The following is a 1153433-nucleotide window of genomic DNA, read 5'->3' as shown; positions in this document are numbered from 1 at the left end:
TATGTTAAGTAAAATAAGCCAGAGAAAAAAGACAAATTCTGCATGATCTCATTGATATTTGTAATCTAAAAAAAATGAAATAAAAAAATTGAACTCATAGAAACAGAGAGTAGAACCGGGTTTGTGAATATGGGGAGACGTTTGTCACAGGATATGACTTTTTGTTTTGCTGTTGTATAAGATGAATAAGTATAGAGTTCTACTCAGCAGACATGATGGCTGTATTTAATAATACTATGTTGAACATTTGAAATGTGCTGATGGAATATACTTCAGGTACACTTCTCATGCAAACAAAGTGGTAACTATGTGAAGACCTGTTAATTAATTTTACCAATCATCTGTATATGCATATGAAATCATTGTGTTATACACCTAAAGATATATACAATTTTTATTAAAATTTTAAAATTAAAATAAAATGGAGTAAACTTTTGGGTAAAAAGGCCTCCCTCAATGTAGGGTGAAAAATTGCTACTAAATATCAAGGTACACTGTATTGCCAGCATGCATATGCTGTAAAAGGTACACATGGTCCTCCCAGCAAAATGTATTTAAATTCTTCATTCATGGCAGTTATTGTCACTTTAACCTTTCAAAATTCAATATTCTTACTCTAATTGATATACAGTTTAATTGGTTCTACTAGAGTCCCCATTATTTTTCTCAGTTTTTCATCAAATCATTAATAAAATGCACTTTGGCTTCTGCCTTCACTACTCCAATGAAGATGTGTCTCTTATTGCAATGAAATGTCAATGGAAGCCCTGGTTGGTGTAGCTCAGTGGTTTGAGTGTGGGCTGCGAACCAAAGTGTCGCAGGTTCGATTCCCAGTCAGGCCACATTCCTGGGTTGCAGGCCACGGCCCCCAGCAACCACACATTAATGTTTCTCTCTTTCTCTCTTTCTCCCTCCCTTCCCTCTCTAAAAATAAATAAATAAAATCTTTCAAAAAAAAGTGTTAAAAAATGTCATTGGATACACGTGAATAGTTCCCTTGTTTGACTTATCTGAAGCACATGACACACTACCACTCACTCTTACAAAAGGCAATCTTTCTGGGGCATTTTTGAAAAGACATTCTCATTGTTTTCCTTCTACTTGGCTCATAGATTCTTTTAGGTTCTCTTTGCTGGCTCATCTGCCTCCAGAAATGACTTAAACTTTCACATTCCCAGATTTGTATGATCTGCTCTCATTTCTATGATCTATTTTACAAAATACCAAAGCCCAGAATATTTTAATCTGTGACTCCTGGTACAGAGTGACACCATCTGTGGGCCATGACATTTCCTTTATGGCTGCCATTACTTTCTACATATTGCTGGCTCACATTTTTAAAATTCCAATTCAAATTATCTCTTTAGATTTAGAACTCAATGACTTATACTCTGCTGTTTATTTTAATATGGAGACTCTTAATATAAGCCAAACACAATGTCAAATATGGGACTCATTGTAGCCATATGCTCCAACTTTTCCTTTTCATGCATCCCTCCTCCTTACCTACATCCCCACCAATTAAATGTATAAATTGCTTCATCATCCTCTGCATTCTGTCTTTCCTAACATGGGTATTCATCGTAAAGAGAGATTAAGGTAGAAAGCTGGATGCCATTTGTTATCTCTTACAAACACATTTCAACTGCAGCTATTTGTCTAATATCTTCCTCTTACTTGGATTACTTAAGGCATTTATTCTGCTTGTAGTCTTGTCATTTTGCTAGCCAGAGTGAGCCCACTCCTCTCACTAAGCCTCTTCTGTAGTTCCCAAACTGCCACTAAGATCAAGTGCAAACACCATTGCATAGCACACAGTTCAAGTTCTCACTGTACATACCTTCTAAAACTCCTTGGGCTGCTGACCTGTCCTCCAGTCCTGATCAACTCTGTCCACAGATTCCTGGTTCTATGACTTCAGCCCTTTTCACTTGCAACATTCTCAACCTGAAACACTGCTCTACCCTTCACCTACTTCCTTGCTCTGTTAATTTTCCTTCAGGATCCCTACTATATGGCATTCTCTTCGCAGAGTATGCCTTCACCTTTAGGGATGGTGAGGTATGTTGTCCATTTAGATCTCCCATAAATGTCTTCATTACATTGTGACAAATGTGTGAAATGTAATAGGATTTACTAATCTAATTGCTATTCATCCACCTTTTTTTAAAGACAAGATTTCTTCAGGTCTCTACTATTCATAAAAGGTGATACTTTTTTAAAATAAAAAGGTCTAATTAATAATAAACTAGTAAATAAATATCATGAAATAAAAATGGTTAATAATCACTTAAATAATCTCACCTCACTATCATTAAAAGAAACAAATTTAAAATAATTGAGATATCATTTTTGAGTTTTATTTGCAATTAGGAAATATTATAAATAAGAACATTTAAGGTATTGATGCCTATAGTAAAATGGTCATTTTCACGTGTCACTGATACATTCAGGTTATATTTTAATTTTTCAGATGCAATTTAACACTATAGATCTGTAATTTAACACTACTAATTTAACACGAGAATATACTTCATCAAAACCTGTCACTCAGTGATTCTACTTTTAGAGATTTATTGTAAGAATTTTAAGTTTTAGACAAATCGTTATGTGCCAAGATGCCATTAGTTTTATCAAAAATGAAAAGAACATATCAGTTATCAAACACTACTGAATGATTAAATGTAGCTGAAAATTCTATACTGTGGAGTAATGCACAGACAACATAATGATATTTAGGATGAGAATTTCAAGTTAAGTACCTCAATGTTCTGCTAATTTCCAAGTATAAAACTTCTTTTATTCATTCATTCATTCAGTCAGTCACCAACTATTGATTGACCAGCATTAAATAAGACAGATAAGGTCCATCATTTCTCCATTCTGGAATAAGATAGAATATGAGTAGGCAAGAAAGAAAACACATACATTAATAAAGAAAAAAGATATAAATACTAATTGTAATATGTGCTATGCTGGAAATAAAGAGACAGGAGAAGGGCATGATAACCCATGATGAAGTATCATAGGTGATAATTGATAACTTAAAGAGATCAACCATGTGAAGTGTTGGGAAAGTGCTTTCCAAGCAGAGAAAAATCATCAAGTTCAAAGTTCAGGTGAATAAAAGCATAATAAGCTCCAGAATTAGAAAGAAAATCCAGATGACTTAAATGTAGTCAAGGAAGTGTGGAAAGGTAGAAAGAAGATCATCAGGGCCATGCTAAGGGGTGTAGATTCTAAATGAAATGGGAAGGCCTTTAAGGGCTACCTGGCCTAATTATTTATTTGATAATAATTAAGTCTTTTATACTACTACTGCTCAATAAAGGTAACTGCATTTATTACTGACATTGTTTTTTTCTAAAATACATTGATTGAAATAATTCTACCAATTATGCCCTGTATTTGTATTAAATAAGCTCAAAGATCAGTGTCTGAAATTATTTATGTATTTATTGCCCATTTTTTAACTGAAACATTAGTTCTAAAAACTAAGTTTTTGTTTTGTATCAACGTATTCCCAATTATATCACTGTGTATTTCACATAATAAACATGTAGTAAATATTTGTGTTATCCATGAATATAGCCATCATTTTTAAAAGATTGTAGAAACTATAATAATACTGACAGCATTTGAACACATTTGAGTCCCTGTTCTAAACCTCCATTAACCTTCTTTATATGTCCCCTTCCTTTTATTCCAAGGCCCTGTATTATTCAGGTTATGTTTTAATCTGGCCATTCCTTTTACTCTTCTTTATTCTGCATTGCCATCATGTCCCTCTCTAGGCTCTCTCACTTGCAAATCTCATGTCCTTCCAAGGTACCCATCCTTCTCCTTCCTGGGATGTAGATGCATGAATTCCAAGTTATATTTCAAGCATAGAAAAATCAACAGAAACATAGCCAGTGCATATCTTTGCCACAGACAAATCTACATGGATGCTGTATCAACTGCTCTTGAACTATATATTGGAAACCTGTTTATTTTGTCCTTGAACTGCCATTTCTGCTAATAGAGCCAATTTGATCTATTAATCAAATCACTGAAATTCAAAACCACAAATGCACTTTTAGAATGTTCTTTTATTTCTTCCTCTATGATCTTGTTTCCTTCACTGTGCCATCTCACCTACTCATTGCTCATTCATGAACCCTACCTAACACACACAGGCATTCATTCTTTCACCAAGAGCACCATATTTTTAGGCCTGAAATATGTCTTTTACATATCTCTTCTGTTTACACCTTTATTTTTCTCATGAGGCTGAAGGTTATCCCCCCCTTTTTTTCTTCTCTTTTTTTTCTTTTTTAAGATTGTATTTATTTATTTATTTTAAGAGGGAAGGGAGAGGCAGAGAGAGAGAGAAACATCAATGTGCAGTTGCTGGGGGTCATGGCCTGCAACCCAGGCATGTACCCTGACTGGGAATTGAACCTGTGACACTTTGGTTCGCAGCCTGCACTCAATCCACTGAGCTACGCCAGCCAGGGCTCAGGCTGAAGGTTATTAATGATTAAATAATTTAGGTGTAGAGAGAGGAAATGGCAATATATAATATAGTTGTAGTCATCATAAGCTCCACAAGCATAAGGAAGAAAGAAGGCATTAAAGGAAATTGGGTTGTTATGGACTATAGATATCTGTATTTCGTCCCCTTATTAATGGTTGTTGACAGGCACCAAAATTATGTAACATATAAAATATAGCATTAATTCCTGTTTTGAGTAAATTAGACTTCATTATGGAAACATAACAATTTATATTATTCAGGAAACATGTTAAGATATTGAAAAACATTTAAAAAATTGTTTATGTGTTAAAGAAGCAATAGATCTAGTGATGAAGAATGCCACTGACTTACACTCATGATAATGTTAAGAATAAGCATGATTATGTAATATAATCTTTATACAAAAGCTTCCTGTTGCCATAAATTGACTTGGCATGCCACTTTATTTATTAAGATATGTGGAAATGATCATTAGCAAGTCTATGCATATATTATGTATTTAAACTTCATACATACTGAATTCTAGAAGATGCAGTAATAATTAAACATCTTAGTTGTGAATTTTATTTTAAATTTAGGCAATTAAAAGTAGGCTTGTTTTAAACAAACCATCTTCTAAATTAGGGACAATCTATATATCTTTAGAAATAGAAAAAGTCTTCACATCTATTATAACTGTTCTAAACTGTCAAGTATGCATAAGCCAACATACAGAACGATTTTTCTCTCAATTTCTCTCTTACTTTCATTACAACATTGTATGAGGTATTTTCTTCATCACTTAGGCAAGAATTATGTAGGGAATATTTTAATTAAGCCAGAGTAAAACAACATGAAGAGCCAAGAAAAATATTCTAAAAGGTTATTTTTCATTCAGTTGATTTGAATATTTCTGCATAATCTATTTTTAATTATCTAAATACATAAGTATTTTTTGTTGTAAGGAAATACATTACACCATGGTTTAGTTACCACCCATCACTTCTAGAAATAGTTTCACCTAAGACACTCTCACCTGACATTTAAAAATTTTAAGAACTCCAAGGTCTGCCAGGGTTAGAACACTAATTTAATCTGTGTTCTCTCTTATTTTTTCCAGAAAGTTAATGATTATACATAAATTTGGGAGAGATGGAGACTATAAGAGCATATGGAAATAATGTTTTCCCTTTTCCACATTTATTTAACATTGAGCTTCTCAAGTTATGGACATTCCCTTGGCATGGAAAGACAAATGAGCCCTGCCTGGTGTTGCTCAGTGGATTGAGTGGTAGCCTGTGAACCAAAGGGTCACTGGTTCAATTCCCAGTCAGGACACATGCCTGGGTTGTGGGCCAGGTTCCCAGTTTGGGTCCCACAAGAGGCAACCGCACATTGATGTTTCTTTCCTTCTCTCTCTCCTTTCTTTCCTCTCTCTCTAGAAATAAATACATACTTTTAAAAACTCAAAATTTCCTTTAAAAAAGGAAAGAGAAATGATAATAGCCTGTGTACTGGTTTTCTATCTGTGATATAAAGCCAGACTTTGTTAGAGTTAAAATTATTTCATACTTGCGCTAGTAAAATTTTGAATGGCCTTCTTTTAAATTGTAACTCATTCATGTAGGATGGTTTAATTTTATATTATATATCATATAAGTAAAACCTTTCCCTTTTTATTATCTCAATATACCTTATAGATATATTTTAATCAATACATAGGCACATACATACCATAATTCAACATGTTAGCTTTTAGGTGTTTGTATATATTATTAGCAATTTCTTTCTTTAACAATGCTAGTTTATTTTCCCTTTTCTCATCATGCTCTATTACAGGTATAAATATCTCTAAGCCCATGAGGAAGATGAATTAAATGTTAAGCAGAGGTAAAACACTAAAAATTCCTATTTAGTGTCTTTGATGTATAATCACTTGGCAGTTATGTTAAATGAGAATGAATGATTTTTTAAAATGCTAAATATAAAACCAGATACATTTAAAAAATTTTTCCTCAATTTCTTATAGTTTTTAAAGCAAAGTGATCTTATTCTCTATTTTCAAATTATGTTGAGAAGCACTATAGGATGTTTCTGACATTTAAAGCAATGGTTGCTTCAACTATTGACTTTATCTACAATTAATTGATTATGTATTGAGATAAAACTTCTGTGCAATGAGATTCACAACCTTGTTTAAAGAACTGTTTCTCTTTTGTTACCTCTTAATTTTGATTAAAATAATTAATTCTCCAAACCCATAAATAGCATAAGAAAGCCAGAACTAAAACATAAAACAAAACATCCATTTTTGCTGAATAGCTATAGATTTGATTACCTTGAACATATTGAAATAGAAAATCAGTACTCACAAAACATATATGAAGCGAACCTTCAGTCTGATGTTTTACCTCTGCAAGATTCTATTTTCTGATCTTGACAACAATACATGTGGTAGTGGAGAAGGAGGCAAGTAAAATTGCAGCTACTTTGCTAAGGAATAGGTGTGGCTTGTTACAGGACTAAAGGGGTCTGTTTGTATTTTTCAAAGCCCAGTAACACATTAGTAGGAGCTTGCTGCAAAGAAAGTAAAGGTTTATTAGGTGAAAAAGTTGTGGGAGGCTTGGAGTCACAGGTGCCCTAATCTCCCAATGACTTCTGGAGGATGAGTGATATAGGGGACTAAGAGTTAGGGTTGTGGTAAGATTGTGTGGTAAGGTAGTCTCTAAATTTAGTATAGGAAGATGGTTTAGAATGTGGAATGCTCTCATTCCATATAGAAAACTAATAGAAAACTAATAGAAAAGAAAATAACACTTTTTGTATGTATATTTTACTAAAATATAATCAATCATATCTTATTAGAGACTCAGGAAGCTAATTTCATACAAATTAAGGAAGGTTTAAAAAGCATTTATTGGCTTAAAAGGCATCATGTTGAGACTCCTTCAATTATATAGTACTTTATTTTTCCAATTATAATCTATGTTTAATGTTTTATATCTTTGATTTTTAATTTATCTTATTGAATATTCATTTATTTAAAGATAAGTAGTTTAAAGAAATTGATGTTTGAAGTAAAACAATAATAATTTCTATTTGTTGATCAGGCCAGGTGGCTAAGTTGGTTAGATCATCATCCTATACACCAAAAGCTTAAGGGCTCAATCCTCTCTCTCTCTCTCTCTCTCTCTCTCCCCCCCTTTCTTTGCCCCTGCCCCTTCATCTCTCTCAAGACAAAAAAATCAATACATATATCCTCAGGTGAGGATTTAAAAATTCCTCTTTGGCAATTTTAATGTATTAGCACATGGAAATTATGTTGCATGGGAATGAGTGATTCATTATCCCTAGGTTTTTATTTGGTTCAACTTACTGCTTACTTACAAGGGCAATATTGAAGGTAGAAAAAGTTAGGGAAAAAGTCCAAGAGCATCTTTTTAAATGTGCATCTTTGGAATGTTTAATGTTTATTAGATATAGAAGTGATGATGTCTAGCAGTTAGATATATGTATATAGAGTTTAAATAAAATCAGGCCCTGAGGTAGAGATTTGGGGATCATCAGCATGCAGAGTAACTATGCAATTAGAGAAGAAAGTGAGTTCCAGAATAGATTTTAAAAGATGCCAAAATTTAAAGGCTAAGTACGATTGATGGGAGAGAGAGAAGAGAGAAAGATAGGAGACAGGAAAGAGGGAGAGGGAAGAAGGAGGGAGGGAAGAAAGAAGGAAAAGAAACAGAGAGAGAGAGAGAGAGAGAGACAGAATATTAGTAGTCTGCATCATGATAGTGAGAAATCTATGGAAATATCTAGCTTAGAAGATTGATATCTTGGAAGACATAGAAAATTGTTTAATAAATACATTTTTTGTCATTGAAAATAGAATGGTATTGTGTATAAGCCAATAGTTTGCAGAATGCTTATCCTTAATGCATCTAAATATTATTAGATTGTATTTTGCTGAATGCAATGTTATGAGGTTAAAGATTATAAAAAATATGAAAGTAATTTAATACTTTTGTTTTTAAGCACAAACTTGCTATTTGACTCAAAGAAAAACTTGTGATAGTGGTGATAACATCTTAGCTAATTCTCTCTGTTAACTTTAGATTAAAGATTAAAGAAAATGAAATATGAATTTCATAGAATCATAGATCAATTAAACAATTTTGTAAAATGTGAGATATTTTACATGGTTATTATATTTGACTAAGAATAAGGTTGAAGTGTAGTGGTTGATTTTTTCCCCATGTTTTTTAAGAACAGACTTGACTTGCAAATAATGGTAACTGACTTATCTGCCACTATTTTAATTTTGTCAGTAGCAACCAATATATTATCATTTAGAATCTGGGTTACAAAAGAAAAAAAAGAAAAAAAAACATTGAGGAAGCAGGAGTGTGGGGAAAAGTCATTTGATTGATATCTGTATATATCTGTCTAGCTTTTACAGAATAAACCTCCCAGTTTTTTACCCTGCAATAGATACTCCTAATGCACCTGTCACTTCGATTACATGCATACTGATTTCTAAAACAATACACAGCAAACAGGAAGAATCTGCCAAAATGTTCTTATTTGCAAAAATAAAAAATTAAACTAACTAAAGAGTAAACAGTAAGAAAGGGCATTTGACAATGAGGTAATATGTAGGCATAGCAACACAAACTGCATCCGATGACACAGCTACAAGATAAGTGATGTTTGTTTTGCAAGTTCTCCATTGTTTATTTCTGGATGGAAATTCATTTTATTACCATACATTGTCCACAACATAGTAGAAAATTGGTAAGAACAATTTAAATAATCATTTCAAAAATTGTATTTGTAATACCTGAGATATTAATATTACATTACTAGAATGGTATTCTGGCTAATTTTACCTTCTTGTGCTGGGAAATCCATAAAATCAGGTGAAAAGTTAATGAAAAAAGACACATTTTTAATTGGGAGTGTCAGCTATTGTTACTTCACAGGGAGGATACTTTGATAACACATTATATCTCAATAAAAATTGTTAAGAATGTTGTAAACTATATTGTGAGCTTTATAACATGTCACTGATATCAATGGAGAATATTATTATTTATATTAGTTAATGAAAAATGTTTTACAAAAGGATTCTAAGACTAGAATATCTAATTTAACTGATTTTTTCCATTACTCATTTCATGAAATAAATTAAAACATTTATTGGATTTGTTCATTTTTATGTGTGAAAGCAAATTCTTTTTCTCACAATTTAAATGTAACTTTATAAAAAATGAAATTAAATGTCAAAATCTTCTCATCAATTTTCTTGTTATTCTGAAATATTTGTAAGTATTTAGACTATTTTCTTTTACTCTACTTATCTTCCAAAATTAGGTCTTGAACTCCTTTTTGTCACATAAAAGACATAATAGTTCAAGCAACAACCATGATGGCCACTCCAAAAATAATGATGATGATGATGATCATCGTGATCATGAAAGATGAGGCCTTTATAGACCACAGAGCAAGTGTTTGCTCCTCAAATAATATGTGACCTTGAACAAGTTACTTAAATTCTCTGTTTTGGTTTCTTCAACCCAGAAGGAGAGCAATATTGATTGCCTAGAATAAGGGGTATTATAAAGATCAAAGTATTGTAAAAATGGAATGATATACATGAACACTTTCTAAAACAAGTACAACACTCTGATTCATTTTAGTATAATAGATTTAAGCAACAATCTCTTCTTTTATTCTTGCACTTAGTATCTTGCACTAAGTTTACCTACACAGAGTCATTTTATTTTATATGTAAACTTAATGGATATATGTGCATATAAATATCTGAACACATTAGTACCCTGAATTAATCAATCAAGCTAATTAACCCTAGTGGTTAATATCAAAGTGATACTTTGATTTGTATTAGTTCAAAAATACTTACAGTATATTTAACTAGGATTTCCCACTTGAAAAGAAGATTAGAAAACTATCTTAAGGGACTCAAGAAAAGCTAAAGTGAGTTATATTAAAATTATGTGAAGTAAGGATATACCATAATATAATGTTATCCACTTGTAGAATGCTAGGAAGATAAATGAAGATACATTGTGTCTTGTAAATATATGGCCTTTATTCATATTTTAATTTAAATTACACTAAATACAAAGATTATACATGATCTCAAAAAGTTGTATCTGCAAATTAAAGATACCATACATTAAGCAAAGTGCCATATTGTTGGCAGCAAAATGGCAGGAGTGTTAGACCGATGTAGTTAGACCTAATCTTGGTCCAGCAATCTTGGTTTTTTAGTTTTGGCTGAGAAAAAAATTCAGAGCCAAGACTCAAACTATAAGAGAAAGATTGTTTAGGAAATCACAGAGGTAGAACAAGTGAGCCAAGAATAATTGACTCCAGGAGACAAGTTACAGAGGAAAGAAGGGCCCTTAGAGATTAGGAGAGAGAGAGAGGAAAAAGAAAAAGCACCTGAGCATAGGGGGCAGAAGGTGCTAGTGTGCTAATTGTGACCTCTTAATCTTATTATAGTAGTTATAATTGCAGGAGTATTCTTAAGATTTTAAATCCCAAACTGGTCATATCTGTAGTTAAATCTTCTCTAAACGGCCACACATTTTTAGAACTGGCCACAAAATGTATACTTTTTAAAAATAAATAAATTTTGATCAAAGTATATTCATAAAAGAGAGGTTTCATTTTCCATACTGAATAATAAATTGCCACCAGTGACACGATCACCTGCCAGCAGTGACCGTGGAACGCTGTGGATGGCTCGTTGAAACGCAAGAAAAACATCCACAGAGACAACCAGGTCCTGTGGGGAAGTAGGAACAGAATGGCCACTCTCTCTGGTGGGGAGAGCGCCCTGTTCCCCCTCTGGAGAGACTTTTTATTGGTTTCGTTTGCATAAGAATTCAGGTAAAGCTCATTACCCATTGCTAGGAAGTAAGGATCAAACAGTAGATAACAAAGTCTGAGGGCCTATTTTGAGTCAGGGTCAAAGAGCTGTAAAACTTTGAGGAACAAACTTATTTCTTCCTTGGACCCTTCTCATTCAACTGAGAGCATTCTAAACAAAGCAGGTTTCACAGGAGTTTACATATTCTTTCTTAGGCCTGATCACTTGGGGAACCTGCTCTTTTCAACACAGAGCTGCACCACCCTGTCATTGTTTCAGGCTTAGGTGGAGCAGGGAACTAAGGCAACCAAGAGATAAGAAGATTTTCTCCCGGATGATGAGGACTCAGGCTATGTCAAAGCCGAGGAGCGAGGGTCTATCACCCCCTTTTGCTGTAGCCTCCAAAGTCCTTTCTTGGGGGCCTCCCACATGATCGTGCCTGACTTAGGTTGTTTCCCCTTTGGGGAATCTTACCTGTCATTGGCTAACCAACCAAGCATTGGGCTTCAGTTATGAATGAAGCAGCAGAAGCAGTGCTCCTGCTAGGGAGATAAGCTTTTGTCTCCTTGCTAGCTTATGGTCCAAGGCCACTCCCTCAGCCTTAGCCTTGGCGGGGTTACAGCTTCTGATACCAGGCAGGGAGGTTCCCAACACACCAGTACCAAATAGAATAAATTAAGATAATGATTCATAGATACAAGTAATGATTATGAACAGCTATGTTTAAATGTAACCTTAATATAAAATAGTTTATTTAAAAATAGTCACCTTTCTTTGGTGATATTTTGGAGGTAGTCTCTAGGAAGATACAATGGAGCTGTATATAAAGTATTATTTTAAAGTATAAATGACTTTAATTTCTATGTTCTTTGTTTGTAATTGTTGAGTTAGGTTTATGGCTCATTTGAAATTATACATTTACCTTATTTTGTATATCAGTCTTATAGTGGGTCAGCTCAGACTTCTCAATATTTGTTGAAAATTTGCACAGAAATAAAACACACCACAAATGCTGACAACTGTATTTTCTTTCCTCCAATAGAGAAAGAATAGTAATTCAAGATTTATCAATATATTTATTTATTAATATAAATTAATTGTGACTTACTCTGCTTTTGCCTTAAAAGGGTCTGTCTGAAGAAAATAAATGGATTGGATTCCTGGAATTTTTTTTTATCATATCCTTATTATGAAAAACTAGTCACACTATATAGTGAAGGAAATGTCAGGAAGTAGTAATAAAATCTCATGGGTGATTAACTTTAAAAATATTGTTGTAAAATAAAATAATAGTTATATTAAATTCTGGTTAATGATTAGAAAATGTATTTTTGCTCACTTTTAAAATATTATATCCCAGTTTTCTTGTGGTCAGGAATTGTTCTTTGTCCTGTATTCCTAGGCCAATCCAGGGCACACAGAAGAAACTTTATATTCAGCCTATCTCATATACACATGGACAGATTATCAAAAACTATATTTTGAAAGGTACTTAGTAAGGCACTAAAGTTTCTTTGAATCAAATTATTTTTGGTGAGAGATGAATAGTAGAAATAATTAAAGTGTGTTTGAAATGTGTTAAAAGGATATTTTTCCTTATAAACACACATGAGTTCAAAGGCACTGAGGAGCAAACCGCATTGCTTTTTAAATTTTATTATATAAATTGACTTTATCAATAATGGCAATTCCAGAATGTGTCTCTGGATTGATGTTTTAGCAAAAAAAGAAAAAAAAAGAAGGAAATCCAACCCTTTTTAAAGAATTGTCATTTCAAGGTCTCCTCTTTTCAATGCTCAAGGAAGATAGGTTTTGCATGCCATTTGTGTGCATATGTGTATGTATGTGTGTGAGAGGAGATAGAGGGAATTGAAAAATACTTTTATAAGACTAATTTATATTCTTATAGGTATGTTTGTGGAAATTAGGTAATTTAATCCATATCAGCATTCCTTTAATCTTCAATTTGTCTTAATAATAAAAGTCCTTTTATATTTTGAGTGATCAAAATTAATAATGTGCCATTTTTAGTAATAAATATATTTTGGTATTTTAAAGAGTAAATTGTGTCTTTCTGTGCAGAAGTGATTATTCATAAGAGGAAGAAAATATATTATAAGGGTGAAATGATGAGAACATTATTTTGAATTCTAATATAGATTATTTGATGATCATCACCATAATAACTGAGACCAGATTGTATAATTTTACAAATGAATTATATTTCAGTTTCAATGCAATATTTATAAGATAAAACCTGAGATTAAGTTTCTTTGATCTAAAGAAATAATAATGATAAAAATAGTGAGAATATTAATATCAGAGAAACAAAGAGCTGAGTTTTAACATTCAGTTGATTCCAGCTTTGCTTTTGTAGATATTTTCTTTTTCATTTAACTGCAGATAAATATAATAATAGCAAACCTGCACCCACATCAACTTTTCTTTTTAATTTCTCTATATTTCATATTTTAACAGGAATTCTTATTCAGATTCATAGTCTATGTCATAGAAACTGAAGAAAAGAAGACATTTATTATTGCAGCCATTTACTTTTTTATAAATTGTCTTTTAAATGTTACTTCAAATGTGAAAATCATGTCAATTTTTGTGCTTTGAATCTATTATTTTTTGAATAATGGTATCTTTCTTTTAATTAGGTTTTCCATCTAAAAATATATCTAATATATTTTTCATGTTTAGCTCCTGTAGTTATAATTTTAACTTTTTCATTTGTAATTTACTACATGTAGTGTGAGATAAAAATATATCCTAGTTTTTTCCTTATATTTAAAAATTTACTAACTAATGCATTCTATAAATTAGGAACCTTGTGTTATTTACATATGCATTTGAACACCTTGAATGATGGCTGACACATAACATATGTTCAAACATATTTGCTAATTGCCTTGGCTGGCATGACTTAGCTGGTTGGACTACAGTCCAGTGGACTGAATGGTTGTGGACTCAATTCCCAGGCAGGGCACATACTTGGTTTGCAGGTTTAACCACCAGGTGGGGAGTCTACAGGAAAGAACAGATTGATGTTTCTCACATCCATGTTTCTCTCTCTCTCTAAGAAGCAGTGAAAAAATCTCCTTGAGTGAGGATAAATTTTATATACAGAGGGAGTCTGTTCAGAAAATGTCCAGCCATTGTTGGTATAAGGAGAATGATTTGTGCAGCATTGATATAACTTGACAGCCAAGGGGGTGGACAATGATGACTTCCCTGTACTAGTCAGTGGGGGTGGTAGTCACTGTTGAGCGAGCATGTGTATTGTGTGCATTGTGTTCAAAATGACTGAGCAAGTAGAGCAATGAATCTGCATCAAATTTTACATTAAGCTTGAATATTCCTCCATGAAAACTATTCAGATCATTCAGAAAGGTGCAGCTATGGGCAACTGGTGATTGGCAGTTTCATTACAACATGCCCACTCATGCCTTGTGCAGAGGTTTTTGGTGAAACATCAAATCACACAGGTGACTCAGCCCCACTGCAGCCCAGATTTGGCGCCCTGTGACTTCTGGCTTTTCCCAAAACTAAAATCACCTTTGAAAGGGAAGAGATTTTAGATGGTTCATGAAATTCAGGAAAATATGATGGGGCAGCTTATGGTGATTGGGAGAACTGTGTGAGGTCCCAAGGTGCCTACTTTAAAGGGGGCTGAGGTGTTATTGTCCTCTGTACAATGTTTCTTTTATCTTGTGTCTTCTTCAATAAATGTCTCTGTTTTCATATTACTGGCCGGACTCTTTCTGGACAGACCTTAGTTGTGTGCTAAAACAGAAGTTTCTACAAGGCATAGTGGGTACATGAGGGCATGGTAATCAACTATATAGACAGAATTTAGGGAAAGCTTTCTATATATTTAATTTGATACATAACTCATATCCTAATTAATGATTCCACTCTTTTTGACCAAATAGAGATAATGTATTTAGATAGTGATTAGACAAATAATTGAACTATAAAGACAAAAAATGTGGACATAAAATTCAGTATCATATATCTACCTGCCTCCCTGAGCTCTCCATTTAGATACCTTCTTTAGCATCTTAAATTTAACATGGTCAAAATTTCTTTATATTTCACTGCCAAAGCTAGTCATCTATGGTGTTCTAAACTTGGTGAATGAATTTGTGTAGGTCAGCCCAAGGGCCTCAAGATCTTTGAATGGGTGCTTCATCTTCCTCAAATGTTCTTTTTTTTTTTTGTTCAAGTATAGTTTTCTGCCTTTTCCCCCCACACTCCCCACCACCTCAGCCCTCCCCACCTCCTTCCCCTGTTTCCACCCAACTTTGTTATTGTCCATGTGTCCTTTATAGTTCACCCTTGGTACCCACAGCTTTTCCTCTCAGGGTCTTCACCTGAGGACTTCCCAGCCTCCTTTCTCATACAGTTATATTTGTTTTGCTTACCTCTGTTTTCTACTTTTAAATTGTCATGTATTTTCCTTCTTATTATTCTACCTTGGAAAATAGCCCTATTTTCCAGCTTTAATTAATTTTCATAAATTTAGTTTTTCCATTAAATATTTGGTTACTAACCAACCAAAAACTAAATTTATGAAAATTAATTAAACCAAATATTTGGTTACTAATCCTTTAAATATTTTCCCTTAAAAATTAGTTTTTCCCTTAAATATTTGGTTGATTAGTTTATATATGTAAAAGGTAACCACAGTATTAGAAACACTATTAAAATTCCAAAATAAATTAATTTTAGATACCATAGAAATAATTTTTCTGTACTTATGCAATTATGATCTTATACATGCATTGGGAAATAGGAGAAAAATCTAGACTAATTTTAAGATAAAATTATTTGCTAAGAATATAATTATATAACATAAAAACAAATTAAGTTTTAAAAGCTGAACAAATAATATAACTGTCTTATAGAACTGTTGAAAATGTTGGTAAATAAATCTCTTGCAACAATATATCATGCACAATTTTGTTTTTCATGAAAAACTATGTCAAAGAATCAGTGTATTTGGACAATCATCTTATATTAACAGAACTACTTTGGGGTTATTTAAACTCTCAGTGAATTATAGACATGTTGATTATTGAAATTGTAAAAACTAAGTTATCACTACAAAATTTGGTCTCATAACTCCAATTTCACTTGGGTCAATGAAGAAGTACCATTAGTGGAATTTATAAACTCTGCCTTGCAAGGTTTCTGCCCATCTGCTCACTGAAATGGAAAAAATGGAAATGTTATGTCACTTTTCAGGCCTCAGTTATCCCATATAGAGTGTAAAGGTAGTAACATTTTTTCAAGATTACATTGGATAATGCTTGTGAGAATCTATTTTACTTGAGTGCTAAATTGAGTTTTAATGAATGCATATTTACTGAAGGGCTAAGATTCAAGTTAGACATATTTCCTGATATATATGGATATAAGGATATGCTATATATATCACTATAGTATTCTATATATACATATCAAAAATATATGTGTGTGTATATATCTACACAAAAATATATATGTATATTTACTTTTTTGCTAGTTTCACATTATGTTTATTATACATTCCATCAGGCTCACAAAGGACAGACAACACATATGTCTAAAGATCTAATACAGTATTTACAGTATAATGATCTAAGACAACTCAAGGGAATCAAAATCTGTAAGGCAATTTTTAAAGCGAAGATTTCATTGAATTTCTAAATTCTATGGCATTAGGCATAAATTATTTTAACTGGTAAATATATCATATTAATAAGTAAAGGGAAACATAAAGTGCCAATTTTACCTCAGTAAATACTTTCATTGCCATGCTAGTGATTTGAAATTTTGTGATAGTTTAATGATGTTTGATCTTGAATCAAGAAAGAAATTGCATCAATTGTTAGAAAGTTTCTTTTTAAAAATTTATATTTAAAATTGATATTTGGTAATCCTTATTAACTTCTCATTGCCTGCCAGGTTCTGTCTTAGACACAGGGAGCACAGGCGAACAAAGCAAGATCAGTTCTGCCTGCATGATACATCTTTATGAACACATGTGAGAAAGCATTTAAGCACATAAAGTGCTTTGTGTTGCTTTTTGACACATATGAAATGACCATAAGTATTGTGGAACTATAATAATACCTCAGTCCCATCACCCAGATGAGTCTGTGGATTGTGTTTTACCCCAGCCATGTCTGTACCAGTTTCCAATTTTTGCACTATACTTACCCAGGACATCACTAGCAGTCTAATGTGACATATATTTCTCTTTTTGCTATATTGAACTGCTAATCATCATCTATAGCAATTAATTTCCTAAGACCCAAAGGGGAATAAATTCAATTAGTCTCACACATGAAAGGTACAGAGTTGCCATCTAGTGATGGCAGAAGGTAACTGTGGATTTCAAAATTAAACTATCTACAAATATTTATGAAGCACTCACTCCAACAAACTGGCAAAGGTACAAAGATTAGTTAAGATATTGAATTTGAGCCAAGGGGCTCAAAATATAGTGTGGGAAACAAGACACAAACACAAATATTCTTAAAACAAATTTTTCAGTGAAGAAAGGGTTACATGTTACATGGTGAGAGAGCACAGAAGGATGAAGAACGAATCCTGATAGATCATGGAAAGATTGATTGTAAGAGGTAGAATTTAAACTGGTACTACAAGAGTACTACAAGAGTAGTAAGGATACTGGGGAACAGACGTATTTGTTTACCAGATTTATACATTGGAATAAAACAGTTGTAAATTCAAGGACAATTTGATGGCTGATACACTGGATATAGGGAAGAGGACCTTTAGTGGAGAAAGTCTGCCATATCCCTTTTTCATTAGGTTTAGAATAGTCTGCTAATTGGCATCTATCAGTAATTCAGTTAATATTTGCTTAAATGTTTATTAATTACTGAAAGATAATTAGGTAATGTGCTTACAGAAACAGTCTTGGAAACTATGCATTGGAATATTGAAAAGCTTCTTTGAAATCTATAAGCATAGGTCATATTATTGAACATTTTGGAGATTCTATGGCATTCACTATGACTTGCATACCCAGTGCTCCATTACTATTTCCTCCTTAATAACAGAATCTCAGCTTTTTAGAGCAGCACATTTAAGGAATGGTATTTCTCTTCCTGCTTTCCATCAGAGGATAGTCAAATAATACAGTTCTGCCAATGAGGTAAATGCAGAAAGCACTGGGTGGTGCTTACAAGAGGCCATTTAAAGAAATCTTGTACAGGAACACTTGTCCCTTGGCCATCTGGATTATATGGTTGTAGCTCCTGAACCCCAACTGTATATGTGGCGAGTTACATTACTCTTTGCAAATGATAGAGCAGAACACTGAAATGAAACCAGCATCCTGATGGGGTACTATCATAGCAGCTCTGGGCTTATACACTCCAAAACTCATTTATGTAAGAAAAATAAAAACATAATTGCATTAAGCAATTTGTTTCAGATTCCTATTATTTGTAGCCAAACAATTCTAAAATTATACAGAAACTGAATAAAATTACCTACCTCATCAGTACCATTGTAGGTGACAAAGAATGGCTCAACTTCTGGGGATGATTAGAACTAGAAACTAGCCAATATTATATTGTCACTAAAGTTTAATTACAGTTTGCCACTGTTAAAACTATTTCCCCATCACTCTCCAACAAGTAAAACACTACTCATAACCCACGTAAAATGGCACTATGATGCCTTCGCCTAACCTCCCTTCAGAATCAATCCCTTTTTCTTATGCTTATTTTGCTACTATTACTATTGTTTTCCCAACCCCAAGCTCCCTTCCTTGGTAAACAGAACTTCTTATATTTTTCTGTTTTGTTTTGTTTTGTTTTGTTTTTGTCTATAAAGAAAATGTATTTTGTGTTGGGGGTGTGCCCAAACAGATCTAAACCAGTAATAGTTATCCTGTTCTTTTTTTGAGTGATATTTGTTCTCCCTGGTTTCTGTGTAGCTAGGGATGTTTGCATCATCTAGCTTTTGACCAAAAAAAGAGATCAGGAGATAGATGCAAGGCTTTGTAGAAAACAAACTTTGCCCTTTCATCTTCTTGCTTCTGCCTTTAAATGAACTCCTGATGCTTGAAGCTACAATACTGATCTTAAGACTATGAGGCAATAAACCTAAGCATGAAATGTCAGAATGTGCTGATGGGAAAATTCTGGGTCATTTTTGGTGACCATCAATTTCTGCATTTCATGTCTTGTGTTAAATTAGGACTCCTATTTTTCTAAAATTGCTGACCAACACAGAGAGCAAATATTTACTTATTTATTTATTTACTTTGTGCTAGTTGTTTCTATAATACATTATCTAATGTTCGCAAACACTATACTACTACATACAAAGAAATAGAGGCTAAGAATATCAAAGTAACATGTCTGAAGTTGCACAGCTCAGATGTTACTTGAATTTGGTGGCATCAGTTTCTTTCCCTTAATTAAATATGTCTATGCATAATATCTAACTCCACTCATAAAAATAATAGTTGACTTTTTTTTTGACTGTTTGACTTGAGAAATAAATTATCAGTGAATCTCATCATGGATTTCATTTAATAATAATTCTAAAAGAAAGATTGAAGATGATCATTTGTCAATTTAAACAGCTAATTTTATCCTTTGTTGTTAGAACCAGAGTGAAATTCATCAGGTGGTAGACTGCATTAAGCAATTGAAATTTGATATATGGAACTCTGCTTTTGCCTTCTCTATTCACACCTAACATTATTTTTTCTGAAGAATGTGTATAAATGGGAGAGTGAAAATAAATTTGTTGCTTTCAACACATCATTTTATTGATCTCACAGGTTATTCAACAGCTTTTATCACAATACCTCTTAGGTAATTTGCAAAAGATACAAATTCATAAAAAACTAACAATATTCTTATTGAAGTATTTCTGATTATTGATCAGCTTCCATTGTTATTATTTTACTGGAATATGACTTTGCAGAAACAAAATAGATTTAGTTTGTTTTTTATAATACACTTCATTTGATTTATTTAAAACAAAATAAAACACGAAGATCTCTGTGGTCTTAACAAAGAGATCTTTGCTATTTTTTAATGAATTCAGTTTTCATAAGGAGACAGCCTTTGCCATTTACTGGGATAATACTCTTTAAGCATATGTGATTATTTTATCCAATTACTTCAATAATTTATTTTTAAAAATTTTCAATTATAATTTCTCCATTTAATAGATTTTTTTAAGCAATATCAGGGTTTATTATATACTTTCAACTATATTTTTATATAAAGATTCTTTTTGTATTTCTCATTTGATTACTAACTTAAAATTTATTTTCTCAGTAATATTTAATATTATAATATTTAGAAAATAACAGAAGTTTCAGATTTTAATAATTTGTGTAAGAATTACATACATGACATACACTAAAAAATGTGTTGAGTTTATTTATTTCCTATTTGAATAGAACATTTACCTACAACTATATTTGTTTCCTACAGAGATTTTAAGTATACCATTTCTTTTTCTGTAAACAAGTAGTAATTCATTGGTAGCACATTTCCTGGTTGGAGGTGAAACAACCCAAATATGTGAAACTAGTTAAAAATTGGACCTTAGCTTGTTGCAAGTTTATTGTATTTTCATGTAATACATTAACTTGATTCAATTTATATCTCAAATTAATATGTAAAATTAGATTTGAAAAATATAGTTGCAACTGAATAATAAGCTTAGAAATATTTGTAAACTTATTTAAAGAGAAAAACTTTATACATATGTATATATAGTAGCTATGACAAATTAGTACAACAATACATGAAGAATAAACTATAATATTTAGGTGAACATTTAGTTAATTAGAGCTTCATTATTAGATCACAATTTATCATATAATTATGTAACATAATTCTGGTCTGCAGAGCAACATATTTATTTGTAATATACTTAAATTAATTGAAAAATTGAGAAACAAAATCTCTAATATAATTATTAAAATTTACAAAATACCTATAAACAGCAAGTAAATACTTCCCTGATGATTTACACATTAAAATGTCAGATAATAAATATCGATAATCATACTTCAGACATTAACTCTTTGATTATGCAGTACAGATTGGATATGACTTACATTGTATTTGTGTGTGGGTCTGTATACATAGGTATACATAAAAATAAATATATTATTTGTTTGGCACACATGCTGTATATGCAAATTTATATGTATATAAATTTACATAAGTATATTTGTGTACATATCTAGAGAGAGTGTAAACAGTATCTGTTTCTTTAAAAAAGTCATACAGGCAACAAAACCTTGCCTAGCTAAATTTTTTCAAATAATTTTTATACATTGGAGCATATAAAAGTAGTTCTTAAAATGATTTTGTCCATACCAGTGACTTAATGAATATGTTTTTAATACCAGAATGAAATTTACTGTAGCACACAATTTAGCATTTATCTACCAATCAGGAGTTAATGGGGTTGTAAATCCAGTAGATGCTGTGATGGTTTCACATCTTGTTACACCATTAATAGGGATTCATAAAATGCAGTTGAAAGTTAAGCTGTTTTTTGTTTGCGGAGGCTGCCATTCTGAAAACAATAAAGGATTCATTCATTAAATTCACTAAATAAGCAATATTTCAGAGACAAATTAGATTATAATTATTAAGTGTAACCAAGTAATATTATAATTCAAAAAGATCAAATTTTAGCATTTCATGCATTTTAGAATGTTAATTGTCATAGTTACAATTGGCTATTAATTAGTTGATTTTACTTTAGAAGTCTACAAGTATACCACTGTGTTTCCCAGAGGGGAGAGGAAAGAGAAGACATTAACATTCAAGTGAACATTTATTTTGGCCCCCCCAAGTAGGATATTTTTGGGTATAAATTGAAAAGTTAAACTGCAAGTAGAGATTAATTCTATCTCATAACAAGAGGTAGAGAGAGAGAGAGAGAGAGAGGGAGGGAGGGAGACAGAGAGAGAGAGAGAAAAGACTTCACAGTTGTTTGATTCCATGGCTCAAAGATGTTACAGAATCCAGGGACTTTGCATTTTTCCTCTTTGATTCAGTGTTTCCTATCTTCATTGTTGGCTTGGGTCACAAGTCAATACAAGAGATCACATCTAGAAATGATACCTCTTTTCTTAGTGAGGCAGCATTCCTCAGGATATAATATACCAACTTTCCTATCTCATTGGCTGGATTTGGATGTATGTCCGTACTTGAAGATACCATTAAAACTGGAAATTGAATTTCTAAGATTGTCTTAGACCATTATCTGAGTGAGATGGCGGATAAGAAGTAAACATTAATATTCAGCATAATCCATTCTAACCTTCTATGATATAAGTAATATATGTTGAAAATTTATTCTATGGACACTCAGTCCATTTATTTTGATATTTTAAATATTTATTCCTTAAATTGATCTGGTAAATGAAAACAGTGATTGAAGAACCATATATTCTGGTCCCCTAATGTAAGCATAGCTTTCAAATAGGAGTATTTTTTCTTTGTTTTCTTTTTCTCAAGACTCCAAACCTAAAAATGGACTTCAGGTACTGAGCCAAAGTGACAATCAATGGACACTAGGAGGAGTTATAGATGACCTGAGTGTCATGGTAGCACATATGAGACATTTCTAGACTTTCTTTGGTTTTATATCAGACACTAGTTTTAAAAAAGATCATAAATTTATCCTGTCATGGCACAGTGAAAAGATCTCCAGGCTTAGAAAGCTGACAAAATTTTTATATGCCTATCACATTTACAGTGGTCACAATTTAATTTTTCCCTTTGGATTTTTGCCCATTATATTGTAGTACGGGTAACCACCAAGCCCTGTGTGTACTTGAAGAATATATTCCATTGAGTTATATCTTTGTTTAGTTCCATTATTTTTATTGAAATAGTCTAAAAGAAGTAGTGCTAGAGAACTTGTTTTTAAATGTTGCATAGTGTTATTGAAAACAACATCCACCATATTTTTTTAAAACCCAAGTGAAATCTTTCTTTTAAATTTAATGGCTTGAAAAGCTTTTCCAGCCTCGAAGGAGGAATATATGTTGTTTTTATTTGTGGGGTTTTTTTTTGTATTAACCTAAAAACATGTGATGGATATATGGATTCTTCAGTTGTCAAAATATCCACTCCCAAAGTTAAACAGGAATCAAAATCAATGGGAAATTATTAAAGTTTTTGAAATATATTTGATGCTATTTTTATCTCACTGTTAACATTTTATTGATCTATGGTTCATTCTCTGTAGTTCATTTATTTCTAAAAGTGTTTTGTTACATTTGATAAAATTTCTACAAATTGACTCAGTTTAATATTAAAAGGCATGAGATTCTTCAACATACATATATAAAACACATACGTTGCACGATGTCAATGATGTAGATAAGGATTATTTCCAGGGTGGAATACAAAGAGAGCAGGAGTGACACAAATATTTGATATTCTTATTGGTGGCTAGTTAGTCCAGTCTTTATAGTAATCTAGCCTGTGTCTTTTTCTTTTTGAACTATAACACAGCTACAGAGCTTATCACTTTATTAAAATTACATTTTAGTTGGTATGATAACTGAGAGTCAACTATATCTATAATCATGAACTTAAAACCCCATATGAGAGAAAACTGAGATAAGAATTTTTATTGCTCTCTGCATAGTGATTCATTCTCTGATAAGCAATCATGTATGAGATTTTTTTTATTGACTCTAGGGTGTGTGAAAATTTGTGAGATTATTCACTTTATAATTAACACAATATAAATACCTCCATATAATATCTAGATCCAATATAGTTTCACTATGATTTTTTAATAAGTTTCATAATCTCTCATAATCTATCTTTATGTCTCATAATCTCTCATGATCTATTTTGATATAATGAGATGAGGATTGAATATTAACAATCATATATAATATCCACACATGAATATTAAAAATGTATCTGATCAAAAGGCTTATTTTTATAAATTTATTCTTATCAAGAATATATTTTTATATAACTAAATCTATAAGCCATGGCCAATTTTGATAATAAAATTAAAGAGAAATGATGTATGGCTTTTAATGAAATACCACAGACTACAAAGATAGCATAGTATGAGTAATCAAAAAAAAATGTAAAGGCAGATTTGAATGAGATACATTAAAATATTTCAACTATTGTTACTTAAGGAATAGCAAGCAATCAGTGGAAAATAAGGAAATAGATGTAACCTTTGGCAGAGTATCTGAAAATTTTTGGATAGCTTGTGGAATATTAGTGGTGCTACATTCTTGTGTACACAGCACTGGATTCTAAATAAGTTGACCTGGCTTCAATTTGAGTGTTTGCACATCTGAGCTTTGGACCTTTGTCGACAGAGCTGAAGCTCCTTGAACCTCATACCCTCACCTGAAACATTTTATTAGTTTCTGTACTTTCCTGGCACAGCATATGTAAAGATCAAATATTAAATAATTTTGTGAACCAAAAATGTATACTTTTGATTTTTGTTTTTTAGAAGCTAATAATTTAAAAATAGGATAAAGACTAAGTTTCACAAACAACTCAAAGTATGACTGTTGATAGCAGAATACAGAATACTGGTTCATTTTCCTTGTTTTAGAAAACTCTTTATCTTTTGAAAACATAATGTATGATAATACTAATGGTTGGCCTCCAGAATGATCTCTGAATATGAATATGCCACTAGTTATAAAAAAACAAGAGATTGTAAAATTTCTGCACCTTTTAATATTCATGGTTCAGAGAAGCAGACAGAAGCTATAAATAAGTAGGTAGATGTACAATCATAATGTGTATGATTTTACACATATTTTTAAAATATGAGGTCGCTCCAGAAAAAGTCCAGCCATTGTTAATATGAGAACAATTTGTGCGACATTTATGTAATCTGGCAACCAAGGAAAGTGGGCTGGATTTCATGTGTGGACAATGATTTCACTGTACTAGTCAGTGGGAGTGGTAGACACTGTTGAGTGACCAGCTGTTGCATTTGAAATGACTGAGTGAGTAGAGCAACAGATATGCATCAAATTATGTGTTAAGCTTGAACATTCCTTGGAGGAATCTATTTGGATGATTCAAGAGGCCACAGATATGGGCAACTGGTGATTGGCAGCTTCATCATGATGATCTACCTGCTAATGTATCAAGTCTCATGCAGAGTTTTTAGGTGAAACATCTAATTGCCCAGGTGACTCAGCCCCTCTGCGCCCCTAGTGTGATGCCCTGTGACTTCTGGCTTTTCCAAAAACTGAAAGCACCATCAATGAGATTTCAGATCATCAATGAGATTGAGGAAAATACAGCAGGGCAGCTGATGATGACTGGGAGAACTGTGTGAGGTCCTAAGGTGCCTACTTTGAAGGGGACTAAGGTGTTATTTTCCTATGTGCAATGTTTCTTGTATCTTGTATCTTCCTAAGTAAATGTCTCTATTTTTCATATTATATGGCTAGTTTCTGGACAGACTTTGTATATATCTTTCTACACTTACATGTATAGTTTTTTGAGATAGCTCATTAAGAATTATAAGGAAAGAACCAGAAAGAAACAAGAACAAGGAATATGTTGATAAAATTTATTTTCATGTGTAATGTGCAACTTTTTTGCTCAAATTTATGAGGGAAAAATAAAGAAGCACATTATACATGGGTAGTAACACACCTTGTATGTGTTTTTGCGTTTTATAATTATTTGTTACATAAAATTTCTTGCACCATAATATATTCAAAAATAAATACTAAAATTATTTTACAATGCAAGCATCAAGTATCTAAATATAAATAAATGAAAAATTGAATTAAAAAATTAAAATGAAAGATTTTTTTTCTGAAAGTTTGGGTCAGAAACATGGGTGCACATTATACAAGGCACAATATGATACCATTAATAAGAAAAATAAAGACATTTTCAAATACTTGATTTCTTGAAGGGAAGGAAAGAAGAGTTTGGATACCACTGTCTCTGGCACTGGCCCTTAATTGCACTGATGGTCTGTGGTAAGATGTTGATAAAGAGTAGAGAGAAAAAGACAAGGAGGGAGTGGGGAAGGAAGGGAGAGAGAGAGAGAGAGGGAAAGAGAGAAATAGAGGGGAGAAAGGAGTGATTTTGCATACAAATGAGTATATTCATAGTTGTATATAAAGAAACATTTTGACACTTTAGCAGTATAAAAGTGTCTGAATTACATTATATACAATCTTCACCATAAAGATAATATAATGTAAAAAAATATATATAATGCAAAAACAAGAATCTAATTTGTCCAGGTACACAAGTAATTGAAAAAACATCATGTAAACATTTAGGTTAAGAAATTGCATACATTTTCAAGAAATATAAGTTTCATAACAGATAATAAAATTATGAGAAAGGGAATTTTTATATTTAGAGTAAAGGATAAATTATTTTTGATTTTCCAAATAATAATTGCTAACATTTTATAACATTTATTATATGCCAAACATTGTCCTAAGTGTTTTAGAATGTTAAGTCAATTCTTACAATAATCATACTAAGTAGATACTAATATTCTTATTTTACAGATAAAAAATAAGGACCTTAACTGTATTTTCAAGGTCACACAGATAGTATGTACAGAAGGCAAGGTTAGATTTACACCCAGGCAGGTTGTTTCTGGAGTTTTGTTATTAAATACTATGAAGATACACAGCTTTCCTTAGGTAGAAAATATTAATAAAGTGACAAGTACAGGGGCTGATGGGCTGAAGGATGGGACTGTTATTATGGTAGGAGAGAGCATATTCCTGTTTTGTTTTATATCCTGGAAAAATGTTACAAAAGTGGATTTTTAAAAATTGATTTATTAAGGTGACATTTGTTCATAAAACCATACAGGTTTCAAGTGTACAACTCAATAAAACATCATCTGCACACTGCATCGAGTGTCCATCACCCCAAGCAAAGTCTCTTTCTGTCTCCATTCTCTTCTTGTGTCCACCTCAACATACCCCACAACCTAAAGTGGATTTGAATAATGGATTTGAAAAGGCAGGCCGATCAACTACTGTAATGTGAAATTGTGAAGGGTAAGGAGAATGTTTTATTCTTCTTGGTATCTCTGTGGCTTTGCATTAAGCACAGCATACAGCAGTAGCTCAGTATATGGTTACTGAATGAGTACAGTTTCAGAGGGACTGAATAAAACAGTTTTGGAAACAGCAACAAACTTGATATACAACTTTTAAGCTAAAAATGTATGTTGACACTATTTTGCACATAAGACTTCCATATTGGGAGGAATTATAAAATCAATAATTAAAGAAAATCACTTGGGGATTAACACACAAATTTGAAGAACTATTAAAAATGAAAAATCAAATGAAAGAGTTGAAAGATGATCAATATATGTGCAATGTCTATTACCTAAAGACAGGTGGGTGACATTTAGAACAAAATCCTAAGGAAAAATTAAACCCAAACATAAAATATAAACCATGGAATATGGGGAAAAACAAAATATGCTAAATAATGGGCAGCAATAAGTCACAAACTAATTAAGCTTGGCTACAGTAATTCTTATTTTAAATTTTTTCATTCACTGTGTATTTCTCTTAACATGACACTTATCCTGAGGTCATGTCTGAACTTGGCCAATTTTGTCAAAACCAGCAGAACTCTATGACAGGTCTGTCTCCTGGTTTTCTAATCCACAGAGTGTGACTTTGGAGAACACACTTTATTTCCCAGGGCTTGGTTTCTTGACGTCTGAATACATTAGGTGTATTAGATCATCTGTAAGGTTGATTCCAGTTCTAAGTTTTATTACTATGTCTTGGCATGCTTTAGAAGATCATTATAGTTTTAAAGAACTGTGAACTAAAAAGAATATAATGAATATATTGAGAGGAGGGGAGACAGAAAGGGAAGATAATGTTTAAAAAGTATATAGTTCTAGGTTGCAAAAGAGAAAAGAAACATTTTTGTTTTATAGTACAAGTGATTTATAAGCCATTAAGTAAGGCTGAGGAGATGCACTCTCAATTTTACGTTATTTCTTAATCCAAAGGATGCGTGCAGCAGGCTCCCAGCAGCTGCTGCATTATTAGCATTTTGCAGGCACACATAAACCGTCATCTAAAATTCTGTTTTCTTAGTGCTAAATAGTCAGTGATCATGAAGTCGTCGTGGCACCACCAAGCAAGAGAAATGTCAGGTCAATTTATAACCTGTAGAAATGCATTTCTAAATTAAATGGAAAATATGCTAATTCCATATTAAAGCTATGACTTTAAAAATAGAATAGTCAAGACCTATAGAAGTTATGCTTTTCATTATCATTATTAACCTGAATATACCATACATGCTGTATTAATAGTTTTTAAAAGTCTAACTTGTAATCCCATGGATAGCATGTACCCACTTAATTTAGCTTCATTAGGGAATTTTAGAATGAATGCCTTTCATGAGTGTTGTCCTTTATGTTTGCATTCTTAACTTTATTGAGAAATTATTTCATAGATACATATGCCATCAATGGCTAATATACTAAAAATAAATAAATGAATAATATACTAGATCATATGTAACCCTCACATAAAGTGTTGTCAGAATTAGTATGTTCACAAAGATAAGCTTTTCTCTACTGAAACAGTTTTAGTTGTCTAATTTACCTTTCTAGATTGCCTGTGTTCCTTTCTTAAACTGTTCCAACTTTAGTACTCACTGTCTCATCAGATCACTTAGTTTTTCCTCCTTCACTCGTTACCTGATTAATTCTCAGTGCCATATGGCCCATACTCAAGTTTTGTCTTGAGCACCTACCCCCATCAAAACTAATCTGCTGTATGTCCCTATTCTTTTTTATGTATAAGGTAATGAATTCCTCAGTCTGTTGAGGAAGAAATGGGACATGTCACTTGATATTCTTAAAAAGAATTAGCTTATCTATACTCAATCTAGTTGAATCAGAATTTTTGGAGATGTTTTCCTTGAATGCATGTTTTTTTTAAGTTATTTGTGTGATTCCAACCTACTCTTCGATAAAATGCAACTATTCCAGAAAGTGCAAGTGCAGTATTAGCACAGGTTTTATAAGGCTCTTCCTCAACAATTCCAAATTTTCAGGAAAAGAGGGTGGCACCTTGTGTAACGGAGCTGCTTAAACTCTTCAGTGGCTTCTAATCTTTCTTAGAGTGAAAGCTCTCATAATACTTTACAGAGCTTGACTTGATCTTGGTTTTGTGTCCACTATGACCGTGTCTTCTACTTTTCTCCCACTAAGTAGCTCTTTCTGATCAATAATGAACTTCCTATTATAAATCAAACCTACAACAAGTCAAGGAGCAAGCCCAGTTCCAGTCTCATGGCATTCGCAGCTTCCAGTCCCACCACTGTCTGGAAAGTCTCACTTGAACACTGCATGGTGGCCACTCCTTCAGTTGTTTCCAAGCACTTTCCTGTACCACCTTATCAGTGAGAACTGAAGGTGTAATTTAATGCAGAATCTTCACCACGCAATGCCTCCTGTCCCATCATCTGACTCTTTTAGCATGCATGCTACTGTTTGTCTATTTCCTGTCTCTTTCCACTATATAAGGGCTGTGGAGTGTCAGGAGACAAAACAGAGCCTGCAAATGGTAAACAGCAGTAAATATTTGTTGAATGAGTGAATAAATGAAGGAACCAACAGGTGTATTTCAAAAACTAGTATTATAAACACATCTAAAGTTGAGAAACTATAAAGCCAAAGAGCAGATTTTGTTTTGTTTTCACAGAAATCACCTTTATATGCTTCTCTTTAATTAGGGGCTATTTTTTCTCACACAGAAACCCAGTGTTAAGCCTGTATATGGTTTGTCAAAAGATGTAAGACAGAATGTCTGGTACCAGTCTGGTGATCAGACTGACTGAAGGGGTGAGCAGGCAAGTGCGTGGTTACATGTCCCCAGCATGTTATGTAACCAGAGAGAAGGAGGAAATACATATATGGGGTGGGGCAAAAGTAAGTTTACAGTTGTGAGTACCAAAGCAGAGTTTATTCTTGCATTATTGTTTATTAATTATTGTATTATTTTTCATACAAACAACCACAAACTTTTTCCCTACTCTGTTTATGAAAAGTGACCTCAGTGGCTAGGTTATTAGGCAAGAGCCCAGGGGCCTATGGCCTGTTCTTCATGAAGAGACCAAAACAAGTACAGCATGCTACACAAGTAAAGGAGCTGAATTCAGCATAGCTATGCAACACATACAATGTACATAGGGCAGAAAGATAAAGACATAAAAAATTAAAATTCTATTAATTGTTCAAGGACCATTAGTGTAGATTGGGACCAAAAGCAACATCAGAGGGTAGTAGTCAACCCTTTAGAAACTGTATGGAAGCAGAACAAGCTCTTACTCTATGAAATGACTAATGGCGGGGGTGGGGAGGCGATCAAAGAAAATCTTTAAGCCTCTGACTATTTATCATGTGACCACATACGAAGTAAATGAGAGAGAAGGAAAGTAGCAGATGAGAGAGACAAACTCCGTAAGATATTGAACAGACTCATCCAGCAACAGGAAGAAGTGAGTGGCATTAACCCAAATTATACATATATGTAAAATTCATTGGAAGAATTCATTTTCTGAAAAAGTATATGTATATTAATTTTAGAGTATGTTTTGGTTTCTTTCAATAGTATCTTCGTAACTGTTAGATAAATTTAAATATGTTAAAAATAGTAAGTACTGTGTAACATTGAGCAAATTTTATCTTCTTGTGGCTTTTCATTTGTACAATGAATAGGCTTTAATATTTAATCCTTTAGTTGTAATATTACATGTTTTAATATAAATATAAATTTTAAACATCTGAAATATGTACTTTGGAGTAGAAAAATAATCCATTCAGTAAATATGCATTTAATGCCAAAAATGTGTTAGACATTGAAGGCATAACATAAAGTAAGATATAAAATCAGCTATATGGATATAGTTGACCCTTGAACAACATACGTTTGAACTACATGCCTCAACTTATGTACATCATTTTTCAATAAATATTGTAAATGTATTTTCCTTATGATTTTCTTAATAACATTTTCTGTAAAGTATAATGTACAAAATATGTGTTAATCAATGATGTATATTATTGGTAAGGCTTAGTCAATAGTAGGCCAAGTTTTCGGGGAGTCAAAAGTTACATATATGCAATAAATATATATCATTATGCCTATTAAATTATTTACCTTCTTATAAAACATATACAACTAATAATTCCCACATTTCCTCAAGTGGTGTGCTGCTTACATTGGATTTTATTCTCATGTTGCTGCATTCCCTTTGAGACACAAGTACAGGAGAAATCTTCTATAGAACCATAGCCAAATAAGATTTGGTGGTGGTGGTAGTTTGTGTGCATGTGTCCATATGTATGTGTGTTCTTTAGTGTGGTGGTGTGATTCAGTTTAGACAATACTCAAGTCCTTAAAAAATTGGAAAGGTAACCACTACCTTTATTCAATCATGGTTATTATATTATGTTTGGTTACTATATTCAAAAGTATATAATCTCTCTGTAATAGCTCCTTGAACCCTTTCTCTCTCTAAAGTTGCCTTTATCTTTCAGTAGTAAACATTTCTGATTAGTGAATATAGGCATATCTTCATGTTGGAATATTTTTACATTAATTTTTTCAAAATTTTAGTACTCATTTTGAAAATGAGTGTTTCGTATGGAGAAGAATATACAGAGTGTCAAAGTGAAGTAAATGGCACTTGTATTATTGTGTCACAAAGCTACTTGATAATGAAGAGGACTGGAGCACTATTGAATTCCGTTCCTCACAGTTATGCACCTCCACAGGTACCCTTTGTCCATTAAAATAATAGTTCCCAGAAGAGATTTCCTTTGGAAATTAGCTGGCAAAATGGCTTCACTCACAGGTGTTTCCTTTTCAATAAAAGTTCACTAATAAATTATGGATAAAAAAATATAGCTACTCAAACCAAATAACATCTTAACAGGAATGTAGCAATGCTGTGACATGTTGAGTCATGTATTTAGGGCATTCTCCCTCTGTTGTCAAATTTCAGAGTGCCAAGATCCCTCCATGACTGGTCATCCAAGAGTTTTGGGCCGTGGAACAGGGGAAATTAAAAATCAAAGACATATGTTTGCCCTCTTACTAATTTCAATTTTTTAAATAGATAAACTCTTTTATTAAGTCATTGATCCAAGTATTTGCCAATAGAGGAGGCATAGTTTGTCTCAGGAAGAGTAACCTATTACAACGGAGTGGTTCCATGTTCTAAAATGTAATCTTTACATTTCAGCCTTTGTGTGCAGTTAAAAATTAACATTAGGATTTAAACTATACTATGTATGCAATTAGAAAACATATATAAGATGGTAGAAGGAAGTATTATATTAAACGAACCTATGGTAGTTTGCTATATATAAGATATATATGAAAGTGTCTATCACAGAGACTGCCACATAGAAAACACTCAAGTGTTTTGTTAAATTAAGGACTGTTTAGTCCTAATTAATCATTGTCCTTATGCAGTTGGGGTTATTGTATAGTTTAGTTACTATATCCAAAACATTATAATCTCTTTATAATATCTGCCTCTCTAATATTTTCTGTTGAAGAGAAATTTGAAAAGAATACATGAAACTTAATTCAGAGTGGGAGAGACTTCAGATAATTCTATGAAAACTATTTCGGAAACCAGATAGAACTTATTTCTCTAAGTGGTAATCCACTGAAGTGATTGTTCGTAAAATCATAGTAACTATCCTCAGTGCTCAGTATAATGATTTTTTTTTATCTTATTTGATCCCCTGGTATATTTGTCACTGTTAATTGTCTGTCGGGTCTCCTTACAATGATCTTCTGTCTTAGTTTTCATGATATTAGTTTCCTTGGTCTTCCTCTTATGTCTAAGTATTTCTTTTTGTCTTTTTTTGCTAAATGTTCTTTTCATAATTGATCTAAAGTGTAGTCTTCTCCAGAGTTGTTCTCCTCGCTTCTCTTTTTTTCCCATGATATACCATTTGGCATGTGTAAACCCATTTATTATTTTGGTCTCAGCTACCACCATTACGTGAAAAGCTCTGAACCCAATTACATAAATTGTAAACCCATATAGCTGATTATTTACTGGATTTTGTGGTTTTACATGACATTTTTTATCTACAATTAAACCCAATTATTTTCACTTTAAAATTCATTTTTCTTTTTTTAATAGCTTAACCACTCTATTATGTAGTCAGTCAAAAATGTCTTCTTTGTCGTTCACGTGTCTAAAAGATAACAAAAATATATTTTTTTTACTTCTTTAATATCTCCTGAATCTGTCCACTCATCTTTATACTCATTCTCATTGCCTCCATTCAGATCTTCATTATGGCTGTCTTTGCTTATTAAAGTACCTCCTAATTGTTTTCCTAATATCTATTATTTCAAATTTCCTATTTCCTCCCTTTTATTGCTGCAGTAAAGTTTCTAAAAGGTAAAATTGTTATTTGTAACTTCCTGACTGGAATCCAAGGTAAGTTTTAAATTATTCTTCTAGATCCTGGGTGTGTCCTGATTTAGTTTTCTATTTTCTTCTTGGTATCTTCTCCACATACACTTTGCACATTATATTATGGCTATACTTAACCACTGGCAGTGCTTAAATGGGCAGATATTTTTACAACTTCATAAATCTGTGCCTACTACACCTTTGCTCAGAGAAACTCCTGTTTATACCATTTAACTTGACAAACTTCTAATACTCTTTGACAATAAAACCAGATATAACCTCCAATGGAAACCTTCTCCAACTCTGCTGGCGCTCATGATCCAGACAGCCATTCTTCATACTCATACAGAATTTTATCTCCTATTAAACCACTCTATATAATAATTTTTTGAACTATATTTGTCTCCTAGCTCATTATGTGGCACTATTCAATACCTGTTATGGAATATTAATGAGTTATTTATGCTATATAATCCCATCATTCTACAGAAGTACAAAGAAAATTAATATTTAAAAGGGTACACTGCTGAAGAGCTTTAACTGTATTGCTTTACTTGGAAATAGTAACACCAGATATTTTGTTTTTGCAGAGTAATGGAAAAAAAGATAGTTTTGGGAGAAAACAAATTTTATCTCTACTAAAGTTTTAAAAGAAGTATCTGAAATAGAAATGGCTAGAAGAAATAACATTTAGCACTCTAAATCAAAGTTGAAGCTTTAGGTAACAGATAAAAAGATTAGTCATTGGTTTTCAATTTCTATTTAATGGTGTGTAGTGTTTTTTAAAAAAATACGTTTAGTTTATATAACTCTGAATGACAAAGAAATCTTCTGAGAGTAAGGAAGAAACTAGATGACTGAGTATATATCTAAAGAGATACACAATAAAAAGAGAAAAATGTAAACAGAGAAACCAAATTGCTCCAGTTTTCTTTTTGGGAGAACACACATACAGACACAAAAAAAACAGTTAAGAAAGAAAAAGCATCAAGAAAGAAAATATCAATGCAAGCAGAAAAGAGAGTCTATGTTTTTTCAGATGGTATGGTTAGTGAGACTTACATGAATAATCTTATTCGAATAACTTAGTAACTTAAGATCCTTTGATTTATTAAAATACTTTTTGAGCACCTGTCATGAAAATGTTTGATAAAAGACCCCTAAAATAAAACATGAGAATGTGAGTTAAAAAGTAATCTCGATAGGGTATATGAGTGATAGTTAAGAAAATGATGACAAAAATAGACTAATTTCTTTTAAAAAATGAAGTAACTTGGTCTCCTGAACTCAGAGGCAATGGACAATTCTATCTCAGAAGGTGGTTTCCCTCAGCCACAAAACAATATGTAGTGAAATTAGGAAAAGGATCTTTTCCTATGATCATAATTAGGATCATTGTCAAAGAGAGTGAACTGTTTTATCACACTTTGTCTATTAGAATACATTTTTAAAGATATAAAGGTATTAGGTCTAAACTTAAATTTTTAGCAACTAAACAATAAGAGCTAATGATACAAAAATTATTTTCTAGTTGAGGCTAAAAGTATATATTTTTCTCTTTGGTGAAGAAGTAGTGGCAATAAAATAGCAATGTTATAATGATTTTAAAATAATCCATCAAAATACAGGTTTATCAGTACATCAGAGGAAAGGAAAGGTTATTCTGCAATTGCAGAACAATATTACCTATTATTTAAAGGCAAAAATAGGAGAACATTTAGAAATCTTTTTTAGATATAATTATACAACAATAACATCTAATTTGCAACTGAAATTCTTATGAACATTTCCTATGAAGTAAATGTTATTGCCTTTGATTTTATTCTGTCACAACCAGCACAAAGAGAAAGTATTTTATCTCTTATAGTTCCTAAAAACAACACAATAAATTGAAAGTTTTTCTACTTTAAATCCTCTTTTGCATCATAGCTTTAAAATTTTACCAAATACTTAAAGTTTTATTTTAGTGGTGATTTTATTGGGCTGAAATATTTTTTTACTAAAAATTTGTAGCTGCACATTTTTCAATTTTTATGTATTTATTTATTTTAGAGAGAGAGATAGCACAGAAGAGAGAGAAACATGGATTTGTTTCCACTTATGTATATACATTTATTAGTTGCTTCTTGCATGTACCCTGACTTGGATGGAACACACAACCTTGGCATATCCAGCTGATGTTCTGACCAAGGGAGCTATGTCATCAAGGCTATTGCTGCATTGTCTGAAATTTTTATGATAGTCAGTTTTCAAAGCTTCCTAATATAAAATTGAACTTTTTTTGTGTGTATCTTGTCTCCTATAGTTGTTCTTCTCACAGGTACATTTAATTCAAATTCAGTGTTTACTATCCTCACAGTCATTCTAAAAGGATGTTGAGTGTAACATTTCCTGCTACCCTGATACTGTCTTCATGAACACGCAATTAAAGACAGTATTTTTCAGTACCGACATTTTCTAAAGAGATACAACAACAATGTGAACAGACACTTTCCTCAGAAAAGTAACCCCTTTCTCAATTTGTAAAATAGGACTGGAGGGAAGAACAAGAGATTAAGCAGCAGCGGCGCTTGTAAAACCTGATCCTGGCTGAAAGAAGACAAGCCTGAGGATGAGAAAAGAGAAAAGAAGAGAGATGGCGCCACAGATATCAGGGTTGGGTAGCCAATTCTCAATGATTTCTTATGCGTCAAATGGACAATGAAGACCCGTCTTACTGGTCTCTGATTAAACAGAGTAGTGTAATTGAATTCCCAGAAAAAGAAACCAAGGCATGTGCCTGTAGCTGCTGTGTTTGAGAAGTAATTCACCCAGCCTTTTTCTTCTAAATGTTATTTGTATCCAATGAGAATTTTAGTATTTTGATATCCTTTATACAGAAGCATTGGCAGTCAGCACAAAGTGAAGTGGCAGGCAACCCGAAGTGAAGATTATAATCAAAGACAGTGAAGTAAAAATGTGTCATTCTCCCTTATTAGCCCCAGACAGCACCTAACGCCAGAGTTGTTCACTACCTAAGGGAAAGTGGCCATATCTTAGATGTCACAACTGCGCATCTACTTCAGGCATTGGAGAGAGGGAAACAATCACACAGCCAATCCTCCTCTTCAGTTTTTTCAGGTCTCTGGAATCCCAAACTCGATTGTCAGAGTTGGGAGTGAGTGGAGAGGGGGGAGTTAAAGTGCTGAAGTTACAAGATACGAGTTTTAAATTGATCTATGGTAGATTTTTAATAACTAAAAGTGAGCCAAAATTATGGGAATACATATACATGTAAGATTTTTTTACTTCTAACACAAACTTAAGATTAGAATGTTTTTTGACAAACTTCTTCAATTTTGTGTATTCTTATGCTGAATACCTTGAGTTTTTTTTTATTTTCTTGATCTTATATTCTACTAATAACAGCTTCAAGTATACAGTACCAGTATTTCCACACACACTAAATTTACTAAGAGGTTGTTCAAATTTCTTTGCAATTCTCTTTATTCTTAAAATATCATGCCTTAAAGTCACTTAAGGCAATAATACTTTTGTCATTATGATAATACCTAAATTGTTGATTTTTCATAGTTTTATATTTTATTACTTTTTAACTTAACTTTATTTCTAATTATATAAAATTAGAAATTTTGAATGTATAACATACAAGAATCAAAAACCACATAGTGATGTACAGTTGAGGAAAGACTTATTTTATGCCTGGACACTTCTCCCTTGAGCCATTTCTATTAACTTTTGACTGTCTGTTTCATTTTATCACTGCAAATGTAACCAAATATAAATGAGTATATCCCTTTCTTTTACAAGACTTAGCGTATGTAAACATTATTTGTACTACACTTTAACACACACAGACACACACACATAAGGGGTATTATTTTATTTTTGGATAGAGATCTTTCTCATTTTTTTCCATAGGTGGATAGTAACTTATTGTGCAGAATAACCATAGATTATTCAACCACTATTGTGGGGTGATGAATATTTGGTCTGATTTGTCTTTTACTATTGAAAATAATGCTAGAATGCATAATCATGTACTTATGTCACTTCACATTTTGACAGTGTAGCTTTTGTATGGATTCCCAAAAATTATTGCTGAATCATAGGTTACTGCATATGTAATTTTTCTAGAGACAACCCAGTTTACTCCGTTTTTCAATCTCAGCATTTATGTATGTGTGCCTCTTTGATCACATTCTTGCCAACAGAGTAGGTTGTCAGATCTTTTGTGTTTTATCATTCTGATAGATGAGAAATAGTATCTCAATATACATAAATAGTTTTTCTAAGACGTTAAGGAACTTTTATATTTATAGACAATTTGTAATTATTTAAAACAGCAGTCACCAACCTTTTAGGCCCCAGGGACTAATTTTGTGGAAGACAACTCCTCTGCGGACCCTGAGGGGTTGGGGCGCGGCAGGGGGACTGGAGGCAGAGTTCAGGTGCTAATGCCAGTGAAGCTTCACTCCCTTGCCTGCCCTGGGCTCACTGCCTGTTGTGCAGCCCAGTTCCCAACAGGCCACAGACCAGTACCAGTCTGAGGCCCTGGGGTTATAAGACCCCTGATATAAAACATGATTTTTCATGTTTTTGTTAAACATCATTATATGAAAATATCACAATTTATTTAGTATTTAGATTGTTTAACTCTTAGGTAAATAACTAAATATTTAAGCTATGTTTGCTTTAAAATTTTCTATTTTTTGAGGTTTTCTTTTTAATTCAAATTATTTAAAAGAAAAATCAATTTTAAAATTAGAAAAAAGTCCTGGTAGGTGTGGCTCAGTGGACTAAGTGCTGGCCTGCAAACGTAAGGGTTGCTGGTTCAATTCCTAGTCAGGTCACATGCCTGGGTTGTGGGCCAGGTCTCCGAAGGCAGGGGGTATATGAGAGGCAACCACACATTGATGTCTCTCTTCCTCTCTTTCTTTCTCCCTTCCCCGCTCTCTAAAAATAAATAAATAAAACTTTAAAAAGTAAAATTAGAAAAACAGCATGTAAATATTATAGCTAGATATGCTGGCACATTTAATTGTTAATAAAATATGGAAGAGGGTAGGATTATTGGGGGATAAATGATTATGGAAAAAATATAATGAAAATGTAAAAAAATAAATAAGTGGCATTAAATACTACAGTTACAAATTTAATTACCTTATATTACTTCATGAAAATTACCCAAAAGATGGAATATCATGCATTCCTTATACCACGCAAGCTACAAATAAAATCAAATTTATGAAGCTTAGCTAAGACATGTTTATTTAAATCTACCATATGGATATATTTTAAAAGAACATTCACTAGTTGGTATAAATACTGGGGACAAGATAGCAGATTTTTACTTACTGTTATATTTCTTTTCTCGGGAATTTAGTTAAAAGTAATATTAAGTTGCATCTGCTGTAAACAGATGCACATAATACAGCACCAAAATGCTAACTCCAACATGAATGACCATATCCATATGTCCCTGGCAGTTATTTCTTTTGGCCCTATATATTGTACATAATTATAAGCTATGCATTAACACTTGAGGAAAACATTTATAATCTGGTCATGAAGACCCCAAGACCAGTTTAATTTTAAGTAAACTTACTGTTTTTGTTTTCTTTTTGTTTTATGTATCTTTTAAGTATACAGCAGTACTCCCTTATCTGGCTTTTTGGTTTCCACAGTTTCAGGTATCTGAGGTCAACTGGAATCCAAATATATTAAATGAAAAATTCCAGAATAAACAATTAATGTGTTTTAAATTGTGTGCCATTCTGGGTAGCATGATGAAATCTGGTGCCAGCCAGCTCTCTCTCATGAGAAGCGTGCATTATCCCTTCTTCACATATACTTCTGACCCCTTTGTCCCTCAGTACCTGCCTTCCTGGTTATTAGATTGACTCTTGTGGTCTCACAGTACTTAGGACAAATAAGCTGTATTTTACTTAATAATGGTCCCAAAGTTCAACAATAGTGATGCTGGCAATTCGGATAACCCTTATAGATCACAGCACCTGTGTCATTCACTTCACTTCATACTATCACATAGTCATATTGTCTCACATCATCACAAGAATGGGGGGTAAATATAGTACAATAATGTTTTGAGAGAGAGAGACCACATTCACATAACTTTTATTACGGTATATTGTCATAAGTGTTCTATTTTATTATTAGTTTTTGATCTCTTACTATGCTTAACTTATAAATTAAACTTCATCACAAGTATATATAAAAAGGAAAAAATATTCACAGTTGCAGTCATCCACTGGAGGTTGGGACGTATCTCCCATGGATAAGTGGGGGAGTGTGTCTACTATGTAATCATGAGCATAGTAGTATTATGAAATTATTATTTTACAAATAATAGGTTTCCTGTATATGGAGCTTTTTCATCCAGTTTTTCTTCAATATCTTAAGGACTAATATTCAAAACCCTATCTCACTATAAACATGAAAATTAGAGTGAAATGTGATTTTGAATATATAGCAAAGTTGACAATAAGAAAGAGAAAACCCTGCCTGGCTGGTGTAGCTCAGTGGATTGAGCATAGGCTGCAAACCAAAGGGTCGCCGGTTTGATTTCCAATCAGGGCATGCGCCTGGGTTGTGGGCCAGGTCCCCAGTAGGGGGTGCATGAGAGTCAACCACACATTGATGTTTCTCTCTCTTTCTCTTTCTCTCCTTTCCCCTCTCTCTAGCTAAATAAAAACAAAATCTTTAACAATAAAAAAGAAAGAGAAAACCCTAAGAACCAAAAGTGGAAGTGAACACAAAGTGAGAACAGAAAGCAGAAGTTGAAACTGAATGGCTTAGATAAGCATGAGAAAAGCACATAACCTATTTTCTAGGGATCCTGATCTAAAATTGTGCAGGGATGGTAATATCAGTGATGCCAGTGTTGTGTGCAGAAGGAAGCTGCAACAGCTCTCCTTAACATTCAAAGAATTAGGAAGTGTTGACCCAACTCTGAATATAGGACTAGGAAACTTCTGCTTTCTACTTCAGAATACCACATGAAACAAGCCCTTCACTTCAGCTGTAAGTGATAATAACCATTACTGAAAAGTGGAAAAACAGGCTTATGCTGTACATAAGTATTAGGACGGTTCACCCTCCACAAGTGGTGCTGAAATTCTGAGATGAAATAAATAACATATGATGTTGATATGATGTAGTCTATGAGTCCATACATAGGCAAGGTGAGTGAAAGTCCAAATGTTAAAAAACAAAATAAAAAAAAATATTTCAAGGGAATCACATTAGAATGTATAGCATCAAACTGTTAATTGCAAACAATTTCTACAATAGGTGATTTTACAATTAAAATGTTATATCCTTAAGAGATGAAGAAAATAATCTCTAAAAAACACTTTACAATGTATATATTTTAGAATTAATAGGGAAAATCATTGGGATAAAAAACAATAAAGATTAAAACATTTTGGTAAAGAAACAATAATATTGGAAAATAGGAATTTTAGAACTAAAATATTTTCCTAAAATAAACATTTATTAGACAAACTAATACTAGTTTATTTTGAGCTGAATGGATATTTGTGAACTAGAAATAGTTTTGAGGAAATAACCCAAAGCATAGATAAAAATTTTAAGAATATGAAATTAAAGTTAAGAAACAAAGACAGTAAAGTGACGGTCTCCAACCAATGTTTAATAGGACTACTAGAAGCTGTGAATTTAACAAGACAATGGTAGGTAAACTTTAGAAGCACAGAGGGATATTAAGTGGCATAGATTGAATTAAAACATTAAAATTGTGAAAGAAAAAATGCAGATTACCTGCAAAAAATGCTTTAAGAAATACAGCATTCTCCATTAACAATAGAAACTATAACAGAATATAACAACATTCTATTTTCATAGGATAGATTCCAAAAACTGTGATTTCTAGGTGAAAAGCTATATATATTTCTATTATATTGTCATATTTGTGTTTTCAAAATCTTAAGTATTCACAATTCTAAAAAGCAATATACAAAAGTAATTATTATACTAAATTACTAACAAAAGTATTTGCTCCTCTTTATTTTTAACAAATTGTCTTGTAGAAATTACATTTTAGTATAATATTAGTATTTCCCTAATATTTAGGAATGTCTGAAATATTCTCTTGCATGTTTGTCACTGGAATTTCATCTTCTCTGAATTTCTGAATGACATTTGCTTAAGTTTCTTTTGGATTTTGCTCATATATTTATTCATCCGTAAGATTTAGTTTGCAAATGGACTAAAATTTGGTGAGCTTATAACGCACCAGTTTTTTTTAAGACTTATGTATGTATGTATATATATATATGTGTGTGTGTGTGTGTGTGTGTGTGTATTTATTTTTAGAGAGGGGAAGGGAGGAAGAAAGAGAGGGAGAGAAACATCAATGTGAGGTTGTCTCTTGTGTGCCCCCATCCAGGGACCTGGCCTGCAACCTAGACATGTGCCCTGACTGGGAATCGAACTGGTGACCCTTTGGTTCACAGGCCAGCACTCAATCCATTGAGCCACACTAACCAGGGCATGTGCACCAGTTTAAAAATGGACTAGAATTCATGAGTGTTTATAATGTGTTGTACCTGGATTTAGATTTTAATTTAATAAGCATATTATTAAAAGTAATTTGTTCTATACTTCATGTATATTTTACTCTAATTTTTTAAATTTCACAAAAATAGTTGGTTCTATAAAATTCCAAAGACTATTTAAATGCCAGCACTATAGGTTTTGACTTCCTTTATAAGTTGTCTTAAGAAATTCTTAGCCATTAATGCTTGTGCTTTCACACAGGGTGATATAGTACAGAAAACTATGGGTACCATAAATTCAATTCAAAAAATCAGCCACATGAGACAAATTTTGAATGTAAAGAAGTCCTAAGAATGCCTATATACATTTATGTGGTTATGTTTTCTAGTTTAAAAGGCACATGGGATTTACAATAAAAATCTATGTAGATTTGAGGTAAAGACAAATTCTAAATAATTGTTCAATATGAGTTCTGAATGAAGAAATATATATATTAACATTTTGTCACATGCATTGCACATATATTTCATAATTTATTGTTTGAATTTATTTGTTGGATAGTTTGTCTTACAAAAATGTAAACTCTTATGTAATCAAATGTGCCCATCTTTTTCATTAGAGCTTTGAGTTTTATTTCTCCATGGGTGTGTAAGTGCACTTGTTTTCATGTGTGCATATTTTCCCATTATTTTTGTTTTTATTTATATTTAAGTATATAATCTACTTAAAATTTTTTGAAACTAATTTTTGTATACCCTATGATCTACGTGATACTTCATGATCTTTCTGTTGTGAAGGGAAATGTGCTATCATTTTCCCACTATGTTTTTAATAGAATTTTTTAATATATTAAATTCCCACTAGACTGATTTTATTTTCTAGGCTTTCTATTTTGACTCACATAACTGTGTTTCTATGTCTGTGTCATTTTTCTATTCTTGGGACAGTGAAAGTGTTGTTTATTTTAATATATGGTGGGCCAAGCTTTCTCTCTCTATGTTCTTTTTTGAAAATTAACTTTAAAAATTGTTTAACTAGATGTGCACATTAAAATATATATAAATAGGCAATAAAAATAGAGGGAGTATGTATACGTGCAATATAGAATGGGAAAGGAATAAAGAAAATATTACTTTAATTAAAATCAAGGAAAGAAAAATAGGAAGCACAGAAAAATATCACAGAGCACAATAAATACACCAACCAGATAGTTCAAACTCTGGAAATCCTAAGAGAAATTGATTTAGAGGATAGAAGAAATTGAATGTGCAAGGAATAAATTTAACAGAGGAAGAGAGACAATACCACCTATATTTTTCTATTATAAATTGATCTGTCTTCCTGCCATCTATCTCTCTAGCACCCTTTTCTTATTCAAGAACTCATAATTCTTAAATTTTTAAGCACATGTGAAATATTTACAAAATTGAACACATACTAAGTCACAGAAGAATTTTCAACAAATTGCAAAGAATGTATGTTATATACAACATGGTTTTTGACAATACTATAAAATTACAACTTTTTAAATTATTGCTCAGAACTTATAGTATACAACAAGTTACTAAAGTGAATGTTGAAACCATATACACATACTTAAAGACTACATACATGTTTTTATAAATTATTAATTATTTATCAAACTCTTAGAACTATTTTCTATTGACAAAATATTTGTTCCTCTAAACTTGAATTCTCCAAAATCAGTTAATTGAGAAATAAGACCCAGAATATAGAAATACAACTCACAAATATTTTCAAATATCTACTCACTGATACATGAAATTCAGAAAATCAAAATTTGACATACTTTCTCTAGGCAATATCATATTTCCAACATAAGAGCATTTAAAAGAATACTATACAATATCTTCAATAACGGTTACATTTTTACACCTCATTGCAAGCATATCACCTTGAATTACTGCCCTTCTTTATCAAGACTTTTGCTTTTCTTCTGCTTGCCCTTGAGCCTGTCATCCCCAATTCTTAGAATGCAAAGAACATTGAATTGAAGTCAAATGGGTCTAAGTTCAATTTCCAATTCTACCAGTTAATTATTGAGTAACATTAGGCATAAGGATTCACCCATTTGATTCATTGCTTTCTCATTTTAAAAAGTAGATAATAGAAAACTGAAAAATGAAAGAGAAATAAAATACCATATTTTTTGGACTGTAAGATGCACCCTCTGCCCAAATTTGGGAGGAATAAGGGTTGTTAATGCTGCTGTTGAGTTCTATTTACATTTACATTGGTGAAATATTATGTTATTTATGTTATTAACTATTTTACCACATTTTTTGCTTCAAATTTTTTTTCCCTATTTTTCTCCCTTAAAACCTAGGTGTGTGTGTCCTATGGTCTGAAAAATGTGGTAATTTGTTTGATAAACATTAGGTGCTTACAGCATGCCTGTTGTATACAAGTGGACTTCTTCTGTTCTCAATTGGTAAAATAATCAATGAAAATGTTGAATTTAGAGTCATAAGAAACAGAAGCTTTTTACAGTACAAGGAGGGTAAGTGATCTTATTGGTTCAAGTATAAGGGGGGACCCAAGAATAGAGGAATTATCCTCTGGAGGGTGGGGCCTTGTTGTACAGGCCTCTCCACTAGGTGGGTGTTCTAGGAACTCATCTGTATCAGTGTACTAGCTGGCATTCTTGTGAGAGGCTGTTTTCAGGTTCAGTGATTTTTTTTTATAACTCAACACATTTGCCCATTTCATGGTGGGTAATTTACACGTACACTTGACTGCACCACACTGAATGTTCAGCAGTTTTTGACCAAAAATGGCATGGACCCCATGCACCACTGTCCCTATTCACCCAATCTTGCCCAAGCAACTTTTTGTTTTGTTATATTTTCTTGTATGAAAAAAGTCCTCGAAGAGAAACATTTTGCTGATGTGGAAGAGGGAAAACAAAAAATGGTAGAAGCACTAAAAGGCACCAAAACTGATGAGTTCAAAAACTGTTTTGAACAGTCGAAAAAACATCTTGATAGGTGTGTTGCATCGAATGGAGAGTACATTGAAGGTGACTGAAGTTTAAACATGTAATAATAAATACACAATTTTTGTAAGTAAATTCCATTTTGGGGGTCTCCCCTTCATTTTTAGAGAATTCTGAGTACTATGATAAAGTTTGTTTCTGAATATGATAAAAATAGGAGTTATAAAATGTTTGTTTTTCTGTGATCCTTAGGAATACAATAAAATGAGGACAGTGTGCAAGCAAGCTGGATGGGCCGAAAGTTCCAAATAAGATCGAATGTATATATGGTGTGCTCCTAGTTATCATGATTATGGTGATCCAATTATGTTTATGTATATTTAAAGAGGAAATAGGTCAAAACATTTAAAAAAGGCACATCTGTTTGGCAAAAAGATATATATAGTAAACACATATATATATATACACACACACATATATACATCTATACTTTTGATCATAAGGTTTATAATGAACTAACCATTTATGTTGAATATTTTGTGTATTATAAAATAATGCAGTTGTTCCTATAAGGTGAAAAGGGAAGGGAGTACTTGCTCTTTTGTAACTAATTTTGCTCTAAGAAATATTTATAGTGTCTTATTGAGGAGGGAGGTAGATGTTTGTTTATTGTTTCTTTTAACCGTTGTTAGTTTTACTTTACTGGAAATGTCTCTGACTATTGAATCTCAGCATGCTGCAGAGCTTTCAAAAAGAGAACTGTTACATTAAAAATAGCCTCAGTTATATTGTAGCTTGTATCCCCATTGCCATCTGTGATGTTACTGCATAGTGAGTGTTTAATAAACACTACCAAAACATATGACTTAATGTATGAATGGAAGAGAGAAAGGGGAATGACAGAAAGAAGAAATGTAATTAGTAATGATGCCATTGATGTTGGTGATAATCATAAGAAGGGTAAGCTGCAGAAAACAGGGCCCAATGGCCAAGTTCACTAATACAATAATCTGACCATGAAAACCAAGATCTAGAATCTTGGCTTTGGAGATTGAGCAGGAACAAGTAATCAAAAAGTATTTTCAAAGAAATTTCAGTGACTTCTACTGATAAGTACCCATATTTTTTGAACCATAAGACACACCTAGATTTTAGAGGAGGAAAATAGGAAAAAAATTTTAAAGCAAAAAATGTGGTGAAATATTTAATAACATAAGTCACATAATATTTCACTAATGTAAATGTAAACCGAACTCAACAGCAGCATTAACAACTGTTATTCCTCCCAAATTTGGGGTGGGGAGAAAGATGCATCTTATAGTCTGAAAATATAGTAAATGAGGAAGTCAAATGCGGGGGCTAGGAATATGGTTATGCCACTGATAACTATGGGTAAAACATGAAGTGACCCTTGCAGGGTAAATGATCACTTAATTTAAAACTAGTTTCACTCAAAGCTGAAATGATAAAAAAAATCCTGAGAAATAGATTATGTGTCAGTTATTGTCAAGGAACATGTAAAGGACACATGGGCAAAGCCAAAGGGGGCTAGGATTGAGGGTGGGAGGTGGGGATGGCTGGGGTCAGGGGAAGTGGTGGTGGGAAAATTAAGACAACTGTACCTGAACAACAATAAAAAAGAAAGAAATCTACATGCTTTAGGAACAAAACAAAACAGCCAGTTCCTCTCCTGCTTACTTGTTTGTGAATCAGATGCACCTAAGCTGATGAAAGCCAGTCTCACCTGCATTTGGCTCCATTCCTAGGACTGTGGTCAGGCCTGCCGTACCAGGAGGCCACCTGGGCACATTTTTCTTATGGCTATGACAAAAATACAAAATGGCAAGTGGAAACACACAATATCTTTTAAGGCCTATGTTCATAACTCACACAGTATCACTTCTCCTCGTTTTCCACTGGCCAAAGCAGGTTGCTTAGATGAGCTCAACATGATGGAAATACACTCTAGTTAGAGGAACTGCAAGTCATTTGACAAAGGATGTGGATATAGGGAGAAGTAAAGAATGACATTATTTTCAGCATTAAATGTATGATGGTATTTATTTTTAAAAAGTTCCTAATACCCAACTTTGAAATACATACAGAAAGAAGGAAAAAAAAAGTCAAGCATTCTCATTTCATCATCGGCATCACCTGATGTATGTCTTTTCCATCCTCCCATCACGTTTGCTTCAGCATTGACTCCCAATACCGTATAAACACCTGGATTTGTTCAGTCTACTTTGGTTACACTTCCAGATTCTCTCTTAGGGGTGAATGCAAGTCCCTATAACTCCAACTAGTACTGGGTTTTGCCAAGGTTCTGCTGAATTGAGACCTTACCAAAACAATATTACCATTAACTGTCTGATTTTGAGTATTATATCTGCCAAGCTATACTGCCTAGAATGGATTTGATTTTCTGTGAGCAATAGCACTGCTACAAATTACCTATCAATTAACAAACACTTCTTGGCTATTTCTATTGTACACATCCCTATCCATATATAGCAGACCCTCAAATAATGTCCTTTTTTTCCAACATTGCTTCATTATCACATTGTCAATTTAAACAAAAATATTGATTCCCTATCAGTGCAAAATTTGCAGACTCCACTCCACCAGTGTCTGCGTGGAGTTTGCAAATTTTTCCCATGCCTGCCTGAGTTTTCTCCAGATCCTCCAGTTTTCTCTCACATCCTTACCATGTGCCAGTTCAGTGAATTTACATGTCTAAATCATCCCAGTTTGAGAGTTTACAGTATGAGTGTGCCTTGTGATGGAAGGGCCTCCTACCTGGGGTTAGTCCCACCTTGAGCCCTGAACTTTCAGGATAGGCTCTAGCCATCCATGACCCTGAACTGGACTAAGCAGGTTGGAAAACAATTACCTACTTGTTTTTATTAGTCCTTCTTAAGTGTATATGTAGCTTCCATTTATTTTAATGTCCAACATAAAAAGTGTTTTGGGTGTTCATTTAGAAGTTTGGTGATTTTTTTTTTTTGTGACCAGAAATGCACTGTAGGAACTCATTACCTGTTTACATCAATTAGCCTAGGGTAAAATTGTTTTTCTTATACACTGTTTTGCATAGTCACAGTTTCTGAGAATTTATCAATTCCGTTAAGTGAGGACTTACTGACGCACACACCTGCCCGCAGTGTCTGTGGTGTTATGGATGAGACATGAGACAAATTCATACAGACTACCCACTCCTGTCGAGGAAAAGGGATGGCATGGCTACTCTCTCAAAGGGAGAGCACCCTGACCCTTGCCTTGACAGGTTTTTATTGGGTTCATTTTGCACAAGAATACAGGTAAAGCTCCTTAATCATTATCAAACAGTAAGAATCAAACATACAAAGAACTCCAAGGGCCTATTTTGAGTCAGGATCAGATAGCTAAAGAGCCATACAACTTTGAGAAACAAACTTACTTCTTGCTTGGACCCTTATCATTTAATTGAGAGCATTCTAAACAAAGCAGGTTTTACAGGATTTTACATATTCTTTCTTAGGTCTGATCGCCCTAGGGAATCCACCCTTTCCAGCACAGGGTGACACCCACCATCGGCATTGTTTCAGGCTTAAGCCCGGCAGGGGAAGTAAGGCAGCCAAGAGACTAAGAAACTTCTTGAAGACAGAATGAGGACTCAGGCTATGTCAAAGCCAAGAGGTGGCGATTCATCACCCCCTTTTGCTGTAGCCCCCCAAGCCCTTCCCTGGGGCCTTCACATGATCATACCTGTCTTAGGTCGTTCCTCCCTTGGGGAATCTTACCTGTCATTGGCTAACTGATCAAGCATTGGGGGCCAGGCAGGGTGAAGTAAAAGGAGCAGAAGTGGTGCTCCTGCCAGGGAGATAAACTTTGTTTCCTTAGTGGCTTATGGTCTGAAGGTCCAGACCATAAGTTAGCCTTAGTCATGCCGGGGGCGGCCGTGGGGGGGGGCGGCTACAGCTTCTGAAACCAGGCAGGGTGGTTCCCAACACTTACTTTATTCTTTTGCTATTCAAACTAAGGTATAGACATCAGTACCCAAAGTGCAATTCAGGCATCTACAGCCCTTTTTCACTTTTACCAACATTATTTTATTTCATAGGCCATTTCATTTGTGTACCTAACCCCCACTAACAATTACAGAGGAAAGTAGATGAACTTTATTGATTGCTGTGGCCACATGCCTATGTAAGCTGACCCCAAATGCAGCTTTCTGCCTCAGTCTGTTTATGGCCTTGGAATAGGGTGTTTCAGGAAACTAGCCATTTTGATGCAGATACAAGCCTGGAGATACAAAGTGTTTAGCACTCTGGTAAAGAAGCTGGAGCATAAATGGTGCCCTTTTTCATCTGCTGGACAGACACTTCTCATATGCATTCCACATGGTGCTACCAAGGGTCCCAAGAAGAACTGAGCCCTAGTTGTCCCCAGTGGTGATCAGTGAGGCAACATATCCTTGGACTGGCTTGCTTTCCTCAACAGCCTCATGCTTCCTTCTTCCTTCTCCCTCCTCCTCCTCCTTCTTCCTCTTCTTCATCCTCTCTCCCTTCTTCTTCTTCTTCTTCTTCTTCTTCTTTTTCTTGTTCTCCTGCTCCCCCTCCTACTCCTCCTTCCATTTTAGCTATGCTAACATGGTAGAACAGCTAACAAGAACAATGGGCCTTACATCCTAATCCCCAGAACTTGTGAATGTTGGGTTACTTGGATAAAGGAATTGAAGTTTGCAGATGAAATTAAGATCGCTGGTCAGCTGCTTTTAAGCTAAGAAAATTCATGCTGGAGTTTTCAGGGGAACCAAATAAATCAGTCAGTTTCCTACAAGTGAGAGGCAGAAATGTGGTCAGTCAAATGAAGATGTGACTATGGAAAAAAAGACATAGGAAATGAAAGTTTTTTTAGCTTAAAGTTGGAAGGAGGTCGTGGAATATGGAGTGTAAGCCTGTAGAATCTGGAAAAGACAAAGAAATAGACCTTACCTTAGAATCTCCAGAAAGGAACACAGCTTTCTCAACATTATGATTTTATCCTGGAGAAAACTCTTGTTAAACTTCTAAACTACTGATCTATAAGACATTGAATTGTCTTGTTTAAACTGCTAAATTTGTGATCTTTTTTTACAGCAGCAACAAAAAGGTAATATGTAAATCACCTATTTGGTTCAAATCATTGAACATTTTGTTCATGTCATTTTATATTTAGAAATAATACATTAAGTTGAAATCAGTTTATTAATTTGTATTGCATTGTAAATGATCATCTTAGAAAATTTTTAAGATAGGTACATTTTTATTATTTTGAATCCATAGATGTCTTTTCTGTTTGACAAAATGGTTTGGGCTTGAAAATTTTGTTTAGCCAATTATTCATCAAAACATTGTGCTTTACCCCATGGTTTATTCAAGTCATTCAATTAGCAATTTAATTCAATTGACATGTATTCAGTGCCTGCCAGGCTAATAGCATTATAGAAAATAAAGTTGAAGTGACTCTGAAATTAATATATTTTAATAAAGGAGATGTAAAGTTTCTTTAAAATATGAGTGTTAGAAAATTAAACAACAGCTAAGACTTTAAAGATAATAGTAAACAAATACAAAAGTCCAAATGTAAAATATTTAGATTTTGTTTTGGATTCTTTGCCTTTAAAGCTGAAGCAAAAATAATAATAAACCTGTAAGTAAAATCAAGAAGAACCTTAAAATTTCTTTAATTATCATTCTTAATAATATATCAAAATTATGCCTATAGGAAATAATCTCAATTCTATTTTTTTATCATTTAAACTCTGGATTTAAATATTTTACTATTTTAGTTTACTTATACTACACAGTATGTATATTACAGTGCAAAAAATGCAGTTCATAAATGATGTATCTTAGTCATTTCAAACATCATGGTAAATCTTTAAAAATTTTTATGTAATGGAGTAGATGACATTGAATCTTGTTAGGTGTTAATATCTGACTTTTCTTTCTAATTCCCTATACATCTGAAAATATTTTAAGAGTTTTAGATCTGTAAGTTTAGATTCAGGATGTATCCAGGAAAAAAAAAAACAGAGAAAGAGAGAGGTGGAGGGATAAAGGGAGAGTGAGAGGGAGAGAGAGAAAGAAAAGGGAAGAGATGTGGGGAGGGAAAGGAAATAAGGAGAGAAGAAGGAAAAGATTTATCTGATATCTACTTAGTACTTATCTTGTGCCAGGAAAACATTGCTAGGTGGCAGTTTACCCCATATCAGTACTCATAATGGAAATAACCCTCACCTTAAACATTATTTTTGCAATTTTGGTAGTAAGAACACTGGGGCCTACAGGGACATATTGGTGAAAGCTTATCTCCCAATGAAATTAGCTAGAAGTTATTTGGGGTCCTTCAGTGGTATTGTTCACAGTATCCTTTGGGCTTCCTGAGATTCTGATTGCTTTATGACCCATCTGACAGCAGAATGTTGACTAACAGGTTTGTCTCTGGGGAAGAGAATGTAGGTGTATTCCACTTTATGAACAAGGGGTATTTCTGAATATATTACATGTATTCATACTTGCATTTTAAATTTATATTATAAAGTAAAGTAGAGGAGAGTTTATCAGCTGAAAAACACTTATGATAAATTTTATGTAAACTTAAAAAACCATTAAAAGACAATATTAACTATAGTTGCAAATTTTCATCTGTTTCTTATGGCAAGTGCCATCTATAGTGTAACCCTAGGGCTGGTTCTGTAATCAAAATTTCACATTTGAAAACATGACTTGTAAAGATGCTATATTAATAAAAGATAAATGAGTGTTTTTAGTTTAAGAGTCTTATTATAATGCTCTTGGTTAATAAAAATATTTCATAACAGTTTATTAAATCAGTAATAAGTATAAATTAAAATAATATAACATAAAAATTATATGCTTCTGGAAAATTGCATGTGTAGTTGCATGCAAAGGTAATTGTGAATTCTCAGGTTCTTGAAAAGAATCTTATAAATTAGTGTTTATAATAATTTTCTAAGACAATATTTAAATTTCTGATAGTATGGAGATATAAAATTATGTCCAGACCAAAGAAATACTCTAAATTGATATAATATATCATTTTCTGCCTGGGACATTTTGCATGAATGTAACTAATGAAAATGTTAGAATTTGAGATTACTTATTTTTCTTTATTCTTGTAACAGTTGAGGGTTCATGTTATTAAACCTAATGTTGGTGTACCTTCTTCCTGTGAGCAGAGACATTACAGGGAAACGTGTAATTTTCTTTTTTCTTTTGCCATTTTGTCAGAAAATCATGACTAGCTTCTGGCCATGACAAAAGTTGTCATCATCTTTATATAACACCTGTGATCGGTGCAGAATGGAAGAGGTTTAAGAGCCAGAACTGAGTATATTACTGAAAAGTTTCTCTCTACAATGTTAAATATACTGCTCAATCCCCTAAAGTAAAGTAAATGGCCTGCAGTGAGGTCTGAAGAAAGCTCTGCAATAGCATGAATATAGCTGCATGAAAGTCAGCACAGAGGATTCAGTTCTGAACCTGCTTTGCTTCAAAATATTAAGCTTACAGTTGCTTGCAGCTCTTGTTTCCAAGGCATTTTTAGCTCATTGTACTGAACAGTTGTACTTTCCAAGCTTGACTGACATTTTGGAAAATATTGATCTGACAGTTCAGAGAATTTACAGTCTATTAAATGTGTTTAGCACATAACATTAGGCTCACTCAGTCCAAATTTCAAAGAATTGTTTATTTTTTCTAAATCTCACATTTATCTTAAAACATATAATAATTTAAATTCTAAATTCCAAGTATAGTCTGAAAATTTTGTTTAGAATTAATATGGAATAAGTATCTGACAAACTCAAATAGCAAAAAAATTAAAAAGCACAAAAATCACAGTGGAATACAGATTATCCTAAGTATTGAACATTACCAAAATTCCCTGAAAAAGATAGTTTCTTCTGATGCATCATATTTTCTTCTATGGGAAAGACATCACATAAAGCATTGTGGCCCATGAACATCGTTCCCAGGTCCATCTCTACTGCTCTAGAAGAGGCTGTTCGCTATCAAGGCACAAAGCTTTCCTGCTGCCTTTCCTTAACTCCTAGGGCGGGATCTGCTGCTGCAGTAATCTGTTATGTGACTTCCTCTTCATTTTCTCTTCTGTTTTGCTGGTTCATACTGTTATATTGCCTTCAATGAAAGTTTTGTGTTTTTTGACAATTAAAGGATTTCTGAATCCTTACCTGTCTAAAAGTATTTTTATTCTACCATTTTATTGACTAATTGTTTCTCTAGTTGTAGAATTATGGCTTGAAATCATCTCTGAGTCTCATCTCTGAGATAGTCAGTGCTCTGTGTGAGCAAAGTAAGTTCTTTATTGTCTATTCCCTCCTCTGTGAGTTCCCAAAGCTGCTGTATTGGTTATGTATCAATCAGAAGAATTTACAGACTCTTTTGGTTTTCAGAGTTGTTTTTTTTTTTAATAGAAATGTCATATGCCCCTCTCCACTCTGAGTATTCCATCATTTATAAGAGACAGTTGTATGTGTTCAATATATTTCTTTAGTCTGAATTTTATATTGTGACTTTCTAAAAGTGGTTTTTAGAAAAATCATTCTTAAAGTTTAAAAATCAGTTTTTAAAGGTTTTATTTATTTATCTTTAGAGAGAGGGTGGGGGAAGGAGAAAGAGAGGGAGAGAAACAGCAATGTGTGGTTGCCTCTCACATGCACCGTGCTGGGGATCTGGCCTACAACCCAATTAATAAACCAGTGCCTTATCTATCTGTATATTGTAGGATGTTTTATTTACATTTACCACATATCAAATAAATGTAGAAAATTCTTACAAAAAACAGAATTTGAATTCTGGAATACTTCCAACAAGTAGGATGATGCATCATCCCACATGTGTCTACCAGTTTTAGAAATTTGGACCCAAAACAGTGAAAAATTTTTGCAAAAAAAAAAAGAAACTTTGGTTGCAGTTGTATCATCATGAGTGCTTATCTCCATTAGTCTTGCTCAGAATATTGCAATTTCTTTCTTTCATTTTTGGAGTCTTTAAATAGTAATTACTTACTCCTAGCTGAACAATCTTTAAGTTCTCCTTTTCCCTGAACCAAATTTTTCTGTTCTGCATATAATTTCTGTAATCTCTGGAGTAGAATATAGGTATGTAATCAACTTTCACCCGAGCAGATGTCAGAGCTTATGCTCACACATTGCTTTGTAGAAGATGATATTTCCCTTGTCAGGTTCTTGATGGTATTTTCTTTATATACCATCACCCCACCACAGACATGGGAGCTTTGTATTTGCCAGTCAGAGATGTGATTCATGTGCAGGAGATTTAAGGTTGGAGCCAAGATCTCAGCCATCTTAAGAATGGACTGATTCCTAAGGGTAAGCTATGCTCACAAAATCCAACTATTTATAAAGAGTAGTCACCTACATCTTATTAATATACAGTCCTATTATAATAATTGAACTCTTAAAAAGGATAGCTCACTGGATGGAAACACTTTGGTGACAGAAATACCTGGATTCAGATACTAGGTTTTCACCATTCAGTGCTTCTGTTATTTATTGCTATAAAACAAATAACCTTAAAACTTTGTGATTCAAAACAAAATTTTATTATTATTATTTGTTAAGTATCTATGGACTCATTTATTAGGCTCATTCAGGCACTTCTTTCTTGGGCTCTCTCAGTGCAGCTATGGTAACAAAGTAGCTGAGATTAGAGGCATCTGAAAACTCAAATGAGGTGAACTCCAAGGTTCACTGGCTAGGTCTTCATGCTGGCTCTTTGCTCCAAGATTAAATGAGGCAGTTGAATGGGGAACCTATCTGACCTATTGATCTTATTCATGTGGTTTCCCAGAGCACTGTGACTGGGCTCCTAGGAGGAACATTTGAAGAGGGAGCATAGCAAGAAACCCAAGAAGCTGCAAATCTCATGACCTAGTCTCAGAAGTCACACAGTGTTGCCTGAGTCATGGGACAACCCAATATTCAAAGGAAGGTATGAATACAAAGAGTTCTGGTGCACTGAGGGAAGGAAGATGCTGTATAGACTAGTTCCCAAAAAAGATTTAAAGTGAACTATTAAAGATTGTTGAGGAATTTTCCCCTGGTATGGACTGAATGTTTGTGTTTCAATAAAATTCATATTTATTCATTCCTATGTTGAAGTCTTAACAGCCAATGTTATGGTTTTGGAGTTGAGGCCTATGGGAGGTAATTACGGTTTATTAGATCACAAGTATGAGGCCCTTGTCATGAGATTAATGCCCTTATAAAAAATGGAAGAGACAGGAGAGCTCTCTTTCCCCATCATGTGATGACACAGCAAGAAGGGAGACATCTTGAAAGCTTGGAAGAGAGCTCTCACTGGGAACCAAATCCACTGCAACCTTGATGTTGGACTTCCAGCCTCCAGAATTGTGAATAATAAATTCTCTTGATTAAGCCACCCACTCTGTGGTATTTTGTTATGGTAGACCAAGCTGACTAAGACATTCCATCTGGGCATAATTAGTGTAACTCATGGTACCACTCTTTGAAATATCTTTCAGTAAATACTAGAAAGTGTGTATTGGATTTATTTTAAACTTTTAAAATTATTTAGCCAAATCCATATTTATAAGTAGTCACAATTTAAATAATACAGGGAAGCAAAAGTTACCCATAAAATCCCTTCCTAGATATAGTCCTAATACTCAGAGACAGCATTGTTGGGTAATTTCTGTTTTTAGCTTAAATTTATTTAATTATTGTTATATAATTTCAAATTCTACATTGAAAATATTAAAATCTTGAAATGATACACTTAATTTTTTTTTCATCAGTTTCTGTCTATGACAAGAAAGCAGTGGAAAATTGTTTTGCTTTCTTAACAGAGCTTAGTGTTGGCTTTTTCTAACAAATTTTAAGTTGATAGTCTATAATTTTATGGGGTTAAACATAGAATCTTTGTATTTTTATTAGTTTTACTTACTATAAAGAGTGCTTTGCCTCTGGCAAAGTTACTTTTACTTTTCTTAATTATTTACCTAATTTCTTTTTCTTTTGTTAAGTCTTTATAGTTTATTAAATTCCCTTTCTTTTTCTAAATTATATATTCTGTTTTTTATATTGAGGCATTTTATGAATTAATCTTTTTATTTTGGCAATAATTTTCATAATAGCTCTTATTTTATTGCTATTTTAGAGCATTTTTTAATGAGTGCAATACTTCTTTGTATCTGTACATAAAATTTGGGATGTTTTTTGTTTTTAGTACTTTTATCTGTTGCCTGAATTGTTTGTTTCCTCTGGTGTCTCAGTATATTTCTGTGGTGTTTCTGCTTTCCTCTTATGTCTGTTGACCATTTGTTGTTAGTTCATTAATACTTCTTTGCCTAGATTGGGTTTTTCCTGGTATTGTGTTGTTAGACTCACCTACAGAAGGTGCTTTTTAAGTGGAAAGTCTTTCTGAATAGGAGCTTTGTATAAATGGGTGGTATCTGAACTATCAGGCTTCACTCTGTGATGTGTAATAATGGACCCTAAAGAAGACAGGCTGTGATGCATTCTCAGACTTTAGAATTAGGAAGGTTTTTCCTGCACGGAAGTTTTCACTCTCCCCAGATGGTTTGCCCTTTGTTTTCCCTTTAAATCAGATGCTTTGATATTTGTTTCTGTCTTGTTTTTCAGTCAGGGGGTAAATACTAGGTGGTGTGTGCTCTGCAAGCTGGGGTGGGAGACCCAATCAATCAATAAATGTCCTTGTTTTCTGACCTATTTTTACTTCTACTCACAGTTGTGTTTGTGTATATGTGTGTATGTAATTTTTAAAGAATTTTTAAAGAGTGTGTACTCTTTAATACTTTAGCTTGAGCTAGATATGGTTTCAATAAAGAGTCTGCTGCAATTTTCAGAGCTTTGACCTTCCATCCTGCCTGCTTCATGTGTTTTCCATGGCTTGTTGACTTTGTTTCATGACTCTACCTCTAACACAGTCCAGCACAGAATGTATATAACAATTTAAAATACAATAGTAATATTTAATATTTTTTCACCGAAAATTACTTTCACTTGTGACAAATAAAGTATCAAAAACTAAACAAACATGCAAACTAAAACACTGGTCTAGCCTGTCTAGCTTGGTTTATCCCTTCCTGGATGGTGTTAAATTACTGTCTTCTGTGAAATGAGGTCAAATTATAATGTTCAATACATAACAAAGACCTTATAAAATGGTTAAAAATTTTTTTTAGGGCTGATAGTCTTGTTCACAAGCAGTATCATATGAGCCCTTACCAATTTATTTATTTTAATTGCCTTTATTTGAAAATTAAGTTGTTGAAACATCATGATAACAAAATCTGAAATGAGACTACATAAAATCTTTTTTTAACATTTTTATTGTTGTTCAAATACAGTTTTCTGCCTTTTACTCCCACCCCTTCAAACCATCCCAACTCTCTCCACCTCCTTCCCTGCTTTAACCCCCCCTCATTATTGTCCATGTATCCTTTATAATTGTTCCTGTAAACCCTTCACCCTTTCCCCCCCAAACCCCCTCCCCTCTCCCCTCTGCTAACTGGCAGCCTGTTTTCAATTTCAATGCCTTTCGTTATATTCACTTGCTTGTTCGTTTTCTTGGTTAGGTTCCTATTAAAGGCCAGACTATATGGTATTTGTCTTTCACCACCTGGCTTATTTCACTTAGCATAATGCTCTCCAGTTCTATCCATGCTGTTGCAAAGGGTAGAAGCTCCTTCTTTCTTTCTGCTGCATAGAACTCCATTGCTTAAATATATCATAGTCTTTTGATCCATTCAGTTACTGATGGGCACATACATTGCTTCCAGCACTTGGCTATTGTAAATTGTGCTACTATGAACATTGGGGTGCATAGGTCCTTTCAGATTAGTGTTTCAGGGCTCTTAGGATATTCTCCTAGCAGTGGAATTGCCTGGTCAAAAAACAATTCCATTTTTAGTTTTTTTGAGGAAATTCCATATTGTTTTCCATAGTGGTTGCACCAGTCTACAATTCCACCAAGAGTGCACCAGGGTTCTTTTTTCTCCACAACCTCTCTCCAACACTTGTTATTTGTTGCTTGTTTATGATGGCCATTCTGACCAGTGTAAACTAGTACCTCACTGTGGTTTTAATTTGCATCTCTCTGATAGCTAGCAATACTGAGCATCTTTTCATATGTCTCTGGACCCTTTGTATGTCCTCCTTGGAGAAGTGTCTGTTCAAGTACTTTGCCCATTTTTTAATTGGGTTGCTTGTCTTCTTAGAGTAGAGTTGTGTGAGTTCTTTACATATTTTGAAGATCACACCCTTGTCTTAGGTTATCAATGGCAAATATGTTTTCCCATATAGTTGGTTCTCTTTGCATTTTAATGCTGTTTTTTTAGCCATGCAGAAGCTTTTTATTTTGATGAGATCTCCTTTATGTCCCTTGCTCTAGGGGACATATTGGTGAAAATATTGCTGCATGAAATATCAGAGATGTTACTGTCTATGTTCTCCTCCAGCACTTTAATGGTGTTATGACTTATATTTAAGTCTTTTATTCACCTTGAATATATTTTTATGTATGGTGTAAGTTGGTGTTCAAGTTTCACTTTTTTTGCATGTATCTGTCCAGATCTCCCAACACCATTTGTTGAAGAGGCTATTTTTACTCCATTTTACGCTGCTGCCCCCTTTTTCAAATATTAACTGACCATAGATACTTGGATTTATTCCAGGGCTCTCTATTCTATTCCATTGGTCTATGTTTCTGTTCTTATGCCAGTACCAGGCTGTTTGATTACAGTGGCCTTGTAATACAGTTTGATATCAGGTATTGTGATTCCTCCTACTTTGCTTTTCTTTCTAAAATTACAGCAGCTATTCAGAGTCATTTATGGTTCCATATACATTTTTGAAGTGTGTGTTCCATATCTGTGAATTATGTCATTGGTACTTTAATAGGTATTGCATTGAATCTATAAATTGCTTTGGATAATATGGATATTTTGATGATGTTAATTCTTCCAATCCATGAATGCGGTATATGTTTCCATTTGTTTATGTCTTCCATAATTTCTTTCTTCAGTGTGAATTTTTCTGAGTGCAAGTCTTTTACCTCCTTGTTTAGATTTATTCCTAGGTATTTTATTTTTCTTTTTGCTATTTCAAATGGGATTTTTTTCCCTGATATCTGTTTCTGATGTTTCATTTTTGGTGTACGAAAATGCCTTTGATTTATAAATATTGACTTTGTATCCTGCTGTTTTTCCAAATTCATTTATTAGGTCAAGCAGTATTTTGGTGGAGTCTATAGAATTTTCTATATACACAATCATGTCATCTTCAAACAATGACAGTTTTGTTTTGTCCTTTACAATTTAGATGCCTTTTACTTCTTTTTCTTGTACGATTTCTGTGGTTAGGACTTCCAATACTATATTTAATAGAAGTGGTGAAAGTGGACAACCTTGTCTTGTTCCTGATCTTAGTGGGAAAGTTTTTAGTTTTTGCCCATTGAGTATGATATTAGCTATAAGTCTCTCATACATGGCCTTTATTATATTGAGGAATGCTCCCTCTGTTCCCACTTTTCTGAGTGTTTTTATCATAAATGGGTGCTGTACCTTATCAAATGCTTTTCCCACATCTAGTGATACTATCATGTAATTTTTGTCTTTGCTTTTGTTTATGTGATGTATTACGCATATTGATTTGTGAATATTGTACAATCCTTGCATCCATGGGATGAATACCACTTGATCATGGTGTATGATATTTTTAATGTATTACTGGACATGGTTTGTCAATATTTTGTTGAGGATTTTGGCATCGTGTTCATCAGTGATAGTGACCTGAAGTTTTTTTCTTTCTTATGTCTTTATCTGGTTTTGGGATTAGGATGATGCTGGCTTCATAAAAAGAGTTTGGGAGTCTTCCATCTTCTTGGGTTTTTTTGAATAGTCTGTGAAAGATAGGGATTAACTCTTCCTTAAATGCTTTGTAGAATTCTCCTGTGAAACCATCAGGTCCAGGGCTGTTGTTTGTCAGGAGTTTTTTGATTAGTGCTTCAATTTCATCAGCTGTTATTCGTCTGCTCAGGCTTTCTGCTTCTCTATCATTGAGTTTTGGAAGATTATACTTTTCTAGAAATGTGTCCATTTCACCTAGGTTTTCAAATTTCTTGGCATATAGTTCTTTGTAGTAATTTCTTACAATCCTTTATATTTTTGTGGTATCAGTTGTAATTGCTCCTCTTTCATTTCTGATTGTGTTTATTTGGGTCTTCTCTCTTTTTTTCTTGATGAGTCTGCTTAAAGGCTTGTTGATTTTATTTATGTTTTTGAAGAACCAGTTCCTGGATTTATTGATCCTTAGAATTGTGCTTTCAGTCTCTATGTTGTTTAATTCTACTCTAATCTTGGTTATTTCCTTCCTTCTACTTGCTCTGGCTGTCTTTGTTATTGTTCTTGGAGTTCTTATAGGTGTAGGGTTAGGTTGTTTATTTGAAATGTTTGATTTTTTTTTAGGTAGGCCTGTATTGCTATGACTTCCTTCTCAGTGTTACAGAACAGACCTGGTGGGGTGGGTTGAAGGTGAATGATATACTGTTACTGAATGTACCCACCCTTGTGCTCCAAGGGTCCCTCGCTGTACTAGGCTTACCTTGCCTGCCACCAGGGAAAGATGTTTCTTAATGCCAGAGATTGGTGAAAAGGAAAGGGATCATTTATTTTAAAAGTTATACAGACTTAGAGTAATGAATTAATGTCTTCATTAAAAATACTGAAGTCCTTTAGAATACCCGCAAACTCACAGTCCTTCCTTCTCCCCTTTGCCCAGTGTAGGGTACTGTATCTCAGGAAAAGAAGTTGAAGTCCGTGGTTCAGGTAGCCTCTCAGCTGTTACAGCACCATCAGCTGTGTCACCACCGTGATCCCCAGTTAATCCAAAACCATGTGGTACCTTCTCATGACCCACCAGGTAGAATCCTTTCACTCCTTTCCTTCCCACAGCATCTCTCCTGCATTCTTCCAAACTGCTAAGAGAGAGCTCTGCATTGCTGCTACATCTTGCTTTCTGGCTTCCTAAGCTGTGTGGCAAAGGGAGACCCAAAGCCACTTGGTCCAAAAAAAGCCTGCATGGATGCTGTGCCTTGGTTTAAATCCCAGCGCCAATCTTCCTCTGCAGCCCCATTTCCAACTCCTCCCACACCTGCCAGCATTCCCGTATTCCTCCAGCTTTACTGGGCTGCCATAGTAAGTCCAGGCAAGTGTGGCCCCATCGCATGGTACCAATCATTTGCAAGCTTTTACACAGGTGCTGTACCCAGAGGGAGTTGCCTCCCAGTTATCATGGGCTGAAGTCACTCCCATCCCCTTGGCTCAAAGCATGGCCACAATTATTTAACATATCTATGAAACTAGTTAAAAGTTATAGATATGTTAAATGACCATTCTAGAGGTTATCTGCAAAACTTTCACTATTCAAAACAACTCTCAATGGCACTGCTCCATGGGTTCCATCTCTCAGCTCTGACTCATATGGGTGAGGACATCATATATATTTTTTTTCTAATATTTCCTGGACACTCTGAGTTCTGGACACCATTACAAATCCTTATTTGGGCCCCACATTGGCTGATCCCTGTTACATCAGGACTTCCTTTGCTGTGTTCCATACATTTCAAGTTGTTGTAGTTCATTTTCATTTGTTTCCAGAAACTTTTTTATTTTTTCCTTGATTTTTTCTTGACCCATTCATTGTTTAATAGCATGCTATTCAATCTCCACGAGTTGAGTGATTTTTAGTTTTTTTCCTTGTGGTTGGTTTCTAGTTTCAGTCCCTTGTGGTCAGAGAAAATGCTTGATATGTGTTCAATTTTCTTGAATTTATTGAGGCTTGTTTTGTGTCCTGTCATGTGGTCTATCTTTGAAAATGTTCTATGTGCATTTGAAAAGAATGTGTATTTAGCTTCTTTGGGATAAAAGGCTCTATATACATATCAGTTAAGTTCATTTGATCTAGGACATTGTTCAATGCCACAATATCTTTGTTGATATTTTGTTTGGAAGATCTATCCATTTTTTACACTGGGGTGTTAAAATCCTCCGCTATAATTGTGTTGCTGTCAATATCTTTCTTGAAGTCCTCTAAGATTTTCTTTATGTATTTGGGTGCTCCTATGCTGGGTGCGTATATATTTACAATGTTTATGTTTTCTTGATGGATTCTTCCCTTGAGTATTATGAAGTGACCTTCTGAGTCTCTCTTTATGGCCTGTTTTGTCTGATATGACTATTTCTACCCCGTTTTTTTTTCCTGTCCATTTGCTTGGAAAATTTGTTTCCAGCCCTTCACTTTCAGCCTGTGTAGGTGTTGCATCCTGAGGTGGGTCTCTTATAGGCAGCATATGTGTGGGCCATGTTTCTTATCTATTCAGCTATTCTCTGTCTTTTGATTAGAGAATTTCATCCATTTACAGCTAAGGTTGTTATTGATAGGTACTTATTCATTGCCATTTTTTTGTACCTGTGTTCCTCTCTCTCTCACTCTTTTCATTACTTTTCTTAACGTAGTCCCTTTAGCATCTCTTTCAGAACTGATTTGGTGGAGGTGTATTCTTTTAGACTTCTTTTGTCTGGGAAGCTCCTTATTTGGCCTCCCACCTTAATTGAGAGCTTTGCTGGGTAAAGTACCCTTGGTTGCAGGCCTCTGGTTCTCATTACTTGGAATTTTTCTTGCCATTCTCTTCTGGCTTGGAGTGTTTCCATTAAGAAGTCAGCTGCTAGTCTTATTGGGGTTCCCTGGTATGTTACTTCCTGTTTCTCCCTTGCTGCCTTTAAGATTCTCTCTTTGTCTTGAAATTTTGCCATTTTAATTATGATGCGTCTTGATGTGGGCCTCTTTGGGTTCCTCTTGATTGGGACTCTCTGTGTTTCCTGTATTTGTGTGACCTTTTCTCTCATCAAATTAGGAAATTTTTCCATCATTACTTTTTCAAACAGGTTTTCTTTCCCTTGCTCTTCTTCTCCTCCTGGTATCCCTATTATATGGATATTATTACATTTCATATTGTCTTGTATTTTCCTTAATCCCTCTTCATTCTTTCTAAGCCTCCTTTCCTTTTCTTGCTCTTTCTGGGTATTTCTTTCTACTTTGTCTTCCAGCTCGCTGATCCAATCCTCTGCTTTATCCAGCCTGCTTGTAATTCTTTCCAATGTGTTTTTTATTTCTGAGATTTTATTGTTCATTTCTTCCTGGTTTTTATTTATAGTTTCTATTTCTTTTTTTTATCCTGATGTAGTTCTCACTCAGTTCCTTGTAGTTGTCTGTCAGCTCCTTGAGAACCATTATTTTGAATTCTATACCTGATAGTTTGGCTACTTCCATTTTGTTTAGCTCTTTTAGTGGGGAGTCATCCATTCCTTTTGATTTCATGTTCTTTTTTTCTCCCCTTTTAGGTGATTCTTTTTGTTTGTTTTTGTGCTTCCTGATGTTTTGCTTTGCTAGCTGTCTTTGTAGAGTGAACTTCTATGTTAGGAATTCTATGAGGTTCAGTGATGTGGTCTCTTTGATTTCCTTGTCTGGACACTTTAAGTTTGCCCTTTCTTCTGTTTGTATAAGCTCTCATGTGGTATTTGGGTTTTTACCTTTTAGTGGTTCCTTTGTTGGTGGTTTTTCTCCCCCAGCAGGTATACTGATATTTGCATCTCCCACCTATTCTTGTATGTGATCAGTGGCAGTGGGTAGGCAAATGGATTAAGACAGCAGGAAGTATTTTGTGGGATTTAAAGTTCCAGCAAGTAGAGAAGAGATAGGTGATTCTTTGGATAAGTATAGAATTAACTGTGATATTTCACCCAGTTAGCCACTTTTATAAAAGGTGAAAGAGAGATAAGACTCTTGTTAGAGGGGAGGAGGATTGTGAGCTGAATCCAGAAAACGGAGTGCTTATGCAAGGTAAGATGATGAGATCTAGTGAGAGTAAGGTATAGAAAGTAGGCATAGTGTGAGAGAGAATAGAGTTAACCTCAACAATAATAAAGCTCAGGAATAAAGTGAGGTGGAATAAGATCAGGGAGAGCTGTTGTGTAGTATGTACAATTGTATGGAACAATAATTATTTACAATAGTACTGGAACAACAACAACAGGACAAAGAATATATGATTTGGATAACCAGAATAGAAAGTACATGATCAAAGTTGCATGTTATTGGAACATGAGTGAAGTGAAAGAAGGAAAATTAAAATACAGTAACAAGAGAATAAGAAAAACCAGTTAAACAATGCAATTAAACAGAGAAATAAAATGAAAACTAAACATAAGGAAGAGAAATAAAAAATACTAATAAAATACAAGTGGTAAAAATAATGAAAAGATAATAATAATACACATAAACAATAAAATGGCAGCTCTATGGGATAGCAAAGTGACATTTGTCTTAGTTTCTCAGTTTTCGGGGTTAGCCTTGGGCTCCCCCTTTCTATCTGTCTCTGGACACTTTGTAACTCCACTTCTTATTGTCTCACTTGAGGGAAGAAAAAAAGAGAGAGAGGGTACAAAAAAAAATAATAGTAGGCCTCCTGCTAACATGAAACCTATTCACCAAGTTCTGATGGTCTTCCTAGATGCCGCAAGAAGAGGGGGGCTGAGTTTCACTTTTCTCCAATCCTATGGTTTTCAGAGGATGGGGACCAGGTCTGGGTCTCACTTTCCCAGTCTCTGCCCACCTTGGCCCTCTGTGAGCTGCCAGGCTCAAATCAAGCACTCAGTCTCGGGGTGCATAGTATGAGTCAATCTCCAGTGCCAAGCCAGAGACAAGCCGGGCACAGGTGGTTCTGCTCAGTCATTCGGTCTCTGGGTGCACAGCACAAATAAGCAGGGCGCGTGGTTCCCCTCAGCTATTTATCCTCTGAGTCTCTGGGCACACTCAGCTGAAATCACCCTTGCTTCCAGGATGGAAGCCAGCTGCTGCTCAAGAGTTCCTTACAAAGCAGCTGCCCACGATTCTTAACAAGTACGCAGCTTTTTACACAGCCCACCTTTCCAACCAGTCTGGAGACTATCCAAATCAGGGTCTGACACAGCCCAACTCCTCCCTTCTCCAGGTGTTGCTGGCACCGCAATTTCTCTGGTGCCAGCATTAGCAGTCCCATTGGATGTATACTTCCTCTGTGTGTCTCCCACTTCATCTCTACTTCCCCCAGCAACTTCCAGCACCCAGGTCCCTCCTGGTACCAGGCTGTCCTCCCTGCTCTGATAAGGGAGGGAGCTGGTGCTCTAACTCTCCTCCCCGTATACTGAAGCAGGCACCAGGCCTGGGGTCACAGCAGCCTTGGTCCCAGCGCAGATCCCAGGGGCCTTATTGTCCCAGTGCACTCTCCTCACCATCTGTTTTTCAATGTCCTCTGCAATTTTTGGCCTCCAAACTTCATATAAGCTGGGATTCCATTGGCTGCTCAGTCTGTTCCTCAGAAGATCAGCTAGGTGTTCTACCTGGGCACAGGGAGAACTGAGCTCTGCTCCCACCTACCTCGCCACCATCTTCCCCATAAAATCTTTTTGATAATAAAGTTGATATGAATTGGATAATTTTGACACAAATAAAACTGTTTGCAAGAGTGCATAGGAAGAATCTGTAGGATACACTATGTGCAATTATAGTAGCAGCTCTCAAAGGAATAAGCACTAGAAACTGTACTGCACCAATCTGCAACCAGGTAAATTAATCCTCAGAGGAGTCAAGTACCGTAGGCTCAAATAATCAGTAATAATTGTGTCATATTGCTGAAGCACACTCCAAGAAGTATAGTTTTCCCATCCTGCTGAATTGCCTTCAGCAACTGAAATTTATTAAGCTCTGAGAGAAATTCAAGCCCATGATCAATGGAGATCCAAGAGACCCCAGTATTTAGGTAACATTGCTATTATAAGCTTTTTGTTTCTTCATTGTTTTAGCTTTATCTATTTTTATTTGATGAATTTTTCTACTAATATATTTTATTCATCATGATAAAAATAATTTGGTGCTTAAATAATTAAAAACATACAAAATATTTATAATAAAATATAAACATTTTGATAAAGGGATATATTTATAATATTTACACTATTCCTCTAACTTTAAAAAGGTGTGTACATTTTTAAGCAATCTACCATATGACCACATAACTCTTATATTTTGCAGAAAAGCATACATAAACCATGTACAAAAATAAAAGTTGTACTACAATAAGTAATACTTAAAGAGTTAATGAATTTAACTCTGGTTTGAATTATTTCAAATATGTCTTTATTAATAATAGTATCCTTTAGAAAGCTATTGAATGATGTTAATTAAATTTCTGTTTAGTTTCACAGTTGTGTTTAATTAGCTCAATCACTTTTTGAAATGTAGCAGGCTATAAAAAGAATGATCTATTGACAGAATGTTTAATGGCAAACTGTTAGCTACCAGATTTGATCCCTGAATGATTATTGGGTATGTGGAAAAGTAAAATGCATCAAATCATAGAATTTATAAACAGGCTTTGTAGCTAAATAGGTTAGTGCATGCAATTCAAATGGTTTTCTTTCTATATTGGAAGGGTGTAATACAAGATGAGTTTAATGGCAGACGTATTATGTACTGAAGCTTTTCAATAAAGGCAGAAATTACATTTACAATACTCTTACTACTGTTATTTGAAATATGATTTTACCTAGACAGACCTAATCTTTGGCAATATAAAAAGTGCCATGAGGTGAATTGGACTTTAATCCTGCTTATAGGAAAGTTAAATTAATACCCTAAGGATACATCTTCTGCAGAGAGTCATAATTTTCACTGAACTATTATAACAATATACACTTTCTTGAACAAATCCACAATAGTTTTTTTAAAATTTTCAATTAAAGTTGACTTCCCAGAACATGAGAAAGTAAGCTGACTTTATTGAAGTTTTATAAAAATACACAATTCCAAACTTATCTTTTTTTTAATAGATAGTAGGTAGTCTGCCAACATTTTGTTTAATCCAGGAAAACTTCAATTTTCAAAGTATCGGTTAGGAGTTAGAAGTTAGTAGGAGGAATGAGATTCAAACAAGAATATTATAATAATGCCAATCAAAAACAATTATACTATCTAAATTACTGACTTTTAAAATTGTTTGACTTACAAAATTATGAGAAATTGTCATTTCTTTCTTCAAGGAACTTATTTGAAAGAAATGTTGGGTAAATATTTTACTTATTATGAATTAAAAGAAACAGCTATATTTGTAGTACATAAATCAAATGATTACTATTAAGCACTTTCTCTATGCATCTCAATTTGCAAGTCACAATGTAAAATAGAGACAATCAAATTATTTTAATAATATTGGAAATATTATAACACCAAGACCCAGTATTTAAACATATTTTACAGAGATATATATTAAATTTTAAAAAAATTATATAAAAACAACTAAATGCATATAATGCTCTGCTAATATAATACCCATCAGAGTGCCATCTATGATTAGTCTATAATAAGGGTATAGCTCCATAGTTGAAACTCCAGTGATAAATAGAAGCCTTAAATGTGCTTCAGATGAAATAATAAAGTCCTTCTGAAAAGTTTTAGATTTGCTATTTGCAACTAACTGGATTATTAATCTGGGAATAACCACTTATTTTAAAGATTTCAAACAAGTAAATATTCTTATAACTTTTATTTAAAGGTAAACCTTCATACTATATTATAGACCAAGAGAATCCTCTTCCCAGTATTCCATCATTCTCACTTGTACCACAACTACCCCCTTCTTAATTTTTGCAGTATTTTGTTTCATCTGACATTATATTATAATATTTAAAATATTTCCATAATGTATGATCTAGAAGCTGTTTTTATAAATCATTTAGTTAGAGAATTTCAAATACATATTATTTCATGTGCTAACATCAGTAGCAGATGCCTATGGGTCTGAGTGGAGAGGGATTCAGAGTTAGAGCTAGTTCAAGTTGTGCATGCAACAGTGTTGAAATAATGGGTTGTATATGCTAAAGATGGGCACGAATGCTTATGTAGCTTTTATAGATCTTTTTTAAAGTTGATTTTACATCCCCAGGTCTCAACATTATTCTCTAAGTCAATTGATCAATTAATCAACATAAAAGACTTTTAGCATATTTTTGTTTAAATCAAATTTAGTGTAAAAAATTATTATGACTATTTGAGTATGTAAAAATGTTATCAGCTGTTCTATATTGGAATATGATTGCATATCCTTTCTTGGACAGTTTTTCATTTCCTAATTAATTTGTTCCTTGATCACATGCTCTCATATGGCAGATACCATTGTGTTGTTCACTGCTGTATCCTAGAACATCACCTGAAAGCATATTACAAGCTCATCATTTTTTTCAAATTAAAAAATACTCATTTTAAAACTCTAATAGAACTATAAAATTCCTCTCTCTATGATCATTCACATTGACTGATTTTTTTGGTTCCATTTTAATTCTTAGAGACACATCCCTAAAGCTCTGTATATATTGCTGCTCCTATCTGGAATTTTTTTGGAGCGTGTGTTCAGTTCCTAACTGTGAATAGCTGTGATCCTAGGATTTTCCTTTTATTGTCTTCCTGGAAATTTTTGTGTTATTTTCTCATACAAGATCTCACATCTTGGATTAGATGGTATTCTTTTACTTTGCTCACTTCTTTAGTGCAAACAGATTATTTAGTAAGTTCCTGTAAAGGATATATAAGTAGAAGAATTCTGTAGAGTGATTAGGTGTTAAATTCTAGGTGAGAAAATGTTTTCCTCATTTTTCTGACAGTTCAGGTATCCAGTAATGCTTTTATAAAACCTGATGTCAGCCCTGGCTGGCGTAGCTCAGTGGATTGAGCACGGGCTGGGAACCAAAGTGTCCCAGGTTCGATTCCCAGCCACGGTACATTCCTGGGTTGCAGGCCATGACCCCCAGCAAACGCACATTGATGTTTCTCTCTCTCTCTCTCTCTCTCTCTCTCCCTTCCCTTCCTAAAAATAAATAAATAAAATCTTTAAAAAAAAAACAAAAACCTGATGTCATTGTGATATATATATATGACATATTTTGTGATATGGCCTTCTGAAGTAGGGGCCTTGTTATTTGGAAATCTGTATTCTACAATTTAGAGACATTAGAAATTTTTATTTATGGATTAAGTTTCTCCTATTTATTTTCTGGAATTGTTTTCCTTATTTGGACATATCATCTCCCAATTTAAACATGTAATTTTCTTTTATCTTTAAAATCTAATTATTAAAAATAAATAAATTTTCTTTTATCTTTATTTATTTTTAATAATTAGATTTTGTGTGAAATTTGCTCAATATTTTTTCCCTACAGTATGGTTTCATTTTTTATGTTATCTTATTTTCAATTTTGAAGTTCAGATTCTCTGAATGTCACTTTTTAAATATTTTCATAGCATCTAGTATACTTTATTGTGGATACTTTTCTGCTCATAGTTTTCTTCACTGATGTGAAGATATTTATAGTTTTTATTTTCTTAAAGTTATCTTCTGGTTGGTTAAATGTTCTCTTGATTTTTTAAAACTTAGTTTTGTTTAGATTTCTTTATTTTTAAGTTAGAAACTTTTAATGATGATTGCGTTTACATTCTAAAATGAGGTACTACAAATTATTCATTGGAAGCAAGGTATATGTGGGACAACTGTTCAACAAAATGTTTACGCAAAAGAAAGAGCATAATAGAGGCACAGAGTCTTGAGAGAGCATTACATTATTGGAAACGATGTATTTGAGCATGGTTAGAAATGGGATCAAAGGGAAAAAATCTACTCTTCGCAAAGCATGCTCATGAAATTAAGTCATCAGGGTAAAAAAATATATATATATACATATTTTTTAAATATATAAACATATATATGTACTATATATAGCATCTCATTGTACAGTAGTATAGTATAATCCAATTACTACCTGGACTACTTCTCAGAAAGTATAGTTCCTATTGTCTGTGTGAACTCTGACAAATTCCTTCATTTTTTAATAACCATTTGATTGTTTTTGGGCCACTTCTATTTCCCTCCCAATCCTGATTTCATTGATGAGAAGTAGCAACCACAGGCCTATTTGGGAGATCCTTTTGAAATTTCAAACACTTCTGCATCTCCCTATTAAAACTCTATTTTGTTTGCCTATGCCATAGAATGTTTTACACATTGCTCCAAATGTAGACTCACTCAGTTTCATTCTGGCAAAGTATCACTTTAGACTACTCTGACTGTAAGCTACTTCTTATATCATTTCTGTGGACATAGTTCTAATTTTCATGGCCTTGGAAGTTGTAATTAAGTGGAAACTATTATGAAGTGTTATTTTAAGAAATGGAGAAAATGGATTTCCACTGTCTAGTCCAAATGCATGGTTCTTTGGCACTCAGAAATTGTTAGTGATTATTTGCCCTTCAAATACTTGAAGGGAGAAATCAATTATCTTTCTCCCAAATTCAGGCTTGTCTTCTCGGTGGGAACCAAGCCAAATTCTTGTAATTATGCATCAGCTGAGAGTGTTTTTAAGTCCAGTAAAATTTTAGGTTGCTATAACTAGTTTTTTGCAAGTCATTCTTAAAATGTGAAGTCACTATCACACTTCAAAAGTATAAACAAAGATAGCAATGAGACAGCTGTTAAAAACATCCAGGGAGAGATAATAGAGGTTAGTCTAGGATAGCAGAGAGATCAAAGGAACAGATTTCAAGTAGGTTTTGGTCAAGTTCATAAAACTTCCTAATGTATTTGATATAGTTTGGGAGAAGCTGAAAGGAATCAAGTTTACTTTGCTGATATTTGGCTTGAACAGCAGAGGAGAATGTAATGTCATATACTGAGATGGGAAAGATTTGTGGGGAACAGATTTTGTTCTGGGCTTAAAGTTTGAAAAGACTAAAATATCTCTGAGAGGAGATCTTAATCAAGAGGTTGGCTGAAGATGGCTAATGGAAAACACTTTAAAATCATGACCACCATCCTCAAAAGAGCAACTAGTCATTTGGCTAATCCTACTACACCCTCTTATCAATTTGCACTCCCGTTCTCTTAGACTGGTGCTTCTCAAAGTTGATGTGCATACAGAACCTGTTAACATGCAGATTCTGAACGTTTTGTGAGTTACTTAAGATTCTGCATTTCCAACCAGTTCTAGGTGAAACCACTGTTACTGATTCTGATTCACATTGAATAGCAACATCTGACTTAGACAAATCTTTTTCAGTTCTATTTAATCTTACATTTCTTGATGCTCTCTAAGCTATGATATTGTGCTTTATTTAAGGATAAAAATAGAAGAAATCAGAAGATAATCTTCATATGCTATCACCATTAAATACATCAACCCCTTCATTTAAAAGGTTAACCCTCTTTCAAAAGAGTGGGTTTCTGTATAAGGCCAGTCCCTCTACTTACTAGAATGAATGTAATTTTATCAAATGAATCAATCCCATAATTGCTATCTCCTTTCCAAGCTTCCTTACATTATTTATTTTTTACTGAACCATTCTCTTCAAATGCTTACCAACTGAGGTATGTCCTAGCTTTAAAGTTAAAAAGAAGAAAAGTGTCTTGACCCTATTTTGTGGTAAAGTCAAACATTTCAAAAAAAGCATATACTTCTTCTCTCCAATTCCCTTTTTCCATATTGTGGTGATAATTATAGTAAATATATAATGTTATGACCAATAATTTTCTTTACATTATTAAATATAAAGATAATTTTTCAGTTCTCATTTTATCTCATCTATAAAGATCATTTACATAGTTCTTTTTGAAGCACTATCTTCCCTTGGCCTTTGTGACATGAACTTCCTTTTGATTTTCCTCTGATTTAACTAGTTTGCCTTCCCTGCCTTTTTGCTGGCTTCTGATTCTTTTTCTGACCTCTGAATTTTTTGAGTACTTGGAGCTCAGTGATAGGACCGTTTCCCTCCTACATCTACGTAGTAACTCTCTAAGTCAACTCATAGTGTGCCATGTATCTTATGTGCTATTGATTCCAAGAAATACACTTTTATCCCCAATATTCCCACTGAGTTGCAGTACTCATTTCTAAGATGACAGTGTAATTTGTTGTTCAGATTAGGACACTTTTGTATATGAAAATAATTTATTTTGTGACAACATGTGTAAACTTGCTATTGGCTATAAACTTTCTTATATGATCTGCATGTCTATACCCAATGCTTACTCACCATACTCATTTGGATTTTGTGACAAAGATGGTTGTCAAAAATATTCATTTTTTACTTCTCATTTATTGATAGAAAGCTGAATCTTCAGCTGAGCACAAAACTTCCTAGAATAACTCAATATCCCAAACGCTTTTGCATTTGGGTATGACAAGGTGACTAAAATATGAAGTAAATTGCTATGTGCAACTTCTAGGAAGCAGCTTAAATGCAGGGGATGTGCCCACCTGTTACGTTTCTTGATCATCTGCCTAGATTTTGAATGCAAGTGCTATTTAGCAGTTGTAAGTAAAAGCCACATACTGAGGTCAGCAGTAGAAAAGGTGGAAAGAACTTTGATATTGACACTTCATGAGCCATCAAACTAGCCTCCTGGACTGCTTTTATGTGAAAGAAAAATAAAATGTATATTGTTACAGCTTTTTAAAATTTAGTATATCACCCTGGCTACTGTAGCTCAGTGGACTGAACGTGGGCTGCAAACCAAAGGGTCACCAAAGAGATTCCCAGTCAGGGCACATTGCTGGTTGTGGGCCAGGTCCCCAGTAAGGGGTGTGTGAGAGGCAACCACACATTGATGTTTCTCTCTCTCTCTTTCTCCTTCTACTCTCTCTAAAAATAAATAAATAAAATCTTTAAAATAAAATTTAGTATATATTTTAATTGAATTTAATACTAATTGAGGTATCTAGAAGTTATTAATTATTTGACAAATATTTATTAAATGACTGGTGCTTTCTAGGTAGCTGAAAGAATGGTGAATGGATTTAGGAAGTTTGGTTATAGGGTGAAGGTTACAGTCTAAATGAGGTCATCTTTTAAATGTGACAAACTTCCTTTGTTGGCAGAGGAGCAGAGTATGGAAGAATATGTCTGGAGGAAAGTCCTTTTAAAAAGGTGAAGGGCATAACTCTACAGAGACTAGATTAGAAATATGCTTTTTTAAGGAAAGGTAAGGAAGCCAGTGAATCAAGAATTGACTGTTTAAGAGGAGAATATCAGAGATGAAGGCTGAGAGGTAGTGGAGAGCCAGATTATAAAAGCCCATAGACCATGGTAAAGATGGACTTTTACTCTATTTAAGATAATGACTATTGCAAAATTTTGAGCAGGAAAGTAAGATGACCTGAATTTAGTTTTAATAGATCTCACCATCTGCCCTGTCTGGTGTGGCTCAGTGGATTGAGTGCCAGCCTGCGAACCAAAGGGTCACAGGTCCAATCCCTGGTCAGGGCATGTGCCTGGTGAGGCAGGACATTGCAGGCCAGGTACCCTGTAGGGGGCATGTGAGAGGCAACCACACATTGATGATTCTCTTCCTCTCTTTCTCCCTCCCTTCCTCTCTGTCTAAAAATAAATAAATAAAATCTTTTCAAAAATTTTTAAAAATGATCTCACCATCTGTAATGTGAAAATATACTGTGAGGATAAAGGATGTGAGGAAAGGGTAGAATCAAGGAGACTGGTTTGTAGGCCTTTGAATGAATCAAAGTGAGGAATGTTGATTGTGAGTTCAATATGTCCTAAATATAATGCTTGATTTCTCACCACTGCCTCTCATCTGAAGAGTTTTTTCTGTAGGCTTCTTTATTAGTAAATAGAAACTTGGGTTTCATTTCATATCATTTTGAGGTGAAAGCTCAGAAAAACTTGTTGATATATAAATTTTTATGCATTTGTTCCTGAGACTCAGCTGTACCCTGTTCTTCTCAGTTTTGTTTATTTAACCAGTGTTCAAATTATGTATGATAGTAAAATATTCTCTCAATAAGTTCTTCTCTATACACAAACTATCTCACATTGGGTATCTGTCACTAGAAGGCATTTTGTTACTGAAGATTTTACAATTATATACAATTACAGGTCACTATTGCTTGTTAATTTGAAATAAAAAATATTTTTTATTTTTTCACATTTTCTAAGTAACTATTGAGTGTATACTATATGCCACTTTTTGTTTTTGTTTTTTTTTTGTTGTTGTCTTACAGTTGTCCCAATTATCTGCTGTTGCTCTCCCTGCCCTATCCACCCACCCCCAGAGTCAGTCCCCACCCTGTTGTCCATGGCCATGGACCATTTATACTTGTTCTTTAACAAAACTCTTCTCCTTGTTTCCCCCCTTATCTCTCCTCCCCTCTGGTCCCTGTCAGTTTGTTCCTTGTTTCCATGCCTCTGGTTCTATTTTGCTCATTTGTTTGGTTTGTTCACTGGGTTCCTGTTATAGGCGAGATCCTATGGTATTTGACCTTCACTGCCTGGATTATTTCACTTAGCATAATACTCTCCAGTTCCATTCAAGCTGTCACAAAAGGAGCAATACTACTACAGCTGTGTAATATTCCATTGTGTAGATGTACCATAGTTTTCTAATCCACTTATTTACTGATAGGCACTTAGGCTTTTTCTAGCACTTGCCTATTTAAATAATGCTGCTGTGAACATTGGGGTGCATAGGTTCTTTTCAATTGACATTTCAGGATTCTTAGGGTATAATCCCAGCAGTGGAATCACTGAGTCAAAAGGCAGTTCCATTTTTAGTTTTTTGAGGAAATTCCATACTGTTTTCCACAGCAGCTGTACCAATTTACATTCCCACCAACAGTGCACCAGAGTTCCCTTTTCACCTTGTCTTTGCCAGCACTTGTTGTTTGTAGATTTACTAATGATGACCATTCTGACAGGTGTGAGGTGGTGTCTCTTGGTATTTTAATTTGTGTCCCCAATGGCTAGTGCCATTTTTATTCAAATGTATTAAACAAGAGCACTGGCTTGCCTTGCCTCTCTTTAGAAGTAAAGAGAAATGTCCACCAATAATTTGGAGATTTCATTACATAAATATTATTTCATGAAAGACGTATAAAGCAAGGAATATGAGCAAAATTTTACATTATGAATAATCACTGTCTCAACTGTATTGTACTCTTTGCCTGGAGTATGCTATATAAAATGGGTTGAAATCACAATTAAATAATTATAAGTTAACAAAATGGCATCTTGATTGTTCAGCAAGTAAATGGCAGTCATTCTAAAGTTATATATTAAAGAGTTCATTACTTTTATTTGCATTTTTCCAGTTTATACCATAATAGAAAGCTTGACTAACAGGTCCAGATTAATACTGGGAAATACTGTTTACAAAAAACATTGCTGTTTCCTTAACTCCATTTAGTAAAAAAATAAGAAATATATAAATAAATATAAGAGACTAAAAAATTCTCACTTTCACCTGATGAATAGAATGATTTTTTTAAAGTATCAATTTTTTAGTCTATCAAGTGGATAACCCATTGCATAACAATGAAAAGATATCCAGTTCTAGGATTACCTCACTTGTCTTGAAATCTGTATAATTTGAAGAAAACTGAACTTTCAGTAGTCAGAGGAATGATTCTATTATTTTGAAATTCAGGTAAATATGTATAGGGGATAAAAAAGACAAACATTAACTAGAAAACATTTATTATTATTAAATTTACATCTAGTGTAATTCTATAATTCAAACAAATAAAGCTTTATTGATAATTTTTACTCTATCATTCATCACTTTAAATTTTTAAATAGTTTTGCCCTGGCTGGTGTGGCTCAGTGGATTGAGTGAAGCCTGGGAATCAAAGGGTCACCAGTTCCATTCCCAGTCTAGGTACATGCCTGGGTTGCAGGCCAGATTCCCAGTAGGGGGCGTGCTAGAGGCAACCACATATTGATGTTTCTCTCCCTATCTTTCTCCCTCCCTTCCTCTCTCAAATAAACAAAGTCTTAAAAAATAAAATAAAATAAGCCCTGGCTGGCATAGCTCAGTGGATTGAGCGTGGGCTGGGAACCAAAGTGTCCCAGGTTCGATTCCCAGCCAGGGTACATGCCTGGGTTGTAGGCCATAACCCCCAGCAACCGCACATTGATGTTTCTCTCTCTCTCTCCCTATCTCCCTCCCTTCCCTCTCTAAAAAATAAATAAATAAATAAATAAATAAATAAATAAAATCTTTAAAAAAAATAAAAAGGTAGTCTTTAAAAAAATAAATAAATAAAATAAAATAAATTTTCAAGTAATTTTATTTTAGCTTTACAAGAATATTTGTCTAATTTAATTTACAATGGCAAAATAATCTGAGAAAATGATTAAATATTTATATACTAGTAAAAGAAACACAGATAATAGAAAACTTAATTTCTAAATTTCTATTTCTTAGCTTACTAAGGATAAGTCTGATCATTAAGATTTGTTTTCTGTTTAAAAATTGGAAAGTAGAAAGGTTTATGCATAATAATGCAGGTATCTGAATTTCTTTTTGTGTCTCAAGAGTGACATAAATGTCACATACATACATGCAAAACACATCTTTTTAGCTTATGTTCCCCTGGTGGAAAACACACATTGTTAATTATGCCTTTTCTTTTTTAGTGCTTTATTAAGATTAACGATCATAACCTTTTTATTCTTCCATATCCCAGTAGTGTAACTTAGGCTGGCATGCATTTTATAAATTTTAAAATGAAATAAAATAAATATCCACGGTATCTAGATCTTTATGTCTTTTATATTAATTTTACTTAGAGGCATAATTTTGAAGTAACACATGTAAATAGCTCATAAACAACTTTAGGGTAACTTAGTATAAGTAAGTTCTCATTCCATATTTTGCCATACAACACACACAAATACACACAATATACACATCACATTTATGATATTATTTTTATTTTTCACTTGTAATGGAAAATTTTACTTTTATTTAATGTAATATATGAATAACTATCAGGTAAATTGATTTAAAACCACTACATAAACCCATTTATTTCATAAAGTTCAACATACTTTTTTTGTCTTCTGTAACCTTTTAGAAACTAATCCCTATGTATTTAATCATTGATGACACATATATTTATTTTTACAAAAATCCAGTTAAAACAAGAAAAGTAACTTGTTTTATTTGCTTATGTAAAGTGTTTGCTAAGACAAAGTATCCCATTTTACAAATATGAAACTAGTTGTTTTAACAAATGTAAATTAACCTTAAACTTTATACAATAGAATGCAGGTTATATTCATGTATAAAAATATGCTGTTTATGCAACAAAAAGTGAGAAAATGTATACACATATATAAATAAGAAGGAAAGAAAAAAGGAAAGAAGGAAGGAGAGAAGGAAGAAAAAAAGAAAGGAGTGTGGGAAGGAAGGAAGTCAGAAGAAAGAAAAGACAGAAAAGACTAAAGTACTTAGTTATGAATTACCCAAAGGGAAAATATAATGTTTAACACAGACTCAACTTTGCTAAACATTCTCTAACCTGAAAGTTTAATTGTTCACATGAGTAGGCATTAAAATAAAAATTTCAAACCTAGTTTATAAAGTTTTAAAAATAAAATGCATGTAAATGAGACATTCACTTTATATTCGCAATCCAAAACAGCATAGCATCCATTGTTCATTTATAAACCATTGCTGATACTGACTCAAACTGAAGTTCTAATGATTACGAGACTCAGACATACTGTGTTAAACTTATGCTGTTTCTTAATTGTCATTTAAAATTACAAATAATTCCAGTTCTAATATACAATTTAAAGTTTCTATACAGAATTATTTTTGCATTTCCAGTCAATAACTTAGTTTATTTGTATTTTTCTTTGTCTGCTCTTCATTGTAAATTAACTGTTTAGATTGATTTAAACATTCTTTAATACTGTATTTTTAGGACTATAAGACTCACAAGACCATAAGAACGCACCTAGGTTTTAGAGGAGGAAAACAGGGAAAAAGTTTTGAAGCAAAAAATGTGTTAAAATATTTAATAACCTGTGACTCTGCTCCACTGCTGCCCCCCAGCAAGGCAGGTAAGCTACATTCGGACTATAAGATGCACCCCACTTTTCCTCACAAATTTGAGGGGAAAAGTGTATCTTATAGTCTGAAAAATACGGTACATACCAGACACCTAAAAGAAAGAGCTATTTATTAAGTATGTAATATGAAGAAACAGAAATGATCCTGCTCACTCTATTCTTCATTGCTGTCAATGTATACTTTCTCTTAAAAGTGTTGATAATAATCATGGCTCCACTGGAATTCAGCTTCAGCTTGATGGTCTTTATATTTTCTTTGTCTAATAGAGAAAGAGAAGTGGCCTGGAAACTACAAGCAAATTAGATAAAGTGCCTAACATAGTAGCTCTCATGTCTTATCAGGGATTGTACTTTGTTAGCAGTGAAACCCTCTCTACTCACTCTAACATGCTATGCTATGCTATGCTATGCTATGCTATGCTATACTATGTTCCACTTTCCTCCCTATTCATGTTCATCAGATGGGAAAAATAAGCGTACTGATTCTTCTCCTCTGTAGCTATTATATTAGAAACAGAGAAAAGTGGGAAGTAGCTCTTAATCATCTTATCCACAGTACATTCAGAGAAAGTTCAATAAATCACAATGTATTTCTGGCGTCATACTAATATTAACCTAATGTAATCATTGATTCAATTTGAACTAAAATATATTTATTTCTTACACTGTAAAAGTAGTATGGATTTAATCCATTGCTTTGTCTCTCTGTCTCTGAGTTCTGCCTGTCTCTAGCTTTTCTCTCTTCCCTTAAATGAACAGTATGAAAAATTTGCTTCAAATTCACTTGGCTGAAAAGAATGTACAAAGTTATGTAGAATTATAGAATCTTAAGTATGGAAAGATCTTAGCTGTCATCTAGGCAGTATAAACAACACTTGACCACCAGTTGGTGAATGATTTATTTCATTACAACAACATCGTCTGTCTTATACTTGAAAAACTCCAGTAACAAGGAATTTCCCACTTTTTCAGAAACTCATTACATTATTTGATAGCACTGACCTTCACACAGTTTTTTCTCATATTAAGTGGAAATTTGCTTTCTGAAGCTTCCTCTCATTAATAGTTCTATCATTTGAAACCAATTACATCAATTCCAAATTCTGCTGCCACATGAAAACTCCTCAAATATTTGAAGGGTCTTTTTATATCTTCTCTGATTATTCAACTCTCCAGCTAAATCTTTTCAATTCCCTCTACTACTCATGACAGAATATAGTCTTAAGTATATTCATTTATTATGGTCTGTATAACTATTTATTCCGCCCATACATCATGAATCCTCCCATTCTCCCCTCAAAAAAAAAAAAGAATGTAGCTTCAGCATTTCTAACAAAAAGCCAAACTCCAGAGAATACAGTGCAGTGTACCCATTACAGCTGGGACATTATTTTTTAAAAATCTAATAATGTAAAATAAATGAACTACAGACAAGGTAATGAAAACATTAAATATTTTACTCAGAAGGCCACAATTTAGCTGACAGATCTGAAATCAGAGCCAGGTTTTTATTTTTTTCATTGCTGTTCATATATTTCATTGACATCCCAACACTGCACTAGTGCTCAATTTATGCAATGTAAGTAATTATTAACTTAGTGTGGTTTGACCCTTCCACTATTGAATGCACCTGCATTTATTATATAGCAGCAGAGATAAATTTCAGTGTAGTTACCTATGATTAAATATTAGCTCAAACTTTGGCAACTCCTCACTAAATATGACATAAGTATCATGTGGAAATAATAAAATTAACTTTTTTAATGACAAATTTTTCAATTGTTCTGCATGGTATTTGTAGTGGATGCAGTGATGTATATCATAACCCCAGCATTTCTTAGATGCACACACTCATTGTGCCAGCTGGTGACAATGAAGGTGACTGACAGGTCACAGCTGGGTCTATTCCACACTGGAGAACAGCAGCACCTTAGGTCATATCCTCTTTACAGGGCAACCCGTGTCCAATGAGTAGAGAATGCAGAAAGGCTTAGCCCTCGGGTCAAGGACTCCAATGCAGTTCTTTTTAAAAGCTGGAAGGGGAAATCACACATTTCAGAAATGGGGATAACATTTTGAAGAATAAGTTTGGAGATTTGGGAGTGTTTGCTTTAGAAGGCTATCAGGAGCTCATTTAGAAGCATGTTAAGTTTCAGATACATCTAAGACTTCCAAGTGGAGATGTTCAGAAGTTAGAGGAAAATGGTGTTTGAAATTCAGACAAGAGATCAAGTTTAGCAATATATATTCGTTAGTTTTCATAAAAGACAAATGACATTAAAAGCCAAGAGACTAGATGAAAACTCAAAGGAAGTAAGTGTGAAACAAAAATCTAAGATGTACTCTAACATTCAACAGTGCAGGAGTGGAAGAGAAATCAATAGAGAAAATGAATAGGAGACAATTGAGGCAAAATGGGTATGTGGGCCCCAGCTGGTAAAAATCAGTAGATTGAGGGCAAGCCTGTGAATAAAAGGGTGACCAGTTTGATTCCCAGTCAGGGCACATGCCTGGGTTCCAGTCCAGATCCCTAGTAGCAGGTGCATGAGAGGCTACAACACATTGCTATTCCTTTATTTCTCTTTCCCCTCTCTCTATAAACAAACAAACAAACAAATAAATGGCTCTCCATGTAGCAAAAGGGCACCAGAGACCTGAGAGAAGACAGTGGAAGTATGGTTACTACTGGAAAGAGAACGGAAGCAAACTATTTTGTGTTTCTTTTTATATTTCATAAAGTAATTATCCATGAGCAAAAAAAGTTATTTACTCAGCAGAACTCTCTTAGGAGTGAGTTCTGTTATGACTGCCTGAGAAGTTTAGACTTCCACTTCAGAAGCATTCAAAAGATAGGCTTTATTTAGCCCTCCTTAGATAATCTTTATCAATTATCATTAATAATCTTAACTCTGTTGGATAGGCCCCAAAATTCCACCCTATGTTTCTTTTGGCCTACCAAGTTTAAAATCTTTTGGGCACTCTTTAAATTCTCACTACTGAATCTGTGTAGCAACAATCAAATAACCCTCACGTAGAGCTGTGATGAAAACTTAGATTTTTTTTGTTAATTAGTGTTTTTAATACAATTTATTAATTATTATTTTCCATATGTGCTAGAAAACGTTGATAAAAAGAATAAGTACTATTGGCATAGGTATTTTAGCATATTGTTTTAAAATGTCTTTTAGCATATGAAGATGTTTTGTTTATTCCATAACATGTACTTAAAATATCCAAAGTAGGTTGAGGTGAGATGGTAGTATCCCTCCAAATAAGCATGAAAATCATAAATTTATAAGAAAGGTATATTTAAGGAACTATCCTAAAGACCACTTAGTACTTGAATTAATAATCATTTTACTAAAGTACCTAAAATTATTTTAAGTCATTAAGAAAGTTATTATCTTTCTGAATGTAGTGAGTTGGTTAGTAAGTTCATTTTTTTCTATAAAATAAAAGGCACACCTTTCATTTTCACTAGTAACTTTATTGATTTGGATATTTTGAGTATGTCAGCTATCTCCCATATAGTATAATGTTGATCGTTCTCAGTTAATGTCTCAATTTGATCACTGTCAACTTCAACTGGTCTGCCTGACTGTGGAGGACCATCCAGAGAGAAATTTCTAGCAAGAAACTTCACAAACCAGTTTTGACATGTTTGCTCAATCACAGCACCTTCTCCATACACTGCGCAGATCTTTTTTATTTTGCATTTCAGTTGCGTTTTATCTTCTTTAAAATAATATAGCATAATACGCCAACAATGTTATGTATTTTCTTCCATCTTCAATATTAAAATGGCTACACAAAAATTCACCAATTTTGAATATTTTAAATGTGTGCTGATAAGACAGGTGTCACAATACAATCTAACAAAATTGTTTCAAGTAAAGTTAAAGAAAACTAAGCACTGTTAGATTGGCCATGTCGCGGAAAAATCCGATTGAATTGTTAAGCCATTCCAATATATAAAATGTTCAACAAATTTAAGAGGTATTTGAAAAAACATGAAAACAATTTTTAATTATTATTATTTTTAATTCTTACCTGAGTATATGTTTATTGATTTCAGAGATGGGGACAGGGAGCAAGAGAAACACTGATGTAAGAAGTAACATCAATTGATTGCCTCCCACAAGCACTGAACAAGGATCAAACCCACAAACTTAGGCATGTGTCCTGACCAGAAACCTGCAAAATTTTGGTGAATGTGTTAATACTCCAGCTAGTCAACCAAAACAGCTGGCCAGGGCCATGGGTACAATTTTTTAGTGCTTTTATATAGGTCTATAATGTATTAAAATTTTTTTAGGTTCTAACAAAAAGAAAAAAAGAACTAGAAGTAAATCCTATCCTATGTATTAAAGAATTTCAGTCAAACATGAAATTTAGAAGTGTGCCATCAAAGAAAAGGAATACCACTGTGTGAATCTCTAGAATGCCATTTTGCATACTTCCGGTATGTAGATATACATATTATAGGTGTGGCACAAAATATTTATTAATTTAACATAATTCAAAAATATAAGTCACATCTTCTACTTCTGTGCCCAAAGAGATGACTGAATATTTGTACACATTCTCTCCAAACAACTACCCAGTCATCTTGCACCTCTATCTCTGTAGTTGACCTCATTTGTATCTTTCTCGTATCTCCCTACCAAAAGTCACTCTGTCAAATATATCTAGCTAAAAGGCCATCTCCACCATAATATCTTATTTTGAAATTAAAGTAAAATTCCACTATATTTCAACAGCACATATGTGCTATCTTTGTTAGGGATAATCTACCTTGCAACCAACGTATTATCTTTCCCTATAAATAGTAAATTCCTAGTGGGCAAAGGTAACCCATACATGTTGTGTCCACATCTGTTCACCCTTCTGCGACTTACATCATTTAATACTTGCTAATGCTGTTCAATACATTTTTGTTGAATTCAGTTACATTGGTGAGAAACAGAGCTCAGTTCCATTACACCTTTACAAGCTATTTAGCATGAAGAAAATGTTACCTTTCTGAGCATTAATTTTCTCATCTATTGAATAAGTTAGTAATGGCCTTATATTACAGTTTGATGTTAGGCAGTGTGATTCTCCCAACTGTGTTCTTCTTTCTCAGGATCACTGTGCTATGTGGGACCTTTTGTGGTTCCATATACATTTTTGAATATTTTTTCTAGTTCTGTGAAATACATCATTGAGACCTTGATAGGAATTGCATTGAGTTTATAGGTTGCTATGGATAATATGCACATTTTAAAAATATTTTATTTATTTATTTTTAGAGAGAGGGGTAGAGAGGAAGAAAGAGAGGGAAAGAAACATCAATGTGTGGTTGCCTCTTGCACAACCCCTACTGGGAACCTGGCCCACAACCCAGGTATGTGTGCCCTGACTGGGAATCCAACCAGCAATCCTTTGGTTTGCAGGCCAACACTCAATCCACTGAACCACACTAGCCAGGGTGATAAAATGGACATTTTAATGATGTTAATTCTTCCTATCCTGAACACAGTATGTGCTTCCACTTATTTGTACCTTCTTCAATTTCTGTTTTTAGTGTCTTATAATTTTCCAAATACAGGTCTTTTATATCTTTGGTTAGGTTTAGTCCTAGGTATTTTATTTTTTTTGTAGCAATTGTGAATGGGATTGTTTTCTTAACTTCTATTTCTGTTAGTTTGTTACTGGAATATAAATACACAACTGATTTATGGATATTAATTTTCTATCTTACTACTTTGTTGAATTTATTTACCAGTTCTAGTAGTTTCTTGGTATAATCTTTAAGGTTCTCTATGCACAATATCCTGTCATCTGCAAATAATGACCATTTTACTTCTTCCTATCCAATTCAAATGCCTACCATTTCCTCTTCTTATCTGATTGCTGTGACTAGGACTTCCAGTACTCTGTTGAATGAGAAGGAAGAAAGAGGACATCCTTGTCTTATTCCTGATCTTAATGGGAACCCTGTAGTCTTTGCCCATTGAGTACAATGCTGGGAGTAGATTTGTCCTATATGGTCTTTGTTATGGTTAGGTATGTTCCCTCTAGTCCCACTTCACTAAGAGCTTTTACCACAAATAGGTACTGGATTTTATCAAATGCTTTTTCTGCACTATTGATATGATCATGTGGTTTTTATCCTTTGTTTTGATTATGTGGTGAATCACATTTATTGATTTGTGAATGTTGTGCCAACACTGCATTCCTGGAATGAATCCCTATGGTGTATGATCTTTTTCATGTATCATTGTATATGGTTTCTTAATATTTTGTTGAGGATTTTAACATTTATGTTCATCAGGGATATTGGCCTATAATTTTCTTTCATTGTGGTGTTTTATCTGTGGTGTTTTGGAAATAGGATAATGCTGGTCTCGTGAAATGAGTTTAGGAGTCTTCCCTTTCCCAAATTTTATGAAATGGTTTGAGAAGGAGAGGCATTAGTTCTTTGAATGTTTGGTAAAGTTCACCTGTAAAACTGTCCAGTCCAGGGCTTTGGTGTATTGAGTGTTTTTTTTTTATTATTATTGTGTCATTTTCACTAGGTGTAATCTGTGTATTCATATTCTCTGATTCTACCTGACTTAGTTTTGTAAGGGCATAGTAATCAAAACAGTATGGTACTGACAAACAAACAGACAGATAGATCAATGCAACAGAATAGAGAACCCAGAAATAAATTCACACCTTTATAGTCAGTTAATATTTGACAGAAGAAGCAAGCACATACAATGGGCAAAAGGTAGTTTATTCAGTAAATGGTGTTGGGAAAAATGGACAGGCACGTGAGTAAAAATGAGACTAGACCACCTTCCTACACCGCACAAGAATAAATTCAAAATGGATTAAACACTTAGTTGTTAGACTCAAAACCATAAAAATCCTAGAAGAAAACATAGGAAGCAAAATCCTAGACATTGCTCATAGCAATATTTTATTGAATAGATCTATCTCCTTGGGCAAAGGAAACAAAAGAAAAATAAACAAATGGGACTACATCACACTGAAAGTATTTTGCACAACAAAGGAAATAGTCAACAAAATAAAAAGACAACCTACAGAATGAGAGAACATATTCGCCAATATGTCTGATAGGGGTTAATATTGAAATTTTATAAAGAATTGACAACACTCAACATTAAAAAACCTCTAACAACTCAATTAAAAAATGGGCAAAGGACCTGAATAGACACTTCTCCAAAGAGGATATAAAGATGGCCAGTAGACATATATAAAGATGTTCAACCTCACAAATCATCAGAGAAATGCAAATTAAAACCACAATGAGATATCATTTCACACCTGCCAGAATGACCATCATCAATAAATCAGCAACTACTGATGGGAATATGGAGAAAGGGAAACCCTTTTGCACTGTTGGTGGAAATGCAGATTGGTACAGCCACTGTGGAAAGCAGTATGGAAATGCCTCAAAAAGTTAAAAATGGATCTGCCTTTCAACCCAGTTATCCCATTTTGGGGAATATATTCAAAGGAACCCCAAAAACTAATTTGAAAGAACATAAGCAACCCTGTGTTCATTGCAGCATTATTTATAGTCACCAAGATAAGGAAGCAGCCCAAGTGTCTATTGGTAGCAGAGTGGATGAAACAACTATAGGACAATTACACAATGGAATACTACTGGGCTATAAAAAAGAAGAAAATGTTACCCTTTTTGACAGTGTGAATGGATCTGAAGAATATTATGCTAAGTGAAATGAGACAGTCAGAGAAAGACAGATACCATATGATTTGCCTCATATGTGGAATCTAATGAACAAACTGAACTAACAAGGAAAGTGGAGACAGACTCATAGCAGAGAGCAGGATGAGAGCTACAGGGATTAAATTAGGGGGTGGAGGGACCAAGCAAAAAGTAAAAAGGACTCATGGACATGGACAACAGTGTGGCAATTCCTGGGTGGATGGGGTATAAGGGTACTAAATGATAATGGAAAATATACAATAAAGATTAAACTTTTAAAAAGATAAAGTTAGTAATGAATGGCTACTTATGAATTCTACAGGAATTTTATAGTATAAGTATAGAAAGTATTATCACAGTGCCTTACATGTATTATGGTAGTGAAGAGTTACCCAAGAATGTCACTTCCCTTACTTCAAAAAGCTATTAAAAATTATGATATGCCTACAAGTAATGACAACATTCTGTTTGCATTCAATATCATCATTTCATTAATCACCTGGAGTCAATTATATGTTTATGTTAGTAACAAAGCCTTAAAACACTTGAACTAAAAACATTATTAGTAGTCATAAAAGAAACCCACATACCTTTGGTTAAGGTAATAATTTCAACATGCTGGCAACAGAAATAAAATTATTTCTGAACAATTTTATATACTATTTTGAAAATTCCTTAACATGTTAAAACTTATGAAAGATTAATAGTGAAGGAGAGGGGCTTAAGATAAAATTTATCCTTCAAAAACATAAATATTATAATTTAAAGAAGCAATTTTCTTAGAATTATAAAAATTATAGAATATGTGAAAAATACAGAAACATGTGCAGGAGGAAAAATAATTTTTTTCAATGACATACAATGCTAATATTTTATTGTACTTTTCACCTAGTTTATTTATGACATAGTTATACTTAAATATATAGGCATGTATCTATATTTATATGCATTATATACTTTTTATTTCAATATGAAATGTGGATATTTTCACATACTATTAAACATTTTGATAATGCAACATTGATTCTTATGTAACATGTTATGAATCTTATATCTATTAAACTATTATTACTCAATTGTAAGATTTTTTCTTTTTTGTTTTTGTTTTTGCATTTTTAAAGAGAATTGTATTATACATCTTCACATATAATTTTTGGCTACATTTCTGATTAGTGTCCTTGAATTCCAAGAAATCCAATAACCTATATGGATATGTGAACTTTTGAGGCACTGCTTTCAACATATAATTTACCAATGTGAATATGGCATTCACTTAAATAGCTCTTAACCACTTAGAAATAATTTTCATGATACCACTTAGAAATCATTTTTCAATTTTTTGTATATACATTTCTATGAAGCATAAGTATTTTTAATATAATTAGGTCTATGCACTGCATTTTTTGTATTTTTTCATGTATATATCAAACAATTTATCATGCCATTAAATATCCAAGTTAGTAGTATGCATATTTGTATTATATTGAGCATATGAATTCACAAAATTATCTTGTAATTTAATATTGTATATTTTCTTCCAAACATTTACTTAGTTAGGATTCTAGATAAAACACATGACATATTACTAATGTGTTTTAAATATAAGAAATATTTCTTTCTTGAATATATCCTAAATTAATGAAAAAAGGTGTTGAAAAAAGGATGACTTTTGGAGGTCATACTAATATCTAATAATATGAATAGTTGTTATTAATTACTGTATAGATTGTTTCTGTGTTACTTAAATGCCTTTACCTCAGTCATAAAGCTTAATAACTACAATATTTAAAATTGTTTTTTTTATTCCTTAAATGACAGAACTAAACTACAATTTTAGGAACAAAGCAGGACACATTATAAAGCCAATAAGGGGGAATAAAAGAGTCAAACCATTTTATTTCCCAGAAAGAAGCTAATGATTGTTAATCAGAATGTAGAAGGAGAGCATGATTTTAAACATGTAGAAAAAATACTGAAAGCTTGAAGGTTTTTTTTTTTCTCCAGGGGCAACTTGGAGGAATTCATGTTTCTAAAATAGGAAATATTTATCAAGACTTTGAGAACAGAAGCATCTTCATGTGACAGTGTCAGCATAAATAGGGCAAATGAACTTTCTGGTCTCAATGGTCACTTTGCTACCTGTGTCAACATGGTTTGCTTTTCTTTAAAATGTTGAATATACAAAGTCTGTCTGGAAAAAAACTGGAATGGTTCACACTACATCCATGTAACCTGACAGACAAGGAGAATACACTGGAATGCACATGTGTGAACAATGACAACTTCATTGTTCTAGTCAGTGGGGGTAGTAGATGCCATTGAGTGAGCATGTGCACTGTATGGATGTCACATTCAAAAGGACTGAGCCAGTAAAGCAACAAATCTGCATCAAATTTTGCATTAAGCTTGAGCATCTCTCTGTGGAAACAGTTCAGATTATTCAGAAGGCCATAGCTATGGGAAGCTGGTGATTGGCAGCTTCATCACAACAACACACCCACTTATCCATCACATCTCTTGCAATTTTTTGGTGAAACATCAAATCTCCTAGGTGACTTAGCCCCCTACAGCCCAGATTTGGTGTCCTGTTTTCTCTGGCTTTTTCCAAAACTAAAATCATCTTTAAAAGGCAAGAGATTTTAGACCATCAATTAGATTGAAGAAAATATGACAGGGCAGCTGATGGCAATTAGGAGAACTGTATAAAGTCCCACAGTGCCTACTTTGAAGGGGACTGAGGTATCAGTGTCCTATGTGTGTTGTTTCTTGTATCTATGTTATCTTCCTAAGTAAATATCTGCAGTTTTCATAGTACATGGCTGGATACCTTCTGGATAGACTATGCATATGTATATATTTGTGTGTACATATATATATATATATACACACATACACACACATACGCACACACACATATATATATAAATCTTACACAATAATGGAGAAAGAAAATATTCTTTTTGTTACAAAACTACTGCTGTTTACAATAACAGGGAAATTTTAAACTATAAAAATAACAATGCTTTCTTTAAAATTTCCCAACACTATTTTTTGTGATTATTTTATAAAGAATCAAATTTATACTTATTCGTTTTTTGTTGTTAAATTTTCATAATAAAAGAACCTAGAAAGAACTTTTTTATTCTCCAATGGCAATGGTCCTTGTAAAGTTAATATATTTGCTTTACAGAATTGAAAAGGTTATATATGTTTTTTTCTCCCAGGATCACCATTATGCTGGCCCTGAAGATGAAAGAATGCAATAGCAAAAATGATGACAGCTATTTTGGGAAAAACAAAAACAAAAAACAAAAAACAAATCACAATAAAGAAAAATCCATTAAGCAGTTAAAAGTGGAATCTGACCTTTCAGTTTGGGGGTGAATTTGCTTAATTTTAGGAACAAAGTCAAATTACTACAAAATACATTATTTGATTTTAGACAGGAAAAAGTCATGTTGTATGTGATTTGCTTGTTTTTATGTTGACTTGTTTACTGTGTGTTTATTATTTTAACATTTGATGAAGAGGCTTTAGGAATTACAGCAAAAACTCAATGACAATACATAAAAGATTTTGTCATATCAATTTAAAGCAGATAATTGCTTATTAAGGTTTTGGCATTATGATATTGTATCAATCTGTAACTGTATTTTTTAAAATCCTAGACTTGTTTTAACTTACCGTGGGATATAAATATTATATTATTGCAGTTTCGTAATTAGCAATTGCTAAAATGCCCTAGTACAAAATCTGGGATTAGCTTGTCAATAACTTTGATTTGCCTCTTAAATTCCTGGAACCCCCTGCTTGTTTCCCAGTATGGTTCATCAAAACATGAGCTCCTTCTTTGTGCCAATTTGTGGGTCTAGGATATGAGAATATAGACACTAGTAAACAATAAAATTATAACAATGTGATTTTTTAATAGAAAAGAATAACTTAAAAGGTTTTTTTTGCACAATGCAATATGCAGATGATGCATCATAGAATTGTACACTTTGAGTCCATATAATTTTATTTATTGATGTCACCCCAATAAATTTCACTAAAAATGAAGCATTTTAAACGTCTTTATTGGAACAAAAGTATAGGATGCTTTGTCCAGCCAGGGAGGCAGGATTGAGAAAAGACTTCCTGCAGAAAGTCATTTTCAACTAATTTTATTTTGTTAAAGTGGGAAATCAAGACTTTTCTCCCTCACATGTCCACATGGATACATTTAATTTCATATAACATGAACAGAAATTCTTTGTAGTGTTTTGTCACCGCTGAATTTAGCTAACATAGATAAATTTTTTTTAAACCTGGAGAACTATGACATTCACTAAAAGCAAGGGAAGAATTATTTATAGTTTCTCTTAGGCTGCTTCTCTAATGACTCTTATAATCAATAAAATCCCCAAATAGGAACTCCCTTAACATCCTATTTGAAACACACACAAAACTAAACAAAATAAAGAAATAAAAACATTTCCAAAAGCTTATTTTCTCTGGAAATCTGAATTTTGAGTGTGTGCTGATTTGCACATAGGTACAAATATCATACTGTTACAAATTTTAGAATGATGTTTCAAGTCTCCTCAAATACTAATATTCTTTGTTTATGAGTGGTAACATTCCATGACCCTTTATATTCTTTATAGTGTTAGCAAAAAAAACCCAAAACATGGAGTTAATTTATAATGAGGGGGTAAAATAGTATAGAGATGGAACAGTACAGAGATGGAATGTTTAAATTTAATCATATGTGGATCCCATATATTGTTTATATAGGTAGATATAGATTATAGATATAGATATATGTAGATATGAATTAAAATAATGAGAAGGAATAACCTAAGAAAAGGAAGGGGAAAAGCCCAAACAAGTAAAAGCTGAAGGGGAAGCTCAAATGGAGGATTAGGTGTTCTGTGCTTCGTTCCTAGAATTTAGCATTATATCCACTTACACAAGATGCTCACTACACAATTTCTGACTATTTATAGATATTGAAAAGTTTTTTTAACTTTTGTTAAGTTTTATTATTAATTTCACCAGTAACTCCTTGTGTATATCTTTATAACTGTGCCTATTGCATAATTGAAATAATTTGTCTTACGTGTATGTCTTTTCCATTACTCTTAACATATCTTAGACTTCATCACCCAGGTCATAATTCTGTTTTATCTCCATTGTCTATAGTCCTGTGTCTGATAGACAGTCATATGTTAAACAGACTGAGCTGACAAAGATACCATTATTTCCATAAGCACCATCATTGTCAACAAAAGCAGTTCTGAAAAAATACTCAGCTTGCCCTCCTATAAGGGAGAAAAAGAACTGAATTTGACAGAGTCTAATCTAGAGGCACTTAGTAAAAATGGCTAACAGTTCTCTGAGGCATACATTTTTATAAAACAAAAACCACCCAATGGTTTTTGGAAATTGAGTAAACCAAAATCATATTGTTAATTACACTTAAATCAATTTCCATGTATATTTATAATATTTATAATATTTAATATCTGTAAACAGATATTAACACACCTTTAATGGTTTAGGAAAGTTAATCATTCATTCATTCATTCATTCATTTTTGTTCCTCCAGGAAAAAAAAAAATCCTCACGTAGCTCAGAGGAGCACAAAACAAAAGAAACTTCAGTATATATTAAAAGGGCACCAAAATGAGAAAAAAATAAACAAAAGAAAGAAAAAAATTTCATATAAAATTAATCAAACGTAAAACTAAAGGTGTATGTTTTAATGTCACAAATACACATTTGTGAACTATTCATGAGCCACCAATTTGAACCAGTTATCTAATTGCAGAGAAGAAATAAAAATACTATCAATTACATGTTTTGTATCCTCAAGATTAAAACCATAAAAAGTACTGTGTTCCCAGAAGAAATTACATCTATTTAACAATTCTTGAAAATGTTACAAATGGCTCTATGAAAATAGAGGAAAATATTCTTGATGATATCCTTACAATAGGCAAAGCTATTTTAAACAGCTATTTTTATAGCAGTCATCAATACAATAGAGTCCGAGTATCACTTTATCCAGATTTTGTTAGATCTGAGAATATTTTAAAGTAATTGAAATGTTTGTTAGTTATTTTCCTTAGATTATATTCACTTTATGGGTTTTATTTCTACAGAATTTTTAATATATCATATGTAGATGATTAGCTGAAGAAGACAAATATCTGAAAAACCAGTAGACTTTTCTTGGATAAGTTTAGATTCCTATGCTTTAAAAGAAAATTGAACTGGGATTAGGTTTTATTAATCCTAGTGACAGAAAGTGACTGGAATCTGGCCACTGGGGTGAGCAACAGGGGACTTGACAGTCTCTTAGAAAAAGAAATTGATTTGAAATTATTCCAGTGCAGAATTAAATGAGCAGTAGAGAATCCACAGTTGTGTGAAGGTCAATTTGTTTTTAATCTGGAAAAAAAAAAGGAATCCAGATAGTAAGAGATGTTCACAATGCCCAAATATATATTCTCTGTAACAAAGCACCCAGATTTGTGCAGTAGTATTTCTTAATATAATACAATAATTCTGAAAATTCCCAAAATACCTGAGTTAACTTGGTTTATAAATTTAAATATTGGAGAACACTGGTACTTTTCATTCTGCTTGTCCTTCCTGTGCTTGCTTGCTTTCTTTGTGATTCCCTTCTTTTCCTCTAGTGCATTCCCTTCTTTTCCCCTTCTTTTCCTCTCCAGCATTTTCCTTTCTTATTCTTTCTTTTCTTTTGGAAATATCATTCAGATGTTTTTCAGATTCTTACCACTAGATGCCAAACCACACAATTAAACCTGGCTAGTTGTCTGTTTAGGACATTGTGTTTGAGATAGTAAAATTTTATCATTTACAAATATCAAAAAGTATATTTTTGGCTCTCTATCTCAAGAGAATATGTATCAATATATACAAAAGTTTTATCAGATAATTAATAAAACCAAAACAATGAAGACTAGAGAACTCCTTGCTTTGTGTTTTTTAAATAGCATTTTAGCTTTATTTTCAACATTTTCAAATCTTAGACTCACCCCCCAACACACACACACACACACACACACACACACACACACACACACAAATACCAAAAAAGAATCTGTGAGATAAGACCCAATTTCTGTTTCCACTCCTCATTGGTAAAATGGAGATAAAATATCATTTTTCTTATAGAATATGTATAAGGATTTTTAAGTTACATGATCCATATAAAATGCTTAGTTTAATGCCTTGCATATAGCATGTCCTTTAGAAATGTCAGTTATTAATAATGTTACTACTACTAAAATTAAACCTGTGCATAATTGCACTGCTGTTTAAATGTAGTTTATGTCCTTGTAGTCTTTACCATCAATACCAAACACATTAACAATGCCTGCTAAATATTCTCTTTTTACACAGCCATTATTGTGAATATTTCTGTTTGGCAATTATTGTGCATATTGACCCAGATCATTAATATGCTATGCTAATGTGACATTTAATGGTATAATAGCTTTCCATTATGATGATCCTTAATGGCATTCTCATTATTTCTAAGTTATCTGTCCTATGCATAATGCTGCTATGGACATCCTTATACATACATCTTTTTATTAACATCTTCATTTTTTTCCCTTGAAATATCTTATTAAAACTCAAACTGCTCAATAAAATGTTAAGTGAATTTTTAAAACTAAATGTATAGAATCCTTGTATTTCAGAAAGATGTTTAAAAACATATACTATTATTAACATTGTGTTGGAATGTCTATTCCAAAATCTTGCTAACACAAGGGAGTCTTATTATTAGACTCTGCTAACATGATAGTTTAAACATAGTTCATTATTGTTTGACATGCATTTCCTTCAAATTCTGATTTAATATTTCAATAAGTATTGGTAATTTGTAATATTTTATTAATTTCATGATTAGAACAGTCATAAGGCAAAATATTTAGCATATAAGAATGGAAGGAATTATCGCAACCATCTGCAAACAACCTGCCATAGAATCTAAGAAACCTCTCCATAGGATTTTGCTTATATTTGAAACCTAAAAAACAATATAAATGAACAAACAAAATATAAAACTCATAGATACAGAGAAGAGACTGATGGTTGCCAGAGGGGAAGAGAGGAGTTGGGAAGCTGGGTTAAAGAGGTGAAGGGACTGAGTACAGATTGATAGTTACAAAATTGTCATGGAAATGTAATGTACAGTATGACAAATATGGTCCATGATATTGTAGTAATGATTTATGGTACCAGGTGGGTGCTGGAAATGTCAAGGGGAACACTTTGTAAAGTATGTGATTGTCTGGCCACTGTGCTGTATACCTGGAAGTAATACAAAATGGTATTGAATGTAAAAAGTAACTGAAAACTTAAAAACATTTTTAAAAGATACTGCTCATTATTTATCAAAAGTATTTTCAGGTCACTTTTATCTGTTTATTTTTCCAGATGAAATTTAGATTCAATATCACATTTTTCTTTCCTCATTCAAATTAAACTGGTCCTTCATCCTGCTCAATCCATTTGGAATTCTCAGGAGAGCACCCTTATATGTGCAGAAATTGCCATCCTCAGAGTACTGATTCTTTTTACATGTAAATATATTGCCCCTTCTTGTTTTAATATTCTTTTATATCCCTAAGACAAATTTAATTTTCTATATAGTTTTAATGTTTTTTTAGCTCTTTCCTATAATTTATAATTTTCTTATGGTGTCTTTTTATCACAATATTTAAAAAAATTTTTTTATTGATATTTAAGAATATTTTCCAGCTGCCAAATCCTCATGTAGAAAAGTGTGTTTCTTTTTATAGAGTGGTTCCATGAAATTAATTGTAATTTTAAACATTTTTGACATGTTTTTTTCTTTCATAAATAGGATATTTTTTTATTATTAACACTATTAAAGACATCCACCTTTTTCCTGCTTTGCCTTCCTCCACCCAGCCCTCTCCCCTCTAGCCTTCCTCCACCACTTTTATCTGTGTCCATGTGGCATGCATATATGTTCTTTGGCTCATTTCTTCTAGTCCTCCCAAATTCCTCTTCTCTGAGATCTGTCAGTCTGTTAAGTCATGCCTATTTCTTTTCATTAAGCCATAATACCACCACACAATATTGAAAAATAACATGTATCTACTCCTTTTTCATATTTTTCTTTATGTTCCTTTTTTCATGTCCTATGGATATGAGTTCAATTACTTTGTTTTGTGGAATAGTTTTTAATATTTTATATTTATAAAATTGATGCCATTTTTGCAAGATGCAACTTATTCAAAATTGAGACTTTTATTCCTGATTTATTAGAAGATATAATTTATTCAATTAATCACTTAATAAATATTGTAGAGTGCTTAGTACATGCCTTATACTTTTATCAGAACTTAAAAATCAATGTACAAATGTACAGACTAACTAATGTTTTAAATTAAGTTATTGAAATTATGTAAAAATCATGAGGATGATCTTTGTAAGCAAAAATAAATATTGATCTTATTTTACCTCCTTCAACGTATATATCTCATTGTTGGTTTTAATCCACAGAACAAAGACCAAGAAAAAGTCAATAGAAGCTGTAAATTGTCATATTTTTCTTGACTCATTTTTCTCTAAAGTGGTACAGTATATTAATAACAGAGCTCTTTGGTAGAATAATCATGTCAAAGGCTACATTTTTGTTACATAATTTATAAAATAGTAGCTATTCTATAAGTTGAAAGTAATGTCCTCCAAAGTAATTTTATGGGAAATTCCATACTCATATGTAACAGGGGAAATGGAACACTGCATTTTTGGAAAATGGGATAAATCATAGTACCCATCTATCAAGGTGTGATCATGCATGTGGAGTTATCAAAGAGGAGTAAGTAAAAAACTTCCCTTGGTTGCATGTAGAAGCAAAAGGCAGTCTCACTGGGAGGACTTATTTGGTTTAATGTCCTGTAACGAAATCAGTCACATCAGTCATATGCTTTAGAAAGTCACTGGCTTCTATAAAAATATGGAGTATTAAACTTTGTTTTCCAATAAGGAGAATTAATTGATTTGCCTGATGAAGCCTGGAATATGAGTTGCTATTACCAGATTCATTATTTTTCTCTTTTAGTTTTTTTAAATCTTTATTGTTATTATTGTTAAAGTACAGTTGTCTCCATTTTCCCCCATTGCTCTCCTCACCCCAGCCATTCCCACCTTCCACCCTCTATCCTACCACCCTATTTCCCAGAAATATCCATCATTCATTTCTGGGTTTCACATGTTTAGGAGCTCTGGTATGGTTGTTATTTAAAAAAACTTATTTGAATCAACTTACTTTGCAAAAATCATTAAGGCTCTGTTAAGTGAACATTTTATAATAACATCATTTAATTTGGCAGCATTATGATTTTGGAACATTGCCTAACTTGGCAAGAGAAACAGTTTGTAAATAAGAATTCTAACTATTCTGTTATTATGCTAAAATATTTTTTGTAATTTTTCACCATTTTCTCATAAAGAATAGTGTTTCTTGGAAATATTATAATTAATTATAAGATATTCTATCTAGGTTCAAGAGTATGACCTGCTCCTCAAATGAATTTATGCAATTGTCAATTGAATGACCTTTATAAATAACTAAACTACCAATTAATCTAATAATATAACAAATAAAGAATTGTAAATGTAAAAATATGTTGATAAGAAAATACGTTATCATTTTATAATTTTTGTTTAAGTGTAGAACACATAGCAAAAGCAGAAAAATAATGAAAATGAAACTATCTATAACTCTTACTAAATTATAGCTTTTGTTGACTCTATGATATTTCATTATATATTCTACATTATTTTTCTGTACCTCTTCTAGTTATAACTTTTGTTGATTCTAATATACCATTATAGGTTTACACAGTAATTTATTTTTTCCATTATTATATTTCTCTTTATTATGCTTATTTCCAATTTTTCATTAATTATACATAACAGTATAGGTATTATTATACATAAATATTTGATCATACAACTGAAAAATAATGATATAAATTTTAAACTAAAATTATTTTTCATTGAAATATAAAACTTCATGAGTATTCAAACTAATGAAACAGAAATAATGTAAAGATTAGTTTCTGATGATATTCTAAGAGGTTAAATTAAATTGAGATTTAGTCAGGTCTAATTATCAGCTGAAAAAGCTTTAGATTATTTTTTTAGTTTTATTTTCTGAATTTTGAGTGATAATATGTTTACACAAGTATGATTTCATTATGGATCAATAGTTTAAGAAGATTTAGTTCCTAATCCAGGTTAATGGAACATTTACTGATGTAACCACAATATCTCCTATGTATTAGGTCACCTTCATTTTTCCATTATGAATTGCTTTTAAAATTGTCGAGGGATAGAAAATTACTATGGGAAGATGATCTGGAACCCAACTGTGACTTTTCATTATAGTAGAATACTTGATCACATCTAATAATCGCTCATCACTTTTCATGGACTCACATTCAGATATATCAAATTTTGACACCTAGGATGGGACTAGAAGCCATGAAGAGTCACATTAGTTACTAGAAAAAGATGGTAAAGATTGAATACTCCTATTTTAATATTTTTATTTATGTACTATTGAGGCATTTTAATCCTTCTCTGAAAAATTTCTAAATAACCCTGTTCCAGATATACAGTTTGGTGAGATAAATATGAATCTTAGGTCAAAATTAAAGTTGACAAGTAGTATAATTTTATTTATCAGTTTTTTATTATTATTTTCAAATATTCATTTTTTACATGATGAAAACTTCATATCAAACAATTGGGTTTACAGAAACAAGTATAAAGGACACATGGACAAACACTAGGGGTGTGGAAATAGGAGGGAGGTGGGGAGGGAAGGGTGCATGGGCTGGAATGGGAGTAAAAGACAGGAAACTGTACTTGAACAATGATTAAAATAAAATAAAATAAAATAATTGGGGCAGGTTTTCCACTCAGATTTTGCCTAACTGTGCCTTTAAATTTCAAAGGATTTTGAAACCAGGGTGTTTGGGACAAAATTGAGAAGAATGAAAAAAATCCATTAAGTATTTGCACAGGAGAATGGACAATGGGAAGTAGGCATTTTCAGATCCTTCAGGTTTCTGCTGTCTGTATTCTCCTGGTTCTATCCAAATAATATAATAAGGTTCACCAGCTTGTTGTGGTTATCTGGGCTACACTAAAATACATAAGAAAACATTTACCTGCTTTTCACAACATAAGGGAAACTTTCAGGGCCGTCTTAGACCTGACTGCCTAGCAGGGATGTCCAACCTGTGGCCCATGGCCTGCATGTGCTCCAGGATTGCTGTGAGTGCGGCCCAACACAAAATCATAAACTTACTTAAAACACTATGGGTTTTTTTGTAATTACATGTTGCAATGTATTTAATGTGTGGCCCAAGACAACTCCTCTTTCAGTGTGGCCCAGAGATGCCAAAAGGGTGGACACCCCAGACATATTGAGCCACAAGTAATTGACTGAGGTTTAATGCATGCTCACTCTGTCACATGCTTAAGCAGAACACAGTTCCACTGAGATGGTGTTCTGAAAAGTATAATTTTAACCTTTCTTTGTCAAATCTGAACATTGGTGTCTTAATTGCAAGAACTCAATACCAAATGCAAGACGTGTGGTGATCCATAGACAGACAGACAGCAGGAGCATGATAAACATTTAATGCCTGTTAAATGAATAAATGGAGGAATTAAACATTATGAAAACAAAAATCTTGGTAAACTGCTAGAACTAAATCCATCACATAAGAAGTAACTTTAGTTTATTGTATTTAGGCACAATCTACATATAATTAAGAGTAATAATCATTAGATTATGACATTGATGCTCAGTACTGCCTCACTAAGCGAGAAAAAAAAAAACACAAAATTTTTTTCTAGTGTGCCTAAGAGGATTGTTTCCATTTGAGTCTAGAATTATTTCCTGATAGAATCTGATCCCTAAAACCAAACATGAAGTATGGTACTAGTATAAGAGTTTTATTATTTGTTACTACTAAAAATAAACTGTGCAGCATAGAAGGTGAAATTAAAGTGGTCTTAAATTAGTAATTACTATAAATCTTTCCTACACCAAGCCAGTATATAAATACACACAATTCTTGATTTAATGGATATATTACATTAATTATATTTTAAAAATTATATCTGTAATTAATATAATTACTTTTCATTTAAACTATTTTTGCATATGATTACTCTCCATCTTTATTAATGTTTATGTTCAAGAGTATCTTTGTGCATTTTCCCTTAGCAATTTATTTCCTTGGATGTTCCTCACTCCATATGTTCTACAAAACTCAAGCCAATAATTACAGATTTGGCAACAAAGGACTTGGGATTCTTTACTCCTTTGTCTTCCTTCTTTTGATACAATTCTTTCTATTGCCTTGATAGGATAAAGAAGTCACTTAATGATTAATAATTAATATAAGAATAACTTCACCAGATTGAAATGAAAACACTGAAAAATCACTAAATTTTAACTGGACATTGAAAGAAAGTTGTTCTGATTAACAGTTTACATCCAATGAAATGCAGGACATGTAATTATATAATCGTGTGCTTGTGCATGTTTGCAACAATTATATGCATGTTTGTGCATGTGTGTGTGTGTGGAGAGATAGAAAAAAGAGATTTTTTAAAATGTGGCTTGGCTTACCTGGTTTTTATATTTTCTCCCTTTTTTCAATCTTTTAGAGCACATGGTCCTTTTATAAACTATGAAAAGGAATCCATGATTGTACAAGTTCAGGTAACACTGCACATTTTATCAGGTTTTGAAGGACCATGATTCACAGTCACATAATAGAAGCTCCAAGACAGTCTGCCATTAACAAATAGATTTAATTGCATTCTAGAGTTTTTCAAGCACATTTTATTATTTTTATTTTATTGACTGGAAAACATTTTAAATCCTCCAAATTTAGTTAATGTCCTATGTAGTTGAGAAACCAATAAAAACACAAGTGCACACAATTTGTATCATTTAATCATAGAACTTTAAAAATTGTATTGTTATGCTGCCCAAAAATATATAGTTATGACAATGTATGCAATTTTAACATTGAGACATAAAGTCAACCAAAATAAAATGTATGTGATAGTACTAAATATATGTGATAGTACTTTACAAATTGAAAACAAAATATGGCAGGAAGATTTGTCAAGATTATTGATTCCAATTACTGTGTTACAGGTGACAACCACATCTTTTGGAATGTGAGATATAATGTTTCTTTGAAGTAAAACATTGGTCTATTAATTTGGTGTCTATTAACACTTCAAACATTTGACTGATAGAATTATGGGTCTATGGAGAGGGGTGTGGAGAAAGAATATATTTCAAAGGAAAGAAATTCTTAAATTATTATTTCCTTCCAAGCTTACTAATAAATCACCCTAGAGAATGCATCTGAAGACAACTATTCATCGTTTCTGCCTTATGTTAGTACTTGACTGTTTCCCCCCATTGGAACATAAGCTGCATCAGAAGAGATTATTTTTCTGTTTTATTCCTTCCAGATAACTGGTTTGCAATAAATGTGTTAAATCAATGAATTATTATTGTGAGTTAAGAATAATTTATTATTTACAGTCTTTAAACTTTTTGGACCCTTCTATTTATCCCTTCCTGTTCTTCCTTTCCAAGACTGAAACCTTTGTTGACTGAGAATTGTACCCAGTAAACTACAGATTTAAGGCAGTATTTCCAAAACTATCATCTGAAAATCACTGGCAGAAATTATTAGAAGAGTTTATTTAAAAATGCTTACTCTGGATTCATCTCCGTACCTACTAAATCAGACTCTTGGGTGCTCAGGCCCAGGAATAAGATAAAAGTACCATCTAGTGATTCTGATGGGCTAAAAACTTGAAAACTATAGCTTCTGGAAAACAAATAGGACTTTGAGGAATTCCCCTCCTCAAGTGCCTCTGCTATCCACTCAAGTGAAAGAGATTTCCTTGGATTTAACACAGGCTTTTAGAGTAATGAGATGACAGTGTTGGGCACTTAGGTCACACTCAGAAAATATGTGTTGAGTAATTAGTTAACTGTGGATCTGACATCTGACCCCTAGAACACTTTTGTTAAAGTCTTCCAGCCAAAATATATTTATAAAATTAATTATAAAAATAGTAGTATCTTTGTGATAATTCAAAAGCAGAAGGGCATATGCTAAAATTATTGACATCACTGTCAAATTACATATACTCAAGTTATTATTGTTTCATATATATACTTACATTAAAAGTATTTAGGTATGGTTTTACTGTTGGTGCACCTTTGAATGTATCTAACTAATTAACTCCAGTAGAAAAGTGGCTAAGATCCATTTCCTAAGATATATACTTTTATTTTATACTTATGACCTTTTTTGCATTTCTGTTATTTTAGTTTTAATTGCATAAACATTTATATGTGATAAGGACAACAGAGACCGGAAAACAGCTTATGTGACCTGGACTATATCCCCCTGAAGGGAATCAGTTGAAATTCAAGTTTTTGTCATCTAAATCTAAGATTATTACCTTCAGCACTGTTTACATTTGGGCCAGATGATTCTGAGTTGGAAGGGATGTGGGCACTGCAAGATGTTTTGCAGAATTCCTAGTCTCTCCTTGCTAGATGCCAATACCACCTCCCAAGCTGTGAAAGCCAAAAATGTCTTCAGACATCGCTCAACATCCTCTAGAGAGCAAAATCTCACCTTTGTAGAAATCTGTCTAGCAGGGGTATCCAAACTTTTGGTGTCTCTGGGCCACAATGGAAGAAGAGTTATCTTGGGCCACACATTAAGTGCACAAACACTAACAAAAACTGGTGAGCAACAAGGGTTTTAAGTAAATTTATGATTTTGTGTTGGGCCTCATTCATAGCCATCCTGGTTCACATGCAGCCCACAGACCATGGGTTGGACACCCTGGAAGGGATCTGAATGGAACTACACATTCCCAGGATATTATCTTGAATTACTTAAACTAAGCTATGGAGGCTTATATCACCTTATCACTCATAAAGCTGTTTAGCTCAGCCCAAATTATTTGCATGAAGTTTCAGTAGTTGGATTAAGTATTAACCTTGATTCCAACTGTTAAGAAAGATCATTTCTAAGATCATATCTTCATATCACAAATTTAACTGCAGAGGTGGTTGTTATCCAATGAAGTCATCATATACTGTTAGCCAATGCCAGTAATGCTATAAGAACTAAAGTTGTTCATTATCATTATATATATGAAAATGATCTGAATTATACTACACTCACATTATTTCATCTAATTATGTAATAACTGGCAATAGTAGTGAAGTAGTGTATGTCAGCCAGCAGACCCTTGAAGAATTGGCATACTGACTGTGTGATTCAGTTGGCCTCATTGCTAGAGGTGTACAGATTATTGGTTGATGGACACTTTTTACATTGCCATTGGGTAGGAACAATCATTAAGCAGAAATTCAGTATAAGTAATGCTTGTCTCAAGTTGCTGGGATGCATCTATGATATCAAAATTGTAACTTTGATTATCCCTATAAATATTTCTGAAGGCTATGTGCAGGATTATTATGGTAGTATATTCCAAGAGCTGCCAAATGTAAACTCAAGTGTGAAAAACACTATATTTTAAAAATATCTTTATGAAATTAGGCTTAGCATAAAAATGTTAGGAAAGACAATTCACCCCAATATGATATTTTATAAAATGACTGGTTCTTCTCTGAGTATAAGCAATATTCAGACTATAAAGTTAAGTACCACAACAACAAGAAGTAGTATTTAATAAAAGCAAAGATAGTTACTAATCATAGGTTAGTATCTTTATGGACAGGATAGAAAAACCTATAAATTGACAGTTTAGAATTTGAATCAAATTATGAACAACACCCTGTTAATACATATGCTATTTATTTGTCACTTAATTTTTGAAATAAAACAAAAGAACTTCACTAAGGATTAATCCTAATGAAAATTGATATATTTACTAAAAAAGTGAAAAGTCAGGAGGTCAAAATGAAATACTTCATTAGTATAATCAAATGTATAGAATTATCTATGTACCTGCCCCTCTTCTATAATATAAAAAATGTAAAGCTTCTTTGGAAAAATCTGTGGAGGTATTAATGTTTAATATCACAATGGGTTTTAAAAGTAGGAGAAATAGGTTTTGAGATATTTGCAGAGTAGATAGAAGCTACACCCACTTCCTGCTGGCACCAAACCATATTTACAGCTATATTACAGAGCAATCAACGTGAATAACCAATTGAAGGATAGCTGAACCAAGTATTATAACCAAGGATTTACAGAAGCCACATTGAGATTGGTAAGAAGGTCAGAGACATGGAGAGGGCTATCCCTTCCACTCACACATGGAGGCTGAGAAGGGATATCTTGGCTATAAAAGTCCCCGTGAGTAGTGAGGGTCTCAACCCCACCAACCAAAAGTGCCAGGAAGTAGAGCCTGCATAACATCTCACAGTGAAATCATTAGGACTCTGTTCACCTGGAAGAAGGAGTCTGCTGGAAACCTACAGACACTCTTAACTGCCAATGCATGGAATCTTGCTCTTGGGCATTCAATGTGTTTCTGGTAGAGGAAAGGCAACTCAGGACATATGGAAGTCATAAGGAGAAGACCTGGGAGACATGGCTCTGAAGGGAGACTGGAGGGTGAGCCCAAGAGGTCCCAGTCCTGAATCAATATCCCATACAACCCTCAAGTGACATCTTCCTGGTTGAGCCTTTCTATTCTTACAGCACCAGCCTGACTACTGCACCAAACTGGACCTCTAACTATTGGTGATACCATCCTGCCAAGCTCAAGTTTGCAGAAAGGTCTGTTGACTGTACCCAACAGTCAACTTTTGGTGCTCACTTACTCTGGAGAAGTTCTAGGCAGACTGTTAGTCATTGAGCTGTGTGACTTTGGAATGGGGGTGAGTCTTGCTCCCCCAACTTTTGGGTTCAGCTTGGACCACCCATAATGGGAAATTGTTTTGACCTGTCCTCCCAAGTCTGGGTGGCTCTGCCATGCTGAGCTCTGTTCCAAGGATGGAAGGGGGTACTGCTTAGACCTGGGATCTTTGGAGGGTATCTCCCTCAGAAGCTCCTGTTCAGGTCTTAGATGGGCACAGTTGCAGAGCTGGGCATAGGCTTAGAGCTTTCCCCACTCCTGCAGGCTCCAAAAGCACAATTCTCAATGGGACACTCGTTTGATCTACCCTACCACGTCTCAGTGGTCCCACCATGCTGAGCTTGCTTGTGCAGTGAAGATGGCTGGCTATAACGAACCTAAACCTGTACTGCACTCCTCCTAGGGGAGCTAGAGTTGGAGACTCTGGAAAAGAGTGAGTGGTATGACTCTGGAGTAGAGGATACTTTCTCCTCATCAAGGGCCTGACCATGCTGTTTCCAAGTAGGGAACCCACTGGCCTTCTTCCCCCCACCCCTGTTGCGCGTGGGTCACCGGCCAGCAGTGACCACGGCACACTGTGGATGGCTCGACAATACGCGAGAAAAAACACACATGCACAGAGACAAACCAGTTTCTGTGGGGAAGTAGGGACAGAATGGCCACCCCCCCTAGTGGGGAGCGCGCCGATTTACAGTCCATACCTGCTTTTATTAGGCTCATTTTGCATAATAACTCAGGTAACGTACAATACTCATTAGGGGAAGTAAGGAACATATAAAACAAAGAACTCTGCCGGTCTATTGAGTTGGGGGGTCAAAGAGCTGTAAGGCTGAGGAACAAACTAGCTTCCTCCTAAGACCCTCCTCATTCAACTAAGAGCATTCTTGGACAAAGAAGGTTTCACAGTAATTTACATGTTCTTTCTTAGGCCCGATCACCCCGGGAAATCCGCACTTCCCAGTACCGAGCTGCACTTCCCCGTCATTGTTTCAGGCTTAGGTGGAGCGCGGGAACTAAAGCCACCGAGAGATAAGGAGATTTTCTTCCGGACGCTGAGAACTCAGACTTTGTCAAAGCCGAGGAGTGAGGGTCCATCACCCCTTTTGCTGCAGCCCCCCAAGTCCCTCTTTTGGGGGGCCTCCCAAAAGTGATCGTGCCTGGCTTGGGTTGTTCCCTCCCGTGGGGAATCTTACCCGTCTTTGGCTAACCGACCAAGCTTTTTTGGGGGTTCGGCAGCAGAAACAGCATTACTGCCAGGAGATAAGCTTTTGTCTCCTTGCTGGCTCACGGTTCCAAGGGCGTTCCCTTAGCCTAGCCTAGGCGGGGGTCTCAGCTTCTAATACCAGTCAGGGCGGTTCCCAACACAACCCCAGTTGCCCTGCCCTATGAAGCTTGCACCTTGTGGAAAGGTCTATAGGTTGTTGATAGACTGAGCACATTCTGTAATCTTTCTTCAGAAGGCTTTAGAGGAAGTCCAGGCAACCTCAAGAGGTGACAGATAGCTTACAGGTTGAGGTGAACCTCAGGGAGCTTTGAACCTTTTATTGATCTGCCCCCATTGGAGAGCTACAGGAAGTTGACCCTTGTACACAGCATGGCCCAACCTGCGCACACCCAGGCTCAGTAGAAGCAGCTACAAACATTGAATAGTGCAGTAGGTAGAGTAAGGAAGATGGCCCAAGGCCTCTTACAGAAAATGTTTGACATCAACATGCACCAGAAACCTGCCCAGGTAGACACAGAAACAATACAACCAGTGATGGGTTTCACCATACCAGAGCTTGATTCAAATAGCCACACAAGTAGCATATCCAAAAGGAGGATTCTTACAATTTCCTGATGGAAACAACTCTGATTTGAAAGGCAGACACTGCACAGAGACTTACAAAAGGTGACCGAGGTCTTTTCTCATAGTCAGCCAGCCTGAAGGTTAATTCCACTCACAAATGGGCAAACAAGTTTCAAGAGTCAACTACAACAGAAGAGCATACATAACCCACACAAGAAACAATCCTGGAGCACCTAGTTCAGAATGTCTGGAAGATTGCATGACTGAGCACTAGAAAATACCTATATCATAAAGCCATCATAACAAGTGTCATACCAGATCTACCTAATACATAGACAAAAACACATAAAACCAGACAAAATGGGGAGAAAAAGAAATATACCTCAAATTAAAGAAAAAGAGAAATCCCCAGAAAAATAATTAAATAAAATGGAAGCAACCCAGACACCATATGGGCAGTTTGAAATCAGTGGTTATAAGAATGTTCAAAGACCTCGGGGGGTGAATGAATTATCTCAGTGAGAACTTAAAGAGATGATAAGTATAAAAAGTGACATAGAAACCATAAAAAATAACCATTCAGAAGGGAAGAATACAATATCTGAAGAATAGAACAGAAGAAATCACCAACAGGTTAGATGAAACAGAAAATCAAATCAGCAATTTACAGGAAACACCTAAGCAGAGCAACAAAATGAAAAGAGAATTTTTTAAAAAGTGAAAAATATTTAAGGAACTTCTGGGACAACATCAAGTGTACAACATCCATAGTATAGGAATGCCAGAGGGAAAAGAGAATGAGCAAAGGACTGGAAACCTGTTTAAGGAAATAATGGCTGGAAATTTCTCTAACCTGGTGAGGGCAAAAGACACAAGTCCAGGAAAGACAGTGAGTCCCTATCAAGGTGAACCCAAAGAGGTCCAAACTAACATACATCATAATTAAAATGATAAATGTTAAAGATTAGATAATCTTAAAGGCAGCAAGAGGGAGAAAATAATTACCTACAAGGGAGTTCCCATAAGGCTGTCAGATGGTTTCTCAACAGATAACTTCAGTCTAGAAGGGATCAGCATGAAATATTCAAAGTGATGAAAAACAAGGACCTACAACCAAGACTACTCTACCCAACAAGGTTATAATTGAAAATCAAAGGCAAAATAAAAAGCTTCCCAGACAAGAAAGATCTAAAGGATTTTTTTACCACCAAATCAGTATTGCAATAAATATTAAAGGAATTTCTTTTAGAATAAGGAGGAGGAGGAGAAGAAGATGACAAGAATTACAGAGTGGGACAGAGATTTAGATAATAAAATGGTAGTGAATAAGTACCTATAATAATAATTTTAAATGTAAATGTATTAAATGCTTCAACAAAAAGACATAAGGTGGTTGAATGGATAAGAAAATAGGACCCATTTATAAGATCTCTACAAGAGACCCACCTCAGAGCAGAAGATACATACAGACTGAAATTGAAGGGATAGAAAAAATATTCCACACAAATAGGAATGAAAATAAAAAAGCTGGTGCATGGAAATATTTATATGAGACAAAATAGACTTCAAAACAAAGGCAGCAAAGGTTGCCTTAAATGACATGCTGTACTAAATGTGTTTAGTTGATATCTATAGAACATTTAATTCCAAAGGAGCAAAATATACACCCTTTTAAAGAACACAAAGAACATTCTTAGATAGACTACATATAAAAATCCAAAACCAGTCTTAATAAGTTCAATAAGATTGGAGTCATATCAAGAGTCTTTTTTTAACAACAATGGCATGAAATCAGAAAACAATTACAATTAAAATACTGGAAAATACTCAAACACATGGAGGCTAAATAACATGTTACTAAACAATGAACTGAATAATAATGAGATCAAAGAAGAAATAAAAATTATCTACAATATTCTAAAACTGAATCAGGAATAGTAAGAAAATCTGAGTCGACCAATTACAACTAATGAAATCAAAGCAATAATCAAAAAGTTCCCAGAAAACAAAAGGCCCGGACTTTTGAAGCCATACGGCTTCACTGGCAAATTTTAGCAAACATTTAAAGAAGAACTAGCACATATTCTTCTTAAACTATTTCAGAAACTTCCAAAGGAGGGAAGATACAGCTTGTTTTATGATGCAAACATTATCCTAAATCCAAAACCAGATAACAGTGCAAAGAAAGAAAATTGCAGACCAATATCCCTTATTGAATATAGATGCTAAAATTCTTAACAAAATATTAGCAAAATAGATAGAGCAATACATAAAAAGATCACCACCATGATCAAGTGGGATTTTATCCAGGGTGTAAAGTTGATTCAATATTTGCAAAGCAGTAAATGTGATACATCACATAAACCATTTGAAGGATAAAAATCACATGATCATATCAATAGAGACAGAGAAATCTTTTGATAAAATTCAGCATCCACTTATGATAAAAACTTTTGGCAAAATGGGATTAGAGAAAACATACCTCAAGATAATAAAAGCCAAACCACAGCCATCATCATACTCAGTGGGGAAAAAGGAAACATTTTCCTTAAGATCAGGACAAGACAAGGATGTCTGCTTTCACCAATCTTATTTAAGGTACCATTACTGGAAGTTCTAGCTACAGCAATCAGAAAAGAAGAAATAAAATGCATGTAAATTAGAAAAAAGGAAGTAAAATAGTCATTATTTGCAGATGACAAGATAATATATATACAAAACACTAAAGACTCCACTAAAAAACTATTAGAACTGATAAAAGAATTCAGTAAACTAGAAGAATACAAAATTAATGTTTAGAAATACATGGCATTTTATAAGCTAATAATGAAATGACAGAAAGAGAAAACAAGAAAGCCATCCTATTTACAACTGCAACAACAACAAAAAAATAAGGTACCTGGCAATAAATAAACCAGGAGGTAAAAGACCTGTATGCAGAAAATTAAAGGATATTAAAAAAAATTGAAGAAGATACAAATAAGTGGAAATATGCACCATGCTTATAGAGAGCAAGAATTAACATCATTAAAATATCCTTACTACTCAAAGCAGTCTATAGATTCAACACAATTCCTATTAAAATACCAATGGTGCATCTCAAAGAACTAGAAAAAATATTCCAAAAATTTATATGAAACTACCTAAAACTCCAAATAGCCTGACAACCCTGAGTAAGATAAGCATGGTTGGAGGAATTATGCTATATGATATTAAACTATACTACAAGGCCACAAGTAAACAAAAAAGCATGGTACTGCCCAAAAAAGTCATATAGATCAATGGAATAGAACAGAGAGACCAGAAATAAACCTACAACTTTATGGTGAATTAGTATTTGATAAAGGAAGCAAGAACATACAATGGAGTAAAGACAGTCTATTCAATAAATGGTGTTGGAAAAATTAGAAAAAAATCATGCAAAAAATGAAACTAGACCACCTTCTTATACTATATACAAGAATAAACTCAAAACAAATTAAATACTTAAATGTAAGACTCAAAACCATAAAAATTCTTGAAGAAATCATAGGCAGTAAAATCTCAGACATTTCTCATAGCAATATTTTTTTTTGATATATCTCTTGGGCAATGGAAACAAAAGAAAAATAAATGTTATTGACTACATCAAACTAAACAGTTCTTGTACAGCAAAGAAAACCATCAACAAAATGAAAAGACACACTTTATGAGAGAAAATATTCACTAATGATACATAAAATAAAAAGGGTTAATATCCAAAATTTATAGACAACTTATAATACTCAACACCACAAAAACAAACAATTCAATTTTAAAAAATTGGAAAAGGACCTGAACAGATACTTCTCCAAAGGTGACCAATAGACATATGAGAAGATATCAACATCACTAATCATCACTGAAATCTAAATTACAGCCACAATGAAATATCACCTTACACATGTCAGAATGGCTGTCATCAATAAATTAACAATAAGTGTTGGCAAGGATGTCGAGAAAAGGGAACCCATATACACTGTTGGTACGAATGAAGAATGGTGCAACCATTGTGAGAAATAGTGTAGAGTTTCCTTAAAAAATTAAAAATGGAACTGCCTTGTGACAGAGTAATTCTACTTCTGGAAATATATCTGAAGAAATCTGAAACACTAATTTGAAAGATTATATACACCCCTATGTTCATTGCAGCATTATTTACAATAGCCAAGTTCTGAAAGCCACCTAAGTGTGCATTAATAGTAGATAATGAGTGTATTATTATTATTTCATATTTCTTCAATTTAGAGAATGTGATTGTGGTTTAAAGTTTAAATCTCTGGTTTCTATCTATTTGGTTGAACTTTCTTAGAATTTTGACTATTCACATTTTTCCTTCAATGAAGTATCAGTTAAACTTTTTAGCACATTTTATGATGGTCTGACATCTTTTTTATAGTTTAAATACTAATCCTTTAGAGATATTTGTGCTATGAATTATTTCTCTCAATTATCATATAATTAGATGTATCAATATTTTCTACATTTTGCCTCTTGTTCATTAATACTTTTCTATCCAGAGGGAGTAAAACCATTCTTTTAAATTTGCTTCTTTTGACTTTTCATTTTGCTAGGGTTCCCTTATATACCCCACAGGTTTGTCTTTGCCTATGTCGATATCATAAGTGATTATTTCTATTGTTTTTTTCTTTATACTTCCTTGTTTAGTTCTGGTTTTTAATGTGTTTTTAAAATTTAATTTTATTAAATCTATAGGTTCAATTGAAATTGTCATTTTCAGATTATTATATTTTTTCTAGCCTGAGCATGACATTTTCTCCATTTATTTTGATGTATATTTTCTGATAGATTCCTTATTTTTAATAAATTTTCTTATACATAAAATTGGTATTATATATTATTTTAATACTCATTATACCTGACATTTATAAATGTAATTAATTATATGTACTGACTTTGCATCCACAATTTTGCTGAAACTCATTAATATAATAATTCATGTGTAGATCCTACAGTGTTGTCTATACAAAAATTCATTAACAAAAACATACATGTATGTACATGTGTGTAATAATATACATAGGTGTGCATTTGTGTACATACACATAACATTATTAAATTATTTTTAAAGTAACAAATTTAAAATAATATCTACGATTTTTAACTTTAACTTCTTAACATATTACAATAAATAAAGTTGGTATAGTCTTAGCTTCAATTAGTTGTGAAAAATATTGATATTCAAATAATGCCATATTATATTTTATGAAGAAAGGATTTGGCTGGGATAGGTTAGTTGAAGATGATTTCTTGGAGGAATTTGTGCTGCAGAGTTGAGGTGAAGAGACATGGTTATAGTATTTGAGAAAAGGAAGAACACGTACACTTATTTTTGGAAATATATAATTATACCCCACACACATACACACATACCTACACACATTAATAACATAAATACTCAGTGACCTATCACTGTGGTAGGATGGGGTAAATTCTGTGAACCTGTGTAAAGTCCTACCCAAATACAGTTTTGGGCAACAGTAGGTTTACAGTTGCTCATATGGAAAATAATACAATAATTAACAGATGATATGAGTACAAGAATAAACTCTAGTTTGCACACTCACAACTGTGAACCTACTTTTTCCCCAACATGATATAATGTGAACTCAATTGACAATTATTTATTATGAGAAGTATAGTCTCTTCCTTTCATTTTTATTCAATTTGGAAAACAGTGAGAAAGTAGTTTTTCAATGGTAAAATCTGTCTTTACATACAATGAAGCTTCCTTTGGTAGACTACTGATTTCATTTTCTGGTATTTCTAAAGGTAGTAGTAGAAGTAATAATGTGGAATCTGTTTTTCTAAATTTCTTATTGCTGGGTTAAATTGTTAAGTTGATATTCTGAATTAAAAAATTTTCAGTTCCTATTTTAGTACTCTTAGTTTCACAAAACATGTCTCAGATTATCTTATTTTGATGTGTATATGGCAGTTTAAAGCAATAGATTCTTATAACAGTATATGCTTTAGTTTAACTATAAGTTTGCCCAGCAAATGTTGGCATAATATAGTTTTCTCATGTTAAACCAGTATGAACAAATAGTAAAGTGTGATAGAAAAAGAAGATCCTAGAAAATAATTGTATAAGGATGACAAATAAGCACTAATATTTATCTTAAAGTAAATTGAACATTGGTCAGGAATTCTATGTTCTTTAAATAATGTACTATTTTAAATAAGCCAATATTTTCTTAATGAGGTTTTGCGGTCTTAAATTATGTGAAAAAAGATACTGGCCCAACAAGAAAAAAAAATGAAAGAAAGGAATATGAACAATAATAGCCAAGAAATTATGTTTATTATATATGTATGTGTATATATGTATATATATATAATCTGTAGCAAAGTTCATAGACTTATTCATTTATCACTTGAATAGAATTGAACAGTAAACACTTGTTAAGTGAATAGTGCAGTGAATATTACCACGAGAAGAAAGTCTAATAATTTGTTGTAATTTTTTAAAAAAATAAAGTAAAAAAATAAAGCAGTTGATGGAAGCAATTTAGCATATATGATAGTATTTTAAGTGAACAAATAAAGTAAAATAAAAGTAAAGTCACCATGAGTATTTAAAATTAATGTTTACAGTACACAAATTGAAGAATGTTTTTACTCAATATAAATTTTGTTTAAAGATTTTAGAGTGACTAATAGTATTTGAATTGATTTGCTGAACATATAAATTACATAAATACACTAGACCAGCAATTTTTAACTGGTGTGCCACGAAAATTTTTAAAACATGCAATACCTGACGACTTAGAGGCACTGACCTCTTTTCCATTAGATTGTCAAATTAAAAAATGACACCAGCCAACACAACAATAGCAGCCTGGTGTGAATGAATCAAAACCATGCCTATTTTTGCCAGATCATCAAAAAGTATATATTTTTGGTGTGCTTCGGAATTTTACCAATTAGTTTTTGTGTGCCATGAGAGGAAAAAGGTTGAAAATCACTGCACTAGAGGCACATATATGAAATAAATGTCTATGGAAATTTAAAATAACTAGCTCTTTTATATGAAGTTTTTAATTTACAATTAAAAACTGTAAAAGGATATCAGGAAATTAAGAGGCCTCACTAAAAATGCACATCCCTTTAGTAGTCCATCAAAATGATGAACTAGTAACCAAATTGGTGTGTTTAATAAATATATATACAAAAGTTGTATAATTTTCAAAATAGAAGTATGGTCACAGTAATATTTACTTTTATGTGAAATCTTTCATTTTGTGTTGTCCCTTCATTCTTCCAGTTGTGATTAAATAAATCACTGGTATACTTCAGAACAGAAATCTTATGGTTCACATCCAGAAATGTTTATTGTACAGATCTATATAGATTTTTGATATGAAAAAATAATTGTCAGTAAGCTAGAAATACTTGTAATCATGAATGATAGGCATAATTTTCTTCTTCAATTTTTTAGAAGATCATATACAATTAAACAAAGTCAATATTTCCTTAGTTTTGCTGAACATCAAAACTCAGAAAACAAATATATGTAATGAAGAGCAGTTTTAACTAATTTGGCTGTTAAGGGACAAATTATTTACGGCTTAGTTATGCTTGCTATACATCTAGACACCTAAATTCCTTGTAGTGGGCACAAATGTCAAACATTTAGATTTTTATAAATAAAGGCTTTCTCTGGCCCCACAGTACAATTTCTTAGAGAAATGAGTGTTCTTTTGCAATTGAAAGGTCCCTGCAGCTATGTTTGATAGAACTGCCAAAAGCCATCTATGAAACTATTAAGAGTGAAGAACTATTATATTTGACTTCAGCATTGTTTTGGAGACCAAATTTTATATACTATATGGCTATATTTTATTTGATAACAAATGGCAATTGGAATTGGACTGAAAATTGCTGAGTTATTTTAATTTAAATTATTTCATATGTTGTAACAGATAGTAAAAGAAAATGTTATCATAATGAAATGCTACCAAAAATTATATTTTTAAAAAGTATAATATGTGAATAAGCAATGGAAAATAATTATATAATAAATCAAATATATACTTATTCCAACTATTTCTATAAACAAGTAATTACAATCTTAGGTTTGTATAAATAAGGCATATATAGAACATAAATTAATGAGACTGATTTTTAAATGTATATGAAAACTCATTATTTTAGATTTGCCTTCTGTGTGTTTCTATGATTTTATAACATTTAACCTGCAATCATATATGAATCCTCCTTCAAAATGTTTTAGGAAATAATGTTAGTGAAAATCCCATGCTTGCACAGAAAAAAAAATAGTACTTATTCCATGTGTTATTGAAGTCATATAGGAAGTAGATGTTTAAGTATCTTAAAGGAAAAGGATAATGACATGGTAGTGATGAGGAAGATACTGATAAAAATAAATATTAAATACTTATTGAATATTTGTTGTCCGCTAGGCATTTTGATGCTTTGTGAATATTACCTAATTTGGTGTCTACAACAACCCTATGAGGTAGAATATTATTATTCTTGTTATATTTGTGAAGAAATTTAAACTAAAAAAAAATCAAATCACTTCCCCCACATCCCTCAGATATGAAATAGCAGAGCCAGATTCAAATCCTGGTCTGTGTTATCCTCTGGGACTGATACACATGTTAAAGAATGTGCAGGTTAGAATAAAGGCAATAGGAACAAGATCCTGGAGAACCGGACAAATTTACTTCTATTCTTTTTTTTATCAGAATTTGAAACAATAATTATTGTTTTCAGAGTATATTTATGTATAATCACTCAAAAAAGTGTATCACATATGTAAAGGGAGGCAGAAAGAACTTGTATAATTCCATTTTATACATGAAAAAGAGACCTATCATAGGTTAAGAACATTGTTCCAAGTTTTACAACCTAATTGTAGACAAGTATATGATAATGTCCACAAACTACATTTAAAACAATGCTGTCTTGAGATCCAGCCCAGATGGAAATGTAGGTAGATACACTTTGCCTCCTCTCATAGCTGAAAGAAGGAAAACAACAAATGTAAAAACAAAACAAACAAAAAATTGCCAGAAAATAGAGCTGTATGGAAGTCCAACAACCAAGGAGTTAAATAAGAAACATTCACCCAGACTATTAGGAGGAGCAGAGACAGGCAGCCAGGGCTGAGAAGATGCAACTAGGTGGTGCCTGGAAGAGCAGGTGGGCAAGGATACAAAGGGCAATCCCACATTTGCGTGCAGATAAACTGAGAGGAACAACTAGGGAGTGAAACAGACCACATAATACATGGTTCCAGTGTGGACAAAGGAAACCTCAAAACCTCTGCCTGTAAAAACCTGTGGGGGGTTGTGGCACTTGGAGAAACTGCCAGCCTCACAGGAGTAGATACTTGCAGAGACCCACAGGGTCCTAAAACATTCACAAACCCACCCACCTGGGAATAAGCACCAGAAGGGCCCAATTTGCTTCTGGGTAGCAGGGGAAGGGACTGAAAGCCAGCTAAGAGAGAGCAAGAGGCATTGTTCCCTTTTGGAACCCTCCACCACATACAGCACCACAATGCAGCCACCTAGATTGCCCAGCCCTGGTAAATACCTAAGGATCCTCCCCTTACAACATAATGGGCATGCTAAAACAAACAAACAAAAAAATATGACCCAAATGAAAGAACAGATCAAAGCTCCAAAAATAGAATTAAGTGACAAACAGATAGCCAACCTATCAGATGCAGAGTTCAAAACACTGGCAATCAGGATGCTTGTAGAAATGCTTGAGTATGGTTGCAAAGTGGAGGAAAAAGTGAAGGCTATGCAAAGTGAAACAAAGAAAAATATATAGGGAACCAACAGTGAAGGGAAGGAAACCAGGACTCAAATCCACAATTTGAGGTAGAAGGAAGAAATAAACATTCAACTAGAACTGAATAAAGAAACAAGAATTCAAAACAATGAGGAGAGGCTTCGGAACCTCCAGGACACCTTTAAACATTCCAACATCCAAATCATAGGGGTGCCAGAAGGAGAAGAAGATGAAGAAATTGAAAACTTATTTGAAAAAATAATGAAGGAGAATTTCCCTAATCTGGCAAAGGAAATAGACTTTTAGGAAGTCCAGGAAGCTCAGAGAATCCCAAAGAAGTTGCACCAAAGGAAGCACACAACAAGGCATATCGTAATTACCTTACCCAAGATTAAAGATAAGGAGAGAATTTAAAAAATAGCAAGCGAAAAAGCAGAGTGTTACCTACAAAAGAGTTCCCAGACTATCAGCTGATTTCTCAAAAGAAATCCTATAGGCAAGAAGGAGCTGGAAAGCAATATTCAAAGTCATGAAAGGCAAGGAACTATATCTATCCAGGAAAGCAATCATTTAGAATGAAAGAGCAGATAAAGTGCTCCCCAGATAAGATATAGTCAAAGGAGTTCATCATCACCAGGACTTATTATATGAAACATTAAAGGGACTTATCTAAGAAAAAGAGGAAGATTAAAACTATGAATAGTAAAATGACAACAAACTCACAACTACCAACAACTGAACCTAAAAACAAAACAAAAACAAAAATAAACTAAGCAAACAACTAGAAGAGGAACAGAATCACAGAAATGGAGGTCACCTGGAGGGTTATCAGTGGGGAGGGGGAGAGAAATGGGGGGAAAGGTACAGAGAATAGGAAGCATAAATGGTATGTATAAAATAGATAGGGGGAGATTAAGGATAGTATAGGAAATGGAGAAGTCAAAGAACATATATGTACAACTCATGGACGTGAATTAAAGGAGGGTGGAGCTCTTGTGAGATGTGGTGCAAGGCTCCCTTGGGAGAAAAAGTGAGACAACAGTAATTACATAATCAATAACATATACTTAAAAATATTTTAAAAGCTGTCTTTAGTATTTTGTCAAACTAAAAAATCCAAAATATATGTTATAAAGGAGATGTGATTTTTGGGTGAGAGACTTCACTTTTCAGGAATAGATGTAGGCAATTTAATAGACATTGTAGATTTTTATTGATTTTTAATTGGGCCAGAATTCTATTTTTACACTTTTTTCTTACATTAAAATGGTTATATTTTCCAGAGTCTATCATAACAATTTTAGATTTCAGGTAATTGATAAATGTAACATGAAGACAGTCTTATGATGATCATGTTAACAATGAATGTCTTCATAGGAATAATTACATAAGTGACCTAAGAAACTGAGCTTTAAGAAGAGTGTAAAAGAATGAAGAATTCAACTGTTTGGAAAAACATAAACAAAAGTATGTGAAAAAATCATAATTCTCTAGTGCATAGTATCTACAAGGGTCATTGCTTCATTTTTTAAATCAAGACTTGAAAGAGATGTTATTCCTGTTTTATACCTGTGAGTGGTGAAAGGCTAACTCACTATAGTTAACACAGGGATAGAATGGAAGCTTACCAAGATTAAATCCCATATTCTTTTTACTATCCCATAATATCTTTCTCCTTCTGAACATCTAAAACTGAAATTCTCAGTAAATGTGGAAACTAAACTCGTGAGTGCAATCTGAAACTTCTTATCTTTATTTATATAAGATGACAATATAGTATATCCATAACAGTTTGTGATTGAACCTAATATTACCTTTTTTACCTATGATATCATTTTCTAAATCACTTATTTATTTTTATGCACATTTTTTGTACACTTTAATTAAACTAGTAAGAAATTTTTGAGTTAGTGAAAAATTATTTCATCTACAACCATTCAGGGATGTAAAAGAATACAGAAAATATTTAATTCATCTTAAGAGAGCGTAACTAAAACCCTGGCTGGCGTAGCTCAGTGGATTGAGCGTGGGCTGCAAACCAAAGTGTCGCAGGTTCGATTCCCAGTCAGAGTACATGCCTGGGTTGCAGGCCATGACCCCTAGCAACCGCACATTGATGTTTCTTTCTCTCACTCTCTATTTCCCTCCCTTCCCTCTCTAAAGATGAATAAATAAAATCTTTAAATATATATATACAAAAAGAGAGTGTAACTAGATATAATAAACTCATTTATTATGATGATAATGCAATGTCAAATATGGTTTCAAAATATGTATCTAGATTTTTGTTTTGTTTTTTTTTGCTAGTTTGAATTATGAAGAAAAGAGAGGAAATCATTGAGAAGTGAATATAAATTTCACTGTTTAAATAGTAAATAAAGTAATAATTTAGAAATATACACTGAAATATGAATTTTTTTAAAATCATCAATAGCATGCTCTTAGGTAGATTTTGTATTTTAAAATGAACCATATGTAAAAAGATATTCTTTTTTTTCCAAAAAATTAAGGTGTGTCTATTCAGAAATTAAATATTGATGACTAAAGAGTAATATGTTAATAAGAAAAGAAAAATGTAAGGAAAAGCATAGTATTATTTTCAATTTATTATATAAGAGCTTTTTAAATAAATAATATGAATAATTATAAATATGTTATCACATATAGCCCATGAACATATGAGGTCTGTCTGAAAAAAATACAGCCATTGTTAATATAACAAGAAAGATTTGCTCAATATCCATGTAATCTGGAAACAAAGGAGAGAATACTCATGCATGAACAATGATGACTTCACTGTACCTAGTCAATAGGGGCAGTAGATGATGTTGAGTGAGCATGCATACTGTGTGGCTGTCATATTCAAAATGACTGAGAGTACAGCAACGAGTCTGCGTCAAATTTTGCATTGAGCTTGAACATCCTCTGCAGAAACTTATTTAGATAATTTAGAAGGTCTTTGGCAATGATGCAATGAGTAAAGCACAAATAAAAGTGTGGCACAAGCATTTCAAAGATGATTGAGAATCTCTTGAAAGTGCCCCATGTTCTGGAAGGCCTGTAACAAGCAGAACACCTGAGAATGTTGAAAGTGTATGGTCTGCAATCAACAAAGATTGGCAACTGACAGTGTGAGAAACAGAGGCTGATCTGGGGATTCCAAAAACTACTGTGTCTGAGATATTGATGCAGAATCTTGGCATAATGTGTCATGGCAGGATTTGTTTTGCGGCTTCTGCTACTATAGCAGAATGAACATTGTTCTGTGGTTGTTAATGACTTGATTCAAACTGTTACCAATGATGCTAGGAGAACTGTGTGAGGTCCTAAGGTGCCTACTTTGAAAGGGACTGAGGCGTCATTTTCCTATTTGTAATGTTTCTTATATTTGTACCTTCTTTAATAAATGCCTATATTTCATATTACATGGCTAGATACTTTCAGGACAGGCCTCATATTATGGAATGTATATGTATACATTAATTATAATGTTCATGTAATTGCATTTGCCATAAAACCCAAATTATATAGCCATACACATACAGTGGTACATTGGTACTCATTGTTAGTTCTTTCTAGAATTCGTGATGAATGCCAACACCAATGAGTATCAAACAATGAAGCATTTTCTCTTGTGAGGCCATATTGTGACTCATACAAGTAGCAAGTGCTATAGGTTCCAGGAAGCGCCGAGTGCTGAAACATTTTTTTTTGTCAAAATGCGACAAATATAAGGTTTCACAAGTTCTGAAGTCAATGAACCAAGGTATGACTGTATTTTCATATATACAATAAATTTAATCACATAGCCAGGCTTTTTTGTATGCATGACATCTATTTTCCATGTTAGCAATTTAGTGTTTGTCCTGTGTGCTTGTACTCCTAACTCCTATACACACACATGGTTGTACATTTATACATAGACACTAATATTAGGATACATATGCTAGTTTGGGGAGCTTCAGTATTTTCTTTAAAAATTAGATAATATATTTTCTTTGTGTCTTGATTACTTTATACTTATTTGCAGTGCTGGTGAGCTGAAATAGCTCTAATTAACTACATACTAAGCATATGACATAGGCAAGTAACATGTTTATTGATGGGCATTCTTTATTTCTACATGTTTTCTCTCTGAACTATTGTACTTTTATTTCCATGAAATGGATTCCAAGGATAAAAAATCTTGGTTGAGAGGAATGTATGTGTCTCTGTATGTTCTGTGTACTATGTACATTCTAAATCTTAGTAGATGTTTCTAAAATTGTTTTTGAAGTTACTATAGCATCTCACAATTCTAGTAACATTGAATGACGGTATCCTTCACTTTCCATTTCTGAAAACAACACAAGTTATGGATTTGTTTACTTCTTACAGACTGCTGGTGCATAATATATCTCATTACTGTCACAATTTCTGTTTGCTAGGTTACTAGTAAACTTGAGCATCTTTTCATAATTTTTGGCACTTTGGATTTGTTGCTGTATAAACTATTTATGTCATTTGATCAAGTTTTCCTTATGTTTTTTCTTTTTCTTGTCATCTTATAATTCTTTTTTTTGTATAATATAAATATGAATCCTTTGTCTGATACTAGAAATGAAAATATTTTCTAGATTTACTGCTATTTTATTGAATTTGCTGTTGGCATTTTTCATCATGCAAATGTTTTAAATTTTCCATAAAATCAAACATGGCTCTTTTTATAGCATCTGGGGTTCCCATTGTTGTAAATATAGTGTCTAGATTTTCTTGACACTTGTATTAATATTTCATGTGTGAGCATTTAATTCTTTTGTGTATGCACAGAGTGTAATATGTGTATTAATTGCCCTCCATGTGTACATTAATCTTAGAAATATAAATATTTTTAAGTTTCAGGTATTTTTAAAAAGTATATGAAAGTATAGAATAGATTTCCATTTACTCATAACTTGTTTTTTGATCCTCAAATAAATTTATACAGTAACCTTCACATATGTCCAATATCTTTCTTGTTAAAGCTTTGTGACGATGGAGAATATATTTCTATTCCTAGATGTTTAATGCTAACATATAAAAGAAAAAAATCAACACTATAATAATATTTGAATGTAAAATGTTTCTCAGATTTCTAAATTGATTATCACCTAATTAAAAGTAAATGTTTTTATCTCCTTGTAGATATTACTAAATATAACTGTTTTGTCTCAACAGTTTATACAAGTTATATGATTAAAAACCTTACTCCATATGTAGAGCTTTTTAGGGAATCAGTGTGTAGGTAGGAACATGTTACTAGTGGATCATCATGAGGGTTCTATTTACATATTAACAATTACTAACTATATGTTCTTGAGTGATCTAAACCAGTTTAACTGTCTATAAAATAAGAATAAAGTCTATCATATGATTTTTTTCTTTAGTATCAATGGGACCTATGTTGGCACTTTGGAAACTACAAATGTTATGTAAATATAAAATCACTGACTAGAAATTTCAAACTCATCAAAAGCAGTAAGTAGTTTTTGCTTTTACTTAGTTGAGTTATAATATGCAAGAATTTGTAGTTACTCAACTGAATTCATCTCTAAAAGCAAGATTTAGAGATTAAGATTGTAGAAATAACACATTATTTTAATTATTGAAGCTTCTATTTATCTTCCAACCTACTGTACCACTGTATTTTTAACCAGAGAAAATACAATCAGCTAAAAAGTGCATATTAAAAGTTCTGAAATATTTAGAAGTAAACTAATAATACAAAGAAAGGAACTTACAGAACATTATATATAGCATGTTCCATGAATCTTGGATAAAATAATAAGCAATAATAAAGCTGAACTGAGTATTAGAATTGATTTATGATATGCAATTCTGGATATGTCTATAATTTTATTAAAGTGTATAATGCAGACAATACATTTATAATGGCAACAAAATAGAAATATTAATTTAATAGGCAATGTCTATTAGGTTTTATGTGTTGAAATATATATTAATTCTTTAATTTTATCATTGAAGCTATAATACATGATAGACACATGTTAACAGTTATAAATTTAATGCTTTAATATTTAAATAAATCTATATTTAACCTAAATTCTACTGAAAACTGTCAGTAACCTCCAAAACATCACATGAGGAAATATAATAAGAAACCATTAAAATCTTTATGCTAAAGATAAATGCTGTTGTCATACTACTTGTTAAAACATTTTAGTAAGCCATTTTATATAAAATAAAGAAACTGCTATTTCAGGAGACTGCCTTGGAGTTGAGAAATCAGGTTCTGGATCATACAAGTGTGTCAGTTCCGAAGTGTAATTTTCAGAATTATCAGCCTAATAACTATCTTCTCTGAAGACAGGTATGAGGAAGAATAATTTTTTCTTTACCCTTCCAGATTCTTGGCTGAGAATCTCTTACTCGTAATTTTTTAAAAAATGGAAAAGGAAAACTAACAAAAGTTTAATACCATGTATACTTTCCATATACATGGGAAATATCCAGGAAAAATGACCCAAGCCACCATCTCCTGCTAAAGACAAAAGAAAATACTGAAGGAAGGGAAGGAAGCCAATTATGGAAGTTTATCAGGCAAAGCAAACAACAGGATAGAAGTGGTGCTGAAGGGAGAAGTTAGTCTTCTCTCTTGATAAAAAATTTCTAGAGATTTAGTCATCCCCCTCACCTTACAAATGGAGATTTTCCTTATAAGTAAAATGTCTCTTTTGGAGGGAAAGCTTCTACTTGGCTTTTAGAGATTCTCCTGTATATTTCTTAAAAATATAGTTCAAGATAATCCTTATGCCAAAGAGACATGTTTTAGGGTGAAATAATCTGTTTCCCTTCATAGGTAAGGTGGCAGGTATATTTGCATTTGGCATCATTCTGTGCTAGCTTCATCTAGATTGGCCACTCAGAAGTATATAATTTTATCATGACACATTATTTGTGGTAGAAATTTCTTAGTACAATCTGTCTGAGGTAAGACTAAAACTCTAGTTTTTCAAGCAATAATTGTCCTTTTTGTTTCTTTTTTCCTTTTCTCTTGTGTAGCTCACCATGTACATGCATATGAATGACAGCACTATAAATGAATGCCAGATAAATTTTATAGCACTTATTTGAAATTGTGTTACGAGATAGCATGTTTTACCCTGCTCTGTTTTCGGAGCCACCTTCAATTAAAAAGATTAAAATGAATTTTATTACTTAAAATTCTTTATGTATTTCTTTAGATTTGAGGTAGTTAAGTATAACCAATATTAACCTAAAAATAAAAGACTAGAGTAAGAAGCAACAAGCGTTGTTTTGTAAATAAAAACAATAGCAATTCTGGAAAGTACTAATTCAGGCAGAAACCCAAACCATCTTTTGATTAAGACGTGAAGGCAAGGGGTATTTATAAGAAAGGGAAGGGAAATAATTACATGACTAAAAGGAAGGGGATTCTATTGGTAAACCAAAGAAGATATTTCTATAGATGCCAAACTAAATTGTTCTTCAGCAATATAAGGTCATGGTAATTCTAAAGAATGTCTTTAGTTTCCAGTAGTATAGTGAAGATGTGTGCATTCCTATTAGTTTAGCAAACAGTTTTTTAAAAAAAACATGTGTGCTTTAGACCAATCTAAGGCTTACTTTTCCCAGTCCAAACATTTCAAAGATTGAAGGAGTAAGACAGGCAAGGCAATTCTTCTGAAATTTCATCTCCAACTCAATTTTGAAGGGGATCCGTTTATATTATTTTTCAAACAAACTTAACAATTATTTTCTTACTCCTGCAACACCAAGCATGGTGCTACCTTAGTGTTGGTTCTTCATAAACACTTCTTCAGGTGAAATTTGTTAAAGAAGGAAGTATAGATGGATAACTTATTATAACTCTTATTTTTCTCTCTAGCCCCGAATGGATTTTATTGGATGCTATGGATTTGATTACATAAAATGCCCCAGCCATTGATCCTTAACTAACATTAAGTTAGTAAAAAGTCTGTCATCTTAAGAAGTACCTTGAAAACATATTAGTAATTCTGATTTCTGAATGTTGTGAAGTAATTTTGGGGACTGGGATATATATGAGGTGACTTTTATGCATTTTCTATTTATTCTCTTTTACATATAAGATTTTTATATGTAATGCCATCACTAGGAAGCATAATACCTTTCTTCTCTGTTCCTTACCTTTATCATGTGGAGCTGTGTTGTGTCTCCCTAAAAACATATATGATGATTTTGCATGCCAGTTGAACTTACCGTCAGCAAGTCTTATTTATAATCTAAAAACAGGATTTAGAAATATCACACTAATATACCTCAAGTTTTATATAAATATATTGTATATAGTGAACCTGAGTATGTTCTGAAGAAATTGATTGTATCTAATTAATTAATCCATGAAATCAATTCTTTAATAACACATTTATGCTATGAACATCTAGGAAAATTGTACAAATATAAGCATAAAGATCTTGCTTTAAGGAAAAAGAAGACAAAAATAATTATTTTTCCCTTATAAAATGTAGCCAAATGCTACTTTAGTTGTTATCCAAAGCAATAATCTTATACATACTTGAGATTAAACAAACAAAGTCACCTAATTGACATATATTTATTTATACCTTATTTGAATTTCTGTTTATAGCTCTGATTGTATTTTCCTAATAGAATTATATTGAGCCTTCTCCTTGAGAATGCAGGAATTATAAAGCAAAATTATCTGCTAGGTATTTAAATAAAAATACACCCTAATTCTAATCTCTAATTTTAAAATAGTGTAACTCTTGCTTAGTTGATATATATTTCTCTAATTATGGATTATAAAGGACAATGTTTATTTTAAATTTTATACGAGACATTAATTATTCTGCTTATCTTCCTAAGTAGGTTAAGTTAGAATTTATAGGTTCAATAATTTATAAGTAAAATTTGTTTAGACATTATTCGCCCTTTTAAATGTTTTGTTTTATATTTAAACATCTTTTCATCTTATTGAAATTAATTAAATATACTTTTAAGAAACAAATTCTGTAATAAATTAATCTATAGTTTAGGCATTATGAGAAACATAGGGTTAGAAAATTTGACCACAATTGATAAATGAGTTTGTGAGGTGCTGTAGTTTTAATTAATTCATTGGGTGACACTGTTTCATAGGGTTATATAGGTTTCAAGTGAATATTTGTATGATACATGATCTTTGTATTGCACTGTGTGCCCAACACCAAATGTCAAATCTTTGTCTGTAACCACATATTTGACCCCCTTGACCCTTTACTACCACCCTCCACTTTATTTTGGGGTGATGAGAATTCACTGGGCACTGGAACAGAGTAAATTCTAAGAGCAAGACAGAGATAAAGGAGGACACATTGGCCTATTTCACAGTGATACAACTTGAAGATGATGGATTTTATTTACTCTGTATAATGTGCACCCATGTTTTGGCCCAAACTTTCAGGAAAAAAATCTTTCATTTTAATTTTTTTAATTTAATTTTTATCTATTCATATTTAGATAACTTGTTTTTATTATAAAACAATTTTAACATTTATTTTTCAACATATTATGGTATGAGAAATTTTATGTAACAAATAATTACAGAACATAAGAACAGATACAAGGTTTTTCAGGTCATGCCCATGCATAATGTGCATCCTTATTTTCCCTCAAAAATTTGGGCAAAAATGTGCATATTATACACAGCACAAAATAGTAATGATACCACTGTCTCAATGTTTGGAGAAATGTACCTTTCTAAAGTACTGAAGAGTTTCAAAGTTTTATAGGAAAAATTTATATCAAAACTAAAGCATTAAAAACCCTCTCTTACCATTATTTTTTTAATTTTATTAATGCATTATAAAATAAGGAATCATTTTCCTGTGGATAAAATATATTGTCCAATGACAATTTCTACATAAAACAAAATATGCCATTTTTGTTTCTTTCTCTAGAAAATGGATATTAAATTTTCTTTATTTGTGGAATGTTAAATCTTAACATGACAGGGTAAGTAGTGATGTTAGTTGAAAAATTATTATCAGTTAATTTTATGCTATTATAAAGCCTTAAGTGGGGTGAAAATTTATTGCAAAAATTATTAATGTTAACTACTAAAATAAACAACGGAAGCAAAATCCCTAAATAAATGTATTTAATGAGTTTAAATGAATTAAGGTAAATACTTAAAACTTTCATGTCTCTCATAGAAATGTAAAAAAAGGGGAATGTTTCATATTGAAGAACTGACTGTAAATATGATTTTTACTGAATTATTTATTTTAATAGGTGTTTAGCAAGGGGGTATAAATTCATCATTGCTTTTGCCACAAGAAACAGGATGATAATATTGAAAGTTAATTTTGGACCATGGTCCTATTGTTGGCACTCTAATTACTCGGCTTAATGCATAATATATCCTAAAAACAATAATACTTGGGAAGACAACACATAGGAAAAATTGAAATGATTAAAGCTCCAGGCAAAATGATTAGAGGTATTGCAATTTGTATGTTTTTTAAAGGGCTTTCCCTCTCTAATGTTGAAAATAAATTGCTGCTCAAATTTGTTTCCATTTTAGCAAGTTAGGAGGAACTTGCTAAACTCCCATCCCACTCACATTTGACTTAAAATGTTTGTATCTTGCCGAAAAAATTATCTGTTAATAGGACAATAGTATTTCCTGATTTTTTCCTTTGTAAAACAGTTTAGTACCGATTGATGAAGGCTTTAAAATAACAGTAAAAGAACATTTGTTCAGTAAGCAGCTATTGCAAGTCTGTTACATATTAAGTTTTAAGTTTGACAAAATGATGGAAAGATGAATACAAGGTTAACAAGGCTATTCTTGAGTAATGTCCATTATTGAATTTGAATATCAATGATGGAAAATGCATGAAAATATGAAATTATGTACTATATGGTATAAATATGCAATATATAAAGAAAATAGAGAATTAGTGACTAAATTTGGACAAAGGTGGAAGTTAAGAAAAGAGATGGTGTTTGAGCTGTTTCTTGATGAATAAATAATACTTTGACAAATGTGTTGGAAATAGACATTTCAGCAGGGAAAAAAAAAGGAAAATGAGCCACTGCAAAAAAAAAAAAGAAAGAAAGGAAACAAGCTGTATGGTATTTTCACAGAATTGCAGTTGGTTCAGTGTGTACCATCTAGGACTAGGGACAAAAAGATGATTTAAAAATGTCTAGTATTCAATACTAAGAAAAATCTGAGCCATTTTCTATGAGTAGTGGAGAAAAATAAAAGACTTTATTAGGGGATGGGAGTATGGATAAGACTTGTGTCCTAGAACCTTATCTGGTAGCATCATGAAGATTTGAGAGGATATAACACTGATAACAAGAAGCCAACTAATGAGACCTAAAATAACATGTTGGTGATCAAGAACAGAAATTCTAGGTCAAATCAATTATAAATAAACCAAATTTCCAACTACTTCTAACAATACAACACATACCCACATGTTCACTCGTATTTTTTATATAAAAAAGTAAATGATGGAAATATTCTAAGAATTATATAGAATAGGAAGTAGAAAATACAATGTTCATTTTGTGCCTTTAATGAAAAATTCAGTTTTTTTAAAGACTTACATTTTGGTTTCTAAGTTACAATCCATTTGCCCTTCAAAAATATAACTCTGATCCTTCTTCCTCATTATGTAGACTAGAGAATGAAATTTAATTAAACCCATTCATTCCTTCATTCAATAGTAGAGCCTTGATGGTTTAATTGATACTCAGTAAAAGCAATATTGATCTGATAAAAGCAAATCTATTTCTAAACCTAACAATTAAAACATTTAAATAGCTTCCATCTTTTTTATGATAAAAGGCCATAAAACCACCATCAGCTGCCCATAAATCAGTGGAAAACATTAATAAATGAATTAGCATTCATTTCTAGAGATTCCTTTTATAAACATTCTAGTGTAATAAAACACTAAATTATATGAACTCACCTGTGAGTTACAGATATCATTCATTCTCTCTCTCTCTCTCACACACACACACACCCACACACACATGCGCCACCCAAACTACTGTTTTATATTAATGAAGCTTCAAGCCTTATGTTATGAAATTTACATTTATATTCACATCAAGAACTCCTTAAGTGTAATTCTATACCACTAAAATGTATATGCTATAACTGTGCTCCTAATCAGAGAAAGGATTCATATGTAGGTTATTTTTTCTATTCTAAATTCTACCATTTTTATACCTAAAACATGTCTTCCAACGAAAAAGTAGGTATGGTTGCTCTAGTTGAAGGAAGCCTCTCTGGTCTAAAACATGGAGGCAGATGCAAAAGGCCCAGATTTTTATGGGTACAAATTGATCCAAGGGCATGGATATACACATAGCAGCAATATTTCTCACTTCACTAAACTGTCTGGTAATCCCAGGATTAAATCTTTACTCTGCTGTTTTCTGGGTATTGGGTTTTATGCAAATTCTTTAATCCCTCTGACCTTCAATTTCATCAACTAAATTATCATGGGATTAAAAGACAGAATGCATGTAATGTGTTGAGAACAGTGCAGTAAACCCAGAATAAAGACGAACTGTCAGACTTAAAGAAAGGTGGCTAGACACCAGTACCTGGGGCTGGAGAGCAGAATTGAGGAGGTGGAGAATCTAAAAAAACAAAACTGGGAACAAGCAAGTCGACTGTTTTCAAGAATTATAATCAATATTCTTGAGTATTTTTAAGGTAATTGAAAATTATTGCAAGTCATTGAAAAATACTAAAAAAGGACCATCATTGTTCTGCAATTTTTCCTTGAAAAGGCCTTTTGCAATATATTTATTTGTTTTATGTAAAGAAGAGAGTTATAGCATATTTAATATGGAAATCAAAATATTTTATAGTATATAGAATTAATGAAAGATGATTAAGTCAACATACATCAAATGAATTTCAAAAATATGTTTAAAAAAACTGCTATATGGTTAGATCCACCCAATATTTTTTAATGTATGTGGTTAAAAAATAGGTTTTTAGTGTAAGTGGCTAATTTTTCTTTTGCAATATTGATCTAATGTTTATTTACTTATTTTTAAAGCATATGTTTTGACAGGCCTTGGCATTTATTTGCACCTATATCTGACCTGGATAAAATTTAAGAGAAAGTTCTGTTGTGAAAAGGATGCTAATCTCCAATGACCCTAAAATCAGAATAGAGTCTTGCTCTGCAAAATCAGTCTCTTGATGTAAGCATCTGACCGGTTTTATGCTGAAGAGCTAGATCACAGCAATTACAAGCTTGTATTTCCTGGCAGAGAGTCAAGCAAGGATAGATTTCCTCTGTTTTGTGTTTGTGTTAATTTAACCTGTCAAAGTTAATCATCTTGTCAAAGTGCCAAAGCACCTTTTTCCATCTATGCTAGAGATGTGCTACAAGTCCTTTGTTAAACCTACTTGTCTCTCATTTTTTAATAGAATAATTAATCATGATCTCTTATATTTAAGCTATATGACATCATTTTAATGATATAAACCTGAAATTCTATTTATGTTCCCTGATTTTTTAACTGTGAGAAAGAAGGAAAGCAAACTATTAATACAAATGTTGAAAAATCATGTACTTAAGAGAGTTGATCAGTTTTTTGCTTGCCATTTAACACTGAACTACTTATACAATGCAGTTTTTCTTCTATACAGACATATTTCAAATTAGAGATCTTTTAGTTTAAAGAGGGAAGGTATTTCTTAAACCTATTTTAGTTTTCTCATAGCAAGTGTAGGGATCTAGCTTTATGTCCAGATATATCCTCATATTAACAAAGATTGACTGAATTTTCATTGGTAAAAATTCCCTTTGATACTAAAACCTTTTGGCATATCAAAAAGAGCATACTATTTGAAATATAAAATATTTATTATATAATTATAGATATATCAAGAAAGTAATATAAACTCACTTTTATGGGAGGATTCTTTTTATGAATATTATGTTTTTAGATCAAAAAATCATACAAGAATTAGAATTTAAAATAAGCAAATTTATTGGGCAGTTTCTCTGCATTTCTTCTGAAATAATCTGGCAAGAAATGCAAAAGAAAAAAATAGACTTTATAAATAAATTATTGGATGTTTTAGACTAGCATTACATATAATTCTTTAAGGTTTTTGTATGTCTTTCTCAATCTGTATACTTGCTAATCATTTGCTTTAGCTTTTTGCACTGATTCACTCCTTTGCTTCCAGGCCTCTAAATGACCTATTGTGTTTTTAAATATATGTTATATTTTGTAATGTGCTTATTTAGTGATACATATATGTTGGTAGTTTTAATAATGTATTAGATTAGGAATTCAAAATATTTTTATCAATAAGAGTATGTGTTCAGAACAATTCTTCCAAATTAATTTACACAGTCTTTCAATGTAAGCTCAGCTCTCCTCTCTATTATGATTCTGAAAAATTGTGAATTAAATACTTTTTTTCAGTACCTTCTTACTAGAGGTAACCTAACCCTGGGCACTTCAGTAAGACAGTATCCTTAATCCATCCTCTCCCTTCCTTTTCAGAGTTAGCACTCCTAATGTATCAAGGTTAGTGTTTTCTCTGGGGTATAAATATAAGTCCACATAAGAACTCTCCCCATGATTATCAAGATTCATGTTAAATTTTGGAACAAACAACTTTTCTATTAATAGGATTTCATGCACTAAGGTGAAAATACATAAGAATTTAAAAGCATAGAGTCTCTCCCAGCATTTCTACTATTATGCTTATAAACTTTCATATACTTAAAAAAATAATATTAAATCTGAATCCAATTAGAAAGATGGTACCAATGAAACCATTGTGGCTCTGTCCATCTACTGCATTAATTATTTTTTCTAAAATTTCTTAATTTTTGAAATTTTTAAATTGTTGTTCAAATATAAGTCATGACACCATTAAAGTCCTAGAGGAGAATATAGGCAGGAAAATCTCAGATATTCCATGCAGCAATATTTTCACCGATATGTCCCCTAGAGTAAGGGACATAAAGGGAAAAATAAACAAAGGGGATCTCATCAAAATAAAAAGCTTCTGCTCAGCTAAAGAAAACAGTATTAAAAAGGAAAGAGAATCAACTGTATGGGAAAACATATTTGTCCATGATACCTCAGACAAAGTTTAATCTCCAAAACATATAAAGAATTCACACAGCTGCACTCTAAGACAAGCAACCCAATTAAAAACTGGGCAAAGGACTTGAACAGACACTTCCCCAAGGAGGATGGATATACAGAGACATATGAAAAGATGCTCAGTATCACTAGTTATCGGAGAAATGCAAATAAAAAGCATAATGAGATACCACCTCACACCATTGAGAATGGCCATCATAAACAAAGCAACAAACAACAACTGTTGGAGAGGTTGTAGAGAAAAGAAAACCCTAGTGCACTGTTGGTGGGATTGCAGACTGGTGCAGTCACTGTGGAAAACAATATGGAATTTCCTCAGAGAACTAAATATGGTACTGCCTTTTGACCCAGCAATTCCACTGCTAGGATTATATCCTAAGAACCCTGTATTAATTATCTTTATGGGACTCTGCACATAGTGCATTTTCCTAGTCACATAGTGGCTGTGATATCATAAAAGTTAGTGTATTGTTACAATGACAGTCAAAGTTGTGACTGACATACTCCTCTAGATTATACACTACATGAGGCAAGGGATCAATTTTGTCATCACCATTACATCTTCAGTATGTAGATCTGTGTTTGGAACATAGTATTTTCTAGATGAATGATTGAATGAGTGTATAAACTGGCTAAATGTACCAACTTTTCTATTATCTGTTTCTAAAATGACTCATGTTGTCATATACAAAAATTATTTTGTGTTATAGTAAAGTTGACTTGTATCTTATGGTAATAAAAACAATTTATTCAGACTTAGTTCTTAACTGAGAGCAATTAAGTTCTTGACTAAAATGATATAAAATATAATAGAAATATATTTAAATTTGCTTTAATATTTATTTTGATAAAATAGATTTGATAAATAAAATAGTATATTTTAATCAGTATTATGTTAATGTTTTCATCCCAACAAATGTCAATTTTACTTTTCATTGTTACAAAACACCAGAAACAGGTACACTTATGGGATATGAAAGCAGACATTAACAAAATTTATTCATTTTAGAATAATGTTTAAAGTGCAGTTTAGACTCTCTAAGAATAATGACTAAGACTTGTATTAGTTACCTAATTTGGGGTAACAAGTTACTCCAAAATTTAGCAGACTAAAACAGCATATATTTATTATTTCACATTTTCTGAGGGTATTTAGTTGGGAGAGACTTATGTATTTTTGACAAAGGGTTTCTCATGAAGTTTTAGTTCATTTGTTCACTGGGGCAGAAGTGAACCCAGAGACTTAATTGGAACTGAAGCTCCACTTCCAAGAGGGCTCACTCCTGTGACTGTCACCACGTGACCTTCCGTTCTTACAGACTGTCCTCAGGAGGCCTCAAGGGCTTTTCCTTGAGCTCAAGTGTGTTCTAAGAGTATAGCAGCAGCTTCCCCCAGAATGATTAACACAAGAAAGAAAAATGGTAACTCAATGGGTTTTATGACCTACTCTTGGAAGTCACTCTTATTTGTTTCCACCACATTCTGTTGTTAGAAGCAAGTCACTAAGTAACAGATCACACTCAAGTAAAAGAGTGTGAAGGGCCATTGAACAAAATGCATCGAAGGCGCTCTGTTCATATTTCAAAATTAAAACAAACCATATATTACTTTTCAGATTTCAGTCCATCATTCAAGGTTTATACATGAAATCTTATTTAATTCTCACTCCAACTTAATGATGCAGGTTTTATTGTTACTCCATTTACCCATAATATCTGAATCACAGAGAATCTAAGTGTATTTCCCAAGGGCACAAAACAAAGTGGTTATATAACATTCCAAGCCCAGGTAAGGTTGTTATAGAATGCTGTCTTTTAAATGCTGCCCTATGTTGCTTCTATAGCCGTGTTTGGCATAATCAGTGGAAACCTTTTTACACAAACAATAAATTTAGTATTTAAACTGCAAATCACAATTACTGATTTGTCACCTTAAAAAATTTGCCATTAAGAGCCTATACCTCATACAAACCTCCCTTCTAATATCAGAGAAATACTATTTTAACTTAACTATATCTCACCTTAATTTAAATATGATTCTAATCATTTCTCTCATTCACACATATTCTTTTACATAATATGGAAACTAGGGTGAAATGCACACAGTCTTTGAAGTTAACCTGTACCATGTGACTTACATTAAAATAACAGTTGATCTTGTTCAAATATAAAGAACACAGGGCATGTTAGTAACTGCAGAAGCAAATAGTTTCTTTAATCCTAAGTGGTGATATTTGATATTTACATAGATGTGTATATACAGATATTCCATAATACAAATATTTATTTTCTAACATAAATCAATTAAAATTCAAATTAGTATCAACAACTTATATCTTAGTGTACCCTTATAAGTGATTATGTTTTTTATTGGCCTAAGAGGAAATAATTTAAAACAATATTTGAAGATGATATTCCTTATAAAATTTCCTGTTGAAATCAGATGAAGATATTTACACTGGGAAAGTAGAGTGTATATTAGATTTCTAAAATGACATTGAAAGGACATCTAAATAATTTTATATTTCACACAATGTAAATATACACAATATAAATTATTAAAGTAATTATGCTAAGAAAAATTTCTTACCTTTATAGCTAAGGGTACTGTAGTGTAGAAAGAAAAATGATTTCAGAAGTAAGGGGAACCAGGACTCAGATCTGTGAGTCTTGAAGGTTTGAAAAGGGTCTCCCTAATTATAGCAAGGGGAAAGTCTAAAAACATAAGGACCTTCTTCTGAACTGACTCTTGCTTGGAGCTTACAAAGTCTACTACCTTTGTAAGTTTATTCCCCAAATTCACTCAAGTGTACTTAACCTCACTAGAAAAGACAAAACAAAATTAAATTTATTTTCCACCTTGTAGACCATTCTCACCACAGAATGCAAGTTCACTTAAAACAAAATGTTAAATGTCAGAAGAATATTAGACATCTTCTTCTCTAGTATATCCCCAAATGGAAGTGTCAACTTTATCTGTACAGAACCACTTTTCATGGGAAGTGAAAAGTATTGATATATACTTCCCGATGTTTCTTGGTGAAGTGAAAGTAGATCTGAATGAGAACAGAAATCCGACCCTTGATAGCTATCATGTCACACGTGAGTACTATAGAAATGAATTATTTCCAAACTCCTCTATTTTTTTCTAGTTTGAAATTCTATGTTGATACTTTTTGAGAGAATTTAAGATAATTGATAGTTTTCTAATTCATTTGGTATATTTTTACTTATTGAAATTTAAAAGCATGATTGAATTTGAAAAAGTAGCCATACTTTATAAAATCTAATTCTAATTATGCTTGATGATTTTCCGAATAGTCAAATCACTTTTAAAGCTTATAAAGCATATAATTATTTATCATTTTAATTGATTTTAATGTTGACTGGCATAAAAAATACTGTTTCCTACTAATTTTGGAGGAAAAAAATACACTACCTTTCAAATTTATTCTTTATAATTGTGTTAACCATTAGCCACATATAGGTACTTATACTTACATTTAAACTAATTGAAATAAACAAATGCAACTTCTTAGTAACACTACCCACACTTCAACAGCTTGATAGCTCATGTGACTAGTGGCTGAAACATTGGACATTACGGATATCAAACATTTCATCATCACAGAAAGTTCTATTAGACAATGCTATAGATAAAGTAATTTATCTATTTACTTTTGGATTCTTTGTAATTTAGAAACAGTAATTCTAGATTTTTAACATTATTTTATTTATTTATAGAATTTGAGATCTTATGGTGATGTAAGTTAATCTCAAAAAGTCATGTAAGATTTTCCGACTTGCCTAAACCTTTGTTAATTTTTCTATTCTCACCTGAGGACATGCTTATTAATTTTATTTTATTTTATTTTAAGATTTTATTTATTTATTTTTAGAGAGGGAAGGGAGGGAGATAGAGAGAGAGAAACATCAATGTGCAGTTGCTGGGGGTCGTGGCCTGCAACCCAGGCATGTGCCCTGACTGGGAATCGAACCTGTGACGCTTTGGTTTGCAGCCCACACTTAATCCACTGAGCTATGCCAGCCAGGGCTAATTTTATTTTTTAATATTTTATTTTATTGATTCTAGAGAGAGGGGAAGAGAGAGAGGAAAAGAGAGAGGGAAACACCAATGTAAGAGAAAAGAGAAACATTGATAGGTTGCCTCTTGTATGTGACCCAGTGAGGGACCAAACTGACAGGGAACTGAACCCACAATCAACCAACTGCATTGTCCAGGCTCATGCTTGTTGACTTTAGACAGAAGGAAAGGAAAGGAGAGAGAGAGGGAGAGAAATATTGATGTGAGAGCAAAATGATTGGTAGTCTGGTTGCCTCTCCTGTGTGTCCATTCCAGGTACTGATCCCACAACCCAGGCACGTGACTGACAGGAAATCACACCTGTGACTTTTCAGTTACAAACTGATACTCCAACCAACTGAGCCACACCAGCCAGTGCTAAATTTTTTTAATATTGAATTATATATTTTTAACAGAGAAGAAACTTTTGAATTTGGTGGGTGTTGAATTTATAAGGTATAATTTATCATATTCTTAATTCAGTATCTTAATTCTTGTAGGATCTGCATAAAGCAATTCAGGTGGGCAGAAAGGCTATAAATCTGCCTTGTTTTTATAAATTTTTTCCTTTAAGTTCAACAATCATCAAGCTTCTACAGTTAAATACATAATAAACATTAATTAATTTATAATTAATATCTGTTGAGTAAATTAAAGCAAATATAAAGATAAAAACAAATTATTCACATTTTGTGATTTTTATAATAGTGAGTTATCAGTTTTGCTCTATATATTATTGGATAAGTAAAGAACTAATACATACAATATATTTAAATATGTATATTGTATGCATGTGTGCATGTGTGTTTTCTAATACCATTTCACCAGTTTATTCTGTGAAACCTGGAAAAGTTTATCTCTCTAAACCTCATTTTTCATACCAGTAAATGAAAAACTGTCATCTCTCCAGAGTTATGAAATAATGCCTTTAAAATACTTAGCACAGTATAAGCAATGTTTAGTAAATGCTATATTATTATTATTATTATTATTATTATTATTATTATTATTATTCATTTCTTTAAAAAGATTTTGTTTTTACTTTTAGAGAGAAGGGAAGGGAGGGAGAAAGACAGGGAGAGAAACACCAATGTGTGGTTGCCTCTTGTGTGCCAACCACTGGGGACCTGGCCTGCAACCCAGGCATGTGCCCTGACTTGAATCAAACCAGTGACCCTTTGGTTTACAGGCCCGCACTCAATCCACTGAGCCACACCAGCCAGGGCTTATTATTCATTTCAATAGTAATTGTATTAATTATCACAAATGCTCACAAATAAATCATAGTACACTATAATATTATGAACATTTTATAATATGGAAGTACAAATTATGCAAATATCCTGGATTTTAACTTTTTTCATGTACATAAACTAGACATAAATGTACATCTATGGATTGATGTATATGTCATAGTTATAAAATATTTACTAATACATCATCAATATTAATATTATTAGAGCTTCTACACTGATGAAATGCTATTCACTCTCACATACTCTATAGAAAAGCCAAGTTAGTTGATAACCAAAACTCAGTCAACAAACATGTTTCATTTACCCGATTTACCTTTTTTGCCCTTGTCTTCTTTCTTTAAATACATCTCTGCTCCCTAAATTATTCTTTCCCCTCCCATATGGTTAAAACAGTGTGCATTTTACTTACATTTTGCACTACAAATAAGTTATATATATATTCATATTTAGTCATTCAAATTATATGGCATTTAGTACAGTGTGTGCTTTCATATATGGTTAATAAGTATTTTTGAATGGGTAAACATGTTAATGAGGGCAATGTATTAAGTATTGCTCTATAACAAACCAGCACAAAATTAAGTAGCTTAAAACAACTATTTATTATTGGTCATGAGTTTATGGATCATCAGGTTCTTCATGAATCTGTGAGCAGTTGTGAGTTGGGTGGGTAGACTTGTTACTTTTGGCTGGATTGACATATCTTGGTCTTTGACTAGGCTATGTAACTTACTCTACTTTGGATACATGGTGTCTCATGATGCAGGAGGTAAGCATTGGTTTGCACACACTGTGGTTAAATAGGGTGCTAAAAGAACAAGTGCTAAAATTGCCTTGGGGCTCAGGCTCAGAACTGACCCAATATCACTTCTAAAGTCTTTGGAACCAAAATGTTTTTTAAAGTTGCATCTTCAGGATAGGATGTGAAGCAAAGTCATGATAATAGTCCATTAATAGACCTTAATGATGTGGCTCAGGGGGTTGAGTGTCATACCCACAAATGGAAAGGTCACCAGTTTGATTCCTGGTCAGGGCACATGCCTGGGTTTCAGCCCAGGTCCCTGGCTGGGGCATGCAAGAGGAAATTGATCAAAATCTATCACACGCTGATCCACTCTTCTCTGCCCTGTACTTGCCTTAGGAAGATGACTTTATAGATATGTATATTACATTATAACCACAAACAAATAACTTACAACAGATACAAAAAAATTGGGAGAAAAGAGGTTTATCCTCTAGGTCTATCCATGCTGTCACAAAAGGTAAAATTTTCTTCTTTTTTTACAGCCGAGTAGTATTCCATTGTGTAAATGTCCCATAACTGCTTTATCCACTCATCTACTGATGGACACAGGAGCTGCTTTCTTATCTTGGTGATTTTAAATAATGCTGCAATGAACATAGGATTGCTTATGTTCTTTTGAATTAGTGTTTTGTGTTTCTTTAGATAAATTTCCAGACATGAAAACACTGGGTTGTAAGGAAGTTCCATTTTTATTTTTTTTAGTTGTCTCCATACTGCTTTCCACAGTGGCTGCACTAATCTTCACTCTCACCAACAGTACAAAAGGGTTTCCCTTTCTCCACATCCTTGGCAGAACTTGTTTATTGATTTATGGATGATAGACATTCTGACAGGTGTGAGATGATATTTCATTGTGTTTCTAATTAGCATTTCTCTGATGATTAGTGATGTTGAGTATCTTTTTATAGATCTATTGGACATGTGTATATACTCTTTGAAGAAGTATCTGTTTAGGTTTTTTGTCCATTTCTTTAAATTGGGTTGGGTTTTTTTGGTGTTGAGTTTTATAAGATTTTTTAAATAAATTTTAGATATCAACCCTTTATTTGATGAATCAGAAAATATGTTCTCCCATTCAGTGGGTTGTCTTTTTATTTGGTTGATGGTTTCCTTTGCAGTGCAAAAACTTTTTAGTTTGATGAAATCCACTTGTTTATTTTTCCTTTTTTCTCCCTTACCTGAGGAGATATATCAGGAAAAAAAATTGATACAAGCAATGTCCAACAATTTACTGCCTATTCTTTCTTCTAGGATTTTTGTGGTTTCAGGTCTCACACTTAAGTTTTTAGTCCATTTTGAATTTATTCTTATGAGTGCCATAAGAAAGTGGTCTAGTTTCAGTTTTATGCATGTATCTGTCCAATTATCTCAACATCATTCATTGAATAAACTATCTTTAGACCTCCATACAATATGTGCCTTCTTCCTCTGTCAAATATTAATTGACTATAAAAGTGTGTGCTTATTTCTGGGTCCTCTATCTATTCCATTGACCTATGTGTCTGTTTTTATGCCAGGACCATGCTGTTTTGATTATTGTGGCCTTGTTGTATAGTTTGATATTAGATAGTGTGATTCCTTCAACTTTGTTCTTCTTTCTCAAGATCATTGTTGCATTTGGAGTCATTTGTGGTTCAGTATAAATTTTTGAAATATTTGGTCTAGTTCTGTGAAATATGTTATTATTATCTTAATAGGAATTGAATCTATAGATTGCTTTGGGTAGCATGGACATTTTAATGAGATTAATTCTTCCTTTCTGTGAACATGGTATGTGCTTCCACTTCTTTGTATCTTATTCACTATCCTTCTTCAGTGTCATAATTTTCCTTAAACAGGTCTTTTACATAGTTGGTTATTGTTATTCCTAAGTATAGAAAAATTCTATAGAACAAAATAATAAAATATTCTTTTTGAAGCAGTTGTGAATGGGATTGTTTTCTTAATTCCTCATTCTGATAGTTCATTATTGGAGTATATATATACACACACACACACACACACACACACACACACACACACACACATATATGATTTCTGGATATTAGTTTTGTATCCTGCTATTTTATTGAATTAATTTATCAGTTCTAATAGTTCCTTGGTGGAATCTTTGGTATTCTCTATGTACAGTATCATGTCAAATAAAGATAGTTTTACTTCTTTTTTGTATAGATTTAAAAAAAAAAACAACATGATATTGGCAGCCTGAGATTAACTTCAAATCTAAAGATATAAACAGACTAAAAGTGAAATGATAGAAAAGACACTCCTGAAAATGGAAATCAAAAGAAAGTTGGGGTAGCAGTACTCATATCAGATAAATAGACTTTAAGACAAAGACTGTAACAAAAGATAAAGGTATTATGTAATGATGAAGGACTCAATCCAAGATGATCTACCAGTGCCATATTTATTCATTCAGCATAAGAGCATTTAAATATTTAAAGCAAATATTAACAGACATAAAGGGTAACACTGACTATATTGAAAATATAGCAGGGGACTTCAATTACACACTAACATCAATGAATATATCATCTAGTAGGAAATCAATAAGGAAGCACTAATCATAAAAGTTATATTAAACCAGAATAAATTAATAGATATATACAGAACATCATTTAAAACAACAAAATGAACATTCTTTTCAAGTACACATGGAACACTAACCATTGCAGATTATAAATTACACCACAAAACCAGTCTCAGTAAATTCAAGAAGTCATAACAAGTATCTGATCTAACAACAAAGGTATGAAACTAGAAATAATTACAAGAAGAAAACTGAAGAAACACAAGTATATGGTGAATAAACAATCTTGTGCTAAATAATAAATGAGTCAATGAAAATATTGAACAGGAAACAAAAAATACCTTTAGATAAATGAAAATAGACACAAAATTTCCATAAGCAGTTCTAAATTTGAAATTCATAGTGATACAGGCCTACCTCAAGAAGCAAAAACAAAAAAAAATTCAAATAAATAATCTAAGTTGACACCTACAAAACTAAAAAAGAACAAAGTCTAAAGTTAGTAGAAGGAAGAAAATTATAAAAATCAAGGCATAAATAAATGAAGGAGAAACAAAAAAATAGAAAAAGACAATAAAACTAAAAACTGTTTTTGAAAAGATAAATTGATAAAGCTCTAGTCAGACTCATCAAGAAAAAAAGAAATATTGCTTCAATAAAATCAGAAATGAAAGAGAGGTTATAAACAGCATCACAGAAATACAAAGTATCATAAAGGAATACTATGGACAATTAGACAATAACAAATTGAAAAACTTAGAAATGTATAAATAAATTCTTATAAACAACAATCTTCCAGAGCTGAATCATGAAGAAATAAAAATAAAAATTCATCTGGAATAGACTAATTACAAGCAATTATTTCCAATTAGTAATTAAAAGCAAAAAACAAAAGAACTCCCCAAATAATAAATGTCCAAGACCAGATGACTTCACAAGTAAATTTTAACAAATGTTTAAATATTTATATCATTTCTCTTACATTGGTACCCAAAAAACTGAGGTGAAGGAATTCTTCCAAACTCATTTGACAAGGCCAATATTACCTTGACACTAAAGGATATTTAAAAATTTAGTAGACAATAACCTTGATGAACATAGATGCAAAAATCCTAAAAAATATTAGCATACTGAAATCAGCAGTACATTAAAAGAATTATACATTATGATCATGTGGAATTTATATCAGGGATGCGAGGAATGTTCAACATCAGAAAACTAACACGATATACCACATTAAAAAATGAAAGATGAAAGTCATATGATCATCTTAATAAATGCAGAGAAAGCATTTGAGAAAATTCAACAACTGTTGACCAGAATGTGGAGTAAAGGGAACCCTCATATTGTTGGATAAAATGTAAACTGTCGCACTTTAGAAAACAGTATGGATATTCTGCAAATCCACTTTTGGCTATTTATCCAAAAAGAAGGAAAACACTAATTCAAAGATATACATGCACCTCTGTGTTCATTGCACCATTACTTACAATATCCAAGATATGGAAGCAATATAAGTGTCCATCTATAGATTAATGGATAATGAAGATGTGGAAATTTTATGCTAAATGAATTAAGTCAGACAGAGAAAAATATTGCATGATTTTGTTTATATATGGAATCTAAAAACAAAACAATGAACAATACAAAAGTAGAAACAGACCCTTAGAAAGAAGGAACAAACTACTGGTTAGCAAAGAGGGGAGATGTTAGGTGGTGGGAGATATAGGTGAAGGGGATTAAGAGGTACAAACTTCCAGGTGTGAAGTAGTAATGGGAATGTAAGGTACAGCGTAGGAAATATAGTCAATACTACTTTAGGAACTTTGTATAGTGACAAATGGTAACTAGCCTTATTATGGGGGTCATTTCACAATGTTTGTAAATATTGAATTGCTATGATATACTCCTGAAAATAACAGGTTATTTTATGTCAATTGCAAGTCAATTTACAAAGATATTTGCATACAGTTGTTTTATAATTAAGATTATTCCAAACAAAGGGAACCAAAGAACTAAAATTGTTAGAAGAAAATATATATTTAAAAAAAATTCTAATATAAGTATTTCCACTGCTTTCCAGTATTATTTACCTATTTAAACTTTTATAAGTAAAATATAAAGGACATCATTTATTACAGTATCATATATATAATTATTTTGTTAATCTTATAGAATAGCAACACATTGCATATATTTACTAGATGCTATAGGAAGATGATTTGAATTAAATGCAGTTCCTTTACCATAGGAGAAATTTCTTCTTTTTTAATGTTAAGCACAATGTTTTTCCATGTAATTTTTACCCAGTTATATTTTCTCTATTCTGAATTAATTACTGGCATCTTTTGCCTTTATATGTATTGTATCCTTAGCATATGAATACTAATATCTAACTTTGTATTATTTTTACTTTGATATATATATTGTATGTTATTTTTGGCATTGACACTAGGTCTGTCCTCTGAAATACATGCACTCATATTATAGAGGCCAGCTAAGTGTGCTTAGTTTTAGAAGCCTTGTTCACTGCATTGTTATCACACTGCTATGTAAAGACCAGTGACAGCCAGTTTTATTTCTTGAACTGTGCTGACGTTGTTTCCTTTCTGAGACATTGTGTTTGTAGTTCATGACAAAACAAAACATGTTTCTTTTTCACCCTTTCATATTAAATATAGAGAGTTTTGATATTTAAAATATAAAACTGTATTTATAACTCCTCTAGTCAGAAGAAGGACTGATACACAACAACAACAAAAAAACACTTTGGCTTCTTTGATTATCATTTTAAATTTAAGTCCTTGAAAACCAACATGTATTATATCACAGTGACTTAGTATGTCACTTATCACATAGTATGTGACTTAGTATGTTAAAAAAATAATCAACTGTAGGAACCATGATGGATACAAAGCCAAGCACTGACTAACTTCCATTACAGAAGTATTTATAAAACCAAGAAAGGGTTTACAAAAAGCCTCTGGTTTACTATGCCAGTATATAGAGTAATGTAAGTCAAGATAAGTATTAGAAATGAAGTAAATTAAGATTATTGAAGCCAGTTTTTATTTTTTATATTTATTTATTTTTAGAGAGGGAAGGGGGAGAGAGAGACAGAGACAGAGAGAGAGAAACATCAATGTGCAGTTGCTGGGGGCTATGGCCTGCAACCTAGGCATATGCCCTGACTGGGAATTGAACCTGTGATGCCTGCTTCACAGCCCGAGCTCAATCCACTGAGCTACACCAGCCAGAGCCAGTTTTTATTTTTTTTATTTTTCATTTTAATCTTTATTATATTCTTTCCATTACCAATCAGTCCCCTTATAACACCCTCAGTCTCAGTAATCACCACACTATTGTCCATGTCTATGAATCTTTTTTCCTTTTGCTCAATCCCTCCACCCCCTAACTTATCGCCCTACTAGCTGTCACCTGTTCTCCATCTCAATGGACAGGTAGGATAATGATGAGGTACAACTTTTATGTCATAGGTATTTTAATACATGTTTTATATACATTACCCTCATTAATTTTTCAGTCATATCACAAAGCATCATTATGTCTACTTTTCAAGGTGTAGAGACAAGAGCTTACATACCCTATCCGTAGTCACCTTAGCAAGAAAATATCTGAACCAAAGTTAAGAAGTATGACTTATTCTCTGAAGACCATTAATTAATACAATTATATGTGGTAATATGCCTTAAATATGTTTCTTAAGTGTCTCCCCAAAACATAAAAATGCCAAATGCATGTCACACATGTCACTTTCACTAATTTAATTATATTCTTGGAGTTAGTGAATTCCTGTCAATATAATGGAATATTCCCTTACAACTTGAACTCCACCTCAAGCTTGTCTCAGCTTTTTAAAGCAAGATCAAGACCATAGGTGCAATGACAAGAGAAAATATTAATATAGTGAACAATCCAGGGGACTAAATATCACTCTAAATATACCTACATCCAAAAATACTATATTCTTGCCACTCTCACATTCAGCAGTTTGGTGTTTTGTTATTTCAATATTTCTTCATAATGCTTTTGTAGCTTATTTATGTTTAATCTTTCCATTGAACCTATTACTCTACCTCCTTTTTATTCTTCAACAAAATATTTTTATTACCACTAATATCCGGACTAGAAGCCATATCAAAATACATGTATGTCTCAGGAAGTAAACCGTAGTCTTTAGAAACCTAGGTGGCTGAAAATATTTCACCCTTATTCACCAGCAGAGAAACAGTTGGAGCTTGCCATGCTGCACTGATCTCTAAGACAGACTAATCAATCTAATTCTATCTATACCTATTTACCCTGTCCAAGAGATCTGCTAATGAGGAACATCAGCAACTCCTAGTTCTTGACACTGATCCCCAAAAGTGAGTTAATGAACCAATTTAAAGGGACATGCTTGACATTTGCAAATTAGTTTTACTTGCTTGTTGGGGCAGCTTTGTATTGCATTGAACTGATTGGTTGTCATTAAACCATTCCTTCAAGTGAGATTTCTATACTTCAGTAAACTTTAATAGACAGCTTATCTTAACTGAGTAGGTGCATGCTATTATTTTATAAGTATTTTTAAGGTTCTTGATTATTTATGAAACTGAGTTTAGAATTTTAACAATTTTATTTTTTACCCTCCACAATAATATTGTGCAATTTTGTTATAATGCCCATTCCCAATTGAAAGTAGTACATATTTTGCACAAAAGTGTGTACTGTCAGTAAATACAGATTGTTCAATGCTTTCACCAGGATGTACAGATGGGTGTTATGACTTAAACATTTGCCTCATAGGGGGGAAAAAAGAAGCCATATTCTAATGTTTTAATTTAACAAACATAATATGTTTGTTCATTAATATCTACTCAGAAAAGAGAAAAAAACACCAAATCAGTTATTTTTGAAAGGCAAAATAGTTTTGTTTAATTAATAGTTTTGTTATTAATTTAAAAACTATACAACATTTACCAAAGTATTCATTAACTTACATACAAAACATATTTGTGTGACCACTATTTTAAGCCCTAAGATAAACACTGAGAATCTAAATACAGAAGATAAAAGTATATGTTCTCTCATAGGATTTAAATTAGGGTGGAGAAGATAGACTCATCAAAATAAACAAATAGAATTTTATAAATTTTTACATTGACCAAATAAACCATGATGATGAAGAAAATTAATTAAAGGAGAGCTTATTCTATCTAAATTAAAGTACTCTTTAAAATTATCAAAAATACTGAAGCAAGGGATTATAGGACACAGTTCTGGGTTTGCCTAAGATGGAGAGTTGAAACTAAACCCCACATAAAGACAAGAAAAAAAAAGACCGGCCAAGATGGAGGCATAGGTAGATATGCTCCACTTCCTTGCACAACCAAAAGGATAACAACCAACTTAAAAACAAAAAGCAACAAGAACTGCCAGAAAGTTGAATTGTATGGAAGTTTGACAACCAAGGAGTTAAAAAAACATTCATCCAGATAGGTAGGAGGGGAGAGACTGGAAGACAGGGATGGGAGGGAAGACACATGACAAGTCAGTGGATGGCAGACTGGAGTATCCCATGTTTGTGTGTAGATAAGCTGGAGAACAACTGGGAAGCCAGACAAATCACACAACCCAGGGTTCCAATGCAGGGAAATAAAGCCTCAAAACTTCTGGCTACAAAAATCTATGGGGGTTGCAGAAGCAGGTGAAACTCCCAGCCTCACAGGAGAGCACATTGGAAGGGCCCATGGGGTCCTAAAACATACACAAAACCACCCACCTGTGAATTAGCACTGAAAGGGCACAATCTGCTTGTAGGAAGTGAGGAAAGTGACTGAAAGCTGGGCAAGAGCCCAGCAAACAGCATTGTTCCTCTGACTCCTCCCCCACACATAGCATTGCAACACAGTGATGTGAATTGCCCCATCCTGGCAAGCACCTAAGGCTCAGTCCCTTACAATGTAATGGGTGTGTCAAGTCAAAGAAATATGGCACAAATAAATGATCAAAACTCCAGGAAAAAGAACTAAGTGACAAGGAGATAGACAACCTATCAGATGCAGAGTTCAAAACACTGGTAAGCAGGATGCTCAAAAAAAATGAAATAAAGAAAAAATATACAGGGAACTGACAGTGAAGGGGTGGAAACTGGGATTAAAATCAATGATTTGGAACAAAAGGAAGAAATAAACACCTAACTGGAACAGATTAAAGAAATAAGAATTCAAAAAAGTGAAGAGAGGCTGGGGAACCTCTGGGACAACTTTAAGTGTTTCAAATCCAAATCAGAGGGGTGCAAGGAGAAGAGGAAGAGCAAGAAATTGAAATCTTAGTTGAGGAATATATATAATAAAGGAAAACTTCCCCAATCTGGTAAGAGAAATAGACATACAAGTCTAGGAAGCTCAGAGACTCCCAAAGAACTTGAATTCAAGGAGAAACACACCAAGGCACACCATAATTAATTTACCCAAATTAAAGATAAGGATACTACCTTAAAAGCAGCAAGAGGGAAGGAGATAGTTACCTGCAAAGGAGTTCCCATAAGACTGTCAGCTGATTTCTCAAAAGGAACCTTACAGGCAAGAAGGTACTGGAAAGAAGTATTCACAGCCATGAAAGGCAAGGAACCTACATCCAAGATTATTCTATCCATAAAAGCTATTGTTTAGAATGGAAGGGCAGATAAAGCGCTTCCCAGGTAAGGTCAAGTTAAAGGAGTTCATCATCACCAAGCCCTTATTATGAGAAATGATAAAGGGACTTATCTAAGAAAAAGAAGAAAATCAAAACTATGAACAATAGAATGACAACAAACTCACAATTATCAACAACTGAACCTAAAAAAAGCAAAAACAAAACCAAACTAAGCAAACAACTAAAACAGAAACATAATCACATAAATGGAGATCACATGGAGGGTTATCAGTGGTGGGGGGAGGGTGTGGAGAGGCTGGGGGAAAAGGTACAGGGAAGAAGAAGCATAATTGGTAGGCACAAAATAGGCATGTGGAGGTTAAGAATAGTATAGGCAATGTAGAAACCAAAGAACTTACATGTACAACCCATGGACATGAAATAAGGAAGGGGGATGCTGGAGGGAGTGGAGTGCAGATTAGAGAAGATAAACAGGAGAAAAAATAGGATAACTGTAATAGCATAACCAATAAAATATACTGTAAAAAAGATACACATTCAGTGAAAAAATTAACTAGAGAATTAATGCCAATAAGGAAGACAATGTGGAAATAGATCTCTTAACCTGAGTTCTAGGTAGAAAAAAACGAATGAACAAACACTTTTACCTTGAAATTTTGTAAGTGTAATTCTAATCTCTTATAGGTTTGAATTTCTCTGATTTTTACACTGTCTCTACAGTCTCGGAAGTTCCAAATCATTAATTTAAAGTGATTTAAAGTTAATTTAAAGTAATTTAAAGATGCTCTTTGGTAGAATGTACCCTCAACACAGACAGGCGCCATAAATTTTTCACAGATATGAACCAGTAATAAGCCAGCAATGAGTCTATAATCTAAAATTAATGATAAAAAACACCATGAATCACCTGACTACTTATGAAGTCAGCATAAATAACATATGAACAAATTAGGTCATATGAGCAATTACTAATTAATAATTAATGACAAATATATAAATATGCATAAAATAGAATATTTGCTCAGGCAATAAACAAAGGAAAAGGGACAGATCAAAGAGAAAAACAGGTAAAATTTCTAGTTTATCAATAAAATTTAAAAATCAATTTATGGATCTAACAACATATTAACAACCCAGCAATACAATTAATAATATTAAAATAATTTTAAATATATTCATCAAAATAATCATCGGTAAAGAAAAATCTCAAAGATAGATTAGGAGGTAGTGAACAGAAGTAAAAGACTTAATTAGGGTTAAAAAGAGAGACAGACAGAAAGAGAGAGAATGATCAAAGTAATTATTTAAAATGATGGTAGCTAGAAAGAATCAATGGGATTTTTAGATTTGGGAAGCACAAATCCCAAGCAAGAAGAATAAAAAATCCTCAGAGAGATAGATGACAGATTACTTGAAGATTTGTAGGCCATGAGAAAATGTTTTCTAAATTGTGTGTAATCCCAGGCATTTACAGGTATAATGATCTGATAGATGAGCACACACTTGTACATATACACATATAAATTATTACAGCTGCATGGTAGATAAAAGATTGCAGGATTACAATTGTACAAAAAGAGGAGATCAGATAAGATGCTACTATTCTTACAGAACAAACAAGGGGGGCCTGAAACGATATACTATTACTGAAAGAAGCCCCCGGGTCTGTTATGTCCGCCGCCAGAGGTAAGACGTCTCTCAATGCCAGAGATTTGTGAAAAGGAAAGGAAACGTTTATTTAATGCTATACAAACTTAAAGTAGAGACCTAATGTCTTCACCAAAAATCCTAAAGTCCCTTAAAGCACCCACAAACAGACACAGTCCTTCCTTCCTCCCCCCTTTGCCCAGTCCAGAGTACCATATCTCCTAAAGCTGCGGGGGTCCCTACTCTGGCAAAGGCACGTGGTCCTCTCTCCCTGGACCAGGGGAGTCATCACTCTGTCAGAGCCACGTGGTTCTCCCTCTCAGGGCTACGGGCATCTCCACTCCGTCAAGGCAGCGTGGTTCTCTCCCTCAGGGCCGCGAGAGTCTTCACTCCACTAAAGCTGTGTGGTTCTCTCTTGCAGGGCTGCACAGGGTCCTCCCCCTCCAATGGCTGCTGCGTCTCAGTTTAAATCCCAGCTCCAATCTTCCTCTGAAGCCTTATTTCCAGCTCCTCTCACAATTGGCTACAGCTGCCAGATTCTGGGCAGGTATGGCCCTGTGGTGTGGAGCCAATAAACTCCAGGTTCTTTTGGATCTTATTACAGATCCCTATTTGAGGCTCCCCTCTTGGCTGCACCCTGTTACACTATGTCATGTAAGGTAAAGTTAATTGTAATCCTCTCTAGGGTAGTCAGACAGGATTCCTGGAGACTAAGCTAAGTTATTACATGTTTATTTTTAAATATATTTATTTTTGCTAATATGAGAATCTTGTAGGAAATGAATTTTAAAATGTCATTGGGCATCACAGGGAAGGTTAAATGAGAAATATTTAAAAACACAAATTAAATAATATGAGAAAAAATACAGTGCAGCCATGAAAATCATATTTTTTAAAAATGGATAAATGCTGCCCACGTGCTTCTCCTGGGATTTCTTTCAAACTCAAATACGTTCTTAATATCTGTGTTTGCCATGGATCTTGACATGTTCTTTACCTGTCTAAGAGACATGCTGATCTTTTTTGCCTCAGGCTTTCTTCCTTGATGTGAAAAATAAATAATGAATGTAATTATTTTTCTGTCCATCCTTAGTTCAGGATCATTTCACTTAGACCTTCATTTCTAATAAGATTAAAAAGAGATTGTCAAGTGAATCATAGCTCAAATAGAATTCTTAAATATACAATAAAATACTATTGAAAATTTTGCAAGAATATAAGTAATGTTTAATGTCAACTTTGCCCTTTCATGTGATAAATATGCTTTTCTATAAAATCCTAAATTGTCAATATTCTTTGTAAATATCATCTGCATTTGTGTTTGAAGACCTTCCTTAAATTTTCTAGACATCAATCATTTTAAATAAGTAATGCACACAGAATTCATGTTTAAAAGCTATGCAAAATTCTGATGAGTATATTTTTGTTTGTTTAGTATATATATCTACAATCCAATGTCATATAATTATTTTTATTTTGTTGTTAGAAGGATTAGACTCAATGAAATTAACTATGTCTATATTGAGTATTAACAGGTTATACCACTATGTGTTACACAATTTCAACAATATAATAGTATGCAAATTAACTTCATTGATAATATCCATTTAGTACATCAATGTTCTAAGCACTAGCAGAAATCTACCAGTTGTGGGAAATATTCATGTTCTGCAGCATTTGGCATATAATTAAATCACTCTAAGTCACTCTAAGTCCTATAACCTCATCTCTCAGTTGATTTTATTCTTTTACTACTCCCCACCATTTTAGACAACTCATTCTTTGGAAATGATTTTTAAAATATATATATATATATTCATCCTTTTATTTATAAAATATATTGTATGTTTTATATAAATATAAAATATATTTATATAAAATATAATATATTTTATATATATTTTAAATATATTTTATATATTTAAAATATAATATATTTTTATATTATATATCAGGCTGTTTTTATGCCCTCATTTATCCTTTTATAAGTATTATTCCTTCAGAAGATACTTCTGAAGAATACTTGCTTACCTTTATCAAGATAGTCCAAACCTTGCCTTTGAATGTACATTCCTGGATGCTTCTTCCCTATCTCATCTCCAGATCTGACATGATCACTTGTGAGTTTTGCTCTTTCACAAGGCATCACAATTTTTTGTGCTTTTAATTCTCTGTGATATAGTGGCTTCATTAAGTGTAGCAATTTTTCTCAGACTTGAGTTAACTCTTGGACACATAATATGAATATAATATTTATTTACATAAATTATTTTTCATAAAATACTATATTAGTGATGATAGTTACATGTGTTTAAAATCATATCACACATCTTTGTTCACAGTAAAATTTTCCTAAGGAAGTATAGTTTTCAATAGGCTACTAAAATAAGTGAAATGTGGTTTAGCATATGGGAATATTTTTATTGCCAAAAAAGTTATAAACTAATTTTGTGAAAAGTTATTCACTAATATTTTGTAGATTTTGCAATTTTGTGATGTTTCATTTTATTAGAAGAAATTTTTGAAAAATATGTTTCAATTAATTTTGATAGAAGTTTCCTATTATTTATTTTGTTTAAATGGCAATTTTTTAAAAGTTGAGATAAAATTGGTATAAAACATTATACAACTTTCAGGAGTACAACATTGTATGATTTTCAGGTGTACATTATAATTCAATCTGTGTATTCACTATAGCATCCTTGCCACCAAAGTCTAGTTTCTCAGAAAAATAACAAAGCTGGAATTATCATATTCCTTGATTTCAAGATATTTTACAAAGCTATATAATCAAAACATCATGGTACTGGCAGAAAAACAGACATACAAACTACAGGAACAGATTTGAGGTCACAGATACAAACCCGAAAATCATGGATAATTTATTTACAACAAAGGAGTCAAAAACATACCATAGAGAAAGAAGTCTTTTAATAAATGGTGTTGGGAAGACTACTTGTTTTATAACTTCAACCGTAGAAATTCAGTCATATTCTACAATCACAAGAGTAGATTAAAAATAAGAATGGGCCCTGGCTGGCATAGTTTAGTGGATTGAGCACGGGCTGTGAACCAAAGTGTTGCAGGTTTGATTCCCAGTCAGGGTACATTCATGGGTTGCAGGTCATGACCTCCAGCAACTGCACATTGATGTTTCTCTCTCTCTCTCTTTCTCCCTCCATTCCCTCTCTGGAAATGAATAAATAAAAGCTTTATTAAAAAAAATAAGAGTGGCACCCTTATCCCTACGGTCAGGGATTGGATCTTGGTGCAAATCTGGATTGATTGTATGGGAAGCAAACACATAGGAAGTTACCAGTCTGCCAAGGATATCAGTTACAAATGATTTTAGCTGCAAATAATGTGTAATCCAACTAACAGCAACTTAAATGGGAAGGTGTCATTTTCTCTGTATGAAGGAAACCCATATAGATGATTGCTGATGCTCTCCCAGCTCTCAGTCACACCAGTGCTTTGGGAAAACATATGTCAAATCTGTGGCGGCTTTTCTTAATGGCTGCAAGGTGGCTTCAGTCTTTGGCATCACCTCTCCAATCGAACAGGAGGAAGGCATACTTTTTCCATTTTAGTTAAAAAAATAAGCCTCTGACTCTTACAATAGACATATCTTATTAGATATTATATTCATAATATCATATGAAATTAGCCAGGAATATATCACTTCGCTAATGCCAGTTCAAGGTGCCCTGGGGAAGAGAGGCAAGAAAAGTATGTTGACAGTAGTCACTTGGGTAGTCAACCTACAGTGTCTGCCATAACAACCTCCTCTAAGATCTCATGAACTGACAGCTGCTATTTGAAAGATTGATTATACTCTCTCACTTCTTTATTTAAAGTATTTACATCAGAATTTCAACAATTGTCCTATTAATATGTTACCTTTAATAAAAAAATAAAGTTAACTCATAAAAATTGTTGTCTATGTCTTGAAAGGTACTAAAAGCCTTGTTCACTTTTTTCTCTCTCACTCTTCCATGCATGTGCTTTTTTCCCTATTTACTTATTTACTCCATTGCACAATATATAAGAAAATGATATGGACTGCTTTAGTGATAAAGAGAAAAAGGAAACAATTAAGTCCCTTTTTATCATTTTACTTTTTTCAGCTTTAATGGTGAATAATTGACAAATAAAACTATACATATTTAAAATGTACAGCTTAGCCCAGGCTGGTTTGGCTCAATGGATTGAGTGCCAGACTGTGAACCAAAAGGTCGCTGGGTCGATTTCCAATCAGGGTACATGCCTGGTTTGTGGGCCAAGTACCCAGCTGAGGGGGCGCATGAGAGGCAACCCCACATTGATGTTTCTCTCCCTCTCTTTCTTCTTTTCTTCTCCTTTCTTTAAAAATAAATAAAGTATATTTAAAAAAGTTTCCAAAAATATATACAACTTAATGATTTAGGTATATTTTGTAAAATGATGACCACAATCAGGTTAAATAACACAGCAATCACCTCACATAGTTACTTTGATTGTTGTTTTGTAGTGAGAATGTTTTGTAGTGAGAAAGTTCTACTCTCTTAGCAAATTACAAGGTCATGAGACAGTATTATTAATTGTGGTCAATGTGATGTATGTTAAATTCTTGGAGCTTATTCATCTTATATCTGAAGGCTTGTACATCTTGATAGTACCTCCCTGGTAACCACAATTTAACTCTCTCTTTGTAGGTCTTTGACATTTTCTTTTTAACATTCCACATATAAGTGAGATCATGTAATCTAATTTCACTTAGCAGAATGTCCTCTAGGACATTCATTTTGTTGCAAATGACAGGGTTTCCTTATTTCTCCTGTTTAAATAGTTCATTGTGTGTGTGCACACATATATGTAAATACATATCTACATATATATCTATATATACACACCTATATACACACATATATGCACATATCTACATGTATATACACATATACATCTTAATCTCTTTAGCCATTCATTTGTTGACTGACAATTTGGCTGTTTCCATATTTTGGTTATTGTGAAAAATTCTGGAATGAAGTGCAATGAAGTTGGGAGTGTACATTTCTCTTCAAGGTTCTGATCTTCTTTACTTCATATATATATATCCAGCCTGGGACTGCTGGATGACTTGGTAATTCTAGTTTTACTTTTTTTTGAACCTCCACATCCAGTAATGGCTGTACCAATTTAAATTTCCACTAACATATTTCTTTATCTGAACATCCTTACCAGTAGTTGTTGTCTCTTCCCTTTTTGAATAAAGCCCTCCTAACATGTGTAAGATAATATCTCATTGTGGTTTTGACTTGCATTTTCTGATGATTAGTGGTGTAGAGCACCTCTTCATGTAACTTTTGGCCATCTCATCTCTTCTTTTCAAAAATGTATACTCAAAACCTTTGCTCATTTTTAAATTGAATTATTTGATATTTTACTATAAATTATAAGTTCCTTATTTATTTTTTTATAATAATTTCTTATTCAATATATGGTTTACAAATATTTTCTCCCATTCTATAGTTGACTTTTATTTTATTTTTGATGGTTTTCTTGCTGTGCTGAGGCTTTTTAATGTCCTGCTTGATTATTTTTCTTTTGTTATTCATGCTTTTGATATTATATTTTAATTATTTTTGTCAAGATCAATGTCAAGGATCTTTTTATTTATTTTCTAAGTGTTTTGAGGTCACAGCATTATATTTAAGTCTGTAATACATTTTGATTTAATTTTTGTGAGTGGTCAAATTTTATTCTTTAGCATGTGGGTATCTAGTTTTAATGAAGAGACTATACTTTCCCTACTGAGTGTTCTTGGAACCCTTGTCAGAGATTAGTTGAAAGTATATGTGTGGTTATATGTTTTGGCTATCTATTTTCCTTTGCTCTATTTGCCTGTTTTTATGTCAATACCATGCTGTTTTGATTACTATTGCTTTGTAATATAGTTTGAAATCAGAATGTGTGAGACTTCCAGCTTTATTCTTCTTCAGACTGTTTTGGTTATGGGCTTTTCTGTGATTTCACACAAATTTTAAGTTTTTTTTATTTCTAAAAAACTACTTTTGTACAATAATTTTGTAGGGATTGCATGTAACTTGTATGTTGCTTTGGGCACCATGGACATCTTAACAATTAATTTATGGGATTGAAACCTGATAATTGAGTAATTTTATTTCCTTCAGGTTTTAAAATCTTTTTAAAAATAATTATTATTGGGTAAATCGTGATTCTCTTAGAATTTTACTCCTCATTCCACTCTCCTTTAGCCAAGTGGTGCCTGTGGAGAAAGAAACAGCACCTCATATTTGCATGTGTGCTCCTGTTTTGATGTTTCCCAGGGTAGGAAACCATTAATTTTAAGTAGGAGATTCAGGAAAGAAAAGCACAGTTACTAGATCTGGAACACTTAAATGAACATAGAATGGTGAAGATGCACATTCGAGGTAAAGAAGAAAACAGAGCAATAGTTGAGGATGACTCTGTATTGTGGTCTAGCAGAGAATCCGAATTTAGGAATGACAGTGTTCAGCCTGAATTATATATTGTAGTATGAAGCTATGGACAGACAGTGAGGGTTCATGGTGATCTAAGATACATATAAAAATAGAACCAGAGACATAGAATAATGGAATAGACTGACAGCTGTAAAAGGAGAGGGGTGAGGTGGGGACTGGTTGAAAGAAGGTGAAGGAATTGGTCAAAGACCATATATTTGAAGAATTATCAACATGAACAATGGTGAGGATACTGATTATGAAAGTAGGGGGAGGTTTAGCTGGAGGGGGACAAAGGAGGAAAACATGAGACAACTGTAATAGCATAAACAATAAAACATTAAAAAATTTAAAAGGAGAGAAAATAAAGTATTATAACATTCATATTTTTCCATTTACCTTTAAATTACCACCATTCCTTTCCACTATTATTACTAAGTGAAGCAGATTTTGTAGTATCTTCTATTATTATAAAAAGTGGGGGGAGCTAAGCTTTTTCTGTTTGTTTGTTTTAGTTCTGATCCCCTAAATTTGTGTAGCATGTACAACCTTTTCCTACTCCCAATCTACTATCTGGCCCTAATACTCAAAACCCTTGCTTTCTTATTTCTAATGCACCTAGGAAGCTGTGTTCCTAAGGGAATAAACCTACAGAAATAGAAATTCTAGGAGTGAGGTAAGACTTGCTTCCACACTAATTTGAACTTGACCAAATTAGCTGTTCTTGACAGCTCTCAGCTGTTCACCTGAGAGTTGCCTTATATTTCCAAGGATGATAACAAGATTTCAAATGACATGTTAGACTACCCATGGGGGCTGTTAAAAACCTAACGTTAAAAATGTTATTTAAATGGATCCAGTCCTCTGGGAAATACCTTGAACTTGATAGGCTATCAATGTCCCTCAAAATCCCTGAAATTTTAGGTTAATAGATATTATAATACACAATAACAAAGTAACTCTAACTCCAGATCTTTGCTACAAGAGCACTTTAGTGGTTCCTGAAAATACTAAACAATGTATAAAAACAAGTCATTTCTCAGTACTTCTTGATTCATTTGTTCAAGCAAATGAAAGGTCATTTTAAGATAATATAACAATTACCTTACATTATAATACCAAATGATTTAAGCTAAATTCTCTAAAATAAAAAAATGACACTTCTCTTCAACTATGTAAAAATAAACCATGTTCTAAAAACTTGCAAATCTTAAAAAGCTATAATATTTTCATAATCTTCTAGCCTAGCATCACTATTAAAGCTGGTTATACTGTTTCCTGAAATCGGAATATGAAATCAAAGACATCTCTTTAGAAGATGAAGTGGTTGTGGTGAAGATGGAGGCATAGGTAGATATTCTTCACTTCCTCGCACAATCAAAAGAAAGATAACAACCACTTTAAAAACAGAAAACAACTAGAACTGCCAGAAAATCAAGCTGCATGGAAGTCTAACAACCAAGGAATTAAAGAAACAACATTCATCCAGAATGGTAGGAGGGGTGGAGACAGGCTGCTAGTTTGGAGACAGCAAGCCAGCAGCTGATAGACCGTGATATCCCACATTCATGTGAGGATAAGCTGGGAAGGACAACTGGGAATTCAGACAAACCATGCAACCCAGAGTTCCAGCATGAGGAAAAAAAGTCTCAAAATCTCTGGCTGTAAAAACCTGTGGGGATTGCAGCAGTGGGAGAAACTCCCAGTCTCACAGCAGAGTTCACTGGAGAGACCCCATGGGGTCCTAGAATGTACACAAGCCTACCCACCTGAGAATAAGCACCTGAAAGGGCATGGTCTGCTTGTGGGAAGTGAGAGAAGTGACTGAAAGCTGGATGAGAGCCAAGCAGGTTAGCAAGCAGCATTGATCCCTCTTGGACCCCTCCCCTACATACAGCACCACAACAAAGTGAAGTGGATTGCCTGCCTTGGTAAATACCTAAGGCTCTGCCCCTCACAATATAACAGGTGTGCTAAGACAAAGAAATGTGATCCAAATTAAAGAGAAGATCAAAACTCCAGAAAAAGAACTAAATGGCAAGGAGATAGACAACCTGTCAGATGCAGGGTTCAAAACACTGGTAATCAGGATGCTCATAGAAGTGTTTGAGTATGCTTACAAAATGAAGGAACAAATGAAGGCTATACATAGTGAAATAAAGGAAAATATACAGGGAACTGACAGTGAAAGGAAAGAAACTTGTACTTAAATCAACAATTTGGAACAAAAGGAAGAAATAAATATTCTACTGGAATACAATGAAGAATCAAGAATTCAAAAAAATGTGGAGTGGCCTCAGAAATTCTGGGACAACCTTAAACATTCCAAAATCTGAATCATAGGGGTTCTAGAAGGAGAAGAAGAACAGCAAAAAACTGAAAACTTATTTGAACAAATAATGAAGGAGAGCTTCCCCAATCTGGCAAAAGAACTAGACATGCAAGTCCAGGAAGCTCAGAGAATCCCAAAGAAGTTAGATCCAAGGAGAAACACACCAAGGCACACCATAATTACCTTACCCAAATTAAAGATAAGGAGAGAATCTGAAAAGCAGCAAGAGAAAAGGAGACAGTTGCCTGCAAAGGAGTTCCCATAAAACTATCAACTGGTTTCTCAAAAGGAACCTTGCAGAAAGAAGAGGCTGGAAAGAAGTATTCAAAGTCATGAAAGCCAAGGACCTACACCCAAGATTACTCTATCCATAAAAGCTATTGTTTAGAATGGAAAGACAGATAAGGTGCTTCTCGGATAAGGTAAAGTTAAAGGAGTTCACCATCACCAAGCCCTTATTATGAGAAATGTTAAAGGGACTTATCTAAGAAAAAGAAGAAAATCAAAACTATGAACAGAAGAATGACAACATACTCACAACTATCAACAACTGACTCTAAAAAAACAAAAACAAACTAAGGAAACAACTAGAACAGGAAGAAAATCACAGAAATGGAGATCACATAGAGGGTTATCAGTGGTGGGGGAGAGAGGGAGAATGGGTGAAAGGTACAGAGAATTAGAAGCATAGATGGTAGGCATAAAATAGGCAGGCGGAGGTTAAGAATAGTATAGGCAATGGAGAAGCCAATGAATTTATATGTACCACCAGTGAATATGGTCTAAGTTGGTGGGTGGGGCAGTGATGCTGGAGGGAGAGAGGGTGCAGGATGGAGGAGGGGAGAGGGGAGAGAAAAATGGGACAACTGTAATAGCATAATCAATAAAATATACCTTAAAAAAGACATGTCTTTTAGTAATAATTCTTAAATATTGAAGGATGTATGTGTTTCCTGTAAGGAGAAGCATTAGAAAGAAACAATACTGTTTTAAATATTTAAAAGGCCCTTGTTTGAGACAGTGGGGTGATCATCTCTCTTTCATTGAAATCATTTGAAGTAGAAGCTATGTGAAAACTCAGGGTAGTATAAGCAGCACACTTCACACTTAGATAATTAAATTTATTGACATTTATATTTCACCCCATTTTATGCTCTCAATTAGAGAATATATTGCAGTTTTTAACAATAAAAGGCTATACATATATCTGTTTCTGGACTTTGAGCAGAAGAGGCAGAGGTGTGGTTTTTAAGGAATATTTTGGGAAGTGTGAAAAAATTGTTGTAGCTTTATCCAGGAAATATAGTGCTTCTAGGTTAAATTCTATTTGTAAGTCTGACTCCTGTTACCCAGATACCCTTTCCTCTCATTATTCATAAAGATCAATTTTACAGTTAAGCTGAGAAATAGCTGCCCTTAAAGCTATTGCTTTATTCACATTTCCCTGTTCAATTAATTCCTTGCCACTACAAGAGGATTATACGTGACTATGGAGGACCAGCACATTAAAATAGAGCTACACTCATATTGTTCAATATCTAGAATGATTTCAGAAAAATTTAATAGTTTTTTATGAAAGAATATCATCATGTGTTTCTCCATACTTTGAAAATATATACTCACTACAAACTAATAGAAATAAATCTTTGTAATATTATATGAGAAGATTGTTATTCTTTTAATAAATATTTTAATACCAACAACTCAAATCTTTTTAACATCTGAAGTTACCATGAGCTGATAATAACATTAATTATAAATGTGAAGAAGGAGGAGAAGGAGGAAAGAGAAGCAGAGGAAAGGAAAATAGAAGGAAAAGAGGAGAAGTAGAAGGAAAAAAGGAGGAGGAGAAAAAATGTTTTTCCAATACTCTTCTCATTTAATTCTACATTCTCTAAGGTCTTTATCATCTTTACTTTAGTATGTTTAGTGAGTTTTGTCAGCACTATGCTGCAGATGTCCATGCTTACATGATAAAATGAACAGGAAAAATATGTTTTCTTTGTATTTTTCCTTTCTGACACACAAGCATAAGCAAAAGCGTATGTAAGCAAATGAGCCAAATGATTGTGGGTAATTAGCTGGTGGAATGTATAAAAGCAAATTTTTTCCTATATATAAGAAAAGTTTTTTTTTTCTTTTTCCCAAATGATCTGGAGTCAGACAATTATGACATTTCCTGAAATTTAGCCAATTCTAAGTCAACTCTGAGCATTTCTGCAAGAAGTTTTCTAGAATGTTCAAATGATTTTGTTGTTTTGAAAATTATGTAATTGTATCATAATATTCATCTACTGATATTAAAAGAATGTAGTAATGTAATCTCTTTTAAATGATAACCTTTATATTAGGCCTTTATCAGTTTTTGGTATCATTTTGAACTCTTCAATGAGGTAATTGATCTCACTGTTATTGTGTGTCAATTTCAAGATACATAATTTGCTTGACTATCATTTATCACACTTTATAATCACCACGGGTGATGACTACAGCTTTAATGTAGTTCTGTTTTGATTAGTGGAATGTCATTTCCAAGTTTCATTATCTACAGAGGATAGAAGACTTGTGTCTCTATGCTTGTTAAATCTTATACTTTACATGAACACTAAATTCACTTCAAAGAGTCTATTAAAACAACTTTCACTAAATCACTCTTGCTTAAATAAAATGAGCTGTTATTTTGAAAAATTACACATGTGATAATATGAATACTTCACTTGGGTGTTTAAAGTATTAATACATCTAGATCCCAATTTCACTAGTTGTCAAATACAAAGTCAGAAAAAACAAAGTGTTTACCACTTGACCTCACCTGTAATCTCTAAAGCACAGAAACGTCTGTCTTCATTAGTATTTGGAGTTCTGTATTTGGTTCCCAGATCTTTATGGAGGCATCATAAAAGAGGAACATTTATAAAGTTAGATCTAGATGTATTCTTAGTTCTACCACTTACTACCATTTTTTCTTAGCAAACTTACTCATTTTCTCATCTATATACTGAAGATAATGACATGAAGTCCTTACAGTTGCTTTGAGGTGATAATATATGTGAAAACACCTAACATAATATTTCCTAATAGATTCAGTTTAAGTCTCTTCCTTCATCTACAATTGTATCGAGCTATTTTTGCCACTTTTTATGATCCATTAGTGACTTTTGTCTTTATTTTGTATTGAAACTTCTTAAGTTTTCACAAAATTTCTATTAATCAGGATGAACTCAGAGTGGATTATTTGGTTAGGAAAGAAGTAGTCTCCCTTTGCCTCTTTACTGTTAATATGTATGGGATACATACACATATTGCATATTGTAACATTCTCAGAGCTTTGCAGAAGGAAGATTACATTACTGGGAGATCAGGTGATAGACATACCTAGTTACTTACTGAACCTCCCATAGCTAGTTACCTAGTTTCCCTCTTCTTCCTCACTGACAAACATTAATTCATTTGGATAAGCACTCTTATGCTCAATTAAAACTATTTGGTTTTCCTAAACTTTTTATTTGGAACTTTTTAAATTTTATTGACTCATCCTATTTAGTCTTATCCAAATTATGGTCATTCTGTTTCAATTATCTATTATCTTATTTTAAATGCTTCTTGTACCTAATCAACCTTTTTTTGATACACAAGAACACTTCTCCCTCCTTTTAATCTTTCAGAACCAATTTTATCTCTTGATATATATTATATGTATTTCCCAAATGTTCAAGGATATTTCTCAACAAGTTTCAATCATTGAAATAGATCTAATTTAAAACTGTACATGCTTATGAATGAATTGATGTCTAATTATAATTCAATATTTTTTTATAGTTAGCTTTCACAAACTGCGATTTATGGTTATAAATGGTATAACTTTTTTGTTATAATTTTCTTGGCTTGGCTTGGCTTCTAATGGTTTCTCCTTTGCAATTTTTTCTTTCCTTGTGGAGCTACACTGCTAAATGTATTTAAAGTATAGATGAATTTCTAATTACTGTTTTGATGACACTCTTTTCTTTATAATTCTATAGGAATAGTCTGCTACAGTTAGTAAAAATAAACTGGATATGTTTCTATACTCTGTCACTAATTGATCTTCATGTTTAAAACTAAAAACCCCATTTACTGGTTATCTACTGAGGGCTTGGCACCTTATTTAGTTTATTTAATCCTCACAAAATTATAGGGAAACAGCTGTTACTATCCTTGTTTTAAAGTTGAAGATAGAGACTTGTATAGTTTTGAAACATGTCTTATAAATATCAGAGAGTTAATACAAGTGCTTGTCTTTGTAAGTGGAAAGTAGGTGATTATCTCTACTTTTTCTTAAAGTTTATGTGTATATATGCCCAGAAAGTTGAAGCCCCAAGTGATTGGGTAAACAACAGTATCTCCAAAACAATTCAAGGTTACCATAAATATTCCATGAGTAGCCTCACGAAAGAGCTCTGGAGGTAACACAATAAAAATATGGAGGTGACATTTATTCTTAATTCCATTTTTATTACAGAAAGAGGCACAACATCACTTATATGGTGGGGGTGGAGATCAGGTAGGGAAAAAGTATATTCCTTTCTAGCTGCTGGATATCTATTTTGTGTAAAAGATAATGAAACTCCATTTCCAAAAATTTCACAAAATACTATCTCAACCAATGGAACTAAAAAATACAGCTCCAACAAGTTCTCCAAAACTCTCTCCTAGTATATAAAACCTTCTTTTTAGTATTTAACTACTTAAATTATCACTAATAAAATGCTAACTTGGTAAAAGTTCTGTAACTTGAGTTTCATCAGTGTTCATTATACATTCAGTGACTGATGATTTGAAATATTTTTATATGGTATTATTATCATAGCATAACTATTATTTACTTGGCATTCTACCAAATATTTTCTGTGGTATTAAGTGTGCCTTATAATACATATCTGCTGACTTGTATATACAGCCACACACAGCTTTCTGTGCAAATATGTAACTAATTCTTCACTATTGAATATTATAAAAATATGTCTGAAAACATATTTCTATAATTTAATAAGAAGCACACTCATATAAAAATGTGATTATTTTATTAAAATTATAATATTTTCCAGTAAAAATATTTGGATAAATACATTTCTAGTTAAAATTTTCTTCATTTATACAGTGAAGAGTTTAGAGTAGAGGTTTTCAGATATTACTTTTTGCTAAATATTCATCTAATATTATATTTTCTGCAATAATGGCATATATTCAATATATATTTCTGTCAGAATAATAACATATTGTCTTAGTTTGTTTTTGCTTTCATCACAAAATATCCTCTCACATTATGGAGGCTGGGAAGTCTGAAATCAAGGTGGCGGTGACTTAGTTCCTGGTGAGAGCTCTCTCCCTGGCTTGCAGGTCCTCATCTTCTTGCTGTGTCCTCACAGGACCTTTCTTTGCTATGGACATCTCCTTCTTTCCTCTTTTTATAATGCCATTAATACTACTATGAGAGGTCCACCTCATGACATAATCTAGTTGTAATTAACTCTGAAAGGCCCCATCTTTAGCGACCGTCATATTGGGGGTTAGGGCTTTAAGAACGTTGGGGCTGTGTGGGAACAAACACTCAGTTTCTAACATATACAGTTAAATAATTGCATTTAAAATATATCTTATACTAACTGATCTCTTCTAACTACCTTTGACCCAGTCTTGTTATAGATTAGTTAAAAATTATTTTCTGATTTTACTTCTCAAAAACTTACTCTCTGAAAATATGAATTTTCAACAACTTAAAATATATAACTAAAATGATTCATTAAAAATAAGTGTCAAATTAAAAGTGTGCAATTATGTAAATTATAGCTACATGTTATATAATGTATAGCTACATACAGTATTCCAAAAGCTATTAGAAAAGTGAATATCTTCTCCAGTTCTTAATCCATAAAAAAGAGAAATTAGCTGTTCTATTTGAAAGTGCCTAAAACAGGAAACAGTTGTTTTGAATGTGATAAATGAGCAGGTGGCTAAGCAATGCGTTTTGACTGAGCATAGTGGATTCACACTGTGGCTAACAACGCCTTTTATTGATAATCTTCTACCATCTGTTCTGAAGATTTAATCATACAAAGAAAAAGGCAGGTGAGAAGAAAAATGCAAATAAGTGGCAATACTTAAATTCTGAATCATGCTGTGATTTTGCAAAGTATATCAGTGCTACTGTTTATTTTAAAACCAGTACAATATTTGAACCAGGGAAGCTGATGGTTAACTTCCATTGCTGGTATATTTGCTGATATGAACAGAAAGGTGCTTCCAGAAAAGTCAAACTCGTAAAGTTAAAAGGTTGGTGGAAACCATCCTCACATAACTTAGCAGTTGTATGGAGCAGGCACTTTCAGTCTGGCAGAAAGAACAGAATAATTTACATGGTCACGAGCATTTTGATTAATATAAGTAAACGGGAAAAGCAGTAACATAAATAGAAAATTTATGAAAGTTTGCAATGTTAGAAATAGAGTTTCCACATTAAAAGGTGCTTGTTGGGCAGAACTCTTGAAATGTAATAATCAGTAAGTCAAGGTAAGACTAAATCTGGAAAACAAAAAGATGAGGGACTTCCCAGGCAAACAAACAAGCAAAAAAAAAAAAAAAATAGAGCACTTATGTTTAAGGAATTAAAGAAGAGGATTGAAGAAATGGCCTAGGGGAATGGAATAAAATGGAATTTGTGATGAGTAAAGAGATAAAGTACTTATCTAGAGCTAGGAGCAGGAATGGCAAAGTGTTTCAAGAGGTGCCAAATAGGTTGAAGTCCAAACAGAAAAACAAAACTATCATGATTATTATTAGGATAAGAAATATTGGTGCAGAGTCACAATTCAAAAGAGAGATGTTAATATTGAATTCTGGAATGCTGAACTGTAGACCTCAGCAAACATTTTATCCGCCCCCCAAAACAGTAAAGCTATGGAGCAAAACTCAACCATTTCAGAATTCTGCAATTTGTGCAAGTCACAGAACTAAGTGAAAACTCTCTCCAAGAGAAACCATGGAATCCAGTAAGACAGTAGGCTCTGTGATGTTTCAGACTGGGGCTATTCTCACCCCTTCTCCCTCTCCCACTTTCTGGCCCAGTAACCAAAACCTAGCAACCTCGTAGATGATGGAGAGATCTAACCACATTTATGTCTGCAAAAAGCCCTCTCCGCAGAGCATAGTCAATATTTTTCCAAAGTTATGTCTCCCTGGGAAATCTCTCATCCCAAAACAAGTAGTTATTTGTTTTGAGTTCAGTAGTGGTAAAAGAAATGTGCACCAAGGTCATTATTTAAAAATAACAAACTGCTGACAGTATCTTCACTGCCCATGGCTGCTTCAAGCTTGCTGGAAGGAGTGGTAGCCCAGATTTTGGATGCCACCTGCCCTCAGAAACCAGCTCATCAGGGATGCCAAACTAAGAGCAATAGCCAGTGATGGTTCCTCCCTCTGAACCCCCATTTATGCCATGGCAGAACCCTGAGGAGCCACTATTGTAGCTCCAGACCCTAGAGAATGCCCACTCCATCAGGTAGGACTTATTTTTATAGGCATGGCCAGTCACCTTGGGAGTCTGCCTATTATTAGCAGCTTGTTTCACATTAGCTATGGGGGTATTCTGGCTGCTGCTTCAAGCTTCATGGAGTTTTCCACCATTTGTATCCACCAGGCAGAGGAGAGCTTTTCTTCATTGCAGGAGCAACCCCTCTGATTGGTGTGGCAAATTGTGCAGCTCCTGGGATTAAGGTCAGCACAGGGTTGAAGTCAGTCAGTTCCCTATGTGCTGGCCACAGGGTATGTGCATTTGTGGTCTAGGATATGTGCCTTTGCAGTTGAACTGGCTGTCGGCAGAGGCATGCCAAGGTGAACTAGTAGAGTCTCATGGTGCTGCTGCTGTTCTTCTCTGTCATGAAGCTGGTCATCCCTTCCTCACCCTCCTTTCTGGGCTCCCATGTCACATTCTGGTTTACTAGATGTACCTAAACCCAGTGAGGACATACATGTCGATGACTATAGCAAGTCTTCTTGAAAGTCCTCAGCCTGAACCCAAAGCACCTGCTGTTCCTGGAAGCTGAGATCAAGGTAGCCTCCAAGGACACTTTTTTAACATCCACCCTCTCCAAGTGTTTGTTAATTCCCCTTATTCTATCTCCAGAGGATTGATCCACTCTTCAACAAACCAGCTCCATAGATTACTATCCCATCCCTTACACACACACACACACACACACACACACACACACACACACACACACGCAGTCTGGCATGGAGACAGGAGCCTGCTCTTAGTGTCTGGGAAACATTCATCAGTGTTGCTGCTTTGCTATAAATGAAAGATTTATTTGGCTCACCCCCAATTGTCTGATTTCAGTTTGTATGAACCATAGTTTATCTGGGAATTTAGAATGAATCACAGGGAAATAGACCACCATAGGAAATTTGAAAACCTCCAACATATTTCTGCATTTGCCAAAGGATCATACATGCTCAGAGCTGTGTGTTTGCCCAGGAAATACCTGGGAAAGAAGGCACCAATCACTAACATGTGGCTGACTTTAGAGTTCCTGAGCAAGCAAGAGGTTTAAACAAAGGCTGTCTTGTAAAATCATGTCTCTTGCAGAGTGGAAAACATAAAAACACAAGGCATTTAAGGAAATCTTCTGACCATCATTGGTTAACAATCCAATTATGCTGACTGAAGTATGGATCCTTTACAGTTATTTTTTAAAATAAAACAAGATCTTAAAAAAGTATGGCAGCAGAGAACTCAAGGGCTATACACAACAAGAAACAGGATCCACAGAATTATTTGAAGAAAGAGCTAAACAAATAAACAGTACAAATAGAAACAATGACAATATTTTTTAAAAAGCCAAACACCCCTTCAACAAACCTTGGGAGGAGGAAGTGGAGGCATATGATACAGAGTTGTCACACTGTATCATCTAAAATGCCTAGTTTTCAACAACAATGACAACAAAAATACAAGACATACAAAAAAGGAGAACAATTTGTCACATGCACAAAAAAAAATGTGCAACCAGTTAAAAATGTCCCTGAGGAGGCACGGATTTGGGGTTTACTAGACAAAAAACTTGAAATTGGGTGCCCTGACATGTAGCCCTCCTTGATTGCTCCCTCTCATGGGCCCTTCAAAAGGATTGTTGAACTGAACTTCATGATAAACAACATTTTATTTTATTTTATATTACAACTGTTTTTGAGGTACAATTGGTATGTGGAAAACCGCACATATTTAAGATGTATAATTTGATCCTTTGGACATGCATGTACACTCATGGTGCCATCACCACAGTTATCACAGCATTCATCACCTTCAAGAGTTTCCTGATAAACAACATTTTAAAAAAGATTTTGTTTATTTATTATTTTTAGACAGAGAGGAAGGGAGGGAGAGAAACATCAATGCCTCTTGGGTATTCCCTACTGGGGACCTGGCCTGCAACCCAGGCATGTGCCTTGACTGGGAATCAAACCTTTTGGTTCACAGTCTGGCACTCAATCCACTGAGCCACACCAGCCAGGGCAGAATTTTTAAATAATACTCTCCAGTCTCAGAACACCCAAAGAATGCTGAAATATATAAAACATATATAAAAATGGTGGTGATAGTTTGGATGTGAAGGAAGTTAAAATTGCATAGATGGATAGTTCTTTTTTCTAGCAATGACATTTTAAAAGATATATATACGCATATTTGATGCAAAATAAATTGAGAATCATGGAATAGAAGAACAAAACACCATAATATATAGAAAACACATAGCAAATGGCAGAATAAATAATATAGTATGAGTAATTATGTTAAATATAAATGGGTCAAATATTCCAATCAAAAAGCAGAGATTGACAAAATGGATTTAAAAAGTCCAGCTATATGCTATTTACAAGAGATATATTTAGATCCAAAGTCAGAAGTAGATTGAAAAAATGATGGAAAAAAGATATACCAGAAATGTAATCAAAAGAGAGTTGGAGTGGCTATACTTATATCAGACTAAATAGGATAAAAGACAAAACATTTGATGGAGACAAAAGAGTACATTAAAAATAAAAATACTGTCCATCTGTTAGGGAGATAAGATGATTACAAATATTTTGCTTCTAACAACAGAATCCCAAAATACATGAAGCAAAACTGTAACTGAAGGAAGAAATAAACAATTTAACAGCAATAATTAGAAACATTAGACTCCACTTTCAATAATACATACAACATCTAGGCAGAAGACTTCCAAGAAAGTAAAGACTTGTACATACTATAAACCACCTAAACTAGGCAGACACCTGTAGAATATCCTCCAACAACTGAAAAATGCATTTTTTCCATCTGTTTTTCTCATATGCACATGGAATAATCTCCTGCAGGGACTATAAATTAAGCCACAAAATAGTCCTCAATAAACTGAAAAGGACTAGCGGTATATAAAGTATGATATCAAACAAAATGCTATTAAATAGAAACCAATATGAGAAAAATTAAGAAGTTGAAAAATATGTGGAAAATTGACAATATACTCCTAAAAAACACTTTGGCACAGGGGAAATATCATAATGGTAATTAGAATACTTTAAAATAAATTAATAGAAATATGTATCAAAATTTATGAGAAGAAAATCATGTTTTCAGAAGGATATTTATAACTATATTTGTCTATGTTAAAAAAGATAAATAATATTAATATTCAAATTTAAAGTATTAATTATTACAATTAAATAATAACCCTGCCTTCTACCTTAAGAAACTAGGAAAAAAGAACAGAATAAATTTGAAGCAAGCAGAAGGAAACAAATAACAAATATTAGACATGAAAAAATAATGAAATAAGGAAAATAAAACAATAAAGTCAATGAAACCAAGTCAGGTCTTTAAAAGAGCATCAGAGTAGCCAAACCTTTACCTAGAATGAACATGATGAGAATAAAGAAAACTCAATAAAAGCATGGCTTTACAGAAATAAATAAAATCAAGAAAATGATCAATTATAAGGGAATTTAACAATTGTATACCATTAAATTAGATACCTTAGAGGAAGAAATGGGGAATGACTGCTAAAACTGTTACAGAACAGAGTATGGGGGTGGGGGGGTTGGCCCTGAATGACATAAAAGACCCCTCCTTTTTGTCAAGGGGTTCCTCCTCACCTGAAGAATGTCTCTTAATATGCGAGATCAGTGAAAAGAAAATGAATTTATTATTTATTTGAAATAACACAAACTAAAGTTCCCCACAAATGCACACAGTCCTCCTGGCACCCTCCACGTGGCAAAAGTGAGCATTTCCAAAGCCTCATGGTCCTGACTCTCATGGTCCTGACTCTCATCCAAGCCGCATGGTCCCAACTAAGACACCAAAGCCACGTGGTCCTAAACAGACACATGGTCCCAAAAAGAGAGACGCCCCATGGCTGCCATGCCTCCGTTTAAATCCCAGAGCCAGTCTTCCTCTGCAGCCCCATTTCCGGCTCCTCTCACAACTGGCGACAGTTGCCAGATTCTGGGTAGGTGTGGCCCTGTGGTGTGGAGCCAATCATCTACAAGCTCTTCAGGATCCTATTACAAATCCCTATTTGGGGCTCCCCTCTTGGCTGAACCCTGTCACAAAAGGTTAAGGGTCTCTTTTGGGAGCAGTGGAAATTCTCTAAAATTAGTTTTTGTTGGAAAACTCTGTGATAAAAATGGCTAAACTATACACTTTAAATGGGTGATTATTATATTATGTGAAATATATGTCAATAATGATCAACAAACAAGTAATGATCCTTTACTTGAGAAATGTATAAAACAATAAAGGAAAGATTTTCTTCAGTGTTTAAAAGTTTCTGAAAATGAGATGGAGCATCCGAGTGCATTATGATTTTCTAACAAAACTATTTATAGCCATGAAGCTGGGAAAGAATTTTCTTGTGAATGTGATAATTTATATAAATGTAAATTTTGTATTTAATATGTACTATAACATAGACTACACAATATCTAATTTACACTTGAAAATATAGCACAGCAGTTATCCCTATATGTACATACATATACATATATGTTTATATGAGGATATATACAATATACCGTATATATGTGTGTGAATATATATAAACAATTATGTAAGATATATAAGCAGAGGTGTCAGGATGTTTCATAACCCTTAAGAAATAGAACACAAAATTATATAAATAACAATAGTGTTTGAATGTTTTTCAATTATGCTAATTTTGCAATAACAACTACTAATATTTTCATCCAGTATAATCTATGTTATTTACTGGCACTGTATGGATGTCATATTACACTGCGTGTCTCTTCAATGCTTACTAATTTTATAAGAGAGTTAATGTTAAATGTTAAATTTTAAAATGTGTTACACTGGATATTCATATTGAAATAGCCTGTATGTTCATAATTTTCATAAGAACTGAACTCATCTTTATTTATAAGATATTCTAAATAGGTAGAGTTACAGTATAAAATACTAAAGTTAGAAAGAGAACACATGATTTTAAATAGTGGATCACTGTAAAAATATTAATTAATATTACAAATTTGAAACATTTATCTTCAAAGCAATTTAATGCAAATTAGAATAAATGATTTAATAGCAGCATAATTATACAAACCTTGTGACCATACAAAGATACGAAATGACACATGAGACTAAACTGGAGGAAAGAAATAGAAAGTCCTGACCCAAACTACCGTCTCCCTTTCAGTTACATGCTACTCAATGTCAGCGTTGCTCTCCACTCTCATAGCTAGAAAAGCTTTAGTCCTGTACTCCCTCCACTAATCTGTGTTTAATGTTCTTTAGTAGTACTCATCAGTCCTAGTGATTACCATTTTAGGGTAAGGCACATCTCTTCACTGATTGTTTAAGAATTTCTACAAGTGATTTAACGTTTAAGAATAACAGCAAGGTGGATATATGTTAAGAACATTAATTAATGATTGTAATATTTTCTTTTGTTGAAATTATTCTCAGTCTTTAGTAACACCATGCTTTCTAATAAGCAGCAGGTGTGCATATCTGTAAGTGGCTTAAAATCTCCCCTCCTCCAAAACATCCTTTATCTATTTGTTGTCCCTTAGAAGTATTTTTCAGGTTAATACCTGTATCAACACAAGGGACCTGAAGTCTCTTTCTTCATGTGCTTTGTACTATGGAGATCACAACATATACAATTATTTTAAAGCTAAATGATAGTTGTTCTTGATCTGGGGGAAGAGATGAGGAAAGAAAGGGTGAGCCTAGGAAATTTGTGATATAAATTAATATGGTCATGGAAATGCCTGAACTTCCTTCTCATAGGGCCTGTCTCACTGTCTGCCATAGCCCCAGGAATTCAGTGCTTCTATCAAGCATTATACATGCACTGGTCTTTCCTGACCGAGTCTACCTTGAACAGCCCCATATTGCAGAGTTACCTCTCATGACTTCTAAACACTCCCAAAAACATCATCTTGGTACACTTTGTTTAAGGAAAATAATCCGATTAAAATAATTCATATATAAATTAATTCACCTCACTTCAGGAGTTGAGAATACAGAGAAATTTACAGATTATAGCTTTAAATAAACAATTTAGTACTATATTCTGAAAATAATTAAAGAATTCTTCTGTGAATAATTCATATTCCAGGTTATTTTTTCATCGATGTGATATATTAAAAATGTCCAACCTTTATACCAATTATATATCGTCTTTTAACTAACTGAGAAAAACATTGTCTTTTCTGTAAAATGAAGTGGTTATTTTAAAATTCACATTACTGACCTGGCTGGCGTAGCTCAGTGGATTGAGCGCGGGCTGCGAACCAAAGTGTCGCAGGTTCAATTCCCAGTCAGGGTACATGCCTGGGTTGCAGGCCATGACCCCCAGCAACTGCACATTGATGTTTCTGTCTCTCTCTCTTTCTCCCTCTCTTCCCTCTCTAAAAATAAATAAATAAAATCTTAAAAAAAAACACAAAAAATAATAATAAAATTCACATTACTATTAGTTGTTGGCAATGTCATTTTAGCTTTTCTAAATAGGAGATCGAAAATTATGCAGTTTTTGTTTTTTGTTTCAGTTTTACATTTGACTGTTTATAAAAGAACTATGAAAAACAGTTATTGAAAAACTAAAATTTCATATAATTTCTACAATTTCTTAAATGTTAAAGTTCTATCCATAGCCACCACATTTTTATAAGAAATTATGTAACATAAATAATAGGGAAAAATATACTTTTGGTCTTTAAATGTATTAAACAGCATAGTATTAAGCTTTGTGTTAATTGAAAAATATACTTTTGGTGTTTAAATGTATTAAACAGCATAGTATTAAGCTTTGTGTTAATTGAATTTAAGTGTCAAAAATTGAATTTAACTGTCAGTCAATTTATTTAAAATATGTTATGACATTTGTTATCTCTGGACATTGAGAAATTTATCTATCAAATACATTTTATATTTCTCATAAGTAGAATAATGCTTACCCTTATTTTAAAGCCTTTGGCCAAGGATATGTTTATTGATTTTAAAAAGAGAGGAAGGGAAAGAAGTAGAGAGAGAGAAACATCAATGTGAGAGAGAGACATGAATCAGTTGCCTCCTGTATATGCCTTGACCAGGGATGAAACCTGAAACCTAGGTATGTGCCCTGACCAGAAATCAAGCCCACAGTTTTTTGATGTATATGATGACACTAACCGACTGAGCTGCCTGGACAGGGCATAATGCTTACTTTTTATGGTTGTCGTGCACCCACACAACAAATGAGGTAAAAGCTATGTAAGCAAGTCAAATATATGAAGTATATGAATATAGGAAAATGAAAAGGTATATATGAGATATGGAAATTAAATGAAGAAAATAAAATACCTACCACAGTGTCCATTAATTGTGACATTCAATGAGTTATCATTGTTAGTGTAGACATTAGCTAGGAGTATAAAGATGTTTCCAAGTTACTATTCTACAGCATAAATTATTGGTGTGTACTTCTCTAACTTTTAGACGTACACTGAACTAAAACATTTAAACTATTTTTCTATAAAGTTATAATCATAAAATATACAAAGTATAAAGTTAACCATTTTAACCATTTTAAGTACAGGTTAGTAGTGTTAAGAACAAAACCCATAAACTTTTGAAAGTATTAAGAAATCACAAAATCTTTTTTCTGATTTTTTTTAAAAAACATATTGTTTTCAGTACAAGGAAACATCTTCATGGGTATGGCTACAGTTTCCCATTTCCCATTAGTGTGACTACCTTCAAACCTTCTGTCAGCATTCAAATTAGGGGTGAAAATAAAACAACATTACAGATTTATTATAATTACTAATAAAATACAAGGATAGCTAACATCAACTGTTATATATTTGTTTTTTTTTCAGTTTTAAAATAATATTCAGATAATATTTTCTTAGTACTTCATAAGACAAAGAAATCAAGACCTACATAAATTAAGTGACTTGGGTAAGAATATAATTACCTTGCACTTAAATCATTGCTCTAGAATTGAAGAGCAATGATTTATTCTTCCTAGAAATTTACCATATTTTTTATTCAAATATAGAAGTGTTCAGGAGAAAATAGTGAGTTACTTTTCTTATCCTGGTAGTTTTTCTCCTTTTCTTTTCATGGTGATTTCTCTTTTATTCTTTGGTAGTAATAACTTTTAGTGGGTTGTTTTTTTTTTTGCTATTGTTTCTTATGTTTCTAATAAGACTTTTGTTATTTTTTTCATTTACTGAGGAATCTAAAAAAAGAAAAGGTTTTCTAAATATATATACTTTCTGAAAACATCTTTATCTAACTATAGTACTGGGATAATTACATTATGCTTGTGGCATTTATCATAGATTCATCTGCCTATACTGAAATCAATGTAAGAGGCTTCTATTTGTTGGATCAGAGCTCCAATATCATTATTCAATCTGTGAGCTGCTCCCCGTGAATCAATAAAAGGCTGAGAGGTCTTGACAAGCTGTATTTTTTTCTAATATTGATCTTGATGACCAAGCTGGTGCCCTAGAGTCTAACCATTGATTTTAAAAGGGAGGTCTGTCAAATTGGGGGCCAATTTTGTGCTATTAAACAGATCAAGTCTTGTAATTAAAGAAAATGTCAGGCTGTCATATTTTGCAAGAGGATCATGGGAATATTTTCACACAGTGTTCAAGCAAATTAGAAAGTATGCAGACCTGCTGGAGCCAAACACACCACACACAGCATAAGCTTATGCAAACACTAAATCAATGTTCAAATGGTATGTGATTCATTGGCTTTCTATTTTCCCAAGACTCAATGATTTAAGGAATAATTTATGATGCTTGGCTTTAATAACATGCACCACTGCATCAACTTAAAATGCATCAAACTGTTCTGAAATAAAGTAACATCCAAATGAAAAGCTAATTTACTGTCAGAATAATGGAGAATATCCAAAATGTACTATAGAGCCTTTGCTTCCTTTCTGTTTCCTTTTAGTAGGAACTGTAAATCATAACTTTTTTCTCTTTTTATAACATATTTTCTTTCTTCTGTCCATTCAAGAAAGATTTATAGAGAACCTACAAGTAAAGAGCTGTTACAGAGCTCATATTTGAGTAGAAGAAATGAACCAATAAACAAAATAACATATTTGTTTTTTAATAGGTATACTACAAGTGTTTTTAAAAGGTAAAATGAGTGCCTAACTTATTTAGAAATATTTAGGAAAGTTTTCATAAGCTACTATTGAGATATAATTTGATATTCTAGAATTTTATGAATATATGATAAGGTCTTATTTATGTTTCAAAATTGATTTCTGAGGCTAGGAATACTCTAAAATTGACTATAATAATAAGTATAGAGTTTTTTCCCCAAGATCAGTAGAGAGCAGGCACTTCAACATGGTGTAGCTATAAATGAGATTTTTTTAATGAAAAAAACATATAATACATAATAACATTTAAGATTTGGTGGTTTACAAACCCTTGGGTATACATTGCTTCATAAATTAGACATTGATATTATCTCATTTTATAGTTAAGTAACCATGGAGGAGAAAGGGGCAAAAAAGGAAGTCAAACTCAGGTTTCCTTTTGAGAACAGGTGGTTGAGAGTGTGGTTAATTACACCAAGAACTACAATTTGTGATACCAACAATACTTCAAATGTGGGACAGTGTTGACAAAGGAGGCAAAGACATACAATGAGGTAAACATAGTCTGTTCAAAAACGAAATTAGACCACCTTCTTACACCACACACAAGAATAAACTCAATATGGAATAAAAGCTTAAATAAAAATCCTAGATGAAAATGTAAGTAGTAAAATATTGGACCCTTCTCATACCAACACTTTTTCTGATATATCTCCTTGTGCAAGGGAAACAAGGGAGAAAACAAACAAATGGGACTACATCAAACTAAAATGTATTTGTACAGTACAGGAAACCACCAACAAAATCAAAAGAAAACCCACTGAATGAGAGCACATGTTTGCCAATACATTTATTAAAGGGTTAATACCCAAAATTTACAAAGAAATTATAAAATTCAACAACAAAAACCACAAACAACCCAATTTAAAAATGGGTAAAGGACCTGAATAAACACTTATCCAAAGAGGACATACAGATGGCCAATACACATATGAAAAGATGTTCAAAGTCACTTATTATCATTGAAATACAAATTAAAACCACAATGAGATATCACCTCACAGCAGTCAGAATGGCCATCATCAATAAATCAGCAAGTGCTGGAGAGGACGTGGGGAAAAGGGAACCCTCATGCACTATTCATGGGACTGCAGATTGGTGCAGCCACTGTGGAAAGCAGTATGGGGTTACCTCAAAAATTTAAAAATGAAACTGCTTTATGACCCAGCAATTCCACTTCTGAGAATTTATCTGAAAAAACCCAAAACACCAGTTCAAAAAAATATATGCACCCCTATGTTCATTGTAGCCTTACTTATACTAGTCACAATTTGGAAGCAGCTGAAGTGGATAAAAAAGCTATGGTATGCTTATACAACAGAATACTACTTGGCCATAAAAAAGAAGGACATCTTGCCCTTTGCAACATCATGGGTGGACATTATGCTAAATGATATAAGTCAGAGAAAGATAAGTACCACATGATTTCACTTATCCATGTAATCTAATGAACAAAATGAACTAACAAGAAAACAGTGACAGACTCAAAGAGCAGGCTGACAGCTATTGGGGTGGGGAAGAGTTTGTTCTGGGGGTGAGGGTAAAGGGATTGAGCAAAAAAAAGAAGGAAAAAGAAAAAACTCATGGACACAGACAATATTGTGGTGATTTCTAGGGGGAGTGGGGTTTGGAGGAGGTGGAGGAGGGTATACGTTGGATAAATTTTAATTGGTGTTGGATAGAGACTTGACCTGGTGTGGTGAACGTGATATAGTATACAGATGTGATATAGGATTGTGCCCCTGAAACATGTATAATTTTAGTAACCAGTGTCACTCCAATAAATTCAATAAAAAGCAAAATAAATAAGGTTAAAACAGGAAAAATTTTTTAACTGAATTCTTGAACAGAATATCTTTCTGAGTTTTGTAATCAGCACTCTAAAGTAGCCTTGAGGGACTCATTTTCTTTCTCTTGGCTCATGACACTTCATTTTTAAAATGAAGGAGATCAACCTGAAAAAAATATTTTATTTTAGCTTCTCTTTATATGAAAATTATTTCTTTGTCCTATTTACTAAATAGAAATACAGTTTTCAAATTTCTCTTCAGACTTGTATACTTCCTAAACAACTATGTGTGAAGACATCACAACAGATGGCTGTTTTGTTGCCCGTGGCTGCCTTTTAGCCAGGGGAGAAATATGAAGAGGCCACCGATTCATTCTTTGACTGTGATCAGGCCTTAGCATTTGAAGTGAAATACTGGAAACACAGTAGAGACAATATATTTTGGTGGAATCTGAGTACATACCTCATTTTACATTAATCAACAAACAAAACAAATTAAATCATACACAGCAGTATTATTTAGTTATAACAAATATATTATTTACTGCTTTAAAAACTGCAGTGAAATGATGATGCTTGAGAGTAAAAAAGATATTATATGATATTCCTGGGTTAAAGCCAACATACGTTGTTTTGAAAGATGATACTATCACATCTTTGTTTTCTGAGGTAAATTATAGACCCTCTATAAGACTTAGTTTCCTTATATATATATTAAAGATTATGATGATGAAAAATATAGTGTTTTACACAGTGAATAAGCTTCAGGAAGAACTTTTTTCATACTATGCTTCACGTTTTCTATTATGATATCTTTCCTTCTCATTCAGCAGAAAGCAGCAGCATATAACAAGGGCAGTTGAGAAAATGGTCTCTACTCAATCCACCTACATTAAAATTGTATGGTTTAAAAAAAAATGGGTCCTTTCTGCATAGGATTATTGTGAGGCATAGTTCAAATAGTTTATGTGAATTTCTGAGAAGACTCTACAGCATTTAGAAAATATTCAATAACTATTAGCCACCATTATTATATTCTCAAAGAAAGCCTATATGGTAAACAGGAAAAAAAAAGAATTCAGAAAAAAATAAGATAATTATTTCAAGTCTGTCAACTGTTAAATGGCAAAAAGCAACCTGAAGCATAGAGATGTGATTGCAAATCTTCCATAAAAATGAGAATGAGACAGGATTTTACTGAATAAAGTCATTCACTTTTAAGCTGAAATAAAGAGAGAGAGTGGTTTTATTCAATAAAGAGCAGAAGGAAGACATAAAAGAGGAACACCCAGAACTATCTGTAATTATACCACACCCAACTTATACAGACCTCTGCCTTTCTCTAAGGTATCATCCCATTATCCATGATTTTTTTCCTCTAGGATACCAAGTTCAATGAATAGAAATAAAATGTAAACCAAGTAAGGCTTAACTGTTAGCATATAAGTTCACACTAGCAAAACAATTTCATAAATATAGTCACGATTCAGGAATAAAAGTAAACTATCTTGAAATATACAGATCATTGTGACCTATTTTTAGCCTGAATTATTTGAGCTTTGACCCAGATCTTCACTTCTTCGCTTGTAAAAGAAGTCTTATATTCATTAATTTTTTATTTGAATCACTAATGTTTGTGACACACATATCACCCAATAATTTATTGTAGACTCAAGACTTCTATAGAAGCTAAGAATGTATTAAGAATGCATTAACATCGAAAGAGCAGAAAAATTGTTATCTATTAAATGAAAGGACAACATGATTTATTTCGAATTTGATGGGTATCCTTTCTGGTTAGGTGAATTTAATTTACTACAGAACACAGACCTTGTGTGTGAAACAAAGCATCTTACAGTGTGTACATTTTCAAGGAAGGATTGACTTACATGAAATTGACACTCAATAATTGTGTATTTCTTAATTATAAAGGCCATTTAACAAAGCGCATTTAAACTGTTTCCATGATAATCAAAACAACTGAAAGGCAAGGATTTAATCTAATCATTTACAGCTGCAGTAGTAAATACTGTGTTTGCAAAAAAGTTCCCTAATTTTATATCACTTGAACCTTAGTCATAGACCAGACTTTATTGGCTCAACAATGGATTTGCACATAGGAAGATGTTGAAGGCTGAGCATATGCTGTGCTGCAAATCAGGAAGATTGGTACAGACTATCTTGCCCTTAGATATCCGAGGACTCGAGTTAGAAAGTAGATCTGAAGCCAAATCAGCCCAAAAGGGTCAGAAATATGTAATATGTAAAAGTCATTTGACCCTGTCTAAGCAAATTTCAAGATTCATATAATCAAATATTTAACAAATTGAATACCAGTTTTGTAGATATCTGGAACTTCTCAGTGGGATAACATGTGAAAAATATAGTATAAATTTTCTGAACAATATTCATCTAATATTTAATCACCAAAAAACTTATTTGTACCCTGGCTGGCGTAGCTCAGTGGATTGAGCGCGGGCTGGGAACCAAAGTGTCCCAGGTTCGATTCCCAGCCAGGGTACATTCCTGGGTTGCAGGCCATAACCCCCAGCAACTGCACATTGATGTTTCTCCCTCTCTCTCTCTCTCTCTCTCTCTCTCTCTCTCTCTCTCACTCCCTTCCCTCCCTAAAAATAAATAAATAAAATCTTAAAAAAAAAAAACAACTTATTTGTTACTAGTCCAAGTGGAGTATATGTACTTGTATATGTTATAAAATATTTTTATTAACTGAAATACTTCAGCAATTCACAAGTGCTCCTCTAAAAATTTTTACAACTGCTCAGATATAGTTTGATAGAGTGTACTATATGACAAACTTTGAATTGCTATTTCATCCATTTCATGAATATGGATATGTCATACCATATATAGCTGGATTTACATCATTTCACTCCAAATAACTACTTTCACTGGTTCAGTGGTAACAGTTTGTGAAGTCTAGTTTTACTTTTATAATCACATAGCAAGAAAGAATATTTAACTCTGGGCAAAGAAAAGACAGAATTTATACTGGAGCAAGATTAGAAGGAAATTCATGCTGGAAGGAGAAATCTGAGTAATTGGCACATAGCCAGAGGTGTATATTGCTATAAAAAAAAAATCTGGTACTGCTGCTGCTTTTAATTAATGTAGGGTGTAGAGGAGAGTAGAAGAAGGGGAAAGAGGGAGGAAAGGAGAGATGAGAGGACAAAGAAGGGCAGGAGGAGGAAGTGTCCAAGTATAATTAAAATATCCATAATGCTTTCAAATGTGAATATATTAGGGAGTGAAAAGCATATAGTGGGAAGATGAAAGGAGAATGGCTTCACAGGAGAGATATTATTTTTGTGTATACCAAATAGTGAGGTTTTTTAAAAATTAGGGATTCCATGTCAGTAGCGCTGGGGTGAACCTGAGAGTCTGCAAACCTGCATTTGTAGTGGTCTCCCAGGTAATGCTGATGTTGCTGTTCTGCAGACAACACTTTGAGTAGTGAGGTAATAAAGGGTGGGGAAGGTGTTGAGGTCTATTCCAGGCAGAGTGAAAAGTACACTTTACATCATGGAAGAATGAAAGCATTTGGTCTGGCAAGTAGCTCAGTTAATGAAGTTGGAAAAATGTAGATTGTAAATAGCATCAGGCTAAAAGGTCCTGAACATTAGTTTTTGGCAAAGGGAAGCCTCTGTGCATAAGTGTGGCACTGTAGTTATGTCTGTAAAGAAGCAAACAGATTATAGTTTAAAGGACTAAAAAATCCAGATAGAGAGAGGAAGAGGCACAAGAAGAACTGTTAGGAGTCTGCTGCCATTGTTCAGGTGATGAAAGCACCAGGCTGAATGTTGCACTGAGGATGGCAAAGAAGGTCCAAATTTGGTGACCATGCCTGAGTTATAATCACAGAATAAGTAAATTATTCAATGGGAACAGTTGGGATAAACACGTGTCAAGGAAAATGATGTTTTATAATTTGTTTTACTTTGTTTTTTGCCAAAGAACTGCACAAATGAAAATCTATAGGAAATATATGTAATATTTCTAAAAAGCAAAACATATAGGGGGTGTGAAAATAATGAGGTTGAGGGGCCTGTATGGAATTCATATGTGTGTATTGATTAGACATAGGTTTGAAAGATAAAGCCTAGAAATAGGTTACTGATGTCGATAATTAGAGATGAAGGAGACTGTACTGATTGACTGTACATATATAGTAAGCCAGTCATGTTTCATAGTTATTTCTTCTAGTTAAAAGTCTGCTATAAACTTTGCAAAGCAGTTTTGATAGGGTGATACAAATAATAGAGAAGGAAATGAGTTTGTATACCTTGTGGGAATGTGTGTACATGTATATATAAATATGAAATGTGGTGTTGGGAAAGTAATACCTGTGATATTTGTCCTTTTAAATGGATGATAAAAAGAGCATATGCCATTTTTCTCTAGAGAAGTCATTCCTGTTTTTTAAGTATGTGCTCTGGTTGCAGATGTCCCCAGAAAAAGTATCCACAAGCTATCCACAAAGCCAAAGACATATTTCTGTAGATGATGCTGACAAATAGGTTAGTAAATTATTATATCCAAGTTTAAAGCTGATAATAACTGCAAATTGCAAAGTAATTGATGATGCCAAGCAGTTTGTCTGTATATACATCCCTGGAGTCCGATCCCTAGAGAAAGGCATCTTTGCATAGCCCCTTAGTTGTACTGGCATTGTACCAAAATCAAATTAGAGGGGTCTAGGAAAGATAATATAATAAATTCTTTATACCTTTCAGTAGTAAATGTCTAGATATTCTTTAAGAAATCACTTCAGAGATTAATAATTTCTACCTACATGTGTTTAATTTTATTTAATCAGAATACATAGAGTTATCAAAGGAAACATGCAAATGTTGTACAGCTCTCATTTATTTGATGTTTTCAAATGTACTCTCTTCTCCATGGAAGGCACATAGGGTGGGGACTTGGGGAACATATTTTAATGGAAGCCATTTCTTCCCATGACACACATGTTTATGAGTCACAGAAAGCTGAACCATAACATTCTAAGCACCTTAGTTAATCTTCAGTTTTGAAATTAAACCTTTAAACAGAGAAAAGAAAAAACAACTTTCATTCCATTGATGTGAAGCAAATCAATTAAGAGCAATTGGAGGGAACAGTGATAACAGATGTCCAGCTCCAAGCAGCATATAACAAGATGATTACGTGTTCTGGCGGCCAGCCAGACTGCCAGGCTGTTTTTTGTGGGTGTTACTTTACTGACAGTACCTTCGTGACATTTGTACCTTGACACCAGAAGTGCTAACAGCTGCAGTGCCCGTGGTAGAAAGGCAGGAAAGACCTTTTTAGCTTTAGCTGCTCTCACAGATTCTCAGCACCCTAAGAGATTGAAGCCTATAAAAAGTAACTTTGGCCTGCTATCTCTCTTGTGAAGATTTTTGCTGTGGTGTCTAAAAAGCAGCTTTTTTTCCATGACATTGTACTTAGACGAGATAAGGGTTTCTCAAGATAGAAGACGTGTGGTAAATGTGTGACTAATGGCAGTAACAAGGTTGGTCTGGGAGTTCGTGGCTTTGTGAAATGAAATATTTCGACTACTATTTCTGTGCTTGGTTATTTGCTACAGGAAGCCCTTTTGACCCCTCAGTGAGGAAGCTGGAAAAAGACTAAAGAAGAAAAATTCTAGGTATCTTTAAGCTAGATGATATTCTTAACTAATAATGATGGATGTAACAGTATGGCTTCTAATGGCTGCTAATAGTAGAGCTTCAGGCTGCGGGGAAATGAGAAAGGTCAGAAGGCAAGTGCACGTATGTGAGAAAAGAGTTCAGATCATAAAAGGTGAGATGTGGTTTTAGGAAAGTTTATTTTTGAAACTCTGCCCAGTCTTTCTTGGTGTTTTCAGGGTTATTCTTGGCACACAGGGTTATTCTTGGACAAACTCTAGAGAACCAACTTCCTAAAAAGCATACTGTGCTATTTACTGTCAGGGAGCCACTGTGCACTCAGAGCTGGTTTTTGTATATTGAGCCTTTACTGTTGCTACCATTTTGGTCATAGAAATGGGAAAAATTCTTCAGCTAAACATAAATAACTTTCCAATGTTGGAAGAGCATTTAGGAAACACTCACAACCATTAACTTTTTATAAGGAAATCTCCTTTACATGTTTCAATTGCTAATACTTTATAACATAGGAGAAGTTATTGTAAAAAGTTGTCCTTTTAAATATAATTTTCCTATCTCTGCACTTTTCTAAGAACTCCATATTTAAAAATTTGGGTATAAACTTTTATTGATATTTCAAATATTCCATATGCACACTGAAAAGATCAGTAAACAATATGAAATCCAGAAATATGAGATATTTGAGAGATATAAGTAATCTACTAATAATTCTAAGTAAATAAAGCTAAAGGAAACAGGAAAGTGATTTTAAAAGTCTATAATTAAGCATAATTCAATCACAGTGCCCATAAATTTTTGTTCTCTTCATGATATGTCCAGAGTAAAGAGAACTATGTAATTTTGTGTAGCTACTGAGTGACTGGAGTTCAGGATGCCAACTTGAAATTTCAGGATTCTTTCTAATACTTTATATCTAGGCATGCTCAGAAAGCCAGAAATCAGAGTATTTTTCTTCTTGGCACTTGTGCTGTGATTCAGGTCAAAGCGCAAACCTCAACTAGTGTTGAGGAAACCTAAATAAATTCATTAAATATGATGGCATGACTTTATAGAAATTACAAAAACTTTTGAATATGAAGTGCATTTTGTAATTAACTCTCATTGGGTAATCAGAGTGAGAAAAGCCTTGGGGGGTGGGGGGAGAAAGAAAGAAAAAGAAGTATGCATGATCCAAAATGTCCACAGGGAAGTCTGCACATTTTTTCCATTTCATTGCTAATGAGTCATTTTCACCTGACTTCTGCTCCCACCACTCCCCTCTGAAGAACCAGCTGTCAGTTTCCACAGCTGAGTGGGTTTGGTACCAGACAGGTGGCAGCAGGGTGGGGAAGAAATCGTGTCAGTGGGATATAGTTAATATGGAATTAGGATGATCCACCTGGTATCATTAAAACTTGACTGCACATCATAAATGATTCACTACAATATAATTAACACTTAAAAGTTAAGCCCTTAACATTTCTGAAAACACAAATAAGAATATTTGGCATTAATCGAATATTTGAACAGTTTTCTATACAACCTACATCAGTAATGCTTGTTTAAAAATTATATAATATTATATTCTGTTTATGGAAAAAGTGGATTGGACTGCACCATTCCAGATTCTGATATAAAGTTACTTACTCTGTAACCTTCTGTGTGCTCTAGGCTCTTTGAAAAATATCTGTCTTGACATCAGTAAAAGCAGATTGAAGCTTAAATGACCTAACATTTTTAGAAGTGTTCTGTAAACTGTGGTACTTAATATGTGTATAAGAATTCACCTGACTGTTACCACTGGTATTTATACAATTGACTCTTTAATTCTCACAACAACCTGGAAAACAAGTGTAAGTTCTTAAATGCTGCAAACAAGATTCCCAACCACATGACTCACTCATCTTCTAACCACAACTATAGCCATTCATGCTTGATTAAGTTCTTCAGTTTTCTTCAAGTGGAAGTCATCTCCACCTGAAAGCTTTCCCTGGATGCTCAGTAATGGTCTGGGTTCTCTCGCTGTGATTCCATAATTCCAGGATGACCTTTCTATTTAGCACTTATTACGTAACACTGAAATTGGCTGTTCACCAATCTTGCACTTTTATTGGATCTGCTTAAGGACAGATCTTTATCTTCACATTTGAATTTTTAATAACTAGCACAGGGAATAGCACATAATGAGACAATAATAATTATAGTCATGCACTGCATAATGCCATTTCAGTCAATGATGGACCACATATACCACAGTGGTCCCATTAGAGTATAATGGAGATGAAAAATTCCTATTGCCTAGTGACATCATAGCTATTGTAATATTGTAGCACAAGGTATTTATGCAACATGCTTGTGGTGATGCTGGTGTAAACAAACCTACTGTGCAGTCAGCCATGTAATAGTATAGCATGTACCATTACATACATTACATACAATACTTGATAATAATAAATTTTATGGATTTGTATGTCTCCCTATACTATAATTTTTATTTTTAGAGTGTACTCTTTCTACTTATTAAAAAAGTTTTGCTGCACAACAATATGCTGTGTTACTCTAGAGCAGTTTCATACATCTCATATTAACTGAGTCTCTTTGATTGCATCATTTTATCTTGTACTTGATTTAATCTTGTATCACTTTGCACAGTAACATGCTGCATAGGCTTGTAGCCTAGAAGCAATAAGCATATAGCCTATGTGTACAGTAGGCTATACGATCTAGGTTTATGTAAGTATGCTCTATCATTTTTTTCTTTTTCTGGTATTATTCTTTTTTTCTGAAACATATATTTATTTTTATGTAGAGAGAGGAGAAGGGAGGGAGAAAGGAGAAGGAGAGAAACATCAGTGTGTGGTTGCCTCTTGTACGCCCCCTACTGTGGACCTGGCCCACAACCCAGGCATGTGCCCTGCCTGTGAATTGAACTGGAGACCCTTTGGTTTGCAGGCCAGCACTCAATCCACTGAACCACACCAGCCAGAGCTTGCTCTATGATTTTTGAACAATGATAAAATCATCTAATGATGCATTTCTCAGATCTTATGACCATTGTTAAATGACACATAAGAGTGTGTGTGTGTGTGTTATTGAGGTCAATTAGTTTTATGATTATATATACATAAAGACCAAGAACATGTAAATAAGGAAAAGCACTCATATCCAGCCATTTATCTGGCATGCATTTTGAGCTATCATTCTGGCTACAGCATGAAGATCATTTTAAAGTGGGCTAATAGTGAAATGCAGGGAGACCAATTCAATAGCAAATGCAAAAAATATGCTCATTTAAAAGTGGCAATGGATATGGAGAAGATAAAGATATAAAACATATAAAGAAATCAAGTAAACATAATTTGATAAATAACTGAATTCATGGAGGAGGAGGAATGAGATAAAAGAGAATTGTGGTGATTGTAACTGGGAAAATGGTGAAGTCATTCACTGAGATTGAGAACACCAGACTATCACATGGTTATTTTTACTGTTGTTGGAAGGGTTGATAAGGGAAACAGAGTTCTTGATTTCAGTTTTACACATGTTAATTTTGTCATGACTTTGAAAAACCCAAGGGATCAAAGGGTTATAATTTGGAAATTGTTTATGTATAGGTAGTATATTGAAGTCATGTATTGTTTAGGAAGAGATTATAAAGTATTTAAGAACGTCAGTACTAAGCTTTGATGAATCCCAAATTTAAAGGCATGGTAGAGGAATGTTGAGAATGAAGGAAGTTATCAGTGAGAAAGAGAAAAGGAAAAAATGTGAGATGTGAGAATGAACACAGTAAGTGTAGATAACTCCTTTGAGAAAATGTGGTTGTGTTGTATGAGAGTGAAACAGGACCAAAGTTAAAGGATGATGTGGAGTTAAGAAAGTATGATGCATAGTTGACTGGATAACAGGGTGCCCAGACATTGGTCACACTTTATTGTGAGTGTGTAAGGATGTTTCCAAATGTGATTGACATTTGAATACAAGGCTGAGTAAAGCAGATTGCTCTCCCTAATGTGAGTGGCTCTGTTCAAGCAACTGAAGGCCTTGATAGAACAAAGGGAAAAGGGAGAAGGGTTGTCAAGGAACATGTGTGAAGGACACATGGACAAAGCCAAGGGAGTAGGATCAAACATGGGAGGTGGAGATGGCTGGAGTTTGGGGGAGTGGTGAGGGAAAAATGGAGACAATTGTATTTAAACAACAATAAAGAGAGAGAGAGAGAGAGAGAGAGAGAACAAGACTAACTTTCCTGTAAGAGGAAATTCCTCTTTTCAACTGCCTTCAAGTTGGGACATCAGCATGTTACTTCTTTCAGACCTGGCTGAAACATTGGCTTTTCCTGGGTCTTGAACTAGCCAGCCTTCAGCCTGGTACTTCATTAGCTCTCCTAGTTCTCTTCTTAGTCCTTCAGAAACAGACTGGACACGTGTGTGTGTGTGTGTGTGTGTGTGTGTGTGTGTGTGGAGAGAGAAGGAGAGAAATGTTTTTAAATATTGTTAAGAATAATTCCATTGAGATTTTGGGTAGTGAGGTATGTGATCAAACCAGAAAATCCCATGCCTATGTGTCCACTGATGTACCTCTTGTTTTTAAATGGCAATTGGTCCTATACAATTGATATTCAAGGTCTTGAAAATGGACCAAGCACTTGGTAACTTCCTCAAGAGTGGTGCTAGTGAAAGACAAGTGGGCAAGAAAATAAAATCTGTAACTTAAATATGTGTTGATTCCAGTCAGGAGGATTCTCCTTTCTTTCCAGGTTGTAAGGATACCAACGTATTTAACTTCTCACCAACTGGCAGGTTAAAGTCCTCATGGAATAGGATCGTACTGATGGAGAATAGTGGGCGGGCTCAGTGTAGATCTCTGTTGTTAGCTGATTGGACATTCTACAGTGGTAATAGTTTTATCAGTTTTGTTGAATATATCCCATGTTTTGGGGCCTCTGCTTTAACCACTATTTCTGCCAAGATGGCCATTGTGTTCATTGTTCCACATGCTTATACTGGAATAGCTGGTAACAGGGACTGGTTTTACTTAGTTGGCCAAGCTACTCTATGTATTGGTTTGCTTAGTGTTTCTTAATGGATGGTACAGTGCCCATCCCCATGTATAAGTCAATATGTGTACTATTCACATAGCCATGTCCTCAATTGTAATATTTTGAAGTGACAAAACAAAATACTATAGACAAGTTGGCTTATAAAATAGAAATTTATATCCTCATAATTCTGGATGCTAGAAGTTGAGGATCAAGGTGTTGTCAGGTTTGATTTCTTGAGGTTCTGTCTCCTTGGTCACCTCCTTTCTATATCTTCACATGGTTGTCACTCTGTCTGCATAGTTTTTGTGTTCCCCTGTGTATCCAAATTTCTACTTCTTATAAAGACACTAGTTATTTTGAATTCGGGTCTCTAAGGACCCCATTTTAACTTAATTACTTCTTTAACACCTTATCTCCAAATATTGTTACATTCTGTGGTACTGGATGGGTGTTTGTGCGTCAGCCTATGCATTGTGCAGGAACACAATTCAGCCCATAACACCAGCCTTCCAACCTTTTTTCTTCCAGCCTGTGACCAATATTTCTCTTTCAACAAAAATTGGATGACCAAGTTCAGTGTTCCTTAAAAGAAGTTCCTTTGCCCACTGCAGATATCCTTCAAAGTCAGCCTTTGTAATAGAATGCTCATTTTCAGGTTACACACACATGGAGGAGACTAATCCCTTAGCCAAACTTGGCCTTTTCCTGTCTTGGTCAGCTGGCCACTGAAACCCCTACAAAGACATAAGGAAGATTCAGTTAGGGAGATGTTGAAGTCAGGACTACCTCCACTGAGACACACTTTGCATTGCATTGCATAGAATCAACAGACATACTTTACAGAAAAGATGTTACAAAAGTAGACTCCTGACTCACTATCACTCCCTGGTTCTCATTATGTCTGACCTTGGATGCATTGTCTCTATCTTTGCCTAGGAGGAGTGAGTCATGTCAGAAAGTTCAGAGAGAATCAAATGTTTTGGAGTGTTTTAGAAGATGTTTTTATTATTTCTCAGCATCCCACTTCTTTCTAACCAAGACCTTGATCTTGGAGTGACAGATTTGTTAGGTTTGAGAATATTCAGTCTTTCTGGTGCTCAGCTACTTTTGTAATTAACTCCTGAGACTGCACTCCAATGTCTGTGTCCTCTCCTCTGACAAATGATAATCTCTGTATGTTGTTAAGAATTGTTCTGGAGCTCACACTTCAAGTTGGTAATTAACAGTAGTGTTCTGGTAAGCCAGATAAGTATATTTAAAAATCTAATTTATAGTGATTTCTGATTCTGAGTTTAGATTTTTCCAACTTGGCTTCATTAAAATAATAATGGTCTCTTGAAAACTTTCTGAATGTTTATTAATTGGCTATTGCAAATGAGCTGATTCCAACACACTGCTGGAATTTCTCTGAGCCTCTCTTTATTCTCATTTTCTTTTTCTTTTTTGTATCTTTTTTCCATTACCATTTAGTACCCTTATAACTTCTGTCCCCCCAGCAATCACCACACTGTGGACTATGCCCATGAGTCTTTTTCCTTTACAAATATTTCTGAAAATATTCATGATTTTTATTCTTTTTTTCAGTAACTACAGTGAAATATTTGAAGAAATGAAATCAGTAATTTATTTTATAAATAAACAATTAGAAATTAAGTGGATTTTAATCAATGAGAACAAACATGATAAATGTACATGTTTTTCTCCTCTTTCAAAAGTATATATGAATGGCATTAAAACTGACAATTATTTGTGACCCATTTCAATGAAATAGGAGTAAGAATCTAACCTCAAAATTTAGCATTTTTAAAAAAAGATTTTATTTATTTATTTTTAGAGAAGGAAGGGAGGGAGATAGAGAGAGACAGAAACATCAATGTGCAGTTGCTGGGGGTCATGGCCTGCAACCCAGGCATGTACCCTGGCTGGGAATCGAACCTGCAACACTTTGGTTCACAGCCTGCCCTCAATCCACTGAGCTATGCCAGCCAGGGCTCAAAAATTTCGCATTTTAAAAATTATTTTATTATTGTTCAAATACAGTTGTCTGAATTTACCCCTCACCTCTCACCCCCACCCCAACTATCCCTCACTCCCTCCCTGGTTCTACCCCTCCTTGGTTTTGTCCATGTGTCCTTTATAGTTGATCCTCAAAACCCTTTCTCCCTTTTCCCCCATTACCCCTCCCACCTTCCCTCTAGTTACTGTCAGTTTGTTCTTAATTTCAGAGTCTCTGGTTATATTTTGCTTGTTTGTTTTATTAGTTAGGTTCCACTTATAAGTGAGATCATATGATATTTGTCTTTCACCACCTGGCTTATAATGCTCTCCAGTTCCATCCAGGCTTATAATGCTCTCCAGTTCCATCCATGCTGTCATAAAGGGTAGGAGCTCCTTCTTTCTTTCAGCTGCATAGTAGTCCATCGTGTAAATGCACCATAGTTTTCTGATCCATTCATTTACTGATGGGCACTTAGGTTGCTCCCAGCATTTTGTTTGGTACCTTCACTGGTAATCTCAGTAGAAAGACTGACAATATGGGACAGAAAAAAGTATTGGCTGAGTTTCTGATGTCTGAAGGAGGTCATTTCAAAAAAAGTTGAAATACTCTCACTGGGATGACAAAAATAGGAATGCACTACTTTGTCTTTACCCATATCAGACCTATCAGACCTTTACCTTTGTTAATCTTTATATTTCTGAAAATTCTATAGTTAACATATTTCTTTAATGTAAATTTACTTCATTTTTGGATTGAGTGTACATTATGTAAATAAGCATTAACTAAGTTGCCACCTAGTTAAATTTAGTCCTCTGCATATAGGGTCTGGCACAAATAATGGCCGTTTTTATTACAAAAGCTTCCACTACAAAATCATAAGCATGCAATTATATAATGTAACAATATCACACTGAATCACACCACAAGACATTTTAGATGAAATGTTCAAATTGTCCATCTCATGCAAGACATATGCATACCCTACCAACCACATTCAAGCAAGTCTTACCAGATTTTGCCAGACTCTGTATTTTGAAGTAGGTCAAAAATTGCTTTGAGAAAGTTCTTACTTTGGGTTAGATGATTTCATTCATGCATAAAGGACTTTAGAAGGTGATATTAATGGATATTATCTAGGATATTATATTAATACATCACTTAATGCATGACAATCTTCTAATAAGAGAAGTTGTGATAAGTTTCAGAATAGTAAGAACACAAAATAATTAAATCTTTCTGGAATTATCAGAAAAACTAGAATGCCTTATGACTAAACAGAAGTTTTATTATGAATAGTACTTTAAGAGGACAAGGGTTCATTTGAAGCATAGAACTTTGCTGGATACTGACTTAGAGTTAATGTTGTTCATAAAGTTTAAATATCAATTTATAGGTTAGCTATAAGTTTTCTATGGTAAATTTAATTAAATATTTTTCTAATTATTGACACTTCAGAAATGAAAAATTAAAATGTATTTTGCAAAGTGCAAATTTTTTTATTCCTAGCTTCATAAAAGTAAGGAAAGAGATAAAATATTAAAAAATACATATCAGAATATAGGAATGTAGAGGAGATAAGGAAAGTATCAAATGACTACATGGTTTTGTTAATATTAGGCTGATTGTAAGAACTTATTCTTTTTCCTTGTGCAAAGTGAAAATTCCATGTTGCATAAAAAAATCACAGCAGAACTACATAAGATAAATTTGTGTTGATCAAAACTGCATTAATCAGGATTATGAATAATTAAACAACTCTCCTTTTTTGGGAAGTCACTTAGGATTTCTGGGTGTAATTTGATATACTTTTTTTCTTTTTAAAAATTTATTTATTTTAATTATTTTATTGTTGTTCAATTACAGTTGTCTGCATTTCCCCCCCACCACTTCCCCCACCCCAACCAAACCCCTCTCCCTCCCCTAATCCCATCACCCCTTGGTTTGGTCCATGTGTCCTTTATAATAGTTCGTGAAAACCCTTCTCCCCATTCTCCCATTCCACCTCCCCTCTAGTTACTATCAGATAAAGAGTAAAAGATAGGTTGGAACATTTTAAAACCTGTCATGAGGTGGGACTTGAGATATAGCAACTAAGATATGTAAAACTGAGTTAAAAAAGAACTTTCTCATGTATTATTTCTTGAAACTTTTATTGCAATCCTTTGCATAGACAGATGATCTGACATTATTAGCCCCATTTTAAGGCACTGGTTCAGAATAGCTAAATGACTTGTTCAAGATCTAAGAGTAAGATCCCAGTGGTAGAAGCCTGAGGAAATTTGACTTTTGCTCCAGATGCAGTAGTTTCTTTTCCCCGACCTACTGCCTTAAAAACAGGAATGAGCTTATTAAGATCACCAAACTTAAAGGTTTTGCTTCTGAGATGCAAACTTGAGGAGGGTATTTGAAAGCCATAAGAACCACATCAACACTACCATTTTATTATAATTTATTCTTTTGCTACATTAATTGATAAAGTAGGAAAATAATAGTCATATTTATTAAATGTTCAGAATATATAAAGTATATTGGTAAGTTTTTATGTGTATTAACTTGTTTAACTTTCTCAATATTTTCATGAAGTAAAGAAATGACGTATCATGTCAGTGCCAGGAGGTCATGAAAATAATGGGAACATGAAATTCTGATTTCCAAATAATTCTTCCTAATAAAAGTTTGAACTGAAAGAAATATAACTCTTTAAGTTCTTAAATAGCTTTTGCTCTTTACTTAGGCAACCAAATCCCTGACAAAGTTTACAAACCTCAGGAAAAAGTCATGCCTGCCTTTTGACATTTTACACCCTGAGGGATAGATTAGAAATTTATAACTGTGATGTGATAAGAAGAGAAAGAAGAGAGGAGGAAGGAATAAATGGAAGGAAGAAGGAAAGGAAGAAGAAAAGGAAAGAGGGAAGGAGAGATAAAGGACAGAAAAAGAAAAGAAGGGGCTAGTCCCTTCTGCTCATAATTGTCTCAACAAAATATACAATAGCTTGGTTTGATGGGAGCACAATAATTAAGTTTCTTTTGAAGTGACCTTAAAATATATTATCTGCTTTCTTGCCTAGTTTTGTACTTGTGGTGTGAGCTTGAAAAAAATATATATTAGCTCTCTGTATTACTAAAAACAGAGGCTTTGTATGATATTTAGCATCTGGACTTGAAATCAGAAATGCAAACTAGGATTAGAGAAAATATGTGGTTGACTCATGAAATTACTACTATTATACCATTTTTGTCTGACAAAAAGAGCTCAATTTCCTATGGTTTCAACTAATATAAATAAGAGTAATAAACATCAATAATCTTTGGTAGTGAAGACTACAAGCAGCTGGGATATGTTTTCTCAACTTGATCATGAACTATACCTTTACCTTCCTTTGCCTTTTGGTAGTATTGGTAGTATCTGAACATGGAATGAAGTCATCAATCTAATTTTCCAAAGTTTTTGTTTTCCAATTTAGTTCTTTGAGGTAAGTTATGTTACATGCATGGGTAATATGATCTGATTTTGATGCTAGTATATTCACAAATCTAGAGCAGGATAAATCTGAGGAAAATCTATGACAATAAATTTTAGGAAAATACTTGTATGATTTCTTTGAATGGAAGGTTTCATTGGAACAGTAAACTTCATTAGAAGTAAAAAAGAATAGAGATGACCCCACATGTGTAAATTTTATATAGGACACCAAGCAAGATGTACTCACATAAATTGCAAACATATTTAAAAATATAAATCACTTATAAGCTTTTAAGAAGAAATATATATTGTGAATACTTAAATCAAATGAATAATAAACATAATTTAATACTGCAAGTGCTAGGTATAGTATAGAATCATTATAAAAACTTAACAATCTAAAACATAAGTATTAATTTGTGTGTTAAATGTTTTATTTTAGGTTTATTGAAATATAATTAACATAAAAGTATAAGATATTTAAAGCATATATCATGATTATTTGATATACATGTATATATTGGGAAAGGATCCCCCATATGTTGGTGTATGGTGTAATTAACACATACACCAACTTCCATATTTATCTCTCCCTCTCTTTCTTTTCTTTTTCTGTTTTCTTCCTGTTTTTTTGTGAGAATATTTAAGTTTTATTCTCTTAGGAAATTTCAATTATACAACACAGTGTTATCAACTATAGTCACCAGGTTTTGACTTTTTTTACCTTATAAGCTCAAAGTATGTACCCTTTCACTAACCTCTCCCTATTTTCTCCATCCTCAAGCCTCTGACAATCACTTTTTGACTTTGTCTATGAGTCTGACTCTTTGTTTTAGATCTTAGATATAAATAATGCCATGTATTATTTGTCTTTCTTTGGCTTATTTCACTTAGCATAATACTGTCAAGGGTTCATCTATGTTGTCAATAATGGCAGGGTTTCCTTTTCTCTAATAGCTGAACACTATTTTCATTGTGTATGTGTGTGTGTGTGTATATACACACACATAAATACATATATGCATATACACATATACATGTGTGTATACATGTACATATGTATATGCATATATATATATCATGTCTCCTCTATCTAATCACACATTGGTAGAAACTTAGCTTGTTTCTACAACCAGGCTATTGTGAATAATGTTGCAGTGAACATGGAAGTGCAGATATATCTTTAATATTGTTTTCATTTTCTTTTAATATATACCCAATCTGACCCAATATATAATTGTCCTAGTTTTAATATTTTGAGGAATCTCCACATTGTTTTCCACGTAGCTATAACAATTTACTTGCCCACCATGCATGCACAAGGATTCCATTCTCCACATCCTTGCCAACACTATCTCTTGTGTTCAGGATAGCTATTCTGACAGGTATAAGGTGATAATTTATTACGGTATTGATTTTCATTTTCCTGATGATTAGTGATGTTCAACACCTTCTCGTGTACCTGTTGGGAATTTGTATGTCTACTTTGGAAAACTGTCTATTCAGTTCTCGGAAAATCTTTTTTTTTTTAATAAGGGATATTTTGGAAATTCGAGGAAAGTTGGTCCTTTTTTTGAGATTTTATTTATTTATTTTTAGAGAGGGAAAGGAGGGAGAAAGAGAGAGAGAGAGAGAGAGAGAGAGAGAGAGACATCAATGTGTGGTTGCTGCGGGCCGTGGCCTGCAACCCATGCATGTGTCCTGACTGAGAACTGAACCTGCGATGCTTTGGTTTGCAGCTCGTGCTCAATCCACTGAGCTATGCCAGCCAGGGCTGGAAAATCTTTAATTAAATTGTTTAATATTTTCTTGGTTTGGGGGAGTTTTTCTTAATGTTTTTGTCATTGTTTTGTTGTTTTGCTGTTGAGTTGTATGTTTCTTGTATATTTTGGATATTAACCCTTCATTAGATATATGGTTTGCAAATATTTTCCCCATCTGGTAGGTTGCCTTTTCATTTTCTTTATGAGCTTCTTGCTATGCAGAAGATTTTTACTTTGATATAGTTCCATTTTCTTAGATATTGTTAACTTTGCTTTTAGTATCAAATCCAAAAAATTATTGCCAATGTTAAAGAGCTTACCACCTATGTTTTCTTCTAGGCATTTTGAAGTTTCATATTATACATTCAAGTCTTTAATCCATTTTGAGTTTATTTTTGTGTATAGTGTTAGATAATGGTCAGATTTTATTGTTCTGCATGTAGCTCTCCATTTCTTCCAATGCCATTTGTTGAAGATACTCTCCTTTCCCAATTATATATTTTTGTCTCCTTTTTCATTAATTAGTTGACATGTATGCATAGATTTATTTGGGGGTACTCTATTTTTTTCAATGTGTCTGTATGTCTGTGTTTATGGCAATAGCATACTTTTTTGACTACTGCAGTTTTGTAATATAGTTTTAAATCAGGTATTGTGATGCCTCCATTTTTATTCTTCTTTCTCAAGATTGTTTTGGCTCTTCAGAGATTTTGTGGTTCCATATGAATTTTAGGATTATTCATTCTATTCCTGTAAAAAAAAATGCCATTGAAATTTTGATAAGGATTTCATTGAATCTGTAGGCTGATATTAATTGCATTGATATTTTAAAAATATTAATTCTTTCAATTCATGAGTACAAAATATCTTTTCACTTATTTGTATTTTTTCAAATTTCATTCATCAGTATATTATAGTTTCCAGTGTATAGATCATTTACCTCCTTAGTTAAATTTATACTTCGGTGCTTTATTTCTTTAATCCAATTATAAATGGGATTGTTTTCTTAAGTTCTCTTTCTAATAATTTATTAGTAGTATATAGAAACACAACTGATTTTTGCCTATTGATTTTGTATCCTACAACATTACTGAATTTTGTATTAGTTCTAACAGCTTTTTGGGTGGAGTCTTTAGGGTTTTTTACATATAAAATCATGTCATCTGAAAATTAAAAAAACCAGTTTCTTTCTTTCCAATTTGTATGCCTTTTTTTAAATTGCTTAATTCCTATGGCTAAGACTTCTATACTATGCTGAATATACTCGGCAATAGAAGGCATCATTGTCTTATTCCTTATTTTAGAGGAAGAACTCTGGGCTTTTTATTGTTTAAAAGATGTCAGCTGTAGTTTTGTCATATATAGTCTTCACTATTTTGAGGTTCATTCCCTCTATGTTGAGAATACAAGAAGGGATCCAAAAAACCCCAGAATTTATTTATAAAAATTGTGTATTTATCCCTACATGTTTATTTTTTCAAGTATATTTTATTGATTATAGTATTATAATTGTCTTATTCTTCTTCTCCCTTTTATCCCCCTGTGCTCTGCACCTCTCCTCCCTCCAGGATCCCTACCTTAGCCCATGTCCATAGGTTGTACATATAAGTTCTTTTGCTTCTCCATTTCTTACACTATTCTTAACCTCCTCTTATCTATTTTGTGCCTACCAATTATGCTTCTTATTCCTTATATCTTTTTCCCCGCCTATTTTCCCCTACCACTCACCCTCCCGCTGATAACCCTCCCTGTGATCTCCATTTCTGTGATTCTGTTTCTGTTCTAGTTGTTTGCTTAGTTTATTTCTTTTTTTCTCTTTTCAGATTTGGTTGCTAATAGTTGTGAGTTTGTTGTCACTCTATTGTTCATGGTTCTCATCTTATTTTTCTTAGATAAGTTCCTTTAACATTTTATACGATAAGGGCTTGGTGATGGTGAACTCTTTTAACTTGACCTTATCTGGGAAGCACTTTATCTGCCCTTCCATTCTAGACAATAGCTTTGCTAGATAGAGTAATCTTGGATGTAGGTCCTTTCCTTTCTTGACTTTCAATACTTCTTTCCAGCCCCTTATTGTCTGTAAGGTATCCTTTGAGAAATCAGCTGATAGTCTTATGGGAACTCCTTTGGAAGAAGCTCTCTTTTCTTTTGCTGCTTCTAAGATTCTCCCCTTATCTTTAATCTTGGGTAACTTAACTATGTGTCTTGGTGTGTTTCTCCTTGGGTCCAACTTCTTTGGGACTCTCTGAGCCTCCTGGGCTTGCATGTTTATTTCCTTTGCTAGATTGGGGACGTTTTCCTTCATTATCTATTCAAATAAGCTTTCAATTTCTTACTCTTCCTCTTCTCCTTCTGGCACCCCCTTCATTCAGATGTTGGAATGATTGAAGTTGTTCCAGAGGTTCCTCAGCTTCTCTTCATTTTTTTAAATGATTTTTCTTCATTCTGTCCTGGTGAAATGCTTATTTCTTCCTTTTGTTCCAAATTGTTGATTTGAGTACCAATTTCCTTCCCTTCACTATTGGTTCCCTGTATATTTTCCCTTATTTCACATTGTATAAGCTTCATTTCTTCTTTTATTTTGCAACCATACTCAACCATTTCTGTGAGCATCCTGATTACCAGCATTTTGAACTGTGCATGTGACAGGTTGGCTATCTCCTCATCCGTTAGTTCTTTTTCTGGAGTTTGATCTGTTCTTTCATCTGGGCCATATTTCTTTGTCTCAGCACAACTGTTACATTGTAAGGGGCAAGGCTTAGGTATTCATCAAGGCAGGGTAACCCTTAGGTATTCGTCAAGGCAGGGCAACCCACTTCACCGTGTTGTGGCACTGTACATGGAGGAGTAGTCAGAGAAGGAACAATGCTGCTTGTTTATATTTTTATTCATGATTTATTCATGTTTCTAGGGCTATATCTATTTCTTTTAGGTTTTCATTTTTTTTCTTACATAATCATTCATAGTAATCACTTATGAACCTTAGTTTTTATGTGATATCAGTTGTTATATCTCATCTTTCATTCCTAATTTTAATTATTTGAGTCTTGTCTTATTTTCACTTGGTAAGGATCACTAAAGATTTGTGGGTTTTGTTTATCTTTTCAAACAACCAGGTCTTAGTTTCATCATTCTATTTTCTCTTTAGTCTGTATTTATTTCCACTCTCATCTTTATTTTTTCCTTTTTTTGCTATTAATTGTGATATTCATTTTTTCTAGTTTCTTAAGATATAAAGTGAGTTTGTTTATTGGAAATCTTTCTTTTTTATTAATGCAGGGATATTTTTCCTCCATGTTCTTTCCTCTGAGATCTATTTTTGCTGCATCCCACAAATTTTGGTATACTACATTTCTATTTTAATTTGTTTAAGATACTTTCTTTGATTTCCCCTTTGATTGCTTTTTTGCCCCTTGGTTATTCAGTAACATGTTGTTCAATTTTCACCTATTTATAAATTTCCTATTTTTCTTCTTTTAATTGATTTCTAGTTTTACACTATTGTGGTAAAAAATATAGTTCATGTGACTTCAACTTTTAAAAAATTAATTAAGTATTTTTGCATAACATATTTATATCCTGATCCGTGAGACTAATGTGTATTCTGCTGCTGTTGGATGGAATGTCCTGTAAATATCCATTAAGTTCATTTGATCTAATGTCTAGTTAGTGTTCTAGTGTACCTTGAGTTTCTGTTTGGTTGATGTGTTAATTGTTTTATGTAATTCATGAAAATTTGGTTAGGGTAATATTTTTCTGTATTTATCATTAAATATAAATTACAACAGAAAAAATTAATCTTAAAAAGCAACAGCCAAATGAATATATTTAATTAGAATTGTTGTGTCTGCTGATATAGGTAAACAGCATAGTAATTTTTGTTTAAATAGTAATTTGATATCAAATAATAAGAAAAGTAAGTTGTTTAAATATGAAAAATAAAAAAGAAGGATCATTTGTAATCACAATAATATATATATTTTTCCTTACAGATAACCTGAAAGGATTGCTACTTATTGTCCTTCAGAATCTACTAAGCAACATTTTTGCATTACTATTATCAAAGGATATCTGTACAGAAACCAGTTCCTTTTTGAAGTTCATAATTTGGACCCTGTTTCAGGAAGCAGGTACAGTTCATCTTTATTAATCTGCCTTTAAAATTGAAGAGAATGTTGAAGAAAAAAAGCAACCACAATACTATGTGTATCTTTTATGGAAATCCCTAATAAAACCTCAATATATTAAAGTTTAAATTTTATATACTCAAAATAAGTGAATGTTTCACCTTCAAATTGAAAAAAAAAAACTTGATTAAGTCACTAAACACAAACACTAGAAATATTCTGGAAATAATATTAATGTGAAAAATAGCAAAATATTTTGTCTTTATTAAAGTTTTAGTTATGAGAATGGAAAGTACATATAGGTATGTTAATTTGCTGAAAACAATAAGGGGAACAGTACACACTATTCTGTTGTAATCTCCTATTTCATACTATCTTCCTCAATCAATATATAACATGCTAGTGAATGTGTTTTATGATTTTTGATAGCATGAAATCCAAGACAATGCCTGTGTTTGGTAAGCAGGAAGTCATGGTCAATGAAAAATTGAGTTAGTCTCACCTTATTAGGGAATCTTCCAAATGAAAATGACTTCCATGCTCTTTGCTCAGCAGCTTCACATTCTTAGAAGCTTATACAATAATGAAAATCATTAAATAGTAATTGCATTTATATTGATTAAAAGTGACCATTGCATAACCATAAGAATCTATTAACATATTTTAGAATATATCGTTAGACATATTCAATATTCATGACTAAGTAGGCATTAATGGATTATCTTAATTCCATGGTGTGTACTTACATAATATTTCTGTTGTATTTTAAATAATCAACCAAGGATGTCAATTAACTTTGGACGTATAATTATATTTTTTCTGTTACTTATAAAATATTGACACTATCACACCCAAATACAAAGCTGCTATATATCTGACCTTTAATTTTTCAGGATAACTCAAGTTAATTGATTCAAAATATTGGGAAGTAGTTTCCTCAGCCTGTTCTATGCTTTCAGTTTTATGTGGCTTCAAAATTAGAGGTAAAAAATAAATGTGACTAAATCTGAATTTGAGAGCAGTTTTGTAGGAGAGTGTAAGAGTCTCGAGTTTGACCAGTGTGATTTTACTTTGTATTACTCATGCCCAGATCCTGGAAGGCCACCACAGTAAATTTTACATTGTAAGTATCTTTCATTCATTGCATTAAATCATATCAGTTTGTCGCTTTTATTGAAAGCCCTAACTGAACCAGGTGTTTAAAATTAATTTTGTACAGAAAATCAACCATACATTTTACATTTTCCCAGAGACTAGAAAACAAGTGGAGAGGGAAGATAAGAATGTGGGTAGAAAGTCTCTGATCCTGAATCCTCAAACCATGGAAAAGAGTGAGTTCCCCATAAATTAGTCTTTAGCTATATTCTAATATTACACAGATTTTTACCCAAATTTTATGAGCATAGTTATGTTTGTTATAAGAATGATCTCAGAATAAGTTATATATACAAAATAAAATTAAAATAAGAATTATGTTCTGTCTAAAAATTATGTACGCACATCTAGGAAGATATTTATCTCTATATACATTTTTTCTGTCTATAAACATTTATTCATAACTTTTAATCACTGGAGCATCTCAAATAAATCAGACTCTATGTTAACTTGCCTACTTCTTCAATATCTGAATACCAAAGGTACATTATATATAAACACCTTAATTGAATTTTGTAATGTAGAAAACATTTATTTATGGTTCTTGTGACATTTTCAAAGAAAGACAACTGAATATAGCATTCCAGCTGTAGGTAAGAGAATTTTGGATCTAATGCTTACTTCCAGATGGATGATGGATATGCAATTTAAATTTATGGTTAGACGTATCAGCAGACGGAAATAGAATGGAGTGAATGTCTTTGCCACCTGTGAACTGGTGCATTCTATCAATTACCAGCCGAATTATATTAAATTCAAGTAGTTCAACAGGACTCTAATTAACTTTTGAGAAGAGACTTTTTTCAACCTATTAATAAATCTAGGCTTCAAGTTGAGGATGTAGAGCTTATTTAACAGTGCAGGGAACCTATGGAAGCAGTTTTGGCAGAGCATCGTTAAGTCTTGTCATGTCACTCTTGTTATTTCTCTGCCCAACTAATTGAAAAGCATATTGGTAAAGTAGGAAGCAACTGAAACAAGGGAGACAGACTGAGCACTCCAAAAGAAACGTAAATGAATTAGAATTGATGAATCTGATTAGAGTTGGTCGATTCACAGTGTCACATTAAATGAAACCCCGTTTCATTCATGTACTTGCACCTAATCTGTTACACAACTAATAAAAACATTCAGGGATAGTGTCAAAAAACATTCATGATTATGTCAAGATGAAACTGACACTGGCAGTTTCATCTTGACACAATCAACTAAATTCATGCTATAATAAAAGGCAACATGTATTAAAAGGGGTCTGTAGTTCAGCCTTTGAGACCGAAATGTTTCACTCAATAACTTACACCACTCTATCCAGTAGGTGTGGGCTTAGTTCCAAGAGAAAAATCTTTGTTCCATTAGAGAAGAGCCTACCTAAGTGGCTGTAGGTTTACAGATGTTCAGAATTGGCAGCATTTTCATCATTCATGAAAACAACCAAACAAAAAAAAACAAAACACATTCTAGTTCTCAGTATCAATGTATGCAACTACAGAGTACTACAGCTGAAAATGTAGAGTGGATGTTTTCCCAATTTCAACAATGGAAAATGTAATTTTGATCCTTAATGGTTTGAAAATTGAACAGATATTGGAAAGAAAGAAAATAATCTTTTTCACATATGTAAGTTTTTACATCATGTGAGTTAACAGCACTTCTATTTGGCATATTATGTATATAATAGTATCCTGAATTGACAAAATAATGGGGAGGTTCCATTGGGATAGTTTTGGCTGAATATCAGAAAGAATTTTGTAACAATTAGAGTGTTCACAATAGTCCTTCAGGGATAGTGTGTCCAAATAAGCAGGAATGTACAATTTCTAATTGTTAGAAAGGGAAATGGAACAGTTCCTCCCAAAATTATTATTCAATAATAAATTCTTAATTCATTATAAGATGTCTATTACAAACATCTGTATTTTGCCATGTGTAAAAATAGTATAGTTATTTAATTTTAAATATATTTGTAGTTTTGGGGAAGATAATATTTTAAAATATTTTATATGAAAATTTGTTACATAAAATGTATCAAAATACCTGTTAATCAAAATAAAATGCCTTAAGTAATTTATAAGTTGGTATGAAATAATGCATAATTAGAAGTTGTATGAATTTCTTAGTTAGCATTTACCTCTATCTTCCAGTTATAGAGGTGAGAGGGGGTTGATTGTGTTGGTTAACAAGAGATATCTTTAATATAAGCTTATTTATAAAAGATATGTTGGTGAATTAATATTTCTCAAGTTTGTTGCTAAGGATTTTTGAGGAAACTAGGCTTTCCCAGAGCAAGTAGAAGAAAAAAGTGATAAATTTCAGTGTGATATGACAGAGTGCTTATATATTAGAGTGCATAGACCTTTAGTAGAATAATGTAAGACATTTACCATTCACAGATTGTAAACATTCAAACAATTCAAGTAATTTGAATGTATGCAGAGTACCTCATATATAAACCTAGTAAATAAATCTTATTGCAGATGTCTGATGGGTCACTGGCCAGCAGTGATCACGGAACGCTGCGGATGGCTCGTCGAAAACACACGAGAAAAAAACATGCACAGAGACAGACTAGTTTCTGTGGAGAAGTAGGGACGGAATAGCCACCCCCTCTAGTGGGGAGCACACCGATTTACCATCCAAACCTGCTTTTATTGGGCTCATTTTGCATAATAATTCTGGTAAAGTACAGTACTCATTAGGGGGAAGTAAGGAACAATAGATAACAAGGAACTCTGCCGGTCTATTTTGAGTCAGGGTCAAAGAGCTGTAAGACTTTGAGGAACAAATTAACTTCCTCCTTGGACCCTTCTCATTCAACTGAGAGCATTCTAAACAAAGAAGGTTTCACAGGATTTTACATATTCTTTCTTAGACCTGATCACCTGGGGAACCTGCCCTTTTCAGCACAGAGCTGCACCACCCTGTCATTGTTTCAGGCTGAGGTGGAGCACGGGAACTAAGGCAACCAAGAGATAAGGAGATTTTCTCCCAGAGGATGAGAACTCAGGCTATGTCAAAGCCGAGGAGTGAGGATCCATCACCCCCTTTTGCTGCAGCCCCCCAAGTCCTTCTTTTGGGGGGCCTCCCACGTGATCGTGCCTGTCTGAGGTCGTTCCCCCCTTGGGGAATCTTACCCATCTTTGGCTAACCGACCAAGCTTTGGGGTTCAGTTATGATGAAGCAGCAGAAGCAGCGCTCCTACCAGGGAGATAAGCTTTTGTCTCCTTGCTGGCTGGTTCCAAGGGCGTTCCCTTAGCCTTAGTCTAGGCAGGGGTTTCAGCTTCTGACACCAGTCAGAGCGGTTCCCAACAGATTTCTATTGTGGGAAGAATTTATGGAAACAGAAAATATTGGCATTTAAGCCATGTCATTTTTACCTACATCTTTAAATGCCAAAGAAGATTAAGCATGGAAAACAAAAGCCAAAATGATTTTTCTGGAGAATTTTTTAATATAAGGTTTCTGTCCAATCATACTTACATCCCAGCAATGGAAACCTTAGTCTGAATGCTCAGCCCCCTGAATACCTCAAAGCTATCCTGACAAAATATTTGAGGGGCTCTACTCTACCAGTAGATGTTGGGAATTCATTTAGTATCTCTGTACTAAGACAAATGATTAATATACAGACATTTCCCTAAACATTTTCATATTTACTGAGAAAACTGAGGTGATTTTGACAAATGGAAAAAATATAGGCTTTGGAATAAGGCAGATCCAGGATTGAATCTCTGCTGTAAATTTGATAGCAGAGAATTAGAAACATGGGCTTAATTGTAAGGAACCTCAGGTTTTATTCAGCTTTAAATAGTGAATAATGTTTCATTTCCCAAGGGTAGGAGAAGTTGAAATTAATCATGTCTATCTATGAATCTATATTCATACACATATTTGGAGTTTGGGAGTTTGGTTTCTGGAAGACGCTTAACGTAATTGTTATTGTGATAGAATGAATATCATATATTTTGCCACTGAGTAGAACAAACTTTATTGAGTGTGTCATAAAATTTTTTAAAAGGGGAAGGAAAGAGGGAGGTAAAGGACATAGGAAAGAAAGAAAAAGAAAATGAATAAAGGAAAGAAGGGGGGAAGAAAGAAGGAAGAGAAAAAAACTAAAGAAATAAAGACATGGAGGGAAGGAAGAAAAGGAGGGGCAGAAAGGAAAAAATAGAGATGGCCCTTTTTCTTGTCATATGGTATTTGCTTGCATTCTAGGGCTGCTGTGGGATCTAAGATTAACATAGAAAACTGATCTATCTGTCATGAAACATTAGAAAATGGAATATGAAAAAACCTCCCAATCATGTCAAAAAATATTAGAAAATGGAATACAAAAAAATCCCTCCCAATCATAATCTACAACATTGATTATGTAACACTCTGATGGAGTTTGTGTTAGCACATAGCACTATTTCTCCATCTTGAACTCTCTGGTATACTTGAGAGCCTGGGGACCTAGTAACTACAGTTCTCAGACCTGTCCCTAAGATTTAGCATTAGGTGCCAGTCAGTAAGTATCTTGGGGAAAAAAAGAACAATAAATGTGAAAAAGGTATCATGGGATATTGATGGTAAAGACACAGAAGTCTTATCATTGTCCTTCCAGCTACAGTAGCCCCAGATGGTTTTCTTAGCATCACCTATCTCAGTACTGGAAGCTGTCATCATTTCTGGCAGCCATTTAGTTTTTGAAGTTTCTAACTCTTTGAAAATTTAGCAGTTGTCTTTTCTAATATTTACTCCAATGAGACTTCTAACAGTTTATAAGCACCTAATATTTGAATTAATTTCTGTTTCCAGTATGCATGAGTTTTTTTTTTAATTTTCTTGACCTAACCTTGACAGGTGAAAAATAGGTCTAAACAAGCAACCCAAAAATATCACACTCACACAGCCCAAATACACACAAAAGCCTAACAAAATGAATAAAAGCATAGAGATATATTATGCTCTTTGATGAGTAAACTCAACTGCAAAAAAGGCTCAGTTTTATTTTTGTGTAATTTCATAAATAATTAAGATAGTATGTTAACTGGCCAGAGTGGACTACTGCAATAGACATCTGGAATAAAATAGCACAGAAAATGTCCTGTGTCTCTGTGAAAATTTGGTAAACAAGTGTGACGAGACTGCAGATCAGTAGAGAAAAAATGCACTATTCCCTACATGATTCTAGTAAAATACTATATCCATAATAGAAATATTTAAATAAAATCAGATCTCTCAGCATGCCAAGCTTAACAAACAAGCAAACTCCAGTTAGATTTAAAACCTAAATTTAAAAGGCAGAATTTTAAAAATCAGAAAGAAAATATTAGTAATAATTTTATTACCTCAACAAAAAGAAAAATATTTTTAAATATGAAAAATCTGTCAATGAACAAAATGACAGATGTAAATACTATTTAAAAAATAAGATTATGGTAATACATCTTGGTACACAAACTTTTAAGCTCTCCTTTCCTTGTAAAAAAAACACAGAGTCTGATCAGTTAGCAATCAGTACTTTTACAGATGTGCTATAGTATTACTTCCCAAGTTTGCATTTTACCAGTGTGGTAGATTGCAGTATTGTCTTTAATTCTTCACCCCCCCCTCCCTGTGTCTGTGTTATTTGCCATGTGACTTCTCAGTTCTTCTAAATAATGAATAAAATATAATAATATTTGCTCTTTGACTTTGGGCTTAGCCACATGACTTGCTTTTGCTCAATAGAATGAGGCAAATGTAATGGTACATCAGCCCTGCAGCTAGGCCTTAAGGTACATTTGTTATTTCTGCAAACCCTGTGGCTCTTTTCACATTCACCAAGAAAATAAGAAGGAAAAGCCATATGTGGAGTTAATCCACCCCAGAGTGAACCATTCCAGCTAACCCCAGTCTTAACCTCCTGACTTTCAGCCACCCTGTATGTGATAATAAATGGTCACTATTTTAAAATGTTGAATTTTGGGATGGTTTGTTATGAAGCTATGGCTAACTGATATCACAATAATCCACAAAGAAATTTATGTTCACTTATTTTTTTTTACTTTATTTTTATTGTTGACACTATTACAGGTATCCCTATTTCTCCCCTTTGCCCACTTCCACCCAGCCCTAGGCCCCACCTTCCCTCTGATCATCATCACACTGTTGTTAGGGTTTATGGGTTAAGCATATGTATATATTTGGCTAATCCACAAAGAAATATATGTTTCACTTATTTTTGATAGTCATTATCCCTAAATATGCATTTCATGGCACTTCTCAAACTCCTCTCTTATTATTAACCCTATTTGGCATGCATTACTCCTCCAGTTTTCCCCCTCTCCATGTTCAAGATCAAGGTAAAATACTCTTTATACAATGTCTCAGAGTCTTTTTGTATGAAATGAACGAAATATGCTACATACTGACTGATTTCATCAATATGCATTAACCTTTTATTTCCTGTGCAATACCTTTTAAAGTCAGGTACTTTTATACTAATCTATACCTTCCATACAGCTTTCCTCATAGTGTATTTTTAATATCTGAACCAAGAAGTGTAAATAATGATTTATATAGATGATATTCATTGTTATAAAGACAGGTTTTTTTATTATTTAAAGATATTAATGTTTTTCACAAATTAGTCCTCCAGATTTAAGTTTTCCCCTACTTTTGTATGGGGACTGTGATGATGGTAGAATCGAGCATCATTCTTCTAAGATGGAAGTAATCTTTAAATGATGCCCTGCCATCTTCAGGGCTAATATATCAAAATTGGAAAGTAGAAAATCCTTATGGCTAATATATGGTGAATCAGCAAACTAGACTACTGCAGTAAAGATTACACTGTAAATGGTTTGCTAGTGACACTATCATGCCTTAGTAAACTTTCAAAAATAATAATGTTATTTAGTGAATGATATAATTCACTTAACCTGATTTCTTTTCTTTTTTCCTTTGAAAATATTTATATTTTATTGGCTTTTAACTTAGAAATCAGTATTTTTATATGCCTTTTAGTAATTAGTTTATATATGGAAGGCATGATAAATTGTCCTCAAATTTCTCTGGAAGCATTTAGATTACACACAGTGGCACCAGATCTTGTGCGTGCTTAGTCAATTTTATTCTATTACCATGGGTGCAAACTTTATTTTTTTAATTATGCTTTTAATTTAACACCATATTAAGCAAGTATATTTATATATTTACTTCAAACCATTTTTCTTACCTAAATTGCTTCTGACATGTTGAAAGTGGAAAGAAAAAGTACTTTTAGTAAAAAGTTTTTCCTCACACGTGACTTAGGTGAGTTGGGGGTGGGTGGTGCTATGCTTGCACATATGAGGGAATAGATAGATTTCCAGAAGATAAAGAAGCCTAAGATCTGCCAGTGCTTATGATACTTATATATGTCCATTCTCTTTTTCTGCTTTATGGGGGTAGTGTAAATCAGCTTGACCACCGTCTCATAGATTTAACTACAGACAGTATCTATATTATGGTAAATACTTCACACTACCTATGTGTTTCTCAAATAGATAAATTCTTAAAATAATTGAACATTTCATCAGCATATCCTGAATATAACTTTTATCATTAAAAATATTATATACTAAGCTAGCATGTGGAATGGAAAGTATTAAAGAGTTTCTGAGGTTTATTTGGAATAAAGAAGAAGGTGAAAAATGTTTGTGATTATATGTCACTATAGCAAATCATATTGTTTTAAGATTTCAGTGATGCATAGCAGTGGAAATACCAGAGATGAGTACAATAGGCTTTTCCATAGACTGAGTTTTCCAGGTCATTTAATCCTCTCTAGTGTCTTCAGAACACTCCAACAGAGTTAATGATAACAGATTGTCATATCATTGTCCTCATGATGACCTGTTTGGGTTAAAGATAAAAAAAATGTTATGCTCCTACAGTTATGGGTAAAAATATAATGATCATCAACTCATCAACTTTCTCTCTCCCTCTCCCTCCCTCCCTTCCTCCCTCCCTCCCTCACATGTACATGCACTCATGTGAATTGTTGTATTGTGTTGTTTTGTTAGTATAAACTACCAAAAATAAAATCAAGAGAATCAAGAGCTGAGAAATAAAAAACAAAAAGGCCAATATATGTAAGGCTTGAGTGATAAAAGGTATGTCCTATCCCCTTAGAACTTTTCAGACTTTTACTCACAACCACATAAGCAATTCTCACAGATATGGTATTCTGGCTTCACAATTCATGACAGATGAAAAAAAGAATGTTGGAAGAGAGCCCCATTTTGCAACAACTTCCCTCTGAGGTTTTACATAAAACATGTGTCAGGATTCTTGCACCAAAGAGATAGGAAACTGGGTTAAATATGTCCCTCATTGGTCTCATTGGTTGTGGGTTAACTTTTGGAGAATTAAATCCTACAGCCATTTTGGACTGCCCTGTGTTGGCTGAAAAAGCCTCCATGGTGCGAGAGAAAATCTAGAGACAGAGAAGGATAGATGCAGTGTGGACCCTGAAGGAGAGAAAATGTAAAAGAATATAGGAACTGCCCTCTGCCTATAGTGGGACTGAGGGATTAGGGATGGAAACATTAACATGTCCTATTGAGGTGTAATTACAAAATGGGCAGATCTCTGAAAACACACTGAATCTTATAACAAAGTTCTTCAGTGAATGTGGGAGTCTTCTTCATCCTAATCTTAGTCTTGGGATAAAAATAACTTTTGCTTTTAGACTGATTCTACAATTCAATTTATTGGAGAGCTATGTCTGCTCACACTAATAAAGTCAACAAATATGAAGTAGCTTGTTAGATCTAGTACACAAAACACTAAGTTCAGTCAAAAACACCAATCAAATTAACTATTAGAAAAGAGTCAAAATAAATTGTTTAACACAGCTGTTAGCCTTTTTGTAATCTTCTATCTTAATATCTTATCTCATATTTTCAATGGGGAACATGAGTATAATTAGAGCACTCAGGGTTGCTTGGATGACCTGGCCTCATCCAGGTGCTCCAGGCAGGGTAAATACTGTAGTGGGATTCTTTACCTGATACTTGTTTTATCACTTGTCTTATATTTCCATTGCTGTTGCTTGGATTGTGAAAGAAAGAATACTTTCCCTAATTATTTCACAATTTTATTTATGTTTGAACTAAAAAATTAAGAATAAGAACTAAACATTCAGATAGATAATAGGTATAGAAAAAAGGAACAATATGACAATGATGTGGTAAGAAGGAGACTGTCTTAGGGATACAATTTCTGTAAGAATTACAAAGTCTTAAATTGTAACTAAATATTCAAGTTACTATGTTTTGTATGTTTTCTTTTTATACTTTAAAATTTAAGTGGACTTAGTTCCTTTAACTTAGTCCTTAAGAAGAATCATTTTAAAATCTTATGGGGATACTTATAGAGCATTTGTTCATACATTTTAGAGTTAGAGTGAAAATCATAGTGTAAGTTGTTGGTAATTTGTCTCTGTAACTTGTTATGAGAAGGGGCAGTGCATTCAGCCTTTCCCAATATTTAGCTGTATGAGATATGAGGATAAGCATACTCTATGAAAAGACTTTTGAAATGCACTTTATACACAACTTAAATTAGTGTATAAACATTACAGTACAAGGCCACGCTTTTTAAAAAAAATATCTATTTTTTTTCCTGCTTGAGGCTTTTCAAAGGATAAAGATGATGATGTTTGAGAAATGTTTTTAAGAATAGCTAATGTGTAATGTAAAGGATTATTTCTGTGTTCTATAAAAAGTTAACAAATAAAAGAATAAAACTACACTAAATTTGTTTTTCTTAATGTTTAAATGCCAATATCATAAAAATTGACATAATTATTTAGCCATAGTATTCACATTTCAGAGTTTTATATGTTGTGTTATATGCTTTCATTTAAATTAAGTCCATGAACTTATTTGTCTGCAAAAATTAAATTTATATAATGTAGGAAATTGTTCTGTTTTTTTTCAAAAGTAGCATTCTCAACTTGCATTAATATAAGTATTAATTTTATACTGTTATTAAAAAGTCTTAAAAATGTATAACATATATATACTATTTAAAAAAACAACTTTGAAGATATACAACAAAATATATCATATAAGTTATCTTTAGTAATTTGAAAATGTTAGACCCAAATATTCTACAATTTATCTTTGCATTGAGCCTGAACACTCATCTGTATACTTGAATGTCATTATTTTTTTGATTTTACAAAATTGCTTCTACTGAATTGCCTTTTAGTATTTCCTATTCATTTGTATTGAGAGGCATAATAAGAATCAGTTATACTCAAATTTCAGGAATGAGCTGGGCATGTCATTGACCACATTTGCAGTGTTCTGTGAAGGGGTCAGGCTTGAGTAGAGGGTGGGAAATATCTCTTCTTATTACTAAGAAAAACTGTTAACCTCCTGAAATAACGTCATTTTTCTCAGTTGTATTTTGTTACTATTGTTATTGTTGTACTGTACTAGGTGAGAATGTACTGCACTAGGTGAGTCTTTATTTTGTTTTCCTATTATTTTCTCTTCATTTATATATTTATTTATTTTATTTGCCTATTATTTGCTTAAATTGTCATAAGTTGCATCCACTTTTGCTATGAAATGTTTTATATAAATAATATATGAAAATCATTATAACATCCTATATTTCCCAATTTTCTAAAATATATGTTTTTATCCATTTTAATGTTTTATTTATTCATGGATATGTGTATGTGATTTGCCTGTTTGAATGATCTAGGAATGCAGTCATGAATAAAATTTAACAAAAAAAATTCCTGCTCTGCCCAGCTGGCGTAGCTCAGTGGATTGAGCTCGGGCTGCGAACCAAAGTGTCGCAGGTTCGATTCCCAGTCAGGGTACATGCCTGGGTTGCAGGACATGACCCCCAGCAACCACACATTGATGTTTCTCTCTCTCTCTCTCTATCTCCCTTCCTTCACTCTCTAAAAATAAATAAATAAAATCTTTAAAAAAAAATTCCTGCTCTTTTGAGATTGACTTTCTTGTATGGAAAGTCATTGAATAAATAGACAAATAAAAATGTACAATATTTTGAGATGATTAATATTTTGGAAGAAATAAGTCAGCTGAAAAAATAGAAAATTTGAGGGTTAGGTATTTTGTTGTCCTTATTGTTTTTATTTTGCTTTATTTGTTTTGTTCTGTTTCTGGGAGATCTTGTGAGGATGGTCTGTTCAGGAGCCATCTACTCTGACATGAAGGAAGCATGATGGCGAGCCACATGGCTTTTCCAGTGATAGAAGGAATAGCAGAAACAAACACTTTGAGGTAGGAGTGTGTTTGATATGCCTAGGAGGTTAGTATGCTGAAGAATGAGGGAGAGAGTAGAAAACATGAAATCAGAGAGTTGGTGGGACAACAAAGGCAAGTCAGTCAATGTCAGGTATTGTGAAAGATTTACCTTTCACTCTATGAGATGGGAAGCTGTTGGAAGGTTTTGAACTGAAGAATGGCAAAATGTAACCTTCATTTTAAGCATGTGTTAATGGAATAACATATGACAGGGATGAAAATAAAAGTATAAAGGATGCTACAGGTGTTTTGTTCTTGAGTAACTGGAAGGTGGGAGTTGCCTTGGTAACTAGAAGTTAAATTTCTACTTACTGAGAATGAGATGATGGCAGGATTCTGGTGGGGAGATAGAAGAGTTCATTTTCAGACAAGTGTGGAATGCGTACTTGACATATAAGTGAAGATGTAAAATAGTTGGGCATATAACTTTGGAGTTTAAGAAAGCTGAGTTGACTAGATATATAAAGTTGGGAGTTCTGCACTAGTGTTTCATGTTATTTATTATAAAAGACAGGGAAAGGGAGATTTATATAGAAAAACATAAATTAGAGGAATGAAGACAATATGCAAAAGAGCCTGAGGAGGTGCAGCTACAGAAATTAGGGAAAAAACTGAAAAATGGTGCTTCAGATGTCTTGTAAAAATTCATGACAATAGCTGCTGTAGATCTACTAAGATGAGGACTTAGTATGGACTTGCTACTTATTTTGACTTCCTTCTTTCTTTGTCAAAAACTTTTGCAGTGGAGTGGTAGTTATGATGGGAAAGAATACCTGGTTTGAGTGCATTTGAAAGGAAATGGAAAAACAAAACAAAACAAGGCAAATACAGGAAGATGTTTCTCTAAAGCAATGATAATTAATATTAACAATCTTAGTAATAATTATACAAAAATAAATAATTGTTAAAGGTCAGGTACAATGATTGCATAAATCTACATTGAACACATATACAACTACAACATATAATTCCATTTTTTTCCTTAAAAATTTTTATTCTCAGGCTCTAAATTTTCTGTATTTTGAGTAAACTTTTTTTGTTTACTTCTGCTTTTTCTTGATCTGCCTGAGTAGACAATAATTTATTAAAGATGTCTGTTTGCGTGATTGAAATACTTGATATCTTATAAAATATTTAAAAAGAGCTTTTGTTATTCTATTTGCATGTAACACCTTTTATAAATTAATAAAAATCTAACAATAGGCGAAGTCAGAATTCAATGCCATGTGACTGGAAAGCAAGCCCTCTCTGTTACAGGGTGCAGCCAAGAGGGGGGACCCCAAATGGGCATTTGAAATGGGGTCCAGAACTCAAGGTGTCCAGGAGATTTTAAGATGTCTCCACTCCCCCCACCCAGGGTGTGGGTTGGGGGAAGGGACAAATGGAGCAAGGCCATTGAGAGCTGTTTTGCATAGCAACAGCCTTGCAGCTACCCTCTGGCATGGTCATTTAACATATCTATAGCCTTTGGCTAGTCGCTTAGATATGTTAAATAGCTGTGATCTTCTCTGAGCCAGGGGAATGGAAGAAACTTCCCCACCAAGATGTGACTGGGGGCAGATACCCCAAGCTACAGCGCCTGCATGGGAGCTCGGAGAAGATTGGCTCCAGGACATGGGCCACGCCTGCCCAGACTCAAGATGGCAGCCCAGTAAAGCTGGAAGGATATGAATTCTGGCGAGTGAAGCCGAGTGTGGGAGGAGTCGGAAATGAGGCTGCAGAGGAAGATTGGCCTCGGGGATTTAAAACCCAGACTTGGCGGCCATTAGAGAGAGAACCGTGCTGCTGAGGAGGGAGAACTATGCGTCTTTAGCAGAGTGGAGACTCCCACAGCCCTGACAGAGAGAGAACCATGCGGCTTTAGCAGAATAGGGAGGACTTCAGCCATTGAGAGAGAACCATGCTGCTTTAGGAAGGAGAGCCATGAGAAGCCCTGAGAGAAGAGAGAACCATGCGGCTTTAGCAGAATGGGGAGGACCTCGGCCATTGAGAGGAGGAGAACGATGCTGCTTTAGGAAGGAGAGCCATGCACAGCTTTAGAAAGGGGAACCACCACCTGGTTTTAGCAGAGATCCCGGCGACTCAGCCAAGGGTGCCGGGAACCCAGGGAGGTCTCCCAGTCGAGATGGAGGACTAACTAAGAACCAGAGGACTGTCTGAGCCATGGACTTCGTTTTCCTTTCCTGAGATACGGTACTCTGGACTGGGCAAAGAGGGAAGGAAAGAAGGACTGTGTTTGTTTGTGGGTGCTTTAAGGGACTTTAGGATTTTTGATAAAGACATTAGGTCATTACTTGAAGTTTGTATAGCATTAAATAAACATTTCCTTTCCTTTTCACAAATCTCTGGCATTGAGAGACGTCTTTCCTCTGGCAGCGGACAAAACGGACCCGGGGCCTTCTTTCAATAATAGTATATCGTTCCAGGCCCTGCCTGTTTGTTCTGTAACATCTCCATGAAACAGTTCTTACAGTAAAGAATACCCATAGCTAACTGAAATAATTTAATTCTGATTTTTTTAAATTTAAATACACTGATAATAAATAAAACATTGAATATTGATTTATAATGCATATAAATATGTATTAAAAACAAAATATAACACAATTGTCTCAAAACAGCTGAATTTAATTTCATGCAAATGAATGCAATTCTAATAATTTAAACTATAATCTTTTAATAGTTTATATACTATAGTTTTATAGCTAGACTTTGATCCATTAAAACTTAGAAGTGTTGAATAATAGGATATTTGTCATTCAAAAGCACGAATGTGAGTCCAAACTCTGCTACTTCAAAATGATATAATGTGAAGCAAACCCACAGTCTCACTTTCCTCACTTGTAAAATTATAATAACTAGAATATTTACCATACTGAATCACTGTAAGACTTAGCAAGATGCACATACTTTGTATTCTTTGTGAAAGTAGAAGTAATTTATCTACAGTGAAAAATGAGAGGAGAAGGAAAGACTAAGAGCTTAGTTAGATTTAGCTTCACAAGAACATCTTTGTCCATTAATCAGTCTCTGTTGAATTATTGAGGAGACAAGATTCCAGAAATAGAGATCTTTATAAACTACATCTTGAATCCAGTCTCCTATGATTGAAATTCAATTATATCAAAAACCAGGAAAATAATACAATAAAAATAATTATTTATAAAAAATACAATTACTCAGATATTTCACACAGCAATATTTTCACTGATATGTTCCCTAAAACAAGGGACATAAAGGAAAGAAAAAAATGGGACATCAAAATAAAAAGCTTCTGCTCAGCTAAAGAAAAGAGCAGTAAAATGAAAAGGGAATCAACCATATGGGAAGAGATATTTGTCAATGATACCTCAAACAATAGAGCCTTAGAGTTTGATCTCCAAAATATATAAAGAACTCACACAACTCCACTCCAGGAGGACATACAACCAAATTAAAAAAATGGGCAAAGGACTTGAACAGACATTTCTCCAAGGAGAGCCTACAGATGGCCCAGAGACATATGAGAAGATGCTCAGCATCACTAGCTATCAGGGAGATGTAAATTAAAACCACAATGAGATACCACTTCACACTGGTCAGATTTGCCACCATAAACAAAGCAACAAGTGGTGGAGAGGTTGTAGAGAAAAGGAAACCCTAGTGCACTATTGGTGGGAATGCAGACTAGTGGAGCCGCTGTGGAAAACAGTATGGAATTTCCTCAGAAAACTAAAAATGGAACTACCTTTTGACCCAGCAATACCACTGCTTGGCTTATATCCTAAGAATTCTGAAACACCTGTTCAGAAGAACCCATACAGCCCAATGTTCATAGCAGCACAATTTACAATAGCCAAGCACTGGAAGCAACCTAGGTGCCCATTTACTCAGTAAATGAGTGGATCAAAGAACTGTGGTACATTTACACAATGGAATTCTATGCAGCAGAAAGAAAGAAGGAACTCCTACCTTTTGCCACAGCATGGATGGAACTAGAGGGCATTATGCTAAGTGAAATGAGCCAGACAGTGAAAGACAAATAACCTATGATCTCACCTATAAGTGGAACCTAAACAACAAAACAAACAAACAAGCAAAATATAACCAAAGACACTGAAATTGAGAACAGGCTGAAAGTGACCAGAGGGGAGAGGGAAGAGGGATAATGGGAGAAAATAGGGGAAGGGCCATCAAAGAGCATGTATAGAGGACACATGGACAAAGCCAAAGGGGTAGGTTTGAGGGTGGTAGGTGGGGATGTGTGAGGTGGGGGGCTGAGGTGGAACAAAAATAGAGACAACTGTACTTAAACAACAGTAAAAAATTAAAAAATAAGTAAATTAAAATTAAATAAATAAAATATTATTTTATTTATAAATAAATAAAATAAAAAAGTAATAAGAAAATTTTTGGTGTAAGTATTCAAATAGTAATTACTGCAATTATGCTAATTGCAATTATAAATTATAAAAATAATCAATTAAGTTAGATGCAATAACACCTTGCCCTGCTTTAACAAGTAGGCTAACACATTGAAATAAACAAGTGATGATAATTTTTCATTATGCTGATCTATTTCTTATTTTTAAAGTGTTTATTAGTATTAAGAGAGGCATTGTAAAATAATGTTATGTATCAGAAGAGGATTTTCTACATATTAAATTTACAGAATTAAAAAATATTTTTAAGTCTGCCTAATGAGTATAATTTGACTTGTAGGTTTCCACAAACTATTTCTTAGAACTATGTTTAGAAACTCCTGTGTGGCAGAAGGTGTAGAGGATAGTAGTGTTATAAGGCTCTAATAATAATAGTTAATAGATCCTTAAAGTAATTAATTAAGTAATTAACTATTAACTAAGTAATAGTTAAACACTGATTTTTTTACTTGCAATCTAAAACAAATTAAGGTGATGATTTTTAGAAAATATTAATTTTATTAAATTTTAAATACTATCCTTTGCATGTCATTTAAGAAGTAGGTAGATTTTATTTTTATTTTTTTAAACTTTTTTTAAAGTTTTTATTTATTTATTTTTAGAGAGAGAAGGGAGAGAGATAGAGAGAAAGAGAGAGAAACATCAATGTGTGGTTGCTGGGGGTTATGGCCTGCAACCCAGGAATGTACCCTGGCTGGGAATTAAACCTGCGTGCGACACTTCGGTTCGCAGCCCGCACTCAATCCACTGAGCTATGCCAGCCAGGGCCCAGAAGTAGGTAGGTTTTAGCATCCAAATTCAATTAATTATTATGGTACTTATTTCTCCTTTTAAGGATTTAAATATTTGGCTAAAAAAAATTAGAACCAAATAAACATAAACTATTGTTCCAGCTCTGGCCAATAATTTTACAGAGATTACATAGAAAATGACTCCACTGAGGGCCATTTGTTAGCAAAGAGAAAAACTTAAGAGATATATAAAACAAAAAAAATAACAAAATAAAAAATAAATTGAAAAGTATTAGATTACATTAGTTCAGTAATAGTGAAACATAGTTATTAAAAGTGAAACATAGTTATAGTAGGACATAATACCTAGAATAAAGGCTTCTTTGGTGTCACTCTGCTCTGTCAACTAACAAGCAAAATAGAGACAGACTCATGGATAGAGAGTAGGCTGGCAGCTCTCGGTGGAGGGGTGGAGCAAAAAAGAAAAAAAATCTCATGGACACAGACAACAATGTGATTGCAATGTGATTGCAATGTGATTGGGTCCGAAGGGTGGGGGTGGAAAACAGTATAAAAGGGATTAATGGTAATGGAAAAAATACAAAAAAAACTATTAATTTTTTTTTTTACATGTTAGTAGGAAGCCTATTCAGAATGAATGTTTCTTTGGTATCATTCTATTCTGTTCTAGTAGGACCTTATCTGGATGATTAGTAACTTAGGGGTGGCTGGGAATAAAGTGAGCAGGTGATGACAATTAACAGATATCTAGTACATCCACAGAGACATTTGGTCCATGCTGGCCCATCTACCTAACCCCATGTGTTATTAACACGTTGTCAACTGAGGCAAAAAAATGTTTATTATTGACAATGCAGCCACACAAATTTATTAGACAAATAAAACATGATAGTATTTTTATGTATTAATCTTAAACACCAAAAGTATAAATAAACACTATGGGCTATGTGAACCCTGGGACATTTTGAGGCATGGACATTTTGGCATGGGCCAGATATCCTACAAGGAGAGGAAGATGCATTTTTTTTTTTATCATCTGTAAAATGAAGAAAGAAATTGGTGATGTGTAGTCTGGAGAAAAGGAGACTTAGATGGAGACAATATGTACATTCCCAGCTGTTAAAAGGACTGTCGTGTGGAAAAGGGATTAGGACAGATATGTCTTGCTCCAAAGAATAAGACTCTGAACCATGGCTAGAAATCAGAAAGAAAGGAATTTCAGCTCAGTATGATAAAATGATTCTGTCACTTTTAATTACGTGATGCCAGTGAATGCTTTATTATAAGAAATATCTTGCCCTTGGAAAATGTTATAATATCCAAGATTACTTCCAACACCAAGAACCTCTGATTTTGAGGTTTAAAGTAGACTAACTTGAAATGCCTGTTCTAAAATTTATAAAAAACCTTGACCCTGGCTTTAGGGTAATCTGACAAAAATATATTATGACCTATCTTATGTCTATATCAATACTGTCTATATACCTATCTCATGATTTCACGTTCAGCATAATTTAATCTATATAAAGACAGAAATACTTTCATATAGCATGTTCTAATAATCTTACATTCTTAAAATGGAAAAAAATTATGGTCATTTATCTAAAAAGATGGTTGCATTTAGAGCTAAATCAAATATTGTAAGACACATGCTGTATTGGAGATGGCAATGGAACAGATCATGTAAATGTGCAATTATAGTTGAGTGTGCTAAGTGTTACAAGAGAAATATTTATAGATACTAGGTTAAGCCACATTTATGTTTACAAAAGTATTGCTTCAAGAAAGTCAAACATACAAACACTAAACTTAAAAAATGAAAGTGTGACTATTTATAAAATCAACTTTCTCATTTAGAAATAACCCCAGAAAATTTATTTGGCAAACTTCTCTCAGGTAATTCTTTTGTGACTTAGTGTACTCAAGATACTCACCTTCTCACCTCAAAGTGCCAAAGTAAGCTTGCAGTGGGGCCTGAGTGGCATGGAGAAGCTTTCCTATCTCTTGATTTCTGAGAAATTTTTAAGCTATAACTTTGTCCAATAAAAATTCTGTGCCTTTCTGTGAAATAATGTAAGGAAAATGTGTAAAAAACCTTTTAAAATTATACTTCCGTAAACATTTTCTTTCACTTTGTATATTTCTATCCTTAGTTAACTAAAAACAGAAAAAATATATATATTTAAGTCCCCAAATTATTTCAGGTATTGATTAAAGATGTCAAAAGTGGTTCACACGGAAAGCACTCCTTAATTAAATTATGTTTCATGTTGTTTAAATTTTTAAAAAACCTCGAGTCAGAGAGAGTCTTTACATTAATGTTTCTCTCCATTACATTAAAAAATAAGTGTTTTAGCCCTGGCTGGCATAGCTCAGTGGATTGAGCATGAGCTGCGAACCAAAGCATCACAGGTTCGATTCCCAGTCAGGACACATGCCTGGGTTGCAGGCCACAGCCCCCAGCAACCGCACATTGAAGTTTCTCTACCTCTCTCTTTCTCCCTCCCCTCCGTCTCTAAAAATAAATAAATAAAATCTTTACAAAAAAATAATAAGTGTTTTGAAAAATAAATTGAAGTTTTTCAGCTCATCTTCCATTCTTAAAAATAAAAGTGAAGATAAGTAATACATAATGGAAAGATGCAAATGATAAGAGCAAAAAATATAAAATATAAAACAATTAAAGAGTAATAAGAAAAATTAAATAAAACACCTCTAATAGAGCTTATAATCTGTATTGCGGAAAACAATGACATGAGCCATCCACTGCTTGGACAAGTGGTGAAACACAACTTAAAATGTATTATGTCACTGCAGTGTGACTATGTATAATTTTTTTATCTTTATTTTGTTCCTTCAATAGTATGCTGTATGCATTACTATATGTAACATTCTCTAATGTAGCAAATGGACACCAATTTATTGGGGCATTCAAAAAAAAATTTAAAAAGCATGTTTAAAGGAGAAATAATGAAATGGCTCAACATTTCTTTTAAATTTTACTAATTGTTTATTCCTTAAGATCCTAGTATAATTAAGTCACTGCCCTTACAAAATAAGAAATTTCTGGACTTCTGGACCTCTTATTGGATAGACAAAAGAGAAGTTAAAAATGCAGGGTTTTCCTTATTAGCAGTGGATAGATATAACCAGGACGTCCAGATGTGGATTCTTTCTCTCAGACCCGTAGCTGAACTAATATCTATAGTATGTATTGATTTCAAGTATTGGCTTCCTCAGTAAGAAAATTTAAGACTCAAGCAAGCAGAGGAAAAATCACTTGCATACATACATACATACATACATACATATTCATTTGATATTTCAGGTAAAACATTAGCCAGAAATCATGTAGAAAGTCAGAAAATGTAGGATATTATTGTTCATATGTAAGCACTTAATATTTTGTTACTAATTAATTATGTATTGCTCTGAAAGGTACATTACTTTTTACCTTGGCATAAACTGAATCTAAATGCTCATGAGCATGGCATCTTTTCATTAGTCCCTTCCTCTGTACTACACCACTGCTAACTTTGCTTCTGTACGAGTATCTCTTTTTTTTTAAACTAATATTTATTTGTTTTTGTTTTTTTAAATATTGTATTTATTTATTTTTAGAGAGGGAAGGGAGGGAGAAAGAGACAGAGAGAAACATCAATGTGTGGTTGCTGGGGGTCATGGCCTGCAACCCAGGCATGTGTCCTGACTGGGAATCGAACCTGCAATGCTTTGGTTCGCAGCTCATGCTCAATCCACTGAGCTACGCCAGCCAGGGCGAGTATCTCAAAGGCAACTTAAATATGTCCCAACCAAAATTCATGATTACATATACTCTCATTGTTGTGGTAGACTGAACAATCATTATCACTTCTTAAAACTTGAAGCAACCTAGTGACAAAGGTGTAATTACTCCCATTATATTGGGTTGGCCAAAAAGTTTGTTCATTTTTGTCCATCATCTATCTCTAGTAGTGCTTAGTTGTCTTTAACGTCATTTGAAACTATTTTGTTAGATTATATTGTGACAACTCATATTAGCATGCATTTAAAAACATCAAAATTGGTGAATTTTTGTGCAGCCATTTTAATATTGAAGATGGAAGAAAATGCAGCACATTTTTGGCATATTATGCTTTATTATTTCAAAAAAGGTAAAAATGCAACTGAAATGCAAAAAAAAAAAAAGATTTGGACAGTGTGTGGAGAAGATGCTGTGACTGACTGAACACATCAAAATTAGTTTGAGAAGTTTTGTGCTGGAAACTTCTCCATGGACAATGCTCCACATTCGGGTAGACCAGTTGAAGTTGACAGTGATCAAATCCAGACATTAATTGAGAATAATCAATGTTATACCATATGGGAGATAGCCAACATACTGAAAATATCCAGATCAATAAACTTATTGGTGAAAATGAAAAACATGTCTTTTATTTAATGGAATAAATAAACATAGTGTTTGGCCAACTCAATACAAATAAAGAATTTGAGGCTAAGCGAAGAATGTGTACAAAGTCACACAACCAATGTTGACTTTATGTCTAGAGGGTGGGGAAGCCTGTGCCTTTCTATCACGTAAGGTATATTGCAAGAACAATATACTCGGAAAAGACTTTCAAAGCTTAGTTCTGTTCAAATGTTAATTTTATACATTTGCTGCTATGCATATGAAAACTATTATTTAATTTTCCACAGAGTAACTATAAAATATATTTTTATTTTATACACTTCTTAGTCCTTTTAATATAACAATATTAAAATTTCATTGTATTGTTCTCAAAGATATAAAATCTCAAGTATTTGAACATAACATTCAAAACAAAAGATACATTAAAGTGATTACATATATTAATGAATATAACATGATACTGAAGGAACAAAATAAAGATGAAAAACTGTTTATACACATCCATACCACAATAACATGATATATTTTAAGTTGTGTTTTCTTTTGATTCTTGCCCATAAGCAGAATAATTTCACAGAGCTATAATGGTAGCATAGAAATAATTCTATATTTGACTTTTTCCTTTATATTATGTCTTACTCATGTAAGATTGCCTTTAAATATTGACTTTCTATATTAAATATAGCTTATTAGCTTGTCACAGAGGTACTGAGAGGCAGGGCAATAATTCTGCTTAATTGATCAAACAAAAAGGAAATTAAATTAATTTTGAAGATGTAATGCAAATATTCTGAGCAATTTATCTTTAAAAATGTCTATGTGCCACTGCAAACACCTGCTTCCCTTTTCTTTTTTGCAAATGCTCAGGCTGTGCTGTGCCAAGAAGGCCTTGAGCTCTTTGGGCCTTTTGTTACTTACACTCACATGGGTTTTGACTATTGTAGAGACTGAGAGGAAACTCCTGAGCTCCCCACTGACATGGTCAAGGATATGTGAGCTATCTCAGTTTTTCCTGCTACCAGTAGCCAAAACTCTACTAAGGAGCTGAACCCCATCCAGACAAAGCACATTTGTGACTGAGGAATTAGATGGAGATAGAGAATTGCAACAGGAAAGGAAAAAACAGCCACTGCTGTCACTGTCATTTTCTAGCAGAAACAAGCTTTACTGAAAAAATAGTGAAGCTCTGAAGTGAGTCCGCTGTTGATCTAGCTTTTTTGCTGTAGCCCCTGACTGCGTACACTACTATTTTTTTGAGACAATTTAGAGCTTTACAACAAACCCATTCCTACCCCATAGAGAAGTATTTATTTACTTATTTTTTTAAAAGGTGTGAAGTATATCTCAGTAGAATCCCTAAATGAGGGTACTCATAGTTTCAGAGGATCTTTTACTTTAGGCTGATAAGAGAAAACAGATTTGGTACTAATTTTATTATAAATTTTTCTTTTTTCCTTCCTTCCCTTTCTCCTTCCCTCCACCCTCTTCTTCTTTCCTTCACTTTCCTATTCCTTTTTCTTGTTCTAACTGATGAATAATTGTACCTTCCAAGGTCGTGGTTCACAATTGATCAGCTCAGTCACTGCACAAGTTTCATGGTCAGGGAGGAAATTCAAGCCTGAAATACTGTTTATGCTCCACTTGCTAAATAAATTAGGACTATATCGTCCCACATGGTTTTCTTTTTCTAATTCTCAGAAAAGCTTACTAAGGCTTGTGGCAACCCTGCCCTCTTCATCCTGCCATAGGGATATTCAGATCATGCTTGGTAGAGGTCAAGCAGCTGCTTCTCACAGGTCAGTGAACCCACAAAGTTAATACAGCCAGGTATTGTGCAATAATTATTACTCTGTCTTCCTTTATAGAGCCTTATCAGAAAGTCTGAGCAAATTTTTGGCAGACATGTCTTAACTGTGAAGGATCACAAAATATTTTTTAAATTGATAAAGGTAATATTTATGGATCAGTTGAGATATTGGTATCCTTTAAATATCAATTCAAATGGCATTTTCTTGATTCTTTAAAGTAAAATCCTTCCCAGTTTTTAAATTACATAGCATTTTATTTTGTGTTTTCGTCCTATTGCTGTTATTACATACTCCCTGCTTTCCATTTTAGTCATCTGTTTGAATGTCTGTGATTTTTTCTAGATTTTATATTTATTCATGAAAAGACCATATCTTATTTATCTTTGATCCCTTGACTGGATGCAACAATAAGAACACTCTCCAGGAATAAGTTTATTGGACAAACTGAAGCATACTAATGTAATGATATGTCTTGGAGAAATTAAGAAAATCTATGAAGCTATAATAACCCTAAATAATATAAATTTAAAGCAGACTGACCCACTTCAGTCTGTTGGTAGTCTTTGTATTTATAGGAAAACAATCTTTACGTGAACTGACTTTGTCTCAATCATCATGAAAATTGTGTTCTATTTTACAATTACCTCAAAATGGATGCTGTCCTGAGAATATTTAACATTGTATAGATATTTTTTTAAAAATCCAGAAATACACATTTCATGGGCACATATTAATATTATACCCAGAGCTATTTTTATTAACCAGTTTCACTACAAAATAGAAAAAAACTTTGGACTATGTTTCCACATCAGAAAATATTCTGGGCAAATCATCTGTAATTTAAATAAAAATTAAAGTAACTGTGGAAATAACTGAAAACAGATAAAAATATTCAAAACATTGCCAAATTAATTTACCAGGAGTTATGGGTCTTACGTCTTACCTTCTTTTTTGGCTTGAAACCACACAAATTTTTTTTATCTGTCTTCTCCTTCACACTTTTATTCAGAATTATATATGCTTTTTCTACTCATCAAAGCTCTGAAAGTGTAGATGAACTTTAAAAGAAGACTAAATATTGTTTTAAAAAGTTTTATTGCTTTTACTGCATCCAGATATTTAGGGAACAAGATTATTCAGTAATTGTACGACTCTTATCTAAGGGGTCATCGTAGTTCAGAAGACAAATTTTTATAAAGGAAATTTCTCCCTTTGCTTTTAATGAAGACGGTGATGAAATTAGTATATTGTTAATGACACCACAATTATCATTCATTTTGGGTAAATGGTTTTATACTTACCATCAGTTATATGCCAAGCTCTATAAGCCATAGATCAACAAAACAAATAACAAAACAAGCAACAAAACTTCCTGCCATTACAAAGTTTATACTCTAATGGGTGAGTTCAGTAAACAGAGAAATGAATAAATAAATTAAGCAGGTATTAAAAGGTGTTAAATGTTATAGAAAAAAAACTGAACTTTGGGGATAAAGAATCCTGAATTTGGGTAATGATAGTAAAGACCTCCTGAGAAGACAGCTTTTAAAAAAATGTATTATTGTTTATGCTATTACAGTTGTGCCATTTTTCCCCTATTTGTCCCCTCCACCCAGTCCTCATCTCACTTCCATAGTCAATCCCCACACCAGTGTCCATGTCCATGAGTCCTTCACATATGTCCTTTGACTAATCCCTTCATCTTCTTTCAATCAGTTCCCACCTCTCCCTATCCCTCTTACAGCTGTCAGTCTGTTCCATGAATCTATGCCTCTGGTTCTATTTGGCTTATTAGTTTATTTTGTTCATTGGATTCCTCTTATAAGTGAGGTCATATGGTATTTGTCTTTGACCAGCTGGCTTACTTCACTTAGCATATTTCCAGTTCCACCCATGCTATCAATAAAGGTAGGAATTCCTTCTTTCTTTCAGCTGTGTAGTATTCCCATTTATTATACAAACACTCAGCAAAGTGGGAGCAGAGGGAGCATACTTCAAAATAATAAAGGCCATACATGAATATCATACTGCCAACATCATATGCTAGGCAAAATCAGGAAAAAGACAAGGGTGTCCACTTTCCCCTAGGATCAGGAATAAGATGGGGTGTCCACTTTTACCACTCGTACTCAACATAGTACTGGAAGTCCTATCCACAGAGATCCAACAAGAAGAAAAAATAAAAAGCATCCAAACTGGAAAGGAAGAAATGAAATTGTCATTATTCACAGATGAGAAAACAAATTTAAAGCCAAGACTTGAAAAAAGGGAGGCCCCAACCTGATGGAATTTAACATGTATGCCCACGAGAAAACTAAATCTTTCAATACCATAGTCCAACAATAGCTGTCTTATTTTTCTGGCAGACAGGGAAAATATCTGGCAAACATGTTGGTAGATTTGTTACTCTTCTCCCAACAACCCTTAAGGGAAGTGCTATTTGGCTCCCTAGCACATAGTGACAATTTTTCTGGTAGTTTTGATTCAGTTTCTTGGTGAGCTGGATATAATCTGACTCAGTCCTTACATTTCTTTTGCCAAGGTGCACAGACCATGTTTGGGCATATGTTTTTGTTTTTAATGATCCTTTAACCTTTATTTATTATCGATGTGCCATAGTGTAATGAATCACTTGGGTGTTTTAAACAGTTGGATGGTAGCAGTTCTGCTTGAGGCCATCTGGAAATGCTGAGGAGGGGGAATTTTGCTTCCTTGTCGATGAGCTTTAAAAGGGAATTAATTAGGTAAAGAATCCCTGTCAAGATGGCAGCTTAGGTAAATGAGGTTCTCGGAACCTCCCACAACCACATCAGAATTACAATTAAACTACAGAACAACTGTCATTCAGAACTGCCTGAAATCTAGCTGAACAGAAGTCCTACAACTTTGGATACAAAGAAGGAGCCATATCAAGATTAGTTAGAGCTGTAGAGATGAGGAACAGGCTGGTCCTACACCCATGTGGGGTGGCTAAAAATTGGGAGAGATCTCTTGACTCTGGAAGTGGCCCCTGAGGAGGGAAAGTTCCCACCCAGCCTTATACCTAGCCCCCCAGCTCAGGATTCCAGTGCCAGAATGAGAAGTACCCATAACTTCTGGCTGTAAAACCCAGCAGATAGTGGCTGAGTGAGATGGAGGGCTTCTGGAGTCCCAGGTGATCCTCTTAAAGGGCCAGTGCATGGACTGGGCCAGTACATGGACTTGCTCAGACACACTCTGAGCTCCAGCACTGGGACTGCAACTAGAAAGGCACCAGGAGAAAGAACTGCATCATAGCAGGAGGAACTGACTTATCTGGCTTAGAGTCAAGGGCTGGAGAGGCACCTGTCTCCCAGATAGAGTATTGGAAGAGGTCATTGTGCCTGTGTGATTTAGCCTGTGTGAGCTCATTTTTGTAGCATCTGCTTTTCATGTTTCAAAAATTGCTATGCAGAACAAAAATATATATTTAAAAACACACTCCCACCTGAATGTCTAAAATTAAAAGACACACTCATCTGACAATACCAACGGTTGGCAAAGATTTAGAGATGCCAGAGCTGTCAGTCTTGGTGAGATTGTAAAATGGTCCAACCACTTTGAACATGTTCCTGAAATTTCTTATAAAAATAAATATAGATCCTATGACCTATCAATTCAACTTCTAGATATTTACACAAGATGAATGAAGCATATATTCACAAAATACACAGACATATCTCATTTTGTTGTGCTTCACTTTATTGTGCTTCTCAGATATTGTGTTTTTCACAAATGAAGTTACAACTTTCCACCAGCAATAATATTGTGACTTGTTGAAGCCACAGATGATGGTTCAAATATTTTAGTAATAAAGTATTTTAATTATAGTATGTACATTAGGTTTTTTAAACATAATATTAGTGCATACTTCATAGACTATAGAATAGTGTAAACATGACTTACTTGTACTAGGAAACCAAAAACTTGTGTCTTGCTTTATTGCAGTGGTTTGGGATAATATTCACGATATCTCTGAGTTATGACTGTACAACAAAAACCATAGCAGGTTTATTCACAATAACCTAAAACTTGAAAGAGTCCTGGTGTCTATCACAGGTGAGTGAACACTCATCGAGATATATGTATACAAAGGAATAAATTACTGGCCGTGTAATAGCATGAATAAGTCTCAAAATCATGTTGTGTGAAACAAAACTTCCTCAAAGGAGTAAGTGGTGTATGATCCTGTGTTTATTAAGTTCTCAAACAAGCAAATGTTATCTATAGTGGTAAAAATCAGAATAGTAACTGTCTCTGAGGATTGGGGTAGGGAATGACTGAAAAGATATTTTTGAGAACTTTATGGATAATGTCCAAACACTTTTTAAAGGATCAGAGAATGTAAAAACAATCTTCTTTAAGCAACTAAAATACTTAGTATTGTATAAGAGCTAAAATTCTTTTCTTCTCCAGGAAAAGTTTATTCCAATAAATAGAGCAAAAAGATGATTTTATATCTTTTCTATAATTCTCCACTTTGTGCATTTACCTCCTCCACCTGCTAAGCAGGCTCATTCTCCTCCAACTTTGAAGTAGGGAAGAGGTAGAAAGGTAAAGTCTAAAGAAGGTATTATTTGACTGGTAATGTAAGCTGGTACTGATTCCAGTGCCTGACATATATTTAATGCTAAATCTTTATCTGTAGAAATTTTGAGTGTTCTTCAGACAGAAGCCCCAAATTCCAAATTTCCTGAGAACTCTTACCTATAGTTCTCTTGACAAAGATAAATGGTGATCAATTACAATTCTCCAGCTCCTAAATTTGTACCATTATACTGCCAGTCTCTATGAGCTGAGGTGTACTGAAAAAAATCTCTTTAGAGGCTTATAAGAAACCCCAGGTACCATTGCTTTTATAAATAGTCTATAAAAACAGTTGATGTGACCTGTGGAAAATATGTGCTGAGGTCCATTTTTGTGAGAATAAAGTTATTTCTCACTCTTAGCACTGTATTCTTCTGTCACAGACTCTTTCATCTAGCCACCCACAACTTCATTTTTCTCAGATGTGAGCCAGAAACAATTTATTCTGAAATACAGATTCCAATAGTAAACTCTCCTAGAAGTTTTATTAAAGCCTCACTTGAAGCTCTTCATGAGAAGAGTAAACAACAATTGCATTCTTTGAAGAACAGATGGAAGGTACTCAAAGCACCTTTGTATCTGTTTCTGATAAAATCCTCAGAAAGGTCTCCAACATTTTTCTTGGCCTCACCAACACCTTGTGAAGGCTGCTTATATGTACTCAGCTCGTGGAAACTAAAGTGGTTTGAACATCCAGCACAGGTGATCTAGCACTTCACTTTGGAATATGCACTGTCTGCCACATATTTATTGTATTGGGTTTTCTTCTGAAACAAAGAGATAAATAGTCCTATATTAATGCCATATTACACTACTAATTACTGAACTTTATTTTGCACTAACACTAGACTACATCAATTACTATCCCCAGTGTTTTGTATATATCACCTCACTTACTAGTCATAAAAGTAAAGAAGTAATTGTTGGTTCCATTTTGTACATATAGACACTAATGCTTAGAGAGTAGGGACAACTTTTCATTCTAAGTTTGTACAGTCTCTGAGGGATGGATTGGATATTCAAATTCAGGCTCCTCTACCTTAAAAGCAATATAGTTTTTGTGGTGCACAATTCCTCCTTTGCTTATATCTTATTTTTCTTTCATTTTAAAATGCTTATCCCTGCATGGAACCTATTGTGTTATATTTTAAAATATATAAAATACCTAAATACCAGTATTTTAAAACATGGTATAAACAAGGAAACATGCAAGCATAATCATTTTTATTTTGACCCCAATTTACCTACATTTTTCTCCATGCCTAACTCTCCAAATTGAAGGCAATATTCCAAGTTCTCCAATGAAGCACTATATAAATCAAGCTTGAAAATATGGAGTTCAGTGTTACTGAGAATATCATCTGAGTAGAAATGCCAAAAGATTACAACCATCTATTTTGTTCTCCTGCCAAATAGACTAGACATCTGCCAAGGAAGCTCGGCTCTCCAGTGGAGCATAAATTGAGTTTGAAAATACAGAGTTAAATACCCACTGTAGCTACAACCTGATTAGAACATATTGACGGGTTATAACATTTCTTTTTACTCCCCTGCCAAACAGACTTGCTCCTGTCTAGGAAATTGAAATCTAAAGCAGATGACATTGACAGGACAAATGCCATTAATAGAGAAAGATGTATGCCATGTACAGCACAGATTGAGACATTTAACGCCCAACATAAATGAAACTAGAAATTTCAGAATTATCCAGTGTTTCAGATATGTACACAAGAGCTGTGTGAATATCCAAGAGTAGGAATAGACCCGAGTCTTCTTGGAAGAGTCTGTTTTGTTGCCACAGAGCCTGCCTATCTGAAAAGCTGTGGAGTGACCTTGGAGTATTGAAAACACAATCTGGGAAGAAATGTTATATATTTATAATGCACATTATAGCTGAAGTATTTCATTCTTCAAATTGACTGTCTTGTGCATAGACAAATATTTTGAGAACATTAATGCATTTGAAATGACTTTTACTGCTTCTTTTGCATAATATATTTATTTTTCTGACTTGGTTCTTATAATTACATAAAAGCAATGATAACTTATGTAGAAAAATACAAACTGAATTATGATAAGTCAGATATAGCAAAATTTTAGTTTGTTTTCTAAAACAGTTCTTATGCTGCTTTGGAGACCCTGTCCCTAAAGTCAAAACAAACAAAAAAATAAGCTTACTAAATAAAAGTGGCTTCTCTACTTGCCACAATTTCTGTATAATTATTCAGTGCGTTCACAGAACTCCCTGACTCGCCCAGGCAGGAGGTATAATTTTTCAGCACTTTTTTCCAGGAAGTTTCTAGGAGCAGATAAGAGCTTAAATATTTTCACGGTGGTGAGAAGCAGAGAGCAAGGCTCTGGTCTTTGTGCTCTCTGTGTGGTTGAGGTGTCTTGTCCCACCTGTCAGCATCATCTCTATTCTTGGTTGCTGGTGTTTTGTGACTCTGTCAATGCCTAAAAATGACGGTCTTCCCTCCCTGACTGGAAGAGCCACTTTAACCTCTCTTTGATACCACAGATCCCTTGAGACCTGGGTTGTGAATCTTCTGCAGATTCTTCCTTCTGTGCCATCACCAGCAAACCCCACCCATCCCCATGCCTTCAGAAAACTTGAAGTTTTCCTGTAAACCCTGCAGACCATGGCAATATGGAAGCACTATTTAAGGCCCATTGTAGATATTTATCTCAACTACTAATTTTGTTCCTTTCTAGCTTGTTAATTCCTGCTTTAACCCCATATGAATTGCTCTCATTTTATAAATACTTGGTTTCTCATTGAAACTGATGAAAAGTGAGTTCATTTACATTTATGTTCTGCAAATTATTAGTAGAATATGTACTCCTTGTAGAATAGAATGACTCAGAGAATTCTGGGGCCTGACCCTTGTTTTAGTTCTACAAAGTGAAATTCAGGAATGTGCTTATCTCAAAGGTTGAGTGGTGAGTGGTGATTCTGTTCAAGTCTATGCATATGTTTTACCTTTGCAGTAATAGTACTCGTATTAGGTGCTATAACTCTGAGACTGTTGAAGTGTAGAAAATTCTATTGCTATGGTGTCCAACATATACAGTAGTCTCCTCTTATCTGTGGTTTCACTTTCTGCAGTTTTAGGTACCCATGGTCAACTGCGGTTTGAAACTATTAAAAGGAAAATCCCAGAAATAAAAAAAAAATTTGTAAGCCTTAAACTGCACTGTTCATGTTAAATTGTGCACCATTCTGAGTAGCATGATGAAATTTTATACTATGCCAATCCATTCAACCTGGGATGTGGTCTTAACTTTGTGTAGTGTGTCCACAGTGTATATGCTACCCAGCCCTTAGTCACTTAGGAGCTACCTAGGTTATCAGATTAACCATCATGCTATTTCTAGTGCTTGAGTTCAACTAATCCTTATTTGGCCACAACACTGAAGGGTAGTGACCATGACAATTCTTATATGCCAAAGAGAAATCATAAAGTATTTTCTTTAAGAAATAGAAAACAACTTCCAATTACAATATTCTTCCAAAAAAGTTTCAGCAATTAAAAACAAAAACAAAACAAAAGAAAACCTTCAACTCTCAAGGGTTCCCAAACACTGACATCATCTGCTCCTGACAACCCAGCCATCAACGTCACCACGGCTTGATGACCTAGGATCACCCAAAGCAGATAATCCTTTTGGTTTTCTTTTTTTTTTTAATTTAAATTATTTTTTATTGAATTATATAGGTTTCAGGTGTCCAGTTCTATAATACATCATTTGTGTATAGTATTGTGTGTCCACCACCTCAAGCCAAGTCTCCTTCCATCACCATTTATTCCCCTTTTATCCTCTTCTATGTCTCCCCATCCCCTTTCCCTCTGGGAATCATACTGTTGTCTGTGTCTGTGAGTTTGTGTTGTGTTTTGTTTTTTTTTTGCTTCACATTTTGTACCCAGCCTCTCAACTACTTTCCCCTCTGACAGCTGTCAGTCTGTTCTCTATGAGTCTGAACAAAAGGTCAACAGGAACCTAATGCTATGTCACAATGCTTAAGTCATTTACCTTATTTTCTCTCATCATCACTTAGGCATTTCATCATCTTATTATCATCATAAGGAGAAGGGTGAATACAGTGCAATAAGGTATTTTTGAGAAAGAAAGAGAGAACGCATTCATATAATTTTATTATAGCTTACTATTATAATTGTTCTATTTTATTATTGTTGTTAATCGCTTACTATTTATAAGTTTAACTTTATCATAGGCAGGTATGTCTCTTTGGTATTAGACCATGATTCATGAAAACATTGTATCATAGTCAGACTTAGCCTTGTGAATTTAAGACTAAGTCAAAAAAGGGGCTCCTCATTCACTCAGTCTTATCTTGTGCAACTCTGTTTCAGTAGCGAGTGTAATTGGGAATTACCAGGACATTTGCAACTGGAAAATGCAATTGACTTTCTGCTGTGTTCTAATTTTGCTAATCCCTCTCTCTAGACTTCACATAAACCCATATCATATCTGTGTTTGTATCATATCTGTGTATGTCTGTGTTCAGACATACCATCAGTCTGAATCTATTATTGACATCTGTCAATACAGTGGTAGAGGTGTTCTTGTTAATAAATAACTTATTGAAAGATAAATGCTTACACATGTGAAGGTTGTTTCTCAGTTTGGTTGCTTGATGGATATGTGTATTTGTCTTATTATACCAATTTGTCCATCTAGAAAATCATTCAAGCTTATATGCAATATACATTGATACTGTATTTAGAAATAATAACACATTCTAAGGTGTCAATCAAAATGAGATTGGCATTGTATTACCTCCCTTAGCTTTCATTTCTTAAGGACAATTAATTAATTAGGCTTTTCCTGAGTCCACTATTATATTTTTTCAGCAGAATAAATGCCCAATTAGTATAGTTTTGCTGGTACATGAATACACAAAAGCATGAGTAGTTAATTAAAATACTATTTAAAATAAATTAGTGAAGCTCTGAGATATGATAAACTCTGCCACTCAGCATTCTATACTTTACTATAGACTTTGAAATGTTTTTCAATGTAATTGATCATCAATTAAAGTTCTAGGCATTCTGGTTTAGATTTAGACAAGTACAAAGGTTTTGAAGAAATTCTTTAAGATCGGATGAAAGTGACAATTGCTATAAGGATTTTAGTACATTTTAAGAATTTTTGAAAGGTACCTTGGAACTGCTTAAATGCAAACAAACTTTACCATGACCCTCTTATTGAGAAGAATAAAAAAAGCAGAGAGGACATCAATGATTCCCTTTTTTCTCACACCCTATAATTGAAGCATAAGAAAATATTTACAGTAATACCTTTAATGTGTTCTACAATATGGCGTTGTTTTTACATCCTTTACTATGGTCCAGACAAAATCATCTCTCTCCTGAACTATGGCAAACATCTCCAAACTGCTCTCTCTGCATCCACTTCCTTAGTTTAACTCAGAGCAACAAAAGTGATTCTTAAAACATAAACCTGACCATAATATCTGCCTGCTCAAAACCTTGCCATGGTTGTAAATAACAAAAAATAACATAAAGCATCATTGTCATAGACCACAGGCCCCTCATCGTCTGCAGTACCTGGCTATCTTTACACCCTTCCTCCCTTTTCCTCTGTTCAATGTAATGTAGGCACACAGGATTCCTTGCTGTCCCTTGAGTACTTATCTCAAGACCTTTAAAATCGCTATTAGCTCTGCTGTCTAGAATGGCTCCTCTTAACCCCTGGCATTCTCCTGGCTTGCCTTCTCATTTCATTTAAATCTCCAATGAAAATTTAGCTCTTCAGATAAGGCTTTCCTCACCGTGTTATCTTAACTAGCACAATTTCCACTTTTCATCAATCTTAACATGATTTATTTTTCTTCACTTGCACTTATCAATACATATTAGATTGTTTGTTTACGGTGTGCTTTGCCTAATACAACAAATACCTCATGTGGTCAACAGCTTACCTTACCTTATGTTTCAATAACACCATCCAGTGATTTAAAAAAGAGAGACAAAAATTCTAGGTGGAAAATACATTTCATACCTCAGGTGAGTAAAAAATGTTAACATTTCTTTTTCAACTTTTTTCACTTGTTATTTCATCAAATTCTCTTTTAATGCAATTCTATTACCTCTGAAATGTAGTTGTAAAATATAAAATTAAATTTTCTCTCTAAATTTCAAAATTTTGTTTTAGAGCCAATTCAGTCGAAATAATTTCTAATGAAATTAACAAATACTGACTATACAATATCTTCCATGCAAAGGCTAAATAGTTTTTGTAACCATAAATGGTAGTATAAACTAACATTTTAATATTCAAGTACATTCTAGTGGAGACACAAATATGTAACAAATACGTATACAATATAATGCCCTTAATATATGCAATCTAGTATGTGAAATCACTGGTATTTGGTAGTCACTAATTGTACTCTCAACCAAAAGTTATTATTTAACCCAATAAAAATATCTGCAGTCTGGTCTTGAGGAACAAGGATAAAGGCAATAGCTAATGTTACTTTGTGCTTATTCTGTGCCAGATGTGGATTTCAACACTTTACTAAGTTAATTTCATTTATCTTCACATAAATCATAGGGAGAAGGTTTTTCTGTCATCTCTATTTTGAAGATGAGTGGACTGATACACAAATAGGTTAAATAACTTGCTCATGTACCTAGGAAATTAGTCTGTGGAGCTGAGACTAAACCAACAGTCTCACTTTAAAGCCAGCGGTTATAATTACTTCATCAAAAACAGTCTCTTCCTAACTTTCTGTTTTATCATTATAGAGAGTAACAGGTAGTAAATTTCACTTTTTATATCTGTGAATTAAAAAATAAAAAAGGGTTTACAAACTTGTGAGGATTAAATGAGCCAGCATGTGTCATGTCCTTAAACAATAAAAGACAAGAAAAACGAGTTTGTACCCTTTAAAACATTTGGTATTCAGGGAGTAAGGGTGGGGATTAAAAGGTTTATTTGGGAGACACTATGTGAAGCCAAAGAATATCAAGTGCTGTGTTCAGGTGCCCAAGGATTAGACTCTGGGCTCTGTCACATCACAGCTGTGTAACTGCAGTCAGTTCTTTAGCACCCCTTACTCTCAGGTTCCTCGTCAGTCACAGCAGGAAAAATATCCTCTCATAGAGGTTTTGTGACCACCAAATAAAATAATATCAGTATGTGCTGAGCCCAGCACCTGGAATATAATATTACACTCAATAAATATTTTGACCTATATTTTGGACGTATGTACAAACTATGGTAAAACATACATAACAAAATTACCATTTTAACCATTTCTAACTGTACAATTCAGTGGCATTAGGACCATTCATCATCACTATTTTCAGAACTTTTACATCATCCCAGAATGCCAATATATTTATAGCTGCTAATAATAAAGTTATCATAATCATATAATTATACTATAACTATAATAATATAGTTACAGTTATTAATAATATAGGTAGGTATTAAACAATAACCCCATTCCCTCTTTCCCCAGCCATTAGTAATATATGTTCCACTCTCTGTGTCTATGAATGTCTAAGTGACTCATATGAATGGAGTCACATAGTTCTCTTGTCCTCTTGTCACTTGCTCACTTCCTGATGTCAGCAAAGATCATCCAAGTTGTAGCATGCATCAGAATTTCACTGCTCTTCAGGGCTGAATAATATCCTCTCATATGTAAATACCATATTTTGAGTATACAGTTATCCATTATTTGTATTGTTTTCACCTTTTAAGTGCTGTAAATAATGATGGGTATGTACCTATGAGTGCAATTCCTGGATCATATAGAAATTCAATGTTTAACTTTTTGAAAAACCTCAATACTCCATTCTGCAGTAGCTAGACCATTTTATATTTCCACCAGAAATGCCCATAGGTTCTGATCTCTCTACATCCTTGTTTACATGTTATTTTTCATTTTTTAAATAATAGCCATCCTAATAGATGTGCAAGGGTATCACACCTAAAAGTGTGGTTTTGTCTAATGATTAGGGATGTTAAACATCTTTTCATGTGCTTATTGGCCATCTGCATATCCTCTTTGGAGAAAAGATTATTCAAATAGTTTGCCTATTTTTTAAAAAATTGTTGATTCATTTTAGAGAGAGAGAGGAGAGAGAAAAACAACATCAATTTGTTGTTCTACTTATTTATGCATTCATTGGTTGATTCTTATATGTGTCTAATTGGGGATTGAACCCACAACCTTGATGTATCAGAATGATGCTCTAGCCAACTGAGTTAGCCAGCCAGGGTCATTTGTCCATTTGTAATTCAATTATTTTGTTGTCATTGAATTGTAGGCTTTTTATAAACTTTAAATAAAAATCTTTTATCAGTTATGTGATTTGCAAAATTTTTTCCCATTCTATGGGTTGCCTTTTTCACTCTCTTGACGATAACTTTTGATGCACAAAGTTTTTAATTTTGGTAATAATTCAATCTATATTTTCTTTTGTTGCTTGTGCTTTTGGATACATATCCAAGAAGTTGTTGAAAGTTTTGAGTTTATAAAGATTTTCCACTATGATTTCCTCTAAGAGTTTTATAATTTCAACTCTTATGTTAAGGTCTTTGATTTATTCTGAGTTAATTTTTACATGTGGTATAGAGTAAGGGTCCAACTTTATTTTTTTGCATGCATATATCTAGTTTTTCTAGTATTATTTATTGAAAAGATGGGCATTTTCCCATTGATACCCTTGTCAAAATCAATTGACTAAAAATATAAAGATTAATTCCCAGAATCTCTAGTTTATTCTGTAGGCCTGTATGTCAGTTTTTATGGCAATATTACACTTCTTTTTGTTACTGTAGCTGCATGTTTTAAAATCAAAAAGTAGTTGTCCTCCAACTTTATTCTTCTTCAAAATTGTCTTAACTATTCAGAGTCCCTTGAGATTTCATATGAATTTTAGCATGGGTTTTCCTCTTTTCGAAAACCAAGCATACAAAAAAGGCCTGACACCAATAGGATATTGATAGGGATTGCATTAAATCTGTAGCTTGCTTTGGGTAGCACTGTCATTGTAACAATATGAAGCCTTCCACTTATGAGCACAGAATATCTTTTTATTTATTTATACCATCTTTAATTTTTTAGCAAAGCTTTATAATTTCCAGTGTTCAAGTCATTTTTCTCATTGTTTAAATATACTCCCAAATTTATTTTTTATTACATTTATTTATTTTTAAACGTATTCCTTCATAATTTGAATAACCAAACTCTTTTTTTACTAAGAGTATTTGTTGTACTATAATATGTCATGTAAAATGTAGAAACTGATGTCAATTTGTAAATAGAAGTAGAAAGGAAATACTACTAGTCATCTTTTACAAGGTTATGTAGCAAAATAACAAACTCAATGTTACAATATGCAATTATTTGTTGTTCATATTATGCCAGCCCTAGGTTAGGGCTAGAGCCCCAGGTTCTGTAATGGTATGAAACTCCTCCATGTTTTTCTGCATCTGGGACCCATGCTGAGGGACAGCCCTGCTGGCACCAGAGTGTCAGAGGACAACACCAGGAGGGCAGACAAAATTGCTCACTATTCCCCCGAACCTTTTCCTACACATTAGCCCACTGTCAGTTTCATCTATATTTCTTTGCTCAAAGAAAATCCCTTGGTCACATCCAAGGTTAATGGGGCAAGAAAATGTCTAGGGCAAAGAGGGAACAAATAATTTTGAACAAATAATGATTTCCATCACAGGTACAAATAAGGATTGATCTTTAACAGTGTGACTGTTCGTTTCTTTTACAAGTAGAATAGACATGTTTGTCTCTTACCTAAATGCTGTCATCAGACCTCTGTTTTATTGCTTGTGAATCAGAAGAAAGTTCCTTTTTCCTTCACATGAAAAAAAGAAAATTAAATGAGAACATAATTATAAAATGCCTTGAGCAAAAGAAAACAGAGGTTTATCACTTTCCAGTTTGTTATGCTTACTAAAAAGGCTCAAAAATCTTTATATTTTAAAATAGTGAATATTCATGGAAAAATGCCACAAGGCTTAGGGGGCTATAAAATAAAATATATTTTTGATAAAAGTTATGAATGATGCAATATTAATAATGATAAAAGGGATTTTATATAAATCAAAAATTTTTAATTAGATGGTTTTAACAAAATTGAATTGCTTTTTTGTAATGCTCAGAAATATCAATATGCTATATTAACTTCCTTAAGTATCCAGTTCACAACAGTAATAAATTCTTATGATCACTCAAATACTCAGGTAGTGATTGATTAGCATAATATGCTAATTTTCATAATTTATTCAATACATATTTAGCATATTTTGCTCACTTAAGTGCACATGGTGTTTTCTAAATATTTTCATATACTCCTACCTCCTTGCGTACAGGTAATTCAGGATTATCATCTGAAATTCTGTCAGAAGAAATGGATTGTGTTAAAATACAAAATTCAACTGAGTAAATTTAAACATCTATGACTTTATTCATGATTCATAAATTAGGCAGCATTCTATCCAGCAGATAGAAAAGAGCTCCAAAAAGCTGTACAAAATGAAAGATTTTTATATTCAGGAAGGGGTGGGAAAACAAAGTTTCCAGCAAAGAGTTCATTGCCTCAGGCAAGATCACCTTCCTATAAGGGACAAAAGATGTCTATTGGGCTGTTACCTTACTAGCGCTGACCACATAATTCTAGGTTGACTGGTTAAAGATCTTATCACTGGAGTAGGATGAAACTGCAATTAGGTAGGGTACGAGACAGGACCCAAAAACCCAGAATTTATTTATTAAAAATTCTGTGTTCTTCCATGTTTAAACTTCAGTCACCTTCAAAGTACTCTCCATTTGATGCAATACACCTAGTGAGACTTTTTTTTCACTGCTCAAATCAGTTTTTGAACTCGTCAATTTTGATGCTTTTTAGGGCTTCTGCTGTTTCTTGTCTCACCTTTTCCACATCAGCAAAACATTTCATTTTCAGGAACTTTTCATCCAGGGAAACAATAAAAAAAAATGCTGGGGGTGGCAAAATCAGGTGAATAGGGAGAGTGGGGCATGCGGGTCATGCCATTTTTGGTCAAAAACTGTGGAGCACTCCAGGTGCCCTTGTAAATCACCCATCATGAAATGGGCAAAAGTGTTGCAAGAGTCTTCCAAAAAATTCACTGAAGCCAACTGCAGCCTTTCACAATAATGCCAGCTGGTACACTGATACAGAAGGATTTCTAGAACACTCATCTAGTACTGTACTACAGGGGACCCACCCTCTAAAAGATAATTCCAGGTTGTGTGTGTGTGTGTGTGTGTGTGTGCGTGTGTGTGTCCCCTCATATTAAATCTTGGTTTGGTGACATGAGTTTAACCCAGGTGACTCCATTTTGGGCCCGTTGTTTCTTTTTTTAATAACATGTTAATTGAGTAAAGAGATAAGGGTAAGATTTAGCCTTCTGTGATTCCATTTTAATTCCTAGGACAAACAAAGGTTAAAGCCTAGTTGATATTTTAAGCATTAATAGTGCCTATGATGTCAGAATATAAAGATTTTGTGAAAAATTGGATTCAAATTTGAACAGAGCTCTCCAATCATTGCAAAAACAAGATACCTTTATTTCATAGCTTGATTAAATTATAAGGCATGTGTAAAAAGATAGTGAGGTTGCTGGAAAAAAAAAAGGATAAGGAAGATTTGCTGAGATTAATGACCCTGTGCAGGGGTTAAGTGAGCCATGGTAAAGGTGGGCATTTATACTTTAGAGACTTTCTCCTCTTGACATGTCCACAATGTGCTATCGAGAGATTTTAGACCTCAAGGGTTTATGGTCAGAGCTACATTTTAAGTAGATCACTCTGGCAACTGAGTAAGAATGACTTTCCAGGGAGAAAAGACTGAAGGTAAAGACACTACTTGTGAGACTGTAGCTAAAATGAAAAGAAGACCTAAATGAGGGTCTAAATTAGACCAGCAGAATGAGGTCACGTGACTCAAAACATAGGAGTGTGGGTTTTGCTGTCGAATTGACTTGGCTTTACCCTGTTTCCCAGCTCTGCTACTTATCACTATGACACTGTAGAATATCCTTAATCACTATAACCCTCAATTTTCCATCTCATTTGTAGGCGAGTATGGTACCAGTACATTTCAGATAAAGTAGTTACAGGAATTAAAGAGTAAAACATATACACACTTAGCATCATGTCTAATATATAATCAATATTCAACAAATGAGAACTAATATTGTCATAATAGGTAAAAATAGTTGAGTTTTCTAAGTTTGCACTTTTATCACAAACCTGCCTCTAAGCCTTCTGCCTCAAATTTTATGAACTTTCTGTTTTATCATATGATCTCGAAGAACGTATTAAAAAAGAGAAAACAATTGTAGACAGGTTTAGAGCTAATCCAGTGTATTACTGGGTATATACAGAATGGCTTTGTTAATCCATTTTATTTCATTTGAAATATTCTATTAAGTGCCCACTTTGTATCAGAAGCTGGGTATAAGCTGAGCTGGACCTTTATATGTTTCTAAATAAATGAAGTATGGAATAGCTTTCATCAGAAACACAATTTATCTCAGTATTACTCATGCATAGTATGGTATGGAATCTGACACATAACAGCCCCTCAGTAAAGGGTTGCTGTATGAATACATTACCTTCTTTGTGAGAAACAGCTAATCAAATGTTGCATAACTGATATGAATGAAAAACAGCTTAATGCAAATGACAGTAAAGCAATTCTTCCCCTATACTCCTTTGCTAATATAATATGGATGATTTTCCTTAGAAATCCTGTTTTTTCAGGGTTGACCTAGGGGAAAGGGTATCACAAAAAGTTTGGTAATGACATAATAAACTTAAAGGTGCCAGAGAAAAACCCTGAGGTTCCAGAATCCCATCCACCCTCATTGCTAACAGATCCTCCCTATATATCTGTCTTCAATACAAGGTGGAATTACCAAAAGCCTTAATATTATTGCTGTTTTACTTGCTAATGATTATTTTTCTTCCTTTGTTTTATAATGCCTCTCCTGGAAAATCTGTTGTAAACAAGTGCCCAGAATTATAATTCTTCTAAGGAACTAATTTTCAAATGTAGTTAATAATTTTGCATCTCAGCTCAACGTTCACACCACTCCATTCCTGACTAACTCATTTGGCTATGGATATTAATTACAATCACAGGACAGGAAATGCTTTATTTTAATAAGTTTAAAAATCTTCCAAATTATTCTCAAAATGTGAATATTGGTAATCAGTACACTTTAATGCCATAGTCTTATCTGAAAATGCTGGGGAAGGAAGGAGTCCCTTGATAACAAAGATGAAATAGCAATAATTTATGCAAAAAGACAAAATGCCCTGTCTTCAATTTTAAAGAAGATTAATAGTTATAATTACAGATCACCCATGTAAGTGTGCTTTGACTCAGACCTAGCTGAGCCCTGTGAACCCTGCTCACAGGCCACATCCAACTCTGCATGTTGGTAACTGCCTCTGTGACGTCGCCACAGGGAGTTGGCTCCTCTGTACATTGAGAGAAATGAGGCAGTAATTAGAAGTGAGTGACAAGGTGCTTTTCATCTTTGACAAGAAAAGATTTTTGTGTCAAAATATCTCACCAGAGGAGTAATTTTCTCTGTGTGCATTTCTTGTCCTGAACGCATTTTGCATGATAATAGAAAAGGGGAAATTGTTTCTGAATGTTGCTTGGTGACAAATAGCAGACACGCTGCCTTTGCAGATAACAAGTCTGAATGCTGTCACATTGTGATATGGACAGACAGGACCCAGAGTAAGCAGGGATATTTACACTAAAAAAAAATTTGTTTTTGAAAGAATAAAATCAAAGATATTAAAATGCTTTTTTGTGGTATTATGCCACTAAAGGTTTAAAATTACCTGATAAGATTTAATCATGCAATTCTAAAACACATTTTAAGGATTTAATAAGCTGGCATTTTCAGCACAATGAGGAGACAAATAACCAGTATAATACATTTGCCGTGCTATAAAACCTGCCTTGTCAGTCAAAATATGGGCTGTTGTCATTTCAGATGATTTTCAAACAACTCATAATTATCCTGGCCTAGAATGATCTACACTGCAAAATTTAAAAACAACTATTCATGAAGTTTAAAAGATTTGAAAAATTTTAAAAGAACATAAAATCCTGTAATTTTAGTTTTGTCTGATATTAGATTCTTTTAATATGAAAGAAAGAATTTGATCTTAAACTTGGAACTGATAATGTTAAAACAACATAGTGCTTTCTTCCATTATTTCTTTTCATTGCAGGCTAGAGAAAGAACATTTTTTAATATGTAAATTGGCATATAGTGATCAAATATAAAAGGAGGTAAAAAGAAAGATAGTAAGTATCCAGAAATATGAATTTGATACACATTACTATTTGTGTAACACAGGTGTACAGTTATGGAAAATGTAATAACATGAGCAATTTCTAAAGAAGCAATACATTAAGATTATCCAACTAAGAATATTTCAGAGTATATCTGTCAAAAAAAGAGAGATACGGGGGAGGGAGAAAGGACACTTAATATTGGAATGTAAAGAAATTGATTAAGATCATTAACACTCAACTATGAATATCATAGACTGTAACCATTATAGGCAATTAGAGGGAAGATTAAGATATCAATGAACCTGTTGGCATAAATTGAGATAAAAAGGAATAGACTTGGCAATAAACTATTATCCTAATTTCTGATGTTCAATTTTCTAAATACCTTTATTAACTTAAGGCTGATGATATTATCTAATAGTAGTTTGCAGTAGACATTATGGACCTTATCTTTCAGAATCCTATTTGTCTATGGGTTTTGATATGACTACAATCCTTGAAAAAACTGGGATCATAATGCTAATGTTTGCCCAAATCATATGGCCAGAAAACTAATTAATTTTGTTTTTTTTTCCCATGTTATTATTCTCACATTCCCTTTTATCAATTAATTCAGAATAATTGTGAGAACTTTCTATTTATTGTCATTCAAGACTATCCCTGATCATACTACTCAGAACTCTCAGCTTAAAAAACACATATAGCTCCATATTTGTTTTAAATGCCCATAATTATTTTCATTTTTAGAACATTATATTTTGTCTTCAGATCCTAAAACAGCTGATTCAATAAGAAGAGATTATATACTGACAATTATATGATATGCTTTGTTTAATTAGTTAATCATTAACCAGAGTTTATAATATATCACACAAGGTTTGTGTTAAGCCCTTTACACATATAATTCTCATACTACTGCTAGGTTCATTACATGTATAATTCAGATATTATCAACCAGAAGATGAGGGCTTAGAGTGCAAAGTAACTTTTTCTAGTGCTCATGGTTACCAAATTTCTTGCACTGGACAAAGTTAAACAGGCAAGGAAAGCTCTCCTCAAGGCTATTGCAATAAGGGAGAAAGAGTGAACTCAACTCTACTGTAACAAAATATAGGAAGGTTTTGAAGCACTGGGTGAGCTAATGCTAAAGTATGGAGGACATTAGGAAAGAGTTGATCAATAGGATGTGTTGAGTGAATTGTTTCCCTTAGTTTGCAAAGTTTTTTGTTGTTGTTTTTTTTTTTCCTTCAGGAATTAGGCTATCTGTTTTCAATAAATGGCACCCATCAAAGTTAGGCTCCTGCCCTTCCACATCAACTGGAAAATAGGACTGCTCTCTTCCCTTATAATTACATTCCAAAGAGATGATTCCCAGTCCTTGACAAAGACATTCTGTGGGTCATAAAACTGACAAGAGTCTAGAAGATTTATATACATTTCAAATGGGCAGAGAAATAATTTATGAGTGCAAGTTTTCTAAAGTAAATGTTCTTCAAAAAGGGAAGTCAAGGACCTATATTGAGGAAGAAACCTGTATAACATTTAGTCAGGCTGAGGGAAATGTTAAGGCAGTCTCAGTCAAAGTTCATGTCTTTCGGACACCAAAACAGGAGCTCCTGATTCTGGCTTTACACTGAATTCTATTTGTACTGGTTTCCAATAACAATTCAGAATATTAACTGTTTATCTATAAAATGGTAGATACTTTCTAATGATATCTCCCCCCAAATTATGGAACAATAATTAGCTACTTTCAGTTAATATTTATTTACCAGATACATTCTGAACATAAAATGACTTTAAAATATTTTAGTAAACATTTGGATAAATTATGCCAAAATAAAGCTCAGAAATTTGAAATTTTCCTATAAGAACATACTTAGGTAATGGTACAAAAGAGATTTTAAAAATAAGATTGTCCAGAATCCCCTACGTTATGCTTCTTATTTAAAACCACAGTGACATATTACCTCACACCTGCCAAAATGGCAATTATTAATAAATCAACACTTCCAGTGGTAGAGGCAGACATAGCTAGCCTCTTCACAAAACCACATCAAAATTACAAGTAAAATATAGAACAACTGTCACTCAGAACCACTAGAAATTGAGTCCAATGGAAGTCTAACAACTACAAAATAAAGTTGAAGAGAAATCTGATAACTACAGAATTAAAGAAACCATATCCATCCAGACAGATAGAAGGAGCTCAGACATGGAACAGGCTACTCCCACACCCACATGTTGTGGATAAAATTTCAAAAGGGATATCCTGGGAGTGAGGAGTCCCAGCTCCACACAAGGGTTCCAGTGCCAGGAAGATAAGACCCCACAACTTCTGGCTGCAAAAACCAGTGGGGACTGAGTCGGTTGAAGAAACTGCTAGAGCCCCAAGCAATTTCTCTCACAGAACCACACACAGATTTACTCAGACTCACTTTCTCTGAGCTCCAGCACCAGGGTAACAGCTTCAAAAGCACCAGTGGTATACAAGGAAAAACTAAAGTAATTGGCATCAAGGTGAGCAGAGGCCATTGTCACTTTTCTAAACACCCCCCACCTCCACAGCCTGGCAAGCTGGTGTCTTACCTGAGACTCCATCAACCTGGCTAACACTGTTTGACCCACCTTAGAGATCCCCCGAGATTCTGCCCCACCCAATGTATGGGCCCATACAAACTGGTTTTCTATATGAATGGCTGGTCTTGGTTTATGCTGCACAACTTCCAAAATTCTATCAAATAAGCAATAGCTAGCTCAGTGAGGTGCAGGTCTGGCAATAGCAGCAGCCAGCTTAGATTCACAGTTTGGCTTTGCCTGGGAATCTCCAAGCCCAGCACAAGTATCAGCCATCTCACATTGCTTTAGAGCTCAGCCAGGGTGCCCCAGGCAAAACATATGTGAGGTCTGACCTTGGCTTGCACCACCCTGAAAACCCCAAGGCTAGCGCACCCAGTGAACAGCTGTAGACCATGTCAGAGAACCACCACCCTGCCCCTGCACAGGTGATCCTCCATGGAGGTGGAGGTTGGTGGGCAGTGGTCACCACCAGTCCTTGTATCTGACTGGCTTGGGTAAATCCCCCCCCATTGATCTGCCAACAGCAACCAAGGCTCAACCAGAAGAGAAGGGTATACTCAGCCCATATGAAGGGTGTACCTTGAGTATGCAGCTTAGGTGATAGGGGAAGCTGTGCCACTGGGCCCTACAGGACACCTACTACATTAGGTCACACCACCAAGACATGGAGTCAAAGCAGCTCTACTTAATACACAGAAACAAACACAGGGGGCTGACAAAATGAGGAGATAAAGAAACATAGCCTACATAAAAGAACAGATGAAAGCTCCAGAAAAAGAACTAAACAAAATGGAGATAAGCAATCTATCAGATGCAAAGTTCAAAACACTGGTTATAAGGATGTTCAAGGAGTTTACTGAGGACCTCAGCAGCATGTAAAAGATCCATCCAGAAATGAAGGATACACTAATTGAAATAAAGAACAATTTACAGGAAACAACAGTAGAGTGGATGAAGTGTGGCTCATTTGATTCTTGAATCAAATCAATGATTTGTAACATAAGGAAACAAAAAAAAAAAATAACCAATCAGAACTACAAGAGAAAAAAGAATCCAAAAATATGAGGAAAGTAAAGCAGCACCTGGAACAACTTCAAGACGCCCAACATTTACATCTTAGAGGTACCAGAAGGAGAAGAGAAAGAGCAAGGCATTGGAAGTCTATTTGAAAAAAATATGGAAGAAAACTTCTTTAATTTGGGAAAGGAAATACACATGCAAGTCCAGGAAGCACAGAGTCCCAAGCAAGGTGGGTGCAAAGCGGCCCACTCCAAAACACATCATAATTAAAATGCCAAAGGTTAAAGATAGAGAAAATCTTAAAAGTAGGAACAGAAGAGAGTTACCTACTGGGGAGTTCCCATAAGATGGTCAGTTGATTTTTCTAAAGAAATTTTGTAGGCTGGAAAGGAGTGGCAAGAAATATTCAAAGACATGAAAAGCAGGGACCTACAGCCAAGATTGCTCTACCCAGCAAAGATATCATTTAGAATTGAAGGGCATATGAAGAGCATCCCAGACAAGAAAAGCTAAAGGAGTTCATCACCACTAAACTATTATTATATAAAATGTTCCCCTGGCTGGTGTAGCTCATTGGATTGAGCGCGGGCTGCGAACCAAAGTGTTGCAGGTTCGATTCCCAGTCAGGGTACATGCCTGGGTTGCAGGCCATGACCCCCAGCAACCGCACATTGATGTTTCTTTCTCTCTCTCTTTCTCCTTCCCTTCCCTCTCTAAAAATAAACAAATAAAATCTTTAAAAAAATAAATAAAATAAAATGTTAAAGGGACTTACTTAAGAAAAATATGTCAAAACTATGAACAATAAAATGGAAAAAAATGCATGCCTTTCAACAATTGAATCTAAAAAACAAACTAAGCAAACAAGAAGAACAGAGACAAAATCATGGATACAGAGAACTTTTTGATGGTTGCCAGATGAGAGTGGGATGGGGGAGAATGGGTGAAGAGGTGAAGGGATGAAGAAATAAAAATAGGTAGTTACAGAATAGCATTGGGGAGGTAAAGAACAGTATAGGAAGTAGAATAGCCAAAGAACTTATATGCATGACTCATGGACATGAACAATGGTGGGGCGATTACCTGAGGGAGTGGGGGGTAGTGCTGGGTGGAGGGGGCAAAGGGAGAAAAGTCAGGACAATTGTAATAGCATAATCAATAAAATATAATTAAAATAAATAAATCAACAAAGAACAAGTGCTGGTGAGGATGTGGAGAAAAGGAAACCCCAATGCTCTGTAGGTGGGAATGAAGACTGGTGTAGCCACTGTGGAAAACAGTATGGGATTTCCTCAAAAAATGGGACAACTATAATAGCATAAACAATACAAAATTACACTGTGCAAAAATAAATAAAACTATATGGAAATTTATTATTTTATTAAATGAATAATTGCTGAGTACCTATATTTGCAGACACTATGCTAAAGGTAGGTGATATATCCATGGGCAAGAGAACTTAGATTCTTTCTTTTTGGAACTTACAATCCAGAAAGAAACAGATATTTTATAGATAAATGTATAATTAGCTACCATTGTGATATGTGCTTTAAAAGAAAAAATAAAAAGTGCTGTGACTACATATAACACTCATGCTAAACTTAGATGTAGATTTCCCCAAGGATGCACCCAGGACCTGAATCTGCCAGAAGAGAGAATCTGAGAGAGCAGTTGTGAAGTTTGCCCTACTCCTCTGTGTCAGTTACCTGACACAGAGAAAGACTTCCACTCCAGCAGAAAGATGTTTTCCTGCTCTACTACTTCAACAAGAAGAAAATGTGTGATCTTTTCACTCGGCAATCGTACAGCCAATGTGTCTGTTAAAACTCAGCTCGTGAAAAGCCACTACACTTTAAACTTACAGTTTTCTCCATTGGAATCTGTTAATAATATTCCCTCTGAACTTCCTCTTTTTTGTATAAAAGAATGATCCTTTCCTTTGTCCTTCGGTCTTGTACACAGTTTTCCATTAGACTGCATGTTCTGAATTGCAATTCTCTGTTTTTCCTGAATAAACCCACTTTGCTTGAGAAATATCTAGCTGTCTATTTAAGATCAGAGAGCCAGCATAAAGTATAGAAATGGGATAGGTGGACTCTAGAGGCAGAAATGAGTGAGTGTCACTGCTTTGCATTGAAACTTAGAACATATAAGCGGTTAAATTTTGTCAGGGCTACTTTGTACTTTTTTTCTAAACAAGCTTTTTTTTAAAACAATTTTTATTTATTTTTTAATCACTGTTCAAGTGCAGTTTTCTCCCTTTTACTCCCAATCCAGCCCACCCATCCAACCCTCCACACTTCCCTCCCATTACCACCTTCCCCCTGGTTTTTGTGCATGTGTCCTTTAAATTTGTTCCTGTAAACCCTTCCCATTCTCCCCTGAAATTCCCTCTTCTCTCCCCTCTGGTCACTGTCAGCCTGTCCTCTATTTCAGTGTCTTTGGTTATATTTTGCTTGTTTCTTCATTTTGTTGTTTAGGTTCCTGTTAAAGGTGAGATCATATGGTATTTGTCTTTCACTGACTGGCTTATTTCGCTTAGCATAATGCTTTCCAGCTCCATCCATGCTGTTGCAAAGGGTAGGAGCTCCTTCTTTCTTTCTGCTGCATAGAATTCCATTGTGTAAATGTACCATAGTTTTTTGATCCATTCATTTATTGATGGGCATCTAGGTTGCTTCCAGCACCTAGCTATTGTAAATTGTGCTGCTATGAACATTGGGGTGCATAGGTTCTTTTGTATTGGTGTTTTAGTGTTATTAGGATAGAGTCCCAGCAGTGGAATTGCAGGGTCAAAAGGCAGATCCATTTTTAGTTTTCTGAGGAGGTTCCATACCGCTTTCCATAGTTGTTGTACCAGTCTGCAGTCCCACCAACAGTGCACTAGAGTCCCCATTTCTCCACAACCTCTCCAACACTTGTTGTTTGTTGTTTTGTTTATGATGGCCATTCTGACTGGTGTGAAGTGGTATCTCATTGTGGTTTTAATTTGCATCTCTCTGATAGCTAGCGATATTGAACATCGATTCATGTGTTTGTATTTTCTGTATGTCCTCCTTGGAGAAGTGTCTGTTCAAGTCCTTTGCCCATTTTTTAATTGGGTTGCTTGTCTTCTTAGAGTGTAGTCATGTAAGTTCTTTATATATTTTGGAGATTAAACCCTTGTCTGAGGTATCATTGGCAAATATGTTTTCCCATACAGTTGGTTGTCTTTTAATTTTGATACTGTTTTCTTTAGCTGTGCAAATGCTTTTTATTTTGATGAGGTCCCATTTGTTTATTCTTTCCTTTATGTCCCTTGCTCTAGGGGACATGTCAGTAAAAATGTTTCTGCGTGAAATATCTGAGATTTTCCTACCTACATTCTCCTCTAGGACTTTAATAGTGTCACATTTTATATTTAAGTCTTTTATCCACCTTGAATTTATTTTTGTATAAGGTGTAAGTTGGTGCTCGAGTTTTATTTTTTTTGCATGTAGCTGTCCAGTTCTCCCAACACCATTTGTTGAAGAGGCTATTTTTACTCCATTTTATGTTGCTGCTTCCTTTGTCAAATATTAATTGACTGTAGAGACTTGTATTTATTTCTGGGCTCTCTGTTCTGTTCCATTGGTCCATGTGCCCGTTTTCATGCCAGTACCAGGCTGTTTTGATTACAGTGGTCTTGTAGAATAGTTTAGTGTCAGGTATTGTGGTCCCTCCTACTTTATTCTTCTTTCTCAAAATTGCAGAGCTATTCGGTGTCATTTATGATTCCATATAAGTTTTTGAGGTGTTTGTTCTATGTCTTTGAAATATGCCATTGGCACTTTAATAGGTATTGCATTGAATGTGTAAATTGCTTTGGGTAGTATGGACACTTTGATGATATTAATTCTTCCAATCCATGAGCATGGTATATGTTTCCATTTGTTTGTGTCTTGCTTGATTTCTTTCCTCAGTGTTATGTAGTTTTCTAAATACAGGTCTTTTACCTCTTTGGTTAGGTTTATTCCTAGATATTTTATTTTTCTTTTTGCTATTTCAAATGGGATTTTTTCCTTGATCTCTGCTTCTGCTCTTTCATTGTTGGTGTACAGAAATGCCTTTGATTTCTGGATATTGACTTTGTATCTCACTGTTTTGCCAAATTCATTTATTAGGTCAAGCAGTTTTTTGGTGGCGTCTATAGGATTTTCTATGTACACTGTCATGTCATCTGCAAACAGTGACAGTTTTGTTTCCTCCTTTCCGATTTGGATGCCTTTTATTTCTTTTTCTTGTCTGATTGCTGTGGCTAAAACTTCCAGTCCTATATTGAATAGAAGTGGTGAAAGTGGACAGCCTTGTCTTGTTCCTGATCTTAGTGGAAAAGATTTTAATTTTTGCCCATTGAGTATGATGTTGGCTATAGGTCTCTCATTATGGCCTTTATTATGTTGAGGAATGTTCCCTCTATTCCCACTTTGCTGAGTGTTTTTATCATAAATGGGTGCTGTACCTTATCAAATGCTTTTTCTGCATCTATTGATATGATCATGTGGTTTTTTGTCTTTGCTTTTGTTTATGTGATGTATTACATTTACTGATTTGCGAATATTGTACCATCCTTGCATCCCTGGAGTGAATCCCACTTGGTCATGGTGTATGATCTTTTTAATGTATTGTTGGATGCGGTTTGCCAGTATTTTGTTGAGGATTTTAGCGTCAATGTTCATCAGCAATATTGGCCTGAAGTTTTCTTTCTTTGTTGTGTCTTTATCTGGTTTTGGAATTAGGATGATGTTGTTTTCATAAAAAGTTTGGAGTCTCCCATCTTTTTGGATTTTTTGGAATAGTCTGTGAAGGATAGGGGTTAGCTCTTCCTTAAATGCTTTGTAGAATTCTCCTGTGAAACCATCTGGTCCCGGGCTTTTGTGTGTTGGGAGTTTTTTGATTACTGCTTCAATTTCTTTTGCTGTTATTGGTCTGTTCAGGCTTTCTGCTTCTTTTTCATTGTGTTTTGGGAGATTATATTTTTCTAGACATTTGTCCATTTCACCTAGGTTTTCAAATTTCTTGGCATACAGTTCTTCATAGTAATTTCTTACAATCCTTTGTATTTCTGTGGTATCCATTGTAATCTCTCCTCTTTCATTTCTGATTGTGTTTATTTGGGTCTTCTGTCTTTTTTTCTTGATGAGTCTGCTTAAAGGCTTGTCAATTTTGTTTATCTTTTCAAAGAACCAGCTCTTGGATTCATTGATCCTTAGAATTGTGCTTTTAGTCTCTATGCCATTGAATTCTGCTCTGATCTTGGTTATTTCCTTCCTTCTGCTTGCTCTGGGCTGTCTTTGTTGTTGTTCCCCGAGTTCTTGCAGACATAGGGTTAGGTTGCTTGTTTGAAGTGTTTCTAACTTTTTTAGGTGGGCCTGTATCGCTATGAACTTCCCTCTCAGGACTGCCTTGGCTGTGTCCCATAAGTTTTGGGTTGTTGTGAGTTCATTTTCATTTGTTTCCAGAAACCTTTTGATTTCTTCCCTAATATCATTCTTGACCCATTCATTGTTTAATAGCATGCTATTTAATCTCCAAGATATTGAGTGTTTTAGGTTTTTTTCCTGGGGTTGGTTTCCAGCTTCAGTCACTTGTGACCTGAGAAAATGCTTGGTATGATTTCAATTGTTTTTGAAATTCTTGAAGCTTGTTTTGTGTCCTATCATGTGGTCTATCTTTGAAAATGTTCCATGTACATTTCAAAAGAATGTGTATTTAGCTTCTTTGGGATGGAGGGCTCGGTATATATCAGTAAAGTCCATTTCATCAAGGGTATTGTTCAATTCCACAATATCTTTGTTGATATATTGTTTGGAAGATCTGTCCATTTTTGATAGTGAGGTGTTAAAATCCCCCACTACAATTGTGTTGCTGTCCATATCTTTATTCAAGTCCTCTAAGATTTTCCTAATGTATTTGGGTGCTCCTATGTTGGGTGCATATATATTTACAATATTTATGTCTTCTTGGTGGATTCTTCCCTTGAGTACTATGAAGTGACCTTCTAGGTATCTCTTTATGGACCTTTTTTGGCGGTCTATTTTGTATGATATGAGTATTGCTACCCTGGCTTCTTTTTGCTGTCCATTTGCTTGGAAGATTTGTTTCCAGCCCCTCACTTTCAGCCTGTGCAGGTCTTTTATCCTGAGGTGGGTCTTTTGTAGGCAGCATATGTGTGGGTCATTTTTTCTTATCCATTCAGCTATTCTATGTCTTTTGATTGGAGCATTTAATCCATTTACCTTTAAGGTTATTATTGATAGGTACTTATTCATTGTCTTTTATGTATATGTGTTTTTCTCTCTCTCTCTTTTCCTTCCTCTCCTTAAAGCAGTCCTTTTGGCATCTCTTGCAGAGCTGTTTTGGTACAGGTGTATTCTTTTAGACTTCTTTTGTCTGGGAAGCTTCTTATTTGGCCTTCTATCTTGATTGAAAGCCTTGCTGGGTAAAGTAGCCTTGGTTGCAGACCTCTGGTTCTCATCACTTGGAATATTTCTTGCCATTCTCTTCTGGCTTGGAGTGTTTCCATTGAGAAGTCAGCTGTTAGCCTTATTGGGGCTCCCTTGTATGTTACTTCCTGTTTCTCCCTTGCTGCCTTTAAGATTCTCTCTTTGTCTTGAAATTTTGCCATTTTAATTAAGATGTGTCTTGAGGTGGGCCTCTTTGGGTTCCTCTTGATTGGAACTCTCTGTGTTTCCTGGATTTGTGTGACTTTTTCTCTCACTAAATTAGGGAAATTTTCCATCATTACTTTTTCAAATATTTTTTCTATCCCTTGCTCTTCTTCTTCTGCTTCTGCTTCTGCTTCTGTACCTATTATACAGATATTATTACATTTCATATTGTCTTGCATTTCTCTTAATCCCTCTTCATTGTTTCTGAGCCTCTTTTCCTTTTCTAGCTCTTTCTGGATGTTCTTTTCTACTTTGTCCTCTAACTCTCTAATCCTATCTTCTGCCTCATCAATCCTGCTTTTCATTCCTTCTACTGTGTTCTTTAGTTCAGAAATGGTATTCTTCATTTCCTCTTGGCCCTTGTTGAGAGTTTCTATTTCCTTTTTCATGTTTATATAGTTTGCAGTGAGGTTGTTGTAGCTTCCCTCTAGTTTCTGGTAGCTCATTGTGAGTTCATTGAGCTTCCTGATAATCATTGTTTTGAACCCAATTGCTGATAGTTTAGTTGCCTCTATTTCATTTATCATTTTTTCTGAGGCTTTCTCTTTTCCTTTCATTTGGAGATTGTTTGTTTGTTTTCTCATTGTTCGTGGGATTCTTCTTGTTAGCTTCTGTTTCTTAAATTGATCTGTTCTGGTTCCCTGTGATTATGGTGTGAACTTCTGTGGTAGAATACCTGTGAGATTCAGTGGTGCAGTCTCCTTTGTGTATCCTGGTATTCACAACTTCCCCCTACTCTTTTTTGTGATCAGTTGGAGGAGTAAGGCAAAATGATTTAAGACAGCAAGACAGTATTGTATGATATTTACATTAGCAGCCAGTAGAGAAGAGATGGGATATCCTTTGGCTACTTATAGTGTTAACTGTGATCTTCCACCCCACTATCCACATTTTAGAAAGGATGGAAAGAAGGTAAGATTCTTATTGGGGATGAAAGGATTGTTAGTTGGATCTAGAAAGCTGTGAGGCTGTGGGAGGTCAGATTCTGATGTAGGGTTGGAATACAGATTAGTTATAGGAGTAGTGTGTAAAACAATAGAAAAAACCCCCACAATAATATAGTTCAGGAAATTGCAAAGTGGGCTGAGATCAGGTAGGGGTGTTGAGTAGTATTTACAATTGTATGAATTAGGTCTTATTTACAGTAATATATTAAAGCAACAATCATGTGGCAGAATCTATGAGATCTAGATAACAAGAATAAGGAGTATAGACCATTGAGAGGTGTACTAATGGAACACAAATGAAGGATAGTAAATTATCAACACACTGTGACTGAGCTAACAGGGGGAACCTATCAAATGACAGTATAACCAGCCAAGCAAAGAAGATTATACAGAAAGAAAAAGAATACCAAAATACTGTTAAAATAAAAATGTCAGAAAAATGAGAAAAAGATAATACAAATTTGTAGTATCTTGCAAGCTCAAAAAAGAAAGGGAAAAAAGCAGAAGATGGAGTGCAGGAGAGATAAATTTGGAATGGAAGGAATAATACTAGGATGAATGGAAGAGAAACATAAGGAATTGAGAGATACAAAAATAATAATTGAAAAAGAAAAAGTCACTTAAAACACAAGATTAAATCAATCAACCAACAACAGCCAAAAAAAACCCTCTTGTTGGTTTCTAACTGGCCAGACCAGTTTTTCTGGTCATGCTGGCTTCAGCAGGCTGAGGGACTTTGAAATGCTTAACATTCTTCCCAGTCAAAACTCAGTAAGTCTCTCAGGTACTGTCCCCAGGGCCAGCAGGGCGCTCTCCCCAGGTCCAATCAGACTTTCCCTTACCGGTCCCTGGGCGCTCCCGAGCATGCTCTCCAGAGCTCACTGCAGCCATCTCCCAGGCTCTGGGGCCTCGCAGGGCTCCTGTGTCTTTTCTGGGTTCAGGATGCAAACTCCGGAGATTGAAAGGAGACGCGCCCTTCCCACAAATTTTACTGCAGCGAGCTCTATGTTCTCAGGAAGCACCCGCATCTTTTCTGGATTCATGGTGCAAGCTCTGGGGATCGTAAAGGGGTGCACACTTCTAGCAATTTTTCAGTTTCAGGCTCTAGGAATCCCCTAAGTGCCGTGTCCCTTCCCGATTCACAGTGCAAAAGTCAGGATAGCCGAGGGGGCGCAAGCTTCCTCAGTTCACCACGGCAGGCTCCAGAAACCTGAGAACAGCCGTGTCCTTTCCTTGTTCCGGGCTGCAAGGTCTAGGTTTTCCACAGATCCACACCCCCACCAGGCTGGGGACGAGGGCACACGTCCAGGCCATCCCAAGTCCTGCTGACTGGAGTCACTCACTTCTCCCAGAGCTATGGGTGTGTGCTCGCAGCTCCTGCTTGATTGTCTCCCAGTCCAACTCCCCTTTCAGTGCCTTCAAGCCGCAAGGTCTCCCCTGGTGTTGCCCAACCCCCCTTGTCCGGGGAGGGAGCAGCAACTCTGCTCTCCCCGGTACCCTGAGGCAGACCCTGGAGCACGGGGCCCAGGGGCTGCAACCCCCCTGGTCCCTGCCCTGATCCCTGGGTCCCTGTTGTCCTGAAGCAGTTTGCTTACCATCTGGTTTTTCAATGTCCGCTATAATTTTTGATGTCTTGTTTTCAAAAATGTTTTGGTAACCTAGACCACTTGCTCTGTTCCTCCACCGATCCACGAGTTTCTCTCCCCTGCAAAGAAGCAGAGAATCATGCTCCTTCAAGCAAAGCCTCCATCTTTGAACCTTTCTACTTTGTACTTCTGGTAAAGGTGAAGTGAGTTGCTGAAGTTTTGGAAAGACTGGATTGTTATGAAATTTAAATAATGGCTAATAAAAAAAAAAACACTAATGCCTATGGGTGTTAGTTTCCCTTCCCCTTCTGCAGGGTTTGGTAGAGCATGCCTCTAGCATTTGGTCTCCAGTGGCTGTCACAGAGGCAGGGGTCCTCCACTTCAGGATGAGCTTGCTCTGCTCAAACTGGCTCCACATCTCTGTGTTCAGGAGAGGCAGCTTGACTCACCCCGTTTCTATTTTTGCTCATTTGTTTCTTGAGAAGGAAAATACATGTTTTCCACATTACATATAAATCCTTACTTATTGAAGAAATCTTGACAGAGATAAAAAAATTAACAAGATTAGTTGCAGGAGACATTTTAAAATATAGTATGCATCACTCTATATTCAAATTATATCCTTTTAAAAATGTACAGACTTTAAAAACTATATGTAATACAATTATATAAATATTTTTCAAACTATAATGGGCTTACTTGATATATACATAGTAGTTCATCATAATAATTATATATGTGCATATACGAGGTCTGTCCAGAAAGCATCCAGCCACTTCATATGAAAAAATACACACGTTTATTGACGAAGATACAAGATACAAGAAACATTGTAAATAAGACAATGATGCCTCAATTCTTTTCAAAGTAGTCAACTTGGGACCTCACACAGTTTTCACATCTGCCCCATCATATTTTCCTGAATCTCATCAAAAATCTGAAATCTCGCCCTGGCTGGCATAGCTCAATGGATTGAGCGCGGGCTGCGAATCAGGCATCGCAGGCTCAATTCCCAGTCAGGGCACATGCCTGCGTTGCAGGCCATGGCCTCCAGCAACCGCGCAACTGCACATTGATCTCTCTCTCTCTCTCTCTCTCTCCCTCCTCTCTAAAAAATAAATAAATAAATAAATAAAATGCTTCTCTTTAAAAAAAAAAATCTGAAATCTCTTCCCTATCAAAGGTGATTTTAGTTTTAGAAAAAGTCAGAAGATTCAGGGCACCAAATCTATGCTGTAGGGTGACTGAGTCACCTGGGTGATTTGATATTTTGCCAAAAACTCTGCACGATGCGTAATGCATGAGCAGGTGCATTGTCATGGTGAAGCTGCAGTTGCTCATAGCTGCAGCCTTAGTGCAGTCATCATTGTTCATGTGTGTGCATTCCAATCCATTCTCCTTGGCTGCCAGGGTACATCACTGTCAGGCAAACCATCCTCATTATATTAACAGTGGTTGGACTTTTTCTGGACAGACTTCGAATATTCATTGCAACAAATGTATAATTGAGTAATTACTCAATAAGTCAGAACTGAGGGCCTGAGAAATATAGAAATAAGACATTGATAATGTTCAATGTTTTTTACATGATTCCAGTGATACTGAGGTGAGGATTTGATAGACTGACTTCTTAGTGAAAAATTAAAATGATGTTAAATTTAACTGATGGAATTTTATCTTTACTTTGATATCCAATATTAGTGGAGAAAAAGAGAACCAAGATTTTTTTTAGGTACGTGGATCAAACTTTAGGCATCACTGTTATTGGACAGAGGCCTGGCCCCAAGCGGGTCTGCCTAGGGCCAGCTAGAGCATGTGGGTTCTTGACTTTGTGCAGGGAAGATTTCACAACACGAGTCTAAGTGACTATGAGGATGTGTTTATTAAAGCTGGAGATAGTGAAATAAGGAAGGGTTTAGCATAGAAGAAACAACAGAAGAGCCTGGGCTAAGCTGCCTTAGATCACTGGGAAGTCAGAAAAAAAAGAGCTTTGGCATCAGGTTCTGGGGACCAGGCTGGGAGAAGGCTACCAGCTGCCCATTGCCTTAGAGTTTAGGAGATTTGTGCCTGTGAAGAAAGAAGTGGGGAAAGGAGAAGGGAAAGGGAATGGCACTTCTCTTCCCTGGTGGAGGAGTACACAGTAGGTTCTTTGTCTTGAGGCTTTTATCTCTCTCTTATAAGCACGAATCTCAGGGGAGGTCTCAGGGGAGGGTTTCAGTAGAATAGTCATCAGTTCTCCAGGTGTGACTTTTAGGGTTGTGGTCTCCAGTGATTGGTCAGTGGCAGGGAGTGGCAGTTTTAGTCATAGTAGTGGTCCTAGAATTGCCCACCCACCTGGTTTTGCTGCTTTTCTGTACCTGGAGTTGAAACACACCTAGGCCTAGATGTTATTTCCAGGGAGGAAAGGCCAGGGAAGAAGAGGTGACCCTGAGGGTGAAGTCCTTGTTTCCCCAGTTTTGCCCCTGCCAGGCACTAGGGGCCTTCCTCCATGCTGACAAGCTGCACCTGGCTGTTAATGGCTGGGCCATTGTGTTTAGCTATGTTTCTGTTTCCCAATTCCACTTAACAAGGAATTTTTCTAGCTTCTCACTAATCTGTCTCATTATCTTTTCCTATGCTTTTTTTTTCAGCTTGAGTGTTTTTTATGTTGTAGCTCAGGCTATTTTTAGCTTTCCTGAAAAATGTTTTTACTTTTTGTACATTTAATATAAAAGAAACATCCCTTACCCAAATAAAAATGTATAACAACATGAAGCATGATTTCTGTGGCCTCAGGTACAATCAACTTTCTTTTAAGTACCTAAGTATAAAAACACCTAAGTATACTTTTCAAGTATAAAAAGCCTCTGAACTATATTCTGTGGTGCATGCTTGGTGTGTGTAGATGTTTAGGTTTACATGTTTAATTGTGAAGTACCAAACCTGATGAGAAAGCATTAAACCTCACATAAAGAGTTATTGGCACTATACAGGGAAAGAGAATCTACATAAAGTAGACTATAAAAAAAATTCATGCAACTATTAATATGAAAAGTAGCTGAAATAAGCTGTGCCTTACATGCTTATGATAAACTCATTTTACAGTGGACCAGTTCACATCATTGCTCACAAACTCATATTTGCTCTTGGAAAAAATTTAATCTAAAAGGTTATATTTCAGTTTATCTTACATGTATATATTTTCTCTTTACTATGTATTAGCCATTTAAAAATATTCTAGCTGTCCTATTTGATAGCTCTTATATCATCATTGCAATATTCAAAAGCATGCATTTAAACAAACAAATGACTGTTGTATCATATAAACTAGAGGGGAAAAATGAAACAAATATTTATAGTATGCTACATATGTCACTAAATAACAAAGTATAAAAATGATAAACATAAACATGTAAGCCATTAAAAATGTAAATGAAGGCAGTAAACATCCCATGCACCTGGCACTGTGGAGGAGCCCTCGGAAAGGGAGAGAGTTGGGACAGTTCCATGTCCGGATGGAAACTCACCAGTGATTGCTAGCAAGCTTGCAATTTTAAGATCCATTTAAAAAGAGGGGGAAACTTTAGCTGGAAATTGAGGCATTTTGGGGGAAAGATGTTTTATTATTATTAATTTTTTTTTAGAGAGAAGGGAATGAGGGAAAAAGAGATGGAGAGAAACATCAATGTGTCCCTCTCTCACGCCTCTTCCTGGGGACCTGGACCACAACTCAGGCCTGTGCCCTGACTGGGAATCAAACCAGTGACCCTTCAGTTTGCAGGCTGGCACTCAGTCTACTGAACCACACCAGCCAGGCTGGAAATCAAGGCTTAATAAAGCTATAGAATAAGACATTTATCAGGCAATTTGTTTTTATAAAATGTCTAGGTCATATTATATACTTGTTATACCTAGATTTACCTACAAAATCCTCTGTTGAACACTTTGATGTCTAAAATTATAAATCCCAAGGTCTGTTAATGCATAAAGTAATTTTTTTACCAATCACTAGAAACATGACATTTAAACATGGGCCATAGTTTACATGAGTTAAGTTGTTTAAAAAATATTAAATAAATGCCCTGGCTGGTGTGGCTTAGTGGATTGAGCCCGGACCTGTGAACCAAAGAGTAGCTGGTTAAATTCCCAGTCAGGACACATGCCTGGGTTGCGGGCCAGGTCCCAGTGGGAGGTTCACGGGAGGCAACCACACATTGATGTTTTTCTCCCTCTCTCCTTCCCTTCCCCTCTTTCTAAAAATAAATAAAATCTTAAAAAAATATATTAAACAACAATTTAAATAAAATAAATATATATATATTAAACAACTAACTTGTCAATAGCCATGTTTGAATAAATTTATTTTATCATAGGATGTATTTTATCAGAAGCATGTAAAAAGAAAAACAAAAAGTGTAAAATAAATAGAAACATATTCAGTACCCAAAATAATAACATATAATTTGCATAATTCTGTTTCTTCTAAATATCCATCAGTAATTTATTCATATTTATATTATAACACTAACACTATGAGATTATGTCATGTTTATCTACTTACATTTTTTCTTGCCCACTAGACTATAAGTTTAAAAAAGTTAGAAATTTATAATGTATTCTTTCTTCTCTTACTAACTTCTAACATATCGGTAGAGAGTAATTTTATATTGTTATATAAAATATTATTTTATATAAACTAATATATAATAGCATTACACATAGAACAATATATAATATAGCATTTTATATATTTTTAATTTTGCTGGGGAATACTTGACAAAAATTTGTGTGTATTTAAGGTGTAAGGTGTGGTGTTTTGATATGTGTATACATTGTGAAATGTCCACCACAACCAAACCAATCAACATATCCATCCCCACACATATTATCTTTTTGTATATTTGTTTTTATGGTGAGAATACTTAAGACCTACCTACTTAGCAAATTTTAAATACACAATGCAGTATCATTAACAATAGTTACCATGCTATACTTAGGATTTCCTAAATGGAATTATCTTGCATAATAGAAACATGAATGATTTTTCACCCAATAGAGGAAAGTTTTCATCCAATAGAGGAAAATTTAAAAGATGCATCTGCATATGAAATCTTCATATTTAAAGACTTAATTAGAAGAATAAACCTTATCCTCTATGGTTCCAGGATACACCTATGTGCCTGGTGTAATGTAGATGTCAGAAATATTTCTTGAATGGAAAGAGTAGCTAATGGGAGACAGGGCCTCTCTTCCTGGATCCAAGGTTTCTAAGAATAGACCTTTGCCACCTCACCATGGAGTAGGAAAGCAGATGACAGTTTGACACACAGAAAAATAGAGATTAAATGTGCATGGCAAACTCAAGTAAAAATTGTCTAGAAAGCTCAATTTCTTAATTGGCAGCTAGTATTCATAGAATGGTTTCCCTTGATAAATTGAAATACTGGCTATTATTTTAATTCTTCTGTAGTCTACATATCACATTCTTTTATCAGTAAAGGATTATTATCACTGTCAGCTTTATAGAGTCTCAGAGATAAGCTATTTGAGATAAAAATTTGCAGTGATGAGTCACACAATGTGAAGTAAAGCAAGGATAAAAAACTAAAATGTTCATATTTCAGTTAGAGGTTCTAGATCCAGAAAATCCTTATCATTAATGTATAAAACTGGATGGAGTTCTGAAAAGAAAAAATGTAAAGAGAAGAAAAGATGAAGGATTCTCAGAGAATAAGAGGAAATGGTCCTTAAGAGACATCTTGGATGCTGGCTACCATATATTTTATGCTCAATCTCTCATATTTTCCCATTTTTATTTACTTGAAATTAACTGATATTTTTATTATTTTTAATTACAAAAATTAACATGTAAATGGAAATCAAGCATATATACAAACAAATTTTCTCATGTCATTAACACTTCCATATATTTTAACATGATAAAATAAAAATTTATACTTTCATTAATATTATATTACTTAAAAAGTCACAAGTATATTTTTCTCTATATACCTCAAGAAGATTATCATATAGTTCATCTAAAACTTGACAAATATTAAATATCAAATCAAATGACATGTGTATTACTTCTTAAATTTAATTTTAACTAATATTCATATAACCCAGAAGTATAAGCAAGAAATAATCAAAGATGTTATAAAAACATTTTATTATTTTTCAAAATAAGTCTCTAGAAATACATAAGGAAGTCATTTACAATTTACTAATTGGTAAATGATATAACAGAACTAACACGCTCTCAACTCTGAGTCTCTTTAACTAATGACCAAGAGTCAAATGTCCAATTTCAGAATGGAAAGAATGGAAGAATTTCTGCTCTTTTCAACACATTTACTTATAATTTCACATTCATCTTCTTTCACAGATAATATGAAAATGTAAAAAAAGGTTTGATGAAGTAGAAATTACAAAGCCTTTGGCTCTAAATCTTGGCTCTAACATTTGTTGTCTGTGAAGCTCTGCACTAGTCATTAATCTCTCCTGGTCTAATAATCCAAGTATGTAAAACAAAGTAATTTTTTTTTAAATGCATGTGTGAGTGGATACTGCTGGGTGGATGGATAGACAGATGATAGATAGGTAGATAAAATAGAGAAATAATAGAATACTTCCCATTGCCAAATGATTGTGTTAATAATATTTGTTGAATGTGTTGGTGGAAAAGTGGCCATGGAACATTCAGAATATTAACAGAGAGTGTTTCAGATTCCCCAACTTGGTTCCTGGGCTGGACAGGAAAGAAGTGGGTCTAAAGGAATCTAAACCTGGAGAAAATAGATAGATCAAGTGATGGAAGGGTGATAGAAAAAAGAAAAACAGTAAGCTACAGTAGGAGTAGTAAAATCTTTGACTTGAAGGAGTCCTTTACACAAACCAGATATCAAGAAGTAATTTCCAGCACAATACGTTCTGTTGGCATTATGGTTCCTCCAAGTTATTCCAACCATTTAATTTACCCAAGGACCCCAATGTGAGTACAAAGGAGAAAGGAATGTAGACACTGAGGTGATAATGACACCCCTTTCTCTAAACAACAATCCAAAAATAACACTTCAATTCTTGTAATTAATTCTTACATTTCCATATCATATCGGAGACTGCCAACACTTAAAAATCCTTATTTTCGTGATATACACACAGCTTATTCTGCAAAGCTTAGCTAGTATTAAATAAAGTGAGATTTACTGATGTATTGCAATAAGGGAGACACCACATTTAACCATGAGGTGTCTTAGTAAGGAGTTAGGATGGGCTTGATATAGGGTGTGTGGGTTTTTGCTGAATGACTTAGAAAGGACTTGAGAAAGTGAGGGATCTCTTTTGGATTAGGTTCTGTCATGAAGCAGGGCAATTTGATGATGGGTATCTAAAATGTGTTTGTTTGGTTTTTGTCTAGGACAGGTAAAGAACAAAGTAGGGCTAGAGTTGTCACTGTAAAAACAAAAAAGCAGCCTTCACTCATATTTAGTGTGAGCGAGGATTCATTTGTGCAGTAGTATAGTGCCCTTGTCTTTTCCTTACATTCTAACATGCTTAAGATTGGTCTTGTTTTTTCTTAATTTTACCATGTCACAAAATGCCTTTTCTTGTTACTGATGATATTCTGTAGAAATGTTTATATCCTGACTGCTTTCTGTTAATTATTGTTTATCTTTGTCAAAGCTTCAGAATTTTTAAAATTTTGTTCATATCACTTTATATTCCTTTCTTAGCAACTCCTAATTTTCTTCCTTTGTTCTCAACTTATTCTAAAATCTTAAGGCCCCACTTTGAATAACAGACTTATTAATTTTCATCAGTTAGGCTTTCCATAAGCCAGTCCCTGACATTGACATGTCATAACCTCAGTTACTCCACAGCCTCCATTTGCAAATATGAAAGTGCACAGTAGTGACAACCAAAGTGTTATAAAATTTTCCCACCCCAGGAAGTCCCAAGAAGCTCTGCCTTTACTGCTTACAGAAGACAATATGGGAACCCAAAGTGTAGAATAGTTCTGTGCCTAGTGGACTCTGCAATTTTTCTTTTTTCAGGGCAGATAGTGGAAACTAGTTTCTTCAAAGAAATAATTTTTACTCTTTGCAACACAACTTGAATGCTTTATCCCTATAAGTTACATTTCCATTTGTTCTTGAAAACACTTATGATGAAAAGAACCCCACTTCTTTCACAGGTTGTGCATAATGCAAGACAGCACATTCCTGATGTAGTATAAAAAGGGTTCTAGACTATGTCACCTGCAACATCATAATGTAATATTTTCCGAATACAAATCCAAGAAGAACAATAATTACTTCTAACTTCTCTTTGGCTTTAGAGATTACATAATTTTCTGTTACTTCACCCTTTAACTTTGTGGGAGCCCTACTCTTACAATAATGGGACCAATGGACTTCACATACTTTTATTTTCACTCTGGGTTATGTTTCCAATTGAACTTCCTAATTAACACATTTCTATTTTTTTAAAGCTATTTCATGGTAGCATCTGTACTTAGACACTCCTTTGCTAGTCATCCTTTCCATTTTCACTTTTCACTAGAGTTATTCTTCTAATAATAATAAAAAAACTTTTTAGTAGTCATAATTGCCCAACTTTGCCTTGGGCTATCTCCCAGTCAATATTATTAAAGTGTTCAAGTGTTCTATTCACATGCATTATACTAGATAATATTATAATTTAATTCTTGTCTTGTGAATCTATGATTCAAATAACAATAATAGAAAAAACATATTTTTGCATGCACTTTAAATGTATAATGTATCACCTTTTCTGAAGACTTTTGGCTGACTGTGTCATAGTGAGTACCACCCCTAGAATGGATGAGTGAATGTGGTAAATTTACTCTCTCATATGAGGTGCCAAAGTTATAACAAATTGACTAGATGTACTTGTGGAAAAGCATAGCATTGAGTAAAAAAAGTGAAAAATACAATGAGATCTATAGTTTCACTACAATTAATTCATCTTATCAAAAATAGTTAATAAGAATACATACAAATGGTATGATATACACTCAGTACATTGGAATAGTAGTTTTCAGGTAAAAGAACAAAATGGCAATAGGAAAAATGTATAAAAGTGAATAAACAAATTAATTAATAAAAGAAGATAAGAGCAGGCACTATGAATGACAACTGTTTGACATTAATGGCTTTATAAATCTATAGTTTTATATTTTTATAGCACATGATATCCAATAAGATACATAAATAAAATAGCACTCAGCCCTCTTCTCATTGCCTATTTAATTTTCTTTTAGTACTGTGGTCTCCTGACAACATTTTGCTAATTTATTATTTACTATCTGCTTCTTTCTACCTTCCCTGAATAGGAAGATACCTTCATAATCACAAGATATTTTATTTATTTGTTTTTAATTGTGTCCCCAGTACCAAAAATGATGTGTGGCATCTGTTAGATACCTAAATAATTATTACATAAATTAATGAATCATATAGGTAAGTATAATGAATTTAAGATTGTGCCACAAGTCCTCTAATGTCTGAAATATTATCTCTAATTGAAAATTTAAAAATGAAAAGAATCTGTGGTGAAGGTAGGCAGTAATGGTAGATGGCAGAGGAGTAGAAGACATTTACGTAGTTAGCAGTGGATAATTGATTTCTGGTTCAATAACTGTCTCAATAGAGATGTCAAATCAAATTAGTATTTTAGTTCAAGTGCCAGGGGAGACTGAGTAGGATATAATCAATATGACATGAAAACAGATATTAATGACTGTTATATCTGACTCAGAGGAAACACTACCAGCTATGTTCATATTAGTAGCTCTGAGTAAAATTTACTTTGAAATTCTTCAAAAAGTGATAACAATTACCTTGCCTCAAAAACATATGGAAATATTAAAAAAGTATAGTATGTACATATGTAAATAGTATATAAAACACACATAATGTGTGTATATAGTTAAAATGATACAGGGCTGATCTAGAAAAAAAATTGATGGCCAAGATGATAATTAGAAAGAATGTTTGACTTTTATCTGTTACAAAGAAGTTAATAAACTTTTTTAGTTTTTTTATAGGGAATATCAATACATCCCAACATGATAGCAGTATCTTGCTATTTGTCCACAGCTTTATTTAAAGTACCTGCTCTATCCAAAATATTCACAAGGAAATGCACCTATAGGAATTAGTTTTGTAATCTACAGATCCCTTTAAAAATATACAGTGACCATGATACTATTTCTATTATTATTCAAATGAGAATAGTCTTCAAGTCTGTTCATTCAAATACTATTGCAAAGTATAATACCACTTGAATCAAACATGTTTTAGACACAGATTACAATGAGGACTATGATTATTTTTAATTTACTATCAGGTACAGTGGTTTTCAAATCTAGTTAAATATTAGAAACATCTAAAGTGTTTGAAATATGCTAAAACTGGAATCCCACCCCAGACCAAATTGACTGAAACCTCTATAGAGGTGTTTCATCCACAGCCCATAGGCTGCCTGTGTCCCCGGATGGCTATGAATGAAACCCAACACAAAATAATAAATTTATTTTAAACCACAATTTTTGCTCCTCAGTTTTCATTAGTCTTTGTGTATTTAATATGTGGCCCAAATCAACTCTGCTTCCAGTGTGTGGCCCAGAGATGCCAAAATGTTGGATACTCACCCGTGCTAGGAGTAGGATTCATGTATTTGAATAGTTTTTAAAGACCTTCAGTTGATACCAATATTGTGCTCGTACTGACAACTGCTAATTTGAAGAGTCCTATATGTATATAGGTAGGTTAAAGAAAAATTCAATCAGCATAGCAAGTACTATCATAACATAAGATTTTATGGAAACAGGATTAACAAGATTACCAGGTGCTGGGAGGGATGAGATTGTTTTCAACGTCTTCCCAAAGAAATTACCACTTAACCTAAAATTTGAACAATAAAACAGTTTGCTAACTTTTCTGAAAGTTAATGGGGGTGATTTAGACAGAAAAACAAAACAAAACATTACATTGCCTAGACAGAAATCTGCTCATTTCTAGCTCATGGGAAGGCACAGATAGATGAAGATGCAAAGGAAAGAGAAAACATAATTATGAAGACTTTTGTTGTTAGAAAAATAAAAGAAGAATAAAGAAAGTTAAAAACCACCACTCTATGATAAGTTTGACAGGCCCTAATTTATGATACGCAGTTATAATAACTCCTATTTCCTGTCTTTTATTTTGTGACAAAAGATAACAGATATCTGTATTTGCTTTTAGATTAATTACTCTTTTCCTCCACATTCACTTGCCTTCTCTTAGATAATGTTATGAATAACTAGAGACTTGACATTAGCTAATTAATTCATGATGCTCATGAGACAATCAGAGACAGGTGAATAGAACTAATACTGTTTTACTGTTGATATTTTTATTGTTCTTAAATGTTTCCAGCTGTAACAGGATTCAGTAATCCACATTCCATTCTTAAATCAGAGGAACCAGGTGAAGTATATCTCACTTGAGTCTGTAAATAACTTTTATTTCATTCCAAATATTTTTATGAAAATGAAGTCATCATTTTTATCATTAGTCTTTTTATATGTGAATATTTAAATCCTTCAAAGCAATAGGAATCAAATGACCTGAAAAAATGGATGAGTAACTAGTTTTTCTGCTTTTCTGAGAGACTGGTCCCATATGTCTGCGCTTATATGCTGAAAAGAAAAACAATAAAGTACAAAATATTTTAGAAATTGTTTTTTTATTTACTAATTGGAAAATTTTGAGACACAGACTGTCATTTATCCCTAGTTAAGTTGTTGTGAGGTTGTTGGGTTTTTTTTTTTTTTTGGCCAGATGTTTCTGACTAAAGTTACCATATGTATGAACAATAATACCATAGATAGCAAAAAAGACTATTCAATGGAATTACTATCTGCCATCAGTATTCTTCAAATCCGCATATGTCTAGTTTGAAAAGCTTTGTTGTGGTGGTGGTTGTTTGACATAAGTCTATATAATACATTTCTATTTTACTAGGCAGGAGTACCTATAATTTACTTCAAATAGTTTTGTTATTTTTCATTGTTGCTGTTATTTGTAATATACAGTACAGTAGTTGGAAATGCTTGTCTTAACAAGGCAGAAGCTGCTTTACCCAGAGCTTTTCCACATGGGGGATCATCTGATGATTATGACATATTTCCAACAGTGGGATGGAATCCATCAGAGATACAGAAGGCCCCTGCAGATGTCAAGACTACTGGTTGTGGCACTGTCGTGGCTGATGCATCTGAACTCTTCACATAAAAGAGGAATTTGAAGTTCAATCTCCAAGAAAGAGTATTAAAAAGACAGGAGGGTTTCATCCAAATTCCAAGCGTGATATAAAACATCACTCTGAAACATTCCTAGTACATTGCTGATTCCCTAGTCTTTCTTCCATTTGCTGTAGCTGCACAAAGATAGTGCTGTCCCATCAAGGGAAAATCATCCCAGCTCCCCTCAGAAAGCTTTTTACAAGGCAAAGCTATAAAGTGCTAGATTTATTAAAATTTTCCATTTCAAGAGAGGCACTGTCTGTGTGGCAGTAAAGCTGTCCTTTAATGCAAATGCAGCACTTCCAGCCTGTTTTCTGCTTTCACAAGTCCTGTAAATAACGCATCCTGGGTGGCATCTTTCATTTTTAAACAATCTGTGCAAACCAGTTCAAGATGTAAAAATACAAATGAATTCCCTTTAACATAATAATAATTTTGCAAACATTCTGGAGTTTTCCAACATGCTTTATTAAATCTGATTGATATTTGATTGCCAAAATGGGAATGAATCTGTGAATTTCAACCTACAACCAAAGGTTCAAGACAACAGAAAAGTGAGGATGTATTCCAGACAGATTTGAGCATTGATCAAAACTGGTCCATGGTATTGTGAAAATTTGTATCCAAATTTCATAAACTAAAAGCATCATGGAAAGTGTTTTTATTCCATTTTCCCATGATAGATCTCTGAGTCTAGTAAGTGTTTATTGGAATATTTTAATTGTCTTAAACAAAGAAACCTGATTCAAACATAGTGTGTAGCCCTTCCCTTTACTGTATATTTGTGTTTTAAAAATATATAATAAAATGTCAGTTTATTAGTTAAAAGAATAAAATGCTGTCTCAGTTAAAATGTTTATTATTTGGCAAATAAGAAAATTTTCTTGTTGAGCATCTGAGGATTGTTTTTAAGGTAAACTCTATGGAAAGAAGAATAACACATTTTGAATTATAAAGTCTCCCCAAAGTAGTGTGTGTAATCTATATTGGGTCAGGCCACACCTAAAACTTGTGACTTGGACTGAGAGGAAATACCAGGTGTTACATTTTATCCATAAACCAATAATTTTATAGTAAATGTATTAGCAAAGGAGAAAAACATACTAAATGGCTTGGCGAGGAATTGAGTTTTGACAAGATTGCGCGGAAAAGTGGTCTATCTATAGGGCATGACATAGTAGAGAGATTATTTGGAAGAAAAGGGGTGCTGATAATGAACTCTATTTTGTCTTTGATTTCTTGGATATCAATTTAGGCTCTTTTTTGTTGAAAGTAGCAGGCAAACTAAGTAAAATCCCTTAGGCAATGAAGAGGACCTATCAGCTCATGTAATTGGAAGGGCGGCAGTTAAAAAGAGCTTTATTTCTGGGATGTCATGAGAGATCTCTGTTTTACATCCTACAAGGTCAGTTTCATCTTTACACAGGCTTCCTCATGTTTTCAAAGTGGCCACAGCAATTTTAAGCTCTGCAAACATAGAGGCAGCAAGAATATCTCCAGTGTAGTTGTTTTAAATGACTTTTGAGAAACTTCATGACTTGGAATCTTCAGCACAATTCCCTTGAAAGTCACGTGGCTGCTCCTGAACATATCTCTGATGACAAGGATTAATGGAATATATTAATGACTCAGGACCTTTTTTTCTAAACCAAACTTTGTGGCAAAGTGGATAACATCGCATTTATTGGCCTTCAGTAAAGCAGTGCCCAACTCTGGAACTTGGGTAATATCACTTTCCCCTGAGGCAGTTGGGAATGTGGGAAAATGAGAGAAATTGAAGAAAATTCTTAGTACTTAGTACAAGCCAGACACTGGGAAACAGATGCTGGGTAAGCAATTCTAAGCCATTTCTCTCCAAGTTTAAAAATCTTCTTACTGCCACTAAAAAAATAACATTTATTGAAATTCTTTTGATTTGGTGATTTATTTGTCTGTGTTTGTTTCCCCCCCATCTTTCTGGTGCTATTTCTAGGGAAGATTTCATTTATTTAACCTGTGTTGTTCATTTTGTTGAAATTTTAATTAACAATAAATATTGTGTCCATATATGTGGCTATAAGCTAGCCATATATTCTCCTCCAGTCTGCATCTGTTCTTCCTAGCCACATATTTTCTCCTCATCTAAGCTGTGAACAGCAGGGAGAATAAATAATAGATGCTTATTTTCTATAGAATGTTTACTTTGTGAAAATTATAAATCATAAGACAATGTCAAAACTAATCAACATTGTAGTTGTTCCTTAAAAATTCTATTCTCAGAGTTTTTACTATTCTCCAGTTAGGAACACATTTCACTGTACTTTATATTATCAATACATGCCTTTATTTTTGCAAGAAATACTTTGTGACTACACTGGAGAGACAATAATTTAGTTCCTAATAACCTGGGGTTAAATAAATAAAAAAGTGTAAATCTCTTATTATTGTATACCATTTCCAGTAGCTATACTTGAACTTTTAAATGGACTTCAAGCTATTTGTTATCAGCAATAGTGTAGAATCAACAGAAAGGTACTACTAACTGGCTAGAATCTGTTCAGCTATCAACCTGACATGTTCTTCATAAGGTGGTCAGTCATCCCATCTGTAAAACACCCCTTCCCCACCTAACCTAAGGTTCTGTCTTGTTTTTATTCTGGGCCTCCTATGATCCAGCTACGTAGCTGCCCCTACTGCCAAAGACCCTCCAGCTCCATCTTCTGCACTTCCACCAATCTTCCCCATGTCCTCATGCTGAAATAGTTTGAGATACACAGGTTGGCTATTTTCAGTTCTAGTCCTTTCCGTGCTGTTGTCACTTCCTGTGACTGTGATTGGTTCTTAAACTTAGTTGCACTTTGGAATCACTGAAGGAACTTAAAATCTCAATCCAAAGATAGTACATTCCTAAAATACAGGGAAATAATTTATGAATTAAAAACATTAACTAGAAAATTGAAAAAAGGAATCTTCATCAAGGAGCACCTAAGATAGATTAAACAATGTCTGGGGGTGAGGCCCATGTATTAGGATTAAAAACAAACAAAACAAAACAAAACAAAACAAAAACGTCCCAGGTGATTCTAATGCGCTGGTATGATTGAGAGCACTTGCTTCACCCTCCTTCGATTTCCTGACTATCTTTCACATCCCTACCTAAAGAGCCTTAGAGAAACCTTCCTTCACTCCTCAGTCCTCTGAAAGATGACTTCACAGCTTCTGTTTTCTCCTACACACTTGTAGCTCCTTCTGTTTTCTACTTACACTTGTAAGCTACTCATAAGCTATATGAGAGTAGGTATGATGTCAATTTAGTTCACGTGTGTACATTCATTTCCCAGAATGTTAATAGACAAACAATAAATGTGAATTGATTAGTCCTTATCAGTAAGATAAGCCCATTGAAATCAGATTTCTGCTTATAATGAGACCAACATGGAAGCTACTGCCACTTTATTTTTTTATTATTTTTTTATGAGTAAAGCCTGGCTTTAATACTTTGTTAAACATGAAATTAGCTTTGGTGTTTTTTTGTGTGTCTGGTTTTTAATTTTATTTTAATCATTGTTCAAGTACACTTTTCTCCCTTTTACTCCCATTCCAGCCCACTCACCCAACCCTCCCTATTCCCTCCCATTACCCCCACCCCTAGTTTTTGTCCATGTGTCCTTTAAATTTGTTCCTGTAAACCTACCCATTCCCCCTGAAATTCCCTCTTCTCTCCCTTTAAATGGAAAGCTCTGAATGGGTGAAAAAACAACATAAAACTTCTACCATCATTAGTATTAGAAGCAACTTTGTTCATAGTGCCTAGGTCTAAATTTGCAGTTAGAATCACTTGTAAACAAAAACTTGCCTAGTTATCAACAATTTTCTATGATAGAAACAGGTTTACCTCTCATTCTACCTTCATCTCTCACACGCACACACCACCACCACTACCACCACGACCACCACCACCACCACCACCACCACCAAATGAAGTGCTCTGGGTATAATTTGCAGCTGAATGTAGTCCAAATCTCTTGAAACTCACAGAGCAATGAAACATTTATCCTTAATCCAGTTTAAGACCTACCTCTCCAGTTCTTATCTTCTGCACCAGGTTAATTCTCCTCTCAATGGGATAGAGTAGAAATAGCCACTACCTTCAAGAAAAATCTTACCTGAAAATTGTATACAATAATGTATACAATACAATACAATAAAGTTCACATAATAATTCAATAGTAACCCATTCTGAATTATTGAGTTCTATAACTTCAACCTTGGAGATAAAGCACAGAACTGATTAAAGAAAAATTATAAATTTTTTGTTATTGTTGTTATAGATTGGAAACAGTCTAGTATAGACATTCCCTTAATGTAATTCTGCATCTCTCTGTCTCTTATATATATATATACACACACACACAATTAAACATACAAATGAAATTATGATATATTTATTTTAGATTTTGCATAATAACTTTTGGAGAGAAAGTAGCAGAATAGCTAATGAGATATGAAATGTCAAAAAAACAGGCAGATGTAAATCAGAACGTGGAATTTGCCTGAAGCGGTAGAAACTGGACATTTTTAGAGATTTAAGTCAATTTGGAATGTTATGGTACAGGATTTCATTTAGTTATTCCTTAATGATTTCTTAATTAATAAAAATCACATTAACCAGAATGAGCCTTTCCTTTAATCGAATCTGAAAGTTTGATTACTTTTGGATTCAAGTTAAAATTTAATTTTAAGGTGGTTATCAAAATTCTTAACTCTGAGACTGTCCCATACATAATATCAGGTGCTAAAGCATGCTTTAATTATGTAAGTGGTAGGAACACATAGCACAGTGCCTGACATAGTAAATGTCTATTAAATATTATTGAATAATGTAACAGTTAAATAACATAAAGTCCTTGCCAACAAATAGAAAAAGGAAGTAGAATCTTTTCTTTTAAAAGAAAAACATACATGTTATATATAAGAAAAGAGTAATTTATTTTAAAACAATTATATCAGTTACTTATGAACAGTTCATGACATGTATAATATATATTTAAATATTGTTCTTACTCATTAGATTAAAATAAATGTCTTATTTCAGTTTCTTACCATATTGTGTCAGGTTTAGAATTTTTAATCTATTTGCCTACACATTTTTCAGCTTTATTGATGTAAAATTGACAAAGTTGTATGATATTTAAAGTATACAACATGATGATTTTATATATATATATATGTGTATATATATATATATACACACACAGTGAAGTATATGATATACATATACAGTGTAAAAGGATTCCCCTGAATTAATTAACATCTGCCACCTCACATATTTACCATTTTTTGAGAATACTTAAGTTTTACTCTGAGCACATTTCAATTATACAAATAGTGTTATCAACTATAATTTTTATGTTGTACATTAAATACTTATACATAATTTATCTTATAACAGAAATATGTTATCTTTTTACCTCTCTCTATTTCCCACCCCCTCTCCCAACCTCAGCCCATCCCCTGACCCCATCAACTGCCTTTCTACTTCCTGTTTCTTTAGCTTTGACCTCTATGTTGTTGTTTGATTATATGCCACATATATATGAAGCCATGCAGTATTTGTCTTTCTTTCATGGCTATTTTACTTAGCCCTCAGGTTCAGTTGTGCTGTTGTAAATGACAAGATTAACTTCCTATCTGAGACTGACTAATATTCCACCAAATATATTTCACACATTTGTGACCCATTCACCCCATGACAGACACTTAGATTGTTTCTGTATCTTGGCTACTGTAAATAACATTATGATGAATGTGAGAGTGCAGGTATCTCTTCCAGACAATGATTTCATTTCCTTCAGATGTATACCCAGAAATGTGAGCACTAGATCATATGATAGTTCTTGAGAAAACTGTACACTATTTTCCATAATAGGTGTACCAATTTCCCAAGGGTACACAAGGGCTCTCTTTTCTCCACATCTTTGTCAACACTTACTATTCCTTATTTTTTTTATTAATAGCTATTCTTATTGTGGTTTTGATTGGAATTTCTCAGATGATTACTGTTATTGAATATCTTTTCATATTTCTATTGGCCATCGGTACATCTTTGGAAAACTGTATGTTTAGACCATTTGTCTATTTTTCTTTAAAAAAAAAAAGATTTTATTTATTTATTTTTAGAGAGGGAAGGGAGAGAGAAAGAGAAGAGAGAAACATCAATGTGTGGTTGCTGGGGGTCATGGCCTCCAACCCAGGCATGTACCCTGACTGGGAATCAAACCTGCGACACTTTGGTTCTCAGCCCATGCTCAATCCACTGAGCTACACCAGCCCGGGCTATTTGCCTATTTTTCAATTGCATTTTTACTTGCTATTGAGTTGTATGAGTTATTTATTTATTTTATATATCCATATATTAACTGTTTATCAGCTATGCATGGTGGGCAAAAATAGGTTTACAGTTGTCTGTATGGAATATAATACAGTAACTTATAAAAATAATACAAATGTAACTCTGTGTTTCACATACTCACAACTATAAACCTACTTATGTCCCACCCTGTTTTCAAATACTTTCTCCCATTTGGTAAGTTTCCTTTTCATTCTGTCAATGGTTTCTTTTATAGTGCAGAAGATTCTTAAGTCGATGTAGTCCGTTTGCTTTTATTATCTTTGCCTATGGTGTCAAATCCAAACAAATCACTGCTAGACCCATGTCAAGGAGCTTACTACTTATGGTCTTACACTCAAGTTTTTAATCCGCTTTGAAATAGTTTTTGCGTATGGTGTAAGATAGTGGTTCAGGTTCTTTTTTTTTTTTTTTAGATTTTATTTATTAATTTTTGGAGAGATGGGAAGACAGGAAAAGAAACATCTATGTGTGAGTGATACATTGACCTGTTGCTTCTCCCACACCCCCAACAGGTGACCTAGTCAGCAACCTAGGCATCTGCCCTGACCAGGAGTCAAACCAATGACTTTTTGATTTGTAGGGTGGGGTTCTATCCACTGAGCCACACCAGCCAGGGCCATGTTCATTTTTTGTATTTGGGTTTTCAATTTTTCCTACACCATTTATTGATGAGTACTTCATTTGCCCATTATATATCATTGGCTAGTTTTTGTCAAAAAATTAATTGAGCATATATGTGAGGATTTTTTGCTGTGCTTTCTATTCTGTTCCATTGACCTATGTGTTTTGTTCTTATACCAATAACATACTGTTTTAATTACTATAGCTTTGTAATATAGTTTGAAATTAAGAACCATTTGTTCTTTCTCAAGATCACTTTGGCTATTTTGGGTCTTTTAAGTTTTATACAAATTTTAGGATTGTTTATTCTATGTCTGTGAAAAATATTATTGAAATGATGATACAGCTTACATGGAATATAGAGTGCTTTGGGAAGTATGAACATTTTAACAATATTATTTTTTCCAATTCATTAGCACAGAATACTTTTCCACTTATTTGTGTTTTTGCAAGTTTTTCCATCAATGTCTTATAGTTTTTAATGTATAGATCCTTTCACTACATGGTTTAAATTATTCCTATGCATTTTATTCTTGGTACAATTATAAGTGGGATTATTTTCTTAATTACTCTTTGTGATACTTCATTGTCAGTGTATAAAATGCAACTGATTTTCTTATGTTGCTTTCTGCGACTTTGTATTCTGCAAAGTTGTATTCTGCAAATTTACTAACTGTGTTTATTAGCTCTAAAAGATTTTTTGTGGTCTTAAATTTTTCTGTGTGTAATCTCATGTCCTTTGCAAATAGTTAGTTTTACTGCTTTCTTTGCAACTTGGATGCCTTTTATTCCTTTTTGCTTCCTAATTGCTTTGGCTAAGACTTTCTGTACTATCTTGAATAAAATGGACAAAGTGTGGGCACCCTTGACTTGCTCGTGATTTTAGAGGAAAAGCTTTCAGCACTCACCACTGAGTAAAATGTTAGCTGTGGGCTTGTCATATGTTTTATTTACTTGCCATTCATTCATTCATTCATTCATTCTCCTTGTTTGAGGACATGCTTATTGATTTTTAGAGAGAGGGGAAGAGAGGGAGAGAGAGAGAGTGAGAAATATTGATGTGAGAGAGCAACATCAATCAGTTCTTTCTTGTACATGCCCTGACTGGGGACCAAACCCACAATCCAGTCATGTGCCCTGACTGGGAATTGAACCCACGACCTTTCAATTCACAAGACAATACTCCATCCAACTGAGCCATACCAGCCCGGACCATAAGCGGTTTTTATTATGTTTAGGTATATTTCCTCTATAACCCACTTTGTTAAGGTTTTTTGTTTTTTTTTACATAAAAGGATGTTGAAATTTGTCATCCTTGCTTTTCTGCACCTATTTAAATTATATAGTTTTATTCTCATTTTGTTAACATGGTATATTACATTTATTGATTTTCACATGTTGAGCCATCTTTGTAAAACTGAAATAAATCCCACTTGATCATTGTGTATGATCTTTTTAAAGTGTTGTTCATTTTAGTTTGTTAATATTTTGTTGAGGATTCTTGCATCTATGCTGATCTGAGATATTGACCTATATATTCTTCTTACTGTGTCTTTGTCTGACTTTAGTTTTAAAGTAACTTTTTCCTCATAAAAGGACTTCAGAATTGTTTCTACCTTATATATATATAGTTTTACAATAGTTTTAGAAGCATTAACATTAATTACTGTTTAAAGGTTCAGTAATATTAACTGGTGACTTTCTGTTGGGAACCGCCCTGACTGGTATCAGAAAACTGAAACCCCCGCCTGGGCTAGGCTGAGGGAACGCCCTTGGAACCGTGAGCCGGCAAGGAGACAAAAGCTTATCTCCCTGGCAGTAATGCTGTTTCTGCTGCCGAACCCCAAAAAGCTTGGTCGGTTAGCCAAAGACGGGTAAGATTCCCCACGGAGGGAACAACCCAAGCCAGGCACGATCACTTTTGGGAGGCCCCCCAAAAGAAGGACTTGGGGGGCTGCAGCAAAAGGGGGGTGATGGACCCTCACTCCTCGGCTTTGACAAAGTCTGAGTTCTCAGCGTCCGGAAGAAAATCTCCTTATCTCTCGGTGGCTTTAGTTCCCGCGCTCCACCTAAGCCTGAAACAATGACGGGGAAGTACAGCCCGGTACTGGGAAGTGCGGATTTCCCGGGGGTGATCAGGCCTAAGAAAGAATATGTAAATTACTGTGAAACCTTCTTTGTTCAAGAATGCTCTCAGTTGAATGAGGAGGGTCTTAGGAGGAAGCTAGTTTGTTCCTCAGCCTTACAGCTCTTTGACCCCCCAACTCAATAGACCGGCAGAGTTCTTTGTTTCCTATATTCCTTACTTCCCCTAATGAGTATTGTACGTTACCTGAGTTATTATGCAAAATGAGCCTAATAAAAGCAGGTATGGACGGTAAATCAGCGCGCTCCCCACTAGGGGGGTGGCCATTCTGTCCCTACTTCCCCACAGAAACTGGTTTGTCTCTGTGCATGTGTGTTTTTTCTCGCGTATTGTCGAGCCATCCACAGTGTGCCGTGGTCACTGCTGGCCGGTGACCCACGCGCAACAACTTTCCTTTGAAAATTTCTGATTACTGATCAATCTCTTCACTAGTAGATGGTCTGTTCAGAGATTTTATTTCTTCATGATTTTTTCTTGGTAGGTCGTATATTTCTAAGAATTTAATCCATTTTTTCTAAGTTTTTCTATTTAGTTACATATAACTATTTATAGTATCTCATGATTTTTAAAAATTTGTGTGGTATCATTTTTAATGTCTCATCTTTTATTTCTAATTATATTTATTAGAACCCTCTTTTTATCTTGGTAAGTCTATTTACAGGTTTGTCTATTTTATGCTTTTAAAAAACAGCCATTAGATTTATTGCTCTTTTTATTTTCTTTTTAGTCTCTATTTTATTTAATCTGCTCTCATCTTCAATATTTCTTTCTTTCTTCAAATTTTGGTCTTAGTTTGTTCCTTTTCTAGTTTGTTGAGGTGTAAAGTTAGGTTATTCTAGATTTTTTTAATGTAAATGTTTATGCTATAAAATTCCCTTTTAGGACTGGTTTTTTGCAGCCCATACATGTTAATATGTTGTATTTCTATTTTTATTTGTTTTAAGATACTATTTTAAAATTTCTCTTTAGATTCCTTCTTTGGCTCATTGGTTGTTCAGGACCATGTTGAGTATTCTCGCGTACTTGTGAATTTTCTATATTTCTTCTTGAAACTGATTTCTAGTTTCATTCTACTGTGGTAGAAAAGATGCTTAATATGATTGCAATAGTAAAATTTATGATGACTTGCTTGTGGTCTAACATATGATCTCTCCTGGAGAACTTTTCATGTGATCTTGACAAGAGTGTGTATTCTGCTGCTGTTGAATGTCAAGGTTTGTATCTTCCATCATGTTAATTTCCATATAGATCTGACACGTATTTTAAGTCCAATGTTTCCTTACTGTTTTTCTGACTAGATTATCTATCCATTTTTGAAAATGGGACATTGAAATTTTCTACTGTTTTGTATTTTTGTCTATTTTTCCCTTTGATTTGTTAATATTTGCTTTATATATTTAGTTTATCTGGTATGAGTAATTTAAATATAGGTCTTTTGTGGTATTAATTCAGTGTTTCCAAGGTTCTTTTTCCTGAGTTATTAATTTGTGTGTTTTAAATAAAGTGAAATGATTGCCACTAAGCTTTAAGACTAACTCATTTCCCTGAACAGGTGGCTCTGGTGGCTGGAGTGTCACTCCATATACCAAAGTGTTGTGGATTCCATCCCTGGTCAGGGCACATACCTGGGTTGAAGGTTCTAGCTCCAGCTTGGGCACAAATGGGAGGCAAACAATGTTTCTATCCCACATTAATATCTCTCTCTCTCTCTCTCTCCATTCCTTTCTAAAATCAATAAACATATCCTAGGGTGAGGATTTAAGAAAAGATATTTAAAAAATACTCACTGGCTATATTTTCAGATATCTAAATTATTTTTACATCAGTTTTCCTGAAAAAAATGATGCAGTATTGAAGTATGTACAAGTAAGTATAATTTTAATGATAAAACATAGACTTTAATAAAAAACAATAATTCTTAAACTCACATTAAAAGTTTCATGAAATTGTTTATGGTTAGTTTTTAAATGATAAATTTAAAAATCTTTTTATATTATTGTTTTTATTTTAGCTCATTTATTTATTTTGGAAAATGAAAGAATAATTTTAATTCAATTATCTCATCTAAAAAAAATCATTTAATAGCTAACTCCAACCAAAATAAATGATGTTTTTCTTTGCTTTTTAAAAAAATTATTCATGTTCAGTTACAGCTGCCCTGCCTTTCTCCCCATTGCTCTCTCCTACCCCAATGCCCTACTCCCCCTCATTGTCCATGCCCATAAATCCTCTATTTGTGCTCCTTTGCTTGCTCTTTCTCCTTGTTCCCATTATCTTCTCTCCCCTGCACTCATTGTCAGTTTGTTCTTTATTTCCAAGCTTCTAGTTCTATTTTTGCTCATTTGTTTTGTTCATTAGGTTCCACTTATAGGTGAGATCATATGGTATTTGTCTTTATTTCACTTAACATAATTTCTCTCCAGTTCCATCCATGCTGTCATGAAGGGTAGGAGTTCCTTCTTTCTTTCTGCTCATATAGTATTCCATTTATTATAAAGTCATTGTAGTTTAAGACTTAAAATAATTTCTAAATCTCCAGGTTTATTTAGTTTCTTCTATAATATGGAAGATAAAGTAATTTTCATGTGTATAACCTATTGAGAACACATAGAATACCAATTTAAAAATAAAATCTGACATTCAAGTCTGACTCTTCTGCTAATCAAAAAACAGCATGGATATTTGGAAATACTAAAATAAATGACTCTGTTATTTTAACTCTAAAATGTAACACAAATCCATCTATTTGCTTCCATCTTTTTGTCACTTTTGTAAATCAAATTTCCAGAACTTAGTATGTCATAGAAACACTTTTGGGTACTCAAAAACTACTTGCAAAATTAGCAAAACAATGAGTGGGAATGAAAAGTCTTGGAGTTATATTTTGGTGCTGCCACAAAAGAGCTGAGATATCTGATTGCATCACACATGCTCCTTCTAAGACATTTATAACATTATGTAGTTTATAATATACTTTTACCTGCAGTATTGAAATTAATTCTTAGAGCAATCATGTGAAATCAGAAGGACAGTAAAATTATCTTCATTTTATAATACAAAAAATAAAGCTGTGATGTTGTGTCTCAGTTTATTTTAATGTTAAATTTGGAAGATATTATATATAGTAAACTTTGGAAAGCAGTTAGTTATAAAGGCATCTAGTCCTAAATTGTTTATTTCTGATATCACAGAAGCATTGTTTTAGAATTTTTTTTTTTAAGTATGGCCCTGGCTGGCATAGCTCAGTGGATTGAGCATGGGCCTGTGAATCAAAGGGTTGCTGGTTTGATTCCCAGTCAGGGAACATGCCTGGGTTATGGGCCAGGTACCCAGTAGTGGGCGCTTGAGAGGCAACTACACATTGATGTTTCTGTCCCTCTCTTTCTCCTTTCCTTCCTCTCTCTCTAAAAATAAATAAAATCTTTTAAAAAACTATGTATTGATTCTAGAAAGAGAAAGAAAAGGGGGGGGGAGAGAGATAATCTGTAATCCCACTTATTTATGCATTCTTGGTTGATTCTTGTGGTGCCCCAAAGGGGAAATAAACTGGCAACCTTGGATTATCTAGATGACATTGTAACCAATTGAGCTACCTGGCCAAGCCCTCAGAGAAGCATTCCTGATTAAATAAATTCCCATGTACCTATAGAATTCCATTTTCTATTATTAGCCATATGGGCACCATAAATAGAATATTTGTGAAAATCACATTCTGCTTATCAGCATGACTTTCCCATCTGTGCACTTCCCTACAAACAAAAATCTTGAGAAATATAACACCATCCTTATGAGAGTAAAATGAAACAATGCATAGAAAATTTGTATACACTAAAATGTGTATAAGGTTCATATTATGTGCTTTTTAACAGAGAGACTGTGGTTCAGATATCCATTTAATTAATTACCTATTAGTTTTGTGGAACATGGATATTACTAAAAGTCAGATTTTCTCTTATGGCAAATAAAACTTAACTGATATTTTCAAGGATATTATGAGGAATAAATGAAATACTTTGTCATGTTTTAGCATAATGGCAACTATTGTAGTTATTGTACTCATGTAAAGGTAAATGTCTCAAGGAATTGTTGTTGTTAAATTATTAATGGAAGAAGAATACCAAGAAAAGGAAGGAGGAAGGTGGACTCTCCTTTCTTTTATCTAGACTGATATAATGCTAACCCTCCTTTATATGATTTAGAGGAAGTTAAAATTCCAAAAACCTTACATGGTAAGAATTCTTATTTTTTATTGTAATATCTCAGTGTTGACAAAGCTAGTTCTTTCATGCAGCCCATCAAATGGTATTGACTTTCATACCACCTGCATTTCCGATGATTGTGTGCTGACCTAAATGAATGAGTTTAAATACTACTATCAGGCCCCCAAGGCACCTAATAAAACCCCCTCTAATGTATTTCAAATGATGACAGTCTGTTTCCTCATAAAAATATACAAATTCAGAGGTCATCCAAAAATTATCTTCTCTTTGAGTTTATGGTGAAAGGCAAATTGTTTACCATAAACAAGACAAGCAGTATACAAAGTTCGCCACCCATCTAGCACATTCAAAACTTTTAAAGGATAAACAGTGAAGAAAGTATAAAGACAGATTTTAAATTGAGTTAATCATTCTGCCCTAGCTGGCGTGACTTACTGGATTAAGTGCTGACCTGCGAACCAAAGGGTCGCTGGTTTGATTCCCACTCAGGGCACATGCCAGGGTTATGGGCCAGGTCTGAAGTTGGGGGCATATGAGAGGCAGCCACACATCAACATTTCTCTCCTATATTTCTCCCTCCCTCCCCCTCTCTAAAAAAATAAATAAAATTTTTTAAAAAATAAAATGAATTGAATTAATCATTCCATGTCTCATTTTATAGGCAAAACAAGAGAGCATGCTTAAATATGCAAAGTAGAAGTGGGATAGCTATATTAAATTCACTATAAAATAGTAAACTTTATTGAGAATTGGCTTTGAATACCACATAGAAACAAGGATACAAAAATGAGTAAGATATCTGTCTGGGAGACACATGTGCAAACAGAAAATTACATTAAATTTCAGTGGTTTAAATAAATGTCTATACAAACCCAGAAATGAAACAATAAATTACTTTAGGCTATTTCAAGAAAATCCACATCAAGCAGAAATATTCAGGACAAGTGTCGAAGAAAAGCAGAAATTGTCCAAAATAACAATTCCCAATTGGAAGGAAAATCCAGCTAATGGTATTACAAGCAGTAAAGACATGAACTCATGAACATGGAAATCCAAGTTTGATATTGCAGCAGTACACTGCAAGACATAGGAAGGAAGCAGTATGTAGGGTGATCAGACAAGCACGGGTTTTGGAGAAAAGCATGGTTGACTAAAGAGCAGTCCAAAAGTAGTTGACAGCTCCAACAATGTGCCAGGCTCTGTGATAAATGCATTTTGTTTGACATTATTATTCCTCCTCACTATTTAAGTTAAATAGTATCATAACCTCTTAATAGGTGAAGGAACCAAGGTTCAGAGAACTGAATAAATCAGTCAAGGTCATACAGCTTGTAGGTGGTAAGAGAGTCTATAGAAACCTAAGTGTGAGACTTCGGGCCATGTTTTATTAACTGTGCCATGTTGCCTTTCCCTTCTAATGTTCTTTTTTGTCATTTACTATTTTTTGTAACCCCTTTTACTAGCTTCTCTTCTTCCATCTTACCTGTTCCTTGAATATTGCAGTTCCTCAGATTTCCCTTTTTGTGAAAGTGAAAGAAATTATATAAAATTATATAGTAAACATATATGAATTGTGCAAACATTTTACTAGAAACAAAACAATATAGGAAAAAACAGAATATCTTCAGAATCTAATATGATTTGATTAGTGAGCACATATTAAAATGTAAGATAAAATACAGGAAACTAGGTAAATAGCCTATGGATACCCATCAAACTGTTTAATTAGTGAGAGAATAAAATGATTAAAAATTAAAATTACTTAAGCAAGTTCTCAGGCATATTCTCATTTCTATTTCTTTCTTAATGAGTCTTTAATTAGCTGAAATTACATTAGGGAAGTTTCATGCTTTCCATATCTTTGCCAAAATACAAAATCCTCTTTATTCAGAAACGATGGGTGTAAATGGATAATGAAACATATTCCTCAAGAGAAGGGAAAATTGTAGTCAATTTAGCATTATTGAATATCAACTTGTGTATATTTTTGGCTAAACAAAATTAAAGTTAACAACAAACAAGGGAAAATTTGGTTAGAAATATTTTATGTTGTTTGTTTTTTTTATATTCCTCTGCAAATCTTTTGTAGGAAGAATCATAAAAACTATATTATTATAAATATTCACTATATCTTTGTAACATTGCAATAAACAAAGGAATTATCTATGATTCACATCAATAGTATCTTCCAAAATATAAAAAAACACTAGGCTAAAATTATAAAATAACTTTATTTAAATGTTATTCCAGGACAAAGTAAATGGTAGATATTTTATGGTTTATGAGAATGTGATATGAGATCATTTTCAAACTAGTGATTATTTTGTATTTATTCTTAAAGGGAAGTGAAATTGAACAGGTCAAACTTATCTAAAATAAACATAGGTAGAAATAAATATTATGTGAAATCCCTAAAGGACTTGTAATCCTTAACTAATTTTTGTTTTTACATAAAATATAGGTAATATTCTGATTATTTACAGTCCAGGTGATTATGACTTTTGCCATTTTTAAAACCTTGTAAAATCCAACTGTTTCATTTATACTTGTGATTGTAAAACCACAACTTGTATTTATAAACCTCAATCAATCAGTATCCTTAAAATTTTGTAAAAATCAAATTCTAAAAAGATAACAGATCTTTCATGTTTTATTTTAATGAGGGAAAATAAGAGTAAAATAATAATAACTAACTATCAGGGAGGGATGTGATGTCACCCATTAGCATTTTAGAATGGATTAAGCCCCTTGAAGTGTATGAAAGAAGAGAATCTGTATCTATTTAGTGCCTCCAATGTTCCTGGTATTTGCTAGGTCTTCTACCTACCTTATTTCACTGAACATGAACACTTTGGTTTAGGCCTTGTCATTCCAACTTTATAGAAGAATACTGAGTACCTCAGGAGGTTTGACTATTTGCTTAAGATCTAATAGCCAGGAAGATGCAAGTCAATATTTAGCCCTAGAACTCTGATGCAAAAGGTCAGCCTCCTGTTAGTTACGACAATTTCTTCACCTTTCCAAGTTGTTGATGACCTTGACAGTTTGAGTATCAGTGAGGTGTTTTGTAGAATATCCATAAACTGATATGGGTCTTTGTTTTTCTCGTAATGAAAACAGGGTTATAGAATTTAGGGAGGAAGATCAGAAAGGTTAAGAACAATTCTCAATAACATCTTATCAAGAATGCATATTATCGCCCTGGCTGGGTTACTCAGTTGGTTGGAGTGCATTATACCCTATACCAAAAAAAGGATGAGGGTGTGATCCCTTGTCAAAAAATCACATTGGTTTCTCTCTCTCACTCTCTCCCACCTTGCTCTCTCTCTCTTCTCTCTTCCTCTCTCTCTAAAATCAATAAACAACTTATTCCTGGGTGACTATTTAAAAAAACAGAATACATATTATCAACATGACTTATCATAGTTGATGTTGACCTTCATCATCAGAGGTTTTTCCATATATAAACATAATTTATTTTCTCTCTTATTCTGTACTGTTAAAAGTCATCATGCACCAACCACACTTAAGTATGATCTACCTCCTTAAGAGCAGCATATCTACATATATTTTTGAAGTTCTGCACAAATTAGTAACTATTTTGAACATAACAATATGGTAGTGTGTTATTTGAATCATTTAAAATTACATACGCACATACATACATGAGGTCTGTTCAGCCATTCTTATGACAAGAACAGTTTGCATGACATTGCTGTCTCCTGGCAGGAGAGTGGACTGGAATGTATATACGTAAACAATAATGACTTCACTGTACTGATCAGTGGGGGCACTAGATCCCATTGAGTGAGCATGTGTACTGTGTGGCTGTCACATTCAAAATGACTGAGTGCAAAGAGCAATAAATCTGCATTGAATTTTGTGTTAAGCTTGAACATTCCTCTGTGAAAACTATTTGGATGATTCAGAAGGCTGTAGCTATATGCAACTGGTGATTGGCAGCTTCATTATGACAACACACTCACTCATGCTTCATGTCTTGTACAGAGGTTTTTGGCAAAACATCAAATCACCCAGATGGCTCAGGCCCCTATAGCCCTAATTTGGCACCCTGTTACTTCTCGCTTTTCCCAAAACTAAAATCACCTTTGAAAGGGAAGAGATTTCAGGCTGTCGATGCGATTCAGGAAAATACTAAGGGGCAACTGATAGCAATTAGGAAGACTGTGTGAGGTCCCAACGTGCCCTTGAAGGGGACCTAGGTGTCATTGTCCTGTGTACATGTTTCTTGTATCTTGCATCTTCTTCAATAAATGCCTCTATTTTTCATATTACATGACTGGATACCTTATGGACAGACATCAGAGATTAAAAGAGAGAGAGGGAGAGAGAGAGAATTTCTGTAGTAATCTGTGAAATAGATCCCTGGTCAAGTTTCTTTTTGGTAAAGCAGTTCTGAATAATATGCCAAGTCTGTGATTCTCTTTAATGTACTTTCTGAGTGATACAGAATTACCTTATCATTAATTGTCTGATTATTTGCAATGCTTATCTGCCCAAGTAATATGCTTGACATTTCCAGGTAATACTCATCACTTTTATTCATAAACAGTATTTAGTCATTATTTTCAAATGATAATAAAATAAGTGTTATTATTCTGATCAGAAGATTTTTAAAGTTGGAGTTAAGACTATCTGTAAACAGAAAAAATAATTAATTAATACATAATGGTGATTTTATTTTACATAGAAATGTGGACATGGTGAAGAAAAGAAGAGCTTTATGAAATATACAAGATTGGGTAGAACAAGGACAGAAAGCAATATAGTAATGACAAAAGTGGGTGAACTCAATCAATTACTCAGAGAGGCAATTGCAGCAATAAAGCGTGGATGATATTTTAATAATGTACTAAAATGACCTAACAAGTGAGGACTTCTGGCCAAGAGGGAGGTATAGGTAGACTCACTTCACGTCCTTGCAGAACCATGAAAAAGATAACAACTTATCTAAAAATAAAAAACAACCAGTGCTGCCAGAAAATTAGACTGTATGGAAGTCTGAAAAACTAAGAGTTTAAAGAAGAAACATCCATCCAGATGGGTAGGAGAGGTGGAGAGGATGCAGTATGGCATGGCATGGTGGCTATGACTAAGCAGTGGTGGCGAGGGAGCAGCAGCAGCATCTAGCAGAATGGGTGGTTCCACATTCACGTGCAGTGGATAAAAATTGGGAGGGACAACTGGGGAGCAAACAATCCCAGACCCAAACCAGACCACTCAGTCCAGGATTACTGTATCAGAAAATAAAGCCTTATAATATCTAAATGTAAAAACTAGTGGAGCTTGGGATAGCTTAAGAAACTGCCAGTCTTTAAGAGAGTCCATTTAAAGAGCCCAGAGGGTCCTAGAATGTATGCAAACCCACTCACTCTGGGAATCAGAACCACTGTAGCAGCTAGAAGGGCCCCAGTCACTTATGGGAAGTAGGGGAATTGACTGGAAACAGAACAAAAGCTGAAAGTGGCATTGTTCCTTCTCTGACCCCCTACGTACAGTGCCACAAAGCAATGAAGCAGGTTGCACCACCCTGGCAAATACCTAATGCTCCAACCCTTACAACATAATAGGTGCACTGACACAAGGAGTGAAAGCAGCTCTACTTAATACACAGAATCACAAGGACACTGCCACATTGACAGAAGAAAGCAATATGGCCCAAAGGAAACAACAAATCAAAACTCCAGAGAAAGAAATAAGCAATATGGAGATAGCCAACTTATCAGATGCAGAGTTCAAAACACTGGTAATCAGAATGCTCAGAGAAATGATTGAGTGTGACCACAAAATAAAGGAAGAAGTGAAGGCTATACAAAATGAAATAAAGAAAATTGTACAGGAACCAACACTGAAGGGAAGGAAGCTAGGATTCAAATCAATGATTTGGACCAAATTGAAGAAATAAACATTCAACCAGAGCAGAAAGAAGAAACAAGACTTCAGAAAAAAATGAGGAGAGGCTTAGGAACCTCTGGTACAACTTCAAATGTACCAACATCTGAATCATAAGAGTGCCTAAAGAAGAAGAGGAAGAGCAAGAAATTGAAAACTTACTGAAAAAATAATGAAAAACAGCTTCCCCAATTTGGCAGAGGGAATAGACATACATGTCCAGAAAGCACAGGAGTCCCAAACAATTTGGACCCAAAGAGGAGCACACCAAGACACATCATAATTAAATTGCCAAAGTTTAAACATAAAGAGAGAATCTTAAAAGCAACAAGAGCAGGGAAGAGAATTACCTGCAAAAGAGCTCCCATAAGATTATCAGCTGATTTCTCAAAAGAAACCTTGCAGGCAAGAAGGGACTGGAAAGAAATACTCAAAGTCATGAAAGGCAAGCACCTACATCCAAGATTACTCTATCCAGTAAAGCTATCATTTAGAATGGAAGGGCAGATAAAGTGTTTCCCAGATAAGGGAAAGCTAAAGGAATTCATCATTCCCAAGCTCTTATTATATGAAATGTTAAAGGGATTTATCTCAGGAAGAGAAGATCAAAACTATGAACAGTAAAATGACAACAAACTCAACAATTTTCAGCAACTCAACCTAAAAAAACAAAAATGAAAACAAAAACAAATTAAGCAAACAATCAGAACAGGAACAGAATCACAAAAATGGAGATCACATGGAGGGTTATCAGTGGGGAATGGGAAAGGGGGAGTGGGGGGAAAAGTACAGGGAATAAGCATAATTGGTAGGTACAAAATAGACAGGGGAGGTTAAGAAGAATATAGGAAATGGAAAAGCCAAAATAACTCATATGTATGACCCATGGACATGAATTATGGAAGGAGTGAATTGTAGGAGAAAATGGGGGTAATGGGTGGAGAGGGACAAAGGGGAAAAAAGTGGGACATCTGTAATAGCATGATCAATAAAATATTCTTTTAAAAAAGAAAATCACAGACACTGGTAAGATAGGTATCTATCACTTGTTTAATGAAATCAGTGAAAGAAAGACAAGTTTAAAGTGACATTTGCTGTGAAGTACAGAATGAAGCACAAGTTACTAAATAAATAAAATAACTTGGCAAGTGAACCTAAAATGGAAGTTAATTTATGAGAATAATATGGCCAATTAATAAGAAAAAAGATGATATTGGGAAAGACTAATAAATTTCTTTAAAAAGTAAATTATCATTTATTGAGCACTTAATGTATTTGAAGCCAGGTGCTTGGTGTTATCACACGTGGTCCCATGTAACACTCAGAAAACAGTTTTATAACAGTATTTGTGCGCATGTGACAATGGGGCCTATTCATTCATCAAGTATTTATTAAAATACTGGGTATGACAAGGTGTTTGCTAGTGATATCATCATTAATAAAGGTGGGTCCTTGCTCAATGCCCAACCTGCAAAACACATTTATAACCAGATACTAATGAAAGGGTAATAAGTGTCTTGATAAAATTATATATAGAGTGGGGGATTACAGCAAGAAACGGTAAACTCTGCTTTGGTTGTATATTAGAATTTACTAGCTAGAAAGCAAGAGATATGAAATTTAAATTCAATTCACAAACTGTAGCCTTGTTTTATTTGTCCGTATTAAAAAAAACATAACAAGTTCCTTTAGAGTTCATAGAAGAGCTGGCACAGTTAAAGCAGTGGATGAAAACAATGCTAAGAATCAACAAGTAGTAATAAAATTAATATGTCCTTCCTTTTCTTCTTGAAAGGCTAGCAAGTTAGATCAATATTTCTGGAGCCATGAAAGAATGCTCATATATCAGATGCCTGATTTGAATACTAACTATGGAGTAATCAGCTTCTAAATGCAATTTCTTTACAAATATTTTTCTTAACTATTAAAGAGACTGGAGAGGGAGGGAGGGAGGGAGGAAGGGAGGGAGGGAGGGAGAGAGAGAGAGAGAGAGAGAAGGAGAGAGAGAGCAGCTGTAAATTTTTCTAGAATGTACTGCTCAGATGTTTCTTAATTTTCCCTGGGCAACAATCAGCAAACTTCTTATTAGAAGGAACTTAAAAGTGTTTGCTGATTTGCAAAACATGGCATGAGTGATGTGTACATTACTTGTATAATTGGTTTTGTGAGTACATATGGCACATGCTATTTTGGAAATGTACCCCTTCTGTGTTTATTATCACTATTGCTCTCTCTATTCCATGATAATTATCTATACTTACTTGGCATAGTTTATTATTAGAAAAGTAATGAATCAGCAGTTTTATGCATTTTCCTTTAACAATCTAATCTTAGAAGTATCTGAACCACAGTATAGGATAATAGAAAGCAAGCAGATTGCCCAAATTTGTTTCTGAATATTGACCTATACATTGTACAAAGATTATCTAAACTTTAATAAGTGAGTATTCCCTGTCATTATCCTTAATAAATTCTGCTATTACACTCAAAGCAAATAGTTTTCTTTATATAATAATACTTTAAACTCTTAATAAATTTGTATTGATAACATAAATTTATTTCTGTATTTTATATTGAGATATACACAATATGGGTTATAATTTTCAGTAGGAGAAGCCAAAAATCACATAAGTAGAAAATAAGATGTATCTGCTCTTTAAGCCAAGTTCCAGGCTTTTGTGTGCTTGGAGATGAGCTAGAGGAGAATCACCACTGAGAAGATCCTTTTTATTTGAACATTTCTATTTCTTTTTTTTTTTAAGATTTTATTTATTTATTTGTAAAGAGGGAAGGGAGGGAGGTAGAGAGAGAGAGAGAGAGAGAGAGAGAGAGAGAGAGAGAGAGAGAGAGAGAGAAACATCAATGTGCGGTTGCTGGGGGTTATAGCCTGCAACCCAGGAATGTACCCTGGCTGGGAATCGAACCTGGGACACTTTGGTTCCAAGCCCGCACTCAATCCACTGAGCTACGCCAGCCAGGGCTGAACATTTCTATTTCAAATCACCCCTCTTCCTGTAGTTCACAGCCCAAGGAAGTAGAATGTTTGCCTTTGCCAGATTCTAGATCCTCAGGCAACAATTTTAAGCAGTGAACTGTTTACAGATCACTATGCTAAGTACCACACTGAAATGGTACTATGCTAAATCACACTGAAAACTGTGGAACACCAGTTTCATATCTTAAGTATGAATCATTTGTAAAACAGTCTTTAGACTCCACATATAATGGAAGTTAAGAACACACACAATCCTATTTTGAATGTTGAAGAAGATAGTTATCCACCAAGTATAGACCTTGACTCTGACCTCTGGGCCATACTAAAGGTGTTAACTTTGTACTACTTCTATACTTGAAGTAGCATACCACAGTAAAAACAAATTATTAAGCCCTGGCTGGCATAGCTCAGTGGATTGAGTGAGGGCTGCGAACCAAAGCATCGCAGGTTCGATTCCCAGTCAGGGCACATGCCTGGGTTGTAGGCCACGGCCCCCAGCAACTGCACATTGATGTTTCTCTCTCTCTCTTTCTCCCTCCCTTCCCTCTCTAAAAATAAATAAATAAAATCTTTAAAAAAAACACTGAGTTTAAAAAAATAATAGTTAATAAAAAACAAATTATTAGAGAAATAAAACTATTAAATATTATAATTTGAAATTTTTCAAGTTTTATTATATTAAAATGTCTCATTTTCCTGTGTGATTTATATATAAATCTGGACCTTCTGAAGAAGGTAAAATACCAAAAAGTTTTCATACTCCTTTTTGAACATTGTAATAGAATTCTGATTAAAGTATTGTACATTGGTGAGAAGCATGGAAGAAACAAAGGTGAATGGGCAGTTTCTGACTTATAAATGCCAGAAACACATGTTGAATATGTTCTGTATACCAGCCACAACTACTGTAACAATTCATAGTATATATAGAATAATCCTATCTTCAGGTTCCTTAGAACTGTAGTTTGCAACTAGCCTTCACTCTAGCAGGTAATTGTAAAGCCTGCTTTTATAGAATAAATAATATTTAGCACTTCAATCAATTTCACTATTTCATCATTACTCTCACCTCCATCAATCACACCATCTAACTTGTTTTATACAGTACTGTGTGCCAGCTGTTGTGCTAATAATCATTTATATTTGATATTACATAATACATTGAATCTGTGAAATAGATTCTGTTTTAATCCCACTTTACAAAGGAAGAAATTGAGCCTTGAAGAAGTGATAAAATTCCCAATGTCAACATGTTAGGGTCAGTATAAACACAATCCAGTTTTTCAGCAGAGCATCATACTGCTTTCTCTGTTACTTTCTTCCTCTGTAGAATAATCAATATCGTGTCATTGTTTTAACCCATAAATTAGGTTGTATTATTGTTGTCCCTTTCTATAGATAAGTCAGTATGTTTAAATTTGAATTAGATTATCAATAAGTAATCAGAGAAGGATGGGTATAACTAATTTTTTTTTATTTCCTAATGTAACTCAGCAAGTAGATATCAACAACAAATTGCACATTTGACTTTATGACTTACTTTACAATAAACTGTAGTAGTAGATGGAGTCCATGGTTAATGATGTAGCTTATCTGTTTGCACCTTGTTATCCTTTTGTTTCACTCTTCTTAAAAGTGAGAACTTAGTAGTCAGAGAAGCATCTGCCTCTGCTGTTTCCCTATAGGGAAATGAATACACAACCAAGCATCCTGGAGAAAATATTTAGGGTCAAATATTAATAAGGAAGTGATAACTCTAAAGGGAGCAAAGAGAAGGAATATTAATGCACACCAGAAAACCAACCCCGAAACAAGAGACTTAGTCACAAATATTCTAGTATGATAAAGTGCAACTGATAATATGATAAGGTATTACTATGACATTCAGCAAGAATAAAATATCAGTAATCCTATCTTGAAGTCTAATTTTTTTCTTATGGGAAAAAGAATTAAGTCTATATACAAGGTGAGGCAAAAGTAAGTTTACAGTTGTGAGTATATGAAACAGAGTTTAGTCTTGTATTATTATTCATTAATTATTGTACTATTTCCCATACAAATAACTGTAAACCTACTTTGCCCTACCTTATGTAATTTATGGCTCTCTTATAAAATGTTTATCAAGTTGGTATAACTAATACAGTAAGAGACCTCTCCATCTGCAAGGAAAAATACTTGTATTTATAATCTTAACTACTCTGCCAAAACCAATTTTTCTGTATAGAATAAATTTATTTTTGGCTGTGCATAAATTAAATGTCAAAACCTCTCTCACAAAACCACTTATGAGAAGCTAAAAACCAGGCTGCTGAGCTAGAAAACAATTCAATACAAATAACTGGATCTTCTCTTTACTCAACAAATAACACAAAAGAAAAGGAGTTTACTGATCCCAAGTGTGTTGGTATTAATTAGTTAATTTTGGGAGACAAATTCTGCCTTTTCTCCTTTCCTCCACGGATCATGAAAGCTGTTATGTATTATCTTTCTGTCTAATTATGTCTTATAAAACATTAGCTCCAGCTGAACAAACACTAAAAGAATAATAAGGAATACTCATATTTAAATGTAATATTGGTGCCACTCTCTAAATGTATTCAATTTAAATTGACTAACCATACCCTCTAAAAGTTTCAACTGGGTGCATGCAGGTGACACTCTTCCTCTGCCCCCAGTGAAAGGGTGTGTGTGTGTGCATGTGTGTTCATGCTTACTGAGTGCCTGCTTGTGTCAGAAACTCTTTGAAGCACTGTGACTTGGAAATGGAGCCCAAAGGAAAACAAAATCCTTAATTTTTCAGAGAAATCCAGCAATGAACAAATACATATAGAGTAGGCTGTAGAGTAGATAGGTGCTAAAAAAGAAAAAAATAGAGCAGGATAAAGAGGATGGATATTGGTAGAGTTGTATTTTGAGAGAATCTTTTTATTAAGATGATATTTAAGCACAGATTTGAGGTTTGGAAGGGAGTAAGTGTGAATATTTGGTAGAAAGTGTTCCAAGCACACAGAAGATTGTCCAAAACCCTGAGATTAGAGTAAACTTGATGTTCCCAAGGTCTCTGTGTTTGGGGTAGAATGACAGAGAAAAGGATGGTAGACAATCAAAGAGATAACCCGGTTAAGGATATTTAATTTCATTATAACAGAGAAAGGTAGCTATTAGAAAATGGTGTTGTCAGTAGTTTTTGATTGTCTTTGGCTCAATGTTACAAATGCATGAACTATAATATTTTTTAAAAAATCAAATAAAATTAACATCTCAATCTTGTAATTGTCAAAAGGTTTGCTCGCATGGATTGTCAACAAAGGGAAACAGATAATTAAAATAAAGTGGGATAAGTATTACAGTCAAGGTAAATACAAGATGCTAGGAAAACTTGTCTAGTACTCAAAGATTGTTAGAGGCAATTTAATTCAACTCTAATTATGAATGCAAAACCACAATTCAATAGACTCTCACCTTGGTTTGGCTCAAAAGCTCTCTACAGTGAATGCTGAATAACCATTCACCTAGGCCTCTGACAGAAAGAAAATTACTTCAGTGAAAAAGTATTTGAAAAAAAGTAAGTTTACAAATATGGGGAGCAAGTTGTTTCCAAAAGGATATATCAACTGTGTGTCACAGTTTTTAGATAAATACAATTTTTTCAGGGTGCCTGACCTTTTAGAAATTTTAATTTGAAGTACAAAACAAAACATTTCACTGTAATGACAATAAATTATAACAGTTCCCATGCATGATGCCATATCTACCATAAAGACTGTGTTGCAAATGAAAAGCAAGTTTCTAGAGCTCAAATCCTGGCACTTTCGGAACTTGAACAACATATGGAACTGTCCTAAGCCTCAGAATACTTGTGTGAAAAAAAAATAATGTTTACATAATTGGGTTGTGGAGAAGATTAAATAAGATAATCATGAAAAAGTACCTTGTTGAATATTTGATATATTGAAGGCAGTTAAAGTTAGCTTGAAAGAAATTTCTACTTCACTGGCAACTATCAGGTTTTGTGGTTACATAAGAAAATATAGGCAAAATAGAGGATTTCCTCCCCCACCCCAATTTGAAGTAAAATTTTCATTGTATTCTGCATTTCCAACTTGAAGTTCCTTCATGAGGACAAAGGGTGGGGCAGGTCTTGGTGTTCCTGCCATGTGCTGCCCATGCAATGGCAGCACTGCCTCCCAGCTGCACTGCTCAAGAAACTCAGTTTCTGGAAAGCATAGGCAGACAACAGGACTCTTCTTTCAGATACCTCCGTCTCATTCTTTTCCCTTTCCTGCCTTATACACTGAAAATTATAATCAATTATTTCATTGGAAAGATTTTTTCCATCAGAAAGAGAACTCAAAAGCTGGGTAGGAAAAGCTTTTTTCTTCATTCAGGGCATTATTCAAACTGTCTATTATTCATTGGAATTTTCCTACTAATAAATATTTATGGAGTGCATACTATGTGCTGGTCACTGTTTTAAGTTCTGGGGATACTGAGGTGATAAAAATAATTCAAACCCCTTAATAGAAATTATGTGGTATTGAAAAAGAGTTATGAAATAAATAATTAGAGCATGATCTCTAGTAGTAAAAAAAATTGGCAATAATTCAATTACCAAAGCTCTGAATTCATCTTAAAGGACCAAAGAGCCCTGGCTGGGAGGCTCATTTGGTTGGAGCATCATCTGTACACCAAAGGGTTCAATCCCTAGTCAGGGCACATAGCTAGGTTACAGATTCAATTACCTGGTAGTGGAGCAGAGGGGAGGCAGCCGATCAATGTTTCTCTCTCACATTGATGTTTCTCTCTCTCTCTTTTCCTTTCTCTCCCTCTAAAATTAGTTAAAAACAACACACACAAACATTAAAAAGAAGTTACCAAGGAAACTGGGAAGAAGAAGAGTGTACTCTATATAGCCTCATTGTTGATAGAAGCTGTAAAAATGGAAAGAATTCATGAGCATATGCATCTTTTCTCCTTTTCTGTTGAAGGTAGCTACATTAGAAACCCCCCAAATGAAAGTGTTTCTATATAAAAAAAATAATTCTAGTATGTTCAATTTTCTAAATACTATTGATCCTTGAATGACATAGGTTTGAACTGCACAGATCCATTTATTTACATGTGTATTTTTTTTCAACAAATACCTCTAATGATTTTCATCTACAGTTGGGAGTCTGAGGATGCAAAGGAATGACTGTATGCATCGACTTATGCCATTTTATATAGGGTACTTGAGCATCTGTGAATTTTGTTATCTTTGGGAGTTTCTGTAACAAATTCCCTAGGAACTGAGAGACAACTAATTTTGGGAGACATAAAATTTATATGCAGATTATTGACTAAGTAGGAGTCGGCACCCTTACCTTCTGCATTGTTCAAAGACTGACTTTAATGTACTTTTTACCGAAAGACACTAGTATGACAATGCTGACCTATGAAAATATTTTGCCATTTTTATGACTAATTTCATTTTTCATTCCTGGGTGATAGTTCATTGCATGTTTCAAAATTTTAGATTTATAAATATATATTTGATGAAATTTCTGTAAGATTTTATTAGTCTAGTAAAATTAGCTTAGAATTCACTTTGATTTGTAAATGTATGTATAAATTTGAGTAAATCTCATTTCATCAAATCCAATTCTCTCCCTTATTTACTTTGCCTTTTAGAAATATGGCTTTTAGGGGCAATAAATAACTGTCCTAAATATCTTGCAAATACATCAGCAACTTGTCATAGATTTTTACATGCATCACAAATTTCCAGAGTCAAATTCTGTGATAATAATGCCATCCTGAAAGGAACTGCAGCTGTCTATTCAGGTGTGTTGAATTGCTACTTGATAGGAATAATTACCTTACACCCTCACTAGGTAATTGCCTTTTGATTGAGGTCATCAGAGCAATCAAGACAGTGAGAGGTGGAATCTTGAACAGAAAAGGAGACAAAGGGAAGGCTCATGAACAGAATTTTCAAAGGAGAACAAGAAAGAAGTGGTTTGAATTCTTTATAATATTTTAATTTACAATAATTTTAAAAATTGTAGCAGTTATTAAAATCACCATAATGTATACCTTAGGTTAATTGGTATTATAGTTTTATATTTTTGAAGTAAAAAACTAAACATTTTTAAGCATTGATTGGGATCATTAACACATTCATATGAATGACAGCTAACTTCCTAATTTAATCTAGGAATATTCATTTCACAGATATCTCATAAAAGATAATGTAGTAGGAACTGGGAGAGATAAAGGTAGGGACAATATAAAGATTATTTCTGTCCTAAGAGTTTACATTTTTATAATTGAAAAACAAAGGAGATTTATATTATTTTGGATATTAGGAGCAAAAAGAATTTAGAAGCAAAGGGGACAAACATGGTTTTATAACTAGAACAGTGAAGAAGAAATCTTTGGTAAGTTGACAATTTTTTAAAAGATTTTGTATATTTATTTTTAGAGAGAGGGGAAGGGAAGGAGAAAGTGAGAGAGAGAAACATCAGTGTGTGATTGCCTCTCACATGCTCCCTAATGGGAAACTGGTTCCCAACCCAGGCATGTACCCTGACTGGGAATTGAACCGGTGACCACTTGGTTCACAGGCTGGCCCTCAAACCACTGAGACACACCAGCCAGGGCAACAATTTTCTTAAGTAATATTGATGGCAGGGTGGAGTTATACCTCAGTTCTTGAATTTGCTAAGAAAGAATTCAGACCCCAAAACTCATATACATATGAAAGTTTATTTAGAAAATCACAGAGGTAGAAGAAATGAGTCAGCTGGGCTGCATGGATTCCGGAAACAAGTTACAGAAGCAAAAGAAGAACCTTTGGAGCTTTGGAGAAGGAATGCAAAGGTATGTGTCTGAGGGGAAAAGAGCAGGAAAGGTGCAAGCATGCTCCGGAGAGAGCTCACCTGAGGAAAGAAGGGGGAGGGTAATGGTGTGGGCCTGCTCAAGATAGAGCTTTTATCTATGTTCCAAAGGGGGGAATTTTAGGGGAGGGCTCAGGGGAGAAGGCAGCAGAATATTGGTCAGCTTTCCAGGTGTGTCATTTCAGGATCATGATCTCCACTGACTGGTTCCTAGGTAAGGGCTCATTAGTCATTGTAATTGGTCCTGATGTCAACCATGAAGTCACTTCATCTGGTTTTGCTGCTTTTCTGGGCCTGGAACTAAAACATAACTGAGGCCTAAATGTCATCTCTAATTTAACCAAAATTTTATCTCTGTGACTAACAGATTCAAGCTTTGTTTTTATGATTATTGGATGTGGATCAGAACCTCATTGTCCTGAGGGCTTAATGCTTAATTGTGTGGTTGGGAAAGTGCTTGTATGGGAGTCATATGAGGCTATTCTCTGACCCCTTGTTCCTCTTCTAAGGCAGTCTAAACCACATGACTACTGATATGAAAGCCAAGGGCCTCTAATCCACAGGACTAGCAGTATGTTAGGGAGAGGAATGTCACCCTGAAGGTAAAGCTCTAGCCCATAATACTTGCTTGCCCAGTTTTTCCTATTTAGAGGTACCTGCAGCTTTCTGCCCTGGTAACATTCTGTACCTGGACTGTCCTTCCTGTTCTGCTCATGCCTGTCTAACTGCCTACTGTGTCAGTAAGACGCACATGAGAGATGAGTTTCCTTACAGAGAAAACAGCAGTTTAAACTGTTTAAAATGTTTAAGGAATTTAAAGGATGCCAGTGTGACTAAGAGTAGTGTGAGCAAAGGATGCTTTAGATTTTTGCAGATGAATGAATGCGTTCCACTTAACTTCTAAATTCAGACTTGCAAATGTTGGCAAAAAAAATAATTAATAAAAAAATCATCTCCAAACTCAGAGATTCCCTCTACAAAGGTGCGGGGGTGGGGGGGGGCCTCTGCCCACAGGTCCCACCCTGCTCCCATAGATGAGAATAAGTCTACCAAGACATGGTCTGCTTGGGGAGGAAAGGTGACCGACCTCTCAAAGGAAAAGGTCCAGAAGCCTTTTCCTCAATGGGCTTTTATTGGGTTCATTTGCACAAGAATACAGATAAAGCTCATTAATCATTGACAGGCAGTAAGGATCAAACAATAGATAACAAAGAACTCTGAGGGCCTATTTTGAGTCAGGGTCAGATAGCTAAAGAACTATAAAACTTTGAGGAACAAACTGACTTCTTGCTTGGACCCTCATCATTTAATTGAGAGCATTCTAAACAAAGCAGGTTTCACAGGATTTTACATATTCTTTCCTAGGCCTGATCACCTGGGGAAACTGCCCTTTTCAGCACAGGGCTGCACCACCCTCTGTCATTGTTTCAGGCTTAGGTGGAGCAAGGGAAGTAAGGCAGCCAAGAGATTAGGAGATTTTCCCACAGACAATGAGGACTCAGGTTTTGTCAAAGCCGAGGGGCAGGGGTCTATCACCCCCTTTTGCTGTAGCCCCGAAAGTCCTTCCTTGGGGGCCTCCCACGTGATCATACCTGTCTTAGATCATTCCCCCTTGGGGAATCTTACCCATCATTGGCTAACCAACCAAGCATTGGGGGACAGTTATGGATGAAGTAAAAGGAGCAGAAGCTGCACACCTGCCAGGGAGATAAGCTCTTGTCTCCTTCTTGGCTTATGGTCCAAGGTTGCCCCCTCAGCCTTAGCCATGGAGGGGTAACACCTTCTGAAACCAGGCAGGGCAGTTCCCAACACCAAGGTAGTAGAGAAACAAAACATGTTTATTATTGAATGAGCATGAAACAAGAATATGATGTTGCATCACAGGTAACCAGTTAACAGATTGAAAAGACCAGTAGGAATCTCGCCTTTTATATAGCAAAGTGAATGCAATTCATAACATTATATGTTTTCAAGGTAAACAATAGTCCTCAAGTGAATGGATTTGATAGCTCCTTTTGTCATACATAGTTCATCCTAGCTTTACCTTTTGCTGCCCCAAAGTAATGACAGTGGCCCTTTGTGTTCATTTACTGGCTTTATCCAGAGAGAAAATAAACTTCTATCTTTTCGACAGTAGGTAGTTTTGCAACTCGGAACAAGATGCCCACTGAAGTTAGGCTTCTACCCTCCCACAGAAACTGGGAGATAAGGGTCCTAGCTTACTTGATATTTACATTTTAAAGAGATTGCTCCCAGGCTTTTAAGAAAGACTTTCACAGGTCAGAATGCTAACAAAAACCTTCTTTAGTTCCTAAAAAGATTCACATACATTTCAAAGAGACACAGAAAGTACTTATATTTTCAAGTTTTATAAGGTAAATGTTCTAAGGAAAAGTGAGGAGAAAGAAATCTCCTGTTATTTTCAACTAAAGGAACTAAACCCCTTATTTTATCTGTACTTGTCCTTACACAAAGAATACCTACATCCTTGCTCTGTGAACTTTAATGTATATAGGAATTGCCTGGTAATATTTTCAAAATACAGATTCTTGTTTAGTAGATGCACTGTGGGAACTAGATGTCAGTATGTATAACAAGCTCTCTGATGATAACAGTACTACTAGTCAGTGAACATTAAGTGGCAGAGTTACAAGTGGAGTTTAGAGAGCTAACAACAGAGTAGTGACTCAGACCAGGGTAGAGGGTGGATCAATAAGATTAAATCATGGACGATCTTGTAGACATTTTTAGGACTTCTGGTTCAAGTGAGATTAAAGCCTTGGAGTATGTAAATAGAAGAATGATGCTCTTGTATAGATATTGAAAGGTTCAATCTGACTGCTGCATGAAAAACACACTATGTGGGAAAAAGATATGAAAGAAGACTACTGCAGTAATCCAAATGAGAGTGGATTGTGGCTGGACAAATTGACGGTGAAGATGTTGCTGGAAGAAATCACGTTCATTCATGGGATTGCAAGGAAAGCATTCCAGGTCCCCATGTGGGAGGTGTAGTCTTGTGGTAAGGTTTATTCAGGTAGAAATCTGTCCCTGGGCCTCCAATGCCCCAACCCTGTCCATCCTGCCATGACCAAAGCAAAGCCAGTGTCCTTTAGAGCCCACATGATCATGTGCCCACATGGCTACTAGACCCACAGGGTTGCATGTGTTCCTGGGAGAATGAGAGATTGCACAAACAAATGGAGTGAGTGAAGGTCACTGAGGAAGAGAGAGAGAGCTTCTTTTCTCCCCTGGGTTTATAACCAGGAGCTTTTTAAAATTAATCAACTTCCCAGGCTTTCATGGGTTTATGATTGGTCCACTCACGAGTAAGATTGGCAGGCCTCTATGGTCAAGCACTGCCCCCTGCATCCCCTCCCTGCCCCCACTCCCGCCCAATACTATAGGTACTTGGAGGGTAAGCAGTGCTCCTGGGAAGATTTCCTGTGCTCTGAGGATTAAGGATTAAGTCTTCTCAGTGTCAGTCCTCCAGAGTGGGTGAATAAGTCTGTGAATGCTATAGCTTCCTGGCTAAGCAAACAAGCTTATGCTCGCCAGTTTATTAAACTCAATGTCTAATCCCTTTTCTTTCTTTCTATTTAATAACTAGTTAACTACTATGGTAATAAAGGTGGTGAGATGTATGAATCAGTATATGACATGGTATATGTTAAACAGATTTTGAGGATGCTCACAAGGTTTTAGATCTAAGAACCTAAAAATATGTATGTGCCATTCATTTTCCACTTGGGAAAACTTTGTGTGGGTGTTACAAAATTTGTAGGAGAAATCAAGAAATAAAAATTAAGGTTTATATGGGATTTGAGATCTCTTTATTTGGTGCCTAGATACTATCTGCTGTTCAAATACAGAAAAGAGTAACTAGGTAGAGGATTTAACCAGAGTTGTTGCTCTGGTAGAGAAGAAAAAGAAGAAATATGTCAGGAATATATGCAAAGGAGTATTATACACAGAGCCATAATATCTGAGTTTGGTAAGGAAAGAATGAGGTCAAGAGTAGGTAAAGAGAAGGTAAAGGGAGATTTGAAAGCTGCTAGAATCGGTGGATTAGATGTCTTCACTGGAGTCTGCATACTAAAATGAATGAGATGGAAAATAGAAGGTGAAGGTTGAAGAGTGAGGTGTGCAAAATTGCTATGAGGAAAGGAATGAGGCTGTGGGTAATGACATGATGCAACGTGGCATGGAATGGTTGGATTAAGTATAATACGGTAAATAGGAAGATTATCAGAGTAAACAAGGTTATCAAACTTAAGAAGCAAAAATATTGGAATAATCACTGCCTTGATGCTGATATCACCAAAGATCTTCAGATTCCTTTGGAAGGAAGGGGTCAATAGCTAGATGTTAAATCTTCAAAGAATGAGGGCAGTGAATCTAGAGTATAAATAACTGCCAGTAGGAAACTTGATGGACAGTATAGGTTGATGGCCTAACTTTCAAAGCAGGGGCTTTTTAAAGAGGATGGACGACTAAAGTTCTGGAAGCAGCAATAAAGAGCAAAGAGCACATTTACCTCCCTTCCCAGTCCGGGGCTCCGAAGACTGTTGAAGAGAAAACAGGACTACTTGTGCAGCATAGAAAGCAATGTCCTCTAGGAAAAACTAGGTTATTTTTTTTTGTTTTTGTTTTTTAAGAACAAAAAGGTGAAGGGGAGGATAATAAAAAGATGTTGAAAATATAAATAATCTTGCTAAAGACAGACTGATTTCAAAATCACAGAGGAAAGTCAATAATTATAATTGTTCTTATAATTTATTTGGTAAAATATAAAATATGTATGTTTGTGTCATACTTTGACTTTCAGATTCCATTTGCATTATGTAATTTATTATAAATCATATTGTTCATATTTATAATAATATGCTTAGTATTAGAAATATTTTTTTCTTTTTATTTAACACATTATGGCTAGCTTCATGTTAATCTCTAATATTGTTTGATAGGTATTCAATTAAATTATTATTGAAGTTATGTCTAATATTTTATTTCAGTGATTACTAATATTAAATGTAATGATATGATAATATACAAGACTTTGAGACCTTTCTAACTGGCATGATTCTTAAGATTAGAAAATAGTATGAATGACCTTAGTCAATATAGGAGAGTTGACAGATACACACAGATGCAATTTGTAAGAGAGGTGGTTTCTTGAAGTAATTTTTAAAAGAAGGGAATTGGAATTTGATATTGATTATAAATTCTCCAATGTTTGATAACACTAAAAGGCTGTTGTGTGACTTATCTAAAAGAGGTTGTGTTTTACAAAATTGTGTTTTGTAAGGCTACAATATTTTATAATACCAACAGAAGTCACAGAGCTGAAAAATACAATAACTAAACTGAAAAATACACCAGAAATGTTCAACAACAGACTAGAGGCAGCAGGGAACAGGATCAGTGAATTCAAAGTACAGTGAAACTAACCCAATAACAATAATAAAAAAGAAGAAGAAAACAAAAGTGAAGATAGCTTAGGGGATTTATCAGACAACATCCAGCAGACTAAAATTCACATTATAGAGGTCCCCAGAAGGAGAAGAGAGCAAGAAAATGGCAGAAAAATTACTTGAACATGTAGTAGCTGAAAATTGCCCTAACCTGAGGAAAGATACAGACATCTATGTCCAGAAATCTCAGAGAGTTCCAAATAAGAACCCAAAGAGACCCACCCACATCAAGATATATTAAAACTAAAATGTGAAAAGCTAAAGAAAAGGAGATAGTCCTAAATCCTCATAGCAAGAAAAAAATAACATGTTAAGTAAAAGGGAAAACCTATAGGATAGCTTGTAGGTTTTTTATCAGAAAGTTTGCAGGTGGGAAGGGTGTGTCACAACACATTCAAAGGGTTGAAGGCATAAAACAAAATGTGCAGCCAAGAAGACATCATCTGGCAAAGTTGTCATCAGAATCAAAGAGAAGAATAGAAAACAACCAGAAAATAACAAAATGGCAATAAATACATACCTATAAATAATTGCTTTAAATGTAAATTATCCAATCAAAAGAGATAGAATGGCTGAGGAAATTAAAAATATATATATATATATATTGCTTAAACAGACTCACTTCACCCCTGGCTGGTGTGGCTCAGTGGATTGAGTGCCAATCTGCAAATCAAAGTGTCCCCAGTTTGATTCCCCAGCAGGGCACATGCCTGGGTGGCAGGTCAGGTCCCCAGTTGGGGGCACGTGAGAGGCAACCACACATTTATGTTTCTCTCCTTCTGTCCTTCCCTTCCCTCTCTCTAAAAATAAATAAATAAAATCTGTTTAAAAATTAAAACTAAAAATAAATAAATAAAATCTTTAAAAAGGAGATTTTAGGGATAAGGACACACAGACTAAAAGTAAAGGTATGAAAAAATATATAGAAATCATGAAAATGGAACCCAAAATGATGCAGGTATAGCTATACTTACATCAGAAAACATAAGCTGTGAAACAAAAACTAGAATAGGAGAAAATACAAGGCATTGCATAGTAACAAAGGGATCAACTCAACAAGAGGATATAGAACTTGCAAATATTTATGTACTTAATATAGAAGCTCCTAAATATATAAACAAATATTCACAGACCTGAAGGGTATCATAGATAGTATTATAATAATAGAAGGGAACTTAAATCCCCACTTACATCAATGCACAACACAGACAGAAAATCAGTTAAGAAACTTTGGCCCTAAATGACACATTAGAAGGATTTCATAGGTATATACAAGACATTTCATCCAAAATCAAAAAAATCCCCAAATGCACATAGTACATTCTTTAGGATCATATTTGTTAAGCCACAGTACAAGTCTTAATAAATTTAACAAGATTGAAATCATGTTAAGTCTTCTTTTTCTGACCATAATTATGTAAAATTACTAATTTAATTATATAAGGAAAACTGTTCAATGTACAAATATGTAAAGAATAAACAACATGCTACTAAACAACCAATGGGTCAAAGAAGAAATCCAAAGAGAAATCAAAACATATCTTGTGAGAAATAAAAATGAAAATGCACATACCAAAACATACTGGATGCAGTGGAAGCTGTTCTAAGGGGGAAATTCATAGTGATAAATGCATCTATGAAAACACAAGAAACATCTCAAATAAACAACCTAATATCATACCTCAAAAAATTTGAAAATAAAAAACAAATTAATTTTTCATTAGAAGGAAGATAATACCAAAGATCAGAGTGGAACTACATTGAATAGATGCTAAAATGATGATAGAAAAGATCAATGAAACTATGAACTGGATTTTTTAAAGATAAACAAAATGGATAAACTTTAGCTAGACTCAACAAGGAATAGAGAAGACTCAAATAAATAAAATCAGAAATGAAAGAGGAGATGTTACATTGGTGTCATTTATAGCACAGAGGTACAAAGAATCATAAGAGACATCTATGAACAATTATATGCCACCAAATTGGGCAAACTGGAAGAAATGGAAAAATTCCTAGAAATATACAACATACCAAAACTAAATTATGATGAAATAGGAAATCTGAACAGACTGATTACCCGTCCAAAAAAAAATGAATCAGTTTTGATTGACTGTATCAAATTGATTGATACAGTCAATCAAAACCTGCTAACAAACAGAGATCAGGACCAGATAGTTTTACTTTTGAATTCTACTAAACATTTAGAGAAGAATTAATACCAATCCTTCTCAATATATTCCAAAAAATAGAAGAGGGGCAACTCTTCCAAACTCATTTTACAAGACCTTCATTACCTTGGTACCCAAACCAGACAAAGATGCAAAAATAAATAAATAAATAAATACATACATACATGCATACATACATACAGCCAACATCCCTAATGAACAAAGATGTAAAAATACTCAACAAAATATTAGCAAATGTATTCAGCAGTACATTAAAAGGGTCACACACCGTAATGAAGTGGGATTTGTTCCGAGCTTGTAGAACAGTTGAACATCTGCAAATCAATCATTGTGATAAACCACATTAACAAAATAAAAGATAAAAATCAGGTGATCATATCAATAGATATAGAAAAGCAGGTGACAACATTCAACACGCATTTATGATAACAACTGTCAATAAAATGTTTATACAGGAAATGTACCTCACTTTAATAAAGGCCATATATGTCAAGCCCACACATTAAAAGTAAAACCAAGGAACCAACCAACCAAAATCTGGTCAAAGCAGATCAAAAAGGACTTGTTAGCAGATACTGTTATCATTATTACTGATGTTTGTTATGTTTTCAGTGCCACAGTGTCTTCAATCCTATTCCTTTCTTAAAAATTACAGCTCCAAACCCAGACATACAATCTTAGGGGGAGAGGTAACATGGTTTAATTGGACTTATCTTTTAGTGAAGTAATGAATGAAGCAGGATTAAGAAGGAGTACATGGTGTTTTGTGTCTACAGCCTTGATTTTCTCTCCAGTGTTAGGAGAAAATTTGAAAAATACATTTTGGTGCAATGTCAGTGTTCTATTTGTCATTTAGTACATTTCTGAAAAAGCAATAGATAACATTCCTTCTTTTGGAAATATATTGACACTACTAAAATTGTGTATGGAAACCAGTGCTATTCCATGCTTAAGTTAGCACTGTAAATCTAGTTTAGTCTAGTGTGTTGAGGTTAGGGAGTTTTTTGTTTTATGAGACAATGTACTATATTATATTGTATATTGCAGGTAAAGCTAAAACATTTAAATCATTTCCACTGTGTCTATGAAACTGAAAGTAAGATGTATAGCTTTAAATTTTCTTTGCTATGCTCAGAAGGCTTTACTATAATTCATCTTTTTTTTCACACCTTTTGGAGTCTGTGTAAAGAAATAACATAAGGGAAGTGTATTCCAATATAGGACAAAACATCTCTAATCAGAATCATTTTAATACCTTTTTTTTTCACTAAGAGGAAAAATTAAAATCTACTGATAGTACCTGGAGAGATAGAGTGACTTGTCTTCAGCAGCTGTGTTTGTTTTTATTATTCACTTTCAGAAGCATGTTCCTATAAACAGGTGCCCAAAAAATTGCTATGCAAAGGGTGTATTTAAAAAGCTCCTATTTGTATTGGGCATGTTGTTTTGACAATTTAAGGAACATTTCTTAATTAACATAAACACTGTATTCCTTGATTTTTCAGCAAAGTCAGTAATTGAGATTATTTGGTATATATTCTTTAAAACTTAATCTCATACTCAATTTCAGGAGTATTGTATTTCCTAACAAAGAATATAATCTCACTCATTTAGTCAAACTACTTGAAAGCGATATAGTTTAATACTAAATAAATACATTGATACAATTAATTTCAGATAACTTTTTAGTATCTGTCATCTTTTAATGTTTGAAATGATGTTTATATAAAAAATATTGCAATGTGATATTGGAAGGACAAATGTATTTTTTCTTTTATTATATGAAAGACAGTTTGACAGTTCTATAATCTGACTCAAAATGATTTACTTCTTTCTTGATAATAACATTCATTATTACCATTTGTTAGCACATACTCATGTTGCTGGGCTACTCATGAACACTGTCTGCTTATTTACAACAATGCCACAAAACTGTCATCTTTGAGGATGATAAATATATTTGTCAAGGTAGCATGGATATGGCATGTTAATAAATAATCTCCAAATATCAGTGATTTAGAATAATAAAATTTTATTTCTCAAGAAAATTCTGTTGCTAGGTGGTTCATCAGCTATTGTTTAGAAAGTAATTCAGGAATTAAGTGTTCTGGGCATTTTGTGGATTTATTTGCTATCTCAGCAAGGGGTGTCTTCACTAGTAGTGACATGGGAGAGAACACCCAGATGGTTTACACCAAAACTCAAACCCACACTCTCTGTGTTTTAGCCTAGAAATGATACATCTCTTAATTTCATATCATTTTCCTCACATGGTCACATTGATATGCTTAACTGGAAATGGAGCTACAAATCTAAGAGAAAATACAAAGATTTTGGTGAACATTTTCTGCTTTGACAAATGAGGAGAACATTAAGTCTTAGACTGGTCAAATAACTTGTCTATAGTGTACAACCACTAAAATGCTATACTTGATGTTGGGGCTACTTCTGTCTGTTACCAAACCTGCACTTTTTGTATATAGTGTACCATCCTTTATTGAACAATAATATACATGGAGAGGAATTAATGGCCATTTATTTTCATGCATGGCATGTACATATGGGCAATGGAATTATTTATTAGGACATGTATGGAAAAAGCACCAATCAAAATTCTGTGACTGTAGCAGAAACATTCAGAATTATAATGCAAGATTTTAGATTTATTGGGAAAAGATGGGATTCAACTTTAAAATGACCCATCATTTTCCCTGGCTAGTGTAGCTCAGTGAATTGAGCCCAGGCTGTGAACCAAAGGGTCGCTGGTTGAATTCCCAGTCATAGCATATGTCTGGGTTTCAGGCCAGATCACCAGCAGGGGGCATGCAAGAGGCAACCACAGATTAATATTTCTCTCTCTTTCTTTCTCCTTCCCTTCCCCTCTCTCTAAAATTAAATAAATAAATTTTTTTAAAAATAAAATAAAATGGGCCATCATTTTATCAACTCTTCAAAGACATTTCAGATTTGAACGTGTTAACTAAGATATCACAACCCAACTAATACATGAACTCCTTCTATGACAATGTGACCAAAAGTCTTATTATTCTTACAGAGTACAAACAGATTACTCAGAGTCGGGGGTATCTGATTTGAATTCCGATTGACTACAGTGATGACAGTGATGCCAATTACTAAATATTGAGTCCTGTGCTAGGGATTGTGGTAAGCAATTGTGAATGTTACTTTACTCCTACAGAGAATACAATAAGACAGGTACTAAATTTCTCTCCCGTTCACATACAAATAAATGAAGACCTAGAGAGACTATGTTACTTGTGTTAAGATTCACAAGATTGGTCAGACATCACAGTCTTGACAATTGCTATGCTTGATGGTTCAGAACACAACCTAAGTTACTGACATTTTGCACAGCTTACTTTACTTTTAATCTTGGTCACTTCACAATAATTGCTCAGGAGGTACAGCTTTTCTATCTTGTATCTGTTCTCTTATAGTGATTGATATTCTTCACATGATTATGTTTAGTATTGACAAATATTGACTTGTTAGATTTAGTTTATATGATGTTAATAGAGAAATTTTATCACTCCACATCACTTCTGGCAATGTCTCTACCTTATTCAGATTTTTTATTGTGTACATAATGTTGTATTTAGAAAGTACCCTCAAATTCAGTATTGTAACAGCTCCTTACAAAAATCCCCATAAAAAATTCCCATGATTCCCACAGTCCTTGCCCTCCCATTTCATTTAGTCATCCTCTTGTTTTCTTTGCAAGCTCCCCTTCATGTACTCAACTTCTAGGTATTTAAGTGCCTAATGACTACATCCTGGGCCTCCTTTAATCTCTTTGTGACACCTCTTCAAAGAGATTTTCTCTGCCTCTAGGTGTTAATTCTGTTCATATGCTGTTCACTGAGTTTTATCTTCCTGTATTCAGGTTCTTACTCAACTTTTTCTTTTAGATGCCTATTAGATCGCTTACATTTGCAACATCTAAAAGTGAAGCCTGAATTCTCCTTCTAAAAGATTCACCACTTCTTTAAGTAAATAATTGAAAATACAAATTTTAAAAGGTTATGTAGACCCAAGGATCTGGTATTTTACATGGCAAGAGTACTCACTCAGATTGTGTGAAATAAATGTTGATGATCTTCAGTGATACAAATGTGTCATTTCCTGAAAACCACAAAGCTTCCCACAAGGGCTTGTGTGGGAATTACAAGTGGGTGTATTGCTATTTATTTTTAGGATGATTCTTACTGTACATAATCACCTAAAACTGAATTACATACATTATGTTTAAAATAAATATGTATTTTATGAGAAAGTTAATTGTGGACATTAATCCAATATAATATAATTAAATTAAAATACAATCAATTGTAACATCAATAATATAAAACACATAAACATTATGTAGCTTTTTCACTTTATAGCTGTTCATATAATATATTGAAAGTAATGAATTCAAAAGATTAATAGCTCCACAAAAAATTATAAAACTTTCCAAATTTCTACTACTATGAGGCAATCACTATTACAATGCTAGTGTATTCCCCATTTAATTTTTTCTTTTTTTATAGATGAGATCATGTTTAATATACAGCAGGCCATCATGCTTTTATTGCTTACCATAAGAATGTTTATATATCTGATGCTTATAAGTCATCATTTTAGTGCCACATTTAATCACAAGTAAAGATTTTAGTCATGACAGAAGATTAATAATCAAACAAAAGTGATTTATTCTGGGTCCATTTAAGATGCACTTCATTTCCCTACCACCACTCTAGAGACAACTGTGCTTTAATAATACCAGTGGGGAGAAGGGTTTTCAGGAACTACTATAAAGGACACATGGACAAAACCAAGGGGGAGAGTGGAAGCAATGGAGGGAGGTGGGTTTGGTTGGGGTGGGGGACAGGGCTGGAGAGAAAATGCAGACAACTGTAATTGAACAATAATAAAGTAATAAAAAAAGATGCACTTCAATTTTACCAATTCTAGTTGATTTTAGCAAACATAATGAAACATAATTAAAATACTAAGTAATGATTGACTATGTTTGGGGGGTTCTTTTGTAAAATGAAGATTTTTCAATAATAAATAAACATTCATTGATGTTTAGTATAGGTCAAATCTACTACGGTGGTATTAATATCTTCATTTTACCAATGGAGATACTAAAAAACAAACAAATGTGTCCCATGCTAATAATTGTTGAACAGGAATTGCGACAGTCTACATGTAGAACTTGGGTTCCTAATTACACTTATTTTTGTACCCTAAAGAATCCTCAGACATCTTCTCACCACTTTTATTTTTCTTGATTTTTTCTATTTTCTTTTTCTCTCCCTCTCCCTTTCCTCCCTCTTTCACAAACACAAACATATAACTTTTAAAAAATATTTATTTATTTATTTTTAGAGAGGGAAGGGAGGGAGAAAGAGAGAGAGAAACATGAATGTGCAGTTGCTGGGGGCCATGGCCTGCAACCCTGGCATGTGTCCTGGCTGGGAATCAAACCTGCAATACTTTGGTTCGCTGCCCGCATTCAATCCACTGAACTACACCAGCCAGGTACAAACATATAACTTTTAAAACATAATTTATTTAATCACTTAATCAGAATTTCTTGCCATGGCAGGGAGGCTCAGTTAGCTGGAGTGTCATCACATACACCAAAAGGTTGTGGGTTTGATTCCTGGTCAGGGCACGAATACCTAGATTGAAGGTTTGGTTCCCTGTCAGGGGGCTTATGGAAGGCAAAAAATTGATGTCTCTCTCTCTCTCCTTCCTTCCATCCCTCCCTTCCTGTCTTTAAAAATCAATGAACATATCCTCAAAAGAGGATAAAGTAAATAATAAATAAATAAATAAAATAAAAATAAAAACATAAAAATTTCTAAAATGATATACTCATAATTTTCCTTTAAAGTGCTGATTATATTATGTACTGTGTCTACTTAATTTCACCAATAACTATTCTTTAATTTTTATTAAACTTTTTTATGTATAAATAAAAATATGTCTATGATTTTGGCATTTGTTTTATAACAAATCAACAATACATATTAACTGTCATGCTTTAGATATATATTAACTCTTATGCACAATGTCAAAATATAGTCTGTGAGAGCTTTGATTGTACTGGGAGTCCACAGGCCTCATGATAGGTAACAAAAAATGTAAATAATAAACAAATACATATCATAAGTTAATTTACAAAGGTAAATAAGCACTATGAAATAAAATATAAGCATAAAATGGGGTAGACAGTGATATTTTGTGAATACTCTGTATTTTAGAGTGATCTAAATGATTAGACATGTCATAATTTTCATAAAGAACATCCAAGAGAAGGAAATAAGCTTTTATTAAAAGTTCAAAGGCCAAAACAAGTTTTATGTACTCAAGGAACTAAAAGACCAGTGTGTGTACAGCATGGACTGATGTAGAGGAGGAACACGAGATCAGGAGGTAGGTTAGAGTTAGTCCATGCAGACATGTAGGCCACCATATATAATGAGAATTTTGGGAATGAATCTGTACCTTAATTTAAAGAATGTTGAGATAAAATTTAGAGTCTCTGTTTTTATTTAATTTTTAAATATATTTTATTGATTATGCTATTACAGTTGTCTCAATTTCCCCCTTTGCCCCTCTCTACTCAGTACTCCCATTCCCTCCAGCAATTCTCCCCACCTTAGTTTGTGATCATGGGTCATGCATATAAGTTCTTTGGCTATTCTATTTCCTGTTCTTAACTTCCCCCTATTTTATACCTACCATTTACTTCTTGATTTCTACACCTTTTCCCCATTCTCCCCCTTCACCCAACAGCTAATAACCCTCCAAATGATCTCCACATCTATGATTCTATTTCTATTCTGCTTGTTTGCTTAGTTTGTTTCTTAGATTCATTTGTTAATCATTATGAATTTATTGTTTTTTAATGTTCATAGTTTTGATCTTCTTCTTTTTCTGAGATAAGTTCCTTTAACATTTCATATAGTAATGTCTTGGTGATGATGATGAACTCCTTTAGTTTTACCTTCTCTAGGAAACACTTTATTTGCCCTTCAATTCTAAGTGACAGCTTTGCTGGATAGACTTATCTAAGTTATAGGTCCCTGCTTTTCATCACTTTAAATACAACATTCTTGCCAGTCCTTTCTAGGCTGCAAAGTTTCTTTTGAGAAATCAGCTGACAATCTTATGGGAACTTCTGTGTCGGTAACTATTTGCTTTTCTCTTGCTGCTTTTAAGATTCTCTCTCTATCTTAACCTTTGGCATCCTAATTATGATGTGTTTTGTTGTATTCCTCTTCAGATCTATATACTTTGGGGTTCTCTGTGCTTCCTGGACTTGCATGTTTATTTCTTTCATCAAATTGGGGAAGTTTCATTTCACTAATTTTCAAATAAGTTTTCAAATTCTTGCATTTCCTCTCCTCCTGGCACCCCTGTGATTCAGATGTTGGTACATTTCGCAGCCCTATGATTCAGATGTTGTTACATTTGAAAATGTCCCAGAGGCTCCTTAGTCTATCCTCATTTTTTAAATTCTTTTTTTATTCTTCCTCTTCTGATTGTTTTTTCTTTTTTGTGTTACAAATCATTGATTTGGTTCTCATCTTTATCCTTTCCACTATTGTTTTATTGTTTCCCTATAGATTTTTCTTTATTTCATTTAATGTAAGCTTCATATCTGCTTTTTTTTTTTTTTTGCTGTTGAAGTGCCCAATGAGTTCCTTGAACATCCTGATAACCAGTGTTTTGAACTCTACATCTGATAGATTGCTTATCTCCATTTCATTTAATTCTTTTTCTAAAATTTTGTTCTATTCTTTCATTTGGGCCGTATTTCATTTTCTCCTCATTTTGACAGCCTCCCTGGTTTGTTTCTGCACATTAAATAGATTTTCTTTGCCTTCCAGTCTTAGTAGTGTGGCCTATTGTAGAAAAGTGCACCCATCTGGATGAATGTGACTTTTTTAAATCCTTGGTTGTTGGACTTCCATACAACTCAATTTCCTGATGTTTCTGAGCAATATTTATTTTGTAGTATAGTTGTAATTTTTGTTGTATTTCTGCAAGGAGGCAAAGCATGTTTACCTATACCTCCATGTTGACTGGAATTCTAATCTTCGTCTGGCAGCGACTTTCCTCTGTGTAGGTCCCAAAAGGCTAGAGTTTCAATTTTTAAAATGCCTATTCAAATTGGCCAAATATGTAACATTTAGTAATATTCTACATTTGTACCTAAACGTGTATGTGTGTGTGTGCATGCATATATATATGTAATGAAATGCATGTAATATGTATATGCATATATATATATATATATATATATATATATATATATATATGGAAGTAAATGCATTAGCATTTGTAATATAATTTAAATTATACCCAAACATCTAGATCAATGTAGATGTGAATGAAAAATAAAATGTATAAAACAATCTAGATAGTTAAAATAAGTTAAAAACAACAAATGTTAAAACACTAAAATGATTGAATACAGAAATGAATCTATTAGAGTTTTTGTTATTATGCTGAAGATTTAATTCACTCTAACATATTTCCTTCAGTTAAAGAAATGTTTTCTTCAAAATTTTTGTAACTTTAATAAGTGAAGATAATTACAACTAGAAGTGTTTCATCTTTATGAGTGCTCTTATAAATTAAAGCAGCTAATCTTTAATAAATTAGGGTTATTGGGATACTGCTGAGTTAAAAGGGGTATTTGTTTTCTCTTGAAGTTTCCTTATTAATTTAATGACTTCTTTTGCAACTAAATGACAACTAAAATATTACTAAAATTTAAAATCTATACTGTTTTGTTTGAATATGAAACATAATTTAATGTTTTCTTGGTTTGGAAACCTATAATTGAGACATTTCTTTATTTAAAAATGTTATTAAAAGAATGTCTATATACTATTGTACCTAACATGAATAAACAACTTAGTTTTTCTAATCCACTATGCTTCCTGCATAGATATTCAGAATTGCTTGTTGGATGGTCATTTAGACAGATAACTCACTAGTTATCTGTCTAAACTGTCTAAATTGTTAAAAACTACCAGTAGAAGGCTCATTCTTTTTCTTCATGCTTCATATTTGGTAAGGTGAAGTGAGAATCTTGGAAAGATCATCAAAAGGGAGAAGAGCATGGAGGAGCAAGTTTGGGGCTAGAAGGGGTCAACATATGTCCAGACCTGGAAGTCACATTTGCTTAGCTGACATTGCATCACATCATCAATATACCCAATTGCAAAGCAAACTGGGAAATAGAGTTAGCTGTGTACTCAGTAAGAAGAGAAAGACAGATTTTTGTGACTCACTTTCAGTCTCTTCTATCTGAATAACATCATGGCCAGTAGGACAACAGTTTATATTTGACAATTTATTCTAAAATTGAAGTTGTATGACCCCAGTGCTTTCTGTTTCACATTCAATTTGTAAATGTTCTTATTGTTATCTCTCCCTAAAAGGCATCAGAATATTAAGAATAATTTCTGGATAGGACAACTCAGTCTAGTTATATCTTCTTAATCTCTTTTTAAAAATTATATATGGAGTTTATTTCTGCTTTTTAATCAGAATTGTATATAAAATCAAAATGACTTCCATTATCAAGCAATGTTTTACCCTTTTGTGCAGATTTTTAAATGTATATATATATATATAAACCTATATATATACATGGGTCACAATGGTTAATAAGATTATGTTGGTGTCAAATGTACAATTCTACAACATAACTGTATATTGCATTGTGTGCCCACCATCCAAAGTCAAATTTTCTTCTGTCAGCATATATTTGATCTCCTTTACCCTTTTCCACCCCCAACCTCCTTCCCTGTGGTAACAATGATCCTATTATCTGTGTCTATGAGTTATTGTTTGCTTTTCTTGTTTGTTCATTTGTTGCTTTCAGTTTTAAATCCCACATGAGTGAAATCACATGGTTCTTAACTTTTTCCACCATTTGTGGCAACATGGATACCATGCTAAGCCAAGTAAGTCAGACAGAAATAGTTAAAAACTTTCTTACTTATGTCAACCATGAAACTCTCCCACATTAATGTGTAGCATTTAGCATTGTGTCTTGCCTCTTGCACTGAATATATGAATATTGCTTGGGTATAGGCCATTATCCCTTCAATGTGGAACTGATAAATTGTCAAGTCCTACTTAAGGGGCAGCTATAAACTAGCATTTGCATCTTTCCATTTTCACACACTCCTGGTTGGATTCAGGTGAGCCAAAGTAACTAATTAGAACTTGACATAAACTATGAGTTGAACTATTCTGATTGCCTTCTCAGAAAATTAAGCTAACATTTGCCGTGAATCAAACACTTGAGTATCAGCAGAAGAAGTTAAAACACTTTGATAATTTTTACCTTGGCTCAGAAACTTTTTAGAAAATATACATTGCCAGAAAAAGTCTAAACTTTTTAAAGTCATATTTCTTTTGTGATTCAACACCACATGTTTCCATCAATCACCAGCTCAATCCGACTATCAAGGAGCTTTGGACTGGCCTGCCTCTCTACTTTTCCTCCTGGTGGGAGTGGGGAGTTGCTTTCAGGAAAACTCTCTGTGCTATCTCTCCATCCAATGCAGAGTCAGCTACTGTCTCCACTAAGGCCATTCCCTAATCACCCTAAATGGAATTCTTTCCTACTTCTTTGATGGCATTTTTGCATTTGTTTCTTATATTGTATTTATTTGTGTACATGCCTTGCTAGCCCATTTCATGGCAAGCACTGGACTCATTTAAGTTGCCCATAGCTAGGTGGGGTTATAGTTTAAGTACACCCATGCAAATCAAGAGTTGGAAATTTTGTGTGTATTATGAGGACAGAGTTTGATGAGACTTTCTGTCATTCTCTTTTATTTTAATTTCTGTTATTTCATGTGACTCTGCCAATGCATGAATGCATGTATGTGTGTATATGTCTGTGATACCTAAAATAGAGGTTAGATCAAAGACATAAAAATTATTTTTTAATTTGTAGAATCTAAACTTTAGTCTCTTTTTGCTTATCTGTCACAATCCCTAGGAAAAAGAAAGAAAAAAAAAAACAGGAAAGAAAACCCCTGCATTTTGAGCCTCTACAGTATAGGGATAAGGAAGAGAGGGGAGACACTCTAACCAGTCCTAATAAGAAATTGGTGGCCTGGACCCCAGTCTGTGAGCCAAGTACTATAAATCATGATCCCTTGATAATGCTCAGAGGTTGAGGTGGCAAGAAGGGTGGATTTCCTAAGAAGGGGTTATTGTTCCATGGGAGGGCATTGTGACTGACCAGACTTTAACACAGGTCTGGTCACCTATATAAGATGTTAACTAAATTAGTATTCTTTAATGGTGTCTAGGACTATGCCAATACTAATATATAAAGTATTCAAAAATAATCAAATAAACTGATAATTCACCAAATAATAAAAGTGTGAGTGTGAAAATGCTTTGAAAATTAAAACAAAATTGAAACAAGTCATAGATGGAGAGAACAAAGCTAAGTATTGAAGTTCCCAGCAGTTTATTGGATAAAAGAGCATCTTCATCTACTCCTGAAAGTCCTCACACAATAAAAACATGGAAATACTTTCTTTGACCATAATACAGGTGTATCTCAATTATAACTTATTCAAGAATGATTAGCTGCTTCCCTTTTTCACTTTTATCTCAGTATGTAATTGTGGTGAATTTTTTAGAAAGACACTACATATTTTCAAACAACTTCTTGTAATTGATGCTTTATTATGTAACTATGTAAAGATGATTTTTTACTAGTGGAAATCCTGTATACATTTTTGATGGCATTTTGACAAAACCTTTGCAATAAGTGTCACAGTCAATTTTTTCCAATAGTCAAAACCATAACTCCAAGAAAAATGCAAATAGATGTCACTTGTCATTTGTAAGAAGCTTGAGAATTATAAATTTATAAATATTTAGTATCAGTGGGTCAAACAGAACTTTGTTCTTCCCATTACAATTTATGTCTCTTTATGCATGCAGTAAATATAGAAAAGATCTCCTGAGTTAGTGCTACATGGATTGAAAAATTAGACACAGGACAATATTAGGTGGTTTTCTAAGAAGTGGTTCATTGCCTGGTAACCTAAATATTATACTTTCAGTACTGTTTATGGATCATTAACTTTTCTCAGTCTGAAACAGATAGGATTGCCACTTACCTTAAAGTCTACCCAACTTGAAATAGAAATAACTTTTTTTATTTAGGAAATAAATAACCTTAAAAAAACTTCCTTTATTCACTACAGAGGATTTTATGTAATGTTAGATCAAGTTAGAAGTTATCTATTTGTCAGAAAACAGTACTAAAATTGAAGAGAAGAATAAAAAAACAAAATATATAACCTCAAGTGATATTGTAATTTAACTTTTCATAGTTTTAAAGGATGGTACTTGTATGAATGACATAGGAGTTAGTCATAATATTAATGGCGACAAGTGTATAAAATGTATAACAAAAACTACTTTATATTTCTGTAGCAGTTTCTCAGTGTTTATGTTGCCTAGAAGATAGAACTTGCTTGATAAAGATTAGTTTCCTTCTGCTCAAAGAGTGATTCAATTTTTTTTCATTTTATATTATATTCTTAATAGCACACATTTATTAAGCACTTAGTATTGGGCATGTATGTACATCTTTACTTATTTTATATTTATCAAATGTAAAAGATAGTTTTTCTTTGATACTTTATATTACATCTGTTGTCATCATCTTCTGCCTTCAAAGAATCAGTATGTTGCCCTGGCTGGTGTGTCTCAGTGGATTGCATGCAGGTCTGTAAACCAAAGGGTCGCTGGTTCACTTCTCAGTCTAGGGCACATTCCTAGGTTACAGTTGGGTCCCCAGTAGGGGGTGCACAAGATGCAACCACACGTTGTTTCTCTCCCTCTTTCTCCTTCCCTTCCCTCTCTCAAAAATAAATGAACCAAATCTTTAAAAACAAAAAGAATCAGGATGTTGGTGAAAGATGAGAGATTTTAACTAATGAAATGGACAATGTCCTCCATTCTCCACTCATTCAATCCTTCTCCCCCTCCCCCATTTTCAGAGGAAGTAATATTATCCAGTAAATATGCACTTTCAGGAATATTTCTTTCTTTTAAAATACTTCCTTGGATTTATAGAAGCCTTGTGTTCCTTATTCCTGTGACCCTACCCTATCTGATTTTCTCCCTGTCTCTCAGATTGCTCTTATTCACTTTCCTTTGAAGACTTCTAAATTTTACCTCTGGGCACTCCTGAAGTGTTTGTGTGTACTTTGTTGTTGTTGTGAGATATTTTCTTAGGACCTCAATTTTGGAGAATGTGCTGTTGGTTAAATTATTAGGTTCTGCCTGTTCTCCCACATCTGGTCCAATGTTCCTATATTTTTAAAGGTTTTATTTATTTATTTTTAGACAGAGGGGTAGGGAGAGAGAGAGGAAGAGAAACATCAATGTGTGGCTCCCTCTTGTGTGGCCCCCCATTAGGGACCTGGCCTGCAACCCAGGCTTGTGCCTTGCCAGGAATCGAACCAGCGACTCTTTGGTTTGCATGCTGGAGCTCAATCCACTGAGCCACACTAGCCAGGGTTCCCTATTGTTTTTTAGGCTTTTTCTTGGCTATCTCAATTTCCCCTTGATTTTGGGAAGTTTACCACTGATTTCATTATTTTACTCACAAATTATTTTCTCCTTGCAGTTTCTCTGTTTCAGTCAGTGAAACTACCAGGTTGTGTGTAATAAGGATTTAAAACTAGCCTTTAAATAATTTTTTAAAAAATTATTCACTTTCACTTTTATATTCAGTCATCCAATCTGGTCTATACACTACATGAATGTGCATCTGAAAAGTCTTTTACTGAAGTAAATTTTTATCAGTATGAATATAATTTATTAAGTCTGTATCTTTCTTTATATTTCTATTTCTGTCACCAGAGATCTCTTGCCTATTAATTCACTAGGCTACAGTCTCTGAGCTCAATTCCCTGCTCAAATATAGTGAATGTAATCTAGGCTAGTCTGCCTTTAAAAAATGTAACTAACCCTCATGGCCCTGTTCCCAAGTGACCAATACCCATCTCTTCAGCTTGGCTTTCAAAGACCATTTTATTCAAGGAGTGTCCACCTGTTTTTCTTGTGAGCACTTCTTTGTCTTTTGAATCTATTACAAACTTACCCATGTTTTAAGGACAAGAAAAATCCCCAGCTCCTCTTTCCCCAGGCCCTTTGTTACTAATGTTCTTTCCTTCTGTGGGCTGTAAGAAGGGAGTCTCTGATACACACAGACCCAAGCCTAAACATTAGCATCTTCGCTTACTGACTGTTTAGACCTGGGTAAACTGCTTAAACTTTGAACTTTGATTTTTTCACTTATTAAAAGGTGATAATTATATCTCCTCATAAGATTCTTGAAGTATTAACATTTATATATAGAAAAGAATTGTTGCTTAGTTATAATAAGAATAATTGGTTATGATTATTCTCTACCACACACCTTAGCATTCAAAGTAATACTTTCTTTTATGTATGCTATTTTCCAGATTTATTAAGCCCTTCTCAGCTATTTGTCTCCCTGACTCATTAAAGTTAAAAATGGTATCTTGCAATTTTTTAAAGAAAATCTCTCTGAACATTAAGCACAATGCCAAAGACAGAAGACAATACAGTCAACTTGTTGGGGTTCAATTTCTGACTCTGTTGCTTAGCAGATAGGTAAACTTGAGGAGGTTATATAAATTCCTAGACACTTTCTTTATGTGTAAAAGAGAATACAATAATTTTTCTGATTTGGTGGTTTTTGTGAAAATAAAGTTAATATGAATCAAACACTAATAAAACATTGGTTATGGAGAAATTTCAATATGTCAGCTCAATTAGTATGAGCTGCCTGAATAAATTACTTCATAATAATTTTTAATACTTATATTATTATTTATTCATAATAATAAATAAGCATTATGTATATAAAGAGAGAGATTTATTAAATTTCTGGTTAAATGTGTCAGAGAAGCAGTAAATACGCAAAAGATGAGGAGCTTTCAAAAGTCATCTTTTGTTGAAAAAGTACAACTGGAGAGCATTGTGCAGAACTCCACCATGTATTACTAGGGGACACTCATGAAGTGATAAAAAAATTCTATGAATACTGTTACAGAACAACCTGACGGGGGACAAACCAAATGGACCCCCTGTTCTCCCAGGGTCCCCCTGTACTAGGTTCACCTTGCCTACCGCCTGGGAATTACATCTCTCAATGCCAGAGGCTGATGAAAAGGAAAGAAATTATTTATTCAAAGGTTATATAGACTTAGAGTAATGACTTAATGTCTTCATTAAGATCCCAAAGCCCCTTAAAACACCCACAAACACATACAGTCCTTCTTTCCCAGCTTTGCACAGTCAGGGGTACCATATCTCAGGAAAAGAAATAGAAGTCCATGGGTCATGTAACCACCAGTTCTTCCCAGTAATCCAAGCCCGGCTGGCAGGCCTCCCTCGGAGCTGCAAAGCCAAGTGGTCCCTTCTTACTCCAAATTCTCATGCTGGTGCTATAATGAGCTGGAGCTGCTTCCCAGTTACATCCTGGGTGGATGTCACTCCCATCTCCTTGGCTCAAAGTACAGCCACAGCTATTTAACACATGAAACCAGTTAAAAGTTATAGATATATCCTGGCTGGCGTAGCTCAGTGGATTGAGCGTGGGCTGCGAACCAAAGCATCACAGGTTCGATTCCCAGTCAGGGCACATGCCTGGGTTTCAGGCCACCGCCCCCAGCAACCACACATTGATGTTTCTCTCTCTCTCTTTCTCCCTCCCTTCCCTCTCTAAAATTAAATAAATAAAATCTTTAAAAAAAGTATAGATATGTTAAATGACCATGCCTGAGGTTAGCTGCAAAACTGTTGCTACGCAAAATCACCCTTAATGGCCCTGCTCCATGTGTCCCATCCCCCAGCTCAGACTTGTAGGGTTAGGACATCCTGTATATTTTTTTTAATATTTCCTGGACGCCCTGAGTTTTGGACCCCATTATAAATCCTTATTTGCCCCACCTGGCAGCTGCACCCTGTTACAATACTACCTATAAAAAAAGCAGGAATCTAGCCCTGACTGGTGTAGCTCAGTGGATTGAGCGCAGGCTGCAAACCAAAGTGTTGCAGGTTCGATTCCCAGTCAAGCCACATACCAGGGTTGCAGGCCATGGCCCCCAGCAACCGCACATTGATGTTTCTCTCTCTCTCTTTCTCCCTCCCTTCCCTCTCTAAAAATAAATAAATAAAATCTTTAAAAAATATTTTAAAAAGCAGGAATCTGTTTGGCTGCATTAATTAACAAGAAGTTAGTGTACATAAACTGTGGGGAGCTAAAATCTGTAATTGTGTTCTATGATATCTAATGAGTACATCATGGATAGGCACAATTAATCACATTTTTAAAAGAGCTTGTGGATAAATAATAAAAAAGTAGAAACTGGTAAAAGCCTAGAATCTTTTTGATTTTATGTACTTTATATTAAATATCTCATTAAAAAATAATCACATTAAAATCAGGTGTAACTAACATTTTTTTGTGACTATTGAGTGTGAGCCTCCACCTTAGGCAATTGCATTCTTTGATTTTATGAAATTCTGTATGTGAATGTTCTTAGGGTAGAAACTTACTCTTGTTATTTTATGTATCAATTTCTAACTACTAACATGAATTTGTCAATATGTTGTCTTACTAGCGGACCCAAAAAGAAACAAAAACTTGCCTGTTTCTTCAAGGAGCTTCCGATTTCTCAGGAGATTTTTTTAATGAGTTTTTAGTTTTCAGAACTATGTTGAGCATTTGTGAATTTTCTTAACTACACTCAAAGTTCCTGGGTAGTGATCTTGAACATTAATTTTAAAGCTGATTTAAATAGAAGCCATTAGCTAAGTAGAAATTATTGAATTTCAATCTTCCTCTGCAATCTGTTCCCCTGGAAAAAATAAAAATGTTAAAGAATGTTAATTGCTTCTTCAAATTTATAATATTTTTATGGTTTGAAAATTAATGACAACATTTAAAATGCTGTTTCTAATATGATCAAATAATACTTGAAGGATTTGCTAAATTTTTGTGAAGATAATTATTTCATTTAGCCTTTCCTATATAAATGGTGGCAGCAACATTCCAGAAAAAAATGTCCTAAAACTTACCATGGCTGTACTGGTATCACTTTGTACTTGGGCTCATGTCCATTGTCCAAATCAAGTCACTTTAGTCAGATCCAGATGTGGGAGAGACCTACACAAGGCTGTGGATGTATTTTTTTTCTTTCTTAAGACAGTGCAATTGACCAAATTTAAAGGTTTTGAAATAAGAAATCTGGAAGGGACAGTGAAAATTATTAGTATTTCATTGATCACAAAATTGATGCAATTAAAAAGTAATTGACCGAGTTTAAAGTTCCAGTTGCATGCAGAGACAAATTTAATATTAGGTCAATTATATTATAAGGGCTACTAATTCAGTGCATTTTTACTGTATATATTTTAAGTTAGCCTCAAGACTCAGTATTATAACATACTTCAAATGAATATACAGCCTCTTAATACATTTAAATCAACATGTAAAGTTTGTCAAGACTGTTCTAAAACATTTTTGGAGCTATTTACTGCCTAGGTAAAAACAGTTACTGAAAAGAGTTAACCATGATAATTTAGTTAACAAAATGTAGATTTGATTTAGAAATGTTCAAAATCCAAAATTTTATATATATAAAATGTGATTTTACCATAAGTTTAAAAGTTTCAAGAGCTGTAACTTCCAGAGTTTGTAAATATTATTATTAATTGACACTGTAATATCATCTTACCAAATATAGTCAGTGAAGTTAAAACACATCAGTGCTTAATAATCACCAATATTTATTTTATTTTTTTAAAAGATTTTTTATTTATTTATTTTTTTAGAGAGGGAAGGGAGGGAGATTGAGAGAGACAGAGAAACTTCAATGTGCGGTTGCTGGGGGTTATGGCCTGCAACCCAGGCATGTACCCTGGCTGGGAATAGAACCTGGGACACTTTGGTTCCCAGCCTACGCTCAATCCACTGAGCTATGCCAGCCAGGGCCAATATTTATTTTTAAAAACTGGTCATCCTTATCTTTTTACAGTCAGAAATTGTCATTTATTTTTCTACTTGAACTGAAATTTTCACTTAGATTAATGTAACATTTTATTCTTGAAATTTTTCTATCTTATCATAGTTCTCAATAACCATTTAAATTTTCTGTGACCATTAGACTCTAAACATTTAAGAATTGTGTAAACAGTACAATATTAGTTTATAACTGATCTGAAACATAAATATATTAAAATTATAATAAGCTATAATTAATACAAATTTAGTTGTTAAAGATTTTATTTATTTATTTTTTAGACAGAGGGAAGAGTGGGAGAAAGACAGCGAGAAAAGCAGTGAGGCATGAGAGAAAAATTGATAGTTTGTTGCCTCTCACACATGCCCAATCACGGACCTGGCCTGCCACCCAGGCGTGTGCCATCACTAGGAACTGAACCAGTGACCTTTTGGTTTGCAGGCCAGCTCTCAGTCCAGTGAGACACACCATCCAGGACTAAAAATTTAGTTTTGATAAATCTATAAAGAGATGAATGAGGCTTTGTTTAGCTAGTTTCAATATCCATGTGTGAATATTAATTATTCTAAGAAAAAACAAGTTTTATTATTAATTCTATTCTTATTTTTATAGATTTATGTGTTAAAAATATTTATATAAATACATAGAAAAGAGTTTAAATTACCAATACAACTTAATTATTTAGAATCCTTCAGTATAATAGGTTAAAAATCAGAAATTTATAATCAACAATCATTTGTAGTCAACAATGAGCTCGCATCAGAACTCACATGAATTATATGCTCTAGAGAGTCTCAAGATAATGGAGGTAATGAACTTCTTTTATAAAGAAGAAAGGTGAATATAAGAGAAAGTTAATTGTTAACTGGGACTTGATCAAAGAAAATCTATATCTCTATTATAGATGTGTTTTCATGTGGACTAAATTTAGTGGAAAGTGTACTTGTAAACTGAGATTGTAGAAACTGATTTTTTGAAACTGTATGTACTAATAATACATACTCCTTGAAACATTTTTTGCAAATACAGAGGGGTGTCCATACTTGAGCTTGAAAAAAAGAATAAGAAGGCTATATGAGGACCTAAAGCATGGGGGTATCAAATAATTAGTCTTACATCATCTGAGGAAGTAGTATATATTACACAGAAGCTGTTGAAAAATGTAGCTACAGAAGTGTGCGGAGACCAGATGATAATAGGCATTACCAATCCTGTTGTAAATTACAGACTTATGCTGAGGAAGTTGGTGAGCTGCTAAAGGGTTAAATTTTAGCAGGGAAAATAGCTCTGTGTTTGTTCATAAGACTATCCGGGGCAATAAGAAAAATACATTGCAGTGAATATGAGGTAACAGGGGAGATCACTTTAGCAGGTGCTTGGAGTAATAAAGGAAGAATTGGTATTTGCCTGGAATGAGCTAATTGTAAAGAAAATCAGGGGAAATAATTGAGTTTGAGCGATATTAAGAATATAAAATTGACCTGAGTTAATTGTGGAGAGAGGGGAAAGTGTATTTTTGTCACTAGGTGTTACTGGGAAGTTAGGAGGAAACAAGATTATGGAGTTTGGGGATGCAATTGAATGGATGGTGGCTCTATTCCTAGGCATTTGGAAAGTTTTGGAACTTTTTAAGCAGTAAGAATAGCAGGATAAAAATCACATTTAGGAGCATTAATGTTATTAGAATATGCAGTTAAAATTAAGCTAGAAGAGTATCTGAGAAAGTAAACATATTTTAAAGTGATACTAGCCTGAACTTTGGTAGATGAAGGGGGGAGAAAAGAATAGGTTTAATTTAAGAGGCATACAAAATAAAACATGAAATGATATGATGAATTCAACCCTTCAGTATTTTTTCTATCGCAATTATGCACTAATCACTGTGTTCTGAAAAAATAATGGACAAGATACAGTCTATACCCTAACTGAGCTTAAGATCTAGTGGAGAAGAAAGTAATTAAATATACATACTTACAGTGGTGATGTATCTTAGAAAAAAGAGTACTAATAAAAGTTGTCAGTAGAACTAGAAACAAAGCGACTTTAATATTTTAGACATGTGAGAAGGACGATTAAGGAAGTTACTTAATGAGATATATAGACTCAAGGTTGTCTTAAATCATATATTAAAAAATATAGTAATACTAGAAGTGGAAATTAAGAAGGGGTTATTTTAAAAGAAAATAATATGGATTTGTTTTTGTTCTGTGTGATGTTAGAGCATCAATGTAGAAAGATCCATTAGATAGTTGGATATGTAGGAATACAGCTTGAAAATTTAGAGTGTAGTTGTATTCCAAATAAAAGGTGTAGTACAGAACCAGATTATGCAAAATATCAGAAAAACATGTGAAACTTACACTGTAAAGCAATGGGAATCACAAAATAAATTTAGTATAATGAATGTTGTAGTAGACAGCATATTTTCCATGAATTTTTGAGAAGTAGTATTTCTTTGTATGATGTCTTCAGGCATCCTATGCCCCCTCACACTCTTTTCAGGAAAGATATATTTACTCTGTTAAAACATTAGGGGTATTTAAATAAACAAACACCTAAGGAACACGAAAAGGAAATAGTTTTTTATAAAGCTTATAGTCTAAATCAGGAGATTAGACAATATTTGTGAAGTTTAAAATATTTAGAAGAAAGAGTGAGAAGGTAAAGAAAAAAGTATATACTTTTGGCCAAGATGTAATAACTGACCACCACACTTACCCTCCTACTTGAAACAATTAAAGCACTATAAAATATATAACCCAATGGTTTTCAGATATTATCTACTAGACAGCCTAGAATAGTGAATCATAAAAAAGGAGAACCTGGAAATCTCATACTCTGTTAGTGAAACTGTAAAGCGATAGAAGTTTGTATTACGTTCAGTGAAAAAATGAAGAGAAAAACAGTACAGATTTTTATTTCTGTTTTTTCACATTTGCAAACTATTCCACAATTTAGCCAAGATTTGAAGAAAAACACCTTCAGTTCTTTAACTGACATGAATAAGCTTTATACTGACATGCCCTGGAACAAACTGCAGCTCACCGGGTTTTCACTACTGTAGGTTGATTCGTACTGGATTCAAGTAGTATTATGATCAGTGGGGCAGACATATTTGAAGTGCATGCTTCTTTATCAACTTTTTGAAACTCAATAGTGCTGAGTTTTTCCCACCCTTTTGCTGCTACCTGAAACTTATACTTGTCACTTATCACCTGTTACTTTAGTAATAAAATAATGATTTAGACATTGGCTCTGCAGGAGTATGGGCAGAAATCACAACCAGAAAATACAATAAAGGAATGATTGAGAAATCTGGCTTTCACTGAAGAATTAGACTCATTATACTTTAAAGAAAAGTCTGATATTCCAATCGAGTTCACTATTTAATGAGCATAGAGTACCAAAGACAGAATCCATCATTTGTACCTGTACATTTTTAAAAATAACATTTAATATAGTACAGATTGCTTTGCATGAATTATAATTTTGTTTAAGTAAAAGTAGTCAATATTGATGATACCTGAAATTAAAAATGTAAACTTATTTGTGATCTTACAAATTAATTATTCTGCATATAAATAGGAATAAAGACAGAGTAATCAAAAAAGTAATATTATACTCTCTCTGTTCAGAATCTGGTCTTATTATGTAGCCACATATTTTAGATAGCAGTTTTTGAAATGAAAGTAGATGTATTGGTTTTTCTGAACATAAAAATGATTCTGCCCATTGAAATGCAATTAAATAAAGAGTAAAACTATACTGTATCAAATATATAATGTTGTGATGAACAGTGCAGTTTTAGTGTTCTCCACTAAGTTTCTTAAACTGGATTTGTAATTTTCCACTATATTATAGCAGACAGATGCATCCATTGAAAGAAGACTTGAAGAAAACTTTTTTGCTTAACAGGCAGAAAAGTGCATTAAGCATTCCTTGGACTATCTATTAGTGATTTCTGTATTCAGGATGTACATTTGGGGAGTATAATATGCTGCCTTTGAGCATAAGCACAAATTTTATAAAGCATGCTCACTTTATAAAACTAAACAGCTGTTCCAGAAGGGTAACTTGAGGATAAATGAGCACATTTCAGCACTGGAGTAGTTGATACAGTCCTAGATATTCATCTTTTCTGAAGAGATGCCAGTTTTTCATTTTAAATCACAAATCTCTCCATCAAACATTTTCATTGATGCTCTATTTTCAAGGTATTAAATATGAACATACTGAATTGTGTTAAAATTGACAAATAGATTTCAGTATACTTGTAGGTAAGGTGAGCGTTTAAAAAAAAAGAACATGTTTAAGTTCTCCAGGTATGATGACTATGACTTCTTGGTCTCTTCAGAAATAAGCGAAAATGGCTATTATTTCAGGTCGTCTGCATTTAAATTCAGCCATATATTTTGAGTGTTTTAAAACCTTGACCTAAGTCAGTTTGTATAGTTTTACTATTACTATCCTATGGATTTGATGTGGAAATTTAAACTGTATAAACTGGGATTCATGTAAGAAAGCTGGATTGGAATATGAGTCTTTCTTCCATTAAAAAAAACAAGTATTAAACAATGGGAAATATGACATACTACAATGCCCAACATGAACTGCGTGTTTGAGCATGTCCTGTCTCCACCTGAACCACAGACACTGTTTGTTAGTACGTTACTTAAATTCAGAAAATCTAATGAATTGCTCCTAAATTCCTTTCATCCATTTGCAACAAACCTATCTCACACCATAAACACTAGCTGCCTCAAACACCCATAGTTACTGGTCTCTCTGATAGATAGCTACCAAATGTAACCTCTATAGTCATTGCAATGATTCTCTCCAGTCACATTGCAAAGTGAAAGTGTGAATTTTCACCTTTTCATGCCTTATCATTGAAAATGTTAGTGGAGATTTTGAAGGGGCCAGAAATCATTTCATACAAATATTTTGTTGTTATTTTTAAGAATAACAAATCAATGTAATTGTCATCTGTTTGTGAAAACTAGGGACAAATGGGTGAAAGAGGCATGTGACATTTAATACTCCTTTTGATCATCTTTCCTATTTATCCTTTGGCTTTCTCAGTACTACTGACATGAGGTTTATAAAGTATAAAATTAATTACTAATCAGCAATTATTTTATTTATCCTTTTTAAATTTACTTTGTATTTTCCACACAAGATTTTTCAAATTATTCATCCAAATTCCCAACAACCCTGCCCACCTCTGGGTCTCACCCTGAGGAAATAAGAATAATGGTGACCTCAATGAGGTTTCAACATTCAAATATGAATCTGTATTTTCAAATTCATGCTCCCCCTTTTCTCTACCTGAATCAAAATAATATCCCTTGTCTTTCTAATGTGATTTTTCATTTGTATTCTTAAGTCTACCAATTGGAATCCTTTTAATATTCACTTTGAGAGAATGAAAAGGCAGTAAGTCTTCAATTTATTTTATTTGTTTACTCTTGCTTTTCAATGGTTTATTTTCTAAGTAGAAAAAAATTTTAAATATTTCAATTTATCACTTTGTATAATACTTCAGGGTATAATATTTGAGGGTATGTATCTTATCTGTATCCACCACAAATAACACTTATTTCAGCTCTTTGTCCATAGGAAGTACCCAGATTGACTTATGAAAAAGAAGGAATTCAAGTTATGGGTAAAAATTTGAACAGGAGCCACAATATAAACACAGTCTTAGAAACATGCTTAAATTCTTAATTTAAAGTTGAAGTATATAAAGAAAATCAAGGCTTTAAAAGATTTTAATTGTTAAAGTTATATATATATATACCAATAAGTTTGCTGTTGAATATTTTAAAATACTTTCACAAGTATAGAACATGGCAGAAATTAAAATAAGTAAAAGTTGGGTAGATCTAATTTGTTGCTCTAAGTTTTCATCAGTCAAGATCTGTTGACATATCAGAAAGAGCTGTCACTGACATATTCAGATCTGGATTCAAAATAACAGCTATACATACTCTCAAGATGAGACATACTGAAATCACAGAGATTCCCAGTCTCATTTTACAAATTTTTTAGATACATTTTTTGGAACCACAACACAAAGTGCATTTTTTTTTTAAGATTTTATTCATCCATTTTTAGGGAGGTAAGGGAGGGGAGAAAGAGAGAGAGAGAAAGAGAGAGAGAGAGAGAGAGAGAGAGAGAGAAACATCAATATGCGGTTGCTGGGGGTTATGGCCTGCAACCCAGTAATGTACCCTGGCTGGGAATCGAACCTGGGACACTTTAGTTCTCAGCCCGTGCTCAATCCACTGAGCTACGCCAGCCAGGGCACAAAGTGCATTTTATATTTATAGTAATGTTGCTTAAACCTGTTTAAAGAATATAATAAATAACATCCTAAAACTGCAATAAAAATAATACAAATAACTTACAATGATATTTTATAACCTATAAAATACCCATCTACTTCTAAAATATAAAATGTCTTCTAAACCCAATCAAATAACATAAGCAATCTGCAGATCCTAAATTTGTAATCACAGATATATTTTAATTTTTAAAAAATAATGTCAGTTTTTACTTTCATGTATTTTCTCTGAGTCATAGTATCATCTCCATCTTTTTTGCTTGATTACATACTACTTATGTTTCAGGTTATGTTTCAGGAACTTCTCTAGGAAGTTCCTTTCCTTGTATAACTTATCAAAGAAAAACAGATCAGTTCAGAGATTAAGAGTACAGACTTTTCTTAACTCCAACTCTGCAATTTAAAAGCTGGGCAACCTTGGGCAAGTTGTTTAACATCTGTATGTCATTCTCCACTACATAAACAGGGATGGCTACCTATTTCATTGGGTTTTATAAGGATTATACTATTTAAGGCACAAAATATGCTTAAAGCAATGTCTGGAAAGACATACTGTATATTAGTAATAAGTAGTGTGTTCTTCTATAGTGCCCTGCACTTCCCCAGTTATGACATTAACCACTCTGTAATCACTGCTTGTTGAATTGTCCCATTTTCCAGGAAAATTGTAAATTTCTGCAATTCTGTCTCTCTTTGTTTCCCACAGTGTCCTCAGTGCCTGTCATAGTACAGACAACACAATAGATTCTTTTTATTTTATTTTTTTTATTGTTCAAGTACAATTTTCTGCCTTTTCCCCCTACCCCAGTCATCCCCTCCTCCCTCCCCTGATTCCACCCCCGCTTGGTTTTCTCCATGTGTCCTTTATAGTTGTTCCTGAAAATCCTTCACCCTTTTCCCCCTATTATCTCCTCCTATCTCCCCTCTGGTTACTGTCCATTTATTCTTAATTTATAAAGAATATAAATTAAGATGTGTCTGGTTATATTGTGCTTGCTTGTTTGTTTTGTTCATTAGGTTCCACTTAAAGGTGAGATAATTTGGTATTTGTCTTTCACCACCTGGCTTATTTCATTTAGCATAATGCTCTCCAGTTCCATCCATGCTGTGGCAAAGGGTAGGAGCTCCTTCTTCCTTTCTGCTGCATAATATTCCATTGTGTAAATGTACCATAGTTTTTTGATCCATTCATTTACTGATGGGCACTTAGGTTGCTTCCAGCACTTAGCTATTGTAAACTGTGTTGCTGTGAACATTGGGGTGCATAGGTTCTTTTGGATTGGTGTTTCAGGGTTCTTAGGATATAATCTTAGCAGTGGAATTGCCAGGTCAAAAGGCAGTTCCATTTTCAGTTTTCTGAGGAAATTCCATACTGTTTTCCATGGTGGTTATTATACCAGTCTGCAATCCCACCAATAGTGCACTAGGGTTCCCTTTTCTCCACAGTCTCTCCAACACGTGTTATTCGTTGCTTTGTTTATGATGGCCATTCTGACTGGTGTGAGGTGGTATTTCATTGTGATTTTAATTTGCATCTGTCTGATGGTTAGCAATGATGAGTATCTTTTTATATGTCTCTGGGCCCTCTGTATGTCCTCCTTGAAGAAATGTCTGTTCAAGTCCTTTACCCACTTTTTAATTGTGTTGTCTTCTTAGAGTGACGCTGTGTGGGTTGTATATATATTTTGTAAATCAAACCCTTGCCTGAGGTTTTTGCATAGAATATCTGAGATTTTCCTGCCTATGTTCCCCTCTCGGACTTTAATGGGGTCATGATTTATATTTAAGTCTTTTATCCACCTTGAATTTATTTTTGTGTATGGTGTAAGTTGGTGACAAAGTTTCATTTTTTTGCATGTAGCTGTCCAGGTCTCCCAACATCATTTGTTAAAGAGTCTATTTTTACTCCATTTTATGCTTCTTCCCCCTTTGTCAAATATTAATTGACCATAAAGACTTGGGTTTATTTCTGGGCTCTCGATGCTGTTCCATTGGTCTGTGTGTCTGTTCTTATGCTAGTATCAGGCTGTTTTGATTACAGTGGGCTTGTAATAACAGTTTGATATCAGGTATCATGATCCCTCCTACTTTGTTCTTCTTTTTCAGAATTGCTGCAGCTATTTGGGGTTGTATATGGTTCCATATACATTTTTGAAATGTTCGTTCTATATCTGTGAAATATGTCATTGGTACTTTAATAGGTATTGCATTGAATATGTAAATTGCTTTGGGTAGTATGGACATTTTGATGATGTAAATTCTTCCAATCCATGAGCATGGCACATGTTTCTATTTGTTTGTGTCTTCCTTCATTTCTTTCTTAAGTGTTGTGTAGTTTTCTGAGTACAGGTCTTTTACCTCCTTGGTTAGGTTTATTCATAGGTATTTTATTTTTCTTGTTGCTGTATCAAATGGGATTTTTTCCTGATTTCTATTTCTGATATTTCATTGTTGGTTTACAAAAATGCCTTTGATTTCTGAATATTGACTTTGTATCTGACACAGTAGATTCTTAACATATGTTTGTTGAATGAATTAAGTCCCTGCTATGTCAAAGGGACTATGATATGAATTTTACATGCATTACCTTTTCAAAATTTTATAATAACCAAGTAACAAAATAGTATTACATTCTGCAGGTAAGAAAACTGATCCTCAGTCTACACGGTCAAACCACAAGTGAATGGCTATGACCCCAAGTACTTTGTTTAATATTGAGCTTTTATCATTTTTGTTCTTTTCCTCTTGACAAATGAGATATAATTATGCCAACATACAGTTTTGCCTTCCTTTAATTACTTTTCCTAGATTTCTTTTTCTTATGCTATCACTTCAGTCAGACTTATCTTTGAAATCTTTTTATGTCCTTTTTCTATAACATCCTTTTCATATACTTAACCACTTTGAATGCACTATGTAATAAATGCATGTAATTTTGAAAAACACATTTTGTAAATATTCTAAGATTAAAATATCATTAAGATATAAATTGTGCAAGATACATTTTTTAATATTTTATAGTTTAAACTTTAAAAAGTTTATTAATATTACAAAATTGAGACCCTCATTTTGGGGGTAATTTGGTGGCCCTGCAAAGGACCAAGTTCTTTGCATCTGCCATAAAATTACCTTGTTTAAACATTTTTATAGATGTTCTCTTCTTGAGGACAATAAATCAATAAAATTTTTGAAACATGAGCACTTCAAAAGTATAACTCCATAATTTAAATTTTGTTAAGTTTATATCATTTGTTCCTCATTTTTTAGTGAACTTTTTATTTATTTAATACTTTTAAATGAATCTCATTATAAAATAACTTTTGGATTGACATGTAAGAAAGGCAGTGGACTTTAACTGTGGAATTTTTATGTGTTAGAAATTACTCATTAGGTCTAAGAATTTGTGTCTTTATTATTGAATGTTTTATATAGATTTTTTTAGTTATAATGAAAAAATTTATTCATAATGAAGTTTTGTTTTAATGTGAGTTCAAGTGTTGTTTTCAATGTATAATTAATTTATTATTAATTTATCTTATTTTATTACATGAGTACTTTTATCTTAATATTTTATTTCTAGCCTTTAATACACTTTAATAAGTATAAGACTAAAATAGTACTGAATTGTTAAAATTGTACATATGGAGTCAGAAATTATGTAGTTGTTTATGCGTGTATCGATGTATGTGCACACATATGTGTGTATGTGTATATATATATTCACATATATACATACATAGAGAGAGAGAGAAATTTAGAAAAGTGTAGTCAGAAGTTTACCAAAGGAAAATGTAATGAAAGTAAGAATATTTCACAAAAGTTTTAATATTATTTTATATGAAGAACAATTTTAACAATAATTGCTAGGTATTTAAGCTACAATATATTGATTAATACCTAAAAGTAAATTCTGCTGTTGTAGAATCAAAAATATAAGTAAATGTTATAGAACTATATTCCATAGGTTTGACTGGAGATGATTATTTGCCTCAGGAAAGATTGTAAAATTAAGTTTATGGTACCTAATGTATATTCAAATCTCCTTTATCATCTATTGCTGCATAACAAGTTACCAAAAATATAGTAACTTACACAACAGGTTTTTATTATCTCACAGATTCTGTGGGTCAAGAGTCTGGGTGTGCTGAGCTCTGGGTGGGAGGAGAGGTTTCTTTCTCTCCTCTTTTCTCAAAAATACCCATTTTCAACAGTATGAATATATGAATCATCTTTTCTGAAATTGTTGTTCATCCAAAGACATTTATTTAAAAATATACAGTGAAGGTAATAAAATTATTTTAAAAATTCTAAACATCTTCATTAATTTGTTTGAAGATAAACTATATTTTAGAAAAGTTGTATGACTTGTTTCAGCCATAGAGTGGTGTTTCCTAGTTTTAAAAAATAGATATATATATTCTAATATGACTATTTAATAGAAACTTTTCTACTTCACAGAACCAGAAATTTAATCTATACATTAGTGTACATCTAAACTGAAAATATTTTTCCATCTAATTTTTAGATTTGTTTTTATTGGTTTCAATTGTATTTGGGATTTCATTTAGCCCCTAAACACTAAATTGTTTGAATGCATGTAAAAAGAACATACATAGTACCTATTCATTATCATGAACACTACTGCTAATAGCATCCATTAAAAAATAAAACAGTGGATGAAATTTCATATGGCTTTTTGATTTCTGAGAAAAGTAGAATAGAAATAGATCAACTAGTCATACTTGTCCAGTTTTATTAATTCTTCTTTTAAAAAACTGTTTAAGAATATGAATATTCACAAGAGTGGAAACAAATTACATTTAGTCTATGAGTTTCAGAAGGTCCTTATATTATTTTATAATAAATATTATGTATTATAACATATACTAGGAAATAATTTCATAATTTAATATTTGAAGTTATTTTGCTCATTTACAAATTGTATTCTCAGTAAGTATAAAGGTCATGTGCTAGACTTATAAAAGGCTTATAAAAGACTTATAGAAAAACTCTTTGATTTTATTTGATTTGATATCACTTTGGGTAACATAGCAGGGTTTAAAAATGTTATAAACATCTTGAAAATAAGAGTACAGGTGATATTTATTTTGGAATCAATTTAGAAAGGAGAAATTTCAATTTAGAAATTTCAACAATTTAATTAGGAAAAATATATGTATTTTTCTTATCTTTAAATTTTAAATCAAGAAATGTGTGCTCAACATGCTTCTTAACATAAAGATATACAAATTTCATTTTTTAAATTTCATTTTTAATAAAATGATTTATATTTCTGTCTCAAAAATCTAATGATGAAATAGTTTCTTCTTCACATTCTCAAAATATGTATAAGACTTTACCTAGTTAAATTTGTAAACTGAAATATTATTAATTATGGCCTCCATTAACAAATATATATAATTTGAGATATAGGAAAAAATCCATGAATATTCTAAGAACATTTTAGTAGTCTGTTACTTCAGATTTTCCATGCCATTCAGTTCTTTTTTGTCCAGTTCAGCTTACCTTATTTATCAGATCTGAACAATTAGACTGAGTTTGTTCTCAGAAGCAAAAAGCAAGATGAATCCTCTATTACAGACACTAAACTTTAATTTGGCTAAAAGGAAATACAGCCTAAGGCAATGATTTTCAAACTTTTTCATCTCATAGCACAAGTAAACTAAAATATAGTTTTGGTGTGCACAGAATTCTGACAAATCTGCCAAATCTGACAAAAATAGGTATAATTTTGATATATTCACACTGGATGGCTATTGTTGTGTGGGCTCTTGTCATTTTTCTTTTTTAAAATTTGATGATCTAAAAGAAAAGAGGTCAGCCTTGGCTGGTGTGGTTCAGTGGATTGAGCACCAGCCCGCGAATCAAAGGGTCACCATTTCAATTCCCAGTCAGGGCATATGCCTGGGCTTCAGGCCAGGTCCCTGGTAGGGGACGCACGAGAGGCAACCACACATTAATGTTTCTCTCCTTCCCTTTCTCCCTCCCTTTCCCTCTTTGTAAAAATAAGTAAATAAAAAATCTTAAAAAAACAAAACAAAAGAGGTAATGCCCTTGCATGTTTTAAAAATTCTTGCAGAATATCAGTTGAAAACCACTTGCCTAAGGTTTAGAATATAGATAAGAGATGTCATTTAAAGAGTTTCTTACTCAACCCTAATTAGGTTTGAAATATCTTTGACCCTGGCTACAGGTTGAAGCCAAGGTTGTTTTTTTTTTTAGCACACATTAGTTATATGATGTAATATGAGCTGTCTAAGGAACTATGCCTGTTGATATAAAATATGCTCTACACAAGAGCATATTTGTTGTTTCCCATTTTTATATTCTCCATGCCTTTTACCATTTGCTCTACTTGAAATATTGAACCTTCTCTTATATAGAACTGCCAATCGGTGTCATTTGGCCTGGTCAACAGCATAGACTCTACAGTCAGACAGATAGCTGCTTCACTTGCTTTCACTGTCATGTATGGCAGGTAATCTGGCCTTTTCTGGTTTCCTCAGTTTCATAAGTTTCCTCATCTGTAAATAGAGCTATCAAAAGTATCAAGCTTATAGGGTTGTTGTAAGCCTTAAATGATATAATATTTGTAAAACATATACAACAATGCCAGGTATAATTAGAACTATTATTTAAGAATTTGATATTAATTTTACTCAATTATTGAACTTTTGCATGTTCCTTAGACCCATTATATTTTTAAGTCCTTTCTTTACCACCTATTTTCCCTAATAATTTGAAGTGTTTTAACCTCTATTACCATCTAAATCCATAACTTCTAATATATGAAGTACTTCTTATTTTTTTCTACTTGTGAAGTGACCCCTTGTGACTCTGCCAATCTTTGATTCATGATCTGACATGTCACAAATAATGAAGTTATTTGTATCACTTACTTAAATAATAAAAAAATATTAGTATTATACTAATAAAGGAAAGAAACCAATCTTATAAGGCTACATACTATATGCTTACAATTAATGACATTCTGGAAAAGGCAAAACTATGAAGATAACACAAATATTAATGCTTGCCAGATGTTGAAGGGGGTGGGAGGGATGAATAAGAAGAGCACAGAAGATTTTAGGGCAGTAAAGGAACTCTGTATGGTATTAGAACAGTGAATTCATATCTTTACACAATTGTCAGAGCACTGTACTGAACAACGCCCAAAGTGAACCATATTAATAAACTACTATGGATGTCAGGTGATAATGATGTATTAGTGTAGGTCCATCACCTGTAGCAAATCTACCTCTGTGGTGCGGGATACCAGTAGTGGGGCAGGGGGGTTGCATGTATAGGGATGGTGCATAGAGGAACTACTGTACTTTCTACTTAACTTTTCCATGAATCTAAAACTATTCTAAAAATAAATTTCATTCATTTAAAAAATTGGCTAAAAAACATTCATTAGCAATAAATGCTAATTTTCCTATGTAATCAGAATGTTTGAAGTAAATTTAAAAATGCAATTTTTTGTTTTAATATTATTATGTCAAAATTATACTGTGGACCATGGTTTATACAACCACGAAATTACTCCTTATATTCTTTTCTGCACTCTAAAATTATGGAAAGTTAATGAGCAGGAGAACTTTATTGACCAATAACAGGCAATAAAATTGCCATTTTTTACTTACTAGTTTATAAAAGCTATAAACATATTTCTTTGTAATTATAAACTAATAATTGCACAAATTGTTTTGCCTCTGAATCTACATCTTAGCTTTATAATTAATATGAATCTTTTGGTTCAGTCCCTCTACTGCTAATAACAACTGTTGTATACTACCTGTTTCCTCAACAGCTTATTTTTACTCTGCAATATTTTAAGGGTGTGTTTTAGTTAATTTCTGTAGAATATTTGGCCTTCTCTGCATACATGAGCCAAATTCAGTTAATAGTTATTTTCATAAATACCTGTTGTCATCTATTTTAGATATATCTAGACAAAATTGGACATATCATTAATACATTGAACATTACATCAACTTTTTTGTTCTTTGTTATTTTATGTGAATTAAAATGATGATGGTTTTCCTTTGTTAATTATGTGAATAACATGGGACATAGGAACACAAAAACTCACTAAAAATAAAAAGTAAAAAATTGCTTTGATTCTCAGAAAAGTATTAGAAACTATTACTTTCAAAGGCACAACACTGTATAGTTGATATTTGTTGTTTTAATTTCAAAGATATTGCTTTGTTTACTTGGTGTCAAATTTTATAAGTTCTTTATAAATTTTAGATATTAACCCCTTATTTGATTTATCAGCAAATGTTCTTCCATTTTGTGGGTTGTCTTTTTATTTTGTTGATGGTTTCCTTTGCTGTGTAAAACTTTTCAGTTTGATGTAGTCCAATTTATTTTTTCTTTTATTTTCCTTGCCCGAGGAGATATATCAGATACAATATTGCTATGAACAGTGTCCAAGATTTTGCTGCCTATAGTTTCTTCTATGATTTCTATGATTTTGGGTCTAACATTTAAGTGCTTCATCCATTTTAAATTTATTCTTGTGTGTGTTCTAAGAAGTAAGTCTAGTTACATTTTTCTGCATGTATCTGTTCCTTTTTCCCAACACCATTTATTGAATAAACTATCTTTAACCCATTGTATGTGCTTGCTACTTCTATTGAATATTAATTAACTATAAAGGTGTGATTTCTGGGCTCTCTATTCCATTCTATTGATCTATATGTTTGTTTTTCCACAAGTACCATGCTGTTTTGATTACCATGGATTTATAATATAGTTTAATATTAGGTAGCATGATTCCTCCAACTTTGTTCTTCCTTTTCACAATCACTGTTTCTATTCAGGGCCTTTTGTGGTTCCATATAAATTTTTGAAACTTTTGTTCTAGTTCTGTGAAATAAATCATTGGAATCTTGATAGGAATTATGTTGAATCTATAGATTACTTTGGGTAACATGGCTATTTTAATTATGTTAATTCTTCCTATCCATAAACATTGTATGTGCTTCCACTTATTTGTGTCTTCTTCAGTTTCTTTCTTCAGTGCCTTATAATTTTCTGAGTACACATCTTTTACATCCTTGGTTAGATTTATTACTAGGTATTTTATTCTTTTTGAAGCAATTGTGAATGGGATTATTTTCTTAATGTACCTTTCTGATGGTTCATTATTGACATATAAAAATACAACTGATCTCTAGATATTAATTTCATATCCTGCTACTTTGCTGAATTCACTTATCAGTTTTATGACAATCCAATTAAAAATGGGTAAAGGACCTGAATAGACACTTCTCCAAAGAAGGCATACCAATTGCCAATAGACATATGAAAAGATGTTCAACATCATTAATAATCAGACAAATGCAAATTAAAACCACAATGAGATATCACATCACACACATCATAATGATTACCATCAATAGATCAGCAAACAATAAATGCTGGTGAGGATGTGGAGAAAGGGGGGCCCTTTTGCAACATTGGTGGTAATGGCAATTACTGTGTTGGTGGTGGTGCAGTCACTGTGGAAAGCAGTATGTAGATACGTCAAAAAATTTCAAATGGAACTGTTTTTTGACACAGTGATCCCACTTCTGGAAATATATATGAAGAAATCCAAAACACCAATATAAAATAATATAGGCATCTCTTTGTTCATTGCAGCATTATTTATAATCACCAAGCAGCCCAAGTGTCCATCAGTAGATGAGTGGATAAAACAACTATGGGGCATTTACACAATGGAATATTTACTACTCATCTATTTTTAAAAGAGGAAAAGAAAGGAAGGGAAGAAGGAAGGAAGGAAATAGAAAAGAAAGGAGGGAGGGAGGGAGGCAGGGAGGAGAAAATGAAAGAAAGAAAAAAGAAAAAGAAAGAAAATTTTACCATTTACAATAGCATGAAAGGACCTGGAAAACATTAAGTGAAATAAGCCAGTCAGAGAAAGGCAAATACCATATGATTTCACTCATATGTGGAATCTAATGAACAAACTGAACTAACAAGGAAAATGAGGACAGGCTCATCAATAGAGAGCTGGGTAATAGTTGGGGTGGAGTGGTTAGGGATTGAGAAAAAAGGAAAAAGGACTCATGGACATGGACAACAGTGTGGTGATTGCAGCAGGGATGGTGTATGAGAAGATTATATAGTAATGGAAAATACAGTAAAAATTAAAATAAATATTATTTTGATCACAGAGAGAGTTTTGAAACCCAGAGTGCAGGGGTTAACCAAAATTATAGAATGGGGAAGGAATAGCACATATAGGACTATTTTCTTACTAAACAGAATATTTTTCTAAATTTTCTTTGAGTATAAAATGATGGAAAAGAAGGTTTATAGGCAGGGAATCCTTAGAATCCTTAGGAAATTTTTAGAGAAACCAAGACACAGAGGGCTTATGTCTACCTTTCTATCTAGAATTCTGGAAAGAGTCAGCCTTAACAAATATACTGCATGTAGGTAAGAACCTGAAGACCACCAGACAGAGAGGGATCCACTATGGGGAAGGAACTATTCAACAAAGGAAAATTATATAATTCCTAGGAGCTATCTCTGTTTGTAGTTTCCCCACTGTGACAATTATTTACTGTAGCAGATGCCTGCAGAGAAATGACCACAGACAAGAGACTTGTTATTTGATGCTAAGTGCTGTTTCAGTCAATAAATGTTGGGTGCTTGTGGGGATGAGGCAAATATTTGCTTATAACTAGGGTAGCCAGGTGTCTCAATGGAAGGGCTTATGAAATAATACATTCTTTTGAAAAAGGAATGCAGTTCTTTGCCTCAAACATCACTATAAACATTTCTTTTATTCCCTAGTATACTGTTTCCTTTGGTGTCTCTTATATACTGCCTTGATTGTAGACAATACTTGGATCATCTCCAACCTTCAGGAAAACAAAATCTAATTACATGAAACATCAAAAATGTCTTAATCTCTTTCCAACTAGGAGACTCCTTGACTCCCATGAAAGTTTGTCTTAACGCCTCTCTAAAAACCAGCTCATCATCACAAAATATATAAATGCAATTTTCAATGAGTTGAAAACAATTTCTGCTCTCCCATTCACCTATTAACCAAGAGGGCTCACCCAAATGTCACCAGACTAGGAGAAAATCTACCCCACACTGATTGCCTATCCACCTATGTTTCCATGCTCACTCAGAAGTAGTTGGTGGTTTTAAATAGGCCTCATTTTATCTCTTCATGCAGCCTGCTCAACACTTTTTTGTAAGAAGGGCTTTCTTTTAATTCCTTTCTTTTCTCTGTCTTCTGGCTCTTCCTATGTGTCATTGATAAAAGAAGATTAAAATATGTTCCAAATTCAAAAATAAAAAATAAAAGTTTATTGTCAAAACTCCCCTTAATTGTAACTCCTTAATTGTAACCCCTTACTTTTCCAGAAGTCAGCAGAGTTACCTCTTTATTTTCCCCTTTTGGTTACCTCCATAACATTAAGTATCATACTTATGTCACTATTTCTTGCATTAATTCTAGACATTATCTATTGATTCTTAGCTTTGAGGGTTGAAGCTGTAAACCTCTTACATTATGTTCAATATTTTTTGCTAATATTCCACTATAACTATTACCTCTTAATTTTACACAGTATCACTGATTTTTTTCTATATAAAGATATTAGCATTGCTGCTCTTATCTCTACCTCTACTCTCTTTACTTCCCAACTTTTATGACTATATTTTTATATAATGCATATTAAAAACACTTATACTGTAATAATATTCTTGTTTTCTGTGTATCATATGATGTTAATTCTAAAAGGTAAAAAAACAATTTATATAAATTTTATTACTTATTCTTTTTAACTTTACTGCTGAATGAGTGGTATGCTAGGATGTTATTTTATTTTTTCACTATAGGTCCAATATCCCTAACCCTAACATTCTGTGTATAATATTTATAGTTTCTTGGTCAAATGGTTTCTCGCTAAACTTCATTAAGTATTCTTGACACATTTTAATTATAATGACACATTTTAGCTTGCTTAAAATGTATTCTATATATATGCTATCTACATACACAATCCCTACTTCCAGAATGCATAATTACTTTATTAAAAAATATAATGTTCTCAGCATATTACTAATATTTTCAGTGTAACCTTATGATGTTTGTTAAAAATAGATCTTTCCACAATAATCGCCATCACTCTTTTTACAAGTAGCTGAAAATTGAAGCTCTAGAGTGACAACTGCTCAGAGTGGCTGCATAAGACAAAGGCAACACATTGCCTCCTGGGAGATGAAATAAGTGCATAGCTATGCTCAGAACTAGAGGATAAGAAACCTGGTTTCAGATCACAGTAAGGATTTTGACTTTTTGCAGTTCACATGTTCAGACTGCTAGAGAACTGATCAAAGTTGAATGACTCATCTTTGTTCAATGATGGATATAAGATGATCAAAATTAGTTGAGGACTTACACCTATTTGCCTTCTTTGTATAGTTCTGATCACTATACAAGGGGTGGCTCCCCCAAAACTAAAATTTATTTATAAAAATGTGTATTTATTCTTATATATTTAAACTTCAGTCACCTTCAAAATACTCTCCATTTGGTACAACTATTGAGATTTGTTTTTCCAATGCTCAAAACAGTTTTTGAATTCACTAATTTTAAAACCTTTTAGTGCTTTTGCCATTTTTTTTTGTTTTAACAAAGGAAAAATGTAGCTAGGGGAGAAATCAGGTGAATAGGGAGGATGGGGCATGGAGGTCATGCCATTTTTGGTCAAAAACTATTGAACACTCTGCACAGTGTGTGCAGGTGTGCTTGTAAATCACCCATTATGAAATGGGCAAATAGGTGAAAGCATCTTCAAAAAAATTCACTGAAGCCAAATACAGCCTCTCAGAACAACACCAGCTGGTATACTGGTACAGATGGATCATTAGAACACTCATGTAGCAGGGGAAGCATGTACTATGAGGGCCCCTCCCTCCAGAATAATATTCCATATTATCTTTGGATCTTTGGGGGAGTTCCCCTCCTATTTGACTTTCAGAATCACTGTATTTAATCCTATAATAATGAGGCTTTTTGCCATTTGTGTGCTACAATGAACATTTTCCAGATTACAGTAGATTAAACCAAAAATATGTGATTTACTTGCTTTTTCTTACTTAAGTGTCTGATGCTGGTGAGAGATCTCTCCTGGGAACCTTTTGCCTAATGGTGATTCTGGACTTCAGAATCCTTCTACTGTGTGGCTTTGACATCTCAAAATTTTTTATTTACAGTCATAAGGATAGAGGTTTGGTCCTTAACCAAGGATCTGGGAGGAAATTTTAGAGACCAGGACAAAGTAGAGTACATCACTACCTTCCATATTCTGTTGCCTAGGAAGAGCCACAGGGTACTGGTTTAATTACATAGTGATTGTGGAAAATGCAGTCTCCCTGTGTATGCTGTGAGAAGAAACGAAGTTGTTGAGAATCTATCTAGTCATGTCATCAAAACTCCATACATTCTGACTGTTGCTAAATGTCATGTCAGGGTTGGTTGCTCCTCCTTGGAGGATCAGTATAATGTAATTAACACAAAGAGTTATGCAGGAATTGGTAAACAAAATGTTAGAAAACCAGGGCAAATAAGCATTATTCTGAAGACTAGAAGTTTAAAAAATACATTATTACAGAAAACAATATTACAAAAACATTGGAATACCATTTATAAATCTCAGTAGAATACCATATGATATAGCCTTCATGAAACAAGGACAGAAAGTCATACAGAGCAAAAGATAAAAATATTTACTCTTTTGTTTAAAAAAATAAATGTCTTTCTTACTGTTTTTTTCTCCCTTAATGCAATGGTACAATTGACTATTTTTTAGTAGTTTGAGTTTGTCTGAATGTGGAGACATACCTCTTAGAGCAAATAGATGCCAATCAAATAGGTATTCTTTGTACGCTACTTGCTCAACTACAGTTTACTCAGCCAAGAGGTAGGTTAAATGACATTTAAGTGAGTTTTTATTACTCCAGAAAGTCTCATACTAAATAAAAATCAGTCCTCAAATGCAATAGATCATTATTTATTCTGGTATGTAAGCCTGTAAGCATGACAAAGTGAAGCTGTTAAAACAATGAAATATTAGCCCTGTAAAAATGTGGAACAAATTTAATATTTTACAACATTAGACTTACTCTTTTGAGTATGTGATTTTGTGTCATATATATATTTAATTTCTTATACTCTCTAATGGTTCCTGCTTTTAGGGAACCTCAGTTTTGCTTTATTTACTAATACTGACACACCTATGATTAATGAAGGCTTATCACGGGAGACAGTTTGTGCTACTGAAATTCCCTACAATCTTATAGAGTATATACAGTTTATGACATGTATTATTTTAATACAATGATCTAAGATAATACTTACATGAATTGTGGAGCAAGACACCTATTTTGTAACATAGATTCTGCCAAGAAATGATACAGTCACAGGAGGACTTCAGGAATATTCTAAGGTTGTCATATTTCTACAGCAGACCCTTCACCAGAGAGACTGTGGGAGTACAAGAGAAGAAAGAGCAAGAACAAGCATAAGAATAGCAAGATAATGAGGCAGAAATTGAATTAGAAGTAGAAAAAATTTTAAATAGGAAGATGGATGATTTTGTATGGTATGAGGAGATTGAAACAAGTGTCTTGCTCTTAAATGTCAAGGTTTAACTGGTATTTAAATCTTTAATTATATCTGGACATAATTCACTCCCAGAATTCAGACATACTATTTCACTTCTTAGATTTCTTACATGGTAGTGTGATAGATTACAAAGAAGGATAATTACTAATTTTTTCTAAATAATGATTGGTAAATTATATTTAGTATGTTTATGACTTAAATAGTAATATCATTTTGTGATTTTAATTAATCTTAAAAATAGGTCCTAATTTGGCCATCATTCACAGATTTTGATAAAAAGAAGAAACAAAGTGCCCACTATTTTGACCTGAAGTTATTGCATAAACTAATAAATGAGAAAAATACAAATAATCTATTGATAAGCAGAAAGTTGTACTGAACAGAAAGATCATACATAATTATTTAATAGAGAATACCAGTGTCATTTCTTTTTTTTAAAAAAGATTGTATTTATTTATTTCTAGAGACAGGGAAGGGAAAGAGAAAGAGAGGGAGAAAAACATCAGTGTGTGCTTGTCTCTTGAACACCCCACACTGGGGACCTGGCCCACAACCCAGGCATGTGCCCTGACTGGGAATCAAACCAGCAACCCTTTGGTTCACAGCCCACACTCAATCCACTGAGCTACACCAGCCAGGGCTATCAATGTCATTTCTATTCACAGTTTCTACATCTTCAAAGTTCACTCTCAGTGCATTCATATTTTAAGACTGAGGTCAAACTCTCTAAGGGCTAACATTTAAGAAAGGTGTACCAGACTATGACCTCTGAAAACAATTTTTAAAAAGTGGTCAGAAAAGTGGAATCAATGGTGAGATTTGACCTCCAATATATGGAAGAAGGAGAATATCTTTTCTCATCTTCTTATTCCTAATATATAGCATTTTGCTTGATACATTAAAAACTTTTCCATATTGTCTTGAAAGAAAAAATCCAACTTCAACAATCAGAATTTAGCCAATAGAGGTTCACTCTCAGGTATGAATTAGTATTTGTAAGGTAGAGGTAATTCTGCAGAACAGATCAATAGCTCACAGGCAAGGTGCTGAGGCAGTAAAATGCAAGCATTAAACAAATTATGCCTCTGCATATGCAATCATACAGAATACTCCAGATGAGATATTTGAACAATGGTTGGGAAACAGACTCTGAAGTTATTTAGAAAACATCATAAGTAACTGAGACTAGATGTAGTAAAATACTCCTGTGTATAACTCATTACAGGTTTTGATATATTTTCACCTTGTCTAAATTCAAAATAAGGAATCTAAATGTAGATCCTGCTAATCATAATTTTAAAAAACATAGAAGAAGCAAAATATAATGATAAAATACAGGGTCCAGCACAAATAACACCCCCTTTTTATTACAAAATCTTTTATTACAAAATCATAAGTATGTAATTCTATAAGTAACAATATCACACTCAAGCACACCATATGACATTTTAGGTGAAATATTCAAATTAAAACAATAAATTATTACACCCATATTTGTGATGGATACCAGGCCAGCAGTATCCATCACGGCTTCAGATGCTCATTGAAACACAAGAAAAACATACACACAGACAACCGAGTCCTGTGGGGAAATAGGTACGAAACAGCCACTCTCTCTAGTGAAGAGCACCCCGTTCTCCCGCCCGAGCAGGCTTTTATTGGGTTTGTTTACACAAGAATTCAGATAAAGCTCATTAATCATTGCCAGGAAGTAAGGATCAAATAATAGATAACAAAGATCTGAGGGCCTATGTTGAGTCAGGGTCAGGTAGCTAAAGAGCTATAAAACTTTGAGGAACAAACTTACTTCTTGCTTGGACCCTTATCATTTCATTGAGAGCATTCTAAACAAAGCAGGTTTCACAGGATTTTACATATTCTTTCTTAGGCCTGATCACCTGGGGAACCCACCCTTTTCAGCACAGAGCTGAACCACCTGTCATTGTTTCAGGCTTAGGTGGAACAAGGGAAGTAAGGCAGCCAAGAGATTAGGAGATTTTCTCGCAGACAATGAGGACTCAGGTTTTGTCAAAGCTGAGGGGCAGGGGGTCCATCACCCCCTTTTGCTCTAGCCCCCAAAGTCCTTCCTTGGGGGCATCCCACGTGATCGTGCCTGGCTTAGGTCATTCCCCCTCAGGGAATCTTACCCGTCGTTGGCTAACCGACCAAGCATTTGGGGCCAGACAGGGTGAAGTAAAAGGAGCAGAAGCGGTGTTCCTGCCAGGGAGAGAGATAAGCTCTTGTCTCCTTGGTGGCTTATGGTCCAAGATCATTCCCTCAGCCTTAGCCTTGGCAGGGGTTACAGCTTCTGATACCAGGCAGGGCAGTTCCCAACACATATTGTTATCCTACCAACCACGCTCAAGCAGGTGTTACTTCTGCCAGACCCTGTATATCAGGTTTGGAGACTGATGAACCAGAATTCAAGTATAGACTGCAACTTTTCCTAATTGTTTAATTTTGGGTATTTTACCATCATGAAGCTCCACTTACTCATCTGCCAAACATGAATGTTAGTGCTATCTACATCACAGGCTTGAGGAATGAGAGAGAAAATGTTTGTAAAATGCTTACACAGAGCATGGCACATGTAAGTATTCAAAAAAGGGGAGATCATTATTAACTCACTAGAGAAGAGTATAACAATAACATATAAGAAGATATCAATTTAACATTAGCCAATTAATTTTATGGAAACAGATTACCTTTTAATAAACATTTTTTCTAAAAATAGAGTAAATGAGAGAGAAATTAAAATTGTTTGATAAAAATAGAGTTAGAAAAGCTGAATTAGATATCCAGAAAAGGTAGATCAGAAGCCATTTGTTGAAAGATACCAGAGAACAGTGCCTTTGACAGAAATCCTGGCAATTAAGAAGAAAAATGATTGCAAGCCAAGGAAAAAGCTAATGAACACAGGAAAAAAAATAGTGAGTTATTTCTCTTCATGGACTGAGTAGTAGTAAAACTAGAAAGAGCTTAATACTAGCTCTCCAAAAATAGTTGATAATGACATAAGTCAGGGAGAGAAAACAAAACGAGCTAGCATAGAGGGATCACACAAATAAACAAACAACCCACAGAATATCTAGAAAAGTTGAAATAACATGCATGTAGCCTAACTCAATATATAATATTGAGATAGTGAGCTTGGAAATAAACTCAACTAAATATCTATTATTGAAACTGGAGTTTTCTTCATACATCTGTAAAAAGTGGAACATACCTGACAGGTGATAGCTATAGTGAAAAGGTGATGAAAGTGTATTACTAAGTGAAAACTGAAGACATAATAGGAATATTCAGGCTTTTGTCATGGAGGAGTTCAGAAGAGGCCTCCCCAAGGTGTGTCACTTTGGCATGCGTATTATTTTGTGCTGAAGGCAGTAGAGACCCTGAAGGCTTAAGAGAAACTTTTACTTTTCCCTTAGAGAATTTAAATTGGGGGCCTTTCCCATAATGAGATTTATTACCATAAATAATTGTGTATGTCCTATCTATATGGCAAGCAAACATGTAATTACTGACCATCTGCTCATTTTGTCATCCTATGAATCATTCTCCTCCCCTTGGAAGCCACACATCCCTTATCCTCGTCCTTGGCTCAGGACATCATATATACCTCATTTACCTTTCTGTCTGTGTCTGTCAATTATGTGGAGTCTCTGACTCTCTTATATCTGGGGTTCCCATAAATACATAATTAAATTTGGTGATTTTCCCCTATTAATCTGTCTCACGTTAATAAAGTTTTTAGACCAGCCAGAAGAACTTAAAAGGGTAAAGGAGAATTTCTTCCTCCCTGACAATAGAAAAAAAATCTCCCTTTTTCATTCTTGAGTGATAACTTCAGAAACTCACCTAGGAAAATTAGGAAGAAAAATGTCACTGGACAGACTTCTATTTGGGGTATATTATAAAGGCCACCAAACTCTATCCATCTGACAAATTTCAGAGTTGACTTTGACAAGGGAGCCTATTTTGTACATTGCTAGTGACTGTGCATTCAGGTTCATGGTCATGGCAGTTTTATACTTGGTGCCCTTGTAATGTGGTTGTGGTTACTTAATGGATCCCCATGCAGCCATAATGGATTTAGACTGAGACAATACATCACATTTCCATGTCTTTTTGTCATTTTTGTTGCTTTTCTCTAGTCTCTCTTAAAATTGAGCTCTCTAAACAGGATCAGTTTTTATAATAAAATATAATATATAAAATTATATTTTCTTTTTATAGCTCTTAATAGCATTATTGCAGATCAGGGAAAAGTCACTGTGGTATTTATTGTTCTTATAGTTTTAGGTCTCCCACATATATTTATTTCTTAATTACCACAGTTAACTTCTTGGTCAAACCTTTTATGATCTTGAGGCTGAGCTATTGCAACTGTATTTTACCATTTTTTTCTTATTTTAATTTATCCTATTCCTGGCTAATCTTTCTTAAGCAAGTCTCAATGATGTTAATATCTTCTACTATTCTATTAACTACCACCATATTTCCTTTTTCACAAACCTTCCTTTGAGAAACCTCCCCTTCTCAGTATTCAGACATGGTATAGGATAACCTCAACTTTCTGCTAAAGAAACAAAATAGGCTCTGATTTTCTGAAATCACCCATTGTAATTCACACCTGTGTCTCCAGTGATGGTCTCAGGAATGAATATATAACACAGTGGAAAACAATGAGATATCAGTAGTTTGTTTCTAGGGCGTCTGGGGAAAAATATCTCTTCTCCCTTGGAAAGAAGTAAAACATAATTTTATTTCCTTCCAGTGGACACTGAGCACTGCAGCTATTTTTGTTGGTGGTGGAACTAATTTTCAGATGAAACTTGTTAGAGTGAGTAGAGCTAAGAGATGACTGGTATAACAAACTTTTTTTCAGAGTAGACATTTTATTTGTTTGTTTGTTTGTTTTCCCCTTCTCTCTTTTTTATTGTTGTTCAAGTACAATTATTTCCATTTCCTCCCACTATTTCCCCCCCACCCCACCTCCCACCCTCAATCCTACCCTGCTTTGGCTTTGTGCATGGGTCCTTTATACATGTTCCTTAATGACTACTCCCTTTATTTCCCCTATTATCTCCCTCCCCGCTTCCCTCTGGTTACTGTCCTTTATTTCAATGTCTCTGGTTATATTTTGCTTGCTTGTTTCTTTTGTTGATTAGATTCCACTTATAGCTGAGATCATATGGTATTTGTCTTTCACCTCCTGGCTTATTTCACTTAGCATAATGCTCTCCAGATCCATCCATGCTGTCATGAAGGGTAGAAGCTCCTTCTTTCTTTCTGCTGCATAGTATTCCATCATGTAAATGGTATAACAAACCTTTAATGTTTCCATTGTTAAAGCCTATCCTATCTATGGTCTTTACAATAACAAAAGCCAACAAATTCCCTTGTTCCCATAAACTAGTATTGAATTTCTGTCTTCCTTCCCTATCAAAGTATTTTATCACCCCTGACTGGTAGTTCAGTTGATTAGAACATCCTTCCCATACATCAAGGTTGTAGGTTTGCTCCCTGGAGTCAAACAAGGCAAGAATTAACCAATAAATGCATGAATAACTGGAACAACAAAATTCTCTCTCTTTCTGTGAAATCATTAAAATTTTTTAAAAAGCATTTTATTAGAAGAAATTTTTGATCAATAGTATCACATCTAAAATTTTACAACGCTGCTTTGAGTGCTATTTTTACTAAAATAGTAGCAACCAATGTATGAAAATTGGAACATGGACTACTACCTAGTAATTATGTTTCAATTAAATTGTGTTATATCAAATCCTTACATGAATCATTGGTAGAATTTTGTTTTTGTTTTTGTTTTTGTTTTTTCTAACAGCTAGTTGATTCCTGTTAAATAAGTTGTCAACTCAATCTAGATTTTTTTTATATACTTCTCATATTTCTTTTTGGTTACTATAAGATTTTTCTCAGTTTTATTGGGATATAATTGACATATAACATTCTATAAGCTTAGAGTGTACATGATGATATGATATATGTATATGTTGTGAAACTATTACCACAATAAGTTTGGTTAATCCATTACCTCACATGGTTACAATTTTTTCATGTGATGAGAACTCTTACCATCTATTCCCTTAGAAAGTTTCAAATATACATTACAGTATTGTTAACTATGTTCACTATGCTATATAATATATCCTTGATGTTATATATTTAATAACTAGAAATTTGTACATTTCAACCACTTTTATCTCTTTTTATCCACCTCTACCTGTCACCTCAACAACCAATCTGTTCTTTGTTTCTCTGAATTCATTTTTTTTTTAGATTCCATTATAAGTGAGATCATACAGTATTTGTCTTTCTGTGTCTGACTTTGAAGCATACTTTCCTCAAGGTTCATGTATGTTGTCATAAATGGAAGGATTTACTTTTTTATAGAGGAATAATATTCCAGTGTGTGTGTGTGTGTGTGTGTGTGTGTGTACACAGATATACATATATAAATATCTGTCTATCTATATTACATTTTCTTGTTTCATTTATGCATCAATAGATATGTTATTTCGAGGTCTTAGCTATTGTAAATAATGCTGCAATAAACACAGGAGGGTGCAGATATAGCTTTCATATAGTGATTTCATTCCTTTCAGATATAAACCCAGCAGTAGAATTGCTTGAATGTATGATAGATCTATTTTTAATTTTTAGAGCAATCTTCATTCTATTTTCCATAGTGGCTGCACCAAAATACATTCTCAGAAACCATGTAAAGAGCTTCCTTTTCTCCACATTCTCACTAGCACTTATTATATCTTTTGTTTTTAATAACAGCCATTTTAACTGGTTTGAGGCAATATCTCATTATGGTCTGATATGTATTTTCCTGATGATTAATGGTGTTGAGCACCTTTTTATGTACCTTTTTGGTCAATTATAGGACTTCTTTGGGAAAAAGTCTATTCAGGTCCATCACTTTTTTTTTCTATTGAGTTGTATAAGTTTATTACATATTTTGAATATCAATCAGACCCATGGTTTATAAATATCTTCCCCATTTCCGTAAGTTGTCTTCTAGCTGTGTTAATCATTTATTTCACTGTTTTAAAAACAAAAACAATTTAATAATTTTTCAGAAAATAAAGCAAGCGTTTTTAGTTTAATGTAATCTACTTGTTTATATTCATTCTTGTTTTTTGTCCTTTAGGTGTTATATCCAAAAAGTTATTACCAAGATTAATGTCAAGAAGCTTTTACACTGTATTTTCTTGTAAAAACCAGTAGTATTTCTATACATTAAAAATAAATTATCTGTAAATAATTTTTTTTAAAAAATTGACAATTACAAAACAAAACAAAAAAAACCAATGAAACACTTAGGAATTAATTTAATCCAGAACATAAAAGACCTATACACTAAAAACTATTAACTTGATGAAAGAAAATGAAGAAGGTAAAAGTAAATGGAAAATTATCTCATGATCATGGATTGGGGGGAAGTCATCTCTAAATCTAATACAGTCTCTATGAAAATTCCAATATCACTTTTCACAGAAATAGAAAAAGAATCCTTAAATCCATTTGAAACCACACAAGACCCCAATAACCCACAAAATCATGAGAAGAAAAACTGTGGCATCAAACTTTCTGAGTTCAAACTTTAATACAAAGTTACATTATTCAAAAAATTATGATATATAGATATGTATATATGCATATATGTGTGTATATATTTTATAAATATATATAAATTTATATGTAATATATACATAACAGATACCTACACCAATGGCATAGACTCTACAGTCCAGAAATAAGTTCATGAATATACAGTCAACTAATAGTTGACAAGAGGGTCAAGAATACTCAATGTATAAATGGTAGTCTTTTCAATAAATGGTGGTGGAAAAAAATGGTCTAATGGAAATTAGACCTCTATCTTATGCCACTCACAAAAAAATTAACTCAAATTGAATTAAAGACTTAAATGTAAGACCAGAAACCATAAAACTCCTAGCAGACTATGTGAGTTTTATAATCACTTTTATTAATCCTTGAAGCAGTTATATATTTTCAGATCACATACTTTTCTGTTGTGATGGCTTTTCTATAAAATTCATATTACAACATAGCAAAAATTTCATCTTTATGGGTAGCTGTAATACAAAAACAATCTGATAAAACAATCTGGGGGTATATTTAACCACTATTCTCTTTCATATGTTTATTTTATTTTAAATGTGAATAAGAATGGTAACATAACTGATGCCATCCTATATTACCATGTCAAGTTCTGGATTTCAGCTTTCAGTGAAATGGGAAACAGGGAGTTGGAGAAAAGTGAAAGCAGAGCAATGAAGAATAATAGTTGTTGTGTTTTTTTTGATAATGAAAGGAACAAAGTACATTCAAATGTAATCAATTTTCCTGAATAAAATTACTTTATACCTTTACTTGGAATATTATTAATATTTCCTTAAGAATCAGATTATCAGATTTAGCAAAAGAAATACAGAATTCCCACATTTATGGTCAATTACTGTTTGACAAAGGATGCAAGAGCACACAATGGAGTAAAGACAGTCTCTTCAATAAAATAGTGTTGGGAAAACTGGACAGGTATGTGAAAAAAATGAAACTAGACCACCAGCTTACACCATACAACAAAATAAAGTCAAAATGGATAAAAGGCCCAAATGTATGTCATGATTCCATAAAAATCCTAGAGAAAATCTTAGGCAGTAAAATTTTAGCTATCTTGCATAGCAATATTTTTGCTGATACATCTCCTAGGACAAGGGAAATGAAGGACAAATAAACAAATGGGTCTGCATCAAACTACAAGGGTCCTGCATAGCTAAAGAAACCATCATCAAAATGAAACAGGAACCCACTGTATGGGTGAACACATTTGCCAATGATACATGGGACAAGGGTTTGATCTCCAAAATATATAAAGAACTCATATGGCTTAACACCAGGAAGACAAACAATCCAATGGAAAAAAAAATGATCAAAGGACCTGAATAGACACTTCTCTAAGTAGGACACACAGAGGGCCCATAGACCTGAAAAAATGTTCAACATCACTAGCCATCAGAAAGATGTAAATTAAGACCACAATGAGATATTACCTCACACTTGTCAGAATGGCTATGATCAAAAACCAATAAATAAGTGCTGGCCAGGATGTGGAGAAAAGGGAACCCTAGTACACTGTTGGTGGGAATGCAGACTGGTACAGCCACTGTGGAAAACAGTATAGAATGTCCTGAAATAATTAAAAATGGAACTTCCTTTTGAACTTCCTTTTGAGATTCTTATATCATAAGAATATATGCACCTCTATATTCATGGCAGATTAATTTATAATAGCCAAGATTTGGAAACAGCCTAAGTGCTCCTCAGCAGATGAGTAGATTTAAAAAAATTATGGGATATCTACACAGCTGTAAAAAAGAAGGAACTCTTACCTTTAGCAACAGTGTGAATGAACCTAGAGACAATGATGCTAAGTGAAATAAGCCAGTCAATGAAAGACAAAGATCATATAATCTCACATGTGAAATCTAATGAACAAAAACTGATTAACAAAATAGAAACTGAGGCTTGGTTACATGGAACAGACTAATAGCTGTACAAGGGGAGAAGGGGACTGTTTGAAAGAAGGTGAAGGGATTAGCCAAACACATATATGCATGACTCATGGACATGGAAAATGCTGTGGAGATTGCCTGAGGGAGTGGGGAAGAATTGGTAGGAGGGAGGCAAAGGGAGCGGGTAGAATTGGGACAACTATAATAGCATAAACAATAAAAGAAAAATATAGAACTCCCAGTTAAACATGAATTTTAGATAAACAGCAAATAATTTTTTTGTATTAGTATGCACCATACAATACACAGTATATTGTATTCTATTTTATAACCATAATTGAACACTGATATCCTATTTTCATAAATCTTTATTTTACTGGATTTTAAAAAAACACTCATTCATGTTTCTTTTTGTAACAAGAGGAACAAACATAACAGTTATCCTAATATGATAAAGTAAACAGAATACAACATGTAAAATTATTCATTCAAACAAGTCCTTTTATAATCTCTACATTAATTGGAAGCCATTTAAATCAATATCATTATAAGAGAACATACACTTATGGCACGGCTGGCTAGCTGAACACCAAAACCTGTTCTCATTTTCTATAGTATTTAATTTAACCTAGAAGGTGCTGATTGAGCCAGTGGCCACATTTGTTTATGTCCCCTGCACAGGTGTGACCATTTGATTAGTTTCATCATGGAAGTATGAGTGTAGGGGTGTGTGCCACTTCTTGGACAACGCTCAAAAAAGCCAAAAGCCAAAAGTCCTCCACCATTCTCTTTTTTTGCTCTACTAAGTGGATGCAGAATACAAGGGGAGAAGAGAGAAGGGGACTGGTACAGTCTGCATCTTATCTCAGGAAATCCCACCCTTTCTGCAAAAGAACTGACTGCTATCAGTTCTCACATTTATGTATCTATGTGTGATTATAACAGCTTTATTTGAAGCCAATTAAAATGAAAACTTCTGAATAATCTATGAGCATATTAATAACCAATAAGATTTCATGGCAATATTAATGTAGATCAATGATAGTAACTGAGAAATTTTGTTGTAAAAATGACTACAATTTGGAACACATCAACCTTTTTGCAAACTGTACTGTATTGAAAGGAGATGAAAGACCTCTCAGATTTGGAAACACTGTGCCCTCTACAATGGGAACAAAGATTTTTCTTATAGGGCAATAAAAATCAAAGGCATAATTTGTTGAAGTTACTAGTTTGAGGGACTCAACTAGATAGATTGCTAAGAAACTTAAAGATCTTGGGGGCTTGGGCACTGGAGAAGGAAAGTTAAAAGTAGAGATAAACAAAACTGACTAAGCCTTGTGTGGTTTATTGTTTTTTAGCTTCAAAAGAATTATTTATTAAGCTACAGATTTTATTTGTTTTAAGGAGAAGCTCACTAAAACCATAACTTCTAGTGACTATTTTAGAAAATCTTTTTGAGCTACTATCCTCACTAAGTTGAAGAACACTTTTTTTTTGGCATGAACCATTATGGCAAATTCAAAGAGGTAAAAAATAACCGTATTGGTTAAGTTTATTTAGTGTTTCTGCAGGCCAAACTGTCACATAAAAACAAGGAGACCCTTGTTTGATCTCATATCAAAACTCCGAGTAAGTTTGTGCTTATGTGGTGATAACAACCTAAGATATATAAACATATTTTTAACTTACCTTTTAAGTCACTGTAGTTAATACTGATGGTATTAACTAGAGAGAAAGAGGGAGAGAGAGACTAACACATGTTCATTGTAATTAAGGATAAATGAGATCTGAAAATTTCAAAATGGAAAAAGGAAAAATCCTTCTTTTATAAATCTAAGTATTATTTTTCAGATCCTTTTGAAATTTTTCAGGATATATATCAAAAATGCATATTTTTTGTTTTTATTCAGTTTTTCTTTCATTCAATCTTCCTTTTTTTCTTTTTCCATTCTTTTTTGTTCATATACATTATGTGTGAATCTTGCTTTCTATTTCACCGAAGGATGTAGTTGGAATATTATGCTCTATCAGTGCATATCACTCTATTTATGGGCTACATAGTCTTCCATAGTATGCAACTACCACCATTTATTTATTATTTATTTCAGCATATTTGCATTACTTCTAGAACTGAGTTCATACAAGCATAACAGAAATGAATATATTCACATTTACAAGTTTATTTGCCCTAAAGCTACTCTATTATCATGTAGGTTACTAAACTGAAATTCATTACGAGAAGTATATTCATTTAAATGTTTTACATGTTAAAAAATTCCCACCAAAATGTTACATAAATTTATCATTCAATCAAACTCTATTATTGTGTCTTTTCTCTAATCTGGTTACCTTTTGGAAGACATAGACATCAGAAAATTGTGTGCTCTATTTAAATGCTATACCTATATCCATATCTATCATCTGTCTAATGTGTGTGTGTGTAACATTAATTGGCTTCAAAACACACCAGTGTGTGTTTAATAGAACTGAAAGTGGAGGTTCCCTTTCTTTTTTTCTTAAAAAATTCCTTTTAGTTTTTTCTTTTTTATTTAATTGTTTAAGTATAGTTTTCTGTCTTTTATTCCCATCCCAGCCAACCCCTCAGCCCTCTCTATGTCCCTCCCATTTCCACCTCCCCTAGTTTTTGTCCATGTGTCCTTTATACTTGTTTCTGTAAACCCTTCCCGAGGTTCCCTTTCAAATCTATTATTCTCTGGTCTGCAACTGGAGCACTCAGTGCTAAGCTTCTCCTCAGCAATTTGCTTTCGAGTAATGATTGTTCTCCTGCTTCTTCATGAAATGAATGAGGTCCAGGTCAACTCAATTATGAAGGGAGGAAACTCTGACATTAATGCAAATCACTCAGATGGGTTTAAATAACCCCACACTTGTTTAACTAACATTTAATTTAAAAAGCCCTTGAAGTCGTACTTTCTCAATAAGTCCTTTTCCACTAGGTAAACCTGAAATGTGGATGCATCCTTCAAGAAACCACTGACACAGCAATACTCTCCTGGCTCCAAGCAAAATGCCACAGTTGCAAAATATCTGATTTGCATCTTTATCAGCAAGAGTGCCCATTCCTAGGTCAACAAAAAATTCTGAATTTTATAGTCAGGTAAAAAAAAATATTCTGATTAGCAAGGGAATCAGTGGTTCAGTCATTCATTCAGTCACCAACTCAGCAAATATTTTTAGTGTGTTATTTCTTATATGTCATCATTGTCCCTTAGAAATAAGGCACACCTGGTTTGTGAAGTGATTTTATCTTGACTCTTTGACTTTGGGTGTGTTATTCAAGTTCTCTCAGATAATATCCTAATATATGAAGACATTAGCCAGTTTGGAGCACAGTACTGTCACTATTCCCTGAAAAAAGGTGAAGGGATTAGGCAAAGTTCATACATGCATAACCCACAGGCAGAGAGGACAGTGTGTCATGGCCAGAGGGAAAGGGAGGTGGGAGGAGGGAAGTAAGCAAAGGGCAGGGAGGGGTGGATTGGGATATCTGTGTAAACAATACAAATACATTTTTAAAAAGCATGTAAAAGATTTGGTGAATAAAACGAATCAAAACTTAGTAATTATTCTGTTCTTTTCCATTATTTGCCATCAGAAGTAATTGTTCTGGTAATTTTGTCATCAGCCAGAGATTTCTGGTTTACAAAAATAATATCCTTAGGTACAATACTAATGGTTATTCTAAACTTACTCATGCACAGTTTAATCTGCAAACATCACATATAGCTTACTCTCCCCACCTTGTAACACTATGATCCTTCAACACTAATTAATCTTGCCTCTATACCTTTTATATATGCATTGCTAATAAGCAAGTTTGATGTGTTTCATCAGTAGACTATGCTGTAAAGAAATAGTCTGCTTTGTAGAGTTCTTAGTTTTACCTCATTTTATTTCTTTAAAAGCTTGCTTTTTCAAATATTGCAATTGTTGTATCTTTAATGCTTCATCAGTTACTTATTTAAACAAAATCACAGTTCTGCTCTAAGCCCCTGCATTTCTTAATTCATACAGCCTCCTAGAGGTAAACAAAAGACATAAGGGGTGAGCAAAAGTAGGCTAATAATAATTAATAATAAAATAATAAACAAATTAATAATAATATAAGAATAAATGGTGTTTGTGTGCACACAACTGTAAATCTAAGTTTGCCCATCCCTGTGTATGTACATCCTACTTTGCATCTCCACTGCTGTTTCCCAAAGGAACTTCAAATCCATCTATCCATTATTCAGTGCATCATCTTCTTCCCAAAACCATTTCTTTGACCTTTAGTACAATTCAGTGTGTGGCACCAGGGTGAACTCTAATGGCAAGCTTGGAAAACTGGGAGTCACCTTGGGTTCCCTTTCCCTAACCTTTAATATTGAAAAATTACTTAAATCTCTCAATTTCTCATCCTAAATAACTGTTATACATCTTGGCATTTTATCATTACTTTAAGCATTTTTATTCAAGTCATTTTTAATTTTTACTTGGAATTATACAGGTATAGTTTTTCTAGGAGTATGATTTACATATTCCTTCAAAATCTTTCCCTAGTGTAACTCTCTAAACTTTTTTCCCCTCATATCCTTCATTTCCTCAATATATTTTGCCGTCTCATGCCTACAATGCATTTATATGCTGAGTACTAAAAGGTGAGGACAATCTGAATTCTGTCACCCAAAACTAAATGATTAATTCTTATTCATTGCTACACAACCATAAATAAGTTTGTTCCCAGGAAAGGCAATGGATTACCCAGGTAAAGAAGATTGTCTTACTATAAAGGTTATGACAATATCCCCAGACGAAAATGCTTGTCTCTTTCTCAGCCACCTAACTGCAATTTATCCCCCAAAACTGAGTTCAGATATTATCTAATCACCTCCAGGAAGCCTTTCATGATTATTGGAGTTTGAAATAAGAACCTTTCTTAATGTGATCTAGAGAAAAATTAGCTATAGCACAGTTGTTGATTTGCGTTTTACCTTTCTAGACTGCAAACTAGAAAAGGACAGAAACTGGATCTTTTATTTTGTATCTCCAGCTTCTACTAATACTATGCCTGGCATATAATGGGTAATACATAGAAAGATAAGTAGATCCAGATATATCTATCACCATATATAATATATATTTGCAATATATTATTTCTAAAATATATATATTATTTTCTATTTTAAAATAATACATATTTTATATACTATTTTAAATATACAAAATATATTTAATACATACATTATATACTAAATGCATATATAAAACATGTATAAAATATGTATACTCTACATACATATGTATATATACACATTTATACATATCTATAATATGTATAAATATGTATACTCTATTCCATGATGGCATTGTAACTGAACACAGATCTGGCTGACTCTGTCTACAAAAGCCAGTACTCTAAAAGCAGGTGCTGATGTAAAGGACAGTGGTTTATTCAGATATCAGCCATCTGGAAATGAAAGCTCATGTCTCAAAGCCCATCTCCACCTCTCAGTGGAGGCAGAAGTTTTACAAGGAGGGACAGGGGAACAGTACAAAGAGATCAAGTGAGGGGGTTGAAAAGTTCTCTATGTGCAAACTAGCACAGCCTATTCTGCTAAGGCAAGTGATGGTCCAGTGTGCATCACCCTGATTTAGTTATCCTAGATTCACATCATCCTGGCTTCAGGTTATCTTGAATCCATGAAGGTCAGCAAATCTTTAGCTGGGATTCCTGAAGGTCAGAGTCTGCATTTTTTGAAGTTAGTTCCTAGGATTTTTTTTTTTTTATAAACATGCGGTTCATCTACAAGCTACATATTAGTCAGAGTTAGCACTTACAGAAACAATGTCAAAAGAATGGTGGGATGGGTTACAATTTTCCACTATTATGAATCCTCATGTCAATTTTTATTCTATTTTCATGGAAGTTAGAAGGTTGTAGCCAAAACATTTAAGAAAACTAGAAAAATTGAAGATCCAGTTCTGTTCATAGATCAAAAAATAAAATTTTACAGGAAATTAACTAAACTAGAGTCTAATTTCCACAATTGTGTGTTATAGATTTTATAAGCACAATTTCCACCCTAAAAGCACTCTCATTTTTATCAGAGCCAAATTAAAACCAACTCATTTACTGTATTAAATCGTTTCAATTTTGCCTGATTATTTGCATAAAATGACAGGAATAGCAATTAACTATAGAGGCCTTCTTAAATCTGCTTTGCTGAAATGTTATAAGGAATGTCTAGATTCAATTGCATTTAGCCACTCAAGGAAAAGAAGCCAATTTACTCAGTTGCCATTAGACTTTGCCTACAATACCTGCAGATTTGGCAGAGCCCCAAGTTCTTAAACTCCCCCCAAATATCTTGACATTCTCTTCTTGCCATTTCCCAGGAAGGAAATCTTCACTCCTTAACTGGAATGTCTGCCATGAACAATAAGCAAGATACCAAGCTATTTCCCCAAGGTGCTGTTATCGACTTCGAAGTCAATCTTTATTCCTTAAAGCTTTTTGCTGACATCCAGAGTCCAGGCATGTCTCCTTTAGACATGGCATTCCTGTTAAACTCTTGGTTAATAAAACCACAATTGGAAATGGAAAGAAATTGGATTCCTATTGGATTCATGCAGATAAACATATTGCCATGAAAATAATATTTACTCATTAAGATGTCTTAAATTCTGGAGATATCAAGTGGGGAGAATAATATAAATGCTTCAATGTGCTACAATTTACCAAATTGCTATAAGAAAGAAAACAAGTTTTAAAATCAGTAAATTTTTAGTCATAAAATAATAATTATCTTCAATTCATTCAGTCCCACAATCAATTCTTGTTTATCCTAATTATCTGCCAACCTCTCTATGAACCCAGTCATTCCCCAGAATCTTAAAAATCTCCATCTACTTCAAAAGTATGATTTTAAAATTTATTCTCAGAAATTGTATTTTAGAATGTCACAGTCCTTTCCACAGATTTTTTTTGAGATTGTAACACTTTTGCAAATGCATCAGAGTAAAACAAGACTATCTCTAAATAACCAAAAAAAAAACCCTTAAAATGCTATGGTTATACATCAGATTACAATGCAGTTGACAAGGAATTTGCTTTTTTGTAACATTTTAAGTTAACATTCAAAATTACAAATGAAAGTACATCCGACTAAGAAATCAATTAATTTGTTCCCCATCGTCAGTTGTACCTGGGGTTTCTGCTGGGAAATAACAATTGATTTTGGAAAATCACAGGGGGGTTTTGGCTTTTGCATTTGTCATTAAAATTATGACTTTGCTTTTCCATCCATCCATGTGCTTTGCTTTTTTCTTTCTTATTTCTTTTTCCTATTTCCAATTCTCTGTTGTTTTCTTATGCAATGTTCTTCCTTCCTATAATATGTATATGTTTTCCTTTATCCTTTCTCACCTTTTTTAACTTCCTCAATTCCTTCTTTTTTGCTTTCTCTCTCTACTCAATCCTTCTTCAATGTACACAGAACATATTTGACTTAAATAGACCCTCTGCAACTTTCCTAGTCCATTTTAGTTTGTTCTTTTAACTCATACAGAAATAACCAACTATAAAACAACCTACTTTCAATTCTATTTTCTTCTTAATGTATTGTCATAATTTATACCTTTTATTACCAAAGTCATATATTGTTTCTCAACTATAATAGAATTTTCAATTTTAGTGACTACTAAAAGTAATTAGCACTTTAGATTGACAAATTTATTAATACATTTTATAACTTTCAGAAACCAGTTTTTTCCAAGTATATTTTATTGATTATGCTATTATAGTTGTGCCATTTTTCCTCCTCTTTGTTTGCCTTTACCCTTCACCACCATCCCACCAGCATTCTAGCCCCTCTTAGTTCATGTCTATGAGTCAAACATATAAGTTCTTTGACTTCTACATTTCCTGTACTATTCTTAACTTCCCCCTGTCTATTTTGTACTTACCAATTATGGTTCTAATACTTTTGGTTCCCTGTACCTTTTCCCTCCTCCCCCTCAGCACTGATAACTGTCTGTGTGATCTCCATTTTTATGATAATGTTCCTGTTCTAGTTGTTTGCTTAGTTTGTTTTCATTTTTGTTTTTTAGGTTAATTTGTTGATAGTTGGAGTTTGTTGTCATTTTACTGTTCATACTTTTTGATCTTCTTTTTCTTATTTTTGCTTTAGATGTTAAACTAATCAGTCATTAATCATTTTTAATAAATTGTTATTCAAGTACAGTTGTCTTCATTTTTCCCCCACCACTCTCCCCACCACACCAACCTTCTTCTTTTTCTTAGATAAATCCCTTAAAACTTTCATATAATAAGGGCTTGGTGATAATGAACTCCTTTAACTTTGCCTTATCTGGGGGGCAATTTATCTGTTTTTCCACTCTAAATGATAGCTTTGCTGGATAGAGCCATCTTGTATGTAGGTTCTTGCCTTTCATGACTTTGAATATTTCTTTCCAGCCCCTTCCAGCCTGTAGGGTCTCTTTTGAGAAATCAGCTGATTGTCTTATGGAAACTCCTTTGTAAGTAACTCCTTTTCTCTTACTGCTTTTAAGATTCCCTCTTTATCTTTAATCTCGAGTAATTTAATAATGATGTGCCTTGGTGTGTGCTTCCTTGGGTCCAACTTTTATGGGACTCTCTGAGCTTTCTGGATTTGCATGTTTATTTTCTTTGCCTGATTGTGGAAGTTTTACCTTCATTATTTTTTTGATTTCTTGCTCTTCCTCTTCTACTTCTGGTACCCCTATGATTCAGATGTTGGAACATTTAAAGTTGTCCCAGAGGTTCTTAAGCCTCTCCTCATTGTTTTTTGACTTCTTCTTTCTTCATTCTGTTCCAGTAGAATGTTTATTTCTTCCTTCTGCACCAAATCATTGATTTCAGTCCTGGTTTCCTTCCCTTCATGGTTCATTCCCTGTATATTTTTCTTTATTTCACTTTGTATAGCCTTCACTTCCTTTTTTTTATTCTGTATCTATACTCAGTCATTTCTTTGAGCATCCTGATTATCAGCGTTTTGAACTCTACATTTGATAGGTTGGCTATCTCCTCATTGCTTAGTTCTTTTCCTGAAGTTTTGATCCATTCTTTCATTTGTCTTAGTGCACCTGTTATTTTGTAAGGGGTGGAACCTTAGGTATTTGCCAGGGTGGGGCAACCCACTTCGCTGCATTGTGGCCCTGTATGTAGGGGAGGGATCAGAGAGGGAACACTGCCACTTGCTTGGCTTTTACCCTAATTTCAGGCATTTCCCTTGCTACCCACAAGCAAATTGGTCCTTTTTGATGCTAATTCCCAGGTATGTGGGCTTGTGTACATTCTAGGACCCTATGAGTCTTTCTAATGAACTCTCCTGTGAGTCTGAGAGTTTCTCCTGCTGCATCAACCCCCACAGATATTTATATCCAGAGGTTTTGAGGCTTTAGTTTTCCATGCTGGAAACCTGGGTTGCATGGTCTGTCTCACTCTCCAGATGTTCCTCTCACTTATCTATACATGCGAATGTGGGACCTCCTGGTCTGCCAACCTCAGCTTTGCCTGCTTCTTCCCACACCTTGCTGCGTATTCTCTCTGCCCTGGATGCCTGTCTCTGCCCCTCCTATGAGTCTGGATGAATATTTCTACTTTACTCCTTGGCTGTCAGATTTCCATACAGTTTGATTTTCTGGCAGTTCTGGTTGTTTTATAGTTTTAAATTGATTGTTGTCCTTCTTTTGGTTGTGTGAGGAGGCAAAGAGTATCTACCTACACCTTGATCTTCAGTTATTGTTTTTTACTTGGAAAAACACTCACATTTTTATTCTTGGTGATTACTCATTCATTCTTTTTGTGTGCTCAAAAGTGAGCTGTTTCATTACTTAGTGATTTTGCTATCTTTGAGGAGGCTGGAGAAGAGACAGGGAGATACCAGGTTTGGTATGGCTTTAGCTGCTTAAGTTTAAAAATGCCTGATTTTTTTTGAGTTTTATTATCTGAGCATGGAATGAGATCTTCTCCCCTCTTTAAACTATCAACTTAAATTCTTTCTGAGTAGAATCCTTATGATCTAACAACATAAAGTCTTGCACATTAGAGATCTTGTCCCATTTATCAGACCTTTACCAAAATTATTCTAATTAGACTATAAAGTGACCCAGTAGATTGTCTGATAGTATTGAAACCAAGGCTCTGCTCCTTTTAAAACAGAAACAAACAAAAAAAGTGAAAAACAAAGACAAAGGTCATACCCAAGAGTATGCCCAAACTAAATCCTCTAAAAGGAGGGACCGGCACTAGCCTTAGTGTCTCATCTCACACCAACCTTGGGGCAAACAACCCTGAGGAGATTCAAATGGCAGGAAACCCAAACAGTGCAGACAGAATTCCTGGAAGCCGAGTATTCCTGGGTATACAAAACAGCAAAGACGAAACCATGTCCCCAAAAGATAAGAAAGCATGCAAAAAAGGAAGAAAAAGTAACCGAAATTTCATTTCACACAGACAAGAGAGACAGATGACAGCTCTCAAACAGAAAAAGACTTCCTCTTGTGGAGGAATGGAGAAACAAAACTGACCATTAAAAAGCAGTATGCAACAAGAAAAGCAAAAAACACCCAAACCAAAACCAAAAGAGCGTCCCCGCCAAATCCCACACAGGGGACCTGGAGATTTTTTTTTTTTCACTGAGCTATGCCTACAGCAAAGCAGCACCTATTGATTCCTACAGAATCCCAAATGGTTCAAAGAACACTAGTGGCTGGGTGATGGCTCCTGGCTAGGCACACCAGCGACCCGGTGTGGAGTCCATTGACTCCCTTGTTGGAGTCTGTGGACTCCCCAGATACCCATTTTCTTTCATCAGCAAAGCATTTAAAGGTAGCTGATTCTTTGAGAGGAAGATCAGGGAGAACCCCTGAGATAAAGAACCCTCAGCAGCTGCTGTGAAATTCCTGCAATACCTACTATAGGGGCAGCCTCCACAGGCAGCTGGGATTCCCAGCCTTGGCCAGACAGGCCTCGCTGGGGTCCATATTGCCACATCTGTAGTTGCCAAAAACTGTAACTGAATGCTGGTCTGACTGCCTGCTTCTAGGAAAGCTGATACTCGGGAAGCAGGTGCTGATGTAAAGAAAAGTGGTTTATTCAGATGCCAGTCATCTGTAAGATGGGGTACTCATATCTTAACCTTCTCCACCTGTCAGTGGAGACAGAGGTTTTTATAAGGAGGTAGAGGGGAACAGTACAATGAGATAAAGGGAGGGTGTTGCAAAGTCTCTATGTGCAGATGAGTACAGGCCATTCCGATAAGGCAAGTGTCCATTATCCTGTCTTTCCATCATCTTAGATTCACATCATCCTGGTTGAAGGTCAGCAAATCTCCTGGAGCTGGGCTGCTTAAAGGTCTGAGTCTGTATCTTTTGAAGTTAATTACTAAGATTCTTATACAAACATGCTATTTATGTATAAACTACACATTAGAGTCAGCACTTAAGAAACAATGTCAAAAGAATGATGGGGTCGGTTACAGTTTTCCACTGTTACAGCATGCAATTGTGTTTCATTTATTTTTTCTTTTTGAAAGTTGTTCTATGTTATCTGATATAACCCATTATCATTTCAGTTCATAAGTATTCAATAAATATGAAATGAGTTAAACTAATTTAAAAATGATTTGAATTATAATGAGTTTGTAACAAAAACAGCTTAATAGGGTGAATTATATTTTTTCTATATTCATTCTTTGCTTTATATTTATTTGTTAGTTGCTATCTTGGCTATTTGGCTTACAAATTTTTCTTTATTTACAATCAGGCTATTGGGTTTGAATTATAAATCTGTAGTGAACAGGGGCTGAACTGGTTTAAAGTAATTTTAAAATGACCAATCAACTAACACTTTTTTTTGAAAAAAAATAAAAGTTTTGTCACAACATAATATTTTGAATCACAGCTCTCATGCATTTAGATACCAATGTAAGAAACATTCAAACCTGTCAAGAATTTTTGGTGAGTTTATTTGAGCCAAACTGATGACAATTTCCAGGAAGCAATATCTCAAAGGATTGAAAAATGCTCCAGGGAATGGCTGCTTAGCATCTTATATTAGACATGAGAATCAAAGAAGGAGCCATAAGGTGGTCACATGAAGTCCACTAGTGATAGAGAAGAAAGGCAGGAGAAAGCAAAGCAGGGAAACCTCTGAGATTAGATAAAAGGTAAAATGACAGACACATACTTCTTTTACATAGGTGGATAAAGGATAGTTAACAGTCAATAATAAACGGGTAACAGTAACAATTAGGGGATTTCAGGTCTCAGCTTGTGCCCAAGGGGTTTGAAAAAAAAGGAAGTGACCTTGACATTTCAAAGGTCTGTTATTATAGATACCAAAAGACAATAGACAGGCTCAGTTAAGGTGGGGATGGAACTTTGTTAGGGAAAAATACTGGCCACCCATAATGAATGGCTTTTAGTTAGAAAGTTTTCATTTTAGACCATCCTTTGCAGTTACTTTCCATCTCTGAGTTTGTAAGGCTGCCTCACAGGCCTCCCTGAGCTTGTCAGGTTCATATGTGACCCCTTTTCTTCCACACAGACAAGTGCTTTTCCTCTCATGTGGTCTAAAAGAAAGTAAAATATTTATTAAAATGTTATAAAATTTGGGACCCATTAACAATTTAGTAGTCTGCTTCAATGCTTCTACTTTTTCTGATTCATGTGATAGTCTATATTTTGAATAAAACTTTGAATTTTAATCAGGAAGTTACTCTGAGATCAAACAAATTGTTAGGAAGACATTCTTCAATCGCCAAGTGAAAGATTTTCTGCATTGTAAAACACCTTTCCTCGCTCACTTCATAAACTTAACCGCTTGTGTCTGGGGGTTTCCTGGACACTGATATTATATAATTCCTGGTGGCCTTCGATGCTATTTTCTTTAATCAGCCATGAACATCCTGAGTGAAGGAAGCTTAGTTTATTGCTCCCAAAATTCTAATGAAAAAGAAGGGTGTATGTAGGAAGCAAAGAAAAATATGAGAATGAATAAAATTGTCCCTAAGTATTTTGAAACCACTTAATAAAATCTTATTTCATATCTATCTCTACCTTTATAGAGTTCGCATTGGCTTTGTGTCTACCAGGATAGCATCCTGTTCAGACTCATTTGTGTTTTAGTATTTTTTTCTTTCTTCTCTCCTAGTGTGTCTTCCTTTTTTCTCAAGTAGTCTGGTGAACTAGCTTTGTAAAGAAGCATAGCCTTTGATTTAATTTATTCATGTTAAGAATTGGATAACTATTAGCTTTTTAATTTAGTATCCCATTCAAGTTTTAACATTTAAAAGTAAGACACAGGAACACCAAGCAATGAACCTCTATCTTGGTCCATTCAGGCAGCTGTAACACAATACCATTGACTGAGAGGCTTATAAGTAACAGAATTTTATTGCTCACAGTTATGAAGGCTGGAAGTCCAAGATCAGGGAGCCAGCATGGCCCAGCTCTGGTAGAACTGTCTTCTAGGTTGCAATTTTCCAACTTCTTATATCCCCACATGGTGGGGTGGAGGACTAGAAGCTCTGTATAAAGACATTAATCCCAGTAAGGAAGGCTCTGCCTCAATGACTAAACAACTCCCAAAGTCCACAGCTCCTAACACCAGCACCTCAGGGGTTAAGATTTCAACGTATAAATGGAGGAGGTGAACACAAACATTCAGACCATACTGATCTCTAATTGCAGAAACTGAGTGTGTGATTTTGGAATATAAGGGCATCAATTATCAGAACCTCTGGTTCTGTTCTAATTAATATATTCAGAAGGAACAAAGAGTCAACTGACTAATTTCAGCAGCTAGTATTATTTAGAGAACATTAAAGTTTTTAGGACCCTAAGGGATTTTTTTTCAACATTTGAATAATTCACTGATCATTTTAGCAGAGGGTTCAAACAGTAATAACAACAATGTTGGGAAGCTGGCAGACAGTTCGCTACACAGGATAAACTCAGCCTTTAGGAGATTTTTGTGGTTGTTTTCTAGCTGTGTGTGTGTGTGTGTGTGTGTGTGTGTGTGTGTGGGTGTGTGTGTGTATTGCATGCAAAGCTTGGAGGCTAGAAGATAACATGATTATATGGTCCCCTCCTAACTAATACAGACTTCCCAATTTTGGATTTTTTTGAAAATAATAATATAAAACTACATTTCTCCAAGTCAGTAGAGTACAGGCCTCATTGTACTGCTGAAGGATCTTCCTCTTCTCCCTGCTTAGAATTTTCTGAACCTCATCAGCAAGGAGCCCTTTACAGGGCTTATGGTCATTGATCCATAAATGAATGACACTGTCCAGGCTCTGGGCTAGCTAATCACCAAGTCCACATTTTGCATTCATTTACTCCTGTGTGTTCTTTTTACTTCTCAAAGTCACAATGGATCAGGTACAGTGGCTCCTGCTTCCATGTTTGAGCTGCTTCACTAACTGGAAGGTAATCCCTCACCTTCGGCTACTGCATAATGCATTCCGCTTGTTGCTCTGAGTATTTTTGACAGCTTTAACATTTCTTACCGGTGCTTGATCTTGGACTTTTTGATCCATGAATCTGAGAGTTGTGGCTTGTCCCCATGCTCATTATTCCTAGATCAGTAAAGCAGTCTGGGAGCCTTGTTCAGAGCTGGATTGAAATGAAATCCCCTCAAAATAAGCTATTTTAATATTTCTGAATAATTGTGTTTCAAAAGGAAAAAGGCTCTCTCTGGTTATATAGCACAAGGTGGTTATTCTTCATTGTTGTAACCATCTTGTCCTTCCTTTGCAATAGATATGTTATGCAAATTTTACACATACAACCTTTATTTTCTGAAATGAAGACTGGTTTACATACATCCATCTCTCACACCCACCTTTTTAGATACCACTGCCTCCTACTTATTTTCACTATTCCATGTTGCTATTTGATTTAAATAAATCATTTGTATTTTGTATTATAGTCATTGAGTTTAATATATGAAAAATGCAACTAGTACGAATGTTTCTGTAGGAAGATTAAAAGATCTACATGTTCTCTAATACATAATACATAATTTATAAAAATATGAATTTTAATGTAGTGTATAAATATGATAAAATAAATAAGAGTTATAAATGCCATTTTAAAGTTACTATCTGTTCACTTCATAATAATTCTAGGAATCTATTTGAAGAAAATAGTGTAAAATCCAGCAAAATCCTGGAATTATTCATTATAGTGAAAATGGCAACAACCAAAATGCTCAAGAATGGACTGACTGATAACATTATGGTAGAGCAACCTGAGGAAGTATATCCAGGGTCATGGAAAATTGTTTTTTACTGTTACATAAACATATACACATATCTAAGCAGGTAAAAACAATATTTATATGGAAAAGCAATATATATACATTTTAAGTTTTTCAAAGCAATAGTCATCCTACTATATATATGTCATTGAGCATACTGACATTTTTTTCTTGTTTTAAGTTATGATGAATTTTTAAAATAATTTAAGTTATGATTAATTAAAATGATTTCTTGGCCAACATGTTATTAATCAATATAAATCTAACAGTGATCTGAATTAAGTAAATAATACATTTTTGAGACTATTCTAAGAGAAAATACAACACAACATTAATATTTTTATGTCTGAGTAAGTTTGAATTTGTGGTATTTTGTTTTTCCCTGATTATGTTATTAATTTTTAATAACAATAAAATATTTTAATATTATAATTGACTCATTTTTCACTTTTCACACTTTTCATCAAGTGTTTTCTGTTACCTTTCAACTTTCTTACATTTTTCAGTAGATTAAGGGCTAGTTCTTAATTTTCATACTGTGTTTTGTTGGACATAGTAAATTCAAAGTAAATGACTATTACATAAGTGAAATTCTGAATAAGAGTGTGAATGGCTACTAATCTTATTCAAATGTACTTTTATGAAATAAATCTTAGTTTTTCTTCATCATTTATTCACATTAGAGAGCAAAAATACAGTCTACTAAAATGAGAGTTAAGTAGTCAAATAAAATTACATTCTCATATTCAAAAAAACTCTGCCTAAAATATACATTGCATTAAGTAAGACAGAGTTATGTTTTGGAGTTAGTGTATAGAATGGAATAATGTTGCAGAAGGAATATAGGCATTGAAGCCAAAGCAGACCGTAGTGTGAATTCTGTTATAAGGCTGCCTAATTATGTCTTCAGAGAGTTTATTGATCACATCGAGACTTTGTTTCCTCTGTATTAAATTTAAAATAACATCTGACTGAATATTATTCAAAAATAATAATTTTGAATCATTAATGAAATTACCACATGCAAAATATATAGTAACCATGTATGTTAAGTGTCTTCTTTTTCTCTTTCCCAGGCTGAATAATATTTTAAATAGTTTTAATTTTAAAGAAAATAGCTGATATTTAATTTAAAAATACTTAAAACCATAATTTTTAAAATGTGGGCTTTTATGTGAATTCATGTCCTAAGTTCAGCAATACACAAGGTGAATTTTAAATATAAGTACATGAAGTATGAAAATAAAGTGGCAAAAAAAGAAAATATACAGCTGACTGAAAAGAATGTAGAAAATATTTACAATTATTTGATGTGGGGTAAAAGTATTCTTAAACAAAAAGAAGTCAGTTGAATGTAAATCATCATGCAGTATTACACTTACAAGAAGTGAATGTTTATGCATATTTCAGAAGTTTTGGCTAACAAAAATAGAAAGTGTTTTTTGAGCTCAGCCCTACATTTTCTAACATTCTCATTTAAGAAGTAGAGTTGCTGTTATTATTGTTTTTTGTTTATTTGTTTTTTGAGTTGGCTAAAAAACTAAAGTCAGTTCACCATAGCACACAAAAAAATGTTCAAAATAAATGTTATGAATAAATAATAAGCAGGTAGATTTGATAAAAGAAAACATTAAGATCAATTTAATACAGATATCTGTGCACATACAAAGTAGAAATGGCATATTGTTCTCTGTGTTCACTAAGAGGTGACAAGGGTATTGGTTAAATCAGCAAAATGAAAAGGAAAAAAACTGCTATTGAATTCATTTTTAAGCAGAATTGATCAAAACAGTTTTTAGATTCTGATACAACAATTATTTGATTGAAATTTTAGAAATCTAGTAAATTAATAAAATAGCATAGGTTTCTAGAAGTTTTGATTTACATTCATGTAGAACACATTTATACAAACAACTAATTATAAAATAAAAGTAAAAAAAATGAAACAAAAATCTTATGGAATATTTAGTATAAGATTAATTCCTTTAATATACTTATATTCTATATTAATTTCATGAATTAATTTTCTTAATATGAATAGAAAAAGCATTCTTAAGATAATTTTAAAGATTAAAGTAATTTAATGCAGCAGAAACACTGGGCTTACTGGTTCTGTGGTTCTGTATGCAATTTGTTTAACCTCTTTTTGCCTCAATATTGTTTTTAAATGAAGATTCAAATGCCTGTTTTTGTTGTGAGACTTAAGTGAGTTGATACCTACATACTACACAGAACAGTACTTGACATATAATAAACATTCAATACATTTTAGCTTTTTAAATTATTGCAAGGAAATAGAAAACATGAGCTGAGAGCTGAGAGAGTACTCACAAAAAGTAGTATGTATAGGAACAAGTATATGAACTCCAGCTATCCATGCTTGTAAATATATAAATGTAATGCGATACCCTTTGACATATTAAATGAAAAGATTTCTCTGGTAGTATAAGAATGTGGGGAAAACAGACTCTTGTGCCCTTGTGGTGAAGATGTGACTTAGTAACCCTTTTAGAGGTTAATTTAGAAACAACCATCAAACTTAAACTGCACATATCTTTTGACCTAGACATTTTACTTCTAAGATCACTATTTAAAATGTCTCAATATTATTAATAGAATACAGATAGGTTCAATGTAGTAGTCACAGTAAAAGTTGTTCATTTCAAAAAAGTGCATATACACACTCATGCATAATATGTGTACATGTGTATAGTTATATATGCAGCTAAAGATAAATTTAAAATTTTTGGTAATGATTCCTTGGAATAAGTAAGGCCATGGAGGGTGGAACCAGCTGTAGTGACAGAAAGGAAGACACTGCATTTTCATTTTGTACCATTTTTAAAAACATGTATGTATAATATTTATAGTAAGAATATTTACATTTTAAAAATATAATATTTCAACTATAATTTGTTATCATACAGACTAAGCAGAATAGAAACAAAGGAACTGAACAACAAAAAAAGACATTGAGAAACTTCTACTTATCTTTAAAAGCTCCTTTGATTCAATTGTTATACTCATACTTATGTGTGGGGCAAATTATTTTAAGTCTTTTTTCATAAAAGAAGCAAAAAGGAGAAGCTAATGGCTAAATGAGAGCCCAGGCAATGCAAACAATAAATACATAAATGAATAATAGCAATCAAAATTCTGTGTTTTAAATAATTTTTGTTATATATCTATTAATTTATTCATTTATTTATTTATTTTAGAGAGATGAGGGGAGAAAGAAAAGAAGAGAAACATCACGTGTGAGAGATACACATGATGTAACAATTGGTTGCCTCTCCCATGCCCCCAGCTGGGGACCTGGCCCACAACCCAGGCATGTGCCCTGACCAGAAACAGAACTGGCAGCCTTTCAGTTTGCAGTCTCAGCGCTCAATCCACTGAGCCACACCAGTCAGGACTAGATAATTTTTGTAAAATATATGCAAAATTAGAATTATTATTCACTGCCTAAATGGATTTAGTTGAATTTCTACTTGAGAAAAACAACTTTGTTTTTACTGAAATCTGTTAAGCCCTGGGATTCAGAAGAAAATGAATTTTTATAATATTAGGTAAATGCTGGCTCTGACCAGGGTGTTTTTATGTTTTCACCATTGTGTTATTTGACTATATTGACATTAATATTTTATTTAAGGAAAATAACTAACAGGCCATAAAATTTGCTTAGAGAAAAATGATGCATTTTATAAAGTTCAAAGTAAAAACACTTTTAAAATTATAAAAGCCTAACCTGAAATTATAAAAGCCTAACCTTAATCTTTGCCTCTAGTAATCAGCCTATTATTGTGATTTGCATATTGAGGATCAGTATTAAGTCATAAGTGCATGTGCTTTCTATATATATAATTCTATTTTATTTTTTATCTATAAAATATGGAACCTTAAAATTAGCTGGTTATATAGTAAATGTTCTTTATACTAATCACCATTATTCTTACATAGTATAGGTAATTGCTAGCTACACTTTAAATAATATATATTATTTAACTACATTTTAGAGTGCCATACTCTATCTTAAGTCAGCACAATGTATTTCTATATAATGTGTTTATAAAATTAAAACAAGGTCATGTCTACATTCCTTGCCAATTTAAATGTTTTCATATCAGCTATGTTTTTCTTACCATTTTCTCTATAACAGAAAGTAGCTCTTATATTACTGATCTTGTATGAACTGAGAAATTTCTCTGCAATATGCACTACTGTAAATGACAAAAGAAAAAAAAAGTAGTATTGTTGAGAAAGATGGTTGATTTAGCAATACATAAATCATTAAGTCCAACTTGTATTCTTAAGTTAAAATGAGATATGTAAACAGCAGGACATCCTTATGAAAAGTCATTTTTACCATTCTAGTGATCTACTAAACTTTCTCAAATTAACAGAACCTATTTCATATTGGTGAAAATTTTCCTTATCACCTTGAGCAATTAAAGTTAATAGTTAGGAATAAAAATAACAATATTACTTAAAGCACTTTTCCCACCTACAATTACTGACAAATAAACCCCAACACAGCATAACAAATGCTTTCGTAAAAAAAAATGGTGTGTTTCCTAAATGTCTCTACCGGAACCGACAAGAACACTGGCCAGTGAAGGGCTGGTATAGGCCAAAGAGATTTTTACTACCTGGAAAGCAGCTCACCTTGACCTGATTTCTATCATCCTAGTGACCCCCAAAATATCCTTTACATCAGAGTCTCCATAGAAGACAAGCAAAAAAAATGAATAGTTGGCTCAAATCATATGGTAAGACAAGGCCAACCTTGTACAGATACTCTAGTCTCTATGGTTCTGTTCTTTGTAGTTTTGTCTCCTTTTTAAGTGAAGTTATCAAGAAAATAAGGAAAAAGAATAAGAACAGCACACACATACATACATACCTCTCTGTCACTCTGATTGATAACATCAGATCAATGACACCAATGAAATAGTGACTCAGAATGGAAGTTTCTTTCTTTGCTGTTCATATAGATCATAGGAGAATTTTAAAAATATACTTTTTTAAAAGCAGAATGATAAAAAGGTTTCCATTTTAAGTCTGTTTTCAAAAAATTCTGGCAGTTTTTTTTTTTTACTTTTTAATAAAATTTATTCCCATGTGCAAAATTGTTGAAATTAAAAGATGTAGGAACCTGTTTTTTTCTTGCATTTCATTTGGAATGCACATAAAAATTAGTCTGAGATACTTATGTTAAATGACATTTTGTAAGAAATTTATTTCAATCACAACAAGAGATATAGTTAGCAGTTTATACACTGAAAAATGAATTAGCACTAATTGTGACCAACATTAAGAGTATTTCTCTGATACTTTCAGTTACCTGATACATGTAAGAAAATGGTGAAGGAGGCTAAATATATTTTAATTTCTCCTATATGCAACACATAGTGAGACTTTCTTTGCAAATGCAATCTAAATTTATTCCTTCTAAAGCCTTATAGATAGTTTTTAATCTCCATTTTAGAGATAAAGTGATCAAATGCAAGAGGTTAATATAAAGTCAGAAATGTGAGCTGTAGCCCACATTCTTTTCTTTACCCACACATATAAATGGTTAGCAAACTATCAATTTTTCCTTCTAGTGTCTTTTATATCAAACCTTTTTTTCCTAAAATTTCTCTATTACTGTCTTTGACTTTCGTCACCTACTGTCTGCATCCCTGGAATAGTCATCAGAAAACGCAGTAGATTCCCCCACCCCCCACTGCTAATGTGAATCCTGTGAATGATTACTTAATACCCTTCAGTGTGTCTGAATTTCTCATAGGATGTAGTCTGGAACTCTTGGCAAAGTCTACAACACTCTCTGTAATCCTGACCCTTGCTAATCACTCAAGGTTTTGTTTTCAAGGCACTCTGATCCTATTTCTCTTTCAGATTTCTCAGCCATCCCAAGATAATTGCAGTTCTATATCTACTTTCTTCTGCTTCACTTCTGAGTATTTTTCTTACCTGTCTCCTTCTGACTTGAGCTCTCTACCTCCTGAATCCAAATCACACCAAATTGTGTTCTATAAACCAGGGATAATGCCACTACCTACATGAAACATTCTCACCTACTCTCCCTAATCTCTGACGTCTCCCACATGTAATTCACAACTCCTGTCACTCACATATTTCTTCTGAGGCCATCTAACTTTCATATAATAACTTATATGATTTTCTCTGACTATTAAACTGTGACTTCCTCCAGTATAGGACCACTGTTTTATTTTGTGTGCAGTTCTGGTAACCAGTACAGTTTTTATGACATAGCAGACAATATTGTTTTGGTTGTAAATGAATACTGTTGGAAGATAATAATAGTAATACATTAGATCAAGAGAAGGGTTAAATAATAACCAACAAACTACATGGTATGAATTAGGAGTCAATTTAGGATACCTGAAAAGTTATAAAGTATGGACCTTCTTTCAGAGTTTTGTAAATGATGTGACTCAGCTGTAATTGTTCTATACCTGTGTGTGCATGTGTGTTTGTGTGTGTGTGTCACAGATTTCAAAGTTCCAGTAAACTGAGCTGATTTGAATAAGTTGAGTCAGGAGTGTACAACTGAATCAATAACAACTTAGGTTCACATCATTAAATGTCATAATAGATGCCATTCATAGGGAAGGATTGTTGGTAGACAGGCCATCACAGTATGAGGTGTCTATGAGAACATTCAGTAAATTTCAGCTGAGTGCGTAGTGGTTAACAGGAAAAACAGAGCAGGCACAAGAACAAAAAGTTTGTCAGCAGAAACACAGTAAACCTTGAAGAATAAACCACAGAAGCTTGAGACTTTAAGAGCCTAGAGAAATCAGTAAGACATTCAAAATCTTTTCAAAACTCTATGATCCTAAATGATGCATATAAATGCAATGACTACAATTATGGAAAAAAGTTTAATTCCTTATGAAAATAATAACATAAGGTTAATATTATCATTGCAAAAATAATCTTTCTCCAGAGAAATATGGCAACAATGGATATGGTAAGTATTCAGTCAAACATATTATAGGTTTATGGCCTTCCTCCATTGTTTTTTTAAGAGCTTTTCTTTTTTATTTATTTATTCATTTTTAGAGAGGGAAAGGAAGGAGAAAGAGAGAGAAACATCAATGTGCGGTTGCTGGGGGCTGTGGCCTGCAACCCAGGAATGTGCCCGGACTGGGAATCGAACCTGCAACACTTTGGTTCACAGCCTGTGCTCAATCCACTGAGCTATGCCAGCCAGGGCTTCTCCATTGTTTTTTACTGAAGTAAATAGCATTGTCTTTCATCATTTTTAATCCAGAAAATTTGAAATTGTACTTGATATCCTCTTCTCTCTCCCTGTATTTTATAGTTAATATCTCACCTAATGCTAATAATCATGCCAATATATTATTTTTAAAATGTCTGTTTTTCCCACTTCAAATTACCATTACTTTTCATCTATACAATGGTGAACTAGCTTCTTAACTTAAAAGCTAACTGGTTTAAATGAATTCACTCTGCCAATCTGCCCTTTCAGTTTGTTTTTCACATTATATCTAGAAGGTACTATTAAAAACACAAATCTAAGCATGTCCACAGCCTGTCTGTAACCTTTTAGTCAGGTTCCACAGCCTCTACAATAAAAACAGACTCCCATAATTTGGTCTACCAGTTCCCTATTTTGAACTTTATCTAACACCTGGCTCTGCCTAATAAAACTGGTCTGGTTGCTTGCTCTTTGTTGTCTGGACACCTGTCACTATAGTAGGTGTTGTTTTCTGCATCTGGAATTTTCCTCTCATTATTGTTTTGCTTAATTAATTTCTAAGCATCCTCATATTCTCAGCTGAAGCTAACTTCCTTAGCAAAGACTTCCTTGATCTTAACAGGTCAAATTCTGATAATATACATATTCTTATTCAATACTCTTATTCATAGCATTTTGGTGCTCCCAAGAGTTTGTTACAGAACCAGTTTTACTCTTGGCAACGCCATTACCAGATGAATATCTCTGTACCACACTGTACTTTGTGGTCTGTGAAGGCAGGGATGAACACCTGTGTTTCTGTTCTTTAGGTGTCTACCACATGACAAGAGTAAGTATTTGGTGAATGCGTGTGTAAATTACAGACTCTTTACTAAAATGTTACAGATCACTAGATAGCAGCATTTCACTTTATTTTTTGTTGTTTGTATATATTTTAATCTAATATTTTAATTCTTTGTATTTTAAAATAAAAACAAAGCTAAAGTAGTTCATTTAGAATGATTTGAATATGTCACTTCTTTGTAATTATGTCCTGTTTGTAATATACGTTCATAGTAATACTTCAACTTTTTGAATCTACTAAAAACAATCATAGATTGATAAAGCTAAATTTTAATCTGAGCTTTGTTCATGAGCAGATAAACTTTGGCTGATTTAACTGAAGAAAAGTATAAATTTCTCATTCAGTGGTTATTCAAACTAGTCTAGGAACACAATCCTATAGTTTACACGAAAAAAAATAGCACTTTGTTCTGTCAATAAAGTTGGTGTGTCCTAATTTACCCCAACGAAGACTATAAGTTTCTCTGTCAGAGACCATGCATTAAATGTTTTGCCCACAGAACTGAGAATTCCAGATTTTAAATCAGTAGTCAATAAATAATTTACTCTATTTTTTTTCCCCATCACATCCCCTTAGCTGCTTTAAATTACTTACCTGGCATTTCTGCAGCAACCCTTTGTGCCAGTTCACTGAACCAGAATATTTAAATGTTTCTCTATAGCATTTATTTTATGCTAGCCTTGACTTTTACAGTGTATGAGAATTCAATACAACCAGAAAAGTAATTGGTGAATTGAAAATTAAAGCATTTATGTTAGATTCTCTTGCTGAATAATTTACATATAGATTTATATACAAACATGAAAGTACCATAAATGTTAAGTGGCAGTTCTTTTAACTTAGAAGTAACAGAAAATATCTAAACAGCAGCAGAAGAAATTATTAACACTGAATGTATTTGATCTCTTCTAAATAACTACTTTTACTAAACTATTTTACTCACCTTCATTTCATCTTTACCCCTCTCAATTTCTGCTAGTGATGCTAAGGTGAACTCACATACTTTATGCACAATCAAAATGCTTACACAAAAGAGATAGGAAGCTCCTTATTAGTGACTGAAGAAAACAATGTGAAAATGTTGCTTTCTTTTCTCCTGGCATTTTGCTTTTCTTTCCTGGAACCAAACAATAGCTATCAAACAAAATTTATTCAAATATATTTTCTTACAAATTAGCTTGGGATGAATTTTTGTTACTAGAAAGAAGAATAGGCACATGTTCAATATGTAGAAATTTTTGCTCTGTACCTTTGCAGTCCTTCCTTCCTCTCTTCCTTCCTTCCTCCCTTCCTTCCTTCCCTTTTCTTTGTTTCTTTCTTTGTTTCTTTCTTTGTTTGTTTGTTTGTTTGTTTGTTTCTTTCTTTCTTTCTTTCTTTCATGAATGGTCTCGTAATACTCAACATGTGGGGATTTAGAGCTTGGATGATGAAGAGAAAGAATAGAACAGCCTTTGATGAGCCCGTCAAGCATGAGGCTCTAAAAGCCTACGTCACATCATGAGAAATTGCTCTTAAGGGAACTGACACATAGACATAATGGGGGACTTTGTTTCTTGTTTTATCTTAGGAATTGAAGGTAGCAGAAAGAAAGGTTATGGACACCAGATAGGGGAAACTTCCCTATTTACGATAAAATAGTTAAATATGCAGTAGACATGTATGGAAAACATCATTGTTGGTGCTCATTGTTTTATTTTAAGTGGAGCAACTCTGTTATATGACTATAGGGTGCTCAACCTAACTCATATTAGCTTTCATGAAATTATATAAAAATATTTTAATTATATATAGTAGAAACATTTTGAACAGAGCAAGTCTACACTCAAAACATCATATTTTGTTAAATTATAGCTGTTATCATCATGGAGTTAGCAGATATTAACAGTGGATTATTTTTACCAAGTTATTGAATTTTCATCATTAACTGAGGCAACTCACTCTGATTTGAAATATCAGAAACTGAGTGGTTATTTTAATAACAAAAGTAGATAATAAAATGTGAAACAATGTTTTTAAATATGCTAAAGACTTGACAACTACTGGGGAAAGTAATAGTGTTCTAGGAAAATTTCATTTCCATTTACATGAAGGGGCTTTGAAGAAGAAAGAAAATGACTCTTTATGTAAAAAAGGAAATTCCCTAGAGAAATTCACTAAAAAGCTACAAGTTTTGAAAAATGTAAGTGAATTATTTAACAATCTATAATGCTGCCACACATATTTTCAAATTGTTGAGATTTCTGTCTTTATTATAACCAAAGGATTATATGATTACTATACTAATAATGAAAAGAAAAAATATTGTCATAGTTTCTAGCTGCTAATTTTTCAGGGACATTCGTATTTAAAAAACTGGCATATGATTTTTTAATCCTCATCCAAAGATAGGGTTTATTTATTTTAGAGAGAGAGGAAGAGACAGAGAGAGAGAGAGAAATATCGATCAGTGCCAGTGTTTAGTTTGGAAGTTAGAGAAGAACAGGCAGTTATTAGTTTACAAAAGGGCCCATGTTTTCTGAATACTTGAAACTTTTCATGCCATAACCCTCTTTTTTAAAGTCCTTATGAACCAAAGATAATGTATTTGTTTTATTAGAACTGAAAGAAATGATATGAAATTCCAAAAAATTAAACAAGGCAATCAGTATCCCTATTCAATAATTTCTGTGTTAAAAATATTGGATAAAATAATTCTCCAGAATCTCGTTTGGTAACATACAATTTATGATCCTACCTGCCATAGCAACAAGTATAAAATGGTGAGTCATATCTTTTGATATTGTTCACTCTGGACTGTTCTTTAAACCTGGTTTGTCAGGTGGCTATTTATGTGTTTCCCTTACTAGACTCTTAAGTCTTCTAATTATACAAGTTTGGAGAGGATTCAAGGTGGCAGTGGAGTGAGTAAAAGTTATACTTATCTTCTCCTGGGACAAACTTAGAATTACAACTAAAATATAGAACAATCAACCTGAAAAACCAGTTGAAGACTAGAAAAATAGAAATCTTAAAACCAAGGATTTGTAGAGTACACATCAAGCTTGGTAGTAAGAGTAGAGACAGGATTAGAGTTGGCTCTGTACCCATATGCAGAGGCTAAGAATCCAGAGGGACATTTCAGCTGAGAAAGTTCTCCCGGAGAGACACCAGAGCACCAGAGCTGGGAAGAGGCATCCACATAACATCTGGCTGTTAAAATCAGTGGGGATTCTGAAAGCGGGGGGGAAATGGGTGTCTGCTAGAAAGCCAGGAACACTCCTAAAGGGCTAATGCACAAAATCTCACTTGCAGAAACTCACCCTGGGCTCCAGCAAAGGGAGGACTGAGCTAACTAGAGTCATGTAAAGAGAGACTGGGATTTGTGGCTACCAGGGTTCCTGTGCTGAGTCTTTCTCCTACACCAAACATAGATGCCATCTTTTGTGGGTGGTGCACTTCCCTCCTTAGGGCATCAGCCTGGAAGATGCACTAGCCCCACCCTCCAGACTCTCTGTTGCCCCACTCCGTGAAGTTGACACCCTGTGGAGGAGTCAGCTGCCGGGGCCCAGGGTGTTGAAGTTCTGGAGGATGCAGGGGGGTGTCAGAGACTGAGTTGTGTGGCTCTGGAATGGGGGCCATTCCCTCAGTTCCCACAAACCTGACCAGCATCACGTCCTCACAGGAGATTGACTAGCCCCACCCTACCAACTCCCAGCAACTCCTCCCTGCCTAACTTGGGTTCTATGGGAGATCTGAGAAAAAACTGGTAGAGATTGAGTTGAGTGGCTCTAGCATGAAGCTATTTTTCTCTTGAACACTCAACTACTGTGGAGCCTTCCCTTCAAATGGCCAAATCTTGGTCTGTTTGAGCATGATAAACTCTTCTGGCCTCTGTCTAACAACTCCTTCAGTCCCCACCCCCCATCACAAATATCTGTGAGCACCTGGCAGATGGCAGCTTGCCTTGAGGTACTCAGAAACTTTTGCTGAGTGGCCTCAGACCAAGCAATGACACTGAGTTTGAATCTGTATCAATCTGGTGAATACTACTCAATCCTACTTAGTGACTCACTGAGAACCTACCTCATATAATTAGAGTACAACCAGAAGCTATTTAAGTGACTGAGCCTAACAGGCAATGGGCAGGAGGAGGCAGGTGAAGGTGGATCTTGTAGTGCCTTGGACCCTTTGCTGACCTTCCCTTGAGTTTGTTGCTGGTGGATGACAGCCTTGGTGCACAGCATGACCCTTCCCATTCACACCAAGGCTCTAAACAGGATGCCGAGGGCCACTCTGTAACTCCAACAAGGTTGCCCAGAGCTAGTCACAGGCACCATTTGACACTGATTTGCACCAGGGTCTCTCCCATGAAGCCCCAGAACCAACACACCCAGTGGCAGGCTTCAGACAACATCAGAGGATGATCCAATTAAGTTCACACATGGCACATCCAAAGGGAGATCTCCACAGGAACCAGATCCAGCTGAGGCAAATTCTGATTTGTGTGGTGAGCACCTTCAGAGCATCTCATAGTTGGGGTTGATCTTCATAGTCAACCAGCCTGAGGGTTGGCCCCATCCATGGGTGGACCAACAGCAATCAAGGCTCAACTACAATAGGAGGGCTCACAGAACACATGCAAGGGACATCCCTGGAGCATCCATCTCAGGTGATTGAGGAGACTCTATCACTGGGTTTCATAGGACACCTACTACATAAGGCCACCCTACCAAGACTGCTAGACATAGCAGGACTATCTGATACACAGAAACAAACACAAAGAGACAGCCAACATGGGGAAACGAGGAAACATGCCCCAAATGAAAGAACAGGATAAATCTCCAGAAAAAGAACTAAATTAAATGGCGAGAAGCAATTTACCAGATAAAGAGTTTAAAACAATGATTATAAGGATGCTCAAGGATAGTGAATAATAAAAAGGACATAGAAACTATTAAAAAAGAACAAATCAGAAATCAAGAATACAATATCTAAAATGATTAATACACTAGAAGAAAAAGTAATAGATTAGATAAAGCAGAGTATTAAATCAGTGATTTGAAAGACAAGGTAGAAGAAAACACCAAATCAGAGCAGCAAAAAGAAAAAGAATTTAAAAAAATGAAGATAGTTTAAGAGACCCTTAGAACAACATAAAATGTGACAACATTCACATCATAGGCGTACCCAAATAAGAAGAGAGAAAACATGGGGTTGAGAATCTATTTGAAGACATAATAACTGAAAACTTTCCTAACCTGGTAAAAGAAAAATACCACACAAGTCCAGGAAGCACAGAGTACCAACTAGATCAATTCAAAAAGGCCTACATCAAGACATAACATAGTTAAAATGCCTAAGTTCAAAGACAAAGAGAGAATCTTAAAAGCAGAAAGAGAAAAACAGTTAGCTAAAGGGGAACTCTCATGAGACTGTCAGCTGATTTCTCAATAGAAACATTTCAAGTCAAAAGGTATTGCCTGGAAATATTCAAAGTGATGAAAAGCAAGGATCTACAACCAAGACTACTTTATCCAGCAATATTATTATTTTAAATTGAAAGAAGAAAAGACCTTCCCAGACAATAAAAAGTCAAAGAAGTTCAATTGCACCAAACCAGAATTACAAGAAATGTTAAAGAGTCTTCTTTAAGAAGAAGAAGAAAGGGAAAAAGAAAAACAGAGAAAACATAGTAATTAAGAATAAAATGGTAATAAATATGTACCTATCCATACATAATCATTTTAAATGTGGATGACTTATATGCTCCAATTAAAAGACATAGGGTACCTGAATGAATAAGAAAACCAGAACCACATATATATACTATCTATAGGACACCCACCTCAAAAAGTAAGAAACACATAGACTAAAATAAAGGTTGGAATTATGCAAATGAAGACGAAAAAAATCTGAGGTAGCAATACTTATTATCAGACTAAATAGACTTGAGAACAAAGACTGTAATAAGAGACAAAAAAGGACACTACCTAATAATAAAGGGATCAATTCAACAAGAAGACATAACCTTTGTAAACATTTGTGCCCCCAAGATAGGAACACCTAATTATATAAAGCAAATCTTGTTGCACCTGAAAGGAGATTTCAACAGTAATACAGTCATAGTCAGGGATTTCGATACCCCATTGACATCAATAGATAGATCTTACAAACAGAAAATCAATAAGGAGGAGATGACCTTAAATGACACATTATATCAGAATGATTTAATTAATACCTTCAGAGTGTTTCACCCCACAGCAGCAAGTTTGTTTTCTAGTTCCATAAGATTATCATTTTAATGAAAGTTATAATGATATTCTTATTTATTTAGAATTTGAGTTCATATTTTTGTGTAGATATATTTTTCATTTAGTTTGTTGAGTTAAAATTACTGCACTTTGTCATGTATAATGTGCACCCACGTTTTTGGCTTAAACTTTCAGGGGAAAAATATTTTGTTTTAGCTTTTAATTTGATTTTTTACTTATTTATATTTAGAAACAAAACCAATGATCATATTCCAGGGTATTATTTTGCATATGAGTTTTGTTATTGCTTTCTAGAGTTATACTTTTAATGCATAAATATAAATAAAACAAAACAAATTAAAAACAGTTATACTGATACAGAATTATTACTACCCATATATAATGTGCATCCTTATTTTCCTCTCAAAAATTTTGGGGAAAAAGTCTGCATTATATATGGCAAAATCTCAAAAACTACTGATTAGTGAGAGCCCATTAAAGACTTCTATGGTATTTGTGCAGATAAATCATAAAACCTGCACCAGTTAGCTATAGTTATACCTGTAGATACTTCACATAAAAATAATAGTAAATCATTGAACTAAAAAAAATGCTACTGTTTTCTTACACTAATTTTAGCCATTAAATTTCTATGATCAAATAGCTTTCAGAAAATACTGATCAGGCCTCCATAAAACAAGTGAAACTTCTAAAGTACATTTACAAGTATAGGACAAACATGACAGGAGTATTAGTTGATATGGGTCAGACCTCATAGAAATTATTATCATAGAGACCATACAATATATCATATTTTCTTGTCATTGTCATTATGTATTATAAAAATTTGATTTATGAAGGGGTTTTATGCTTTCTTTCCTGTTTGCATCAGAAAGTCCTTATCTATCTATTAGCAAAATGTCACAAAAAGAATAGCAGGTTGAAAAAAATTGACAACAGTATTTGGTGAATCAGGAAATGAAGGTCAAATGTGACTTTATGGGTCAACTTATAATTTATAAAAAAAAAGTCCAAAGTTTGTTTAGGGAAACTTCTAAATGCTGCTGTATCATTAGAAGTTTTGATAATCTTTTAAGTACCTTTGGAGTACAATGATCACTATTACTAGGAGCTCTTAATGCACACATGAAACAACAACTAAATATACAAGGCTGGCATTTTTGTGACAAGTACATGGTTGAGGTAAGAAGGATGGAGTTTTGGGGAAGCAGAATTCACTTTAAATTAGGATGAACTGGAGACATTTCAAGGACGAATAAACTTGCATGAGGTGACACAAACAATGTGACAGAAGGTATTCCTGCGTTGGCGTCAGGAGAATTAAGGGTGGAGCTACAAGATTCAATTGTTTGAGAGAATGTCAAACCCTGTTAGAGCTGAGTAGCGAGTCCAATTTAAGAGAACAAAAGGAAAAATGGGCTTTGAGGAGCCAGTAAAAGATCAAATGAAGTCAATAGATACTTGAGCATGAATTTCTGATCAGCAGCATGATGATTGACTTGGTATTTTTTTCTGTTTCTTTTTTTCTCCCAAGATGTATCTCCTAACTAGAACAAAAAAGCAGGTGATTGCTAATTTGATTACTCTTAAAGGCACCAAACAAACACAGAAAATAGAAAAAGAATGAATTTACTTTAATATACATTATACTTTTATGTGTTAAAGTTTTTCAATACAAATAACACTTTTCCTTTGAGATAAAGACTTATTTCAGCTCATTAGATTTGAAAGTAAAACAAAGAAGCCTTCAGATTTTTTTTAAGCGATGAACAGTGAGGCAAGGTTAGAGCTTGTCAGTTTGCTAATAGTACAATCTCTGGTCTTGATATGCCAATAACTTGATTGAATAATAAGGAACAAAAGTATATAGAAATAAATAAATGTGGTACAGAATAAAAGACATGATCGTGTGGTTTCCTTTCAAATGCTTCAAAATAGATCTCTTCCCACTGACTTATATATAAGACTGTGGGGACCGAGACCTGCCTGCCACTGTGTGGTCTCCTTTGATACTTAGAACTGCCTAAAATACCTCATTCAGTTCATTAGATGACTTCATTTCAGAAATCACACATTTTACTGAAATCTGAAAGCAGAGAAGTCCGGAACTGGCTTTACAATGAGACAAAATGGTTTATGCAAGAAAAGCTCATAAGGAATGTGGAGGTTTCTGAATTGCTTTTGGCTTCAGCACCAGTGTTGCATGGATAGTTTGGGGTATGGCTCCCTAGATTAGAGCTCATCCAGTGAGAAACTTAAAGCAAATTTCTCTCACCATGACCATTGATTTTTAGGGTACTCTTAGGGTATAATGCTGTATTTAGACAAATCAATGAACACTTATTCACTACCTACTATATACAAGGCATGTCATCGTATGTATGAAATGCACAACAATGTTTGCTATTGTTTCTTCACAACAGACACCTACATATACATCATGGTTGCATCATTGCTGTTCCAAAATGAACTTGACATTGCATGAAACCACAGCCTATAAATTTCATCCAATACTGAGGAACACACTGCAGCTGCAACTTTTATTTCCAATATTATGAGCCTACACTGGTGTTTTAGTCACAGAGAGAAAACTTTACTCCATTTCCACAGTTGGTTTTGATTTAACAAACAGGCAGTGCATTCATAATTAAGCTGTGTATGGAAAACACAAGGTATCCACTTATCTATGCGCTCATTGTAAGCCTGTTAACATCTCAAATGTCTCCTGAGCTCCTTTGCCCTTTTAACCAAGAGTCAAATCACCTGTCTCCCTTGGGAAGGATGGTATGCCTGAAATAGCTGATAGTTTGCTTTTGGGCTAAATGCATCTCCTGCTGGCTGGTTTACCTATTGATTATACTTATGGCTGCTTTGCTTCAAGAATTATAATCTATCTAACGTTCTGCAGAGCTGATGCCCCTAACCATTGGGGTTTCATGGGATGGCTTCTGACTGACCTTGCATTCCTTTCAAGAAACTGTCAAAGTACCTGTATATACACAGGGGATATGGCTTCTTTCCCTAGTGTAAGTATCCTTTTAATCCCTTTATGCAACAGCTGTTTTGAAATCCATTGCATCATGCCTTTAAAACATAAAAAATAGATAGGTTTTGATCAGTTGCAACAAATTTAACAATACAAAATAATGTAGTGTAAAGCTGAATTCCAGGACTTTCAGTCTAAACATAGCAGAGAGACATAATAATTTCCCTTTTTTTTCTACATATCATATAAACACAACAAGGTTAAAAATGAAAACAAATCAACCCCACCTACAACAAAAAACCCTTCCATTTTCACTGAATTTGAAAGGTGTTTATCATTCCCAGACTGGCCGGCAAAGAGCAGGTACAACTCACAAAAACCCTGTGGGGGAAAGTGCAGCGGAAACCTAGAGATGGGAAGTGAACAGAATGGCAGTATAATTACCCAGAAAATGCCAGTAAAAATACACTTTTCATGAAAGCATAATGCAAAGTTAGAATTGGGGAACCCCACAATTTGCATCAAACAAGATCTGAGGATTTAGGGAGAGGTGGTAGATCAAGCAGAAGCTGCATAGGAAGAAGGTACAGAAAAGATTCACAGAGAATGGCCCAGCAAGCGGGGGACAGACTGCAGAAAGGGCAACAGAGCATGTGCTCCTTGGAGCAGCTCCTCCAAATAGCTGGGCCAGGAAATCCATCTCATTCTCTGATGAGCTTTATATACAGAGAGGTGTAAAAGAATCAATACAAAAATACTAAAGAAACCATTTGCTAGAATAATGATTCTATTAAACAGAAAATGTATACCAAACATTCTACCACAATCTAGAAAAAGTTAACAAAACAATTGCTCCAGTGAAAGAATACAAAAAATTGAAATGCAAGAACTCAGGAAAAAGATCATGAAGCAGTGTTTTTTATTAAAATAAACTTGTTGATCTCAGTGTAGGAGAAAAATTTTTAAATGACAAAAGACAAGGACAATGTGGAAAATACCATTTAACTATGGAATATAGAATTAGAAAGGAAATGAAGATGAAAACAAAAAAAATAGGTTTGGAAAATGTTAATCACATCAACAATAAGCAAAGAGATTCAATACTTACAGTTTCTATAAAGACAAAAACAAAATAACTGTATTTATCAATATTAATAAGCTATCAGATATTTAATAAGAGCATTATGTTATTTTTCTGGATTTTGTATTTTTGGCATTTGTCTCACTTTACATGTTTGCAATGTGTTGTATCATTTTTTTCTGAGTATATAAGTATTTGTTTGGTACCTAATTATATAATCATAAATGTGACATCTTTTTCTAAAGGACACAAAAGTGCATAAGATTCAGGCCCACCAACTCCTTGAACTTACCCTTATAGTTATATTCCCCCACCTATTAGAAGAATATAAATACTAAGTGTACATTTTTCATTATTTCTAATAATCCTTTTGAAATCAATTTACAAGGAAAAAGTGGAGGTTAATAACTGTCTGATTTTACAAGATAGATTATTTTGTCACTTTAGAATGAAATCATAAAGAAAATGCCAGATTTTCTGGGAATTTTTATTTTTCTCTCACTGATACATATAATAACAAATATTTATTGAATGGCTGCTATGTGATAATAGCTTTAAACAAGGCAATGTGAAAGAAAAGAGAAACCAAACCAGCCATACCCCTGAACCTCATGCAACTAATATTCAGGTAGGAGGGTGGAATCAAAAGAAAGATTACACAGTAGATATTTAACCAGGATACACTCCAGTAAGGATAAACTAGTTTATATGTATATGCAAATTGGTAAAGTATAACTAGCTTCTGTCCCAAGGGTACTGCCTTTTCCTTCTCTGTCTCTCCACTATCCAGAAGCTAGCTGCTCCATTAACATCGTGTGGAACTGGGGTCTCCAGTACTCAGCCCCAGTTCTGCCCACTTCTAATTGCAAAGTCAGTGCAAATACCACCCAGTCCTCTCAAAATTCTAACTCCTAGGCTTTGTCATAGATCCAAGGGTGGCAAACAAAGATCGATATTCCATTTCTGGTTTCCTACCTTGCTCCAAGGAATGATGGAGGAGGTTATTGCAACAGCAGGCTGGTGTCTGTCAGCCTAAAAACTAGCGCTCCTCCACTCATTTACTTACACCCAGGCCAGTGTAGTAGGGGCACAGCAAAAAAAGATACCTCTGTCACTGGTGAGGGCACTGGAACCCCAATGGCCAAAAGTCAGAGTTCATGTAGCCTAAATATCTGTGGGCAGTCATTGATAGCCAACACTCTCACCACTCCCTTTACTGCAGGAAAACTACTAGTGACCCAGAGAGCAGGGGTCTTGTGCTAATGGAAGCAACTAAGGATCTAGTAAGCACTTCAGGATCTGTGTGCATTGAGAGAGTTCCCTAGGGTTTGAGTTAGAGGAGATTAGAACTGGGGATGCTGAGAAGTCCCTCTCTTCTCCATCTCTATTAATTTCTACCTTTTAATGCAACAAATTTGTTAAAACCTACCAAATGCCTGCCTTCATTGCAACTAATAAATAAATTTGTAAATGTAAATGAGAGCTAACTGCCACACTGCTCTACCTCACATATCTGGCCTGAAGGGTTAGGCTGATGTTCCCAGAAATGATTCTTTTTTCACTTAATCAATAATATAGATATTAAATATTTATTTTTAAAAATGTATATAATATTATATGGACTAAAAACAAATTAAATATATTTGCTGTTAACTTGGCAGTAGCTCAGATAATTTGGTACCATGCATACTATTGTTGATATAAAGAGAAATTCTCTGTTGATGATGTTTTCACCTAATAACTATCATTTTAGTGAAATTGTCATTCAAACAGCTCTACATGATTCCTTCTGTCAACTAATGACTTAGAAAGGAACTTTCCTTAGTGCATTACAGCTGGTTTAAACAAAAGATCACACATATGCTTTGTAGAAATAATTCAAGCATGGTTAGAATAATCCAATGAACAATTTGTGCTGCAAATGATCAGTTAATAAATGGCAGTTTAGAAACACACATATATACACATATATATCTATTAGTTTATTTAGAGAATGAGAGATATAGTTGAATATTTTATTCACATGTTATATATTACTGCTTTGTATTACTGTCAACATTGTTACATAATTAGAGTATCACCCCAGTAATCAAACTGATAAGTATATATTACAAGGTTGGGATTCTATTCTAGAGGGGAGGAGTATAGTTTTATGATCATGTAATAGAGTAGTCTTTCTCTTATTGAGGTGGTCTGTGAGGGTTTTTGAGCAGTGGTAAGCCAAGTACAAGGTAAAGATGAGTAAACATAAGAGCATTCCAGATTTAAGAAAGGCATGCAAAAGGTAGTCTGAAGGGAGTCAATTATGTTCAGAGCCCCTGAAAGAAGTCTAGGGTGCTGGAGTGAAGAGAAGAAAGGAGTGGTATGTGTTGAATCTTGCAAGTAGTTTGGAGGCCATACCACATAGACTGACACAGGCCACAGTGGTGAATATTTTCTATATTAATGTAGAAGCCATTAAAGGGGTTTTATGAGTTTGGCGATTTGAATATTTTGAATTTTGTAGATTTTTCTCTGGCTGTGGTGTGGACAACAAACTGGAGGAAGACAAGTGGCAATATAAGAATACCAGATACCAGGAACTTTTAGTGGTCCAGACAAAAGAGGATGATAGCTAAGAGTGGACCACTATTGTCACAATAATGAGAAGAAAACTTTATAGGATTTGTAAATTTGTTGGATATGGAGGGAGAGAGAGAAAGAAATGGGCAGTAAAATTCAAATTCAGCTTTATCTTTGTTAAATTGAGCTACTAATACTAGTCACATAATAATTCCATTTTCTCCTCCTCTGATGGTATAGAAGAAAAAATGCATCCCTTGAAACAGGGGTCCCCAGCCTCTAGGCCACAGACATCTGTTCCTATAAGGAGCCAGGCCCCATAGGAGGTGAGTTTGAATGTAATGCTCTTGAATCATCCCAAAACCATCACTCCCCTACCCCAACCATGGTCTTTGTTCAGAAAAATTGTCTTCCACAAAACTGGTCCCTGGTGCCAAAATGGTTGGGGACTGCAACCTTAAAATATTGTTGCCAAAATCTACTCTGGATCATATTATAATCAGATGGTAAAGAGGGACTTCTCAGCATCTCCAAATCTAATCTCCTCTAAATCATACCCTAGGGAACTCTGTCAATGTGCACAGATCCTGAAGCGCTTACTAGATCTTTCGCTGTTTCCATTAGCACAAAACCTCTGCTCTGCTGGTCACTCTCAGGTCATGTGAAAGCTGGTATTCTATAGAAACTATAGCAGTTATCCTGCAGTTAAACTCACTGAGTGTGGCATGCATTTTAGAAACTTCTTTAATTCACTGAAATAATGTATCATTCTTATATATTTTCTTATTTAATAACTTTTTCTTTCTTTTTTTTCTTTACAATACAAAAGAAAAATCAGTTAGGTGGATGCTAATTAGGACAGTTTTAATATACTTGTGTGTTAGTAGTTTCTCAGCTAGTTAACTTTTCAAAAATAGTAGTATTAGCCACATTCTAAACTGTTATAGATGAGATGGTTTGTGAGAAACAGGAGGGGAGGAGGGAGAGAGAGAAGGAAAGAAAGAAAATGAGAGATTGAGAGAATCTAAATGAATTATTTTATTGGTAAGAATTTAATGAGGGTGATTCTCTATAATGTCTCAGCCTCAGAAGCTAGGTATGACACATATTAATGTATTCTTTGTATGTTGGGGACATTATTTGAATAGGTATAACAGACTATCAGTGTTCAGGTCAAAAGCAATCTTTTTACTGAAATTGGTAACCAGTTAGTCTTATATACCAATGTTCCTTTTAGCAAATATTTAGGAATTTAAAAATCTGTAATAATTAATGTGTAAATATTACTTATCCTATAACAGCTAAAAATACAACACCCTGTGTGGTAGATGTTAAGATTCATGAGTTACATTCTCTACTCTGAGGAATCTTAAAAATAAAGAAAGACCAATTGGTAAATAACTAAAACTCAATCAAATATTAAATATACAGAACGGCATGTAACTTGAAAAATATAGTACCAATTCAATCTTTTGCTTCCAGGAGAATGAAGCAAGCAGGACCTCAAAATTTAGGGACACTTTCTTTCCCTCTTATATGGAAGGAGAAAAAAAGAAGAACTAAAGGATATGACACTAATAGCTACTGTGTTCTAAGCTTTGGAATAATTGCTTTTTTTAAGCATTGTTATTATTTACTTTTTAAGATTTTATTTATTTTAGAGAGGGAAGGGAGGGAGATAAAGAGAGAGAGAGAGAGAAACATCAGTGTGTGGTTGCTGGGGATCATGGCCTGCAACCCAGGCATGTACCCTGGCTGGGAATCCAACCTGGGACACTTTGATTCCCAGCCCGCGCTCAATCCACAGAGCTATGCCAGCCAGGGCTAGAACAATTGCTTTTTATCTGATATCATTAATACCCATAGAAACTCTTTCGAGAAGATATTATTATAAATGATGTTCTACAGATGAGAAAAGTAAGAGTGAGAGAAGAACTATTCAATAGAAATATAAAATAAACCATGAAAGCAAGACATGTATGTAATTTTAAATTTTCTAGTAGTCACATTTTATAAAAGTAAAAAGAAGCAATGTAAATTATAAAACATATAATAAAATTAAATATGTGCAATCCAAACTACAATCATTTCAACATATAATTAGTTCAATATTTTATGTTGTTTATATAATCCTTAAAATCCAGCATTTGTTTTACACTTATAGAATCAAAATACAAGCCACATTTCAAGTGCTCAGTAGCCATATATGGCTAATGGCTACTCCAGCTCAGACTTAGAGACTTTAAATAAGTTGTCCAAAGTTTGGTTACTAAAAGAGAGTAAAACTGAAATCCAAATCCTGGTGGTCTAACCCCAGACCCTATTCTGTGCTTCTTCGGAATATATGATCTTAGATTCACCCATCTAACTTGAAATGGTCTTATTAATAAAGGATTTTCAAAAAACATTCAAATAATTATATGCATCCTTATTCACACAAGAAAAAATATGGTCTTAAAGAGGTTGAATAAAATCACGAAGGATTCACAATTAATGCATAATTCAGTAGCTATTGAACCCACAAATGTCCAGTTTCAAATCTTATATTTCCACCACATCACAACCAGACAACCAGGTTGCCTAAAGTAGGAATTCAAAGCTAATCAGGCTCCTACTGGATGTAAAAGATGATAACATAAAAAAAGCAGGATGTTCTTATGATCCAGAACTCCTCTATTATTTGTTAAAATTGTTTATGCCTTTTCAATCTCTTTAAACATAAAACATAATCACTACTACCACTACAAACACCACTACAACAAAAACATTCAATTAATAGCTTTTTGCCTGTAGGGCTCATGCTTTCCTCGGTTTTCTATTGACAAGCAGTTATAAGAGGTGTGTAACTAAGCACCTAAGAACACGTGCAGTATTTAGATTAACATGTGTGTTAGCAATACATTCCCCCGGGCGCAAGGCTGCTGTGATGGCACGGCCTTCTGGGAAATACCAGAGGTAGTCTCAGGCGGCAAGGCAGTGGGAGGCTACCTTAATGTTTTATCATTAATGGCCTAGAAAATTTTCTGTTATGGTGTCTTGGGTTTTAAATTAAATGTCAAATATAATTTGCCACTGGAAATGTGAAGTGTGGAACTGCCTTTAGAAATTCTGAGAACTCAGTTCTCTAATTGGTGGCTGCCTAATACTCAGTAAAAACAGTTAGAGATCATTATTTGGGGAATTGTCACACCAGTTTGCCCTAGTCATGTGTGGATTTTTACCTTTTACACTTGGAATCTGTAATAAATTCTTGAAACAGTATTAAAATGTACAGAGTTCAATGTCATATTAAGTAACGGACGTGATGAGCTTTTCCCTTTGGAATCATGTCACCATCTATATCCTTATCTCTCTGACATTTAGTCTATAACATCAGGAAATCTGTGAAAGAAGCTGAGCATCACATATTCCATATGTAGTAGTTTATTTATGTTTATTTCCTGCTGACAAGGGTCTGTGTTAATAGGAAGAATAATAATAAAATTTCCAATCCACTTTAACTTGTTAGCATTATATCTTTCTAAAATAGCTGTATATTAGTACTAATTATGAGGTAGGTTTAAGTCTAAAAATGCATGCTTAAATATGAAGGCATCATTTTTACATCCCGTTTTAATTAGAAACTTAAAAAAAAACACAAGCAATTAAATGTGCCCATAGAATAATAAATATAGTCCTATAATACTAGTCAATTTGTAGCACTATTGATATTCTTTAGTGTGGCAGTTTTAAAAACATATTGGAGCTATTCTAGTGGAAAACAGCTAAGAACAAACTGAACAGCATTGAAACCACCTCACTGTTTTGGAACAGTGAGCACCACCCTCCGAACCTGCAGCTGCAGCTCTTTAGCGTAGCAGTCACGTTGTAGAGTTAACTGCTTGCCGATCTTGTATCCCTTGTTTCCAAGAACAATTAATCTTGCTCTGAAAGTATACAGCTTCAGAATAAAACTAATTTAACTTCAGAAACTTACAGTTGCAAAAATAATTTGTAAAGGAAATATTAATGTGGCTATTTTTTTCCTAATGCCAAGGGAGTGATTTATTTTACTTTCAGAAATACTGTTTGGCAAGTCTCCTCCATGGAGCAGGTAAACCCAGGTTAACTCCAAAGAATACTTTTAGGATGTCCTGTGGGCCAAGGTAAAGGCCACATGTACTAGGGCACAGTTGCCAGGCAGCAAACTTAACTGATAGGATGTCAGGATGTGGTATATAGCCAGGAATCACTATCCTTTTTCCTTCGAACCCCAGCTAGGAATCATTCCCTTCTTTTACCTTTAACCCCAATTTTCTGAATATAATAAAGACAGACTCTCAAGCATGCTTTACTTTCAAAACGTGTCACATAAATAGTTTTGTTTAATTCTGTCAGCAGCCTTACAAGGTAGCTATTACAATGCCACCTTGGATGTGAAAAGTGTTTTAAAATATGTCTAGTACCAGAGTAAAACAGCATTATGATATATTTTAGATTTATTCATCGATAACTTGAACTTCAGTATCTGGTCTAGTCTAAATGATCGTATATTCTAAACTGATGAGTTTGAAATTAAGTTTTATCACAATGTTATAGTTCATTGCAAAGTGAAACAATTTTATGTTGCTAATTAATATGTAAATTCTTTCCAGACTGCTTATGACATATCTTTCATTTATATGAGGAAGCTAAGTGTCAAAGTGGTTAAAAGTTTTAAACAATATCACACAACTACTGAGATTTACAACTCATGTCTGTCCTTTCAAATCCATAATATCACAAACACCTCCCTTGCTATAGTCACTTTAGCAAAAGTTTAAAAAATTTCTAAACTCTCATGGAAAGTATATATAACACTAAAGAATCTGCACCATACATTTCTATCATTCGACTCACTTACAGCCTTACTTTCTAATCTTTAATTAAACTTATTAATTCAGAAGTTTGATTCAATGATCTCACCTTTATAATATATTTTCAATTTTCAATTTTTAAAAATTTTGTACAAGTGTCTAAGCAATTTACACAGTTCTTTTTTTAACAAGCAGGAGAATTTGTCTCAGTTGCAGACATTTCACATTTTTTTTCAATTCATCTGAGAAAAAGTGAACCAGTTGCAGAAATATTCTCCTTCTCATCATGTTTTGCCCTTGGACAAAGTATCTTGCTTTGGTGGTTGTTGAGGAAAACAAATGTACTATATGATAAATGCTCAAGTGCTCAAGGAGGAATAAATGAAAATTTAGGGGTGTATGAGAGGTATATAAATCTGAACAAGAACACATACTGATCTTGTATATAGTTGCAACAACAAACAAAAGCCTTAAAGAATGTGAAAAAACATTAATGAAAACAAAAGGAGAAATATAATAATTCACATTTGTATTTGAGAATCTGAACATTTGACTGTCATCAAAGATATCAACAACATGCTCAATTAACCAAATTGACACTTTCAAAAACTTCAAACACCAGCAGCAGATTATATACTCTTTTCAACTGCTCATGAAACATTCATCAAGATGGACAATATCATGGGTCATAAAAACAAACCTTCTCAAATTTAAATAATTTAAATGATACAAAGAATCTTGTCTGATGACAGTGGAGACAAACTAGAAATCAATACAGTCAACAGAAAAATATTCAAACACTTGGATATCAATCAACACACTTCTAAACAATCATGCGTCAAAGAAGTCTAAAGAAAATTAAAAAATACATAAATGCAACACCATTTTTTGAAGAGGCTATTTTAATTCCATTTTATGTTGCTGCTCCCTTTGTGAAATATTAATTGACTGTAGAGACTTGGGTTTATTTCTGGGCTCTCTGTTCTGTTCCATTGGTCCATGTGCCTGTTTTTATGCCAGTACAAGGCTGTTTTGATTACAGTGGTCTTGTAGTATAGTTTAGTGTCAGGTATTGTGATCCCTCCTACTTACTCTTCTTTCTCAAAATTGCAGCAGCTATTCAGGGTCGTTTATGGTTCCATATAAATTGTTGAAGTGTTTGTTCTATGTCTGTGAAATAAGCCATTGGTACTTTAATAGGTATTGCATTGAATGTGTAAATTGCTTTGGGTAGTATGGACATTTAGATGATATTAATTCTTCCAATCCATGAACACGGTATATGTTTCCATTAGTTTGTGTCTTCCTTGATTTCTTTCCTCAGTGTTATGTAGTTTTCTGAATATAAGTCTTTTACCTCTTTGGTTAGGTTTATTCCTAGGTATTTTATTTTTCTTTTTGCTATTTCAAATGGGATTTTTTTTCTTGATTTCTGCTTCTGCTGTTTCATTGTCGGTGTACAGAAATGCCTTTGATTTCTGGATATTGATTTTGTATCCCGCTGTTTTGCCAAATTCATTTATTAGGTCCAGCAGTTTTTTGGTGGAGTCCATAGGATTTTCTATGTACACTATCATGTCATCTGCAAACAGTGACAGTTTTGTTTCCTCCTTTCTGCTTTGGATGCCTTTTATTTCTTTTTCTTGTCTGATTGCTGTGGCTAAAACTTCCAGTACTATATTGAATAGAAGTGGTGAAAGTGGACAGCCTTGTCTTGTTCCTGATCTTAGTGGAAAAGATTTTAATTTTTGCCCATTGAGTGTGATGTTGGCTGCAGGTCGTACAAAAAAATAAAACTTGAGCACCAACTTATACCTTATACAAAAATAAATTCAAGGTGGATAAAAGACTTAAATATAAAATGTGACACCATTAAAGTCCTAGAGGAGAACGTAGGTAGGAAAATCTCAGATATTTCACTCAGAAACTTTTTTACTGACATGTCTCCTAGAGCAAGGGACGTACAGGAAAGAATAAACAAATGGGACCTCATCAAAATTAAGAGCTTTTGCACAACTAAAGAAAACAGTATCGAAATTAAAAGACAACCAACTGTATGGGAAAACATATTTGCCAATGATACCTCAGACAAGGGTTTAATCTCCAAAATATATAAAGAACTTACACGACTCCACTCTAAGAAAACAAGCAACCCAATTAAAAAATGGGCAAAGGATATGAGCAGACACTTCTCCAAGGAGGACATACAGAAGATCCAAAGACACATGAAACGATGTTCAATATCGCTAGCTATCAGAGAGATGCAAATTAAAATCACAATGAGATACTACTTCACACCAATCAGAATGGCCATCATAAACAAAGCAACAAAGAACAAGTGTTGGAGAGGTTGTGGAGAAAAGGGGACCCTAGTGCACTGTTGGTGGGACTGCAGACTGGTACAACCACTATGGAAAGCAGTATGGAACCTCCTCAGAAAACTAAAAATGGATCTGCCTTTTGACCCTGCAATTCCACTGCTGAGACTATTCCCCAAGAATGCTAAAACACCAATACAAAAGAACCTTTGCACCCCGATGTTCATAGCAGCACAATTTAGAATAGCTAGGTGCTGGAAGCAACCTAGATGCCCATCAGTAAATGAATGGATCAAAAAACTATGGTACATTTACACAACAGAATTCTATGCAGCAAAAAGAAAGAAAGAGCTCCTACCCTTTGCAACAGCATGAATGGAGCTGGAAAACATTATGCTAAGCGAAATAAGCCAGGCAGTGAAAGACTAATACCATATGATCTCACCTTTAACAGGAACCTAAACAACAAAACAGAGAAACAAGCAAAATATAACCAAAGACACTGAAATAGGGGAGAGACTGACATTGACCAGAGAGGAGAGAAAAGGAAATTTCAGGGGAGAATAGGAAGGGTTTACAGGAACAAATTTAAAGCACACATGGACAAAAACTAGGGGGAGAGTGGTAATGGGAAGGAAGTGGGGTGGGTTGGGTGGGTGGGCTGGAATGGGAGTAAAAGGGAGAAAACTGTACTTGAACAATGATTAAAATAAAATTAAAAAAATACATGAATGCAGTGCTGAAAGAGAAATATATGGCCATGAATACCTATATGAAAAAAGAGAAAATGCCTAAATTTTTATGTCAAGAATCTATAACATTAAGAGAGAATTGTGCCTAAAACAAATAGAATGTAATAATAAAAATAAGATAATAAATTAATAAAATTAAAATAGGATTACAGTAGAAATGCATCAAATAAACAAAAGGATTTCTAAATAAATGAATACACACATATACAAAATTAAAAGATCTCCAGCAAGACTGACAAAGAAAAAAAAGAGGACAACAAAAATCTCTAATATCAGGAACAAAATAGTGGATATCATATCAAATCTGGCATCAATTACAAAATTAATAAAAGAATTTTATGAACAACTTTATACTTATGAATTAGACATGAAAAATTTTCTCAAAAACTACCAAAATACAACAACAAAAATGAAACAGACAGCTGTAATAATCATACAAATATTAAAGATACTGAATTTTTAATTAAAAGTTCCCCCAAACTAAATCTTCAGGTCAAGAATGTTATATTGTAAAATTTTACCAAACATTTACAGAATCATTGCTCACTTTACACAATCTTTTCCAGAAAATAGAAAATGAAGGAAAACTTCTCAACTTTTAGGTGAGATCAGTATTGACTTGACCCCAGATCAGACAAAAAATAATTAAGATCCAGACCAATGTCTTTCATAAAAATGCAAAAATTTGCCCTGGCTGGTGTAGCTCAGTGGATTGAGCACGGGCTGCAAACCAAAGTGTTGCAGGTTAAATTCCCAGCGAGGGCACATGCCTGGGTTGCAGGCCATAGCCCCCAGCAACCACACATTGATGTCTCTCTCTCTCTCTCTCTCTCTCTCAATAAATAAATAAATAAATAATCTTTAAAAAAATGCAAAAATTTCTCAATAAAATGTTATCAAGTTGAATTGAACAATGTTAAAAAACACAACATAATTTCTATCACAGCCCTCTCAAGGTTGTGTATTTAGACATAGACAAGCTTGCTCCAAATTTGTGTAGAAAGACACAAAAGCTAGAATAGCTAAAACAACTTTGAAAATGAATATAGTGAAAACAATCAATAGTCAATAATCAAATAATCAATTAAGCCTCAATAGTAAGGCTTAATATACAACTACAATATTGAATGCATTTTGATATTGGCAGAGTGATAGGCACAAAGATCAATAGAATGTAAACAGAATATAGAAATAGACCCAAAAATATGCCCTACTGATTTTTGACAAAGATTCAAAACCAATTCAATAAGGAAAGATAATCATTCCAACAAATGGTGCTGGAGAAGTTGAAACTCTTCTGGGACTTATGTGTCGGTGAAAAGTCCTTAGCTTTGACACCTAAAGCACTATCAAAAAAAGAAAAGAATATATATAAATTATATCTATCAATATGGCTCTGTTTTATACAATAGTCTGTTAAAAGGATGAAATGGCAACTAACATATTGGGAAAAATATTTCCAGAAAATATATCTGATAAAAAAAATGTATCCGGCCATATAAAGAAATATAAAGTCTAACAGTAAAAAATATAAATAAACCAATTAGAAAATTATAAAACACAAACAAAGATATTTTACAGAAGAGGATATATAGCTGGAAAATAAGCACATAAAAAGATGTTTGAGGAGAGTCCTGGCTAAGATGGAGGTGTAGGTAGATGCATTTCACCTCCTGGCACAACCAAGAGAAGGACAACAACAAATTTAAAAACAAAAACTAATCTGAATTATCAGGAAATTGAACTGTAGGGAAGTCTGACAACCAAGGAGTTAAAGAAGGAACATTCATCCAGACTGGTAGGAGGAGGAGAGGTGTGCATCTGGGGTGGAGAGGACATGCAGCAAGGTGGCAGCTGGTGGACCAGGTTGTCCCACATTTGTGTGTGGATAAACTGAGAGGAACAATTGGGGAGTGAGACAGACTGCAACCCAGGGTTCCAGTGTGGGGAAAATAAAACCTCAAAATTTCTGGCTGTAAAACCTGTGGGGGTTGTGGCAGCAGAGAAACTATCAGTTTATTGAAAGTGGGATAAGAGCTGAACAAGTGACATTGTTCCCTCTTGAACCCCTACCCCACATTCAGTGCCATGACACAGCAAACTGTGTTGCCCTGCCCTGGTGAATACCTAAGGGTCTGCCCCTTACAATGTAACAGGTGCACTGAGACAAAGAAATGTGGCCCAAATGAAAGAACAGATCAAAACTCCAGAAAAAGAACTAAGTGGTGAGGAGATAGATAACCTATCAGATTCAGAGTTCAAAACACTGGTAATAAGGAAACTCACAGAAATTCTTTTGTGGCTGAGTACAGAGTACAGTCACAAAATAAAGGAAAATGTGAAGGCTATACAAAGTGAAATAAAGCAAAATATACAGAGAACAGTGAAGGGAAGGAAACCAAGTCTCAAATCAATGATTTCAGACAAAAGGAAAAAATAAACATCTAACCAGAACAAAATGAAGAAATGAGAATTCAAAAAAATTAGGAGAGGCTTAGCAATCTTTGGAACAACTTTAAATGTTCCAACATCTAAACCATAGGGGTGTCAGAGAGAGAAGAGGAAGAGCAAGAAATTGAAAACTTATTTGAATAGATAATGAAGGAAAATCCCCAATCTGCTGAAGGAAATAGACATAAAAGTCCAGGAAGTCAAGAGAGTCCCAAGCAAGTTGGACCCAAAGAGGACCATGCCAAGACATATCATAATGACATCTCCCAAGATTAAAGATGAGAGAATCTTAAAAGCAGCAAGAGAAAAGGAGACAGTTACCTACAAAGGAGATCCCACAAGACTATTAGCTGATTTCTCAAAAGAAATCTTGCAGTCAAGAAGGGGCTGGAAAGAAGCATTCAACGTCATGAAAAGCAAGGAACTACATCCAAGTATACTCTGTCCAGCAAAGCTATCATTTAGAATGGAAGCACAGATAAAGTGCTTTCCAGATAAGGTCAAGTTAAAGGAGTTCATCATCACCAAGCCCTTATTATATGAAATGTTAAAGGGACTTATTTAGGAAAAAGAAGCAGGTCAATTAAAATTATGAACAGTAAAATGATAACAAATTCACAACTATCAACAACTGAACCTAAACAAAATCAAAAACAAAATAAGCAAACAGCTAGAATGGGAACAGAAATGGAAATCACATTGAGGGTTATCAGCAGGGAGAGGGAAAGGGGAGAATGGGGGGAATAAAAAGCATAACTGGTAGGTACAAAATAGATGGGGGAGGTTAAGAATAGTATAGGAAATCGAGAAGCCAAAGAACTTGTATGTACAAACATAGACATGAACCAAAGTGGGGGAATGCTAGGGGGAAGGGGGTTACTTGGTGGAGGAGGATAAAGGGAAGAAAAAATAATGGGATAACTATAATAGCATAATCATTAAAATATACTTTAAAAAAGATGTTTGACATCATTATCAATTAAAGAAATGAAAATCAAAACCACAATGAGATATAACTACACAACAATCTGAACAGTCAAAAAAAAATAAAAAGAAAACAAAAGAAAAAGAAAAAGAAAGCACCAGAAGTTGGTAAGGATGCAGAAAAATGAATCATTTGGAGAAAGTATAAAATGGTATGACTGTTCTAGAAAGTTGGTTTTTTAAATTAAAAATTGATTTACCAGATCACTCAGCAATTGTACTCTTACACATTTGTCCCAGAGAAATTGAAAAGCTGTGCTCTCTGAAAACCCTGTGCAAAAATGTTTATAGTATTTTTGTTTTCAATATCCAAAAAGCTGGAAAACCCCACATGTTCTTCAATAAATAAATAGTTAAACAAATTATGATAAATTCATACCATTACACCTTTGATGAAAACAAAATACAGTCACTCCTTGCTTAATGCTTAAAGAAACCTATGTGGTATAGTTTGTAACATAGCTCATCTGCATTGTGTAGTCTAATGCTAGTAAGCTACCAGCCTGCAGGATGTTACTGTAAAAAAACAACACAAAATTAAATCAAGCACAAGATAAAATTATGCATTTAAGATACGAGGTAACCCAAGATATATATGGCTATTGCCAGAATTACACAGCACACTGTTTTACAGCAAACTTTTATTTATAACTAGAAAGAGTATATTCTAAAATAATGATAAAATTATAATATAGTAAACCCATAAACCAGTAACATAGTTGTTTTATTGTCATTTCAAGTATTATATAGTGTAGTGATTTTCAACCACTGTGCTGCAAGAATTTTTAAAACATGCAATAAATACCTGACTATTTAGTCAGGGGCCCTGACTTCTTTTCCTTTAGACTGTCAAGTAAAAAATATGACAACAACCAACACAATGATAGCTTTCTGATATGTATGAATTTTTTGTCAGATCAACAAAAAATATAAAATATTTCTATTTTAAAAATATTTTTAAATATTTTAAAATATATTTAAAATTTTATTATTAATATTTATTATTAAATATAATTATTATTTATATTTAATATTATTAAATCTATTATTAATAAATTTAAATAATATTAAAATATATTTAAACATATTTAAACTATTTTTGGTTTATATTTAAAAAATATAAAATATTTTTGAGGGTCACCAAATTTTAATAATTAGTTTATGTGTGCCATGAGATGAAAATGTTTGAAAATTACTGCTGTGTTATAAATAACTGTGTGTGTTATACTTTTTTATAGTGTGTTATACTTTTATACAACTGGCAACACAGTAGGTTCTTTATAGCAGCATCACTACAAACATGTGAGTAATGCATTGACTTACAACATTAGGGAAGCTACAAGGTCAGTAGGAGATAAATTTTCAGCTCCATTATAATCAACCTTATGGAACCACCATTGTATATATAGTCCATTGTCGACCCAAACATTATAATGTGGTGCATGTCTCTATTGGTTTCTGGGGATTAGGCTTCAGACAGAGAGAGATGGTAGAGAAGGCTATAAAAGGGAACATCAGGAAGCTTTGTAGTGATGCAACAGCTCTGCCTCCTGATTAGGGTAGTAGTTGCATGAAGACTACACATGGAATAAAATTGCATGGCACTAAACACATGCACGTATACAGATTCACACACATGAGTGCATGCAAAGTAATGAAATCTGAATAAATTGTATGTATATCAATACGAGGTTCATGGTTTTTATAATGTTTTTCAGTTATATAAGATGTTAACATTGGGGGAAGAAAGGTGGAAGCTGCCTTGGACCTTCTTTTACTTTTATTTCCTACTATCTCCCTGTGAATCTATAGTTATTATATTTCACTGTGTATAATGCGCACACGTTTTTGGACCAAACTTTCAGGAAAAAAATCTTTAGTTTTAATTTTTTAATTCAATGTTTTATTTATTTATATTTAGATACTTGTTTTCTGTATTATTGTATTTTGCATATGGATATCATTATTGCTTTGTAGAGTTGCACTTTTAACACATAAGCATAAATGAAAGAATTAAAAATACATAGATAAATAATTAGTACTACCCATGTATAATGTGCATCCTTAAATTCCCCTCAAAAATTTGGGCAAAAGAGTATGTTCTATACATGGCAAAATATGGCATTTTAAAATAGTGTAGAAAAATGATTTATAATATATAATATGCTGCTTACTTTAGGTTATGAAATAGAACAATCTACTTTATTTTTCCCTTCACTAATTTCTTGATTTCACTTATTTGAAAAATTAATTTATGGATGTCATCATCAACAATAAAGTGATATTTTGCTGGCTAGTTGAAATATATAAAAATATGTAAATTATTATTAAACATGAATATGAAAAGTTCTTGATTAATGCACTGCAAGGATGTGGAATAGCCTAGAGTAATTATACACGTCATATAGGAACTAAGTTTAGCAACTTAATGCTTTGAAAAGGAAACTATTATGTGACATATGTTACACTTTCCAGTTCTCTCAGTTATCAGATTATGATAAGTCAATTGTATTCATTATACTGAAACTAAAGTTGCGCTGTGCTCTTGAGATTCCTGGCCAAGTGCTGTCCTAGATGATCTCTGAGACTCTTAGTCCTGGTGGGTTCTAAGCACTTTAAAAATTCTCACTTGAATTATTTGGTGTTGAGGAATATGATTCATTGAAGTATATCTTGCCTTTCATAATTTGTCTATATTTGCAATTCTGTGTACTAGAAATTAAGAAAGTTTTAAGCTATTTAATTGAATTAAGAAAAACAATGCAGGGAAATAAAATGCTCATTTTGGGTTTTTAGACTTTTTATCCATGAGGCTTCCAGGACTTAATGAAATCAGGTAAAATTGCTGAAAATCAGGAAGGGCTGGAGCTGCATGATACACACTGAAGAAGTAGAGGCAGAGAAGCAGTTTATCAGGAACTTGGCTTTGCCCAGAATGGAGTGGGGTTTTTTTAAGATTTTATTTATTTATTTTTTAGAGAGGGAAGGGAGGGAGAAAGAGGGAGAGAAAGAAACATCAATGTGCAGTTGCTGGGGGCCAGTTGCTGGGGGCCGTGGCCTGCAACCCAGGCATGTGCCCTGACTGGGAATCAAACCTGTGATGCTTTGGTTCGCAGCTCGCACTAAATCCACTGAGCTACGCCAGCCAGGGCATTTTTTTTTTTTTTAATTTTCCTTACTAGTCCCCATTGAGTTGATCACATTGCTTCTCTGCAGTTACTGTGTGAAAAAATATCAATAGTTATCATTTGTATTAAAGTTTGAAGTATATAAAGATACAGTGCACATTCCTGTAGTCTCTCTTTTTCATTCATTGATATTTCTTTATAAATCCTTTGTAAACAACATAGCAGACCACAGTCACCGATTCTTATCATATTGCTAGTAAAATTCCACCAGGGGGGCTGCCTAATATTTTATAACAATACTATATATTTATATGGGGCCTATTTACAAGTTTTGTTTGTTTTGTCAGAAGCTTTATTTTTCTTGTCTTTAGAGAATATAAAATTTTTAAGCAAAACACTTTCACATGGAAACAAAGAACAAAGATATATATGATTCCTGAGGGGATTGTTATTAGCTGTTTCAAACACTGCCTTGGATGTATCTACAATTCCCAGGCTAACCATGTGCCTAAACCAAAATATTGTTTAAATACAGTTTAGCTCTCTGATATCTACTGCCAGATGAAAATAATCTGTTTTCTGAGATAGGTTAAAATTTAAGTAAATCATTAAAACCAATTTAACCAAGATTAAGTGAGCTCAATTATTGTTATTTTAACTGTCTTCAAAAGAGTATTTTCCCATATATAAATAAAATAAAAGACAATTAAGTACCAGTATAAATATGGGTCCATCTCTCTTGCTGCAGACCATGACTCTAAAATCTTATATCACATTATACAAAGGAAATCGTTAGAACTCAAGACTCTGGGTTTCCTCAGTATCTGCTTACATTGTTCTTTCTGTCAAGCCATTGAACTTCTCTTAGAGACTAATTTTAATACATCAGAAAACAAATTTATATGCATCTTAAATCTTTACCAACCTTTTGCTGTTTGGTAATGAGCAGAATATACATATGAAATTATGCACCTTAAACTCTTCACCCAGTGCTCAATTAGCTTACTTGCTCATGTGAAATCCTGAACACATGCTCTCACTGGTTAGTTTTCTAGAATGCAATAACCCAGGCCTCTTTTTCATTAACCACACACTCTCCTTTCTCTTACTGGGAGAAATCAGGCTTTGAATCATAAGTCTTTCATTTTCAAGAGAACCTCTGTTTAAACATTTAGAAATGTGTTATTTTAAATTCTCTAACAACTCTGAATTTACATTTTCTCATCAGTAGAAAATGGAAATAGCAACTTGCACATATTACAATATTTAGCTCTCCAGACCAGGAATCAAAAAACAGAAGTGTAAATCCAGATGCTGCTGTTGAATTATGTGAGGTATTAGGCAAGTCCCCTCACTTTTTCACATCTGCTCTTCCAGTCTGGAAAAATAGGCATTTGTTCCTGTATACTTTATATGGCAAAATTAGATAGTATTGGAAAGTATCTGAGAAATTTAGAAACTGACCTGGGTTATAAAAATAGGGTTTTTTTTTATTATGCCAATATTTATGATAAAATGTAAGCTTCTTTTTCAGGCTTATTAATTATTTGTTACTTGCAGACTTGATTTCCTACTTTCTCCTGGTATCTCAGTAGTATCCATCCCTGTTGGCCCTGTCTCTGCAGCCTGCACACCAAAAACCCATTCCGATATCAAGACTATACTTGCCCTTAATTAAGCAACTTAATAATTTATTTTATCCCTTCCATGACTAGATATTTTGAAATAAAGAGTTTGATGGTTGGGGTGTGAGCGTGAGCACTTCCTGGAAGATATACAATCCTAATTAGGTTTGCAAATGAAAAATTATTTTAATTAGCTGAGCTCTAAAATGTTGAAATAGACTAATAGGAGATGTGACAAGATGTGTAGTTTGTATCAGACTTTGGAGACTTTCTAATGTTATACTAAGCAATTTAGGTTTCTGTTTTACAGGAAATATGCAAAGTTTATATGTGCTAACTTCTATATATAAGAGTTTTAAATATAGAATTTCTCCTCATTATCTTCATTAAATAGCTGTGCAATCTTAAAAAATTTATTTGAATTTTTTATACCTCAGACTTAACATATTTAACCTGAGAATAACAGATTTGCATTATAGAGTTCTATGTGTTAAATGAGTTCCCAGAAGCAAAACATGTGGAATACTTCAAGAATATAGTAAACATAACAAACATAGGAGTTAATTTCTCATGTGCCTTCTATTCATTTCGGAGCGTCCCAGTGCAATTATCTTTTTCCTTCTATCTGATGACTCTCATATAGTATTTTTTAAAGATTTACTATTGACAAACTCAATTGTTCCCCCAGCTTTATTATGATATAACTGATCTGTCAGTATTTGAGTAGAAAGAGCTTTATTTAACTCCTGTCCTCTAATTTTTGCTATTTATTTATTTATTTTTATTTAATCTTTATTGTATTTTTTACCATTACCACTCATTCCCTGTACACGACACTATCCCCAGCATTCAAAACACTGTTGCCCATGTCCATGAGTCTTTTTTGCTTTTTATTCAATCCCTCCCCACCTAACCTGCTCCTCCTCTCCCTGCCAGCTGTCATCTGCTCTCCATTTATGAGTCTGTCTCCATTTTTGTCATTAGTTTAGTTTTTTCATTAGATTCTGCATATGACTGAAATCATATGGTATTTGTCTTTCTCTAACTGGCTTATTTCACTTAGTATAATGTTCTCCAGGTCCATTCATACCGTCACAAAGGGTAAAACTCTCTTCATTTTTAAGGCTGAGTAGTATTCCATTGGGTAAATGTCCCACAGTTGTTTTATCTACTCACTTACTGATGGACACTGGGCTGCTTCCATATCTTGGTGATTGTAAATAATGCTGCAATGAACATAGAGGTGCTTACGTTCTTTCTAATTAGTGTTTTGAATTCCTTAGGATATATTCCTAGAAGTGAAGTGAGATTGCTCAGTTGGAAGGCAGATTTGTTTTAAATTTTTTGAGCTAACTCCATGCTGCTTTGCACAATAGCTGAACCAATGTGCATTCTCCTGAAATTCTCAAAAAACATTGCAAAAGGGTTCCCCTTTCTCTACATCCCTGCCAGCATTTGTTGTTTGGTGATTTATTGATGATGGCCATTCTGACAGATGTGAGATGATATCTCATTGTGGTTTTAATTTGCATTTCTCTGATGATTAGTGACATTGAGCATCTTTTCACATGTCTATTAGCCATATGTTTGTCCTCTTTGGATAAGTGTCTATTCAAGTACTTTGTCCATTTTTTAATTGGAATTTTTGTGTTTTTGGTGTTGAGTGTTGTAAATTCTTTATAAATTTTGAGTATCGGATGTATCGGCTAATATATCTCCCATTCTGTGCTTGGTCTTTTTTTATTTTGTTGATGATTTCCTTTGCTGTGCAAAAACTTTTTAGTTTGATGTAGTTGCATTTGTTTACTTTTCCTTTTCTTTCCCTTGCCTGGGGAGATATATACGATAAAATATTGCTACAAGCAATGTCTGAGACTTTACTGCTTATGTTTCTTTTACAGTTTTTATGGTTTGGGGTCTAATATTTATGTCTTTGATCCATTTTGACTTCATTATTGTGTGTGGTATAAGAAGGTGGTCTAGTTTCATTTTTCTGCACTTATATGTCTAATTTTCCCAAAACCATTTATTGAATAAACTATTTTTAGATCATTATGTTTGCTTGCTTCCTCTGTAGAAGATTAATTTACTATAAAGGTGTGGGTTTATTTCTAAGCTCTCTATTCTATTCCATTAATCTATTTGTCATGTCTGTTTTTATGGCAGTACCATGCTGTTTTTACTACTATGACCTTATGGTATAGTTTGATATTAAGTAGTGTGATTCCTCCAATTTTGTTCTTTGTTCTGATAATCACTGTGGTATGTGGGGCCATTTGTGGTTCCATATAATTTTTAAAAATATTTATTCTAGTTTTGTGAAATACATCATTGGAATCTTGATAAGAATTGCATTGAATCTATAGATTGCTTTGGGTAGTATGGGCATTTTGATTATGTTAATTCTTCCTATCCAGGAACATGGTATGTGCTTCCACTTATTCATAACTTCTTCAATTTATTTCTTCAGTGTCATATAATTTTTCAAGTATAGGTCTTTTACATCCTTCATTAGGTTTATTCTCAGGTATGTTATTCTTTTTGTAGTAATTGTGAGTGGGGTTATTTTCTTAACTTCCCTTTGTTTGTTATTGACATATAAAAATGCAACTGATTTCTGAATGTTAATTTTGTGTCCTGCTACTTTGCTAAATTCACTTATCAGTTCTAGTAGTTTCTTGGTGGAATTTTTAGGATTCTCCATACATCATGTCATCTGCAAATAATGACAGTATTACTTTTTCATTTTCAATTTGGATGCCTTTTATTTCTTCTTGTCTGATCACTGTGGCTAGTCCATCCAGTACTATGCTGAGTAAGAGAGGTGAAAGCGGACATCCCTATGGTGTTCCTGATCTTAAGGGGAATGCTGATACTTTTTTGTCCATTGAATATGAGGTGGTAGTGAATTTGTCTTATATGGCCTTTGTTACGTTTAGGTATATTCCTTCTAATTCCATTTTGCTGAGCGTTTTTATTATAAATGTGTCCTGGATTTTATCAGATGCTTTTTCTGCATCTCTTGATATGATCATAAGATTTTTAACTTTCATTTTGTTTATGTGGTGAATCATATTTATTGACTTGTGAATGTTGTACCAACCTTGCATTTCTGGGATAAATCCACTTGATCATGGTGTATGATCTTCTTGATGCATTGTTCTATTCAGTTTATAAATATTTTGTTGGGGATTTTAGTGTCTACATTCATCAGTGATATTGGCCTATAATTTCCTTTCTTTGTAGTGTCTTTATCTGGTTTTGGAATTAGTATAATGCTGGCCTCAAAAAAATGAACTTGAGAGCCTTCCCTCCTCTTGAATTTTACGGAATAGTTTAAGAAGAAGAGATGTTAGTTCTCAGAATGTTTGATAAAATTACCTGTGAAGCTATCTGGTCCAAGGCTTATTTTTGTTGGAAGTTTTTGATCAACTTCTTCAATTTCATTAGGTGTAATCAGTTTATTCAGATTCTCTGATTCTTCCTGATTTAGTTTTGGAATATGTATGTTTCTAGGAGTTTATCCATTTCATACAGGTTGTCCAGTTTGTTGTCATATAGTTGTTCATAATATTTTCTTACAATCCTTTGTATTTCCCTGGTGTCAGTTGTTATTTCTCCTCTTTCATTTCTGATTTTATTTATTTGGGTCCCCTGTCTTTTTTCTTGATGAGTCTGGTTAAAGTTTTATCAATAATGTTTATGTTTTCAAAGAACCAGCTCTTAGATTCATTGATCTTTTGTATCATGTTTTTAGACTCTGTTTTGTTTATTTTTGCTCTGACCTTTTATTTCCTTCCTTCTACTCTCTTGGGATATTTGTGTTGCTCCTTTTCAAGTTCTTTTAAGTGTAATGTTAGATTATTTATTTGAACTTTTTCACTTTTTTGTTGAGATAAACTTGTAATGATATAAATTTCCCTCTTAAGATTGTTTTCCCAGTGTCCCACAGATGCTTATTGTGTCCTCATTTTAAACTGTTTCATGGTATATTTTGATTTCTTCCTTGATCTTGTTGTTGACCAATTCATTGTTTAATAATATGTTATTTAGCTTCCATATCTTTGCATGTTTTTCAGTGTTCTTGTAATTGATTCCTAGTTTCTTAGCACGGTGGTCAGAGAAGATGTTTGATATGATTTCAATATTCTTAAAAAGACTGAGACTTGTTTTGTGTCCTAACATGTGGTTTATCTTATTCTACTCAAGCATCTCTAGTCCACTCTGCCTTCCAGTCTGCCAGAGCCCAGTATAAATGGCTACAAATGAAATTTTGGGCATTGGCCCTTTAAAAGGCTCTCTGAATCTCTAGCAGTCTCTCTCTGGCAGACAGAAACCTTGCTGCTTTTCATAGCTGGATGTTATCTGGGTTCCTTTTCAAATTTGGTGCTGTAAGCTGTGGAGCCATCATAGGGTTTAGACCCCGCAATTCTCAGAGGAAAACCCCCAAAAGTTGACATATCCCTCTGGAACTTTAGCTGCTGCCTATGGGAACCTCATCATCCATCTTGCACTGCTCCTTTCTCCTTACCAGTCATGTTGCGGTGAAGTGGTTTCCTCTGTCTGTCTGGTTATATAGCTTCCCTCCAGCTAGTGTTCAGTTGGTTATTCAGGATGATTTCTCTACAATTTAGTTGTAATTTCCAGATTGGTCTTGGGAGGAGGTTCATTTAGCTTCTATTTACTCCTCCACCATCTTGAATCTCTCGCTGTGTTTAGAATTATAGATTTATAGTCATCTATTACCAGCACATTATTCCATTATTTTTGGATCCCATTACATATATTATTAAGTCAAATAAGATCCTGATTTTCCTACTTTTATATTTAATACCTGTTTTCGCTCTGACTTTTTAAGAAATCTTTGATATTTGTCATTTTCAATATGATTTGCCTAGGTGTTCAATCTTCTTTTTCTTTTTTTCAAGTCTTCCTGAATCTCAAAATTTTTCAATTTCTTCAGTTCTAGGAAACTTTAGCAATTATATCCTCACATATAGCTTCATCCGTGTTCTCTTTCACTATCTGGAAATCTGATTAGATATATAAAATTCTTACTATATCTATCTATATCTTTTCTTTTGTTTATCTTTTATATTGTCTACTCATTTATCTTTCTGGGCTTCACTCTAGATAATTTCTTCATCTCTGTTTCTACCAATCCCATACTTTTGTTTTATAATCTGTGTCTGAAAAGTCAAGTATTTGATATCTGCAACATCTGATTCTGACTTCTACTGTTTCTGTTGATTCTCACCCATAATAACTTGTTTTCTGTATATTTTGTGAATATTGCCTATAACTTTTTGACTATGAACTTTTTTTTTCTTTTCATCCATTCTCATGGTTTAAGGCTGAAATTTTTCTTTTATTATTCTCTGAGTAGTAATCTCTCTGGAGAGACATTTCTAGCTTATCCAAACAATACTTTTGTTCCCTTTGGCATCCTAGCTATATAGAGGTAAGCAAAAGTAGACTTATAGTTGTAATAATCTAAATAATACAATGAATAATAAGTAATAATGTAAGAGTAAACTGTACTTTGCAGACATACAACTGTACACCTACTTTAGGCCACCCCTGTATGGAATTTTTATTAGAAAACGTATCTTATGTGAGCTCTAGGCTTTGTGTTTTGTCCCACATGTTCAGACAAGCCATGAACACCAACTTAAAGTTGACTGGGATTTGGTAAGTGGCCTAACAGTGAATAGTTAGCTTCATTTATCATCTTGCTGCTTTTTATCTAGTTTTGATCTTTAACAAGTTTTTATTTCCTTAAAATTAGTTCATTAAAGCATTTGAAAATCTTTTATAATATAATCTATATTATTTTAAGAACTGCACTTTATTGTGATATCTACATTTGATATTACCAGAAAGGGAAATCTTCCATCACCTAGCCATGGATGGTACTCAGTATCCCAACACAAGTCCTGTCAGAATACTCATGGAGGTTGGCCGTAGGCTCAGTGAGCCACTGTTCTGTTTTCACCTTTTTTTTATATCAGTCACCAGGTGATGGGAATCATGAAATATCTCTGACACTAGATTCCTAGAGTCGTTGTTTTGTTTTTGTTTTTTTCTGGTTCCTGTCTTTATTAAGTACACTGTGCAGTATTAAATAATCTTGAGCCATTTGTGTTTTAACTAAAATTACAAAGTTGAGGTGATGGATATAAGAGAAGAAAGAAGGGGAAGGCCTAGTTAAAGAACAAATATAAATGACCCATGGACATGGACGACAAGGTGAGGATTGACTGGGGGATGAGGGGTGGGCAGGGCAGGAAAGAGCAATGGGGAAAAATTGGGACAACTGTAATAGAACAGCAATAAAATATTGAATGAAATTAAAAATAAAATAAAATTATAAAGTTGACTTGGAGACTCAGAAAGCTAGTGCTGCTTTTTCTTAAATCTCTGCTGTGTACTTTTCTTCATGGCAGGTTCTGTTAAGGTCAAAAGAGGTTCTTAGTTTTAAAAATATGAGAAAGATAGACCAGATTGATGCTTAATTACCCTTCAAAAATCACATTAAAAAATACCTCCAAAATATGTAAACATGGTGAACTCAGTTTTCCATCTACAACTCATAGTACTTTGTTGAGGACACAAATGCAATTTATTTTCTTGTGATTCACAATATCATAACTCAATCCGGTTATGTTAGCAAGCGAGAATGCTGTTTATCTGCCTCCTGACACTGCAGCATGACCCTCACAGGATGTGTGACAGCAAGCATGACAAGACCAATATACATTTTTTTGTTTTTCTGCTACATCTTCTGTTGCATTTTATTATTTGTTTTTTTCCAGGTGCACTGGGGTAGAAAACTTCAAGGACATGTAGGATACAGTTCCTCAAGAGGTTTTTTTTTCAGTGTTCCTTTTCTGTGAGCCTCACCCTGGCCTTGCTCAGACTATAAAGGGTCCTTACTCCAAGCAGAAGTGCCACTAACCCCAGTCTTAGCAAAGAATCATGATTGAGATAGTAAGGTACACAGAAAAAGAAATATTTTATCATTTTATTCTTTTCAACAAAACTAATATCCAAGTCCCTCATATTGTAACCCTGTTACATACTAATCACAGTAGAAACACTTTCACTCAACCTCCACTGTACTTATTTGACAAGTCACTGCATCCTTTATTACCTCCTTTGCCTGTTTATGGAGGTTGTACATGTTGATGTAACTAGGTAATTCAAATAAACATTATGCAGATAAATGACATCTGAGTACAACAACAATGAGAACATTGGCTGTTTGAAATAAAAAAAAGATAAAAGACCCCAAAAGCTAATAATCTTGGATAAAATAAAAAAATGAGTAAATTATGAAATGCTATAACAATAGTTAGATGTGTGTGAGAACTAAAAACAATCAAAACCTTCAATCAAAACAATCAAGGATGCTGTCATCAGATGACTTCATATGTTCCTATACCACTTTAAAGAAAATAAAAATTTGCATATAGTATATTACAGGCAGGATATGTATAGGAAAAGATTTATGATGTTAAAATTAAAGAAAGAATTTTTCCACCAGAATATTGATTGTCAGACAATAAAAATGTTATTCTTATATAATAAGATTAGCCAAAGAATGTATAGTTAAATTATATTACTTAAGTCATAACATTTAAGTTATGAGTATGTGATTTTTAAAAGATTTTTATTAACTCAATACCACCCCTAACTGTGACAGATAAGAGAGTTTCTAGAGAATTTTGTAGACATTGCTGAGTTCTTCTGTAAGAAATGATGTAGCTTATAGGCCTATCATATTCTGACCCCAGTTCTGGCTTTTGCGAACTATGTGTTCTGGGCAAGTTTTCTTCATAAATGAGAGATGCTAAGTTAATTAATAGAGATTGTGTTGTGAAGTGCATAACACAATGCCTGGCACATAGAATCACATAAATGGTAGCTGTTGCTCATATGGAAAATTTAAGAGATAGTGATCTGTTTTTCTTATATTATGACAAATAAATTACAAGAGGCTCCAGTTTATATAATTATTATTATTATCCAAAAATATCAATTGAATAATTACTAAAAACAAGCAGATTGTGTGCTGGATGCTGAGTCTACAAAGGTAAAGAAGATAAACACTCTTGTTTTCAAGGTTACTACATCCCAGTAGTAGAAAAAGATAAATAAAAGGTAAAAAAATAAATTGCATAACCTCAAACACTGATAATTGTTAAGAAGAGAAATAAATTGAGGACAATGTAATAAAAACCTGCCATAGGGCTGACAGGAATGGTCAGGGAGGCTTGCTTTTTCAAGGAGAATGATCAAGAAGGATTCAGGAGCAGTCTTCAATGATTTAAAGCTATGCATAGGGTAGGAGTTGATGGTCAGAGGGTCCAGGCAAGGAAAACAATGGGACAATGAGTGCTTGGCATATTTGATGAGCAACAAGACAATCACTATGGTGGGACTGGCATATATAATGCTAAAAGATGAAATCAGAAAGTTAGGAGAAGACTAGGTTATATATACACTTGTAGACTATTTAAGAAACTTGGATTTTATCTTAAAAATAAACCACTGAAACAGGGCAGTAAAGTGGCCTGATTTATATTTTAAAGTATAACTCCAACTGCTGTGTGATAGCCTACAAGGGGCCAAACTATAAGAAATCATTTCTATAGAACTTGAGAGGGATCAGCAGACAATAATAGAAATTTCTTCCCTCTTTATTTCGTTCACTTTTTACTTTGAGAAAGACAGAGAGAGAGGGAGAGAGTATAAGGAGGGAGAATGTATTTTAAGATATCTTAAAATAATGGTTTTGTAAAAACTAGTATGTTTTCTTTTTTCTTTTTTTTTTTTTTTTGGCCCTGGCTGGTTTAGTGGCTTAGTGGATTGAGTGCCAGTCCGCAAACCAAAGGGTCACTAGTTCAATTCCCAGTCAGGGTACATGCTTGGGTTGCCAGCCAGGTCCCCAGTTGAGGGTGCACAAGACGCAACCACACATTGATGTTTCTTTCTTTCTTTCTTTCTTTCTTTCTTTCTTTCTTTCTTTCTTTCTTTCTTTCTTTCTTTCTTTCTTTCTTTCTTTCTTTCTTTCTCCCTTTCTCCCTTTCTTTCTCCCTTTCTTTCCTTCTTTCTAAAAATAAATACAATCTTAAAAATATTTAGAAAAATAAAAATTAGTATGTTTTTGTGTTTAGGTCTCAAGGACTAATCACTGATGCTGTAACAAGGTGCAGCCATTGAGGGGGGATCCAAATAGGGATTTGGGATGGGGTCCAGAACTCAAGGTGTCCAAGAAATATTAGAAAGATATATAGAATGTTGTCAACCCCCCCCACCACAGGTGTGAGTTGGGGGAAGGGACACATGGAGCAGGAACATGCAGAGCTATTTTGTACAGCAATAGCTTTGCAGCTAACCTTTGGAATGGTCATTTAACATATCTATAACTTTTAACTGGTTTCATAGATATGATAAACAGCTGTGGCCATGCTTTGAGGCAAGGGGATGGAAGTGACTTCCACCCAAGATGCAACTGGGGGACAGCGCCCCCTGATTACAGCACCTATGTGAGAGCTTGGAGAAGATTCGCTCCATGGCATGGGGCCACACCTGCCCAGATTTATGATGGCAGCCCAATAAACTTGGAATAATACAGGAATGCTGGCAGGTGTTACTGATTGTAGGAGAAATCGGAAATGGAGGTGCAGAGGAAGGTTTAAATCCACGGGGATTTAAACTCAAACTCGGCAGGCATGCGAAGGGAGAGAACCATGTGACTTTGGCAGAGTGGAGACCTGCGCAGCTTTGGGGAGAGTGAGGACCACATGGCTTTAGGGTGGTCCCTTTTGTCACATGGCTTAGGAAGCATGAGAGACTTTTCCTGGAAGAAAAGGTGTGAAAGAACTCTTACTGGTGAGCCATGAGAAGGTGCCACATGGTGTTGGGAAATGCCCTGCCTGGTATCAGAAGCTGTAACCCCTGCTAAGGCTAAGGCTGAGGGAGCAACCTTGGACCGTAAGCCAGCAAGGAAACAAAAGTTTATCTCCCTGGCAGGAGCACCGCTTCTGCTCCTTTTACTTCACCATGCCTGGTCCCCAGTGCTTGGTCGGTTAGCCAATGATGGGTGAGATTCCCCAAGGGGGGAATGACCTAAGACAGGCATGATCACATGGGAGGCCCCCAAGAAAGGACTTTGGGGGCTACAGCAAAAGGGGGTGATGGATCCTCGCCCCTCGGCTTTGACAAACCTGAGTCCTTATTGTCTGTGAGAAAATCTCCTTATCTCTTGGCTGCCTTACTTCCCTTGTTCCACCTAAGCCTGAAACAATGACAGGTGGTGCAGCTCTGTGCTGAAAAGGGCGGGTTCCCCAGGTGATCAGGCCTAAGAAAGAATATGTAAAATCCTGTGAAACCTGCTTTGTTTAGAATGCTCTCAGTTGAATGAGAAGGGTCCAAGGAGGAAGTTAGTTTGTTCCTCAAAGTCTTACAGCTCTTGGACCCTGACTCAAAATAGGCCCTCAGACTTCCTTGTTACCTATTGTTTGATCCTTACTTCCTGGCAATAAGTAATGAGCTTTACCTGAATTCTTATGCAAATGAACCCAATAAAAAGCCTGCTCAGGTGAGGGGAATGAGGCGCTCTCCCTTAGGGGTGCTCTCCCCTGGGGGGGTGGCCATGGCATTCCCCACTAGAAAGAGTGGCCGTTCCATCCCTATTTCCCTACAGGACCTGGTTGTCTCTGCGTATGTTTTTCTAGTGTTTCGATGAGCCATCCTCAGCATTCCACGGTCACTGCTGGTCGGTGGACGTGTCAACATGGCTCTGGATTAGCTGGAGATCCTGGTGGCCACACAGCTGATGGTGCCGGGAGCCTGAATCACAGACTTCTATTCCTGAGATACGGTACCCCAGATTAGGACAGAGGGAGAAGGAAGGACTGTGGGTATCCTAAAAGACTAATATTTTAATGAAGACATTGGGTCACTACTTTAAGTCTGTATAGTTTTAAATAAACATTTCCTTTCCTTTTCACAAATCTCTGGCATTGAGAGGTGTCTTTCCTCTGGCGGTAAGCATAGAGAACCTAGTTGGGGGTCCTTTTGGTAATAGTATATCATATGCCCCTTGGCCCTGTCCTGTAACAATGCTTGAAAATGAACACATGCACCCATACCAGTCACAGACACATGCAGGCTTCTTTCTATTTGAAGAGATTTTAACATAAAATGGATTGTTTTAGTAATAAATTTAAGTGTACTATTTTTACTTGAACATTGAAAAAGTGTGCTAGAATATATTCATAAGGATTATTCTATAGTGCCATGTTTATAACATGAATACTGAACCTAAATATCATCTTATCAGAAATACCTTCCATGAACCTCTAGTAAAGGAGACCCCTCTATCCTAGCCACCCACTGTCTTTTCACTCTGCATTATTTTTTATAGTATAAATTACTCCTTAATATTCACTCTTTTATTCGTGTGCTCATTGTTTGTCTCTCTAGTGTCCCATTGAAAAGTAAGATATTTGTCTAAGCTTAATATCTTCTTGATATCTCACTTACAATCCTTCTGTACCATTCCTAATTCCTGCCATCCATGCATATAGATTCCCCTTTAGATAGCTAGCTCTACGTCTATATTACACTTACAGTGTCCTGCTTATTTTGCTCATATCCTGTGGTTAGCTTCTGTGCACATGTGCACATGAGTATTTTCACTTTGATATTTTCAAGGTACAATACACAAAGGCTCTGAAAATATTTGTATTTGTTGATGAGGAATGTTTAAGACAGCACAGGTCATTGTAAATAAAGATGGAAGTACCAGTTTGAGGAACATGGGCTGAGCAGAAGCTTATCAAAACAAGTTAAGCAAACCTATTTCAACTTCTCAGAACCCACAATCTGAGAAATGCCAGTTTCCTTGTGTGTTGAAAATTCTCCAGTTCAAATATCCAGTTCTCATGCAGTGTGGTTTCAGCGACTTTAAGGCCCTCTAATTGTTGTGTGAAGCACTGCTTGTCTTCTTTTCCTTTCTCATAAAAAGCAGCGTAAAAAAATAAAAATGTTTTATACTAAAAAATAGTGATTGAGTCATTTTTGTTCTTCAAATGATATTTATTTCTGCTTCACTTGAAAAAAAATAATAAAAATATCTTTGTTGAAGCAGTAGCTATGAATCAACCATTATTAACTCATTAACTTTCTTCTCCATTACTGATCCTTAGCCATGTAATTAGAGAGCTTACCAAAGCTTAGACTTAAAAATATAAGTAAAATAGAATTAACATTATTCAGTAAGAAGATTCACTAATAAGAGATTTTCTTCTTTGGGTATAGCTATATTAAATTATGACTCAGCTTTGGGGTGGGGAATGGTCAACTGTATTTTGAGGATGTTTTCTAAAAAATGAAGACAACCCTTAAGTCTATAAGGGGGAACCGATTGCTGAGAAGCAACTGTTATATTCATGAATACACTGTACAATTCTCAACTTAATCACTTTTGGCCAAGAAAGTCACCACTGACACCTGAAAACTCACAAGTTACTTGTTTATTATAGGAATTTCTAACAGACGTTTGTCAAGTTCTTGCAGGAAGTTTTATGTTAGAATTTTATATTTTTTATCATTATTGTATCTTTCAGGCAAATGATAGAACTAAACTATATTAATGTGCTATACTAGTTATTGTATAACAATGGTATTAGACAAAAAATTAATATTCATGAAAATCCTATTTCCCTGGCTAGCAAAATATGCTGAGAGAAGTAGCTCACCAAAGGAAGGAACTATAACACACAGATAGTCACAGGAGTTATAAACAAAGGCAGTTGACATTAATAATTAAATGAGAAAAATTCCCTGTGGAGGTTTAAATGAGCTACAAGCACATGTGTAAAGTCACTTGGCTAATTGATCATTAGTTATTTTCTAGGCCAGAAGAGTATATATTAATGTAATTGGTTTCTCTACACTATTTTTCTAGTTCAATAATTTGTCTAATTTAATAAATATAGCTCTTATACATTACCTGTGAGAAAAAAATTCATCCCCATTAAAACCTGATGTTTTTACTATGTGTAAGGGAGTATTCAACATAAAAAAAAATGTGATAGGGAAAGTTTTATCATTTCTCTGAAGTTTGGTACTACACCTTAAATTAATCCTAATGGGAATTGTATTATTGGTTTCAATATTTCAGTATATATTAATCTAACCTTTGCAATGAAATTTATTTATCATTTTATTATGATATTTTTAAATTGGTTAAGCATTTGTTCTTTTGTTTGCTCATTTTCTCTGTTTTTGAAAACTGCTGTCTCAACAGGGCATTCTTTAATGAAGACACGTTAGAGCTGCCTCACACACGCGGGCCCAGAAATCTCAGTGAAGAAGCATGACTTCTTCCTGGAGACTCATTCTGTTTCTGGCAGTCACTGCGTGTCTTTCAGGTAAATATCTTGCCTTATGTATCAAGTGACAAAAAATGGATAAAAGTCTTCAATACAAAATTGTGTTCAGATGTTCTTTTAAATATATCAGTATTTATACATTCAAGAAAAGGAAAAGAAAACAACCCTTAAATGTTAGCATTGGAAAAAGTTAGCTGCAATTCAATATAATTGAGTACTTAGAAAATACTATAAAAATGTTAATAGACTAAGTAGACATCTGATATCATTGACTTTTACTTATATATAAATGTTTGTTAGCCTTCAGAATATTTGGTAATATATATTTATAATTTGTAGAAGGTAATTATAACAATATCTCATTACAATGCTGAATTTCACCACATAAAAGCAGGATCATAGTGTCTTTATCACACACACACAAGCATTTAGAAGCATCTCTAACACAATGCATTTTTGTTATTGTCTTGATTTCTCTAACTTTGTTTTGATTGACTTTGTTATTCTATGTCTTGAATCTAAGATGAGACATTTTATTCTGCAAAAGTAGTCTATGTTTTTTGGAGTAATACTATCATAATACAAAAATTAATATGCCAGAAGCTTTTTGTTTTAAGAATATCCAGAATTGTATTGTAATGATGGTTTTAATGCTTATACACATAACATTTCAGCTTGATTAGATTTAACTCAGTGGCTATAATCTGTTATTAAGTATTATCAGTGTAATTGCAACTATCTATGATTCAAGGGTTCTCTTAAAAACCAAAAAGTTAATCTTTAATTTAGATTGTGCTCAAAAACTTCATTTGATAGTCAAAGGAATGTCTTCATATACAGACATGAATTTAGTGTTTCAGCTGTATAAATGCATGTTATATGTTTAAATGTACATATTTACATATATCTAAAGGCTTTTAAAATATGCGTAAAACATTTTCTTGTAAAAGTACTAGTAATTAACTGCAAACACAAAACAGTTATTATTACTATTATTATTATTGTTATTATTATTGTTATTATTATTATATGTGAGCACCATTGCTTCCAGGAATAAAACAGGTTTAAGAGGAAATATGAAAGATTCGATAAGATCTCTATAAAATATTCTTAGAGCTCCCTGTGAAAAAGGGAAAAATAAGTAAATAATTTTAGAAACATTAAAAGTGCAATGAAAAACCTGGTATATTACTGTAATAGTTACCTAAAAATGTGAAATAAGGTATCTTCAAATAATTTACCTTATTGAGGTCAATTCAGTGCAGTTTCACCATCTTCCCTGATGACCTAGTCTGTTTCTGTTTTATCTTCTGAATGTAATCCTCCTCTCAATTCATGAACTGATTGAAGGGATTGGATATAAGCTCATGAGATAAATTAAAAGATGTCCAATTAAATTTAAATTTCAAAGAAACAATTTTTTTTAGTTCAAGTATGGTCCATGCAATATTATATTTCATTTTATCTAATATTTAAATTTAATTAGTGTCTAGTGTTTTTATTTATTAATCTGAGCATGCTAAGTGGAGGGAAAGTGGTAGTGTGTCATATTGCGCCAAAGTTTTATTTTCTTGTGCTTGTCCAACATCATTCTCCCAAATAAAGTTTACTTTAAAGGAGATGCTATACTCTGGTCATGGGAAGATGAAAACATTCAGCCTGAGGTGAGATTCATGATTGCTAGCTTTCTGCCACATATGGAATCCAAGTGCTTTTCTTTTCATAGAGTAAAATGAAACAATGAAATATGGGAAAATGAGGCTGGGCTTGGAGGTAAGTTGCTACTCAAATATTATAGACAAAGTGAAAAACAAGTTAAAAACAAAGGACATTTCTAATTTTTGATCATCTGCACTTAATATTAAGTATATGTAACAGTTATTTTTAAAAACAGATAAATTTCTTCTGTGCTGTAGATATCTGTTTATAATTAATTAGATACTTGAAGGGAACAGTTATCAAGGATAATTATATTCAAAACTTTCCCCTTTGCCTTTCTATTTTAACAAATTATTCTGGAGGCACAGCCCTTACTATGTTCTTGTTACTTGGCAATACTGATTTACACTCAATACTTACTTCATTATTTTATTATTCATCATTTTATGTTATAGGTTTCTCTGATTGCTGCCTTTATTTGTCTATGAGTATCAATTTAGAGGACCCCCTTTGGTGCATTGACTTGATTGCTATTACAGATGATTAGGGTAATTAAACTATAGGTTATGAGCACATTTCATGTTGCTGCTGCTATTTGAACCAGTAAAACCAATTAAAGAAATAAGAGAAGATCCAGGCTGTATTCCCTGTTCATTGTATTTACTTATTTTTTAAAGATGGATTATCTTGGGTGTGTTTAATTACGAAACACAATCCTATGTGTAAAAACTGTCTGCTGTGAGTAATGAAATGCTGACAGCTTTCACAGAGATATACAACGTCTTATCAAAATGGACTCATAATTTAAACAACAATGAGATACCACTACACATATCAGGATGGCTAAAATTCAGAAAAACACAAAGGTGAAAACAGTGCAAATTGCTGATGTGTATGCAGAAAGCAAGAATGTTCATTCAGTGCTAGTAGGAAAAAAATTGTACACTGGCTTTGGAAGGCAGTTGGGCAATGTTTACAAAGCTAAATGGTCGTAACATATAATTAAGCAATTGGACTCCATATATTTTATTTTAAAATAAATTTTATTTATTTATATGCATTTTTATTGCAATAAAATATACATAATAGAAAGTTCACAATTTTAACCATTTTAAGTGTACATTTCAGTGGTGTTAAGTACATTCACAGTGTTGTTCAACCATCACCACTGTCCACCTCCAGAAATTTTTCATCATCCAAATAGAGATTGTGCACCCATTGAATAATAACTCCCCATTCCTTACTCCCCTGATTTCTGGTAACTTCTATTCTAGTACTTTGTACCTCTCTCCCACTATTTATTTATTCTAGGTACTTTATATCAATGAAATTGTATAATACCAGTCCTATAAAACTTAACCATATACAAAATACATGCACAAAAATGTTTATAGAAGTTTTAATAATAATCACCAAAACCCCTAAATAAGCAAGATGCCCTTTAATAAGTGAATGGGTAAATAAACTTTGGAAATTCCATATTATGTAGTACTTTTCAGTGATAAATACTAATGAACTATTACATAATACAAAAAATTGGATGAATCCTAATATACTTACTGTTAAGTGAAGAATAAAGCCAATCTAAATAGATCACATATTGTATGATCCTGTTTATATGATCTTTTGGAATGAGAAAAACAATAGAGACTGTATAGATCAGGGTTTGCCAGAGGTTGAGGTAAGCTAATGATTAAAAGTATGAATCACAAAAAAACATTTTTTAGGGTGATGAAATTATTCTGCATGATACTGTAATGGTGGATGTGACATTACAAATTTATCAAAACCAATGGAACTTTATAGCACAGAGCAAACCTTAATGTATACAACTTAAAAATAATCAGTACAAAGTATGATAAGACCTAAAATAAAATGGTAGGAAAGGACATTAACAAGACATGAAAGTTTCAAGTATATTTTGACAAGAAAATATATCAGACTTGGTAAATTGTTAAATATTTTAAATTAGAGGAAATAGTTTCTTTTTAATTTTAGTTTTATGGGTAGATAGTATTGCCATTTACTTAGATATTAAATAAAGTAGGCGGTTAAATATCTAGCCATGTAATATGAAAAATAAAGACATTTATTGAAGAAGACACAAGCAAGATACAAGAAACATTGTACACAGGACAATGACACCTCAGTCTCCAAAGTAGGCACCTTGGGACCTCACACAGGTCTCCCAGTATCTCTTCCATTGTTCAAAACACTCTACAGAATACTTTGTTGGAATCGCCTTCAGCTGCCCTTTCGTATTTTCCTGAATCACATTAAGGGTCTGAAATCTCCTCCCTTTCAAAGGTGATTTTAGTTTGGGAAAAGTCAGAAGTAACAAGGCACCAAATCTGGGCTATAGGAGGCCTGAGTCACCTGGGTGATTTGATGTTACACCAAAAAATTCTGCATGAGATGTGATGCATGAGTGGGTACATTGTCATGATGAAGCTGTTAATCATCAGTTACCTATAGCTATGGCTGTTTTCATCATATAGCATCTCTTAAACAATGAAGAACACTGAGGTAGTACTCCTTATTAATTTTTGGCCTGGAGGGGCATACTTGTGATGGACAACACCTTCCTAATAAAAAAACACAGTTAGCCCAGTCTTAATCATTCCATGACTTTCCCACACCTTCTTTGGGCATGGAGAACCAGACAACTTCCATTGAGATAACTGGGCCTTAGTTTCCAGATCATAGCTGTCGACCCACGACTCATCTCCAGTTATGACCTTCTTGAAGAAAAATGGTTCACTAGTAGCGGTTTGAATCAAGTCATTAGCAACTACAGTATGATGCTCCTTCTGCTCTGGTAGGAGAAGCCACAGAACAAATTTTGCCATGAGATGTTTCATTCCAAGATCTTGCATCAAAATCTTGGACACAGTAGTTTTTGGAATCCCTTGATCAGCTAATTCTCATACTGCCAGTCGCTGACCTTTGTTGATTGCAGCCCATACACATTCATCATTCTCAGGTGTTCTGCTTGTTGCAGGCCTTCCAGAACATGGATCACTTTTTACAGATTCTCAACCATCTTTGAAGTATTTGTGCCACACTTTTATTTGTACTATACTCATTACATTGTCCCTGAAAGGCTTCTGAATCATCTGAATAGATTCTATGGAGGAATGTTCAAGCTTAACAAAAAATTTGATGCAGATTCATTGCTCTACTCATTTAGTCATTTTGAATGTGATGGCCACACAGTACACATGTTCACTCAATGGTATCTACCACCCCTACTGGCAAATACAGTGAAGTTGTCATTGTTCATGCATGCACATTCCAGTCCACTCTCCTTGGCTTCCAGGTTACATTAATGTCACCCAGACTGTTCTCATCATATTGACAATGGCTGGATGGTTTCTGGACAGACCTCGTAGATGTAGAATGGAAAAAAACTGAACTCAATAATGCTTATTAACTTTTGCATAACTGTAACAGGCTCAGGTGAAAATGTCTAAAGTTTAGGAAAGATAACTGATCTAAAAATAAATTTGGGGTTTAATATTACATGGATGAATTTGAAGCTCTGGAAAAAATAACTACCCAAGGATTTTGTATACAATGATGATTCATAAGGCAAGGATGAAATTCTAAGAAGCAAACGCTTTTAAAAGGCAAGAGAAAGTAGAGGTGAGTTATGAGTTTTGGGAGACTCGAGGAAAAAGTCTTAACAGAACATCTTTAGAAAGGGAGGGGCAGCAGTGGCATTTTGAGTTCTACTCAAAGTTTATTTCTTTATATGAAAGTTTTACATGAAAATAAGAACAATCTTATTTATTTAACAAAAAGAAGATGAAATAGTTCTCTAGCTTTGTTTCAGAAACAATGATCGTAAGAGCACTGTAATGCAACTGCATCAGCTGGGCTTAAAAAACACATAAAATCAGTAAAGTTATTTTTAAAATTATTTTTAACAATATGAAATAATTAATAATTAAATAAAACATTTTTGTGATAGAATGTGTGAAACCATTTGGGGGAGGAATCATAGTTAGTATAGCCTAGTTCTGAATTTACTCGTATATGTGACAAGAAGCATCAACATTTCAACCTATGTGCCCAAATTCACATTAGTGTTTTCTTTAAAAATTACTCTTCAACCCTGGCTGGCATTGCTCAGTGGATTGAGCACAGGCTGCTAACCAAAGGGTCACAGGTTCGATTCCCAGTCAGGGCACATGCCTGGGTTGCAGGCCAGGTCCACAATGGGGGCCTTGCAAGAGCAACCACACATTTATGTTTCTCTTCCCCTCTTTTTCCCTTTCTTCCCCTCTCTAAAAATTAATAAATAAAATCTTTAAAAAATTATTCTTTAGAGATATATTATCCTCCAAATATGTATAGAAATAGTGATTTGGATTCGGATATATCTCAGTATGGTTTGGATTTATCTCTAGACTTATAAGCAATTTTACTCACATTTCTTGGTTCCTTGTAAATTGATTTTTATTCAGTCCATGTTAAAACAAACAACAACAAAAACTATAAAGGGTTTAAATCACCCTTCTCTGTCATACAGAGTATCCTATCCAATGGGTTTTTAAATTTTCATATTTCTTTTGGAATATGGCTAGCATTTGTTCTAGTTTTTAAAAAATATTTAAAAATTAGAGAAAAGTATGACTAATATTTATTGCAAATATTTTTCCTGCAAATTATAATAAAACAGCTTGATATAACACTGAAATTAGGAAAGATAGTACATGTGAAATAAACCCTACACAAATATGTAAATATTAATTATTAATTTATTATTAGAATAAGCTAGAAAGCAGCTATTCTTAGACTCATTAACATATAATTATTTGGTTGAAGATTTTGAAAATACTTTTATGTGCACTCTCTTGTACCAACATATATTTTTTTCAGTATCCCAAAATATTTCTACCAAAGTTATAGACTTAAGGATATTTAATTACTATAACTAGAAATATGTACATCTCTTTTAAACTGAACATTTTTCTAATAGAGTTAATATATCTTAGAATTAAAAATAATTTGGAAATTGGGTGGCCCAATTTTTTGTATTTAAGCAAATAAAATATTATTTCTTCTCAGAGATGAGGTTTGGGGAGGTTCTATTTCATGTCACATGTCACATAGATGGTAAATAGTGGAAGAATAATAATTTCTGTATTATATGTAGAAATGGCACCAACATATCAGACAACATGAGGATGGGACAAGAGAGGAAAGCCAGGTGCCCAGAGCTACACTGACCTCCCTCCTACACTAGTAGGAAGGTATACTAGATTACTATATAGTATAGTATTACTATGCTGTACTAAATTAGCATATCTAGTTACTTTTTCCTGAATTACTTTCAGATGTTTCCAATGTGAGCTGCATTCCTTTAAAAACAATAAGAACCCAAAGCATTTTTTTGTTATTCTTTGACCCTATTTGCCACCATTGGGCTGAATTTATTTCATTGGGAAGGTGACAGTTTGTTCCTTCTGCCAAGAGCATGACATGCTGTTGAACAGAGAATGTCTGTCATTGATAAGCTAGTACAAATATTCTCCTTCTTCTGGGAGGCTGCACAGTGAACAGCGCAGAACTTTGTCACTGTCAGCTAGTGCTAAGAACTTTAAAAGGGAAATGAAAACAGAAGTGTAGAGAAAACAGGTACCTGATAATATTGTTTGACTGGCCCACTGCAGTAGAGAACGAGAAATGGATTATGGCTCCTCTGTGATCGTTTTCAAATTATGTATGTGCACATTGTATTGGTCCCTAGGAAGTTGTGATGATAATGGAGCTACCTCAGTGAAGGAAACCAAGCTGACTCTTATCAGCTGTGCACTGGCAGTATTAGACATGTAATTAATCAGAAGACAATTTAATATTTCCTTGTCAGCAGGGGAATATTACTTGAATTTAGTAAGTTTTATTTTTGTTGTGTTTATCTTAAAGGTAAATAAAATGTTAAAAGGTATCTATAATTGTCAGTAATTTCTGGAGTGATAAAAACTATAAAAAGGCAGATTCAGCATCCTAAAGAAATGAAAGCAAATATGTGTTCTCAGTGTTTTTGAGATAAAAAAGAGAATTAACTAATTTATTAGGTTAAATGTTATTTCTCTCACATAAAATTAATTAAAATATTTTTCTACTAAAATATTGGAATAAGCAATACATATCAAAGTGCTTTGTGATTTAGAAAGTGCCATAAAAATAATGTCTGTTAAAAGAGACAGATTCTTACTGTCATTATTATTTTCAACAATGGTAAATCTTTACTGATAGAAAATTAATCATGTACATTGGTTTCTTTTGTTATAAAATAATGCTCAAATAATTCATTTTGTTTCCAGTGTCAATGAGAACTTGTGAATGAAAGTTTACTATATTTTTTGAGCAGAGATAAATTGTATGCTATGAAGTATGTCAATTCATAGTGAAGATTGTTTTATAGCTTAGTGTGAACTTTTGGGAAGCCTCTGGTAGTAATTTGAGTACTTTGTCAGCAAGAAATCAACTACTTCTCTATGTCCCCTTTCTTTAAATACAGGCTTATTCTGCATATAAAATGGAAAGACTAATAACATTCATTGAACACCCAAGCAAGCTGAACCCAGTTAAGACACAGAAGAAATGTAGGAAAACATTTCTGCTCTCCTTGACTTTAAATACATATTATACATTTGTCAGGACTCAAATACCAAAAATGTGTCATGTACAAAATAAGTCATACAAAACTAGTTGTGGGAATGAAAATTTATTAAGCATTGAATATAGTCTTCTGATTATTTTAGCTCTTTGGTAAAATCTTACCTGCTTAACTATCAATCAAGTTAACTACATATTTCTTGAAACATTTTTAACTTTTAGATTTGGTAATATTTATTTGATATAGGTGTTAACTATAGTATTTAACTTTGTAGCATTTGAAAAATATACTTTCCATTCTAATTCTCACTATGGTGTTAACACTGAAATTTGTCAGAGAACTTACTTATTCCTAATGATGCCTTTATGCTGGTGGCTGTGCTTGCAGCATCATCCTAATCTCAATATGGATTTAGAGTGGAATGGTCCCTATCTGAAACTCATTGTGTATAGTTGAATGTTCTCTCCTTATTGACATATAAACCTCCTGGTAACCTTTCATTTGTATCATTTTTTCTATAAAATATGTATTAATACTACTCTGAGTCATGTAGTGTTCCGCATACTGTGAAAAAAAATAACAGAAAGAGGCCACCCTATATAGTCTTCATTCACAGAATTTACAGACATTTTGACTTATAAACAAATCTGAAACTACACTGAGGGGGAAAAATTCTCAGGAGTTTTGATAGAAAATACCTTATATGAATCATAGTTTCATTAGAGATTTTTCTTCAATGTTTTCTGAGCTAATTTATTAAGTAATTCATGCCAAAAGACTTCATGAAAAACCAGGGTTTAAGTGCATGGTAAGGTATTGAGTGAATTTGAAAAAGTGTAAGGAAAAGTGCATTAAAGCAGAGAGAAATACACTGTATTTTGCTCAGAGATGCCCAGCTCTACCTGCTTATATCCTTGGGCACATAAGAGAGATTTTTGCTCAATTCCTCTCCCTTTCCACCAGTTCCCCTCCCTTTCCACCACCTTACATGACCATGGGCTCTAAATGGACTTTTTGTTTAGGAAAATAAATTGAGGACATATGACTGGCAGATTTACAAGTGATTAATCTTAGTGTTTGAAGAAAGCATGGAATATAGAACAAATAGATATTTTACTAGATTAATGTGCAGATATGACATTTATGTTCCTACTAAGCATTTCACTGTAACTTATGCTAATATTATTATACAATGTTGTGATTCCCATTTAATTAAAAAACATGGGTGACAGATAAGTTTTTTCCTCTTTTGAGAGAGAACGTAGAAAAATGTATTCTTAGAGTGATAAATAATATAGAACAAAATGGAATGTTTAACATAGCCTATGGTATTATCACATGATAGTTACCCTAGGCATATATTCAAAACAAACAACATTTGGACAATTTTTTAATTGTCATATCTAAAGTATTTAAAAATGACTCCATATTTTTGATATTTTGTATAGTGAGGAGTCAAACCCCAAAGGTTTCCACTGTGTTTATTGTTGGGTGTGATTAATAGCCATGGTCATCACATTGATCTTTTGAAATAGGTCTTGGAATTATTTGTCAGTGTTGAAGGCATTAATAAAAAAGATGTGATTTCTCCATTGTGTTCTATAGTGAGTCCCTCAAACTATTTCTCAATTAACAACTATAGTAGGTCCTCTTTGAACATCATTAATAGGTTCTTGGAACTATAGCAAAAGTTGTACAGCAAAACTAATTTACCATAGGCTAATGGTTGTAAACAAAAGTTACATTTCTACAACATATCATCAAGGTTATAATGAAACAACATTGAATGAAACTATATTATTCAAGGACCTGCTGTATTAACTTTACTGAATATTTAAACTACTCAGCTTTGTTCTCTTTTAGGGGGGAAATTCAATATATAGTATGTTACTGTGTCAGGTACTTTAGGACTAATCCTAATATTGTCTTAATCCTCTGCTACCTGACAGAGAGTTGTACCACTTTCCTCCTAGATGGCCATGTTTTGGTCACATTGGCCTTGATTACCATGACCTTCCCATACCGGGCTTCTCATAGACTGCAGGGTCTTGGAGGACCTATAGACACCCAGAAGTTGTCTTATGGTATAATGGAAGACTTCTGTTTATCTTCCAAAATTAGGAAAACCCTGGGTGGTAAAAACCACAACAATATGACACAATGAACCAGGTCTCAACACAGACTATAATGGTAGCAGCAATCCTCTCTGTGTTGGGAGCTGTGTCACTGAAACAAGTTTCAGTAATGTCATGAGACTTCTCTTTTTTTTAAGATTTATTCATTTATTTTTTTTTCCTAGAGAGGGAAAGGCAAGAAGAAAGAGAGGGAGAGAAACATCAATGTATGGTTGCCTCTCGCATGCCCCCTACTGGGGACCTGTACTGGGAATTAAACCAACTGGGAATTGAAATGGTAACCCTTTGGTTCATGGGCTAGCACGCAATCCACTGAGCCACACCAGCCAAGGCTAGACTTTCTTAAAATTAGTAATTGTCACAGTTGCTTTTGTGGAAAAGTAATTAATTATATAAAGTAATTACAGTTTTTCTTCAAGCATATGTAGGTTTCACTTCTTTTTTCTAGAAAGTAAAAAAGCAATATTGTTTGTATCTTGATAGTAGTATGCTGTTAGAGGCCAGTTTTTCAGGGTAGAAATGCCATTGATAGACTGTGGAAAATGCTGGTGAATCTAAAACAGTGATAGAGGAAAATGTAAACATAAACAGCGTCTTAATCTAAAGGAATTATTTGGAAGGAGGCACTTTAAAATGAATATCCTTTTTGGTAGAGAAAATGCTTTATAAACACTGTCTGCCTAAAGACTAGGATCAGAGCAAACCAGACAAACACAGTCATACCACCTGCGATTTTGTAATTTCAGAGGAAATTACCATAAATAAGATGTACAACTGCAATGATTTGGAAATGTGATAAATGAGCATATTTAAATCTTTTGATTAATTTCAACTTAGAATTCAATAAGTTCTCACCTAATCATTCCATATTCATGTATTCAACATTCTAAACTACCAAAACCAGAAAAATTCTTCATAAGAAGAAGAATCTGAAATAAAGAACATGCATATTTAGAATATTACAACAGTCCTATTGCCTTGAATACCTGTTGTAATAGGAACTGAATCAGAGATAGTTGTAGCAATATGTTGTTGGGAGTGAATTTCTCACATATTAATTAACATGTATTAGGAAATCGTATTTTAAAAATATTTGAAGAAATATATTTGAATAAAATTAATAATTTAAACATCAAACTTTCATGTTAATATCACCTTAAAGGTTAGTTATTATTACTTTCCAGTCAAGTATACATGAAAAGAATACCATGTCTCCAGCCTTGGAATAGGATCAATGAGACACAATATTTATAGAAATGAAAAACAGACTTCCTTATAATATTTTAAAATATTCTTTAAAGTGTGGTAAAGTTAATCAGTAGAAAAATAAGCAAGAATAGCAGAAGATAATCTAAAATTTAGAGCATGTACATAGTATATAAGTGATCAATGAAGGCAGTTTTATAGAAAAGCAACTAATTAAAGACTCACTGGAGTGGTGGGTCTGGAGATGGTCCTTGGAAGATAAATTTGAGGCATTGAGGAGGGAAGATCATCTGTGTGAAGGGAATTATCATGAGCAGAGACATACATGTCTATATCTCAATAGAAAGTATATAGTGAACTAAGAGGAGAGTGGCTTGAGATGATTATAGAAGGAGGCAAATGCCAATCACCTTACGGATCATTTAAAATATCACCTGTAATATGGATCACCTGTAAAATATCATATTATTTATTTTGTAAAATATAACACTAGGAATACTAGTGTCATGATTTATATAATATATGTATACATTTAGAAAAGTTGCTCAAAACTTATTTTTCAAAATGCCTATAAGAAGTTCTAAGGTATGCCTATGAAATTATGTTGCAGATTTAGTATGGAAGAATAGACAATACCTATTTTCTGGACATTTTCCTGCCTGCAGCTATTTCTGGTAGGCCTTTGATCTTATCTCTGACTCTTCTGTGACTTCTCTAGTATTCTTTAGCTTCAACTAGAATAGTCTTTTGACTGTCTACCAAATATGTCATATACATTCCCACATCTACCACTTGGAACATTTCATTCCACCCTTCTCCTTCATGTGAACTTCTATTTTATTCTACCCATTTAATTCTTATTTATTCTTCAAGAATTTTGACTATAATTCAGGTGAAGCTTCTCCTAATCCATCCACTCAGAGTGGCATTGCCCTCTTCCAGGCACATTATGTATGAAGCATGCACAATTCATTTGGTACAAATAATATGCTCTGTTTTAAAATATTCTGTGTTACCTTGATACTTATGATGCTTATTCAGGGTAAACTAACTGCTAGAAAATTACAAAATATCCCAATGACTTAACCATATCAAGGTTATTTTTTAACTCAGATTACCATCCCATCAAGCTTGTTGGTGGTGATTTATGAGGGGAGAGGAGAGCATTAATGGGATTCTGCTCCTTTACCTAGTGGCTAGTGGCTTTGTAGTGTATCTTATGGTCAGGCATCCTCTAATAATGGGGACAACATAGACCAGAAAATATGGGCCATCTGGCTTGGCCAGCTCAAACAAAAGATGAAAAAGCGAGGAGGATTGTGTCCAAACATGACTGTGTAAGGAATTTAACTTACTGTAAAGACTTCAGTTTATACTCTTATTGGTACATGGCACCATTATAAAACTTTGTCAAAGAGAGAACACAAACTGTTTCAAAAGGAACTCTAGGAGGTAAGTGGGGGATAGTGAGGAGTCTAGTGCAGAAGTCCAGGAAAGAGATGATGGTGGTTTTGACTGGCTTGGGAAGAGAGGAGGTGGTGATAGTTTGTTTCTGGATATTTTTAAAAATCACAGCCAACAATGTGTCGCAATGGTTTGCATTGCAATGTGAGTGATAAAAGAGGAATCAAGGTGACAGGGATGACACACCTAGAATATAACAACATAGGCATTCTCTAAATAAGTTTAAAGAAAGAATGAGTAAAAGAAAATTCCTACCAAGACTGGATTTTTATAACTGACTTAATTACCTCTCTGGTTGCTGGCCCTAGATTTCCTTGTATCAATGGGGAATGCATTTTCTTCCATTATAACCCTGAAACCCAAGTGCATATTTTAGGTATTCATGGATTAAGAGCATAAAGATTTTTGATCTCTTGTCATAGCCCCTTGGCTGCTGGAATACCCGAAGGATACATAATCAAAAAACAGCTTTATGTTACAGGCCAACTGGGCACATAAGACATAAAAATTGAATGTAAACCCTTTTCAGTAGTATGAAAGGGACTGTCAGGTTTTAGTGACTTTTTAAGTGATTCTGCCACACACTGGGGACACCTGTCAGGACAATTTCAACCTTTAACTGCCTTTATTAAAAGTATATAGCATCCTGTAGCCACAAAAGCATTATATAACATAATACTATTTCCTTCTTTCTCTTGTCTCCATTATGTTCACCATAGAAAAAAATGCTTTATGAAATGTGGTTGCAGGAGCTAATTAATGCTATATGAAACAGATTTTAAAATAGAGAAGATTTTTATAGATATGCACAAAACAAAGTTAAACAACAGTTTAACATATTTTGGGGGTTGCTTTGTTCTAATAACAAAATCCCACCATCTAAAAGCTGTTCATGTATTATCATGTTTAACCTCATGTGTTCTTCTCCCTGATCTAAGTTTACAAACAATCTGGGCCAGAATTTGCAACTTCTGACAGACCCCCATGATTTGGATTATGTCTGCCCCTACTTTTTGGTGTTTTCCAGAATCTCCTGTTCCCAGCACAATAATAGATGAGGTCAAGAGCAAGAGTGTACACACAGTGAAGAGCATCCTCTCTTTTATACAAAGATTGTGGAATGACTCTGAATATTTCTTTCTCCAGGGTTAGTTGACTTTAACTAGAATTTCTTATAGAAGTAACTGATGATTGTAATTACTATCCAGGTCTGATTGTCGATCTACCTAGAATAGTCTCTGTTTTTTAATGCACACTATATTCAGTATAATAGCATATTTCTCATTAGATTCAGTGGACAATTTTGCTTTATTGTGAAGAAATGTTTTAGTTTCAGACTTACATGACCTAGCCTTGTTCAATCTTGTAGTACTGTCAATGGTAGTGTTTATTTTATTTACTGTGAGTCTTTGGCTAGGAGCAGCTTTCCAGAGTGGAGTGCTTTGTATGGGAACTTTTATCATGAAGTGCAGCAGTATGAAAAGCTGCAGCTATGCAGACAAGCAAAGCTTTGACACTCTGCTTGTCTAAGGGATATTGCTGATGTCTGGATAAAGCTTGTATTCAGAAGGTAGCCTTGGTCTATTTCTGTGTGTTCAGGTCCTTATAAAAGTTCATGTCATTCAGTTTGTCTTCACCTGTGCACTGTTAAGATGGGCACTGCACTTTAGGACCAAGTAAAGGTTAACCCTTGCGCTCCCTCTACCATATAGTGAGAGATATAGTGGGGTATTAAATTTGCCTTGGCCTATTCTAACAATATGAGCACTTAACTTGAAAAGCAACTGTGAAAAGAAGTGCTTTAGTCACCACACAATAGGTAGCATCAATTTTGCCCAGGGAAAGCTGTAGGTGGTTAACAATGGCTTGCCACACTGCTGTTAATGGTAGCACTTTAGATTTGTACAACCCTGTAAGTGGTAGCATTTAAACTCAGCACAACAATGCAAAAGGTGGTACTTTCATTTCATTCAAAACAACTCTGGCATGGTTATCCTCACCTTCCAGTTGATTTTTTGATAAGTTACATAGATGATAATGTAGGCTATTTTCCTTACCACTCTCATCAAGTCACAGGACATTAAATTAAGTGAAAAAAAAATTGAAGTTTCTTTAGTGTCAATAACTTCTACACATATAAAATAAGTAAATTCAATATGAAAATAATTTAAATCTCTCAAACATGTCTATTTCTAAAAGTATTAAGTTAAAACATTAGTGAAAATAATAGGTAGAATGCAATTTTGAAAAGCACTCTAGAAAATAGCAAAACTGAGTATATAGCAAGACTCAGGACCATGTGATAAGCCATAAAGTAAATGATAAATGCATGAATTACCAATCTTTTAAATAAAGAATAACTAATAACACAGAGGTTGTGCCTGTGATGCTATGAATGTCAATTTCTAAAGATTCAATGAATTTTTTTAAATATGTGCTATACCGTATATATACTGTTAATTGCAGATGACATTGTGAGTTTCACCAGTAAATATGGAACTTTAGTGCGGTGCGCTGCATTCCTGAGAAGGGTCTGAAGCCTTGTAAACCCCTGATGCTCTCAGTATGGGTCCTGGCCCAGACCTATCAGCCCCACCTGGGAGCTTGTTATAAATGCAGAATCTTACCCTCCATCTAATAACTCAGAATCCTCATTTCAACAAGATCCCCCCGACTGAAACACATTTGAAAGTCTGAGATCTCATCTAAAGCACTGATCTAAATGACCTAGATTATCTTTGGGGCCCAGACTTAATGAAAATTTTATGCAGGGCCCAGGCATCACAAGCAACATTAGAGCCTTTTCAGGATAGGTCAAGGAAGCTGTTAAAGAATTATGCCAGTCTTTTAACATTTTGCAGCCGCTTTAGGGTTTTTCTAAACTTTCAAGTGGTTACCTACTTCCTGGATGCCAGATGCTGCCTTGTACCCAAAAGAAAATTAGGGTATCATTAGTACAAGTAATCTGGAGTGTTACTCAAAGGACTGAATTCAAGCACAAGGCACGGACTATCCCACAGTTAGAACAGCAAGATCTGGGAGGCCTTCCTGGAAACTCACACAGACGTGGAGCTTCTTTTCTCATAGATGCAGTGTAAACAAAAGATCACAACACACCACCAAGATCCATCTCTTGTGTGAATCTCTCATTTAATGCACATTCAAACAAGATTTTAAAACATCCCACAAACACTCAACAAAAATCGTGGATTTGGGGAAAATTCATGAACTTGAAGGCATGATTCTAAAGAAGTCTGAAGCAATTTATCTTAAAGCAAAGAAGGTTTTCTTGTATGTCTTTGTTTCAGAATTTAAATTAATATGACATGCTTATTAGCATGTTTAGGAACCATGGAAATAGGCATTAAATAAACAAGCAGGGGGAGGAAAAGACTCATTTCCATTGGACTTTTTTGTGTTAGCAGATAGCCAATTCTCTATTTATAGTTTCCCAGATGGAGTGCTAGAAGTTGGGTTTTTCTCATTGATTTACAAAACCCTGTAATTCTCTAATGTACTAATGATTCCATTATACATTAGAAGTTTTCTTCAACCAGTAATTAGCAGGGAGATAAATAGCACTTAGTTTTTGAAAGAGGTTTTCTTTAATTATATCAAATTTCAGATAATCTTGGTAAAAGATTCTCTTTCAGGCCTCAACTACATAATGAATTAGTTAAGGAATGGTTCCTGATCTAGAAGACTTTTCTATTGTTATAAAAGGGTATATTTTTAAAAATATATTTACTTAAGTATGATTCACTTAAGTAACAATTTAATGAACTCTACTGTGAGATATAAACAAATATAAAACTTGAGTTCCATGAACTGTTCTTTGTTCTGAAGCCTCCGTCTTCCATGTAGCAAGTAATTGATTCTAATTGAATCAGTTAAATTCAGTCCACCCTAATAATATTTTAAGTCATTTCAAGGCAGAATAGAGATTTGCAAAATTAATGATTTCTTATCTTTCCCCTTCCTGTTGCTAATGCTAAACTTCCAAAAGACTTCAAGCTCACCCATAATGAAGGCACTGAGAGCAGTTTATAAGGAGTAGTGTCCCTGTTTATGTTTCGGACCTTCTGAGGAATACTAGAGGTTGTTTGGGTAATTTGTAACTCAGTTACCCACTGGCAATCAATTACAAACTGCCAGCATCCTCACCCAGTGATTTCTGGCACTGGTTGTATCCAACTGCTTATATTCAGATACTTGGCTTTCTAACCTCAGGCACCATCTTATTCTGGCTCTTCTGTGCAGCACATTTAGTGTTTCTCAAGAGTCCAGCTAGCCACCCCTCTATAGCCTCCTAGACCATAAATTCTATGGAGACATGACCACATTTTCCCAGGATCTTCAGTGAGGGATCTGCTCTGCAGCTTCATTGGGAATTCACTTATGAATGCCTTACTGTGGGGTGGCCAGAGAGAGGTAACCCAGCAGTCTAGAATCTTTTCTTACTTCTCTGGGTCTCTAGCCCAGTGACTCCTTCTCACTGTATCTCAGTTCTTCTAGAACGGGAAGCTCTCCTTGATGTCTTTCTGCTGGCTTTGACCCATGCCATCACTTTCTGGTGTTCATTTGCAATTCTGAGTCATTAAGGTGCCTCTGGACATTCTGTTGGTTGCATACAGCGAACATGATGCCAGTCTTTCTTACTTCCAGACATCCCTGCATATTCTGGGAGGTATGTGAAGAATTAACAATTTCAGACTTTCCAGTTTTTGCTCTCTAAAACTATATTCATACAACTCCTATTCTGCAGGTCCTTTTTATACCGTGTGTATGTGGGTGAGTTTCAGAAACCTGTTTGATTCTTTAATAACCTAGTGAAAGATAAAGAAAGTGTGCCTTTGGAAAGGTGTTTCTTTTTCATTTAGAATACAAATAGCTCATTCTTTCCACTCAGGTATGTGCTGAAAGTCCAGTACTTGCTATTTAGTACGCAGACGGGAAGGGACAGTAGATAACCCTGGGGAGAAGGAAAGGATATGTGTAGGTGACACTTCCCATTATCATGTTATATGTGATCATAAACTATTGCCAGTATGACTGCAGAACTTGATGGCTTTCACAGTAGGGAACAATTCACATTTTAATATACATGAAAAATATCATTTTTACTGACAATTAATGATGTATTGCATTTTCATCCATGATAAATATTAGTTAAAGTCAATTTTTAAAATGCTATAAAACTCAAAACTATTCTTGTGATATATATGCCTTTAATAGTGCTCTTCATTGATCAAAAAACATTTGGGATATTTAATATGATTAAGTTACATTTAAGAAAGTTAAAATTATGAGTCACTTGCTCATCCTTGAATCTATTTTGGAAATACTGCACGTAGATGGTCAAAGGTTTTCAAAACAGCAGAACATTGTATTCTCATAATATAGACTGTGTCTAAAATAAGTATCTTGAAATCTCAATTAGTCACCCTGGCTGGTGTGGCTCAGTGGATTGAATGCTGGCCTGGGATCCAAAGGGTCACTGGTTCAATTCCCAGTTAGGGCACATGCTTGGGTTGTGGGCCAGATCCCCAATAGGGGGTGTTCCAGAGGCAACCACGCATTTATGTTTCTCTCCCTCTTTTTCTCTCTCCCTTCCTCTCTTTAACAACAAATAAATAAAATATTTTAAAAATTCTCATTTAGTCATTTTAAGATTTTTTAAATATAAATAAGATATCTACAGTCTGCAGGCATTGAGAGAATTTTTTTCAGAGAATCATAGTAACTCTCTTTCATTATTTTATTGATGTGAGGTTTTTAAATGCCTCCAGTTTTTAAAGGCCAGATATTGACATGTAACTTTAGAAGAGACAGTTTTCTGATAGGTTTTTAACAATTGATGCACCCATGTAAGAAATTGATTTTAACTTGTTATTGACTTGTTAGTTATTTTATATATTATATCTATCAGATCTTACACAAAACCTAACATGCTTTAAAGATGTCAGCTGTCTGTTAAATAAAGTTTCATGTTGTGATTATTTTGGTGTTATTTCCAAATACAATAATTTGTCCTAAAGGGCACAGATGTTATTGTATTATGTATTTTGAAATACAGAAAGATGGGTTACACTAATCATAAATAAAGCATTTTTAATCTAATTTTGATCCACCTTCCTCTACACTGAATACCAATGTTAATATGTGTACATGCAGATCAAGTTCTATGTGCAAATGATTCTGACAATTCCTGGGTGGCCATCTTTGATGCCTTGGTTACACAAAAAGTATTTATTGAAGTTTACAACATATTTCACAGTTGGCAAACACAAGGTCTGCAGGCTGAATCCAGCCCTCTACTTTGTTCTATCCAGCCCAGCACCTTGTTTCTACCCAGCGGCAGTGTGGAGCTCTTTGCCCCTAGTTAAGGAGTAGTTACACGTACACAGTCCTAAAATTATATTCAGCCCTTTGAAGGCAAACACAAGGCTGATGTGCCCCCTGGTGAAAATGAGTTTGATCCCCCTGACATATTTAATTGTGTGGCATTTATAATCTTACACAGACATTTTGTTAAAAGTTAAAATTTCTATGGAAAAAATGACAAATTTAGAAAACATGTAGAACTCAATAAAATAGATAATGAGGGAACTCATTAAAGTCACACTACTTTAAAATAAGGGCAAAAATAAACCTTTGTGATAATGGCAAGACTTAAGAATGACCTTTAAGTATTGATAAGAAAAAGATTATTTCTCTAATTTATTAAAAATGCATTATTTTAATTTATTAAATTATTTAATGTATTAAACCTATAGTTTATTGAATTATTTGATTTATTATAGTATCAACAAATTATTTTGTGGGTAAAATGAGACTAGAGTAGATGGTTTATATTCTTTCTTGCAACAGAATATTGTGAGCTAATACAACTTACCACAAAATTAACATAGCACATTTGATTAATTGTATTATCATTATTATATTCTATGTTGATTCAGTATAAATTGTAATGGAAAAAGGAAAGGCCAGTAGCTAACATTGCCCCTTCAAATGTTACCTGAGCACAGGTGGGCTAAGGATCCAGTCACTCTGAATCTTCCCCAGCTTCCAGGGAAAACTGCCCCTCCTTACCCCCAGAATGAACGGTCAACCCAGAAGGACTGGGATACTTTACCGGGAAATCTTCATCCAGCCTTCTGCCATTGTAAGTCCAGCTTGAGAGCGACTTAAGCAGAAGCCAAGTTTTTCAAACATACTCATAGACAGAATTCTCCACCAGTATCAAAACATCAAGCTGATTTGAAGTAAGGTTCTCCATTTTATTGAAAAAAAATGGATGAAAATGGTACATCATTTAAGTTGTAGAAAATCAAAACAGATACATTATGCCCTATCTCATTCCACATTGTTGCCTCATTAAATGTGGGAGAAAAGAGATACCATTAAAATGAACTCAAAGAGAAAGACTGCCAAATTTGGGAATAAGTTATGTTCTATAATGAGGAATTTTAACTACTTTCTTTTCCCAGCTCTGTTTGCTAAAGAAAAATTGTACTGTGAGCATAGACATAAAAAACAAAACAAGAAAACTCAGGATGACATGCTTTCAGGAAGCTTAAAATTGTTAGTTTTCTTTGTGTTTTTGTTTTCGGGGTTTTGTTTTTTGTTTTTTGGGTGGTTTTTTTTTTTGGATCTAGTTGATTACCAAGAAACTCTTCACTTAAGTTTTCTTAAACACTGAACTTCTACATTGGCAGCATTTGCATTTACTACCAGGGTAATTGTCCTAGTGCCCTTCTCACTGTATATTCTCTCAAATATTTATTTATTTACTTTTTTGAGCATCTCTGCCCCATACTGAACTAAGCAGTGAAGATCATGTCTATGTTATTTCATCTCCAATGCATTTGATAAGTATTATGTAAATATTTATTAAATGAATTTCTGACGTTACCTGCCAACTGCTTATGATTGAGTACCAAATGTATATCCTAGTTTTCATCTTTATTCAATATGCTAAAAGTAGAACTTAGTTGATTTTTGTATATTCTATATTAAAACTTCAGAAATATAGTCATTTCTTACTTTTTTCTCTTCCCTAAATTGACTAAGTTCATTTAGTCAACTATCAAATATGATTTTTTCTTTCCTTCTGCCTCTCTTGTGTATACCTCCTTTACTTTTTATCTGGCTGTTACACCTCCTTCCAATAGTTGTCCCTTAAGTACCTCCTACAGGTTAACTATAGGAAAGGTCCTCAAAATGGCTTCTAACATTCTCTCAGAAATGTTCCTTGCTAGTAAGAAAAAAGTCTAAATTTGCCTCATATTCAAAGTACTCCACAGGAATTTCCACCACAACCTTCCCAAATCAATAGACTCTTTGCCAAAGCAAACTTTGTTAAACACCTAATCTAAAATTTTCTTTTCCTTAACTATGAAACTGAAATGTTTACATACAAATGTAAATATTACATGCAGCTTTGCCAAATGGGTGGCTCAGAGAGAAAGTAGCACAGTAGTTCAGAGAAGCCAGAGACAAATTTAAGCACAGTAGGTTTAAAAGTAAAACTGGTATTATATGTAAGAAGTGGGACCATTACTCTTGGAAGTGGAACTCCGTGAGAAAAGATAGTGACACTTATTTTATTATTAAATGAAAGTAAAGTATACTTTCAGCTAAAGTATAGTTTCAGTGAGGAGATGAAAAGTGCAAAGAAACATATGATAATACCTTATGCTAAACAAAGCAGGGATTCCTGTGGCTACATGTTAGAAAATAATGAAAGAAGATGCAAAATTATAATGAAGGGGAGTGAGCTTAGTTTAGATGGCTTTCATTAAATGTTCCAGGTTATGAGAGCAGTTCTAAGAGTATATTCCTGCTATATACTTACCTTTGGTACTATACATACAAATGGGGAAAACAATGATTTTGAAAAACAAAGTAGGAAGAATCCTTATGGAGAGCAATAAGGAAGAAGAGCCCTGTACCTAGAGAAAAGCAGTGGGTGGGCACACTATTATAAGTGCAAAAGTATGCATGAACACATAAGCTGACTGAAATTGCTTATTACTGAGATGGGCAGGCTAGGTAGTCCTGCTGGTAAAAGCATCAGACCTGGTAATGTAGTAGCATGGTTCTTTGATTAGTAATAAAATAAATAAATAAATAAATAAATAAATAAATAAATAAGGCTCTTCACTGCTTCTTTTAAGGTGATAAAAACTTTCACATCTTTGTGAGACTTTTGGTCAAGATGGAGGCATGGACACACTGTGCTTCCTTGCACAATCAAAAGAAGGACAACAACAAATTTAAAAACAAAAACCAACCAGAACTGCCAGAAATTCAAACTGTATGGAAGTCTGACAACTAAGGAGTTAAAGAAGAAATTCCGGTAGGAGGGGCAGAGACGGGCAGCCAGGCAGAGAGGACTTGCAGCAAGATGGGCCAGGGCAGGCAAGGTGGCAGATTGTGGACTGGGTGGTCCCACATTTCTGTGCAGATAAACTGGGAGGAATAACTGGGGAGCAAGATTGCAAAACCCAGGGCCCCAATGTGGGGAAATAAAACATCAAACCTCTGATTGAAAACACCTGTGGGGGTTGAGGCAGCAGTGGGAGAAACTCCCAGCCTCACAGGAGAATTTTCTGGGTACACAGGGTCCTAGAAGGTACACAAACCCACCCACCTAGGAATCATCCCCAGAAGGGCCCAGTTTGCTTGTGGGAAGTGGGGGAAGTGACTGAAAACTGGTAGAGAGCAAGCAGCACTGTTCTAGTTTGGACCCCTCCCCCACAAGCATCACAATGCAGCTACATGGATTGCCCCGCCCTGGTGAACACCTAAGTCTCTACCCCTTACTATGTAACAGGCACACTGAGACAAATAAAAAGGGTCCAAATGAAAAAAAAACAGATCAAAGCTCCAGTAAAAATACAACTAAGTGTCAAAGAGATAGCCAACCTATTAGTGCACAGTTCAAAACACTGGTAATCAGGATGCTCACAAAATTGCTGGAATATGGTCTCAAATTAGATGAAAAAATGAAGGCTAAGCTAAGTAAAACAAAGGAAAAATATGCAGGGAATCAACAGTGACAGGAATAAAACTGAGACTCAAATCAATGATGTGAACCAGAAAGAAGAAAGAAACATTCAACCAGATCAGAATGAAGAAACAAGAATTCAAAAAATGAGGAGAGGCTTAGGAACCTCCAGGACATCTTTAAACATTCCAACATCCGAATCATAGGGGTACCAGAAGGAGAAGAGGAAGAGCAAGAATTTGAAAACTTACTTGAATAAATAATGAAGGAGAGCTTCCCCAATCTGGCAAATGAAATACACTTCCAGGAAGTCCAGGAAGCTCAGAGAGTCCCAAAGAAGTTGGACCCAAGGAAGCCCACACCAAGGTACATCATAATTACATTACCCAAGGTTAAAGAGAAGGAGAGAATCTTCAAAGCAGCAAGAGAAAAGGAGACAGTTACCTACAAAAGAGTTCCCATAAGACTATCAGCTGATTTCTCAAAAGAAACCTTACAGGCAAGAAGGGGCTGGAAAGAAGTATTCCACATCATGAAAGGCAAGGACATACATCCAAGATTATTCTATCCAGCAAAGCTATCATTTAGAATGGAAGGGCAGATAAAGTGCTTCTCAGATAAGGTCAAGTTAAAGGAGTTCATCATCACCAAGCCCTTATTATATGAAATGTTAAAGGGATTTATCTAAAAAAAAAGAAGATAAAAAATATGGACAGTAAAATGACAAAAAAACTCACTGTTATTAACAACTGAACCTAAAACAAAAACAAAAACAAACTAAGCAAACAAGTAGAACAGGAACAGAATCACAGAAATGGATATCACATGGAGGGTTATCAACAGGGGAGTGGGTGGGGAGAGAGGGGGAAAAGGTACAGAGAATAAGTAGCATAAATGGTAGGTAGAAGATAGACAGGGGGAGGTTAAGAAAAGTATAGGAAATGTAGAAGCCAAAGAACTTAAATATATGCCCCATACACATGAACTAAAAAGGGCGAGTGGAAACGGGTGCGCAGGGCAGAGGGTAATAAAGAGGGGGAAATGGGAAAAATGTAACAGCATAATCAATAAAATATGTTTTAAAAACTTTGACATCTATGTTTTTCAAACTTCTAGACACACAATGCAGATGGTCATTTTTCTATAAATGTTGTTTTACCTTTATGCATCAGAAATTCTATTTGAATATTTACCTCTCATGATCATTATGAAATGAACATCCACTTCTCTATATCCCCAGCCTTTCTCATTACAGGAGTTCTCTAGCCCATAGCAACTATAGCAAAAGAACCCTGAGCTTTACTGTACTGCATTTCAATAGTGTAGCCAGTTCAGAAACCTGCATTCCAAAAGCTGTTGAAACTTACCAGTATATAGAGATCACCAAACAGATGTAATTCATCTAAGTAAAATATATACAGCTCTAATTAATCAGATTGACTCAAGGGTGATATACCTTCCTAAAGACATAGAATTAATCACAGTACTTCTTAAATTTACCTGAGAATTTAGAAAAGTTAAATATAAAATAAAAGTTGGTTCAGATTCTCTATCATGCAATTAATAGGTCTGTGGTTGAAAGTATGTAAACAGTGGAAAATGGACTTGTGTTCAATTTCTTTAAAAGTAAAACTATATTTAAATCTGTAACTCTATTCAGTAGCTATGAACCTGCCCATTTCAATTCATTCCTAATTCATGTATAATATAACCAACCCAAGCAGTTGAATAAGGTGGAAAAAGATCAACATATCACCACCTTAATCTTGTGTATTAGCAACTGGAGGAATAAAGTGACTTAGCACATGAATGCAAATAAAGGAAACGTGAATAAATAAATTTGTAAAATGAAGCCACTGGGACCAGTCAGTCTGGAAAAATACGTATTGACAGAAAAGATAAGTCAAACATTCCTTAGTGTCTTATGTATAATTTTATTACAGATTGTATAACCTGCTTTGTTCATTATTGGCTTAGTTTTCTGCATTCTGTACTAGAGAACAAATTACTCAACAATAGGATTTAAATCATATTTATTTGTAATTACAACATCTAATATAGTATCTCACACAATAACCTAAACTTGGCAGAGGTCAATTTAGAATAACAAGTTTTGATAATTGAATAGCCTCTATGAATTTGTTATAGTGTAAACTGATTGAATGAAGGGGCATGATGGGTAGAAGTGGTTTCATTTCTTTGAAATTCTGAGCAATGATTAAATGTGTCAAATCAGTTTACAAATATATTGGCCTTTTTTTTTCTTCACTCACTTTCTGTGTATAATCTTTATTTGCTCTGTAATCTCTCTGGAAGCATATTATTTAACAGTCTTTTGGCACCTGGTAAAAGAGGAAACTGATAATATGTTAAAAAAACTGTGTCTTAAGCACAAAGTTTCACTCAATATATGTTCTTATTATTTTTCAATCAAAGTGATTTACTAAGGAAAACTAAAGAGACTATACCTGTCTTCAGTTCTTCTAAAATATGGGCCATAATAGGGCCATATCTTCTGCTTTATCTGAGACTACTCCTGTTTGTGTCCATTATATGAGGGTAATTATTAATAGCTCCTTCTTTCACATTCAAAATATGTGGATTTGAATGGTAAATTATTTGGTTAACGTTCTCATAGTGCATGATGTTGGAATCTGAAGCAATCAACAAGTCTGATTTACCTTTCATTCCAGGTGGATATTTATGGTACATGGATTATCCAAGGAAAAAGTTAATAGACATTTCAGATAAGGTTAATGAAATAATTTAATAGTCTATATTAGTATCATCAAATAGAAAAATAAAAAAGAACAGAGTTATAGATAGAATACTTTAAGCAATATTATCCTCTTTGTCCTTTTCAATATGATAAAAAATAACTATTAGTTGTTAAAAGCAGTATCTTTTCCTTAATCAAAGTAAAAAAACCCACAGGCCTATTAAGACTAACAATTATTTTATAAACTCTTAAAATTGTGCTAGTATATCAGTATAGGCTATATTAAATTCTAAATTTGTCAAAGATATATAAAAAGTTAATTCTGATTTAGAGAAAATGCTTTCATGTAAGTATAAGCAACAAATTAAACATTATAAAATAATGCACCATTTTGTTTAGTATTCTCCTAATTTTTTATTGTGGTTAAATATGCATAACATGAAATTCACCACTTTATCCTTTTTAAATATAAAATTTAGTAATATTCAGCACAGTTACAATGAAATGCAACTCTTGAACCATTTTTATATTTTCAAACTGAAACTGCTTGTTTGTTATATTTTTTTTAAAGAGAGGGAGGGAAACATAGATATGCAAAAGACAAACTGATCAGTTGCCTCTTGCATTCCCACAACCAGGGACCTGGCCAGCAACCCAGGCATATACCCTAACTAGTAATCAAACCAATGACCTTTTGGTTTGCAAGCCAGTGCTCAGTCCACTGAGCCACATCAGGCAGGGTTTGTTTGTACTTTTAACAACAGAAGAATATTTCTCTCATTATTATTATGCTTATTTGTATCAAAATAAAATTTAAATACATTACCCCCAAAATAAAGTATTTTAATTTCTAAATTCTGTGAAGTTCAAATATGCACAATAAATGATTTAGTTTTTTATTAGAATGAATTTAGTAGATTCAAAAATTTATTCAGGTTTTAAAAGCCTGCAATAAGTAAAATACTGAGAAATAAAGCTTAATCAGATTAGTTAAGGGCCCTGAGTTTTCATTCATAATTATTTTGTATTACACATAAATGTTCATATTCTTTTTACAAAAGTTGAAAGCAAATCTCCAGGATAAAGCTGATTAACAACTGAGAAGAGTTCTTTAACTTTACAGCCACAGTGCTTTTAATCAATAGGTCTCTTTTCAAGGCCAAGTATAAGAATTGTAATTCTTTGTGCTCATTGTGTATCTTATTCATGAGTAGCTCTATAATCTCTTTTATAGTATTCTGTAATCTTGTCTTTACCATTATTTCAAAATGTGCATTTTAAAATATCTTAATAGTTTACAATTAAATGAAAAGTAAACAGTATACAATATTTTTGCCAGTGTACAGTATCTTATTATATCACAAAAATCTTATGACTTTCTTTTGATATTTCAAAAGTATTTTGTCTTCTGAGTAAATAAAGAGTTAATGACTTAGCAGGATTTTACAACATTTTATTTTCTTTGAACGTTTGCCACGAAAAACATAAAGTAAATAAATAAGCCTATGTTTAAAATACTTAACTGCATGCCTGATTTTAAAGACTGATGGTCCAGCAGTAGTACTGGCAGAAATCCCAAGAAAGCTATATGTACCTTATCAAATGGTAGGCATGGAAGAAAAGCCAAGCAAAGGAAAGCTTGTCTTTCAATATCTTACAGTCTCACGGTGTTGTTCATTCTTCTGACACATATAGGAAATGCTAAAGAGGCACATTCCTGAGCCTGTGTTATCAAAACTGTGAATTTGTGAAGGAAAATAATAAGTGTATGCCAATAGATACAGAAAAATAGTAAAACCTTATCAAGATTAGAAAAATTTAAGCATCTAACTATATTTAAAATTATTTATTTTTTTCTAGTTAATTCATTTATTAAATATTTGAATGCCTAATTTCTATGAGGCATGATCCTATCCAAAAGAGACACAAAAGTCAGACAACATACAGACAGTGTCTACCTTCAAGGAACAGAGTCTGGAGGTAGAGAACAGAAATTAAAAATATTCTCATTGCAGTATATAAATACATAAACCAATATATAATAAGCTTTACACTTACACAATATTATATGTCCATTTTTTCTCAATTTTTGAAAAGACACATCATAGTGTAAGGGCTATGAAAAGTGTAGGTACAGGTCACGAAGAGACAATGAAATACCAATATTAAAAGACCACCCAAGAGAATCACATTTAAGTTGAGATCTTAAAGTTCCATCAGCCCGACAGAGCAGAAAAAGTCTGGCTAGTCAGAAAGAACACAATGTACAATAAGACTGGAATCAAGAGATGAAGTAAATGGTAAAGTCAAATAAACAAATAAATAAGAATGTTTTTAAATAAGAGAATTTGATTATAGATTTTAAGCTATCTATCAAAAAAATGGGTATCATAAAATGGTGACTATGTATGTGTTAAAAAAGATGACAAAAGTAAAGTCCAAGTAAAGAGGATATTTTGTGTAATTTAAAGAACAATGGATACCAGATATAGTATTAACCAAGGTATTGGATGCTTAGTAAAAATTTATTGATTACAATTTGCTTATAATTTTGGAAATATGCTTTTATGCTACTTTATATTCTATTTAGAGGACTTGGTTCAGGCAAGTAAATGCTAATCCTTTTTTATTTATTGCCTTGCCTACATAAAATAACAAAACCATATATATGGTTACAAATGTATTCTTTATTAGTTGTCCTTAAAATAAACAAGTTATCCTGCAAATTATAATAGTCAGACAAATAGTTGGTTAGTCAAACAGGCAAAATCATCTTCCCAATGTGCTTACTGTTGCCCAATGTGCTTACTGTAGAAAATGTATCAGTGGCTATAGAATCGTATGGCATGGTTCTATGGCATGATTTTCTTTAAGTAAATGGAAATAGTGTTGACAACATTTTCTGATGACTGCCATCTACTCAGCATTTGGAGGTTACATTTTCTGATATTTTCTAAGTAGGTGATTAATTTTTCTAACATAATGATAAAACCTGATTCATTTGATCTGGAATGCTTGAGAAGTACACACAGTTGGGTGATTTATACCTTATTCAGTATGGGCACTTATGCAATGAATCTTTTTAAGAGTGTTGCATTGTACTTTTCTCCCCTACCAAGGCACTCATTGAACACATCTTATTTCTGTTGCTTAGTTCCTGCACATGTGGAAATCCTGCTTCATTTGCATAACTTTTCATTGGCATGTGGGATTCAGCAAGTTAATAACTGTATATTTGCAACAGCAGGAGACTTTTTGCTCCTGATTTTTTGGATCACATATTCCAACCAGTTAAAATAAAATTTACAACACCCTGCTGTCTCAAATGTAAACGAGCTTGCACTCTATTTGGTTTAATGAAATTTAAGGCATACAGTATTGCTAGAGAGAAGAAGCCTTTGGTTCTCTGCTGAATTCATAATGGAAACAACTGTTCTGGTCTAAATAGATCATGAGAAACATGGTTGTTCCAAAACACTAAAAAAAGATTTACTTTGTATTAATCAACAAAGTAGAAAATTCTAATTATATTATCTGGGGAAGATTTAGAGATTGAATTTTCAACTGATGTGTTTTTTTAGGTACTTTATAATTCTTCCTATACATTTAATTGAGGTGTTGAATAATATCTATCACTTTCTCAGTGAAAGGATGATTGAAGAATACATGTTGAGCCATCCTCTCTAAGCTTTGTTTTTAGTAGAATGCTAATTAACAGAGAGATAGTAATCTAAATTTCATTGTGTTCTCAGATTTGGGAACAGGTGTTATGGCATTGATTATTCAATGAAAAGGCCAGTTTCCTGGAAAGGTTATACACATGACTTTTGCTCACTTTTTAATTGATTTTCCCCCATGGTGTTCTGTTTCACCTTTTTATTGAGAGACTAAGAAAACCAAATGCCAAACGAACCCATGTGTATGCAACTTAATGCTCCTTTTCTAAAATCTTAGCAGCTCTCCAAATATAAACCTCCATTGTGATTGAAATCCAACTCAATGTCTAGCTTTATATTTAATAAAACAAAAAATGAATGAATGATGGTGTTGACCTCAAACTCATAAATTAAGGGTGAGAAGTTGATATTCTGTTTATAGTTTTTAAATGCATTAATCAAAAGATAAAAGTATGTCTTAATATTTGTTCAATTAAGAACTAAAGAAAAGTCAAAGGCAACATTTTATGTCTGCTTTCAGAAAAGCAAAAATTTCTGAACCTTCATTTTATAATAAACGAAAGACATTCATCAACAATGTCTTTCCATTGTCTTTTTGATGCAGACACTGGCCCTCAGTGTCCATGTCATTATAGATGAAATGAGACATTCACACAGACTAATGAGTCTGGTGGAGGAAAAGGGACATCACAGCTTTTCTCCCAAGGGGAGCAAAAGCCTTGGCCTTTGCCATGGCAGGCCTTTATTGGGTTTCTCGGCACATTACATGATGGTCCTCATTTGCTATGCACAGGTTTGCTTTAGGTGGTTACATTTTACAGAAAACAAAGGGGCCAATGCTGCTAATCACATCACAGACGAGGGATATTTGCAAATGAAAAGGCAAAAGTGGTTGAACCAGTTACACTCATCCTTGGAAGGGTTAGCATGGATTTTAGGAAGTTACTTTGCAGTAAATGTCCTCAATTCAGGGCGAGGGAGTGTTTTAGCAAGAGCAAGACTCAAAGCGGCCTAGGCACATTGCAGGCCTGATTCCCTATGGGAGAACCTATCCGTGGGCATGGGTCCTGTGCATCTCCAAGTGGGAGCTGGGCTCACGCCACGCACAACAGTCTCCTACAGCTTATTCTCCCAATGGCATAATGAGCACATTGTATCCCCCATACTTGAAAGACTGGATGCTTATTAACAGCAGAAGCTGTTCCCTGTGTCTCTCTGTGTTTTCACTGTCTAGTCCAGCAGGTATAGTAGTTACTTTAAGTAATAATTTTGATATTTTAAAAGGTAAACCTCTTTTAAAATAAAAGCGCTATCTTTAAAAAGATTATTCTACTTACGTCAGCCTTAAATAGTCTTGTTACTAATATTTGAATAGTACTTTCTTCACAAACATTCCTCCTGATTGACTAAATAGTCATTTTCTGTCTACCTATAATTTGCAGGTTGCATTTACCTTGTGAGTTTAGTTCAAAAAATCTATGAGTTTCTATGTGGACATTACTTCCTCTGTCAGATGATAGATTATTGTTCTTACTTGATTATGTTCAGTAAGAATTAATTATTGCTTCATATCTACTTACATATTTTTGACCTTCATGTACCCTTTCTGTAAGGTAATTTTTAAAAATAGATTGTACCGTTACTTACAAAATTCTCGCAAGCAAAATTGGCAGATGAGGTGCATAGGTTCTTATGGACTGGTGTTTCAGGGTGCTTAGGATATAATCCCAGCAGTGAAATTGCCGGGTCAAAAGGCAATTTTTGGTTTTCTGAGGAAATTCCATACTGTTTTCCATAGGGGTTCCACCAGTCTACAATCCCCCCAACAGTGCATTAGGGTTCCCTTTTCTCCACAGCCTCTCCAACACTTGTTGTTTATTGATTTGTTTATGATGGCCATTCTGACCAGTGTGAAGTGGTATCTCATTGTGGTTTTAATTTCTGCCTCTCTGATGGCTCATGATGCTGAGCATCTCTGGGCTCTCTATATGTCCTCCTTGGAGAAGTGTCTATTCAGCTCATTTACCCAGGTTTAAATTAGGTTATTTTTCTTCCTGGAGTGGAGTTGTGTGAGTTCTTTTTATATATTTTTTTTGGGGGGGTTAGAGGGGTAAATGCAGACAACTGTACTTGAACAACAATAAAACAATTTTAAAAAATGGCAGATGAAGTAGTGAGTTTGAAGGTAAGAACAAATGTATATGAGGGAAAAAAAAAACAAAAAAACAAATAGATTTGACCAAACATTGCAAGAATAGGTTTTTGTTTTAGTAAATACAGTCTAAAAGACATTAAGTAATTACATGGAGTAATAAATCAATAATAATTAGTTATCCTTTCAAGCATAAGATGATGAATTTATTTTTTAGAAGCATTCTGCAATACAGTTATTAGTCTACGGAGCCAATGCAGTACTTGATAGTAATACTTTGTTCTATGTACAAAAACTTCATTCTTATGCAAATATAGTCCATCATTTTTGCAAATACAGTTCATCAGTTACAGAGAGAGAACAAGGAGATGGTTTAAAAACCTATCAGCACATGAAAAACAGTTCAAATCCATGCCTGCTGGTGCTGAGATTATAGTGTGATTTTTATTTCACAAGTTTGTCATACTATATCAGTTACTCAAGAGTTCTTTTTTGTCTGTCATGTAATAATTGCCAGTTGATTTTTCCTGATGTTTTGTACAGTGTCTGCCACATGTAAAAGAATTAAATAATTGTTCCAGAGTTAATGAATGGACACCTGTTTATTACAATCATCAAGAGGGAGAGAAATGGACTTCTGGGGCCTTTTTCCTTTGTACTCATCTTCTATTGAATTTCCCAGTGATCTGATTTTTATTCAAAATCTATTTATTTTTTGACTTCTTTAATGTTTGGGATTAAGTTAATGGAAAAGAGCATGTGAATGCTATAAATGAATTAAGTGGAACATTATTTTTATTCCTCTTATAGTAACTAAAACTCAAAGCAATTGAGTTTCAGGGAAAGAACATTCTTTGAAAAATTATGAGGCCAAATAGAACAGAAACATCACTAGTAGCATAATTCTTCCACCCCCAGTAGAGCCTCCAGCAATACTGGCTCTTTCTTACCGTACTTGAATTGCCCTTTAATTTAGATTTTTTTCTGTAAGATTCAATATAGAGAAAAGAAATGTTAATTTGCACTAATGTAAAGACTGCACTAAACTCTTTCTTAATTCATGGCCCAGGTGTATTAAAAGTATGTCAATATTTTTATCTATTCATTGAAAATCATTTTCCTATGCTCCAGAGAATTAACAGCTTTTAATAATAAATGACTACAGAGATACATCATTAAATCATATAAAGACCTCCCAGTCTACATATATCCTGTTACTTTCATTCAGGCAAGGTAATAATCTATTGACTCCCTTGATGATAACATACATGCAGTTCAAAGCCTATTTACTGAAAAGCTCTTTCATATGAGGCATTTACTTAGATGTTGTATGGCCAGGTAATGCATGAAAATATGGGTAACATTCAGTTTTCATCAAATATCACATGAGTGCATGGTAGGGTAAGATAGTTACAAATAAACTTAATCAAATTTAGAACTGACACCCTCAAAGTACCAAAGGGGAGTTTGAAACAGAAATGCAACAGTGAAGACAGAGAGAGGCAAACCTCATAAAATTTGGAGTGTGAGGGAAGGGAGCACAGGAGTTTGTTATATAGATCAGGATGGCTTCTTGTGTGGACAACATGGGTTTGTTGTGTGGAATGTGGTATGAGAAGAAGAGATGGACAAGTTGCAGGTAGCGAGCCCCATAGGCATAGACTAGGGCCCAGAGCAAGACTTTTTGCTTTCTATGCAGTGATTAATTTTGCCTGACAGAAACATAACTTTTGTGTAGGAGATTAATGAGAACTGACAAAGGAAAGGTTGATTGGGTCTGTGCTGTGCAGTTTCTCAGCCCTGGTATAGAGTTTATAAGGAATGTATTGGGACGCGAGAAACTTTTGAATGTTTTTAACATCACAGAATCATATGATTAGAATGACACTTTAGGAAGACTATTTTAGCAGCAGGGTTAAGAATATTTATAGACTTTTGCCTTCTTCATTCAGTTTGATGCAGCTGAAATTCCTCTTTTTTCTGTCTCTGTCTCCACAAATCCTATCTTTCAAGTCCAATGCAAATGTCACCTCCTTTAATAAGTCTTTCCTTGCCCTTTCAGAACAAAGTAATCATTCCAAGTAATTGCAATGCTGGTTTTCTGTTTAATTTAATTTAAATTTTTTTTAGTTTGTAATGCTATTTTCTAGTATAGAATTTCATATTTGTGTCAGGGTAAAACATATATAAACTAAAACCTGAAACATTTACACCCTAGGACATATGTAGAAAATATTGTGCTGTATTGAAAGTTCAAATTGATATAATGTATTTAGTTAAAAATACTTAGTTAGAAATTCAGTAATTCTACAGTGCTCAGGAGGATGAAGAAAATGATGACTAATAAAGCACCATTCTGTCCTAAGTTATTTGTGGTTAGCTCATTGTTATTACAAAGCATTTTACAGCCTCCTTAGCATGGCAAAGAATAATACTCAAAAATATTTACAAGAATACCCTTTTCTTATTTAATTCCAGTACAGAATTTACTAAGGAAAACCACTTGTGTAAGATTTGGAAGGCAAAAAAGAAGGAGAGTTCAATCACAAGCATACCTACATACTCATGGCTGTAAATCATCTCCTTTAAGCCTCTTCTGCACTGCAGGCAACAAAAAATTGTTGGCATTCACTCTCCTTGAGATTTGCTGAGATTCAGCCCAGGTCCCTTGAATCACCACAGTCTACCAGCTGTGGTCCTGACCTTACTTTCCCAAACCTTCCAACATTTAAAGAATGTTCTTACTTCCCTATACTGAATAGTTCCATTTATACTACCTAGAGCAGCTTTGGTTTTCTTGACAAGAACTTGACTGATGCAGCTTTTATTGCAAGAATAATTTCTACTCTACTTAAAGATGTACTTAACAAGTAGAATACAACAATATGATACCAATCTTGGTTAAGTTTACAAAATGAATAAAATATATATTCTTTTTGTAAAGTGAGGGGGGAAAACCAACAATATTGAATTTTAAAAAATGAAATTGCTTAAAAGGAGCACATCAAAATTATCAACCAAGGATGGATTTAATTAAAAATAAAATCATAGAAAAATTTAGTTTGAAAGAGGATTTAAACCGCCTGATGATTTTTTTTTGTACAAAAATACTCTTTGAATTGGAAGATGATGCTATGGACAGATTTTATACTTTTGAAAGTGCAGTTTTATTATTTTTAAAGATTAACCACTATTTGGTTTTTAATTTTCATTACTAATTTTTTTTTAATTTTACATTTTAGTTTATTCATATGTTTAAAGATTTTATTTATTTAGTATTTTTTAGAGAGAGAGGAAGGAAAGGAGAGAGAGAAACATCAATGTGTGAGAAAAGCATCAATAAGCTGGCTGCCTCTTGCATGTATCCAAGTGGGGGCCTGAGCCGCAACCCAGGCATGTGCCTCAACTGGGAATTGAACCAGCAACCTTTCTATTTGCAGGCTGGTGCTCAGTCTACTAAGCCACACCAGCCAGGATCAATTATTATTTATTAATGTTCATTAACTTATTAGAATGATTACATATGTTTAAAATTTATGATTCTATAAACATTTATTACCATTTTAATGTATTTACACATTTTTGTGTTTTAAATATGTTAAATGATTGATTTCATTGATTTTTTGGGGGGTGCACATATTTCTGCTCTTATATGATAGCTCTCGAATAACAATCTTACACTGTGTTCTTCTAAAAAACTTTTAGGAAAAAATTTTCGTTCAAGTGGATTAAAAGTTTCTTTGGGAGATGATTCCATGTTCCCAATAGGAGAAAGTAGATGCAGGACAGTAAGGGAAGGTAGTTAATAAATATTGTGGAAGTGTTATTAAGCAATTTGCCACTGAGTGTACATGAACATAATCCCACTGGGAAATTTTGGAAAGAACATGTTCCTTAAAGTTAATTGGAGGGTGAGAATGAGATGGTTATACACCAGCTCCTGTCAATCATTAAAGTAAGCTCAGATGACCATTGCCAAGCAGCCTCCCAGGATCACTATTGGAGGCTAGCAAAAGCCCTCCTGCACTTAGTGATCTTTGACAACTGCACTAACCAGGAACTGAAGTTGTAAGGCCTAAGAGGATATAAATAGAACACTGACAAATTTGGTGCAACTAGGTTGAATGTTTTATTTATCTCAGAATTCCTTACATTACACAGATTTTTCCACTCTTCCCAGGTTTGGTGACTATACACCAAAATACAGTTCTATATCAGAGGGGTCACTTTGGCCACTCTATCAGAGAAGCACATTCAGCTATGAATTGAAGACATTTTGATCTTATTTGCATTGGAATGGCTTGAGTGAAACTGAACATATTTGATAGAATAAACCTTGAATTGGATCAGGAAAATCAGTCATAGTCCTTTTATTGCTTATACTTCTATAGAATTGAAATTAGCAATTAGAGTATGCCTTTTATCATTGACTTGGTTCAAACTGCAGGCAAATTAAAGCCTGATTTATTCTTTTTTTTTTAAGATTTTATTTTTTTATTTATTTTTAGAGAGGGGGAAGGAGGGAGAAAGAGAGAGAGAAACATCAATGTGTGGTTGCATCTCACGTGGCCCCCACTGGGGACCTGGCCTGCAATCCAGGCATGTGGCCTGACTGGGAATCGAACCTGTGACCCTTTGGTTCACAGCCTGCGCTCAATCCACTGAGCTACACCAGCCAGGGCGATTTATTCTTTATAATCTATCAACATCATTATCATTTATATATAACTAGGAAACTTAGTATTAATACTTCTAGAGTAAACATTTAATTCATCTAGAAGTCTCATTACCTCTGCATTATATTTTACTTTTTTATTTTAAAAATACAACACTGTTTGGAATGAAAAGCAACTCTAGATTGAAACAGTACATTGTAAATGAAAACATAGCCTCATTCTTTCTGACACTTGGAAAATTATGCCACTATTTTAAAATTAAAAAATAAATTAATTAAATTAAACACCTATTATTTTTAAGATATTGATGTATGTATGATTCAATCAACATTAATGGTTTGTAATAATATTAAAATATTGTTCTCCAGTTTGGTTACAATGCACCATGTACAAAATATAAATTCAGCATTTTTTTAACCAAAATTAAAAAAGGATATGTGCATAAAAATTTAAATTATATCTATTTACACACATTTCCATGGGCTTCTAAACAGCAAAGCTAAGTACTTTACATACACAGAGCGATGGGGCACATTTAAAACATTTGCATATAATTCTTCAGAAAATTTTATAAGTAAGAAGAAATTTAGAGAACTAACTAAGGGTATAAGGAAAGATTAAAATATGCTGGATCAATTATTTTTGTTTCTTTTTTTCTGCTTTGTCAACAAAATGGAATTGCATCTGAATAATGGCTTACCTTATACTTTAGAAGCAGAGCTGTTTATAAAAGCTCAAACAAGTAAAAGCTGAGACCAGTTAATTTTTAGACAATTTACTGTTAAGATAATTGAGACAGTGGCAACTGCTTATGACAGCATTATTGGAAAAAACCGACTGACTCAGCACATATTCACAAGTACAAATTGAATATTAAAACAAACAAAAAGTCAACTTCTTAAAACTATTAACTTCTCAAATTCACCTTACTAAATACAGATTGAATAATAATATGTTAAGACTATGCCAGAAATCTATAGACCTGTAATGAACACAGAATATTACTATGGGGAGTGTTAGTGTCCCAGACAGTGACCACTTTTTAACTTTTTTCTTTTTTAACTGCAGATTCAAAGAAAATAGTCATTAAAGAACATAGTACTAAGGAATAAATCTATGAAGACATTTGGATTCTTGCTTTGCTGGGAAACTTAAGAAATAAATAATTTAAAAATGGTATTTTACTAACATGTTGAGTAAAAGAGATTTTTCCTATTGTCTCTACTTGGGCTAAAGTCCAAAGGTTAAGAAGTTTAATAACAATGTTTCTCTAAATTCTAAAAAAACAAAAACAAAATAGCATATATTATTTAAGCAATTTATTTTTTGAGGGCAGATATTTTTCCTAGGATCTTGTGGCATCTATTATTTTGCAACTAATTATTTATCATGTCTATAAATTTAAGTAGTATTTTGGAGAGATGGGAGAGTGACTGAGCAGAGAGAAGTGTCCGTAGCGAGGCAGCCTATGCTTCCACCATTAGGCACGGCAGGTGAATGTCAGGGAGGGAATCACACTTGAGTGTCTCTGCAGGCGACAATCCAGTAAGACTACTTGGGTGAGCGATCCAGCAGCAAGAATCTGTGTAGTAAATTTCCAAAGGTTCAAGGTGAAAGAAGAAAAATGACAAGTGATCGGGGCAAAGCTGATCTCCCACATCAGGGAAACACACACTGAGGAAGTCCCCATAAAATCCTCTGAAGAAAGTGTATGTGATCCCGTAAGATACCCAGGAATTTTGTGCCTACCTCCTGGAGTTCATCAATAGTTAGAAAGGGTCAATTAGCACAAGTCAGTTAAAAGATAGTTATCATTTTCTTTTCCATCTCTTCCCTGCCTCCTCCTAGAAAATCTGAACCTTGAAGGGATGGGCAGAGGCCACCCAGGCCTTAGGGTCTCAGGCAAAGGATTGCCTAGCCCTGATGATTAGAAGAAAATAACCATTACATTAGAAATAAGATTAAAATTCACACTTGACCTGGCTTTTAATACTTGAAAACATTCTGGAATCCCAAGATGTCAAAAACACGTGTGAGAGAGAGCTTAGGAAGTGGAGACAACAATTGGAATAAATGAATTAATTAATTTCAAAAATTCTATTGTACTCTAATAAATTTAGAATATCTAATGAGCTGATTGTAGTAGATAATCAAACTTCAGTATATTAGTCAGCTATTTAAAAACATCTCACCTATTACAATTTTCAGAACAAAAAGTAAAGATTCACCTAACTCAAAGAGCCCAAATCTCTCCAGATACCAGGAGAGCCACACTGAGGTGTTTGCAATGTCTTTGTCTGCCCTTGCTTTGCAAACATAGTGTGTGCCTCTGAAATCATCAGATGTTTTTGGTGTCTCTGATATGGCTTCTTTCTATTCTGACACCACAAATTACTGTCCTGAACTGGTTTAGAAAATAAAAAAGTTTCCCCTTTCTGTGTTTCGTTCATGTTATAGACCCCACAGCGCAGCTCTGCCAATGATCCAATAGATACTCATGATGCCTCTAATGATAAAGCATTTCATTTGATTCATTTAAAAATATCTTTCCTTTTATTTGTTAATAGGTTTTTACTACTGCTGTGTCTTGAGTGTATTATCTTCATTAGCTTCACCTGTGAAATACACACATTTGGTTATCTCATTTTCACAATAAACAATACTGATAGGTATTTGTTATCCCCATTATTTTTTTTTAGAAAAAAATAAGACACAGAGAAAATAACCAGCTTTCAGTAGATTACACAGCTGCTAAAGAGCAGATGTGTAATTTAAATCCAGGTGGACCTCCAGTAAAGATCCTGCTACTGATTTCTTGGGAATAAGCCAGAAAATATGTTAATTTTATCATGCCGCATTTAAATTTGCTCTTTGCTCTAACAACTAATTGCTCTGCAGACCTACATAGGTAATACATATCACTCCTTTTTGACATAACCTTTTCTTGTAATTGAAGATAATTTGTGACATTTGTGGAGTCTATTTACAACTATTAGCTATATGTAAAATTATTTGACAATTTAAGCAAATAGCTTCCTGGCCAATTGAGTTTTTGTGTGGTGGGGACTAGAAAGTCTCCTGGGTTAAGTTTTGCAAAAGATTTCTAAAGCATTAGAGCAGGAAGAAAAAGTTTGTTGGGGGGCTGCCGTAGGCTCTGTGGCAGTCAGGGTGATGGGAGCAAGATGAAGAAAACATTTTTTTAGAAACCATAGACTGGGCATGGTGCAAATGCTCACCCTTAGATAATTTCCTGAAACACTTCATCAAATAATCAAACAAATACTAATTCTTTTTGCTCCGTGCACAACATTTCATTGAGTATTTTGTTATGATGAGATTAGACTATATAGAGCTGATTTTATACAAATTACACTCAAAGTTAATATCTGCTTTTTAGTTTACATTCTAAAATTTTATCCCATTGACATTGGTTGACTAGACTATAATGTCTTCTGCATAGCAGTGTTACTCTATCATAGTGTAGCATGTGGGGCAGGTTAGTTGAGGAAATCAGATGAAGCTAAATTGAAACAGATTGAGACAAATAGAGGTTTGCAATATAGAACCAGGAAAGGAAACAAGGAAAGAAAAACATGTTATTTGGAACACATAAGGCTACTGGCAGATTTCTGAATAGAGAGTTTTTAAACTGAGAGGAAATGGAATGACATTTATAACAGTGAGAGAAAATAATCGTGAACCACAAATTTTATACCCATTGAAGCTGAACTTCAGAAACAAAGGAGGGATAAGGAGTTTCTCAAACAAACAAAAGCTAAGGGGACATCATTACCACCAGGGAAGTTCTTTGAGTGGAAATAAAAGAACACTAATAACACCATAAGAACATAAAAAGTCTAAATCTTACTGGTAATGGTAAATATATAATCATAGTTAGATTCTGGAATATTGTAATACTAGTGGTATGTAGCTCACAACTCTACCATAAAAATTAAAAGTGTGGAAGAACTATATTACAATAAAAGACTGTGTGGCGGGGAGGGGCTCTGCCCACAGCTTCCCCCTACCCAGCTGCCACGGATGAGAATAAGTCTATGAAGACATGATCTGCTTGGGGAGAAAAGGTGGCCGATCTCTCAAAGGAGAAAGGCCAAGAGCTTTTTCCTCAATGGGCTTTTATTAGGTTCATTTTGCACAGGAATACAGATAAAGCTCATTAATCATCATCAGGCAGTAAGGATCAAACAATAGATAACATACAAAGAACTCTGAGGGCCTATACTGAGTCAGGGTCTGTTAGCTAAAGAGCCATAAAACTATGAGGAACAAACTCACTTCTTGCTTGGAACCTTATCATTTAATTGAGAGAATTCTAAAAAAAGCAGGTTTCACAGGATTTTACATGTTCTTTCTTAGGCCTGATTGCCCTAGGTAACTCATCCTTTCCAGCACAAGGCTGCACCCATTACCGGCATTGTTTCAGGCTTAAATCAGGCAGGGCAAGTGAGGCAGCCAAGAGATTAGGAGACTTCTTAAAGATAGAATGAGGACTCAGGCTATGATCATGCCTGTCTTAGGTCACTACCCCTTGGGGAATCTTACCCATCATTTGCTAACCAATCAAGCACTGGGGACCAGGCAGGGTGAAGAAAAAGGAGCAGAGGCGGCCCTCCTGCCAGGGAGATAAGTTTTGACTTCTTAGTGGCTTATGGTCCTAAGGTCATTCACTCAGCCTCACCCATGGTGGGAGGCGGCGGAGGGTGGGTTACAGCTTCTGAAACGAGGCAGGGCAGTTCCCAATAAAAAAACAGGTAAATTGTATCAGCAATAACCTAAAGTGTAAAAGAAAGAGATGTAAAAATATAAAGTTTACAAATTATACTTATTATTAAGTAGGAAAAAAGTGTTCAAGTTTATTATATTTTATGTAAGCCTCATGAGAACCATAGGAAAAATTCTGTAGTAATTACATAAAATAACATAATAAAGAAACCAAGGCATAATAATATCAAAATATATCAAAACATATGCCAAAAAAAGACAGAGGATAACGAACAAGGAATAATGAATCTATAAAACAATCAGAAAAGAATGAACAAAATGAAAACATTGAGTCATTACCCATAAGTAATTACTTTAAATGTAAACAGATTAAATTCTTCAATCAAAAGAGAATGGTGAAACAGATTTAAAAAAAAGATCCAACAATATGCCACCAAAAGAGGCTTTCTTTAGCCTTACTTAGATTTATTGTAGCCTCATGGACTGACAGTGACGGTATAGAAAAAGACATTTCAAGCAAATGATAATTTAAAAAAGCAGGGGTATCTATGAGTATGCTTATTTCACACACAATACACATAAAACTAAAAATGGTGGAAAAAGACAAAGAAGATCACGATATAATGAGAAAGGCATCAATGCATTAAAAAGACACAGCGATATGGTGATTAATAGAAGAAAAGGGGGTTGGTGAGGAGATAGAAGGTAAAGGGGTTAAAATATATGGTCATGAAAGGAGATGATATGTTATTGAATTATACACCTGAAACCTGTATTATTAACCATTGTCACCTCAGTGAATTCAATTAAAAAATTTTAAAGTCTAAGAGAAATAAAATGCACCCCAGGAGTCTGAACTCAGTGAGTTGATCACCAGTTTCACGTCAGGGGAGAGCCCATTTCACATGCGTAGGTTCGGTTACACCTGCAGCATCTGGTCCCTTCCGGTTTCAGTTTAATTGCTGTGTAAAATCAATAACAATACAAAGGTTTGTGATTTCTCTGGGCAATCTTTTTGACCACACATTCTGTTCAGAAATAGGCATTTCCTATTTTTAAAACATAAAATTACACAAGGTAAAATTCATAAATTTTAAATTATTTAAGAGATACATAAAAATAATTGAAGCTTCTTTTAATATAGTCAATGTGTGAACTAATTTTGTCTTAAGAGAGCTTTCTGTACTCTGCCAGTATCAGTTTTGGTTCAGAGTTTTCTCTTTAATCACTGTCTACACATAAAATTATTTAAAAGTAACTAAAATTATACCAGATATGGCATTTTAAAATACAGATTTAATAGCATATAGTTATTTTTAAAAAATTAGTACTAAGGACTTGTAGTGATTGTGATAATATTTAAAAAATAGGTTAGAGAGATGTGAAGAATTTATAATCCATTAATTTTCAAGATGACAGATAAAAGTTTAAACATGCCCAGATTACAGTGGAAACAAATAAATCTTCCAGTCATTGTAAGCAAACATGGAGTTTGATGAGTCAAACAATAATTTGTTTGGATTGTTGAGACAATCTTTGAAATTATGCATGCCTATTTTATTATACATGCACATATGTGTATATAAATATAATGGAGATATGCATGTATCTATATCGTGTATTCATATATATCTCATTAAATATTCAAAGTTAAACCTGAAGCCAGATACATGTCACAAAGTAACAAAATGAAATGGCAAATACATTCTCAGAAGGAAAATTGGAAAATATAAGTTGACCACTAGACTATTCTGAACCTCATTTCCACAAAATAAACACAAGTAGAACTCCAAGATTCCTTTTAGCTCTGAAACTATGATGACAATTTAAAAATTTTAAATGTCTACTTCTTAAAAAGTTGATATGAACATTATATAAAATCTATCTTACATAACATTTTTAAAATTTATAATTTTATGACATGAGTTATTATTGAGGGATTAATCTATAACTAATAAGAATGAGATAGGTCATTATTCTTATTAGACAGCTGTGTTTTCAATTACCATATTTTTGCTATCAATATGACTTTTGCAGAACAACTGAATGAACAGAATCACTACCTGGTAGTTAAGAAATCTGATTCCTAACACTAAATCTTCCATTATCTATGTTAAATATGTTACACACCTTCACATATAAAATGAAGAATTTTTATACTGTGACATTAAAAAAACAAAAAATATTTCATTATTAACATAACTCTAAGATTATAAAAAATCCATTAGCAACCTTTGATCTATATGCAATTTATAAAACATAGTCATTATAATAGCATAAAGTTTATGTAAACATTTTGTTGACACAATTATTCATCTAAATTTTATGAAAATATAGAATGAATTTCCAAATCCATTTCTTGGTGCTTTGTGTATGAGATCTGTCCAGAAAGTATCCAGCCATATGCTATGAAAAATAGAAACATTTATTGAAGAGGATACAAGATACAAGAAACATTGTACATAGGACAATGATGCCTCAATCCCCTTCAAAGTAAGCACACTGGGACCTCATACAGTTCTCTCAATCACCATCGGCTGCCCCATTGTATTTTCTTGAATCTCATTGATGGTCTGAAATCTCTTCCCTTTCAAAGGTGCTTTTAGTTTTGGGAAAAGCCAGAAGTCGCAGGGCACCAAATCTGGGCTCTAGTTTGACAGACTTACCTGGGTGATTTGATGTTTCACCAAAAGCCTCTGCACAAGATGTGATGCATGAGCAGGTGCTTTGCCATGATGAAGCTGCCAATCAGCGGTTCCCATAGCTGCGGCCTTCTAAATCACCCAGTTTCTGCGGAGGAATGTTCAAGCATAACACAAAATTTGATACAGGTTCATTGCACTACTTGCTCAGTCATTTTGAATATGACAGTGAAACAGTATGCATGCTCACTCAACAGCATCTACCACCCCACTGACTAGCAAGCACAGTGAAGCCATCCTTGTTCACACATGCACATTCCAGGCCACTCTCCTTGACTGCCAGGTTACATTGATGTCACACAAACCATTCTCTTTATATTAACAATGGCTGGGACTTTTCCCAGACAGACCTTGTATATCATGTCAGACACATGAGTGATGAAAGGATGATTTATTTAAGTTTCAGTATGGTAATATTTGATATAAAAACATCTAACTCTGATATTCATGTTACTAGTAAAAAAATGTTCCAATGGACATTTTCAAATGACTTTAATGGAAATAAATTGACATTGTACAAACATCCATACTGTGGGAGATTGGAAAAGGATAATTATAATCCATGTTTCCCTATCATTTAAGAATAAAAATAAAAGCAACTTAAGTGTCCATAATAGGCAAGTCATTAAATAAATTATATTACATTAAAATAATCTATTAAAAATAAATATATACACTAGTAAAAATAATTACCAAAATGTTTGCCTATATTAAACACGTTTCAAAACATTGTTTGGCTTTGTGGATGAACATATACTGTATATGTCTAAAATATTTCTGGAGAAGGCCTTGAAAAAATAAAATGCTGCTAACAGTGATTACTGCTGAGGAAGGAGCTACACAAACAACATCAGGACAGCAAGCTTATGAGAAAGGCTATCCATGGTATACCTTCCCTTTTTCTATTGTTTGATTGTTTTAACTATGTGAACATAGATGGTTTCCATTCTGTTTCTTGCAGTAATTTTAGATCACTTGAATAGTTACATTAGCCATCTTTACGCCTCACGTGCACCCCGCCATGACCACCAGTGCCACACTTCCCTGCCCATTGCATACAATTAAGGTTTAAGGACAAAAATTATAGAGAACATGAATTATCTCAAGCCAAATCTTCCTATTTCTTAGTCACAATTCAGATTAGCTGTTAATAATTTAACTATTAATTCTATGTGTTGCAGTTGCCACTTTATTTCAGCAACATAGTGTAGAGTAACTAATTCCCATATCCAGAGGTATCCTCCTGGGTCTCAGTAATTTGTAGATTAGACAGTAGAAACTTTATAGCAAGTCCTTGACCAATCTCTTAATTATTTACCATGTCAAAGATTCTTTAACATTGTTCTTTTTATTGCATCCTTGTGGACCATTTACTAAAAAGCAATTTGCTATTTTGGAAATAAATTAGCTTTATTACTTCCTATTCATGTACATTGAAAAATACTGTGGACTGTTATTTTCTCTATCCCATCTCCTAACCTCGGCATCAATGCACCTATTAAATCTAAAAGCCTTAACTTTTCACATCATAAAAAGGCCAAGTTTGGGTTATTTCTCATGATTAAAAGCACAAAATATTTTCACTAATTTACCCTGCAGAATCACTGATTTTTGTTCCCATAAAATCAACTGTACAAAGCCAGCAGGGAAGAAAACACATGGAGTGCTTTTTGGAATACTGAAATTAATATTTGGCTTAATTTTTATATATGTAGAAGATAAGTATTGGAGATTTAATACAAACTAAATATCTAGAGAGAAAGTGACACGTGAAATCACTGAAACACTTGATTTCACAAGAAAAGAAGATAGAAATGGATGAAAGAATATTCCTCTTACCTTAAATAACATATTTCAGAACCACATATAGGCACTTACTTGTTTGTTGGGTGATATCAGCATGTGTAGCAATAGCAGCAGTACAGAATAGATTTTGTAGAAGTGCTTAAGAAACTCCTTGAGTTAGTAAAGAAAGATTAAGACTTTTAATAAAGTAATTTTTAATAATTATATAATTATAATGCTGTAAAGGAAGTGAAACCTGTTTTCATTACAGATTAGAAAAGCTATGATGTTCTGTCCATTTCATTTTCCTTAATTCCATTATACTTACTTTTCTATAACTAATGATATGACATTATTAGACAGTATTAAGTAACTGACCTATCTGAAATACAAACTAATATTTGTCTGATTGCACATATAATTTTGTGATTTTCATATGAATGACAATTCTATGATTTAACACTGTAAATAGAAAATGAAATATAAATAAGTATATGTAATCTAATGTAGCTAAATGTATACTTATATTAAGTAATTAGGATAAATTACACACTGTAAAAGCATTCACAGTTATTATAATGGTAACATTTGTAATAATACAAGTACCATATTTTTTGGACTCTAAGACACACTTTTCCATGCCCCCCACGCCAAATTTGGGAGGAGTAATGGTTGTTAATGATGTTGTTGAGTTCTGTTTACATTTACATTGGTGAAATATTATATTATTTATGTTATTAAATATTTTACCACATTTTTTGCTTCAAATTTTTTTTCCTATTTTCCTCCTCTAAAACCTAGGTGTATTTTTTGGTCTGAAAAATATGGTAGCTTTTTTTAGCTTTACTCCAGCTGAAATGAAACTATAGCTCTGTGATTATTTTTAGGGAATTGGGACACTGCCAAGGTGGAGAGAGAATTTAGAGTAACTCTGGAGGCTCTGGTTTACACAGAAACCTATGGGCTGGACCTGCTTGAGGTTCCTCTGCTCTTGACATCCTTCTCATTCTCCACTAGCTTTCAGCAGTAATTTCTATTACCCAAGGTATCTGGACTTACCACTTTCTGCTTCCCAAAACTGAAAGTAGAGAACTTCTAAAAAATAGTTTTATAGAGATATTTAACAATATTAGTATAAGAGCTGAATTAGGATGCATAGGTTTAAAGGACTCAGGATTCAATAATTCTTTAATGATCCCACTAAATGCAGGGGGAGGTCTCAGGATGATGCTCTGCCTTGTTCGGCACTAGATTTTCAGATTCAAAAGTTATTGGATTTTTAATTTATTAAACGTTTCTGTATTCAGGGGATTTTATTTAAACCATTACTTACGTGCATACTCATTTCGGGTATCTTCTAGGGATTACAAACATGACCATTTATTTTAGTTCTAAGACAGAGTATATTGCAAAAATAATTGTTATATTCTTTGCCTGAATATGAATAGAAATGTAACAGACTACATGAGAAGAATGTACTTCTCCCCAGGTAGTTCAAAATTTGAATGTACTTAGAACTATAAAGAAATATGGGTCAAATTTTGGTAGCATGGGAAACAAGCTCCAATTTGAAACTTCCAGTAATTACTATGCCCAAGTAAATGTCTATTGATTCTTTGAAAAGTAGCAGAGGAAAAACATGCAATTTCTCAGTGACCATTTTTTAGTGTATAAACAAACTTAAGAAGAATAAACTCTTATTTCTAGAATTGTCCATTTGTCACAGTTCATCAACACTGTGTTCTGTTTTAAACTGGCATGCATAGGTTTTGTTCCTGCCTATGCCTGCATTTTATAGTAGTAGCATACTTAGAAATATTATAAAGTAGAAATATTTTGACTAATTTCTAGGCCTAAAAAAAGAAGCATTCTTGATAGAAAATGAAGAGCAAGATTGTACTACATATTCAGCCAGAAATTGAAATGCACCTGGTGTAGTTTAGTCTTATAATACATATTTATCAAACAACTTCTACAGCAAGAGCCCTCTTCTAGGTACTTGCTACTAAAAGGTGAAAAAGACAGACTATTTCTCCATAGGAGGTAAAGTCTGATACAGACAATTAACAATGATAATAGCAAAACCAATTACCATGCAGTAAAGTAAACCCTTTGAGAGAGATGGCCTCAGTGCTATAAATCACAGAGGAAATGACCACACATTCTCTTAGATGGAAAGAAAGCAGAGATAGAAAAGTACTTCAGAAACATATTTCATTTAAAATAAAAAGTTTAGAACTTTTAAAATATTATGAGGAAGTTTGTACAAAGTAAGATAGTCAAGAAACATTTAAAATTCACACAGGCATGGGAGAGCATGACTCATTTGGGAAACAAGCAAGTCTTTACGAGAAAAGGACAGAGCACTACTCTGGGGAGGCTACAAGCAAGGCACGACAGAACAAGGAGAGGCCCAGGTCAAGGACAAGTTTTTGACATTGCTCAAGAGGTCCGCATACATATCCTCTCAATCAAGCAAAGAGCTTTAAGCAAAGGTAGAATCAGCAGATTTGTATTTTAGAAAGTTAATCAGGTAATGATAAGCAGGATATATTGGAGGTGGAAGACTGAACTATGGGAAATTTTAAAAAGGCAAGGAAATGATCTTAGAAGGTAGATTACAGTGTTCCAATAAAGAATTTTAAAGGTTAAGGTCAAAACCTAATTAACATATATATTTAAAGGATAATTAAATGATGAATGTCTACCACTGTGAGGGAAAAAAATAGCTAGGGAAGAAGAAAGGAAGGTGACCAAAGTCAAGGAATGAAGAAATTTAAGAGGCTATATTTTTCACCAGGGAAAATAACACTAAGGGAACAAATAGATAAAAGCAGGAAGGCACAATCAGATTTGGAAATTCTGAGAACATTGATTATTACCAGAGGAATCTCAATGGAAATGTAGAGAAGGAAGATTTAATGTAGTGAGTACCATGGTGTTCGAAGTTTCATTAATTTGTAAACATGACAAAGACACTCTAAAATACTTTATTTACATTTTAATCTTTGCCCTGATGTTTAAAAGTTGATTCTGTCTTCTAATTGAAAGTGTGGATAGATTAGAATCCCCTAATAGCCTCTTAAATAAGAGATATTGTTAATTTTTGGTATTGTGAAAACTGCTGAATTCACCCAAAGAGAAGTGAATAGGTAAATATTTTCTAAGTAAATGTTACAGAGGTATTTTAGTATGCTTGAGAGTATAGGGTCAGGGGCCAGATTTCCTGGATTTATATTTAGGTTCTGACACCAGTGATGTTACTTTGGACAAATAATTCAATTCTTCCTTTCCTCCTGTTCCAAAAGTGAATACTATGTAACTCAGGAGTTGATGTCAGATTTGAAAACATAAACTGGTGGTAGTATACAACTTGAAATTTTTATCGCCTGCTTACCAGTGTAATGAAGGTAAGACTTGGTCATCACAATGACATTAAGAAATAGATGAATAGAAGACAGAATATACAAGGTTGGGCCAAAGTAGGTTAATAATAATAATAATGCAATAATTAACAAATAGAACAAGAAAAACTCTGCATACTCACAACCGTAAATCTACTTTTACCCAGCTCTCTATATTTTGGAGGTAGCAGTTGGACCATGGGGAGTTTAAAAAGGCAAGAAAATATTCTCACAAGGTCATTTGCTGTGGTACAATAAAATGTTCTTAATATATACATATATGCATATATTTGGGGGAAGAAGGTGTGTTTGCCATATATTAATAATGGTTCCAGAATGGAAGTAGAGAGGGGGCATGATTTTGGCTGCAAAGACAAGACTTTTATTTCTTACTTGTTATAATTTCTTTTAATCATGACATCAATGAATTTTTTTTCCTTTTTTCTTTTCTAATGAATAAATACTTCAAATGTGGTTGATGTATATCAATGTATAATGTGAAAACCATAGTTTTAGAGAAACAAAGGCAATGAACTAAACAATCACAGAGATCAACACTTCTTCATTCCATACTAGATTTATTATTAAATACTAGCTTCATCCTTTGCCAAGTCACTTAAACTCTTTAAGACCCAGTTTTTTTTAAGATGAGGATAATACTATAAAAATTTCACAGTTCTATTAACATTAGATATTATACATTTTTTCACATCCTGGATGGCATAGAGTAGGAGCTTAGTAAATGATAAATGACCAAACTAGAAATCCTGGTGATACACGTACATAACATGAAAATTTAATCTAGTGCTTATTATTACTATACTCCCTACATGTCCACCTGCCATCTTTTGAGTGGGAAGATTTTTGTTTTCTGGGATATAACCTCTTGAGGGGAATGCGAATCCTAAGGATATGGCAACATTCTTATTTTCACAAATATATTTTTCAGTTTTGTGTATAGCTGCAAAAATCAAGTAAAGGGGAGTGGAAAAAAATGTCTTTTAAATGACAGCATCCCTAGGGAAAGTGAAAAGCTTGTGGTTGGTAAATAAATTATGTTTATTTATTGGTATGTTCATGTCAGTTTTGTTACTATATTCAGGCTGGCACTCAGGGGTTAACAGCTTTCATTTTATTACAGCCACTTTATATATAAAAGTATAAAACCCAGGAAAAGAGAATGTCCCAAGTGGTGTGCTAACACAGTATTCTGAAACCAGGAAAATTTTTTGTCTGCTTCTTTGACTGCTTTTCAATGAGAAAAAAAAAGCCCCCCAAATAGAAACCTTTTAAAATGGATAAAATTCAATTAAAATTTATTTTTACTTTCTTGAATACATTTCATCCATGGATAAGAACCAAAGGAGAAAGCTATGTAGATAGGAAAGAATTTTTTATGTTCTATAAATTCTTGAGTTAGAAAAACACAGAACCTACGCATATGCCAGTGAAACACTTCATAATTCACCTAAGAACAAAAACCAGTGGGAATTCTATGTTTAGCCTTAACTATTTTTTTTTTTTTTTACTATTTACAGTACTGTAGCCATTTGGAAGAGATAGGTGGCCTAACTAAATAACAACCGACTAAAACTGGAAAAAATCACTTTCCCTACCATCTGCCAGGACATGTAGGCATATTTTGCCACAGCACTCAAGGGGATTGATAATTAGAGCAGGGTTTTTTTTTTTCATATTTGCTCTTTTGGATCCCTTTCCACCCTCCTCTATCCCTTCCTGTGTCTGTGTTCTTGGTTTACACCAATGGCCTTGCTTTTCCTCCAAAATCTATTTGGGTTGGGGCTATCTGAGACACAGGTGAGAGACAGGAGAGCAAAGGGAGATTGAAGTATTAGTTCCCTGGTTTCCTCCCAGCCAGGCACTGGCAGTTGCCTGGATTCTTCTACTAAAGGCCACGACTCAATCCGGCAACTCTCGTCATGTAGTGTGTAGCAACATCTTCTAGCATAGTAACCCAGTAGGTTACTAGGTAAACAAATCACCACTGTTGCCATCTGCAGAATATTGCACTATTACTTGGATGATTTTTGAAAACTCTGTTTACTCTTTGGCATACTGTTCCATCATTTAAAAATAATAATAAGCCTACCAAGGTTAATTGTTAAGTGTTCTCATCAATCCTGTCTAAACTCTGTTATAGTTCATAATAACAAATTGTAAACACAACTTAAACTACTATCAATTGAATAAAATAGATAAAATGTGGTGATATCATATAAATAACATATAACCATATAGAATATGCTATAGCATTAAAATCAATAAAGTATAGCTATCATGTATAGATCACACAGATGACTCTCATATTCTTCACATTGAAGAAAAATAGTAAATCACACTGTATGGTATAAACTTTTATAATATTTATACAAATTGAATAAACACAAACTGACACCACATGGCGTTTATGTACATGTGTATATCAAAGGAGAATTAGAAAGATACACATCGGCTCATGATAATGATTATCTTGGAAGGAAAATTGCAGGTGGCTGAAAAAGGAGAATATGTGTCAATTTTACTTGTGAAATTATAAAAAGGAGAAAAAGTTATGTACAGGAAAATGAACTATAATCAGAAACAATAACAATTATTTTCTGATGATGGCAAAAGGTGTGTTTCTTATATTATTCTTTGTCCTTTTATATTTTTAAATTTCTCAAAAATAATCTGCATAGAATATGCTCACATCAAAGTATCAAGAACATAAAAGCTGCTCGATAATTTGTAACTATTACTTGTATTGTTACTTTAAACTTTACTATTGCATCAATCTTCCCTGTACATTTCCTAACTTCATGGCTATACTTACTATTACTGATATACTTACACTGCTTAAACACTTAAATTATTCCTCATATATTTTAGTCTTCAAAGAACATCATTTAACATTCATAGATCTGGCTGTGATCCTCCTATATCCCTAGGCCAGCCTATCTGACCCTCCTCTCCTTGGCCTACCCTTTATGTTAAGAGGGCTCATATAGATGGCTTTTAATTTTAATGCACCTCTAAGATTAATTGTTGACCATATATGCAGGGAGAAAACTCTTACTCTCAAAAATTTGGTCTCTTTTACTTGCCTACCTTGATGTTCTTGTAATTGTGTTTGTCTAATAAGACCAGGATCCCACTGGTTTTCACAAGTGATGGAGTAAGGGGCACTTACATGTACATTCAAGACTTTCTTTTGACTTCCTTTTGTTCCTGTCTTATTTCTCCCATCACATGAACTCTGACAGGAAGTTAATTGACTTGCCCTTGATCTTGTTCATTTTATTTATTGATTTTGAGGGAGAAATAGAGAAAGAGAGAGAGAAAGAGAAACATCGATTTGTTGTTCTACTTATGCATGCATTCAGTTGTTGATTCTTCTATGTGCCTTGATTGGGGATCGAACTGGTGTGTTGAGACTTGCCCTTGATTTTTAAGCAAGAGGTCTATATGAGTCACATTTTTATGGCTCACAATATCATTTGAATAGAATATGATCTAAATATAGGTTTTTTTAAAACAATAAGAAACACTGCATCGTGTCCCAAGCATCTAGTGTTATGTCTAATGCATGATGAGGACTAAATAAATTTTGACAAATGAATACATGTTTAAATGAATAAATTACACAAAATATTAATGACTTTAAGGAGTTAAAATGTAAAAAGATTTCTGACATAAAGGTCATCTTTGTCCAACCCATTGGATTGAATCCATAAGATGAAAATTTGAATGTTGGAGGTTTTGTGTTTATTTTGTGATATGCTCTTAAAAATAACACCTATGAAGAAGAGAGGAAGGCAGGTTTGGGCAGAGAAGGAATGCTGAAATGCTGCAACAGTTCCAACAGAGGTCTCAGCTAACCCCAAAGAAAGCTCTGATGCAGAGATTGGTCTTTCAGTTTGAGGAAAGGGGCTGAATCTTTAACTCTTACATGTAGCAGTCACTGGAGGTGAGCTATTCTGTAGCCACCTATGAACAAGAAGAATTCCCAGACAAGGACTCAGGGACCTGGGTAATGAGTACCCCAGTCCTGAAAGCTGGAGGGAAAGTTAATGAGAAACAGATGTGTGTGAAGAACTAGATTTCAGAAACTTAAAGTTTTTCCCAGCAAATGGAGTATGCAAACTATCAGGATATAATTTGAACATTTAATAATCCAGCTATCAGGACTTCCTTTTTAAATTTTTTTTTAAATTATTGATTTGAGAGAGAGAGAGAAAGAGACATTGATTCATTATTCCACCTACTTATGCATTCATCACTTCTGCACTCCTGTATATGTCCAGACTAAGGATCAAACCTGCAATGTTTGCATATGGGAACAAAGCTTCTAACCAACTGAGCTACCCAGCTATGGCTCAGGATTTCCTAAGATATGCAAAGAAAACACTACATACTGAGTTATTACACCAAAGTGCTAGGTAGAACATGAGGGCTGAGAACTACTTGAATTAACAAGAGTCAAATCCATTTATAATAATATAGCTGCAAGAAAAGCAACCAGTAAACTGCCTGTAACAAATGAAATCTAATGACCAAATTCTGAATTGGTTCCAGTCCTTCTGGACCTCGTTCTCAGAAGGGAGAGGCCAAAGTTTTTTACCTCTGTAGGGACAGTGGGAAGAGGGAGAGTTTAAAGGGGAAGACATGGGCTAGAATTTGTGGGTGATGAAAGGGCTAGTAACCCATCTGAGAAAGCAGAAATGCAATGAACCTGCAACTGCTCAACCATTACTTGGAGTCTGGACTCTGAAAGGGATGCCTGATAAGAGAGAGATTTCAGGTGTCAGTGTGACTATCTGCAAAGTCCCAGCTAGTCACAGGACCCATGATATTTTCATCAACATTTAGGCTGTGGAGGTAACTACTGTGAAGAGGCACAAAACCTCAAAATAAACCTGGGTACATTTGATCTCAAGGTTGGCCAAGTGGACAGGCCCACCTCACCCCCACCTCATTAAAAATCTATCCCCCTCATTAAAGCCTTTATTAACTTCACAATAACAACAAATAACATTTATTATTTTGCTTGTCACTACTTCCCATCTCTGAAGGAATTTTTTCTGTCTCATCCGAAATTGTTGGTTTATTAAGGGTTCCCAGTCACTGTATCTAGCTTCCCTGATTGCAGGGATGGGCATGTGACCTCATCCCTTTGGACATAATAGTTGAGTCAATAAACTATTGGTCAAGAAACTTCTTGGGCAAGAAACCCAAGTTAGATTTTTCGGAATCTAACTCTTAGATATTTTCAGTGAAACTGATGTGAAGGTTTTTTTCTGCTCAAAATAATGAAAGAGTGCCAGTCTTGAATAGCCTCTGGTCATGTTCCCTGCTGCAGTGGGAATGTCCCATTTGATGTACTTTATGTAATTGTAAAAGATGGTGCTGACATAGAGAGAGAAGACTCAGAGAGAGAACAAGAGTACAGAGAGTATCCAAATTCTGTTTTCCCTGAATGGTGGATTTTATAACAGTATTCTGTAATTTTGTTACAGAAGTCAATAAATCACCCTGCTTTTACTCTTTTGTATTCTTAAACCACTTCAACTTGTTGGATTGCTGTCATTTGCAAAAGAAATTGTCTTATTATACACACTTTATATGTACCACATACTGGGTTAAGATTTTTTAAAATATATTTTATTGATTATGCTATTGCAGTTGTCTCATCCCCCCCTTTTATTCCCCTCCACCCTGCACCCCACCTCCCACCTGCATTCACCTCCCTTAGTTCATATCCATGGGTTGTACTTATAAATTCTTGGCTTCTTCATTTCATGTACTATTTTTAACCTCCCCCTGTCTATTTTCTACCTACTATTTATGCTACTTATTCTCTGTACCTTTTCCCACACTCCTCCCTCCCCTCCCTGCTGGTAACCCTCCATATGATCTCCATTTCTGTGATTCTGTTCCTGTTCTAGTTGTTTACTTAGTGCACTTTTGGTTTTGGTTTTGTTTTTAGGTTTGGTTATTGATAGTTTGAGTTTGTTTTCATTTTACTGTTTATAGTTTTGATTTTCTTCTTTTTCTTAGATAAGTGCCTTTAACATTTCATATAATAAGGGCTTGGTGATGATGAACTCCTTTAACTTGACCTTATCTGAGAAGCACTTTATCTGCCCTTCCATTATAAATGATAGCTTTGCTGGATAGAGTAATCTTGGATGTAGGTCCTTGGCTTTCATGACTTCAGATACTTCTTTCCAGCTCCTTCTTGTCTGTAAGGTTTCTTTTCAGAAATCAGCTGATAGTCTTATGGGCACTCTCTTGTAGGTAACTGTCTCCCTTTCTCTTGCTGCTTTTAAGATTCTCTCCTTCTCTTTAACCTTGGATAATGTAATTATGATGTGTCCCGGTGTATGCTCCCTTGGGTCCAACTTCTTTGGGACTCTCTGAGCTTTCTGGACTGCAAGAAAATCTATTTTCTCTAAGATACTGGGTAAGTTCTCCTTTATTTTTTTTTCAAATAATTTTTCAATTTCTTGCTCTTCCTTTTCTCCTTCTGGCACCCCTATGATTCAGATGTTGGAATATTTAAAGTTGGCCTGGAGGTTCCTAAGCCTCTCCTCACTTTTTCAAATTCTTGTTTCTATACTTTGTTCTGGTTGACTGTTTATTTCTTCCTTCTGGTCAAAACAACTGATTTGAGTTCCATTTTCCTTCCCCTTACTGTTGGTTCTCTGTATATTTTCTTTATTTCACTTTTCATACCCTTAACTTTTTCCTCTATTTTGTTACCATACTCAACCAATTTTGTGAGCATCTTGATTATCAGTGTTTTGAGCTGTGTACCTGATAAGTTGTCTATCTCTTCATTGCTTAGTTGTATTTTTTCTGTAGTTTTGATCTGTTCTTTCATTTCGGCCTTTTTTTTTTTGTCTTGGCAATCCTGTTATCTATCAAGGGATGAAACCTTAGGTATTCACCACGGTGTGGCAACTCATCACTGCATTGAGGCACTGTACGTGGAGGAGGGGTCCAAGAGGGAACAATACTGCTTGCTCAGTTCTCTGTTGGCTTTCAGCCACTTCTGCCACTACTCACAAACAAATTGGGCCCTTCTGGTGCTGATTCCCAGATGGGTGGGTTTGTGTACATTCAAGGACCCTGTGGGTCACTCCAACAAACTCTCCTGTGAGGCTGATAGTTTCTCCTATTGCTGCCTCAACACCCATAGGTTGTTTTTTTTTTTCAGGAAGAGGTTTTGAGGCTTTATTTCCCTGCCAGACAGAATGCTGGGTTGCACAGTCTGTCTGGTTCATCAGTTCTTCCTCCTGGTTTATCTGCACATGAATGTGGTGCTGCCTGCTCTGCCAGCCTCTCCTCAAGTCCTCTCCATCCTGGCTACCTGTTTCTGCCCCTCCTACCAGATGAATGTTTCTTTAACTCCTTGGTTGTCAGACTTCCATACAGTTCGATTTTCTGTCAGTTCTGGTTGTTTTTTTGTTTTTAAATTGGTTGTTATCCTTCTTCTGGTTGTGTGAGAAGACACAGTGTATCTACCTATGCCTCTGTCTTGGCCAGAAGTTTGGTTAAGCTTTTTAAATGCATTATCTCAATGTAAAACTCAAATTATCCTATGGGAGCAAAAAACTAATTTTGTTTTTTTTTCAGCCATTCATTTTAGAAAACTTAAGCAAGAATGTGATAAATAATATGGAACTGGAATGAATATATATGTATGTATATATACATATGTGTGTATTTACATGTCTGCGTACAATTATCTATTGAATATACACAGATATTTTAGATAGATACATGATAGAAAAGAATGTAGATATATAAAGAGGCAATACTTTATGTTAAGAGAATGCATCTATAACTCTATTACCTGGAATAGAGTTCTGTTTCTAGCACTCTAATGTCAGCAGTGTGGACTACTTTGGGTTCAGTTTTTACATCCATAAATAAGGATGATAACTGTATTTAGTTCATAGAGTTAATGAGTATAAAATGAGTTAATATATATGTCACATAGAATAATTAGTGATATATATAGAAATATTTAATATATAAACATTATTTTATGTAGTATTTAAAATGTACATGTAGGGAAAATTTCAATGCATATGACAAAAGGAATTTATATAGCTCATCCAGACCTTTTAATGTTAATAAAAAATATAATCATACTGATAACTACCACTGCCTTAACCCTTGCCATGTGTCAGGTGTATGCTAAGTATAACTGGTATACTCATAATTTGTGAGTGTGATGCACACAAACCATCATAGGTGTCAGCTCTATGGCCCTTGAATGGACTTGAGTTTCTCCAGTGACATAACATTATTTTTTAAAATAACATCTCATGTATTTAAATTTAAATATTTATAATTTAAAATAATTTTAAATAAAATAACAAAACAATAATTTTCAAAACTATACATATAGTCTTAATACATTTCACTAATTTTAAAATATAATTTTTTTCAATATTTCAGAGATCTGTGTCTCATAATTAGCCCATATTCTGTATGTATACGTATCAATTTTTCTCTTAAAACTGTTTTTCAATGAGAAATAATATTTCCACATATAAAAACATATGGCTTCACATATAAACCTATATATAAATTCATGTGTTTACTTCCTAACACACGTCTATGCCCCTCTGAATCTCTGACTGAACCTCTGAACACCATTTCCAGAAAAGACTCTCCAGCTACAAAGAAACAGTAAACTTTGGTATTGTATGTTATTCTTTCCCATGACTCCCAGATGAAACATGAGCTGCTGTACATTTAGCCATGAGCTTCATTTGAAAATTTCTGAATATATTTGAGAGGAAAGAAACTAAACTTATTTGTATTTTCTCCTTCCTTTCTTCTGTCCTTCTTTCCTTCTTCTTCTCTTTCTTTCTTTCTTTCTTTTATTCTCACTCTTTTTTAACCTGCCTCACGATTGACAAGGTATTAATTTATTCTTGTATTACATTTAGACAGCACCATCACTGAGATTTGGGAAGAGTTAAAGAAGGAAAGGTAGGAAAAGTTGAGAGAGGAAAAGATAGTGCCAGATTTCACTCTATATCACTGCACACCTCATAATTTAGAAAAGAATCTCAAGTCTAGTAATGTGCTATAAATAATTGATTCTTTCTATCTACAGTATTTCAAATGGACAAAACATTAACATAAGAATATAAACTTCTAAAATTTTTCAATCACAGATTCTTATGCATATTGTAAAAAGCTTCAAAAATATGTTATAAATATTAGGACAAGAAAGCAGTTAAATTTGCCATTTAAACCAGTTTTGCTTATTGGCAAATTCAACTAAATTCATTTAAGCAAATCTTCATTAAACAGTCACTAATAACACTTGAGCAAAATACCCTAAGATGTAGATATATTAGATTTGTTCCCTAGTTGAGTAAGACTATCATTCTCATTTTTTTGTAATATTAGATAGAGGCTAAAAATTACACAACAGGATTTCTTTTAAAACACTTTTCTTTAACAATAAATGGACAATCACACATCCTCAGATTCTTAAATGTAATATTGTGCTTTATAGTTCAAATACATTCTGGAAACTTTGTCCCAGAAACATTGACATTGTAAGAAACAAAATGACAGCAAAAAAAGATTCTGAGATGAAAGCATATGGATTCCTGAGACTTACGCTCCATGTGGTTAAACACACTTTAAAGTTTGCTAATGAAAGAGCTGGCTAAATATGTAATCTATTCTTTGATTGAATTGCTATCACAATAAGGGTTAAATAAAAGCAAAACAAGTTTTCAGAGTAAATCCAAGTCACTAGTGTAGTTAATTTGTTTTTTTTAGAGTCCATTTCTCAGTATTGATTTTTGATCTGGGCAATACTTTGCCAGGAGCTACAGTTATTTGCAGTTGAAAGCATTTACTCTGTTTTGTTTATTTCATTGGGAAGCTCATGTCTATGTATAATCACTGCTGAAAAAAAAAAAAGGAAAACCATGTCAGAAGTGAAGGAACCTGATAGCAATGTGGATGAGTATCTGTTGTATACAGGGAGGAATTACATCTACCTTAATATGTATATAGAATAAACTTAGTATTCCATTTTTACTATCAGTTGGGTGTGGCAAACTCATTCTATGTATATTGACAATTTCCATGTGTCTTCAGCATGAGAGACAAATGTCTTTAAATTAATGGTCTTGCTATCTTTACCAGAATATGGAGTAAAAGGACCAACCAAAGTTAACATATTAAGTATTAGGCAGTATTTTCCAGACCTGTGCCACAATATACATTGGATCTGGTCACATACATGCATAGTTGACTGTTCAATACAAATGCTATCTAGGACACAATGTTGTCATGTACATGTTTGCTTCTGTGTCTGACACCTCTAATATTCTGAGAAGTCTTGAGAGAAGAAGCAGTGTCTCATTTATCCCTGTAATCTTTTATCTGGAATATTTTCTATCACCTAATAGATATTCAATAATTATTTTTTGAATACATAAATTAAACAATGAAAATTAATTTTTAATTAATCAATTAAAATTTTTATTGAATTACAATAAATTTTAATTAGGAATATTTGACAAGGAATGAAGATAAGATGCATTTTTAAAAAGACAAACCTGGCCCTGGCTGGCGTAGCTTAATGGATTGAGTGCAGGCTGCAAACCAAAGTGTTGCAGGTTCGATTCCAGGGCACATGCCTGGGTTGCAGGCCACGGCCCCCAGCAACCGCACATTGATGTCTCTCTCTCTCTCTTTCTCCCTCCCTTCCCTCTCTAAAAATAAATAAATAAAATCTTAAAGAAAAAGACAAACCTGAAGACTTTATCAATGTCAGCTGTCTTACAAATTAAAAAAAAACTTTCTCTACAAATGTTTTCTTATCTTTTCATAAAAATAATTTCTCCTTTTATTAATTTAAAATTATTTTAAAGTTCTGGGTTTATTTATTCAATCATTTAGTTTGCTCTTGGTCAAAGTTAATGAGCATCCCTCTGGAATTCTGAAAGAAGGAAAGCATAAATAAAGTAGAATTGTTATTGATAGAAAATTCAGAATACATGAAAACATTGATCATGTAGTATAAATATAAAATATCAATTTTGCAACTTTATTTTCCCTAAAATAAATTGTAAGCTTCCCACACATAGAGATGGACATAGAGGAATGTATGAATAATGAACAGATACTGAATGGAGAATATTTCTTTGTGAACTATGGGACTACCAAAACTGCAGTGTGTGCTGTAAATTTACTTTGCTTTCATATGAAAAGCTAGATTATTATAAGATATTTATTGCTTAACAGAGGAAAAATGAAAAAAACAAAGCCATAGATCAAATATTTTACTTGTATCAGAAAAAAAATTTAGTATATGAAGTAGGCTCACTAAAAAAGGCAGTTCTTAATGAAAAATTAAGAGTTGTTTGCTTATTTATATAAGGCAGGTAAAGAGATTTTGCAGGGAATAGTCTGGAAATTTGATTCATTTCATTGTTCAGTCAAAATTATTTGACCTATTGCCAGTACTTTTGTTGGTTATCACTACTTGATTACAACATTCTTCTTTCAACCATTTTACAAATGAGTATTCCTTATTCCAACCTTTACTATTTTTAATCCCCATAAGAGTGATTTCTAGAGTACATATGTGTATATCAAGATCTTCTGTTTCAGGAAGAGTTGTCATCTACACAAAATGCATTTTTCTTTGCCTTTGGAACATACCAAGAATATGGTTTTTTTTTATTAACTGGTGAGTTATATGCCAATCTGAAAAATGAAACCTACTTTTATAAGAAAGTTTTATAAGAAAGGACCATTTTTACTCAAGTTAGAGTGGCATAAAAGAAGTGCAAATGCCATAGCATCAAGAAATTATAATTTACAGTGAGAAACAGAATATCATATAGGCTATTCATACATAGGGTCAGTATTTTCTTTCCTTATTAGCAAATCTAGTGGGGAATAAAATATTATTCAGAAGGGTATTTTGGTAAATATGAACTCTGAGCTAGTGGATCTTATCAATGTATCTAAACAGTTGATTATATCAAGCTGAGGTATGCATTCATCTCTATATACTTACAGCAAAACTGCATGAGTAAGACCCAGACTTCAGAGGGCCAGGCTCTTTGTACACAGAGAGCACTGTGAGAACACTACCAATGTCTTTGTCCTAATTATAAATTTCAGGTAGACTCATTTTCATTTATTTTTATTTCCTTATATTTTTTAAAAGGTGAATTTCTCAGATAATTTTTCCCCTTTGTGAGAAAAAGCATTTAAGTATTCTTCTCTGGTTAATATCATTTCTCCTTACCTGGAATTTGGGTGGCAATCTCTTCTCACCCTCCCACTACAAATGAGATAATACCTGGTAATATTTAAAAATGCTAGGCCTGAAATCAAATTATCTGGGTTTAGAGCTATGGAATCTTAAATAAAATAGAGATCATAACAATCTATTTAAGGAGAATATGTTTCGAACATAAAAAGTACTCAAATTGTTATGTATTTTTTTCATAGCTGTGAACAGAGAATGTGGGTTTTGGAATCAAATATATATTTGAAAACCTCCATGTGCTATTTGAGGACTAGATGAGGAAAAACAATAAGATTTGAAACATATTTCAGAGTGTTTTCTAAATTCTCTTATTGGCAGATGGTTTAGTCTAAGATTGTAATAGAAAAAGAAGCAGATTTACCTTTACTTTTCTTTCATTCCCACATCTGTAAGCCAGAGTTGGGAAAATAATAATGTAGGAGGGAGACAGCTCTGTACTCTTAGCTGTTATGTGGACAGCAGGGATAATCTTCACATTACCTCTTCATGGAGCATCAGCCACCCGAAGGTAGTGGCTCGAAATGTTAATCTGGTCAGTTGGGAGTGCCCATGGCATATGGGCTCAACCCATGGGTCCCAGGACCCTTCAGCACAAACTGAAAATCCAGTTCTTCAAATTCAGGTTTTTTTTTTCTTTTCTAGAAATTCTGCCTAAGTACGTTCAGCCAATTCTTCTCAGGCTGCCTTCAACTGTTTAGAACTACTTAAAATGTGATCCATTTTTATAAACAATGTTTCACAATATTGTCATTACAAAGGTCAGTTCTCAAAAAGTATTCTTAATGGGTTATATAGAAATATTTTTCTTAAAATATATTTGGAGCAAGGAGATAATATGGTCATCAATATGCTTACCTTATAGGTTCCTAGCTGTAACCTCATCTCATTCATTCACTGGCACTCTTTAGAGAAATATTACTATAATCTGTTTAGAGGTCTGGTTCTGACTTTGTCTCCATGGAAATCATCATGTCCTATGACAGCTGATGCTGGGTCCCTAGAAAACAGCAAATCAAAAGACCCTGTGTGTTCAGGAGAGTTATCAGTCCTGCTTAGGATGAAGGTCCTTGCCTCTAGAAAGGCCCAAAGCACAGTTCAGGCAGTATTCTTATTTACACTTTCCTTTAAAGAAACCAAGTTTCTACTTTCAGAAAAGACATTGAAAGGGGACAATAAGAGGAACTTTCTTACATCACGCACCATGTTTCAACTCAAGAAGCAAACTTTAAAGTTGTTACTTGTTGTTTGGCATGTATAATCAAGAGGGAATCTTCCCTCCTTAAGAAGAAAAATGGCTTAACATAAAATATGAAGATTGTGTAGGTGACCAAATTGAGAACATATTATCTCAGCTAATGAGGTCTGAAATTTGAAAGTGAAACAGAGATGTCATAAACAGTTTTATCACAAATTAGTTAATTTTTATAACTTATTAAATTATTTTATTAAATATTGGTTGATCAGAGTAATTAAATAGTTGAGAAAAAGGAAAAAAGTTAAAGAGTTAAAATATGGAGAGTGGAGATAGTGAAGAAACTTTAAAAAAGAACAATATCTCCCTGAAAACCAGTTCACCCTGGAAACTGATAGAAATTCTAAGCTGTGGGTAGTCAGTTTGATCCAAAGCCATTTAAATTTTATATCATAGAACAAGCTCTTTTCATGTCCCTGAGTAAGAATTGAAGTGACAGGAATAAAGTATTTTAGCTATCAGACTTTCATGAATGATACTTCAAATTTTAAGGCATTTGTGTTTAATTTTTATCAAATTTGTGTTTCATCTTTGAAAACAGACTTGTTGCCCCCCCAAAAAACCCCCAAAACTTCAAGTGAAAATAAAATGAAGTATTATATAAGTTAAAACCCAGTCTCTTCTCTAGTACTCTCTCTTTTTACTAAATTTATTGGGGTAACATTGCTTAATAAGATCATATAAGGTTTCAAGTATACATTTCTATGATATACAATCTGTATATTGAATTGTGTGCCCACCACCCAAAATCAAATAATCTTCCATCACCATATATGTGCCCCCCTTTACCGTTCATTAATTACTCCCACCCATTTCCTCTGGCAACCACAATACTGTTGCCTGTGTCTGAGTTTCAGTTTCATATCCCACGTGAGTAAGTCATTTGGTTCTTAGCGTTTTTTGAATAATATATTTCACTTAGCTCAATATTGTCGGGGTCTATCCATGTTGTTCCAAATGGCAGTATTTCCTCTTTTCTTATGGCTGAGTAGTATTCCCTAATGTATATATACATAATGCACACACACACACATACACACACACACACACACACACACACTGCATCTTCTTCATCCAATCCTCTATTGAAGGACACTGGTTATCTCCATGTCTTGGCCACCATGAATAAAGCTGCAATAAACAGGGGTGCATGTTTCTTTGTCAATAAATGTTTTCCAGGTTTTGGGGTAGATACCCAGAAGAGAGATTTCTGGGTCATATGGTAACTCTATTCTTAATTTTTTGAGGAATCTCCATCCTGTTTTCCATAGTAACTGTACCAGTTTACACTCCTACTAGTAGTGAATGAGGGTTCCTTTTCCTCCATAACTTCTCCAACATTTGTTCTTATTTGTCTTGTTTATAATAGCTGTTCTAACAAGTGTGAGGTAATATCTCATTATAGTTTTATTTGCATTTCTTAATAGCTAGTGAAATTGAACATCTTTTCATACATCTGTTGACCATTTATATGTCTTCTTGAGAGAAATGTCTGTTTAGGTCCTCTGCCCATTTTTTAATTGCATGGTATGTTTGGCATAGAGTTGTAAGAGTTCTTTATATATTTTGAATATTAACTCTTTGTTGGAGCTGTTATTTGCAAATATCATCTCCCACTCAGTTGGCTGCCTTTTAGTTTTATTGTCAGTTTTTGTTTTGCTTTGTTTTGTTTTATTTTTTGGCTATACAGAAACATTTTAGTTTGATATGGTCCCATTCATTTATCTTTGCCTTTACTCCCCTTGCCTTTGGGATCAAATTTACAAAATGTTCTTTATGATCAAGGTCCATAAGTTTAGGAACTATGTTTTATTCTATGTAATTTATTATTTCAGAACTTAAATGTAGGTCTTTAATCCATTTTAAATTAATTTTTGTTCATGGGGGCAAACTAGTTTCATTCTTTTGCATATGCTCTTCCAATTTTTCAAGCACCATTTATTAAAGAGGCATTCTGTTCTCCATTGTGTGTTTCTGGCTCTTTATCAAAAATAATTTCCCCATGTGCTGTGGTTTTATTTACGGCTTCACAATTCTGTTCCCTTGGTCTGTGTGTCTTTTTTTCTGCCAGTGTCATACTGTTTTGATTATCATAACTTTGTAGTATAATTTGAAGTTGGGTAATGTGATATCTCCAGCTTCATCTTTTTGTTTCCCCCTCAGGTTTTCTTTTGCTATTTGGGGTCTTTTGTTGTTCCATAAAATCTTATGAGTTTTTTTTTGTTCTATTTCTTTAAAAAGTTACATTGGAATTTTGATGAGTATTGCATTAAATATATATATTGCTTTTAGTACTATGGCCACTTAAACTATGGTGGTTCTTCTAGTCCATGAACACAGAATATTTTTTCAATTCCTTTTGTTTTTTTCAATCTCTTTAATAATATTTTTAGTTTTCAGTATATATGCCCTTCACATTCTTTGTTAAGCTTATTTCTAGGTAGTTCATTCTTTTGTTTGGAGTTGCAAGAGGGATTGTTTGTTCATTTCTTTTCTGGAACTTCATTGTTAGTATGCAGGAACACAGTGCATATTTAATCAGGAACACTGATTTTGTACCCTGCAACTTTACTGTATTTGTTCATTGTTTCTAGCAGCTATGTGTGTATGTAATCTTTAGGGTTTTCTATGTACAGACTCATTGGCAAAAAGTGGCACTCTTACTTCTTCCTTACCAATTTAGATGTCTTTTATTTATTTTCTTAACTAATTGCTCTGGTTAGGACTTCTAGAACTATGTTGAATAGGAGTGATGAGAATGGGCATCCTTGTCTTATTCCTAATTTTAGAGGAAAAGTTTTCAGTTTTTTACCATTGCCTATATTGGCTGACAGTTTGTCATATATGGCCTTTATTATGTTGAGGCACTTTCCTTCTATGCATATTTTATTGTGTTTTACTCATAAATGGATGTTGTATCTTATCAAATACTTTTTCTTCATCTATTGATAACTTTGTATAATTTTTATCCTTTCTTTTCTTAATGTGGTATATAACATTGGTCATTTGCTTATGTTGAAACATCTTGGTGACCTTGGAATGAACCTCCTTTGATTGTAATGTATTATTTATTTAATGTTTTATTGTACTGGATTTGCTAGTACTATTTTGTTTAGGATTTTTGCATGTGTATTATCAAAGATAGTGGTCTGTAGTTTTCTTGTGTTATCCTTGCCAGGTGTTCGTATCATGGATGTGTTAGCCTCACAAAATTTGTTAGGAAGCATTGTCTCTTCTTTAATTTTTTTGTTAGAGTTTGATAACAGTAGTATTGATTTTTTTTATCATTTGGTAGAATTCACTAGTAAAGCCATCTTGTCCTAGACATTTATTTTTGGGGATATTTTTGATGGTTGTTTCAATTTCCTCACTCTTTATCAGCCTATTTAGATTTTCCAATTTTTCATGATTCTGTCTAGGAGGGTTATATTTCTAGGACATTAGCATTTGTTCTAGGTTATTGAAATTGGTGGCATGTAGTCTTTCATAATATTCTTATATGATTCTTTTTATATTTTTGATGTCTTTTAGTAACTTCTCTTTTGTTTCTGATTTTGTTTATATGAATTTTTCCCTGTGTCCTTGTAAGTCTAAGTTGGTGGTTTGTCCATTTTATTAATCTTTTCAAAGAACCTTTTTTTTGTATTATTTTTGTATAGTTTTTTGTTCTCTATTCAGTTCTGCTCTAATCTTTATTATTTCTTTTTTTTCTGCTGACTTTGAGTTGCTTTTGTTCTTTTTCCTACTTCTTGAAGATGTAATGTTAAGTTATTTATTTGGGATTTCTTTTGTTTCTTGAGCTAGTCCTATAATGATACAGACTTCCTCTTATTACTATTTTTCAGTCATCCCCAACGTTTCAATATGCCATAGTCATTTTAATTTGTCTCTATATATCTTTTTTAAATTATATTTTGTTGATCATGCTATTACAGTTGTCTCAATTTTCCCCCTTCCTCCCCTCCACCCAACACCCCCAACTGCCTCAGGCGACCCCCACACAATGCTGTCCCATGTCCATGGATCAGGCCATGCTTATAAGTTTATAGGCTTCTCCATTTCCTATACTGTACTTTACATTAGCCTGGTTATTCTATAACTACTATTTATATGTTTTAATTTCCTTAACTATTCATCCTTTCCCCTACACCCCCCTCTAACCTGGCAAACATCAAAACCCTCTTTTTATCCATGATTCTGTCTCTGTTCTTCTTTGTTATTTAGATTCAATTGTTAATAGATATGTATTTATTGCCATTTTTTGTTCATAGTTTTGATTTTCATCTTTTTCTTAAATAAGTTCCTTTAACATTTCATATAATAATGGTTTGGTGATAATGAACTCCTTTAGTTTTTTCTTATCTGGGAAGCCCTTTTTCTGTCCTGAAATTCTAAATGATGTCTTTACTGGGTAAAGCAATCTTGACTATAGGTCCTTGCTTTTCATAACTTTGAATATTTATTGCCAATCTCTTCTAGTCTGCAAAGTTTCTTTTTGTAAATTTTTAAAGTTATTTTTAGTGATTATGCTATTACAGTTGTCCCAATTTTTCCCTCTTTGCAACCCTCCACCTACCACCTCCCATGTCCTCAGACCATCCCCACACTATTGTTCATGTGCATGTGTCTTGTCTATAAGTTCTTTGACTACTCCACCTACTACAGTACCCTTTACACCCCTGTGACTAATCACCTGACAGTCCCATAAGAATGCCTTTGTAGGTAACTGCTTTTGAGATTCTCTCTTTATCTTTAATCTTTGGCATTTTAATTACGATGTGTTGGAATGGACCTCTTTGCATCCACCTTGTTTAGGACTCTGTGTTTCCTGGACTTGCATGTCTATTTCCTTCACCAAATTAAGGAATTTTTCTTTCACTATTGTTTTCAAATAGATTTCCAATCTCCTGCTCTTTCTTTTCTCCTTCTGGCAGTCCTATGATGTGAATGTTGGACCTCTTAAAGTTGTCCCAGAGACTGTTTATATCTTTCTAATTTTTTTGGTTTCGTTTTTATTCTTATAGTTCTAATTGGTTGTTTTTTGCTTCTTTATGTTCCAAATCATTGATTGGATTCTTGGCTTCATCCACTCTACTGTCATTTCCCTGTAAATTGTTATTTATTCAATTAGTGAATCCTTCATTTCTGACTGGATCTTTTTTATGCTGTTGAAGTCCTCACTAAGTTCCTTCAGCATTCTTGTAACCAGTGTTTTGAACTCTGCATCTTATAGATTGCTTATCTCCATTTTGTCCAGCTCATCTTCTGGAGTTTTTATCTGTTCTTTCATTTGGGCCATGTTTATTTATCTCCATCTTGGCAGCCTCCTTGTGTTTGTTTCTATGTATTAGATAGAGCTGCTTTGACTCCGTGTCTTGATAGAATGGCCTAATATAGTAACTGTCTTATAGGGTCCAGTAGCACAACCTCCCCTATCACCCATACTGGGTACTTGAGGTTCACCCCTCATGTGGGCTGAGTACACCCTCCTCTTGTAGTTGAGCTTTGGTTGCTGTTGGGAGATCAATGTGAGGGATTTACTCAGGCCAGTTAGCTACAAGGATTGACTGTGACCACTTACCACCACCCTCTGCCCTCTGTGGAGGAACAGCTGTGCAAGGGGCAGGGTGGTAGTACTCCAGTGTGGTCTTTAGCTGTTCACTGGGTTTCTTGGCCCTGGGATTTCCTGAGTGGTGCATGCCAAATTCAGCCCCCACCTATGTTTTACCTGGGACCACGCTGTCTGGGCTAAAAAGCCATCTGAGATGGTTGCTAGTTGTGTTTGGCTTGTACATTCCCAGGCAAAGCCAAATTGTGAATCTAGGCTGGCTGCTGCCAGCGTCATGCCTGGAGCCACTTAGCAAGAGGTACAGGGGCTGGGGGCTCACTGAAGTTGTCAATTGCTTGTTTGACAGGATTTAGGAAGTTGTGAAACATGAGCCAAGATCAGCCATTCATATGAAAAAGACTGATAGCAGCTTGGATGGGTCCATAAGTTGGGTGGGATGAAGTCTCAGGGAGTCTCCAGGGCAGGGTAAACAGTGTTAGCCAGGTTGATGGAGTCTCAGATATGGTATCCACCTGCCAGCTCTGTGGCTCTGCAGAGGGAGGGTTCAGAAAAGGGACAATGGCCTTTCTGTTGGGGAGAAAGCTTGTTCCTCTACAATAGCTGTGATGCCAAACCGTTCACTTCCTTCCTGTACACAACTGGTGCCTTCCAAGGTGCTACCCCAGCAGTTCTAGAGCTCAGAGGAAGTGTGAGCAGGTGAGTCTGTGTGTGGGTTCTTTAAGAGGAATTGCTTGAGACTCAGGAATTTTCTTCCACTGATTGAATACCCACTTGTTTTTGCAGCCAGAAGCTATAGGGACTTATCTTCCTGTCACCAGAACCTTGGGTCAAGTGGGGGTGCCTAGTGTGGGGCTGGGATCCTCACTCTTGAGATACCCCTCCCAAATTTTTATCTACCACACCAGGATGTAGTACCACCCCATTCCATGTCTCCACCCTACCTGCCAGTCTGGATGGATGAGGTTTCTTTAATTCTATAGTTGTCAGACTTCCATTCAACTTGACTTTGGACAGTTCTGACTAATGGTTGTTCTATAATTTAGTTGTAATTTTGTTGTAGTTTTGTGAGGAGGTGAGCCATGTTTACTTATGCTGCCATTGCATTTCTATATACATTTTGATCTTACCTTTTACTTCGTCTTTGACCCATTTTTTTTAGTAGTATGTTGTTTAATCTCCACACATGTGTGTGTTTCTTTATTTCCTTTTTGCAGTTTATTTCTAAGCTCAAGACATTGTGGTCAGAAAATATGCTTGGTGTGATTTTAATCTTCTTAAATTTGTTGAGGCTAGTTTTGTGGTGCAACATATGGTTTATCCTTGAAAATATTCCATGTGCACTGTAGAAAAATGCATAATCTGGTGATGTTCTGGGAAGAAAGCTATGTAAATGTCAATGATATCCATTTGGTTTAATGTGTTATTTAAGGCTGATATTACTCTATTGATTTTTCTGTTTGTATGATCTGCCCAGAGCTGTCAATGGAGTATTTAGGTCCTCAAATATGATTTTGGTTTTTTTTTTTTCAGTTTCTATCTATAGTTTGGTTAGTAGTGCTTTTTTTAATATTTCAGTACCCCCGATTGTGTTTGGATATTAAGAAGTGTTAGGTCTTCTTGGTGTAGTGTTGGGAACCGCCCTGACTGGTATCAGAAGCTGAAACCCCCACCTAGGCTAAGGCTAAGGGAACGCCCTTGGAACTGTAAGCCAGCAAGGAGACAAAAGCTTATATCCCTGGCAGGAATGCTGCTTCTGCTGCTTTATTCATAACTGAATCCCAAAAAGCTTGGTCGGTTAGCCAAAGATGGGTAAGATTCCCCATGGGGGAACGACCTAAGACAGGCACGATCACTTTGGGAGGCCCCCCAAAAAGAAGGACTTGGGGGGGCTGCAGCAAAAGGGGGTGATGGACCCTCACTCCTCAGCTTTGACATAGCCTGAGTTCTCAGCATCTGGGAAAAAACCTCCTTGTCTCCCAGTTGCCTTAGTTCCCTTGCTCCACCTAAGCCTGAAACAATGACAGGGTGGTGCAGCTCTGTGCTGAAAAGGGCGGATTCCCCGGGTGATCAGGCCTAAGAAAGAACATGTAAATGACTGTGAAACCTTCTTTGTTTAGAATGCTCTCAGTTGAATGAGAAGGGTCTTAGGAGGAGGTTAGTTTGTTCCTCAAAGTCTTACAGCCTAATGAGTACTGTACTTTACCTGAATTATTATGCAGAATGAGCCCAATAAAAGCAGGTATGGACTGTAAATCGGCGTGCTCCCCACTGGGGGGGTGGCCATTTCGTCCCTACTTCCCCACAGAAACTAATTTGTCTCTGTGCATGTGTGTTTTCTCTCGCGCGTTTATCGTCGAGCCATCCACAGCGTTCTGTGGTCACTGCTGGCTGGTGACCCACATGCAACAGTGTAGTATCCTTTTTATCATTTAAAATGTCTATCTCTGTGTCTTGTTATCTTTGTTATCTTGAGATCTATTTTGTCAGATATGAGTATACCTGTGGATGCTATTTGCTTATAGAATCATTTTCCATCCTTTCACTTTGAATCTAGTTTTGTCCTTGCAGTAAGATATGTCTCCTAAAGGCAGCATATGATTGGATTTTGATTTGGAATCCAGTCTGATATTTTGTGCCTTTTATTGGTAAATTCAGTTTACTTACATTTAGGATAAATTCATGTGTGAGGATTTCCTATAGCCATTTTTATATTTTGTTTTCTAGTAGCTTTGTGCCTCCATTAGTTCTTTCCTTTTGTGTTTCTGTCTGTTTATTTTGTTTGGTGGTATTCCATACCTGTTTTTTTCTGTTTCTCCCCTTTTTAAGCTATATGTATCAGTTTTGGGTTATTTGTGTGTGGTTACCACTAGATTAATGAAAAAGGAATTTCATATCTACAATAGTCCTTTTTTTCTTTTGAATATGTCTGATCTCCATCCCCCTTTACTAATTCTGTCCTTTACCTTTCTCTTTTTATGTTTTTGTTTTCATAAATTATCCCTGTTTGTGCCATAATTTTGTCGACAATCTTATTTGTAGCTTTGCGACAGTTTGTTCTTTGTTTCTGGTTCAGTAACCTCCTTGAGTATTTCCTATATTGGAGACTTTCCGGTAATAAATTCCCATAGTTTCTTTATGTCTGGAAAAAAAATCTTTATTTCTTCTTCATATCTAAAAGATAAGAAAACGTTGCTAATATATTATTCTTGGCTGGTAATTTCTCTCTTTTAGTAATTTGAACATTTGATTTCACTCTCTTCTAGCTTGTAGAGTTTCTGCTGAGAAGTCCAGTGATAACCTTTATAGGTTATCACTTTCCTTTATAGGTTTCCTTTATAGGTTACTTTCTTCTTTGCCCTGGCTTCCTTGAGAATTCTTTGTCATTAATTTTTGACAGTTTTACACAATATTCCTCAGAGAAGGCTGGTTTGGATTGAGGTAATTAGGTGTTCTGTGTGCTTCTCATATTTAAAAATTTAGCTCTTTCCATAGGTTTGGGAAGTTCTTGTCAACTGTTTGAACAGGTTCTCTGTTCTCTACTCCCTCTCCTCTTCTTCTGGTATGCCTATTATTATACTCTTCTTTCTGATGGAGTCACATAGTTCTTGTAGAGTACTTCTATTTGTTTTTATGCTCAAGTCTCTTTTTTCCTCTGTGTCACTACTAGATTTCCATCTTCAATATCACTAATCATTTCCTCCATCTGCTCTGCTGTAATTCCTATGCTCACTAGTTTGTTCTCCAGCTCTTGTATTGATGTGTTTATCTCCAGAATATCTGTTTGTTTATTTTTAATATTTCAATATCTTTGCTAAAGTACTCATTTCATTTATTGATTTTTCTTGAGCTCATTAAACTGCCTTTCTGTATTTTCTTGCATCTCACTGACATTTTTCATAACTACATTCTTGAATTCTTTGTCATTTAAATCACATATTTTCATATTTTTATTTTCTGGAGATTTTTCATTTTCTTTCTGATTTGTCTCATAACCTTGGTTATTCACTCTATTTGATGGATTCCTTTTCTGCTTAGGCATCTGTGTATGAGTGGAAATTCTACAGTAGATTGATACAAACAAGTCGTTTTATTATCTTCCAGCAGGTGGCACTGAATGACAAGGTTGTTGGTTTTTGTTTTGTTTTGTTTTATTCTTTTTAGCTCTCTTGCACTTTTCTGGATTTTCAGGGCTCTATGGGGATGTGGAAAATGAACATGAGTGCCTTCCCTGTGGTTTGGCCACCCCAGTTCCAGGGGATAAACCCCACAGGGAAACATGGTGGGTGATGGGGCTCCAAATCTGTGAAATTGTAGTGCTGTTCCCTACAGCCAGGCACTGCAGTCAGTGTAGCCACAATATGTGGGGGTCAGGTGTGCTGGAATAACTAGACTACCTTCTAAGTCGCTTTGTCCAAATGATAATGGTGACTTTGGATCTTCACGATGTTCTCCCTATATTCCCATTCACAAGATCAGTTACTGAGCATACCCCTTGTTCAAGAAAAAAGTGTGTCTGTAGTACTGTTCTTGGGTTTGTAGATAATGTGCCCTGCAACCCAAACCAAGGATGAAAGGAGGTGACTCTAAGAGGTTAAGGGCAAGCAGGCAAGCTTCATGGCTTTGTTTCTCTGTCTGGACTGCTGACTGTGAAACAACCATGGCTGCACCTCTGTCCTCCATCCTTGCCCAGGTCACTGGGCTCAGGCACAGCTTGTATTGCTCACTCCTGCAGAAGTGTGCACCCAATCTCTTTGCTCCTCCAGGCTAAAGGGCATGTCAGCCACAACCTGATTCCTCCCCTTTCTGGGTAAGCCCCACCATGAACTCTGGGCTCTGGGGCTGTGTCTTGGTTTGTCTCAGCATTTCTTCCTTCTTGCCTCCCTGGTTTGCTCCTACTTGCCTACCTTAGGTGTTTACATGTGGAGATCTCTCAAGTGTGTTTGTGCATGGAGCGGGGAAACTTTTGTTCCATGATAGCTGTTCAAATTGTTGAATCTTCAAGGGGAGAGAACAAGGGAATCTCTCATGCCACCATTCTTCTGACATCACTAATATCCTCTAATCAGAGCTTTTTTAAAAAATTCCCTTTTACTCTCTCTGTATTATATATACTTTCTTTAATATAAAAAGCAATTATACAATTAACTTAAAAACTTCATTTCAAATTATCTTTTCTTCTGATTCTTCATAGGACTGAGACAATGACTTAATAAGTATTAAAGAAGTTAGGTTGTGGATAAGGATCTGAAAGAAGATTTGAGTTGGAAATGAACAAAATTCATTGATTGTGTTATTTTTCTGTTGCTATGACACCAATTACTACTAACTTTGCAGCTTAAAACAACTGTGGACCCTAAGAAAGATTTTTTTTATTTGAACCCAGAGAAGCAATTTACCTATTGAGATGGCCATGGCCACCCCATCACCAACTAAGGCACCAAATCTTATGGAAAATGATGAGTCTAGTGGCCATCTGCTGACACGACTTCTTATATACTCTTTATACAAGGAAGAACCTCAGAATGAGCTCTTGACTTCCTACCCTATGTCTGCTTTATCTGATGCCTGAGCCTTTCTATCAATGGACTGAGACCTGCCCTTTCCAATCAAAACTGCACAATTTGAATACCTCATTTACATAAAATAGATCTCATTGAGAATGTGAGCAGGAACATTTGCTATAACAGGTGGCCTCTCCTTTGTCTCAGTGAAACACTATTAAATTGTTATCTGAAACTGTCTCCTGGGTATCCAGCTCCTTTTGCTCAAATAAAGGCTTACTTACTATTTTTATCTAAATTTACAATCTAAATTTAATTTTAGTTTACACAAAACAAATACAGTCTCTCACATATTCTGTCAGTCTAAATTTCAGACACAATTTAGCTGATTCCTTTGCTCAGAGCCTCACCAGGCTGAAATTAACACATTGGCAGAGGCTGCAATTTCATTTTTCATCTGAAGCTTGGGATCATCTTCCAGGGTTATTTAGGGTGTTGGCAGAACTCATTTCACCATGTCTATGAAACTCAGGTCTCCATTTTTTCTGGCTATCAGACAATGTGGCTGTTACCTCCCAGTGATCATCCTCAGGTCTTAACCATGTGGCCTTCTCACAACATTACAGCTTACTTCTTCAAAGTCAGCAAGACAGTCACTTTCTAACAGGCTGTGATAATGCCTGATACAATGTAAATTTGTCATTTAACATAATCTAATCATAACTGACATCTAATCACATTAACAGGTTCTACCCACATTCAAGAGAGCGCATGTACTTTAAAGAGTGGCATTGCTTGAGTCCACCTGAGAATTCTGCCTACCATAGTGACTTGTTAGGAGTCCATAGTCACTTTTCCCAATTAGAATGTTCCAAAGCTCTAAAAAATTAAAATTATTCTCATTTGGTAACAAAATATTAACAAAAGTGACAAGTAATTTATAAAATTTATTTAACCCATTTAATACAAAAAAATGCACATGTGCTGCTAAAATAGTAACATGCCTGAATATAAAGTGTATTATGTGTACAGTGATGTGTTCATTAATATACTAACTATGGTAAGTAGTACCTTTTAAAATCTAAAAAGAAAATCCTGAATCCAGAAATACACCTGCCTCAAGGGTTTCAATAAGAAACCTTTACATTTGGAAAAATTGTATTAAATTTCTCTGAAAAGGAGCTAACTGGGAAATAAATTATTTGAAGACTATAATCTTTGAGGTAAGGTTAGTGTTTGCTGAATTAAATGCCCTCATCAGGATAAGGATAAGAACAAGCAAAGAAAAATCAATAGTATTTGTGTGTATACTTCAAGTGTGAATTCACTGATTCCAATTTCATTGATGACTCCTGCGATAAAAAGGACAATATCAACAGATAGAAATGCATATTATATAATAAGCTGAGGAAAAAAATTCTCTTACAAATTTGTTCAAGTTATTCATTGAATGACCTCATATAGAGACAGATTAGATTTGTACTACCAAACATTAGACCAAAGGAGAATTGTGTTTATTTTCTGAAAATATATAGTAGGCTTTTAAAATAAGCTATTTTATTTCATTTCTCCCTCCTATGTGAAATATCTGGCTTTCCAGGGCAAAAATTGTTTCACTTCAGTCCAATTTATCCATCTAGATTTTGAGTCAACTAAAACATTTTATATACTTATGGCTTTTTTCCTACTTCTTAGCTTTCAACCTTAAATCAGTAAGCAGTTATATTTACTTAAGAAATTACCATATTTTAAAGGAATAAATGTGGATCTTGGAACAATAACTAGGAAAACAAGTCCTTAATCTTTATCTATCAATGTTAAATGTAAAATGTGAGAAGAAGAAAAAAACGCTTATAGCCAAGAAAGAAATGTAAATTGGGCTGTCCCCAAACTCACTCTCCTCTGAAATGTCTTATAATTTACATGTAATATATGTGAATTTACAAACAACACTATAATGTGTACTTGAAAGCAATGCTTGAGTTAATTAAATGAGCTCCTAGGAGATAACAGATCTCTTTAGATCTTTGCTGTAGTCAGGTTGGACTTTGAGAATTTAATTCAGGATATTCCATTCCTCATAATGAGCAGAGTGATCTTGCACAACCTTTTTTTCTTCAAAATGCTTTTCTACAATGGATTGTTATAAAGCTTCTAAACTGCTAGTTAAAATGACATATTCTTCTCTGCCTAAAAAATACCAAAGCAGTCAGTCAATAAGTCAGTTAAATCAAACTATTGTTATTTCCATTAAAAATAATAATAAATCTATCAAGTTAAGTGCAAAACAAAACAAAAGGCTGTTAATGGATTTTTTCCCACTCTTCACTAGTCATAGAAATACTTCATTGTCATTTAAACAAATCAGGTGAAAGCTCAAAAGGCTAGTTACTGGAGCCGGGACTTCACTTTTCAAAAAACCATCCCAACTCATCTAAAGAGAGAATTCTGAGTCACTGTCGGGTGGAAAAAATATATTTCTATTATTTTCACAATAAGGTAGCATGCATTCACAGATTCTAATGTATTAACACTGTTGAGTTCATGGAGCTAAAATATATGGTAGAACAAATCTGATTAGTAGAGGAACTTTTGGATTGGCAGCCTCTTCTTTCTAAGAAAGTAGCTTGGCAAGGAGTTCATCAGATTCTTACATAAATTATTGAAATTCCACATGGGACAAACAAATTGGGTGAAATGTGGTAAAGTTCCATATATGGGGTCTCATAATGTAAGAAACAAGGTGGAGACAATTAGGAGGACCAAATGGCACATGCTGTGGTGTTACAGAGATGACACTAAAATGTTGCAGGTTCCACTTGGATCAGACTTTCTGGTAGGGATTTACTGGTGAACTTACTGGGTTGGGTGAGTAAAAATGAAGACCTTAGTTTTATACATGGTGGGGCTAAAATAGGTTTACAGTTGTTTGTATGGAAAATAATATAACAATCAATAAATAATAATACAAGAATAAGCTCTGTTTTGTGTACTCACCACTGTGGACCTACTTTTCCCCACCTTGTGTATTAAACTACATGTCCTGTAAGCAAACTTTCTGCCTAAAATAATGCCCATTAAGTATTTAAAAAGTTTGAACATTAGCAACATTTTCTGCAATGCTTGTTTAGACCAGAAGGAAATTAATTGTATCAAATAAATCTTGGAAGATGAATTGCATTAAAAAAACACAAGAATTAGCCCTGGCTGGCATAGCTCAGTGGATTGAGCTTGGGCTGTGAACTAAAAGCATCGCAGGTTCAATTCCCAGTCAGGGCACATGCCTGGGTTGCAGGCCATGGGCCCCAGCAACCACACATTGATGTTTCTCTCTCTCTTTCTCCCTCCTTTCCCCTACTAAAAATAAATAAATAAAAAATCTTTAAAAAACAAACAAGAATTTATTTATAAACCTTCAGCAGAGATTCTATAGCTTAAATATGAAATATGTAGACTCCTGAGAGTATCCTTCCTGTTTGGGAAGAAGCTCTTGCATGCTTTTTCCATGCCAGGAGTCCATCCTCTCAACGACCCAGGTTTACATTCTTCATACAAAAATCTGGAAATCTGTAGAAGCAAGCAGGTGCAATGTCAGTCAATCACTTAAACTGGTCTTGCATACTAAAAGATTAACTTGACCTAAGAGTCTACTGAATTATCAGTCCTGTTTCATTCACTAATTAAAAATATATTATGTATATTATTAATAATTTGCATATAAATATAGTCTATATGATAAATAATATATTATAAGTATATTATATATAATATATAAAATATATATTACTTATATATAAACCTTGGCAGGGTAGCTCAGTCTGTTAGAGTGTCAATCTCAATACACAAAGGTTGTGGGTTTGATTTCCAGTCAGGGCACATACAAAAATAGGAAGTCAGAAATAATCATGAGTTAAATAAAGACCAAAAGCCTTTCCTTAGGTTTTTGGGCATCTTGTAAGCCTTTCTGATTCTGTAGAGAGCCTCCAAAATACCCAAACAACAGTTTTCTGCCATCTCAGAAGAATAGGAGTTTAACATCTGATTTAATTTGATTTGATTCAAAGAGTTTTTTCAAAGTAAATATTTCTTGAACAATTCATTTTGTGGATTGAAAGACATACTATTTGCAAAAGAGTCAAAAATAAAAAAGAAACATGCAAATAAATAAACAATAAGTACAGCTAGCTTGATAAAAGACCATGAATCCCCAACAGAAATAATCCACAGAGAAATCTATGTCTAAACTTTATTACCAGTTACAAAAAAATATATCCCTAATGCCAACTAAGAGAGTACTGGGGGTAGGAGGCTTGTAAAGGCATAATCTTCAGAAATCATGAATATCATTAAAAGCATATAATGGATACAGTGAATAGTATCACACACCTGCAAAAAAGAATACCTTCACTTGTGTGGGGGATGTGGAGGTTCGAGATATTTCCTATCTAATTCATGGAGGACCTAGGGACTAGAAGTAGGCACTGGGCAGGGGCTGCATGATAATTCCTTTGAAATACTCTCCATGGTATCTGTGGTTGCTCTAAAATGTGTGACAAAAATTATTTCTGTACCATTGTAACATGACAAGAAGTTTGCCCCACTGCTTAATACTACCCAGTAATGACGCTATTTTTAGAAAAATATTTTTAACTCTCTGGTGTGTTTCATAACATTTTTTAACCACAAAGAGTCCTAGAATACTTTCTATACAGTTGACACATTGCATGGTTGTGCTGTCAATTATGACAAGTTACAGTAAATGGTGACATAAATGCAACATCTGTTTGATCACTCACTGACTACATCTATCCTGTCACACTTGACGCATTGAGCAGCAGTACATGAAAAATTCAAGAAAAATTTGTAAATGTGAGTGCTAGATCACTGGTTTTGAAGGATGAGCTGAGTTAAGATGACTAGACCTATGCTGAATGTATTATAAAAGCGCCAGTCCCTTCGATTTGCTCTTGTTTTAGCACTCAGACTCCTTCAATAACAGATCCTGTCTTTGTAAATTCATTTATATGCTTTTAAAACAATGTGGAAATATAAATAACCATAATTTATATCTGATCATTAAAATCTTTTAAATGCTTATTTTTACTAAATACTTTTTAAAAATGCTGGAATATAGCTGTTAACAAAACAGCAAAGTCCATATAAAACACAAAAAATAACAAACAGATACTGCAAGTTGTGACAAGTAATGTGAAGAAGTAGAAAGCAAGATCAGGAAGGAAGAGTGTGCCGATTTACGTAAGGCAGTCAGGGAATGTGAGCTCTACATTAGGTTCTGTAAATCTTTGGATGAATTGATAGCACAAAATGAAGTCAGGTCCACTCTGATAGAGAACAACAGAATGGAGTCAAGTCAAAAACCTGATTTGGATGGAGGGATGTATTCTATGGACTCTCGGAGGATCAGACTTAAATTTTATATTGTGATTTTATCTTAATGATTCAGGGAGACAAAGTTGATTATTTTCAGCAAGGTGTCAAAACTAGAAAGTTTGTAACACATTATTTACTCTTGTATCACCTCAGAAATTTAGGTTATTTACTTTATAAAAATATAGACAATATCATTTGCCTGTCCAGAACTCCCCTCCCTTAGGATCCATCTCATCCTGCACATCATTTATATGGTTCCAGCAAAATCCATTTTATAATTTGTCTCTATTCCTATTGATTAACCCAGGAATGTGCACCTTACCCAAGGTCATCAATGAGACTCATTTGTGGGATTTCAGGATTGGGAATGGAAGAAATTTGATCAGCCACTCTTTGGAATAAAACATGTAAATCTCAGGGACTATCAGCAGGACTTTCTTTTCAACAAATTGTACTGAAATAGATTTTGATATGCTAAACTCTGAACTTAATGCAGAACTCATTCCATATTCAAAACTTTACTCAAGACACATCATAGGCCTATATATAACACCTGAAACTAAAAAAAAAATTCTGTAATAAAAAATAAGAAAAAGCATTTTTGTGACATTAGTCAAAGGGTTCTTACAACGTGACAGACATGATTCAAAAAGAAAAAAATAATAAATTGGAATTTTAAAAATAAAGTCTTCTTCTCTCAAATATGCTATGAAAGGAGTGAGTATTCAACCAGGAGACTGAGAGAAAACATTTACAAGGCATATATCTGATAAAATACTTGTAAACAGAATATATAAAGAACTCTCAACAACTAAATGAGAAGAAAACAAACACCCAATATTAAAAAAGAGGGAGATACAAAAGATTTCAATACATGATTCATCAAAGAAATGATACAGATGACAAATAAACACATTAAGAGATGCTTGACATCAGTTGCCACCAGGGAAATTCAAAATTAAAGCCACAGTGAGGTTGCATTAAAAACATGTTAGAATAAAATGTAAAAGACTGACCATAGCAAGTTGCTGAGTAAAGGGAGGGATTTTAACTCTAATGATCTGCTGGTAGGAAAGTAAAATAGTGAAGTACAACCACTTTGGAAACAGTTGAGTAGTTTCTTAAAATGTTAAACATACACTTACCACAGGATCTAGTATGGTTCTACACCAAGCATTTAACTGAAGAAGAAGAAGACATATGTTCATATAAAGACTTGTACATGAATGTTCATAGCAATTTTATTTGTAATACCCCCAACCTGGAATCTGCTTAAATGTACATCATCAGGAGAATGGATAAACAAGCCGTGGTGTCTTTATACAATGGAGCACTTCTTTGCAATAAAAAGGAATGAGCTATTGATAAATACTATATTAAAGAATCTCAAAATAATCTTATTAGTGAAAGAGTCTAATCTAAAGGAGTAAATACTGTTTGATTCTATTTATGTCAACCTGACAAAGTTTAAGCTTTGTGACAGTAATCCATAGTGACAGTATGTAGAACAATGATTGCTTGGAAGAGATGTTGGAAGGTGGAGCAAAGGGGAATTACAAATAGGATAAGAAATCTTTGGGGATGATGGATATGTTCATTCTCCTTGTTGTGATAGTGGTTTCACAGATGTTTACACATATTAAATCTTATCAAATTACACATTTTAAGAATGTGCAGTTTTATTAGATGTCTGTTGCACATCAATAAATGCGTTATAAAACAGAAAAAGACCATGCTGACAGACTGACTGATAGATAAATTACCCAAGTTAAGGTGGTGACTGGTGTCATGGAAATAAAATAATGAATTAAAGATTTTTTTTATGGTAGAGCCAACATGACTTGTTGGAGGTGAAAGAAATAGTGGAATAAAAGAGAACTGCAAGGTTTAAGGCTTGAGAAGCTAGGAAAATAGTTGTTCTATGTCTATACTATTCATTATATTTTTGGAATTCCAAATTCTATAGAAATGCCTCAATCTTATTCATAGTGGAAATGCAAACAGAGCCACACTCAATAGTTGCTCTCTTCCTCTTCACCTGCCGGTGGTTCTATCTGTCATGTTTGGTCATGTTTTCTGTATTAGTATTCCGTGTAAGGGTTTATTTGAAAAACTAAATTCCCTTCTGAACAAGAAACCTGAAAATCACTCACATCTAAGAAAATATACTGATTTTCCTACTTTTCTTTCTTGGAAAAAAATAATAGAACCATTATAATACTGGTATTCAAGTATATTTCATTTCATTCTTATAATCCTGTTATGTTGGTATTATTAAGTCCAACTTTCACATAAAGCAATAGGGTCAGAAACATTAAATAACTTGCCCAAGGTCCAAAGCACAGAAATACTTGGGATGATAGTTAAATCATGTCTAATAATAGTTGTTTTCCTAATACAGCACAGAAATTGCCTCAACACTTAATCATAGAAAAGTATAAACTATATTTCTAATATATACCTTTGCTATAAATCAGTAATGGAATTAAAAGAAGAATATCATAGTGGAAATAAAATAAGAAAGGAAAGTGACTTACAGTGGGATCATGGTTAATTTTAAACTTCCTTGAAGCCATTAGTAATTAGTGGAATACACAGATGTGCAGTTCATTAGTAACTAATTGTCAAGGGGCAAATGAAAATTTAAACACCAGGATTGTTTTAATTTTTCAAACATTATTATGAATTATAGTATGTTGTTTCATTAATTATTATATATTTGATATGTATAGATTTGCTTGGGATGGGACATGTAGGTTTCAAAGCTACTTAAATGTTTTTTAGAAAACTAGTTTTATATATTCTAGAATCCAAAACTTTTTTTTAAATAATTTTTTCTTGTAGAACTCTTAGGATTTGCTCTCTTAACTATTTTTTAAAAGATTTTTATTTATTTATTTTTTAGAGAGGGAAGGGAGGGAGAAAGAGAGAGAGAGAGAGAAACATCAATGTGTGATTGCTGGGGGCTGTGGCCTGCAACCCAGGCATGTACCCTGACTGGGAATTGAACCTGTGACACTTTGGTTCGCAGCCTGAGCTCAATCCACTGAGCTACACCAGCCAGGGCAGAGCTCAAAACTTTAAACATGAGAGGCCTACTATTAGAACATATCTATTTTTCATTCATAAAGAAGCAATATATGAAAATCAGTAATTCAATATCATAGATAGAGACAATCATGAAAACAATAGACCAAGTTGATTATTTTTTGTTAGTTTCAGAACAAATAATACTTTCAAGTTCACAGCATTATGTAAGTAGCTCAAATTTCAATGGAGGGAATTGGTTTTATATAAATAAATATTATCTTTCATAATTTTGTATTAATATAGTCTGTACTTCTTTACTATATACTTATAGGCACTAAAATGTGTACTTAATTAAACACTACAAATATTTCTAAGAAATATCAGAGTTGTTCATCACCACATTGTTGATAATGGCATAAAATCAGAAATAATGCAAGTGACTAATAAGTGGGGAGTAACTAAGAATATTTTGTATATCTGTATGACACAATAAACATCCATTAAACATTGCACAGAAAATGATATTGAGAAATGGGGAAATATAACATAAGAAGATAAAATAAGCTGTTGTACAACAGTATTTATAATGTTATCAAAATTTTATTAAAACAAGTCAGATAAAAAAAGTACTAGACACAAATTCATAAAAATGCAATGAGAATTATCACTCAGTGTAGTGATGATAGGTGATGCTCATTTTCTTGTTTATATTTTTTCTTATTCTCTACATTGTTATAGCAAACATGCTTACATTCAGAGAATATTTTTGAAATAATTTAAATATCTGAAACAAGTGTAGTACTATTAATGGTAATTAAGTATTAACTTACAAGCTCAAATACTTCTGTGTATGTATTTAGCACCACTATTTCCTAATTTCCTGAACTCAAGTACATTGGAACACCTCTGTTATCTAGAAATTTGCAGCTCAAAGTGTATTTCCCAAGCCATCCCAGTACTAGCATCACATGAACACCTTTCATACATGAAGAATTTCAGGGTCCATCCAGAGCTACTGATTTGGAATAAGCATTTTAAAAAGCTACTCAGATGTGTATAGATTATAGTTTGAGAAGCCTACTCTATAAGACAAAACCTCCCTTATCTAGAAATATTATGGTTACTGATTTTGAATAAATGACTACAGAGGATATATTTTAGCACTTACAAAATACCATATAAAACAAAAGACTGTATAATACCATACAGTATTATATAAAGTATGTTGGTTCCCATGTCAGCTTGTATATGGGGAGTTGCATATTGAGTCACCTTTTAACAATGCAAAATACACTATTCATATCAGTTAGAGTTGTTCAATAGAAAGCCATAATGTGAATTATGTAGTCACTTTTACATTTTCTAGAAGTTACATTAAAAAAATATAAATTTTCAGGTGAAATTAATTTCATGATATATGTGATTTAGTCCAACATACTCAAAATATTAGTGTCATTTTAGATGTAATCCATACAAATATTATTAATGGTGTACCTTACACTAATTTTTTCTGAGTATTCAAATGTAGCATACACATACTAAATTCAGATGAGCAACATTTCAAATGCTCAGAAGTCATGTGTGGCTGGTTACCACTGTGCTGCATAGCATAATAAAGCCCCTTGGCTTAATTTGTAAGCAGTGAAAGTACTAGGTCATTCAGTTTGTAATCTGTGATTAAGTTAGTCATGTTATTTGGATTTGAGGAAATGTATTTTGTACACATCCCAAGTAGTTTTCAAAGGATATGTAGACATTTCAATTACAGTTAACATCTACAATATTGTTTATATGTTTTGTTCTTCCCAAGTTCCCACACAATGATGAGTAACAAGCATCATCACCAAACTCCATCTTCACTATGACAGGTGTCCAGATCAAATTAATACACACTGTAAGTTGTAATTTTTTCTCCACCAGTAGAGTACAGATATTTCCAGGATTCAGAGAGGGCTGTGCTTCAGGGACAAGTGTGTGACGAGACCATGCAACAGCATTTTCAGTAGAAGCATTTTCAGTAATTCCTTATACTAGGAATATGGAATCATTGGCATTTTGGCTACAACCACTATTTTAGAACAATATTTTATTATATTAGGATTATAATGTCCTCTGTTATTAGATCAATTTGGGGAAAATATGTATACTTAAGGAACAAACACTTTGTTCAACCACTGTAACTATTATACATACTGATTGTAAATTGAGAACTTTATCTTTAATTGATACCCTAATGGATTATAACTTAAAACAACTCAGAGAGTCCACTTTTTTTGTTTATATAATTTCGAGGAGTAGTTGTCTTTATTTAAGTTTATGGAATTTACAAGGCAATTTATTAATTTTTAAGTTATGCTTCAATATACACCTTGTGTACATTTTAAAGTTTGGTTATACAGTATACTGTCAAATGTCATATTTACCACAAAATATCTTTCCTAGTAGCTCTAGAGTCATTTTTTCCAGGGGAAATTTATATTCTACTCTCAAAGACGAAAGATAACTTAAAACCAACTTTATAGAAAAAATAGTTATGTCATTAAATATATAGTTCAGTTATAAAAGGTATGCCAATTCAGAAGTATAGAAATGTGAATAACAGGGGAGAAAATGTTATTTTCTAGTCAAGTGAATATGGTGTATGTGGGAGGAGTTGAACAGCAGAGGATGCTAATTTATATAATTTGCCTTGCTCTATATAATAAAAGAAATGCATGAATTATAAACTGAAAATTTTTGACCTGACCTAGAGTTAAGAAAGCAAGACAGCATGTGCATACTCTAGGCAAATAAGCTAAACATATTTGAAGAGAAGTAAGCATGTTGGGAGAGAGGACATAGGTAACAGGATTGTAAGACAGGACATTTAGTGCTGGGGTGGGGATAAATATAATAAATGTATGGGAGAAACAGAATCTTCGAAGACAAATTCTAGCTTGATTAAGAAAGTGAACACTGAGAGTACAAAGCATCTTGTAACACAACACTACATACAACAGTAACTAGATAGAGGATTATTTTTATTGCTGTTTACACAGTCCTTTTGCTTTCTAATCATTCTGTTTGTTCAATGGGAGTAAAGACTCTGTCTTTTTTTTAAGATTTTATTTATTTTTTTTTTAGAGAGGGGAGAGAGAGGGAGAAAGAGAGAGAGAGAGAAACATCAATGTGCGGTTGCTGGGGGCCATAGCCTGCAACCTAAGCATGTGCCCTGACTGGGAATCAAACCTGCGACACTTTGGTTCACAGCCTGCGTTCAGTCCACTGAACTACACCAGCCAGGGCAAGACTCTGTCTTATAAGAAGGAAAATCATCACATTCTTGACTTTTAATTTAAAAAGTTCAAAATAAGGTATTTATTGGACATGCAAGGGACACAGCCAGTACATTTGCTGCATTTTTGTTGACATTTTAGCTAGAGAGTAAGGTACAGATGGTGAGAAATGAACAGGATGGATTTCCTAACAGGTAGGTTTGGCTTCTGAGCTGGGCCTTGGTTCCTCTGCTTCCCTGTTGCTTCTGGCTTCTTTTACTGAGCAGAAGCTTTTGAGTTCAGTGTAGTCCTACTTTGTTCATTTTTTATTTTGCTGTCTGTGCTTTTGGTGTCATGTCCAAAAAGTCATCATGGAGAACCTTGTCAGAGAGCTTTATTCTTATATTTAGTTCTAGGAGTTTCATGGTTTCCAGTTTTACATTTAAGTCTTTCATCTATTTTGAGTTAATTTGTGTAAATGGTGTAAGAAATGGGTCTATTTTCATTATTTTGGCCACAAATGTCTAATTATCCGAGCACCATTTTTAGAGAAAACTGTCTTCTCTTCCATTGATTATTCTTGGCTCCCTTGTCAAATATCATTTAACTATATATACTTGGGTTTATTTCTGAGCTCTTGATTCTGTCCCATTATTCTATTTATCTTATTTTATTGAAAACATAAAAAATGCTGTCAGAAATATATCTTGCTGAAAATAATATTTATGTATTATTTAAGATTTGTCTTATCTCTGAGGTATTTCATAGAAGTTTTCAAGATTATTATATTTTTGGAGTAAAATAAAAATATGGTTATTTTCAAATATGTATTGATAACAGTAATACTTTAGGGTGAAAAGAAACTAAGTTTACAGACATAATATTGCTTCTGTAAATTAAAGAACTATCATGTGTGTACAATAACTTACACACTTACATAGATACATACCTGGTTTACTGAGAACTCTGTTTTTGAAGGTGTGCATATGAAAAATATGAATTTCTTTTTACCCATTTCCCAAATATGGCATCACAATTCTTTTTCTTGCTGTTCAGCCATACTCAAAATGAGAGTGTAATCACATTCCATAACTGCTTGTCACTTGTTCTCACCCTTGTAGTCCCTTTCTTATTCTAATGATCCAGTGTTGTTTATTTTACCAGTGTAATCATAACTCTATTTGAAAATTCCACTGTGCCCCCTCTCAAGCACTAGTTACACTTCTCTGTGGTCTGTACCTCAGATACATACCTTTCTCTCTGCCCTTTTTACATGTGCTACCTTTTCCAGTGTTAGGGCAAGGAAGGGGGAAGAAAAAGAAGTATTTCTTCCATCCTTCACTATCATTCTTTCCTTGTGAGGCTTGCCTTGCTGATCTAGCAAATTATCTTGTCTGTGGTCTCATCCCAGATGAGTGCTGGCTGCAGTGTGCTCTCCCAGACTTCTCTGATGAATTTTTTCATTCCAGGTTTGTTCCCATGTGGGGGGTGCTGCAAGCTTTATTTCTCTCACATACAACCAATGCATGATCAGTCCAAACAATCCTCACTCACAACTTTACCCACTCTGCACAAGCAACAGGATATACTTGAGGTCTGTCTTACATTAGGAATAGATAATTTCAGCAGAATATTCCTGGACCCTTGGAAAACTACTGACTCTCCTTGCCATCGCTCCCCAACTCTTTCTTTCCTTTTCCAGTAGTATCACAAAGAAGAGTCAAGTCCACTGATAAACAACCATACTTAGCAAATGAAGTCACAGCTTCTTGAAGGCTAGTGCATTCCTTATTGTACTTTTTTTTTGGCCCCTGTTTCTATGCTGTGGGGAAAAGAAACAATCACAAAAATAAAAATGTAGGAATAACTTCTTTTCACCAAGGCTGCATTCTAAAAATCTGAATTTTACTCTTCTAGTCTTTCTTTTCTATTCTCTGAGGAAGTCTTCTGACATGGTGGCTGATCCGGCTGGGTGTGGCTCCCTGAGCATAAAAGATGAGACACTGTCCTTTTTTCTGGGATCATAGTTATAGTCGCAGTTTTAGAATAACAGCAAAGATCTCACTTACTAGCTTTCTATGATTCCAGTTGTAACTATGGCTATATATCTCAGAGATGATAAACATTTTAAATGTTCTAGGGACAACCCCATTAAAAATGGAAAAACATTAAAGTCTTATTTCATGGAGAGTGTAACAGTGTTTGGAAGCAAAGACTCTAGAGCCAGATGGCCCAGGCATGTACCACTAATTCTAAACTCCTTTGCGAATGGGAGGGAACAGTAATGATGACTGCATTGAGCGGTGGTAACAATTTCTACAAAGCACTAAGAATAGTGTTTGTTACTATATGGTATTTCTTCTGCCTCTTATTCTTTTTCCTGTCACTCCCATGTTTTGGCCTGCTCCCAAGATAAAAAACTTCTTTAAGCCAACCTCTGAAGGCTGTGGGTGCCTCTTCACCTTTTGCTCTATTTAGGTGGTTAGCTCCATTGTCCCTTCTAACTAACGAATCACTGTAGTCAACATTGCTTCAAACCCTAAAATACTCTGAAAGGTTACTTACTACAAATGCTTAATGGGTGAAATATTTTAAAATATTCCTTTTCATAGTCAGCAAACCCTTCAACACAAATTAGAATTTTTCACCCAACAGAACTAGATTAGTGGGGTTACTTTTTTTGAAGATTTCTGAGAATTTTTAAACCCTAACCCTAGAGAAGCCATTTGTAACAAGAGCATAAATTAGTCATTCTAAGATACTAATGGATTTTGGCAGAAAAGTTAAGCAACCTGGTAAAAGCAACTACCAATGATAATAGAAAGAGATTAATCCAAGTGGAAATTCTTTAAAATTAAAGTTGCATAAAACAATGGAAGGAAAATTAAAGAAAATATATCAGCCCGGAGTACTAAATTGAGACTGTGCTACATTCTAGTTATGGAACCTTAAATATATCATCTCAGCTACTTGCAAAATAGAAATAATTATATCTGATTTCTTACTACACAGGATTGTATAAGATTAAATGACATATGAAAAAATATACTGAAAAATGTAAAGTTCTCCATAAATATAATTATTAATAATAATTTTTAGTACATTATCTTATAGCTTTGATAGAGTTTAAAGATACTCCTCTTGTTTTAGCCATTCAGGGATGTTGTGATTTTTGAATAAAATAATAAATATATAATAATCCTGTCAAATTATCCATCATATAACAAACTCTAAATGATTGCTTATCATTGGTATTAGTATATTTATAATGGCCATTAAGTTACCTAATTCCCCTGCTAGACCATGAGTTCTTACACAACAGCTACTCTCTTTTAATCAGCTCTGCACACTAGTGCCCAGAATAAGGGAAAGATTTAATAGAAGACTGCAGAACGAATTATCAATAATAACATTACTATGAAAATCATAACATAACAACAAAAACATCAAGTGTGACAATAGAACAATAAAGAAGGTAAAATTTCAGAAACCTCCTGGAGCTGAAATGCTAAAACCAATGCAGAAATAAATATATTATATACCTTTTCATTACAGATTTTTCCAAGAAATATATTTCTGTCTCACAGGCCCTTCCCGAGACAGCTGCAGTCAGTATATGCTCTGCTGGCATGTATGAAGAGCCTGATGCAATAAAATTACAAGGGCTCCTGACTATAAAATTTTATGTACTGCAGACTTTGAATCTTCATTCCCTTCCGAAGCCATGGATTTTTTTCATAATTTTATGGTTGTTAAGAAAAAAAAAGAACAAGGAAAAATTACTAAGTTCTCTAACTTGCTGCTGTGACAAATGAAATCTACAGACCAAAGTCTTTAACACGAACTATACAAAGGAAACATCTATTACTTAAATAGAAGTGCTATAAATTAAGGAATTCTGCAGTATATAACCTTATGGCATGGGATTTGGTTGTATGCTAATCACACTGCTTGAAGCTTTGCACTATTGCAAGAATGGTGCTAGGTCTTTAAGATATGTATATGACATGGTTGACTACACTTTTAGCAACTTAAGCTCATCATCCAGCTGCAAATGTAAATTCCTATTACCTGGCCAGTGTTTTTTTTTAATTTTTTAAATAAATTAACATATAAAAACTCTAGCAGAACAAGTTTTTGTAAAATAAAAGTATGTTTTATAATGTTGTACAATAAATTGATACTAATCCACTTAGAGTATCACGCAAAAGCTTGCTTACTGAGTTTCAAAATCATTTGTGTTTTGTCAACCATCACTCAGAGAGAGAGAGAAAGAAAGAGAGAAAAGTGCCTGCATTCTTTAATTTTTCTCCTCTGTTCAATCTTAGCTCAGAGATCTAAAGCAACAGTGGTGAGTGTAGTGAAGTTTTGTTTTACATGCTCACGCAAGTTGCTTTACATGTTCATGGGAACAGTTTTCCCAACAGGCATCTGAGGCCATGTTTGCTGCAGCAAGCATCAGCTGATGAAGGTTCTTTTGATCCAAAGGGCAAGTACACACCTGACAGTGGGACACCATGCACCCGGGGAGCAGCCCTGAGGACATGACTTCTGATACAACTAGTCAGGTGCACAGCATTCATTTTTATTTAATAAATGACTGTGAGATACTGGGGCACCTGTCAACATGTAATGTCATACTGCTCTAGTTACTTTTGCAATGAAAATATCTTAATTCTGTTTCTTGTCCTGAATCTATTATTCATAAATTCTCCTAAATGAAAAGACACCTCAAAAACTGCATTGAAATCTAGATTACATTTCTTTTTTCTCTTTTTTTAAAAGATTTTATTTATTTATTTTCAGAGAGGGAAGGGAGGGAGATAGAGAGAGAGAGAGAGAAACATCAATGTGTGGTTACTGGGGGTTATGGCCTGCAACCCAGGCATGTACCCTGACTGGGAACTGAACCTGCGACACTTTGGTTCGCAGCCCACGCTCAATCCACTGAGCTACACCAGCCAGGGCTTAGATTACATTTCTTAAGAAACTAATACAAAGTTATATTGAATGTCAACTGTAATTAAAAAATAAAATTAAAAAAATTAAAATGTTAGATTGCTTACTTCAAAACAGTTAATTTATTCTACCCTCTATGACACAGACCCTGACTTCTGGGGTCTGCCATATTGTGGATGAGACTCGAGACATTCACACGGACTACTGAGTCCTGTGGAGGAAAAGGGCAAGCATGGCTTCTCTCTCAAGGGTAGTAAAAGCCTCAGCCCTCACCGTGACAGACCTTTATTTCTTTTCTGGGCACATTACATGATGGTCCTCATTTACCATGCACAGGTTCGCTATAGGTGGTTACCTTTTACAGAAAACAAAGGAGCCAATACTTCTAATCACATTACAGAAGAGGGATATTTGCAAATGAAAAGGCAAAAGTGGTTGAACCAGTTACACTCATCTTTGGAAGGGTTAGCATGGATTTTAGGAAGTTACTATGCAGTAAACATTTGCTGCCTCAATTCAGGTTTTAGCAAAAGCAAGTCTCAAAATGGCCTAGGTACATTGCAGGCCTGATTCCCCGCAGGAGACCCTATCTGTGACCATGCATCCGGTGCATTTCCAAATGGGAGCTGGGCCCACACCACGCAGAATGGTCCCCTACACCTGTATCCCCTTATTTCTCAGAAATGGGTTGGATTTGATGATTTCTGTATGTCTTTTGCATATGTGTGTATAAGTATATTTGTACTAATTTTTGTTTGTTGACTTTGTTTTTTTTTAGAAAAAGCATTATCATCAACCAGATGATGAACTTGTGATATCATTAAGTTCACATTTGGGTAATATTAGTTCCAAACAAATCAAACACTTTCACATTTAGGTTTTTGCCTCATTATTACTGAAACATGGGTTCTCCTTATCACTCTCCACAACCACATATCCAGTTGTCATCCTGCTGCTAAAGTGCTTTCTTTCTCCTTAATGCTTTCGTAGTTTTTTGTCTTTAAATATTTTTGGTGCTTTTATTTTGTTATTTTTATTATTGTTGTTTGGGTACATTTGCACATCTCTCATGGAATAGGCATGCAACATATAAATAATTGTTGGATAAATTATATCACTGCACAAATTTCTTATAAATATATGTATAAGTAGAAATTATAGTGAAACAGAACTAATTATATTTAAATTATGATTTAATGACTTTCCATAAAAAATACATTAGATCTGTGTATTGAAATGCCACTTTTTATACCTGAGCTAAAAGAATAAGCTCCAGGACATATATTAGTAACTATTAATTAATCTTTAAAGATGACAGAAAATATCCTTAAGACCTCTAGGAAAAAAGATCGAATTATTTATAACTATTTATAATAGTAACAAATTTTAGACTTACTATAGGCCTCTGAAGAAATATAGGATACAAAGCAGAAACAATGGAGTGCCATTTAAAAATAAAAAAACAAAGAAAAGAAAGTATGAGTCAAGGATTTTATGTGAGGCAAACGTTGTTTCCTCAAGGGTCCAGAAAATAGAAAATAAACATGCAAGAACCTAGGGCACATAGGTCCAAGCTGTTCTCAGTATTCTATTATGTGATGAGCTTCATCTAATGAAAAAAACTATGTAACTGGAAAATGTTTAGCAAGAGAGATGCTGACAAGCATTAAATCTATATATTTAATTCTAGAAATAGCTGTAAAACCAGGGTGAAAATATGACTGGATGAACAGAATGCGAATTTTGTATGTTTGGCAAAGCAGAAAGTCTTCAAATACAAAATAAAAAGGGAAGAGACAGACAGAAAATTTAAAATAGAGTGAGATCATTAAATGTTGTGTAACTAATAGATGTGATTTAAAGGATACCATCTGAAAATGAATACCAGGTGTTGAGTTGAGATGAAAAGCAGAGGCTAAGTTTTAAGGATTATAAAGTATAAATACAAAGATAAGTCAATAGAAGCCTGCTAACTTTCATTAAACAACAGAAGAAATTTTTTGAAAGAAGACACAATAAATTGAGAGACACAGTAAGTAAAATATAATATGCACAGTAATTACACCAAAAAACGAATGTGTTATATCCAAACATTTTAGTCATATTAATAAATTGACTAGGTTTAATTTGTCTTTTAAAATAAAAGGATTTTAAAATGGACTTATAAAACAAAATCCAAATGTATACTGTTTACAGGAAATACATTTAAAGTACAGTCACTCCAAAAAGCTCAAAATAAATAAATGGCAAAAATGTATCAAGCAAATGGAAACAATAAGAGAGTGATCCTAACATCAGACAAAGGAGAATTCAGGCTGAAAAGCATTAAAGGAGAAAAAAAGTCATTTAATATTGATAATAGTCACAATTCATAAGTTATGTAAAAATATGAGTATCTATGCACCAAATAATACAACCACCACACATATAGAATAGAACCTTCAGATGATGCAAGGAGACATAAATAAAAAATAATAATAATTTGTCTATTTTTCTGTTGAATTGTCTGCCTTTTACTTATTGACTTGGAAGTATTTATTATATATGTAAGATATAATTTCTATTTTTACTTCATGCTTTACAAATATCATTCATATGACTAGTCCTATATCTATTTGACTACATGACTTGTGTTTTCTCTATCATAATAGTCTTTTGATAGTAAATAAAAGTTTCTAATTTTATTTTAGTCCTATTTATTTTTCCTTTTTGTTAGTGCATTTGTATCATGTTTTAGAAATCTTTCTTTACCACATGTTACAAAATTTTCTTGTGTTATGTTTTAAATACTTTGTTGTATTAAAACCTTTCACTTTTTTAATATACTTTCCACCTTACATTATTTGTGGCATGAAGTGGGAGTCTAGTTTTATGTTTTTCAGAATTGGTATAAATTGATTCAGTATGACTTCTTGAAAAGTCTGTTCTACACTAATTTGCATAGCCTCTTGTCATATATCACATGTTCATATATGTAAAAATCAATTTATGGATTGTTTTATTGGTTTATGTGTATATCCTTGTGTCAATATCATATTTCCCCAGTGACTGTAACTTTATAGTAGGTGTTGGTACCAGGCAGCCCTCTCTCCTGCTATGTTTTTGGCTAGTCTCGGCAATATGTACTTCCATATACATTTCAGGAGTTTGCCAGGTGACGTTTTGATTGGTAGTGCATTGAGTCCACACATCAATTTGAGTGAGAATTGGCATTTTCAAAGGTGTCTTTGAGTTCATAAATGTGGTATATTTCTCTATCACTTCTCTATGTTTTGTCTTCCTTAATTTCAGCTAATAAGGCATTTTATTTTTCTATGGGTAGGTTTAACATATCTTCTTTTAATTCTTAGTTAGCTGATGATTTTAATGGTATTATATATGATTTTATAAATTATTCTGTTTTGCTTATTGCTGATCTATATAGATCTCATCTTGTTTATTGTATGTGTTCAGTGGTTTTCCTATAACTTATTTATCAGCTTTAATCATGTTATTTGTGACAATAAAACATTTATTTATACAGATTCCTATTCAATTCATTCATTCATTCATGCCTTATTGCATTGGCTAGAATCCATAGTACAATATTGTATTAAAATTCTGACAACCCACATATAATTGTTTTCTTCTTGAGCTTAGCTAATCTTAGTTCTTGTTTTTTTTCCAGATATCCATTATATAATGATAAAATTATTTTATAATGATAAATTATTTTAGTTTCTGTGTATATGAAATATCTTTATTTTGATTCATATTATAGATAGATGATGATAGGTAGGTAGATAGATAGATGATAGATGATAGATAGATAGATAGATAGATAGATAATAGATAGATAGATAAAGGGAGAGAATTCCTCTGAGTTTCTAATTGTTTCCTTTTGTTTTCTAACTTGGCACTTTGATATACATCTTGAACTTGCTCTTCTAAACCAATAATAAACTAATATCTCTTTTTTTAAAACAGCTATGGAAATTTTAATTAGAAAATTATCTTTTTCTGGCCTAAAAGTCCTCTAGAAATACTTTTAAAAATATTTTTCAAACTATTTTTTTTTTTGCTTTCATACGTACTATTTCATTGTAACATATAATGTACTTAATTTCCTTCTTTCCAGCTCAGAGACATTGTTACTCTTTGTTGGTTCTTTTCTGCTCTGGTGTGTGTTCTTGGGAACTCTAGGTATCTGCATACCCAAAAGCAAAGGGAATGAGTGGGCTCTCTCTTCCTGTGGCCAGTAAAGAAAAATGGGCTGCTGCTTTCTTAATTAGAAATCTTGTACTATCCACAGCTCAGAAAACTGAAGACCTCAGCTCATTGGTTTAGATACTTTTTGGTACCCTGGGATAAATGTTAACTTCATCTCAGTCACCCACACTCTTCTCAGGATCCTGCTCCCACAAAGCAGACATGGGTGTGCCTTTACCCAGCAAAAGGGGTGCAGTACTTGCACCAGTTTTTCTGTCTAGGCTCCCAGGAAGCCAAGGCCTCAGAAAGCATTTTACTCAAGAGAAGTAAAGAGGCAGCACCATTAGTCTCTGTGAAGAGCTGTGTTCAGTTCATCTTCCTACACACCTCCACATGTATTTTACATAAGAAGAGTTGAAGGTTAATGTACTTGTATCTACAATTCAAATTCTGCAGTTTTAAATATTTTCATAGTTAAGTACTTTAACTGCCCTTTCCAGGTAGAGAACTGCACCCAAGAACCCCTCAATTCATACAGATATTAAATATTATATTAATAAGGTAAATATAATAACACTTAATGTATTGAAATTAAAATTTACTAAGTAATTAGATGCCTGACAATACACTATTATTTGTAAACATAAAATAGTTTAATAATCCCATATAATTTACCTCATTGTATGCAAAGTTTTCTTAAAAACAATAAAAAGTTTTGAAGTTATTTTCTTGGTGGTGAAGTTATTTTCTTGGTGGTTAAGTTATTGCTCATTCAAGTTGAAGTATCATAGGTCTTTTGGTGCATCTTAAAGGTCAAGCCCATAGGCACACATTGAATTTTCAAAATGCTCACTTAGCAATCTTTTATGGGCTGTACCTCATTTTAATCACTCAAGTTACATAGAGGATATTTCATGGTATTCTTTCTTGGGCTTTGTGAATATGAATATTACATTTAGGTAGCTCAGGGGTAATTGATACCACTGCAGACACAGATTATAGGGAATGTAAGATCCTGCTGCCTTTATGTACATGGACAGTTCTCATAAAATTGATTCGGTTACTTGCAAAAGTCTTAATAATATGTCCAGATGTAGCATATTGTCTTTCAACAAATGTAAAAATAGAATCAAGTGCTGGTCCTGTCCTGTGACACAAGAGCAGCCCTAGAGTATTTCAATCTTATTTGCATCAATTCTTTTGCCTGTCTTTAATATTCAGAAGCATAAATTTGTCCAGCAGCATTCTGAAATATAGTTTTAAATAATTCTGTGGCTATTTGGGTTCTTTTCAGAATTTCCTGCAGGTATTAGTTGCATATAAGTGATATTTTGATTGGCTATTAATTCACTTATTTGTTTTATAATTCAAGTTGTAAAATATTGAACATGGTTATTCCTTTTTAGCTTGACGAATCCATAATTTATATGGACATAAGTAAACAGAATAGTTATAATATAAAGTAAATCAAAATAACAGAAAAATTTGGTAGAAATTTATTTGAAAAAATTCTGGATTATTCAATTAAATAAAGAGGGCAAAATTTATTTCAACATGAATCCTTTACACAGCCTTGTAGCAGGTGAGAAAGGGAGAAATAACACAATGTAATAATACTTTCAAAGAGTTCAGTGCTAAGTAAGAGGTCAATGAGGCATAAAATAAAAGTTCTAAATAGGTTTATGGTCAATAAAATGGTTCCAGAATTGAATAGGTTTAGGCAACATGATTTATTTTTGGCAATTTAAAACATTGGTATACTACAACCTCTTGTAGTAAGGAAAAAAGTTACCATTTTTAACATCGAACTCCATTAGCCATGGAATGCCCCCATGCCTTATTTTTATTCCAAAACACCTATTAATATCCCCTGGAAAACTATACGTTTGTGGAACACTTAGTTGGGTAATTATTATACCTAAAAGTAGTGATTGAATATTAAAAATATGATTGTGGAAACCATGGCAATATATCAGAGCTGATGGTTTGCGGCACTGAAGAATGAGAAAAAATTTCAATACGTGAATTTATAAACTAAAAATGCGCATATAAAGATGAAGGAAATAAATGTTTCAAACTCTAATAATCACATAGGCAAACATTCAAAGAAACATTTCTGAAATAAGGAATAAATATATATATACTTCTAGCTATTTTTGAAAAGCAATGACTACGAAGACCTGAAAAGACATATATAATATTTTATATCAAAGAAGAAATACTCTTTAAATAATATTGTTACATGAAAGATAGCTAAATTGTTACATTTTAATATACTATGAAAATATTACAATGCTAAATTGCATTATTCATTTATGTATTCAATACATTCATTGAGTATCACACGCCTGGTAAATTTTGAGAGTTGGAGAAATCTGAGTCAAAATAAAACATTAATAAATAAATAAACTCCCTTATGCATGGGACTGAGGATTCAGTTCCTCTTTTAATCAAAAAATTATAGGAAAAAATCTAAAATTACAATACATGGTACAAAGGTACAACCTATGATAATTGTGTTTAAAAGACAGACATGCTTGAGTTAAAGTTGCAAGATGAGCACAGTTGACAAGGTGAAGGTGATGATCTGAAGTGTGCACAGTGGAAGGGGAGCTGGTGCCTTCAAGGATGGAGCAAAAGCCAGTTGGGCTGAGACAACAGGAATAATGGGGAACATGGGACTCTTCTCATGTAGTGCCCAAATGTAATAGTTGACAAGAAAAGAATTTTATTGTATAAATGTAAAATGAATATATTAGTAGGATTTTAACAAACTAGACTGTTGTTTTGATTTAGAAATTGTGACCCAATTGCTCTTTGGAATAAATACATTTGATACCATGAAAGTTCAGTTTAGTGCCACAAATGTTTACTGTGTCAAAAGCAGGAAAATGAGTCTGATGTAATAATCCCTGTTGTGAAAGGAGACAGACCCAAAAATCTGCATGTACCCAAGATTTCTAAACGGCCTTCTGAGTGAGATGAATCCCAAACTAACACATGATGAATAAACATGCACAGCTTCCATCTGGGATAAAAAGGGTGATCAAGATAGAAAGAACTGTGTGTGAGGGTGTGAGAAAATGACGTGGCAGAGAACAATAAGTACTTCAGTGCTACTATAACATAAAAAAGGGGAAAGAGAGAGAAAGACAGAGTTAAAAAATATAAAAAGCATATGTTATATCACAGTGGGCTTTGTAAAAGTCATTCTAAGGGACTTGGATTTTATCAATCAAACTCTGGGCCAGCAGGATAAATTTGGCTTATTGCCAGTGTAAAACACTGTAAATACAGTGTTTTAGGCTCACAGCCAAGTTCATTCACGTAGTGTTGTCTATGGTTGTTTACACATTTTTGCAACAGGGCTGAGTAGTTTGTGACAGAAATCATATAGTCCACAAAAGCAAACATTATTATCCAACATTTTACAGGAAAAGGTTGCTGATCCTTTTATGCATAAGGGGTCATATACCATTTTCAAACAAGAAAATGTTACTTTTAGATTTTACTTGATCTAAAATATAGGTACCATTTTTAAAAGTTTTCAATGATAGTTGATATTAGTTTTAGGTATACAACATAGTGATTACATATTTATATAACTTATAGGTATCACTTTTTGATTATCTAATATATGTTAGGCCCCAGACTAGATAATTTATAGATATTAATCAGATCTCAAAACTACCCTCTTAAGTATACATTAAAATCTGCCTTTTAACTGATGTAAATTTGACATTTAGGATGGTTAAGTAACTTCTGAGTCCCAATAATTTTGACATTTTGGAATCATATACAAATTCTGTTCTGTCTGACACAAAGACCTATACTTTTCCATGGTCTGGCAGAGGACTGGAAAAATGAAGACCAGAATTAGATGCAGTTTAGTTATGAGGAAAATGTTGTAGGAATCCCACCAAGCCATGATCTGGATCTAAATTAGGTAAAAGAACAGTAGAGATAAATTCAGGAGCTTAGTATGAAAAATAAGCTCTTGAAGAAAAAACAATCATTAATAGTTTAGACAGAGTGAGTAAGAAAGAAAGTTGAAAATAATTTTTGGTTTTCTGGTTTGGGTGCTCAGAAGGATGATGGATAAAGAGAATTCAGTATAGAAATCAGATCCATAGAGGGAATAAGAATGACAAGTGATGTTTTGTACAGTATGTGTATTTTCAAGTGCCTCAAATGGATCTAAAAGAAAGACACCGGGCTTTTGACTATGAAGGCTTAAAACTCAGAATGGACACATGATACGTTCTTGACAGACATTCGTTGTCTTTAGCAATGATGATTATGTTCCCTGAGAAGGTCTGCCTAGGGCCAGCTGTAGTGTGTGGGTTTTTGACTTCATATAGGAAAAATTTCACAACAGGTCCAGTTGACTATGAGGATACATTTATTAAAGCTGGGGACAGTGAAACAAGGAAGGGTGTAGCATAGAAGAAACAACAGGAGAACCTAGGCTGGGCTGCCTTAGCTCACTGGGAAGTCAGAGAAGTAGAGGCCTTGGGACAGGTTCAGGGGATTAGCCTGGGACCACCTGCCAGCTGCCCATTGCCTTAGAGTTTAGGAGACATATGCCTGTAAAGAAAGAGGCGGGAGAAAAAGAAAGGAAAGGAAAAGGGGCAGGCTGCTCCCCAGAGAGAGAGGATGCCTGCCAGGTCCTTTGTCTTGAGGCTTTTATCTCTGTCTTGCAGGCTGGAATCTGCCCCCAGGAGAGAATTTCAGTAGAATATTCAACAGTTTTCCAGGTGTAACTTTCAGGGTCATGATCTCCTCTAATTGGTCAGTGACAGGGCAGGGGGTCTTTAGTCATTGCAGTTAATCTTGACATTGCCCACTTGCTTTTGTTGCTTTTCTGGGTCTGGAGCTGAGGCCTGTATGTTACCTCCAGGGAGAAAAGGCCAGGGGAGGAGACGTTACCCTGGGGGTGAGGTTCTTGCTTTCCTGGTTTTGCCCCTGCCAGGCCTTCTACCCTGGTGACCTCCTGCACCTGGCTGTCAATTGCTCAGCCTCCGGTTTTAGCTATTTAAGTTTCCTTATTCTACTTGCCAAGGGACTTTCTAGCTTCTCACTATCCTTTCTCATTCCTCTCTCAGAGACTTCCATCCCTAAATTCTTTTAGGGGTGATCTTTCTTTTAGAGGAAAGAGGGTTTCTTTTTCTTTAGTAAATGATTCCTGCTAACAAGGATCATTGTTCCTGCCTGCATAGGGTATGGGAGTCTTCCCTGCCTGATCTAAGTGACACAGGAGTTGGAATAGGAGATTGGAACAGAGACACTGTTAGCTGCATTATACACTTGAAATATTTATAAGTCTAATAACTAATGACGCACCAATCATTTTACTAAAAATGTTTAAAAATCACCTTTGAGGTAAGTGTTTTTAATCATGTTCTAACAAATGAGAACACATTCAACAAGTTCTCCACTTTAAGATTTCATCCCTTATTTATGGCAAGTTCAAGTTTGAAAGTAAAATTCTCTGCCCCACCAATGCTTCATACCTCCCAATCGTGTAGCACTGAGCTCAGAGAGAGTAAAAACATGCCCTGACAATAGGGAATGGGGTGTTCTCATCAGGGTGCTCTCATCAGACTTTGCACAACCAACTCTGTGGAGCTCACTTAATAAATTCTGGCTATGAGTTCTCTGTATGGTCAGTGATGGTCAATTTGAGGGTGAAGGGCAGCAGGGCTAGGCCATCTGCTTCAGTGGGAAAGAATAAAAGAGGTCACACCTTCAGAATGTCTCAGACCAAGTATAGGGCTATGCCAGGCCCTTCTCATACACACTTATATGCTCTTTCCAAAGCCATCTTCTACAGACATATGAAGAGTTTATTATGGATACAAAATCAATTAATTTTGTACATGGTCTTGTGACCCATCTTTCAGGTCAGCATTTGGAAATGCATCCAGATGCATAAAAGGCTATGAGGATAGCATCTGTGACATATAAAGAAGAGACTTCAAATGATGTCTAAAGTGACTAGCACTTTTATGGTTCTTCTATGGAATCCCAAAGCATCATCTCAGTATGGAATTGTATCTGACTCAACCATTTAGTCCTGAAAATGTGTTAATCCAGTCAAACCATTGAGTCTCATTTTAAGAGGTGAGAATGCATATTAATGTTCAAAGTGAGGTTTATGCTGTGCTAACAGGCAATCAGGTAAGTGAGGCAAAGACATACACACTATGAAAACAGAAAGAAAACAAAGGTTACTGAACATGGCAAATCTTAAACCAGTTGAGTCTGTAAGGCTCAATTTGTGAGTCTGTAAGACTCTTAGTTGGGATAGTCTTTCTTTACATTTTATAAAAACCCTGTAGGTTTTGAAAGGGGGACTGTGTTGCAGTGTTTGAGAGAATGCTAGGAGTCGATTGCCAGATTTCAAATTTTGACTCTACCTATTGTTGTAGTCTTAGGCAAATTATTTGACTTTTCTATGCTTTGGTTTCATCTTCCATAAAATGACTATGAGTAACAATGCTTATCATATAGGAATTCAGCAATGATTAAATGACTTAATAAATGTAAAGATTTTAAAATAATACTTGCATATGTTAAGCACCACAATACAGTTGTTAGTGTCTATTATATTTACTTGTTTATCTTAAAAGATTTTTCTTAACATTTAGTATATTCAGATAGAATCTTTCTACATAATTTACTCACTAACCCCATACCTTGATGTTTATTCTAAAGTGGAAAAATCATGAATATGAGCTACAAAAAAAGACTAATCTGAATCCAACATTTTCTGTATATGTGTATCTCATCTATTTCACTCACTTTTTAAAAAAGCAATCCATCCTCAAGAGAAAAAATATCAACTATGACCTTGGAGCATTTTGTAACATTAGCATGTCTTTATCAGCATTATTATTGAACCAGGCTCTGGACTACTGGGTCAATAACAGGTGAGATGTGTCTTCCTTCGCTTCTAGCCTCCTATAGTAAGTTCTCTGTTAGATTGTAATGGTGAGGGCCCTGCCTTTATTTCCCCTCTGGCTGTTCATTCCTAGCTGCTACCTAAGTATGAAAAGGTATTGCCTGGCAACCAGGACACTAGCTGCTGGCCAGCAACAGCCGAACAGTCTCATTGTTCTTCTATGCTATCCCCTGCATCAAAGGGATACAGAAACCAACTGAAAAGAGCTCCCAGTGGACAAAGCTGAAACTACTTGAGCAATAAAATAACTGCTGTATATTGGATTAATAGCCAAAGTATAAAATGTATATTCTTGAGTCTATATCGATATATATATATATATATGTCTGTATTTATTTGATAAAATACTTAATTTTATTAAATAAAAAATGGGGAAGAAAAAACAAATTTTCTATACAGAAGAATTTCAAATAGTTAATGTAGATATTCTGCACTTAAGGAAGTGCAGCAAAACTCTCCACATCTTGAAAGTGCATAGTAATTCCAGAGTATGAAAAGAGAGGGGAAAAAAAGCAACTTACAGTGGAGAACCTGAAAACATGAACTCAGTCCAATAATTAAGGTCAGCATCAACGATGAGTCATGTTGTACCGTGTACATTAGATGTGGTTTGAGGAGAATAACATTTTATCTCTATAGCCTTCCTCCAAAACCATAACCCAGGCAAATCACGAGAAAAATATCAGGCCAATTGAAGTCATTGTGCAAAAGGCACCCCTGAAAACTGTTATAATCACTAAAAATAAGTAATAGCTGAGAAACTATCACAGTCAAGAGGAGCATAAGAAGATGTGATGAATAATGTAATATGGTATTCTATAGGGGATTCTGGAACTTGGGAAGAATACTAAACAACCCTGTGGGAACCTGAATATAATATGGACTTTAAGCAATAATAATGTATTGATATTGGTTTATTAATTGTGACAGATGCACCTTACTAAACGTAAGATATCAATAATAGAAAAAACTGAGTGTAACTCAGTGGAACTCCCTGTATTATTTTGTAATTTTTGTAAAAATCTATAAAAGTTCTAAAATAAACAGTTATAAAATAGTCACATCATATAAAATAGGAATCATGAAGCTGTTCCTTCTTTTAGACTCACCAAAAGCTCTTATGATAATCTTTTCATCTATGCAGCTGATTAATTTCTCTAAAAACACAAAATGACAATTCCATATTAACCTTTATCACATTGTTACATTAAATGTATTTTTTAATTTTATTTTTTAATCACAGTTACATCCAATTCTATTTTGTACAGCATTGAGGCTAAACAAATACTTTACATAGTGGTTCCCTCTATATTTCAAGCAACCACCTGCCCTCGTTCATAGTTATTAAAATTTTATGGACCATACCCACCATGCTGCATTTTACATGCTCATGGCCATTTTGTAACCACCCCTTAGTACTTCTCAATCCCTTCTCCTTTTTCACCCAGTTCCCCAAGCCCCCTCCTCTATGGCCATCATCAGCCTCTTCTCTGTATCTATGAGTTTGTTTTGATTTTGTTTGTACACTTATTTCATTCTTTAGATTCCATTATTTAGGTTCTTTATATTTCACCAAGTATAAGTGAAATTATATGGTATTTGTCTTTCTCTGTCTGATTTATTTCACTTAGCATAATACCCTCTATGTCCATCTCACTCAATGTTTTTTGACTCTATGAAGAAGGGTAGTTTATGTTTTCATCATTTTTTAAATTACTGAAATGAAATTATTGGGTTTTCACTACCTGATTCTTTTGTTCTTAATTTGATCACTGTTGTAGTAGCCACTGAAATCTTGAAGCTCTCTATGGTGTGTTACTTTTCCAATAATTAAGTGGGGAAAAAGGGATAAGATAATTTAATTAAGATTAATTTTTGTAATTTGATTCTTTATAATAATTTGTTGAGGAGAAATCTATAAAAAGCAAATGCTTATTAAATACAGTTTTCTAAAAATATTCCCAAAGATTTCAATACCTAGAACCATTTTTTAATAAATTATACTTATTTTGAGCAATAAGTATATTTTCATGAATATTCATAGTTTTGCCAGCTTAATCTTCTTCATCTTTTGCTAAATGAATTTACTGACTGGAGCTTTACATACATGTGGTGACAAAGGCAATTCTTGATTTTACAACAACCCACATATTCTCACATTATATGTTCACACCTCTAAAAGGCCTTCCGTGTACCAGTTACTTCCTTTGAGTACATTGTTTTAGGAATAGCATGATGATATTTTCGGACACATCAGCAGGTTCATTTTGTTTTATTTATACAGAAATGTCTTCAAAATTAATTAAATATCTTATTTTTCCCATGCTATAAAATTAGTAAAAATTAAAAAACTAAAATTGCTGATTCTTGTGATACCACAATCAAGATAATGATGAAATCATTCTGTGTGGCAAAGCAGTGAATCTTTTCATCTTAGTTGGATGTCTATTAAAATTAAATTGTATAAACAGCTCACAAAGGACAAGATACCCCAAAAATACATACAAAATATCTAAGAGTCTTGAAGAAAATTTCTGAAGAAAGAACTAGTGTTGTAAGCACAAAAATAAAATTAAAACAACACTTTTTGTTTTCCTGAGTCTGACACAAAGTTAATAAGCACAATAAAACTATTGAGAAAGTTAGATAACTCTTTTATAAGAGGAGAAAGTTGATGTCCAATTTGCTCCTCACCAACTTTTGGAAATACATAATAAAATATTTCTTGTTTGGTTCCTTATGATTCTCCTACAAAATCTCTTTTAAAAAAATCATTCTAAGCATGCCCTTTTATATAATTAAGATCAGTTTTCAAAACACAGTGCAGAGAAATGGGAACCCATGCAGAACCTAGTGGGTTCCCTGAGTCGATTGAAGAAATGAACTTGGGAGTTTGAGAAGGCCAACCCAGCTCGAGTTTGCAGGCAGATTATCACAGAGAGAGATGAACATTGATAGAAGTCTAGAGACATGTAGTATAAAACATTGTTGAAATAAATTAAAGATATATTAAATGGAAAGATATGAACAAAAAATAAAATAAATTTAGTATTTTCTAAGAAATGCCATTTTTAAACTTGACAGAGAAAGTTAAAATGAGGTAAGATCTATTATGTAAAATTACCATTAAGTAACATACTTAGTGTCAGATCAGTATTTCTAATGTTTTAAAAATCATATTAGAAATCTGTGGGTAATGTGTGATCTATTCTTCTTAAAATATGCAATAAATATGCAGATCCTGAATATTTTTGAAATATAATATGATTATCTCCAATGGAAAGAAATAGAAAATGTTTAATTTTCACTTTTGCTTCTATATTTTTCCAATAAGTACATATTACTTTGAACTAAGAAAAAATAATTTTTAAAATTCTACTTCATTGTCTAGAAATTTTCTCTGAATAACAAACAGATTTTGCTGAACAGAGTAGCTATAAAGATGAGTAGTATCTGTTGCTTTTGACTCTTTCTTGGTCTTAGCTTTTGAAATTGCTTTCTTCTTGTTTCACTATTTTACTCAAAATTTCTTCATACAGCTACATCTGATTCTGTGTTAAGAGGTATTTCAGAGTTACTAGGTACCAATAAATTTATGATATGAACAAAGTCACTTTTCCCATTTATTTACTGTATTTTTGTAAGTTTTGTTTTTTTCAGTAATGAGGATACAGCTATTAATAACAAAGAAAATAGCAGGCTCCTACTAATTTTTATTTTATAAAAGTTCATGAAATTTTGATCTTTTCAAGGACAAGACATTATGCAAATGCAGGTGGAATAAATCTAATTATAAATATTTATCATATAAAAGTTTTGTGTAGCCCCAGCTCAATATAAATGCTGCTTCAGCTACCCAACCATACATTTTAAGGCACATATTTCAGAGGGGCAGAAAAGGCTAACAATAATGAAAAATTTAGAAATACAAAAATACCATATTCTATGACTAGCCTTGCCACCAAAGAAACACAAAGTGTTGTACCACAGTTTACCATAAGTAAGTGAAAACGTCAACTTCAAAGCAACAGGTTTATAACTCAAATTTTATCCCATTTAAAATGATAATGATTTTATACTTTTAATGTTTATTTGATTTTTAAAATTTATATATAAATATATATTCTTTCAAATTATCTTTTTATCTTGGTAATGTTTTTATTTGGAAAATGTTTCTGTGAAGTGTTAATATTTAATATGCACATTTGTCATTTATTAAGTGCTTAAGGTATACTATATACTAAAAAAGATTTTATATCTAATCTTTACAAAGATCATATAAAATAGGCATTATTCCTATTTCAAAGATGAGTAAATCTGAGTCTCAGAGAGTTAAAGAAACATACCTAGATTGACACAACTATTAAAATTTGATTCCAAAAGCCACATACACATGTATTTACACATTTTAAACAATGCCTACATTGATAAGACTTCAACATATATAAGTATTGGCTATTAATTAATGCAACCTTTCACTTAACACAGGTATCAGGCATTCGAGTAACTACTGAAACTATTTCATTGTCATTGGCTTAAAACAACCTTGAGATTATACCACTAGGAATGGTAATGTATGATATGGTTCATGTGTAGGATTGTAAATAGAATGAGAATGAAAATAAATATTCTGAACAAATTGTGATGGACCTGTAGGAGACCATGGTGTCCTTCAGAATTTCAGGGATCCCCTTTGGTTCTGGCGTCCTAGAAGGGGTCAATAAGTCCAGATATGATCTAAAAGGAGTTTTTGAAATTTCTAAAATTCTAAATAAAGCCAGTGTTATTTTCACAATTCCCAAATGGAGATCCCTGAAATTTTAATTCTGCCACCCTTGGAAGTGACTCCATGATTCTGGTCAAGTCAATGATACAACTACAGAGGTGATTGCTCAATGTGTGTGTTAAAAGCCTTATAGTCTGGAGTATAGTCATTCCATATTTGACAGCTCTTAAGAATCTTAATTTACTTAAACAAGCATGTGGCTCCATTTCTTGACTTTAGAAAAGTTTGCTTTTCCTTGAGCATCTCATTTTCCTTGATAAGTAGACACCTAGGCAAAAAGGAATGCAGTTATACATGGAGTCATAAATTAGTAAGTATGTTTAGAGATGGGAAGGGAAGGTCCTATTTGGAGCATGGGAAAGAGTGTAGTTTGGCTGGAAAACTGAACGCAGAGAGCAGAGCAGAGGGTGATCAGTTTGAAGTCAGCTTTTTAATGAGAATGATAATAGAACTGTCAAAACATAAAGTGATTTGAAAGCTCAGTAAAATAACACCTTAATGAGAGTACAGAGGGATGTCATCAATGCTTTTCCAAAGAAAAGACTTTTTAAAGAAACATATTAATCATTCATCAAATATTTAGTAGTTGAGCTCTGTTGGGTGTAGAGATTAAAATAAAGAAAGAGTTAAAGACAATGTCAAAGTTTCTTTTTCTACTGGGTGGTTAGAACTGCCATAAATTTATACAGGGAATAGACATGGAAGGGGGAATGAATTTGGTGGGTGGGCAATGGGTTTGGCTACATAGGTGGAAAATTCATCCTACACACTGGAAAATGTTGGTAATTGAGCTGAGGCATTAGGTCTGAAGATTTAGATTTGGTTATAATTTAAAAGCATAAAAAGCATGAAAACATATGTGATCATACAGAATTTTGTATAAAGAAAAAAGATAAAAAGATAAAGAGGGAAAATAACAATAGTGATATTTAAGGGATGAGTAAAATAATAATAATAAAAGTAGAGTTTACACTTATATATGTTATTTAGAACTTTAAGAAAAATATTTCTTAAAACTTTGTCCCACACCCAAGCAATTAATTTTATTAAAATGCTTTCCTTACCACAATGCTGGTGGATTTATTTTAATTCATCAATATAAATATTTCATTATTATCACTTAATAAGAATTCAAAACTAATAGGTGCTGATTGAGTAGCATGTTTGCTCTTTTAATTAACAATATTTGTAAATACCATGGAAAATTATCCATTATTTTAAAAGGTAATTCACTACCCCATCTTTTATTGCAAAATAACAAAAAGCCTCATCATCATTAATTTAGCCTATAGATTTAAAATTCATATTTCTTGCCCTGGCTGGTGTGGCTCAGTGAATTGTGTATGAACCAAAGTGTCGCTGGTTCAATTCTCAGTCAGGTCATGTGCCTGGGTTATGGTCCAGGTCCCCAAATGGGGTGTGAGAGGAGCAACCACACTTTGATGTTTCTCTCCCTCTTTCTCCCTTCCTTCCCCTCTCTCTAAATATAAATAAATATCTTTAAAAAATTAAAAAATAAATTTCTCAATTCCTAAATTTGATCTCTTGATGTCAGAAACTATTTCTTTTCTGAAAAAAAAGTTATTTTAAATAATATACATAATGGTGGAATAAGTTTTAAAATTTCTGATTGGCTCTACCTATCTGTTTATCATCTATCCATCTTTTTAAAACTTTCCCTATATCTGGAAGACATTTATACTGTTTAAGTGACTTGTTTAATGACCTAAGGAAAGAAGAGTTTTCATTCTTGTCATAGCAGAATATTGATTTATTTGTTTGTTTGTTTTTTAACTATAAGGATGCAGCATTAACTATGCAAACTGTGGCATAATCAGAGTAGCCTGAAATTCACTAGATGTACTCATGCACTATATATCTCAATTAATCTTTCAGGCTGTGGCTAATCGCGTTGCCACCAGGTAGGATCACACAACTCATAGAGCCAGGATTATTAAAATCCATTTTTCATGTTAAGAGCCATGTGGTTGAGATTAGTTCCCAAGTAGTAATGCACCTGCTGTAAATTCCTCTTCGCTGTCATTTTCTGAAATACTGCTCTGTCAGAAGATGAACACTACATGATGTGCATTCAGAGAAAGTTTAGAATCATTTTTTTTTCTATTGGTCAAGTAAAATGTATCTTTACTCCTCACTGATTTTAAATGCACTATAGAACATAAATGGTATTTAAACATCTTATGTGAAATGTGATAAAGGCTGAAGTGATCAGGTTGTCTTTTAAAGCATAAGTATTTTTACTTTGACTGTACTAAACATACCTAAACTAAAATAATAATTAAGAATTACAACTTCAAAAAATCATTGCTACTTGAGTATTTAATTTTCCTTCCGAATTTATTAAAAATTAAGGACTTCTGAATAATCTATACATTTAGTTGTACATGAATTCTAAATGAAAATTAAATAAACTAGAGTGAAGATAATAGTGAACTAAGAATCAAAATGCCCAGGTCTTAGCCTTGGCTGTGTTGTAAAGTGAATGGTTTATAGCTAGTCTCATAGTCTCTGTTTTTCATAAAACTTGTATAATATTGCATTTGACTTTGTTTTCTTTAATTGGAAGGCTAATCACTTGGAAGAAAATGAAGAAGCAAGCTCAGACTTTATTAACTTGAGTGTGAAATATGTCTATGTGAGAGATACCAAGAAATGTTTATTCTCCTTCTTAAAACTTAGTGTTTCCCTACGATCTCTCAGCAGTCTTGCCTAAAACGTTCTGTATTAAAGTATTTATGTGGTGAATAGGAAAGTTTGGAAATGTCTGCATTTTGACCAAAATAGGATACCTAATTTTTGTCATTATTAATAAAATAATGGCATATATAAATGATTTAAAAAATGTAGAGAACTTCCATAAGTGCTTCAAGAGAATCCTTAAATTGCATGCCCCACATTGGTCTAGAGTTATGATTAATATACTTAGTTTGTTACCAAATCTTTTTGTACCTCTTTTTTTTTACAGAAGTTTAATATGGAAGTGAGCAACCTTCAGAGGGCTAACTTTGAATGCTGGAGAATAAATTATGACCTAAGCCATTGTCTTTGATGATTAAGTATAGAGAGATTTTCCCTGGTTTGATATAAAATTCATATCTTTCCCTACCATGTGAAATACAGAGAAAACTTTACAGCTATGAAAAATGAATACTGCTGCACAGCTCTAGCTTTCAGACCTATTAAGAAAATAAATGTTAAGCCTTGCTATTGAGTTAGTATAGTTTTCACATGTGCATATGTAGAGATATCTGCAATAATTTCCTTGCTCAATAATTTAAATATTTAAATACATGCATTTGACATTTGCACGACACATACAGATTTATCTATAGCATAAGTAATGCCACAGTCAATGAACTTTAGAAGATTGAAAGAGTAAAGCAAACAGAAATAAAAAGTTGACAGTTACTTTATCCTTTTTTATACATACCGTTGATAATAAGATGCTTTCAAAGTTCTAATTAGATATCAGAAAGAAAAATCTCTGATTTGTTAGGGATTAAACTTTGCCAAGCAATACAACATACCTAAATATTACATCTTTCTTCACTTTTCTTCTAAAGTTGCTTTTCTTTCCCACTCCTCAGTAAATGAATTTCTACTTGAAGCTAAAGAAAGAACGTCACAGCTTTCCTTCTACCATTGTCACCAGCATTCTTGCAATTAATGGAGCTAAAGAACTTGGGGGTCATTTTGACTAATTCCACTCTTTTATTCAAAGTCATAAATTCTGTCAAACCTGGGTTATCATCTAAATTTTTCACTTCTTTTTCTTCTTACTATCCCATTCAAACCACACAGTTTAGAATTTACTCTCAATTTGATTATGGCAAGAGCCTCCTCCTACTTTCTGCATCCCCGTCCTCCCTTATTCAGACCCACCCTCCTCACACTTCTACTTGCAGTGGTTTTTGAGCACAATGCTATGGATTCTTGCCATCCCTTTCTGTTTAAAACCTTTCTGTGGTTTCTAAATGTTTCCACAAATAATGTGGAAATTACTTATTTAAGGAATCTTATTAGCCACATCTTCTATTATTTTTCAGAGATAAGCTTGATATTCTAACTGTAACATTCTGTTTACAAAGAATTCTTTTACTTATTTTACTATTTATTTTAACTAGGATTCTCAACTAGCCTAGGTTCTTATAGCTAAATTGGCTGTTTGTCAGAATTCTTTAAGACGTTTGTTAAACACACAGAGTGTCAGGATAGCCAGGAATCTGGTTTTAACAGTTGTCTGAAGAAATTCAGGAATCACAAGACTAAATAATCTTTTTACAAGCTCTATCAATTCTTCCTACCTAACACAAGCATTCCCCCCATATCCCCAGCAAGCCTTTGCTAATCCTGTAGAGTTTCAGGGTGGATTAACAGATTGTTTATATCACCCAGAATTAAAAGATCAGAGATGAAAATTAGTGTCAGTCGGATATCATATTCTATAACTTTTTTGTGAATATAAATTACCTTATGCATATAAACTGAATTTGAACCCAATCTCAGTGTTTAGACCAAGAGGTAATGAGATATAATAGCCCCTACGATGTTCTAAAATTTTCATCTCTCTGACCTCCTAATCTTTGCAATTTGCTCTAAGAATATTTGCTCTTTAGAAATACCATACTCCTACTTTATTATTCTATTTCATTTTCTTTTGACTCTTCTCGACTTTCAAATTCTGAAAAGAGAATTACTAGTCTATAAATTAATCTTGTCAGTGGGTTCCTGTAATCCCATATCTTTAAATTTGGAAGACACTACAGAAATTTGGTATAAGTGTTGATGCTTTTAAAACTGTTATGGTAGAAAATGTGGGAATGATTTAAAATATCATAGAGAAGATGTCAACTGAGATTTTCTTTTATGAAAAAATCTTCTCACTTACCTAGAGGTATTTGAATAAAAGATAATATGATTTAGTGGAATGAGCTCAATGCATCTGGGTTTGATACCCATCTAACCAGATCATGATATACTTGGGTAAATTACTTAATCGCTTTCAGTCAAATATTTTTATCTGTGCATACAAATGACATATAAATTGTGTTGTAACACTTGACAATACATGTAAAGCATCCTGAACAATAGTAGCTTCTTTAAAATGATGGTTATTATTACTTAGATGAGAGAAGAAATAAAACTCAACTTGTGCTCTTCACAGTTGCAATGATTTAAATCTAGTAACTTTTCATGAGTTTCTGGCAGAGCATATCTAAGCCCTTCTCATGATGCTACAGTACCTATTACATAGTGGAAAGAATACTGAAATTAAAGTCTCTAGAACTGGGTTTGAATTCAGGTCTATCATTTTTCAGCTGTTACTATCCAGAAGAATTTTCTTTATCCCTCTAAGTTTCAGGTATTTTTTCCTTCTGTAAATTAATAATAATATATCTTCACAGAATTGTAAAAAGGATTAAATTAAGTATGTGAAAAAGGCCTAGAGCAAATCTTAATGTAACTTAAATCTACAAACATGAATATATATTTCATGATTGTAATGGTAATGAATTTTAATTTTTTGCTAGCCCTGATTTTACTGCATTCTGTATACGATTTGTTTTCAAGAATTTAGAACTTAGAACTTATTTTTTTTTGTAAAACAAAAATTTACAAACACATGGCACTTACTATGTGCCTGGCACTATGCATATACTTTACAAATATCAAATAATTTAAAACCTAAAGCAACTCAAGTCCTGGCTGGCATAGCTCAGTGGATTGAGTGCGGGCTGTGAACCAAAGTGTTGCAGGTTCAATTCCCAGCCAGGGTACGTTCCTGGGTTGAAGGCCATAACCCCCAGCAATCACACATTGACATTTCTCTCTCTCTCTCTCTTTCTCTCTCTCTCTCCCCCTCCCTTCTCTCTCTAAAAATAAATAAATAAAATCTTAAAAAAAACTAAAACAACTCTATGAACAAAAGTAAAATTTTACCACCATTTTATCAGTAAGGAATTTGAATCAGAGAGAGACTGAGTAACTTGCCCATGATCAATCAGCCGGCAAGTGGCAGAGCTGGAACTTGAACCCATGATGTTTCAGTCAGAATGTATTAAGGTTCAAATGATTTGCCCAGCTAGATTGTAGCAATGTTTCAGTCTGGGACTGGGATGATTAAATATGTCCCATAAAACTTTGTCTAGCAAAGGAGTCTCCCCACTCAGTAAGTTAAAGGAGCAACAAATTTTGAATGATTGACATTTTGATCTACGAATTAACTGAAGAAGACCATACATTGGGCTACTTTATTTGTAAAAATTACCCATAGGACTGTGATGAAAATGTTGTTCTTAATAAAATGTCTTTATCTGAATGTACATGACATCTGGATCATACATATTTTTAAAAAATCACTCAACCACTACATGATTGCCAATAAGATTGTTTTAAGAAAAGTGAACAATATTCCTGAAAATTAGGTTAAATAATGCCAAGATTTTGCCCTAAATTTTTCAGTGGATTTTTATATTAAGTTTTAGTGTATTTATTTCATGTACCCAAATTTTAAATATTTAAATCATTCAAGAATTATGTAAACACTGTCTATGTGCAAGTCCATGTAATTATATTTATAAAAATAAAGACACAAACATACATACATGTGTGCATAATTGTATATATAAATTTCATCAGAAAAATAAGTAGGTTTCTGGAAAGTAGTTTGTAATTTGAACATTTTGAAATTGGGAAATATTTCGGCTATCCCAGGAAAATTGCACATTAACAAATTTTAATAAGCAAACAACACTTTCGTGTTTGGGGTAAATCTTAGTGGAAATTTTAAAAGGACTTTTTAAGGTGTATAACACATCAATGAGTTTGGATTAGTTCAATTTTTATTAAGGGAAGGATATTGAAGTGAATACATGCCTTTTGGGTTTTTTGTCCAAGCAAGTTCTTAGGTGTAGAGTTATATATTAGAAAAAGATCTAACAGAAGTTAATTCCTAGAAAGTTTTCTTGATGTTTAGTTTATAACTGTATCAGTGAGGAAAGTTCATTTGGGATTTCTGCATTTGCTTATCATTAAACAATTCATTCTCTTCCTTCCTCTTCCAGAAATGTTTCATCTCATATTCTACATTTATTGCACTACTGGTATTTGTTGTTGTTCTAAAGACAAAGAACATACTTTGTAGGCCAAATTTGTTGGATTTTATCCCTGCACTAGCTCATAAATGCAATAAGCACTTCCCTGGCTAGCATTCCTACTCAGTAGCAAGAATCCCATGTACACTCCTCCACAGAGCCTTGCCCCATTTATGCCCTTGGTCCCTACTCTTAACTATCAAGGATGAAAAACAAAACAAAACAAAAACAAACTTTCTACACATTTGTCTCTATTCACTATCATAAAACTATCACAGCCACACTGCTTTAGCAGGAAGGAAGAAAGAGAGAGAAAGAGAGAAAGGGAGAGAAAAATTGTTTGTGAATCTGCGTTGGAGAGTAAGGGAGGATGTGAGACTAAATAGTGCATGTAAAGGGGCATTGCCCCTACCCCAGCCCCTGTTCTAGCTACGGGTATATGAGAATGGACAACAATTGCCTACATTGCAAATGTGACACTCTTTCTAGAGCAGCAATCACGTACAATGGGGAATAAAATAATGCCAAAACAAGTTCATTTTTATTGTGAGTTTAAGAACATGTGCCAAAATTAGAAAGTGTTCTGGATTTTTAAAGGAGAATAGATATAGTATGTTCAACAACAGACAAGAGACAAAGGGGGACTTAATTTTGAATAAGTAAAAATCATTTAAAAGTGCATTTTGTTTATAAATATATTTATTAAACATATTTGGAACACAACGAAAAGGTAAGTTGGAATTTAGAGTTGTTACATAAAATATAACATTACTAGTTAAATTTGAATTTCAAATGGATTTTTTAGTATTCATATGTTCCATATATTGCATTTAACATATGAAAATCTTTTATTTATTAAATACGGTAATTCTAGTTGGATATATTCTCTGTAATTCTAAAATTCTCAGTAGGTCTTACAAACCATCATTAATTGTTATTTTTGTCTTATAATTTTTTTTTAAGATTTTATTTATTTATTTTTAGAGAGGGAAGGGAGGGAGAAAGAGACAGAGAGAGAAACATCAATGTGTGGTTGCTGGGGGCCATGGCCTGCAACCCAGGCATGTGCCCTGACTGGGAATCGCACCTGTGACACTTTGGTTCACAGCCCATGCTCAATCCACTGAGCTACACCAGCCAGGCTTTGTCTTATTAATTTGATTTAAAAAATAAACTTTTATTAGACTTTTGTGGGAAAAAAGGTAATATTGACCAAAGTAACTCTATAGACATTGATCATACTGATGAATCTGTTTTTTGTCTTTTTATACTTCCTATGTATATTCTCCTTTTCAAAAATGTAACATGTATATGAGACAAAGAAGATTTTTGATAGGTATATTGTTATTACATGGCCCAAACCCAGTTATAACTTCTAACTTTTTCTTAAAATTCAGCGAAGTTAAAATAAAACAATTTTATTTTTATACAAGATATTATTGCAAAGTGAATATTCTATAGTCTCTTATTTGTATTTTGAGAGGTATTTTTTAAGCCAATCCTTCATGTAAATTCTAGGCTGAGGTAAAGTACAGAACAAACTGTTGGATTGGAAATTGCTTTCTGTATTTTAAATGTGTATATACAAGGTCTGTCAGGGAAAATAGTCCAGTCATTGTTAATATAATGAGAACAGTTTGCATGAAATTGATTTGATGTAACCTGGCAGCCAAGGAGAATGCACATGTGTGAACAATGATGACTTCACTGTACTAGTCAGTGGGGGCAGTAGACATCACTGAGTGAGCATGTGTACTGTGTGACCATTACATTCAAAATAACTTAGCAAGTAGAACAACAAATCTGCATTAAATTTCGCATTAAGCTTGAACATTCCTCTACGAAAACTATTCAGATGATTCAGAAACCACAGCTATAAGCAACTGGTGATTGGCAGCATCATCCCAACAATGCAACCACTCATGCATCATGTCTCATACAGAGATTTTGGTAAAACATCAAATCACAGGTGACTCAGCACCCCTACAGCCCAGATTTGGCTCCCTGTGACTTCTGGATTTTCCCAAACTAAAATCACCTTTGAAAGGGAAGAGATTAAAGACCATCGATGAGGTTCAGGAAAATATGAAAGGGCAGCTGATGGTGATTGGGAGAACTGAGTGAGGTCCCAAGGTGCCTACTTTGAAGGGAACTGAGGCCTCACTGTCTTGCGTGTCTTTTGTATTTTGTATCTTCTTCAATAAATGTCTCTATTTTTCCTATTACATGGTTGGATACCTTCTGGACAGACTTTGTATGTCCACAGATAGAAATATGGAGCCCAGTGTACTGTTAACTGTTAAGATTTCATTTCTTTCACTCAAGGGCAAAAACTCCACATTTCCAGAACTAGGAAAACAATTGAAATACTTGTACTTTGAGTTTGAATGCAGTCAAACCCAGGGCATTTTATTGTAGAAAGTAAACAATTCGTTTTCTTCCTTCACTTAGAGAAAGTGTTACTGAAAAAGGAATTTTTGCTGTCTGTGTACATTGTAAAGGAACAAAAGCTGGAGAATTAAATTATCTGCATAGCTGAGCAAAAAAAAATAGCTGTTCCATGCTTGATACAAGTCAAATACCTTTAATAAAATACTTACATTTTCTGAACAGAATTAAGACCAGGCATGACATTGAAATTTCCTCTCAATACAGAATAACTTGTAGTATAGATAACCCATAACTATGGGGACATGTTTCCTTAAAGTCTTAGAGTTTAAAAATTAAGCATTGTATCATGAATGTAAACCTTGTGCTTCTGAACTTCAAATATAATCATGGTACTAATACTATTAAGTCAATAAAATATATTTTAATATAGCTGTAGAAAAATTATTACATTAAATTATAGAGTCCTTGGCAGCAGTAGCTGTATCTTATTTTACCAAATGGAAGTATTACATTTCATTGTAGATTCTCTTAGAGTTTACCTGTGCATACACACTTCAGAGGAAAAAAAAAACAATCAGCATTTGCAACTAGTGTAGCATGGGTTTAGCTTTTAAGTTTTACTGGTAGCTTATAGGGGAAATTTGTTTATTATATACAATGTTTAACATCCTGAACAGGACCATCTTCCCCATCTGGAGCTCTACATTACAAAAGGAATCTACTTAGTGAATGAAGCATGGTATCAGATTGTTTACTTTTATTCTTTTCTAGATAGGTAATGAAAAAAGAAATTAATACTAAGTGGTGGCCTTCCATGTGCTCTGTGAATTATGCTGGTTGTTTTACATACATTATTTTACTTAAAAAAGAATATTTCTATTTTAAAGATAGGCAGTATAATCCCATTTTACAGACAAATAAATGGGAGTTCAAGGATTTACAATAAATAAGCCAAAGTCACACCAAAGGAATAATGACATTTAAGCCAAAAGCTGAGTACCATTTATTCATAAATCTCATGTTCACTGTATTCAGCCTAATTGAGAGGAGATGATCATTTTTTATGGAAATATCATTATACATACTATTAATGGAGCAAACCATTTAGTCTGATTGACCTACAGCTCATGGAAGAGCCACCTTCAAGCTGTTCACTCCTCAAGGTTGTTTTGGGGAATGATGGGGGCTGATGAGAGTGGTGAAGAGCAAGGGCTGTGGAATCTGAAAGCTGACATTTTACTCCAGGCCCTCCCATTAGCCAATCTCTTCATACCTTCTTCTTCTCATCTTTAAAGTGGAGCTGATATTACCTAACTTAGTTTGTTATTAGGACTGAATGAGATAATACAAAGCTCTTAGAATGATTCCTCACACATAGGAATTGTTCAATAAATATTACCTAATTTACTTGCAAGGGAAATTTTATTTTGTAACAGCAGGGAGAAAGAAAAAGTTTTGAGGAGAGAGGAACCTGAATAAAATAAAATGGTCCCTGGGGTTTATGATTAGATAGTGAAGGCCAGCATTTGGAAAAGGTGATGATATACTTGCTTGCCTGTTTGTTTTAGAGGCTTTATGTAAAACAAGCAGGAGAATCCTTCTATATCTAACTGCCAGAAGCAAAGGCAGCATGAAGGCACCAAGAGACAGAATGGTCAATGGCTTTTTACAGTAGTGCAAATGGGAGGCCGCTTCAATATTTGTCAGGTCATGTATGTTGTCAAGGGGAGCCAGTGCAAGAACAGAAGAACAGGTGGACCCCAAAGTTTGGTTTATACCTGTATAGTGTTAACAGCCTTATTGCATACTCTCTTAAATAGCTGAAGAGACTTTCTAAGGAAGGATGAATGAACAAAAGGCCACAGCAAGAATTTCAGGTATCAATTGTAACATAGTATAAAATGTCATCTTTATTTTGGGAAATTTAAAGCTGTTGACAGATTTTAATATTTACATCATACATATTCATATATTTGTATAGATGATATACTTGAATCATTCTCTCTTTATTTTGCCCCACCCCCTAATATAAAATTAATGACTAATGGGCTAGAGAAGTAGATTTTATCAAGCAAATACAGTCATACTTCAATACTCGTTGGCTTCAGAGCTCATCAAATCTTGTACTCATCACATTTGATGAGGAAAAAAAAATGTTTCAGCACTCAGTGCTTGCATGAGACTTGTCACACTTGCTACAACTTGAATGAGTCACGCTGCTACCCCACAAGAGAATATGCTTCATTGTTCAGTACTCGATGGTTTCGGCACTCCTCATGAGTTCCAGAACCAATTAACAATGAGTATGGAGGTACCCCTGTATGTACTGAAGTGATAGAACCATTGACTTCCAAAATTTATTTTTTGTTGTTAGAAATAAAAAGAAAAAATAAATCATTAACACAAGGACAGGTATTCATTTCTTAATAATTATAACATATTTTGTTTCTACATGTGGTTTTAATCATCTACTTAAAAAATACATTGTTTTGAAGATTTTCATTAACAATATGGCCCTGAGGAGATACATAAATATCTATACTCAGTATCTTAGAATTTAACATTATATTGCAATCACTAAAATTTTATTTTATTTTTTTGTTTTTTCAATTGTGTGCTCTCTTGGATCAGCCACTATTTTGTTTATCCTTTGTGAGCCTGTAACAATCCCTAGTAGAACAGAATGTCCATATAAATTATTTTAAAATATTATTAAATGATTGAGACAGTATCCAATTTTCTGCCTGTTTTTACTAGACTTTACTATGGTTTTTTAAACTGATGACTGCTCTGTCTTTTGAAAATTCTCTTCACTCTGGAAGCTTACTGCGGCTTCCAGAATAATCTAGCTTCTCATCTCCTATACCTCTGTCATTCCTCCTCAACATCCAGAGTTCACCTTCCTCTGCCTGTCTCCATCCAGACCCTTGTCTGGGTGCTGGCATGTATCATCTGCCTTCCAAACTGCTCCCATGCAAGTCTCACAGAGCATTTCACCTCACACATCCTGCTGGACTCGTCACCTTCAACCTTGTTCTTATATCTTTCATCTCTAACTCAACTACAAACAAAACTTAGAGATAATAATAAATGTCACACCATCAGTGTTCACAGAATTAATATTGCAACACATAGGAGAAAGGCTAGAACTCAATATTTTTAGAAATTTTGTTTTAAATAGTTTTTGTCTCCTAACTCTAAACTGAAATATATACCCCAAGAACATATTAGGAGAATGACTTAAATTTTGTTTTGGATGTTCATTCATTCAACAATTAAAAAAAATCATGTTCAAGCATTGTTCTAAATTCAGCTGTGTTGAGAAAATAGAAGAAATGTTAAGATGTATTTCCATTTTTAGGGAGCATAAGAGCAACTAAGTGAATCAACTATGCTTTCATTTCTGTACTTTTTAAAAAGTCTAGTAGCATTGGTGAAATTACAATCGAGCATCCCTGTTCCATTTGTTTTTTCCTTTGCTTAGTATTGGAACCCAAACTGTACACCTGCATTTGCTATTTTTAGAGACCATGCCAATTATTTTCATGTCATTTTGTAATAAGAATTGCTTTAATCTTTACTATCTATAGTTTTATTTTTTAACCTTACTATGTCTATTAAACTTTTTAGAGTAAGAGTAAACCCAAAGTTGTCACTATTCTCTTGAATATAGCAGATCAATGGAAATACTGGTATATATTATAGATTAATAAAAATTATACACATTGTTTGTTTTTCACTATTTAAAATAGCATAATAAACTTGCAGAAGAGCTGTATCTACTTATAAAAATGTAGGAATGTTTCTGCTAGGGATTATGAGAGTGAACTACCAATACAATGTTTTTTTTAAAAGATTTTATTTATTTATTTTTTTAGAGAGGGAAGGGAGAGAGAGAGAGAAACAACAATGTGCAGTTGCTGGGGGCCATGGCCTGCAACCCAGGCATGTGCCCTGACTGGGAATTGAACCTGCTATGCTTTGGTTCGCAGCCCACACTCAATCTACTGAGCTACACCAGCTGGGTCAACAATGTTCTTAAAAATTAAAAAAACAGTTATTGGGGGGAATGGAGACAACTATACTTAAACAACAATTAAAAATAAAAAATATAAGTATAATTTTGCCATTTTGTCTTTTAGATGAAAGGAAAAGAGGAATTTTTTTAAGTTTTCTGTTTTTTCTTTTAATTTTTTAATTAAACAGGTGTTCAGAATCAAACTTTTTAAATCAACACTTTTAAAGCAACATTTGTTCAATTACATGCATATAAATCAGAGGTAACATATGGATGTGTCTGCAATATGGTTTCCAAATATGAGTGATAACAAGATGATAGAAAAATGTGTAATACCAAAACCCAGGTATTCCTCCACTGTGTTTACAGGGGAAAATGTAATAATTTACATAGTGCATTAGTACTTTAAATATTATTTTTAATTAAATACTTCTAGAAAATGTTCAAAATGATCCTGAAATTTGAACACTTTATTAGTCAAAGAAGATTATAGTTGAAAAAAGGTGTTTGAGTTACATGGATTCAATTCATCCATGACCAATCAACACTCAGGACCAACCTAGAATCTTTACTACCTTGCTCTGCTATCCTTTATTGTAAATTCCCCTTTTCATGTTTTCTTTTCTGCATTTTATTAATTTTCTAATCCTGAAATGCCAAACTTTGTTAAAGAATATCATGTAACTCTATTAATGGCCCTCCATTTGGTCATGCCAAAAAATCATCTTCAGGAGTCGTCATGCACTTTTAGGAGTCATGTTATGTATCTCTTGCTAATGACCTCATTCTTCATCATTGTTTTATTAAGCCTTTTCCATTGTCTTCTATTTCTATTTATTAATTTACTTATTTTTCCCTGGCTGGTTTAGCTCAGTAGATCGAGCACAGGCCTGCAAACCAAAGGGTCGCTGGTTCGATTCCCAGTCAAGGCACATGCCTGGGTTGTAGGCCAGGTCTCCAGCAGAGGGCATGTGAGGGGCAACCACACACTGATGTTTCTCTCCCTCTCTTTCTTCTTCCCTTCCCCTCTCTCTAAAAATAAATAAAATCTTTAAAAAATTTACTTAATAAATATTTATTAAACCATCATGTGTCAGGCATTGTTCTAGCTCTATCAGAAAATAACACAAAGAATAAATATAATACTTACCTGGCAGGGAGGATACCATGACCATGAAGGCAGTTTTCCCTGGGTGAGGTTTATCTGCTGCACTCTGGATGTGCTGGCCCCTGTGATTTTCCAAATGTGGGAAACTCCACCGGACAATTTGTGGTAGTGGGCAGCTGCGTCCTCACTCTCCCCTGAAAAAAAAGATACAGTAATGCGCTTTTTTGACAAAGTAATTGGTTCATAATATACATCATTAATTTCTAAATTTGTCCTAGCATAGTTATAACAGATCCTGTTTTCAGAGATTCTGATCTGGGAGAGGATCCAGGATGTTTAAAAGTATTCCTTAGTTGTTCTGATATACAGGTGGCTTGTATAGATGAGAAGTACATGTTTGAAACTTGGAAGAGAAATTTGGGAATCAAGGGCTTGGGGATGCTTCCTGTAGCTCTATGAAAATGTGTAAAGTTAAGAGAAAAAAGAAAGTACAAAGGGAAAAAAGACTAAAAGTTTGCAACACATCTTTGACCTGGTCACAGGTTTAAGAGTAACAAAGTAAAAGAATGGTGTTCTGTAGCATCAAATACTATAGAGACTTGGCACATGATTACAAATAATTGTAATTGTCATTCATTGTGATCTTGCTATGTATGAAACACTGTGCTACATGTCACAAACTTTAACATGTTCAATTAATTTTTAATTTATTTTTTCTTAAAATATAATTAATATACAATATATTGTAGACTAGACAATATATACAATATATTGTCTAACACCTATTGTTAGATGTAAAAATAGAGATACAACATTTATATACCTTATGATGTGATCACATGATGTCTGACCTGTTGTTATAGTTATTACAATACTATGTTGTTCTTATAACAATGATTACAATATTACTGACTGTATTTCTTTTGCCATACATAACACACCCATGACATTTATTTTATAAATGGGAATTTGTACCTCTTATTCCCCTTCATTTTTTTCACCAATCTCTCACCCTTCTCCTCTCTGGAAATCATTAGTTTTTTCTCTGTATCTATAAATCAGTTTTTTTTTCTTGTCCATTCTACATACAAATGAAATCATATGGTATTTGTCTTTATAAATTTTGGATATTAACCCCCCATTGGATGTTCATTGGCAAATATCTTCTCCCACTCATTTGGTTGTCTTCATTTTGTTAATGGTTTCCCTCACTGTGCAAAATCATTTTAGTTCCATGCAGTTCCATTTGTTTATTTTTTGTTTCCTTTGTCCAAGGAACATATCTAAAAACTATTGCTAAGAGCTATGTCCAAGACTTTTCTGCCTATGTTATCTTCAAGGAGTTTTATGGCTTCAGGTCTTATACTTAAGTCTTTAATCCATTTTGAGTTTATTCTTGTGTATGGTTTAAGAAAGCAGTCTAGTTTCATTTTTTTTTTTGCATGTATCTATCCAGTTTCCTCAATACCATTAATTGAAAAGATTGTCTTTAGTGCACTATATAGTCCTGCCTCTTTGTCATAGATAATTGACCAAATAGATGTGGGTTACATTGATCTACATGTGCCTGTTTTCTGTGCCAGCACCATGATGTTTTGATTACTATAGGCTTGTAATATAGTTTGACATCAGGTAGTATGATACTTCCAACTTTGTTCTTCTTTCTCAAGATATCTTTGACTACTTGGGATCTTTATGGTTTCATGTTAACAATGGACAGCCTTCAGTCTTCCTTCAGAAGGAATCGCTGTATATGTAGGTATATATTTGGTGTGTCTGTGGGAATAGGTAAGTTCAAGGCCTTTCTACAGTATCACTATGGAACTGCTTCCCTAACATGTTCAATTCTACAACACTTATGTAGGCCATTGATCTTCATATGCATTAATAACTTGCCCAAAGTCTTAAGTATAAAGACTAGAATTCAATCCTTTATCTGCTACATTGTCATTGTAGTGGTTATTTGAATGTCATTCCCCTCAAGGATTTTAACCCATAATGAAAATGTATAGATTTTTATTCAAGAAAAAAAGAAGCAATTGATAGAGTTAAGTTCCAAGGAAAAGAGTAGGGAATGGGATTAATTCACAGAACTGAATTTTATTTAGGAAAGTTACTGTTTCCTAAAAAGCTTGTGTGAGGATATACTGAAAATATGTGTAGAAATGTATTTGAGGAGGCTCAATGTATATGAGTATAAAAAATGATGCTTATCATGTAGCAAAGGTGGAGAAGACAGAAAGTATAAAGATGAAGCAAGTTTTTGAGACAAAGGACTAGAGATTTAAGGAAGTTCTAATCAAGCTCTGATAAACCCTAACATTTGTAATGTATGAGGAAGACTAAAGGTGCTGAGACAAGTTTTGGCCAGAAAACTCGGGCTAATCTTAGTGAGACCTTATCCTTCATTGTACCCACAATTCTCAGAGTTCCACTTCTACCTGCTCATACATATGTATGTGAAGACTAGCAGGATTCCCAGACATCCATCATTATCACATTCTGATCCCCATGTGGATTTTTATTCCTTTTTATTGAACTTATTGAGGTGACAGTATTTAACAAAATTATACAGGTTTCAGGTGCATAATTCTACAACACATCATCTGTACACTGGAATATGTGTTCACCACATCAAGTCTCCTATCACCATTTATCCCCTCATGCCCTCCTCCCCCTTGTGGTGCAATCACCACACCCTTGTCCAAGACCATGTTTAACACCCCCCCCCCCCCACAGCCCTGCAAGCCCCTGCCCCAACAGCTTTCAGCCTGCTCTCTGAGGCTGTCTAAATTTTGCTTGTTAGCTTTTGGCTGGCTTAGCTCAGTGGATTGAGCACGGGCTGCAAACCAAAGAGTTGCAGGTTCAATTCCCAGTCAGGGTACATGCCTGGGTTGCAGGCCATGACCCCCAGCAACCTCACATTGATGTTTCTCTCTCTCTCTTTCTCCCTCCCTTCTCTCTCTAAAAATAAATAAATAAAATCTTTAAAATTAAAAAAAAATTGCTTGTTAGTTCATTTTGTCGATTTTTATATCTTTTTAAAATCTGATCTTATTTCTCACCTATCACACTTCTGAAAACTTTCACCTCTCACAGTCAAGGTCAGTAACAAAACCTCTGAACCGTGAACCTCTTCTGTCAGTATTCCCTCAAATATGATGCTCTAATTGAAATCTGGTGGTCTTTTAAGCACACATTTTTTCCCTGAAGCTCTCAATCTTTTAATTTTACTATCATTATCATTATCATATTATTAACATTCTTGCCTTAATCTGTAAATGAAGCAGCCCCCCAAAATCTGTTATGGTGATGAAAGAAATTCATCACCCTTTATTTCTTGCATGTTTTAGACTGTTGTTTCTTCCTGCCTCTTGAAAAAAAAATGTTCAGACAACATTATCCATGACTGTTTACTACAGTCAATTTCCAATTCCCCATTTACTTCCCTTATATGCTAAAGATTTAGCATATAAGTGGTTCACTGATATTTTTTCAAATATACTCTTGTCCTAATTCTTAGTGATGTCAATATCCGCACACTTCTCTTTCTAATATCTATTCCTACTAGCACTTTGTTCTCTCTTTAATCATCTTGTCCTTCAAAATTTCTCAGATGCCTATTCCCATTGTCATGCAATAGATGTCATTACCAATAGCCTTAGTCACTTTCTAACCACACTGTTTTCTTTTCCAAATCGTACACTGTAGTGTTTCATTTTCAACAGTATTTCTTCCATTGGAATCTGTAATCTATTGCTCCTAACACTTTTTCACTGTCCATCATTATTTTCATGCCCTCACTGTCTTCCTTACCTAGGAATGCCATTGTTACAGAGCACAACAAGGGGGTGGGGGTGGGGGGCGGGATGATATACTATTACTGAAAGAAACCTCCAGGTCCGTTATGTCTGCCGTCTATAGGAAAAATGTCTCTCAATGCCAGAGATTCGTGAAAAGGAAAGGAAATGTTTATTTAATGCTATATAAACTTAAAGTAGTGACCTGATGTCTTCATCAAAAATCCCAAAGTCCCTTAAAATACCCACAAACAGACACAGTCCTTCCTTCCCCCTTTGCCCAGTCCAAAGTACCATATCTCAGGAAAGGAAATAGAAATCCATGGCTCAGCTGTGCTAGGCTGGTAGGCCTCCCTCGGTTCCTGGCACCCTCAGCTGAGTCACCAGGATCTCTGCTCCAGCCATGCAGTCCTCTCTCCCAGGGCCACAGGAGTCCCCACTCAGCCAAAACCACGTGCTTCTCCCCACAAAGCTGTGGGGGGCCGTCGCCACTCTGCCAAAGCTGAGTGGCAGTTCTCTGCTAATGCTGCATGATGATTCTCCTCTCACAGGGCTGCGGGAGTCCCCACTCTGCTAAAGCCACGTGGTTCTTTCCTCAATGGCTGCCGTGTCTGGATTTAAATCCCCATACCAATCTTCCTCTACAGCCCCATTTCCAACTCCTCCCACACTCTGCCACACTTGTCCTCAATCTGCTGTCCTTTCTAGCCTCTTTGGTCATCATCAAGGGTCTGGGCAGGTGTAGCCCCATGTCATGGAGCCAATCTTCTCCAAGCTCTCATGCAGGTGCTGTAACTCCGGGGACCTGTCCCCCAGTTATGTCTTAGTGGGGGAGTTACTCCCATTCCCCTGGCTCAGAGCTTGGCCACAGCTATTTAACATATCTATGTAACCAGCCAAAGGCCATAGATGTGTTAAATGACCACGCCAGAGAGTAGCTGCAAGGCTGTTGCTACGGGAAACAGCTTTCAATGGCCCTGCTCCATTTGTCCCTTCCCCCAACCCACACCTGGGGGTGGGAGGGTGAGGACATCCTAAAATCTGGACACCTTGGGTTCTGGACCCCATTTCAAAAGCCCATTTGGGGTCCCCCTCTTGGCTGTACCCTGTAACACCATGAGTCACCATATAATTGGTCTCCCTTGAATATACCTCAGTTCCCTTCCCCTTGTCTCCTTTTATGACAGATCCTACCCCAGAAAAAAACTACACACTGGCCAACATCCTCTATCTATTCCATGCTTCCACCTGAAAAGATGAACATGGCTGGGGGAAAAAGTAAAAGCATGCTGTTTGGTCCCAGTGAACCCCAACCTTAACTGGCCTATTAGTTTTTTCCAGGCAAACACACTACTTTCTCCTAGTCATTTTCCTCTCCCATTTACCTGGATGATCATTTTATAGCTTCTCATCTGTAACCCACCCTCCATCTTCTCTATTACTGTCCTCACTCAAGCTGGCAACTTTGCTATCCATTTCCCTGATAAAATAAAAACACAAGAATATTTCATTAAGCTTTCACCACCACATGTACCCCACATTTGTGCCCCATTTTTTATCACATGGCCTCCATCTAATATGCTATATTCCTTATGTAATGTGTTTATTGCATAGTCCTCCCTTCACTGCTGTCATTATAAATTCCAAGTACGTAAGATTTTTGTCTTTTGGTTGCTCTGTGCTTATAGTATCTACAAGTCTGGGAAAGTAAACTGTGTAATAAATATCGTATACATACACACATTCTATTTAAAGAATGTTGTGATGGATCATATCACCTTCCCTTCAAAAATGATGTAACTGATGTTCCAACAGTTTAAGTGACTTTCTGAGGACCACTGGATCATTTAAGGTGGGGCCAGTGTTCCCACCCATGTCATTCTAAACCCAAAACTTAAACAGGTGTGAAATCAAGTCTAAAGTATTAGTTCCAACAGCCTGAGTTCTTGATGTTTGTTCCCCAGAGTATCTTTCCAGGTTTATCTTGCTCTACCTTCCTACACACTCTGCTCTTCAACAAAGAAACCTTCCTGCATTTCACCGAGTCCTAAACTGAGACAGCACCCCCTCCATGTGAACAAGTGTCCTTTGCAGCCCCTTTGAAGGTATTCTGCCTTCAGCCTGTGGAAATCTGTTTATTCTTTTGGATTTATGTAAAATAATCCCTCTCCCTGCCACCTCTTCTCCCCTTTCTTTCACATTCCTTTCAACTGGATTTTATCACCCTTTCTTTCAATTCTTAACAATGTTACAATCTATCTTATAGCACCAATCTAATTTACAAAATAGAGAAATATATCCATCATTTCTGTTTCAACTTCCTCCAGACTCGCTAGCAGACTATGAGTTTCTTGCACTACTTAATCATTTTTATATTTTCCATACAGGAACACCACTGCATGCTTTTCACCTGACAATCATTACTAACACCCTTTGACCTCTTACTGCCGAACATTGTTCTAAGCCATTAATGTGTTAATTAATTCAATCTTCATAATCCCACAACAGGTAGTATAATTATCCCCAGTTTTCAAATGAGGACGTGAGGTACAGACTTGTCAAAGTCTCATAGTGAGTAATTATTTGAGCTGGAATTTTAACCTAGGCACCTGGCTCTGGAGGAATTGAACTTAACCTTGAAGAACTTAACCTTACAGCTAGTGATTGATAATTGTACCATAAATATTGGTTGAATCCAATAAACTGAATAACAGCATCTTAAAAAATATTACAGACACACAGGGGGAACTAGAAAAGTGGATGTCAACTAGTGGTAGCTTACTTATTGACAAAAGTAAGTCACTGTAATTACAAGCTTTGTATATGTTGTCTATTAGGAGAGATCACCAAGGGCTCATTAAGGCTAATTGTATTGAATTAAGATGGAATTTGCATTGTACATGCATGAGGCAAGTGCAAAGTTTTAATGTGAGCTTTCAAGATTAAGTAGAATATCTGATCGTATAGAAATACATTTAAAATCTATTGCAGAGTCTCTAGGTGGTCCAAAAAAGGGTGGAAAATATCTGAATTTTCTAATTTCTTGATTATTTCTGCAAATTGATGTGAAATATTCCTTTCATAATTTTTCTTCAGCTTCTAGCAGGCCTCAGGAAACAGTGTTGCCATACTGTTTCACACTTAGGTGAGAAGCACCAAGATTTGTCTGAGGGACACTGTAAAACCACAGTTAATTGTGGACTGTAATAAAGAATAATAAGCAACTCTGCTAGAGATCCATTTTCAAAGTATCCTCCTAAAGATACATTCCTAGCATATCACTGAGAGATATTTTTATTTTTTTAATTATATTAAATTTTGGTGTATAAAATACTTTCATATAGTATTTATATACCTGGGCAGTCCTTTGATTCAAAGCAAAAATGTTTCAATCTCTTTATAACTTTTTCTTCTTTTAATTTTACGAAAAAATAAAGAGGAAATGAATGCATTTGTCAAAAACTCACTATGGTCAATATATTTCAATTCATTTATTTTAATTTAATTTGTTTATTTACTTTTGGGGGGGAGGGAGAAAGAGAGGGAGAGAAACATCAATGTGTGGTTGCCTCTCACACACCCCCTATTGGGGAGCTGGCCCAACCCAGGCATGTGCCCTGACAGGGAATCAAACCAAGGACCCTTTGGTTCACAGATCGGCATTCAATTCATTGAACTATACCAGACAGGGCTCAATTCATTTATTTTTTAAAAAATGATACCTATTTCTTTTTTTCTTTTTTAATATATTTTATTGATTATGCTATTACAGTTGTCCCATTTTCCCCCTTCACTCCCCTCCACCCTGTACACCCTCTCCCACCCATATCTCCGCCTTCAGTCATGTCCATGTGTCATACTTATAAGTTCTTTAGCTTCTACATTTCCCATACTATTCTTACCCTCCCCCTATCTATTTTCAACCTACATTCTATGCTACTTATTCTCTGTACCTTTTCCCCCTCTCTTCTCCTCCCACTCCCCTGTTGCTAACCCTCCATGTGATATCCATTTCTGTGGTTCTGTTCCTGTTCTAGTTGTTTGCTTAGTTTCTTTTGGTTTTGCTTTAGGTGTGGTTGTTAATAATTGTGAGTTTGCTGTCCTTTTACTATACATGTTTTTTTCTTTATCTTCTTTTCTTAGATAAGTCCCTTTAACATTTCCTAAAATAAGGGCTTGGTGATGATGAACTCCTTTAACTTGACCTTATCTGAGAAGCACTTTATCTACCCTTCCATTCTAAATGAAAGCTTTGCTGGATAGAGTAATCTGGGATATAGGTCCTTGTCTTTCGTGGCTTGGAATATTTCTTTCCAGCCCCTTCTTGCCTGTAAGGTCTCTTTTGAGAAATCAGCTGACAGTCTGATGGGAACTCCTTTATAGGTTACTCTCCCCTTATCTCTTGCTGCTTCTAGTATTCTCTCCTTCATTTTTACCTTGGCTAATGTAATTATGATGTGCCTTGGTGTGTTCCTTCTCGGGTCCAACTTGTTTGGGACTCTCTGAGCTTCCTGGATTTCCTGGAAGTCTATTTCCTTTGCCAGAATGGGGAAGTTCTCCTTTATTATTTGTTCAAATACATGTTCAATCTGTTGCTTTTCCTCTTCCCCTTCTGGTACCCCTATAATTCAGATGTTGGAATGTTTAAAGATGTCCTGGAGGTTCCTAAGCTTCTCCTCATTTTTTTGAATTCGTATTTCTCCATTCTTTCTTGTTTGGTTGTTTTTTTCTTCCTTCTGGTCCACTCTATTGTTTTGAGTCCCAGTTTCCTTCCCATCACTATTGGTTTTCCTTGCCTCTTCCTTCATCTCTTTTATGATAACCTGCATTTCTTCATCTAATTTGTGCCCAAAATCAACCAATTCTGTGAGCTTCCTGATCACTAGTGTTTTGAACTGTGCATCTGATAGATTGGCTATCTGTTGGTCGCTCAAAAGGATGAGTCCTGGGGCACTGATCTGTTTTTCTGTTTGAGACATCTCTCTCTCTCTCTCTCTCTCTCTCTCTCTCTCTCTCTCTCTCTCTCTCTCTCTCTCTCTCTTGGGTCTGGTCGCTCCTCTTACGGTGAGGGGCAGAGCCTTAGTGTTCACCAGGTCTGGACACCCCAGTAGCTAGATTGTGATGTTGTATGTGGGGGCAGGGGCGGGAGGGAACAATGGCGGTAGCTCTGTTCTCCATGGACCTCAGTCCCTTCTCTGGGATCCTGGGTTGCATGCTCTGCCCTGGTCCACAATCGCCGCCTCACCTGGTCTGCCAGCTGCCGCTTGCGTACTCAGGGTCCACCAGCTGCAATCTTGTGCGCCCCAGATGCCTTATGTGCTCCTAGTGCCTTATGTGCTCAGTTCTCCCTATTCTCCGTGCACCGCGACCTGAGCCCGGCTGCTCCTCTCCGCCCCTCCTACAGGTCTGGATAAACGGGTCTACTTCATCTTCTTGGCTGTCCGACTTCCATTCAGATAAATTCTCTATCAGTTCAGGGTGTTATTCTGCCTCTAAATTGTTGTTGTTCTAATCTTGGTTGTGGGTAGAGGTACGATGTGTCCACTTATGCCTCCATCTTGCCGGAAGTCCACAAAAAATGATACCTATTTCTTATATTTTAGAAACACAGCTGTTATATAACAGAAGTATCCCTAGTATGTCTGCATGTCCTTTAGGATCCACTGTTCAGTAATTTCATCTCAAGTCATTTGTGGTATCTTGCTCTCCTGCAATTTTGAATGGTCCAGCGGTAAACTTGTACAAGCTTTATTAAACACAAACAACAAATAATGCAAATTTTGATGACCTGGACTTCTGTAAAGATGTGGCTTTTCCAAACTGATGATTGGGTGGCAATCTCCAAATTCTCTCCATTAGTCTTTCTTAAAGACACAGACAACTTCAGAATATCCAAATAAATAAATCCAGGGCTGAGTCACTGAGTTTCAGAAAAATGAGAAACTCATTTTAAGCATTATGTCCTTTTGGACACATTGTCTGTAGCACTTTCAGCCTCTCTCTAGTCTCTGGGGCCACTGCCACCACAACTTATTCAATCACTTATGAGTATACACTGGAGTGGACTGGACAGGATCCCCATTTCCTCCCCCAGGAGTCCTGACACATTAGAACGAAATGGAAGCAAAACTGGAACTCACTTGTCTGGGACCTCTGATGTGTATGGCTGTCCTTTGTTTGTGTGTTTGTCAGAGTTAACAGATAAGTAATAACAAAATATTTTAGGCATTGAGGATTTCTTTTTAATAATCTATGGATTATGCTATGTTTACCTCAGAGTTGTTTTTTTTTCTTTTATTACAGAGTCTGCATTTATTGCCTGAAACAAAAGTTTAATAACTCACACAAAATACCACAAATTTTCTTCAGCAGGAAATAGAGCAACTCCCTTGAGAGTTATTCTGAACTATTAATTTAGAGCTAAACTCTTTATGTAATAATAACCACCGATACTGCTTACCTTACTGCAGACAATCATCTAAGTATTTTAGTGTGTTATTTTATTTAATCTTTACAATTAATGAATGAAAAGCCAAGATATTCACACAGGGTTTTAACTTGCACATTTAGGGAAAATCTAAACGTAGTGGATTGTATATGTAACCACTAGTGCAATATCAACTCCCTCACTATTCTAAGTATATGGTTTTTCCACTTAATCAAATATTTGTGATAAAATTCTGTAAATTATAGTATAGTTTAAGAAAAAGAATAATAAAATTTGTGTTAGTAACAAATAAAATAATTTACATTAAAATAATAGATACTACATTAATCTGTTTTTACTTTATAAACTCAACATTTATTTTTATAATACCTATAAAATCACAGAATACATTGCTGCTACTGTGTGTTATTAGAATACTGGCATGTAAATAAACAAGTGACACTGATTCCAATTTTTAAAAGGTCTTTTGCTGCTGTTATGACAAAATAAAAACCAAACTGTCATTGAATATAATCTGTATAGGTGCTTTATTCTTGAAGATTGCTTTAGTGATGTGTGAATCCAATGTTCCTAGAAACAAACTTTTCCCATTTTCAGGTTGAATTTAAATTATTACTGCCCTTCAATGGCATAAATCAATTAAGGGACATTGCACATTTTTCAAATCTCCCACTGGGAAAAAAACTGGAAAAAAGAAAAAGACATTGACTAAAAATGCTGTGATGTCAGCCATATAAATGAGTTAATATTAAATAAAATAATACAGAAATAATAAAACAAAATAACTTAAGAATGATGTCAAATTTAGACCACAAATAGTTTTGTTCATTTAAAAGAAAATATTAGCTATATAGTACTTACTACAGGCGTAAGCAGTCTATATTTGATTCATTTAGTCTCCACAGGCATCAATCATCCATCATTATCTCTGTTTTACATATGAAAAAACTTATTCACAGTTTGTCATTATTCCAAGGTTTCAAATCCATTCAGTTTGATTATTTAAACACTATGCTAATCCACCTCTAACAATCAAGTAAATCAATCATTCAAGATCAGTGGCATCAGAAGTGAGGACATTTAAGAACTCTGGCTCCTGTAGATCACAATCAGTGGGAAAAACTTTTTTTAAGGAGTATATTTGCAAACACAGAAAAAATGTAGTTTTTAATTTGTGTTAACATACAGTAGATTCTGATCAGATATGTGTGAAGGGGAGAGAGAAAAAGAATGACTTAAATATTTTCTGCCTCACTAACAAAGACATCAAAGCCATTGTACAGTAGCCAGATGGTGTTAATGGTCTTCCAATACTGAATAATAAATTAAAAACTATGCAGAAAGATTAATTAAGGTAATTTTAGAATTAATAAACTTGTCTGTCAACAAAGATGATGGCTATAGAAAAAATTAGCAAGATGGTGTTTGGGTACATTGTTTTCAATTGTTCCAAAGAATAAAACCTTTCTGAACACAAATATGACATGCTTTCATTTAGGCATGCATGTTAGTACACAAGGTATTATGTACAAATCATATGTACAGTATTTCTGAACAAAATAAGGGATGTTAAGCATAAATATTTCCTGAGATTTTGAGTATGAGGTACTAACTTTGCAAATATGGCAACTCTAGTAACATTCAGGTTACTTAACCAAATGTACCACATTCTGAGAGGGTCTATAAACCAGTAGCAAAGACAAGGGCAACTTTTTTGTTTTAGTTTTATCAAATATAATACAAATCTACTTGATGTTTCTAAATTTGTCAAGGTCTATTTTACAGAAATTCTGGGAGCATTTTAAGGCAGAAATCGATTAATAGCCAGCTGTCAAAAACATTTTCTTTGAAGAGCAGCCTAATAGAGATGCAGAGCAAAGGCATCACAACGGGCAGCTTGGGGGCTCCAGCTCTTCAGATCTTGACTCCAGAAGGGATACACAAGACAGCTGACCCTGAAACAGGATGAGTAATGACCATTAGTCAGTGTGGTCAGAGTGGATACTTGTCTGGTCTTTGATGCAGGCCTTGCTTGAAGGGAAGAGAACAAGTTTCATGTCTGAGGAATAGAAAGGAGTCAATCATCAAAGTCCACCTCTGGAAGAAGTCAGAAATAAAATGTGGTCAAAATACATGGCATCCAAAAATAAACTTATCATTGTAAAATACAGTGTAAGTGGCATCCAGGGGTAATGTTTTCAGGAGCAACATAACTTTTCTTCTTAAGAAGCATGGGTTTTTGAGCCAAACCTCTTGGGTCTTCAGTAGGCTGATTTCAACATGAATTGGAGCACCCCCTCTGGTATGCTAAGTATAGCAGATCCAGCAGTGAATAAGACATGTTCATACTACTCAAAGAAACTCCATTACAGTGGACAGTTACTTGTATAGCTTATATATATATATAAAATAAGATATAAATTTAATGCAGAAATTAAGGAAGATAAGACTAATTCTTGCCAGGGCAAATAGGTGGGACAAGTTTCAGAGAGGACATGATGAGCAGGAAAGAAGGAAAATTCAATGCAAACTGTTAAGACTACTTGCACCACATTGTGTTGAATTAGTACTGTAATCTGTCCATAAGCATCTTTAATCAAGCTGTTAAGAACAGAAAAGATAGGATTATGCTTGAATTGACTTCTGATTATAGCAGAAGGAGGTTACATTCTCAAGGAGAAGGCAGGGTTTGCTAATGAATTTAAGTAGCAATACTAAACTTTAAATGCGAGCATCTTTTTTACATGACTGGTTTTGTTGTACAAAGAGAAAATATAAGACTCACATATTAACTTTCTAAGTAAAAATCTGGTAAAGAAGACATTGGATGAAAGTGATCGATAATCCTGCCCTGACTTCCAGCTCCAGGTCATCACTTCCTCATTTTCCCCCTTTTTGTTTTAGTAATACAAAACCACTCATGGAAAGACATGAGTTTCATGCCTCTTTAGAGCTGCCATTTGTCTGCTAATGAACTAGATATTTACTAAATCACTCATTCAACAGGTATTTATGATATGTATAGACTGAAATTTTTGTTCATGTTTATGTTTGGATTTGGAGTACTGGGATCTCCAATATGCCATGTTCCTCTTTTGAAATAATAAATGTCAATATTAATTATTATTTAATCATAATTTGTTCTTCATTGCCAAATGAGTATAGGGTCATATCCTCAAAACTTGTAAATATTTAAGAAAATGGGAACGGAGAAACAATTATATAGAACTAGACATCTGAGCATGCTAAACTAGATTTTATCTTTGTTACACTCTTTGTATAGGGAAGGATTTCATTAGTTAACCATCTTTGCCATGTAGTTAGAAGTCAGGTTCTTATTTCTTGTTTTTAGGATGGCTCCAGTCATTGGTATAGTCATCAGAATGCAAATACTTTATCCTGGCCTTTAAGTCCTCATTTCAAGATCTGAAAGTTCCATGGATTTTGGGAAAAAGAACATTTTTAATGTAAAAAGTTGACCAGAGTTCTGGGTGGAGGTGGATGGGGGTGAATAAGGATAACTGTAATAGTATCAACAATAAAAATTTTTTAAAAAGATTTGACCAAACTTGTTTTATTAAAAATGGGCATATTCATTTTTACTAGTCACCATCATTTCCAATTTAATTCACAAGTTAATTCTATCCTTAGATGAAGTCCTCCTTTCCAAGTAACCTTCCCTTCCACCAGGCTGGTACAGCTACTCCCTATACCCCACTGTGCTCCCTTGGCATTTTTGGGACCCTCCTAGAGACTAGACCATAGATTGCTACCAAACCACGCCCATCACACTCTATCAGTTAAGTCTAGCACAAGACCCACCAGAGCCCAGATTCAACAACAGGGGAAATAAACTCCACCTCTTGAAGGGAAGAGAAGAATACATGGTAGAGAGATAGGAGAAATTGTTGGTACCCATCAATAGATATAATTATATACATGACAATTTGAAATTTAAGGTAATAATTATAAACTCAGCATAGTTTTTGTAATTTCATTTTCTATAATTTTTATTTACTAAAATATAGACATGGAAATAAATACAAGTATGGAACAGGCAAATATTGGAATTCAACAATTGTTTGAGATTTATTGGGCAAGGAGAAAAGATGGGACTAGAAAGGATTCAAAGCACAGGTGGCAAACACAAGGCCTGTGGGCCAAATTGAGCTGTCCACCTTGTTTATATAACCCGGCACCTTGTCTATACCCAGTGGCAGCGCCGAGCTCTCCCTGAACTGTTAAGAAGTAGTTACATTTATATAGTCCTAAAATTACATTCAGCCCTTTGAAGGCAACCACGAGGCTGACATGGCCTCTGGTGAAAATGAGTTTGACACCCCTGATTTAAAGATATCCTCAAAGCAGTTGGTATAGCAGTCAAGGAGCCAAGAAAAGGAATGTGAAAGTAGATATTGAAACATTGCATTGAGGACCTTTTCAGGCTAAGGAACTGTTTATTGGGATGGAGGAAATGGAGTTGTTGAGCTGGAATGACATACAGGGTGATCAGAGAGCAGATATGACGAGTCATACAGTTATCGGCAATGATATGAAGACAAAACATAGAACCAGTGATGGACCAACAAGACAATATAATAAGCAAGTACATGGTATAGTTCTAAAAATTAGCCTTAATTTCAGAATAGAGAGTGATCATTGGAGGCTGAAGTGAAAAGCTTCCATACAGGAGGTGAGAACTGAGTTGAATTCTGGAATTAAACAGGAATCAATTATAGAGGGGTGCAAGAAAAGGCACGGCTGAGACTTTGGTAGCAGTATTTGCATGAGGGTCTTAGGGAATTAAAAGCGCATCGGGCTTTCTCACTCTCAGGTTAGCAGTTTGGAATTTGACCTTTGGAAAATGGGAGTCATTAAAAACATAATTTAGTAAGCAAAGGACATGATTAAAAATAATTTAGGCAAATTAATTTGGCATGAGGAAGATGATACAAGATTGACTTTTGTATGACTGAGAGAAAAATGATCAGTTAAGAGGCTAGTGCAATAGCCCACTGTGATGAAACATTTTTTAGACACATTCTTACTAGATGTGTAGAATTAAAAGCTTTGCCATTTTACAGATATATTGGTTGGGGAAGTGGAGCATAAGAAAAAGAAGAGAGAGCCCTCAAGCTTTTTGACCATATGAAGAAAAGCGTATGTATGGTCTGCAGATGGACCTGGAACAGTCAAGTGCCTCAGTGAGGCCATTTCCCGTGGACCCTTGGCAAGTTTGACTCTGCCTTATGGAACCTAACACTTTGCTCAGAAAGTCCTAGAAGACTGTCTTATACATGGTTTGGAAAACAGTTGAGGAAAATTCAAACGATAACTTGAAGAGTCTATAGAAACAGAATAAAGAAAGTAGCTGAAGCAATAAATAGGCCCATTTCACCAGAGTTGTCTCAGCAATCTCTTTCCTAACACGGTGTTATCTCCAAAACGCCTTTTTACAAAAAATGCAAGTTGCAGCAGTAGTGCTGATTTCACAATTCACATAATCAAATTCCTAATTTGTTTTAGAAGGAGACTTCTAAAAGGCATCAATTTTTTTTCTTTATCTACTGGCTTCCAATGGTTCCCAGAGAAGAAGGATGTGTCACTATTTCCAGTGTTTATTGTTATAGTGATATTTTTACCAGCTTCGTATTTGGAACCAATAAACACTAATTCTTACAACCAGTTTAAACAACAACAACAAAAGCAACTGTATATACCATAGCCTATTTAAAAGCTTCTAGTCTATTACATTATGATATAAAGAGAATCTGTCAACATTTGGGATTCATTCTTTCAATGTATATTCATTGGTGCTTACTATGCATGAGATATTATTCAAGGTCTCGTGGTTATGAAACTTACTTTATGGAATTTACATTCTAGAATATGCCAGGTTAACAAATGATCCCCTGAAAAAGCTGTTTCAGTAATGACTTGTATCAGAATTTTCCTCCTTGTAAACAAAAGAGAGTAAACAATGGCATGGTCCTCTCAGCTGCCTTTGATGACTGCTCTTTTATTAGCATGCTACTTGACACATTTTCTCAGTAGTGAAAATTGAGATACCAAGCAAATACTTCTCTATATGTTTGTTGTAGTTTAAGCAGAAACTATTAACAGTGTGTACACCTGTTAATAGTCTATAGTATTTTATTAAATTTCTCTATGAATTTTAGGGGCTATAAGAAGCCTGAGCAATGAAGACTGAATTCATTAACTCACAAAATAGTGTGATACCTACTATGTGTTAGAAATTGTGTGTCAATTTCATCCTTGATACTTAGTAAAAAAATAAATATTTATGTAAGCATAATAAACCAAATTCTTATATAAATGGAAAGTATGCTTCAATAGCTTTTTCATTTGTTCATTTTTTTCCTATTTTTTTATTTCATCTCTCTCTATTTTTCCTCAATTTCTTAATTATTTTTAACTACTAAAAATAATAGATGGCATTGTTTTGTAATATTTAAAGTTTGTTTTTTTTTTTGATGGTGGGACATAACATATCAACATTGGACAGATTTCCTACTTACAGAATTCAAAGAGAGGGGGCTGCGGGGTGGAGACACAGGGGTGACACCCGGGGCAGTGTAGCAGCAAGCTGGAACTGTAAGAGCAAGCAGGCAGCTTACATTCAGCAAATACGGTGAAGCAAGCTAGGTTACTTGGGGCTTCCTGAGGGTTGGCTAATATGAATACGTTTGTCAGGTTCTGGAGCACAGAAGCTATTTTCAGTTGTGCATACCTGGTCCTGTGGTGATGAGGGCTGGTGTGTGGTGGCCCAGAGTATAAAGGCCTAATACAGAAAGGGGTGGGGATATGGACCTAAGCAGCTACTGGAAAAGGGGAACTGACTGGCTAGAGCCTTAAACTGGATCAGGAGAACATAAAAAAATCACATGGCTCTACTTGATGTGTTCGATCAGGTTTGTGTGAAATACTATTTTCTTTCAATCTAGAAGGATAACATTACTACTCATTTCAACCTCAGGGTTGCCCCCAGTGAACCATGCATGTATAGTCACTATCATATGTCTCCAAGTGTGAAAACAATGCTAGGGGTCACATGGTTACTGATGTCTATCAAATATTTTGGTTTTCTTATGTACACTGCACTAATGTATGTGTGTGTGTTGCCTTATTAATCCTTAGTCACTCTGAGTATGTACTATCTCCATTTTACAGGTAGGGATTACAGTTTAAAAACTTTGTAACTTGCTCAGTGAATGGCACAGGTGAGGCTGCCGGGTGCCACAATCCATGTTTTTACCTACTGTACACGAACATATGCCCTCCATTTATTCCAAAACCACACTGGCATTTCGAATTCAGTGGTGAACAAGACAAGCAAGTATCTGCCTTCAAGAGTCTTACATTCTGGTGGATTCATTAGAGGCAAGTCAGCCTTTAAAAACAGGTCTTTGAGAGATAGTTGATCACATATTTTTCTGCCAATGTCTCATCTCCTGAAGAGTCTTATAGCTCAGTGCCATATAATTAGATAAGATGGGCTGAACTGTTTACCCTCAAAACTTGTAGGGTGAAGTCTTCTCAGTATCTCAGAACGTGAGTATGTTTAGACACAGGGCCTTTAAAGAGGTGGTCATTTTAAATGATGCTACTAAGGTGTCCCTAACCCAATTTGACTGATATCTTTATAACTAGAGGAGATTTGTACAAAGAGATACCAGGGATTCACACACACAGAGGAAAGAACCTATAATGAATGACACAGTGAGAAGTTAGCTATCTGCAAGCCAAGGAGAGAGGGCTCGGAAAAACCAAACCTGCTGACACCTTGATCTAAGATGTCTAGCTGCCAGAACTGTAAAAACACACACACACACAAACAAACAAACAAATGAAATTCTGTTGTTTAAGCCACCCAGTGTGTGGTATTTTGTTATGGCAGCCTTAGCTGACTAACATGGGTGATCTAAGAGAGCTCTTAGAATGTTGATGTCTCAGGTGAGTCCAAAAGGATGAATTGGAATTAGCCCCATGAAAATATCATTGAAAGAAAGAAAATATACAAAAGACCACAGGCACATGAAAAGAAATTCTACATGACAACTCATTAGGAGAATGAAAATTAAAATGATAATATGACTTTACACCTGTTAGAACTGCCATCATCAAAAAAGCAAGCAATAGCTAAGACTGGCATGAATGTGGAGAAAAGGGAACCCTTACACACTCTTCATGGGATTATAGCTTGGTACAACTGCTATGAAAAACAGTATGGGATTTCCTTGAAAAATTAAAAAATACCATATGATATAGCAATTCCACTTCGGAAAATATATCCAAAGGAAATGAAAAGCACTAACTTGAAAAGATATCTGTGCACCCATGTTTATGGTTGCATTACTACAATAGCCAGTAAATAAAAACAACCTATGTGGCCTTCCAGTGCTTACCACAGGCTGTGTTCTTACACTGCCTGTACAGAGAGAGGAGGCAGAGTAAACCCACCGCTCCCCCAAAAAAAGAAAAAGAAAGAAAGAAAAACAACCTATATGTCCATACAGATACAAATGGATAAAGAAGCTGTGATACATATATATTATGGAATATCATTCAGCCATTAAAAAAAAACAAGGAATCCCTACATTTGCAACAATATGTATGGATCTTAAAGGCATTATGTTAAGTGAAATATATCAGACAGAGAAAGACACATAGGGTATGTATGATCTCACTTATATGTGGAACCTAAAAACAAGCAAACAAAGAAAACCCCAAACTAATGCAAAATAAAGATCAGACTTGTGTACCAGAGGCAGAGGGTGAGGAAGGATAGAATTGGAAGAAGAAGAACAAAAGGCACACATTTCTACTTGTAAGATAAATAAATGCTAGGGACATAGTGTACCACACGATGCCTGTAGCTAACACGGCTGTATGATAGATAGTGAAACTGTTAGTGAGTAAATTCTAAGAGTTCTCATCATAATGATAGTTTTTTTCTTTCTTTACATATTATCTATATGAGAAATGGTTATTAGTTGAACCTATTCTGGGAATCATTTCACAATGCATGTGAATCAAACCATCGTGCTACACAGCTTAAAATTATACTGTGATATATGTCTATTATTTCTTAATAAAACTGGAGAAAAAGATATCATTGAAGGAAAAAACATTCAAAGTAGAAAAAATAACCCTGGGAGGATATGAAGAAAAACCATGGACTCATAGGACAACAATACAACAATATATATATACAGTATATACATATATATATATATATAAAGGGATATATATTTGTGTGTGTGTGTAATATATAATGTTAACATAATAATTATAGTATAACATATTATAGAACATATTCTTTAAATATTAAAATTATTAGAATCTTTGCTAGCCTACACTTGTCACACATGGGACTAAATATTATATGTGTGTATGTAAGGAACCAGGTAAAGACAAGATTCAGGCATAATAAGAATAGGTAATAGATTAAGAGTTCAAACACTTTTAGTCTTCTGAGGCCTTTTAATTTTACCACTTTCTTTGTATTTCCTACTGTCATTGAGACTTCACTGTCATAGTTATTTCCCTTACATTTTTTACCAGTTTTCTCACACATTATGTAATTTTTATTCCTCCACTGACTTGAAAAATTTATATATAAGTAAATTTGGAAGTTCACATAATTGAACACATAAAGCTTAAGTTCATGTAAAGCTTAAAGATTACCTCTCTTGAAAATACAAGTAGTACCTTTAGCAACACATTTCATATCACTGTTGTGAAAATAACAGTGATGCAATTCATTATAAAATGTGTGTATGTTTAATATGTCAATTACATTTATATTTAAATATATAAGGTCTGTTCAGAAGGTACCCAGCCACATAATATGAAAAACACAGACACTTACTGATGACGACGATACGAGATAGAAGAAACATTGTAAGTAGGACAATGACACCTCAGTCCCCTTCAAAGTAGGCACCTCGGGACCTCACACAGTTCTCCCAATTGCCATCAGCTTCTCCAGCATATTTTCCTGAATCTCATCAACAGTCAAATCTCTTCCCTTTCAAAGGTGATTTTAGTTTTGGGAAAAGCCAAAAGTTGCAGGTGCCAAATCTGGGCTGGGGCAAGGGGTGTTAAGTCACCTGGTTACCAAAAAAACTCTGCACTAGTTGTGAAGCATGAGCAGGCACATTGTTGTGATGAAGCTGCCAATCACCAGTTGCCCATAGCTGCAGCCTTCTGAATCTCCTGAATAGTTTCCATGGAGAAATGTTCAAGCTTAATGCAAAATTCGATGGAGATTTGTTGCTCTACTTGCTCAGTCATTTTAAACACAATAGCCACACAATGCACATGATCACTCAATGGTGTCTACCACCCCCACTGACTAGTGCAGTAAAGTTATCATTGTTCACACATGCACGTTCCAACCCACTGTCCTTGGCTGCCAGGTTACATTGATGTTGCACAAACAATTCTCTTTATATTAGCAATGCCTGGTCTTTTTCTGGACAGACCTCATATATACTACATAGAACATTGTTTTTACTTTGACAAAATACATAATAGGAGAAGTGTGACTAGTAACATCAATTTCACTTCAGCCCTAGTTGGTATAGCTCAGTGGATTGAGTTGAGTGCAGGCTGCGAACCAAAGGGTTGCCAGTTAAATTCCTAGTTCAGGGTACATGCCTGGGTTGCAGGCCAGGTTCCCAGTGTGTGGGGTGGGGGTGTGAGGGACAACCACACATTAATGTTTCTCCCTCTCTCTTTCTCCTTCCCTTCCCCTCTGTCTAAAAATAAAATGAGTAAGCTCTTTAAAAAAATGTTTTCACTTCAAAGCAGATTGTACTTTGGAGGAATCTTTTAAACCTCAGATTTACGCTTATATCATCCTAAACATCAGAAAAAAATATAGCTTGGAATAAAGAAATATTAAAACCTTCATTCAAAATGAATGACTAAACAGCTAAAGCACATCTCTCTCTGAAAGATGCTGGGATTCTGGTTTGACTTGAGTGTGTACGTTATCTCTAGAAAGAATGGAATGATGTGTGCTTGCGCAGCAGTGTCCCCTGGCAGAGAGAAGGCACCTAATGTCCAGCCTGCATCTGCTTACTGAGTCAGGATTGCATTCCTTTGTCTTCACTGATGCTTCTATTCAAACAGATTTTTGTAAGGATTCATTATCAGTCTTACCAGAGTCTGGTACACAGTAAGCACTCAAAATATACGGGTAAATTTAGTTAAACTATTAAGTTTTGTCAGGGAGCTCTAAAAACTTCAGTTGGCATAAATGACTGGGTGTGTTAAATGTGACCATAATCTTGTTGTGTTGTCTGTAGGTTAATATATATTGATCTTATATTTTAGGTATTTGGCAAGTGCTGTTTCCCTTTCTAAGTCACCCACATTTGGTGATAAATATACCCACAGTCCCCAAATACTAAAAAAATACTATAAGATTATTTCAAAAGTTTGAAGATAATATAATTTGGTTATATTGAATGACCTTGAGAAAAAATAAATCCAGTCACAAAGCAAAGGTGTTTTTAAAAGAACAGAGAAGAAGAGGTTTTGTTCAGTTTTCTGTCCTTTAATAGGCTTATAAATATGAGATGAGGTGAGGTTTTGCGAGAGGATTTGGTCATGAGGAAGAGACCTCATGAACGTTGTTAGTGCCTTATAAAAGAGGAAATAGAAAGCTCCCTTGCCCTTTCAGCCGTGTGAGGATACAAAGAGAGATTTGCAACTGGAAAGAGGGCTCACCTGATCATGCTGGCGTCCTGATCTCAGACTTGCAGCCCACAGAAATCGGAGTGACATTTTTTGTTGTTTATAGTGCTGGTGGCAATGTTAGACCTCAGGTCTTGAGTTTGGCAAAGCAGAATTCAGAGCCAAGAACTCTAGTACAATACGTTTATTTAGCCTTTTACAAAATCTCAGAGGCAGAAGAAATGAGCCAGCTGGGCAGCATGGCCTCAGTGAACAAGTTACAAAGGCAAAAGAAAGGCCCTTGGAGCTGAGGAAAAAGAAAGCAAAAATACACATTTTGGGAAACAAGGAGGGGAAAGGCAGACGTGATCTGGACTCTAGATTATAGAGCGTGTATGCACATTGGGCCCCTTTCCTTAAGGTTTTTTTTTTTGTTTGTTTCCCCTCTGTTTTCTAAAGGCAGGCATTTGAGGGGAGGTCTCAGGGGAGGATCTCAATAGAAATTTGTCAGCTTTTCAGGTGTGTCCTTTCAGCATCATGGTCTCTACTGATTAGTCCGTGCTGGGGCAGGGGCTCATTAGCCATTGCATCTGGTCCTGATGGCAGCCATGGCATCGTGTCATCTGGTTTTGCTGCTCCTCTGAGCCTGGGGCTGAAACACACCTGAGGCCTAGATGTTAACTCTAGTTTAACCAGAACCCTGTCACTGTGGTCAACAGACCTGAGGCCTTGTTCCTAAGATTATTTGACATTGATCAGAACCTCATTGTCCTGGGGCTTAATACTTAAAGGAGTGGTCATGCAAGGGGTTGAATGGGGGTTCTATGAGGCTAATCTCTGGCTCCCTCTTTCCTCCTCTAAGGGGGTCTAAGCCATATGACTAATGACATGCTAGGGAGGAAAAGTCACTCCAGGGACAAGATTCTAGCTTATAATTGTTATCTTCAGTAGTTTTGCCTGTTGCTAGGCAGCTGGGACTTTCCACCCTGGTTCCATTCCATACTTGGCCTATCATTTCCACTTTGGGTATGCTTGTCTAACTGCCCACTCTATCAATAAAGCATTCAGTCTGTAGTATTTTTTTTATTTATTGCTTTTAGAGAAAGAGGGGTGGGGCAAGAGAGAGAGAAATATTGATTTCTTGTACTACTTCTTTATGCATTCACTGGTTGATTCTTATATATACCCTGGCCACAACCCACAACCCTGGATAAAACCCACAACCTTGTCATATTGGGGTGATGCTCTAACTAACTGAGCTACCTGGCCAGGGCCAGCCTGTGGTATTTTGTTGTAACAGCCCAAATGGACTAAGACACCTGTCTTGCTAATAGCTATTAGTGCATGTTCAAAATAAAGGTTAACTTGCTTATTAAGGAATATGCAGTATAATAGCATGGTCAGTGTATCATATAAATACTATTTATTCATTGGAGAATGTCAGGTGAATAGAATAGAAATAGAGCTATCTATTTTTGAAATAAAAGAGAAGAAAGAAGCTTAAGAGCATATTTGTGTTAGGGCTACATCAACACATTAGGAGTTCTGTGTGAATTAGATGATTTCACTCATATGTGGAATCTAATGAGCAAACTGTACTAATGAGCAAAACAGAAACAGACTCACAGATGGAGAACCAATGACAGCAGGGTGGGGGGAGATTAGGGGGTGGAGGGACTGAGCAAAAAGGAAAAGAACTCACAGACATGGACAAGTGTGGTGGCTGCTGGGGGGAAGGGGTATAAGGGGACTAACTGGTAATGCAAAAAATGCAATAAAAATTACATTTAAAAAGCTTTATTTAAAAAACTAAAAGTTTGTAAAAATTAATTAATTAATTAATTAAAACAAAACAAAACAGGACAATACCCTTCCCTCTTGCTGCTTGAAGTTCCACTGTAGTGAACAGATTCAGGCTGCATTTCAGCCCCCGGCTGTGCCCTCGGTAGGCATCATGTGTGCTGCACCCGCAGAAGTGGCAGCAAATATGTGCCAAGCACTGCAGTGAATTTAAAGATGAACATGTGTGTGTGTATATATCATGTATATGTATCTATAATATGTAATTACATGCAATTATGTATAATGTACATATACACATCATACATTATATAATTGTATATAATTAATCCCTCTCATGTATTATAATATATGGTATATATTTTATATTTATCATATGATATAATGTGATAATATATGGTATATATGATATAAGCATATATCACACCTGCCATGCATATCATATATGTGATATATATTATGTATAATATATGATACATATGCTGTATGTGATATATATAATTATAATATATATGAGAGAGACTTATTTTAAGAAATTACCTCCTGGGACTGTAAAAACTAGAAAGTCCAAAAGTCATAGGTCAGGTCAGGTGCTGGACACACAAGACAAGGGCAGACACTGTGGTCTGGAGTCCAGACTCCACAGGGAAGTAGGCTAAAAATATAGGCAGGGTTTCTATGTTTCAGTCTTGAGGAGAATTATTTCTTCTTCATGAAACTTCAACCTTTTCTCTTAAAGCCTTCAGTTGATTGGATAAAGTCTTATGTAGGGTACCCCTCACTGAGATAAAATAATCAAGCAATAACAGTTTAAATTACCAGTGAAATTCTAATTAAACCAACAATAATGAAATAATTTTCTATCTTTCAGAAAAACTCATGTAAATCACTAATTTCAATACACTGGAAGTTAGCTAAGTGGTCAGAGTCACTTGTTTCTTTTTCTGGGTAAGTATAGTCTTATGCTTTGTCCAAGTCACTGGGGATTTTTTGTATTGTTAAATAGAGGGATTGTGTAGACCATGAAAACATCCCCTGTTTTAAATCTCACATACCAGGCGATATCACCCCTTAGACTTAATTATAGCTAAAAAATAAGCCCTTTGGACGCTTTCTACTTCTTGTCCTAATCAATTTTGAGTTTCATTAAATGAGAATTCCACAAAGTTTATCTACCCCAAGACAGGATAAATATTTTCTCTCTATTACACTTACTTATTATATCCTGGTGCTGTATGAGTGCCTGGTATTAGAGACTGTTGTATATTCCACTGAATGAATATTGTGTAAATATGCCTGGTAAGGCTGAACCGTGTCTTCTGTTTAAGAATCCCCCATGGTCTCCTCTGCTGAGGGTGCAGCATTTCTCTGACCAGGAGAAAAATAGCTTAATTTCATGGTTTACAAGTTAGGAAAATAGTACTTTCAATAATGAAAATTAGGATCTATAAAAGAAAAGAAAAGGGAATGTAACCGCAGTATTATGGGAAACAATACAAAGATTAGTTCATTAAATTAGAACATAACACAACCATGGTATTCAGCAAATACTTTAACAGGTAGTCAAAGTAGAACAAAGTGTGAAAGGGAAGAGGGGAAGTGTGAATCTTAGGTCACTCTGTGAGCTCTGTGACTTTGGCTAGTTCATTCTATATTTACTGAGTCTATGTCCTCTCTGGTAAAACTCCAGGATGGCTATGCTTATCTTAGAGGGTGGTTGGCAATTATGTAATTATTTTGTAAATTCTAAAGTATATTCAAAATAGGAGGTATATTATATCACACTTAACAATTTCAGTTTTCTTTTTCTGAGAGGATAATTCAGTGAATATAGAACTGGGATGGGAAGCAAGAAACCTTGGTTCAATAACTAATAATTTGCCCTCTTTTAACCTCAATATTTTTGGATGACAGTAATTTTTAAATGGGGTTGTGATAGGAAGAAAGAAATGCCCTGTCTTTTATACTCTAAAACTCCTAATATTACTTATAGCTTTATTCTAAATAGCTATGTAGATAGTTTCTCTATTTAAATTAGACCAATAAATTATAATTTCAAGAAAGTATTAATGACTTGTACAAGACCCCATAGAGCAAGTCAGCAGCTGTGTTGAGATAAGACATTTAGCCCAGAGTCCAAAATCTGTCACTATGGGGCTAGCGTTCTTTTACTGAAATTCTCTACCTTGATACTTTTAGTTGCTATAATCTAATTGATTCTGTTATTGTAAATCATTATGGGAAATATTGATATACTAGCACACTTACACTCAGTGTTTCAGATCCTGTGCTAATAGATTAGAACAACCAGAAGCATAAGACAGAGCTTCTTCCCTAGGAAATTCAGTCTTGCAGAGGATCTCATGTATTGCCTCTCTCTCTTTGTTTTGTATCAGACTGTGTGGCAAACCTCAGTAATGTACAATGTGCTTTGCATACTTAGATTAGACAGCTACCTTCAACATTTGCTATGAGGTGTCTCAAAGGGAAGGATAGGAAAAATTCATTGCTTTGCTCATTAACAGTATGGTGAAGAAAGATATACATCATTCTGAAAGAACAATGAAGAATCCTAGTTATATCAGGAATTTGTACATTAGATATGGCATTTTAAAATCCTGTGCCTGATTATGTATGCACATGTAACAAATATAAATCATCCTCTTCATATACATTTTTTAAATTTAATCTTCATGACAAACCTGTGGGATAGATTCATTCTGGTATTACAAATGATGAATCTAATGTTCAGATATTAGGATGTATAATTTTGCTATTTATCTTCCTCATTAAATTGTAAGTTCTTGGGAAAGAGCATTAATAGTGGAAACAACTTGCTTATCCTGAATTATATGTCCCATGAAAGCTGTGTGTATCTGAGCAACTTACTTAACCTCTCTAAATATTGGTTTCCTTGCCTATAAAGCATAATTATGTGAAAAGAATATAAAGTCTTGGTAGGGCACATATTGGGAAGGAATGCATGCTTCCTACACATAGGGCACTATTCTATGCGGTAGAGGGCCCATGAAGAGTTCAGTAATTGTGTGGGAGGAATGCCATCCATAATATATGCATGGGAGCTTCTTATACAACTGGCTGCTTAGCAGCTGTAAAAAAGTCTAACCCATTTATTAGTTGTTTGTAAAATCATAAATAAGTTGCAGGTGATAGAAGCATGCCATTTTAATAATTCAGTGAAAGCTTAAGGGATTCTTGCCTAAATCCAGGTAAATATTAAAGCCTTTCACTTCGGCAGATATTTTCTTATAATTCTTTTTATTCTGTTACTCAAACACACACAGCATTGTGATACAGAAATGGTATATGAGGAGTAGAGCTTAAACTGAGGCACACACGTGAGAACTTTCTTTATCTTGACTTTTATACTGTGGTCAAGCCTAGCACATAATATAAAACTTTCACACCTAAATAAAATCCATATGTTGCAAATTTGGGGACAAAAATACAGTGTTTACAAATGCATCCAAATTGATAAAAACAATATCTGATTACCAGGACAGACCAGAGCATTCAGGCTCATTTAATTACCATTTGGAACCAAAAGGACCAGCTGTCAGTTCTACTACTTACATACAACTGACCTCTTTCTCACAGAGAGACCAATGTTAATCACTCTTCAAAACAAAGTTACTTTGATATAGAGATGATCAACATGTGACAAAGACACCAACAGATTAAGAGTGTAACAAATTCACTGTGGAAACCCGACACATATAGGACAGTATTTCTTTTTTCAAAACATATAATCTTTATTACATTTTTTACCATTACCATTTGGTCCCTTAAACTCCCCTACCCCCAGCAATCACCACAGTGTTGTCCATGTCCATGAGTCCTTTTTTCCTTTTTCTCCTTTAAACAACATTGAAGAAGCTTGAAAGAGCTCTAACTATGATATGGAGCTGCTAACCCTGCACTCAAAAAGGCTGAGATTCTTTAAGCACAAAGTAAATAAGGAAATTCTGTCCCTCAATGTTGGAAATGTGAAGAACAGTTTACTCCAATGCAAAACATGTGTTTTAAGCCCTAAATTCCAAAACTTTAAGAGAGGCCTTATTTTTACCTTCTATTGCTTCATTTTCCTTACTATTCAATTTCACAATTACAAAGATCAATCCTTCCAAGTAGTTGATTGATTGCTATCATTGATCTTGTACACAGAAGGTGGGAAAAAAACACACATAAGTCTTGCTTGGCGTTTCAGCAAATTTCCTTCATTAAGTGTTTATATTGGCAAACCTGAAATGTATGTGCTTGGCTTGAAAATGGTTCTCTGATGGGCATAGATTGCTGGCCATCCTCCTGCTCATGCTTATAAATTTTTAAATTAGGACAGTGGTAAAACAGAATTGAAGAGAAGAAAGTACCACTCTCTAAACACAAGAGGAAGAAACAAAAATAAAATTTCACTAGGGCCAGTGTAAACTGACTCTAAACTTCTAAAATCCTTCCAGAAATGCCAGAAAATATTTTTATCCCTAATTTCTTTTCTCTCCTTTCTAAACCTCCATTTTCTGTTTTCTACAGACCTTTTTACAAGGGTATATTGGTATTCGTAGCTGCAATTGAGACCCTTTGGCTAAGAATGGAAAATAGAGCTCTGATGCTCAGCTAAGCAGTGTTTGCCTGCTCACCTGTGTGGCTGCCCTCAGAAACAGCTTTCATCTTTTCATCAGCCTTCATTGCCTGACAGCACCTACCAGCGTTAGAAAGATTTTTCTAGGTCTAGCTCAAAATTATCCAATGATTTTTATTTTATGTCTACTGTTGTGGGTACCAAAAAGGAGCCCCACCAGTTCTTTCAAATATTCGCTCTCCTTCTTTGTGCCTTCAGTCACATCTCCTTCCTACATGCCATGAAGACATTTCATCCAATTCAGTAAATATATAAAAGTGTTTAGTATTGTGTTGGGCACAGGAAGCACACATTAAAAAGACATGAACACCGTTTTTAAAAAGCTTATAAACTACTAAGGAAGACAGGCATGTAAACACATATAGTTAAGTATAAGTGAGCAAACTGGACTACACTGAAGTTATAGAGGTTAAGTGAGAACAAGTAATGATGAACATTTCCATTGGTGGAGGGGAGGAAGATGATCAGGAAAGAATCCTTAGAAAAGCAGCCTGCATTGAATTCTGAAAGACTGTGAGGTTTGGCCTTTTTTTGTTTTTTAAGATCAAAAGAGGCAAATAGGTGGTCAAGTTTTAATTTGGAAAAAAATGATAGTCTAATCTTGGAAACTTTCTTCCCTTGAAGTAGAGTAATTCTTGACCCCAACCTGCTCTTCACCTGGCCACTTCTTTTCATGTCAGATGAATCACACTTTCTCTGCTCAGTTGGACAGCCAACTCTGCTGATTACTGTAGTCTATGTTTTTGCTATAGCTCCTGTACTAAACTGGATTTTTTTGTCTTATTGCCCCTTTCTTACTTTTCTTTCTTTAATGCTGCCTCAGAATTAAGAGATTTTATTCCTATATGCCTCATCTCGTACCAACTTCAAAGAGTCCTTGTGAGCATTAAGTTACTATGTGAAAATGGCTTAGAACTGTACAAGGCACATTGTACATACTCAATTTATATTCTCGGTTAAGAAATATTCAAGAAAAGCACCTCACATCCAGGAACCCAATCTTACTTTTTGACAAAAATCACCTATTTATCCTCCTGGAAAACTCCCAGTTTGAAACTAGATCTTTCAAAATTCAGTAAATATTTGAAAGAATATAAAAGGCTGTTTGGGCCAGACACTGTTGGATTAACATCCAGCAGAACTTTCTCAAGTGTGGGTAAAAAGGACAATCAACTATGCTTCTATCTTTTTATCTAATGCACATCTTTTTTCATCTAAAGCAAGTATATTTTAATCATAAATTATTTTATGGTAACTCCCAGTCGGGTTATTAGGGACCAATACAGAGGCTGCAACCACATCTAGTTTCCCTCATAGCTAAGTGTAGCCATGAAAGTATGTTCTGGCCAATGACACATGAGTATCACTACTAGCTCCTGACCTTAGAACCACAGGATGTTGAATTCCCTGATTCCTTTCTTCTACTATAACATTAAGGAATTTCAATAGTGAGGAATTGTAACCCACCCCACCATTCTTTTGACAGTGTTTCTGTAAGTGCTGACCCTGACTAATATGTGGCTTGTACATGAACAGCATGTTTGTGTAAGAATCCTAGGTACTAACTTCAAAAGATATGGACCTCAACTTTCAGGCATCCCAGCTCCAGATTTGCTGACCTTCACTGTAGAGCCAGGATGACATGAAATTAGGATGATGTGAATCCAGGATGATGCACACCAAACTGTCACTTGTCATATTGGAATGGGCTGCGTTTGTCTGCACGTAGGGAACTTTTCAACCCCCTCTCTCGATCTCTTTGTTCTGTTCGCCTCTCCCTCCTTATAAAAACCTCTGCCTCCAGTGAGATGGGGAAATGTGCTTTGTGACATGAGTCCCCCATCTTCCAAATAGCTGGCATCTAAGTAAAACCACTTTCCTTTACATCAGCACCTGCCTCAAAAAGCCTCTCACCTTCGAATGCATACAGGAGAAAAAGCTGGGGGGGGGATATCAATTCTGGCATTGTCATAGGTTAGTCTGTACTCAGAGAAATATGCAAATCAGTTTTAATTTGCATAGAGCTCAGTTAATCTTCATAGTAAGTGTAAATCTACATTGAATTTATGTACTTTGATATACTGGATTTTCTCTCTATACTAATATTTTTACTACAAAATATTTGCAGCATTTAATATAACATTTAACATCTATCCTACTTCTAAATAAGAAATGTTTCTTTGAAAGCAGGGGGAAGAAAATTTCAGTGGTTATAGTCTCTTTACCTCATCTACTTTTATCTTTTCTATATCAATTTAGTTGTAGAGCAGAAACCTATAAGCAGCCATTGCACCAAAATAACTCCATCAGACTGATATATTGCTACACCACCTTGTACAGGTTGCAGGAATCATGAGACTGAAGTCTGGAGGACTAGGAGTCCTATTCCTGGAAACTAAGAGCCACACTCACCTCTTCTATCAGTGAAAAAAAAGATAATATATTAAATTATGTTTTCCCAAAAAGAAAGACTACTTATTGTCAAAATCTAACTAAGAGCTATCCCTTAAGAGATAGAAGAAATACAAGTATCACTTGTAATAAGTGAAATTAAGTGTGAACATTCATGCTCATCACAGAATAATAATTTTCTAAACAATATCTCTGAGAAAACTCCCTCTTAAAGCCTCAGAGATAAAGTGCAATTTATATTTATACTTTTTCATCTCATTAGAATCTTTTGTGAGAAATCTTTAGCCTGGAGCATCTGTTGCTGCTTGTAGAAATGTGGTTAGAAAGCAAAATTAAACTATTCAGGCTATCACAGTTTGCATTAAGTTGGTATAGACAAAATTTACTTTGACCTTTCAATCATTTAACAAACTTAACTACGTTTTAAATTACTTAGTTTTTTCCATTGCCATTTAGTCCCCCCACACTCTCCACCCCAACATTCACCATACTGTTGTCCATATCCACAGTTCTTTTCCTTTTTGCCCAATTCCTCATCTCCTCCCTTAGCTGTCAGCCTGCTCTCTATCTATGAGTCTGTCCCTATTTTGCTTGTTAGTTCAGTTTGTTCTTTTTTTTAAAGATTTTATTTATTTATTTTTAGAGAGAGAAGGGAGGGAGATAGAGAGAGAGAAACATCAATGTGCGGTTGCTGGGGGTCATGGCCTGCAACCCAGGCATATACCCTGACTGGGAATCGAACCTGTGACACTTTGGTTCGCAGCCCGTGCTCAATCCACTGAGCTACGCCAGCCAGGGCCAGTTTGTTCTTTAGGTTCCACATATGAATGGTTCCACATATGGTATTTTCTTTCTGAGTGGTTCATTTCACCTAGCATAATGTTCTGTAGGTCCATCCATAGTGTTGCAAAGGATAAAATTTTCTTACCTCACCTCTTACATACAGTGTGACAGAAGTGACATGTTTGTCTCTCACAATTGTAATTTAAAGCTTGCTTAGAACAAGATGATAATTTTCCTCATCAACTTAATGTCCTTCCCCCTAATAGAAATGTGCATTTAAATGAGAAATATAGGATGTATTAAATTTAATATAATAACTTCTTTTGAACTTTTCAAAATTTCTACTTTCCCCCTTAGGGGAATTTACTCATTTCTCTCTTTTAACATTAAATAAAATACTTCTTATAAAATATTGTTTAAAGTCTCTGCACCCTCACATCCTTCCAGCTGCATATTAAGTTATTATTATATAAATTATTTCTGCATAGGTTGCATTTCAATTACTGGCATAACTACTTTGAATTTTTTCAAAAGCAAAGTACAGTATATATATGTATATATACACACACACATATATAGTATTACATATAATATTTATTAACACAGAAATAAATTAAAGTTTTTTATTTTTCATATTTAAAGGTTATCATGATGAACATCTTTATTGAAGAATTATTTTAAGTTGCTTGTTTGCCTTAGGAGGCTCATTTATTCTAAGCCCTTGCCCACTCCTCTGTACAGTCACTTAAGGCCTTAGGACACCATGAAATGAGCTTTTCTTTTGTTATCTTTTAGAGGTATCCTTTAGAGAGGTTTAAATGGCAAGTTATGCATCATTAGCAACCTATCTGAATATCTGGAGAAAAAGACTAAAGGAATTAACACATAAGATTATTTATAGATCAATGCATAACAAAATATAGGTTAAGTGACACATAACTTGAGATATTCTTGGAATGTTGGCATTCTTGGAATGTAACATTCTTGGACTGTTGGAGATTAAAATCAATGACCTAACAAAATAACATAAATGAGCTAAACATCACACTTTGATTTTTTAAATTTCTTCTCTTTACCCAACACACTAAATACATTCAATGCTCTTATTAATATTATTGTTTAAAAATCCATGATTATTTAAGTTCTGGGTATTTTATTTACATTTTCCTAAATAATAAACTCCACTCAGCTTCTGGTTTTGAAATTAATTCCCCCTACAAACACATGTCCTGTGGCACATCAAAAAAGCATCATCCCAATGTAACTCCCATTCTGAACTACTTAAGAATGTTGGAACAACTGAAGTACTTAAGAATGTTGGAATCCAATCTTAGCCATGCCATAGTCACCCAGTTTCCTTCAAGAAATGAAAAATTTAAAAGTGATGTATGGAGCAACACAAAGGACAGGAACTTTAGGAATCTTTTTCCCTTAAACACACATACACACATACACAAAAGGAAGAAGAAAAGAAAAGAGAAAAAGAAACCCTCCTGCAACATACATTGGCAGGGGTAAGTTCAGAGCTATTATTCAGGTGATACTCATGGCTGGTATAGTCAAACTGGTTTTTATAGCTATGGCTGTTGCCCACTCTGATTGCTTCACTGTGGTTGTCCATTCCATACAAGTTGTCAAGCATTTTAAATGTCATCCTTGAATGTGGGTGGGAGGAAAGATGGAGATCTTAAAACTTCAAGAATATAAATGATTTCAACAAAGAATATACACATCTAGTTTTAAAGTTCTTTAGCTCACCTACCCAATCCCTTCTTTCTCACATGTTTTTGACTCTCTTCTCCCACAGCCCTAAATTCTGTTCATTTATTATGTTGATAGGCTCAGCTATCACTTTCCTTCATTTAGTGATTTTCCTTAACCCATGCCTCAGGTTCACCAATTCTGCTATCAAGTAGTTTAGGGATTATCTTTCTGGACAGATTAAATTGCTTCCTTAAAAGTAGGCATGATGCCAATTATAAGGATCATACTTTGTTAAACAGACTTTATTTTTAGAGCAGTTTTATGTTCACAGTAAAATTGACCTAAAGGTAAAGAGTTTCCATCTATTCCTTGCACTCTGGCTTCCACACAGTGCCTCCCCCACTATCTGGATTTTGGTAGGAATGATCCATAATTAGGAATATGACAACAATAAAAACAATATAGCATAAAGTAACTTTAAGAAATCAGTATTCATATGCATTTTAGTGATTTTTGAAATCATTATCTGAAGTTACCAAATAGGTAATTTGCTTATAATCCATGTACCCAATTGTTCTCATATGGACCTCCAAAAAAAGGGCTTCATAACTGTGACATTTCTGCATCCCAGGAAATCATTGTTTGTTTTAAATACATCTTTCCTTTAACCAGTCACTAAGAAAAATAAATTAGACTCCTTCTGACACTTCAAGCTACCCATTTATTCAGAACTGATCTTATATGTTAGCGTTTCCAACCCTGGAAAAATGATCTGATGAAAAACAGGAGACATGATCACAAGTACATTTTTTCTTTCACTGCTGCACGTTCACATTAATAATGTATATTGATTGATGTGCACTATCTGGAGACTAGTGGAAATGCTGGTTGGATATTTTCCTGTAATTTCAGACTCAGTGTTATATCTCACTGTACCCATGTAATCCTCGCTAACTCAGATTCCTTTAGCAAACTTTTTATCTCTGTTACTTACATTCCTATTCTTAGTCTTACATGGCTTGAAATATTTTAATCTTTATGTTCTAATAGCTAGCCAAGTTTAAAATTAGATACTTTTTAACCTTTAAGGTTTCTTTCTTTCAAAAAAATTCTGTTTAAGTCCCATTGCCAACAAACTTCCTACTGATAACTATTCCCTATCTGACCCCAGGTCATCACATCATACCTGAATCAGTATTAAAATGGTTTCTTTGCTTAATTCTCGTGTTCATTTATCTCAGTGAAATAAAACTGACCTAAATTTTTTTAGAATAATTTTACTATCTTCCTAGGAAGCTACATCATTCCCAATTATCACTCTCTTCAAATCTATGCTTGAGTTTATGCTTATCGGACTTCACTCTGTATATCCAGAATTATTTAAGTAGTTAAGTAGCTTGGTTGACCAAACTTCTACAAATATATTATAAAAGGACTTTCTAGAAAAAGTCCAGCCATTGTTAATATAATGAGAACAGTTCGCATGACATTTGTGTAACCTGGAAGCCAAGGAAAGTGGACTGGAATATGCATGTGTGAACAATGATGACTTCACTCTACTAGTGTGTAGGGGAAAAAGAGGCCATTGAGTGAGCATGTGCACTGTGTGGCCATCACATTCAAAATGACTGAGCGAGTAGAACAATGAATCTGCATCAAATTTTGTATTAAGCTTGAAGATTCCTCAGTGGAAACTATTCAGATGACTCAGAAGGCTGAAGCTATGGGCAACTGGTGATTGGTAGCTTCATCACAACAATGCACCCACTCAATCATCATGTCTCATGCAGAGTTTTTTGGTGAAATATTAAATCACCCAGGTGATGAGTGATAGCCCTCCTATAGCCCAGATTTGGTGCCCTACAACTTCTGGATTTTCCTAAAAATGAAATCACCTTTAAAAGAGAAGAGATTTCAGATAATCAATGAGATTCATAAAAATTCAATAGGACAGCTGATGGCAATTGGGAAAACTGTGTGAGGTACCAAGGTGCCTACTTTGAAGGAGACTGAGGCATCATTGTCTTATGTACCATGTTTCTTGTATCTTCTTCAATAAATGTCTCTATTTTTCATAGTGCATGGCTGGATACCTTCTAGACAGCCCTCATATAAATTTCACTCATAGAATTTTTCCAGGGTTTTATCACAGTCCTTATGTTCAATCATCACATACATGATGTCTTTATTTGATCAAATCAGACATTGTCATTTACTTGTGCTGTGACTTTGGGTAAAGTGTTCATGTTTTTAACCTAGTTTACTTCCCTGAAGAATGGAGTTAATACCCACCTTGCCAATTTGCTATGTTGATTGCATAGATAATGTATATATGAGGAGAGACCCCCTAAAATAATTTATTTATAAAAACATTTTTTCTTACATGTTTAAACTTTTCACCTTTAAAGTACTCTCCATTTGATGTAATAAATTTATCGAGACTTTTTTCCACTGCTCAAAACATTTTTTGAATTTGTCAATTTTAATGGCTTTTAGTGCTTCTGCCATTTTACCATTTCCACAAGGGCAAAACATTTCACTTGGAGGATTTTTTTCATCAGGGAAACAAAACAAAAGTTTCTTGGGGAGAGAGTGGGTAAATAGGGAAGGTTGGGTACCGGGGTCCTGCTATTTTTGGTCAAAAACTGCTGGGTACTCAGTGCAATGTGAACAGGTGTGCTCCTAAATTACCCATCATGAAATGGGCAAATGCTTTAAAGAGTCTTCAAAAAAATTCACACAAGCCAAATGCAGCCTCTCACAACAATGCCAGCTGGTACTGTTGGTATTGTATAAAGCATGTAGTAGGGGAAGCCTGTATTACAAGGGACTCATCCTCCAGAAAATCACTTGGGTTTTTTGGGGTCCCCTCTTGGAAAAGCACGTCGTATCTACCTGAAGCATGAAGCCAATAAATGTTCATTTCTTTATTTATCCAACTCTCAAGAAATTTTCAGAACTTTATTGCAATTCTGTTTGTCTACACAAATAACACGGAATCAAATCCTAATATATCAAAAACACTTCAAATTCTGGTCCTGCTCTTGGCTCAAGACACATTGTATGACCTTTCTCAACAGTGCCTTTAAATGCTACCAATCTAAACTTTGAATAACTTCAAAATACTTCTGAATTTTTCCCCTATGAGTTTTCTCATAAACACTATTTTTTCTTCCTCATTTTTTAATCCTGTCCTTCATTATTTCTCTAATGTAGTATCCATTACTAGGGATTTAATCATCAACTCAATGTCACCATCTCCCAGAAACTTTTGCATGCTTCTGTTTGGATCTAAGTATTCATCGGTTATATAGCATTCTCTATAAGTTTATCACCAAAGTTAACCATGTTCTCTAGGCGTAATGTACTCATTCTTTTGTGTCTCACTGTTCTGACAGCATCTTGAAGAAGAAATCATTTCAGTCGTCTTTGTACACCCAGTGCTCAATATATTCCTGACCCAATATAAGGATTTGAAATATCTTTATTAAAGAAGTTGATTCCTTATTAAAATTAGTTAATGTTCCTAAGTATGCTTGTAATTTTATATTTTAGTCTGCTCTTTTAAATAAACTGTAAATTCCTTGTATATATGATCATATAATAAATATTTCTGTTATTCATGTTACCCAGCATATTACCTTACATATATGTAGTAGAAGATAACTATTGATTACTTGATTATAGATATAAAAATTATACTTATAAAAGGAACAGGGTGGGATAGTTCCTTTGAAGGGGTATAAAGCACTATGTATCATACATTGTCATGAGGATCACGCCTGGGGGCACTGTGTTCCACTACTCCCACAAAGCTGGCAGAGCTCTGAGAGCATGCTGCTAACAAGGCTGGAGGAAAGTGACATTTTAACTATCAGAGTGATAGTGTGCCACTTTTAAAAAAATTCTCCACATGTGTTAGTAAGATTTATTTTTTTCCTAGAATTCATTCTATCCTAAATTTTAGTGGACTAGAATTTTAGTAGAGGCAGATGCTGTGATTCTATATAAAAATAATAATTATAAAAGTGATGAGTTGATACTTTTAGAGCCTTCTGTGTGTCAGATAATTAGTTGACAATTTACAAATATCATTTCTTTTTTTTAATATTTTATTGATTTATTTTTTAGAGAGGGAAGGGAGGGAGATAGAAAGAGAGAGAGAGAAACATCACGGTTGCTGGGGGTTATGGCCTGCAACCCAGGAATGTACCCTGGCTGGGAATCGAACCTGGGACACTTTGGTTCCCAGCCCGCGCTCAATCCACTGAGCTATGCCAGCCAGGACTACAAATATCATTTCTAAACTTTACAATAACTTGGCAATGTCCTTATTATCATCTTTTATATATAAAGAGACTGACATATAATCAGAAAGATTCAATAACTATTCTTAGATTATAAGACTATTAATTATAGTCAGAACTCAAATTCAGAAATATATGTACCCAGAGTTTATACATTACATTTTGTATTGGATTGAATAATATTACCCCAAATGTCCTTTTTTGACTCTGAGAGTGTGACCTGTTTTGGAAGTAGGATCTTTGCAGATGTTATCATTTTAAAACGAGATCTTGTTCAACTATGGTAAGTCCTAATCCAATATGACTAGTGTCCTCATAAGAAAAGAAAACAGAGAAACAGTCACTGAGACACAGGGAGAAGTAAATGTGAAGACAGAGGAAAATATTTGAGTGATGCGTCTATAAACCAAGGAACATCAAGGACTGTTGACAACACCGGAAGCTAAAAGAAAGGCATGAACAGATTGTGCCTTACAACCTTCAGCAAGAACATGGCTCTGCTGACATCTTCATTTAGGACTTTTTAAGCAATCCAGTTTCTGGCAATTTGCTACCACAGCCCTACAAAACTATCACATATTATGGGAATATAAAAATGTTATTGCCAGAAAGTTTGGTATTAGCAGTCATACATCTCAGAAAGGATTAAAAAACAAAAATGCTATTGCTTTCCATTTAATTTTTGGCTACATTACATTTTAAAATTACTAAAGTTATTATTTCTTCTTTTTACATTATACATCACTTAACAATTCTTAACATCTCTGTCATCAGGAAAAAGTCACACTTCTATAACTGGTGATTTGAGCATGATTTCTTTATTATATAAACATGCTTTGTTTGAAGGAGTTGATGAAAGTAGTTCTATAAGATCTGGAAAACTGTAAAGTTTAAATACCTTGAGAATGGGTGACAATGATGAAATTTACCTAAGCTGCTGTGTAAATGTTCAAAAGTCTTAACTACACCGAGTCTGGTGAACAGATCATTCTTTGTTTATTTAATGGGACAACTCTGATCTTAGCAGAGATAAATATCTTCAGCTCATTCAGTGTGCTTCGACTTGTGACAATATGCAATCTACCTTTCCTTAAGCTTCTTACTTTAATAGTTCTTGGTATTTATATTGGCAGGAAAATATTAGGAAATTGCCTGGGAGAAGGCTATGTGAACCTGTGCAAATAATACAGAATTGTTCTAATACATGTGTCCTTCAATCATATGCTTAGGGACCTATTTAAAAAAGTGTAAGTAGAATACATACTTCAAAAAAAACAATAATTGAATATAATAATTCTACTAACCACTGTGTTACAAGTTACCTTTAGAAGTCCCATTCCATTGTCCTTAAGTAAAGCTGATGCTTCTTCACTGAGAAAAACATTGAAGAAACTAAATAGGACAGTCTGACTTTGTTCATAGTATTCTTGTCTCTCAGAGTTTAAGAATGACAACCTGAAAAATTAACAAGCTGTTAATCATAAACTTTCTTTAGCCCAGACTGATCCTATTCATCAATTTTTGTACACTGAAGTTCATTGCATGTTAGGATCTATTAATGTATTAATATGTGGGGCAGCATGGTTGTTTTCATTTTGTTTTCTTAACATAAAACAGAATCTTGGCAAACTTAATGGGATATTGAATGCTATGCTTTTATATGTTCATGAATAGCTTTTATTCATATTATAATACTTTGTGATAATTTGTGATGTCACAAATGCTATTCGAAGATACACTGAAGGTGTTTAGAGATGGAAGGCAGCTTAGAAAAATAACCTAGTGAAATTTTTTTAGAGTCTCTAAATACCTGTACCAATTATAATAGAGCTGTAACAGTGTGTGGAAATATGAAAGAAACTGGCAATAGAATGAGAAAACAAACCACAGACTAGGAGAAAATATTTGCAAAAATACATGTGATAACGGATTGTTATCCAAAATACACAAAAAACTCTTAAAACTCAACAATAAAACAAATAGCCCATAAAAATCATCAAGAGGCTTGAACAGATGCCATACCAAAGAAGATAAAAAGATGGTAAATAAGCATGTAAAAATATGCTGAACATCATATGATTAGTAAATTGCCAATTAAGGTACGTTTATCACCTATTCAGAGTGGTAAAAACCCAAAACACTGACAACAAGATGTCAGTCAGATCATAGAGAAATGCTGGCTAGTGTGGGGAGCAACAGAACTTCTCATTCATTTCTGTTGGTAATGCAAAACTGCACAGTCACTTTTGAAGGCAGTTTGACAGTTTCTTACAAAACTAAACATACTTCTATTATACAATCCAGCAATTGCAACCTTTGGTATTTACTCAAAAAGGTTGAAAACATATCCACCCAAAAACCTGTATGAAGAGGTTTATAGTAGCTTTATTCATATAAACACAATTTGGAAGCAACCAAGATGTCCTTCAGTCCATAAATGAATAAATACATTGTGGAACACTCACACAATGAAATATTAATTAGTAATTTAAAAATTGACCTATCAACCAATTAAAAGACAGGAAGGATATATATTGCATATTACCAAGTGAAAGAAGTAAATCTTAAAAGGCTACATACTGTGTGATTGCAACTATTTGACATCCTAGAAAAGGAAAAACTGTGGAGACAGTAAAAGAAAAAGGAACAGTGGTTGCCAGAATCTGCGGGGAGAGGAAAGGGTGAATAGCAGAGCACAAAGGATTTTCAGGGCAAGGAAACTGCTTGCTTGATTGATAGTATAATAGTGGATAAGTGTCATTGTACATTTGTCAAAACCCATATAATGTGCAACACCAAGAGTGAATTCTAATGTAAACTATGACTTTTGGGTAAAAATGATGTGTCAATGTAGGTTCCTTGACTGTAACTAATATTCAATTCTGGCATAAGATGTTTCATAAGGTTAAGTAATATTATTTTTGTTGTATCATGTTAATGCAACTTGACACAGGCATCTAGCGAATATCACTGATGTAATTGTTCCTCTAATTCAAATATAAATTCAAAAGAGAAAAAAAGTAAATGTTTTAAATGACCTCTTTTTGTTTTTGTTTTATTATAAAATGTTTACCCACATCTCAATTGTACTAGGCTCTGATGAAAAATAGATGAGTTACAAAAGTTTTGCATTCTCAGGGAACTTTCTAGTAATATAAGGGTAATATATGTGTGAAAATAATTATAATTTCAGTAAAAAGAGATAAATGCAATAAGAATTATATAGGGATTAAGAGAGTAACACACTTTTAAAACTATGATTGAAGTATATGATAAAGATTTCATACAAATTAGGTGATGATGGCAATGATGAAATACCTTCCCTTGTTTCCTCATTCATTCATTTATTCAATGATTTGAGAAAAAAACCATTCTAGAGATGACGTCTCCAAACTGCAAAGTCTGCACACAAACACTTTCCAATTGGCAGGAAGACAGAGAAGTTTTGAAGACAATAACTTTCCAGGTCCTTATGTTCCTTATAATATTTTTCCTAAAACTGACCTTTGTATCACTCTGAGGTATAAGCTTTATCCATGGTCTCGCTATTACAATCTCCTACACTGCTTTTTATTGAAGAGCGTTTTTAGGCCACAATTAACCTTACAAAGATGAAAAGGTCAGGAGTGAAAAATCACCTGAAACACCAAACAAAATGACTCTAATGCATCTACATTCATAACTCACTTTTTTTCCAATTCTTCTTTTTTAATAAAATTACAGGCAAACAAAATTGAGTTGTTCTCTCATAAATTCATAAAAACATTTTTATTATAAATAATTGTACTTTTTAAAATAAAATAGAGTTAAAAGTATTAAATTGTTAAAACAAAATTATCTCTATTCTCATCTACTTAATACACAAATAAGTTTGTCAATGCATGTATTTAAAAAGTGAAAAACAAAAAAAGCCACATCCATCTTATTGAGATATATTTTCAATAGCATTTTGTTTTATTTAAATATATTTATGTATTTATTTTATTTGTTATATATAAATAAGTGTATTGATAATTCAGAGGACTCAAGAGGAGAGAAGAGGATTCTCACACTGATTCTTTTAATAAAAATTCAAGAGGAGAGAAGGCTCCTAAACTAATTTTTTGAAGCCAGCATTATTCTAATTCCCAAACCAGATAAAACACTACAATGAAATAAAAGTATAGGTGAATATCACTGATGAACATAGATGGTAAAATTCTCAATAAAATATTAGCCAACCAAATACAGTAATGAATCAAAAAGATCATACACTATGATCAACTGGGATTTATTTCAGGAATGCAAGGATGGTACCACATTCACAAATCAATAAATGTGATTCACCAAATAAACAAAATGAAGGATAAAAACCACTTGATTATATCAATAGATGCAGAAAAGGTTTTTGATAAAATGCAGCACCCATGTATGATGAAAACTCTTAGCAAAGTGGGAATAGAGGGAGTATACCTAAACTTAATAAAGACCATGTATGAAAAACCCACTTCCAGAATCATATTCAATATGCAAAGACTACAAGCATTCCCCTTAAAATCAGGAAAAGACAGGGATGTCCACTGTTACCTCTCTTATTTGACTTAATATTAGAAGTCCTAGCACAGTAGTTGTACAAGAAGAAATCAAAAGCATCCATGTTGGAAAGGAAGAAGTAAAATTATTTGCAGATGACATGATATTGTACATAGAGAACCCAAAGATTTCACCAAGAAACTACTAGAACTGATAAGTAAATTCAGAAAAGTAGCAGGATACAAAGTTAATATTCAGAAATCAGTTGTATTTTTATATGCCAAACATGAGCTCTCAAAATGGAAATTAAGAAAAAACCCCATTCACAATTGCTTCAAAAAGAATAAAATACCTAGGAATAAACCTAACCATGGGTGTGAAAGACCTATACTTGAAAAGTATAAAACACTGAAAAAAGAAATTGAAGATACAAATAAGTGGAAGCACATACCATGTTCATGAACAGGATGAATTAACATCTTTAAAATGCCTGTACTAACCAAAGCAATCTATAGGTTCAATTCAATTCCTGTCAAGATTCCAATGATGTATTTCACAGAACTAGAATATTTCAAAACTTTATGGAACCACAAAAGGCCCAGCATAGCAACAATGATCCTGAGAAAGAACAAAGTTGGAGGAAACTCACTACCTAATATCAGACTATACTACAAGTCCACAGTAATCAAAACAGCCTAGTACTGGCATAAAAACAGACACATAGACCAATGGAACAGAATAGAGAGCCCAGAAGTAAACCCATACCTTTATAGTCAATTAATATTTGACAGGGGACACAAGCACATACAATGGGCCAAACACAGTTTATTCACTAAATGGTGTTGGGTCAATTGGACAGATACATGCAGAAAAATGAGACTAGACTACCCTCTTTCACCACACACAGGAATAAATTCAAAATGAGCCCAAGACTTAAATGTTAGAACTGAAATCATAAAAATCTTAGAAGAAAACATAAACAGCAAAATCTCGGACATTGCTTGTAGAAATTTTTTATTGTATATATCTCCCAAGGCAAGAAAAACAAGAAAAAATAAACAAATAGCATTTCATCAAACAAAAATGATTTTTGTACAGCAAAGGAAACCATCAACAAAATCAAAACACAACCCAGAGAGAGAACATATTCACCAATACATCTGATAAGGGGTTAATATTCAAGATTTATAAAGTACTTATAGAACTCAATACACAAAAAACAAACAACCCAATTTAAAAATGAGCAAAATACTTGAATAGACACTTCTCCAAAGAAGACATACAGACAGCCGGTTGACATGCCACTAATCATCAGAGAAATGCAAATAAAAAACACAATGATCTACCATCTCAAACCTGTCAGAATGGCTCTCATCAATAAATCAACAAACAACAGGTGCTGGTGAGGATAAGGAGAAAGTGGAACCCTTTTGCACTGTTGATAGGAATGCAGACTGCTACAGCCACTGTGGAAAACAGTATGGAGATACCTCAAAAAATTAAAAATGGATTTGCTTTTTGACCTAGCATTCTCATTTCTGGAAATATATCTGAAGGAACCCAAAACACTAATTCAAAAGAACATAAACACCCCTATGTTCACTGTAGCATTACTTACAATTGCCAAGATATGAAAGCAGCCCAAGTGTCCATCATTAGATGAGTGGATAAAACAACTATGGGACATTTACACAAAGGAATTCTATTTTGCTATAAAAAAGAGGAAAATTTTACCCATTGTAACAGTATTGGATGGACCTGGAGAACATTATGCTAAGTTTAATAATCCAGTCAGAGAAAGAAAAATACAATATGATTTCATTCATATGTGGAGTCTAACAAACAAAATAAACTAACTAGCAAAATAGAGACAGACTCGTGGATGGAGAACAGATGACAGCTAGGGGGGATGTGGAGTTAGGGGTTGGAGGGATTGAGCAAAAAAGGAAAAGAACTCATGGACATGGACCACAGTGTGGCAATTGCTAGGGGGGCAGCGGTAGGTATAAGGGACTAAATGGTAATGGAAAAAATATAATAAAGATGATATATTTTAAAAATTAAAAATGAAACAAAACAAAATCTAATAGAAAAGAAACAATTAAATAGAATAGAAAAGATTTAAAAGATTGTGGAGTTCCCACAATTCTAAGGAGTCATTGTCTAGGTTATTGCTATCCATTAGAGATACAATATGAGTCACTTGTACAATTTCACATTGTGTAAAAAAGAAAAATACAGATATAATTAATTTTAATAAAATACCCATTTTATTATAATATATTCAAAATATCCTTTGAAATATGATCAATGCATAGATACATCTTTGAATTCTGATGTGTATTTTATACTTATAAACCATCTCAATATGTGCTAATAATATTGAAAGTGCCCAATAGACACATGTGGTCTGGAGTGACTTACTGGACAGTTTGTGTCTAGGCTGGTGTTTTACATTTTATTCATGCATGTACCACTGCTATAATTTTCTATATCTCTGTAAACAATATAACACATTTTCTGATTTTTGCCATTTTACATATTACTTTTAGTATATAGACTTTTTATTTTTCTTTGAATTGATTCATTATTTTACATAAATTAACAGTAATTTTAAAAGACAAATCTTTTTTTCACTTTTCATACACAGAAGATAACTATAAAAACAAATGCAATTTAAAATGCCATTACATTTCAGATAGATATTTTTGCCTGAAATCAGTTCTCTGTTAGAAAGACTAAGGAACAGTTATGTAAGAACATAAAATACATGAGAAGTTTCTCTTTACAATACTCAGAACTACAGAGAGAAAGCATGAACTTCTCACCACAGTATTCAGCACAAAGTCTGTGCACTCCCGTGATAGTTCTGATGCTCTAGGTGTCACGTGCCCATAGTGAGATTCCATCATTGGGATTGTTCTTTTATTCTTCAGTGGGGCCCATGGGACAAAACTATGTTTTCTCATTCATTCAGCCTAGTGCATCGTTTAAGTACTAGATTTTTCTTTTAGATAATGGATTAAATGCTCTAATTCTGTTATCTTTCTACATTACTTTGTGTTAGTGAATTTTACCATATTTCACTGGGACCTGACAGACTACCTGAAAGATACTGTGATGAAGACAGAAGCTAAGAAGTTCTTATTTTTTTTTATGTGAGTGATACCTATAAAATAGACTATGCTTTATACACACACACACACACACACACACATACACGTCATAGAAAAGTCTCAAGAAGGTTATGAAATAAGAGATTTTGAAAATGACTGGTCTATACTTATCTGTAGGTAATCAAATGTCAAAGACTTTGACTTGTGTTCTTTTTGGTTAGATTAAATGAGAGTAGCCCAGAATCTAATACCACATAATATTAAGATAAAATAGTGAAGGTATATTCATAAGATATTTTTTTAGATTTTATTTATTTATTTTTAGGGAGAAGGGGAGGGAAAGAGAGATAGAAACATCACTGTTTGGTTGCCTCTTGAATGCCCCCTACTGGGGACCTGGTCCACAACCCAGGCATGTGCCCTGACTGGGAATCCAACTGGCCACCCTTTGGTTCACAGGCCAGCACTCAATCCACTGAGCCACACTAGCCAAGGCTGAAAGTACATTTATATTTGTGAAAAAATAAAAATCTCTAGGCACCTAGGTTTTTATTACTCTGACTAATTTTATTAGTATCTTGGATATCATCTGTGATTATAGAACATGAATATTTCCCCTGTTAATAAAATACTATTGCAAATAATATAGATCTTTCCACTGATAACATATTATTCTATTATGAGTTACCTGTTAAGGAAATATATTTGCTGAAATTTAAAACCTCATAGTTTTATGTTAATAATAATTATTTTATTAAAACTAGAGGCAGTTCAACATGATATTTGAAGAAATTGACTTTATTGGAATGTAAATACATTTATCTCCAGAATATGAGAGGCCTCCACTGTTCCTAGCAGAAAGATCTTAAAAAATATATATTTTGAATGAAGGAGTAATTTTACTCCCATTACTGGTCTTTTGACTAAAATGCTTAGAGTGTCATACCCCCCAAAAACAAGATACAAAGTTTTACGTTGTATAATTTCCTAAGTAAAACAAATGCAAGGGTGAATTGTATTAGATGATAACAATAGTGAGGTGGGTCTAGAAGGATTATGTTTAACTCTATTTTATTTTCCATTTCCATGTGATGAAATAATACTTTTTTGTTGAAAAATATTATACAGTTGCCAAGGAAAATGCAGTTTGAGTTACTAACTTCAAGAGGTTTAGACCATACTATTTGCTAAACATTATTCCATATCACCTTAAGCCTTTTGTTAATGTCCCCACACTCTTACCTAACTTCTTTATTCATTGTTTACCTGTCAGATTTATGTGTTCAGTTCAGCTTAACATACTTTAAAACATGCCCAAATTATGCCTGTGGTAACTGAGGTGTTTTTAAAACCTGCATTAATCCTTTCTGTATATAAATGATGACTCTGCTGTATTCCAGAGCGCTTCCATTTTGTGAAAAAACAACAACAACAAAAAACTTTGAGCTTTTCAGGTCTATTTTGGATTCCAAACATTTCTGTTTTAAAAAAGAAATTGTGTTTGGGTAATCATTCTTATTCTCCAGATACTTGCTTATCACTTATTATCTTCTGATAGCCCTAGAATGTTTCAGTCACTTGCCATTCTCTGAATTGTTTCCCACTTGTTTCCACTATTCAGTAAAATGGAGGTGTCCTCTGGGGTTTTTTGCAAGGATTTTGTTTGTACTAGGTGACAGACTATATCTCTCTCTCTGTCATCTATCTATATAATCTATCTATATATCATCTATCTTATCTATCAATTGTACATAGCAGTCCTGAATGTACAGCAGTCCCCCTTTATCTACATGGAATGTGTTTTAAGACCCCCAATGGGTGCCTGAAACCACAAATACTAACCCTATCCATAATATTTTTTGTATGCATAATGCCTATGATAAGGTTTAATTTATAAATTAGATACAGTAAGAGATAATAACAATAACTAATAAGTAGAACAGTTCTAATAATATCTTGTGTTACAAGTTATATGAATATGGCATTATTAAGTAAAATAAAGGTTAATTGAACACAAGCACCATGATACCCTGACAATCAATCTAATAACAGAAATGGTCAGTAAGTGAAAAACAGGCAAGGAGTGTATACATAGTGCCATCGCTGGACAAAGGGACGACCCACATCTCAGGCAGGACAAAGCGGGATGGTGTGAGATTTCATCATGCTACTCAGAAAGTCATGCAAATTAAGATTTATGGATTGTTTTTCCATTTAAGACTTTTTTCATTGTCTCGGTCCCTTGGACAAGACAATGGGTAACAAACTACTGAAAGCAAAACTGTAGATAAGCTAGGACTATTATAGTGATTTTTAATGATTAGTTTTGGAGAACTTCCAACTGTCTTCCCATGTAAAAACTAAAACTGCTTTGCTCTAACATGTAATTAATCTGATTTCTCTCCTTTAGCTTCTGAGATTTCCCATATTTCATTATCCCTCAGAGCTACAAAAGATCTTAGTGATTCAGGCCAAAATTTTGGATAAATTAGTAAAAGAAATAAAAGTTCTGGCCAAGATGGAGGTGTAGATAGAGACACTCTGCCTCCTCCCACAACTAAAAGAAAGACAACCACAAACTTAAAAACAAAAAATAACCAGAAGTGCAAGAAAATCAAACTGTATGGAGTTCCAACAACCAAGGCATTAGAGAAGAAACATTCATCCAGACCAGTAGGAGGGGTGAAGAATGGCACCTGGGGCAGAGAGGATTCGCAGCAAGGCAGTGGCTGGCAGAGTGAGTGAGGGGGCAGCTAGTGAGGTGGGTGGTCCCACATTTGCATACAGATAAACCAGGAGGAACAACTGGGGATCAAGACAGACCACACAACCCAGAGTTCCAGTGTGGGAAAATAAAGCTTCAAAACCTCAGACTGGAAAAATCTGTGAGGGTTGAGGTGGCAGGAGAAACTCCCAGCCACACAGGAGAGTTTGTTGGAGAGACCCACAGGGTCCTAGAATGTGCACAAAAGCACTCACCTCAGAATCAGCACCAGAAGGGCTCAACTTGCTTGTGGGTAGTGGGGAAAGTGACTGAAAGCCTGCTGAGAACTGAGCAAGTGGCATTGTTTCTTCTCTGACCCCTTTCCCCACATAGAGCACCACAATGCAGGGGCATGGGTTGCCCTGCCCTGGTAAATACCTAAGACTCTGTACCTTACTTCATAACAGGCATGAGGAGACAAAAATTATGGCCCAAATGAAAGAACAGATCAAAGCTCCAGAAAAAATATAACTAAGGGATAAAGAGATAGCCAACCTATTAGATGCAGAATTCAAAACACTGGTAATCAGGATGCTCACAGAAATTGTTGAGTAAGGATGAAAACTAGAGGAAAAAGTAAAGGCTATGAAAAGTGAAATAAAGTAAAATGTAAAGGGAACCAAAAGTGAAGGAAAGGAAACTGGTGCTCAAATCAACAACTTGGAGCAGAAAGAAGAAATAAAAATTCAACCAGAACAGAATGAAGAAACAAGAATTCAAAAAAATGAGAAGAGGCTTAAGAATCTATGGGACAACCTTAAATGTTCCAAGATCTGAATTACAGGGGTGCCAGAAGGAGAACAGGAAGAGCAAGAAATGGAAAACTTATTTCTAAAAGTAATGAAGGAGAACTTCCCCAAACTGGCAAAGGAAATAGACTTCCAGGAAGTCCAAGAAGCTCAGAGAGTCCCAAAGAAGTTGGACCCAAGGAAGCCCACCCCAAGGTACATCATAATTACATTACTCAAGATTAAAGATAAGGAGAGAATCTTAAAAGCGGCAAGAGAAAAGGAGACAGATACTTACAATGGAGTTCCCATAAGACTATCAGCTGATTTCTCAAAGAAATCCTGCAGGCAAGAAGGGGCTGGGAAGAAGTATTCAAAGTCATGAAAGGCAATGACCTACATCCCAGATTTCTTTATCCAGCAAAACTATCATTTAGAATGGAAGGGCAGATAAAATACTTCCCAGGTAAGGTCAAGTTAAAGGAGTTCATCATCATCAAGCCCTTTTTATATGAAATGTTAAAGGGACTTATCTAAGAAAAAGAAGAAGACAAAAAATATGAACAGTAAAATGACAACAAACTCACAACTATCAACAACCAAACCTAAAAAAACAAAACAAAACAAAAAACAAACTAAGCAAACAACTAGGAGAGGGGGCACAGGACAGAGGGGAACAAAGGGAGAAAAAAATAGGACAACTGTAATAACATAATCAATAAACATATTTAAAAATAAAACAAAATGAAAGAGAAATAAAGACATATCTTCTTTGTTACACAAACTTGTTAAAACAGAACTTTTTGAATTCCTCTATAAGAAATGTAAAGCCCAATTGTCTCCTTAACTGTCCAAAACAGAGCTTGGGATAGACTGTCCTTGGTAATCATCATTTCTTTCCCTGTGTTCCCTACATTTACTCTTTTGCTTCATTCTTCTCTATAACTTCACACATTTTGTAATAGTGTCCTCTCTATAAATGAGCAGGATTTCATTTCACCAGGAACAAGAGTCTGTTCCAGCTACTAACCATAAGTCTGCTTTTGCAGTACAGGATTTTATACTATATTAAAGGTATTATAATTACATATAAAATAAAGAAAATAATACTCTTGAAGAAATATCATGTTCTCCAGGTTCATCCATGCTGTCACAAAAGGTAATATTTTCTTTTTTATGGCCATGTATTATTCCATTGTGTAAATGTCCCATAGTCATTTTATCCACTCATCTGCTGCTGGACACTTATTGCTAAGTGAAATAAGCCAGTCAGAGAAAAACAAATACCATATGATTTTACTCATATGTGGAATCTAATGAACAAACTGAACTAACAAGCAAAATAGTGACAGATTCACAGATTCATTGACAGCTCTGGGGGCATGGTTATGGGGTGGGGGAACCAAGCAAAAACAAAAATGACTTATGGAATGCTCAGCAGTGTGGTGATTTGGGGGGTAATGGGTATCAGAGGGATAAATGGTAATGGAAAAATAAAATAAAAAAGAAATATCGATAACTCCCGTATCTGTTTCTTGGTGATTTGGTTGTGGTTTAAAGTATTTTGATTTGGGGATATATTTTACAATCACTTGAAATCATCACTTTAGTGTGGATCATGCCCATAGACCTGAAATAAACTGACCATGCTTTGGCAAAGCCATTAGAGGGGAATAGTGTCCAATCCCTTAAATGTCTGCAGATGCTCTGTAGCTAAGTCAGTCCAAACTGATTGTTATTGAGACCACAATGAGTGGTTTTACCATACACTGGCATGATGCTTGGCCCTGAAAGACTTGCTCTTGAGTGATAACATTTTTTAAAAACATTTCTGCTAGCATAGTCCCCCATTTCCAATAGCATTAGGAAATAAAACATCTTGTTTTTAATAAGCCATTTTAATTTAGAATTCTTTCAATTGTCCTTTTACAATGCAAAGCCATACAGAATGATATAAAACCTCTGAAATGCAGTTTTCTTGAGAATAACTGGTTGAGCTGATTAAATATCTATTGGTTGGAATATTCAGAACGACTCTTCATGTCATGTTGGAAATGAAGGTTTATATTTATATCTAGCTAAAGGAATATAATAGTATGTGGTGATTAATATTTCATCTACACAAGAATTTTATTCAAACAGAAAATCTTTAAAAAACCTAAATACATTATATGAGAGAACAAAGAATTATTGTAAAATAATTTTAAGAATTATTTTACAAATTATTATATTTTATGCATTCATAGGTTTTCAGACAGTTTGTTTGGCCATATGTCTGAGTATCATTATAGATAAGTACATAGGCAAGTAGGTAGGTAGAAATAAATACAGCTAGACATATAGATCTATTTTTTCTACAATGCTCATATATATGATATATGATATATATTTGTGTTGTATTATACAAATAGAATCTTGAATAGTCATTTCCCATTATGATAATTAATAATGCTAAGTATTAATCCTTTTTAAATGAAGTTTTCATGGGACAGGTGTTTTTTAGTGCTTCTCAATTATCTTCTTTGGTGTTTCAAATATTTTTGAAAACCAAGAAGGAAGGTAAAAAACTCTTTTAAAATCATAAAGATGAAATAAATAAATAATACACCAAAATGGATAGTGAATCATTTACACCTATCCTTAGGGTAATTATTTGAAAACTTAGTTGTTCTCTTCCTTATGACTTCTTAGAATTTATATTTTTATTGTTAATTTAGTATTCTAGGTAAAAATTTTCTCTTCTTTTGAAATAATTTTCATTTCCATTATTTAGCCATTTGGTCATTTATTCAATACATATTTATTCATCAAACACTCTGTACCAAGAATTGGAAGAAAAATGAAAAGAGGGCTTTCACCCATAAAGACTACCACTCACTAGGCCCTGAGCATGGATATAACGGTACGAGCTGGAAGACCCACATGTGCAGCACCTTGTGGGAACACAGAGGAGGAAGAAACCAGCTCTCCCATGAAAGGTAGAATTGTCAGGAAAAGCTCTTCAATAGGTGGGGACATTTAACTTAAGTATGAAAACATTGAGTTTCAAAATTATTGCCCAATTTTTGCAAGCCATTATAGAAAAAAAATATTTCTAAAAGCATTTTTTTTTCTGTTCTGTCAAATGTGATTTAATTCTTCCAGGCCATTTTTTGAGGGGGAAAAAAAGTGGCTAGATATGATTTTTATACAATTCATACTGAGATTAAGGTTGTTACTTGAAAGAAAATAATAATTTCATGTTTATAAATAGTAATATTATAAAGTATTGACATTTTTAATATTACTTCCCCATTTCTTTGTTATGGTGATTCATAAAACATTAGTCCTGTAAACTTTTATTTTCAAGTTTTAAAGTTCAAGTCACCTTGGATAAGTATACAGCATTGCCCTCTACTGGACAGATGCCCATCAATTTATTGGAAGATGCCACTGTATTGGGCATGAGGAAGGATGTGCATCTTCTTATAGGTATTTCAATGACAGATACAAAATACAGAAGTGCCTGCTAAAAATATCATATTTTAAAATCTATACCTAAAACAACAGCATTTTGACCTTGTTACAGCGACCAGAAAAGCTCAGATACAGCTCAGTTTTGTATCTCTAATATGAAGACGAGGTGTAAAAAACTTTTCCTCTCCAAGAATTGTATTCTCTTGGAACATGTCTCTTTCATGTCTGACTAAAATATTGTGTTGAGTTTTATTTTTTCATTTTGCTTACTTTTAAAATATTCCCCTTCTTTGGACCAACTACCAATCTAATTCCCAGGTAGACAAATTTTGAGGTTACTATTACTTTCAAAGTGTTGCATTGGGCAAATTTTTATCACAGTGAATATTACATTTACTGTAAGATTTATACATTTTGACAATTCTATATTTAAGCAAAGTAAGGTTTATAGTGATGCAAAAATATATTTTGAAGTTCATCATATTCTTTAAACAGTATCTTTACATACTGACCATGATTTACATTTTTGCACACGGTTAGAAATACAAAATCCCTGTGCATGGCTTAGAACAAGGTACTGTGAAGACTGATAACATTTCAGGCCCCAAACACACCACAGCTCCTTACTCTGCTTCATTGTTGATGTGGCCTGCAGCTGACCAGTAATCCTTATGTTCGGGTCCCTCACTGCTCTCAGGAGATGTTGTCATGGCATATGGATCCTTCTCTCCCCATATTCAAATTGCTCAGAGTTTCCTGGGGTATGTGAGTGGGGAGGGAGAGGGTGGCAGTTCAAGACTGTTGGAGTGAGCACACGGATCTTGCAGGGACTGCCATAATCCTCAACATTGTTTCAGCAACATTACCTCTTTCCTTACCTTACAAATAAACTACTGGTTTACTTCCATTTACTGTTGTCTGCAAGTCCTCCTTCTTATAGTTCTGGTTTCTTTCAGGGGTAGGAATTAATTACCGCTTCATGTATGCAGTCCCCTTTTCTCTTGACAGATACATATTATTAGCAGTTTACATATTAGTAAGAACATGAGATGTGTAATAATACAGTATATATTATTCATCAGTGCTGAAGAAGTTCAAGATAAGATGAAATATGGTTAGCAATAAACAATTTTAAGTGGGGATGATTAGAATTGGGTTTTGAAAAGAATGTTGAATTTGTTGGGTGAAAGGAAAGACATTATAAAGATATTTTAGATTAAAATGTGTGAATAAAGAATGGGTTGAACAAAGGTGGATGAGTGAGATCTTAAGACAGACTCTAACTTATTTTGCAAAATACTTAAAAGGGCAATGAGATTGAATCCACATCAATGGGAGATCATAGAATGTAGCCTGAAGGAGCTCACTACAGAATTATCAATGAAATTTAACGGCCAATTTTAAAATATTTTTCCAAGTTTGCATGTCTCTTTCATAATGTATCTGCTTTTATTATAATAGCAGATACATAATTTAACTACTTTAAATTAGTTAACTTTTGTGCTTAAATCTTTGAGTAAGACTGATGCTTTTTCAAGTTGTGAGGTTTTTGCTTTTCCTTTGGTTTTTATGATACAGAAACACACATTGTGTACTGTGTTGGCAGTAATTGAATTTAAAAAGTGCACTACAGGAAAAATGTGTTAAGGGCATGGTAGAAAAACATGACAGATAATTTTTGGTAAATAAAATGGACTCGAGGTATAGATGATCTTGAATGTTACATTTAGGAAGGGAAGCTAATAGAAACATATTTAGCATTTTAGAGCATTTGACCACACATTTCAGATATCCATCAAGTTTTGTGAAAAAAATCTTAGTGGATGTAAATCAACCACATTAACCATCTTTGCATTTACTTCAAATTTAAAATATTGTTTTAGTCTGGCATAAGCATGTCTTCTTGAGAGGATATGTAAGTTTACATGGTAATTTGTAGCCATCAAACAGCATTCAGAAGGGAAACAGACTGTGAATGGCCTGAGGGTGTGAACCATCTATTTCCATGGTCCCCAGCACAAGGTTTCACATACAGTTAGTGCTGAAGAGGCGTATGTTCTTAAAGAATATTTACTGTAAGAAATGTGCTTAGACACTGGAGTAAAAGAGTAGCTGGAACACATATTTTAAAAAATTATTGTTTCCACAAGTTTTTTGGCATATTTGACTCAATACACCACTTGTCTAAGGTGCAATTACAATGTATATACTTCAGTAAAGCTTCTTAAGATTGAGAAGAGAAAAAAAACTTTTCCTATCATAAGTGACATACTGAAGTTAGCATCACTCTGCATGAATATCTTCTTTAAGCCCTTCTCATTTTGAAGGTCCTTGATCATATTTTTAAAATTAATTAATTAATTAAAGAGAGGAAAGGGAGGGAGAGAGAGGAAGAGAAAGAACACACATTTGTTGTCCCTCTAATTTATGCATTCATTGGTTGTTTCTTGTATGTGTTCTGACGAGGATTGAACTAGCAACCCTGGAGTATTGGAGGATTGTATAACCAACTGAGCTACCCCATCACAACTCTTTTTTTAAAAAATTTTTTTTAAAGATTTTATTTATTTATTTATTTATTTATTAGAGAGGGAAGGGAGAGAGAAACAGAGAGAGGAGAGAGAGAAACATCAATGTGCAGTCGCTGGGGGCCGTGGCCTGCAACCTAGGCATGTGCCCTGACTGGGAATTGAACCTGCGATACCTGGTTTGCAGCCCACACTCAATCCACTGAGCTACGCCAGCCAGGGTCCGTCACGACTCTTGACATTATGTTTTTTTCCACTGCCTTGTATTTTAGTGAATATGCACACACGTTTACCCCCTCCTGTCCCCATTTGCATGCTCTGACAACCACATCGAGTTTAAGCACTGAACAGAGCACCTGGCACCCCGGAGATCAGACTTTCATGGGGTTAATCTAATCAACACACATTGAACATCCAACAAGATTACATATCTATAAACAGGCATTCAAAAACGCTAGGCACAGGTGTTTTTATGTGCCCATGGTTCATGTTCGAACCTAGTAAAAGCTATGGATACAAAGTTTACAGGTGATTTTAGGGGTTCATATAATATCTAATATTTACCAAGAGATATAGGTCAATTACTTTTGTACTGTTTATTTCACTATGCTGGAAAATATAGAAACAATTTGTATATTAATTGATAGACACATTCTTATTTAAATAACTTGTTTCTCAGAAAACATACAGTTATAAGAATATAAAATACTGATTTGGTTATGATTGTCAAATATGTTCATATATGTTAAAAGCTATGAAATGAAAGAAGCTGGTCATTTGCTTCTAAAAAATTAATACAAATATTGATTTTAAAAGGTTGATTATCTCAACCAGGGAAGGAAAAAAGAAGGTACGGCATAGAATGAGGAATGTTCTTAAATACACTTTAAAAAGGAGAGAAAATATGTTACATTGAATAAAAACCAGAGCTTGCTTATTCTTTTAAAGAGACAGCAATCATGAGATTAGGATCAGTTTAAGATTTTGTAAACTATTTTATATTTATTTTAATAAGAATTTTTTTTATTTTACCACATAAGATCATTTCTTCTAAAAATGCCACTTATAAGATATAACATTAAATTAGTATTTTTATAAATGAGATTATATTTGAGGTTATAACTTTAGCCTATATATCTCAAGAGAAATTAGTTTTTCCCATGGAAAATCTGACCAAAGAATGTTCTAACATGACATTGTGCCATAGAGTTAACCCTTCTGATTAAAGAATTGTAATTGCTGTTAAGCTGAAAGAGAAAAATAAATAAATAAACAGATGATTTACAATTTGCAGTTCCATTTTCTTTCAGAGAAGAGAAATGTTACAAGTATGAGTCAAGACTATGTGGATATACAAGTACATGATTTGTTTCTACTGACTTCCACCAGACCCGGTGGAAAAGCAGATCAGTTGTGCATCAGAGCTCTAATTAAGCCTTGAAAATGAAAGTCAAATTCTCACTCATGATCTCATTCTATCTGGTTTAAATTCCTAAATAATTTCTCCCCAAACTTTGCAAAAAAATGTGGAGGTAAATACAGCATATGCAGATCTATTTTCAATTACTATTTACTTTTTAATGTTGTTTATTTTATTATGTTGTCATTATAATGCTGGGCAATTAAGAATGGTTTGTAAATGATACAGCCTTTACTTAAATCTTAACTTACTCAAACTCCTTCTGTGCTCTTGGCTCATCTCAATTCCTTCAAAGAATACAAATTCCTCAAATACAAAACCTTCAGTACTTTTGCCTCATCTCCCAGGTCTCTCTCCCAGTTCTTACAGTTTATCTTTATTTATCTCCCTGATATGCAGTGTTTATACAGTTTCCCCTGGTATACTTGTTTTCAGTTCTCCTAAGCTCGATATCTTTATGAATTTTTCCTTTAACAGATACTGTCCACTCATCAAGTTTCACTGCTTTTTATTATCATATATAGAGCTGCTTTTCAATAATGTATGGCCATAAACTCATAATGCTATGGAAGCCATTTCAAAATAGATGTTCAAACTGTTTGGGCCATAAAAGCCAGTAGCACTAACAGAAGTGAATAATTTAAAAAATGGAGCTTTTTTTGATATATAAATTCTGTTACAGATGTAAGAATATCTTTTTTATTCATTGTATAGCCCATGAACAAATTATCATTTTTTATTACCCATTTTGTAATGAGAAATTACTGAAAATCAATCATTCTTTTAGCTTTTAGTTCTCTTTTCTATTCAACAATAGTTACTCAGTACTGACCACATACGAGGCACTGTGGTAGGCCTTGTGGGGGGTTAATTCAACTTTTATGTTATTGCAGCAGATGAGAACTCTATCGTTTATGCAGATTTTGCTAAAGACTCCTGTGAGAAAATGCATATGATAACTATCACTAGGAAATATAGTTATTAAAATTTTTATTCACTCACCTCTTGGCCAAATTAAATTTCTCCTCAATAGAGAAGAAAAATTACTCAATTTTGCTACGTGTATTTTTTTCATCTTTTATTTCAAAAAAAAACCAGCTATTCTTTTAGCCGTGGGGAACACTTTTATTAAAGGAGCTCAATTTTGGATTTCACAGCAGAGATCTTTGAATAATATGTATTACATCACTTTATGACTAAAAATTTCTTTTCGAAGCCCCCAAATCTAATGGTTTAATATTTTCTTAACCTTTTCTTTAACATTATCATATAAAATCTAACAACTCCCTCAAAGAGAACAAATTACCCAGGGAATCTCTATTTTACTAAGACAGCAAAAATAATTATTAGAAATAGTACCACATTACTTTGCAGAATTAGGAGGTGTATATCACATTGATTTTCATTTCAAGTTGTAGTACTATTAGTTTCAATAACAATAACAATAACAATAACAAAAATAATAATCATGATATAATTTGTAACTTCTTATTTTGTACCAGTGTACTTAACAATCACACATATTTTCTAATTCTTTAGAACAGCCATTGTGAAGTGGTTAATATTATCCTGATTTAAGAGAGGATTAGAGAGATTCAGTAATTTACCTAATGTCAAGACGGTAATAAAAAACAGTTGGGATTTGAACTCAAGGAAAATACTTTTGAGGATTTAAAAATTGTATCTTGAAAAGTATTTTACATCCAGTAATGTATATTACAAAATGAAGCACAGTGAATAAACAAAAAGTCAATAAAATATACTTTACTGTAGAAATAATGGACAATTGATTAATCTTCATTACATTCCTTTGTTTCCAACAACTGTATAAGATTCCTTCCAGATTTGATGAGTTTCTTATAATTTTACTTCCTATAACATTTTAGAAGTTGTCTTTGAGTGTTTAAAATATTAGACCTTTTTAATATTTTTCTCTCTTGAGTCTATTGTCTTCCACACATCAGGCCCCATCACAGCAGTTCCTCAGTGAGGGAACACATTTCCATGCTTGTGACGAGGAACTGAGTGAACTCTCAGCTATGGTGTAAAGTCTTTTCTCGTCACCAGTGAAAATTCCATCACAGCACACATTAGAAAACATTGAGTAAAACATGCCTCCAATCTTCTACTTTTCTAGTATTATCAAAATTCTTGGAGTTTCTATATAGTTACAATTTATTGACTCAGAAGAATAATTAACAAAACTGAATATATAGCTGTGGCATTCTAATTTTGTTTATAATATGGTAAATGTATTTATTTAGGAAAATATATTTAATAAATTGACCAAGGGAAAATGAATTGACTGAATATGTGTTCATATTTGCAGTATATTAAAGATTTAATATAAAAATATTACTAGTGAAAAAATTAAACTTGTCTCAGCTGTGTTACTAAACAGTGCGATATTTGAGAAGTGCACAACTTATCGAAAAAAGTTAGATTGTTGAACTATTTTGCCATTCATCAAAAACACATTCAGCTTCTAAAATTATACCTTGCCCTAGCTGGTGTGGCTTGGTAGATTGAGCACCACCCTGTGAACCAAAGGGTTGCTGGTTTGATTCCCAGTCAGGGTACATGCCTGGGTTGCAGGCCAGGTCCCTGGTGGGAGAGTACACGAGAGGCAACCACACACTGATGTTTCTCTCCCTCTCTTCTTCCCTCCCTTCCCTTCTGTCTAAAAACAAACAAATAAAATCTTCTAAAAAACTAAAATTATACCTAATCTGAACAATTCTCTGTATTCTATGGGTGCATCCAAACATCAGTATAAGATTAACACACATGTTTCCCCAGTTTTATAGAAAAATAATTGAAATTCATCACTATATAAGTTTAAAACATACAGCATGATGATTTACCTATATTATTGTGAAATGATTACTATAGTATATTTTGCTAAAATTCACCTTCTCATATAGATAAAATGAAAAAAATAGATAGAAAAAAATTCTCATGATGAGAACTCTTAGGATTTTCTCCCTTATATATCATACCACTATGTTAGTGGTATCATCATATTGTACATTACATACCTAAAAGACACTTTTATATGTACCAAAAAACATTACTAGAGTATATACTTTGATATTATGATAGATTTAATTTTATAGTTATAATCTCAAAACTACACACAAAATACATTTTATTGATTATGGTATTACAGTTGTCTGATTTTTTCTTCCCTTTATTTCCTCTACCCTGCACCCTCCTCTCACCCACATACTGTGTCCAACCCTCCTCCCCACTCCCGCTTAGTTCATGTCCATGGGTCGTACATATAAGTTCTTTGGCTTCTCCATTCCCTATACTATTCTCAACTTTCCCCTGTCTAGTTTGTACTTACCATTTATGCTTCTTTTTCCCTATACCTTTTCCCCCATCCTCCCCTCTCCTCCTCCCCACTGATAACCCTCCATGTGATCTCCATTTCTGTGACTCTGTTCACGTTCTAGTTGTTTGCTTAAGGGTACCAGAAGGAGAAGAGGAAGAGCAAGGAATTAAAAACCTATTTGAAAAAATAATGATGGGAAACTTCCCCATCTGGCAAAGGAACTAGGCTTCCAGGAAGCCTAGGAAGCTCAAAAAGTCCCAAAGAAGTTGGACTTAAGGAAGCATACACTAATGGACATCATAATTACATCACCTAAGATTAAAGATAAGGAGAGAATCTTAAAAGCAGCAAAAGAAAAGGAGACAATTACCTACAAAGGAGTTCCCATAAGACTATCACTGATTTCTCAAAAGAAACCTTGCAGGCAACAAGGGACTGCAAAGAACTATTTGAAATCATGAAAGGCAATGGACTACATCCAAGATTACTCTATCCAGCAAAGCTATCATTTAGAATGGAAGGGCAGATAAAATGCTTCCCAGATAAGGTCAAGTTAAAGGAGTTCATCATCACCAAGCCCTTATTATATGAAATGTTAAAGGGACTTATCTAGGAAAAAGAAGATAAAAAATATGAACAATAAAATGACAACAAACTCACAACTATTAACAACTGAACCTAAAAAAAAAAAAAAAAAAAAACCTAAGCAAACAACTAGGATAGAAACAGAATTACAGTAATGGAGATCACAAAAATTTTCAAGAGTGTTAAGTTCTTTTACATCAGCCTTGCATGTTTTCTTAATACAAATAAATCTCTTAATATGGGAGCACTAAAATATTGTTAAATATAATAAAAAGTTAAATTATATATTAAATATGTTTGATGTTATCTTTGAATTGTAATTATATTTTATAAACTAAGATAAAACTAAGATAAAGATTCTAACTAATCTTTAGTTCTAAAGATTCATAAATAAAGATTCTAAATAAAAGTCATTATATATGTCATCTAAAATTATACATATGATTCTAAATAAAAGTTATTATATATGTATAAGTAGACATTCCCCAAATTACATTTTTATAACATATTTACCACTTCATGAGCAACACATGACAGCATATTATTTCATGATACTCTGATGCATGGATTGGAAGGATCTGAGGAGGATTTGAAAGAAGATAGTTAACTAGAGCAATGCTAACGGGTAGGGAGAAAGTAAAGTTTGGTAAGTATGGAGGTTGCGGTAAAGCTGCAAATATCTTTGGAACATCTGGGAGATTTCACCCAGGCAATTAGATATAAAGACAGTAAGATGAGAGGAGAGATCTGGAGTATTTTTAAGGAAAGCCAAAACAGTTGAGCCCATGTCAAATCCCTTATTGGTACAGAGGAAACAAATCAGAGCTATTATTTGGCATCATAAAGGCAAACCAACTTAATTCATTGAATGACTTCTCATTTTCATCTGGTTATTTTGGCAGCTAGTAGACACAGCTTTGCAATCACTGCTCATTAGGGTACTGGAACTACTGCTCCCCAGTCTCCAGGGAAGCACTGTGATTTCACCAGCCATGGTAAATGAAGAATGAATATTTTCAATATGATATAATTAAACATTATGGGAAAGAATGGATTAGAGTTCTTTGTGACATTTGGCTAAACATGCTAGCTAGCAAAAATACACAAATGAAGGTCACATTTGCAATTATTATAAAAGTGTCTACATTTTAATTAGGTAGCTGATAAATGTCATTGAGCCTTAGCCACTGACCAACTGTCATTTTAAAAAAAGAATAAAAATGCCACTTAAAAAGTCAATTTTTTTGCATTGTCATGAAATTAAAACTTGTAGCCACAATAAAGTGCAGCACTAAGGTGTGAGTAGGCTTAGTGACAATCTCAAATACAATTTTAAAAAGAAATATTTTGACAGCATGTAAAATTCCACTAGTAATACAGATTTTCAAGCATTGTGTTATAAAACAGTTTTACCTTTCCTGTAGAACCATATGGAGTCACACTAGTTTTGAAAGGCTCTTCTTACCTTAGAGAGGGCAGTTTAAAGTATATTTTGGCCTGTGAGTTTGGCATAAATTCATTCTTTATTAATTTGAATTAAATATCCACTGACTTGCTCTCCCTTCCATGTCAAATCAATCTTCAACCTCAGGCAACTTTGTACCTAACATAAGAATTAAAAAAAAAATTAACACCATTTCTTAGAAATTCAAAAAATATTTTGAACATTACAGTACTACTCAAAAAAAATTTCCCCTTTTCACTGGAAAAGAAAAAGTAAAACTTGTATCATTATATGCTAATATGAATTTCCTTTAAATTAGCATTTGAGCCCTGGCCTGTGTGGCTCAGTTGGTTGGAGTGTTGTCCTGTAGACTGAAAGGTCATGTGTTCAATTCCCAGTCAAGGTGCATGCCTAGATTGGGGGGTTCAGTACCCCAATGGTTTGCATGCAAGATGCAACTGATCAATGCTTCTCTCTCACATCGATTTTTCTCTCTTTATCCTTCTCCATTCTCTTCCCCTCTCTCTAGAATCAATAAGCATGTCCTCAGTTGATGATTTAAAAAAAAACTTAGCATTTAAAAATGACACAAGTGACACAGAGAAAAGTAAGTATATGTAGTGCTTTTATGGTCAATTTGACTTATATTTCTGTATATGGATTTTTAAAGCAGTCATAAATAAATTCAAAAAAGAAATTTAAACAGCCAAAATAAATAAATAAATAAACAAGTAAAGGAAATCATAAAGAAAATGATCAAGAAATTTACCTACATAAAAAAGTAATCTTCTATAGTATACTACCATCAAATTAAAATTCACACTATGATAAATGGAATTGTTGCTAGTCATTGTGTACAAAGTGCTTTTAAGAATCAAGGAAAAGAAATCAACTCAATAGGATAAAAAGGAAAACTATTGTATATGTAATCCAATGAGGAAATACGGACATGTGATAAAATGAAGTATGTGACTAATAATCAAAATGCAAATCCAAACAATAATGAAATATGATTTTTCATTAAGAATTGTTAAATTTTTACGATTTTATTTATTTATTTTTAGAGAGGAAGGGAGGGAGAAAAAGAGGGAGAGAAACAATGTGTGGTTGCCTCTCGCATACCCCCTACTGGGGACTTGGCTGGACCCAGGCATGTGCCGTGGCTGGGAATCTAACCAGTGACTGGCTTAGCTTTGCACACTGGCACTCAATCCACAAAAACACACCAGCCAGGGCTTATTGAAGTACTTTAAAGGATAATTGACATTAGCAATCATCTAATAAAATGGTATACAAAATATGATACCACAATGTTAAAAATTATTACTTTCTCATGATGTTAGCAGGAGTATAATTAAGTCAATTTTCCTAGAAAAAAAATTGTAGCAAGAGCTATTTCATATTCAAAAATTCCACTTCTATGATGTTCTGCTATAGAAATTACTAGTAACATAGACAAAAATAGTATAATGTTTTTCTGCAGCATTATACATGACAAATAATTTAATGTGACCATAGGGATATGGTTAAATAAATTATAACAACACACATCATTGGAATGTTATGTTATCAATAAAATGCTTCTGAAGAACATTTGTAACAAGGTTCAATATTTACAATATAATATTAAATAAAAATCAGAATTTTACATTTATAAACTAATCCCATTTTCTTTGAAACAAAACAGCATATCTACTTATGTCTCTGTTGGTACATCTGTCTATAAATCAAATGAGGAATCTCGAAGATTGGTTTGGCAAAATGTCCTACTTCTGGGTACCAGGATGAGAGATGATTTTGATTCTACAGTGAACATATATTTTTTAAATCGGAAGGTTTAATATTAGAATTCATGAGGAATTTAAATTACTGTTATTTCCTTTGAATCTGAACCTCATAATTTATTCCATAAGAAACTCTGAACAAAAGGATTAAATGGCAGCTGAACTAAACACACTCACGGATTGAGGTGCCTATTCTTTTGAAATTAAATTCACATGTAAGTAAAACATTGAGTTGTGAAGTAGTAGAGTTATGATCTGTAAGTACCTAGAAAGAGCAGTTCCACAGTTGGAAGCTGCTTTCTGGAAACAGAGTTTGTTAGATGCTAAGTGGCACAGATGAGGCAGCAGTGCAGGCCCTGACAGAGAAAGTGACGCCAAGAATCAGGCTGCAACATTTCAGCATACTTGATGTCTGTATCATTAACTAAGTGACTGAACCAGGTCAGTTGTCAGTTTAGGCTAGAATACCACAACCACAGCAGATGAGTGAATTTAAAAGATTTGTAAGTATTTCTTTGGTTAAATGAAAATCTGCCTAACTTTACTAAAATGCCATTGAGAAATTATCTTTTGATGTCTTCTTTGAAGAAATTACAGTTAGTTGCAAAGTTTTTAATTTATTCCAGTACCTGCCTCACTAGTATACAGTTACTATGGTCAAAGCTGTTGGGCTGGCTTTGAAGAAAAACTGTCTTACTGTAGTGAGATCATTTGAGGGCTTCAATAACTAAGGCACCTTGAAGGGATTTCTAAACAACTTTTTCATGTGCTAAGTAGCAAAATAAAATTCACATACACATTTTATTTTTAAAATGATTATTTTCCATTTGTGAGATGTGAACAAAACTCAGTTCAAATTCCAATCTCTAGCTCCAAGGCCTCTTTTTATTGGCATCAAATGCTTCATCATAGATGTTCCCATACAAGTTAGTTTGAACAGTAATTCATTCATGCATCTATTTCACTCTCCCTTTCAATATTGTGGCTTGTGGCTTGACCATCACAATGAGACTGTGATCACTGGAAAGAGTAACAAACAGCTGAAGAAACCAAAGTGAAAATTTCCTTAGAGGTAATATATAAGGAAATTGATTTGCTCAGAGCAGCTGCACATACCAGGAGCTAAGGCACCAACCCAAGTGGGAAGGTCCTTTCTAGGACTTTACCAATTTCCTTACAGAGACACACATCTGAATAAGCTAGTGCCAGCAGAGAGGGAGGATTCCATCAGGCCTAGGAGAAACCTTTATCATCTCAACTGGATGGAGATTGTGGCATTCTGTCCCCTTATTGCTGTATGTCTTCAGCCTATGAAAGTGCAAAAATTACTTCACACACATCCTCTATTTGCAAAGCACTAAACCCCATGAAGATCTTTTCTCTCAAACTGTCAGTAAATTTTTCATTTGAATGGCTATCAGTATGTTTTATTCATCTTTGTGTTTCATAGTTACCTTTCAATTTGTGATACATAATAGTTGATCATTTTGTGTATGTTCAATAAATGCTAAACCACATATTACATTATATTTGTCTATGTAGCCGGTGCATTTCAAAATTATTCTTAGCTACCTAAAATTCTTTTAATATAATGACCATCTTAAATTTCATTCATAAATCCAAAATGATTTAGTGATGAATTTGGTTTTTTAGGTAGTATTGTCCCTACAATTTTATAGATTGCTGTTGAATTTTCTGTAACCACAATTTTATAGACTGTAGGGACAATACTGAACAGCACAAGAAACATGGGACATAATGAGTTATCCATTTTATATTTCATATCTCTGTGTATAAAGAAGACATAGCATTCTCATAGAGTATTTTTTAAAATTGGGGAAGACATTTTGTTTAATTATTTTTTAATCTCAGCATTTACTGCTAAAAATTATCAGCTTCATTTGATTTATTATCAAATTTTCTGTGAACTCTCTTAAGTGCACAGGTATTAGGAAAGTAAAAGCTAATATAATCACTAAAAGTTAAAACTTCACTGAAACCTTTAATTATCCAAAACAAGAGGGAATTCTTTAATCAGTAAATTAATTTGGTTATATTTCACAATGAGCTCCTTTTCTAATTTCCTCAGTGATTAGAAAACAATATTCATATTATGAAAGAAATATCAATTCAATGCAATCACACTTTATTCTTTTGCTAACTTAGAGATATCATCAAAATACTATAGATTTTAAAAACTTTAACAATAGTGAAAATGCAAAACAGAACTGTAAAAGACTCTATTTTTGCAATAAAAGCACATATAATATCCAGATTAAAGTGTAATAACTTTCATGATAGAACTATATATCATGAAAGCATTTACCATTCAGAAGAAAAAGATAAAGTTCTCCATAATGTAAATTGTTATGACTTCAATTGTAAACAGTGTACCTGAGAAGGAGTGGTAGAAGTAATTTAGAGCTATGTTGTTTTTTGTTTGTTGTTGTTTTTACCCTGTAAATATATCTATTTTTTAATCTTATGCAAAGAAGACTGTAAATATGTTTCTGTTGGATTTTTTTTCCTTAGAGCTTAGAAGTATTATAGTTTAGATGTCTGACTTTGGTGCATTAAAAATGTTGTTTCACCCCCTGCACATCCTTCAGCTTCTGCAGCTAAAACACTACGATGTTTACACATAAAACATTTCTTAAAGAAAGTGCTGAGTTGAGGCATAGAATGCTTCTGACTCAGACCATTTCAAACTCTCCTCTGCCATGGAGGCAGACAACCAAATTGAAATGGTGCACATCATTTATAAATTATTCACCATTTCTGAATATGTTTCACACAGCTGGCTTCACTGAGGTGTTACATCCATCCACGCAAGCATCATCAACAGTAGCAGGCTAAAGTTGCACAGTTAACATTACTTCTCATCAAAGAAAGAACAGCCTTACCAATTACCCTGAAAAAGGTCAGATATCAAATTTCTTTATGCTGACTTCGGTGCCAAGTTAGGTCGGACTGCGGACTTGGGTGCGGTATGACTTCTGCTCTTTCTGTACACAGTGTCATCAGTCTATGGTGGCATTTTTGCTCCCATGACTTATGAGTCAGTGATTAAGCATTAAAATTATTCAGAGCATCACATATCATTTGGTTTCAGCATTGAAGCCAAATGCTGAAGTTTGGCTTCAGTTTGGCTTCAAATCTATAGTTTATTTATGTTTATTCTTATATAAGAGCTTGAGTAAATATTTAAAGTCAAACTAGAACTATAGGAAATAAATGAATGTATACAAAGATCTATCATTTCATGAATTGTTGGTGTTGTTTACCCTCCTTTGACTCCAAAAAGTAACAGCACTGCATGGTGAAATAAAAGAAAAATTTCAAGTATAAAATCCAATAATGGTGCTCTAGTTTCATCATCAATATTTTAAGAACTTTATAGTTCCCTGTAAACATGTTTTTCACACTTAGAAATAGAGATAAAAATCCAAAGTTTCTTTGTATCAGAAAATTAAAAAAACTTAAATATAGTAAGTGATCAAATATATTTAAATCTGTCCTTTATGATGATATTTTTATTTACTCATAAATATTGCCGGAAGAAATTCTAGTTCTACTATTTCTAATTCATTATTATTTCATGTAAATTACTTACATTCAATGGCAACTTAATATCTATAAAACAACCTTTTAAGTAATGAAAAAGCAGTGCTATTAGTTCCAGAATTGCAAGTGATGACAATGTCACTCTGACTTAATAGACTACTAATTTTATTAAATAATATAAGTTTAGTGGTCCCAGGATCATTTGATTAGAAAATATTTAATGAAGGCATTAATATTTACTCCTACCCAACCTCCAGCTGGAATTTCATGGTATGAGAGCACCAGGTTAATTGAGTTTTATCTCAAAATCTCTAGACCACTTTAGAAATAACTATAATGCATGTTCCCTAAGGTCTAAACTATAAGTGAGAAAATAGAAGAAAAAATGATTAACATATAACTAGATTCTACTGACATCTTCAGCATAGATATTCATTAAAAGTTTGAGCAAATAATGAAGATTTTCTAAAAGGGAATTATGAGACACATTTCTTTCCAAACCCTGAACAGGAATATGCAGAAAAGGTGGATGGTCTTGCTTTAGCCAGTAGAAACACAAGAATTTATAGGCATTCAATTTTCTGTAACTCAATAATTTCCATCAGTGGCCATTTGTTTAAATTCACTCATGCGACTGTACCTGTGGGGAAAATTAAAATGTAACTTTCCCTTTCCATTTTCCACTCTTTTAATTCCTCAAAGTAAAATGATTATTAAAATTCAGTATTTATATATTTCTATTTTGTAACCCAGTCAGATAAAAGATCATATGCACACTGTCCAATTGTGTCTACCACATAATAGCACAGGGTAATAATAAAAAGTAACTAAAAATAGTTATCATTTATTGAGTTCTTACTATGAACCAGATAAGGTTTAAGCATTTAATGTATATTAATTTATTTGATCTCCATAACAACCTAAGAGGCAAATATTATTGTTATCTTCATTCGAAAGGCAAGGACACTGAGCCACAGAACTATTCATACATTACTCAAAACCACAATGCTGATGAGGTAGATTCCAGATGTAAGTCCAGGGCATCTAACTTTGGAGCATATATTGTGAAGATTGCTGACAGAGCTGCTCTCAACCAAAGTTCTCAATTAATGAAATGAGTGGCCAGGCTGTAGGAGAATATATGCACTGGTGCCAAGAGAAGGGATTTGTCTCCAGGAACTGAGTCATGATGGCAGCAAAGTAAAAAGGAAAAAATAAAAAAGAAGTTGGCAAGTGTGTTCCCAAGGCACTCTTTTTTGCTTTCTTTTTACTTGATTATATTTATCATAGTTCATAGTTTTATATGTTTTAGAATAACTTTGTTTGTTTATTTAATGTTCCTCTACTAACACTTTACAATTTGTAATCCTTTTCCAATATTCTAAGATTGCAAATTTTATGAAGGCAGGGACCATTTGTGACTTCCTCACAACTGTATCCACAGTTCCTAATAGATAGTAGAAATTCCATAAAGATTCATTGAGAAAAGACAAACAATGCTGAATAAGATGGAGTGAACTGGGATGGGGTTTGTGGAGCAGGGATGGTGTTTGCTGAAAGAAAGCAAGAAGTTACATGGAAGGAATTTACTCCGGAGCCCATCATTGCCATTCAGTATTTATAGTTCTCTCAGACTTTGTGAAATCTTGGGTGCAGAATTCAGATGCAACCTATCCTCCTTTTCTTAAATGACAGCCCTTGAAGTGTGACTAAAACAGGTTCTGAACCCTGAGTAATATTTGCCAAATGATCTATCTCAGAAGATACCCTTCAGGCACAGAGGTCAGGAATTTTTTAAGAGCTGAGGCATAACAACAAAAGGAGAGGGCATAAAGACCTCTCCTACTGTAGGAGTTAGAACAAGCATAGGAAAAGATTGGAATATCAAAAACTTTGAGATGGAGGTGTAGATAGACACACTGTGCCTCCTTGCACAACCAAAAGAAGGACAATGACAATTTAAAAACAAAAAACAACCAGAACTGACAGAAAACCAAACTGTATGGAAGTCCAACAACCAAGGAGTTAAAAAAGAAACAGTCATCCAGACAGGTAGGAGGGGCAGAGAAGACTCCAGGCAAGGCTGCAGCTGACAGACTGAGTGGTCCCACATTCAAGTGCAGATAAACCAGGTGAAACTGGGGAATGGGACAGACCGCACAACCCAGGGCTCCAGCATAAGGAAATAAAGCCTCAGAACACTGATTGAAAATATCTGTGAGGGTTGAGGCACAGGGAGAGACTCAGCCTCACAGGAGAGTTCATTGGAGAGACTCACAAAGTTCAAGAATGTACACAAGCCCACCCACAAGGGAATCAGCACCAGAAGGGCCCAATTTGCTTGGGAGAAGCAGGGGAAGTGACTAAAATCTGGCAGAGAGAGGAGCAAGTGCATTGTTCCCTCTTGGAACCTTCCCCTCACATACAGCATCACAACTCAGCAATGTGGATTACCCCACCGGGTAAACACCTAAGGCTCTGCCCCTCACTATGTAACAGACGCATCAAGACAAAAAAAATGCCCCAAATGAAAGAACAGATCAAAGCCCCAGAAAAAATACAACTAAGCAATGAAGAGGTAGCCAACCTATCAGATGCACAGTTCGAAACACTGGTAATCAGGATGCTCACAGAATTGGTTAAATTTGGTTGCAAATTCAATGAAAAAATGAAGGCTATGCTAAGTGAAATAAAGGAAAATGTACAGGGAACCAATAGTGATGGGGAAAAAACTGGGACTCAAATCAACAGTGTGGACCAGAAGGAAGAAAGAAACATCCCATCAGAAAAGAATGAAGAAATAAGAATTCAAAAAAATGAGGAGAGGCTTAGGAATCTCCAGGACATCTTTATACATTACAACATCTGAATTACAGAGGTGCCAGAAGAAGAAGAGGAAGAGCAATAAGTAGAAAAGTTATTTGAACAAATAATAAAGGAGAACTTCCCCCAATCTGGCAAAGGAACTAGACTTCCAGGAAGTTCAGGAAGCTCAGAGAGTCCCAGAGAAGTTGGACCCAAGGAAGTACACACCAAGACACATCATAATTACATTACCCAAGATTAAATATAAGGAGAGAATTCTAGAAGCAGTAAGAGAAAAGGAGATAGTTACCTACAAAGGAGTGCCCATAAGACTAGCAGCTAATTTCTCAAAAGAAATCATGCAGGCAAGAAGGGGCTGGAAAGAAGTATTCCAAGTCATGAAAGGCAAGGACCTACATCCAAGATTGCTCTATCCAGCAAAGCTATCATTTAGAATGGAAGGGCAGATAAAGTGCTTCTCAGATAAGGTCAAGTTAAAGGAGTTCATTATCACCAAGCCCTTATTATATGAAACATTAAAGGGATTTATCTAAGAAAAAAGATAAAAAATATGAACAATAAAATTACAGTAAATTCACAATCATTAACAACCACATCTAAAACAAAAACAAAAATAAACTAAGCAAACAACTAGAACAGTACAGAACCACAGAAATGGAGATCACCTATAGGTTTATCAGCAGGGGAGTGGGAAGGGGAGACAGCGGAAAAAGGTACAGGGAATAAGTAGCATAGATGGTAGGTAGAAAATAGACAGGGAGAGGTTAAGAATAGTATGAGAAATATACAAGTCACAGAATGTATATGTATGACACATGGACATGAACTAAAGCGGGGCAATGTGGGTGGGAGGGGTGTGCAGGGTGGTAGGGAGTGGAGGGGGGAAAATGAGAGAACTGTAATAGTATAATCAATAAAATATGTTTAAAAAAACCTTCAAGCTGGGTGTAAGTAACTGAAACTAAAGGAAAGCTAGAATTCATTGGGGAGGGAGCTGATGTTCATGAATGAGATCATTTAAGGGATAGTTTAAATGGGAAAGATTTTTTTCCCCAGAACATACCAACATCTAGAAGATGAGGACACAAAGAATTGACAAAGGAGATACGGAGTAGCCAATGAAATAGAAATATAAACATTAATTTTACAATTCTGCAATCACACAAAGATAATGTTTAAATTAAAAAAGAATAGTTAACCCTGTTGAATACTGCTAACAGGTCTAGTACAGTACAAATTAATCCTTAGATTTAGCGATGACCTGGTTATTGTTAACCTCAAAGACTCATTATTGTAGAATCATATAATCAAGACTTCTTGGAGAGGCTCAAGGGAGAAAGGGAGGAGAGGAATTGAATACAGTGACCATCAATGGCTCTTTTCAAGAAGTGTTGCTGTAAAGGAAATAGGTGGAAGGAATGGTAAGGTCAAGATAGCTTTAAAGGTTAGAGGAATTTTTGTATGGTTATTGGAATCATCAAACGGGAAGATAAAAATTAGTGTTGAAGATATGCAGGAGTAGACAAAAGCTGGTTTATAGTTGTGAGTACGTGAAACAGTTTATTCTTGTATTATTTATTAATCATTGTATTATTTATTTGTATTAGTTTTGTACAAATGACCATAAATCCCCTTTTGCCCATGCCTGAACAGGATATTTTTCTAGAAAGATGCTTTTGAGCACAATGGTATGCGATGAAATGGGATTCAATGTACTCCATTGGAGGAGTGGGCCTCTAATAGATGCAGTTTATTCACAGCACATCCATGAAAGCAAGGCAGAACATATGAGTGTAGGTATAAGTGGTGGGACCATGTGAGGAACTCTCTCTTCAGATTGCTTTTATTTTCTCAACAAAATAGGAATTCCAAGAAAGTGTAGAGCTTGAGGACAGAAGATAAGATGTAATGTGTCCAGTAGGGTGGGATAGTAAATGAATTGAGATATGTGATAGTATTACTAGGAAGCTTAAAAATCTCACTTGCAGTTAATACCATGAACTGAGACCTTTAACCATGATTCTGTGTTGTTCTCCAGCTGTATTCAGGAACAGAGTATGTTGATACTTGGATTTAAATTAGAGAGGAGTGAAAACCATAGAACGTAAAGACAGGGGAGTAAGTAATGACCACAAACTCTAAACTGAATAGAGAGGGAATTGAGGAAAGATGAGGGGTACAGGACAGTGAAAGAGTATTATGCCAGTAGCTTTTACATTTTGAAGGGGTTGATATCCTAGAGAGAAAAAGATGAAATGAGATGGACAAAAATGCAACAAATTTAAATTTAGGAAGAGGTTACTGAACTTTTCACCCTCAACAGAGCCCTGTAGGTATTAAATCAACTCAGTCTATCAAAGTTGAGGGTTAAACAACATCTTGTAATTGAAACACTATTTTCCCATTTATATATGCTAATACATGTATTTTCCAGAGCTGAAGATTTCCACAGCTGAAGATCCCCAGATTTGAGATTGAGGAGTAAGAAAATTAGAGATATCAGAAAAAGGGGCTGGGTGACTAGGAGGGCATCGGGTAGAAGAGTTAACACTCCTGAGATGGAGACCTCACTGAACTGAGTGTTAGTTTCACTCAGACCAGGAGACTGATGAAGACCACAGGCTAAGGTCAGGGTCTGTTTGTCTGCTGCAATGGAACTGGCAGTTTAGGGGTTCCAGACTCTCTTCAGGGCTTGGAAGGTTCTTTTTACCTCCTGACTCTGATCTCATTTTCACACCCACTGTTCATTGTATAACGGGTGTCTTTGACTGTTGGGTACCCCCTATCCACAGGGTAGTCTATCTGCACTGATCATCCACATGGTCCACTGGTCTTTCATCTGTGGTAACAACTCTCTTTCCTTCCCCTCAGTGACTTCCCACTTTCCTGCTTCTCTTTCCTTTCCTTTCAAGGTTCCACTGTGTCTGCTTTTCTCTTAAATGTTGGTGCTCCTCACAGCTCCATTTGCAACATTTTATTTCTCATCTTGCATATTTCCTTGGCAAACTCATCAATTCTAATACTTTTAATAATCACCTAATTGATTACCATTTAGTAATCTCTCATGAGCCTGCATTTCCCTTATGTTTACAGAATCTTATAATCAACATGAGTGCCATAGAAGTACCTCAAGTTTTCCTATTGCCCAAAACTGAATTAATGAACTTTCACCTCTAGCATGTGTGTTTTCCTGCATTCTTATCCATCTTCTAGTAGCACAGATCTTCTTCAGTTTCTTACTTACCCTTCCTTGCCTCCAATCTATCAGTCAGTCATCTTATTAATTGTATTCCAATGTAGATGGTCATCTCCTCATTGCGGGCCGAGCTCTGCCTTTATTACAGCTTTAGGCTCTTGAGTAGTCATTTTTCTTTTTGTTTTATTCCAAATTGCACTGTGGCCAGAGTGATCATTCTAAAACATATTGGTGTCTTTTCAAAGTCATACCATTTTCACATGATGTATTAGGCATTTCATCACGGGTCCCTTGCTAACTTATTCAGCTTTTCCTCTAATCTCACCTCTCCCTGTGATGCTGAGATCTTGACTATTTTAACCTTCCAAGCATGTCATTCTGCCTTTCCTTTCCAAGTCTTCATATATTTGCTTCCCTTTAGCTAGAATATTTTTGCTTCTCTTCTCAGAGCTTTGCTGCACTAATCACCAATGGGCTTTCAGGACTCAATTTAGACAGAACTTCATTTGAAAAGCATTTTCTGGTGGCCATAGGCTGAATGAGAGGATTTGTCACCCATGCGAGGGAGCTAATAGGTCCCTGAGTTTGCTTTCATTTCACATTGGATCAAAGTTCTAAGCGTGGTTAGCTCTCTTCTCTTCTAAACCATACAGTCCTCAAAGGTTGGTGTAATATCCTGTTTGTATTTATATTCCTGGAGTGTTGCCCCTACTAAATTCTTCTTACATGTTTATGGAATATATAAATAAGTGAATGCATAAATTGTCAAGTTTATATAACAACTTTAAGGTTTCCTTTAATTGATTGAAAAGATGTCTCCATTGCAAGAGATGCAACCAATTAGATAAAAAATAAAGCCCCGATGAGGAGCATAAAATCAAACTAGCATTTGGCTCATCTCTATTTACATGGAGTGGTGTGAGCCCATTGTTGTACCAGTTGGACAGTAGGCATGATATATATATACATAACAATTATATATATAATACAATTAGATATGGGAGTATGTGTATGTGTATAATATGTATGCCAATTACTGTACATTTGGATAGTATGTGTTATGAGTATGTATTGTGTGTGTATGCACACACATATATATGGACAGATATGATTTATAACTAAATGGTGATCCTGGCTTGTTTGAACCTTATTATGGCTCTTCTAGCTTTCCACTGACTGTCCTTATCTAGCTTCAAGAGCTATAAACCCACATTCTCACACTCCATTTCAATTGTTAACATTAGCATGGGATTGTGTGTGTGTGTGTGTGTGTGTGTGTGTGTGTGAGCAGGGTCAGCAGCTAAAACAGAAGGCAACAAACGGCACTGAGAAATGAATAGGCTTCAAGACCACAACTACAAATACCTTAAAGGAAAACTCATTCTCTTTTCATTTCCTTATTTCTCTAGGTGCCAAAACTTGCATTTAATTTCAGGTTCAAAAAATTTTTATGTCTACCCATAATCTGTTCTCATATACTTTGCTCAGGAGAGGTTAGCTATTTTGAGTTCAAATTGATCCACATTCACCAGATGTGTGGTTGAAAACAAATACTAAGGGATGTGATTCTTGTTATAGCTTCGGATAGGCTTGGACTACACATATTATATTAAATGTGGAGATCATCTAAAAATATACTTTTTCAAGCTTCAGAGAAATCACATTTACATTTTCACAAATCAGAAAATGTTAAACTTAATTTGATACTTAACACCTAATGGGTTATTTTCAAATCACAGAAATCTTTCTTGCATTCTAAAACATTTCTGAGGCAGTATAATGATTCTAAATCATTTAATTATGAGAAAGCCTATTAACAAGATAACAAGTTTTATTTTATCTAAAATTAAGTTCAAATGTCTCATACCCTGAACAAAAATGTTTGATTCTTAAAAACATTTCTAAGATCAACAAACTGTCAAATTCAATTGATATTGGACCTAGAAAAAATTCAAATTTCAAATCGTTCTTTAGAATTCATCACCATTTGTTTGTAATTTTAAACATTTGATGTATACATTAAACTGACTCTTCTCTGAAGACATAAAGGGGTATTAGTCCAGCCCACTGCAGTCACTACACATGTCTTTTATAATGAAAGTTCTTAGGAATTAAGTAAAATATGAGCATGACACTATTCAGTAATCCATGAAAGCAGGAATTTCATGATAGTAGCCCCACTTGATAACATTAAATTTTATAAATTATACAACAAAATCTACAAAACAAATTCATCCAAACTTTACATTCCACAGTGAATTTGACTGTTCTTCGAGATTATGAGACATGACTTACAATCTTGTCAAAATACTTAGGATATGTTAGATGTATTTTCTGTTTTCTGATATAATATAGATAATGATGGTGATCAGATCTATAATTATATATATTTTTTCTTTCTAATCTATATTTATAGAATGTTGTCAAGAATGTTGGTTCCCCCCCCTTTTTATAATGAAAAGGAACTGATCTAATGAATGTAAATGAATATTTTAATATCAAGGCAACCAAAAAGATAATTCTCAAATATTCTTGACAAAGAAAATAAAAGGCTTGAAATTTTGGATATCTTCCATCTTTTCTTCTTTCTTTCCTTCTTTTATTTCCTTTCTTCCTTCATATTTTTTCTTTCTTTTTTTCTTGCAGAACCACAATTTTGTAACTGATAGAATTTCCAGAAAATATTTGATTTTATTTTTTTAAAGATTTTATTTATTTATTTTTTAGAGAAAAAGGAAAGGAGGAAGAAAGAGAGGGAGAGAAACATCAATGTGTGGTTGCCTCTCACACACCCACAACTAGGGACCCGGCAGGCATGTTCCCTGACTGGGAATCCAACTGGCAACTCTTCGGTTCATAGGCCAGCACTCAATCCACTGAGCCACACCAGCTGGGGCCAGAAAATATTTTAAAATATAAAAGATGTATATTTTAATATAAAAAGTATATGTATAGATGTATTTATATAAAAACATTTTATTTTTCTCACTTGCACTGTAATTTGCATTTAGTTGCAGCTCCAAGGGAGGTTCTCAACAATGTCTTCAGAAAAAATAATTTCCATTGGAAAGAATCAAATAGCCTCCTCAGAATTCATTTTTTTAAAGATTTTATTTATTTATTTTTAGAGAGGGAAGGGAGGGAGAAAGAGAGAGAGAGAAACATCAATGTGCGGTTGCTGGGGTCCATGTCCTGCAGCCAAGGCATGTTCCCTGACTGGGAATCGAACCTGCCACACTTTGGTTCACAGCCCCCGCTCAATCCACTGAGCTACACTGGCCAGGGCAGAATTCATTTTTTATTGTTTTTCTTCTACAGAATATTCTGGAGCTCTCCCTGGTCTCCCTACTTCATATGCTGCTTTGCTAAGAATTAAAAAGAGTTCATCCTCATCCCTCTTTGGTTCAAAGACCAGACCACGATACAGCAGTCCTTCTTTAGGAACGCTGAGCGTTTCTTCACCGAGCTGGCGAGGGACAGCCCAACATTATTATTCCCCCATCAATCTTTATCATTCATCGGATGCCTTCAAACAAGATGGTAAGTGTTGCGGGGGAAATTACACTGTTTGGAGTTAAACAGACAAGAAGACTTTATTCAAGACAATTACAATAGGGCTCAGGAATATCAACTCCCCTAAAACAGAAAATGGGAGAATTTTTAAGATCTGGAAAAGTGCAAGACATAGAGGAAAAGGGTGGTCAGTGTGATTAGGTTATTTGTGTTGACTAATTGGTGGTTGTCAAAGTTAGTCTCTTACCCTGGTATAGAGATTAGGAGTTAAGGGTCCTTTTTTTCTTGATTACATTTCAAAGAATGGCTCCCATTCTTTGAAACCTCCTTGAGAAAGAGATCCCAGGGTTTTAAAACTAGCAAGAAACTGAGAGAAGATTTATGTATCAGAGGGGAAGAGAAATTCAATTGAAAGTTAACTGTGGTGAGGGAAGAAAGGGAAAAACAAAACAAAACAAAAACAAAATGGGGTTTACCAGAAAGTTTAGAAGAACCATATGGCTGCCTTGAGTGTTTCATAGCCCTGACTATTTTTTAAATTCACAGCCATTGTTTACCCATCTTATCTTCTCTTTTTAAAAACCAGACAGTGCCATGTTACAATCAATGTGGCACAGTATGGCAATGAGTGGTCATTTTTTTACAAAAGCATAATGAATTTCATCCACATGTGCCAAAATCTACAGATTTTGTTGTATCTGCCTTTGCATGAAAGTTAACTAGGACATTTCCCTGATACTCAGGTTTAATCCTATTATTGTGTAAGCCTCAATTTTGATGACACAGACATTTTCTGCCAGGACATATCAGGCTTCCAGAAATTTTACATAATATCTGAAACTCTTGTAATATATACAGACAGACACATTACTTCTTATCTGACAAGATTTCCCATGTAACTTCCCAAGTAATCAAAGACCTAGTGAAGACAACATAAAACACAGAAAATTATTTTGATAAAACAGTCTTTGTTTTCTTGATAGATTACTCAAAAAGGTAAACCTTTCAGCAGAGGAAACAGAACTAAATTTTTGTTTTATGTAAGTACACCATTGATATTAAAGTTTAATTTTAAATCCCTTAAGATTCACTTTTTAGCTAGCTTGATAATACAGGTAAAATTCTCCTTTTGTCTTTCTTTTCAACATTTTGTATATGTTAACTTGTTCTTCAAAAGCAGAAGTTCTCATTTAAATAAAACTTATTTCCCTTGATGAATATGCATCTTCACTCTTCATTCTATTTCTTATCCAAAATACCTTGTACTATTTATGCAGACATACATTAAAACACATCATACTGTTAATTACATATATTAAAATTTTTAACCTTTAAAAACATTAAATTTTAGTAAAATCTAAAAGTAAACAATAATAAACTGTCTTCTTTATTATCTGCTTGTGGCTTGGCAAGCTTATAAATATTTTTAAAATTATTTTTGGAAACGTATTTTCTCAGAGCAAATTCCTCAGCGTGGCTTAAAACATATTCACTAATAAACCCAAATTTGTCTTTAATTTTCTACACTTGAAAGCCAAAGGTACATACACTTATGTTCAATAATTGCTTTTACAGTATTTTTTCTTATTTGAAAATGATCTAGGTATGGAACATATTTCTATCATTTAATTTAATTTGGGAAAACTTTAGGCTTTCAGATTACTGGAATAATTTGGGAAATTTATTTGAACAGTTCACCTAAAATCTTTTCACCTTACATATACTTATTTTACTCACTCATAATTATGTTTGGATCACTCATAAAAATTATATCATATCATCTAATTTTTCTTAATTATAAATTTTTAACAGAGATAGCATGCACTTATTTGACTAGTGTTATCAAACAGAAAAAGTTTGTCCACCCAACACTAGCACAGCTAAACACTAAACACCAGGAACGACAGTAGAGAAAGACTGGCTATTTTCTTACGAACAGAGCCACCCAGGGGGACAGGGAAGGTAGTTATGCTCGAAAGCTCAAACTTCTCCATGATGTGTAGGTTACAGACTATATAGGGAAGAATTATAACCACAAAGAAACCTTATTTTCTTTAATATGGGCTTTTATTTTAATTGTTTTCCTGTGCCTCAAACAATCCTCACCTAGCACCCTGGTTCACCACTTTCCTCTTCTTTGCTTAATTATTAAGCCCTCAGGACAATGAAGCTGTGCTCAGCATCTAGTAGTCTTGGGACTAAGATCTGGGGTCTATTGACTATTAAGACAGAGTTTTTCAATCAAACTAAACATAGTATCTTGACCTCAGTTGTGTTTTAGCTGCAGAGCCAGGAAAGCGGAACAATCCCACAGAACAAATCCTTGTGAAATTAAACAGAACTCCCTGGCTGACACCAGGAACAAATGCAATGATTAATTACCCCTAGCACCAACCAATCAGTAGAGACCAAGACCCTAACTCCATTAGTCACTATGATTAATGATTTTTCCCCTATATATTCCATTCCCTGGAAGGTATGGGGAACCAGGTCTTTGAACATGAACTACCTGTGACTCTGGGCCACATCCTTAATAAATCCTTATTTTCTTGGCTGCAAACTCCTGTTTGTGTTTTGTTGGGCTTTGATGCACACAGGCAGGTGGACCCCTTAAAATCTGGTAACAAAATCAAAAGACTCCTTGGTTAGGGAGTTCAGGATTGCGTTGGATGCTCATGGGTTGGATTTGAGGTAAGGATAATAAATCATTTTTGCGGGAATTCATGACAGTTATGAGGTCTGCTCCAGTGTCCCTTTGTCTGGTTTCATGAGAAAGTAGCCAGGGGGTTGTTCCACCTTAAGGATCAGGGCTGAAACATAACTTAGTTCAAGATACTAAGTTTAGTCTGCCAGAGATCCAGACCTTGTGAATATGAGTCAGGCTTGGGCTATTGTCTTTTACTGCCTGAGGGTTGCTGATTATCCAGAAGAAAGTCTAGGCCTCTGAGGAGTACAGATAGATTGAGAGAGATATGGTTTCTAGAACTAGGACTTAAAGCTTGGCTTCACTAGTAAACCCAGGTAGAACAAAGTTGTTTATCTACATTATATGTAATGTTGATAACGCTAAAGACATCTGTTTTAATTAAAATAACAAATTTAAACGAGCTTTATTCACTGAAGATTACCTTAGATCACAAAAACTTGAGACAAATATTTAAGATTGCCTCTGTCTTTCTGAGCGTTTAGAATGCTCAGTCTTTACAAGCACTTGACCTTTAACCCAATTACATAGAGCTGTTCTGGAAATACCATCCAGAGGTAGAAAAATACCACTCATTTACAGCATACTGTTGTAAGAAACATCCAAATCTGTAGAGAATTTTTATGAGTTTATTTGAGCCAAACTGATGATAATGATAGGGAGCAAGATCTAAAATGCTCTAGAGAATAACAGCTTATTTTATGTGTTTGAGGTTAAGGAGGGAACATTAGAAAAAGTACATAAGGGTGGAAGAAAGCAAGGAGGGGATAGGAGTATAGGATAGTTAAGATTACATGCTCTCCTGGGTGTGGTCACCTGGAGATTAAATTACAGTGCAGTTAAAATTGGTGCTCTGGAGGGAGCCTGGGAGTCTGAAAGGGTTGTCCAGTAATAGATGGAGGGGTTTGAAAGGGGGCATTTCAAAAATACAGTAACCTGGATGCGCAGGGATTACTTAAAGCAAAATTAAGCCTTTTAGTAAAGAAATTGTATACCCATTATACCCACCATGACGTGCCCTTGTAGGAATTGTGATCTGATCACCCTTTGAGGTTACTTTCCATAGAACCCCCTTTTCCATCTCTAATATGAGAGTACATATATAGACACACATAGACAGATGCAGAGAGGTTTTTGTCATGAGACAGGTATGTTAATGTAAAACTCAATGGTTTATAAAAGAGCTGTGGGTTCCAAATTATGCTTTGGCAATTGGAATAAGTTAAATTTATCTCCTCAGGCAGCTAAAGCTTGACTATATTCATGGAGAAGAGAATTATGATTTGTATTTGTCCTTGACAAATCAAGTTTCAAATGACCTTTCCTCCTTTTTATTTTAAAAATGAAAACTACCTTCCTAAAATTTGCATTTTAGAAAGATGGCCTAGATAAGGCTTCCTGGAGAAGACCAGGTATATATATGATGGGGGACCCAAAAACCCTGGAATTACCTTCTGGAGGAAAGACCCCTTGTAGTACAGGCTTTCCCCAATAGGTGAGTGTCCTAGGAACCCGTCTGTATCAGTATTCCAGCTGGCGTTGTTGTGAGATGCTGTGTTAGGCTTCAATTAATTTTTTTAACTCTTTCAATGCATCTCCCCATTTCATGATGGGTTTACGAGTACATCTGCCCACACAGTGCTGAGTGTTCAGCAGTTTTGACCAAAAACGGCATTACCCTATGCCCTACCTACTCTATTCACCTGAACTCACCCTGAGCAACTTTTGTTTGTTTGTTTGTTCCCCTGAATGAAAAAAGTCCTCAAAGGGAAAAATTTTCTGATGTGGAAGAGGTGAAACAAACAAACAAACAAACAAACAAAAACGGCAGAAGCACTAAAAGTCAGAGAGTTCAGAAATGTTTTGAGCAGTGGAAAAATGTCTCAATCAGTGTATTACATCAAATGGAGAATACTTTGAAAGTGACTGAAGTTTAAACATGTAAGAATAAATACAGTTTTTTTATAAATAAATTTTGGGGGTTTTGGCCCCACCCCACCCTGGCCCAGTATATTTCATAGGCACAGGAAAAGAAATGCAAGCTCCTCCTAGAAGTTCTTGGTTTCTTAAGGGCTAATACTGACAAGCCTTTTGAGATGAATAGAGGAGGTTTTTAGAAGGTAAATAAGGATTAGTGGACTTTGGATTTTTTTCTGGAGCCACACCTCTGGTCCTGTAAGGGCTAGATTTGTAAAACAGGTACCGTTGGGGTTATTTTAGTACCTCAAAGAATTGGGTTGCTGCCTAGGTGGCACTAAAGAACCGAAAAATTCAAAAGACTCAAAATCTACTGTTGAAATGTTCCCTTCCCTCTGGGTACATTTAACTTAGGGGAAAAGAACTAAAAAAAGAGAAAAATATATGTATAGGCTCTAAATATCCCCTTCCAATTTGGTCAAATCTCTGATCAAAAAGTTATTAAAGCCTTTCAAGTGTCTTAGCTATAAATATTACTGGCAGTATGAAACAACCCCGTGGACCCAAAACAGTGCAAGATGACTACCCTCCCAAGATCCAGTCATTCCCAAAGAGAATCAAAAGAAAAAACAAACAGCGTGTTATGTCCCAGGCAGAAAGCCAAGCCAAGTTCTTAGGATGGAAAACAAGACAAGAAAGAAGGCAATAGTCATACCTGGGAGAAAAAGGATAAATAACCAATTGGTCTGGAGTTGGAAGTGAAGGGGAAACATGAAATATTATTTTCCTCTTTCATTTGACTCAGGAGATATCCACTTAAAAAAATATTTGAGAATCTTCCATGGATTCCAAAAATTCTTTATCTGTGGTCTTTGATCTAGGAGTGAAAGATATCTGAAAGGGATCATACATAGACATAGTTGGTTTTATTTTGAGTTGATAACTATTAATTGTCTTTTCACAGCAAAAGGCAGTTTAGACAGAATTGTTAGGATGAGCACTCAGATGAAGGAGGGTAGAGTGGACAACAGAAGTTATGCTAGACTTTTGCAATGAATCTTTTAATGATACTACTTTTGAATTTTGAAACATTTTGTAAACATCTGCATGACAATTAAATTTCTTATTCTATTGGCACAATTTGGGAACCCTTGTTTTCAAGTGAGCTTAACGATTTTATCTAACCAGAATTCTCCTCACAATGGCCAGTGCAACTCAAGATGTCTTCAGCAAGATTCTCCTTTGCAAATATCTGCAGTTTCTGGGACTATAGTTCTTACACATAAAATAAGCAGATGTTTCAAAACGATGGCACCCTCAATTTTTGGAAGTAAAGGATTCTATTTATCAATATTCACTTGAAGGTCTCCTTTTGGACCCAGTCCAGCTCAAAATGAATCCAGACTGATCCTAGACCAAGTTCTTAAGTTAAACCCAATTTAACATCCCACTCCTGCAAGAGGCTGAAACAGCAACTAAGTTAGTTATTAACTTTTGGTTTAGTGATGGGGTTTAGCAAGAGTAATTTTATTTTGGCTTGTTGTTTCTTTTTTTAACAGTAGTGTAGTCAGTTTTTGTTCATGTATCTACTGATTTTAAGTCTAATACACTTTGGGCTACATTTTAATTGTGATTGATGATGGACTAAACATTCAAAGAAACATTTTGCCAGCACTGAACTGCTTGGAAAGATTCTAGAAATGTCAAGTTAGGCGGTGATGCCAATCATAAGCAAACACATGCCACATGATTATGCCAATTGTTGCCGTGTGAAGCACCATCTAAAAGCGTTGATATTTAAATTGTGTTTAATCATAGTTCTAGCACCTTAAAAATGTTTTCTTTTGAAAATACTTAATACAGGTTTTGTAACTCCCATTAAAATATTTGGTGAAAGACAATATCAAGAGAATTAGAAGACAAGTCTGAGACTTAGAGAAAATGTGTATACTTTTAATTATCTGATATAGCTCTTGCCATTGTGGTTCAGTTGGTTGGAGTGTCATCCTGTAAGTGAAAGGCTGAGGTAAGTGGTCAGGACCCATACTTAGGTTGCAGGTTTGATCCCCTTCTGGGTGCATACGATCCCCAGTCCAGGAGCAAACAGGAGGTAACCCATCAATATTTCTCTTTCACATTAATGTTTCTCCCCCTTCTCCTCTTCCTTCATCTCTCTCTAAAAAGCAATGAAAAAAAAAGCCTTCAGGTGAGGATAAAAAAAGAATATCTGATATATGATTATTATCTAAAAATATAGAAAGAATTCTTAAAACAATATAAGAAAACAAACAATGATTTTAAAAAAAATGGGCCTTAACAGACATCTCATCTAAGAAGATAGACAGCAAATAAACATGTGAAAAGTTGCATCACATCATATGTCATCAGAGAAATACAAATTAAACAGTGAGATATTACTACACCAAATGCTAATGAGGATGTAGATCAATTGGGAACTCTCATACGTTATTGGAGGGAATACAAAAAACATTTTGTATAGGCACTTTGGAAGACATTTTGCCAGTATCTTACAAAACTAAACATACTCTTAAAATAATCCCACAATTATAGCCCTTGGTATTTATCTAAAGGAGTTGAAAATTCATGATGTCCTTCAGTAGGTGAGTGGATAAATACTATCGTATATCCAAATAATGGAACATTATTCACTGCAAAAAGAAATGAGTTATTAAACCATGAAAAGACCTGAAGGAAACTTAAATGCATATTACTAAGTGAAAGAAGTAAATCTTAAAAGGCTACATACTGTATAATTTAAACTATTTGATGTCCTGAAAAAGGCAAAATTATGGAGACACTGAAAAGATCAGTGGTTACCAGAGATGGGAAATTGGGGCAGAGATGAATAGAGCATAAATGGCTTTGAGGGTATTGAAAATGCTGTGACTATGTCACTATACATTTGTCTGAATTAAAGAATGTACAAAACTAAGAATGAAACTTAACATAAACTATGGACTTTGGGTGATTATGCTATGTAATGTATGTTTATCTTTGATTTTAAAAAATGTGCTCTTCTAGTTAGTGGTGTTGATCATGAAAGAAGGCATGCATGTGAGTGGTGGAGGTAGGAGGTGTATGAGAAATCTCTACCCTCATCTCAATTAAACCTAAAATTTAGTCTTAAAAAAAGTCTTTAAAAATCCCATTATATGAATTCTAATATCATACTCATCAGGCAAACATGTGTTGGCATTTTTGTTCTTTAAGCATCGTTATTTTACAGATGACATCAGGATGGAATATATAGTCATGCACTCCCAGTGACATTTATTTCAGTGAGTGACAGACCACATAATGACAGTAGTCTTGTAAGACTCTAATGGTGCCAAATTAACTGTGGGAAATGGAAGGCTTTGTGGTTCATAGAAGGGATTTTTTCCCTCTCTGACAGAGCCATATCCGTGGGGTTTGGCAATAGATTCTCTTTATCTCAGAGCACCTCAATTTTGAGTGCACAGATTACCTCAATTTTGAGCCACTGACCTGTTTTAGTGCAAAGAAGCCTGCCCCCAACTGTTATATGTTCAGAGGGTGCTATAGCTCTCCCAGATCTAGCCTGACACTCTTTAGAGAACAGTGTCAATTCTTTGTGGAAGACCTAAGATCCTGCGCAAGGACAAAGGTTCACAGGAGCTAGCTTAACAAGTCTTTATTAAGTGCTACTGCCACTTTAGTAAACCTTTGTGATGGAACCGACCTGTTTTTGTTTTGGGGGAATATTTTCAGGTTGTAATTATGCAAAACATAGATAAGGTTTATTTCTTCCACCAATTCGATGTCACAGAGAGCCCTTTATGTAAGATAGGATCAATGGAGACAAAAAGAGATTTCCAAAGTCAAAATATTGGATCCTCAGTTTTGCACTGTCTCAATGTTAGACACCTTAGTTTTTGAAAAATGAATACTGCAAACTGTCTTAATCTGACCATTGTTCCCACACACAATAGCCAAGACACATAGCCATGGCAGTCCACTTTGTTCCTCTCTCCCTCCATCCTCATTTCTTTTTCTTACAAATCCTCAGGCCACCTGAACTCCCTTCCAGCTGACATGATTATGGTGATTTACTCCTTACCCAGCGTGTTTCCCCTAGATATTTCCAATTTATCCAGCTCACACCCTGTCCATTGAAAGCTTCGATATACTATTGCAAACCTGTTGGAAAGAAACAAAGGGAGGGCTACTGGGACAGTGTTTATCAAGTCCACAGTAGTGTGTGGCAATATCCTAGGCCTTCCCATTCACTCACCACTCCTGCACTGACACAGAGAAACTTCCGGTCCTTCAAGATTCATTTATGATAAATACCTTATACAACTGCCTACAATATTCAGTACAGTAACATGCTCTACTGGAGCAACAAGCTATACCATATAGCCTAGGTATGCAGTAGGCTATACTATATAGATTTGTGTGAGTCCACTCGGTGATATTTGTGTGACAATGAAATGGTCCACACACATTCCTTAGAACATTACCCTATTGTTAAGACACACGTGACTATATTAAGTGATCAAAACTATGAGATACTTTTGTATTTTGTATAATTTGGTTCTACCCCTTGTACTTTTGTTCCAAGTGTATGTTGACATAGCTCACAATCATAAATAAAACCCCACCAGAACAAATGAAAACACATGAAAATAATGAAAACAACATATATTTGGACATAAAATGGAGCCAGGCCTCAAATTAGTTTAAAGGGTCTACTTACACCTGCTTTGGGTAATTAACAGTCAAGGAAATAAAAACTGGTCAGTTACATATTTCTCAGTGTTTCAGTGATTACAATAAGGTAGTAATTGAGTAGAAGCACAGTTATTGCTGACAGTAAGATCCGATGCATTTTTCTGAAGGGTCCTTATTAAAAATTAATTAACTGACATAAAGGCCAGTGACCTGAACATTATTCTTTTTGGCTATATAACAGTGAGTTTCATCTGCTTCAGCAAAGGTTGATGAAACCCAAGCATCAACCTCAAAATGAGAAGTGATTATTCTAAAAATATGCTCCTTAATCTTTAATATATACAATTACTTGGAATCTTGCTAAAATAGAAACTGTTTCAATAGATTAGGTGTAGGGCCAGATCATCTGCATTTGCAAAATGCTCCCAAGTGATGGTGGTGCTGATGGTCTGTTGGCCACACTTTAGGTATCAAGGCTCTGACTGGAAACCAGTCTTATATAATTTAATTCCTCTGCTGCTCTAGATTAATCCATATTTAGAATATTTGGAAGAATATGGAGTCTGAGTATTTTTTTCAAGTAATCCTTCATAACTATTGTTTTCTCATTTGAGCATTTGATAGATCTTGGCTGGATGTGACTTTGAGTTTGTTGTTTTTGACAAGAGCCTGAAATACAGCTTTCGTCAGGTAATTCCCTTTAGCCATAATAGAGAGTAAAGCTGCAGTTGACATGCTCTTGTGAAAAATGAGAAAGCTAACAGAGCCTGAATACAAAGTCATCCCACTCCTGTTCACAGTTAAGCCCAGAAGTACCCCAGGTAGAGGTAAGATTTTTCTAAGAAATGTAAAAATCCAATCTGTAGAGCAATTTGGGACAGCGATTCCACTTTTAAATGTACACCTTGGAGAAATTCTTTCACACATGCACAAGAAAATATAAAAGTATGTTCAATGCAATATGTTTAATTACAAAAATTAGAAACAACTAGATATCCATCAGAAGGGAAATAGGTACATAAATTCTACTTGTTCATTCTTTGAAAACTTAAAACTACTAAAGAGAATAGAATATATCTTTATGAGACAAAATGGGTATACCTCAAAGTATTATGGTTAGTGAACAAGAAAAGTTACAGAATATTACATACACTATGATACCACTTACATAAAAAACTAAAAATTTGAAAATAATGTATACTATTTTAGGATAACATATGTGGTACAATTTTACAAATGTGAACATAAAACAGCAAGTTGCCTGTGGTGCTTCCTCTGAGGACAAAGGGAGAGTGAGAGCAGGAACACAGTCCCAGGATAGGGTGGAGTGATGACCTCACCTGTGTGTCATTTCACTTCTTAAGTAAAAAAATGAGAGCAATGTGATGATACCTACAGTACATAGAGTCTTAAATGGCTCACAGTAATGTCTACCTCCTGGTATTTACAGTGTACTCTCTTCGCCCTCCTCGTGAGCTGCAGCTAGTAACTTGCTTCTGAAAAACAGATTATGGCAAAAATAACGGAACATGACTCTCAACATGGGGCTACAAAAGACTCTGGCTTCCATCTGACTTCCATTCTATAGAAGAATGCTTAATCAGGACTCAAATAAACAAATCTTGATTGACTATAGGGATTGGTTGCCTAGCAAATAATACCAATCTGTTGAGATGATCACAAAATAACACAGATTAAAATAGATGAAATTTATGAAGAAACCTTAAAACCATAATATTTAAGAGGATTCCTTTGTACAAAATTTAGAAGTGTGGTGAGGATATCAACAAAATGAACAAAAATTGTATTTTTGTTACCTCATGGTCTCTGTGGATCAGGAAAAGCAAATGTGTCTCAGTTGGGTCCTCTGGCTCTGTGCCTTTCACATGGTAGGACTGTTGTCTCATTCCAAGGCTTTAAATGAGTAGGGAGCCACCTGTAAGCACACTCCCTTCACATAATTATTGACAGAATCCAGTTGCTGAAGACTGTTGGACTGATTGTCTCAATTGCCCAAGGCCATTCTCAGCAGGCCACTCCACAGGTGGTTCACAGCACAGTAGCTGACTTCCAGTAGCAGGGCAAAGCAGAGCATGAGAAAGCAAACAAGATGGCCTCAAGAAGAATATAGCACTTAGTCATTAACACTGATCTAGGAGAGGAAGTGGACACAGTCAATGGGTAAAAATGTTTGAGCTAGACTCATAAAGGAGAGGAGGAGTGTAGCAGTACCTGGAGGGTTGTTTCATTGGAGCTGAGCAATTAGAGAAGTCCTCAAAAATTGTTTTGCTTTTAAACCGATATTGTTATTTTGGATAATGACAGTGATTGCTCTTCAAACTCTTTCACAAACCAAGAAATATCTAGTTTTTTAAATAAAATTGAGTTGTTAATAATTACTCTAAAATAGTTGTTTGAATATAAGTAATGTAATTTAATTGACTTAAAAATTTTACCAAGGTTTAAATTAGAAATTCTTATAATAATTTAAGTTAATTGAGAGCCTTTAGGAGTCAGCACCTTAAGCACCTGCCTAATATGTCCAGCTTTTGGATTTTGTAGTGTAGACAAGGATTAACCACTGCTGGTAATATACTTCTCCTTCCCTTTATAAGTGAACAACCAATAAATATTTCTTTTACTTAATCTTTTTACATTGTGGTGGTTTTAGTAGGAAAGAATTAATTGTAGGCTTCACCTCCTTCTATTTGTGATGAAATGGTTAGGTCTATATATTTTATCTTCTTTGCACAGAGGCAGTCTGAATTAGGAAAAATTCTAATCATAAAGTTCAGACTTCTACTAAGGGAGCCTATTTCTGATATTCAATTACTACAAATGCTATCTCAGGTGAGAAAAGGGTGGTTTTTTGGGAGCAGTTGAAGTGAATTACTTCTCACTAAGGTTAAGTATATAATTTTGGGTCTCTTTAATTTCATCAATGGTAAGCACAACCTGCAATTTACATAACACTTTAAGTCTGCCCAGTCTTCGGAGTTTCTACCACTGGCTTCTGACATTGGGAGATTCCTGCAAACAACCAAATGTGTTGCCTCATACCCTCAGTAACTTTGGCTGAATTTTACTGTTAACACAGCTCATTTCCAGACTTGACTTGGCTTGTGGGCAATGACATCAAGACGGAAAGTGAACTTTGTGTTGACAATTTTCTCCATTTCTTCAAAATATCCTTTGCTGGTAAATTGTTTTGGATGTCCAAATACAAAATTTAAATGATCTTTCATGATACTAAGAATTCTGTCTGGGAGGGGGAAGTGTATTTCACTTGGGTGATATACTCCTACATAAATCAGAATTATTTCACTTTCTCTCTATTTAAAAAGAGACCATATTCTACTAAAAATCTCACCAACTCATGACCATTCAGAAATTTTATAACTGTATTCTTTTGTTGTATTTTAATTTTTAGAGCTATAGTTATTGTTTTTATATTAGTATGCTTTTATTTTCAGTTTAGCTATGTGCCATTTGAACAAAGAACATTTCATGTGCTCCTCTTTATCCTCATCCAGCATTTAGTGGTGGAAGCTTAGTAACAGCCTAACAAACACTGTTAAATGAGACATCTATTTGAAGAATTTGAAGTCTGAATTGAAGTTTAATTTCTACCCTATGATAGAATATTTGCATGTGTATTATTTTAAATAAGCTGTATATTTTGGATTACAAATGGAAAGAAAGAGCAATGTCCTCTCTGTTGATAGGGTTGTGTAGTGGTTTTTCTTTTTCTGATTATAATAAGGGGTTGACATACTTGATCATTTTCATAAATGATAGCATCTCTGAATCATCTGACCTCTCTTTTATAGCTACATTAGAAAATGACAAAAAATCTATTAGACACTCAATTTATATTATGTGTGCAACATAATGCCACTACCCATAAAACATTTATCATAATGCTTTTTAATAAATAATGCTTTAATACTTAGGAATCCTTGAAAGTTTCATAATGACAGTTCACACTCATTTGACTTTTATAGGGATTCTTAATTTAAATTTTGAAAGGCAACTTAAAGTTAAAGGAAGGTTTAGATATTTTAAGGATTCTTGTTAGATGCTCATGTGGTATAAAAAGTTTTTCTCACATTGTAACTGTGAATGTCATACAATGAATTTTCTAATTAAACATTTCAAAATTTCTGGAAGTTTCACATAAAATATATTAATAATCATTAAAAGTACATTTCTTATAATTGTGTTGGACATAATGGCTTAATTAATATTTTCTCTAGATTATGTTACTGAAACACATAGGTCACATTATATGAATAAACTAGATAAGACCATAAATTAAAGGTAACCAGCGGGTGGAGAGGATTGGGATTTGACATTAGACTTAATCTTCAAGAAAAATGGGCACAGATGGGATTGTTTAAAAGAGATTTAAGTCTGAAAGGTAAGTTTAGAATCTAGGGAGGCATATAATCTGTGATCAAGATCCAGGAAACAATTGAAAACGTGATCCAATGTCAAAAAGTAAGGCTTCCCTAAGAACCTAACTGAAGGAGTCTCAGATTTGGTCATACTTAATATGTCTCGGCAGGAAGAAAGTTAGTATCTGGGCAGCCTATCAATAAATGGCAATAAAGAGAGGCGAGATATCAGCTTGATTCCAGCACAGAACTCTACAAGGGAAATCATTGTCTCCATTAAAAAAATATATAGCAGTGCTTCAAGAAACTCCACTGAGAGAAAGGCTGGTTGGTCCCAGAGTCATCATTTCATGGTAAGACTTTATCTTGTTGCTCAGGCATCATCTCTCGTGGAAGATTACGACTGCTGACACCATGCTAACATAGGCAGTCTTTTTTTTTTTTTTAATTGCTCTAGTCCAGCGATTTTCAACCAGGGTGCTGCAAGGATTTTGAAAACATGCAATACATGACTATTTACTCATGGACACTGACCTCTTTTCCCTTAGATTGTCAAATAATTAAAAAAAAAAAAACCACCAGCGAACATAATGGCCATCCCATGTGAATGAATCAAAATCACAACTTTTTTTTCATCAGATTGGCAAAAATTATATGTTTTGGTGTGCCACAGCATTTTAGTAATTAGTTTATGTGTGCCATAAATAAAAAAGGTTAAAATTGCTGTTCTTGTGTGGTTCAGAGGTGGTCCAGAAATTTGTGTAGTTTGGGTTGTTTCAGTGACTCTAGAATGCACTGCTTTAATTTAGGGAGTGGAGGCCAGAAATGCTAAATGACCTATAAATATAATGCACAGGCTCCTTAAATGTCCTGCCAGACATTCACATATGGTGAAAATTTTTATAATTTTTGGAGACTAGAATGTACTTTTGTATTATGTTATATACAAGGCATGTTTACATATAATGCACATGCCATTGTAAAAATTGTGTAAAGTACAGTAAAATTATATTTAATTTTGTTAAGAACTTTACCCAGAGTGTTGACCATTTAGAAAATCATATCACTCAACACCTATGGCACCCATGATATTTGAGTCTCCAATACCACACTTTGATCAGTTTGCATTTGTTGCTGCTACATTCCTGAGGATTTTATGAACAAAAACAAACTGATTACTTCTTCATGTCTTTTATTATAAATGTTACTGAGAACCTACATACGAATAAAATACTATTTTTTGTTACTTTTTTTAAAAAAAATCAAAATTTTATTTATTTATTTTTAGAGTGAGGGAAGGGGAGGGAGAGAGGGAGAGAAATATCAATGTGTGTTTGCTTCTCAAGCACCCCTACTGGGGACCTGTCTAGCAATCCAGGCATGTGCCCTGACTGGCAATCAAATTGACCACCCTTTGGTTCACAGGCAGTCACTCAATCCACTGAGCCACAGCATCCAGGGCAACTTCTTTTTTATCTGATCTTTCAGTAAATAAAAAAAAGTATATAAGTAGGTTATTTAATTTTTTATAAAAAGAGAATTATAAAATATTTGTTGTTAAAAGGATCCAAGAACCACTAGCCTAAATATGGATGTGCAGCACTTTCCCCTCATTTGTAAATTGTTTTTCTGGGCTTGCTGAGTTTGTCAGTAGAGTTCAAGGATAACAAAAGGGGAAAGGAGAAAGACTATACACACACACACATATATGAATTTGATTTTAGATTTATAAATATAATTTACTAAAGATCTCCAATTTATGTCACCTCTAAATCTTGCCCCTGGCTTACCTCCATAACTGAGGCCATCTTGCCTAAATAACTTGGATGATCCCACAGCATATCTTATTTTTCTGATATAAACCCAGGAGAAATCCACCCAGGGAAATCTGCTCATTATTTTTCTCACATGTCTACCTTCCACATTTTAGTTACCTGTTTGAAGATCTATTTCTTTCACAAACACAAACCCTTTGGGAGGAATACAGGTTCTCAGAGAAGACCCTGTCCTCTACCAAGGTAACTGAGCCCTAACTTGCTATGTGGTTGCCCTGCAGAGAGCAAGATTAGTACCCTGACTACACCAAATCAGCTCAAATGCAGACAGATTATACTACACATATACCAAAATGTATGAAAATATTTATTGCTCACATCATGAGACTTTATAGTGAGATCAGGATGAGCTGGTCCGAGAATAGCATGAGCAAGGCACAGAAAGGAATGGGTAGCATTGGTTTTCATTGTGGCTGGGGAGTGGGGTTGGGGTGAGAGTTCTTATGTGGGTTTAGGTTTGCATGTTATGAACTTTCCTACCTGAGTCAAGGGAGAAATGTGTGTCAGCTATTCAGCCTGGCTTATCAGCTTTCCCTTAGGTAAGGTAAAAGGGATGAATCCTGACCACTTAAAAGCCATCAGTGGTAAAAGATCAAAAAGGGAGTCAGACTCATGATTACATGACCACCTGGTAAAAATCCCTACATGTAAAAATACAAAGCAAGAATCACAGCATCCATATAATATAAATGTCTAAATAATAACACTGGACCTTCTAGAAGGGTTAACAAAATAGGATTTAAGAATAGAGACACAGGATAAAAACCTACTTTCAGAATTTGGGCATATGAAGAAGGACCGGTGCTTAAGGACCAAATAGAAAACCAGTTTTAGAAACTGCAGCACTATAACTGATAAAGTTAGATATAAGATTGAGTAATTGACTATCTCCTGTCATAAACCCTAGACCTGGAGATACACTTTAACTAGGTTGTTATTAAAAATGCCTGAGTTAAGGAGAAAAACATATAAGTAGGTCTCTATAATAAAAGGATATTTGTGTCACTGTACATTACTTTCTAATAAAATTATGTTTTTAAAGTTTGAAAATCATTTGTTTAAATATAATATTAATCAAAATAAGAAATTCTTGATATTATAATAATTTCTCAACCTAATGCACATTTATTTCTTATTCATGTAACATTCCATTTGGTTCATCAATATGGAGAGTTGGGAACCAAATTTGGTCCATATAACATCTTTGATATCTATCAGAGCTTTGCTGGAATCCACTGTTCCTCTACCTTCAGCTAGTTGACAAAAGAAGAGAGAGAGGATGGTGAATCATGTGGGATTTTTGTAACTAGTCCAGGATTTCACATACTCTTATTACTGGTAATGTAGAGGCAACTAAAAGGATAGAAACATAGCAATCAAATTAGAAAAAGTCAAACAAGTAGGTAAAGAATAAAGATATAAAAATTTTTACAGAGATGATAAAGAAGACATTAAAAAATCTAAGCTATGCCTAAGTGATATGAGGAGAACAGAACAATTAAAGAAATGTTCTTGAAAAAAATTCTAGAAACTGAAAGTTATACAAATTGCACCAAGATATATCAAGCAAAATTCTAGAAATTAAATGATGAGGAAAGAGGCTTATGGATATTCAGGCATAAAATCCAGTCACTGAGGAGGGAAGATAGTCAGTCTGGAACTTGTACATCACTGTGGTAATATTAAATGTGAACACAGAGAGTAGAAGAATATCTGTAGTCATTAACAGTAATGCTTAGTTTGATACCCAATCAAGTTGTCTTTCGATTTGAAAGGCAACAAACCAATATTCTTAATCATATAACAAGGTCTATAACACATATGATCTTTTTATTGAGGAAAAAATAAGAAACTTAGAAACTGAAACCTGTGGTGAGAAGATATAATAAATGTTTAATCTTTTAATAGTAATAACTCTGAAAAGGAAACCATGTGAACTGTAATTAACAAAGAAAACTGAAAAATTCAGGAAGTTAACTTGGGGAAAGTAAGAAAAAGGATATTAATTACATCATTCTTTGATGGGGAGAAACACAGATCATTTCAAAACAGAAATAATCCTCTTCCAAAGAAGACACTCTTGAGATATGAATCTGATATTTCACAGATAATAACCACTAGAATTTTAGGTTCAATCATTTACAAATATGTTATAGTCTGTTCATTAGAAGTCTGATCAAGGAAAAAAAACTAAAAAACATCACTCCTATGAAAAATTAAGATACCATGTAATGGCATCTGCCTGTTTACACAACTATCTCAAAGATTTCTATGTTGTTAGTACAGATTTTGATTTATTGGCTATCAAGATCTTTGTGATGGTTTACTGTCATGTAAGTTTTGAGGTCTATCTACACAAGTTACATATTCCATCAAACTAAAAATTGCAAAATGTAAGGACATTGCTTTAAATAATGAATGCATGATCCTTATCGATAGATGGAGTCAACGATTATATGAGAATAAATAAAATAATCTTTCTAAGTTTACCTATAATAATTCCTTCTTGATATAAAACTTTAAAACCCAATTTCTTCAGAGAAAGCTTCATTAATGATTACCCTATGTAGACACATGCTCTTTCACCCCTTCCAGTGAATTTTATTTCTAAGAGAAAAATTAGAGAAAGAGAGAGAGGGTCAGTGAGTGCACGCTAAGATGCTTTTGGAGTAACAATGAACATAAAGAGACATGTAGCAGAGCATGGGCAGTCATAATAGAATAAATGTTCAGGCTGGTCACATGTTTTTCAGTTTGTAATTTACCAAATCTTATCCTCTGCTTTTCCCAGACAGAAAATCTTTTATTTCTCTTGTCTGTTTTGATGATATTCAGAACCTAAGTTTTGAAACCAAAGGAACTTACTTAAAATCAACTATTTCCTGTCTGGCTAATTTTGTATAAGTCTCTCAGAACCTGAGAGTTTTCATCTTTGAATTAGAAATTAAGATAATGCTCAGCTCATAGAATTAAATAATATAAAAGTGCTTTATAAATATTATAACATAAGTATTATGATAATAATTATTATATAAATAATAGTAGTAGTGGTAATCACGTTCTAGATACCAACAGTCATGGATTTGTATTCCAGGTTCATTTTTATTGCTATGTAAATTTAGCTTATTGATATCAAGCTCAGTTTTTTCATCTATAAAATGGGAGGATTATTTCTGGCCACATGGTTGTTGTGTTGAAAGATACATTGCAATAAAGTTTTCAGTGTAATGTCTGACATATAGTATTATACAACAAGTAAAATTTATTATACTTTATTGAGTACTTATACTATGCATTGTATTTATAAATGTTAGTGTCAATTAATCCTCATTATAATACTGCAGGGAGATCTTATTATCTATAATTAATAAATGGTGCAGCAAAGGGTAAAGGTAGTTGGCCCAAGGTTACAAAATGATGGTGCTGGAGTTTAAACCCAAGTATGTCTGACTCTAAAGCTCATGAGTGTTGTAATTTATATAAATGTAAAACATATTTATTAAATGTTAATTTTATACATCATAAGCATTTATAATCTCTATCTAAATAATCATTTTTAATGCTAAAAGATTAGAAGGGATTATTTTTCATGACTTGTTTGAAAAATAAGTCATGAAATAGTTTAACTCTAAATAAATAGTTTAACTCTTAAGAGTTTGATGAGATTTCATGTATTTTTCTAAAATTTTATAAAGTTATTATGATGCAACAACTAATGCAACATTTTGACAGTAATTTCCTCTAGTCATTTAGTTATCTAATCACTTACTTTCCTCTTTTGAATAAAAGTTTTAAGTGACAGCAATATAATTTGGTATAGAGAAACACATGTCAGCTGTTTTCATTTTGTTGTAGTTGTAGATTAAGAAAAAGAACTCAGCTAAATTATACAGGACTAAAGAAAATACTTCTTACTGCTTTACCATAGTGAGTGCTCAGTTTTTACTGGATGAATGTTTAGAATATCGTGAACACTTTTCTTTGCTCCCGCCTCCCAAAATGGACATATGATGCATTTAAAGAAAGCAAATCAGTATACCTATATTTTAAGTATGAAGGTATAAGACATTTTCAGTTACAATTTTTAAAGATCAAATTTTCCAGGACACTCATTCTTGCATTTCTCTCCTGCTATTTTCTAGTGGTTATACATGGAGGATGTAAACCTCTCATTCTTTAATACAAACATTGAAAATATGTGTTTTCTAAAATCTTCCCTCTTCATTTTTCTAAGGTGGTGGTTTTAAAAGAGGGTTAATTTTGATTCCAGGAGAAATTTACCAATGCCTGGAGACATTTTTAATGATCACTTTTTGGGGAGCTGCACTACTGTGATGTGGTAAATAGAGGCCAGAGAGGATGGAAAATATCTCATAAAGCACAGAACAGTCTCACAACACAGAATATCCCAAAATGTCACTGGTGCCAAGGAGAGGATCTTGATCTAAGCTTACCATGCAATCAAATTCATGATTAATAAAAACAAAGCAAAAAGTTTGTACTTTTTTCCTAAAGTCACGCTTCAGGATGCTCTAAGTATGCGTATAATTCTGTAAAATCTTACACTACTGTAGCCTAACATGACTTATCTGTCCACAGTACAATTAGTCATCATTTCTCTAGCAGAATTATCCTTCTCAAGCCCAACCTGATGTTTGGAGCCCATATTTATTTCTACTTTTCCATGAAATTTTTGTTACTGTAAAATTACACTTATTATAGATTTTCTCTGAGTATTAACCAATTAAATGAGATAGAATTTGTTATCTGGCATACAGTAGGCACTTAATAAGTTTACATGCTCTTCCTCTGTGCCTTCCTTTTTAAGTCTTTTCTCATCTGATGTTTTTATTTATTTTATTTACTTATTGGTGAACATTTAATTTTATACAATTTTGACATTTTTGTTCAGTTGAATTTTTGAGGATATATTTTATTTAGTCTATGAGAATATACTTATTTGCATTATATAATTTTTTCTCTACACTCCAAAGTTACTTACACTAAGTAGTTCTTGATTGAATGAGTGAAGAAAGGAATATATGCAGAATGCATGAACACTGGTATTTTCATATCTGTAGTGTTGAAGCAGTAACACAATATTAATTCATGTTTTTTTCTTTATTGTACATTGTTTTTAACATTCTAAGAGTTTTTACAAACTTTTAGTTTTTTAAATAAAGATTTTTTAATTTAATCTTCATTGTATGTTTTCCATTACAGTTTAGTCCCCTTATACCCTCTTCCCCCTAGCAATCGCCACACTGTGATCCATGTCCATGAGTCCTTTTCTTTTTTGCTCAGTCCCTCCACCTCCTAACAACCCCCATAGAGCTGTCATCCTGGTTTCCATCTATGAGTCTGTCCCCATTTTCCTTGTAAGTTTAGTTTGTTCATTAGGTTTTACATATGAGTAAAATCAAATAATATTTTGACTTATTTATGTGGTAATATTCTGTTGCAGCTAAATACAAAAATATGTATTTTAAAATGTATAAAAACAATGATTTAAATGCTTGTTTTTCCATTATAGATCATATCTTTAAAAGCAATTTCAATTACAAAAATGTTCTATTTAGGTCTCAGTTTACTAAAACAATACAATGATGTCTATACCTTTCTTTTGGTAAAGTCTCTTTGAGTAGAAAAAAAGAGCAAGAGTTTTGAACGCAAACATAATTGAGAAAAAGCATGTCTTGGTATTTAAAGAAATTTTAAAGTGTGTCTTTTTGGTCCTTACAGAGAGTGTGGACTATGGGCCTGTATTTGTGCAAGAACCAGATGATATAATTTTCCCAACCGATTCTGATGAAAAGAAAGTAGCACTGAATTGTGAAGTTCGTAGCAACCCAGTTTCCAATTACAGGTAGAAATTCACTGTTATTCATTTTACCTAAATCTTAAAAATTCCCTTCAGTGAAATTCTGACACTCTCAAGGAGTACTATAATGTCTCAAGTAATTTTTACTGTTGTTTGTCTTCTGATTTTTCTTAAGATGGCTTCGAAATGGAACAGAGATTGATTTGGAAAGTGATTATCGCTACAGTTTGATAGACGGGACCTTCATTATCAGCAATCCAAGTGAAGCAAAAGATTCTGGCCATTATCAGTGTCTAGCAGCCAACACTTACGGAAGTATCCTCAGTAGAGAAGCCGTACTTCAGTTTGCCTGTGAGTAAAGTTTGTTTGTTTTTTTTATGTGTATGTATATAGCATGTATATATTTAATTTTAAAGTTGAGTTAGGCAAAAGCAGAAGTCCTCAAAATTTAAAACAGTAAAAAACCTTGGTAAGTATTAAAACAGTACATTTCTACCTAAAAATTTTTTGAAATTCCTTGAAATGTTTGTGATCTTCGAAAAAAGCACATTTTAACCTGGGAGGTTAAAAAAACTATTCATGCAAGCAGATGAAGTTTTATTTTTAGAATTCAAATATTTTTTGAAGTCTAATAAAAATAGATTTCTAATTCTGTCTGCTTTTTAAAATATCTACTTATCTGCTTTTATTGCTTCTATTGTTTATTGTAGTCTATTTGCTATAGATTCTTTTAGACATCAGTTAACATATATTAAAAATTCTGTTTATGGTCATGTAACCAAAGAAATGTCTCTGAAATGCAAATATTTTAGATTCTGACTAGAATTTCCTAGCCAGTTGTCTCAATATTTTTTAATAGAAAAAAGATACCACATGTAATGTTACATATATAGTATAATATATACATTTCTAAAATAGATCATACATCTAATTAGCTAAATGTAATGATTTTTAAACTCAAACTTTTTCACTTGTAATGAGGGCTTATACCAAATTGAGGATAGACTACTAGGTTAATAAAAATAGACCTTAGTATTATTTCTTCTAAGTAATCCTACTTGATTTAAATTCTTGAAGACTACAAATTATAAAATATAGATAGGAGGACCATGAATCTTTATGTTAATAATTTATATGTAACTATATTGGCTACATAATTCTTATCTTTAAGTTAAAATTACATCTTGAAGAATGAAATAATTGATTTTTCTTTATATAATCTTTTTCACATATTATTTCTAATTAATCCAGAATGCAGACAACCTAATTATAGAAGTATGAATGAGAAAAGGAAAGGAAGAAATGATAATAGATCAGTTTGGAGAACATTGATCTAGGTCCTAGAAAAATGTAAACATTATATTTGAAAGTAGACTTAGCTAGGGAATTTATATGGGAACTTTACATACACTAAATATACCACAATAGTAGCCTATATACACTCTTTTTATTTTAGAATATAGTGATGTGGTGCATCAAAGAACCTGTTACTTTTCAGTATACACATTTAAAAAATAACCTGATAAACAAAATAATTCCAATTGCTTTTCTATCGAGTACAGTCTTTTCAAGAAAGACAGAGCAAATCCAGAGAACATTATGTACAAATATTAGTGACTTACACCCTTCTCTATGCACTATACAATCTGACACATATACAGTGATCCATAATAGCCTGAATATCAGGCTTTTTTCCACCCTCAAAATCAGCATGGTGGCAAAAATATGTGGACATTCCTGCATGCTTCAGAGCAGAAATGTATTTACTGGAAGATCCTACATGTCTTTCAAAAATATTTTATTGAATTTTTTGGATTATATCAGTTAATAAAATTATATAGGTTGCAAGGGTACAATTCTATAATATGTCATCTGTATAGTTTATTGTGTGTTCACCACCCAGAGTCAAGATTCTATGTGTCCATATGACTGTGGTTCCTAGGATTCCTGCAGACTAGTCACAGCTATCAAATACTCACCCCACCTGCAATGAGCACCTTGGTCCCAGCATTTACAGTTCAATGACTAGTCAAAGAAATCCCACTGTTATCTATCTGTATCAACTGTCTGCGTATTATCTATCTATCATCTATCTTATCATCTTATCATCAAGCTGTTGTGCTTAGTTTAGAACAACATTTGCTTTATTTTTAACTGAAACACATGGATATATATATGTGTGTGTGTGTGTGTATATTTGTGTGTGTGTGTGTGTGTGTGTGTGTATATATATATGAATTTTTTGGTAGCTTCTATGTCCCTGCTCCTCCCTACAGACATGACATTTCTCTCAACAGTGTTCTCCAGGCCACACATATGCATAAGATCCCAAACATGCCTGGTTGAAGCAATTAGTCATTTCTGTCAGTGCATACTATTATATCTGTACTGATGATATAAAGAATATTGAGTTTTCAGATTTAGTTTTATCTTTTTTTCTGGGTAATCTTTGGGGTAAAATGCAAATATAGAAGATAGAGAGTAAAGGTAAAGTCGATCAATGTGCCTTTTAGGACACTTGGGTATGAGCATGAGTGCTGTACGATTCTAGGCATCAAAGTAGTTTGTGATGAAAGGCAGAAAATGAGGTGGGCAGCTGGTAAGAAAAAAGAGGGGGCTCTAAAAGGAAGTAAAAGGATACTAAGGTAAAGTAAGATCAAAAACTTTGTGCCACCTTTCTTTCATATCATGAATCTCTATGTCCAACCTCATAGATACAAAGAAAATTAACTCACTGTTTACTTTTACTAGAATGTTTAAAGTTCAAAGGGCTTTTTTGGGTGGAAGAACCTCCTCATTGATGACACATTGTAGAACTAAAACTGTCAATCCTTTAAATCCATCAACTATTGAGTTAAAATTTAAATATTCATTATGCAATAACATTTTAAAGCATATATTTAGTAAATTTAGATAATTATTTAAACCTATGTAAAAATTAAATATTCAAATTTAATGCATGAGTCTATTAAATGTTACAAATGTCATAAAGTTAGAAAAAATTTGCAAATTATGAAGATCATAAAACTTTTTATTAATACTTATAATTAAACTGTCTTGTGCTTATACTTGAGTTATACTTTCATACATTAGTTTACAACAATTTTATTATGTAAACATTTTTACATTTTATACATTAATTTTACCATATATATTTATGTGTATATATATGTATATATATGTATATATATATATGGAGGGAGGGAGGGAGAGAGATTTTATCAGATATGTTTCTCTATTGTGATCTTCTAAAATAAAATAAAAAAGAGGATCATATTACCCAATCCAGATTCAGTTTATGAATTACCAACCAATTGAATTTTGGTTGCTTCATTCAAAAGTGAGACCCATTTTAACAGACTCTGCCTCTTTATTAACTGAATATTATTGTTGTGTTATCAACAATACCTTAAATCTATGGCTTATACCCTTTGCCCTTTGGAATATAATATTTTCTTAAAATGATGTGATCCTACTACCTACTGGACAATGTTAGATAAACATCAGATGGATCTCTTCTAATTATATTGGTTTGAAAAGGCACTAATCTATATTATAGGTACATATTTAATTGAAGAATCAAGATATCCATATATTAATAATTTTATATTTATTAAACAAAATGTAAACATATCCTATTAGAGTCTTCTCTCTTTTCTGTGAAAATTTCATTTACATTATAGACATGCATGCATCATATAAAGCACTCTGATTTTGAGGAACATTAGAGTTGCATGAGTTTTTGCAGATTTGACTTATTTATATTCATACACAAATTGTCAACAATATGGCTATTGTGACTCCCTTAATACTAACTTCTTTGTCCTCTTATTAACCAGCAATGTATTTTAAATGATTCTGGCTTCCTAGTAACAACATCCTGATTCCCTACCCACCCTCTAAGTCAAGCCTAGAGTCAGCTACTTCACTGATCATAATATTATAGAAACAATAATCTAAGTGCTAAAATGCATCTAAAATTGTTCCACGTAAGTTCTGGATATGGTTAAGATGATATTATTACTAAAACAGTTTAGCAAAAGATTTTAAAAAAATAACGTCTTTTTAAAAGTTCAGAGATTATATTGGTAGTTTATGCAAGGATAGGCAGAAGTAAGTTTACAGTTGTTAGTATGGAATATAGTACAATAATTAATAAATAATAATACAAGAATAAACTCTGTGTTTAGCATACTCAAAACTGTAAACTTATTTTTGCCTACTTCTGTATTTATTGAATACTTAATTCTGTTGCAGTAATATTTTTAAATACATTAACTCATTTCATCCCCGTAACCAACATGGGTTGTTATATTATAAAATATATATTCATTTTACAGATGATATATCTTATTTAACTCTAGGGGCACTCAATCTTTTCCTTTGCTAATATAAATATGTGTTGTACTCATTTTATGACATACTCAATTTTATTTTTAATTCCTCCCTTTTAAAAATATTTTATTTTTTTATCTTTAGAGAGAGGGGAAAAGAGGAAGAAAGAGAGAGAGAGAAAGATTGAATTGAAAGAGGAACATTGACTGGTTGCCTCTCACATACACCCCAATGTAAGGGTGGGGAGTGGGACTGAACCTGAAACACAGGCATATGCCATGACTGGGAGTTGAACTGGTGGTCCTTTGCAAGATGATTCCCAACAAACTGAGCCACACCAGTCAGGGCTTAATTCCTCTCTTAAACTATAATTATATTGCAATCTTAAAAAAATTCTTATATGTTTTCTTCACCAACCACCATCTTATATTCAATGTATTAATATCTATATAACAAAAATAAGTACTAGTAATAAAAATAAGCACGTAATCATTTTGCTTTTCTTATTATTGTTCAAATTTAGTTAATAAATCCCTCGCTTAATTTTTCTTATGGCAGTTTAAAACTAAGGAGCATTAGGTCTTTTATAGATCTGGAATTTGGGGATTTATAGTAATTTTGCTATGTAGTTATTTTTATTATCATATTATCTCTTTTGATAAATCTTTCTTTATAATTAAAAAATAATTGGATGGTGTATGATTAGGGTCTGCAAAGCTAAATTTTCTAAATGCATTTGAGACAGGACTATGGCTATTATCAAACACTGATAATATTGTCACAGATTCTTTTGAAGAGAATGGTGATAAGGAAGTGAGTGTTGGCACCTTTACCTGGTAATTTAACCATAAAAAAACTTACATCTAATGTGTGAAAGAATGAAGTTAAGCATAACAAATTCAGTTTCTTGTAAAGCTTTATTCCAATGGACTTTTCACTCTATATATCAACAAATGCAAAATAGCAAATATATTTCTATATTTATATAATAATTATTTTTTACACTAATATGCTATGTCATCTTCATTCCAAAGATGATTTGGATGATTTGCCATATAAAATTACATATCATAAAAGATAAATATGTTAATAAATAAATGGAACACCTGGGAAAAAAGTACATTTCATAGGTAGAGTTCAAGACAGTGTAGGCCATACTGTCTCACAAATATTGTGTCAAGACATAAATATTTTCTTAGGCCTCCCAGTGGTCAAAGTAAAAGAAAAAAATACAAACATTTAAAGAGTCTAATTTTGCTGCAGTTCCTTAAAAGAAGAAAATTTTTTCCTGAGTTTTAATTCTCATAGAAATCTCTTATTTGAGGCTTTATATAGAGATCATAACAACATCCCTACATCACTTGAATAGCAAGTTTAATTAGCCTGATATAAAACCAAGCCAATTCTTTAAATGTAACTAGAATTTAATCATGAAGCTATTCACTGCACTCATTTACAAATCCTTTTTAAATTTTGATTTGAGCAGCTAATGGATTTGAGCAGCTGCTGCATACTTGCTCATCTTCCCCTTTTAACCTACCCCTCACATGTCTGAATATCTTTCCATGAGGATCTTTCACTTTAAGTTCTCCTTAAATGAATACTTAGAAACATGGCTCAGCTCAGTTAATGTTTATAATGTAGTTTAGCATTAGTAAATACATGCCTCATAAGGGTATAATAAAAATTAATGAGGTAAAGGAGTCATGTCTGTGAACTGTTCTTTTTTAAATTCAGAAAGAAAGACATTAACACAAAGTTGGCATATTATTACTAGTGACGATTGTTACTGGTTATTGATAAGGTTATTTTGACAAAGTGTATTTTATTACTGTAGCTTATGTTCATCATGAGGATAATTTCCTCACCTAGTATAGTGATTTCTCTTCAGTGGCAAGCAACAATACGCCACATAAAACTTTGTCACTAGATTAGCTTATAATCATGCTGATGAGAATATGGAACTGATAATGTGACACTATACCCTTCTCAAATGTCCTTCAGAAATCCAAGGCACACAGCAGTCTCTCCACAGTTTGGATTTTTAGAAATAATTTATATAAGCAAGACTAAATAAAATGAATCCAGATTAAAATCTCCTTATGCTGCCTCTTGCTTGAAAAATAACTTTATATGCCATCCTTCGTAACTGATAGTTTATATCTAAATTCAAACATACTGCTTTTCAGGGCATTTAGATGATTTCAATTCAGAATATTTCATTAGCTTTCCTTGAGGCAGTTAATTAAAATAACCTCCTTAACTCTTTGAAAGATTATATGATTTTTATAGACTTTGTATTTAAGCCCTTTAATTTAACCTTTCATTTTCATACAAAAGTCAAAAATTACTTCTCTAGCTTTTCCATAACTTTTTCTCCTAAAGTAAAATTGATCTTAGGCTTTAAAAGCACATTTTTCTAGCATTTAACACCCAATGAAATTATCTGCATAATAATTGTGGACTTACTAACTCTACAGAATATCACAAGCTTTACTTCATTCATCTATGAGGCTATATAATAATAATTTCATTAAATCCTTTGAAAATCAGTTAATGTGAATGAGTTACATTGGCATGGATAATTTTATTATTTGTAAAAGTATCCAATTTTATTACAAAATAAATTAAGTTAGTTTGTGATGTCTTTTATAAACAAAACAGCTCTTTTTACTATAAAAATTATTACTCCGTATGGTTTAAGTATTTCTTTAAAAAAGATGATTATTCTGATCACAATGGTTACAGTAACTTTTCGTGTATGATCCCTTGACAAATGACAGTATAGATTCTTTGAGAGCACAAATTTTTTTAGTTAAAATGCATCATTTTATGCTTTAAAGGACAGTTATGATAAGTGCACCAAAGCTGTTTGTGGCAAATTGTTCTCAAATCCTTAATTCTACAATATAAATTGTAAATTTATAAGTATTTTATTTATTGAATAAAAATAAATCTGAACACATAATTCTATTATTTCTAGAAATCATGAATTACTCTGTCCATATGTGACAGATGACCTCCAGCAAAATGTCCCCACTAAGGTGGCTTGACCCAGAGTACATCGACCTCAGTGCTCCACTTCTTTTCCAAAATGCAGTAAGGCTGTTCTTCACTCACAGCATGTGAAGCAACCCAGAAAGACCAGTCTCACTCATGACCCTTTACCTAGTTCATTGCTCTCTAATACTTAGCAGAGTGTCTTTAAAGATCTTTCTCCAGCACAAAAACATTCCAAGTCATAAAAGTAATATGGAGTTTTAAATTGCACTACTAGTGCAAGTTTACAGTATAAAATGGCAGCTTCATATCAGGACAGTTTATAATCCAGGTGAATTAAAAAGCACTAATATAAAACAAGAAAATATGAACATTGGGGCAGATATAGAATATGAGTACTTTCTAAAATTATTTTATTCTATAGAAACTCTTTCTTTTGCCCTGGCTGGCGTAGCTCAGTGGATTGAGCGCAGGCTGCGAACCAAAGTGTCACAGGTTCTATTCCCAGTCAGGGTACATGCCTGGGTTGCAGGCCGTGACCCCCAGCAACCGCACATTAATGTTTCTCTCTCTCTCTCTCTATCTCCCTCCCTTCCCTCTCTGAAAATAAATAAATAAAGTCTTCAAAAAAAAACCCTCTTTCTTTCATGAACAAGTCAAAGGAGAATATATATTAACCAACCTGGAGTTTTTTGTGCCTTGACTGAATCTCCATACCAGGTGCTAAAAATTGCTACCCTTCATGTATACTTACAGATAGATAGATAGGGAGTTATAGATGTACATATGTATAGATGTTTATATGAGATCTGTCTGGAAGGTACCTAAACATGTACTATGAAAAATAGAGACATTTATTGAAGAAGATACAAGATACAAGAAACATCATACATAAGACAATGACACCTCAGCCCCCTGGCACCTTGGAACCTCACACAGTTCTCCCAATTGCCATCAGCTGCCCCATTGTATTTTCCTGAATCTCATCGATGGTCTGAAATCTTTTCACTTTCAAAGGTGATTTTAGTTTTGGGAAAAACCATAAGTCTCCTGGCACCAAATCTGGGCTATAGGGGGGCTTGAGTCACCCCAGTGATTTGATGTTCTGTCAAAAAACTCTGTATGACACGTGATGTATGAGTGGGTGCTTTGTTGTGATGAAGCTGCCAATCACCAGTTGCCCATAGCTGCAGTCTTCTGAATCATCTGAATATTTTCTGTGGAGGGGAATGTTGAAGTTTAATGCACAACTTGATGCAGATTCATTGCTCTACTTGCTCAGTCATTTTGAATGTGATGGCCACTCAGAACACATGCTCACTCAATGATGTCTACTGCCCCCACTGCCTAGTATAGTGAAGTCATCATTGTTCACACATGTGCACTCTAGTTTACTCTCCTTGGCTGCCAGCTTACATCAAAAACAACAAACCACTCTGTCATGTTAATAATGGCTGGATTTCTTCCAGACAGACCTTGTGTATATGTATGTATGTATGTATGTATGTATGTATGTATGTATGTATATTTATAGGTACATAGATTTACTAACAATAATGCTAGTTAGGGAGAACTTAGATCCAGTCAAACTGTTAAACATATTTAATGCATCATTGCCCCTTTTAATCCTCTCATCAACCATATGAGGAATTTTTATTATTGACCTAATTATAATTGGAAAAAAGTATTGAAACTCAAGAGTGTCAAGTCATTTTTCCAAAGTCACACCATTTTAAATCTCACTACTAGTGCCAATGTACAGTATACAATAACAGCTCTGTATCAGGACAGTTTATAATCCGGATGAATAAAAAGATCAAACGTCTAACTCAAATCAACCATCATACTTATAATCTTCTTTGTTTCATACTATACCTTACTTAAACATGCATTGCATTTTTTAGCATGTTTGTAGTTATTTTATTTATAGAACATGTACTCCATCTCTGCTCTTTTGGGACATTTTTGTAGATGTTAGGGAGCGTAAAATGAGCAATGCATATCCACACAGATCTCGAGGCAACAAAATCAGTACAAATCCCTCTATTCCATATGCATTCCACTAGTTCCTACATCTCCCTCTGGAACTCCTGGCACTCCTGTCCAGCTTTTCTACATTTTAACTTCTCTCCTCTCCATCCTACCCTAAACTCACTGAAATCCCTCTGTACTAATTAGTTCTGAAATAATCTATGTAAAACAATTCTGACCATGTTGTCCTTACATAAATTCTTAATGGCTTACCATAATTGCACAGAAGTTTTTAATTTGCCCTATAAGTTTACAGAGGGCAGATAATCAGAGGGCTGCTCTACGAATATGTATCCAAAAGAACTCTGAAGGCAAAGTGAAGTTAGGAGGTCACTTCAGTAATCTAGGTAAAAAGGTCTTGAAGTCCCTGATGTATTAAGATGTAATAGAAAAGATATCTGTGGAAGGCTCCAAAAATAAATAAGAATTTGCAAATAATTGAATAAATGAAGGTGGAAGTATAAAAAATATGGAGTTAGGATATCAAGATATAAGCTTTGAAAAATTAACTCAAACAATTCATAATGTTAGTAAAGTCACACAGAGAAGACAAGCAAGATTCTGGGAGAATAAAATGATTTCAGTTTGAGGTCACTTTATTCTGGCTCTGAGGGTAATAACCCAACATTTACAAATATTGGTTGGTGCTCAGAAAAGGCAGATGGGAACTGCCCACAAAATATGTTGAAGTACTTAATGAAACCATAAAGATGTTTCATCAAGAGAAATTATACTAACTTTTAGGAATATATATATTCCTCTGATAGAAAGATAGGAAGAAGCAGAAATAAGGGGGTTAGTGAAGGAAACAAGAAAAGAATAATCAGAGAGATGCAGGTTAGGACCAATAAGGTAGAGTGGAATACAAATGTCATTTGGGGTTTTAATATGGGAAATGTCACTTGCATCAAATGTTATAAGTAACATGAAGAAAAGACTTTCAGATTTTGAGACCTTTAAAAACCAATTTCAGTAATGATAGAGGCAGAAATCAGATTCCAAGGCATTTAAGTGTAAGATATTATAGTGGATATTGATTTTGGCCAGAGCAGAATGAGGATGTATAACAGAGTTTTGTTGACATGACATGACAGTGAAATATAGTGGTAGGTGGTGGTAGAAAGGAGTCAGCATAGAGAAAGATGCTGAAAATACAAAATATAGAAATTATAATTTGTTAAATAAATTTTTCTTTTCCATGTTAGGTACAGGTATCCTGTAGACTTTAACCTTCTTCCAGGGAAATATTCTGCCATATAGAAGTCACTTAATACTGTAAATGCTATGTTGAACTTGAAAAATATTTAGAGTAGCTTCTCACCTCGTTTGCCAAAAAACAGCCAGAGGGCTATAGAATTTTATAAATAATTTTCCAGTTCTTTTAACCTAAGTATCACTTCATATCCTTTAGAATTTTAATTTTTTTCAATAAAATATAACTATTATTTCAAGAGAATTAAAAAACACAGTATTATTTCCATAACCTTGTAACACCCAGTGGAAGAATCACATGGTGGTTAGGATTCACTGATGCTTTACCCATTTAAAAAATGTAAATAGGAGGAACTAAGGAAGATGTCTCCTAACAAACACCAATTAATTAGCTGTGTGTTATTCAGAAGGGTCTCAAAAGTCGTGAATCTGTAGTCCCAATTTCTTTGTGAGCTATCTGCAGTGTTTTTGTTTTGGCTTAAATTTAGTACTTTGGGCACATTTTTGGAGTTTACATGGGGTTTCTCATTATAAATCCTAGCAGGTTGATTTGTGTATAAGCAGGGAATTATTTTTTTAATTAATGGCCTCTTCAACTTGCTGCAGTGGAGCCTTGTCCAAACTGCAATTGGTTCTGAGTCTGTGTAGAAGGCCTTAATCATCTTCCAGAGCATTTTCCAGGATGTTCTCTGTCATTGGCCATTTAACCTAGCCTATAGACTGAATAAGATTGTACCCCTGAGGTACATTTATGGTGCTTAGTCTCTAAGTTTAGACCAATATGGGACCAGGGTGACTTTTCTATGCCAGAATTTTGTTCTCCATCTGTGGGATTTAATAGACAAGCATGGAGTTTTGGGGCATGGTAACCACTTCATAGGCCATTTGGCTTCTCTTTGTGGATATAAATTTATTTCTTTATTTGCTTTTTCTTTTAAATGATTTTTAAAATTATATTTATTTTTTATTTAAGGTATTGACATATAACATTATGTTAGTTTCAGGTGTACAACATAATGATTCACAATTTTTATGTATTGCTAAGTGATCATTATAAGTCCAGTTAACTTCCATCACCTTACATAGTTATAAAAAAAACTTTTTTTCTTGAGAACTCTAAGATCTATTCCCTTGCCAACTTCAGAATGTACAATGCAGCATTTACTATAGTCAGCATGTTGTACATTATATCCCCATGAGTTACTTATTTTATAACTGAAATTTTGTACCTTTTGAAATTCTTATTTTTCTGACATTTCCCCTCTGATCTGGCAACCACAATCCATTCTCTTGTTCTCTGTATCTATGAGCTTGTTTGTTAGTTATTGTTGTTTCAGATTTAACATTTAAGTAAGATTATATGGTATTTTTTCTGACTTATTCATTAGCATAATGCCCTAAAGACCCATCCATGTTGTCACAAATAGCAAGATTTTATTCTTTTATATGGATAGATAATATTCCATTATGTATAGAAACACATTTCCTTTAATTATACATCCATCAGTGGACACTTAGGCTGTTTCCATATCTTAGCTATTTTAAATAATGCTGCAATAAACGTGAGTGCATGCATATCTCTTTTTGAGTTAGCGGTTTTGTTTTCTTCAGATAAATCCCCAGAAATGGAATTGTTGGGTCATATGGTAACTCTGTGTTGTTTTTTGAGGTACCTCCATACTGTTTTCCATAATGGCTGCACCAATTTACATTCCTATCAACAGTGCACAAGATTTCCTTTTTCTTTACATCCTCTCTGTTTTTATTTCTTTGTCTTTTGATAAAATCATTCTAATAGGTATGAGGTGATATCTTACTGTGGTTTTGATTTGCATTTCCCTGATGATTAGTGATTTTGAGCATCTTGTACATGTTGGTCATGGGTGTGTCTTCTTCAGGAAAATAGCTATCCAGATGTTCTGCCATTTTAAAAATTATATTGTTTGTTGAGTTATATGAATTCTTTATATATTTTGGATATTAACCCCTTATCAGATATTTGATTTGAAAATGCTTGATTTTATATAGTAGGTTGTCTTTATATTTTGTTTATGGTTTCCTTTGCTATGCAAAGTCTTTTTATTTTGATGTAGTCCTAATGTTTATTTTTTAATTTTGTTGCTTTTCTTGGGTGTCAGATTGAAAAGTCATCACAAAGACCTGTGTCAAGGAGCATACTATCCATGGGTTCTTCTAGGAGTTGTATGACTTCAGAGCTTACATTCCAGTCTTGAATACATTTTTAGTATATTTTTGTATGTGGTGTAAGAAAATGGTCTAGTTCCATTTTTACATGTGTCTGTCCAGTTTTTGCAGTGTCATTTATTGAAGTGTCTGTCCTCTCACCATTGCTCCTTTGTCCTACATTAATAGGCCATATGTGTGTGGGTTTATTTCTGGGCTCTCTATTCTGTCCCATTGATCTATATGTCTGTTTTTATGTATTTAGACAAAATGTTACTATTTATTTTTTCATTTTTCTTCCTACCCAAGGGATGCTAATATGATGAGACTTTAAAAAAAATCAAAGCCCTCCAATCCATTACAGAATAAAAGGCAAACTCCTATAAATGTCCTCCCAGCCATTTACTACTTAAACTCTGCTGAATTTCCAGCTTTTTCTATAATTTTCAGGCTTTAATAAGCTATATATAGTCCTCAAAACATTTATTCTTATTTATGATAGCATATATTTACTTGTGATGTTCTCCCTGTCTGCTGGACTACTGTTCAACAACCAATTTCTCCCTCTCTCTCTGTCTCTCCTATGTTCCTTATTATAATTGTTTCTTATTATATTACACTGCAACTATTTATGATAATCATCTCTGCTTCCCAAGAGCCATTTTGAGCTTGAGCACACCACTGACTCTACAAGACTGAATTCATTGAGGGCAAATACCATACCTTATTCATTGTTTTAGATTAATGCCAAAGTGCTAACATGCAAGTCCATAGTTGACACTAGAGAATGTGTGCAGAATGAGTAATGAATGTATAAATAGCCTTTGGCCCCATGGTGGCCTTCAAAGTGAATCCCCCTCTGAGACCTATGAGAGGAATGATTTCCTAGGAAGTACATATACATTTGTCTCTGACAATTGCAACAGAGATTCAAAATAAATGAGCAAACTTCAGCACAGACATTTCATAAATATGAAGCTTCACATGTTAATATAAAAACAGGTGTTGATGTTCATTTGTAAGTTAGTAATAATATTTGCATATTATCTTGCATACTATTGGTAATATATACTTAATATATATTTTATTAATATACAATAATAGATGTCTGAAGCAAACTAAGGTATCACAGAGAAATATGGAAAAGTTGCCTTTTTAAAAGTAATTGTGATATGTCCCTAAAGGCAGAAAGAAGAAAGCTCTGACTTTTCTTTCCAATCATGACTCTAGAATTCTAGTAACATCTCTCTATTGATCCTGGTACAAATGAAAGTTTCCAATTCATTCCATAGCTTCATTGTATTGCAGACTTAGAATTAGGACATAGTGACAGAATTTGTCAAGCTAAGCAACAAACTTTGCTCTTAAGTTCCTTGAGAATGTGTGTGCAAATGTTATTCTCTTTCAGATGTCAACAGTTAAGGTGCCTACTCAGTACCACTGCTATAATTCATGTCAAAAGATCCAGAGATAATGGTTTGCTTTTTAAGTAAGTTTCTTAAAACTCATGTTTTCCTCCCCACCATAAGAAAAAAAAATGCTCTTACCTTCCAGCTCTTAATAGGTAGATGGGATTAGAGAATTGTCTTCCCTAAGTAGTTCACAGGAAATTAAATGACATTTTAAAAGGATCACATCTGTCCCAACAAAATAACCAAAAATGTGTCTATAAATTGTCAGTAAAGAACATCAAATGAGGTCATTAATATCAATTCTGTTTTCATAAACATAGTAAATCATCTACCTAAGAAATCACAACTGTAACAGATTTATTTAAATTATAATTCATAGAATTTTATGAGCAGCCAGTAAATTCACAAAACACAAAATATAATTGCTGAGATGGAACAAGCCTGTTTATTAAACAAATTTCTAAGTCTCTGTGCACCAATATCCACACAGACTTAGAAAGCTTGACTTATAATTATTATATATTTTCAATTCTATTATAAGAACACAGAAACTAAAACACTTATCAGTATTTTACTAGTCTTGATTTTTAAAAATTCTCCTGATAGATGAATACAACTAGTTTTCCCACAACAACGTTCTGTGGAAGAGTTTTTATTCATTTAATACTGTGTTATTTTATATTTTAGAGATATTTCCCATAGTTATTTTTTAAAATGTTCTCTAGATATTTCTAATCATAATTAATTCACCTACTTTTAGAGGTGAAAAAATTTAAGGCTATCCTTGCTCATAAAATAAACATTATAATGAAAATAACTCTAACAATTTGAACAATTTATTTTAAATTTTAGACCTTTTGTAGTATTTATATTTAATGTTATAAACATTAATAGTATTTAATGACAGTGCTAATAATAGTTGTTAAGGTTTGATGTGGACCCTGGCTCGTGGCATCAACGTCATTATGGATGAAATATGAGACAAATGTACATGGACTACCAAGTCCTGTGGAGGAAAAGGGACGGCATGGCTTTTTTCTCAAGCAGAGCAAATGCCCTGACCCTCGCTCCAATGAGCTTTTATTGTCTTACTGGACATATTACAAGAAGGTCCTCATTAACTATGCACAGGCTCGCTTTAGGTAATTACCTTATACAGGAAACAAAGGAAAGGATGCTGGTAATCACATCACAGAAAAGGGATATTTGCAAATGAAAAGGCAAAAGTAGTTGGACCAGTTACACTCATCCTTGGAAGGTTTAGCTTGGATTTTATGAAGTTGCTTTGCTGTAGAAGTCCTCAATTCAGGGTGAGGGAGTTTTAGCAAAAAGTAGTGGCCTAGGCACATTGCAGGCCTGATTCCCCACTGGAAAACCTATCCATGGGCATGGGTCCTGTGCATCTCCCAGTGGAAGCTGGGCCCACACCACGCAGAGTGGCCTCCTACAAAGGCTTACTAAGTGATTATTATATCCCAGACACTGGAGTAAGCTTTTTACATATACTCTCATATTGTGTCACTAACAGAAATTCCATAACTTAGGCATTATCTACATATGGACATAATGATAATGAAAATAAGAAAACTGAAGGAGGTAACTCACTTGCCAAGGACACATAGTTATAAATGAAACTGAAGTTCAAGTCTTGTTTTATCTGACTGTAGACCCAGACCTCAATAAAATAAAAAGAATAATAACCCATTAATGTTTGTGGAGTTTTTTCATGTTATAGCTAATTAAATCACTTGAACTATCATGACATTATGCTTAGTTGTCTCACAACTTCTAATTTTGAGATCAGAAAATGGAAATGATATCTTACTTATGGCCACACAGTTCAGGTTAAAGATATGAACTTAATCTATTTCAGACATCTGATGTTTTTATGCACATTTATAGCATACTTACTTTTACTTCAGTGTATTCACACAAGATTACTCTGGTTTGCTGTTTCCCAGGACATTGTATATTCATGTCAGTCACAACACAGCAATCCCACGCAGAGAACATGCATGCCAACTGCTTTCACTGTTTTTTTTCAATAAATTGAGTGTGGCATAGTTTCATATTATGTTGAGGACTCCATATTGTTTTTTGTTGATATGCAAGTGAAACTCAAAATAGCCCTGATTATAAAAGAGGTACAAGAAATAGAATTCATGCAATTCAATTATCAACATCATCAGGTCTCACTTGGTTCAGAAGATACATGGGAACTGTGGAGGCTTCAGGAACGTGCTCCACCAGGGCTGACCTTCCAGATAAACTCAGTTCAGCCCTTTACAATCCTACTCAATTTAGAAGGACCCTAGCCTTAGCAATTAGAGATATCCATATCCTACTTTAGTTCAAACTATTTTCTAGCACCAAAAGTTTATAGCTATTATTACTATTTATAGCTAAATTAAAATTATTTAAATAGCTATTAATATTAAGAAATGCTTATCTACTTTCAAAATTAATGTTTTGGAAGGAGGCTTTAACTGCCATTCAAATTTTATTATTTCAGTTTCCATATTTTGGAGGTACTAGTAATAAAAAATTAAAAATATTAATCAAATTACAGAGTATATTTTTTCCTAACATAATCTGCATGGGATCATAAATATGGATAAGACTAAATGAGTATTTAAATATAAAACATAGAATTTAACTGTGAACCCAATTTTACTTACATTTACAACCCTGGCACCTCTGCATCTTTTTGAATAGTGAGTTTTTCTTTGATGTTGCCAAATAGATTTCAGCACAACCAGCTAAGGACAAAGAAAATATTTCAATACATACATTTTAACATGGTTTTTTGAACTAAAAAATACTTGTCCTTGTTTAGGATCCACTGAATTCCTTTGCCACAAAATATATCTTTCATCATTGCTTATAACAGATGTTATTTTTTTCCCCCTGGCCTCTGCCATGGAGACAAATTATCATGTCCCTATAAAACCAAATTACAGAATTGCTTTTCTTTATTCATAGATTATACAGACTTTGGAGGCCTATCTCATTCTTAAAATTTATAATCTTGCACAGAGAGGAAAAAAAGAACAAAAATGTCATGTACATTTTATTACAACTTGTACTAAAATTTAACTTTCTTAGTGATTTTTCCTTTAAAATAAATTTGAAAATATTTTATTATTTAGTTTAGAAAATGATTACTGATTAATTATTAATCATATATAACTTTTCAAATGGTGAGTCACTAGGAAAGAAGATAGGAGAAATACAAGGCCAGAGAGATGACTCAAATGATCAGCTTTGAACAGAACTAGATGGTGCTGGAAGGACCAATACATTATACAGAAGACGTATTATAGAATTGTACCCTGAAAACTATGTATTTTATTAACTGATGTCACCCTAATAAATTCAATTATTTAAAAAAATGGATCTTAGAAGAAAGCAGTTCATCATTGCATTCATACACAAATATCGTAGTTCATTAGAGAAATTTCTGCCTCCTCAGATCTCATTTAATAAATGAACTGTTTTTTCTCAATAGCATATCAATGTCATACATGTAACCTAGTGGCTCAATTTACCTTAATGATGACAAATTCTAAATGTTAATGTATGGATATATGTGTGTATGTCTGTTTGGTTAAGAAGTGAATTTCATTACACTAAAAAGACTAAATACTTAACTAGGCCACATACTTGCACTGCTTTATTATAATATATCAATCCAAAAAATTAGTGATCAACATTAGCATAAGAAATAAAATTAAGAGTTATTTTATCTAGGGGCCTTTTGTTGTGCTTGAGATAATGTATGTATCTTATTTATGTCCTCTCTTTTAGTGAGGGGTAAAGTAGAAAATACATTAATTGCTTTTTATTTCATCAGTGTAGAGCCTAATATAATGAGAGATGAGATAAAGAAGACATTTGCGTTCCTTAGAAGGACGAATTCAGTGGGAGCAGTTACAGAGTAGGAGGTAAAGGGACTGAGCATCAGAGACATGGAAAACGGTGGAGCAGAGACTTACTAACAAAATTCAATGTAATTGAATTATTTGTAAGTAATAAGGACAAAGAAGCTGTATTTGTCAATCAAGAGAACACTGGTGAATGTAAGGACAGTACTTCCATTAGAAGAATAAGGTACATGGGATGTTAAATAGTGAGCATATGGTAGAAACAGGAAACAAACAATTGTTTCTTTGAAAGAGAGTGAATGAATCATGGAAATTTCAATAATAAAGGGTAAGAAGGCACACACAGTAAATCCTGTATTCTATTGAAAAAATAATTTGAAATGGCTTTTAATCTTCAACAGTGAAATGCATGGGTTTTCATCTAGTTTCATCTTTCCCCTCCTTTTACTCCCAAATAATTTTTAACAACATTAAAATCTTCTGACAATATTTAACTTGAACAGTTATGCCTGACATAGGCTTGCAATGTCAGCATTATATAAAAGATGGATCTCACTTTGAGAAATACTCACATGGCAATGCTGAAATTTACAAAAAAAAGAAGTCACCTCTATCCAGTTTAGACTTGCTAAACATCCATGATCAACTAAAATCATGTCTTTGTAGCGAGAGCCACAGTAGAAATGTTGGACGTGACTTCACTTACCCAGTGACACTTTAGCTCCACACCGGCATGTCCTTGCTGTGAGGCTTAGTTTTCTCTATACTACCGCATCCTGGTCAGCATTGCACCTGTATGTACCGCATCAATTTGAATTTACTCTTATGTGTCAAATTCTGTAAGGTCATTTCCCCTCGCCCCCCATTACTGCATATCTTATTCAGTATCTGTTTTCATTGTTTTTGTCCCTATTTCTTTTTTTTTATTCTATGTAGGTATTCTGTAATTTGAGGCAACTTGCCTTCTCTATCTCTGCTTCTCCTTCTGTCACTCCCTCTTTCTCTCTTTTTTTCATAAACCACCTTAACAATGTCTCATTTTCAACTATATTTTTATGCAGTATAAATTTATATCTTTTAATCCATGTCTTTATCTGATATCTAGTGCCATACTGCTCGTTGAATAGCTCCTTCAGTACTAAAATTCTAACTTTCTTTTTGTAAAACACAGGGTTCCTAAATTTCTCTTTTGTAAATGGTACCAATGATGATTGCCCCTCCCCATTATACTTTATTATTGCTTCATATTTGATCAATTTCCAAGTAATTGACACACATCCATTTTCTCCTTACTGAAGTGCCACCACCCTAGTCGAAGTCTTTAATGTGTGTTTTAGCTGGACTATTGTGATAGCTTCCTGAATGGTTTTGTCATCTCAGTCATCTCAAACCACCTCTTGTGTCCCTATTCTTCATTTCTTATCAAGGCTTCCATCTGCTAAAACCCATCATGTTCCATGGAGTTCTGATAAAATTAAGGATCTCCACATCTTACTCAGCCAGTCTTTCCAGAATTCATCTCCAACTCTTTGGATTCACATTTATTATTTACTGCAGGAAATCTGTAATACCCCTTTTGCTGCCTTCTTCATACAGATATGCTGACCTAGACTGTCTTCTCATTTCTATGGTATTGACATCTTGCCTGTTTTTCTGTGACAGTAGAAAATTGTAACAGTAGGAAACTGTAACCCACTCCACCACTCTTTTGACAGTGTTTCTGTAAGTGCTGACTCTGGCTAATATGTGGCTTGTAGATGAACAGCATGTTTGTATAAGAATCATAGGAACTAACTACAAAAGATAAAAACACTGGGACCTTCAGGCATCCCAGCTCTGGGGAATATGCTCAACTTCATCTGTGGAGCCAGGATGACAAAACCAGGATGACACATACTGAACCATCACTGTCCTTATCAGAATGGACTGTGCTTATTTGCATATAAAGAACTTTACAACGCCCTCCATTGATCTCTTTGTTCTCTTCTTATCTCCCTCCTTATAAAAACCTCTGCCTCCATTTAGATGGGGAGATGAGCTTTGTGATATGAGTCCCCCACCTTCCACATCGCCAGCATCTGAGCAAAACTATTTTCCTTTACATCAGCAACTGTCTCTTGAGCGGTGGTTTAGTAGTGGCAAGCAGCTGGATCTGCATTTCAGTTACACTTTCAAGTTACAAACCACATGCTGTATTTTCCATAAAGTTTTTGCTGATTCTTTCTAGAAAGCTATGACCTATGTGTAAAGACAACTTCTTTATACTCTATTTATGTGACTTGAAGTCTAAAAATCTGGGTTCAAATACAAGTGTCTAACAAAAAAATTTGCATCAAGTTAAAAATTTTCTCATCTTTAAAAAGGGATAATATTAATACAGTCTCACAAGAAATGCATGGGAAAATATATGAGTCTGTTTCGTGATATCCATGAGGTCAGGGGTCATTTGTTGTTCACTAATATATCCCAATGTCTTAAACAGTAACTGGTACATATAGATAAGTACATGATATATAAAAGAATATAAAATTCTAACATTGTCACCTTAATATTAACCTTCAATAAATTAGTTATTTATACTCCTGTTTTCTCTACTAGAGAAAAGAATATTTCTACTAGATATTTATTGAATACTTAAAATAGATACTATTCTGTCTCTGTGACTATTTCTGCTTTTGTACCTTCTCCTGGGGACCTCAATTCTCTGCTATCATCCTGCATGTTTTGACATTTAACATTCTATCCCAAGCCCTCTTCTGACCTTATTCTGTGCATCCTCTTTGGATTGTATCATTATTATTCTTGGATCCCACCTGACACTATGTTCTTGTTATACGTAGCCTTTTCTAGATACCACAAAGCCCCATTAGGAGCTTGTGGCCTGAATGCTGACTCCCTGGATCTTCTCCAGTCCTCTTCTTTCTCAGTTCTGATGTTTTTCTTCAAGAAGGCCTTCCCTGAACTCTCTAACAAACTAATTTTAAAAATTACTTCTTTCCTCGAATGTATGTCATACTGAAACTCTTTACCTCAAAGTTTTCAGAAACTGGATATCACATCAGTTCATCTGCAAACTAATGAAAAAGGGCAATGGAATCTTTCCTGTTTATAATATAATATGAAAGTGAACGTGCACACCCCTGAAGCATTTTCATAAACCACAATTAATATTTGTCTTTACTAAGAGACATAAATGCTTCTATTATTGCAATAGTATTTGTGAACCCTTAAAAGTAAACATAATCATTAATAATAAACATGCATTAAATAGATAAGAAAATGTCAGGTACAGGAAGAGGAACCAGTTGCCTCTACCTTTATCAATCATAACAAGTATCAGCCAAACACCAATTATGTACCAGATATTGCAATTGGCTTCTTCCATAACTTTTTCTGTCTTGCGAACTCTTCTTTATCCAAGGTTGTTTCAAATGTCACCTTTACTTTCACACCGTCTCTGTATTTTCCTGCACTCTATACTTCAGAGGTGTATGTTTTATGTATTGTTGGAATTTTGCTCTAGTACATTATATGTTTCCACTGCAAAAATATAAATGATTGAAAATTGGAGACAAACTCTTTGAATATTTAAAAATAAGAAACTGTCACTGGGACATAATAAATGCATTATTGGATTAACAAAAGAATGAAGGATACTGGAAGAAGGATTTAATTTTCTATGTATTTATGAGATATAATAATATGATAATTATGATATATACCCCTAATAAAATTATTTTATTTTACTAGGAGAAAATCTTTTTGAATTATAAGTGTATAAATATAATAACATTTATACCTCAAAATAAATGTATTCTATATAAAATAGTTGAGAAATTATGTGTGAATATAACTTCATAGAAGGAATTGAGAAAATACATATTTAAGTAATCTGAATAATTATTTATAATGAAACATAAACATCAGAATTTTTAAGTCACTAAAATAAATTATATTTATCTCATAATTACCAAAAACTCTCCTCTAAAACATAAAATAAAAATTATTTGCCTAAGCCACCTGGAAGTCTTTTACAGACCATTAATTAGTAGTAATATGTGATTTGTTTAGTTTATTACATTTTCCACAACTCATTAAATTTGGGCTTATATGTAGTTGTAGACTGTTTCGGTTTCACTTGTTTTAATTATTTTTTGATGATTAAGACAGTAGCCATATGGATTAAGTTTTTTTGTTTTCTCTGCTCTATATATGCCATAGTGGAACTATTATGGTTCTTACATAGTAGTGTGTATTTTAAAATTCAATAGTTTTCCTGGAGATTTGGTTACTGGTTTTTATATCATACTGTCATAGTCCAGTAGTTTCATACATTAGCAGAAGTAGGAATATTTGAGGATGGGTACTCTTGCTTCTGAAACCTCTGAAAATAATAATTTTTACTAAAAAGCAATGTGATCTCACCAACTAGCTGGGTGTTTTAAAAGTGGCTTGTCAGAGGGGTGTTGCTCTGAAGTGTACTGTGAGTATAAAAGACCAACAAACTGTCCTTTTTTAGGCACACAAAGAATGACACAGCTCAACAATTTCCTTTGCCCATTTGATAAGGTTACAGAAGTACTATCAGCTCCATTTAAAATAAAACACAGCTTTTATTAGTTATCAACATTGTGCTTGGCACATTAGGTACTTAACGTATATAATTTTCATTCTCAGTATGACCCTGCAGGAAAGCCATTTTGTAATAGTTTGCTGCTGAGAAAACTGAGGCTCAAAGAAATCTCACTTATTTTTCATGGTCTGTTCAAAGCTTTCCCCACACTCAGGGTGCCTGCCATCGCTGGTGTGTTCACATCTCTTGCACACTTGGTACTGATATATGGATCTTGTGCCTCCCAGCCATCTGAAGTCCAGGAACTGGTGCTCAAATAAATAATTTCTATCGTTTTGTGAATCAGAGTCAGGACTATTAATTTCTTACTGTGACTGTTTGTGGAGGAAGTTTTTCAGGGAGAGGGGACCAGATGGGTTCAGCCCATGGGTACTAAGGCCACATAGTATTTCAGCTGCTCGGGCTGTCCTCTTTCCCTACAGGCATGTGGTGGTACAGTATTCACCAACCCTTACATCAACTTCCGGTAACAACTGTGTAAAGGAATATGGTTATTTAGGAGACAGAGATCATAGGCCACTGGGGAAATTATGCAGATATTTGGGGACTTTACAATTTTAGTTGGGTAGAAACCACATAAGGCAATGCAACTGCTACATGGAATATTCCAAGGACGGCTCCTATCTTAAATGGTCACACAGGATTCAGAAGTAAACCAGGGATTCCAACCTTGATTTGGGTGACTACGAAGCTTGTGTCCTTTGGACTAATTCTCTCTTTTAAAAAAGTGCAATAAACTCGTTACATCTTACAGTTGGGATCACTGCATTCTAGATCAAAGGCCTATAGAAAGAGATGATTCTCTTGTCTCATTCACCCTTAATACTCTATTTCACAAAGGGTAGGAGCTCCTTCTTTCTTTCTGCTTGTAGTATTGCATTGTGTAAATATACCATAATTGTATCAATTATGAATTGTATCAATTCATTTACAGGTGGGTGTTTATGTTGGTTCCAACACTTGGCTATTGTAAATTGTGCTGCTGTGAACATTGGGATGCATAGGTTCTAACAAGGATGGAACTGGAAAGCATTATGCTAAGTGAAATAAATCAGGTGGTGAAATACAAATACCATACAATCTCACCTATAAGTGGAACCTGATAAATAAAACAAACAAGCAAGCAAAATATAAAGAGAGACACTGAAATAAAGAACAGACTGATGGTAACCAGAAGCGGGGGGAATAGGGAAAATAGGGGAAGTGTCATTAAGGATCATGCATAAAGGACATAGAGACAAAGCCAAAGGGGGTCGAATCAAGGGGGAGGGAAGGTGGACGTGGGTGAGGCAGGGGGGAGTGGAGAGGGAAAAATGAAGACAACTGTACTTGAAAAACAAACAAATAAATAAATAAATGAAATTGATAAGAAAAAATATTTCTTTTATCATGGCAAAAAAGATGCATAAGAAGTGAGGTTTTAAGTAAAAAATGGCATTTATTGAGCACCTACTATGTGGTGGTACCCTGCTGGGTACTATTGTGAAGAATGGGTGTATTAATTTTCTTTTGTTGCTGTTATAGATTACCCAAAACATGGTGGCTTAAACAGCATACAATTATCTTACCATTCCATAGGATGGTTCAACCTGAGTCAACCTGATGGTTCAACACTGAGCTAAAATCAAGATGTTGGCAAAGTCACATTTCTTTCTGGAAGCCCTAAGTAATCTGTTATCTTTGTCTAGTTTCTAGAAGAAACTGCCCACAGTTTTTATCTCATGCACCCTTTTCTTCATCCTAAAGTCAGCAACTCAGCATCTCTCTGAGTTCTTCTATCTTCATACCTGATTATCTTCTTCTGCCTCTGTCTGCTATTTTTAAGGACCCTTTGATGACACTGGGCTTGCCTGGATAAGCCATGAGACCATCTCTATTTTAAGGTCAGCTAATTAACAGCCTAATTACATGTACAGCTTTAATTCCCTTTTTCCATGTAATCTAACCTATTCACAAATTCCAGGATTCAGAAATGGACTACTTTGGGGAATATTATTCTGACTTCCACATAGAGAAAGAAAATTACCCAAGATGTCCCAGACATGATAGAAAAGAAATACACAAGAAATGTACATGAAAAAGAAAACAAAGCATCATGTAGGCACATATATAGCAATAACAATCATAATCATAACTGAAGTGGATAATTATTGAAATTTTTTAATGTACCAGGCATTGTGCTCAGTACTTTTTAGACAGTAATTGTTTAAATTTTCAGGACAATATCTTAAAGAAGATAAAAAGGCTTTGAGCCTGCTCATGTTCTCCCAGCTAATGAGTGTGGAATTGGGTTTTAAACTTAGGTCTCTGATTTTGGTCTGTGCTCCAGTTGGTAAAATATTCCTATTATAAAACAGGATATAGAGCAAGCTGATTCCAAGTCATTACACAGCATTGAAAAGTGCATATAGTACTGTATATAGTTTGCAGAAAAACAATGAAGAAGGCACTAAGGGGGTGAATAGAAAGTGTCTATTACAGGAAATAGCAAGCAGCATAGTGAGAGATAGAGAAGGAGATCAACTTTGGCGCTTCTGATTGTTGGGGAAGTTAAGGAGGTAAATATTCATTGAATATTCATGAGGAAGATGTTGGCCAGTCTGTAAACTCTTGAGTCTGCGCTAGAACAGGTAGGGATATTTGTAGTTTTTAAATAAATGAGAGATATGATGAAATCGTGCTTTAGGGACAATTAGTCTGAGCAATATGAAGGATGATGGAGAACAAATAGATTTAAAAATCCCAGCAGATGACTGCAGTGTTTTCAACACCAAATAACACAAGGCCTTCAGAGCAAGGGTCCAATGATCAATAATCACCCTAGAACATTCTTTTATTGAGTACCACTTTTTAATCTATATAGTAGCTTAAACAATATTCTGAAAACATATTTTACCTAATAAAATATCAAGTTTTAGGGAAATTTAAGAGTTTACTTTTCACCATATTTTTTCTAGTTTTGGGTCTTTCAGTATTTACAAAGTGTTTTCACATACACCTTTTTAAAAATATTATTTATTTATTTATTTTTTAGATAGAGGGGAAAGGAAGGAGAGAGAGGGAGAGAAACATCAATGTGTGGTTGCCTCTCAAGTACCCCTTACTGCCAACCTGGACCGCAACCCGGGCATGTGCCCTGGACTGGAAATCAAATCAGCCACCCTTTGGTTTTCAGGCCCATGCTCAATCCACTGAGCTACACCAGCCAGGGTCACATGCACTTATGTATCTGGACCTGTGAATTCAGTGAGGCACATAGTGTCTGTCACACAGGTTATATAAAGAAACTGAAACTGAAACTTGTGATTTGTCAAAATCCAGAGTAATGATTTCAATCCTGAACATGTTTCAGACCTTCCTTTTTCTTCTATAGATGTTAGATAGTATATAAATATAAGTAAAATTTTAGTATATCTTACAGGAAAGAGGTCTTGTTCTATTTCTTTCATATGAAATTTTCATTTTCTTATACTTTGACTCTTTATGTAAGAACTTTAGCAAGTATAAAATTACTTCTTCAACAATCTATTCCCTAAATCTCTTCTCCATCTGTCAAAACATCAATCTTACTCTCTTCCTTAGAATGTCAATGTCAGTATAAATACATAAGTGAAATCTATTCATTTCTTCAAACTACACACCAGAAAATAGAATCACCAGCTGCATCTTCCCGACAGGGCAAAAAGTAAGGAATTGATCACATATAATCAACTGACATAGATGGAGGAAATGTATACTATGAATGCTGGTTTTCATAGGCTTTACCTCTGTTCCATTTGCTTCTGCATTTAAGATATTAAATTCAGATCCATGTGGCAAAGATGATTAGAAAAGGTAACTACTCCCTGAGAGATCTATTTTAAAATGTCACAATTAAACTTTTTCTAGAAAGTTTCAAGCAGTTTTAGCCTCCTGGCTGATGCAAAATATTGAGTAGCTCTGTTAGCTTAAGGATGCTATCTAGAAGTGAGAACGATGATTTCCCTTACCCCCTGCCATGCCACCTAATTGGAAGGCACCACTCTCAGTGGTAGACACACTAATACGTGCTTCGGCTGGTGGAACTGGGAATAACATAATAAATGGTTTTGTGATTAGGGATATATGCTGTACCTATATTTGGAAGGAGAAAAAAATGTTTAATTGCTCTCTAAATAAATTTGATTGCACAAGTGTAGCAAGTAGAGAGATGGGATTTTTTTAAAACTTATTCTGCAAAGTATAATCATTTAACTTCCGGGTTTATAATTCAGCTCTGAGAGGTAACCTTTTCCAAGGAAAAAACAGTAATTTTCAAGCCTCGTGATCACCTTACTTCTTTCATTCCCTACCCTTCACCCCCAGCCAGGGACCTTCAATATGTGTTTGATAATAACAATGAAATCTGAATAACAGGAAACTGAAAGGAAGACATTCTTTGATATTACCAATGTAATATTTATGTTTTAAATTCTACCTAGACATGATAACATATGGCTGAACTTATAAAAGAAGAGTATTTATACTTAATGGTAAAATCAGAAATGTGTTTATTATTACTGTGTAAGACAACCAAACTAATAATTTCAATTACTAGGTTTAATCAGATGTAAATCTTCTATCATCAAGAATTTAGACATATATCTCTGGGTCAGAAAATTGAATTTACATTTGAAGTCGGAATTTCTCTTCCAGCTTTTCTTCATATTTAGACAATTTGAAAGTTACATTAGGAAGAAAAAGAAGACAATGAATCCCTCAAAAGTGCCACTGTATTTTCCCTCCCTGTAAGTGTGGAAATAAGAGAGCATTGCAAGTTAACCTCATATACCTTTAGAAGAAATTCATTGACTGTATTACATTTGGCAAGTTTTATCTGATTCACCTCAAACCTTTTAGAGTCGTGGCAATAAATATAAATTGGAAATGAATATAATTGCAGAGATAAGTTAGGTTCTTGATGGCTAACCAAATTCTTTCTTTAGGTCCTAACCTGTGGTTAAAACCAGTCTGGACTGACTTTAAAGCATGTGAACATAGGGTGTAATGTCTTGTTTCTTTAAATAGTTTCTTTGATCTACTAATAATAAGATCAAAGCAGTCTTAAAACTACTGAGTTTCAGAAAATACCAAAGAAATTAATAATTATATGCTATTAAGATTGACACCTTGAGAGCAAAACTAAGGGAAGTATAATCTCTAAACCCTAAATAATTGTGTCAAGTTCATGAAGAAAATATAAGTACAAATGACTGTAGTCCTCAGTTTTTAGAATATTGGTAATCTGCTAACTTTGTAACTAGTAGAGATTTTAGAAATCAGAGCTCTATAATTCCTTAATGAACAATGTAGATTAATTAAAGTACAGGACATGGTTAATATAATCATTATTCAGATGATCTTACATTAGCCAGCCTGGATCTGGATTGCTTAAATTACCAAAAATTGCTGATCTTAATTGCTATTAATTTAGAAAAATGGACTGACTTCTTTCAAAGTCTATGATCAGCTTGGTGCAAAGAGCAGGCATTTGGATCTTGATGGAAACAACAACAGAGGTGTCACTCTTACCACTATAGCTGTCCATCACGTGTTTAATGTCAGGCAATGAGAAATAGGCTTTATATGCATTTATGATTTGAAAATAACAAAAGGACATATATAGTGTTGAAGGGAAAGAAATATGATAAACTTTTTTTGTGGATTCAGTGCCTTTTAGTGCCTCCCCCACAGGCAGCTTAAAATTGTCCACAAATCAAAAAAAGAAAAGAAATAAAAATAAAAAAGGAGAGCAGGAAGAAAATTCAATTGATATAGAGAGTTGATTTTCACATCAAGAAATTTACTTAAATACCTGATATTTACTTCTGACTAAACCTAGTGACTGAAATGATTAGTTTGAGTTCAGTTGGTTTACACAGCAACATAATAGGTATATTTCTGATCTTTCCATGATGTATCAATACTGTTCTTTATATATTTAAATATAATATTACTATAGCAGATAGATTAATATGATTAAAACAAGTTATTTAATGTGAGATTTAATTAACTCATGAAAGATGCACAGTACTTAGACACAGAGTAATTTGGAACTGTGGTTACCCACAATGAGATAAAACAGACATTGTAAGGATTTACTTACGACTGTCTCCTTTCCCTTCCCAATTAGCCTGGCATCAGCACAACCTCAACAATGGTGATGATTTTGAAATATATCAAATAAAGTGTTTTTGTAATCTCCAAAGTTTCCACCTGTCTTTATAGCAGGCGACTTCATTATTTACCAATAAATTTTACCAATACACACTACACTGAAATAAAAAAATTAACTTGAAACTGAGATTTTGTTTCTCAGCTTTAACATAAATATGTTTGGTGACTGAGTTCACCCGTCTGAGTTATTTTTCTTTCCAATAAAACCACTATAATATGTGTTTGTTTTACAAATTTCTATTCTGATTCTAAAGGCACAACATTTAATGAAAATACATAAAATAAACAAAATCATGACTTTTAATATTAAAATATTAAATACCTATTTGAAAGAAAGTTTTTTCTGCTTCATGCCCGAGGAATAGCTAAGTTTGCTAAACAAATATAAGTAAAATATATCACAAAAAAAGATACCTTGCATTAAAAAAAAGAAAAATTGAAAAGTTTTGCTCCTCAGTCCTCTGAAGATGATATCTGTAAACTTTTATCAGTGGATTGCATTTTGTGTAAGAGCGGATGATTCATAGAGCCTGGGCTTCCCAGTGTGATCCTGACTTTTGGTCACAGATAGTATTCCAGGAGTAAGTATGTTGGCTATTGAAAAAGTATAACTCCAAGGTGGCATTATAAAAGTAATATGTATTTGTCTCTCAAGACAAACATTCAACTTAAAGATAATCAACCTAAGACATTCAACTTAAAGATAATCAACTTTTAATGTCTATCATCTGGCTCTTACTAGCAGCCCTCATACTCTACCCACTTTAAAATTACTGCATATTTGAGATTAAAAATATCCATTAAACACCCCAAAATGAGAGTAAATACAAGCAACAAACCATATATTAATGAACAATATAGCCAAGTTTAATAGCATACTTTGGCAATAAGTTATGTTAGTTTGATTTTTTAAAAATCTATCCAAAAAATACAGGTACCAAAGATAACAAAACCCTTTATAATTTAATGAGTTATTATAAAGTGGACATCCTTATAAATACCACCCAGGACAAGAACTAGAACTTTGTCAGTGATTCCAGAGCTGTGCCTCATCCCCATCTCATGCCTCCCTTTACACAGTGATTAGACACATGTGTAAATAACTATTGTTGTGAGTTCAAATTGTTAATTCCTAGAGTTAATCCAATTTTATCATCAATGTGTTCATTTCCATTGTTTGATTTTGCACATCAAAAAAATTGATCTGTCTTCTTGACTTTTTCTTCATCCATTTCCTTTCCTTACAACTTATATGTTGACAAATTAAGGTCGTTTGACCTGCAGAGTTTCCCAAGGTCTGGAATATTCTCAGTGCACACTCACAGTGAAGTTTAACATATTGCCGGATCTTCTGTGTTACACTCAAATTGGCAGCTGGATCTGAGGCTTGATCAGACTCAGGATGGATCCCTTTAATCAGAGTGGTGCATTCTTTCTTCAGATGGTTGACAACGTTAGGTAGTTTTTTGTTTCTTTTTTGTGATATTAATAGCTATTTATGGGCAATGTCTATATGCATTCATGTTTTGGGTTTGCAAAAGGATAATATTTAAAACCCATCATTTATGATTTCTTTGTTAGTTGGAATGCTTTCATAGAGAGGAACATCTTTCTTATCTGCTATTATGTTATCCAGTATTAGAATTCATACAGAAAAAAAAAGCAGGATAAATGCTTGATTCTTTGCCTTTACCAGTTTCTTTTTTTTTAAAGATTTTATTTATTCATTTTTAGAGAGGGAAGGGAGGGAGAAAGAGAGAGAGAGAGAAACACCAATGTGCAGTTGCTGGGGGTCATGGCCTGCAACCCAGGCATATGCCCTGATTGGGAATTGAACCTGTGATGCTTTGGTTCGCATCCCACGCTCAATCCACTGAGCTACACCAGCCAGGACGATTTACCAGTTTCTTTAACACATTGGTTCTCTTTCTTTGAATACGAACAGTTTTATAACAACAAGAGAATTCTTAAATTTAAATATATTGATGAATATCAACCAATTGCAATTATTATCTTGTTTGAAGCTCAAATAACCCCATTTTGGCTGGTGGCAGTCCCTGGAAGTTGGCTCCTGGAGTCTTTCAATATGACTCTGATGGATAATCTGGTGGACAAGCCCCAGATTTAAAGTTAAACATTTGTCCTAGAAATTCTGCTTTCTTCTGCTGGGAAATAATATACAGGCATACCTCATTTTACCATGCTTTGCTTTATTGAACTTTGCAAATAATACATTTTTTACAAATTGTAAGTTTGTGACACCCAGCAGTGAAAGTGTAGGACTCCATAAAGGCTCAGATAATAGCATTTTTAAGCATCAAAATATTTTTAGTTAAGGTATGTCTAATTTTTAAGATGTAATGAATACTGTTGCACACTTAACAGACTGTAGTGTATTGTAAACATAATTTTTATATACCCAGGAGAACCGAAAACTTTGTGTGACTCATTTTATTGTGTTGTTTCATTGCGGTGGTTTAAACTACACCCGTATCTCCAAGATATGCCTGTATCGAGAACACACATTACTAGAAGTGCTTATTGCTACAGTACTGGTAAGAATAAAATATCTCAGGAGTAAATCTTACTGGTACAATTTAAATCTAGGTTTCAAGCAGTTTGTCCTGTCCACAGGGGAGATGTTCCAGAAGTGTCAGCAGACGCCTGAAACTGTGGGGAGTACTACTACTCAACCCATAGGTATCACACATTTTTAAATGATGCAGTTTGACTTATAAATTAGACACAGTGATTAATAACAATAACTAATAATAAAGTAGAACAATTATAACAATGTAGTGTGATAGAAGTTATGTGAATGTGTTTCTTTCTCTCTCTTTTTCTCACTGATGACTGATCTGATAACAGCTACAGGTGACTAATGAGAAGGTAGTGTGTATAGTGTGGGCAGGCTGGAGAAAGGGGTGAACTACTGAATACATCCCAGGAGGGATGGAGAGGGATGGCATACAATTTAGTTCATTACACTACCCAGAACAGTGCATGATTTAAAATTAGTGAAGAGTTTATTTCTGAAACTTTTTATTTAATATTTTTGTGCTCTGGTTGACAGAAGGTAACTGAAACTGCAAAATGTGCAGCCACAGATAAGGAGGGAACACTGCAGAGTGCTCTTTCGGTAACCTTCCCTGAACTACTCTGTCTCTCCTTTCTTTCAGACTGAGAATCCTGGTTTAACTGCTCCCATGCACAATGGAAGTAGAACATCTCCTAATTATTCATTTACTTTACCCGTTATTATGCATGTGAGCCTTGGAATATCAATCTAATTGTCACTCAAAATTAATTACTGTGAATAATTTTTCTTTTCAGATGTTGGTTTGATTTTGATTTAGTTCATAGATTTGTTTGAATTTAGATTTAATCATATATTAAATGTTCAGTATTAGAGGACTTTCTGCATTTGAAGTGACACAAAGTAGTAATTAAACTATCAGTTTTTTCTATTTAAATATTTCTATATGCTTTTTATTGCTACTGAGTAATAGAAAGATCGCAATTTTTTCATAGCAATAACAGAATAAAAATTATGTGGCTGAGGTATGTGTATCCCTATTTTTAACTACACTATACTCATAGCTCCTGCCAAGTTTCAGCTTCTTTAGATACAGGTACTTCTCTGATCTCTTGCACTACTTTATGTATTCCCAAAACTTTCTGTGTACAGTACTAAACACATTTGTAATAACTCATTCCAGGTTGTCTTTCTAAAAGGCTGTTAACTGAGACCTCTCTTTCTTGAGCATACTTGGCACATAGTATACTCTCAGTACACATGCTGAATAAATGATCAAATGAATAAAGCAGACTCTTTGGGTTTTAAATAAATTTTAAAAATCAGCTTAGGTCTATATTTAACAAATACTATTATTATACAAAGAGCTTTGTATATTTCTATGTACAAATACACAATATTTGCAAAGTGAGGTTTTGCCTCAGAAAAATGGATTGCAAAGCTTAACATATTTTTATTTGATTTCAGTTAATGCTATTTCTTTCTAGTCCTTCAATCTGAACATTGATAATGTAACCTCTTCATAAAATTATTAATAGTGAAAGACTCCATGTCAATCTTCATTGAAAGGAAGCTGAGTTTTTACATCCTTCTCTTGTTTTAGTGTCTCTGGTTGTTATTGTTTAGCTTATCTGATACCTTTAACTGAGCTAGCTGAACTATCCCTGAGCCATGCAGCCAATATTCTTAAAAATTCTGGTTTCTAAGTTCAGGTTCCCCAGCTGGAACCACATTGCTTCAGCTTGGTTTGCACTTTTTCCTGACCTGTTATTGGGACTTTCAGTTTCTGACCTCTTGCTCTGTCCCTTAACTATCCTTTTATTATTGCCCCTGATATTTGGTGATTGGTTTTCTTCTAATCCTGATTCTTGGTCTTCCTCAGGGATTGTCTATATTTAGTCCACAGATAGTCAGAGTTTCTTCTCTGCTCCAGGATACATGAACCCTATTAAGCTTCATCCTCAGGATTCAAAACACTATACTTAAGCAGGGGTCCCAGTTACATTAAGAAATATAATGGGGAAATGGTCAAAATATGTACACCAAATTGTATGTACAATAAGTGTGGGGCACTCAAAGTTCTTGGTTCAGGTATCAGATGAATAATTGTTCTTCCTTGAGAGACTAGCGTAGAAGAGTTAAGAATAAAATACTTTATAAATGGCCCTGGCTGTTGTGGCTCAGTGGATTGAGCACGGGACTGCTAACCAAAGGGTTGTCAGTTCAATTCCCGATCAGGGCAAATAAATGCCTGGGTTAGGGGCCAGGTCCCCCGTAGGGGGTGCACAAGAGATAACCACACATTGATGTTTCTCTCCCTCTCTTTCTCCCTTCTTTCCCCCTCTTTATAAATAAATAAATAAATAAATAAATAAATAAAATCTTTTTAAAAATAACATATTTTGTAAATGCAGCATTTTGTAACTTAGCAAACCTTCTAATATATATCATTTTAATGCCCCTGTACCTTGTAGTAACCTTAAACAGGAAAGATTATTCAGATCTACAAAGAATTAACGAGGCTCAGAGACATTAAGTAATTTTCCAGGACTGCACAGAATTTAAGTGGAAGAATACGATTGAACTCCATCGCCTTTTTCATACACCAAGCAATGTATTTCATTCCTTTTTCGTCGATTGTATAATAGTGACCCAACTTCTTAACTGTTTTGTGCCTCAGTTTCTTTCATTCTGTCAAATAATTTTCTCTGTCAAAGTGAGTTAACTATGTAAATTGCTTTGAACTCCTGGGGGGGAAAGAACTGTGGGAGTGATAATTAGATGCCACAGTATTACAGATGTTTTTAGATGGAGTTGAAAGGTTCATGGAATAAAATTTTTCCAAATTTTCATTAATATGGATTTTAAATACCCTTTGGAAGTTAACCTGAAAAGACTTTTCCTTCTTTTATATCACATAAAAGGAACTTTATTTTCATTGACTCTAAAAGTTTTATAATAGAAAATGCTCACATTTTACAAAACTCAACAAGATAAGCAGTAGTTTAAATAGACTTTTTTTTTTGGCCAGTGGACATATCTATCACTAGTTGAACTACTCAGTCCAGCTTCCTTGGGAATAATGTCTAGGTTTTCAAAGCCACTGGGAATTTTGTGTCTGAATTCAGGTCCCCTGGATCAGCTCTCATGTGCCCAAGCAGAAACTAGTCCCACTCATTTACTCTGACTTTTGAACTTACCCAAACCAAGTTATCTGCTCTTAAATAAGTAACAAATTTCTTTCTTTCAATTCCACAATATTTAAAAAATCTGAATGCAGAGAAATTCTATACTTACATTTTAAATCAATCACTCAAAATGAATTCATTTTTATGTTAATATTTTAATGAGCTTTAGTTATTTTTTAATGGTGACAGTGCTATTTTACTAATATATAGAAAGGTCACTTTTCACTTAAAGATTTTGTTTAATTGCTTAAAACTGCATGCTGTAGTAATGAACAGTACCACGTAGCTTTATATTATGCAGTGTCCAAATTTGCATTTCAGACTTTCAATCCACCTATTTATTAAACTTGTCTTAGCTATTAAATCTGTTCCTTTATTGCCTATGACTTCATAAATAATGTGTATGTTTCCCATGCCAGTAAAATGTAAATTTATTTCACCATTTCCTATCAAGGATGTCTGGGATATTCACAAAATTTCCATCTTTCATTTTATTACCTTGAAAGGTAGTATTATTTGACACTGCATGGTAATGAACTTCATATTGGGCACCCTACTTCAACGCTATCTACCTTATTAATTAATTACTTATTAAGAAGTAACACAGTTCCACACCAGTTGTTTTCTGATTAAATAAGTAGCATACATTATACACTGTACCAAAATATGATGGCATTTACAATAATACAGGGGAAAGAGAAAAATTTGAGATTCCATTCCTGATGTTAGAGATAAACACACAGAAATTAAGAAATTAGGTCTTCTAAAAAGTTAAGTCTTTTCTAAAATGGCATACCTGACTAATGAAAGCTCTGAAATTAGAATCAAATTTCTTGGCTCCTATTCTTGTCTTCTTTGTGCTTTTTCTTTTACACTGCTTCTATGTGTTTTGTTGTAAAAAGATAGAAAGCTACTAACAACACGGTGGGAAGAACTAAAAACAAGAATGAATTATTACACAACTCAGAATTTTTTCAAGTTTTAAACAACAATGCAAGATAGTATTGACTTGTATATAATAAGTGACAGTACATGCTGTAAAAAAAAAAAAAGAAAAAAATGTAACACACTCCAAGGAACACCTTTTTGCCTCAAATCAATATTTTCATTGTGAATATTTAAGATAATACTTCCCAAAGGTGCTGTTGATGATGATATTTGATAAAGCAGTTGTTTGGTAAAAGCAGGAACCTAGCTAAAAGGAAAAGCAAAATGTTTTTTTAAAAATGTGAAATTTCTTCCACCCTGCCATTATAAAATTCAATTTTCCTTGGGAATGATGAAATGTGTCACCAGACCAGATAGTACACAATGGTAGCTTTTAGGGGATATTGGGAATTTTGAAATTGGACAGGACAGATAAACAGAGATGAAACCTAACTTCATCCAAAGACTTCAATGCTGCAGATTTAAGAAACTTTTATCAGTGTTATTTCTCACACAGACTTGGCAGGAACTCTTTTTCTTTTTCCTTTTTCTTTTTAACTTGTGGTTCTGTGTCCTAAATTTTTAGAATGCTGCTTGATGCCATTTATTGAGTTTATTTATGAGCTAGCCCTATGCTAAATGCTATGAACATGTAGTTCCATGTAATACTCATGACAATTCTGTGTGAGCTGATGGAAATTACATATTGAGTGAATGATATACATGAGATAGATTAAGAAACTGGCCCAAGATCTAGTAACTGTGGGAACTAGGAATTGATACTCAGTACATCCAACAGAAGTTTATGTTCTCATTACCTCCACAATGTTAGTACTGACATCATAAGTGACCTAATATCAGTTAATATAAGGTTCAAAATTTTTCAGAGCTGATAAAATCCTACTTCATTCCAGAAGCCTGTCTGAAGAGAGTATTTGAGCTGTTTGCTCAATTTTACAAAAATACTTTAAATTGAGGGCTTATTAAAAAACAACTAAAGATAGCTATATCTTGTATAATATTATGAAATGATTTTTTGACCTTTGCAAAATGCTATTTTCTGATCCTGACAAACTGTCTTTTGTCTAAATCACTTCAGTAAAGTATTCCAAGGACACTATTATGCAATTAGTATTAATGAAATTGTCACCTTTGTTTACATATGAAAATATTATGTCAGAGACAGTATAAAATCATCTACCACTCCAACCTTCTATTTGTGAGGGAGTACAGGGAAACTATGACTTTTTAATATTAAAAGATAAAAGTGTTAACATGGATGAATCTCAAGAATACCATGATAAACAAAATAAGTCTGACAGAAAAGTCAAGAACCATATCATTTCACTAGTATGTGGGATATAAAACTGAAAGCAACAAATGAACAAACAATAAAAATCACCCTCATAGACACAGACAATTGTACGGTGGTTACCACAGGGGAAAGGGGTGGAAGGGGAAGTAACAGGCAAAGAGGGACAAATATATGGTGACAGAAGAGCTTACTTTTGGTGGTGAGCACACAATGTCATATATAGGTGACATATCATAGAAGCGTACACTTAAAACCTATATAGTTTTATTAACCAGTGTCACCACAATACATTTAATTTTAAAATGTTAAAAAAGTGTAACTCTCTGAAATAAAACTTATGAAGTACACCTAAAAGTTGTGCTTCATTAAAAGCTAGTCAGTGAGACAATTAAGGCCAACTACAAAGATATTAATTGACTTTAAGAGTTGCAAGCTAGTTTTAATTAAAACCGGCAGTAATTATTTAGCACACATCTGTGACTTATCTGTAGTTGTGACAGGCTGTGCAGCAGTGTGAATACTGCCACATTCTTGAAACCGTTGTAGGGATCATGAGTGAGATCTCTATTCTGAAGGCAAACTAGAAACAAAAGCTGCTGGAAGACACAAGTTTGCTCTGCACACTGCAGACACTGTAAAAGAGGAATTAAAATATATAAAACCACTTTTAAGTTTCAACAGTTGGATTATAATGATTACACAAAATTCCTGCTTTAAACTCTTACAAAAATATAGCCAAGTAGGAGAAGGCTTTAGTTTCTCATAAAATGATTTATATGTTATTTACAGTTTTTAATGGGGGTGCTAATGGTGCCTGTTCCTGGGAAAATCACTTTGATTCTACAAAGTTATACTTTTTAAAAACTCATTGAAACCTATTATTATGAATTACATCATCATTGTTCTCCTACCAATAGTGCACATTATGTCAAAAGGAATTTAAGTGCTATTAAAAAAATCTTGACTCCTCAGGTAGTGTATACTGATTATAATGTCATTAGTTTTAAAAGGAAATAAAGGGGAAATCTTGCTTGGTAAGTGCTGTGTATAAACTAAATCTGCCCTGAGGCAACAATATTTTACTGGTACAGAAGCTGCTCGAGCTAGGTTTTCAGTCATTAGTCTGATTTGTAATGAAGGCAGGCCCCCTCCAGCCATGTATCGCAGAGTCTGCCCTTGATTCAGCAGACTGCTATCTGAGGGATGCACAGCACTGCCCGATAGCAGTCCACAGCTCCCCAGGAATCTCCTCCTGTCTCATCCTGCGCACCACAGTAGATCACTGTTCTTACTATCACTGGTGATCAAACAGTACAGAGTTTATCACTGCTTTATTGAGCCTGGATGGGGACACAGAACACTGACAAGGCTCAGAAAATACAGTTTAGCACCAAAATTATAGGTGGACATACAGCCTGACACAATGCCGTTGGAAATGACTTAGTTTATTTTAGCATAGGTGACTGAAGGACTGACTGTGAAGTCCCTAAGCAATAGCTAACAGTGTCTATTGCTGAAGATAAGTATAACACAAAGTGATTTTATACATAGATCACACCCTTGAATACCAATAGTATATATTTTAGATAAGTTTTCACCAATAAGTGCTCTAGAAATTTCTGAGAATCTTTCCCATTAAAAGACACTGTACTCTTCATAAGATATAATTAATGCTTGGCTTGCATGAAGTATGATAATTTTCTAAGACACTCCCTCTAAGCCATTCACCCCTCTATAAAAAAAGGAAGGAAGACTTTGCTAAAACAAGAGCTGTGAGTAATAAGCACTCAATTAAGGAGATTTGGCTTGAAGGTAAGAGCTATTATCAGTAATATGTTCAAGACTTCAACTTTGGCCAAGAAACAAGACTGAGTAAGTGTGAAAATAACTTTGAGGAACAGCAAGCTGTAACTTACTCATTCCTATATAAGAAGATACTAAAGGGAATAATTTTTAAAGATTTTAAAAGTTTATTGATCTTGAAGAGAGAGGGGAAGAGAAGGAAAAACATCACTTTGTTGTCCCTCTTTGTTTATCCACTCACTGTTTTATTCTTGTGACATGCCCATGGTGTTCACTAGCAGAAAGATTATGGAGCATCACTGTCAAAAACAAAACAAAAACAAAAAAGTTTCTAATTGGTTAGGATATACCTGGTCTTTCTAGATTCTTTCTAGATTGTTTATTTAAGATGAACCTGGAATCTGTGTGCTTATAAAATATGCCTGACTGATTAATAAGAAAAGTCACAATTTTTATCTGTGTAGTTGAATGTAAAACTGAGGACCCCCGAAATGAAACAGCTTCTTTTAAAAACACTATTTCAACACACTTTCTAGAAAAAAATTATCTGTTAATCAGAAACCAAACATGAATTTCAGAAAAGAAAGATGTACTAATAGGAAGCTCTGATGCACTCAGGTTTTTCTATTAAAAAATGATAATTCTCTGCAATATATTCTTTACATCTTTTGAATCACTGGTAAATAATGTTGGTATTAAGATCTACTATTCAAATAACTCTGCTTTGACCATTTGTGTCAAAACAACTTGGAAAAGGGCTGAAATACCCCAAGATGGGAGCACCTCCTGGATACAAACAGAAGGAAATGGATATGTCTCTGGAGGAAAACATTCTCATTATAGGCCCTCAGATTCCCAACATTCATATGATGTATATGTGAATTAACAATCACAAACCACCAATGATGGACAAAATAGTACAATAAGTAAGAAAGATAAAATATGGGACTTCTGGCCAAAATGGAGGTGTAGGTAGATGCACTTTCCCTCCTTGCACAACCAAAAGAAGGACAACAACAAATTTAAAAACAAAAAATTAACCAAAACTGCCAAAAAATTGAACTGTATGGAAATCCAAAAACCAAGGAGTTAAAGAAGAAATATTCATCCATACTGACAGGAGGGGTGAAGAGGACTCACAGCAAGGTTCCAAAGGGAGGACCAAGGTGGGCAAGGAGGTGGCTGGCAGAGTGGGTGAGGCAGGGGTTAGTGGACCCGGTGGTCCTACATTTGCATGTGGAAAAATGGGAACAATTGGGGAGTGAGACAGACTGTGAAACACAGGGTTCCAGTGTGGGAAATAAAGCTTCAAAATCTCTGACCGATAATGCCTGTGGAGGTTGAGGCTGCAGGAGAAATTCACAGCCTCACAGGAGAGTTCGATGGAGAGACCCACAGGGTCCTAGAACATACACAAAAGCACCTACCTGAGAATCAGCACCAGAAGGGCCCAGTTTGCTTGTGGGTAGTGGTGGAAGTAAGTAAAAGCCAGCTGAGAGTTGAGCAAGTGGCATTGTTCCCTCTCAGACCCTTCCCCCACTACACAGCACCACAATGCAGCTAAAGGGGTTGCCTCACCCTGGCGAATACCTAAGGCTCTGCCCCCTACTACATAACAGAGGTCCTGATACAAAAAATTATGACCCAAATGAAATAACAGATCAAAGCTCACAAAGTTGATGGCTATTTGGAGAACTGTGTATGATCCCAAGGTGCCTACTTTGAAGGGGACTAAGGCATCATTGTCCTATGTACAGTGTTCCATGTATCTTATATCTTCTTCAAAAAATGTCTCATTTTCATTTTATATGGCTAGATTCCCTCTGGAGAGACTATATATATATATGCATAGCAGATACGTATATATATAATTATTAGAAAACATACAGTAAGCAGTAAAATATCAGCACATAAAATTTTAAACTCTCAACTTGAAAACAGGTTTTCCATCAAAGCTCAAAACATTGATATGCTGGCAAAGTTCATGAGATGTTTTATACTTCCAATATAAAACTGAGGTTAGTCTTTTCCAAGAAAAAATAATACCTCATTTAAAAATAATTTTTCAAGTCACACTCTATATACTACTTTATCAATCTTTGCTTTTATAAATTTTCCATTATTAAAGACAATAAATAACTATAATAAAGACCACAATTAAATGGTCACTTATAAACCTAACATTTTGTTTAATATAGAGCCTCATTATTGAACAAATAGTTATTACACACTTAGTTGTGCAGGGAAGTAGAAAAATGTAGTCTCTTTTTCTCTCAGTGTATAACACACAAGCTGGCAAATGTAGGTTTACAGTTCACATGGAAAAATAATAATTAATAAATCACAATACAAGAATAAATGAGTTTCACATACTCACAACTGTAAACCTACTTTTGCCCATCCTGTGTATATTTGATGTGGATATTAAATATAGGAATTAAAAGACAATATAAGTACAAGAAAGCAAGAAAGTTCTAAAAAAAAACACAAGTCACACTATGATGAGGAACATTGTTGATGAGGAATCAACAATATATGGGAGCCCACTGAGAAACTGGGAAACTGAACAATAAAATAAAGTAGTAATGGATTATAAGCCAAAGTATAAAGTATATATCTATAAACCCGTACTGATATACCTGATATGTATATGTGCATATATGTATGTATTTATATATATATGTACGTATATAAAATTCATTGCATAAATTAATAGATGGTAGAGACTAAGCAAACCTTCCACACAGAATTCGAGGTATTCAATGATTGAATAACCCAGCCGCACAGAGGTCAAAGACAACTCCCCACTGCTTAAGTGTGGGCTGCACATAGTGACCTCCTTCCAAAAGGACATAATGGGAAGGGGAAAAAAGAAAAATAACTTTAGAGAATCATGACAAGCACTATCTTAACCAGAGAGCAAAATCAACATTAACAATTATAAGTTATGGTGATAATATGTATACTTAACATCTTGTAATTAAAATGATGCTTTAGCTCTGTTGCCTTTCTCCTGAAAACCCATAATCCTAGTCTAATCATGAGGAAACTGTCAGACAAATTTCAGTTAAAGGACATTCTAAAAATACCCAATCAGTGCTCCTCAAAATTGTCAAGGTCATCAAAAATAAGGAAATTCTGAGAAACTATTATGTTTCTCCTTATGCCGGTAGGAACATAAGGAGACACAACAACAACGTAATGTAGTGTCCTGATGAAATCTTTAAGCCGAATAACTGTTAGGTAAAAAAAAAAATCAAGGATCTCAAAAATTTTGGACTTTAGTTAACAATAATATATGAATTTTTATTCATTAAGGTAACAAGTGTACCATACATGTGAGAGATAATAATAGAGAAAACTGGTATGTAACACATGGAGACTTTCTTTACTAGCATCTTGACTATTCTATAAATTTCAAATTGTTCTGAAAAAACAGTTTATTTTAAACAGCAATGTAAATGCTACATGATATGCATATTCAGTGCTATATTCAGATGAAGAACAGTCTTTTCAGCTGGCAGTCTTGGCAAAAGTTAGGTGTCAAAAGTTGGGTTCATTATTAGAAGATGAAAATTAACCACTTTCATATGGAATTTCATTTTAATAGGCAAACTCTTGATCATCAAAAAAATTTAATCCCATTTCTTTTTTTATGGTGGCATTTCCAATATGAGCAAAGGATACAATGGTGCCACTTTTGTTCCCTAATTCCATACCAAGACACCCTTATGAAATACAGCAATCACTCTCATTTGGCATTGCTATAAGATTACTATAGTGTTGCCACCTAAAACATAAGTGAATGTGCAAATGAAAGTGGGACAATCTGGACTTCAGCAAAAAAGATGCTGAAGTTTGCTATCTCTCATTGAAACTTAAGAAATTTAGCAACAATAATATTGTCTTTGCTTATTGATAACATTACACTAAAATATCCCTTTATCAACATCTACTGAGCACCCATTACATAATAAGCAGGGTGTAGACACCGAGAATAAAATGGTAAACAAGACAGACATTCCATACAAGTTAGTGCTCCAGTGTCACTAGCAAGGTGTTGCAGAAAGGACACAGTGAGACACGGACAAACACACCAACTTCTTTCTGGTTCATAATTACTTTGATTCTGATGAGTTGTCTCCACTAAAATGACAATATGCTAGTGTATGTTCTAATAATAAAATCTCACCATTTTCCTTCCTTCACATTGAGCATATAAGAATTTTATAATGCATGGCTAAGGCAGATGATACATTTCTTTAAAAAAATATGTCTGGCTTTCCAAATTTTAAATATATGGGGCTTGGATCAAAAGAGATAACACTTCTCTGTGTTTTCTGGTGTTTGTGCAGCTGTTGCCATTGCCTTGCCAGCTTCCTTTTGTCCAGCAGGGAACTGCTGGTGTCTTTAACACCAACCAATGGCATTCTGTTATTAAGAGACATGAAAACAAAATTATCTCTTTCTGCTACTGTTGCTATAGCGACTGCCATACCTAGCATTTCCACCCACCACCTATAGGTGCTATGTAAGTTGACCTGGAATCCAGATTTGGTCCTTAGGGTGGCATATTTCATGTTTCAAACCCAGGATTCATTTGTCAGTGCACCATCAGCACTTACAAGGAAGGTGATATTTATTATCTTCGCTTTCAAAGAAACAGGTTTTAAATTCAGAAGCATCAATCATCCAAGTATCAGAAATTAATTACTATATTATTAATCTCCATACAAATGTGAAAGTTTGTAAAGTTTCCAGATTCATGGATGTGATATGAATAGCTTTGGCTATTCTAAGCCTAAAGAAACAACTAGGGAGTTTCAAATTTTATAAGGGATTTTCTTCACAAGTTTTTTTGTTTGTTTACTACATGCAAAAATCTAACTAAAACTGTAAAATGAGAATTCCCAGTGCATTATGACAGGTGCTGATAGGAAAAAAATGCATCAACTTACGGCAGTTGGATCAATAACTCTTAGAAATTGAATGTTTCTGTACAGACACAAATGTTGAAGATGACAGTTTGCTAGCTATTCCTTGAAAAGTATTTCTCATTTTACTAATAAAATGCCAATGATTATGCAGAATAACACAAACACTTGCTATAATTCTAATGTGAGGATAATCTACAAATCTAATGTTGAAGTATGAAGAAATTTATATGAAATATAAGTCACATGGTGCTAGATTTAGTAAAACCTAAATTTTCCCTCTTGAAGTATGTAGTCCTGCTTATCAAAAGCAAGAGTAAAACATGATGTGCCTTTCAAATTGCATAACATTGCTATGTCAGAGCCTTTGTTCAAGACCATCAGTGTATCTTTCTCTGTGTGCCTTTGGAGTTTACGATAATTTTTAGACAGCAACTTCTATAAATCTATAGGGTAGATATCAGGACTAAAGGAGGCACATTGCATCTGACTAACACAATCCTACTGAATAAAGTGGTTAAGGTAGGACATAAAAATATTAAGTACCTCGGTAATATTAAATATTAAGAATTATCATTTTTTATGTTCCCCATAAAAGTTCAATGTCAAAATAAGGCAGCCAAGATAAGTGAAAAGTTCATATTAGTTTAGGAGAGCTACCTTAGATGATTGTATGCTAGATCTGGGAATTTGAATAAGTCTTGTAAATATCAACCTGCCCTGTAGTTTGTAACAAAGAAGATGTGATCTGCATAGGAAGTAAAATGAAAATAATGCACCCTACCTGTTGGCAATTATCAAGGGTGAGGGTAATCTCTTCAAAGAAAAAAAGAGAGAATGGAAAATTTTAACAATATGTGTCTTACAGGAAAAGAAATGTCAAAGGAATGATAAAATGAATCTGAATAATCTGAAAAGGAGAGAAAGAAAATAATTACCATAAAAAACAAGAAAAAAATTTAATAAAACAGTTCAGCAGTCAAAATTGAGTGCCAGAATATGGAAAAAGGACAAAATGACGAGGAGTAAAATGACAGAATTAAAGGTGAAGACTGAAGAGAAGAACAAAAAAATTATAATGAAGACAGAAAATAAAAGGTAAAAAGAAGAGAGACTAACCTAAGAACACAAAGAGAAATCAAAACTGAAAATTAAGCAGCTATCCAAGACAAAATAAGATACACTTTTTAAGTTGAAAATAGGACTGAATGTGTAAGTCATATTGGACTCATAATACTCTGTTGAAAATAATGAATAAATATTTATAATTTGACATGGCAATTGTAATGACAATGATGAAGAGAATGTTTTATAAGTATTTTATTTAAAAATTGAGCCCTGGCTTGTGTGGCTCAATGGATTGAGCACCAGACTGTGAATCAAAGGGTCACTGGTTTGATTCCCACTCAGGGAACATACCTGGGTTGCAAGTCAGGTCCCCAAGGGTGGGCGCACAAGAAGCAACCACACATTGATGTTTCTCTCCCTCTCTTCCTGCCTTCCCCTCTCTAAAAAAATTAATAAATAAAATCTTTAAAAAATAAAAATAAAATAAAAGTTGAAAAAATCCAGTTGACCTCACTCTCAACTATTGTGATGATGCAAGTTTGGTACAATATCTGCAAATTGATAAACATGATATACCACATAAAAAAATGAAGGATAAAAACCACATGATCATATCAATAGATGCAGAAAGAGCATTTGATAAAATCCAGAACCCAGTTAGGATAAAAATGCTCAGCATGGTAGGAGTAGAGGGAATATACCTCAATGTAATGAAGGCCATATATGACATACCCACAGCCAATATTATACTCATTGGACAAAATCTACAAACATTGCCCTTAAGATTGGGAACAAAACAAGGATGTCTGCTTTTTCCAATCTTATTCAAAATAGTACTAAAAGTCCTAGCCACAGCAATCAAACAAGAATAAATAAAAGATATCCAAATTAGAAAGGAAGAAGCGAAACTGTCATTGTTTGTAGATGAGATAATACTGTATATCAGGAGTGTCCAACCTGTTGGCGTCTCTGGGCCACACTGGAAGAAGAGTTGTCTTGGGCCACTCATTCAATACACAAACACTAATGAAACCTGATAGGCAAAAAAAGTTCCATGCATAATTTTCGTGATATCTGCCACCAGAGATAAGCAAAAAAGTCCTCACATAACCCTAATTATGCAGTGGCCCTTTCCATAATCTTTTAAAATCATCAAGTAGGCCCTAAGTTTGTGATCACTAATATAGAAAATATGTTTACCTAAGTAATAAAGCTCAGTAATAAAACTAAGTAATGTTTTAAATAAATTTATGATTTTGTGTTGGGCCACATTCATAGCCAACCTGGGCCACATGTGGCCTGTGGGTCATGGGTTGGACACCCCAGCTGTATATCTAGAACCCTAAAGATTCCACCAAAAATCTATTGTACTAAAACTGATAAATGAATTCAGTAAAATAGCAGGACACAAAATTAGTATCCAGAAATCATTTTCATTTGTATAAGCCATTAATGAACTATCAGAAAGAAAATTTAAGAAAATAATCTCATTTACAATAGCTTCAAAAAGAATAAAATATTTAGAAATAAATTTAACTAAGAATATAAAAGATTATAAGACACTGAAGAAAGAAATTGAAGAAGATACCAATAAGTCAAACCTATACCATGTTCACAGATAGAAAAAATTAACATCATTAAAATGTCTATCTACCCCAAAGCAATCTAGAGATTCCACACAATTCCTATCAAGATACCAAAGGTATATTTCAAAGAACTAGAATAACTATTCCAAAAATTTGTATGGAACCACAAATGATCCCAAAGAGCAACAACAGTCTTAAGAAATAAGAACAACTTTGGAGGAATCATGCTATTTAATATCAAACTATTCTGCAAAGCCATAGCAATCAAAGCAGCATCATATGGAAGCCAGGTATTTAATAAAGAATTGCACAAAAGTAGTTATAGCTAAAATAAAGGCAAAGAGAAAACATCTCAGTGTGTGAGCATGTAATATTGGGAAAAGGGGTTTGTATAGAATCATGACTAAAGAAATACTATTTAAACTAACACAAAAATTCAGTACACATATAATAGTGTGCGTGCTAGCTTACTTGGGTGTACATGTGTGAGACTTGAGGGATAGGTAAGTGAGAAATAGCAGAACTGCAGGCAAAGGAAATAAGAGTGAGGGCTGCAATCAATGAAGAAGCTAGTAGTTTTACATTCATAAAATATATAATCAATAATGGAAATATATACAATATGAACCATTATGCATTAATGGTAAACACAGCAAATGTTACTGGGATATCAAGAGAAAACTGTTAAAAGATAGCAAAAGTAAACAACTTCATCATTTACGTCCTAGTCTTAAAAACTTGGGGAAATCTAAACATGAATTAACATTACAAAATCTAGTTAGTATAATATAACACAGAAATAGATACATTAAAATCTCATTTTCTTTTTTTTTCTTTTAAAGACTTTATTTACTTATTTGTAGAGAGAAGGGAAAGGAGGGAGAAAGAGGAGAGAAACATCAATGTGTTGTTGCCTCTCATGAGCCCCCTACTGGGGACCTGGCCCTCAACCCAGGCATATGCCTTGACTGGGAATGGAACTGGTGACCCTTTGGTTCACAGGCCCTTACTCAATCTACTGAGCTATGCCATCCAGGGCTAAAATCTCATTTTCTTATTTGAAACTTAAAATGACAAAAGTAAGCAGTGTTTGGGGATAGTATTTTTTGTCTAGACAAGTCAAAAGAATGATCAAAATAAAGATAAAAACATGTAAGATTTAATATGGTAGCTAGTCAGGAATTGTAAAAGAAAAAGAAATGGTAATCACTAAACAAGAAAAATATATAATTTCTAGGAGTATTCTCTAAAAAATGAAACAAAAGAAAAAGAAAACAATAAATATCTGAAAGGCAAACTCAATATTTTGTTGTATGTTTAGTGTGTATAGGTACCCAGAATATGGTAATCGTATAACTTATATTTGTTGAAAGATTGAGTGAGCGAATGAATGAGCTTCTAGAAGCTCATTCTAGAAGCTAGAATGAATGAATAAATGAGCTTCTAGAAGCAAATACCACATGTTATTAGTCTAACAGTCTCAGCAAACTAGTGCAATTTCTTAAACATAGTAAGAGTTCAATTAAATTGTATTAAATTAATTAAAAATTAACTGTTATTGGTAATAAACAAATTAATTTTCTAGGATTTTCCTTTATATTGTAATGCTTTCTTTTTTCGTTATTGCCCTGCTAGGCTAACTCATGTCTTCAAAATTTTATGTCAATATCTTTCCCATCAAAATGTCTCTGTAGTGATTAAGAATGAAGACTCTGGAATCAGATGTTGCACTTGGAATTCCACCAATAGTCTTAATAACTGTGTGATTTTGGACAATTGTATATAACTTCTCTCAGCCTCAATTCCTCATTACAAAATAAATAAACAAAAATTTGGAGTGATAAGGGTACCTATTGTAAATAAAATGTACCTAATGTTTATAAAAATTAAATAAAATGTAAATATAAATTTCATTCCTTAGTATAGTGGTTGAAAGGTAGTGTGTGCTCAAAAATATTATTATCATCTTGACTCCATTCTCCAAATTTTCTAAAGATTTTGTTTGAGATGGTATTTAAACTGTAAGCTACTAAGATAATTATAATATTTCTCAGCACTGGTCATATCTTCTCTATTCAAGAACATAGAATGGCTTATTTTTTTACAAAACATATATTCACCTCACCACTCAAGGTTTATTCATTCAACATTTATTACCTACCTAACACCGTTCCTACCACATTGTAAGCATGCAATGAATATTTGTTTAATGAAGGAAAATGAATCAATGAAAAAATGAGCTGCTACTTAGTAAACATAGTACTAGACACTGGATACAAGGATTAATATGTGTCTTCATATAAAGTAATAAAATCGAATATTTATTAAGGATTTACTATAAACTAAGGTCTGTTACTGAATAAGTTGTAAGCCTTATCCCCCGATAATACTTTTAAAGTATTATGATTCTGAATATACAGATAAGGGAACTGAGGCCTAAAAAAGCTTTTCTAAGGTTACATGGGTAATAAGTGGAAGAAACAGAATGCAAACCCATGCCTTTCTAATTCTAGTTTTCTTTTTTTTATTTTGCAAATATCCTACTCCTCTGAAATAACTTAAGCTATATAGAAAGTCATTGAGTCTCTACTAGAACATTACTTATTAAGCCTTCTATCACTCTGAATATCAACTGACTAGACCGGGAATCAGCTAACTATTGGCCATTGACCAAATCTGTGTTTTTGTACAATCCACACCCTAAGCATTTATTTTACATGTTTAAATGGTTAAAAAATTCAAAAGCTAATTGTTTGTGACATGAAAATTATATGATTATTATGTAGTTTTCTGTTTTGCCTTTTGACCTGCAAAGCCTTAATATCTACTATCTGACTCTTTAGAGAAAATGTCTGCCCAGCATTGGACTAGGTTATGGGGGATGCCCTTCAACAATGTGAGTGATGCATATGCCACAGCTGATTTTCAGGCAAATGTACCAAGGGCAAATACATGTATCAGCCCTACAACATTTCTGGAAGCTGTTTGCTTGTGCTTCAATGCAAAAGAGCTACAGTAATTACAAAAGAGTATAAAAACTTACACTACTGGTATATTGAACTGATGTGGAAACCTATTTCATTCTCCCCCAAAATTTCTTCATATAACTGATGAAAATATCCACACAAAAGTAATGTGTTTCAAATAAATGATTTAAATGTGTATTCTGCCTTTAAAAATATTCTTCTCCAGTTTTTTAGCTAAAGGTAGTGCTTGTGATTTACAAGGCCAATTTGTAACAAGTTACTTTTAAATGTGCATCATTGACTCATTCATTTACTCAACCACTAATTGTTGAATACCAGGCACTGGACTAATTAAACATAGGCAATACACTGCCAGTGACCTGGTTTCTGACCTGAAGTAAGACTGTATATATATATATATATATATATATATATATATATATATATATAATCAAGATATATATATATATATAATCAAGATATATATATATATAATCAAGATATATATATGCCACTGAAATGCTATAAATAAATATGTAATTTGTTGTACACAATAAACAGAATCCTCCCTAATATTTGAATATTCTCCAAAGACCACTTTACTTATTTGTTCAGCCTAAACAAAGATCACAAATTAAAAGTTCCTGAGGTAATTGAATGCTAAAGAAGAAAAACACTGCTACTAGAGCAGAGGGAAGAGATTTGCTCTGAGAAAAGGCATGAGGTTTTTAGCAGAGATCTGAGATAGGTTGAAAATTGATCACTAGTTGGCTGAGTTAGGAAATAAATCAGCTCCCTAAGATTTTTTTAATTAAACAGGGTATAAATTATTCAGACAGAACTGTTGAAGTCATAGCTTTTAAAAGAAAAAAATGCAAATTTGTGGTACTTGATTTAATTGCGCAACAGCAAATGAGCTGAGGGAATCAAGAAAGCAAGCAATTTACATTTTAAAACGTTTGAACAGGGGGCCAGGACTGTTGGAAGTGCTCTGCAATACACCCAGCAGTTGAAAACAAATTTGGCAGAGCAAAATGCTCACACATATTAATTAATTATGAAAATACTGGTAAAACAAAAGTAAAAATCAAAAGAGACCAATACAGACATCCTCATGTAATTCGGAACTCGTTTGTGTTTGGGAGGGGAAAAGTTATTGTTTTGCTAAAATACATATTGCTCATATTCAAAAGTATTTTAATTATATCTTATTGATTATGCTATTACAGTTGTCCCAATTTCTCTCCCTTTGCCCCTCTCCACCCAGCACCCCCCACTCCCTCAGGCAATCCCCACACCATTGCCCATGTCCATGGGTCATGCCTATAGGTTCTTTGGCTATTCCATTTCCTATACTGTACTCTACATCCCTATGGCTATTCTGTAACTACCTATTTGTACTTCTCAATCCTCTCACCTCTTCAAAAGTATAATTTTACACTCAGAGTCAAATAAATGCTTTTTTAAATTTACTCACGAGTTAATTATAGTTTTCATTGTATGTATGGAAAAGAGGAGCTTGCACAGAATAGCTGTTCCAAGTAGGAGCTGGGGGCGCTAAAAATTTCTTTGGAGGCATGGAAAGATATACAGCAGAAAAGAGTTTCTCTGCTAAAAACATGGCAGTGTCCCAGAAATTCCAAATATTAATAGAAATAAGTTATATTTTTAAAAATCAGACAGAAACACTCTGATTTCACACACACAGTAGAAGGGCAGACATTCCTGTCAACTTCAAACTTCATAGAACTATCTGCCTTAGAGGAGTCATTGCATTCTAGTCTTCTCCACATTCTATGAATGAAGAAGGATATCATGATGTCCAGTGGCTTATCAATTCCCAAAAAGTGTAACTTTGGACTAACTCCTTTTATTTTTACCTTCTGCTCAATAATAATTGTATATATAAAATACACTATATAAAAAAGACAATATGTGAAAGACTAAACAAATCATTCTGACACAAATATAAACTTTCATAATGTATAATATAGAAGATAAGCAAGACAACATTTTTCTCAATTATAGTAAGAAAATATTCATTTTAGCAACTTTTTCTATGTTCTATTACCTTAAATCAACAATCATCATAAAAACTACAGAAAATGTAGCTTTGTAAATAAATGGAATATATTTTTATACTGATAACAATGTTTTCTTATTTGAGTTTATCAAGTCAATTATCAAAACATAAAAATGAATTATAAAATCTTTTTGTTTTGGTATTCATTGTAATAATAGGTGTTAGAAGTATTCTTTTCAATATATTTTATTATACATATTTGTTTTACATATTTATATATTATGTATATTCATGTTTGCAGGTTGAAATAAACTCTGAATGATTGGTAACATATAATTACATATTAAAAAAAGTTCTTGCACTGGCCTTTGTGGCTCACTTGTTTGGAGCATGAAACCATAATCAAAGAGTTACAGATTGGATTCCTGGTCAGGGCACACACCTAGGTTGCGCTTTGACCCCTGGTCTGGAAGCATAGGATCTCCATTCTGAGCGCATGCAACCTACTGATGCTTATGTCTCTCATAAATATTTCTTTCTTCCTCTCTCTCTGAAAAACAGTGAAAAGAATATCCTCAGGTTAGGATAAAAAGAAATAAGTTCTTAATGATAGGTTGAAGTTACAATCATAAGCGGTAAATTAAAATAATGGAATGTTTAGCATCTTAGAGATCATCCTGCCCCAGTATGGAAGACTGTTCTCCTTCACACTATACCTGATTATGCCAGTGTTCCTTCAGCCTGCACAGTGTTTATTGAAACGAAGGTAACCTTCACATGAGACGCACTCTGTCCAGTTTAGTTAGTTCACACCATGATTGTCTCATACCTGCAACTCTGCAGGCATGTGGGTTTGCTTCTCCTGAGAGAACCACATCCTCGATTTATAGGTGAGGAAGCTATCACAGGAAGGTTAAACCTTTGCTGCAAATTTTATCCTAACTAGTAGAAAGTTTAGGTAATGTGTCATAAAAACTCACAATGGAGTTTTTATAACATTAATAATAAAGATGATAATTGCCTCCATTTATTGTGTTGTCATGTGTTGTACTAACTGCTATATGTAAGTTATTATATTTAAGTCTTAAAAAGCTATGAGATATATTTTTTATCCTCATTTTACAAATAAAGAAGCTGAGATGTAAGGGGTGAAATAGCCTGTCAGTTTGCCACTCTGCTTGCAGTGGCTGCACTCAGCTGCCTCTTTCACTTAATGAGTGTAATAGCTTCCCTTAATTTGTATAACATGTTGATGGTCCTCAACTATTACAATTGAGATTCTTTCATTCTGTATGCTCCAAAGCATTTAGTGAAAAATGATAATTATTTAGGTATATAATTAGAAATTGATGATACATATGTATAATTTTTAAAAGGAAATATTTATTGACTGCTTATAATTGGCCAGTTATATGGGTAATATATTTTTATATGTTAGGGAATTTTTATAATAACATTATAACACATGTATAATCACCTCATCTTGGCTAGGAATTAAAGGATAGTGTGGTAAGTTAATTTTTCCAAGGTGACTCTTAATCAGTAGTGATACTGAAATTTGAATCTTAGTTTTTACCTTCAAAGTCCTTATATTTTATAGTGATAATTTAAAATATAATGTTAACATTGTTTGGTCAGTAACTTACATATTTTATATTAAAATGAGCCATAGAGGTACAATATTTCTGTTAATATAATTTCAAGCAAAGTATTGAATGTCTACTCTTAGAAATTTTTTATCATATTTAGTAAGAGTCATTTACAGAATTTGGTTGTTTAGATTGCTATGCATAAGAGGTTTTGCTGGAAATATAGTAAGATGTCATAAAAGGTATTAAAATCACTTGCCTCTGAAAAGTTTAATAATTTTGGAATTATTACACCACCAACTGAAAAAATTTGGCTTCTAGAAACTTGCCTGTCATCCACCTTCCATCTCAGTGAAGGGTTAAGATGGTATACACATGAGCTTTTCATTATCAAAATAATTTAATCCTGAGTTAAAATCCTGCTCTCAAAATAGCATTATAATATATGTAGGTTTCGAGATTTCTGGCAAGATGGAGGCATAGGTGGACGCACCTTACCTCCACACAAAACCAAGATTAGAACTACAACAATTTAGAGCTAGAATAACACCCAGAACTAATAGAGAATTTATCTGAATGGAAGTCGGACAGCCAAGAAGTTGAAGTAGACCCGTTCATCCAGACCAGTAGGAGGAGCAGAGAGGAGGAGCCGGGCGGCGCGGGTCGGTGGCGTGCGGAGGTTGGGGAGAACTTGGCTAGAACTCAGTGAGAACTCCGCATGTAAGCCATCCAGAGCGCGCAAGATCGCAGTGGTGAACCCTGAGTACGCAAGCAGCGGCTGGCAGACCCAGTGAGGTGGCTATTGTGGACCAGGGCAGAGCCCGCAACCCAGGATACAAGAGAAGGGACTGAGATCCCAGGAGAATGGAAATACCACCATTGTTCCCTCCCGTCCCCATCCCCACTCCCACCCCCACATATAACGTCACAATCTAGCCACTGGGGTGCCCAGCCCTGGTGAACACCTAAGGCTCTGCCCCTCACCGTAACAAGAGTGACCAGACCGGAAAAAAAAAAAAAAGGAGAGACAGGGAGAAAGACATGCATCCAACAGAAGAACAGATCAGTCCCCCAGGACTCATCCTTTTGAGCGACTAAGAAATAGCCAATCTATCAGATGCACAGTTCAAAACACTGGTGATCAGAAAGCTCACAGAATTGGTTGATTTTGGGCACAAATTAGATGAAAAAAATGCAGGTTACCATAAAAGAGATGAAGGAAGATGCACGGAGAGCCAATAGTGAAGGGAAGGAAACTGGGTCTCCAAACAATAGAGTAGACCAGAAGGAAGAAAGAAACAACCAAGCAGGAAAGCATGTAGAAATAAGAATTCAAAAAAAAACAAGGAGAAGCTTAGGAGCCTCCAGGACGTCTTTAAATGTTCCAACATCCAAATTATAGGGGTACCAGAAGGGGAAGGGAAAAAGCAACAGATTGAGCACGTATTTGAACAAATAATAAAGGAGAACTTCCCCATTCTGGCAAAGGAAATAGTCTTCCAAGAAATCCTGGAAGCTCAGAGAGCCCCAAAGAAGTTGGACCCAAGAAGAAACACACCAAGGCACATCATAGTTACATTAGCCAAGGTAAAAATGAAGGAGAGAATCCTAGAAGCAGCAAGAGATAAGGGGACAGTCACCTGCAAAGGAGTTCCCATCAGACTGTCAGCTGATTTCTCAAAAGAGATCTTACAGGCAAGAATGGGCTGGAAAGAAATATTCCAAGTCATGAAAGACAAGGACCTACATCCCAGATTGCTCTATCCAGCAAAGCTCTCATTTAGAATGGAAGGGCAGATAAAGTGCTTCTCAGATAAGGTTAAGTTAAAGGAGTTCATCATCACCAAGCCCTTATTTTATGAAATGTTAAAGGGACTTATCTAAGAAAAGAAGATAAAGAAAAAAACATGTATAGTAAAAGGACAGCAAACTCACAATTATTAACAACCACACCTAAAGCAAAACCAAAAGAAACTAAGCAAACAACTAGAACAGGAACAGAACCACAGAAATGGAGATCATATGGAGGGTTAGCAATAGGGGGTTGGGAGGAGGAGAGAGGGGGAAAAGGTACAGAGAATAAGTAGCATAGAATGTAGGTTGAAAATAGATAGGGGGAGGGTAAGAATAGTATGGGAAATGTAGAAGCTAAAGAACTCATAAGTATGACACATGGACATGAACTAAAGGGGGGGATGTGGGTGGGAGAGGGTGTATAGGGTGGAGGGGAGTGAAGGGGGGAAATGGGACAACTGTAATAGCATAATCAATAAAATATAGTAAAAATATATATGTAGGTTTCACATTAATTGTCAAGCTCAATATTTACTAGGAACTTTGGATCTCATATGATTATACTTTTGTAAAGGTATAATGGCATGATATTTGGAAAATACCTCAATATTTTAAAGTGTCAAAACTAAAATTCTTTAAGTACAAATATATGCTAAAGATTAACATGTGATTATGTTATTGATTCAATGACTTATTTGTTGATTATTTATTAGTTGCCTACTGAATAATACTCTACGCCTTATTTTGAGCAGTAACAAAAGAAAGTGTTTGCTTTCTAGAAGATTACATCCTAATGGGTTAGATAAGGCAGGCGGTCATTTTAAAATCCATTCTATAAAGTGTCAGGTTGTAATAAGCATTATGATAGAAAAGAAATCAGAATAAAGAGAACAGACGTTGGAAGTCCTCTCTGCAAAGGTGACGTTCCAGCGGAGACCTATACAATGTTACAGATCCATACAAATACTCAGGCAGATCCATACAAATGTTACAGATCCATACAAATACTCAGGCAGGAGAGTGTTCCAGGCAAAGAAAACAGCTAGGGACAGGGTCTGGGAAATTTGCAAGGAACATAGCAAACAAAAATTCTTGCTCTAATCAACTTTGTTACAGATCCATACAAATACTCAGGCAGGAGAGTGTTCCAGGCAAAGAAAACAGCTAGGGACAGGGTCTGGGAAATTTGCAATGAACATAGCAAACAAAAATTCTTGCTCTCATCAACTTCCAGTGCCATGTGTGGAGGACAAAAAAAATAAGACAAATATCTGACAGTTTGTTGAAAGATAAGTACCAAAGAGAAAAGTTCATTAAGGAAGAGGGATAAGAAATATCTAGACGATGATTCAGTTGCACTTTTTGGTAAGACTTCCAGGGAAGATCTCTTCATGAAGATGACACTGAAATGAAAGCTTAGAGGGGGTAGAGGTGTCACCCATGGTTGTATCTGGTAGGAGAACATGTTGTATTTGGAGGCAGTAGTGAGCACAAAGGTCCAGAGGTAGGGTACTACTTGGTATATTTGACAAAAAAGCAAAGAAGCTAGTGTGCTAGAAAGGAAGGAGGGAAAATGAGTATAGTAGGAGATGACATCAAAGAAGCAACAAAATGTAGATTGTTTAGGGACTATAGGCCATTGTTAGTAGCTTCAGTTTTGACCTGATTAAGAGAAAAGCCATTTAGGGCATGTGATCTAACTTCATTAGGAAAGAACCAGCTCTGGCCACTGTGCTAAGAATGGACTGAAAAGATCATAGAAAGAAGCAAAGCTGATATCACAACTATCAAGGTGTAAGAGATGCCTGAGTGAAAGCTGTAGAGGTTACATGTTGTTGGATTCTGGATATATTATGAAATAATATCAATGGGATTTGGTATGTCTGTGGGGTGTGAGAGATATACTGGAATCACAGATAATATTTCCATATTGTCTTCATAACTGGAAGAATGTAATAACCACTTACTTTAATGGGCAATACTATGGTAATGCTGGGTTAGCAGGTGGAAATGGGAATCCCATTAGGATATGTTATGTTTGCAGTACCTATAATCATCCAAATGGAAATATCAAGCAAATAGTGTGTTTGTGTGTGTATGTGTATCTGTATGTTGCCATCCAAGGAAGATGTCCAGGTAAGAATAAATTTGGTAATTCTTTGATGTATACATGATCTTTAAGTAGAAAAGTAACATAACCTCAGGAATGGTGTGGATTAATAAGTGAAAAATTCAAGGACTAAGATGAGTCCCTGAAATGTTTTGATATCAGGAAGGTGAGAACAAATAAGCTATGAAAATGAAGGAGAAGGCACAGTTAAGGAGGAAAAATACAAGTAAAGAAATTGTTTTTAGAAGAAGGGTGTGATCAACTTAATCAAATACTGATTATAGGTCAAGTGGATGAGAACTGAAAAACTGATCAATAAGTTTAACAATGTGGATATCATTGGTTACTTTTATAGTAGCATTTTATCCAGTGGTAGGAAGACAGACTGATTTGAGAAGCTAAGAAAGAATGGGAATTGTGCTTGCAGACTGGGAGAATGACAATGGGTTAGAACCTCATTGTCAGGGGAAAATTGGGTCAAAAAGATACATATATTTCTTTCTTTCTCTTTCTTTTTTAAAATAAGATGTTGGGAAAATACCAGAATGTTTGAATGCTATTGATGATGCAGGAAGGAGAGCTGGGTCTTTGGTCGCAGACAATTTGTTTATGATAAGAGGATCAGGGGCAATAGAGATACAGATAAATTGATAGCTACTGCAGTAGTGCATTAAGGTTGACACCTCTGGGAAATAGACTAGACAAGTTGGAGTGTAGTGTAGATGATGGTTATTAAGAAGTGCCTTTGGAATCAACCCACTAGAAGGGAGGAGGAAGGTGTAGGCATGGGAAGGAGACAGTTTGAGCTTCAATGTTGCCCCCAGCTGACACCTAAAAGGAACACTAAACCTAGAATGGCTTCTCAGGTTTATCTGATCTTGGACCAAGGTGGTCAGGCTACTTTACTCACTCATTGAGCAAGTGTTGGCTGTGTACTACCCAAGGAAAGGATATAACCTTAGGTGACCTGATTCTCTCTAACAAAGGCAATCTCTAAAGGGGCTGAGAGCAGAAAGCTGTCTGTCAGTGGGACTCCCAACAGTTGGGACAAGACCTTCACTGAAGGGGAATTGGAGGCACACATCACAGTGTCGCCTGTAGGTGAAGTACATATAAGCAGTTTTTAGATTACTTACATTTCTTTTTTTTAAGGTATTAAAAATAACTGTATTTTACAAATAAAGTCTTTACAGGGCTGAAAATATGGCTCTAGAACTTCAAAGCCCACCAAATCCTTTAACATTTCCCAAACCTCCTGCATTCATCTTTTAAAAGTTTAAGGGTGATTATCTTCCTGGAGTGGAGTCATGTGAGTTCTTTATATATTTTGGAGATCAAACCCTTGTCTGAGGTATCATTTGAAATGTGTTTTCCCATACAGTTGGTTCTCTTTTTATTTTAATGCTATTTTCTTTAGCTGTGCAGAAGCTTTTTATTTTGATGAGATCCCACTTGCTTATTCTTTCCTTTATGCCCCTTGTTCTAGGGGACATATTGGTGAAAATATTGCTGCGTGGACTGAGATTTTCCTGCCTATGTTCTCCTCTAGGACTGCTATGGTGTCATGACTTTTATTTAAGTCTTTTATCCATCTTGAATTTACTTTTTTATTTTATTATTTTTTAAAATTTTATTTAAATTGTTGCAGTACAATTTTCTATCTTTTACTCCCATCCCAACCCACCCACCCAGCCCTCTCTTCCTCCCTCCCATTTCCACCCGCCCCTAGTTTTTATCCTTGTGTCCTTTATACTCGTTCCTAGATTACTTACATTTTTGCAGGAATTGGGGGGTGGGAAGCAAGGGAAGAAGCAGGAGTTTGTTTTGAAAGAGAGTAGATGTAAAAGTATTGTCTAAGGATTGAGAGAGAATTGACTCCATAAAATTTAAGTCAAACATATAGAAACTCTGTCACAGTTCATAGATTTTTCCACAAAGGGTCTGCTTGAGGTTCGTGATCATGAATTTAGAGCAAAACTTGTCATCATTGTTGATGTTTTTCTCCATTCGCATTCCCTTTCTCAGAGCAAAGGAGGTAGACAGTTCAATCTAACCAAGGTGGAAGTTGTGCCAGGGAAATAAGATGGAGGGAGAAATAGGTAAGAAATCATGGTCGTAGGCAACAAAATGACTATCTAATAAGATTATAAAATGTAAAATAGCTAAAGAAACAGGCCTAAAAGCTTGATAGACAATATTAAGATCTATGAGTTTTAGGAATTTATGTACTAAATGACTTGGTTTTACTGAAAACATTCAATTTTATGGGTCTATAATTACTCAAAAACCTAATAACTGCTCTGTTATTTCTGTTATATTATTTCCTTCCAATGTTCAGCCTTACAATGTCCTGAGACTTTTGGTGAATTCCAATAATCTCGATTTGGAAAAAAAAATTGAACTTGGAAGCAACCAAATAATTTTTTTATGTAATTCCATACCCAAAGTGTAGAAAGTTAAGTCCAATGTATAGAACCTCTGACAGGGCTTATAGACTGTCATCACATTAGCTAATCAAATTTATACAAAAATTTCACTTTTGATATTATTTCACCACTTATATTATTCACAGAAATAGCTTTTTGTAGTTCACATCGAGACACCAAAAAAAGACCTAAGATCAAAAACATTTTATCACACTCTTTGGATAATTTATCTTTTTACAAGAGCAATTACAATTTACTGTTTTACTTATAATGTAGTTAAAATCATCTCTTTCAAGGCAAACATACACTAGCGAGCTTTGATTTCCTTTTAGTTAAAAAAGCCTTCACCTGGATGACTTGTGTTTAAAAACATGTAAAGTGTAAATGGCAAGCCATAGCAAGAGATTAGTTATCTGACCTGTTATATAGAGCCAAAGAAAAAATGGGAATAAAGATGGTCTCATTATAACTTATCATTATCTCTTGTAAATTTACCTTACCACTTCAGGTATATCTTAATACTGTTCTTATCTTCATGTAATAGATGGAAAGTATTTTTTAACACACCTCTAATCTTCTCAACTAATATTCTTAGAAGACTAATTTTATTAAATAATGAACTTTTTTTTAAAGTAATGTGACATCTCATTCACAGATGACATAACAACTACTTTAAAGAACTGTGGCATTACTTTATATGACATAATAGGAAAGTGTTTGAAGAAACAATCACATTGATGGAAATATTCTAAATGTATTGGGATAACTCTAAATTAAAAACATGCTAGTTCCAAAACTGATTTTGTCATCTCGAAGGCTCAAATTATTACTGGCTGTAAGTTTTTATTTTTGCCATTTAACCTTAGCGAATGCCAGTGATCTCATCAATAAGTGGGGCTAGTTTGCCCTGCTTGCTATCTGCTAATGAATTGATCACAGGATCATGAGTTCATGCTTGGGGTAAAACACCAAATGCTTCATATATTTTGGCTTTCACTCAAGGTACCATTCAGCGATCAAATTTCTATTTCAAAAACTATTATTTTTAAGAATCTTGCTTGTTGTAAAATGTCTTATGGAAGGCTTTGTGTGAGGAAAAAAATGGCTATACATTGAAAATTCTAATTTAATTCTCTCAAAATAAATATAAAAATCATTCTCCATTCATCACTAATGTGTTCATCTTTGTGTCTTTCATTTGTCAGAAATTATTTTTATTATTTGTTTTATAAAATAATTTTATGGTATTTTTCCATTACCACTTAGTCCCCATATAGCCCATCTCTCCAGCAGTCACCACACTGTTGTCCATGTCCATGAGTCCTGTTTCTTTTTTGCTCAATCCTTCTACCCCCTACCCTTAGCTGTCATCCTGCTCTTTAGCTATGGGTCTGTCTTTTTTGCTTGTTAGTTCAGTTTGTTCCCTAGATTCCACATATGAGTTTTCTTTCTCTGACTGGCTTGTTTCACTTAGCATAATGTTCTCCAGGTCCATCCATACTGTCACAAAGGGTAAACTTTTCTTCTGTTTTACAGCCAAGAAGTATTCCATTATGTAATGTTCCACAGTTGTTTTATCCACTCTTCTACTGATAGATACTTAGGCTGCTTCATATCTTGGTGTTTGTAAATAATGCTGTAATGAACACAAGGGTGCTTATGTTCTTTTGAATTAGTGTCTTGAGTTCCTTCAGATATATTCCCAGAAGTGGGATCACTCAGTCAAAAGGCAAATCCATCTTTAATTTTTGAGTTGTCTCCATATTTCTTTCCACAGTGGCTGTACCAGTCTGCATTCCTACCAAGAATGCAAAAGTGTTCCCCTTTCTCCATGTCCTCAAAAGCACTTGTTTGTTGATTTATTAATGATAGCCATTCTGATGAGTATGAGATGATACCTCATTGTGGTTTTAATTTGCATTTCTCTGGTGATTAGTGACATTGAGCATTTTTCTTTTGTCTATTGGCCATCTGTATGTTTTCTCTGGAGAAGTATCTGTTCAGGTCCTTTGCTCATTTTTTAATTAGGTTGTTTGTTTTATTGGTGTTGAGTTTTGTAAGTTCTTTGTAAATTTTTGATATTAACTCATTATTAGATGTATCAGCAAAATGTTCTCCCATTCTGTGGCTTGTCTTTTTATTTTGTTGATGCTTTCCTTGTCTGTGAAAAAACTTTTGTTTGATTTAGTGCCATTTGTTTATTTTTTCTTTTGTTTCCCTTGCCTGGAGAGATATGTTTATAAATATTGCTATGAGCAATGTCTGAGATTTTGTTGCCTATGTTTTTTTCTATGATTTTTATGGTTTTGAGTCTAACATTTAGCTCTTTGATCCATTTTGAATTTATTCTTGTGAGTGGTATAAGAAGGTGGTTTAGTTTCATTTTTCTGTATGTATCTGTCTAATTTTCCCAACACCACTATTAAATAAACTATTTTAGCCTATTATATGTGTTTGTTTCATCTGTTGACTATTAATTGACTGTAAAGGTGTGGGCTTATTTCTGGGCTCTCCATGCTGTTCAATTGACCTATGTTTCTGTTTTTATGTCAGCACCATATTTTTCAGATTTCTGTGGCCCTAAGTATAGTGTGATATTAGGTAGTATAATTCCTCCAACTTTGTTGTTCTTTCTCAGGATCACTTTTGCTATGCAGGGTCTTTGGGATTCCATGGAAATTTTTGGAATATTTGTTCTAGTTCTGTGAAATATGTCTTTGGAGTCTTGAAAGAAATTGTGTTGAATCTACAGATTTCTTTGGGTAGTATGGACATTTTAATGAAATTAACTCTTTCTCTCCATGAACATGGTATGTGCTTCTACTTGTATCTTCTATTTCTCCAACCTCTTTATAATTGTTGAAGTACAGGTCTTTTACATCCTTGGTTAGGTTTATTCCTAGGTATTCTGTTCTTTTTGAAGCAATTGTGAGTGGGATTGCTTTCTTAATTTCCCTTCTGTTAGTTCATTATTGGCATATAAAAATGCAACTGAGTTTTGGATATTAATTTTGTATCCTGCTAGTTTGCTGACTCATTTATCAGTTCTAGTAGTGAAATCTTTGGGGTTCTCTATATACAGTATCATATCATCTGCAAATAAAGATAGTTTTATTTCTTCCTTTCCAATTTGGATGCCTTTTATAGTGATTTTTGATGAGATTTTGATGAACATTATTTCTAAATTTCTAAAATCATCTTGGTATCTCTTCTGAACATTGGGTTACTTTTGTTCTCAAATCTTTTTTAAATAACCACATTGAGTTTGATTTGCCAACTCATTAGTTATTAAGTCTGTAACAACAGACAAGTTTTTATTTGCTTTTCTCCTGTGGTTAATAATCTTTAAAACACAGAAATTAATATTTAATTTCCAGAATGCCTGGCATTGAGTAAGTATGCTAGTAGCCACTATGATTATTACTCACGAATGTCTTTGTATTTCCCTTTATTTTTTAACATTTTAAAATGTCAAACAAAGATAGTTTCTGAATGAGGGATTGTCAGTTTTTTTACATAGAATTTACATGGGAAACAAAAATCTGACAACAATCTGAATAATCCTGAAGATAGTAATAGAAACAACAGTAACAATGTCAAAAGGAGGAAAGACTTCAATATGCAATCACTTTGCAAGGGAAGCAGGAAATACCACGTCAATACTAGGAAAGTTGTCAGTTGTTTTTATATAAATCATGGAATTTAAAACCATGAGACCCCTCAGAGAGAGCACCCCTCTTACTTCCTCAATCTTACATATAAATCTGATGCTGTGACTTCAGAATTAAACTCAAGTAGCATTTTGCTTTTTTCATTTTTTAATTCTTTGTAAAAATTCAAATTCAATTTTATGATGTTTATCATAACTCATAATGAATGATCTCATTATTCACAGCACTGTTAGTGTTAGAGAATTAATTGAGAATGCTTGGAGCATTGACAATGTAGAACTTACTGACAGTACCTCCAGGATGAATGTAAAACCAAGTACAATTGAAAAGGATCACTCCATTCTCTTTCTTCCAAACTCACAACTCCCATAAACCAAAGAGTGCCACTTGTCCTAGAATAGATTTAAGATTGGAAAATTAGTGTCTAGGAGACAGGTGAACCTCAGCACATCATTTCTAATGTATAAGATTTATTCTCTTGCCTTGACACCTTTTCCCTCCTCCCTGATAACTAACTAATCTATTGTATTTAACATACATGAGGTCATGACATCAGTGTCCAGGACCCTTATTCACTTTCTTTCTTGCCAGTTTTCTTTCAACCCCTCTCTCTCTCCAACACTTTATAATATTTCATTTGTCTAGGGAATGGTTTTTAAAATATTTTATCTGTATGTGTGTGCATGCCTCACACTATAACTGTTTAAGGTATTTCAGTGATTGAAAACTTTCCTAATTGGTTTGCAAAGTTGCTGAATCTACTATACCACCCACTGTGATCTTTATGAAGTCTTTCAGGAGAAATTCCTCTTAGATCTCAATACCCAGTAACACTGTGCTCTTCCTGAGTTACTAAAAGTTTTGGTCTTACAATGACCATGAATTCTAAGACTGGAGACATATTCATCTTTGTTTTGATCCTCGTAAGTTTAGCATCAAATTTATTGTCATCTTCTAATAATTTACAAATGTATGTAACATACATTCATAAGTTCTTATCTTATCCTACAGGATTCTTACCACACTTATTTTGCCTTCACCTGGAATTTTTCAACTACCTGTTTTATCTTTTTGTATTATATATATATATATATATAAAATACAAAATAAGAGGCATCTTTATATATATAAAGATGCCTCAAATCCTTTGTGGAATAATGCAAGGAAGAAATGAAAGGATTCAGGAAGGCATGCATGAAGGAGGGAAGGCAGGAAGAAGGAAGGAAGGAAGGGAGGAAGGAAGGAAGGAAGGAAGGAAGGAAGGAAGGAAGGAAGGAAGGAAGGAAGGAAGGAATGGAGGAAGGGAGGGAGGGAGGGAGGGAGGGTGGGAGGAAAGGAGGATGTGTATATGAGTCCGTGTGTGTGTGCGCATGTGTTTGCAACTTACTTTAGGAGAATAACAAGAAGTGCTACATGGGAAATGTATACAGTATGTGCTGATAACTCATAAGTATGACTGTGACAGATTGAAGCTGTGATGGTTTGGCCTCATGCATCTATTTGGTGGCACAGACTCCTCCAAGCTGAGTCTAAGGACAGTTGGCCCAAGTCAATATGTTTAGTTCATATATCTATATCTTTTCTCTACAGCTTTTCTGTATCACCAATATCTTACTTAACATTTGGTGTAAAGTTTGCATTTATAAAATTTTGTTCAATGAATTGATGAAATTTGTCTTACATCTTGTCTCAACATGCTTCAAATCACACATCCTAAATCTACATTCTGTCATGTGAAACTCTCAATTACATCATTTATTGTATACCACTTTTTCTTTGCATGGTTTAGGATGAATAGATGAAATAATTTTGTAAGCTACAGTTTTAGCCAAAGCTCAACTATTAAACCCTGAATGAGCTTCTGAACTTGGAAAGAACATGGAGAGAAAAGACATGGCCCAGGGCCCTGTGATTCTTGACCACAGACTTTCTCTTCCAGTCTTTTGCTTGTCTTTTTGCCCAAGTGCTTTATAGTAAGTCTGGAAAGAGGTTTATTGCAGTTCATAATTTAAACCCTAATTTTAAGTCCTTGTTTAAGATTTTTATCTTTACTCACTTTTCCCTCAAAGGTCAAAAGTAGAACATATAAATAAGTATTTTTTTTTTACTTTCTATAAATGGTAGTAATATAATCTAAGCCCCAACCATTAAAGTTCTTGTTTTTTTCACTTCTCTCCTTGATATGTTAGAATGTATAATCTATTAAAGTAAAATGGTAAGCACTCAAACTAAATTCTCTGATGAATGCCTCCAAAGAAACTGCTTTCTGTTCACAATGAGATGAAAACAATCAGCTGTATTTTTGCTCAGATTGTTTTCTCTAGTTGCTATCCCAACTCCAACCAAGGAATTTTCACAGAAATCATTCTGAGGATCAACCAGGACCGTGTGTGACAAAAGCATCTTTTTTTTACATTATAGAAATATTTCACTTTTTTCCTAGGCAGACACATTTAAATGAGAAAAGATACTCTCTGTAAAAGTGCAGACCTCTTTTTAGTGTTTGTATGTTATTACAAAATATAAAAACTATCTATTCACAGCCACTTATCTTTGTACTGCTGGTACTGTAGTACCCAGAACATAATGACACAGAGACAACTCCATGAGGAAATGTTAAACTGTACCTGTATTACCAGCTAATACAGAGTATAGCAATTATAGATGAGTGCTATTTTTGGGGGCATTGTGATCTCAAAACACAAGCCAGTCATAATAATTCCATAATAATTTTTCTTTCTTGTATCTATTTTCTAAGCCATGACTATACTTGAATTTCCCAGAAATAGGCATTTAGTCTTGTTTTCTATTAAAATGTTCTTTTAAACTATAATAGATTGATTTGAAATGTCACACTAAGCATAATATAAACTTGTAGTAAATGTATTAGAAGCTACATGTATATTTTTCAAAAAACATTTAAGAAATTAAGTTAAAATAAATTGATATCCAAATAGTTTTCCAGATTTTATAAATCCTATGAGGATAAAAAGAAGAAAGTAAAACCACATATTTTCTGAAGATAGTACAGCCTTATCACAACCAACACCTTACTGTATGGTTCCCTCGCTGTTTTTGGAGTAGAGTCAAAGGAAGTCAAATTAGAAACCATGCCTGCTTCGTTTTTATGTTGAGATCATTTGTTAAAAAAAAAAAAAGACAGCTTCTATCTCTAAGGACCAATGCATATGAATTTCAAGCTATAAGCCACAGATATTTGAATATGAGTGAACTTGATTTTTACTTGAAGTTAGTGTGTATGTTTTCACACTGTCAAAAAAAGAAGAAAAGTAGAACTAGGACTACTCTCTCTCTTGTCTTGACACTTTGAGAAAAGCATGACTACTTACAGTGAGACACAGAATTATGTGTAAAATCCTAAACACTTTCTTCAATAATGAATACCTCTATGACTGTTTTTGGCATTATGCCTTTACTATTTATTAGTCCATTATCATTTTGTATGTATTAAGCAGATTTCATTATAAATTCAGCATATAAGGAAATTGTTAACTATCTTTCACAAAAAGTAAAATTAGGATTCTTTTAGGATATTAAAGTTAGTGATTTATATCCTTCATATCAAGAATATTTTCTTGACTGTTTATATTCATCATCTTTCAGATTATCAAACATTAAATATGGGGAACTAATAAATTGTATTACTGTAAAGCATACTATTTTAGCATGAAATATGAAAAGTTTCAAAAATCTCTCTTACAATTGATGATTAAAGGAAAGAGAGGCAGAACAATTTCAAAGAACATTTCTTACCATGAGAACATGTTTTCATAGACTGAGAATTCTAGAACAATGTTTATTTATAAAAATACTGAACTCCTACCATTTCTAAGAAACTACTGTAAAAATTATGTCTTTGTCCAACCTAGCCTAAGATGGGAGGAAGGGACATATGTACTGAGCTACAAATATATCAATAAGCAATATTAGACATACAAATAATACATAGAATTCTTTTTTAGGTCATTTTATTTTTAAGACAGTATTTGAAATTGTGGCAGTGTAGTAATATAATTTAAGGGAAGACAATTGAACCACAATCAATGCTATAATCCTTCAGACATGTGAGTTTTTTGATAGTTGTAATTCCCAAAGTAATCAAAATAGATTAGAATAATTAATTCATACAGGCCATTACAGGCTTCTATAAAATGAAAGTAACATGACTTATTCACTCACATTTATATAAAAAGAACATTTTATATCCTCATCATATTTTGCTAGAGCACACAAGTCTCTCTAATTTGACAAATGAATGCTCGGTTTTACACGTCACTCCTAGCATGACATATAATGAGACAAGTGGTTGGACAGCAGGTACCCCTAATCCACTTCAATTTCTCTTCTCACTGTGCATAAATAGGTTTTATTGGTAGTAGAAAAATCAATATGCAGGTAATAATATAAAAAATAAAAGAACTATTTAATGTGTTGTAAATGTTTTTGTCTAATTTCTTTTTACACTGGCAACTGTATGCACTATAAATAAAGAATATTCATACAATCTGAACATAATGGTATTTAAAATTGGATGGCATAGATTTATTTTTAAGGCCCTCCTATCACTATTTAACAAACAAGAAGAAAGCTTGTCTAGATAATGAGAGAAAGGTAAGTACAAATTATAAAAGTAGCATTCTTTAACTTCCATTTTGCCATGTTCTAAATGCTGTGTTGTGTTGACAGATCTGGGAAATTTTAGTGGCCGGACGAGAAGTGCAGTCTCTGTGAGGGAAGGCCAGGGGGTTGTTCTGATGTGCTCTCCTCCACCTCATTCTCCAGGTATGGTAGGATCCCATTCTGTATTGCTGCTGCTGTCTTTTACTATTATGCTCATTCTTTTAGACCATGTCTTGACTGGGGTGACTTCCAGGTAAAATGTGCATGGTTTTCTTGAAATGTATCATAGTACCAGTTGTGTAATTAAACATCATACACTCTAAATATCACTGGACAAGAGACTGAGCTCCTATGATAAGATTGTTTTATTACCATTCTAAGTCTTGACTGTTGTGGTCAAGTCTTTGTGTGCTACCACTGAGGGATATATTGCCTGGAACTCAGAGAAAGTGATAAGCTGAGAGAGTAAAGACCTTTCAAAATTATTTGGAGTGTCAGAGTTGAGTTAACTTAATACCAATGTGCATCTTGTTGCAGAAGATAAGCTGGAAACTGGGTGGTTTATGGTGTTTATCACACTGAAACGAAGACTGCTAAGAAATATTTTATGATTTTCAAACAAAACTATAACATTCTTTTTGGCTACTTCAGCTCTTAAGAGTCATGGTAATAATCAGTATATACTTCATGAAGTTTGGAGTAACATTATAGTAAATTGTGCTCAGATTAATAATTTCATTTTTCCAATTCACAGCTAATTGTACTCATTTTCTTCGAGTCCTGTAATTTAAAATGAGTATTTTTTTAACTTCAGTATAGTCTTCCTATAATACAATTTAAGAGTGGCTAGCATCAGTGAGAGAGAGAGGGGGTATATAAGTGTTTATTTCTATATGAGAAATAATAAAGACCTTCTGGCATCTCAGTACTTTTTTTTTCTTTGTTTAGTGTGAAAGCCACACTTCTTTCTAGGTTGCATTATTAGTATAATAAAGGGGCCCAATTTTGTCCCACCATAGAAAATCCTTATCATGAATTACAATAGGACTTCATTCAAACATCTTAGAGTTTCTCACCTTTATCTGACCCTCCTTCTAACTTTTTCTTAAAGAATTTATTCATTTTTAGAGATTAAAAAAAGGAGGGAGAAAGAAAGGGAGGGAAAATCAATGTGACAGAGAAATACTGACCTGTTGCCTTTTCTACGCACCCCAACCCAGGATTAAACCTGCAGCCCAGGCATGTGCCTTGACTTGGAATCATTGCAGGTGATGCTCAACAAATTGAGTCATGCTGGCCAGGGCTAATTTTTTTTAATTGAAAGAATAGTACACTAAATTTCAAAAGGAAAATACTTTGAAATAACTTTAGTTTCAAAATTATTAGTAATAATTTCTGAGTTGTACCCACTTAATTCTTATATGTCACTTCAGTTTCACTAATCCTTCTGTGATCTATCTGGGGACTTTACAGTAAACATATCTAGTTTTACCTTCATGTTATTCAAGGTCTAGATTCTTTCAAGGCAATGTGTATTTTAACTTTTTTCTTATGGGAAATACAAAATAATTTAATTAGTTTAGTATAAACCTATAGTATTAAGATATGTTACATCTAATGGATTATTAGACAGGTTTTATTTGAAAGGCAACATTAGATGAATAATTAATTGTTAGAGATGAATGGAAAGAAGTTGAGGAGAAAGGGGAGGAGAAACCAACAGGCTACACAGAGGATGAAGGTATTCATCAGCAAACTTATAGGAGTTAACATCATGAAATGACTCCTGTAGGAGGGGGGACAAGGTCCTCTGAGATATAATTTATGTTGCAAGGTTGTTCAAACATGTGTAAAAAAAGAGTGAAATGACAAGGGATAATATAGGAAATAAAACCATTAAGATTACACAGAGGAAAATTATCCAATTTGCAAAGAAAACTATGTAGAACATATTTTCAATGGGAAAGAAATAGTATAATGAATTGCATATATGATAAGCATGATATAAGAAAGACGGAGAAGGGGCAAGTGAAGTAGCGTGAATAGAGGACTCATGGGTGTGGGCAATAGGGTGGGGATTGACTGTGGGAGCTCAGGGGAAGGCCGGGGAGAGCGAGGAAGAAGGTGGGATAACTGTAACTGAACAATGATAATAAAAATACATATTAATTGATAAAATAAAAATGCAATCTCAGTTTTAGACTGTAAGATTAAAGCCAGATGATTACCATTGCAGATGTGTCATAAGAACTGTTAGAGTGATTATATAATTTAAGGTTATAAGACAAGTTGACTCGTAGTAGCTACTTATTCTGGAGTGTTATGCCAAATTATCTATTCAAACATCAGTGTTATCACAATGTAGTTTCAGGGGCACATACGTGACCCAATATAACAGGAGTAGCTCAGCATCCAGGCCCATGTATAACACTTACCATATGAGTAGTTATTCCTGATCAAATCCTGTGTATCTTCAGCGTTGTTGAACTTTCCTTTAAGATTCTGGCTCCATTTGAGATTTGCATGTCTCCTGAAGATATGACTTTCTTGCAGCCTTTTAAAGTTATGGCTGTTTATTCTCCCATATTGTGTGTACCATTCATTGTGTGTCTGGAAGAGATATATCCTCCTTTCTCTTCATTGCTCACTCTCCTAATCCTCCTTACAAATCCTCAATTTTGAATTATAAGCTATCAGACTCTACACTTCCTTGTTTCAGTCATTAACACACTCCTAGTTCATTCCCTTTGTTTCTTAAAGATTTTTCTCCCATCCACACTCTCAGCTGATGGCCATTTTTTGTGAAAGGAAAGCAATTAGAAAATAGTGTCCACAGCCCTCATCACCAAATCACACACATATTACCTTCTGTACTTGACAGACTATAACTTCCCTTTTTTAGTATAGATGCATTATTGTGCTTCTAAGAGCAATTCCTAAATCTGTGAGCTGCAGTGTTTTTGTTGTTTTTTGTTTGTTTTTTTTGTTTTTCTCTGTTTAAAGAAATTACTTTAGTAATTTTTCCTTCTGCATCTTTACTAGAGATGATTTACTTCCTTCTGAGTCATTCTCAACAGCATGCAACCTCACTGTCCCTTCCTCTAAATCAAAACAAAAAAAGGCAAAGCCATCTCATGTCTCCTTTCAGCTGTTACCTCATTTTTTCTCTGCTCCTCTTCATATCAAAACTCTTCAAAAGATTAGTCTGTGAATATGCTATCCAGTTCCACTCCTCTTTCTTGTATCTCTTTGATCCCATTCCCTGTCTATTGCTCTCTCTTTTTAACAGGTGGGGAGGTGAAATTTATATCCCAGAAAATTAACCCATTTCAAAGGTATAGCTCAATGTATTTCAGTAAATTTATAGTCATGCCACAATCTAGTCTTAGAATATTTCCATCATGGAACAAAGGCATTCTCCCACCTATCCGCACTCAATTACTGTTCTACTTTCTGCCTCTGCACTTTTGCCTCTTCTGGAAATTTTATTCTAATGGGATTGTATAATGTGCAGTCTCTGTGTATGGGTGTGTGTTTGGCTTCTTTTACTTAGCCTACTATTTCTCAGGTTCAAACAAATTGTGGCATATATCAGTAGTTACTTCATGTTGATGAATAGAATTCCTTTGTATAGAAACACCTCATTCTGTTTATCTTTTCCTCAGGAAATGGATGTTTGGCTTATTGTCAGTCTTAAGTGTGTCACTCCTTCCTCCACAAAATACTTCTTTGGAGGACTCCATAGTCTCTTGCTTTCCCCCACCTTACTTTTTAATCTCTTGTGCTGCTTTTGCCTCATCTCCTCAAGCCCCTAAATGTCATGGTCCTGCAATTGTCAGTCTTTGAACTTCTTTCCTTAATATATCCTCACTCTCTTGGATTTCACGAGACAATTAGGCTTTAAATACCAACATATCCCAAATGTGTGTCTCCAACCATGACCCTGGCTTCTGTATCCAGATGCCTACTCAACATTTCCATTTAGATGACTAGTAGGCACCTCAAGGTTAACCATGTCTAAAACCGAGCTCTTGATTCTATCTTCCCCAAACCTGCCCTACCTGCAGTCTTTTCCACCTCAGTTGATGACAATTTCATTCCTTATAATTCAGCAGATTTTAGAGTTATTCTTCACTTTTCGCTTTCTCTCACACCCCACATATAAACCATCAGCAATTGTATTGGCTCTCAATGTTTTCACTCCATACGTAAGTATCAGAAACTTTGAGAAATAATGAACAGGAACAGGAGAAAATAGGTCAGCTTTATAGTAAGAAAACTTTCTTACCATTTACCTTTTCTCATAAAGATGTTGTAAAATGTAGAATAGATAAATTAAATGTGATCCACATTATCAATATGGAAGACTAAAATGTAACATTTTATATTTTTGCCAAAGAAACAAGTTGAAACCTGAAGTGCTGGATTTACTAGTTGAGATCAAAATCATTTTGAGACATAGTGATTTAATCCTGGTATTTTGCTTGATCAGTTAGAAGGAGAACTTTAAAAATGTCTTAAATAATTCAGGTTGAAGAGGCAGAGTAAATATAGAAAGGATAATCCAGAACTCTGTGGTGAAAGAAGCATTGGTTTTGATACCTGCTCCAGCACCCATTAGCTATGGCTTCAACAATGGCCTTTGGGTGAGGTGAGACTGTATATTATGAAATGAGTAAATAACATGATACATACTAGAAATCACAGCCCCAAATTTCTGTCTCATCTAACTAGAAGATAGATCATCATCTCATCATTGCATATCTGTTTAACTGACGCATGATTTTAGTTTGTTTTTTACTCTTGTTTTATTTCCTCCTTTCAAGTTATAGTTTATCTTATCAGAATTTTGTTATGTGAAGTAAAGTGTTGGAAGTAAAATTTTAGTAATATTTTTATCTCCCCTAATAGATTATATGTTCTCTAAGGGTACAACCCTTGTCATATCTTATTTATATCTCCAGTGCTTAGTACAGTACCTGACACTTAGTAGGTATTCATTTACTGCATAGTAAATAATTGACTGAATGTGCTGATTCTAGCAGTTAAGTTTTATAGGATTTTAGACAGTTCCTATCAGCCTCCTGCTATTAATTAGTTTATTGCAACCCATATTTAGGACAGATATTTGGGTCACCTAATATCACTTTCAAATACTACAATTTCAAAATATAGCAGTTATTATGAATCAGTGGTAATTATATGAAATTATAAGTAGTTTATATGTCAGAGAATGTTAAATAATATTTAGAAATAGCCCAAAAAACAATTTTCTCATTATCCCAAATGGACATACAATGCACAGTTTTTTTCTGTGAATAAAAGACAATAGCCAGGATAGACTGGTTTGCTAAATTTTCTTTACTTCCCAAGAGATCTTATTAAGTTCTGTCAGTAACATCTGTGAATGAAGACATCTTGATTGGCTACTGAGGTAGTTATTCATCTACCAGAAAATAAATATATTTTCCTAAAGTGTTAATCACATCTGCTCAAAATGATTTTGGTTGCCAAAAACTCCTCTGTCATTTAGTGACTTTGAAATTCTGGGTTATATTGTAAAGAAAAATCTGTGTGGAAATGTACAAATAATCCTCATAAAACTTATAACTATAAAAGAATTATTTAATGATTTAGAGATTATTACCACAGATACTTTTAAATAAAGAAGTCAGTAATTACTATTTTACTTTAAACATATTTTGGTCTTATAATGTGCAGAAATATTAATATCATAAGCTTACATTGAAGTGGATTCAAAATTTTTGTACAAGTATTAGGCTCTAGTTAAAAATATATGTGACTACAAGGTCTGTCCAGTAAGTATCCAGCACTGTAATATGAAAAATAGAGACATTTATCAAAAAAGACACAAGCTACAAGAAAAACTGTACATAGGACAATGACACCTCAGTCCCCTTCTAAGTAGGCCCCTTGGGACCTCACACAGTTCTCCAAGTGTCTCTTCCACTGTTCAAAACACTCTGTAACATCCTTTGTTGGAATGGTCATCAGCTGCCCCATCGTGTTTTCCTGAATCTCATCAGCAGTCTGAAATCCCTTCCCTTTCAAAGGTGATTTTAGTTTTGGAAAAAGCCAGACGTTGCAGGGAGTCAAATCTGGGTTGCAGTGGGGCTGAATCACCTGGCTGATTTGATGCTTTGCCAAAAACTTTGATGCAGATTCATTGCATGTCTACTGTGCAGCCACATAGTACACGTGCTCAGTCATTTTGAAAGTGACAGCCACACAATGCACATGCTCACTCAATGGCAGCTACTGACCCCACTGACTGGTACTGTGAAGTCATCATTGTTCACACATACACATTCCAATCCACTCTCCTTGGCTGCCAGGTTACATTGTTGTCATGCAAACTGTTCTTGTTACATTAATAATGGCTGGAATTTTCTGGACAGACCTCCTATATCACTTTACAACATGTCTATCATATTTTCACAATTAGTATATCAAGTAAACCTTGCAAAATATCTGAGAGCTAGAGATTATTGTGATGCCTGTTGTGCTGAGGAGGAATCTAAGCTTTAGAAAAACTAAGTGAAACACTTAAACTCTCATTAAATTATGGGACCAGGATTTCAAACTTTGATATATTTTATACCATGTAATGTGCATCTTGGTTAATGCCTTTCTAAGACTTTTATAGCATGAATACAAAGACTTTTCTAACAATGGAATTATTGACCTCTAAAAAGTAATATTTATTTTATTATCAAATGTTTTACTTATCTTTTCATTCACAAATATTTACTGAGTGCCTACTCTCTTTTAAATTAGTTTAGCCTATTTATATTGATTTCTGTCTTATTTTTAGTTACCTTACTTTTTTTAGTAATTCATTTGCCCTCTTTTTATTTTGTCTTTTTTTTAATTAATGGAAGGTTTTTCATTACTTTCTTTCTATTCATTTCAAAATTATGTATTTTATTTGTGTTATTTTAGAAAGTATACATGAAATAATGTGCTTACTTAAAATAATTTTGATCACTTTAGATATGATTGCTCTCAGTTTAGGCAATTAATTGATCCATTTATTCATTAGTCAAGTAGAATTTGAAAAAAAAAGAAATTCAAATTTATGGCTCTGTGACTGTTTCTTTTAACTAAGAAATAAAGTTCATTTAGGACAAAATAAGAGTAGTTGAATTATGGATATATGAAATATTATGTACCTATTGTTATCACAGAGAACTGTATACATAACTCTGAAGTCTATAAAAGAGATCTAAGCAGAAGATTATTATTTTAGTCATAATCAACATAAGGTTGATTGGGATCTCTCAGGCAGCCTGTTTACAGTATGAATCTCATGTATTTCTCTTTTTATAACAAATAGTGTGGGAAAAAATTAGTTGTTTTGTTTCTGTGACACAAACCAGTTTAAACAGCTGCCAGTTACTAGCAGAATTTGTGAATTTGTGTGGCATAGTTTAGGGATATTTCAAATCTACATTGAAATTACTAATATCAATAGCTTACATTTTTTAAACCTCCAAATGGTTGTAAGGATTAAGTTAATTGCCTAAAGGTGAATGATTCATCCACTAAGGACTGTGTTGTTGTAATTCTCAAACATACAAAGTCTAGAAGTCTGAAAGGTTTCCAGATGCTCAGGAATACCAGGCACTCTGTGGCTGTGAAAGAGAGAAGCTTATATCCTCAAGAGAAACTAACCAGAATTATTATTTTCTATCTCTATTATTGGCAGAGAACAAGGTATAAAAAGAACATAGAAGATTCAAGCCCTGCCCTGACATTCAATAGGAGAAACATGAAGTCACTTATAGCTAGAAAAATAACATAAAATACAAGAAACATTTCAAAAATATTTTATCATTTTAAAATTCTACTGAAGTGTCCCAGGTTCGATTCCCAGTCAGGGTACATTCCTGGGTTGCAGGCCATAACCCCCAGCAACCACACATTGATGTTTCTCTCTCTCTCTCTCTCTCTCTCTCTCTCTCTCTCTCTCTCTCTCTCTCTCTCTCTCTCTCTCTCTCTCTCTCCCATCCCTTCCCTCCCTAAAAATGGATGAATAAAATCTTTTTAAAAAGTTTAAAAAATAAAAAAATAAAAGTCTACTGACCAGACACCTAGATTTACACAAGCTATTCTCAACTCTATCAGCCAGGTGTCATTTTGCCTTAGTGATCTTGTGAGGTTGTGTGGGATTGAGTCACAAATAAAATAAATCCCCAGTTTTTGATATATCTGGTTCCCTACCAGCTGAAAACCAGAGACCCAGGTCCTGCTCTCTGAAACATGCTCTTCAAGCCAACCAGTCCTTTTATCATCACTTCTTCACTCATAGAATCATAGTGACACTCTTGTCACTCATGGGGAATACTAGTTAGTACTAAATGTATACTGTGTCTCAAAGTCAAGGAAAATAAAACCATAGTTATTGGTTATATAGAAATAACCATGAAAACTGGGTTAAGGGAATATTGTGAAAATGTACAGATGAAGTATTTTATGTCTGCATATGTGTTTTAAGTCATCATAGAATAAAGCAGAATTTATAAAGTTATGATCTGTATAGCAAAGCTTCTATGCTTAAACAAGCAGCAAACACAGGAGTATACTGTACTTGGTTGTCTTTTTAATAATTACTCATTAAAAATATCTAATACATAATTTATTCAATTAAAAACCCCTCAAATATCAATGGGCACTGGAGGAGTAAGAACCCTCGTCATATACTAGGTGCTACCAAACCTTAGCAGCCCCTCATTCCCCATAGCCCCAAGACTCCCCTTCTGTGAAGGGTGTGTATTGGTTAGATTAGAGCTAAGGAGGACTTCAGTTTTCATGTATAAGCTATTACACTTCAGTGGAGATATTTTATACTAATAAAATTTTGGGGTTTTTTAGATTGAAAATATTTTTACCTTAATCTAATTTAAAACAGGTAGATAACTCCACCAGCCTCAAATCCATTGTAGAACCAGGTTCTGTATAAGTAAACAAATCCAGAGTATAAAATTTGGTGGCCTCCTAGACAATGTGATGGAGGATACTAGGTAATGTCTGCTTCCAAACTGTATACTAGACTATATTATAATATTTTATCTGAAATTTGGACTCAGAGAACCAGGGACTTCTGGCCTTAGTGGGATGATTACCCTTGGTTTTGTTTGTTAAATTAAGCCTTATCTTTTCTATAAAGAGGGAATAATAAAAACCACCTCACAGGATTGTAAGAATTAAGAGAGAGTTTATATAAAGCAATTAGCCCAATGCTTAGAGGATAGTAAGTATTAAATTCAATTTTTCTTGAAGATCTGTCTTTAAGAATCTTCTTTAAAATGCAAATGCTTGTGAGAGAGGTGACTCCTTAAATTATTACCTGCTAACATTAATTACCAGTTGGCAGGGATTAGTTGCCATCAAAGTGACAAGGCAATTAGAAGATGAGTGGCACTTGGAAATGTGAATCTGAGCGCTTGCCATGGGACAGGGATCAGTGAAAGAAAAACAGAACCTGACAGTGAAGTGAAAGGGCATCAGGTATTACTGCTATCTGCAGGGGGCTTCTTCATCCTAGCATAGTTGGTACCAGAAATTAGTCTCTTAAAGCAGATCTATATAAAATGGGGACCAACTTTTTACAAAGATGAAAATAAAGCATTTGGTTAATATTTTTTTTCTTAAAAAGTGAAAATTAACATTACAAAATATAAACCTGGTAACTTAAAAATTCTGTAATAACCACAACTATGAGGAAGAAAAACAACTTAAGACCACTTTTTGGACTGCTTTTCCTACAACATAGTAAGATAACATTACACTCCCACGCTTCAACTTTATACCACGATCACAAAAAGCAATTGTCTTAAAACTGTTTGAGATGTTTGGCAGTTTTCCCTAGGTCTTTCTCAATTATTTGCTTTCAAACCCTTATATGTGGAAGCATGTATGGTCCACATTCTTGTAGCTACTGGACACTTGATTTGGTCTTGGTTAGTACCTATGCTCTAATGATTGCAGCCATTTCAAAATTTGCCTTTATTAAATTCATGAAATCCACAACTCTTCCAATATTTGCATGTTTACTTTGCAATTTTAAAAGTGATCAATTAATGTGTCATTGTGACCATACGACTATAATTTTTCTTCCCTAAAAAATGTTTCAATCAAGTGGGCTTCAGTTAACTTACTAGGACACAGAGACCCATAATTAAGCTCTGACTAGGGTCAGCCATCTCATTAGATTAGAGAAGGAAAGAAACTAGTATTTTCATTTTCTATATAATAACTTACTTCATCTTTATTTCTGCCTTAGAATTTTATTATTGCTACCTACATTTTATAAATGAGGATATCAAAGCTCAGAGAAGCTTGCCTAAAGTCCCACACCAAATAAATAAAATGACAAAGACTCAGGCCTATGTAATTACAATTCCGGTGCCATTTTGAAAATCTTATATGGTCTTTCTACATCATTATTTTGAAATTTTATTGACAACCCTTAATTTGTGCATACATAGGCCATTGGCCAATATATTCATTACATCAATTCAAATAAATAAGTAATTCATCAATTATTTTCATTGACTTTACCAAATTGTTAACTAAATTAAACATTCATCACTGCCAAAGTGAAGTATATAAACAATATATGAAAATAAATAATGTGTATGTAGAAATTTTATTATTTTTACCAAGTAGAATAATGCAGTATTCATGTGTCTATCTTAACAATAATTTAGAAGCCAGACAGGATAGGTGAAAATACAAGCATAATAAATGAAATGATAAAGAAATAAAGGAATTATTTATTTTTATTATGTATGCTTTTCTGAGTAAGAAAAATATAAATACAAATACAACATTTATATCCTTAAACCACAAAGAAAAATGACTGTTTTAACCCAAACTGGGCTATGTGATACAACATTTATAATAAGAGCTTTATCAACAGATACATTTTGACAGTCTTTTAAAATCTCCACAAATCAGTTTTAAAATATATGCCTTCAATCTTTGAGCTGCTCCTTGTTGTGATTGTTCTGTATATGTCAGTGGAAAGGAAAACTCTATGCATTTTGGAATATTTGCTTTTTTAACAACATCTGACAAAATTTATACATGGAAAGCCAAATGTCACAAAACAAACACTTAACACTGTACTTTGTTTTAGAATATTTAGACACAGCAAATATGGAAAGATTTAGACCATTGCGATAACTTGCTTTTTATTTTTTGTATTTGTTTGGGATTTCTATGTAGATTTCTGCATTTATGACCAAGTTTATTTATCATTGGTTGTTTAATTGTATTTGACCACACATTTTCAACTCTTTTAAAATAATCTATTTTTCCTTTTACTATGAGATATTCTACACAGAAGAATGTGGAAATAGTGGGCCAGGAAAGCAAGCTGCTCACCCTTTGGTTATTGGCTTACATTACCTGGAATAACTAGTGATTTCATGTTATGTTGATATGAATCCCTAGTTTCATTTGCTTTGGGTAAACCAGTTGAACAACCAGTTAAGCTAATACAGTAAAATGAAGCCAAGGTATGTTGAATTGATGAACTTATAAATTAAGAAGTTTCACATATTCTGAAAAATTTAATACCCTCTTCTTTTCATATGCTGTGGTACACCAAGGAAATCATATTTTTATTGACTCTGACCTAATAATGGGAGATGGCAAAAGAAACACATGCCTAATGGAGTCAATACTTCAGTGTAAATCCCAATTATACCATTTGCTCAACTGTTGGTTCAGATAAAAAGGAATAAAAGTTATCTTAGCCTCAATTTTTAAAATTTGTATTAAATGCATTGGGGTGACACTGGTTCATGGGATCATACAGGTCTAAAGTGTACAACTCTATGACATTTGATGTGTATATTGCCCAGAGCCATATTATTTTCTGTCACCAAATATTTGGCTCCTTTACTCTCCCACCACCCCCGACACCCTAGCCTTAGTTTCTATCCTTGAAAAAGTGAGATTAATAAGAGCCTTAAACTTATACAATACTGTAAAATGATATATTGTTATTACTTTCCCCAAAACTTCTCAGTTAATTAAATAGTACAATTGATCTTTGAGAGAAATGGACAGCAATCATATTGATTCAAAAAAGAAAAGCCAAGCAAAGATAATAGCAGGTTCTGGCTTTCAATGAAGATTGATTAGCAGGGAAAATAACAGAATCAACAATGCCAGAGTGCAGTTCTTTGCTTTTATTTTTAAGAAATGTCCGTACTGTATTTAATTCATTGAACTAGGCGCAATCTCATCAAAGTTATATTTTTCTCAATCAGGGGGCCATCAAGCTTCTTCTGTAAATGGTGATATAATAAATACGTTTTGTTCTGTGGGCCATATGGACTCTGCCACAGTACTCAGCTCTGCTTCTGCAGTGTAAAAGTAGCTTTAGACAATACAAAAATGAATGAGGCTGCCCGTGTTGTAGTAAGGCATTATTTATGGATGGTAACATTTGAATTCCACGTACTTTTATTTATTTTTGAATTTTCTCAACTATTCAAATATGTAAAATCCATTCATACCTGACAATACATAAAAAGCAGGCAGCAAACCAAATTCTCTTCCCAGGCCAATTTTTTAAGAGGCTTTCTTGATAAGGTTACTTTCTTCTTAATTCTTCATGACCCTTCCCTCCTTTTACAGCATCTCTCTTAGGATGGGAGTAGGGACTCAATATACCTTATTTAGCACCCTTTGGCTGTACATGACAGAAACTTAACTGAAAATATTAAATTTTACCATGTATAATGCACACGTTTTTGCCCAAAGTTTTGAGGGAAAAATAAGGATGTGCATTATACATGGGTAGGACCAGAAGTACCTTGTACCTGTTCTTGTGTTTTGTAATTATTTGTTACATAAAATTTCTTGTACCATAACATATTCAAAAATAAATGCTAAAACTCCTTTTTGATACAAAAAAGACAAGTATCTAAATATAAATAAATAAAAATTGAATTAAAAAAGTAAAACAAAAGATTCTTTTTCCTGAAAGTTTGGGCCAAAAACATGGATGCTCATTATACAAAGCAAAATGCAGTACCTGAGGCCTAATTCAAACAAGGAATGAATTGGCTCTTGACTGATTTACCTATATTAAAGGAAGAATAGTATAAGTATTTAACTCTAGAGCTTTGGGCTTAGAAAGATTCAACTCTGTCACTTTACAGCAGGAGAAATAATATAACCTGCTCTTATATGATTCCTTATTTTTAAATTTTACATGTCTGTAATAGATGAAAAGATTCAATAAGATAATATATGTAAAATGCTTAACATAGTGCCTATTTTACAGGCTGGTGAGGTAGTTTTTGCATCTTTGTATATTTTATATGCTAGCTAACACAGTCTTAATGTATTACATACTCAATAGATACTGCTGATTAATCTTCTTAAACCAGTTTATAAGGCTGGCCCAACAAACAGAACTTAAATAGCTCACTTTTATACTTTTCAGAAGATAATATTATCTTCATTCTTTTCAAGAAAATAAATGTAATGATATAGTTATTTAACATTAATATAAATCTTACTGTAGAAAAATAGAAATAAAAAAGTCTTCATTTAGGAATTTTAATAAATGCTCTCAATTAGAAAATTAATATTTAAGACATTAATACATTTATCTCCATTTTATATCACTACTTAAATACGGATTATTTTAAATTAACTTTATTAAAGGTATAATTAACAAATAATGAACATCAGCAATTTTGTATACAATTCAGTGAGCTTTGAAAGTAAAGAATAGAATCATGTAACAACAACCATAATTATGATATAGAATATTTCCATCACCTCAAAAAGTTCTCTAATGCTTCTTTCCAACCACCTTTTCCCCCAACTTCTACCTTGGCATCCACTACTCCGCTTTCTGTCCTTAAACTTTGCCTTCTCCAGAAGTTCTCTTAAAGGAATTTATATATCTCTTGAAATTGGCTTTTTTCTATTTGGAGTAATGTTCTTTATGTTTGTTTATGTTATTGAGTCAATAGATAGTCCTTTTTCATTGCTGAAGTATTCTACTGTCTCAGTGCACTAGTTTGTTTATCCATTCACCATTTGATGATAATGGGCTGTTTTAAAATTTAGGCTATTACGAATAAATCTGTGATGAGTTTTGGAACAGAAATCTTTGAGTGAATAACATATGAGGTCTGTCTGGAAAAAGTCCAGCCATTATTCATATAATAAGAATGGTAGTGTGATATTGATGTAACCTGGAATCCAGGGATAGTGGACTGGAATGCACATGTGTAAACAATGACAACATTACTGTTTTAGTCAGTGGGGTGGTAGATGCCTTTGAGTGAGGGTGTGTACTGTGTGGCCACTGCATTCAAAATGACTGGGCCAGTAGAGCAGTGAATCTGCATGAAATTTTGTGTTAAGCTAGAACATTCCTCCATGGAAACTATTCTGATGATTCAAAAGGCTCCAGTTATAGACAACTGGTGACTGGCAACTTCATCATAACTATGTGCCCACTCATGCATCACATCTCGTGCAGGGTTTTTGATGAAACATCAAATCATACTGGAGACTCAGCCCCACAACAGCCCAGATTTGGCACCCTGCAGCTTCTGGCTTTTCCCAAAACTAAAATCACCTTTGAAAGGAAAGAGATTTCAGACCATTGATGAGATTCAGGCATATACTAGGGACAACTGAAAGTGATTGAGAGAACTGTGTGAAGTCCCAAGGTGACTACTTTCAAGGGGACTGAGGTGTCATTGCCTTATGCACAATGTTTCTTGTATCTTGTATCTTCTTTGAAAAAGTCCATATTTTGATATTATGTGGTTTCTGGACAGATTTAGTATCTTTATGTGATCTTTACTTTTCATATTACATATACACAGATAATCCTCAATTTCTTCATGAATATGATTTGCCTTTATTTTTTACAATGTGCAAGTGTATTAAAATCTTGTTCCCATTCTTGTTATGTTGCCCTCATTCTATGCCTGAAAATTTATACATGATTTTAAGGCATCTATTGTTTGCTTTTCTTTGGAATGACATACATTTTTTGTTTCTGTAAATATGGAATTTTTATGGCACATACATTTTCTCCATTTCAGAGTTAAGATTCCATCAATTTCTATTTTAAAAAAAACAAATAGACAATGACTAGTGCTTTTGCTGTTGAAGTGATCATACAAATAACAGTGGTTGTATTTCTCTTCTTTTTCTTTCTTTTATTTAAAGAATCTTTTCTTAACCCAGAGAGTTTAGCTTTATCTATACAGTCTCTAGATAGAGAGATTTGAAATTTTCATCCACTGCACATATTAATTGGCAGTCTTTAGGTTTAAATACCAACTGACAACTAGTAAATATCCATTTGTATTAGAGGACTATGCACTCCTGATATTAGCCATCAGGATATAATTGTTATATTTTTCCCATATTAACATTATCTAAATTATTGTTTCAACTTTCTTCCCTACTTTCATTTTGATTAAAGAAGTAGAAGAAATAATTATTATGTATACTATATATACAATGGCTTAAGCAGAATTAATAGTAATTTATGATGAAATTGAAAAATAAACTAAAACTATATATAATATACAGATATAGATATATATATATGAAGTCATGGGCCACATAACAATATTTTGGTCAACTATGGATCACTTATGAGATTATAAGGAAATTATATGGAAATGCCTGTCCCTAATAACATTCTAGTCTTCACAATGTTGTAGGACAATGCAATACACAAATACTTGCCACTGTGTTGCAATTGCCTACAATACTCAGTAAAATAAAATGCATACATGTGTATGGCCTAGGAGCTGCTAGGGAACAGAATTTGTGAACCCAAATATGGTCTTTTGACATAAGGATTATTTTAGGCTGGATAATGTTCAGATACAGTAGTAGACCCTGGAGAAGCTCTGAAAACCAGGTGGAAGGTACCCTTCCTAAAACACATTTCCATGTGTAATGGGTACCTCCATTTGTAAAGGTGTCTTCCTTAGAAGAAGAGGATGGCCTTATCTCTAGAAACTCTCATCTATGAATAAGTCAATGACTTAAATCTGCATAACAACCTCACCCTTGTTTACTGTACTTTTCCTTTTTCCTAGTAACTTCTCACAACTGATCTCCCCACACCCATCACCTTCTTCTGCCTTCTTCTGATGGTATTTATGGTGGTGGCTTTAGCCATTTTGGGCAAGTTACCCAGGTCTCTCCCTGAGTTTCCTGGGTCTCTCCCATGTATACGGGAGGTATACATGTTACTAAACTTTTGTTTGTTTTTCTCCTGTTAGTCTGTCTTTTGTTATAGGAATGTCTCAGCCAAAAACTCGGAAGGGTGGAGGGAAAACTATTATTCCTCCTCTACAGAACAATAGGTCATACCATAGAGTCCAGATGTACAGTAGGCTGTATCATTTAGGCTTGTGTTAATTGTATTCTATGTTGTTTGCACAAGGAGGAAATTGCTTAACCACAGATTTCTCAGAATGCATCCCTATTGCTAAGGGGGATACAAATATATACATATACTAACATTTATTTTATAAGTTGTAAAAGGATTAATGTTACAGAACAATGGGGGGGGAGCAAGGGCAATATACTACTACCTGAAAGGAACCCCCCTGGTTTGTTATGTCCGCCCCTTACAGGAAAGACGTCTCTCAATGCCAGAGATTTGTGAAAAGGAAAGGAAATGTTTATTTAATGCTATACAGACTTAAAGTAATGACCTAATGTCTTCATCAAAATCCCAAAGTCCCTTAAAACACCCACAAACACACACAGTCCTTCCTTCCCCTCTTTGCCCAGTCTGGGGTACCATATCTCAGGGAAAGAAATAGAAGTCTGTGGCTCAGGCAGCCCCCCATTCTTCCCAGTAATCCATCTCAGCTGGTAGGCCTCCCTCGGTTCCCTGCACCATTAGCTGTGTCGCCAGTATCTCTGCTAAAGTTGGGTGGTGGTTTCCCCTTCTAAAGCTGCGGGGGTCCCCACTCTGGCAAAGCCGCATGGCTCTCCTTTCTATTGCCACAGCCACATGGTTCTCTGCAGTACCATAGCCATGTGGTCCTCTCTGCACAATGGCTGCAGGAGTCTCCACTCTGCCCAAACTGCATGGTTCTCCCTCCCAGGGCCACGGGAGTCCCCACTCTGCTAAAGACCGAGTGGTCCTCTCCCCTCAATGGCTGCCAAGTCTCGGTTTAAATCCCCATGCCAATCTTCCTCTGAAGCCCCATTTCCAATTCCTCCCACAGTTGGCTACACTTGCCAGCATTCTTATATCCTTCCAGCTTTACTGGGCTTCCATCGTGAGTCTAGGTAGAGGTGGCCCCATGTCATGGAGCCAATCATCTCCAAGCTCTCACACAGGTGCTGTAACTTGGGGGACCTGCCCCCAGTTACATCTTGGTGAGGAAGTTATTTCCATCCCCCTGGCTCAGAGCACAGGCCACAGCTATTTAACATATCTATGTGACCAGTTAAAGGTTATAGATATGTTAAATGACCACACTAGATGTTAGCTGCAAAGCTGTCACTATGCAAAACAGCTCTCAATGGCCCTGCTCCATTTGTCCCTTCCCCAACCCACACCTGTGAGGGGAGCAGTGAGGACATCCTAATATTTCCTGGACACCCTGAGTTCTGGGCCCCATTCCAAATCTCAATTGGGGCCCCCACTCCTGGCTGCACCCTGTTACATTAATAATTCAATAATGACATGATATTCTCCAGTTTCTATAAAAAGATGACCAAATGTAGTGCATTGAAGCTGGCCTTTTTCAATCAGGTTTCCACAAGGAAATTAATCCCTACAGAAGATGATTTGAGTGTCTGTTTTCTCAGTTCCTCCAAGGATTTTACATGGTTAGCACCATTCTAAAAGAATAGAGCTTAATTTATTATATTCAATAAATGCTTTAGGGCATTATGGATTACAATTTTTCAATAAGTAATATATTGGAAACATCATCAAATGTCAAAAATTATTTAAACTTCAATTTCATCGTAATGACTACAGTGTATTCTAGAAAAATAATATAATTTATTTAACCTGATTTTTAATATTTTAGTTTTTTTAATGATTGTTATTATAAATAACCTTATAATAAACATTATAGATATCTGTATACTAAGTCCCCAGAAGTGGAATTTCCTTGTAAAAGAATCAGCAGTAACTTCATTGCTAAGTGTTGTCAAAATGCCCTGCAGAAAGAGTGGAAGCAGGTAATTCAGCCTCGTCTAGTCATCTGTGCTCTAGTTATGAAGCTCTCTTCTTAGTCCACTTTGGTCCTATTTTGCATTACCCTTTGCCAAACCTCTGAACTTCAAATTGTTGGACCTTGTTAGTCCTTTGTAGGGGAGGAGGTGTGTGGAGCAGGGAGAGCAGGTGTATTTTTTGGTCCCTTTTTCATTGTTCCCTTTTAGTTTGATAAAGGGCATTCATTGCCTTTCCCTCACATGGTCTCTGACTGCCCTTTTCGAGTTTCATTTTGCCTTTCCATGAAGAATAAAGATTCCTATTTTTCTGTCAACCGTATTTCAAGAAAGATACTTGGCAAAGGAGAAGGGCTCCAACTTCACAGCTCCAGCCCCTCTTCAATGTTCAGAAGACACAGTCATTATTTTTACCTCCTGCTGAAGACATTTGCAGAGGTTAAAAAAAACTTTACTAACGATGATAAATAGCAGGGGTGCAGGAATAAACATCTGCCTGCCCATTGGCTTATTCACTTAAAATACAATTAGCATGTTGCCTTAGTGAACATCCCGTTTGTTTTCTTTCAGTGTGATACATAATTTGCTTTTTTTTTTCTTCAGAGAGGAACAGGAACTAGGAGAGCTTTATCCAATTAATCCCCTCCCCCCAATGGCTTCACCTTTTCTTTTTTCCCTCTTCAAAAGGACACTGCCTGCTGTGAAGTGCTTAGCTGCATAGGAGTACAGCATTTTGGGGTTAGATGAGAAGAAATTCAGACTCTCCCACAATAGTGAAAGCATTATATGTGAACCTTATTAAAAAGTCCAAACAATATCAAATATCATAGCCTTATCTCTCTAGCGCCCTGGTCTGCTTCCCAGAGGGTCAAGGCATATGGAAGATAATAGTCTCTGGGATCAAGCAGCCACATGTGACAAAGAAAGTGAAGAAAGTAAAATATGAAGCACCACTCTCATCTTAGTTTCATCATGTAAATAATCAAAACTGCCTTAGCCGATGGAAGTCCATTGTCGAACCTGTGTGGTTCTTCTTAAACATTAAGCACAGGTGAGGCAGGGAAATGTTATAGAAACTTATTCTTTCATTAACAAACAGACAAAAGAAAACAATATTCTAAAATTCTTACCACAAGGAAGGCAAAGAACTAAGCCTATGTTTGGATTAATCAAGTTAATACAATGTGTATCAAATAAGTCTTTGTATGATTATTTTATTTTGCAGCTGAAAGCACTGAGGGGAAAGAGGATTCTTTAGTTAGTTCTATGATCTTTCTAAATGTATTTGTGTATTTAAAATAGCTTTTTCAATTTTTTTAGCATATTGTTAAACAGAATGTTTTAAGCCATAAAAACACGATAAGCAGTGCGACTCCAATCAGAATGTGTCCATGTGTGATAGGGAGAGTGCAAATCAGCTGCTAAGAATTGCAGTCCCAAGATCGCTGTGCAAAGCTGATCCGGAGGTCAGCAATAAATGCTTCTCTGACGCTGTTCTTATATATTGCAAAGAGGCATTAAGCTAACAAGCGTTGAAAATGAGTGCCCTTAGACATGATGGGCCATTCATTGGAATGGTGCTTCCCCTCAGGGAGAAGGAAAGTCTGGAGGGAGAGAACCGCCCAATTAGCACAGTACTGATGCAGGCAGAATGGCCCACAGCGCTGGCCTGTGCCTCCGGGATGTGTGTTCCCAGCCTGAGGTCTAGGTTGTTACAAGGATCACTCTGGGAGCCATTTCAGTGGCTCTATATTGGGCACAAGAAAAAGACAAAAAGGGGAAAGATAAGGGGAAACTGTGCGCTATTTTTAAAAAGTACTTCAGAATGTTGTTTTTCCCTTAGGATATGAGCTCTTTCTGAGCCTCATATGCAGCAGCAGATTGAAGTTTGACAAACAGGTCAGGAAGTTGGGAAGGACCGGTAATAGCAGTGCTACTTTTCCAGTGGAAACTGATACTCCTAAATGTTACAAGCTTCAGTCTGAAGTTTAACTAATAGAGAGTCTTAAGCCTAGAATTGAATCAGACAACAGTAAACTGTGGAAAGTTTAACCTACACTGAAAACACACATTATTACACTTTGTATTTTCCCTTGTGTGTATTTTAAAAACTGAAAACCTATTTTTAAAGATGTAGAATAATGTCTTCTGTTTGGGGGTAATATTTGTATCATGCAAGTGGTTCTAAAGCTTTTAAAAAATATATTGTCTTTTTTTTTAAGAAAGGGATCCAACAAAGAAATAAAAAAGAACTTGGACTTTGAGCCTTTTTTTTGTTTTGATCAGGAGGTTTAATTTGCACTAACATGGTATCTGTGATAATAATGCTTGGAATTTAAATAAGAAATAACATAGATCAAGTGACTCCTTGTATCATGGAAGGCCTCATAATTTGAATTACTCCTAAGATTCCGGTTCCAACTAGATGCATGCCCTTTCTCTGCCTTGCAGGGTCAAAACAAACTACCTAATTTAATCAATCATGAATTTCAATTCTATAAAGTTTAGATGACCAATCATATTTGTATGGATAATGAAGAATGCTTAGCAGAACATCTCACCCATATAAGTGCTTAATGTATTTACGGGTACTTACTGTGTGACATGTTAGAGAAAATGCAATCTTTTGGAACAATCAGCTATTGTGTGTCCTTGAGCAATCAAGGCATATGAAGGGAAGTGAAAGGACCTACTAAAATCCCTGAATTATTTTAAGTCAGATGAGAAAAACAATAGGTTGCTAACTCAATGCCAGCTGAGCTAAGATAACCTTGGAATTTTGTCCTTATGTATAGATTTGCCCTGCTTCAAAAATCTTTTTTAGCTAAAAGATATTCTGAAGTAATGACATAACTTTATTTATTTATTTAATTTTTCAATTACAGTTGACATTCAATATTATAAGTTTCAGTGGTTAGGCATTTATATAATTTACAATGTGATCCCCCTGATAAGTGTAGTACCCACCTGACATCATGCATAGTTATTACAATATTACTAACCACATCCCTTAAGCTGTATTTTACCACTGTGACTCTTTTGCAACTGCCAATTTGTACTTCTTAAACTTTTTACCTTTTTCACTCAGCCTCCCAACTACCCTCCCATCTGGCAACCATCAGTTTGTCCTTTGTATCTATGGATTTATTTCTGTTTTCCTTGTTCATTTTTTGTTTTAGATACCACATAAAACTAAAATCATATAGTATTTGTTCTTCTCTGTCCAACCTATTTTTTACTTAGCTCAATGCCTTCTAGATCAACCCATGTTGTCACAATTGGTAAGATTTCCTTCTTTTTTTATGGATAACTAATATGCCATTTTATATAAGTATTACATCTTTTTTATTCATTTATCTTTTGATTGAAGCATTTAATCCATTAACATCTAAAGTAATTATTGGTAGGTACATAGTTATTGACATTTTATTAATTGTTTTCTGATTGTTTTCATAGATCTTATCTGTTCTTTTTTTATTCTTTTGCTCTCCTCTCTTGTTTGTTGATGACTTTCTATATTGTATCTGGATGTATTTTTCTTTATTTTTTATATATCTCTTGTAACATTTTGATTTGTGATTACTATGTGCTTCATATATACCAAGTTATGTTTATAGCAACCTATTTTTAAGTTTACTTAAGAGTGAACACATTCTATTATCACTATCATTTTAACTCCCCTCCACATTTATGTTTTTGTCATTATTTTTTACTTCCTGTTTGTGAGTTTGTGTATATCCCTTAATTTATTGTTGTAATTACATATCATCTTCCTACTCTTGCCTTTTAACCTTTGTACAAGTGTTAGTGTTGGTTGATCCATTGCTTTTATGATATGTTTGCTTTGTCAGTGAGGTTGTTTAATCTGATATTTTCTTATTCACGTATTTTTATTTCCTTCTTTTTCTTCATATAGAACTTCTTTGAACTTTTAATAAGAAAAGTGATAGAAAGCATAAAAAAGAATTTTTCTTATAATACTGGTTTGATGGTGATGAACTCCTTCAGCCTTTTATTTGAGGGGAAGCTCTTTATTTCTCCTTTGATTTTAAATAATGGCCTTGCTGGGTAGAGTAATCTTGATTATAGGTACTTGCTTTTCATCACTTTAAATATTTCTTGCCAATCCCTTCTGGCCTGCGAAGTTTTTGTTGAAAAATCAGCTGACAGTCTTATGAGACTCTCTGGTAGGTAACTAACTAACTGCATTTCTCTTGCTGCTTTTAAGATTCTCTCTTTGTCTTTAGCCTTTGCTTTTTAAAAATATGATGTATCTTAATGTGGGCTTCTTTGGGTTGATTTTGTTTGGGACTGTTTGCACTTCATGGAATTGTGTGTCTCTTTTTTTTATGAGGTTAGGGAAGTTTTCAGCCATTATTTCTTCAAATGGTTTGCAATCCCTTGCTTTTTCTCTTCTTCTTCTGGTACCATCATGATGTGAATGTTGGTATGCTTGATGTTCTCCCAAAGGTTCCTTAAACTATTCTCATATTTTTATTCTTTTTTTCTTTTTGCTGCTCTGACTGGGTGTTTTCTGCTACTTTGCTTTTCAAATTGCTAATTAGGTTTGTTTCATCTTATCTGCTATTGATTCCATAAAACATATTCTTCATTTCAGTTGTACTATTCATTTCTGACTGATGCTTTTTATGATTTCCAGCTCTTTTTATGCTTCTTATCACTTTGTTGAGTTTCTCACTGAGACTATGCATTCTTCCTAAAGTTCATTGAGCATCTTTATAACCAGTGGTTTAAACTCTGTATCTGGTAGATTGCTTTCCTCCATTTTTATTTAGTTACTTTTGTCCTGTTCTTTCATTTAGAACATTTTTCTTCATCCCTCATTTTGGCTGCCTCCTTGTGCTTGTTTCTATATATTAGATAGATCCGCTACACCTCCCAGTCTTAACAGAGTGGCTTTATGTAGTGAGTGTCCTGAGGGGACCAGTGGAGCAGTCTCCCTGTTTATCTATGTGGGGTGCTCAAGGAGAGTCCCTTGTGTGGGTCATATATCCTCTCCTCCTGTAGTTGAGCCTTGATTGCTCTTAGCATTGTTAATAGGTGCATTGACCTTCAGGCTGCTTGGCTGTGAGAACTAGTCATGACTACAGGAAACAAGCTATTGTGAGGGGGCTGACCCCAGGGAGAGGGATGCAATTTGGCAGAGTTCTGGTGCTTGCCAAGTCTACCCTTTAGTTATGTCATTTATGGTGATAATTGGCTGGAGCTCTGTTGTGGTCTGAAGGCAGCCATCTAGTGTAATCATCCTGAGGCCTCTTCAGAGGGGCTCTGGTACAGGCTGAAACCAACTGTTGCCTGTGTCCAGCCTCAGGCCACCTGCGGGGAGCTAAAAAGTGATCTTTAGTTGGCAGCTGCCTGTGCTGGGTTTGTGGTGCCTGGAAGTGTTTGTACCATGAACTGAGGCCACTGCCATTCATGACATGTTTGTGGCCACTTAACAAGAGGTACAGGGTATGCTGAGGCTAGCTGCTGCTTGTTTGGGGTTTGTAGATATTTGAGAAATTTTCGAAAAGTCCACAGTGTGGGCTCAGGCTGGCAGCTTGCATGAATTAGCCTCTGAAAAAGGTTTGGGTCAGGTGGGGTCTCAGAGAATCCCCCAGGTGGGGCAAGGGTAGTGTTAGTCTGGTTAATGAAGACTGATACTTTGTGCCCACATGCACCTGCAGGCACAGTGGGGAGAAGGCTTATCAAATGAACAATGGTGTCTGCCAGCACTTTTGTTCCAGGGAGATCTGGTTCTCCATCCCTTGCCCTGAAGCCACACATTTCAGTTCCTCCCCGTATGTCCTCAGCAATTTCTGAGCTGTTATCTTTTCTTCTGAGCTTAGGGCAAGTGTTTGTGAGCAAGTAAATCCATATATAGGCCCACCAAGAGGATACCTAGCTCTGAATGATGTGGCTCAGTTGGTTGAACATTGTTACGCAGGGAGAAAGGTCACTTGTTCGATTCCTAGTTGGGGATATACCTGGGTTGTAGGTTCAGTCCCTAGTCTGGGCACATGCAGAAGGCAACCAAGTAATTTTTCTCTCATATCAATGCTTCTCTCCCTTTCTTTTTTCCTCCTTTCCCCCACCTCTAGAAATAAATAAATAAAACCTTTAAAAAAAAAAAAAGAGGACACCAGAGTCTCCAACAGCTCTCCATCTCACCCAGACTGAGTCCCTCCTGATTTTCAGGACCAACTATTGTGGGAACTCCTCTTCCTGGCACTGATGCCCTAGGCTGGGGAGACTATTGTGGGTCTGGGAGCCCTTACTCCACAGTGGGGACCTCTGTAGCCAAGACAGTCTTCCCAGTTCTTAACTGCCACAACTCAGTGTGGGACCAGCCCCTTCCTCCTCTCTGTGTCTCTTACTAGTCCTTATCAAGTTTCTTTGTATCCTCAGTAGTAGGAGTCTGTTCAGCTAGTCTCCAGATGATCCTCAAGGGTAATTGTTTTACAATTTAGTTGTAATTTTGACAAGGTCATGAGAAGCAAGTATAGTGTTTATATACTCTGCCATCATGACCAGCTGTCCATAAATTTTTTAGTGAAAGATTCTAAGCACTGAACATCAAGCTGTATACTTTACTTAAATTATTTCTACTTAATATTTTCAAAATAGTATGAAAGAAAGTATCTCTACATTTTCAGATCAGGGCAACAAAGACAGGAACATTTCATAATTTTCCCAAGGTAACATAAAGATATGAGGTGAAGACAAGGTTTAAAAAATTAAAAACTAGAAGTCTAGTTGAAAGAAATTATATATCTTGTATCTGAATTAGTATGTACAAGATTTGACTCACTCTAGATTATAAATTCATAGATTTTATTAATCTTGGTTAACACTGACATTTGTGTAACTTTGCTCAGAGTAGACTAACTTTTACTACAGTTTATTAACTGGCTTACCAACCATCCAGTACTTCTACAGTAATTTCTACATGCAAAACATATATACAAAATATGGAATTTCATAAGTTATGTTAATAAAATGCCTTCACACAGTGATTTAAAAATCTGGAAACTTCTTTAACAGTATAAGAAACAAATTCCTTCTTCTCTGTTTAGCTTAGACCCAAATAATGTAAATAATCATGTAAATTGTTTTCTCCTTTTATATTACATCTACTATAAATTTGCATTTTGTTTCCAGTACCTAGAAACAAAATGCATTTTTGCATTTTTAATACAATCAAATGAGTTCTGGAAATACATATTTTATTATTTTTAAAATGTGGTATAAAACTAAGCACAAATAATTGAGCAAAAAGAAGTAAATTAAATACATTGTTTTAGGTGTCACACATAACTTACAATTCTGTATGTGTGCAAGGTACATTATTTATGCAGAATCACAAGTGACTGAGTAAAAAGAAGTAAATTAAATGCATTGTTTCAGGTTTCACAGGCAACTTACATTCTGTATGTTTGCAAGATAAATTACTTATACAGACTCAAAATAACTGGAAAGCTTGTGTAAGTGAACTTCCACACTCCACACACTTTTACATAAAGAGTAAAATAACAATCTCACATTGTCCACGTTGTGTCACTGTGTCAATATACAGTCAACACAAACTTTGACATTTAAAAAAATTATTTTGTCAATTAATAGGAAAAAAAGCCTGAAAGATTATCAAAATATTAAAATGCATTTTGATTCATTAAATCAAACTAAATAATGTTCCTTAAAGTTAACTGCTTTAATTTTAGTATTGATCTATTTAAACCTATTTATCTACCTATCCATCTACCTACTTATAAACTAAAATAGAAATATAATAATTACCAAGTAACTCAAGTAATTCTAGTTGGTTAACTAGAATATATCACTTGTAGATTAATCTAAATCAGTGGTTCTCAAACATAAATGATCACCCCCAAGGGGCATTTGGCAATGTCTAGAGACATATTTGATTGTCCTAAATGGGTGGGTGAATGGGGGTGATAAATGCTATTGGTATCTAATGGGTAGAGGGCAGAGGGTAGAGGTAGGAACCCAGATAAACATCCTACAATGTACAGGAATGTCTCTCAAAATAATTATCTGTCAGTAGTTCTTTTTAGAAAACTGGATACAGATAATAGAAAGTTTAATGAATTAAGATATTTTATATCAGCAATAAATTTATACAATTGTACTCTTTTTAGTTCCTCAAAGCAGTAGTATTAGTGGAGAGTACTTATTTTCAGAAATAAAAATACTGAGTAAACTAATCAACTACTATTTGATACAAGAAAAATGGCAAAAGGAAGCCATAGGAGATGAGCAAAGAAGAGTATGGTATTTAAAAGTTATTAAAATTGGAATGGCCCCATATAGGCCAGCACCCTAGTGTTCTCATAAAGATACTGCTACATTACCTAATCATGAAGTATTCATTTAGGCACAGTATTACAGCAATGTCAACATTATTAGGATCTCCTCTGTCAACTTCCACATATGCATTTTAATTTTTTCCCTGATGTAATCATTGATAGAAATATTGGTGTAGATGAGTGCTTGTCCACTTGTAAAGTACAGCCTACATGCTGTGTTTTAAAATTGTGACAATTCTACCTTAGGACTTCATTACAGAGTTAATAAAATCAGTGCTGTGTTGCTGCAGTTCCACAGCAAAGATCCAGCACTCCAAGGTATGTGCTTTTTTCTCCAGATAAATTAAGGCATTCATTTGGATGTCATCTCTTTGTAATTAAAGCAAAAGCTCAGGTTAAGAGTAATAATGCAAAAACTGCACAAAAAGGCAATATTTCAAAATGGTGGTTTGATAACAAAAGGACTAATTTAAAAAAAAACAAGAATGAAAGGATTTTATTAGCATTTCACCACAAATTGCGAATCAGTAGTCTTGAATGAAATAAACAAAGCAAAAGAAATATATCTTAGAAATCTACTTATAATTCTATAAATTCACCATTTAAAATTCCTGTTTCATTTACTTTCTCCTTCATTTCCAACATTTTTGAAAACACCTAATAATTATGTTATTACTATAAATTCTCTTTACTTTAGGCCAACCAAATTGGCACTATAAAACCCAGCAAATTGTCTAGAATATTAGTATTTATTCATCTCATGTCCTTACTACATATATACATGTCTGCATATATGATAGGCTACATGTATTCCCTGGGGTTTCTGGGGAAAAAAAACTTCCTCATAATTCACTTTGATTATTTTATTTATCACCTTGTAAATGGAAAAACTGTGCCCAGTAGCTTAATCAAAAAGTTCATGTTATGATACATAGAAAATATTTTTGATGATACATTCATTCTGTGTTAATTCAATAATTAGTTATGGTGTGCCAGCCACTTTTCAGAATACTTAGGGATATCGTGGTGAATGAAATAGAGAAGGCTCCTGCCCTAAGAAAACTCACATTGTATTGCAGAAGACAACCAGAAGTATAGATAGACAACAGAGAGATAAATGATAGATAGATAGATAGATGATAAATGGATAGATAGATGGATAGGTAGATAGATAATAGATACAAAAGATTTTTGATAAGGCTTGTTTAGCTGAGTTGTTCAGGGAGGACTTCTCAGAATGAGTCATTTGAGCTGAGACTTGAAAGAAATTAAGTAGTGAGCCAGCCACACAAATATCTGGGGGAAAAATGTTTCAGGATAAGGTTAAAATTAATGCATGTGTCTTAAGCTTAAAATTAACACAAGAAAACCAGTGTGGCCAGGGTTGGTTGGATAAAGGAAAGATGCATTAAGCTTAAAATGACAGTCAGAGGTAAACTTGTGTAGGGCTTTATAAGATTATAAAACTCTATTACCAAGGTTTGAAAAATAGTATAAGAAAATATTGCTGGCTGATATATAGCTCAGTGGATTGAGCATGGGCTGTGGACCAAAAGGTCACCTGTTTGATTCCCAGTTAGTGCACATGCCTGGGTTGCGGGCCAGTTCCCTAGTGGGGACCATATGAGAGGCAACCACACATTGATGTTTCTCTTCCTCTCTCCTTCCCTTCCCCTCTCTCTAAAAATAAATAAATAAATAAAATCTTTTTTAAAAAGAAAGAAAATATCTTATTTCACTAATAATGAAACAACAGAACACTGCATTTATCATCAGAAAGGGATTTATAAACTACTCACTGGACACTATAGTGCATTGAAAATTATTTTAGACAACTAGAGAAATAATATGCAATTATACTTTGGTACAATGCAAGATATCCTTAATTGTCTTTTGTGGAAACATGATATTCTGTTTAAAGTTTCTAAATAAAATTAAATAATCCTATTATTTAAATGATTGCCACATTTCACGGTAAGCATATGACACAGCCCCTGATGCAGGTGAATATACAATGTGGTAGGAAAGTTGATGCATCCACCTGGAACAGGAACCCATTATAGAATGTAGTCAGGGCCAGTATAAGAGGAGTATGTTGTGTGAGTGATGAATAAAGTGTAGGGAGACCACATAATTTATTTAATATCTAACCTGGAATATTTTTAGAGTGAAAGAGTATTATCAATAATGTTTCTGGGGAAAGTGGTATAACTTATCACTCTTCTAAGCAAATCAGGACAAAAGTAATGATAGATCCATTGAATTTCAGAAGAGAAGTTAATTGTTAATTGGAGTGACTCCTGAAGACTTTCAAGAAAATGACACCTGCACTTGGCTTGTGTCTAGGCATGTGACGTGGCAGAAGGAAGGTGGGAATGCATCTAGTCCAGAGAAATAACATTATAAGAGACATTCTGATTTGAGAATTACCCTGCAATGAAGCATTGATGATTGTGAAAAGTGAGAGATAATACTGGATGGTGAAGAAAGAGATAGGTTGAGGTATAAGAGCACAAAGCCTGTAGTAGAGTTCAAATTCTGCAGAAAATAGTCTCATACAAGAGAGTCATATATGATCTATTGGGCCCCAGCTGCTGTAGCTCAGTGGACTGAGTGCCAACCTGCAAAGCAAAGGGTCACCGGTTCGATTCCCAGTCAGGGCACATGCATGGGTTGTGGGCCAGGTTCCCAGTAGGGGGCACATGACAGGCAACCACACATTGATGTTTCTCTCCCTCTCTTCCTCTCCCCTTCCTCCCTCTCTAAAAATAAATAAAATCTTTTTTAAAAATGTCTATTGGTAAGTATGTGACACAAACAGAGTAAAACTACTCCTAAACTTCATTTTGATGCTGTCAGGTAAGAATATTGTAGAACTACATATAGTATAAAGTATACAGATGTTTTATTTCTGCATTATCTATATGTTGTTGCATGATAAATTAGAGCAGAATAGTATATGTGTATATTAAAGTCAAATCCTTTTTTTATGCCTACATGTATATTTAAATATGAGGCAATGTTTTATGAAGATTTTAGAATGACTGTTAGATTGATTTTTGCAAGGAGGATAAACATAGCAAAAATTATATATATATTTATACATACATACCTATATATGCTAATATATTTTAGATAATAATGACCATTTGTGAATACTTACTATAATCCTGATATTATGTTAACATTTCTTCTAAAGTTTCTCCCCAAATCCTATGAACTAGATGTTATCACAATTATTTGACAGATGAATAAACAGAACTGAAGAAGTCAGGTAATTAGTTGAAGACTGCATAGCTGCTAGATAATAGTGCAAATATTAGAAGGCATTTTTGCATTGCTATAAAGTCCACAATCTTGTCCATGGTGTCATATTACCTTATACCTACAACTTATGCTCACTGAGTTGAGCACCTCATGTAGCTCAATTCTTGCACAGAGGTCCCAACTGGAACAGGAAGCTGTTACTTAATATGCATCTCATTTCATTCAAATAACATTGTGTTAGTATTACCATTGTTTTAATCATTTCCTTCCAGCAAACATATGGGATAAGTACTAGAATTTTTAAAAATCTCTTTCTGCTCTGCCTATTCTCTGATATAATATAGCCTGATATTTTATGGTTTTCATTTAAGCAATTGGTGTGCAGTCTGTTTCTTTGGGTGATGTCTCTGTATCAGAATCCCTCATTTTCACCTTTAACTGTCAGTCCCCAAATCAGTGGTTTCTGAGTAAATTTATCATCCTAACAACTAGTTTGTACCTTTGAAATTTGTAGTAACCCCTATAGACATTTAGTTTTCCTATTTCTATAGCTATAATATTGTTTAAACTTCCTGGGTTCCAAGAAAATTGTAGTATTTTTATTACAGCTATTCTAGTCTCTAGTAGTCTTGTGATTTGGGAAAATATTACTGAGTTAATTACTGAAATTATTAATGAACCACCAAACTAGAAACAGTTCCTTAGGGGAAAATATATCACACAACCCACACTTGTGGAGAAAACAGAACAATCTAAGTAATTGATACTCAACAAAGAAGTCTGAATAAGTGGTTTTTAAGAAGTAAATACCTTCTGTGTCCAGAAATCAAGGAAAGGTTAAAGATTAAAGTAACATAGGAACTGACCAAAAAATACCACTTCAGGGAACTGAAGTCTGGAAACCTTTTGGACAAATAAATAAAAAGGAAAAAGGAGATATGAAAAACCAATTGATTCAAGGAGAATCAACTTATTTTTTTTATTCAAACTTTTATTTCCATACTAATGCATGCCACATGTCTGAAAAACTAACATAAATATTAGGGTGAAAATAATGGCCAATCTTAACCATGGTAAATATATCTATTTTTAAAGGCATATTCCTTTTTTTTCAATGTGTGTTTTAATTTCTCAAATTTTCTTATCATTCAGTAATGAACTTTTTTATAATGTCTAGTTTACAAATGTACTTTAAATAATATATTATTAGAAAAGATTAACATTTGGAGGTTAAGGTAAAAACATTATAAAAATCAAAAAACATGATTTTTATTCAAAATATCTTACAGAATTAGAGAGCAAATTTTAAATAGTTTTTGTACCATTTCCATTATTAGTGTAACTCATACCAACTTTTCTATTTTTTCCAAAGAAATCAAATAAAAAAATCCTAACCAAAATCTCATGCTCTATGAATTAATATAAATAAAAATTTGAAGATTTATTACAGAGATTACATATCAACAGAAACAAATAAGTATTTTATGATTAAGAATTTTTTTATGAAGTAGGTGATCCAAGGGAAAAATCCCCAGAGCATAAAACAAACCATCTCAATACCTTTTGATAAATAGACAATGCCTGCTATTTCTATACAGTGCGTGGCAACATAACAAATGAATTACCTTCATTAAAGATTTGCATGAAGGATTAATGAGCATTAGTTAAGCCACAAAAGCACAGAGAACATTTATGAAGAATTACTAGTATAAGAAGTTGAGTGGCAGAGAATCTCAATAAAATAATTTATATTACCTGAAGATTTTCTACTGTAGCTGTACGATAAATGTAACCCAAATGCAGCCAAGTTTCATATTTTTCATCCAGAAATTAGGCAAATCTCAATCTTAGAGGGTTTTATCCTCTGTGACTCTCCCACCTAAATAGGGGATAATTTATTAAACATATGTTTTCTGTTAATATTTACCCTGCTATAAATCTTTAAATGTATAACATCAAATTTTCATAACATGAAATTAAAAGAAGTAACACATCTTTTAAAATTCACTGTCAGTGAAAACTGTTGAGTGTTTTGGACCCTAATTGCATAGAGCTAAATTGAACTTTAATTATTTTCGTTATATACAAATAACAAATAACATGGATAAAAAAATTGACTAAATAAAATGGGAAAATGAATAAACTATTTTGCTAACGAAGATTTCCACTTTCCTCCCTTTGGAGTGTTGCCCAAGATTCATTATTTTTACTTTTCAAACCCTGCCAGTCTGGGGACTCCTTTTATTCCAGAAAATACTGGATTGTTTATGTGTGGGACTTTTTTGGTTAAGTATTTTTGAAACTTTGTAAAACCTAAAGAAATCGGGAATAAGCACCCATGTTTGTAATCCGGTATCAATATTGTTTTTACCCCTATGAACATCCACATATCAGACATGCTGTGCTGCAAGTTTGCAGTAGGTTTCTATGCTAACAGGACACATCCTTACCATTTCACATAGTTAAGACTTCTTTGGCTCTGTGACCACAGTTTAATTAGATTGTGACTCAATGGTCATAAGAATTTCCAGCAACCTGCTTTGGTCTGGTGAGTAGGATTTAGATACTGCTCTGATTAGTTGCTTTATGAAGCATCAGAGTTTCAACTGGCAAAAGTAGACCCCAAAACATACATAACAATCTAATAAATACTTGAAACCACTGTTAATCAGGTTCTTTTTCAAATAAAGATCTATGCTCAGTAAGAATTGTTGGTCAAGTTATTGATATCTGTATCTTGGTTTTGTCATCCATAAAGTAGGGTTACCTACCCCTGTAATGATTAAAGAAATTAGCATACATAGATCACAATGTCAGGGATATACTAAGTACTCTACAGCTTTACTAGATCCTACTGGAGCTACACCCAGATCCCTCTCACCTGGGAAATGCACCCATCCAGCATCTGTCCCTTCTCCACAGAATTTTCCTTGCCTGGAAATTCCCTGCCATTACTGCACCTCACTTCCCCTGGCCAGCAGCTAATAACTTACTGACAAGGGGGAGGAGAGAATGAAAGACTGATTCCCACTGATTCTCTTTATTTTGTGTTCAGTCACTCATCAAATCTAAAGTGGAATTTGTGTTCCAGAGTCCCAAATGGAATTATTCCCAAACTAGTCTCTGGTAGGGGACCACGTCCTTTCTTAGCTTTTTAATGTTTTCCTTTCCTTACCCTGTGTTTTTTAATTCCTAATCCTGTGAACACTACCAATAAATCACATTCAGAATAATCTGCTTTTCACCCTTGCAGGGAGGGTGACTCAGTTGGTAGGAGATTCACATCATGCACAAAAACATTGTAGGTTCAATCTCAGGTCAGGGTGCATACGGTAGGCAACCAATTGATCTCTCTCTCTCTCTCTCTCTCTCTCTCTCTCTCTCATTCTTTTCCCCTTCCTCTCTAAAATCAATAAGCATATCTTTAGCTGAGAATATTTTTTAAAAGTCTGCCTATCAGACTCTGTTGCTAGGAAACTGACCCAAGACAATAGATGTTCACTATTATTGCGGTAACTGTTGTTATTAAGCTGTCTAATATTCTGATTTAGTGAGGATAAACTCTTAGATTACCTTGGTCATGTCCAATGGATGGACTACACAGTGTTCCAGCAATTCCATGCATCTCTTCTTTAAACTAAGCTCTTCTTAATTTTGATAAGCACAGCAAGAATGTATTCCCTGATAAAATCCTAGCACACAGGTATTCCATTGTTGATTCAGGGCTGGGCTCTGTGAGCTGTAACAGTGAACTGTGGGAAGTCCAGAGTGAATGCTTTTCAATGCAAAAGCTGAAACCTACAGTGAACGTGTACCACTGACTATGTCACACTGTTGAGTAAATGCTGGTCCCAGGCCTGACAGAGTTTACAATTCAATAAATACAACTTTAAAACCCCTTAGTAAAGCAAGATATTTAGGTTGCATTTTGAAAGAATTAGTGATGACCTTTATAGCTAGACACAAGGCTCCTGGGATAAAAAAGTCTTCTGCAGTGTGAAGCGTTCCACAGTAAAGTAACAGATACACTGCTACCGGGTTTGTGTCACCACTTGAACTCTGGAACTTTGAATTCGTTTGAAGTGTGGATTGTGAAAGAATGCCAGTTTACTACTGTTTCTGTGTAAATATACTTTATATTTGTTTTTCTAAAGGTGTTTTGAATTATATGCACATAAGATTTTATTTTGTCTCGGTGACATACAGGTTGAAGCAGAACTCTGCTGCTTCTGATCCTAGGTAACAAATATAATGAAAATCCATGTCTGAAAAACTGTAAAAAAGGAGAAATAGTACTTTGTTCTGTTCAACCAAGATAATTAAATTTAATGGAAGGATATGGCCTGTCTTTGTATTAAAGTAATTTTATTTTTAAAAACACATGACAAGTGTTCTCTCTTGCATTCTTCACAACACCTTTGAAAACATCTTGATTATGGAGGCACTAACCAAGTGTCAGTTACACAGCTTTGTCCTGTTATATTGCTACTGCTCAGCACCCTTGCCTCAGGGGAAGGATGCCTATAGCTGAAACTTTTGACTCATGCAGAAATTAAATCCAACTAATCCGACTGTGCAAGGTTCAAGGTGAATCTGCATTGTACCAAATACGGCATTGTATTAGGTCATTTATCCTGACCCCATGGCTACCCCTACTGAGCACTTCCTTCATGTTGAACAGTCTCATTTAAGTGGCTTTTGCAATCAACACAACCATAGAATATATACACCGCTGTTCCATTACACAAATACTGAAACTGAGGTTCAGCAAGACTGGAATACAATAACTGAAGCTGTATGATATAATGATAAAATACAGGCTTAGAGTGATTGCCACAAATTCAAATTTTTCCTCTGACACTATCTGCAGTTTTCCACTGGTTCCTTCATCTTTCTGAGCCTTAGACCTTTGATGTTAAGGATAATTATAATAACTACATCTAATTCTGTTGTAGTAAGTTTACATATAATATATAATTTAACCTACAGTTTTCTACATTAACTGAACTTTAAAAATGATAAGATTAAGGCCTAAAACTGCATAGTTGGTAGATCATGCAGACATTCCTGAAACTCTGGTTTTGTGATTCCAAAGTCCATAGTCGTATTCACTCAAGATGCTGCCTTCTAATCTGTTTGTGTCGGGGAAGGGGAAGAGAACTAAGTGAAGAAATGTGTAAAGTTGTGACCCATTGTAAACTCACGTTAGTTCCTTTCCCAGCCCCACCTACTTATATCTCCACAATATCTTGAACAATACTTTGTTTATAATAATATATCACTACTTACTTATTTATTGATATTCCCAGTTGTCTTGATCTCAGCCTTCATCCTACATCTGAAAGCTATGTAATTTGAAACATCCAATCAGCTTCCTCAACAAAGTGTCAGTGAACAAATGCAAGTAGGGGCCACATGACTGACCACGCATAAAGGCTGCTAACCTGAGAGTTTGGACAGCCTCAAAATTTTATGCCCCTTCAACCTTTGGTCAGTTTGCCTTGTATATTTGAAAATAGTTCACAGTAACTTTGTAAACATGACCTTTTCTCCTTTGTTCTTTGACAGTACATTACAGATACTTAAAACTGCCTACACTATCTCTCAGAATCTGCATTTAGCCCAGCTTCAAACATCCTCTTTCACTCATATTCTCAAGGTAAAAACAAGTTCACGTGCATCTTAGAACATTTACAATGAAGTTTAAATATAAAAAAAACACTCATTGTTGAAATTTAGGTTTATTAAAAAACACAAATTTTTAATGCTAATTATTCACTTACTCATTAAATATGTGTTTAGCAACTACATGCCAGGCATCCTGTTGGGTTTTAAAGATATATAGTGGTAAAGAAAGTAGATTTACCTTCGGCTGGTGTCGCTCAGTGTATTAGCGCCAGCCTGTGGAACAAAGGGTTCGATTCCCAGTCAGGGCACATACCTGGGTTGCAGTCCAAGTCAGACCCCCAGTAGGGTCCACGTGAGAGGCAACCACACATTGATGTTTCCCTCTCTTTCTCCTTCCCTTCCCCTCTCTCTAAAAAATAAATAATAAAATATTAAAAAGGAAGTAGATTTAGTGAATGCTCTGCCAAGAGTACTTGATGTAGCTGACAGTGACATTTTCTATCATAATGAAGGTGTAAATCAGCAATGTAAAAATATATTTCCTACTTATTTCAGGTTGTATCCCCTTATGATTAGTAGTAATAGATAATTAATAGGACAATTCTATACTATTTTTTCATGGTATTATTAATTCCAAAACCCAAAATGGTAGTATCAGCTACAAATGCTTTACAAAACAAAATAATTGTGCAAATTTCTAAAGCCACATTGCATTTTCCAGGAATTTACTAAATTCCCATAGTCAAGTATCTTTACATTAATTAATTTATCAAAAAGATAGGAATTGTAACAGAAGATAGAATTATAAAAACAAATATTACAAGGCAACTAGTAAATATTAAAATGTTTATAATGTATACTCTATTAAGTAGCATCTACTAAAAATTAATGCAAATGTATATCAAATTATAAGTACAAAACTTAAGCTATAAGAAATCAAACCCTATATATATTTATAATAAGGAAAAACTATAACTGTTGTTATTTGACAGATATAACATTGAATCTTACAGGAGTAACCAGAAAAAGATGACATCAAGGATTTTGGCAAATGCAGCCCATTAAGTGAAATTTTTACTATACACCATAAAACTGAGCATATCATAAAAGTAGAGAAGCTTCTGGTTTTTAAGTGTTCCTTTTTATAGCTAACAAGGATAAAGAAAATAGGGTCCCTGGGAGAGTTCATTGTAAATTGTGTCAGTGAACAGCTCAGATGCCATATCCATAATATTCTCTCCAAATCCTTTGACCCAAAGTTTCTGATGTGTACACACATTATTAGGAAGAAGAATGGTTATTTTCTAACTTGTAGTTATATTAAAGAATGTTGAAATGAATCACAGATAATTAGTTGTTGAAATTGTTTTCAAGGACTTCAGAGAGTCCAGTATGTGGTTTCATTCCCCTTTCTCACACTTTTTAAACTAATAACTCTTCAATTATGAGAAATGAGCATCATTGTTTATATGGGCACTCCTGTTTCTATAGCCAGTAACTGTGGAAATATTTTATTTAAGTAATCACCTTTTTGTCAGGGGAGCAAAGAGGAGATCGTCTGTTTTGTGACACTAAATCAATTACAATTGTGTTGAAAGTTTGCAATGAAGTTTTCAATGCATAAAACCACAAAACCTGGGCGTTCAATTAAGAGAATATATATAGGACCAATGTAGGAACTTTCTTTCTACCAAAATTTAGAAATAATAAATAAAGAAATGTTCAATATACAGTTAAGCTCACAAGAAAGAAAAAGAAATCCCCAGGTGTCAGAAATAAACAATATCTAAAATCCAGGGCTAAAGTCCTAACTAAAATCTAGGAATAGTGTTAATCCTAAAGAGACTTGGCAGCAAGATAGATTGTTTATACGGCATGGAAATAGACATTAATACCCAGGAGCTTTACAATTCGTGCTCATGCTGGGATAAAGTTCACACCTTTGGCTCTGCCTGAGAAGGGAGGTTGGAACACCAACAACATATGCACCAAGGCAGGCACACAGTAGGCTGTGACCTCAGTTAACTGAATGACTCTCACTGACTCAGGAAGAAAGACAGAAAATGCTCCCAGGGGAAACCAAAACTTCAAGCCAGCAGCACATGGGATTGTAGGCCAAATGTATATTACCTTATAGTATCAAAAATGCACACTGAGATTTAATATAAAAAAATTGACCCCAAGTGGGGCTCTTGGTGTGAGCTAATGCACAATATCCTTGAGAGAGACTCTCACAACCAAGAACGCACACAATATCTCAAATAGTAGTCATTGTCTGTTAAAATAGGGAGTTCTCACTGAAGAATCATATCAAGAACATCTAAAACATTTTCAATTGTCCTAACTAAACAACACTATTTCAAAAAGAACCTTAGAAAAATGGAAAAAAAAACCCACAATTGATCAAATAGTCTCAATATTCTCCTGAAATGGTTAATAACATTCAAATTTTAATAGCGATCCACTGGTACTAGATTAATTTTAGGTGCCCAGCACAACTGGCATGAAACAAAGTGGTATATGAAACAAAAGACTAATAACACTAACACTGTGTTTTACTACCCCCCCCCCGAATTATTTTAGCATCCTCGGACTCTAAAATCCTGGGTAATACTAAAAATAAAATTAATGTTGGTTCTTTATGATAGCAAAGAAAATTCTGAAAAGGTTATTTAAAATGATAATAGAAAATGAAAAGCTTTATAATATAAACTAAACAGCAATCATAAAAGGTATTTTTATTCCTGGTACAGTCATAATGCAATCCAAATTGAGGTTGTTGTCTTTTCTGTTGTGTACTATTTCTACTTTGTATCTTTCTTGAAATTATGAAATGCTATCCTATGTAAAACTGAAAACTTATTTTAAAAACTAAATAAGTGATTTTGAACCCCCCAAATATTCACTTACCTGTAAAATTTTTTAAATGCCAATTTTGTATAAATACTTTTTCCCCTATTTCAACAATATTTTTCAAAACACTGACTCAATAAACACTGTCAGTATAACATAAATAGTATTTTAATGAATGGTAGACTTTAATTGTTCACTGCTTTCTTCTCACCAAATTTTAAATAATATAAACCAAAACTGAGATAACCCCTGTAAAACCTACTGTAAGCTTCAAAAATATCAAAATGTCTGTGAGTGATGTTTAAATGACAAATGAAATTCTTTTTACAACAATTAGAGAAATTCAGAGTATTGAGCATGAGAAGTCCTTGGATTTAAAGTCCAGTTGAGCAGTGTGAGAACAGAATGAAGTATTTCAACTATAGTCTATGGGCTTTCTTTGCATAAAGCTACATGGATGCTATTAATAAATTCTTAATAAAATACCAAGTGCACTGAAGACTGCCAAGTAGGTAACTATAGCTATGAAAAATAGTTTGCTTTATAAAATATCTGTTAAAATATTTTAAAGTTTTTGACATTGCAAATGAATATTATATTTATAAGCTAATATAACATAACATTTCAAAATTCTCAGGTATCCATTAGAACTATGTTTGCTTTAGGAGTAATAAATATTGGCTAAACTTGCTTCGTATCAATGTTCTACTCATCCTGTATTTTCATCCTGAACTTCTGCCATCCTCTACCCAGTCACTCAAAGAAGATATGAGAATATTCCTGGACAATTTCTCTCTTTGTTTTATCTCCACTATATTTCTTGGACAAATGCCCTTCTTCTCATTCTTATAATCATAGTTATAATTCAGATTTCTCAGCTCTTATTTCAGTATGTACTATTTTCTTATTGTTTTTTTCTGCAGCCTTCCTCTTACTTAAATTCAACATTTGCATAATCATCAGAATAACCAACACAAGGACATATCTATCTATGACAATCCTTTGCTGAAAAAATGTCCAGCAGTGCCACCCTGCATATCAGATAGAGCACAGGCACCTTAACATAACATATACACCATGTTAATCTGTGTTGAGTAATTTGAATTTATCTCCAATCTCTACAACCTCTTCTCTGACCACTCACTTCCTTGAGTTTTTTTCTACTTCAATAACAAGAAACTGTTTGTAGATGTCCAGTCTTACCACCCAACTCTTTTTCTGAATGACCATCCTCATTTGTCTCGTCTTACTGGAATAATCTCAACACTCCATACCCTCGTCATGCGACAGGTTCCAATAAGTCTTTTAAGACTTTAAACTGATACCAACACAAATTTCTCCCTTGGCTTCCATATTTAACCATGAAACTGCCTTCTCAATTTCATGCTAGATAGTATGACAAATTTAATCTGTTAAAATTAAACTGATTTTACTCTACCCACATCTCCAAAGAACTGCTCTTTCTATAGTCTTTCATTTCAATAGAGAGAAATATATTCTAGTTGCTCAGTTACTCCCGTCCAACATTTTACTCCTTGACTCTTCTCACATTTCATAACAATCCATCAACAATTCCTGTCAACAATTTCTACCACATTTGTACCAGAACCAATTACTTCTCACCAATATTTGTTAATGAATGAGCAAAAGAATGTAGCTCATGTGTCTCTTAACCTAGGTAGTTTTCATTATTGATAATAGCCTAAGTGTCTTTTCCCATGCTTTCTTTAGAATAGAATCTGTATTTCCATTTCTTTATTCCACATTGTTTTATAGGTTTGGGTAACTGTCTCCCATTAGACTGATCATTAAGAATGAAAAACTCTCATCTTTTTAACTTCAGTGTTATCATAGTGCCAATTATTTAATACACATTCAGCAAACATTGCTATTGAATGAATGAGTGAATGAGTGAATGAATGAATGAATGAATGGTATAAAGGTTAAGCATCCTTAAGAAACATTCCAGACCTTTGTGTAATCATTAAAACAACAGTCTTTTGAACATGGAATGCTAAATTAAGTAGATAAGTGAGTCAAATGGATCAAATATATATGGCCTTGAAATATATCCAACACTTAGTAAGAACTTTGTTATTTGAGCTTTAACTGTTATTTAAATAACTTGTCTTTCAACAATTAAATTTTGTGTATTTTCAGAGATCATCTATAGTTGGGTATTTAATGAGTTCCCTTCCTTTGTGGCGGAAGACAGCCGGAGATTCATTTCTCAGGAGACGGGCAACCTTTACATTTCTAAAGTCCAAACATCAGACGTTGGCAGCTACATTTGTCTGGTGAAAAACACAGTGACGAATGCTAGAGTACTTAGTCCTCCAACACCGCTCACTCTACGTAATGATGGTAAGTTGCATGGCCTCTGTTAAACTAGTCAGTCATCTCAAACGTGAAAAATAAAGATGCATTAGTGTTTTGCTAAGCCCTTAAACTTAGCACAAAAGATATTTGCCATGTTTAGACATTCTTCAGTCAGAGATTCTGCATACCTTAGAATAAAAATTTTGACATAGGAAATTGATGATCTATGGATGAGAAATAATAAACATAATGTCCCCTAATGCCAAAATGGGGTTGAGAATGTGGAAAAGAAACTGTAATTAAGATTCCACAGCTCTTTTCTTTGCTTTTTAGTGCCTTTATATAGTACATGTGCATGAATTGCAAGCATTTTATATGTTCACTTTTTTATAGGTTCACTTTTCATTACATTTTTATTTTAGTTACCTTCAATTTGAATGTTCAGCTTTTAATACTTCATGGTATAGTTATAATTGTTATTATTGCTTTTCCAATAATAGGAACACTTGGAACTTTAACTTTTAAGTGCAATTCAGGAAGATTTGATGATTCTATAATTATAGGTATTGCTATCTATCTAAAGAATCTTCAAATTTAAACACCTCATTTCTAGTTATAGACATTTATAGTGAAGCATTGCATTAAAGGAGTCAAGTGCCATATTACAGTTGATATATATGGCTTGCTCTCTCATGCAATAAAAATCTATATATGTATATTAAGAAGTAAGCTTGAAAACATTTATTGTAAGTTTTAAAAATAACATATTTTAACACTACTCTTTCATATACTTAGTTTTAGAAAATACTGTGCTGGAACATATGACCAGAGTTATATCACAAGATTTGTGCTTACCACTTAGTTTTTCATCCTGTATATTTAGACTTCACAGTAAATATAAGTACATATAATAGTAATAATACTATCAGGTAGAATGTATAAATGCAGTTTATATTTTAGAGATGAGAAAGACAATATTCAAGAGATGAAATGACCTACAAATGTCACACAGCTAGGTAATGGCATGGAAGAGTAGATCAGAAAAAAAACAGAAATTTGGAGACCAATTTAGAGTCTATTGAAACCAGTCAGCCAAGACGTGATGAGGAACAGAATGGAAGCAGTGGTAATACCACTGGAGGGCAGGAGACATGCCTGGGATATTACTGAGGCAGAATTACCAGGATATGATGACTAATTGAACATGGGTGTGGCTGTGGAGTAGGAGGAAGCTTTGGCACAGTTCATTGACTGGGCAATGATTCACGGATCATGATCACAACTACAGATGGGAGTTCAACACTGCTACTCAATCCTACCAAATTTCTGTGGGCTGTTAACCTGTAATTCTCCCAAAAGTTTTTAGAAGTCCCTCTGCTTCCCTTAAACTGGACTATAACCCAATGCCTCTTCACACACACACGCGCACACACAAAAAAACCCCTATGTAAGTATCAAATTTATGTTCTTATTAGTAAAATTCAAACCTAACTACATTTCCATTCATACTGTTCCTTCCTCGTCCTATTTGAATACTGATAATACATAGTTTCGCTCCTATTGGGACGATCCCTTTACCTTTGTTGACTTTTGTTCCCTCTGGCCTTTTCAGAACATTACACTCTTAGTCATTATTTCTTATATAATACATACCATGTCATTTATTATGGTCACTAATAAATTACTTTTAGTCACCATATTAATTGAATTTACTTGAACAGTTGAAATCGTTGATTTTTTATGAACTCTGTATTTTCAAAGAATCATTATTTGACCAGTACTATATGAAAGCCTCAATAAATAAATACAAATAAGTAAAATGAAACCATTATATTTAAGTTAATAAGAAACAGGTGGAAAACATCTGCTAAATTTCAATTATATCTTTCAATGACAGTCTTAAGATATAGAAGTTACAACATTTACATACTTTCTTCTATACATTATCTAATGTTGTTTCCTTGGCTCTTTGCCTACTAATGTGTATTTTCTATCATAGTAATACATCCACATTGAATTAAAGGTTTATAAGTGTAGACAAGAAAACACATACATACACACCTATCTCTCTCCCACCCATCAAATCCCACTCCTTAAAGGCAACTTTTCAACTTCTCCTTCTATTATTCATGAGGTTCACATATCATGCCAGAAAATATCTATACTTACTGTTTAAACAAGTTAAGTAAATCATTAGTGCAGTTAAGAAAGCCCATGAAAAGAGGATGAGGTAAAGAGAAATGAGTTTAGGAACAACCCTTAAGTAATACAAATCATATTGGAAAGGTAGAGAATGAAAATCCTACACAAGATAATAATAAGTCAGAGAGATAATAGGAAAAAACATCAGTGTAGCACCAAGGAAGCCACGGGAAATGAATGTTTGAACGAGGAGAGGATGTATTTGTTTCCTGTCACCCTCTGAGACCTTACAAGAAAAAGTCATTCATCAACAAGAATACTGAAGGAGAGGAAGCAGTTCACTAACAAATGAGAGATTCTGATGCACTATTTCTGGAAAAATAAAAGGAAGGTTGTGAGTTAAAGATTAAACAAGAAGAGAAACTAAAACTCAGAATAAAGTTTAAGGAATCTAAAGAATTTTAAAGGGCTAAAGACCATGTGCCCAGTGGAAGCCTGAAGAAGCTCTGAAATCAAAGTTAGCTGAAGGTAGACATAAAAAATGAGACTGAATAAAAAGGGAATTCAAGTATGTTGAACATATTTCAGTAAAATATAGGAATCCCTTCCCTTCCCTATTCCAACATGCAAAAAGACTGAACAGCTTGTCTCTTAACAATATGAATGAACTTTTCATGGAAAGCTGAAGTTCTTGATGCGAATGGTGGCACACGGGCAAAAACTTATTCAGGCAGGTAGGTGGTGTCCACGGACTGACAACAGTTCCTTGCTCTTATATCAAAGCTGAGAGGACTATCAACACGCATTACCCAGCCTACTCCCCACCCCTGACTCAGAAAGGAAGCAACTCTACAGGCAAGGGAACCCCAACAACTTCCAATCTTCTCAGACTTAACATTTATATACAATTCTAAGTTAACAGTTTCTATAAAAATGACTGAATTTACTGAGTGGTTATAGACTTCACATGAGGATAATAAGTGAAAAGAACAAGAAATTTTTAATATGCTAAGAAACTCATCAATTAGACTGGAATCCTTTTTTAAACCAAAACTTTCATATCACTACTTGATTTATCATCAGAGCAATTGAAAAAGTATGTTCATAAGGACATAGTCCCAAATGTTTCCCCAAGTAAATGGCATATATTAAACATTTAGTCTAAAACAAAAATTGAATATGACTGCAGATGAATCCGTTTACTGCATCCCAGTCAGCTGAAATTTCTGGTGGGTTTTACAAAGCTCTCAGTGCAGGGACAGACATCATAGTAGATATTTCTGCAGATTTGGGGAAAACTTCTGCAAGAGTTTGAATATAAAATTACATTTAATCTGCTTTGACCATAGAGTTAGCTACAAAAACATAGTGTTTTTGTACTCTGTGGGGAAAAAAATAGACCTTTCTAAAAATAATAGAGGCTATATACATATATAGGCAAATTATTTCCTTACAAGTGCAAATAAAATTTAACTTTAAAACTATTATGAAATGTCTTAGATTCTTTAAAGCAAAGCTGGGGGGAAAAGTGCCTGTAGGTAGTTTATTTGAAATTTATCCCAGAAAGCAGGACTGTGGAATGCAGTGGGGTTGAGGAATGAAATAGGGAAAAGGTGGGTTGCATTATGGAGAGGCACACTTCTATAGGCAGACGGAGCTTCAGCCCACAGAGCCAGCGGCTTATGAAATGCGGTCAAAATAATCTCTTTGGAGGACTTAATGGACTTTCATTTCCCATTCCCAGACACTGGCTCCACTGGCAGTTAGTTTCTGTGCACCTGCAGGTGGCGCTGCAGTTCCAACTGTGTGAAACTAATTAAACCTGCAGGGACCCAGTCACATGGCAATTGCGGGTGTGAAAATTTTGGCCAAGATTCTTTGAACTGGCACACAACAGCTGTCTAAAACATAGATGAGGAATCTTTAGAAGATTTGGAGTGTATGAGTGACATGATCAGAATTTCTTCTGCTGTCACTGTGGAAAATTAGCCTCACAAATTCACAAATGTGCATTGGATACCTACTGTCAGATAATTTATTATGTAGTGGAGATAAAACAGAGGGGAAAACAAATGCAATAACCATCCTTATTCACAATATAATATAAGGGAGGATGTCAGCCTGAATACTGAATGTACCTGAGCAGCCTAGAATCTGCCTGCCCTTATTCTGTGTCCCAGGAGGCCAATCTCAGGTATCATTGCCATAAAACACAAAACAAAACGTCTAGATCCAAAAGCATTTATGAGTGATACAAGAATGGAATACTAATAGTTTACTAATAATATTAGTAAAAATAGATTTACTAATCTATTTACTAAATCTATTAATCTACTAAATCTATTAATAGATTTCCTAATACTATTAGTAAAAATAGATTTTTACTAATAGTTTGGTGGATAATGAATGAGGTGCTGGCTTTACAGACAGCACAGCAACATTCAATAAACACTCCACTTTAACCATCTCTCTCTTTAACCACGCTTTCATTCCTACAGCTGCTATACGTCTGTCTCTACAGACCTCTCTGCCACTTCCCCACAATTCTGTTCCCTCTATTTTCCCTTCAGGGTCTCACTAGCTCTGTCTTATATATGGCAAATTCATACTTTCTTAAAAATTTACTTTATTGTTGTTCAATTACAGTTGTCTGCAATTACTCCCCACCACTCCCCCCCACCCCAGCCAAACCTTAACCTCCCTCCCTTGCTCCCACCCCCCTCCCCCACCTTGGTTTTGTCCATGTTTCCTTTATAGTAGTTCCTGAAAACCCTTCCCCCTTATCCCCTCCCACCTCCCCTGGTTACTGTCAGATTGTTCTTAATTTTAATGTCTCTGGTTATATTTTACTTGTTTTTTTGTTTTGTTGATTAGGTTCCTGTTAAAGGTGAGATCATAGGGTATTTGTCCCTCACTGCCTGGCTTATTTTACTTAGCATAGTGCTCTCCAGTTCCATCCATGCTGTCGCAAAGGGTAGAGCTCCTTCTTTCTCTCTGCTGTATAATATCCCATTGTGTAAATGTACCATAGTTTTTTTGATCCACTCATTTACTGATGGGCACTTAGGCAAATTCATAGTTTTGTTTTTCCTTTCAATTGAGTCCCCATCCCCATTCTGAAGATTTATTTCGCTTATTTTATTCTTATTTAATCTATACTGATGTTTTATTACTACATGTGTGGCATTGGTTGAAAAACTTTAGAAGTATTAGAGTGAAGGAATAGAAGATATATATATAAGCAGATATTAACTTTAAAAAAGAAGTTGAAGTTGTTCTGTTAATATTATACAAGATATATTAAATGCATTTCTAAAGATGGAAAGGATCACCATGTTCTGACAATAGGTTTAGTTCTTCAAGAAAATAGGGCAGAGCATCTTCCCACACAATCCACTATGTACAGGGCCAGGCTCTTCCCTCCTTTTCTACCCAGATGGGATCTTCTATTATAAGATCCTTCCCCTTCCTAAGGCACATTCTCTCAGCCCCCTACTTTAAGGCTAGAGGGGCTCTTTAGCGATACAGAGAATAATAAAGGTAATAATAATAACAACAACAGCAACAACAGCTGTCCTGGGGGCCTTTTCCTGGAGTTGAATAACAAAATAGAGAGAATTAATTGAAGAAGCAACTTAAGAAAGTGAGTGGGAATAGATTCAGAATGCATGAAGAAAGATTGTCTTTGTTAGGGAATTTATCATTTGTCACAGTGGGAAGATAACCTTCTATTTAGTGGTGAGAACTCTAATGGTTTTTTAAAAAATGAACAGTAAGGGAAGTCATCAACTGAGAATACATGTGTAGATAACCGGTTTATTTTTAAGACAAGAATTGTGTTAACAAGGGAATTGTACACTTGCATAACTGATGAATTAACCCCACTAATTTTCTACTGAATAATGCAGGACCTGGGAGCAATGGAAGAATATTTTTAAATGGCAGTCTTGAAGAATGTGGTAGGCTACTAATGGTCCCCAATATGTCCATATTGCAATTCCTGGAAACTTTGAATGTTACTTTACATTGTAAAGGGATCTTGCAGGTGTGATTAAAAATCTTGATATGGAGACATTACCCTAGATTAACCTGGATTACCATTGCTAATTAGAGTCAGCCCTAAATATAGTACCAAGTTTCCTTATAAGAGGGAGGCAGAACAAGATTTCACTACAGAAGTGATGTGAGTAGAAACTAGAGTGATGCAAGAAGGGGCCATGAGCTAAAGAATGAAAGAAATGCAGCCCTAGAATATGGAAAAGGTAAGGAAATGAATTTTCTTTAGTGCCTCCAAAGGGAAGGAGGCCTTACCTTCTAAAGAAGCTACCTTGATTGCAGCCAAAGGAAACTGATTTTGAACTCCCGAACCCCAGAATTATAAGAAAATAAAGGCATGTCATTGAAAACTACCAAATGTATTGTACGTTGTTACGATAACTATAAAAAAACTAATACAAAGACCAAACAAAAATATGGAGCAAATTTTTCTTGTCATGTGGAATATTCATGGTTATTCTAGTAGTGTGTTGGAACTCAAAAGTAACATTTGATGGAATATGCATTCATTCAAATGTACCCTTTTTCTACTCCAATTCTTTGTTTGCTTTGCACCAGATGAAAGCACAGACAGAGTAGATCCTGTTTCTCATCCTTTAAATTTGTCTGGGCATTCAAACAGTAAAATACAGCAATGTCATTCATTTCCTAACCAGTCTGTTTATCACAAAGAAATATGACAATTGGAATGGCCTTGGATATTCTTAATTTTACCATTTTTCTCCCCTAAGTTTTACTCGTGTATTGAATCGCCTACTCTAACCTCAGAAGACATTTTTTCTTTTAATCTTTGTTTAGAATTTTCAGCTTATGGATAGCTTCAAGGGGACTTGGAGAGCTGGTGCTAAGAACAGTCCTACTTGAGTATATTTAACTGTGTAAAAGAAGCTGAATAATATTAAGGTTTTATGTCAAAATTTGCAGGAATATAGAAACTTATTTGGCTTTTATTAATCTTTTATTTATTTTGCTCCATGTCTCTCTGAGAAGCTTATCATCTTGACATGATACAAATTAAATAAAAACATCAAAAATCATTGGATGCTTTCTGAATAAAATGAATACTTTGCTTGCTCAGATGTCCTTGACAGTCAGTCATCCCATACAATTCAATTTCTACTCAGACAGACTTATCCAAACAATTTGCACTTCTATCTATGGAAATAAGAATTATTATCAAGAAAAGCAATGTACATATTTCAGCTCCTTTAATATGTCTTGGAAACTTTGTAAAATTATTTAATAAGTGCTTATAAATAAAGTTGCTAAATGTATATCTAATTTAAGCTTTTTCCTGGTTTCCAACATAAAAGTTTGTTATTGTTATTCAAAAAATAAAATCATAAATGATGTAAATTTTTGATAAGCATCTTTGCAATAGTGAATATATCATTCTAAATATAAGAAACATGAGCTTTGACTTGTTTTCTGTAAGGGTAGAAAATGTATGTTCTATTATTTTAGTCTGACTTTCTTTCCTATTGTCAGACTAATATAAACTATCTTTGTTGCTGTGCTTCCTTTCTTCACTTGGCAATCTGGAGCTGGCACTGAGCCTCACCACTCTACTCAAAACCAGTCAACTATCTGTTAATCAAATATAGCAGCGTTTTCTCAGCCTTCATCATTCTGTATCTCTTTGCAATCTGTTTAAACATGAGAATATTTTCTTTTCTTGACTCTTCCAGTAGGCTGCCCCAAACAGTTTCATCTGTACCTTTCACTGTCTCTTCTCAACGTACCCCATAAATAAATCATTCCTTTCAGCTGTCCATCTGGATGTGTCCACTCACCCCTGTCTGTCTTGTTTATACTTGGCATTGTCCCAGAAAGGACTGAAGGAGGCTTACCCTTCTAAATGTATGTGTTTCTTCAGGATTCTACTCCTGAAACTCATCTATATTTCTAAATATTTTTCTTTAATGAGCACTTCTATCTCTGTTTCCAATTTAGAATCTTCCCACAAACAAACTTCTCCAGCTAATATCTAAATTGTTAGTAAGATCACCTTTCTTCTAAAACATCTAATATAAAAATTTCTGGATAAACTCAAATCCTCCTAATCTTATGACCACATACTGGCAAGCCTTTGAATTATACATCTGCAATGTGATTCTCATCCATCCTCATCTTTCTGCTCCTAATTACAACACTCTTTACCTCTTCCCTAAATCTGTGGCTTCCAACTGCCTTTTTCTGCATTTCACTCACTTTTGAGACCATTGCCACTTATTTTTATTTATTAAATTTTAGAGAAAGAGAGAAATGTTGGTGTGTTTTTCCACTTATTTATGCATTCACTGGTTGATACTTGTATGTGCCCTGACTGGGGATCAAACTCACAACCTTAGCGTATTGGGATACCGCTCTTATCAACTGAGCTACCTGACCAGCGCAACATTGACTCATTCTAGGTGATAGAAGGTAGTTGCTGCCGGTTCGGTTCTAATGAGCTAGCTGTTATACCATCTTTTTGAACATTAATCAAGAAAGCTTAGAGAAGTAAATTCATGAGAGTGGCATCATAACAGGGATTTAAACTAGAATATATTTTGATTAATTTTGTTTAAAATAAATCAGTCACAATGTAACATTTGCTTTAACACCTACATTATCCTTGGATAAGAAACAACCTGTCTGTGATTCAATTTACTCACTTGGACATAAGATAGCATGGATACTTACCTCAGAGGGTTACTGTGAGGATTAAATGTGTTAAACATGCCAACCTATTAGCATAGGGCCTGTTACATAGTAAGCATTAGTAATGATTAGCTATTAACACAGTATTTATGATTCAGTTCCCACTTTTCACTAGTGTGTGAGGTCATTACAGTTAAGAATTACTTTCCAAGACTGTTTCTATTACTGTAGTGTTTGTGTTTGCTGTTGTTTACTGCATAAATTCAAACTTCTCTGTCTACAATTGAGGATTTAATAGAGGTTGGGGGGCAGGTCATAACATTGGAAGTAGTTTTATCTTCCATCACGTGTATTCAATCATTCTTCATTCAAAACCTACTACAGAATTTTCTTTTCTTTTTTTTAAACTAGTGTTTTCTTTTATATATATATTTTAATATATTTTATTGATTATGCTATTACAGTTGTCCCATTTTTTTCTCCCCTTTATTCCCCTCTGCTCTGTAACACCCCTCCCCCCCAGACCCACATTCTACAACCTTAGTTCATCTCCATGGGTCATACATATAAGATCTTTGGCTTCTCTATTTTCCATACTATTCTTTACCTCTCCCTGTCTATTTTCTACCTATCATTTATGCTTCTTATTCCCTGTGCCTTTTCCCCCATTCTCCCCTCATCCTCTCCCTGCTGATAACACTCCATGTGATCTTTATTTCTGTGAATCTGTTCCTATTCTAGTTGTTTGCTTAGTTAATTTTTGTTTTTGTTTTTGTTTTTTTTAGGTTTGGTTGCTGATAGTTTTGAGTTTGTCATTTTACCATTGGTAGTTTTGATCTTCCTCTTTTTCTTAGATAAGTCCCTTTAACATTTCATATAATGTCTTAGTGATAATGAATTCCTTAATTTGATCTTATGTGGGAAGCACTTTATCTCCCCTTCCATTCTAAATGATAGCTTTTCTGGACAGACTTCCTTGCCTTTCATGACTTTGAATATTTCTTTCCAGCCCTTTCTTGCCTATAAGTTTTCTGTTGAGAAATCAGTTGACAGTCTTATGGGAACTCCTTTGTAGGTAACTGTCTCTTTTTCTCCTGCTGCTTTTAAGATTCTCTCCTTATCTTTATTATTTTTTATATTATAACCACTTAGATTAGCCACTTTATTGACAGGAAAAAGATTTCAGTAAGAAACTTGGCACACTGATTTTCATCTGCTAACTGTTACCATCTGGTATATAATAATAATTAGTTAAGTAGGGAGAATAATAGGAAAAGGCAAGAAAGGAAACCAAGAGGCTGACAAAGGCCTTATTTCCATTATTAGGCTCTTGGTAGGCTTTATCCTGAGAATAATGGAACCATTGAGGGTTACTGAGCAAGGGAGGGTCATCACCACTTTGTCTCTCCTTATCGTTAATCTTGGGTAATGTAATTATGATGTGCCTTGGTGTGTGCTTCCTTGGGTCCAGCTTCTTTGGGACTCCTTGAGCTTCCTGGACTTCCTGGAAGTCTATTTCCTATGCCAGATTGGGGAAATTCTTCATTATTTTTTCAAATAAGTTTTTAATTTCTTGCTCTTCCTCTCCCTCTTCTGGCACCCCTGTGGTTCAGATGTTGGAACATTTAAAGTTGTCCTGGAGGTTCCTGAGCCTCTCCTCATTTTTTTAAATTCCTATTTCTCCATTCTGTTCTGGTTGATTGTTTATTTCTTCCTTCAGCTCTAAACCATTGATTTAAGTCTCTGTTTCCTTTCCATCTCTGTTGGTTCTCTGTACATTTTCCTTTATTTCACTTTTCATAGCCTTTACTTTTTCCTGTATTTTGTGACCATACTCAACCATTTCTGTGAGCATCCTGATTACCAGTGTTTTGAACTGTGCATCTGATAAGTTGCCTATCTCTTCATTGCTTAGTTGAATTTTTTTTCTGGAGCTTCAATATCTATTCATTCATTTGGGACATATTTTTTGTCTCAGTGCACTTGTTACATAGTAAGGGGTGGAGTCTTATGTATTTGCCAGGGTGAGGCAACCCTCATTGCTGTGTTGTGGTGCTGTATGTGAGGGAAGGGTCTGAGAGGGAACAATGCTGCTTGTTCAGGTCTCAGCTGGCTTTCAGTCACTCCCACCGCTACCTACAATCAACTTGGGCCCTTCCCATGCTGATTCCCAGGTGGGAGGGTTTGTGTATGTTCTAGGACCCTGTGGGTCTCTCCAACAAACTCTCCTGTGAGGTTTGGAATTTCTCCTGCTGTCCCAACCCAACAGGTGTTTTCAGTCAGAGGTTTGAGGCTTTATACCTCCATGCTGGAACCCTGGGTTGCACAGTCTGTCCTGCTCCCCAGTTGTTCCTCCTGGTTTATCTGCCTGCAAATGTGGGACCACTTGCTCTGTCAGCTACCGCCTTACTTAGTCATCCAGCTGCTGCCTTTCTGTGAGTCCTCTCCATCCCAGTTCCCAGTCTGTGCCCTCCTACCAGTCTGAATGAATGTTTCTTTTTTGACTCCTTGGTTCTTGGACTTCCATACAGTTCAATTTTCTGGCAGTTCTGATTATTTTTTGTTTTAAATTTGTTGTTGTCCTTCTTTTGGTTGTGTGAGGAGGCAAAGTATATCTACCTATGCCTCCCTCTTGGCCAGAAGTCCCTCTATAATTTTCTGACTCCATTTCCTTTGTTCCTTTTCTCTCTTCTTGAGATGCCTTCTGAACTCCTACCTCTGTCTGCAAGTTGTTGAATAATATCTAAGATCATACAGCTAGTTACAATGAACAGGAATATAATCTACCATATAATAAGTATAGTTTTAATTTTATTATAAAAGTATTTTCTATGTCCATTTTGAAATTCATCTGCCACTTTCATAATATTCACCCATATAGTGTTACAATATCTTTATAAAAATTATATTTTCCAGCTTGATATTTCTCTACTTGGTAGAGCTCAGCATCACCTGAACACTTAGAAATTTTATTGTTCCTGTATTCAGATACTTCCCACATTAAATACTTTCCTAAATAATCAATAAGTGCTATCCAAAATTCAACCCCTGAAGACTATCCTATTTTTCCAACATGTTGCTTCCCATACCTAAGGTATTTCACTAGCCATGACAAAAGATTATTGCTCCACATTATTTTAAATCACTGTTTTTTCTTTCTTTAAAATTACATCTATAAAAGTCTATGAAATAATATCTAATAAACCAGCATTTAATAGTGTGATCATCAAACACTTGTATGAGAATAATCTAGGTGTTATAAAAAATTGAAATATTGAGCCATACCTAATATATTCCCAATCAAAATGTCTGGACTAATCCTAGAAATCAACATTTTTAACTCCTGAAATGTTGTAAGTTGTACAAATTATCAATAAATATTTCTTTATTGAGACACAGGAGTGTTGCTGCTCCCCTCCATTACCAAAGAATATCAGCAGTCCTCTTCCAACTGAAACTACTAGGAATAATTAAATCTAAATGATCTCTCACTAAGGGGAAAGAACCCTTCTTCTCTTGGGGCCACTGAGTCATCAGGGCCTCCCAGAACATATTAAGCCAACAGACTGTGCAGTGGCTTTAGGAATGTTCACCAACCCCTATAAGCTGTACCTTTCAGGAAATTTTTAAAAATACAATCCTAGACCTATACTTTCCAAGGGAGTTCTCAGGAGAAACTAGGTCTTCAGATGCACCAGCTGGACTCCACTAGTAGGGCCAATATCTTCCTGGTTGTCCTTTAGAGGGAGGATTGGAAGAAAGGGAGTTCAAGATCAGCGAGCAAGTTGACCTCACCCTATAAAGCCCAGGAAACTGCATTTTCCATAGCACTTCCTGGATATTTCATCCATTAGGTGCAACTGCGAACCATTGCACTAGTGATTATTTTCCAAGTGTTGTGGGGTTTTTTTCTTTTTTAATGTTATATACCTCTTTGTATTTTTAAAGTTCTTTCTTATACAAACAGGATTTTCAAACAAAAGTTGAATGAAAAACCATATAGTACCATGCTGGGGAGGATCTTGCTAGAAATTCAGAGTCCTGCATGTTTCTTTTAGATATTATGATTCAGCAGACATAAAGTGGAGATTATAGATGTTTATTTTTTAATGCATCTGGAAACTTTTATGTTCAGTTAAGTTAGGGAATGTTTGACATTGTATTTTATTTCAATAAGCAACTCTGACTTTACAATACCATGACTGTCAGACAGTCATGGTATTTCTTGAATTGGTCTATTGCCTCTGGAATATTTTAAAATGTATTTAATTCACAGTTTTAGGTCACCAAAAGGTAATTATTGAAATTTAGATTAATATGCTGCTTTTGGAAGAATGTACTTGTAATTGAGTTGCCATAGGGGCCATAGGTCTCTTCATTTTTAGTTAGACAATCTTTACATTATGAAGATTGCCATTTTCTTATGGTTACCAGTTTCCTTATCTTGCCTTACACTGCTGTTCTTAATATGATCTACCTGATTTTCTTTGAGTATCCAATAAGTATTTAAAAATAACCTTACATCTCCCTACGAATCATTTAAAATGACTTTTTTCTATTTTTTTCTCCTGAGATAATTTTCACATTTAATTTCAGTTAATTTGTCTAAAATTGAGTAACTCTATGGTGAATATTTTAAGGTTTCCTTTACCTTGCAAGGATATTGAATTTATATTCTTATTTATATCCTTCTTTATTGGATTTTATTCTTATTTTGTGATCACTTTTATTATCCAGTGCTAAAAATCACACATCCAGGATATTGAGAACTCTAAAACTATTTCTCTGGAAAGTAATTTGCAATATTTACAGAAGTGTTTCTTCCATAGTTCACCACAATGAGATAGTTTGAAAATTTATTATAAAATAACAAGACTGATAGTTTTAAGACAGATGCACTGAAACTCATATATTTAAATGAGTGTTGTGTTCTTCAAAGTATAGATACTGAGAGGCAATTTACTTATACCAAAAATAATCTTGCCATTATTCAAAATATTTAAAAACTCAGTGATTAATCTTACTGTTTTATAACCCTTGTCTTTCAGTGCTGTGGAGGGGAGATAGTAGCTGCATAGGTGGGAAGCTTGATAATGAATAATTAATGTTTTTCCTATAAACTAGGCACTCTGTTGAAAGCATTTCATAATTTTCTCACTTAGTCTGCACAACAAAACTACATTTTTTAAAGATTTTACCTATTTACTTTTAGAGAGAAGGGAACAAAGGAGAAAAAGATGGAAATATCAATGTGTGGTTGCCTCTTGTGTCCCTCCTATTGGGGACCTAGCCCACAACCCAGGCATGTGCCCTGACTGGGAATCGAACTGGTGATACTTTGGTTCACAGGCCAAACCACACCACACCAGCCAATGCCAAAAACTACATTTTGAGTTTATTTTCTTTTATAGTTAAAGAATCTGCTATTAAGACAAGTAACAAATTCTTTTACATATGTTTGTATGGCTCAAGAGTACACTGCTAAATGTTATACTTTATTGGTCATTCACCAGTATGCTAAGGGATTCACCATGGCCGTAGATGACGGGGGCTATGGGCTCACTTGCAGACTGTTTTTCCCACTCTATCACTATGCTTTCCTGATGATATCAATGCCCAACTGGGGTTGGTATTACTTTATTAATACCACCTGAAACAAAATTTAAAAGGTGTCATTAGGTGTGACCCTCAGAATGAATAGAAGGCTTATTATGAAAACAATATTTACTTCACAGTTTCTTTGGACTAAATGTTGTGAAGATTTTTCTTTTCAGTTTGTCTAAAAAGTGAGAATCCATCCAATTTATGAAATCAGAGTGTAAAGAGTAACCCATATAAGTAGAATTGGGGTTACATTGATCTTTGGGAATGATAGACTCTATCCATAGAGAATATAAGTTTGCCTGCAATATAATGTGTTAATTATGTGTCAAGAGCATTCATAGCCTAATTTTCTTAATAATTAGTAGAGTCTAGTTCATATTAAGCATGCTTTTTTTCTTTAAATTCAGGTTTTCTTTTAAAATGTCAGAGTGCTAAAAAATTAATTATAAAGAAAAAAATAAATGAAGAATGTGCTAAATCCAGAATACTAAAGAATAATTCTATCATTCACTGTTTTAAAAATAAATTAAAGCCAACATAAAGATTTTGCTGTGATTCTGACATCATGATGATCAAATACACTTAGTACAAATCTTATAGATGAGACACTTGCAAAAAATTTGTGTGTGTAAAGAGCTGTCCTACCATAGACTGGTCACTGCCACAGGCCATTTCAGCTTTGCATTTGTTTAAACAAAAGATGTATCCTTAAGAGGCTTTTAGAGAATTTGAAATTCAGAGGTATGTGAAAGCAGAAAACAAGTTAAAGAAAAAAACAGTGAGAGCATCTTAGGGGTTCTGTCCCCAGAAATGGACTCTCAACAGATCTGGACAAAGGCAGCAGACCCACTGTCTGCAGCCTCTCCTCCCCATACTGTCACAAGGCTCATACTACTCAGGTTAGAACTCCATCAATTAAATAGTCATTTAGGTGAAGAAGCATTATGTTTTTAAAAATTTAAATGGCACAGAGAAAATTAGAATCAGTAATTTTTACTTTAGCATTATATTAGCTAAAATCATATTTTCTTTGCTTTTAACATTTTACTGAGACAACTTCCCAAAGAGAGTTAGATAGGGCTGTGAAGGATAATAGGAGGGAATTTGGCATCACTTATAAAATATTATATGTGTGTGTGTGTGCATGTGTGTGTATGTATATATATATAATTTTGTTTAAAATATTTAAAATTACATATAGAATTATATAAATTATATAATTTCTATAATTGTATATATAATTTATATAATTATAAAATACTTATATATAAGTATATATATAATTTTATATATATAATTTATTTTATATATATTTATGTATAATCAGGAGGATCAGGCAGAGAGCTTTTGAGACAGACTTAATTATTTTGAAATTATAGTTCTGCCTCATTTTTAACTAAGAGACTTACCTTTCTAACCCTTGGTTTCTTGATGCATGTAACAGATATTAAAACTACTTGAGATTGTTGTAAAGATTAGAATAATTATGCATATAAAGAATATGACACAATTCACATTTTCTGTTTGTTTGTTTTTGGTACTAGGAATTCAAGAAAAAAACACACACATTCTTTGGTCCTCAAAGAACTCACGATGTCACAGGGAAGGTAGACAAGGTGACAGATCTTTTCAAAGAAGCCATATCCAAAGAGTAAAATAAGGAGGCATAATATGTCAGGGTGCAAAGAGTACAAGAACTAACTCCACAAATTCACTAGGAGCTTTTGCAGAGCAAAGTTGACATTTGGGTGCAGTGTTGAAAAAGAAAAGGAAATTTTCTGTTGCCCTAATTCTGAACTGGCATTATGGACAAAGGGAAAACATATGCAAAGGAACTAAGGATGAAGGCAAATAAAAAGAAGTGGAATTAATAATAAAAAACTTTTATCTTTCAAGTTTTCCTGAGGCTGACTCTGCTTCTGTGAAGAAAGCACGTGAGGGAGGAGAGGTGATTTATTTTCTTCTCACTTTTTAACCATAAGGATTCTTATTTCTAGGATGCAAAATCCCAAACAGTTATGTTTGTACTATAGGTTTCTTCTTATGAACTAGGTAGAATTTTTTTTAGTTAAATAGCAATCAAACTATTACTCAATTTTCTGTGGAAAAAAATGTCTTTGGCTCTGAAACACTGAATTACTGTAGAACATATGGCATGCAACTCATTCATTATTTAACATTGCAGAGAGGGGCATGGACTCTGGAGCCAGACTCTCTGCACTCAAATCCTGTCAGTAGCATTTAATAGCCATGACTTTGAACAAGTGTTCAAGTTGTCTGATTTCCTCAGAGGTAAAATGGGGATGATTACCAGACCAATTCAAAGGCTTGTGAGGACTAGAGTTGACACATTTGTAGGAGTTAGGCACCCATTATATAGTAAACCCTATGTAAGGACTGGGCATTATTTTTATTACTATATTATCATTTTACATGAAACAGTGATTATTGCATGGCCTGAAATGTCATACTAGGCCTCTAATTGTAATGTTAGGTTTTAATTTATTTCTGCTACTTTAGAAATCTTATAAAAAGTTAACAAAATAAGAAGGGATGGTTTATAACCTACAAAAATGATTCACAAGTCCAATTACCAGCAAAATAAAAAGTAATGATAAAACCCAAAGAAACAAGACCTCACAGATCATGTTGCCTCTGTAATTAACTTGCTTACTTGCTTGCTTGCTTACAAATCTTATTTTATTAAACCTACTTAAGCTTGTGGAACACCCAGGTGTATCTAGCTGGGATAAGTTGGGGTGTACCTTAAAATTTTTTTCCCAAAGTCTTTTCAGTGTTAGAAATTTAACAGTTGTGTAGCCAGTGTGTTTTCAGTAAACATTATAGGTATAGTTCTGCTTCTAGTTCTCTTTTGAAAACATTTTTACTTACATCCAAATAGAAGTTGGAAAATTTGCAAATATGGGCTCCCTGTCTGCTATGAATCTGCTTCAGATCCATTCCCTTCTTTTTCAAAGGAAAGAAAGTATATATATTTTCATTTTTTAAATCTTTATTTTATTTTTTCCATTACCGTTTAGTCCCCTTATAGACTCCTCCCCACAGCAATCACCACACTCTTGTCCATGTCTGTGAGTCCTTTTTCCTTTTTCCTCAATCCTTCCACCCCTTCACCACCTCCCACCAGCTGTCGTCCTGCTCTCCATCTATGATTCTATCCCCATTTTCCTTGTTAGTTCAGTTTGTTCATTAGACTCCACATATGAGTGAAATCATATGGTATTTATCTTTGCCTGACTAGCTTATTTCACTTAGCATAATGTTCTTCAGGTCCATCCATGCTGTCGCAAAGAGTAAAATTTTCTTCTTCTTCTTTTTTTTTTTTTTACAGCTGAGTAGTATTCCATTGTGTAAATATCCCATAGTTGTTTTATAAACTCATCTACTGTTGGACACTTGGGCTGCTTCCATATCTTGGTGATTATAAACAATGCTTCAATGAACATAGTGGTCCTTATGTTCTTTTGAATTAGTGTTTTGGTTTCCTTCAGAAGGTGTGTCTTAAATACAAGTTTCTAATTTCTGTTGCTTTCTAACATAAATAGTTATACTTAACCATTACAGTGGACCTTTAAACAATACAGGTTTATACTGCATGGGTGCCCACTTATACACAATTTTTTTTCAATAAATACATACAATACTATAAATGTAGTTTCTCTTTCTTATAATTTTCTTAATAACATTTTTTTCTCCAACTTAATTATAAGAATTCAGGATATAACACATACAAAATATGTGTTAATTCACTGTTTATGTTATTGGTATGACTTTGCTCAATAGAGTAGACTATTAGTAGTTAAGGTTTTGGGGAGTCAAAAATTATATGCAGATTTTCAACTCTGTGGGGGTCAATGCTTCTAACCCCTGCATTGTTGAAAGGGGTTAGTCTTTATATATTTGATAATCAAACTCTTTTTGTTCTTTATTTGGCTTCATACTGGATAATATGTTTAATGAATAATGATAATAAACAAACTTATTAGTGTAGCCCTCCTATTGTACATTGCCAAGACTTACAGATGGTTTTGTGAAAAGAAGTGAAAATTCAAAAATATAGTGGTTTATTAACAAGCTTAAGATAAAATCTCCATTTCATCAATGTTAGAGACAAGATAAATCTCTTTAGTGAACCAGGACTGAAGAGTATTACATTAATGGATTAATCCACTTTTAAAATATTCTATCTTTTTTTTTCATATACTTTTGTATACATCTAGATAGAACCAAAATCTGGTAAATTCAATTTTTACCTCCAAATGATATTAAAACCTGAAATTACTTATGAGGATTTGGGAAAAATTCTGAAAGCTTTATGATGTTTTCTCAGAGCTATGTAATGATAAGTTTTTGAGTGAGTGTGAATATTAGCCACCATTCTATGCTGTATGTAGAATTTGTGCTTAATAAATAGCCCTTATCTCTTAGTTTGTAATAGATTCTGACTATCTAGATGCATGAACCTACTATGATCCAAGCCTGTATAAGCCAAAACTAAGTATAACACATAGCTCTCTAGCCACTAATAAATTATCCATCTCATTAAAGGAACAACATATGCAATTAGATACTAAAACTTGACTAAGTAGGGATGAGAAATGTAAATTTCTCATCTTTTATAGGATGAGTTTATCATTGAGGGCCACTGTGTTTATAGAAGGTATTCTTGAGGTAAAGAAACTTAATCCAGCCCTGTTAATGAAGAATATTTGAGTGAATATATAGACCCGTAACTTTGTGCCATTTCAGAGACAGTCTAACCAAAGCAATGGGCTTATAAGAGTCAAGTTGAAAAGCTATTTTTGGAGCAGATGTTTAGGGGTTTCTATGCTAAAATAAGGAGTTTAAATTTTATCATTAAGACAGTAGGAAATTGGTAATTTTAAAAATGAAAAAGAAATGATGATAATGTTGTTTTATAAGATTAAGCTGGAGTCATTGTACATAATAGATTAGATAGGAAAGACAGCAGAATCAGGGGCCAAGTGTACAAGTGCCCGAGGTCAATGTAGTTGAGGTATGAATTAAAATTATGCCTACGCAAAGAAGTTGAAAGAGATACATACAAGAAATACTACAAAATATATTATGACATTTCTTAGTTTTTTCCTAAAAACTCTCAAACTTCCAATCAGAAGTAAAGAAAATGTTTTTCAAACCAATCCAAGATAGTAGATCAAAATTTTAATAGGAACATAAAAGCAAGTATTCAATGAGAAAAACTTATGAACCATGGACTCCAGGCTGATTCAAAGAGTGTCAAGTAGCCAGATTGTAGTTAATCAATTTATGTTCAGGCACTGCAGGTACAAAGAAGAATCAACTTCGTTTCTACATTGCTAGAAACCACATGCAATGAAGAATATAAAGTAAACATCATAAAAATTCAATAATATATGCACTAAAATAATGATTTCAATTGTGAAAATAAAGAATAGAGTAAATTAGTTCACCTAAAAATGAGGAGGTGAAATTTGAGTATGATTCTGAGAGCTGAATGATAGATTGTAAACAAAGGAATTTAAAGAATTACAAAGAGAGTCAAAAGCATATGGTTATAAAGTATCAAGTGGCTATAGTATGAGATTTGTAAGGAGCAGAGTCACTAAATATAACTAATCACATGGTAAGTTTCAAGTTATGAAGGGTTTTGAATGCTACACTAAGGGGTTCAGATTTTATTTTTAAAACTATTGAGTAAACAGAATTCTTTAAACAAGGAATTAGCATTAACTTTTTTGTTATTGTTATTTGTTGTTCTGTTTAAATTTATTTTTCAATTACAGTTTACACTCAATATAACTTTGTATTAGTTTCAGGTGTATAAGCATAGTGGTTAGACAATCATATGCTTTACAAAGTAATTCCCCTGATATTTCAAGTGTGTCCACCTGGCACCATACATAGCTGTTTTTGTTGTTTTTTGTTTTGTTGAGGTTTTTTGTTGTCGTTATTTATTTGCTTGCTTGCTTCCATGACAAAAACTCTAGTACTAATAGAGGACAGACCAGCAAATTGAAATGTTGACCTGGTGTCTTAAATGATTTTTTTTAAAAAAGGAATGGATTGATAGTATGCTATATCTCTATTGTTCTGTTAACTGATAAAAGATCAATGAATATGATATAGGAAAATCCAATTTATTTTTCACAAGCAGATAAAGAGCTGAAACAGTACAGAAAGATGAGTTTGCTTATATGGGAATTCAAAAGACAAGCTACAAAGATATCAGAAATAGACAGACTAAAGGAGAATTAGGTGTAGGATTAGGCTAGATAAGACAGTTCAGGTTTGATGATGATGATTTTGACCAGTCAGATTATTGGAACAGCTATATATAAATATGTGTAATACAAAGAAGGACATAATTAGTATCATTAGAAGTCATACACTATGGTGATTCAAAAGCAGGGTACAAGATTTCTTGCTGAGGGAATTACAGAACTTTTTCATTTTTTGTTTTTAGTAGAAAGGGTACTCTTTTTGTTTGTTTCTCCTCTACCTCTTCCTCCTTCATCTTCAAATAACTTGAAGTGAAGTTTATTGATAAACTAAATTTTAGTGTGTATGGGATGATATTAATATAATTTTAGGTAAGGATCAACAGCATATGCAAAGGCAAATAATCAAGTTAAGGATAAAGTATATTTTGAAAATAACAAGCAATTCTGTTACATAGAATATTGGATGCATGAATGAGAAGAGTGAGAAGTAAAGTTAAAAGATAACTTAGGACTAGAACCTTGAGATCTTTGAGTTGAAAACTGAGAGATGCAGACATTAATAAATAAAGAGATCTGTCACATGAATTTCATCAGTTGCAGTCAACTGTTATTGAAATAATGTCTCAATTTCCTAGTTGCGCTTCTCATTTAGAGATGTTATTCCATCTTGGTGGCCTCCATGTTTATTTACATCAGTGATCTATTCAAGGTCCTGACCTCCTAGATTCTTGACCTTGCTTCCTGTGAAATTGTACTCCATGCCACCTTAGCCACCCATTACAAAAGTAATAGCCTGAATTTGGCCGTTACCAATTATTCTGCCTTTATCAAAATCTCAGTGTTAGGTAAACAGCTTTCTGCCACATCCCCCTTTCTGTCCAAATAATTTTGTTTAGCACTTTTCACTCAATTATTCAGCCTTTCAAACTCTCCCATCCAATCCTTGGAGCAATCCACTATTTCACTATCCATCACACCCTCATGCCCTCAAGTGCCTTCATTTTCCAGCTTGAATTTTATATTAACTCACTGTAAACCTTTTTCTGTACAAAATCTTAACTCTGCATCTCCTGACCCATCTGTCATATTCTACTCACTTGCCAAATCTCTAGCCTCGACCTCAGCCTTTGTCCCATTCACTTTGTGGTTGTCTAGGCAGCTGATGGGGTAGAAATAATACATAATTTTGAACACATGTTTTGCATTAAATTTATTATTTCATTTATTGTTCAAACAACAAATATAACATCTTACAATTTATCATATATTTATGTTCCCCTGGCTTTTAGCAAGACTAATGAACTGTTCTTGGCAGTTCTGTGCACTGAGTCCCATGCCCTCTTACCTGATTTGAAGAATTTCCCTCTGCAATTATTTCCTCTCCCCCCACCATTACTTACACCCTCCATACTGAATGATTCTCATCAGTAAATGTATTAGAATATTTACCATCTTAAAAGTAACCCTTTCTGGATCCAAATCCCACTCCAACATACATTTTATTTTCTTTACTTTAGGGCAAAACTTCTTCCAAGACTTGTCTAAAATCTATTTCAAATTTATTTCTTATTTCTTTTCCTGTCTAATCCTATGAGGCTTTAACGAACACCACTTATGCCACTAGTGATCTTCACATGACCAAAGTTAATGAGCTGGATGAAAGGGAATCCAAATTAAAATAATGGCAATCAGAATAGAAGGTGGAAAAATGTTATGGAAACCAAATTAACTGAATTTGACAATTGATTATAGATAAATGGAGGGATTTTTTCACTTTATTCATTCACAACATATTTTATTCTCATATGACTGTATCACAATAACTTAAAATATAGAACTTCATGATTTTATGTTAAAATTACCTTCAATTTTCCTCAAAATGAGTACATAATATAAGCATTGGACTACATAAAAATAAAATACTCTCAGCTGTGTAACCTATCACACATCTTTTACATAGTTGATAAGTAGGTTAATTAATTTAGTTATCAAATATTCTTGAGCACTGACTTTGTATCAGGCACTGTTTGAAGATGTAAGAGAACAAAACAATATGATTTCTGTTCTAATTTACCTTATAGATTAGAAGAGAAAACAGATGTTAAACAAAGGAAAGCAAGTGCAATCAGATTGAACAATCAATTATAACCATAATTAGTTTTTTTAAAAAAGAAACAGTAGTATAATATACACAGAGAGATAATATGTAATATATAGAAACAGAGTACTTTATATTATAGAAACAGTGTAATACACACATATGAAATAAGAGAGAGAGGGAGAGAAAGTAATATTTGAAGTATAATTTAGTTATCTACAAAATTGGAAATGACTAAATGAATTCTGCTTTGCAAACTGTGGGAACTTTTCATGGGGAGCAACATGGAACAATGAGGGGAAGTTGACTTCAGAATTGATACAGTTCTGGATTCGAACTGCTTACCTGTAATTTAATAAAGTGTGATGTTGAGGAAGTGATTCAATGTCTTCAATACTCAGTTCTCTCCTATTTAAGATGGAATAGTCATACCTATCTTTTTGTGTTTTTAGGATTCAAATGCCAATTTTGTTCTGTACACTGAACAATAGCACCAGGTTTATAGCAGGTGTTGAGCCAATGTTTATTTTCCTTCTCTATATCCAGAGTCTTTAATGCACATAAAGCCCAGTGATGAGGGTGTGATAATTGACATTCCCCCTCCAGATATATATCTTTTTTTTAAGATTTTATTTACTTATTTATTGAGAGAGAGAGAGAGAGAAAGAGAGAGAGAGAGAGAGAGAGAGAGAGAAACATCAATGTACGGTTGCTGGAGGTCATGGCCTGCAACCCAGGCATGTACCCTGACTGGGAATCGAACCTGCGACACTTTGGTTCGCAGCCCGCGCTCAATCCACTGAGTTATGCCAGCCAGGGCATCAGATATATATCTTTTAAATGATAGAGCTTTTGAAATCAGTAAGAGTTTTTAAAATAAAATATGCAAATTGTTTACAGACCAAATCAGGGCAGAGCCTGGCATGTTTAGTACCTCCAGTGTGAGTGCTAACAGTGGGAATGCTGGCATTCTCAATAACAAAGCTGCAGTGAGAAAACAATCTGTGCTGATCACAATGTAAAAATACACTTTTAACAGTAGTTTAAACAACCCATTTGTCACGTTTTTCAGAGTATGAAACCAGGCAGCTGATCAACTGAGCTGGCAGAACTAATTCCTCCAGGACCATTTAAGTCCCTTGACTTCTTGGTGATTACAGTGTGAATAGATAGATGGTTATGTGTAAGAAACTTTTTTGAAAGGGACAATCTCTCCAAAGAATGTTAAACATCTAGAAATTAAAGGCAATGTGGGTAAGTGTTCTAGGTAGTTGCAAAGAATGGAAGTTTACTCAAATAAACCTAAATAAGAGACTTTTGTTTTCAGGAAATACAATACATGGCATGATATGAGAAAGTAGATATTAGAGAATTCCTGGATTAGGGTCTGGAATACAGCATGACTTTGTGGGGACAGAGAATGAAAAGTAGCTAAATCCAAATAGTTCTAGCAATCTTAGCAACAAGAATATATGGCTATTCCTTCCCCATTAAGGTGACTGAACTATTATACACAGTTTATCCACTCTCCAATTGGCTAAGTCTTATGCTCTGATTTGAATATATTCTCCCTACCTTCCAGACAGTGTAAGTGTAGAAACTTCTTCCTCATTACTTAGGTTTATTTTGACTCACCTTTATCTGACTTTTGTATCTCACTGCACACTTTAGTTTCTCAATGAAAAGACTATGGATCCAGCAATTTGTGATTAATGTGTTTAATGCAGTGAGGAAAGCTCACCATAATTCTGAGGCATCTTATTTTGTCTTTTTAATGAAAAAATATTCTGGTAGAAATAAATATTTGAATGAATTGTATAGAAACATAGTGTCTACTCACAATTGAAATGAACTAACTCAGCCCTGGCTGGCGTAGCTCAGTGGATTGAGTGCTATGAACCAAAGTGTCGCAGGTTTGATTCCCAGTCAGAGTACATGCCTGGGTTGCAGGCTATGACCCCCAGCAATCGCACATTGAGGTTTCTCTCTCCCTCTCTCTTTCTCCCTCCTTTCCCTTTCTGAAAATAAATAAATAAAATATTTTTAAAAAAGAAATGAACTAACTCTTTTTAGGGTGGAAGATTCCCTAAAATGATTTAGAGATCTTCCAAGCATTTAATTATTGGATTGAGCATTAATGTCATTAAGAACCATTATATTTTTATTTTTATTTAAATTCCCCTTGAGTTAGTACAGTTTTTTGCCATCACTGAGCCCAGTCAAACTAGCTTTCAAAAGAGGCTCCTTGTCTGTAGAAATTAGGACCCTAGTTCATTCAATAACTGTTCTATTGTTAAGCTTACATAGATTTTGGAGACAACTTTAATAAGCTAAAATACCAAAATTTTTAACAGGTACAAAATTTTCCCCTCTTTTTTCCCCCACATTCTAAATTCACAAAAATAAAGAAACAGATAGACAAACACACATTGCATAAAGTTAAAGAAAAATTTTTAAGTTTAAAAATTACTCATTTTAAATGATTTTTAATTTACTTTTTAAGAAATATTTCCACTTCTTTAAATTGTTAGGTAGAATTCTTAAATGATTTTTAAATACAGTCATATGCCACTTGAAAAAGATATATTCTGAAATGCATCATTGGGTTATTTCCTCATCATGTGAACATCATAGAGTGTACTTAAGCAAACCTGGATGTTATGGCTTATTATACACTGAGGCTATGTGGTATATCCTATTGCTCCTAGATAAAAGCTTGTGTGGCATGTTGCTGCACAAAACAACATGAGATTAAATCTAGCACAAGAGAAAGTGATGTAATCAAGAGAGGAGATAACGAAGTTGTGAGGCTACTACCAATGTAACATGATACATTGTTTTATAGAAACCTTTTTTAAGTAGAAAGTGTACACGCTAAAATAACAATAAAAATATTGTATAGTAAATACATAAACCAGAAACACATCATTTATTACTAAGTATAATGTACTATATATAATTATATGTGCAATACTTTTATGGGCTTGGCAGCACAGTAGGCTTTTACAGACACATGATTAATGTGTTGTTCTACAACATTACAATGACTGACATCACTACATGATAGAAATTTTTCAGCCCCATTATAATCTTATGGGACCACCATTGTATATGGGTTCATCATTGACTAAAACATCATTATGCAGCACATAACTGTAATGGACTTACCGTAAAACTATATATGACTTTTGTTATGTACATATATTTATAGAGAAGTTTCTGTAGTTTTATTTGTGAATATTTATGAAAATGGCAAACATATTTACTTCTATAATAAAGAAAAACTTTTCAATATACATATTTGAAGAGAATATTCAACACTTTGTTATCAATTTTTAAGTTTATTCTGTGTAGACTATTGTTTTAATTCTAGAAAGCTTATATGTTTGTTCATGAAAGTATATAGTTGCTTTCTTTAGTACTTGCTTTTATAAATTTTTTGAAGTTATTAATACATATAGAATAAACTCATGGGTGATGGGAGAGGGTTATATTTCTGTAAATCACAGTGGCAAGAATAGGAGAAGAAAAATCAGTAATCAGAGGAGAGCAATTATAGTGTGAGGAAACCCCTTAACCAGTTTATTCTTAATGCTTGGGGATAGAAAAAATACCTATTGATTTCTCTGATTTTCAGAAAATATATAATAGTAATGAAAAACATTTCCTAATAATAAACCTCTCTAGTTCTTCTCGATCTCTCTAGATAAATAATACTCATAAAGAAGCACTTACTTAAAGGGAACACAAATCATGTATTTCCTCTTGTCAGAAGATCCTTTAATCCCTGTATTGACATAAGAATGATTCACCTCAAGAAACATTGATTTAGGTTAATATATACTTTTTGAAGTAAGAAAACAATATGTTGTATATCTATTTAGGTTTGTAAAATTGTTACTCAGGGGCTTATTAGGAAATTTAAAAAAAAGCATCTAAACTCTTTTCTAAATGATTAAAATTTTTAAAGATTATAACTTTTAATTTATTTGAATACAGTAAGGAGAGATATATTAATACATATTCTCTAATGTGCCATTAGATTTATAAACCCTCAATTAGAGAAAGGTTCTATGATTACCTTAATTTTTCAGCAGAGCCAGGACTAGAATTAGGATTTTCATCATTTATCAACAAATCACAGGTTAATATTTAATCTGTCATAAAAGCATCAGTACAGTGACATGTCTCAGACATAGCAAAATATCTGTAGGCATAATGTGGACTACTTAGTCATTATTTCCCCTTTTTCATGAATTATTATTATTATTGTCAATATTTGTTATTATTTATTTTATTTTTCATTTCCTTATCAGGAGTTTTACATAGAATAATATATATTTATATTCAAATTTTTAAAGACAGTAAAAACATTACAAATGAAACATATACTAAAACACAAGTACTATAAAGTAAAAATAATGTAAGGAGCTCTCATATTGCATATATTTCTGGTAAAATAAAAGAAAATCCTCAAAACATTTTGTTAAATAATTTTAATGTGTAAATCATTTAATGTAGAAACTATAGTTTATTTCATAGGTCCTGTACTTTGATGCTTGTCCTAGGTACATCTTCATTATATTTGTCTTTAATTTACCAACATGTAATCATTTATAACATTGTGTATGAATGATAGTAACTTCAGGTGCCATCATTAATAAAATCAGATGTGTACAATATTTGCAAATCAATAAACATGATACACCATGTAAACAAAATGAAGGATAGAATCCATGTGATCATATCAATAGACACAGAAAAAACATTCAATAAAATCCCACACCCATTTTATATAAACTCATTAAACTGGAAATGGAGGGAACATACCTCAATATAATGAAGGCCATATATGATAAAACCAGAGCCACCATTATACTCAATAGGCAAAAACTACAAATGTTTTCCTAAAAATGTAATGGAAGTCCTAGACACAGCAATCAGACAAGAAGAAGAAATTGGAAATTCCAAATCCAAATTTGAAAAGAAGAAATAAAATTGTCATTAACTTCAGATGACATGATACTGTATGAAGAGAAGCCTAAAAAGCTACTGGATTTGATAAGTTAATTCAGTAAAGTAACAGACTACAAAATAAATACCCAGATATCAGTGACATTTTTATACACTAATAATGAACTATCAGAAAAGAAAACCAAGAAAACAACACCATTCGCAATTGCTTCAAAAAGAGTAAAACTCCTAGGAATAAATTTAAACAAGGATGTAAAAGACTTGTACTTGGAAAATTATAAGACACAGAAGAAACTGAAGAAAATACAATTAAGTCAAAGCATATGCTGTCTTCATGGATAGGAAGAATTAACATAATTAAAATACTACCCAAAGCAATTTATAGATTCAACACAATTCCTATCAAGATACCAATGATATATTTCACAGAATTAGAACAAGTATTTTAAAAAATTTAGACCTTCAATAGTGATAGCAATATTGAGAAAGAACAAAGTTGGAGGAATCATGCTACTTGATATCAAATGATACTACAAAGTCATAGTAATCAAAACAACATGGTACTGGCATAAAAACAGATATATAGATCAATAGAACGGAATAGAGATCCCAGAAATAAGTCCACACCTTTATAGTTAATATTTGACAAAGGAGGCAAAAACATACAACAAGCTAAAAATAGTTCATTCAATAAATGGTGTTGAGAAAATTGTACAGACATGTGCAAAAAAAATGAAGCTAGACCACCTTTTATACCACACATGAGAATAAACTCAAGATGGTTGAAAGATTTAAATGTTATACTCAAAACCATAATAATCCTAGAAGAAAGCATAGGCAGTAAAATCTTGGACATTTCTCAAAGCAATATTTTTTTCTGATATATCTCCTTGGGCAAGGGAAATAAAGAAAAGTAAACAAATGGAACTGCACCAGACTAAAAAGTTTTGCACAGCAAAGGAAATCATCAACAATATTAAAAGACAATTCACTGAATGAAAGAACATATTTGACATATATCTAAAAAGGGTTTAATACCAAAAATGTATAAAGAGCTTTTAAAACTCAACACCAAAAAACAATAAATCTAATTAAGAAATAGGCAAAGAACCTAAATAGACACTTCTCCAAAGAGGACATACAGATGGCCAACAGACATATGAAAAGATACTCAACATCACTATAATCATAAGAAAAAGACAAATTAAAACCACAATGACATATCACTTCACACCTGTTAGAATGGCTTTTGTCAATAAATCAACAAACACCTTTTGGCGATGATGTGGAGAATCCTCATGCACTGTTGGGAATGCAGGTTGGTGCAGCCACTGTGGAAAGCAGTACAGAGTTGCCTCAAAAAATTAAAAATTGAGCTGTCTTATGACCCGGTGACCCCAATTTTGGGAAAGTATCCAAAGGAACCCAAAAAGCTAATTCAAAAGAATATATGCACCCCTATATTGATTGCAGCCTTATTTACAATTGCCAAGATTTGGAAGCAGCGCAAGTGTTTATCAGTGGATGAATGTAAAAAATCTGTGGTATATTTACTCAATGGAATACCAGTTGGCCATAAAAAAGAAAGAAATCTTACCCTTTGTGACACTAGGGATAGAACTGGAGAGCATTATGCTAAGTGAAATAAGCCAGGCAGACAAAGCCAAGTACAATATGATTTCACTCAAATGTGGAACCTAATAAATAAAATAAACTAACAAACAATTAAACAGACTCTTAAATACAGAAAACAGACTAACAGCTGTCAGAGGGGAGGGGGTTGCAGGGTTGGGTGAAAAATGTATAGGAATTGATGGGGGGAAAAAAGCTCACATTGTCACAGACAACAGCATGGTGATTACCAGAGGCCAGAGTGTTGTAGGCAGTAGAAGTAGGTAAAGAAGGGATAAATGGTGAAGAAAGGAAACGTGACTTGGGGTGGTGAATACAAATACAATACAGAGATAATATATCATAGGCTTGCACACCTGAAACCTATATGATTTTATTGACCAATATCACCCCAGTAAATTCAATTAAAAAGAACAAATAAAATAAAATACAGAGCAATCAACCTGAAGAAATCAGATGCCTGTTGATTATAGAAATTAATTTCCAGATGAGTGCTCATGCAGATGTACCAAGCCACTGCTGAGGCATCTTAATAAGTGAATAAGAAGATACGATATTTCTAGATATTATGTATCATCTAGCTCTTAGTTATACTTGAAATTTCTCTCTTGCCCTATGCAATAAAATTAAATGGTTGATAAAATTCTTGATAGAATCTCACTTGCACATCTTCACTACCACTGTCCCATCCCTTCTACCTGGGAGCCCCCACCAGTCCCACTGTCATAACTGATTTAAACCAGCTCCTCCCTTTTCCTAATCAATAATCTCTTCTTCCTGTCAACTCTAGTAATACCTTATCTGTGTTTTCTAATATCATTCATAATCTTTTATTAGGAGATACATAATGTGTTATATCCTCTATTAGAATTTACATTTTCTACCAAATGTTACAATGCTTAAAAATAAGACAAACCCTGTGCATTGATGTGCCCTGGCCCCTATTCCACCACCATCCCAACTCGCTATTTGTCTCATGTAGACTATGACAGCCTGAGAATCCTCTAATGTAGACTATAACAGACTATAACAGCCTGTAGACTACGACGGCCAGAGAATTCAGATATGTGCTATCTCAGCACATTGAGTGCTGAGCCCCATGAGGTTATCAGTCAAAACTCTTCAGTCTGCAACTGAGAAACCAAACCTGAAGTACATAATTCAAGGAAAATATGAAATTCACTTTATTTTTCTGAGAGAAGGGCAAGAAATTAAATCTGAGGTAGAACTGACATGCTACCAGTACTCTCTCTTTCCATCCCTCCTCTATCTGCATTGGTTTCATTTTATCGAAGTGACTTAATTCTCTTCAATGGCAGATTAACACCTTCCGCTAGTGGAGGTTCAATGGCTCTCAGACATGCAGACACCCTTTTTTGCTGCCAAGGTGGAACTGAGACTTGGACTCCCTGGTCTGTAAATCAAAAGTCCCACCCTAACTGCCCATCCATGAATCAAACATTATGTTCAGGGCAATGGGATGATCTAGCTAGCCAAGTGTGTGTCTGACGCACATAACAAGTTAGTAACTGCAGCCAGGAAGGCAGAACTGATAGGAAGACAGTGACTACTACTGGACCCACATAGTCAGAAAAGATAGAAGAAACATTTTCTGAAGGAAACATTGAGAATACAGGTGCTATTCTTAGAAGACAAGAAATAGATTTGAGTAAAATTAGCAAAGATATTGAAGACTAAAATGTAAATATCCATTATTTGGACATAAAATTGGCTCAATCTTTCTAATTCATGAGCTAAGCCAAATTTTTAAGTTTTATTGGATATAAAACTTGGCCCCCAAAGTGAATATTACTATGAGTATCAGACAGAAATATCACTTGAAATGTGTAGGTGCTAACAAGTGAACACTGAAATCACTAACAACTGATCTCCCGACAATCAGATAAAACAAAATACCAGCTCGGCTGCGAGTATCATACATACAAGTGAAGATAGTTTGCCTGTTAGGGCAGTCACAATAAGTGCAATATGATTATAGGCCTTCTGCATGCCACTTTATTTCAGCCATTTTAGTTTGCTACACTCAAATCCTAAAAATGACAGGTAGTGTGATAAAAATAAGAGACAATGTCCATCCAACACTGGATTTCTTTAACGTACATAAAATCACCTACAGAAACTGTGAAAATATAGAGCTTATAGTCATATCTTCGAAGATTATTTATCACTAAGCTCAAAATTGAACCTGGTAACCTAAAATTTTGGTAAGATTTCCTGATTTATTCTGAGGTCATTGGCTCTCTGTTCTGCAACACACTCAAAAAACACTGTTCTAAATTGCATTCCACTTATGGAAAGCACCCTAGCTCTTTGTAAGTAACTGGAATAAATAAGAAAATCAACAACCACAAAGACATAGAAGGACAGTAATGAACTTTGCTGGAAGACTTCTGCTTATGAGGAGTGAGGGTAATTTGGGGTGATCTTCTAATAACATGTAATTCCAAAGTAGGCAAGCCAGCAAAGCCAAAAGAATCAGGAGTGGAGAAAAGGATGAAGACAGTGCAGTGTTTCTTGAGCATATTTATCTTAAAACAAGGGGCTATCACAATTAAAGAGATGCATTGGCTAGAGAGATAAGCTTAATAATTTTAACTTTGACTATGTATCTTATAGGATGGTTTCCCTCATCTATCATTATCAAATCCTACCCAACAAAAAAATTACATCTAAGTTGCATATGACTTGAGATATTAAAAACGGTGGCTGAAATAAAGCAAGCAGTGAAGGCAGGCAATCAATGGTTGATGTAGTTAGTGCATGTGCAATGCCAGGATTGTTACACTCTGTGATTGAAATTCCCCAAGGGAGTGATGTCAAAAAAATAGTTGTGAAGTTAAGGTCAGAAGCCTCCTATTTGTGCTCTATTTTCAACAGCTATCTATAGAACCTTGGGCCACTTACCTGACCCCTTTGGTACTGCTCTCTCATCTCTAAAAGAAAGAGGGCAAAGTAAATTGAAGAAAACTGTAACATAATTATCTTATGAAACATAAAACAAAACTTAATTCCTGAATGTAATCAATTGTTCAAGAGCGAAGACACACCTAAAGAGATTTCTAGTCTGTTTTTATGTTATCACTATCAGAGTAAAATTTAAAACAACCAGTTATTTCTTTTTTAAAAGATTTTATTTATTTATTTTTACAAAGAGGGAAAGGGAGGGAGAAAGAGAGAGAAACATCGATCAGTTGCCTCTCCCACACCTAGGCATGTGCCCTGAGACTGGAATCAAACCTATGATCTTCCGGTTTACAGGCTTATTTCTTACAGTGCAGCTCAAATTAGCTAATATAATTTGAAGACTTTTATTTAAGCTTTTGAATTTTATCTTTAACATCCAGTATAGATATTAGCAAACCTCTTGTTCCCTGTAGTGAGGTTACCTTATCTTTGACCACATGGGAATCATTTGAGGAACACCAGAAAGCCCAACCTGGATAAAATTACTTTCCAGATATTGCCAGGTGTACCCATCCTTTAATCATTCTTAAGGATTAAAGCTATAAGAGAATGTCCTCTTTGCAATCACAAACATTATTGAGAAGAGAACACAGAGAATATTTGAGCCTGGCTCTTATTAACCAAAAAGTATCAATAATATCATGGTATGATTCAAAGTTAGATCGAGATTTTGAAGGGCCTAAAATGTTGTCCAATTCTGGAACCTACTTTAGTAAAAAAAGAAAAGAAGCATTAATATAAAAGTTGATTCCAAAGGGAATTTTTTACTTACCATAGAAAAAGAAATCAAACCAAATTACTGGAGTTTTAGAGATTCAAGTCTCTTTCCTGTGAGACCCCTTTAAACAATTTACTAGAAATAATTATACAAAAAAATATTTTTAATTCAACCTGACTTTCACTGCCCTTCTACAATATTCTAAAGTGCTCATCAAATGCCGGCACTCACAGGGACTTGTATAAGTAAGGGTATTAGTTTAATAAGCTTAAGTTTATAAGTATCATGAGAAATCATGTATTATTGAATCATCCACTTAACAGGCAGACAAGGAACAAGAATATTACAAAATCAATGTTAAGACCAAACAGAGAGAGCAGAAGGTGACGTTAGGGACTTCTTTAGGGAGCCACTGCATGTAATGCCTAGGAACCTTTAGATGAAGTCTTATAAGTAAGAAGGCATTGAAGATAAACTTCTCAATGTTGGATACACTCAGCGAGGTATCACTAGCAGGCCAAATCCTGCTATTCAGGACAGACATAGGAAAAAAGAAGACATGTGGAAATGAAAGAAAGAAATTTGAATAAAGTCAGGGGAGAACAGGTGGAAGGTATAATAAAAGCAGTAGAAGAGAAAACCATTACTGAAAAAGAGATAGAGAGGAGGTACTTCACTATTTTTCTGAGTGATGTAATAGTGCTAATCATCAGTTCACTTGTTATATATCAGGCTTTTGACATGCAGTGAACATAAGACTGGGAAGAAAATGAGTGAGTTAGCCCTTTAGAACAGGACATTACATTAATGGTAATTCTCCTCTGTTCCCTCAGTTTATAGTTTAGAAAAATAAAACACAAAGGTCACTGATGTGTCAGAGATGGTAATCTAGCACAGCCAGGTCCAGAAGCCCAATCTCTCTAATAAAAATATCAGTGATTTTTTTTATGATTGCTTTACATGTAACTAGAAGGAAAAAAAAAAAACAAAGATAATCTTCTTGTCCTCCATGAACTTAGACACTTTTGATCCAAAGTTCTTCCCCATCTTCCTTTAAGACCTATGTCAAATCAAAAATAAATAAAAATAATTAGCACATAAATGTTGTCTTTGTAACTTTTTCTCCCTTTGCACACCCAATGCATCTTGCCTGAATATCTTATAGCATTCATTTCATTCTGTCAGGGTTTCTTTCTCTCCTCAGCTCTCTGTTCTCACAGGCATACACAAAAGAATTACATACAGTGCTATACATGCACACAGACCTACATGTGCAAATATGCCCATGAACACAGACACCCCCAAGCACCCACACAAGCTCCTCAGAGAAGCTTCTGTGCTAAATCATAACTGTGTTACCTGTAGTGCTTTACACAAGGGATTTCCTAGAAATTATTTTGGAGAGGAAATTAGCTCGAGAGCTGCCTGAGGGCACTAGCATGGGAATTCACCAGGCTTCAGCTAGCACACTGAAAGCCTTATCCAAGTTCATAGCTTCAAATGCATCTCTAAATGATGACACTTCATATAATCACCTGTCTAGAACTCATGTCAAACTTCCTTCTCTTGTTCATGATCTGGTCAGATCCTTTCTTCTGAATATTTTATATATATCAAACTAAGTATTCCTAAAATAAAAGTCATTAACTTTCCTACTATAGCTGTGTTCTTTTTTCTTTAATTAGCATCACCCAACTCCTCCCCACCCCACCTCTACCCCCTCGCCCAAGCTAGAAACCTTAGTGTTATTATTGGAGAGGCCCATACCTTTATTCTCAGTACCCCTATTATATGCCAAGTTCAATTCTTCAATGGTTTTTCCCAATTAGTGTTTTTCTCAATTTTTTACTACCATAATTTAAGTTCAGGCCTGTATTACTATTACCTGGCATTATTGAAATAATGTAACTAACTTGCCAGTTTCTGCTCTAATTCTAGTATGTATATCTTAGCAAAATGTCAGTCCCTTATTCAAAACCCCAGTCCTCCAGATTACTTACAGATTAAAGTTTGAATGACTTACCCTGATGATTAAGACCATCTATTTTTTGACTCCATTTTTATTTCCAAATTTGCTTAGTATCATTTTCTTTCACATACCAATATGCCAGAAAAATTGATTTTCCTGTTGCTGGTGATTTTCCATCTCTCTTTATTTATACCATTCCATTTACTTTCCTTTCTATCTTTTCCCCACTTTTACAAATCCTATTTTCATAATCCTCTCAGATGCACTTAATACTTTAGGAATACCTCTTTCACAGCACTTGTCACTTTCAATCTTGTATTGCAATTATTTTGATAAATAACTCTTTTTCCCAAACTTAAGTGTAGTGTATATTGTTTCTTTCCTTAAGAACACACTTGTCAAGTGCCTGAGAGCACAGTCCATGGATCATGTATCTCCATAATGCCCACAATAATTAGCAAAATGCTTGCAAATTACAGATATTCAATAAGTATATTAACTTAATAAATAAGTGTTCACTTATTTGACAATGATAAAGTTCTGGTACCTTTACCTACTTTTTTTTAAATCAACAATTATTTACTATGAGAAATATTTGTAGTTATTTATTTCATTTGGAATATAATCTGTACCTAAACTACCAGTGTTAATTAACACTTAAATAATTATTTTACAAAGTACTGAACATAACGTGCAATTCAATTATTAAGGTAAGACAGTCACCATAATGACTGAATTTAAGTGTATTTTTTTTCAGTGCATCAAAAATTTAGCAGTCCTCAAACAGATGTTAAAAACCAAACCACTATGCTCTTTCAATGTAACCACCCCCAGGATTGAAAAGAAATTGTGACATTTATTTTATGCTTAAAGACTGTTCTTTATTTCCCAGGTGTGATGGGAGAATACGAGCCGAAAATTGAGGTCCATTTTCCTTTCACAGTTACAGCTGCTAAGGGAACAACCGTTAAGATGGAGTGCTTTGCACTCGGCAAGTAAGTACATATTCTTCCATAATTACACACAATTGTTTATTAAAATGTGACATATCTTATTTTTGAATCACTTATTTTGCTAGGTTTCATTTTCCCAGAAGCTCCTTGTTTGGACAAAGTAACCACTTATAATTATCTTTCTAGTCATTTCTAGGAACAAGAATGTATATATATATATATATTTGCTATTTTAACACAGAGAAAGCTTTTTTAAATAAAAAAAGAGATTTACGTCTTTACCAATGGGTCTTAAATTTTGGTATTATTCTTAAATTTTACCTAGCAATGATATAAATAAAAAGAGGATAAAAAATTAAGGTGATATCTGCTACTCACCTATAGCATATAGATTCTGATAAGCTACAATAAGACAATGGTATAAAATCAAAAAGATAATAATTACAGTGAGCCAATTGCTTACTTCAGTATCTCCTGAAATAATGGTAACATGATAGCACCAGCTGTCAATATGCACAACATGTAATCATTTTCCAAATCAGAAAGATGATTTATACCACACTCTATGCCTGCTATACTAAATGATTCTATTTTGGAGAGTTTAAATCCCATGATATATAATTAATTTTCAATGATGTTTACAGTATGAGTATTGGGTATAGAGGCAGGAGTGGAATTTTGATTATATTTGATTAGAGTATTATGATTTATTTTAAACAGAGTGTTGTTGTTTGGTTTTTTAGGGCGATAAGACCTCAGGGTGCTTTCTAACTCTATAATTATAATTTGCATAACTGCATCTCTATCAGAGTGCCTAATCATTTAACTTTAGTTTGGTGAGCTACTCTCACAGCATAACTATCAAGTACTTGGAGGTAAAATGTATGACATAAATATGCTTAAAGTAGGTTTAGCTTATGAGTGAGAAAAATATTAGCAAATATGAGGAATTTAGCTAGTGAAAGGAGATGTAAGGCATGGCTATAGGAAACACCATGTTTTCTAATATCAAGACATTAAAATAACATATATGTAAAGCTCTATTTAAACCCAAATAGCAGCAGGATCATATTAAACTAAAAACAAAATAAATTGTTGTGTGTTCATTCTTTTAAGTAAAAGATGCCTATAAATAGAAAAATATTTCAAGAACCTAAAATCCATCAAGGAGGTGTTTGGGCAGACATCTGAGGAAGTCTTCCAAACACAAAGATATCAGTTAAATGCACATGGTTAAATAAGACCTTAAAAGTGGAAATTTTTTGTTGTTTTTGTTTTTTACCATTTGTCCATGTTGTCATGTCAAGTATGCCTGGAAATGTCCAAAATAAGCAGCTTAATTCCAATAATACAAAAATAATGTATTTTAGTTTGATGACAAAGGTTAAGAATATCCTGCAGTTAAATAATTCTTAAATGCTAATTTTTGCACAAAAGCCACAAATAAAGGGGGGAATCATGTTGTAAAACAAATTAGAGAACTAAATTTATAGAGAAAAGAATAATGTGGGATATTTCCCCAGGCAGGTTTATTTAATAAGCTAGATGTGTTTGCTTTTGGAAGTTTTGAAATATGCTTAGTAAATTGATGGTTGAAGTCCTTTTTGTGCTAGGTAGGATTCAACAGTTATGTGATTTTAATACCGTATCTTCTTCAATTTCTCCACTCCTTCTCTGCTATTCCCTCTCCCCGCACCGCACCGAATGATCAAATATAAGGGAGGATAAAGAAGACACACAGATTGTCAAGGTCTCCATTGCTCATTTCATATCTTTTTGCGAAGTGTCACAACTATGATTTTTTTAAAGTTTATGAAGAGATATGCCTCTACCTAAAGACCAACCTACCATTCTGATTAAAGTAAACAGAGTCAAGAAAATAACATCTTTACATATGGCAACTGTCTGTAGCATATTGTCATGTGGAGTAGATTGCCACTGAATCCCAATATTATCACAGCAATTTCAAATTAATACCTGAATCTGCTTGGTTCCCACCACTCACCTGAGCTGCTTCCCACTTTAACAAGTACACAAATCTCTGGTGGATCTTTGCCCAAGAACCCTGTTAATTATCACTAAATATCAATCAGGCTGATTTGCCCTGTCAGTCTTTCCACATGAAGTGTTTCAACAAAGTGTTCCAACAAAGTGTTCCTCACAGAATTTTACAACTAAATTATGGCATAGAGCATATCAAGCTCTTTTGTCTCATGGCTCCTGCACTGGCTATTCCCTCTACTGAGGACACACTTCCTGGTTCTTTCCATGCTGGCTCCTACTTATCCTCTAGCCTCAACTTAAATATCACCTTCTAAAGAGACCATCTTCTATGACTACTTTATCTAACCCACACTCATTTTTCTTTATCAAAATACATTTTTCTTCATAACTCTTAATCCAGTGTTAAATTATCTACTTTTGTATTTCTTTTTAAAACCTTTTTTCTCTGTATCAGTCAGGAATTCATTTGAAAAGTGGGTCCAATCCAGGTGGTTCAAAATATTTTAGTAAAGGCACATGTTAAAGATCTGCCTGTGAGCAGGACCAAGGACAGAAACTGAGGCATTAGTAGACTAGTAGTGATAGCAGGAAGTCATTCTCATCCTTAAGCCAGAATGAGCAAGGGGAGGAGATAGTGTCATCAGAGTCAGGGACAAAAGATATGGAGTAGGACAGGAGCCACCCGACAGGAAGCAGTTGTAGTTGCTTTAGTCATGAAGTGATGCGTTAAAAGAACATAGAATCAGGAAATTCATATCCTGACTTCTTTTTCCACATGCCTTCTGATCTTCTCTGACGTCTCTTAGGGCTGAAGGCAACCAGAAGCCAGCTTGCAAGCCAAGAGGATGAAGTTGGCAGTACAAAAAGCAGGACAGAGAGTGTGGGAGATGAGAATGAACTCAGAAATACCACGTCTGATTAATCCAATCAACTCTTTATAATTAACAAATAATAAATAACAGATTCTTTATGCATAAAGCATTTTGACTAACTCTCATTCTCTCAAACAAATGTGCCACCTTCCACTCCATACCTCGATCTCTTATCTGCTCTTTTCCTATTTATGCCTAAATTTATACTTGTATTCTTAACCATACCTTCTCCTGAAGTCTCGCCCTACTCCAGCAGTATGTCCCTTTTTCAGACCTAAATTTTCTCCTCTTTTGATTTTCTTCACAAAGCTTATTATCGCATTCTATTTATACTTCATATTTAACAAAAACAAATAAGAAACCTCTTTATCTATTGGCCCTTAGGGATGGTTGTTTGGTTTGTTTGCTTTGAAGGCTAAGATAAAGTTAAAAATGAAAGAGATTTATCACATTAAAATAATAGAATAAAGGTCAGAGTAAAAAATATATGTCACAGGGAGTGATATTTAATGCAATAATGGCTTGAAGGACAAAGAAGATCATAACAGGAAATCTTGCTGTCTCCACCACTGCCTCCTCCATGCCTTATGGGGACAATCCAGCTTTCCTACTAGAAAACACAATTTTTAAAAATAATTTTTTTATTTAATTGTTGTTCAGGTACAGTTTTATGTTTTTTACTCCAATCCCAGCCAACCCCCCACCAACCCTCCCCATTTCCACCGCCCCCCCCCCTAGTTTTTGTCCATGTGTCCTTTATACTTGTTCATGCAAACCCTTCCCCCTTTCCCCTGAAATTCCCTCCCTTCTCCCTTCTGGTCACCATCAGCCTGTTCTCTTTCAGTGTCTTTGGTTATATTTTGCTTATTTGTTTGTTTTGTTGTTTAGGTTCCTGTTAAAGGCAAGATCATATGGTATTTGTCTTTCACTGCCATTTTTAATCAAAGTCATTCATTTCATCAAATGCCTACTTAGGTACACCCTCTCTCTGAAGGAAAAAATAATTTGTTTATAATGCAAAGAAGCCAAAAAGGAAGAGGTTGGCTTTGTATAGCTCATCTTATAAATGTATATGAGCTGAAGTATTTTCAGAGAACCTAAAAACTGAAATATGTCTCAAAGTCAAGGTTCTGAAAACCAAATGTGTGCCAAGTAATGCCCTAGCTCCCATGGATTTCCACAGCCCTTGTCCTCAAAGAGATGCCGTCCTATCTTTATATATTTACTGGATGTAGCACTGCCTCTGGAGTCCAGTCTTAGTCATTTCAAAAGCAGCAGCACACACCCTGACTAAGGTGTCCTCCTCAGTCAACTTTTATCTCTAGAGAGACTGACTGCCCATCTTTCTTCTTCCAGCTATAAACAGACAAAGGCAGATATTCTTCCTCTTGAAGTTCCTGACCCAGGGCAAACCAGAAAATTTCTTTGCATTGTAGCAGTCACCCTTTCAAGCTGTCAGAATACTGTTCCACTGTTCACAAACAACATTTTTACCCCTCTAGAGAAGTACATTTACTTCTGTGAAATCTGTCCCAAAGGTGTTCTGTTCTTATAATTGAGAGAATGTAAACTGACACAGCCATAGTTGCACACATAATTTTAAAAATAGACATGTTGATACATTTCCTGTATTCTTAAGGGAAATAGCAGAAGACAAATGATTTTAGGTTATTGAATTTTACTATCACTTAATACACACAGTTTCACCAACCTGCCTAACCTGAAGTTAAGCAAAAAAAGTCAACAGGAAAGCTGTAAATTACACATTTTTTTCTAAAGAAACCTCTACTTAAGTTTCAGTTTAGTAAAAACCAAATGGTTTCTCTACAAGTTGCTGCAGCAGAATACAACAGAAGTGGACTAGTTAGAGTTCCAGAAATCTCTCTGCAAATAGAATTACACAGTACAGAGGACAGAACGTATGCATGAGGTGACTGTGACATGCTATGTTTCGTATTGGTCAACTCTGCAAAGGAATAACTTCCCCAGAAAAATGGCAAGTGCTCAAAGAGTACCCAAAGGGAAACAGAGGTGTGTAAAGGCTTGAGAAATACATCAAAGTGTAAAAAAAAAAGGAGGAGGATTAATTATTTTGGAAAGAAAAGGCTGTTTTAGACATATGGAGGGTTATTATCAAGAGATTGCTCACAAGCTGTTCTCCAGTTTCAACATGATGGGGAGGGGGTGAAGTTCCAACAGTATGGGGATTAAGCTAGCAGAATTATGTTGGCAAAAAGTAGAATTTCTTGACCAAAAAAAAAGTTGTTACAGGGAAAATTGATTGTTAGCAGAGGCAATAGAATCCCTTTCCCCACACTGCTGTAAGAATATAATATGAATTTATCTTCTAACAATTTAGATGTAATATCTCCTGAAAGGAGAGAGATGGTCTGGATCAGGGTTGGAAGTAAATATCTAAAAAATCTTTTTTGCTGACTGCTCACTCGTCTACTCACTTGAGCTGAAAGTTGAGTAGAAGTCTAGAGTCAAGCCTACTTAATTAGCTGCATTTTGGCACCTACATTGTTACATAACATTTTTAAATGGTTGGTGGCCTGTGCAAGGAGTAGAAATGCCTTTTCTTGTTCAGAGACTTTGGTTAGGGAAGAAGGTGTGTCTTAGATATTTTCCAGGTCTACTTTTAAATACCAAACACTGCACTCTTGAAAGGAAATGAGAAAAAAGAGGTCAAAAGGCAATACAAGTACAAAATCTCTTAGGGCCCTAATAAATATTTCAGTTTAATGGCTCTCTCAATATATTCTATGCAGTTGAAAGTTGGTGATATCTTCAACTGGCTGTGCTAAGTTTGTAAGTCTAGTCTATATAAGTCATTAGCTAGGTAATGGAATAAGATGAGAATTTTCAAGTATGGACAGTTAGTAACTGTGGGATGAAGTTACTGTGTCCAGGGCTGAGATGAAAAGCAGGAGGAGTTGTAATTATTAAAACTTAGACCCAGATGCCTGAACAGCAGGCACCAGACAGCTAGATTTCTGAGGGAGACAAAATGAAGCACGTCCTACAAACCTTGGAAAAACAAACTAGATTCCTTTGCTGCTTCAGGAAGGACGTGTTGCTAAGGTGCAGCTCATTTGAATCTCTTGCAGGCAAGAAGCAGACAGGGAGCAGAGCGTGTCCCTTTCCTCTAGCCTTGCATCTCCCTCTAGCGCCCCGTATTGACAGTGCTTCTGTGGGCCAGTAACTGTTCCTCAGTTTAAAGTACAGCAGGTCCTCAAATAATGTTTCTTTTCATTTAACATCATCTTGTCACAATGTTTATTGAAAAAATCAGTTCCCAGCTTGGGCCACTATCTGTAGAGTTTGGACGTTCTCCCCCATCTGTGTGGGTTTCTCCAGGGACTGAGGTTTCCTCCCACACCTGAAGTTGTGCAGGTGAGGTGAATTCACTCTCTCCATTGTCCCAGTCTGAGTGAGTTAGGGTGTGTGACAGGCCCTGTGATAGAAGGGCCTTTTGTCCAGGGTGGGTTCCCACCTGACGCCCTGAGCTGCTGCGTTGGGCTCTGGCCTCCTTCAACCCTAAACAGGAATAAGTGTGTTAGAAAATAATTATCTTACTTATTTCTATTAATCTTTCTTAAATGTATGTATAACTCACATTCATTTCAATGTTTGATATTAGAAGAGTTTGCAGTCTTCATTTAGAAGTTTGGTGATGTTTTTGTGACCAGAAGTATGTGATAGAAACTTAACTATTCTTTGTATCAATTAACCTGTGGTAAAATTGGTTTCTTTACAGTTGATTCAATTAAGGATGCCATTTCCAAGAACCTATCAACAATGTTAAGTAAGGATTTACTCTACCCTGACCTCACAACCCTACTCAGTCTTCAAGGCTTAGGTCAAATGCCACTCCTCTGTTAAATCTTCCCAGTTTTGCTTAAGATCAACTCTCTTACCTTTAGAACTAATGGCCAGCCATGTTTTACAGTTTAGCTTGTCCCATAGGGCTATTGTGTATATCTTTCTTTATTGTGGTAAATATTTGAATCCCTGGAGTATTTTTCTGTGCAGTAAATATATTCTGTGCTGAATATATCTACTGAATTGGATTTGAGTCTAAGTGTGGCCAAACTTTCATAACAGCAGGTATATTATTGCCTTGGATTGGTCAGACAAAGGCCCCTAGATGCCTTTTACAAATCTTGGCCCTGAAAATTCTGACTGCATTACATTAACTACAGATTTCTGGCAGGTTTCATCATGAGACCTTTTGCAAATTCCCAAGAAGATCACTAGATATGTCACATAGCCACCAACAAAGAAGTAAAATTTAGTCACTGATGCTTAAATGACACCATGTACAAGGGCAAACCTGGGGTTATTCTGTAATAAAAAGATCAGTAAGCTATAAAGCAACGTTGTTTTATCTACTGTGGCAATCCTGCAAGCTAATAGTGTTATAGGCCCATTTTTTTTAACTTTACACGTTCCTTATCTTGCTTTTGCAGCCATTAACACACAATCAGATCAGCTGTGCTCAAAAGGCCTTGAACTAGTTACTGTAATAATTATGTGAATGACCTTTCAAGACTCATCTGAAACCTGGTGGTGAGGTGGGAGGGAAGAGATCATCTGATTTCCTGCCCATTTTTAGTTTCTTCTTATCTCTCAGATAGCAGCTACAAATTATCTTTAGTTGCACTCCAGCAAATGCCTATTAGGGAATAGAGACCTTGATTATTTTTATATGCTTATTCCAAGAAAGTATCAGTTATCACTTCATAAAGTTATTTTTTGCCATAGTTTGTTTTCTTTGCCTCAGTCCTTAGCCAAGCTGTATCAAATGGCTGCTCCCATGTCCCATTGTAACTGTGAGAATGGCAAGTGTTCCTCTGAGATTTCCCACAGTCTGCAACTGGCAAATGTTCCTGAAAGAACCTGCTCTTTAGTTACAGATTGATGATTTATTAATACTATTGTGTACTGCTGGTCACTAAGGACTATAGGAATTAAAAAGAGAGCCATGTGATATTTATCCATCAAACTAAAATCAAATTACTTAAGTGTTAGATTGATAGATGTGTTAGTCACTGGGTCTAGGGATCAATCAATAAATGTTTAGATATCACAGGAAAGAAGTACATTATGGAGTCAAGAAAACCACCCTTGTGACCTATTGGGTGCTTGAGTATTATTGAAACCAAGGATGCATCCTCATTTCAGGTGGTACCCAAAGGAGATGGGTGCAGATGGAACTATAAAGATCACATAGCCCACTATCAACTCGTAGATGGGAAACTGAGGCTCTTCAGGAAAGGGCTAGACAAAGACATGTGGGCTTGCTGGCCAGGATAATGGTTTGATGCTTCTTCATTTGCTGTTCCACATATTTTTAGCATTCTTCTGTAGGGCCAATTGTTTACTTTTGTATTCAGAAGTTTTGTCTAGTTCTACAGAAACACAACCAATAATTCATAAAATTTTTACATCCAGAGTCACGGTTAACTGACATGATATGTCTAACTTTTCAATGGCTGTCTAAGGACCAATTAATCTGCTTTATCAGGAAAACGTCATACACATGAAAGACCTCATAGGCTACTAAACTATAGATCACAGGTGGCAAACACAAGGCCCACAGGCCTAACCGGGCCTCCACCTTGTTTTATCTGTCCTGGAACCTTGTTTTTACCCTGCGGCAGCACTGAGCTCCTTGCCCCTAGTTAAGGAGCAGTTACATTTATACAGTGCTAAAATTACATTCGGCACTTTGAAGGTAACCACGAGGCTGATGCAGCCCCTAGTGAAAATGAGTTTGACACCCCTGCTGTAGAAGTAGAACCAGGTCTCCTGATTTTAAATTAATACTCCTCTTGACTTATCATGCTACTTTTTAGTTGCTAAGAGTAATTCCCATGTTATCAAAACCAGGTTTTTTTTTAAGATTTTATTTATTTATTTTTAGAAGGAAAGGGAGGGAGAAAGAGAGAGAAACATCAGTGTGTGGTTGCCTCTCACACCACCCCCCTACTAGGGACCAGGCCCATAACCCAGGCATGTGTCCTGACTGGGAATAGCACCAGCAACCCCTTGCTTCTCAGGCCTTCACTGAATCCACAGAGCCACACCAGCCAGGGCAGCAAGAATTTTTTTTAATGCACGTAAGTAACTCAATGATTGAGAATCAAAAATATTAATATATAAGATAAGCCACCAAGGGCATAAAGCAAGAGACAATAACAAAAGACTGAGATTTTTTTTACTTGGATCATTTTAGATTCATCCAAGACATTTATTTTGGATGAATCTTCTTGGAGTTTTCATAGAACAACCTCTCCCATTGAATTTTAATTGTGGATCAGAAACTGGCTGGCTGCTAACATTCATAAAGAGTATATAATGAAACAGCACATTCATCAGGAGTTTCTAACTTATATCCCACCAAAATACACCAGGTACCCAAAAATACACCAGGTACATAATGCTTTTGTAATCTTCACCCGAGGACATGCTTATTGATTTTAGAAAGAGGGGAAGGGACAGAGAACAAGAAGGAGAGAAACATCAATATGAGAAACATCAGTCAGTTCCTACTGGGAATCAAACCCACAGCCTAAGAATGTGCCCTGACTATGAATCAAATTTGTGACATTTTGGATTATGGGATGATGCTCCAACCAACTAAGCCACACTATCCAGGGCCAAATACATAACCTTGATACCTGAGTGAGCCTTTAATGGAGCAAAAGTAGAAAAAGTTTTAACCCCAAAATTGTCAAATATCTCAGTATAGTTGAAGCTGAACTTCTACCTAGGACTGGATGGTTTCTAGATGTCACTTAAATTCTTTTTTTTTATGTTTTTATTTCATTCATTTATTTTTTAAAGATTTTATTTATTTATTTTTAGAAAGAGGGGAAGGGAGGGAGAAACGGAGGGAGAAAGAGAGGGAGAGAAACATCAATGTGTGGTTGCCTCTTATGTGGTCCCCACTGGGGACCTGGCTTGCAACCCAGGCATGTGCCCTGGCTGGGAACTGAACTAGTGAAACTTTGATTTGCAGCCCACACTCAATCCACTGAGTTCCACCAGCCAGGACCTAGATATCACTTAAATTATAACCACATCTCTGACATGATTTGTCAATGGATTAAAAACATTAAAAAAAAACAGGAATACATTTAGGCAATTTTTTTATCCTTCTGGACTCAGTTTCTTTAATTTGAACTCTTCTAGTCTTGGGTTTCTATTTTTTATGTAATCAATCTTCCACAAATTCTCACTGATTATTCTACTAACAGTTTAAATTTCATGCAAATGACAGTCTCTTCTAAAGGTGATTAAATAATGATATTACAACTTTTAAAGTCTATTTATGTTACATCAAACATGTTGAAGCCTGTTTATTTGAGGTCTAATTCTGACTAATATGTTTAATGACAACACTGAATTTTGAAAGCTATCATAGTTCATAGATTCTTGAAAGTGGTATGCATCTTATTGATTTATTGTACTGTGAATTACTCCTTCTTATAATATGTTTTATTCTTGTTATATTGGTATTGTTTGAGTTAGGGCAGCATCAAATCTTGTCCAGTAAAAAAAAAGATGAGTTTAGAATATAAAGATATTTTCAGATACAATTTTTAGAATGATTTGACATGAAGTTGGATATTTAGGTAAGAAGCATTGCAATGTGCATGGCATTACCATTAATTAATATATTTTAAAATTTTGTATTTTTTATTTCAATAACTGGAATTGTGGATGTCATGATCATATATGACAAAAATGTGGCATGTCTTCCTTGACACCTCATTCTACCTAACTTTAGTAGCCCTGTACCCCACCTCCTACCCAGAGCATCATCATTGACCTCCCTCCATCCTTCTGTCCCAATCTGTCAGCCATTTAAAAAATCCCTCAAGTATACCTCTTTATTTCTATTCTATTTGCCACAGCCATAGATAAAGCCTATTATTATTTAACTAGTTTCTCTCATTTTTCTGCAAATAAGACTAGAGATATCTTTTTAAATTGTCACCACACTGATGGCCCACCAGCTCTGGGAATTTCTCCAAGTGCAACTTTCTGTCAAGTTCTGCTACATGCACTTTATTGGTTCTGTTTTCCACAGTCCCTAGAACTTTACTCCTGATCTTCATATCACTCCCACTCCCAGTCAGACTTTTGGACTTTTAAGTTGGTTGTTGATTCCAGCTCCACCTCTGAATTTCATCTACTTGAGATTCTTCAAACTTTGTCCAACAGCCATGGGTCTATACTGGTTCCTAGAACTTCAACTCAAATACAGCCTCACACCCATCTTCATCAACCTACACAGCAAGTTTCTACTCCCACTGGAGGTGACCTCTGAGACAGTCTCTCAAAGTATAAACACCCACATTAACTTTCACTCTTTCTTTCTTTTCATTTTTATCTGTTTGATCACCATAACTATCTCTTAAATTTGTTCCCACTTGGTGCAAAATGAATTTTTACTGACTGAATTAAATCATTCATCAACACAGCAGGCCTGTATATATGCTCAAGAAGTAGATATGAACTAATATACTAAAAAAATTTTTTAAAGATCTTATTTATTTACTTTCAGAGATAGGGAAAGGGAGAGAGAAAAAGAGGGAGAGAAACATCAATCTGTTGCCTCTCACACAACCCAGATATGCGCCCTGATAAGGAATTGAGCCAGTGACTTTTCCGTTTGCAGGCCACCTGTCAATCCACTGAGCCACACCAGCCAGGGCCATACTAGAGTATTTTAAGTCTGAGACCACATATGCATCAGCATTTAGATTGTAAAGTTAAAAGCTGAATGGGTCTATTAGGCTGTGCCTCAGATGGCTTCATTTTGATAGTGTCTATTCCTATATGTTCAGGTTTCAGAAGCGTTTTTTATAGTTGATATATGCACTCTAGCATGATTGGCTTGGCCTACCAAAGTTGCTCCAATGAATCACAGTTTTTCTTTTATTAATTACACACTTAAGTTGGTGGTTTCCTTTGGGTCTTTAGGGAGGCACTTTAGCCTCAGTAGTCACATATTTTAAAATCATATTCTGTGGTCTGGGCCAAAAATATTTCTATGAATACTTAATCCCATCAAGTCTAGTGTAAGACTTATTCTTTCCAATTCAGAATTTATCCTGAAAATAAGAATGCCTCATATCTACACATCTTTAAGTATTTTTCCAAAATATTTGATACAGGAAAAAACTTTCCAATATATCTCTGATGGCTATGATACCCAGGACTTGGAAGACCACATATAAAGTTTATTTGTACACTCTCATGTTCTTATCAAAGGAGCACCCAGAGACATAATTTCACATTTGTCTTTGGAATGTCTCGCAGGGCATCATGAAACTTGAAAACAGGTGCCAATGAGATGAGGTTGAACAAGGATGAAATCACAGGAAAACGCTGCTAATTAAATCGTACTTCTCAAAACTATTTCTCTGCCTTTAACTTACTGGTAATATTAGCTAGCTTTTATTCATACTTGAAAAATTTTTGTTGTTAAAAATTACTGTGAAGTTAAAACATTACAACTTCATATTCTTCAGTTGTGTTTTGAATCTTATAGTACTTTTTAAATATACAATCAAATAAAATGAATCTGTATGCACAATACATAAACATCAAAGTGGTTCTAAATTGTCTTATACCTCATGCAGTGCTGCCTAAAATAAATCATTTTATAATTCTTCATTCCATCCAAGTATTTTCTATTTCATATGGCAGTGAAGTAGGTTTCATTGATTTCTGACTCAGTACCTTTTGTATTCATTGTGCCTAGCTGTGTGCTCGATTTTCAGTGGTAGAGTCGCTTGTTCATGGTAGCATTTGCTTCAGTTAGATGCAGGGTCTTATTGCCTTTACAAGTGAAGTATGTGTGTTTACATGTGTACATGTATGTGAATTAATGGTTAAGTCCTCAGAAAGAATATCTTAAGAAAGAAGATGTTAAGACATAAACTAAACATCTGTCATCCTATTTTTCTATATTCTTTTTTATTTGCAATATAAAATAACAGCACCTACCTACTCTTCCCATCACTGTTTTCGTTGGTAACTGAATGATGCAGAATAATTTTTACTTTAAATCTTTGTAGTATTATTTAGTCTGAAGAATAATTTTAGCTGATAGCCAACAGATATAAAAATGATATTCAATGAGGACATAGCTGTTTTATAGTCTAAAAGGCAAATGATAAATAAGTACTTTAGGTCACTTTTATTCCCTACTTTTCTCTTCTTTCGGGTACCAAATCAACCTGGTTACAACTTTTAGAATGTCTTATTTATGTCCATTTTCTCAAAGGAAGGTACATTATAAAATCAGGTCACTTGTTTTATATCCCCACAGAGAAATGTAGCCGTCTCAACATTCCTGAAAAAAGAACATACATCAGTGTTTCCTGCACAGGCACAAAGGGGAAGAACATCTTCCTGCCTCCACTTGCATGTGATTCCATTAAACATTTAGCCACATTCTGTTGAGAAAAGGCATAGATATAATACACCCCCAAGCACATATTTAAAAATTTTAACATCTATGAAATCCAGTTGTACTTTACAATGATGATGTGTTGTCATTTAAGTAGCAATGTTTTTTTTTTTCTTACTGATTTTTACAATAATGTGTGTCTTACAACCAGAGGTATTTTGGATGAGATGAATGACAGTAATTAAGGCTAAAATGGTGTGGATACCTAACTCTAATTTATCGAAGGAGTCAATCAGAATCTGAGTGATGACATGTTCTTCCTTCACTTACATAAAGTTTAATTTTTTAAATCTGAGTTAATAAACACTTATGTCCCCTATAGCTTTGGAAAGCCATTAGAAAGTGGTTGTTGACTACCTTTTTATCTTATGGAGTGGATTAAAATATAAAGAAAGCCAGTCCAAAAGGATTCCTCCACTCATTGCTTTCATCATGTCTTGAGTCTCTGAATTTTATTGACTGTATGTCACATGACAGAAAATAGAAGACATATAAGGACTGATATCTAAAGAGGTTATGCAGAAGATATTTACCCCATTAGGTTCTTGTTTTGATTTTTTTTGGAATTAAAGGAGTAAAGGGAAAAGAATAGATACTGTAGCATATTTTCAGTGACTTAAATGTATGAAGAACATATATATAGGGTCTGACACAAATAATACCTCTTTTTATTACAAAATCTTTTATTATAAAATCATAAGCACATGATTCTGTAATGCAACAATATCACATTCAAGCACCCTATGACACTTTAGGTGAAATGTTTAAATTTCTGTCCATCTCATGTGAGACATTCACATATCCTACCAACGACACTCAAGCAGGTGTTACTTCTGCTGGACCCTATATGTTAAGTTAGAAGTCCAAATAGGTAAATTAGCTGTACTGCTAAGTATCTGTTCAGGCTGCTTCTTAAAACCTTTACTGAGGTATAGTGAGCATGCAATAAAATGTTTAAAGTATGCAATGTGGAACATTTTAACATATGTATACATTCATGAAATCATCACATAGCCACATAATGAATATATCCAATACCCATAAACATTTCTATATGTACATTTTTTAATCTTCCCCTTTTTTCCATTATACATTCCCAAACCCAGGAAACCACTATTCTGATCTCTGTTCTGTCGCTACACATTAGTTTGCATTTTTCTAGAGTTATAAATAATTTGAATTATACAACATGCACTCTTCTTTTAATCAGGCTTTTTTCCTCAATAATTATCTTGATTCATACAAGCTGTTGGGTGTGTAAATAGTTCTTTCCTTTATATTGCTGAATAGTATTCCATTCTATGACTAGTGATAATGTATTTATGTATTACCTATTGATGGACAATTGGGTTGCTTCCAAGTTTCATCTATTACAAATAAAACTTCTATAAACTTTATTTATAAGACTTTGCATAAACATAAGTTTTCATTTTCCCTGAGTGACATGCTAAATATTTCTTCCAGGTCCTTGAAAATATCTAACATAGTTGCAATAACCATTTTAATGTTCTTCTCTACTATTTCTACTATATGTATCTTTTTGTCAGTTTTAGTTGATTTATGTCTTTTCTCCTCATTATAAGCTGTATTATCCTCATTCTTTGCATGCCTGGTGATTGTTTTTATTGGTGCCAAATATTTAAATTTTACATTCTACATTTTAAATTTTACATTTGGATATTGGGTATTTTTATATTCTTGACCTTTTTTCTGAGATGCGGTTAAGTTATTGCAAACAATTTTATCTGCTCAGGTCTTTTGGATGTTTGTTTGTTTGTTAGACAAGACCTGAGTAGCATTTATTTTAGGTTTAATTTTTTTCCCCATCACTGAGGCAAGACTTGTTTTAATATTCTAGCCAATGGCTTCTGAACTATGAGATTCTCCACTCTGACTATTGGAATAGGAAATATTTCTGGCCTGGATGAACTATTACTGAGTTCTCTATTCTGTGAACTATTACTTCCAATCCTTTCAGGATGTCCTTTCTCATCTTCAAGTTGTTTTCTCATATGCGTATGCTGATGACTACTAACCTGATACTCAAGGGAGATACATTTTTGTAGATTTCTAATGTTCTCTCTTAATGCAGTTCTCTTTCAAGTGTTATGAACTATAGCTGCTTTAGCTTACTGAGACTTCCAGATCTGTCTCCTCATGTCAAAAAGACAGCTGAGGTTTGCCTAGTCTCCCCTTCCCAAGCTGTAGCTAGGTAACTTTGCCCAGAGAGTAATCTGAGGCAGTTGGAAGGCTCAATGTACTTATTTAGCTTATTTCAGGGATCATTGTCTTTTATAGCCTGATGTCCAATATTTTGAGGTTCATTTCTTTCATACATTTTGTCTAGCATTTAGCTGTTTCCTCCTCCATCATTTTTAGTTGCTCTGGAAAAAAGTAAATGAAAGGCAAAAAGTAAAGGTACCCTAAGTATATTTATCTGATCAAGAAGGTAGAAATAAATCAATCTCCATGTCTTCTTTAGAAGAAATTATGCACAAAATCTGGCAATAGAAAGGTCATAAGATGGTTGTTTGATCAAATCTTTCCTCAGAAAAAATTTAAAACAAGGAGAGTAAAAAGCAAAAATAATTTTCCAATTTAACCTAAAATATTCCAAAAAAATCTTCCAAATTAAATTCACAGGAGCCTATAATTCTTGTATGGTTAAATAAGGTGCACTTTCAAGCAGCAGTATACAAACAAAGGCTCAGTAGTTTGATACCTAATTTCAAATAGCAACTCAATCATTTACCTGCTGTATTCATCAGATGAGACCCTCTTTGAATCTCATTTTCAAAATTGGAAATGCCTGTCTCATAAAATTATTCTTAGATTTAACTGAGACTCAATATGTAAAGGGCTGTCAATTACATGTCAATTCCCTCTTTCACCCTCCTTCTCTGGGATATTTGTGAAGCATTGTTTTTTCAGAAACACTTGCCTATGCTCCAATGTTTTGCTTTTTCTGAAATGCCACCCAAGACACAGTTCATTTCTCAGCCTTTTCCTAAACAAAGAATGCTAGCCTTTTACAAACTTCACTTTCTCTGCTACCATTCAGCTTTTCATGGTTTCAACTGAAAATAGACCACAGAAAATTTGTTCTCCAGCTTTTTTGCTAACAATACATATTGCCAAGTGCCTCAGTAATAAAAAAAACCCCACTAAACCTATAAAAATTTTCTGTGTATATTAAATATTAGAAATTTTTATCAGTTTTATCTTTCCCAAACATCACTTCAATATAAAAACTGTCTTTGATCTCCATGACTTAAAAAAAATCTTTTGTGTTGTTTTGTTTATTTTTATTATTGACACTATTACAAATGTTCCCATTTCCCCCCTCAGTTTGATTGTCTCCACCCAGCTCACCCTTCCCTCTGGCCATCACCACACTGTGGTCTGTGTCCCAGGGTCGTCCGTACGTGTTCTTTGGCTGATCCCTTCACCTTCTTTCATCCACTTATGCCTCCAACCTCTCCCCTGACAGCTGTCAGTTTGTTCCATGTAATCATGACTTTCTTTCTACTTTGTTCATTAGTTTAAGTATTTAGAGCTGATTTTAAATATTAAGCAAAAGGTGACATTTTACTATGGCTGTTATTATTTAAAATCTTTGACATGATTGTTTTGCCATCAAATTTGACATACTAATCTTAGAGAATGCCAAGAGGCCACAAAACTCATAAACTGTAAATACTAAGAAGAAATTATTTATGGAAAAAACATATGTAAAATATGTAAATATTGCTCCATCATCAGTTGTAATTGTTTAATAACTATTGCTACAAGATCCTTCAGATCTGGATGTAAAGACAAAAACAATGATTAAACAAAATGTTTGAGCCATATTCTGGTTTTATTTATTGTGTGGGTTAGACATGCAAGTGAAATGCAGATATTAATACAACTCAAGAAAATCAAGTCTTAACCCAAAACCCCATACCTGAGATAGACCATGAAGATATCTACTCCTTATATGAAATGATTAATAGGCTATTGAGCCTCTTGGCTTCTGTGGGCTTTTTTTTTCAGTTAAAAAATGTTCTAAAAATAATGAAAAATTTTTATATGTAAAGATTGAGAATAAATCTTAAAAGCTCTTTCTATCTTAAAAACAAAATAATAGTTAATCTTGTATATTAACAAATTATTCAGTAGTTGTGTGCATCCCCTATTAAAATAATAGAGCATCTGAGCTTATTTGAATGGAAAATCATTTAAAACATTTTACTGTATAAATACAAACTGAATAAGTGTAAACCCCAACAAACTGTTCTGGGCTGTACTCTGAATCTAGTATGCTAGATTTTTAACTCATAGTGTAGGTATAGGTACAGAGAAATAGAATTTATTTGTACTAATATAGTCAAATTGTCATATTTCATGGACTTTTGCACTGTCTACCTAATGGTAAAGCATGTGGTTATAGTAGAGAACAGAATTTACTATCCTAAAAGAAGATAAAAGCCAAAGCCTCTCATCAGCATGGCACCTGAACCATGTGAGAAATTAAGCTGTGCCATAGATTTATATAATTTACTGTGTACAAGTATTACCAGTGTGCCATATATTCTGTATGCCTCCTTGTTTGCCTACTTTTCTCCATCTTTTCTTGATATATATCCTCAATGGCCAAAGAGATAATATACGTGAATATGTATCTTTAACATGTATAAAAATAATAGCCTCAGAGTTTTCTTTCTAGCTGGAGGATTACTGTTTCTCCATCAGTTTACTTACCTGTAAAAACAGAGAAAATAAAACATGCTTCTTAAGTTTCTGTGCAGACTAAATGTTATACCAAATAAAAATCTGAGAACAAAATAAAAGTTCAATTAATAACAGCCATATGGTTTTTATAGTTCAGGAATAATAAATTAATCAGGGGCCAGGAAAACTACACAAACACAATCTTTTCACAAATTAAGACCTAGATAGAAGTTAAATAACTACCAAAAGTGTCCCATAAAATCACAAAGCCAGGCCTAGTATCCATATCTCATTACCATTTATCTATTACATTTCCCACTGGGTAGTACATAGACAGTAGTTTTACATAAAACCCTGGTGATAATATCACTTGGTATTAATATCATACTCAATGGTGAAAAGCTGAATGATTTTTCTTTAAAATCAGGAACAAAGCAAGAATGGCCACTCTGGACACTTTCATTCAATATTGTACTATAATTCAGAGAGCAATTAGTCAAGCAAGATAAATAAAAGTCCTCTAAATCAGAGAGAAAGAATTAAAATTAGAGAAGGGTAGGGAGGCAGAAAGAAAGGGAGAAAAACATGAATGTGTGGTTGCCTCTTGAGAGCCCCCTGCTGGGGACCTGGCCTACAACCCAGGCATGTGCCCTGACTGGGAATTGAACCAGAGACCCTTCACAGACCAGCATTCAATCCACTGAGCCATGCCAGCCAGGGCTGAAAACAATAAAATATTGGTAAAGGAAATTAAAGACACAAATAAACAGAAAGACATCATGTGTCTTAGAAGATTTAATATTGTTAAATTGCCCATATTTCTCAAGCAATTTACAGATTCAATGCAATTTCTATCATAACAATGGCATTTTCTACAGAAATAGAAAAAATAATTTTAAAGTGCATGTGGAACCACCAAAGCACGCATATAACAAAAACAGTCCTGAGATAGAGCAACAAATCTAGAGGCATCACACTTGCTGATTTCAAATTATATAACAAAGTTACAGTAATTAAAATAATATAGTTCCAACATAAAGACAGACATATAAGCCAAATGAACAGAATAGAGAGCCCAGAAAATAAACCCTCATATATATGATCAACTGATTTAGACAAGAGTATCAAAACTACATAACTTGGAAAGGATATCTTCAACAAATAATGCTGGGAAACCTGGATATCAACATGCAAAAGAATAAAAGTGAGCTCTTATCTCATACCACACACAAAAATCAATGCAAAATGGATCAAAGTTTTAAATGTAGGGCATGAAACTATGAAACTCCTATAGATAAAACAGGAGAAAATCTCCATGACGTTGACCTGACAATGGGTTGTTGGATATGACACCAAAAGCACAGGCAACAAAAGCAAAAATCAACAAGTGGGATTGTATCAGTCTAAAAAGCTTCTGCACAAGGGAAACAATAATGAAAATGCAATCTATAGAATAGAATAAAATATTTGCCAACCCCATACCAGATAAAGGGTTAATATCAAAATATGTAAGGCATATGATACTTTTCAATACCAAAAAGAAACCAATAAATAAATAATAATATGATCAAAAGTCAGGCAAAGGACTTGAATAGACATTTTGCCAAAGAAGACACAAAAATGGCCAACAGGTATATGAAAAGATGCTCAGCATTACTAATCATTAAGGAAATACAAATCAAAAACACATAATTTACCCTACACCTGTTAGAATGGCTATCATTAAAAAAAGATAAGAAGCGTTGGTAAGGATATGGAGAAATTGGAACCATTATACATTGCTAGGGTAAAATGGTGCAGCCACTATGGGAAATAATATGGAGGTTACTCAAAAATTTAAAATAGATCCAGTAATTTCACCCCTTGTATTTTTCCAAAAGAAACAAAAATAAGGATCTCAAAGTGACTTTTGCACTCTATGTTCATTGCAGCATTATTTATAATAGATAAGATTTGGAAACAATTTATATGTTCATTGATAAATGAATGAATAAGGAAAATGTGGTATATGTATACAATAGAATACTATTTAGCCTTAAAAAATAATGAAATCCTACTATATGGATAATCCTTGAGAACACTATATTAAGTGAAAAAGCCAATCTAAAAGAACAAATATTGAATGATACCACTTATATGAGGTACATAAAACAGTCAAACATAGTCAAATACATAGAAGAACAGAATAGAGTGGTAGTTGCCAAAGGCTAGAAGAAAAATAGGGAGGTATTATTTATTATGCATAAAGTTTCAGTTATACAAGATGATTAAGTTCTGCTGTAAAACATTGTGCTGATAGTTAACTGAATTGGACACTTAATTTTTTTTAATAGAGGATATTTCATGCTAAGTGTTCTTACCACAATGTAAAGGAAGGAAGGCAGGAAGGAATAAATTTAGTGAGTTAACACATACAAAAAGCTTAGAACAGTGTCAGGCAAATAGTAAGAGCCCAATTAATATTCTCTCCTATTTTCATCCAGTTACAGAAACTACAAACTCTGAAATTAACAGAAACTACAAACTCTGAAATTAACATGGCCATCTTTTTTTCTTATTCACACTCTACCTAGCATCGAGTTCTGTTAGACTGACCTCTTAAATGTCTTAAATATTCACTTCTTATTCTGACCTTATTACTTTTGTCTATAGTAGAATCTCTTTTATGTAGATTTCTTAATCAGCCTCCTGGTTTTTTCCAACCCCCAATTTGCTTATTTCAGTGCATTCTACTTGCTGTATGCATAATATCCTAAACCAAAGCCTGGTTGCCTTTCTTCACAATCAAAGTTTTATTGGAGCACATCCATCCCCACTCATTTGGGTATCGCCCATCTGGTTTCCCACTACAATGGCACAGTCTTGTGCTTGTGGTAAAGACCACCTGGCCTGAAAACCTAAAATAGTCACTATCTCTCTAAAGAAATGTTTATGGAATCTGTCCTACCCTCAAAGAAGAAAATCAAACTCCTGCTTAAAATACTCCCATCATTTTCAGTAATCGTTGGGCAAACTCTTTAAAATTGCTTTTATGGCACTTCATACTTATCCCAGCTACCTCTTCAGCTTTGTCACTAGCCACTGCCAACCAAGCATATTAAATTTATTTCAGTTCCTTAAATACATCATTTTCTCTCTTACCTCCATGTAAGCAGCTCACACCATTAGTTCCTCTCTCTTGAGATTTTTGTCTGCCTGGATAACACCTAATCATTCAAGTCTAAACTTAATTTTTCCTTCTTAAGAAAACATTATCTGCTCAACACCATATTACAGTGGGAAGTCCTATCTTTGTATTTCCTGTAAATCGTGCCTATTTTTTTAAGTCATTGCACAACTGATTATATGAAATTTTCATATTTACCATAGTCACCATAATAACCCCCAATTCTAGTACAAAACCTACCACATAATAGGTATATCATAATATGTATCATGTATGATTGTTTAATGAATGAAAAAATAAATATAGCATCATTCCAGAAACTTCCTTCACCTATCTGTAAACCTAGCCTTTCCATGCCCTGGCAAAGATAGCTTGGCATGTAATTCTTCTGAGTCCTCTTTGTTTGGCCAAACAATCTGTGTTGGAAGATAATAAGGACCTGGGCAGAACTACACATGGAAGGGGAAGGCATCCAACTGCCTTCATTTAGAACATGGGCTGGCCTCAGAGAGGACTGCTTTTACTGTTACATTACTTTTTTCTAAATGTAATGAAAATTAGTAAATTTATAAAACAATTGTAAAAATATAATAATCATAATAGGCCACTATCTTACAGAAATTACCAGGATTCTTTACCTAAATTTGGCTTGTGAGTAAGATAATTAAAAATGATGGGGTGACATATTATTAACTGTGACTCTTAGGTCCTAAGTCAAAATGATGCCATGGAAAGGTGGTGAGTTTGATACATTAGTTAAGAATCACAGCTTCTGGTCAAGGTGGAGGCATAGACAGACATGGGTCGCCTTTTCACACAACCACACCAAAATTACAAATAAACTATAGAACAACCATCACTCAGAACCATAAGAAATTGAATTGAATGGAAGCCTGACAATTATGGAATTGAAGAAACCACATCCATTCAAACTGGTAGGAGGGGTAGAGACACAGAGGGTAGGTTCTACCCTCACCTATGTGTGGTGATAAAAATTCAGGAGGGCTATCACAGGAGTGAGGTATCCCCCCAGCCCACACCAGGTTCTACAGCCCAGGGTTCTAGTGCCAGGAAGATAAGTCCCAACAACTTTTGACTACAAAAAGCAGTGGGGATTGAGTTGGTGGAAGAAACTTCTAGAGCTTCCAGCAATTCCTCTTAAAGAACCTACACCAGTTGAGACTCACTCACCTACTCAGACTCACTCACTCTGAGTTTCAGTGCTGGGATGGCTGCTTGAAGGTCACCAGTGGCATACTGGGAGAGGCTGAAATGTCTGGCATCAGGGCAAGCAGAGGCCATTGTTCGTTTTCTGAGCCTCCTGCCACTCCCAAGCAGAGTCACAGAGCCAGCAGGCTGGTGCCATATTGGAGACTCCATTAACCTGGCTAAAACTATTTCACAAGCCTTGGAGATCCCCAGAGACCCCACCCTACCCAACCTACCACCCCACCCAAGCTGTTTTTCCTATGAATGGGTGGTCTTGACTCATGCTTCACAACTTCCTAAATTCTATCAAACAAGCAACAGCTGGTGAGTTCCAGGCTGGGCACTAGCAGCAGCCAGATTAGTTTTACTGTTTAGCTTCACCTGGGAATCTCTAAACCCAGAACAGGTAGCAGCCTTCTCAGGTTGCTTTATAGCTCAGGAAGGGTGGCCCTGGGCAAAATACAGGTGGGGGCTGACCTTGGCCTGCCCCTGCACAACTGATCCCTTTATGAAAGGAGGGAGGAAATTGGTAGTCAGTGGTCACAGCCAATCCTTGCAACAGACTGGCCTGGGTAAATCCTTTCCATTGATCTGCCAATAGCAACTAAGACCCAACTACAAGAGGAGTGTATACTGAGCCCACACAAAGGGCACACCTCAGATATCCAACTTGGGTAATAGGGGAGGCTGGATGACTGAATGCTATAGGACACTTACTGCATTAGGGCACACTAACAAGACATGGAGTTAAAGCAGCTCCACCTAGTACATAGAAACAAACACAGGGAGGCTGCCAAAATGAGGAGACAAAGAAATATGGCCCAAATGAAAAAAATAGATCAAAACTCCAGAAAAAGAGTGAAGAAAACTCTAAAAAAAGTGAAGATAAGCAATATATCAGATTCAGAGTTCAAAACATTAGTTTTAAGGATGCTCAAGAAACTTAGTGACGACCTTGTCTGCATAAAAAAGATCCAAACAGAAATGAAAGATTCACTAATTGAAATAAAAAACAATATACAGGGAAACAAGAGTACAGTGGATGAAGCCAAGGATCAAATCAATGATTTGGAACATAAGGAGGCAAATAAATAATCTATCAGAACAACAAGAAGAAGAAAAAATCCAAAGATTGAGGGCAGTATAATCAGCCTCTGGGACAATTTCAAGAGGTCCAACATTCACATCATAGGGGTGCCAAAAAGGAGAAGAGAAAGAGCAAAAAATAGGAAATATATTTTAAAAAATAATAAAAGAAAACCCCCCAAATTTGGCAAAGGAAATAGACATGCAAGTCCAGGAAGTACAGAGAACCCAATCAAGTTGGACCCAAAGAGCACCACATCAAGATATATTGTAATTAAAATCCCAAGGGTTAAATATCAAGTGAGAATCTTGTAAGCAGCAAGAGAAAAGCAGAGAGTTACCTACAAAAGAGTTCCTGTAAGACTATTAGCTGATTTCTCAAAAGAAACTGCAGGCAAGAAGGGAATGGCAAGAATTATTCAAAGTGATGAAAAGCAAGGACCTACAACCAAAATTACTTTATTCAGCAAAGCTATCATTTAGAATAGAAGGACAGATAAAGTGCTTCCCTTCTAAGGTAAAGTTAAAGGAGTTCATCATCACCAAGGCATTATTACATGAAATGTTAAAGGAACTTATTTAAGAAAAAGAGAAAGATCAAAACTATGAACATTAAAATGACAACAAACTCACAACTATGAACAAGTCGATCTAAAAAATAAAAGCAAAAACAAACTAAGCAAACAACAAGAACAGGAACAGATTCATGGGAATGGGGATCACTTGAAAAGTTATCAGCTGGGAGGGGGAAGAAAGAGAGAAGGGGAAGTGGTACAAGGCTCAAGAAGCAAATTTGGTGAGAATAAAATAGACAGGGCGAGGTTAAGGATAGTATACCAATGAGGGAAGCCAAAGAACTTACATGCACTACCCGTGGACATGAACTAAGGTGGGCTAGATTGCTGGAGGGAAAGGGGTATCAGGAAGATGGGGGCAAAGAGAAAAATTGGGACAACTGTAATAGCATAATCAATAAAATATACTTTAAAAATAATCAGAAAGCAGGGAAATTTAAAACATACTTAAATTAGATGCAGTTCATTTTTTCTCCCTAAATGCCAATTAATGAAATTATTTGATGGCTGAAAGAGTAATTTCTTGCCTCAAGGCTAAGACTATGTCAAGAAAGATCCAGGCTTATGCTCCCTGTCATGAAAGTCTCCAAACTTTTGCAAATAAAACTTTCATGTTCAAAATTTTGTATATTATGTAGTTAGCAATGATCATTCACATTAGTGGTTGAGTATTGATTGATTGATTGATTGATTGATACAGAATCATAAAAGGAAAATACTTTGGTCTCAATAGCTTTTTTATGATGGCTTTTTATGTGCTTTCTCAGAAAAGTTATAAAACTTAGTTCTTTCTGTTTTTATCAAACATATGCAATGTTACCTTCTTTTTTGTGTGCAAGTCACAAAAGAGCCATAACCATATACATTTTTACATCAGATATAAAATTCGTATCTCACTTGTGACTTATGCAAGGAAAATAGGAAGCTCCATTAGACAGACCTACAATTTGTGTATGAATGGTGATTTTCAGTTTGGGAGTACTTTCCTGTGAAATCATTAAATCTTTACAACTAAGTATTCCTTCTGCCTTGACAGATTCTACCTATTACCTTATTATGTATATAAAATGATCTTTAAAAAATACATTTAATGAATTCAACAATGGCCAAAGTTCATCCAACACTTTTCTTACTTTCTAGAACTACATTTGGAGGCACTTTTTATCCTGACACTTCAATAGTGCATAACAAAAAGCTTGTGGCAGAATTTCAAGGTGGTTTCACGCAGTCATTTACTGTCATTGACAGAGGAATTTTTGAGCCAAATGAATAGTACCATTCTCAGTATAACATATCTTCTGTAAGTTGCATTGCTTATTCTACATGAAAATCAAATGTGTAGTTGTACAGGTATAATTTCAACAGACTAGAATAAGGAAAAATATAACTCTGCTCTGCCTTACTGTCAAAGCTGACATTTCTACTCATCCTTTTAGTGTAGTAAAAATCAGTCCTCTTTTTAAACAATAATACCACTTTCAGGCTATTACTGAAAAGAAATTAGCTTTGAATGGCATTAAGCAAATTAAAATCTGATTATAATCTCAGATATTAAATCCACTTACATACAAAAAATAAATTATTCACCTTTGGCTACAAATAAGTCATTTGAAAACAGCAAAAATTATTATTTCCCTAAGTTGTCATGGACAACATCAATGAAAATGGAGTATCCAAAATGCCTGTAAAAAATAAGCACTGCCAGTAGGCTCAGGATCACTTTTTAATTAGTAATGGATTGAGTATATCATTACACACAGAAATCTTTCCAAATAAGTTTTCAACCACTCCATCAAAGCTTCTTCTCAAAATTTTCACATTCTAAAGCTTCTACCAACTTAGTTACAAAAATTTTCAGATACTAATCTTGAGGATAGAAGAAAGAAAAAAGGAAGTAGACACCATTCAAACTTTTATAGTATGAAAATATCTTTGATTTTAAGAGAAATATGCACTTTCTATGACCTCACCAGTTTGTTCCTACACACATCATACATGTAGCATAACAAGCTATGTGAAGTTCCACCAATAACAAAGAACAAACTCCTGCCATTTGTGACAACATGGATGAACCTGGAAGGTATTATGCTAAATAAGACAGACAGAGAAAGGCAAATACCATGATTTCCTTTATACATTGAATTTTAAAAAATCAACACAAATAAACAAATGAAACAAAAACAGACTCATAGAAACAACAAACTGATGGCTGCCAGAGGGGAAGGAGGTGCAAGGATGGATCAATTACAGTGTGACAACTTTGCACAGTGATGGATGGTTACTAGACTTAGAGTGGTGAGCACATTGTTAAATATACAAATGTTGAGTCACACTCTTGTACTCCTGAAACCATTATAATATCATATACCAATTATACTTTAATAGAAAAAAACACAAATTTTTCTTAAAAACTTATTTATGCTGAAAGAAGATATACTATTTGGAAACTCCAATTTTCATAAAGAAATAAAGAGCAAGAAATTTTAATAAATGTGTGAAATATAAATTATATTCACTCTTTTTAATTTCTAAAATTTCTAATTTTCATTTTTCTCCAAAATAAAAATCATAATAAAACAATTATAAAATATATAGAATAATGTGTGTTATAAGAATAGCACAAAGAATAGGAAGGGAGACTTGTAATTATAACATTATAAGATAGATATACATTGCAAATCTTGAAGCAACCATAGACACATAAAAAAAACAAAAGGCTATAGCTAATAAATCAATAGTTGTTAATAAAGTATTTAAAATAATACACTAATAGAAAACAGACAGGAGACGGGAAGACGGTGGCTTTACTGTAGGCAGCGTTTTTCTCGGCTTCTGTGAAGAGGAGGGAAACTCGCGGATTGGTGGAGAAACAGAGCAAGTGAACTAGGTTACTGAATCACTTTTGAAGGCAGGACATCAAAAATTACTGTGATCACAGAAAAACCAGACGGTAAGGAGACTTCTTCAGGGCAAAAGGGGCCCAGGGATCGGCACAGGGACTAAGGGTGTGCAGTCCCTAGGTCCGGTGCTCGGGGCTCCCGGGAGAGGGGAGTCACTGCTCCCTCCTCTGAATACAGGGGGTGAGCAACTCCAGGGGAGAACGTGTCGCTAGAAGGAACAGATTGGCCAGTTGGACTGGGAAAAAATCGCCCAGGGACTATGAACACCCGCCCAGAGACTTGGGAGAAGTGAGGGCCTCTAGCTGACAGGACCAGGGGCAGCCTGAAAGAACGCCTGCACCCCTAGCCTGCACCCCTAGCCCAGTGGAAGTGCAGATCGGTGGAGAGCACAGAGTCGGGACGCGCTCGGTTCCCGCCCCATAGGGAGGTCTGAATCGCACGCCGGGATCCGGGAGGGACTTGGCTCTTAGTGCATTCCTACAGTAGTGGCTCAGAAATTTCCAGCCAGCCCAACAGGGGAGCTGGAAAAGGCACCAACATCCCATCGGAGTGCGGTTCGGCGGGGAACATGGAGCTGGAAACAGCTTGGCTCTAGCAACCCTCGGGGAGACTGACTCTCGCGCTTTAAACCCGGAAGGGTCGCGGCAAGGCGCTTAAGGTGATCCTAGACCCCGAATCTCAAAAGTTTGGGGGAGGGGCACACTCTTTTACGATTTCCAGGGAGGCCACAGTGAATCCTAAAACGTTGTGGGTGCCTCCTGAGATCACAGAGCTGGAACCCTGCAGGACCCCGGAGTCCTGAAGAACGTGGAAGTGAGATCCAGAGAGCCAGTGTGCTCGGGAGCGCCCAGGGTACAGCAAGTCTGTATTCTGACAGACTTGCTGAGATTTGGGCTGGGAGAGAGAGAAGCATTTCAAAGGTCCCTCAGCCAGCTGAAGCCAGCAAGATCAGAAAAACTGGTCTGGCCAGTTAGAAACCAAAAAGAGGGGTTTTTTTTTCTTTTCTCTTTTTTTTTGTTTTATTTGGTTTTGTTTGGCTTTGTTTGGTTTGCTTTGGTTTGGTTTTTGTGGCTGTTGTTAGTTGATTGATTTTATCTTGTGTTTTATGTGACATTTTATTTTTCAATTCTTATTATTTTTATCTCGCAATCCCTTATGTTTCTCTTCCATTCATCCTAATATTATTCTTTCCACTCCAAATTTATCTCTTCTGCACCACATCTTCTGCTTTTCTTTCCTTTTCCTTTTTTTATCTTACAAGTTACTGTAAATTTGTATTATCTTTTTCTCACTTTTCTGACATTTCTTATTTTAATAATATTTTGGTATTCTTTTTCTTTCTATATAATCTTCTTTGCTTGGCTGGTTATACTGTCATTTGATAGGTTCCCCCAGGTAACTCAGTCACAAGGTGTTGATAAGTTACTATCCTTCATCTGTGTTCCATTAATATACCTCTCAAGGTTCTATACTCTTTATTCTTGTTATCTAGACTGCATTGATTCTGCCACAAGACCGTCACTTTACTATTACTGTTAGTAAGACCTAGTCTATGCAATTGTAAATACTTCTCAATACCCCTACCTGATCTCAGCCCACTTTGCAATTTTCTGAACTATACTATTTTGGGGGTTGTCTCTATTCTTTTACACACTACTCCTATATACTAATCTTTAATCCAACCCTACCTTAGAATCTGACCTCCCACAGCCTCACAGCTTTTTACATCCAACTAACAATCCTCTCGGCCCCAATAAGAGTCTTACCTTCTTTCCACCCTTTCCAAAATATGGATAGTGGGGTGGAGGATCACGGTTAACACTATAATGAGCCAAAGGATAACCCATCTCTTCTCTACTGGCTGCTAATGTAAAATCATAGTATACTGTCTTGCTGTTTTAAACCATTTTGCCTTATTCCTCCAACTGATCCCAAAAAAGAGTAGGGGGAAGCTGTGAACACCAGGATACACGAAGGAGATTGCACCACTGAATCTCACAAATATTCTACCACAGAAGTTCACACCATAATTACAGGGAATCAGAACAGATCAAATTAACAAACAAGAAGAAAAAAGAAGAAACACATGAACAACGAGAAAACAAAGAAACAACCCCCCAACTGAAGGGAAACGAGGAAGCCTCAGGAAAAATGCTAAATGAAATAGAGGCAACTCAACTATCAGACAGTGAGTTCAAAACAATGATTATCAGGAAGTTCAATGAACTCACATTGAGTTTTCAGAAATTAGAGGGAAACTACATCAATCTCACTGCAAACTATATAAACATGAAAAAGGAAACAGAAACTCTCAACAAAGGTCAAGAGGAAATGAAGAATACAATATCTGAACTGAAGAACACAGTAGAAGGAATGAAAAGCAGGATTGATGAAGCAGAAGATTGGATTAGCGAGCTGGAGGACAAAGTAGAAAACAACATCCAGAAAGAGCAAGAAAAGGAAAAGAGGCTCAGAAAGAATGAAGAGGGATTAAGAGAAATGCAAGACAATAAGAAACGTAATAATATCCGTATAATAGGGATACCAGAAGGAGAAGAAGAAGAGCAAGGGATCGAAAACCTAGTTGAACAAGTAATGAAGGAGAACTTCCCTAATTTGATGAGAGAAAAAGTCACACAAATCCAGGAAACAGAGAGTTCCAATCAAGAGGAACCCAAAGAGGCCCACCTCAAGGCACATCATAATTAAAATGGCAAAATTTCAAGACAAAGAGAGAATCTTAATGGCAACAAGGGAGAAAAAGGAAGTAACATACAAGGGAGCCCCAATAAGGCTGACAGCCAACTTCTCAATGGAAACACTTCAAGCCAGAAGAGAATGGCAAGAAATACTCCAGGTAATGAGAACCAGAGGTCGGCAACCAAGGCTGCTGTATCCAGCAAGGCTCTCAATCAAGATAAAAGGCCAAATAAGAAGCTTCCCAGACAAAAGAAGTCTAAAAGAATACACCTGGACAAAACCAGCTCTGCAAGAGATGCCAAAAGGACTGCTTTAAGGAGAGGAAGGAAAAGAGAGAGAGAGAGAAACACATATACATAAAAGACAATGAATAAGTACCTATCAATAATAACCTTAAACGTAAATGGATTAAATGCTCCTATCAAAATACACAGAATAGCTGAATGGATAAGAAAAAATGACCCACATATCTGCTGTGTACACGAGACCCACCTCAGGATAAAAGACCTACACAGGCTGAAAGTGAAGGACTGGAAACAAATCTTCCAAGCAAATGGACAGGGAAAAAAAAGCTGGGGTAGCAATACTCATATCAGACAAAATAGACTTCCAAAAAAAGGTCCATAAAGAGAGACCCAGAAGGTCACTTCATAATACACAAGGGAAGAATCCATCAAGAAGACATAAATATTGTAAATATATATGCACTCAACATAGGAGCACTGAAATACATAAAGAAAATCTTAGAGGACTTCAAGAAAGATATGGACAGCAACAGAATTATAGTGGGAGATTTTAACACCCCACTATCAAAAATGGACAGAACAAGGGTATTGTTCAATGCCACAACAAAGATATTGTGGCATTGAATAATACCCTTGAGGAAATGGACTTTACTGATATATACAGAGCACTCCATCCAAAAGAAGCTAAATATACACTCTTTTCAAATGTACACTGAACATTCTCAAAGATAGACCACATAATAGGACACAAAACAAGCCTCAAGAATTTCAAGAAAATTGAAATCATACCAAGCATTTTCTCAGACCACAAGGGACTGAAGCTAGAAACCAACCCCAAGGAAAAAAAAACCAAAACACTCAAAATCATGGAGATTAAATAGCATGCTATTAAACAATGAATGGGTCAAGAATGATATTAGGGAAGAAATCAAAGGGTTTCTGGAAACAAATGAAAACGAACTCACAACAACCCAAAACTTATGGGACACAGCCAAGGCAGTCCTGAGAGGGAAGTTCATAGTGATACAGGCCCACCTAAAAAAGTTAGAAACATTCCAAACAAACAACCTAACCCTATGTCTACAAAAACTCGAGGAACAACAACAAAGACAGCCTAGAGCAAGCAGAAGGAGGGAAATAACCAAGATCAGAGCAGAATTAAATGACATAGAGACTAAAAGCACAATTCTAAGGATCAATGAATCCAAGAGCTGGTTCTTTGAAAAGATAAACAAAATCGACAAGCCTTTAAGCAGACTCATCAAGAAAAAAAGACAGAAGACCCAAATAAACACAATCAGAAATGAAAGAGGAGAGATTACAACAGATACCACAGAAATACAAAGGATTGTAAGAAATTACTACGAAGAACTGTATGCCAAGAAATTTGAAAACCTAGGTGAAATGGACAAATTTCTAGAAAAATATAATCAATGAAAAACTCAATGAAAAAGAAACAGAAAGCCTGAACAGACCAATAACAACAAAAGAAATTGAAGCAGTAATCAAAAAACTCCCAGCACACAAAAGCCCTGGACCAGATGGTTTCACAGGAGAATTCTACAAAGCATTTAAGGAAGAGATAACCCCTATCCTTCACAGACTATTCCAAAAAATCCAGAAAGATGGGAGTCTCCCAAACTTTTTATGAAGCCAACATCATCCTAATTCCAAAACCAGATAAAGACACAACAAAGAAAGAAAACTTCAGGCCAATATCACTGATGAACCTTGATGCTAAAATCCTCAACAAAATACTGGCAAACCGCATCCAACAATACATTAAAAAGATCATACACCATGACCAAGTGGGATTCATTCCAGGGATGCAAGGATGGTTCAATATTCGCAAGTCAGTAATTGTAATACATCACATAAACAAAAGCAAAGACAAAAACCATGTTGGGAACCGCCCTGACTGGTATCAGAAGCTGAAACCCCTGCCTAGGCTAAGGCTCAGGGAACGCCCTTGGAACCGTAAACCAGCAAGGAGACAAAAGCTTATCTCCATGGCAGGAATGCTGCTTCTGCTGCTTTATTCATAACTGAACCCCAAAAAGCTTGGTCGGTTAGCCAAAGACGGGTAAGATTCCCCACGGGGGAAATGACCTAAGACAGGCACGATCACTTTGGGAGGCCCGCCAAAAGAAGGACTTTGGGGGCTGCAGCAAAAAGGGGTGATGGACCCTCGCTCCTCGGCTTTGACATAGCCTGAGTTCCCAGCGTCTGGGAAAAAACCTCCCTGTCTCCCAGTTGCCTTAGTTCCCTTGCTCCACCTAAGCCTGAAACAATGACAGGGTGGTGCAGCTCTGTACTGAGAAGTGCGGATTCCCCAGGGTAATCAGGCCTAAGAAAGAACATGTAAATTACTGTGAAACCGTTTTTGTTTAGAATGCTCTCAGTTGAATGAGAAGGGTCTTAGGAGGAAGTTATTTTGTTCCTCAGTCTTACAGCTCTTTGGCCCCCAACTCAATAGACCGGCAGAGTTCTTTGTTTTCTATGGTTACCTGAATTATTATGCAAAATGAGCCTAATAAAAGCAGGTATGGATGGTAAATCGGCGCGTTCCCCACTGGGGGGGGGGAGTGGCCATTTCATCCCTACTTCCCCACAGAAACTAGTCTGTCTCTGTGCATGTGTGTTTTTTCTCGCGTGTTTATCGTCGAGCCATCCACAGCGTTCCGTGGTCACTGCTGGTCGGTGACCCACGCGCAGCAAAACCACATGATTATATCAATTGATGCAGAAAAAGCATTTGACAAGGTACAGCACCCATTCATGATAAAAACACTCGGCAAAGTAGGAATAGAGGGAACATTCCTCAACATAATAAAGGCCATATATGAAAGACCTACAGCCAGCATCATACTCAATGGGCAAAAATTAAAATCTTTTCCACTAAGATCAGGAACAAGGCAAGGCTGTCCACTTTCATCACTTCTGTTCAATATAGTACTGGAAGTTTTAGCCACAGCAATCAGACAAGAAAAAGAAATAAAAGGCATCCAAATCAGAAAGGAGGAAACAAAACTGTCACTGTTTGCAGATGACATGATAGTATACGTAGAAAATCCTATAGTCTCTACCAAAAAACTGCTTGACCTAATAAATGAATTTGGCAAAACAGTGGGATACAAAGTCAATATCCAGAAATCAAAGGCATTTCTGTACACCAACAATGAAACAGCAGAAGCAGAGATCAAGGAAAAAATTCCACTTGAAATAGCAAAAAGAAAAATAAAATATCTAGGAATAAACCTAATCAAAGAGGTAAAAGACCTATATTCAGAAAACTACATAACACTGAGGAAAGAAATCAAGGAAGACACAAACAAATGGCAACATATACCGTGTTCATGGATTGGAAGAATTAATATCATCTAAATGCCCATACTACCCAAAGCAATTTACACATTCAATGCAATTCCTATTAAAGTACCAATGGCATATTTCACAGACATAGAACAAACACTTCAAAAAATTTATATGGAATTATAAACGACCCCGAATAGCTGCTGCAATTTTGAGAAAGAAGAATAAAGTAGGAGGGATCACAATACCCGACACTAAACTATACTACAAGGTCACTGTAATCAAAACAGCCTTGTACTGGCATAATAACAGGCACATAGACCAATGGAACAGAACAGAGAGCCCAGAAATAAGCCCAAGTCTCTATGGTCAATTAATATTTGACAAGGAGGCAGCAATATAAAATGGAGTAAAAATAGCCACTTCAACAAATGGTGTTGGGAGAACGGGACAGCCACGTGCAAAAAAATGAAACTTGAGCACCAACTTACACCATATACAAAAATAAATTCAAGGTGGATAAAAGACTTAAATATAAAACGTGACACCATTAAAGTCCTAGAGGAGAACGTAGGTAGGAAAATCTCAGATACTTCACGAAGAAACTTTTTTATTGACGTGTCCCCAAGAGCAAGGGACATAAAGGAAAGAATAAACAAATGGGACCTCATCAAAATTAAAAGCTTCTGCACAGCTAAAGAAAACAGTATCAAAATAAAAAGAGAACCAACTGTATGGGAAAACATATTTGCCAATGATACCTCAGACAAGGGTTTAATCTCCAAAATATATAAAGAACTCACACGACTGCAGTCTAAGAAGACAAGGAATCCAATTAAAAAGTGGGCAAAGGACTTGAACAGACACTTCTCCAAGGAGGACATACAGAAAATCCAAAGACACATGAAACGATGTTCAATATTGCTAGCTATCAGAGAGATGCAAATTAAAACCACAATGAGATACCACTTCACACCAGACAGAATGGCCATCATAAACAAAGCAACAAACAACAAGTGTTGGAGAGGTTGTGGAGAAAAGGGTCCCTAGTGCACTGCTGGTGGGACTGCAGACTGGTACAACCACTATGGAAAGCAGTATGGAACTTCCACAGAAAACTAAAAATGGATCTGCCTTTTGACCCTGCAATTCCACTGCTGGGACTCTATCCTAAGAATACTAAAACACCAATTCAAAAGAACCTATGCATCCCAATGTTCATAGCAGCACAATTTACAATAGCCAAGTGCTGGAAGCAACCAAGATGCCCATCAGTAAATGAATGGATCAAAAAACTGTGGTACATTTACACAATGGAATTCTATGCAGCAGAAAGAAAGAAGGAGCTCCTACCCTTTGCAACAGCATGGATGGAGCTGGAAAACATTATGCTTAGCGAAACAAGCCAGTCAGTGAAAGACAAATACCATATGATCTCACCTTTAACAGGAACCTAAATAACAAAACAAAGAAACAAGCAAAATATAACCAAAGACACTGAAATAGAGGACAGGCTGACGGTGACCGGAGGGGAGAGAAGAGGGAATTTAAGGGGACAGTGGGAAGGGTTCACAGGAACAAACTTAAAGGACACATAGTCATAAACTAAGGGGAGGGTGGTAATGGGAGGAAAGTGGGGATGGGTGGGAGGGGGGAATGGATTAGGAGTAAAAAGGAGAAAACTGTATTTGAACAATGATTAAAAAAAATCCAGTGTTTATAATACAATAAAAAAACTAAAAAAAATAATAATAATTAAAATATTAAAAATTCAAAAAAAAAGAAAAGAAAATAGACAAGGAAAGAAGGCAAAAATGTAACAAAGAACTGATGAGATAGAAAATTAATATTATAATTCTAGACTTAAACCATACTGCAGATAATTATATTGTGTTAAGTCATTAAAATACACCAAAGGCAGACACTACCAGACTGGATGACATGACAAGACACTATTATAAATTTTCTGCAAGAATCCCACTTTAAATATAAAGTACACACATACACACAGAAGAAATGTTACCTGAGATAAAGATGGACATGTCATAGTAATAAAAAGGTCACTGTCTCAAAAAGACATACAAATCCAAAGAATGTAGGTACATAACAAAAGGACTTTGTAATTTTTGAAGCAAAATCTGGATTGCCAATATTTTCTGTATTTTAGCATCTGTGCTCATCAATGATATTGGCCTGGAGCTTTGTTTCTTGGTGTCTTTATCTGGTTTTGGGATAGAATGATATTGGACTCTTAAAAGAGTTTGGGAATCTTACCTCTTGGATTTTTTGGAATAGTTTGAGAAGGATAGAAGTTAGCTCTTTCTTAAATGTTTGGTAAAATTCTCCTAGGAAGTGGTCTTTATGTGCCAAGAGTTTATTATTGCTTCAGTTTCTTTATCTGTTATCAGTCTATTCAGGCTTTCTGCTCCTTGTTGACTCAGTGTTGGAGAATTATGTTTCTAAAAATTTGTCCATTTTGCCCAGATTTTCAAATTTCTGGGCATATAGTTGTTTGTAGTAATTTCTTAGAATCTTTAGCATTTCTGTGGTATCAGTTGTAATTTCTCCTATTTCATTTCCGATTTTATTTATTCGGGTCCTCTCTTTTTCTTGATGAGTCTGGTTAAAGGCTTGTTGATTTTATTTATCTTTTCAAAAAACCATCTCCTGGATTTATTGATCCTTCTAATTGTGCTTTTAGTCTCTATGTCATTTAATTCTGCTCTTATCTTGGTTATTTCCTTCCTTCTACTCATTTTGGGCTCATTGTTGTTCCTCCAGTTTTTGTAACTATTGGGTTAGCTTTTTTATTTGAAATATTTCTATCTTTTTTAGGTATTGCTATGAACTTCCTCTCAGGACTGCCCGCTCTGTGTCCGATAGGTTCTGGGCTGTTGTGATCATTTTCATTTGTTTCTAGAAACGTTTTTATTTCTTCCTTGATCTCATTGTTTACCCATTAATTGTTTAAAAATATGTTATTCAGTCTCAAGGAATTTGAATGTTTTTGAGTTTCTTCTTTGTAGGTTGGTTTCTAATTTCAAGCCATTGTGATCCAAGAAAATGCTCAATATGATTTCAATTTTTTTTACTTTGTTGAGGCTGGTTTTGTGTCCTATCATGTGGTCTGTCTTTGAAAATGTTCCATGTGCATTTGAAAAGAATGTATATTTTGCTTCTTTGGGGTGAAAGGTTCTGTATATATCAGTTAAGTCCATTTGATCTAGACAGAGGGGTGTCTCTCGGCCACCCTGGAAGAATGAGTTGTTCTGGTCCACAAATTAAAAATACAAACACTAATGAAAATTGATGAGTAAATAAAAAGCTTTAAGTAAATTTATGATTTTTTTTGTTTGGCTGCATTCATAGCCATCCTAGGCCCTGTGTCCCACAGACTACAGGTTGGACACTTCAATGGAGTGTATGTAGTTCAATGCCACAATATCCTTTTTGATTATTGGTTTGGATGTTTTGTCCATTGTTGACAATGAGGTTTTAAAATCCCCTACAATAAGTTTGTTGCTGTGTATATCTTTCTTGAAGTCCTCCAAGATTTTCCTTATATATTTGGGTGCCCCTATGTTCAACTCAAAAGAACCTATACACCCCAATGTCCATAGCAGCATTATTTATAGTAGCCAAGTGCTAGAAACAGCCTGAGTGCCCATCAGTAAATGAGTGGATCAAAAAACTGTGGTTTATTTACATAATGTAGTACTACATAGCAGAAAGAAAGGAGTTCCTACCCTTCCTGACAGCATGGTTGGAACTGGAGAATACTATGCAAAGTGAAATAAGCCAGATGATGAGAGACAAATACCATACAATCTCACCTATAAATGGAACCTAATCAACAAAATAAACAATCAAGCAAAAATAAAGAACAAACTGACAGTGATCAGAGGGGAGTAGGTAGGGGGGAACGGGGGAAAGAAAGGGAAGGGACAAGTCAAAAAACATGTATAGAGGACCCATGGGCATGACAACAGAGTGGGAATTGACTAGGGGGATTAGGGTGGGAGGGCCGGGAAAGGAGAACAATGGGGAAAAAGTTGGACAGCTGTAATTGAACAACAGTTTTAAAAAAATTAAAAAAAATTATTGAAATGGCATTTGTTTATAGGATTTTATATGTTTAAAGTGCACATTTCTATGATGCTAGATTTGTATAATGCACTGTGTGCCCACCACTGAAAGTCATTATTTCAATAAATGACACAAGAAGAAATAGAAAATGTTAATCATCCTATATCTATTAATAAAATTGGATTTGTAATTAAAAGCCATCCCACTACAGAAACTTTAGCTCACTAGTGAATTTTATGAAACACTTAAGGAAGAAATTACATACCATGACCAAGTTGGGTTTAACTCAGGAATGAGAATTTGGTTTAACTTTTAAAAAATCAATTGACCTAATTTATCATGTAAAAAGAATAAAAGAGAAAAATCTTATATTCATCTTAGTAAAAGTGGTATATAACAAAATTCAAACTCTTCAGAATGTAGAATTAGAGGGAAATTTTCTCAGCCAGGAAAAGGGCATCTACAAAAAACAATATTCAACATCATAATAAATGGTAAAAGATTGAAATGTTATCCTTATTTTCCTCTCATCACTTTTGTTCAACATTTAATATGCTCCAAGACAGTAAAATAAACCATAAAAAATTACTTAGGGATAGGAAAGGAATGAGTATAACTGTCTCTGCATATGCCATAGGTGTATATATAAACTATCTTGAGGAAACCACAATTACTATAAACTAATATTTGGCAATAAACTTAACAAAATATGCACAAGATCTATACACTGATAAATCACTTGACATGGCTGAGAGAAGTGAAATATCTACATAAGTGAAGAGATATGTCACTATAAGACTCAATGGTGTTCATATGTCAATTCTTCCCAAATTGATAAAGGAATTTATGTAATCCAGGCAAAATTCCAGGAGTCTTTTATTTTTATAGAAATCAGCAAGCTACCTCTAAAATTTACTTTAAAGTTCAAAGAACACAGAATATCCAAAACAATTTGTTAGAAGAACACATTTTAAACATATACACACTTGATTTTAAGATGTTCTCAAAAAGTAATAAGAAAGGGAGGAATTGACATAAAACTGATTTAAAAAATAATGAAACAGAAGTGAGTCCAGAAATAGACCTGCATATATAAAGTCAATTAGTTTGTCATGAAAATGCCAAGTAATTCACTGGGTAAAGTAATATTTGGACCAATAGTGTTGTTATATGTGAATATCCATATTTACTACAATTGAAAAGATTGACAATACCAAGTATTGTCAGGGATGTAAAACAGCTGAAAATTTTATACATTGCTGGTGGAGATATAAAACTATATAATTATAATCAAAAATAGTCTGCCAGTTTTTCACTCAGTTAAACATTACCTCACCTATATGGGTTATTCTACTTCTGGTTACTTACTCAGGAAGAAATAAAAATATGTCTGTAAAAAACTTGTCTATGAATTTACAAAGCAGTTTTTTTCATAGTAACTTAGAATGGAAAGCAAACCAAATGTCCAACAGTTAACTAATGACTGAATAAACAAATTTTGGCTTATTCATGTATTAAGGTACTACTTAACAATTAAAATATGTGAACAGTTGATAACTCACAACAATGATAGATCTCACATATATTATGCTGAGAGAAAGAAACCAGATTCAAAAAGAGTACAAAATGTATGATTACATTTATATGTCCAAAAATGGTAAAACGTAATCTCAAAAATGCTTATTTTAAAATACCACTGTAAAAATCTTCAACATTATTTCTTGTAGACATGCACAAAAATTTCTCTCAGGAACATAATTGTGATTCTAATCCATCACATTAGTGATCTTCAGGTTGTACAATATGTAATTATTCTCATTTGTAAGTTGATTCCAGTAGTTTTCAAAACTAGTTATACCCACATAAAACTGCACCATTAGTTTAAGACTTCTTATTGACTGACATCCATACCTTTAATTTGTATTTTTAGGTTTCTCAAAGCATTGTATCTTGCCAATTTTTTAGCCATGAAATGAGATTTCATAATGGTCTGAATTTGCACTGACCTTGATTATAATGATGAATGCATTCTCATATGTTTTTTGATTATTTATATTTCCTCTTTTTTTGTTTATCATTATGATTGCTTTTCTTATAGATTTTTAGGAGTTCTTTACATAATCCATTTGTCTTTTCAGTTACTTGTGTGACACATAACTTCTCCCAGATTTGGCTTGACCTTATTATCTTATTTATTCTTTATTGAAGGGAAATTGTTAATATTAATGCAGTCAAATGTATTAATAATCTCTCATGCATAGGAATTTTTATATCTTGTTTTAAAAATTAATTACTCCCTACAAGGACATAAAAACATTTTCCTATATATATTTCTACAGGAGTGTCCATTGGCATCAGCATCTAATTATCAGACCAAGGAAAAGTGAAAATGGAGGATTATGGGAAAGATGGGGTACCTGGATGATTTTTGGTACATCATTCTTTCCCTATTCTATTGGCCAGAACTCAGTCATATGCTCCTACCTAAGGGATGCTAGAAAATGGAGTCTAATTATGTGTCCAGGAAGAAAAGAAAATGTAATTTTTGAAAACTTAGCTAGTTGTTATTCTGATGAACATTTCCATTCTAACACATATTGAATGCACTCACCCCTTCCCCAAGAAAGACAAATCAGATCCCATCTGTTCTTAAGTACAATATTTCCATATCCCCATTAGACTCAGGTATAGATCATCTTCATTCTGTAACATACAAACTTTTTTTAAAGATTTTATTTATTTATTTTTAGAGAGGGAAGGAAGTGAGAAAGAGAGAGAGAAAAAAATATCAATGTGCGATTGCTGGGGGTCATGGCCTGCAATCCAGGTATGTACCCTGACTGGGAATCAAACCTGTGACACTTTGGTTCACAGCCTGCACTCAATCCACTGAGCTACACCAGCCAGGAACATACAAACTTAAAAGATAATTATGTGGTCTCACACAAAGATGGAACAGGAATCATTACCCACAATTGAAACATGTTTTGAGAAACATTCCTTCCACTGGGGCTGTACAGATTTTGTAGTTCAAATTCCTGTTGGTATACATTTGGAAACCTAAAATTTCTTTTAAGGTGTAAATACTAAAAGTTTTGTTATCATAAATTCAGACTCTTGGATTCCTCAACATTATAGTCATCTCAAAACTCTACTGGACTTCTAATCTGTTTGCTTCCACTCAATTCCATGTACTAGTAACTTTGTTCAAAGTTATTCCTTAGAAATGACTGATAAGTCCTCATGCCTCTTTTATACAATGTAGTGGCAGCTACCTTGAAAGCATCAAGTTTGGCTGGGAAGACCAAAACTCTTAGCTTAACCACAAGATTGCTCCTGTTACTCTATGTCTTCTTTTCTTATTTCCTACTGTTTGGGATTTAGAAAAATTTAGATTTTCCAACTGTATCAAATATGTATTGCCACAACAATGTTGCATAAAAAAAACACCCCAAAATTTAAGAGCTTAAATCAACAAACATTTATTATTTATCACAACACTAATTGGTTGTGGGTTTCTGATTTGGCTCCAACTGGGCTGATTTCAGCTTAACTTGCCCACAAATAAGTCAGCTGTGGGGGGTCCACTGGAGGCTGGTGGATCTGATGTGTCCTCTGCCGAGATGATATGGCTCTACTCCATATGATCTCTTATATTCTAGCAGGCTAACAAATTTGCTGTAAGATCCAAGTTTAAAGGCAAGGGTCCAAGAAAAAGCAGAAGTATACAAATCCTCCTAAAGCTACATGACCAAAGCAAGTCATAAGCCAACCTAGATTTCAAGTACTAGTTAAAAGACCATCTTCCAATGATAATATCCTTCAAAGATTACACATCAAGGATATACCTATAGACAGTGATGGGGAATTGAAGGCATTTTGGCAATTAATTTGCTCTACCAACCAAGATCCCACATTTTCCATTCTTTCTATTTTCATTAATTCTGCTGACAATCCAGCCACTATTCTTCTGAATGCATTTACTTTTTTTCTAATACTCTGGTAGTGAAGCTAATGTAAATTCACACTTAACACTCTATTTTCTAATTTTGTCATAAGGCTCTATATTTGGATTACCTTTCCAGGGTATCAAAGATGAAAGTTTTACCAAATGTTTTACCACTGAATAACTGGGTCCTCATATTCTCATCTTTGCAGTATCAGACCCTCACCCTTTTATTCCCAACCATTTCAAATATTGTATGTCTTGTAGGGCAGTGATCCATTTCCAAATACCACTTTCTATGTTAGTAAGAACATGCTAGCAGGCATAATAAATAAAACTTCAAATATTAACATCTTAGCCAGATAAATATTTATATATTATTCATGCAGTACCCAAAAATTGTTATTTATTGTCATTGATGAGATAGTCATTCATACTTTCCACAAAGCAGTCATTCAAAGTCCTATCTGTAATCTCCAATCCCTGACTTCCAAGGTTGCCCTAGGCATTGATAGGAACCTAGCAAACAGAGAAAGATGCAGTGGAGGAATCACAGGTTTCTGGGTCACTTTCATTACATATCATGGCCAGAAATCAACATCATGGTCATGCCTACTTGAATATAAATAAAGTAAATGTGTGCCCAGGAGAAAAAATAAATGAAGTTTGGTAAGAGCTTAGCTTTCTAGTCTTTGCTATATCTTCCATTTGTTTGGAAAATTATACTCTCCTTACCTAGTCTTTTAATGGCTACCCTATTGATTTTCTCATACATTTTTAAACTCTAAAATTCATCTATATCTTAAACATCCTTCCTCAAAATAAAAGAACTTCAGGATATTTTAAACTCTATTCACTCCTATTTAATTACCTGGTCTTCTTGATTGGTAATTTAGTTTCTTCTCTTTTTATATATTCACTCTGTTATTGTTGTTACGATGGTTTATATAGTTGTTTGTAGATATGATAATATCTTTATTTCCTTTTCACTTCTAAAAGATAATTTACTACATACAAAAATCTAATTTTTATAAGTTTTTCCCCCTCTGAGACCATTGGACATAACTATTCCAACATCTTCTTATGCTTTCATTGTTGCTGTTAGAAAGCCAATGAATGATCACACCATTGTACTTTTATAAGTGATCTGTCTTCCCCCTCTAGCTACTAGTACATTACCTTCATGTTCTGCCATCTTAGTCACGCTTACTACATACAAATGCTCCCAATAACCCATTCTAAGGTGAAAATATCATTAAATGCAAAATATATTTAGAACACCTGATCTACCAAATATCATAGCCTAACCTTCTTTAAACCTGCTCGCAACACAATATCCAAAAAATGCTTGCAACATAGTACACTGTAGAATAGCTGTCATTTATCCTTATGATTGTGTGCCTGATTGAGAGCTGCGGTTCTCGGCTGATGTCCAGCTCATGACAGAATATGGTACTGCATAGCGCCAGCCTGGGAAATTATAAAAATACTAAATTTGAAGTAGAGTTTCTACTAAATGTATATTCCTTTTTCACCATTGTGAAGTCAGAAAATCATTTTAAGTAGAACCATGGTAAGCCAGAGACCATCAGCATTGTTTCCTGTATTTATGGATTAATGTTCATCATCTCAGGAAAATTGTATGTCAATTCTCATTAGATGTGACATAGTCTTAGTCTCTCACTTTTTCTCTCTCTCTGTCTCTATCTTTCTTTCTTTTTCTGCCTCAGTGGTGCTTCATTTTGAATAAAGAACTCTATCCACCACTTTTAGAAAATATATTGTTCAACAATGTTTAATGTTTAACTCATCCATTAAGTCTTGTATTTAAGCTTTTTTATTTTAATTATAAATTTCTTTTAATTTTAATCTGCACAGTTACTTTAATAGTCACATATTTTTTGTCATTTTTTAAATCCATGATCATTTTTATTCCAAAGTTTATTGCTATTAACATTTAATATACAGTTATGGTTTTTTATGTATTATATAATTCCAAAATGGCTGGATAAGAATTATAATTATCAATTGGAACAGCTAAATTAAAAATTCAAATTCCACCAGTAAAAGATAAAAATTTTCAGATTAAATCAAAATCTACATCTATTTACCATTTATTATAATTAGATCAAAACAATATGATGCATCACAGAAAAAGGAAAAAATAAGGGACAAATAGTATAAAAGATTATTTAAAGCAAAAATATCACTAAATTAGATGGAAGATCATTTTATTTTAGTAAAATTAAAACTCTAAAAATATATTAACTTGTATAAACTTTTATTTTTAGAGTTAATCAAAATATAAATTAAAAAATACAAGACAATACTAGTGGTCATAATTGTGGAAAATTTAACACACCTCTCAGTCCAACAGATCCACTAGGACAAAAATTAAAAAGGATACAAAGCAGGAGTTTTCCACTGTGCTCTGGGAAGTTGAGGGAAAGGAGATAAACTGGGACCCTCATTCCTACTTTAATAAGACTAACTTTGCTTTTGACTATTTTTTATGTATAAATTTTTTGTAAGATATTTGATTTGACAATTTGAAATTACTTAAAAATTATGAAAGATAATAAAATAGTATTAGAATTAAATATTAACAAAAACTGTCTAAAATCTAATTTTTAACCCTTAAGTTCTTTTTTCTGAATAGACACAAAACTCACAAAAACTGATTCCTTTAGTTACCAAGATTGATTCAAGTTCCAAAAATGAGAAATTATGCAAGTCACTATTTCTACATTATCAAAAATGGCTTCATCAGTAAAAAAGAAAAAGCTCTTATTAAAAAGAACAAGACAGTTGTTTGGAACACTATCCAGTAACCAAAAAGTGGTTGGTTCAGTTCTTGGTGAGAATACATACCTAGGTTAAGGTTCCATCCCCAGTCCTGGTGGGTATGATGCCTGGTCCGGGCATCATATTACCTTCTGAAAGCAACATATTACTGTTTCTCACATCAACTTTTCTCTCCCTCCCTTCCTTTCTCCATACATCTCTCTCTTAAAAAAATGAAAAAATGGAGCTCCACTGGCACAATAAGTTAGCACATACTACTTACAAGAAATGAAAAAATGTCCTCAAGTGAGGACTACAAAAAAGAAAAAGAGAGTAATATATGCTTGTATTATTTACCATAAATAATAACTCTTTTGATTTTAAGCTCCATAAGTCAAAATGATATAAATTTGCCAATCAAGAAAGATGACTAAATTAAAAACAGGGTAATTAATTAAAACAAAAAAAGTAAAACTCAAAATGCTTATTTCGAAGACCAATAAAAAAGACAAACCTCTGACAAGGCTAATCATTAAAAACCATTACAGCTAACATTTATCAAATACTCCCTATTCACCATGTATTTTGGCAAGTAATTTACAAGAACTTAACTCACTTAATCTTCAAAACAATATTGAATAAATCATTCATTCATTTATTTCCTAAGCATTTATTAAGTACTCACTATAAACCTAGCACTCTATGAGATACTATTGACATACTGCTGAACAAGAGAAATGATGTCACTGTCCTCAAGATATTTGCATTCTGAAGGAACAAATAAATATCTTCATTAAACAAAATTTACAACTTAGAAAATTCTTCTAAGGTCACATTGCATTTTTGTGTCCAAATTGTATTTGTTCCTAAACTGTATTTCTTCAAGGCCCATGCTATTAAGCAAACATGCAATGCTAATAGTGATAATAATAACAATAATGATAATAATAATAATAGATTTAAATAGGTACAATTTATATAACTCATTGCTGAAACAGAAATTATGGATAAAACGTTTAATTTTCTAGGGAAACATAAATTTTCAAAATTGACACAGCAGATATTTGAACATAACACAATGAAAGAAAACAGGAGAAATTGAAAACACTGTAAAAAATAACTTTATTATGGTAGTAAACCCAGGTGACTTTTTGTAGGAGTCCTATTAATATTCTAAAGAATATATAATTTCCCTACTATTTAAGTTATCAGAATGGGAGATCGAAGTACTCTGTCATGTTTACCAAGCTATCATCCATCACTATGATACATAATTTATCAAAGCTAGCCTTGTAAACTAACCCACTCACTAACATGTTAGCATGTACTCACACACCTACAAACCCAATAAACAATAGACAATCTCACCTTTGAATATTGATGCAAAAATCCTAAATTTAAAAAAATCACAAATCATTTCTCACATGCAACAAGGTCTGTGCAGAAAGTATCCAGCCTGGTAATGTGACAAATAGAGACATTTACTGAAGAAGGTACAAGAAATATTATACATAGGAACATGACACCTCAGTCCCCTTCAAAGTAGGCACCTTGGGACCTCACACGATTCTTCCAATTGCCATCAGCTTCCCTGTTGCACTTTACTGAATTTCATCAACAGTCTGAAATCTCTTTCCTTTCAAAGGTGATTTTAGTTTTGGGAAAAGCCAGAAGTCTCAGGGCACCAAACCTGGGCTGTAGAGGGGCTGAGTCACCTGGGTGATTTGATGTTTCATAAAAAAACTGCACTAGACCTGATGCATGAGCAGGTGTGTTGTCATGATGAAGCTGCCAATCACCAGTTGCTCATAGCTGCAGCCTCTGAATCATCTGAATAGTTCCTATAGACCTGAATAGGTCCAAACTTAATGCAAAATTTGATGCAGATTTGTTCCTCTACTCATTCAATCATTTTGCATGTGATGGTCACACAGCACATGTGTTCACCCAACCACCCCCACCGGTTAGTACAGTGAAGCCATTATTGTCCCTGCTTGCACATTCCAGTCCTCTCGCCTTGGCTGCCAGGTTACACCAATGCCACACAAACCGTTTTGAACTTAAGGGTTATTCCAAAATGCAAGGTTCAGTCTTCGTGGATGTTGTATATATGTACCTAAATAAACAAGCGAAAACTGTCAACTCATATCCAGCAATTTCACTTTATGTTTCATTCCTAAGGAATACATCAGAAAGGTGTTAAAAAAATGCATGTGGACATTATCATAACATTGTTAATAATAGTGAACATTGCTATCATTTCTATAAGAAAAATTAGTGGGAAAATATCCTATCCTTAGTAATCATAATCTGTTACAAGAGATGGGAGTGGTATACACAAAGCACTTTGTTACTTAAAAGAGAAAAAAATCCCAACAGACTACACAAGTAAGGAAAGACTGCTGAAGGGGAGGAGGCATTTAGGACAGGTCTCAAAGGACAGTGAGATTTTAACAGACATGATCAGAAACACACAGAGATGTCTTTCTGTGTCAGGAACTATGGTAATGAAACAGTGAGAAATCAAACTGAAAAAGCAGAGTATGTCCAGACCATAAAGTACATTAAATATAGAGAGTAATTAATAATCAACAGAATAGAACTGAGAAGCCTGAAAAAGATTCAAGCATGTGAAAACCAATTATATGACAAATGCAACATTACAGATTGTGGGAAAGGGAGTTTTAATGATGCTGAAATAATTAGTTGCTTTCCCTATCTCACACCAAAAACATGAGTATAGTCCAGATGGATTAAAGATCCAACCTTCTAATAACTTTAAAAATATTACTAGAAATACTGCAGAAAATATAGACATAAATTTGGGTTTACAGATAAGTTTATAAACAAATAAAAATTCAAAGTCATGAAGAAAACCACAGATATTTTTTTTCTCCCAAAAATGTTTGTAAAATTTTATCACAGAATTTTTCTTGGAAACAAAGTCTCGGTTCTAACACACACAGCACTCTGAGAAATTAATTTAAACAATGCAAACAGGCAAATAGAAAAATCAGAAAGGTAACACAAGCAAATATTTCAGAAAAGCAGGTGCAAATGGCCAATAAATTATGAAAAGATGTTCAACCTTCTTAGTATTCAGAGAAATATTAATTAAAATAGCAAATGCCATTTCTTACTTTTCAATCCTGACAAAAATTAAACATATTAATCACATAAAATGATGGCAAGGATACGTGGAAACAGTCTCACACATTACTGATAGGTATGGAAACTGCCACTATATTATTGAAAAACAATCTGGCAGTACTTATTAAAATGAAAAATACACATGCCCTTTGATCCATCAATTCTACTTTTGTGAATGTCTGCTGAAAATAAAAAAAAAGTCATAGTACATGATACATGTGCACTGTTGTTTGTAGTAATATTGTTTCTTAGTGGCAAAATAAGAAAGCAAAACAAAACAAAACTTGGACTATGCTAAATGTTTAACTATAGGGAATGCTTGAATAAATTCTGATACATCTATCATGGATTAATATGCAGCTATTAACCAGAATAAGCCATGGGTTGATCTTAGATTTGATCTTTTCATAATAATAAATATTAACCATATGAGTTACATTTTTAAAGAAAACATAAACAACTTCTATGTATATATATGTATCATAGAGACAAAGTGAGAGATCACATGCAAACTGCACTTATTGTTGCAGAAAGAAGTTATTTGCAGGAGTGGGAATAAAAGAGTTCTTAATCCACTTAGTTTATGAATCTTGTTCAGTTCCTGGCAATAAGTACATATTACTTTGTAATTTCACCAAATTACTTTTACCATTTAAACAATTTCATAAAGTTTTAAAGAATCTGCATGGGAAGTAAAGTATATCAACCAGCCCATGGTCCTTAATTGTGATTACACTTTATTGCACTCAGCCTATTAAGTGCTTAAATTACCAGATAACAGAATCTATGTTCCTAATAGTGGAAAGTGTATTAACAATATTTTTGTTCCTCATTGTAGCCCGGTTCCAACAATCACATGGATGAAGGTCAATGGCTATATTCCTAGTAAGGCACGCCTGCGGAAATCGCAAGCAGTGCTGGAGATACCCAACGTGCAGCTGGACGACTCAGGAGTGTATGAGTGCAAAGCTGAAAACTCACGCGGGAAAAATTCCTTTCGTGGACAATTACAAGTATACAGTAAGTGGTGTCAGCAAAGCGTTATGTCCTAGTTCCAAGAGCCAAACTGAAAATGCAAATTACTTTGAACTAAATATTGGTTCTTAGGCACATAAAAACCAAGTAATAATTTATAGTAATACTTTCTTTGATATGATAAAGATTCATGTAAAATTACCATACCCAGAGAAATGCTTAAAATTAAAAATGTATGGGGGATTATCAAGTGCTTTGTAAAGCATAGAGAGTTGATATTTGTAAAAATGAGATTTTTTTTTGGATAAGTTAAGAATCCTTATTATCTTAATCTTGCCCTAGGCTTGAACAGGAGTCACAATCTGTTGTCCATAAATCAAATCCTGTTCAGCTTTATTTTTTGTAAATAAAATTTTACTGGAACACAACTGCATTCTTTTGCTTACATATTATCTATGGCAGTTTTTGCACTGCTATGACAGAACTGAATAGTTGAGAAGGAGACCAGATAATGCAAAGCCTAAATTTTCTATCTGGTCCTTTGAAAAAAAATGCTGACCCCTGGCTTAAATTCTTACATTTATAAGATAAATAGTCTTTACAGCCTGCAGTGTTTGTATTGTCCAAAATGCCAAAGAGCCAACCAGGGTGTGTGTAAGAATTTAGAAAACCTACTTAAAAATATCTACAATCTCCTCTTCACCTCTGGGGATCACAAATTGAATCTGTTTTCATATTTGCTTTTATAATATGCATTATACATAATGGGTAAGTGATATTATTATCACTGGGACATACTTGTCCCAGGTGAGGAGATTGAAAAATAGAGGAATAATGATCTAGAGCATTGATATAAGCATATACAGATGCTTCCAATATGTTATCCAAATTGCATATTCAGCTGAATCTGCCACCCAACTACAACTGCCACTGTATCTCAAGATCAGTCATCCTGAGAACCTTAACATTCTTCCCAGGGATGCTTAAAGAGCATTTTAAAATATTAATATCTGAATTCAATCTGTTTTTCTTTCTTTATCTCTACCAATGGGCTACTTTTAGGAATTCAGTACTCCAACCAAATTGACTATATGCATTTTATTCATTCATTTACTTGTTCGATTAATGTTTACTAAGGGCTTATTACTAGTCAGTAATAAGCTCTATCTGCTAGCAACAGAGCTCTGAAGAAACTCATGGCCCATTGGATTAGATGAAAAGCAAACCCCACATTAGAACGGAGCATACTCTTTGCTGTGACAAAGGCACGTGCAAAGAATTGGGAGAGCATAGTCCACTCCGTTTTACTGGCATGATTTAGGGAAAGCTTCCACAGGATTTGTACCTTAAAGGCTAAACAGGGGAAAGCATCCTAAAAAAAGGATACATGAGTAATTTAGAAGTTTTTGAGACTGAACTACCAGCACTAATTTGGTTATAATTAGGCCACAGATATTATATTTGGATGAAATTTTTACTGGTTAAAAATCTGATAGCTAAAGATAAGTGTTCAACTAGTATTTTGCTAATTGACCCACACCCCCCACAAAAAATGCACTGTCTGTTACTCTTAAGACTATTTGGGAAAAGTCCCAGATCTGTATTGTGAAGAATGGTCCACACCTAAATAAGAATTAGATTTATAATCTGGGACAGAGGCACTTATAGGACACTAATCTTGTCCCCCTCTCCATTCCAGATATTCCATTCATAAGCATTAGCAAATACTGCAAAAAATTATAAAAAAATTGCTTTCACTCAGTATTGCCAAGGTATCTTCTGGTGAGAAGGTATGCTACTAAGAAATAACTCTGAGCACTCCTTGTCATCCACAATTAGATGTCCATTTCAGACCAGCAGGGTTGCCAATGCACAGTGCATCTGGTGAGAGTGGAACAGCCTCTGGGTTTAAGGTGCTATATGTCTCTTAAACTGTTCACACCCTAAAATGGGTGACTTGACAAAAGCTACATAAAACAAGTTACTAGCTTTTTTATTTTTTAAATTGGGGAAGCAGTATAATAGGTGATTTTTACTTGTAAAACTGTTGGTAGCATGAATTCAAATAATATTTTAATTGCACTTCTGTATCATCCACTGAATTTTGAGCTGACAGCAAACACACATCATGGCATATTTATCTTTGCATTCTCAGTGCTAATCGCTCTACCAATAGTAATGTCCAATAAATATTTGAAGAAGGGAAAGCAGGAGTTATTTCTTTTTCAATTAATTGATCACTTGTTGATTTCTAAGACAAATTCATTTTGGAATCAGGACTCTAAACTGGGCAAAACATTGTTTTGATTTCTAGGTTTTTTCTGTTCTAGATGACTAGTTTTTAATTTAATAGCTTTTTCTTTCCTAATTTTTCATTTTAGTAACATATAAAGATCTTTTCCCAGTTTCTTTTCACATCTACAAGCTCTATATCCTGGCATGGTCATAGTGTACACATTTACACATAATAAATATAACTAATCTCCTGTAATCAACTATCAGATAGGCTGGGGCAAAATAGGTTTACTCATATAAAAATAATGCAATAGCCCCAGCTGGAGTAGCTCAGTGGATTGAGTTCTGGCCTGCAAACCAAAAGGTTGCCAGTTCAATTCCCAGTCAGGGCACATGCCTGGGTTGCAGGCCAGCTCCCCAGTGGGCGGCACATGAGAGGCAACCACACATTGATGTTTCTTTTCCTCTCTTTCTCTTTTGTTTCCTTTCTCTCTAAAAATAAATAAATAAAAATCTAAAAATAATTTAAAATAATGCAATAATTTGTAATTAATAATGCAAGAATAAACTGTGTTTCATGTACTCACAACTGTAAACCTCCTTTCACCCCACTCTGTATGGAGTCATGCTATGTCTAAAGTAAATATGCATATCATGACCACTGTGCTCTTGATGATCTTGCTTTCTAGCTGGGGTGTCAAACAATAGCTAAAATGTTCAGTTAACAATTTGTCAGCAACAGAAAAGGGGTAATAAGTTACTATGTGATTATTTTCCAAATTAATAAGAACAATAGATGTCCAGAGAAGATGCAGATGACTCCTCTTAAGGTTAGGATTAATATAAGTAACCTTATATTACTGAGATAAAATCTTGAATTATGACAATTCAAAGAGACAGAGGAGAGAAGTAGAATATTCCATGTGGATTGAACAGTCTGAAGAAGTTTCATGGTATGCATGGCAGACCTCTAATCTGTCCACTTGGATTTCAGGGATCACGTATAGTTATGAAGTTGTTTGGCAAAGTTAGTCAGAAAGGTTACAGAAAGTCCAACTGAGAAAGCAGAGTTTAAGGTTTCTTTTGCATCTGACTATTTCTATGAGCATTTTTTTTTGCATGTGACTACAAAAAGACTGATTTTGGAAGCCAGGCACAAAAAAATCAGGATCAGTATTTGAAGTTCACCATGGTAGATTGTTGAGTGAAAGCTTTTAGCCTTGAAGTGGAAACACAGAGTGTATTCTCAAAGGCCTACAAATCCTAACTATGCCAAGGTAAGTCTCCTTGAAGACCAAGTTACATATTGGCCAGAAGATCAATAATCTACTAAAAGCAAAATTCCTGATTTGAGACAAGTTTGAAGGTAAAGCACCCTAGGTGTTCAGTAATTGCTTTCAATTAATGTTTTTTTTTTTGAACATTTAAAAATGGGATGGGAGAAATATGCTCCCTGAAGTTAGAAATAGATATCTGACTTTGCAAGTGGTTTCTGTCCCTTACTATGTGACCTCAGGTAAATTTCTTTAACCTTTCTAAGCCAAAAATTCCTAATTCATAAAATGAAACAACAGGATATGCTTAGCTTATGAAAGTGTTTGTAATGATCAAAATATCATCACCAATTTTATATTCATGTATAATTTATACACATACACAGAAAATGAGAGTTCTGTGGTAATAGAATGGTGTGCCTCTCCCAAACACCTACAGTTACATGAATTGATAAGAATTGTTAATTCAATTAATATGTCCATATGAACTGTGACTTTGGTTAAGCGTTTGAGAAGTGAATTCACCTCTTTGTAATGCTTATATTCTTACAGCTTACCCACACTGGGTAGAAAAACTGAATGATACTCAGCTAGACAGTGGAAGCCCTCTCCGCTGGGAATGTAAGGCTACTGGGAAACCCAGACCCACATACCGCTGGCTGAAGAATGGAGTGCCCCTCTTAACTCAGGTACTGTTGGTAGCTATTGACTGGTGTCAGCGTAGTTTTAGCCGTCTTTTCCCTAAGACAAACTATACTTGTTTATTTTTACTGGAATCCACTTTTCACTTATGTTTTATAATATATTTAGAGTGAGAAACAACAAATATATAAATAATTTTATTTTAATTACTTCCCTTTTTAGTAATATATCATTTCTTTACATTTTATGAACTCCTATAAATTCATAAGAAAATGCCAGTGATTATCATAGACTCATTGCAATTTGTAACTGACTTTCAGATGTTATCTGCCTTGTTGCTGTCATTTTGCTCATGATGGAGATAACCCCATACAGTGAAGCGACTTGCCCAAGATCATATATCTAGTAAAGGACTAATGTGGAATAGAATCCTAGTCTTCTGTGTCCTGGGTAGTTTCTCCCTGTGGCATCCTGCTACCCACAGACTTAAATATCTTTTTTGTAAAGCTTCTGCATGTTTATAAAACATCTTAATATGTACTAGATTTGAAAATAAATCAATTATATTTAATTTCAGAATAATGGTAATAATTTTAGCTAACTCCTTCCTTTATTTGTGGCCTTTGCTGGACAGACGGCAAGAAGGAGATGTATAAGTTGACTTTCTGAACACAGGTTCTGCCCAGTGGCCTCTTGTCTACCATTTATTTCTTTGGGACTCAGTTGCTCCTTTGTAGAATGAAGATGTTAGACAAGATCATCCTTATGGTTCCATCTGGCTTCAACATTCCCTTATTCTAAAACCAATTAGGCCAAAACAAATACAATTCCACAAAAAGACAGACACATAGAGCTGTTTAAGAAAGCCAAACAGAGTTGTGGGGTGGGAGTCCTGGGGCAGGATTGCCTCTTCCTCTCTCATTCTCCCAGTGATACCAGAAAAACCTGGAGAAGGGACTATGCTGGTCATATAATCTACTGTCAGCATCCAAGTACAGTAAATTCTATAAATTCCACTGGCAGATAATCCATTTGCAAAGTGAATAGGTTTATTTTTTAAAATGATGCCAAATTAGTTGGCATCTGTATTGACAGATAATCAAAGCACTGCTCACTAACATTTTTTTAAAATGCTTTGCTTGGCATTAAGTAAACAAGACACTTGGTTGTTCAACAACATTTTATATTTAAAATTCATTTTGAAATGTGCTCTTGGCCTCAGTTTACTTCAATTTACACATGCTCAGTTTTCTATCTTCTATATTGTTTCTTCTGATAATAAAGTTGACAATTTTGGATCAATAATTTTATACAGAATCTAGCTACAGGGCAGTTTTTCTGTGTTATTTTGTTGGGAAGTGAAAGAAAAAACAAATTCTGACCAGGCCAATATAAGAAAAGGGTCCTTGTTGTGACCTTAGCTCTATTTAACCTTGATCCCCTGGAGTTGTAGCCTCAGTCCTTCCTGCCATGTGAAGCCCTGCTTGCACTTTACAAAATGAGTCAAATAGAAACTTCATCTGCTGATTAAATTTCACAAGCTCAACTAGTATACCAAACAAAAGCTTCTCTATTTAAAAACAAAACTACAAGTAAAATTCAGAAGAATTACTATAAAAAAGACAATCTTTTCTAAGAAATTGTTATAATTTACATGAAATGTTGTAATGCAATAATGAACAGTAAATTGTGTTCTAAGTTGTCAAATAATAAATAATATTCAGCCACATGATTTACAAGCTTTTCTCTCTTTCTTTCTTTCTTTCTTTCTTTTTTTTTTTTGTCTAGCAGACGCTAATTGTGGATTCTATATCTAACTTTTTTATTCCATGCAGAGTAAGGTGGAGATGGTTAGTGGAGTATTGATGATCCACAACGTGAATCAGTCAGATGCTGGAATGTATCAGTGTTTGGCTGAAAATAAATATGGAGCCATTTATGCAAGTGCTGAGTTGAAAATTCTAGGTATGCAATTTCTAAATAAATAAATCAGAAAAAAGTGTTGCTTCTCTCCATGTTCTAATTCTTACTACACTGGTTTTATGAGGTGATTGTAAAAAACCCTATTTTATGACTTGAAGAACAATACTGTGTCTTGCTGATATATATATATTTTTAAGCTTTAGGGGACAAGTTTATATTGGGTACAGTTTGTACTAGAACTTTTTTATAAGGTTTTTCTAACTTTAGTCTTAAGCTTAAGAGGTTTACACAATATGTTTTTTCTATGGCATTAAAAACATCATATAAGAAATATGTGTTCACTTTCAAGGAAGAATGTCTTGAGGGTAGGGAATCAAAATGCAGACTTCAAGCATCCTGTCCATGCTCCCTTAACAATGCTTAATATTTTTCTGAGCTGCTGCTACCTGCCAGTGGGCATGTGATCTGGAAGGCAGGACTCCACAGTAAAGCACGCTCTCATCATGGGTCATTGCCATTACCACCCTTACACAAAAGAGAAAGGCCTCCTGAGCCAGGCACAGCCATCTCATAGGCTCACACCCTTGATAAGAATGTAACCGGGACAGTAGCACTGCTTCACTATTTAATACAGGAAAAATAAAATCCAGTGAATAGCTACCCAGGTTGAGCATATTTGTGCAGCTGGAATGGATTTTACTATTTCCCACTCTGATGATTTCCTGAACTTTTGGACCAGGATGTTTATAATACAAAGAGAGATACTTAAGAGATTGTAATTCACTGTCTCCCAAAAGTGGTCAGGAGCTCAAGTGTACTTTCTATTTTCCTCTTAAATTCCCAAAGCATGACATTAACAGAAACGCCCAAGCTATCAGAAATCTTGGGACTTACTATAGGCATATCACCTAAATGTAATATACCATAAGTCAACCTATTGAATTATGTTTGAACTTAAACTTTCTCTATATTGTAACTAATTCATCCAAAATACATACAGGAGTTCATGTTTCAGTGTCTTAAACCTAATCAATAAAATATTAATATACTTTCTTAGCAGCCCACACTTCAACATTTCTGAGTTAAAAAGTTGATTCAGCCTTTGCCCAGTTAATCGTTTACTAAGAAACACTCATTCACAAGGCATATTTTCAAAATTAACTCTTGTAAGTTCGATTCCAAGTAGGCAACCAAAAATGTTACCTGCAATTTTCCAATAAGTTTCTTCACTTGTCTTTCAATTCCTTAACCCATCTCAATTGCATATATATCTTTTTTATGCTGCATATATATTTTAATGTTATTGTGCCATGCATTATATCACTATCTGATGGACATAAAATATTATGAAATAATCACCAAATTGTCACAATGGTATATGTCTCAGATACAATATACTTATAGATATATATTTCAAGTTCTTTTTTAGATTCAAGTGTTTCTTCTTTAAATTTGCTTTGATATCTGTGTCATGTGTTCTTTTAGTCCAGTGTCTTCAACGACAGCTGCACAATGGATTTACCTGGGGAACTGCTATAAAAAAATAGCAATAATATTGCTATTTATTAATAACATTGATAAAAATACAGTAAAAATAATATAAATGATCAGATCTATATGAATAATTACAAACAATGAAATAGAACTTTTGACTGAAATTTAAGTGATCCCATTTCTTAAAAACTGCATTCCATTGTGTATAACATTATAGTAAAATATGCATTAGTTAAGACTCACAGATAGGAAATGGATGACAGAATTCTCTTCTCCACTGGTAACCTTCATTTTCCCACAGGAAGCCCAAAATAGACTTTCTTTGCTGGACCCTTCACCTTTTGCCCAAGGTGCTTATTAGTCTTCTGCAATTATACTTTATAACCATAATTAAAGCTTAGCATTTTTAAAAACAGCTTTTGCCTGTGGATTCCACATGTTTGAAACTATTGCCTGCTAATGAAAAGAACAACCAATTAGATAGCTATTAATTAACAAGTTAAATTCAAAGTTAGTGCCTTTTACCTATGTATGTATTGTATGATTTTATTAGAAATGTGTCCCAGAAGGAAAAGTTGCAAACTATTGATGTATCATGTATTAAAGATTATTTTCATTTTTCTGGTAGAACTAACTTTTTCTTTTTAATAGCTTCAGCTCCCACGTTTGCACTTAATCAACTGAAGAAAACAATAATTGTTACCAATGGTCGAGAAGTCATCATGGAATGCAAACCCCAAGGCTCCCCAAAACCAACCATCTCTTGGAAGAAGGGAGACAAAACAATTAGAGAGAATAAAAGGTTAGAAGCTTGTTTTGTAATTTAAACTCTTAATGTCAAACTGTTTTGAAGTAGCAGATAATAGACCAAAGCATTCAAAAAAGAGTCTTGCAATAATTGTGAAACATGTTTCATGAACTGATTGAAATATGGTTTTGTCTATATAGTGATTAAAAAGAACCCAAAGTTCTACTTCAATATAGTGAGACTTCCTTACCTCTGTGGTGTTTCAGCACCAACTGGGAATTTCACCAGATTATGAGGAGAGCAAACACTTAAGTGAGTTACCTTTGGTTTTTATTTTGGGTCTGCCGATTTGGGGTTGCCCAAGATATCTATGAACAATTTTAGAGACTGTGTTCTCATTACAATATATATCTATGTCTATATCAATATAGATAGGCAGATTCTGGATCTTTTTAATAATCACTTCCAAGTAAAATCTATGCCTATTTGCCTTCCTTTTTGTTTTTAATCATGTGGATACAAAATGGTATAGGATTATTTCAGTCATCACAGGCAAGTGAAAAATGTGCAATGGAATATATACTGTGTGAAGATTTCTCTTTGGTTAGTAAACTCAAAGGGCATCATGGAAATACAAATGGGAAGAACAGATGAGAGAATCAGAACACCCCATTGCAGTTTATGTGTGCCAAGTTCAAAAGTCCAGTTCTCTGCCAGTAGTTACCACATTGGTGTTGCAAATGGTAATTCAGCTTGGACAAAAAAATCCTCCTATATACTAAAATAATGTTGTATGTGTTGTTTTAGAGTTTCATTTTTTCCTTTGATCTATAAATACGGAGTTTATATTTGATTTTATGTTTGTTGGGATCTAAGTAATCATATAATTAAATAATGTAATTCAGTATTAGGGGTCCATATGAATAATCATTGAAGCAATTTTGGAATATTTTAAAATATTGGAAAGATTTCTTGAAATATTTTTGTTTGTCATTCAGGTTGGAGAAACACTGATTTAAGTTGCCTGAGACAATTTGAGGAATAATTGGATTTAATTCAGGCCCAGGGATCTATGCTGCTTATCACCAGGGACTGACATGGGTCATATTTGGCATCTTATTTTGAAAGAAAATTTATCTTTTTGTTTTGGACAAAGGGCTTGGCAGTGGACAAAATCACAGACTGCAAATCAGTGTTGCATATGGTTGAATTGCATATGAATGAATTAAATTTTTTTGGATTGTTGCTCATAAGAAGACCAAAAAACTAGCACAAACCTGATTAAAGCAGCAGAAAAACATTGTGTGTTGTAGAAACAATTTATGTTGCCTGATTATCATTTTTTCTGAATATATTGAAATTTATATACATACACACACACACTGACACACAGGCCATATCAGTGCAAGTTATTCCATTTGAGATGTTTCCTTGTGGATGTCACATGAGCTTTATCGTATTTATCTCAGCTCATCATAGAAAGGTCCTCATCAACTCTTCATAGACATCTCATTGTGAGTTTAAAGAATTAGGTGTTATCTCTTTTATCAAAGCAAATGTATTGAAAGGAGACAAAATTTTTCTATTACAACAAATATGAGCATAATAAACATTTTTTTTTTTTATTTTCCAGAAGTCGAAAACAAAGCTGTGAATTTTCCAGTTTTCTTGTTCCATTTTCTCCTCACTGGTGACCCCTTGGGTTAGTGAGACAAATACGCTTGCCTCAAACTCTGGTCACTCAATTTTTCCAGATGTCAATACTTCTGCTCAAAGTGCTAATCAGTGAGGAATCTGAAATGTGAAATATTTGTATTTTTATTTATGTAAGTAAGAGCATGATGTGGCCACATTTGCGTAGCATTTGTCCACTCCTACATGTTGAGGTTTGTGAAGGGGTTTAATTTAATAAGTCCAGAGGTAAAGTGCATTTTTATACTTAAAATCAATATTAACAGTATCAAAATACAGTTTTTACTACTGTATGATTTGTTATCATAATGGAGAATCCCAGGTTTTAGGAATACTATTTAATTGGAGATAAAAAAACATCAATAGTCAAGTGTTAAGGGGCTAAGATATAAATAACAATAGAATGGTTTTCATAATGCACAGTTTGAAGATGTACATGGATGTTTGAAAAACTGCACATTTTAAAACTATGAATGGAAACTTGAAAATTAAAAGTTCAAATGTATATATCATGAATTCTTTATAGTAGGATCTCAACAAGTGTGGCAACTTGTATTCTTACAGAAATTTTAGCTCACTTCTCTCTAATATAAAGCCCACCAACCATTTCATAAAAGTTGTAAATGTAATTTAAGTAGAAATGGAAATGTTAGAAAACTATTAAAGCTTTGAAAACTTTGCATGTACATGGACAAAGCCAAAGGGGGATGGGGGATGGGAGGTGGGGATGGTGGTGGGGGCAGTGGTGGGGGGGGAATGGTGACAACTGTACTTGAACATCAATAAGAAAAAGAAAAAGTTTTGCATATATTTTTCACATTAAGGCTACAGATTTAAATCATGATTTATTGTAAGATAAGTATATTTACCATTTATGTGAGCTACAGTAAATAAGTTCCTCATTCATCCAATCTAAAGAAACTAGAAAAAAACTTACATGAATTAGCCTTGTCCATCTTTCACAATTTTTATAGTTTTTGGGGAGTTCATTCCAAAATTAAAGATTAAAACAGAAAATGGCAGTTTCCTATATGGGCAAGTAAAAATTAGTATTATATTTGGAAAGAAGTTAAAAGTAACAATGTATTATAAGGAAAACATTTAAATGTGAGAAATACAGCATTTCAAAGCAAAGTCATATTAGGAACAATGGCATAAAACATAATGAAATGTTTTAATTGCAAGAAAATATTATCTAATCACCTAAAAATATACTAGAAACAAAAAATGAATTTGAATCTAGAGTTAATTACAATTTAACTCTAAACTGTAAATGCAAAGTTGTAACAACTGAAGGTTAATATTAAATCATTTGTTTTATCAACAGAGTGCCAAATAACTCATGGCTTATCTTTTTCTGCCAAATTTTGGTTTAATCTTTCAAAGTTTTTTATGTTTGTTTTGGGGGTGGTTTTCAATACTCAGCTTTTTGTGTATGTATATCTGTTTCACTAAAGAAATAAAATAAATCATTATCCTAAAGTTTAAAATTTGGTAATAACTAGAGCATAATATGACTTCAGAAAAAATTGATTAGCAAATAAGTTGCCTACTTATATAGTATAAAATATTTCATTTATTTCAATGATATATGATACGTTAAATTGTGTAAGAAGTAGATTATATTAGAGCTTGTGAATTATTTGTAGTTGCTTGCTATTTATACCATAGAATGAGTTGTTTATACAACAGAATTTTCAATATGAACTGGTGTTCCAATAGTATATCATATTAATAATGATGATGACTGCTTAAAGTGTATGGCATTTAAAATTTGCAAAGCACTTTTACTGTGGGTAACAGTATAATCCAGTGTATACCAGGACTTGGTTGTCCTGTTTATCCTACAGACAAAAACGTGGCTGTGCATTATACATGGTAAAATATGATACTTTATTTATTTCCTTATTTGTAAAATTGGTTTCCAAAAGAGGAACCTCACATTATACATTGGCAAGTGTGTGGCATTTAATAAGCATCCAATGATGTTACTTGTGTGATAATGCTGCTGCTGCTGCTGCTGTTGCTGTTGCTACTGCTGCTGAGAGTGGTGGTGGTGGTGATGATGGTACCCTTTGGACATTCGAATCGTTGAATATTGGCATCAATTTTTACCAATAGTTCTGGAAATTTTTACCACTCCTATTGCTGGCATGGCCATTCTCACCAGCCTTACCTACCCCTAGTTCAGTATCTTTGAGACAGTGTCTGTACTAGCAGGCTGAATATTTATTTGTTCTATAATTAGCATTGTAAGCAATGCACAAATAGGTAAATATACTGAAGGAGTTAATAGAAATAGAGAAAAAGCCTTTTAAAGACATTTTTTACTCTTTTTCTTTTAAGGAATCTCCAGGTTTTGCCCCATCACTTTTAAAGATCACCAGCACATATCCATTTAGGTTCCTTTATCAATCATGCCCATTTTAATACTAAAACTAATACGCTCCAAGAGTACTAAGACGTGAAATGTTCTATGGGGAATTTCTTCTCTAGTATACTTTCATTGAGACTGTTCTGCTCATCAAACTCATATTGGATTTTCACTTCAGCTCATTATTTCCATTACTTGGCCATTAACTTTTGTTAAAATATAATCACCCAGAAGCACTCCAGCAGTGCACAAATATTAAGCCTTCATTATTTCATGTACAATTTCCTGTACAAAGTGGACAAAGACAATCTTGGCTAAAATGAAAAGCACATAGTTTTTGGTAAAGGCTGAGTTTATTTTTTTTCCATCTGTACATGTATATACTGTTATTGAACCTCATAGAATATGACATGTATGTTTAAAAATTATTCACAATTATTGAAGTGTCAAACTAGCTAAAGTGCCAATTTTCATTTCTAGGCAGAGGAGGAGACCAGTTACAGAGATAACAGTCTATAATCAAATGGGTGCTAAAGAAATCCTGCATCCAAAAAAAATTATCCTATAGGGGAGCACAGTATTATAGTATAATTTTCCCTTTATGGGACTGTAATCTAAGCAAAGACTTGTCCAGAATCCCTTGCAATAGTCCCCTGCTCACCAAAGGAGCTTCAGAACAGCAAAGTTTTCTACTTACTCATTTAACACGCATAGAAAATTGCACTTCAAGTACCCATTAGTTGACTGCTAGTGGGAATTCATGTTGTGTTCATTAGGCAACAATGATCAGGCTCACATACTGACTTGCAGACATATGGAAAAATATATATTCTTAGTGTAAGCCCTAAAGGACACTGTTACGGAGAGGAAAACCAGGTCTTCTTTCTTTTTCCAAGGAAGAGGAGGAATTCATGGGTATAATTAGGGTCTTGTTTCTGTCCCTTTGTTTCCACCTACATGCTGTGCTTGCTAATGAACAAGCTGTTTTGTTGCTTCCTCTGTGACAATGTCTTTTACATATTAAGAACATAAAACAATGCAGACCCTAGGTATCTTGTTTTTTTCAGTATCTATAAAATTGTATAATGAGGGAAAATGAGCATTCATATATCTGTTGACTTCCTTTGTAAATTAAAATCCTTGCTTTCAAATGAAGTAAAGTATTCAAAATGACATTAGTTATTATGATAGCTGACTACAAAAGATTTAATACTTATGAACTGCTTACAATATCGGACATGTTATCACTGTGGGGTGGTGGTTTGCTGCTCCACAGGTCCCCCTGCTTAAAGACATGAGGAAGTGCTTACATTTGTCATGGTGGCATTAGGATTCCGACTTGCTGGTTTCAGTGAAAATTAACTGTACGAGGCTCTGCCTGATTAACCTTCACCAAGTTCCCTATAAAAGGCTTCTAAAAACACAACAGGAAAAAAAAAAAGCAAAGTCATAGCAGCAGCATACATTAATGAACATAGCTAAACAAATACTTGGCCTTTAGGAGAAATCACCCCTTCAAGTAAAAATAGGCTCAATTAAGAAATTATCAATGGTTTGTTTAAGCCTAGACCTGTAAAGTACATCTAACTGAAGAAGCCAGTAGGAGGAATCTTCCACTAACCTCTACTTTATGGCCACACCTACCAAAGTCAGAAATAGAGCCTTACTATAAAGGTCGGCTTGAATTTCTCTATGACATGGAAGCCACTCTTTAGGGTAACAAGATTACTCTCCCTCCTTCACCCTTAATCCAAAATAAGTTTTCAGATTTTTAACCCAGCAATGAGATGAGAAAAGACATCAATCTTAAGATTTATAATGTCAATAAATAGTAATATAGAGGAGAATAGTGAAATCCACAGTTTCTATAAAATATAATATGCTTCTAGCAAAAAAAAAGTCACTTCAAATTTTCCAGGAATCAATTTACCTCTACCTACTTATAATGACTAGAGGATAGGAATCAACAAATATCTTGCCCTCCCCCATTTGTGAAACCTACCAAAGTATGAGTATGCTAACTTCAAACTACACTGGACACTCACAATTTCCCCAAATATGTTCATTTTTTCTGCTTGTAACCTTTACTCAAGCATCCCTTTTTCTCTCCTCCACTTCCTGTAGCATGCTGCTTGACCTTGGTAACATCTGAAATACTAACTCAAATGAATGGATTCTCTCATCATGCTTTCTCACCACTGGAAATGCTCAAGCATATACAATTATCAAGAAGCTCTATTTAGTAAGAAGTTACTTGAATGATTTAAGTCAACTTATCAGTTTCAATTTAGTTCACAGTATATGCCAACTCAACTTTCTGATTTAGATACTGTCATCTCTGATTTACAAATTTTAAAATGTAAACTCCAAGGGATTGAGTGACTTGTTCAAGGTCATCCATCACAAAGCTGAGCTTTAAAAAACCAAGTCTGGTGGTAGTCAATGATTCTATGATAATCTCAACACTCAAAGTGTTTACCAATGATGCTGCATTTCAGTCTACATGGAGAACGGTGATGGAATTCCTCCTTAGGGCCTATGATCTTTCTGAAAGTGATTCAGCTTCCCAGTCTACACACTAAAGCTGCATGATCAGCTTCACAGGTGGTTTTCTCTCTCTCACACACACATGCATGTGCATGCACATACATACCCCTCACATATGATCAGAAATAAATAATTTAATTTGAATCTAATTTTCCTTTCAACAAAAAATCCTAGGTCCAAACTGAAAACTAAGTGACACAGTGGCCAAAATTTAATCTTGCCCTTATTTTTGTATTTCTTCATCTTACTCTATGGTGACAAAGAACCATGTCAGTATTGATGACATCCAAATATAAGAAATACTTAATTGTTTTCAGTGACACATTGATCAACAGATGTTACAAACAAAATAATTCCAAAGAAGTATTATTGTGATGCTTCTGGCCTGTGCTTTCATAGTTTCCTATTATAGGTCTATACACTTTGAGGAGTGTTCAATGATTTTTAAACTTGGTCTCTCTCAGATAATGAATAATCCAAAATAATTCAAATTGATTGAGTAACAACATGCTCATACCGTGCCAAATAGTTATATGGGAATGAAAAAAACTTTAATTTTCACAATTTCCAGTGATTTATTTCCAATGGAATATTTAGGTGATATAACAGCAATGACAAATTTTCAAATTAATAACATCCATTTAAACACAGAAGATATTTATGTAAATAATCAAAATATTTGTTTCTATTATTTTCTAAATATAAGGTTAGAGAAATATCTAAAGTTTCCTCTTCAAAGTTCTTCAAATGTTTTTTTGTCCTGATCTCACCACCAGTTTGTCTCTTGTTTCTGCTTTTTTACTTAATTGGTAAATTTAACAAAACAGGTCTCAACTCCCAGGGGAGATAACACCAAAGATGTCCGTTACCTTAAGCTGTAAATGACAGCAAAATAATTCTGGCTCTGTTGTGCTATGAGCACTTCCAGTTTGCAGCTTTACATCTCTAGCTAATTATCAGCTTAGCAAACAGTTCATAAATTCTACTTCTAACTACGGTTCATTTACCCCAGTTACTATAAATTGCTGCACAAGTTGCCTGGTTGTACTCTTCACATAGCACGACTTGAACAAGCCATTAAGCCCTTAAAGGCTTTTCTTTTCCAAAAGCCCCCCAGACTACAACTTTCAGCTTAGTTTGTCCTTAATACAAACAACATGCAAAATACTGAGGAATTCAAGCATCTAAGTACATGCTACTGACTGATCCTACTACCTCCCCAAGTGACTCTTCAGTGAATATAAAATAGTGAAAAGGAAGATTCTGAGGATGTTTAGAAAAAAGTATTTTACAATGGAAAGTTGCATAGATGCCCCCTTTTAGTTTTTGCATAAATCACAACCTAATTTAACTGTAGTTTCTTCATAATGGGAATTAGATGGCTGGTTACAAATTAGGGCATAGACAGAATGATAACTTTGACAACAATGAAGAACAACCTGCAAATCATTTCCACTAAAGATAACCTAACAGACTTTATCATCAGCATGTTTGTTTCTCTTTGCTCAAATAACAGAGTTCTTTATGAAACACTAGATAGACAGATTAATAAATGATAGATAAGTACATTTTAAGTTGACCACTATTTTAGTTAGCTGTATCTGGAGGTTTCAGGGTTCCAATTTATTTTTTATTTTCTCTCTTTCCAATTGTAAATAGTAGTTCCACTCTTTCTTTCCCTAGTGTTCTTTTTACTTAAAGTAATCTCAGCAAAATCAAAACTTTATTCCATATATAATGTGGGTAAGACACTATATCAGTTCATAACAAGATAAAAAAATAAGAATTCCATACCCCAAGGAGGCACTGTCTAATGGGCAATATGACTAATACACACATAACTATAACACAGGATTTTTAAGGTAATAACGAAATAAGATTATTCACACAGGAAAGTTAATAGATATTATGGAGCTATTATTAACAGGATATTTAAGATAGCAGTAATAATAACTACCCTTTGTTGAATACTAGCTATTTTATAATGCATATTTTAATCCTCAAAATAATGTAGTATGATAAGGAATATATAATAATCCTTTTTTAAAATAAAATAATTGGGTCACAGAGAGAATGTCTAAGCTCACACACATAGCAAGTTAGAGCCAGACAGAGAGTTCAGTTCTCTTTGCATCTCAAAGATTTCTTGGTTTATTACACTGTACAAAAAATTTTGAGAGTTAAGTAAATGAAAAAAAAACCCATATAAAAGAAAGGGGAAAACTCCTTGTATGAACAGCAATTTGAAATGGTTCTTGAATAAGATTTTGACACATAGAGATAGAATGTATTTTACAAGGTGAATTCAGAATTCCTAAAAGCATACTCATGAATCCAGGACACTTTTGTGAAAAGTAAACACTATTATTTGGCTATGGTATATATTGGGTATAGAAATGAAAATAAGCTGGAGAGACTGAATATCTGAGGACAAATTGATTTTATGCTTAATTTAGTAGCCAAACGGTAGTCTTCAAATGATCAATTCACATCTATTTAGAAGGTATCTACTTTTATTTTATAATTCCTTTACAGAAAAACACACACTAAATATTGCTCCAATTTTCCCAAAAGAAAAAATTCAACTGATTATTTAAATATAAAACATATAAATAAATATTATTTAAATGCCCTTGTTTTATCAATGAGCTGGCAAGAAAGTCAGGAGGAAATGCTATACTATAGGCAGCCTCTGAGCTTACTCGGTCAGTGAAAGTCTGTGCATGGAGGCTGGCTTTCACCTCAAGGGCATTTACTGACAGTGTTAGCTTTTCTATGTTGCTGGGCTTAGGAGGCAAACAAAATGCAGAACCTGGCTCCTGTAAGACTTAGCCCAAGAATGGCTACCTATGAAATATAAAAGTGAACTAGCTATAAATCAGTCCCCTAAGAAACCATGAGGAAACTTATTTGTCTCATATCTTTGTTCTGAACGGAGAGGAGAAATCTTTTACTTAGATATTGTTAACTATAGGGCAGCAACCTTAATTGATACTACCTGGGTGGTCTGAATAGTTGAATGTAGGAATTCAGTTAAGGTAGTTCTTAACAGGAAGTGAACCCAGGCCCTTGAGGTACCACAAAGATTGAAAAGCAATTAAAGTATCAATATGTATGTACAAGTAAATTAAAGTTGTCATATAAAACAATAAAGCTCCTTTGTCTTACAAAACTGGAAAAAAATCTAAAAACTTGAAACAATGGGAAGGGTATTTAAAGTGTTCTAAGACAGGGGTACCAAACACACAGGCCCATGCCTGTTAGGAACCTGGGCCACACAGCAGGAGGTGAGCAGCCTGATGAGCAAGGGAAGCTTCATCTGTGTGTACAGCCACTCGCCATGGCTGGCACTACCAAGTGAGCTCTGCATTCTGTCGGATCGGCGGTGGCATTAGATGCTCATAGGAGCACATACCCTATGAATTATGCATGTCAGTGATCTCCATTGCAGCTCTTTATGAGAAGCTAATGCCTGATGATCTCAAGTGCTGCTGAGGCTGTGATGCTAGTGCTGGGGAGCGCTAGTAGAGAGGTTTGACTGTACAGAGATAATAAATCAATTGCTTGCAGAGTCTTATCAAAACCCTATCAGTGAATGGCAAGTGACAATTAAGCTTCAGCTGGTGGCAGGCTATATAGAGCAGTGCCCCCACCGCAGTCTGTGGAAAAATCGTCTTCCGTGAAACCGGTCCCCCGTGCCAAAAAAGGCTGGGGACAGCTGTTCTAAGATGTTTGAATTATTTGGAAATAAGTGAGTATATTAATGTTAGAATTTGCTAAACTTAAGTCTGTTTAAATATCTAGTACTAATTAAGTGTGCTGTTTCCAAACTAGTTAAGGGAGTATAAGTAATGAAAAAATAACAGATTAAAAAATAGAGAAAAAAATTGTACACGTTATATATCAAATGAGGTACAAATAGAAAGTATGAAATAATTTAATAAAAGTAAACCCCAAACATTAGAAATTGCTATAAATAATGAACCAAAATAAAAGCCTAGCAATTACGTGTTTACAAGAGAGATGTTTATAGCATAAGGAAATAGGAAAATTAGAAATTAAAGAGTGAAAAAGGGTTTATCCATTAAATATTAACACCTCTCAATGATAACTAGCAATATCAGAAAAAAGTCTATAAAAAAGATGGTCACTATATCATAAAAGCTTAAATTGATCAGCAAGCATTGTCTTAAAATATGCAAAGGAACAATAACACTTCTGTAAGAAAAAGATAAGTAAATCTACTATCACATTAGGAGAATGTAACACATTTCCCTTGTATTTCAGGACTTAGAGAAAAAATTATAGCTTTAAATATTTATATTAGAAAAGAAGAAAGCAGAAAATAAAAGCTGAACATCTATTTTAAGTTAGGAAAAAGATATGAAACCAAACAAATAAAGGAACCAAGAACACAGCAAAAGCAAAACAATGAAATTAGAAACAAATATTAAACATAGTTGGAGGGTTGATAAATCCGATTTCTAACTCTCACTCCTTTCAAAAAGCTAAGAAAAATGGCACATCTCTAATGATCAAGAACATGCAAGAAAACATCAAAAATATTAAGAGGAAAAATGGAAATACAAGCACAGATTCTACAGACAAATTGAAAAGTAATAAGAGCAAATGGAGAATAACTGAATGTCAACTTTGAATACTAATTCAAAGTTGAATACTAATATAAAATGGATAAATAAAACCATAATTTTCCAAAGTGACTCAGGAAGAATTGGAAATTTCAAATAGTCCACTATTACATTAATAGTTAAAAACCTTCACATATACACACATAAAACTCCAGGCCTAGGTTATTTTACTGGAAAGTTCTACCAAACAAATGAAGAAAAAATCATTTTAATCTTACAAAGCTACTTCTTTTTAAAAAATATATTTTATTTATTTATTTTTAGAGAGAGGGGAAGGGAAGAAAAACAGAGGAAGAGCTATATCACTGTATGGTTGCCTCTCAAACACCCCCTACTGGGGATCTGACCTGGCCCACAACCCAGGCATGTGCCTTGACTGGGAACCAAACCGGCAACCCTTTGGTTCACAGGCCAGCACTCAATTCACTGAGCCACACCAGCCAGGGCTTATAAAGATATTTCATAGTATCAAAAAGAAAAGAAATAGCTTTACTAACTAACAAGAATAGTATGAAAAGTAAAAATACAAACCAATCACTCTATTTTTAATATTAAAATTTTAAACAAACTATTTGTAAATAGAAAACAATCTTAAAAAAACGATACTGCATACCCTGCATATTGTGTCCTTATATGGGCTTCCTATTTCTAATTATCTTGGATGGGGTGTGTTGTTTAGAACGTTAATATATTACAATGAGCATATAATGAGGCTAGGGGTTACCATTAGGTGAAATTACTTGCCCTGTTGGATGGAGCTGGTCTCTGTCTTTTTAAGCCATAAATTTGGCAGGGTCTTCCTCACTGACAGTTCCTGTAGCTTTTATCAGTTGCAACTATGTTGCCACATACTCTTTCTCAAATGGGAGGCCTTGGGATTGTTCAGGGAGGGACAAATTGCATGCTTCTGTGATTAGTAATGTTCTAAAATTGTGGAACAGAGAGACAGCGGCCAGAGGAAAGGGGGCAAGGGGATAATGGTGGAAAGAAGAGGAAGTGACTAGTCCAAGAACATATATGAATGACCCACAGACATGGACAACAGTGTGAGAATTGACTGTGGGAGGGAGGGATGGGATGGGCAGAAGAAGGCAAAGGGGGAAAAATTGGGACACCTATAGTAAAATAACAATAAAAAGTGATAAATAAAATCTATATTTAGTTAAAACATACAGTTCAATTTATCCATGAATAAAGTCTCCCAGACTACAGAGGTGGACAGAGGTAGGTTTACAGTTGCAATACAAATAAGACAATAACTAATAACAAGAATACAAGAATAAACTGCTTCGTGTACTCACAACTATAAACCTACTTGTGCCCACCCCTGTATATTGTACCTACGGCCCAGTATCCTACAAGCTGCTCGTTCAATTCCCTTTTCTGATGCCAGAACATTTAAGTGTCATGTTCTTGAGGGCTTTTGAAGGAAACTTTTTAAAATTCCATGCAAAGGAATTACAGAGACAAGGGGCTTGGGCTTTGTAATTTTTCATAACAACACAAAAACTTCTTTGTACTAACTCACTGTGTGCACTGGCAGAGTCACCAGACTGAGATGATGAATAACAATGATGAATACTATTTAATAAAAACCATTGTGTGCCAAGCTGTATTACTTTATATTTCAAGGATGTTACTTTGAAAGGTGTTTTCAATGTGTCGTGAGGTGTGCATGTGTGTGCACAGAGGAGTAGATATGAAATATGGGTAGAGAGTGTGAGAATATCTGAGTATAGATCTGATTATGGGACTGTTTGTGCTTTTCTAGAAAAATATGCAGAATGTTTATGGCTTATCTGTTTCTATTCTACTGATCCCTCCAATGGAATAAATTATTTGACTTTTGCATATTTTGAAGCTTTTAACATCTATTATAAAATACTGGTTGACATGAACTTTAAAGTTCACTTCTAAGAAAACTAAGAAAGAATTGATATAGTATTTGGAACTATTTGGCCCATTTCACATAGTTATCAGTAAGTAAATAAACTTGAAAGATTACTTCTATATTCGTAAGATATTTGGTTATAGGTATTTTATATTATAGGTATTACTTAATGTAATCATTGACAATTAAAAACACTAAGTAGAAGTGAATATCATCATTTACTAGCTGTGTATTTGAACAACAATAATAATAATCGATACCATTTATTATGGGTTTACATCAGGCCAAGAATGTCTTAAAGCATTACACATACCAGCTCATTCAATCCCACAAAATTGGTTTTCAATCATGCACATTTTACAGACAAAGAAATCGAATGTGGAAGTGTGAAATAATTTGACCACAGTCACACAGTTAGTAAGGGGTTATGGCAAGCTTCACACCTACTAAATCCAGCCCCAGTTAATGCTCTTCAACACTTAATAAAGAAATGGTGTCTCTGACACACTGAGCTTGCCTAACTATCTTTCTACACTCTGTTTTTTTCATTTGTAAGGTGAGGCCAGTGATAACTAACTTTAAAGATTTTTGTAAGAGGCTAAAACTTTGTGTATTGCCTTAAGCAGTGTCAATGTGTAGCACATGGCAGATGCTCGGTAATTAGCAGCCATCCACCTCACTTATTGGTACCATCAGAGGGCATTAAGCAGGCCAGGTGTGTTATCAACCTCTGCAAGAGTGTGGATCATCACATTTTATCTTTGAATCTCATCTTTAAAAAGAGAGGTAAAATCTGATTCATTTAGTTTGTCCTTCATTTATTTATATTCATCTATTATGTGCACAATCTACTCTTTTCCACAGAAATAAAATCTTTGAACTACTGAAAGTGGTGTTATTTCCCCAGCTACCCACATAATCCATACTACATTGTTTAGCCTATCCTTTCTCAGAGCCTCTGAATTGGTTTCTTTTATCTACCCTTATCCCTGTGTAGTATTCTCTATTCAGCAACCAGAGTTTTCATTTAAAACATAACTTGAATTACTTCAGTTTACTTATGGAAACTTTCCAATGGCTTCCTCCTCTATTTAGAGGTGAACTCCACATCTCACCCAAGATCCTGTATGAACTGCCTGCTACTTCGTTTTTCCCCTTGTCTCATTACTCCCTTGCTTCATAAAGGTCCAGCTCTGCCTTCAATCTTTCTTCCTGTTCTGTGACCTTACTAGACTGATTCCTGCCTCAGGGCCAGGCTCCTCCCAGCTCCTCAGCTTGAACCCCTGTTGCCCTAGACATCGCACTATTGTCTCCTGTCAGTAGGTATCTCAATCTTGAATGACACCTTCTCAAAGGCACTCTTTACCGATTATTTGTAATAAAACCAGTATTTCAGTCACTTACCACACTCTTGAGTGTTTATTTTTATTCACTCATTTGTTATCTGTTTCTTTCCCTGGAATAGAATCTCTGGGAGGCAGGAGCCTTGTTTGTCCCTTATTCAGTGACCCTGGAGTCTGGATGTTGCTCTGTACATAGTAGAAACTAATAAATACTTTTAAATAAATCTGTTGGAACTACACAGGTGCCCAAATCCTCTGCAACTCCTACCTTTTATGTCTCCATGACAGCCTACTAAATGTGAGTGAAGATAACAGTTCAAGCTAAATTATTAAGGATATTGTGAGGATTAGAGAAAAGAGCATGACATACCACTCTGAATTTCTTTAAAGAAAGATGTTCTAATAAAGAAAGGGATAGTGTTATGACTAGTCTCGTATTATTTGCGTAAAGATCTGAGGCTTCTCTCCTATATGGTTAAATTAAAACAGCATGGAATGGAATCAGAAACCTGTAAGCAGAAGTAGGGTCAGGTCCCTTTGTCTATTAAGAAAATTAACCAACTAGCGTTGGATTTCCAAGATACTTTCTTTTATGTGAGTTTAAAATCTGATTCTCTGGTCAACCCAGTTTTCAGGACTATCACTAAATTAAAAGTTGCAGCTGTGAGGTGTGAGCTTTCTCATCTCTACCTCATTTACCCAGTGAAGCATCTGCAAAGCCTCTGTGGGTGGTTTAAATGCTAATATTCAAAAGGCAGTCTTGGAAGCAAACACCCAGCTGTATTTAAGACCTGCATTTTCCTGCTGAATGTGTCTCTAGTGGTGTACCTTTCCGGTGCCCAGACTTTTAAGCACCATCCATATTAAGCACAAATCAGAACACTTTTCACAAACCACTTAATGCTATTTAAAACCCACAAATAAATCATTTTAACTAAACCCTTTGATATAGCTTTGCTCTCCAAACTGTCCCTATCTAGTTTTAAACACTATTATAAAATAGTTTTAAAAATTTAGAAGGTGGCATACCACATTAGCGTTGTTATATCTATATAAATCATGTGTGTGGAATAGAACTGTGTTCTTCCCCCATACCGAGTTCAGTGCTTAAAATTTGATGGGATCCTTCTCTGTGTGTGCATGTATAGGCTGGGAAGAGCGGACCTAGGAGCTAGTATGTATGCATGCACCTGTGCATCAGGTTTTAATGCAGTGATTTCTGACCTCCTTTCTCTTGAGTTGGTTAAGGGATCTGCTACTTAAAATGAGACAAAGGAAAGGTATTCCTTAATGGATAGGCTGTAAATGGCATCATTGCTGGGTTTCTCAGGACCCCTACTAACCTTGGCTTCTTATATTATGCAGAGTTTTTAGGGTACACAATTATATTTGAAGGAAAAGCAAAGTTCCAGCCTCCTGCATCATTTTACAGGTCATTTATATGCATACGGGCCTCTACAGCAGTGGCAGGCAGCATCTGACTCATTCTCCCCCAGTGACCATCTTTGAGTTGAGTCTTTTATCAGCCACACATTTTACAGAATGGCAGGGTTTACCTGGAGCCCATGGCGACTCACAGGACAACAGAGATGGCTCATTCCTCCCCTGGCTTAATCCTCACAGACCTGGCAGAGCTGCTGGCAGCCCTGCCTTTCCCCCCGGTGCTTCCCTGGAGGTGGCTTGGGTTGTTGATCACCTCTGGAAGATGCAGGTTTTTAAGAGCACATCTTTCTTTAATTGATGCCTTTTATGAAAGTAGAGATAATAAAACAAGTCTGGGTTTTCTAACTCTTTCTATGTCTCTACACCTATAACTTGAGTTGGGGCACACTCATGAACTCCTGATCATGGCTCAACAATTTTTTCAAAACTGGTGTGGCTATAACAATTGCACATAGATCTAATTGGGAATATAGATAAACAGTTGATTTTCTCTGGAAATTCTGATACAGCACAACTAAAGTGGGTCCCCATGATTTAAAATTTTTATTAGTGCACAGGAGATACTTAGGCAGGTTTAAGAAACAGCTGTTCAATTACTATTAAAAAAAGTCTTTACAACTTCTGGCCAAGATGGAGGCATAGGTAGACAGACTGTGCCTCCTCGCACAACCAAAATAAGGACAACAAAAATTTAGAAACAAAATACCAGTACTGACAGGAAATTGAACTGTATGGAAGTCCAACAACCAAGGAATTAAAGTAGACATCTTCATCCAGACCGGTAGAAGGGGCAGAGTCAGGCGGCTGGGCAGAGAGAGGTCACGGCAAAAAACAAAAAATAGTGGTGGGTGGACCCCGGGCACGCAAGCAGTGGTGCAAGGCAGCAGCGGGTGGACCCAATGAGGCAGCAGATTGTGGAGGGGCTTGGTGCACAAGGTGGCTTGCAGAACCAGATAGTCCCACATTCACTCACAGATAAACCAGATGAAACTGGGGGCTGAGACAGACCTCCCAACCCAGGGTCCCAGCATAGAGAAATAAAGCCTCAAAACACCGATTGAAAACACCTGTGGGGTTGAGTTGTCAGGAGAGACTCCCAGTCTCACAGGAGAGTTCATTGGAGAGTCTCACAGGGTCCTAGAATGTGCACAAACCTACCCACATGGGAATCAGCACCAGAAAGGCCCAGTTTGCTTGGGGGAAGTAGGGGGAAGTGGCGGAAGTGACTGAAATCCAGCAGAGACTGGAGCAAGTGCCATTATTCTCTCTTGGACCCCTCCCCCACAAACAACATCACAACCCAGTCACTGGATTGCCCCGCCCTGGTGAACACCTAAGGCTCCATCCCTCACTACATAGCAGGTGGGTCAAGACAAAAAAAAATGCCCAAATGAAAGAACAGATCAAAGCTCCAGAAAAAATATAACTAAGTGACGAAGAGATAGCCAACCTATCAGATACACAGTTCAAAGCACTGGTGATCAGGATGCTAACAGAATTGCTTGAGTTTGGTCACAAATTAAATGAAAAAATGAAGGCTATGCTAAGCGAAATAAAGGAAAATATACAGGGAACCAATAGTAATGGGAAGGAAAATGGGACTCAAATCAATGGAGTGGACCAGAAGGAAGAAAGAAACAACCGAACAGAAAAGAATAAAGAAATAAGGATTCAAAAAAAATGAGGAGAGGCTTAGGAACCTCCAGGACATCTTGAAATGTTCCAACATGTGAATAATGGGGGTACCAGAAGGAGAAAAGGAAGAGCAACAAGTAGAAAAGTTATTTGAACAAATAATAGAGGAGAACTTCTCCAATCTGGCAAAGGAAATGGACTTCCAGGAAGTCCAGGAAGCTCAAAGAGTCCTAAAGAAGTTCGATCCAAGTAAACACACTCCAAGGCACATCATGATTACATTAGCCAAGGTAAAAATGAAGGAGAGAATCCTAGAAGCAGCAAGAGATAAGGAAACAGTTACCTACAAAGGAGTTCCCATCAGACTGTCAGCCGATTTCTCAAAAGAGACCTTGCAGGCGAGAAGGGGCTGGAAAGAAGTGTTCCAAGTCATGAAAGGCAAGGACCTACATCCAGGATTGCTCTATCCAGTAAAGCTTTCATTTAGAATGGAAGGGCAGATAAAATGCTTTTCAGATAAGGTCAAGTTAAAGGAGTTCATCATCACCAAGCTTTTATTTTATGAAATGTTAAAGGGATTTATCTAAGAAAAAGAAGATAAAAAACATGTACATTAAAATGACAGCAAACTCACAATTATTAACAATTACACCTAAAACAAAAACAAAAGCAAGCTAAGCAAACAACTACAACAGGAACAGAACCACAGAAATGGAGATCAAGTAGAGGGTTAGCAATAGGGAAGTGGGAGGAGGAGAGAGGAAAAAGAGGTACAGAGAATAAGTAGCATAAATGGTAGGTAGAAAATAGACAGGGGGAGGGTAAGAATAGTATGGGAAATGTAGAAGCTAAAGAACTTATAAGTATGACACATGGATATGAACTAAAGAGGGGAATGTGGGTGGGAGAGGGTGTGCAGGGTGGAGGGGAGTGAAGGGGGAAAATGGGACAACTGTAATAGCATAATCAATAAAATATATTTTTTAAAAAGTCTTTACAAGCTTAAAAAAAAAGAAACAGCAGTTCAGGAATAGCACTTCCCCTCCAAAAGAGTGAACTGAACAGTTTCACACTCCTGATTTGTACCAGTTAACTCCAATTATGCAGTTTATTTATAGTGCATGTCAGGACCTTTGTTTACATGAAACCAGGCATGCTTAGGCTTTCTCAAGTAATAACAATTAATCATATGGTGCCCTGGCTGGCATAGCTCAGTGGATTGAGCGCGGGCTGTGAACCAAAGTGTCGCAGATTTGATTCCCAGTCAGGGTACATGCCTGGGTTGCAGGCCATGACCACCAGCAACTGCACATTGATGCTTCTCTCTCTCCCTCTTTCTCCCTCCCTTCCCTCTCTAAAATAAATAAATAAATAAATAAATAAATAAATAAATAAATCTTTAAAAAAAAGAATTAATCATATGGCTACATCTGACAATGAGAGAGTCAGGAAGTTCTCAGGTAAAAAGATGAAAGACAGGTAGGGGAGCTGATCTCCAAGAGACTGAACTGGATAGTTCAGGAGGATCAGGCAGATCCAGGAACTTTACTAGCTATGACTATTAGCTAATGCTCATTAGCTGTGCCCATGAGGCAACGCCCTGAGTGCTCCTGCCTTGACCAGAACCCTTCCTTTGTCTCCACCTCTGCATCTCACTGTGTGTCCTCTTGCTTCTCCCCCGACCATAACTGGATCACTACTCACTCTCCCTCAGAATCTTTCTGAGCACGTGACTTTAATCCAATCTGTCTGCCCCTCTCACATGTGCCGCATGAATAATCAGTTGACCTATGCTCTACCGGGGACCAAACCCCAACTTTGGCATATTGGGACAATGCTCTAACCAACTGAGTTACCTAGCCAGGGGCTTAAAGTGCCATTTTTAAATGTTAGTCCTTTCACTATCCTTGACTTTTAAAGAGTAAATATTTTACTCAGTTTCAGGCTTAAATTTTGTTTATAAAATTTTAACACACAGTGAAGACCTGTGTGTTAGGCAGAAGAAGAGGTGATGTGGTGTTTTGGGAGCCGATGTACCTCTCTTCTACATGGTATCAATTTCATTCACTTCCCCCAAACCCACATCAGAGAGAGAGGGAGGGATGGAAGGAGGGAGGGAAGGATGACTCTTCATCATCCCTTTTGACAAATATATTTAAAAATTAGTGAATGTAAACAAATATAAAACATTTTCATTTCAGTGATCTAAACATCTTAGCAAAGCATCTGTATTGTAGCATGCTTTCTCCACTTTGCTTATTAGAAAAAGGGTATTCCATAAAGAATTCATATACTAAGAGGATATGAGGTAAAAAGCAAAATTCCAACTTAGAGAATAAATATATACTATCAGGTGTTTCTTTCTGAAATTACAAAGTGTCTTAATTTATATTGAATCTCTGACAATAACCCAGAATGTGCTTTTGGATGGAAGTGTCTAGAATTCTTACTATAATTATTCTTTATTTACTAAGAATTCTTAATGTCTTGGAACAATCTAGTGCAAACCCACATTTAGTTTTCTGGTGTCTAGATGTGCATAATGAAAGTCAACTTCTTACACATCACAGTTGATCCTCATGCTACATATGCAGATATACCTGTAACGTGCATGGGTTCACTCTAGACAATTGATTTCAAATTTGTCTTATTTTAAATAGCTGGTCTTAAGCAAGAGGTTCTGTTTGAATATTAAAGTGTAAAATGGTATTTGAAGTGGATTGACAAATGAGATACTATTTCTTTCAGCACCATGCCCCAAAATAATAATTTAGTCTCAAATTTAGGCTAAGACCAGGTTTATATATAAAGCTTCATATTTTAAACTTCCAGGCTGTATTTCTGATGTCATCTCAAGCCCCTGGAAGAAAAAAATCACAGAAAATACTTCAGTCAGCTTTTATCTACACGTTTGCCTTTGGTGTTATATTTAAACATTTCTTTAGGTTATACGTTTCAAACACATTTTAGCAAAGGGCTGTTGTCAATATCTTTATGTCTAGTCATAATAATTGTTAAAATGATTTCACTCCCCACTCAACAGGAACTAAAATACTACGTAGAGGCCAGGGTGCCAGCTGTGAGCTCTGTAGGTGTGGGGTAAATCATGGGCAGACATAACCGGCTCCACGGTGCAGGTGCACAGTGCACCACACTGAAAGGGCTTCATGTTTGGTTAATTGCTTTACTGTCACCAAATTGAAATTTGTAATGACTTTTTTAAAAATAAGATCCACATGATTTTGTTTTGCTCTGGGCCCCACATACTTTTCAGCCAGTCTAGTCACTAGGCTATTTGCTTGCAGTGTGGCCCCAGGCAAGTTTAATCATTACAAGGCCCATTTTCTGCATTTACAAGAAGGAGAGGGTAGTCACATCCATTTCACAGATTTTCAAGAATTAGAAGAGATGATGGGTTCAGGATGTTTAGTGCAGCACAATGTACAGCTCATGTTCAACACCCATTTATTTACACATCGATGGCTATATGCCTCCATACAGGGACCCTTTTACTTGGAGCCCTTCACATTGCCTGTGTGTAGACATGTCTCACACATCCTTTGAAACCTGATCTCCCTCCTACCTGGAGCTCTGTCACTATGCCCACCATTTTTCTAACATCCATAGGCTTGAAATAATATTCTTCCTTGACTGATTTCTCTCTTCTAACCCTTGTTGGTCACAAAAACCTATAAATGCTGACTAATACATCATTCTTGGACTATTTTAGCCTGTTGACTTAAATCCACCTTCCAAGTTCACCTATACTAAAATGTAAGCTGTATATCTTACCATGTAATATTAATCTACCTAGAAAGTCATTTTCTATCAACATCTTGGTCTACTCTAAAATTTTTACTGGTATCCCAGAACAATAACTACACATCACTTTCCATGTAACCACTTCTTGTCATGTAACCACAGGGAGAGAGAAGGAAGAAAGTACATTTAAGTTCCATACTTACTTAAAAGTAAATAAAGAAACCCCCACAGTTGATGGGAAAGCTTCTTCAAGCCACTAAAGTAAACATAGTGACCACAGAAGCACAGTGTCTACGAGGCTGTTTCTTTCTTTCTTTTTTTAACTGTTGTTCAAGTACAGTTTTCTGCCTTTTACCTCCATTCCAGCCCACCCCCCAGTCCTCCCCATCTCCCACCCATTTCTACCACCCCCCTTGTTTTTGTCCATGTGTCCTTTATACTTGTTCCTTCAAACCCTTCCCCTTTCCCCCTGAAATTCTCTCCCTTCTCCCCTCTGGTCACTGTCAGCCTGTCCTCTATTTCATTGTCTTTGATTATATTTTGCTTGTTTGTTTGTTTCGTTGATTAGATTCCACTTATAGCTGAGATCATATGGTATTTGTCTTTCACCACCTGGCTTATTTCACTTAGCATAATGCTCTCCAGTTCCATCCATGCTGTTGCAAAGGGTAGAAGCTCCTTCTTTCTTTCTGCTGCATAGAATCCCATTGTGTAAATGTACCATAGTTTTTTGATCCATTAATTAACTGATGGGCACTTAGGTTGTTTCCACCACTTGGCTATTGTAAATTGTGCTGCTATGAACATTGGGGTGCATAGGTTCTTATAGACTGGTGTGTCAGTGTTCCTAGGATCCTAGCAGTGGAATTGCTGGGTCAAAAGGCAGATCCATTTCTAGTTTTCTGAGAAAATTCCATAATGTTTTTCATAGTGGTCATACCAGTCTGCAGTCCCACCAACAGTGTACTAGAGTTCCCTTTTCTCCACAACCTCTCCAGCACTTGTTTGTTGCTTTGTTTATGATGGCCATTCTGACCAGTGTGAAGTGGTATCTCATTGTGGTTTTAATTTGCATCTCTCTGATAGCTAGCAATATTGAGCACCTTTTCATGTCTCTGGATCCTCTGTATGTCCTCCTTGGAGAAGTGTGTGTTCAAGTCCTTTGCCCATTTTTTAATTGGGTTGCTTGGTCTTCTTAGAGTGGAGTCATGTGAGTTCTTTATATATTTTGAGATTAAACCCTTGTCTGAGGTATCATTGGCAAATATGTTTTCCCATACCATTGGTTCTCTTTTCATTTTAATGCTGTTTTCTTTAACTGTGCAGAAGCTTTTTATTTTGATGAGGTCCCATTTGTTTATTCTTTCCTTTATGTCCCTTGCTTTAAGGAACATATCAGTGAAAGAAATGCTGCATGAAATATCTGAGATTTTCCTGCCTATGTTCTCTTCTAGGACTTTAATGGTGTCATTGAAACCGGAAAAGACACTGGCATCCGGGCTGCCTGTCACTACCAAATCCAATAAGCAATGACAGTGATTAAATCTTTTATAGGCGCTTTATTCAGATGGCCGGGGTTCCGAGAAGATGGGGGGTTCATACCCTAACAAACCATCTTGCTCTTTCTTTCCCAGCCAGATCTTTTATAAGGGGGTTGGGGGAGGGCAAACAAGGTGTCAGCGAAAGCCTTTGAAATTCAACAGTTGCCTCTAAGGGGGAAGGGTGGTCGCTTACTTCTTCCTGGTACAGATGTCTCCAGACTGAGGTAATCTCCAGCCAGGAGGTTAACTGCTGAATCTTAGGAACCAGGATGGGCCTTATCTGTAGTTACTGAAATAAAAACTTAACATACACATTACTTGCTAGATTTATGACTATTTACCTTAAGTTAAATTTCCCCAAGTCTTAAACCCCTGTCATCATGACTTATATTTAAATCTTTTATCCACCTTGAATTTATTTTTGTGTATGGTGTAAGTGTTGCTTGAGTTTCCTTGGCACTGAAATCCAACCTTCCCTGTTTCTGCTCTTGTTCATTTGTCTTTCAATGTCAAGCTACATTCTTTAAGGGAATAGGAGTCAACAAACTGTAACTGGGAAAAAATAAAGCTCAGTATATTATTTTTCTTAACCATTAAATATTTTATAAATTCTTTTTCCAAAGCCACTCTGGGGCAAGAAATACCTGTGTAATTCTAACAAACCATAATCCCCTCTACACCTTCCATGTATAAGGAAACAAATACTCTTCAAGATGAAAGAAATCTTAGATATCATTCATTCCAGCTTCTTCATTTTACAGATAATAAAACTGAAGAGAAGCAAAATGATTTGTTCAAATTCTGTTTCCTGTCTCTCCTAAATTCCAGCAGTTTTTTTCCCAGACTGTCATACTAACCTTATATAATGAGTATCAGGTTTATTTTCCATGAGAATAAAGGGAGGTTAGAATTAAAAAAGAGGGGTTTTCTGGATGCAGATTGTCATTATGCCTTTATGAAGGAATGTTAGTTTAAAAAAAAAGAAAAGAAAACAGAATAAAAGAGGCTATTCTTGGCAATTGACTGAAAGGAGTAGAAATCATACAAAGCTTGAATGACAGGCAAATGAATAATGTGATAAGATAAATCAAATTTTGGTACTACTGAGATAAAAATGAAGAGTAGAGCATAGGAATGACAGATGATGTCTAGATTTAACATTCATTGGAAAATCATTTAGAAATCTTGGAACAAAAAAGTTCTTTAGAAATAATAAATGGAGTGTTACTTAAATTTTTAGGGATTGAAAGATTCATGTATTGTCACAAGATAGATTATTAAAAACAGTTATTCATTTTTCATGTAGTGAGACAGAATGCACATTCATATTAAAGGTAAAATTACACTCTGTTATTCTTATATATTTTTCTTCAATAGCAGGTCAGTTGCAACTGTGAGTGCATGTCAAAGGACAGACTTGAGGATTGTAAAAGAAATTTAATTGGGGAGCATTTAAAAAATCTTTCTTTTGTCCCATTGTCACAATTACCAACATTCTGTGAAGATGAGCTAGGTCACAGGTTAGCTCCATGAGCTAAAAGTTGTCTTCTTTAAATAGACTCCATATTCTCTTTCTGGTCTGTTTGCATTATTGGTTAAGCCTGGACACACTACTGTGGGATTTTAAAGCTTGTGTCTGACTCGCCAGGGACATCTCAGTGTGAACTATAGCTATTACAAGCAAAGAGGTCATAAAGTGAGTGTTCTCCTTTTTTTAATATACAAAGATGGCATAAGAAGTAGTGATCATTTGTAATATATAAATATCTGTATTGATCATCACCCTGACTTGCAGAATACTTTAGAAATATGAATAATATTAGGATCCTATGAATATGACTTTTTTGGGTAAGGGAGCTCCTTTCTGACCCGGATACCCATATTCACAACAGCTTGTTGCCCTGTGCTGTGTTGTGCTTATCTCTTCCTTGGTGTTTTAGGTTTACTTTTTTAAGAAACCTTATTCACAACCCTTGTCCCTGTGATTCTCCTTACTGGAATACCATCCATTTCCAATTAGATTAGTGTCAGCAGACCTTTTACCTTGAATTTAGAAATTACTTTTTAGATCTGTTTCTGCACAACAAATGACCCCTAAACTCAATGATTTCAAGTAATAATTATTTAGTATCACTCAGCAGTTTGGGGGACAGCATTGTAGTTATTCTGCTGAGTTGTGACATGTGCCTACAGTAGGTGGCAGGTAGGGTCAGAAGTTTTTCTGATCTTAGTGGGTATTTTTTACATATCTCTCATCACATGTATCTCACCTGTCCAGCACAACTGGGCTGACTTAACTCTGGCCTGCATATTCTGTCATTTTCTAGCAGATTAACTAGGCTTATCAACTGGCCCATAGGCAGGGTTTTAAGAGAATGAATAAAAATCTTGCAAAGTTTCTTAATGTCTGGCCTCGAAATAGGCCCCATCACTTCTGTTGCATTCTACTGGTCAAAGTATGTCAAAGAAGCAGCCTAGATTCAGAGTGGGGAATAGATAAGTGGAGGAACTACAGAGTCACATTGCAAAAGGGAATGATGGAGGGATCAGGCAAAAAAGAGAGAGAGAGAGAACTCATGGGCACAGACCAACAATGTGATGATTAATTGTAGGGATGTGGGGTAAATGGAAGAAGGTATAGAAGGGATAAATGGTAATGGGAAAAATACAATAAAAAATAAATTTCATTTAAAAGTGGGGGATATTTGATGCCAGTTTTGTCAATAATTTATCATAGACCTGGAAAAATTTCTACAGAGAATTTATTTTAATTACTTTGATTATAGTTAAAAACAAAAAAAACAACACTGAGACCTAGAAAGTCAAGTGACTAAGTTGATGGCAGAGCTACAGTGACCAACTATCCTAGTTTGCCCAGGCCTGCGCCAGTTATAGAACTGAAATCCCATATTCCAAGCTAACTGGGATGATTGGTTGCCCAGGCAAGTATCGGGATTTCCTGACATTTAATGTATTGTTCTCTTCAGGACACTAAAATCATCCTTGATACTTAATCTAAGTGACTAAGTAGCTCTTAGCATCAGATCAGCCTGCCCAACAGTCTGCATCCTCCACCAGTATGCTTGCTTATATTTAACTAGTTGTTTTGTTGGTTATACCTTCCTTTGTTTCAAGGGATTTAAGGTATCTTATAAAGCACTGTACATCATGAGGTGATAACTATGTAAGCCTACATGGCCGTTCTTAAAATATTCCATGTACTTAAATGTTTCTGAATGCTTATTCTTTCTGGTTTCTGCTTTCTCTCCCTCCCTCCCTCTCTCTCTCTCTCTCTCTCTCTCTCTAATGGCCTTTACTTTTTTTTCCCTCTGCTAAAATCATTCAATTTACAGTTTCCAATTACCTTCTTTGTGATATATCCCCACCTACAGAATTAATCACTACTTCCTCTGTGTTCCCAGGATACTTGGCCTATATTTTATTCACAGCACTTACCACATTGGTTCCACCAAGTTATCTGATTATCTGACTTCAGTGGTTTTTACCTTTTATCTCCTTTATCTAACACAATCCTCCACATCTAGCATGCAATAAGTAATTTTTGTTTTCCTGAATCAGTTAATGAACAAACTATTTTGTGTGTTTGTTGTTTTTGTTTTATTTTCTCTTTAAATTATTTTTTATTTTTCAATTACAGTTGACATACAGTATTATATTCGCTTTAGGTGTGCAATATAGTGATTAAACATTTATATAAATTATGAAATGATCACCCCAATAAGTCTAGTATCCACCTGTCACTCTACATAGTTATTGCAATATTATTTACTATGCTGTAATTTACATCCCTTGGACTCTTTATAACCAGCAATTTGTACTTCTTAATCCCTTCACCTTTTCACCGCCCCCCCTCCACAAACCTCCTGCTATCTGGAAACTATCAAGTTGTCTTTTGTATTTATGAGTTTGCTTCTGTTTTGTTTGCTCATTTATCTTGAACAAAGTATTTTCTTGTGGCCTACTGCAATGTGAGGATTTTGTTTTCCATTACTAAAAAACCCTCACCCCTTTAGCTCCAGTTATTTATTTTGTACATTTTTATATTTTATCTCATTGTAACTGCTGCCTCAACCAACACAGTATCTATTTCTAATTTGCTGATTTTTGATTGGCTATGTGTTCTAAAGCCAGGAAACTAGTTCCAATAATATTGTTTCTAACCAAGTACTATATAAATTTTGTGCTGGGACATGAAGAGGTTTTGTTTGAAGTTTTATGTTATGCATGTGCATTTCTCAGTACTTCGTCTGGTCTCCAGTGTCCAGGGAAATACTGAGCACATAGACTCTTCTTGGACCTGACCCCTCTGGAAGGCTTTCTGTGGCCAACCTGCTCCCCTTTTCAGTTGATGCCCATACCATATAACCTATTTTTTTATTATTGCAGGGTAAGTGGAGGCAGTCTGGCTTCCTCACCCAGGTTTCTGGGTATTCAAGGGAAGCAGTGTTCTCATAGCTTTGAGACCAGGTCTTATAAACTGTTCTCATAACACGAAGTGGGCTCGCATGCACAGAATTACATTTGTATGCTATGTTATATTATATTATGTAATGTTATGTTATGTTACGTTACGTTACGTTACGTTACGTTACGTTACGTTATGTTATGTTATGTTATTATGTTGTTATGTTCTGGAATTTGTCCAGCTTTGTTCCCCTTTAGTACTTAAACAAGTAGGGGCTGCTCACTAGTAAGACACGCAGCTTGCAGCATGCGTGGCTTGCCCACCCGTGAATAAAGGTATGTCAAGCACCCACTCGGTTCCATTAATTTTCTTCCGTCTCCAGGAAGTGAGAGTGGATCTGCCTGGCCTTGCAACACAATTATCATTAGATGCCTAATTATTTATCTTTTTTCCTCTACTACTCGGTAAATGCCTTTAGGATGGTATCTGTAGACTATTTGCTATTGTTCTACCTGGCACACGGTAAGTACTCAACCAATCTTAGTTTATTTCATGATTAGTTAATTAAATTAATGACTCTAACCAAATATACAGTTTCATAGGAAGCTATTATATAAAAGAAAATAATAGTTTAGACTTCCTCTTGGTTTGTGTTATGTGTGTGATAGCTTGTGTATCTCCAAAACAACCTGTGTCTTCCCAGGAACTTGACAGTATGTATAATTACAGGACTTGGTAAGTGAGGAGGGGGACAGTCCAGCTACTGGCTCAGTAATCTGTTTAATTTGCTTGACATGAACTTGCAAATTATATTTAGAGTTTAATTTATGAATAAGATGGATTCACTGCTTTGCTTATGGCAACATGGCTCAGTGTCTGCAAGTCATCAGAAAGATGCTATGGAAGTGACATTAAAATTAGAAATAAACAGTAACCACAGGGGAGATGGGAGGGGATATTGGAGGAAAAGGGGGGAAGGGTTTTCAGGAACAACTATAAAGGACACATGGACAAAACCAAAGGGAGGTGGGATCAGGGGTAGGAAGTGGGGATGGCTGGGGTAGAGGTGAGCAGTCTGGGGTGGGGGATGGAGACAACTCTGCTTGAACAACAACAATAAATACAAAAAGAAAGATGCTGTGGAAGGTACAGGATTTTAACTACTGCTGAAATAAGTGGTAGGACTTGGTTTGGCAGAAGAAAAGAAGACACTTCAGATAAGGGAAATAACACAATCTAATGCATGACACGGAAATGGCAGTGTGTTCCTGTAACAATAGGACTTTCACGTGAATAGAATGTGGGGTACGAGCAAATAAGTGTGAGTGGCCCTGATGATGACTGAAGCTGAGATGGGTCAGTCCAGCATATTAGTATATATGAGTAAAGGAGAACATGATAAGTAACATTTAGGAAAGGTTAGTGGAAAACACTAGCAACAGAAAAAAACATTGGGGTCTCCCAGCTTCAAACAAACAGTGTATTTTGGCTGTGGTGCTCACAGACCTCAAAGTGCAGTGAAGTGTGGAGACATGTGGAGACAAATATGGCTACCATATTTAGGAAGGAGGGAAGATAGAGAAACAGAAAGAAAATAGGAACCATGGAATAAGAGAAGTGAGAGAAAATCCTGAAAATGTAGTTTTCCAGAGTTCACAAAAAGAAAATTTAAGGAAGAAAAGAAGCAAAACAGTGACAAATGTAGTAAAAAATAGGTTAAAAACTGAAGAAAAGAGTAATGTAGGATTTATAAAGAATTTGAGAACCAAGAGAAAAAATATTTGAAAAAACAGATATTACTAAAATGTATGTTTTATTACACATTTTACATATCTTAAGGGATAAAATAGTTTACTCCAGAGATATTTTTAATTAGTGGCAGTGATACTGGGTCATAGCATATGACTTTTCTTCCTGCTGCATTACCAGCATTCTCGACATCAACACCAGACATAATGCGATTAATTGAGAGACATAGATTCTGTCTCTAACTAGCTGTGTGATTTTCTACAAGACGGAATAATCAAATCATTAAGTTTAAAGGTCATTTTACTCTCACCCAATAAAGAATTCTCCTTCCAACCTCCTTAACAATTAATTTGCTTCACCTTTCTAAATGCTGGTCCCCTTGTCTCTAAAATAATACACTTGGACTTCCAGCCCTAACTTCTGATTAAATGAATTAGAACATACAGTCACTTAGTGAGATCCCTTCAACTCATTCAACATGTACACTGTGCAATACTTGAATTAATATATTGTTTTTAAAGTGAAAGAGTTTTGTAATGTTAATAAACTCTTTGAAATCAATAAGTAAAGCATAATTAGCCTCCCCTTTAGACTTTACTTAAACATATAAAATTTTGGCAAAAGATATTAATATTTTTATTGAATCTTCAATAGTTGCAAATGAATGCTTGTCGGCTTTCTTCCTGATTCTAGCATTTGGCCTAATTCTGATTTCACGCGTCAGTAAGTTCTGAACAATCTGTGTCTTGCAGTGTATCATGTACTAATTTTGCTCTGACAACCTCGTAATGGGAATCTGAACACTTATTACATTTTTCTTGTTGAAACCAGAAAAGGAGTATTTCAAGTATTTACAGCTCTCTAACCTTGTCTCCATGAGTAGAAGTTTGATGTAGCTACTCCTTTTACTTCAAAATCTCATTTTTAATAGCACCGTTCCACACTGGGAGTTCCATGTTTCCTCTGTGCACTCACTCGCCTTTGGAAGGAGTAGCCATAATCCTGTAAATTCCCGCTAACTCCAGTCAGTGAGAGGCTGAAGAGGAGTTTATTTTAATTACTTATATTCCATCTAGCAGTGCTTTCAGATGCTACAAAGGCACCTGGAAGCTGGTATTAGATTACCCTCTTCATCTGCGGGGAAATTTCTACTCAAATGTTGTTTGTGCCATGAGGAACCTTTGACTCACACTTGGCAGCTCTGATAGGCTAATGATGATTTTCTCCAATATATCTGGAGGAAGTTATAGAGACTTTTAATTATAGCAGATAACATAGTGAAATCATATAAAGTAAATAAAACATGTAAAACTCTTTATGAAATCACAGAATTTATTTTATATTTTGTTTTTTCAAATAGAACTGGCAATGGTCAAATTATCTGCTTCTCACACATTAAAACAAAACAAAAACAAATAGGAAACCATGACAGACAAAGTAGAAAATGTCACGTTTGAAAGAGAACTTTTCACACATCATAGTATAGTCAATTACAGGATGAGGAAGTTCCAGAAAAAATAGTCACACATAATATCTTTTGATGAGTGCTTGCTAGAAACCAAGTACTGTCCTAGACACTTTGCATATACCATCTAATTTTACCTCACTGAGGATAATTAGGCATAGTCATACTCACTTTTCAGGTATCAAAACTCAGATGAGGTTGAATAACTGGAACTGAGACTAGTCAGTGACAAAAAAATGCAATGCTTGGTTGCCTGAAAAGCCTGTAGACTTTTGAGAACATTATATAGCTTTGTCTGAACAGGGATAGGAATTCACAAGACAGATGAGAGATAATGCATTTCAGTCAAAGACCGAAACAGTAGTTGCCAAGGACAGAAGTGAAGGGAGGTTGGAGAGTAGGTTGTGATGGGCCAAGTTTGGGTGTGGCGGTCTGAAACTGAGGGATGGGTAGAACCTAGTTTAAAGATGCTTGAATGTGTCATGCTCAGGTATTTGGTCTTTATTGTGATGGTTAAGGTAAAACCCTGAAAAATATTTACCCTCAATACATAGAAAAGTTATACAAATTGAAAAAAGAAATTACTCTGGAAGTAAAGCAAGTTGAGCATATAATCAAGCAATTAAAAAAAGAAATTAAAAATTACAAATAAACTTAAAAACAATTCTCATCCTCATTATTTTGCAAAAAAGTAGATACCAATTTTATCAAATTAGCAAAGAATTTTTGAAATGTTAGTGCTTAGTTGCTGGTAAGGTAGGCCCCACTTATCCTGTGAGTGGGGAATCACATTGTTGAACATGGCTGGAATTGCTAATATATACTGATATGTTTCCCAACAATTTTACTTCCAGGGCTTTACCTCTGAGTGGACACGCCAGGGTTTATTTCAATAATATTTATTGAAGCATTATTTATTATGTCCAAGAATAAGGAGATGATAACATTATTGATTATTCACCCATTATATTCATGTCTTTGCAGTACATTTAAAGCAGAGACTGTTAAATGTGGCAATGTGAAATATCTATTTAACTCTCAGACATTTGTGTTTAGTCTTCACAATGTTTTCAGAACATTTAAAACACAAAAATATTTGCATAAAATTTGACTTTCACTGTTTCTCTTAAACAATTACAAATCCACCCTGGCCACAATTGTTAGATCTGAGTAGTGGCTTTTTCTTTCAATAAGTCATGAACTCCCAGTTTGTCAAAAACTTTCCCAATCCCTATTGTCTGAAACACAATTATACCTGGTAGTTTTACCTTATGTTTCCACAGTATTCCCTGGCATCATAGGAATTTCTTATAAGGTTATATGAATGAAGCAAAATAAAATATAACTTCATATTAAGGAACATATAACAAAGTATTAACAAGAGGAATCCTTAGGTGAAGATACCGTTGATTTTAGATTATTTTAGATAGATAGGTACATACATACAAACATACCTCAGGTGCTTTCTTTGAGAATGGGAAGGTGAGACTATCTTTCTGGATAGGTCGATCCAGACCTATCCATTTTTAGATTCAACCTTCAGGTAATAGTTTCACATGAACTAGAAGGAGAGATGTTATGTGACAGAGACAATAGGAAGAAGAGAAGGAAACATGTTGCAATACCCCAGTAACAAAGGCAGGGTAGTGAAGAAATAGCCATGATGTGACATGTTCTTTGTATCTTGCATTAACTTAGGCAGACATCATACTTACTACAACCAGAAAGGCAGGTTTTATAATACCCGTTTTGAAACTGAAGAAACTAACATTCATAGGTTAACTTATCCACAGGGCTTACTTAAGCAAAAAGAGCTTCATAAGCTTGCCCAGAATTACTCTGCACTAAAGGGGAGAGAGAGGATTGGTGCTCAGAGGTTATTTGACTTTTGACTTCTGCTACTTCTATCATATCACTGTGTCATGAGGAAGATCCAGGCAGCAGAATACCTAGGTTTTAGTAGGTGCTTCTAGGAGAGATACATGAGCTGAGATTATAAGCAAAGAACATGCTGCACCTGTGAGGCCAGAGACATTTCTTTTACAAGAGGCAAATACTGAGCTCTGTGAGATTTACAGCAACTCAAAGAATATTTTGGACACTTGTCTTCTGAACAACTTGTATATCACATAGCAACAGAGTTCAAGGTATCACAGTATATGTTCCTCCTCAAATATGCCCATAAAGTTTAAAGAGTTTACAGATACAACTCTTTAACAGAAGGAAAAGATTACACTATAAAATTACCACAAATGTACTTTCCTCACTGAATAGCCTATTATTATGAGTCTGCCTTTTATGAGTATTCTGGAGTTTATTCTCAACCTGGTCTTCATCCTCCTTCCTCATCTTCCTTTTTTGGGGGGAGGGGAGGGTTTTTATTGAGGTATAATTGACATATAACATTACACATTGTAAAGTGATCACAGAATAAGTATGATTAACAACTGTCATCATACATGCAAAAAATGTCTTTTCCTGTGATAAGAACTTTTAAGAACTCTGTTAGAAGCTTTCAAATATGCACTACAGTATTATTAACTATAGTCACCACGCTCTAAATTACATTCTCATTCAGCCCAGCCCCACTCATTGCCTCTGGCAACCACCAATCAGTTCCCTGTATCTAGGAGCTTGTTTTCTTGTGTGTTTTTTTAAGGTCTGACATATGAGTGAGATCACATGGTGTCCTTATTTTCTTTGGGGCTTCTCTTAGCATAATGCCCCGAAGGCCCACATTTTCTTTATCTATTCATAATGTTGGTAGATCCTTAGATTGTTTCCATGTTATGGCTATTATAAGCAATATTTCAATGAACATGGATGGGGTTGCATATATCTTTTTGAATTAATGTTTTCCTTTTCTGCAGATAAATACCCAGCAATGGAATTGCTGGATTATATGGTAGTTCTTTTTTTAATTTTTTTGAGGAAACTCCATATTATTATTCACAGTGGCTGCACCAATTTACATTCCCAATAACAGTGCAAAAAAGTTCTTTTTTCTCCACATCCTCATCAACACTTATTATTTCTTATCTGTTTGGTAATATCCATTCTAACAGGTATGAGATGCTATCAGCTGTGGCTTTGATTTGCTTCTTTCTGATGGTTAGTGATGTTGAGCATTGTTTCTTGTGTCTGTTGGCCCCTTACAAGTATGTCCTCTTTGGTGTAAAAAAAAAGTCTATTCAGTCCTTTGCCCATTTTTTTAAATTGGATTATTTTTGTTGCTGGGTTATATGCATTCTTTACATATTTTCGGTATTAACACCTTAGCAGATATAAGACTTGAAAATAGCTTCTCACATTTGGTAGATTGCCTTTTCATTTTGTTGAAGATTTTCTTTGCCGTGCAGTTTCTAAATTTGAAATAGTCTCTTTCTCTATAACAGAGAACATCATAAAGTGACAGGTATTTCTATAACATGCTGTCCCCACCCAGACAATGTGAAATCAAATAACCTCCTATTGTCAGAGGCACCTGAAAACATTTGCATAACATCTTACTTTCAAGGGAGTTGTCCAACCACCTCTGCAGTCTATCACCTCTGAAAGCAATTTAATATTTTTGGCAGTTGGAGGACAAACTAACTACCATCCTATGCATTCATGCCTGATAAGTCTAAATGTTCAAAAACTAAATAAATTCACCCATATTTAGAAGGTTTGGAAAGTAAACTTGGGTTTGCTATTTTCTGAACATAGCTTAGACATTAATAAAGTAGACCAATAATAAACACAAACTAATAAAAGTATCCCCAAGACCACTTTCCCTTCACTCCTGTCTTGCTTACACACTTGTCAGTAAATTAGGGTTTTATTTCTTTCATGCCAGGTATCCTGCAGATTTTGAGGAAAATAAAGGCCCCTTGTGTAAAATACAAGAGATTCTGACAACTGGTAGATAAATTTTTACTTATTAAAAATAATTTTCTTTCTTAGCATGGGGTCAATAGACTTAATGAAAAAATTTCATGGTATAACCAATATTAAAATATACTAATTATGCCAATTCTACCAAATCCCAGAGTGTACTGGGTTATAGAATAGAAGGCTTGTTTCCAGATGCTGCAACAATAGTTTTATCCTTTTTTTCTAAACATTTTGGTGGTTGCTAAAATTAGTGTCAAAGTAAAATAGAATCAAATATCTAAGAACCATATTGAAAACCGGTTTTGAGAACTGAATAGAAGTTTCACTAAAATGAAGGGGGAAAACACTTTATTATAAATTTGTTGAAATATAATTCTATCATTAGTTGATAATTGTACTTTTTTATTTTCCTATTACCATAAATTCACCAATTAATAAGTTTTTATGAAAAAGTTATGTATAAAACCATATCACTTGTAAAAGAAAGCTTTCATTTTAAAGGACCTTTTAATAGTTTAGTGACATATATATATATACTACTAGATTATTTATATATAAATATATACACACATATATTAATATAAAACATATGTATGTATACATTTGTGTGTTTAATATCAAGCTATTTCAAAAAAAGTAATATTACATAGTTTATAGAAAGCAAACTTTGCCTTGGGTGAAATCTGTAAAGCTGAGTAGGAGTTACCTAAACATACGATAGTGAGGAGGAGCCTTTTCTTATAAAAACAAAACAAAATAAACAAAAGAAAACCGAAGTAAAAGTTAGTAAAGGGCACTCTTAGCAGATTGGCTTGACTAGGGTGCAAGATTTGTGCACGATTAAGGACATGGAAAGATTAGAAAAAGAAGTTGAGACCACACTAAGGGAATCCCTGAAAGCAAGGCGGAGGACTGCATTTAACTTTACAGAGAATAGGGAGATTATAAGATTTCAGCTTTTTCTCACAAATATAATTGAGCTTGGATGGAAATCAAGGACGAGTACTATGTAGCAAAAGAATACATAAAATACACTATACAATTGGTTTATGAAGACATCACCAGACAGCCACATCTGGATAAACAGAATTGAAGAGCCTGGAGGGAGGAAGCTGATGCAATAATCAGCTACACAGTGGGCAAGGCAGCTGGAAGGGAGAATGAAAAGGAAAGGTTAAAAGGGATAGATGCATATTTTTATCACAAAGTTCCAATGAATAATTAAATATGTGTATTATTTCAACTCTTTACCAAAAAATACCTCTGAAAATAAATGTAGCATTTTGAATGCAATTATAAGGATTCCTATGCAAATTAATATTTTTAGTAACATAGGGTTGTTATTTTTCTGATACAAACTTTATTTTCTGAATTATTAAAAAGCAATATGTAGTCCACTTTATAATGAGAATATGAACCAAGATTAACTTTTCTCACTAGATACTATAAAATGCATTAGAGAAAGAAAAACATAGAACAATCTATTTGTAAGCTATGTAATGTATAATGAAGTACTCAATCTAATTTGCAATCCATTGTAGAGACTAATTTTTTTACAGTGTGAGAAAAAGACTTACATTTGTTTATAAATAGTACCTTGAAGGGTTCTGGATTTAATTAAATGTCCAGAGTCAAATCTGATCACCCTGACTGCACCGGCAGAGTCAGGGATTGATAGAAGCCATGGGGTCAGGGGAGCCATTTACCAGAGTGATAGTGAGATGTGGGATGGATGTGGCTTCAGTCTGGGAAGTTTTATTTGAAAATGCTTATTCTCTGGTAACTTCAACGATGCCATTTTCATTATCTTTTAACATTTCAGCATATGCTCCTGCAAGTGCAGCAGCCCACTGAGTACTGAATTAAAAAGAGGATTTCAAGCCATATTCTTCACTAGACTATAGCTCTTCCTGAAGTGTCATTGTGAAAAATGTGAAGCCAAAGTAAATTTGTAACAGACCTCGGCTCTATAGGTGCACGGAGGGAGAGAGAGAAACACATTAGATTTAAACGTGAGACCCGTCAATAGCAAGGCTGGTTATAAATGACACCCAAGGGCAGATATTTGGGGGGTGGAAAGTGGAAAGTTTAGAACAATCTTTTTCCACTCAACCGACTTTTGTTACACTGTAGATACAGTTTTAGTTAAATTATTCAGTTAGCAATTCACTTTGGAAAGTGACAAAATACAAGGACAGAGAAACTGAATGAAATAGACTGATGAGGCAACATCTCAAAAAGACAGGACAGAAAGGATGAAAGGACCAGTGAACCAAGTTATCTTGGTGATCCAGAGACGTGGCAAAGAGATATGTTTGTCCCTGAAGCAGCCCTCAGAATGAAAAGTTTCATTCATAGTTAAAGAGAGTGTAACATCCCCAACCTCCTATTATTTATTAGTTCCCTAGCAAGAGAGAGAATAATATTTGTGTTTACCTCCCGCAATGTTGTTTTATTAACTTTTCCTTTCTTGAAATGTCTTTAGTTTCTTACCTTATTTCTTTTCTCTCACTTTTTAGAATCAAAAGTTGTATGGACAAATATTTTCTAAAATGCTGCATTTTTCCCACCTGTGGTTGTCACACTGAATGTTCATAAATATTCGCTCTCTCCTCAGCACATGATAGGACTGCACCTCCCTGCTGACTTGAAATTAGATTCAGCTCTGGGGCATTTTTTTGGCTGATGAAATGTCAGTGGAAGGTGCTTGTCACTTCTGGAGAGGAGCTTTAATAGCTAGAGACCGTTTTGCCATTTACTCCTCCCCTCCACTACCAAAATAAACAGGAGCCGCCAAAACCTGGGTCATGAGGTTGAAGAGAATACAGATCAGTGCCTTAAGCTGACCTTCAATGAGCATGATCAAGAGTAAGGGAGAAAGGGCTCTTTGTGGGGCGTAGATGCCGAGATATACAGAGTTTATTTGTTATTGTAGACTGGTACATATCACTGATATCACTGAATAAATAGGAAAGGGGTGTGTGTGTGTGTGTAATATATAAATTCTAGTTTTTATTTTAAAACATGATTGATAATACTTATTACCAGACACCATAAAAGCTGCAAATACCACTTCATTGTCATAATTTCTTCTAAATTAATCCAGTGTTAGAAATTTTTGATATCTGCTTAGAGACATGGGAGGATAGTTTTTACAATGAACTCCTTTATATGAAACTTTGGTGGTTACATTTTCATTCCTCATAGCTGGTGCTAAGAACACGAGAGGATGAAAAATAAGCCAGGCACATCTTTCTTTACATGAAACCATGCAGCTCATTTTGAGAGTGATCAAATAGCACCATTGAATCTAAAGAAGTGAAGGTTTCAAATTTATGGTTATGACATAATTTTAAGATGAATGCAAAATAACATAATTAGGGGACCAAGGAGGCCTTTATGACACAGGTAATTCACTAAGACCTCCACTTAATGATCCTCTGGCTGAAAAAGTAAGAGCCCTACAATGCTTAAGTGATATGCCTATCTCAGAAAGAAAGGAAAATCAAAACAGCATTGTAACAAAACTTTTTGTTACGTCAGTGTTATTCATTAGAGAAAACATAGAAAATTATATTCTTTGTTTAATGAGAATTATATCACTTCTTATTGAAAGCAAATCTCATCCTCTCTCCAGTACTATGAAATGTCTCTCTATGATTAGAGCAAATATTCTATGAGGGGACACAAAAAAACCTGAAATTATCTTCTGAAGGGTGGGCCCCTTGTAGTACAGACTTCCCCCACTAGGTGAGTGTTCTAGGAACCCATCTGTATCAGTGTACTAGCTGGCATTGTAGTGAGAGGCTATATTAGGCTTCAGTGAATTTTTTTTGAAGACTCTTTCAATGCATTTGTCCATTTCATGATGGGTGATTTATGAGGGCACCTGTCCACACTGTGCTGAGTGAGTGTTCAGCAGTTTTTGACCAAAAATGGCATGACTCCTGTGCCCTACCCTCCCTATTAACCCCATTCAACCTGAATGCCTTTTTTTGTTTGTTTCCTTGGATGAAAGTAGTCCTAAAGGGAAACACTTTGCTGATGTGGAACAGGTAAAGCAAAAAGGCAGAAGCACTAAATGACATCAACATCGATGAGTTTGAAAGCTGTTCTGAGCAGTGGAAACAATGTCTTGACAGGTGTATTGCATCACATGGAGAGTACTTTGAAGGTGACTGAGGTTTAAACATGTAAGGATAAGTACACAATTTTTAATAAATAAATTCTGGGTGTTTTGGTTCCACCTAGAATATCTGTACTACACAATACAGTAACATGGTCAGCATCGGAATGTGGTTAAGTGTCACTGAGAAACTAAATTTTTAGTTTTATTTAATTAATTTAAGTTTAAGTAGTCCAGCATGGCTAGCATAACAACAATGCAGCCTGTACATCCATGTTACTGGAGAACAGGGTGGAGTCTTCAAGGTAACAAATTTTGGAAGGGACCAAAACCAAACTTTTGGCATTGAAAGACTCAGCACCACCTGAAGATTACTAATAAGGAATAAGGAGGCACAAAGAAAGGAAGTTTTGCCACTAGAGAAGTATTATATTGCAAATAACTATACTAAATATCTTTTGCCTCCTTAAATTGTTTCAGATGTAGAAATTAAACTGTGAGAATAATTTTTCCAACTTATTTTTAATCCAAATAGTCCATGTTTCTATCAGGACAAAAAAAATCCTACAGTTTGTAATATAATTTTTACAACCTGAAATCATAAATATTTTGTTATTCTTATTTTTATCTCAATAAAAATTATACTATCCCCAGGTTTTGCTTCTATCCAGGTTGAAAAGTCTCTATTGATATAAAATCTAGGCAATTTAATTTTCTTAACTTTTAGCTTATGACAGCAACACAATGTCACCACCCAGTGAGCGTTCCATAAGTAGATTTGTAAAGCTTACCATTTCCATGTGTCCCAGATTTTCAAGAATAGCCAGTTGAGGCACATTTACCCTTCAGTCTCTCTTGGCTCTGTAAGTTCTTGATCTATTTAGAAATGCCATTCATGTGAGTCCATACCCCATTCTCCCACTAAAATGTGGAAGGACAGGCAAGGATGTTTGACCTTTCAGTATGCATCAGAGGTTTTATATTTTAGCAATTTAAAGCAAAACTACTAGATTGAGTTCCATGATATAATATCAAAAATAGATATTTTTGTGTTTGTGAGACCTCAAAATTTAATGGAAAATTTAATATTCAGATACAATTTTTTTCTTCATTGAAATTATTTTTGTGGGTAAACTCAAGGAGAGATGTTGGCAGTTCATGAAAATTAATTCTAAGCCTGCAAGCTCCAATCAATCCAACACTGATGCGTATTTGTTGATATCAGTTCAATTTTATTTATCTGTATTTGGATTACACTCCAAAATGTCAGTTTTATGATATAGTCAAAAAAGTTTTGGAAAGAACAATTTTTAAATATTTGTCTTAATCTTCATCTAAAATAACTTGATATTTTATGAAAATCTTATCACATGTTAAATTTTGATTTTATCTCTTTTTATACAATTTTGATTCAATAGATTATCACATTACCTAGAAACCACCAGTGGCTCCCTCATGTGCAATGTTTAAAGTGTGTAGTGCAGTGTGTAAAAAGTTTTTCAAACTTGGAATAGCCTTGTTTTTAAACCCCCACCCCTTTACATCAGATCCTTCTGCCCAAAATTTGGCTGTCAGTCCTTGAATACTTTTCTGCTCCAACTATTTAGAGGACTATCCACCTTTCCACCTTTAGCAAAAACCCTCTCATCTTTTAAGACTAAGTTTATATGTCTCCTCATTTATTCATTCATTCAACAAATACATAATCAATATTTGCTGTGTGCCTGGCACTCCACTCCACTTAGTGCTCTGTAAATTAACCCACTTAATCTTCACAGCTGCTCTATAAAGTAGATATTGATGTTGTCATGATTTCATAAACAAAGACAAATGAGGACTCCCCACCCTTTTATCCCACCTCCCAAGGACCCACCCCATTCCACTCACCATCCTACAGACTGCAGAACCTCCATGGATATTTCATCTTTCCTACTGAACAGCACCTATGGTCATCAGCTTCCAGCTTCTCTAGGATTCCCTCTTCTTCAGTGGTCAAATCTCAAAGTAGGATCAAGTGAATGTTATAGGCTACTGTAGATTTAGAGTCAAGTAAGAAAGATTAATGTGGAATGAACCTGCTTTCACCCTAAAGTCTCAGTCAAATTTCAGGCCAGTATATTAGCAAAATGGCTTTGGTTACTGCCATTTATTTTGTGTAGAGCAATTGCAAGCTGTCTTTTTTTTTTTACTACAACAATTAAAGCTAATTATACAGTCATATATTATTCATATTCTGCTCATGTCACAATCAGTGGCAGAAAATATTGGAGTTACTACTATATGTGCAAAGTCATTTACAATTGTATATATGTATGTGTGTATATATATGCTTATATATAAAATAATATATAACCATATGTATATAACAATAGAACAAACAAAAGAAATCAGAAGTCCTGTGAGAGAACAGTTTTGGGGTGAGAACTTGAAATGTATGTTTTAGAATATGTTTTCCCCAAAATACCAAGATTTGAAAATGACACCTTTTATACCAATAATGTTTTGGTAAAATACCAATATTTTTAAATTATAATTTAATTTTTAAATCATATAATTTTAGTGGAACTTGAGAGGTTGAGCTCTTTTTATACATGATTTAAAATTATTTGAATTTCCTGGCTGTTGTGGCTCAGTGGATTGAGTACTGGCTTGCGAACCAAAGAGTCGCAGGTTCGATCCCCAGTCAGGGCACATGCCTGGGTGGTGGGCTAGGTGCCCAGTAAGGGGTGCTCAGGAGGCAATCATACATTGATGTTTCTCTCCCTCCATTTCTCCTTCCTTTCCCTTCTCTCTAAAAATAAATAGATAAAATATTTTTTAAAATTATTTAAATTGAAAATTAGATGATATTAAAAATTTTTATTATTGATTTTGACAAAAAGTTCATTTAGGTTTTTCCATAAAGTAAAAGACACATTTGTCATTTTCACCCGTAACTTTATTGATTTGAATATTTTGAGTATGTTAGCCATCTCCCACTATTGGCTACTAGTGGGTAGAAGCCAGGGGTGTTGCTAAATATCTTTCAATGCATAAGACAGCCCCACAGCAAAGAATTATTTGGCCAAAATGTCAATAGTACCAAGAAACTTTTCAAACCACTTTTGACACGTTCAATCAATCATAGTACCTTCTCCACACATTGCATAAATCTTTTTCTTTTTTTGCATTTCAATTTTGTTTTTACCTTTCTTGAAATAATAAAGCATAATATGCCAAAAATGTTGCATATTTTCTTCTATCTTCAATATTAAAATGGCTACACAAAAATTCACCAATTTTGATAAGTTCTTTTAAATGCCACTTATATGACATCTGTCACAATACAATCTAACAAAATTGTTTTGAATGAAGTTAAAGAAAACTAAGCACTACTGGAGCCATCATATGGAAAAAACTAAATGAAAGTTTTTGCCAACCCAATGTAAAGTATTGTTTTGAAACTCAGAAGCCAAGAAATCTATTCATATGTGGGCTGGTGAGGTTTGCACAGAGAAAAATCTGGTTCTACATTTACAAACTACATCAAGCCATTTACATGAAAAATTCAGGACAGTGGCCACAAAGGAAATGAGAGAATGTGTTGGATGGACCCGACGAAAGCCATTACCACTTTTGAAAGAGAACAATCTCTGCCGGGTCATCCATTCCTCTAGCGCCCTAAGATAGTCCATTAGTCACCACATATAACAATAAACCCTGCTTGTATCTAGCACAAAGTTGAATTTTAGGTATGGATTGTTCTTATGTCAAAAAGTCACTTATGGGTTCCATCAGTACCAGCAAACAGAGGAAACAAAGTAAGAGCGTTGCTCCTCCTGATGGCTGGATCTGCATAATTCATTCATAATTCATCCAACCAATCGTAGGTGCATGTGAAATGAAAATCACAGTTTACATCTCACCCTGCTGTGAAAAAAAAAGTTATTGATGAACTATTTAAACAAAAAGAAGTCATTCCTATACTTGTAATATATAATTGCAACTTGTAAAACACCCTGTGAATCATGGGAGATTTACTATAAAAATCAGTTTATTGGTTATAAACCAGACTTGAAAGAGTGAAAACATAATATATTCAGGTATCACGTTATTAGCTTGAGCATCAGAAGAAATTTTTTTATTTTCATTTTTTTAATGTTTACTTATTTATTGTTAGAGAGAAGGGAAGGGAGGGAGAAAGAGAAGGAGAGAAACATCAGTGTGCAGTTGCCTTTCATATGCCCCCAACTGAGGACCTGGCCCACAACCCAAGCATTGACTGGGAATCAAACCTGCAACCCTTTGGTTTGCAGGCCAGCACTCAATCCATTGAGCCACACCAGCCAGGGCAATTTTTTTTAAGGGGGGAGGTCCCAGTCAAAATCAACCTGTAGGTAAATGCAGTACTCGCATCCTCCCACAACTACAGCAAAATTACAACCAAACTGCAGAACAACCATCATTCAGTGCCACCTGAAATCTAGCTGAACAGAAGTTCTACAACTAAGAATATAAAGAAGACACATTGAGAATGGTAGGAGAGGCCAAGACGTGGAACAGGCTGGTCGCACACCCATGTGTGGTGGATGAGCCAGGAGAGATATTTTGGCTGCAGAGGTCAGCCCTGAGGAGCAAGGTGTCCCAGTCCCACACCATGTACCCTAGCCCAGGGTTCCAATGCCAAAAAGAGAAGTCCCCATAACTTCTGGTTGTAAAAACTAGGGGGGATTTTTACTGAGTGAAAAGAAGGGCTTCACTTAAAGGGCCCATGTTCAGACTTACGGGGACTCATGTCCTCTGAGCTCCAGTGCTGGGGCAGCGGCTTGAAAATCACCAGAAACACACGAGGAGGAACTGAAGTGTCTGGTATCAGGGTGAGAGATAGAAGAATAGCTTTTTCTTTTTTTATTTATTTTTTTTATTTTAATCATTGTTCAAATACAGTTTTCTCCTTTTTACTCCCAATCCAGTCCCCCCTCCCACCCTCCCCACTTCCCTCCCATTACCACCCTCCCCTTAGTTTATGACCATGTGTTCTTTAAGTTTGTTCCTGTGAACCCTTCCCACTGTCCCCTTAAATTCCCTCTTCTCTCCCCTCCGGTCACCGTCAGCCTGTCCTCTATTTCAGTGTCTTTGGTTATATTTTGCTTGTTCTTTGTTTTGTTATTTAGGTTCCTGTTAAAGGTGAGATCATATGGTATTTGTCTTTCACTGACTGGCTTGTTTCGCTAAGCATAATGTTTTCCAGCTCCATCCACGCTGTTGTAAAGGGTAGGAGCTCCTTCTTTCTTTCTGCTGCATAGAATTCCATTGTGTAAATGTACCACAGTTTTTTGATCCATTCATTTACTGATGGGCATCTTGGTTGCTTCCAGCACTTGGCTATTGTAAATTGTGCTGCTATGAACATTGGGATGCATAGGTTCTTTTGAATTGGTGTTTTAGTATTCTTAGGATAGAGTCCCAGCAGTGGAATTGCAGGGTCAAAAGGCAGATCCATTTTTAGTTTTCTGTGGAAGTTCCATACTGCTTTCCATAGTGGTTTTACCAGTCTGCAGTCCCACCAGCAGTGCACTAGGGTCCCCTTTTCTCCACAACCTCTCCAACACTTGTGAAGAACAGCTTTTTCTCAGGCAGAAATGCTAGCAAAAGCCCTCTTGCCTTTTCTGAACTTCCTCCCAACAGATCCAGTGGGTGGGTGCCGTATCTGAGTCTCCATCAACCTGGCTAATTCAGTTCACCCAGGTGATTCCCTGAGACCCCACTCCACCCAACTTTCAGGCCCACTCAAGCTGTTTCCAGTGGCTTTTCCATATAAATGGCTTACCTTGGGTCATGCTTCAGACTCCTGAAATCTCTCAAACAGGAAGTACCTGGCCTCAGCATGCTGCATACCTTTGCTAAGGGGCCTGAGGCCCACCACTAGTGGCAGCCAGCCTTGGTTCATAGCTTGACCTCTTCTGGGCACACATAAGCCCAACAAAAGTAGTAGCCATCTGCAGATCCCTTTGTAGCTCATGCCAGGTAGGTAGCACTGGGCAGGGCACAGGTGGCAGCTGACCTTGGCCTGAAACTTTCAGGAGGCCCCAGAGCCAGTTCACCTGGTGGGCAGCTTCAGACCACGTGGAAGTACCACCCGACCAGCTCCACAAGTGACACACTCCGGGGTAGTCACAGCAGGCACCAGGAGTGGTGCATGTATACAATGGAACAGGATTCAGCCATAAGAAATAAAGAAATCCTGCCACATGCTACAACATGGATAGACCCAGAAAATATTATGCTGAATGGCATAGGCAGACAGAGGAAAACAAATGACACATGATTTCACTTATATGTGGAATCTAAAACAATGAAATAAAATAAATGGATAAGCAGAACAGAAAGACACTTATACATAGAGAATATCTTGACGATTGCCAGATGAGACAGAGTATGGGGACTGGCTGAAAAAGGTGAAAAGACATAGAAGTACAAACTGGTAGTTACAGAATCATCACAGGGATGTAAAGTACAGCCTAGGGAATGTGGTCAATAATATTGTAGTTAACTATGTATGGTGCCAGATGGTTAGTAGATTTATCAGGGTGGTCACTTAGTAAGTTATATAATGTCTAATCACTGGATGTGCACATGAAACTAATATAATACTGTAAATCAACTGTAATTGAAAATGAATAGTTATTTAAAATTTTAAAAGGATGATTTGACATGAACTTGATTATCCGAGAAGAGAAAGAAGAGAGTAAACCCATGTTTTTTTCTGGGTGTGACTAATAATAGCTTCTAAAAGTCAAGTAGAAAATATAATTACCTATTACAAGTTTACTTTTTATATATGATAGTGAAATGATATCTATATTTTCATTATTCTTATTCTATTATTCTTGGTGACTCTTACACGACAAGTCCTATATTATTTTATACGTATATTTGCACATTTCTTCTAGCAAGTTTGAATGAGTGATAGTGAAATGTAAGATTTAAGGTAACTTTAAAGAGAAAGCATTGGCAAATAGCAAAGCAAATGAAATACTGGATAGTCACTTCCAAGAAGCTTTTTTGGGATAATAGAGCAAATTGAATTGCCTGTCTTGAAAGCACATCACAGGTGACAGGTGAGGAAATTCTCAGCTTCCCTGACTTTTTTCCAGCCAGTAAATGTGTCCATCAAAGTCACACATTCAGCACTACTTGCTTGTCTAGGCTTGTATTCAGGAAAAAAGAAAAAGGAAAAGGAATCTGAGATAAGCACACCCTTGTCTTTTCTTGACGGAAGGAATTGCTGTCTTATTTCTTCTGAAGAGATTTTAGGCAAGAACCTAGCATGCCAGTTGGAATCACTGTGCACCACTGCTTTAAGCTTTCTGGGGGCAAGGGCACAAAACTGGGGTTCTAGTAGCTCCTGACCAGACGTGATCACTGATTTCTTTTGTGGCCCTTAGTGAGTTCACTTCCCTGAACTTCTGTCACTTGTCCTGCAAAATGGAGGAGACAAATAATGCTTTCTCCAACTGTCACATGTTACTCTGCTGTTATATTTATATCATAAAATTCTTCTGTGAAAAGAAAAATATGTTCCTTATCTGTGTGGCTCAGTTGGTTGAACGTAGTTCCACAAAGCAAAAGGTCACCAGTTTGATTCCCAGTCAGGGCACAGGCCTGGGTTGTGGGTCTGGACCCGGGTTGGGGCACAAACAAGAGGTAACAAATCAATGTTTCTCTCTCACATTGATGTTTCCATCCCCCTCTCACTCCCTTCCTCTCTCTCTAAAAATAAATAAGTAAATATTTCAAAAAAACCCCACAAAATCTGTGAAGTCCCATAATATACTATTTCTTACAAAACAGTATTTCTGAAAGCCCCACATGAAACAGTGTGTCTGAAATGTCAAGCATGTGTCATGTGCTCAACACATGTTAGTCCCTTTGCCCCGGGATCACCTGCAGTGTTCCACTCTAGTCAAATGTTCTCCGACTCCGGAAACTCTCTCTTTTTGCAGCTGCCTCTGTGGTTACTAGAGTTGAGGTAACAGGATTTATGAGTCCCTGGAGAGTCTAAAATCATTGGAAAATCAGTTCATTAACTTTTGCATATTTTTTTAAGAATGGCATTCTATTTAAACACACTAGTTGTTTTATTGTATCTATACTTTACTTAACACAACATCTATTAGTTATACAGTGAATGAATAACTGAATACTAATGAATATTATTCACTTGGATAAATGAATGCATGAGTCATTTGAATAGAGTGCCTCTTCACTCAAGCATTAATATGTAAGGCATCTTGGGCTGTGTATTTCATTAGACTACATGTGAGATTCTGACTATCTCTGTGATAATTGCTTTAGGCTGTGGAGCTGAATCCATGGATTCAACATGAACTGGGAAAATGTACCTAAATTCTTGAACTTCAGGGTTTTTCTTTCCCTATCCATGTGATGGGCATACTATCATCTAATTTAGAGTGGTTTGCCAGAATTGAAGATAATATCTAACATGTCAAAACTGACATGAGACACTGATACAGCTATCTTTGGTGGTTACAAAATAGTCACAGAAATGTAAATTACAGCATGGGGAATGTGGTCGGTAACATTGTAGTAACTTCGCATGGAGCAGGGTGGATACTTGAATTATTGGGGGACCTCTTTGTAGAGTATATGATTGGCCACTATGTTGTAGTACAGCATACAATTAAATGTAAGCTGTAACTTAAAAATAAAAAATAAACAACAGAAAAAATGCATTCTTTTTAAGGATGTTGTGTGTTTTTTAAAGTAACTATGGTACTTTAAATTTACTTAAGTTATATTTCTGAATATAAGCTTTTAGGGGATTGCAGGAGAGTCCCCCACTACCATTGGACTAAACTGCTACTCATGATAGCAGAATGAAAGTTGCTGACCTCCACTATGAATTTCTTATGATCAAATTAAACAAAGATGGAAAAGACTATAAAAGGTGGTATGATGATAGTACTGCTCATTAGACTACAGTATCCTTTAACTGTGCCTGCCTGCAATTATTTGGTCATAGTCATGAGGAAATGCCATTGATATAAAATGCAAATGACTCTTTGAGTCAATAATAAATTACTGAGTACAAACTATTCAATAACAGGGAATTGATTTGAAACCAGGCAACATTTTAGACTTATCTATTGTCTTCAGCTGTGCTGAGTTAATGAGGATTTGTAATTGCTCTGAATTTCAGCTAATACATCTTTTTCATCTTGGAAACTGATTTTATATTAGCATCATATTTTATAGTTTGTGAAATTACCTGATCATACAAAAGTTGACAGAATTGACCATAATTAAATGCTTTGGAATACAATAAGCCATTTAAATGAGTAGAATGTGCTTTCTTTCTTCATGAATACCCATATTGTTTTTAATGTATCTTATATAGAATTATTAAGAACTATTTTAAAATCATGAAATTAACATGGAAGTAGCTTTCATTAACTACAAAGCATTACTCATATATGCTATTTATATTTTTTTTCAAATTACATTGCTACCTAGAAAAAACATTGAAAACTTGTGACTGGTCTTTGAATTTTTATTTCATAAACCAGAGAAATTTTTACATTAACAATATCAGAGTATGAGCTTTTATTCTCCTTTTAAAAAGACTGGATAAAAAAATTGATTCCAGACATTCTCAGAATTTCACTCACCAAGTAACATATGCCTACACAGTTATCTCTTGTGAAAAATAAGAGGCACAAGAACACTCTCTGAAGAGATTGTTTTGAACGCTTATTTGGCATAGTTTGGAACTGTCCAGTTGTGTAAACACAGTATTATTGCCCTATCCTCAGCTAGAATCAGGTTAAGTTAGAACACATTATTACAGCTAAAGAAAATAGATCCACTGGAGGTGGGGTAGTTATTCATTTCCATTTCTCCTTGGGGATCCTTAAGAAGCAAATGATATGCAAACAGCTGCAAGATGATTGTTATGCTCTTGTTGCTATTTGGTGATTACTATTTACATGTAAATTACTACTTGGAAAAGGACAACTTCTCTTTACTAGTTACGAAACAATGTAATGGTCCTTACTAAGTTGTCCAAGTATTAAAAAATACTTCATAAAGAAATCATTTTTGGAATATTTTTCACTTTTGCATTTTCTCTAAAAAAATTATGAAGAAAATAAAATATAACAACCTCACCCTGATTCTGAGCCAGTCAATATAATATACAATTTTATATTATATATAATATTACATATAACAAACAATTTGAGAAGGATATTGTAAGAATGTTTTTTTTTTTGCTTTGAGGACTGATTCTGCAGAATGGGAAAAAAACCCATAAAGCTAGAGAAGACACTTAAAGACAGATGAATAGAGATCAAAGATAACATTGATTTATTTCCAGATTTATCTCCAGGTCAGGCACCTTTAATGTGTTTATGCCAGAAGATTACCACAACAATAGGTATCACTAAACTACCTCGAATTAAGCAGATAAAATAAAAAAGAGCTCTGCATATTCGTGTTAATTAACACTGATTTCTTTTTTACAAAATGAAAATACTGATATGAATACTGATGAATTTATGACTATATTATATTCTATATTCAGTTTTGTCCTCTTATAATTATATAAATAATTTTCTATTATTTATTTAGGTAACCACAACAAAATTTGAATGACTTTATATCTCCTTTTATGCCTACATTATCACTTACTTAACCAGCCTTTTGTTTTAAAATGTGCATTATTTTTTTATTCTTCATTATTTAGTATTAAGACAGGCACAGTGAAGCTTGCATGAAACTCTAAGACCAGAGTGTGTTCTGGTGTTTCAGGCCAGCTTGTGGGCCACTCTGAGAGGGCAGGGTGCAGACAGCTATAAGGGTGGGGGGGTGGATGGGAGCTGAGAGGCATTGGTAGGAGAACATAGAGGGCCTTGTAGCTTAAGTTACAAAAGGACTTTAGGTTTTTTCCTTCAATGTGTTTCCAAGTTTAACATCATACTCATATTAAACCACACCACTGTGTGGAGAATAGATTCTAGGAAATGATAATGGAAATAGGTGATCAATTCAGAGATTTTTGCAATGGCATTGGGTATACTTTGAAGACAATATTGAGTGATTTGCTTTTGGTTTGAATGTGGATTGGGACATAAGTGAAGGGTGTTACTCAAAAATATAAACTTGAGTCCAAGGTAATAGTTTAAGTGTCAAAACATCATATAAATTATTTACTAGAATATATCCTACATGTTGTTTATTCTTGCACTCACTTTTTTTTACTTTTTAATATTTTGGAAATGGAGTATCTTCTCCCACTCATACTACCCATTACTTCCTGTGAAAGCATATGATATTTGCTTATAACAGACTACTCTTCTTTCATTAAGTTCTTCTCCCCACCAACTGCAGTGTTAGATGAGAAATGAGCTACTCGGCAATGTAGACACAGCTTGTGTTTTTTTGCTTTCTCTTCCCTTCTTTACCCACTTGCCCACCCTGGTCTGTGTCCAAAGACTGTCACATGGAAACAGGGAGCTATTTCACTGAGTGACTCTGACAGTCAATATGAGGGAAGGAATCCATGTTGCAGTACATGCCATGTGGTATCAGTGGATTTTATGTCGATAGCATCAATACACACTGTCTAAAAAGCATATTTTTCCTTGATTTGGTCAGTGTTTTAAAACTAATGTGCTCTTATTTGTTCCTCTACTTAATCCACAAGTGGGCAACACACTCTAGGATGGCAAAAGGGTTCATTGTGGTATTTGTGAATAATTTTATGAGACTTATCCCTTAATTTACCTTTTAGCACAGTTGAAGACTAAAAGTAGGATCTCCAGCTCTTGCCCTGAGTCATTTTTCTTCCTGAGAATGTGCTCATCCTTGTCTCATATAACAGAAGACTGACAGAACAACCTCTCTAGCTTTAAAGTTTATGAAATAGTAGAAACAAATCAGTCCATCACAATTTCTATCTTTTAAACATGAAATGTTTTTGCCACTAGACTTTCCTGTTACTATTAAATGAAAATCAGCACTTCCCTTTACATCTGTATATACCTAGCCTTAATATTTCATGCAGAGAGAGAACTCAAATTCATAAATAATACATTTTTACCTCCTAGGTGGAATAAATATGAATGTGGTGACTTGTCATGCTAATCACACATGTAATGAAATGTAAAGCACTTCAATGTCACTCTTCGATGCCCTTTAACTGATTAAAGTGCCAATAGTTAATTTGTATAGTGCTAACTTAGAAATTCCTCTTAATTTTCTTTTTATTTTACTATTAGTCAAATTCCTAAGACAGAAAGAGATAGTTTTGGTACCCTAATCTAGAATGTGTAATTGAAACAAATTATGTGACTCAGAATACTTTGAGGGACAGAAAGATGCTTTTGAGGGACAGAGAATAGTGTCTACTTTAGAGTATTAATATTCAAAGTTAACAACAAAACAATGAATGATTGAAATGAAATGAAAGAGGTTCAGTGGACTGACTACTGATTTGATTAGAAAAAGTGTTTCTAAATAAAATTGACTTAATATTTATTATCACCCACTAGAGTTCTTTCTGGTAATTTTAAAATTTGCAATGATGTCATATGACATCACCAGCTAATTTTGAATCAGCAGTGACAAGCTATTATATAATAAAAAGACTATATTTAGGACATATCAAGGTAGCCTTATAAGCTACTATGGTCTGAATGAATGTGTGTACTCCCCTAAAATGTGTATCTTGAAAATATAAAACCCAAGGTTATGGTATTAGGAGGCAGGGCCTTTGGGAGTTGATTAGATCATGCAGGTTGAGCTCTCATGAAGGCATTTAGTGCCCTTATAAAAGAGGACTCAAAGAGCTCCTCAGCCATCTTCCTGATCTGTGAAGACAAAGCAAGAATTTTGCAACCCAAAGGATGACCCTGACCTGACCCTGCTGGCACCCTGATCTTGGACTCTAGCCTCCAGAAGGGTCAGAAATAAAATTCATATTGTAATAAGCCACCTAGTTTCTGGTAATTTGTTTATTTGTTTTAGCAACTCAGATGAAGTAAAACATAATGTAAAAACCCACTTCCCTCTTTTTAATAATAACCAGTATTTACTGAGTGTTTTCCAAGCACCAGGCACCATGCAAAGCACTTTATGTACAATATCTTGTTTAATATTTTCAGGAACCCTCTGAGAATAGTGCTGGTATTGTGCCCATATTAAAGATACAGTAACTGAGGCTCAGAATTGCTAAAATAGCTTAAGGTCACATGAAACAACAGGGGTAGAATTTGAGCCCACATATTCTCTTGTTTAAATATAGTTAATATATTTTAATAGCAAACTTACAGCAACAACGCAGAAGACAGACAACATTAAAAACTTTTACTGCTAGAATGTAGGACAACTCAGGTAGAAAAATATAGTGAATGGATGGAATCAACATAAGATAAAAATGCTACAATCACCAGTGAGTTGCCTGGCTATCTTGACTCTAAAGCCCATACTGTTGAGTATTAGACACTTAAAAATTGGTAAATGTAGAATTAATATCCCCCTTTCCTGTTATATTTCAAATGTTCCTTTTTCTATAGATAAAAGGCAACTTACACAAACTAAATAAAAGGGCAAAGCCTTGTAAATATGTGTCAAGAAAATTATTACAGAACCTAGCAGAGAGGTCAAAGAACAGAGAAAGGTAAACAATGGGAAATGAAAAGGTATAAGAGAAATCAACATGAGAGGCAAAGGGAGGCCAATGGGGAAATTTTTAAAGGGATATCTGACAAGAGCCTGTTCAGAAAGATTCCTGGCTACGAGCCCTGGGAACAAAAGCAACTACTTTGGTGCATTGGTACAGACATTATATTGTAACTTAGTGTGAATGAAACAATAGAACTTGTAATACTAGCCAAAAAAGAACTCATTGATTCTCACTCTTCGAGAATCTTAAAAGAAATAGTAATAAGGTTGAGAAAGAAATCAGAACAAGGTGGGATCATGTAAAGAAACCCATGTCTGAAGCACCCAAGCGAGAGCTTTGTCAGGGTTAAGAGATGATGTTTTGTAATAATAAGCCACTCACTTGACTACATATAAGCTTCTTCACATGCTAATAAAGTAGCTCTAACACTTTAAACCAGTGGTTCTCAGATGGTAGTGAGCACAGGAATCACTTGGAGGGCTTATTAAAATACAGATATCTGGGCTCCACCTTCAGAGTTTCTGATTTTGTAGGTCAGGAGTAGGGCCCAATAATTTGCATTTCTAACAGGTTCCTAGGTAATTGCTATGCAACTGGCCTGGAAAACCACTGCTATAAACTGCTAAGTGTTGCTGCTGCTGAGAATGAAGACAAGACATGACAGAAAATAAAGTGGAAAATGTTGTGCCCCAGAAACCTCATTTATGCAGACTCACCTTCCATGTTTTTTGAATTAGCGATAACAGTTCATTCTTGAAAGCAGTCATAACTTCTTTCTCAGTGTTCCCCTGGTTTTTGCCATAGTTTTCTATGTTATTTTGCTTGGAAGATCAAGTTGCCCACCTTACATGAAAGGCCAGTCATATGTTTGCATAGCAGGACAGATTTGATTTATTTATAGGTGGTTTCATTCCATGGAAGTTATTAGGATCAAAATGAATCAAAATTTTTCTAAAATATTTTGTTTGAAATCCTGAAGTCGAAGAAGTAGAAATGTAGATGAATCTTAATGATTCATAAATAGACTTTATTAGGGTAGGAATACTGGCTGTTCTCAGTCCTAGGCTTTCTTCTCTCATACAACCTGTGCAGATGATCTCTATTACATCGGTTATCATCTATACGTCACCATTTGTATCTGCAATAGAAGTGTCTCTGAGCTCCAGACCCATATATCCAATTGTCTGTTCCACATCTCCACTTGCTGTCTGTCACACTTCAACAGCCTACGCCTGGACTGAAAATTTCAACTTTACTCCCACACTGACTCCTCTTCCATTCTTGCTATTTTGGTAAACAAAAAGCACTGTATTTCCCTATGATTGAACCAGAATCGTTTATACTTCCACCCTTATTTTTTAACACAATCAATAGCTTTAATCAATTCTTTCCTATAGATCCTTTAGGCAAGAAAATGGACTCCCAAAGATAGCCAGGCCCTAATCCCTGGTATGTGTGAGTTTGTTACCTTACATGGCAAAGAATTGCAGATGAGAATGAGATTGCTAGTCAGTGGATCTTAAATTAGGAAAGATTTCCTTGGGCTATCCCTATAGGCCCAATATAATCACAAGTATCCTTAAAATAGAAGGGAGAAATAGAATAGGAGAGTTAGAACACAATGTGACTGCAGGAAAAAAAAAGGCACAGAGAGATACAACTTCATTGATTTTGAAAATAGAGGAAAGGGGCATGGAGCCCAGGGATATATACAGGCAGCCTTTAGAGGTTTGAAAGGCCAAGGAAACTATAATGGCATCACACTCCTTTCCGCCCCCCGAGACTTGTCCCCTCTTTATGTGCTGGCCCCTCTTTCTGGAATACTTTCTCTCCACCCCCAATCATACCCCACCCTCTTTTACCTATCTACTAACTCTATTTGGCTATCAAGTCTCATATAAATGATACTTGCACAGTGAAAACTTCTCCAAATTTGCATTAGACCAGGTTGGATCCCCTCCCTTATTGTGCACTCCAGTGGGATTCTATAATTATGTATCATACCACTTGCTACAATTGGAGTTTGTGTAACAAAATTGTTTAAGACTTATGTTTTCCTCAGGAGACTATAAGCACCGGGAAATCTGAGGCCAGGGAATATGTCTTTCTTGTTTGTTATTATACTGTAGGAACTTGCACAGTTCCTGGAATAGAGTAGTTCCTCAGAGGATATCTGCAAATAAGCAAATAACTAAATGGATGGATGGGTGGACAGATGGAGTTATAAGACGTGCTGATGGAGAGCTGTGCCATTATAAAGTGGCTTATAACCCTGGTGGGTGGCCTCTTCTATTCACAGCTAGAACTCTGACAAAAACTTGAAATGTGTATTTTCAATGTATATTTGTCTTAATCCTGATCAATGGACCAGTAAAACTCTCAATCCATGAGAGTCATTTGCCATTCTATTACAATTTTTCGTTGCTTCCATTTTTACACTTATGCACAGGCACTCATCAAATCAACATTTCTTTGGAGACTGAGGAAAGAAATTGCTATCACAGATAAAACTGCAGTTGCTTAGAAGCGTTACTAAGGCCTATTTTCATCAGGCCTTCCAAAGAGTGACATAAATACATAGCTCTCGAAGCATGAATATTTTATGGTTTTTGGAAGGAGCTACAGAAGTTCTTTTGGCCTCTCTATAGGCATTTAAATTTACCATTGAAAAGACTTCCCTCAAAAATAAACTAAGACCATGAAGTTACAAGTCAGAGAGGATTATCATGTTATTGAAGAAGTACCACAGTTCAGATACCTGTTCTCATAACCTCATGATCTCTATACTTATGAAATAACAAAGAGAACCCTAAATTCCACCTCTGAAATATATGTATATATTTACATTTATATTTCTATATACTTACATTTTACGAGATTAGTACAATTTTACAAAACAGTCTTGAATAGAAATCATGAATTGAGAAATATATTCTAATTTTACAGATGTTGTCCCATTGGTTGAGACCAGGGCCAAGAATAAAGAATATACATAAGTAGATAAGTAACTTTTCTGCTAAACAGAAAAGTTTTGAAGTACTACGCACAACATGCCACAGACATCCAAACCAAAGCCACATTTTCTCATTGAAATTTGCTTTTTCTTCAAGGAAGACAAAAATAAAGCTCAAAATGCAAGCACCTCTAAGTCAGAGGCATTCAAAAGATTGCTATTTTATGTTTTATCCATGTCATTCATTAATTCATTCTCTCATTTATTCACATATTTATTTAATAATTTTTTTGAATAACAACCATATGTTAGACTCTTGGAGTTAGGTATTGGAGATACAGCTGTAAACACAATAGAGACTCTGCCCTCACCTTAATAAAACTATAACAGAACAGAACCTAAAACAATTTAATATGCAAGTAGCAGAAAGAGTAGGAAGAAGAACTGTCCAGGCAAAGGGAACAATATACATAAAAGTAGTGAGATGTGAAATGGGCATGGTGGACAAGGGTCAAAGTATTTAGTGGAAAAAGTTGAAAGGGCTTCTAGAACTGTGTTGGAGAACACAGGGGGGATCACTTATTTGGGCTTATCTTTTGTAAGCTTTTTCATTGTTGAAGAGTCATGCTACTAGATAACATTTTGAAGTGGAAGTGTGTAAAGGACACCAGAAATAACCTGGAGAACCTAAAAACAGTTTCTTGTATGGGGTATGGGGAGACAAAGAGATGGCACCATCTACAGCAAGTACAATTTTGGTGGAAGAAAATTGGACAATTTAAATAACATTTTTATAAGTCATTGTTGGCTAATTTGGAGATAAGCTTATCTTTCATGTCCCATAAAACTTTCAGGAAAATATATAAAAACATGGCCTTTGGAGTTCAAATTATATGCTGTTGATCATTTTTAATGTTGGTATTAGTGAGATCTGAGAGCAGGAGGTAGCTAAGTGACTACGCTCAAATTTATATATAATATGTTGAGTAGTAGTTACTTTATCCTATGAGCAGATTAATTAGAACACTAAACACAAGAGTCATCTGATCTTAGTCACAGTTCAAGTATTTTGCCAAGGCTCTTGTGTACAATTAGTTGAAAAACAGCAAGAATATATACAGAATCACTAATTAAAAAGTGATGTTAATACCTCAGGAGGCAAAGATGGTTCATATGAGCTTGAATGGTAGTGGTAGAGTAAGAGAGAGAGAGAGGGAGGGAGAGAAAAGGAAAGAAGAAGCCCTGGCTGGAGTGGCTCAGTGGATTGAGCACAGGCTGCAAACTAAAGTGTCACAGGTTCGATTCCCAGTCAGGGTACATGCCTGGGTTGCAGGCTATGACCCCCAGCAACCACACATTGATTTCTCTCTCTCTCTCTTTCTCCCTCCCTCCCCTCTCTAAAAATAAATAAATGAAATCTTAAAAAAAAAGAAAGGGAAAGAAAAGAAGAAAGAAAGAAAGAAAAAGAGCAAGAAAGAAAGAAAGAAAGAAAGAAGTAAGGAAGGAAGGAAGGAGGGAAGGAGGGAGGGAAGGAAGGAGGGAAGGAGGGAGGGAGGAAAAAAGAAAGGAAGAAAGAAAGAGAGAAAGAGAGAGGAAGGAAGGAAGGAAGGAAGGAAGGAGGGAAGGAAGGAAGGAAGGAGGGAAGGAAGGAAGGAAGGGAGAGAAAGAGAAAGAGAAAGAGAGAGTTTGAGTTACATGATGGTGATAAAGACAACCTGACTTGATACAGATTCAATATGACATGTGAGGGTTGAGCAATTGTGAGGAGAGGTGTGCCCTTTACTACTGTGGATATGGGATGAAAATGGGTCTAATGTGGGGTGAGAGGAAGATCAATAATTAAGTGTTGGATGTGCTAAGGTTCAGATATCTGTGAGTTATCCAAATGGCCATGTTAGTGGGCGATCATGACAAAACCACTGGGCTGGACTCTGGCATGTAGGCACCAGCTGAAGCAAAGCAGGTAGGAGAGATTTCCTCAAGGGAGAATATAGGTGAAAAGGAAACAAAACCAAAAGTCTAAAAATAGAAACAAAGAATGACCACAGAGATTTGAGGGGAGAACAAAAGACATGTTTCACAAGAAAGACAAAGTGAATGTCTCAAGATACAAATACACCATAACAATGTGCACATCAATAGGAATGTAAAAATGTAAAGTTCACATTCCAGCCTTACAGTCCAGATGGGTGAGGTTGGGGAAGAGTGTGGTGGACTCCGGCCAGCAGAGTCTGCCGGTTGTGACTGGAGATGAGAATAAATGCACAGGTGACAGAAATCTGGTGGAGAAAAAGGGGGCAGCAGGTCTACTCCCTCAAGGAGAGAGTGTCTATGAATGCCTCGGCCACTCCCTCAAGAGGAGAGCACCTCAACTCTTGCCTAGACAGGCTTTTATTGTTTTTCTTGGGTCTTACATCAGAGAAAGATTTATTATCTATTACATAGAATATTATTGTTTACATTTTAAGTACAATCAAAGGAATTAAAATAACATGCAGAGGGGAATAGCAGCAAGATGATTAGCTCTATCCTTGGGAGAATTCATACAGGCTTTGGAAATTACCTTGAAGGTAGATAATGCACATTTGTTATTTTAGACCAGGGTGATGGAGTTTTAGCAAGAGCAAGCTATGACAGTCTGTATGTATTTTCGAGGCCTGATTCCTGTGGGAAAACTCGGTTTGAAGGTCTAGCTCCTGACCACCACTTCAGTTCTGTAGGTTTTCCATACAGAGCTGAGTCACATTTGCCAGATTGAAACAAACCAGTCGCCTACAGAAGAGGGAATAGACAGGTTATTTCAACCTAACAGTAACAAGTACAATGGAAGAATGGACAGATATTTCTGGTTACCTTGGAAGGAGCATTTAGTTCAGCATAGAAATGTAGTTAGGCAAAGACACCAGCATGTTCAACAAAGCAATGAGTGTAAATCATGACAGATTCATTTCTAAGAGGAAGCCTTGAGATGGGGAGAACATTGAACAACTGAAGGTAAGGAAGAGAGGAAAAGCCACAAATCACACATCACAAACTGGCCTCAATCAATGTTCAAAGGTGAGTCCTGGTTGACATCACTAGATGGCTTCACACATCAAACTGAGAGCTCTTTGAGGGACAAGATGAGTGTTTAATCAGCTTTCTAATAACTGTAACCATGAGTTATGTACCCACCTCTTGAATCTATTTCCAGTTTAAAAATAACACCCACTGGTCTGAGTGTTTGTCTCCCCCAAAATTTGTATTTTTAAAACCTAATGCCAAGCGTGATGGTATTAGGAGGTAGAGCCTCTGGGAAGTAATTAGGTCATGAAGGCAGAGCTCCCGTGAATGGATTGATGCCCTTATAAAAGGCTAACTCACCCCTGCTGCCTTTGAAGATACAGTAAGTCAGCAGTCTGCAACATGGAAGAGGACCCAACTGTGCTGGTCCCTTGATCTTGGAATGTTAGCCTCCAGAATGGTGAGCAATAAATTTCTGCTGTTAATAAGCCACTCAGACTGTGGTGTCCTGTTGCAGCAGCTTAGATGGACCAAGATACCCACTAATTGAATTATTGCGAAAAATAAATAAAAAGTGATAATGGATAACACAACTTACATTGAAACTGCCTAATGTATATAAGCACCTACTAGCACCCACATAGTAGGTGCTAGTAGTGACAGCAGAGGTGTTCATAGTAGGGACAGTAGGAGTGGCAATTGCACTGATACTTGAGAAAATAGAATCAGCTGCTCTTGCCTATGTAATGTTTTCTCTAAAATTTGGTTTGTTTTAAATATTTTTGACATTCATAGTTTATTTTTATATAGCAATTTCATGGATTGGGCCATTCTACACATTCTTAAAATAAACTGGCTAGGAAGAAATTTTAGCAATTTGGATGAATCACATATATCTTTTGAGAATATCATACAACATTATACTTAAATTTTGAGTAACTAAGCAATAAAATCCCCAAATGTTCCATAGGCACTTTTTATTTTTACCACTGAAACCAAGTGATGCTCTATTGTTACTGCACTAAAAGTTTATAATACTGGAGGACCACTTTTCAAAAAAACATTTTCTTTGAAAAAAGCCCACCTGCCTTGATAAACTTAATATTTATGAATACCCTGATTTTTCCTTTCAGTATGGAGCAAAGCTAGTGTTTTTTATTTATGCTTTGCAAGTAGAGAAGCAACTAATATTTTCTATTTATAATATTAATTTCTCTACAGGGTTATTATAGACTTTAAGTACCTATTATAAATCATTAATCACCTTTATAAAATAACAGAACAGTGTATTTTATTACTTTTAACTATATTGCAAAATGGACAACATAAATAAGAGATATTTGGAAATCCTTCAGTAATTTTCCCAAAAATGGCCAAATAGATTTAAAAAGCTATATACACTGAGGTTTATGTGCAATCATTGGCAATGAATTGAATATTGAATAGCTACTTACATATGCAGTTAATGGCCAGTTCAACCCCTGTCCCCCTTCACACAGACTGTCTGCTTCTAGATATCCCCTGAACAAAATGAACTGTCACCAACAGATATGGAAAGAAACGCCAGCATCAGTGGATTAACTGTTCCGTTTAGAAGGTCCAGCTGGCTAATGGGATTCACTTTGGTATGTTGTCAGATTCAGTTTAGCATATTCAATTTTTCTTCCCTTAAAAATATGGTTTTTCATAGAGATTCTGCTCACATAATGCCAGTGAAATGGTACAGTGAAAGTTGAAAACTCCAGACTCCCTGTTTATCACTAGCAACACAGACGGCTCACAGAAAATATAATCAAACATTTGCATAAGGGATGTGACTTATTGGACAAAGGATGGATAATTTGACCCTGATGCAATTCACCAAGAACCATGTAAGTTATAAATGTAGTCACACTGTCTCTCCTTTACTCATCCCCTCAGTATATATTTATTAAGCTACTCATTGTTTTCAACATCAACGAGCTTGATGCCCTTTACCATGTAATCTGGGAGAGAGAGATGATTTGGCCCTTTGTTACTGATATTAGTTTCATTAGGAGGTTACCAAGGGCATGGAATCAGCTATTGGCTGGTAACTGGAGTTTAAAATTGAACAATATAATTTTGTGTCTAATTTCAAAGATGATTTTGCCTCAAATTCACTTCATGATTCCATTTGACTGTTTTTTAATGATGCCAAAAGTGGATTCGTAAATGAGAATACTACCAAAAGCAAAAGTTGGTCCAAAGGATAAAATGTCATAAAATAACAAAAATTGCCAGGATATAACTCAGAAAACCTAAATATAATAGTGTGATAAAAGCTGCTAAAAATACAGATAATAGATATTTTTAAAGTCTCTAAATATATGAACAAAAAAGATAAAGGAAATGTGTCTTTTCACAGTTGACAGAGAAGAAGAGCTCATAGCTGTTTCCAGCAATTCAATTACATACAAAATGAACTTACTGAGCATGGCTTTCTCCTTTAAACTTGGTTTTCATCAAAATAAATGAAATAGGAACTTAGAAGGGTAGGCTGTAAACCTTGTGTAATCTGTTTAGAGAATCTCCTTTTCCTTTTTGTTTCCCTTAAAATGTGGCATTCCCTGATAAAATTCAGCCTCGATGTCTTAATTTCTATTTGTCCTTGAGCAAATTAATTTTTCTAAGCCTCAGTTTCACAAATTGTGAAATGGGTGGTGGGGATTTAAACTTTATCCTCTAACCATCTTCTAAGCCTTCAGCAAGTCATAACACTTTTTCGGGTGGAGAGTCCCACCTCAATGTTGAGGCTGCTGACTGATAGGGTGGCGGTTGTGAAGGCTGAGGAGACTGTGGCAATTTCTTAAAATAAGACAGCAGTGAAGTTTGCCACATAGATTGACTCTTATTTCATGAAAAGTTTCCTCTGTAACATACAATACTATTTGATAGAATTTTACCTACAGTAGAAATTCTTTCAAAATTAGAGTCAATCTTCTCAAACCTTGTCACCACCACTTTATCAACTAAATTTATGTACTATTTTAAATCCATTGTGGTCATTTACACAATCTTCACCAGAAGTAGATGCTGTCTCAAGATAAACTTTTTTGCTGTTGTTCATTGGCAGGAAGCAACTCCTCACTTGTTAAAGTTTTATCAGACATTACAATAATTCAGTCACACCTTCAGACCCCACTTCTAATTCTAATTCTATTGCAATTTCCAGCAAAACTGCAGTCACTTTCTCCCCTGAAGTCTTGAACCCCTCAAAGTCATCAGTTAGGGTTGGAACCAACATCTTCCAAACTCCTGTCAATGCTGCTATTTGAACCTCTTCCCATGAATCACAAATGTTCTTAATGACATCTAGAATGGTAAAGCTTTTCCAGAAAGTTTTTAATTCACTTTGCCCAGGTGCTTCGGAGGAATCACTATCTATGGCAGCTATAGCCTTACAGAATGCATTTCTTCAATAATAATACTTGAAAGTGGAAAGTACTCCTTGGTCCATGGGCACAGAATGCATGTTGTGTTAGCAGGCATTAACACAACATTAATGTCATTGTATGCCTCTGTCAGAGCTCTATCAGGTACACTGTCAATGAGCAGTGATGTTTTAAAAGAAATTTTTTTTCTGAGTAGTAGTTCTCAACAGCTTATTCAGTAAACTGTATTGTAAACAGATATGCTATAATCCAGAGCTTTGTTTTCACATTTATAGAGCATGAACACAATAGATTTAACATAATTCTTAAGGGCCTTAAAAATGGTAAATAAACACTGGTTTCAGGTTAAAGTCACCAGCTCCTTTAGCCCCTAACAAGAGAATCAGCTTGTCCTTTAAAGTTTTGAAGCCAGGCATTGACTTTTCTCTCTTGCTATGAAAGTCCTAGATGACATCTTCCAATATAAGGCTGCTTCCTCCACATTGAAAATCTATTGTAGAGTGTAGCTTCCTTCATTATCTTAGCTAGAGCTGCACAACATGCTGCAGGTTCTACATCAGCACTTGCTGCTTCACCTTGCACTTTGAAATGGTAGAGAGCTTCTTCTCTTAAACCCTCTGAAACAACTTCTGCTAGCTTCACACTTTCCTTTTGCAGATTCCTTCCTCACCTCTCCCAGCCTTCACAGAAATGAAGAGATTTAGGGAATTGGCTGTGGATTAGGTTTTGACTTAAAGGGATATTGAGGCTGGTTTGATATTCTATCCAGACCACTAAAACTTTCTCCATATCAGCAATAAGGCTGCTTTGTTTGTGTGCTACTAGAGTAGCACTTTTCATCTCCTTCAAGAACTTTTCCTTTGCATTCACAGCTTAGCTAACTGTTGGCACAAGAAGTGTAGCTTTCTTTCAGCCTAGCTCAGCTTTCGACATGCCTTCCTCACCAAACCTAATCATTTCTAGATTTTGAATAAAAGTGACAGACATGCTCCTCTTCTTTTCACTTGAACACTTAGAGCCCATTTCAGGGTTATTACTTAGGCTAACTTTAATATTGCTGTGTCTCAGGGATTAGGGAGGCTCAAGGTGAGTCAGAAAGATGGAGGAACAGCCAGTCTGTGGAGTAGTCAGAAACACACAACATTTATTAAGTTCATTGTCTTAGATGGGGCATGGTTCTTGGTGCCGCAAAATAATTACAATAGTAACATCAAAAATCACTGATTACTGTAACAAATATAATAATAATAAAGTTTGAAATATTGTGAGAATCACCAAAATGTGACAGAGACACAAAGTGAGCAAATGCTGTTGGAAAAATGGCAACAACAGACTTGCTTGACACAGTGTTATCACAAACCTTCAATTTGTAAAGAATACATCTGTGAAGCACAGTGAAGCAAAGCATAATAAAGTGAGGTATGCCTGTATATTGAAGCTGCTCAGAAAATGTTTGTGCAACAAAACTGCACATTCTAAATATTTATCAGCCTGAAATGTCCTTGTCAGCACCTGCTGATTTGTCAAACTTTGTATCTTCAAGATTCAGCTTGAGTGGTCATTGCCCAGGAAAGCTTTCCCACAGCCTTCAAGGCCACTTGCCCAGCATAACCAAAGGGAGTTACTCCTTCTGATGTTTCTTAATAGTATATTATTGTCTCCTACACTGTCAAAAATGAGGATATCACAATGGTTTACATTTTCCCTCCACCTATTCACCTCTTTAGAGTTGGCATGTATACATTGTCTGGCACACAGAGAATTCTCAAAATGTATTAGTTTAATTAATTTCTACTTGGTCATTTCATTTTTTAAAACTTACTGTAAAAATTAATCACTTTATTTTCTCTTGGTATACTGAAGGCATAAAGAGATAACATGGTTCAAGTTGTATGAAGAGTATTCCTGCCCTGGCTGGCGTAGCTCAGTGGATTGAGTGCAGGCTGCGAACCAGGCATTGCGGGTTCAATTCCCAGTCAGGGCACATGCCTGGGTTGCAGGCCACAGCCCCCAGCAACCACACATTGATGTTTCTCTCTCTCTCTCTCTCTTCCTCTTTCCCTTCCCTCTCTAAAAATACATAAATAAAATCTTTAAAAAAGTAAAAAAAAAGAGTATTCCTGTTTCCACATTGCATATAAGTTCTCATGTTTTGTTGGATATAAGAGATAAAAAAGAATTATAATTAAATCTCTCAGATAAAGCAAATATACTTCTTACCAAAAAGTTGTGAAGACTAGGCTTGGTCATTTTTCTAATTCCATTTCACTGCTAATCTTTATTTGAAAAATAACATATTTATTAAACATCTACCATTTGCCTGGCACTGGCAAATATGGCTCATTATATTAAAGAGTGAAATTACCCATGAATATTATTATGGGTAATATACTTTCTACTGCTTTCTAACCTTGGTTACAATTTTACTGGGTGTCTTCTTATTAATTAATATCGCTATTATCACACTTGCAGTTGCTGGTGTTATTTGATATTTTTCATCTCTCATTGGAGTTTATGATCTCTTATTTCCATTTGGTTTCAATCATAACTTATAAGCTGATTCTAAATAATGGTCCATCATTCACTTTGTTAGAAATATCTTTGCTGTTCTCTGAGTTATGTCTGGCCTCATCTCCACTTGTAATTTATTGAATACTGCTACGTGACATTATTTGTCACCATTATCAGGAACTTAAGCACTATGTTCTGGGCATGTGAAAATGATACTCTCCATCTATAGATCATTCAGTATTGTCTTAAGTTTAGGATACGGTTGTGTTGAATTAGAAAAATAAATGTGGTTAAATCATCCATAGCTCAATAAAAATCAGATTAAATCCGGGATTGTCATAGTAAAGGTACAAAATAACAGCCATCACTATAATACTGGCTTTGAGAATTTGAGACACCTTGCCCTTGAATATGATATTCAAGACATGTCTTTTCAATTCTTCTATTCAATATAAATGGAAATAAAATTTCTTCATATATCACTCCATAGGAAAGTGGCATTTTCTCATCTTTTTAAAGATCACATATTCATTTGTATTTGGATGTAGAACCTGCCAAAAGTCTGATTTGTGCTTGTTCTTTTGCTTTTCTCCTAATTTATGTGAGAAAATAAAATGAACTTTTCCATGTGTCTGTCGAGGTTTATATCTTTAATTCTGGAGAAAAAATAACTACATTAGGTGTGCAGTTTTCCTTTAACTTTTCTCAGTTATTTTTATGGTTGTCATTAATCAATATAATTATTAATTATATCAAAAATAACACAATTAATATTTTTACTACCCAGACCATCACGGGTATACTTTCAGCTCTTTAAAAGCTTCATCTAGACAAAGATAAGAGAATGATCACTTGTTAAAACAAAGTGTGTGTATGTGTATATATACATATATATATATATATATTTCTAAAACCAAGTGAGATTTATGTTAACACTTTTCAGTTATAAAGGGAATAAAATAAACATATGCCTGGTTTCCTAAACTTAAAAAAGAAAGGAGAAACACACAAGAAACCAAACAATTTGGAAAAAATAGAAATGCATTTATTTTTTACAACTTTCCATTCTTACTAGCTTGTGTCTTTAGTGATGTGACTTAATGTTTCTACCTGAGAGAAAAGAAGAAATTATTAATGAATCCAAATACTTTGATCAAATTAACATTTTTACTAAAATATATACAATTACTTAAACATAAGTAAATACATAATATTTAAACTAAAATATATATTTCAGGTGCAATGACATAAAACTATATGGCACATAAAATATTTGGAGTAGAGGTACTTTATATTTTACAACAGACTTCCTTATTGTCCATTATGCTCTTATGTATAAGCACTAGCTCAACACATGCATATAAACACAGAAGTTATGTAAGATGAAAATTAAATCTTTGTTTTAATATTCAGGTTGCTGTACAAGTATGAGAAGTTTATAATGTGAATTCCAATAAATTCAGAAAGTTTCTAATGAGAATTTCATTTCAAACTGGAAACTACAAAAACTATTCACTCATTTATTCATTTTAAAATATGTATTTATGGAATACCCACTATGTGCCAAGTAGTATTCTAAACACTGGAATTCCCATGAGGAAGAAAACAAATAATTATATAATAGACAAATTAAAATCTGAAATATCCAGATGATTAAATGAAAAGAAGTGGATTTATTTCTGCTTAATAACTATCTTAATTTATCCAGGTAATGTTACTTAAATAAAATCTTAGTCATGAAAAAATATGTATGTATAAACAAAGTGTTCTGGAGTAGAAATCACAAACCTAGAATCTAGTCACTTACTGGGAATTTAGGCTCCCTTGGTGAATTACAGTGCACTAGCAGGTTGATGGGGAAATGCAATTAGGAAACAATTCAGATGCACTGTGAAAAGTACCCTAACGAAAGAATGCAAAGGATTGCATGGGAATAAAAGAGAGCAAAGCAGTACCTGAATTTGTAATAGTCATTCTGCCAACAGTATAAAGGATGGATTTGAGAAAGTTGGGAATAGAGCCAGAGATACCAGTTAAAAGGGTATTATAAATATCTATGTGAGAAATAATAGGTCCCTAAACATTGACACTGGCAGTGAATTTAAAGAATAAAAGACTGACTTGAGGGATATTGAATGGGCAGAATTAACAAGAACTTGGGTGATAAACTGGATGATATAAAGTGAAATTGAGAGAGAGAGAGTCATGAAGGGTCAGACTGGATTGAGTGCCATTAACTAAGAAAGAAATGGCAAAGAGAATGAAATAGGAGAGATAAGAAAATGAGCACACTAAGATATTGGAATTATGAGTACCTTTGGAATATCCACCTGTAAAAATCCTGTAGGCAATTAGAGATATAGGTCTGGCACTAAGGAAAAAGAATGGTGCTGATGATAAACATTTTTGAGTTATTATTTATTTATACACTACCTATTTATGGAGTGCCTACTATCACACATACACTTATCTCAGTGCTAGAAACTCAGCAGTGAACAAAACAAAGTTTCTGTAGCAAATAATTTATATTTTATTGGAGAAACATGGAAAAAACTAACAAGCATGTAATTTGTCAGGTTATGTTAAGTACAATCAAGAGAAAATAAAGCAGGGTGAATGGGATAAGGGATACCCGAAGTAGGGGTGGTAAGAGTTTCTTATTCAAATAACCTGATCAGAAAAGACCTGTTCATTTGAGAAAGAGGGAAGAGACAAGTGTGACTTATGCTGCATGAATATGGGGAAGCAGGACTAGGGGACGTGGTTACAAAGACAGTAACAGGCCAGAATATGTAGTCTCAGAGGTCACTGAAGTACTTTGGTTGTTGTGTTGCAACCATTCAAGGCCAGGCAGGTTCATGGTATTCAGGCAGACAGAAAAATATTCACGGAGCCATTGGGATGTCTAGCATGCCTTTATTCATGGGTGGGCGAGCCACACATGTCTCCCCGCATGTCACACAATGTGGCCCTTGCTCCCCAGTCTGTTTACCTAGTGAGAAGCCTCTACCTTTTTAAGTACTAGAGTTGAACAAAATCAGCAAAATGCCAGAAAATTATATAGCATAACATAATTCTGTGCATGTGAGCCCACTTCATGTTATGGGAACAGTTTATAGGACCCAGTTTCAAGGCTGTGAGAACAGCCCTTTGCTACCCAGACACCTGGGTGAGAAAACCAGACTGCCTCCACTTACCCTACAGTTGTCAATGTGAGTAAGATCAGAAATCTTTGGAGAGGTTGAGGAGAGGAACATGATCTGACTTATTTTCTAAAGGATCACTATGACTACTGTGTTGTGAAAAATGAGCAGCTATATTGTGTATAATGGTAGAAGCAGGGAGATAGGTTTAGGTGCTATCATGTAAATTTAGGCAAGCAAAAGAGGGTGGCTTGGACCAGAGTGTTGGTAGTAGAGGTAATAAGAAGTGGTATGATTCTCGACATGTTTTGAAGATAAATGATAGGATTTTTCTTGATTTATTGGAACAGTAGTGTGAGAGAAAGAAAGGAGTATAAAGTAACTCTAGGAGGTTGATGTGAACAATTTGAGGAACCAGAAGAACAGAACTAGCCCTTACTAAATGGGAAAGTTGTCACAAAAATAGGTTTGAGAGCCTGGGGAATTTAAGTGAGAGCTCTACACATGTGAGAATATCTAAAGACAGCTGGGTATATGCGATGGGAATATGAATGATAGAATGCTAGAGATTTGGAGTCATCAACATGTAGGTTGAAATTAAAGCCATGAGACTTGATTAGCTCTTCGTGGAAAGAGTGTTGGTGAGAACAAGTGTGTAGCAGTAGAGCCCTTGAACAAGATCAGTGCCCCTTCGGCCACGGAAGGGGATGATGAGAAGTCTAAGAGTGGAAAAAGGGCTCTCACTCCATCATGCTGGCAGCATAATTTCATGTTTCTAGCATCCAAAACTGTAAGAAATAAATTTCTACTGTTTATAAAACTATTCTTTGGTTGTAGAAACCTCACCGACTAAGACAGACAGTGAGGTTAATGAATTGTTGGTCCTGACGAGATTGAAGTCTTGATGAAGACAGGGTACAGAAGAGAGTAAGCTGGAAGGATCAAGTTGAAGTTCAAGAGTAGGATATTTGTAACTGATATTATGGAATGCTTTTAATTATGACTAATGACTAAGGTATGATCAGGGAAGCGAAGAGCAGTAGTGGGTTTGAGGACAAGATGATAGGCACAGAGAAGGGGAAAAAAGAGGCCAGAGAAGTAAAATAGTTATCCTCATGGGTATAAAATCACCAAGAATTAAGACAGGACTAGTGCTAGAAAGTGAGATGAGCCAGGAGCTAAAATTTTCAAGAAATGAAAGTTAAAAAGCACAGGCTCTGCTGTATCACTTTAAAATAAAGAGTTAATGGTGGGGGGAAGGGGAGGGGGAAGGGTTTTCAGGAACAACATAGACCTTCTATAAAGGACACCATAAAGGTACATGGACAAAAACCAAGTGGGGGTGGAGCCCCCACCCACCAGGGGTGGGAGGTGGGGATGGCTGGGGTGGGGGGCAGTAATGGGGAGAAAGGCAGACAACTGTACTTGAACACAATAAAATAAAATAATAAAATAAAATAAAGTAGTCAATGGAGATATGGTTGGATCACATAAAATTCAAATCTGGGTGTTTCAGTGAGATGTTCTGGAAAGCACAGTGAGAAGCCAGAAGTCTCCTACCCCACACTTATTGTCCCTTTAGCCTGTTGATGTAGGGGAAACAACCACCCATCAGAGGGCTGCAAGGGAAGTGGTGTCAGGAGGGGAGGACCTGGCATCCAGTAGAGCAAGATGGTGAAGAAAAAAATTGAGAGAAAGATTAAAGATTTAGGGGAGTGTGCTGATGATCATCTATTCATTTCCACAGAATATACTGAGTTTTAGAAATTGGAGAGGAATGAAATTGGAGGTCAGAAGGGGTGAAATAAGACTGCCACATGGGCTTTAGAGTACAAGGAATAAGGGAAGAACTAGGAGTTTTAGGATTATTGTAATGGCTGAGGAGCAGGGAAAGAGGGTCAAATGAGATTAGCCTAATCCTGAGCATCCCTAGGTAGACAGTAGTAGTGATACTGATTATTTTGAGAGCAGGATGGCATAGAGAGCCTTTGCACCCACACAGAGAGATCTGGGGCTTTTTGACCAGCCATGGGACATTCCTTCTGCGAGCATGGGGACATTCTTTTGACCCCTGTTAACAGTGGCTTACAGTGTGGGCTGCATTTAGCTTAGTCTCAAAGACAGGATAACTATTTACCTCCAAGGAGCCCTTAAAGAACTTTATCCAATCATGTACCTGTTACCTAAAACATCTGGAAAACAAGCAGTACCTAGTAATTTTGTATCTCCAGTCTTTACCAAAATACCTGGCACAGAGCATTCTCTAAATCAATATTTATTATATAAATGAAAATATTACAAAAATGCACACCTGACAGGGTTATTCAACTGATTAATTTGAAAATGAATCTAACATTGAAGCACGTTTCCTTGATAACAACTGTAGGGAAACATTACCCTCCTCCTTCTTATTATCAGAGTGTTAAACATATGTGAAGAGTATTTTGATCATTAAAACCTACTAAAGCCTGAAAACTCTAAATGCCTATGCCTGAGTAGGAGACAGTGTCTTCCTTTGAGCTTCCATTAACTTTAATGGTGAACCAAAAACAGAAAAATAGAATTCACAGGGCCACATCTAGTTATGCAAGGAAAGAGGACAGGTCTCATTTTCTCTGGTATCATACATTAACTGCTCCATCCACGCAGGCTGCAGTCCCTCCTGGACAGAATGGCAACACGCAGCTGGGCCAGTTCCTGGAGTAAGATTTTCCTGATGTCAAGAGAAGGAAAGGTTGATGTCAACAAACCCCAGAGTTCAAATTGCATTCTTCTACACTACTGTTGGGGAAATGGAACTCATTCTTTCAATGTGTTTCCTTTTTGCTCTTTTTAAAATAAAAAATAAAAACATTTGAAATTGCCTCTGCTGTGACAAAAATAATTAGGGGAAGTCATATTTGTTATGCATGAATCAGAACTTCCAAGGGAAAAAGACCCAATGAAGCCAAAATGGCACAAGCAAGGGATATCAGTGAGGAAAACACATATGTGATTCTAGCTTTTTTTCCCTCTTCAAGGCATGATCTCAACCTTTAAACTTTTATTATCAAGCTGATTCTCATTTTTGTGCTTCTCTTGTATATTTCTGATTTTATTTTCCTAAGAAAGGTGGCATTTCTTTACATCGTTCTCTCTAATTATTATAAACAATTTCTATTAAAGTTTACAAAAAACGTATGTATAAATGGGCAATTCAGGTTCAATCATGAATGAATATAGGATTTTATTAAACACTATTTTAACGTCTGCTTAGATGAATGTTCATAAAATTGTACCTCAAAATATGAATCTGTGGTCTGAGAAAAATAATTTTTGTGCTTAAGTTTAAAAACATTGGGTTAAACAGCTAAATAGTCTTCTTATATCAGAACTTTTTGGAGTATTTAATATATGCATTTGCTGTACGAATCTCAAAAGGGAGATTTAGGATGGATCCCTAATACTTGTTTAATCCCAGAAACTCTTCCTGGAATACTCTTGACAATCTAAACGTCATCCACAAATACAATTGGGAAATGCTAATCTAGGTGATTGTCTAACAGTTTTATCCTTTAGCCTACTGAAGTGAGGAATCATTGATACCTTATTCTTACATTTCGTAGTAAAACCCTCTTTTTGGTTATGTTTAAAAGCATGATTAGTCTGCAGAACTCAATTTGCTAGTAACATTTGTCTGTCTGTCTGCCTACCTCCCCACCTACCTATATATCTAACTGAAATTGGTCTGTACCTCCCTCTTTCATGCTGTCTGTCAAATTTTGGTGTCAGGGTTGTCCTGTCAACCTCACATAATGAATTAGAGACCCTTCCCTTGGAGATGTTTAAAAATTCTGTATTGTTAACAACATTCAGTCACTCTATTGACTCCACCAACTGCTGTGTGACTATGGCTCACTGTTTATATATATGAGGAGAATGAAACCTACTTCATAGAGTTCTTGTGATGAAGAGAAGAAATTATGGCTGTGAAACACTTAGCAAATAGCATGGCACTTAACACCAAATAAACATTAGCTATTGTCATTGTTACCATTCAGGACAACAAGGCTGTTCCAGTTACACATCACCAAACACATGTCCTTACTGAAGAAAGTCATGTTTTGGTGTGCGTTGGGATGGCACTTGCAGCCTCTGGCCCATTTGTTCATTGACTACTTATCTTGGCTTGGAAAATGCTGATGAGTTTAAGCTTTTGAAGAGTAACTCATCCTGGGAGGTGTTTGTGACACATAAGCAGCATGTGTGAACACAAGGCTTGTATTTAGATGGAAAGTGTGACTTGACAGGAGTCTCTAGGGAGTCATCATTGCCTAATAGGTTTCCTTAATGACCAGTCAATTAAGAACTTGTATTTGCAAAGTGCTTTGCCATCACTGTTTTTTCTTCAATTTTCAGAGCCATTACTATCATCTTACTGATGAAACAGAGATATAGGAAGGCTTATTGATTTGCTTTTGGCTACATGGTCTGAAATTCCAGGCACTCTTGGGATTTGGGTCTCAAGATTTCTGCCATTCTAAGCAAACAGGGCTAGTCTCAACACTCAAAAGATCAGAGAACCGAATATGGCCAATCACAGACTGTGAAAGGCCTTAAGGGCTTTTGATCTATAAAATACTTCTATGATTGCCCTCAAATCACTCTCTCTGACAGTCGTTATTTGCTCATTAAATTATTGGTCAGTATCAGATCAGACACCATAGAGTAGATGAGCTTTATTTTAATACAAAAGTTATTCTAGCACAAGCATCATAAGATTTACTCCTTAAATAAAAAGAAAGAAGTATTCTTTAGCTTCTCTGCAAACACAGTAAATACAGCAGTACAGATAGAAACATGAACACTCCATAGCCCACAAAGGGATTTTTGGTTCCTAGTGAAGGAAATAGCCAACAATACTTGCAGGGGTGTCTAACCCGTGGCCCGAGGCCACATGTGGCTCAAGATGTCTTATGAATGCATCCCAACACAAAATTATAAAATTTACTTAAAAACTTTTTTTTTGCTCATCAGTTTTCATTAGTGTTTGTGTTTTTAATGTGTGGCTCAAGACAACTCTTCTTCCAGTGTGACCCAGAGACACCAAAAGGTTGGACACCCCTGAAAAGTTTTACATTTGGGGCTTAGTTAAGAGAGACTATATTATAGTTTTTGTCATAGAAATTCCTTTTATTAAATACTGAAAGAAAATAGCCTGAAATGAATAGTGATTATATCTGGAATTATACAAGATCTTTACTTTCTTTTACAAACATTTTAATTTTCATATATATTATAATGAATATTCATTAAATCTAAATATTATAAGCATGAATATATATACCCCAAACATTTGAAAACACCTTTTATGTTTTATCTGTTGTTTTTATTTTAAAGAGGACTGAAACTATAATTATAAAACAATTTGCTAGCTTCTTTTAGAAAACATCCTCTCATTATTTGAAGTTGTGCTCTTTACTCTTGCATCTCAGGTTTTTAGGGACAAATGAAATATGATTTATGTCAATCTGTAACACATTTTTCAGTTCAACATAAACATGTCACAGAATATATAATTACTATCTTCAGTATAAGTAGATCTTATCCAGCATTGAAGATATTGTGATAGAGTTAAAAAGACTGGCCATTTTACATGCAAGATAAGTTCATTTTTTTCTGATGTATTTTTACATTTAGGCTAATATCAAGGGAAATAATTGATTAGGCAAGTTGAGTTTTAAATGCTATAAACAGTATATGAATATACTAGTAGAAATGTATCATATGTCAGCTATATACAAGATTGCCTAGAATATAGACCAGTGCCTATAATATAGACCTTCTCATATTTTGCTAAGCTATTTCAGTACCCCTTAAGTGATCTGTCTGCTATATGCTACCATATTAAAAATGTAATTGTGATCATCTTTAAAGTTTCCTCATCCCTCCTTCTGTTCAAGATAAAGTTCAAATTCTTTAGCATGTCAAGGAAGATCATCTCTGATCTGGCCCATCTTCTGATCTTCATCTTGCCAGCCCTTCTCATATTAACTCTGGAGCAAGGCACAATTTCTGGAGCTTCCTCACATTCCAGGCAATTCCATATCTCTATGCATCTGGCTTCAACTGTTTCCTCTGCCTTTAATGCCATTCACGCTCATGAGGGAAAGAGGTGGGCACTTTGGTCTTTTCCTCTACCTTCTTCAAGAAATGAGTAGTGGCTTATCTAATTGTTGGGAATAAGAGCCAGACATGCATTGGGTTACCATATTAAAGGTCACAATTCATATGTGATTTTTTCATGATAACTTGTCTCAGTTCTGTACTTTTACATTTAGTGAATCTGTGGTCCACATTCTAGCTCTTTTAAGTTCAACCTGAATCACCTGGACTGGTAACTCAGCCTAAAACTAGGTCAGCTCTGCTTACAAGCCCTGCTTTGTGCTTACATGCCACTAACATTCTCCAATCCAGCTCTGCTTGGAAGCTTTACACCTGTAACTGTGTGGGAAATAGAGGCCAGGCCTTCCTATTGTAACCCATAGAGGGCAGTGAATGCTCTTGCTATAGTAGTTTTGTTACTTACTCTATTGTGTAAATATATTTCTTTTTTGATTGTTTGGTGATACTTTTTTAAATTTGATAATAAATCTTTTGGCAGCAATAAGCTAAAAAAGGAAAACCCAAAGTGAATGTTTAATGAAAAATTAAGTACTAAAATTCTGTTTCTTAAGAAAATTAATGATGAACATGTTAGTTGTACAAAATATTTATTGACATTTACCGTAAGGACTGCTGAGCACCCAAAAACCAGGAGGCAAAAGTGTGCTGATGAAACCTGTGTCTCCTCAAAAGTTAATAGATTTTAGGAAGATTGTGTCCAAAGATGACAATTAAATATGCTAAGCTCCTGATTTGCATTTGCATATTATTCTATGAAGCATCGCTTCTTATTTAGATATATGTCTATTCTTCTAAATTTATTTCACTTATTTTCTATTCCAACTCATCTTGAGCAAGTAAAAGTTAAGCAATAGCTATTGTTTCCATTAGCAGAAGAAGAATTTAGTAAAAAGTTTAATGATGGCACTTTTATACCAATGTGGTCAAAATTTTGTATCAATTCAGCTTATTTGAATAATGAATCAATATCTTCCATCCAAATTATAGAATCAAAGTACAGCTCTTTTTCAAAAAACAAAAGATTTTACTTATTTACTTTTAGAGAGAGGGAAAGGGAGGGAGAAAAAGAGAGAAACATCTACGTGTGAGAGAAACATTGACCGGTTGCCTCTCTTTACACACCCCTGCTGGGGAACAAACCCACAACCCAGGCATGTGTGCTGACTGGGAATCGAAACGGTGACCCTTCACTTTGAGGTATGATGCCCAACCAACTGAGTCATACCGGTCACGACAAATTATAGCTCTTGATGATCCACTCCATAGGAGGTGAAATATCTGATACCACTGTGAATGCAATGGTAAATTCAGTTTACAACTTCAAAATTGAATGTAAAGACTTTTGCATTTGAATTTATGAATACACATTTTGGTACAGCACAATGCCATGATATAATTGATATCCTTTATAAATTTAGAATCTTATGGCATAGGACTCTTTGAAATATTATATAATACACATATAATTTAGACTTCAATCCAAACAAACTGTAATAGTCTATGAATATAAACAAAAGAAAAATGCTTGGACTACAGAAAAAACAGAATTATGAAAATAGTCTGTCTTCAATATTCATGCATTTCAATACCACCCCCAATACAACTGAGGACCTCTTCCACTTAGCAGAATGTGCTTTGAGCATATCAGGTCTCTTAGCACCCACAGAGAGAGTATTGTCTCTATTAAATATATTACAGTCAACTAAGATGTCAATTTAAAGTGTCAAGAATTGAAAACATGCATTCTTTGGAAAAATACAAGTGACAAAGTTTTAGAGGCATATGTAACCAAGCAACAGAGTATATAACTGTATAACCAGAATTATTACTCTGCCTATATTGTTTTTAAATGTTCTTAAAATAAACATTAAGATTTTTTTAGGTTTTACTTTCATGTAGATGGCCATATGCTGTGTTTGATATTTGGAAAACATTTATTTAAAAAAATGACTTTAAAATAGAACTATTTTATAGGCCCACCCATATAAAAAAAAAAAGCTGGTCAATTCACCAATATCCCAAATACTTTGTAATTTTAATTATTTTTCCCCTTCCTTTTCTTTCACAACTCTCTGATATTGGACTATAAACTATATGGTCAGTCTCTATATGCATGGAACACTCAGAAAATTGGTAGAATGTGATCCACACAAGCAGAAAAACAATTAACAAGACAGAACTTAATTCCCTGGCTGCACTTGGCTAAGGTTTTTACATATCCCTTATAAGAAAAAAAATCAAACATTAATAACAGAATTGCATTGTTATAGACTGAATGTTTGTGTCCTTCTTAAAATTCATACATTGGAGACTTAACCTATAATATGATGATATTTGGAGGTGGAACCTTTGGAAGGTTATCAGGTTTAGAAGAAACCATGAGAGTGAATCCCTATAAAAAGAGAAAGAAGCAGAGCTCTCTCTGTCCACCACGTGAGGTCGCAATGAGAAGACAGCCATTTGCAAGCCCTTACCAGAACCAAATCTACAGGCACATTGATCTTGGATTTCCCAGCCTCCAGGACTGTGAGAAATAAATATCTATTGTTTAAAGCACCAAGACTGTAGCAATTTGTTATAACAGTCTGAAATGACTAACACATTCATTTTATAATGAGTATAGCTACTGCATGTAATTATAATTGTATATGTAAATGTACATTATTTTTATTCAACTGTGTAAGTGGAGTTCATGACAAATGTCCATATTGTGTTCCTGGCAATGGTGTTAGGCACTGGGAAACAGCGATAGTGAGAGACAACAATCTTCATTGTCACTGAGTTCTAGTTTGCGTACGAAGGGGTTGAGGGAAGCAGATAATCACCAAGACAAAGTTAAATACAGAACATATTGTGTTATATTAAGTGCTAAAATATTAAATAGGGAAGGTATAGAGAAGTCTGAGTAGAGGGGACTAGATGTTTGGATACACTGGCCAAGGAAGGGGTTACAGAGAAAGGTCCTGAGAAGGGCAGACGCAGCAAGACAAAGCAGGACACTACTATAGTAACTCAAAGATTATGGAGGTTTGGGCCAGGATGGTAGTATCAGAAGTAAAAAAAAAATCAAACGCAAGATTTATTTTAAGTGTACAACCATCCTATAGGATTTCCTCATGGATTTTATGTTTGAATAAAGTGGAAAATGGAATTTACATTCACTTCAGTTGAAAAAGTGGATAATTAGTACTGACATTTTTTTATTGAAATAAGTGAGACAGTGGGAGGAACACACTTTGGAAAGAATCAAGAGCTCAATTTTGCACAAGTTAAATTTGGGATGCCCATTAAAAATCTGAGTATGGAGGTCTGGTGGATGGATATATGAGACTAGACTTGAGTGGAGAGGTCCAATCTGGAAATACAAATTGGGGGTTATCTGCAAATATATTATCTTTGGAAAAAATTACTAGATGAAATCTTGCAAGGAGAATGCAGACAGAAAAAAAAGAGATCTCCAAGAATGAACTAAGCCTTGGGAAATTCCAACACTTAGAGTTCAGGGAAATGAGGAGAAACCAAGGACAGGGACAGAGAGCAGGCAACCGAAGAAAATTGAGGAAATGCCATGCCCTGGAAGCAAAGTAAAGGAAGTTTCTCTAAGAGAAGGGAGTAATAACTGTGTCCTGTGATGATATAACAGGGTGCAGCAAGAGGGGGAACCCCAAATAGGGATTTAGAATGGGGTCCAGAACTCAAGGTGTCCAGGAAATATTAGGATGCCCTCACCCCCCCACAACAGGTATGGGTTGGGGTAAGGGACACATGGAGCAGGGCCATTGAGAGCTGTTTTGTACAGCAACAGCTTTGCAGCTAACCTCTGGTGTTGTCATTTAACATATCTATAACCTTTAACTGGTTACATAGATATGTTAAATAGTTGTGGCCATGCTCTGAGCCAGGGGGATGGAAGTAACTTCCCCCCAAGATGTAACTGGGAGGCAACTCCCCCAAGTTACAGCACCTGTGTGAGAACTTGGAGATGATTGGCTCCATGACATGGGGCCACGCCTGCCCAGACTCACGATGGCAGCCCAGTAAAGCTGGAAGGGTATAAGAATGCTGGCAAGTGTAGCCAACTGTGGGAAGAGTCGGAAATGTGGCACTGCAGAGGACCATGTGGCTGTGGCAATAGAAGAGAGAAACATGCAGCTTTACCAGAGTGGGGACTCCCACGGCCATTGTGCAGAGAGGACCACGTGGCTGTGGCAATAGAAGGGAGAACCACAAGGTTTTGGCAGAATGGGGACCCCCATAGCTTTAGAAGGGGGAACCACCACCTGGCGGTTCTCTTAGCAGAGATCCTGGCGACACAGCTAATGGTGCTGGGGACTGAAGGAGGCCTACCAGCCAAGATGGATTACTGGGAAGAACTGGGGGCTGCCTGAGCCACAGACTTCTATTTCTTTTCCTGAGATACGGTACCCCAGATTGGGCAAAGGGGGGAAGGAAGGATTGTGTGTGTTTGTGGGTCTTTTAAGGGACTTTGGGATTTTGATGAAGACATTAGGTCACTGCTTTAAGTCTGTATAGCATTAAATAAATATTTCCTTTCTTTTTCACAAATTTCTGGCACTGAGAGATGTCTTTCCTTTAAGGCAGTGGACAAAATGAACCTGGGGGTTTCCTTTCGGTAATAGTATATCGTCCCAGGCCCCCCCTTGTTCTATAACAATGACACAATAAGTAGGATGAGGAAGGAGAATTACACATTGGATTTAATAAGAAGGAATTAATTAGCAACCTTGCCAGTAGCAGTTTTAGTGGTACAGTTGGAGGAAAGACAGATTTTAATGAGTTTAAAAAAATGAAAGAAGTAGGAAATGGGAAATCCACTAATTTGCTGAGTTTTGCTGCAAAGAGAGGAAGAAAAAAATAGGCAGTTGCAAAAGGAATAAGTGGAATTGATAGGGATTTTTTTATTTTTAAAAGTAGGATAAATTTACAGACTGATCAGAAAGAACCAGTAGAAAGGAGGGAACCGATAATGCAAAAGTGATGACATCCTTGAGTTGGTGAGGGGGCGAAGTGAAGGGAGTGAGATCTGTGCTCTTGACTGAAGGTAAGGACAGCAGACAGGGTGGACAGAGCTTTAGGACCCACACAGAAGGGAGTAACAGAAATGAGAAACAAGTTCGTTAGGTTGGAGTGAGGCTACAGAATGACAGTTTGGAATTTTGAGAAGAAAAATTTTGAAATAATCGTTTAAGAAATTAGAGACCAGATTGATTTAAGCGTTCACTTGAGATCAGGGACTAAGGATTTATGGTATATCAGTTGGCAAGTTTGTATGTTTTATTTCAATCAAGTTCAATTTGGTGAGCAAAGGCAAGGATTAGTGGTTAATTGGATTTAACCAGAAATGGGAGTTGTATGAGGTATAATAAACTGAGAGAGTGGTAAGGGTGTGTTTATAGGAAACTAATTATAGTGATTGGACACAAAATTTAAGTTGGCAGTGAAGGGATATGAGGAAGTAAGGGTGGCAGGAACCATAAAAATGCAGTAGGATCAATGTAGTGTAGATGTCTATGCAGTCAGAAGAGTGTAGGAATTTTAGGGGCACCAAGCTGAAAAGATAAGAAATAGTGGTCAGAGGGTTGCCTGCTTCAAGTTGAGGTCTGGGGACCAATAGTCCCTAGGTGATTATTGTAGCTGAGAATTTTGAGCCCAAAGTACAAGCCAACCTTTTAAGAATGCTGCTTAGTAAAGTTTATTATTGTCTAACCACTAAAACCAATACAAAATAATATTGAAAGTATATTATAATTAATGTTTTAATTAGATTTATTCCTGACTGGGCAAGCTACCTGGTATAAATATCTGTATAGTTCTAAATGGTTCTCCTACATTAATTTAAGAAGATGTTACCAAATTAATTTCTTCAAATTATTCCCTACCAGGCCCTTAAATCTACTCCAGTTATGTCCATTTCCCAGATTTCATTAAATAGTCTTCGGGAATTTTAAATAAAAATGCTTTTCCTAGAATCAAAAAAATCTCCATGAGTAATTTTTTCCAGAAAAGATTGACTGCTACTTATATTTTTGGTATACTTAAACTATTTTGAAATCTCTTCAGCCACTTTACAATAGGTTTGATTGTCTCTTAGCCTCCCGAGTATAACATGTCTTTATTTTTACATAGCAAGCTCTTGGCAGGTGGTCCAGTCAGTCATCTGTCCTTAGCTCTGTTTAGTAATATCTTTCAGTCAGAACTTCCTCTTGGTCATATCTGCTAGTTTTTCTAAAACTCCTAACCCTTCACAGTATGATTTTAACCACATCTCCACTAGCCTCAGTTTTATTTCTGGAGGAAATGAGCAGTCTTTAGCCAGGACCCTCAAAGTAAAGTCACCAGTCAGGCTTTGCCTGCCCTCTGCTCTGGCTGTGACTTGGCTGCCGGCCTGAATTGCTGTGGCTTCTATGCTACTCATTTGTCTCCTCTTCCCCCGTAACCCCAAGGCCTCCTTTTCAGCTGTTCCTCGTTTTTTAAGCTTTGCCACATGCAACAAGGCTCATTGTATTCTATAAAGTTAATGAGGTAGCATTATTAGACGCAGAGATACAGATGCTTTCAAGTGATCTGTGTAAAATTTGAAGGCTAATTACTGTTAGAGTCAGACCTAGAATTCAGATCTCCTGACTCCTGGTTCTGGACACCTTCCAACCTATTTACTACCAAAAAACAAAAACAACACCCACCCCACCCCACCCCCCAAAAAAGCAACCGCAAGCCCCCTGAACAAAAAACACTTATTCATGGAAACAGAAGAAGTGAATCTAATGCCAATGTGCTCCTGAAGAATAGCAGTCTAATGAGGCTAGTGGAGCCTTGATGAAGGCACATGGTGTACAATCAATATAAAGGTAAGGCAAAAGTAGGTTTAAGTTGAGTATGCAAAACAGAATTTATTCTTGTATTATTATTTAATTATTGTACTATGTTCTATATGAACAACTGTAAACCTATGTTTCCCTACCCTATTTATTTATTGACTGAAAAGAATTGACTCATCATTTCTTGTGCTTTTCCCCCAAGAAAAATGACATTGTTCCTGGCTGGTGTGGCTCGGTGGATTGAGCTCCAGTCTGTGAATCAAAGGGTCACTGATTCGATTCCTGGTCAGGGCACATGCCTGAGTTGCAGGCCAGGTATCTAGTAAGAGGAGCATGAGAGGGAACCACATATTGATGTTTTTCTCCCTCTTTCTCCCTTTCCTTCTCTAAAAATAAATAAATAAAATATATTTAAAAATGACATTGTTTAATCCCTTCTACTACATGCATCTGAATATCTTTAGTATTTATAAATAGCTGTCAAAACTTTATGCAGTTTTTAATAATTTTCACTAATTATTACTATAATTATTAATTAATAAATTATTGGTTTGAAATTACTACGCTGAATTAGTAACATCATCTATAACAAAAAAAAACAAAACCCTGCAACGTAGGTGATAGCATTTCTGTTTTACAGATGAGGAAACTAAGGTTGAGAAAATTAAGTAGTTTGCCAAAAATTTGAGCTAGACTAAGTATTTTTTATTACATCCTCTCGCATGGGCATGCCTTTCCCGAAGAACAAGATTGCTATCATGAAGACATCATAGATTGTCTTAAAACATAAAGTACTGATTTTAAAGGTATAATCACAAAATTTTTTCATAGAAATGAGGGCAAAAAGAAATAATAAAAATGTAATTTTCCAATCCACCCAATTTATGAGAAAAAATAAGGGGCCAGAACAACTAAGCAAACATTCTAAAATTATAATCCAACTAGAATTTCAAATAAACTGTAATCATCACAATTCTTAACATGATATTTTGTTACCAAAAGATTGCAGCATAACATTATTAGATAATAAATATGCACTATTAGTTAAAATCACTCATTTCTGCAAAATTGCAGGCTAAATTAAATATAATTTAGGACTTCCCCACTAATACTGTTATTTTCCTACATTACAAGTACTTTAAAAAGTATTCATTTTTAAACAAAAGTTTATGTAACATCTTTGATAATAATGTATTAATTTTACATTTTCATAATTCCATTTATTTAGTCAAATACAAGGAAATGCTATATTTATTATCTTACCCCAAATTGGTCAAAATTTAAGATAAATATTAAGCAGATTTAATTGTTTTGATCCACCTTATATTCATTAGCTAAAAGAAATGATAGATTTCCAAACTCTGTAGACAATTTTAAAAACAAAATGACTTTACTAATTACCAACCAAACGGCACGAAAAGAGCCTTCCTTCCTTCCTTAAACAATAAATACATCAGTTTTCCACCTGAAAAGTGGGCACACAATTTTGGTGAGTGTAAAAAATCTTTGATGAAGAAAAACTATGCCAAAGTATTTCATCTGTTATCAGTGGTTCCTATATTTGCTAGTGCCAAAATACTTAAATATTTTAAAGAAGCTAATAAACAAACTCATAGCAACATGTAAGTTATTTTTTACTAACTTTTAGTCAAACATAGAAAAGAGTAGCAAGCAATAAGATATTACTTCTAGTGCATTAGATTTCAAATCTGTCAGGCATTGAATACACATCTATTTGATATGTTTATCTGCCACTGAACCAAGCACTACCTAGTTATTTGTTATATTTTAAAAGCAATTTTACTATATTTGTTAAATTAATATGACCATTTTTCTCAATATGCGTATTAGTTGAAGCCTGATTTTCTTAAAAATAAATTCCTCATAATGCCATGTTGCTAGTACATAATAAAGCATAAAGAATGAGAAAAACAACAAAACTCATTATTCATGTATTATGTAATTACATATACCAAGAATCAAAAGAATATATAAATGACTACTGGAAATAAAACAGGTTAGCTTTATTGTAGTTCTATATAATAATAAGTGCAAAGTTGCAAAATAAAAATTTTTTAAAGATACATTTAATAAAGAATTAAAAGATCTATGACACAGACTTAAAACTAATTAAAATGAGTAACACTCCATTGAAGGAAAATACTTTTTTCTTTTTTTTCTTTATTTTCCTATTGTTGACAGTATTACAAATGTCCAGATTTTCCCACTTTCTCTCTGCCAACCTATGCCCAGCCCCTGTCCTCTCTCCCTGTGGGTATCACCACACTGTTGTCTGTGTCTATGGGTCACACATACATGTTTTTTGGCTGGTCCTTCCACCTTCTTTCATCCAGTCCTCCTCTTCCACTTCTCCTCTGACACCTGTCAGTCTGTTCTATGTGTCCATGCCTCTATTTCTATTTTGTCCATCAGTTTATTTTGTTCATGAGATTTCACAGATAAGTGAGGTCACGCGGTATTTGTCTTTGCCTTATTTCATGCAACCACTGTGGGAAACAGTATGGAATACCCTTAAAAAATTAAAAATGAAACTGCCTTTTGACCCAGCTATCTCACCTCTGGGAATATATCCTAAGAATAGCAAAACACCAATTTCAAAAAATATACACTATGTTCATACCACCATTATTTACAATAGTCAAAAACCGGAAACAGCCCACGTGTGCATCAGTAGAACAGATAAAAAGCTGTGGTACATTTACACAGTGGAATACTATATGGCATGGAGGGACCTACCACATGCTAAGTGATATGCTAAGTGAAGGAAAATAATTTTTTTAAAAATTAGAGGCATTAAAAAGTTTCAAATAAATTTAAGCTATACCATATTCATGAATTTTGAAAGATTCAATTTTGTAAGGTTAAATATTTCAATTAATATCTCAATAACGTTTTAAGCCTGGTCATGGATTTTTTTTTGCTTTTGTTTTTTGTGGAATTTGACAAGCAAATTCTAAAAACTGTACAAAAGTGCAAAAACTGAAGATCTGTAAAGATTCACATAAAAAAAAATAGGATGGAGAACTTGCCTTGTAGAATATGAAGACAATAGTAACAAGGTTTTGATCTTGAGTTAACCTAAAAATAATAAACCAAAATGAGAGGTAACAAGCATTTATTTCACATCACAGAACTGCAATTAGGGGCACGGACTCAGACAGATACCCAAATTTTGTCCTAATAAAGGGGTGAAGGCAAGGGGTTTTTATTAAAAATGAAAGGGAAATGGGTATGTGAATAGAGGAAAGCAATTTCTATTGATGTTGACACACTGAGTTACTCTTTAGCTGGACAGGGCTGATTACCATTTCTGTCTGCAGAGGGAATGTCCACACTGAGCAGTTCCTGTGGTCAGGAGGTCTGCTTTTCTGTTAGCTTTACAAAGAATTGTTTGGAGATGGTGTTGGTTTGGCCCAGTTGAAAGGTTATTTTGTACAACTCAAATATTCTGAAGGTCCAAGGAGCAAGACGTGAAAGCCTTTCCTCTGGATGGTTGCTCTGTCTGTATTTTAAAATGGCTCCACTTATGTCAACCTTTACAGATTTTATGTCAACAAGTTACAGAATTTAGATAATGAAATCCTGACACAAATTGGCTGAAAGACAAATTGAACAGAATAGACCAAAAACAGGTCCATGTGCTTATGGATACTGAAGGCAGAGGTAACATCGCAGATCAGTGAAAAATTGAAAAGCCATGTGAAAAAAAAATGTTGCCTCTACTTTAAATCATACTGAAAAATATATTCAAATGGATTAAGGCTCTGAATGTGAAAGAACTATAAAATTTTAGAAAAAAGATAGAAGAATATCTTTAGCTAGGAAGGATTTCTTTTAAAAAATAAAAAAGCAAGAAGGTTGAAAAAAGCAACCCTTGAAGAACATTTCTTATCTGCATTAAAATTATTAAAGTTTATTCCTGAAAACACACTTTAAAAAGAGTGCTAAGACAAACCTTGGAGTGGGACAAGATATTTTAATCACATATTAAGAAAAGTACAGATTTATAATCAAATAAACAAACTGAACAATACAATATAAAAACTGAGTACAAAAACTAGTAAAAGTCTTGAAGACTTTTAACAAAAGAGAAATTCCAATGGGAAAAAAATGCTCACCTCAATTAGTATCAAGAAAATGAAATTTAAAAAATAATAAAAAATAACCATAGTATAATATCCTATACATCCTCCAAATTGGGAAAAATATTTTATGATCTGATAATACCAAGTAATAATGGAGCAAAGGGAACTCTTGTACCTGCTGGAGACAGTATATATTTTCACAACCATTCTGGTAACAATTTGACATTGCAGAGCAGAGATGTGAATAACTATCAATTTTGTTTTTTACTCCTATGTAAATACCTAGCAAATCTCCTATGCATGTGCATATGGAGATACATACAGGAGTTTTCATAGCAACCCTGTTTGTAATAGTAAAAACTGAAAATTACCCAGATGTCCATCAGTAATGAAATGATAAATTTTGACATATTCAGATAATGGACTGCTACTCAACAATGTAGATTAATGAACTATAGCTACATCCTAATATACATAGAGGAATCACATAAACGTAATATTGAATAAAAGAGCAAGACCCATAAAAATGCATAGTGTGATTCTATAAAGTTAAAAAATGGGCAAGACTAAACCATATTGTTGAAGAATGCATATGTAAAGGTTAAAACTAGAAGAGGCAGGGAATGATCATCACCAAAGCAAGAACAGCAGTGGGAGGATGGGGTAGTGAGGGGAGGGAGGTGTTGATCAAGTAGGCATGAAGCAGAGATTCAGAAGAACTGAAAATATTCTAGCTCTTTCCTGCATAGTGTTTACATAGGCATTCATGTCATAATTCTAAGTGTACACATTTTATGAATCTTTCTCTCTGACATAATATAACTAAATTTTTACATTTTATCTAAAATATTTACCTTTTGCCAAAAGCTCTAGATTACTGCAAAATCACCTAGGTTGTAGGCTGTCCATAAAAACTATGCCTTTTTACACTTCAGGCATTTAGCTCTATTTTTTTTCTTTTTTAAATGTTGTTGTTTTTGCAGAAGAAACCAGGGTAGCAAAGGTTTTCTTTCTAAAGATAATGGGTTGGCAGTATAGCACATATCAGTTATTACTTATTCCAGTGAACTTGCTGAATATTCACAGCTTTTCATGGGTTTAAAAGACCTCTCAGATAGACATAATCTGGAGTGATAGGCAGTTCCCACGGGGCACTACTACTTTAGGCAGTGTTTCTCAGTACTCTGCAATGCACTCACTTTATCACAACATGGGTATTCTTAAGAGATAAAGGAAGATGATTGTTTAAGTTTCCAGTAGTAATAGAGTTTCAGAGAGAGAGAGAAAGAGAGGCTGACTCATCCAACCAGGTTTATCATTATCCCTTAAAGACAATCACCATCACAGCCATGAGCATTGGAAATGTAACAAAAGCAAATGAAAGAACTGAAAGGTTCAAACATGCCATTCCATGTATTATTTGCTAATGGAACAAATGCCTTTTCACCTCTAATATGAATAGTAATAAGATCTTTTAATATAATGCATGTGTCTTGGTAACTGCCTTTTTATTCCTCCAGTTGCTAAGTAATATTTCACCATTTATCAGAAAAGCAAGAGAAATGGTACTTACCCTGCTTTGTAAGTCATGGTCCCTAATAATTCAGTTCCTCTCTAGAACACTAAATGAGGTTTTATTCTCACTCAAAGCAGCCAGGGAAGTATAAATAAGACACCAGTTCATTATCGTCATCATGCCTCCTACAGCCTTAGAAATATGCGAGAGTGTATTAAGCGTAAAAACATTATTTGTAGAGCATTTGGCAAAACTTATCTTCCAAAGAGTCTGACTACATTTTATTACTTTGACAAGTTAAAAACAAAACCAAAAATAGATTTCTAGCTTAGACTTTAATTAGACACATCCTTTGTTAAAGGTAATTTGAAGACTTAAATTAAGATTGAGTCATACACAGGATGGAACCAAAGGAGGTTTAGTTGTGAGTACACAAAACACATTGTATTCTCGTACAATTATCTATTAATTTTTTTATTATTGTTAGGTGAACAACTGTAAACCTACTTTTACCCCACCCTGTATAGCTGGTAAAAATAAGGAACTGAGATACAAACCAAGTCTCATTATAAAGATGATCTTTTATTACATTTATAATTATTCATATTGTTTATATATTTAAAATTGTTATTGTCTTGTGTACAGAATATAGAGCACTCTCATTGTACTCTTTGCAGTCAGTAATTTAAACAAATTTTTATATAACAAAGCAACATATGTGTCAATATAGATGACAATGATCAGCATAGATACAGACATACATATGAAAATAATTCTTAGATAAAGAATTCCCCTGGATGTTATTGCTACTAATACCTATTAAGCAACCTTTTCCCTGAAATCAACAAATACAATATACAATTTCCTGCATTACTGCTTTAGAATTTACTTTAAATACCACAGGTCCTGAAATCAATCTCCTGGCCTGCTGCCTATTCACTCACATGTTTTATTTCTCCTGGCATTGTTTCTTTCCCCAACTTAATTTACTCACCAAAGTTCCTCCTTCCAGCTCACTGATTATTTCACTTTCTTTAATTTAGTCTTCTCTGCTTGAAATAGCTCACTTTCCAAGGTACTTCCATTATTCCAAAGGACTTGTCCAAATGGTCATAATAATTATTTACTATTATGTGCCAGAGCCTACAAAAAACCATTCTATATGCTTTATATCATTTATTCCCCTCAATAAAACCAGAATTGTTGTTATTATTCCTATTTTAAAGATGAAACAACTGAGGCTTAGAAAGGTTGCATAAGTCACTCAAATTCAAATGGCCCCTGACTCAAGCCTACATCCTAACCACAGGCTAAATTCGGAACATGCCCTAGGGCTAGAGCTAGCCTACCTCTTCCAACCCCCCTCTGTAGACTGCTGTGCTACATATAAGAATATTTACAGATCCTTATTGAATTTTAAATCATGAGTTTGAGAGATTGTTTCTATGTTTTTTTTTCTATTTGATACTTAGCATTGATGACATACACAATCAAAGATAAAAACTTATTTCCAATAATAGGATTAATATAAGGATAAGACAAAATATGAAGTTAATAATGTGTATTTTAATGTGATTCTGTCAGCTCTTTGACTCTTTAAACCTTTTTGTATCCTTTAGGATTGTCCTTTAGGACTGTATCTTTGTTCTTACCTAAAACACAATCTTATTAAAAGTAGTAGCTATATTTTCTTTATTCTGTATACCCATTCATATCACACTGGGCTCATGAATAAATGTTAAATTACATTTAAAAATCCCTATTTTACTTATAACTAGGTGAAGCAGAGAAAACATGGAGAGCATAGTATGTAAGAGAAATCAGCGTGAGTTCCCAAAATAAATGTCAATATGTCCATTTCCTTATTCTTATGTTTGTAGCTTATGATACCACTAGCACTACAAATTTATTTAATTCATAGAAAAGACAAGGAAAAAAATGATACTATGGGTGATAAAATAAAATAACTGGATAACTTATTAATCAATAACTAATGTGATTTTTGTAGGAATGTATCAGAAAACTACCAGGAAACAGGGCAAGAGCATAGAGTTTAGCCAGAATATCCTGGTCAGTTTTGAATTCTCTAGTGCTTACTTGCACAGCTTGCTTAATTTTTCCAAGTATTTTGTAAAAGCATCTGATCTGCCATACTTTTAAGAGCCAAGTGAGATATCATATACAAAGTTAGGTCATGAAACCACAAAATGTTGTATAAATGCACAATTTTATTTTATAATTTTTAAGTAATTCATAGACAATCTCAGTTTCTAGCTGATGAGTTTCAGACAAGAAGTAGCTCAATAAAAGCAGAACTTTAGGAAGATGAATGGTATAGGGCATAAAAAGAGAGGAGACAGGGGATATAGGAGACTATGTTGGTGGCAGCGAGAATAGAAGAAATTTAAAGAGGCGATGAGAGCCAAATGAAAAGGCTAAATACTGTATGATTCCAACTAATTGATGTCTGTCAAAGGCCAAACTATAAAGACAGTTAAAAAATTAATGGTTTTTTAGAATATAGGGAAGACGGAGGGATGAATAAGCAGGACCAGGGGACTTTTATAGCAGTGAAATGTACAATACTACAAGGGTGGATACATATGATTGTACATTTGTCCAAATTCGTATAATTTACAACACGCAGCATGAACCCTAATGTAACTGCCTTTGGGTGGTAATGATGTTTCAGGGGAGGTTCATCAATTGTGAAAAATGTATCACGTTTGTGAGGGATGTTGATGGAGCAGGTGGTGGTGTGTGTGTGGAGAAAGCAGGTATGGAGGTGTCTGTAGTTTCCATTCACTTTTTCTGTGAACTTAAAAATAAAGTTCATTAATTAAAAAAAGAGACAGTGAGACAATGTGGAGAACATTGTAAAGGAATATGAGATGCACTTTTCATCTATCAGAAGTAAACAATTAATAAAATAATGGTGGAAGTACACTAAAATACAAGTCTAAAGATACTGATGCCAGTTCTGTCTCTGCTCTACGAAAGTGGGTCTGTGTAAACCTCTTACAATGCAGCTCTTCATCCACTACAAAACCATGACTCCCAGCACCTAGATCAATGCCTGTCACATGGGAGGTACTCAATAAATACTGAGCGAATGAGTGAATGAATGAGTAAATGAATGGACCACATCACCCTTGGAGTTGTTGCATGAGATGAAATAAATGTGTCAACAGTGCTTTGTGAACTTTAAAGAAATAGATACCTGAAAATATTTTTAAGAGGAAGTCCATCTTTAGACTTACTATTAAGAAAGTACCAATAAAGCTATTCAACAATTAAATAGGTCACTTTCAAAACAGTGAGTTACCTGTCCCTTAGTGTTTAAGCATTGGAAGTGAATGATCCTCTGTCAGATAAGTGATAAAAGTAGCTCCTGCTGTGAGCATGAGGGTGAATGTATAAAGTCCCATGCAACTTTAAGATTCTACAATTCCTTTACAAATGATAGCCAACGTTTATTGGGTGTTAGATCACTTCACTTTCTCTCTTAATCCTTACAACAATCCCTTGAGATCAGTGATCTATCATACCCACCAAACAGAGGCTAGGAGAAGCTAAGGGACTTGTCTTCATCACAGGCTAGAAAGTAACAAGGAAAGGATTTGAACCCAGATTTATCTAACACCTGAGCCTTTAAGTCTATATCACTATGTTACACTGCCTCACAAAAGTGTCAGTGTCTCCTTGACTTGTTACTACAGCAATCACTAACCCTTAAATTTTTGTGTTAATTTACTGCTGACTGTTAGTAGCTGCTTGGTGATTCAACTCTATGTCTTTAGTCCTAGCAAATCAAAAGTGGCATTTCTGATTCATTAATCCTTCACTACAAAATGGCATGCATACGTAAAAAGAAGCAAAAAATTATAACATAATTTCTGGAAGCAAAAAACTGAAAACTTTGTAAAAAAATAGGTATCACCAAGACTTAGTATTCCAGCAGCACTATGAAACCAATTAGAAACTCAGGCTTCATCTGACTAGGTATTATTACAAACCTTGTAATAATAATATTTTAGTAGATGATTGCTGCTCCAGGCATGTGAAAATGTTCCATGTAGTAAATATCTAATTATCAATCTTAAATTTTAAAAAAGATATTCCACTGAATGGGCCTTTGCGCTTCAGGATAATGTGGAAATAATTCTGCTGTTCATTTCACATTGCTCAAGGTAAAAGTTGCCCATCCTAATTGTATTTGGCCTCCATATAAGGAATTGATTTTAACTTAGGTTATTACTCATTGACCCTTGGCAAGTATGCTAAGAGCACATTTTTAAATTATCTCATGCTCTCCCAAAGACTCATTTAAGCAAAAATATTTAAGCAAAAAATATTAAGCAAGAACATTTTAGAATTAGTGAAAAACTGTTTTGTCTTTCTTCCTTTGAGATGAGGTTGTCACCATATCTAATCCAGAACAGGCAGGAAAGGGAAGTCATTACTAGCTTTGTGTCAGCAACCAAAATTTGTGTGTACTTGCCTAATAGTATATTGAAAAATTATTTTACTTGATGGTTTCCATGTTTGGTCAAGTATCTAAATTATAAACAAAGGTCTTTATTCCTGGGATTCCTAAATGGATTTTCTTAGTTGTAGAATCACATGACGTTCAGAACCAAACATGACAATTGAAACAACCTGGACTAATTCCCTCATTTATAGATGAAAGAAACTGCCTCTATGTGAAATGACTTGCTTAAAGCCACATAACCAATGAGGCAGAAGAAGATTTAAATCCCAAGTGTCTTAATTCCTAGCTTTTCTTCCTATTCCATGTTTCATAAATCAGTTCCTAATTTTACTGCAGCCATATGGAAAATTCTTTAAAAAAAAAAACTAAAAACAGGTATCCCATATAACCCAGCAATTCCACCCACTTAGTGTTTCTCTAAAGAAAATGAAAATTAAAACACTAATTTGAAAGGATAAGCCACCTAGGTGTCCATCAATAGGTGAATGGATAAAGGAGATGTGATATATATATATATATATCAGCAATAAAAAAGAATATGTATCACAAGATATATATATATCAGCAATAAAAAAGAATTCTTGCTTTTCAACAACATGGGTGGATCTAGAAGGCATTATATTAAGTGAAATAAAGCAGGCATAAAAGCATTTCATTTTATTTATATGTGGAATCTAAAACAAGACAAAAACAGACTCACAGAGATGGAGACCAAAGGGGTGGTTGTCAGAGTGGAGAGGGCGGAGAGGGTGGGTGAAAAGGTGAAGGGGAATATAATCAATAATATTGTGATAGGTGTGCACAATGACAGATGATTACTAGAATTAATGGAGGGGTCACATTATAAGGTACAGAAATGTTGAATCAATATATTGTAGACCTGAAACTAATATAACCAATATGATATTTTATACCAATATACTTAAATTAAAACATTTAAATGAATAATGTGGCATTGCCTGCTCCAACATTCAACCCGGTCCTCTAAATTATGATTAAAACAATACAAGATAAATACTCAAGCAAACAAATCAAGAGAAAAATATTAAATTAATCATGTACTTAATTTTTATTGTGCTCTCAGAGCACACTCTTAATCACATTACATAGGATATGTCTTAATTGTATAAGAAATGGGTGTTATTTCTTAAGCTTCATTTTAATAACAGCAGACAAAAGTTGAAATGATGATGCAATACATTTAAAGCAAGGCAAAATTAGAAATGTTTTCTTAAGAAAATTCACTCATTCATGCACTTATTTATTCACTCAATAATTTGTTGGCACTTAATTTGAGCCAGTTCCCATGTTAGATGTGAGGGATACAATAATGAATGTACATAGATGTAGAACTGCTCTCATGGAGCCTATATGATAATGGGGAAGCAGGCCTCCAATAATTATCACACTAATTAATAAATAACAAATTGGGTTAAAGAATTTTCTTTTCTTTCTAAAGGAATGGAATCTAATCCTGTGCCTGTGTATAACAAAAGAAAGAGGCATAGATAAGGGCTTGGGCAGTCAAGGAGAGCTTCTTAGGGGAGGTGACACACACTGAGAACTGAAGGGTAGATATCAGTTCACTACCTAAACGGAAGATAGCAATAATGGAGTGTGACCCAAAGCCTTGTGCCAGCAATAGTGTGATGCATTTTTTTGTCCAAGACACAGAAAGACATCAACTGAGAGCTTTGTATCAGAAAAAATTATTTTACCTCCTCTCTAGAGAACAAAGCATGAAACAATGGCCGACATGATAAATGCTCAACAAATGTTTAAGTGGATAAAAAAAGGAAAAACACTTATTAATATAAGGCTGTGAAATTTAATTGGTATCTGAGCTTTTTCTGAGTGCAGAGGTGCCAAGATTGCACTAAAAATTGCAAGAAAAATTGAACTGTCTTGTTTAAAGATGTCAAAGGTAATATGTGCTTTTAAATAGCCATCTTCCAACTAAAACACCTCACCAGGACTATGAAATTTTTTTCAATGATTCATACTATCTCAGCCAATTTTATAATACTTTATAAAAATTATTAGATTTATGTTTTTAAGAATCATTTTTATTGTATTTTCCATCACCATTTACTCCCCTATACTTCCTCTCTTCCCTGCAATCTCTACACTGTTGTCCATGTCCATGAGTCCTTTATCCTTTTTGCTCAATCCTTCCACTCCCCCCCTCTAACTCCCTTAGCTGTCATCCTGCTCTCTACCTATGAGTCTGTCTCTATTTTGCTTGTTAGTTCAGTTCATTCATTATATTCTACATATGAGTGAAATCATACAGTATTTGTCTTTCTCTCACTGGCTTATTTCACTTAGCATAATGTTCTCCAGGTCCATTCACACTGTACAAAGGGTAAAACTTTCTTCTTTTTTATGGACAAGTAATATTCCATTGTGTAACTGTCCCATAGTTGTTTTATCCACTCATCTATTGATGGACACTAGCACTGCTTCCATATTGTAAATATGGCAATTTACATATTTTGGCAATTTTAAATAACACTGCAATGAGCATAGGGGTGCTTATGTTCTTTAGTATTAGTGTTTTGGATTCCTTTGGATATATTCCCAGAAGTAGGATCATTGGTCCAAAAGACAGGTCCATTTTGAATTTTTTCAGTTATCTTCATACTGCTCTCCACAGTGGCTACACCAGTCTGCATTCCCACCCACAGTGCAAAAGGATTTATTCGCCTTTCTCCACATCTTCACCAGCACTTGTGTGTTGATTTATTGATGATAGCCATTCTGACAGGTATGAAATGGTCTCCTTGTAATTTTAATTTGCATTTCTCTGGTGATAAATGACATTGAGCATTTTTCCATATGTCTATTGGCAATTTGTCCTCTTTAGAGAAATATCTATTCAGGTCTTTTGCCTACTTTTTTAATTGGGTTGTTTGTATTTTTGGTGTTGTGTTTTATAAATTCTTTATAAATTTTCAATAATAACCCCTGATCAGATGTATTGGTGTATGCATTCTCCCATTCTGTGGGTTGTCTTTTCATTTTGTTGATGTTTTCCTTTACCATGCAAAGCCTTTTAGTTTGATGTAGTCCTGTTTGTTTATTTTTTTCATTTGTTTCCCTTGCCTGGGGAGATAAAGCTGATTAAATATTGCTATGAGTTATGCCCAAGGTTTTGTTGCTTATGTTTACTTCTACAATTTTTAGTTTCAGGTCTAATATTTAAGTATTTAATCCATATTCTTGTGTTTGGTATAAGAAGGTGGTCTAGTGTCATTTTTCTTCATTTATCTGCCCAATTTTCTCAACATAATTTATTGAATAAACTATCTTTAGCCCATTATATGTGCTTCTTTCCTCTGTCAAATATTAATTGAATAAAAAGATGTGGGTTTATTTCCGGACTGTCTATTCTGTTCCATTCATTTATGTGTCTGTTTTTGTGCCAGTACCATGCTGTTTTGATTATTGTAGCCTTATAATATAGTTTGACATTAGGTAACATAATTCTCCCAAACTAGTTCTTCTTTTTCAGGATTGCTGTTGCTATGCAAGGCCTTTTGTACTTCCATATACATTTTTAAAATACTTGTTCTAGGTCTGTGAAAATGTCATTGGAATCTTGATAGGAATTGCATTGAATCTGCAGATTGCTTTGGGTAGTATGGACAGTTTAATGATGTTAATTCTTCCTATGCGTGAACACGGTATGTGCTTCCATATATTTGTATTTTCTTCAATTTCTTTCTTCAATATCTTATAAATTTCCAAGTAAAGGTTTTATACACTCTTAGTTGGGTTTATTCCTAGGTAGTTTATTCTTTTTGAAACAAAGGGCATAGGGTTGTTTTCTTAAACTTCACTTTATGTTAGTTCATTATTGGCATATAAAAATGAAACTGATTTCTGGATATTAATTTTGCATCTTGCTAGTTTGCTGATTCATTTATCAGTTCTAGTAGTTTCTTAGTGAAATCTTTGGGGTTTTCTATGTACAGTATCATGCCACCTGCAAATAAAGACAGTTTTACTTCTTCCTTTCCAATTTGGATGTATTTTATGTCTTCTTCTTCTCTGATTACTGTGGCTAAGACTTCTAGTACTATGTTGTATAAGGGAGGGGAAGCAGACATCTCTGCCTTGTTCCCTGTCTTAAGGCAAATGCTTGTAGTTTTTGCATGTAGAGTACGATGCTGGCAGTGGGTTTGTCATATATGGCCTTTATTATGTTTAGGTATATTCCCTCTAGTTCCAATTTGCTGAGTGTTTTATCATAAATGGGTGCTGAATTTTATAAAATGCTATTTCTATATCTACTGATATGACCATGTGATTTATATGTTTCATTTTGTTTATGTTGTGAGTCACATATATTGACTTGTGAATGTTGTACCAACTTTGTATTCCCAGAATAAATCCCATACACCAAAAGATCATGATCTATGATCTTTTTGATGCATTGCTCTATGTATTTGCTAATATTTTCTTGAGGATTTTAGTGTCTATGTTCATCAGAGACATTGGCATATAATTTTCTTTTTTAACTATAAAAGAAAAAATTTTCTTTTTTAACTATAATTTTCTTTTTTAACTTTCTTTTCTTTATCTGATTTTGGAATTAGGATAATGCTGCCCTCGTAAAATGAGATTGGGAGCCTTCCCTCCTCTTGAGTTTTATGAAATAGCTTGAGAAGGCAAGGCATCAGTTCTCAAAATGTTAGGTAAAATTAGCCTGTGAAGCCATGCAATCCAGGACTTTTTTTGTTGAGAGTTTTTTGATTACTGCTTCAATTTCACTAAGTGTAATCTGTCTATTCAGATTCTCTGATTCTTCCTGATTTAGTTTTGGAAGATTATATGTTTCTAGGAATTTATTCATTTCATCTATGCTGTCCAGTTTGTTGGCATATGATTGTTCATAATATTTTCTTATAATCCTTTGTATTTCTTTGGTGTCAGTTGTTATTTCTTCTCTTTCATTTCTGATTTTGTTTATTTGATTCCTCTCTCTTTTTTTCTTGACAAGCCTGTGTAAAGGTTTGTCGATTTTGTTTATCTTTTTAAAGAACCAGCTCTTGGATTCATTGATCTTTTGTATCATTTTTTAGACTTTATTTCATTTATTTCTACTCTGATTTTTATTATTTCCTTCCACTCACTTTGGGCTTTGTTGTTCTTTCTTAAGCTCCTTTAAGTATGAAGTTAGATTATTTATTTGAGCTTTTTCTTGTTTTTTGAGCTATGAATTTCCCTCTTAGGATTGTATTCCTTGTGTTCCACAGATTTTTGGATTGATATGCTCTCCTTTTCATTTTTTCAACATATCTTTTGATTTCTTCCTTGATTTAATTTTTGACCCATTCATTGTTTAATAGCATGTTATTTAGCTTCCATGTCTTTGTGTGTTTTTCAATGTTCTTCTTGTGATTGATTTCCAGAGAAGATGTTTGATATGATTTCAGTCTTTTTAAATTTATTGAGACTTGTTTTGTGTTCTAACATGTGGTCTATCTTAGAAGTTCCATGTGCACTTGAAAAGTATGTATATTCTGCTTTAAGGTGAGATGTTTTGAAGATATAAATTAAATCCATTTGATCTGGTGATGTTTAAGGTCGCTGTCTCCTTGCTGTTGTTCTTCTGAAAGATCTATCCATTGAACTCAAAAGGGTGTTAAAATCCTTGACTATGACTGTATTTCTGTTGCTTTCTCTATTTATGTCCATCAAGATTTGCTTCACATATTTAGGTGCTCCTATGTTGGGTGTGTAAATGTTTACTAGGGTTATATCTTCTTGTTTGGATTTTTCTCTTTATCATTATATTATATCCTTCTTTGTCTCTTACTATATCCTTGGTTTTAAAGCCTATTTTGTTGAATATAAGTACCGTTACCCCAACCTTTATTTTCCTTTTCATTTGCATAAAACATCTTTTCCATCCCTTTACTTTTGGCCTGTGTTTATCTTTTGATCTGAGGTGGGTCTCTTGAAGGCAGCATATATATGAGTCTTGTCTTCTTATCATTCAGCTACCCTATTGCTTTGGGCTGGAGCATTTAAGCCATTTACATTTAAAGTGATTATTGATAGATAGGTATTTAGTGCCATTTTACTGTTAGAATATTTTCCTTTTTTTTCCCTCCTCCTCCTCCTTCTCCTCCTCTTCCTTCTTCTTCAAGCAAGCCTTTGACATTTGTTTCAGTATTGCTTTGGTGTTAACAAACTCCTCTAGCTTTTTCTCATCTGGGAACCTCCTTATTTTCCCTTTGATTTTAATTGTTATCTTTGCTGGGTAAAGTAGCCTTGGTTTTAAGTCCTTGCTTTTCATCACCTTAAATATTTCATACCACTCCCTTCTAACCTGAAATGTTTCTGTTGAAAAATCAGATGACAGTCTAATCATACTATCATATGATTATATACAAAGGTGCTCCTTGATTTTCTCTTGTGATTTTTATGATTCCCTTGTTTTTAAGCCATGTCATTTTAATTATGATGTGTCTCATTGTGTGCCACTTTGAGTCCAACATGTTTGAGACTCTGAACTTCCTGGACTTGTGTGTCTTTTTCCTTGACTGGATTAGGGAAGTTTTGGGTCATTATTTCTTCAAATAGACTCTTGATCCTTTGTTTGATCCCTACTACCTCTGGTATTCTCATGATGTAGATGTTGTTACACTTCATGTTGTCCTAAAAGTTTCTTAAGCTCTCCTATTTTTTATAAAGGATGTGAAAGGTTTTCTTTAAGATTTTATTTATTTATTTTTAGAGAGGGAAGGGAGGGAGAAAGAGAGAGAGAGAAATAACAATGTGCAGTTGCTGGGGGTCATGGCCTGCAACCCAGGTATGTGGCCTGACTGGGAATCAAACCTGCAACACTTTGGTTCACAGCCTGTGCTCAGTCCACTGAGCTATGCCAACCAGGGCAGCTCTCCTCCTTTATAATTTTTTTTTTTTTACTTTTTGCTACTCTGCTTGGTTTTGTTTTCTTTTTTTCTCCCTTGTCTTTCAAATCACTAATTCGATTCTCTGGTTCATCTAACCTACTGTTTATTCCTTCCAATGTATTATTTATCTAGAATATCACATTCTTTATTTGACTGATCTTTTTTTATGGTTTCTGTGTCTTTTTCATGCTGTCGAGTATCTTTATAATCATTACTCTAAACTCTCTATCTGATGAATTGCTTGCCTCCATTTCACCTAGTTCTTATTCTAGAGAATTCTCTTGTTCTTTCATTTAAGGCCTGTTTCTTTGTCTTCCCTTTTTGGCTGCCTCTTTGTGTTTGTTTCTACATATTAGGTAGATGTGCAAAGACTCTGTGCTTACCTATGTCAAACCCTGCCTCAGATTGGCCCTGGGCAACCTGTGTGAAGCTATCAGCAATCTCTAGTTTGTGGCTCCCTCTGCTCTGCTTATTTGTGTGCAGAAAGAATCAGGCTGCTCACAATGTGGCTTTTATCAGGATCAGGCATTGCAGAAGGTCCACTAAAGTCTCATAGGTCCCAAAGATCCACTTCTGCCTACAAGCTTTCCATTACACTTAAAAAGTGAAAGTTTTGCAGCTGTACCCCTCAGCAACAAGGCTTACACACCACGGTGTAGGGCAGGGTAATTTTTGAAGGCAAGGCTATTGCTTCTGCTCAGGCTGATGGCACTTGGAAGGGAGTTCTCTGCCTAAGAAAGATGGCTCCTGCAGTATGGGGAATGACTCAGCACAGGGATCCTTGCAACCATTCCTTCAGTTCTCTCCCCAGAGCCACCAGCCCCATTTTCTCATGCATCTCTAGTCCATTCTGCCCTCCCTCTGCCAGAGCCTGGGTTAAGGTTTGCAAATGGAATTTTGTGTTGGTCCTTTAGAAGTTCTCTGCATCTCCAGCCATCTCTGTCTGGTGGACAGAAACCCCCTGCTTTTCATAGCCATATGTCATTTGGGTCCCTTTCCTGATCTGGTGCTATAGGCTGGAGAGCCCATCTTGGAGTTTAGACCCCACACTTAGGAAAAACCTCCCAGCTGCTGAAATAGCCCTCTACAACTTATGTAAGTGGCTGCGCGTGGAAACCCAGCCAGTTCTCTCACCCCTCCCCTGCACTCCTTACCAGTCTAATGGGGTGATGTGGCTTCTTCTGTCCGTCTGTGGTTATAAGGCTTTCCTTCAGCTAGTGTTCAGTTGGTTATTGAGGATGACTTTTCTATAATTTAGTTGTAATTCCAGTTTGGTCCTGGGAGGAGGTTAGTGTAGCTTCGGCTTACTCATCTTCCATTTTGGTCTTTCACATTATTATTCTTTCATAGTAGTCTGCACTTACATTGTCTTGCTAATCTATTGAAAAATTTCCATCATTTTATATATATATGTAATTATATATATGTAATATATATATATGTGTACTATATATATATAGTACACTTTTATAAGTGATATATATAATCACTTATGTTTGCCCAGGACAGTCCATTCACTCTGTCTTCCTCTTTATCCCTAGGACCAAATTCATTCTGGTGTCAGTGCCTGTGTACTTGTCTTTCTCTCTGACAAGAATATTTTTCTCCCCATCCTAATGGTTGTCTACTTCACATCATTTAGATCTTAGTTTAATTAGTGTTACTTTATAAAATGACCTCTCCAGCTTTCCTAGATAAAAAACATGGCACAGAGCCTGGCCCATAATAAGCCCTTCAAACATAGTAGCTATTATTAGCTTTAATGTTAAACAAGGAATGCCACTTGAATGATTTCAATTAGCTTCAGCACAATGAAAGCCACTTTATACATTACTAATTTTTACAGCTACCAGATAAATATTATTACTCCTCATTTTACAAATGGATTATTTAGAGAAATTGAATTGTTTGCCAAAAGTCACAGTGCATAAAAGCAGAATCTGTTTGTCAAAAAAAAAAAAAAACAAATGTGATTTTTTTTTGCACCACACAAGTTTCAATTAAAATGAATAAAATGTATAAATGATGCAGTTTTATTGGACTTGCATATAAAAACATTAAGATGTTTGGGCTAATTAGTTTTCTGATTGAATATCCTCATAAACCTTTGTATTTGTGATAAGCCTTAAACCTATGCTTAAGCCCTAAACTCAACTAAAAATTTAAATTATGCTTGATATTTTTCATATTCTCTAGTTAACACTGAGTTAAAATTCTTTACTTATTACTACTCCTTAATATTCAAATTAGCTCTTGTCTTGTTAGTAGCCAGGTTGTTTCACATAGGTGAGAAGGCATCAGTGAATATCTGAAAGGCACTGAGCAATCTTTTATATTCTTGCAGGTCATCCCCAGAAGAGGACAGTGTCCCGCATATCTATGGTTGGGTGCAAATTAGAAGTCAGACACTGGAAACCTGTCTTATTTTGATGCAGATTTTCATGAGAAAGAAACTTTAAAGTAGCTTTCAGGGAAAAAAAAACAAAAACAAAAATCCACAGGCTGATTCTCTGGGGTCACTGTAAGATAGAAATTATGTAAGAAGCCTGAGACTGAGAAAAAGTTTTGGAGTTAGAGGTGAAAAGTACCTTGGTAATTCAGTCCACATTCTGCATTTTATAGATGAGGGAGAGGAGGCATAGAATTAAAATAAAGGTCAATTAACAAGTGAAATCAGAAGTGGGGTTTTGTACTGACTTCCTAATGTGTTTTACTTTACTTTACACTGCCATACATAAAAATCAATTAACTGATGTTGATTTGACTCTGTTCAAAAAGTCACTTGAGCTAAATAGTAGAAGAGCTGCTCTCCAGGAGAGAACTAATACAAAAAATAATAAAGTGCATTTTTTAATATTAAAGAGCTTAGGCACGGTCAAGCTTTCTAATTAGGTCAAGATAATTTAAAATGAACTAAAAATCATACCACATGAAGATATCAAAAATTCATAATTTTGCCCTAGGTGCTATCTCTGTGACCTTAGAGGTTTCAGGAGAGCAATAATTTATCCTCAATTCTTAAGAGATTTAGATATTTATATACACAGCAGGCTGAAGAAAAAATAAAGTACACAAAAACAAATTCAAGGAGTAATAAAAATTTCAACTTTTTATAAATACCTGTCCTTTCATTTTTTAGTCTGCATAAATAAATACTGACAGGTTTTATGTCCAAGTTAACGTGAAATGATAGATTATTCATTTCAGAACACTATGAAAAGCCACAAGGTCAATAATTCAATGCAACTTCAACTATGTTTTTGACTTAAAAAATTCTCAGTTTGGGGATATATCCAGTTCCACAGCCTCTTTCAGTTTTAGAAACATCTCAGTGAAAATGTTTAGAATCAGAGCACAGTCACTCTGAAAGGATTTACTTAGCTCTCTTGTGTTTGGTGTTCATATCTCTCACTATATAGGATCAATTTCTCATTAGTGCTAAGCCAAATGCTTCCAGGAGAAAATGAAGAAACATGTTTAGTTGAGACAGGTTTTTACTAAACTGTTCAAGAGTCTATAAAGAAAGCATAATTTCAATAAAATAGAAAGGAAATGTTATAAATACTCACAGGTTTATAGATAGTTAATAAATAGTGTTTTTCAAAGTATGGTTCAAAGAAAGAACATCCATTAAGTTTTTAGTAGCTTTGTATCATTAATAAGGAAAAACTGAAACATTCATGTGAACAGACACATCATAGCCTACAAAGTGTACATAAACTAGTGGAAATAATGAAAACTATTTTAACAGTGAGGATAAAGACAGGAATTTCAATCCTATCAAATCAAGTTAATTCAAAATGTCTTAGTATCCCCTTCTACACTTTTACTCTTTGCTTTCCTACAGTGGTTAAATAGCCAAAGCTCTCATCATGGAAAAAAATTGGTGTTATAAATTAATTCACACTAAAATGTAGTGATTAAACAGATACACTGATGAAGAATTTGAGCATTGTTTAACCACCATTTGTTGACTCTTGTGTTGTTATTATGATGCTCATTTCCTACCTCAAGTAAGTTTCAGTCTATGGAAAACATAATATGCTGAAGCCTGGGATACTGAGAAATGTATAAGACAGCAATAATGATGTATGGGTAGGAAACATCACCCAGATATAAATTGGGCAGTAACCATATCAATAACAAAAGTTAAAAGATAATAAGTAATATTTCATACAGTTATGAGACTCAGAAGCAGGAAAACTCTTGTCCAGATGGCAGAAAATTGTTGTAAAGACCCAAGACATAGGCTCTTCAGAGAAAGACAAACAGTTTATTATGAATAGAAGGTAGGATGGGTGCAGATGCGAGAAAGCAGCTAGGAATCTAATAGGAGATGGCAAAGGCAGAGAGAGGTTATGAAGGATGTCATGTGTCATGCTAAGGAGTTTGGATTTTATCCTGAATGCAGTGGGGACACATAGAGAAGCATTAAGTCAGTGCATAGCATTATCATATGATGCCTCATGAAGGCAGGGGGACCAGCATGTTGAGGTAGGGAGAGGCCTGATATCAAGGCAGAGGTAGCAGAATTGCAATAATAGAGATTAATTCTAATGAAAATCTTAAATAAGGTCATGGTGGTGAGAAAAAGTGGTAATTTTATGTTAAGTCTGAAACCCAAAGCTAACAACAAAGCTACATAAGGCACCTGATATTCTGAAGAAACTCCTAAAAACTTAGGAATCTTATAGCTCCTCCAGTTGAACCAGGTTTGTCTATTTTTTTCGCTGCAGCATTTCTTCTTTATTTTTTATTAGTTTATTTTAATTGTTGTTCAAGTACAGTTTTCTGCCTTTTACTCCCATCCCAGCCACCCCCCAGCTCTCCCCACCTCCCACCCATTTCCACCCCCTCCTTGTTTTTATCCATGTGTCCTTTATACTTGTTCCTGCAAACCCTCCCCATTCTCCCTTGAAATTCCCTCCCCTCTCCCCTCTGGTCACTGTCAACCCATTCTCTATTTCAGTGTCTTTGGTTATATCCTGCTTGTTTGTTTGTTTTATTGTTTAGGTTCCTGTTAAAGGTGAGATCATATGGTGTTTGTCTTTCACCGCCAGGCTCATTTCACTTAGCATAATGCTCTCCAGTACCACCCATGCTGTCACAGAGGTTTGCCTATTGAAGTATCTTACCAGCACAGCACCTCCTTCGCCACCACACGACCCCGGGCTTCCGTGTTTATCAGAGCATATTAGAGAGAGAAAGACATTCTTCACAGGCTTTGCCTTAGTGGGAGCTACTAGACTTTTTCTTAACCTTCGCACCTTCTAATTCAACTGAGGAGAAGGTTACAAGAAGCCATTCAAAGAAATCAGAAGTAATTATTGTTTCCTTGACTGGACATTTGCTTAGGCAACAGATTTGCTGATTGGCTTCTGGCCCTATTTAAATAGGAGGAAAGCACACCTGGAGAGAGAAAACAGACAGCAGAAAGTGAATGACAGGAAGGAAACCTACATCCTCACCATTTAGAAGGCAAAAGTGTGTGGGTTCCCATGATTTGTATAGACTTTGGAGAAGGTAGGCAAGTATAAGCTTTCTGGGCTCCATGAACTGACAGAATTGAAAAAGGCAGAGCCTGAAGAGGAAAGACTATGTGAGGGAATCTGCAGGAAGGAGGCCCAAAGACATTGATGTGCTCACAAGAGCCAGGATTTGGAGGTCGGTTTCAACAATGGCCTGGGAGATAGCAGCTTTTCCCAGGGTTACAGCTATATCCCAATAAGGACCACAGACGTTGAATATGAGACACTGGTTCTTTTCTAGAGCTATCTTCCCAACTCTGACACATATAAGAGAAAAAGAACTGGGAAAAAAGGAGGAGAGAAGGTGTGGAGAGAGCCCATTCTCTGTGCCCCTTGCAGCTGCAGGATCCTACGTCTGAGGCACTTGTCAGTGCTAAGCTAGAAGTGAAGAGAAGAAGAGCAGGAAATATGAGAAAAGTTATTTAAAAGCTATGGGACCTTCTTCAATGTCTAAAGAAAGTGAAAAACTGGTTTCCACACATCATGGTTAAAGGCAGTGATTAGAAAATGTAAAACAACTTCATACTTATTACTTACTCCATTTAGACTGCCATAATCCAGAGAGAGAGAGAGAGAGAGAAAGAGAGAGAGAGGAGAGAGAGAATAGATCCAACTTGACCAATTTGTTATGAGAGGAAAGAGAAATAAATCACAATTTCTGAATTAATGGTCTGAATTATGTCCTGAACTTTATAAAAGGGATATTCTAAGCTTTCCTTCTCTGGGCACAGTTACCTCATCTCTCTAATGAAGGATTTTTTGGTATTAACCTGGTTTTCATCACAGACTCCCTTGAAAATCTGAGAATCTGAGGATCTGAGGAGTTTTGTATTATCTCCACAAAAATAGGTATACATGCATCCAAAATTTTCCATACAAACTCATGTAAAATAGGTAATGTTGAAGTGAGAAGCTGATTTGAGGAAAAAGATGGAGTGCAGTTCTGTATATGTTAACAGAACTGTAACAAATTTTTGTAGAAATATCCTTCAGAACAAGGACAATATAAGTGTGTGTTTGGGAGGGTTGTTGTTTTTTTAATTACAAGCACTTAATATCCAACTCTCACAAAGAGGTGGCCTCCTTCTCACCCTTTCTTCAGAGCATGAAGGTTGTGAAACTTTTCAGTGGCTTAGCACAAAAGGTTCTGCTGTTTCCTTAGGTTGCTTGCAGTGATGCTCAGAGCCAGGGATGAGGTCCATTAATTAAAGTCACTTCTGCATTTAGGCTTTCTCTCGCTTTCTAAAGGCTGTCATCCATGTCTTTCTGGGTCACCTCGCTTCTTCCTTCCAGCTAAACTGCATCTAAAGGAAAGACCAAGGTGACAGCACAGCCCTCCTTTGGTGTATTGCCCTTAGCTTTTAAAATACCTTACCAATCAAGTTAAGGAGTATGAATTTCTTTCATTTCCATCATCTACAGGAAACATGTGTCTTCTCTTGTTACCCTGGAGTTTCCACTCCTGTCATCTTCTATTGTAGGTCAGAGCTCCCACCAAGTGTGTGATCTTATGCAAAGCTTTCTTTTGATGTTTACTTTGGGTCCATGTGCAGTAGCTGAAAGTGCAGTACAAGTTTTAGAATCCAGGAGGTCTGGTCTAAAATCCTGGCAGTTATTTCAGTCCTTTGTGCCTCATTTTCTTTCTTTCCCTCTATCAAATGAGTATAATAACATGTCATGGATCTTTTTAAGAGTTAAAATAGATAAAAGTATTAAAGGAGCTTTGCAAAGGGCCTGGCAAATTATAGAAGCATAACAAATATTATAAAAACAAACTATATGCCTTTTTATTTTTAAAAAAAGTGATTTGAAGTGCCTGGACCTTAATTTCTTCAACTATAATGATTGAAATAGATTTAGTTTAATTCACTCTCCACTTAGTAGTAATTATTGTGGAGTTCATGAAGATAATAAATGAAGGAGGTTACAAATTAGTCAGGATGTCACTGACAAACAACAAATCAGATTATAACTGAAATCAGGTTTCTGCCACTTGCTGAGTAGCTTTGAACAAAAGATAAATGATGATGGACTACAGCTTTTTCACCACTAAATTAGACTGAACACATAGTGGTTGCTGCTTCTAACACATAGTGTTTGGAAGTGTTACATGAAATAAAACATGGAAGATTACTATGACACCTGAGACATATAAAGCAATCATTAGCAGAACCATATTAAGACCTTCATAGGTCTGAAGCTTTCTTAATTTTTTAAAGATCTCATCTCATATCTTATCAAAAACAATAAAATATACCTATATCCATGACATTTTTATGAAGTATTTTTAAAGTAATTTTTTATAATTTTATCATTGAAAGTGTTAATATAATACTATTTTTTATTATTTTGTTACAGTTCATTTTTATATAACTTTTCATATCACAAGAGAAGAAATAAGTTGAAGTTGACTAATTGTTACAATATTACATTCTATTATTTTCAACACTGGGGTTATTTTTGATTGCTTGAACCAATTATTTTTTTAGGCCTCAAATCTTTATGTAGGCTCTTGAAAATGCTGAATTCTACTGCTTAATGGATAAAATACCCTGTCTGTTGTGTACTGAGGGAAAATGTGACAAATGCTGTAGTGGAGTTCTGAGGAAATAAAAATGAGGCAGGAATCATTCCAACTGAGGAGGATTAAGGGAAAGCTCACCTACATGGTACATTTGAGCAATGACAACAGGTACTCATCTGACCATGGAAAAGTATGCAGTCTTATATGACTACGGCAGTCACATAATAGAGGTTTAAACAATTCAGAGATATGCGAGAGATCCACCAGGAGCTGGGAGGAAGGAAAGGAGGAAATGGCATAATATATTTGCTTTTAGTTATAATTTCTAATTATCATCTATTTACAATGTACCTAATATATTATAATAGTTCAGAGGAGTAATTAGGAAAAAAATTCAACAGACTCACCAGGTCATTATACCTACTACCCTTCCAGACCAGTGTAAGGATAAGATTTACTAATTTTCATTTTGTCCCCTTGCACAACCAAAAGAAAGATAACAACAAATTTAAAAACAAAAAATAACCAGAACTGCCAGAAATCAAACTGTATGGAAGTCTGACAACCAAGGAGTTAAAGAAGAAGCATTCATTCAGACCGGTAAGAAAAGCTGGGGCAGAAAGCAGTGGCTAGCAAACCTGGCAGCCCCAGATTTCTGTGCGGATAAACCCAGAGGAACAACTGGGGAGCAAGACAGACCACTCAACCCAGGGTTCCACTGAGGGGAAATGAAGCCTCAAAACCTTTGGCTATGAACATCTGTGGGACTTGGGATGGTAGGAGAAACTCCCAGCCTCACAGGAGAGTTCACTGGAGAGACCCACAGGATTCTAGAACATACACAAACCCACCCACCTGTGAATCAGCACCAGAAGGACCCAATTTGCTTGTGAGTAGTGGGGGAAGTGACTGAAAGCTGACAGAGAGCTGAGAAAGCAGTATTGTCCCCTCTCTGAACCCTCCCCACCTACAGCGCCACAACACAGCTACATGGATTATTTTGCCCTGCCAAATGCTTAAGGCTCTATTCCTTAACAGGCTCACACAGGCATGCTGAGACAAAAAAAAAATATGGCCCAAATGAAAGAACAGATCAAAGGTCTAAGTGATGAAGAGATAGTTAACCTATCAGATGCAGAGTTCAAAACACTGGTAATCAGGATGCTTACAGAAATGGTTGAGTATGGTTGCAAAATAGAGGAAAAAGTGAAGGCTATGCAAAGTGAAATAAAGAAAAATATAAAGGGAACCAACAGTGAAGGGAAGGAAACCGGGACTCAAATCAATGATTTGGAGCAGAAAGAAGAAATAAACATTCAACCAGAACAGAATGAAGAAATAAGAATTCAAAAAATAAGGAGAGGCTTAGGAACCTACAGGACAACTTTGAACATTCCAACATCCAAATCATACGGGTGCCAGAAGGAAAAGAGGAAGAGCAAGAAATGGAAAACTTATGTGAAAAAAATAATGAAGGAGAATTTCCCCAAACTGGCAAAGAAAATGGACTTCCAGGAAGTCCTGGAAATTCAGAGAGTCCCAAAGAAGTTGGACCCAAGGAAGCACACACCAAGGCACATCATAGTTACATTACCCAAGGTTAAAGATAAGGAGAGAATCTTAAAAGCAGCAAGAGGAAAGAAGACAGTTGCCTACAAAGGAGTTCCCACAAGACTATCAGCTTATTTCTCAAAAGAAACCTTGCAGGCAAGAAGGGACTGGAAAGAAGTATTCAAAGTCATGAAAGGCAAAGACCTACATCCAAGATTACTCTATCCAGCAAAGCTATCATTTAGAATAGAAGGGTGGATAAAGTGCTTCCCAGATAAGGTCAAGTTAAAGGAGAAATCAAAAACAAACTAAACAAACAACTAGAACAGGAACAGAATCACAGAAATGCAGATCACATGGAAGGTTATCAGGGAATAAGAAGCATAAATGGTAGGTACGAAATAGACAGGGGGAGGTCAAGTATAGTACCGAAAATGGAGAAGTCAAAGAGCTTACATGTATGACCCATGGACATAAACTAAGGTGGGGGGAATGCTGGTGGGAGGGGGGATGCACGGTAGAAGGTAATAAAGGGGAGAAAACAATGGTACAACTATAATGGCATAATCAATAATATATACTTTAAAAGAAAGAAAAGAAAATCCATGCAGGGCTTTCATTTTGGCAGATAGGAAAGACTAGATTAGGTATCCTGGCCAACTCTTCCACAGATATAACTAAAAATGCTAAGTAAACATAAAAACATCTTTTAAACATACTAATGAAATCACATAAAAAGTAAAGGCTTCTCCAAAGGCAAAAAAAAATGAAATAAAAAGAAAAAGAGCCAGAGAATTAACTTTAATGTGCAAGTTAAAATGTCAAAAGTACACACTAAAAGAACTGAAAATGCATGTAAACTAGTAGTGAGGGGATGTGGAATGAGGAGGAGAAAAGCAGGGTGAGGGGGAGAAACAAAAATCAAGAACAAAAGTACATGGTACATATTAACCCAAATATATATTATGACCATAATGCAAGTGGACTAAAGTTTTCAATTTAAAGACAAAGATAGTCAAATTGGATTAAAGCATCCAATTTCGTATAGTTTACAAAAGGCAAAAGTATAATGATAAGATACAGGAAGGTTCAAAGAAAAAAGATAGCAGGTAGACCAGAAAAAAATAGTAAGACAAAGATAGCTCATTCTATTAGACATTTTATATAATAGATTAGGTGGAAGAGAGATAGACAGATGGATAAATAGATGATGGAATGATGCACGGGTAATAGATATAAATATAAACACACACATACATGAATTTATAGATTAGACATGTAAACCTTAAGGTAAAAAACATTTCTAAACATGGAACTAAAATAATAACTTTAATTTATCATAAATGATTAATGGTCTAAAACTTATACATGATTCATAAAAGACTCAAAACAGTCAAAACCAAATGACAGAACTATGGGAGAAAAATTCACATCAACAATCACGTACCCCTTTTAACAACTGATGGATCAAATGAATATACATATAATTAGCACTATAACCAATAAGATTTTATTTAAGGTACCCATTTATTATAAGGCACTGTACCCCAAAATGGGAAAACATGTTTACATGTCTCATTGTGTATGCTTCTGAAGCATACAAAAAAGGGTAAGATATACTAATTTTCAGTAATAAAATGAGATGTGACATCCTCTGAGATGCCTTCCCTGGCTACATTCGTACACCCCAGGCTGGTGAGCTGTTTGTCCTATGTACTCCAAATAGTATTACACTGAAGGTTAATTTCCTGCTTATTTGTCTGATGCTTCTTCTGTTCCTTGTGGTTCCTAAAGGTAGGAACTGAGACTTATTTGTCATCATATCCCAGATACCTTCCATAGTCCCTGGGATCAAGAAGCTATTCAATAAGAAGTTGATGAATCTGGGACATTTCAGTCTGTCCCCTACTTCCAGCCATTTAGTGGATTAATTCCTACCACTCTTAGAGGACTCAGTTTAGATAACACTTTAAACAGAAAAGTTTGTCTCCATTTAGCTCTTAACTCCTTTCATTGCAATTGTATGTATAATTGTCTTTCTTATTAAGGGGTATGGCTATTTTATTCACCAAAAGAGGGAACTGAGACATAGGCAGAGTTTTGAGTTGTTAAATCCCATAGGCCCATGCTTCTTGGGGATATTGCAGAGGTCTGGTGGTGTGAGGGGGATGACCTACACACCCAACCCAGATTACCTTTAACTAAGGCTCTTAGCTCCAAGATGAAAAAAGCCTCTACATGGCTGCTCTCTTTCTGGCCTGAGTTCGCTCCTCTTACTGGAATTGTAGCCATATCCTCCCCATATAGTTAAAAGTCGGTAGTGGTTCTCATTTCATGAGAGAGTGTGTCCTGTTCACATAAACCGAGTGGAGTCAATATCAAAAAATGCTGATATTTATGCCAACTTCCATGGTCCCTTCTGTTTTCTGAATCACAATCCCTTTGTCAATGTGCTGCAGCAGAACCACAGGCCCACTCTCTAGCCCTCCACAGGACAGTGGCATCTCTCTTTTTGCTCTTGATTCCTGGTTACCAGCAGCAGAGTAGCATCATGCTTCCCCAAACCTCATTAGCTATTTCTCCTAAAAGCAAAACTACTACTCTGCATGGTATATGCTTCCATTTGTTTGTACCTTCTTCAATTTCTTAAATGTCTTACAGTTTTCAGAGTACAGGTTTTTTATTTACATTTATTTATGTAGTCTTAAGTATTTATTTATTTAGTCATGGATATTTTTTAAAGATTTTATGTATTTATCTTTAGACAGAGGGAAAGGGAGGGAGAAGGAGAGGGTGAGGAACATCAGCCTCTCATGCACTCCCTACTGGGTACCTGGCCCACAATCCATGTGCCCTGACTGGGAATTGAACCAGCAACCCTTTGGTTTTTAGGCTGGTCCTCAGTCCACTGAGCTACACCAGCCAAGGCAGGTATTTTGTTCTTTTTTATTCAATTGTAGATGGAATTGTTTTCTAAATTTCTCATTTCTGATCATTTGTTCTTGGTGTATTAAAATGCATCTGATTTCTAAATATTAACTTTGTACCCTCAACTTTACTAAATTTATTTATAAGATCTACTAGTTTTGGGGGAGGGGCTCTCTAGGGTTCTCTGAATATTATATCATGTTATCTACATATGACAGTATTTCCTTCCTAATTTGAGTGCCTTTTATTTCTGTTTCTTGTCTAATTGCTGTCACTAGGACTCCCAATGTTATGTTGAATGAAAGTGGTGAAAGTGGATATTTTTGTCTTGTTCCTGATGTTAAAGGAAAAGCTTTTAGCTTTTCCCCATTAAGTATGATGTTTGCTGTATGTTTGTCACATATGACCTTTATTATATTGAAGTATGTTCTCTCCTTGCCTACTTTGCTTAGAGTTTTTATCATAAATAGATGTTAGATTTTGTGAAATGCTTTTTCTGCATCTATTGATATGATCATATAATTTTATCCATGATTTTGTTTATGTGATATATCATGTTAACTGATATGTAGATATTAAACCAACTTTACATCCTAGGAATAAATTCCACTTGATTATGATGTTTCTTTTTAATGTATTGCTGAACTTGGTTTGCTAATATTTTGTTAAGGATTTTACATCTATGTTCTTCAGAGATATCAGCATGTGTTTTCCTTATTGTTGTTGTTGTATCTTTATCTTCTTTATCTGGTTTTGAGACCAGGGTATTTCTGCTCTCAAAAAATGAGTCTAGGAGTTTTTCCTCATCTTCAATGTTTTAGAATAGTTTGAGAAGAATAGGTGTTAGTTATATGAATGTTTGGTGAAATTCACAGGTGAAGGCATCGAGTCCTGGACTTTTGTTGGTTTGGAGTTTTTAATTACTTATTCAATACTGTTAGTTGTTGTTACTCTGTTCAGATTTTTCTGTTTCTTGCTGATTCAGTCTTGAAAGATTGAATGTTTCTTGGAATTTATCCATTTTTTCTAGGTTGTTCAATTTGTTCTCATACAGTACAATCTTTCTTCATATATTCTTATAATCCTTTGTATTTCTGTGGTATCAGTTGTCACTTCTTTTTCATTCTTGATTTTATTTATTTGAGCCCTTTCATTTTCTTGATGAATCTGGCTAAGGTTTATCAATATTTGCTTTCAATATTGATAGGGGCTCCTAAATTAGCTGCATAGCCATTTATAAGAGTTATGTCCTCTGGCTTAATTGATCTCTTTATCAATATCTTTTAAAAATTTTATTTATTTATTTTTAGAGAGAGGGGAAAGGAAGGAGAAATAGGAGAGAAACATCAATGTATGGTTGCCTCTCACATGCTCCCTACTAGGAACCAGGCCCATAACCCAGGCATATACCCAGACTGGAAATTGAACCAGTAACCCTTTGGTTTGCAGGCCCATGCTCAATCCACTGAGCTACACCAGCCAAGGCTCTTTATCATTATGAAATTCCCTTTTTATCCTCTTCTTATAGCTTTTATTTTAACACTTCAACATAGCCCTTAAAAGGGTTTTTTTTTTTTGAGGGGGGGGAATATGTCTTCTTGGGCAGGGAAACAAAAGAAAATAACAAAAAATGAGACTACACAAAACAAAACTAAAAAGTTTTTGCACAGTGAAGATTAATAGAATAAAATGCAAAAACAACCTACTAAATAGAAGAAGATATTTTCTAATGCTACATCTAATAAAGAACTAATATCCAAAATTTATAAAGAACATACAAAACTCAATACCAAAAAAATAAACAACCCTTTAATAAGAGGGGTGAGGACAGAGATCCCATACTGACATTTCTCCAAAGAGGAGATACAGATGGGCACCAGACATTCGAAAAGGTGTTCAACATCACTAATCATCAAAGAAATGCAAATGAAAACCACAGTGAGATATCACCTCACACCTGTCAGAATGGCTAATATCAAGATCAACAAACAAGTGCTGGAATGGATGTGGAGAAAATGTAACCCTTGTGCAGTGTTGCAGGGATTGTGAATTGGTGCAGCCACTGTGGAAAACAGTATGGCAGTTCCTCAAAAAATTAAAAATGGAACTGCTTTATGATACAACAATTCCACTTCTAGCTATATATCCAAAGAAACCTAAAACACAAATTTGAAAACACACATGCACCCCTATGTTCACTGCAACATTACTTACAATAGACAAGTTATGGAAACATCCTAAATGTCTATTCATAGATGAATCTAGAAGAGATGGTACATATATACAATGGGATATTATTCAGCCATAAAAACTAATTAAGTCTTTCCACTTGTGACAACATGAATGGACCTAGAGGGTATTATGCTAAGTGAAATAAGTCAGACAAAGTCAAATAGCATATGATTTCACTTATATATGGAATGTAAAAAACAAAATAAGCAAACAATACAGAAATAAATTGATACATACAGAAAACAAATTGATGGTCTCCAGACAGGAGGGGTATTGAGGGGATAGAGGAAAAGGTGGACGGGATTAATATTTGCAAATTGTCAATTACAAAAATAGTCACAGAGATGCAAAGTAGAGCATAGGAAATATAGTCAAAATATTTAATAACTCTCTATGGTGCCAGGTGCACAACACACTTATAGGAGTTATCACTTTGTAACTATATAAAGATTTAGTCACTATGTTATACACCTGAAACTAATAAAATATTGTATGCCAATTGTAATTAAAAGGGAATTTAAATAAAAACTATATATGAAGTTTTTCTATGACTCAGAATATTATTTTGGGTATTTATCCCAGAGAAATTAAAACTTATGTTGATTCAAAAACTTGTACTCAAATGCTTATTGGAACTTTATTTGTAATATCAAAGTTTAGAATCTCCACAGTCTTTCAACAGCTGACCAGCCAAAGAACCTGAGGTATATACCCAACCATGAAACACTGTCCAGTAATAAAAAGAAAACTACTGACATACAACTTGAATGAATCTTTAGAGAATTAACCTGAGTAAGTTAAAGGACAATCCCCAAAAGTAACATATTATAAGACTTCACTTATATATCATTTTTTAAATAAAAAAATAGAAATGGAGGGAAAATTAGTGGCTTTCAAGAATTAGGAACCATAGCATAGGGATACTGATGGTAGAGTGGGATGAAGGTGAGCCTAGCTATAAAATGAAAGTAACGAATCTTTGTGGTATTAAAATTGTTCTGTTTCTTCACTATTGTGGTGGATGTACAAATGCAAACTGAAAACTTTGTATACAACTTAACATACACACAAATAAGTCAGTTAAAATTCTGAAAAGCCCAACACAATCAATTGGTTGTATTAATATCATAATTCTGATTGCAGTACTACACTATAATTTTGCACAATGTTACCATGAAGGGGACACTTAAAAAAGGAAACATACAAGGGATTCCTCAGTATTATTTCTTATTTATTTTTATTATTTTATTATTTTGCTGGAACATTTTAAGTACATTTTATTGATTATGTTATTACACTTGACTCATTTTTTTTTCCTCTTTATTCCCATCTTCCCTACACCCAACCTCCCTCCAGCATTCGACCCCCCTTAGTTCATGTCCCTGGGTCATACATATAAGTTCTCTGGCTTCTCCATTTCTCATACTATTCTTAACCTCCCCTGCTTATTTTGTACCTACCATTTATACTTCTTATTCCCTGTACCTTTTCACTCATTCTCCCCTTCCCTGGCCATGCTGATAAGCCTCCATGTGATCTCCATTTCTGTGATCTGTTCCTGTTCTAGTTGTTTGCTTAGTTTGTTTTTGTTTTTTTAGGTTTGGTTGTTGATAGTTGTGAGTTTGTGGTCATTTTACTGTTCACAGTTTTGATCTTCTTTTTCTCAGATAAGTCCCTTTAATATTTCATATAATGGGCTTGGTGACCATGAACTCTTTTAACTTGGCCATATCTGGGAAGCACTTTATCTGTCCCTTCAGTCTAAATGATAACTTCGCTGCATAGAGTAATCTTTGATGTGGGTCCTTGCTTTTCATGACTTTGAATACATCTTTCCAGTCCCTTCTTGCCTGCAAGGTTTCTTTTGAGAAATCAGCTGATAGTCTTGTGGGAACTCCTTTGTAGGTAACTGTCTCCTTTCCTCTTGCTGCTTTTAAGATCCCCTCCTTATCTTTAATCTTGGGTAATGTAATTATGATGTGTCTTGGTGTATTCCTTCTTGAGACCAACTTCTTTGGGGTTCCCTGAGCTTCCTGGACTTACAAGTCTACTTCCTTTGCCAGTTTAGGGAAGTTTCCCTTCATTATTTTTTCAAATAAGTTTTCAATGTCTTGCTCTTCCTCTTCTCCTTCCGGCACCCCTATGATTTGGATGTTGGAACATTCAAAGTTGCCCCAGAGGTTCCTAAGCTTCTCCTCATTTTTTTGAATTCTTGTTTCTTCATTGTGTTCCAGTTGAAAGTTTATTTCTTCCTTCTGCTCCAAATAGCTGATATGAGTCTTTGTTCCCTTCCCTTCATGGTTGGTTCCCTGTATATTTGTCTACATTTCACTTTTCAAAGCCCTCACTTCTTCCTTTATTTTGCACCCACACTGAATCATGTCAGTGAGCATCCTGACTACCAATGTTTTTTTGAACTCTGCATCTAATAGGTTTGTTATATCCCTGCCGCTTAGGTCTTTTTCTGGAGTTTTGATCTGTTCTTTCATTTGGGCTATATTTGTCTCAGTGCTCCTATTATGTTTTAAGCAGTAGGGCCTTAAGTATTCACCAGAACAGGGCAACCCACTTCACTGCTTTGTGGTGCTGTATATTGGTGATGGTTCTAAGAGGGAGTAATGCTGCTTGCTCAGCTCTTGCCCCACTTTAGGTCACTTACTCACTATCCACAAGCTAATTGAGTCTTTGTGGTGTTGATTTCCAACCAGGTAGGTTTTTGTACATTGTAGAACCCCATGGGTCCCTCCAACAGACTCACCAGTAAAACTGGGAGTTTCTCCTGCCACCACAACCCCCACACATTTTTACAGTTAGAGGTTATGAGGTTTTATTTCTCTGTCTTGTTCCCCAGTTGTTTTTCCCAGTTTATCTGCATGTGAATGTGGGGCTACCCCATTTGTGACCTTGCACACTGGGTCTACTGCCTTGCCACATGTCCTCTCCACCCCTCCTACAAGTTTGGATGAATGTTTCTTCTTTAACTTCTTGGTTGTCAGACTTCTGTTCAGTTTTCTGGCAGTTCTGGTTTATTTTTTATTTTTAAATTAGTTGTCCTTTTTTTGGTTGTGCAAGGAAGCAAAATGTACCTATTTATACCTGCATTTTGGCCAGAACAGTATTATTAATATAAAACTGCATTTAACTCTACAATTGTTTCAACAATTTATATTTAAATAAATACTTTTGAATAGCATCAGAAATAGGGTTAAATCTGATAAAATGTGTCTAAAACCAGTAGACTAATAACTACAAAATATTGTGTATTGAAATACAATATTTTAATGCTATTGTGTGTTTTGTATATTTAATTAACACACAATATAAACTACTGTGTATCAATTATTGATTAGAGAAACTAAAGACCTAAATAAATGGAGATATATGATGCTCATGAATTATAAGACAATAGTGTTTTAATTTCTTCCACATATTGACCTATAAATTCATTAACATCTCAATCAAAATCTCAGCATACTTTTTAGAAATTGACAAGCTAATTCTAAAATTCATATGGAAATGCAAAGAACATGGAATAGATAAAACAGCTTTGAAAAAGAAGACAGAAGTAGTAAGTCTTTTTATTTTGTACCTTAGAGTTTCTTTCTTTCTTTTTTTTTTAATTTTATCTAAGTAGTAAGTCTTAACTACCTGATTTTTAAGACAGGTAATAATTATACAATAATCAAGATGGTGTGGTTTTGGCATGAAGATAGATAAATAGATCAATGGAAGAGAGAAGAGAATTAAGACATTGACCTACACATTTATAGCCAATTGATTAATGACAATGTGAGAAGGCCATAGAAAAAATATAATCTTTCTAAAACAATAACATGGAACAATTAGATAACAATATTCAAAATAAATAAATAATTTAAAGTTACACCTCAGAGCATAAACAAAATAAATCATAGACATACACATAAAACTTTAAACTATAAAATTTTTAAAACTTAAAATCCTCATGACCTTAGGTTAGGTGAAGGTTTGTTAGTACAACAAGAAAAATAAAAAGCACAAAATAATATTGAGAGATTTATTTTATCAACATTAAGAACTTCTACTATTGGAAAAATGCTAAGACATGCCACAAACTGGCAAAAAGTATTTGCAAATCTCATACCTGAAAAAGGAGTTATATCTGGAATTTTTTAAAAAACTCTCAAACCTAAATTAAAAAATAACTCCATAAAAATAATAAAAGAAAATATAGTAAAATATTTGAACAATCACTTCACCAAAGAAGTTATACAGATGGGAAATAAGCACATGAATTAGATGTTCAACATTATTAATTATTAGGGAAATGTAAGTGAAATTGCAATGAGATTTTAGTGCTACTTATTTTAATGGCTAAAACTAAAAAGACTGACCATGTCAAAGTATCACAAAAACACTCATCAGTGCAACTAGAAATGTGAAGCAGTGCAAACAGTATGGAAACAGTATGGCAGCTTCTTAAAAATTTAAACATTGCTTAAAAAGTTAAACAATGATCCAGTTATGGCAGCCCCAAGAATTTATACAAGAGAAATTAAATCAAATATCCATACATTTTTGCACACAAATATTCATAGCAGCTTTATTTGTAATAGCCCCAAGCTAAAAATAATCCAAATGTTCACTCAGTGGTGAATGGATAAACAAGTTATGGAGTATGTACAGAATGAAATACTAACTCAGAATAAAAGAATGTATTATTGATAATTCATGGCTGAATGTCAAGTTAATCTCAGTTTAATTATGCTGAGTGAAATAAACTAAACAAAGGGGATATGCACAAAATTTTATAATTCTACTTATATAAAATTCTGTAAAAGTGTACACTTACTGCAGTGACAAATCAGATCAGTAGCAGCCCAGGGATGAGGATGGGGTGGGAAGGGGTTAGGGGAAGAGAATACAAAGGAACACAGAGATATTTTGCACGTGATATGTATATTGACCATCTTGACTATGGTAATGGTTTCATGACTGTATCCACAACGGAGAACTTCTCAAAGTATACACTTTAAGAGCCTGAGCTTATAATATGCCTGTTATGCCTCAATAAAGCTGAAAATATAGGTAGTTTCCCATTACCCTCAGAATAAGGATTAGATGTTGCCCATAGTATACTATCTACTCCATGATCTTTCCTCCAGTCCACCTCTCCCGTCACTCCCCGCTGCTCGGTATGCCGCCGTCATAATTAGCCATGTGGTTCTTCAAGGTTTTGTTGTAGTTCTCACCTTACATCCTTTGCAAATTCTGTCCCCTTTGCTTTCCCACAATTTGCCTGGTTCACTTTCTCTCATCCTTCAGTTCTCAGCTCAAATGTTATTCCTCCACCCTCAGAAAATACTTATCAAACACCCTAAATATTTGAGGTATGTGTATTGAAAACTTTACCTGGCACTCTCTACATTTTTCTTTTTAAAATTTGTCACAAATTTATTTATATTTCTGAGTGAATTCTCAAATAATATTTATTATAGACCACTACAGTATAATAATTTACATATATCTATCATCTACTTAATACTTTTAAAGAGCATTTAGATATAATTACGACAGTTTTACATATAAGGAAAGAGATTAACTTTGTTTAAGATCATGTACATACTAGTCAATGGCAGTGATTCGAACCCATCCCTCTCTGATTTGAAAGCATTTAGTTTTAATGAATGACTAATGATTCTGTGATATGATATCTACTAAGATATAATACCAGAAAGAAATCTAATCTGAAAGTCAAAGCAATGGCATGGGTAAAAAGGTAGTGCCTGCAGGCAAGTTTGTACTTGGAAAGATCCAAACTAGATTGTGTGGTGTCTGAGAGGTGAGCCAAACCTGGAAACCATGGAAATAGAGGGTCCAGAAAACAGTCCTGAAATTTGGAAATCAAAATAGGCATCAAAAAATTAGTAATGATTCATTGGAAGATCAGGGTAAGCACCATGCCATCCTCAGTATCCTATGGTACTGGATGGAGTAACAAGGCAGAGATGCACTGATTAAATGCAAGATGTGAGCCAAAGTATCTCCAGGTCTAGACAGAAACTCATGAAGAAGTTAAGAGGCCAAAATACACCAACCATGACTTGATACTGAATGCCAGAATTCTGGTTTGCATCTCTAAAACCTCTCCTCATTCCCAACAGACTTTTACCTCACCACTTCCTTACCACTCTACTCCAAGTTCAAGGATGTGTCGGTGGAATTAATTCCCAAATCTGAAAATTCCAAATGTAAGAGTCACATTGTAATAATAGCAGTGGGGAAAGGATAAATAGAGACAAAAAATTGCAAGCAAATGTTTTTTAATATTCAATTTTCTAGTTATTTGCTATGCAATAACCCAGCATTATAATGTAAATGACATTTAATGTCTAATTTGTTTTTTCTTCACTAAGTTAAAAAAATGAGCTCATCTGATAAGCATGTGATATATAAATCAGTAGACAGGTTTTTGGTTAAATGACACTGCCACTTGACAGATAAAAAACATCATGGTATTTAAAATTCTCCATCCCCCCGTGTATCAGTGACCTGAAGTACAGGAGTGTTCATAAACTATCTTTAAAAGGAGAACATAATACATTGTCTGCTGTCAGAGAGAAAGGACTCATCTTAAATCAAGAGCTAAAATACTGCTAGTATCTAAAATACATTTATTTCTTTTAAAGGAGGTGAACTTTTAATCCAAACTTCTCACCAGCTACATTGAAATTTACATGAGTCAATAAATCCAGATATTTTCCAAGATACTGACAATTTGCACAAATTATAGTCACTTAGCTAAATTTCAATAGTTTGTTATTTTCAAAAGGAAATGCCTATTTATTTTTTAAAAGTATAATTTTTGCTTTCAATATTTCTTTTGGTAGCATTGTAGTTTGGGGATCAAAATGGAATGAATACATTATATTCCATTTATATAGAAACAGCACTATCTGAATAAATGAACATAATTTTTTATTGACCATCTTGAATGGACTATATAACTTTTAATGTCACTGTTCTACAAATTTCTCATGTTAGTTATATCCGTCCTAGACATAAATTGCAAAACAAAATGAGCTATTCTTAGTTTACTTTACTTCTAAATTTGTCTCCATTCTATGTGTTTGATCCATACTAAAAACAATTTGATGTCTTTGAACTGATATCTGTATTGATGATAATATCTAAGTATAAATTCATAAGCAATATTTGACAACCTAGAATCTCATCCAATTGTTATAAAATGTTTAATGATGTCAATAACTATCAGTTTTGGGTGATTGGCAAGATTGAATACACATTTTAAAATAACAAAATATATTGACTCAACAGATTCAACTATTCTTGTATCTTAGTTTAATATTATCGCATTGTTACAGCATGAACTATTATTTTCAGGACTAGGAAGATCCAATTTTAGGAATTTAAGTTCACTGGTTCTCACCAAAAGCAATATAGTGTGTTATTTCCGTTTTCTTAAAAGAAGTCAGTCCAAATGTTGCCTGTGGAAATTGGATTATTTCAGACTTATGGGAAATACATTTCGGGGACCTGCACATAGGAGGGGACCTGTGGCATAGTGAGATTTATTGGAGCAGAAACAATCTCCCTCAGGTACCCAAAGTTTCATCAATGACCAGGAAGCTCAGCTCCGTCTTTGTATGGAAGAAGTCCGGTGCCTGGTGAGCACAGGTGTCCACCAGGAGGCTCAGGGTCCAGAAGTGCAATGCCATCACCATGGGCTCTGGTAGTCCAGCGCAGTCTCTGCTCCTGGCTGCACTCCGGCCCATCAGTGCCACCCTTCAGCCTGTGTGCAGCTGCTACTGGGAGACAAGGGTACAGACAAATGAAATGAAGCCTGGACCTTTTATAAGCTTTGATTTTATCTCCTTAGGTTTGGGAGAGAGCAGACTTTCTTTTAAACTTAACAAATTTCTTCCTAATTCTTTGTGTCCTTGTGTTGAGTTCTCACCATATCCAACCCTTTTCTGGGTCTTTTGGGGTTCTTCACCTTTATCCTGCTCGATCTTTTTCCAGATATTTCCAAGCTAGATTCCTCCTTTTTATGTCACCATTTTGGTTCCTACTGTGCAACCCTCAAAATTTTGCCTCCTGCTTCTACTGCACATGCCTCAGCCGGTGGGAATTTCCCCTTTACTGTTTCTCCTTCCCCCAGTAATCCCAGCTAATAACTGGTTGTTCTTCAGGGAGATTGAAAAACCTTTTTTCAGTCCACTCTGGGGGACAGACGGATGTTAATCCCTTCAGAGAGGCAATGCAGCTATCCCAGGCTTAGATAGGTTAGCTCCCTTCTCTTTTGTTAATAATTAACTAGCTGCCTGCTGTAACACAAACTCTAGTGGCATATCAAATAAAACTGCAACAGCCACTTCTATTATGTTTCAGGTTGCATGAGTAGGTTGATGCACCAGTGAAATGTGTATTTCAGGATCTTAAAAGAGAGAAAAGGACAAAGGTACTAATTAAATTTAAATCTGTATATTTCTGAAATGATGACTACACAGGAGGATATGGTAATCCTAAAGGTCAACCTCATTTTCACTGAACTTTTAAAAGTGTTTAATAATGTTGTAATTTTTCACCTTCATATAAGACTCAAGGTCCATTTTTAACAAAGGTCTCAAAAGAGCCCAAATGCAAGCTCAGGTATCATGTTTTTATGTTTAAAAAGTGCAGTGCGAGCAGCTCGGGTATAGGTCTCCGGTCTCATTTACATACCCTTGCAGCACGAGTGGCACTGCGGAGAAACGACCATAAATCATCTCTTGGCTGTTTACAATTAACTTTATGTTCTATACTTGTCCTCCTCTATGTTTTTTATGCCGTTTCTTTTTATATTTGATTTTTGAGGTCACTCATGGTTTGAGGTGAAATACCCAGGCTTAATATTAAAACATAGCTATGTGATATTCTAGTATAAGTTTTAATAACACAATACAAGGTCACCTTTTCCACAAGTTTTAAAATTAACTGTCAAAAAGGTGTCAAAAGAAAAATAAGCTGTAACTTTCTAACCCTTTTAAATATGAAGAGATATTAAGTGGCTTTATTGCATAATTTCTTAAGGGTGAAACATTTCTACTATTACTGTATGTTTTCCCAGCAGTGCTTTATCTTATTTATTGTTACCTTGGAAGTGGTTTCAGGCTTCATAAGAGTTTTTTATTACAACTTTGCTGATTTTCAGTAAAACAAGAAAAAAAAACCTTGTTTAATAATTTTCAGAATAGCTATTCTTCCAGACGGGAATCTGCGGATCTTAAATGCTTCTAAATCAGATGAGGGAAAGTACGTTTGCCAAGGGGAAAATGTGTTTGGTTCTGCTGAAATCATAGCTTCAGTATCTGTAAAAGGTAAGAAAATATGGCTAAATAGTTCATAAGCAAAATTTCATGGACTTATCAGAAAGCGACTAAAAGTAATATGCATTGTATATGTATTATCGCATATGTGTGTTCATGCTCCTGTTGATAAAATACATTGTAAAAATAGAACTAATACAGCTAAATTGTCCCTTTCCATTATTTAGGGGACCATAAAGAGATTGCATACCTTAGTGGTAGAAATTTAAATATTTTTCTTTGAACAAAATATATGAGAGAATAAAGACAATCGTGTGAAGGTTTAGTCTCAAAATTTAAAAGAATGCTAACAGTATAAAAATATTTTTCCTCTACCAAGATTAATTTTAGCCTGAATCAGTCATCTCCCTTTATTACCATTTCAAGAGAGGACTTGGGGTAGAAAGGTAGAAGAAGCAGTATGTGAATGTTATGCGTTGGACTGTGCATCAGATAAACTCATGGACCAGAATTGCTCTTTGATGTTTGCATCAGTGTAGTTTTTTCTATAAAGTCATTAAATTATTTTTTAAAGTATTACAACTATTGCTGCTTAAATATTTCCATTAGTTTTCTATTTCTAAAGTGAACTAGAACTCAAACCTAGAACCTTTAAGACTACATATCACTGTTTAACAGTAAGAAAATTTCATATCTTAGGCATTCTCTTCAATTGGCAAACAAATATTTCTCACAGGTGAACTATATACTTAATTGACTTTTCCATCTGTGCATTTTTCATAATGAATCATACTTTGGCCATTAAATATAAAAATGTTCATTTGTATCTGCCTTTAAAAATAGAAAAATAAAATAGGCAGAACTCTGATATTGTAGAAAAAAGGCAAACATCAATGGAAGGAACGTAATTTCAAAGATGTCTTCATTCCAGTACACACTGCAGGAATCAAACACAGTTTTCTACTCAGTCTGTGTCTTACTGCCTCTGTGTGCTCAACAATAAGGCAATGCTGGATGCAAAGACTTTTTTTTATAATAACAAAAATGTTTTCTGTTAATCACAAATTAAATGGAATATTTACTTATTCAGAATAGTCTAATTCATACAAATTTAAACTACACTATGATATGATTGTGTTCTCTGATGAAGCCAGAACCTAGACTGACAGATACGTGGAATATCTGACTTCTAACATGGTAACGTTTGGAGTGGCATTCCTGTCCTGGAATTGACTTTCCTCTCAGTGACTATGTAGAAGGACATAGCCTGTTAAAGGATCTTATTGGGTTGCTAAGAATGATGCTTCATCAGATTATGCTATTATCAACAACAGAGCTAGGATGGAAAAACTGGGCTAATTTTTAATCATTTGTGTCAGTTTTCTTCAGGTATCTACAAGCAGGAATCCACTCAGAATTTTCATGTTATCTTTTATCTACTCCATCACTTCTCTACTTTATTCAAAATGATGCATCATAATACAGTTATTTGTTCACTATTTTATTTTTTATTTTACAGTTGATATACAATACTGTATTAGTTTCAGATGTACAACAGTGATTAGGCATTTATATAACTTACAAAGTTGATCATTACCTTAAATAGCCCTCAGAGGTATAGCTCTATTAGTCTTTATTGGTTCAAAGTTGTTGTAAATTCTGTAAAAATGTATGTATTTTTAAAAAATTTTAACTGAATCATAGAGTAATTAAAAACAATATTTTTCTCAGAAATATTTGCATTCAATATTTTGCCAATCTTTTCAGATCTCAAACCATTCACAATTGACCAAAAGTGATATTTTATAATCTCCCACTAATATAATGGGTCATAGAGTATAAAGCAAATACAAGGTGTTTTAGTAGTAGTATTATATTTTGTATCACTGTTAAAATAGTAATTTGAGGGGAAGTGCTTCCTCTAATCTTTAAAGAAGAGAACTCACCTGAATTCGTCCTTCTTACGTATGAAGCTTTTTTACTGTAAAAAACCCTTTTATTCACACTTGATCATTGAAGGTGGGCAAGGAGGCTATGCCTTCTTTTTCTAAGTTTTCTCCTTCCAGAATACCAAAAGTTTCTTCTAGTTACATAGTCTCTCATCTTTTTTTGTCCAACTTGACTTCTTAATAGGAACATGGACTTTTAAATTATTACTCCCCTACAGAAGCATAATGAAATGTCCTAGCATACAACAATGTAAGGGTTTAATTAATAATAGTTTGTTTTTAAATATTTATCTCTTTTTAGAGAGAGGGGAAGGGAGAGAAAAAGAGAGGGAGAGAAATATCAATGTGCAATCAGTTGCCTCTCGCACACCCCCCAACAAGGCCCTGGTCCACAACTTAGGTCTGTGGAATCAGAAATCAAATCAGGAACCTTTCCATTTGTATGACAACACCCAACCCACTGAGCCACACTAGTCAGGGCTTATAATAGTTTATTAAAGAATGTGTACCTGGAATAATTTATTGCATAGATTTCTTGCTTAAGTTTTTCTCTATTATTTAGCATATAGAATGCAAGGAAATACAGTATGTTATGTTAATTAATGCATTTTTATTTCTATAGAACCTACAAGAATAGAACTTACTCCTAAAAGAACAGAGTTAACAGTAGGAGAAAGCATTGTTCTTAATTGCAAAGCAATTCACGATGCTAGTTTGGATGTCACTTTCTACTGGACGCTAAAAGGACAGCCCATCGACTTTGAGAAAGAAGGTGGACATTTTGAAAGCATCAGGGCCGTAAGTTAACACATTTTTTAAATTTTTTGAGTAATAATGATTTTAGAAATTTAGGTTCAAATATAAAAACTTTCTTATCTATGAAATGTTAAAGAAACATAGAAAAAAATCAATTTGATTTAAATGATTATATTCTTACTTTATTTTATATTAGGTCACACTGAAAGTAATAATTTTAAACCCCCCAGTAAGAAAGCAGTAATACTTTATTATGGAAGTCTGCTTTCTTTGCCACTTTTATTTACTTAATTAATATTGTTAATATTTCCATGTTACTTCTCAAAAGTTACGTTGTTGCATAAATGGCTAGTATTAGTTAGAGTATTCTTATCAGTAATTATGATACAATAAACTAGTGAGGTAACCTGCCTGTCCTACTGCTCAAGAAAATGTAATTTTTAGAAAGTTTTTAATTTCTCACAGGCTATAGAGCTAAACATGCAACCTATATAAAAAAGGCACAATAGCCTTGGACATTCACAAGCACACTCATTTCTTGCTCACTAAATATTTTCTTTGTAATATCTTCTTTTATTTTACATATCTACAGAGCAACCAACTAAATGGAGAGGGAAATCTTTTGATTCAAATCCTATAGACTCATCACAGTGTCTCAACTCGAAAGAGAAGTGAAAAAACATCTTTCTCCCATTGTCTTCTTTAAGACATAAAAGGGAAACATGATAAGGAAAGAGAAAGATGGGTAGAATTAGGGTGGGAAAGAGATTTTGGCTGCAATATCCCATATATTTGCTAAAGAGATAGATCCAAATACAATTTTCACCTATGAACCCAATTTAAAATGCTGTCACATGCTTATTAAAATCAATTTATTTTTCTCTAAACACTTTGGGAAACAGTAGAACACTACAACTATAATAAGCCCAAACATATAAAACTCAGTTTGGATTAGATTTTATTATAAAGGTAATGTGATACAGTGAATAAGTCCTAGACCGAAAGTCAGGAAATTTCTGGATCAGTTTCCAGTTCAAACCCTAGTCAGCTGTGTAACAAAAAGCCAGTCGACCACTGGACCTACATGGGTATTAATGTCATAAAGAAGTTAAGTGAACAAGTTGGACCAGATAATTTCTAAGATCCTATCTCACTCCTGAAATTGATAAATTTTTATTAGGAGACTAAAACATGAACTCTCTTTGTCATATTTGCCAATGTAAACAAAATAAAACATTTTATTCCAAATTATTCTTTTCATCCTGTTTTACTTTGCAATAAATGGAAGAGATTATATAAATATGAAACAATTGCCAACTACTTGTCCACATTTTATTAAATAAATTAACTTTAATTGTTAATGATTTTATGCAAAATATTTAAGTCATATTAAATTAAACTCATTTTCTTCTACTTTGTGAATTCTCTCTTTTTTCTTTACCTTGAGTTGATACAAAGATTGTCAACTTTCACAACCTTGTTACAAAACAGAATCAGAAAAAAAATATCATGCAAAAATATTTCTTTTGAAAATAAAATATTTAGCATCTAAAATATATCTTCTTGGGATTATCTGTAAACATTCATTTTAAATATTGTTTTTTTCTCCATATAAGTGGGCCCCTTCTTTATTTTAAAATACCAATAGAGAAATCAAGTGCCCTGGTCAAATTACATGAATTTTTGCTTTCGTGTCTGAGACATTACCAATTTAGTTTGATGCCCTTCATTTATATCAATAAATACCTTTAATTCCTTTCATAAAGTTGGCAGTTAATAGTACCTGCTACCTTCTTGTTTACATGCATGCTGTTTTTGCCCTTGAGAAGTACAAAATTTACTCCTTACTCCCTGTTAACCCATATTGTTACAAGCCATGTTAAAATTAGGCTCTGGATTGTGGACAGAAATAATAAACTACAGAATAGAAAATTAAAGCAAATTTTTGTATTGAGAAGTGAGAAAAATATGTTGGTTTAAGGTAGTGTAGGGCTTACCATTTTTAGTATATTTGTAATGATTAATAGAAATACATATGTACTATTAAAATTGGAAATTTCAAGAGTGTAAGGTATAAAGGAAATTGTCTAGCCCCTTTTCCCCAATTTCCTCAAACACTGAGTGGGTTCTGGATGGCTTCAAGGACATACACTGGAGACAATTCCATTTCATGACATTGAAAAGGCAGAGAGCAAAAAGGGCAAAGCTTTCTATCTCCCTCCTGCCCTTCTTGTGAAATAATGAGCAGAAGGAATGAAAGTGTTGTATAGAAGAGAGATTTGGAAAGGCTCTGGACTTGTGGTTACCTTCTGTTTCAGAGGCCAGCTGAAGACTCCAGGGATACGAGGGTCAGGAGAGTGTTCAGAAGAGTTCCAAGAAGGGTTTCAAAGGACAGCCATTGAAGATACTTTAGGGGGTATAGGCTGGCCCAGCAGAGTAAGAAAGCCAAACAGAATTCAGGGCAGTAAGTGGGAGCAGAATGTGCCTTTGACTGGAGTTCTCTCTAGATTAACTGCTCAGGGACCTAATGCACCAGTGGGTGATTGCATGAGAGTGAATCAGAAGAGAAAGGAGGGTGTATTTTTTAAGCACATTCACACTGCAGAGTGTCAAAGGAAGCAACCAAATCTATGACCCCCCCCAAAAAAAGTTACCAGTGGTGTTGATGTTTAGCATCTTGTAGATAATAAAATATAGCTTAATGAAGTTCTCTACCGCTCCACTAGTTGTACTGGTGTCTTTTATACACAGTCTTTCATGTGTAGATAACACTCTGGGCAAATTTTGTGCATTTACCTTTTATAATATCCACGTACAATGTGCATTGTTATGTTTTAAATGAAATGGTGCTTTTAGACTGCATTTTTGAGAGAGTGAATAGGTAAATATATAAGCACATTATGTTAAAAATAATACCTACTGCTTTGAGATTTAAATGGAAGCATAATAAAAAATGTTTCTTTTTCTCTTGCCTTCTTTACTTAGCAATGTTTTACCAACCCAGTGATATGACTGATGTGGGGTGAATCCATTAATGGAGCCACTGTTAAAAGGGACTAAGCTCTCCATTAGTCCATAAACATGTGATCCAATTTACCCAAATCACTTTTTTTGGCAATGATATGAATTAACTGAATAAGACAAATTAGATTTTGATTTTAATTGAGTTTTACAAGCTAAGTGCTTCGGGGCATCCAAAGTAAAAGGCATGGTCCTAAACCCCTAAGAGAGCACAAATTAAGGGAAGAGACAGCAGGAGAAGCTAGTGATGTGCTTTCAGTATGCTATCACCAGAGAACTCCACACACTGCTGGCAGGAGGAATTGGTATTTGAGCTGGACCTGAGTAAGCAAGATTTTGCCAGGTGGCTAGGAGGAGAAACTGCATTTCAAATGAAGCAAGTAGGGTAAGCAAGACAGAAAAGCGGAGGAGGTTAGAGCATGTTACAGGAACAGTGAGGAAACAATGGCCCTCACAGCACCCTGAGGGCACATAGTAGACAATAAGTCAGTATTTGTTGAATAAATTTAAAGGGAAGAAGCAGAGGTCTCATCAACAAGTAAAAGACACCAATTTCTGAGCCAAGGATTTGGGGTTGTATTTTGAAGGGAGCGATGTGATTCAGATTTGTTTTTTAAGTAGACAATTCTAACAGCTGTGTGGAGCAGAGATTGAACATTCACTTCAGACTGGTTAAACAGAGATTACAGTGAAGAAGTCAACCATTATGGGTTTTGTACTTAAATAACCATCTTTTTATCAAATAAAGCATTTACAATTATTTTTTGACACAAATGTGTATGATGGTCAGAGGTCTGTGAGAATCTCTTAGTATCTCAGGATGTCTGAACAGCACCTGAGCATGGATGCCATGTGGCCCCAAAGCCACAGACTTAATGGAGAACTGGTGAAATCCCTAATTATTTGTTTGTGATGTAAGCGAGTTTTAATCCTTAAAATGCATAAAGAACAGTTACACTGAATATCATGGAAGCCTGCAGTTTTTTCTGGGGTTTTTTGGCAGAGAAAAAAAATGTTTGCCATCAGGATGGTCAGCTAAAGAACTGCCTTTTCTGTTGTGAACTCTCCCAAAACACTAAATTGAAATTAAATGAGCAGCCAAATCAAAATGCATTATTTTAATGGTCCTTCATATTTACCCAAATCTCTAGTTTTAACAATACACTTAAGGAAGGTAGAGTAGAGCTATATGACCCTACTTTTTAAATGAGGACACTAAAGCATAAGACTTTTCCAGGCCACGTGAATACTAAAGTGGTGTAACAAAATTAATACAATGTGATTTTTAAACTACGTTCATTATTCTTCTTTATAAAGCCTATCCTCTCTGTATTCATGGACCATTATGTGTTCAGCCCTTGTCTATAAACTGTGGGAAATAAAAGTAGAAGGAAGACTTGGTTCTAGTCTTAGGTAAATTTTAAAATTACATGAAATATTAATAATTCAAGGAAAACATGACCATAAGAATAATTACTAAATAATTATAGCCAAATATTGTTGGAGGCCGGAAAAAAGGATTAATAGGAATTATTAGCACTGGGGAGGGAAGCATAAAAAGAAAATAATTGAGCACTTACTGTATGCCAAGCACTTAGCTACAAAATATTTATACAATAGTTCATCAATTTCTTATGATTATCATATCAAGTAGTATTTGGGGGAAAAGGTGCTACCCAACCTAGACCACAGAGGATGGATACAGCATTGGGGTAGGGAAAAAATGAAGAGAAAGCAAACTAGAATGGGAAAAGATACTGTATCAGGGTTGTGAGGGATCTTGGAGATTATGGGGTTTGTTCTAAGTTGATACAATTCCCAAAGGGTATCACAAGTGTCTGCTATAACCCCTTCAGTGATGAGGAACTCACTCCTTTAAAGTAGTCCATTCTATTGCCAAGCAGATCTAAATATCAGAAAGTTAGAAAGTAGAAGTAATTGTGATAGTCTTTATATCAAGCATAGGAACCATAGAGGAACATGCCGGATTTATATCCATGGTTTCTGTGTAGCAGGAGGTAAATAAAAAGGGGCCAGAATATAAACAAATATGTTAAGGATTTTACTTTAGCTCAGAAGGTTCTGGCCCATGTCCATCTTCCTGGTACTTCTATTACTAGTTTATCTGATTCAGAATTAAGTTCTATTTCCTAAGGAATAAAAGTCTCAGAATAAAAAACTACTGTGCTCAACTGGCACCATTCTCTTTCCTGGTGGATAACTGTTAATGTTTTAAAAATTAATAAAATTATTGGACACACTGCCAGTGTTTCCTGAGGCACAAAGCTCCGAGGACCTCGTGAGCATCTGCTGCATCCTCTTCCTCATCACATTAGCAGATGTGAGTTTTGGAGGTACTTCACAACTAATCAGCAAGCGTACAAAAAGGCAGATGATCATTAGCTCTAACAAAGGCACACGTTCTCTTTGGCTCATTCTACTCACTAGTAATATTCATACTTTCAAGTACTGTAGCCTCCTGGACTCTCTTCCGTAACATCTCCCTGGCTGGCAAAGTGCTTGTCCTTCCTCATCTCTTGATTTTATGCCTCCCAGATCTTTGTCTTGCTCTGAATCCTGACAACCTGATAATCGACCAACTTTCTGTTTTTTGATGTAATGTTGTGACTGCCCCATACTTGCTTATAACAGCTGTCTCCCAGTCTTTCACCTAGCTTAACAGAAGTTATTCAAATAGGACTGAATAGTAGAGAACCAACCAACCAAAGCCTGAAGGCTGGAAAGGAGAGAGGTTACCCTCAAGGCTTTGGAATTTTCAGATCATTCCAGGAAAGTGAGCCACATCCATTTCCCCTGCCTGTCTCCTGTTCCAGAATGTGCTTGCCCCCCACTGTCTTCTCCAAGTAGCAGTATTTCCCACAGTGAAAAATAATGCCCTTTTTTTAAATGTGTAGGTTTCATATGGTCATATGATCATGATCAAAATATGCCATTAAAATCTGTGATTCCATGACATTATTATAAGCTAAATTATAGGGCCCCTAATAGCAAAGGCTAATATGACATTTTATGTTCAATCACTTTGCACTGTGAAGGTCCACAAAATAGCCACTCAGTCAATGTTTGTTGAATACAAAACAAAAAACAACGCAACTCTTGAAAATAAAACACTTTCTCAGTTTAGTCAACTACAGCATTATTTCAGAGGTTTTAGTATAATTAAATACTGTATAAAATTCTGTTAAAGCTCACTATTATAAAAAGTTATTTGCCTTGCCTTTTTTGCATAAAATTAGAACTGAATGACAGGTAACTGCCTTAGATGACATTTGAGACAGCCTATTATTGACAGACCCTTAATTTCTGAAGGTGTCATCTGAGTAATGTGTGGACAACAATACCTTCAGGATCACAGCTGAACATCAACACCATGTTGATTACCCTCCTCCATTTATACTCTAAATGACAGATGGTCTCAAAAGCAAAATTTGGAGTCTCCTCTTCACTTTTTGTAGTTGGTCTTGTCAAATGTAGTAAAATCAAGTAATGCCTCCAAAGTTATCACATCTAAAAAGACAATCTTAGCCATCCCAATCACACAGTCCTCACTTTGTTTACTTAAAGAGAGTACTTCCCAAAAAACCTTCTTGGTATGATACATACTATGGTAGGGATATGAAGATTTTTTATTCATTTAGAAGCTCCATTTTTGATAGATGTTTTATCTTTACAGTATATTTATATAGCATTATGAATTATATGAGAATTGCTAGTTTCTATAAAATATTTTATAATGAACTACAGGTTGGTTGGTTGGTTTATTTAGAGGGAAAATGAAGCTTCTTAATAAAGAAAGACAATTTTAGTGCAGGCTGTGTTGGGAAAAATCAGATCAATAGCTGTGTTCTGTGATCTCTGAGGGGCTAAAACTATCATACTTCCTAGAGCTTCTTATCAGAACCAGTTAGATGTTTCAGGTTATTGGACTGAAAAAGAGGGGATGAGAAATAGAAATCACTCCTTACCACTTAACAGCATTTGCTTTCCTGGGCTGTAAACTCCAGAAATTAAGATGTGCTTATATGTCTAGAACTCCTTATTTTTCCCTTTTAGAAGTTTTGTTTTTCTCATAGATTGTTTTTGCATTTCATATGTATATATTAACTCAGGATGGATTTCTAGTATACTGCATTCTCTTTCCAGTGGTTGTTTTTAATACAACCAAAGGATGGATTTAATGTGGAAGAACTGCCTGTTTCTTTGGATATATGACCAATGGTAGGCCCCAATAGGTTTTTGCAACTCTTGTTATTGTTTTTAACCTTGACCATAAACCCTATGAAATTTATTTCAATGATGTTTATTAAACCAAATTCTCACTTAAGTCATTTTCAATAGTGAATTACTTACTTAGACTTATTAGTCTTTCTAATATGTATAGCAAACTTCTAATAAATATTTCCCTGCAAAATAAAACTCCAAATATCTTGAGTTTCAGGTCAGAATTGCCATTGCATTTATTCACTATTACTCTGAATTTCTATTAATTATCCTGCAATTGTAAATTGAAGAATAATCAGTAGCTCTTGACTCTAGAACTGCTTCCTTATCCCAATCTGACAGACTTATTTTTATAAAATGGCACAAATTTGTATAAATTATAGATGTACTAAATACTTTAGAATAAATAAATGAATAAGTAAATAAATGCATAATGTCAAGCCCACTCTTTAAATTATAAAATTGTAATTTTCTACTTATATCAAATGTCCAAGTGAAGTTACTGAAATGAGTATCTAAATTATTTTCAGAGCGTAATGCTCTTTTCTCAATGTTCCAATTTTGCCCACAATCAGTGTTTGCTTTTGTTTATTTCTTAAGAGGCTTCTATTCAAATCTTGGTAATGTTTTAAAATGTCTCTATCTCCCTCTTATTTCCTTGCACTCTTCTCCCTTTTATCATTCCTAGTTATTTGTGGGCCTATTCAAATTTATTAAATTAGGAAGGATAACTAATTGTGTCAGTTCCAAATGAGGACACCATAGACTATTGTAGTTAGTAGGTGCCATGATGTGTTACCAGATTCCCCTTCTATGACGAAGGCATTCCTTCCCCAAACCACTAAAAGTATTGGTGGCTAACAGCTCTCAACCTAGTCCCTCTCTGGAAATCACTCTCAGCCAATGAAAGTTGTTTGGCCCAAGCTATGCCTTAACCCCCGGCCTATGCCCTAGGTATAGGGAATGAATGCATAGGGATGGTGACAAAGGCCAAGTTCCTTGCTTCAAAGTAAAATAATTCTGAAGGGTAATCTTAGCTCTAGTATTCCCTGTGGGAAAAGCTGAGGCTTTTACTGTGACTGCATCAGAGTTAAACGTATTCTGTGTTCTGTTCCACTTTCTTCATTCATCCCACAAATGTTGTTCCTAATGGCATGTGTCAAGGAGTCTCCAACTCAGACTGTTTCTCTGAAACTCTGGCCTGAGACAGCCACCACAGAGAAAGCACTAGAAACAGATACAAGTAATAATAAAAAAAATCATAGCTCTCATCCATTGAGTGCCCACCAGATATTTGGCAATGTGCTCAACTCTTCCAATGTTACTTCATGTACTTCCCACAAATACCCTGTGGTGTAGAAATTGCTTTTGTTTTTGTTTAGGAGTTTTATTTTTCACAGAAGAAAAAGAAGTTCAGAAAGATGAACAACTTACCCAAACAAACTTCAACAATTATCGTATAGGACAGTCATTATTCAAACTCATTCTGAACCGCAATGTGACACTTCTCTCAGTGTCTTCTATCAAATGTAGGGCATATGTAGAAATATTTAGGAGGTGACATTTTAAATTTCTTACTTTCTCAATAAGTTTAATATTAAATGATATAATCTTGTGAACAATAGAAAAATACCTTTCATCCATTATAGAATGTGTGGGCCAATTATTCTCATTGTTGGTAAGATTTTTATATATTCATCACAACCATTCACACCTATAGTTTATACTATGATCATGTGGTTAGATTTGCATTATACAACTTCTTTTTTCTAATATTGATAAACTTTACTATTATGAGTGACCTTTCTCTTTGCCAAAAATGTTTGCTATATCTATTTTTGTTTTTTATTTCTTTTGCATTAAATATTTGTTATTCCATTATAGTTGCCCTAGTTCCCCTCCTTTGCCCTCCTCTACCCAGCCCACCCCCACTCACACAGTCATTCTCCACCCTGTTGTCCATTTTAAAGACAACCCTACAAATCAGACTCTTCAACATTTAGTTAATCACTTCATAATAAATTTGAAGTTTCATTATTCAATTAAGACCTAGGCTAAAATGTGTAAATAGAATTTTATATCATAAAGAGAACTTTTGCCCATTCTCTCTTGTATATATTATTTGATTTGATGTCCACAATGACTTTGTGAGTCAGGCAAGTTACATGTAAGTGAAGAAACTGAGCCCCAGGAAAGAAGGGGGTGAAGGGTCTCACTGCTGAGGTTCTGAGCAACACAGACACACTTACTGCACAACCACCATTATTGTCTAAGCTTCTTTGAGTTTAAAACTCCCCCACCATGAATGATGTTCCAAGTCTGGCCCCACGTTTCAAAGCAAAGATATAAAAATCTAAAACTAGCTGTAATTCTTCACTGTGCCTTTTTGAAAACCAGAGACGTAAAAATGGTTGTTTCTTCTCTGCAGCCTCACCTCTTTAGCTGGACAGCACAACCTATTTTTACCTTACTTACTTGATCACTATTAAAACATTAAAATCATATCTTCTGTAGCATCAAATCAACTAATTATTTTTAAAAATTTCCCTATAAAAGTTACTGAGGATGAATTGAAAAACATGTCAAAATATCCTACTACATACAGTTGCCTCTTCAGGTGTTCTGTGGGTGAGTTTTTCCATTATTTAAAGCTCGCTTTTCTGGACGCTGTATTCGTTCACTTTATTGTGAGTGAACCCCTTTTTATCAACTTCCCTTTTTAGTCTTTTTTTAATTTTATTTATTTATTTTTAGAGAGGGAAGGGAGGGAGAGAGAGAGAGAGAGAGACATCAATGTGCGGTTGCTGGGGGTGATGGCCTGCAACCCAGGCATGTGCCCTGACTGGGAATCGAACCTGCGACACTCTGGTTCGCAGCCCATGCTCAATCCACTGAGCTACGCCAGTCACGGCCCTTTTTAGTCTTTAAGATAGATGTCTCCAAATGGGCATGAGGTGCAATGTTATGTTGCTTTTACTGCTGAAAATGAGGCAAAGAATGTAGAGTGCAAAGGTCTCAATAGTTCTTCTGAAGGGAATGTTCAGTTTTCATATCTGAGACATTTAAAATTGTATCTGTTCATACCCAATTTGTTACTTACAGTTTTGTTGGTTCCACTTCAGCTTTTAGCCACAAAATTCTGCTTTCAATTTAGATAGCTGGTGGATATAGGGTTTCAGATTCTGTCTTTTTCCTCCCCCTCAGAGCACCCAGTGCTTCCTTCCTTCCTTTCTTATCCCTCCACCAGGGCAACTATCAAATTCTACTATAAATATTACATGATTCTTTCCCTTCTAATCTTTACATTTTCATAAATTAGGAACATGCTTGTTTTTCTGAACTCAACACAGTACTTGCTGCATGTTAAAGAACAAATAAATATGTGTCGAGCTACTAAAGGAATTAATAAAGGTAAGCATATACAAGCTAAAACTAGCCATTTAGAGCAGGCCACTTAGAAATAAATGTTTACTATAATATCTAGTAACTTTCAGTTTTTTGTTGAGGAAAGTTTCTAGCATCTATTTTAGTTATAGAGAATGATATCAGTGATCAGTAGCCTTATTCATTTTTTCTTTACAAGAAATTTAAATATTTTTGATATTGTGTTAAAAGAAACCATTTTCTCTGGAAATAATAATCATAGGAGTCTTTAGTAAAAGAAAAAAAGATAAAAGAGATTCCAAGTTATCATGTTGAAGCAATGCTGATATGTTGTGTTGGTTTTCTGTCATTTTAAAAAGCATTCCTGACATATATATCTATGGATCTGAGGGATATAATTTAACCTGCAGAGTGATGAAATGCATAGTATAAGAAGGCCTTTAACAGTAGAATTTTTTACTTTGTAGGAATCATATATATAAGAAGATTTTGCTTTTTAGTTTTTGAAAGAAAGCCTTGGTAAATAAAAGGCTGTCTTTATTCTCTAATACCACATATGGTTTATGATTTTATAAGCAAACATTATTCAGTTTTACATTTTGAAATACTATTGATATGTAAGTATTGTGTTTTAGACTGACTCCTATATTATTTGCCAAAGTGATTGTCAAAGAGCTAGGTTTTTATAGGCCATTATGTTAAAGACATCTTTGAAATTCTACCTTTATTTTTCAATTTCTCTTTCTGTATCTGTTTTGTATTAAATTCTAAAGAGTGCCTAAGTGTTATGATGTCTTTAGCTTTAGCCTTAGCTTTCAAAATCCTCTTCATGGTTTCCTTTATGGGCTATTTTTATCACATTATACTATAAAAGTGACTTTAGGAGTCTAGAATTAATAACTCAGTAGGTATCCTCTCAAAGATGTTTTCTTTCTTAGAAAAGGAGAAAGAGGGAATTTTGGAAATAACTATTGGGCTATTATTATTCACTTTCTTCCTTTATCTAATATATCTTATATAAGAGAAGTAGAAAAGATCAGTTTAGAAAATTTGGAAGCATGATACCATTTTCTTTCATGAATAATTAATGGCTGTACAGAGTATTTATCAGTATACAACAGATGAATTCTGAATATAGCATAGTTCCACAAAGATTTATTTAGCAACTGCAAGCAGCTGCCTAGGAACTGAGGATTCTGTAGTAATCAATACCACATTCTATGAAGGGTAAATGAACACACCTGAAATAACACTGCCTTTCTGAAGCCTAATTGTACAGAGGAACAGACTTATAAACTGGTATGTGGCAAGAGCAATGGTAGAAGTATGTTTAGGGAACTCAGTCCAAGTTGTGCATCATCCAATCTGTAAAAGCAGAGCATTTTTCTTAAACCAAACTATACCTAAGCTTGTTCTTAAAGGAGAATAAAGAATATTGCAGGCAAAGGAGGAAGAGGAAGCAGAAGTGGGAAATACATCCGAGGTGGAGAATGGGCATCAGAAAAATATGAAAAATACTGAGGTTTTGTCTATAAAACCCAATAACAGATGGTGATCTTATAATTAAAGCAAACCTAATCTATTATTATAGTAATTCTGTTTTAAAGAAAGCTTCTCATATCACCTATTAAAGTTAAGTAAATGACCATGATTATGCTTGGTTCCAATTATAGCAAGTTACATATTCCTAACAAAAGTAAAACTGCTGGATTTTTCCAAATTAAATCCAGGGATAAATTACATGTTGCTTAGGATGTGTTTTACATAAATTTACATGTTGCTTGGAGCTCACTGTTGGGTATATAAAAAAGAAATTAACTATTACAATGTTAAGATTCACTATTTAGGGTAATTAAGATATTTTTCTGAGAAGTAATATGTGAAGATTTTTTTAGGAGGCTGCTAATTATTCTAGAGGCAGTTCTAAAAATACAATGCACTTAAGGAAAACAGGCTGAAACCAACATTTCTGCTTTCTTCCATATTTATTTCTTTATCACATTATATATTTGTGAGAACAGCAATCATACCTGTCTTGCTAAACATTGCTTCCATCTGACATTATGCCTGGCAGTTTTTTTGCTAAATAAAGTATTTGTTTAATAATTACATAAACTAGCAGAATTTTATACTGTTATACATAGTCACTTTCTCATGTCCTTGCCCATGTGCTGAATCACCACAACAAAAAAAATAGTAATAAATTAACATCAATATCAGGAAAAATTTTAATGCATATTTTCCCAAAAATTAATGGTTACCTATAATGTGTATTAATGCTATATCAGGGTAAGGAATAGAGAGAGGGTTGAGTAAAGCATGAGCTCTCTTTTCAAGAACTCTTAATCCAGATAGAATTTTAAACAACTATTTAATGTGATATGTTACAGTACTGAGATATTACACTGTTGAGAGAAAAAACTCTGGAGAAAAAATTTGAATTATTAACCAAGTATATCATTAGCAAAAAGACTGTTCTTAGGATGAATGTTCAATTTAATTCAACTAAGTTCATTACTAGAGGTTATTAATCAACTAGTATAAGGTAAGGTAATAATCTAACTGATAGCTGTTTAATTACCCTAAAATTAAACCATTTCTCAATGTACATTTTACACATCTCTAAAACCAAAATAATTAACCATTTTGAAACAAAACTAGCTAAAATAACTTAGAATGCATTAATTTTAAAGATGTAACATTGTACTAATAGTTCAAGGATTTCATATCAATAAGCCTACTCAAAAACTATAAAATACTATATTTTACCCTGTTTAATATCAATAGCTTCACAAATAAATACAGCATAATGACAAAATTTATTTTAAAATAGTTATTAACTATAGTATCAGCATTTCCTAAAGGCATTTCTGAAACCTGCACTTAGCTGCCATTGCCCATGATTTAAGTAGTAAGAAACACTGAAAGACTTTTGGCTTTTCCTGTGTAGGAACCTGTGACATGCTCTGCTCACTATGCCCATCACATCAGTAATGATTCAGAACAGGGTACTGCAAAGTCCCTGGAGTTTAAAATAACTTTAGTTCATGTCAAAGATGCAAGCATTTCAATAAGAATGCTTCCATTTACCTTTAAGAATCATCAGGCAGCATAACTAAAGAATCATTTTTTTACCTAACTTTTTTGTGTGTTTTACTGGAATTGCTGTTTCCAACCACATTTAGTCTCGTACCAAAATTCTAACTGGAATAATCCATTGTTCTGTGTTATTTTTTCACATTTTAGATGTTGAGATATAAATATCTTCAGAGTGTAGGAAACTTTACAGCTTAGATTCAATGAATACCCTTTTCTTTGTGCATCATTTTTTCCTATGAATAAATATAGGAAAGGAAATGAGGATCAGTTATCTTAAATATATAGTGATGACTGCTAAACATAGTTAGTCTGCATCAGTTTCTGCTGCAAAACAAACCACCCCAACACTTATTGGCTTAAATATTTGTTTAGTTTATAATTTCATGAGTTGGCAACTTGAGCTGGACTCATCTGAATTGTATCTGTCTGTCTCAACAAGACTCACTCATGTATCAATAGTCACCTGACAGCCAACTTCGAGGACCCGTGGTTGGGCAGCAGCTGGCTAGCGGTTGAGACAACAGGGGCAAATGGGCCACATGTTTCTCATCATCCACCAGGCTAGTCCAGACTTGTTCACATGATGTCTCAGGAGTCCCACATCCAAGAGCAGAAGTATCATGATCTCTTAGGCTTAGGCTCAAACTTGCATTATGTCACATTCTATTGGTTAAAGCAAGTCATAAGGCCATACCAGGTTCAAAGGGAAGAGAAACCTCCTTTTGAGAGGAAATGAAAAGTATTATGACCATTTTGCAATCTACCAGCATCAGTTCTCTGTCAAAATTGTTTTGTTTCTCTAAATTGCAAACCTCATGCCAGAATCCACAAGTTTCTCATTTAGTCATGTTTTTAATTGCTGTTAGAGTACGCTTTTAATGAAAAGTGAACTCTGCAAAATGTATGACCCAATTCTATGGGTCAGTAATTTAAGCTAGGCTTGGTTGTTTTTCCACTGGTCTGTATTGGATTTATTCACACATCTGCAGGTCAGTTGTCCAGAAGGTGGCAGCTGAGATGGTGTCACTCTGCTCTAAGGGAGGTCTCACCCTGCAGCAGGCTAGTCCAAGTGATGCCACATGGTTTTCACAGGGTTCCAAAATAGCACTCCCCAGTGTACATCCCATTTGGGAAACATATGCTTATTCCATGTTGGCAAAAGTCTGGGTGAGCAATGCCGTCACTTAGAGTGGCACAGTGAGTATGGGAGAAGTAAAACTCTAGGGCCATTACTGCAACAACCCTACCATACAATTTAAGTAATTTAGGATCAGTGTCAACTGATCCTAAACTTCGGTTATAGTATCAATTTTAAGACTAAACTAAAGCTCAACTATGGGATAGAGTGAGCATTTGGAAAAATAATCATTTGCATAACACTAAAACTCAACATGGGCAGTTCTGGCAACACAAACTATGTCAACTGCTTTGACTACATTAACTAATCACTATCTGAACTGACCCTGTTTTATTGAATTAAGTGAAAACAGTCAAAGCCATTGATCTGGTTATACAGAGTCATTGTTCCACTTTATAAAATTCATGTTCTTTTTTCAAGATATTGGGGTATTTTAATCATTTTACTTGTTAATAGAAAGTTGGAAATAGTTATAAAACATTAACAGAGAAACATTAATTTTTACTTAAAAATTAATAAATGAATTGATTTCAGAAAAATAGCATATTCTGAAGACAGTTACATTTTCTACCTTATCTATCAATCTAAATTAATTAATATTAAATGTCTCTTCCAAAAATTGGTTCTAGTGATTTCCGTGCTTTATGTTTATTTTGATAGGAACAAAAAAACATATATGTATCAATGAACTGATGGAAATAGATTCTGGATATACTTGAAATAAACATGAAATATACTGAATATTCCATACCCAAATGAATCCATAGGGTTGTTTAGCTACATAAGCTGATTAGTTTATAATATGTGCAGTTGATGATAAACACTTACCTTTGTGTTTCTTACATGGTAACCATATTTGTGAACTATAAATCAGTCAGCTTTTTATTTTCTCACAATAATGTAGCTAGATTTTTTCTATTGATATAACTAATACAAGCTTATTGTAGATCATTTGAACATACGAAAACCAGAAAGAAAGTGAAAATCCCTTGGAATCACATTACCTAAATATAATCACCATTAGCTTTGTAATCATATTGTCATGCATCTCTTCAAGCACATTACACAATACATACTACCATCCATGCTGCTTTTATGAGGATGCCTTTCCCTTACTTTTAAGTGTTTTAACATCCTTCTGTATGTCCTTCTGTATTTTCTCTGTTCTTTTGTAATCCTGGGAAGATTTATATATGTACAGGAATATTTTTGTCATTATTTTTAAATATTGAAAATATTTTGCATACTTTTTCTGCATCTCATTATTCTCATTCAATAATCTTGAAAATTATTTCATGTCACCTGGTATATCTCTAATTCATTCTTCTCAATGGGTACATAGTAGTCCACGGTATAACTATGCCTCTGTTTAACCATTACCCTATTAAAAATATGAACTTTGTTTTCTGTTTTGAGAGATCTATGAAAAATGCTATAGGAAACATCTCTAAATATCTGCATCCATGTGTATCAACAACTTTATTTCTGTGAGATCAATTCTCAGAAATGGGTTTCAGGATAAAAGAATAAAATCTACTTGTAATTTAAATAGATGTTGCCAGATTTTTTTCAGGAAATGATATAATATCAAAGTACATTACTGGGTAGCATCATTATATAGCAAAAGATTAAATGATTGGGTGGAGAGAAGGTATCAAGAGTTTTTGGTGTGAGCACAGCTTTGGCCCTACTTAACTGTATGACTTTCTCTGATTCATTTCATCTCAGCTCTCATCTGCAAAGTAGAGGTTAGAGTAGATGACTCCTTATGTCCCTATCTAATTAGAAAGTTCTATGATTACAAATGTTATGTTCAAAGACTGAATCCCAAGAAACCCTCTAAATATGGTGTCCAATAATTGTGAAGTTATTTTAATATTTTTTAGTGAACACTAACCATTTTTTCAGGAAAAAGCATTCATACCTCCAAAATCACATTCTTCTCTGTTAAATATTGCATAACTGCTTAATTCAGGGAAGATTTTTCAAAGTCTCATGATGTCCTTCGAATTGGAAAAATTTTTAACGCGGAAGTTCCAAACTGGAAAAATAATCTCAATCAGAATTCTTCCCTATGCATGAGAATATATTTGTATGTATAATATCTTTATTAATGATAAAATGTTCCTCTAAAGCTAAACAGAGATTTCCTTTTTAAAAGCAACAATAATCTTATAAATGGAGCAATGTTCTTTTTTTTCTGGGTAAGAGATCAGCATCCCCTATTTTGTGTAACTAAACACACAAAAAATGCAAAAGAGTGAAAGGGTTAAAGTTTACCAATATGAAATCTTAGGAAAAAATATATATGTGCATATATGTTCATTGATGTCAGTGTCAATTCAAAGATACACTGTTTTGTTGAGTCTTATAAATATATTTTTAACATAACAGGGCTGTATTATAGAATGAGGAGAGGTAGTAGAATATGGCATCAGAGATGATTTTTCACTCTCAGGCTGAGTAAATTCTGATTTTTATAAATTAAGTACCATATTTTTCAGACTATAAGATACACCTAGGTATTAGAGGAGGAAAATAGGAAAAAATTTTTGAGCAAAAAATGTGATAAAATATTTAATAACATAAATAACATAATATTTCACCAATATAAATGTAAAGCTACATTCAGACAATAAGATGCACCCTCATTTTCCTCCCAATTTTTTTGGGGGGGAGTGCATCTTATAGTCCAAAAATATAGTAATTAGATTTTTTTCATAAAGTTACAAAGCCTTGTTATTAATGAGTTTTCTGTGGCAAAGTGTCTTGACTCACTTTCAAAATGTAAGTTGAATTTGACAAAGTCCTTGACCTTGAACTTTTCATAGTTGCCTTTTGATTGACCCATTATTCAACTTGACCTCCTGTTTGAACTGTTCTTCTGTTTGAATCTTCATTGGAGGATTACTGTTACAGCCCACAACCTAAGCAGTATTTTGAACAGTCTTTTCTGACATTGATATGCTTGAATTCCCTAAATTCGTAGTGTTTTTGATGTTGAGGAGACTCTTCATGACCGAATGACAGTGCTTAGATGGATGGTATAACCCAAATTTTCTTCTTTATTCAGAAACTTGTTCCTAAGCATTAGTAACTATCAATTAAGCTTGGCAAAAAAAAAATCATTACTTGGTCTTGAAGCACTTGATTGATATAATGCAGCTACTTGTTGAAGATTTCACTTGTTAAAATGTTTACTAATATTGCAAAAGGAATGTAACTACCTAAAAATTTTGAATTTTGAGAAAAAACTTCAAACAGCCAGATATTTATATCAAATTCACATTTAGAAATTTATACAATATTAAATATTCCATTAAAATATGTTTTTGCAAAAAGAGTAGGTGTAAAAGTCTTTACCTTCTGGGTTATCATTTTTCTTTTCAAGTGTCTCTTAACACACTTATTTCATGGCAAACTATATCCTTTCATATATGTGAAGAGGCTTCTATATGACAGACACTGTGCTAGCCACTGGGTGTAGCAGAGTTAAATAACAAAAATTGAACTGGAAAAACATTAAAGATCTTTTGGCTTATTGAATGATTTTTTAACTGGGCAGTATTCATTCCTCCAAATAGAAGTTCTGAAAATCTGTACAAAATGGAAGACTTTTATAGACAAAAGGGAGGAACGAATGGATTGTTTCCATGTTAGGTAGCCTGCCCGGGGTGGGATAGAAGTGGGCTATGAGGCAGATTAGCTCGAGTGCTGTCCAGGAAGATTACAGTCTTGGGGAAAGCTGAATCTGTGACTGGTAGAAGTGTTAAGTCTAAGTTTGATGATTTTGGCTTAGCACAAGTGACTCCATTTGGGGCCTGTTCTCTCTTTTTAAACAGTAGTGAACTGAGTATCATCTTTATAAGAAAGAAGTGCAAATATGATTGTCACTCATAAAATTAAATTATAGTTAAAAATACCTTTAGGTGATATTTATCCAAGGGATACAAACGATTTTTTAATTTGTTTTATAGCTCAAGAAGATGTAATGAGAAATAATTTATTTTTCAACCAGCAAGTTCTGAGTTTGAAGATTTCCTCTAAATTCTTTCTGAAAATGACGGTCTTTTTTCTTTTTTTTTAGCTTAGGTCACTCTTCTCATATAATATCTCAAACAACTAAAAGTCAGTAGTCGGCACCTTCTTTCACTCTACATATCTCCTTAATCACATTCATTAGTTCATTAGGAACCATTTCTGTCATCCACCTTGCCACAGACAAGGGTGTTACTTTTTTTTTTTTGCCAGTTCATAAGTCAGGTATCCCTTTCTCCAGCTTTCAATTACAATCTCCTCAATGTTTTTTTTAGCCTTCACTAACAGTTTCTCCAGGTTTTCCCCATCTTGGCCTGAGGGCCTGGTTGCTGCAGGACAATGCCCTTGAAATTCTGTTGCAAAAAGAGGTTTTTACACTTTGTCGTAAGTGGTAACACACTTGGGATCTTTACCCCGGGGACATATTTTGTTTGGTAGCAGCCCGGATTTGATGTTTCACTGAGGCCACTTCTTAGGTTACTTGACCTTGACCACTTGGTGAGATGGAGATGAGAAGTATTTTTGTTTTTAAATTCAGAGTTCTGGCTTTAGATTTTCTTTACATTCTGCTGGACATATGAGTGAGTGATTCTCTCTTTTCAGCTCATCTCTCTGTATTTATACTTATACACAGCTAAAAGAAACCCATCAGCACTTTCAATTTTCTCTCTGAAAATATCCTTAGACAAATTTAATTTATTCACTGTGGATGATGTGTTGTTCACATCATCTTCGGCGGCAGTGTAGTCAGACCTTCCTACATGACAGAAAAGGTCACCTTTTCTCGAGTCTCCAGTAGCAGTTTTCTCACTGTTTCTCAAGCTGTTATCAATAGTTTCTTGAAGTTCCAGTCAAAAGGGCAAAGTAGGTGAATTCTGCACTTACCTCCTCCAATGGCATCAAAATTACAACTGATTATAGAAAAATCATCCTTGATAATCATCTAAAGAGTAATTGAAATCAGTCTAATAACTAAGGATATAAAGAAAAAGCCATGTTGAAACTGATAGGGGGTGAACTGGGGTGGCCTCACGCCCACCTGTAGCAATTGAGAATCAGAGGGACTGTCTCAGAGGCAAGTGTCCCCCGAGGAGTGAACGGTCTCAGCTCTACACCAGGCTCCTCAGGCCACAATCAGTGCAGGGAATAAGCCCAAATAACACCTGGCTATCAAAATCAGTGGAGATTCCATCCTTCCAAGTGAAACAGAAGGCTGCTGGAACCCAGATGTCTTCTTAAAGGGCCAGTGCACAAAATCTCACTCATAGACACTCACCTTGACGCTCCACACTGGTGAAGGGACAGTAGTTCAGGGAGCACGAGGGTCATACAGGGAGAAGCTGACCTGTGTGGCTACAGGGTGAGGGCAAGAAGGACAGCTGTCATTGTCCCTGTGTTGAGCAACCCTCCCATGTGGCCAACACACACCATTCTTCCACCTGTGTTGAGACCTCCCCCTACATAGCCAAATCTGAATCTTCATTAGCCTGGTTAACTCCAAAAGCTCCTCCCTGATGACTCCCTGAGAATCTGTCCCACCACAAAGGTCTGCAGGCCCCAGCCAGGTCATGGCTGGCTTCTGTGTACCCTGAGACTTTTGCAAAAGTCTCTAGGACTTTACCTCCCAGCACATCCCTACAAATATTACACCATTACACTGGGGATCAGGTTTCAATGTATGAATTTTGGAGGGACACACTTTCTATAGCAGAGCCCTTTTGTCTTGGTCACCTATGTGAATCTTAGATAAAGGAATGTCCATGCACCTCTCCATTAGAGAAGAGAGAGCCAATGTATATATGATTAAACAAGAGACATCTTTCAAGAATCAGAGCACAAACATGCCACCTAACTCTGACATCTGCTGATATGTTAAATATATTTTCTAGTCCTGCATGTGTGTTTGGGAAAGGAGAACACTAATGTGATGCACATGGCATGTTGCCATTCATTCAGTGTTCTTCATATATCCAATATTTTTCATCTAGGAAGTAAGTATAATTTAATATTTGTATCTTTAAATATATCACACTAAAATTTTATTGTAATTGGTCCTGTATATTCTTGCTTTGAACTGCCTTTTAATGACTAATCTTCATTATAACCAAGATGGCAGACTGATATCATAAGTGATTTCTATTTATGACTTTGTGCTTATAATATTCAATGACCCAGTTTGGATGTACAGCCATCCTGAATTCTTAGAGTTGTCAACTCGTTTTTTTGCTTTCACCTATGTCATTAAGTAATACTCTTTCTACATTTTCTTCATATGCAAAACACATTATTAGCATGCATATTAGCAAGTAAATACCAAGGTCCCAACAGTGGGATGTTAGAATAATTTGTACCCATCTTTAGTCTTCAGTGCATCGTTGAATATTTTTTTTATTTCCACTCATTTTATTGGCTAGAAGAACAATCATCTATGCTCTAACAAATATTTTTCAAAAATTGTTAATCAACATTAAGTCTCCATCATTTAGTATATTTTGATAACATCATTTATCCAATATTTGAGATGCAACAATTACTTTTTATTTCTTTTAACTTTTTTGTTGCTGTTCAAGTACAGTTGTCTCTATCCCCCCCACTATTCCTCCCCACTGTTGAACATTTTTAATATTTCACCAAATTAGACATAACTGTTTGTGTCAGATAATATCTTGCATAGTATTTTCTTTACTCATAACAAAGTAAAGTCTTCTAATATTTTGTCTAGTATCTTCTTCACTGGCAGCAGTTAGTATTTCTATTTCTGAAGATATGCCCAATTACTTATGCACCCATGTTAATATGAGCTAATTTCTTTACAAAACATTAAAACCCATGGCATCACAAATGTAAACCCCATTGCATGAAGGCCTAAGAAAGGTTGTAAAAAGAAACAGAATTATATATGTATATTATTCCCATATTGTAGGATACTGTAAATGAAGTATCCTCTGGGAAAAAAATACACTGTTACCAGGAAAATCTTTTAAGTACACAAGATTTTACATCAACATGAATCATATCTAATAATATATGTCTCATAGCTAATACCCAGTTTTTCATATTAGAAAAGATTTTTAAATTGCTTCTCATTAAATTCATATACCATATTACTTTGCTTTATATTACTTTGGTTTATATGTCTGTTTGTTGGGGTTGGGGATGTGGGATGTGCCCTATGTGAGCCCCTCGAGAAAGTTAAACAAACCCTAAATGTGGACATGGAAACTGCCATATCCAGCAGGCTTCTGAATGAGTCACTCACTTTATTGTTTCAGAGACATATTCCCAAAATATTCTCAGAGTGCTTACTAAATCTTGGTGAAAAAATACTTTAAGAATAATTTATACTTCTGAAGCATTTCCCAATAGTTCACAAGGGTACATTGTTTCACTTAATTTTCCTCAATTCCTGAGAGAAACAGTGCAGCTGTCATCCAAAAAGAAAGAAAATGACTTTCCCATAGTTAGCAGGTTTTGGAAGGTGCTGAACTAAAGCTAGAACTCAGGTGTTCTTATTCTGAGTGCAATGGTTTTCTATGAGAGAGAAAAGGGGGATACATGTATCTAAAGGAAAAGTAAGTTTCCTTTAGAAACTTACTTTTATAGAGTAAGTTTCTTAGAAACTTACTAGAAAACTTAGAAAACTTACTAGAAAACTTACTAGAGCTATGGAAAATGTTGATATCCAGTTGTTGAAGGAGTGAATACCACTTAAAGAAATATCCCTCTTGGCTAAGAGTACAATTACAGTGCCCTTTAGCAGATAACATTTATCAAACACTATGAGCCAGACATACTGCTATAAGCTTTACTTGCATTATCACAATGAAGCTGTGACAGAAACTCTGAGCAATAGAGTAATTTTCCCAAGTTCAAAACTTAATAAGTGGCACAAAGAAGAAAGGAAGGAAGCTTTAATGCATCCATTAATTCAACCAGGAATCATCTGCTGTATTACTACCTAGTTCAGCCCTGGCAGTGCCCACAGTAGATTTCCAAGTGGACTCCGGGGAGACTTTCAAGAGTGCCAAGTGCTAGTTCTGAGACATGAGTAAAGTGCTATCGAAGCATAACTAAACAATGTCAGAACTAAGGAAGCCTGGGGAGTGTCCACAAAGGCTTTACCAAGGAGAAGCTTTTTGAGTTGTGTCTAAGGCAAAGGAGAAAGAGCATCTGCCATAGAGCAGCGGGCTGGGTTATGGGAAGGATCCCCATGTACAGGAGAGCATGAGATTAGTGTTGTAGAAGCCCAGGATTCAGTTCTGGGAGGTGAAATCATTCTCTCAGGGGCCTTCTCTGTTGAAATAAGGAAATTGGACTTCATCTCAGGGCAAGAGCCAGAAGACACTTTACATAGAAAAGTTAAATGCATTTTCCATTTTTAGGGAGTCTTAACTGGTGGTATTATGCTGGATGAGCAGGACACTTAGTCAAAGTAAAAGCCAATAAAAGAACTGGACTTGTGAAATGACAATGTTGCCTGTATTATTTCGAAGTCATAGAGAAAAGTTTCCAAATCTAGCAACTGTTCTAATGAGACTATGTGGCCAGGATGTAAATGATTTAGCCATGTTGCTGGTCTCACAGGGAATGAACACACACCCTCTTTCTTGAACTGCTCCACATATTCATTCATTCAACATTTATTGAGCTCTCACTGTGTGGCATGCACTGTGCTAGATGCACAATGCTTGAAGCATTGTGTTAACCACTGGTTGTGAGGAGGTTTATTTGAAGCCACATGTAACACAATTTGTTCAGAAAGCCAAAGAAAGCATCAAAGAAGAGACAGGATATAAAGCAAGTGTCAGAGAAAACAAGAAAAGAGAGAGGAGAAACTCCTGAGAGGGAAAAAGTGAAAATGAGGTTTAAGCTTAAGGAAGCAAGAATCCGCTGTAAGTAACCATTTCATTAAAAATGCGCTAAATTGCAAAGGTTCTCTCAGGAACTGTGTACTGTGGGCTGAGATTAAGTGTAATGGGCTCCCACATGAATTCCTCTCATTACTTCTCTTGAAAGATCAGTAAATCTACTGAAAGGGTAATTTAGGTTTAGTGTTCACAATTCATTCATTTTACTTTCAATCTTCCCTGTTTAAATTATAAAAATATAACGTAGGTATAATCTGAAAGAGAAGGGACAGGCCCAAAATGAGATGATACAATTCCTCAGATAGCTTCGGTATTGACAGATATGCAACATGCTGTAGACTTTTACTCCTGATACATGGTGATAGAGCTTCAGCTGTTTTATAGGGCATTGCACACTATTAATGCAGGAACCAAGTAAACTTTGGTGTGATTTTTTTAATGAAGTCTCTTCTTAACCCCATTAAGATTTTCTTTCAATATATTTCAACATAAAGAACAAAGGTTTAGGGACTCTTGTCCATGATAAAAATAAAATAATATTTTGGAAGAAAAGGATCTGGGAAATAAGACAATTATTTAACCACAGGAAAATGATTTTACAAACTATTTTTCAAAAATGTGAACCTGAATAATGACTTATAATCATTACTTTCTCTGCTATTAAGTTACCACCAATTTGTGATTTTGAAAAACAAATAAGCAAGTAAAACAACAACAGCAACAAAACAAACAGAAAACACCAATCTCAGTCATTCAGGAGCACATGTCGGGAAATAACAAAGTTTTCTCTGATTTTCTAGGCCTCTCCTTGTCTGTTACATTAGACATGGAACCCATTCTGAGCCCATAATGTTCACACTGACTCCTGATTAATTTAACTGTACATCATTAGGACAATTTCTTAGAAATCCAGGGAGAAATGAGATTTTCACACCCAAGATGGGCCCATATACATAAAGTGGTAAATATGTTGAAGTTCATTTATACCTTATTGAATTATGTTGATTTGAAACTGAATTATGGCTTATAATGTTTATAGTTTGCTTTTCTTTCCCCATATTAAATCAAAAGGTATTCAAGTATAAGCTTTCTTTCAGACTTGAAAGAAGTGATGCAAAATAAGCAGAGATGAAAAAATGAAATTTAAGAGTAGTGATTTATTCTAAAGAAATCAGCAGTGTGGGACATTTACTGAACAAATATCACATTTCTTGAAATAATTATTATGACATTTTAATGCATTCTTACCATGAAGCCATTTTTACCATTCTTATCTTATAAATGACTAAACCAGATTATATTTTAACAATTATTTCATGAAAGAAACTCCAGTACCCTTAGAAGTTCTTATCACAATACTGTTAGGAAGGAAAAAATAATTCCATAAATGAAGTACCACAAAAAATGGTCTAAAACATATCTATAGTTAAGTAACTCATTTAGATACTAAGGAATGAATGATAAGGGGTGGAAACAGAATTTCTAGAAATTCCTCTCATTTTCATGATTTCCATGTAACTCATTGGTCTATTTCAAAATAAATATAAACAACTAATCTCTTAAATCATCCGCACAGTACTTCCCTCTAAGAATAACTATATTATTTTCTCAAGGTAATTCTACCATTCCATCAAAAATTAATGATCTCTAACCTGGGGTACTTCTCTATAACTTGCTTTAAACATTCTTTCATGTGCTCAACTACTGATGGAGAGAAGTGAGCTCTTTGAATTTGTCATTTCGAGCTGCATGCATCTACTCCCATCCCAGTCAATTGTTTTTGACTGAAACGTTGGAAACTAAAAAGCATATTGGAGTTTTGCTATGTCATTATCTGAAAAAAAAGAAAACTCTCATGAGTGACTGATTATGAATCCAGATCTTTGCATATTCACAAAAAAGGAAAGACAATACTAAGTAATGAGAACTTTGTACCCATTATTCTAGAGTATAGGTAGGTAGGTAGGATCATCACTGATCCCATGAACAGATACATCTAAAAGATACCCTCCCTAGTACTTACGGATCCCTTTAACTGCATTTGTTCTTCAACTATGTTCTATTCAGCTTGCTCCCAACAAGAATCAGATGTTTTGAGCTCTTTTTTTTTGTAACTGCATTAAGAGACCCATAGGCTGATGGTGGTCGTTAGGGGAGAAATAAATCTTTGTTCATGAAAACAGGGCTTTGGGATCAGCGGCCTTTCACCAAAGCACTATCTTGTGCTGTTGCCCACAGTGTAGTCACAAAGGGAATCATTCAATAAAGCCACACAACAGGATCCTTTGACTGCTATATTCTGATAATTAATTTTCACACATTGCTATTTCTTTCAATATGATTTTCTTGCCACAAAAGTAGGCCTGTATCTGAAGAGCAAAGCAATAATTTTGGCTCAGTAATTACTTTTCCTATCTTTGAAGATATGAATTTGTGTGCATATTTAAATATTTATTAGATATTGTAGCTGCTAAATCATTATATGAAATATTAAATGTTCAAACCCTTTATCAACAATTGTTGAAACATAGCTTCAGTGTGTTTCTTAAAATAGGGCATGTTTGATTTCTGAATTGTTGTCATATAAGTTGTAATGCCCAAAAGAGGGCCCTTTGACTAAATATGAAAAGTTCCCCTTAAACCACCTTGAACTAGGCAGATTTGCAACATTTTAAACTGGCACTTCATCCCTCTTTCAGCAAGCATCCTCTGCAGATTTAATGATCAGGAACATCCTTCTGATGCATGCTGGGAGATATGGCTGCAGGGTACAGACCACAGCAGACAGTGTGTCAGATGAGGCAGAACTTCTTGTTAGGGGTGAGTATGCTAATAGTGCAGTCTGAAGACATGATCACCATAAATTATCATACAAAGGAATTTAAATGCATGGACTTTGAGCACATCAGTACAGTGCATTTTACTTTCAATTTTACAATATATGTCATTTTTGCTTAACTTTTGCCTTTGAAAATATTACACGCAAAACTGCTCCTTACTAACAGACAAAACCAACAGATCCAACTTCAGGGTCCAAAACACCTTTTAGTAAAAAGTGGTTACTGAGTGTTTAATCAACTTAATGCCAAACAAAAATTTTACAGTTGAGCCACAAAGATTCTCAAACTACAGAGATGAAATTTGCCTGTGTGTATATGTGTTTTTCAAATGCAAAGCCAGTGGAGCCCTCAGGCATGTATTTTCTCCACTAACTTCTAAATTTTGCTTCCAAAAACAAGAAAACAGCTTGCCTAATTTGGCAGCGTTTACATCTGTTAAGTAAAGGGGGTGGGGGGGGGGCGGTTTGAAAAGTCTGAAAGTGTCAACACAGAGTCTTTCTGTGCAGAAATGACAGTTAAGTGGTTTCTAACTATGAAGCAGGCTGTCAGATTGTATTACCCTGTAAAGTTACATATTATTTGGATTAAGTAAATAACAACAACAATTTCTTTTAGCACATTATTTCTCAGTATGGGAAATGCAGTTCCTAGCATTTCTTTTTCTTTCTTTTTCTTTTCCTTTCTCCTTTGTTCTTTCTTTCTTTCTTTCTTTCTCTCTCTCTCCCTCCCTCCCTCCCTCCCTCCCTCCCTCCCTTCCTTCCTTCCTTCTTTTCTTTCCTTCCTTCTTTTCTTTCTTTCTTTCTTTCTTTCTTTCTTTCTTTCTTTCTTTCTTCTTCCTTCTTTCTTTCTTCCTTTTTCTTTCTTTCTTTTTCTTTCTTTCTTTCTTTCGTTCTTTCTTTTTTCCTCTCTTCCTTTCTTCTTTTTCTTCTTTCCCTTCCTTTCTTCCTGTCTTTTTTCTTTTAGCTTTTTATTGAGATACTGCACAAAGTACCTACAGAAAAATTTACAAAGTATAAGTGTACAGATATATAACTCAAAGAAAAATTACAAATTGAATACACTACAAATCTACCACTCAAGACAAAAACTAGAACATACCAGAATCCCACCTAGTGCCTCTCCCTTTTTAATCTTAAATAATTACATTTTGTGTGATATGAGTATTGCATGCTAAGATGCCTTGCACAACTTCCGCAAATAAAAATTTCACATTCCATAGCAGAAATTTGTATTTTAGATTATCTTGTCTTTTATTCATTTGGAGTATTTGCCAATGATAAATTTTTTAAAGAATTTACCAATATTATAAAAATCTTGAGCAGAAAATATAAGGTACATAATAAGTTCCAACATCTCTTTGTTTTAGTTGTGTGTGTCATCTCAGGCTCATTGATTTTGGGTACTGCATCCATCACTGGTCCAAATAAATTGTTGTTTGGAAGCAAGTGTGTGACTGAGTGAGTGGCAGCTTGTTCATTTTGTGTGTATTTATTTCTGTTTACAAGGGTGTTTGAACTTTTCTACAAATTAATAGCAAGGATGTGTATCTATCTGTGTTACCTATTATAAAGCATCATTTTTAAGGGCTTATCCTCTCATGATATTCCATTTAGCTAAAATTTTTCCTTTATGCCCTTTGAAGTTACAAGTCTCATGGAACTGCAAACCCCACGCTGTAGTCAAATTTAGAGAAAATTGTTTCCTTCTTATGCTGCAGTCTGCTTCAGGTTATTTGTATATATTGTATAGCACTTGCCTCGTAATTCAGAATGATGCTCCAAAAATTGGAGCTTTCCAAATGAATAACACAGTTCAGAGGCTGATAACAAGAAAGTAGGTATTTTTACAGGGCTGTGAGGGGCAAATTTAAGTGGCAAACTAACATTCTGCTTTGTGAGTAAAATTAAACTCAACAGGGTTTAGAACATAATTCAGGTTCAGCTTTTTCATGTTCTCCTCTTTTAGCCTTTGGCTTTTTGCCTGGGAGATGATAAAATGCATACATTTTGGAATTATACTCAAGAGCAATTTTAAACAGGTTGCTATTGTCTGAATATTCATGTACCATTCAGCTCAAACTTTTATTTGAAGTGAGTTTGATCAAGTTGCCAATTTTCTATTATATACTCGCATTACTTTTCTAAAACTAGTGAAAAATAGCTTGCATTTCTGCTTGGTTGCTCTTAGACAGATTTAAAAACTGAAGTAAGCTTTCTGGTTCTTTTTATTTTTACCATTCTTTAAAGTTAAGAACTCTTGGTAATTGAAGGAACTTGGATGCCTGCATATTGCTGTTTTTAATGTTGGCTTGTTAAATAAAACTCAAAGTAGTTTTACCCTGACATTTTTTTCTCCCACTCCTTCATTCGCTGGTTTGTAAAGTTGAGGCATTCTAATAGTACAGGCCCCACCAAACCTGAGCATTCAACATGGAGTTTTTCTAACGATGGCTAAATTCCAGTGGTAGAATTCCTAAAGCACTCTTATTTAAGCATACGTGACACAAAAATGGGAATGATGAAGACAGTTCTGGCATCCATCTTCTTGTAGAATACCATCATTGAATGGTCTAAACAGTCCACTTTCCTCAAGGTTGAGAGTGAGGAAGATTCTTGGGTGGTGCAGAATGTGTTTTGGTAACCCTGTAATTCTGTTTCAGTGGAAATTTAGAGAGCTAAAATTTATAGTCTCCTACATTGATGAAGCTACTTTTATCATCTCCCTTTCCATTAGAGATGTCTATGAAATCCTTGTGTGCATCCTACCAAATCCTGTAATTCTTTCCCCAGCCTCCCAAGCACAATAGACTAGAGCTCAGACATGTAGCCCTAAGACCTTGCCATTGCCTATTCAGAACCTGAATATTCTTGACTAGTAATGCTCCCTACTTCTCCCATTCACTCCTTTAATGCTATCTTTCCCCTGAATGCTTGTTTCCACTATTGCTTTACTTTGCTTGTGAATGTCAGTGCTATTATTCACCACCTCTATTCCACCCTCACACTCCAAAAATTAAATTTTCCCATAAATAATCACCTGAAGCATAAAATTGCTTGCTCTCATATATTTAATATTCAGTGAACCAGCATTATAACAGCACCATGCATATTTTGGAGAACCATAATAGAAGTAATGAATATGTTAAAAGAAATTATTATCCTGGAATATAAAAAGAAATTAAAGCCACACCTGAACATCTGTGCATAATTTAAGTCACTTACTCAAGTGTGATATAGCAACAATAGAGAAAGTAAGACAAGACTATGGATAGAACACTATTATATTATTCAGGGTAAAGGGGATAGATCATTAAGAGATAATCTCACTGAGGAGGATACAAAATTTGTGAAGAACTGATATTCCCAAACAATATGAGAAGTAATCAAACACATTATAAAAGACTACAAAGAAAGGAGAGTTTGTTTATTTTATTTTATTTTACAAAAATTAATGTTAGAAATATGTTTCCCAAAGTGAATATAAGGGTAGGGAACTCTCATGGTTTAAATAATAAATGTGTTTAGCTAAGCTGAAGTTACTGGGAACCAGAGCATAAGTTCTGTCAATTCTGCCCAAAGGCAAAGGAAACAATGAATATTTTACTTCTTCTTACAAGTTTTTTTAATTCATATTACTCTGTTTCTTAATGCAGAACAGTAGGTCAAGGAACTCTTGGGAGAGTCAAAGAAGAATCAATAATTTCTTGGTTCCTTCTGAATGTCCTCTTCTTCCCTAAACTTGAACAATTTTCATCTTTTAAACTACAATTTCCAAGATGAATCTGCTTGTGTTAAATTAAACTTGAGAAAAGAGAATCCATCTCAGGATGTAACTTTGTTGAGAGACATCCAACTGCTTTTAACCATTTGTTTCTCCTCCGACCCATTACTTCATATTCAACCTGGAGTTCAAGCTGCCTTTCAATCTTACTATTTTGAACATTTCATCAATTCAGTTTCATTCTTTCCAAGAAAGATTTTTCCTTGAACATTTTACCTTTAACCTCTCCCAATTCACTGTCACTTTTCATGACAGAACTAAAACTTAAAGTTTGCATGTTTTCTCAATTAAATACATCAAAAGGTATTTGTTAAAAACTTGGCTATTCATGTATTCACTGACCTGTTTATTGGACATCCACTCTGTACCAAGCACTGAGCTTAGGACTTGGTGGCTCTTTCCTGAGTAACTATAAGTCTTTCAGGAAAAATAATGAAGCACTAAGGAGAAAACATAAGCATAGCTATAGGACTAGGTATAATACATAACTTGTGAGACCTAGTACAAAATGAAAATGCTTAGCCCTTCCTCACAACTTGGTAAGAATCTCAAAAAGGGGCAGCAGAGCACTGATCCAAGTATAGGCACTTTCTAAGGTGTGGGCCCTCTGCCAGCCCTGCATTGCTATTAAAGCATGTATTAATACATAGGAACAAATGGACTTTGGTAAAAGGAGGGGATCCATTACAGCAGAATTGTCTAAATCACTTTTCTCATCTATAAAATTAACATATTAGATCCTCTTCAGAAGTTTTGCCAGCTTTTTACACAAAATATCTTTTTTATTATTCAACTCCACGAGCTTATGTTTTGAAAGGTTTTATTGTATTGAAGTAAATATAATTCACATCTCTATTTTAATTCTCACCAAAACCTTTTATTATCATGAGGTAGCTGGTGTTACCAAACACTAGATAATTTAATTCTAACCAACAGCAAAGAGACTGCATTTTAGCTAGGTGTGAGATGTTATGTGTTGTTTTGTTTTCAAATATCTGAAAACAACCTAAAGATACCATGATGGAAACCACTTTAGAATCTTTGATTAAATACTCTCCAGATTCTAAGCTGTAATCTTCAGTAATTTTCACAAACAAGAAAGGAAAGTTTAAGAATTTTTTGGCTTTTGTTCTCGAATGATGCAAGTATTAATACTTTCTGAAACAAATATAAAGGGAAACTCAAGCTTAGTGAAATCCTTGAACATATTTCTAATATGTGTTGATCTGAGAATGAAAGCGGTGTTAACATGCTCCATCTTTACACCTCTTATAGCAGTAGCCTTGTGAACCATGTAGATTCCAAATTAATATAATCATCTATCTTTAGCATCTGGCCACTTCAGAAAGTTCCCAAGCTTTAAAATGCACAGGTATTTAATACAAGTATCTTTTGGAAGATAGATTTTGCTTAAATTTTCTTTCCTACCTTTGATCTAATATGCAGTGACATTATACCAGGAGTTTGCACAACCTTCATATGGTGAAGTATTATCTTGAACTCAAGAGTCTCTAGTGAAAAAGCCAGTAGTCACAAAAGGTAAAGCTGGGTTTGCAAGCATGCTGGTGTTTAGGGATCAATGGATGATGACAAGATTTTTCAGTGTAATTTTAATCTTAGTTAATATTAATAGTAAATAAATAAATAATCTATGTTTTTTAGTGGAACTGAAGTTTTTAATTACTACTCTTGTTTTTACAATAGTAAAAAAAACTTTAAAATAGAGATACAAAATATCCTCCCTCTTAAAGAAAATCAAATCTCTTTTCTGCAATGTCTTAGTGGAATCCTTTGCATCATTTAGATACCTGGTATCACAAGTATTAGATAAGATTGTTTAAATAACTTATGCCAATCACCTTTTTTTCTAGCTTAGATTTCTTCTAGATTAACTAATCAATTAACACATATAAAATTTATTTTAGACACTAAACAGCAGTTTCTTTTTTTATTATGCTTTTCATATAGTTGCTTGCTAACCTGTGGAACTTTTTAACAACTAGCTAAAAAATAACATCTTTTGGTCAATCATATTCATGCCTGGATTCTCTGCACCAACATTTAATTTGGCTCACTGAAGTGACAGTTGACTCAGGTGACCTGACTGGCTGAAACAATTGAAAATAATAGACAGATGGTAGACCTGCTAACAAATGAATTATCATTGTATACAGACAACTGACTGATAGAGATGAAATCTCTTGTGTTTTCTTTACTCAGCAACTGCTAGAAGCCATGTTCTCTGTTATACACTACTATTTCAGTCAACTGACTCAGATATTTTGGGTTTCTTGATGGAAGCATTTTGCTATTTTGAAACAAGACTCTGAGTTCAGTTTTACATTTTGAGAAAAACTCTAGTCAGCTGGGTTTTATGTCATACATATTTTAGAGTCACAAATTGTAAGGTGATCACATTTCACTATGTATTTTTTCCACAGACTTAATCTATTTTTCTTATATATCCATCCTAACATAAAAATGACATTTACCACTACCTCACACTTATGTAAACTTGTAGACATAAGTTCTTGGTGTGGTTATGTTTTAAATGCTGATTTCATTCATTGCTTAGTGATTGCCTGCTGTAGGTGACAACAGTTCTGATATGCTAGAGGAAGAATTGGTAAGATAGGATTGGGAATAAGTGCTTTCTAATGCCATGGAAAAGAGCTTAATTTTTATGCTAAAAATTATGGACATCCATCAAAGAGTGAAAGCAGGAAAAAGATATGATTATATATGCACTTTAAGAAGTTCATTCTTAAAACTGAAGAGGGTGTTTTAATGAAGAATGAAACCCAGTGGCTTGCTAATAGACCAAATGGGAGGCCTTGGCAGTAATCCTAACAAGACAGAAGGGTTTGAAAAAAGGCAATGATAATGGAGATTGAAATGAGTGTGCATACTTAAATATATAGGGAGGATGGAGACAGAATCTATAAAACTTGTAGGCTAACTGGCTGTAAAAAAAATGAGAAATAGGCAAAAAGGAATGCCAGTTGTAATGCTTAATTGTGTGTTCATTGGGAATGAGACCATGCATTTTGGTTAGACCAAGGCAGTTCCAGGTTAGACTTGGAATGCCAGAGTAATTACTAATGAAGCCCCTTTACACTGAAAATTTTCCTGGTTTAGATGATAAATTATGTGGCCGCCCTTGTAAAGAATGATTATGCTTTTCATGTAATCTGGAAGCTAAAGAAAAAAAATAGCTTGGGGGTAAAGGAACAGCATTTAAGATAAGACTTCCAGAGAGAAAGATCCAATAAGCAAATAGATTTGTGGTAATGAAGCCCAGGTGAGAAACATTTCAATTGAGATGTAGATTTGAGTGTGATCAGATGGAAATGAAATTACAGAGACAGTGTGTGACAAATGAGAAGGGGAAAAGCTCAGACTGGAACCTCCAGAAACACTAATGTTGAAGAGGAGGAAGAACATAAAAGGAGATTACAAAGCAGCTACCAGGAGGAAAGCCGAGGTAATGAAGTCATCAGGATAAACTTAAAAAAGAATTTCAGGAAGGAGAAAGTAGGCAACAGTGTCAAATACAAATAAAATAAGAACCAATATGTACCATTGGATTGAGTAATTTGAAAGTAATTGATGACCTTAGTAAGGGAGAATTTAGTGGAATGATGGGTATAATAACGAATTACAGTAGGTGGAGGAAGGCAAGCGGTGGCAAGGCATGACTGGTGGTGCAGTATCTTAAGGAAAGCATGGGCTTTGAAATCAGACAAACCATTTCACATCCCCACAAGCTCCAACTAGTAATGTGACTTTGGGCAGGTTGCTTAACTTGAACCTTGCTCACCTTTCATTCATTCCATTCAATACTTATTTACCAAACATTTATAGAGCATACCTAAGTGGCAGGCACTGTTCAAAGAACCAGCTAACCATGGAACTTATGCCCCTGACCTGGGCACATCTTTTAAAAATATAACACAAGTGGTGCTACAGACATCTGAGCAGCACATTTTGCTTTCTGATCATAAGTTCCATTAAAAATAATAAAAATACTTATTAAGTTCTTTCTGTATGCCAAGCACTGTGCTATAAAGGCTTCATATGAATTATTTCACTTTGTACATTTAGCACATCATACGAAAACAATATGAGGAGTACTATTGTTAGTTCCAATGTGAAGAAAAGGAAGCTAAGGCTCACAGAGGTTTATGCTTGTCAAATGTCACCCTAGTTAGTGGAAGAATGGTGAATGGAGTCCAGACAGATGGACTTCAAAGTGCACATTTAAATTAATATACTGCCTCCCATCAATTGCCGAACTGTTTGTTTTATTCATCATTGTGTTCTCTGAACCTATTTAGTTCCTGACACATTACAGTTCTTGACAGCTATTAATAAATATTTGTGAAAGGGAAGAAGGAAGAAAGAGAAGAAAGGAAAGGGAATGCAAAAAAGAAAGGAGGGAGGGAGGGGGATGAAAAGGGAGGAGAGAGGAATCCCATATGAAACAAGGAAATGGAGAAACAAGGTCAGCTTAGGAGTTACAGAATTGTTATCAAGGAGATGATATATGGGTTGGATTAAAGAACATGTAATCATTTGCTAAGCCAAGAAAGACAACAGAAGATACCCTACACAAACTTGGAAATACAGCACTTTTTTACCTCCATCAGCCTGTAAGGATGGGCCTCCTGTTCTCTAATCCTTCAAAGTGCCAAATCTTTGTTTGACCCATAACCAGAAGACTCAACATTATTGATCACCATGTTCATACCCCACAACTTAGATGACCACTAACCTTACTGACAAGTCTGAACTTCTTCTGACCTCTGGTGAGGTCACAAGAGGTCAAAAAATTGGTGTTTTGCCAATTATATAAAATATCAAAATCTAATGACTATTTTCTCAGGATACCTTGTGGAGCTTCTTATCTAGACACTAGGCTTTGATAGAATGGAATCACTCTGGGCAAAATGCCATCAGGAATACTAAGCATCAACAACAACAAATCTCTTTCTCCATGATCTCTTCTTATTCTCTCAATTAAACATTCTTCCAGTTCCCACAATTATGAGAAAAAAACAAAACTCCTAATTGCTTTAAAAAGTGAATAACATTCATTCCATTTCCTCTTGTTTTTCTTTCAAATCTTTGTTAATTCATTGTTTTCTGCCCAGTTTTGGATGAATTATGCCAAGGATCATGAAAGCAAAACACTACAAAACAAAATGGCATTTTATATTCAGAAGAATGTCCTTAAATTCATGAATATTCCTTAGGCAGAATATTGAAAATACACTTTGTCTGTTCATTTGTTTGTTTGAATTGTTTGGAAAGATCACCCTACTTGCTCACTTTTCATAAACTTTGTATGGACACAGCCAAAAGCAAACACCAATCCTTTCTAAGACCTGACCATTTTTTAAACCTGAATACATTGTTTTCTGTGACTGTTAGATTGTTTTAGTGTGTCTTTTAGTCATCTGTTTTTATGTGAAGCCTAGAATACAGACTTGTAGAGCACATGAATACAACATGGCCCTTTTTTGATAACACAAATTAATTCATCAAGAACCCAAATTCTAAACAAAAGTTTTGCTGAATGTCAGCCCAATGATTGATCACGACTCCAAGGAAGATGATGAAAAAAATGGTGAGTTCACTTTAGTCTCTAACCCAAAATCTTGTTTCATTTCAACCCATCTTCCAAAATTCTGAATTCTTAATTCTTTTCTTACTTTCGTGTAACACCATACAACATGTAGCCTGGTATCTGAATGACTCTTCACTGAACAACACAAGAAACCATGCATATTGAACAGAGAGAGGACTAGAGTTGACTGGAAGAAACATTTACTGACTTTCATTGCAGACTGGATTTTGTCCTCCCAAACACCTGGCAAAGGTAATGTCTCCGTTTCACTAAGTACTTCTTAATTTGGAATTACAAAGACAATTAGCTCTCTAATGAGTTGAAGCAACCGAGGTGAAAGAGTAGGGAAAATACTGAACAGATGATGTCTGTTAATGCCAAGATTTTAAAAAAATGACTTATTCTTGGTAAAAAAAAGTTTTTCAAATAGATGATTCAAATCTCTTATTTAAAAAAAAAACTAAAGTATATAGACCTTATTGCTTGATATGTATAGGAAAAATCTAATTTGATCAATTATATGTAAAGATTGGCAATCATGAGCACATGGGTCTCTACCCTATGTTATTGACTGAGTCCATCAGTAGATTTTACATTTGGAAACTTGTGGATTATTGCTGAGATCCCCCAAAAGTGAGGGGGATGGGAAAAATAGTTCCTAGCTTTTAAAAAACAGTTTATTAAAAAGAGAAGATATCTTGTACAAGATTCAAAGTAGGCAGGCATGGTAAAGCTGAGAGATGAAATTGACAGCTAAAGGATTATTTATTACACTGAGAAAATGAAATTAGAATAATCAGAAAAGGTCTGTATTAGTGCTGGACATGAAAAAGCAAGACCTTTGGGTACCAGAGCACTTCGAATGGGAACCAGTTTATAGCCAATGCTCAGAAAATGTTAGTTGAATCTTAAGTCCAATTTAAAAATGACTCAAGTTGTTAAAATGGCTGTGATAGTGACCATTTTACCCAGCCCATACAGTGAAGCATTGAAACAGCAATACAGGCCAGAGTTTGAATCTCACTCTGACTCCAGCTGGACAACCATAGGCAAGTCATAGTGCCTCATTTGGATTCTTCATTTTTAAATTGGGGATAATAATATCTAATGTACAGGTTGAATGGGAGAATGAAATGAGATTTCAAGTGCAAAATTGCTTCTCAGTAAATGGTAGCTATTGCTGTTGATATTCTTGAGTAGAGGAAGAATTTTTGTTTCCCTAATCTTTCAGATTAAGGAGTTGCATCCCTGTTCATGGTATGTAAGGTCAGGGAAAATGGTCTAAACTTATCCAGAAAGTGATCCTATCTGATTATTCATTGACTGAAATATTCAATAATATTCTGATTTTTTGTTCATTTTGTACAAGTACAATTTGGTAATGAATTCTAAAAGTTATTGGGAGAATTTTGACTGTTTTGCCTTCCTCGGGGTCAAATTTGCATGTCAATAGGCATCCCTGTGTTCTTGGCCAGTTTAATGTCATCAGGATAAACTATGAAAACACCATCAGGGCCATCTCAGTATATTAAATTAACTGAGTCAATGATGTCTTGCAACACTTTCCTGAAGTGGATTGCTTATATTAACACATATTTATATGAACCAAACATCCTGTGTGGAGGCACCGGTCCTTGAGCAAAATGCAGTAGCTATCTTAGTATTCAAGGGAAGTTCCCATATGTGAAATAACACTGAAGGGCTTCAAGTCCAGTTACACAAATTCACCAGAAGAATGACTGAGTCAAAAAAGTTAAATACACAAATTATATTTCATTCTGGAAAATATGTGTAGATGAAGCTACAATAAAGAGGTCATAGTTCTAAGAGAGCTGCTTTCTTATCAGTGACTCTCACCACTGACATCATCAACTTGATATTATATAAAATGAGCACCAAACATGTATTATTAAATTGACTTAAATCACAGTATTCACTATTTTAACACATAAATATGCATTCTGTGAATGTTTGCATAGGACTTTTCATACCTAGTAATAAGCCAGGCAAAAATTAAAGAGCAGAAAGCCTTTAACAACACCACCAAGGACTCTAAAGGATTTGGAAGTACTTATAAAATAAATATTTTGATTTTTTAAAAAATGAAACCAATAGTATGAATGGCTTTTAAGTTCCTCTAGAATTGTGTCTTAGATTTTGAAACATTCTAGGTAAAAAATACAAAATTACAAGCAAAGAGAATTTTTTATAAACCACACAAGTTAATTATTTATATCAAAATGTCAGCTTTCTCATTTGTCATCATTCTTATTTGGTTAATTTGAGTGTTTATTAATCACAGAAAACTATGGCATAAAACAAGTCTATTTGAATTACATGTTTTGTTCAGGAGGTTATTGGTTCATATAATTATTTCTTTTGAGCCAACTCAAGAAATACATCTGTTATTAGGAAACTTCACTTGAAATACCTAATCACCGTTTCAAAGACTTTTTATCACCTGATCTGTATGTATCAGTGAATCAAAGCTCGCATAATTTGTTTCACCTCAGTTCACAGAATGTTAAGTCAAGCTAATAAGCAACATCGTTCAAACCCCACTGAACAAGATAGTCTGCATTACAGACACTCTCCCTGTAATCCATCCATTATAAGGAACATCTGTTACAAATTATCAACCTCCAGGACTGCTCATTTAAGTGCTTTTTCAAGAGCCTACTGCCTTCATTTCTCCAAATGAGTTAGATGGAGGCATCGGAATTGTATCAAGTTCACTGTCATCATGTGACAGCAGTCATCTATCAGTCCATGCTAAGCTCTAATGGTACATCGCATAACAGTAAATGTCTTACAGTTGTATAGCAAAAATCCTCAAAGTATAAGCCATCGGCCATCAAGAAAGCACTAAGACAGTTTTTTTTCTATGATATCTCAGCCACTGCCTGAAAAGTTAAGCACTTTAGTGAATAATGTTCATTTTTAGGTCCTTGGGGAACTATTGATTTACTCAGTTACTTAATATGTGAAATTAATGATGCAGATATGTTTGTCAATTTCTGTTCATTTATATAACTATGAAACCTGTCCCTATTCCCAAATAGATGTCTTGCAGAACATGTCGTTGATATTAAGAAAAATTATGAAAGAAAATCTACATAAATTAAAATAAGTGCGTATTTGTATTTCAGAAAAACAAAATATTAAAGAAAGTTTCCTACTTACAATTTAGTCCATAATGTTGTCAAGTGCACCTGTCTTAAAGAGAATGGTTTTATAAATGTGTTGCCCTAATGTGTCATTGGAAATAGTTTCAAATTCACTTCATGGTATATTTAGGAAAATAAGTCTCAGGAATATCTATAAATTATTTATAAATGAACAGTGAGACTGAACAAATGTAAAAGTCCATGTAGTCATTTTTTTCTTGATCTTAATCTGCATTGCAGGATTGTAATTACTCAAACACAATAAACCCAATATTGAATTTATATAAGGCTTTATAGAAACATGGTACCTTGCATATTTTAGCACCTCATATGGTATTTTCCTAAGGATTTCTTTAACTCATCTGTTTTTAGAATTTTTGTAATACTCAATAAATTAATATCAGGATAGCATCTTGGCTATTTAAGATTTTAAATAAACAAGCTGATTATTTAAAATTTTTCTTTCTAGTTCGTACAATAGACCCTAAAATGTCTATTTTCCATTTCAGAAAGATCGCCTTCAATGGATGGACAATATCACTTTGATATTAGAATATATATGGAATGTACCACTTCAACTCATTTTGTAATACTACATTAAACACATATGCCTACTTAACTACCTCGAATCTTTGGTTAATTTACCTTTCACGTGAGGTTTGTGATAACTGACCATGAAGTGTTTGTATTTACCTGGAAAAGAACACAAGGATTTTTTAAATAAACATCTTAGACACAGTGATGTAGAGTTTCACACTGGTAATTAAATGCTTCAAGCCAAAAATGGTGCAAGTCATTTTAGTTCACAGCTCACTGGTCTGGACCAATCACACAGCATCTAACCAAAAGGAGTCGGAGTTCCAACGACAACTACATGTTCCACTGATGCGGGGAAAAGGTGGTAAAGTTTTTGTCTTTGCTTACAACAGAAGTACAAGAGTCATCATATTCTCAATAAGACTGCAAGAGACTGATATACTAAGCATCCTCTGAAACTACCACTGTCATTGAAACTACACTGACAACGTCTACCAGCCAACAGTACAATAAAACAACATTGGAAAAGTGATTAATCATCACAATTTACATTTGCCACCAAACCTTATTGCAACAAAAAGTTCTCATACATTTTTAGATTTAAATGGATATTCCTCAAAATCCTCCTGCAGTCCCTGAGGGTTTTATCACACTTTTGCTCTATGGTTTTTCAATGGCTTCTTTCCTTTGACATTTCTCATAGTCATCAAATGGCTTCCAGTCACATGCTTAATAAAATCCAATTTATATCATTGCCTTAAAATCCCTCTACGATCTGGTACTATTGATCTCTCCAATGTTATCACCCTCTGTGTTCTCCCTTCATTTTGTTTCAACCATACCAGAATCCTTTCTGGTTCACAAATATGCCAAAACTCATCAAGACTTTGAAAATTTTTCATTGATGTTCTAAAAAAAAAAACTCTTGCCCATAATATGTATGTGGCTGGTTGGCTTCTTCTTATCTACTTCTCAACTCCTTATCTAATGTTTCCTGCCCCTCTTCCACCAATTTGCACCCCACTTTATTTTCTTTATTGCATTTATTACTATCTGAAATGATCTCATTCATTTGTTCATTGACTGTTTTCTCCTTTATAGAAAGTAAAACTCATAAGGACAGGTAGTTTCTTATCTTATTTACTTCCTTATCCCAGAGTTAGTTTCTCAATATTGTTGAGCAAGTTTAAATGTATGAATGAATGAATATGTAATTCTTTTCCCCAAATACAGTAATTATATTTTTATAAATCAAGTAAATGGGAAGATTAAGTAGCATATGGAGTAGCAATTTAAAAAATAATAATCATAGACATTTAATATTAAATATATTTTGATGTGATATGACATGTAAAGAGGCGAGAGAGGCAGACACAGTAAAATATGAGGAAAAACTATTTGTGAATGATGTGGTGGGAAAGGGATTTCAGAATTTACCTAGGGCTGCAACCATGAAATAATTCTTTGAAGCTTGGGCATTTCTGTGTGAGTATGTACCTTAAATGTTGTTGAGGGGGCTCCAACTCCTGGCAATCTCATAAATGAGTGCTTTCCACAATGGCTTTCAACAGCCCTGCTCAGCTCCTGTAGACTCGAGCCTAGGGCTTCTTTTATGGAGTCAATACATCCCATATGTGATCTTTCTCTTTATCTGCTGCCTTTTAATTTCCCAGCATTATTGTCTTTTCCAACGAACCTTGCCTTCCCATTATGTGCCCAAAGTAGGACACCTTAGTTTTGTCACTTTTGCCTCAAGCAATAATTCAATCTCAATTTGCTGTAGGACTCATTTGTTCATCTTTTGGCTGCCCAAGGTATCCACAGGGCTCTCCTTCAATACCATATTTCAAATGAGTCCATTTTTTTTCTAGAAGCCTTATTGACAGTCTAACTTTTGCATTTGTACATAGTAATTGGGAATACAAGGGTGTGGATGATCTTAGCCTTGGTCTTTAATGACACATCTTTGCTCTTCGTGACCTTTCCTAATTCTGCCATTGCTGCCCTTCCAATTCTCAGCCTTCTCTTGATTTCTTGGCTGCAGTCTCCATTTGAATTGATGACTGAACCAAGGTAAGCAAAATCTTTAACAATTTTAATGTCTTCATTGCCTATGTTAAAGTTGTCCATTTCTTCTGTAGTGGAAAGTGCAGGTTGGCTGGATAGACTTATTTCAAGCTACAGAGACTAAATCTGTCAAAATCCTAACAAGAATATGTCAGCAAATATGGAAAACAAAACAATGGCCCGTAGGCTGACAATGTTCAATATGTAGCCCAAGCTTCAAGGAAAGACCTGCCAAGAAGTGCAGTGATTGTAGGACCATATCTGTGATTTCCCACTCGAGTAAATTGATGCTCTGGCTGATACAGACATGCCAGGTATTCAAGCTGGATTCAGAAAATGAAGAGGCACTTGAGATCTAATTGTGAGCATTCTTTGGATAACTTAGTTTATGTTTTATAAACTGCATTAATGCCTTTGATTGCATCAGTTATAAAAAGTTACAGGTTATTCCAAAAGAAATGGGCATGCCTCAGCACCTGATTGTCCTCATGCACAATGTAGTGCAGTCAGGAAGCCACTGTCAGGACAGTATATGGCAACCAAATGGTTTGTTTTAGGCAAGGTGACAGACAAGGGTGAATTTTTGTCTCCCAATTTGTTTAATCTCTATGCAGAACATATATGAAAAACTAGGCTATACTCAGAGGAAGGAGTGAAATTGGTGAAAGAAATATCAATAATTTAAGATAATGCAGATGAGACCATCTTACTGACAGAAAGTTGCAATGATTTGAAACAACTCCCAATGAAAGAAGAAAGTGCCAAAACGGGATTGCATTTGAACATCAAGGCAAAAATTATGACTACAGAAGAAATACAGAACTTTAACAAGATAATGCTCTATGAGACCCTCAGCATTCTTTCATCACTCCATCCCACCTTCCACTCCACCCTGTGCTTTGCAGCATATAAACACACATTCTTGCAAGAAGTGTTGACCTAAATATAAAAAGTAAGTGCAAATAGAAAAGATGATTCATATACTGGGTCCTGGCTACATGTAGTATATTTGAAAAAAATTAAATAAAAGTACTAAAGAAAAGCCCTATGTGTCTATTAAGATTTGGGGTTGAATAGAGGATTTAAACTCTCAACTGATACATCAACCAGAAAAGGGCCCAGCACTTTATAATCTTGCCCTCTTTGCAACTGTAGGGCCCTAACTTGCATCCTTGAAGCTTTGCTATATGTATTTTGATCTATAACTTGAGAGATGAAACCTTTGACAACAGCTTTAATCTACTGCAGCAAGTGCCTCACCACACTTACTGAGTCTTCTTCCGATTCTAACATGAACTTCACTTGCACAGTCACCTGCCACACCTCAGTTAACCTCAACCTGAAATCCATGACTTTGTTGATATCTGTCATGCCAAATTTTAAACTCAGCCACCTCTGTTGCAAACATAGAGCATAGTGAATCTAATGGAACAATGTTGATTCATCCCCTATAAAATCATGTTGCACATTTTATATAAGTTCTCAGTGTTGTTCAGCAATATTAATATTCAACTATTCATTCCCTATCACATGGCTCACAATAACAATTCCTGACCCATTCAGTTCTCTTCCAGCCTCAACTAGCATCTTCCAACCTCTGCACTTCAGTGTTATCACCAGATTTTATTTTAAATGAAATTAACAGCATTAAATTGAAAACAAAACTTCTGATATCCTCCTCTAGATTTCATCTTTATTTTACAATTATTCATCCAATTTATCCAAACATGAAATTCTAAACTAATGCTTTGTTCCAACTTTTGACTCTTCCTTTAAAATATCAAATGTATTTGTCTACTTCCCATTTATGAACATTTACAGGCTCTGCACTCCCTTCATAAGAAAGTTCAGACTCACTGTCCTGGTGTTCAAGGCCCTCCTTCAACCCCCTTTTCCCAACCTTTAGGAACTTCTGCTACTCTGATCAAACTTAAGCTATCTGCTTTTCCTCTCTTCAAAAACACCCTGAATTTTCCAGTCTTCAGGAATATATACTGATCCCCTTTTCCTACACACACATACACAAACACACAGTCACCTGTTCCATCTTTAACTAGCAGCCCAAAGAAACTGTTTCCTTGGAATCCTCACTGAAAAAAACATCCTTCCAGCCACAGTATCTAAAGAGCGTGCTGTGTCCCTGAGATATGAAGTGAACTTCTAAGTTACTTGACTGGACAATACCAAGGGGGCTGCATGAGAGCCGAGGTGTCATGGCATCTAGTCAGCCTCATCATTTAGCTGTCATGTGGAGGCTTCTCCAACCCCTTCAGACCCCTTTTTTTAATGATTATAGCAATGAAAAACATGCAGAACATGTAATTGTGGGTTTGTAAAAATGGGTTTTAAAATTTTTCATCTAAAGTTTTTTCTCTGATTTCAGTACTTGGTTGAAATTTATTGTCATAAGGATATATTGATTATAATAGTACATCTTTAATAAGTCCTAAGTCTCTATCCAGAATGATTCTTCCATTATCCTATAGGAAAAATTTTAAATCATTTTAATAATGTCATTGCATGTGTTTACCTATTTGACTTCTAGTCAGCCAGCTGTTCTGTCAGTTTTCCCAATTGACTTGTCATTTTTCAATTCCAAGAGGGTTTCTCTGGAGTAATTCAGTGCTATTGGACATTCTCTTTTTGGGTTGTTTATGTTAATATATAACTAGTCTTAGCACATATAAGGAATTGTTCCAATTTTAATCTTTCATAAACCAAGGGAATTTTCAGTTATCCTTTATATCTTAGGATACTCCCAATTGCAAGTAATAGAAAGCCCAACTCAAATTGGTTTAAACAATAAGGAAATGTATTTGCTCTCATGACAGGAAGTAGAATTTTTAATTGGTTTACCCAATTTCTCAAGTTTTTTTCAAGGACCAATTTTGGTTCTATCTCTTCACTCTGTCATCTACAATGTTGGCCTTACCCTAAAACTCCTTGTAGTCATAGCCTGACTGCCCATATAATAAAGGCTAAATGCTTTCTTGTTCACTTACAACAGAAGAAAGGATTAGCATATCTCTACAAAGGTGCAACCTTCCATTTGGTTTGGCCAGTTTATACCATACAGTTATTCCAGAACCAGAAATTATCATAAGAACATATCCATGATCTGATAGGCTTACACCTTGCTTCTTGAACCAATCACTAACATGAGCTGTGAAATTGTCAACATGGACCTAGACTAGACAAGGCCACCCAAATAATTAGAGGTGAGTTCCCTACACTTCATGGGGATAAGTGGAGTGGATATTAAGGAGTAAACGGCAAAGTTCATTTAATCTCTATCATACATTTCCTACCTCTAAATCCATTTTCAATCAATACAAAATTATTTGCCCCACTCACAATTTTTAATCCTCTGAAATCTACACTTTTTGTCTATTCTGAACTATGCGAAGTAGTACCATGTTCTAATAAATAGCATGGAATTAAAACTCAGATACATATACAATTAAGAATAACAATTGAACCCCAGATCTACTATAGAAATGTTTTGTAGCCTTGGGTAAGTCATCTGAACTTTATAAGACTCAGTCTTCTCACTTGGGGAATGGAGACATCAATACCATATTTGCTATAAAGATTAGAGAGAAAACACATAACATTTAGCATGATATCTTCTGCCTTATAGGTGGGCAATAAATCACTATTATTTCACCATTTTTTTCATTTTACATTATAAGCTCCTCAGAAGATAAGAATTCTTTGTTGAATCTGCCAACAATAGTACACTTTTTTCCTTTTAAAATTATTTTCACATCTATCCTTCTTTAAAATCAAATGTGATGCATAGGTGATAAAATCAAATGTAGTTCTTGTTTATATTGGTAAAAAAAAAAGAAAAAGAAGAAGCATTGTGAATTCATATGACATTGTTAATGTTACTGAGCTAATGAGAGGCATAGCCAGGCTGGTATTGCTATTTACAAAGTACTTTTTACATACAGTATCCTAAGTAATTCTCACAATAATGGATAAGATAAATACTATCATTTGCTTTATAAAAATGTCAAGGAACTGAAACTAATGAGGTTCAGAAACCTGCACAAAGCTCTTAACATTAAAAAAGTCAAAACTGTAATAAGATTCTTCTGACTCTATCCAAATATCTTTTCTTTAGATCAGTTTTTCTTGAAATAGAAGGTGCATAAAAACTTCCTAGGCATCTTGCACAAATTACGATTCTGAGGCTCTATTCACAGAAATTGCAATTTGGTTGCTATTGAGAACAGCCAAGGAATCTACATTTTTTTTTTACAAACATGCCAGAGATTTTGTTGCTAATCAAAGTCTGAAAGACACTAATAGCCTGCTTCTGTTTTTGTTGTTGTTGTTTAGAAGCCACCATGATCAGATGGGTAGCTAATTAGTAGCATTTAACAAAGAAGATCCAACATAATTAGAATCTTACTTTTTAATATATAGTAAGATTTTTTTAGAGTAGTGCTCTGATTTTGTAAAAATATATTACTCTTTCTCATATCTTGATGGGTCAAAAGTGAAAACATACAGAATAACTCAATGGCTATGCCAGGCTGTTATGTTAATAAAAAAAGTATTCATTCAATCATTTATTATAAATCTGGATTTATAATAAGCTACATGCCAAACACTGTACTAGGCATTGGGGATGCAGTAGTGAGCTAATTACAAGCACAATTCCAGTTCTCTTGTGCCTAAAACCTAAAAAGGAAAGCCAGCATTAATAAAAGACTCATGTAAATAAGTAGAAAGCTTCAGCTGTGATTTCCACTATGAATGACAGATACATGATGCCATGAATGTATAATGGAGTGATTTTACCCAGGTAGGGCATTCAGAGAAAGTCTCCTCTAGGGAAGTGAAACTAAAGCAGAGATTTGAAATTTGAAGTATAAACGGGTGTTAAATAGGCAAAGTGGAGAGAGACAAGAATTTTATGCTAAGAAACTATGTAACATGGATGACAGGTATGTAGGTATGTAGGTGGGTAAGTAAGCAAGTAGGTAATAATAATGAATATGATGATGATGGGTAGATATGATAAATGTGAGCTTCACCAAATTCATTAAAAACACAATTGTTTTTGAAGAAAATAATTTGAGCTGTTTATCTCTCATTTCAATCCTTAACTACCCCTCATAAAGAAGAGATGGTTATTCTCATAGTATCGAGAACAGTGGGAAAGGGTCACTTAAATTAGTAAATCTAAGAAATCTAAGAAGGCCCTTAGATTTCATGAGGAGCAGGATGGTAAGGAAGCATCTGAAGGGAAGTTAAAGAAGGAAAGATGCAATACCAGTTGCAGTTACACTTCACCAGCCTGGTATGTCAACTGTATGTCAGGAGACACTTTTAGCATAAAAATAAGTATACTATCAATAACACCATACTTCCTAAATAAGGTTGTAACTTAGTTCTTCATAATTCTATTCTAAAGGTAAGAATATCAACAACCAATGATTAATAAGGTGATGAGCTATAGAACATTTATGCACATTGTTACTTTTTAATGAAATGTTTTATTGTTATTTATAGATAGGTTTTTTATTTGTGTCTACACAAATAAAACTTATCTATTTATAGATAGGTTTTTGTACTGAATGGTTCATTGCATATAATTTAACTACCTGATAAACTAAAAAGTATTCTTTGTGGCCTGAATTATTGAATTTATTCCACATCATTAATCCAATCTTCTAAACAGGGGCTAAGTTTCCTCTACACTTGGTATCAGAAGACATATTCAAGACATTGCTTCCATGAATCATTGCCATGCCTCCCTCCTTCTTTCCACAACAAATTCCTACATGTGCTTAGAAAGTAAGGTATATCTGTCCCCAAGCAATATTTATCAGCTTAAAAAATAGAACTAATTTAAGATGCCATGGCATGTTTGGTACCAATTTTTTCCTTTTATTTTTAAACAGTTAAAAAAACCTGCTTAAAGTTTTGAATCTCAATAAGTTAAATTTCTCACATAAAAGTTCTATGTGAGAAAAATGACAGGAAAGTCCCCCAAATCAAATAAAAATGAAAAAAAAACTGAACAGATACTCAGTGTAAAAAAAAAATGTGACAATAGGAATAATTGTTGAATCTGTAGGTGTCAGCATCAGGAAGAGAGTGTGATCCTAACTTGTGGGAAAGAGCCAGAAAAGCTGTTGTGCAAGAGGAGTCACTCTCAGCTTTAGGAAGACATTTTTAATAATTATTCCTCAGAAGGGTTGTACAGTTACACCACAAGGACCATAATGCCTGGTACCACAAGTGGTTATCTAAAAGGAGAATGGGCAATAATTTTACAAGAAGTCAGTATTCGCTTTCCTGATTGTTACCACATTAAATTGTCATAATTTGCTTTGAATGTACTAAAGTTGACCCCTGCTTCACCTCCTCCTCCCTCCAAAGTAGGAGGACTGTTTTTGGTCTTTTATTTATTTTTTTTTGAAGAGGAGTTTTTCTATTTCAAATATACCTTTCTCATCTGAAAAATAATAGGTTAGAACTAGATGACCCTAGTAATTTAAAATCCCCTGACTATATAACATTGCTTAACTATTTTATCCTTAGTTTTTTCTTTCTTGTCACCAGGATAACAATAACAGCTTTATTGTTACGCTGGTGACATGAAAAAAAAGTACATTTTATTTGGTTTTTCAGGAGGTCAAAGGAATGAGTCAATGTGATAGCAATCTATTAGCAAACCTGGGGACCCCTTGATGGAAAGAAGATCAAATGCATGAGGACATGGCTTCTGCTAGGGCCTTTGTGCTCCATCATTTGCTCAGACATCTTCACCTTGAATAAATAATGAAATCGTGCCCATTTTTCTAACTTTTTTACTTCCACATAAAATATTTATGTTAGTGATCCTATATAATAGCACTGTCAATAGGGGGATGCGAGGGGGCCTTTCCAGATTCTCGCTCATCTGACACTGCTAAGTACAGCATTAATGAGATTTCTGTTAAATGAGTGGCATCTGTGTACATTAGACACTAGCTACTGTCATACATTTGTCATCTCTCAGATATTTACCTTTTATTAATGTTTTCAAAGACATCTTCTGTAAATTAGTGGTAAAATCATTTGAAGAGATCATTTCATGATTTTTTATAAAGTCAAAAGATGGTAAAATATGATCATCATAAACAGGCCTTGAAGACAAAGGTATTGATTGTATTATTATAAGATTAATGTAATTCATTCCAAAATATATACAAGAAGCTAACTGCAGCCAACACTTGATATATGTAAAAATATGCTTTTATTATACATAGAACATTGATAAACCAACACTAATATAATAACTATACATTTCATTTATATTTTGGTTGGAAACTATATTTATCTTAAAAGGTAAATCATACCAGTTTTCTATAATATTTTACAATAATATATTTATAAAAACCTTTCATATTTACAAGAATTTAGAAAATTTATGTTCATAGTAAGTTTCTAATAATAGTGGGTCTTATTAAATCATATGAGAAGGTTTATATTCTTCACTCATGGAACTACTCTGTCATTTTTATTATCACCTCTTTCTTAGGTTGACAAAAAAACTGTTAATTCAAATATATTTTGATATAACAAATTAAAAAGCTATCACACTGGATCTTTGTCTTATACAACAATAATTTTAAAACATCTTTTACTTATTAATTGTTAGACAACATTTCAAACTCAAAATATAATACTTTCTGCCCTTTTTTCCATTTTTCTTTCATCTTTTCATCAATAAAAATTTATTGAAGAATTAATATATGCCAAGTACCATGTTGAATATTTCAACAAATGGAAATTACAGAAAGTAATTATAACTAATGTAGAAAGCATTATAATGAGATGTAAAATATAATCCCAAGCACTTGATCATAAATTATCAGGGCCGAACATTTGTTTTTCATAAAAAATCTGTCTGCCACTGGATTTCACACAGCTGGGACTGGAACCGTATTTTGTCCTCCTGTAGAGCATTCATCTGCCCACCAGCATCTCCCATCACTCAGCACAGTGCTTTATACATACTCGCCATTCAGTAAATGTTTAGTGAAATAGAATAGACTTAGACTAGGTCATATTATAATGATATGGAGCCCTTCTTTAAAATAATGACTTTTAAAAATAATTTTAGAAGTAATACTTGATTACAGTACAGAATTTGAAAATCCAGACAAGTATAAAGAATGCAATTAAATCACCCACATCCCTACCTCCAAGCAATGACTACTGCCATGTATACCTTAACGCCATTTTTCCAGTCTCTTTTTTTACATATTTCGCAAATTACTGTTTATACACTTATATTTACATATAATGTTGCATTCCACTTTTTTCACATATGTGGTAAACATTTCTTATCTCATTAGTTTGCTATATTAGGAAGTTTAATGGCTACCTAATATTTTATCATGGGATTTTATTATTTGAGCATTACATGATTATTGGACTGTTAGTTCTTTACAATATTTGTAATTACAGAAAATTGCATAGCCACAGTCAGTATCCTGCATAAGGAAATCTTCACCATCACTGATGATTTTGCTATGTACTATATTTGGGGAAATAGCCACATATAGAGAAAAATGTTTGGGAGTTTATTAATTATATTATAAATTCTATTTTTTATTCCAGCTTAAGTTTTTTTAATTAGTGTAATTATCTACTACCTATTATTAAAGGAAACATACCTTTTAAGAGAACTAATTTAAATATTTTATAGAGTTTTAGTACTCAGAAAGGCAAATAATTTTATTTAAGTTGATGAAGTTATTTTCCACAATATTTCATATCATATAGATGGTTGTTAACAAATGCATTTTGCAGAGGTAAATAAATATAATTGCTGAAATTGAACAGAATAAATGGAACAATACAGAAAACCTCAACAAATGAATTATGTTGATAATTATCTTTGAATATATTCCTAAATTTCAAGTCTGTTTTCATAGCATCTTGAAGATCCTTCTACAAATTTCCTATCTATGAACAAAGTCAAATCAAACTATTTTGAAGTCTGTTCCAATAATTGCTGCCCCAAAACTCAGTGGTTTAAAACATCAATCTATTATTTGTCCTCATGATGTTTGCAGCTGACAGACACAGTCAGGTTCTTATTTGGGATTTCTCATGCACATGAGCCTTGTGGTGGCTAAAGTTCAAGTCATTCATAGGCTTCATCACTCCCAGGTCTCGTGCTTGGGCAGGAAAGCCTGGAATAGCTGGGGGCCAGTTGGACCTTCCTTTCTCCATGAGTCTCTCCAATTACATGGCCTGGACTTCCTCACAGAATGGCAGCCTTTATTTAATCAGACTTCTAACTAAGCAGATGGATTTTCCGAAAAGCATTCCACAAGACCTGGGATGAAGCTGCACAACTGCTTACAATTTCTCCTCAAAAGTCAAGCAATGGCACTGATATCACTGTCTTTTGGGTGGAATGTTCACAGTCTAGCTGATTCAAGAAAGTGAAAGAACAGTAAGCTTTACCTTTCAGTAACAGAATGACTTGCATGGAAAGGCAGGAAAGGGAGTGAAGGTGGCCACAAGCTGCCACAAAGTCATAATCCGCTTCTTCAATGCCATCTGTCTCCCTACCACATAATTTAAATGTGCCTTTCTCTGTCACATGCTTTTTCTTTTCCTTTTCTTTCTTCAATTGAAATGACTCCCTAGATAAACAGTAAAAGGAGATGGGAACCGAAGGGCTAAATATCAGTAATACTGTTCACTGGCCCAGGGACTTAGGCAAATAACTTCTCATTAGAATGGACTCTGTGATACCTACCACCTAGCATTACACCTAACACATAATATGGTTATTGACTAAATAATTTATCTGTCAATTATTAACTAAACAATCTTTTGGAGGTTCCATTATATCCTCTATGAAGTAGGGACAATAAGGCCCACCCAGGGACATAGAAATACATGAACAAGTTAATGTTTGCAAAATGCTTAATACGGACACAGAAAGGATATGGTAGCTGTTAGTATTATTATTACAATTCACAGTCTTATCATTATTATATTATCATTACAGTCCCTCCTTCCTATCCCTGTCACTACACTCTAATAACTTGTTAAACATTTTCTTCAGCACCTGGACCTCATTTATTTTCCCTATCTTATCCCTGGTCACTGTTTCAATGCTTCAAACATTCATACAGGGGGCACCTCAAAAATACTCTTCTCTAAGTCCTTGGCCTTTTCAGCCCTAGTAATCATATTCTCCACCTCACTCCAGATGAACACAAATTCTTATTCAAAAATGTCCTACAAATTACAGTTTTTCTCCTCATAACACAAGTTCTAGTTCTTATATTTTCCCTCATAATAACGTGGTTTCCCTGATTCCTTGTTTTTATTCTAGTCTGGCAACACCATTCTGACTTCCCTTGAATCCTAGTCCACCTTTGATGATAAGCCACACCAAATTTATAAACTCATAAACCTGCACGGACCCAATGAACTGCTGTGTCTGGCCCTGGTCCTGGCTTTCCAGCCTGACCTTGCCAAGTCACTTCCATTTCAAAATGATGGTATTAAACCAAATTTGAACTGCAATACTCTTCTAAAATATGTGTATCTCATGTCTTTCCTCTTTTATCATTTACTTATTCCAGTCATTTCCCATTCTTTTCTAACTCCCAGTCCCATTTTCATCCAATCACTTTTCCTTATTGAAGATGATTTTTTCCTTTTAAATGAAAAAAAGAATGAGAACCTTCACAAATGAGCTCTCTCAACTGCCCTTATTGCCATCTCAAAAGTTTCTTTCCAGATTTGACTGTACGACCTGAAACAATAAAAATCCCAGAAGAAAATATAGTGAGTAAGCTTCTTGAAAAAAAAAGTTTCTTTCCATATTTTTGTTTCTTTCTTCATTTATTTTAGAGAAAAAAAACTGCCACTGCCCCTGATTACTTTCTACGCTTTTGCCTACCATCCCAATATTTTGTCACCTTCTTGATGGAATAGTCATTGTCTTCTAAGTCTCTGGTCTCTGCTATCTGCTGCTGGTTCTTCTCAATCTTGATAAAACTACTAATTTCTTATTTCCTGAAAATGCAATTTCCAAAAGAAGTTTTTAAACTCTTCATCTCATTGCCCTTTCCCTGTTGAAATTTTCTACCAACAGGTCTTTTCTAATCATGTCCATTTCTTTAGCAATGCACCATTTCTTGGCTCCTTATAATTCCAGTTCCACCCTTTCTGCTCAGACTTCATAATCACCAGACCCAAACAGCAACTTGCTACACAAGACTAATTCAGAAAATAAAGTACTTAAGGGCAGAGTTTTTTTGTTGGAAATAAAAGCATCCTCATAGATTGAATTGTCCATATTAGGAAATAGAAGAATGTCAATAAGAAAACTGATTGCTTTTAGCCAATAAAATATAAGTACATATTTTTAAATGCTATTAGAAATCATTATTTTGGAAGTAATAATATAAAGGTATATTCCTCTTTATGACAGATCATGGCTGTTTCTTCAAGCTAGAGTCTATGTACATTACATAGCTTGATTGTCACTTTTATACATAGTTTTGTGATCAAAAGGGAAATAATCTTTTCTCATTTATTGTACTCCCCACCCAAAAATAACAGTAATAACAACAACAATAATAATGTAATCACACTTTTAACTTCTCACAAAAATTCCTATGCCTCATTTCCAGTATTTACTCTTCCTTGGTCTGCATACTGATGATTTCAGAGTCTTTTATATTTCCCCTCTTAGAGCTTAAGCTATTTGATATTCACATTACAGTATTTGCACATTTTAGGTTTCCTGAACTTGAAAAGTAGCCCACACGCCTACACCTCCTTAGTAATAATGGGATTGTTTTTTTGCCTGACAGCATTGCCTATCACTTTCTGTTGCTCTCTCAGCAGGCTGTGATTGATTTCAATTTCCAGAGTTGATATTGACATTTTTGTTTTGGTTTCTAATTATTTTTTTCTTTTCATTTGAAATACAATGTTAATTGTTAGTTTCCTCCAAACACAGTGCTAGAAAAAAAGTCTAATCCATAATTATGTTAACCCCAGAAATCATAGAAACCAGCTTGCATCCCATCACTTTTTATTTCCAATTTTTATCACTAAATATGTGTATAATTAAGACAATGACAGAGTTTGATCGAATGCCCATGGGAAACACAATTTCTCATGACTCCTCACCATGCCTTGAACTTCACTTTATCCATTCTCTTTCATCCATAGGCCCCCCAGGCCCACCGGGGATAGTGATCGTTGAGGAAATCACAGAAAACACAGCCACACTCTCCTGGAGTCCAGCAGCTGACAACCACAGCCCCATCTCCTCCTACAACCTGCAGGCTCGCAGCCCCTTCTCTCTGGGCTGGCAAACAGTGAAAACAGGTAAGGGGTTCTAAGGCAGCGTCAAGTGTAAACAGGACAGCTTCCCATCGTGAGCTATTTTATATATGAATATATGTGCTAAGCATCTCAGTAGGATCATTCTGGATTCTTGAAACTTTGTTATTTATTAGAATATTATCAAGTATTTATTTCTTTTAATAAAGCTACCTTGCTTTCCTCTATTCTCAATTCCCCGGGAGGAACCACATCATTTATATTTGTTTGTTTGCTTATTGAAATAACTGTAGACTCACATAGAAGCTGCAAAAACAATACAGAGATTTCCTGTGGACCCAGCCCTCAGCTTCCCCCAATGATAATATTTTATACAACAATGGTACAATTATCAAACCAGAAAGCTGACATTAGGACAATGCTATTAACTAAACTATAGACTATATTCAAATTTCACCAATTTGTGTTAACTATTTTTTGTGTACAGTTCTATAAAATTGTATAAACTTGTATTGTATAGATTTGTCACCCCCAAGATACTCAGAAAACTATTCCATGACTCCAGTTTCCTGTGCTAACACTTCACATCACACATAAAAAGAAAATCTAACATAAAATCACATCATTTAAAACAATGCAGAATTTTAATGCATACTTCTAAGATGTTTGATTATATTTGCACTATTAAAAAATATTTCTTCCCTGATGGTTTCCATTTCATCTTATAACTAAATTTCCCCTACTTCTCCAAATGTGGCTGTCTTCAAGGTTATGTGACATTACACTATCTTGATAGTTATTAGAAATATATTTAATAAGTTCGTATTTGACAAGTATACAATGTCTATACAATGTAGTCTTCAGTTACAGTTGTCTGTACTGAGTAGGGAGTTGTCATTTTGTTTTACTATCTAAGTATAATAGGTTCATGTATACATATATAAACTTTGAATTTTTGGTACAAGCTAGGGTCAAATGAAATTGTATTTTGGGGGAAGCTCAAGAATTTGAACTAAATGTTAACTTTAGGGTTATTTGCTTACTTTAGAAGTCCCTACTATAAAGTTGCATCTTTATCTTTCAAATCTAATTTAATTGCTGGAAACAATTTTTAAGTTGGGAGATTTTTTTAAACTCAGTTCAGCAACACTTATTTTAAAAATCTATGATTGCAATGTGTTTATAAAAAATAGAAATTTTTCATAAATATATTTTTTGTAAGTGACCAATTTTGTTTGCCTTTATAGTAATAGGGCTTTAGCAAGATGTCTCTTCACCTAATGAAGTCATTTGTTTTTCCAAAACTCAATATCTCTTGGAGCTACTGCTAGAGATGTGCTGTCAAAAAACAGTGGTCAACTTTTGCATGCTCTAAAGTAGGTTTTAAATGCCTTCTGGTTTTTGCCCCTACACAATCTGACCACAGCTTCTTTCATGCCCATGACAGGGAATGAAATCCCTTCAGAGCCACATCAGCTTCACTGGGATGGACCTTTTGTTTCGATATGTGTTTTCTCATCTAAAACAATTTCAGTAAAGATCAGGTCTAATGCATAAATATCTATTAGAAGAAAATTATGGCTCTGGAGTTTGAACTCTCTAATAAAGTTAATGCAATTCATAAGCCAGTATTTAAAAAGCACTTAAGATTTCTTCATACACCAACTTCCAGCCAAGATGGAGGCATAGGTAGATACATTTTGCCTCCTTGCATGACCAATAGAAGACAACAACAAATTTAAAATAAAAAAATAACCAAAACTGCCAGAAAACCAAACTGTGAGGATATAGTTCGATTTGGATACAGTTCCATACAGTACTGTGTGGAAGTCCCACAACTAAGGAGTTAAAAAAGAAACATTCACCCATACCGGTAGGAGAAGTGGAGATGGGCATCCAGGGTGGAGAGGACTTGAGGCAAGGCAGTGGCTGAAGGACCAGGGTGGGCAAGGCAATGGCTGGCAGAGCAGGCAGTCCCACTTTGCTTTGCAAGTGGATAAACTGTGAGGAAGAGCCAGGGATTGAGAGATACTGTGCAACCCAGGGTTCCAGTGCAAGGAAATGAAACCTCAAAACCTCTGACTGAAAAAATCTGTGGGGGTTGAGGCAGCAGGAGAAACTCCCAGCCTCACATGAGAGTTCACTGGAGAGACCCACAGGGTTCTAGAGTATACACAAACCCATCCACCTCAGAATCAGCATCAGAAGGGCCCAATTTGCTTGTAAGTAGTGGGGGAAGTGACTAAAAGCCAGCAAGAGCTGAGCAAGTAGCATTGTTCCTCTCAGATCCCTCCCCAACATACAGCATCATAATGTAGTGATGTGGGTAGCCCTACCTTGGCAAATACCTAAGGCTCCACCCCTTAGTATGTATTAGGCACACTGAGACAAAAAAAAAATATGGCCCAAATCAACAGATCAGATCAAAAGAACAGATCAAAACTCCAGAAAAAATATAAGTAAGTGATGAAGAGATAGCCAACCTATCACATGCAGAGTTCAAAACACTGGTAATCAGGATGCTCACAAAAATGGTTGAGTATAGTCACAAAGTAGAGGAGAAAGTGAAGGGTATTTAAAGTGAAATAAAGGAAAGTGTACAAGGAACCTGCATTAAAAGGAAGGAAACAGGGACTCAAATCAACAGTTTGGACCAGAAGGAAGAAATAAACATTCAACCAAACAGAAAAGAATGAAGAAACAAGAATTCAAATAAATGAGGAGAGGCTTAGGAACCTCCAGGTCATCTTTAAACATTCCAACATCTAAATCATAGGGGTGCCAGAAGGAGAAGAGGAGGAGCAAGAAATTGAAAACTTATTTGAAAATATAATGGAGAATTTCACCAATCTGGCAAAGGAAATAGACTTCCAGGAAATCCAGGAAGCTCAGAGAGTCCCGAAGAAGTTGGACCCAAGGAAGCAGACACCAAGGCACATCATAATTACATTACCCAAGATTAAAGATATGGAGGGAATCTTAAAAGCAGCAAGAGTAAAGGAGACAGTTACCTACAAAGGAGTGCCCATAAGACTATCAGCTGGTTTCTCAAAAGAACCCTTTCAGGCAAGAAGGGACTGGAAAGAAGTATTCCAAGTTATGATAGGCAAGGACCTGCATCCATAATTATTCTATGCAGCAAAGCTATCATTTAGAATGGAAGGGCAGATAAAGTGCTTCCCAGATAAGGCCAAGTGAAGCAGTTCATCACCACCAAGCCATTATTATCTAAGAAAAAGAAGATCAAAACTATGAACAGTAAAATGACAACAAACTCACAACTATCAACAACCAACCTAAAAAAATGAACTAAACAAATAACTAGAACAAGAAAGGATTCACAAAAATAGAGATCACATGGAAGGTTATCAGCAGGGAGGGGGAGAGGGAGAATGGGAGAAAAGGTACAGGGAATAAGAAGCATAAATGGTAGGTACAACATAGACAGAGGGAGGTTAAGAATAGAGTAGGAAATGGAGAAGCCAAAGAACTTACATGTATGACCCATGGACTCGATCTGAAGTGGGGGAATGATGGTGGGAGGGGGGTACAGGGAAGAGGGGAAGAAAGGGAAGGAAAAAATGGGACAACTGTAATATCATAATCAAAAAATATTTTTTAAAAAGATTCCTTCATACACCAATGTGAAATCAAAGAATTGTGAACTCTTCATTTTTGACAAATGAAGTAATGAGTTGCATGTGAACCTTCTAGCTGAACACATCTGGATTTAACTTAACACTGCCTACCCCCAAATCAGACACAAATCATGTGACTGTGAATGGGGCTAATTTTTTCATTTTTAAGACAGTATGAAAACAACCATAAAAATAATTTCACTTGCAGACCCCTCTTCTGGTCAAATTGCTTTTGATTTGGAATCTAACTTTCTTCATCGTATTATTGAGCAGTTATCAGCTGACCTAGCTTTTTACTGTGTGTGTTTAGGAATACCAAAGCTTTTATAATATTAGAATTTATTTGTTATTTTTTACTTATTTCAAATATGTTTATTCACTATCACTATTCTTCTATCAGTGGATATTTCTTCTATCTGTGGATATGTTTTCCACTGATTGGTTAATTAAATTTGACAACTAGACTGGATTATTTAGTTTACATTTAATAATTTAATTGAACTATTTGATCCAATTCTTTTACTAGGAAACACATTTTGACAAGCTTTTCTCACTTAATCAATATGAGATTTCCCAGTCTTTAGTTGCTGTGTGTCCTCTCTGAAGCAGAATGCTGTCTTTGAAACTGACTTATCCCCATTGCTCCAGGAAGAGTATCTTTATGAAATAATACCTGCAAGGCTTTAAAAATAATAACTTTGATATACATTCTCTATTTTCTTTAATATTCACCATATTGTATTTGAAATAAAAATCCTAATTGCTATTAAAAAGTTTGTTTCAAATTTATTTTGTATTGTGTTATTGCATCAAAAATACTAATAATTTCAAGTCCACTTTTTACATTTATTTTATATTCTGTACAAGTAGCAATTAAGTTAAAATTTCTAAATCTTATTTTCATTTTTCTTTTTAAACAGGTGTTAGAATTAAGGATAGTGGAGAAGATGTGGGATAAGGGAAGGAATCTTGAAATGTATATGATTAAGAAACTGTAAATATATGTAGCTTTTAGAGGAAGAATATTTTTATGTTTGATTTCATTTTCTTTTTTAACATAAAGCCTGAATAATTACATCAAGATTAAAACAGAAGCTGTGCCAATTTTGATCATACCTGTCAATTTGAACTCCCCTTTTATTCATTTAATAATAATTTATTGAGAAGCTTTCAGTTAGTCTTCTAGGCATTTAGAATATATGAGTGAACAAAACAAAACAAAAAATATCTACCTTTGTGAGGAGTGTATTCTCATGGATGAGGACAAATAATAAAGAGAGAACATAGTAAACAAGGATACTAGATAGTATTTTAGAAATTCATTAATGAAAAAATAAACATTGTATTGTAAGGATAATCAAAAGTACTGTGATGGGACAATGTATTAATCTGTGCAGGCTGAGACAATAAAATACCACAAACTTAGTGGCTTAAACAACAGAAATTTATTTTTCTATAGTTCTGAAGGCTGGGAATTCCAAGATCTAGGTGCCAGCCAATTCAATTTGATTCCTGGTGAGAACCTCCCTCTTGACTTACAGATAGAAGCCTTCCCACTGTGTCTCCACATGGCAGAGAGCAAGGATTCAAGCTCCCTGCTGTCCCTGCTTACAAGGACACAAACCCTATCAGATCAGCGCCCCAGCCTTATGACCTCATTTGACTTTAATTACTTCTTATTTTTCACATAGCTTGAATTAATGTATTAAAAGATAAAGACTTACAATATCAGTCCTCCAATGTCTTCCCATTTCTCTCAGGATGAAAATCCAGTCCTGTATGATTTTGCCCTGCCATTCTCTTTCCAAACTCATCTTCAACCATTCTCCCTAAAACTCACTCTGCTCCTGAGTCACTAATCTTCTCATGCTTCTGTCATGTACTGACTCTTTGCAGGAATGTCAAACTTACTTTCTCTGGGGGCCACATCAGCCTCTTGGTTGCCTTTAAAGAGCCAAATGTAATTTTAGAACTGTATACATGTAACCACCCCTAATAGCTAAGTGAGAGCTCAGCACTGCTGCTGGGTTGAAACAAGGTGCTGGGCCAGATAAAACAAGGTGAAGGGCCGGATTAGGTCTGCAGACCCTGTGTTTACCGCCTGTGCTCTAATGACTTTGCAGTATTTGCTCTGTCCACCTGAGATGCTTCACCCTGGATACTAGCATAGCTACATCTATACTTCCTTAAAAATTTTATTCAAATGTACCTTCTCAATGAGGCTTATCCTGACCCCTTTGTTTTAAATTTCAACCTGCCTAAGGAGAAAAAGGAATCCTCATACACTCTTGGTGGGATTGCAAAATGGTGTAGCTACTGTGCAAATCAACAGTATGGTATGTGTTTTCCTCAAAAAAATTAAAAATAGAACTACCCTTTAACCCAATATTTCCATTTCTGGATATTTATCTGAAGAAATCCAAAAAACTAATTCAAAAAGACATATGCACTCATACATTCATTGCAACATTGTTTATAATAGGCAAGATATGGAAGCAACCTAAGTGTCCATCCATAGACAAGTAAATAAGATGTGGTACACACAGTAGAACCTCAGTTCTCGAACTTAATTCATTCCAGAAAATTGTTGGAGAAGTGATTCATTCAAAAAGCAAATCTCTTTTGTCTCCTGAGAGACATGTGACTGAACATACAGGTACAGCATCACAAACTGAAGTTTTGTTGGACAATAGAAACATTTTTTCATGAACTACTAGGTCAAGACCAAATTGTTCAATAATCACACACTTGCAAGCTGAGGTTTAACTGTATATATAATTGAGTATTATTCAGCCATGAAAGAGAATGAACTCTTGCCATTTGCAGCCACGTGGATAAACATAGAAGGTATTATGCTAAGTGAGGTAAGTTGGATAGAGAAAGACAGATATCATATGATTCCATCTATATGTGGAATATAAAAAACAAAATAAATGAATAAACAAAACATATAAACTCATAAATGCAGAGGACATTGTGATGGTTGCCAGACACTATGGGAGTTAGGGAGATGGGTGAAAAAAGGGAAGGGGTTAAAATGTATAAATTGCCAGTATAAAAACAGTCACAAGGATGTGAAGTACAGCATAGGATATGTCATCAATAATATTATAATAACTATGTATGGTTTTAGATGGGTACTAGATTTATCAGGGTTCACTTTATAAGTTATAAGTCATATAAATATCTAATTACTATGTTGTACACATGAAACTAATATAATATTGTATGTCAACTATGTAAATTATAAAAGTTATTAAAATAAATAAATAAATTGCAACCTGCCTGTTATGGATTGTATGGGGTCTGCTTCTTCCCAAAGTTCAATGTTGAAGCTTTAACACCCCAGAATGACTATATTTAGAAATGGAACCTCCGAGGTTATCAAATAGGTAATTGTACAGGGCCACGCCCAAGTAGGTTTATGGTTGTTCATATAGAAATAACACAATAATAAATAAATAATAATACAAAAATAAAGTCTGTGTTTCATGTACTTACAACTGTAAACTGACTTTTGCCTCACCCTGTATACATGAGCTTGGAGTTTAAGAAATTTAGAATATAGATATAAATTGGGAAATTATTGGCAGATAAGCTGCATTTAAAACTAAGAGATTGCATGTCATCTCCAAGGATATAAGTATAAAATAAAGAAGAATATAAAAGTTGAAAGCAGGAGAGTTCCAACAGTAAGAAGCTGTGGAGAAGAGCAACCAGCCAAAGAATACAGAGAGAATCCAATTCTTTATTTAAAAAGAAAACTGAGTTCATGAGAGGTACTACAAGACAAAGGAATAAAGTCTATCAAGGAAGAGAAAGTAATCAACTGCCAAATACTGATGACATGTCAAGTGTGATGAGGGCTGAGAATTGATCATTGATTTTAGCAACATGGAGGTCACTGGTGACTTTGAAAGTAGCAGTTCTAGTAAAATGGTAAGGACTAAAGTCTACGAAAATGGATTCAAGAGATAATGGAAGAGGAATTAATATAATTAAGAACTTTTGCTGGAAGTGGAGAATTCAAAATATGAATTGGAACATATGAATTTGCTGGAACAGGAAGTGGAGAATTCAACATATTTCAAAGGAAAGAAATGTTATTTGCTTATAGCTGGAGGGAGACAAGGAAAAGATGAAAGAATTGAGGATGACCCCAAGATTTTGGCTACAGCACCCATAAGAATGCAATTGTCACACACTAATTAAGAAATACTACAAAAGTAGGTAGGAGAGCTTAAGGTTGAGAACTTTATGCAAAGAGAAATATCTAATAAGCCATTGGACATATCATTCTGGAGTTTAGGGAAGAGGTTCATTGCTGGAGACATATTGCTGGAGACATGAAATATTGGAGACATCAGCATACAGAGGGTATTTAAAACCATGAGATTAGATCATCTGGAGGAAGAAAATGGGAAAGCTCTAACAGAATGGGCATGCATCTGAAAGATGAAAAGAAATCAGCCATGCAGACAGAAAAAGATAGGGAGTAACAAAACATATGTTAAGTTTTGAATAGTATTTCAAACAGAAGAGAATTACGAATTGTGTCAAAGGATGATGTTAGGTCAAGGAAAATGAGGACTTCAGACCTGAGCACAGGGTTTTAGTGACAGAGACCATTGGTGATCTTGACAGGAGTGGTAAGGGTGGAATGCAGGAGGTAAGTGCCCAATTGTGGTGGGCTTGAGAGAGCATGGAAGGAAAATGGAGACAGCAAGCAATAGCACAAACGTCCCTAAAGATGTTTTGCTCTAAAAGAAACATAGAAACTGGGTGAAGGATGAAAGGATAGGAAATTTTGAGAGAATTTTGTTTGTTTTGGTTTGGTTTGGTGGGAAAAATACCTGCATACTCGTATTCTGTGGGGAAAACATGCATTAAAGACTTTGTTTGGATTATGTGTGTGTGGGGGGGGCCAGAGGTGACACAGCTGAGATGGACTGGTTACTCTCTTCTACAGTAACTTAACCCTTGAGAACCATTAAGTTTCCTCAAAAGGTATTTAGGTTTCTATGAGAGTTAACAGTTAGAAGAATGTTCAGAAAAAAATGAGTATACAGGGAATTTTGCTAATGATGGATTATGAATCCCAAAGTTTTCACCAAAAGGGTTTCAAAGGGTGAAGGTGGATGGGAACTGGGACATAAAATAAAATGAGCAGAATTCTGTTGGGATTAGAATAAAAGAGATGAGAGATGAGCTAGAAGTCTGGAGTTGCTTGATGAGACTGACATAAAGAGAAGGGGTGGACAAAATAATTTTTAGTGTAGATAATGGCAAGTCATGCTATGGCAATTCATATGTAAAGATGAGATGAAAGAATTCTAATTAACTACAACAAACTTTGACATGTACACATGCTTAATTCCTGAAGCTTCATTTTGATTTTACTAATGAGGCCAGAGGTGACACCATGGCCACATATAATAAGGAAGTATGTATCAGCCTGCTTATCCTGTTAGTGCCTATGGTATCCTTGATTGCCATTTGTAACCAATTTCCAGTCTTCCTAATGATGTGAAATCTCCTGTCTCTCCATAGTCCCAGAAATCATAACAGGTGACATGGAGTCAGCCATGGCTGTGGACTTGAACCCCTGGGTGGAATATGAATTTAGAGTGGTTGCCACCAATCCCATTGGGACTGGAGATCCAAGCACCCCATCTCGAATGATCCGCACAAATGAAGCAGGTAAGGGTCGGAACTCTATTTGGATGTCTCTAATCACTTTGATAGCAAGTTGAATTTACCATGATTGTTTGCTTAGTATAATTTTTTCCTAACTCATTTACCTAGACATCATAAAACCATTTTAGTTAGAATTCTTGTTTTATTTGTTTTCATTCTCCTTATTTCTACAAATGCTTCAATTTCCTCCCAACCCTTGCAACCACTCATCTTCAAGTGACCATGAAAATGAATTTCTCTTCTTACTGTATACTCATTAATAGAGCAAATCTATAAAATTCAGAATAGATTGACTCACCCTCTTTTTCTCCAGTGATAACAGTTACCTTTAATTACAGTGTACTTCCTTAAAACTCTTTCTGTTGCCCTTCACCAGCTGACCTGGTATAAAGCAGGTTTTGGAAAGACATGGTCTCAACTCAATGCCTTCTTGATATCTGTGTATAATATAAATATACATCTGCTTCCTGACTCAGAAAACACAGCATTCTTCTGGTCTATTTTATTTTATTTTATTTTATTGTTGTTCAAGTACAATTTTCTATCTTTTACTCCCATCCCAGCCCAACTGCCCAACCCTCCCCACCTCCCATTTCCACCCACCCCTAGTTTTTGTCCATGTGACCTTTACACTTGTTCCTATAAACCCTTCCCCTTTTCCCTGAAATTCCCCTGTATTCTTCTAGTCTTTTAGAATGATATATCTCTAATAAAATATTTCTAATGACATGAAAGAGGAATTAAGTTTTATTTTTTTTAATTTAAGATGATTTGCTTACCACCTGGGTGAAGCAGAATAAAAACATTTTTTAGTAGATCTTTAATTACCTTGGACAAAGTTTTATTGAGATTAATCTTTTATGCCCTTGTAAATTTGGATATAAAAATATCTAGTAAGGCACTAGCTTGGGCAAACACAAATATTAATAATGATGAGAACAATCTGAAAGCAATGAAGAAATGGAAGGGTAAATTGCAGATAGACAGAGGGAGAAAAAACAAAATTTAATGACTTTAAACTCAATAATAACATATATCTCAATAATAATTAGGATGTAAGTTCACTGAGAATGAGGACTTTTGTCTTATTTGCTCACTGTCCAAGCTCTGGCACCTAGGCAGTGTCAGGCACCAGTGCCCCATATATCTTTGTGGAAAGATTAAAAGGGAATATTCCCTTTTTCCCTCTATATGTCCATAAGCACACAAGTATCAGGGTCAGAGACACATGTACATAGAAAACTAAGAGTTAGCTCTGTCCATTTTATATTATAGTTACAGAATTGAACCAAAAATGTAACATGTGACTTATTACCAATTAAACAAAGCTTATAATAATAAAAATAAATGACCAAAAGAGTTGACTCTCTGAAGCACATTCAGTTTTGCCTTTAAAAAATGTTTCTCTAAAACACATTGGTTCTTTTTTAAAAAGAAATAAAAAAGAAAAGAATCCCAAATGTTCAACTTATTGCATTAAGTGTGAATAACTGTACAAAAGATACTCAAATTCTTTCCATGTAAAAATTAAGCAAACAAGAAAATAAGAGATGAAGTAGCCTAAATATGTTGGAAAAGGTTCATTCACAGAAAATCCAACTATTTTGCTTTTGTGGTTTTCCTATTACAAGTTGTTTCCCTGCTACTTTTCCAATAGTGTGAGTTTTAAATGAACTTTAACTGCCTGTTTGGATTTTCTTGCATTCAGAAAGTCAGCCATGCTTTCACTGTGTACAGGTGTTCAATTGAGAGCATAACAGATTAGTCGGTCTTAATTTTATGAACCCACTGTGCAGATAGTGAAATAACTGTCAATATTAGTACTTATGTAATTTCTAAAAAGCTCTGACTTATTTTGCATATTGTTAATTGTGTTTAAGCAAAGGCAAAGATTACTGCTTAATTCAGAGGCTCTCCATAAATATTCATTTCAAAAATAAGTAATCTGTTTGGGATAAGACTCCTTTGAGATTTTTTATAGTTTAAGTCTCCTCATGCTATTAAAAAGCATTTTAGTAAAAAACACTTTTACTTTTCTAGCTCAAATGTATTCAGATGGTGCATTTTAAGTTTTCTCCCTCATCTGTTTCTGCATCTACCTTAATCACACAGCTCCTGTCTCTCCATTTTATCGAGTTTTGTATACGGCATTCTTTAGTCCATTAAAATCTTATGGGAGAGAAGAGAAATAGCATGAAAAATGCATGAAATGCTCTCCTTTGAAAGTGAGTTGAGAAGGCATGTGCTGCCTACTTTATGTTTCCTGTGATTTGGAACCACGCAGGGTGAGAGGTACTAATGGTGTTGAACCAAGTATTGAGTTTTGTGCCTGTTTTGTCAAGCAGCACAGATTAAAAGGGACACCAATATCCTGAGATGTTCTCTCCAGTGACACACTCTGCCTCTATTAAGTGCATGTCCTGTATTTTAAAAGATGATCCTGTTCTAATGGACCACATAAACTTTGAAAATCAACAGAGCTGCTTGGAAGAGAAAAGTCTCACATTTGGGATATATAGTTGGAAGTTTTATGTCCCTTTAAAATTATCTTATTTACTAGAATATTCTAAATCCCAAAGCAGCTTTAGTAAGGCATTTTTGCCTTAGAATTGCTCCTTTCCCACACATAAAAAATTCACTTTTCTTTGCAATTTCCTCTAAGATGTATTTTGAATTTTCCAGTCATCAAAACACTGATGGTAGCCAATAAATATAAAATATATTGATTTAGTCTGACTTTCTATTATTAAAATGTCAAAAAGTAATATAAATATATTTTTATTTTAATGCATATTTATACTTATTTATTTATAGTTCAATTTTATTACAAGTTTTAAATAGATGATAAATATCCCTATGTTTTATTTTAGAAATGTGTTACATCATCAAAACAGTATATAAATTTCAGTTTCATAATGGAAATGCTTTCTCTGTTGTTTAAAAAGATGACACTCAAGAGAAAAACACATTTTAGGATATGAATTTGAAATACATGCTATAGTAGAAGTGAAAATATATATATATATATATATAAATGAATATAGAAACAGCAATTCTCTCATTTAATTAAACTTTAATATTCTGTAAGTTATATATTTATAACATAATAATTGAAAGATAAATGAAAAGGAGAAAAAAGAATTATAACAATGTGACCTACAATTTACAAAGGTTTGGTCTCCTCTATAGTATAAAATTTTTATTATTATCAAAACTCTTGGTATAGATCTCAATATTTGCAATTATTGTTTTAAATCATGATGAATTTTATGTACCTATAATTACTAGTTTGAGTTTTGGAGTTAGGCAGATCTAGATTCATGTTCTTCTCCGCCACTTAGTAGCAAAAAAACATGGGTAAGATACATACATTGCTCCAAGGCTCAATTTTCTATTATAAAATGGGGATATTAGCACTACCTACCTCTTTGGGTCATTGTATTAAATAAGATAATGCATGTAATGAGCTTAGCATAGTGTCTGGCACATGGTAAATGCTTCATATCAGCCACTTGTTATTATCATTGGTTTTTATTGAGTTATTACTTTATTAAGTAAAAATTTAAACCATAGAAATTATGCATAAGTTGCTTTTATCATATTGAAGAAACATTTTCAGGTTAAACATATGTTTGTCAATACAGTTAGAGCTGTCCTGTGTCTTGGCTTGCAGCTAGCTCCTCCAAAACACTCTCCCAGCAAGAAGTCTCTGCTGCAGAATGGGTGCATCAGGCCCTGCGACTCAAACCACCTGAATGGCCTGGGAGTCAAGAGAACCTTTCAGAGTCTGGTGCACAGTTCAGAGCAGGCCTCTCCTCTAAATCCCCATGTCTAGCCTTTCTAGGGTCTCATTCTGTAAGTGGATTGTGATATTGTCCCAACAAGTAGACATTTTCTTTGGTTCTGAAAGCACAGACAAGACAAAACGAGCAGACAAAAAGTGTGTCAAATGAAACATCATGCTTTAAAAAAGTTTGTTCCACACTCAAATAGTTTTCAAGTTGCTTAGTATCCTGTGTTCTGTCTTACATTTTCTTCTTTGACAGTGAAATGGAAAATGCCACACACATATTTCTGTCCACAAAAGGAAAGATATTTTTTCTATATTTAAGAGATTAATGTTCAGCCAGATCAATATGAGTATCAAGAAGACAGATGAAAATTTTTTCTAGCCTTTGCACTTTCCACACTATAACATTATGTAACTGGTGTACTAACAGACTGAACTCTGTGGAGTTTAAACATAAAACAGTCTTCTTTTTCTCTTACCATGGCTTTCCAACATGTTCCGTCTGATTTCTGGCTTCAGCCTCACCTGTATCCAAGGCATGTTTAGGTACTAGAGAAGTCTCATTCTCAGGTTTTAAATTTTTTTTATTTAAATAAAAACTTTAACTTCCAATGCCATGTTTTTATCCCTCCATCCCAGCACAGGTTTGACCCAAATGTATTTACCTGTCTTTTTTTTTTCTTTCCAATTCCTTCCCCCACCTTCCAACTGCTGCTCTGCAACTTTCCAACCGAGACAAAAGGATGAGGAAAAACCACTTAGGCGGTAGAATTTGCAATTCTCACATGTTGTTGAGTGTTCCATGTGATGGCATTTGTCCACGTAATGCTTCTTTCTTTTGGATACATCGTGTACTTTGGAGACTCTCCTGTCCCCTAGCAGACAGCCCTATTGGGTGTGATCCCAACCAGCCTATTCAAGCCCACCTCCCATAATGTCAACTTGGGTCACAGTAGTTATTTCACATTCCTGTGCTGCCAGTTCTAGAAATACAGTGTTCTCAAATATTAATTTGCTCTCTGCTCTAGTGACATTGTGTGGGGCTGGGCCATCGTGCAAAATTCCAAAGCATCAGCTAGTATGTGAGGAGTAAGCATCTGTACTCTCCACAGTGGTTGTTTTGATCCTCTTCTCACTTAGCTTGAGGGGAAATGACATTCCCACTTCTCTTCTACTGACTACTGATGCGGGGAGGGAGCTGCCACAGCACATCCATCTGCTACACTGACAACTTCTTCAAAACATTCCTTGTGCTAAAATCATATGTATATGAGCTGGAGGGAGGCAATGGGAAAGAAGATGAATATTTTTTTCTCTATTTCTTAGCAGTTCTATGGTTTCATCTAGCCCACTTTGCTTTTAGCACCTGAAGTTATACGTGATTCATCCCCAGGCCAGAGAAGACTCATTTAACTTCCTACTACAATTTCTTTAGTGCTGTACATCATCTTCCTACTTCTGCAAGGATCTTGCTTTGTTCATATCTATATCTTCACCATTCTTGTCCATGATAATTTCTTGGGAAATCTCTCTGAGCTCAAAATTTATGGAAGGAACACAATAAAATACTATTGCAATATGAGATAGAGTTAAATTCCTTTTCTCTAGGGGTATGTGGATATGCCTTGTAAATGGCATTTAATGGGACTTTGAAAGGCAGACCAAATAGGACTGAGGCAGAATTATTTATAGGGGGGATTAAAACTACAGTTATCAGGCACTGGTGTGTACAGAGAAAAAGCATAAGGCTATTTGTGGGGGTTTTAAGGTCACTCCAGGCTATGTTTCTAAGAGAAATACTGCATCAAAAATACAAAGCATTCTGCTGAAATAATTGGGAAATTCTAAAATGAAATACTATTAATGAGCATTACAGCTTTCTTCAACCCAATGAATAATATAATTACATTAAATAAAAGAAATGGTTCTTAGTAATGTTAAAAGAAGGCAAAAATCATGTCAAGCAGCCTCTAAGACCAAATCTCAATAATTAGAGAAAAGAAGAAAATGGTATAGCTCGTAGAGCAGACAGTACTTTAAATCATAAAACCACTTTGGTCCAGGCAAGTCTTTTCTACAAAATGTATACAAAAAATAGATCTTCAGTTTTACAGGTACTGTGCAAACAAAGATGGTACCTTTAACAAATTCTTTTCTAACAGCAACTTCACTAATTGTTAGACATGTCTTTTAATGATAAATAATAAGGTGATGGAAGTACAGAAGATTTAAGCATGAAAGATAAATGGAGAATAAGAGGTTATCAACCCAGGAGTAAGCACAAGACACTCAAGTTTGACACTTGCTAATTTTCCAACCCCTGTAATATCATACACCAGTCCTGAATTGTGAGCCATGACCCAAGCCCTATGCTAAACACTTGCCTTTTATTATGCCATTTAATTCTCATATTAACTCTCTAAAGCAAGGAATGTTTATTCTTATTTTATAGAACGATTGTCATTCATGAGAAGGTTCATAAGTCAGAGAAATTGTACATTCCCTAAAATATCCTACCAACCTGTTTTGTAAACCAAAAATTTTATACTGCCTAGGTTTCCAAATTAAAACAAGGTAAGCCAAAACTGAAAGCACAATTCCCATGGAACTATCCATGGGAACAATATTCCCAGAACAATATTATACAGATTTCCAAAAAGATATTTTATTTCCAGATCACATGTCAATAGATTCATGCTGAACTTTTAGTGTTTACCATAGAAAACGTCACTACTTCGTCTTTTTCCAATCTAAGTAGATAATAACATTAGGTAATAGGTATACATTATAGTTACAGACATTGTGATAAGTAATTATGAAAACGACTTTAAAATGTAGGTAACATCATTATCTCCATGAGGCAACTAAAGGACAAAGAAGTTAAGAGATGTTTCCAGCCAACCAGCCAGAATAGTGGAAGCGGGATTCGAGCCCAGATCTCTCACTCCCACAAGAACACTTTTACCATTTGTGCGCACCTCTGTACTTATGCTGTCAAAGGCTTAAAAGCATTCTTTGAACTCTTTAGGAAACACCACTGGTATTTTTTATGTTGGAAACTCTTTAAATTTAAATATTTCTATCTGTAAAGTAAGCTTCAATGATAATTGGTTAACTAAAATATTAATGTGCCATGTACTTCAACTCAGGTAGGGAAAAGAAGTTTTTGAATTTCCCTCTTGACTCTCACCTTTGCTATATAAACAAACCTCTTCATTCTTTCTGTTCATCTATAACTTTCTTTCCAGACCACTCGCTGGATTGCCATTGAACTTCTAAATTGTGTTGCCTCCCCAGGTCTCTAATAAAGCTATAATAATACAATGAGCCATCTAAACATATACTGTAGTAGGTGCTGGAAATTATTTAGGGAAAAAGAAACACTGGCAGATAATTATATTCTGCCTTCTTTTGTTTAGAAGAAGGCAGAATACAATTTAATTAATTTACTTGAATGTTTTTATTATTTTTATTGTTTGAATATAGTTGTCTCCATTTTCCCACTATCATTTTCCCCAACCCCACCTACTCCCCCACCCTCTATCCTCCCCATCTTTGGCTTTGTCCATGGGTCCTTTATACATGTTTTTTGATGCCCCTTCATTTCTTTCCACCATTATTGCCCTCCCCCATCCCTTCTAGTTATTGTCAGTTGTTCTTAATTTCAGTGTCTCTGGTTATATTTTGCCGTGTTAATTAAAGCATATTGTTAGTGTGTCTGATTTTGCTAAAACTATTATACTTAGAGTTCTTTGAGATTCATGCTTAAATTCATGCATGCTCAAACTAAAGTAGTACACTGTATTTTGGTCACTCTGAATATTTACAACAATATTTTCAATGTATACAGTGAAAAGAAATAATAGTCTACATTTTGACATGCCAGGGAAGGCACTAAGAAAGATGAATGAACATTTTCAGCTTGTGGGAAAACATATTAATTACTTTATCTGTTCATGGAAGAGCATTGCTCAGAGAGAAATTTAGGAGAATCAAAGTTTAATCTGTTAACCATGCATGTGAGTTGATTCTCTAAGATAATAAACGCAGAACATTTATCAGTAGATGACTAAGGGAGAAAAGCATCTAGCTCCTTAATTCCAAGTGAGTTTTCATTAATTACATTGAAAATATATTTTGTTTTTAAGTTCATGTATGTTTCTCTGAACTCAGTGAAAGCATTTATTAGATGTTTGATTATATTAATTTTATATTTCTAACAGGAATTATAGAACTTTTACACCAGTATGCTAAAAAATTAAGTCAAATTTGTATATATCATAAATGTGTTGTTTTATAAATAAAAGTACATAATTAAAACCAGTAGAGTCCAAAGCATGGACTACAGAAATAACTGTGTGCCACCAACTTGAAAATGAATGAGTGTGGGTTCATCTGCATATAATTAAGAAATTTAAGCCAGTTAGAATTAGAGTGCCCATTTCACACATTGTGATCCTGAGAGGGAAATATAATTTCTGAGATGCAGCTATTAAAGCCTTGTATTTTCTGTTTGGTTTTACAGTTTTATTGAAATGTAATCAACAGAGAATATATCAGTTTATGGTTTACAATTCCAGGACTTGATACACGTATATGAGTATATTGTGAAAAGATTAGCACAACAGGTTTAGTTAACATCCATCACTTCACATAGTTGAAAAAAATTTTTAGATGAGAACTTTTCACACCAACTCTCTTAGCAACTTTCAGATACACAGTGCAATACTGGTAACTATAGTCACCATGCTGTACGTTATATCTCCGTGACTTATTTATCTTATAACTGGACATCTGTAGCTTTGACCACCTTCACCCATTTTCTGTGACCCCCACACCCCACCTCTGGGAACCACCAATCTGTGCTTGGTGTGTTTAGATTCCACATGTGTTTGTCTTTCTCTGTCAAACTTATTTTACTTAGTATAATTTCTTCAAGGTGCACCCATGTTGTGACAAGTGGCAGGATTTTCTTCTTTTTATGGCTGAATAATATTTCATATTACATAAATATATACATACACATACCACACTTTCTTCATCTATTCATCAGTTGATGGACACAGGTTTTTATTTAAAAATAGTTTTTTATGCATATACACTACTAAAGCACAATGAACTATAATTATTTTTTGTTTAATTTAATGTAAATTAAAATTGGAGGTAACTTGAGAAAAAGAATATCTTATTTCTTTATATTGAGTTAATTATGTGATATCTTCTCTTGAAAAGAAATTAGCATCAATAGAAAAACCTCAGAGACTGATTTCAAATGATAAAAGGAATTTTATGCAATCTGAGTTATTTATGTATAATCAACATAGAAATTACCCAGAGAAGCAAGTTAAATCATACAAAGTTTTATTTTGCTTTCTTGTTTACTTCAAAAGGGAATTTTCATCAAAATTTTTACCAGTTTCTTTTTTATTTCTTTACTCAAAAAGTTAACACTTTTGAGAAATGTTAAATATGTCTTCTCAAAATACAAGCATTAATAAGCTGTGGAACACTACTATCAAGCTTTAGGTGAAAAGTTTTAACATCAAATATTCACTTGTACTTCATTCTACTCATCTGTGAAACGAGCTTCAAGAGATGCCCACTGGAAAGCCTGAGCCTACTCTACAACTCTGATCTGGAGCTTCCACGCATCCTTTTGTTAGATGATGTTTGACAGCTGAATAAAATAAGAAAGGAGTGTCAATGCCTAGTCTTTCCACAAAACCCATAATGCAAAATTCAGGATGGTGTCCTCAAAGAATAGATTCAAAGTCCTAAAATAAATATAGTCTTACCCATTTCGATGTAATAGACAAAGTAGGTGGTTCTGACAGATAGTACCTGTAACATTATTTGGCTCTTAGTTGTCAGAGATTAATGTGAGCCATGTGTGGGGAAAGGGTGCTGAGTTCACTTTTTTAGAAACAAACAAATGGTACTAAGAGAAGCCATAATGCTATAATATTTATAACAAATTAACTTGCTTCCACTCTTTATCTGACCAGTCATTAATGGTCATGATATTTAGAACCCTGAGATTAGCCACTGAGGGAATATTTGGAGCCTTGCATCTCTATCTTTTTACACATACGGTTAAATCAGCTCCCCCCCATGTGCCTTCCTCATACCATCCACTTGAAAAGGAATTTAGAATTAGTCTTATATAGCACTAGTTTGGTGACATGGTGGCAAGGCACACTGATATGTCACAGGTTGTTATATGTAGTGAAAATTATTATTACCAAAAATCTCATATTAAATGATTTGCTTGTGTTTGTATAAATAGGGTATTCATAGTTATTACTATAGATAACACCATAGGGTTTTTCTAATTTGAATTCCTTATAATTTCTTGAATGGTAGACAAATAGGGTATCCAATTCCATGCAATTCTGAGGGGATTTATGAGAGTGAACTCCACAGATGTGTAATCTTTAGATAGATATAACTGTGAAAAAAGACCGGTGGCAGCTGTTGTATACATGCTTCTGTGTGGGCATGAACAAGAGAAAAAAGCTCATGTTTATGGAGAAAAGTGCCCAGGGATGCTGAAGTTTGGACCTTAGCAAATTAAGCTTATTTATTTCAGTGGTGCCAATTACATATTCACAGTTTTCTCTTCTACCTCCCTGGCTGAACAAGAATTTTTTTCTTTCTAGCAGAATATAAATTCTGCATAAGTTTTCCTGATATATAAAATGCTGTGTGCATATCTTCCAGTAATTAATAGTCTTTCAGAGAGGCACGTAATACATGGGAGTGAATTTATTATTTATGAGTATCAGTGTTGTTTAAAAAATATATTCTGAGACATAAATCCAATGCTGAAGTATAAAATCACTACTACAGGCTCATAGCCTGGAAAATGATTTCTTTTAATAGTTTCTTTCATTTAACAGTTCTTCATTTGAAAATGTTTCCTTTCAACTGCAGATTTTGTGGTTTGGTGCAGTGAAGGGGAAATTTATTTCTTTGACGTATTTATTATTTTAATATTTATTTTAAAAAGTTTTACTGGGTGCTTATATAATTTTGCAGTTTGCAGAGATATTCATCCTTAGATATTTTTAAATGTTTATTTATTTAAATAAGTTTTCCTTCCATGGAAGTATCGCTAAGATTTCTGTAGAGCTCTTTAGGCACTTCTCATAAAGCAGTGATGCTAATATCAACCTGGATTTTCCAGGGATCCTTTAAGCCCTAAAACCACACAAAAGAATCACATCACTAGAAAGGAGAAAATTTGTCAGACAAAATCTAACTAACCATTAGTAGATGTCCTTAACTATAGTGTTCATTATAATTTAGACTTTAATATCACAGAGCATTTACAGGAGGAATGGTTTGGGGATACAATATGTGGCCATGAAAAATATACATCACTCATAGATTTGAAAGCAGAGTACCTGACAAAAATCTTGTGTTAATACTGAATATCACCACTCTAAGTTCAAACACTTGAGTTTTACATCTATTTTTTATTCACTCTCTGCCTATTTTTATCCACAGTTCCAAAGATAGCACCCACCAATGTAAGTGGAAGAAGCGGAAGGCGGCACGAATTAGTCATTGCCTGGGAGGTAAGAATGCCTATATTCACATGTCAGAACTTGTTGATTCCTTAGGAAATAATGCTACATATGTAGTATCTGTAGTTGGTACAGAGAGACTGAGTAATTTCTCTTTAACTTAGGCAAAGAAACTTTTTGAGCATGCCATTACTCACTAGATATTGTCCTTTCTCATTTTCATACAAGGCTCCTGTTGACTTTTCTCTAAGTCTGTGGAATGCCCTCCTGTCATATAGGCTATCTCAGAATAAAGTTTGAATAATTAAAATACATCCCCTCATATATTACTTCAGATGTTTGTTTGGTTTAGCTTGATATTTAATTATTTCACAATTAAGTAGCACCCTTGACTTAATTTGGAGACTAAAACCATTGAAGAGGAAGGAACTGACCACCCCTGAATTTGTGGCATGGTACCTCGGTTACATCACATATCTCATACAACAATTACATTAGTGGGGAAATTTTTCTTGTATTAAAAACTGTGAAACTGAGGAAGGGTGTAACTACCTTCTCTGAAAAGTAGTGGGATGGTGACTTTGATTACAAAACATATGTTCTTTTGTCTCCCTCACCATATGATCTTTAAAGTTTCTTGTCAAAGGAAACAACTGTGAGACATATATTTATTTTTTATGAAGCCACTTCCTTTTTTGATGATAAATACCTTATTATTTAATATAGTAATATAGTTTAAAAAAACTATGCCTTAGAATATGGAAATGGAATTTAAATGAAAATGTCTACTGGAAAAAACTAAGCAAATTCCTGACAATCTGTGAGAACAATGATAAAATAAACAAAAAAAATTCTTTTCCCCATAAGAAATTTTCCATGAGCACATCCTCTGTGCTATTTTTATGTTTATTCCCCTCTTCTTCAGTAAAACATTTTGTCCTTTTTTTTTATTTCTGCAGAGGTACTTCCTGGCACCTGAACTTCTTTTAGATCCAATCTGTCTAAATGGAATTGTCTTCCCTATATCAGTTTTGTGTCCAAGTCAGCTCAGGCTGATATGACAAAAATTGTATAGACTGGGTGGCTTATAAATGACAGAAATGTATTTCTCCCAGTTCTGGCAGCTGGAAGTCCACGATCAAGGCGCCAGCAGGTTCAGATCTGGTGAGGGCCTGATTCCTGGTTCACAGACAGCCGTTTTCTTACTGTGTCCTCACATAGCACAGAGAGAGCTCTCAAGTCTCTTTTATGAGACCACTAACCCCATTTATGAGGGCTCTTTCCTCATAACCAAATCACCCAACAAAGGCTTGTCTTCTAACAGTATCACTTGGAGGTGAGGATTTCATCACATAAATTTGGGGGAATATAAAGTTCAGTCCACAGTACTTTGATTTTATTTTCTTTGTCTCTTTTATTCCACTCAATACAGAATTTTTCCTCAAATCAAAATTCAAAAGAAAAACTGTTTAGCAAATATGTATTGAGTATCCTCAATGTGTTGAGCATTGTGCTAGGCTAGTAACTGCTCCATCGACTTACTAGTCAATCACAATTGCTTCTTTTGATGTTGTGCCATTGATGCCCATTTAACAAACTTAAATGTAAGCAGTATAATACAGGAAGATTCTTGAACAAATATTATTGTCCATTTTGCATATGGTAGAAAAGCACAAAAGCAATAGAAAAAACAGTAGTAAAAAAGTCTTACATTAATGTCTCCTACATTTTCTGTATGAGGGGCTCCACAGAGCATTACTAGTGACAAGGTTTTCCTGGCCACCAGAACATGCGACATTTTCCACAACATGTTCAAATCTAGTGTGGAATCCAAGGACCTTCATTTCATATACTGGACTAACAGGAACAAATTTGTTTCACTTCAGTTTTCAGTACCCTTGGTACTTTTATTAAATACCAACTAGTATAATTTAATTTTTCATCCCTTACCTTTAAAACCTTTTAAATTTCCAATGACTGCCAAGTGATTATGCTATGGTGGCTTTTAAGGTAGTATAAAGATTTGAGTCTCCTTTTCTCTAGTTATCCATAATTTTTAAAAATGTAAAGTTTTGGAAGAAGTGGGTTTTTAATCCATTATTTTGCTGATAATTAATTGCATTTTTCTTCTTTAGCCAGTATCTGAAGAGTTTCAGAACGGGGAAGGCTTCGGCTATATTGTGGCTTTCAGGCCCAATGGAACACGTGGTTGGAAAGAGAAAATGGTGACATCTTCGGAAGCTTCAAAATTCATTTATCGAGATGAAAGTGTCCCTCCTCTTACTCCTTTTGAAGTTAAAGTTGGCGTTTATAACAATAAAGGGGATGGACCTTTCAGTCAAATTGTGGTCATATGTTCAGCAGAAGGAGGTCAGTTTCTTTATCCTTATTATTTTTATTTAAAATATATAAATATTTTATTTTGTTATATGAATGATACATTATTGTACAAATTATTAGAAAACACAGTTACAACAAAAGGAAAATAAAACACCTATTGTCCCACTATACTTTTTATATACATTTTTCAGATATTTTTCCAAATTATTTTTATTCAAAAAAATTTATCATTTCATATATATTGCTTCCTGCTCTTCACTCCTTAATGGTGTATGGCAACTATCTTTCCATGACAATAACAATGTTAGTAATGTCTGTAGTGTATTCTACTCTCTGGATGGACATTTTACCAATCTTTTTTGGTTTGAAATTTAAATAATTTTATATTTTAACCCATTAAATTTAAATTTGTATGAAATAAATTTAAATGAATATTCCATTTGTGTGACCAATAAATATTTATTACTAACCTCATACACACAGCATTGTACTAATACAGGGGTTTCAGACAAGACTTTCTGTTGGAAGATTTTCACATGTGACACCTTTCAATCCTCTTGACAATGCTGCCTAATAAGCATTGTTATCCTCTTTGTAGAGAAAGAGAAATTCAAGTTCAGGAAAGTTAAAGGTTACACAACTTGTAATTGAGAATAGAAGCAGGCCTATGTAATGATTAAATCCTTGATTTTCCTGTAGCACACTGCCTTCATATGCATAAGCTCATATGGTTCTCAACACAAAACTACTATGTAAGCAGGACCTAGTAGGCAATATACCTATTACTCAGCTTCCTACATCAAAATCCTGGGTTCTGTTAAGTTTTAAAACAAAAATCCAATTTTCTGAGAGATCTTACCTTTAAAATCAGCTTTTCTTCTTAATCCTTTTATTCAAGTGCAAAATTTCAATTGGCCCAGAGAGTAAAAATAATGCCTTACATACCCTGAATTTGAGAAATGACTGAGAAAATGTCCCACCAAAAGCAGCACTTACTAGACCTTCCAAATAATTATTGTCCTTATAAACTGAACTTTTTACTTCTTTTGTGCCCACATTGGTGACTTTAAAAGCTAAAGAGAATTCTTATTTTTTAGTACTGGAGTTCATAGGGGAGATATAAATAAGGCTGTTTGAATAGCAAAGTAGCGTGTGATTTACGTAAGATTTGGTTTTTCAGTACAAGCTGCCTTGTATTTATATAACATAAAGCCAAATTTTGAAGCCAAGGCAGACAGTTTATACTAGAATAAAAATGACCAAGAAAGTGAAGAACAAGTGACAACAAGGAATTATAGGTGCCCTTATGAGATACACATGCATTTAACATCTCAAGTCTCTGATGTGTTTTCATATATAGATGGTGCACCATATTAGTTGTATGAATTCCAGCAACCAAATTTGTGGTAAGAATCTCAAACTCCAATGTACTTTTCAGGAAACTGAGGCTCAGAGAGATTAAGTAACATGCTGAAATTGATACCAGGAAGTGACATAATTGTGACTGTAGTTAAGTGGCAAAACCTGGGCTTTGCACCCAGGTCTATATGACTCCAAAATTCATACTTTTAACCACTAGCCTACACTATTTCATCAGGAAAATAATAACAATATTTTATTTAAATTATATTATATTATATTATATTAATTACATTATATTATTGTATAAAATATATAATGTTTTTTGTTTTATGTTGTACCAAGAATCTTTTTGAAGTACATGTTTTATTCAGGAAGTGCTTACTTTTTCTGTTGCTTTAAAATTTTTTCAATCTAATCATCTAGCACATAGCCCCAAAGGTTACATGAGATGGATTTGAGGACTTTGTGCACATATTTTATGTGGTAACACCAGTGCCTCCTTTCAGAAATCCAAATTTGTATTTTCCTTGTCACCTTTTGCTTTGAAATTAAATTATAGCAGCTACCATGAGTTGTTTAAACTGTGTTTCCTTAAACTTGAAATGACTTGCCTTTGGAGATTTCTCTTTCAAGCTAGATAGGAAATATGCATATTTTCTTTCAAAGGTACCAAGGTTGTTACTACAACATTTCATTTGTTTTGGTAGACTGAAATATGAAAAATATCAGGCAAATTAAATCTGGATAGAGTCTGCCTTTGTTCTGACAAAATTCAAAAATATACTTGGTATCTGTTCACTAATTAAACTTACTAATTTAGAACTTTATGTGTAAATATGAGTAAAGTTTTGTGTCATTAAATGGTGTCAGCTAAGAAAGGCAGTACAGTGGGAAGGAAGAGCATTTGCCTGGAGTCAGCAAAGCCTGAGTTCAACCTGTTCGCACTAACTGTGCGGTCCTGGGCAGGTCATCCATCCGTCTCGCCGAGCCTTACCTTCCCCCATTTAAAGGTCTTGAACTGGTACATATTTAGAAGTCACTACAAACCTAAAACTAAAAATTTTGTTAATTTATTCTACATTTAAAATTTTCATTTAAATTTTAATTGTCCCAGAATGGGCAGTAATAATACAACCACTTTTGTTACATAATGAAAAGAAGAAAATCAACACTCTTTTTTAGTCATTTGTCTAACTGCTTTACTTGAAAATGAGTAAACATTTCTGAGATTGAACCGTTTTTAAAGATTCAAGGCCTGTGATCAACTCATAAAATAATATGTTGTACTCAGGCCAGTGAAGATGCCTCTCCTCTATGCCTATGGACATTTATACAAACCCACAGCATACCTGCATCATCATACTCTTGCCCAAAGCCCAAGTGACATCTGATTGAAACTATATTTCTCCCTAAGACAAATTCTTCCTCTTGTTCTTTCATTAGCCTAGTTCACCAAATTATCATCTTAAACTCCATTCATATTTTAGATGAATTTAAGAACAAGAGGATTGAGACTGGCTTTCTATTTCTGTTTGTGAACATAGTTCTTCCTTTTCATGTCAGAAGTACCCAAACATGCCTAGAGGTGACACCAACTCAGGAAGAAAACACATGCTTGATGCTGCATCAAATGTAGCCAACAGACCCCATGCTGAATGAAGGCAAGCACAGAACACAAGGTCCTCAAGACACACCTTACAGTGTTCTCAACCCATTTCCCACTAGCATATTGATGATGAATGATGTTCACATCCAGAACACACTTCCATAAGTGCTATACCCTCTATAGGCATTCCCTATACCCTCCACCCTTTCCTTTTCCACTCAAGAAAGCCTATGGAAATGCAAGTGAGAATTACATTACTATAGCAAAAACCTTGAATGTTATCTGTTTTTAAAAGAACTAATCATTTATACATACTGATATGTAGTAAATCATTTGGGAAGTGACTTTGACTTGTGACATTGAAGTTGGTCTTTTTTTTAGTTGCCCTAGAGCTGTCAGAAAAGCTCCAAATGATTCTTCTGCTAATACCCTTGAGTGTTTGAAACTTTCCAATATTTCCACAATAGAAGTAGCCCTGAATTGTTCTGTCAGTGCCAAGCAGCATCTGACATAAGCCTAGAAGGAGAGATATTTTGCCTGCCAGGACTTTCATGTATCCTGCACATATATCAATTATCTATACTCTTTAAACCAAGCAAGAATTATATGCGTTCTAATCCTGACTTGACTTCAGATACTAGGATATGGTATAATCCTATGCAATAATACTCCCATTTCAGAAACAATTTTAACTTTTTTAATGAATAACAAAGCTTTGACATAAGTGATTTTAAAATGCATGGTAGAAATGATAAAAGTAATGTTTTTCAAGATGAAAAAATCAGATTGACTTTTACTTCAATATTTCAATTAATACTCATGAAACTTACATCCATTTGTCATTTAATTCTCATTATTAGAGCTTTGGAAAGGGAGAGAACCTGGGCATCCAATTACTTCTATCAGAGAAATACAAAAAAATTCAATATAGATTAATTATAGATTGAAATATTTGTTTAATTGTGATTCACTTTAGCCTTTTCTAGGTTTTTTGGCTTTTGCCTTGTATGTAAAATTTGTGATACTTTTATTTTTATTAAAACCAAAAAAGGTATCCTCATTTCTGGAAAATGATATGCAATTATTTCCTTGCAAGTGAAGCTACCATAGCTCAAATTAAAAACCAGCATTCATGAGCTGTTATTCTCCCAATTCATTGTTAGCTGAAACTGAACTCAGTGGGATTTATATGAACTTGAAAATTAATAAATCAGCATATTAGTTATAAAATACAAGAAATAATTTCCTGTCTTTGCCAGATGATCCATTTGGATTAGTGCCTGTAAAAGTTCAACTACAGCTGTCTTCACTGAATTTTTAAATAATGAAATCATAATCCTTCTCCGAAGGAGTTTATTAAACTCTCCTTTGATTAATGCTGTTGCCCACCGTTCCTGGGAAGTCAGATGTATAATCAATATTACAAGCACAACCCCTCGTATTACTTGGAGAACTCCTGCTGCTAGATCACTTAATACAAATGTATCGTCTAAATTCACAAACAGAATAATGCTGTTCAAAATTTTTAATCCAACAGAAACTGAAATCTATCAGTCTGTCTATTTCATATGCCGAGATTAGAGTGAAGTTAGCCATGCCCTAATTATAATATCATCATAAGTAGAGATAGAGCTAAAGAGAGGGTATGGGAGATCTTTTTAAGCCTCTGAGCCAATTAGACATAATGCTAGTACCATCTCAGAAACAGATTCCTAAATTTTCATCAAATTACCTGAGTACTACCTCAGTATAACAGAAGTGAGTAGTGGCAGGAAACATCTGTGATTTGCAGATCAAGAGAGTTTTAGAGATACCTAAATGTAACAGGGTCTATGAGGAGCAGGTGCAGTTATGATTCAAATTTACCAAAAACTTCATGAAATAAGCCCTGGCTTGTGTGGCTAGGTGGGTTGGAACATCATCCGGTAGATGGAGGAGTCGTGGGTTTGATTCCATCCCCGTAGGGGCAGATACCCAGGTTGTGGGGTTCCATCCCCTGTTGGGGCACACGGGTGAATGTGGCTCATCAGTGTTTCTCTCTTGCATCTCTATCCATCTGTCTGTCTGTCTATCTATCTATCTATCTATCTATCTATCTATGTACCTCTCCTCTCCTTCTTCTCCCTTCTCTCTCTAAAAGCAATTTCTTAAAAATGTCTTCAAGGGAAGATAAAAAATTTCATGAAATAAGATTTAAAATAGTAAATAGCATGTGGTAAGATAAATAGGAGATGATGGGGGTCTTGTTGATTCCTGGTAAAACATAGAGAGCCCAGGTGGAGATCCCAACATCAATGGTCTTGAGAGAAGTCAAGAATGGAGGGACAAGAAGAGAGAAAAATAGCAAAGGGAAAAACACCAGGTATGTATAACACAGATATGTACACAGCATCAGAGGAGTCTGGTGGTCAGGCCCTAACTGCCTTGTTCAAAACCTCCCTCCACCCTCTCGCAGCTGTGTGACTTCGGGACAGTTGCTTATCCTCCCTGTTCCTCAATTTCCTCATCTGAAAATACTGAAAGTGATAGTAGGGTTGTTAGAAGGTTAATTAATATCTATAAGGAATCTGAATAAGAATTGGCACATATCAAATCTTCAAAAATTGGCAATTATTACCTTTGGTTTTCCTCCTTATCTATTTTGTTTGTTCTTTCTATGTTCTTTATTTTTAACTGTATTCCATTTATTACTCTGTCAGTTATTTGGAGGTAATTGGGCAACAAGAGACTGAACTATATATGTTCCCTGTAAAATCTCTTCTGTGCCCCAAAACTGACTCTGAGAGATGGGGAATGAACCAGCCATTTCCTTGGAACTCATTTTAAAACTACAGAGGAAAGAACACTTGAGGCCTGAGTTCTAGTTGGGACTCTTTCAGAGCTGAAAGCAGAGTTTGGATGAGTTGCATTTTCCCTCTGCAAAATGAGGATGTGGATTTAAATCATACATTTATAACTCAAAGGATGATAGCAGTCAGGTAAGAAATACGAATAAGTGAAGCAGTCTCAGTGCAGTAAAGCAGGGAGTAGCAGGGACTCGGGCACACTGAAAAGAACAGTCCCCGACTAGCAATCCCAGCTGCTCATTCTCCTCTACCAACACCAAGGATTCAGACTTGATATTGCCCTTTTTTCCCCAAAGAAGCAGGAAATTTTTATTGTATATGTTGGAATAAATTATTTTTTAACACTTGAAAATATTTTTTTAATTTTTTATTGTTGTTCAATTACAGTCATCCCTATTTTCCCCCATTACTCTCCCTTGCCCTACCCACTCCCCACCTCCCACATTCAATCCTCCTCATCCCCACACCATTGTCCATGTCCACGTGTCCTTTATATGTGTTCCTTGACTTGACCCTTCCTCTTCTTTCCCTCATTATCCCCCTCCCCTCTGGTTACTGCCAGTTTGTTTTTTATTTCCATGACTCTGGTTCTATTTTGCTCACTTGTTTGTTTTGTTGATTAGGTTCCACCTGTTTAACACATGATTTGGGCAAACAAAACATTGCTTAAGGCCAACTAGCCATCCATTTGTGAGCTTTGATCCAACTGTTTTAGAAAATTCTTTCTAGTTATGACTTTCCATTACTGTTACAATTGGATACCCAAATATAACAGCTAGTTCCAACCCAAACCAGATATTCTGTGATCCAGTCATTCAGCCTTGCCTACGAGTAGACTTTTTGATCCATACAAGAATGTTCACTTGGCTGTAAATGGCACATACTAAAATTTCCTGAAGTAAACTGACTGAGATTACAATTATGCATGCTGAAATTTACCGTTTAGGTATTATTTTAATATACATATGCATCTCCTTCTGATATTATCTAAAAGGTGAAACAAATAAAAAATGACTGTGCAGTTCTTATTTGATTCATTTACCCTCTAATTAGAAGCAACTATACTGTTTAGCCTACAAAAATGCAATTGTGAAATGTCAGCTTGGGTCTGACCCTGATTTAAAATCCACAGAGTTTATAAATAGAAGTTAGGATACTTGTTTGGAAAATTGTTTTCTGAATATTTTTCTTTTTTAACTTTTCTTATTTTTTACTTAAAAAAACTTTCTTATTTGAGAAGTACTTAAATGTGTGTAGTGCTGCAGAAAGCTGGTAGAGGAATAACATTCTGTCTCTGGAGTTGGGAAGAGATAGAAAGGCTGCCACCAAACCACATATTTTGTGCTTCTGAAATTATTTATCCCCCTGCAATCTTCTTTGACAAAGATGTAATTACTTCACGAATATAAAAGCAGAAAAGAGGCATTTGGCACAGAAATCTTTTCAATGCATTCATTTAAAAGGTAAGCCAAACTGCTTCTGAATAGAAGGTTTCCCCTAAGTGGTAGCTAAATCCTGGAGATCGGATTGTACACATCTTAACAACATGAGCATTTCTTTTCCTTTACTTGCAAAATTGAGAATCATAACTCCTACCAAAAAGCAATGAAAAAATTGTGTTGCAAGCCTGCTGATCTGAATTTTAGAAAAAATAGAAGTAGAAACCTTTCCCAGGATTTTTTTTTTAATTAGGCAGATGCACAAATAATGAGCAGTTGCAAAGTGAGATAATGGAAACCACTAGCAAAAGAAAATAATGAAAGATACTCAAAGAGTGACAGAATGAAAAATTACAATTTATAAAGGTACAATTTATACATTATACCATGGCAGGAATTAATGTCAACTTCTGTGTAAAGATTAATATGAATTTACCAAAGCACTTTGAATTAACATAATTATAGCATGTGATCTTCATGAAAGCTTTACCAAAAGAAAATTTTTGCTTGGTGCAAACATATGCCTTTGAAAAACTGTTTTGTTGACTTCTTTTACAGTAACAAGGGTTGATGTTTTGATTGATATTTTTCAACTGATACTATGTATAAACTCTCCAAATAGATACGTGATCACCTTCCATTAGAAAAGACAAAATGTCAAAAAATGGTCAAAATTCCTTTGATATCCCTCATAATTACTTTTAAAAGTTTTATTTAGAACTCTGTCTTTGCCATATGGTTCTCTAAATCTAAAAAACATAACAAAACAAAGTAAAAAAAATCCAGAACCAAAATCCAGAAAACAACAAAAAACCCCACACCATTTTCAGCCAAGAAATCTGAGCTCTTACCAGTAATATGGGTTAATACCAAAGTCTCTACAGTTTTTATGGGATAGAAGTTTTTTAAATCAAATTTATACAGAACTGCTGTTTGAACTAATGGATGGCCTTTATTCTGCCATTTCATTTTACGTGTGTTTGTGACACAGTATTTATAATTCTGCAGTGTCAAAGCTGAAAATATTTTGTTTCTCACATAGAGTACAACCTCAATGTGCTGCTCTGGAAAAAAAATAGTGAGAAAGGTCACTGAGCATAGCAACAGCACTGAGACCTTCAGAGACTTTTCCTTTTCATTTTACACCTGTCTTAAAAGTCCACCCATGCCTTTTAAATATCATGAGTTATAACGTATTCCTTATAAAGTCATGGAAATGTAGTTTTGGGGTTGGAACAACAACAAGAAAAACAACTCAAGTAGCTTATACTGTTAGTGCCTGCAAAGTATAAAAAAATAAAACAATAAGAAATGATATTTTGAAAATGAATGCCTTAAGTGCCAAGGACTGTGCTAAATATTTTATATGTATTATTCCAATTAAAACAAACCTTAAAAAGTCTCTGAGCTAAGTGTTCTTATTATGCCCACATGAAGAAATGAGGGAACTGGAGCTGAGGAAGATGTGAAGCAACTTGCCTAAAGGTAAATAAACATATAACATTTTTGAAGGCAGAAAACAGTGGCAGCAGCAATAATAACAAAAAAGTCAAATCTGATTCCTAGTCCATTCTTTTCATCATTATCGTTGATGGCCAGTGATTTAAATCAAGCAATTTAACTTCTCTCCAAAAATGTCCTAGTTAATCCAAGGGTAAAGATCTTTGCTTGTTTTGCTTGATTTGCCATTACTCAATAAGGGATTGATGAGAATTGACCCAAGTATAGAAATCCAAAAAGGAATCTTTTTATCTTGTGTTTTTTGTAACTACTATAGCACTTCATTGCCAAAATAAGGTGGAAAGAAGTAATACCTGACACACTTAGGTGCAATGTTTTGACAGACATAACTTGTTACCATTGTGATTTATTATTTCCATTTTTCTTCATACAGAACCCAGTGCCGCTCCCACAGATGTTAAGGCTACAAGCATGTCCATGTCAGAGATTCTTGTTGCATGGAAACATAGTAAGGAGAGTCTAGGAAGACCACAGGGATTTGAGGTATGGACAGAATTATTGGAAATAGGCTTTGTTATTTCTGCTAGGATCATATTCTTATAAAGAGATGGTTTGGTGACATTTTAACAGAATTATATGCCTTTGAAATGTTGCTTCATGGCAAAGAAAGTAGGAAGTATATTCATATTGACATGTATCACATTGCTCATTAGCTGACTTTTTTTTCAGTACAGAAGTTTCTATAGCACAATGCAAAGTTTTTTCTTTTAAAGAGGTGAAAATAGATCTACTTCAAGAACTACAGCTGGCAATTTACTATTATCCAATTTACTGGTTGTTAAAAAAATTTTGTGTATTTTCCTCTAATAATTAAATGTGGGAAATAAGTTTTTCTACTATACTGTCCTTGGCAAATCTTCCTATACTAACTTCTCAAATTTTCTTAGAACTTAGTGATCTGTACCTATTTATTCAAATGGCTTTTAATTCTTCAAATTTTATCACTTTTAAACACACATATGCAGCCTTATAATGGTGAAAATTTTCTAACAGTTCATTGACTTTAATGAAATGTTAGCCTCCAGGGCTGTGGGCAGGGTGTGAACTTGAAAATTCCACAAAAACAAGATGGCTACTCCTCACACACCTCTTCTTCTTGTCTTCAGCAGTCATTGATTGGAACTGGGGTGGCAGGGCGGGGAGGTGCAACTAATAAAAGATAAAAAAGAATTAGCATATGGCCTAAGATCTTAGTTGCCTTTAAACTTTTTAATTCTTTTACTCTCTATCAATTCCCACTAAGAGAAAATTATCTTGATTTTCAAAAAATGATAAAGTATGTAACTTGTACACTAACATGATTTCTAGGATAAAAACATATTTTCTTATTCTCTTTGAGTTTTTAAACAATGCCTAAGAACTATTTGATTAACATACAGCTAGTATTAGATCATGATTACTGTGATTATACAATATTTCTAAAGGTTACAGCAAAGATCATTTTTAAGGAACAATAATATCTATACAAAATCATGGATTTATCTATACAGTCTTATTTCAATCCATTATTTGGTTATAGATAATTCAGTATTATCATGATTGCATGTTTATTTTATTAAAATCCTTTTTTCCTGTCCATGCTGTAGGGAATATGTCTGGTCACCAGTGAACCTGGGACTGGTAGTACTTGGTCCATGGCACCTAGAATAAGTTATTTGTTGAATGAATGAATATCTGTGCTTTACAATCATCCTTTTTTAGCACCAGTGTAGAAGATATTGGGTTGGCCTTCCCAGCTTCTTTTTACAGGGACACGGCACCCTTTCTCAGCTGCTGTGAGTGTTGGCCACTAACGGTCCTCAGCTTCTCCTCAGCAGAATTGCCCCCAACCCAGGAGTGCTGCCTTACTTGAAAAATTACTTCCCACACAAACAGGCAACCAAAACCAATGATTAACTCTGACTGCTATCGGTCCCTTCCTCAAGGAGGAAAAATGTATGATGCAGTTTATGATTCAGAGCCTTTGCTAAGTGCATCAGACCAAAACTAGATTACCTGGCCCCACACTCTTCCTCAGCTTCCTCTTCTTTCCTTATTCTCCTTTCCACCATTCCTTAAAGATTTACCTGCAAGCATTCTCACAATAAATCACATGCACTCAAATTCCTGTCTCAAGCTCTGCTAAGTAACCCAACCTAAAACTCTGTAAATATAGATCCACCTAGACCTTTGAATCGGAACATCTGGTGTGCACAATTTTAGAAAGCCACAGAGTGTATTCTGGTATACAGAAGAATGAGGATCCGAGCTCCTCTATCTCAAAGTAGTGCTGCTCTCACACAGTCAGTCACCCTCAGCCTTTTTTCTGCCTGCTCTAGGGGCATGACATTCACATTCCCACAATGATAGACCTGTGTGAGAGCTTTCTGTGAGGTCCTGCAGAGATCATGTGAGATTCAGATTTGTGCACAATTATTCTTATCCTAAAATTAAATCATTCATTTATCAATCAACAAATATTTATTGAAAGTCGACTAAGAAACAGAACTAGATGCTAGGGATAAAACAATGAGCAAAAAAAATAAGTCTCTTTTCTAATCAAGCCGATATTGTAGTAGAGAAGGCAAACAATAAACAAATGACAAAAAGTGTGTGATATACTATTAATTGATGATAAATTCTTTATAGAAATACGAAATTGGACAAGTGTGTAGAAGGTGAAAGAGCCTGCTGTTTACAGAGGCTTGAGAAGTCACCCTTTCTGAGGTTTTGACATTAGAGTAGAAACATAAGAGAGAGAAGCAGAGAGGGCAGCAAACTCAAAGGCTCTGAAGTAAGAGCATTCTGGCCTTGTTTAAAGAACAGGAAGGGAGAGATTTAGTGAGATAGCAGTAAACCACAGTGAGGGTGGGGCCCAAATGATGTAAAAATTGCCAGAACAAAACCAGGTTCCATGGGGTCTTATGAACCACGAAAGGAGTTTGACTTTACCTTATGTATGAGAAGAGGCCATTTAAAGGACTTTTAAAAGGAAAAGTCAAGGCAGGATCTGACATTTAAAAGCCTCTCTTCAGTTTAGAGGGTAAAGAGCATACTTTAGAGAAAACCCCAGGAACAACAGTGGAGAGGCAATTGGTCCAAGTGGATGAGATTGCTTTCGACTAAAACTGCCACCATAGATTGGATGAGAAGTGGACTTTTTAAGATATATTTTCAATTGGACATATAACAGGATTTGCTAATAAATTGGAGGAACAGTGTGAAAAAGAGGAGAGTCAAAAATAATTCCAGGGATTTTTGACCCAAAGAAGTGGGTGAATAACATGTCATTCACATAGATGAGAAACTCAGAGAAAAGCACTTTTTAGAGAAACAAATCAAGGATTCTGGTTTAGATGTGTTAAACTTTATAAGCCTTTTTATTTCCAAAAGGGTTGGCAAGTAGTTTTTGTGTTAAGAAAAAGGTTAGAGATAGAGCTGTATCTCCAAAGAATCACCATACATAGGTGGTTTCATGTGTGTGCTGGCTGAGGGTACTGCGTATCAATAAAGATGTCTGAACACTGAGCCCTTCGGTGGTGCCTCCCATTTGGACCTCAGGAAAGGAGAGGATCTGACCAAAGAAACTAAAGGAGATGCTGAAGAAATTCAGAAGCCAAAAGAATTTTAAGATGGAGTGATCTTCTGAGGCAAATTCTGCTAAAAAATTCAGAAAGGTGAGGCCTAAGATGGTCCAATGGGCATGGCAATGCTGAGACCCTGCTGTCCCTGGTGAGAGGGGTTTTTGGAGTGCTGGTGATCTAGGCTTGACCAGAGATCAGGATCAAGACCACCCAAGTATGACACTGAATAGTGTCAGAGCACAATGTTCTTGCTAAGTCTATTTCACTCAGAATGATGAATTATCACAAGCAAAAATGGAATTTTTTAAGGATCAAACATTAATAGGAATAAATCAAATTCTAGAACAGTCATCACAATGACCACATTTCTTAAATTAAAATAAATCAGTTCAAATTCTGACAACAATGTGTATTTTTACACATTGATACAACACAAAATCCAAGGGCACAGCAATATTTATTCTATTTTAGTACATTATAATACTTATAGTACACTATAAATCGTAGTTTTAAAAATATGACATTTTGTTACCAAAAAAAATCAAAATCTTGTTAATGGAAAATTTAAGTGTATAGTTTTTATAATCAGAAAATAATGAAAACTTTATATAATTCAGTGGCCAACTCTATATTAACTATCATTTAAGTAAAATATAGTCATTAAAGACTATTCTTAAGACTATCTCATAACTGTATAGTTGCATGTACATTCAAAAATACATGTGATGTAAATAAAGCTTGTCAGCATCACTCCCACACTCTATTTTCTGCATTCTTCATCCCTTCATCTCTACCTGTGCCCTCGACCTTACCCACCCTGGAACTTAGTGCATTCAACTTCTCATCTTTTTTTTCTTTTATCTGTTTTATCCTCACTTAGTAATGATCTCCCCAACTAAAAATTACTACAATAAAAAACAGTAACTCCCTAAACCTTCATATTTCATCTTACCACTAATTCAGCCTTTTCTAGTCTACCCCAACCACAATCCACAATACTAGCTGTATTTACTAATGGAAGAATTTTGAGCATGGTAACAGTAAAACCTTTTGTCACCAAAGGAATTGTTAATGGGTAAATTAAATGTTCAGTGAGACTGTACATATATGTGTGTGTATATATACACACACATATATAGTACTACATACATTGAGATTGTACATTTTATAATCTCAAATGTATGAGATTATATATATATATATATATATGTATATCCTGTGAGTCATTTTTCTAACCATTATTGCAACTTTACCTTTAATGTCTGAAGGAGCTAGTTACTGTAAAAGTACTATGTGCCTTTTTATTTTTTGTTTTTTATTTATTAAAGTATATTTTATTGATTATGCTATTACGTTGTCCCAATTTTTTCTCCCCTTTATCCTCCTCCACCTCGCACCCCCCACCCAACCTCCTGCATTCCACCACCCCCCCTTAGTTCATGTCCATGGGTTATACATATAAGTTCTTTGGCTTCTCCATTTCCTATACCATTCTTAACCTCCCCCTGTCTATTTTGTGCCTACCTATTATGTTTCTTATTCCCTGTACCTTTTCCTCCATTATTCCCTCCCCTCCCCCACTGATAACCCTCCATGTAATCTCCATTTCTGTGATTCTGTTCCTGTTCTAGTTGTCTGCTTAGTTTTTGTTTCTGTTTTTTTAGGTTCAGATTTGATAGTTGTGAGTTTGTTGTCATTCTATTGTTCACAGTTTTTTTTTATTTTCTTTTTCTTAGCTAAATCCCTTTAACATTTCATATAATAAGGTCTTGGTAATGATGAACTCCTTTAGCTTGACTTTATCTGTAAGGCACTTTATCTTCCCTTCCATTCTAAATGATAGCTTTGCTGGATAGAGTAATCTTGGATGTAGGTTCTTGCCTTTCATGACTTCAAATACTTCTTTCCAGCCCCTTCTTGCCTGTAAGATTTCTTTTGAGAAATCAGCTGATAGTCTTATGGGAGTTCCTTTGTAGGTAACTGTCTTCTTTCCTCTTGCTGCTTTTAAGATTCTCTCCTTATCTTTAATCTTGGCTAATGTAATTATGTGTGTCTTGGTGTATTTCCTCTTGGATCCAATGTCTTTGGAACTCTCTGAGCTTCCTGGACTTCCTAGAAGTCTATTTCCTTCTCCAGAGTGGGGAAATTCCCCTTCATTATTTGTTCAAATAAAGTTTCAATGTCCTGCTCTTTCTCTTCTCCTTCTGGAACCCCTATGATTTGGATCTTGGAACATTTAAAGTTGTCCCAGAGGTTACTCAATCTCTACTCATTTTTTTTTGAATTCTTGTTTGTTCATTCTGTTCCAGTTGGATGTTTATTTCTTCCTTTTGTTATAAATCATTGATTTGAGTCCTGGTTTCCTTCCCTTCAATATTGGTTCCCTGTATATTTCCTTTATTTCACTTTATATAGCCTTTATTTCTTCCTTCATTTTGCGACTGAACTCAATCAATTTTGTGAGCATCTTGATGACCAGGGGTTTGAACTCTGCATCTGATAGTTTGTCTATCTCCTTGTCACTTAATTCTTTTTCTGGAGTTTTGATCTGTTCTTTCCTTTGGGCCATATTTCTTTGTCTGGGTGCACCTCTTACATTGTAAGGAGCAGAGACTTGCCAGGGCAGGGCAGCTCTCTTGGATACATTGTGGTGCTATTTGGAGGAAGGGGTCAGAGAGGGAACAATGCCTCTAGCTCCTTGCTTGGCTGTCACGCCACTTTCCATCACTTCCTCTGCTGCCCACTAGCAGATTGTGCCATTCAGGTGCTGATTTCTAGACGGGTGGATTTGTGTATGTTCTAGGACCCCATGGGCCTCTCCAACAGACTCTCCTGTGAGACTGGGAGTTTCTTCTGCCACCACAACCCCCATAGGTATTTATAGCCAGAGGTTTTGAGTCTTGAGTTTTCTGTGTTGAGACCCTGGGTTTTGTGATCTGTCTCTCTCCCCAGTCATTCCTGCCAGCTTATTGGCACACGAATGTGGGACCACCCAGTCAGCCAGCCCCAGCCTCACCTGCGTGGTTTTCCACCTTGCTACTTGTCCTCTCTGCCTTGGCTGCCCATCTCTGTCCCTCCTACCGGTCTGGATGAATGTTCCTTTAACTCCTTGGTTGTCAGACTTCCATGCAGTTTGATTTCCTAGTAGCTCTGGTTGTTTATTGTTTTTAAATTGGTTATTAGCCTTCTTTTGGTTGTGCAAAGAAGTGAAGCATCTATACCTATGTCTCCATCTTGGCTGGAACTGTCCCTATAAGCCATTTTGAGAGGTGTGGAGATGGTGTTTAGGGCTACCTCTCTTTTTTTCTCCTGAATTGAAATGTGTGGATAAGACAGAAAAGATTATTCTCTTATAAATATTGTACTCTAATGGGGAAGACAAACAAAAAGTAAACAGGCAAACACATGATTGAAATAAACTGAGATAAGAATACATGAGAAGTTCAAGGGTAAAACATACCAGGTTCCTTTAAGGAACAGAAAGAAGTGGAGCAACTGGACCTTGGTGAGCAATGGTGTAAATAGAATCAAAAGTAGTCAGAGTTAAGTGTGCAGAGACGAGATTATGTAGGAATATTTAGATTATAGAAAGAATTTGTATTTTATTTCAAATGCAATGAAAAGCCATTGGGGCAAATACAGGAGAGGAGTGACAATGTATGATTTATATCTTTTTAAAGCATCAATCTGGCTGCTCTTCATAAAGAAAAAGGAAGAGGAGGAAAAGGTCAGGAATAGAAGTTAGGAGGTTATTGCAATAATCCAAGCAAGAAAGATGGTGACTTAGACTATGTCCTAAGAGTGGAAAAGAAGAAAAGTAGCCATAATTTATAGACATGTCAGCAGGATTTCCTGACTGATCAAATGTGGATGAAAAGCAAATGAGTCTTACATTAGTGAGTTGGGCGAATGAATCAGTGTTGGTACCATTTACCAACAATACTGGGAAAAACCTGGGCAAGGAAAAGAATTGAAGGTGGGAAATAAAGAATGCTACTTTGGCTAAATTTAGCTTGAAATGCCTATTAGAAATATAAGAGATAAGTCAGATAAGCAATAGGATATGTGACTTAGGAGCCTAATAAGAGATCAGGTTTGAATACATAAGGGTGGCAGTCATAAGGGTGGTAGTTAAGGCCATTGCACCAGGTGAAAGCACCTATGGACAAATTTCCAGAGAAGAGAAGAGGAAGGGAGAAGATGGGAGGAGGAATGGGGAGGGGGTTGCACTAAGCTGTCTTGATGCACTCAGCACTTAGATGTTTAGCAAGGAGGCATTGGCATGAGGTTGGCAGGGATACATCAGTTTGGTAGAGGGGAGAACCCAGGCATGAGAGGCATTAAAGAAACTAAAATTGTTGATCAAAAAGAAATGGTCAGCTATATTTAAAAGCTACTAAGAAATCAAGTGAGGTCAAGGAAAATCAAAAGTAGTCAGAAAGTTAGGTGGGCAGAGACAAGATTATATAGCGATATGTAGATTATGGAAAGAGTTTGTATTTTATTTCAAATGCTTATTGGATTTAGAGGCTACTGGTGATTTTCAGGTAACTTCCATAATCAAATAAGAATAAGCTTCCTTTATGTTTTCAATTTAGTTGCTTCAGGTAATAGGCATCTAATATCCCATAGAATACTACTGCTATCTAAATTGTGATTATTGACAACAACCTGGGAAGAGAGAACTTCAAATCAGAGCTCTCAACCCAGCAACACTTTTATTTGTGTAGAATCATCTAAAACTTCTGTTAGGGTACCAATGCGTTTTAATATTTGTAGGTGAGATTCACAGCTCTTCAGTGATGGTGTCAGAGATGGCTAAGATTCAGACCTAACATCTGAACATGTTTTTGCACCTATGAATGATTATAATAAGTGAGTCTAATTGGCCACGACAGAAAACTATTTTAGCCTCAAACAAGAGCATTTAAAGTAAGTCAAGATGAGATTTCTATATGAGAAACTTTCTTTGACATACCCAGAATAATAGGAGAGGTAACAAAAAATAATATATAATTTCTGAGGTCATGTGAATAGATTTATTTCCTTCTATTAAGTACATACTCTACTGCCATTTTGATGCTGATGAATTGTATCTCTGGAATACAGTGTATTAACTAATAATAACACCTCAATACACTCTCCTTAATAAATAATCAAACTTGAACTTATGTGTGGTTCACTTGACTCTGAATTATTTGTGTTTTCTGTTCTACTAAATCATGGGAGGTTACCCTTCTACAAGAGTTGTTCAGAGAGAAGATGAATATCGTCAAGGGCAGTAAGACCTTGAGGTTCTCATACCCTCACCCGACCTCACACTCAAATCCCTTTCATTCTCCCTCCAGTTCTCAATCCAACTGCTCCTCAATTGATTAGCAGCCTGACTCTGATTGTGACCTGCATTGGCAGTCAAATTTGAATCTCATATATCCCTGATATGACTTCTCTGTATGTTTTGTTTGAATCTCATTTATCATTTATTACTCATTCATCTTTTTAATCAGCAAATATTTATTGAATGGCTGCTACGTTTTGGTGCAGTATGTGGATAAAAGAATAAGGAAGATAGACAAAGTCCCTGTTACCAAACAGAAGTGGAGTTGGCAAACCACTGCTGCACACAGGCATTAAACAAAGATTGGTGGGGAAGGAAAAGATCTTTATTAAAATGTTGTACAGTTGGTGGGATCAGGAGACTCCCCAGCTCCAGACTCCTCTCCTCTGCAAAACAGAAAAAAAAAAACATCCTTAGAAACAGAAATAGTGTCCAGAAACTCCACTCCACCCTTATCTGTCCTTCTGGAGTACAAGGTTGCTCTCCGGCTTCAGGCTCCTTCCCTGGAGTCCGCATCTGTGGGGACAGCACCATCATCACCACGCTGTGGCTGCTTCCCACGCAGTAATTGGAGCTCTGACATGGAGATATGAGAAATTTCTAGCAGTGTGATTGAAAATTAAAAATGGGCTATATTTTTTAATGTCTGATTTGTGAATAACCATGACTGGCCCTTCTGGATTTCCATTCATGTCATCAGTCCATGTAAGTTATTAGGTTTCAATTTTGAGTTTATGTAGCCACCAGCATTAAGTGACCTGTGAATGGTAATTCTGGAATCCTAGAGCAGAGACGCTCAAGGTTTTTTGAGAACTCTGTGCCTTTTTCTGCATATAAAATTAGGGCATTTGGCAGTCTGGGAAGAAAAGAAGTAAGGAAAGGTAAGGCCAGATCTCATCATCTTTTCTGTTTTCCCAGATCAGAAAGAATGAAGAAGATAACTAACTGTGTGACAATGAAAGGTAGATGATTCATGTTTTCATTCCTCCACTCCTCGGCATTTATTAGGTATCAGGTACTATGCTAAGCAGTGGAAATGCATATATTAATAAGATCTAGTCCCTGCCTTCAATCTAAAATTGAAGGATGTTTATGGGAAATGTAAATAAAAGAGAAAGACATTGGAACAATACAATTCTCATTTCCATAATTACCCCAGGATTCCTTAGCATTCTGATCCTCCAAAGAAATATCAGTGAGAATAAACCCATGCCAATGCGCTAAATGGGCATAAGTTTCTGTTTGCATAAACATATGCTTCTATTCCTAAAATGTCCTCAATTTTCTTAAATAAAATAATAAATCAATAAAATAGTTACTAAACAAAAAAATTTGCTAGACATAATTATTTTTAACATTGTTGTATAGTCTGCCTATAAAACAAATCCCCATGATAACCAAATTAATGGAGCTTATGTATTTCATGGCCTTTCATAAGAGTATTATTAACATTCTATGTTCAATGGCTGAAATAATTTCAATAATAAGCAACAATGTATTTTTGTAGCAGAGGCAAAGTGCACAGTGTCCTAATTTCAATTCAATTTTTTTGTGTTTATTATTAAGAGGAACATAAAACAAAACAACTTGTACTATTGTATAATTCTCACTAAAAGGCACTCCTAGCATCTCCTTTTCTTGGGCTATGTTCAAGATTTGTGTGTGTTTATTTTAGACCTTCAGAGGGTATGCAACTCAGAAGTTCATTGCAGACATGTCAGACAAGCCATTTCCATGTATTGATTGCACTAAAAAAGACACTAAGTGTTTTTTGCTCTATAAAATAAGTTGTAGAGGAGATATTTTAAAGGGAGATGAGAGGTAGGTTCTTTTGTGGGTTTTTTTGTTTGTTTGTTATTTGTTTTTTTGGATTTTACTCTAATCACCAGAGCAGGAGATAAAAACAAGTGAAGCGCACCGATGGCTGACATTAACTCAGACTAAGCTGATTGAACTTAATATGTGTATCAGGGAGTTGGAAGGTGTGTGTGTGTGTGTGTGTGTGTGTGTGTGTGTGTGTGTGAGAAAATGAAGTTTCGGATAGAAATTAAAGGAGGAAAAGAAGCTGAAATCGAGCCAGTCACCTAGGAGCTAAAGTAAAGGCTATTTATTTTCCATATGCTGTGTGGGTGGCAGCTGTTTTACAGATTCTCTTTAGCTTTGTTACTATGACTATATGAAATAAGAATATAAAAAATAAATAGTAAAAACAAAATAAGATGTTAATTTTACTCTTCCTTTTCTGAAATTCTGTGGACTCTGATTTAAATCAAATAACTTTCATGTCCCCCTTATTAGATTTTCTTTTCAGGACATTTTCATAGATTGGGAGGCTAACAACCTATTTATGTGTTTCAAAAATTAGCAGGAAACTGAAGAAGTAACATTTCTGGTTTTTAATTTGTCCCTTCCCCTGTGCTATTGAAAGGCAACTCTGTAGAGTTCTTTTAGAAAGCAATTAATTATTCAGTTTACTGTGTCTCTCTCATTTGCTTCTAGATACGTTGCTTCATTGAGGAAATGTTCTAACCCAAACCACTTCTCAGATGTTTCCTTATCAAAATTGTAGATGAACAATTTTTTAAAAAATGTTAGAATATTTGCCTGAATATTGTTTTATCCACATAAAGAACCAAAGGGTATACCTCTTATATTCAGAAGCATTTTCCATTTTTTATTCTTTTTTCTCCAACCTAACAATCCTACCTATACTTCTCTTCCCTGCCATGTTTTCACAGTATCTATCATCTTGCTGCCTCCTGCGGCTCTGCACCAACAACTTCATCTACTAGGAAAGCAGAATCTCAACACCTTACGTTTGTGATCAACATTTTTAAAGTATATTTGATTGATTATGCTATTACAGTTGTCCCCATTTTCCCCCTTTGCCCCTCTCTGCCTAGTCCCCCCTTTCCCTCCAGCGATTCTCCCCCCAACCCCACTTAGTTCATGTCCATGGGTTATGCATCTAAGTTCTTTGGCTTCTCCTACACTGTTATTAACTTCCCCTGTCTATTTTGTGCCTACAAATTATGCTGCTAAAACCCTATATTTTTCCCCATTCTCCCCACTTTCTCTCCAGCTAATAACCCTCCAAATGAGCTCCATATTTATGATTCTATTCCTATTCTAGTTGTTTACTTAGTTTGTTTTTGTTTTTAGATTCAGCTGTTGATGTTTGTGAGTTTGCTGTCATTTTATTGTTCGTAGTTTTGGTCTTCCTCTTTTTCTTAAATAAGACCCTCTAACATTTCATATAATAATGGCTTGTTCATGATGAACTCCTTCAGTTTTACCTTGTCTGGAAACCACTTTATCTGCCCTTCCATTCTAAATGATAGCTTTGCTGGATAGACAAATCCATTACTGGCAAGATTACTTTTGTCAGTAATCTCGGTTGTAGGTCCTTGCTTTTCATCACTCAGAATAATTCTTGCCATTCCCTTCTTGCCTGAAAAGTTTCCTTTGAGAAATCAGCTGATAGTTTTATGAGCACTCCTTTGTAGGAAACTCTCTGCCTTCCTCTTGCTGCTTTTAAGATTTTCTCTTTATCTTTAACTTTCTGCATTTTAATTATGATGTGTCTTGGTGTGGACCTCTTTGGGTCCAACTTGTTTGAATCTTTCTGTGCTTCCTGGACTTGTATGTCTATTTCCTTTGCTAAATTAGGGAAGTTTTCTTTCATTATTTTTTCAAACAAGCTTTCAGTTTCTTGGTCTTCCTCTCTTCTGGCAGCCCTATGATTCAGATGTTGGCCCTTTTGGATATGTGCCAGGGTCCCCTTTAAACTATCCTTATTTTTCTGGATTTCTGTTTCTTCATTTTGTTGTGGTTGAATGTTTATTTCTTCCTTATATTCCAAATCATTGGTTTGAATCCCAGCTTCTTCCTTTCACTGTTGGTTTTATGTGGATTTTTCTTTATTTCCCTTAAATAAAGTCTTCATTTCCTTTATGCTTTTGCTGTATTCAAAGAGATCTTTGAACACTCTCACCACCAGTGTTTTGAACTCTGCATCTGATAGGTTGGCTATCACTTAGTTTTTTTTCTGGAGTTCTTCATTTGGGCCACATTTCCTTGTCTCCTGATTTTGGCAGCCTCCACGTGTCTGAGTACTAGGTAGAGCCACTCTGATTCCATTGTAGCACACCTGTTAAATCATATGGGCTGACAGACCCTTGGGTATTCACCAGGGTAACACAACATGGCTCTATGGGTGGGGTAGAGGTCAAAGAGGGGACAATGCCACCGCTGGCTGACTTCTAGGGGGCTTGCTGGCCCTGGCTCCATTTCCAGTCATGTCACCCACTTCCCATATGTGATTGGCACCCCTCCAGCTGCTGTCCTGGTTGTGGTTCCCAGGGTGAGTGAGTTTGCATTTGTACTGGCAATTTCTTACACTGTCCCAGTATCTCACTGGGTTTAAAGCCAGAAGTTATGCAGCTTAATTTTCCCCGCACTGGAGCCCTGGGCTGCATGGTCTGGCCTAGGGCTGGTCTCTCTCCCTCAAAATGCGCCCCCTGATTTTTATCCAGCACACACGAATGTGGGGCTGCCCGTTCCACCTACCACTACCCCCTTGCCACTTCTCTGCCTCTCCTCCCCTGGCTCACTGCATCCACACCAAGTCTTTTCCACCCTGAGTCCCCTCTCTGCCCCTCCTACTCATCTGGATGAATATAGCTTCTTGAAATCATTGGTTGCCAGACTTCCATACAATTCTGGATGTTTGGGGGTGATTTTCTGGCAGTTCTGGGTGTTTTCATTTTTAAGTCAGTTGTGTTCTTTGTGTAATGAAGCAAGGAATGTCTACCTATGCCTCCACCTTGACTGGAAGCTCCATTTTTTTTTCACTCCTAACACAAATGTGAATTTACAGCACCACCTCTAAGTGGAGATTTTCTCATTCCTAAATTTAGTTATCCTGAGCTCATTCATGTGTCCCTCAACAGGCTCACTATTACACAATGTACATTTCTACACACAGAGCATCCATGCAAAAATGAAATCACAAATTTAGACAACTCATTTAATTTTATAAATACTTGGAACATTTTGTTAACATTATGTTAGACTGACCCATTTGAGAATTACCTAATTACAATAAAATCTTTTTCCTTTTGAAAGTTGGGTTTATATGTTAAGCAACTGAAAATGTACCCCTGGCATAAAGAGACTAATTCAATTAGTGTTGAACAGATAGATATCGATATGGTCTGGTTTATTATACTAACAAATAGAGAAATTTTATCAAGTGTTTAAATTCAAAAAAGAAAAAGGTAGCTTTACAAAAGTCATACTTTATAAAAATGCCAATTACTAATTGACTAATTGCTTATTACTAAATGACTGATATTTTATTTTCAAATGACCAAGATGTTTTTAAGTCCACATGTCCACAACTCATAAATGTACAGCTCAATGGATTACTGTGAAATAAGCATACCCACGTAACTGCAATTCAGGTCGTGTGACAAAACATCACTAAAAACTAGAGACTCACCTGGGTTCTCTACAGTCACTAACTCTATTCTTACCTCCTCCAAAAGGTATCTTGACTTTGGATGGGTTTTGCTAATTTTAGGAACCATTCAGGACTTTTATGGCATGTTTTCATACAACATTATATTGCTAAGGTTCATTCATACTGTTATATGCTTTCTCCTATATAGCATTATATGAATATCTCACAATTTATTTGTCATTCTACCAAAGACAGACATGAGAGTTATTTCCAGTTTGGGTCTATTATGAATAGACTTGAATATAGAACAATTTGGGGAAAATTTCCACTTGAAATATTAAATCTCTTAATCTATGATCTTGCATAGACCTCTGCTTTTTTAAGTTTTCTTTGATCTTTGTCAACATAGATGTTGCATATCTTTGATTTATCTCTATTTTTTATTTTTTGTAACTGTAGTCTTTGTTCTTAATTTATATTTTGTTTTTAACGTCATATTGTGAAATACACAGAAATGTATACTAATAATCTGTTTTGTATATAACTTTTCTTAATCCTCCTGTGTTTTTGATATAGTCTCAGCCATTACATCATTTCATCCAACATGTTTCGTAATAAATCTCTAAACTATGTGCTTTACAATATGGCTGTTACAGAACCCTGCCAGTGCTGCTCTGGAATAGCTGTGGGGTTCATTTGCCCACCACCAAGAAGCATGACTCCCAATGCCAGAGTCTAGTGAAAAAGGAAAGAGGTCATTTATTTAAAGGTTATACAGATTTAAAACAATGGCAGATTTCTGCCATTAAGTCCCACACCCTTTAAAAGTACCCCAAAACATATAGTCCTGCCTCCCTTTGTCGAACCAGGCCAGTTTCAGAACATGTCAGTCAGAGATGCCATATTTCAGAAAAGCAGAAGTCTGCAGATCACCATTCCTGGTGACGGTCCAGCTCCAAGCATTTCTCACAAATCTGCGTGGGTAGGCAGGTCTCCTGCAGCTCCATCAGCTCTGCGGCTGCCTTCTCCAGGCAATTCAAATCTGGGTGGGTCGGCAGGTCCCCCACTGCACCACCACCAACTCCGGTGATTCACTTCTGGCTTTCAGACCTCCTCTCTCTTACTCCACACTGCATGGCTCTTTCCCTTCTTTTACTCCAGACCTTGTGGCAGACTTCTCATTCAGGCTGCTCTCATTTAAATGCTAGCAGCAGCACTTCCTGTGTGACCTCATATCTGGCCCTTCCTATAATGTGTTAGTGTCTGGCAGTTCCCCCATGTATTTTACCTTCATTCTGCTTCCATTTTTAGTCAGGGCTAAAGTTCCCATCGATGCATGGACATCTGGGGCAGGCATCACCACCCCTCTTTTCACACGGGAGCTATATAAGCTCTCCCCTCCCCCACCCCCGCTATGTCAGGATTCCCTGAGAGTTCTCAAAGTCACGTGCACAGTTCACCCTGGGCAGCAGCCCTCTTCCCTTGAGGAGGACATGGTTATTAACTTGCCATTGTTAAACAATGTATCTTAAACTCTATCATCCCCTTCCTACTTCCCCGGCCAAGGATTGTGGGGGCTGTTCTCCTGTTTTCAGGGAACTCTTGCCCTGCACCCCGTTACATTGCCACTTTTCTGTTTCCTGAGAAGATGCATGTTGAAGAATGCATTGAGTTTAAAAGGCAGCAAACTCAAAAATCCCACTAAATGCAGCTCTTTTAAGGACAGATTTCTTTTGGTCGCTGCCTACATTTTTACCTGGTCCTAATGATTTTCCCTGGGCAAGCATGCTTTACCATTCACCCAAGAATATGAACAGAGTTTGTACTCAGATTTGGGGTCTTACCCTTTTTACAGCTCTGTTACTTTTTGAATTTCTCTCTGAGGTTTCCAGCTGCTCCTTCTTACACTAAACTCCAACCTTTGCTATTTCTGCTGGCAAGGCTGCAGGCTCCTGGCAAGGTTGTCATGGGTTCTCAAACAAAACTGCCACAAACTTCCTTGTTACTATTTCAGCTTGTCAAGAGTAAATTCTCCTCCAGCTTCTGTCTGCCTTTGGATGCTCTCCAAGGTTTTTTAATTCTCACCTCGGGCAGGATTTGCATGACTGCTTTACCCAGCCACCATTTCTATCACTGTCATTTCACTCTTTCTAAGATCTGTGGTATTATTTTCTTCCTGTGAATAGCCTGTATTTTCTTTTCTTCTCCCTCTCCATTCTCTCTCTCTTTTTAATCACTTTTGATCAAAAGAGCTGTACAATTTTTTGGGTCTTTCAAAGAATTAATTTTGGCTCTATTCTTTTTCTTTATTTCATTATTCTTTCAATTTATTAAATATTGTCCCTACTTTTTTATTATTATATACTTCTTTCTAGTTTGTTTGGGTTTAAAATGTACTGTTTATTTTCAAATTCCTTAAGATGGACATATTACTGATTTTTGGCTTTTTGTCTTTTCTAATATGTATTGTACATGAAAACTATACATCTTCAGAACTCTATTCCTATATGGTGTAAACCATGTAAAGTAGTTAAGTACATAATGACTTTTTAAAGATTAATGTTCTTCCACTGAAAAGTGTTAACTTTCATATCAAAATTTTATTTTATTTGATGAGTATTTATTAAGAGGTTATTATGTTTACAGCTCATCTTGCCAAACACATTTAAGTATCTTTGTTAGAATAAAATAGTCCAAGAATTTTATCTATTCAATATGCTGCATTTGAGATCATTTGAGTAATGAGAAAGAAGGGAAGAGTACTAACATTTATAAAAAGACCTACATTAAACTACATGTATCAAGAATAAATTCAATTATATTTATAGCCAATTTATATTTATATTTACTATCTTCTTTAGTATATTTTATTTAGATAGTAATGACAGGTTCTAGGAAAAACAAATACAAATTCATCCAGTAAATTATATTCATTATTATGTTCCTGCTTCATTTTAACTTTCTCACCTCATATCCTTTAATCACTTTTGAACTATCTCATAAATATTCAAAAGTTTAACTAAGCATTGTTTATTTATCTTATTTGATTCATTAAATTTAATCCTCTATAGTAAAATTACCTCTGGGCACAAAATGACTAATATGCATGCAATCTAATAATACTGACTGCCAGTATATCTCAGAATATTGATTGTGAATAGCCAATTTAATAACTATACCTATTGTTAATCTCAGGAGATTAGAAAACTGGAGATTAACTTAATTGAGGCTAGCAGAGACTTTCCTGACCAAAACAAATTTATCTTCCATGGGAAATGTGCTCCCTATACATAGGATTTTGAAACTCTCAGTAGAACAGCACAGCTGAACTTAGATGTACGTAAGAAACGAGTAATGTAAAAAGCAATTTAGGCATTATTAGAGAAAAGGTCATAGTGATTCAAACTTTATATGAAGGTGAGGAATTACTAGAGAAAGTAGGCTAGTAATGAAATGTCTGCTTCAAGTCCTTGGTTTATATTAGTTGCAACTTATGAATTTAGGAATGCCAATGAGTTGAATGGAAGCACATAAACAAGTTTTTCTTAATTTCCCTTAATGTAACCATGAAACCATGAGAAAACACAGAATCCTTATTGCAATCACAATGAGGGATATGAGACAAATGTATTAGTAATATTTTCTAGGTTTTTCTTTCCTTTCGACGTTATGCAGTGCCTCAGCCTCAAAATCCCATCTTCTAGTTTAAAACAAACAATGAAATAGCCTCTGGCCTCCTTCTCCTTTATCTTTTTCTTCAATGAAACAAACTGAAGTCACCCATGAATCTTTGTCTCTCACCTCAGGCATGGATAGATTTCTTTGTGTTGCTTAGAGAATACTAATAGAGGTTTGCACTAACAACCTGGTGTTTACCTGCACAGCATAGGCCTCTGGTCTAGGAAATACAGTCTAGCGATGGTTGTCTCACCTTTCAAGTAAACCTTCAGTCTTTCTTAGAACACTTAAAAATCAGTTAGGTAAGATCCAAGAATGATTAAACAGAAGAAAACTCTCTAAAGGAAGGATGCAAATGAAAAGGCTCAGTATGAATATCTTCTCATATAATTTTATTATAAATCAAAAGAAAAATTTTAAACATATGATTCTAAATATCGATAAGAAAAAGGGAGACTATTTCTTCTATATTTAAAGAGAGATCTAAGATGTGAAGAGAATGCAATAAAATCAAAACCAAAGTAACTAAAATAAAATATTCATTAGAAGCAATGAAATGCAAATTTTATACTACTAAATATTTAAACCAGTGCTTCTGAGCACAAACTTGGGAAGTAATCTGAGAATGCAAAGTAAATGAATAAGGAAGTTTTATTTTAAGGTGAGAAAGAAGATGGCAGACATGAAAGACGAAAAAAATTTTTGACCCATAAACAGTAGATATCTGCCAAGACAACAGAATATTTGGAGCAAAAGCAATAACAACAACAATTTAAGGTAAAAAACAAAAGTTCAGCAAGTGAAAGTAACAACAAAAATCCCTGCCTTTAAAGTAGAGAAATCCCAGAGTTTCAGAAAATATGAAATCTAACAACTCCTTCTTTGTCATGCCCACACTAATTTGTCACCAAAGTCTGTTGATGGTATTTTTTAAATACTTGGCTCCAGACCTGTCTCCATGTCCACCGCTATAACCCCATTCAGGCTTCTTATGTAGCCTCTGGCCATGCCTCCTAGGTGCTCTTCACATCTGCTCCAGTCCCTTTCTAATCTCTTCTCCATATTGCAACCATTTATCCACTAAAACGAATTACGGAGTGCCTCTAGGTGCCAACATAAACAATTAAACAAATAAATTAGGGTACTTTCATATAGTGATAATTACAAGTAATAATAACAATAAAACTCAGAATAATGTAAAAAGAGTGACTAAGGGAGGGATGGTTTCTTTAGACAAGTGGCCAAGTGAGGCTTCTTGGTGAAGCTGAAACTTGGCTGAAAAGGAAATAGCCATTTGGAGAAAAGAAGCTCCCAGGCATCAGAAATGCAAAGGCTCTGAATTGGGGATCTGAATGAGTCTGAGGCCTGTTTTGCTGGAAGATGGTGATTGAAGTGCAATGGGATAAAAGTTGAGGCAGGAGGGCTGTTCAGAGACCGTGTCAGGTAGGGCCTTGTAAGCCATGGTGAAATGTTGGGGATTGATTTTAAGTGCAATATGGAGGCTTTTTAGCAAAGCAGTGATTAGACTTATATACTTTTAAAACAAACTTTCAACTGCTGAGTGATTTTTTTCAAAACACAAACTTGACCGTGTTCCATGTATATTCCCACCAAAAGATCTCACTCTGTCCTTGGTCTCCAGTTTCAAACGGAGGCATCCTCACCCTCAACCTCCACACAAGGCTAACTGGACCTTCTTCAGGCCCACATGTACCCTGTTCTCCCCTCATACTGCACACACTGCTCCCCTGCCTTCCTCCCCCCCCCTTTGCCGGCTTAGCTCCTACTCCTCTCTCCATCAAAGTTCAATGTTTCTGTCTTAGTGAAGCTGTCGTCCCTGACCAGCTGCTCTGCACTGAGTCCCATCCTACATTGTAGATATCTAGCAATAGGTAGTTTGTCAGAACCTCTATTTCACATTTGTGCAGCTTTTCATTCAGTGGCTATTTTGGCTATTATGTTTTTTAATTAATAAACTGTTTAACAGCCGTTTTAGGTACACAGAAAAAAAATGAGCAAAAGCTAGAGAGAGTTCTGCCATATCCCCGACCCCCATGTCATCTCCCCCATTATCTACATAGCCCACCAGGGTGGTACATTTGTTATAGTCAATGAACCTCAACTGACCAAAGTCCAGAGTTTCAATTAGGGCTCACTTTTGGTGCTGTACATTCTAGGAGTTTTGACAAATATACAGTGACATGTAACCACCATTGTAGTACATTGCACAGATTGTGTCACTGCCCAAAACGCCACCATGTCCTGCCTGTACTATGTCTTCTTTGACTCATCATTAATCCCCAATTGCCTGTGGGCATATGGTTTAGCATATAATACATATTCAAGGAAATTTTTGAATGAATAATTCAATTAATAATTTTTAAGAACTTTCAATGGTACAAAAATCAGACTTCTTTTTTGCAACATAAATAACAGCAGAAAATATAACTGTGTTCTTAAATTCAAGGAGTACAATATTGAATGAGAAAATATCGGAATAAATGAATACAGAAGCTATTAATTGTATTTTTAAAACATGACAGGTAACAAAAAATGGATAGAAGATAAAATATTAGAAAGAATTCTATATATTTGGAATTTCCCCTATTTCTCTGTCTTCATTTAGTCATACGATAGAAGCTGTGAACTCCCCTTACTAAATGAATACAGAAGTAGGGGAAAGTTCACCACTCATCCAGAAACCATCAGCTGCATGTTGCAGCAGTCATGGACTTTAGATTCTGTAACTTCCTGTAAGGGAACTGGATTGTGCGAGACATGAATACCTTAGAATCATCGTACCAGATAATTAAATATACTATCTGCATAGTTATTACTACTATTATTATTCAAAATCAACTTTGGAAAAATAGAATAACTAAGAACAGCCATCCTGAGGATGTAGGTATAAATCTACACTCTTAGGTGTGTTCACTGACTCCGAAGTCATACTTCCTCCTGCCACTAATAATATCACATATCATTATATCATTGTAGTTTAAATAAAAACAATTTTAAAAGATAAAATCAGAAATAAAAACACTATGAAGGGCAGCAAAAAAAGGAAAGTAATAGGCTAAATGACAAAATCAGAAATATTAAAGCATCTAGAAATAGAATAGTTCAAGTAGTTGAGGGACAATAGGGCAGTTGTCTAAAAATATTTATAAAATTTAGATAAGTAGTATTTTACCTGTTTTATAAACAAGGATATAATGATTCAGTGGTTAAGTAACTTGTTCCATTGTATATACAGCTTACAGATATGAAAACTAAGGTTAAAATATAGACTTTTTGGCTCTAAATCCATGATCTGCCTAGAGCTTAAAATAGTATGGGATAACTCTTAGACTCATACACTTTTGTAGGGTATTTATTAAAGTTGCAAGCAGTACCAACTATTTAAAAACCACTGTGGCATTTTGTATCAAAAAGTATAAAAATTTATAATTGTAGATTCCATAATTTCCTGTCTGGGATTCTATATAGGGGAATTAATCCAATATGTGGAAAATGATATACATGAAGATAATATGTCAACATTCTAATTAAAAGAGAAAAAGTTAGAAGCTACCCAAATGTTTCACAATAAGACAATGGTTAAATAATACATAGCGCACAGGCATATAATACAACATTGTTTTTAAAAAGAGAAAATATTTATGTACTGAATGAAACTATAATATTGGAGAACAAAATTACAGGCACATCATCTTAAACATATGTAATCAAAATATAAGAGGAGATATACACAAAAACAATTGTGTGAGGGTGATAAGATAGTATCTACATGTCTAGTTTTAGACACTTGTATTTTTTAAAAAGTTTTTAACCTCAATTCAACCAATCTCATATAGAGTTCAAAGTTTATGGGTTAGGATAGACATTGAATAATGGGGGAAATTTAAATGAAGAATTACAACTTTAGAAAGTACGCATGACTTATGAATTGGTATTACCTCAATAACAATTGAAGAATCACTGAAGAAGCATTATGTTAAATTCCAAATATGTTTTTTCTGTTTTAATCCTCTATCAAAGTAAAATAAAATAAAATAAAAATAGCAAGGAATTATTATTTCATTGTGAAAGTAACAACTTCTTTTCATTAAGTTTTACTTTTTCAATTACAGTTTACATTAAGTATCATGGTGTATTAGTTTCAGGTGCACAGGATAGTGGTTAGACAATCAAATACTTTACAAAATGATCCCCTGATACTTCTAGTACCCACCTGGCACCACACATAGTTATTACACTATTATTGACTCCATTCTCTCTGCTGTACTTTACATCCCCATGACTGTTTTGTAACCACCAATTTGTATTTCTCGATACCTTCACCTTTCTTACCCTTCTTCTGCAACACCCCCCACTCTAACAACCACCAGTCTATTCTCTGTATCTATGTCTTTTTTTAATTTTATTGGTTTATTTTGTTTTTTAGATTGTACATATAAAGGAAATGATATGGTATTTTTTCTGTGATTTATTTTATTTAGCACAATGACCTTCAAGTCTATCCATGTTGTTGTAAATGGTATGATTTCATTCATTTTTTATGACCAAGTAATATTCTTTGTATTTATGTACCACCACTTTTTTATCCATTTGTCTGTTGATGACTACTTGAATTGCTTCCATAGCTTGGCTATTGTAAATAACACTGCAATGAACAAAGAAATAAATATATTCTTTTAAATAAGTGTTTTGGGTTTCTTTGCATATATACCAAGAAGTGAAATCACTGGCTCATAAAGTAATTCCATTTTTAAATGTTTTTTGTAGAACCTCCATATTATTCCCACAGTGGCTGTACCAATCTGCATTTCCACCAACATTGCTTGAAGGTTCCCTTTTCTTAATATGCTTGCCAACACTTGTTGTTTGTTAATTTATCAATGATAGTCATTCTGTCCATTGTGAAGTCATATCTCATGTGGTTTTCATTTGCATCTATCTGGTGATTTGCAACATTGAGCATTATTTCATATGTCTATGGGCCATCTGTACATCCTCTTTGAAGAAGTGTCTATTCAGGATCTCTGCCACTTTTTAATTGGATTATTTGCTTTTGAATGTTGAGTTGTCTGAGTTCTTTATAAATTTTTTATATCAACCTTTTATCATGTATATCATTGGTGAATATGTTGTCTTACTCAGTAGATTGTCTTTTCATTTTGTTGATGGTCTCTTTTGCTGTGGAAAAAATTTTTAGTTTGATGTCATCCTGTTTGTTTAATTTTTTTGTTTTCTCTTATACAAGGAAAAATATCAGAAAAGAGTATTGCCAAAAGAAATGTAAAATGTAAAAATTTACTGCCTATGTTTGCTTATAAGAGTTTTAGGGTTTCAAATTTATATTTAATATTTTAATCTATTTTGAATTTATTCTTGTATATGGCATAAAAGGGTGGTCTAGTTTTGTATGTGTATGTATCTCTTGTATCTGTCCAGTTTTCCCAACAGCATCTATTAAGTAGACTGTATTTATCCCATTTTATATTCTTAATGCCTTTGTCATATATGAATTGACCACATAGAAATTGGGTTAGTTCTGGTCTCTATTCTGTTCCACTGAATTATATGTCAATTTTTATGCCAGTACCACATTGCTGGAGTCCTATATAGCCTTGAAGTATACTTTCATATCAGGTAGCGTGACACCTCTAACTCTGTTCTTTCTCAAGATTGGACTGACCATTAGGAGCCTTTTGTGGTTCCATATACATTTGGGGGGTTATTTATTCTAGTTTTGTGAAAAATGTCATTGGGATTTTGATGGAAATTGTGTTGAATCTGTAGCTGTTGTTGGGTAGTATGGATATTTTAATTATGTTAATTCTTCCTATCCATGAGAACAGTGTATGCTTTTATTTATTTGTGTTTTCTTTGAGTGTTTTTCTTCAGTGTCTTATAATTTTCTGAGTACACGTTTTTTATCTCAATGTTTAAATTCACTACTAGTTATTTAGTTTTTAGATGCCACTATAAATAGGATTATTATCTTAGTTTCTCTTTCTGATAGTTTATTATTTGTGCATAAAAATGCAACTGGTTTCTGAATATTTATTTTTTATCCTGCAGCTTTGCTAAATTCATTTATCAGTTCCAGTAGGTCTTTGGTGAAATCTTTAGATTCTTTCTATATAGTACCATATCATCTGCAAATAATGGCAGTTTTATTTTTCTCTTTCCAATTTAGCCTTTTGTTTTTCCTGTCTGATTGCTATGGTTGGTACTTCCAGTACTATGTTGAATAAGAGAGGTGAAAGTGGATATCCCTGTCTTGTTCCCAACATTAAAGGAAATGCTTTCAGTTTTCCCCTGTTGATTATGATGTCATCTGTATGTTTGTCATATATGGTATTTATTATGTTGAAGTATGTTCCCTCCATTCTCATTTTGTTGAAGGTTATTTTTTTATCATAAATGGGTCCTAAATTTTGTGGAGTGCTTTTATGCATCTATTGATATGATCACATGATTTTTATTCTTCATTTTGTTTCTGTGCTATATAATGTTAATTGATTTGTGGTCATTAACCAACCCTGCATCTCAGAAACAAACTCCACTTGTTCATGGTATATGATCTTTTTAATGTATTGCTGAATTTGTTTTGTCAATATTTTGTTGAGGATTTTTATCTATATTCATCATGGAATATTGGCCTATCATTTTCTTTTTTGTTTTGTCTTTATCTGGTTTTGGAATCAGGGTAATGCTGGCCTTGTTAAATAAGTTAAGAAGTCTTCTCTCCAATTGAAATTATTGGAATCATTTGAGATAGGTGTTAGTCATTTGAATTTGTGGTAAAATTCACCTGTGAAGCTTTGTGTTTGTCTAGAACTTACATTTTGGGGGAGTTTTATTATTATTATTACTACTGCTTTGATTTTGTTGGTTATAATTGATGTAATCAGATTTCCTGTTTTTTCTTGATTCAGTCTGAGAAGATTGTATGTTTCTAGGAATTTATCCATTTTTCCAGATGGTCTAATTTGTTGGCACATAATTGTTCATAGTATTTTCTTATAATTCTTTGTATTTCTGTGGTGACAATTGCCACTTCCCTTTCATTTCTTATTTTATTTATTCAGGTTCTCCCTCTTTTTCATAATGAGTCTGGCTATAGGTTTATTCATCTTCATCATCTTTTCAAAGAATCAGCTTTGGTTTCATTGATCTTTTGTATTGATTTTTTAGATGCTATTTCATTTATTTTCATTCTGATCTTTAGTATTCCATTCCTCTTACTCACTTTGGGCTTTGTTTTTCTTCCCATAGTTTATTTAGGTAAAAGATGAGATTGTTTGAGTTTTTTTCTTTCTATCTTGACATAGGCCTGCATTGCTATGAATTTCCCTTTTGGGATTGTTTTCATTGTGTCCCAATAGATGTTGGGACGCAATTCATTTGTTTCAAGGTAATATTTTTTATTTCTTCTTTGATCTTATTGCTAACCCATTCATTGTTTAGCAGTAAGATATTTAGCCTCCATCTATTTGTGTGTTTTTCAGGGGCTTTTTTCTTGTAGTTGATTTTGAGTTTCATACCATTGTGGTTTCAGAAGATGCTTGATATGCTTCAATCTTCTTAAATTTAAAGAGACTTGTTGAGTGGCCTAACATGTGATCTCTTCTGGAAAATAGTTCATGTATACTTAAAAAGAATGTATATTGTGATGCTTTAGAGGTGAAAAGCTCATAAAATATCAATTAAATTTTTCAATTAATAAATATGTAATTTAAGGCCATTGTTTCCTTGATTTTCTGTCTGAAAGATCAATCCAGTGATGTAAATGGAGTATTAAAATTTCCTTTTATGACTATGTTACTGTATATGTCTTCCATTATGTCCATGATGATTTGCTTTATATATCTAGGGGCCCCTGTGTTGGGGGCATAAATGTTTACATGGGTTAAACTCCTTGTTGGATTTTTCCCTTTATCATTATATAGTGTCCTTCTTTGTCTCTTATTATAGCCACTGTTTTAAAGTCTATTTTGTCTGATATAAGAATTGCTACTCCAGCTATTTTTTGTTTCCATTTACATGAAGTATCTTTTCCATCCCTTTACTTTCAGTCTGTGTGTGTGTCTTTCAATCTGAAGTGAGTCTCTTGTAAACAGCATATATGTGGGTCTTGTTTTCTTATCCATTCAGCTACCTTGTGACTTTTGATTGGAGCATTTAATTCATTTACATTTGCAGTGATTATTAATAGGTATATATTTATCTTTATTTTTCATATTTATGTTTTTGTCTTTCTTTTTTTTTAAATATGTCCTTTTAATATTTTTTGTAATACTGGTTTGGTAGTGATGAACTCCTTTAGCTTTACTTGTCTGAAAGTTCTTTATTTCTCCTTCATTTTAATGGATAGCCTTACAGAGTAAAGTAGTCTTGATTTCAGGTCCTTGCTTTTCATCACTGAGTATTTCATGCCAATTCTTTCTGTACTTACATGTTGCTGTTGACAAATCATGTCATAGGTTTATGGAAGCTCTCTTGTAAGTAACTAACTCTCTCTTACTGCTTCTAAGATTCTCTCTCTGCCTTTTACTTTTGTCCTTTTACTTATGATATGTCTTGGTGTGGGCCTTTTTGGATTCATCTTGTTTGGGAGTCTCTGCACTTCCTGGATTTGTGTGTCTTTTTTCTTCACCAGGTTAGGAAATTCCAGTGATTATTTCTTCAAATAGGTTCCCAGTCCCTTGCTCTCTCTCTTCTCAGTCTGGTATCCCTAAACTGCAGATGTTGTTAGATATCATGTTGTCCCAGAGGTTCCTTAAATTATCCTCATTTTTTAAATTCTTTTTTTCTTTTGCTGCTCTGCTTGGGTGTTTTCAGCTACCATGTGTTCCAAATTGCTGATGTTATCCTCTGCTTATATAATCTGCTATTGATTTATTCTAGTGTATTATTTATTTCAGATATTATATTCTTCATTTTCATGGTTTTCATGTCATTTTTATATTTACTATCTCTTTGTTGAACTTCTAAGTTCATCTACTCTCTTCTTAAATTACTTGAAAATCCTTATAAGTATGCTTTGAATTATGTATCTGGTAGAGTGCTTGCCTCCATTTCATTTAGTTCTTTTACTCTGGATTTTTCCTATTATTTCATTCAGGCATGTTTATTTGTCTCCCCATAGTAGATGCTTCTCTGTACTTTTTTCTCTGTATTAGGTAGATCTGCTAAGTCTCTCAGTCTTGGTAGTGTGGGTTTACATAGTAGATATCTGGTAGAGCTTACTGGTACAGTCTTTCTGATCACATGAACAAGGTGTTCCAGGAGTGTCCCTCGTGTGGGTTTTGTTAGCCTTTTTATTGTAGTGGAATCTTGATTTCTGGTGGCCTATCCATGTGTAGGGTTGACCCACAGGCTGTCTGACTGTCACATTGATCCCAACCACAGGGTATGAGCTGCTGTATAAAGGCTGACTCCACAGAGCAAAATTTGCCCTTGCAGTGTATGGCGCCTTCCAGGTCTCCTTTTTGGTGGCCACTTGTGGAGCTAATCAGGTTGTGCTCTGATGTGGTCTGAAGTTCACCACCAGTTTTGTCATTCTGTGGCCTCTTGGGAGAGACTTATGCAGGTCAATTTCAGATGCTTCCTGTGACTTGCCTTGAGCTACTTGTTAGGAGCTACTGAGTGGTCCATGATTGTTGGCTGCCTCTGCTCTGCTTGGGAGCACATGGAAAGGTCCTAGCTGCATAACAAGGTCATCTTCCATTAGTACTGAGCCTGGGTAGTTTAGCAAAAGGCCCAAAGCACTCCAAAATCTGTTTCCACCTGCCAACTTCCTGTTAGCCTCAGTCACTGAAAGAGCTTCTGGTGGTATGCTAATTTTGTGAGACAGGTTCTTAGTGAGTCACCATGTAGGGCTGAATATTCACCAGATTGATACATATTCAAACTTGATGTCAGTGCTGGGTCTGAAGTCAGTCAGCAAAAGTGTCAGGATTCACTAAGGCTAGCCACCACCCACCTGGGCCTATGTACCTTGTGGTAGGGCAGGGTCTAAAGAAGTCATCAGAATGAGGTCAGTAGAGTTCATAAGGCTAAAATATATTAAGATTTAGTTGTTTGGAGGGTGGGCTCTGTACAGGAATGATGGTGCCAATTAAGTGTGCAAAGGAAAAAATGCGCTAATCCCAAAGCCACACAACTCAGTCTCTCCCTATGTGTCTCTGACACCTCCAGAGTTGGACAATTTCCTTGAGAGCCTCACAAGAACAGCACTATGGGCCTAGTCTTGCTGCCTCTAGCATATACCACAGCTGTGTGCACCAAGTAGGAGGGACGGGCCCCCAGGGAGTTGACAGGGTGGGCCTAGTGCTGCTCCCCAGGCTAATGCCATATGGAGGGATGAGCTCAACAAAAGAAAGATGGTGTCTGTAGATGCTTGGGAGAGGAACTCAACACAAGGACATTGGCAATTGTCCTTCTACCTGTCTTTCCAAAGCCATACAAGTCAATCTCTCCCTGTATGGCTCCAGTACCCTATGAGCTGCCATCCCTCCACTAGAATCCAAGATGAGTGCCTGTGAGCAACATTTTGTGTGTTCGCCCTTTAAGAGGATGTCTGGGTTTCTAGCAGTCTCCTGCCTCACATACATTGGTAGACTCACCCCGCTGATTTTCACAGCCAGATGTTATGTGGGCCCCTCTTCCCAAGACATGTGATAAGGAGTCTGGTATGGAGTTGAGTCCCCTTGCTCCTCAGGGCAGACCTCTGCAGCTGTGATATCTCTCTGAATTCTCAACCCCTTACATGTTTGTGAATCCAGCCCTTTTCACTTCTCTGCCACTTCTACCAGTGTCAATGTGACTTCTGTATATCCTTAGTTATAGGACTTCTGGTTAGCTAGTCTTCAGATGGTTATCCAGGTTGATTGTTCTATAATTCAGTTGCAATTTTTATACAGTCCTAGGAGGAAATGACTGTAACTACTACCTGCTCTGCCACCTTGAATAGAGAATTCTACTTCCAAATGAAGTCCTTCAGCTCACAGACACAACAAAAAACCAAATGTGTAGAATCCAACAATCCTAATCCTACTTTCAGATGAAGGCTTCCCCAAATGCCTCTTTGTTTACATGCTAGAAAGGTATGATGTGTGGATATTTTTAGATTTTCTTCTAGGTTTTAGCTGGTGATGGTAGGATTGTTTTTTTCCCCCTCACAATCAGTTGCTTGGGAAATATTTTATCTTTTTAATTTTTTGGGTGATTAATCAGAATATTAAACATTCAATATTTACAAGTCAAGAATTTGTATTGAAACTTGTATTTGTATCAAAACCTGTGATTTGCTTAATGTAATCAAATTCAACTCCTTCAAATTGATATATTTCATTAATTTAAAATAGTTAACCCATAAAAAGATTGAAACAGAGAACTGGAAATCAGATATATCACTGGAAAGGGAAGATAAGTGTTTGTTCATCCAATGGCATCTCAGTCTGTTTTATATTTTCAAAATAACTTAGATTCCTTTAGTTAAAAATATGCTCAAAAGCCAAGCAAGAGAAGTCAGTTCTCAAAATTGGGAGTAATGGGGCCAATATCATATAAAAGACAGTGTTAGAGGAGTCCAGGTTAATCAAACCAGTTTCTGAAGTTTAGTCATTTGGCTGTATGGCAGTTAGCTCTGTGTAGAGACAGAGATGTGAAGTAGGAATTTGATTATCATAGCAACCTTTTAAAATATATTAGATATATATATCTCTAATAAATTATATATAAATTAGATCTCTATATAAATTAGAGATCTGGGTAAAGAGCTAAACTGCTTCATTTACTTTAAGAAGATTTTATTATAGGTGCTAAATGGTTAAGAAAATTACTGAGTTAAATTAACAGACTTAAAGGTGATCTTTCAAGAATGACTAGATAAAGTCAAACTATAGGGTCAAGCCATAAGGGAAGAAAGATGCAGATGTCCTCTACAAGCAGGAAGCTACCAACCCCAGAAGCACACTCCACTGCCATGTTTTGGAAGCCACTATGATCAGGATGGCACTACATTCAGGAAGCTACTAAAATCTGGAGGCCTCTGCTATTTTTGTCAGTTATAGAATCTCACCATGCTTGCTGTGATTTGTACCAACAAAATAGATGTCCTGTGCCCTGCTTCTTGACTCCTATAAAGCTAATGGTTAGATAGCAAGTCATTCATTAATGCTGCCACAGCAGGGGGAAAGAAGGAAAAATAATGACTCCATTACTATGCTTGCCTGCAGAAAAGGAGAAGCCGTGGACATTTAACCTCCATCTCACTTCTACATTCAAATCTCAGGCATGTGCATCTGACCAGCTGACCCTAAAGCATAATGAAATCCCTAACCGCAAGGGACTCTTGGAAATATAGTTTTTGTTTCTCCATCTTCTTTAGTACAAGAAGACACACTAGAATGAATATAAAATGGATGTTGAACACTAATATGCCATATCCTTTTGGTTATTCAGTATCCATATACATGCTTTTCCCAATTAAACAACTCCCCAAAAGCAACAATTAGCAATGGTGATGTTCCATACTGACATAGTGCAAATATCTCATACCAATGAAAATGTACTCACTATCTCCCTGAGAGTGAGACCCAAAGAAACTTCTGCCAGTCAGTCTTTCTATCTCAGGGTAAAAGTTTATTCCTTCTTTAATGAATATATTAGAAAGTTACCTACCCATAGCTCTTTATATATAAACATCAGAAGAAAAGAAGGTGCCTGAGTTATTTAATGCTACATACGAAGAAGTACAAGGAAGAAAATGTAGCTATTACAGTCTTTACTTCATAAAGCTGCACTTACAATTTGTGACTTCCTTCCTTCTCTCCCCATTTCTCACTCCCTGTCCCTCCAGTCAGCATCTAGGCAAGTAGAGGCCTTTAATAGAGCATGGTGATGCAATATTATTTTTTCTGAGAGATAAGATCTTATACTGACTTCCTATAGCCACAACAGGAAATGGCAGTGCTAAGCATGTTCCAGAATAGCTCAAGTTTCAAATAAACTCCTCACTGCCCACATTATATGGCAGCAACTATACCTGAAAGAGAACATGAAAAATGTGGTGTTTGGCTTTCTAGCCTTTACAGTAGACCAAGCACTTGAAGGAGGATGAAATGGATCCAGTGATACACTTTTTTCACCACAGCAATTAATTGGGAAAAAGAGAACTACTTTTCCATTATCTTAGCCACAGTAAAAACTGTTCCTCCATGCATTTATGCATAGTTAAGATTTAGTGTCTGAAAAGGTTAAGCTTTAGGTACACAAAAGCAATTACTAAACCTCTCAAAGGAATCAAGTTTGGTATGAGACCAGCCCCATGAGTTCATAACCACAAAAAGTCATCTCAATGCACAAATTGTGCTGTGACAACAGCTCTCCCTTTGTGCCATGCCCCCATCATGTAACAAGGTGATTTTTCTACATTTAGACCACTATCATGAGGGCTCTGCCACCTTTTCTCTATTAAACCCATACACCTGGTATCATTCACCTTTATGCCAGGACCAAGAGGAAATTCTTCATTCTTCTGTCTCAGATAATTCATTCAAATTCCATGACTTTGAATGGTAAATTGTTCTGATGGCCTTTGAGAGAAGAGCACTTCTTCAATTTCTTTGAATGATTCTTCCTTAATGTTCTTCATGCTACCAAACTGCAAGTAGCTCCTTTTGTTGCTTTGCTCAGTATTGCTCAGCATAGATGCAATTGGGCAGTGACTAAGACTGTGCTTTTGGCCTCCTTAGTAGGACCTCTTAATTGAATGATACAGGCGTCATTTCCCACAGATGGGTGTGAGAAAATTTGTTTAAAGTTCAAATGATCACAAGCACAGAGGGAATTTTAAAATTAATCTGTCATGTGATAATTTGTTGACAGGTTAGTTATCGAAAAGACGTGGAACAAGAAGATGCAGCAGAAACAATCAAAACTAGGGGAAATGAGTCATCTGTCATCCTGACAGGATTAGAAGGAAATACATTATATCACTTCACAGTGAGGGCTTATAATGGAGCTGGATATGGGCCACCTAGCAGTGAAGTGAGTGCAACCACCAAGAAATCCCGTAAGTGACCTGGGCTTTTTGTTTGTTTCAGAATAAAGGGAAACATCTTTCATCTTTTAACATTTCTGAAAGCCATGTGAGGTACATAATAAGCAGAGCTGAAGGGGAGTTTTGATTCATAGTCATGCTTCATTGCTTAGATCTGAATTCCAAAACTAGCTTAGAAAATTCTGCATTCACAGGAGATAAAGGTTATCTTCCTGTGAAACAAGGCTAAGCGATTTTGACATGAAAGGGAGATAAAAGGAGCCAGGTTTAAAAGCTCAGGAGAGGAACTATTAAAATGACACTCCCGGAGCAAAACCTTCCCTAGCTGGAAGGAAGCCTATGGTGTCAGCCAACTATTAAACACACAAAACTAAAAGGCAAGGATTTAAGTGAGAAAATGTATTTAAGACTCCTTGTCAGTTCTTTACCTTTTTATTTTGCAGCCCCTAGTCAAGCACCTAGCAACCTCAGGTGGGAGCAGCAAGGCTCTCAGCTTTCTCTGGGCTGGGAACCTGTCAGACCGTTAGCCAACGAATCTGAAGTCATGGGCTACAAGGTCAGTGTTTCTTTACTCTCTTGGGTAGACACTCGTCTCGAAAACTGTTATTGTGAAGATGTACAATTAATAAGGCATAAAAAGACTCATTAACCTACCAGTTTTTTCTGCATCATTTTCTATCTGTATCCCTAGAAAGGGTGCTTCTGCAGTGAGGAAGCCACAGTGATCAGAATCAGTTTCTGCTGCACAAGGCATAGGAAAGGAAGGAATGGGTAGGAAAAGCAGCAACGATTTGAGCAGAGGGCCTCTAAAGCAGTGTCAGAACCAGCAGAGCTAAAGCAGAGTGCCCCGGCATTCTCTCCCTGAAGACATGCTGTACTGGCAGAGGACAAAGACTGGATGACTTAATTTGATGGAAAGATTTTCTATTAGCATAGAAACAGAAAAGAAAAAAATTCTAAGGGCAGCACAGTGCATGGAAAAGACTTCATGGAGAGAGGCAGAAAGCTCCAAAATAGATATAACATTTCACATAGGGTCATCCAGTTTTGTGTCAGTGAGAGATATGGAAATATGAAAATGTTTAGATAGTTTGTTCCGGAATAAAACTTTGTCTCTGATTTTAAAATATATGTGAGCTATGTGTCGAGTTGGCTGAATTTTAAATTCTAGTCCATACATCAGATTCTATTTGTTGTCTTAAAGTCCAGACACAATCACTCGTTGAATATTATTTGTAGCAGAATTTAAAGATATTTCAATGGTAAAATTTGACTGAAAAACATCAGTTAGCTGACTTTTCAACTACCAGAAATGGTAACATTTTGTATATAAAGTGTGAAAATCCTAAAGCTTAAAAACAAGAAGTAAAAGTGGAATCTATTTCTAAGGTAAGTACAATAATAACCAGTAAGATTATTTTGAGACACACACCACAGCATTTCTCACAGACCGTAATCGGTATGGATCGCAGCCACCCTCACATTCAAACACGCACACTCCAATCTATCATAATCCTCAGGGATATTGAATTAGACCTTTTGCAGGAGGGCAGGTAAGCCATTTTCTGAACTGTTTTCTTAATCCTTTTTTTTGTATACCATTCCCTTTGTCCTCACAACTTGTCCCCCAAAGCAAATATACTCTTCAATGATTAGGGATAGCAGGATAACCAATAAGAGGGATAGACCATCCAAAAACAAATCTATCATTAGATTTACAGCAAGCAATCTCCCAAACTGAAGTGGCACATAGAACACAAGAAGAGCTAGATGAAAGCATATGTTACCTGGAAGACCCATTTGGATTTAGGCATCTCTCAGCTGAGAAGAGAAACACCATATGACCTGCAGAATACATGAGGTTTAACAATGGTGTCCCAGGTCAAATGAACCTATTCTTTGTTCACAGTTTGGACACTTCATCTCTGTCACTGCTCTTCCTCTTCATATGTGACTGTCTCTCCAATCAGGCTATGTATGAGTGAAGGCAAGGACCCTGTCTTACTCACCTTTGTATCCCCAAGTGCTTCTAGAATGGAGCAATAAATGAATTAATTTTTGTCCCAGCTAGAGGTATCCATCAACATAAATAGATGTTTTTGTTTGGTTATTCAACTTAGATATCAGATAGGGCTTTCCAGACTCTTGAGATACAGGTACACTTGGATTCATATTGTGTCCCATGCTCTGTGGAATTCTGAAGCCCATGTATGTTTTTCTCCAGTTTCTCAGGGACCCTAAAGTCTATGGCCATTCCAGTCTCATTGATTTCCTGAATCTCAGAGCTTCCCTTTATCTTATATTTACTCAGTCTCTTTCCTGTGATTCCCACAAATTAAAAAGCCTCACATATGATGGCTGATACTATCCTCTCTCTTTTTAACTATGTTTGAAGTATTTCATAGTAAAACAATTAAGACAGAAGTAGTGTAGGGGACTTCCGGCAAGATGGAGACATAGGTGGACACACCGTACCTCCACGTACAACCAAGATTAGAACAACAACAATTTAGAGGCAGAATAACACCCAGAACTGACAGAGAATTTATCTGAATGGAAGTTAGACAGCCAAGAAGTTGAAGTAGGCCTGTTCATCCAAACCGGTAGAAGAGGCTGAGAGGAGGAGCGGAGCGTGGAGAACTGGGAGAACTGGGCGCATAAGGCAACCGGGAGCACGTAAGCCATCCGGGGCCCGCAAGATCACAGCGGGTGGACCCTGAGTACCCAACTGGCAACTGGCGGACCCAGTGAGGCTGCGATTGTGAACCAGGGCAGAGCACTCAACCCAGGATCCCAGGGAAGGGACTGAGATCCCAGGAGAATGGAGCTACCGCCATTGTTCCCTCCCACCCCCTTCCCCATATACAACATTACAATCTAGCAACTGGGGTACTCAGCCCCGGTGAACACTTAAGGTTCCGCCCCTCACCGTAACAGGAGCGACCTGTCTCAAACAGAAAAACAGATCAATGCCCCAGGGCTCATCCTTTTGAGCGACCAACAGATAGCCAATCTATCAGATGCACAGTTCAAAACACTGGTGATCAGGAAACTCACAGAACTGGTTGATTTGGGGTGCAAATTACATGAAAAAATACAGGTTACCATAAAAGAGATGAAGGAAGATGCACAGAGAACCAATAGTGATGGGAAGGAAACTGGGACTCAAAACAATCAAGTGGACCAGAAGGAAGAAAAAAAAAACAAACAGGAAAGAATGGAGAAATAAGAATTCAAAAAAATGAGGAGAAGCTTAGGAACCTCCAGGACATCTTTAAACATTCCAACATCCGAATTATAGGGGTACCAGAAGGGGAAGAGGGAAAAGCAACAGATTGAACACATATTTGAACAAATAATAAAGGAGAACTTCCCCATTCTGGCAAAGGAAATAGACTTCCAGGAAATCCAGGAAGCTCAGAGAGCCCCAAAGAAGTTGGACCCAAGAAGAAACACACCAAGGCACATCATAATTACATTAGCCAAGGTAAAAATGAAGGAGAGAATCCTAGAAGCAGCAAGAGATAAGGGGACAGTCACCTACAAAGGAGTTTCTATCAGACTGTCAGCTGATTTCTCAAAAGAGACCTTACAGGCAAGAAGGGGCTGGAAAGAAATATTCCAAGTCATGAAAGACAAGGACCTATATCCCAGATTACTCTATCCAGCAAAGCTTCCATTTAGAATGGAAGGGCAGATAAAGTGCTTCTCAGATAAGGTCAAGTTAAAGGAGTTCATCATCACCAAGCCCTTATTATATGAAATGTTAAAGGGACTTATCTAAGAAAAGAAGATAAAGAAAAAACATGTATAGTCAAAGGACAGCAAACTCACAATTATTAACAATCATACCTAAAGCAAAACCAAAAGAAACTAAGCAAATAACTAGAACAGGAACAGAACCACAGAAATGGAGATCACATGGAGGGTTAGCAACAGGGGAGTGGGAGGAGGAGAGAGGGGGAAAAGGTACAGAGAATAAGTAACCTAGATTGTAGGTTGAAAATAGATAGGGGGAGGGTAAGAATAGTATGGGAAATGTAGAAGCTAAAGAACTTATAAGTGTGACACATGGACATGACTAAAGGGGGGGATATGGGTGGGAGAGGGTGTACAGGGTGGAGGGGAGTGAAGGGGGGGAAATGGGACAACTGCAATAGCATAATCAATAAAATATATTAAAAAAAGAATTTAATAAACTTAAAAGAAAAGAAGTAGCGTACATTATGTCAAATATATATCAGGCTTTATGGAAATTTGGAGGAGGGAGTGTAAACTGAAAGACACATAACACAAGTAAACATCTGAAAATTGCCCATAAGAAAATTTTGTTCTTTTTTATTTTTTAACTATAGTCACTATGCTGTACATTATTTCTCCAGGACTTACTCAAGATCCTGTTCTTTTTGTTAAGTATAGTTGGTATACAATATTATTGTATTAGCTTCAGGTATGCAATACAATGATTTCACATTTATATACCTTACACTGTGATTACTACACCAAGTCTAGTAACCACCTGCTACCGTGCAAACTTATCACAATATCATTGACTATATTCACCTTCACTTCTTTCACCCATTCTACACCCCTTCCCCTCTGGCAACCATCATTTTGATCACTGTTTCTATGTGTCTTGTTTTGCTTTGTTTGTTGGTTTTCTTTTCTTTTTTTTTTTAGATTCCACATATAAGTGAAAATATATGGTATTTGTCTTTATCTGACTTATTTCACTTAATACACTGTAGGTTTATCCATGTTGTTGCAAATAACAAGATTTGATGCAGTTACTCTGGAAAACAATATGGAGATTTGTCAAAAACTAAAAACAGATCTACCACAGCCTAGCAATTCCACTTCTGAGGATTTATCTGAAGAAAATGAAAACAATTTGAAAAGATATATGCATCCCTATGTCCATTGTAGGAAAATTTACAAAAGCCAAGATATAGATGCAGCCTAGGTATCCTTCAATACATGAGTGGATAAACAAGATCCTATTCTTAAAAGTGCTTTTCAGCCACTCTATAGCCAATGGCTTCTCACTGGCTCCTGTGGTTGAACTTCCTTTCACCCAGATTCCATTCATCTTGCTGACTTCTTATCACACAACCATTGCCAATGGGGTTTCAGAATCTTCACCCTCTATAATGAAGAGTAATTGTCTCTATTTACTATTCCCTAAATGCTCAGTTGGTGAATAGGCCTTTAATAGGATCCATCCTTTTTAGGGGCACTTGTGAGTAGAACCAGCAAACATTCATTTTGTTATATTCTGAAGCACACTCACCCCATTATTCTGTTACCATCCAACATACAGATTAGCTCTTTCCAAATTATGCCTTTGAGAGTAAGCACTTCTGTATTAATGTTTTGCTTAGGAAAATCTCTTTGGATAATACACTGCTTTTAGTTTTTTAAGTAAAATTTGAGAATAGTCTTGACAATAAATTGGACAGTTTCCTTTATGCTTAAAGATAGCTATAATCACAACTGCCAATCTATAAACATAGAGATTTTCAAAGTACTCCCTGATCTCCTTACTGTCAATAACTATTTCTGGAATGTCTTGATAACTCCTTAACCTACTTATATCTCTCATTCTTATTCTTCTTTTCTGAATCAGGATTTTAAAATGAGCCAAGATTCTCTGAAGCACCTAAGACTAACCATGAATTTAATGTATCTTTTCATGTAGTATACATACTTACCAACTCATAGCACTACATCTCCCTAGATATATTAATAAAAACCACATATAATCTCAAACTCCTTTTGCTACCATTAATTGATATTTTTTGTTCTTTTACCTTTTCTTCCTAAATCTCAACTGATCCACAAATTTTTCTTCAACTCTGGATTTTACAGCAAAATTAGATTTGCATTACCAGCTGCACTTTTCTTTGTCATAAGAATTGTAATTTATTGAACCGTAATAACAATGTCTGCTAAAATAGTCACTCCCCTGTCAATCCTCACCAATTTACATACTTTCACATTGCCATATATTTTCTTTCTAATTACCTCACGTGGATGATCAGAATTCTAATTCATTACACTGCAACAGTCAAAATGAGAAGCATAAATTCTGATACAAGTTATTTTTAAGCAAAAAGAACCTGCCATAAACATCTTTCAAAAAGTGTTTCTGATTCCCCAAAGCTTGATTAGGTACCCACTTTGTATATTGCTTTACCACCAAATATGTTTCCTACTGCAGTAAATATCACACTTCATTGCATTGTTACCTATCTCCACTGTGTGTTAGACTACAAGTGCCACAAGGGTGGAAACCGTGCGGTCTTGTTCTCTGGTGAGTCTCCAGTATATAGCACTATGCCTGACCCACATAAGATGCCCAATAAATATTCCATAATGCTCTTAGCACTTTGCAACTACATAGAAGCTATGGTTTTCTTTCCTATAAGAACTTCAGGAGCTACCATTATTGCACATGTTATACTTTTATACAAAAATTACTCTCTGAAGTAAATTTAAATCCATGAACGTTAAAGGAAGTGAAATGGAGGGGGTATGCATTACCAGAATGTGGAAGGAAAGATCAAATACAGTTATAGTTCAATATATAAAAATACCAGTAATACTTTTATAAAAGTATTTTTCTTGTGTGTAGTTAGTTCAAGCTAAAAACACATTTTTATAAGAAAGTAGTATAAATTTTTTGTCTAGTTTTCAAAGCCAGTTCATATTTTATGAAGGAAATGTGAAATGCTGATGATTGACAATTGTCAATAATGAAGCAGAAGTAGCTTTCTCTTATCACATTTCCCATGCACCAGGTCCTGTGTGAGGTATTTTACATGCATCCTCTCATTTTATTCTCCAAACAAGCCCTAAAATAAGTGTTATTATCTTTACAGTAGAGGCACTTGAGGTTTAGAAATATTAGTAACTTGCCCACATTTGCCCAAACAGGAATGTGTAGGAAATTGTTTTTATTTTGCAGATTTGTTTTGAATCCAGATCTATATGATGCAAAGTCATTGCTCTTTCCATTACAAATCAATCATGTCATTATACCAACAATTATGAAAAAGCACACAGATGATGAAACTGAAAAAAACTGCATTTTAATATATCTTAACTGTTACTTGATTATTAGACAAAAAAATATTTATTGGAAGTAAATGAGAAGAAACAATTCAATATAGTGAAATAGCTCTGAGTTTATCATCAGAATACTAACATAATGTAATTTCTTTCCTAACTAGCCACATGAGCTTGTATAAGTCACATAACCTCTATGACTTTAATATTTTGATATGTAAACAGGATAATTCTGTATCCTAATTTGTTGCTCTGAAACTCTGCCATGAATACGTATTCAATTCTAGTACCATGGATATCCAAAAAGGCTTAACTTTGCTATTCAATGTGTATAAATGCCAGTTCACCAAAAAGCAAACAAACGTAAAAGTAAAAATAATAAAATATTTAATTTCTCAGCCATTTTCTACATTGTTAAGAGTATACTATTTATATATTTATCATTTTTTTACTTCTTTCAAATAATTTAAAGATGATAGCTTTGACTACTGCCCCAAGTACTGTTTATTTCACCAACCAGGAATAAGACTCCCAGTGTCTGCCCCCTTGCTACATGCTTCTCTAGCCTCCTTTTTCACGTGTCTTTTCATAAGCCTTCTCCCCATACCCCAACGATATGGTTTCTTATTGCTTAGATGTACATTTTAATCTCCTTTTACCTCTTCCTACGTAAGCTCAGGCATCACCTCCTCTGAAAAGCTCCCAGACTAAATTAAACTCTTTCTTATGTACTTTCATAGTACCTTCTATATATTTCTAGTTGCAGCATATAGCACATATATTACACTTGCTTGTGTATCTGTCTAAGCTATAAGATCTTGAACTTAGCTCAGAGTGTGACATACAGTAAACAGTCAATTAACCTTAGAAATCCTCAATTAAATATCAAATATTTAAACCCCTGTTATTATTTCTAGGTTTTTTATAGGCAAGAGGGCCACAGCAACAATCAAATTATTGAAACACAGAAACCTCAAGCAGTAGTACCACTCCCTGATGCTGGTGTCTATATTATTGAAGTTCGAGCATATAGTGAAGGAGGGGATGGAACAGCTAGTTCCCAAATCAGAGTACCATCATATTCAGGTAAGTTTTGACATAGTAGGCTTAATTTGATGACTACCAAAAATATCAATATGATATAAACCTCATCAAAATTAATATGACAGATTGCATGGTTGAGAAATTTTGAAGGGTCTCTCCTACACTTTAATTTCTATATCATCCTCTGATTAACACAGACCATGGTAGTCTGCCTAAAACTGCAGAATTTCCATAAAGCCAGAAAAGAGATTACATTTTCACTTAATGTTATTAGAAGTGAAACTCCCTTGCCTTTCCTGGTCCTAAGCAGTACTTTGCTATTTGGGTTTTGAAATATTGCTTATAAACTGGTATTTCTCTAGTTTGGCATGCCTATATCTCTATTGTCTTGACTGACTTCATTGGAAGATAATAGAGAGTGAGGAATTGGAAAGTTCAAAGGGATTGCTTCTAACATTAAAATATGATCATGTTTATTGAGTTCAGAATAAATTACAAATTTTAGTGAGCATAATTTTTGTTGTTTTGAGGTTTTTTAATTCAGTTTTGACAAATAACATTGTGTAAGTTTAAAGTGTACACTGTGTTAATTTGATGCATTTATATTTTGCAAAATAATTACCACCATAACTTTAGTTAACACCTTCATCAAATCATATAACTGCTGTTTCTTTTTTGTAGTGAGAATATTTAAAATCTACTCTGTTAGCAACTTTCAAGTATATAGTACAGTATTGTTAACTAAAATCACCATGCTGCACATTAGATTTGCAGAATTTATTTAAAAATTATAGTTATTAGCAATATTAATAATTTCTAGCTTTTACTGAGCTCTTATTATATGTCAGTATGGTGATAATTACATTATATACATTATCTTATTTAACCTTAGTAGCAATCAGATGAGGTAGAAGGGATTACAAACTCACATTTTACAGATAAAATTTGAGTATCTTGTCTAAAATCACACTAAGACTAAGTGGAAGAATCAGGATTCAAATCCAGGAATGCTTGTCTCCAAGGCCACATGTCTTCACCACTCCCATCGTTATTACACCAGCAAGGGAAAACTGGTTAAAGGAAAGGAAGATGGCACAAATTTGGATTAATGTAACCATTTCTTGGAGGTAGTCAAAATAAGAAGCAACAGATTTAATTAAATATGTAAATGTCTACCTAAGAAAGTTTTCATCGATTTTCATTAAAGCCTTGTAAAAAATGTGTAATAAACATATTCTTAATGAGTAGTTATAAGCACTGTTTGTTGAACAATCATTCCCAAGCATATTTGTCTTTATTTGGTTTAACACCACAAGTATTACATATAAATTTTTCTGATGCCACAAAGTGAGATAGGAGATAAATGTAGGAAAGAAAATAAGAAAATACATTGGAACTTTCAAGAAAAGTTATTGACATAATCCTTGATAAGTAAATTCTTGCATAAAAATACAAATGAGATACAGGATATTATTGAGACAATTAATAAAACTTGAAAAATGTCTATAGATTAAATAATATTATAGCGACATTAATTTTTAGGAAAATTATACCGTACCTTATAAGAAAATATTTTTAGAAACTATGCACAAAAGCATTTAGGGGTAAAGGTGCATTATATCTGCAATTTATTCTGAACTGGTTCAGGAAAAAAAGTATATATTTACAGAGAGAATAATAAAGCAAGAATAATAAAACATAAACATTTAAAGAATCAGAATGAATTATTTGTTCTATTCTTATAACTTTGGTACATCTAAAAATATTTCAAAAGGAAACATTAAAAGTAAAAATACATAAGATTCAGGAAATCTGACTTTTCAGAAATTCATATAAAAAGACTTAAGAATTTAAATATGTTGTGGCCACAGGCAAAGTTAATGTACTTTATAATTCATTTACAAAAGCATAGTTTCAAGAGCAAGAGAGGCAGTAATGTACAGACATTGATTAGTTCCCAATTGATCTGTTTAAATGTGAATGTTTTATCTTGAAGAGCACTTTCAAAGACTAAAGACTATTTTGAAAAGTGAAATAGATGACAACTGTCTTTGCTTCATAATCTCAAATTTCTAATAACAAGAATACAAAGAGCCTTTGCTGAGCCCTATACTTATGTTCTTGGTATTTCACTAGGTATTTTCATATATTATTTTACCCTACAGCAATCTCATGAGTTAGTAGTTTATTATTCTCTAACACTCCAAAGTTCCTCCCATACACAATCAAATTCTAAAGCATCATCTGAATTAGATCAACCCCAATTTGGAAGTATTTATAAAGACCTTGATTCTCCCATTTTTATTTTAATTAACTCAAAACTTCCATTTCATGAAAAACCAAAAGGGTCAACTTTTATGTTTTAGTTAACATATTTTGTTCAGTGCAACCATTTCCTGGGTTTCCATAAAGTAAAAACTCACATTATTATGTATCTTAGACCATAAAACATGAGCAGTGATTGGTTTCATCCTTACTTTTCAAAAACTAAAAGCCTACTAAGTTGAGTGACTTGCTCAAGTGAAATATCTAGTTAGTTTTACAGCTGGGACTAGAACTTAGTTCAGTATTGTTGTTGCTTTGTGTTTTGTTTTGTTTTCATTTGTTTGTTTTGTGTTATTAATCCAAAATAATGTTTTTGTTTTGTGGATTTTATGTGGAATTTGAGATATATACTCCATTTAGCATTCTGCAAGTAAGATGGTTTTACAAAATGCCATTTAGTTGATTTAACAAGGACACAGCTACTCCCACATAAATAGAAAAGATGTTTTCACAGTTTTTATTTGAGTACTCATGTGCCACTCTAGCAAGGCTTTGTCATCATGCCTTTCTATACAAGTCACAATGTATGTAACATTCTCCCAATATGTGGATTCATAGGTTTTAGTAGTGCCTTACCTACGAAAATGTTCAAAGCAAAGATTTGTTGCTTTTATATGTGTGTGGCCTACCAAACAAATGATTCTTCAGCTCTTAAGTAAACATTTGACTCAATTTCTATAATTAAAATCATACCCAGCATACTTTAATACTTAATCTGGCTAGACAGTATACCTTGACAGAAGAATCATTCCAAAATTGAGTGCTAGATTTTATTACTAATCTATCATTAAGGTTTTAACCAAGGCCAATCACTGTTTTAAGAGAGACAATATAAGAGTGTCTGATTCCACTAATCCCTAGCTCAGTGACTTTAAGCTAGTTTTATAATCTTTCTAAGCCCAATTCCCTCATCTGCAACAGGGGGATAAATAATAGCACTTATTGCATAGCAATATTGTGAGGATCAAAAAAGATCATATGTATAGAGGGCTTACTTAGCACACTGCATGGCATGTGCTAAGCATTAGTTAATATAAATCAAGATGAAGACACTTCAGAAGACTTCTGGCTTGAAAACCATTCCTAAAATTAGATCTAAGGGTAGTACTTAGTTTGTGATTATGCAGAGATATTGAAACTACTTCAAACTAATTAAATAGATCACTCAGTTTAATCAAACAGACACCTTATACATTAACTGCAGACACCTTATACATTAACTTCCTTCTTGGTCTCAAGAAGAAAGGACTTCTTTAAGTTAGAGAGATGAAAGATAGATCTCCTTTGCCAGCTTTGGTGTAAGAATCCAGAATTTAAGCCTATTCAACTAAAACTTCAACCCAATCAAAAACCTTTAAATAAATCAAATGATATGATATTATTACTAAGTTGAAAAATTGGCTGAAGTAATTAAATATAAATTCTTATTGCCACAAACCTTTATAAATTATTTTTGCTCCATGCTCTCATCTAGGCACTATAGAAATCCCTTTATCATCACACCTGCAATGTGGGATGTTTTCCATCAGTGCATCATTGGTGAAACTTACACTGAATCTCCTGATCAGATACGTTTCCTGGACATGACATTGCCTTCTTAACACAGTACTCCGTAAAGCATTTGGGAACCCCAGACAATGCCTTGTTTCATAAATACTAGAAATACTCTCATCAGAAACAGGACCAGTATTGCACTCATTTACCTTACATACCTACAAACAACTCTTTCCTAGCTCAAGTAAAACCAAAATAATTTGCTCCACTTATTGCTTCTCTCTTTTCACAGGTGGAAAAATCACTAGTGCTCAGTCAACCCTCCACACTATCTCCACGTCTTCATCATCAGTAATGTTGCTCTTGGCTTTGATGATTCCCTCAACCTCTTGGTGAAAACTGCAAACTTAATTTGCTTTTCTTTGCTTTACCTTGAGAATAGCAGTGAATAGTGTAGTGTAAGTGGAGATCCAGGACACTGAGATCAGCTTTAATAACTTGGGACGACACGTGGTGCACTTATAGGAGGTTGGGGGGGGGGGAATGTTACTCATTCAGCAGGTTTTTCTTTGGTTTTTGTCAATGGAGAGGACAGTCTTGGTCCAATAAAAATATGCAGACTGTTTGTAATGATTATTTTTAAGCAAGTGTAATTTTTGTCAAATGTATTCTTCACTTTTTTATATGTTGGAATTTGATTTTATAACTAATGACCCTAAGTGTGTGCCATCTGTTTGTTAAGTAAGTGGTTTCTAGCAGATCTGTTTCAAACACAAATGCAAAACTAAGAATAAAATGTTCGGTTGAGACTCCAAATCTACTCTTTTTCATTTTCCCTTTGACCAATATTTCAATTGACAAAACGGCATGAGATATGAAAAATACTTCAGTTGTGTGGTCCATTATAGGATAAGTACATAAAAGTATTCTCAAAAAATATTGTATGATTGCATAGTGAAATAGCAAAATTTGTCAATGTGCTATTCTATATGCATCCTTAGAGCAGGTTACTAGGATAGGGAATAAGCCATTTATATTAGTGCAAGATAAATAGAAAGTGAGTCCAAATGAATCTAAATGATGTTTTTCCATCAAGTACTATGTTATCTAGTTGCAAATATAGTAAATGTTTATTTTTAATAATAAAATATAGTTTAAAGTCACAAAAATATGCTTATTAAAACTGCAGACACTGACTTGCTGCAAAGTGTGCTAACTTGCAAATGAAATGAATACAGGCACAGCTTCCCATTTCCCCACCTACTGCCAAAGTACAGGTTGAATTAGGTCCCAGATTTTCTCTTAATTGCAAATAATGTAAAGGACAATGAAAAATTGTGCAAATAATTACATATATATACAGTTTGCAAATTAAAATGATTCAAATATAACAAATAAGTTTTCATTTTTTAAAACAGTTCCATGTACACATACCACTTATAAAGTCTTACCAACTGTTAAAATAAAAAGAATCTCTAGGATAAATTGGTTTTTTAATTAAACTATAGAAACATGGGTACAGTACAAGGTGAGCCTCATTTGCTATTTTGAAGAGTCATTCTGGACCTAATTGATCCTAGGTGGTTGTTAGAAAGTGAGATTACAGGTTTCCACTTGGTGATATCTCACAGAAGTTCTACCCAACATGAGAACTTGCCAGAGCTCACATCACACCTAAGAAGATGCCTGAGGGATAGTAATCACAAAGTCATAACCCAAATAACTGCCTGGATGTTAACAGGTAATGTTAATATGAGAATAAAATGCAACTTCTCTTATAAAATCTAAAACTGTTAATTCAACTTCCATCTTTAACACCAAGCAAAATGAAGCATTTTCAGCTCAAACTGGTGGCTCTAAAGGTTAATTCTGGTAGAATCAGAGGAGAAATTGGAGTTTCTGTTCTGAATATGTTAAAAAATTGGTTTCAGAGCCATAGCATAACTATTTACTCTGGTTACGCCTTTTCTTTTGGATGAATTATGTCCAAGATGCCCCCAACTAAATAAGAAGTGATAACAGATTGTTACAGTAAACTGAAGATTGTGAATCTTGAAGTCAGTGAACAATGGTGACCAAGTGGCCTTCCTTGAGCACCTCCTCTGTAGAGGGAGAGGCTGGCTTTGCAGATAGAGGAATGCTGACTATTAGGCAGACAAACTGTGGGTTTCCTCAAGTGTAGTACAGCTTCCAGGAGCAAAATGTGCATCAGAAAAACATGCAGCAAGAATATTAAAGAATGGGCAATAATTTTTACTTCATATTTGATTGATCAAACCATTTTCTTCATTTTCCATGGTGTTTTATACATGACTTAGCGGAACTCTTAAAAAACAAAGCCCCCAAAGACATAATGTCAGCACATGGCAAATTCAAATTAACCAGTATTTCCAACTAGCTGATGGATGGTACATATCTGACAGAGTATTTAAATATAGAATGTCTGATGTTGTATTCTTACAGGAATCAAAGATACGGGATGTTTCCACTCTACACACAGAATATGTATTTTGCATCATAAACCTACTTTTAAAAATAGGTTTGAAATGTTTATGTACTTATATATTGCACACTTGTTACTTTGTAGAAAACAAAACAGCATTCCTTATCAAGGTACATTAGTTTTCCATTGCAATACTGAGTGAGCTTTTTCTTGGATGGGATCATAATCACACAGTCTTAAATCACTAAAGAGACTGTATTTTTATATAATGTCAATTGAACTATGAAGACAAAAATGCTCTTCACAATTAAAAATTCCATGAAGGTGAAACTTTTGCATATTCAAATTAAGGTACTGTGGACCCCATGTGAAATCGTTAAATATATTGTATACAGTCTGTATATATGTACTATATATATAAGGGTATATACCATGTGGAAGGCACAGTCGGATAATAATTCTGTGTACTGTTCTTGTATCATTAGATCTTTTTAATAAATAATTCTCTTTTTATTGACTTTTATCTTCTCTCCTGTCAACTCCATGAATGACTATTTATTTCACACACAACACAGTATGCTCATGATTATGGACATTTTCACACTAAAAATGTCCTTGTCCATAGGTGTCCATAGGTGTCCATGGTAGCTTCAACTTGACAATTGGAAGCTATATTAAAGAATAAACTAAGTAAATAAGAGTACAGATGGGGTATATTCATAGTTAGACTCGTGATTTTTTTTTCAGGAAGGACACTTTATTAAATGATTTTTTAAAAGTTTGTTAAATGCGTACTTTGGCTTCTGTTTGGAACAGTATATCTGAATCTATCCCAGGTAGCATTTTCCTAGATAGTCATTCACTCTTTGGTTCTCCCTTAGCACTGTGTATACATCTGTTATACCAGCAGTCACAACATGTCACAGTGACTTGTTTATGAGTGTTTCTCCTCCATTATCTAGTCACCAAAAGAGACTATGTGATATTTATCTTAGATTTTCTCTCACCAGTGTCCAACACAGCACCTAGCACATATCAAGTTAGCAACTAATTGTACTTAGTTGAAGGTTGGTCTTAAAAATTTCGTTTAGAAAGGACTTCCCAGACCTTAGTCATTATCCAAATCACCCGGGAATCCAAATCTCAGTAGGTCAGAGACTAGGAAACTTGTATTTTCAAAATCTTCTCAAATGAAAAATTATATAACTAATGAAGAGAATTTGGAAATAACTAGTAAAATTTTGTATAGACTTATCCTTTGACCAGCTAGCAATCTTGTGTCTAGGGATCTATTTCTAAAAAAGACTAGCAAAAAATACAATGTGTGTGAATGTACAAGGCATTAAACAATGAAGATACTCACTTTTGTGTAAGAAGTGGGAAAAATATAGACACATGTTAGCTAATATTCTCTAAAAATAATGGAAGAATAAGCTAAAGACTAATTAAAAGTTGTTTCCTACTGAGGAGGGAGAGAATGGGACATAAAAACAAATATGCAAGCAAACTCTTTCTCAACATACTTATTTTATAGTTTGACTTTGGAGGTACACAAATGTTTTACATTAATTTAAAAATCAAACAAAAAAGGGAAAACAAAGCAACTTACAAAAATAATAAATGGAAAATAAAGAAACTGTATGTCAACCAATGGTTAATAAGCTAAAGTTTTTCTTTATAGAACAATTATAAACACATAGATAAGTATTTTAAGTCAGTAAGTTGACATTACATCCCTAATGGGGCTTACATATCAGGAACAACATACATCCTCATTAAACATGTAAAATCTTAAATTATATTCATTTGTCTTCTTGTAAGTAGAACTAGTAGAATTATTTTTGAACTAGTCAACATATAAACATCAATGTTAAAAGTATTTAAAAAGTAAATTTTCAGGATAGAAGGTAAGAGATACATATATAAAAATATAAAAAATTGTCCCTTAGAGCAAGGGACATAAAGGAAAGAATTAACAAAAGGGATCTCCTCAAAATAAAAATCTTCTGCACAGCTAAAGAAAGCAGTATTAAAATAAAAAGAGAGCCAACTGTATGGGAAAACATACTTGCCAATGACACCTCAGACAAGGGTTTAATCTCCAAAATATATAAAGAACTCACACAACTCCACTCCAGGAAGACAAGCAACCCAACTAAAAAATGTACAAAGGACTTGAACAGACACTTATCCAAGGAAGACATACAGAGGATCTAGAGACATGAAAAGGTGCTCAATACCCCTAGCTTTCAGAGAGATGCAAATTAAAACCACAATGAGATACCACTTCATACCACTCATAATGGCCATCATAAACAAAGCAACAAACAACAAGTGCTGGAGAGGTTGTGGAGAAAAGGGGATCCTGTTGGGAACCACCCTGACTGGTATCAGAAGCTGAAACCCCTGCCTAGGCTAAGGCTAAGGGAACGCCCTTGGAACCTTAAGCCAGCAAGGAGACAAAAGCTTATATCCCTGGCAGGAATGCTGCTTCTGCTGCTTTATTCATAACTGAACCCTAAAAAGCTTGGTTGGTTAGCCAAAGACGGGTAAGATTCCCCACGGGGGGGAATGACCTAAGACAGGCACGATCACTTTGGGAGGCCCCGCAAAAGAAGGACTTTGGGGGCTGCAGCAAAAGGGGGTGATGGACCCTCGCTCCTCGGCTTTGACATAGCCTGAGTTCTCAGCATCTGGGAGAAAACCTCCTTGTCTCCCAGTTGCCTTAGTTCCCTTGCTCCACCTAAGCCTGAAACAATGACAGGGTGGTGCAGCTCTGTGCTGAAAAGGGCAGATTCCCCAGGTGATCAGGCCTAAGAAAGAATATGTAAATTACTGTGAAACCTTCTTTGTTTAGAATGCTCTCAGTTGAATGAGAAGGGTCCAAGGAGGAAGTTAGTTTGTTCCTCAGTCTTACAGCTCTTTGACCCCAACTCAATACACCAGCAGAGTTCCTTGTTTTCTATAGTTCCTTACTTCCCCCTAATGAGTACTGTACTTTACCTGAATTATTATGCAAAATGAGCCTAATAAAAGCAGGTATGGACGGCAAATCAGCGCGCTCCCCACTGGGGGGGTGGCCATTTCGTCCCTACTTCTCCACAGAAACTAGTCTGTCTCTGTGCATGTCGTTTTTCTCACGTGTTTATCGTCAAGCCATCCGCAGCGTTCCGTGGTCACTGCTGGCCGGGGACCCATGCGCAACAGGATCCTAGTGCACTATTGGTGGGATTGCAGACTAGTACAACCACTATGGAAAACATTATGGAATTTTCTCAGAAAACTGAAAATGGATCTGCCTTTTGACTCAGCAATTCTACTGCTAAGATTATGTCCTAAGAACCCTGAAGCACAAATCCAAAAGAACCTATGCACCCCAAAGTTCATGGCAGCACAATCTGTAATAGCCAAGTGGTGGAAGCAATGGAGGTGCCCATCAGTAAATGAATGAATCAAAAAACTATGGTACATTTACACAATGGAATTCTATGCAGCAGAAAGAAAGAAGGAGCTTCTACCCTTTGCAACAGCATGGATGGAACTAGAGAGCATTACGCTAAGTGAAATAACCCAGGTGGTGAAAATCAAATACCATATGATCTCACCTTTAACAGGAACCTAATCAACAAAACACAAACAAGCAAAATATAAGCAAAGACACTGAAATTAAGAACAGTCTGGGAGTGACCAGAGGGGAGAAGGGAGGGAATTTCAGGGGGAAAGGGGAAGGGTTTACAGTAACAAGTATAAAGGACACATGGACAATAACAAGGCAGGGGTGGAAATGGGAGGGAGGTGGGGAGGGCTGGGGGTTGGGCTAGGATGGGGGTAAAAGGCAGAAAACTGTACCTGAACAACAAATAAAATTTTTAAAATTTAGAAAAAAACAATTAATGCAATTGCCACAAAAATTTAAGTTAATATCTGTAATCTTTGATTCAGAAATATCAGTATGAATTTGTAGTTTAATATTGTTTTCTAAATTACCTATTTTTTAGTTTTGTTAACTGCAAAGGTCTAGGAGAACAATGAATAATCCTAAAGGACAAATAATGCATAAATAATGCACAATTTTTTTTGAAGAAATGGTTGATTTAAGGCATTTGGTAGAAAAGGTATGACATGAGTCCAGCCTCCTTATTGTGCCTGTAGAGACTACCATATAAGTGAGATAAAATGAGCTCAATAAGAACAATGGCAGCAATAGGTTGAAACACATGTAATATCTAAAAATCCGTGATTTTATGCTAATATTCACACAAATCTTTGACTACCTTTGCTGGATGCAAGAGTCATCATTCTGAAAATTATTATAACATACAAAAAGGGAAAGAATTAAATATGCATCCCATCTTTCTTATATGTACTGTGTATTAGGATAATCAAATAGTTTATAAATGATAACTCAACTTTATAAAAGACTCATGGCTAGTTAATGCTGTGGGACTGCAAAAGGAATAATAGAATTAAAATAATACTATAGGACACTCTTCAGGATGATGATCCAGTTTTTATCATGTCAATAGCATGGGGTTGGGGAGAGTGGGTGGAGGGGGATTCCCCTTTAAATGAAATTTAAGAAATATAAGAAAATGCAAACAACTTGTTCAAATTTTGATTCAAATCAATTGTTCATGGAAATGGGATATGGACTAGATAGAACATATTATTTTTCTTCAGTGTAATAATGTAGTTATTCAGATTTTTTTAAAGAAAAAGATGTGCAATGACATGATGGCAAGGGCTTACTTTAAAAAATCACAGAGAAAGAGCAGGGAAGGAAGGAAGAAAAGTAAAAAGGACGAAAGGGGGACAAAGAAATGACAAAGAAAAAAATTTTAAGGAATATATGTGCACCTAAGAACACAACATCAAAGCACATGAGGCAAAAACTAACAGAAATGTAAGAAGAAAGATATGAGTCCACCATCATAGTTGGAGACTTTAACATCCCTCTCTCAGAAATAGACATATCCACCAACCAGAAAATCAGTAAGGGTATAGTTGACCTCAACAACACCATCAATCAACTGGATATTGTTGACACTTACAGACCACAACCAGATGCAGAGAAATGCACATTCTTTTGAAGTTTACATGGAACATTTACGTAGATAGACCACACTCTGAGCCATAAAATACACTCGAACAAAGCTAAAAGGTTAGAAGTCCTACAGTAGTTTTATCTCAGACTGAAATGAAATTAACATAAAGAAAAATAGAATGATAAATAGAAAACTAAAAAACACATGGATATTAAACAATGCACTTCTAAATAACTTACACATGAAAGAAAAAATCTCAAGAGAAATCTTAAAATATTTTTAAATAAATAAAAATGGAAACACAACTTGTTAAAATTATGGGATACAACATAAACAATGCTTTAAAATTTATAGCATTGAAAGTACATATTAGAAAAGAAGAAAGATCTAAAATCAATATCTACCTTTCTACCTTAGGAAATGAGAAAAAAAGACAAGCAAAGTAAATTCAAAATGAGCTGAAGAAAATAAATATTGAGAATTAGAGCAGAAATCTATAAAGCTGAAAACAGTAAATCATTACAGAAAGTCAACAAAACCAAAAGCTGATTCTTTGTAAAGAGCAATAAAATTAATACGCTTTTAGTCAAGATAACTAGGGAAAAAGAGAAAACATACAATTATTAAGATTAGAAATAAAAGATAGGAAATAATTTTAGGTCCTATAGACATTAAAAGAATATTAAAGGAATAATATGGCCATAAATTTGATAACCTAGATGGAATGAAAAAGTCATTTTTCAAAACACATACAAGAAGAAATAAAATAATCAGAATAGGCCTATGTCTGTTAAAGATATTGAATCATTACTCAATTACCTTCCAAAACAGAAAGCAATAGGTCCAGATGGGTTCACTGGTGAATTCTACCAAACCTTGAAGGAAGAAATTTTACCAATTCTTTATAATCTCTTTCAAAGGACAGAAGTCCAGGGAATACTTCTGAATTCATTCTATGAGGACAGCATTACCCTAATACTAAAACCAAACAAAAATATGGCAAGAAAAGAAGACTAAGTAGAATCCAACAATGTATAAAAAGAATTATACCACATGACCAAGTGGAAACTACCCCAAATATGCAAGGCTAGTTAAACACTCAAAACCCAATTAGAGTAATTTATTACATCAACGGGCTAAACAATAAAAATCACATGACTATATCAATAGACACAGAAATAGCATTTGACAAAATTCAACACCCATTTATTATCAAAAACAACTATCAGCAAACTAGGATCAGAGAGTAACTTTCTCAACTTAATAAAGAATAACAACAAAAAATCAACACTGATCATCATACTTACTGCTCAGACACTAAAAGCTTTCCCCTGAGACTGGGATCGAGGCCGCTATGTCACTTCTCACTGTGCTTTTCTACCATTGTAGTGGAAGTCCTAGCTAATGCAAGACAAGAAAGGAAAGAAAAGCATACACATTGGGAAGAAAGAAAGAAAATTGTCTTTGTTCACACAGGATGTGATCATCTATGTAGAAAATTTTAAATTATAAATAAAAAAACTAATAAAGGATTACAGCAAGTTTGCAAGATAAAAGGTCAATATGCAAAGTCAATTGTTTTTCTGTATACCAACAAGAGGAATTTAACATTAAAAACAGAATACCATTTACATTAGCACATCATAAAATGAAATGTGTACAAAATATTTATGAGTAAAACTACAAAACCCTGATGAATAATATCAAAAAACAAATTAATAAATGCAGACTTCTTCCATTTTTATAGACAAGCAAACTCAATATTATCAAGATGTCCATTCATTCCAACTTGACTTATAGAGTCAATTCAATCTTTTTTTTATTTATTTTTTATTTTTTAATCATTGTTCAAATACAGTTTTCTCCTTTTTACTCCCAATCCAGTCCCCCCCTCCCACCCTCCCCACTTCCCTCCCATTACCACCCTCCCCTTAGTCTATGACCATGTGTCCTTTAAGTTTGTTCCTGTGAACCCTTCCCACTGTCCCCTTAAATTCCCTCTTCTCTCCCCTCCGGTCACCATCAGCCTGTCCTCTATTTCAGTGTCTTTGATTATATTTTGCTTGTTTCTTTGTTTTGTTATTTAGCTTCCTGTTAAAGGTGAGATCATATGGTATTTGTCTTTCACTGCCTGGCTTGTTTCGCTTAGCATAATGTTTTCCAGCTCCATCCACACTGTTGCAAAGGGTAGGAGCTCCTTCTTTCTTTCTGCTGCATAGAATTCCATTGTGTAAATGTACCATAGTTTTTTGATCCATTCATTTACTGATGGGCATCTTGGTTGCTTCCAGCATCTAGCTATTGTAAATTGTGCTGCTATGAACATTGGGATGCATAGGTTCTTTTGAATTGGTGTTTTAGTATTCTTAGGATAGACTTCCAGCAGTGGAATTGCTGGGTCAAAAGGCAGATCCATTTTTAGTTTTCTGAGGAAGTTCCAAACTGCTTTCCATAGTGGTTGTACCAGTCTGCAGTCCCACCAACAGTGCACTAGGGTCCCCTTTTCTCCACAACCTCTCCAACACTTGTTGTTTGTTGCTTTGTTTATGATGGCCATTCTGTCTGCTGTGAAATGGTATCTCATTGTGGTTTTAATTTGCATCTCTCTGATAGCTAGCAATATTGAACATCGTTTCATGTGTCTTTGGATTTTCTGTATGTCCTCCTTGGAGAAGTGTCTGTTCAAGTCCTTTGCCCACTTTTTAATTGGATTCCTTGCCTTCTTAGAGTGCAGTCCTGTAAGTTCTCTATATATTTTGGAGATTAAACCCTTGTCTGAGATGTCATTGGCAAATATGTTTTCCCATACAGTTGGTTCTCTTTTTATTTTGATACTGTTTTCTTTAGCTGTGCAGAAGCTTTTAATTTTGATGAGACCCCATTTGTTTATTCTTTCCTTTATGTCCCTTGCTCTAGGAGACATGTCAGTAAAAAAGTTTCTTCATGAAATATCTGAGATTTTCCTACCTACGTTCACCTCTAGGACTTTAATGGTGTCACGTTTTATATTTAAGTCTTTTATCCACCTTGAATTTATTTTTGTATAAGGTGTAAGTTGGTGCTCGAGTTTCATTTTTTTGCACATGGCTGTCCAGTTCTCCCAACACCATTTGTTGAAGAGGCTATTTTTATTCCATTTTATGTTGCCGCTTCCTTTGTCAAATATTAATTGACCATAGAGACCTGGGCTTATTTCTGGGCTCTCTGTTCTGTTCCATTGGTCTATGTGCCTGTTTTTATGCCAGTCCCAGGCTGTTTCGATTACAGTAGCCTTGTAGTATAGTTTAGTGTCGGGTATTGTGATCCCTCCTACTTTTCTTTCTCAAAATTGCAGCAGCTATTCAGGGTACTTTATAATTCCATATAAATTTTTTGAAGTGTTTGTTCTATGTCTGTGAAATATGCCATTGGTACTTTAATAGGAATTGCATTGAATGTGTAAATTGCTTTAGGTAGTATGGACATTTTGATGATATTAATTCTTCCAATCCATGAACACGATATATGTTTCCATTTGTTTGTGTCTTCCTTGATTTCTTCAGTATTGTGTAGTTTTCTGAATACAGGTCTTTTACCTCTTTGGTTAGGTTTATTCCTAGATATTTTATTTTTTTTCTGCTATTTCAAATGGGATTTTTTCCTTGATTTCTGCTTCTGCTGTTTCATTGTTGATGTACAGAAATGCCTTTGATTTCTGGATATTGACTTTGTATCCCGCTGTTTTGCCAAATTCATTTATTAGGTCAAGCAGTTTTTTGGTAGAGTCAATAGGATTTTCTATGTATACTATCATGTCATCTGCAAACAGTGACAGTTTTGTTTCCTCCTTTCCGATTTGAATGCCTTTTATTTCTTTTTCTTGTCTGATTGCTGTTGCTAAAACTTCTAGTACTATATTGAATAGAAGTGGTGAAAGTGGACAGCCTTGTCTTGTTCCTGATCTTAGTGGAAAATATTTTGATTTTTGCCCATTGAGTATGATGTTGGCTGAAGATGTTGGCTCATATATGGCCTTTATGATGTTGAGGAATGCTCCCTCTATTCCCACTTTGCCAAACGTTTTTATCATGAATAGGTGCTGTACCTTATCAAATGCTTTTTCTGCATCAATTGATATGATCATGTGGTTTTTGTCTTTGTTTTTGTTTATGTGATGTATTACATTTACTGATTTGCGAATATTGAACCATCCTGGCATCCCTGGAATGAACCCCACTTGGTCATGGTGTATAATCTTTTTAATGTATTGTTGGATGCAGTTTGCCAGTATTTTGTTGAGGATTTTAGCGTCAATGTTCATCAGTGATATTGGCCTGAAGTTTTCTTTCTTTGTTGTGTCTTTATCTGGTTTTGGAATTAGGATGACGTTGGACTCATAAAAAGAGTTTGGGAGACTCCCATCTTTTTGGATTTTTTGGAATACTCTGTGAAGGATAGGGGTTAGCTCTTCCTTAAATGCTTTGTAGAATTCTCCTGTGAAACCATCTGGTCCAGGCATTTGTGTGTTGGGAGTTTTTGGTTACTGCTTCAATTTCTTTTGTTGTTATTGGTCTGTTCAGACTTTCTACTTCTTTTTCATTGAGTTTTGGAAGATTATATTTTTTCTAGAAATTTGTCCATTTCATCTAGGTTTTCAAATTTCTTGGCATACAGTTCTTCGTAGTAATTTCTTACAATCCTTTGTATTTCTGTGGTATCTGTTGTAATCTCTCCTCTTTCATTTCTGATTGTGTTTATTTGGGTCTTCTCTCTTTTTTTCTTGATGAGTCTGCTTAAAGGCTTGTGGATTTTGTTTATCTTTTCAAAGAACCAGCTCTTGGATTCATTGATCCTTAGAATTGTGCTTTTAGTCTCTATGTGATTTAATTCTGCTCTGATCTTGGTTATTTCTTTCCTTCTGCTTGCTCTGGGCTGCCTTTGTTGTTGTTCCTCGAGTTCTTGTAGACGTACATTTAGGTTGTTTGTTTGGAATTTTTCTAACCTTTTTAGGTGGGCCTGTATCTCTATGAACTTCTCTCTCAGGACTGCCTTGGCTGTGTCCCATATGTTTTGGGTTGTTGTGAGTTCGTTTTCATTTGTTTCCAGACACCTTTTGATTTCTTCCCTAATATCATTCTTGACCCATTCATTGTTTAATAGCATGCTATTTAATCTCCATGATTTTGAGTGTTTTTGATTTTTTTCCTTGGGGTTGGTTTCTAGCTTCAGTCCCTTGTGGTCTGTGAAAATGCTTGGTATGATTTCAATTTTCTTGAAATTCTTGAGGCTTGTTTTGTGTCCTATCATGTGGTCTATCTTTGAGAATGTTCCGTGTACATTTGAAAAGAATGTATATTTATCTACTTTTGGACGGAGGGCTCTGTATATATCAGTAAAGTCCATTTCCTCAAGGGTATTGTTCAATGCCACAATATGTTTGTTGATATTTTGTTTAGAAGATCTGTCCATATTTGATAGTGGGGTGTTAAAATCTCCCACTATAATTGTGTTGCTGTCCATATCTTTCTTGAAGTCCTCTAAGATTTTCTTTATGTATTTCGGTGCTCCTATGTTGGGTGCATATATATTTACAATATTTATGTCTTCTTGATGGATTCTTTTTTATGGACCTTTTTTGGAAGTCTGTTTTGTCTGATATGAGTATTGCTACCCCGGCTTTTTTTTCCTGTCCATTTGCTTGGAAGATTTGTTTCCAGTCCTTCACTTTCAGCCTGTGTAGGTCTTTTATCCTGAGGTGGGTCTCTTGTACACAGCAGATATGTGGGTCATTTTTTCTTATCCAATCAGCTATTCTATGTCTTTTGATTGGAGCATTTAATCCATTTACATTTAAGGTTATTATTGATAGGTACTTATTCATTGTCTTTTATGTGCGTGTGTTCCTCTCTCTCTCTCTCTCTCTCTTTCTTCTCTCCTCCTTAAAGCAGTCCTTTTAGAATCTCTTGCAGAGCTGGTTTGGTCGAGGTGTACTCTTTTAGACTTCTTTTGTCTGGGAAGCTTCTTATTTGGCCTTCTATCTTGATTGGGAGCCTTGCTGGATATAGTAGCCTTGGTTGCAGACCTCTGGTTCTCATTACCTGGAATATTTCTTGCCATTCTCTTCTGGCTTGAAGTGTTTCCATTGAGAAGTCAGCTGTTAGCCTTACTGAGGATCCCTTGTATGTTACTTCCTTTTTCTCCCTTGCTGCCTTTAAGATTCTCTCTTTGTCTTGAAATTTTGTCATTTTAATTATGATGTGCCTTAGGGTGGGTCTCTTTGGGTTTCTCTTGATTGGGACTCTCTGTGTTTCCTGGATTTGTGTGACTTTTTCTCTCATCAAATTAGGGAAGTTCTCCTTCATTACTTGTTCAACTAGGTTTTTGATCCCTTGCTCTTCTTCTTCACCTTCTGGTATCCCTATTATACGGATATTATTACGTTTCATATTGTCTTGCATTTCTCTTAATCCCTCTTCATTCTTTCTGAACCTCTTTTCCTTTTCTTGCTCTTTCTGGATGCTGTTTTCTACTTTGTCCTCCAGCTTGCTAATCCGATCTTCTGCTTCATCGATTCTGCTTTTCATTCCTTCTACTGTGTTCTTCAGTTCAGATATTGTATTCTTCATTTCCTCTTGACCTTTGTTGAGAGTTTCTATTTCCTTTTTCATGTTTATATAGTTTGCAGTGAGATTGATGTAGTTTCCCTCTAATTTCTGAAAGCTCATTGTGAGTTCATTGAACTTCCTGGTAATCATTGTTTTGAACTCACTGTCTGATAGTTGAGTTGCCTCTATTTCATTTAGCATTTTTCCTGAGGCTTCCTCGTTTCCCTTCAGTTGGGGGTTGTTTCTTTGTTTTCTCATTGTTCATGGGTTTCTTCTTTTTTCTTCTTATTTGTTAACTTGAACTGTTCTGATTCCCTGTAATTATGGTGTGAACTTCTGTGGTAGAATATTTGTGTGTTTCAGTGGTGCAATCTCCTTTGTGTATCCTGGTGTTCACAGCTTCCCCCTACTCTTTTTTGGGATCAGTTGGAGGAATAAGGCAAAATGGTTTAAAACAGCAAGACAGTACACTATGATATTTCCTTTAGCAGCCAGTAGAGAAGAGATGGGTTATTCTTTGGCTCCTTATAGTGTTAACCATGATCCTCCACCCCACTATCCATGTTTTAGAAAGGATGGAAAGAAGGTAAGACTCTTATTGGGGCCGAGAGGATAGTTAGTTGGATCTAGAAAGCTGTGAGGCTGTGGGAGGTCAGCTTCTAAGGTGGGGTTGGACTAAAGATTAGTATATAGGAGTAGTGAGTAAAAGAATAGAGACAACCCCCACAATAGTATAGTTCAGAAAATTGCAAAGTGGGCTGAGATCACGTAGGGGTATTGAGAAGCATTTACAATTGTATAGACTAGGTCTTACTAGCAGTAATAGTAAAGTGACAGTCTTGTGGCAGAATCGATGAGGTCTAGATAACAAGAATAAAGAGTATAGAACCTTGAGAGGTGTATTAATGGAACACAGATGAAGGATAGTAACTTATCAACACCTTGTGACTGAGATACCAGGGGGAACCTATTAAATGACAGTATAACCAGCCAAGCAAAGAAGATTATACAGAAAGAAAAAGAATACCAAAATATTATTAAAATAAAAAATGTCAGAAAAGTGAGAAAAAGATAATACAAATTTACAGTAACTTGCAAGATTAAAAAAAAGGGAAAGAAAAGCAGAAGATGGAGTGTAGGAGAGATAAATTTGGAGTGGAAAGAATAATATTAGGTTGAATGGAAGAGAAACATAAGGGATTGCGAGATAAAAATAATAAGAATTGAAAAAAAGTCACATTGAACACAAGATAAAATCAATCAACCAACAACAGCCAGAGAAACCAAACAAAACCAAAGAAAACCAAAAAAACCCAAAAACAAAACAAACAAACAAACAAACAAACAAACAAACCTCTTGTTGGTTTCTAACTGGCCGGACCAGTTTTTCTGATCTTGCTGGTTTCAGCTGGCTGAGGGGCCTTTGAAATGCTTCCCTCTCTCCCAGCCAGATCTCAGCAAGTGTGTCAGGTACCCTGGGCACTCCCGAGCACACTGGCGCACGAGAGTCAGTCTTCCCAACAACGGTGCGCAAGCCCAGCTATTTCCAGCTCAGTGTTCCCCACCGCCGTACCGCACTCTGACCGGGTGTTGGTGCCTTTTCCAGCTCCCCAGGTCGGGCTGGCTGGAAATCTCTGAGCCACCACTGCAGGAATTCACCCAGCACCACGTCCCTCCCAGGATCGCAGAGAGAGATTCCGGCCTCCCTATGGGGCGCGAGCTGAGCCAGCTCGTACTCTCCACCGATCTGCACTTCCACCGGGCTAGAGATGCCCCTGGTCCTGTCGGCTAGAGGCTCTCACTTCTCCCCGGTCTCTGGGTGGATGTTCATATTCCCTGGGCGATTTTTTCTCAATCCAACTGGCCAATCTGTTCCTTCTAGCAACCCGTTCTCCCCTGGAATTGCTCACCCCCGTATTCGGGGGAGGGAGGGAGCAGCGGCTTCCCTCTCCCGGGAGCCCTGGGGCAGAGCCCGGAGCACCAGGCAGGCCTGGGGTCTGTGCACCCCCAGACCCCGCGCTGATCCCTGGGCCCCTTTTGTCCTGTATCAGACTCCTTACTGTCTGGTTTTCCAGTGAGTGCAATAATTTCTGATGTCCTGCTTTCAAAAGTGATTCGGCAACCCAGCCCACTTACTCTGCCTCTCCACCAATCCTCGAGTTTCCCCCCTCTTCACAGAAGCTGAGAAAAACGCTGCCTAGAGTAAAGCCACCATCTTCCGAAAAAAGAGTCAATTCAATCTGAATCAAAATCTCAACAAGTTATTTCATACATACTGACAAACAGACTTTAAAGTTTATATGGAGGGGCAAAGGTCAAAAATAGCCAAACTAATATTGAAGAAAATAAACAAAGTTGGAGGACTGACACTACCTGACCTCAAGAGCTAATAAAAAGCTATAATAATCAAGACAGTGTGGTACTGAGGTAAGACTAGACAAATTGATCAATGAAACAGAATAGAGAGCCCAGAAATAAACATATGTAAATATAGTCTTTGACAAAGTAACAAAGACAATAAAATAGAGCAATGGTAGTCTTTTCAAGAAATGCTGCTGGAACACCTGAACATCTATATCTATAATTTTCTAAACATAAATTGATTAAATTCTCCAATCAAAATGCATAGAGTGCCTGGATGGATAAAATAACAAGATCCAACTATATGTTTCCTTCAAGAGACTCACTTAAACTTTAAGGAAAAACATAGGTTCAAACTGAAGGGATAAGAAAAGATATTCCATGCAAGTTGAAGATCAAAGGGATCAGGGGTAATTGTATTATATCAGACAAAATAGACTTAAACTCAAATGTCATAACAAGAGACAAGATCTTATATAATGATAAAGAGGTCAATTCATCAAGAGATATAATAGCCATAAACATATATGTACCCAACATTGGCACACTTAACTACATTAAGCAAATACTAACAGATCTGAAGAGAGAAATAGACACCAAATATAACAATAATAGGAAACTTCAATACTCCACTTTCAACAATGACTACATCACTTTACGATAATATATTATCAATAAGGAGAAACTGGACTGAACAATACTTGGTCCAAATGGACCCAACTGACATACACAGAATATTCCATCTAACAACAGCAGAGCAACATCTTCTCTAGCACATGTACAACATTATCCAGGCTATCACATGTTTAGTCAAACAAAAGTCTTAGCCAATTTAAGAAGATTGACATAATATCAAGTATTTTTTCTGACCAAAATGATGTGAAACTAGAATCAGTAACAGGGGGAAAGCTGAAAAAAGTTACAAATGTGTGGAAATTAAGTAATATACTTTATATAACCAATGTGTCAAAGAAGAAATCAAAAGGGAAATTAAAAAATATCTTGAAACAAACAAAAATGGAAACACAACACATAAAACATATGGGGTGCTGCAAAGCATTTCTAAGTAAGAGGTTTGTAGCAATGAGTTCTTACATTAAGAAAAAAGAAGGATTCAAATAAACTCCCTAGCTTCACACCTCAAAGAAATGAAAAGTGAAAACAAACTGAGCTCAAAGTTAGCAGGAGAAACATAACTAAGATCAGAGCTGAAACAAATGAAATAGAGACCAGAAAATTAATAGAAAAGATCAATAAAACTAAGAGCTGTCTTTTTTTTTCAAGTAACAAATGGACAAATGTTTGGGTAAACTAAGAAAAAGGAGAGACAATTCAAATAAATGAAATCAGAAATGAATAAGAAGACATTAAAATTGATATAACTGAAATACAAAAGACTATTAGGAATAATTATACACCAAGAAAATTTGTATACCTGAAAAGAAATGTATAGACTCTTAGAAATATACAACTTACCAGAATGAATCATGAAAATATAGAAAATCTGAACAGACCAATGATGAGTAAGGAGACTAAATCAGTAACCAGAGAACTCCCAACAAATGCCCAGGACCAAATTTACCATTGATGAATTTTGCCATATATTTAAATAAGAATTAACACCAATTATTCTGAAATCTGAGAACATGGAAAGAAATACTTCCAAATTCATTTGACAAAGACAGTATTACCCTGATACCAAAGTCAGAAAAGGACACTAAAGAAAAGAAAACTACAGGAAAATATCCCTGATGAATATAGATGCAAAAATTCTCAACAAAATACTAGTCAACCAAATTCAAGAGTACATTAAAAGAATCACACACCATAATCAAGCAGAATTTATCACCAGGATACAAAAATGATTGAACATAGGCAAAGAAGTAAATGTGATACACTGCATAAATAAAGTAAAAGCTAAAGATGTGTAATCTTCTCAATAGATGCAGAAAATACAAAACTTTTGACAACACATAACCTTCTTTCAAGATAAAAACTCTCAACATATTGAGTATAGAAAGACATACCTCAACATTAAAAAGAAATGACCCAAATGACAAGCCCACAGATAACATCATACATACCAGTCAAAAGCTAAAAGTGTTTTACCTAAAAACTGGAATAAGACAAGGGCCCACTCTCACCACTCTTATTCAACATAGCTGGAATCCTAGCCAGCAATATCAGGCAAGGTAATAAAAATTAAAAAATATATAAACCAGGAATAGTAAAAACAATTTCATTTGGCATGAAAAACAATAAAATAGGAAAAAATTAACCAGAGGTGAAAAATTTGTATGCTGAAAACTAACGAAAAGGCTTTGATAAAAGAAATTAAAGAAGACACACCAAAAATGAAAATACATTCCATGTTCCTGGATTGAAAGAATTAATATTATTAAAATAAAATATCACCCAAAGCCCTCTACAGATTCAATGCAATTCTATAAAAATTTCAATGGCCTTTTCCACAGGAATAGAAAAAGACAATCCTAAAATTCATGCAGAACCACACAAGACCCTAAACAGCTAAAGCAATTTTTAGAAAGAACAAAGTCAGAGGCAGCACACTTCCTGTATGGCAGAGACATACAGACAAACACATAGACAAATGGAACAAAATCAAGAGCCTAGAAATAAACCCTCACATATATAATCAACTACTATTTGATAGAAGATAAAAGAAGACTCAATGGGGAATGGGTAGTTTCTTCAAAAAATGGTGCCAGGGAAACCAGATAATCACATGCAGAGGAATGAAATTGGACTCCTATCTTACAGCACTTACAAAAATTCAATTGAAATTTATCAAAGACTTGAACATAGAGCTGAAACCATAAAATTCCTAGGGAAAAAAAATAGGAAAATACCTTCTTGACATTGGCTTTTGCAAAAGATAATTATATAAGCTGATGGAGGGGTGAACTAACCATATTGCAGTAATCACTTCATGATATATAAGTGTATCAAATCCTTACACTGAACACCTGAAACTGACAGAATGATATATGTCAATTATATCTTAACAAAGCTAGACAAATAATAATAATAAAGTTAAAATTCTTTATTCTCATTTGTGGCCTTGTGTAAATGAGAAATCTATGATCTTCGAAGGTTATTACAGTCTTTCTTTTCCCTTTTCTTGACTTAAGATTTTATTTCCCCTCACCCTCCATTTTTTATAACCTAAGCTTCTGACCCTACCAGGTTTAAAGAAGTGTGATCAAAAAGGAAAAACTAGAAAAAGAAAACTTCTAACTTAATTATAACTAATGTAAGATGACTCCCACTTTCTGAGCTTAGCAGGTGTTAAAACTGACTCTTTATCTCATTAACACTGCCATGGACACATAGTAGTGTGCTCAGAGAACACAAAAGGTATATTTGACTCCAATTTCTGTGTTGTGGGAGATGTGCTTTCTTCTGGCTAGTCGTTTCCCCCTCAGTCTCATTATTAATTATGACAATGCTACTTGGCGTGATTTATTTATTTTTAAAATTACTTTATTGTTGTTTAATTACAGTTGTCTGCATTTTCCCCCCACCACTGTCCCTGACCCCAGCCAAACCCACCTCCCTCCCTTCCTTCCATCCTCCCCCTTGGTTTTGTCGATGTATCCTTTATAGTATTTCCTGAAAACACTTCCTCCCACTGTCTCCTCCCCCTCCCCACTAGCTATTGTTAACTTGTTCTTAAGTTCAATGTATCTGGTTAGATTTTGTTGGCTTTTTCTTTTGTTGATTATATTTCAGTTAAAGGTGAAATCATATGGTATTTGTCCCTCACTGCCTGGCTTATTTCACTTAGCATAATGCTCTCTAGTTCTACCCATGATGTTGCAAAGGGTAGGAGCGCCTTCTTTCTCTCTGCTGCATAGTATTCCATTGTGTAAATGTACCATAGTTTTTTGATCCATTCATTTACTGATGGGAACTTACATTGCTTCCAGCACTTGGCTATTGTAAATTGTGCTGCTATGAACATTGGAGTGCATAGGTTCTTTTGGATTGGTATTTCATGGTTCTTAGAGTATTATCCCAGCAGTGGAATTGCTGGGTCAAAAGGCCGATCCATTTTTAGTTTTCTGAGAAAATTCCATACTGTTTTCCACAGTGGCTGCACCAGTCTGCACTCCCACCAACAGTGTACTAGGGTTCCCTTTTCTCCACATCCTCTCTAACACTTGTTTGTTTATGATGGCCATTCTGACCAATGTGAAGTGATATCTTACTGTGGCTTTAATTTGCATCTCTCTGATGGCTAGTGATGCAGAGTATCTTCTCATGTCTCTAGGCCCTCTGTATGTCCTCCTTGGATAAGTGTCTGTTCAAGTCAAATGGTTTTTTAATTGGGTTGCTTGTCTTCCTGGAGTGGAGTCGTGTGAGTCCTTTATATATTTTGGAGATCAAACCCCTGTCCAAGGTATCATTGGCAAATATATTTTCCCATATAGTTGGTTCTCTTTTCATTTTGATGCTGTTTTCTTTAGCCATGCAGAAGATTTTTAATTTGATGAGGTCCCATTTGTTTATTTTTTCCTTTATGTCTCTTGCTTTAGGGGACATATCAGTAAAGACGTTGCTGCATGGAATATCTGAGATTTCCCTGCTGATGTTTTCCTCTAGGACTTTAATGATGTCATGACATATAGTTAAGTCATTTATCCACCTTGAATTTAGTTTTGTGTATGTTGTAAGATGGTGATCGAGTTTCATTTTTTTGCATGTAGCTGTCCAGCTCTCCCAACACCATGTGTTAAAGAGGCTATTTTTACTCCATTTTATGCTTCTGCCTCCTTTGTCAAATGTTAATTGACCATAGAGACTTGGGTTTATTCTGAGCTCTCTTTTCTGTCCCATTGGTCTATGTGTCTGTTTTTATACCTACTGGGCAGTATTTAAAACAGTATTGGGAGTGCTCCATCTCCTACATGGCCCATATCTGGTCCATCTGAAACACACGCAAATTCTTCGTCCTGTTGCACTTTTCTTGGATAGACCAAACCCAGTGCAGTGAACTTGACTCCAACAGCAGCAACTAGCATGTCCAGCTTCAGCCATTTACATTTCTAAGATGGGAATAAAATATAAGAAAAGGAAATTGTATCATTTTATTCATTCTGTGGACATTTTATGTTAAAATTTATAAATAGTCTCATGGAGGCACCCACATTTAGTAATTGGAGATGGGACACATAGTCAGGCTCTATTCAGAGCACAGCTCTTCAAAATTCCTCTTCGTGAGTCTTCCTCTCATCTCAATCAATGTATTATACTCTTGATGTGGGTAGGTGTATTTTAGAATTATGTACCTGCTTTTGGTTGTCAATTTCTTTCTTTTTATTTTATTTATTTTAATCATTGTTCAAGTACAGTTTTCTCCCTTTTACTCCCATTCCAGCCCACCCACCCAACCCTCCCCACTTCCCACCCATTACCACCCTCCCCCTAGCTTTTGTCCACGTGCCCTTTAAATTTGTTCCTGTAAACCCTTCCCATTCTCCCCTGAAATTCCCTATTCTCTCCCCTCTGGTCACTGTCAGTCTATCCCCTATTTCAGTGTCTTTGGTTATATTTTGCTTGTTTCCTTGTCTTGTTGTTTAGGTTCCTATTAAAGGTGAGATCATATGGTATTTGTCTTTCACTGCCTGGCTTATTTCGCTTAGCATAATGCTTTCCAGCTCCATCCATGCTGTTGCAAAGGGTAGGAGCGCCTTCTTTCTTTCTGCTGCATAGAATTCCATTGTGTAAATGTACTATAGTTTTTGATCCATTCATTTACTGATGGGCATCTAGGTTGCTTCCAGCACCTACTATTATAAATTGTGTTGCTATGAACATCGGGGTGCAAAGGTTCTTTTGTATTGGTGTTTTGGTATTCTTAGGATATAGTCCCAGCAGTGGAATTGCAGGGTCAAAAGGCAGATCTATTTTTAGTTTTCTGAGGAAGTTCCATAATGCTTTCCATAGTAGTTGTACCAGTCTGCAATCCCACCAACAGTGCACTAGGGTCCCCTTTTCTCCACAACCTCTCCAACACTTGTTGTTTGTTGCTTTGTTTATGATGGCCATTCTGACTAGTGTGAAGTAGTATCTCATTGTGGTTTTAATTTCCATCTCTCTGATAGCTAACGATATTGAACATCATTTCATGTGTCTTTGGATCTTCTGTATGTCCTCCTTGGAAAAGTGTCTATTCAAATCCTTTGCCCATTTTTTAATTGGGTTGCTTGTCTTCCTAGAGTGGAGTCATGTAACTTCTTTTTATATTTTGGATATTAAACCCTTGTCTGAGGAATCATTGGCAAATATGTTTTCCCATACAGTTGGTTCTCTTTTTATTTTGATACTGTTTTCTTTAGCTGTGCAGAAGCTTTTAATTTTGATGAGATCCCATTTGTTTATTCTTTCCTTTATGTCCCTTGCTCTAGGGGACATGTCAGTAAAAAAGTTTCTGCGTGAAATATCTGAGATTTTCCCACCAAAGTTCTCTTCTAGGACTTTAATGGTGTCACGGTTTATATTTAAGTCTTTTATCCACCTTGAATTTATTTTTGTATAAGGTGTAAGTTGGTGCTCGAGTTTCATTTTCTTGCACATGGCAGTACACTTCTCCCAACACCATTTGTTGAAGAGGCTATTTTTATTCCATTTTATGTTGCTGCCCCCTTTGTCAAATATTAATTGACTATAGAGACTTGGGTTTATTTCTGGGCTCTCTGTTCTGTTCCATTGGTCCATGTGCCTGTTTTTATGCCAGTCCCAGGCTGTTTTGATTACAGTGGCCTTGTAGTATAGTTTAGTGTCAGGTATTGTGATCCCTCCTACTTTACTCTTCTTTCTCAAAATTGCAGCAGCTATTCGGGGTCATTTATGGTTCCATATAAATTTTTGAAGTGCTTGTTCTATGTCTGTGAAATAAGCCATTGCTACTTTAATAGGTATTGCATTGAATGTGTAAATTCCTTTGGGTAGTATGGACATTTTGATGATATTAATTCTTCCAATCCATGAACACGGTATATGTTTCCATTTGTTTGTGTCTTCCTTGATTGCTTTCCTTAGTGTTATGCCATATTCTCAATACAGGTCTTTTACCTCTTTGGTTAGGTTTATTCCCAGATATTTTATTTTTCTTTTTGCTATTTCAAATGGGATTTTTTTCTTGATTTCTACTTCTGCTGTTTCATTATTGGTGTACACAAATGCCTTTGATTTCTGGATATTGGCTTTGTATCCTGCAGTTTTGCCAAATTCATTTATTAGGTCAAGCAGTTTTTTGGTAGAGTCTATAGGATTTTCTATGTACACTATCATGTCATCTGCAAACAGTGACAGTTTTGTTTCCTCCTTTCTGATTTGGATGCCTTTTATTTCTTGTTCTTGTCTGATTGCTGTGGCTAAAACTTCCAATACTTTGTTGAATAGAAGTGGTGAAAGTGGACAGCCTTGTCTTGTTCCTGATCTTATTGGAAAAGGTTTTAATTTTTGCCCATTGAGTATGATGTTGGCTGTAGGTCTCTCATATATGGCCTTTATGATGTTGAGGAATTCTCCCTCTATTGCCACTTTGCTGAGTATTTTTATCACAAATGGGTGCTGTACCTTATCAAATGCTTTTTCTACATCTATTGATATGATCATGTGGTTTTTGTCTTTGCTTTTGTTTATGTGATGTATTACATTTACTGATTTGTGAATATTGTACCATCCTTGCATCCCTGGGATGATCCCACTTGGTCATGGTGTATGATCTTTTTAATGTACTGTTGGATGCGGTTTGCCAGTATTTTGCTGAGGATTTTAGCGTCAATGTTCATCAGTGATATTGGCCTGAAGTTTTCTTTCTTTGTTGTGTCTTTATCTGGTTTTGGAATTAGGATGATGTTGGTCTCACAAAAAGAGTTTGGGAGTCTTCCATCTTTTTGGATTTTTTGAAATAGTCTCTGAAGGATAGGGGTTAATTCTTCCTTAAGTGCTTTGTAGAATTCTCCTGTGAAACCGTCTGGTCCAGGGCTCTTGTGTGTTGGAAGTTTTTGATTACTGCTTCAATTTCTTTTGCTGTTATTGGTTTGTTCAGGCTTTCTGCTTCTTTTTCATTGAGTTTTGGAAGATTATATTTTTTTCTAGAAATTTGTCCATTTCATCTAGGTTTTCAAATTTCCTGGCATACAGTTCTTTGTAGTAATTTCTTACAATCCTTTGTGGTATCTGTTGTAATCTCTCCTCTTACATTTCTGATTGTGTTTATTTGGGTCTTCTCTCTTTTTTTCTTGATGAGTCTTCTTAAAGGCTTGTGGATTTTGTTTATCTTTTCAAAGAACCAGCTCTTGGATTCATTGATCCTTAGAATTGTGCTTTTAGTCTCTATGTGATTTAATTCTGCTCTGATCTTGGTTATTTCTTTCCTTCTGCTTGCTCTGGGCTGCCTTTGTTGTTGTTCCTCGAGTTCTTGTAGACATACATTTAGGTTGTTTGTTTGAAATGTTTCTAACTTTTATAGGTGGGCCAGTATCTCTATAAACTTCCCTCTCAGGACTGCTGTGGCTGTGTCCCATATGTTTTGGGTTGTTGCAAGTTCGTTTTCATTTGTTTCCAGAAACCTTTTGATTTCTTCCTTAATATCATTCTTGACCCATTCATTGTTTAATAGCATGCTATTTAATCTCCATGATTTTGAGTGTTTTGGGTTTATTTCCTTGGGGTTGGTTTCTAGCTTCAGTCCCTTGTGATCCAAGAACATGCTTGGTATGATGTCAGTTTTTTTAAAATTCTTGAGGCTTGTTTTGTGTCCTATCATGTGGTCAATCTTTGAAAATGTTCTGTGTAAATTTGAAAACAATGTGTATTTAGCTTCTTTGGGATGGAGGGCCCTGTATATATCAGTAAAGCCCATTTTATCTAAGGTATTGTTAAATGCCACAATATGTTTGTTGATATTTTGTTTAGAAGAGCTGTCCATTTTTGATAGTGGGGTGTTAAAGTCCCCCACAATAATTGTGTTGCTGTCCATATCTTTCTTGAAGTCCTCTAAGATTTTCTTTATGTGTTTAGGTGCTCCTATGTTGGGTCCATATATATTTACAATATTTATGTCTTCTTGGTGGATTCTTCCCTTGATTATTATGAAATGACCTTCTGGGTCTCTCTTATGTTCCTTTTTTGGAAGTCTATTTTTTTAGATATGAGTATTGCTACCCAGGCTTTTTTTTTTCCTGACCATTTGCTTGGAAAATTTGTTTCCAGCCCTTCACTTTCAGCCTGTGTAGGTCTTTTATCCTGAGGTGGGTCTCTTGTAGGCAGCATATGTGTGGGTCATGTTTTCTTATCCAATCAGCTATTCTATGTCTTTTGATTAGAGCATTTAATCCATTTACATTTAAGGTTATTATTGATAGGTACTTATTCATTGTCTTTTATGTACATGTGTTCCTCTCTCACTCTCTCTTTTCCTTTCTTTCTTTAAAGCTGTCCCTTTAGCATCTCTTGCAGAGCTGGTTTGGTGGAGGTGTATTCTTTTAGACTTCTTTTGTCTGAGAAGCTTCTTATTTGGCCTTCTATCTTGATTGAGAGACTTGCTGGGTAAAGTAGCCTTGGTTGCAGACCTCTGGTTCTCATTACTTGGAATATTTCTTGCCATTCTCTTCTGGCTTGAAGTGTTTCCATTGACTATTTAGCTGCTAGCTTTATTGGGGCTCCCTGGTATGTTACTTCTTGTTTTTCCCTTGCTGCCTTTAATATTCTCTTTGTCTTGAAATTTTGCCATTTTAATTATGATGTGTCTTGAGGTAGGTCTTTTGGGTTCTTCTTGATTGGGACTCTGTGTTTCCTGGATTTGTGTGACTTTTTCTCTCATCAAATTAGGGAAATTTTCCATCATTACTTTTTCAAATGGGTTTTCTATCCCTTGCTCTTCTTCTTCTCCTTCTGGTATTCCTATTAATGGATATTATTACGTTTCATGTCGTCTTGCATTTCTCTTAATCCCCCTTCATTCTTTCTGAACCTCTTTTCCTTTTCTTGCTCTTTCTGTGTGTTTTCTTCTACTTTGTCCTCTAGCTTGCTGATCGATCTTCTGCTTCATCAATCCTGCTTTTCATTCCTTCTACTGTGTTCTTCAGTTCAGAAATTGTATTCTTCATTTCCTCTTGGCCCTTGTTGAGAGTTTCTATTTCCTTTTTTATGCTGATGTAGTTTGCAGTGAGTTCATTGTAGCTTCTCTGTAGTTTCTGGTAGCTCATTGTGAGCTCATTGAGCTTCCTGACGATCATTGCTTTGAACTCAATATCTGATAGTTGAATTGCCTCTATTTCATTTAGCATTCTTTCTGAGGCGTCCTCCTTTCCTTTCATTTGGAGATTGTTTCTTTGTCTTCTCATTGTTTGTGAGCTTCGTCTTGTTAGCTCAGCTTCTTAAATTGATCTGTTCTGGCTCCCTGGGTTTGTGGTGTGAACTTCTGTAGTAGAATAGCAGTGCGTTTCAGTGGTGCAGTTTCCTTGATCTCCCAAGCTCACTGGTCTTGGGCTGTCATTTAAGTTGGCTTTGTTTTTTCTTTTGGGTTTTGATTGTTGTTGAGTCTTTCTTTGTGGTTCCTTCCCACCAGCTGGTTAACTGAGGATCACTCTCTCCACCACCTCCTGTATTTTGTTGTGCTGGTGAGGGCAGGTTGTGTTGAAGCTGGTTCTTCCATGTGTATAAGGTTTAAAGAATTCTCCCTTGCTCTTGTTCAGTTGTTTGTATTGGGTACTGTCTCTACTGTTTAGTTGTATTTCCAGATAGGTCCTGGATTGAGGTTTGTGTTGTTATTACTCCCCCCTTCACCTTCTTCTGTTGTTATCTGTTAGTGGTTCCTTTTTTGTTGGGTTTCCTCTTCCAGTGGGTATCCTGGTGTTCACCACCTGCACCTATTCTTTTTTGTGATCAGTTGGAGGGGGAAGGCAAAATGGTTTAAGACAGCAACAGAGAATTCTATGATATTTACAGTAGTAGCAAGTAGGGAAGAGATAGGAGATCCTTTGACTATGTATAGTGTTAACTGTGATCTTCCACCCAGCTAGCTGATTTTTAGAAAGGATGGAAACAAGATAAGACTCTTGTTGGGGAAGGAAGGATTGTGAGATGGATCTATAAAGCAGTGAGGTTGTGGGAGGTCAGATTCTGAGGTAAGGTGAGAGTAAAGGATAGTAAATAAGTATAGTGTGTGAGAGAATAGAGTTAACCACTACAGTAATAGAGTTCAGGAAACTTTGAAATGGACTAAGATCTGGGGGGGGGGGGGGTTGTGAAGTAATTACAATTGCATGGAACAGCAGTTATTTACAATAATATTATGGCAACAATCATATGACAGAATCTATGAGATCTAGGTAACAAGAATAGGGAGTACAGAACCTCGAGTAGTGTGCTAATGGGACACAGGTGAGTTAAAGGACAGTAGATTATCAATACAGTATGGAAAGAGATATTGGGGAAAGCTGTCAGGTTATACAATATATCCAGCCTAGCAAAGCAGACTATACAAAAAGAAGAGGGATACAAAAATACTATTTAAAAAAGATGTAGGAATACTGGAAAAATAATAATAATACAAATATGCAATAACTTGCAGGTTCTCTGTAATAGCAGAGTGAAATTTATCTCACTGTCTCAGCTGTTGTAACGCCCCTTCTTTGGTTCAACTTTGGTCTTTTTACAGATCCAGGATTTTGTCTCACTAGGTATTTAGAAAAAAATTTAAAAAGTAAAAATAGAAAAGGCAGACAAAGGAAGGAAGAAGAGATAAAATTGGAGGAAAGGAAGGAGGAAGGGATAAAACAAGAAATCAGGAAAGAGAGGAAAAAGAAATCAAAAGAGAATAAAAAAATAAAAATTACAAAATTAAAAATTGTTAAAAAATAGAATCAAATTAAAAAGTTTCTTGGTTTCAAAGTGGCCAAACCAGTTTTTCTGCTCTTGCTGGCTGCAGCAGGCTGAGGGGTGATTGGTATGGCTTTTTTTCCTGGGCCAGCGGAGCTCGCACTGGCTCCTCAGTCTTGCACCCTGGGTGTGGGAATCAGGTCTTTCCCCAGGGTTACTGCTGTGGACTGGGGTGCAGGGATGCTCTCCCTGCACACGCGCCCCCACACTCATGGCTGGGTGGCAGGGAGGCTGGAGTGATTGATCACTTTAGGAGAATTCCCCAAACAGTGTCTGTCTATTCACTCCTTCCTCTTGAGAAATTCCTCCTGTTCAAGCCTGCCACTCCCCACAGTGGCCTGGCATCTCCTGCTGCCAAACTCTCCAGCCAGACTGGTGACTGTGGGGGTTGGGGCCTGCTGCATGACCTAGCCTCTCCGGTGTCCACAGCCTCCAAAGGTGCTCACAGCCCTTGTGTGTTTGCTAGCACCTGGATTCCTCTCAGTGCCATTCAGACCTTGTTTGGCTGGGGAGGGAGCAGTTGTCCCAGCTCTCTCCCAAGGACTCTGTGGCAAACTCAGCAGCGGGCCCTGGGCCTGGGGCTGCAGCCCCTGGACCACACGCTGGTCCCCAGGACCCACCTTGTTGCAGCACTCTTCTTAGTGTCCGGTTTTTTGGTTCCACCACATCCTTGGTCCCCTATTTTCACATATGCTGAAGTATGTTGGTTGCTTGCTTCTCTTCTCCATAGATGGGTCAGGATTTTCTCCTCTGAGCAGAGGGAAGCCGAATCTGCTCCTTCCTACTCTGACGCCATCTTAGCCCCCTCAATTTCTAAATACCTAAAAATGTGTTCTGTCTTCTGACTCCCTTTCTTGTCTGTTGCCTTAAAGTCTCAGCCAAACATTCCTTCTAACAACCTGTTATAAAGGGTTTGAGAAAAGGAGTAAAATAGTTAAAGTTATGCTTCCAAGGAATTACTCTAACTGTTCTGTAAAATATAGGTTGTAGAGGGTGGCAGGAAATCTGGAAGCATAAAAAAGGATACATAAGAAGTAATGGGGGCATAAAGTTGTAAAGAGAAGTTACATGCCAGATATGTATTACACACCAGAACCAGGAATGCTCATGAATTATACGAAAAAAAAATGTGAAGAAAAAAAAAAAAGAAGAATCAAGTATAACCTTTAGACTTTTATCCTGAGCAACTAGGTGAAGAGTGTGCCATTAGGTAAAGACTAAGCAGGTAGCCCTGGCTGTCATATCTCAGTGGACTGAGCGTGGGCTGCGAACCGAAGTGTTGCAGGTTCGATTCCCAGCCAGGGTACATTCCTGGGTTGCAGGCCATAACCCCCAGCAACCACACATTGATGTTTCTCTCTCTCTGTCTCTCTCTCTCTCTATCTCTCTCTATCTCCCTCCCTTCTCTCACTAAAAATAAATAAAAATAAAATCTTTAAAAAAAAAGACTAAGCAGGTAGATTATTTAAAGGGTAAAGAATTAAAAATTTCATTTTAGACATTATAATTTTGAAGTGACTATTAAATATCTAAGTGAGATCAGATGAGATCAGGCACATGCAAGGTGCTATGGCCATAGACTAAAAATGGGGGTGGGAGGGAGGAATGAGACAACTGTAGTAGCATAATCAATAAAATTTATTAAAAAATAAAAAAATATCCAAGTATGAATGTCAAGGGGACTGTTAGGTATAAAACTGTGGTAGTCAATATAGATCTAGACATCAGGGCTAGCAATACATGTTTGTAGATCAACATTTAAGAGATAATTAAAAACTATGGGACTAAATGAAATTACCTTGGGATCAAATATATCTAAGAGAAAAGAGTAGAAAAGAGTGAAGGATTTAGGAGCCTGCAGGCACTACAAAATTCAGATGTTAAGAATATGAGGAGGGACCAGAAAGTAAAACTTAGAAAGAATGAACACATATGGACTCCAAGGACTCTGAAGAGGAAAACAAAATATTGAGGGAGGGTCATTAGGTGAAATGGTGAAAGGCATAATCTCCCATTTTCAGGTTTTAAACACCTAAGAATTACAATTTAAGGGAGTCAGCACATAGAGTTTTTGGTTTAAAATACAGTTGCATCACTTGCAAAACAGCAGCTTATTTTCTCAAGCTGTTTTCTCATCTGTGATGCATTAGCTGAGACTATAAAGGATCAATCTAAGATTTTATAAAGCTAGAATAAAATTCCTTACTATGCCAGTTAGCTTATTATCATGTTATTGAAAGAAACAACATTATGACCATAATAAAGTTTAAAATGCCCTTATCTATGCATCCCTTGGTACTAGGAGACAAGTCTCACTTTTTAAAAAATTATAATAATAATTAAAAGAAAATGAGGGAAATATTTTCAGGTACTCCCAAAACAGAAAGAAAAAATGTATGGCAATTTTTTTACCTGCATTCATCTGTATTCTCTACAACGAACATCTGATAGGCAAAGTTGTTCATTTCCAAAGCTGAGTTACCAGATTCAAGCCTTGACGTACTTCCCAATTAATTCTAACAGTGCTTTCAAAAGATGGACTTTGACATTGCCCATTTAATGAACAAATCCAATCAGCCACCCTATTAGTGCAAATGGAGAACAGACGTCTTTGAGAATGTTAACTAATTGCAGAGGGAATTTGAAAAGCAAGGCACTATAGAAGATGTTTTATATTCAATCTCACAACTGGGTATTTTTTAGTAAATTGATAATAGTTTTTTCTTTGTCTTATAATAAACTTCCAGCTCAAACTTAGGAGAAAATCCATCACACTGGAACCTCGTTACCTCTCAGCTAAATCCATGGAAGGCGATTCATGAGAACATAAATGTCTGTTGTCCAAATTACTTCTGTGTAAGGGGAAGCTGAGGCATCACCTTCCTACATGTTATAAGCATTAATTCTTTGTGTGAAATGGCTTTTGGTTTATCTGAGTTATCTTTGAATACTAATGCTGAGTGAACAGAAACTGCATAATCTTCTCTGTTCAAGTCAATAGAGGAACACACTGCATTATAGAATCAGAGGGTCAAACACAGATCACTGGAATGGGACATTGGATTGTATTCCTTAGTCTTTGCAAGATCTTAATCTGAGCATTCCCCTAAATTATGGTACAATCAAAACCAATTGTTTGTATATTAGGCCTGAGGTACCTGAGTGCTATGTAAATAGAAAATTCTACTGACTAACCCCTTATCATCTCTTACTCCCTAGTACACATTATTTTTCCAGGGGCTTATTTTTAAGCTCCTGACTCCTAGCCTCTCCCTTCTCTGCTTGCACAGATCCACATCACTTTGACAGTACCTATTTACATTTTCCTGTAATTGTCCACTTATAATTCTATTGCTCACAATCTGTAAACTTAATCACTATTGTATTCACAGACTACCAGTTAGTCCTACAACATAATGGGTCTCTGTAATTATCTCTAGAATGAATGGTTATGTGAGCATAGCCACATAGTGAGGTATGCAGGGGTTAGTTAGTCCTCAGCCCCTGGTGAAGCCTTCAACTTATTTTGCTGGAGATCCTACCAAGGAAGCATATAAGCTTGTGCTGTTCCTGCTATAGTGGATGATGTTGGTGTCCTTCTCAGAAAACATTTACTATTTGTGTGTGTGGTGTAAACACACACACAAACCACCCAACCCCAGCTTTGTGAGTGTCAGCTGAGAACACTCACAGCTGATATCTTCACCTGAAGAGATACACCTACTGGTCAATGCAGACCTGACTCATTGCCAGAGACAAAGGAAAGCAAGAGAATACATACAGAGTGGGTGTAGGGTAAGTGGAGGCAGTCTGGCTTTCTCACCTAAGTGTCTGGGTAACTAAGGGCAGCAGTGTTCCCATAGCCTTGGAGGGACTTGATAAGTAGTGTTCTCATAGTCTTGAGACTGGGTCCTATGAACTGTTCCCATAACATGAAGTGAGCTCACATGCACAGAATTATGTTATGTTATGTAATGTTCTGGCATCTTGCCAGCCTTGTTCCACTTTAGTACTTAAACAGGTAGGGACTCCCTGCTGGGGTGATGATGATGAGAAACACACAAGGGGACAGGTGCCACGATGGGTGCCATGCTGGGGAGCAAGGGCCACGACATGAGACATGCAGATAGACACACAGCTTGCAGTGTGTGTGGCTCATCCATCCTTGAATAAAGGCATGCCAGACATCCCAAAGGCTCCGTGAACATTTTTCCATCTGCACAAATACCATGAACCTGCTTGGCCTTGAAGCGTGACAATGCAGTGGGCAAAAGTAGGTTTACATGAGCATGCAAAACATAGTTCATTCTTGTGTAATTATTAATTATTGTATAATTTTCTATACAAACAATTATAACCCTACTTTTCCCCAGCCTGAACAAAAGGTTGTGGACTAGAAAGGGATACAGGCAAAGGGAAGCACTAGCTGGTACAATGCCTTGGCTTTTAGAAATCAGGAAGAATCAGAAACTATAAGGACTATGAAATGTGACGGCTGTTCTTAAGTGACATCAATTCACTGAAGAGAGAACCCATCACACTCAGTCAAATCTATTAATCAACAATTTGGAGCAAAGTGTGAGAGTCAGAGGGCAGCATTTAAAGAGACAACACATTTCCTGCAGCCAAAGGACAGACATAAAAAGTCAGTCACGGGACTTAATTGAAAGAGAAGCAGAGCTTCAGAGAGAGCTGGGTTCTCAGCTCAAGCAAGTGTCCTATGCTGAAGCAAGAACCCTGATAGGATCCTGAGGCCTGCAATGGTAGATGTCTAGGTAAATGAAAATTATGCAACACAACTAAGAGCAAAAGGATAGGGCTATTTTGAGAATTAATGTCAAAATCCCCAGTGAAAGTGAGTTTGACACCCCTGCTAAACTATACTGTCCAATACAGTAGATTGAAACTACATATGGCTATTTAAAATTAATTTTTATTTAATGAAATAAAATGGAATACAATTTAAAAATCAGTTACTCATTTTGCACTAGCTACATTTCAATTGCTCGACAACCGTGTGGGGCTAATGTGGCTACTGTGATAACACAGACAGAGGACATTTCCATATCACAGAACATTCCATCAGATAGCACTGCCTCAAATCTGGTAAACTTTGCAAAGTAAAATAATGCTTATCTTTGAGTGTGATTCTTAAGTATAGTAGCTAAAGGCACTTATGCCTACATCTGGGTATGTGGTCCTTAATTGTATTGCTTTCTTTTTCCTCATAGATTGAAATTTAATTGAAACAATTCTTGCAGAACTTTGATCTTGTTGAATGTGACAAGAAGTGTTAGTCTACACAGTTAGCATCATTAATGAGAATATCACTTACAGGATCTCTATAGTCATTAAAAAACATTTACATTGTACTGAGCCTGCTAATTTCCAATGGGATTTTCCCTAATTATAGTAATACTGTCCTTCAGCTGTAATCTGAATATAGTGACAATGCAGAGGCCAGCTTAGATCACTTTTTAATTTATTTTATAATATCATATTAATCCTTTTCCCATTTAATACTTCCTACCATTAATTGTAAATCCTGTCAGCAATTTCTGATATATAGTTTGCAGCATTTATGCCATTTGCAAATGATCACAGTCATTCCATATAATAGATCTTATCTCTGATTTAATTTTATCAAAAATAAAATCTGTCTTTCCTGTTTCTTTTGCATTTATTCGTGGCCTCTTGAACACTTGATGTTCAATTGCTGTTATTGGTTGGAGGATGGACTCATTTACCAAGTCAGGCCTTGTGGTTAACAACACTATAAACCACAGAAGTGATTCAAAATCTTGTTTCTTTTATGTGTGAGATGATAAGGCTGATTCTGTCTCTATTCTTTTCTCTAATTCAATCTGGTTATAAGAGCTATTCTGTATGATCATTACTTATTAATTATGTGAATTTATATTAAACAGCTAAATTGTACTATTCAAAATTCTAAAATCAGAACTTCTGATAAAACTCACTGGACGCTAAATTTGTCACTTGACTACATTCTTTTTTGCACTTCCTAGGAGTTATTTTGTGTGCCCTAGACAAGGACACAACACATAGTCGATAGGCTCTTTGACTTTGTTCAGTGATACATCAAAGACAAAGACTAATCTATAAGATAAACATCACAAACTTATATGTTGCTTATTAGAGTAGAAAATTCAAATACAGGAAAGTATGAAAAATATACTGCAAGAAATTAGATAAATTAGAAAAATTAGATGTTTATTTTCATTATGCCTTGTTTTGATGGATAAGGAGTAGCCATGAAAAATTCCTGATGTGCAAAATTTCAAAAACAAGCCAAAAAAGGACGCCCCTCCTAAGCTACAAAATCTAAACAAGTGAGGATTTAACAAAGGAATATGACTTGTTGGGCTAAATAATAATAGTATATACAGTATGATTTAATAACTACTGATCAGTCAGACCAGGCTAGGTCTTGCTGCAGTAACAAATAACTCAATAATTTTAGTGTTTTATAACACACAGTTTTATTTTTGGTCAAGGTATGTATGTATCAAGGGTCAGCCACTGCTCTGCTCCACATGATCTTCACCTCAAGATCCAAGCTTATAAAGTAGTCTTTATCTGGTGGCAGAGGGAAGAGAGACATGGAAAACCACACACAAGCTTTTAAAGCTTCTTCCAGCAAGTAACACATGCCACTTTCACCACACTTCATTGTCAATACTATTTGTGTTCTTGTTCCTAAGTTTAGTAGGACAGAGGTATATAAACTGCATCACGTAGGGGCACAAATGGAAGAGAAAACAAAATACTTTCTCTGAGCACTACAAGCTATCACAACTACCATGTGCCAATTCATTCCAATATGTGCATATGTGCATATGTACTGAGATATCTTGCTGCCCTGCCCAAATGTTTCCATTTTATTACATCATCTTTAACTGATTTATATTAAAATTTAAAGATGTCACTCTTCAGGCTCTGAATCTGAAGAGAAATTGCAGTTTTCCAGATGTTCTGCAACACAGCTTTCTAGTCTAGTTTACCAGTAATTAAGGTAATGTTTTCATTTGTTTCTAACTCCCATGTCTATTTCCTATTTCTTGTATGGACCAGAAATTGGGGAGAGAAAGGAAAGTGACTGAGGATGTCCAGAGGCCCAACATCTACCTGACAATTCCATTCACAGTGCCCTGTGATCAGAGAATGACTTTCTCCAAAGAGGAAAGGCACCTGCAAGAGGACTTCACGCATTTAACCTGTTTAATCCCCCAAGAATGTAAGTAAGTACTATTATTGTCATTTAATAGGTGTAAAACTGAAACTCAGATAACCCAAGTCAGTTACTCAGAGCAGGGACATAAACCTATGCCTTGTCAGCTACCTATCTGTCCATTCCCTATAGTGACAAAATATCAGCATCTTTTAAGACAACCTGATGCCAAAGTCTCACTCTTCCAGGCTGAGTTAGACACCATCCTTCTCACCATTGTGTGATTCCCCCCACCAAACAATGAGCTTTTCTGGGTTAAGAAAATTCTTATTTATCGTGTACCCTCAGGACTTAGCACATGCCTGTCATTTGCCTCACCATTAATATTAATATTAATAAAATGATAAATAAATACATGAACTGCACATGAAATTTCAAACTTGGTAAAAAATATTTTCATCAGTGTATTAAATGAGATAGTGTAGAAATAAAGTTGAGCCTATATATCCCTAAGAATTGAAAGATAACTAATTGGGAATCAATTGGCCTTCATCCTAATTGTGGCCCAATCAAGATCTACTATTGACATTGGGGTACTTTACTTTTCTCAGCTATTAAATAAGGGGAGAAGAATGCATGATCGTCAAAGCCTCATCTTCTCTGAAATTCTTTGGTTACAAAGGGGTATTCTTCTCAGTCACCAAAAACAACTCTGAAACATGTTTACCTGTGGACTCTTTTGTGTCTCGATTAATGTCAAGACCAATCAGTCAAATCATTCTGTCTAAAATGCCTCTTCACCAGGGGTATGGGGCAAGACGGCAGCAGAGTAGGAGGATCTGTCTTTCACCACCTCCCAGAACCAAACTGAAAGTAAAAATAAAGAGGGGAACAGCTATTTGAAATAAACAAATGAAGACTACCTGAAGAGGAGACCCTCAACCAAGGATGAAAAGAAACCACCTTGAAACTGGTAGGAAGGGCAGGGATGCAGAAGGGGCTAGCACTATTTTCATGGGGTGCAAGCCAAAGTTGTGGTCCAGCTGTGTGAGCTACCCCCCAAAAGGAGTTAAGCCTGAACCCCAGAATGGGTTCCCAAGCACAGAGCACCAGGGCCAGGATCAGGCACGCATGTAGCATCCAGCAGTGAAAGGCTACAGAGGTTTTGTCCACTGGAAAGAGATTGAGCCCACTGGAGACAAAGCCACTTTTTACTCTTATTTTCTAAGGGGCCAGAGTACAAGTGTCTCATTTGCAGCCACTCACCTTGGGCTTGGGCAAAGGGAGCACAGTTTAGTCTGGAGTCATATGAGGAGAGTTTGGAGTGGGAGGCTTTGGGAAGGCAGAGGGGAAGGGCTTCTGGGTTCCCAGTGCTGAGACACACCTCCATACCATGAAAGCTATTTTTCTTAAGAAGAGAGAGCCCCTCCCAAGGAAAAAACAATTACCTCACCCTGGGGGAAACCACTTGCCCCACCCTCTAGAATCCTGTTCTCCCAGCCCTGCATCTTTTTTTCTTACTTTCCCCCAACTTGTATATTAACCCTTGCTGATGATATAGCAACATAGGCAGACTCAGGTGTGTCAGAAACTGGCTTTATGGCACAGTCATTCCATACACTGTCTCAGGAACCAGACTGGCATTTCTACCTATGATTTTCATGGGAGAACCACAAAAATGCACTCCTGGTTTCTGGCAGACCCAAACTCTGGGTTATGGAGGCCTACCCCCCTTCTTTCCTACTAGAGGTTTTGTTCTGCCAAGTTCAGGGAAATATTCTGAAACAGATTCAGATGTGTGGCATGGCAATGGGGTGACATACCCACTATGTTCCTTAAGATCTGAAAAACATCCCTAAGGGAGATGCAAGGGACCAATCCTCCCAATTTCACCAGAAGGCCTCTCAGGAACAAATGGGTCAGTGGCTAGACTAACAGCAGAACAATTGGAAGTATATACATTAGAACCCACCACTAGGCCCTGTGCTGATAAAAAGCTAGCCTTGCAGAGCAGCAAGGCCCATCTCAGATGCAGCCAAGCCTGGAGGAGATAGCCACAAACTATGGACCACTTGCAGCTTTGAATAGGCTGCCGAGGGTTAGATGTTGACAGCATCTGACATTGGCTTACACCAGCTTCAGAAAACATTAGAGTCATAGCCAAAGGGAGAACCCAACAAACACTAAACTCTGCTGAGATGAATTCCACTTTGTTATTTTTCATTATTTTTGTTACTTTTTATTTCACATAGATTTTTAATTGTTTTCTTCAAGATTTTTATTTTTTCTTTATTTTTCATTCATATATATTTTATTCTTCCATTTTCTTACTCCATTTTGCCTTCCCTTCCTTTTCGTATTTTTTTAACAAATGGTTTTTTGTTGTTTTTGTGACAATTTCCTCTTACTATTCTTTACTTTTATTGTTTCTCTTCCTTCTATCTTCTCATAATCATTTTTCTTTCCTTTGGTCTTCTCATATTCATTTTGCCTTATAATACACTAATTCTAATTCCATGTTTATTATTCTCTGATCTTTTTTCACTGATTTTGCTGTTTTAGGGTGGCATTTTTTTTTTGCTTGTTTTAGTTTTGCTTTGTGGGTTGTCTTGTTCTGTTCTGTCAGCACTGGTATAATAGTATAAAAAATGTGCAGAGAATTGAGCCTCTCAGTCAGCCCATGGGAGAGGAGATCCCACCAACAAATGGGCCAACAACAATGAGGGCCCAAATGTAACAGAAGGGCCCACATAACCCACACAAGGGGCATTCCTAGACCACCCAGCTCAGGATATCAAGGTGATTACAACAACAATCAAAACCCAAAGGAAAAAACAAAGCCAACTTAAATGACAGCCCAAGACCAGTGAGCTTGGGAGATCAAGGAAACTGCACCACTGAAACGTACTGTTATTCCACTACAGAAGTTCACACCACAAACCCAGGGAGCCAGAACAGATCAATTTAAGAAGCTGAGCTAACAAGAAGAATCTCACAAACAATGGGAAGACAAAGAAACAATCCCCAAATGAAAGGAAAGGAGGACGCCTCAGAAAGAATGCTAAATGAAATAGAGGCAATTCAACTATCAGATATTGAGTTCAAAGCAATGATCGTCAGGAAGCTCAATGAGCTCACAATGAGCTACCAGAAACTACAGAGAAGCTACAATGAACTCACTGCAAACTACATCAGCATAAAAAAGGAAATAGAAACTCTCAACAAGGGCCAAGAGGAAATGAAGAATACAATTTCTGAACTGAAGAACACAGTAGAAGGAATGAAAAGCAGGATTGATGAAGCAGAAGATCGATCAGCAAGCTAGAGGACAAAGTAGAAGAAAACACACAGAAAGAGCAAGAAAAGGAAAAGAGGTTCAGAAAGAATGAAGGGGGATTAAGAGAAATGCAAGACGACATGAAACGTAATAATATCCATTAATAGGAATACCAGAAGGAGAAGAAGAAGAGCAAGGGATAGAAAACCTATTTGAAAAAGTAATGATGGAAAACTTCCCTAATTTGATGAGAGAAAAAGTCACACAAATCCAGGAAACACAGAGTCCCAATCAAGAGAAACCCAAAGAGGCCCACTTCAAGACACATCATGATTAAAATGGCAAAATACTGAGACAAAGAGAAAATCTTAAAAGCAGCAAGGGAGAAACAAGAAGTAACATACCAGGGAGCCCCAATAAAGCTAGCAGCTAAACAGTCAATGGAAACACTCCATGCCAGAAGAGAATGGCAAGAAATATTCCAGGTAATGAGAACCAGAGGTCTGCAACCAAGGCTACTTTGCCCAGCAAGGCTTTCAATCAAGATAAAAGGCCAAATCAGGAGCTTCTCAGACAAAAGAAGTCTAAAAGAATACACCTCCACCAAACCAGCTCTGCAAGAGATGCTAAAGGGACTGCCTTAAGGAAAGGAAGGGGGAGAGAGAGAGAGAGAGAGGAACAGAGGCACAAAAACGGCAATGAATAAGTACCTATCAATAATAACCTTAAACATAAATGGATTAAATGCTCCAATCAAAAGACATAGAATAGCTGAATGGATAAGAAAGCATGACCCACACAAATGCTGCCAAGAGACCCACCTCAGGACAAAAGACCTACACAGACTGAAAGTGAAGGGCTAGAAACAAATTTTCCAAGCAAACAGATCAGAAAAAAAAGCCACGGTAGCTATACTCATATCAGAAAAAATAGACTTCCAAAAAAGGGCCATGAAGAGAGACCCAAAAGGATACTTTATAATACTCAAGGGAAGAATACACCAAGAAGACATAAACATTGTAAATATAGCTGCGCCAAACATAGGAGCACCCAAACACATAAAGAAAATCTTGGAGGACTTGAAGAGAGATATTGACAGCAACAAAACTACAGTAGGGGATTTTAACACCCCACTGTCCAAAATGGACAGATCTTCTAAATGAAATATCAACAAAGATACTGTGGCATTGAACAATGCCCTAGATCAAATGGACTTAACTGATATATATAGAGAGAGCCTTCACTCCAAAAAAGCTAAATACACGTTCTTTTCAAATGAACATGGAACATTTTCAAAGATAGACCACATGATAGGACACAAAACAAGCCCCAACAATTTAAGAAAACTGAAATCATATCAAGCATTTTGTCTGACCACAAGTGACAGAAACTAGAAACCAACACCACGGGGAAAAAAACACAAGACACTCAAAATCATGGAGATTGAATAGCAGGCTATTAAACAATGAATGGGTCAAGAATGAAATTAGGGAAGAAATCAAAAAGTTTCTGGAAACAAACAAAAATGAACTCACAACAACCCAAAACTTATGGGACACAGTGAAGGCAGTCCTGAGAGGAGGAAGTTCATAGCAATACAGGCCTATCTAACTAAAAAACATAGAAACATTTCAAACACCCACCTAACCATATGCCTACAAGAACTTGAGGAACAACAACAAAGACAGCTCAGAGCAAGTAGAATGAAGGAAATAACTAAGGTCAGGGCAGAATTAAATGACATAGAGACTAAAAGCACAATTCTAAGGATCGATGAATCCAGGAGCTGATTCCTTGAAAAGATAAACAAAATCAACAATACTTTAAGCAGGCTCATCAAGAAAAAAAAAGAGAGGACCCAAATAAACACAATTACAAATGAAAGAGGAGAGATTACAACAGATACCACAGAAATGCAAAGGATTGTAAGAAATTACTACAAAGAACTGCATGCCCAGAAATTTGAAAACCTAGATGAAATGGACACATTTCTAGAAAAATATAATCTTCCAAAACTCAGTAAACAAGCAGAAAGCCTACACAGTCCAATAACAGCAGATGAAATTGAAGTAGTAATCAAAAAATTCCCAACACACAAAAGCCCTGGACCAGATGGTTTCACAGGAGAATTCTACAAAGCACTTAACAAAGACCTAACCCTTACCCTTCACAGACTATTCCAAAAAATCTGAAATGATGGAAGACTCCCAAACTCTTTTTATGAGACCAACATCATCCTAATCCCAAAACCAGAAAAAGACACAACAAAGGAAGAAAACTTCAGGCCAATATCCCTAATGAACATAAACACTAAAATCCTCAACAAAATATTGGCAAACTGCATCTGACACTACATTAAAAAGATCATACACCATGACAAAGTGGGATTCATCCCAGAAATGCAAAGATGGTTCAATATTCGCAAATCAGTGAATGTAATGTATCACATAAACAAAAGCAAAGACAAAAACCACATGATCACATCAATAGATGCAGAAAAAGCATTTGATAAGGTACAGCACCCATTCATGATAAAAACACTTGGCAAAGTGGGAATAGAGGGAGCATTCATCAACATAATAAAGGCCATATATGAGAGACCTACAGCCAACATCATACTCAATGGTCAAAAACTAAAACATTTTCCACTAAGATCAGGAACAAGACAAGGCTGTCCACTTTCACCACTTCTATTCAGCAAAGTATTGGAAGTTTTAGCCACAGTGATTAGACAGGAAAAGGAAATAAAAGGCATCCAAATCAGAAAGGAAGAAACACAACTGTCATTGTTTGCAGATGACATGATAGTGTATGTAGAAAATCCTATAGACTCTACCAAAAAACTGCTTGACCTAATAAATGAATTTGGCAAAACTGCGAGATACAAAGTCAATATCCAGAAATAAAAGGCTTTTTGTATACCAACAATGAAACACCAGAGGCAGAAATCAAGAAAAAAATCCCATTTGAAATAGCAAAAAGAAAAATAAAATACCTAGGAACAAACCTAACCAAGGAGGTAAAAGACCTTTATGCAGAAAACTACACAACACTGAAGAAAGACATCAAGGAAGATACAAACAAATGTAAACATATACCATGTTCATGGATTGGAAGAATTAACATCATCAAAATGTCCATACTACCTAAAGTAATTTACACATTTAAGCAATACCTATTAAAGTACCAATTGCTTATTTCACAGACATAGAACAAGCACTTCAAAAATTTATATGGAACCATAAACAACCCCAAATAGCTGCTGCAATTTTGAGAAAGAAAAGCAAAGTAGGAGAAATCACAATACCTGATACGAAACTGCATTACAAGGCCACTGTAATCAAAACAGCCTGGGACTGGCATAAAAACAGGCACGTGGACCAATGGAACAGAACAGAGAGCCCAGAAATAAGCCCAAGTCTCTACAGTCGATTAATATTTGACAATGGGGGCAGCAACATAAAATGGGGTAACAATAGCCTCTTCAACAAATGGTGTTGGGAGAACTGGACAGCTACATGCAAAAAGATGAAACTCAAGCACCAACTTACACCATGCACAAAAATAAATTCAAGGTGAATAAAAGATTTAAATATAAGTCATGACACTGTTAAAGTCCTAGAGGAGAACATAGGCAGGAAAATCTCAGATATTTCACCCAGCAACATTTTTACTGATATGTTCCCCAGAGCAAGGGACATAAAGGAAAGAATAAACAAATGGGATCTCATCAAAATAAAAAGCTCCTGCACAGCTAAAGAAAACAATATTAAAATAAAAAAGAGAACCAACTGTATGGGTAAACATATTTGCCAATGATACCTCAGAGAAGGGTTTAATCTCCAAACCATATAAAGAACTCACACAACTCCACTCTAAGAAGACAAGCAACTCAATTAAAAAATGGGTAAAGGACTTGAACAGACACTTATCCAAGGAGGACATACAGAGGGCCTAGAGACACACAAAAATATGCTCAGTATCACTAGCTATCAGAGAGATGCAAATTAAAACCACAATGAGATACCACTTCACACCAGTCAGAATGGCCATCATAAACAAACCAACAAACAACAAGTGTTGGAGAGGTTGTGGAGAAATGGGGACCCTAGTGCACTGTTGGTGGGATTGCAGACTGGTACAACCACTATGGAAAACATTATGGAATTTTCTCAGAAAACTAAAAATGGATCTGCCTTTTGACCCAGCAATTCCACTGCTAGGATTATATCCTAAGAACCCTGAAACGCCAATCCAAAAGAACCTATGCACTCCAATGTTCATAGTAGCACAATTTACAATAGCTAGATGCTGGAAGCAACCTAGGTGCCCATCAGTAAATGAATGGATCAAAAACTATGGTATGTTTACACAATGGAATTCTATGCAGCAGAAAGAAAGAAGGAGCTCCTACCCTTTGCCACAGCATGGATGGAACTGGAGAGCATTATGCTAAGTGAAATAAACCAGGCAGTGAAAGACAAATATCATATGATCTTACCTTTAACAGGAACCTAAACAACAAAACAAACAAACAAGCAAAATATAACCAAAGACACTGAAATAGAGAATAGGCTGACAGTGACCAGTGGGGAGAGGGGAGGGAATTTCAGGGTAAGGGGGATAAGGTTTGAAGGAAATATTATAAAAATGGACAATAACAAGAGGGGGGATGGAGGTGAGAGGGAGGTGGGGAGGTTGGGGTGTGGGCTGGGATGGAGATAAAAAGCAGAAAACTGTACTTGAACAACAATTAAAAATTTTTTAAGGTTAAAATCACATGATCATATCAATAGATATATAAAAGCATTTGATAAAATCCAGCACTGTTTTATGATAAAAACTCTCAGCAAAGTGGGAATAGAGGGATTATATCTCAACATAATAAAGGCCATATACAAAAAAACAAATAGCCAACATCATACTCAATGGGCAAAAATTAAAAGTGTTTCCTTAAGATCAGGAACAAGACAGGGATATCTGCTTTCACCACTCTTAATCAACATAGTTCAGGAAATCCTAGTCACAGTGATCAGGCAAGAAGAAGAAATATAAAGCATTGGAATTGGAAAGGAGGAAGTATCTGTAATTATTCAGAGACAACATGATATTGTACATGGAAAACCCTATAGGCTCTATGAGAAAACTGCTAGTGAAACCCTGAAAGGTGAATTCAGCAAAGTAGCAAGATACAAAGGAATCGATATTCAGAAATCAGTGGCATTTCTGTACCTTAATAATGAACTATCAGAAAGAGAAACTAAGAGAACAATGCCACTTATTATTGCAACAAAAAAAAATCAGGTATCTAGGAATAAATTTAACCACAGAGGTTAAAGACCTGTATTTGAAAAACTATGGAACACTGAAGGAAGAAATTGAGGAAGATACAAATAAGTGGAGGCATATACTATGTTCATGGATCATCAGAATTAACATCATTAAAATGTCCATAGTACCCAAAATAATCTATAGATTCAATGCAGTTCCTATGAAAATATCAATGACAAATTTCACGGATCTAGAACAAATATTCCAAAAATGTATAGGGAACCAAAAAGACTCTGAATGGCTTCAGCAGTCTTGAGAAAGAAGAACAAAGGCAAAGGGATCACAATACCTGATATCAAACTTTGCGACAGGGCCACCGTAATCCAAACAATCTGGTTCTGGCACATAGATCAATGGAACAGAATAGAGAGACCATAAATAAGTCCACATATTTATAGTTAATAATATTTGCTAAAGGTGGCAATGAGCATACAATGGATGAAAGACAGTCTCTTCAATAAATGGTGTTCAGAGAACTGGACTAGTACTTGCAAAAAACTGAAACTCGGTCACCAACTTACCCCATACACCAGAATAAACTTAAAATGGATAAAAGACTTAAATATAAGTCACGTTGCCATAAAAATCCTAGAAGAAAACATAGGCAGTAAAATTTCAGAACCAGACAGGTGTAAGACGGGAGAGGAAGGGACTGGTTGAAAGAAGATGAAAGGTTTAAACAAAGAATATATATGCATGACCCATGACCATGAACAATGGTGAGCAGACTGACTGTGGGATTGGAGAGCTGGTTGGGGGGAGTCAGGCAAAGGGAGAAACATAGGGATAACTGTAATAGCATAAACAAAATATTCAAAACACAAAAAAATAATAAAAATAAAACAAAACACCTCTTCACCATGTTGCATCCCTATTGTAATGTATTGACTAGCCAGGCCATTCAAATTTCTTTCCTTAGCTGGCCTAACTTTATCAATTCAATTCTACCTCTCATTTTTCATGAAAACACAAATATAAAAGTCATATAAAATAACAAATGAAAAACTTGGCTTGAAACCTAAAGACTAATGCAGGAACAAGGCAGAAAATAGATATTAGAGTTAGCCTAGGAGAGGTATGAAAGTTAGGAAAGGAAATGTCAATGTGGGGGAAGGTAAAATTTGAGGTAAGACATGATTTAGGTAGAAAACTTAAGTATGCTTCCTATTGGGATAAGGGAAGGGTCAATCCCATGAACTAATCAACTTAAAACATATTATTGAGTGGTTATTATATGTCAGATATCTGGATACTGAGGACTCAAAGAGTCAGAAAAGAGGGGCAAAAATCAAACAAGTAATTAAAAGGAAATGCATGTGTTATAATTAGGACACAAAGGGCTATGGCACCAAGGAGAGGCTGCAATTAACTCCTTCTGAGGAAACCACATAAGTTTTCACACAATTTGTGATATATGAGCTGGATTTTCAAGAGTTGTTAGGAGTTTTTTAGGCATGATTAGGTTTTCCCCAGAGAAGGAATAGCATAGGAAATGATATAAAGAATAAAATGCCAGATGTCTTGGTGGAAAAACAATAATTTTAAGGTCACTGGAGATTGAGATGAGATGGACATAAGGAAGATGACACTGGAAAGGAGGCCAGATTGTGAAAGATTTCCTTTGCAAGTTATCTGCTAGCAATGATAAATTCATTACGAGGCAGTTTCACCTGTAGACCCAGGTGATTACAGCCCCTGCTCTGGGCTCCAGGCTTCAGGAATTCTCATTCCATCCCCTGGCAGGCTCTCTACAAGTGAATATGCCTACTTGGAGCCCCACCCCCAGTCTCTCCCCCAGCCCTCGCCCTTCCGACTCCCATAACTCCCTTCTACTCTTCTATTCAAAACTGTATTCCAGGTACTCCTCACCCTGGACTGACTTGCTCAAATGCCCTCACATACACTTCCATGCCCTTCACAGTGCCTTTCCCAGCTCCATTCTCCCAAGCACAGACCACAATGCTGGTGTGTGCATTTCTAGACATGGAGAGAATGCCAGAGGGCTGCTGTTGACCAAGGATAGGGCTGTGGATAAAGCTTAGACATCCAAGCGTGAAGCAGAGCCAAGGTTTGAAGAGAAGCAGAAAGAAGTTAAGGGAGTATCAGGTCACAGATGTGGCCTCTACTTTTACCTTCATCCATCTCTGCAAATGTTAGGATCAGGCTTGTGAGACAGTCTCAACTCTGACTTCCATACGTGAATTTGCATAGATATTTGCACTAAAATTTAAAACTTGTTATTTTTTACTAGTTCTCATGCTGAATTCAATTAATGAGCTGTTCACTTTTAATAAAGTGATCCTTCTGTCTTTAAAATTTTTAAGTTAGAACCCTAAACCTCCACTATGGTAAAAAGTCTACTCATCTGACCTTGGGTCTTCAGAAGATATCTCATCATAACAGCATAAGTGAATGAATTTAAAGTGAATGAATATTTTCCTACTACCTGACAGATTTTAATCTTGACTTCCTTATAGGACTTAAAGCCTTGACCATTGCTCTCCTGTCCTGAACTTATACCTTGCCACAGATGTGTCTGCTTTCACTTTAAACATTAGGCTTTGGCCTGCTGCAGAGTCTTGTTATTTCCTCTCCATTCACCCCAGCATCCAACACCAACTCCACCCCCTTTTTCAGTTTTATTATTTCCCTGTTGTCATTGGCAGCTGGAGGTGCCTCACTTCCCTTGGACTCCTAACAGAGGACAGATCAAACACTGCAAGTACTCAATATCCAATAATGTGAGAAGTTTAAGTTTTTGCAAAATTCAATATTCTCAGGTACTTTTCCATGATGAACTACATTCTCTACACCCAGTTTCAAAAGAGTAAAGAAGGGTATTAATTTTCTCCCGAATTTTTAGAGGAGTAGGTCACACACTTGCAAGACAAGAGCAAGGCATCCCTTAATTAAAAGGCAGCACCTGTACAACCTACAGGAACTTTGGAGAAAAGAAGACTCACTGGGAGGACACAGATGGGCTCTGTAAGAGCTTGATTTGCTTTAATACCCTGTGTAGTTGTCTCAACTGGCATCGAAAAGACAGTTTCTGGAAATGTCTTTTATGATTCAACTAAAAGTATTCACTGAAGCATATGTTTCTTAGTTGTTAATAGTTGTTTCTGAAAAAGATGGATGTGTGTATTCATTCTTAAAATACTTACATTCGATTGTGGTTGTAATTTTTGACTGCACAATCCATTCGATGGAAAAACAAGACAGATAGCAATGATGTCTGTGATTTTTATGGCTCCTGTTTATTCACCAAGGCTCCTAATTTCTTTTTTGCCTACATTGTTACTGAAGGGAATTAAGGCTTCTGCTCAATCTGGCATGCAGGAATAACTTCTTCAAATAGATTTTGCTTTGTGATACTGAAAATGCATCACTGGTGTAACTTTTTAATCAAAACTTATTTCCAAAGTCATTTTAAGGCACAAATTAAACCAGTCTAGATAATGGGCCAATTTTAACACTAGATTGTCTTCCAGAGACCCAGTGAAATGAAATGGAAGGCTGAATCTTAGCCCTTAAAACATCATTGGTTAAATGAAGCAGACACAGACAATGCAGAGGTGAACTTAGTATCTCACAGCAGGGTGAGTTAGGGAATTCTGTCTTTAGAGCTTCCAAACCAATTTTTAAAAATCAATGTGAAGTAAATTCCATGTCAGAGACTTGGGAACCCAACTGATGATACTCATTAAAACTACTTCCTAAGGAGAACAGTCTGAGAGTTTGGTTTAGTTCTTTAAATAAAGTACATGAACCTTTAAATGGAAAGCCAAAATTGACTTTTAGCTTTTGGGGGTTTTTTAAGGTTTTATTTATTTATATTCAGAGCAAGAAAAGGAGAAAGAGAAGGAAAGAAACAGCAATGTATAGTTGCCTCTTGAGTGCCCCCAACCGGGGACCTGACCTGCAACCAAGGCATGTGCCCTAGACTGGTGAATCAAACTGGAGACCCTTTGGTTTACAGGCCTGTGCTCAATTCACTGAGCCACAGCAGCTAGGGCAACTTTTAGCTTTTGAAATCAGCTTTATTGAGACCAGTTTTGCTGATTTTTACTTGCTGATAAGGTTTTTTATCAAAAACCTGATGGTTTTTGAAGCTCAATTCCAGGCACATTTCCAGCTTCCCATTCTCTGTATTAAAGATAAAAAAATCTTCCTAAGCTTCAGGCCCACAATGACAACAGCTCTGGCTTTGCCACAAAGCTGAACTGCTGAGAAGAATATTAAATGCTAAGGACTAAACCCACCCTAAGGTGATGACTCTTAGTACATTCTGAATTCAATTAGACCAGTTTCATTTTCATCATTAAATTATTTTGATGGGAGTGTTACAGCCACTAAGGGAAGAGCCAGCCTTCAATATAATTCACAGAGGATATGTCCTTGTTCAGTAAGTCAAGGATTAAAGGCAGTTGGAAGGAACTTCTAGCATAACACCTCATCTTTCGCTCACTGACCCCACCACCACATCTTAGGCAAATGGATTTCATTATCCCTAAATCATGCTTGACAAATTGATATCAAATCTCTCTTAGAGCATGTCACATGACAATTTGCTGTCGCAAGGGTATTAAGTAAGCTTGCATAAAATAGAGATGAAGGAATTCCCCATGGTCATTGTTGTAATAGATGACTGACCTCTAAGAAGATGAAGCATATTAATATCTAGCCCAGATGAGTTATTTAGAAACCTCCAGAATTTCCCAGTGTGCTAGACCCCTCACTTTATCCAAGAATTCATGCCCTTTATAAATTTATCATATATTCACAGAATACATATGAATATGGCTTTCTCTATAACCTAAGTCATAAAGGACAAAGTAAACAGAGACCCCACTGATAGCCAGCATCAAGAAAAATGTATAGAAAAGTTTGTGACATATCAAAGAAAATCATATTCTCAAGTCCTCTGTTGAGGCAGATAAAGTATACAGATAACCAAGGCTCATATATACCCACAGCCTGGCTACACATTATGAGTACATAGGAATATATACAACCACCCTCATTTAAAAAATGGCTAACATTTATTATATCCCAGCAATTTTAGTAAGAGTTTTTTAATATAACACCTCTTGCAATCCTCTTATCAATCATATATTTATTCATTTTACTTCACAAATAAAGAGGTTAAATGATTTATTAAAAGCCATATGACTAGAAAATGATAAAACTAGTATTGACTAGCTTCATCTTCTGATTTCAAATCTGGTGCTCCTTCTCCTATACCTTAGGAATTAAGTTAGGATATATACATAATTAAAACTGGTCATTTGTGGGTCACCAGTTTTATAAGGATTTAGAAAAATAGTCTTGATAATAAAGCCTGTGATAATTGAAAATGCAATCTCTCTGATGATGTAGGACTTTTGGAGTTTAGTGTTACATTCGAAGCATGGTTTATCCCACTGCAATCCTGTGGGTGTACATAGTTCAAAACACTAAACCAAGTGCACACAGGCCCGGGATAATCTCTAGTAATTTGATTTCATTTTTTCATTATTTTATACAAATTCCAAATGCCCACATTTAGTATCATTAGCAGCAAAAATCAGAGAGTGTAGTGAGTCGTTATTCAAATGTCTTCATTACTCAAATGCTGGACAAATATTATGTATTTGAGTAAGTAAATAAAATCTATGAGTAAATGGCTTTCTTCTGTGGAACAGTCACACTGCAAGGATCAGGTCACAGCCACCAGTGCATTCTACACTATACCTGGGAAAAGACTACTATTTGAATTGCAGCTACCACTACAACGCTCATACTTATTTCTGCAATTCTGAAATCCATTCAAGGACTGACCCATTCACAATTACTCGACCTATCATAATGTCTAACCCTTTGAGTATATACCTAATACTCTACAGGATAAAAAAGCCTACCTGCCTGTAAGACGTGCAGCTTGTACCTTCAAAGGATAAGATTACAGTTAATAGTTAATGCTAAACCAAGAAAGCAGGAGCCACATTGAAATCTTTAAACTCATCACAAAGGGTCAGAAAGATTAGGCTCATCTTGGGTGTGTGTCCAGAGTTTGGTTACCAGGAAGGTAGGTAAATATATGTAAATGTTTGAGGTGACAAATATTAAGAGACAAAATTCCTGGGACCACTTGAAGTCCAAAGTGAAAGAATACAACCCAGTGACAAAATCATGAGATTAATGTTAAAGGGACTTATTTAAGAAAAAGAAGAACAAAACTATGAACAGTAAAATGGAAAAAAATTCAAATTTTTTTAAAGATTTTATTTATTTTTACAGAGAGGTGCAGGGAGAGAGAAAGAAAGGGAGAGAAACATCATTGTCCAAAAGATACATCCATTGGTTGCCTTTCTCATGCCCTCAGCTAGGGACCTGGCCTGAAACCCAGGGATATGCCCTGACCTTTCAGTTTGCAGGCCAGCATTCAGTCCACTGAACCACACCAGCTAGGCCAAAAAATACAGATCTATCAACGATTGAATCTAAAATACAAACTTAGCAAACAAGAAGAACAAAGACAGAATCATGGATATGGAGAGCATTTTGATGGTTGCCAGATGGGAGGGAGATGTGGAGAAATGGGTGAAGAGGTGAGGGGATTAAAAAGTACAAATAGGTAGTTACAGAATAGCCGTGGGGATGTAAAGTACAGCATACGAAATGGAGTAGCCAAAGAACTTACACACATAACCCATGGACAGGAACAATAATGGGGGGATTGCCTGAGGGAGTGGGGGATGCTGGATGGAAGGGGAAAAAAGAGGGAAAATTGGAACAACTGTAATAACAATCAAGACAATATAATTAAAAATAAAAAGGAATAAAAAACAAAAACAAAAAAATGAGTAGATTTGGGTAATTTCTTCAAGCAGGAGGATGTGTAGTAGGACAAGGCCAATTGGGTACAAAGATGTACTAACTAAAAGACTATATTGCAGAGACACTGTTGATGTAAATATTAGACAAATGAAAGAAGAATAATCAGGATTTGGTGAATGAATGAAAATGAACAGTGAAAAGCAAGTGAAGAATCAAGAATAATTCCAATGAAACTACCAGGAAAGTCACATCTTAGTGATGTGGAGAATGGGCAAAAATGGGAAACTCTGGAAGAAATGCAACTTTAGGGGAAAGATGATAAGCCTCTAAATATATATGATTGCATTGAGAGTGAAATGATCCTTCTAAAAGCATATGGAGGAGGAGATCAGAAGGCCCAGCATTATCCCTTGGAGGATGGGGATATTTTAATGTCATATAAGTCAAGGGAGGGGAAACATCAAAGGATATCTCAATTGTCAAATGAGTACTTTCAGGCCAAAAAACTTTCAAGATGTCCATGTGATGGCCACTAGTATTTGTGTTTTAAAAGAAACTGGTGCACCTCCTTTAACCTTGATCACCCTAATCCTCCACATTGCCTCTGATTGAATACATACTTGTTTTATTCTACATTACATCCCTAACACAGAGAATATCACTTGGCACATAGCAGAAGCTCAACAGATATTTGCTAAGTGAAAAGAAAGGGCAGAATGAAGGGTGGAGGAAAAAGGAAGGAGGAGAGATGACAAAGAGGAAGGGGGAAAATTTACAAAATATGACTGATTTGCAGCAGACCATGAGATAGAAAAAGTAAGAATTGCTTCTTCAAAGTTTTGCTTTAAAGGTCTCCTTATAGGATAAAATTATCTCTGGCCACAATCACACAAAAGGTAAAATAACACTGACTGACTCAGAAACAGAAACTCGTTTGTTTTCCATACTTTTCCCCAGACACACATTACCCTCAGAGGTATGCTGTTGAAAAATGACAAAGGTGAGAAATAATGTCCAGGCACTTAAACCAGTTAGAAGCACCACACTTTCCTTCCTCTTTCCCCATACAGTATACACACACACAAGTACTGATTCTGAAAATATTTCATCCCTCAGCTATTTCATCATACAATGGGGACAACTTAAGGGGACTTAAGGTGAAAAATAAATTTTATACTATCACAAAAACTTCAAGTCAGCTCATCTATGGCTACATCTATAGGTAGTATAGATGGTGATACATCTATAGGTAGTAAATATTTTTTATAAATCTGTTTAATAATCTAGAGAAGAAATTGTCTCACAATAATCTTTCCCTTGTTCGTTGGATTTTACAATTGCTTCTTTAGCCACTAGTCATTAAGGTAAATACAGAATGTATTTCATCTTCTACTATGAAGAAGGTTATGAAATATGAGGACAAAGCATTATAGAAAACAGAAGTTACCCCTTTCATCTAAAAACTCTGAAGAATTACAAGTTCCAAATTCCTTTTTTGTTCATGAAATGTTTAAAACTCAGTTTCAGCTAATGGCCCTTTGTTAAATATAAATAGTGGCCAAAATTCTTAAAACATTAAAATCTGATGCTGTAACACCTTCCTTTACCATTATTTAGCAACCAAGCAATCTCAGTATTACAGGAAATTTTGTTCACTCTCAGCCTTCGTGTTCAAAAACCACAGAGAAACAAACAAATTAGAATCTCAGTGACCAGTGTTCTACCTAGGAGAATAACAAAGGGAATTTCAAGGAAGAATGGAAACAGAGGTCCTGAGATGAAAACTGTACAACAGACATAAGAAACAACACACCCAGACCAGAGAATTGATGGTGTGTTTCAGAGGGAAAAAATAAATTGAAAGTGATCAAAGACTGGAAGCGATTGAGATTGACTTTGTGAAAAATCATACCAAGGAGCTCTTGAAAGGTATGAGAAAAATTAGTTAGGGATGCAAGGAAAACTATGCAAATGAATAAGCAAGGATATTAGTATCATCTTCAGGGAAAGTAAGCATATCCATAGCACAATATAATACTCAACTGTGAGTAGCATTTGTATAAGCATACTATAAAGACTTGATCCCTGATTATTAATTTAATCAATAATTAAAACAAAACTATATTAAAAATAAATTTTTATCCTTCCAAATAAAAAATCAATATATAATGTAAAAAACTAATAAATCAACAATGAACATCCCCCAACCCCCCTGCCCCAGGCATCAAATCCCAATGCTAACATAAGAGAAAGATTCCTTACATGGAGAAAATGGAAAGAGAGATGCATGTTGGAAAACTAGATGTGAGTAAAGTGACAGTGGCAGAAATATGCAAGTCATTAGAGGGAATTGTGGAAAATAAGGCATTCATTCTACGGACTGTTTTGCATACTAGCGTAAGGAGTTAGAATATTATCTTTTAGGCCCTAGAGAGCCACTGAAGGCTTGAGTAGAACAGTAACAGGATGAAAACTGTTTTTCAGAATCTCAGCCTTTCTTCAGTATGTTAAATCATTTGGAAAAAAGAGAAACTAAAAGTTGATAAATTGGTCTGAAGCTAGGGAAATAAATAATCCAAGTATTGATTGACACTATAGACCTTACCCATGATGAACTTTCTATATAGTTATAGAAAATTTAAATTTGAAATACTACAACTTCATAAAAAATATGTTAACCAATACTTGAGAATTTCTTAATGAAGAATTCAATATTCTGCAACAGAGGGCCAGTTAATTAGTGCTATGCTGTTAGCGAAACTGTTTAGCTTGCTCATCCCCCTGATCATTAAGTACTGTCACCCTGATCATAAAGAATTATGTTATGTTTAAGAAGTATCACACATTACATGAAAAAGGGTTAAAATAATCATTGTTTTTCTTATTATAGCAAATAGTTTATAGTATGTCCTATAAACCAGGCAGTGTTCTAAGCTTTACATATATTAAGGGATTTAATACCCTAATAATGCAGAGGAGTAAGTAGTGCTCTTATTCTCATATTACAGGAAGATAAGAAACACAAGAGTTAAATAACTTTCCCAAGGTACGCTAGCCAGTAAGTATTGTAGGGGAGCTTTGGGTTCAAGCAGCTTATTGCCAAGAGCTTATACTCCTAGCCACTATACTAAGCTGCCTCTAATAAAAAAGTAGGTAAAAATTAAAAGTAATAAGATTTTTCTCGACTGCTCATTTTAATCAGTATTTTCATATAAGAAAAAAACATAAACATGTGGAGACTTGCATCCAACTGAGTCTCATTTGTCCTCATCTATAAAAGGACAAAAATAACCATGTCATGGAGGGATTTTTTGTTAACATTGTGGTAGATTATGGGAAATAATAGCCTATAATTCTTTCCATCTCTTTGTATCATTGACTTCCCACTGTGACATTCGGATTGTTCATGTATTAAGGACTGAATTGTATCCTTCTTCCTACAAAAATTCCATATATTGAAACCCTAACCCCCAGTCCCCACTGTACTTTAGAATGTTACTGTATTTGCAGATAGGGTCTTTAAAGAGGTAAATTAAATGAGGCCATTAGAGTGGGCCTTAGCCAACCAGACTAGTGTCCTTACAAGAAGAGGAAATTTGGACACACAGGGACACCAGATTTGCAAGTGCACAGGGGGAAGTCCATGTGAGGATACAGCCAGAAGGCAGCCAGCCATCTGCAAGCCAGTGAAGGACGCCCAAGAAGAACCAGACATGCCAACCCCTCGATATGGACTTCTGCCTTCAGGACTGTGAGAAAATTATTTTCTGTTTCTTAAGGCATCCAACCAGTGGTATTTTGTAACAGCAGCCCTAGCAAACTAAGACAACACCGTGCAACTTACTTTGACCAGCAGGGTGTCAGTACATGTGGCACCAACAGAGCCTAGCAAAGCACTTACACCTTTCCACTTGCTCTCATTCTTTCCCTCTATCATGACCTCAAGAAAATGCTCAGTACCTCCTAAATGGATGAAAAACAAAGAAACACATCTGTGTAAGCATAGCTAAATCTATGCTAGGTCATCCAACAACTGGTCAACGTCCAGACAGATGACCAAGATCAGTCAATACCACACCCACTGAGTCCAGTCAAAAACACCAACTAGTAGACCTGCGACCTAAATATTTGATTGTTGTTTTAAACCATTGTTTGGGGGGAGCATGTTATACAGCATGATTATGGCAATAGATAAAATATACAGTCTCCTGGAATATAGTAGCAGCTCAATTAACTTAATTAAATTGTTTATGTTTTAAGGAGGCTGAAGTAAGCAGAGAAATCCTGTGCCAATTTACTACCATCGCGTGTGCAGACAAAGCTCTAGTAATTAGAAGAAAGTGATCAACTAAAACAGGAAATGGAAGGTAATTGATGAGAATATAAGAGTTTATTCTTTTAAAGATTGTGCATGTCCCTTACAAACTATTTTAAATGTTAACATATCTCATTTCCCTCATGTCATTAGTAAAGAAATTCACAATTACTTGTAGTTTCATTAAATAAATCAATCTTCTAATTCTCTCACATTAATTATCATTAGTGCAGATTACTGCTGTGGCCACAGTAAATAAAACTATTAACTGCCAGCCATGGTCCTCTCAAAGCGAGATTTGGTTTCATTATTTTAATAGGAAGACAAAAAAAGCATATGGGCTTGGTTTAAGAAAATATTAGATCGTTCAAATTGACTCTTTCCCAAAGAATCTAATGTTTGCAAACTCTCTAGAGCATCCTGAAAATTTTGTTTTCCAATTATTTCAATGTGAGTTGAAACAGGAGATAGAAACCATAACATTGTATAAAGACTTTTATTATAAAGAATCATTTAGCAATGGCAAAAGAGACACTATAAGGTGCAACACTATAGAATGCCTCAGGACTCATAGAAAATATCCAAGGAAGGACAAATGTGGATAAGATGAACCCTTCCCAAGGAGAGGATTCAGGCTTTGTTGGAGAAAGGGTGTTGTGTGACTGCAATCCACAGAGCGGCAGGAAAGTCTTCTGTGTTGTCTAAACTGGGCCTGGCGAACAGCATCTAGGAAAGCAGAAAGTACCCTTGTGGGTCACAGAGGAGCTGTAGTCAGTGAGCTGCCATGCCCGTGAACAAAGAGGCTCAAGCTGCCACTCTGGGCAGGAGGCTTGGAGTGCATGATACTCCTGCTGGGAGAGATGGAAAAGTGATTGTCAGGTGGGGATAGGACCACAGTAAGAAAGAGGGTATATTTTTCTCACATAAAATCTAAGCTGATGGTCAGTCCAGGGAATAGCGAGGCCATGCTTCATATGGTCACCCAACAACTCAAAATTCCTCTATCTTGTTTCTCTGCCATCCCCAGTTCTACAGGTCGAAGAGATGCACTATCACCATGTCTGCATTCTAGCCTGTGGGAAGGAAAAGGGGGAAGAGGAGGTTTAGTAGTTTTATTTTGGGGACAGGACTTGAAAGTTGTTCATGTCAGTTCTTCTCTCATGCCAGGGACCCAAAACTTAGTCACATGTGACACATAGTTATAAGCAAAGGCTGGAAATGGTAAGTTCTATCTGGAAAAAAAAAAAACAGAGAGTTCTATTAGTAAAAAGAAGAGAAAATGGATAGTGGAGGAAAATTAATAGTTTCTATCTTTCCCTGGTACTAACTAAAGAGAAATAGGGGGAGGTCAATTTAAAACTCAGAAGGAGAACAAAGGGAAAATAAAATACATTAAGAATATACTTATGTTCTTTTAAAAATTATTATTCACACTTTGTAGATGAGGAAACTAAGGGTTAAAGACAATAAATACTTTGCCCAAAGACTGGTTTTAAATCCAAGTTTGCCAAAAATTATGTTCTTCATTAACCCACAATACACAGCACCAGTACCCCCACATTGTGTGTGTCACAAGTCAAACATAAAATGAAACTTATGACACTCAAGTTAAATATCACAAAACTTCAACTCCTGTAATTTTTCAAATTCATAATTGTTCTACCTGTCTGGTTGGCCTCATATTCCTGGTCACAAGACAGGCTCAGGGTCTACTGAGATATTTTTCAGGTAAGGCAGCATCTCTTCGATTCATTTATTCTTTCAATAAATACAAAAATATTCATTGCGCATTAACCAGAGAGCAACCTTGGTGCTTGGACACACCCAGGTAAATAACACCAAGTGTATAATTCAATAAATAAGATAAGTTCTTGGAAAGTAATGAGTGTAATAAACTACAGTGCTGTGTGAGAACAAGATGAGGAAGACATGCCTTAGAAATGGGGTGAAGGAAAGCAGCTGTGAGGAGGTGACATTTGAGCTGAGATAAAAAAAAGATGCAGCCATTGTAAAGAGTCACGGGAACAAACTTAAAGGACACATGGACAAAAACTAGGGGGAGGGTGGTAATGGGAGGGAAGTGGGGAGGGTTGGGAGGGGGTGCTGGATTGGGAGTAAAAGGGAGAAAACTGTATTTGAACAATGATTAAAATAAAATTTTTAAAAAAGAGTGAAGCTTTTTCAACAAGGGGAACTGCAAATACAAAGGCCTGGAGGCAGGACAAGCTAGGTCTATTTAAGGGGGAGGAATAGCATCATTAACAATGAGAACCAGGGAAGGAGACGAGATCAAGCGAAGAGGATTTAGATCATGTAGGATTGTGCAGATGTAGCAAGAATTTTTAAATTTTATTGTTGGTGTATTTGAAAGTCTTTAGAAGGACTTATTCCTAAAATACTTAGATGTTCTAGCATTCTGCCATAGCATAGTTCCTGTGATGTTTTTTAAGGAATCAGTCCCAAGGTAAGTATTTTTCTAATTTTCTAATCACTTATATATTGATTTAGCTTTTATAGTTAGACTAAAAGTGTTCCTCCTGTGATTGTGTGTTTTTTGGAATAAAATTCAGAGGAGAAAGTAACTTCTCAGCAGAAATTGGAAGCTATTTTTCAATTATTTCAGAATCCCCTTTAGCCAAAAGCATAATTGCCTAAGAAAGAAACACCTATAATCTACTTCAACAGCTTGCTCTCTCTCTCTTTTTTTCTCTCTCTCTCTCTCTCTCTCTCTCTCTCTCTCTCTCTCTCTCTGTCTCTCTCTCCATAAATCTAAAGATAATGAGGTATAAAAAGAACTTTAAAAATAAATTTTTCAAAATACACATTAGAAAATCTTTTTATGTAAGGTGATAATATTCCAATTCTGGGTAACAGCAACTGAAATATGTTAAAGTTTCACAAATCTGTTTCTCCAATTATGAATTGTCTCTTAAGTGTTGGACCCATGTTTCATCTACTGCACATTTCCAAATATGTATCTCTTGGCACTCAACTATCTCAAACTCTATATATCGAGAACTATTATTCCCACCGAACCTAACTTTTCTCTTGTCTTTCTCACCCCATTCGATGACTGTCTAGCCATTTATTTAAGGAACAGAACTGAGTCTTTCTAAACTAACTTGGCATTACTAGCAACTCTCAGTACTCCAAAAATATTCAAATTTCTTCTCCTTGATACCACTGACACCTGCTGCATCTCCTCCATAAACAGGATTCCCTTCCTTGTGTTGCCAGTGAAATCTCACCTGTGCTCCTCAGAGCACCTCAAATTTTCTCTTTCTAACAGGAAATCTCATGGACAGCTGCTCAAAATATGCATGCTGATGTCCCCTGTTCTTTTTTTGTCTAGTTTTCTTTGAAAATTATAAGCAGCAAAAATATTTTTCACCTTTTAAAAGTTCACACCTAGTTCTAACAATTTTCACAATTTCTATGAATTTTTTAGGTATCTGCTTTCCATACTAAATGATGAACTCCCTGAGGTTCATAACTTACATTTAGACCCTACATAGCAAATAATAATGGGGAAATACTTTGAAGTAAATGGTTAAGTTGACTAATTTTCTATTAACAATTTCCTATCATCTCTTTGCCTTTCTAGAAAAAAAAATCTCAAGTAGTTAACAGATTTTCAATTGAAATTTGTTTAGAGGGATATTTAGACAGGAAATATAGCTTAGAGAAAGCAGCAAGAGATGAGACCAGAGAGATAGGCAGAAGGGAGGGGAGCTTGTACACCATCCTAAGGAGTTTGGATGTTAGCTCAAGAAGCACGTGGAGGTTCTTATTCAAAAATGTTATGTGATATGATTTGTATTTTAAAAAGAAAACTCTGCTGTATGGACATTGGATTTTAAAAGCCTCCACCAGTTAAAAGGCTACTGCAACAGTCCAGGCAATAAATGACAGTGGTAGCAGTGAAAGAAGAGAGATATTGACACTGTATATTCTGTTGGTGCAATCGACATGCAGGTGAGGAAAAAGAGAACATCAAAGATAACTATTAGGTTTCCTTTTGATCTCCTAAGTAATGGATGATAATAAAGAGGAAAAGAGAGGGTGAAGAATAGTTACAGAAAAAAACTTTTAAAACCTGCATTCAGATACATTAGGTAGGAAATGCTAGTAGAAATCCAATGTCAATGTGTCAAGCCTAGAGATCAAGATGAGGTAAAGGCTAAAGAGATACACTTGGGACTTACTAGCATTTGGACAGGATTAAACATATTTTGAGATGGAGTTGCCTAAGGAGAAAGTCAGGTGAAGAGGAACATGGATGGAAGACCCAGAAACAAACTCTGGATTCTCCCAGTATTTAGAGATAGGGTAAAGGCAATGAAAAAAAAAAACAAACTTGAGAAGGAAAGGACAGTCAAAGAGGGGAAAACCAAGAGAAAGCAGTATGATCGGCACACTGCTTAGCTTTACCACAAGCAACATTGACAGTCATAACCACGTAAATCTCACAGTTTTCAACATTTACAATCAGCTTCTAGAATATTTTGGCTATGATTACAAAACAGAATGTATAGTTTATTAATCTTGAAAGTAGATTTATAGCAATCAGAAAGTGGGAGATGGCCAGGAAAAAAAGAAAGGAAGAAAAGTGTGAGGGTGTTAAAATCTCCATTTACCAAGTGGAAAGAAGTGAAACAGTGCCACAATAGAACACAAACTATTTTGAAATGTTCATGTAATTAGCAAACCTGCAACTGGAAAATTAATAGCTCTTTTCTTGCACATAGAAAGGGCATGTATAACAGGACCCCACTTCTCCTCATTTTAAATCCTTCTGTACTGTTTGATTTTTTAATCATGTTCAGGTTCTACTTTGATGTAAGTAAAAATTTTAATTTAAACTGATTCCCAAGCTTTAGGTGCAGATGTGTGATGGGCAGAGGAGTAAAATTAAATTAAATTTATAAGACTAAGATATTCTGACCCAGAAGTTCTACTTCTAGTTACACTCTCTAAAGAAACATTCAAAAATGAGGACAAGGATTCGTGTACAAGAACATTTGCTACAATATTAATTATAACAGCAAAAGATTTAAAATGGCCTATATAACAAATATTTGGAGATTATTTAAACAAATCATAGTTTATCCATACAACAGAAGATTAAATATTCACTATATCATATTTGAGTTTGTTTGGGAACTTATATAATATTCATATCACAAAATTATTCTGAGTAAAAGTACAGAATTCAAAAACTGTGTGTCACCTGCCGGTGTGCACACACACACACACAGGGCTGGCTCCTAGCAAAGATGTGGTTCAAGAACCAATATTTCTGTACAAAACTGAGAATTTACTACCAAAAAGTCCTCTCTAAACAAACTTTTTATATGTGTATTTTCAAAAGAGAATAATAATTCTAGAAAGGAAGTCTAAGATAGAAGAGCAAAGATGAAGAAAAAAATTTTAAATATGTAAATAAATCTAAGTGAATATTAATAATGAGTTCTAAAAGTAGAACTAAAATTCTATAGGGGGAAGTGTACAATTTTGGAGATGAAGTCAAGTTAAAATGTCCTGAGTCCCTTTGGGAAGAAGGTAAAATTATTTAGACATTTTAATATGTGCATAATGCCTGGGCTAACTGATGGAATAGCATATAGAATTTATTGCTTTTGAAGTAGTTCATAAAAAAATGCAAGGAGGGAGAAACAACTACTAGATTGAGAAAATGGAAGAAAAGAAGAAAAATAGAAAACCAGGGAGAAAAATCAGAACTAAAAAGAAAGTACAAAAAAATGATAAAAATAAATATGAATATATTAATAATTAAAATGAATATAACTGGACACAATAGTTAAAAAACAAAATGGTGAGACTGGGTATGTTCAAATTCTCACTGAAACCCATTTACAAGAAACAAAACTTGGTGCCATACTCTACCGCACTCTACCGAATGCTATGAGAATGATTTGAATCTCAGGGTCTTAGCCCTAGCTAAGCACTAACTAAGACCCTGTGTCCAACAGCTCTCAGAACTATTTCTGTTTCTTCAGTGGACAGCTACCTAAGGAGATGAGTGGGTCCATTTGGGAAAGGCAGAGAGAATCACAACTGTACACTCACCGTGTTAGGCAGGGTTCTTTTCCACGGACTACGGTCACATTTACCCTGTGGTTCTGGGTGTGAAAACTGACTCACATCTGGAAGTTGGTTGAGCCATGATTTACCAATGGGGAGGCCTACCTTGGATGTCTCTTCATCCCTTTTGATTACATACATTAAACAGAGCTCTTATTGACATCACCTGGGGCCTTGTTAGAAATGCCCTGAAGAGCTGCTGAGAAACTTTGGATTATGTATTTGAAGTGTGTGTGTGTTTGTACTGAGTCAATATGCAACATGTGTTTTCTAATGTGAATTATAGTCAAAAATAGTTAAGAGACATCGATAGACTTTTAAACATGTAAAGCAGGAATCATGTACCAAGGTGTTTCTAGCAGTATTGTTTATAATAGCAAAACTAGTGGGAATACTTAAATGACCATGTTCAAGAGACTAAATAAATTGTGATTTATTAAGGAAATGGAATACTATATAGCAATAAACAGAAATAAACTACAGCTATACTCCTCAAAATGAATAAAATTTTTAAATGTCTTGGTGAATCTAAAAATACAAAAAAAATTAAATTGTACTGAGAAAATTTACAGAAAATTATTTACAGTATATTCCATTATATAAAGATCAAATACAGGCATAATAACATTTTCTTTGAGTAATCACACAAATGTGGTGAGACTATAAAGAAAATAAGAGGTCCTGAACAGTGTGTCTCAGTTGGTTGGAGCATCATCTTGTAGACGAACGCTTGTGGGTTCAATTCCCAGTGGGGGCACTTACTTAGGTTGCAGGTTTGATCCCCATTCAGGGCACATGTGGTCCAGGCATAGAAGGCAGCTAACTGATGCTTCTCTCTCGCATTGATGGTTCTCTCTCTCTCTTCCTCTGTCTCTAACAAAAAACAAACAGAAAAAAAATGATTTAAAAAGAAGGGAATATATACATATATCACATCATCACATTGTGTGTGTTAAATTTACATGTATGTCAATAATCTCAATAAAGCTGAAAAAATAAGGTGGTGATTGACACAAAATTCAGGACAGTGGTCATTTTTGAAGAGTAGAAAAGGAATATGATTGAGTAAAAGTGAATAGGAAATTTCAAAGATATCGCTAACTTTTTATTTTTTATGCAAGGTAGTAGGTATACAGATTATTTCTTTAAATTATTTTTCTTTAATTACACTTATATGTTATATATTCTTCTGTATATAGTATATTTCAAAATGAAAACATTTAATGTATATACAAATGAGCACAAGTAGAAAAACAAGTATATGATTAAGTAGTAGATAGTAACTACCACTAAAATGTAAAGCTGTTGCAATTTTAATTTCTTCTTTGCATTTGTTTATATTTTCCAAGTTTTGTTATCTGAGCTTGATATGCTTTTTAAACCATTAATTAACCATATCCCTTCTTGGTCTCCTTCTCAGGGAACCTAATCCTACCCAGACTCCCTGCTGAATGTCCACCCTCCTACATGGCACATGACGCTGCCCTCTCCCTGTGTCCCCAGCCATTGCTGATGGGGCCATTACTGAACATTCAGTTTGCACGGGGCCCATCTAGAGTCTGGCCAGCATCCTTAGTTTATATAATTTTGAAAAATGCATAAAGGCACTCAATTTTTTAAAAAAATATTGATATACAGAGGTATACCTGTCTATCTGTATATAGAGATAAACTAGCTACTAGTTGTAGCTAGTGAGACTAACAGAACCAGATCTTGCAAGAATGGAGTCATTATTAAGGAAGGCCAAAGCCAAATGCAAGGAGTTACCATGGTTGAAAACTGTAAGCCCTTAAAAAAGGCCAATCAGAAGAGACAAGGGAATATAGTTGTTGCCACATTGTTATGGACTAAATATTTGCATCCTCCCCAGATATATATGTTGAAGCCCAATGTGATGGGATTTGGAGGTAGGGCTTGTGAAAAGTAATTAGGTTTAGAAGAGGTCATCAGGTTGGGGTCCCCAAGATGCATTTAGTGTCCCTGTAAGAAGAACAAGAGCCCTCCCTCTCTCCTAGTAAAAGGATATAATGGGAAGGTAGCCATCTGCAAGCAGAAAGTGGGCCCTGTTCCTAAAGAACTGAATCTGCCATCACCTTGATCCTGGACTTCCAGGTTTCAGAACTGTGAGAAATATATGCCTGTTGTTTAAGCCACTGAGTATGTGGTGTTTTTGTATGGCAGGTCGAGCTGACTGAGGCACATATAGAGAATAGCAGAG

General features: G+C 34.6%; 1 protein-coding gene, 1 non-coding gene and 1 pseudogene across 2 annotated transcripts; all 3 read left to right on the top strand.

Annotated features, from left to right (window-relative positions):
- Nucleotides 1–197200: 197200 nt before the first annotated feature.
- Nucleotides 197201–1090322, top strand: CNTN5 (contactin 5). Its single transcript, XM_045818134.1, has 24 exons — nt 197201–197264; nt 416486–416609; nt 613588–613809; nt 635091–635214; nt 635345–635520; nt 702699–702794; nt 743105–743308; nt 779222–779324; nt 827361–827542; nt 831559–831695; nt 833484–833613; nt 835717–835867; nt 957081–957208; nt 959729–959904; nt 986352–986472; nt 1013895–1014053; nt 1023197–1023346; nt 1034643–1034713; nt 1036798–1037032; nt 1046150–1046259; nt 1077725–1077911; nt 1078343–1078455; nt 1085885–1086053; nt 1090123–1090322. The coding sequence occupies exons 2-24, from the start codon at nt 416555–416557 to the stop codon at nt 1090224–1090226; spliced, it is 3303 nt and encodes a 1100-aa protein (XP_045674090.1). The 5' UTR covers nt 197201–197264; nt 416486–416554; the 3' UTR covers nt 1090227–1090322.
- On the top strand, nt 537424–537585 carry LOC123805689. Its single transcript, XR_006783348.1, has one exon. It is a non-coding gene; the product is annotated as a U1 spliceosomal RNA (small nuclear RNA).
- Nucleotides 556047–556141, top strand: LOC123805685 (annotated as a pseudogene).
- Nucleotides 1090323–1153433: the final 63111 nt, after the last annotated feature.

Source organism: Phyllostomus hastatus, unplaced genomic scaffold, assembly GCF_019186645.2.
Source record: "Phyllostomus hastatus isolate PE091 unplaced genomic scaffold, TTU_PhHast_1.1 phas_scaffold_317, whole genome shotgun sequence".
NCBI lineage: Eukaryota > Metazoa > Chordata > Mammalia > Chiroptera > Phyllostomidae > Phyllostomus > Phyllostomus hastatus.
The sequence above is the reverse complement of the archived record's forward strand: the minus strand, read 5'-3'. Positions and strand labels throughout refer to the sequence as shown.

Coding starts and splice junctions, on each gene's coding strand:
- CNTN5 (XM_045818134.1), top strand. CDS start 416,555: ATGACTTCTTCCTGGAGACTCATTCTGTTTCTGGCAGTCACTGCGTGT. Junction 702,795..743,104: donor TCCTCCACCTCATTCTCCAG/GTATGGTAGGAT, acceptor GTGTATTTTCAG/AGATCATCTATAGTTGGGTA. Junction 1,014,054..1,023,196: donor CTGGCAAACAGTGAAAACAG/GTAAGGGGTTCT, acceptor GTCTCTCCATAG/TCCCAGAAATCATAACAGGT.